The sequence below is a fragment of the Tamandua tetradactyla genome, chromosome 1, assembly GCF_023851605.1.
Source record: "Tamandua tetradactyla isolate mTamTet1 chromosome 1, mTamTet1.pri, whole genome shotgun sequence".
NCBI lineage: Eukaryota > Metazoa > Chordata > Mammalia > Pilosa > Myrmecophagidae > Tamandua > Tamandua tetradactyla.
The window spans coordinates 127,373,931-128,525,506 of record NC_135327.1 but is presented as its reverse complement, the minus strand read 5'-3'; the positions used below and the strand labels follow the sequence as shown (position 1 = coordinate 128,525,506).

General features: G+C 36.2%; 2 protein-coding genes and 1 long non-coding RNA gene across 4 annotated transcripts; 1 reads left to right on the top strand and 2 right to left on the bottom strand.

Moving 5' to 3' along the window:
* Positions 1–428,524: 428,524 nt before the first annotated feature.
* LOC143686503 (uncharacterized) lies at positions 428,525–448,802 on the bottom strand. Its single transcript, XR_013177210.1, has 3 exons — positions 448,616–448,802; positions 445,644–445,737; positions 428,525–428,697 (listed from the first exon to the last, which is right to left on the bottom strand). It is a non-coding gene; the product is annotated as an uncharacterized LOC143686503 (long non-coding RNA).
* A 54,747-nt stretch (positions 448,803–503,549) lies between these two features.
* Positions 503,550–1,074,393, top strand: ZNF804B (zinc finger protein 804B). The gene is made up of 4 exons (XM_077163246.1): positions 503,550–503,657; positions 958,503–958,646; positions 1,065,011–1,065,141; positions 1,070,745–1,074,393. The coding sequence occupies exons 1-4, from the start codon at positions 503,550–503,552 to the stop codon at positions 1,074,391–1,074,393; spliced, it is 4,032 nt and encodes a 1,343-aa protein (XP_077019361.1).
* Positions 539,878–543,943, bottom strand: TEX47 (testis expressed 47). 2 transcript variants are annotated; one of them, XM_077134742.1, is made up of 2 exons: positions 543,831–543,943; positions 539,878–542,896 (listed from the first exon to the last, which is right to left on the bottom strand). In XM_077134742.1, the coding sequence occupies exon 2, from the start codon at positions 542,856–542,858 to the stop codon at positions 542,097–542,099; it is 762 nt and encodes a 253-aa protein (XP_076990857.1). In that variant the 5' UTR covers positions 542,859–542,896; positions 543,831–543,943; the 3' UTR covers positions 539,878–542,096. The 2 variants fall into 2 exon arrangements, with proteins under 2 accessions (XP_076990857.1, XP_076990231.1); XM_077134116.1 differs by having other exon boundaries at positions 539,880–542,845; positions 543,831–543,906.
* Positions 1,074,394–1,151,576: the final 77,183 nt, after the last annotated feature.

Sequence of the window (1,151,576 nt, the reverse complement as noted above, 5' to 3'; positions counted from 1 at the left end):
CTCAGAATTCATAACTCTCCTAGTCTCTCCTTAAAGCCTGGCTGTAGGGGAAAATTAATCTTCTGAAGATGCCAGCAAACTGGATGGATAATTGAGGATTTTCTATTGGCAGGTTTATCCTTTTCCCCATAGCCTTATCATCAGAACTCCAGGCAAGCCTTCCCAGATGTGGCACACCACCCAAAAATTCCCACTTAGGGATTTCCACACTTACCATGCCCTGAGACTTCCTGCTACTTTCTCACTTGCCAGCCTACTCCCACAAATACCCTGTAGGCCAAGAGACAATGTTAATCCAATGCAATCAAATGATTGAATAAATGTTTGTTTTTAACATCTTGTATATCCTTTTCTATGTCATTTTTCCCCTTTTCAAGGGACCCCTCATATGTCTCAGGTGTTGGCCACTCCTCCCTCTCCCACAACACCTCTTCTTATAGAGCCCACATGTTATTACGGGGTAGAGCTGTCAGCATGTGCTAGCCCCATGTCTTATTTCCCCACAGCCCTGAGGTGACTGACTTGATGGTCTATAATAACTGAAAGATTTGCCCTCTAGCTATTTTTGAAATAAGCAAACAAATAAAAACGATTCCTGGAGATGACACTGTTTAACCCAAAGAAATGAATCTGCAATAATAGGGATTTCAGGCATTCAGCTATTTTTGAGTATGTGCGTTATAAATATTTTATCTTTTGCTCACCTGCATCCAGGGCTGGAACTAGGGTGAGGTGGGTGACTAGTCTAAGGTGCAGAATTTGAGGGGGCACTCACTTTCAAGGCTGATCTTTAACTTGCCACTCTCTAGGTTGACCTTGAACTTGCAGGGACCTGAGAGTCAGTGTGTCCTTAAATTTTGTCCCTTTGGTGCCTCCCTGGGCTCACCCTGGTTCTGCCCCTGCAGCATCCCTCTCCCTTTCTGCGAATCCTATCTTCATTTATCTTTAAGAAACTCTTTTGTACAATTTCAGTCCCTGTGGTTCAGGTGAAAGTGAGAACACTGCTGGGGTCCCAAGAGCAGAGTTGTGTCCTAGACGTGTTCCATAGTGATTAGTTCAGTCATGCCATATGAGGGGAACTAGGCTAATAGGACTTTTTCCTGGAACAATTGGTAAGGAAACATACTCTTTATGGAGGGTTTGTTGAACTATTAGAACATAAACCTGGGGCACTGTGAGTGGAGCGTGTGCTTCAGAAAGAAGCCACTTCAGTGGAAAGGAGAGTCAAGAAATGGGAAGAGACAGATGTCTGAAACTGTTGGGATACTGTCCCTGAAGAGCACTCTTTACCCTGGACTTTTAGTTGCATGAGTCATTCATTGGGTAGGGATTGGGTAAGTTGAAAAGTCCATCTGCTCCAGCAGACTGAGCTTCATTACAATAGACCGTTAGAACAAGGATAAAGTTCATTGTTCAAAAAAATCCTTTCTGAGTTTTCTTGTAGCACATTTGGGACCTGGGTAGCAATCATTTTCTCAACTACTTCCCGGTAGATTTTGGGATTTAATTTTCTCAGCACATTTCTTCTTCCTACTCTACTGGAAGTGAGCTAACAGAAACACTTCCCTGCCCCTCACCCTCCTGGCTTTAACCAATTTCTAGGAATCTTGCCAACAAAGACCAGGAAACAAAACTAAACAACATTATGCCACCCACCTGTACCCTAAAAAAAGTATTGATGGGAAAATATGCCACACACTAATAATACTGGAGGCTGGATTGGGTGATGATGTCAGGGGTGACAATGAAGAATTTAAAAATAAAAAATGTCCTAACGAACCTGACTCTGTTACTAGAAATTCAAAAGAAAGTAATACTGAAGAGTTAAGTGTGTGAGGTGAATGAATGAAAATATTTTTAAAAGTCACCAACAAGAGGTAAGGGGCAGATACTGCTGGGAACTGGGAACTGCCCTCTTTCATCTGGAACTCCCTGGACTACAAATTCTATGCTATTTTTGGAGGCTCCTGGAGCACAGCAGGACTATGGACTGGCCAGCACTACTGGAAATCTGGAGGTGGCCCATGCCAAATGCCTGCTGAGCTTGGTGGAGTTCACTTAGCTATGAAGTTACCAAAGAACAAGATGTTCAAAATGCTTTGAAGATATGAAAAAAAATGCTTTGAAGATATGAAGACACACTGAGGCCAAGGTTAATAAGTGTGCTGGCAGAGATGGTCTTTTGGTAATTCAAAAACTGAAGATAAATCATCTCAGCTTCACTCTAATTTCCTGGTGCCGAGGCTGACAAATAAAGCCCTGGGAGGGAGCATTATGATTCAAGAATGGAAAGGTAGGGTGGTGGCCAGTGCTAGTGCAGGAAGTGTTTTTGGTAAAGGCCATTGCAGTCTGGACAAGTTGGGCCTTGTTCCAGTACAGGAAGATTGGTTGGATTTTCACTTGCTATCACTACAGAGGAGACAAGTAAGAAAGTTGGAATGAATGTAGTTCCCAACCATTGTCCTCTTCATCTTCTAATGGAGTTAGCAGTGAAATGGGTATAAAGCAGTTCATAGGAAGAAAAAAAAGGAAAAGAATACTAACGTATTGGGCCCCTTTTATGCAGATTTTTTTACTGTAAAGATCAGTTACTTGTTAAAAGTGACTTTTCTTTCTTGGGATTGCTTTAAGGATAACTATAACATTTTCACTACCACGCTGCAAGGAAAATAATGAATATAGACAGCTTATTTTATTCTAAACTACTATAGATTGTTTAGGTTGTGTAAACCTTCATTTTAAAGAATTAATTCAAATATTTTAAAAAAATTGAAACATAGGTGCAAAATTGAAACGCTGCAGAAGAGGTATACTGAAAAGCGATTTCCCTCCACATATCAAGTTTGATGATTTATGGACTCCTTAAACAGACAGTTTAATATATTAAAGTATTTATATTAATTCTTAAAAAAATGCAAGTGGCAGCTACTACGTCTTGACCTTTTACTTAACAATGTGATTTGTAAATAATTCCTAATTGAGCAGTCCAGGCAGTCCTATTTAAATTTATACTCACTCGTCTATCTCCTTCCACTTGTACCCCCTTACTTTGCTCTACTTTATTTCTATGGCACTCATTACTCTTGAACAGACCGTGGGTTAATTATTTATTATGCTCATTATTTGTATTTCCCCTAGGATGCACACTCCATGAGGACAAGCAATTTTTGTGTAATTTGTTCTCTGATGTATCTGTGATACTTAGAATGGTGTCCGGCACATAGTCACATAGTAAGGATTCAATGAATGAATGGTTTGAAGAGAGAATGACTGATAGAGACCCATTGAAGAGGTATAAAGAAATTTAAGATCTTTGAAATCATGCATGTCAAAAAATGTATTGGTGAATGCAAAAAAATGTATCGGTGAATACAACAGATGTATTCACCAGCTAAAGCAGAATGCTCAAGTAACTGCTTCCATTGATAGCTGAACACTTTTATGCTAAAATTGTTCAGAGAAACTTCTGGCTACTTTATCTCTTCCTCTTCCCAGGTGTGGCTGTTTGGAGCTATGTACCCTGGAAAAAACATGGTCTAAATCCATTCCTCTAGGTATGAATCCCTGTAAATAGGACCTTTTGATGAGGTTACTTCAAATAAAGCGTGGCCCATGATGGCTCTTAATCCTATCACTGGCGACGTTATAGGGCAGGTCACATGGAGAGAATCCCATAGAGGCAGCAGGCAGAAGCTGAGAGTCACCTGGAAGGGCAGGGGGAGGCTGCCTTGTGTGTTGCCATGTGACAGAGGAGGCAAGGATCAAGCATCACTGGCAGCCAGCCCCAGAACACTAGTCTTTGGAAGGAAAACATTGCCTTGATGATTCCTCAAAACCATGAGTCAATAATTCCCATGGTTTAAGCCAACCCATTTCAGGGTTGCTCTAGCAATGGGGGAAACTAAAGCATGAGAGTTCTGACTTTTCTCAGAAGTTCTTTTTCATCTATAACACTTTCATTTAATTACTTCTTTCCCAACTTCACAACTCTTATGTTGGCAGTAGTGTTTTGTGAAAATGTAATAGACTTATTGGGCCTTTTTGCTGAAAGTGTCTGTACAGTGAGATATTGTTTACTAAGTCCCAGGAGTCTATAGTTGTAAACAGCCTATGGCAGGATGTCCGGCATTCATTATATGGAAAGGAGGGGAGATTTTTTTCCTCTCCAGGTTATGGAACTACATAGCCATTGAAAGAGTTTTGATTTCTCAAAAGTGACATCTCTTTTTTTGTTAATGCTTATAGGAAAAATGGATGTGGACGTGTACTCTCAATTGGAATCTGTAAAAAATGTTTTTATCATAAAAAAAGGGAGTGGAGAAAGACAAAATAAATTGCTCACTCTACTCTACCAGTTTCCTTCAGATATCTGATTTTTTGGGGGGCTACTTGAAAATATTCTTAATGTGTGCTTTTTTCTTGCCTTTCATAAAGCAGTGATTATATGATAAGTTTTATACATGAGAAAGGCCATGAGGAAAATAATCTTTGGCAGCAGTGGGGAGGTAGGTTATAATTTTTTATGTCATTCAAATGTGAGTTAATTAAAACCTTACAGCAGAATTATTTTAACATTGAACTTAACTCCAGGGCCATTTAAACCTTTATGCCTATACCTCAAGATTATTCGTAAGTAAGAGGAATATTTTAATTGAACATCAGAAATTTAAATAGAGAACAAATATTTGTTGAATCTTGCACAAATCCACTGCCTAGAAATAAAAAAACATATATTTTTGGTGGGGGTTGACATCTGTTAGCGCTGACAGCACCTCCTCCTCTTCAAAGAGTAAAGCCTTGTTTATCCAGAGGAAAGAAAGCCAAAGAAGAACACTTGAGAAAGCCAAGCTGATTCAATCAGGTTCATGGACTTCAGTCCTAAGCATGGACTCAATTGATTTTAGTTCATTCTAAGACCAGTTTTCAGGCTCCCATATCTGTACCAAGAAAGGAAGGAGGCAAGAAAACTCTGAAAAGTAATATGGACTCAGGAAGTCCAGGTACAACTGTCATGGACGATATTTTTGTAGGAGGAAAACAATCAGGAAATCCTGAGAAAATTTCCATAAATGTTGTAATAATTAATCTTTGTATTGATAACTCTTTCGACCAGATAAAACAAAATTATGTTGTAACAAATAAGGTAGCAGTGGCTAAGAGAGTTCAAATAGAGTCAAGAGACTACTCTGAAGGATGCTCTCAATCAAGCTTCAGCTAGATATTGTTACTTATCATGGTTTTTCAAACCCCAACTGAAACCGTTCCTGTCAACCGTAAAGAACACCTGGGGCTCTATCTAGGATTCTACAAAGGTTCCATGCACTGTGATCACTTTCCAGAAACGTACAACCTCCAGATGAGTTCCTAGACTGGATAAGTTCTGAAACCCAGAGGGGCTAGCCTCTCCAGAGTATCAACTAGTTCCACCCCTCATCCCATATTATCAATAGCCCTCCTTTCCAACATAAAGAAGTTATAATGGTCATAGCCAAAACACCCCTAGAGAGATGGAGAAAGATCAAAGGAGAAGGTACAGTTATAACAGAGAAGGTAGGATTTAATAAATTAGTATGACTGCTGAATCATATATTGATATTTCTTTTAGTCTTCAGTGTCTTGGAGCATATAGAAGGAAAAACCTAACATTGTGGAATTGTAACCCATACCAAACTCTGAAATCTGTTCTGCAACTAATTGCTATTGTATGCTTTGACATTTATTGCCTTTTTGTATATATGTAATTTTTTTACAATGAAAAAAAGCAAACATTCATACCCTTAAAAAAAAAAGATAAAATAAAATTATGTTCAATCTACTCCAATAAGGCGCGAATGGTATAAAGACCATTTTGATGACATTTCTGTTCAAAATAGTTGTACTAAAAATTTAAAGTCAGTTTTTGAAACTAATGTTTTTCACCCACGCTTCACCCTTATTACCACTCCTATGTCACAACATATACCTTTTCATTACTAACAACTGCCCTACTTTTATTACAAACATCTTATTTTACGTTCATTATGTATTGTAGACCCAGGTCATTTACCTATCCCACTCTTTCAAGTGTTCAATCTCATCAAGCCATCCAATTCTCTGCTCTTGCCATTACGTTCCATATTCATCATCTGTTCCTGCTTCTCCCTCTTTTCACTTCCCTTTTTACCCAGATGAGATTTTATGTTCTTACTATGATCATTTTCTTGCAAATGCTTCTTGATTCCCTTAACCATCTCTATATTTCAATCCAGATTATACCTAACTAATTTTGCACCTACATCCCAAGCAGTGGGGAAAAAAAAAATCAAACAATTGTGCTAGCTAGAGTCATTTCAGAATCATGTCCACAAACAGCGAAAGCACATCACATCCAAGGGCATCCAGTTGTACCTGCTGAGCATATTCAATTTTCTGCCCTCTGAAAGAGCGCCATGTTCCTTCTTCCCAATCACTTGCAGGTTCTGATCTCACCTCATGCTTTATAGAGAAAGTAGATGAAATCAGACAATCACTCTCTCATTTTCCAACACCCCCCCCCCTCCACCAGCACACTGTATCCTTGTCGCCAAGTGTCACTGCTCAGCGGCGCTCTGTCCGATGTGCTGTGGATCCCATCCCATGTTACTTTCACAAAGACTTCACTCCTCCAACTATCCTCTTTCTTTTCCCAGTCATCAGTTTATCCCTCTCCACTGGTTTCATATCTGACAACTTGTAAACATCACCTAATGTACCAACCTTGAACATTTTGCTTTTATGATAGGAAGTCTACACTTTGCTGTTGCCATTATTTCTGCTTGGAAAGTTCCTTGCTTAGATCTACAAGTAATTGTCTCACTATTCTGGTTTCAGCTCTATTTCTTTCCTTTTAGTAGCCATTGTTGACCCCTTTAGTTTAAGTAGCTCTCTCATCTACCACCGCTCAGGCAGTTGCTGTATTCCTCATTCACAGTTTTATTTTCTTCACAGTACATATTAATTGAAAGTATCTTATTTTTTAATTTGTATGTTTATATATTCTTTTCTTACTGCGGTGGAAATTTTGAGGGCAGGATCTTTCTTTCCTTCATTATTATATTTCCAGAGTCTTGCAAATAAATATGGAGTGACTGATTTACTACTTAAAAAATTGGAAAGTAATTTCAATGTTTTAGAAGATGTTTCCCAACAATGCTGAATAAATGATGCATTTTTGTATTTGTTCCTGCTGACAAACCTATTTCTGGGAGGCTAGTAAATAATAACGATAATACCAATACCACTGCTAATAAAAAATGCTTATATAGAGCTTAGTATGTGAGGCATGCTTCTGAACACTGTGCAAATAGAAACCCATTTAAACCACACATCGACCCTCTGAGATAGGTGCACTTATAAACCCCGTTTTACAAATGAGGAAACTAAAGCACAGAGAGTACTAGCACTATTAGGTGCTATTCAAACTTGGGTATAGCTATTTAGTTTGAAAAGTATTGAGCAATGTTTATCTTACATGAATCCCTTCAGCATTATCACCTTTGTAAGTGCTGCTTTGCACAGAAGGAACAACCACTTAACATAAAGCATAGGAAATCTAGTATTTGACATTGATTGTGGATTCATTCACTGGACACTGGAACTATGCTACGCATGGTGAGAGACACCAAAGAAGAATAAGTTGGAATCCTTCCTGGAAAGAAGTTAACGATTTAGCCGAAGATAGACATCTGTAGCTTTCGCGGAGTTAAAGAACAGAGTATCCTTTCATTTAGTAAGTTTAAGAAGCTTATAAACTTACAAAACCTGGAAAATATCATTAAATGAAGTGAACAAATAGGTTAATAAAATATTCATACCTTTGCATGCATACTTCTAATTTTTAGATGACAATATGCTTTCTATTTTGAACACATGGAAAATGTTATGAAATTGGAAATATGGGAGAAGGCTACATTACTATACTTTGACACTTGACAGCTCCCAAGATCTTAAGATGTAAGGAGTGTTGGTTCTAAACAAGAATATCCATATCTGACTATCAGGTGGTCTCCCCTTTCTGAACAATATGACTGCAAATTTCAGTTGGTCTACCCAGTTACAGGTGCCGTGTTTTCTTCTTTGTACTACATTAAGAGTCTTTTCCTCCAATATCTTAAGGCTTTATGGGAACATTAAAAAAACATTAGTTTAGAAGATTTGGGTACTCGCCACTGGATGAACTATGAATTATTTAAAATTTACCAAGAGTTACTTTAAGCACAAATATATACAGCATATTTTAAACATATTCAACTCCAGCATATGTTGGGTAAAACTCAGCTGATTTCCTTAAGGAATTAGGAACACCCTCAGGCAGCAGTGACTAAAGGGCTGTCTATCTTCATCCTGTTTTCATATCCTACACTGGCCCACACCCAGTAACACAGGCCTGGGCCCATCTTGTTTCAGAGGCCATTGCTGGGAGTGCCTGATTTGTGTCTATAATTCTTCACAGTTAAGTCCTTGAAATATCATAACTTCCTGTCTTCACCACGTTCAGACTGCATCAACTCAATTTCTATTCTGTAGCTACATATACTTTCTATGTTTATTGCACAAATCTGCAATTCCAGGGATTTATGATATGCAAGTTTTAAAAAAAAATACAGAAGTATTCCACCAGTATTGTCTGAAAAAACTTTCTGTTGTGTGGCCTTGGCTCATTCTTGGGTATGGGATTTTAGGAAAGTAAATTCTGGCTTGAGTGATGCCATGAAGATTGTCTCCTGTTACTGACTAATGCTTCCTTTATGTTTGTTTCCTGTTCCCCAGTAACTGGGTTAACAGCTATTTCTCCCACCCTTTACAGTAACCACAACCCAATACCTACACCATCCAGTCAATCAGCCAACCAAACAACTGATTAAACAAAGAGAAATCTCTATTTCTGTTGTTTCCTTTTTAAATATTTCAGGTGTATTTATATAGGCACATATTATAAAATTCCCATTATTATCATATTTTATTGATATCGAGCAATATCTGACTTCAATTTTGTTGGAACTAAAACCTTTTTTTCTGGTAGTGAGAGGCAATGTACAGAAGTTTTGTTCACATTATTTCAGAGAGAAAACATACTTAGCAAAATGAGTATAAATACTTATGGTTGTCATCTGCACATTATGTGATCTTAGGGCACAGAGAACAAATGCTTTGTCTGGATAACTGAAGAAACTCCACGCACTCATTCTTCTTCAGGGGTCATTCTGGGAGCCAGTTTAGTAGTAAAGTGAATTTCTTGGACATTGCTCCTTAGAGTGTACCAGAGGTTCACCACGTCTGTGACCTTTAACCTTCCACTGACAGCTGTGGCTTCAGGTCTATTGCTGTGCTCTCTGCAGACACAGTTGAATTTTTAACAATTCTAGAACATCAAAGTTTGTGTTTAGTTAGTAGTAGTCAGGGAATGCCAATTAAATTGATGGTTTTATAAATGGAAAAACCAAGGGTTTTTAATCTGGGGTTTATGAATTCAGAATGATAGGTAGAAAAATAATATCTTTGTTTTCATTAAGCTTAAACTGAAACTTAGAATTTCTTTCAATTACAAATGTAGGTTTTAAAACATGAAGCCATGGAGTACTTCAGAATATTCATGTATATAATATAAATCACTGATATTTTCATATTACTTTAACACTTGTGATTATTGTCTTGTTCGTGCTCATTACCATATTGGGATTATGCAGTTATTAGATCCACTACCAAACTTGTTATTTAATATATTAATAAAAAAGTTGTATGTTACTCTACCACACATTTCTCTTTTAACAGTTTGGTAACTATTTTTTTGTTATAATGCTTTTGCAGAACTTTTATTTTATGCCTTTGTAAGTATTATTCTGAAAAGGAGTCCGTAGGCTTCACCTGACTTCCAAGAGGCCTATGTCACAGGAAAATTTAAGAACTCTTGCATCCATCCTTAGAAAGAATGACAATTTGTCTAAGGAGACCAAATCATTTCCTTCAGAAAACTGAGTTGTTTAGAACATTTCCTTTCAAGATCCTTGTATGAAAGACAATGAGTCTCATTCCAGTTTTTCAAAACTGTTCAAGCCCTTGTTTCCTTTAACTACTTTACTTTGTGTTTGCATTTTTGTACCAGCTCTTTCAGCTATCACACTGAGGAAGTGTTATTAGGTTTTCTACCAAGGGGTGCAGTAGTTTATAATAATCAATAATCTGTAGTTCTGAGTTTTGGTTTTAAGTGTGTGAGAATCTCTACTCTACCTTCTCCACATGCTCATCTACCTTATTTGAATTTTCACTGGAAGTGGGGAGCATGCTACCCTGAGAATGTTATTGCTGGAAGGCACAAAATCATTTTGTAGGAAACAGTGACATTAGAGAAAGGCCACATGGAAGGAGTGTCATGGAATTCCCTTTATAGTAATTAAGATGCTCTCTGTTTATGTTACTTTTCTTTCATAATGACAAGTTATTCTTCTGCTTATATGACTTTGAGAGTATAGGAGTGGCTTAATTAATGCAAATATGGTACGTAATTGCATTCCTTTTCTGTGATGTTCAAGGCATCACAGTTTGTTGTATTTTTTTTGGCTATGGCTCTTGCTGTAGAATGCGCTCTCTCTTCTAAATTAGCTTTTAAACACCAAGCAACAAGTACATCTATGTATATATTTATACACACACACATACATATTTGACTAGCAGATTAGATCACTCATTCAACACTCAGTGCTGACTTGCTAGGCCTGTGCTATGGACTGTGCTTTATATGATTTCACATGTTAACATCATCACCAACCATGTAAACCTCACTTGTGACTTTAGAAGAAGGATAGAAGACATCATGCTATTTTATTATTATTTTTTTTCAACAGCGTGCTTCCCTAACTGTCTTCCTCTCCAAATCAGATTTTCCTTTTTAGGATCATTCTTCCTCTTGTGCTTTTTGTTCACACCAGGATCTTGTTTCCATTAACTTTAGCACTCTCATACATTTCAGTCTGGGTTCACTGTTCCTTTCCCCACTGCTTACAAGCCAAATATCCTACGTAATTCCTCCCCCCCCCCCCAAAAAAAAAAGAACAAGAAAAGGTTCCTGCTCAGGCCTCTCTTTGCTTCTCTTCATCTCCAAATACTGAAGGAGTTTTTCTCCCTTGCTCTTAACCACTTACTTTTAGGATCTTCAGGATCTGATACTCTCTCCCATCAAACTACTGAAAGTGCTAAGTGACCCAGTAATTTGGTGGTTTTGGTAGCTATTCCCAAATTCTCAATTATACTGAAGTCTCTGAAGTGCTTAAAACTGTTGACCACCTCTTCTTTAAATCCCTTCTCTCCCTTAACTTCACGGATATTATGCTGTCCTGATTTCCACCTGCTTTTATTGTTGTCTTTCAATTACCTTTTCCTCCATCTGTTCATTCCTAAATGTGGACCCTCCCCCACAGGTTTGGTCAAGTCCTTCTTGCCCTCTCTCTGGACAGTCCTGCCTAAGTGGCCTCATATCATCTGTCGGCTCTGTTGAGAACAACTCCCATATCTGTAGCTCCAGTCTTGTCTTTCCTCCTGGACCGGCAGATATTTTTGTTCATGCCAGGCAGTAACTCATGAACACATGATGTTGAATTCCTTAACCAGTCCACCTCCTGATTTCAGATTTTTGTTACTGGTCTTTCATTCTTTTAGTCACCCAGGCACCAGAATTGGGGCAGTTATCTTTGACGCCTCCTTCTCCCCTACTATGCCATATAGCCAATTGGTTTCTAAGTGACATCCATTCTTTCTTCTCAGCATTATTTATATCACATTTTCTTTATTAAGGCTCTTTCTTTGTCTTACTTGGACCTTTTCCTAACTGATCCCTCTTTTCTATTCCTCCCCCTCCACTTTCCAAATTAATTCTGTTCTTCTTGTTACCACATGGCTCATTTACCAAAAGCAGTGTTGAGGTGCCTGGAAAAAATTCACCCCACCAAATCCATCATTCCTGTACCAGGCACATGCATATACCTTTGAAATCCAGTCTGTGGATCTATTCCCATTCCTAAGATTGAGCATGATGGGAGTTTTTGAGAGGTTGCAGCTATAGATAACAGGTATAGAAAACAAACTCTCCTCCCTCCTTCCCTTCCTTCCTTCTTTCTTTCCTTCTTTTCTTTGTTTGTTTTTCTTTCTTTTGGCAAGTGAATCCTAGTGAATGGGCTGTTACTAACTGACCTTACATAGATTCTGCGATATTAGTAGTGAAGACCCTGGTTTTAAGTAATGGAAACCAATTCAAGCTAGAATGAAGAAAATGGGACACAGAGCTAATAATGCAGCTAAATTCTCAAAGGACTGGGACAATCTACAAAGCCACTGGGCACTCTGGGTGTGTCTGCTCCTTGATATCCTTTCTCCTTCTGTTTCACTCTTCTCTCTACAGGCAATTTTCTCTAACATTTTCACAGGGTAGAATGTGGCACTAAGTGGCTTCTAAGTTCACCTATCTTACTTCCTGGCCCATGGAGAGACATGTCTTTGGTGCCTGAGCTTAGTGCCTTTCCTTGAAGTCTTTGGTGCCTTATCTTGGTGTCTTTACTCAAAGTTTTCTTTAAAAAAATCAGATTTTTCAGGTTGATCTGGGGTATAATTGAGGCCCAATTAATCAGGGTCTAAGTGAGATGTTATGTTCTGTAGCTAACTGCCCAGGGCTGGGTGTCCCTGTAAGGAGGAGTGGAGGGCAATTTTCAGAAAAAGGGAAGGAGGTTAATGGTTCAGTAATTGAGGGACCTCTCAAAGTGGGATCATTACACCCTACCTTCCACTACAATCAGGACAGGGAGTTATTTGTGAGATAACAGAGAAGAGCTGGCTCAACCACCTACTGGCTATGTGGCCTGGGACAAGTCTACTAAACTTGGCTAATATTTCACAGGGTAACTGGGAGAAACAAATAAGACAATATTCTCAATAAGAAGATATGCATTTCATCTTCTTATTACATAGGGTTAAACCCATGTATTGGTATTTTGTGTTAAAGTATTTAATACTTAGTATCTTTAAGAATATAACAGCTGCTTATTATTATCATTGATAAAGTTGGTCACTATAGTAAAATACCTACCAGAACCCAGAAATGAGAGAATTAAGAATCTTCTCATAGGTAAATCGTAAAATTCATCTTTGCAAGGAGCAGGAAGACTCCCAGGCCAGTAAGATTGGACTTCAGTATTTTTGAATATTCTAATACCTAACGAATGAATGTGTCAATCTTTTTAAAGGGTGAGTCCTACAGAAATTTTGATTGTTTGGAGATAGATCCAATCAGCCTTAATTCTAATGCAATTTTCTCCAAGAACTTTTTGATTGTTTAATAAACAGTGGTCTCTTCTTCTTCTGAACACCTATATAATTTATTTGCTTGTCCAACAGTATAGTGTTCATTAGTAGGCCTGAATTGACAGAAAGACCAAATATGGATGTTCTTTGATAAATCAAACAGATTTTGATTAACTAAAGGATGCAGTAGAGAGCACAGTCAGAACAAATCATAGCTCGATCAATAGCATTGTCCAGGACAAAGATGCAAGCTCCTAGTATCTCCATCTCACCATAGCATATGCAAGCAATTGTGAGTGGGGATCCTGAGTCCTTCTGGATGTGTAGCTTTTTCCCTTTTACACTCAGAGTTTATGCATAAAGGCTAGAGAAATTCTGCATTTAGTCTAGTCTGGGTGTGTTCTGGCTGTTCCCTCTCCTGGTGCAGATGTAGCTCATCTATCTCAGTGTTATGTAATGCAAATTGTTATTGTGGCAATACATTCAGTCCTTACCTGCCATTCTCTGACTCTTGAGGCTAATTCAGCTGATCCAGCATGTTCTCGAATCCCCCAGAATTCTTTGGATTCATGCTAAAAAACCCTTAGACAAGCTAAAGGGCTTATCCTACAGAATGCTTAGGACATTTTTCACATATAACCTTGTAATATTCATTTCTCTATATCTCCTCCTATATTATACATTAAATAAAAGAAATAATTGTATTTTATTTATTTTTATATCTTCCATGGACCTAGAACAAAGTCTTGTGTGCGTGTACATCAAAAATTTTTTAAGTAAATGAATCTTTGTTATTATTATCATCCCAAGTATGGATACCTACTACTCCTTTCCCTTTCCCTATCTTCTGGAAACTCCTATGTGTACTTTAAAAATCTTGGATCATTTATTATCACCTTCACTGTGACACCTCCCTAGCATGCTCCAAGAAGTTAGCTACTCCATCTCAGGTACTTAGTAGTATTTGGACATAGTTCTAGAAGCCATTTCACTGTGTTGTAATAATATTTCCTCCCTTAGACTGTGAGTTTAGCTAAGACTTGAACTATGATTTATCCAGTTTTGTGTTCCTTTCAAGCAACTAAAGCTGCGCTTGGCAGAGTTTGTTCCTCATGATGCTTATTGAAGGAATGAATCCTAGGATCCTCTTCCCAAGAGTGCATATTGTTGTAATGGAGTCCATAACTGGATGTGGTTAGCATGCCTTGTGGCACAAAAAGGCAACATAACAACCGGTTAAAAGTATGGATTGCAGAACTAGATTACTTGGGTTGACTCCTGGATCTGGTGCTTACAAAATGTGTAATCTGGATCAAGTTACTTAGCTTCTCTATGTCTCACTTTCTTTGTAAAGTGGATTAACATAGTACTTACTGCAGAGTTGCTGTGAGTATTAAATGAGACAATATCTGTTAGGTGCTTAGAGGAATGCCTGGCCTTTAATGAAGTCTCAGTATGTATTAACTATTCTTATTAGAAAAGTTTTAAATACATGACTACCGAATTTTATAAGTTGGAGAAAAAAAGAAAAGAATGTAATGGGGTATTTTGCTCTATTTTAATAATACTTTTACTTGTTTTCTAGCTCCATTGATTCCTCGCATTTCCCTCCTTCTTTTCCTTCCTTGTTTTACTTTCCTAGCCTCTTTCCCTTTCTTCTTCTATTCAGTTAGGTTATAATAGTGTGAGTGGTGGTGATCTGTTAGAGTGATAGTCAGGATCAAGACTGAGCTGAAATGTGACAGTTCTTGGAAATGACCAGAATTAAATAGAGTAGACTGTAATAATAATGAGAGTTCGATATATATGAGTCATTTGGAAAGGTTTCCTGGATGTAAGCCTAAAGGGTTTCAGGAGGAGTATCTAATGATGAAAAGAATGTGGATTGACCGGTGTATGAAATATATCCGATGTCTTTCACCCTAGTCAGCTATTTAATACTTCTTTATTTTATGCAAATAAAATGCCATTAACATTTCGGGTGAGCCATGTTTCCTTGTTTATAAAGAGATTTAAGGCTCCAAGGTTGAGATTTTTTTATAAAGAGGTTCATATTTCAAGGTGTGCATATATAAATCTTCATCTTTTGATTATTCTGTTAATTTTGAAATGTCTTTTGGCAAGTTTTTAAAAAATCTTATTGTCGATACAATTTGGTTAGTGGTTGTATGAAATATAATCTAGCTAGGGCTCTTTGCATTGCTTTGTCCTTGAAATACCATTCCTTGTCTTTGAAATACAACTCCTTGTAGTGCAGTGGTCCTGTGTGATAGAACAGAGCAGAGCAGCAGACTTTGATTTGCTGTTTTTATTTAATTTCCTTTTGACACTAGATGAGACCAAAACCACAAAATAAGCTTTCTTTAATGCCTTAAGCTTAACAAGATTCATATATTGAAAAACAGCTGTTTGCATAGTGAGCCTTAAATTTTGTGTGTTCCTTTGTCCCTTGAGTAACACCTTTTTTCATATGTAATCAGCTGTTTTGGGAAATCAAAGAGGATGGGTAAGGGCATAGGGGTATCTGTCATGCTCTAATGTTTGAATGAGGTAGATTTCAGGTCTAGAATTAAGATTGGGATGTTAAATACATCATTCAAGCACTGTGAAAAAGGTACAGTTAAAAGATTTAAAAAATGAATCTTACATGAAGTAATTTCCTTCTTAATAAGTAGAATGTTTGGTTTGGGTAATATGATGAGAGAGAGAGAAGCCCAGATACTAGGGTAATTGGAAGCTACAACAAAGCTACCCCCGGATGACTGGAAATAGATTCTGATAACACATTAACCACAAAGGTGAAGCTTGAGTGGCTTCTAAGGCCCTCAAAATTCAAAGGCAAGAGATTATACTTATCCACAGCATTCTTTTATTAAAGATTCTGGGCAATGGATGCCTCACAAGGTCAATAAGAAATATGTTAAATGAACTGCTCCTCTGGTTTTCTTCCAGTGCTTGCTTAAAATCTATGCTTCATTTGATAGCGGCACCTAAATAAAATGTCCTTGTTTGTCTTTGATTTTCAAGGTGTAGCCAAGCAGAAATTGTTAAGTCAGTCTTCCATTTTCCGGAAGAATATCTTTCTGTAATTCTTTGAAGATATTTTCATTACTTTTGACTACTCAATTTAAGTCAGAAAGTTTCTAACACAAAGTCTGAGTTAATATGTCAATTCTGGAATCAGTAAAAATGACAGTCTATTTATGGATAGATATTTTGGAGAACTTTTATCAGTTGGGGGGGTGATCTGTGTGTGGAAATGTTTGAGTAAATAAGAGATTACGAAGGGTATTTCCATTTCCTTTGTTTATTTCCTCCAACCACAATTAGCAAATGATGATGGAAGACATCTGAATTAAAAAAACTAAATAACTAAATTTTATCTGATGAACAAACTATAAAATATAACACCTGCCTGTGTTTCTTTTTTGTTTTTCCCCTTGGGATGAGGGGGTGAGATGGAAGGTGGGCCTGATTATGTATTCTGAATTTGAAAGAACTATTAAAATACTCTGTGAGGGGAAATTCTCATGTTTCCAATTCAATTTACCAAATCTGAGAATCAAGGAGTAGAGGTGTTTCAGAAATATAAGCATGTGATCACATTTAAAGGTAGAAATTAGTGATGTACAGCTGGCGTAAATAGAAAAGATGAAAAAGTAAACGAGCTGTTTCAAATGACCTGGTTGCATGAAATAAGGAGCACTTGTCTAAAAATATACTCCCATCTGGCCTTCATCTCAGTCTCTAAAACCTTGTTATTTGCCTAATTGCCAAGGATTAAGTTAGATGTGCTCTGTGCCTTTTCGGTCAAAACTGGGATGAAAGAGCAGAGGTCATAATTTGTATTCTGGAGCAGGCGAGAGACTCCTCATTATTACCCAGAGAATTAAATGACCCCTTATTCCCATAGCCACATGCTTCCCGCGTCGGCCACAGACAGAAGAGCTATAGGTCATAGAGGTCCTTGTTTTCTTAAGCAGGGACCATTCATTCCTTAAGTCCAGCATGTTAAGGGAAGTGTCGAGACATTGGGGTAGCTGATGCTAGGACTAGAGATCAGGGGAGTCTAATCTAATTGACTGCAAGGAGGTATGAGAGTCTCTGTTTCTTTTAATACCTAGGAGACCAGGGCTGAAGAGCAGCCAGAAAGGGGAAGAGCCCATATTTTTCTCATGTAATTGTCTTACTGTTAGCATTGGTTTTCTAGTGCTTTTTGAACAGTAGGATATGTCCCATTAATAGATGATGAAATTAAGAGCCGATCACTAACAACATTTTAGTAGACTGAACTAGAAGAGAATAGAAAATATCACGATTATTGTTCAATGAACTTTTGTGTGTATGTGTTGTGTATACATTTGTTTATGCATATTTGCATATGTGGAAATGCGGGTATTGTAAATGCATGTCCATGTGCGGTACAAAAGTTATGTTTATCCCGGGTCACAGAAAGAAGTTTGAATTCACTGAGGTCAAAGCTACTTCTTTCTAGTTTTTGTAGATTCTTCTTTCCTAGATATTAGCTAACATCTAGGTGTCATGTAAACTTTTTCCAGGCTACTTCTGTTTTCAAATCATTCTTGTTAATTCAAGCCCAAAGATCAATATTTGCTATGTGGAAATGGTAATTCACTAGTAAAAACAGCCAATACTCAGTTGCCTGATATTGCTCTAAGAGCATTACATGTGATTATTTCTCACTACAATTCTTTGGGCTAGGAAACATTATCATCCTCATTCTACAAATAACGGAGGCCCCCTTGATAGTTGAGGTAAATTGTCAGAGCTCGTTTAGCTGGTTTGTTGCAGAACCAGGATTTCAACCTAAGCAATCCGGCCTCAGTAGTTAATCTTAAATTCCACACTATACCACCTCTCACTCTACTAAACAAAAGGATTTTGTGAACTAATCTGTAACAGTTCTAACGTCACATATGAACTTGAGTCTTTGGTAACACCTGGCTCAAAGTGATTGAAATAATGATATTACCACTCTTCTCTGACAACTCTATTTCAGAAAATATTTGCCAAAAACTGGTTCCTTAATCATTAGTGTATTGCAAAGATGCAGTGTGGTGCTGTCAAAAGCTAGGCTAGCTCATAGTTCATTACCCTCTTTGTAAACATTGAATAGCGTTAATTGAACAAGTTGATTTTTAGTTCAAATTCTCAATTAGATGTTCCCACTTGGTAGGAGGCTGCTTAATGGAGCCCAGAGAGTGACTATGTATTCTTTTACCCTCAAACAATAAAGTGCTATCAAATACCACTTTTTAGCCATGTTGCCCTCATAAATTAAAAAAGAAAAGTAAAGTTATAATTAGAAACAGACTAACTGAAGCTATCTGCCTTAGAGGGTCTGAATCACTTTGAAAAGTGTACTGTCTGTTTCATACATGGACAGAGTTAGGTTAATATCCTCAGGACTTATTATTTCTGCTTGTTCCAGAAGCCTCTCAAACGCCAGAGGACAGGTCTTGAACTGCTCTGCCTGCCCCTGTGCAGCCAGCTGCAAGCGCTGGGGGGTTAAGCCTGGGACCAGCCCTCCAACTGAAGGATGGAGACTGGTGTATGAATATCCCAGTTTTCTTGTGCTGAAAGCAGGGTGAATTAATAAGGAGGCATGGGTTAATTCTGTTTCCCTGATGATTAAATTCTAGTCCCCCGCTATGGCAGGTGGTAGTGGTGAATTATCAAGTGATCACAAATTCTCCTTCTCCTTGTCACGTGACAATGCATATTCTCCATCAGAAAGTGGAGTCCATTTCCCCAACCTTTGAATCTAGTTGGCCGCTGACTTGCTTTGATCAGTGGGAGATTAGTAAACATGATACAATCAGAGGGCTGCAAAACACTTACATATAACTCTCCTGGGTCTTGCTGTCATTGCTATTTGGAACTTCGTGACTGTCTGGTAAAGAAGCCTGGGCTGGCCTGTTGGAGGATAAGAGACGATTTAGGAATTAGCTAGGAATTAGTTGTCCCAGCTAAAACCCCTTAGACTGACAAACATGCCAACCATTAAATGTGTCTGACTAGACCTGAAGACCCTCTAGCCCTAACAGAGCTGCCTGTTGAATTTAGAAATCATTTAAGTTGTCCCAGATAAGAAGAACTACAGCTGACTCATGGAAGTGAGAGAATTTATACCTGTTTATTTTTTTTAAGCCACTAAAAGAACTGAGTTGTTATGCAGCTAGAACTGACAGACTTGCTTAGCAACTTACTCTCTATTGGCTAACGTCCCTTTCTTGTATCTCTTCCTTACTCCACCACTGGAGTTTCCTGAACCTCCCAAATAAATGATTTTCACTTGAATCCTTGCCTTAAGATCTATATCTTGGGGAGCCCGTACTAAACCACTGTTTAATTCTTACACACATTGAACTCTTTTTCTTTAAGTATTCTCTGTAGAGATTGTGACGTGTTGAGTCACCGAACAGGAAACAGAGCAGAAACAAAAGACTCTGTGCCCATTTAGACAACTCCACAGTACTCAGCTTTGTCAAGCTCACAGGTTGGCATGTTCTCTTCTTGGCTGACATACTCCATATTCCCCCGAATCAGAGGGTAGCACATGCTTTTTTTTTTTTTTTTAAATTCCTGCAGAACAGCTCTAAGAATCCCTTCATAAACTGTTAGGTCTGGGAAAATTTGTCCTCCTGGGTTTGAATGGAAGTGCAGAATTGATGACGTTTTTCTTTGAAATCAGTGAGGAAAAGGTGGCTATTTCTATGAAACTTTATTTACTCTGACTCTTTTCTCCTTTAATCAACGCACTGGTCGGTGCAATTTGAATATAAAAGAGGAGTTCATAAACTTAGCAGTGGCTGTATGAGTCAAAAAACTAATTTCCTTTGGATTTTCCCTAGGTTTCAAAAATAGACAACTTATGCTTTGTTGTAACTAGATGTCCAGAGAGCAGAAAATTTATCAGATGAAACTACAAGGAAAAGCTAGTTGTTTTTGATATGGCAATAAGAAGGAATTGCATGTCTAGTGTGTGTGTATATCAGAGAGGAGACAAGCTTGCGATAGGGAGAAATTAAAGAAAGGAAGTTACATTTGAAGAATGGATATATTCATAAAGTTGCAGATATAATGATTTTATAACCCTTACATTCAAATAAAATTTTTTAACAGTAGTTATGTGGACCAAAATTTTGCAAATTTGTTTCTTTTCACCAAGGTTTTTATATGAATCTTGTAACATGTAACTCTTGAAATACCACCATACATCCCATACATCAAAAGTCAATATAGTGATTAATATTTTAAATGCTTTTAAAGCTTAGTCTCTTTATGCCACCTCACAAAGAGCACATTTTACCAGAATACATTATTTATTCTACCAGCATCTTTCTCTCGGGGACTTTTGTATTTGCTTGACATATGAATTTGGTACGATTAATATTACTTTGGTTTCTCATTGTAGCACACTGACACTGCTGAATTGTTAAAGTGGTTGTTATTTATTATAATTTCAAGGTGGCAAGGTAGGACTATGTCTCTATGGAATAGGACATAAATTATTCTCTACCATTGTGATGAACACCTGCTTTTTAATCTTATGGTGCTTATAAGTGCACTTTCTTTATCAGATAGTTTTAAATAACCTTTTATTTAAAAGGTAGCATGCATTCATTATAAGTGATTTTGGAATAAAGGCACAAAGGCAATAAATAAATATTATACATAATCCAAATGCTCATGTGCAAACGCTAATAACATATGGTTGCTTTTCTTCCAGAATTTTTGTTCAAGTAAAACTACATATTTATTTTTAGCAAAATAGGCATTATATCATATTTTAAAACTAAAATATATTTTAAAACTTAAAACTGTTTTAAATTTTTTAAGGCCTTTGAATATTATCTTACACATCATGTTAATGGTTTCATAATATCTCCCTGCATGGATGTTCATAGCTTGTTTTTCTCAGTTAGGCCTATCACTAGACATCTAGTCATTTCCAAATTTTCCTACTTACACACAACGATGCCAATATCTTTATCATTGGAACTCTGTAAACATCTATGATTATTGTCTTAATCTAAATTCCCAGAAATAAAATAGGTAGTACACTTTGAGCCTTTTGATGTATTTTCCTCTAAAAAAAGATCATACCTATTTTTACTCTCTAAGGGTATACTTTTATATTTTTGTGGCTTTTGGCAACATGAATTTTATGTTCCATTGCTAACCTGTATGGTCTCCAGCTACTAAGTAAAATAAGGATCTCTCTATCATCCATCTCTACCTACCTATCTACCTATTTATCTGTCTGTCTGTCTATATCTATCATTCATCAATCCATCTACTCATCCATCCATCCATCCATCTTTCATCATCTACCATCTCTCTATCTATCTGAAAAGAAGCAGCAGCATAAGAGCACTTATATATCACATATATATATATATATTCTCACAAATACTTTAAACAAGAAAACTGGTATTAAGCAGTGATGAGTACAGCTCTTGGGAGCACATCCTCATCCAAGCATTTCGTAGCCTTACTGGGTCCTCAGCCCATGACCAGTGACTAGTAAGATGGCAGGGAAAGCACCTGTGACTCTACAGCACAAGTGCCTCAGAGTGTGTTCCCCCAGCCATACTTGTTTAGAGATCATGGTCAATTTGGCCTCTTAAGAGCAGTTTACAATTGCTGTGTAAATCAGAATGGTGGTTGTACTACTGCTTTGGCACATTGTGCAGCAAACAAATGGGCTTTTAAGAAGGTTAGAAAACTCTCAAAGAAAATTCATTTTTGACACATACAATTTAATACAAAAGGACTTGATTTTTCCTTTGAACCTATGGGAAACTATTTTGCAGGTATAGTGAGACTACGGAATATAACAAAGTTGAAGAAACTCATTTTTGCCAGATTTGAAAGCTAGAAGGGAATGTGCCTGGTTAATGTATGTAGTGTTATTGGAAAGGCTGATATGCAAGAGAAAAATAGATCTGTAAGAGAAATCCCACAATTCTCAGGGAAAATGTTCAGCAGAGCTGGTCAGTCTGACATATTCTTCACCTCCTTCCTCTCTCTCATTTCTCCAGCCCAGCCTGGGCCTGCCCTTGTCAGTGTTGGTTACTGCCTTACTCTGGCGGCAGTCATTAAATCCACCTGACTACTTCACAAGTGCCCTCTGACTTCCTAAAAGCTCAAAGTGCTCTCCACCTTATCCACCAGCTGCTATGTGCTGAAATTCTATCAGAAGGGAGAGCCACTTTCCTTGTGGGCCTCAGGTTACCAGTACCCTTCTCTTGGGGGCTGTATCTGCTGTCAATGTACAATTTAAGAGACACAAAGGACTGAAGCAAAATGATTCACAGTCTTGAATGCATGCTCTTTTTTTTTGGCTTTAAAAAGGGGAATTTAATAAGTTGCTAGTTTACAGTTCTAAGGCTGTGAAATTGTTCAAATTAAAACAAGTCTATAGAAATATCCAATAAGGCATCCAGAGAAATATACCTTGGTTTAAGAAGGCTGATGATGTTCAGCATTTCTCTCTCAGCTGGAAGGGCACATGGTGAACATGGTGGTGCCTGTTACCTTTCTCTCCAGGCTTCTTGTTTCATGAAGCTTCCCAGGAGATGTTTTCCTTCTTCAGCTCCAAAGGTCACTGGCTGGTGGATTCTGCTTCTCGTGGCTATGTTGTTCTGAAGCTTTCTCCAAAATGCTTCCTCTTTTAAAGGATTTCAGTAAACTAATCAAGACCCACATAGAATGGGTGGAGACATGTCTCCATCTAATCAAATTTAATATCCATGATTAATTGAGTCACATCTCCATGGAGATAACCTAATCAAGCTTCCAACCTATGGTACTGAATAGGGATTAGAAGAAATCATTGCTCTCAAGAGACTGATCAGGATTAAAACATGGCTTTTCTAGGGTACATAAATCCTTTCAAACCAGCACATATGCCTAAGGGTGTGTTAAGGGAAAAAATGGGAAATATATACATCTTTGCTAGGAAAATTCCCCTGATGATCTTCAGATAAAGAGAGAGAGATCTCTCTAGAAAGGCCTGTTTTGAGAAAGAAGTGTCATGGCCTCTTAAGGGCCTTTCGTTGCTGATGTATAATTCTTTTTCCTTTCTCCTTCTCAGCCTGACTCATTTCAATGGTCTTGACTTCAAGTTTATTGATTCTTTCTTCTGCCAGCTTCAATCTGCTATTGTTTCCTCCACGGCCTTGGTGTGGTATGGGTTGGAACAATGGCTGCCCTTAGAGTCAGGCCTTCACTGAAATAAAGTAGCTAATCAAGAGCTGTGACCAGTTCTTGGGCTGTATGTACCTGGACCTTGGGGAACTGGTTTTTGATGTTCCACTTTGGCACCAGCAAGCCATGCCAGTTCCTTAGTGCTCCCTGCTGTGAGGTTGGGGACTGGACAATGGTTGTAGCCACAACAAGAGAACAAATCACTGGTATATATCACAATTTACCAGCCTCTTCCTCCTACTTTTCCCTTGATGCTTCAGAATTTACTGGACAACAGAGTTTCAAAATAGTTGATTGGGATATCTCCTACCTATTTAATAGTTGTTCTGGTGGAGGGACTGATTTCTGGAACTTTCTACTTGACTGCTTTTCCACAATCCTTCCTTAGGTAGACATTCTCTTGAAATTTCCATTTGTTTTTATCATCATTACCATGTGGGAATCAATCTAGACAGATAGATATTTTTTCTCTGCAAAGGCATAATTAAAATGCTCAGACTTAATACCAAATTTTACAGAGGACTTGGAGTAGTCAGATTTCTTTCAGTTTTGAGTAATAGAATCCAACTCAGATTACTTCAGCAAACTTATTGAAAAATTAATGGTGTAGCTTTCAGAATCTTGGAATTTTGGAAAGCACTGATGCTCTGAGGGCCTTAGCAGGAGCCATTTGTAGTCCCTCTTCTGAAGTTTTACATTATTGAACCAAAAGTTTCTGGGTCTCTTCATTAAAAGTCCAAATTATTGGGAGAAAGAATTTAATTGGCTCTGCTGGACTCAGGTATCATCTTCTGATCAACTAATTTTAGCTAAGGGGTTGGTGACGGCAGAAACGTAATTGCTCTGAGAAGACCTATGTGGGTAAAGTGTGTGGTTCCCCATGACAAGGCCATAGACCCATAGAATGACAACTTTCTAAGGAGCAGGTTGTGACTGCATCGAGGCCAGTCACCAATGTGCTTTGTGTCTGTTCCTTGATGGAGTCAGACCACTGAAGCAGAGGCTTCTGGGTATGTTCTGCTCCCTTTCTCTAGTGAGAGGTGTTATCCTAGGTGTTCTGGTTACAAGCTTCACTTTGTATCTCCTTACACAAAATAGGTGGCAGAAGGTATTTATTTTTGGTGTTTAATTTTGCTTTGGGCCCCCATCTTCATGATCCTGAAACTGACTCTCAAGGATCTAAATGTACAGATTTTATTATATTGGAATCTTCTTAAAAAAATTTGTTGATATCTTTGCAGGCAGATAGAGTTTTATCATGAAGAAATTTTTGCCTTCACTTGTGTGTAGTACTGTCAAAATGCAATTTAGAGTCAGGAGACATATTAAGACTGGTTGCTGGGTTAACTCTGAGATGGAGATTTGTGAATGGGAGCTTTATTGGGGAGGGTTCTCGGGGTCAGCACCTGTGAGGGGTAAGGGATGTATGACAGGGCAGAGGCAAAGGCTGAACCATGAAGCAATGGCAAAAGAGATTTTGGATAATCCTATGGGGAGAACTGGAACTGGAATGGCCCTCCAGCATTTTCCAGAATTGAGACTCCGTAGGGGCCAGTCATCAGCTATAGGCTGCCCCTGGGGAGGAGGCACAGCCTTGGGCTCAGTAGCTCCCTCGCTCTTAAGGTGGTGCTCTGAGAGGGATGCAGCTGTGAGCTGTGAGCCAACTTGACCAGCGGCTGGGGGCATGTGTGCTTTGCTTAAGAAGTTGGGGTAAGGGGGTGGGGAAGGAGAGGGAAATCTGTTTGCTCCACTGTAGTATCCACTTCAAAGATTTAAATTTCAATTCTGCTCTACCACACTAGACTGTGAGGCCTTGGGGAAATTCCCTAATTTTTGTGAGTCATTCTGTTTTCATTTAAAATAATGAACCAAATAAAAAAATCCAAAAAACCTCATTATAAAAATGGGATTAAATGCACACTGTGTGAACACTGTACTGGATGATTTAACTTATGTTATACTGTTTAGTGCTCCCTGTAACTCTGTGACATACCTATTTCAAGCCTACTTTTTTAATCAAGAGACAGATTCTCAGGGAGGTGAAAGTAGTTTGACTGAATTTATACAGAAAAGATACAATAAGCAATCAGTTTCAGTTCTTCTGACCCTGTGTTCTTGCCTTGGCCAATTCACTAGAGCTCCCTCTCAGCAACAGAAATTAATAATGTTAATATTTATAGTAGTAAATATGTCTACTTTGTATGGTTATTTTGAGGATTGAATGAAAGAATATCTGAAAGACATTTGTATATTATAAGGAGCTGAAAAAAGTGAGTTGATCACTGTTGTTCAAAATTGGTTTTATTGTCAGTAAGGGATGGGCATCATCTAACGATCTTAGACAAGGGGGCACAAAAGGGGAGGGAAACTTTAAACAGGGTACAAGAAAATATTTTCTCAGCTAACCTCCAACAGGGCACCGTGCTGTTTCCAAGTTTCTTTAACTGACTTTTGGCTCCTCTTTTTCGTTCTTTCAGAGTTAAAAAAAATTCAGTTCACATACTCTGAGCTGTAGTTTTACTCCATGAAGGCTGGGCGGCAGGGTATGGCCACGAAAGAAATGGTGTCCTTTAGGGACGAAAACAAGGCCAACCAGTGACAGTGATGGGAATCCATGTACTGGAGATAGAGGGCCACTGAAAGAACCCCCCTTCCCTCAAACACCCATCCTTCAGCAACACCAGCTGAGCCCCGGGATCTGTTAGTCTGGGCCAGATTCTTAAATTGTCAAGGTGACTCTCAGCAGAGAAGTCAAGTCAGGATTTGAACTTAATATGCTTTGATTCTCAGGACCAATTGCTAAAAGGTAAGAAAGTTCGATTCCCGGTGCCTGCCCATGCAAAAAAAAAAAAAGCTAGGAAGTCACGAAAAAACGAAAAGCAAAAAAAACAACGGCCTGTAGTATGTCTCTACCAATTTGAAAAAAATGCAACTTTATATATGAGGCTTCTTTTCCCAAGGATATATGGTATGCTTTACAGACACACCGAATCCAAACAAAGTTGTTTTTGGCCTACACATGGCCTCAGATATATTTTAAATAGCTTTGTGATTTATTGATATTGACAGTCATGAATCAATGCAAACTCAACACCACAACTATTTTTATTCAAATTTAAGTTGAAATAATGTCAATGTGACCATATTCCCACATTACTTTGAAAGACCAATTTAAAATTCATCTTATTGTTACCTTGCTAGAATATCGTATGTTTAGATTGAAATTTTACTTATTCTTCTTTCTGGAAAATAATCAAATGTTGCTAGTAGCATGTATTATTTGATCAAAGATATTCTTTAAACCACACACATCCAAAGTCTTAAGTTTTCTCATGTTTATTTTTCCGCTGTGGTTTCATTTAGTAAATTCCAGATTCCCCAGTTTAAGGAGTTCAATAGAGGTCAATGGAGTCTCATGACAGTAGTTTGTTTACTTTTTATCTCCACTTAACCTAGATTAAAAAGTCAAGCCTTTTTGGCAGGAGAAATTATTTGAAAAGGAACTGTAGCATCTGGGGATGGTTAAAATGAATCTGAAAATACTATCTCTACTAATTGTAGAGAGATTTTACATCCAAAATATTTGGTTAGTTTGTTTAATCACAACTTCACCATTTATCTGCAAGGGGGGTATGAAAACAAGTCTATTAAGCCTGTGTTTCTTATCACTGCAAACCACAGCAAATGTGACTGACTGACTTATTTAATTAGGCTCTGGTTGTATAGACCTGGCTAATGGTTTGGGCATGGATCTTGCATAATACATCAAATTGTAAAACAATGCAGGAGTACATGTCACAGCTATAGACAATTTTGATTGTGGTTTATAGAAAAGAAGAAAATTTAGTAAAATCATGAACATGCGTTTATTTACCCCCTTTGTTCCTAAGGCTGTCATTATCAACTTTGACTCATGAATGTGGGCCAATGAAAATATTTCCTAGTGTGAAATGCAAATCCCATTAAACTCAAGCACATAACAAAATGTAGTCTTATTTTTCACTTTCTAAAATATTGGAATCAAGATATACTTAAAACAAACATTAACCTTAGGAATAGATAGTATTTTTAAAAAATATTTTTATTTGTAAAACTTAACATACAAACATTTTATTCACACAGTCAGTGGCTCACACTATATCACGCAGTTGTGTATTCATCACCATGATTATTTTTTTTTAACATTTGTATCATTCCAGAAAAAGAAATGAGAAAGAAAAAAGAAAAAACTCATATACACTACACTTGCATTGACCACTAGTATTTTAATCTACCCAATTTATTTTAAACTTTGTGCCCTCTATTGTTTGTTTGTTTATTTATTTATTTATTATTTATTTGCATGGACAGGCACCAGGAAACAACCCTGGGTCTCTGGCATGGCAGGTGGCTCTGCCTGCTGAGCCACTGTGGTCGGCCCTATATATATATTTTTAATCCATATTTTTTACTCATCTGTCCATATCCTAGATAAAAGGATCATCAGACACAAGGTTTCCACAATTACACAGTCACATTGTAAAAACTATATCATTATACAATCATCTTCTAGAGACATGGCTATTGGAACACAGTTTTACAGTTTCAGGTACTTCCCTCTAGCCACTCCAATACACCATAAACTAAAAAGGGGGAATCTATATAATGCATAAGAATAACCTCCAGGATAACTTCTTGACTCTGTTTGAAATCTCTCAGCCACTGACACTTTATTTTTTCTTATTTCTCTCTCCTTCCTTTTGGTCAAGAAGTTTTTCTCAATCCCTTGATGCCAGGTTCCAGCTCATCCCAGGATTTCTGTCCCATGTTGACAGGGAGATTTACACAGCTGGCAGCCATATTCCACATAGCGGGGAAGAGTAGTGAGTTTACTTGCTGTGTCGGCTTAGAGAGGCCACATCTGAGCAACAAAAGAGGTTCTCTGAGGGGTAACCCTTAGCCTAATTTTAAGTAGGCTTAGCCTATCTTTTGCAGGAATAAGTTTCATATTGATTTGTGAAAAATCTGTGATTTATGAAACTGTTGATTTCGTTGTCCCCACTGCTTGCAAGAATATCAGAAATTCTCCAAATGGGGAAATTGAATATTTCCCTCTTCTCCCCATTCCCACAAGGGGACTTTGCAAATACTTCTCTATTCATTGTCCAAATCATTCTGGGATTTATTGGGGGTATGACACTAACCTGACTGTCATGGTCAGGGACACATGTCAACTTGGCCAAGTTGTGGTACCTGTTTACCTGGTTGGGCAAGTGCTGGCCTGTCTGTTGCAATGAAGACATTTCATAGAATTAGATCATGATCACTTCAGCTGCATCCACAGCTGATTCCATTTGTAATCAGCCAAAGGGGAGTGTCTTCTACAATGAGTGATGCTTAATCTAATCATGGGAAGCCTTTTAAGGAGGACTCAGAGGAGATAGGTTCCATTCCTGCTTCAGCTGGTGAGACTCTCCTGTGGAGTTCATCCAGACCATCCATCAGAGTCGTCAGCTTCACAGCCTCCCTGCGGAGTTTGGACTCTGCATTCCTTTGGTCATGTGAGACGCTTTTATAAATTTTATATTTGCAAGTGTTTCCTGTTGATTCTGTTCCTCTAGAGAACCCTAACTAATACACTGACCAACCAAAAAAATCTCATGTCCTATTCAAGATTTCATGTATTTATGGTGTTCAACTAAACTGACCATACAAGTTAAATTAGGAAATGCACAACCTAAAATATAAATTTTGCACCCAATAAACATTTCTCCCTTTAGTCTCACAGAGACTTTGAAGTTTTAAAATATGGATTTTATCATCCTTTGCCGAGTCTTCTGATATACCTTAGTCCTATCCAGATCAGCTTCATTCATGTCTTTACTTGATGTCAGATCACTTTTTCAACTTTTTAAACAATTCCTGTATGGGGTAGTGCTGACTGTCATAGCTTGAGAGCTCTAACTCTGAGTCTCAGGTGTCACATAAATACCTGAAGTTTCTGGGAAAGACCATGTTGTATACAAACAGCTCAGTATCTCTGGATTTAGAATTAACAGTTACACTTCCTGAATATATGTGACTGCTCTAAGAACTTAAAATCTAGGTCCCTTTACAATAAGTCCCAACCTGATAACATATTATAGTTGGTCCATATGATTGAAGCATGATAATTTTTGTCTTTTTGTTCCTGACATTTCATTTAAATACAGCTCTTAAGTTTCATTCATCTAGTTGCTTGCCTCACAACTTCATTCCTTTTCGTGCTTCTCAGTAGTCCATTGTATGAATACACCATAGTTCCCCTCTCCATTCCTCAGTCATTACACCCTTAGGTCACCTCCATTCATTGTGGATCATGAACACTGCCTCCAGAAATACCAGTGTGCAAAAGTCCATTTGTGTCTCCATACTCTGTTCCTCTAGATATATACTGAGGAACAGGGTTTCAGGATCATATGGCAAACCCACCCCTAGCCTCCTGTCGAACCACCACACTGCCCTCCAAGGGGCTGCACCTCTCATTTCTCTATTGACAATGAATAGGTATATCTCTTTCTCCACATTTTCTCTAGCACTTGTTTCTCTCTGCTCGGTTTTAAATAGTTTTATTTACACATCATACAATCCAGCCTAAGTGTATAGACATGCCTTCGCCACCAAACTCTATTTGAGGACATTTCCTTTTCTTCCACAAGTAATTCATACCCCTTTCCCAATCCCCCTCCCCGTCTGGTGACATTTAGCTTTGGCATAATGTTTTTGTTATATTCAGTGGAAGCATATTACAGTGTTACTGTTGGCTATAGACCCTAGCTTACACTGATTGTACTTTTTTTCCATATACCATCTATTTTCAACACCCCACAATACTGACATTCCTTTGTTCTTCCTCATGCAAAAACATTTTTTAATTTGTACATTTAATCACCATCATTGTACACTCTAGGCAAGGAACGGATATTTTAGTAGAAGCACACTTCAGATGTGTGCTCTAACCAGAATTCCAAATTGAGTCTGAGAAATGTAAATTCAATTATCCCTCTTTTAATAGTAGACCAGATTTCCCAGAGTTTCTCAATCTTGGTGTTATTGATGTTTGGGACTGGATAATTATTTGTTGGGGTGAAAATAATTTCACCACGTGTCAAATCAAAATACATTTTAGAAGAAGCCAGAAGACTCCCCAAATTACAAAAGCTGGTGCATATTAGGATGTTTAGCAGCATACCTTTCCTCTACCTACTGGATATCACCAAGAACTCCCCCTCTCCTCCCCGGCTGTGACAACCAAAACATGCTCCAGTCATTGCCAAACATCCCCTGGTGGGGGGATGGGGTGGTAAAATCTCCCCTGTTTGAGAATCGTGCGTTAAAGCCCTTCCTGGGTTTCATGGTTAAGTTCGGTATTAAAATTTAAAATAAAAATTTGTCTGTAGAAAATAACTGAAATGTCAATATTCTTTGCTAGGGAGACTACAACAAATGAAACTGCACCATAAAGGTATACATTTCTCCGGTAGACGGTGGCCAGAGAAAACATCTTGTGAATTTTCTGGCGCTATGATTCTGCAGCATATGTAGAGGGGTATGGAATACATGGCTTTTCTGTTTTCAGGACTGTAGGATTCAATGGCATGGTTTAAAAATTATGGTTAAAGTAACTGAGGTGTAAATTGTGTAATTCTCATATTGACTTCATTTCTAAAGAGAAAATAGCATTTAGATTGAAAGAGAAACAAGTTGCCAATTGCTTTGGGAAATCTCTTGTTAGGCCTGACTATTGATGCCAAGGACCATAGGAATAAAATCAGGCTTTTTCTCAGTAATGTTGCAGTGGAGAATCATATTTTCATCCTTTGTCCCCACGATTTTCTTATTTATAGTATTCCAGTGTGGGATTGAGAACATTGTTATCGTTAATATGCTCCTGTCAACAAATCTTCATGTACACTGTTTTGTTTTTCATTTTATGCTTTTGGTAAGTTTGTATTTATATTTCTCTAGAGTGAAATAAAAATGCATTCACAATATATTGGCCTGAGGATTTATAGCATTAGCCTTCTATACATATATGAAACTGGGCATGCACTGGTTCTCAGGACGACAAGATTTTTGTTAATCTTGCCTGAATTTTTATGCCCACTTACAGTCACCTCCCCTGCCATGTCATCTGCTTAGGGCAGATATGTTGTCCATTAAAAAGTAAAGATATCTTCAAGATCTGTTATGTCTCAACTCAGCCAGACCCACATTCCAAATCAAAACACATTTTATAAGAAGCCAGAAGATCCCCAAATTACCAAAGCCCAGTCGTCTTCCCTTCTCCTGTTGGTCTTGGGTTCAGTTGTGAGTACAGCAGTTTGGCTTTGGGCGTGCTCTGCTTCTCCTCTCTGTGACTGCTCTGGCTCTCCAGGCTACCCATTTACTTTTGCCAAGGACTCCCTATTGAGATGTCCCACAGCAAGTCTGAGCACCTTGGCAAAATGCTTATCAATTATTTAGATTTTGCTGTGGTTCTTTTTCTCTCCTCTCCATCCCACCCTCACTCCCACTCCCACTTTTTAAAATTAAAGATAATTCACATTTTTCAAAAATCTCAAAAAATATAAAAGATGCTCCGTGAAAATCCTGCATCTCACCCTTGTCCCTTGTTTACTCATTTCCTATCCTCCCCCCAGCCGCAGTTACCAGTGTTGTCAGTTTCCAGAATTTTAAAATATATATATAAGAAAATGTAGTCTCTTATTTTCTTCCCTTTCTTAATCAAAAGGGAGTATGCCAGCCATGATGTGCTAAACATTGCCTTTTTCACTTAGCAATTTTGCTTGGGGGATCTTTCCAGAGCAGTAGTACATGGGGAGTTTGCTTATTCTTTTTCATAGTTGTTAATATTATTCATTATATCAATGTACAATAATTTATCTAGCCGTTCCCCTTAGATGAACATTTGGTTGGTTCTAATCTTTTAGTATCATAAACAATCAACAATAAAATATGTTTAGACACTATATTTTGCACAAGTGCAAATATATATGTAGGATAAATTAATGGAAGTGAATTTAGGGGCACATACAGTAGTCATTTTGATAGATATTGATAAATTATCTTCTGTAGGAGTTAATCTCAATGACAGTATATGAGTGTGCCTTATACCCTACCATCTGAGACCAATAAAGTGTTACCAAAATTTTAAATTCTAACAATCTGATAGGTGAAAATGATGTGGTTTTAATTTACATTTCTGTTTTTATGAATCAGGTTTAACCTTGCAATTCCTTTTAAAATTCCTGTTCGGTTGTGCCACTTGAATTCACATAATTTTAGGCACTATGGAGTCACATGTGGCCTTTCAGAAGGTGGGACCACAGATGGGGCTCTTCAGCCACTGTGTGCAGATGCAAGGCTGACAGAAACCCAGAGAGGAAGCTTGAACCATGTTATTCTATTTCTGTTAGAGAAAGCCCAATATTTATGTATCAAACGATGAATTTCATGAATAATAATTTGTTTTCTTCACATAATTTGTGTTTTCTTAGCCTTCCAATTTTATTAAGTCATTTACCTTTATTTAAATGCCAAACATTTTCATTCTCCTTTGTAAGTTCTTTGGAATTATGATTAAAGTGTAATACTTTTATATTATGGTACATCTGAAACTCTTTCCTCTCCATCATATGAAGGACAAAAAAAATAGAGGGTTTCTCTTGTCAAAAATGCTTTCTGGATCTCAGCCTTTTTGCTGGATTCTCTTCTACACTAATGGATGTAGTTGGGGCCACAGATGAGTGTATTCGTAGAGGCACTCAACAACCAACCACTATTCACTGAGTCCCTACTATGGTCAGACACCATTCTAAGCACTTATCATTATGTTATAGCCCAGCAAAGACAGACATCTGGGTGTTGAGCACACTTGCTCACTTTGTGTGCGAACAGGAGAGAAATCGCATTTATAGGACACATTGCATGATCTATCAAGAGAAAAAGAGCGGTCATGAAGATAAACAGATTCTATGCTTGGATTTGCCCTTTTCTCTTGAGCAAATCTTTTCATCTCTATAGGCCTCAGCCTTCTCATCTGTGAAAAATGTAATGTTGACTAGAAAAGATACTTATCTCCCTTCTAGTTTTAATATTCTAAGATCATAATGCCCATTTGCTACTTTTTCAATTATTTTTTAAAAATATCCAAGAGCCCACATTTATATACTAACAAAGACATATATTTTCCATGGGAATATACTGGAGTTTGTTATTATATGTAAATATTTGCATTTAAAAATACTCAAAATATCTGGAATATTTTTGTTGAAATATTTCCTAGTGAATAAAATGTCACAAATTTTGACTCTCAGTGGGAAGCTTTAACACCAGACAAATTCTGGAGACACCAAAAGTACCTAGAGAATGGACATTGGAAATAGACATTATGCGGTTGGCTTATGTTCTTTGGGACCATCTATCTTCTTGGTATGGAAGGATCAGGGCTCAGTGGAATTGAAGCTTTTATAGTCTTAACTGTTCACCTTGAAGCAGGTCACCTGCCTATGAGCCTGGAGGCAGTGAGTTTATTTTTTGAAAGATGCTTAAGAACATTCCATAGCTTTCTCTTATTCAGTCATTCTTGTCTCAACCTTTTTCACCCCCCTCTTCTGTTCTCTATTACCTTCACCCTTGAATATTCTTTAGGTTAAACAATTTCATCTTCTATGTCCGTGGGTCAAATTGTAAACTCAGTGTAAAAATGTCTTCTATTTCAATGACTTTCAATTAGATTTTAAACAAATTTAAGAATTTCAAAGGTTATGTTTAATGCAAAATATTCAGGCTAATTATATTAACTTATAACTTGCCACTTTGGATAAATAATTAGTAGCTCTTTATTATTTTCAAATTAATAGAGATTGGATTTTTGAAATATTTTGCCTTTTAATACCAACTTCATCATTTGCCATTTGTGATTTACTAGCTTTATTATTTATCTGAAGTTCAGTTTCGATATTTCTCAAATATGACACTAATCTTCAAATTCTTATGAGTATTATAAATTTATAAATATATAAAACTAGACACAGTGGGCACTCAAATATTATCTCTTTTATCATTATCACTAATATTATGATAAATCAGTATAAAATACCAAAATACCCATTAACAATTTTTCCTCAGGGTTTTTCATGTAGGACAAATATTAAGAACTTAGGTTTTGCTGTTTTATTTTATATCGTTTGCTATTTGAAAACATCTTTTGACTCAAAAGATGAACATTCATATAATTGAAAATGCAAAGAGGGGTGAATCACTGCTCACATAATTGATGATTGGTAATTGATTGCTGTGTACAGAAAATAATATATGCTATTGTATACAATATATTCCCAAACTGCCAAAAATAAGAGTTCTTTAATGAGTTATCTTTCTCATGACTGCTCCTCTCAAATTTATCATAAAATATCATCACATTTTCTTTAACGCAATTGGCTTTTGTTATGTTACGCTGAAGACGTAGGAAGTAAGCGATTTTGAATTTAAAAGAAGAGAAAAAAATACTAAAATCTCAGAAACGGCTAGTTCAAACTGGGGTGTAAGAGTGGAATTCCCTAGCTTCTTTGGCCTTAACTTCTCGGGAAACTGGTCGTGGGCGCAACATCTCTTCATCCTGTAGGTGGCGGAGGAAGACTGCGGTGCAGCGCCCTAGCTTCCCACCGCCCGGCGTCCCACCGCCCAGCCTTCCACCGCCCAGGTCGGAAGCGCTCGCTCACACCCGGGTGATTCAACAGCCTGTGCACGGAGTACTCACGCTTGCTTCACCAATTAAGTGGAGTTATTAATTATGCTCTCAACATAATGCCGTAACTTATATTTTTAATCCACTGTATACTCCTTAAAAAAATTGCCTAACTATAGGAGAGCAAGTAGTATGTGTAATACAGCAAATAAGTTCTACAAAGAAAAGCTTTCTTGGGAGATTGACCTTTCAGTGTTTTAGAAGCAACAATGTCAGTTGGAGGTGGAAAGACCCTCAGAGAGGACAGCGACCTCAGAGCAGAGCGGTTCCGGTATAGACTCGGGACTACGCAAGGATCTGGGTTTGAATCCGTTTCCCCACCTACTGGGTACCCTCTCAGGCAACCGCACCTACCTCCTTAGGATTTGAATGAACACATTGAGGTAAAGAGCTTGACATGAGTTGGGCCCGTGGCCAGTGACCCCGTAAGCGGAGGAATTTGACCAGGAGCTCCTTGAGGAACTGATTCAGATAGATCTGTTACGAGTTGAGCAACATTTATCATGGGAGTATGAGACAACATTAGAATCTGAGGAAGTGACCAGGCAGGGCTCGTACAGCTTTTTTCATACCTTCTTGTTTAAATGAAAAAAAAAAAAGTGCAGAATTCTCTAATTCTTCCTGACAAAATGTTTGGGGGTGGGGAGTTGGGGATTCGGGGTGCATTGCAATGTTGTGACAGGCAGGAAGCTCAGGGATAAATCAAATCGTGCCGCTTCAAAAGAGTTTCTCAGTCGGAGGATTCTGGTACTTCTAAAAAATCCTGTCATAAGAAATCTTGTCAACAGTTGATTTTCAAAGAGGACAGGGAAGAGGAGATCGGTTTTCCTTGTTATTTTGAACAGTGCCTTGTGCTACAAAATACTGGTTAAAGTATGCCCTGAAAAAGCGTTTACCAAAGGAATCATAGAGACGTGTGGGTAAGGGATATTTTGAATAGTTTTTCCATTATAAATGGAAAGAAAACATATATTATACCTATGTAAATGTAGGCTCCTTGGGAACAATATGGCATGTTAAACCAGTGTAATTGAGGGGTGACTCTTTCTTTAAAATCCCACCGTCCTCATCTTCTTACACTTTGGCCTATTTTTTTCATCTGCAGTGAACTTTCATCCATAGATTAACTGGGAAACACATGGACAGTGATATTAGAAGACAAAAGAGGTAGAGCTTGAAGTATTTTTCTAAGTATCCACAAATATATTTACCTGCCAATTAATGGGAAAAAATACCCTTCTGGTTCTTACACAGAAAATGGCAGCATATCTAAACTAAATGCTAATATTCAACTTAAACCCTATTTTCCATGCCCAGGCTAGTGAAGGAATGAGGAGTCCTGGTCTCTGCTTCAACGTACAGAGTTATCAGGCATGTCTTGTGGTGAGAAAGCCCACAGAAGGTCCATGCAGAGAGCTTTCTCTGTAGGCCTGGTAGATTCAGAGATCCCACTGCATGTCTTGCTCTACTCTGTACTGCAAATGTGCCTGAACCCTGCTCTTCCCTTCCTCAGGTGGTAAGATCAGTGGTCCCTGTGAGCCTGAAGCAGCAGCTTCTTTTCTGTCAAGCAGAAGTTTCCTTCTCAGTCAGTGCCCTTTGTCATGTCACACAAAATGGAAACGATCCTTGTGAATTTAGGTTTAGAAGACTGTGGGGATATCACATAGGCTTCAACTGGTACTGCTGTAAAGAGTGGCTTAGATTCATTCATTCAAAATGTGGTTATTTTGTAACTATTATGCTCTGTGTTGGATTCTAGAGATGCAAAATAAATTAAAACACGGTCCCTGCACTCAACTTCAGTGGGAGATGGTCAAAGGCAAAGACGTTATTATACAGTCTGCACAACCTGGCGTATGATTAGCCTGCTGCTTTGCTGGGGTTGTTCTCTTTCAGAGCTCTGGTGGTTGGTGATGAATTAATTGTGCAGGTGGCATGCTGGGTCAAGGGAAGGAAAAAGAAGTAATTTAAACCCCACAAATTATGTCAATAGAAACTCAGCATTACACATCACAGAATAACCTATCTAACAACAACAACAACAAAAGTGGAGTGTAAAGTAATAAAATGTATTTTATTAGTAAATCATTTTCGGGTGCATAAGGGGCAAGTTTTGGTTTTCATGATGACTCTCATGACTCAGAAATGATTGATTTTTCTTTATCAATTGTTGTCTCTCTCTGGAACACCCATTGCTATATTTACTATGTACTTTCTGAAATAAGAGCCAAGATCTTATAGAAGGAGATAAAATTTTCATTTCCTCTATTCAACTGGATGAGGGAGGAAAGGGATTGATTAGGGTCTGGGGATTCTAGGGTCACCTAATATATTGTTACGGATACCTGGTTTGTGTGATTATTGAGAAATTTATAAGATAGTTCAAATTTATAGCTTTGAAAAAAATACAGATCTATGAATAGGGTTAATTTTCTTATATTAATGCAATCCTCAGAAACATCTTGAAATAAAGGTCAGTATTGTGGAAGCATACAATACAATATGTGGAAGCAGGTTTTGGGGCTAATGTCAAACTTATTGTTTTGCCATCCCTTTTCTCCTAGGTAATCATAATTTTACTACACACATATTATTTTAGTGTTATTCGTGTTGTTTTGAATGAACTATTAAACACTGACAAGATCCAGGCTACCGTCTAGAACATTAGAAAGAAACAGAATCAAGTTACAATATGTTCATGAATAAATAGGGCCATCCATCTTCCTTGTAGAAACCCAGACAGAGGTTGACTTTTGGATGTTGAGAACAATTAAATATGAGTGCTATGCTTATGTATATTCCTGTATTCGAAAAGTCATAGTATGTTTCTGCTGCTTTTATTTAAAGTCTTTAAATGTAAAAATATGAAGAAGCATATGTTTAGTTGAAGCAAGGAGCAATCCCCCCAGGAAAACCTTTCAAAACTTCATCTTCATCAACATCCAGAAAGTGTCAAGTCATTCATCATGTATAATTAATACTTCCCTTCTCTTTCCTCCCTGAACACAGGCACTGCAAAATGAGTCATGCAGGTTTGTAGCAAATAACACTGTTTTCAGCAATTTGTTTCCATGTCTGGACAGCTGTATCACTTAATTTGTCAATTCTGAAAAAAGTACTCATTCTGCTCATTTTTTGTTCTTGGATGAAAACATATAACTATATATATACTTGCTACTCTATATATGGAATAAGCATCTTTATTTTATAGTATTAAAAATAGCATTGTTTACAAATTTACTTTCCTTTTGATATGACAACATGATTTTTCAAAAGTATCACTATATTTAAGTGAGGTGGGGCATTTTCATGAAATGCAGAAAGGTCTTCCAGTTGAAGAAGGTCATGGAACTTGTATAAGTATTTAGTCCATTCGATTTTATGTTTGTGCAGAGGCTTCTGGTTGGTGATTTTCCTCCTCCAGAAAGGAGTTCGGATTGGAAGTAAATTTCAGCATTTCATGTCTTAGACTTTCACAGAGAGTGTGCATTCACTCATACTTATTCAAAGTCAATTTTGGTTAATCTTTCTTGATGGAAGTAGCATTTGTATAGTTAACCCACAGGTATTTGTTCTAGCATCTTAATGTGGGTTCAGAAGTTTATTTATCAATTTTTTTTTTGGAATATGTAGGAATTCAAAACTTTTACAGAATAATCCAGACCTCTAGATGAAACTAACTAAATTGGTTTCTTGGCTTCCCAATCCATGTTGGATTTGGTGTCATTTCTTAAGGAAATAAAAAACGTCAACTTAAAGTAAATTCTGCTCTTTATAATTTTAGCCAGATAAGAGTGGTAAAAAATGTTTTGGTTTAAAATTATAAGCAAAGGTGGGTACATGGGTGATTCAGTGGTAGAATACTTTCTTGCCTTTCATGCCAAAAGCCCGGGTTCGATTCCCAGACCATGCACCCCCCAAAAAAAAATTATAAGCAAAGGAACGGAAATACCAACATAATGGAAGAGTAGCTGACAGATGATTCTATTAATTTCTCTATTAAAACATGGCAGTCAAAGTCTAAAAGTAAAATCGATTCTCACATTGTTTAGTGTTTTATTCCCCCATAAATCATTAAAAAGCAGCTATATTATTTTTAAAGTTCTTCCCAGGCTTTAGGGAAAGGAACAATAAATGATAGTAGGTAACTGAAGCAGTTATTTGCATTACACGATGAAATGTTCCAACCGATTATATCTGTGCTACATAATGAAGGCAAAGGCAGATATTTTAACTGAAATAGGTAAATAGTTTCTTTGGTTTGCTAATGTGATTAACATTTATCTGTATCTGAAAAGTGCAATCTTTTTCAATAAGCTTCTCAACTTCAGAAGGAGCTTTCTTGTTTTTAGAGAAATATGTAAATTAAGTTCAGTGTTTTATACAACCTTAAAACACATCTGTGGGCCATCTAGGTGACAAGCATTATCAACCACATTCTATTGAAAGATGAAATTGGATTTTATAAGCTGCCTTGAAAATAAGAACACTTGCTCTAGTAAATGGCCAAGATCTCACATCCTTATGTCAAATAAACCTTTGTTTGTCTGTTTGATGAGGAACTCCTTTTCCTAGAAACCTTTCTTGGTAACCCTAGAATTACAAATTACAGGAAGGTTATTCATGTGAGAGGTGAGAAACTTTTTGGTGTTAGGGCCTGATCGAAGGTTCCTCCCTACACTTTTCCTTTTCTTTAATACCATAATGTGGGTTTCTGCTCATACTCTCAAGTACCATCCAAACATTTTGAACTGAATGTTTAGCCAGGGATAGAGATAGAAATACAGAATTCTTGCAAAAATATCTAGACATTATTTTGGTGTGCATTGGTTTTACACTCTAGATACTGTAAAAAATATGGGGAATATGTAACTCAAAGGCAGATATTTTTACAAAAATGTCTTTCTCTCTGACTGCAGAGAGTACTTACTGTCCAAGGCTATAATCACTGATTAGGGGTCCCCATTATCATCCCTTCCACATGGCTGCCTTTGACTTTTCTGCAAGTGAGAGAAGCCCAGTTGTGTTCCTGACTGATGTCTTGGACCCCCAGGTTTCTTGCTGGGAGTGGTGGGCAGTGTGATTTTCTTCTCTTAAGTCATTTCCCTTTGGACACCTGCTTAGGTATGGCTCATTATTAAGTTCAGTCGTGATGTTATGTGAACTTTTGGCTTGCAGCATCCACTAGGGTTGCTTGTCCTTCTTTCACAAAAATCCCCAGGTCAGAAATGATCTGCACTCTTTTTTTTTCTTTTGAATGTTTATGCTTTTAAATGTATGAGTGCAAGTTCCTGCATTTTCATAACTTCCAAATGGATGTCATAGAAGATATGTGGCTGACATGTGTCTGTGACCTCAATTTATTACTCATAGTCTATTCTCACTCACACTTTACCAATGAATAAAGAAAATAATGCTATTAGTTGATAGCTTACTGCATTTAGGAATCTTAAGTATATGGCTGAATTAAAGTCCTGAGAAAAAGTTGCATAAACTGGAGTCATGAAGAAACTATACTGCCGAGACTGTCTTTGTAAATGTGTGGCTTAGAATAAATGGTCTGACTTTGTCATGGCAGTAAAATTGCGGCAGGTCAGCGCCTGCAGTTTTGATTGCTGCTTGGAACTGCAGATTCAGATGGTATGAAAATGCAAGAGGTATCACGTGCGCACTTAAAGAACATGTACTTTAAAAGGAAAAAAAAAGTTCAGATTACTATTGAATATCTACTTGTACAAAATGTAACATTCTCTTGTTTTTTTATATTTCAAATTGGGCTTTCTATAGAACATTGGCAGGCAAGAGATTGAAAGGCATGGGAATTGCATAATTTTACATGAAACTTTTTCATTTGTCTATAGGAAGAATTCACACTGAAGCAGGACAGCTAAATGTTACATTATAAAATACCACAATTCACACAATAAACCAATTTCAACTTAAGAAATTAGTTTTGCATAAGCCTGGTTATTACTATCAACGGTCAGGAGACTGATGTGTTTCATTATTTTTATTCTCTCCTGTCAAGGCTTTACTGTAGTGGGATTTCTGTACATGCAAAGTTGAGTGAGTAGGAAAAATGGTGAAGGGTGAAACAAGTTTTTCTGAAATGTATGAGGACTGCAGAATTTGATCCTGACCTCAATGGAATGCTCAGAGAGGTCGGCAACGTTATAGGGAGAACCGAAATTCCTTCCACACCAAAGGCTAACTGCTGAAAAATCAGGAACTTCCCCTGTAGAAAAAATACATAGTAAGAGAGATAAAAAACAAGCAAGTTAACTATGCATCTTCAGCGTTCCCCCAGGAAATGGTTGTTTTTTTGGAAATTGTATCCTCAGGAGAGGGAATTAGTAGCAAAGGAATTCAGCTCTTGACTGGACTCTGTTTCTTGGTTCACTGTTTCATTTGAAGCAAGCTTAAAGTGTTTTTTGAAATGCTATCTGGTGATGTTACCATGGTAACCATGCCTTGACAACCATCTGTAAGTGCTGCCCAAAGAGTATTCAAAAATCAGAGAGTAGAACCATAATGCCATAGTGAAACTGCCCCCATCCTCACCTGTGGACACTCCAAACAACTAGCCACAGAATGAAAAGATGGTGAAATGGGCAATACCGATGGGGAGGGGTGAGGTGGGGGCATAACCTTGAGTAGAGACCATCAAAAGTGAAGAGATCAAAGAAGAAAATGGTGTCTATGAAAGGCTCTTTCTCGTGAAGTATTGATCTGATTTATTGTTATTCTTCTCTTTTATATGCTGTATGACAGGGTCACATTTCATTGTTTTCCCATGTGAGTATCTGGTTATTGCAGCCTGTTTGTTGAATTTTGTTTGCTTGTTTTGCTTGTTGTTTGTTTTTTGGGAAGTGCATGGGCCAGAATCATGGGATTTTTAAAGTTACACTGGAACTAGTCAGAAAAACTGCTTGTAGTAATTTTGGCATGGGCACTTTATAAAGCAATTTCTGTAAAACACCTGTAGAAATAGCCAGGTTGGGGGTGGGAGGTGGCAGGAGAGAGAATGCCCAGACCACAGTGTGGATAAGGTGGTTTGGATAGATACCTTTCCTGATTCGATTTTAAGGAGACAGTTTAGTAAAACTGCGTGTGAATGTATGTGTGTACCCGTATATGCACACATGCATGGAGGGGGAGTTTCTCTAGTTGAGTTTAAACTGGGCTTGACAGAGGTTAGATGTTCCCTGTGTCCCCCACATGTACACTTACATGTGGGTGCAATTCAGGAGGGAATTATTTTTATTTACTTATTTGCCTAGGTACAGGAGTTTTGGGAGAAGGTTAACACTTGGTTGATATTTCCTAAAGTAGGGTTTCCTAGTAGAAGAGCAGATCTGTTTCTTTCACCTCCCATGTATCCCTTGAGTCCATTCTCATCTCTTTGTTCCCACTGTCATTACCTTTTAGATTTGGTTCTTATACCTTTTTTTCTTGTCTTCAGCATTTTCTCCCTAGAATCCATTCTTCTATCACTTCTTGCCCAAGTGATTGTTCTATAATGCTAGATTGATCATGTCACTGTCTTAGTTAAAATCTTTTAATGGCTTCTGACCATTTTGGACCAAATCCTTGCCTTGCCACTCCAGGATATCCCTGTCTAATTCTGGCTCCAGGACTTGTGCTTTAGTCTGCCAAAGCTGCCAGAATGTAACACACCAGAGATGGATTGGCTTTGAATAAAAGGGGATTTATTTAGTTAAAATCATACAGTTCTTCAGGGGAAAGGCAGCTAACTTTCATCTGAGGTTCTCTCTTTCATGGGAAGGCAGAGAATGATCTCTGCTGGCCTCTCCAGGCTTCTGGGTTCCAACAGCTTTCCCAGGGATGCTTCCTTTCTGCATCGCCAAAGGCCTGGGCTCAGCTGTGAGTGCTGAGATGAGGAGAGCTGCTTAGGCTGTGCTACGTTGTGCTCTCTCATTTAAGCACCAGCCAATTAAGTCAAGCATCATTCATTGCAGCAGGCACTCCCCCTAACCAAACGCAGATGTGATCAGTGACAGATGAGCTTCACATGCCATTGGCTTAGGTCCACAGCAACAGAACTAGGCACCTTCACCTGGCCAAGTTGACAGCTAAACCTAACTACCACAGCTTGGTTACTCTCCTCCTCTCATAACTTACTTTTTTTTTTTTCGTAATTTACTTTTAATGGTGTTAAATTTCCTTCTTCCTTCCAAATTCACCTGCTTTCACATCTCCTTTTCTCCCTAAGCCTGGAATCTTGCTTGCTTACCTCTGTACCCCACTCTTCCTGCTCCCACTAGCTAGCAAGAGGAGAGCAATGAAAAAGGAAACTGCCTAGCTGGTTATTTTTAACCCAGTGTCTCTGTCCTTTATTGAAATGGCAACTGTCAGAAAAGATTTTCTGACTCCATTTCCAATTCAATTTATACAAACAGCCTAATGTTATTTTTAAATTTCGTTGGAGAAATCAGTTCCATTTGTTAAAGTACATTGAGCTTTATTGATAAAATGTTAGTATTCTAATATTGACAAGATTATTTGAATAAAGCAATGTAAAATACCAATATTTCATTTTGAGAAAAAATGCATCTGTTATTTTCTGATATTTTAAAAATCTGGACAAACCAGGATGCTCAGGTTGAGGTACAGAATGAATCTTTTTCTGGTGGTGACTAGCAGATGTAGTCACAGTGAACTGGTAGGGGGAATTTACCTGGGAAGGAAACGATCAAATTATCCCTGGGTTATCAGGTCAACTTCATATCAGAACAGAGTATACTCTAGATAATATGTGGTTGTTCCTTCCATATCAATTTAGAAAAATCTGGGTGGAAACACTGAACATTTCATTGACGGTAGGCCAATGTTTAAAAAATATAAATTAGTGAGTGAAATGGGTTGCTGAAAATGGGGAGAGCCTGTCCTGGTGTAGCTCCTAAACTAAGAAAAGCTTTGGCTAAATTCTCTCTTCTTTCAAAATGTTTTTCAGTCTAAAACAATATCTTTAAAACTTGATTGTGCATCAGAATCACATGGAAGGCTTGGCGAAACACGCTGCTGGTTCTCACCCCCAGGAGATACAGGAGGGCTGGTACCGGCCTGAGAATTTGCACTGCTAGCAAATCCCAGGTGGTGCTGATGGTTGCTGATCTGGGGATTGGTCTCTGAGAACTAATGGGCTAAGGAATGTATTAAAATGGCCCATTGTACTTCATGAATTAAGGGTGTAATTATAAACAGGCCACTGCCTTTTAAGTTGGAAAGTTATATCTGTAAGTTGCAGGTAGGAATTGGTTACAAAGCACCATATAAAATAAAAACTAACACCTTTTGTTAGTTTTAGCAAAATTACTTACTATCTTTTCCTTTAATAGAAGAAAATTACTCAAAAGGAAAAAAGCAAGAAAGAATCATGTGAAAAAATCCCCAAATACTTAAGATTTAGGTTGCATGTGTAAGGTAACATAAACGTGCGCGCGCGCGCACACACACACACACACACACACACACACACACACACACAGACACACCTCTTTTTTAGCCCAAATATTGCTTTTTACTTATTTGGCTGATAAATACACTTAAAGCAGCAAAACACTTACACATTTCCAGATTATAATAGAGACTTGTGTGATTTTGAAAGTAGCTGAGAATTATAGTCACAATAATTTGAATGGGAAGATTATTTTTCCTTTTTAGGGAGAATAGAATAAAATATCATTGGAATTATAATATCAAACAAATTCTTTTCTTCCCTCTCAGTTGTGTATTATACAAGAGCACTTTAATAAGAATCAAACTCATTTTCTGTTGCAATTTACTTTTTGAAAATGGGGCAAGTGATAATAGAATGAACTGACACTAGTATTTTTTTTAAACAATTGTCAGGGTATGTGCTGGAGTTAGTGCCCATTCGACTCAAGTTTGTGCTTTTCAGACACTTCTACTTTAGTACTGTAAAATACTTTTTGCTTCTATATGATGACTCTTTGTGTCACCTAGCCTCACATAGTGATTAAAATGTTATTTACTAAGGCAAGAACATTTACAGATTTATTTGGTAAATATTTTCAATGCTAGGGTAGAGGTGCTAAGGCTTTTCTAGATAAATCTTAAGTAGCTATAAAATGCAATTACTCAAAGGACCTCACTTCCTGAGAGTTTGCTGATTATAAGGTCCTTCATGTATGAAGGTGAAATTGTGTTCTGTTGCAAATCTGATAATAGATTATGCTCAGGGACCCACTGCAGTAGTGCCCACAGAGCAATGGAGCATATGGATTAAGTCCATAGACCTGGCTCTATAAGCTTAGTATTCCAACCAATTGAAGTAATTGTATATCCTATCAATTCTTAAAAGGAATTCTGTAAAGGAAATGGGTGAGAAAGGAAGAGTTACTCTTTTAGTAACATTTACAGTTTATATATATAATGTAGTCATACAGAAATTAGGCCAAACAGTACCTCATTGGTACCTCAAACAATAGCATCAATATAAAGAAAATATTCAGTAGTATTGAAATCCTTTTTATAATAGGGAAGCATTCTTAAATTTATGTGATTAAACATGTCTTCGCCGTAGTTAGTAAGTGACTTAGATCATTTTAGTTGGTGAAGTTCAGTTCAGCTTACAGCAAACTCACAACATATAGCCTTCATTTCAACTCAGGACATATTTGTGGGCCTAGAAATTCTATCAAACCTCCTGACTAGTCAAAAATATGTATTTGAGTGATTCGCAGTTGTGAATTTAGCCTTTTAGAACTTGCCCCCTCTCTTTTCAATTTCAGTTTTGGACTGTTCTGTTGCTTAATTCCCATCATAATCAATTAATTTATAAATAATTTATACCCCATCTTCTCCCAAGCAAGGATTTAAGGAGTCTGCACTTGACTGGGAAGCTACCATAAATATGTAATGAGGTGGATTTGAGTTGGCTCTCTTTGCGACTTGAAGGTCATTCCTCCTTGTCTAAGAAAATAAAGCAACACAGCCTCTTCTGCTGGGACCCCTCTTCCTCCTAATCTCTCAGGCTCACTAGTGGGGTGGATTGTCCTAATGGTTAAAGACAGAGACGGGGTTCAAATTCTACTTCTTCCAAAACTAGTGTTGTATTCTCTACACCCATTTTATATCTTTAAAAGAGGTATAAAAATATACACCTATTGGTTAGGTTTGTTGGGAGGATTAAATGAATTATTATACATAGAATCTTGGGAAAATGCCGGCAGGTTGTAAAACTCTGTATAAATGCTAACTATTGTTATAACTCATGCCTCTATTCTCAAAGTGTCATTTCCTCAAAGATGCCTCACTGAGACACCATCTTAAATTAGCCCCAATGTTATATTACCATAGCAACCTGTGTTTTCTTCAATACACATCATCGTTTGCCACTGATACATATTTACCTGTATTTACTCTGTTTCTTCTAGGGTGCTGTAAGCTCTGGGAGTGCTGGAATCTATCCATCTGATGCAACACTCCATCTCTGATAACTAGTACTGTGTCCAGCACAAAGCAGGCTTTTGTTGACTAACTGTTGAGTGAATGACTCCAGAGAGATCTGTAAGCATGCTAGCTGAGATGGGATTAACATGATTTTTAAAAAAATTTTGTACTTTCTAATTCCTTCACAATCAAAATGCATTTCCCTCTGTGTAATAACCAAGGTAAAATCCCATTATATCACCTTTGTGTACTATTGTGAAACACTTCAGTAAGATAGCAGTGGGGCTACAGGATCGATTTCACATTTCATTTTTTGTGTATTGATCATTGGTTCTCAGTCTGGTGTGATTTTGTCTCCCAGGGGACACTTGGAAATTTATAGAGACTAGTTTTGGTTGATGTACCTCAGAAAGGGTGTTGCCAGTCTCTAGTGGGTAGAGGCCAGGGAAGCTGGGAAACATCCTACAAGGCACAGGACAGGCCCACCTTCCCCAACAAAGAATCACCCAGTCCAGTCCAATGCATTGATAGTGCCATGGCTAAGAAACCCTGGGGTGGATGGATGGAGCTGTGTAAAATAATAAGTTTATGTAACTCATAAAATTGGTTGAGCTGCTAAATAATAGGGCATCTGAGTTTGAAAGTTAACTGGTAAAATTTACCGTGATTTCTTTTTGAAAGGATTTATGTTTGCTTTTGCATGACTTGCTGCTGATAGTTAAGTAGAAATGAGTATTTAATGTAGTATATTAGCCAATATTGTTTATATCAGTAGAGGACTTTGCTATGTGCTGTGTCTCTCTCTTTGTAACCATCGGAAGTGGTTTTAAAAGAAAAGTGTTAACTGACTGCTTATTCACACACTTTTAATAACTAGTTTGACTTTTATTTCTATTTTTTAAAGAACAGTCTGAATCAATTTAGCAAAAGCTGTTGGTAGAAAAATAAATAACCATATTTTTTGTGGATTATTGTTCTACAGTTCTGGACTAATAGGACAGAACTAAGATAGAGCTGTGCGATGTTTATGGAGATTTGTGTGTTTGAATTTGGATATAGTACCTTGGATAGCATAAGCCAGGACAAGCTACACTGTGCTGCAGTAACAACATTTTAGTGTCTTAAAACAACAAAGATTTATTTTTCCTTCAGAGTCCTCTGTGCATCTGGGTGACTTTCCTAGACAATTGGTCTCTGTGTGGCAAGGCCGTAACACAGGATAAGGAAGGTGCCACCCTCCCAGAGCCTCACTTTGTAGAACACATGGCCTCAACATTCAGTGTGTCAGGGGTGAGAGAGCATGGGGAATTACATGTTAAACGCTTTCATGTTTTCACTCGGTGACGTCTCACAGGTGACTTCTAGTATCACTTTATTGACCAGAAAATTACATGGCCACGCTCAGACTCACTCAGAGAAGTTTAATCCTCCTGTATTGCGCAGGAGAAACAGCAATGTTTGTGAGCACAAATAATATCTATGACAACTAGTTTCAGTAATTGTTTACTTTTTGTATGGTCATTCAGTTTGTCATTAAGGAAGGGTGTGGGTTAAGTGTGCAGATTCCATGTCTCACAGCAAATTATCTTTACGACAGTAGGCTCATTTGGGGTCTGTATCTATATCTCAGGATAAGAAAACAATGATGAATTTTTAAGATAAAATATGAGACCTTGATGAAATTTTGTGCCCAGGGCAGGCTGCTTCCAACTACATCCCAGGGGAAAGTATTCATTTTCCTTTGCTACCAATGTTACATTTTTCTGGCAAGAATGAGATGCACTTGCTAGGAGAATCCAGATAATATACTTGATCATGTCCTTACTATTCTAGAACACTGCAGGGAACTGAGAGAGAATTATCCCCACCCTTCCCCATTTTACCGTGTGATAATACCTATTTGTGCACAGATTACCTGTAGGTATCTGTGTAGATACTCAGTCACTAAGCGACCAGTGAGCACCTGCTATATGTGACTGGCATTGCTCTGGGTGGGTGGCCCTAAGGCAGACAAGATGAATAAGATGATTTCTACCCTCTGTCTCACATTCAGGAGATCAGGGCCACAGGGGTTGTGAAATCTCTCATTTGTTTCACATGTATTTAGTGAGCACTGATATGTGATAGGCCCTGAGTTATGTTACAGCAAATCAGAGGCAGTGAAATACAGGGTTGAAGAGCAGGGTCTCAGCAGCCAGTCTGGAAAGTGTGAGCCTCATGGAAGCTCTTTAACCCCTGTGCACCCCTGTCTCCCCATGTGCAAAACTGTAATGATGCAAATTTTATTCACGTTATGGAATTGCTAGGAGGACCGAGTGAGTTAGTATATGAAAAGCATTATATGTGTTAGTTCCTACTATCATTTGTCACTTCTTTTTCTCATGCTGTCCTCCTTCTTCATATGTTTTCTTTCCCATTTCTCTTTTTCAGTCCCTTAGTCCGAATACTAACCAGTAATTTGTTATTAACTGGAATGCTTTGGTTTATTAGTAACCTGTTAGCAATATTGCCTTGAAAAATCATAGTGAAAAAATGCCGTTCTGTAATTTTCTTGCTTTATGTCCTCATTTCTTTCACTGTTGTTTTTTAAATAATAGAAAAGCCGTTGCAAATTACATTCTTCAAGGGATTTTTCCAGGTCAGACATTTGATCCGAGGGCCAGACAACTCCAATGCGAAGGTACATTTTGCAGGAGCCTCTTCCACTTTTCCAGTCTCTGAAGTACGGAACTGTCTCCTGTCTGCCTCCATTACCTGGGCCTTGTACTTGTTCTATGAATGGACCTTCGCCATGGGTGCACATAATTGTCAACAACCTATGGGGCTGCCTTGGCAGCAGAGCGGCAAATACCTGCTACTTAGGAATTTTATGTTGCTTTTGTGAAAGTGCTTCACCAATGTGATTTAACTTTGCAAAGGAATAGGTGTATGGAGAACTCAGAGGAGACCCATTCTTTGGCAATATTAGCATTTTATAGGAAGCATACATATAAATTTCCCACTTCTATAGTAATGTGGCTTTAATCTAAATGAATGCCAATTTAGTAGTTCTCTTCAGAGTGGAATTAACATTCACGTATGAACTGGGAATTTTAGTGTTATTAGTCTCCTGAGGATTTTGCTTCTGGCTATGTACTTTTAGAGATTTCATCCTAGTTTAGGTGTAGCAAAATACCACCATTTCTGCTTATTAAAATGAAGCTCTCCAAGGTTTCTGGAATCTTTATACTTTTGGCCAAATTTGATTTTTCATAAAAAAAAAATGTTGAAGGACTTGGCCACAGCTTTTAAGTGGCAAAGCTGAAATTTGATTCCCCCTCGGTTAGGTCCAAAGGCAGCTAGGAGTGTGGGCTTCAGATTAGCAGCCTCACTACCAACTGGGAGTGTGTTAAAAATGCACAGTCCCAGGCCTTGGTCCTGTGGAACCAGACGGTCCCCAGTATTAAGATCTCCAGGTGATTTGTAGGTACATTAAATTTTGAGAAACGCTGCTCTTCACTGCCTTGTAAAGCAAGGCAGTATTGCGATTAAAAAATAGGTTCATTTGGTTGAGAGACTCCCATTGAGATGGCTTTTGGTCCCTGGGACTTTAGAACTTTTACTTAATTGCAAATGAGATTACATTTCATTATCCTTTAGCTGTTCTGCTTCTGCATCTAATTTTGAGTTAGTCTAACAAGGGTCACAGGTCATGCTGGGTTCTATGATATTTCTTAGTGATCTGTTTCGGTGGTATTATTGTTAGTTAAAATGGCCTTGTGGTTATAAAAAAAAAAGAAAAAATCGATTCTGTCCTAACAGCTTGATCTTTCCATGCATCCAGGTAATCTTCTTGTCACAGTCCCTTTCAGACTCTCTTTGCTTGTTTCATTATTTACAAAATTTGACTTATTACTTGCCTATCCCTTCAAACTGTAGAAGTGACCTCCAGTGGTAAAATCCACTTAAAACAGGGAAGATAGAAAAGATGTTAAAAATAAGTTTAAGAAAATGAAACATACTTCTGTCAGGCATATGAAATGAATTAGTTGCTGCAGTTGAAAACTGAATTTAATTCTCATCTTTTGGGCAGCAAAGTCAAATCGGAAAATGTAAGAGGCTGCAGAGCTCTCAGAGTAGAATGAGTAGACTTATTTGTTTTCCTCTAGAGAGAAACACTTCGCTGCTATTGAATGCTAAAATAAATATATGCATCTCTTTGTATAAAAGTTCATAATGTAACATAACATATACGGTCACTATGCTTTTGCAAAGGAAAATGAAAAGCATTATAAATATATACGTTTCTTTTATTTGTCCTCAATACATACTAAAGTCCTCTCTTTGAATTTAGATTCTGTGAAGTGATTTGGGGAGAAATAAAAGTAGTATGATGGGAGTGTATTGTTTCTTGATGATCTAACGACTGAATAGAGTGACAAGAGTTTCAGAGCCTTATCTAAATGTGTAATTTAATATGCTCCTTAGACTGAGGCTGCCTCCTGCCTTAGGCATATCCGAAGTGGGCTTTTTGGCAAGTGCTAGATCTCAGCAAAGAGCTTGAATTTGATGATGAGTGCATGAAGTAATAAAATGTTCTTTTGGTTCAAGGAGGCTTTAGAATACCAGGCATGCTAGCAGAAATGTTGACATCTCACTGTGAAAAACGTTTTCTCTTAGCGGAAACTCTCACTGTTGCAAACGTCTTCTGATTAGAAAATGGAGGAGACCATTTTTTGAAAGCATACAAGTTAGTCTTAAACCCTGTAACCAAAGAAGGAAATCACAAGTATTTGTGCAGAATTGCCTCAGATGATTATTAAAGAATATGGCAGAATGCAATGTATATATTATGACAGAAAAAATATTTGTTAAATGAGAAATCCAGTCTGTTATGTTTAAGCTTATTCAATCATTAAATAGTTTTCAGGCCCAGTTACATTCCAGTTTCTTTGTTGAACATTGTAATGATTATTAAATAAAGCCTGGTCTCAGCACTCAAGGCATTTCTAGACTAGTAGGGAAATAAAACTCTCTCAGCTATAAGTTCCATAAATTTGTGTTATGAATAACGACAAAATCCTAAGAATGAGGTTTACCCCAGAATCTCTTGGAAAGGTTGCTAAAAGTACAGAAAATAATTCAGGTAAGTACCAAAATCTCCATTTTAAACAAAACCCCAGGTACTTCAGATGCAAGAGTCTTTGTGGACACTTCAGGAAATAATGGATGAGAACAGTAACCTTATATTTAATGGATTGGTGGTCATTTCGGCTGTGTGGAGACCCAGTTAAAAAGTGTAATGACTAAGGTCATCTGTAAAGTCTGATTTTAATAATCACCTTACAATTTTACTTGAAGGGAGTTATCTGTGCTAATCTCCAGGCATGAAATGTAATGATCTGTTTTATTATTGTTAATTTATGCTCAGGCTTCCTTTTGCTCTTCTTTTTAACCAACATAACAATTATACAGGCTACCTCTCTGCCTCAGGGAGATTCAGTAATAGAACTAATTAAATATTAAATATTTTATAGGACTTAAACAACCTTGTAAGTAATACGTTAAGAGGAGATAAAACCATGATGTTCTCTTTAGCAGGAGGAATGTTAATCAGGCACTGGTCCCAGCATCTCTTTAACACCCACGTCCTGTACCTGTCAGGAGGCAGAAGAGCACAATGGCTAAATGAATGACTTTGGCAACCTGTGACAGTTCCACTTCCTAGTCGTGAGGCCTACAGCACATTTATTCACCTCTCTGCACCAACTTTATTTTTCTCACTTATAGAGTGGGGACACAAACGCCACCTACCTTTCTGGATTATCGTGTTGTGATGGCATATAATATATGTGTCCAGGAAGGGGAAGTAGTTTTTATTGATATGTGCTAATCTCCCATTATGGGATTTGAGACGTAGTTTTTTTTTTCTTTTTTGTAGAAATATATCTACGATTTTGGAAATGGATATGTTCTTTTAAACCTAAACTCAAATCTGGAAGGGAGATGAAAATGGAGGAAGAAATAAGGGAGGAGAAGAAGTTGGAGGAAATATCCCTAAATCCCAGTGTCAAACAGGGGCGAAAGACAAAGAGAAAGTAATTCCGTGCAGAGGATTGAGACTTATTTTAGATATGTATACTAAATGTAAAAAGGACCTTACTAATGTGGATAAATCTTAAAATCATAAATGTGAGACCATAGAGAGCTTGTAGGAAATAACTTCATTTTTTTATGATTGAAGTTATGATGATCAATGATTTATGAAGATTAGAGTTTGGTAAATGAATCTGAATTAGTAGAAAGTCTGAACATAGCTTCTAAAAAAAATGGCATCCTAATTTTTCTTAGTTTACACAGAAAAAAAAATTAGGCTAACAAGGATTTAGAAAAAGTCCCTTTAGAAACAGAATTAGAATTGCATAAGCATTTCAAATATAGATAAATATAAACAGGTACACTTAAACTGTAAACATGTGCATCTAAAATGTTTTTGAAAACTTTTCTACTCATTTAATAGCTACTCCTTGAAGGAGTCTAAAGGTAAATCTTAGCCACATAATTTTTCCTGTTGATAGGAATTGCACATTTTGGGGAGCCCCAAATAGTGAGATATCCTTGTATATTTCAAGTCTACCAGCCTTGTAATTTGCTTTAGATTCAATGGGCAAAACAAACAGTGTTTTGTTTGCCATAGGAAAAGAAAATAAAGCTTAAATTTTTGCAGCAATTATGTATTTTTTTTCTTATCCCCTTAAGACACCATGAGTTAGTGGTCTTGATTTCTTAAACATTTATTAGCAACATGCTGGTTTTATAAGGACTTTCTGGAGAACCAGTAATTGAGGCGCCACTCATTTCATTTAGGATAAGTAGTTGCATTTTTTGGGTGTAGGTTTAATACTTGTTGACTAAATGTAATGCAGAAAGCATGGTTCATTCTCACCAATAGGCAAAGAGTAAATAAATAGAGGGAAAGGATAGAAAATAAAAGTTATAGATGAGCCTCAGTCATGATCATGATCTTTATTTCTTCCTGTATAAAATTTCAAAAAATTAAAACTGCTGCTAATGAATAGCAAAATAAGACTAGAAGATTTTGGGGTCTAGAAAAAATTAATACTGTGGTACATTTTTGCTGGTGGATAGTGACTTGTCTAGCCTTTTGCTACTCTTTTGCCTAACGCATAGGAATGCTCGAAGTATTTTTTTGTTAATAAGTTGTATTGAATCAGACATAAATTGACGTCAAGTGTAGCCTTGAAAGAGAAAAGATTTAGCAATCAAAATAAAAGATGGAAAAGTAAAAAGGCATTCTCCCTTCATTTACAGAGTCCAGATCAGGAAGCAGGGCCCTTGATCTACGTTAGGGTTTGCAGGGAGAACTACCACTGGGTTTGGAAAAGGATTGCATCTGTGTGCACCAGCTTTTTCTTATTTGGGACTGTGTAATCTGGGTCAAATTGACCTGCTTCTTCAGGTCTTTGTTTCTAATTCTTATGTTGTCGATCACTTTGATTATAAGACAACAGAGAAAGGCATTTACAAATTTTTGCAAATGTACATCATCAAACACCCAAGGATATATATATATATAGATATGAATTCTGGGGCTGTAGACTGGGGACTGGCGGGAGAAACACAATTTAATCAAACTGAATTTATTTCTATGAATTAGGTGGGTCTTGAGCAGCTGGAAGTGGTCTAACCTGTTTGCTCTTTGATTGAAATCTGTGTGGCCTACATTGGGTGAAGTTGATGGCTGGAAATTCCTTGGTAGAATGTAGAGAAAGAAATTCAGAGACTTGAGGAGAGAGGAATGTTGAAGTACATTTATCACTAGCAACTACTCACCTTCCATAATATGACCCCCAAGTAGTCAGTTGTACACCTTTTGGGAAAACAAAAAAAGACAAAGGAAAAAGGGGGAAAGAAAAACTACAAACAAGGAAAAAGGAGGAAAGAACACTGTAACATCAGACATATATTTTTGTTGTTGTTGTGCAGTATATTACAACTAGAGTTGTAACATGAACAATCAACAATCTAAAGACTTTTTTTGAATTGCTTTCTGCCAGACACAGTCACACTTAGCACCCCAGCCACCTGCTGCTTTCTGACATCTGTGTTTGACATTATGACCTTTTTAAAGCACCTCTAGTATGCAATCAAGTATGCCCCAAATTACCTAGGCCTACTTGGTTTTGTTATTTCGTTTACTTGTGGTTTCATTTTTTACCTTAATGGAACTATGTCTTCTTGGACATTAAATATCCCTTCAAAGTCAGCTGGCAGCTTTTGCTATATAGATGTTCAATGCTTTGTGACAGGCCGTCACCACTTATAAACTAGACATATGACAAAACCTATCCTAGCTTTAAAATAACTTTTGTACAGTGATTTTTTTTCAAATCTTTATTCTAGTGTAATATTTTTGAAAGCATTTTAATGACAAGAGAGCCAAACCTGCTATAAATTCAATACAAACAGCTAAAAAAAAGTACTCAACTGAAGTGACAATTGACTAGTGGCTTTAAGTGGTTGGCCTGGCAGTGACAATTACTTCTCTTCTTGGACACATACATGTTTTTCTTTATATTAAATTTAAGAAATTATTCCAGATTTTCAGAAATAGTTTTATAATTTCTTCTCCTTCAAAGTTACATTAGGAAATGCATTTTAGGCTTAAAAAGGTTACTTAACTTTCTCAAGTTCACAAAGCTATGAAGTGATGGGGCTGAGTTTCACATTAGCAGGTCTGTCTGACCTAACATCTAAGCTTGTAAGCACTCTACTCTGTTCTCAGCTACAAGATAAGGAAGTGAACTGGGTGATCTTTTCCTGCTTAGAAGTTCTGTTTCGACATTTCATATACACTTTTGTTATTGCTCAATATATGTACAAAGATTATAACATTTCTGTAACCACTCTGCAATTCTGTTTTGTGTTCTGCTCTTTTCCTCTTAACCTTGTTTAAAAAACAAAAAAACAAAAACAAAAACAAAACACCCAAAACTTAGTTGCGGTCTTATATGCCTTGATTTATTTGAAAAACATATATATCTGAAAATGAGTCAACTGATTTTGAGAATAGTATTTCCTCAATGTGCTTTGGCATTATCTTTATTTTCCTGTAATTTTGTCAAACCTAAAGAACTATCAAATGCAAAAGGATGTCAGTGTGGTAGCAAAACTGCCCACTCGTGGCAAATAGGGTGGTTTGAGTCTCGACACCTGTCCCAATCTCCTTTTGGAGATCCCAGGGAGTTTAAGTTCTGCCAGTGAGGTATGCCTACAGGAGACTTGAATTTGGAGATGTAACTTCGATCAGTGGGTGCAGATAAATCAGGAGGTGTGCCACAGTCCCTTGGCACCTCTCTGTCTCCTGGGTAATGTCTAATGGTGGTGGGATCCTGGACCCAGCCTCTTGGCTTCCAGCAATGGTGAAGGCTTTCTTGGCAGAGCAATTCTATGCTGCTATTCTGGGAGTCATTCTCGCTCCAACAATTTTGTTAGGACTTATTCCCAGCATTAAATTCATTTCTAACTCCGATGATGCTAGAGTTTTCCCCCATTATCTGCAGTTGAACCCTGACTGATATAATTCCCACTCCAGATTTTTAGATTATTTGTTCCATGTAAGCCATAAATTTTGGGGTAAATAGTTACTTTTCTCAAACTGAAGTCATATACTAAAATAACTGAAACTTCCATTGATATCTGGAATCTACCTAGGTTGAAATGGGAACAAATAAATTGCCCTCCCTAGGAAATAAGCTTAGCCTGACCAAAAATGCAGTATAAGAAAAGCATCATAAATTCTTTTCCTTTTTCTATTCTTTTATCTTAGCCTTGTGATTTGTGGGTGTGTAAAAGACAATTTATCTGCGATGTAGAGGCTTATACCTATGGTTTGGAATAAACTAATTTCATAGAACCCACTGTGCAGAATAAAGATAAACAGGACTTTTACCCTTCATTAGGTTTCTATATTAACCTACAGAAGAAGTAGAGTAAAATATTTTAACTGCCTTAATATGTTCAGGAATTGTCTGGGCACTTGAAGTGACTTTCAAAATTATATTTAGTATAATATTGTGGAATTTTGACAGGTTAGTACTTGTCAAAACTGTAAAGAAATGTTTATGTTATTATTTCCTACATGTCATATACAAAACTATTTTAATCTGTTCTCTTACTTTTAATATTTGAGCGACAGAAGTCAAATATATAGAGGAACTGTGAGATGCTAGATATTTTGTTGACATTTTGTGTCTCATTATTATTAGCATCAAACATTTTTTTTTACATTAGTGTGAAAAAAGTCTATCTAAATTTACTTTAAACTTTAGAAATTATGATAACATCATGTCAACTGAAGTTACACGTGTGGCCTCCGACTCCATTGTTATACTTCAACATAATGTTTACGAAAAAGCATCCCTTTTAGAGGTGTCACAGTTGACCTTTAGCAATGAGTATTTGTAACCTCATTGCATCACCTAAGATGTTGCTTTATGAATTGTCTTGAAAGAGATATTCAATGAGTTGATTTTGGATCATAGCTCCAAAGCAGTTCAATTTAGGTTTTTCAGTTGAATCTTGATTTCCCTTTTCTTTTCAAGTCTCTAAAATTGTTTTATCTATAGAGGTAAGTAATCAAATGCAAGGAAGTCTTTGTGATTTGTTGGGTAATGTCAGTCATAGGGATGCTGGGTTTCTGCCCCCCATTTTATCTTCAATGTGCAGGAGTTTCCAATTCCATTCCCCAAGTTCTTTTGTTCAGTTTAAGAATTTTGCTTCGAGCCCACCTAGGGACGCCAAAAAAAATAAATAAAAAAATAAAATAAAATAAAATTTTTGCAATGGGTTTTGACAAATGAACTCACTTGGACCCTCTCTTTTGCTCTACTCCTTTACTCCCTCTCACCCCCATAAAGAGCCCTAATATTAACTCATGCACACATATTATTATTGCCAAAGCATGGCCTGTATACTATGTGATGTGTAACACATATGGAATGCCTCACATTTTTCACTATCATGAATAGTTGTAAAATATCCTAGTTCTTTTGGGTTCATTCTTTCCCCACACTTCCCAAAGATGAATTGACGTCAATGGGTATTAACCATGTGGTTGATTCATTGTTTTCATCAGATATTTATTCATTCCCTAATATATATCAGAACTTGTGCTAGATGCTTGGGATACAATAATGATTACTAAAGAAAGAAAAAGACATGATTTCTACCTTCGGTTTTATAGCTTTTATCACATTTGTCAGATTGCTTTCCAGAAAGGCTGAACAAATTACAGAATCTTCAACCTTTTCTATTCCCTCCAAATTTAACAGTGTTGTTGTGGTAGTTAGATTCAGTTGTCAACTTGGCCAGGTGAAGGCACCTAGTTCTGTTGCTGTGGGCATGAGCCAATGGTACATGAACCTCATCTGTTGCTAATTACATCTGCAGTCGGCTAGGAGGCGTGCCTGCTGCAATGAATGATGTTTGACTTAATTGGCTGGTGCTTAAATGAGAGAGCACAGTGTAGCACAGCCCAAGCAGCTCAGCATACCTCATCTCAGCACTCGCAGCTCAGCCCAGGCCTTGGGAGATGCAGAAAGGAATCACCCTGGGGAAAGTTGTTGGAACCCAGAGGCTGGAGAGAAGGCCAGCAGAGCTCACCCTGTGCCTTCCCATGTAAGAAAGAACCACAGATGAAAGTTAGCTGCCTTTCTTCTGAAGAACTAATGAAATAAATCCCCTTTTATTAAAAGCCAATCCGTCTCTGGTGTGTTGCATTCTGGCAGCTAGCAAACTAGAACAGGTTGTTTTTAAACTTTATTTCCTTTTTGTTAGTTTAATAACTGTAATATCATCTTAAAATTATTTTGATTTGCATTTGTTTACTTACTAGTGAATATGTGTACTCCTTCAAAAATCACTGATCTTTTAATCTCTTCTCTTTGTTTTATTTTAAATTGGTAAATTATTTCCGCTTTTTATTAAATAGGAATTTATAATTTTCTCAAAATACTATTTTGAGCTTTAAATAGATAATAATCTGATATAGTAGAAGGATGAAATTTCATAATTCTAATAAATGCTCTTCTTGGAAAAGAACATAGGATGAGTTTAGAGATCATTAAAGTAAACATAATGCTGTTGACTTGATTAAAAAAATCCCATGATATCATACAGCATTTTTACTTATCCATAAATATATGATGCTAATTTCATAGAAAAAATGAAGCTAGAGGAGCATAAGAAGATGATTAATGAGTCCTTTAGGAAACAGAGCTAAATTAAACAAATGTTTAAGTACTAAAAAAAAACCTCAAAGCAAAAATGATCTTTATGCAATCATCATTGTAGAGGGCCTACTTGATTTTTTTTTTAGGAGTCTATAGGAGACATTTTGAACTTATGTCTTCGCCTGATGATAACTTAAATTGGTTTCCTGACTCATTAACAGTAACAGCCACTGTGCTTACATAACCAAATACCCAGCAACATTTTTTTAAAGAAGTTTTACTGAGATATATTCACATACCATACTATCCATCTAATGTGCGCAATTAGTGACTTTTAGTATAATCACAGATTTGTGCATTTATCACCACTATCAATTTAGGAAATTTTCTTTACTCCAAAATTAAAAACACTTTATCCCTTAGCAGTCACCTTTCAATCTCCTATCCCTCACCACCCCTAAATCACCGCTAATCTAGTTCTATCTTTGTAAGTATATTTATATTTTATATAAATGTAACCATACAATATGTAGTACTTTGTGTCTGGTTTCTTCCAGTTAGCATATTTTTAAAAAATTATTGTTATTATTATTTTAATTAGGGATTGTAGGGTTTTTAGTAAAGTCACGTAAAATGACAATGTTCCCACATACTCCTGTATTATTACACTTTGCATTAGTGTGCTACCTTTGTTATAACTGTTGAAAGAATATTAAACTATTACTGTTAATTATAGTCCATAGTTTACATTAGGTATATATTTTTCTCATATACCACTTTATTAATAATACCTTATAATAGTGTCATACAATTGTTATAATTCATGAAAGAACATTCTTATATTTGTACCATTAACCAAAATCCAACAGCCACAACAAAGTTCATTGTGTTGTAAAGTTTCATGCTTTATTTTTAAATTTTCCTTATAGTAACATCCATGACTCAAAACTTACCTTTTCAACCTCATTCACTACCATGATTCAGTGCTAATTACACTCACAGTAATGGTGCTAGTATCACTACTGTCCATTTCCAAATATTTACATTCAACCTAAACAGAAATTCTCACAAATTAGCATAAACTCCCCTTCTCTACCCCCACCCTGCCCCATGGTAACTTATATTTGAGATTTTGACTCTATGAGTTTGCTTATTATAATTAGTTCATATCAGTGAGATCATGCTGTATTTGTCTTTTTGTATCTGGTTTCTTTCATATAACACAATTTCAAGGTTCATCAGTTTTGTTGTGCCATCAGGACTTCATTCCTTCTTACATCTGAATAATTTTCCTCATATGTATCTACCATATCATTTTGTTTATCATTTCACATTGGTTGATAGACACTTGCATTGCTTCCATCTTTTGGCAATTATGAATAATATTACTATGAACATTATTGTGAAAATGTCTATTTGAGTTCCTGCTTTCAGTTCTTCTGGGTATATACTTAGAAGTGGTATTGCCAGATCATATGACAATTCTATACTTGGCTTCCTGAGGAACCACCAAACTGTCTTCCACAATGGCATTCCATTGTACATTCTTACCAACAGTGAATAAGTTTTCCTATTTCTCCACATCCTCTCCAACACTGGTAATTTTCTGTTTTGTGTTTTTTAAAAATAGTAGCCATTCTAGTGAGTGTGAAATGACGTATTCTTGTGGTTTTGATTTGTTTCCCCTAATAACTAGGGATATTGAGCATCTTTTCATTTGTCTTTTAGCCATTTGAATATCCTTTTTTTTTGAGAAATATCTATTAAAATCTTTTGCCCATTTTTAAATTGGGTTGTTTGTCTTTTTATTGTTGAGTTGTATGATTTCTTTATATGCTATGGATATTAAACCATTATCAGATACATGGTTTCCAAATATCTCTCCTATTGAGTAAGTTGTCTTTTTACTTTGGTGACAAAGTCCTTTGAGGCATAAAATTATAATTTTGAGGAGGTTCCATTTGTCTATTTTTAGTTTTGTTGCTTGTGCTCTGAGTATAAAGTCTAAGAAACTGTTGCATAAAACAAGATCCTGAAGATGCTTCCCTACATTTTCTTTTAGGAGTTTTATTGTCTTGGCTCTTATATCTAGGTCTTTGATCCATTTTGGATTAATTTCTGTGTATGGTGTGAGATAGGGATTATCTTTCATTCTTTTGCATATGGAGATGCAGTTCTCCCAGCACCATTTGTTGAAGAGACTATTCTGTTCAAATTGAGTGGATTTGGCAGCCTTGACTTCCAATACAGTGGTCGAATGACAGTTGTGATGTTGGAATCCTAGTCTTGTTCCAGATCTTAGAGGGAAGGTTTTCAGTCTTTCATCATTGAGTATAATGTTAGCTGTGGGTTTTCCATATATGTCCTTTATCATGTTGAGGAAATTTCCTCGTATTCCAATTTCTCTAAGTGTTTTTATAAAGAAAAGATGCTGAAATGTTGCAAATGCCTTTTCTGCATCAATTGAGATGATCATGTTTTTTCTCTTCATTTTGTGGATATGATGTATTACATTAATTATTATTTTTTTTACATTGAACCATCCTTGCATACCTGGCATAAAACCCACTTTATTATGACATATAATTCTTTAATTTGCTGTGCAATTCCATTTGTGATACTTTGTTGAGGATTTTGTATCTGTATTGATTAGAGACATTGGTCTGTAATTTTCATTTCTTGTAGTATCCTTATCTGTCTTTGATATTAGGATGATGATGGCTTCATAGAGTGAGTTAGGTAGTGTTCCTTCCTCTTCAACTTTTTAGAAAAGTTTGAGCATTAAAAAGTTTGGTATTAATTCTTCTTAGAATGATTGATGGAATTCACCTGTGAGACCATCTCATCCTGGGCTTTGTTTTGGTGGGAGGTTTTTGATGACTAATTCAATTCTTTTACTTGTAATTGGTTTGTTTAGGTCTTCCATTTCTTTTAGAGTCAGTGTAGGTTTTTCATGTTTCTAGGAATTTGTCCATTTCATCTAATTTGTCTAAATAGTTGGCATAAGTTGTTCATAGTTTTCTCATGTGATCTCATTTTTATTTCTGTGGGGTCAGTAGTAATGTCGTCCTCTCATTTCTGATTTTATTTGCATTTCCTCTCTTTTCACTTTGTCAAGTCTAGCTAAGGGTTTGTCAATTTTATTGATCCTCTCAAAGAACCAACTGCTGGTTTTACTAATTCTCTTTCTGTCTTTTTTTTTTGTGCTCAATTTCATTTATTTATGCGCTAATCATTCTTTCTTTTTTACTGCTTGCTTTGGAATTAGTATGCTGTTCTTTTTCTAGTGTTTCCAGTTGTGCTGTTCAGTCTTTCATTTTAGCTCTAACTTCTTTTTAAATGTAGGCAGGGGATATAAATTTTGCATTCAGCACTCAGCACTGCTTTCACTACATTCAAGTTTTGATACGTTGTTTTATCATTTTTCATTTGTTTTGAGATATTTAGTGATTTACCTTGCAATTTCTTCTTTGACCTACTGATTGTTTAAGAATGTATTGCTTAACCTCCATATGTTTGTGAATTTTCCAGTTCTCCACTTGTTATTGATTTCCTGCTTCATTCCATTATGGTCAGAGAAAGTGCTTTGTATAATTTCAGTAATTTTAAATGTATTTAGCATTGTTTTGTGACTCAACATATCATGGAGAATGATTCAAGAGCACTTGAGAAGAATGCGTATCCTGCTGTTGTGGAGTGCAATGTTCTGTAAACGTCTGTTAGATCTAGTTCATTCATCAAATTGTTCAAGTTCTCTGTTTCCTTATTGAACCTCTGTCTAGTTGTTCTGTCTACTGATGAGAGTGGCATATTGAAGTTTGCGACTATTACTGTAGAGACATCTATTTCTCCCTTCAGCTAAATTTTTTTACTGTGAAAAAATAACATATATACAAACAAGCAATAAGTTTCAAAGCACACCACAACAATCACTTACAGAACAGATTTCAGAGTTTGTTTTGGGTTACAGTTCCACAATTTTAGATTTTCCTTTCTAGCTGCTCCAAGACAGCTATAATGATTCAGCAGTCATACTCATTTGTTAACTCCTATCTTCTCTGTTTTAACTCCATCTTCTCCTTTGATCTTTCTCCCAATATTTAGGGGTATTTGGGCTATGCCCTTTCTTTCTTTTTCATGTTGAAGAGGGTTTTCAATAACATGGAAAGGAACTAGTGTTCTGGAGAGACTGGCCCCTCTGGGCTTCAGGACTTCTGTGGCCTAGGAACCCGTCTGGAGGTTGTAGGTTTCTGGAAAGTAATCACAGTGCATGGAACCTTTGTAGAATCTCAGATAGAGCCCTAAGTGTTCTTTAGGATTGGCAGGAATGGTTCTGATGGTCTCCCTTCAGTTTTACCAGTGTTTTGTCTTGGATATTTTGGGGCACCCTGGCTAGTGTGCAAATATTTATGATTGTTATTTCTTCTTGGTGGCTTGCCCCTTTCAGTAATATATAGTCTTTATTTCCTTCACTAGTCTGAAGTTTTTATATTTACTTATGTTTGCATTAAAAGTCCTCTTTTGTACTTGGTTTTTCAGTAATTCTTGCCAAACCAAGTCCTGGGTCTCATGTAGGACATGCAATTCTACTTTAGGGTCTATTAAAGCTAGGCAGGGGTGCATAAGTAATCAGTAGCAGAACGCCTTCCAGCTACATGGAAGACAGGGGTTTGACTCCCAGCCCATGCACCCCCCCAAAAACCCAAAACTATCAAAAGTGTTTCTGGAAACACTCAGCATAATGGCCTTGAAGCAAGAAGGAAACACCCTAAGATATTGGGATGAACTCAGACTGGTGCCCACAAAAGAGAAAGAAATAAAAGAAATAAAAATAATAATAAAAATAAAAAGTAAATTAAAAAATCTAAGCCAATAGGGAATTTGCCAGACTGTGCTTACCCCTTCTTGCCAGCAGATAGCAGGCTTGTGCCACCGTCTTCTTTCAGGTCCACCTCTCCCCGACTATGGTGGCTGGTTGGGCAAGATGGCATGCACAGAAGGGGGTGGTGGGTGGGGGAAGTTGCTCCTGCTGCACGGCAGTGATACAGCTGGTCCCAGCATATCAGATATGGGAGCTGATCACAGTGCCTGGTGAGGCAGCCAACACATTCCTGACGGGATGGCCACTTGCGGTCGGTGGCTAGACATGCCCCTGGACTCCTTACCAGTGCTGTCAGCTGCAAAGCCATGAGGAAGTCTCCCCAGCTAGCTGCTGGGGCAAGCTGGAGCAGAGGGTGTTCCGCTCTCGTGGATCCCCAGTTCCTCACATGCCTCCACCTACCCCTGGTGCTGCAACAGCCAAACAGACTAACCCTGCTCTCCCCGTCTGATCCCCTGCCTCTCTCTACTAGGACCTCCCTATGGGATGCTGAAGATGCTCCTCTATCACTCACCCCTTGGAACTGCAGTTCTGGCCATCTTTTCTGCCCCCTCTCTTATTGTTCCATGGTGCAGGGGCCAACCTAGCCTACCCTACTCTGCCATCTTCCCGTAAGTCTATGTGTTACAATTTTAAGATTGCTCTATTTGTGCCATTGTTTCACCACTAGGGGAAAGCTTCCTTTCTCCTGTTCCTTCTCTAGGAATCTTCATCTTTTCTGTTTGTTTTGCATAAATATAAATATATATATGTAAATAATATATTTACACTCCTTTCTTTGTGTCGACCTGCTTGTACCTAGAGGGAAAGTTCGGGATGAGGGTCATCTGGAGAGGACTTTCCAAACTGGTATTTCCCAGCCAAAAGAGGGTCAGGGATCCACATAGGAGGTGTAGACCAATTCCAAAGAGCCCTGGGGAGAGGGTCAGGAAGAATGCCAAAGAACCTTTTTGAAGGCTCCCTGAAGCTTTGTTTTCCTGGCCTGCCCAACAGATGACGTTCTTCAGCAAACTTCCCTGCAGCCCTACATAGCTCTTGCTTCTTTCTTCACTGCCATTGCCCTGTTGGGGGTGGGGTTGAAACAATGGCATGGCTGTCCCTGTCCGGAACCGGAGGATAGAGCTGGGACCCAGTGATCTAAGTTCATGATCAAGATCCCTGATCAGTACTTGACCTCATCTGTCCCCATTCTGGGGGAGGAGGGCTTCCATGTCCCTCTCTGTCTGCAGAAGACAGCTAGGATCAGGTATGTGGGAGATGGGGGATGGGTGCTAGTAGTTGTTACTGAGCAATTTATTCAGTTTTTTGCTGCAGTGTCTCAGCCTCTTTATCCTGCTCTTCTCTGGATGCTAAATAGTACTTCCCTGGGCTCCATAACCCCAGAACGGTTGTTTCTGACAGTTCCTGCATGTCTATTAGCTGTTTTTGGAGTAAGTGTGAGCACTGGAGCCCCCTACTCTGCCATCTTCCCTGGGAAGGTCTCCCATCCAGCAACTTTTAATTGTTGGTTCAGCAGAGGCAGCCCAGCTTGCTGATAAGGTCCGCTTTAGCTGATTTCACATGAGTCAGTGCCTTTCTTACAGCTGAAAGGACTTCCCTAGACTTTCTTTCCTTTAGAGTGTGGAGTCCCTCGGCTTCCTTTTTCAAACTCTTTTCCACAGGAGGTCTTGAATTGTACTCTAAAGGAAAAACTGAATATGGAAATCTTTCCACTGGAGGTCTTGATTTGTATTCTAAGGGAAAAACAACAGTATCCTGCCAATAACGAAAGTTCGTCTATTTTATTTTTGAGATTTTAGAAATAGAAAAAATGATATTTGAGAAAATTATTTCATTTCTCACCCCAGAGTTTCTCTTTAAAGTTTCAGATTTTCTTCCAAGAACACACCCACACCCACGCGTACACACCACAGTTGATGTGATGGAACTGAAGCTTATGAAATCTTACAAAAGCACTATTAAGTTGAACCACATGAAATGACTGATATTTGGTCTTTGTTTGACACATTATAAAGGCCAACTAGAGGTAATACATCAATAGGAAAACTTTTGTTTTTAAATGCTAATGGGAGCACCAAATCATGGTGAAAGAATCAAACATAAACTGCTATGTGTAATCCAGGTTGATGGCACCAAACACAGAAAAACTCAAATGTCTCAAAATATATTACAGAACAGACCTTTTCAGTTGTAAATTGGACATGAGTAGAAGTGACACTTTTTTTTTTCTGATTACTAGAACAGTGGGGCTTCAGACTAATGAATAGGTCCTTTTGTTCTGATTATTCATGTATTATTTCAGAAAGATTTATTGAATGACGTCTGCTGGGGTCAGGTTCTGTGAGGAGTTGTGCAGAATACAAAAGATGTGATGATTTCTCCCTACCTGTCATGGTCTAGTTGAGGAGCACACGACAGAAATCCATGGAATGATCAGAGAAGCATTCCAAGGCACGCATCTGACAGTCAAGAGCAGGTGAGTGCCTAGACATGGCAGCAATCCAGAGTAGGAGGTAGGGCCTCCCGAGCATGGGTGATCAGGACCTGGAGAGACAGACTTCTTGGAGAAGAAGATTTAAGCAGGGAAGCTGTGCCAGGCATCGTGCTCAGTGTTAGACTCATGCTAGGAACTGGATTAGAAAAGATAGTGTAGGTTTGGACTTATCCATAAAAGCTAGTAGAGCGTCTAGTTAATACACTGGAGTTTCCATTTGCAGTTCGATGTTCTAAAGATGTAACAGATTCTATAATGCTTCCCTAAGAGGCAGATTAATGGCTTCAGTAGCGTCTAGGTATCTTGAGAACCTGTTTCATTGAATAAAGAATACAGAATTGATCTTCCCAGCATTTTCACTTACATTTTTGGGTGTGGGGTGGGGTATTAAAGGAAAATTCAAAAAATATCTGTATTTATCAGAGCTCATGCTAGATTTTTCAGAATGTATCAAAAATAATACTGAAACCTAGCCAAAGAGCTTCTATGATTTTCTTGACACTTCTAATATTCACAGTTCCCACCAGAAAGAGATTATTTTTTTTCCAGTCCCAGCTAAAAGAGAAATTATATAGCCTAGTCATTTAGCTAGTGGATAAAAGATCAACTCCCAGAACATAATAAAATAATGCCATAAATCAAGAAGATTTTTAGGACCATGCTTTGCATTGAATAGTGAATACAAATAAGATTGAGTGGTTTCTCTTTCCCTAAACTTAAAAAAAAAAGAGTAATAGGACTTCTTTATTGTTTGTCATGAATACAAATTACATACAAATATCAGAAGAGGAAAAAGAGTGTGTCATTAAAATTTTAGAATTGTCTTTAAATTATATGACTCATCATGAGAGGACAGACAAACCATTGAGTTGTCAGCTCCATAAAATGGGCATACTGTTGTTGTTCTGATGTGAAATACACTTTGCAGAAAGAGGAAAAAGGGGATAATACCTAGAGGTCTTTAAAAATAAAAAACTCATTTATCAAAATGATTAGGAGCATTAAAATAAGAAGACAAAGCTTACTGCTTGTTGTAAATTCCCCCTATCATTCTATTCTAGGATATTTTATTCTTATACAAAATACGTTTTCATTTATGGCCTCTAGCATGGGTAGCAATGGAAGTTATTTAATCCATGAACTCTGCATTACTTGTAAATAGTTTATAAACTGATCAATGAATTGCCATAACTGGAGATGAAATTTCCTGGAGTTGAAATCCATGTATTATTCCCCCTCTATTTTTACTTTCAGATTAGTATCAGCCTTACTTCTTCCCATCTTTAACTGAGAGCTCTCTAAACCTTGAAACATCTGATGGTTTAGTGAAGCTTATTAAAATGGCTAGACCCACCTAAAAAAGCCAAGGTGTTGCATAAGCCAGCGCTCTTGATATGCTATCTTCTGTCCTCAAAGTATTTTATGTATATATATATATATATATATATATATATATATATATATATATATATATATGTATGTCTGTGTGTGTGTGTGTGTTTGTGTTTGTGTATACACCTTCCCAGATTGCAAGTCTTCTGGGGACAGTGCCTGTGTCTTGAACTTCTCTTTACTTGCCTCCTCTTCCTCTTCCCTTTTTTATCCTATCCCCAATTCTGAGGATATATATATCGTTTTTAATATTTACTGCTAAATTCCTAGTGAGTTCAATTCAAAATTACTTGACTATAGAGAGTAAAAGCTGTGCCAACAGATCCACTGCATGTCTATGCCCTTTGGTTTATTCATTGCACATTTGCATTTTATGGACTTCTTCCCCTCCCATCGGGGAGAAAACGATAAAGCTGAGGAATATCAGGACTTGAAACTACAGGCTGTGCCTAAACCTTTGTGGGAAGGATTTTGCAGGCAAGCCAGAAAGGATCCTGAGGGAGCAATTTCAGGGCAGAGAGAGGCAAAATGAATCCCATTCAGGTGAATAGGAAAACATTTGTTCATTAAGACATAAGTTGGGGCGAAGAGAAGGCAATAGTTATTGACTCCTAGGAAGACATATTGTTGGAAATGTTGAAGTCTAAAATACCAGCTGAGGGCATTGTATTGCTTCCGCTTAGGGAAAAGAGGCCTCAGGGTTCAATTCATTTGTTTTGGACTAAAAACACAAAAGCTCTGGGCACAGCCCTGCAATTTTAAATATGAAGAAAACAAATCCATGGCGGGATAAGCAGGCTACAGTTTGTGACCACCGTTGTACCAAAGAACATTAAATTACAAATCAACTGTTGACTTGAAAGACAATTAAAATTTGTGTGTGTTAGTCTATTTTTAAGCTTTTCTATTATAATGCTAGGAAAGGAGGTTATATAAAGTTGAGCCAGCTTTTTGTCAGATAATCTAAATGTACCTTTTCCACCTTCTGTTCTCAGATTTGGCAGTAAAAAACTGTTCTGATCACAGTTTCTTGAAGTATAATTACTTTGTCAAAAGAAAATATAATTAGAACTGATATTTTAAAATGTACCATAATTGTATTTAAAGATTTGATAATTTGCTCACGTACAAAATGTTCTGTTAATTTAGCAACAACCAACAGTACTGAAGTCAGGAACTGATCTGACGATTTTTCTCTTTCCTGTTTTTAAAAATACCATCTATTCTACCATTTTGTCTATTCAAAGATCTATAGTCAATTTCAGCGGAGGACTGAATTCAATACTTGACATGGCTTTATGAGCATCGGGTCCATTTATATTTCACCTGTTCCACTGTACTTCATTCCCTTCTCCTGCCATGGCAGCGGCAGGGTAACAGTGAGCACACCTCTAGATTCCAACACATTCCTTCAAATCTCTTCTTTCTTAACCTCAGTCAGGATAAATCTGCTTCTTATTTCTCATCCCTGCCCTGGAAATTCGGGAAATCCTCTCCTTTCTTTTACTATTCTTACTTATCACTTAAAAACATCTCTTCTATTTGGCAACCATTTTAGAATTTGGATTCTTATCCTCCATGCTTGGTGGGCTCTTGTCGTGTTACTCACATGCAGATTGGGGGCTATACATAAAATCTTTTCTGAATAAATATTTTGTATAAATAAAATTTATTACTATGTTTCGGAAAGACCCAGAGACACCAAGGTTTAGAGTGGGGGTAGAAAACAAATTAAGTGAATTAATTATTCTTGGTTCATGTCATTTAAAGCAAGAATTGTCAAAGACAAAAGAAGTCGGTGATTTTCTCCTCTTTTTCTGCCACATGTGCTCTCCAAGTACCTATTTGACTAGAACTGCCACTTTGGCATTGAGAAAAGGGTCTGGATCTGACAACTTGTGCTGTTTGGTGGGGGTTAGAGGAACAGTTGAGAATAGAGGGATTGACTCAGGGCCCTTGACCTTGAATCCCAACCTTGCCCCCCCTTATGACCTTTGGTAAATTGTTTATGTCAAAGAGTAATGATAGTACCTCATTTTTCCATTATTGTGAGGTATTTAGAATGATTTGTTAGTACTATTATCATGTTGGATTGAATACTTTCTAGCCTAATCTTTCAAATAAACTGTTTACTCAGGGACTGGAAGGTTTTCGGCTTCTTTTAATTGACAGTGGTCCTTAGTTAAAATCACATACGATTGTAATTACATTTCTTTTCTTCTATCTCCCTTCATCCAGTTTCTAATGGAAATAAATTCCACACCAGTCATTTTCCAGCTTCAATCTAAAGTGAAAATATGTATAGGTATTATTTGGTTAAACATAATTTCCTTATTACTGAATGTTGTTGAGTTGTCTGAATTACAGGTTGAGATCAGATAACTAGAAGAGCACAAAAACTCATTTGATGTATGAAGTAGGTTTCAATTTCTCATTCTGTCTTCTTTCTTTCACCATGACCTGGTATTGATTTACAGAAGTGGAATTGATGGGAAAAAGAATGATGATCAATTTAGATAATTAAAATAGTTGGACAGGAAATAGAAATTGAATGTTGGCTTCAGTTATGATATAGTACTGACTTCTCACTTGTCTCATGCATTGTTTAGCAAGAAATTAATAAAGAACTGGGAATTCTTCTTACATTTTATTTTTTTTTCTGAAAAGTTAAACCTTTTATTAACTACTTCTCATGTCCTTTAGGTTTAAAAATTTTTCAATTGTGAAATAAATTCATGTTTTATATCAAATCCTAATGACACGAAGTTTATTTATGGACAACTGAAGTATTAGTATAATCTTATTGGATGATGGCATTTCAGAAGTTTTTATTGTTTCTAGTTCATTGAAACTCTATTCCAATTATTTTCATTCGATATTCTAAATATGCATATTCAAAGAAGGGAAGATTGTAAAAGCTGAATTTTTTTTTCTAAGTAGGTACAATATCCTCATCTTGAGTTGAGGGAAGGGTCCTTAGAAAATGTCTGAAAATGTTTGCTTATAAAACCTTGTTTGTTTCCAAATAATACAGACCATTGGATTGGATATGAAGATGATCAGGAGTAGAACAAGGTGAAGATGTTGCTCAGATTTAACTCTTTTTGGAAGAATTAAATAATTTTCATAGAGGTAGGTTTAATTTAGGACCTTTGGCTTTGACTAAAGAGAGTGACTTCAGGCCCGGATCATCCAAACTAGAATCATAAAGGGTTAAACAAAAAGCCAAAGAAGCAAAGGGGGGCTTCGTGTTTGAATTTGACCATTAACAGAGTTGTCATTCACTGTCTGGTTGTCAATTTTATGGGATAAGCCAAATACTCATTGTGACTAAGGAATGTGGTGCACAGGTAAACATTTCAGGACTTAAGGCTTAATGATAATATTGACTTGGCTTGAATTTTTAAAAGAAACATGGAAGTGTTTTTCTTTATTTGAATCTACAGCCTCAAGCTGGAGAGGTGCTGCCTGCTATAGTATATGTTATTAAATGTGGTATCTTGCCTTAGAGCGCAATGTGACTATCATTTAAAACTAACTATATAATACAACTCATTGGGAAAAGGAGTTGAAGGATTCCTTAAGCAGTCTCTAGAAGCAGTGAGTTGTATTTAGATTATATGTCCTACTAATTAGATCAAACAGTAGCAATATTTGTTATGAAATCTTTTCTCTTTGAGTCAAAATCTGGGGCATTAGTTTTTAAAAAATGTTTTTTTCTCTAACAGCATCTTTTCAATAATCTGAAAAATCTTTGTCACTGTAAATCAGAATGATAGTGTTACCTTCCATTTGGTTCAAATTGAGCAAACATATTTTTTGGCCCTATACTGGGCCAAAAATGCTTTGCAAGGCACTTGGGGTATAAAAATGAATATGACTTAGTCCAGTCCTAAAGGAGTGCTATAGAGGTCTAAAATCAAAAACAAAAATATAAAAAACCAAACAACAACAACGGGAAGGCACCTCTACCCCATTAGTATGAGGTGATTTACCAGCCTAAAGGCAAACTTTAAAGAGGACGCCTCACTCCAGTTGTGATAGATTCTTTCCGGGCAAAGAAACAGCAAAGGGAATTCCCAGTTGAAGGACAGCATGTGTCATGGAATAGTGATGTGACAGTTCATGCTGAGATTAGGAAACAGTGTGAAGTCCAAGGTGTGGCAAATTATAATATAGTTTGTTCAACGTGTGGAACCCTACAAAGGACTTTATCATCTTCTTTAAAGTTCTTTCTACTATATCTCCTATGAATGCTAAATAACTCTTCAAATGATGTAGGATTACAACTATCAGAATGATGAATTCAAATTTGATCTATTGTTGTCACCCAATTTTTTGATGGAATGTGCCATTTGAGATTTTTTTAAACTTATTTTTTATTAAAGAAGTTATAGATTTGCAAAAAACATGCAGAAAATATGCGTGCACCTCCCTCCCCACAAACACAAGGTTTTCTTTATTATTAACACTTTGCATTAGTATGGTACCTTTGTTGCAACTGATGAAACAATAGCATTATACTATGCTATTAACTATAGTCCATAGTTTACATAGTTCACTGTTTATGATGTACAGTTCTAAAGTTTTTTTTATACTTATTTTTGTGCTATTTGCACATCCTAAAATTTCCATTTTTAACACATTCAAATATATATTTCAGTGGTGTTAATTACATTCATAAAGTTGTGCTACCATTACCACTATCCATTACCAAAAATTTTCCATTACCTCAAACTGAAACTCTGTACCAATTGAGCATTAACTTCTCATTCCCTACCCACAGAGCAGCCTCTGGTAACTTGTATTCTAGTTTCTGACTTTAAAAATTTGTGCATACTCTGATTGTTTCAAATCAGTAAAATCATACAATATTCATCTGTTTTATGTCTGGGTTATTTCAATCAACATGATGTCTTCAAGTTTCATTGTGCTGTCACATGTATCAGGTCTTCATTACTTTTTATTACTGAATAATATCCCAATTGTATGTGTATACTGTTCGTTGGTTGATGTACACTTGGGTTGCCTCCAGTTTTTGGAAACTGTGAATAATGCTACTTATGAATATTGCTGTGAAAATATCTGTTTGACTCCCTATTTCAATTCTTTTGGGTGTATGCCTAGAAGTGGAACAGCCAGGCCATATGGTAATTCTATGCTTAACTTTCTGAGTAATGCCAAACTGTTTTCCATAGCAGCACTATCATTATAGTTTCCCACCAACAATAAACAAGTGTTCCTACTTCTCCTTTCCTCTTCAACACTTTTTATTTTCAATTTTTTGAATAGTAGCCATTCTAGTAGATATGAAGTAGTATCGCATTGTGATTTTGATTTGCATTTCCCTAATAGCTAATGATGTGGCACGTCAGTTCATTTGCTTTTTGTCCATTAGAACATCTTCTTTGGAGACATGTCTCCTCAAGTCTTTGGCCCTTTTTTAAATGAAGTTGTAGGATTTAATGTAGGATTAAATTAAATGTAGGATTTTTAATATATTCTGGATATTAAACCCTTATCAGAATATTTGGTTTCCAAATATTTTCTCCCATTCTGTAGATTATCTTTTTATTTTTCATGATGAATTCTTTTCATGTACAAAAGTTTTAATTTTGATAAAGTCCCACTAATCTATTTTTTTCTTTTTTATTTTGTTGCTCATGGTTGTTTAGGAGTATGTTGTTCAATTTCCACATATTTTACAGTTCTTCTTCTGTTATTGATTTTTAGCTTCAGTCCATTGTGGTCAGAGAAGATACTTATAGGATTTCTGCATTTGTAAATTTATTGAGACTTGTTTTGTGACCTAGTATATAGTCTATCCTGGAGAATAATCCATGTGCCCTAGAGAATAATGAGTATTCTTCTGCTCTTGGATGAAGTGTTTTACAAATTTCTTTTAGGTCTAGTTGGCTCATAGTGTCATTCATATCTTCTATTTTGTTATTAGTCTTCTGTCTAGATGTTCTATGCATTAGTTAAAGTTTTAAAGTGTTGCATTGAAGTCTCTTACTATTAATGCAATGCTATCTATTTATTCTTTATTACCTATCAATATTTGCTTCATATATTTTGAGTCTCTGTTATGAGGCTCAATATATATATATAATTGTTGTGTCTTCTTGCTGAATTGATCCTTTATTGGTATATTGGTATATAGTGACTTCATCTGTTTCTCATAACAGATTATTTAAAGTCTATTTTTAACTGATATTAGTACAGGCACTCCAACCTTCTTCTGATTATTGTTTGCATGTTGTTCCCCCCATCCTTTCACTTTGAATCTACTTTTGTCCTGTAATTTCATGTGAGTCTCTTGTAAGCAACATGTAGTGCATCATACATTTTTATCCATTTTGTTGATCTCTGCCTTTTGACTGGAGAGTTTAATCCATTTACATTTAATGTAACTATTGATAATGTAGGACTTTCTGCTGCCATTTTTCAATTTGGTCTTTACAATATATATCTTTTTTGACACTTGATTCATTCACTAATGCCTGCTTTCATATTTATTTAATTTTTTGTAGTGTATCATTTGAGTCCCTCTCATTTCTTTCTGCATATATTTTTCAGGCTTAAATTTAATATCCTATAATTGGCATATTTGATCTGATAACAACTTAATTTTAATAGCACACCCAATTACTCTTCCTATAGTAATCCCCTCATCTGTTTTTGTTCTTGTTGAAAATTCTATCTTCATGTTATATCCAAAACCATAGATTTATCATTACTTTTTATGCATTCAATTTTAGAACCTTTAAGAAATAAAAAAATACAATACAATGGTACTTGCATTTATAATTACCATTATGGTTACCTTTGCTGGAGATCTTTATTGTATTATGCCACCTGATCCACTATCTAATGTCCTTTCCTTTCATTCTTAAGAACTCACTTTAACCTGCTTGTGGGGCAGGTATAATGGTGACGAACTCCCACAACTTTTATTTTTCTGGGAATATCTTCTTTGCTGGCTGACTTTTGAAAGACAGTCTCACTGGCTATAAAATTATTTGTTGGCAGTTGTTTCTTTTAGCATTATAACATTTTGTTCCACTGCCTTCTAATCTCCATGGTTTCTGATGAGCCCCTTAATCTTATTGGGGCTTCATTGTACATAACATGTTGATTTTCTCTTGCAGCTTTGATAACTATCCCTTTGTCCCTGCCATTCAACAGTTTGGCTACTATGTGTCTTGGCATGTTTCTCTTCAAGAGTATCCTTTTTGGGTTGTGGGGATTTTTAAATGTGTATATTCATGTCTTTCATTGAATTCAAGTTTTCTGCCATTATTTCTTTGAATATTCTTTTTGCCCCATTCTCTCTCTCTTATCCTTCTGGGATTTCCATAATGTGTGTATTGGTATGCTTGGCACTCACAAGTGTTTTAGGCTTTGATCACTCTTTCTCATTCTTTGTACATTCTATTCAGCCTGAATCATTTCAATTGTCTTGTTTCTTTCTTTTATCCCCTCCAATCAACTGTTGTGGAAAGTTTTTCATTTCAGTTATTGTAGTCTTCAACTCCAGTGATTTTATTGGGTTTCTTTTAAAAAATTCTCTTTATTGAGATTCTCATATTGTTCATTCATTGTTTTCCTGATATCTTTTAGCTCTTTCTCCATATTTACTTTTATCTATCTCCTTGAGCATATTTTAAAATGATTTTTTGGTATGTCCATTGTCTGGTCTTTTTTATTGATGTTTTACGAATTTTTATCTTGTTTCTTTGGGTGGGCCATAATTTTCTATTTTTTTCTTTGTCTTGTAATCTTTTGTTTAATATTATACACTTCAGTATTTTAAAGTGTTAAACCTGGAATTTAGTCCTTGAGGTGTATGTGACTTATGCTTGTATCCAGCTAGTGATATGACAGAAATTTCTTTGTGTGCCAGGGACAAACAAAAACAAAAAAACCAATGCAAAAATACCTCCTGCAGAGTTTGGCCCTCTTATCAAAATCAGCCCAAGTTGTAAGTGCAGGTTCCTCTCCATCTTTTCTAAAAGTTCACCATATCCTGGCCTTGTGTTAGTCATAGCCTTAGGAATTCCCCTGTTTAAATGAATCTGCAAATCCCCTCTACTCCCTATGAAATAAACTCCAAATCTCCCCTCCCTCTTGCCCCATGTACTCTAGTGTATATCTTAAAGCATACACTACAATCTTCCCTGATCTGATTTGACTCTATTGTTTCTTATTATGACTTTACCTGTGCCTCAATATATTTATACCTACAGGGAAATTCTTGGAGAGAAAGCCAGAGAAGAATTTCCTAGTTCAGTGTTTCAGGTTGTCACCCAATAGATTGGCCCTGAAATACAGGCACTCCAGTATGCACATAGGCATTAAGTTCCTCCTTCCAGGAAAGGACCACAGACCCACAACGAGAGTGTAGGCTGGCTCCATACCATACCAGAGAAGGAGATTGGGAAGAGGCTGCAAGTATACCAGGAGCACCTCCTACTGATTTTTGAAGCTGTGTGTTCTTGATTTGGCATTTAGCTACCATTATTGCCACCATTTAATTTTTCCGGAGTTTTGGGGGGAAAGATAACTGTTTTAGTTTCCTAGGTTGCTCAGAGTAAATGCATGAAATAGGTTGGCTTTAAACAATGGGAACCTACAACAATGTAGGTTACAGTTTGAAGCTATGAGAATATTCAAATCAAGGCACCATCAAGGTGATGCTTTCTTCCTGAAGCCTGGCTGCCAGTGATCCTTAGCTCCTCTGCCACATGGCAAGACACACAACAGCATCTTTTGGTGTTGTTCGCTCTGTTTTCTTCTAGGTTTCATCGCTTTCACATTCTTGCTTCCAGGCTCTTCCCCCCCCCCCCCCCGCCTCTGGTCTTTTAAATTGATTTTAATGAATTTTAATAAAACATCAATAAGCATATGTAATATTTGTTCTGTTTATAAAGTACCCCCCGTAAAAGAATTAAGAGACATCCTGAATGAGGTGGGTCATACCTTAACTGAAGGAGTCTTATCAAAAGATCCTACTTACTCTGAGTTTATACCCAAAGAAATGGATTAGATTTCTGGGTTACATATATTTTCAAACCACCACAATGGTTCTGTCATCTTTTTCTAGTTATTCAAAGATTTTGTTGGGGTAGGGCATTGTGGAGCATCTTGCAACACCATCTTGGTTTTCTGGAAGTGACTTATTAGTGGGGTGGTTTTGATTAGCTTTGCCATGCACAGAAAGCAGCTCCACAGCTTCTGTGTGGTCTTTCACATTAGACAAAGTACTGAACTAGAAGGATAAAAAGAACTAATCTCTTCACTGTCTAAGCATGAGAGTGCGGGGCCCATTTGAGTTTATGAAAGTTACAATATTCATTAAGGATCTTGGAGTTGAAGGTGCCATTAATTATTATCTATATAAAGGACTTGAGAATTGATTATAAGATTGGTTAGAGTGGATTAAATCAAGCTTTACATTGAAGCACTAGCTGTAAAAGGAATATAACATGATTTGCAGATGGCTTCAGCAGGGAAATCGAGCTTCCCCTCTCTGTGTCTTCCAAATACTATCATTCTCAAATCACAATTATCCCTGTGTTGTGTTATCAGAGAGTAGGTGTTAATTTGTCAATGCCTGTGGAAACAATGAAGGTATATTTGAGGATGCAGCATCTCCATTGGCTCAAGTGAGGCCATAAATATCTGCTTGGAGAAAAATGTCAAGGTCCTGAAAATTTACTCTTTCAGAATGACAAAATATCCTCCTTGGCAGAATGCAAAATCCAACATTAAATCTTGCCTAGGTGTGGGATAGAAAGAGTTAACTTTTTAGAGAGGATAGTTTTTAAAAGGAGTTGTTAGTAATCGTCTGTAGTGTAGCCCAGTAATTGTTGGTTATAAAACTCACCAGCTTTTAGTGCCTGCCTGTGGTTTTAATTAGTGTTAAGGAATGTAAATCAGGTGGTCCTCTACTGAGCTGCTCAAGTTCATTACTCTCTGGGTTTTCTGCAGCTGGCTGCTTCAGGACTGACCGCCAATGCTTAGAAGGAAGAGCCCTTGTCACTCACACAGCCTCAGGTGAAGAGGGTTTTCTTCCCCCTGGGAATGGAATTCAGTCTGCACGGAGCACTCAGCTTCAGTGCTCAGCTTGTGTGTGATGATTCCACTCCCACAGCAATGTGAGAGGAAGCTACAGGTAGGCTCACACTGTATGGGCAATCATAGATGCTAAGTGGACACAGACCCTGGATTTCACATAGGGAGTGATGCCTAGAAATGTCTTTTCTGATATTTGCGTTATTCACGGTTATGTCAATATGTATTTATTGATTACAATGCTGATGAAATTTAAGATTACGAAAAAAGGAGGAGATGAGATGTACAGCTTAAACCCAAGGTAATGCTATGGGCTCATGTTATAGGTGAGACTTGGACCCTTTATAGTTTTGTGCTCCTCAAGTCAAGTGCACTTTGAAAAGACCTGGGGAGCTTCTAAAAATAAATTCTAGGCTTCACCCCAAACCAATTATAGGGGAACTTCTAGGATTTCTAATTTAGTAGGTCTGGGGTAGGACCCTAGAATTAGAATTTCTAGCAAGTTGCAGGTGATGCTGATGCTACTGGCCTTGGGAACACTTTGAGAACCATTGGTCTAAAGTGACAGGATATAGTGTGTTCTCCCTTTATCGTTCTCTCCTAAATTTTTATTTTGCAATAATTTAAGTCTTACAGAAAAGTTGCAAGGATAGCATAAAGAGAAATATACCCTTTACCTACATTCACCAATTTTTAACATTTTTCTTCATTTGCTTTATAATTTTCTCTTTTTAAATATCTTGATTTTTTTTTTCTGAAATGCTTGAAAAGGCATTGTATATAACACGTCTCTTTATCCAATGATCCTTCAGTGATTATTTCCTAAGAAAACAACAGGAGCAGATTACAATGATCAAATTTGGCAAATTTAACATTGACATACTTTTATCTAATCTACAAAGCATGTTCCAATTTTGTCACCTCTCCTTATAATGTCCTTTTCAGAATTTTTTTTTCCTAATTCAGGATTCAGTCCAGGGTCATGTCCTGTATTCAGTTGTTGTATGTCTTAAGTCTTCTTTAATCTGGAATAGTAAGCCACTGACATTTTTGAAGTATACAACGACGGTTATTTTCAGAGTGTTTCTCTATTTGGATATCTCTAATATTTCATTATGTTACATTCTGGTTATGTATTTTTGGTTACTAATATAAGATTTTGATCTCCTCACATCCAATTATAATAATTCCCTTATTTTAATTTTAATCACTTGGTTAAGGTGTTGTCAGTTTTGCCACTCTATAATTGTTGTTTTGTTGTTTGAAACTAGTAAGTTATTTGTGGGAAGGCAACTTGAGACAATATTAAAAAACCTATTCCTTTAAAACTAGTCCTTACTAGATTTAGCAGCCACTGATGATTCTTACCTGAGTTACTTTTTACTATAACGGTTGTAAAATGATGATTTTCTAACCCTTCCCTTCCTTCTTTATTTATTAGTTGGCATTCTACCATATGGAAGAGATTTTCCTTCTCCCAATTTAATTAATTAATTAATTGATTGATCGATTTATATTATAATGAAGACCTAGGAATTCTTATTTAATGCAATGAATTATAATGTGTTTACTTTGATGATAATATGGTCCTAGGTTTGATCAGTGAGAGTCCTTTAAGCTGGTTCTTGTTTCTTTTCGTTGTTCCCTCATAATTTTTTGAGTATTTTCTTTTTTGTGGCACAAGAAGATGTTTAAGATTCGTTTTGTACCTATTCCAGCCCTGGATAAGCTATTTTTCCAAAGAGTCCTACTTCTTTATAGTGAAAAAGGTATTTAGAAACCAAGCTCTGTGATATAATGTACTCTTAAGAAAGGCAATCTTTAAATTTAGCATAGTGATATGTGATTATGGGCAAAACATCTGAAATCTAGACCATATACTTTGGAGTAAATTTTGCTTATTGCTGAAATAAAGAAGGTAGAATACATTTAGAAAAGAAAATAAATAGTTCTATTTTTTACTTAACCAAAGTATTTCTAGATCCAAAAAAAGGAAACTACATTTCGTAATCTATTTTCTTACAGTAAACAGTATTATTTTTGTTACAAGAAATTGTCCTAGCCCCATGCTTCTGTAAAATGAATGACAACATTTAGATCTTAATCAGTTGCAAAATGACCAGATCTTGGCAGTGACAAAATAGACTTGACATATAAATATATTGCAGACAAATATTTGAGAAATAAACTACTGATGCAATTGATGAGTTTAAGAAACCACAGTTGCTTCAGAATGGAAGACATGAAAAACAAGCAGGTCAGCTCTATTCAGTAACCGAATCCTGAGGAAGTAGTAAAATATTATACCTAAACAGAAGAAAGAAGCTTAAGAGGTTTCCTGCCACTGAAGAGTGAAATGTAGAAAAAGAAATTTTTTTCTGAATGGAAAAAAAATCCAGTAAAATAAATCAAAACAAAATACAATTTGCTCAATTAAGTTAAAAAATAACATCCTGTTGTGAGAATACTTACAGAAACAGCCTACATGATATTAGAAAATGAAATTATTATAGTTTTTAATTAAGTATCTTGTTTGAGATGAAGGAAAGTTATTTATAAAACTTATGTTAAGAAAATACATTTTAATATATAATATATTTTTGTACTACCCCTGTTGGCAGGTGTGAAATGGGGTTGGAGACTTGTGAGCAGAGGGTTGATTAATGATGTTGCTTGCAAAAATTTAGTGACTGCATGATGGGGAAGACAGGTATTTTGTCTCAGCATTGAACAGGAAGTAACTTTCCTGCAAAGAGGGTAAATATTCTTTGGTATTAAAATATGAAGATACTGATGCTGATCATAGCATCAGAGAGAACACAGATCTGACATACTGCAGTTAGCTAGAGAAGAAAAAGTCACTGATGCATTCAGTCTTTTCCTTTTGCAGGGAGAGGAGAGGAGGGAGCCAGTATTTTGCAGAAAATATTGGAGGAAAGCAAAGTATAAATCAATGGATAAACCCTGGTTGCTTAATGATTTCACTTTTAAGTAGTGCATGAGTGACAAAGCAACATTTTGTGAAATTTGGTAGAAATTTCAGAATAGGACTTGTACAGGGCACACAAAAGTAATCACCAGACTCAAAAGAGGACCGTAGACCAGAACAGAGAATACAGTGTTCTCCTGATCATTGTGACTGAGGTCCCTTATTAATTCCTTAGTGAATGGAAATAAATTTGCTTTCACAACTTCTATGTTCTGCTTGCATATAAATATAAGGAAATGTGTTTAATTTTTATTATACGAGTTGAGATGAAGGTCTCTGCAGAGTTTAGTTGATGGATTTGACTTTGGAGGTCATAACAGGCACCTGGGAGAGGTTTTTGGAGCTAGGTAGACTCTCAGTACTAACTTAGTTGGGGTGCCAAATTCCAGGATTTTGTTAACGTTGTGAAAGCCCAGAGACATGTTTTGCGAGACAAGAAGGATCAGGCTCTGAGAGGGGCTCACACTATGTGTGCAATGCTAGGTAGAACACAGACAACTGTTCAATAGTTTGTGCTGACGACTCGTTGTAGTCACATGGAAATACCCGCATTTTCTCCAGTAGTCTTGTATGGAAAGTAAATGCATAATCGGAAACCACTTTATTAATTTATCACAGGATATCTTAGCAGAGAAACTAGAGATACTTGTTCTCCATGAATTCCCCTCAGTAAGCAGAATTACATGGCAAATCAGTTTGTAATTAGAAAGTGACTCCGTGAACGTGGAATCAGAACAAGGGGCATTAGGTGAGTGGAATGTTAAGTGGTGGCTTGAAGCACCATGTGGAACAATCCAAGGGGCTCTTTTTTCTCAACAATTTTCAACTCAGTTAATCATCACTTTTATTTCTTGAACCACACCTCTCTAATCCTGAAACTCCGCATTTTCCCCGTCTTCCTCCCACCTCTGTTTCTTCTTAGTCTCCTTGGCTGCCCGTCCTCCACTGTACTCAACCCAGTGCTCTAAGGAAAATGTGCATTTTCTCTTGAACATGCCTTGATTTTTCCTGCCTTTGTACTTTTCTCTTGCTTCTCTCTTTTTCTTGAATGTTCACTCTCCTTTCCATTCAAGCAAGCTAATTGCCTTTTAAGAATCAGCTTGTTATCCCTCCATTGTTGAATCTCTATAAATGAATTAGCTGAAGTTTAAATCTGTTATAATTAACTTTTCCGATATGTATGTCTTATTTCTTGAACTAGAATATAAATTATTCAATGCCTATAACTCTCAAGCTATTTTTTGTCATCTATGATGAAAGTAAATGCTTAAAATTGAGTAGATTTGATTTTTTTAACACTTTTTAAAATTGTGAAACATAACGTGTATACAAACAAGCAATAAATTTCCAAGTACATTTTAACAAAGTAAGTTTAGAACAGATTTTAAAGTTTGCTATGTGTTACACTTCCACAACTTTTCGTGTTTTCTTCTAGCTGCTCCAAGACACTGGAGACCAACAAAAATATCAATATAATGGTTTACCAGTCATACTTGTTTGTTAAATCCTATCTTCTTTGTTATACTCCTCCTTCTCTTTAAATAACGTATTTACATAAAAACTATAAATTTCAAAGTACGTCGCAACAATTAGTTGTAGAACAGATTTCAGAGCTTGGTATGGATTACAATTCCACAATTTTAGGTTTTTATTTCTAGCTTCTCTAAGGTACTGGAGGCTAAAAGAAAATATCAGTATAATGATTCCACACTTATACTCATTTGTTAAACCCGAACTTCTCTGTATAACTCCACCATCACCTTTGATCTTTCTCCCACTCTTCAGGGGTATTTGGGCTATGGCCATTCTAAGTTTTTCATGTTGGAAGGGGTAAGAATATGGGATAAGGGGATGGAACTAGTTGATGTTCTGGAAGGGCTGGCCCCTCTGCATTTCAGGACTTATCTGGTCGAGGACCCATCCTGAGGTTTGTAGGTTTTGGAAAGTTACCTTAGTGCATGGAAACTTTGTAGAATCTTTGAAAATGTCGTCGGTCTTCTTTAGGTTTGGTAAGAATGGTTTGGTTGGGGTTTGGCAAGTTATGATAGGTAGCAATGTCTAACTGAAGCATGCATAAAAATGACCTCCAGTGTAGCTTCTCGACTCTATCTAAACTCTCTCAGCCACTGATGTCTTTTTTTTTTTTTTTTTTTTTTAAAGGAAAGACAGAGAGAAGGAAGGAAGGAAAGGAGGAAGAAAGGGAAACATCTTTTAAACATTTTCTTGTTTTATTGTATTTTGTTTCTCCGTTTTTGTTACATGGGCTGGGGCCGGGAATCGAACCGAGGTCCTCCGGCATAGCAGGCAAGCACTTTGCCCGCTGAGCCACCGCGGCCCGCCCCGCCACTGATGTCTTATTGTTACATTTCTTTTCCCCCTTTTTGTCAGGATGGCAGTGTTGATCCCATGGTGCCAGGGCCAGGCTCATAACTGGGAGTCATCTCCCACACTGCCAGGGAAAACTTCATTCCTGGATGTAATGTCCCATCTAGGGGGGAAGGCAATGATTTCACTTGCAGAGTTGGGCTTAGAGAGAGATAGAAGCCAAATTTGAGCAAAAAAGGAAGTCCTCTGGGGGTGACTCTTAGGCCTACCTATAGGTAAGCTTAGCTTTTCTGATATACATAAGCGTCACAAGAGCAAGCCTCAAGATCAGGAACTTGGCCTATTGATTTGCGTGTCCCTAATGTTTGACACAGCATCAGGGGTTTCCCCAGTGGTAAAGTTTAATAGTTCCATATTTTTTTCCCATCTCTCAAGGGACCTTGCTAATACTTTTTGATTATCTGCTTAATATACTGTGGGAGGTGTTCAAGCATTCCATTAAGCTATACAGGATTAAAGGTTCTCATTCTTATTCTGGGCTCCCTGTGTTTGGATTATTTGATCTATCCAGATAGGGTGAATTAGATTATGTACTACAGAAAATTTAGGTTCTGGACATAATAAAACTTTCTTCCTTTGGTCTGAAAGAGTAGGTGAAGTTCTAAAATACAGACAATGTTCCTTACCCTTGTATTCTGAATCACCTTATTCCCTACCTGATCGACTTCATTCTTATGTCTAAATGCCAGGTTATATGTATACAAAACAGCCCCTCAAAATCCAGAAATAACAATTACTACACCGGACTAAATGGGACTGCTACAAGGCTTATCATCTAGGCCCCAGTTTTCTTATAAGTATTTTCTAATTGAGATCATACAATATTTGCTTTTTTGTTTCTGGCTTATTTTGCCTCACCAAATGTCCCACAGGTTCATTCACAATGTTGCGAGTAGATTTGATTTTGAGAGTAGAGTTTCTGTGTAACAAGCTGCATGCCAAGATCCTTTTGTAAGGGAAGAGTCAGCTCTTCAGGGACAGGTGTTTGGAACAAAACTCTCAACCTGTATTCTCATAGGAAGCAAAGCGTTGGAGGACTCTTTCCTTTCCTTCTGCCCCTGCATCCATTGCCCCTTCCCCTTTTGGTCCCTGCTCCAGCCACTTTGTATAACTGTCCTCTGTTTCTTGATCCTGCAATATTCTCTTTTGCCCTTAAGTCATTATACATGTTGCTTGTGTTCCTGGAATACTTTTCTTTCCTCATTGCTTGGATAGCTACTCCTGACTGTTAGGATTCATCTTACTCATTCTTTCTTACAGAAAACCCTGTCTGATCACCCCTCTCCCGAGAGTTGCTCAGATGCCCATCCTATGTGCTATCTGTCATAGTTCTATTTGATTAGCATAACATTACAATTTACCACATTGTATTACAACTGTCTGTTACTTGTCTGTTCCCCACTAATTGCTTTGTCCTTGAGAGTACTGCACTCATTTGTGTATTGCTGGCCTTTAACATTGATAAATAAAGTCTAGTAGACCCAACATAGAGGAGTCCATGCTAAAACCCCATGATGGCAAAACTGAAAAATCTAAGCTCGTTTTTATTTCCTGTAAATGCCGAAATTTAAATATAGCACATCTGTTATCACAGCTAACTTCTTCATTCTTATACCAGCTAACTTCTTGATTCCTATGCAAATACCTGCTCCTCACTTAGTAAGATCCCTCCTAAGTACAATGAATACTTAATGTCAGCCAATCAGAACATATCATCACTTGCTTTCGCATTCATCCTACACAGACGCCTCCTTTCTACCCCCACGGAGGAGCGTCCATCTACTTTCTGAATGGGATGCTGCCCGATTCATAACTCCCTCAATAAGCTGTGAGATTCTAAAATGTAGAAAAGTTTTTCTGTTGTCAGCACAGTACAGGGCATGTACTGCTAGAAATATATTTGCTGTATGAATGAAGAAATATATCAGCATTTCAAAAACCTTGATTTAAATTGTACATATACCCATATAAGGTCATATAGACTAAAACAGATTCAGATTTTTCTGTAATTGTTTTTATCAGCTAATAATATTGACTTGCTAAATCTGATCAGAATCTCTGATTAAAAAATGTGAACTCAAAATAGAATTGGATTTATTAAATATAGTTTGATAAATAACAGCCTGTAAAACCTAAGATTTTGGAGAACTTGAACTGATTTAAAAGTTTATATGGAGATACAAAGGACCATAAAAGCCAAAATAATCTTCCAGAATAAGAATAAGGTGGAGGAATTGCTTTAATGATTTCAAGATATGTTATAAAGCAGCTATAATTAATCTATTGTAACAAATGGTATTTGAATAGACAAATTGTCCAATGTAATAGAATAAAAACTCCACATGTATAAGGACATTTGACATGTGACAAGGATAGATTACAGAACATAAGGGAAAAATAAATGGTGCTTGAACAATTGGTTATTCATATGAGGAAAAATGAAATTAGATCCCTTTTGCATAGCACAGATAAAATTAAATTTTGAAGCTAAAGAATAAGAGATAGATATTTATCTTTATGGGTTTGGAATAGGAAAAGACTCTTAAAATGAGGCATAAAAGGCACTAACTATAAAAGATGAAACTGATAAATTGAACCATATTGAAATTAAGAACTTCATCAGAACACACCACAAAGGAAGTGGAAGTGCTCGCCACAAATAGGAGCAAGTACTCACTAGCAGTGCGTGTAGCCGACAGAGGGTTGACATGCAGAATATATATATAATTTCTATGATTTTACAGGGAAAAGAAAAAGGCCTCAATAGAAAAATAGGCAAAAGACATTAAAGAAAATTTCTTTTCTTAGAGAATTATGAATGGCCTATAAACATACAAAAAGATAAATGACCGTTTTCATTATCAGGCTATGCAAAGTAAGAGCAAAGTTAAATATCATTGAATATCCACTAAATTGAAAAGAAAAACAAAGTAATAAGTCCAACAATTCAGTACAGGTGGGAGTATAAATTCCAATAATCACTTTGGAAAACAAACGGACATTATCTTGTAAAGTTGAACAACTGTATACTCTGCAGCCAAGCAATTCCATTTCTAAATATGCACTATACTTTGAGAAGACTGTGCACATGTCCTCCTGGAGACATGTAAAAAACTATTCCTGGGCACATTTATTCATGACCAAGGAACCCTGGACATAACCCAAATGACTATGGATGACCTTCAGCTGGAGAATAATTACGGAAAAACAGTGAACTGAATGTATTACAAATACATGCAAAAACGTGGGTGAATTGTAGAAGGTTGAGTGGGAAAACCAAGGACAGGAGTACATCCAAATATATGTAGAAACAAATATATTGATATACACACATATGTGATAAAACCATAGTAAGAAAGGAATTGTAAAGCACAAAATGTAACATGGTGGTTTGTTCTGGAAGGTAGAAATGGGGGTAGGATCTAGACGTAGCACACAGGATGCAGCGGTGAAAAATTATAGTTAAGTTGGGGTGGGAATTCACAAGTATTCATTCTATGATTATGCTTTATAACTTACATATCTGCATATACATACATATATATATATATACTTTTTTGTGTGCGTGCTCTAAGGCCAGAGTCACATTTTATTCTTTTTCCATGTGAGTATCCTGGTATTGCACGACCATCTGTTGAATTTTTGTTTGTTTGCTTTTTGCTTTGTTTGTTTGTTTTGTTTTGGGGAAGTGCGTGGGCTGGGAATTGAACCCAGGTCCCCCTCATGGCAGGCGAGAATTCTACCACTGAGCTACCCTTGCACCCCGCTACATATATTCTTTTGTATTAAATATTAATTACTAAATCAAGTATGTAAAAAGCTTTATTTGCTGCAAATAAGTTAGGATGTTAATTTGAAATTTAATAAACTGTATTTCATTTTTAAATTTTGCTGCACACTTGGAGTGGCTGGCTAGAGGCCCAGACAAAGGCTGCCAGTGCACATGTCTCCTTAAAAGGCAGCACAGTCCAGAGCTTAAAGACGCAGGATGAGGAGGCAGCCCGCCACGTACCAGCTGGGTAATCATATACGAGTTCCTTGTTTCCTATTTAAAATGAGGGCAACAATAACTAGGTGAATGTACCTTGAGGACAGTATATTAAATGAAATGTCAGAAACAAAAAGAGAAATATTATCATGCTACACTCATATGGACTAACTGTAATATACAAACCTGGAGAATTGAAATTGAGAACACGGGTTATCAGGTTGGGGCCTGTTGTAAAGGATCCTGGATTGTAAGCTCTTATAGCAGTCACATATATTCAGGAGTCATAGTTGTTATTTCTAAATTCTGGGATACGGAGTTATTTGTTTATAACCTGGCTGTTCCCAGAAACTTCAAGTATGTATGTGACACCTGAGACTTAGAGTTAGAGCCCTGAAGCTATGAAAGTCAGCATTACTCCATACAGCAACTGTTAAAATAGTTGATCAAGTGATCAGACTTTGACTAAAGATATGAATGAAACTTATGTGGATAGGATGAAGGTCAATCAGAATACAGGGTAAAGGATGAAATGGTCTGTATTTTAAAACTTCAACTTCTGTGTGAAACCACATGGAGAGAGATTTATTTGGTACAAAATTTATATTTTTGGTAGCTCATTATCTAATTTAACTTGTTTGGTCAGTTTATTTGAACACCATATGTGGTATCAAGTAAGGAGTGAGATCTTGTATGGGTTAATGTGATGCACTGATACATCCTGGAGTAATTTGGGCAATGAATAAAAAAGTATTTGCAAAGCTCCCTTGGGGGACTGGGGAGAAAGGAGGAAATATTAAACTTCCCCATTTGGGAAATTCCTGATATTCTCACAAGCAGCAGGGACAACCAATTCAATAGGCTGAGCCCTCGATCTTGGGCTTGTGCCTATGAAACTTATTCCCGCAACGGAGAAGCCAAGCCTACTTATAATTATGCCTAGGAATCACCCTCAGAGAAACTTTTTTGTTGTTCACATGTGGCCTTTCTCTCTAAGACAACTCAGCAGGTGGATTCACTGCTCCCCCCTCTATGAGGGACCTGACTCCTAGAGGTGTAAATCTCCCTGGTAACCTGGAACATGAATCCCAGAGATGAACCAGGACCTTCATCATGGGGTTGAGAACGCCTTCTTCACCAAAAGGGAAGAGAGAAATGAGACAAAATGACATTTCAGTGGCTGAGAGATTTCAAACAGAATTGAGAATTTATACTGGAGGTTATTCTTATGCATTATATAGATATCCTTTTTTTAGTTTGTGGTATATTTGAGTGGCTGGAAGGAAGCACCTGAAACTATTGAACTGAAATCCAGTAGCCTTGATTCTTGAAGATGATTGTATAACTATATAACTTTTATAATGTGACCATGTAATTCTGAAAACCTCATGGCAGATGCTCCCTTTATCCAGGGTATAGGTAGATGAGTAAAAAAATATGGGTGAAAATAAATAAATAATGGGGGGAGATAAGGGATAAAAATGTTGGACAGATTGCAATGCTAGTGGTCAATGAGAGGCAGGGGTAAGGGGTATGAGATGTTGGGTTTTTCTTTTTATTTCTTTTTCTGGAGTAATGCAAATGTTCTAAAAATGATCATCGTGATGAATGCACAACTATGTGATGAGATTGTGAGCCATTGATTATATACTTTGGGTGAATTATATAGGGCACAAAGATATTTCGGTAAAAGTATTTTTTAGAAATGAGGGCAACAATAATTCCTAACACATAGTGTTGAATGAGGGTTAAATGTGTGCTGTATATATATCTTGCTTTGAGTTTGTCTAGCGTGTGATAAGAGTGAGCTCAATGTTGGCTATAGTCATTTGTTCGGGGGGAGTTTCCTGGGTACAGTCTTCAGCTTTGGATTAGCTGAAGACAAACATAGTTACAGATAGTATGCTGGTTTGAGTGGATGTATGTCCCCTAGAAAATCCATGTTTTAATCAAAACCCCATTCCCTATTCAATACTGTATGTTTGAAACTGTAATCAGATCATCTCCATGGATGATGTGATTTAGTCAAGAGTGGTTGTTAAACTGGATTAGGTGACGACATGTTTCCACCCAATTGGGTGGGTCTTGATTGGTTTATTGGAGTCCTATAAAAGAGGAAATATTTTGGAGAATGAGAGATTCAGAGAGAGCAGAGAATGCTGCAGCATCATGAAGCAGAGAGTCCACCAGCCAGCGACCTTTGGAGATGAATAAGGAAAATGCCTCCTGGGGAGCTTCATGAAACCAGAAGCCAGGAGATAAAGCTAGCAGATGACTCCATGTTTGCCATGTGCCTTTCCAACTGAGAGAGAAACTCTGTGTTCGCCACGTGTCCTTCCATTTGAGAAAGAAACCGTGAACTTCACTGGCCTTCTTGAACCAAGGTGTCTTTCCCTGGATGCCTTTGATTGGACATTTCTATAGACTTGTTCTCATTGGGATATTTTCTTGGCCTTAGAACTGTAAACTAGCAACTTATTACATTCCCTTTTCTGGTATATGGCATTCTGGCAGCTAGCAAACTAGAACAGATGGGCTCTAGCCAAACCTGCATGTGAAGGTGTATAAACCCAAAGGCTAACTTATTGTTGCACAAAGGATGATAATTTCTTCCAATGATAGAATGTTTGTGTCCCTTATCCAGAGCATCTGCTTTCCTGGTATTGAGTGATCCAGAAAGTTCAATTTTATTATCAAGAGAGTGTTTGGGATCATGGAGCCAAAGAAGGGATTATAGTTGTACCTTGGTGATATTGTGGGTTCGGTTCCAGACCTCGGCAATAAAGTGAGTATCGCCGTGAAGCAAGTCACATGAATTTTTTGTTTCCCAGTGTATATAAAAGTTATGTTTACATTATACTGTAGTCTATTAAGTGTACAATAGCATTAAGTCTAAAGAGAAAACCAATGAACATACCTTAATTAAAATGTGACACAGACATGTGAAGTGAACCCATGCTATTGGAAAAATGGTACCGATCGTCTTGCTCGAAGCAGGGTTGTCACAAACCTTCAATTTGTAAAAAACGCAACATCTGTGAGGTGCAATAAAGCAAGGCACAATAAAACGAGGTATACCTTTATTTATTTCAGGCCACTGTGAGGCCTGAGGACTCAATTTACACTACTTAGTAAACTACTTGTGCTGCTTTTAGTCACACTGGGTAATGCTCACCTGGAAAGTGCTGGGTAAACAGGGCCACCGCAGGGTCTTAGGATCTTTGGTTTTGTTTTTGACTTTCGTGTTTATGTTGACTACCTGCCTTCGAGGCACAGTCTTCTCCTGAGAAGTTAAGGACATTGGCTATTTTCAGTTTAGTAAACCACAATTTGCCGAGCTTGTCTTTCCCTGAGAGGATAGCTGTTTCTCTGTGTTTGAGTTTGGGGTGTTTCTAGTCTCTTCAGTTATACATTTAAGGGCATTCTCCTTAGAATTCCTCTCTCTGGGCAAACCCTGGGTAGTGTGGTTTGTAGGGAGGGCTGAGGGCTGGTGCTCTGGGCCTCAGGAACATTCCATAAAGGACAGGCTTTGTCTTCCTAGACTAGAACCCTGAATCCTGACGAGCCTTTACCAGAAGTTCTGAGAGAAGACAGGAAGAAAGCAGAGGTGGCTGGAGAGAAAGAAGGGAGAAGACAGATGCAAATACATGGCTTCAGAGAACAGCTCCAAGGCTGTGAATGAGCTACAGCTTTTCTAGGCCCTGTCAGGATGTTCCTCTTTCCTTTTTGGGGCAACTTTTCCCAAATGGTTGCACTTACAAAGAAACATTTTTTTCTCTCTGGGAAACTAGGGTGGGAGGAGGAAGAGTATTTGTCCTTTGCCACCAAATCATTCCTGAAGCGACTTCACATTTAACGAAAAAATAGATTGTGGGATTTTGTCCTCTAACTTATGAGGGTAACCTTCTTTCCAGGTTTTCAGGAGACACTTTACTGCCTCATGCACAGTTTACAGAACTATGTGATGAAAAGTAATAAAGAGACTTTTGGGAATGAGGAGATGGCACTCACTGTTCCAGCATTCCCCAGATTGCTTCTGGAAAGTCAGCATGACCTAAGCATTTCATCTTTCTGTTTGCAGATCAAGAAGGCTTCTCTTAGGAGAAGGCGGGAGTACAAGCTGCCATCATGTGACCTGGGACTTGTTAAAAGGCCTGATAGAAAATATTTTCTCACTTGCTGACTATGAACCTGCCAGTTTCCTTCATTAGAATGACTCTACTGATGCTTTCTAGAAATATCTCTACTGAAAATAAATGTTCCATGAATTCGGGTGCCAATTTGAGATTAGAGAGCTGTGAGTTGGAGGGGATGAGGGTGTGAGCAAGGCCAGCACATTTTGGAGGAGGGTTTAGGAGATAAATGTAGTGAGTAAGGTGCAGAGTGGTTTCTCCATGTACTCTCCTGAGCACAGGACTTCAGTTTCCAAGCAGCAGCTAAAGGCACAGGCGTGGGAGAGTAGCAAAGAGAAGGCCAGCTGCTTCACAACTTTGTCTCAGGCGGGGGAACTCTCTAACTCTATCCTTGGTGATTTTGCTTACAATAAAGTAATAACATGAATGAGCTAGTCAAACTCATCATATTTGTGCAGAGGAGAACATGACTGATCTTTAAAGGGTAAAAACCATGACCTTTTGTTTTCTAAATCTTGATTTGGTCATTGTTTTTCCTCTCCAGGTAAGAAAGCAGGGTCTATAGCATGGCTACATTAAAATAACCACACTTGGACATCATTCCAGTCAATTGCAATGCTTCATTTCAACAATGCCTCTTACCAGTTCAGAGGAGTTATCACAGAGCCAGGTTTACATATTTTTCTGATTCCTGGCATGAAATATCTTGAATATTTCTCATTAGTTTCAGCAAAGGTAGGAAAGAGTCTCATGATGTCATCACAACAATCTTGAGTTGTCTCCTGATCTGTAATCTTGAGCTTGCTCACTTAAAAATGAATCATAAGGTTTCTTCTTCTTTAGAAGATATGCCTTTCTTTTTTCTAAAATTGATTGGTAAGTTTATGAGCATACGCATTATCTAAGTATCTTAAATTTATAGGATTTTTGTTTTCTTAAACTGTATGAGATCCAGCCATTACTAGGCGAAGCATTAGTATTTTCACTTTTTATGACTCTGGAATTTAGTTCCTATGGGTTGTCAATATTGCTTTTACAGTATTATGCTATGTACAGCAAAGTAATATATCTCCACATGACTTAAGGGACTTGGTATTTGATGTAAAATTATAACCATGTACAGCTCTGAAACTATGTACAAAAAGACGAAACTGAATCATTTCATTGAATACAGTACATTTTCTCTACAAATAAATTGAATTTAGATGAATTTCCTTCATCTCTTCCACCCTGCTGGGCCTGGCTGCTTGCTGTGAGACACAACTAAGTAGGAAGGAGGCTGCTGTTATTTGATGGCAAATTAATTCAGCAATTTCAACAAACATTTATCGAATGCCTACTATATGCCAAATATGATGCTCCGTGCGAGGCGTACAAAGAAGAATGTGAAATAGTTCTTACCGTCAATAAGTCCACTATGGAGCGAGGCAGGAAGAAATGTTTACAGCTACCTACAATGTAGTGGGGAATGCACTCTGCTGGTCATACTGTGAAGGGATGTATGGGGCAGGGATAAATCTGTTTTTTCTCAGGTGACAGCTGAACTTGTCCTTGACTCTTGCCAGGCAGAAATGACGGAAATGATGTTTCAACCTGAAGGAAAAAGTGAGAATAACATTCTATAAATTCAAATATGTCTGCTGGGTTGCTGGCTAGAGTGGGCCCTTTAGACTAAGAATCAACAAGGCTTAAAGCCCTCCTATCCATTTGTAAAAACTAACATTTATATAATCTTTTATAGTAGATAAACTCATTTCTCATGAGTCATCTCATTTTCCCTTCACAGAAACCCCAGGAGGGAAGAATTATAGAAATTCCTCTGCTTACAAACTTGCAAATTATGAACTTTTCCAAACAAAGCTGCTGTCCAGAGTAGAAGCGGATCAATTCTGTTTTCCACCAACAGTGGCAATGCTGGTTGTGCACCAACTGCTGCCACCCTGGTCTATAACAATGAACCCTCATTGTTCACAGACAACATATGTAGCATTTGTGCTTGGTTTTGAATGTTTCACAAGTATCATTAACCACATTATGAGCAATAAGTGCAAAGGTAGAGGAAGTGTGGTAAATGCCGGGAGGGTGAGAAGAGCAGACATCTCTGGTACCCACACCGTATGACCTCTGTCCACTTTTGATTTCAGCTGTTTCAGCAGTGGACAGTTCTGATAGGTGCAGACTCCCCTCACGTAACTGTCATTCTCACGAATCCACTCTATCCTGCTCCAGGCCCTTCATTGGAAGTGTCAGAGCTTGCTCAGATCACACCAAAGGTCAGCCCAAAGGGTGGAGAAGTTATTCTCCAGGAGGCAACCTTTCATCAAAGGTGGAAGGAAACAATGTATAAACACACAAGGCATTTCCATATTCTAATAGACAATTCTGGAATGCATTCAATGGTCCAGGCAGAATTGAGCCCCTTTGCTACAGTAACTACTTAAATAATTCACCATTATATTGGTTTTGCTTCCTGTCTTATCTCACTCAAATATCTAATAGCCTATTCATCTAGAGATGGTCTTCTTTAGAATATAAGCCTCATGAGGGCAGGAACTTTGACTACTGCTGTATCTTAGTGCTTCAAAGAGGAGGCAAACAAATATTTGTCAAATAAATCGCTAAATGAATACATACTTAGCAGCAAGGAAGCTAATAATATATTTGGATTTAAAACTTTGAAGAAACAAACACATGCTCTTACTTTTGTGAAAATCTAGTAGGGCTTGAAAAATTAAACCCTCCTGCCACTTTGGACTACAGGCTGGTGAACTGGGAACTTAAACAGTTGGTGAATAAAGAAGCCATATAATATTGTTTATATTTTGTATCTGAGAACACAGAATCTCAGGTAGGTCAAGTGACTTGTGTGAGATGTGAGAAAATAGCCAAGGGAGTTATAGTAGGTTGAATAATGGCCACCCAAAGATATCAAATGTTAAATCCTGGAATTTGTACATGTTACCTTACTTGGTTAAATGGTCTTTGCATATATAATCAAGTTAAGGTTTTAAGATAAGAATTCCCCTGGATTATCCAGCTGGGCCTAAATGCCATTAAAAATATCCTTATAAGAAAGAGTCAAGCAAAGTTAAAACAGAAACACAAAGGAGGTAATGATGTGAAGATAGAGTAGAGGGAGATGCAGCCCCAAGCCAAGGAATGCTGACAGTTGCCACAAGTTGGAAGAGGCCAGGAATGGATACTCACTTAGAGCTTCCAGTGGGAGTATGGCCCTGCTGATGCCTTGATTTTGAGCATTTGTTCTTCAGAATGGTGAAAGAAAAAATTTTTCTCATTTTTTAAATAACATTTTTATTATGTAATATAACATACATACAAAGTAAAGAAACAAAAAGCAATAGTTCTCAAAGCACTCTTCAACAAGTAGTTATAGGACAGACCCCAGAGTTTGTCATGTGCTACCATATGATCCTCTCAGATTTTTCATTCTAGCTGCTCTAGAGTATAGGAGACTAGAAGGCATCAATATTTTTTTATCATCACAGTCAACTTTTTTTTTTTGAAAAATAACATACATACAAAAAAAAACACAATAAATTTCAAAGCATGGCACCACAATTAGTTGTGAGACTTATTTCAGAGTTTGACATAGGTTACAATTCCACACTTTTAATTTTTACTTCTAGCTGTTCTAAGACACTGAAGACTAAAAGAGATATCAGTTTAATGATTCAGCAACTGTATTCATTTGTTAAATCCTGTATAACTCCACCATCACCTTTGATCTTTCTATCCCTCTCTTTAGGGGTGTTTGGGCTATGGCCATTCTAACTTTTTCATGTTGAAAGGATCTGTCAATAATCTGGGGTAAGGAGATGGAACCATCTGATGTTCTGGAGAGGCTGGACCCTCTAGGTTTCAAGACTTATCTGGTCCAGGGAACCATCTGGAGGTTGTAGGTTTCTGGACAGTTACACTAGTGCATGGAACCCTTGTGGAATCTTATATATTGCTCTAGGTGTTCTTTAAGATTGGCTGGAATGGTTCTGCTTGGGGGTTGGCAGGTTATGATAGGTAGCAAGGTCTAACTGAAGCTTGTGTAAGAGTAATCTCCAGAGTAGCCTCTCGACTCTATTTGAACTCTCTCTCTGCCACTGATATTTATTAGTTACACGTATTTTTCTCCTTTTGGTCAGGATGGAATTGTTGATCCCATGGTGCCAGGACTGGATTCATCACTGGGAGTCATCTCCCATACTGCCGGGGAGACTTTCACCCCTGGGTGTCATGTCCCATGCAGGGGGCGGGGGTCAATGATTTCACTTGCAGAGTTGGGCTTAGGGAGACAGGCCACATCTGAGTACAAAAGAGGTCCTCCAGAAGTAACTCTTAGACATACCTATAGGTAGGCTAAGCTTCTCCTCTACCTACATAAGCTTCACAAGAGTAAGCCACAAGTTCAAGGGCATGGCCTATTGATTTGGGTGTCCTTAGAGTTTGACACAGTATCAGGGGACTCCTCGATTGTAAAGTTTAATAGTTTCATATTTTTTCTCCCATCCCTCAAGGGACTTTGCCAATACTTTTTGATTATCTGCTTAATATACTCTGGATTGTATCTAGGCATTACATTAAGCTGTATAGGATTAAAGGACCTCTTTCTTATTCTGGGCTCCCTGCGTTTCAGTTGTTCAAATAAGCTACACAGATAGGTTGAGTTAGATTATGTGCTACAGAAAGTTTCAGTTCCAGGCAACTAAGTTTTTATCCTTCAGTCTCAAAGAGTATGTGTGATTCTAAAATATAGACAATGTCTTCCTTACCCCTGTGTTCTGAATTACTTTAACTCCAACTTGATCATTTTCATTCTTATCTCTAAATATCAGGTTATATATATATAGCCTCACCAAATGTCCCGCATGTTCATTCACATTCTTGCATGCCTCACCACTTTGTTCCTTCTGGTAGCAGCACAACATTCATTCATATGTACACACCATTGTTTCACAATCTACTTCTCAGTCAGTGCATCCTTCAGTCACCTGCATTCAGCAGGCATCATGTATAGTGCCAAAAATCCACAGTCCATCAACACTCTCAATTTTATATATTTTCACTCTTCCCAAGAGAAAGAAAACCAATAAACACACCCTTGCCAAATAGGAAATCTACACCTCCACTTAACCCTTATTCCTCCCCCCATTATTTACCTCTGCTGTTGCTGTGGTACTGCTGATGTTTTTCTTTTAAACATAGCCCATAGCATGCAATTGCAGTTTTCCCCCTGTACCCTGGACTTGAATACTCTTTGTACATGAATCATACCTTTGAAGTAGTTCTTGCAAGAATTAATTTATACTTGTAGTGTTAATCAGTGGGACACGTAGGTGTATAAACCCCTTTCAATCTTGTTCACCTTCAACATGGTAATATTACTTAAAGACCCACTAGAGAACCACCTTCACTTCTATTTATTCCCTTACACTGGAGTTCAATCTCATTAGCTAACCGTCCACCCATCTTTAGCTTCTATATATCTCTAAGTCCCCTATATTCTGTATTATAAACCTCTGATTTTACCTTTATCATGTATCTATCCTTTTGTGTCTGGCTTATTTCATGCAGCATTATGTCCTCAAGGCTCATCCATCTTGTCATGTGCTTCAGAATGTCATTTTGTCTTACTGCTCCATAATATTCTATCATATGTATATACCACATTTTGTTAATCCACTCGTCTGTTGATGGGCTTTTGGATTTCCATCTTTTGGCGATTGTGAATAATGTTGCTATGAACATCAGTTTGAAAATGTCTGTTTGTGTCACTATTTCAGCTCCTCTGGGTATATACCAAGTAGTGCTATTGCTGGGTCATAGGGTAACTCATAATTTAGTTTCCTAAGGAACTGCCAAACTGTCTTCCATAGCAGCTGGACCAGTATACATTCCCACCAGAAGTGCATAATTGTCCCAATTTCTCCACATCCTCTCCAATATTTATACTTTCCTGTTTGACAGCAGGCTTTCTTATAGGTGTGAGGTGGTATCTCACTGTAGTCTTGATCTGCATTTCCCTTATAGCCAAAGAAAATGAACATCTCTTCATGTGCTTTTGAGCCATCTGTATTTGTTCTTCAGAAAAATGCCTATTCATATCTTAAGGCTGTTTTATAATTGGGTTGTTTGTTCTTTTGTTGTTGAGTTGTATGATTTCTTTGTGTATACAGGATATCAAACCTTTGCCCAATATGTGATTTCCAAATATTTTCTCCCATTGAGTTGGCTGCCTCTTAAACTTTTTGACAAAGTCTTTTGAGGTACAAAAGCATTTGATTTTAAGGAGTTCCCATTTATCTATTTTTTCTTTTGTTGCTTATGAAGTTTAGGGAGCTACTTCCTATTACTAGGTCTTAAAGATATTTCCCTACATTTTCTTCTAGATGTTTTATGGTGCTTGCCTTATATATAAGTGTTTAATCCACTTTTAGTTAAAATTTTCATAGGGTATAAGATAGGGGTCCTCTTTCATTCTTTTGGTTATTGATATCCAGATCTTTCATGCCCATTTATTGAAAAGACTATCCCAGTGCAGAGGATTTGGGGGCTTTGTCAAAAATCAGTTGACCATAGATTTGGTGGTCTGTTTCTGCACTTCTGATTTGATTCCATTGGGCAATGCTTCTATCTTTGTGCCAGTGCCATGCTGTTTTGACCAATGTGACTTTATAGTAGGTTTTTAAGTCAGGGAGTGTTCCTCGTCCCACTTTGTTCTTCTTTTCTAGTATGCTTTTTGCTATTCGGGGTCTGTTTCCCTTCCAGATGAATTTGGTAACTCTCTTCTTCAAGTCTTCAAAGTAGGTTGTTAGAATTTTGATTGGTACTCTGTTGAATCTGTAGTTTAGGCCATTTGAATGTTTAGTAACATTCAAAGTTACTACTGAAAAGGCATTTCTTGAATCTATCATAATATCTTTTTTATGTTATTTGTTAGATTTATATAGTCTTTTTCCTCTTTCTTTTTTTATCCTTTAAGTTACTCTTACTGGTACTCTTCAATTCTGTGCCCTCCTCCAAACATCCCTTTCCTGTTTTTTTTTTTTTTCAAGTGGCAGAACTCCCTTTAGTATTTCTTGTAGGGCTGGTCTCTTGTTGATAAATTATTTTGGGATTTGTCTGTCTGTGAAAATTTTAATCTCTCTCTCAGTATTCAAGGGCAATTTGACTGGGTACAGAATTCTTGGCTGGAAGTCTTTCCTTTTCAGGATCTTAAATATATCATGCTACTGCCTTCTTGCCTCCACGGTGCCAGTTGAATAGTCTGAACTCAGTCTTATGTGGTTTCTCTTGTATATAGTAGATTTTTTTCTTTCCACTTTCAGAATTTTCTGCTTGCTCTAGTTTGCTAGCTGCCGTAATGTGAAATACCAGAAACAGAATGACTTTTAAAAAGGGGAATTTAATATGTTGCTAGTTTACAGTTCTAAGGCTGAGAAAATGTCCCAATTAAAACAAGTCTATAGAAATGTCCAACCAAAGGCATCCATCCAGGAAAAGATACCTTGGTTCAAGAAGGCTGATGTTCAAGGTTTCTCTCTCAAGTGAAAAGGTGCATGGTGAACACAGTCAGGGCTTCTCTCTCAGCTGGAAGGGCATGTGGCAAACATGGCGTCATATGCTAGCTTTCTCTCCTGGTTTCCAGCTTCATGAAGCTCCCCAGGAGGTGTTTTTCTTCTTCATCTCTAAAGGTTGTTGGCTCATGGACTCTCTGCTTTGTGGTGCTGCAGCATTCTCTACTCTCTCCAAATCTCTTATTCTCCAAAATGTTTCCTCTTTTATAGGACTCCAGTAAACCAATCAAGACCCACCCAAAGGTAGAGACATACCTCTACCTAGTCCAGTTTAACAAACAGTCTTGATTAAATCATATCTACAGAGAGATGAGCTAATTACAGTTTCAAACATACAGTGCTGAATAAGGATTAGAAGAAGTAGCTACCTTTACAAAATGGGATTAGGATTAAAACATGGCTTTTCTAGGGTATATCCATCATTTCAAACCAGCACACTGCTTCTCTTTAACATTTGACAGACTGATTAGTATGTGTATCGGGGAGGGCCTATTTGGATTGTTCTGTTTGGAGTTCATTGGGCTTCTTTGACTTGTATATTTATGTCTTTTATAAGAGTTGGGGAATTTTCCCCCATTACATCCTCAATTACTCTTCCTAGGCTTTTACTTCTCTCTTCTCCTTCTGGGGTACCAGTGATTTTTATATTTGTGTGCTTTGTTTTGAAATAATTTTCCCTGAGATCCGATTCAGATTTTTCCATCTTTTTCACCATTTGCTGTTTTGATGGTTTGTAATCAGTTATCCTGTCCTCTATATCTTATTCTTTCTTTTGTCTCTTCAGTTCTGCTGTTGTATGCCTCTAGTTGTTTTTTATTTGGTCAATAGAGTCTTTAATCTCTGTTATATCTGCTATTTTTCTGTTTATTCTTTCAAATTCTTTATGCTCTTCTACTGTCTTCTTGATCTCCTTTATGTCATTTGCCATCCCACTTATTTTATTAAGTAGAGTTATATGAATATCTTTGATTCGTTGTTCCACTGTCTAATTGTCTCCTCTGGTGTTTTAATTTGATCATTAGGCTGGTGTATATCTGACTGCATCATGATATGCTTAGTGATCATCTGTTGTTTTCATTGCATGTAAATATCTGGATTGATTTACTTTGGGAGTTGATTTCCTTGTGTTTGTGGGGTGGATATATAGCAGGGTGCAGGGTACGGGGCAGGGCACAACAGTGCAGTGATGCATTGCAGTGCAGGGATAGGTGCATGCTGGTGCTTGTGAACGAGGGCACCCAGCTGCCAGGGAGGATGTAGCTGTGTGGGTGCACAGGTCTGGGGGCATAACCCTGGTGTGCACTGCTCTAGGCTACAGGACTCTTTGTGCACATGTGCAGAGCTATGGCAGAAGGTCAGCGTTATGCCTTTCTCAGAGCTGGGAAGCATGACTGAGGGCCGTGCTCACATGCACGTCTAGGAGTGCTGTAAACTGATGCCCATAGCTCAGGTGGGGCGGGGTGAGGCTGTGCAACACTATGGGTGGGGTGGGGCAGGCATAGCCTAGGTATGGAGCTTAGTACCTGCAGCCTTTATGTACTGGCGACAGCCTGTAGGGAGCAGGGAGGCAGAGGTAGTGCTCGGGAGGGGTACAGGAGAGGTGGGTTTCGCTGCACTTGCATGTGGGTGTGGGGCCATGCTATGAGTTGGTGGTGTGTGAGTTGGTGGGTAGGACACTTGGAGCATGGGGAGTTGGGTGCATGACGGGTTCATATACATGGGGTATGGGGTGAGTCATGGGTCACAGGGCTGTGCTGGTGAGGGTAGTACGTTCAAGGAATGCGGATTGACTTACTTCCTAGTCATTGTCTCCCCGTCCATGCACTCCTATGGATTCCATGCGTCAGTGTTAGGCTCTACTTTTCTGCTTCTCAGTTCCCCAACTTTTGCAACCAGGGCCACTATATGTGACGCAGGAGGCTCTCCCAGGTCAGTTGCACTCTTGAATTGCTGTCTCAGTTGCCCTACTGTCCCTTCTCTAACTTTTCTTTGGAGCAGGGCTGAACTCCATCTACCCCATTAGGCCATCTTCCCAGAACTCCTGATTGTCATCTTAGTTTTTCTCATTTTAAACTACCAATTTTTAGGAATTTATTATGGCAGCCCTAGGAAACTAATATAGAAGCCCAGTGAATTGGAGAACACTACTATAAAGAGTTTCAGAAAAGGAAATATTCTACCTGAGTCAGCAGGCCATCTTCTTTTGTCTTGTTAGTATCCTTAAGTCCTTGGTGGAAGATCCCTTCATGGAAAACGAGCCTTCTTTCATCTTGCAAATAGCCTTCATGAAAGACCACTTGGAGGTGGGAGAGGCTCTGGTGGTCTTCACCTGAAGAAAACTTTCCAGTGACCCTCTCAGAAGGGAGTCAGGTGAATTCATCAGGGGCTGCAATGTTAGAACTTGATGCAAATTAAACTTTGCAACTAGCTCTGGCCATCCATTCTTCTCTCCTGAACTTCCATTAGTAAAAACAGAACAAAAAAGACTTCTGAGCTTATGTAAGTAAATCAAAAGTTGAGGAATCTCCCTAGCAACCTAACCTGGGGGAGAAACACCAAATATAGAGTAGGTAGAGATAGCCCTTCCTGTCTTTCATTCACCTTCCAGCCTATACACAACCAAAGACATCACATCACACATACACCACCACACACACACACTCACCACACCACATATATTCTATACACACCTACAACTTATACACATACCTCTCGATATACCATATGTACGACAAACACATATACACACCATACCACACACATACCTATCCTGTATATAACACATAAACACAGACACATGTACATGTCCCCCACACACCCTACAACATATACACTCACAAAATCCCCCACAACCAAACCACACTGTACACAGATGCACACCACAGACCATAATATCCACACAGAGCATACTGCACTACCATACACACACACACAGCTGTGGAGCTAGCAATGACAGTGTGTCACTAAAAAATGTCTTTTAACCACTGAAATGATCAACAGATGAATGGACAAATGAGTTGTGACATGTCTATGTAATGGAATACCACTCAGTAATGAAAATAAGAAAAAACTGACATGACAACACTGTGTATGAAAAATATTATCAATAATATTATGTTGAACAAAAGCATCCAGGTAGAAAGAGTACATGCTGTGGGGCTCACTTAGGTGAAATTCTAGAACAAATGAAACCAATCTAGAGTAGGTAGAGAGTGGGAGGCAGACTACTGATAGCCTTGGCTGGGGGTAGGAGTCTTGATTTCAAAGGATGTGAGGGAATTTTGGGAGGAAAGAAATGTTCCATATCTAGGTTGTACTGTTGATTCCATGTATGTAAAAATTCATGAAATTTGAACCCTTAAAATAGATGCATTTTACTATATTTAATTATACTTCAATAAAGTTAATATAATAAAGAAACCAGATCTTTGGTGCCCCTTTGGGCATGCATATTCTGGGTAGGTTATATTGTGTGAAAGACCAAATATTTTATGTGAAGAAGCACTATCCCCTCATATATTGGAAGTAATAAGTGCAATAAAGTAAAATGTTAGCTAAGGTATGGTAAAGATAGGTATAAGGATTGCTTCCAAATTAGAAAAGTTTCTGCATATAAATTCTAATAGGATTGCTGAAAAATTTTGATGTGGTGTTTTTTATCATTCTTTTAAAACAGGTTTTGACATAGGCTTTTAAGCACTCATGATTTAGGGAATGTAAATAGGGGCCCACTCATGACATTATTAAAGTATTTCTAGTTATCTTGCTGGCAGGAGAAATGGATAATACAACACATTTACAAATGTATTTTTAAATACCTCTTGAATCTAATATCAGTAGCCAATTTCTAACATTGTGTGTTATAATTAGGAGAGAAACAATGGCTTTCAAGCTATCCATCTTTCTGAGTACCAATATGCTCATAATACCAGGTTAAATGTGTACTGACTGTTCCAAGACAAAGATGTTACACAAATTAGAGGATGTTATCTCCTGGTATATATAAAGCTGTCAGTCAATTCACATAACCATGAGACATAACATGTGACCCACCACAGAAACTATTCAAAACTGAGACACTCTGTAGACATTTTTGTTTGTTTGTTTGTTTCATGTAGAACTCCAAGGTTTTAAATAAATGTATAACTGAATGAGGTCAAGTCTTTTTTCCAAATAAGTCCAATAAAAAAATGTAATTATTTGAATGTAGCATATCTCATTGTGCCTGGGGAACCAAATGGAGTAACTGAGAAATTTACAAAGGAACTTGAAGACTCAGCCCTTTCTTCAAAACTTGTGTCCTTGTTTAAAGATAAAATTTAAAATAAAGAGTACTTGAAATCTCTTATTCAGTACTATGGCTAGCCTTAGAAATTCAGGTTAAGGGCCATTTTCAGTGTCCACTAGAGATCTGGCCTGGTAACCCAGTGGCTAGAATAGGTGGAGCTGCCAATAGCACTGCCTGATTTCTTCTCAGCACTACGGACTCAGGTTTGGGATTCCAATTCTGCTCAACACTTCTGCATTCCTTCTGCCCTCCTCTGTCCTCTCTGCCATATCTAGTAGAATGGTGACATTTGTAAGTGACATTAAAGCAGGCTTACATCTGTGTCCCCAGTGATGAGAAAAGTATCCGAGATGTAGTGACTCTACAATAAATATATGTGGTGAAAATTACAATTGAACAAATGCTTCTGAATGAGAATAAATGAACTGATAATGAATATAATACAACTCACACTACAGGAATCAGTTGAGTTGTGTAGGAGGTTGGGCGGTGGCAGAAATTAGGGTTCTGTGGTAAAGCTGAGGAGCCTAAGACCAGATTAGGTACAAGTAGAAAGGAATGAGGAGACAGGTTGAAACTGCACTTTAAATTCCTAAACTTCTATCACAGAGGTGTGCTACCATGAGAGTAGGTGTTGGTTTATTTCCCCCAAGCTGCATGCTCTACTTTCCTGAAAGAATAGATGAGTAGATGAGTCTGTATCTCACCATAGTCATACCACACTTTTAGAAGTGTTGTACTTTATATATTTTTCAAGAAAGGTAAAAGGGAAAAATTTCAAAGACTAGTCAGTCAGAGAATCTGCTATTCATTGCGATGGAGTGTATAACACAGGAACATTTACTTCAAGATCTGTTACTAAAATTTGCCCATAAATACAGGCTTACATTTAAAAGATGTTAGTAATATTAGCATCCTAATGTGAGGAAAGCAGGAGTAACTACAATTATTTAGATTGTGGTCATGTTATCTATATATTTAACAATAGCATACTTAATGAATTCACAGTTTATGGATAGAAAATTGATGAGTCGTATTCTGTATGTTCAGTAAATACTTGTTCTGATGGAGCCATCATATAGCAGACCCTGGTCAGTGACCTTGGTGGAACCCTTGGTTCTATACGTGCACAGACTGATGTTGCAGATACGGCCCATTTGTTTCATACCTAACAGGATTCTTGTTCAATTTAAGTTGACCTGCCATTACTGAGTCATGGATCCAAAGAATTGCTATCACCCGCTAAATGTGTATTTTTAAATATAGAAATAGAAATTAGGTATAATTTTTCCCATTTTGTGCTCAGTATGTACCCAGTACCTTGTTTTGATATTGTGTGATAACAACCACACATTTATGGAAATACAGTTATGTTTTTAAATGGAGCAATTAGGTAACACAAATTGCAGACAGTGTGTAAGAAATAATTTACTTTGACTATGTCATATGCATAATTATATGGTACACTATGCACCTATCAATCGACAATACAACCAGCTAGTATATCATATGGAATGCAAATACCAATAAACAGAATTGATTTAATAAGTATGAATATTAGAAAACTCCAACAAAATGCAGCGGTAGAAAGATGTATGTGTTAGAAAGAAAGTAAATAAGAGGCCCTGGGCTCAAAATAAACTTAATTTTTAAACTCTATTCCTAATTCACCTAAGCACTTCCACCCATGAAAAGAAGTACATTGGATTGCAGGTAGCACAGGAAAAAGAAGCATCGGGTATTTGATAAACCTGGTTACCTCATCTACTTTGGAGAGTCAGGCCTTTTGCCTGGATAAATCAGGATATACAAAGAAGAGAGGCAATAGCATTTTTACAAGTGCTGGGATCAAAAGTTTTCTCCTTCAGAGAAAATTGCTCTATTCTTTTCCATTTCTAGTCGGGGTTAGAATTCAGATTGATTCTCCCACGAGAGTAGTCCAGCCAGAGCCTTGTGCAAAAAGGATTTCACCTACCTGAATCCTTTATGAAACATGGGTCTCCAGTGGTGGCTTAAAATTCTAGAATCCCTATAGAGCAATTGCAAAAACATCTCTGACATATACAATTGTCTCAGAGTATTTTAGCTCTCACCTCCCTGTATATATAGATTTAAGGGCCATCTTGGAAAATTCTTGAAATGAAAAGTGTGCATGTGTCGATGTGTGTTACAGAGAGATAGATCAGTAAATAATCCTCTAATTTGTTGATGAAATGTGAAAATATAAGTATTTCAGCATTTATATTAATTCCATGTCTGTGTCTCTATTTATATTGTCAATTATCAGAACCATGACTAGATTAATTTGCTGTAAATTCCATATATTTATTTAGTAGAGATGAAGTACATGTGCAGCCTACATCAGGTCTCTATGTTATGTTAAATGTCTTACAATAAGCAATATATGAGCATAGCTATTATCTCCTGGCTAAGGCCATACATTAAAACATTAGGCTTTTTAATGTAAGAACTTACAATATTGTTTCTCACTTTCTTAATTGCAAAAATGCATGACTACCAAGAAAGGAGTCTTCCTTTTAGACCCAAATGGACATAAAATTCACAGGATGATTGCTGTGGAGTACAAAGTGTACTTTTCATCATAATATTTAGAGGAGGTTCCTGCAATCAACAAAACTGACTCATATTGATGAGGAAATGAAAAATGACTATTACTCATTTTAAAGCCCCAAAGTGGCAAACATGTTCTATAGCTTAGAAATGGAGGAAACTGACCAGGTATGATCCAATCCTACTCACTCTCGACAAGGTCAGCATGTCTGGTGGGTTTATAAGAAGGTAGCATTTATTGAATTTTTCCAAGTGCCAGGAAATGTGCTCTATCATGAAAGGTAGGTATTTGTGACTTCCATCTTATATGGAATAAAATAGGCCTTCAGGATATTAGTAACTTGCTCAGTATTCCCTGTCTCATTAGTGACAGAGAAGTAAGTTCCATACTCGATCTGCAGGATTCCAAATTTCTGCTCATAACTGCATTACTCCAACAAAGCATTGTAATTACAAAATTTCTTAGCAGATTGCTGATGAGAAATCCCCACCTCTCTAAAAAATTGACTGGATACTGTTAATGAAAGTAGGAATAAGTAGGCATATATAATCTAAGTGGCTATTTTCACAGGTGTTGCAATAATTTTAGATTGACTATATTACAATTGATTTAATCTATAAACTCCTTTGAGTGACAGTAAAATAAACCTCCCAAACAGATTTGTTAGGAATCTATACAAGTGAAATGTTAAAAGAAAACTGCAAAGATTCTCTGGCTGGAATAGAGTCTTAGTTAATAGAGTAAAAGCTTTTGGAATTTATAATTGGTTATAACATAAGATTTTTCTATGCTTGTATGCCTATGTTGGAGGTGAGAAGCATATTCTCACATTCATTGGAAGGAAATATATAATTATGTTGCATCTGAGACAGTCTTCCACCAAAAGCAAATAAAAAGTCTGTGAGAAAAATTAGCATAAGTTTGCTTCTTCATTTATATTGAGTCAGTCAAAATTATGACTGAATTAATTTGCTATAAACCCATGTGTTTACTTAATAAAAGCAGTATATTTTCAACTGGTATCACAGCTTTCTGTACCTAGATTTCATTTCATCTCTTGTTCTGGCTCTCTAATCTTACAGCTTCTTCAAACATAAGAATCTTTTTGTTTGTTTTTTAAATTAAGAGAACAGTTACAAAATAATACAAACCCAATGCAGAGAACTCCAACATACTACTTTGCCCCCCCCACCCAGATACTCAGTTCTACCAATTTTAACGTCACATTTGCCCTTTCTTTCTCAGTATTGTGAATGTGATCAATATCACTGAATGGTATGCTTGAGAGTAGTTGAGGAAAAAATAGAGAAAGAGAGAGAGACAAAGAGTGAGAGAGAGAGAGAGGACAGAGAGAGATCCTATGATTTTTAAGCAGCCTTTTTCTTGATTCAGTGCTTACCCTGTTACTGCAGTCCTTTAACTGTTTTCTGGAACTTTGAGGAAGATGTTTCTTTAACTTTTTGCTGGTTGTTCATAGCTTTATGGCAAGGGAGATCCCTGAAGTCTCATTCTACAGTCTTGATTGGAGCCAGATTTTTTAAAGTCAAAATACTAATGAAATTCCCTTATGATAGTAGTAGTACTTTAAGCATTTACTAATTGAGAAAATGCACAATTTCAAAAAGTTATTTTCAACTCAACAACACTTTTAAACACATTTGTATTTAATTAATGTCAGAAGCATCTCCACACGTTTGAACAGCAGTAGTATATATAAGTGAACCACATGTTAAGCATGTAGAAAATAGTTGATGTGTCCAATTATTCTTGTAGTTTTCCATAGTGCCATTTCAATCATTTGCTCATTGAATACATCAATTTATTTATAACAGAATGGATACTACATGCTAGACCTATCAGAGAGTGCGTATACAGTGGAGGCCAGGCAGCTTCACTGATCTCAGAGTGTGACACATGCAACTGAGAAAGATTACAAGGTACTAGGAAAGTATTGGTAGTGGTGCTTGGTCTAGTTCAGAAGCCAGGCAATGCTTCTTGAGTCAATGACTCACTTGAGACTTGGGCTGAACAGGTTTTAGGAAGGTTGTAGAATGGCCACAGTGCCATTTATTACCTCTAGTACTACCAGTGACCATGGCCCCAGCTTCAGTCCAGAGTTGCTTACTGTGGAGTAGTATGAGAAGCATATATTATGGTCTCCTTATTTTCCATTGAATAATTGAGACCAGGATAAAACATTTAGCAAGGCCCTGATGAAAGTATGGGGTGATTAGAAAGGATATGAACAGCAGAAATTCTTAAAATGCGGTGCTCAGTATGGATGTGCTCAGAATCCATGAGACCCAAACCCCCATCATTTTTGCTTCCTCTCAGATGCTGCCTTGTGGAGACCCTCCCAGGGTTAAAGGCCAGTCTTTCCTCCAAATACTTGGCAGGGCTCTTGTTCAGTTCTTCATATATTCAAAAAATATTTCATGTGTGCTTACTATGTTCTAAATACTCTTTTAGACACTGAGAAAATAAAAAAAACTTCTGCCTTCAAAGTTTACATTCTTGTGGGTAGACAGAAAGAAATACATGAAGCATGGCAGATGGTAAAAGTGCAATAAAAAAGTTTATTTAACAGAGGAGAGAGAAGTGCATGGCTACTCTTTATAAAATATTCAGGTTGTGTGTCTCTGGCCAAATGACATTTCAACTAATACCTAAATGGAGTGAGAATAAAGTCTCATTACTGTCTAGGGGGAGAATCCATATTTTCCACACCCTATAGTTCCAAATAGGAGAATAAGTTCCCTTCTGTCTCTATTCTAAGGCCTATCCTCTAAGGTCACATTTTCTGCCCATGATTTGCTGCTTCCTAGGGTGATTGACAGTGTTAATATTTCTTCCATTCAACAGAAATCTTAAGGGAGGAACTATTTTGTGAAGGTCTCTTTGACCCTGCCTGCCTCTAACAAATCTCCCAGCTTGGTGCAATAGTTTCAAATGTTTGCTGCCACCTTTAATAAGTTACCATAACCTTTGTTACTTTAAGGACAATATTTTGACCTTACAGTGTACTTTTACTTTTTTTTCAACGTCATGGTTCTCTTTGGGTGATTTGGAACACTTTTCTTGGAACATACCTGTTAGACATTAAGACTGCTCACAAGTGAAATTTCTCTCACTCTGGGCATATGGTAGGACAGTTCTCTTCTCATTTGAACTCAGATTTGGCTATGTGATTTCTTTTGGCAAGTGAAATGTGAGCTGACGTGATGTGTGTTAATTCTAGGAAGAAGCTTTAAGAGCTGTTGCCTAATGCATCGTATTTTCTCTGCTTATGAAATCATGGAAGCTTTGTGTTGAAGAGACTCCTGTTATCTTGGGTTCCTGAGTGGTTACGTTGAGTAGAGGCCCTTTGTTCATGTATAAGTAAGAAAGAAATAATATTTCTTTTTTGAAGACACTAAGATTTTGGGGTTGTTTGCTGGTGCAGTTAACCTACCTTATTCTGGCTTATTCAATATGGTAGGCAGTGTTCTGGTCCTCTGAACAAGGCTAGGAGAGGGCAGGAGTTTTTCATTTGCTTGTAAAGGCTTTTAGTTGAGTCAAGAACAATATTACACTGAATTCTACCCATGTAAAGAGGAGAGGAGAAAGTATAGTTGGGACAAAACTGGATATAGTAGATCTTATATCAAGGTGAGGAGACTGGAATCATTGGCCTTACAGCAAAAGGGGTGACCATTATGATGTCAGTAAGGTCAGGCACAAGAAATACTGGGCATGTGGCAGAATGCTTCTTTTATATACATCCTGTCAGGATTGAGATGGCAACTTAAAAGCACTGCCAGTGGCTGGGCAAGCACATTCCTTTATAGCTCAAGCTTTACTCAGTGTAGACTACTACTTTTTCGAATACCTTACATTTGTTCCTCTAGAAGACCCTTTCTCCATACTACTCTCTGACAGGGATCCTGACTGGTGTGGGTTGTCTTGCCCTCTGGCTTCTAATGAAGTTTAGGAAATGGGAGGCTCTATCAGAAGATAAAAGATAAAAGGAGTATGAGGCAGAAGTATTTAGCTTCCTTGTTCCATCCCTGTCAAGTTGCTGTGGGTTGATTGCATCTTTCTACTCAAAGCCACAGCGCCTCCCAGGGACCCTCTCCCAACAGCCATTCTCTCAAGCAGCTGGTCATTCCTTCTGGTCAAGGAATGGTATTTGCTCCTGATCCTTCTGGCCATGGGAGAGGATGCCATCCCTTGTTGGTTCCCCTAAGCCCTACCCACAGTTTTATAGATTGTCCCTTTAATGAACTGTCCTTAATTACTCCTTTTGAGAGTGCCATCTCTTTCCCATCAGAGGTCTGACTTCTATAGGTGCCTGTTTCTACTCTCTTCGGCTTACATATCTTTCTCTACCTTTTAGAGTGCAACGAATGGGGTAGCCTTTGTCTTCATGCTCAGGGGACTCATGATTCTCAAACTAATTCATCATTTATACTGTGGACTCTGATGGTTTTCATGTATATTCTACTCCCCAAATTCTGTCTGTATTTCACAGAATTTTTGAGGTGGGAATGTCAGTTAGGTCCTTACTAGGATCCTTGATATTTTGTTTTAATTTCCATTTATAGTGTTGCATAAATAAAAAGTAGTCACAGTAGAAAAATTAGAAATTAGAGATGATGATGTTGGCTACGAATTGTCAACATGTAAGGGTAGTAATACTATTTGTTGGGTATTGTGATGGTTTGAAGCTGTATGGACCCTGGAAAAGTATGTTCTTAAAAGTTAATGTTTTCCTGTGGGTGTGGACTCATTCTAAGTAGGATTTTTTTGTAACATATTAGGTTAAGATGTGACCCCCCCTCATTCAAGATGGGTCTTAGTCCTTTTACAGGAGTCCTTTATATGTGAATGAATTTCAGATGAAAGAGAAAGCTATGGAAGCCACAAAACTCAGAAGAGTAAGGAGAGACCAACAGATGCCGTGTGCCTTGCCTTGTGACAGTGGAGTCCAGGATTGCCAATGACCAGCCTTTAGGAAGAACTTATCATCTTTATGATGCCTTGATTTGAACATTTTCATGGCCTCAGAGCTGTGAGCTTGTAAGCTGTATTAGTTTCCTAAAGCTGCCAGAATGCAATATACCAGAAATGGAACAGCTTTTAAAAAGGAAATGTAATAAGTTACAACTTTACTGTTCTAAGGTCATGAAAATGCCCAAATTAAGGCACTAACAAGAGGTCACCTTCACTCAAGAAAGGCTGATACCATCTGGAACAGCTCTATCAGCTGGAAGGTGTGTGGCTGGTGTCTGTGGATCCCATTGCTTACAGCTTCTGTTGCCAAGGGTTTCCTCTCTAAGCATCTGTGGGCCTTCACTTAGCTCCTCTTGGACACAACTCTAGGTTTGGACTTGCTTAGCACCTCATGGGAAAGGCACATGTCAATGTCTCCTGGGCTCTGCCCCTTTCTAGGCATCTGCTCTCTCTGTCAGCACTCCAGGCATAGCCATACATCTATGTCTCTGTCAGCTCTGAAGCAACCGTTCTCCTAGCATCTGCATCTGAGGATTCTTGAAAGTGTTTCCCCTTTTAAAGGACTCTAATAAACTAATCATGATCCACCTTGAATGGGCGGAGTCACACCTCCATCTAATCAAAAGGCCACAACCACAATTGGGCATTTCACGTCTCTGTGGAGATAATATAATCAAAAGTTTCTACCCTACAGTATTGAATCAGGATTAAAATAAATCCTTTCATGAGATTGGACCAGGATTAAAACATGGCTTTTCGGGGGTACATAATAGTTTCAAACCTGCACTTAAGCTAATATATTCCCATTGTAAAAGCCAAGATATTTCATGCTATCTGCTAGGAGTGGGTGCCAAATACCAAAAATGTTAAAACAGATTTATAATTGGTTAATTTGAAAGGTGGGAAAAATTGTGAGGTGCTTGATAGAAAAAGTCTAGATGGCTTTGAAGATATTGTTGGTAGAAATATGGATGCTAAAGGTATTTCCAATGAGACGTTAGAAATGATGACTGTGTAACAGCAAACTGGAAGAAATTACCCTTGTTTTAAAGTGGCAAAGAAGTTGGCAAAATTGTGTTCTGATGTTAAATGGAAGGCAGAACTTGAAAGTGACTAAGGTGGATATTTAGCTGAGGGGAGATTTCAGTCTAGAAAGTTGCCTGTTATCTCCTTGCAACATGTAGTAAAATGTGAGAAGAAAGGGATAGAACTGTGAACTGAACTCCTAGGGGTAAAGAAACCAGAAATGAATGGCTTGGAAAATTTTAAGTTTCTGGAAAGTGAGTCCCCAATGAATAATGCTCCATGTGATGGTTTAATGGAATGCAAAACCAGTCAGCCATGTGAGTCCAAGTCAGAATTGGAAATGCTGTTATCCTAAAAGAGTTTGTGGAAAGTTCTTTTGTCTTATGGCTTAGACCCCTCTGTACTACAAGTGGAACCAAGTGTTTTGCCTGATCTATATGAACAGAACCACTACCAGCCTGGACTAAAAGGCATATAAAAGGGACAGACTGAAGGAAAAATGACTTGGAAGGCAGAATCATGGAAGTTGAGGTCTGGAGTGAAGACATCTTCTCCAGTGAAGGAAGTGAACCCATCCATGTATGTGGAAAGGGTTAGTATGCCCCACTTGGAGAGGGTGGGCCTTCCACCCCACTGCTCAGCAAGAGTATTGCCACCCCAGTGTTCTCAGATGCCTGGCGGAGTCAGTGTCCAGATACTTTACTGGGTGGAGCTGAAAGCCTGGCTGTCACACCGACATTGGAGACGTCACACCATTGCTGGGGAGAGCATGGCCACTGCACAAGCACTTGGAAAGAGTGGGGCTGCTGCTCCATCAGGTCCTGAGGACAAAGCATCATTCCATAGATGACTCTCAGACCTTGAAATCTAATGGCAAATGCTCTGCAGGATTTCAGAATTGTTTGCCACTTGTGACCCCTGTTTTCATTCTAATTTCTACCTATGGCAACGGGAGTGTTTATCCAACAAATGTTTCTCCTTTGTATATTGGACGCAGATAATTTGTTCTCAAAGTTTCACAGATCCACAGACTGAGGGGAAATTGTGTCCCAGGACACATTATACCTATAACCGATTTTGATGAGACTTTGTACTTAGTACTGTTACTAAAATGATTTAAGATTTTTGGGATATTATAATGACATTACTGCATTCTACACATGGAAAGAAAATGTTTTTTGGGAGTCCATTGGTGGAGTATGGTGGTATGAAACTGTATGCACCCCAGGAAATTATGTTCTTAAAATTAATCCATTCCTGTGGGTGCGAATCCATTTTAAACAGGATCTTTTGATGAGTCTACTTCAGTTAAGGTGTGACCCACCTCATTCAGGATGGGTCTTAATCCTCTTATTGGAGTCCTTTACAAACAGGATATGTATAAACAGAGAGAGAGACAGAGAGAGAGAAAGAGAGAGAGAGAGAACCATGGAAGTAAGATGCTGAAATCAACAAAACCCAGAAGAGAAGGGAGAGACCAACAGGTGCCGCCGTGTGCCTTGCCATGTGACAGGACCCAAGGATTGCTGGTAGCCAATCTTTGGGAAGAAAGCATCACCTTGGTGATGCTTTTATTTGGACATTCTCATGGCCTCAAACTATAAGCTAATAAATTCTCTTTGTTAAAAGCCATCCCATTTCATGGTATCTGCTTTGAGCAGCCTAGCAAACTGAAACCCCTATTAACTATTTCTCCCCATCCTCTCACTCTCTATCCACTGACAGCCACTCTGCTTTGTCCCTATGGATTTATCCATTATAGTCATTTCATAAAATTGGGATCATACAATATGTGAATCTGGTACCTTCTTAAATATTTCTTTACAATAAATTCCAATGTCTGGAACTATTGGGTCAAAGATTATAAACATTTTAAGCCTTTTGTAAATATTTCCAAAGAACTCCACAAAGAATTACATTAATTTCCACTTATACCAATAGTATAATTGTTTCTGCATACCCTACCCAAATAGAATACCGTTGTTCATGTTGATCTTTGCCAATCTTTTAATTGAAAAAGAATCTTATAACGTTTCTTCAATTACTGGTGAAACTGAGAACACAACATGTTTATTTGCTATTTGTGTTTCTTATTTTGTGAAATTTCTCTTAATGCCTTTGCCTATTTTTCTTTCAGAATGTTTAGCGTCTTATGATTGACACTTAGTATATTTATTTTTAATCAAAACTATACCATTACATAGTTTTAAGAAGTCACTAGCTCTCTAGTTTGTTTAAGAAGCCAATATTGCCTAATCCTATCCTTACTGATTTTGTCTTTGTGATTTGACATCCTTAATGTGTGATTTTTTGCTTCTGTGGCTGTAAGATGATTGCTTAAGCTTTCACCTCTTAGGGGAAAAGGCAAAGGCAAAGTGCAAGCCCCACCCTGCAAGTATTGCCTATATTTTATTTGTTTGCTGTAGATCAAGTGATCCCAGTAGTCCAAACCATGGCCAGAGTGAGACTCCTGTGGACAGAAAGTAGGCTAGTCCACCAGCAGTGTCTGCACATCAACTGTACCGAGGTTACTGAACATCTACACTAGGTCTGACCAGTCTGTGTCAAGCACTCACGGAAGTGACCTCTCTCATGACCAAGGTTCAGCCTGGCTCTACACAGATAGTGGGCTCTTCAAGGCTCATTTGTGCAGAGCTGCCTGTCTACCCCTGTAGCAAGGATGCTTCTGCTTCCCTCTCCCCTGAATCAGTGCCATTTCTTTTTACCCACTGTTTCCTGTTTCTGCTTTGTTCAATCAGATCCTATTTAGAAGCTTCTTCTTCAGTGCTTCCTAACATTCATTTACTTGAGCTTTTATGGTGAGGTGAATGTTGCCAAACCACTCAAAATAATAGTGTTAATTTGAAATGCATTAAAAATGTATCAAGATATGTAAATAGATCTATATTTAATTTACAGTGCTATTCATGTCATCTTGGAGGTAAAGAAATCTCTTATTAATTGTACCTAATCATATATGAATTTGGCTTCAATGAATATGAAGGTCTCTATTTATTTTCACATTGTAATTGTCATCGTGTCTCATCTTCTAATTCATGGTTCTGTGACTCTGTCTTGATTAGAGCCCAAAGTGAAGTGGACACAGAATATAAAACTTCTTCAAATTCTCCTCAAGAAGTCAGTCACGTAAATAGAACATATTGAATAAAAATAAATAATAAGGGGAACAAATGTTAAAATAAATTTAGTTTGAAATTCTAGTGATCAATGAAAGGGAGGGGTAAGGGGTATGGTATGTATAATTTTTTTATGTTTTTGTTTTATTTCTTTTTCTGTTGTCTTTGTATTTCCTTTTCTTAATTGATACAAATGTTCTAAGAAATGATCATGATGATGAATATGCAACTATGGATGATAATGTGAATTACTGAGTATACATGTAGAAAGGAATGATCAAATGTTAAGAATGTTTGTGTTTATTGTCATATTTTCTTAAAAATTTAAAAATTAATAAAAAAAGAAGTCAGTCATGAAGGTACAATATAGATTTTACTGAAGACTTTACAGAGAGGAGGAAAGAGGGGATTTATGTCTTATACCTCACAACCTTATAAATTCGTTTTAAATGATGTTCTCAGTTGCTTTACCATGGGGAGTCTCTCTCTTTGACCCTTTCCCCACTGTGCCCTGCTTTGATGCCTCCTGGATTTCCCTATTGGACTATACCCTCTGCTCTCTTTCAATTCACATTTTTTACTTTCTATTATATAGAACAATTGCTTTTTTTTGCATGACAGGCACCAGGAATCAAACCCAGGTCTCCAGCACGGCAGGCAAGAACTCTGCCTACTGAGCCACTGTGGCCAGCCCAACAATTGAATTTTGACCCTACTAGCACCTGTGAAAGCTCAGCAGACAAAGCTCTTGTACCCTCCTTAGAAGATAGATAAGGCTTGTATTTGGGAAGGGGGTAGTTTTCTGTTACATTCTAATCCCATAGTTCTCAAACTAGACTGCAATCAGGAGAACTTTAAGTGTATTTTATGGAATATGATTATTTCACAACCAGACTGCTATATTTTACTTTTGAGAGGGCATGCTGATTCATAACATCTTGGTGAATGGTCTTTGCAGGCCAAGATTTTTTTTCAGATGGACCGTAGTGGTAGAACTGGGAGATGATGCTGAAAGGCTGGAACTCCTCTTGTTCTCTCTCTCTATTAATACATCTTTAGCCATTGTGAGTGAGACTCTTTGTTGTCCTTTTTAATAATAGAATCCTTGGTTCTTTCTTGCAACTAGGTATGGAATTTTTACTAATTTCTGCCAATGGGGTGTCATCAAAGTTTTGTGTGCAACTTCTGTGAAATGTTCTTCTCTTTTCATTTCACTTTTTTTGGTGACTGGAATGTGGACGTGATATCTGAATCTCAAGCATCCATTTTGGACCATGAGGAGCAAATGTGCAGGGATGGTGGAGGAGCAGCACTAACAAAACCTGATTCTAATGATATGTAATTTTATTCTGATGTAACAGAAGAACTGTTAGTTTGTAGCTGGATTGATCTCTAATGCAGTGGTCTCCAAAATGACGTATGCATATATTATAGTGTGAAAATGACAATCCATTAGAGTGTAGTATGTCTACTTATTTTTAAATCTAGTAGTCTAATACTAATTTAAATCTCATAATCCAATACCCTAATAAGAAAGAAATTAAGATTTACTAACATCTAATGCGTGGATTGACTGTGGCACCTTCACTCTGTCTATATATTAAACAGTCGTGTATCTCCAGAGAGTTTCTATAAGATGGAAGGATCAGCCGCTGTACCTTCAATTCTTGTTTTGTTTCTAGCTTATTGGGACATCCGTTGTGTTACTTGTACTGGTTAAGAAGAGTTATAGATTATATTCTCTCTTTTTTTTTTTTTAACTAAACCAGCCTTCACAAAATGGTAAAATTACTTAAAGATATTCCAGGAAAGAAACTATAGATTGAAGACAAACCTAACACAAATGAGCAACAAGAAAATTGGCAAAGCTGACACTTTCCCTATTTCAAGTATGAGTTCTCTTTTTAGCTACGTTATGAAGTCAATACAACCCTCTCCTCTTTTACCTCACTGAAACATTATTATTGCTTTAACTATTATTTTTAGTGAGATGGAATTGGTTCTGGTTCTGTTACTAAATATAATAAACTTCCCAATATTATTGTTTTCTCAACATAATCTCCCTTTATAGTTTCAATTTTTGTGCCAGCTTATGCTGTACACTAGTACAGCAGTAAATACGTGTATATAATTTATAAACAAATATATTCTCTTGGGTGACTTTTTTTTCTAATAAAGGTTGTGTGTGTACTGTTTGGCCAAAATACTGGCTTAGATGTTGCTGTGGGGATGTTTTGTACTTGTGATTAATGTGTACAAGCAATTGTTTTTTTGTAAAGGAAATTAAACTAAATAATGTAAGGGCCTCATCTGAGTGATTGGAAGTCTTAAGAACAAAGAACTGAGAGTTCCAAGAGGAAGAAGAAATTCTGCTTTAAGTCTGTACCTTTTACTCCTCTCCAAGTTTCCAGTCTGCTGGACTTCCGTATGGATTCTGGACTCAAAACTTCAACATAAACTCTTACTGGAATTTCCAGCAGCTAGTCTCACCTAAGAAATTCAGACTCAAGATTTCAGCATCACTTTTACCAGAATTTTGAGATTGCCACTGGCTGACCTTCCAGAATTTGGACTTGCCAACCTCAAAATCATGTGACGCCAATTCCTTAAAAATAATGTGATATATGTTTTATTGGTTCTTTTTCTCTGTAGAACCCTGATTAATACAGTAGTGAATAAACAGGGTTTTTTTTTTGTTTTGTATTTTATTTTTTAATTTGGAGAAGTTGAAAAGCTTAAAACTATTTCTGAGCCTCCCTAGCCTGTGATTGAAAAGATGAAGTGAGAGATAGGCTTCCTTCCTGTACTTAAATCTCACTTTTGAATTAAAACTGCCATAACCCATACATGTCATAACTCCATGATCTCATGAAAAAAGATCATGATAAACAAATTTTGTTTCTCTCTCTTTCCTAGCAGGTCAGGCCAAAGTCCAAAGTGGAAAGACTACAGAAGCCAATGGAACAGTAGCAATTACCGGAGTCATCCAATGAAACATAACTCTGAGCCATCTCTCTCAGGTCAGGCTTCATTGCCCACAGTGCTGATGTGGGGCAGTTAAGATAGTTTACTTCAATACATTGGACATGTGGGATTCACCATGTGTCTGGACAATATTTTCTGATATTAAAAATGAGAAATTTAAATCTAAGGCCATTCTCAAACTGTCTGGAAAATACAGCTACTCCTTTTAATCAAGAGCTAAGATTGTAAGTTTCTGAGGGCAACCCATGATGTTTGTCACAGGACCCCTGGGGTAGGAAGTGAGAGGTATGTCCTGTCCTGTAGGTTCAGGTGTAGGCTGTCGGGTGGCCTCTGCACTAAGCTGGTTGAAACTTGCAAGTATTGGTCATTGTGGCATAGTCTAGAGGAAGAAATGAGCTAAGAGGATTTAAAATGGTACATAAAAGATGTCCATGTACTAGATAACAGAAATACTATGGATTTATAAGAAATCCAGAAATAACCTGGTGAAGAAAATATTCCTAAAAATCCATTATGAGTAAGATAAGGCAATCTAGCATTGTGGATAATTACCACAATTACCACAATTTACCACAAACTTGGTGGCTCAAGACAACATAAATATATTCTGTCATAGCTCTGACTGCTGGATATCTGAAATCAAGGTGTTTGCAGGGCCATGCTCCCTTTGAAGTCTCTAGGAAAGAGTCCTTCCTTGTCTCTATCTTGGTTTCTGGTGACTCTGACAATCCTTGGCATTCCTAGGTTTGTAGCTGTGTCTTTCCAATCTGTGTTTCATCTTGACACAGTATTCTTTCTTATGTCTACTCTGTGTGTCATCTCCTCTTCTAGAAAGGACACAAGTCATCGGATTTGGGGCCCAACCTAATCCAGTATGCCTCATTTAAACCAAGTCCATCTGCAAAGACCTTATTTCCAAATAAGGTCACATTCTGTGGACCCGCAGTGGACATGGATTTTGGGTGGATGGGTGGGGACTATTTAATCCACTATGATTTCTGATAGTAGGTTTATTTGAATACTAATTAGAGTTAAGCATCTCACCTACTCCTTATGATTAGGGCTGCTATGGGAGTTTAGGTATTGTTAGCTCCATTTCTTAAGATGAAGGAACAGCATCAGAGATGATTAAATCTCTTGCCCAAGGTGAATTTTGCTGCTGCTCAATAAGAGAAATATTTCTGCCACATTGTCTGAAGTAAACATACTTCACCTGTTCCTTCTGGTCAGCAGTTTTAAACTTGTGTGTGTACAGGGGCCAAGCAGGCAGTGTTGACCCTGCAATGGGAGAGCTGCTCCCGTATTCCCCATCTACCAGATCCACTGATTAAAGCATACACTAGAGTTTGATTCTATTTGAAATATCTCAACTTAAATGTGAACACTAACTTAAAAAGTTCATGAGCAATGAAAACGCACTTACTGGTTGGATGTAGTCTACATTCTGTCCATTTGTGACTTCTGCTCCACCTACTTTAAGCCCCCATCAGAGAATTGTGTAGCTAATACCTCAATTAGTCTCTGAAACTGGTTTTATGGCATTGTGCTTTTGATACGTTGTACTTTTTTCTTGCATTGAGGTACATGAAAGGAAACTCAGTCTCACATTTATTCTAAGGCAGTTTGGAGGACATTCTTCACTGGGCTAGTCCTTATTATGAGACTCCAATAGGAAAGATATTTCTCTGGATGCATTAGCAGTAATAGCTGCGTTTCTCATGAAAAACTTTTAGTCTTATGGACTCCATAAATCAGGCAACTGATTATACTTTTACAGTTGTCTTGTCTTCTGGAAGGTTCAGAGTCAAATTTTGGGTTATAATATCAAAGTATTAAGAGAAGAATCATATATTATTTGAGCACTGATCTTACTGTGATTTTGTGTTTGTTTACTGTTTTATTTTTTGCTTCTTTTCATTTATTCTAGAAAGTAATCCTGTGTTAAATGTAGTTTTAAGTTGTTTACACACAAACACATACACACACACACACACCAGGGATAAATTATGCATCAGGTAAAGGTTAGAATTTGAATTTAAACTGAGAGCTTCAGTTCTAAGTCCAACCTTTTCTCCTTTACAACACAATTTGCTCATGTTTGCAGTCTCTCAAACTACAAGTAGTTGGGTTGAAAAGGACTGTAGTTAATCATTTCAGTATGGTGCACTGTGCTATGGCTGAGTTGATTTTGTTTTTGCAGAAACCTCCTTCTTTCTATACATATGTGTTTGTGTGTGTGTATGTGCATGCACAGACATGGGCTGCTATGGAATTTAAAAAGGGGTCAAAGGATGACTTGAAATTGAGGAGCCTGTTAACACAGGCACAGTAGAGTTGCAAAATATTTGGCTCTGAGCTTAATGAAAATTGACATCTTCCTTCTCTCATTTTCAGATGATTTAAATGTATTTGGGTAGAAATTGTGTTCATGGACAAGCTCTGAATATGTGTGCATATATTAGATTCAGTAGTGCATGTTCAATTTGCCTAAAACCAGAGATAATGCTTAGGGGAAGTTGAGATATCAAATGCAAAATCAACTTAGACTAGGGCAACTTGTGCTGCTGAATTAAAGCAGAGCAGAACACATGTTTTTTGTACCTATTACCCAGTGTAGTTTCTGAAGAAGCTTGAGATACCACACTCTCCCTCACAGTCTTCTTAAATTCTAAAGTATTTGGAAACTTGTAGCACAAATTCAAAGGAGTGCTCAAATTGTCCCTGCCCTAGCCCACTATTGTATTATTAACATATCAGTCCAAAACCACATTTGATTTCTTATTCTTTTTTTATCTTTGGGCACTTAATTATACCTCAAACTATAGGGTTATAAAAGCTTTCCAGGGGTCATTAGTTTAGCCTTTTGCCACCAAGCAAGACAGCATTTTTCAGCATTTCCAGAACAGTAGATTTTACAGACTCTTTTGGAAACATCTTTTGGCATTTAATCAGTTCTGGCCTTATACTTAGCATGCATCCCTGCCAGCTGTATCTTGAGCACAGTTCTAAGTGAGAAGGAAAAAACTATCGATGATCTATACCAGTGTTTCTAAAACCATGTGTCAGAATATCCTGAGATGCTTTTCAAAATACAGGACACCAGTGTCAGGGAATAGATCAGAAAAATCTTGGGTAAGACTACAAATCTGCTCAAGCACTAGAGATGAGTAACTTTTCCATCCATAAAGAAGCTCTCATCTATACATTAACTCAGTATAATAACATTCATTAATTTTAAATGTATTTGCTTAACCATCCTTCTCGAGAGTCAGATTTAATAGATATGAGATTGGACTTTGGAGTTCATAGAAACACTCTTGGTGATTCCAATGTTCACTAGTGTTTGAGATCCATGGGATTAGATCACCTCTAATCTCCTTTACAAAGTTCCAACTTGTTTGGGGTTATTCTTTCAACACATCAGTGTCTTAAAAATTGTACTTAATATTTCAAAGTAGTCCACACAATATTAAATAATCTATAAAATATGCATTTAATATCATAGTCCTTGCCCTCTTGGAGCAAATTTTCTTATTTATATACTAAAAAAGCTAAATTTTCAATTACATAGTTAATTTTGTTTAATAGTTTAAGAATAAAATGTCAAAAATACAGGAAGGGGAAAACACTATAACAGACATCCAAGTACCTACCACTTGGATTTAATAAGTTTAATTTACTATATTTGCCACATATATCTTTTATTTTTGATAAAATGTTATGGATAAAACTGAAGCCTCATTTAGGCCCTAACCTCCTCCAATTTCCATTCCGACCATCTTATAAGTAAATCCTGATCTAAAGGTATAATTTTTCCTTTAGGCTATATTTCTGAACTATAATTGATGAGTCACTAGGTATAAGCATTTAAATCTTACCAAAATTGCACCAAAGAAAGAGTGTATCAGGTTGTATTACTACATACTATATATATATATATATATATATATATAAAAGCTTGATTTTCTCTACTAGGCCATTGCCAAATTGTATTTGTCATTAACAATAATTTCTAACTCAATAAGCATAAGTAGTACGTCACTGTTTGAACTTTAATGTTCATCATTATTATTATTACAGAGTTTGAAAAATATTTTCATACAATTTTGAATATAGTAATATATTCACATTATACAAAACCAGGAAATATGAAAAAGTATATAGTAAAAAGTTTTTTCTCATCCTTAACATTTGTGCCGGTTTGAATCTGTTGTGTACCCCAGAAAAGCCTGTCTTTTAATCTTCATTCAATTTTGCTAGTTGGGGTTTTTTCATTTTCCATGGAAATGTGACCCACCTGATTGTGGGTGGTAACTTTTGATTAGATGGTTTCCATGGAGATGTGTCTCCACCCACTTAAGGTGGGGTTGCTTACTGGAGTTCCTTAAGAGGGATCCATTTTGGAAAAGGCTTCAGAGCCCATGCAGCTAGAGACCTTTGGAGATGAAGGAGGAAAACGTCCCTGGGGGAGCTTCATGAAACAAGAAGCCTGGAGAGAAAGTTAGCAGATGTTGCCATGTTCACCATGTGCCTTTCCAGTTGAGAGAGAAACCCTAAACATCATTGGTCTTCTTGAACCAAGGTATCTTTCTCTGGGTGCCTTAGATTGGACATTTCTATAGCCTTGCTTTAATTTGGACATTTTCACAGCTTTAGAACTGTAATCTTGCAGCTTATTAAATTCCCCTTTTTAAAAGCCATTCATTTGTGGTGTATCACATTCTGGCAGCTTGCAAACTAAAACAAGACTCAATCTGTTAAAACCACTATTTTAATGTATTTCGTCTGCTTTCAGAGTTTCTTTATGCATTTACAAGCAAATATGATTAGCTAAATTCTTATCCCCTCTTCTATTTTACAAACCAAATTTAACCTATCTATTCATGATCATGGACCTTGATTTATTTTTCACTTAATAATATAATATGGGATGTTTCTATAATTGATATATAGAAAGTTCTCTATTATTTTTTCAGATGCATAGTATTCCCTTATACATGGGTACCATTATTTATTTAACCAGCTCCTATTTGTGTATACGTGGGTTATTTCCGCTCTTGCTATTACACAAAATGCTACCATTAGTAGGCTTTGCCATGAGTCATTTCAAATATGTGGCAGTGAATTTACTCTGTGAAGAGCATGTTCATTGGTGATTTTGATAGATATTGCCACATTGTCCTTTTTAGTATTGTGCCTCTTTACTGTACTCAAGAAATGCATGGAGATGAAATAGCTTGAATATGAAACTTCATAATGATGAAACTGGGCTATAGGTTATGTGGGAGGGCAGGAGAATAGGGAGTTGATGCATGAGGGATTCAGCGCTTCTGCTCAGGTTGCTGGCTGAGCTGAGGTAATGGATGGTGGTGAGGGTGGCACAACATTGTGAATGGGATTAAACCTATTGCTTGCATGCTTGGAAGTCGTCATAAGATGCTTGGGAAATTTTATGTTGTTAGTATGTTTCCACAATTAAAAAAAGAGACAATAGCAACTAAATGAAATACATGATCCTGGACTGGATCTAATAATGGAAGAGAAAATGTCTAAAAAGACATTAATTTAATGGGATGCATAAAAAATTTGGAGTATAGACAGTAAACTTAGGTATCAGTGTTAAGTTTCCAGAACTTGATAACTGTATTTAAGGTGGTTACATACGTGACTATCCTTGCTCTTAAGAAATGTACATGGAAGTATTAAGTATTCAAGGAGCATGTAGTATACAACCTGTTTTCAAGTTTTTGAGAAGTTGATAGGTAGATAGATAGATAGATAGATAGCAAACTTAATGCAAATGTGATGAAATTTTAAAAATATGAAGGGTCTGGGTATCTGGGTGGGATATATTAGAGTTCTCTGAGTGAGTTTTCTATTATTTTGCAACTCTTATATTAAGTCTGAAATAACTTCAAAATTATATATATATATAGAGAGACACACACACACACACATATATATATAGAGAGAGAGTGTGTGTGAGAGAGAGAGAGAGAGAGAGAGAGAGATATGGGAAGGCCTATTTCTCCACAGCTGAGTATATGATCAAACTTTTGAAATGTGGCCAATCTAATAGGTGAAAATATATCTCATTGTATTTCTATCTTAATTTTCTGTTATTTTAAGTGAACTGAGCATCTTTTCATATGTACTGAGAACTAGTCACATTCGTATAATTATCCATTCACTTGTTTTGCCTCTTTCTATGTTGTGTTGATTTTAATCTCATCGATTTCTAAGAGCCTTCTATGTAATAGGGAAGTTACCTGTTGCCTCTGATGTGAGTTATTTTTCCAGTGTTAATATTTGTCTTTTGACTTTATCTGTGGTTTTTCTTGCCAAAAGTAGTTTTTAAAATTTTTGTGTAATTTAAATTATCAGTCTTATTTCATACAGCTTCTGGATTTTGGATCATAGATAAAAAGACCTCTTATGGAATTCTTGCATATCTTCTTCTGTTACTTTTATTACTTCACTTTAAAAATATGTTTATCTTTGATCCACTTGTAATTTATGCTGTGTGAGGTTGAGGTTATGGATTTAACTTTATTTTTCCAGATGGCTACTGAGTTGTTCCAACCCGATTTCATTTCTTGACTAGTCTTTTTTTTTGTCGCCGGTATGAGACTTCATCTTTTTCATATAGTGAATTCCCACAGGTATTTGGGTCTATTTCTGGGTTTCCTTTTCTCTGCCACTGTTCTTTTCATGTTCTATCAGAACACTGATTCAATTACTGTGATTTAATAAAATGTTTTATTATCTAGTAGTAGTCCCTATGTGCTGGTTCGAATTTGTTCTGCACCCCAGAAAAGTCATGTCCTTTAATCCTTATTCAGAATCGCTGAGCGGAATCTTTTTTATTGTTTCCATGGAGATGTGACCCACCCAGTTATGGGTGGTAACTTTTTAAAAAAAATATTTTTATTGCCAATTCTTAAGAAACCAATATACAAATATTCTTGACATACAACCATTCTATGCATGGTGTACAATCAGTGGCTCACAATATCATTACATAGCTGTGCGCTCATCACCACAATCAACTCTCTGAACATATGCATCTTTCCAGCGAAAGGAACCAAAAAGAAAAAAGAAAAAACTCATACATACCATCCCCCTCATCCCTCCCTCCCACTGACCACCAGCATTCCAATCTACTCAATTTACTTTAACCTTTGTTCCCCCATTACCTATTTTTTACTCATCTGTCCACACCCTAGACAAAAGGAGCATCAGACACAAGGTTTTCACAATCACACAGTCACGCTGCAAAAGCTATATCATTATGCAATCATTTTCAAGAAACATGGAAACTGGAACATAGCTCCACAGTCTCTGGTACTTCCCTCCAAGCCACTCCAACACCCTGCAAACTGAAAAGGGAATAGCTACATAATGCACAAGAATAATCTTCAGAATAACCTCTGACTCTGCTTGAAATCTCTCAGCCACTGACACTTTATTTTGTCTCATTTCTCTCCTCCACCTCCTAAACGCGAAGGTCCTCTCAATCCCCTGATGCAGAGTCCCAGCTCATTCCAGGATTTCTGTCCTATGTTGCCAGGAGTCATGTCCTACATAGAGGGGAGGGCAGTGAGTTTGCTTGCTGTGCCAGCTTAGAGAGAAAGAGGCCACATCTGAGCAAAAACAGGTTCTCTGGGGGTGACTCCCAGACCTAATTTTTTTTTTATTTTACCTTTTTTATTGTATAATATAGCATACATACAAAGCAAAGAAAAAGCAAAGCAATAGTTTTCAAAGTACTCTTCAACAAGTAATTACAGGACAGATCCCGGAGTTTGTCATGGGCTACCATACCATCATCTCCAGATTTTTCCTTCCAGCTGCTCCAGAATATAGGAGGCCAGAAGGAATAAATATTTTTTTATCATCACAATTTTCTTTTTTGTGAAAAATAATATACATACAAAACAAGCAATAAATTTCAAAGCACTGTACTACAATTAGTTGTAGAACAGATTTCAGAGTTTGGTATGGGTTACAATTCCACAATTTTAGGCTTTTACTTCTAGCTGCTCCAAGATACTGGAGACTAAAAAAATACCAATTTAATGATTCAGCAATCATTTTCATTTGTTGAATCCTACCTTCTCTGTATAACTCCACCAGTACCTTTGATTTTTCTATCCCACTCTTTAGGGGTATTTGGGCTATGGCCATTCTAACTTTTTCATGTTGGAAGGAGCTGTCAATAATATGTGGTAGGGAGACGAACTAGGTGATATTCTGGAGAGGCTGAGCCCTCTAGGTTTTATGACTTATCTGGACCAGGGACTTATCTGGAGGTTGTAGGCATCTGGAAAGTTAGTGGGTGGTAACATTTGATTCAAGGCGGTGTTGCTTACTGGAGCCCTTTAAGAGGGAACAATTTTGGAAAAAGCTACAGAGCAACCAGAGTCCCAGAACTGACAGTCAACAGAATAGACCGAGACCCAGGGAAGCCACTGAAGAGAAAACTAGCACATCTCACCCTGTGCTGTCCCAGCTGAGAGAGAAACCCTGAACATCATTGGCCTTCTTAAATCAAGATATCTTTCCCTGAATGCTTTAGATTGGACATTTTTATACCTTTGCTTTAATTTGGACATTTTCACGGCCTTAGAAATGTAAACATGTGACTTAATAAATCCCCTTTTTAAAAGCCGTTCTGTTTCTGGTATATTGCATTCTGGCAGTTTGCAAACTAGAATACCCTCCTTTGATCTTTTTAGTTTAGTGTTTTACTGACTATTCTCATTTGGTTATCTTTCTATCACTTTTAAGATCAATGCATCCAGGGCCAAAATTGATATGGGGGGGGTGACATGTTAAATGTAAAATTATCTTATGAATTAAAATTATTCACTGAGTCTTCCTTCTCAAGAACATAGTGCATCATTCTATTTGTTCGTGTCTTCTTTTGTGCCTTTTTGTAGTGTTTAATGTTTCCCTGTACTGGTCTTGCATGTCTCTTACATTTAATCTTAGATGGTTTATGATTTAAATGCTATTATATATGGGATCTCATTTCATTCTATTTTCTGTCTGGTGCTACTTCTACTTATGAAAAAATTACATTTCGTAATCTGCTGTGAAACACATTATTGAGTTTTTAATTATAATATTACATTTTTACATTTGTAGTCATTCTTCATTCTATTTAGCTGGTAAGGTGTTTGTCTTCAGAGTTCTGGTCTTTCATTGTAGTTTCTTTTCTCTATGTAGCAACTTAATAATTCTAAAATGTTTATTTTTCCACTTTTAGCATTCAAAATTCACCTGCTTTGGAGGTTGTTCTGTCCCTCATGACATTCCTTTCCTTATAACTTTTATTGTGAACTCTCCTTCAGCTGGGCTACTAGTTCCCCATAGGAGCCTCTTGAATCCTTAGTTGTGAAAATATTCCCAGCATGGTTTTATGGATACTTCTTCCAGAGTTTTAACATTTTCAGTGGATGTGGCGTAGTCTATCTTCATTTCTTGTTTTTGGGAGCCCGAACTATATAATTAGTATAGAGTAAGACCTTGCATGCCTGAGATTTGTTGACTCATGAGTCCTTTCTTTCCTTCTCTCACAGCCCTGGACAAAAGGCAAACTTTCCTGCTGTTTTCTAGTTCTTTTACTTTTTTTTCATGGAAACCACCGTTCTTCAACACTGTGCATTAGGCAGGGGTTCAATTTCAGCTACGCTGCTTACTGTAGGAGAAACCATTTTTCTATTCCTGTAGTGGTATTAACACTCCATGCTTCTGTGTGCCTCAAGCTGATTTTTTTCTCCTAGGAAACTTAAAATTGATAAGACAGAGCTGTCCAAACAACAAATGGAAAAGCATGTAAGACCCAGAAATATCAGAGAAGAATAATCACATGAACATGGGGAAATTTCTTCTCATTTTTATAGCAAAATTTTGGGGAGATAGACTACAGTGATTTTTTTTTCCACATGAGTGCCCCAGGGTTTTGTCAATTTGTGTCCTTACTTTAAGTAAAAGTTGATAGGGTCTGCATTTTCTTCTCTCACCTCTATTCCTTTTTATGTCAAAAGTTAATTATCGTGTCCTGTAATTATTACCAGCACACGCAGTCTCAGGGCTTGCAAGAGGTTCAGAATTACATATCGGCTTTTAGCAATTTACACAGTATGGGCTTTGAGCCAATTTGAGAACACTGAAAGCCATTATCATCTATCTGTAAAATGCCTTGCTCTGTGTTTGCTGCCCTCAGACCAGTGGGTTGCGAGGAAGCTGCAAAATACTGGAGAAATAATTGGACATACAGTTCTGGGCATTTTTTGTACACCCATTCTCTGGCCTCACATCCATTGTGTGCTTATTGGCTTTTTCCTTTGAGAAGTCAGGAAAGTTTTCCCTTTGTTCTGGAGAATCACTACCCTATCCCAGCTTCCCATTAGCTTCAGAGTATTTCTTTGCCATAAGTCCAATTTTTCCAGCAGACAATTAGATTTTATTCCAAATCCATTAGTGCTGCATCCTCATTAGCTGGGATGGTCATTGCTGAGTAATGTTAGGTTTTGACTTGTTTTCCTTTCCTTTGAATCAAAGAATTAAGGGCACGGATTTCATGAAACAGTTGACTTTCTTCTGTGTTCTTTCTCTACCCTACTATGACCTTAGTGTGTTCCCATTTTCCACCCTTTAGGTTGTCATATTCCAAGTCATCCAAGCTGTTGGCGATACCATTTTTGCCTTTTACAGTCTTTGGCAGAAAGTTACCATCTTCTAGGTGAACTATGATTTGGCTTTGAAAAAGTTTTTTTTTAATTATTTAAGTCCATTGACAGTGATACAAGATAATTTTATACCATCTTTGCACTAGTATAAAAAACAACTGCATTATACGTTCTTAGAAAATAAACAGTACATCACACCAATCAACACCACCACAAGAAACCTCCAATTCACGAGTGACTTGAATAATGAGAGGCTGGGATTTTATTGCAATTCTAGACCTCATCAGTCCCTATTGCACAACTGCACATTTGGCTATAGACCTTAAGAAGAAACCATGCGGTGTGTTGTTACATGGGAAAGGCACATGTAGTTTATACCTGCCTTAGAGATGCTTCATCTAGAGCTTGTGGTCCAATTTTGTGATGACGCATAGTATGAGCTGAGATTTGCCACCAGACCAAAGAAAACTGCCTTCGGTGTTCTTAAGTTCACAGTGCTTTCCTTCATGGCAGGTAAGAGCCATCCATACAGAATGTGGTCTCTGATGCAGAGGGCCTGGTGAGGAAATGAGAGAGTCCTTTGCTTTAATGACAGGGATTACACTTGCACTGTGCACTGACTGCAAAAGCAGTTTTGTGGGGGCTCTCAAGCCTCACTGGGGATTTATTTGGGGGAGAATGTGATGAGGATGGCAAAGTGGTGCCTCATGGCTCCCTGGGATGCCTGCACTGATGTGCTGATTTAATTCAAGGATGTGCTAAAAAGCCACTTCTCTGCTCTGAGCACAACTTGCAGAGAGAAGCAACCCTGTGGCCAATAGGAATGAGTTGCTGGTAACTTAACAGAGAGCACTGGTTCTCCGTCAGAGGTTTCCTCAGAGTTTGATAATTATACTGATGTGGTTGGGCTTAAAGCAGGGTTTTCTTTTCCCAGGCTGACTGTTTGGTTGAAGTGAGCATCACAGGGTGTGGATTTGCGGACACAGTTGGTTTACGTGTTAAGCCAGGAGTGGTGGGTGCTGTGTTCATCCGGGCTCGTGGGGTGGAAGATAATTGCCTACATGTTGGGACCATTAAGCAACCATATATTTAACACCCACCAGCCCCACCCCCCACCCCTTGCAGAGGAATATGAGATAATTTGCTTTAAAGTAACTTCTGTCACAAAAGAAAGCATATTCTCCTGGCATAGACGTCATGATTTTATATGCTACCTTTCCCAAGTAAATTCTAGTTTTATAAAATGAAAGTAACTCTGACAACCTGGCAATCTAAATCCTTTTAATTTTTCTGTTATTCGAATGCCCAAATAAAATGCATTAAAGCAGTCATGGTTCAGTTCTTTATCGGATTTCCTGCTTCATTCAAATAGAATCTGCTTTCTATATAATTTGTCATAAAGATATGATGATATTATTTCTAGAGCAAAATGTTTAGGAATTGACAAAAAATATGACTTGCTTTGCTAGGGGCAGCTTTTGCTTCTGTAAAGGAGTGCTGGTTTTCAAGAATGACATGTTATTTGCTTTCGTTTGCTAAAGCTGCTGGAATGCAATATACCAGAAATGGAATTGCTTTTTCTTTTTTTTTGCATGGGCAGGCACCGGGAAGTGAACCTGGGTCTCTGGCATGGCAGGCAAGAACTCTGCTGGCTGAGCAACCATGGCCCGCACTGGAATTGCTTTTAAAAAAGGAATTCATTAAATTACAAATTTACAGTTCTAAGACCATGAAAATGTCCAAATTAAGATACCAACAAGAGGTTACCTTCACCCAGGAAAGGCTGATGCCATCTGAAACACCTCTGTCAGCTGGGAAGTCATGTGGCTCATGTCTGCTATGGTCTGTGGCTTCTGGCTACCTCTGTCAGGTATGAAGGCACATGGAAATGTCTGTTAGCTTTCTTTCTAGGCTGCTCATTTCATAAGGGACATTTTCCTTCTGCATCTCCAAAGGTCTCTGGCTGTGTGGGCTCTGTCTGCTCTGAAGTTTTTTCCAAATGCTTCCCTCTTAAAGGACTCCAGTAAGTGACCCCTCCCTTGAATGGTTGGAGACACGTCTCCATGGAAACCATCTAATGAAAAGGTCCCACCCGCAATCGAGTGGGTCACATCTCCATGGAAACAACTTAATCAAAAAGATCCCACACAGCAATATTGAATGAGGATTAAAGAATAAGGCTTTTCTCGGGTACGTAACAGTTTCAGACTGGTACACTATTAAAATATTTGCAAAGTGCCATGAACTGCTATACTTCTTTAGCTACCCTATCACCAGCTTAGCTTAAATCTGCTAAGTTTTTAGCAATTGAAAACATTCCATGATTTGGCTGCAGCTATTTGGGAAGCTTATTGGCCCTAAGTGTGGCATTTTATCCCCTAATTTACTAGTTTGTCTATGGTGCAGAGACCTTAAATCAAAGGGCAGAAAAAGTCCTTTAAAAACAATGATGAAAACAAAATCAAAAGGGAATTCAGTTTGTGAAAGCATTCAGAGTCACTCACACCAGCTAAACTCATCTTTCAGTTTCTCTTTTCGCCAGTTTGACCAGTACCTTAAGTCATTGAACAAAAAATCTTTACTAAGCTCTCTGTGCCAAGAACTGGCAAGAACAGAGGCCTTTTGCCAAAGTCTGTTTTCCTAAGCATGCGCCTACCACCTACAATCATAGCCTTTCTTTATAAGTGGTGATGGGAGTTACTTTGAATTTCTTTTTTGTGAATACTTCCCTTCAGTAGGTAAAGAGTATAAGGATAGTGCAAGTGAGGTGGGGAAAACACTATCAGAATTTTTTCTTCCTGAGAATTAACAATTTAAGGTTCTCTGAGTGGTGTAGTACAGTTTCGTGAGAATTCCCAAATTCCACATTTTGGGAACATTCTTTTTAAAATGGTTCCACATTGGCTTTAATCCATTTCAGATGTTTACAGTTTTATTGAAGTAGAATGGCACAGGAGTAGGAGCATATAATTTGGAATCATATTTAACTGTGTTCAAATCCTGCCTCACCAGTTGCTACCTATGTGTCCTTGGTCAAATGATAAAATCTTTCTGAGATCAGCTTTCTTTGTAAAATAGGTCTGATGAAAATAACAAATCTGTAGGATTGTTTTGAAGGTTAAACCAACTATTAAATTCATACTGTCTCTTATTAGTCTCTCAAAAACACTAGTCTTCTCCCCTGCCTTTTTTATTTTTTTGCTACTACAATTGGTCTGCCAGTAAACTAGCATGCATATATATATATATGAAAAAAATATATATATGTATACACACACGGACACAAAAATTATGTAAATATAAATTTTTTCTAAATTCTATGTTCAATTCTTAGCATCTCGACATCAACAAAATGTTAAATTGGCAAAAATGAAGGCAATTAAATAGAAAGCAATTGAAACAATTGGTGTCAATACTGAGATTTATTTATGTAAGTAATAAGGATACATACATTTTGGTATAAGCCATGTGGGCAATATGCCTCTGTAAAGAATGCAAATATAAAGATATCCTCAATTTAATTTATTGTAATGCTTAGGCTTGTTCTCAAGAATTTTGAAGACACCTTCATCCATATTTTCATTAACTTTTTAGAATCACACAAAGAAGGTCTTATCTCTAAATTGTAGATGAGAAAAAAAGTGCAGAGAGATAACGTGACGTGAGCAAACTCACACAATGAATGAAAAGCAGAAAGTCAATAATTTGCCTGTTCAAGTGGCTTGTGCTGGCTCTGCCCAGGCCTTCAGGTCCAGGAGCTTGGAAGTACAGGCTGGCCAGTCACTATTTAGGAATGAAGCATGTGCTCCCTTGGGAGTATGAATCTATGGAGGAGGAGAAAGTGACTAACCAGTGATCTGCCACTTTTTCATCCTTTCATTACACCCCATGGTCAGTAGCTACAATCTCTCCTTTGCCCCACCCCCTTCATCACACTCAATTCCTCAATTCACAACTCTGGTTAAATCCAACTGCACACTAGTACTCATGTGACTTCAGAAAAAATACATAATTGAGCCAGCTGGTCTTGCTTTAAATGCATGACTTGTACTTGTTGGGCTCTGGAGCTCCATTGACAAGCATGCCACACTTGGCTGATTGACTCACTCTTCTTCTCACCTGGATCACTGTTTTACTCTTTCCTGCAGCACTTTCCTCCCCACCTTCATTTTCACAGAGAAAATGGACACATTGAAGAGGAAGGAGTTCCACAGCCTCTCACAGCATCTACTTTCTTTCCAGCATCTACACTTACATACTCCGCCTTCCTGCTCATGACCGTAGCTGTGTAGGGACCTCTGCTTGAAGCCATTAGGTTCTATCCTGTCTCATCTACTCAGGGGCATTCCTCCAGTAATTCTCCCCTCCCTCTCTGAAATTATGTAAGTTTTTACTAGGTCATTACCATCAGCATTCAAATGCATGGCTATTTTTCTCATATTAACAAACAAACAACCAAGAACAGCTCTTCTTTGACTGTACACCTACCCCCCTTGCCACACCCCAGCAGTAATTGCCCTATGTATTTGCAGCAAAACTCTTTGAAACAGAATTGACTAAACTTCTTCCAAACTCTCTCTGTTCTCTTTTCAGTGTGGACTTTACTCCCACTATTTACCCCGCATTGCTCCTGCTCAGGTCACCAGTGTATTCCTTCTTGCTATATTTCTGGGTCAATTCTCAGTTCCCATCTTACTTAGTTTCGCAGCAATTGACACACCTATCCTTCCCTTCTCCTTAATGACCATTCTCCCTTTGGCTTCAAGGACACCACACACTCTTTCTTTCCACATCACTGGCTGCTCCTTCTCAGGTTCCTTTCCTGGTTCTCCTCATCTCCCAGAACTTTAACATCAGTGTGCCAGGGCCCAGTCCTTGGTGTCTTCTCTAGCTGCCTTCTCTCCATCAGGGGCTGCATGCAATCTTGTGGCTTAAGTTAACAAACAAAAAGACAAATGGTTCCATGATTTATATGGCCTCACCAGCTTTCTCTTACTAGCTCCAGAGTTATACTTTATATATAAATATATTCTTTTTTATCACCACAATTAATATTTTCTCTTTTTGTGAAAAATAACATATACACAAGAAAGCAATAGATTTCAAAGCACATGGCAACAGTTAGTTGTAGAACAGATTTCAGAATTTGGTATGGGTTACAATTCCATAATTTAAGGTTTTTGCTTCTAGCTGCTCTAAACTACTGGAAACTTAAAGAATTATCAATAAAGTGATTCAGCACTCATACTTATTTGTTAAACCCTATCTTCTCTATAAAATTCCACCATCACCTTTGATCTTTTTCCCACTCTTTGAGTGTATTTGAGCTATGCCTGTTCTAAATTTTTCATGTTGGAAGGGACTGTCAATGATATGGGACGGGGGATGGAACTAGTGTATGTTCTGGAGAGGCTGGCCCTTTTGCATTTCAGGACTTATCTGGTCCATGGACCCATCTGTAGGTTTCTGGAAAGTTGTAGTGCATGGAACCTTTGTAGAATCTTATATAATGCACTCAGTGTTCTCTAGGATTGGTTGGAATGGTTTTGGTTGGGGTTTGGCAAACTATGATAGGTAGCAATGTCGAACTGAAGCTTGTGTAAAAGTGACCTCCAGTGTAGCCTCTCAACTCTATTTGAACTCTCTCAGTCACGATACTTTGTTACACTTCTTTTCCCCCTTTGGTCAGGGTGGCATTGTTGATCCCATGGTGCTAGGGCAGGATTCATCTCTGGGAGTCATCTCCCAAGCTGCCAAGGAGACTTTCACCCCTGGATGTCATGTCCTATATAGTAAGGAAGGGCAATAATTTCACTGGCAGAGTTGGGCTTAGAGAGAGGCCACAACTGAGTAACAAAAGAGTCCTCCAGAGGTAACTCTTAGGCAAACCTATATAGGTTAAGTTTCTCCTCTACATACATAAGCTTCACAAGAGCAAGCCTCAAGATCAAGGACTTGGCTTATTGATTTGGGTGTCTCTAATGTTTGACACAGTATCAGGGGTTGGTAAAGTTTATGGTGGTAAAGTTTAATAGTTCCTTATTTTTTCTCCCATCTCTCAAGGGACCTTGCCAATACTTCTTGACTATCTGCTTAATATGCTCTGGGATGTATCCAGACATTACATCAAGCTATACAGTATTAAAGACCTTAATTCTTATTCTGGTCTACCTGTGTTTGGATTGTTTAAATGATCTATTCAGACAGGTTGAGTTAGATTATGTGCTACAGAAAATTTAGGTTCCAGACAAAATAAACTTTTCTTACTTTAGTCTCAAATAGCAGATGAGGTTTAAAATATAGACAGTGTCTTCCTTACTCCTGTATCCTAAATTACCTTAATCCCAACCAGCTTCATTCTTATCTGTAAATACCAGGTTACACATATATAAAACAACCTCTCAAAGTCCAGGAATAATAATTATCACTCCAGACTAAATGTAACTGCCATGAGAGCTTATAATCTAGGCCTTTGTTTTCTTATAAGTATTTTCTAAATGATACCATACAATATTTGCTCTTTTGTTTCTGGCTTATTTTGTCTCACCAAATGTCCTACAGATTCACTCACAATGTTACATGCCTCTCAACTTCGATCTTTTTTTTGTAGTGGCATGATATTCAATCATATGTATTCATCATAGTTCGCCAGTCTACTTCTCAATTTGTGCGTCCTTCAACCACCTCTATTCATTGGGCATCATGTATGATGTCCTAAGACAGCAGTCCATCAACACTGTCAACTTTAGATAATTTTATCATTCCCAGGAGAAAAATAACCAATAAACACACCCTCACCAAATATAAAATCCAGACCTCCCTTAACTCTTGTCCCTCCTCCCATTATTTAACCCTGCTATTGATGCTTTCCTGTTAAACATAGCCCATAGCATGCAATAGCAGTTTACCCCTGTACCGCAAACTTATATACTCTTTTTACAAGATTCATACATTTGCAGTAGTTCACACAAGGACTTATTTATATTTGTAGTGTTAATCAGTGGGACTCATGGATCTATACATCCCCTTTCAATCATGTTCACCTTCAAAATGGCAATATTACTTATAGACTCACTAGTGAACTACCTTCTCTTCTATCTATTCTCTTATGTTTAAGTGCAACCTTATTAGCTGACCATCCACCTATCTCTGGCTTCCATGTTAAGTCCCCTATATTCTGTATTACAAGTCTCTGATTTTACGTTTACCATGGTCATAAAAGTGAAATCATACAGTATTTATGCTTTTGTGTCTGGCTTATTTCACTCAGCATTATGTCCTCAAGGCTTATCCATCTTGTCACATGCTTTAGGACATCATTTCGTCTTGAAGCATAATATTCCATCATATGTATACACCATGTTTTATTAGTCCATTCATCTGTTGATGGGCAAAACTTGGAATGTTTCCATTTTTTGGTGATTGTGAATAATGCTCCTATGGACATCAGTGTGAAAATGTCTGTCTGTGTCACTGCTTTCAGCTCTTCTGGGTATAAACCAAGTAGTGGTATTGCTGAGTTACAGGACAACTTGGTATTTCATTTCCTAAGAAACTGTCAATCTGTGTTCCATAGTGGGTGTACTGCTATACATTCTCACCAGCAGTGCATGTGTCCCAATTTCTCCACATGCTCTCCAACATTTGCAATTTCTTATTTGTTTAGTAGCACCAATTCTTATAGGTGTGAGGTGATATTTCATTAAAGTCTTGATCTGCATTTCCCTTATAGCTATTCAGATCTTTAGGCCATTTTATAATTGGGTTGTTTGTTGTTGAGTTGTAGGATTTCTTTGTTTATACAGGATATCAAACTATCCAATATTTGATTTCCAAATATTTTCTCCCATTGAGTTGGCTCTTCACCTTTTTGACAAAATCTTTTGAGGCACAAAAGCATTAGATGTTGAGGGGTTCCCATTTATCTGTTTTTATTTTATTGCTTGTACTTTGGGTGTCAAGTTTAGAAATCTACCTCCTATTACTAGGTCTTGAAGATAATTCCTTACATTTTCTTCTAGGAGCTTTATGGTACTGGTGTTCTTATATATAGGTGTTTGTTCCACTTTGAATTCATTTTTGTATAGGGTGTAAAGTAAGGGTCCTCTTTCATTCTTTTGGCTATTGGAATTTTTTTGGGGTGGTGGTGGTGGTGCATGGGCTGGAAATTGAACCCAGGCCTCTAGCATGGCTGTTGAGCATTCTACCACTGAACTACTTAAACACCCTCTTTTGGCTATTGACATCCAGTTCACCCATGTGCTTTTATTGAAAAGACTATTTTTCCCAGTTCACTGCATTTGGGGGCCTTGTTGAAGATCACTTGGTCATAGATTTGATAGTCTATTTTCTTTCTTTTTTGTGTACGCTGAATGGTGGTACTTATATGATATTTAGAAATAAAAATGAAGTTGAGCAGGTTGGGATTAAAGTAATTCAAGACATGGGGTAAGGAAGACATTGTTTATATTTTAGAAACACACATACTCTTTGAGACCAAAGGAAGAAAGGTGTATTTGGTCTGGAACTGAAATTTTCTGTAGCTCATAATTTAACTAAACCTAGCTGTATAACTCTGAAGAGTTACTTCTGCAGGGCCTCTTTTGTTGCTCAGATGTGGCCTCATACTCTCTAGCCCAACTCTGCAAGGGAAATCAATGCCATCTCCTCTATGTAGGACATGACATTCAGGTGTGAAAGTCTCCCTGGAGACATGGAAGATGACTTCCAGGGGTGAATCTGGCCCTGGCACCACGGGCTCAACAATTCCATCCTGACCAAAAGGGGGAAAAGAAGTGTAACTAATAAAATATCAGTGGTAGAGAGATCAGTTTAAATAGAGTATCAGTTCAAATAGAGTCAAGAGGCTACTCTGAAGGTTACTGTTACGCAAGCATCAGTTAGACCTTGCTATGTATCATAAGCTGCCAAACCCCGATCAGGACCATTCCAGCCAATCCTGGGGAACACCTGGGGCAATGTATAAGATTCTACAAGGGTTCCATGCACTGGAGTAGCTTTCTGGGGGCCCACAGCCTCCAGATGTTTCCCTGGTCTGGATAAATTCTGAAATCTAGAGGGCCCAGCCTCTCCAGAACCTCAGAGGGTTTCATCTCCCTACCCCATATTAGTGACAGACCCTTCCAACAGGAAAAAATTAGAAAGGCCATGTTGCTTCCTATGAAACAGAGCTTGAAGGATATTAAGGAATGATGAGAAAGAAAGAATGAAAGATAGACACACATGGGTTCAGGGGGTCTGAAGCTCAGTGATAACAGACCAGAGACATCAGACAACTTTATTCTTAACTGGTTCCTGCTTATATACTGCAGGGTTCATGTGACAAAGAGTACGCATGCACCTGGTGAGAATACAGAGTGCTTACTTGAGATGACCACAAAGAACCTGGGGCTAACACAAAACAAACATTCTCTCTCTCCCAGACTGTTCTCCATTAAGCAAATAACTCTCCTCAATTTCTTGCTGCCACTTTGATGCCAGCTGCTCCCAACAAATTCTGTAGGTCTTGTTTTAACCCTTGGCTCCTACAAGGCCATGGCCCTAATACCCCTAAAGAGAGGGATAGAAAGATCAAAGGTGATGGTGAAGTTATACAGAGAAGGTAGGACTTAAAAAATGAATATGATTGCTGAATCATTAAATTGATATATCTGTTACTCTCCTATATCTTAAAGCAGCTAGAAGTAAAAACCTAAAATTGTGGAATTGTAACCCATGCCAAACTCTGAAATATGTTCTACAACTAAATGTGGTGTTGTACTTTGAAATTGATTGCTTTTTGGTATATATGTTATTTTTCACAAAAAAGACCCACTGATTATTTAAGAGTGTGTTATTTAATCTCCATATATTTGTGAAATTTCTTGTATTTTGGTGGTTATTGAAATCCAGTCATTCCATTTTGATTAGAGAAAGTGTTTTGAATCTCAATGTTTTTCAATTTATAATGACCTGCTTTGTGCCCCAGCATATGATCTATCCTGGAGAATGTTTCATGAGCCCTAGATAAGAAAGTATATCCTGGTGTTTTGGGAGTAACTACCTGCATTTTTCTGTTAGGTCTAATTCATTTATGAATTGTTTAAGTTCTCTATTACTTGTTGATCCCCTCTGTGGTTGTTCTATCTACTTAGAAGAGAGTGGTGTATTGAAGTCTCCTACTATTATTGTTGAAATATCTATTGTACCCTTCAGTTTTTTTTTTTTTTTAATACATGGGTAGGCACCGGGAATCGAACCCGGGTCCTCTGGCATGGCAGGCAAGCATTCTTGCCGCTGAGCCACCGTGACCCGCCTGTACCCTTCGGTTTTGCCAATGTTTGTCTTATGTACTTTGGAGGTCTTGATTGGGAGCATAAAAATTTATGATTGTTATTTCTTCTTGGTGAATTGTCCCTTTTATTAATATATAGTGTCTTTTGTCTCTTATGATGTTATTACATTTAAAGTCTATTTTGTCTGATATCAGTTTAGCTACTCCTGCTTTCTTTTGGTTACAGCTTGCATGGAACATCTTTTTCCATCTTTTCACTTTCAATCTATTTGTATCCTTGTGTCTAAGATGAGTCTCTTGTAAGTACCATATAGCTAGAGTATATTTCTTAATACATTCTGCCAATCTATATCTCTTAATTGGTAAGTTTAGTCCATTACATTCAAAGTTGTTATTGTAAAGGCATTTCTTGAATCCATCATTTTATGTTTGGATTTTATTTGTCAGATCTATATATTCTTCTCTTTTCTCTTTTTATGCTTTAAGATGCCCTTACTGGTACTCTTCAATTCTGTGCCTCCCTCAAGACCTCCCTCTCCTGTCTTTTTTTTTTTTTTTTCCAGCTGGCAGAACTCCTTTTAGTATTCCTTGTTAGGGCCAGTCTTTTGTTGACAAATTCTTTCAGCATTTGCTTGTCAAAATTTTAATCTCTCCCTCAGTTTGTTTTTTAAACCTTTTTATTGTATAATATAACATACATACAAAGCAAAGAAATAAAAAAGCTATAGCTTTCAAAGCACTCTTCAACAAGTAGTTACAGGACAGATCCCAGAGTTTCTCATGGGCTACCATATGATCCTCTCAGATTTTTCATTGTAGCTGCTTCGAATATAAGAGTCTTCAAGATTTTTTTTATTACCACAATCAACTATTTTCCTTCTTTTTTTTATAAATCTGTTTTGTCTGATATTAGTATAACACTCCTGCTTTGTTTTGGTTACAACTTGTGTGGAAAATCTTTTTCCATCTTTTCACTTTCAATTTCTTTGTATCCTTGTGTCTGAGATGAGCCTCTTGTAAGGCTCATCCACATCTCTCTTTCTATTTGATTTCTTTCCCTCTTGTCTACTCTATTCTGGTAATATTGGACTCTTCTGTCCGAAGGCTTTTATATATATATAAGGAACTTACTTTCCCCATATGTGCACATGGCTAACCACTTCATTTAAGTCTTTGCTCAAAAGATTAGTCAAAAAACTAACCTGATGATCCTATTTAAAATTGCAAACTGTTACATCTCTGCATTCCTTTCAATATTGGATAATTTTACATAGCCCTTTTCATATCCTATATACCAGGTATATTCTGCTTATTTATATGTCTGTTGTTGATTATCCCTTTCCAACTAGAATGTAAACTCCATGAGGGTTTGGAACGTTCATTTGCTTTGTTAACTGATATATCCTAAGGGCCTGCAACAGTGCCAGGTACAAAATGGGCATATGTGTTGAATGAATAAATGACTTCACGGACCCTACTGACCTAGGGAAGCAATTATAGAGAGGGGTGACATTACAGAATTTTGGGATTTGTGGTTATCTGTTTTTGGGCTGACATGAATCTTCCTTTTTGGAATGGGTAAAGATATTCTAGGTTATCTTCTCCTACTAATTTTGGGGAATTTGGGGAAGTCATGGCCCAGTATGTATTTCACTTGGAGGAGTGAAAATTCTACTTTCCTAAGATTTTTACAAAAGTATTCCTCATGCTTCGCACCCTGTCTGGCACATTTCAGGCACTCAGAAAACATCATTTAATAAATGAAGGAAAAAAGCTCAAGCTTTTATCGACTTTGCATCATTGTAGTGACATATGTTCTGGAATATATTGCCTGGAGTACAGAGACCTCATAGCCACATGGCATATGCTAGGGCATTGAAAATCTATTGGGAATGCAATGATTATTGTTAAATAATCATGTTGTTATGTAAACAACACAAGATTGAAGTTAGATAGATATAGGTTCAGGTCAGATTTTGGATTTAATTCTTCCATACTTCTTTTTATTCTCAGATGTAAGCCATTGCAAGACTCAAATGAGATAGTATGTGTCAAGTTGCCAGACCAGTGCAGGCACAGAACTGATACAACTGTGGATGCATTCCCTCTCTCTGGGAAAGAGCTCTTAACAAACCCCTATTGTGTTATATCCTGGGTATCACAAAGGAATTTAACTTGCCTTTACACATGAATGTACACTAAAGAGATTAATTTAGGAACTGGAAGAAATGGAACAAAGGGCCCCTTGCTTCTTTGTTTTATTAACTCTGCCTCAGATTTATAATAGAAATTAAAGGGCTATAGTAGCTTCCCAGGGACTATCAATGAAAAGACTGCAAATGATCAATTCTGGAGATAAAAAGAACTCAGTAACATTTAAATTTCCTCTAAGTATCTGTAATTGTGAATATTTATAGAGAACCTACTGTGAGCAGATGCCTCTGATAGCTTCAGCCGGGTAGTGCGACTGGAGCACTGGGTGAGTTAGGGGGCGAGCTCGCGGGAAACAAACCTGGGTAAGCGGGACCTAGCCGTCTCAGCTAGGGGACTAAAGGACTTGAGCCAGAGGCCAATTAATCAGCACAAAGCTTTTTTATTGTTACATCGTAAGAGCTTAGGTACCGAAGCGGCTCAAGTATGCTAAAGACCCCGAGGTTAGGAGAGCTCTGGTTAAGTATCGGTTAGGAGGGGGAGGGAGTAGGGGCGTGGGCAAGAGGGGTAAGGGGTCAATTACACAAGCTTAGAGACAGTTACTAGACTGAGGGCTAAGGTTAGGTATAGAGAAGTGAAGCAAATAACAGGGAGGCTTACGGTTTAGTGGTGAGCTATGGAGATGGGCGGTTTACGACAAGAGGGGGAAGGGGGAATGGTGAGCTAGGTTACAGACATGAGAGGCAGGGAGAGAATACAGAAATGATTAAAAAGATTTTTTAAGTATGGCTAGGCTCCAATCCCTGAGAAATATGCCACAAGCAGATAGTAGGTATTTTGTAGAAGTGAACATAGAAGAGATTAGACTTTTGAAATCCAGAGTTACTAAAGTGCTGGTGCAAACTTTAAGGTGCTTTCACAGCACTGGGCAAAATATTTATATCAAGACTGCTGAAGGGCTTCTGGGGACTTCTAAGGGATTTTTAGGTACACTTCAGAGGATGTTATTAGGAAGCTTCTAGGGGAATTGTGCAAATGCATAGTCAGCTTGAGGCTGTTAGACACATTAATTAATACCAATTATTCTCATGTGGTAGCCATAGCTTCAACTGAGAATGACTGCAGCACATCTGTTACCTTCAGGCACAACTTTAGTCTTCATCTGAGGAAGTGTATAGGAAATTTAGGATAAAACCCCCCAGAAGAATTTTGAGATATTCAATTTCTACGTAGCCTTATACAAATCACCTATACCATTGCTGCAAATAATTCACCTGTGAAATAAAAACAAACAAACAAATAAACAAACAAAACCTGTAACAATTACAGTAAAAATTATTTTTCTGGAACTTCTAATTGACCAACAGTTGGCTGAAATTGGCTATGGAAATTATAATGCAACTCAGTTTCATTATAAGGCTAAGTAGAGATAGAGCCAATACTCTTTCCTTCTTCCCTAAAGGTGTTTGCTGCCCACACAGGAAAGGTAACACTCTGGTAGTAAGTGTGGCTGGTATCAGGTTTGAATTGAATTTGTCTGTCTTCCAAAATGAGTTATTTTTAGTTATTCTGAAAATTAAACAAATAATATATCACTTATGGTGCAAACCGGTTTAGACTATTGGGATGATTTTAATTTATTTTCAAATAATTAGAACTAAACAACTGCTAACTTCTTCTACATATTAACGGAACTGAAATAGCTGATGACTTTAAGATATATTTTAAATGTGCAATGATAATTAAATTATGGACATAAATTGGTATTCTTAATCAGCAGCAACATGAAAAGTAAGAATGTAAAACTTGTATAAAAACATTATTTGAATTATGTAAACATGTTAATATACTTCACATTCTTCATTTATATGCTTAGGAAAAATGTTATATGCTTAGGAAAAATGTTATATGCTTAGCAAACAGCAAAATGTTAACTGGTCATCTCTAGGTGATGGGGTTATTGTTGCTTTTATTTGTTTGGTTCTTTGTATTGTGTTTTCTAAGTTCCACTGAATATCTATTAGTCTTACAATTGTAGAAGATGAATCAGTAAAAACTGTGCTTTGCATAGAGTGGGTGCACAGTAAGTAAACTCTGAGTGAATGAATGAATCCATCAGGAACGCTGGCAAGCTTTACCTATTCTAACAGATTTGCCTGTCTTTCATGTAGCATGATAGCAAAATGTCACATCATGAAGGTTTCATTACAAAATAAATGATGGCATATTATAAATCTCTGCCATAAATAATAAGCATGGACTAATAATGTCCTTTTTGTGATGAGACAGCTCTAATTGCTTTTAATTTCATGCTTTCACTTACAGTTCTTGCTAGTTCTTAAATTTGTAACCTCAAGTGTTCTCTAAGTCATTAGGATAAATTAGCAATGTTGTATTGTATGCAAATCAGTTGGCTGAAAAAGTCAGTTATGTGGAAAACACTGTAAATAACCTTTTTCAACTCAATTAAACAATTTTGGTGTGATACCCAGGCTTTAAGAACAAGTAATTGACTAAAGCAGTTAAGAACCTCTGGGTCCAGTCCAGAAAACTTTATACACACAAAATTCCCACTTTGTTCAGCACTAATTTTGCACACTCAAGAGTATCAGGATAAGTCCAGAGATGAAACCTATGTGGACAAAAAGCGGGATCAGGTGAGGGGTATGGATTAAAATTTACTAAGTGCTACATGCATTATAAGAATTCTTAGTCCCAAAAGTGAATATAGCATTGACATATAAAATGAAATCAAAGATATGTCTCAGTGTTTTCCTAACTGTATTCTGTTTAATTTCTACGCTCTCAAGTTGCTTATGCTGTTTACAAATAGAGGTTCATGGTAAAATGATTTTGGGAAATATTTCATAAAGTGTATCTCTTGAAGGGTCATGGAGAACATTAAGATATAAAAGTGTCTGAAAACTTGCACAATAAAGAAATATCTTTAACTCTGAAAATTGAACTCTTATTTTATCTCTTTATTTATTTATTTATCTCTTTTTTTTTTTTTTGCCTAACATTTACTAACATCCATGGAACTAGGCTTCCAATGAACACCAAAAAACACCAAAATATAAAAACAATTTTCTGCACATTGGACTTGTTGCATATAGTACACATGTAATTTGGAGGTAAATTTTGTGGCTTTCCCATCACCCTCTTCACCTAATAAGTTGTATTGCAAATAGATGTTAATATTTAGACTGCTAATACTGGCAGTCTGTTCTTTTTAGTAAACAATATAGTGACGTGGCTGCTAAGACCTACTCAGGTATGTCTGATAAAAGACCTGTTGGGTTTCTTGATTTTTGTTTTTAATGAAATGAGACATTTGAAAATAACTCAATAAGAATGACATGTATAAAAATATCTTTTGCCATTGGAAGAGGTCTGTATTAGTTAGGGTTCTCTAGAGAAACAGAACCAACAGGGAACACTTGCAAATATAAAATTTATGAAAGTGTCTCACGTGACCGTAGGAACGCAGAGTCCAAAATCCACAGGGCAGGCTGCGAAGCCGATGACTCCAATGGATGGCCTGGATGAACTCCACAGGAGAGGCTCACCAGCCAAAGCAGGAATGGAACCTGTCTCCTCTGAGTCCTCCTTAAAAGGCTTCCCATGATTGGATTTAGCATCACTAATTGCAGAAGACACTCCCCTTTGGCTGATTACAAATGGAATCAGCTGTGGATGTAGCTGACGTGATCATGACCTAATCCTATGAAATGTCCTCATTGCAACAGACAGGCCAGCGCTTGCCCAATCAGATGAACAGGTACCACAACTTGGCCAAGTTGACACCTGTCCCTAACCATGACAGTCCACCCCTTGTCAACTTGGCACATATATATATATATATATATATATATATATATATATATATATATATATATATATATATATCACCTTAGACCATACTTAATTTCCAAATGAAAACAAATAAGCACACATTTTTTCTTTTACCTGACAATACTCAACTGTCCTGCATATAACTGGAAACACATTAAATCTCTCCAGAATAGCGTGCAAATCCTTGGGCAACATTCATTCTTAAACTTGATATCTTACAACTTAAATAGTATAACACAAACAAAACAGCATTACAGTCCTCATTTCTGTAACTGATCACGTGGTCGAAGTTCATATTTATCACTACCTTCTTCCACTACCCATTCCATGTTCCCTTTCCCCTCAGCAAGCACTTCAGCTGGCCGTGGTTCTTTGCCTGGTGGGGTGACCCAAACCTTCATTCCTGAAGTCTCAGAGCCATTAGTGGTCCTGCCTGGATTGTGTTGTTGCAGTTTTCCATTGATTTTAATCACAGGGCATGGTAGTACTAATAGACGCCCCAGGGGATCTCCTATATTCCAAGAAAACTCTTCTTGACTTCCATTATGTAGTTGCAGTCCTACTTCCTTCTGATAGTCAGGGTCAGTTACCCCAGACAATAATGGAATTCCCTTCTTGGTGTGTTGATCCAGAGGCATAAGTAGCCCAAAGTGGCCAGGTGGCAATCTTAACTTCCAGTTCAGTGGTATCACTGTTGTTTCTCCTGGAGAAAGCATACCCCGTTTTGGAACTAAAACCTGTAGACCAGCAGAACTCAGGGTAGCAGGGACAGGAAGCAAAAATTTTCCTAGTGGATCACTAGGAGTAATAGTGAGTGGCACCACACCCATTTCCACCCCTTGGTTCCTGGACCCATGGATCCTGGCTATGGGAGAAACAGCACCATACAGTGGACCCTGATTCAGAGCATACACAGCTTCCTGGAGAACATTACCCCAGCCTTTAAAGTTTTTGCCACCTAGTTGGCACCGTAATTGAGTTTTCAAAAGGCCATTCCACCGTTCTATCAATCCAGCAGCTTCTGGATGATGGGGAACATGGTAAGACCAGAGAATTCCATGAGCATGTGCCCATTCCCGCACTTCATTTGCTGTGAAGTGTGTTCCTTGATCCAAAGCAATGCTATGTGGAATACCATGACGATGGATAAGGCATTCTGTAAGCCCACGAATAGTAGTTTTGGCAGAAGCATTGCGTGCAGGGAAAGCAAACCCATATCCAGAGTATGTGTCTATTCCAGTTAGAACAAATCGCTGCCCCTTCCATGAAGGGAGTGGTCCAATGTAATCAACCTGCCACCATGTAGCTGGCTTGTCACCTCGGGGAATGGTGCCATATTGGGGGCTGAGTGTGGGTCTCTGCTGCTGGCAGATTGGGCACTCAGCAGTGGCTGTAGCCAGGTCAGCCTTGGTGAGTGGAAGTCCATGTTGCTGAGCCCATGCATAACCTCCATCCCTACCACCATGACCACTTTGTTCATGAGCCCATTGGGCAATAACAGGAGTTGCTGGGGAAAGAGGCTGACTGGTATCCATAGAACGGGTCATCTTATCCACTTGATTATTAAAATCTTCCTCTGCTGAAGTCACCCTCTGGTGTGCATTCACATGGGACACAAATATCTTCATGTTTTTAGCCCACTCAGAAAGGTCTATCCACATACTTCTTCCCCAGACCTCTTTGTCACCAATTTTCCAATTATGGTCTTTCCAAGTCCCTAACAATCCAGCCAAACCATTAGCAACAGCCCATGAGTCAGTATACAAACGCACCTCTGGCCAGTTTTCCTTCCAAGCAAAATGAACAACCAGGTGCACTGCTCGAAGTTCTGCCCACTGGGAGGATTTCCCCTCACCACTGTCCTTCAAGGACACCCCAGAAAGGGGTTGTAATGCTGCAGCTGTCCACTTTTGGGTGGTACCTGCATATCGTGCTGAACCATCTGTAAACCAGGCCCGAGTTTTCTCTTCCTCAGTCAATTCACCATAAGGAACTCCCCAAGAGGCCATAGCTCTGGTCTGGGAAAGAGAAGGTAATGTGGCAGCAGGAGTGGAAACCATGGGCATTTGTGCCACTTCTTCATGTAACTTACTTGTGCCTTCAGGACCTGCTCTGGCTCTATCTCGTATATACCATTTCCACTTTACAATAGAGTGCTGCTGTGCACGCCCAATTTTATGGCTTGGTGGGTCAGACAACACCCAACTCATGATAGGCAACTCAGGTCTCATGGTAACTTGGTGGCCCATGGTTAAGCGTTCAGTCTCTACTAAGGCCCAGGAGCAGGCCAAAAGCTGTTTCTCAAAAGGAGAGTAGTTATCTGCAGCAGATGGTAAGGCTTTCCTCCAAAATCCTAAGGGTCTGCGTTGTGATTCTCCTATAGGGGCCTGCCAAAGGCTCCAGACAGCATCTCTATTTGCCACTGACACTTCCAGCACCATTGGATCTGCTGGATCATATGGCCCAAGTGGCAGAGCAGCTTGCACAGCAGCCTGGACCTGTCGCAGAGCCTCCTCTTGTTCAGGTCCCCACTCAAAATTAGCAGCTTTTCTGGTCACTCGATAAATGGGCCAGAGTAGCACACCCAAATGAGGAATATGTTGTCGCCAAAATCCAAAAAGACCCACTAGGCGTTGTGCCTCTTTTTTGGTTGTGGGAGGGGCCAGATGCAGCAATTTATCCTTCACCTTAGAAGGGATATCTCGACATACCCCACACCACTGGACACCTAGAAATTTTACTGAGGTAGAAGGCCCCTGTATTTTTGTTGGATTTATCTCCCATCCTCTGACATGCAAATGCCTAACCAGTAAATCTAGAGTAGTTGCTACTTCTTGCTCACTAGGTCCAATCAACATGATATCATCAATATAATGGACCAGTGTGATGTCTTGTGGGAGGCAGAAACGATCAAGGTCTCTGCGAACAAGATTATGACATAGGGCTGGAGAGTTGATATACCCCTGAGGTAGGACAGTGAAAGTATATTGCTGACCTTGCCAGCTGAAAGCAAACTGTTTCTGGTGGTCCTTACTAATAGCTATTGAGAAAAAAGTATTTGCCAGATCAATAGCTGCATACCAGGTACCAGGGGATGTATTGATTTGCTCAAGCAATGATACTACATCTGGAACAGCAGCTGCAATTGGAGTTACCACCTGGTTGAGTTTACGATAATCCACTGTCATTCTCCAAGACCCATCTGTTTTCTGCACAGGCCAAATAGGAGAGTTGAATGGGGATGTGGTGGGAATCACCACCCCTGCATCTTTCAAGTCCTTAAGAGTGGCAGTAATCTCTGCAATCCCTCCAGGAATACGGTATTGCTTTTGATTTACTATTTTGCTTGGTAGGGGCAGTTCTAGTGGCTTCCACTTGGCCTTTCCCACCATAACAGCCCTCACTGCATGAGTTAGAGAACCAACATGGGGATTCTGCCAGTTGCTCAGTATGTCTATGCCAATTATACATTCCAGAACTGGGGAAATAACTACAGGATGGGTCCGGGGGCCCACTGGACCCACTGTGAGATGGACCTGAGCTAAAACTCCATTGATCACCTGGCCTCCATAAGCCCCCACTCTGACTGGTGGTCCAGAGTGACATTTTGGGTCCCCTGGAATTAATGTGACTTCTGAACCAGTGTCTAATAATCCCCGAAATATCCGATCATTTCCTTTTCCCCAATGCACAGTTACCCTGGTAAAAGGCCGTCAGTCTCCTTGGGGAAGACTTAGAGGAAGGTTAACAGTATAAATTTGTGGCAGTGTAACAGGTTTCTTCCCCATAGGGACCTGGCCTCCCCTTCATTCAAGGGGCTCAGGGTCTGTAAACTGTTTCAAGTCTGGAAATTGGTTAAGGGGCCGTGACTCTGTGTTTTTGTAATTCAGGTTAGACTTCTGTTCCCTTGACCTAGAACTCTTTTGTTTATACATCTCCAACAAGAATTTAGTAGGCTGCCCTTCTATTGTATTTCTAGGCACCCCATGATTTACTAGCCAATGCCACAAATCTCTGCGTGTCATATAATTTTGATGCCTCCTTTGAGTTTGTTGTCTATTATAATACCCACGTCTACCCTGTCTTTGGTGATTAAGTGCTGCCACCTGGCTTCTGCCAACTCGAGATCCTGTCATCCCCATTGTGTTTAAGGATTCCAGCTCAGTGACAGCAGTTCCTACAGTAATATCTGACCTACAGAGAAGTGCAACCACAGAGCTCTTGAGGGATGATGGTGCTAGTCTCACAAATTTATTTCTCACTGTTCTGGTAAAAGGTGCATCCTCTGGACATTCCTGGGGTGTAAGAGCAGGCTTTGCATGATAAATCCACTCTAACATCCCAATCTCTCTAAGCCTCTGGATCCCCTCATCTACATTATACCAGGGCAGTTCTGGCATTTCAACCTCAGGTAATGTTGGCCACCTTTTGATCCATGTTTCAACCAACCACCCAAACAAGCTGTTAACACCTTTTCTAACTGCTCGAGCTATAGCATTGAATGCAGAATCTCTGCTTAGTGGGCCCATATCAATAAATTCAGCCTGATCCAGCCTTATATTCCTCCCACCATTATCCCACACTCTTAAAATCCATTGCCACACATATTCCCCTGATTTCTGTCTATATAAATTGGAAAACTCACACAGTTCTTTTGGAGTATAACGTACCTCCTCATGTGTGATACTTTGTACCTCACCTTTAGGGGCCTGTTGGGACTTTAGTCTAGTTATAGGTCTAGAAGAAATGAGGGGTGGTAGGGGTGGGTCATGAAAAGAATTAGAAATATCTTCCAAGCCATTTGCTTCAGGGCTTTCATTTGCAGTTTCATCTGGTGAAACAGGATTAATAACTCTAGGGCTAATCCCTTCAGGAGGAGGTTGGGTGGCCAATTCCTCAAGGCAGGCTGGAGGTGGGGCGGCTATGTCCTCAGGGCAGACTATTACAGGGTTATCTAAAGAAGGCTCAGTATGGTCTAGGGTTTCAACCTCACCCCCAACATCATTATCAATCCATATGTCACCATCCCATTTTTCAGGGTCCCACTCCTTTCCAATCAATGCCCTCACTTTAACAGCAGACACCATGCAAGACTGAGATTTCAGTTTACGTTGTAAAGTTGCTACTCTAACAATAAGATTCTGAGTCTGATTTTCAGAGATCTTAAGTCTACGGCTACAGGAAATAAAATTTTCCTTCAGGATACTCATAGAAACCTCTACATCTTTCAGACGGCACTTAAGCTTCTTGTTTGAAGCCTTAAGCCCATCCCTTTCACCCTTTAATGTAGACAGTGTATCTAACAATAACCAACCAACATCTCTATAACTCTTATTCCTACAGAACTCTGTAAAGGTGTCAAAAACATTATCCCCCAGAGTCTGGCTTCGTACAAGCGAAGCATTAGGAGAATCGAATGATGATATTTTGACTATCTCCTCTGCCAACTCAGTCCATGGATTGGGAGTGTCATTCTGATTACGGGAATCAGAGTCCTTAGTGTCTCTGAGCCCAGTCAGAGTAGAAAACCATTCATAAAAACCCATTTTTAAGATTCTGTTCCTTAAGAACCACTCCCGGTACCAAGATGTATTAGTTAGGGTTCTCTAGAGAAACAGAACCAACAGGGAACACTTGCAAATATAAAATTTATGAAAGTGTCTCACGTGACCGTAGGAATGCAGATTCCAAAATCCACAGGGCAGGCTGCGAAGCTGATGACTCCAATGGATGGCCTGGATGAACTCCACAGGAGCGGCTCACCAGCCAAAGCAGGAATGGAACCTGTCTCCTCTGAGTCCTCCTTAAAAGGCTTCCCATGATTGGATTTAGCATCACTAATTGCAGAAGACACTCCCCTTTGGCTGATTACAAATGGAATCAGCTGTGGATGTAGCTGACGTGATCATGACCTAATCCTATGAAATGTCCTCATTGCAACAGACAGGCCAGCGCTTGCCCAATCAGATGAACAGGTACCACAACTTGGCCAAGTTGACACCTGTCCCTAACCATGACAAGGGCCATACTGCAAAAGATTGTACCTCCCACCTGCCGTATTGATAACCCTTGCTCTGAGTCGCAAATGCAAATGTCTTTTGGCTTTTAATCCCACACCACTGGATTGTGAGCCAGGATGTCTAAGTCCCATTCAGGTCTATTGACCCATTGTCCTCCCTCGTATTTTTTCAAGGGTTTGATAAACTCCTCTTGTATAGAGCTCACTGTTCTCCTATAACCACTCTTTCTGGGCTTTGTAGGAAACAGAATTAAATCTTTGTTCCTAGTTCTCCTCCTTTAGAAGGTCACCCGACTGGAGTTTAGGGGCACACTGCAAGGCAGTCAGGCATCAGCAAAATCTTAGCCTGTTTTGTTTTCTATTTAACTGTCAATCAGGAGAGACACCTAAAGAGGTGTCAACCCATCCTAACACAAGTGTTTGGGTGGCCACAGGAGCACAATTCACACAGCACTGGATGGAACAACATTTTGCTCACAAAGGGAAGAGACAGAGCACAGTCAGCTTTGTGGGTATCAGTCCCCCACAGCCAGTGGATCTCAGTAATCTGTGGTCCTTGCAGGGAGGTGTTCTGTACACAGCACAACTCTCCTGTGAATGTGCCATAGTGGAGAGACCCCAATCCCTCCCCACCAGGGCAGATATACCACAGGCGTGTGTGGGCTGGGTGCCATAAAACATGCCCACTGTAATCAGACAGTCTCCAGTGAATATTTAGATACACTCCAGACAGAGTGTGTACTGTAGTCCCCTTATCTCTTGGGGGTGTGTTGTTTTATCTCTCTAGGCTGACACATCTGGTCCTGAGCGAGGGATGCTAGGTGTAACTGAGAAATTAGGATTTAAGGGATGATTTTTTTTTTTTAATTTTAATTGATGAAACAACATACAAACCCAAACATTCTTAGCATACAAACCTTCCATATATGGAATACAATCAATGACTTACAATATCATCACATAGTTGTATGTTCATCACCATGATCATTTTTTAGAACACTTGCATCACTCCAGAAAAAGAAATAAAAAGAAAAAGAAAAAACTTATACATACCATGCCCCTTACCCCTCCCCACTCAGTGACCGCTAGCATTTCCATCTACCCATTTACTTCAACCTTTGTTCCCCCTATTATTTATTTATTTATTTCCATATTTTTTGCTCATCTGTCCATACTGTAGATAAAAGGAGCATCAGACACAAGGTTTTCACAATCACACAGTCACATTGTAAAAGCTGTATCATTATACAATCATCTATAAAGGCTGATTTTGATTACTGAATTATTATATAGATATTCCTTTTTGCTTTCTGGTATATTAGAGTAGATAGAGGGAAATACCTGAAATTTCTAAATTGTAATCCAGCTGCCTTGATCTCTGATGATGATTATATAGCCTTTATCTTCTGCCTCTGTGATTGTAAAAACCTTAATTCTAACTTTCATTTGTACCCAGTAAAACCCAGTTGCTCAACTTTAGAGTCTCGTGAGCACTAAAGACAGCCTCTAATGTTTATTAATGAAGGGCCTTGGGTCAACCCAGAATTAACCCACCCCAAGTCCAATGTTATCTTAATAACCACGACTGCAACTAACCAAAATAGGCCCACCTGACATGCGCAGAGGCTCAGATTTTAAACTACAAGTACAAGTCACCTTTAGGTACAAGTCACCTATACCTCATTATAATACTAATAATCATACCCATCATCATATTAAGGCTGCCATTTTCTTACATATGTTCTGTAACTAAGGATTAATCAATCTGTGCATGCTCAATAACTGGATCACCTCTAATTAAATCATTGGGGGCCACTGTGGTCATTATCCTAAATCCTGCCTATCCTTTCTCTAATAAAACTATCAGAATTATTGCAGTTTAGGGAGACAGATTTTGAGCTGATAAGCCATATGATCTCCTGCTGTGCACATAGTAATAAACTTTTTCTCTCTTTGAAACCCTGGTGTCTCAGGAATGATCACTTGAATGCCTTGAGGAAAAGAATCCACCACAGCTGTCCTTTAACAGAAGTGTGGGTCACAGGGAAAGGTGGCAGGCTGCCGTGGGCCTGCCCTCTACCCACATCAGCCTTGGTCAGCTTTTCTGTGTTTTCTATGTGTTTTCCATAAGTAGAAAAGTACAGCAGACCTGAGTAGAAGGGCTCTCAAGTACATAAACAAAGAAGATACTGAACTGGAAGTGGAGATCTTGCTTTTCTGCCACTTCTATAATTTGTACACTGACGACCTAAAATAATGATAACCCTTATTAATTCTTTCTACTGTCCCCAAACATAAATTTGCTCCAGAAAAGATAGAAGAAAAAATTGCTTATTTTCAGCCTATGAGCTGCCGGAATGACTTTCTGTGTCATATTTAGCAGTAACAATTTTAATCTCTAAAGGTAAATTGAAATATTAAATTACTTTTCACTGAGTCCCTAAAAAAGAAGGATTTACACTTGCATTCTTGAGGGAAGCTGGTTTTGAGATTTTGTATATTTAATAGTTTTGCTGTTCCAAAGACTTAGGTTCCCACCTAATTTTTTTTTTAATATGTATATGGACTGTTGCTTTTTATTTGCTTTGTGTAAAGAATGCCTCACCTTCATGTTGAGTTTCACACCTACTTTTGGTAATCATTCTTTCACTCTGGGATTTTTTTTTTAGGGGTGTGCTAATTCTTTCCTTTTCCTCATATTTCTATTCAGCATTATTTTCCTTGTGAATGTGTCTCTGGAATCTATTCTATATTGATTACTCTAAGGTTGGATATATTTGACTTTGAATGTACTTTGGGAATAAATCCCAATTATATCCAAATATCTGAAATTTAGAGAAGGGCCAAATGTCATAGAATAGATAGCCAAAAGTTGCTTTATATTCTCTAATATGTCAGAACTGAGGCATGGATCTTATTTTCTTAGTCTGAAAAATTTGCCATCTTCTATCTTTTCATCTGACTTTTAGATTAAAAGGGGATATTTACAGTTATTAAGCAGAGTTTTAGAAAAATAAAATAGGAATAGAGTAAGCCCCTTTATTTAAAGAAAATTAGAAAAGATAATATAAAAAGTTGCATTCAGAAATTAAATGCTATTCTTCTGCTGTTTAGATCAGCAGTTCTCAGTGGGGGAGATTTTGTTTGCAGAGGATTAATTTAGCAAGGCCTAGGGATGTTTATGGCTGCCACAACAGCAGCTAGGAAGCAGAGGATAGGAAATCTGCTAAACAGCCTGCAATGCTCAGGACAGTCCCTAACAACAAAGAATTACTGGATTCCAAAATATCAATAGTGATCTAGAGTAGTGGTTCTCAGAGTGATGCCTCCAGAAAAAGGCATCATCTGAGAACTGGTTGGAAATGTACATTCTCAGGCACACCTTGTACCTACTAATCAGAGTGGGACCCAGCCTCTAATTTTAACAAGCATTCCAGGTGATTGTGATGACCGTAAAGTTAGAGAACTACTGAGATATTTCAATCTTTTTCCAGTCACTTTTTAAAATATAAATTCTTGCTCTTAACTGTTTTCTTTGACAAATGGCTAAAGTTTGAAATCAGGTTTCTCCTCACCCTCAAGAACCTTCTTGTGCAGTGGCCTCTTTGTGTTGCTTTGGCCCCCAAAAATCTCTTGCCAGGAACAATCTGCATCTTCTCTCTCCTCTTGTATTGTTCTAAAATATTGGAACCAACCCTGTGTTTTGGTTTACCACAAGGCACACATGTGTGTGTATATATATATATATTTATAAAGCTGTGGCTTGTCCACCAGCAAAGTCAGCACTGGCAAGTGAAGTTTATGCATTGTTCAACATCTTGCATCAAAGACCCTGAGAAACTCTTTCGGTGTGGACCTGTTAGATCTTTGGTGTCCTGTAATTTGGGGCAGTGTTCTTGTTCAATCTGTTATCGGCCACCTGCCCATTAAGTTACATCTGGGGTTTGGTGCAAACTAAAATCCGCACTGTAAAAATGGCTCATTGTGCTTATCTTAGGGATGGTGTGTTGACATGGATTTTTTCATACATGAAAAAAATATGCTGCTTTTTGTTTCCTGCCTGAGAGCAAGAAATGGAACATGTCTGGAGCTTAATTTTTAATTGATAGTTTTGATAACTTCAGGAGGAACTGAGTTCTTAAATACTAGCTAGGAAAACTTGCGGTTTGTCTACCCATCCTTTCCCCCTGTGCATTCAAATCATTTATTTCAAGGAAGGAAAAGATAGCTTTTGTATGAACTTTTGTGATAGAGTGGAGGAATGCAAATCTTATAATTAAGAACTCAGTCTTCATTATCAGCTTGTAAATCATACAATAAAATAAATCTGGCAGACATGACCAAATGTTCTTACTCAATTGATTTGGAAATATATTATTCACACGATGTGGCCTGCTATTACAGCTGATAGTTTTGTTTCTCTTCAGTTCTCTTATGGGTTTCTGGCTAGCAGCACTGAACCATGTAAGCACCTGTGGTTTTCTTTCTTGCATTGTCCTTGTCATTTCCATGAAAATTGGAGACTTCCACTAAGTCAGTATGAAAAATATTTTTACATTGTGTTGTCAGGAAATGATGCCTGCTCTCAAGGCTTTTCTACCAGGGATCACAGGGCCATGATGAAGTAAACACACCCATCATCCACTGCCCTGTTTGGATCTAAATCTCTGCTCTGCCTGACTTGCCACATGTTTTCTTCATATTTTTCTAAAATCAAGAGCTAATCTTGCTCTTCATGACCCTAGACGCCTTTGCTTTTCTTGGTATCAGGAAACCCTGGGGATCTGAATTTAATTTGTCTTTTTTTTTTATCTGGTTCATCAAACATAAATTTGAATGCTGTCTTTTTTTCTCCCCTTCAAAAACAGCCCTAATGTGGATGTAAATCTCCCAGGGATGAGGGAACATGACTCCCAGGGATGAGCCTGGACCTGGCATAATGGAATTGAGAAAATCTTCTTGACCAGAACAGGGAAAAGAAATGAAATCAAGTAAACTTTCAGTGTCTGAGAGATTTCAGATATGGTTGAGAGGTCATTCTGGAGGTTGTCCTTATGCATTATATAGACATTCCTTTTTAGTTTTTAGTGGATTAGAATAGCTAGAAGGAAATATCTGAAACTGTTGAACTGTAGTTCTATAGCCTTGATGCTTAAAGATGATTGTATGGCTATATAGCTTTTATAGTGAAAACCTTGTGACTGATATTCCCTTTATCCAGTGTATGGACAGATGAGTAAAAATAAAGACACAAATAAATTAATAATGGGGGGACAAAGGGTATGGGATGTTTTGGGTGTTCTTTCCTACTTTTATTTTTTATTATGTTTATTTTTTTTTGGAGTAATGAAAATGTTCAAAAATAGATTGTGGGGATGAATGCACAACTATGTGATGATACTTGAGCCATTGACTGTGCGCTTTGGATGATTACAGGGTATGTGGCCTCTCCTGCTTCAGGATAGCAGAACCTGCTTCTGTTCTTTAATAAGTATAGGCATACATTATTTAATTGTGCTTTGCAAATGTGGCATTTTTTACAAATTGAAGGCCTGTGGCAACCCTGTGGCCAGCAAGTCCACTGGCACCATTTTTCTAACAGAATGTACTCACTGTCTCTGTGTCACATATTCGTAATTGTTGCAATATTTCAAACTTTTCATTATTATTATTATATCTGTTATGGTGACCTGTGATCGCTGATGTTACTATTGCGATTGTTTTAGGGTCCCACACATCGTGCCCAGAGAACATGGAGAACTTAATCCATAAATCTTGTGGGTGCTCTGACTGCTGTACTTATGGGCTGTTCCCTCAACTCTGCCTGTCTCCTCAGATCCAAGTTCCCTGAGACACAATAATATTGAATTAGGCCGATGAATAATCCCATAATGCCCCCTATATATTCAAGTGAAGGAAGAGTTGCAAATCTTTAACTTCAAATCAAGAGCTAGACATAATTAAGGTTAGTGAGGAAGCCATGTGGAAAGCTAAGGTAAGCTGAATATTTAGCTAAGTTGTGAATGCCAATGAAAAGTTCTTGAGGGAAATTAAAAATGCTACTCCGGGGAACACATGAGTGATAAGAAAGTGAAAAGAACTTACTGTTGATATGGAGAAAGTTTGAGAGGTCTGAATAGAAGATCAAACCAGCCATAATATTCCTTTAAACCAAAACCTAAACCAGGGCATGGCCCTAACTCTCTTCAGTTCTACGAAAACTGAGAGAGATGAGGAAGCTAAAGAAGAAAAGGTCGAAGCTAGCAGAGGTTGGTTCTTAAGGTTTAAGGAAAGATGCCATCTCCAGAACATTAAATCACAAGGTGAAGCAGCAAGTGCTGACATAGAAGCTGCTACAAGTTTTCCAGAATATCTAGCTAAAATAATTGATGAAGGTGGTTATACTGGCTGACACATTTTCATTATAGATGAAACAGCCTTCTGTTGGAAGAAGATGGCATTTAGGACTTTCATAGCTGGAGAGAAGTCAATGTCCAGCTTCAAAGTATCAAAGGACAAACTCACTCTCTTGTTATGGGCTATTGCTTCTAGTGACTTTAAGTTGAAGGCAATGCTCATTTACCATTCTGAAAATCCTAGGGTCCTTACGCATTATGCTAAATCTAGTCTTCCTGGACTTTATAAATGGAACAACAAACAGAGCATCTGTTTACAACATGATTTACTGAATATCTGAAGCCCACTATTGAGACCCAATGCTAAGAATAAAAGACCCTTTCAAAATCTTACAGCTCATTGACAAGGCACCTTGGTCACTAAAGAGCTCTGATGGAGATGTACATGAGATTAATGCTTTCATGTCTGCTAACACAATCTTTATTCTGCAGCCCATGGATCAAGAAGTCATTTTGACTTTCAGGCCTTATTACTTAAGAAATAGATTTCATAGGTTATAGCTGCCATAGATAGTGATTCCTCCTAATGTTCTGTGCAACCTCAATTGAAAACCTTCTAGATTCCATTAACACTTGTGATTCATGGAAAGAAGTAAAAATGTCAGCATTAACAGGAGTTTAGAAGACGTTGACTCCAACTCTCATGAACAACTTTGAGGGGTTCAAGACTTCAGTGGAAGAAGTAAATGCAGATGCAGTAGAAATGGAAAGAAAACTAAAAATTAAAAGTGGAGCCAGAAGTTGTGACTGAATCACTGCATCTCATGATAAAACCTGAATGGATGAGGAGTTGTTTCTTGTGGATGAGCAAAAAAAAAGTGGTTACTTGAGGTGAAATCTACTCCTGGTGAAAATGCTGTGAATATTGATGAAATGACAACAAAAAAGTTTAAATATTCCATAAACTTAGTTGATAAAACAGCAGGAAGGTTTGAGAGGATTGACTCCAATTTTGGAAGACATTCTACAGCACTGCATGCCACAGAGAAATCTTCCATGAGAGGAAGACTCAATCAATGTGGCAAACTTCCCTTTGTCTTATTTTAAGAAATTGCCATGGTCCACCCCAACTTTTGGCAACCACCAACCTGTTCAGTTAGCAATCAACATCGAGGCAAAACCCAACATCAGCAAAAAAAAAAAAGTTAAGACTTATTGAAGCCTCAGATGATGGTTAGCATTTTTTACTAATAAAGTATTTAAATTAAGGTATGCACGTTATTTTTTTTTTTTAGATGTAAAGCTATTGCACATTTAATAGACTATGGAGTAGTGTAAACATAACTTTTTGTGCACTGGGAAACCACAAAATTCTTGTGACTTGCTTTATTGTAATATTTGCATTATTGTGGTAATTTAGAACTGAACCTGCAATATCTCCAGAGTATGCATGTGGTTGATATTCACTAGTTGGATGGTTTCATTAAATGTGATTGATAAAATACATGTAACAGTTCCATTAGGAAAATCATTATTATCTATTGAAACAAGCAGTTTAGTGAATGACACGAATTCTTTGGACTCAGTTTTGTTTTGTTTTTTTCTTGTGGGGAGAAAACGATTTTTAATTTCCTAAATTCATATTTATTGGGGAAGTAGATGGGACAGGGATGACAATACTTTTTGTTTTGTTGCGGTTCGTGTTTGTGTGCCTGTGTGTCTGCGGCCCTGAGGGCAGAAGGCAATCCTGGGAATGGTGCAGAAAAGAGGAAGCAATAGGGGTTTTATACCAAGTAGGCATCAGTGGAGTGAATCCTCCAGGCATTTATGACGTGCTTCTTAAAGTCAGGCTTCCCTTTCTGAAGACCCTGCCTTGAACACGTTGTCTCAGTCATCAGTCATTTTTCAATTCAAATGCTAATTCTCTCCAAACAGGCCCTCACTGAAGAGCTGCCTGTTTGTCCTTGGCCACGACTGTGTTTATCAGAGAGCTCATGGTTCTGTTTCATGGGTACAGGCAAATATATGATACATTAATGTGCTGCCATTAGTTTCTGCTCCTTAAGCCTGTAGGAAGAAATAGAAGGAACATGGGACACATTTCTTGCTGTGCTAATATGATTTTACACTGCTCCTGTCACATTACGAGAACTGAATAGTTTGTATCTTGAAAGAATGAGTATATAAGCAAACATGAATTTGGTTTCCATTAGAAATACTGGCATTAACTTTCCATTTTACTTAAGGTGGTGGGGGGTGGGTGTCTTATAAAGTGGGGACCAGATAGCTGCTAAGGAATGACGCTAGCTAGTGTAAGACTGAGGAAGTTAGCTGGCGATATCTGATAGGCTGTATTTAAATTTGGTTTTCTGGGCAAAGGTGCATTTACAGAAAATAGAAACTAGCTTATTGGTTTTCCTGATGTGGGGCTTAGCACAGATGCGTCCATGTTGCGTCTAGTAGATTTTACTTCTCAGGCACATTATGAAAAGATAATTTTACACTTTCTTATTCAGCCTAGTGTTTATCCCAAATAGGCAACTTAGTCCAAACTAATGCTTTCTTTGCTTCCCAACAATTGGCATATGTAAAATCCAATGAGTTTTATTTTGTTCTACTTCTACACTTTTGCTTAAGCAGGCAGAGGGGTGGTTACTTGTATTAAATCCTGAGAAGGCTGGCTGGTGGGCAGATATACCTCAATGTCTGTGAACAAAAGTATGAGAGTAAGAGCCACATTCTGAGAGCCAAAAGAGCTGATACCTGCTGGGATGTATGCAACCAACACTTCTAATTCTGGATTGAAATCCTTCTGTCTTTAGAGGCTGGTAAATTTCTATGCTCTTAAAATGGGTTTCTTCACCCTTCTTCTTTTAAAACTACGTTCCATCCACTCTCTTCTAGTAGTTCTTCGGCATGTAGATTCTCTAACTCTGTAAATCTCTGTAAATCAACTGACCTTATTCCTCATAAGCTGGATACCTCAATGAGTGAGATAAATAGACGACTTGGCAAAATAGTAGGTTGAAGTTTTCAAAAGGTCTGCCAGATCAATTTACCAATCAATTTCAACTTCTTACCGTGCTGAACTTCAAGTTTATTGCTGTCCTCAGAGGAAGAAGAACTAGGGTTCAGTGCCTAAGTTCACAGATCCGGTGCTTGCATTTTTCGTTCCAACCCTTTCTAGCTGTGTGACATTATGCAAGTTACTTAACTCTTCTGTGCCACAGTTCCTTCATTTGTAAAATGGGCTTAATACGAGTAGCAACATCAGTGGGTAATTGTAAGTATTAAATGGTTAATATGTGCAGCACTGTTAGAACAGTGCCTGACATACTGTAAGCACTCAAAGTGTTAGCTGTTTTTTATTGTCCTGTCTGTATCCCTGCGGTGATTTGATTCCCAATCAAAGGAAAATACACCTCCTTGTAATAGTCTTGACTCCCTCTGCATGGCATTGTAGGCTTCTAATTGGGAAGGAAAGAAGCAGGGCTAATGACACACATACTACCAGCCCCCCTCACCTCCCCAGCCACAGGAGGTAACTGTTAAGAAAGGAAACTGAAGTTGCCACTTTTCACTTCTTTCTTTTCCCATTTCCACAATGGTGACTACCAAATTTCTAGGGACATAAAACAGGGAGTCTAGGATATTGGTCAGTGACTCAGTGATGTGAAGGCTGATGACTCCAGGATTCTCGATGCTTCTTCCTCATGTTTGTTTCCTTCACTGCTTATCCTCTTCCTTCTGCGGGAAAAAAATAAATAAATAAAACCACAAGCTTTCCTAGGGCTATCTCCCTTCTCTCATTTCCAAGAAATTTCTGCTTGGGTCTCGTTGTCTAGAACTGGAGCACTTGGCTCGCTCCAATGGCAAAGGAAGCTGGGAGAGTAGAAAACAGGGTTGACAAAATTAGACTAAACTCCTCATGATCAATGGCTTGGAAACTGGGTTCCTTAACACTGGAGCATTCTCAGGAATCTGTTTGCAAAGAAGGGGGGCGTGGACATTAGTAATGTCTTCTCCACCAGCATCCATGAGCTCTGCTCTTGCCTGTCTCAGTGGTAAGCACTTCCACCTGAATTATCTTAATTATTCTTCACAACAAATTTGCAACTAAGTATCTCATTTTAAGGTTGAGGAAATAAGGCTTATAGAAGATAAGTAATTTGCCCAAGGCCTAGCACCTAATAGGTGGTAGAGGCACGATTCAATCTCGCAGGCTGCATGGTGCCATGCTGGTGTTCTCATCTGCTTTCCTTTAGTGGTTGTATTATCCTTTTTTTTCCTTTTGTCATGGGCAGGCTCTGGAATTGAACCCTGGTCTCCTGCCTGGCAGGCGAGACTCTGCTGCTAGGGTGGTATCCGTTGCACCACCGAGTGATTGTATTAGAACTAGAGCTTCTACCTGACACCTCCTTGAGAGAATGAAATGTGATTTTTCAGGTTCATTAGTAGAGTGAAGAATCTCTGGAATCTTCTGTATGAGAGTTCTGAACCTTGAATTACTTGCGCAAGTGAACCAGAATTCCTGTGAAGCATAGCCTGTCTTCTGAGCCTGTAGACACTGTCCATTTCCTATACCCATTTCAGGAATTTTGTCTTGATTTCTTGTATCCTTGTACCTGAGATTCCTTTCCTGTCACTTTATGGCAAATTCCAGTAAAGTGTAAATCTTGCAGTGTGAGTGACCTTGGGAATTTCTTGACTTGTGACAGTTACCCTTCTATAATGAAATCTTTTCAAGAAACACACACACAATTGAATTGTCTCTTTCTGGTATAGGGAGAGGCTCACATTACTGAGGGCACCGTCCCCTATTTTCCACTATGTTTGCACTTACTGCTGGTTTGACATTTAATTATGCTGTTGGCTGTGGCCGAATGTCTGGTTGTATAGCTGCATGGCGAGTAGGTGCTGTGCCCACTTAAGGCGAAGTTAGAAGGACTTAGAGAATATAAGGAGCCCCTTCTTTAGGCTAGAGAAATGCTTGGTCTCCTGTATTCTTACTGCTTGATTTTTGGCAGTGGTGGGTCTAGATAGACACTGCAGTAGGCACAGTGAAATTTGATGGTCCAGCATCTGTCAGTTTGCATTAGGCAAGGCTACACTTTTCTCTTTCAGTGCTTCCCATGTCCCACTATGTTACAATAGCACTCTTAGCAGTAGGCCTTCTCCTTTCCAATCTCCAACGCAGAGATGAAAAGCCAGTCCATATATGATAAAGTCCTTAGCATCACAATATCACTATTATCTGATGTCCTCATAAACTCTCCAAATCTGAAAAAATGTCAAAGCAAATAAGGAAACTTCCGTACTTCCCTCTAGAGCAGGGGTCAGCAATCTTCTGTAAATGGTCAGTTACTCAATATTTTAGACTTTGCTGATCATATGGTTTTTGTCACAACAATTCAACCCTGCCATTGTGGCACAGCACAGCCACACACAATACACAGAATGAGCATGGTTGTGCTCTGATAAAACTTTATTTGTGGACACTGAGATTTGCATGTCACATAATATTCACATATCATAACATAGTCTAAATTTTTCAACCATTTAAAAATGTAAAAAACATTCTTCACTTATGAGTCATACAAAAACAAGCAATGGGGCCGATCCAGCCTGCAGCCTGTAGTTTGTTGATCCCTGCTGAAAAACAACTCTGTTTAATAGAAGTTTCTGTGATGATGGAAATGTTCTACAATATTGAGCACTTGAAATATGGCTAATTTATCTGAGGACCTGGATTTCTTTTTAAATTTAATTTTAATTAATTAGAATTTAAATTTAATTAGCCACATGTTACTAGTGGTTACTGCATTGAAAATATCTAGAGCTCTGCTATTTACTTGGCCAAAATGCTGTTTTTGTATCTTTTATATCAGAATTTAAATTGCTTTTAGAAAAAGTCTGGTTGACCTAGGTAGAACGAAATTGAATAGTTGACCCTGACTTTCAGGAGCCCCTCAGTGGGTTGGGGTCAAGTGATGATTTCCTGCAGAAGAGAGCCTGAATACACAACTTAACAGGGTTTTGCTATAATTTCCTGGAGTCTCTTCATTACAAAAAGAGCCACTAATGGAAAAGAATTAGGAATAGAATAATTCCAAGTGGAATTATTGGATGACTCCTAAATAATAGAATAATGGAATGACTCATAAATGGCAGACTTTCAAACACTGTTGGTAGCATCAAAGTGGGAGAGAGATTTCTGCAGTCTGCAGCTGTACCTCTGTTCAGCACTCTACAGTACATCCTATAACAGTGACCCTGCATAACTATGTACCTGCCTGTTTGAGTCTACCAAAGCTACCATAATGCAACACACCAGAGATGGACTGGCTTTTAATAAAAGGGGATTTATTTAATTAAAAATGTATTGTTCTTCAGAGGAAAGGCAGCTAACTTTCAACTGAGGTTCTTTCTTGCATGGGAAGGCACAGGGCAATCTCTGCTGGCCTTCTCTCCAGGCCTCTGGGTTCCATCAACTTTCCCCAGGGTGAGTCCTTTCTGTATCAGTGAGTGCTGAGATGAGGTATGCTGAGCTGCTTGGGCTGTGCTATGTTGAGTCTGTCATTTAAGCATCCAGCCAATTAAATCAAACATCATTCATTGCAGCAGGCACTCCTCCTAGCTGACTGCAGATGTAATCAGTGACAGATGAGCTTCACATGCCATTGTCTCCTATCCACAGCAATAGAACTAGGCACGTTCACCTGGCCAAGTTGACACCTGAACATAACTACCACTCTGCCAAATAATATAATTGTCCTTTTAAAATGTATTACATGTGTAGTCAACCAACAAGCATTAATGAGCATCTATTATGTCCTAGGCACAGTGCTAGGTGCCTTCACAAATTGTTTCAGATTTGCTCCTCAAATCATGACAAGTTTTTACACAGAACGTTGTTTTGCAAAGAACTGAAATAAAATTAAATACATTTTTAAATTACATTTTAATTTAATTAATTAAATGATAAGGATTATTGTTCTGTTACAGATGGCACTTCAAGACCAGGTTATGCTCTCCAGTATACATATGAGAAATCTGAGTCTTTAACCTTATACCAACTACTGAAACACTGTAAGAAAGTTTATTAACATTTGAAGCCTTGGCCTTGCAAGCTAATGTTCTTCAGTTCAAGCTGCCAGTCATTCTTAAGGTCATTTGGAACTCCGTGCTATGTCGTGAAACTTCCTTGTTTGTGTGATGGGCCTGTGAGCGTGGAAATACTCATTCAGAATGAGCCATTAGGCAAATTCCACCGAGAAGGTGAAATTTCATCAAAGACCTAAATGAGAAGTTGGTGTTTGTGGGAAAATTTTCAGCAGAGATTTCCAGGACCTGTAAGGGCCCTCAGGCAGGAATGAGCTTCCTGTGTTAGAGGAAGGGAAAGGTGGTCACGACACCACAAGCAGGGCTCTTTCCATTGAAGGGCCCCTCTCACACAGTGATACAAAGCTAGACATCTCTCAGTTTGAAGGTGATTTAATGCAAGTGCACTTTGCAAGGAACTGGAGGAATCTTCCCAAAACCAGTTCAAAGTGGGGATGTGGGTAGGGTTTTTATAGTTAAAGGAAAGAGGGTAGAAGGTCAAACCTAAGAAATGTCCACATGCTTCATTCTTGTTGGGTGGATGATATTGAATCTTTGTGAGAAAGGCATGGGCAAATTTCTCATCCTGTGTTGTCTCCAGCACATCTTGTTGTTTCAGCTTAAATGATTAGCTTTAGATACTGATGTGCCAGCTCTTGTGTGCAGGGTCTTTATGATTCTTTTCAAACTTTTGTCTTTTGAGAAGAAAGTCACTGATTCATTGGCCACAAGATGTTCTTGATGCTGTTTTGTTATCTTATTTCTGTAAGCAGAACTGAGATGATCTGGTTAATGTCCTGGGAACTAAGTACAAAGAGTAGATTGCCAAACTCAGCGAGGGTGAACATACTCCCCAGCTATCAGTCAGAGGCGGGTGGAGTGTGATGTGAGGCAGAAGAGTTCTAGGAGATGAATTCTGGAGATAGTCCATGGTCAGACTGTCACCAAGCAGTTTGGATTTAAGGGATGATTATGATTACTGAATTATTATATAGATCTTCCTTTTTACTTTCTGGTATATTAGAGTAGACGGAGGGAAATACCTGAAATCTTTGAACTATAATCCAGCTGCCTTCATCTATGACAGTGATCAAGCCTTTATCTTGTGCCCTATTAACCTTCTAACCTTCACTTGTACCCAGTTATCCAGTTCTTAGACTTGGAGTCCTGTAATCACTAAAGACAGTCATTAACATTTATTAATGAAGGGTCCATGGTCAGCCCAGAACTAACCTACCCTAAGTCCAAGGTTATCTTGATAACTGAAACTGGGTCTAACTAAAATGAGCCCATCTAACATGCGCAGTAGCTTAGACTTTAGTCTATAAGTCACCCATATTAAATCTATAAGTCACTATACTAAAAATCATGCCTATCCTCATATAAAAACCACTATTTTCTTACACATGTTCTGTGACTAAGCATTAGTCAATCTGCCCGTGCTCACTAGTAAAATCACCTTAATTACATCATCTGGGGCCACTGTGCTCATTATCCTAAAATCATCTTTTAATGCTAGGTCATCTGATCTCCTGCTCCATGCCTAGCAGTAACTCTTTCTCTCTTGAAAACCCCAGTGTCTCAGGAATTGGTCATTTGAGAACATGGGCAAAGAATCCATGGCCTTTGCCTGGTAATAGGACCATAAGATAAGGCATGCTAAATCCTCGGTATTGATCCAGGAAGGCACCTCATATTAGCACATAATAAACACCAGTTATGTCAGTCTGTTTGAAGAGTTTCTTTATGGCTGAACTGAGGGTGAAAGATCAGCCATCGACATGCATCCAGTTGAAAAAGAGAACAGGTTTATGAGGACGCTGTTGTCAGTGTCCCCCAAGGTATCACAGACCAAGTAATTCAGAATGAAAAGCTTTACATAGAAGCTCAGCAGGGGAAGTGGCTGTCTATGAACCACGGACTGTGAATCAGTTGGATCTCTTTGCCTTCTCTGTGGTTTAGAAAACAAAGTCAAAATGCTGGAAAACGGAAGGGCTCAGCTAACCAGGAGGAACTAGTATATCAAACCACAGATGTAAGAGCTAAGCTATCTGAGCAATTTAAATCAGCAAAAATTCTAAAGACCTTAGAAAGAGCAACAACAAAACAGAACAAAAGAAATTAACAAAGCTAATTAACAAAGCTAAATAAGCCTCAGAAGAAGCCATTTATGCAATATAATCTGCAGTCTGATTGCTTGAGTGCTGGAGCCTGGAACAGCAAGCAAGATTTTTGGATCAGGATTCTTAGAGCTGTTACAATAGTGTTTTAAAATTTAACGAATAGAGACAGAAAGAGAATTGTATGCTACAGAGAAACAATTAATTTACTTCATTAATAATGTGTGAAAATATATTTGTGAACAGTGAATTAACAAAGTAATGTATTCCATGGAGAACATGGAAACCATTTTGAGCACATTTATTTATGATAGAAGAGTGACGATGACAATTGTTGTGGCAAATGAAGGCACAGTTGACAGTGCAGACAGCACACGGATCCATTGAACCAGTACAAATCATTCAATCCAGTTATTTCCCACTAATGTGAGGTCTCTGCTCAGTTTTGGGGCACTGGCTCTAAGCTACTGAGATATCACCTACAAATTCAATCGACCTGAAAGTGCAGCAAGAATATTAAAAGACTGTGAAATTTATCAATATTTTGCATAAACACAACAAATCAAAATACTTTGGGACAAATAGTTTAATTATTATGGGCATCAGAGTTATTAAAATCAATCTTTACTATAGAGAGTACAGACTAGATTTTATGAAAAATATATTTTTTATGAAGATGCAAATTTTTTAATAGAATGGCTTGACAGTGTATGATGTAGGTGAGTGTTGTAATACATAGAATATTTTAATAATCACATTTTATCAAGCTTTTAAAAGTTTCTCATGGTTATTCAAGTAAAGATATGCCTACAAATGCATACTTGCCAATAACATTGGTTAAGACTAAAGCTTAAAAACTGCCAACTTTAATTTGTTCACGAGGTTTTTTGTTGTTGTTTTTTGCATGGGCAGGCCCCGGGAATTGAACCTGAGTCTCTGGCATGTCAGGCGAGAATCCTACCACTGAGCCACCATTGCACTACCCTGCTCACAAGGTTTTTTTTTTGCATGGTCAGGCACTGGGAATCGAACCCAGGTCTCTGGCACCGCAGTTGAGAATTCTACCACTGAGCCACTGTGGCCCACCCTCATGAGGTTTTTAAATTAGCTATTTTTTTTTTTATCTGATTAATCACAACCATGCTTCTTTACTTTTGGGCATTGAAGCAGCTTTTTGATGACATTGATAAGAACGAAATGGTGATGGAGGCAGAGGTTGCAAGGGCAATGAATGCAGACTTGGTGTGTAGGTGTGGGGAGATGTGTGGCATCCATTTTCCACATGCCCTTATTTTCCTTTGATTTCAGAGACATTACTAGAAATAGAAATATGCCATTTTACCCACATAAGCACACATGATGGCTGAGGCCAAGGGTGTGTGATTTAATTGTATAAATATTATCATTCTCTTTCACTACTCACTTTTTTCCCTGTCCCTGCTTTGTTTTGTAGTTTCTTAAAAACTTCAAAATAAAATAATGAGCAGACTCTGTCTATTGAAACCTACTGACTGAATCTCATCCACTTCAATTCTTATTATTTCAGTTGAGTAATTTTTTATTAGATAATGTGATAATTAGGCTCATGTGCCAACTTGGCCTGTTAATGGTGCCCAGTTGTTTGGCCAAGCAAGCACTGGCCTAACCATTATTGTGAGGACATTTCTGGATTTAAAATCATCAGGAAATTGATTGCTTCTAGGCTGATTACATCTGCAATCAATTGAGGAGATTGCCTTCAGCAATGAGAGATGTTTCATCCAATCAGTTGAAGGTTTTAAAAGGAGAAGTAATGACTTCGGTAGTCAGAAGAGAGAATTTTCATCTCTGGTTCAGCCAGCCAGCTTCTTCTGGGGAATTCATCAAAACTTTCATTGACGCTCCCAGCATGCAGCCTGCCCTGTGGAATTTGGACTTATGTATCTCCACAGTTGTATGAGACAATTTTATGAACTCTCATAATATTTACAGATATCTCCTGTCAATTCTGTCTCCCTAGAGAACCCTAACTAACACAGGAAAGTTGTGGGTTTACAGAAAATCATGCATAAAATATAGGATTCTCATTTACCACCCTATTATTAATGTTTTGCATTGGTGTGGTACCTTTGTTACAATTGATGAAAGCATATTTTAAAAATTATACTATGAACTATAATCCATGGTTTAACTTAGGGTTCTCTGTGTTATGCAGTTCCTTGGAGTTTTTAAAAAAATTTTTATCCTAAATACAACCTGAAACTTACCATTGTAAGCACATTCAAATATATAATTCCGTGCTGTTAATGATATTCACAATATTGTGCTACTATTATAAAAACTTTCACATTGTCCCAAATAGAAACTGAACAATTTAAGAATGAACTCCCTATCCCCTAGCCCTACCCTATTCTCTGGTTACCTATATTCTAGATTCTAACTCATTAGAATGAGTTTGCTTATTCTAATTATTTCATATACATGAGATCATACAATATTTGTCCTTCTGTGTCTGGCTTATTTCACTCAACATGGTGTTGTCAAGGCTTATCCATATTGTGGCATTTATCAGAACTTCCTTTTTATAGACTGAATGTGTGCATATAGACCACATTTTGTTTTCACCCTCATTGGTGATGGACAGTTGAGTTGCTTCATTCTTCTGGCAATTTTGAATAATGCTTTTATGAACTTTAGTGTGAAAATATCTGTTCGAGTCTATGCTTTCAATTATTTTGGGTATATGCCTAGAATTGGGATTGCTGGGTCATTTGGTAATTCTGTACTTAAATTTATGAAGAACTGCCAAAAAGTCCTTTACAGTCCCACCAGCAATGAATGAGTGTTCCTATTTGTCCACATGCTGTCCAACACTTGTAATTTTCTGTTTTATTAATAGTAGCCAATCTGATGGATATGAAGTGGTATGTCATTGTGGTTTTGATTTACATTGCTGTATGGCTAATGATGCTGAACATCTTTTCATGTGCTATTTGCCCATTTGTATATTTTCTTTGGAGAAATGTCTATTCATGTCTTTTGACCATTTTAAATTGGGTTATTTCTTTGTTGTTGATTTGAAGAATTTCTTTATATATTCTGGATATTAAATCCTTATCAGATATGTGCTTTCCAAAAATTTTCTCCCACTGTGGAGGTTATTGTTTTACTTTCATTATAAAGTCTTTAATTTTTTTAAATGTGTTTATTCTTTAAAAGATTGTAAACAACATTTTATACAAATCTAGGCAATTCTTTTACAAACATGTCTAAAGTATTTTAAAGTTAATACTTTAAAAAAACAAACAAACAAAAACCAGATCCAAGGAAAAGAAGCAGCTCTGGATTGCAGGGATGAAGTAAGGTCCTTGAAGCAAAGGTCTCCTTGCAGAGCTTGGGATGGCCTGGATCCACCACAGTAATCTTCCTGACCCCGTTTTACGAACACTTATTCCCAATTGCTAACCATTTATTCCTTCAGGGTTGGAGTGTTATAAGACACCAAATGGGGAAATACCTAATAGGAGTCCCATGGGGTAAACTGCTTAATACACATTTTTAAGAAGACACAGGCTCAGTTCTATTCCCTAGACCCACATCTATAGTAATTATATTACACAGAACCGATCTTTGAATGGTGTCTGCTTCAGATGCATTCATGGAAACCTGATTGGGTCATAGAGTCCTTTGATGCATGAAAGTTTTTAGCTTTGAAGAGGCCTCATATATCTATTTTTTCTTTTGCTTCCTGTGCTTTGGGTGTAAGTCAAGGAAACCATTGTCTAACAAAAGGTTTCTGAAGTTGCTTCTCTATGTTTTCTCTAATCCTGCCTTTTGTATTTTGGTCTTTGGTTCATTTTGAGTTGACTTTTGTATATGGTATAAGGTAGGGATCCACCTACATTTATTTGTGTATAGAGATCCAGTTTTCTCAACACCATTTGTTGAAGAGACTTTTATTTCCTAAGTGAGTGGTCTTTGCCACCTTGCCAAAAATCAGTGGGCCCTAAAAGTGAGAGTTTATTCCTGAGCTCTCAAATCAATTTCACTGGTCTAAACATCTACCCTTTTAGTATCATGCTTTTTTTTTTTTATTAATGTGCCTTGTAATAAGTTTTAAGATTGGAAGGTATGACTTCTCCAACTTCATTCTTTTTTCAAGATGGCTTTGGCTCTTAACATTCCACGTAAAGTGATGATTGGTTTTTCCATTTCTGCAAAGTAGATTGTTGAAATTTTGGTTGGGATTGTGTTCAAAGTGTAAATCACTTTTTGTAGAATTAAAATCTTAGCAATATTAAGTCTTCCAGCTCATGAAAAAGACTATCCTTCCATTCATTTACATCTTCTTTAATTTCTTTTAACAACATTTTATAGTTTGCTGTGTGCGAGTCCTTTACATCCTTGGTTTGATTTATTCCTAGGTATTTGATTTAGTTGATATTGTAAATATGATGTTAGCTGTGGGTTTTTCATATATGCCTTTTATCATGTTGAGAAAGTTTCCTTCTATTCCTATCTGCCAGAGTGTTTTCATCAAGAAGGGATGCTGAATTACGTCAATGCTTTTTCTGCATCAATTGAGATGACCATGGTTTTTTCTCCTTCATTCAGTTAATGTGGTATGTTACATTAGTTGATTTTGTTATGTTGAAATACCTTTACATATCTAGGATAAATCCCCCTTGATCATGGTGTACAATTCTTTTAATGTGCTATTGGATTCAGTTTGCTAGCATTGTTTTGAGGAACTAGATTTTTATGTGCCTTTCTGGCACCAGCAAGCTATGCCGGGGTGTTACTCCACTGCTGCCTGCCACAAGAGTAGGGGGTTGGGCAACAATAACCACTTATGGAGAGAACAATTTACTGATATTTTCTATAATTTATAAGCCCCTTCCTTTCACTCTTCCCTGGGTACTGTACAATGTTCTACTGGACTCCTGAGTTTCAAAATAGTTGATTCAGACGGTTCCTGCCTGTTGAATAGTTATTATGGTGGAAGGACCAATTCCTGGAGCTTCCTACTCCACCGTGTTCCCACAATTCCCTTTATTAAATTAATTTAAATGTTTTTCCACCTTACTGGTCCCTGGAAAGTGCCTTCTTTCACAGATAATCTAGCCTAAAAAGCTCACTTCTGGCATTGAAACATTGGTTAACTTTGCTGACCTTCTACCAGATGAATCTTGGCCTTTTTACCTACAGTTATAAGCCTAGTTGTCATATGACTCTAGTCCAAAGGCAGGGTGGGGATGAAAATTTCTTTTCTGAAGTGGCAGCATGAAGTCCAATACAGAAATATCTGACCTAATTTTAAAAATGGCTTATTTAACTAGCTTGATTTTAGAAAATATACTACTCATAGTCACAATTTTAGGATCTTTTTTTTTAATGCTTTGTGCATGAAAGTAGAAAATATTAAGTTTGAGGAGACTACCTAAGAGATGAATTATGGTTAAATATCCGATCAAGGAAAACGAAGGTAGTTCAAGGCCCAAGCATTTATAATCTGCTCCCTGCCAAAGGAGGAATCCACGAGGAAACCATAAAATATAAACAGAAGGAAGGAAGGCTTTGCACAGACCACTGAGCAGTTATTTTCTGGTGACACCAGTTCATGCTCTTTCCTATTCCTGTAATTGTTTTTGACGAATACGTTTTTTGTCTTTTGGACACCAGAGAAATTTGATGCTCTAAATATTGATTTTTTATGCAATCTTAATTTTATTTGATGGAATTACAAATAAACAGGAGTAATAGTCCAATGTGTCAATTAAAATGTATGCCTTTTAAATGACTTGGCACACACCCACCTGCATGCACATATACACACAGGCAAATGCGATTTAGGAATGAAGTGCAGTGATTCAAATGGCTTTAGATTTCTTCTCTGGAAAGATCACCAGTTATTGAAGTTTGGAATGCAGCCCTCCAAAAAAGACGATGCAATCTATAAGTGACTGAGATTTTCAGTTATACTTGGTAATTTGTCAAATGTGCATTTCACTTAGCATTAACGTTTATTGATAATATTTTATAATCACTAGGTTACTATGTCTGATCTTTATTGATCACTTTTCTTTTAATAGGTGTACCTTCAAATATAATTAATGATTGCTTATCAGCTTAAAGACCTAATAAATAACCTTTAAATGTGCATTTTAAAAATGCTTGTGCCTGGTTTGAATGTCTTTGCCTATGTTTGAGAAGTTCTTACTAAATAACTATAATACAAGGATAAAGCATTTAAAACTGGCTTAAATACACAAACCATTCAATTCAAACCTATGTAAATCATCTTGGGTGCCATTATGTTTATTCCATCTGTTTTTATCATCTGTTGTTACAATAATTTATCATTCCTACATGGTATTAAAATGTAAATGAATCAGGAGGGAAAACACATCTGTGGATTGTTAGTTAATAAAACTACATTCAGCAAGTGAGCTAAGTCATAATAATTAATTAAATTTCACTGCCCATATACGCTTGTAATTGTATATTTGGTGTGCATTTGCATAATCACATAATGGGATCTATATGATTCATGCTTTCCTGAGCATAATCTGGATGCATAAATTACCAGTTCAAAACTAATCCTGCTTACAAAGGTATCACAGAGACATTTCGCTTTTTTTTTTTTTTTTTAAGGAAATGAAGTATAGGAAACAAATAGAATTTTTTAAGGTATGGTATAAATTCTTGAAGTTTAGCAAAATGACTCTTTGGAAATGTAACTCAAATTATAGAAGTCCTGACTTTGTTCCTTGAAATTCTGTTTTTAAAATGTATACCAGTCTTCCCATCTCGGCAAGTAGGATATTTATTAGCTATTGATCAGGCAAAGGTTTATTCCTCTGAGGAGGTGCTCTAAGTAGCTTCAATTAGGTATTGTTCAGAGCCAGGTTGGATGCATAGGACCCCTCACCCATAATAATTTTTGACTGATTCGCATTCCGATCAGTCTGTTTCCACATCAGTTAATCTATTTTTACAAAATGTAGCCTAGATGGTTGTTTTAGGACCACGTTCTGCAGCAAAGTTGTGCTTACTGGCCATAAATGCTTAGATATATGCAATTTACGCCACTTGCTGAAAGTGGCCGGGGATTATTTTCAGGAGTGTCCCGCCGCAGATGGCAGGCCTCTAGCAGTCCTTTCTGGGCACTGCTGTGGATTGAACTGTGTCCCCCAAATAGGTAATGTTCAAGTCCTGACCTCTGCTCCTGTGAATGTGACCCGTTTGGAGATGGGTTCTTTGAAGATGTTAAGATGATGCCAAACCTGATTAGAGTGGGTCCTTATTCCAATATCACTAGTGTCCCTATGAGCAGAGGTTATTTGGACATAGTGAGAAAGAGACAGAGTTAGAGAGAGAGGAAGAGAGATGGCCAGATGGTCATGGGACAGAGGCAGAAGCTGAATTTTGCCACCAGAAGCAAAGGAAATCATGGATTGCCAGCTGCCCATCAAAAGCCAGGGGAGAGGCATGTTATAGATTAACCCATTTATGAGGAAGCATGACCCTGACCACACCTTGACTTTGCACTTCTAGCCTCCAGCACCACGAAACAATATTTCTGTCTTTTAAGTCGAGTCTGTGGTATGTTGCTGTCCCAGCCTTGGCAAACTCAGATGACACTATCCAACCCCGTCCTTCAAAACCCAGTCATCAACAGATGCTCTATGATTAGCTAATCAAACCAACTCATAGTAAGTTGTGAATGAAAAAGTCTTGACTCTCAGGTATATTTCCACGCTGGAGATAGGAGCTGTCATCCAAATAAATTTTGAAAATACCCATCTGTTCAACTTCCCTCCATGACTTGATTCTCTTTCCTTGTTCCTCAGAGCCTCAAGTTCAAGTTTAAACTCCTCATCGTGTTTAGCATTTGCTTGCCAAGGTCTTCATTGTTGGATCATATTTGCTTATCTCCCTTGCCTGCCTCATATCTGTTGATTGTTCTTCTAGTACTTGAGTGTTGTCTTCCCAAGGAAAACCAAATGAATAAAAGTTGAGCATTATTTTAAACACTAGGGAAAACAGTGTTGGGACTAGACTATTTTAGATTCACAATAATATTCTTCACTCTGCTAGTGCCAGACTGAGGGATAGGACAGTTCGGCAGCTGTCCTGAGTACATGTCAGTTGGAGATGCTAAACAAGATTCAAATAAATCAGAAATACTTAGGCATCTAAGTACAAATCCTTTAATAAATGAACAAAATAAAAATTGTTCTTTCTCCTAACAAAGATTTTGGCACCTTTTCATGGAAATTAAAACAAAACTCTTAGCATAGGTACCACACACTGGTTCATTAACTGAGCACTTTTTCATTGGGCAGAGCACATGCAGTTGCAAGTTGAAGCAAAAGGACAGGCCACCAACCCAAAAGAGAAGTAGACAAGCAGTTAACTGAAATTTCAAAACTGAAGCATGCAAATACTACTATTCATTTCAAATGATTGAGTTTGATTTTGTACTTAAACAAAATATATTTTATTTTTTAACTCTTTTGGAAAACGCCCTGTTGTTGAGATTACCACCTGAAGATTTTGGACTTCTCATGCTATTGAACCTAGGGACAGGGAAAGATGTTCCTCTCCTGGTTGAGACTGATCCAGTTTACGAAAAAAAAAAAAGAACTGAATTGTTTCTGCATAGGGAAGAAGGGAATACTATGTTTGCATTCACTGGGATTCTTCTTAGTGCTTCCACACCCAGTAGTAAAGTTAATGGAACTCTAGAACAATCCAATAAAGCCTAGACAGCTATAGATTTAGCTTTAGATTTAGCCACTACAAAGACAATCATGTTGATCACTCCACCAGTAAAGAATCTGGCTAAAGGCAAGGGGAACATGAAAGAGTGGTGGAAAAATCTCATTGCTAAATATTAACTGTTACTGATGAGCAGTTACTGGAAAGAGGACCAGAAAAGATAAGCTTTTCTTACATATTTATCATGAATATAAAAAATGCCTGTAAAAAAAGCAGTCCCTGATATCTGGGAACTTGTATGATAGTCATAGCTAGGCCACGTCGATTTCCTGTAGGACATAAACGATATCAGAAGAACATCAGCATCAGACAAGGTCACTCTGAGACCATAAGAAGAGAGGCAAAAACAGAGTCACTGAGCAACTCACACACTTCAAACATCCCACTCACCCACCTAATATGAATGACTATTGCTTCTTTATTAATTATAGTTTAGCCTCATTCTAGTCTGTTTTCCATACAGAAAGTTTTTTTGATAATCAATCGTCGAATTGCACCTACTTTCTGAGGGCAAATGCCCACTTCTTTAGACACTCCTCCCAAGTCACCCAGCCAACGACCAAATTCTATAACATTTTCTAACAACTTACTGAGACATCCAAGTTTCCCTCTGGTGTGTGGTCTTACTTGCTGCAACCAACTTGTTAAATTTGTTCAACTGGTGGTCTTTGGCTGAAAGGCATGATACCATTAGCCCTCCATTTCTCTTCCCTCATTTTCCCTTCCTCTGCTTGTCATATAAGCAGTGTTGTCCTTAATGTTACAATTTAGTTTTTAGTAAATATACTAAAAACTAAATTGTATAATATATAAAAAAATATACCCTCGGGGGATTTTGATTGAGCTAGATGAGAAATTAACGTGGGGATGGGACTTTCCCTATATCTGGGGGGGGGGGGAGGGTAAGTTTATCTTCATTTGAATGAAGGATGGTTGCATCAAGACAGGTAAATAGAAGTTAATGTTGTATAAGACTTAAATATGAGTAAAGGGTGAGGAGTGATGCTGAAGAATAAATGGGAAAAATTGTGCTAAACCTCTGCCTGCTACTTCTCAGATCTATTCCCCACCCTTCTTCCACTCTGTTCACAGAGGGTCTGATCTCTGCAAACCGCATGTCTCAGGCCTCCTTGCCTATCAGCTTCTGATAAGATTTGGCCAAGAGGAAGCAATACCAGGATTTTGGAAGCAGGAGTCGGGGGGGCGGGGAAGCTGGTGGCACTTCTAGTGGTGTTGAAGTCAGTGGCTTCATCTCCTTTGTGATCCAGTCAGAAGACTATTCCCTTTTAGTTCCTTCTTTCTGGTTCCAACTCACATGTAGGAACCTTGCTTGCTGGCTGTGATAATACCATCTGCCCTCTCTACTCACCTTCCTTAAGGAAGGAAGCAACTTCCCATTGTTGTTTTTCCCTGACTTACCTTAACTCTTCCAACACCTCTGTAATAGTTACCCATGTGAAATTTCCTCTGTTGATATATCTGGATTGAATTATGTTTCCTAATCTTATCCTGAATGATACCCTGGATGAGCCTAATTAGTAGAAAATAAATTAAGAGTTGTTTCACTAGCTATTTTGATTAAAGTACATTTTCCAAACTGGGACATCTTTATTCTAAGAAGCTTGAAGTGCTTTTTGATATCCAAATCATGTGGAGTCATAGAACTAAAAAACATGGATGCAAAAACTATCATTTTCTCTACATTCTTGCTTTATTTTTCCAAGTTAAATGTAATTTCATCAATGCTTATAAATATTTGAACTAATTAAGTGAAAAATTCTTAACAGTCCTAATTACTTGAGGTTGTAAAATAGAACAAGAAAAGATAGATCTTAATTCTTCTTTTGCTCCTAGAAACTGGTGGAAGGACATGCTCTTCTCCTCATAATGCACAAATCCAGCTGGAGAAAAGGATCTTAATATTTTATTCTCTCAATGGGATTCTGTCCAGACCTTCTTTCTCTAGGCTAAATGATACTTCAAGATGCTTTCAAGATTAGAATTAAGTAAGTCTCAAGTCATCTAAATGTCTCTAGGAGACCTCCAGGTCAGGTCTTCATCTTTGCAAACTACATCATATCTAAGCAAGGGGAAATTAAATCTATGTGTCGGAACAAAAGAGTTAACAAAACATTAATATCTCTAGATGTTAGACACAATTTCTTGCTGAATTGATGATGATTCACCTCTTTGATGGTACTTTTGATTGGCTGCTTCCAGTCGTGACTGGAAGTTTCTTTTAGAAAATCTTTAGTAAGGAAATAATTCATTTCAGAGTAAGGGCATTAGTCATTGGAGGCCATTCTGTTTGGGTTCGGTAAAACTAAAATGCCAATCTCTACTTCCTCTGTGCCAGTTAACATGCTGCAGAGAGCTTAATGCTCATGACAGGCATAGGGAAGCAGTCTCGCCCCATCATTGGGGCTCCGGGGAATTTTGCTTCTTTCTTGATTTTTCACTATATAACTACTAAATGGATCCCTTATGATCTGAAAGAATTAATGCCCCTCCTTAACTGCCCAAATTGCCTCCAGGGAGTGTCTTGGAACTGTGGAAAATCAGCTCAGTGTCTTTGAGGACAGCTTGGCATGAATCGGATGAAAGCCATCGCTAAGAAACAAGGAGCTATATATGCTATTTATTGAAGTGTTGAATATGTTTATTAGATAAGCTTATTAGTCATGGGGGATATTTGAAATTTCCAGCAAGTAAACATTTCAACCAGATTAGTTTTATGTGTGTGTGTGTGTCTCTCTCTCTCCTCATACTCTGTGAGCACAAGAGAAGACTGAGGCTTCTGCGCCTTCTCTTAATTCAGGAAAGGTTTCTTCCGTCCTTTCCATGCTGCTTGCTGAAAAGGCAAGAAAGAGGGTAGAATCACAGGGAGAACACTGTAATCTCAAGGAATCAATGGTAAGTATAAAGGAAAGGCACGTTCCATCATGTATATATGCACAGGTCCAGGGCTTGAAACACATCGGACCGCAAATCATTGCAGAATTTTTTAAAAATGAAAATTGTAACTGAGGAACATGTTTTGAATCACACCTATGTTCCCACCTTGGAGCCATTTTCCCTTTTCTCTGTAAATGACCACATCTGAAATCATAATTCAAAGCTCTCTTTGGAGATTTCTCACAATAGTTTAACCTAAAGACGCTCCTGTCTTTTGAATTCTCATTGTTTTTACTGTCTAAATCTCTCTGAGGCAAAATATCAGATATTCGGTTGAACTCAATGGATATTAGTTGAATGAATGAATCACTTAATTTTTTATTGCTTTTGCATTTTGTTTGAGCATCATGTCATCTGTATGGTATTTGCATTTTCATGTTTACGTTTATTTCCCTTTCTGGAGTATAACTCATTGAAGGCAGCAGGGATTAGGTTTACTATCACTTGGACAGTATTGAGGAGCATATACGAGCTTAATAAACACCTGCTTATTGATGACTGATTATCCATGTCATTTTTTAAATCATGATGCACACTTGGCCTGGGGCATTGGAAGATCATTAATGCTCTTCCCCAGGATGGAACTCCATCAAGTAGCAAGCAATTCTGCACTCAAGAGCCTGGGTGATTATATTGTTAATTTTCCATGAAAAAGGCTCACTGCTTAGCACCGATTTGATCTGTATTTTTTCAGATACTTAATGTGTAATGTTGCTCCTCTGAGGTTGGTGAGTCATAATTTGCCATTATGTTGTCATTTTGGAAGGATATAGTCTCCCAGAATTTCCATTTTTGGTTAAAATATTTTGTTTCAGAATGATTTTTGCCCCGTAGAACAGAGCTTCTAAGTGATTTAAACCAGCCCACAGCCTTTGTCTAAAGGAGCACTTTTTATTTCTCTTCCTGCATCGGCCTTTAGAAATTAGGAAAGTTCAGAAATGGAAATGGGTTGTGCAATTTGATGAAAGGCTGCTGTTAGGCTTGCTACGTCATGTTTCTGGAAATGTAAATAAATGAAGGTGGTTCTAACATTTTCAGAAAGAGCCTTTCATTAAATGACTTGGTATTGAGAAAGGTCTTTTCATGCAATATAACAGGACCTGCTGAAACCTCAGGGTTTCTGCTTTAACTTTAAAGGGAACAAAAGAAAGAAAATATTCTGTAAAGGTTCCCTTCTCCTACCTGTCAAGGGAACATTGATGGAGAGACTTCTGTGTGCTCCCATACAAATTTGGTGCAGACTCTGCCAGCAAGAAGCTTATAATCGAGTGCAGAAGATGGTATATGCTTATTATAACATGAGAAAAATGCAATAATAGATGCATTTACTAAATATAGCGATTTTACAGAGGAGGGATTGATTATTTTCCAGAGAGAGAGAGAGAGAGAGAGAGAGAGAGAACATAAACAGTGAGGATTTGGGGAAGGAGGTAACTGTTGAACTGGATTTTGATGTTAGAATAGAAATTTGCCAGACTAAAATAGGAGGGTGTGTCTGTGGGTGGTGGAGGGACAGGAGTGTGAGAAGGTGGGCCTTCCAGGAGAGGCAGTGTCATGTGCAAATATCTGGAGATGCTGGGGGACGTGGACATGCACACAGTATGGCATGTTTGAGATGCTGTAAGCTGTTCAGAATGGTTGGAGCATAAAAGAGGGGGCACCGATGGGTCAGTGGCAGAATGCTCGCCTTAACATGTGGGAGACCTGGGTTTGATTCCAGAAACTTGCACCTCCCCCCTGCAAATAACACATAGTTACAGAAGATAAGATAGGAGAGTAATTTGGGGTTATGTCCTGATGGACTTTGCCTGTGATGCTGAAGAATTTAGAATTTGAAATCTACGGTATTGGAAACCAGTGAAGTATTCCAAGTTGGAAGAGACGTGATAAGATTATCATTTTAGATATTCACACATGGTCCATGAGGTTTGTAAAGGTACAAAACTAAAGTCAGGGAGCCCATTAAGAGACTCTACAGAAGTCCATTAAAAAAAGAGCATCTGTCACATCTCCGTTTGTAGAACATTAAGTATCAATTACTGATTTTTATGACATCCTTTGCATTGGTGGAAATTCATATTTTCTGGGGAAGAGGATAAACTGAATTTTTATTAAAGGGGAAATTTCTTTGTTCTGATATATATCTTATCAAATACTATCTCTCATTTTTGATAGACATTTGTCCATTTAAACCTGAAAATTAGGTAACGTTCATTTACTATGGTTTGGAATTGAATTGTAAAATTAACCTCACAGATTCATACAGAAGACAAACTATAATAATAACAAAAATATTTGTAATTAATTCCCCAAATTATTTAATGAACGTTATTTCTTATGTATATGACTACAGAATCTCTAAGATATTCAAGGATTATTTTCTTTGCTTAGAAAGAAGAAATATTTTAAAATAAGTAGACCAGAATTATTGATTATCAAACATTCAGAAAATGTTAAGAAATAATAATCCTCTGTCAGGGAAAATATATTTAAAAACTGAGCTCATGTGACATTTTAGGACATTCAGAAGTTATGAAACCTTTCATAAAATACTAGAGATATATACATCCATTTAAGACATTCACAGGTGGTTCAATTTATGCAATAGTCTAGAGGAATTTTACCTTTCCAATAGAAGTTATCAAAAATTTGGAAGACACTCGTCTTTCTCTACACACAATTTTAGGGAATTTAGTTAAAAACTAAGTATCTGAGGTAATTTATTTAAAATATTTTGTAGTTATTTCAGTGCATATGATAAAATTAGCTAATTACTAAGGGATGCAATTTTTATGGTGGTGCTGATGTATTAGAATATATATTACATTCAATTCCGCTTATGTTAATGGCAAAAATATTCACCAATACATGTAAAGTATAGCATAATTGATGGATTTCCATGACTTTTATTTTGTTTTACATCTTTATATTTTAAGACACATCAAAGACTTAATTGCACATTATGGGCAGGTTTCAAATGCTTTATTCATAATGGCATGAGAAATAAATGTAGCAAATAATAGTAAACACTTATAAGGATTTACTATGTGTCTGGCATATTTGCAGTCTTTATGTATATTAACGCATTTGAATCAGCTGTTATGTTGTCCAATAAATTATGCTATCATTTATAGGATTCATGTTCCTGTGGTTATTAAAGCCAATATTTTAGACAAGGAGAGGTTCAGTGATGTCTAAAGAATAATGCTGAAGAGTGCTGCATAGTCTAAATTATGCTTATGCTTTTTAAATGCACAGTACCCATACAGTCATGTTTCTTATGGTCATGAATAGTTCCTTGAACTCCTACCTTCATGCTGGCAGGAGGTTCAGCATTTCCCTCACAAGCACTCATTTAGTCCTATGGATGCTTTTTCATGGTATTCTAAACTTTACTTTGCAGGCAGCTGTGGTTCTTCCTCTAAGAAGCACACTTGGAATTCACTGCCCCCACCACCATCACTGAAATGCTAAGTGCTACCAAAAGGACTTTACAATAGGTGTCTCAGCATCCCAGCTCTTTAGTTTACCCTACATGCTGAGCCACTGTTGCTCAGAGCATTGCCACTGCACCAAGCTGGACGGGCCCTGAGCATCTTCCCACATTGGACATACACTGTTCAGAAGTCTACCTTTCCCCTGAACTTGTAGTATTAAAGTAGTGTCATCAGCTTAGATGATCACATTACTTATGGTTCTCATAACCATACCCTGCTACCAGAACGTGCTCAGGGTTATCTAATACATACTGAAATGTTTCTGCAGTTTCAAATTTAGGGATTAGGAATTAGGCTCTAAATACTTAAAAAAATCTAGTACATCATGGGGTGCCATATACAAATTGACTTTATTTTGTCTTATTGATAATTTCTGAGTACAAGGGTCTTGGGTAGAAGCATTCCTCAGCCATATCCTAAATTATAACAGTAGGTGTGTGTGCATTCACTGCATATTTGCACAGCTACTCACTGTCCTAAGTGACCATTCTCACAATAAAAATGACAAGTGTCTTTTAGAAAAGAATACGGTAAACCACATGGCACCACGACATACAAAATCAAACTAAGCCACAAACAAAAGAAAAGCAAAACCGAAAGCAAAAATGAAACAAATAAAAATAACGAAAAATAGATCAATGATACCAAAGTACCTATTTATAAGCAAGGTCATATGAATTTCTTGACATGTTTATCTCTTTTATCTTAAAGATAATCCATGTTTTCCTAAGATGGGTTTGAACTTCAAAATCCACGATCTCAACTAAGACATACAACTTCCTTGGCAAATGACAATTTTGCTCCCATACTATTTAGGGATTAAGCATGGGGGTAGCAGGATTTTATAGTTGGGCATAGACAAAGAAGACATAGAGCCAAGAGAGGGCATGTACATGCTACTAACAAAGTTAACTGTTTCTTAATGTTTGTCCCTCTGGGCACAAGTTTTCAAAGAGTTAATCTTGGGGAAAGAAAACGAAGGCACAGAGCTGAGAGAGTATGTGCAGGAATGTGCATAATTGCTGACAAAGTTGGAAGAGTTGGGGGATACTGAAGAATGCAAAACATCATTATGTTGCAATCTACCCCATCCTACAACTCTTACAATTATTCCACCCCCTCTTTTGCATAGATCTCTGAGCAGGTTTACAGCTTGTGATATTGAGAAATGAGACCATAACTACAACATAAACAATAACAAGATAGCAAATAATCAGTACTGTTAGTGAGCCAATAAAAAGAGTGTAACTTTAATTTAAGGATAGGTGAGTGCTAAGGCACTGGTGCCATTTGCATGCCCGTTAGGTATATATGCACACAAGTGGCACCAATCATGACACAAGTACCACCTTGAGCAGCAGTGAGCATTTTTAAGGCCATCTGGTTTTGGAACACTACTTTTTCCATTTGTTCAGTTTTTCCATTTAAAAGACTTACACTATATTTGTTTTTTTAAGAACATGAGCAGTGTAATCAGCTAAAGCTGTTACTTGTATTAGAGCATCTAAACCTCCAGCACTGGGGAGAGGTAAATATGATCTGGCTCATTGAGAGCTGTTTTGTTTTTCTCTCCATACAGTCTGTCATACAGTGATGTTTCAATCACATTCTAATGTGAACAGCCATCCCATGTGTTAGTGTGCAGCTAAATTAGAAGCATTATAGAAGCATTATGTCTTTTAATACACAAAAGAGTTCCAGTGCTTAGGATGCCATATTCAGCGACAATCTAGGTCAAATTGTCCCAAACATGTCACAGATGGGCGAGTCTTGTTTAGATGTTCTCCAAGTCAGTCTGGTTGTGGAATGTTGTTATGGCTGCAGCTCAATCAAGGAAGACAGATGAACTTAGATGAAGCAGGAAGGAACCCAGGGGCTCAAACATAAATGTTTAGTAGGTACCCTAACGTGAAGGTCTTCCTTTGTCACTAAAATCATTGTGAAACATTTTCCTGCAGGGCTTAGGATATTGGCTGCCACTGGGCAAGTGCCAGACTTACTATATCATACCTGCTGTCCTCTATAGGAGCAGCCTTTAGTGCCAGTTGCATCCTTTTAGGTTCTAACCACCTTACTCTGGCCATTATTTCCCTGGGGATATGTCTTTGTTGCAGTTTTCATATTGTAGCTTTGTTGGTCCTCTTGAGAACAGGAAGATGGGTTCCAGGGTTCCACCGGCCTGTCTCGTAGCATCCCCAGGCACTATGCAGCAGAACTAGTCTGGAGGCAGTGTCCACTGGAGAGCGAAGCTGACAGCGCCTTTTCCAGCAGGCAGAGTTACAGGTGTCTGTAGTAGCAAGGTGCTTCTATCTACCTCTGGGGCATGACGGGAAGGTGTGGCTGATATGTTTATAATTTTCGGGGTCATAGAAATCAGCTGTGCCAGTAACTGAAATGGGGAGACACCATGTACAGCACTAGAGCCTGGTTTAAATATGTAAGCACTTTAGTTAAAAACAGAGGTTAAATTTTTTTCTTCACATTTAAAAAAATAACTAAAAACTATAATTAGCAGCACTATATTGTTTTCCAATATTTTGCACACTAGTAACCAACAGAAGGTTAAAAATTTTTCTTTAAATTCTTATAACATTGTTTAAACATTTTCATGAAACTTTTATCAAATGACCGTAACCATTTTTACTACTGTTTTCTTTTAAGGAAGAAAGAACAAATCTTTTACAACTGTTTGGAATAAAAAGCTATGCTTTAGACTTGACCTTGAGGGAAGCAAAATGTTAAAAGTTGTCAGGTTTGAAACTATATTTGGTTTCTTATTTAACCAAAGCCAAGAGAAAGACTCAGCTCTTTTAAAAGTGAGAAGATTTGATATTTTTAAACAATCAAGGACATGATAAAGTCAACGTAAAGTATAAGAAGTTATGCTGATAGAACACAGACTTTCTGCATTTGGCACTGATTATTCAGAAAAAGCTTTTATAATTTCATATTTAAAAAAATGAAAAAAACCCAAACATGAATAATCCAAGGGAACTCTGTTACTTTATTAGAGAGCAAAGTAAATTTTACCTTGCATGATTATATTATTTGATACTAAGACCTTTAAAAATTTTATAGACCTATTAAATTTTTCTTAACTTTGACCATAATTTACTTTTCTGTGAACTTGCTGCAACTTACTCTATCTGTTTAGGTTTTGTTCCACATTTTCCTAACTTTGTAACAACTATTAATTTTATTTTGGAACAAAATTACACACTTTTCTTTTAATGAAACAAAGCATCCTTTATATCCCTCATGTTAGGTTACCAAAATAATTTTGGAAACTGTCTTTAAGCCAACATCCCACAATATACAATCACCATCAAAATTAAACTTGTCGGAATAATGCTAAATACTGAAATCACTTTAGTCAATGCATTTTTGCAATAGTAATATATAATTTTTAATACGAATTAATGGCACATGTAGGTATTACATTATCTTTGCAGTTTTGTTGAATCCTTAGGGGCGTATTAGCTTTATATATATGCCCACACTAAAGGCCACTGCACAAGACCAAAGCTGGGAATAAGCTTCACAGTTTTGTGTAACAGTTATCAAGTCAGAGTATTTGAGAAGGATTACTAATGTTTTTGCCATTTACCAACCCGTGGCTGCTTCTTTATGCCCACATTTTTAAAATGCAATCATGCAGCAGCCTCCTCAGTGAGCATGGGACTTATTAGGCTGATATGGGTTAAAGCTTCTGCTTCTTGGTTGCCAGGAGGAGAAATTTAATTAATTACCTGGCAGAGTATTCTTTTATAACTATAGTTTTATTTAAAACTATAATTTTTTACTGGTTTGACAATTTGTACCTTTGCTAATTCTTTAATTGTATCAGTTATTTCTTGATGTTTTCCTAGGCATTCCAGATTTTCTGAATCCAATTCTTTTTAGTTAACCATTGGCTAGATCTTTTGAACCCCTAATTTTAAAAACTGCAGCCAGCACTTTGTACCATCATTTCTTTTATTTAATTGCTCTGCAAGGCCTATTAAAAAGCAGAGGCAGAAGTCTGGAAATCTTTTTCTAACCACAATTCTTCCCTCAACCTGCAGAGTTCTCTGTCTTTCTGGGACTGTTCACTGTAGCTGGCCAAGCTGCACACGAGAACTGCAGCATAGTTAAGCAAGTGGGCGCTCACACGCCGTGCTGGGATTACCCCTGCAAAGTCTCCTTTCCCCATATTAGGGACTTTACAAATGGGAGAAATCATCCTGGGGTTGCCCCGCAGATCCTTACAGTCCTGTGGCCTGTTGCAGGAGGGTTATTAGTCCAGCCAGGGAGGTATAAACATCTCCCTGCTCTCTTAGCAGACCCCATTCATCCAGGAGGGTAGCCACCCCTTTCCACATAGATGTTTCAGGTCATCCCGGTATCCCCCTGGTGTGTCCCCTTTTCCAGGGTTCATGGCACCTGAGGCTGGGGTATCTTTAGCCTCCTGGCTGGCTCGCCAATTGTCCTGGACTAAAGGGGCTTTTTCAGCCAAGAGACTAAAGAAAACACCAAGCATGGACTGAGGCATGAAACTTTATTATAAGGACTTACTCACAGGAGTGAAGAAAAAAATTAATCTAAGAGTCAAGTTGCTCCGACCGTGGCTGATATAGAGCTCAGTTTGAAAGAGTTTCGTATTGATCAGGGGTGGGGAGCAGGGTTTTATCGTGGGCATAGACACAGAAGCCACAGAACCAAGAGAGGACATGCACATGTTGCTAACAAAGTTAACTCTTTCTTAAGTTTTCACAGAGTTAATCTTGGGGAAAGATAACGAAGGCAAAGAGCTAAGAGAGTGTGTGCAGGGAAGGTGCATAATTGCTGACAAAGTTGGAAGAGTTGGGGGATATTAAAAAATGCAAAAACACTGTTATGTTACAGGAGAAAGTTTCCAAGTTAAAAGTGTCTAACAGAGTGGTTTCTTTTGTATTGGTTTGCTCAAGATTTTTATGCTATCAAATAGGCATCATATGCCATGTGAAACGAAAGCCAGAAGTGTAGATTCAAGTGTTCAAAGCTTCCTCAGATCAAGAATCCTTTCTTTTTCTCTCTCTTTTTTCTGATGTTAAAGGCCCATATTATTATTTTCTCAGTGTTCTGGTCACTCTCTTCCTCCCTATCTCCCATGCTCATTTTTTTTTAACTTAGTATTAAATAAAAATGTTATCAGGGTGGGCCACGGTGGCTCAGCAGGCAGAGTTCTTGCCTGTCATGCCATAGATCCGGGTTCAATTCCCGGTGCCTGCCCATGCAAAAAAAAAAAGTTACCAAAGTCATAAACTCATGTTAACATTTTTAGCTAATGACTTTCTGTCTCATCTTGGGCAGTCTGGAACAAGGAATATATACTACAGATATAATATGCATGTTTTGACTGCTATAAATAATTTTCTGCTATGAATATTTCACACACTACTTACTACGCTCCGACAATGTTTCTAAGAAACATGTAACTGTACATAGATTCATTCAAAGAAATATGAGGGAGGGGAATTCTCTGGCTAAAGGAGAGTTTCCCTTGAAGAGGAGGGCGGGGAAAGAGGAAACAGATGTACCCAGGCATCAGTCTACCGAGATGCTGCAAAGGTGTGTGTCTTTACAAAATTCAACTTGGTAACTTGGTAGCATCTGTGTGTAGGGAGACAGGTGTGCAAAAATTATATTCCACTGACCCCCACCCTCAGGTGATGGCTAGCCTCAACACCATTGCCCTAAACCTCCCCATAACTAACTTTCCTTTCAGTGCCTTCATTGCTATTTCTTCCATGTAAAAGACTGCATATTTCATCTGTAAACCGTGCAGAAAAATAAGCAAGGGTAGGAAGAGCAACTTTGACTGTTTATTGACTATCATCATATTTCATCTGCAAGCTTTGCAGAAAAATAAGCAAGGGTAAAAGAAGCAATTTTGACTCTTTATTGACTATTATCAGGAACTGTATTAAACTCTGAGATTATAGGGTTGACCAAGTTAGGGAATTTATATGCTAGAGTGGGGAGGGGACAGACCTTAAACATATCCTTAATTATTTAAGCACAGTTTTTGAAAACGCTATGAAAGAGAAATATGGGACAGTGAAAACATAACAGAAGAAAATAAGGAGGGTTGGGTAAAGCTTCTCTGAGGTACCTGAAAAAGTGGTATTTAATTTTAAATTTGAATATAAGTCAATCAGCCAGATGAAGAATAGTTAGGGATCAGGGGGTGGGACAGGGCTCCAAGCGCAGGGACTGGAGCTTGGCACTTCAGGGGAACTAAAATCACCAGGAAGAGCACAGGCAAAAAGGGAGGTGATAGGAAATCAAGCTGACAGGGGCTAGTTAAGACAAACAAGGGCCAGGTCCCACAGGGTTTTTTATAGGTCATATTTGAAATGCAAGTCTTTGCGGTATATGCAAATGTGAAAAGCAAATGGGAAGCTAATGAAGAATTTTAAGGAGAGAGACATGATTAGATTTGCTTTTTATTTTAGCTTTACTGTAGAGAATGGATTGGGCAAGAGTGGGTGCCAGAAGTTCTTTCAGGAGACCATTTCAATTTTGCAGGTGAGAGATGATTATGGCCTTATATAGGGTGATGAAGTTGCACGAATAGTCTTTCTTATAATATTTCTTAATTTCACCCATTCAGTGGAATAGCTCATGGCATCAGGCTTGTCATATTATGTGGGATTTGTAGTTCAGGAAGAAAGAACAGATGGACTTCATTGCTTTTTCCAAAGAGTTGAGGAGAGACAAGTTGAGGAAAGACAATTTGAGAACAGTCTTAACTTTGGGACAGGTTTATATAGCTGCCCACATTGCTGAAAGATCTTCGGACGCTGGGCTTTCATTTCTACATAAATAACCTTGTTTTGTTTGGATCTACCTGCAAAACTACAAACGTTTTATTCAGAAGACAGTGATTTAATTTGCAATATCCTCAAGGGTGAAATGAACTGCTTTCTTCAAAGAGTATAAGATTGCATTGTTTGGGGGAAGTTCCAGTTTGTCTACTCCTTTGTGTATCACCAAAACAGTAACTTATGTTGCCCATTACAAGTCGGTCTTCTTGTAAGAATCAATCTTGTAAGAATGATTTATTGAGAGCCTATCACATACAACACACTGTGTTAGATATGTTGGCAGAAGTCATGAGCAATCAGAAGTGGTCCCTGGCATCTGAGAGCTTATATTTAAGAAAGAAGACATGTATTAAATGAATAATTTAATGATTACTTAATTGTCATTGTGATAGAGCTACAAAGGGTAAATTTTTAGAATACTGAATTCTAAAAACAAAATCCTGGTTGGGTAATACTCATGCATCCGAATGAGGAAAAATTTTAAAAAGGAGAGGCTATATTTTTTCAAGTATTTTCCAAAAATAACAGAAAATTTGAAATTTGGAAGCTGCAGAAAAGCATAATAAAGTAAAAAATATTATTCATCATTCTACTAATCAGAGGCAGAATATTTTCTATATTCTTTTCTAGGCCTTTTTTGTTTTCAGTGTGCATTTATTTGTTGTATACCTACCTGATGACATACCAAATTTTGTATTCTGTTTTTTGGGTTTATCGTTGTGGCAGATACAATTTCATCAAATTATTAGTTTATGCAATGCCATTTTTTTGGAATAGGATACGAAGCTATCAGATTAATATATCACTTTGACTTTTATTATGAAAGAAATAAAAGAGCATTTTAAACACATTTTAATGAATTCCCATGGGCCCTTTTCTAAGTTTTGACAGTTACCCACTTTTGGCAGATGAATTATCCTACCTCGGAGGGAAAAAAAGGTTCTTAATCTTAATCCCATCCCTGTGAGAGTTGGCAGACTGTTTTTCTTTCTCTTGACCCAGCAGTGAGCTTTACTCCTTGTACACTCTACTTGCTCCTTCCCCTGTCTGGCTACCTTGAGCCCAATCTTGCAGCTGTGGAAATGCAGAGAAAAATAACTTGAATTTCTAGGGAAAACAAACAAACAAAAAAGACAACCTCAGACCTTAACTATTCTAAATATCAAATCTGCCTTCGCTTCTCCTTCACCCTGGACCGTAAGGCTACCAGGGGCATGAGAGACTCCTGTGTAGTTCCTTGTCTCCCGACCCCTTACTTAGAGACTCCGCAAGGCCTAATCATTGCAAAGGAAAACATGGCGAACCAAGTGGTTCTAATCACAACCTCATTAAATCCAGCACCCACCACTGTGAAACCAAACTGTCATAAACACAGTCTGTGTAAATCAATCATCCAGTCTAGATGTCTTCCAGTGCTTTGCCTCCAACCCATTACCAGCTCTCAAAATACTTGCTGTCCTTTGTTTCCATGGAGTTGACTTCAACTTTCTCTCCCCTGCTTTAGCAGCCCCTGGATAAAGTCATCCTTGCGTGTTTAACATTGCCCAGTGCAGTTTTTCTTTGACGGTATGAACCCATTATAAATAGGACCATTTGAAGATGTTATTTTTACTTAGGGTGTGGCCAACTAAATAAGGATGGGGCGTAATGCTATTACTGGAGGCCTTATAAAGAGAAAACCACTGGGAAGAGTCAGATGTTGGAAGTCAACAGACCCAGAGGTCGACGAAGCAGAAGTCAGTGAACCTGGAAGAGAAAGGGGGATGGCGTCTCTCTTGTGCATCACCCTGTGACAGGTTAAGCCCAGGACTGAGGAGCTAGCACCAAGCACCACAGACTTTGGGGAGGAAGTAGTACCTGCCTGATGTCTTGATTTTGGATTTCTCCTAGCCTCAAAATGGTGAGGATAAATTCCCATTGTTCATTCTGAGGTATTTATCTCAGCAGAATGGGAAACTAAGATAACCATATTAAGTCAATTTTGTTTCATTGATCTCAATGTATTTGTCTTTAAAGTGGAGTACTTTAAATCCCAATATTTCAAATACTTCCAAATGTGTATCTGATAAGTGCTATTTTTATATAATTAAAATGCCATTATCAATCTAAAAAGCCACACTTTCTTAATGTCACCTAGTAGTCCATATTCAAATATCCCCAATTGTCTCAAACGATGCTTATTTATTTACTTTTTTACAGTTGATAGAAGCCAAACACTGCATGTCAGTATGTTGCTCAATTTCATTCAATTTCTAACAACCTCGTAGACCCTCACTTATGTCATTTATTTGGAAAGAATCCAAACTATTTGTCCTGTGCCATATCACACATTCTTGATTTGATTGATTGTTCTTTTGGGACTTGTTTTATTTGTTCCTTTCACCTCTGTATTTCCTATAAACTAATAAGTTCTATATAGAGACTTGATTGGAGTCAAGTTCGATTTCTTTTTGTCTAAAATATGTCATAGTCTGGTGTGGAGAGCCGCCTCCCGGGTCGGGCCTAGTGGACACGCCGCAGCTTGCCCTAGAGTTCCCCCCGCCCATCGAGTGAGCCAAGATGGCGCCCGCATCCTGCCTCCGCGTATGACGTACGCGCCCGCCTGCCCTGTCTACCAATCACCCTTGTATACGTGGCGTTAGCCCATTGGGTTTGGATTTTGTATATAAAGGCGTTACCCGGACGGGGAGGGGAATAACCCACAAGGAGCCGTACCTGACGGCCGCATAGAGGTTGTTCCCCCGTGGGGTGTCTTCCCCCGCGTGGAGCCAGTATTAGAGAAAGCTTGCTTAACCCCAGTAAAGATCTGTACTCACAACCGCTGCGTGTTCCGGACTCGTATCTTCACCAAGGTTAGTCTGTCTGCGTCTATCTCTCTCTCTCTCTCTCTCCGGCCCGGCTCTCGCCGGTTGGGCCTCCTGGTGTGTCGGTCTGCCGAACAGCTGAGGCGTCGTGCGGTCCCGAGGCCAGTTCCTTTTCTTTCTGGGTCAGCGTTTCCTTTCGGAGCGCAGCGCCTCTACCTGTGTCCTCCGCGCGGCTCGCCGCCCTGGGGCCCATGGTGGGTCCTGCCGGACGTCTGCAGGCGAGGTCGGGCCGGAGACCCGCTGCCTGGAGCGGACTGGAGGCCGCCGGGCGGGAGGAGCGCGGCGCCTGGGCCCGTCGACCCGGGAGCTCTTCGTTGCACCAGCGAGGCAAGGCACGGGACGGCAGCCAGGCCCTGAGCTGAGTGAGAAGTCGCGGACAAGTGGTGGCCCGTACGGGGACCCTCTCTCTCTGAACTTCCGGAGTTCGCAGTGGACTTTCTGTGCCTGATCACCGCGGAAAGGTGAGTACCTATTATTAAGTGGGAGTTAAGGGCCGCGGGTTTTCAGGTAGCCCCGGTGACTCGGGAGAGCTCCCCGAGTGATTAAAAGACAGTGCCGACTGCAATCATGGGGCAGTCAGAAAGTTCGCCTCTGCTAGCTCCTTTAAGAGCAGACGGCTCCTGTAAGAGTGAGCCGCCAATTCATAAGCCGACCGAGCCCAGCAATAGTCCCGACACCTCTGACTCTGAGTCAGATAGTGATGGGACCGAAGGTGCGGATGCGCCCCCGTTAATCGACTGGGAGAGGCCCCCTGTCTCGCCCACGCAGCCCTCCGCCCCGCCAGTGGTCACTGTAGGGGCGCGGCAGTTTCCCAGTGATCCCGGCAAGAAACCTCACCGAGAGCTCCCCCTAGTGTCCGAATCTGGTAATTACGCTGGTCCGCCTTTGCGGAACCCGGAACCCCTTGCAGGCGGGCCGGGGGAGGGGCATCTACAGCTGTATCCCCCACCTGAATACTTAGGCCCTCAAGACCCCATATCATCAACAAGTGGAAGGAGGCATTTCTGGAAATGGGCCCCCTCTTTAACCTTTAGACCTTTCGGTATACTAGGTGGGTACCAACCGCTTAAGCCAGAGCCAACCCCAGAAATGTACCCGGTTATCATTAATCCCCAGGGTAACAATCAGTATGAAGCATATGATTACAAAGTATTAAAGGAGTTGAGGCAAGCCGTCCATCAGTATGGCCCCAATGCCCCTTTCACATTGAATTTGGTTGAGAATCTTTCTGCCCTGTGCCATACTCCCGCAGATATATACCAGCTGGCCCGTGCTTGTCTGCCACCGGGCCGATATATAGATTGGAAAGCATGGTTTGAGGAGTTAGCTGAAGAGCAAGCCGCAAAAAACGCGGCGGGGAGACGCGGTGGTTGGAGTGCAGATATGCTACTAGGGAAAGGTGCCCACTCACAAAACCAAACAGGGTTCCCTACAGAAGTCTATGGACAGATCTTTCGTTGCTTCATAGGCGCCTGGAAAAAGTTAGCAGGTCAGGGAGAAGCTCAAGCTTCACTTAGCAGCATACACCAGGGCCCCACTGAACCATTCGTAGACTTTGTAGCCAGGATGCAAACTGCAGCTGAGAGAATTTTCACAGACCCAGGAATAGCAGAGACTGTAGTTAAACAAATGATATTTGAGCAGTGCAATAAAGAGTGCAAAGTAATTCTAGTACAAATTAAGGGAAAGAGCTTGACGGACTGGGTTCGGCTGTGCAGGGACGCTGGCAGCCCGTTAACTAGTGCAGGCCTAGCTGCCATGCTGGCCAGCTCCTTACGAATAAATGCAGTGCAAACCGAAAACCCAGGAGCAAAGCCTAAAGGATGCTACCAATGTGGCCGATCGGGACACATAAAAAGAAATTGCCCTAATAAGGACCAACCAACCACCGCCCAACAATCTAATAAGCCTCATGCGACAGCCAGACTCTGTGGCCGTTGCCATAAGGGACCCCATCGCGCAGAAGACTGTAGATCAGCCTTCGATGCGCAAGGTAAGCGCCTTTCTGGCCGTCCTGAGCAAATTCCAAAAAACGGGCAGAGGGGGTCCGCCTTTCCGGTGGGCCCCCTTACTGGCAGTGTGGCGACGCAGTACCCATCCAGCTCCGCGCCTCCCATGGATCAGCAGGACTGGACCTCTGTGCCACCTCCAGGCTCGTACTGACCCCATCTATGGGAGTCCAATCAGTGAGAACCTCCTTTAAAGGGCCCTTACCGCCAGGTACAGTGGGGCTCCTTTTAGGGAGAGCATCTACAGCCCTGAAGGGACTAACAGTGATACCAGGTATTGTGGACCCAGAGTCCACAGATGACGCCCGGATTATGATACAATCTCAGCAAGGCACCTTAGTTATTGAAGAGGGTGATAGGATAGCACAGCTTCTACTCCTACCCAGCTTGCATGCACTCCTTCCAAGCAGAAACAAGCAGAGAAAAGATAAGGGAGTTAGGTTTACTGAAGGAGTTTTTGAGGGCCTTCATATGTCCTTAGAGAATCGACCCATGTTGACTCTTAAAGTGCAAGGCCGACCCTTCTTAGGCCTGCTAGATACCGGGGCCGATCGGTCGATTATAAGACAGCAAGAATGGCCCCCTGCCTGGCCGACGTGCAAGGCGGAAGAAACCATTAGAGGAATAGGCCATGTCTCAGCACCCATGCTGAGTGCAACTGCCCTTCATTGGGCAGATGAAGAGGGACATCAAGGTAATTTTCAACCCTATGTACTAGCCTTGCCCGTGTCCCTATGGGGAAGAGATATTCTAGCAAAAATGGACGTTACCTTGACCAGTAACTGTTCTCCAACTTCAAAAAATCTGTTAAAAGGAATGGGATACGTCCCTGGCAAAGGATTGGGAGTCTCGTTGCAAGGGCATACAGCGTCCATACAGGCTGCCCCCAATTCTGATAGACGAGGCCTGGGTTTTTCCTAGGGGCCACTGAGGGGAGACTCCCACCCACGCCTATAAGACTCAGGTGGAAAACCAATACTCCGGTGTGGGTGCCTCAGTGGCCCTTACCAAAGGAAAAACTTTCAGCACTCCACGCTCTAGTATCAGAACAGCTAAAAAAGGGCCACGTCATTCCTTCCACATCACCTTGGAACACTCCCGTATTTGTCATAAAAAAGAAATCAGGTAAATGGAGACTGTTGCATGATTTAAGAGCCATCAGCAACTGCATGGAGTCCTTAGGACCTGTTCAAATGGGGTTGCCACTCCTCTCGGCCCTGCCAAAACACTGGCCTGTTTTTATCTTAGATCTTAAGGACTGTTTCTTCTCCATTCCACTTCATCCCGAAGACACTCCAAAATTTGCGTTTACTGTGCCCTCTCTTAACCATGAGGAGCCATGCCACCGCGTCGAGTGGACAGTCCTGCCCCAGGGCATGACTAATAGTCCCACCATGTGCCAGCTATATGTTGCTGCAAAGCTGGCCAACACTCGACAACAGTTCCCCCAAGTAAAAATCATTCACTATATGGATGACATTCTGCTTACCCATAAAAACACTGACATTCTCAAGACAGCTCTATCACATTTAGTCCTCACACTTAGAAAAGTCAACCTAGAAGTAGCCCCTGAGAAAATTCAGATGGCAGAAGTTTCCACCTTCCTAGGAGCAAAAATCACGCCTACTCATCTCTCCCCTCAGAAAGTGTCTCTCAGGCTAGATACCATACATACCCTTAACGATCTGCAAAAACTTTTAGGAGATATCAATTGGGTCCGCCCGTACCTAAAGCTGCCCAATGCCAGACTAGCGCCCCTATTTAACTTGCTGAAAGGAGATTCGAACATAACCTCGCCCCGGTGCCTCACTCTAGAGGCGAGACAAGCGCTCAGCCAGGTAGAACAGGCACTCAGTAGCGCTGCTTTAACAAGAATAGACCCCCAAAAGCCCTTTGAAGCCTGCTTGTTGCCGACAGAATTCCAGCCCACGGCAGTGCTATGGCAACAGGGGCCTTTACTCTGGATCCACCCTGGAATTTCACCTAAAAGGAGTTTAGAGCACTATCCTACAGCGATTGCAGGGCTGGCATTAGAGACCGTCAAAAAAGCCGTGCAGCATTTTGGCCAACAACCAAAAAACCTCAGAGTACCTTACTCCACCCAACAACTTGAAATACTTACTGGAGCTATAGATCAATGGGCCATCCTCCGATGTACCTTTTTGGGAGAAATTGATAACCAATACCCAAAAGATCCCCTCTTACAATTCGTCACCCGTCACCCAGTAATCTTTCCTAAGGTAACTTCATCTAGGCCACTAGCGAACGCTCTCACCGTGTACACAGACGGTTCCAGCTCCGGTTCAGGAGCATATTGCATAGAAGGAGGTTCTCCTAAAACTGTGTTCTTCCAACCACAGAGACCTCAATGGGTAGAGCTGCAAGTTGTTATCACAGTCCTGAAAGAACTTACCGACCCCCTAAACATTGTATCCGATTCCCTTTATGTAGTGAACTCTGTAACAATTTTAGAAACGGTGGGAATTATAAACCACTCCTCCTCAGTTAGACCATTCTTTCTCAAACTTCAAGAGACAATATATGCCAGACGATGTCCTTTCTTCATAACCCATATTAGAGCCCACACAGGCCTGCCAGGCCCCATGGCACAGGGAAATCACGTAGTGGATGTGGCCACCCGACAGCCACATATCTTCCCTGCGCTGACACCGTATCAACAGGCCCAAGAGTTTCATACTAAATTTCATGTCAATGCAAGCACCTTAGCCAGACGGTTTCACATACCGCATGCAGCTGCCAGAGATATAGTCAGAGCCTGCAATAATTGTGCAGAACAGAGGGTAGTCCCTTCAGTTGGAGTTAACCCCAAGGGCCTCATCCCGGGGGACATTTGGCAGATGGATGTCACTCATCATCCAGAGTATGGCAAAGCCAAATATCTACATGTGTCAGTAGACACATGTTCTCAAATTATATTCGCATCTGCTGAAACAGGAGAGAAAGTCCACCAGGTTATTGCTCATTGCCTCGCCGCTTGGGCGGCTTGGGGCAAGCCAAAAATATTAAAGACAGATAACGGACCTGCTTACACCAGCAAAGCCTTCCAAAGATTTTGTGCAAATATGGAAGTGCAATTAAAACATGGTATCCCCTACAACCCTCAAGGGCAAGGAATCATTGAAAGAGCACACAGGTCTCTTAAAGACTTGCTCAAAAAACAGAAAGGGGGAATAGGCCACGGCCTGTCCCCGAAGGCTCAACTGTCTGTAGCCTTATTTACATATAATTTTCTAAATGAAAACTCACAAGGAATGACACCTGCTCTTCAGCACACTACTCCGAGTCCTCCACATAGAGGTCTAGTCCGTTGGAAGGATGTCCTGTCAGGACAATGGCAAGGCCCTGACCCAGTGCTCAGCTGGGCCAGAGGCTCTGTTTGTGTTTTTCCCCAGGAACCAGGACGTCAACCTGTGTGGGTTCCGGAAAGACTGGTGAGAACCGTGACGTCGCCCGAGGACGCCAAGGAACTGTTGCCCAGAAAATTGATAAGCCTCCAACCAGAGCCACCGGATCCGGTCTCCAACTCTGCTGATGATGGCGACGACCGAAAAGATGACAACAACAGTGCAAGTGACCCTCCGACCGAGTAGAAGAGAGACTAACTTTAACCCCACTTTTCCCACTACGAGCTACTGTGGGACCAAGTCACCTCATGGTTCTCTTGGCCCAGGTTGACCACTTGGATTCTTTTAGCAGTGGGATTCTTAGTAACTCTGCTCATTGTTAAATGTTTGTTAGAACGCTTGTTCCAGACGCAGCAACAGCTACGCGTCACCACTATGTTGGCTATGTCACTCGCCCCTGATGCTCCTGGCAACGACCGTCCCGCTACCCAGTCCTTCCCCTCACTGTATGACCCGTCCCGGCCACTCAGGGCGGGGCGCTCGAAAACAGGATCTGCTGCAAAGCCCATGGCCGTGTCCCGGGTGTAAAAGGCGGCACCAGAAGTCATAATTTTTGTCTAAAGGATGATCTCTACGGCGGAGTCACGGTCCTGGCCAGACTAGACTCCGGCCATTGCACAGAGACACCTAATGACACTCTCGGCTCTGGTTGCCGCTCTCCTGCCCCCCTACATAACCCAGTTGCGAGGCGAAGCACTGCAGGGAGAGTCACGTGGTTTCCAGCTCACGGGCTCTCCGGTCTCTATATGAGGTGAGCATTCTGGTCGGTGCCAGAGGTTCAGCCGCAAGATGGCTGGAGCCTAGTCCAGACTCCCCAAAGCACCAAATCATGTAGTGGGCCTCTCAGGCTCATGGGAGCACACTCATCAATGGAGACACTGGGTCAAAATGAATAAAAAAGGGGGAGATGTGGAGAGCCGCCTCCCGGGTCGGGCCTAGTGGACACGCCGCAGCCTGCCCTAGAGTTCCCCCCGCCCATCGAGTGAGCCAAGATGGCGCCCGCATCCTGCCTCCGCGTATGACGTACGCGCCCGCCTGCCCTGTCTACCAATCACCCTTGTATACGTGGCGTTAGCCCATTGGGTTTGGATTTTGTATATAAAGGCGTTACCCGGACGGGGAGGGGAATAACCCACAAGGAGCCGTACCTGACGGCCGCATAGAGGTTGTTCCCCCGTGGGGTGTCTTCCCCCGCGTGGAGCCAGTATTAGAGAAAGCTTGCTTAACCCCAGTAAAGATCTGTACTCACAACCGCTGCGTGTTCCGGACTCGTGTCTTCACCAAGGTTAGTCTGTCTGCGTCTATCTCTCTCTCTCTCTCTCTCCGGCCCGGCTCTCGCCGGTTGGGCCTCCTGGTGTGTCGGACTGCCGAACAGCTGAGGCGTCGTGCGGTCCCGAGGCCAGTTCCTTTTCTTTCTGGGTCAGCGTTTCCTTTCGGAGCGCAGCGCCTCTACCTGTGTCCTCCGCGCGGCTCGCCGCCCTGGGGCCCATGGTGGGTCCTGCTGGACGTCTGCAGGCGAGGTTGGGCCGGAGACCCGCTGCCTGGAGCGGACTGGAGGCCGCCGGGCGGGAGGAGCGCGGCGCCTGGGCCCGTCGACCCGGGAGCTCTTCGTTGCACCAGCGAGGCAAGGCACGGGACGGCAGCCAGGCCCTGAGCTGAGTGAGAAGTCGCGGACAGTCTGGGCTGTGCATTCCTTATTGCATCACATCAAAGGTCCATATGATCTGGTTGTTCCATTTTTTGATGATAAGATGGATCAGGTGTTGTCAGCTTGAAGTTGAGCTCACCTCAGCCTTTCTTTTAATAGTTTTAATATTTATTGATGAGTATTGACTAGATTCATGACTTCATCAGGGTTTGCAGAATGTTACTTTTCTACTTCTCTCATGCTTCCTGCATTAGCTATTTATGAAGATGATTCCCTCATTCACAATTTGGTTTCTCCATAAGATTGCGTACAGATGAGACCTAATTCTTTCCCTTTATTTATTACCTTTCAGAATAATGAATTATGCCTTTAGTAGCGACAAAAGAGGTGCTTTAACTTTCTAATTTTCATTGTGAATATATGCAGTTTTTATACTAGTCTTTTCATTCTTTTTGATAATTCAGATTTCCCAACTTTGAGCAGTGAGCACCTGTTTCGGTAAGTTCCTGTGCCCTTTGGCATGATTACCTTTGTAATGAATGTTTTCCTTACACTCTGGTCTAACAAAATCTGCCAGGCTCTTGTGCATTTCTTGTCCCAGAAATGGAAGCAGTTGTTACTCCTTATTGCCTTAGTATTACATAGGGGAAAACTGTATCAAAGTTTGAGTCTTTTATTAGGCATTAGATCGCTTTTAAAGTTTCAATTTGATATTTGGCGTTAACACTTTTATGCATAGAGCTTTCTTAGGATATTCTAAGGATAGATTTAAAAAAGTACCACATGGTAGGTCATGTCCCTTCTAACACTATTGTTACATTTTGCCAAACTTTCTCCCAGAATGTTATATCAACTTATACTCCTAGAAGTAGTATTGATAAGTGAAGTTGTTCTACACTTCAGATGTCTACCATCATAAATAAATGGTGCAAAGAATATCCTCATATATCCCATATGAACTTTTGTGAAAATTTCCTTGGGATTTCTGAGTGTGTAAACATGAATAAATAGTGCCATATTATTTTCCACAACAGTGTATTAAGATTTCCATATACCCACTTCCTCAAGGCTTGGTGTTATAATTTTGCCACACTAGAATGTGTAAAATACTGTCTCATTGCTTTAATTTGCACACCTAGGAATTTTGATGATTTCAGGCATCTATTTTGAGATTATTATGTATATATTCCCTTTTCATGTTCTTTGGTCTTGGCCTTAAAAATAGCAATAAATTTATTGAGGTATTGATAATCTGTAATTCCCACATCTCTGTGACCTCTTCTGGATTTATTTTTCATCATTTGAGTACTTCCCTCCCAAAATATTTTCATTGTGGGCCTTTGTGTGGTAAATCTTTTGAGGTCTTACATTTTTGAACTTTTTTTTTTCACTCTTATATTTAAATGATAACATGGCTGGATATAAAATTATAGGTTTAAAGTGCTTTTCTTCCGATATTTAAAAATCTTAGTCTGTTGAATTCTTGCATATGGAGATGCTGTTGAGAATTCTAATGGCAGGAATATTTTTGTTCCTTTGGTAGAAGACTTGACTTTTCATTTTGGAATCATTTAGAGTTTCTTTGATAGTCTTAAATAGTAAATTTATACTATTTAACAATATAGTAATAATATGTTATTGCAGGACTTTCCTTTATCTCTCATTGTATGAGCATTTTCAATGTAAACTCTCTTATTTAAGGGTAATTCTTTCTTTAAATAGAGGCGTAATACAATGTAAAGATTATTTTAACTTTTGGTTTTTTTTAAAAAATAAATTCAGGTGGAATATTTTATAGGTTTTTTTTTTTTATTTAATGAGACACTTATACTTAATGAAACACACTTATACTTAATGAAACACTTATTCTTCTTATTTTGACCTGTGAGCTCATTGTCCCTTAGGGGTATGATCCTGTCATGGTCAGGTTCATGTGTCAACTTGGCCAAGTGGTGGTACCTGTTTGTCTGGTTGGGCAAGTGCCGGCCTGACTGTTGCAATGAGGACATTTCATAGAATTAGATCCTGGTCGTGTCAGCTACATCCACAGCTGGTTCCATTTGTAATCAGCCAAAGGGGGAGGGTGTCTTCTGCAATGAGTGATGCTTAATCTAATCAAAGGATGCCTTTTAAGGAAGGTTCAGAAGAGACAGGCTCTATTCCTGCTTCCGCTGGGAGCCTCTCCTGTGGAGTTCGTCCAGACCCTCCATCGGATGCGTCGGCTTCACAGCCTGCCCTGCGATTTTGGACTCTGAGTTCCCGCGGTCACGTGAGACACTTTTATAAATTTTATATTTGCGAGTGTTGCCTGTTGATTCTGTTTCCCCAGAGAACCCTAACTAACACAGATTCCCTCTGTTTAGGAAGGTGAGTTGAGGAAGAACTGAGGTCCTGCTTCCAGGCTTTTCTTCCTGAGGTGAGCTTAGGGAGGTAGGAAGCATAAACCCAGATGTGGAGAGCCGGGGCCCAGCAGACCCACTCTTGTTCCTCCCATTTTCTTCCTCGGCCCTATACGTGGCCTCTGTTCTACCTCCTGGAAAGCGTTAGGGAGAAGCAGCTTTAGGAGACTGTCTCTTAGGTTGTAATTCATGAGCCCTGGAGGATTGGACAGGAAGGGGTGTAAACGTGAGTGCCTGGGTGCAACCTCTCACTGCACACCTGTTTAAACAGACTGCGCACCTCAGCAGGGCTTGTGCGGTCTCCTGATATTATCTTGAAATATTTGCACTGACAATTTGGACGGTTGGCGTTGATTTTTTTTTTTTATGGTGAAAGCTCAGGAAATGATCGTCCCAAACATACAGAGGCGAGGCTAGAGCAATATTTACAAGGTTTTACTCTACCAACCCTCTCACTGGTCCTCCACTGTCCTCCAGGCAAACCCTGCCCCTCCACACAACGGTTAGGTCAAACTTTAGTACCCTTACGGAGAAGTTAGTTTCGGAAAAACATGTTTCCCTCTCCCTATAGTTATTCCAGGATTAATTTTACAGAAGAAGCCGGAAGCTGCATGTTAAGTTGCCATCTGGGCAGGAACCAGAAGTTCCTACTATATTGAATAAATATTTTTTTCACAAGCCGATGTCCTGTTTCATATGGCATCTGTTCTTTCTTTTGCCTATTTATCCTTTGGGGTATTTATTTTTCTCATTGATAGAAATGAACTATGAATAGATAATGGACATTATGATTTTCCTTACATAATTGCAATTTTTTCTCATTTTTTTGCTTGCTTTTTATATATTGTTGATGATTTAAAGAAATTCTATACTTTCGACATAGATGATTTTATCTGTCTTTTTAGTATGATGTCCTCCATTATTTTTAAGTGCAGAAAGTTCTGGGAAGTCAGAGGAGTTAAGGGTAGGAAGCATTTAAGTATATAAGATGGCCGTATAGCCAGGCATCTTGATAAACGTAAAGGAAAAATCATGTTACAAAAGTTTTAAAGTCATGTTAATCAACGACTAGTGGGAGGGAGAAAAATGCTCAGACTGAATTTGACGTTTATGAGAATTATTTAAAAAATGAAAAAAAATTTAAGGCATTGTTTGGAACAAGGAGTAACCATGATCCAGGAACCAAGATTCAAAAGTCTTATGTTTTGAATGCATTCCGAGACATTCTGCATGGATTAGTTTACATATTATTTTGTGGCTTTGATTCTCAGGTTTTTTTATTCTTTCAAATGAGCACAACGATGTAGTGAAATTATATACTTAACATAAATTTAAAGATGTGGTGATAATGCCATTTTGCATTTAATAGGAATCTTATTTCTTAATCAATAGTAATAATAATATTAACAAGAAAGGAATCGACCAACTGCCTGGAGAAGATAGGAAAGAGTTAGTAGGACTGTTGAATTATTTTATGTTCATCTTCACTGAACACAAAACCTGGCTTCACTCATGTGGGAAAAATTATAGAATAATACCTCAGTACTTTCAGTGAGTCCAGATCAGATGGTCTACTCAAATTTTATATCCAATTTTCCACTTAAACATCCAGGATTGATTATATTCTCACTCATGATACTCCCATGGGGACTTGCCCACCTACATTGGTTAAAGTTTGGATGGATATAAAAAGTAAATCAGACATCAACACTATTGTGTTGGTTAAGATATAAGGTCATTGGAAAGTAACAGAAACTCTAATCAGTGGCGAAATTGAGAACAGTTCCTATTCTTAGACAGGTAACAATTTGTAGGTAGATATTCCATGACTGATAGGTTGGCTCTACTCCACCCAGCCTTCCAGAGACCCCCACCCCTTCCAGGGTGTCGTGCTGTAGGAGTGCTGCCATTGCCTGCCCTGTTCCCTGTAGCTCGCTGCCATGATTATGTCTCAGGCAGCTGAATGAAAAGCAGAGAGGAAAGGCCATTCCCCTCCCTCTAAGGAGACACAGCAGAAGTTACACAATTCACTTCCTCTTATATTCCAGGGGCAGAAATTCATCACGGGTTTGCTATTGCTATATGTGCTGCTGAGGAATATAGCTTTTATCCTACTTAGTCAAATGCCAGTTAACCATTAGGGATTTTAATTTTCAGTGAGATGCAGAAAAATGGATATGAGGGACTATTAACTGCTTCTGCACATGAGTTCTATGAATGTTGGAGTGTCTTCCTTACTATTCAAATCCAAATTTTTATCTTTTTCTTTTATTTGCAGTTGAACCATTGTGTTTTAAACTCCTAATAACTATAGATTTGTAAGCTGAGCAGAATTCCTGGAAATTTTTGAATAAGCAGTTTATAATCATTTTGGAAGATACAAAGTGATCACTCAGATATATATGGTTGGCCCACTATAAATTCCTTTAAAGCATGAATAGTGAGAGAAGGATCACTGGGTGGAAGTGAGGAAAACTCAGTCATTTAAAATATGTTAATATCGTTATTCATTCTTTGGATAAATATTTAAATTTTACATGCGATGAATCATTTTCCAAACCAGTTAACTTTGTTTTCTCAAGTTAATTTTGACTTGTACTTTTCCTTCACGTTTAAATCTTAGTCTCTCTTTGGTGAGTCCAATTTCTTGAGTCAGTGATCAGCTTTTCAGCATCCGTCCCCTCTGTCTGTCATTTCTACATCCCTCCCTCTGCTTTCTGGTCAGTATCTCAATACTGTACCACTGCTATCATTACAGCCCAGCCTTCCCCAGCATCCAGGATAAGTGAGAAGCTTATGTCACACCATGGTGATGGGGATCCAGTTTCACTGGCTTCTTCTAACCTGGGGTTGAGAAGTAGTTCCTGGGCTATTGTCTTTGCTAGTGACCTTGACGTCTCTTTTCTCAGTGGAGTCAGTCCATGGTGTTTGCTCCCAGATATACCAGCCATCTTCTAATGCTGTCTACTCCCTTCCTCATTCAGGTCTCACCAGTGGTACAAATGCTCAAATATCTGACTGCCAGTTCCATTCTTTTCCTGGTTTGGAAAGTCAACCCTGTACCCTTCTCTCAGAAAATCATGATCCTCTTGATAAACATGCTAGCTTCAGCTTTCTTCTGAATCCACCAGTAGGACACTGGAATTCCTGGATCCACTGAACGTCATACACAGCTTCAGAGAAACAGGGGACTATTTCAAGCCCATCTACCTGGCTCCTTCCATGAGAAATGTTCATTTTTATCACTATGGCACCATGTTGACTTTAAGCCTTATCTGAAAGGCATCCAGTGATTGAATGTTGTATCTGGGAAGGTGTTGTGGGTTGAACTGTGTCACCCAAATGGATATGTTCAAATCCGAACCCCAATACCTGAAGATGTGATCTTATTTGGAAATAGGGTTTTTGCAGATGTAATTAGTTAAGATGAGATCATACTGGATAGGATGGGACCTAAAGCAGTGATACTGGTGTCTTGTAAGAAGAGGGAAATTCGAAGACACAGATGCAGTGGGTTGATGGCCCTGTGAAAATAGAGGGAGAGGTTGGAATTATGCTACCATAAGCCAAGGAATACCTGGGGCCAGTGAAAGCTGGAAGGGACAGGGAAAGAACCTTCCCTGGGGTCCTCAAAGGACGCATGCCCTGCCAACCTTGAGTTTGGCTTCTAGCCTCCAGAAGTATGAGAGAGTAAGTCTCTGTTGTTGTCAGCCACACAATTTGTGGTCCTTCTCTATGGCAGACTAAGGAAACTTATACAGCCAGTGAGCATAAACTCCTTTATTCTGGAATTCTCCTGAACAATTTCCATATTTTTTTATGGTCATCGTTGACTCCCCTCCCAATTCCCATTTAACTCTGTGGCTCCTGGAGGACTGTGTAAGGAAGTTTTCCTCTTTCCCTCAGACTTTTCTTTTCATTTTCTCATCCTTTAAGGCAGGGATTGTCGTAAATAATTCCTTTCTGCTTTTTAAGACAGTATTTGCCCTCCACTTGCTGGTAGAAATAAGTATTAAGCTCATATATGTCATAATAACAGAAATCCAAAATTTAAAATTCAACAAAGAAAACAGATCCAGAAGACCTGGTTTCAATTCTTGGTGCCTGCCCATGCAAAAAAAAAAAAAAAAAAAAAAAAAAAAAAATATATATATATATATATATATATATATATATACTGCACTGCTACAGAGTGGAAGGACAAATTTTCCAGGCAGAAGGAAGAGAACATAACGAGCCCCAAGGTGGGAAAAAAGCAAAGCCAGGGAGGTGGAAATGGAGAAGGCAACATGAATGTCCTAGGAGATAAGGTGGGGACAATGCTGGGCCAGAGAATGAGGTGTCCCCTAGACTTTGTAAGGAGGTTTTGTTGAGAATGTATTTATGTTAAGGTAAGTAACGAAGATGCAGCTTCTTCTCATTCCTGAAAAGATAAAAGCAAACAACAGTATAACCTTTCTTTTCTGGGCATCCTGCACATTTTATTTCAGTCTGAAAAATCTGACACCTTCCATGCTTCCATGGAGGAAGTACAGAATGTATGCTGACACAGGAAACCATGGATGATGGGCTTTTCATGGGTGGGGTGCGTGATGATATTAGACATGCACCACTGTGTCTCTATCCATGCCTGCTGCTGCCATTCTGTCACCTTTGCTAGTTGTGACAAATAGAAAGAGGCAACATGTCCTGGGTCAAGGTTGCACAAGGGTTTTTCAGGCCTGGGGGTCATTTTAATGGCAGTTTTAGAATCTGGTTTGGTCCCAGTCAACAGCAGAAGGGAGATGACTTCAAACACAAGGGTAACATTTGAAAGCAGCATGGGTGGTCTGAGTTGTAGGGCTTTTCTTCAAGTCCATGTGCCAAACCTACACACCTCATGTCTGAAGAAAGCTTGCTGCTTTCATTGAGGAAAGAGAAAGGATAGAGGGTTGGATATAGCCATTTGCTCAGGGGGGTTTGTATCATTTGCTTTTTTTGCCTGCAAAAGACCGACATTGAAATTGGTTTTCTGCCTCCTCTGAGGTGCTTGCGCTGTAGGGAATAACATAGCACTTCAGCCTGAACTCAGACATCATTTGCCATTTTCAGTGTAGCATGTACTTATCTTTTTCAGTGAAAGCAAATTTTTGGGAGCATTCTAATTGAATTGTTTATCAGTGGTTTTTATTTCATCAGTTTCAAAAGATGATCAGTGTGGATTTAAAGAATAGATTAAAATCACTAGGAAAAGTTTCCCAGGTACTTAATGAGGACAAATTTTAAAAAGAGAAAAGAAAAATAAAACAATGTTTTCAATTTTATTTCTCCTGAAAAATGTATTGTGTAGTTTATACGATGAGCTGAGTCAAGATGTCAGTGATCTGAAATTCCACCTTTACTACTAAGGAGCTTAATGGACTTGGGCAAAAAGCTCTTTGATATGCTATTGGGTGGGCTTTCTGAAATAAAAGGATTTGAATAGGTGCTTTATTATTTTTCTTCTTGTGTTTTGCCATACTGAAGATTTCTAAATAGCTATTTTGGAAAATGAGTACAAGTTCTTTGCTGGAACCCTGGGCCATTTCCTGTAAACCGGTTTTGTGTGTGCTTCTCAGAATGAACATGGTTTCACTCTGAAATGAAGGGCTATTGAAGAAATGTACTGTTCTTTGAATTTGTTTGTGTAACACACTTCTGACTCCCTTGGACCAGCAATTCTGTACATAAATGCAATAAACCCAATCAAAAGATCAAATTTTCATAATTAACAAGTCTTTGTCATAAAATTTGAGATCAAATATTGTCTTCTCTTAATCTATCTTTTTATTGCAATTATTTAATTGCTATTCACTTTTATTGCCTTTAGGTAATTCCTGGCAGATTCAGCCTCCTCTCAGGAAGAAACCTTTCCAATGGAATCTGGCCAGGTGCACAGCTTGAGCTGCAAAACCTCTTCCCTCTTTGCAGGAAGCTGCCAACTTGCTTGTCTTAGTTTGTTGGGCCTATAATGTTCTTCAGAGCTAACATTATAAGGAAAAACATGCCTGACTTCTACTTAGATTGAGTTTCAGATGGAGATTCTTGCAGATTCAAATTCTGTACTGGTTGCTTAATGTCTAGTTGATTATTTGACATATTTTTCTAAAAAGCAACAGATGTACTGTTATTAAAATATAACAATGTATAATACCCCTCTTGCTTAATTAGCAGGATTTAGCTAATATTTCCTTCCCAAAATCTAAAAATTGTTTTTTAATTTTTCTACCTTTTGACTTAAGACATCTGAAAAATAAGCATAAACTGTGGCAATGTCATCATTGGTGTCTCATGGAAAAAAATCATAAGAAATGCTCTTAGGACAGTTCTAGAACAGTAAAGAAAACAGGTCTTCAGGGAATTATCCAGAGAGTTTCATCAAAGAGTGCTTTTTTGTTCAAGTTTTTCTTTAAGTTTCTTCTAGCTCTGACGTGCTATTTTCCCCTTTATTTTCTTTCTTGGAAGTTTAATAATTGACTCGTTTCTCTACCTTGCTTTTCCAGAATAGGCTTGAATAACAATTTAATTGGTAGGTGAAGAATATCATGTATAAAAAAATTCAATGTTCTTACTATATTCCTTATAACACATAGGTAGTATTTTTGCAAATACATTTGTACATTTATTTAGAAAAGTACTTGATCAGAAAAATGGTATAATTTTCATTGGTATAAAGACTCTAAATAAAAAATGGAATTAAGATCTTAGTAACTAGAAATGCAAATCCAAAGGTGAAAAGCTTCAAAAGCTGATTGCTGCAAAAGTAGGTGAATTATAGACTTGTTCCTATTATTTGGATATTGGAGCCAGAAGATATTTGAGATTGGGTAATGTTGAAAATTAAAGTGCTTAAAATTAAATTGTGATAATAAGGGACATTCAAAGGAAATTATTACCAGAAGGATATGAAGTGTCTATCTGTTTAGGATACTGTTGTGATGTTTCTTAACGTATATTTTCTCTTGTTTGTTTCCAGAATGTCACCTTTATAACCCCTCAGAAAGGACAAAGGACATATACATTCCTTCAGTAAACTTAGTGCTTTGAAAAACGAGTGTGATGGAAAATTTCTTTCTGATCATTTTTTCCCCTTTTTTAAATGCTTTGTGACTTTTGAAAAATTATTTAGCCTCTCTGTGGCTCAGATGCATATTTGTAAAATGAGGCTAATGATGATGATGATGATGATGATGATACCAACCTAATAAGCTTGTTGTGGGAATCAAAATAATTAATACAAATAAAATCCTGGAACAAAGTAATGTACTAATTATGATTATAATATTGAGTTTTTAAAAGGAACCTTAAGTACTTTTTTAAAAATATACACTATATACTGGAGAGGACCTTCTAGCTAGAAGGTGAATGCTAACATCTCAGGTGGAAAAAATTGGAAAGTCAAGAAATCGATGATTCTGCCAGTTCAGATTCAGGCTTAAGATAATGCAATACCTGCCACTTTATTCATTATAATGAGTCAATGAATATAAAGAAGGAGAGATATGTGTCTGTGTTATGTGACACACATAACACACATATATACACTATATATATAGAAAATGGTGGGGCAGGTGGATTGCAGAACCTGTAGTAAAAATCCTTTTGTTGTTTTAGTCATTCTAGAAAAGGCTTCCTTCACATGGACATGCCTTTCAGGTCAGAATGGGGTTTTCATTCTGGTTGTCAATGTAGTTACAATTATTTGTCCTGTTTGATGCCAATCAACTAAATTTCCCTTCACTTGCAGATTTTATCAGGAAATCGATATTGTTAGTCAATTGAGTCTGATGAGGTCTTAGATTTAGAGCTATCTTTTCTCCAATGAACACATCACTGTCAGATTTCTCCTGGCTGGGACATATGGAGGACATAAATTGCACCACGGAATTGCTATTGTATGGCACTTTGCTGGTCTCATGTATCTAATCAGCTTCCTTTGTTGGTTACACAAGAAACAATTCATCACAGTGCTGCCAAGACTTGACTGATATTTTCAAGAATACAGAACACACCAAGAAGTTATATTTTTGCTTTAATTCCTCTTTTTTCTACATATTAACTACTTTGTCTTTGACACAGACCTGGGCCATCTTCTCTGAGAAGCTTCCTTAACATGCCCTCTGCTGTTTTCCCGTATTGCCTGTGCTTGCTTTCAGTGTTGCACATATTGTATTCATAATTTTAATGTTCTACATCCACAACTAGATTTTAAGCACCTCAAGATGTATTGGTCTTTGTCTCTGGGTAATCAGATTCTGGCATATAAGTAAGGTCTCATAAAACTTATTGAAAGAATAAATCAATGGGTAGATTTCTATGTATTTTCACATATCTAAGTACATAGGATTTAATTCTAAGAATTCACCAGGAAGACAAAGGGACAAGATATTTCTGAGCCAAAAGCACAGGCAAAGAGAAAATAGAGTAAAGAAGATGGTGACTTTTGGGAATTGTAAAGGGTTTCATAGGAAATAGCATTGTGCGCCCCCAGTGTTGATTAAAAAACTCCCGTTTGTTCATAAAGACCTTGCTCAAATACGATCTTTTGGAAGAGAACTCTGGGACTTTATCTCCTCCTCTTTATGGCAAGCAGGGCTTTTCCCATTACTTTACAGCGTACATATGTCTAATGTATTATTTAAAATATTTCTTGCAAATGTTTGCTTGCTCCTTTCTCTGCTTAAGCTGTCAGCAGTAAAGTGGGAAGAGCTTGAAATTTGAGGTCCAGTAGACCTTGGTTTAAATAATGACCACTGCTTAACTGGGTAATTGACTACAAGAAATCACTGTTTCTTTGGACCTTAATTTATCAGTAAAATGGGGAAAATATTATCAGTTTCACCACAGTGTTATTATCACATATATTAGGTGGGTAACACATGCTCAACAATATATTTCCCTTTCTCTATCACCTGCCTGAAGTCCAGTATCATGTCTTATAATCAATTTATTCCTGACAAATAGGGTATACTCTGACACTTAGGAGAGGTTTAATAGAAGCTTGTTAAATGAATAAAGTATGTGTTTATTTTAATCTCCAATATAAGTGTGTGTGTGTGTATGTGTGCATATATGCGTAAGAGTAGGCATTCAGAAAATTTTGTTGGAACTAAGAGCTTCCTATAAGCATTATAAATTCAGCATATCAAGGTCATAGCTACAGTAATTCCCATATGGTATAATTTAATTTCTCATCTTGGCCAAATTTCAAGTTAACCTGATTCAGGGGCGAAAGATGGAAAGAACATTCCAGAAATTCCACTTGCTCAGGTTGCACTTAGTGGAATAACTGGGAAAATAATGATGCACGACTTTAAAAAGCCCTTCAGATAAGTACAAATCATTCCTTAGCCTACCGAAATTTATATCTTCCTTACCCCAAGGAGGTGTATAGACAGTTAAACAAATTGACTTTGTGTTTGTCTATTATAAATCACTGAGTGGATGCATATTATTAGCTAAGTTGTTTTAACAGGCCACCCACTTTGCATTCCTGACCATAATTGCTGATTAAAAATTGCTTCCAATGAAGCTTCATTTTGTCCTTTTGGCAATATGCACACATAGATACCTTATGCTGTTCACATAAATATCAACCATCCAGCAAGGCTGCTGGATAATATGCAAGGCAAGATCCATAGTTGACCCTCTGCCTCTCTTTGACATTCCATTTCACTCAAGATGTTTGGAATTTATTGAGTTTGTTTTTTTCTTCTTCTCTTCCTCCTCCTCCTCTTCCGCCATCCTTCATCTTCTTAGCCCCTCCACCCCCATTCTCTTTTTCTTTCTTTCTTTTTTTTATTCGTTCAATAGCTGGGTCAATGAGACAAATAGCAAAACTGCATTTTTTTTTTCATCACGGATGTGATTGAGGCAGATAAACTACCCTAGAAATCCCATTTTTATTGATTACTATGTATCATAAGGGTGGCTTTTCCTGTTACTTAACTGGAGAGTTCAATTACTTTGGAAAGCTTCAGTGCTTTAGTGAAAGAAAGTGGAGAGATGAGATAATGTGGTTATGAGGGGTTGGGTCCTCTACTAAATAATTTATCTGTTTTTCTAATTGAGCTCTCAATATTCTATTATTATTTGGGGGATTTGAAATCTGGTTGAATTTACTAACTCAATAGACTAAATTGATAGGAATAAGTTTTATTACATAAAACTGTGGAGTTAATTCCCAGTTGAGTTTTATCTTATGCAATTTGATGTTATTCTTAATTTTTTTTTCATTTTAAATATAGACAGGACATTGGTCAAATTAATTCCTTTCTGTTTTTAAAACGGGATTCTTGATGAATATTCAAACTTTTTATCTATCTAAATATATGATCTTTACTTTTGTTTTCTTACATTTGCTTTGTGCCAAATTCTCTTCTGACCTTAATAAGCTGCCATGATGAGCTAAATACTCTATGATCTCTCCTATCTTTTAAGGCATCTCAGTATTTTTTAATGATGCTTTTTGGTATATGGTACTCAATAAAGTCAATGCATAATTTAAGGGAAATGTTATAATCAAAATTTTAATTTCCCATTAAAATGATGGAAGGTTTTAAAGGTTTGATTAAGGAATTTTTCCTGAGGGCAGGTCAGAGGGATGCTTCATACTGACAATGCCTGGTGTTTAATAAAAATAAAGCACTCTTCTAAAATTCACAAAGCAAATTCATAAATTAAAAAGTTGCTCAAGAGTTGCTGCAAACCTGATGTGTATTAAGAAAAATTCAAGTGCTTAAATGTGTCCATGCATTTCAGGGATGAGTTATTTTCCTGGGCTCCTTGCCCTACCCATTTTGGAAGGCAGGCTTTACTTCAGCTGAGCTTGTCAAAGCTGAGAGCCTGGCACTCTGCCTCTGGCACTGAACTTGATTCAGCATTTTAAGAGAAACATGAAAAACATCAACATTCTGTGTTTACACTTTGCCAATTGTTATACAGAAAATAAATCCCTTTTTGATATTCTATACTTAAGGAATGCCTGCACTGGCATTTGCTTTTCACTTATCAACAAAATGTAATTGAAATACAACTATATACTATACACTTATGAATTCATCTCAATATCTTATAGAGTCTTAAATGTGATAATGACTTTAAAGGTTTCCTCAAATAAATAACAGATTAAAATAAAACATGGAATGGATCATTCTTTAAAATATAGAAAAATTATATTTAATCTATAAGTTTTCCCATATTAAAAACATTGATTTTGACCAAAGGGAAACAATCTATTTAACAAAATTCAAAACTATTTTTGAGAAAAGTGGCATTCTTTCCACCTAAGATAGCTGATGTAACATATAGGAATAAAGAGTGGAAGGAATATTTACCTCTCTTATTCCTGTAACAGAACCTGAAAATACTAATTTTCCTTGAAAGGCAACAGAGAGAGCATGAGGGAAGGGTTGGAGGAAGAGAGGGAGAGAGAAAGAAGATGAAGAAGAAGAGGATAGAAGAGGAAACTATGATGGGGGTGGTGCACATAAGTGATGTAGAGGATATTTCAGAGTAGTAATTATTCCTTCAGAGCAAAAACAGAAAATATAACAGGTAGTGATTGAGTGTATTTGGTGTGCCCAGCCCTGAGCTAAACACCATAAATGCATTAACTCATTTAATCCTCACAATAACACTATTGAAATGTATCGTTAGCTCTTCCAGTCCTATTTTATAGACGAGGAAACTGGGACTTACTGGAAATTAAATACTTTTAACACGTTCACATACGTAGGCAAAAGAGAGGCCTTGATAATGTTCTCCGTTTTGATGGAATGAATGCCTTCACAAAAGAAAAGTGGAATTTTGTTTTTCACATTTGCCATCTCAAGCGCTGAGTTGGCCATTTCGAGTCTATACTAATTGTCACAATTCAATCCAGTAAACACTCCTTAAGTATCTAAATGGGAATGAAAAAGAAACTTCACTTCAATCAAGAAGCTAATTGTAGTTGGAGTAATAGAAAGTGTAATAATAGAAGAATGTTGGAGATAAAGAAGAAAAAATAACACAATTTCTCCAGTTAGTGGTAATTGTAGTGTTGTTTATGATGACAGTAGAATACCTCAACATTTTAGTTTTTATTCCTTAAATATTTTCATGCTTTGCCCTATCTTTGATGTCAGATTTATGTGCAGAAGCACTACCAATTGATTTCGAATTACGATTGTTCCTAGATCTTGCATTTAAGCAATGCATTAATATCAGTATTATCTTCTTTGGCTGATCTGTTGAACAATTATTTTATTACCTAGATATGTCAGGTCATCTCTGAACTAGTTCAATAAGTTGTTAATTTTTTACAAATCTGCTAAAAATAAATCACATGGCAGTAAAGTTATCTTTAACCTACAGATATGGTTGTCTCTCTGCACTTTCAAAAACCTCAGACAGATTCTACACTATTTCAAATTATCATCCTACTCACCTTTCTTTTATCATTCAAGTATCCAATGTCACAGCTTGACCATCCCTTCTTAATGGCTTATAATCTGGCTTTTGTCCCCACATCTGTCCTTACTAGCTCCATCAGTTGTCACCTGTGATTCCTAGCTGTGAATCACAGTACCTCTTCTCATTCTTCTTCTTCTTTTATTAGTCTCTGCTCACCACAAGACCGTTCTCAAAATGCTCTGCTCCTGAACCCCCATAACACTGTGCTTTGCTGGTTTCTGTCCTTGTTCTCTCAGAAACCTTCCTGACACCAATTCTGTTAACTCCCGAGTGATATGTCCTGTTTCATTGTTGTTCCTTGAGGGTTTCACTCATACCAAAAGCCTGAATTCATATCTCTCTAAGGTATGAATTCCAATGTCTATCTTGGTCATCTACTCTTCTGTTATTAGTTGAATTGTTTACCTTCAAAAGATATGTTGAAGTCCTAACCCCAAGTATCTCTGAATGTGATCTTACATAAAAATAGGGATGTTGCTGACAGAATTGGTTAAATTAAGATGAGACCATAGTGGAGTAGGGTGAACACCTGATCCAATATAAATGGTGTCTTTGTAAGAAAAGAGAAAGAAGAAAGAATATGGCTATGTGAAGATAAACATAGATTGGACTTAGGCTGCCACAAGCCAAGGAATGCCAAGGATTGCTCATCCCTGCCAGAAACCAGGAGAGAAGCATGAAACAGATTCTTGCCTAGAGTCTTCAGAGGGAGCATGGCCCTGCCAACACCTTGATTTTGGACTGTTACCATCCAAAACTGTGAGACGATACACTTCTGTTCTTTTAAACTGCTCAGTTGTGGTATGTTGTGATGGTAACCCAAGGAAACTAAGACATCTCATTAGCTTAAAGTCTGTTTTCCACTCCTGTATTTCTTAAATTCCCTTACTCCTTTGATATCACACCAGCATCTAAAGCCAAACATGTGCCAAGTACTATTTTGAGGATGTTCCTACATAAATTGTAAAAATTAATATCATTTTCCCAGTCACCCAGGTTTGAACCTTTTTTTCTCCCAAGTTTGAACCTTTTGTCATGGCATTGAATCCACCTCTTTCAACTGTAATAATGATCACCTGGGTCTGCCATAGACTCCCCTCCATAACATATCTCATGTCCACTCATAAGAAAGTTCTGGGTCTGAATCCTAGCTCTTCAGTACATTTCAGTGGTCTTGGCCAAGTCACTTATCTTCCTGATTGGTTCCTCTTCTGTGAAGTGTGATAGTAGGGGAATCTATCCATGTGGCTATGATGATGAAATATATTAATATATGTGCAGTATGTCAATTGGTATCAAGTACAAGTAAGTGTTTATCTTTTTCATCACCAGCTGGATTAGTCAGGGTTCTCCAGAGAAACAGAACCAACAGGAGATATCTGTAAATATGAGATTTATAAAAGTGTCTCATGCAACTGTGGGGACATAAGAATCCAAAATCTGTAGGGCAGGTCACAAGCTGGCAGTTCCAGTGAAGGTCCTCAACAAATTCCCCAGGAGAGGCTGGCTGACTGAAACAGAAAGAGAGATTCTTCTGAATTCTTAAAATCCTTCAGGTGATTAGATTAAGCATCACTCATTGCAGAAGACACTCCCTTAACCAACTGTAGACGTTAGTTAGCCATGGATGCAACCAATGTGCTCATGATTTAAGTCCACAAAATGTCCTCACAGCAACAGATAGGCCAGTGCTTACTTGACCAGACAACCTCACCTGGCTAAGTTGACACATGAATGTAACCATCACACCATCCATAATTTCTTTCCCATATCTATGATCATACCATATCAAGTTCTCATTAAGTCATGTTTGCACTGATAGGTCTCTGTAACTGATTTTTCCTATCCTCAATCACTCTATATTCCACTTCATCACATTCCAGAAGCAGAAGTTGGATGGTTATAGCCCCATAATGGAAAAAGTTTAGTGGATCCACTATTTATCATTTGTGCTATCACAGCTAAATCATTAAACTTCACTGACTTTTCTTCCCTCATCTCTCTGTAGAGCTGTCCTGCAAAAAGATTCTTTAACCTTGATTCCCTGTATAGTGCATGTATACAGTGTATTATAGATATCCCTAAGCATATCATTAAAAAATCTTAATGTTTTGCTTCTAAACTGCATTCCTAGCACTATCACATGCCAGCCAGAATGAAATACAGTATATGCTGATCTCTGGAAACATCGGGTACTGTCCCACATCTTTCTGCCGAGGATGTTCTTCTTTGTTCACTTAACACAGTTCTGATGCTTTTTGTGGTTCAGGGCCACTGCTTTCATTTATCTGCTCTTATCCCCACAAATGAATCTGATTACTTTTTCCTCCATAATCCCAAAACGAATACTTTGTGTGATATAATTGTTTATCTCTCCTCCCTAAAAAGCTATTTCCTTGAATAATGTCTCAGAATAAATAATATCAAGCTAAGTAACTATGAACTTTTTTGATTATTTAGAGGTTTCCTAAAATATACAAATTTTAAACAAATGTCTGAAATTTTTTTTCTGGTCACTTGATTTCCAGAGATTTGGAAGTAAATTGAGGTTAAAAGAGTGCTGCCCTTTGATTTAGCTCCATGCATTATTTTGAGGAGTCTGCTGTTATTTGTAATCTAATGCCATCTGTCCTGTGAAAGTTAATTGCTCTTCCCTATTCTACTGCAAAATCCTCATACACAGAGATTGGGTCACTGTATTATCTAGGATTAAGATTACACGTATTAACCTCAATTCTCTGATTTACTGACCACATAGCACTAACTCACAGAGTAATTGTCAGTTCCCTTCTTGGTTAGAATGAGTCACAAGAGAAGCATCTTAAATAATTTATTCAAGTTTAAACGGCATACTAAAAACAAGGACAGGAATAAATGTTGAACAGCAGTGCATTTTCTACAAACTGATATTTTCTTTGCTATCTTTAAGCACAGGTAATTGTGAACTTTTCTCAGTCACATTAAAAATTCTACTTGTCTTGATATCATACCATGCTGGATAAGTACATTTATTTATTTATTTTTAATGTGTTTCCTTACATATATGTATTTTTATATCTGTATGTACACACAGAGGCAGATATGCAATATGTATATCATAGGTTTTTTTTTTTTTTTTTGCGTGGGGAGGCACCAGGAATAGAACCCGGGTCTCCGGCATGGCAGGCGAGAATGTTGCCTGCTGAGCCACCATGGTCCTATCATAGGGAATTTTGTTCACATTTTTTGGTGCATGGGCTGGGGATTAAAACTGGGTCTCCCTGATGGTTGGCAAGAATTCTGCCACTGAACTCCCTGTGCACCCCTGATTACTACATTTAAATTATTAGAAATAACAAAATGTCCTTGCTGTCACATTTAGTTAGGGTATGCATTTGGAGACACGGATTTCCTAATGAAATTTAGGAAATGCAGTTTGTGTGTAAAAGAGCTATCATCAAAGCCAAAAGTATTAATATCAGGGAAGGTTCAAAGTTCAGCTGACTTCTGAAGATCTTTTGTTCAATTCATTGTTTAAGCAATGCTTCTCAATACTTTGCCTCTGTTAGTTTGAGCTATACATAATTTTCCTACAATACTTCAGATGCTCCTCTTCTAAGTATAGAGACTTGCTCTATCAAAGAACTCAAAGAATCCCATAAATATATGTGGCTTATACATTTTTTTTGTCAATTGTGTCTTTATAAATTAATCTCTAAAGAAATGTTCAATATTCTGGATAGTTGATTTTATGAAGTTCTTTTGCTCTATTTGTGTTGTAGGAAAAGTCAGGCTCTAAACTAGAGCTCATTATGAGTTTTATGCTATAATCCCAGACTTTTAATAGGTGCCTTGAGATCTGGAATTCTTCCCAGGAATCTGGCTCACATTTTTGAATCTTATAAACAAAAACAAAACCACAAAAATCTCATGCACAAAGTTGATTCATCACTTAAATATAGCTAACTACACCAATTTTTGCATGAATATGATATACTGACCCACAAGCCTTCCTTCAGATTTCCCATGTAAACAGTTCTCAAACTGGTAAATCTGTGAGTACGTTTGGAAGAAGGACACATTTATTAATAGAAATATATAGCCAAGGAACAATGGCAAAGTGCGCTTGGCAGCACTGATAAATCATGTAACCAATGTCATGTTATTGAAACAACATGAATGGGTTTTTTATTCCAATGAGTGCAACATTCTTTTATCATATCAATAATTTTTCCAGAAGAGTGTAAGATATGCTAAATATTAAGTCCTTTGTATTTCTGGGAAGTTTGCTTGATTATATCACATCATCTTCCAGGGCTTCTTATCATTTGCTCCATTAAGTGATGGTTCCCAGTTTTATACGTTTAACCAGACATCTCATTCCTATACCACTTTTGACTTTTCCATGACTATAATGTCAATCCTGTCACTTCATTTAAATTGTCCCCTGCTCTTCTCCCCTATGTTTTCTTTTTCTCAGTTGTGCAAAATATCAGTGAAAGATAATTTCCCCCTGTAAAACACCCCCAAATCACCTTGAAAAGTCAGACATCAGATCGGATGAAAGGCCCCCAGACATTCAGCTGTGCGAAATCTTTTGACAGATGAAATTGTTCTCAACTATGCATTGAACACATAAATTATGCAGAAACTATACTCATTTCTGTGGGGAATACAAATATTCAAAGGTCTCTGATTTGTAAACCTTGACATATGAGTTGTGATGAATATTAGGAAAGAAGGCAATGCATGAGTATTTAAGAAAATGAGTGAAAAAGGGAACATTAGCGTAGTATGTCCTCTAGGAGCTTACTTTTGAAGGCCTAACACCTGAGATCGCAAGTGTCAAGGCGTAACATAAAGTCCCTGTCCATTAAATACTAAATTGGTTCACAAAGCAATGGAGGATTCATTAAATTTTTTGGCACCTCAGAGTTTAAATTTATAATGCAGTTCTTCCCACACCAACAAAAGGATAAAATGAGGGGAGGACTCAATGAAAACAATAAAACTGGGTAAAGTAATATTATACAAGAAAAATGAAGTAAGTATGATCTTTTCTTATGGTTTCAAGGATATCAATGTTCACCAAAGCCACAAAATATTTGTTTCCAGCCTCTAATATTGAAAATAACCACATGTAATTCAAACAACTGGAAGATGAACCTGGACATTAGTAAATTAAAGTAAAATACGTACCCAATACTGTTTTTTTATAAAGGGGTAATTCAGGTGAAGTTGTCTTCCTAGCATTTTTTGTGTTTTTTAAAAAATTCTACCTTATATCTGCAAATAAAAAATTTGAGGGAGATATGGAAATAAATTAAATGATAATTCATATTTTCTTTCCTAAACTCTACAGTACTTAGAAATTTCTAATAGATAGATCATGCTTGCTTGTTAGTGTTTTAATTACATTAATTAAGTTTTATATTATGGGCATAGATAGTGGCTTCATTGAATGTTCAGTAATCTTGCTGACAAGCACATAGAGGTGGAAAGAAAAGGAACCAGTGAGGTTATTCAGAGCTGCTAACCATTTCAAAAGGCTAGCTTAGCATCCCCATTTCATAGATGAGAAAACTGAGGCACAGAGAGGTTAAGCAACTCTCCCAGAGTTCACAGAATAGAAGGGGAGGCATGGAGTTTATCTTTGTATTCTCTGTGAAGAAAAAGTTTGCTGTACAAATTGATACCTAGAATGTTGATAACATTTTAGAATAGTCACTTTATTTTACATTCCAGCACCTGACAGTCATGCCTCGCAACACCTCAGTTTCTTCTTCTGTACAATGGGAATATCATTCCTAACTCATACCTGTTGGTAGGGGGCAACTATCCTCCTACTCTGCTTTTTCTTTCTGTATTAATCCTGTTGTCTGAAGATGGGCCATCTCATATAGCAGCCCTTTTGATAGTAAAGATAATATTTTGTTTTCCTATCTTTCTTACTGTTTGCTTTGTTTCTCTACTGGCTCATAACTTAAGTATGGAAAGATTTTTTTCTTCGTAAAACACCCCTAAATGGGGTTGCTCAGAGGGCCAAATAAGAAAGATACACATAGAAAGAAAATAACATAGTTATTGGTAAATATTAAGCACATAAAATTTACTGTTATTATTTAAATATAATCTCTTTTTGCAAATTCATACTTTAAAATTCCTCTATCGTCTTTAATGGTAATAAAACTGTATTTAAAGCCATGCTCTACAATTCAAATTTTTGCTTTTACCTATTTGGAAGGATATTCATTATACTAAGAAGTAGTGAGTTTTAACTATATCATATTTCATCTAATCCAAACTGCCATAACAGTAGCATACACATTTATTTTATATGCCATTAAGAAAGAAGAATGCTTCTAATGAATTCTAAGATGCTATAGATTAAAGACATCACAATTTAAGGGGGGTTAAAATACATAAAAATGTCTTAGAGTTGATGAAATATGGTAATAAAATCAATGCGTTTGATTCTGTCCTTCACCCATGAGTTAGGATAATTTGAGATAAAACCAGAGAGGCAGCAGGCAAGACTGCCCATATTTCTGAACATTATTAATGATTTTGTAGATGGTCTTGGCAGTACCAATATGTTTCTGCTTCCAATAAGCCAAATCTGAAAGATTATTATGGAATCTTACTTTCCACAAAAGTGGATTTTTTGTGTGTGTGTGTGAGGAGGCACCAGGAACCGAACTCAGATCTCCAGCATGGCAGGCGAGAACTCTGCCTGCTGAGCCACCGTGGTCCACCCTCCACAAAAATGTTTTTTGATCATGGGCTCAAGCTATGTCCTAAAAACCGAGCCAATATTAAGTTGCTGAATTTCAAGTAACGTTCAAAATACTGATGCTTTTTCTTAAGTCACTAGCCAAGTCAAAGCTTTTTTGAAACATCCAAAGCATATATTCATGGGCGGTGTTTCAGTTTCATGAGTGACAAAATAAATACGGTACAATGGGTTGGCTTAAACAATAGGAATTTATTGGCTGACTGTTTTGAAGCTAGGAGAAGTCCAAAATCAAGGGATAAGCAAGGCGATGCATTTTCCCCAAAGACTGCAGCATTTTGGGGCTGGCTACCAGTTATCCTTGGCTCTTGGCTTTTCTGTCGCACAGAAATGCACATGGTGGCAACTTTTCCTTTCTCTTCTGGGTTCTGCTGACTTCTAGCTTCTTGCTTCTTCTGTCTTTCTCCCTTTCTGGGCTTTCTTATAAAGTTTCCAATAATAGTAAGATCCATCCTGATTTACTTGGGCCACATCTTAACCAAAGTAACCTCATCAAAAGTTCTATTTACACTGGGCTCATAGCCACTGGAGTGGATTAAGATTAAGGACATGTATTTCTGGGGTGCATAACTCCAAGCCACCACAGAAATGTATGCACAATAGTTTACTGAACTGCTTTGAAATACAACATATAGTTTATAAAAACTATTTAGTTCCAACTTAAATATTAAAATAACCCCTGCTGCACACTGCAAATGTGTCAGTATTTCTTTTGATTTGAATCAGTGTTTATGAGTGTGAGATTTAGAGAAATAGAAAATAAATATACATATGTTGAAGATCGAATCATGTCCCCCACCAAAGGCATGTTCAGTCTCAGCTCCAGGTACAATGGGTATGAACTTATTTGTAAATAGCATTGAAGATGATATTGGTTAAGGTGTGCCCACATTGAATGAAGGTGGACCTTAATCCAATGTGGCTGAAATCCTTATAAGCAAAGGTAACTGGGCATAGTATGAAGCCATGGGGACTAGCCAGAAGCTGGAAGTCAACTGAACCTGTAAGAGAAAGGAGAAGATACCATCCTGTGCATTGCCATGTGATAGAAAAGTAAAAGTACTCCAAAGAGTTCTGGCCAGCCAGTAGCTACTGACCTAGGGAGGATAAAAGCCTTCTATCCTCTGAGACCATGAGCTAAAAACTTCCTGTTGTTAAGTCAACCTATTGTATGGTTTTCATTTTGGCAGTCCAGGAAACTAATGTAGCATACTTTATGAAAAATGCCATGCAGGAATATTTACTATTTTAATAATATGCAATATCTTTATGCTTTCTTTCAAACCCACTTAAAAAAAGTGGAGTTGCATAATAAATTCTTTTGAGTGGAGTTATTTTTCTGTTCTTCAACTACTGTTTCCTTTTCTTTTAACAGTACCTTATTCTCATGTTGACCTGCTACTCATGTATCTCACTGATTAATGTGCTTATCATATTTCATATCTGATGCACAGTTGGTATTGTAAAAAAGTGGGTTCTTGGAAGGGGACTCTTGATTTGAAATAGTTGGCCCATAAAACTAAGCTATTATATTAACAAGTTAGTGCATTAAAGTGAGGAATCAACACAGAGTTGATTTTCAGTCTATCACTTTCACACCAGATGAGCTGAAAGAGTGACAGCGTTCACATAGTACTTTAGTCTGTCTGGAATGATTTGTGCACTTTACCAGCATTGTACTGGCAACAACTCCATCTTAAAGTTTTCTCCTGGATCTATTCTAGGTCCTTTAAATATTTTGTGTGCTACTTTCAGATGAGACTCCCCAGATGGGCAATAAACAAATGTATGTTTGTAGCAATCCAACAGTACTTAAGTTTTCTAATAATTTCCTTCTTTCAAGGTTGATGATGAAGGTAGCTGAGTAGTTTCTGTTTCTTTATGAAAAATCTATTTTATGCATGGTTGGTAAAGAATCCTAGGTTTCTTGGACAATCCAGGATACCCAATAGGTATTTAGGAAAATAAATAAAATAAAATAAAATAAAATATCAAGGAGTAATTTTTCAAAAAGTGTGGCAAAATTTTAAGAATTCACTACCTAATGAACACTTTAAATTTGGAGTTTAGAAAAAAATTGCTATTGTTTTCTAAGAATGCTAAAATAGAAAGCTTGCACTTGGTCAATATTATGGCACCTCTCAGGCAGTCACCTTGGCACTTCACTTCTGTTATTTATCTGTTTTAAGCTTTCAGAGGCCTTGATCCTCAGTGTACGTATCTTGCCCATTAATAGAATGGTAACAATGATATTAATTAATTGATTGATAGTTTTGGTTTACCACCCCATGTTATAGAAACTTTCTACCTGACTATGAGTTACTAATGAGCCATAAGGAATGGATTAGGACCCAAATTAAAAATGAGAATTGTAGGCTTAAATTCTGACACCTATGGGTTCTATCTGTGAGAGGCAGAATTTATCAACAAAACTGCTGTTTCTAAAGTATATTTCTCACCTACACTTGTTGGGGGAGTGTTAGGAGTGATGGTAAAGTAAATTGGTATCTTGCTAAGGACCTGCTAAAATCGGGTTACATCAGGATTCACTCATGGATTCCTGTTTCAGAGATGTTAGTTTTCAGTTTCTCACTTCATTTCTTACTTATGCTTAGCTGGCAAGCACAAAGCTGGCACTGAGTCAGGACTTCGAAGCTTACTGCTGATTTATTGCTATGACTAAACACTTTTGCTTCAAAATGGGAGAAAAACGGAATAAGAACAAATGTTTTGGCCTGGTTCCCTTGCCACAGAAACAAATCTCGGAACCTAAATACATACATTCTTTGCAATATCCCACCCTCCAAACAAACAAACAAACCAACAAAACTCCCCAAGAAACCCAAAGATAGTCAATGAAGAGCATAAACAAGGCTCAATTTAAAGCCAACTATTTGAAGTAATAAAGCACTCTGAACCAGGCAGTAGAATCTCACACACTTAAATTATTCCCTGTCCTTTTAAAAGATATAATCTATAAGAAAAAGGTGAATTATTCCCCAGATGCTTCACATCAGAAGTCATAGGAAAGAATATCTGTTTTGGAAACATTCAAGTGTGGATTTGAATCCCAGCTGTGCCACAATCTAGCTGTGTGGACCTGAGCAAATTCCTCCCCATCTCTGTGTTTCAGGTTCTTCTTTCGTAAAATGGGCTTCATAATATCACCTGGGAGGGCTGTTTTGAGGAAAAAGTAAGATTATGCTAAACATGCACTGTAGTTCCTGGGACACAATTGGTATTCAATTACAGTCAAGTCTCTTCTGCCTGGGCTGCCCAGGGTGGATTCAAGGTCCTGAGGATTTTCTTGCTGAGGGTATGTTCATATGAGGTAGGTTTTTCTTAACTGTATTGTACTGTTGGGGTCCAAAGCTTTATTTCCCCTTTCTTTATATATTTGATTCTTCTCCCTTTTTGGACAGTCTTCTTAAGCTTCATGGCCTTGTTGATCAAATCTAAATAGAGAACTCTTCCACATTTTTCTCCAATCCTAATCTTTCTCTAGAGCTCTGTGTCCCCATTTCAAACTACCTGTGGATGACTTACTTTTGATATCCTGACAACACTTCTATATAGCAACTAAAACTCATCTGTGGGTCTTTCCCCTTTGTTTTCTGTCAGTTTAACCAACCATATTGGGGGGTTGGGATCATATTTGATTCTTCCCTCTATCCCTGCTCTTGCTAGTCTTCCGGGCACAAAATCCCATTGAATCCACCACTGACAATCTCCTATTTCCATTCCTCTTCACGCCCTCTGCTCTCATCACGGCTCAGGTCTTGTCTTCTCTACCGGGGCCATGAGAATGACCTTTTCACTCTTTCTTGATCCTCATCTCTGCTCTTTTCAATCCATTCTTCAATCTCCTATGAGTTATTACAGTTCGAGGCTGTTGTTTCTCTGCTTCAAAACCTTCAGTGACTGACTTTGAGGCTTAAATCTAAAACCTCAGTGTGGTGTTAATGTTTATGCCCTGGGCTCGCCCAGATCTACCCTCCTATTTTAAATAAAATTTTTTTGGTTAAAGAAATATAAACATATAGAAAAGTACAAAGTACAAAGATTATACAAGAGAAACCAATCTTCTGCTATTTAAAAGTAGCATGTTTACCATATTTGCCTGATACTGTCATCTAATTTTTATGTTTTTAAATAAAATCTCAAGCTCTGCCTCCCCATCCCCTTTGCCTCCAACCCTGGATATGTATCAACTTTATTTTCCCTTCCCTTTCCTTAGTCCTATGCTTTTGGGATAGAGTATAGGCAGGGGCACAGGAACCGTAAAGGGAAAGAGAGAAGGTGTTCAGGAGTGAAAGAAGGTCACCCTGAGGAGGCTTCTACAGAGGCAATTTGAGCAGAGGCATCTCTTAGGTTGACACCTCATGTTATTTACCTTTTTACTCCTTACAGGGCGGAATGATAGGAGATGGGCTATTTTGTCATCCAGATCTGAGTTATAATCATGGCTCTGCCATTTATGAGCAAGGTACTTTACCTCCATAAAATTTTGTTTGTCATTTGTAGAGTAAGTATTACAGTAGCTACCTCATTCTTGAGGTTATAACAGTTACTTGAGATAATGTACATTAAGTGTCCACTTCAGTGACCAGAATCTAATAGGTACCTAATAAATGGTGCCTGTGAGTATTATTGATTGGTCAATTGAGGAACTGGAATGAAGCATATTGAACTAAATGATACTGCAGTGTTCTTTGCTTGCAGGAACACTGCATTATGAGCATGAAAGTGCCATGACATATGACTGAGGGATCTTTGGGTGTCATGAAATATAGAATGTTTGGATTCAGTTTGAGCTTGACAGCTGTCAAGTACTCAAGTTACCACCTCTCCATCCCCTACTCCCGTCTTACCATGGTAAAAGAGGGTATTGGTGACCCCCAGGAAAACTATGGCATGGTTGCTTCATTAAAGGCACTGCCACCTGATTGAGCAGTTCCAATTTTGTGGGAGGTTGAAATAGGAAATAGTTTAAGATTTTTAGTTGGGAGTAATAAATCATTTACTAAAATTATAGTATTTTGTTTAGCTTATTTTTTGGGCATTAGCTTTATATCTCTAGATAACATGTATATATTCTCATTTTAATTCTTTTAGAAATTATCTATTGACTTTCCAGCAAGGATTTAATTCTATTTTACCAAGTCTATGCATTCTGCTACTACTCACATACATAACTCCCACTCCCAGTGTCCTGATATATTTCTGTCATTATTTTGGCTAGATTGATATTCACATTTATCTTCTTAGGACTGTGTAACTTATTTAGAACTGAACCATATACTAAGCAATGATTGCTCCTTCTTTCCTACTCAACTGGACTTAATAATTGTATTATTTTTGTTTTTTTTTAAAAATATATTTATCATTAATTCAACCTCAAATTCCTTGCCAAACATCCAGATGTCTTTTAAAGATGCTCACTCCCTTCAGGCATTGTATCAGTGTCATTTTCTTGAAGATTCTGACCTGTTTCTACCTAAACTGGTTGTCTTTTATAGCTACAGTTGAATTTTTGAGACCTTGCCTATCTGAAAAAGAAATGAGTCCATCCTCACACTTGACTGATAATTTGGCTGGATCTAGAATTCTAGGTTGGAAAACACTTTTCCTCAAGTACTGAAAACATTATTCTGTTATATGCAAATATCTATATTGCTGTTAAGAAGTCTTGTGATATAGAATTGTTTTTCAACTCTTTATAACCCCTTTTCTATAAGCTTGTGGTAACATCTTTTTGTCCCCAATGTTCTAAATGTGATTTGGTCTCCCTTGAATCAATGATTTGGGTATTTAATTTGACACTTTCAATATGGAATTGCATGTCCTCCAGTTATGGAAGATTTTCTTAAATTATTTTTTTAAATGACTTCTTCATCTACATTTTTTTCCCGTTTTTGTTACTATTATCATTCATATTTTAGCATCCTGTGGTAATACTCTACATTTTTTCCAAATTTTCCCCTCTTTTAACCTTTACTTTGTCTTTTGCTATAATTTCAGGGAGAATTTATCAACTTTATTTTTTACTATTCTCCAATCAAGTTTTAAATTTCTGATATTATAATTCACTGTTTTTGTTTTTCTTTTCAGAATGTTTTTAGAGGATTCTTTTATTGCTTATGGATGCAGAATCTTTTGTCACCCATGTGAGGATATGATATTATTGATAGATGCCTTTTTCTTTTTGAAAATTTCTCTATGCATGGCTGTTACCTCTTTGTAGCTTGGTTCTATAGATTTGTTTTAATCCATGTTTTTCATAATAAAGCCTTTCATAAATATCAGATACTACTTGGTTATTTGTTCATATTTAATAATGGGGCATTAAAAACAGACTGGAAACCCTATTCTCTTAGATGGAACTTGGTAATTGTGGAGTTTCATGTAGAGTGATTCTAGAGTTGCTGTTTGCTTAAGAAATTCTTGACAACAGTGTCCTTGGGTCTCTTGTCTGGTGTTTTTAAAATTCTCCAGATGATCTTTTAAACTCTTATAGAATGGGTTCTGAGAGACAACTTGAAGAAGGAAGTTGGGAGTCTAAATATTAGGGTATCAATCTTTATTTACATAGAGTGCCATCACTTTTTAACTGAAATTCAATGATTTACACAAATCTCTTTTTGTCAGGTTTGAAAAAGGGCAGATGGGGTCTAATGTCCAAATAGTTTTTTAACAGATTTCCAACCATTCTTTCTCCTTTTTGTCATCTTTACTTCTACCACAAGAGTCATTTTAAAAAAAAATTTTTATTTTTTTTAAACATGACAACATACAAGCATGAACATTCTTAAAATATGATCATTCCATTCTTGGTATATAATCAATAACTCACAATATCATCACATGGTTGTATAGTCATCATCATGATCATTTCTTAGAACATTTGCATCAATTCCGAAAAAGAAATAAAAAGAAAAAAGAGAAAAATTCATAGATACCATACCCCTTATCCCTCCCTTTCATTGATCACTGGCATTTCAATCTACTAAATTTATTTTAACATTTGTTAAATATTATTTATTTATTTTTATTTCTTTTTAATCCATATGTTTTACTCATCTGTCCTTAAGGTAGACAAAAAGTGAAAAAGGATAGATAGTGGATGGGAGGGGAAAATGAAAGTAAATAGTGATTTACTTATTCATTAGTTATGTTACCTACCTTATTTATTTTTAGAAAAGCTGAAGTTGAAGGGATCAATAAATCCACATAATTGAGTGGTAAAGAATAATGAAGGAAAATTATTCAAGATACTTTGGAAAACATAAAATGAAAGAAGTATTAGGTTTAATTATACATTTACCTCTTTCTGATTTCACAGGAATTATGAATTTGACTAACCAAGTCATGTACTTATATGATTTAATTCTTAAGCAATGCTTCTGAACAAACCCACTTCCAATATTACTTGACCCCAATATCTTTCATGCTTGAGTGTGACAAAGAATTGTGATTATATCCCCATGAATAGCACCTACAAAACATATGCTATTTCACATACTTTTGCTTTTCAAAATAATTTATTGACACTTTTTCTGCTTGAAATTCTGGAGAATATAGCAATTAAATCTAAGCTTCTATTTTAAAGCTAATCAGAAGCAGCTTTCTTGATATAAAATTCAGGTGCAAAGCCAAAGTAAGGATCTTTTCGAATAATCTGAGTTTTAGTAAAAGTATTTCACGGGGGTCTAATTATAAGAAGAATATTTTCTGCATTGTGTTTCTCCTTTTACTTCTAATCTTAGAAGAGGCCACACAGTTTTGGATGCAATATTAATTACATACCAAGGAAGTCAAAGTTTTTTTTTTATAAGACTAAGGTTAAAAAATTGGAGGAAGAAATTCTCGTAGAAGACATTCAACACATTAAAACAGAAATAGAAACTTTCTTCTCCCAATATGACTAGCCACCAAAAGCATTTCTATGCAGCCAGGATAAATTTAAAAACATGTATTAGTGATTCTATCCTAATAGGAATGTGAAGACTTACATATTAGCAAGTCAGAGATTATATGAAGACCCTATGAAAGAGTGAACGACAAGTATGGTCTTTTGAGAATGTTTTTCATAACCAGTCAAATCAATAAAGGGAAAGCATTATGTTCATGTTCTTATGTCTATGCTCATGAAGTTCTCCTTAAATGTCAACCTGCTGTTTTATAGAGTAGCCACTCTATATTTGTCACAAACATTTACTGCCTTTTATAACTTTGAGTATCTCTGAGAGATTATGAAGTCTGTAACAGAGTCAGCTATGGGTGGCAAAGATAACCTGTAGTTTTCACACCCCAGTAGAGAAGTGAGTGACTGAGTCCTGTGTAAGTGTGGCATTTTTTGCATTTTTCACATCTAAGAGGTCAGGCTCTTTTCAGCCTCCCCAAGTCATAAAATACTTTTCCCTCAGTCACAGTCTTAACCCTTTGCTTTGCTTTAGCCTTATGCTGGTGCAGTTAAGAGGTGCCAACACATGCACACCAGCAAAGTGTTTTGGGAGGGCAGCTAATGTGTAAAGTAGGATCTTAGAATGAGTGAAATTCTATTAAGTGGTTTTAAGCTTATGGCTAGTCAAAAATACAGTATACAGGAAACTATAATCACCTGTTGTCAGTAATAGCAGACAATGGTGAGCTGTTAAAATTGGGTAATAAAAGTTTCTATACAACCACTGGTACATCATGAGGTCAGAATCTCACCTTGCTGAGGACTGGTTTGAGGATGAGAGAAAATAAAAAGGACCCAGCCTCGTATGAGTCATATGTGACAGTGACCTAGAATACATCCTCAGAGGATTAATCACTAGATAACTACGTGATTTGCTGACATTAGTTTCCTCGCCAGTTAGTTGAGGTGTTTTTCTCAGCCAGGAGCCCGAAGTTTACTAGATAAACTCATCCACTGAAAAAGAGACCTTAATATTCATCTTATCCCCTTTCATTATATTTCAAGGAATCCTGAAGATGGAATTGTTGGGGGGTGGTATGTGTTAAAATAAACCTTTGTATCTGAAACCTTGACTTGTCATGCCTTAGTCTTCAAAATTGTGGTCTCAGAAGGACAAAGATGGGAGTTTAATAAAACTTTCTTCCCCTGCCCATATGTAGCTTCTTACAAATTTAGATGCGCAAAGCCTTAATAGTAGAGTTAACAACAACAAATAAAAGAGCTAGACATCTTATTTGTTAACACACAGCATCTATTTGTCCTTACAGTACTATCAACATGACAGTTTTCTTCTGGGAGGATGTGTCCCTGCTTATCCCATTTAGGCATGGTGGGACAGTAAGGAGAGGCACTGTACCCTCCTGCCTGGTCTCAGTCTCTGTATGTAGTCCAAGTTTAAATAGTTATACTCGTTCTTGTGGGGATTTGGACCTTGACATTGGACAGAAAACCTTTTGGGATGGATTCATTCTGGTAATAGTGGTTTGAAGGACTTGCCCTTTCATCGTTGCCAGCTAGAGCCCCAGAACTGGCTGTCTTTTTATTTCCCAAAAAGCATGTTTTTAATCTTAATCCATTTCAGTGAGTGTGAACCCATTGTTAGTAGGGCCTTTTAATCAGATTACTTCAGTTAAGGTGTGCCCAAACTGAGAGTGGGCTTTAATCCAACATGGTTGAAGTCATGAGAAAAGGAATTGGGCATATGAGGAACCACAGGGATCAGCCAAAATCTGGAAGTCAGTGGAACCCGGAAGAGTAAAAAGACATTGCCGTGAGACAGAAAAGCCAAGGAACCCAAAGATTGCTGGCCAGCCAGAAGATATGGATCCCTGGAGGAAGCAAGCCTTCTAGCCTCTGAAACAACTTCCTGTTGTTAAGCCAAACCATTGAATGGTATTTATTTTGTCAGCCAGGGAACTAAAACAGACATTGGTAGAGAAAATGGGGTTTCACTGTGACAAATACCTGAAAATGTGTAAACAGCTTTGGAACTGAGGAATGAGTAGAAACTGGAAGAATTTTGAGGCACTGGATAGAAAAAGCTGAGATTGCTTTGAAGAAACAGTTGGTAGAAGAATGGACATTAAAGGAACTTCTGATGAAGCCTTAGAAGTAAATGATTAATGAAGCATTGGAAACTGAAGAGTGGTCCTTGCTATAAAGTGACAGAGAACTTGGCCAAATCTTTTTATGATGTTGGATGGAAGGCAAAATTTGATATTGATGAACTTGGATATTTAGTTGAGGATATTTCCAAGCTAAGTGTTGAAGGTGAAGCCTGGCTTCTCCTTGTACGTTACATTGAAATGAGAAAGGAAAGAGTTAAATTGAAGATTGATTTGTAAAGCATAAGGAAGCCAGCAATTAATAATTTAAAAAATTGTTGACCTATCCAGATAGTGTGCTCTGAGGTTAGGGCCAGAAGCGATTCCATCAGGGACTTCCATAGTGTCCAGAAAGTGAGTCCCTAGAGAATGTGGCTGTGTACAGAGGTTTAGCTGAATAACCCTTTGCTAAGGAGGCCAGGCATATAACTCATTAATGCAGTCATTCATTTCAGAGGAAGTCAGGATTGGAAATGCTGCTATTCAGAAAGGATCTGTGAAATTCCTTTGTCTGATGATTGGACTCCTGTGAACCACATGCAAAAACAACAAAGTTTTTGAGAAATTTGTGTGAACAGAAGGAATGCCTTAAAGGGGTAGAGATAGATTTAAAAAAGAGATGAATTGAAGGAAGAATGACTTTGATGGCAGAAACATGAAACTAAGGTCTGGACTGAAATGATCTCTTTGGACTGAGAGAGTAGGCCCACACAGTATGTGGAGAGGGGTGTTTGTCCCTGCACTTGGAGGGGGCAGGCCATCTGTCCTGGTAACTGGAAGGAACATGCCTTGCTCCTTGTTCAGGGAGAGTGTCATTATCTCAGTGCTTAGAGAGGCTGGGGCTTATATGCTGGTGTATCACTCACTTGATACACTGATGTCTGGGGAGAACCTTTAGCACAAGCACTTGGGAAGGGTGGGCCTGGAAGACAAAACATAATGCACAAATGAAACTTAGACCTTGATATCTAATGGAATTTGTCGTTTGGGTTTTGGACTTTTGGGACCCATGACCTGTTTTCCTTCCAATTTCTCCCCCTTGGAATGGAACGTTTATCCTCAGCCTGTCACTCCATTGCATATTAAAAGCAGATAATTTTTTTCCCCCAGGTTTTACAGGTCCACAGATACTCGGTGCGCTTCTAATGGATTAAATTTGTTGTTTTTGGTCAAAAAAACTTTACCAACTCAGCCACCCATTCTATTTAAACTTTTCTAGTGTTCTGACACTGGTACTTTGGGGATGATTATAGTAGTAGGGAATTCAAATTACTTGATGATTATTGTTTGGGATATATATTTTTCCCTCTGAAATGTTGAGTATGATACTTTAGCAATTGATCCTGGATCATTAGTGGTTAAATTTTGCATTGAAAAACAATAACCAGTGAAAACTATCCATGGATTTAACGTCTGTTTGGGGCAATTCTTTGCAATTTAAAAGGCTTCTCAGCAATTTACTTTATTCCCTAGCCCCTTTTTATCCTGAACTTGAAGGATAAGATTAAAACGAGAGGGGATGTTTTCTGTTCCTTGAGACAGTAGATGACTGAAGAGATGGAAATACTTAAGCATAGGAATTGCTGGTGGAAAAATGGAAGGACATTCAAGGTATCACAATGTAAATAATATTTAATGTTTCTGAAACACTTTTTATTGTTTACAAAAAACATTAGTTTGTTTATATACTGGTTGTCACAGTTAATGAGAGGAAGGAAAGGTATCCCAATTTCAACCACAAAAATATAAATTCTGAGATCATACTATAAAAACAAAAACACCTATTTAGTTTATAATCCTTATAACACTGAGTTTAATAATTGTAAATATACAGAAAACTTCTTGCTATTTTAGTAATACTTCTAAAATGCATTCAACATTGACAGGAATATTTAAGATATCTAAGAACTGGAAAGTACCTGGAGATAGCTTAATTAGAAATCAAGTTCATTTCCCAAATAAACAAAAAATCTTTTTTTCTGAATGAGTTAATTTTCAAAACCTCAAGACAGTTGTGCATGTATGCACAATCTTGTGCATATATACATGCATATATGATTGTGTTTAACTAAATACATTTTTTGTGCGTGCTGTGGTGAGGGTCACATTTAATTGTTTTTCCATGTGAGCATCCTATTATTGCAGCACCATTTGTTGAATTTTTGTTTGTTTGTTTTTTGTTTGTTTTACTTGTGTGTTTTTGGGGAAGTGCATGGACCAGGAATCGAACTCGGGTCTCCGGCATGGCAGGTGAGAATTCTACCACTGGACTATCCTTGCACTCTCCAACTAAATACATTTTTAAATGCTTTTTTTTAAAAAATTGAAGTAAAAATTTCTTACATTTAGCATCAGATAATCTAGTTTTGATTTCCAGTTCTTCTACTTACTACCCATCTAGTGATTGACTAATGCTATCTTAGCCTTTCTCCTCCTTCACTTCTCTGAGACTTAGTTTTGTTATCTACTAAATGTAGAGATCAAATGATAGTTCCGTGTACCTGTACTGTCAGTTAGGGTGTGTTATGCTGTGATAACAAATAAACCCCATGTCTCAGTGACTTTAAAGAAACTTTTAAATTTTTTCTCACTTACACCACAGGTCCATTAAAGTGTGGCAGTTGAGGGTGGGCTGTGCTTGTTGTGATCTCTCAGGTACCCAAGGTGACGGCATAGTGAATGATGCCTGTCTCTATGCCAGAAAAAAAGAGAGCTCTGAAGAATCCTCCAACATCGATTAAGTGCTCTAGTTTGGAGAAGACACATGTCACTTTCGTATTCGATTCATTGGCTGGTTACATGGTCCATCCAATTTCTAGGTGACCAGGAGATGCTATGCTTCTACAGCAGAGAAAAAGCAGGAATGCTTGGACCACAGTACCAATGGTTTCCACATCACGTCATGGGATTCTTGCGTCCCTCTTTTCTCCGTTACCCTCTATTGCTGTTAAACTTCATTGTCCTTTATTTGTTCTTTCATTTATCTAGCACACGTTTGTTGGGTGCTCACAGAGTGCAAATCAATATAATAGGGATACAGATGTGCGTAAGGACAGCCCTGGTTCTAAAGGAACTCAAAATTTAGCAGAGGAAATGAGAATCCCAGTGCAATGAGATTAGTCCTGTTTTTGACACAGAGAAAGGGCTGATTACTTCTGCTGGGGTAGACTAGAAATGGCATATATGAAGCAGCCTCCAGATTGAGGCTTTTAAAATACAGTAATCACTGAGTTTTCCCTATCAGAGCATCTTTTCCCCAATCCACGAGCGGATATATTTCAAAAGGATAACACCTAAGTCAGCCATTTTTTCAAAATAAAGCAAAAGAAGACTCAATGTGCTGATTTTACTAAATGGCAAAAAAGAAGTGCTTTGCAGTATGGTCAGAATATAAAGTGTTTCTGAAGTCAAGTTTAGGTCATTTATTTTTAAGATTCTTTTCCTTAAAAACAAAGCTCAGCTTCAAATAGGTAAATAAATCTGTTCTTAAAAATGCATTTATTGGCATTTAAAAAGGCACATATTTTATTTTGCCTCATCTCTACATGTTTAAAAATGTCCTGAGTTCTTTACAAAAGTGGTAGATTGTTCATTCCAAGTGATTTCAGGTGAAAAAGGAAGGATCAGTAGTTAATAAAACTGGAGAGTAGTATATTCCAGGAAAATTAAAAGGGTGGCAGAAACTACTTTGATCAGTAGCATTTAATTCTGTTCAACAAACATCTCTTGACTGTCTATTACAGGGAAACATCAAGAGATTTACTAGCTGGCGGGTAGGCTGACAAACACAAATGATCCTTAAGTTAGAATGGAAATAATTGGTGTAAATAGTATAATCAAGAAGTAGCTGGGGTATAAAAGGAGAGATGATTCTGAGTGGGAGGTGAGATCATGCTTCACAGAGCTTTTATACAAGCTGAACCTAGAACAGTGAATACGATTTCAAAACCAGGAGACAGGGAAAAGCATGGAAAATGGGGCTGGGAAGAGAGTGAGATTGAAGTCAAAATATGAGAAAAGGCACAGTGACAAAGCTATGGCAAGCAGGTCAGCATAAATCAGCATGATAGGAGCTGTGTGTGTGTAATAGGAGATGAGTATAGAAGAATGGATTGAGGCTAGATCATAGAGAGCCCTGAGTGCCATGCTAAAGCATTTTTATTTTATTTAAAAAACATAGGTACCCCAAATGGTTGCCAAACTGGGGAATAACGAACATGTTTAAACTTGGGCTGTAAGAATATAGTTCTTGTAGCTGAGTGAAAAATGATTGCAGGTTGATCTTGGGAAAGAAGCAGCAGCTAAGAGATCCAGGAATGAGAACTTGAGAAAGGCGACCAGGAGAGTGAAATGGAAAGGCCGAGATGTAGACTATTGTGGAAGTAGACTGGACTTGGCAAGCAACTCCATATGGAGAGGGAGGGAGCTGCAAAAGTTAGAGGGAGACTGGTTTTCAAACTTGGGTAATATCCACATTGTTTCAGCATCTCTAAAGTTACACTCCTCTACCCTAGGGGTCACTTAAGGACAAGGACCCCCACACATTCAGAGAATTTCTTGGTTCTTCATTAGCTTTCCCTTCCTAAATTCAGTGATGTTGTTGGATTGGCTGGTGTCGTATCCTCAGTTTGAATCTGGGTTCTGCCTTGCTGTACATATCTTTGGGATTGATGTACACAGAGATGCCATCCTCATAAAAGTGGCCAAATGAAAGGACTGCCTCCCACTGATACTTTACTATTGCTCGGTACAGGTAGTATGTTCCCTATCACTAAATGCAAATTTGGGCAGAGGCCATAACTTTTCTGTTCACCCACAGGTAAGAGAAATAATAATTTTTTTTTATGACTTGTCTCAATTCAGTAAAGAGAATGCCCAGTCACATGATAGTAAAATCCAGAAGGTGATTTAAAGTTAAAATTTTCTCCCACCAGCCTTTCCAATCTAGACCCTCCTCTGCAAGGGCTGTTGGAAAATTCACTTTTAGCATTTCTTCTGTGGCTTAAATTTGTTAGAGCAGTATGGAGGGAGGAGACAAGGGACAGCAAAAGTTGTTACTTCTTTGCTACCATTATAAAATAATTTTATTCTCTTTGAGCGTGACAGATGTTTAAAGCTGACCCTCTTGTAGGCACCAGGCTGTGCTGGTTTGAAAGGATTTATATACCCTAGAAAAGCCATGCTTTAATTCTAATCAGTCTTGTGGGAGCAATGGTTTCTTCTAATCCCTATTCAGCACTAGAAATTGGAAACTTGATTAGGTTATCTACACAGAGACATGACTCAATCAATTGTAGGTTTTAAACTTGATTAGATGGAGGTGTGTCTCCACCCATTCCATGTGGGTCTGGATTAGTTTACTAGGATCCTATAAAAGAGGAGACATTTTTTGGAGAGAATGCCTTTTGAGAACGACTGAGAAAGCTACAGTAGAGGTGAGCAGAGCCATGAGGTAGAGAGAATCATAAAGTCCACCAGCCAGGGACCTATGAAGATGAAGAATGTCCCTGGGGGAGCTTCATGAAATAAGAGGTCTGGAGAGAAAGCCACAGCAGATGCTGCTATGTTCACCAAGTGCCCTTCCAGTTGAGAGGGAAAAATGCTGACTGTCATCAGCCTTCTTGAACCAAATTATTGTTCCTTGGTTCAATGTCAAGAGATGTATTGGACATTTCTATAGACTTGTTTTAATTGGGGTATTTTCTTCTAAAACTGTAAACTAGCAACTTATTAAATTCCCCTTTTTATAAGCCATTCTGTTTCTGATATACTGCATTCCAGCAGCTAGCAAACTAGAACAGCATCTTTAAAAATTATTGCCATATTCAGGAGTGCCTCTTCATGTAGATGAAAATTTCCTTACTCTAGCTAGTCATTTACTCTTTCAGTAGTTTTTTAGCATTCCTGTGGTCCTCCTTGAATATTTGTCTCTGATGAGACAGTCCCTATGGGACAGGATATCCTGGCTGACTCTCATCTGGTCCAGAAGACTCTGGGAAAGCAGGTTGATTCTAACTCAGCAGTGGTTATCTTATATGCTACTCCTAAACTGTTAGCCAGCCTATCTTAGCCTTGAGATATTCACTGTAGGAGTCTGAGTAGGCTACTGTGTCTCCTTGTACACATCGGACACATCTGAGTGATTCCTGTGACCTCCCTCTCATTTATTTGAGATGAGGAGTAGGCATCCACTGCCCTTCCATTTGCTTCTCAAGAGACAGGATCCAAATACAGCCATAGGAATCCACAAAGATAGCCACCTGTGTTAGTTGGCAAACTGCCAGGATGCAATATGCCAGAACTGGAATGGCTTTTTTAAAAAATAGGAATTTAATAGGTTACAAATTTACAGTTCTAAGCCTCTAAATTTGTCCAAATTAAGGCATCCAGTGGAAGGTAACTTAATTCGAGGAAGGCCAATGGGTCAGGAACACATCTATCAGCTGGGTAGTCATGTGGCTGGCATCTACTGGTCCCTTGCTCCTGGGCTCCATTGCTTTCAGTCTCTGTTCCTGTGGAGGTCCCTCATTTTTACTTTTCTGGGACTGGCTTTCATCTCTTGGCTTTCCTTGGCCCTCTCCAGGTTCCGGCTTACTTACCATCTCATGGCGAATTCTGCTAGGCTCCAAGCATCTCCAAACATGTTCCCTAAGTGTAGAACAACAAGCTATCTCTGCTGGCTCTTCTCCGTCAGCTCTGATCAGAAGTTGCTGTCGGCTCTTTCATTTGTTGTTTCTGTTGTTTCTGGCTCTCTCCAAATGGTTCCTTTTTTAAAGTACTCTGGTAAACCCACCTGGAGTGGGTGGAGTTACATCTCCATCTAATCACAGGACACACACACACACACAGTTGGGCATTTCACCTCTCCATGGAGATAATCTAACCAAAGGTTTCCAACCTACAGTATTGAATGAGGATTAAAAGAAACAGCTAAACACAAATAAATGAGAGAGTGAGGGTTTGAATAGGATAAAGTATGAGTGCTTTAGACCAGTAGTTAAACTTTTGGGTCTCAAGACTTCCTTACTCTTAAAACTTAATAAGGACTCCAAAGAGCTTTTGTTTATATGAAAACTATCTATCTATACTTACCATATTGCTAATTAAAACTGAGAAAATTGAAAAACGTTCATTAAAAATAATAAACCCATTGCTTGTTAACATAAATAACATATTTTTATTAAAAATAACTAGTTTTGACAGGATGCCTGTTGGTGCTTCAATAGTGTTTGGATGGAACAGACATGGGAACTATCCTCCCCTTCTAAGCCTTAGAACATCCTCTAATTCCCTCTCCAGTTGCAACCTTAGGGACCATCTTTGGCTATGTCCTGCTTCTGGGACCAGCTAACAATGCTTTCTGTTTTGTTTTGTTTTTTGTGGTTAACTCCTCATTGTCAATTAACCATGAACTCCCAGATCTTCCAGAATTATTCTGTCGAAGGTGAGGCCTTTGCTAACCACCTGGTTGACCTGCATCTGTGGGCCTCCTACACCAGACCTCTCTCTGGGGTTTTATTTCATCGGTGATGATGTGGCCCTAGAGGGTGTGGAACACTTCTTCTCTGAGTTGGCAAAGGAAAAGTGTGAGGGCACTTGAGGACGTGAAACCAGTGGGAGCTGTGGCACCGTCTTCCAGGATGTGCAGAAGTCATCCTGAGATGAGTAGGGTAAACCCTTGAATGCTTCCATGGCCCTGGAGAAGCATCGAATCAGACCCTTTTGTATCTGCATGCCCTGGGTTCTGCCAACATAGACCCTCAACTCTGTGACTCTCTAGAAAGGCATTTCTGAGGAGGAGGTGATACCCATCAAGAAGATGGGTAACCACCTGACCAACTTCTGCAGACTGTGTGGCCTGCAGGCTCAGGAAGCATCCCTTTTAAGGGCTCACCCTCAAACATGACTAGGAGCTCTGGAGCCCAGAGGCCTTTGGTGGGGTGGAGGCACTCTGCAATCCTTTGGCATACAGGCTTCTGCCTGAGCCTCTCCCTCCAAACAGGGGGCATCCTTTATTTTTTATTTAATTTTTTTTGCATGGGCAGGCCCCAGGAATCTAACCAGGGTCTCTGGCATGGCAGGTGAGAACTCTGCCTGCCAAGCCACTGTGGCCCGCCCATGAAACAAAAGGCATCTTTATCCAATCATCTTGTATCCCACTAACATGTTGTGAATTGAGTATAAACAATAAAGCTTTTTGCAGCAAAATAAATAAATAAATAGATAAAAGTTTTTAAAACAAAAATAATAGTGAGAAGGGAAGTATTGTTTTCTATTTTTGCAATTTCAAATATCTGGCAGTTTCTGTTTCCTAAAGCTGCAGAATGCAATATACCAGAAATGGGTCGACTTTTATAATGGGAATTTATTAGTTTACAAATTCACTGTTCGAAGGCCATGGAAGTGTCTTAATGAAGGCATCTAAGCAGGATAATACCTTCTCTCAAGATAGTTCACAAGCATTTGGGGTTCCTCTTTCAGATAGCCAGGCACATAGCCTGGTTCTTCACTCCTGTGTTTCACTGTTTTCAGTTCCTGGTTCCAGTGGCCTCCTCTCTGAGCTTCGGTGGGTCTTCTGTAGCATCTCTAGCGCTTTTTTCTTTAAGCTGTCTCTGGGTGTTTCACTCTGAGCTCTCTGGGATTTTTCTTTCTTTTAGTCTCAGAAAGGCCTCCAGTAAAAGGATCAAGACCCATCTTGAATGGGGTGGGTCACGTGTCAGTTGAAATAAACCATCCAAAAGGTCCCACTCACAATAGGTCTGTATCCACAGGAAGGGATTAAAAGAACTTGGCATTTTCTGAGGAGCATAACAGCTTCAAACCAGTACACTGGCTAAGAGAAGGCAATTGTCTTCTCCTGTCTGTTTCTGCATTCAATTTATTGTGATATCACCCGTGATGTAGCCTCAGGAAAATTCCATTGTGCTTTTGGGAGGGATGAGAGTAAACAATGCAAATAAAGTGTTAACATTATATTGAAAATATTTATGACCTCTCTTACTGCCTTCAGGCCATATTTTGAGAACTGTTGTTTTAGATGATGGCTCTAAGGTTTGAACAGATATTTTAAATTTCAGCCAAGGTAGCAGTGTTTTTGAAATAAGGCTCTAAGAAATTTAATTCATAGGAAAAAAAAATTCCCCACATACTTGGTCTTTAAAGTTTGGGGTATGGCAGGATCCAGTTCAAACTCACATATATTGCTAATTTCTGATAATTTTTAGGTGGTGTCTGAAATTGTTTATGATAACTGTCCAACCTTTAACAGGGAGGTTCTAGGTTCTTTTATTTCTCTATCAACAAATTTCAGCCCTAGATTTGACAAAAGGAGGTTTTCTGGCAGATAAAGCTTCACATTTATTAAATAATGAGTGTAAATCAATTTAAACATAGTTCTTAACATTTCCATTTCCCTTACACAGAACAGAAGTTCTTTTAAGCAGGTGCTTAAAATTGTTGCTCCCAGTACATTATTAATCATAAAGCATGGAGTTAGAAGCTAGCAGCTTGTGGGACTTAGTCTTGCATCTGGTGGTAGAAGTTTCTAGATGAGTTTAGAAGCCTATAAGACATTTGTTTATTTATTTCTCCTTCACTCTACATATTCCTCATTTTGTTGTAGGGCAGGCCTTAGGAAAGAATAATATATTGTTTACCAGCATGGACTAAAAAACAAGATTGTTTGGGTACACAAATTCATTTTACATCACCTCTGTGCCTTTAGCTTAATTTCCTCATTTGAAAAATTGGAGTTGTAAGAGTATGAATTTCATGGCATTGTTACAGGGTATAAAAGGATGTAAAAATTAGATGCAATTAAAATTAGAGTGCAGTGCCTGGAACAGAATAAGTGTTTGTTACTCATAACTTTTTAGGTTATTATTAAGATTTAGAATCTTATATACAGTGTATATAAGAATGTATATAGTGTACATAAGAATGTATACAGTATAAACTTTATATATATTAGCTGATGGATATAGGGCTTAAAATAATATTTTAGGTATATAAATTACCTGCTTCAAGATAGGTCTCTAAAAAGCAGAATTTGATGATACCATATATTAGTTTTCTCCAAAATTCTTGACCTATAAATGAAATAGATTGGCATGAAAAGGTCATTCAAGGCTGTAGTGCTCAACTCAAAACTGAAAGAACTAGTAAAAGAAGAGCAACCCATCACAGCGCAAGCAGTAGAGAAATAAAGATTAGAGCAGAGATCAATGAAATAGAAATTGAAACAATAATTAGAATCCACAAAACCAAATAGAAAAGATCAATAAAATTGATAACATTTTTGCTAGACTGACAAAAAAGGAGAGAAACAAATGACCAAATTTAGAAATGAAAAGGTAGACATTACTCCTGACTCCACTAAAATGGAAAGGACTACAAGAGGATACTATGAGAACTGTACGTCAAATTAAATAACCTAAACGAAATGGACACATTCCTAGAAATACACAATATCCCAACACTGACTCAGGGAGAAGTAAAAGATCTCAACAAGCCAATAACTAGTAAAGAGATTGAATCAGTAATCAAAAACCTCTCAACAAAGGAAAGCCCCAGACCAGATGGCTTCACAGGGGAATTTTACCCAATGTTCCAAGAACAATTAACACCAGTCTTGCTCAAATGCCTCCAAAATGTGGATAGGAGAGAACACTCCCTAATTCACTCTACAAGGCCAGTGTGCTGGTTTGCAACTGTTATGCACCCTAGAAAAGTCTACGTTCTTTCAATTCATCCCTGTGGGTACAGACCTATTGTGGGTGGGGCCTTTTGCTTAGGGGTTTCCACGGAGACGTGACCCAGCCTATTCAAGGTGGGTCTTAATCACCTGGCTGGAGTTCTTCATGAAAGGACAAAAGGCAGAGATATTTTTGGAGAGAGCTGAGAGAAAGAAAATAACCCAGAAGAAGCCTGAAGGACCCGCAGAAACTGAGAGAGCCATTTTGAAACCAGAATCCAGAAGGGAAGAACCAGCAAATATTGTGATATGCCCTCCTATGTGACAGAGGAACCCCAGATCCCAGCAGACTTTCCTCAGAGAAGGTTCTCCCTCTTGATGCCTTAATTTGGACATTTGTATGGCCTTAGAATTGTAAATTTGTAACCTAATAAATCTCCTTTGTAAAAGCCAATTCATTTCTGGTATATTGCATTCTGGCAGCTTTAGCAAACTGAAAAACCACCATCACTCTCATATCAAAGCCAGATCAAGACATCCCAACCAAGAAAAGAAGATTATAGACCAATATCTCTTATGAATATAGAGGAAAAAATCATCAAGAAAATACTAGCATACGAAATCCAACTGCAAATTAAAAGAATTACACCCCGTGATCAAGTGGCGTTTATCGCTAATATGCAAAGCAGTTCAACATAGAGCATCAATTAATGTAATACACTGCATAAGAAGGAAGGAAAAATTCCACATGATCATTTTAATTGATGCAGGAAAGCCATGTGAAAAACCTAGTAGTTCTCTTGATAAAAAAGACTTAGAAAACTTGAAATATAAGGAAACTTCTATAATATGAGAAAAAGCATGTATGAAAAATCTATAGCTAACAACCTATTTAATTGGGAAAGACTGAAAGCTTTCCCTCTAAGATCAGGATCAAGACAAGGAAACTCACTGTCACCATTGTTATTCAATATTGTACTAGAAGTTCCCACCCAGAGCAGTTAGGTAAGATAAAGAAATAAAAGGCATCCAAATTATAAAGGAAGAAGTAACACTTTCCCTATTTGCAGATACCATGATCCTATATACTGAAACTCCTGAAAAATCCACAAGAAAGCTCCTAGACCAAATAAACAAACTCAGCAAAGTAACGGGGTATACTATCAACACTCATAAAATTTCAATGCACTAGTAATAAACACTTGGAAGAAGAAATCAAGAAAAAAAATACTCTGCTTGAAATAGCAACTAAAAGAAATAATATCTAGGAATAAATCTAATACAGATATAAATGACTTGTATACCAAAAACTACAAAACGGTACTTAAAGAAATTAGATGAGACTTAAATTAAAACAAAGACATTCCATGTTCATGAATTAGAAAAGTAAACATTGCTAAGATGTCAATTCTTCCTGAAGGGATTTACAAGTTTAATAGGATCCCAATGAAATTCCAACGGCCTTCATTATAGAGATGGAAATACCAGTCATCAAATGGTAAGGAGCTCTGAATAGCCACAGCCATCTTGAAAAAGAATAATGAAGTTGGAGGACTCATACCTCCCTATCTTAAAACATTACAAAGCCACAGTAATTAAAGCAGTTATGGTACTGGCACAAGGACAGGATATAGAGACCAATAGAATAGAATTGAGAGCTCAGAAATCAACCTTCACATTTATGGCCCATTGAATTTTGACAATGGGGCAAATACCACTTGAATGGGAAAGAATAGTCTCTTCAACAAAATATAATACTGAATTTCCAACAAAATGAAATACTGGATTTCCATTTGCAAAGGAATAAAGGAAGATCTCTACCTCACACCAAATCAGCTCAAAATGCAACAAAGACCTAAATATTAGAGGCATAATTATAAAACTCCTAGAATAAAATGTAGGGACACAACTTCATGACCTTATGCTAAGCAATGGTTTCTTAGGCTTTGTATCCAAAGCACAAAAAATGAAAGAAAAAGATAGATAAATGGGACCTCCTCAAAATTAAAGAAAAATTGTATTTCAAAAGGGTTTATCAGGAAAGTAAAATGACAGCTTATGCAATGGGAGAAAATATTTGGAAACCAAATATCTGATAAGGGTTTAATATTCAGAATGTATAAAGAAATCCTTCCACTCAACAAAAAGACAAACAACCCAAATTTAAAAATGGCCAAAAAACGTGAATAGACATTTCTTCAAAGAACATATAAAAATGGCCAAATAGCACATGAAAATATGCTCAACACCATTAGACATTAGGGAAATGCAAATCAAAACCACAATGAAATATCATTTCATACCTAGTAGAATGGTTACTATTAGTTAAACAGAAAATTGCAAGTATTGGGGAGGATGTGGAGAAATAGGAACACTTATTTTTGCTGTTGGGAATATAAAATGGTGGCTCCTTTGATGGACAGTTTGGCAGTTCCTCAGAAAGTTAAATATAGAACTGCCATGTGACCCAGTAATCCTACTTCTAGGTCTATATGTAAAAGGCTTGAAAGCAGGGATTTGACCAGATGTTTTCACAGTGACATTCATAGCAGCATTATTCATAGTTGCCAAAAAATAGAGCCGACCCAAGTGGTTACGAAGTGGTGAATGAATAAGTAGAATGTGGAATATACACCCAATGGAATATTACTCAGCTGTAAAAAGGAAAAGAGTCCTGAAATGTGTGATGACCTGGGTGAACCTTAAAGATGTCATGGTGAGTGAAAATAAACCTGACACAAAAGGACAGATATTAGATAATCTTATAGATATTAAATAATTAGAATAAACAAACGCAGAGTCAGAATCTAGAATATTTGTTATCAGAGGATGGGGTGGTATTAGGAAAGAGGGAATGAAGACCTAAATTGTACAGAGTTTCTATTTGGATGATGAAAAATGTTTTGTAATGTATGGTAGTGCTGTAACTCAATATTGTGAATGTAATTAAGGACACCGAATTACATACTTGAATATGCTTAAAAGGGGAAACGTTAGGTTTTATGTATGTTTATAGAATAAAATTAAAAAGAAACTTCATGGAACTGCACAACACAATCTGGATCTCTCAGTGAAATTATGGAATTACAATTAACAGTACAATTATAAAATGTACTTTCATTATTTGTACCAAATATACCACATTGATGCTAGGTTTTAATAATAGTCCATAATTTTTACATAATTGTTCTCTTAATCTATGAGTTTTCTAATAAAAGTAAAACAAAAGGCACTTTGAAAGCAAAAAATAAAATAAAATAATTGGCATTACTAGAACCTCCTAGTGGGATGGGGCTACTGAAGTGCAAACTTGTTACTATGATTTGTAAGTCCTTGGACCTTCTGGAATCTATACCCACAGATCTTGAGATCTCGTCCAAACATTTTACATTTTGTAAAATATGACGGTGCTTTTGACAACTTTGACACATTTATATTTAATGGCAATTTAAGGGTTTTTATGCTTTTTTTTTTCCCATATGAACCTAAGTTTTATCTGAAATTCAATCCCTATTCATATTTAGTATTAGCATGGCTAATGCTTAGTAAATTGATAACAAATGTTTAGTAAGGTATGATTAAGAAAAATAAATACTACTGGAACAAATTTCAAACAGAACCATTTAAAATGAAAGTACTTAACTGATTTGCAAACTGGGACCTATGTATCTCAGTAAAATAAAGTCTCGATTTATCCCTATTGATTTTATTATTGCATTTAATTACATTAGAAGATAAAGACTTTTGTGTCTTTCTTTTAAACTGTACTTTATAAGATAACAATTGGATATTGGATAGAATAACAATTTTCAAAAAAAATGCTTTTAATATTTTCTACTTTTTGTTGCGGGAAAAATAAAAGACGACAATACTTGCTTTAAAAATTATTTTATTTCAAAATTCATCTTTATAAAACTTAGAATTTCTTAGTCAAATTGAAGGTGGCTGATGATTCCAGAGTACCTGAGCATCATGTAGGAGTACTTCTTGTTCTGTGTGATTAGTCAACTCCCGTAATCCCTTACCCTCTCGTCCCCTAAATACTGAAAGCTCTGGGATAACAAGATTTATAATATATAGTGGTAACCGCTTTCACAGTGGTTGACCAAAGCAGGATATTTTAACCCTGATGTTTCAACTCCAAGGGCGTTTTGACTATGTTGGGTTCTATTGAGGTGCTGTTCAGCCAACATCAAAGAAAATTAGGACTAGCCATTTAAAGCAGTTGAAAGTAAACAAAAGCATTAGCTTTATAAATTCCAGAAACATAAGAGGAATTCAGTAAAAATTATTGTTGGATATATAATTGGGTATTGGGTAACAAGTTAAATGTACCAAAGAAATTATTCAGGTAATGTTATAGCATATTTTGACGAATATGATCTTTTTAATGAATCCTCTAAATCAGCAATGGTAAAATGACTATTCTGGCAAGTGCATTGATTCTTTAGAATGAAACGGTTATTCCTGAGGCAAAGAGGCAAAGTTGTACATTAACAAATATTGTTTCCCAAGCCTTGACCAGATCTGCTGTGCCTGGTGGCAACATTTCCTCTCTTTAAACTACAGAGTTTACATTATGCCTTAAATTTTTTATTCACCTACAACATGTTTAATTTACTTCTTATGAATAAAATAACTGTTACTAATTTCCTTTTACTTTATTTTTCAAGGAAATTATTCCACTACACATTTGTGAGTACAAAGAATTGCTTCAGTGCTAGACTCACAGAGTATATTTTATGCTTAGTTCATAATTGGTGTTTTATTGAAACATCATTATTGTTGTCCATTATAGGAAATGGACAATTTTATATGCAAAATTTCTTTGTGCAAATATTCATATTGTTATTTATCTTTCTCTTTATACCACAAATACAAATAATTTAATGTCCACATGGGAATATTAAAACTCCAGAAGGAAGGTGAGATTTAAGTAGAATAGAAAGAATGATGAACTAGAATATTATTTTAAAGAAATTCATAACATCAATCAACCACAAAGAAATTGTAAAAATCGGCTTCTGTGGCTTCAGTTCCTCAATATCCAAACCTCAAAATATTTAAAATTATGACATGAACAGAATAAAAGTATTTCATTTACTGTTTTTGCAACAGGACAAAGCTGGGGGCATATGTAGAAGATAAGAATGATAACTAGAACTTGGAAATTTATTTTATAATGATATCAAATTTTATTGGAACAGTTAAGCTAACATAAAATTTAGCAAATGTACACATTCCTGCTTGGTAGAATGGGAGAAGTAGATGATTTGTGGGCCAATGTTAAGGCCCAATTCCTTCATATCTGCAAAAGTATTGTGGAGGAAAACAAGATGTTCTTCTGTATGAGAATTCTTCTGGAAATCACAGGCTTCACATGTTCTTCTTAAAGTAGAAAAAGAAGACTACAATATTGGATTTGTAAAGGAGTTATCATCTCTGTTGATTTCTGCATAGGCAGATCTAGGATCAAGATAACATGAAGGTTGTAATTTTGAGTAAACTCTAAAACTGAAAGAAGAGGTTAGATCTCTTGGGATAAATTTAAGATAAATCCATGGGAAACAAGAACTAAAAACAAAATCCTAAGTCAGAGCTTTTAGGAGAAGAAATATAATTGCTAACTCCATGATACCTCAATTTGAATTCTGACTATACATTTTGCTTGCTGTGTAACTTTGGGTAAGTTAGCCAAACTATCCAAGTCCCTCAGTTTGTAATTCTATAAAATGGGAGTTATAATCGGCCCCAAGGAGAATTATTGTGAAGGTTATATATAAGATTATATATATATGCATATATATAATATGTCTAGATACTCAATAAATGGTCACTATTATGGGAAAAATGAACAGACTTCAATATTTCTCAAAAAAATCACTGATCTGGGGATATAGCAAGAACCCAGTCTTAGACCCTGTTCTAGTTTGCTAGCTGCCAGAATGCAGTACACCGAAATAGAATGGCTTTTAAAAGGGAAAATTTATTAAGTTACAAGTTTACAGTTCTGAGGCTGTGAAAATGTCCAAATTAAAGCTAGTCTATAAAAATGTCCAAATTGGGGCACCCACAAGAGATTACCATCACTCAAGAAAGGCCAATGATGTTCCGGGTTTCTCTCTTAACTGGAAGGCACATGGCAAACATGGTGACATCTGTTAGCTTTCTCTCCAGGTTTCTTGTTTCATGAAGCTCCCCTGGGGTCATATTCCTTTTTCATCTCCAAAATTCTCTGGCCGTGTGGGCTCTCATGGTTCTCATGGCTCTGAAGCTTTTTCCAAAATGTTTCCTCTTTTAAAAGATTCCAGTAAACTAATCAAGACCCACCTGGAATGGGTAGAGTCACATCTTCTTCTAATCAAAGTTAATACCCACAACTGGGCATCACATGTCTATGGAGATAATCTAATCAAGTTTCCATCCTACAGTGCTGAATAGGGATTAAAAGAAACGGCTGTCTCCACAAGATGGGTCAAGATCAAAACATGGTTTTTCTAGGGTACGTAATCCTTTCAGACCACATACACCCTTTCTTCAAGTAGCTTATGGTTCGTTAATGAATAGATAGGTCTAAGAAAACACAAATATAGGGAGCTTCAATATAACCTGAGGGCTCAGGGAAAAACATCTCCTCATAACAGTAATGTTTAAGCTGAGCCTTGAAAGATAGGACATTTTATTTTGCTAGGGAGAGGCATATGTGCTCTTGGCAATCCAGGCAGAAGGAGCATGATGATCAAAGGCAAGCTCAAGCAACTACATATGGTTTAGTATTGCTGGACCATGAATATGAGAGGGTGTTGTGAAAGGTAAGGATGAAGATTTAAGCAGGTGCCAGATCATGTAGGGCCATAGATTTCATGTTGAGGAGTATAAAGTTCATCCCGTAGACACAAGGACATCATTGCAGAGCTTCAGCTGGAAAGAAACATGATCATATTTAACTGAAAAAAATATTATACTGGTGGTAGTATGAGATACGTATTAAAGAAGGACAAGAATAGAGCCAAGAAGACTAATTAGAAGACTAATGTAGTTGTTTAGCAAGGTATAATGATAGCCTAAAGGCATCTTACTCTACTTTAAGAGTATGTTGCATAGGAGAAAGGGTCAGGTGGTAGAATCAGCAGAATTCGGTCACAGTTCGAAATAGAGGAAACAAGAGGTTTAAGATAAGTTTTGTTTTGTTTTGTTTTTTTATGCACAGGCACTGGAAACCGAACCTGGGACTCTGGCATTGCAGGTGAGAATTCTGCCACTGAGCCACCGTCGCACCACCAAGATAAGCTTTTAATATCAGTGTCATTGAATGAGAGTGATAAGAGTTTCAAGAAGAAAAGAGGATTCAGTTGTTTCAAATGTTAAGAAGAGATCAGGTAAAATTAGAACTGAAAAGAATGAATTGTAATTTGTATCTGGGTCATACTTGCCAATGTATATACATACATGATGATGTATATAGACGAAGTCCTGGGAGAATTAGTGGTAATTATAATAATAACTTTGGGATGTAAGAATATGGAAAAAGTTTTACTGCCTGCATTTCTAATGAATTAAAAACAGACAAAAAGAAGGAATTTTAAAAAGAATATAAATTAATGTTTTATTCCCATGCATTGGAGTTATGAGTGATTGACTGTCTCTTAAGGTAAAATTGGTGTGGTCCAAATTTGGATCAACTAGACCAAAAATGATCTTAAACTTATAGAAGTTTACTTAGTGCATTCTCATTGCATGCCATTTTATTAGAAATTTTATAAGATGATGATATTAAAATTCAACTTTTAGTTAAAATCATTTCATAGAATTAAAAATAGTGTAACAAAACTTTCGAGGAGTTAAAATAGAAAGGATTATGTTTATAATTTTACATTAATATAACAATAAAATTCTACTTTTAATGCAAGAGAGGAAAGGTTATTGTAGACAATTGCTAGAGATGCTTCAGTGGTGTTGTCTTCTGTGGGGTTCATGATGAGTGAAAGCGTGGTGAGAATGTGGGAAGTGCCAACTGTTCTGAAAGACTCAATGTGAAAACTATGTAACATATAGGTGGTAATTAAAGGGTAACTCTGGGTTGGAGAGAATTGGGTTTGGGATATTTGTTTTTAATCGGGGTAGGAAACAAATGTGTTTACAGGTTGTGAGGAAGGAGTCACTGAAGAGAAGGTGGGGAGCAATGAAAATGCAGAATCTAGAAGGTATAATAGAAGGAACAAAGTTCTTGTTGTAGGTGAAGGAAAAGGGGAGGGAGGGCAAATGGGATCGAGAGAGACCGAGAGACCAGCCTGAAACAAGACAAAGGGACATTTGAGCCTCAGATACTCTAAAGAAGGAGTGAAATGAGATCCTGATGTTTGTCACTCAGAGGGAAAGACAAGTTGAAGGTTATTCTGCCTGACTGCTTCAGTTCTCTCCGTGAAACAGAAACAAGGTCACCAGCGGAGAGGAAAAGTGGAGAGGACAGCTGGAGAGAGGGAGGGGTTTCGGGTGGTGCTTGAGAAGGATGGAAAACTCTGTAGCTTTTGTGAGGACAGGTGGAGGGACCTGATCATGAAAGAATAAAGGATTTTGAATGAGTTCCACCTGCATGATTGTTTTTGGCACCTCTCGAGAGTCTTGAGGCAGAACTTTAGAGGGAGAAAAGGAAATCAGGTTTGATAAAAATTGAGCTCCTTTACTCTTCAGGTGCACATGCAAAATAGAATGTCCAGATCTGTCTACTCCCTCTTTATGTGCATTTTAACTATTTTAGGTACATTTTAACTATTGAATATGAAGCATTTGAACCAGATCACTTAAAAAGAATCATTTAATTGCCATTTTAGCTGAAGCAAATGTAATTAGGTCTTTGGTGACCGCTATCTTTTAGAACTTATCTGTTCTGAATGTATCTGGTGCTTGAGTAAGTGTCCTCTTGTCTCTTTCATCATCTTTAAGTGACATAATTCTTATTAGATAACTGGATAACAGAATTATTCTCCATTTCATCCAACTTCAGTGCCTTTTGTTCTTGTTTATCTGCCACAATGGTGATGCTTTAATGGTTTTACTTCCTGTATGTGATTTTGGACATAAAACAAAAACAAACAAAATGCACACAACACATTTGGGTGACTCTGATTCAGTTTGGAATCGCATCTCCTTTCTGTTTCAAAATATCACTAATTGTAAGGAGACTACCAGAGCAGTTTGGGATGTAGCAGGGGAAAGCAAACTGCCGCTGTGGGCCACTTCCTGATGGCTGCCAGTTTTTAGTACATTGACCTATGAGCTAGGGACAGATTCTTCAAGCAGTGTCATTGAGATATGTATTTAAACACAATATAATCCATTTAAAGTGACCAATCAATGGTTCTCTGAAAAATCACATAGTTGTGCATTCTTTTTAAAAAATGGTTAAAAAAAACTAACAAATAATATTTCATGACGTGTGAAAATTATAGGCAATTAAAATGTTAGTGTCCATTAAGTAAAGCTATGTGGAAATACAACCATAACCACTTATTTACTTGGGCCAATGCTGACTTCTCCCTATCAGAATTGGGTGGTTGTGATAAAAACCTGTATTGCCTACAATGCCTAAAATATTTACTATGTTGCCCTTAACAGAAAAAGTTTGCTGGCCCTGTTTTAGAGGGTGGTGTCTGGATATCTTACGTTACAGTACATTTAGCATTTTTTCTTCTTGCTCTTTAGTTGGCCTAAGTTAAGTTAAAGGAGGAAAATTTGGAAACTGTCTTTAAAATTTTTTGATAAACATATTTGAATATTTTATGATCCAGATACTCTCTTTCATTAATTCATTCAGTTGATCTTTATTGGATTTCTCCTGAGCTCTTTGCTAGGCACTGGGACTATAATGTAGAATCAGATGAAAAATTTAAATGTAATAGTGTTCTGCTTGACCCTGGAGTTGGATAGTCACTTTCAAATTGTAGCTATAGTGCTTTCTTGCTGTGTAAATTTAGACGAGATCCTTTGGTTTCCTTGTCTGCAAAATGGAATATTATCCATTCTTACCTCAGCACACTCTTCAGACCATCCAATGAGGTAATCCATGTAGTGAAGTATTTGGCATGTAGGACATACTCTAATTTTATTGTTTTTATTAGTAGTAGTAATCGACTGTGATAATAACTGCCATGGGAAAGAACCATTTTTTGGAAAACACAAGGGAGAGTCAGGTTAAACTTCTTAGAGCACAATTTACACTCCAAATCTGATTGGAAATACAGTACTTCTTTGAACACTAAAGAAACCAGGATTCCAGGACACAGCCTGGGGGCCTGCCGGTTGGCCAGATTAGCTGCTAGCTTCTTCCTTTTCCTGGCCACTGTGTTCTGTGAGGTCTTAGCATTTTCCATATAAATCCTGCTAGAATTCAATGACAATAATACATTAGTCAATGGTTGGGAGAAATCCTTTAGAAGGAGCATTTCCTTGCATTAAATTCTTAATTCACGGGTGGGCCATGGTGGCTCAGTGGCAGAGTTCTTTCCTGCCATGCCAGACACCTGGGTTCAATTCCTGGTGCCTGTCCATGTTAAAAAAAAAAAAAATTTCTTAATTCACAAACATGTTAGTTAGAACTGTGCTTTTAATTTACAGTCCCACTTGCAGAAGATAGTTGTGGTGCCAAACAAAATGCTCAGCTGCCTTATTGTGTTACTTCTAATTGATAACTGCATGATACGAAATAGTTTCACGTTCAAAGAACTTTAAAAACTCTAATACTTTGTTGCTGCTGCAAATGTCTCAGAGTTCATAAATGTTAAGATTTGAAAAGTACAGAAGAGGAAAGTACAAAGGAAGATACTACTAGGAAGTAGAATCAGTGGGAAACCTGGATATAATTCTATTAAAGATCATATCCAAGACCTGAAAGCATCACAGTGACAGCACTGTCACTACAAATGGAGAGCCTCTGCTTTTTCCAAAAGATCAAAGAAGGTGATTGGAACCGGTGTCCAAGTCTAAGGCTGATTTTGCTTGCAGTGTGGCAGCCTCAATTATGCAGAGACTCAGACAATATTTTAATTAGTGAAATTTTTGGTCCAAGTCCTTGTAATAACAGCACTCTCAGAGATCTTACTTTGAGAAAGTAAGTTTATCCATAACTGTTTTTGAATCATTTGTTGTATTTTGACAGTGGAATCAGTCTGCTAGAGTGCCTAAGGGCAATTAGTTTTGGAGTCAAGAACTTGATTTGGAATCTTTGCATTGTTACAGCTGTGGGATTTTGGCAAGTCTCAGTTTTTGTAGATTATGACATGGGATAATAAGACCCTTCTCATAGGATGTTGTGTAGGGTATATGAGTAAGACATGTGAGGTTCCTGGCATATATTAAGTACTCCCTAAATTGTAGCTATTACCTTATAGAAATGATTCCTCTTTGCCTTAGATGCAAAGCAGAGACATGATCATCCTTGCAAACAGTTTTATTTGTCTTGGAATAACTTCTTCTGACCTACCAATGCAAAACACCACTTAACTAGGCATTAAAATGGATTTTCAGCAACAGTATTCTATGAAAAAATTGACTTTTCAGAAAAAAAGGGTTTAAGTTTTCATTAAACATTAATCTGCAGAATCAGAGATTCTATTTAAATGAACAAGAAACAGATTCTCTTAGTGTTTAGTTAATAGCTGGGTAGAATTTAAATAGTTATTTCTTAAAGATCACTTTCTAGAAAACCAAGAGGGGAATTTTAGGAGATAGCCTGGAATACTACCACCCCATGTTGAAAAATAATGTCACTGCCAAGTAAGTAATCAAAAACAATCAATGATGATTAACAAAAAAGTGTATGACTTTTATTGTTTTTCTTTAGTGTAAAAATCATGTATTTGAAAAACAAACAAACAAACAAATAAACAATAATCATGTATTTAACAGGACAGAAATGGAAAGCTGGTCCTAATCAAACATTTATTTAGATTTTTTTTTTTTAATGCTTGGCTTTATGAGTAATCCTAACAATGGAGTCTATGGGAAAGAAATTTTGAACATCCATGAGAATAAGTTGTCCACAGTTTCAGATGAGAGAAATTAAAAATTCATGAATACACATCGGATAAAGGTTTAATATCCAGAATATATAAAGAAATCCTTCAATTTAACAAGAAAAAGATAAACAACCCAATTAAAACTGAGCAAAAGACATGAATAGACATCTCTCCAAAGAGGATATACAAATGGCCAGAAAGCAAATGAAAAGATTTTCTAAGACATCATTAGTCATTATAGAAATGCAAATGAAACCCACAAGGAGGTACCATTTCACACCCATAAGAATGACTGCTGTTAAAAAAAAATCAGAAAATAACAAGTGTTGGAGAGAATGTGGAGAAATAGGAACACTCATTCATTGCTGGTGGCAATATAAAATGGTGCCGCCATTGCAGAGGGCTCTTTGGCAGTTCCTCAGAAAGCCGAGTATAGAAATGCTGGTACTGGACAAAGGTGGTATGTTCTTTTGCCTGATGTGCTCAAATGACCAATTCTGAGACACCAGGGTTTCAAAGAGAGAAAAAGTTTATTACTAGGTGTGTAGTTGTAGAGCATATGGTTTATTGTCCCCAAATTTGTCTACCTGAACTGCAGTAATTATGATAGTTTTATTAGAGAAAAAAATGGGCAGAGTTTAAGATTATGAATACAGTGACCCCAGATGATGTAGTTAGAGGTGATCTAATTATTGAGCATGCACAGATTGATAACTCGCTAAATTACTGAACATATGTAAGAAAATGGCAAGCATGATTTTTAGTATTATAATGAGGTATAGGTGACTTGTAGGTAGCAGTCTAAGCTATTGCATCTATCAGATGGGCCCACTTTGGTTAGATTCAGTCTCGGTTTTCAAGGTAACTTTGGATGTGGGTGGATTAGTTCTGGGCTGACCCAAGACCCTTCATTAATAAACACTAGGGACTGTGTTTAGCAATTACAAATTTGAGTAACTAGATAAATGGTTACAAATGAATGTTAATCACAAGGTTTTTACAATCACAGGGGCAGAAGATAAAGGCTATCCAATCATTATCAGAGATCGAAGCAGCTGAATTTACAGTTCAATGATTTCAGGTATTTTTTGCTGCCTACTCTAATACACCAGAAAGTAAAAAAGAATATCTATATAGTAATTCAGTAATCAAAATCATCCTTAAGTCCTAATTTCTTGTTTACAATACCTTATGAAACAACAATCCCATTACTTGGTTTATACCCAAAAAAATTGAAAGCAGAGACTTGAATAGATATTTGCACACTGATGTTCACAGTGGCATTATCCACAATTACCAAAAGATGGAAGCATCCCAAGTGTCCATACACCAGTGAATAAATAAATAAAATACTGTACATGCTTGCAATGGAATATTATTCAGCAGTAAAAAGGAGTGACGTGCTGATACATTTGACAACTTAGATGACTCTTGAAGACATCATGTTGGATGAAATAAGCCAAGCACAAAAGGGTACCCATTATATGATCTCACTGATTTGAAACAACTAGAATAAGCAAACTCATAGAGTTAGACTCTAGAATATAGGAGATGGGATGGGTATAAGGAATGGAAAGTTAAGGCTTAAAATGTACAGGATTTCTATTTGGAATGATGGAAATGTTTTACAATGTATGGTGGTAAGGGTAGCACAACATTGTGAATGCAATTAACAAACACTGCAATATATACCTGAATGTGATTAAAAGAAAAAAATGTTAGACTGTGTTCTAGTTTGCTAGCTGCCAGAATGCAATATACCCGAAACAAACAGGCTTTTAAAAAGGGGAATTTAATAAGTTGCTAGTTTACAGTTCTAAGGCCAATTAAAATGTTCCAATTAAAACAAGTCTATAGAAATGTCCAATCAAAGGCATCCAGGGAAAGATATCTTGGTTCAAGAAGGCCAATGAAGTTCAGGGTTCCTCTCTCAAGTGGAAAGGCACATGGCAAACACAGTCTCTCTTAGGTGCAAGGGCACATGGAGAACATGGCATCATTTGCTAGCTTTATCTCCTAGCTTCTGGTTTCATGAAACTCCCCGGAAAGTGTTTTCCTTCTTCATCTCCAAAAGTCACTGGCTAGTGGACTCTCTGCTTTGTGGTGCTGCAGCATTCTCTGCTCTCTCCAAATCTCCATTCTCCAAAATGTTTCTTCTTTTATAGGACTCCAGAAACTTATCAAGACCCACCCAAATGGGTGGAGACATGTTGTCACCTAATCCAGTTTAACAACCACTCTCGATTAAATCACATCTCCAAGGAGATGATCTGATTACAGTTCCAAACATACAGTATTGAACAGGGATTATTCTGACTTTATGAAATGGGATTTAGATTAAAACATGGTTTTTCTAGGGGACATACATCCTTTCAAACCAGCACAGACTGTATATATGATAACAGAACAAAAAAATTAAAAAAAAAATGCATAGAACTAACCTGCACAGTGAACTCTAATGTAGACCATGGAGGTACAATTATAAAAATGTGCTATTATGAACTGAAACATATGTTCAAGGTATCACTGGTGAGGTGGTTTATGGGAATCCTGTATTTTTATTTCTATGCTATATGATGGGGGTCACATTTCATTCTTTTTCCATGTGACAATCCCATTATCGCAGCACCATGTGTTGAATTCTTTTTAAATTCATGGGCTGGAAATCGAAACTGGGTCTCCTGCATGGCAGGGAATCCTGTATTTTATGCATGATTATTCTGTAAACCCACAACTTCTCTAATAAAGAAAAAAAAAAAGAAAAAAGTCATGAATGATTCTATCTAAAATGTACTGTACTCTGTCTCTAAATTCTAAAAATCCTTTTCTTTCTCGTGGTTTACTACACTGTAATTCTTTAGCAGAATGGTAACAATATGTAATGTGATTTTTTTCTGAAACAAACAAGATTTATCACTAACAATTCTCATAGAAATTCATCAAATAACTCTTGAGTGCTTATTATATGTCAAGCACCAGTTGTTCACAAAGTTTACAATGAACCACACATGTAGAAATCCGTTCCATCAGGATGCTTTACAGTCTTGTGAATTGAGAGGTATGTATAAATAGTGATAAGAGTTATTTAGAAAAGCAAAATAAGGAAGATTTGAAGTGTGTGTAAGATTGTGATTTTACATAGATTCTGGGAAGGCTCCACTCAGAAGGTGACATTTGAGCAAAGACTGGGAGGCAATGAAGAAAGGCACATGGTGATTTCTGGAGGAAGAGTACCTCTGGCAGTATGGCCATAGAGCACAAAATCTCTGAGGTGGGAATAAAACTGGAGTGTTTGATGAATGTTAGGTTCTTCAGTGTGTCTGGAGACTGTAAAAGATGAACTCTCCCGTAGGTGGGGAAAGCAGCTCTTGTAGGACCTCATAGTTCACTGCAATTGTATGGACTTTTACTCTAAGGGAGCGTGGGAGCCAATGATACCAAAAGTGGATTAATCTAAGTATTTTAAAAGGATCTCTCTGGCTGCTGTGGGGGAAGAAAGGAAGCAGGGAAGCCCTAAAGGAGGCTTTTGTTTCATGATGAAATAGAAGGAGTCACCAAATTTTGGATATATTTAAAAATAGAACCCGTAGATTTTGCTAATGGATCACAGCTCAGATTTACATATTTTTTTCTGGACATTTAAAGGTGGAGCTGCCAATTACCAGAGGGAGCAAACTGGGGGAAGATATCAAGAGTTCACTTTTAGAATAATTTGAGATAGCATCCAACTGAGTAGGTAGTTGGGTGCAAGAGTCTGGATTTCAGGGAGAAATCCATGCTAGAGATACAGATTAGGAGTGAGGCCCATAGATGTAATTTATAGCAGTGAAACTATTGCTGAGATCATGAAAGGAGTAATAAATGAAGCATATTACTAGTGGTACATTAAGTAAACATAAAAATAAGAATTAACATTTGAAGATTACTATATATGAAGCATTGTTTTAGGTGTTTTACTTGAATTCATTTATGTCATCCTCAAAGCACTTTCATCCTCAAAGAATTTATTTAACCCTCAAATGCAGTTTTAGTATTATTCTGGTTTTCAGATGAGAAAATTGAGGCACAGAGTAGTTAAATAACTTACCCAAGCTCACACAGCTGGAAACTGTTTCTTCCAAACCTAAGAATTCTGGCTTCAAAGACTGTGCTCTAGTTTGCTAACTGCTGGTATGCAAAATACCAGAAACAGAATGGCTTTTAAAAAGGGGAATTTAATAAGTTGCTAGTTTACAGCTCTAAAGCCAATTAAAATGTTCCAATTAAAACAAGTCTATAGAAATGTCCAATCAAAGGAATCCATCCAGGGAAAGATACCTTGGTTCAAGAAGGCCGATGAAGTTCAGGGTTTCTCTCTCAAGTGAGAAGGCATATGGCGAACACAGTCAGGGCTTTTCTCTCATCTGGAAGGGCACATGGCGACCACGGTGTCATCTGCTAGCTTTCTCTCCTGGCTTCCGGTTTCATGACACTCCCCGGGAGACATTTTCCTTCTTCATCTCCAAAGGTCGCTGGCTCTTGGACTCTGCTGCATGGTGCTGCAGCATTCTCTGCTCTCTCCGAATCTCCTTCCTTCTCCAAAATGCTTCTTCTTTTATAGGACTCCAGAAACTTATCAAGACCCACCCAAATGTGTGGAGACATGCCTCTACCTAATCCAGTTTAAACTGTTAACAGCCACTCTTGATTAAATCACATCTCCAGGGAGATGATCTGATTACAGTTTCAAACATACAGTATTGAGTAGGGACTATTCTACCTTTCTGAAGTGGGACTTTGATTAAAACATGGCTTTTCTAGGGTCCATACATCTTTTCAAGCCAGCACTGACTGTATTCTGAGAAATTATGTTTTAATCATTCTTGAGATGAATTTAGATGGCACATGTCTGAAGAATTTTTAGTCTTGTGAAGTATTAATTTTCTACTGTTGCATAACAAATTATCTCCAAATTTAGAGGTTTGAAACAACATTTATTATTGCACAGTTTATGTGGGGCAGGAGACTAATTTTGGCTTGGAGGACTTTTCTGCTTCTGGGCTCCCCAAAGGGCCCAGTCATGGTGCTGGTTGTCATCATCTCAGTGTAGGACCAGGGTGGGGTCTGCCCCAAGGTTGCTTTGTGATTGTTGGCAGTTTTCAGTTCGTCACTGAACTGAAATGGCTATTGGAGGGAGGCTGCCCTCAATTCTTTGTCATGTGGGTCTCTCCAATATGGCAGTTTGTAAGCTGTCAAGGTAATGGAGCCCAGCAAGTTGTAAATCAAAATCTTTTGTTACTTAGCCTGTCACTTTTGATGTACCCTCTTTATCAGGAACAATTGAAATGGCCCCACACTGCAGGGGAAGGGCTTACATCGGACATGAGTTCCAGGATTTAGAGATCATTGAGGGCCATCTGTGAAAGCTGTCTACCACAGTCATTATCTATTTATCTTAGAACATATTTGAAATGCCTCATTTTCCACTTAAACTGTAGTGATATAATTTCCTTTATAAATAAATGTATTGATTCAATTAAAAATGAAATACAGTAAATAATAGAGGTATATATAGGCATTGCAAAAAAATCATGGTTAGCACATAAATTGCATGTATTTGGGAAGTAATGATGTATCTAAATAATGATACTGCATATCTTAACATTATATGTTCTTTCCTACTATGAATCTTAAACCTACCCTAGGTTCTTCGGAAAGGAGAGCTAAAGGCCACTGGGCTCTGCCTGACTAGCAACTCCTAAAATGTGTAATTGAACAGTGTTCACTAGGTACCATCAAAAGTGCCATTTGAAAATTAAGAGATAATGATCTATGCATTGAATCTTTATTTTGCTGAAACCAAGGAGTGATGAATTGCTATAGCAGCAATTATAACAACTGCAGAATTATACAGAGTGAAATCTTCTTTCCTTCCCAGGCTGATATAAAATTTCAATATTAAATATCATATTACGGTTGGCCCAAATAAAGGATATAATATCAAAATGGAATTGAAGAAAAATGCTCATGGGAATTTTGTGGAGAAATTTTGAAATAGATACTTAGGCTTTTACCAGCATTTACTATTATTGTGAGATTCTCTCTGCTTTTGAGAGTCTCAGAGAGCCATCTGTCTAATTTGTCATGCATAGTCCTCAAGAGCACATCTTCCCATGAAAACGGGTTTAAGATTGTAAACTGCTATCTGAAACATTTATGCTGAGCTGTGTAGAAGAAAAGGGAAGCATCAATAAGTGAAATTGTAATACCATTTATTTCACCACAGCCTGGATTTAAGGTTCTCATAAATCCACAGGAAAAAAACTCTGCATGAGAGCATGGTTGAATCATGGACAGAGCCTAGAATGAAAGCCAGGAATTAGGCATGGAGGGTTCTGATTTCAGATCTCTGTCTACCTATGTAACCACATTTTTACATTGCCTGAAAGAATTCAGACACCTTTTCTTTCTTATCGCTTTACTTCTTCCACAAAACTTTTTCTAAGCCCAGAGAGTTTCACAAAGTAGCTTTAAATGGGGCTGGTTATTCCTTCACACTGAAAGACAAGAAGGGAATCTCATTTTGGATTAATTTTGTTTTTAACTAGACAATTGCAAACTGGGTCTGTTTTAGGTACCTAGGCTGGATTGAGTTATGTAACCCAGAATAAATCATGTTCTTCATCTTAATCCATTTGTTTAGGTGTGAACCTATTGAAAGCAAGACCTTTTTAAGATGTTAGCTAAGGTATAACCGATGAACCAGAGTCTTAATCCTATTACTGGAGGCCTTATAAAGATAAAGCCATGAGAAAGAGCCAGAAATAGAGAGTCAACAGAATCCAGAAAGATAGAAGATTATCATAAACCAAGGAATCCAAGGATTACCAGCCAGCCAGAAGACTACCGTCACTGGGAGAAAGTAATTATGTCTTTTTGCCTCTAAATCATAAATCAAAAAATTCCTATTGTTTAAGATAACCCATTAGGTGGCATCTGTCATAATAGCCTTGGAAACTAAGACATTACTCTTTGTCTCTTCTCCAAATACTCTTGGACAATCATGTATTGTAGCACCATCACCCTATTATGAAAGCCACAAACTGAGGATTTCTCCTTCTCCTATTTCTCTTATGGTGTGTATCCAGTTCATAATTGAGTTAGGTAGATTTTGTTTCTTAAATATCTTTCAAATCTCTCCACTCTTCTCCATTTCACTATAAACAACCAATTTCAAGCCACCATCATTTTATTTCATTTGGTTTATTGTAATAAGGCCATTGATTATGCAACTTTTAAAGTAATGTGATTTGGGATATCAAAAAACTACTTGAGATTAGACATAAAAGACATTTAAATGATCGTGACAGAATAAGAAATGGTTAGACCTTGGAAGGCATGCAGTTGAGCTTGACATTTAAAAATTATGGAAAACATTTGCCTAGGATTATATAGTTATTTGATTTCAAAACCGTAGATATGAGGCCTCCAAATTCCCAGTTCCACATGTCAGGAAAGCAGGATACCATATTGGTTAGTAGCATGAGCTTTGGAATCTGGGAGGCTGGGACATGACCCTTGTAGTGTCACTGTATGAATTTGAGCAATTAAAAAAATCTCTCTTGTCTATTTCCCAGCAGTGCCCTGTGTTCAAGTTAGTCATTCCTCCTCAGCTTCTACATGGGGTCATTTTAAGTATCAGAAACCACAGCATAAGGAAAATACTTGGCACAGTGCATGGCACATGTTTAGCAATCAGTAAGTCCTAAAGTCCTGCATATTTTTCTTGCTCAGGATTCAATAGACTTAAGATAGAGTGAATTTTTGTCAAAGGTTGTAATAGCTAGGGTTCTCTAGAGAAACAGGATCAACAGGAACTATCAGTAGATATAAAATTTATAAAAGTGTCTCACATAACCGTGGGAACATAGAGTCCAAAATCTGTTGGGCAGGCTGTGAAACTGACGACTCTGATGGACGGTCTGGATGAACTCCACAGGAGAGGCTCGCCAGCCGAAGCAGGAAGAGAGCCTGTCTCTTCTGAATCCTCCTTAAAAGGCTCCCAGTGATTAGATTAAGTGTCATTCATTGCAGAAGATACCCCTCTTGGCTGATCACAAATGGAGTCAGCTGTGGATGCAGCCAATGTAATCATGATCCAATTCTATGAAATGTCCTCATAGCAACAGAGAAGCCAGCACCTGCCTAACCAGACAAACGGGCACCACCACCTGACCAAGTTGGCACAGGAATCTGACACCATGACAAATGGTGGCCAAAATACTGTATTGTTTTCTAAAGCTGTATAGCTGAAAAAGATCTTAAATCCCAGATCTTAATTCTACATATGAGAAAACTGAGGTCTAGAGAAGCGAGATGAGTGCCCTGCATTACATAGTTAATTGATGACATGGAGTAGACTAAAGAAGCTCCAAGTCTTACAGAGATCCCAAAGGGAGATGCACTTAGATTTTCTTCTTCTCTTTAAGAGTCTTATCAATGACTTGGCATGCATTATCAGAATTTAATTTGAGCTTTACCACAGGAATATTGCATGATGCAAATAACACACATCTTTGTAGCAATTTGACAAGGAAATGGCTTATAATAAATAAATCACTATGTAATATCTCAACAAACCCAGAAATGTTATCTAGCTTTTGCAGGAAGTTGAATGAGATTTTCTTCAGCCAATTTCTTCTTTATGATGTGATGACCATTTATTTCATTACCTATATGAAACAAGACATAAATAAAAAGTAAATTGGGCATGAAAACTTAAGAACCAGAGTAGATGGCTTCCCATTCTCAAAACAGATTTCATTTCATACTTAAAAGCGTAAATGAAAATTCTTACTGAACATCGAAGAGATATTTATATAATAATAAAAGTATGATAAATGGATAACTATTACCTGGAAATCTGGGCAATATGCCTAGACTTTAGAGGCCACTTTTTGGAAGGAGAATAACAAAATTTCAATGAGCCAAAAGCTTCTCCATAAAACAGTCATCATAATTGGATTGATTCTTTCAAAAGTGATAAGCCAATAAGTTAACTGCAAGGTTACTGAAATGGTAGCTGCACAAAGCACTTTTGGCTACCCTTTAATGACAATCACACTCAACTTTAAAATGGTTCCTTTTCATAAGATATGTTTTATTCTAATGCATCATCTGCCAATAAACGCCTTTCCTTTCTAACAGGTGGTCATATAATTTATAATGAGAAATGGGTGAAGTTTATTTTGATGCCTTCCTCCTTTCCTTTCTATGAACTTTTTGCCTCTTCTGATTATTTCTCTTTCTGGTGTTTGGTGCCCTCTTGACATAACATCCATTTCTAGGGAAATATTCACATACCAATATCATCTCCCTCTCAGGTGAAAACTGATATTTTCTTCAATGCTAAGCTTTCAGCTATACCTCTGCAAAGTTATCCAACAAGCCAACACATTTTAAGTATAAATCACAACTTAGCATAGTGAAAAAACACATTTTTTAAAATCAAGCAGTTTTATGTTTGAGCTTGGTTTCCACATTCTCTAGCTATATGACTCTGGACACCATGCAAAAGCTTTCAGAACTTTGCTGATTTTTCTGTGAATATCAGGATAATAAACCTATTGATAGGCTTAAAGGAATATGTTCAGTTAAAAGTAGACTGAACTGTGCTAGATAATCAAATTTCAAGAGTTATCAACTTCAGAATCTATTCTCAACCCTAATTTTCTAAGTTTAAAATAAGGATATGACATTTTAATTCCCAAGCCAAATTGTTGAATTTTGCATAATAACTCTTCTATTCCCTGTGCTCTCAGTTGGAAGCACCATTGCTTGGAATCAGTTGCAATTCTGTGTGACTCGAGGTGTGGATAGAGGAAAGACAGATAATATGATTGTAATTCTGGAATTTTCAATGGTTAGTACTTGGCTATGATCACCAAGTACCAAGATAAGGATGGCTGTTATTAAAACAATGGAGAATACCAGAGAAGTACTGGGAGAAGGTGTGGAAAAACTGGAACTCTAGTTCATTATAGATGGCAATGGAAAATAGCACAGCCACTGTGGAAAGAAATAGGGTAGTTCCTCAAAAAGTTAAATTTAGAATTATCCTATGACCCAGTGATTCCAATTTCAGGTATATACCCCCCAAAATGAAAATAGGTTCTCAAATGGTTACCCTGTATACCAATGTTCATTGTAGAATTATTAATAATAGCCAAAAAGTAGAAACAACCCATGTGTCCATCAACAAATGCATGAATAAACAAAATGTACATACACACAATAGAATATTATTCAACCATAAGAAGGGAAGAAGTTTGGAGACGTTGCAATATGGATGTACCTTGCAAATATTATGATCAGTGAAATAAACAAGGCATAAAAGGACAAATATTGTATGACATCCCTCATATGAGATTATTAAAACAAAAAATAACAGAAAGTTGATTAGATGTTACCAGGAGATGAGGGGAAGGGAAAGGAAGGTTTTGAAAAAAGAAAATCTTTCTGAATGCCAAGTCTCACCAGAAGACAGAAGAGGGTCTCTTAAAAATATTCCTTATGCCAAATAAGGGATTGAATTATGATGGAAAGATGAAAAAATCGTTTTTCTCCTTTTTAAATGATACTTCAGAATGCTTATTTGGGAGCTTTTTCCCGTTTCTTTGCTTGTGTTCCAAAGGCATTAAGCCATTAATAAAAATCTATAGTACTCTGTAGAACAGTAGTTTCTGTTTTCTTTTAAGTTACCATAGAACCTAAAGGACCATTGTTACTAAAAATGTGATATTGTACCCCAAACAGTACCTAATTTGCAAAGTTCTCTTAGAATTAAATAAGATAATATATGTAAAGATCCTAGTGTTGTATCATGTACATAAATACTTAATCATAGTATTTTATCAACTCAACTTTTTTTATCCTGTCAATATCAGCGTTTCAAATGAAAGATACTTAGAAACAATCTACCAAGGCTTGCAGTAGTTAATGGGGGAATTTCAGAAGGCACAGCAGGGTTAATGGAGGTACATTAGGGCCCAGGAAGAGAAAATTATTCCCCTTCAACTTTTTATTATGAGAAAATTTCAAGCATATAGAAAAGTTGAAAGAATTGTACAACAAACATTCATCTAGATTTTAAAATGAACATCTGTTAAATCAATTATGTATCTATCCACCTATCCTTAACATTCTCCATCAATCAAACTTACCCCCCCACTTTTATTTTTATTTTTGGCATGGACAGGCACCGGGAGTCAAACTTGGGTCTCCAGCATGGCAGGTGTCTTGTTTTCTTGGATGCATTTCAAAATGTGTTGCAAATATCAGTGTATGTCACCCCTAGACATTTCAGCATGCATATCCTTAACTAGCGTTCTATATTTGTTTATGGTTCATATTTTTAAGGAAAACCTATATAACATGAAATATATATACTTATTAAGTATGCTATTTCATGCATTTTGACAAATGCCTAATTCTTTTTAATTGAAAGCCCTATCAAGATAAAGAACATTACCACGGCTATGGAAATTTCCCTTCTTAGCCAATACCTGCTTCTACCCCTCACCCCCAAGAGATAGCTTTTGTGATGATGTTTTTCCCTATCAATTAGTTTTTCCTTTTGTAGAACTTCATATAAATGGAATCATAATATCTATGTTCCTTTATGTCTGGCTTCTTTCACTTGGCAGAATGTTTCTGAGATTTATCCATCTTGTTACACATCTCAGTTCAGTCTCCTTATTGCCAGTAGTAAAAAATTACCTTTTAGGGGTTTCTTTAATTATACCTCAAAGACAATTTCTTTCTCTGCTCAAGGGAAAAGCTTACCTAGGACATCTTTTGAACAAAATAGAAAAATCTATAGGCATATTTTTAGCTGAGATTCCATATTATAGAATTTGCTGTTTGAGGGTGTTTTTCTTAGTTCTTCCTTTAGAAATCGAACTTCTTGTCCTTAATATAACAGGAATTTGCTTCTGTGGTGAAAATGTAATTATTTTGTGGGGTGGAAAACAGACAGGCTTCCTTACTTGCTTTTCTCTGTTCCCTGAATGTATTTGGATATACTTATCATCTATAGGCAGCTGTGTTGTTAAACTAGATGGAGAAGATGAGGAACCTGAACTCATCTATTTGCTTCTGTGATTTTGAGGTGATGGTGATGGTAGATAGTCTCTTGATTGTAGAATTTTCCCATTAGTTCTAATTCTGTGTGCCTAAAAGTCTAAAAAGAAAACTTGACATAAGCCACAGCTTTGCAACTGACACTCATTGAGTATGTGTAAAATCTATAGCAGGCATGAAAAAGAGAAATAAGCAACCAATTACCTACCATAATACCAGGCATATGAAATTGGCTCTAGTAAAGCCTAAAAACCACTATTAAAAATGTGCATGTATGAAAATCGCAAAGGAAAATTGTGCATCTGATTAACAAAATAAAATAAACAGCAAAAAAAAAAAGAAACATCCTGCATAGAAGGCCATGGAAGTAATATATCTGACCCAATCAAATCAATGCTAGGGAAGATTGCCTACCATTGAAAACAAAAGGAAAAAATTCTCTAAGGGTTTGTCCTAATTTCTGTGCTATAATTTTCATCAAAACCTTTCCTTTACAAATAAAAGAAAACAAAACATGGCTTCCATTTTCCCATAGCTACTCTTTTGTGTTGATACCAGTGTTTCTCAGATTGTCTTAGATAAAGGGCATTCATGGATTTTGATATATATATTTTTACATTTCCATGCATTGCAGACAGATGCTATTTTAAAACACAATGGAAATTAGTTTAGAAAAATTAAAAAATGTGAAATATTATAAAATACAATGGAAATTAGTTTATAAAAATGAAATATAGATCAGAAAATACAATGCTAATTTTTTTTTGCATAGGCAGGCACCAGGAATCAAACAATGCTGATTTTTATTAGATAAAATTACTCTGCCAAGGATGGTGCAATGGTGCTCAGTGGCAGAGTTCTCATCTGCTGTGCTGGAGACCTGGGTTCTATTCCAGGTGGCTGCCCATGCAAAAAAAAAAAAAAAAAAAAAAAAAAAAATTACTCTGCCAAATATCTGTGAGAATTTTGGAACACTTCCTCTCAGTTCCTCTGCAAGTCTTGTTGTGGACCAGCAGCAAAGAGTTAGCAGATCACAATGTAAATAGCACTGACTTACATAAAGAGAAGTGTTATTGTGTTCTGAAGGTAAATTCCCTAAGACAAAAGAGACAAATGTGGCCAAATCTTTCTTTAGAAGATGGTTCCCTCTCTACTTTCAACTTCTAAATAGTTTACTGCTCATTGCTAGCTTCTCTACTGTAAGTCAATAAAGTCTTTAATTAAACCTTAAGGGTAAATTTAATTTTAACATTTTATTTCAAACCAGTATTTTCACTTAGGCAGAGTACTTAAAACTTAGTCCAGAGTTGTAATACAGAAAATGATTGCCCTTCACTACAGAACTATAAAAAGTAGCTTAATAAATGGATTTGTTAATGTGCATTTTCTTACAGATATGGTTAATTTTCCTAAATACAGTTGATTAGGAAAAGACAGAATGATGTGTGTTTCATCTATCATCTCTGCTCTCCTCCCCTCTATACCCTACTCTCATTTGCTCACTTATCTTGGTCCAGTTTCTTTTCCTCCAGGATTCAACTGCCATGCATACACCATGCTTTTGATAAAATAATAAAGCAGTTGAGGACACATTCTATTTTTTACTACCACTTGACAGAAATAATCCTTTTATTGTTCTTAAAAGACCCTTCAAATATAAGTGCAAATACTCCTAAAGCAATGTTAACTTATCTCTAATTCTGCAAAGACATGTCTTCACACCAGAAGTGTTAAAACAGACAGAAATTCCATCATACAAAAGGAGCCAAATTGGAAATACAGCTTTTGAGCTCAGAGCTTAGAGTGTTGACACCCACCAAATTCACAGCGCCCAATAAAGTTTCATAACTTTCCTTTCTAATACAGTTGAATAAAAAATGTGCATTATCCTTTTATATTTTGTGTGTAAGATTTATTGTATTTAACCAGCTATGTAATGAGATTTTGCATCAGGACTGATTAGTGTATTGCTAGGCCAATTGGTATCATAAAAGGTGAAAGAGGGAAAATATTAAAACTTGAATTACTAGTTAAAACAGTTGAGCAGTAGAATGGGGGAGGAAAGAGCTGCTGTGCTTATTATAGTTTTGTCAGCTGGTGTTCATGATAATATTGGAAGGCATCATAAACATATAAATAATATACATTCCCAGAAAATTTTTTTTCTTGAAATATAATAAAAGATATTTTGTTGTTTTTTCCCCAGCTAATCGCTGCACCTCTGTGTGTTTAATAGGCCTTGCCAGGGGAAGTAATGTTTTTAGCAGGAACTCATAAAATTTCAGACATTTCTGAAACAGCATGTAGTAGCAATGCAAAACCCTGGAGCAGAGATACCAGCGAGAAGGAACAGAAGTAGAGGAAATGACTGGAAGCAAGACCCTGGCCAATGAAAATTCAGGGATACCATCATCTTTATGCATTAGGGACTGACGTGGTTGAAATAGCCTGATAAAGAGCCAGAGAGGGCCTTGTCTGTTTTGTTTGTATCTTTCTCTCACCACTGAAATGTGAAACTCCATAAGGACAAGAATCTTTTTTTTAAATCACTGCATCCCCAGTATTTGTAGCATAGTTGTTGCTTAATAAATATTTATTGAATGAATGAGTGAATGCCTTGTCTTTCTGAATGGCCTGTGGGGGGAGGAGATATTTCTTCCATGCCAGGGACTACTAGCTCACCACAAAATTAAACACTGTGTACTGGAGGGGACTTGCTATGGTAGCTTTTACATTGTGTCATCTCTCAAAACAAGAGAAGCATAAACTTTCTAAGGTAACATAAGAAGTATCATTTCAGCCAAGAAAGACTACCAAAAAAGATTTAGTATCTATCTGTATTTAAAGGGGAAACTGTTAGGTAAACAACACTCCCAGAGTTTATAGTTTGTTTCTTTGTTTTGCTTTTGTAAATAAACCCACCCCTCTGTTTGGCAAGATAAAATGTGCAATGAAAGCACATGGATGTGTTCTTGTTGAGAGAACACTGAGGCGGAGAACAGGGTTTTTATCTACGCACAAGGCTGTAGACCAAGAAGACTATGCCTGAGGATTTGGAGAGATAGGAAAAGCACTTGAAGACAATGATAGGGATAGGGAAGGATCTCAGGGTTTCAGATGGCTAACAGGTTTTTCTTTTCTTTTCTTTTTTTTTTTTTTTTTTAGATCTGAGACTTCTTAGTCATAGCTTTTGCTGAATTAGAATTGGCAGTAAGGGAGTAAAAAGCAAGTCTTGTTCTGTGCATCTACTTTAAATCTCAATCAGCCAGCAGTTTGACAACAGTTTCCTAGTAATTTTCAACCTTTCCCCCTGTAATTCTTCCTCTTCTTGAAATCTTCATCAGTAATCTCTCTTTTATGTGAATCTTCTAGACTGGTTATATAGCAATATATATATATATATATATATATATATATATATATATATGTATGTATATACACATACATTTCATATTCTACTTTTTAGAAAATGGTATTTCCTTAGTGGAATTTCATATTTGAAACATAAACAGCTCTTTGGGGTGGAAATATGATATCAGGACCCTTCCATGAGCTCAGAGATTTTTTTCTGTGTAATTATTTCATAGGTAATATCACAAAGAGGTTTTCTGGACTCTTCATACTACACAAGCAATAAAGGGATAGGTTGGTCTTTCTCCTCTGATGTCAAGTGGTGTGTTCAGAGGTGCATCTACCAGTCCTGACCTGGAGCAGTTTTGGCGCTCCAGGAGACCTGCTGTGAAAGGACTCCTTCCTCTGCTCGTTTGGACTCTTTGTGCTGTGTAAGTGACAAAGAGATTATTTTCTCTTTCTGGACTCTTTATACCGTGCAAGTAATAAAGAGATCATTTGCTGAAAGTTTCTGTTGTGTCCTGAACCTGTGTTCCCACGACGTAGCTTCACAGCAAATTGCTCCACGACCAACCCATAGCTGTCAGTGTTAGTGAGTGTCCACTTCCATCTTTCAAAAGTTTGGGAGCTGAAGAGACTGGAAGGTGAGGTTTGCTCGGGACATAGATGGCTGTGTGGCAAGTGTCTACCTGTCTTCTACGATCGGGCAGAGACTTGGACTGTGCCCAGGGAACTGTAGTCAGAGGTCTCGGTGGAGCAAGTTGGAAAAAAAGTCTCAGAAGGAGGGCAATCTCTGCCAACCATGTGGTTCTATGCTGTTTGTCTCCAATTAACTTCTCATCCTGGTCCTTGACATGTCATTCAGAGCAGCCAGGGAGGGGAGAAGGGGGTGAGTGAGGAATAGAGAAGTAAAAAAGCCCCTTCCCCTACTGCAGTCCCAAGCCTGAGGCAGGCCGTGTCCCCCAGGGAGGAAAAAACTGAAATTTTATTGGACCACATTGAGACAGTGACCAAAAGGGTCTACGTATCTCAGATGCAGAGAAGGTAGAGTAGGAGAAAGAATAAAGCTATTGTTTTTTGTTTTCTATCTTTACCCTTTTGAGTCTAGCTGATTCAATAAAACATTTGCATATTGTTGCATGGAGGGGAAAGAGTTTTAATATGAGAAAGCTTGGTAAGTATGAAAATCAGATAAGATACAATAATAGCTAGTTGAAAAGAAGTTTTAATGCCCTAAAACTGGTGATGGAAACAGAAAGAAAAGGACAGATGTGAGAGATTTAAAGCACTTTATTTTTTGGTGGTGATGGTGGCTAACTGGATTGGGCAAGAAAATAGAAGATTAAAAGGATGTTTTGAAGTTTTTATACTGGAATAATGGTGGCACAGTTTACAGAAATAGAGTAATCAAAAAGAGATCATTATTAGGCAGAAAAAGGGTGTACATTAGGTAGTGAAACTAAGTAATAAAAGAGAAAACATTCAGTGAAGTAAGAATAGAAGGTAGTAAAGAGAGGAATCAGTTTACCACAAGATGTGTATTATTTCTTACATTATTGAAGAGCCCTGAATAATAATAATAATAATAATAATATTTAATGATGGTGATAGGAATGACAACAACAATAATCATTTATATTACTGAAACTTGGTGAACTGATAATAGAATTATTAGAGGCTCACTTTGTGTCAGGTTCTGTGGATGTGCTTTGAATGTCTTACCTCGTTTAATTCCTATAACAGCATTCTTTAGTTGTAGTACTGTGACACCTATTTTGTAGAAAAGGAATAGAAAACTTAATGAGCTTAAGGAACTTGCTGAAGTCCTGTGTTTATCATTAGTTGGATAAGCTGGTAGTGATGATATTCTAATAGATAAGGAAATAACCAATCTATGTCTAGAATTTCCGTGCCACAATGATGAATAACATTTTCCTCCCTGTATTTTCTGTGGACAAGTATTTGTTTATGTGAATATTTTCCCTATTTGTCCTTTGAAAACGCCACCATTCTCTGTGTTTTTAAAAATAATGTCTTTTTTTTTTGCTTTCATATCCTGATTGCAACGTTCTTTTCTCTTAAACTTGTTTACCTATTTCCTTTTATAAAAATAAGCTTTCTATTTAAGAACAATTTTAGATGTACAGAATTATTGTGAAGATAGTACAGACAGTTCTCATATACCCCACATTTAGCTTCCCTTATTATTGTCATTAGTATGGAACATTTGTCATAATTAATTAATCAATATTAATGCATTATTATTATTACAGTCCATGCTTGATTCATATTTCCTCATTTCCCTCTAATTTCCTTTTTGTTTTCCATGATCCTATCCAGGATACCACATTGCACTTAGTCATCATGTCTCCTTATGTTCCACTAGACTGTGACAATTTCTCAACCTGTCCTTACTTTTGATGACCTTGACAGTTTTTAGGAGGGGTAGATAGGTGTTTTTCGGAATGTTTCTCAACTACGATTTGTCTGATATTTTTCTCGTGATTACACTGGCGTTATTGTTTCTTGGGAAGAAGACTCCAGAGGTAAACTGCCATTTTCATCACATCATACCCAACGTGCATGTTAATATGACTTGTTACTGTTGATCGTGAGGATATTACTGAGAATACTGATCACCTGGCTGAGGTAGTATTTGTCAGGTATATCTACTATACAGTTACCTTTATCCCTCCTTTCCACAGTGCAGTCTTTGGAATGAAATTACTATGCACAGCCCAAGCTTACAGTGTGCAGAGTTATGCTCCACCTTCTTGATAGGGCAAGTGTCTACATAAATTACTTGAAATTCTGCATGAGAGATTTATCTATCTATCTATCTATCTATCTATCTATCTATCTATCTATCTATCTATCTATCTATCTATCTACCTATCTATCCATGTATCTATCTATTACTAACGAATCATTTATTTATATCAGTGTGGACTCTTGGAAATTTATTTCATGCTTTGGTGGTTTAATCAATTACTACTTAATTAATTTTGTTCCTCAAAGTATTCAGTTTGGCCAATACTTCTTTCAGTTTACTCCTGTATCCCTTTGACATATATCCATCACTGTAGGCTTTTCTGTTTGTTTGTTTTTGAGTACTTTCTGTCACTACAAGATGTTGCAGACCCATCCTGTATATTTCCTTCCTGTCAGAATTAGCCCTTTCTCCACAGAGCCCTGAATTCTTTTATTAGAGAATGGTATTAGAAATGAAGATCTAGGTACTAGGTTCGTTTGTTGCTACTTGCTGTCATTACTTTTAGCCCCCTTACCTCAAAAGAAGAGCAAGGAGATAGAGGTGTGTGTACTAACCCTTGTTATATACACATACCTATACATTTTTGTATGTGTAGCCATCTGTACCTACTAAACTGTATTTGAGTCTGTACTAATGTCTCCAACTCTAATCCCTGACTACGTGGGTCATTATTGTCTCCACCCTTTGCTCCAACACTGTAAAACCTAACTCCCACCATCTGCCACCCATTTATTTAATTGTTTCATTCCAATACACATTCAGTGGTTTAAAATTGTTAACCATGTCCTTATAGGAAGCAACTTTATCAGCTACAGTGTGGTACTTATGCACAGTTCCTTTTGCCTTTATTTCATTGCCGAAGTAATTTAGTTTACCTCCTTATTCCACAAACTTCTTTAGTGAAGTTGTTTCATGCATTTGTAATGCATTTAGACTATTTTGTCTCATTCACTATCCCATCCTGTGAGCTCCAAACCTAAAAGATTTTAAAAATTTGCATACAATAAGGTTTATGCTTTGTGAAATAAAGTTTTATGGGTTCTAACATCTTGTATTCATCATTAAAGTATCATAAAGAATATCTTTATTGCCCAGAATGATCCCTTGTGCTTTATCTATTCAACCATACCCAGTATTTTTTATATCAGTCCCCTCAGTTCTTTGAAAAAAAAATCAAGTTATAATTAGTTTTTATATGAATGTGGTGTATTTCACTATATGTTAGCAAGCTGATAACACCTTTTGATGATGTATTAATCATATGATTTTCTTGCTAATTGTCACCATAAAGTGATATTCCCACTTAGGTAGTTACCAAAGTGTCAAGAATATTGGTGTCATAATCATATGATAAAATATACTTGTGAGCTGAATCACAGCAGGAGCTTGTATTGCCTAAAGTGGTGCATGGCAAATCTTGTGAAAAATTATTTGATCAGAAAAGTTTAATAATGTCATTTTGTTCATTCCTAGGGATTGATGCCAAGTCTTAGAGAACAAATATCACATGCCCCCCCAAGGCTTTATTTTAGTTTCGATATTCTTATTTATCAGCAATTATCTAATTACCCAGATATTATAAATAAAACCCTAATGATGTAGTTAGATAGGACAGGACCACGATAAATTTGCAGCATGTAGATTGCAAGAATAAAATACAGATGGAGATAATCCAGGGCCAGCAATAAATCTCATATTTAAAGTAATCCTCAATAATTATCCTGTCAGTTTGCCAAAATTGCACTCTGCTTTGGTCTAGATGTCAAAGGCAGAGAACCTTCTGCCCTGCTCTACAGAAGACAAATATATTGTTCCTCTAATTCTTTTAAAAGGCCAGGATAACTTTAGTCACAATGGTATTATTACCTATTGCAGTATCCTTAAAGAAGAGACCGTGATGAAGCTTGTTAAGGTGTTCTTGTGGGATGTTGACAAGGGATTTCTAGAAGTGCTCTGTGCCATAAATACCTCCTTATTTATTGGATACCACTACAACACACTTAAATCCTGGCTTTGCCACTTTCTAGCTATGTTATATTGGGAAAGTAATTTGATGTCTCAGTTTTTTTCATCTCCAAATTGAGCTAATAATACCTAGTCTGTAGGGTTGTTTATTTATTCATTCAGTTAGTTAACTGGTATTTTGATATTTTGCCCTGAGCATGAGGTTGTAGGATCGAGAAAGGCAGGTTACTATATTCAAAGAGGTGATGTCCTACCAAGACATTGTACAAGTTTTAATTGCCTTTGCAAAAATTATTATAAAGAGCAGATGTATAGCATGTTATGAGTTTCATGCCATGAGAAACACACAATAGATTTAATATATATAAAGCACATAGTATAATTCCTCACACTTGGTAGCTACTCAAAAGATGTGACTATCATCAATCTTATTGCACAGATATATATTTACTGAGCTTGAATTTATTAAGTACCTTCTATGTGGAAGTGGAATATGTATGAACAGTTATTGTGGATTCCATTTTTCCATTTCTCCCAATTCTGAGTATGGTGAGTACATTTCTCACATATATCAATACATTACCATGACTGTACCATGCTCTGCAGGAATGCAAATCCAGTATAATTAGAGTGAAGAGTGTGTAGTGAATGTGGCAGGGAGTGGCAGACATGTTGGATAAGGGACAAATTGTGACAGCCTTCACTGCCTTATAAAGTTGTGAATCACACACTTTATTAGGCACCAGGCTTGGGGAATGCAAAGATGATCAAGATCCAATTCTTGTTCTTAAAATTGTGGAAGCATACATGCACATAAATTATCACTCCTTGAAGCGAGTTGTGAAGGGACGGAGGGATGTGCAGTGGAGGAAGCGCTGAATGTGGGATAAGTATGGAACTTGGCCGACTGAAGATCCCCTGCTGGAACACTGGTATTAAAGTAGGAGCTGCTTTTTAAAAGTCCATTCCCTGCGGTGTGATTGATTTTAGAGTCCCTCCAAATTTGGGAGTATGAGAACATTCTGCGCACAGGGTAGCTTTAGATTCTTAGTGGAATTTACATCTTATAACATTTAAAAATTTCTAATCATTTTCATAAAATATTTGTAGAATGCATTTTATAATTTCATAGTTTTTATATTTTTAAAATTATAAAATAATTATACCCACAGAAAACTACCGATAATATAAAAATGGGCATACATCATTCAAATATAATACACTTTATTATTGGATACATTTGCCCAAGTTAAATAAATAAATAAGTAAAGGAACAAACATTGAACCCTCATTGCACTTATCCCCATTTTGAATTTGGTGCTTTTTCCCTCCCATACTTTTATACTTTCCTTCGTAAATATGCAACTGTATAGAAAATACAGAATTGCACTGAAAATCATTAATGTTTATAAATAGTATCATATTGTAGTATTTCTTCCTTATTTCTATATGAGATCTATCTATGCTGCTACTTTATTTATAAACTTTATCATGATTTATGCATTCATTCCTCTATTGATAGATACTTAAGTTTCCAATTATTTTAAATTCTGCTATTTTTTTGGTAGAGAATACCTCCAAGAATCATCTTGTTCATGTTTCTCTGTGCTCATATGCAGGAATCTCTATAGGTTATATACATAAAAGTGGAATATCCTGGGTTATAGGGAACATGCATCTTCAATTTTCCTGTGTATTGTCAAACTGCTTTTCAAAATGGTTCTTCTGGTCATACTCCTACCAGCAGTGCGAATCTTTCCTTTAATTTGTTTTTAGTTTTTCTATGTGGATAAAACAATTGCTCAATTTCTTGAATATTCCATTTTTTCCATAGATTTATAATGTCAACACTATTATGTATTTTTCCATATGTACGTATGTCTGCAGTCTCTTTCCCTATTCAATGGGACAATAGCACATCATTTTAATTGGTCTATTATTATAGTGACTCTCGATATTTAGTAGGAAAGTACCATATCTTGTCTTTTTTCGTCTTTAAAATTGCCTTTGATTATTCTTGACACCTTATATTTAATTTATATTTCAGGACCAGTCTGTCAAATTCCATACACATGCTTGTTAGGATTTTATTGTTATTGTATTGATTTTGGTGATTAATTTGTGGATATAAACATGGTATGATATCTAATCTTCCCATCCACAAATATTCTACATTTTAAAAATACTTTATATCCTTCAATTATGTATCCTGATTTTTTTAATAAAAGCCTTGCACAGATTATGTTCAATTTATTCATAGATCCCATGTAAAGTTATTGGTATTATAAATGGAATATTTTTTCCGTAACATTTATCTGTTTATCTTTGTTGTATAGAGATGCTTTTGATTTTTTATATATTTATTATGTATATATTAAGTAGCAGAACTTTTTTATTACTTCTAATAATGTTCGTAAAGACACTCTTGGATTTTCTCTGTAGACAATCATATCACCTGTAAATATGACGATTTGGTGCCTTTATTTCTAAGTTTTATAACTCTTTATTTTTTCCTGATTTTATGACATTGAATAGAACTATTTAAAATCACATATAATCGCATTTGAAGTCGTGGTTATACCAGAGTTAAAAGTTTTAGTAAAGGTGTTCTATACTAATAACTAGATTCAATGTATTTCACTGGGAAAAAAATTTGATTTTTCAGTCCATGGAATTATTGGCTCACAGTTCTGAGACTAGAATGCTTTCCCTGAAGACTGTGGTGCAGGGCTGACGGCGCGTGTCCTTGGCTTTTCTGTCCTAGGACGGAGGGCATGGAGGTATCTTCTCCTTCCTCTTCAGGCTTCTGTTGCCTTCCAGCTTCTGGCTGCTCCTTGTGGCTTCTCTTTCGGGATCCAATTTCCTTAGCAGGACATCAGCCTCATTGGAATAAGGACCTCCCTCCTTCAATTTTGGCACACCTTAACTAATAACAGCTTCCAGGGTCCTATTTACAAGTGAGTTCGCACACAGGATCATGCCTAAACACGGAGCCTGAACATGTCTTTTGTGGAAAAAGGATTCAATCCCCAACAGATTTAGTTAGGCTTTTTTTTTAATTAAAAAATTTAATTCTTGTTGAATCAGAAGTGTTTTTTTTTTTTTGTTCATGGTCCTGAAATTGAACCCAGGTCTACCGCATGGAAGGCAAGTATTCTACCATTCTATCAGTTTTTATAATTGGTAAGTTTTCCAAAAATGACTCATGTAAAATGTTTTCAGTTTATTCAGAAATAGTTGTTTATAATACCTCTTCCAATTTCTATAATAAGAACCTATTTTCATACCTAATATTGTTTATTTGTGAATTAAATTTTTTTTTATCTTTCCATTTTGAGATACTTACAAACACAGGATAATTGCAAAAATAATACAAACCCCATACATACCCCCCCTCCTCCAAATACCCAGATCTAACAATTTTAGTATTTTTCAACCTTTGCCATGTCTGTCTGTCTTTCTTTTCTTTCTCTCTCTCCTTCCTCCCTTCCTCCCTCCCTCCTTTCATTCATTCATTTTTTCTTTTTCTTTCCTTTCCTTCCTTCCTGCCTTCTTCCTTCCCTCCTTCCCTCTTTCCTTCCATTCTTTTATCTATCTATCTATCTATCTATCTATCTATCTATCTATCTATCTATCTATCTATCTATCTATCTATCTCTCTATCTCTCTATCTATCCATCTATCATCTATAGCTATATCTATCTGTCTATCTAATCTATTTTCTGAATATTTGAGAGCATGTTGACACATCACACCCTTTGAACACATAATACTTCCATGTATTTTACCTATGAACAAGGAGATTCTCTTATGTGATCAACTAAGTCCAGTTATCAAGTTCAAGAAATTTAATGGTAATATAAAGATTATATTCTATATTCCAATTCTTTCGTATACTTTAATAATGTCCTTTTGAGCCTTTTCTCCTACATTTGTAGATCCCACCCAGTATCCTGTATTGCACTGAATTATCATTACCTCCTTAGTTTTTTTTCTTTTAGTTGTGAAAACATATAAACAAAATAAATCTTTCCATCTGAACTACTCCCAAGCACAGTATTCAGTAGGATTAATCACATTTACAATGTTGTGGTACCCTCAATACCATCCATTACTAAACTTTCCTTCCACACCAAGTAGAAATCCTACACTTATTTTGCAGTAGTTCCTTTTGTCTCTTACCTCCATCCCCTCAACCCTGGTAATCTGTATTATACTTTTTGTCTCTATGAATTTTCACATTCTCTATGTAGATCTTGTCACAAATTACATATTTATACATTATTAAATCAATCCCATTGATTTATCACCACATTTTATGCATTTGCCTTTTAGATAATGTAGGAAATAAAAAGTAGACATAGAAATAAAAATATAATAATACTGATATTTATATTTACCTATGTCATTATCTTTAATAGAGATATTTATTTTTTCATGTGGCTTTTGACAATTGTCAGGTGTCTTTTCCTTTCAACCTGAGTCTTTCTTTTGCCAGCTTAATCTGCTGTTGAATCCTTCTAGGGAATTTTTAATTTTTGTTACTGTGGTCTTTAGCTCTGTTGGAATCTGGATATTTTGATATTTTAGTATGTTATCATTAGAATTAAGATTCTGAGGTGTTTGTTCCTTAAGCTTATATCCAGTTAGTGTTATGACAGGACTTTTCTTTTAACTCCAAGAGATAACAAAAGTGAAAAAGAAGGAGGAAATAAAGAAAGCACCTTTCCCAGTCTTTGCAGATTGATCTGTGTGGGTACTCTCCTTTAGGGCTTATCTATACAGTGGGTTTGGATAATAGTTCCAAGCCAATGATCAAAGGTTTCCCTGGCCCTTTCTGTGCATGCCTCTTGTCTTTCCCCATTTACATAAATACAAATGCCCCCTCTTACCTGGGAAGCAGTTTCCTTATATTCCTGCGAACTGCACTGCATGTTCTACAATTGCAATCTCTTTCCCCAGGCAGCAGTACTTGACTGTTCTTCCACAGCATTCTGTAGGAGTACTCATGAGAAGTCTTCTTTCCAATTTCTGGAATGGTGATTCCCTCAGTCTACCACCAGACAGATTGGGCCAGACATATATGCTCCCAGTATGTGCACAAGGGTCACTGAGCTTCTCTGAAATCAAGACCAGAGACCCACACGAGAAGCATGGGCCAGCTCCATCTTGAGCTGGTGAGGGGTTGGGAAAGGGCCATCCGGATCATCATGAGATCTTACTGATTTAAGTGGTCTTTTTCTCATTTTGGTGCTTGCCTTTTCACTGCAATCCTTTAATTGTTTTCTGGAGCTTTTAGAAAGATGTTTCTGCCAATTCTTGGTGCTGTTTCAAAGCTTCTATGGGGAAGATGAAGACCTGAAGAGTATCACTTTGTTATCTTGATGAAGGCAAGACTTGTAACTTGTTTTTTGATCATTGTTTATAGAGATTTGTTATTTAAAAAACGTTTACCAAGAAACTATGCTTTGTTTTTTAGTCCTCCATTTCTTTGTTTCTCTAACATCCTTTTTTATATTTATTATTTTTCCATAATTATTTATTATGTTATATACAGTATTTTATTTATTTTTTTGTAATGAATACTGCATTTAGATATTTCTAATGATAGATTTTTTAACAGCAACACTAAATGCCAGAAGACGAGCTCAATATTTATTACTGTGATGAGGGAATATAAATGTCAACTTACAGTTTTTACAAAGCTAAATTATATTTTCCTATGAATATATTTTTCATCTGAGAGAAAAATATAGATATTAGCAGGTTTTCAGAGGCTAACAGAATTTATACTCACAGACTCTCAACTAGGGTATAATTTGGCAGAAAGAAAGTAAATTCATAAGTGAGCCATAAATACAAGTAACAATGATACCATCTGAAAATGAGTTTTTAAAAAGTCAGTGAATTTAATTGTATATCAGCATTCAAAACTATTTTTATATCCTGCATTAACATTTTGTTCCATAACTACTTTTTCCTCCTATCTTTCTCATTTTTTTTTTGGTTCTCATTTTTAAAAGATGAGGTATACATATACCTATATGTTTTAAAGACTAGGCCACAAATTAATTTATTAGTGTGGCTGCCTGCCTTTCTTTCTGTTTGATTTGAGGGTTTCCATTTCAGAAGTAGACCTTGAAAGGAGTGTTGGCCTTCTCCTTCTGATCATGTTAGGGTGGTTTTGTGAACATGAGGGTCAGGTTGTGTGTATGTCTGGCTGGGACTGCAGCTGCTGGTAAGTCATGGATTAGGCATTATGCTCTTCAGCACTTTCCTTGCTTCTATTATTTTTTTTTAAGTCACCAACCCCCACTCGTGCTGGCTCTACATAGTGGGAATGGATCTGACCCTCTGTCATGTATGGAGCCTTGTTAGTGCCTGACACTGCACAGGCCAAAGCTGTTGCTTTATGCAAAGGCTGGAGGTCTGTGGCCTCAGCCCGGCTCATATCTTTGGGTTTTGTTCTGTTTTGGGTTCACAGAGATACTTAACTTATTTTTGAGCCACCACAGTGTGTTTTGGGCTTTCCTTTTTTAAATTTGTGTTACCTTATGTGTTTCATGCATGGTAGTTAAAGCATGGATTTGCTATGCCTGTTTTTGAGTGAAAGTTATGTAATTTCATAAGCAGTGCATCCAAAGTATAATTTCAACTTTCCTTCACAACTCAGATAAATTGTGTTTGAAAATCAATTGTTGAACCATGTTCACAGTGATATTCCAAGGCCTTTTTTTTTTTTACATGCATATTCATCGTTTCTTAGTACATTTGCATCGATTTAGAAAAAGAAATAGAAAGACAACAGAAAAAGAAATAAAGCAATAATAGAGAGAAAAATAAAAAAAGAAGAAGAAAAAAACTATACCTCAGATGCAGCTTCATTCAGTGTTTTAACCTAATTACATTACAATTAGGTAGTATTGTGCTGTCCATTTCTGAGTTTTTTGTATCCAGTCTTGTTGCACAGTCTGTATCCCTTCAGCTCCAATTACCCATTATTTTACCCTATTTCTATCTCCTGATGGTCGCTGTTACCAATGACATATTCCAAGTTTATTCTCTAATGTGGGTTCACATCAGTGGGACCATACAGTATGTGTCCTTTAGTTTTTGGCTAGTCTCACTCAGCATAATGTTCTCTAGGTCCATCCATGTTATTACATGCTTCATAAGTTTATTCTGTCTTAAAGCTGCATAATATTCCATCGTATGTATATACCACAGTTTGTTTAGCCACTCGTCTGTTGATGGACATTTTGGCTGTTTCCATCTCTTGGCAATTGTAAATAATGCTGCTATAAACATTGGTGTGCAAATGTCCATTTGTGTCTTTGCCCTTAAGTCCTCTGAGTAGATACCTAGCAATGGTATTGCTGGGTCGTATGGCAATTCTATATTCAGCTTTTTGAGGAACCGCCAAACTGCCTTCCACAGTGGTTGCACCATTTGACATTCCCACCAACAGTGGATAAGTGTGCCTCTTTCTCCACATCCTCTCCAGCACTTGTCATTTTCTGTTTTGTTGATAATGTCCATTCTGGTGGGTGTGAGATGATATCTCATTGTGGTTTTGATTTGCATTTCTCTAATGGCCAGGGACATTGAGCATCTCTTCACGTGCCTTTTGGCCATTTGAATTTCCTCTTCTGAGAGGTGTCTGTTCAAGTCTTTTTCTCATTTTATAATTGGATTGGCTGTCTTTTTGTTGTTGAGTTGAACAATCTCTTTATAAATTCTGGATACTAGACCTTTATCTGATATGTCATTTCCAAATATTGTCTCCCATTGTGTAGGCTGTCTTTCTACTTACTTGATGAAGTTCTTTGATGCACAAAAGTGTTTAATTTTGAGGAGCTCCCATTTATTTATTTATTTCTTCAGTGCTCTTGCTTTAGGTTTAAGGTCCATAAAACCGTCTCCAATTGTAAGATTCATAAGATATCTCCCTACATTTTCCTCTATCTGTTTTATGGTCTTAGACCTAATGTTTAGATCTTTGATCCATTTTGAGTTAACTTTTGTATAGGGTGTGAGAGATGGGTCTTCTTTCATTCTTTTGCATATGGATATCCAGTTCTCTAGGCACCATTTATTGAAGAGACTGTTCTGTCCAGGTGAGTTGGCTTGAATGCCTTATCAAAGGCCTTTTTGTTTGTAAGGTAATTTTCCTCTGCAGTAGATGGCCTTGGGCCAAGGTACAGTTCATTTTATTTCCTATGTATTTTTCCTCTACATGTCTACTGTCTTTGTCCTAATTTTAGCTATTAGTATAAATTCCTCATTTGTACTTCCAGAAAACTTCGCCTCTAAAACGTATACCTCATGCTATGGTAGAGCTGTCATTTTTATTCCCTGTTCCTTCCAGACAGGGTTCCAGTTCCTTACGGAGGCACACAGCCTCATCTTGCCCTTCTCTTTCTCATCCTCTACCATTCCAGATTGACTAAGTTATCCATGTGCCTTCTGGCTGGAATTCTGGTCACCCTCTCCTTTCTTGGACCAACTCCTACATATTCTTCAGGTGTTCTTCATTAAGTCCCAAGACTGCGTAAGAGCCGTGCCTGTCTGTGCACCTTCTGAATGCTGTCATCAAACCATTTAGGACTAAAATTGAGATGGTCTCTGCGTTATTGTGTCTTCCCAACTAAAACCAAACACTCCAGGATAAGGATCTTTATTCATTTGCTTTTTAAAATACTACTACTTTTTATTCTGGAATAATTAAAGTTTATAGAAAGTTGGAAAGATGATATAGAGAGTGCCTGTAAAACCCTTACCCAATTTTAGCTTCCCTAATATCATCATGTTATATTACTGTGGTATTTTTTCAAAACTAAGAAGCCAATGTTGGTACATTATTAATAACTATACTCCAAACTTTATTTGGATTCAACCAATTTTTCCACTAATGTTCTTCTGTTCTAGAATCTATTCAGGATAACACATTAGATTTAATTGTCATGTATTCTTTCTTGGTCATCTCTAGCCTGTGACAATTTCTCAATCATTCCTTGTTTTTATTATTCAATTTTGTAACCCAGTAACTAAGTGAACTAAACTGAAATAAGTTAGGAATAGACAATGAATTATTCTGGTTTTGACAGTTCTTCTGCTCTCTCATTTGCTTTTTGCTCAACCTTTTCTTTTAACTGCTGTTAAAAATTGGTGGCTTTGTATTGTGCCCAATTATCTGGCTACTGGTGTCAACTGCCTTAACCTTTGGGCTTTGTGCTAGCTACCTCTGGCTCATAGTCTTTTCATTTCATTTCAGTCCACATTTATTTCATGGATGGCTAGAACTAAAAGGTGCCAGACATATGGTTGAGGTTTACAGAACTGAGAAGCTAAAATATCTCATACTCACTGACCGTTTTACATAACAACATCACGTGGTAAAGTAAGATTCCAAAATTCTATGAAGCTTTAGCAATGTAACTGCAATAAACTTGATGTCAATAAGACCAGGAAGTGTCAGACCCTCTTCATTATTTTGTACCACTAGCTCCTTGCTGACCATGGAATGATATAGCAGTGCTAAGAAACTTCCCATCAAACCTCTGTTAGGAGTGAATCCCTGAGAACCAACCTTGGATGGATCAAGCAACACTGAGAATGTGCCCAAGAGATGCCCCTAAGGCATGCTCTAAGACCAGTAATTCACTATGAGGGAACAGCATAAAGAAGGCAAAAGGAAGACTTCTGGACATATCTGAATGCAGTTCTATAGCTTTAGGTTTACATTGTTCAACCATCTAAAGGCTGTCCTTGAGTCAAATAAATGATAACTGCCTTAACAGACATGCTTTTAGACAAAGAACCTTTAGTTTGGGTGCTTAACTTTTATTCCATTGAAGTTTTCAATGATATATAAGCCTGCTCTAGAAGCAACTAGTACAAAAAATTACTTGGGCTAACTGGATACAGAAAGTAATTTTATAAATTTACTAACAATATCCCAATAGACTTTTCACATTATCCCCTTTATAACTCCTTGACAAAAATACAATTTAGATAAATCACAGCTTTGAAGTATCTGAAGCTGAAAATACAATGAAGATTATAGGGTTTTTCTTGAACGTCATCCCAAAAGAGTTACAGCCAAATTATTTACAGCCTATATGGGAAAATAGAACTCAAGTTTGCATTTCTGTGTAATTTTATTTTGTCCTGAGGCCAGCCTGAATACAGAAAAACAAAGACTGATGTAGAGTACAAAGCTTTAACTCTACATAGATGGTAGGCTTTCAGACTATACCTGTCAACCACAGTAATTGGCACATGCGTAATGCCTTAACGATTATATATTCTGATGACATAGGACACAAATTAAAGCCAACACTGAAAATCTTGGGCATCAACACCAGATCCATAATTCACCACTGGCTCTGAAAAGCAATGGTTTGATTTTTCTATTTATCCTGCTAAATGGGAATGACTTCCTCTATGGTTCAGTACTTATATATGAAACTCCTTACACCTTAGTGACGAGTATAGAGGACATAGTAAAAGGTGAGCAAAAGATGGTTGTTGGTTGAATCCATGATGGTGAATATAATTAATAAGGCCAAGTTTATGAATGGAGCCTCCTAGGCCTTCTTGGATCCAGGAATTAGCTCATCCTTTGGACTGAACCAGCCAATCTGAGGGGAAAATGGTTTTGCTTCATAAAAACACGTTCGACTTTTAGTGGAGAAATGAGTTTTCAAGTTTCATTTTTGGATTAGGGCAAAATCCTCTCAGGTGAGCCAATAGTACCAAATAAGCAGTTCATTCTTCTCCATTCCTATAGAAACTCTCCCAGTCCAGTGCCTTACTGACTTTCACAAGACTGCTGCCAATAGCTTCATCTAGTTCCCTGCCTAGCATTTTCCTTATCTCAGAGCATGTAGCCTCATTAACCTTTTAAAGCACAGCTAAGATCATTTTACAGCTGTATGAGAACATTTTTTAGTAGCTTTGTTGAACTTTAAGTAATATACAACACACTGTGTTTATTTGAAGTATGCAGTTTGATGAGTTTTGACATCAATATGTACCCATAAATCCATTACCACGGTTTGATTAATAAACATAACCACTATTCCCAGGAGTTTCTTTGTGTCCCCTTATGATATTTTCTTAACAACCCTTCCTGTCTCACCCCACTCCCATCCCAGGCAACTGTTTATCTATGGCACTATAGATTAGCTTGCATTTCCTAAAGTTTTATATAAATAGATTCATACAGTATGGACTATTTTTTGTCTGATTTCTTTCACTTGACATAAGTTTGAGATTCTTACTTTTTACATGAATAGATGGTCTACTTCCTCAAATTGATAAAGGTGAATTATGAAAAACATACTGAATGGTAAAATGCAAATGTTTTCCCCCTAAGTCATGAACAAAGTATGAATTCTCAGCATCATCACTTCCATTCAACATTGTATAGGACTACAGAGCCAGTGAAATGATGCAGAAAAGAAGTAAAATCATCCTCATTAGAAGGAAAATGACTTCATTCACAGATGGCATGATCATCTTTGTAGAACTCCAACTAAATCTACATTTATTAGTGGATTTTATTAGTTCTAAGATACTAGAACTAATAAATTAGCTTAGCAAAGTTGAGGATATTTGTTCAATTTGCACAAGTCAATTATATTTCTGTTGATTAGCAAGGAGCAATCTGAAAACTAAAATTAAAATATCATATATAACATCATAAATGTGGAAAAATTAGAGATAAACATGGCCAAATGTTTGCAAGGACTCCATAATAAATTACTCATAGAAATTAAAGCAGACCTGAATAATAGAGAGTTATACTATGTTCATGGTTTCAAGACTCACCAATTGTCAAGAGCAGAACTGAGCTGCTCAGGTATTAGAGTAGCCAATTAAAACAATATTCAAGACAAAATGGAGGTGACAATGAAGAATTTAATCACTTCCCGTAATGATATAAGCAAGAGGTTGGCCCAGAGAAAAACACGGGTGTCCCTGTGTTATTTAACTCCAATCAATAGCACACCAGGCAAGGGTCAGACAGATCCATGCACACATGGGAGCCCTAAACAATGGCCTGCTGCAGTTTTATGGACCAGGGGACTGGGAGAACGGGGGGAGACAAGAAGGGGAAAAGTACTGAATACTGAGTAGTGGCAAAAGTGTCTTCAAGATCTTCCTTTCCACCCAAGATAAGTTGGTCTCAGCGGAGCCATCTGTAGAAGTCTTCCAACTAGGTATACACACTGGCCAGGGGATCTTAGTCTTTGACTGCAATTCCTATCAGAGACCGTGACGCTGGCTGTGTACCACGTCTGTGTGGGCAAGGCAGATTTCCCCTGTGAGTCTTTCAAGGTAAAGCTTCCGTAATTGTGTGGAGTTGGACTCCTCAGTGATAAGGTGTCCAGTTCTTCCAAAATTGATTTATAGATCTAGCATAATCCCAATCAAAATTCCGGCATGATAGTTGTAGAAATGAGCAAAGAGATATTAAAATTCACATATAAATGAAAACAATCAAGAATAATTGGAAGACTTTGACAAAGAAAGGTAAAGCTGTAGGACTTATATTACCAGATATTATATTTATTGATTAATATACATTTTAACTATTGTAAAGCTACACTAATCAAGAGCATGGTATTGCCATAAAAATTCATAGATCACTGGCATGGAATAAAGAGTGTATAAGTAGGTCCACATATATGGTCCCTTAACTTTAGGAAATAGTCTAGCAGCAATTCAGTGGAGAAAGGGTAGTGTAAGCAAATGTGATAGAGCAACTGGATATCCATATGCAAAAAAAAAAAAAATTGAGTTTCTGTATGTAACTAATAGCATTTTTAAAAAACTAACTCAAAATGTATTATATGCATAAATGAAGAACTTAAAACTATAAAGCTTCAAGAGAAAAACATAGAATATCTTTGTAACAGAGATTTAGGAAGAAGTACTTTGGATACAATACCAAAAGCATGATCCATAAAAGAAAAAATTGATAAATTGAATTTCATCACAATTATATACTTCTGCTCTTTGAAAGATGTTCCAAAGGAGATAAAAAGACAATCCCCTAACTTCGAGAAAATATTCGTAAATCATATCTGATAAAAGACTTGTATATTAAATATATAAAGAATTCTGAAAACTAGAAAAATGGGCGAAATATTTTAATAGACTCACCAAACAAGATAAGCACATAAATATATACTTAATATCATTAGTTTAAGATAATGAGAAGCCACTACATACTTACTTCTTATATTAAAGCTTCTTATATTAAAAATTGTCACCATACCCAGTGAAGATGAGGCTGTGGGGTAACCAGAACTCTCATACACTTCTATGGGAATATAAAATGATACAACCACTTTCGTAACCAGTCAGCAATTTCTTAAATGGTTAAATATACACCTACCACATGACTTAGCTATTTAAGTCCTATGTATTTACCTACAAAAAATGAAAGTATATGCCCATACAAAGACTTGTACATCATTCAGAGAAGCTATATTTATAAATGCCCCCAACTAAAAATAGCTCAAATGTCCATCATGTGTTGGCCCATTTTATCTAACTTGTTAGCTTTATAGGCCCAAAGTTGTTCATAATTATTCCATTATTGTCTTTTTAATATCTATAGAATAAGTAGTGATGTGATGTCTCTCATTCTGGATATTCATAATTTGTGTCATGCTTTACTTTTTCCTAATCAAGTTGATCTTGTAGAAGCATCAATTTTTGGTTTCATTGATTTTCTATATTGTTTTTCCATGCTATATCTCAATAATTTGCACTCTGATCTTAATATTCCTTTTCGTTTCCCCACTTTCGTTTTCATTTGCTCTTCTTTCTCTGATTTCTTAACCTAGAAGTTGAGGTCATTGAATTGAGAAGTTTTTCTTTTCTAAAATAGAAATTTAGAACTGTAAACTTTATTTGCATCTCACAAAATAATTTTTTAATTCCACATATGATGATATATTGTTTTAAAGTTTTTATTCAGTTAAAATTCTTTTTAATTTCACTTTTATCTGCTTTTGACCCATGAACTATTTAGAAGTATGTTATTTAGTTCTGAAATGTTTGAGTTACAATTATCTTTCTGTTAGGATTTCTAATTCAATAGCATTGTGGTCAAAGAATTTATTTGTATGATTTTAGTCCTTTCATATTCACATTTTATGGCTTAGAAAATAGTCTATTTTGGTAAATGTTCTACATGCAGACGAAATACATGCATATTCTGTTGTGTGCATTTGGAGTGTTTTATAAATGTCAATTACTTTAAGCTATTTGACAGTGTTGTTTAAATCTTTTTATCCTTATTAGGTTCCTCTGACTACAGTTGTGGATTATTCTGTATCTACTTGCTATTCCATACATTTTTGCTTTCAAGTGTTTTAATGCTATACTTCTCAGTGCCAAAACATTCATGACTAAGTTCTTTTGATAAATTGACCCCTTTATCATTATGAAATGGTTCTTTTATCCCTGATAATATTCTTTGCTTTGAAGTCTGCTTTATTTGATATTAATATACCGATTTTAGCTTTCTATTGATTAGCGTTAACATGGCATATTTTTTCTATCTTTTTACTTTTAACCCATTAATATCTTTATTCATAAAATGGGTTTCTTATAGGCAGTGTATAATTTGGTCTCACTGTTTTATCCAATCTGACAATTTCTGCCTTTTAACTTGAGTTTTTAGACACTTGCCTATATTGTGATTAATGATAAAATTGAGTTGAACACTGCCAGATTGTTAACCATTTCTATTTTTCCATTTGTTCTTTTTTCCTTTACCCACTTTTTCTTTCTTATTTGGGAATAATTAAGTATTTTTTATTATTCTGTTTCATTTGCTTTGCTGGATTATTACTTTAACTTACTGTTTTGCTATTTTAGTGGCTGCTCTACTTTTTATTATACAGTAGGACCTCGTTTTATGTGTACTCAACAAATGAAAATTGAAGTATATGTGATTGGTAATTGAAAAAAATAAAGGCAGATAGAGAATTAAAATTAAAAAAAAATATTTCTATGATTATTTCATTTACTTATTTTGCTGGAGTGTTTATGTGCCTTATTTATAACAAATGTAATAGGTATGTTCATGTAAGAAATACTTGTTAAGATACTAGAATTTATTATTGTTCTAGTTTGCTAGCTGCCGGAATGCAACACACCAGAGATGGATTGGCTTTTAATAAAAGGGGATTTATTTTGTTGGTTCTTCAGAGGAAAGGCAGCTAACTTTCCACTGAGGTTCTTACATGGAAGGCACAAGATGATCTCTGCTGGTCTTCTCTCCAGGCCCCTGGGTTCCAACAACTTTCCCCGGGGTGACTTCTTTCTGCATCTCCAAAGGCCTGGGCTGAGCTGCTAGTGCTGAGATGAGGAATGCCGAGCTGCTTAGCAGTGCTACGTTGCAATCTTCCATTTAAGCACCAGCCAATTAAGTCAGACATCACTCATTGCAGCAGACACGCCTCCTAGCTGACAGCAGATGTAATTGGCAACAGATGAGGTTCATGCACCATTGGCTTATGTCCTCAGCAACAAGACTAGGTATGCTCACCTGGCCAAGTTGACAACTGAATCTAACTAACACAATTATTTTACACAATTTTCAAATTATGTGATGGGTCTTGGAACATATTGATCATTTAAATGAGATCCTGCTGTTTGCCTCTTTAACTTATCACATCACCTCAACCTGATATTATACAAATTAATTTACAGTGTAAGAAATTCAAGAACTAATAATATACTTTGATTTCTTCCATCTTGGGCTCTGTTCTACTTTTGCTATATATGTAATTCTACAAATATTATAACTCCATAGGGGATTCTTGTTGTTTTTGCTTTAAGTAGTTGATTGTTTTCTTAAAAGTCTTAAATAATAAGAAAGCATTTTATATTTACCCATGAAGTTACCTTTTCTGGAGTATTTTTATTATTTTGTATAATCCAGATTTCTACCTGGTAGCTTTTGATCCTGCCTGAGGACTTCTTTTAATAGTTCCTATAGAGATTGTCTGCTGGTAATGAATTCTTCAACTTTTACATTTCTGAAAAATTCCACGTTTTGCCTTTTTTTTAAGTTTGTTTGTTTATTTGCATGGGCAGGCACTGGGAATGGAACCCAGGCCTCTGGCATGGCAGGTGAGAATTTGCCTTTGTTTTTGAAGAGTATTTTCTCTCAGTATACAATTCTAGAAAAGCAGTTTTTTTCCTTCAGTAATTTAAAATTATTGTTCTGTTGTCTTTTTCTTGCATTGTTTCTTGCAATAATCTACTCATCCTTAACTTTGTCCTTCTGTACAGAAGAGGTTTTTACCCTCTGGCTTCTTTTAAGTTTTTTTGCATGGGCAGGTACTAGGAATTGAACCCAGGTCTCTAGCATGGCAGGAAAGAATTTTGCCACTGAGCCACCATCGCACCGCCCTTCTTTTAAGTTTTTACTTATCAATAACTTTAAGCAAATTAATTGTGTTATGCCTTTGTACAGTTTTCCTCATGTTTTTTGTCCTTGTGTGTTTTTTTATGTTTCCCTTTTTCCCCTTCTTTATGCACCAAACACATACAAATTTGCTCTCCTTAAATTGTCTGACAACACACTGGTACTCTGTTTATTATATTTCTAGTATTTTTCCTTTCTTTGTAAATTTTTGGTTATTCTTAATGTTATGTCTTCAACTTCATTAAGTTTTTCTTCTTCACAATCAAACCTACCACTAATATCATCTACTATATATTTCATAGAAGACATTTAGTTTTAGTCTCTAGAAGTTTGATTTTGATCTTTTAAAAAATGTCCTGTGTTTCTATGTAATCTAATAAATCTTTCCTCTACCTTCTTGAATAAAAGCAATGTTTAATGCTCTGTTCCTACTTGTGGTGGTTTAGAACTTTATGTACCCCCAGAAATTCATGTTCATAAATCTAATCCATTCCTGTGGGTATTGTAAGTAAGACCTTTTGATGAGGTTACTTCTGTTAATGCATGGCCCACCTCATTCAGGATGGGTCTTGATTCTCTAACTGGAGTCCTTTATAAATAGCATGAATACAGAGAGAGAGAGAGAGAGAGAGAGAGAGAGAGAAAGCCACAGAAGCAAGAAGCTGTAATCAGTGAAACTTGGAAGTGAAGGGAGAGACCAGTGGACACCACTGTGTACTTTGCCATGTAGCAGAGGACACTGGCAGCCAATCATCAGAAAGAAAGCATCATCTTGATGATGCCTTGATTTGGACATTTTCATGACCTCAAAACTGTAAGCTCATAATGAAATAAATTCCTATTGTTGAAGCTAACACATTCATGGTATCTGCCTTGAGCAGCTAAGAAAATAAAACATTACTCATTCTAGAATGTCGTATTTTCCTTCTTATTTGCACATGTTGTAATTTTGACTGGATGCCAAATATTAGATGGACATTTTACTTCGTCAGGTGCTTGTTGCTAAAACAAATACTGTACAATAGATTGGCTTAATAATAGGAACTTACTGGCTTCTAGTTTTATAGGTCAAAAGGCTTACTTCCTTCTGGGGTCAGTACCTGGCTTACCGGAAATCTTTGGGGTTGCCTTGGCTTTTCTGTCAGATGGCAATGCATGTGTTGGCCTCTTATCCTTTCTCTTCTGGTTCCATTGACTTTCAGCTTCTGGTTGCTCCCTGTGGTTTCTCTTCCTATGGCTGATTTTCTTTGGTTATAAGGACCTCAGTTATATTGGTAAGGCTCAGACTTTCAGTTTAGGGAAACTTAACTGATAGTGTCTTCAAATATCCTGTTTTCAAATGAGTTCACACCCATAGGACAAGAACATTCTTTTTTACAGAGGATATGATTCAATTCCCAAGAATGCTGGATATTATATATTCCTATAAACAATATGTAGCTTTGTTCTGGAAAGCAGTTAAGTTACTTGGACTTGTATCCTTTTGGGTCTGGGTCTTAAGTTTCTTTTGTGGGGCCAGAGCATTATTTACCTACTGCTAATTTTGCCCTATAACTGAGATAATGTCCTTTTTTAGTATTCTGTCTGATGTTCTGTGCGTTCTTTGAGGGTTTCCAGTCAGGCTTGTATGAGTAAGAATTCTTCCTGGTCCTGTGGGAATTACAGAGATTTTTTTCATTAATTCCTTTTGAGTGGTTATTTTCCAGGCTTTGAAAATTTTATTTACATGCTTATGTTAATCAGTAGTTGGCTGAAGATACCATTGGTACCCTCTGCAAACCTCTAAAACTTTCTCTGTGATGCACTCTCCTCGCCAGGATTCAGTCCTGAGACTCTAGCCAGCTTGGTCTCCTTGGCCTCCCAGCCCCATTTCTGCAACTGAGAAAGACTGCCAGGCTCTTCCTGGGCTCATCCTCCTGGTGCTGTGGCCTGGCCTCTCCCTCCAGGCAGTAAACTAACAAAATCACTGGGCTCATCTAGTTTATCCTAATCCTTAGGAATCATGGAACTTTACTGGCTGATGTCACATGTCTTTAAAAGCATTGTTTCATGTATTTGACCCACATCTTTTTTTGTTTCGGATCCAAGGTTATACCTAGTTCCTATTACTCCATCTTGGCCACAAGCAGAATTAGGCGCAAGAACTTTTAATGATGGCTTTCTCCCTTAACTGCCTATATAAGTGACTTTGTAAGTGACTCTTCTACAAAAATCCAGACACAAGTACAACTGATTTTAAATGGTGTGGGAGCTGGGTACTTGTAGGAGATAATGTGTTCCCCTGGTAAACTACCATATTAGGGCCAAATGACAGTCCCTACCGGGATGAATTATTTTTCTTGATGGTTAATTTCCTGACAGAGTATCCCTTCAAACCACCTAATGTTGCATTTATAAGAATTTACCATCCAAATATTAACAGTAATGACAGCATTTGTCTTGATATTTCATGGTCCCAGTGGTGTTCAGCACTAACTACTTCAAAAGTGCTTTTGCCCATTTGCTATCTGTTTTCTGATCCCGATCCAGATGATCCTTATTGCCAGAGATTGCTCGGATTTACAAATCAGATAGAGAAAAGTACAACGGAGCAGCTCAGGAATGTTCTCAGACGTATACATATGTGTATACACACACACATACACACACACACACACACATATAATTAAATTATAACTAAATTATTATTAAAGAGATTATTGGATAACCTCTACAAATAAAGATGGGGAGCCCTAAAAAATTAAAAACACAGTAGGAGTGGGAATTGGTTCCTCTCCCTTGACACACATTTGTCCCCTTTGATAAACCCTGATGCTTTTTTATATGAGTTTACAGCTTGCTACTAGTCTTGATTCTATCATCTGACATGCTAAATCTAAATCTCTATGTTTTTAAAGTTTATTTGTCACTATTTTCTTTTTAAGCCTTATATTTCTGCTACTTAAACTATCTTCCTCTTATTTTTCCCTTCTACATTTTCTTGTATCCATATCTTTTTTCTCAGTGTTTTCTATACTTCAAATATTCTTTTCCACAATCTTCATATGGAAATATGTCACAAGCCCAAAGAGCATTTCCAAACCAAATCTTTTTCTTAACATGCTAGGTATAAATAACTTCTTCTGGTTAAATCTCATAGCATTAATCTAAACTTGTCTTATACTACTTTATATCTTTGCACTTTACATGGTAATTTATATCCTCTATGTGAGAACATAAACTATGGATAATCAATCTTTTTGTCTAATTTCTATCATATTGCTCATGTACATGTTTAATGACCAAATCTGTTAGTTGAATGAGTAAATTAAAATGGTTATGTAATGCAGTGTTCTTTCTCTCTGCACAATGATGGCTAGTTAGCTCTTATAAAGTACCTACTGTGTGCCAGCCAGTGTTCTAAATACTTTATGTTTACTTCTCAAAACAGCCACATTGGACAGATTATTACATGCATTTTAGAAAGAAAGTGTAAGTAGCTTGTCCAGATTCTCACATCTTTAACTGATAGAGCTGAGATTTGAACCAAGGCAGTCTAGTTTCAAATATTGTGCCCTTAACTACTGTGCCAGTTGCCTCTTAGATCATAAACTTAGTAGTTCACTACCCCCAGGATTGATCATTAGTTGTATGCTTATCTTTTATTCAAATATAGATAGTAAGCATCTAGGGGGCAGAACCACATCATATATTTTGGACACCTTCCAGCCAATTTGGATGTGCAACACAAGTAATGCAGTGAGGAAACATTCAATTAAAGTTTTTGAGTGATTTATAAAAATAGTGCAAAGTGACATAATCACAAGGACATATACAATCATTCACCCCCAAAAACTAAAACACCATATATAGTGAGCATTTTTGCTGTGGCTGCTAGGGCCTGCTTCCTTGCCTACAGCATCTTGGTTTAGTTTCTTAGAATTGTTTCTTCCCCAATATATGCACACGGGAGAGGTTCTATAAAGCTCCCTTCATCCTCTTGCCAAGAGTCAGGCAACGGACCCAAGCTATGGCAGCTCCATTCCGCTCTGACCAGACTCTGCTTGTCTATGGATGACTGTTGTGATGCCTTTTCCTGAGCCTCTGGAGGAACCCGGCTCTGCCAAAGTCTGTATTAATTTCCTAGGGCCCACAACAAATTATAACAGACTGGATGGCTTAGAACAGCAGAAAATTATGCTCTCATGGTTCTGAAGTCTAGAAGTCTGAAATCAAGGTGTCAGCAGGGCCATGGATACTTTGAAGACTTGAGGAAAGACTCCTTCCTTGCCTTTTCTAGGAAATTGCCAACATTCCTTGGTTCCTTGCCTTGTGACAGTAAAATTCCAGTCTCTGGCTCTATCTTCACATGGCCTCATCGTTGTGTCTATTCTCTGGGTATAAACCTGTCTCTCCTTATAAGGTCACTAGTCATTGGATTTAGGACCAACTCTAATCTAGCATAGCCTTATTTTAACTTATCTGCAAAGAACTTATTTCGAAATAAGGTCACATAGGCAGGTACCAATGATTAGGACTTCAGCACATTTTTGATGGAGGACATAATTTGACCCAAAACATCAAGCTTTATTCTCTGATCTTCCATATATACCTGATGCTTTTCCTTTTTTGCTTAGGTTAGCATGAGTTGATTTCTATCAAACAAAGAATCACTACTGACTTACAATAATACAAGAGAAAAATTAATAGAGATAATACTGATGTGATTTTTAATCTCAGAAAACTTAGATCAGTGTATTTTAGTTTAAAAAAATTACTTTGCTTTGAACTTCCTAAATATCACATATAAAGGAAAACAACATTTCATAACTCTTTTCAAATTATTAAAAAAAGACCCAGGTTAAAAATTATCAGCAGAAGATTTTTCTTTGCTTGGAAACTTGAGAAACATAAAATGTGAGAATTTGTGAAAGGGGGATCGGACAATATAATGGGCAGTTTCTTCAATAGCACTTTATCAAACTACTGCAGAGAGTTTCTTCTTAGAGTCTGTTATTATATCAGCCCTCAATAAAAGCTGAGAACATAATGTTAAAACATAGTGCTGTGAAGACATTTCTACAATTGATTCATATCCAATTATGGCATGAATCTGGGGAAAGCATGATGGCGAGACTTCCATGTGTCAGGACTGATGGGCTTATTTCTGAAGCACACACTGCACTGCAAGAAAGAACAGAGAAAAAATGTTTTGAATTATACACCAGTGTGAAATATAGTCAAATAATAAAAATAACTAAGTCTTTCCCATTTTCCGTACCGTAAAACTAAATGTAATTGTGTATGCTATATATTAGTCTAAATACTAAGGAAAAAGAGAAGTTCAATTAACTTATATGGATTTATGGGGAAGTTTATGAAGTCCATCTCAGTGAAAAAGGAATGAGCTCTTAATCTTTAAAATCTTAATTATTACCAGAAGGTAGCAAAATCTTTAAACTACTTACCATTTTGTAAACACTTGTACCTTAGATTGTAAAAATCGTTATTTCTACTTTATATCTTTTTAATAGCAGATCTGATTAGGAATCTTTATATAAAATACTTTAGACAAAACTTCTTAAATGCGATGTAAATGGAAAAGGAAGAGGAAGATAAACTGTCACTGCAATAAGGAAACAAAATGAAATGCATATAAAAGTGTTAATAAGAATACAACAGGCTTCTACAACTGCACTCAAGAGAGAGATGGGGCTTATAGATGGTCTTTTTCTTTTGCAAACAAATGAGGAGAAAAATAGAATCAGGATAATCAAAATGGCCTGAACACAGCTGTTTAAAAATAGTTTTTCAATTTATCCAACGGAAGGAATAACATTTTCTCTAAAGGCTCATGAGGAAATGCAAGTAATGAAGCAGTGTGCAAAATAAAATAGAAAATGTGAATGAAAAAGAATGGTTTGTATTTTGGGGACTGACATCAACTAGCTTGATTTAGTGAATTAGTTTTGGGAAGCCAAACAGAACTTGAAAGCAACAGCATTGTTTTAAAAAATAATTCAATTTTTAACTAAGAAGTCAAGGAAGATGTAGTGAATTCTGCTTAAATACTTATTATTGACCAGATCTGAATAAGTAAGAAAATCAGATGACAGAGGGGAAGGGGTGCACTGCTAATAATTGGAAAATTAAAAGCATTAATGGATTAATGATGACTACTTGTTTCAGTTTTACATGACTGATTTTATTTATATGTGGGCTACACATTGGGAATGCCCACTAGAAAGTACGTAAGATGAAAGTGTTACAAAGTCAAGGGTAATCCTTGAAAAATTGGGAATTCTGTACATGGGTAGAAATCACAATCCTATGCAAGGATGCCTTCCTAAAGAAAGTCTGGAAGCTGATTTTAGAGAATATGTACAAATAATTCCTTACCAGGAGGAAATTGCAAAGATAAAAAGGTAGTTGGGTAGTCAGGTAAATATGTGGGAAAAATGATGTTAACATTGGGAAATTTTGGTATTCTAATAACTAAATATATTAAAATATTCAACTATACTCCAGGTACAAGATTTAAAAATCAAAATACAATGTTCTAACTTGCCATTGTCATTAATTTGATATAGCAAAGCTAACAAATCTACCACAGGAGAGAATTTTTTAGATCGAAGCCTTTTAAGAAGCCATTGTAATTTCCAAATCCAGAGTGCCAAGGCAGAGTGGGTACAGAAATACAAGCTTGGCAAACTGGGTCACAGGCCAAGTCTGACTTGCAGTCTATTTTTGAATGGCCAGTGAGCTAAGAATGTTTTTACGTTATTAAAGGTTTATATAAACTAAATAAAGAAAATGGTACAGAGATCATATGTGGCCTGCAAAGCCTAAAATATTTATATATGGTCCTTTACAGAAAAAGTTCTCTGAACCTTAAACTGCAGATAGCTTTTGACTTATCTACCCTTTAGTTATTTCATGTGCAAGAGAAAGGAAATAAAAGCCATTAGAAGAAATGATTGTAAAGTACTTGACAATTTCAAAGTCCTACATACATTTGTCATGACAATGAGCAGTTTTGTAGGAGGAAAATGCCTTTTGACTGGTTTGTTGCTGAAAGAATGTAGATTCCTTTTGTTTTATAGTTTGAGTTCTAAAGTTCAATGTAGAGCAATCATATTTTATTCCTCTCTTTTCCCAATGAACCCAAAAGCATTTGCAAGCATTAACTAAGCCTCACGGCAAATATCAGCCCCGTTTTATAAATACAAAAATTAGAGCAATGAGGATTTAAATTACTTCTGTGGGATCATGTGGTAAAATGATAGAGGAATTGGGAATAAAACTGTTCTAATGAATAAGTGCATTACTCCCTTGACTATTCTCTAACATCAGCACACATTTAAAATGCTTTTGGAATTGTTTCCATTTCTTTTTTTCTCTTCTTTGGATAAGTTGGGAAAGATATTTACTTGGGAGTGTTGTGACTATTTCTGGTCATTATAATCAGTGAAACTAATCTATAAACAAAGACTGACCAAAATTTCATTCATTATTCTTGATGACTAGAATGTGTGAGTAGGGTTAGGACAAACTAAAATATACAGTTTCAGAGGAAATTGGAATTATTTGGAAAAGAAGAAGAAATTGAAAAAAGCTTAAAATATGTTAAAACAACCCTTTTCATTCCTTTCTGGTTGAAGCAAAGAAAATATTCATTGTATATTGGATTGTATGGCAAGGAGACATGGTTTTATAATTTTCATTTGCTTCTTGCAGAAGAGTGAAGCCACCCTCTCACTGAGATGAGAGAAGAGACTGAAGGCTAATGTCTTCACTTGAGCCTAAAACATTCCATTTTTCAATACCTGAAATTCTGCTCCTTGGCCAAAGCCCAGTTCAGAAATTAAGCCCTCCATGAAGTCATTTTCTGCTTTGGAAAACTCATTGCATCTTCCTCTATACTCTCTTAGAAATCTCTTGAACTTCTGTCACAGCGGTTCCTAAATGTAGTCCCTGGAGCAGCAACATCAGCATCACCTGGAAACGTGTTTGAAATGCAAATTCTTGGGCCCTCCTTAGACCACCTGGATCGGAATCTCAAGGGGTGGTATCCAATTAGCTGTTACTGAGCCCTTCAGGTAATTCTAATGCCCCCTAAAGAGACAACCATTCTCTTTCACAATTTGTATTTCATTTTAGTTTAGTTACACTTATAATGAACCCCACCTCCACCTCCTGTTCTGTGTGCTCTCCACGGGCTACAGATGTTTTCTCTTCATTTGTCTATCTTGCAGCCCTTATACTGCCAAAAGCATACAGCTCACTGTAGCTTGTGTGCAGTAGAAGCTCAGTGAATGTGCCCTGCGGAATTCGTATCTCTCGGTTACAAATTTGTTTTCTTGATTATGATATCATTTTCTTTGTATTTTAAAAATATATACCATTTATTTTTTCCCGGAGAAATGGTACAGTACATGAGAAATAATATTGGATATTTTCTCTTGATCAGAAGAGCCCTAAAAATGTTATTTAGTTTATCATAGACAGTGTCTCTGAGCCATCCTCAAAGAAAGTCAATCAATGATTCTATGTGTTGCTTATCCTCTTGGTGAAAGTGTAATGATTAAGAATACAAGCCTGAAACCAGACGGACTAGGGATTCTGTCTCAACTTTTTCACTTTGGTTGTGAAATTGGTCAAGTTACTTAACCTTTTTATACCTAAGTTTCTATCTGAACAATGGAGTATAGTGCCTATTTTAAGTTGTTGCAAGATTTAAAAATAAAGCCTATAATGTGTCAAGCAATCAGCAAATGTTTGTTGTTATTAAATTATTACTTTTGTTATTATTAACTTGAGGAAAGAACAGTTAGAAATTTTCTTTCATGAGTAACCATAGCATGCTCAACCGATTTTTCTAAAAGTACCACATAATTGCTTTACTATGAAAGAACATGATGTTTCACACTAGGAAAAACTATCCAGACAACGATTTATTCTCCAAATTGTCCAATTGATGAAATTAACTTTTTTCTAAAGAAATGAGATTTTATAAAGATGTTAAAAGCCAGACAACATGCTACCAGGGAAGGAGCTGCAGACTTGAAATCAGAAGCCCTGGGTTATAATGTTTGTTTGGTCAGTCATTTGAGTTTAGGGAAAAAAAGTTCATGGTACAAATTACTTAGCAAATCTGACCTCCAATTTTCCACCTCTGTAAGAGAAAAGTAATATTACGTTATAAATTAATCTCATGGGGTTGTTATAAGAAAAAAAAGGAAATAATAACATGGAAGTGTGTTCTGTAAAAATCTGTTGATTTTGCAGTTGTTGTTTTATTGTTAGAAAATTGAGTTGCTCTGTTACTCATGATTTACTAGCCCATCCTCTTGTTTTATCCTGACACGCTTTATCATTGAAGATACCAAGTGAGAGCAACTTGAGTAGTGTTTTTGATGATGTAGTTACAACCCCTGAGAACTAGGTTCAGAACTTTGAAACATCTCACATGGATTAAAAAAATGCTATTGGGCACGAATGACTTCTGCTCTGACAGCCTAGCCTGCTTGGATTTAAATTGGTGTCCATGCGGTATGCGGCATTGCAGGACTGTATCATGCAGGGCCATCGGATGCTCTACCTTTGAAAAGAAAATGTATTTTCTAGCTTACTGTCATTACAGTCCTAGTTAATCAGTTCCCTGGTGCTTCTCTTTATGATTCTGAACTTTGCAGAAGTTTCTGTGGTAAAACTACACTTTCACAGGGTCTTTGATTTTATTTGACATTTTCATGCTTTTGCTTGAGCTTTCTATAGCTTAATATTTATGACTGGCACCACAAGCATTATGGCAATTTTAGAGGCGACCAAGACATCCCCCAGGAAATCTGATTTGGCTGCTTTTCTAAAAGAGTTACAAACACCATCTATGCTGCATTTGTTTACTATTGAGATTACATTAGCAGATTTATAAGACACACACTTCAGGTTTGGAGAGTCTCTTGCCTTTTTTTTTCCAAATGCAATTTTATTGAGATATATTATATATTCCCATGCCATATAATTGTCCAAATTGTAAAACCAGTGGTTCACAGGATCATCATATGGCTGTGCATTCATCATCACAACTGATATTTAAACATTTTCATTACTCCAAAAAAAATGAGAGTAAAAGCAAAAAATGCACAACACTGCAAAATTCCATATTCCTGCTCTTCCCCAGTATTCATTTATTTTTTAATCTTTATCTTTTCTTTTCTTTTTTTTTTTTTTACTTATCTGTCCACACACTGGATAAAGAGAGTGTCAGTCACAAGGTGTTCACAATCACATGGTCACCCCTTGATTGTTTATAGTTATTCAGTCATCTTTAAGAATCAAGGTTATTGGATTCCAGTTCAACAGTGGGCTACTCCAATAAACCAAAAACTGGAAGGGGGCATCTATATACTGCATTATAACCTCCTGAATGACCCCTCAGCTTTATTTGAAATCTCTCAGCCAGTGAAACTTTACTTTGTTTCATATTTTTCCCCCTTTTTGTCAAGAAAACTTTCTCACTCCCATGATGCCAGGACCAAGCTCATCCCCTGGGGTCCTGTCCCACATTGCCAGGGAGATATATGCCTCTGAGAGACATGTCCCCTGTAGGGCAGAGGGCAGCAGTTCACCTACAGATTTGGCTTAGAGAAAGAGGCCACATCTGAGCAACAAGAAAGGTTCTCTGGGGGTGACCCTTAGACATAATCATAAGTAGGCTTTGTTTCTCCTTTGCAGGAATAAGTTTCTTAAGGGCAAGCCCCAAGGTTGAGGGCCTGGCCCATCAAATTGGCAGCCCTCAATGACTGTGAGAATATCAAACCTTCCCCACTTAGGGAACTTTAATATTTCTGAATTTTTCCCACTACCACAAGGGAACTTTGCAAATACTTTTTAATCTTCTGCCCAGATTGTTCTGGGATGTATCTCACTCCCTATTTAGGGTTCCATGTAATTATGGTGTTCCAGTAAGCTGGTTATACAAATTAGATTCAATAGTGTATTACCAAAAATATAAATTTTGCACTAAATACACATCTTTTTCTTTAGTCTCATACAGAGGTTGAAGTTTTAAAATATAGTCAATATCATCTTTTACCCTACTTGGATCAGCTTCATTCATACCTCTAATTGAAAGCTTGTCACTTCTCAATGTTTTTAACAGTTGCTGAATAAGGTAATGCTGACTTTCATAGCTGCAGAACTCTAGTTCTGAATCTCAAGTGTCACACAAATACCAAAGTTCCAGGGAAAGTCCAGGTTATACACAAAGAGCTCAGCATTTCAGAATTTAGAAATAACAGTTATAACTCTGAAATAGATGTGAGTGCTATAAGAGCTTACAATGTAGGAACTTTTACAAAAGGTCTTCACATGATACTTATGCCCTCAAAATCAATTCTCAGAGTTTACACATTATACTCAGAGTTTACACATTATAATTAATCCATATTAGTGAGTCTTAATGACATTTGTCTTTTCCTTTCTGACTTATTTCATTCAGTATACTGTCCTCAACATTCATTCACCTAGTTGCATGCCTTACAATTTCGTTCATTCTTGCAGCCACTCAATAGACCATTGTATATATACACCACAGTTCCCCCTTCTATTCTTCAGTAGTTGTACCCTTAAGTCACCTCCATCCATTGCAGACACTGCGGCCTCAAACACAGTGTGCAAATATTCATTCCCATCCCTGTTCCCAGTTCCTCCAAGTTTACACCCAACTGTGGGGTTGCAGGATCTTATGGCATCCCCACTCTTAGCCTCCTGTGGTGCTACCACACTGCTCTGCAGAGGGGCTGTGCCTCTTTACTTCCCTGCCAACAGCGAATAGGTACATCTCTCTCGCCACATTTTCTACAGCACTTGTATATCTCCGTTAGTTTTTAAACAGTTTTATTCACACATCATACAGTCCAACTTAAGAAAAAATCAATAGTTTCAGATCTCTCAGCATTTTTATTTAAAGGTAGAGATATTTAAGTGTAGCCATTGAATACCTGATGTGATATTTGATCAAAGGATGGCTCCTTGGAAGGATTGAGAAAAGCCATGCTTGGCCTGTCAGAATATGAGGCCCCTGATGAGAAGGGAATGATCACAGACATTGAGAAGCCAGCTCACATTTGAAGCAAATTCCAAGACAGGCCCATAGGGATGGAGTGTCCTGACTTGGACACTAAGGTATGAAGAAAACTGTATAAGTTAGGGTTCTCTACAGAAACAGAATCAACAGGAAGCACTCACAAACATAAAATTTGTAGAAGTGTCTCACATAACCATGGGAATGCAGAGTCCAAAATCTGCAGGGCAGGCTGTGAAGATGATGATTCTGATGGAGGGTCTGGATGAATTCCACAGGAGAGGCTCACCAGTTGAAGCAGGAAAAGAGCCTGCCACTTCTGAATGCTCCTTAAAAAGCTTCCAGTGATTAGATTAAGCATCACTATTGCAGAAGACACTCCCCTTGGCTGATTACAAATGGAATTAGCTGTGAATGCAGCTGACATGATCATGATTTAATTCTATGAAATGTCCTCATCACAACAGATAGACCAGCCCTTGGCCAATCAGACAAACAGGTACCACCAGCTGGCCAAGTTGACACATGAACCTGACCATGACAGTCTAACCCTTGTCAACTTGGCAGCTATACATATCACCTTAAACCATACTTATTTTCTAAATTAAAAAACAATAAAACACACATTTTTTCTTTCACCTAACAATACTCAACTGTCCTGTATATAACTGGAAACACATTAAATCTCCCCAGATTAGGGTGCAAGTCCTTGGATAATATTCATTCTTAAACTTGATATCTTACAACTTAAATACCATAACATGAACAAAATAGCATTACAGTCCTTGTTTCTGTAGCTGGTCACATGGTTGTAGTTCATATTTATCACTACCTTCTTGCACTACACATTCAATGTTCCCTTTACCCTCAGCAAGCACTTCAGATGGCCGTGGTTCTTTGCCTGGTGGAGTGACCCAAACCTTCATTCCTGAAGTTTCAGAGCCATTGATAGCCCTGCCTGGATTGGGTTGTTGCAGTTTTCTATTAATTTTAATCACAGGGCATGGTAGTACTAAAAGACACCCTAGGGGATCTCCTATATTCCAATAAAACTCTTCTTTACCTCCATTGTGTAATGGCAATCCTACTTCCCCCTGATAGTCAGGGTCAATCACCCCAGACAATAATGTAATCTCCTCCTTGGCTTGTTGATCCAGGGGCATAGTAGCCCAAAGTGACCAGGTGGTAGGCTTAGATTCCAGTTCAATGGAATCATTGTTGTTTCTCCTGGTGGAAACACTCTCCCCTTTTGGAACTAAAACCTGTAGACCAGCAGAGCTCAGGGTCATGGAGACAGGAAGCAAAAATTTTCTTAGTGGATCACTAGGGGTAATAGTGAGTGGTACTGCTCCCATTTCCACTCCTTGGTTGCTGGATGCATGGATCCTGGCTATGGGAGAAACAGCACCATACAGCAAACACTGATTCAGAGCATATAACTTCCTGGAGAACATTACCCCAGCCCTTCAAGGTATTGCCACCTAGTTGACACAAATAATTGAGTTTTCAAAAAGCCATTCCACTGTTCTAACAATCCAGCTTCTTCTGGATGATGGGGAACATGATAAGAGCAGAGAATTCCATGAGCATGTGCCCATTCCCACACTTTATTTGCTGTGAAATGTATTCCTTGATCAGAAGCAATGCTAGGTGGAATACCATGATGATGAATAAGGCATTTTGTAAGCCCACGGATGGTAGTTTTGGCAGAAGCATTGCATGCAGGGAATGCAAACCCATATCCAGAGTATGTGTCTATTCCAGTCAGAACAAATCACTGCCCCTTCCATGAAGGGAGTGGTCCAATGTAATCAACCTGCCACCATGTAGCTGCCTGGTCACCTCGGGGAATGGTGCCATATCAGGGGCTGAGTGTGGGTCTCTGCTGCTGGCAGATTGGGCACTCAGCAGTGACTGTAGCCAGGTCAGCCTTGGTGAGTGGAAGTCCATGTGCTGAGCCCATGCATACCAGCATGACCATTGTTTATGAGCCCATTGGGCAATGACAGGAATTGCTGGGGAAAGAGGCTGACTGGTATCCAAAGAATGGGTCATCGTATCAGCTTGATTATTAAAACTCTCTGGTGTGCATTCACATGGGACACAAATATATTCACATTTTTAGCCCACTGAGAAAGGGCTATCCACATACTTCTTCCCCAGACCTCTTTGTCATCAATTTTCCATATGGTCTTTCTAAGTCCCAGACCATCCCACCAGACCATTAACAACAGCCCATGAGTCAGTATACAAACACAGCCCTGGTCAGTTCTCCTTCCAAGCAAAATGAACAACCAGGTGCACTGCTCGAAGTTCTGCCCACTGGGAGGATTTCCCCTCACCACTGTCCTTCAAGGACACCCCAGAAAGCGGTTGTAGTGCTGCAGCTGTCCACTTTTGGGTGGTACTTGCATATCGTGCTGAACCATCTGTAAACCAGGCCCGAGTTTTCTCTTCCTTAGTCAATTCACTGTAAGGAACTCCTCAAGAGGTCATAGCTCTGGTCTGGGAAAGAGAAAGTAATGTGGCAGGAGTGGAGAGCACGGGCATTTGGGCCACTTCTTCATGTAACTTACTTGTGCCGTCAGGACCTGCTCTGGCCCTATCTCATACACAACATTTCCATTTTACAATAGAGTGCTGCTGTGCACGCCCAACTTCATGGCTTGGTGTGTCATACAACACCCAGCTCATGATAGGCGACTCAGGTCTCATGGTAACTTGGTGGCCCATGGTTAAGCGTTCAGTCTCTACTAAGGCCTGGTATTAGGCCAAAAGCTGTTTCTCAAACAGAGAGCCATTATCTGCAGCAGATGGTAAGGATTTGCTCCAAAATCCTAAGGGTCAGCATTGTGATTCTCCTACAGGGTCCTGCCAAAGGCTTCAGATAACATCTCTGTTTGCCACTGACACTTCCAACACTATTGGATCTGCTGGATCACATGGTCCAAGTGGCAGAACAGCTTGTACAGAAGCTTGGACCTGTTGCAGAGCCTCTTCTTGGTCAGGTCCCCACTCAAAATTAGCAGCTTCTCTGGTCAATGGATAAATGGGCCAGAATAGCACACCCAAATGAAGAATATGTTGTCGCCAAAATCCAAAGACACCAACTAGGCACTGTGCCTCTTTTTTGGTTGTAGGAGGGGTCAGATGCAGCAACTTATCCTTTCCCTTAGAAGGAATATTTTGACATACCCCACACCACTGGACACCTAGAAATTTTACTGAGGTGGGAGGCCCCTGCATTTTTATTGAATTTATCTCCCATCCTCTGACACACAAGTGCCTTACCAATAAGTCTAGAGTAGTTGCTACTTCTTGCTCACTAAGTCCAATGAACATGATATCAATATAATGGACCAGTGTAATGTCTTGTGGGAGGGAGAAATGATCAAGGTCCTTGTGGACAAGATTATGATACAGGGCTGGAGAGTTGGTATACCCCTGAGGCAGGACAGTGAAGGTATATTGCTGGCTTTGCCAGCTGAAAGCAAACTGTTTCTTGGTCCTTACTAATGGATATTGAGAAAAAAGCATTTGCCAGATCAATAGCTGCATACCAGGTACCAGGGGATGTACTGATTTGCTCAAGCAATGATACCACATCTGGAACAGCAGCTGCAATTGGAGTTATCACCTGGTTGAGTTTACGATAATCCAATGTCATCCTCCAAGATCCATCTGTTTTCTGCACAGGCCAAATAGGAGAGTTGAATGGGGATGTGGTGGGAATCACCACCCCTGCATCCTACTGTTATGAGTGGCAGTAATCTCTGCAATCTGTCCAGGAATCTGGTATTGCTTCTGATTTACTATTTTGCTAGGTAAGGGCAGTTCTACTGGCTTCCATTGGCCTTTCCCACCATAAAAACTCTCACGGCACAAGTTAGAGAACCAATATGGGGATTCAGCCAGTTGCTCAGTATGTCTATTCCAATTATAATTATAGAACTGGGAAAATAACTACAGGATGGGTCTGGGGGCCCACTGGACCCACTGTGAGATGGACCTGAGCTAAAACTCCATTGATCACCTGGCCTCCATAAACACCCACTCTGACTGGTGGACCAGAGTGACGTCTTGGGTCTCCTGGAATTAATGTCACTTCTGAACCAGTGTCTAATAATCCCTGAAATATCTGATCATTTCCTTTTCCCCAGTGCACAGCTACCCTGGCAAAAGGCCATCGGTCTCCTTGGGGAAGGTTTGGAGGAAGATTAATAGTATAAATTTGTGACAGTGTAACAGGGTTCTCCCCCAAATGGACCTGGTCTTCCCTTCATTCAAGGGGCTCTGGGTCTGTACTGTCTCAAGTCTGGAAATTGATTAAGGGGCCGTGACTCTGTGTTTTTGAAATTCCAATTAGACTTTTGTTCACTTGACCTAGAACACTTTTGTTTATACAGCTCAAACAAGAATTTAGTAGACTGCTCTTCTATTGTATTTCTAGGTACCCCATGATTTATTAGCCAATGCCACAAATTTCTGCGAGTCATATAATTTTGACTCCTGCTTTGAGTTTGCTGTCTATTATAATAGCCACACCTATCCTGTCTTTGGTGATTAAGTATTGCCTCTTGGCTTCTGCCAGCTTGGGATCCAGTCATCCCCTTGTGTTTAAGGATTCCATCTCAGTGACAGCTGTTCCCACAGTAATATCTGACCTACAGAGAAGTGCAACCACAGAGCTCTTCAGGGATGATGGTGCTAGCCTCATAAATTTATTTCTGACTGTTCTGATAAAAGGTGAATCTTCCAGACATTTCTGGGGTGTAAGAGCAGGCTTTGCATGATAAACCCACTCTAACATTCCAATCTCTCTAAGCCTCTGGATCCCCTCATCTACATTATACCAGGGCAATTCTGGCATTTCAAACTCAGGTAATGTCAGCCACCTTTTGATCCATATTTCAACCAACCATAGAAACAAACTGTTAATACCTTTTTAAACCCCTCAAGCTATAACATTAAAAGCAGAATCTCTGCTTAGTGGGCCTATATCAATAAATTCAGCATGATCCAGCCTTATATTCCTCCCACCATTATCCCACACCCTTAAAATTCATTGTCACACATATTCCCCTGATTTCTGTCTATATAAATTGGAAAACTCACACAGTTCTTTTGGAAGATAATGTACCTCCTCATGTGTGATTCTTTGTACCTCACCTTTAGGGGCCTGGTGGGACTTTAGTCTAGTTATAGGTCTGGAAGAAATGAGGGGTGATAGGGGTGGGTCATGAAAAGAATTAGAAATATCTTCCAAGCCATTTGCTTCAGGGCCTTCATTTGCAGTTTTACCTGGTGAAACAGGATTAATCACTTAAGGCTAATCCCTTGAGGAGGAGGTTGGGTGGCCAACTTCTCAAGGCAGGCTGGAGGTGGGGTGGCTATGTCCTCAGGGAAGACTATTACAGGGTTATCTAGGGAAGACTCAGCAAGACCTAGGGTTTCAACCTCACCCTGACGTCATTATCAATCCATATATCACCATCCCATTTTTCAGGGTCCCACTCCTTTCCAATCAGTGCCGTTACTTTAATGGCCGACACCATGTGACATTGATATTTCAGTTTATGTTGTAAAGTTGCTACTCTAACAATGAGATTCTGAGTCTGATTTTCAGAGATCTCAAGTCTATGGCTACAAGAAATAAGATTTTCCTTCAGGATACTCACAGAAACTTCTACATCTGTCAGAAGGTACTTAAGCTTCTCATTTGAAGTCTTAAGCCCATTCCTTTCACCCCTTAATGTATCCAGTGTATCTAACAACAACCAGCCAACATTCCTATACCTCTTATTTCCACAAAACTCTGTAAAGGTGTCAAAAACATTATCCCCCAGAGCTTGGGTCCTACAAGTGAAGAATTAGGAGAATTGAATGGTGATATTTTGACGATCTCTTTTGCCAACTCACTCCACAGATTGGGAGTGTCATTCTGATTATGGCAATCTGAGTCCTTAGTGCTTTTGAGTCCAGTCGGAGCAGAAAACCATTCATAAAAACCCATTTTTAAGATTCTGTTTCTTAAGAACCACTCCTGGTATCAAGTTGTATTAGTTAGAGTTCTCTAGAGAAACAGAATCAACAGGAAACACTCGCAGATATAAAATTCATAAAAGTGTCTCATGTAACCATGAGAATGCAGAGTCCAAAATCCGTAGGGCAGGATGTGAAGCTGACGATTCTGATGGAGGGTCTGGACAAACTCCACAGGAGAGGCTCACCAGCTGAAGCAGGAAAGAGCCTGTCTCTTCTGAATCCTTCTTAAAAGGCTTCCAGTGATTAGATTAAGCATCACTCCTTGCAGAAGACACTTGCCTTTGGCTAATTACAAGTGGACTCAGCTGTGGATGCAGTTAATATGATCATGATCTAATTCTATGAAATGTCCTCATCGCAACAGACAGGCCAGCCCTTGCCCAACCAGACAAACAGGTACCACCAGCCGGCCAAGTTGACACATGAACCTGACCATGACAAGAACAAAGAACATAACCACAGGAAAAACTCAGTAAGGGAAATGCATAAAAGAAGGCAGAAGGGGTGGGCCAAGGTGGTACAGTGGCAGCGTTCTCGCCTGCCATGCTGGAGACCTGGGTTCCATTCTTGGTGCCTGCTTGTGCGGAAAAAAAAAAAAGCAGGCGGGAGAAAATGAAGATACCAATAACATCATGTGGCATATTGATTTTCTTCTGTATGTTTCTCTGTATTTTCCAAGTTTTGTATGAGCAGCAGGCATTATTTTTGTCAACATGGATAATAGTAAGTTCTTATGTGCTGTGAGGTATCCAAGGATATAGTGTAACTGCTTTCTAGAATTTTGTCTTGTTCATTCTTTCTACAGAGGTTAGAGTAATAATGCCTACTACATTATGGGCATTCAATAAGTATTTGCTGAATTGATGAATTAATTAATTTTAAAAGAGATTGAAGAAGAATATTGTATAATATGATCTTGAATCTATTAAAAAATTAAATGTATTGTCTAATATGACCTTGAATCTATTAAATTGATATTTTATAATTATATATAGCATCTTTTGATGGTTTTGATCATGGGAAAGAGAGGATTTGAGTTACATTTTTTGAAAAAGATATTTTGGGTGCTGTGGGAAAAAATGACTTTGAGAACAAAAGTGGAAAAATGCAACCATTAGAAAACGACTCTAGATGAGAATAGCCTAGGTGGTGGCAGCATTAAATGCAAGGAGTGGCCAGTTAGGTTACCTTTTGAATAAGTATACAAATCTTGCTAAGAGATTGGACGTAGATTATGAGGAAAGAGTGTGGAGACGAATGATTCTCTTTTTTGTTATGAGCCACCAGAAAGAAGACAGCAGCATTTCTTAAGAAGGAGAGTTGTGTGGGGGAACATATTTATGGTTGGTGGTGGGATAAAAACCTCTTTGGGTTATAATGCACAGAAATTGACCATTATGTGGAAAAGAGGCTCAGTTAATATAATTCTTATTTATTTATATAAATCTATAGTTTAAGGAGAAGCCAGAGATGGAAACATAAATGGTGGGTTGTCATTGAATAGACATTTTTAAACCTTGGGACTAAATGAGCAAGAGAGAGGAAAGAATAATGCAGGTGAATAAGGGGTTAAATGTGGGAGCGAAGAGGCCTTGAATAAACCTGTAGGGATAGGATAGAACCTGGTGTATAGGGACCTGTTAGGATTTATACAGGATTAGGGACAGTACATTTTGTCAGAACAGAGGGAACGGTAGAGCATTTACATATATTTGCAGGGATGCCAGAAGGCAAATGAGGTGATGGGAAGATTATCTTGAATAGAGAGATCTGAAATAACATCTTTGTTTGTGGGAGAGACAAATGACTAGATACATGTGGAGGGTCTGCTTGAAATCTGTGCTTATAGATTTAAAGTGAAATAATTCAGCAGGGTTGAGGGCTTCTCTTTAGCCATTTTCTGATGCTCAGGTGCAGATGTGAGGCAGACAGTGGGGTTTAACCAGGTCTAAGGTTGTGTCAAGTGTATGTGATAGAGAGAGATGAACAACAGAGTGAAGAGCGTATGAAAAAGAGTGATCAGTAATTATAGTGAATATTATACTTTATTGTATGCTGTGAGAATTTTCCATGTCAATAACTATTCTTATGCAGAACAATTTATAACATATCCAAAGTATCCCATCAATTCATAAGCATTTTTTGATATGTGCCCAAAGCAACACCTCCTTTTCCCAAACATGTAAAATATGCTATGGGAAATTAGGGGTTGCTTTTTTTGTTTCACTTTGATAAATATTTATGGATTATCCTATTAGGTAACAGGAGGCTTTCCTCTACAATGAGTTTGACCAGTGGTTTTTTAAAAAAATTGCTTTGTCTTGGGGCAGAAATGAACCTCTCACTCTCTTTTACTCCAGAATTGGGTTCATGAAAAATCCAGAAGGCATGCACTGACAAGAACATGGAGGAAAATGCTTTCTGGCTCTGAAAGGAAATCTGGCACCCCTTGGACCAGTGTCCCCTTCTGGTTGGGGCTGGTGGGTGGGTCTGCCTCTCAGCTTTCCCTTTTCAGTTGCAATGAATGTTTCTGTGTGGTTGCCTCAGGAAAGCACATTGAACCAGAGGAAATCTAATCCTTAACAATAGACAAAAGATTCACATCCCAGGCAATCGATGACTGGATAGTGAGTGACTGACTTCATAACAGGGCTGCAGTTAGACTACATGTGCCAGCAATTATGCATGAACTATAATAAGCCAGCTATGAAGATAGATTTTGAAAACCACAATGTAAGGAGAAGCAGGATGCTGGGATGGAAAAATGGCAGGACATTAGAAATCTGCACATATGCACTTTCATTAGATTTGGCCAAGGATGAGAATGTGCTTGCTGTTAGTGGTGTGAACTGATTAGAGTAGTCAAGTGACCTTCATTTTACTTAGGTGCCTCCCCTCCTCTTTTGCCTCCTTGCATTGGCATCCTAGTATGAATAAGGGTTCTAATGTTTGGAAAGTGACTTTTTCTTTCATAAACAAACTGTAAATCCTTTTAGTGTTTGCTGGAAGTTTTGGGAGATATACTAACACTTTCAGGCCACTAGGCAATCATTTAATTAATTAGCATTGTTGAGGCAGAGTGCCACAGATACAAATATGTGTTGACTGAAAGGAGGTAGAGCTTTAGGGTTTTAGTTGCCTCTAAAGTAGCCAGGGCTGCAGAAGAGCAACATGTTTGTAAGACCTTTGTCCTGGACAACGGAGATGGCCCTGTTGGGACAGGTCAGTCTTGTTTTGGCCTAATGTCACAGTATGAAATTTCATGGCCTGAGGCTAGGAGGAAGGTCTGCCCACATTAAAAAAAAAGGCAATAAACAGCCAAGAAATTAGGAATCTCTTCTTAATCTCACTCTAGCCGAACAAGTAAAGTGAGTTGTAAAAGCCTGACTTGGAGCCACACTGTTTTAATGTAAAGACAAGGCTCAAATGTTTTTAATTCATTCCCAGGGAGCACTCAATCCAGCTGACTGTAACATAAGGAATTTAATAAAGTAAAAGCAAGTTATCTAGTCAAACCTCCTGCTGCTTTTTTATAATATCATAATGAAAATAGGTTTAATTTGATGTTATTGTAATTGAATTCATTATAACATCCAAACATAGTTTATGCTTCCTCTCTCTCTCCGCCCCCTCCCAGGTTATTACATTGCCACTGATTGCCAAAGATTGGAAGGGATGAAAGTTGCTCACTTGTTGAATGCAGGTTAACTCAGTTTTGTCCCTGAGGTGTCGTTCACCAAATTTCACAGGTGGCAACTTATAAAATGGCTATTTCAAAGTGGAAATATCATGGCTAAACTGAGTTCATTTATTTAATTTATTTAATAAATAGAGAGTGTACTAGATATTTTTACATGCAATATTATTATAAATCCAACTTAGAGAATAGTACATCCATGTACTCATCATAAGTGCAAAAGGTAAGATTAATAATAATCATATAATTACTATATGCACTGCTATGCTAGGTGCGATGTGGGCTCACTCAGATGATAGAAAGGTCCTCTGCTCTTGAAGTGAGACAACGTATGCACAGGCAAGTACCTGGAACTTAAAAAATACAATGGTCGGCAGAAGAGTGGCAGACAAAAAAAATGAGAGTTCAAACGAATGCATTCAAGACATTTTTTCTCTATTAGTGTTAAATTGCCCCCTTGAAGGATTTAATTTAATTTTTCTTACTTCCTACTCAATGAAGATTTCTCATATCTTTTATTTGCTTTTTTCAGGAGTTTGATATAAGGTACATGACACCAAGAAGTGATGAAGAAGCAGAATTTATTTAGGTCAACCAGGTGGCTGATTGTGGTCATATTAAAAATAACAAGCTGATGCTTGTACAAAGCATGAGTGTAACATACCATGCAGAATAGGAAGTGATTTGTATATGCTGTCTTCTAAACCATCCAAATGGTGATTGAGCAGGTTGTTGGCTAACAATGTTAAGCATGAAGTGGGGACTGATACATTGCCAGAGAGAAAATTGATCATAGTACATAGTAAAAACCATCTGTCAAGAAAGGGAGGACTTAGGTTACTAAGAAAATGGGTAAGATATCTTCATAGACAGATGGGCAAGTCGCGCCATCTGTCTGTAGACTGAGAGTGATGATCTTGACTCCTGATTGTTACTTTATATCAGTTGATGTCCAACTGAGGGAGAACATCCTCAAAAGAGAGTCCCAGACCACAGCCAGCTTGAAATTCTGTGAGCAGTTATTAACTTCTCTGGTCACCTGCCCAGAGGCCCTGGGGAGGTGATTATTTGGATTTGCCATATTGTGTGCATTGGACGAAGGAATGGGGGTTTCTCTCCTTTGAGTGAATGATTAGAATAAAAGATCATATGTCCCCTTCCTTCTCATTCTCCCTCCATTCTGTGCTAGGGTGCTGTTCTTTTCCCAGTAAATGAATGTGTGGTGCAATCCTTTTAGGGGAGTCTACTTTTGCCTTTGTTCTTAGTTCTAAAGTGGTCCTGGGATGAAACTATTAATAATTTACTCTAAATAGAATTTGTAAATTGAATTCATGGAAAAAGAAACGACATCAGAGTTAATTTGATGAGGAGAATAGAATTGTGCCTTTCAGCCAAGATAAAACAAGACCACGTCATCTCTAACTCAGAATATGAAATAGGAATAACAGTTCCTTTAACTCAGACTGAGAACATTGCCCTCCAAGTGCAATTCAACAGTACACTGATGAAAGAGATTACTAGCAGAGTTGCCTGACCTATCATATGGGAACTTTGACTCAGCAGTTCCTAATCTAATAACAACAGCAACAATAATAATTCTTTATATCACTATGGGCATTTACAATTTACCGTAAACTTTCACATGTATTATTTTATTTGATCTTGAGTGCATCCTCTGAATTATGCAGGCAATACATATGATAGGAAAAATATACCCACAATGATTTGCCTACCATAATCTGTATGTGATAATGTCAGTTCATATTATATTAGACGTCAATAGCTCTTTCATCCTCTTTTTGAATCAATACCATTATAGATGGAACTAAATTTTACAGAATTAGGAGAAAGACCATGTTCCTATTCCCTTGGAGACCAAGGACTGAAGAGAGTAATTAAATCACACAGGACCACAAAGCAGTCAGAAGGAGAGCTAAAATTGGAACTCAAGATTCTTATTCTGATGCTAATTGAGAAGACGTTCCTGTAATTATGTAACCTAGAGAAGTAAAGTACTAGCTTTTATATTTATGTATCTATATGTGTGGTGGACACTGACCATATCTTTCTCAGTTCAGTATTTAACTACACATTAACATATGATGCTTTTTAAAAATTATCATTAACTTCCCAGCCAGCATGTGGCATTCTTGTTCCTAACTTTAGCTCTCTCATCTTCAAATTATAAAAAAAGACCCAAGGCAGCAACAAGATTTAACTGGACACATTTCCAAGTCAATGATGCATTCTATTTCAGCATTTTAGCATTGTAATCAAAACTCTGTATCAGCACTTTAAATGTAAGGATTTTAGATGATTGGCACAGAACAGATAAATTGTTCTCAGGTGCCCATTCTGGCTTTACAAAGCAGTCATTTTAGGAAGAACTTTTTATATCAAAGCTTTTACAAAGAATTAATTCAAGGCAATGTGGTGTTTACAATAACTAGTATTTCTAAAACTGCAAAGCCCATGTTCTATTAACAACAAAAAATCATTTCTCAGAAATTTAAAGAACACGCAGACAAATGCAAAGCTATTTTAAGTAAATTAAACCAACTAACAGTGAGAAAAATCTGCAGCATAATTCAGTGGAATGCAGTGAGTGCAAGTCCCAGCCCTCTACTCTATCTAGTTGTGCGACTTTGAGCAGGAAATTATGTCTCTTGGTCTCAGTTTTCTAACCTGAAGTCAAATAGAGTTGGACTGCATTACCTGTAAACACTGTTTCAGCTTTAATAACATATGATCATAGAACCTATATTTTACAGCATTACTTAACAGACTATGTTCTTTCAAAGTAATTTGATTCCCTTTTCAGCATGCAGATGTGATTTTTTTTTTTTTTAGCATTTTTGCTTATATTTCATTGCCTATTTACCCTCCACCTGTTTACAACTGACCCCAGCTCTCTGAAAAGTTCCCTCAGATATTTCTGAACATTTCTGGGAGCATCTCACATGTGCTTATAAACAAATCTCAGCCCATTGAGTGCTGTAACTCATGACTGAGTATCTGTCATGGACATGAAACAAACCCCACATCTACCAAAACTTTGCTGTCTTTCCCCTGAGGACTGCCCCCAACACCCAGGTACTGGCTTCTGGAGTTTCCAAAGCTACAGAAATCTGAGGTGCAAAAACCATGCCGCATTTCATTCTGGTCTGACTGCATTAGAGCCAGTCTAAACTTTTTCCCCTGAGGCTTCAGATCTAGCCCCTGGTGGCTGAATTGCACATCAGAGGCTGCAAAGTTCTCTCCATTTCCCTGCCCTTCTTTTCTGGCCCAAGAACCAATGCATGAATCTTCCCCCTCATTGATATCTTTTCCTTCTGAGCAAATCATTAATGTGTCTAGATTTCTGAGTGGATGTTGATTCTAAAAAAGCAATCTCAATTTGGGTAAAGTCAAAGCTCTCATATTATATATTTAAGGATACTTGTTGTGTGGGGGGTCAGGAGCAATAAATCAGGCCCTAGCAAGGAGAAGGTATCTGGAGTCACAAGATCCAGGGCGGAAAGTTCCCAAGAGCTAAAAATTGAACAATAATCATTGTTAATAAACTAAAAGAATGGGGTGTATTGTGCAAGAGCTAACAGCATTTCCCTGCTTCTGTAGATAAGCTTGCTTGCTTACATCTGCAAACCAAGATGTGGCTCTAAAAAGATAATGCCCCTTTCCTGCTTCTGTGGATAAGTTTGCAGTTTTTGCCTTTATAACCCCCCCTTGAGAACCTCTCGGGGCTGCTCTCTGAATCCTCCTTCTTGGGGGTTTCTGAGGCAATCGCCAGTAGGCTAATAAAGACTCCAAATTGGCTTGCAGATTTCTTTGAATTGTGTGGTTTCTCTTTTGGTGCACCCCACAACAGTTGGTGAAAATTAATATTTTAAAACAATGAATAATAGCACTTGCAACAATTCCCTTTAGTCCTCTTAATAAAAGAGAGAAACCTCTAACATGAGGAAATAAACCTTCATGTTAGAAAGATCTTGTTCTTGGGTCATGTCAAATTTCCTATTAGAAGGTCTTTCATCTAAGATTTGCTCTTAGGGTATTCCAAATTTTATCATCATTATCTTTGTGGCATGGAGTTGCCACCATAAATTAGATGCTTAGAAATGTACTGTCCTTTTTAAAAAGAGGCTATAAACTCTTATAGCAGTTGCAAATTATAGCAGAGAGAGTATGGGATTTTCAGCCACACACATGGATTCAAATCTTGGTTCCGCCACTTACTGTATTGTAGAACAAATTATTAACAATCTGAGTCACAGTTTTCTCATCCAAGCAATGGAAATAATAATCCATAACCTGTAGAACTTCTTTAAAGATTAAATGAACTAACATATGTAAAGTTCAGCAAGACCCAATAAATGCATATCCCTGAAAGGACTCTTTTCTATGGATGATTTCTTTTTGATTGTCACTCAAAATGTGACTTGTAAAAGTAGTTCATTAAAAAAAAAGGCAACCGTGGCTCAGTGGCAGAGTTCTCACCTGCCATGCTGGAGACCCGGCTTTGATTCCTGGTGCCTACTGCCCATATAAAAAAAGAAAAAAAATTAATTCACCTCATTGGTCTTTGATTTATTTCAACTGGAAAACTGGGGAGAGGGTTTCTAAAGTTCCCTTAAGGTATAAAAAAATCAGTGATTCTGTGATTTTTAAATATTTGATTGATTAAATGAGACTACCTTTTCTTTTTGATCCTATCAAATTAATACAAAACTATTATTGCATTTCATTTGTTTTCTAAAAAATTTTGACAGCATGAATTAAATGTGCTAGAATCCCTAGCTTTGTTAAATTAAGCCTATGTAATGCTAAGTGGGGTTTGAAGAAATAAAAGCTTCTATTATGGTTATCACACATATTTAAGGAAGGATCATTTGAAGTTTCCCAGGTGCTACTTATTTTTTTTTTAACACTTTACTAAAACATTTTTATTGTGAAATATAACATATGTACAAAAAAGCAGTAAATTTTAAAGAATATTTTATGAAGTAGTTATAGAACGGATTTCAATGTATGGTATGGGTTATAGTTACAAAATTTCAGGTATTTCCTTTTAGCTACTCTAAGATACTGGTGACTAAAAAGAAATGTCAATATAATGATTCAGTAGTCATACTCATCCATTAAATCCTATCTTCTCTACTACAACTCCTTCTTTTCAAAGCTTTGATCCTTATCCCAATCTTTAGGGATATTTGGGCAATGACCATTCTAACTCCTTCATGTTGAAAAGGGGTTGTCGACATTATGGGATAGGGGGATACAACTGGTTGATGCTTTTGGAGAGACTGGTAACTCTGAGTTTCAGGGCTAATTATTAGCCTAGAAACCATCTGGAGGTTTTAGGTTTCTAAAAAATAAACTTAGTGAGTGAAAGTTTATAGAGTCTCAAACAGAGCCCTGGGTATCCTTTAGAATTTGCAGGAATATTGTTGGCCAGGGTTTGGCATACCATGGCAATTAGCAAGAAATGTAATAAAATAGGTTATCGGTGGCTAAGAGATTTCAAATAGAGTCGAGAGGCTATTCTAGAGGCCACTTTTATGCAAGCTTCCAGTTAGATATTGCTAATTGCCAGCTACTACTTATATTTAGTGGGGACTGGTAATTAGTTCTGCTATACCTATTATGCAAAACTCTATACTTTGTTTTTCACTTATTTTCATTGTTCTCTCTATTTGGAAATCAACTGAAGCTGAAATCAGTCATTTTCTATGCATGCCAGTTGGATTTCGTTGTGCCAGAAGTTTAATTTTGGACAACAAAAAGTGACAAAATAGCTTTGTTACCATGGATTTGATGGATGGATATTTTGGTGGGAATATAACTGCAACTTAGCCTCCTTGGAAATATTTGCTGCAAAACTAGCCAGTGCTATGATCATCCACTTGGCAATGGAAATATAATCCTTCATTTGAAAAATGTTGAGCAAAATTAATTCCATTACTGTATTCTAACATTATATGAGAAAAATGTTTATTGGTATCCTATACTTTCTCTTTTCCAAACAAAACATTTTCTATTTTCCTTGGACAATGTTTTCAACTTGCTTTCCTCTTTTGAAAACAAAAGCTGCTTGCCCCCTAAGTTGATCATTTTCAATAATTTTTTAAAGAACAAGACCTTTCTGTTTTCTTTTTATTTTTCCTCCAAAAACCAAGATCCATGGACTGCCCTTAAGAATGATACTTTCCATTCTTACTAGTATTTTTTTTAAAGCTTTAGCTTTGCACATTTACATAAAACCATCAAAATCCAGGATGAGGAATTGGTAATTGGGAACATTAAAATAAATTCTTCATGATTTTGGCATTGACTACTTATGGTGCACCCTGCTAAAAATGAATTGAGCGGCAGTAGTGAGCCCACAAATCTCTGAACTGCTGAGATCTGATTATTTGACCACATAATTCTCACCTTTACACACTTACAAAGGCCACTCATTCCCACTTGAATATTCTTTTTTACTGCTTTATCATTGCTCTTTTTCTCTCACTAGATGGTTTCTAAGTATCTGACACATGGTGTCTATGTTTCTGTGTCTATAGCAACAATGGAAATTATGATAAAGAGCTGTGCCAACTTTGCCAACATGGACTTGAATTATCTCTATCATATAGCTAATAAAAGTTATACCTGTTTCTTCTTTCACTATCTGAATGTAAGAGGGCATTGTTTAAAACATGCATTTTAAAACTTTTCATGAAAGAAAATTAGAAAAATCAGAGACAAAAAATAAGTCACCCATAGCTTTGTGCTCCAAATGTAGCAGCCACTAGTGTTTACAAGTAAGCAATGTGATTTGTTGACTTTTGTAACATTAGTAAGATGGTTTCTTCTCCCCTATTTTAAAAGTAAATCGCTTAAAGCATTATAAATGCTCTTGGCATTTTGGAATAACACATCTTTAGACAGGCAAGAATTATCCTTAGTCCAAATTTTATATTAGACCTGAGATTAAAAGGTATGTAAAATAATAGTATTGTAGTATATATGGCTTGAAACAGATGAAAATATTCTGGCATTAGGGGGCCATTCAAGTCCCAAGAAGTTTATAGCTCTTTAAGGAAGGCATGCTGACCTATTCAGAGGAAAAGATACCCTGCTCTATAACCCAAATATCATGAATTATCCTACCATATCCTCCAGCACTGAAGAAGACCAGTGCTTGTGTTAATTTAAATTTTCATTGCCGTCTTCCTAAACTTGATGACCTATACTCCCTTGACTTAATAATACAAGGAAGGCAGAAATAATTTTACCCATGGATTACTTATGCCCTAGTATTGAGCAGAGAGGGTGGTAATCATAACTGTAACAGCAGAGATTAGGAGGTCTCCAATAGAGACAAATTAAGGAATAGTTATTTGCTTCACAAAAATATACATTAAAAAAATCATTTGAAAAGTGTTCCCTTCTTTGCTTTTTAAAAGCATAATTGAGTTTAATCACAAAAAATACTATTTAAAAAATATAAGATATAAAATGAAATTTGTCAGACCTGGAATGACAGTTGAATTATGAATTCTTTTATAATCTATCTTGTAGGTTTTATTTCTAAATACTTCCTTTATTACACACTGTATTAGCTAGGGCTCTCTAGAGAAACAGAATCAGCAAGAAATATCCATAGATATAAAATTTATAAAAGTGTCTCACATAACGTTTGAGGAACGTAGGGTCCAAACTCCATAGGGCAGGCTGTGAAGTTGATGACTCCAATGAAGGGTCTGGACAAACTCCACCAGAAGCTCACCACCAAAGCAGGAAGAGAGACTGTCTCTTCTGAATCCTCCTTAAAAGCCTTCTAGTGATTAGATAAAAACGTCATTCATAGCAGAAGACACTCCCCTTGGCTGATTACAAATGCAATCAGCTGTGGATGCAGCCTACGTGATCATGATTTAATTCTATGAAATGTACTCATAGTAACAGACAGGCCAGCACTTGTCCAATCAGACAAATGGGCACCACCACCTAGCCAAGTTGACACATGAATCTGGCATGACAGTCCACCCCTTGTCAACTTGGCAGCTATATACATCACCTTTAACCATACTTAATCTCTAAATAGAAAACAATAAAAGGTGCTTTTTTTTCTCACCTAACAATACTCAACTGTCCATGTACAACCAGAAATGCATTAAATCTCCCCAGATTAGGGTGCAAGTCCTTGGATGATATTCATTCTTAAACTTGCTATCTTACAACTTAAATACTATAACATGAACAAAACAACATTACAGTCCTCATTTCTGAAACTGATCGTGTGGTCATACTTAATATTTATCACTACCTTATTCCACTACCCAGTCCATGTCCCTTTACCCCCAGCAAGCACTTCAGATGGCCATGGTTCTTTGCTTGGTGGTTTGACCCAAACTTTCATTCCTGAAGTTTGGAAGCCATTGGTATTCCTACCTGGATTCGGTTGTTGCAGTCTTCCATTGATTTTAATCACAGGGCATGGTAATACCAAAAGACACCCTAGGGGATCTCCTATATTACAGTAAAACTCTTCTTTACCTCCATTGTGTAGTTGCAGTCCTATTTCCCCCTAATAGTCAGGGTCAATCACCCAAAGCCAGTAATGTAATCCCTTTCTTGGTTTGTTGATCCAGGGGCATGAATAGCCCAAGTGACCAGGTGGCAGGCTTAGATTCCAGTTCAATGGAATCATTGTTGTTTCTCCTGGTGGAAACACTCTCCCCTTTTGGAACTAAAACCTGTAGAACAGCAGAGCTCAAGGTCACAGGGACAGGAAGCAAACATTTTCCTAGTGGATCACTAGGGGTAATAGTGAGTGATGCGCTCCCATTTCCACCTCTTGGTTCCTGGACCCATGTGTTCTAGTTTACTAGCTGCCAGAATGCAATATACCAGAAACAGAATGACTTCTAAAAGGGGGAATTTAATAAGTTGCTAGTTTACAGTTCTAAGGCTGAGAAAATGTCCCAATTAAAGCAAGTTTATAGAAATGTCCAATCTAGGGTATCCATGGAAAGATACTTTGGTTCAAGAAGGCCGATGAAGTTCAAGGTTTCTCTCTCAAGTGGAAAGGCACATGGTAAATACAGTCAGGGTTCCTCCCTCATCTGGAAGGGCACATGGCAAACGTGGCATCATCTGCTAGCTTCTTCTCCTGGCTTCTTGTTTCATGATGCTCCCTGAAATTTTCCTTCTTCATCTCCAAAGGTCGCTGGCTGGTGGACTCTGCTTCTTGTGGCTATGTCATTCTGCTCTGCTCTCTCTGAATCTCTTTCATTCTCCAAAATGTTTCCTCTTTCACAGGACTTCAGAAATGAATCGAGACCCACCCAAATGGGTGGAGACATGCCGTCATCTCATCCAGTTTACATCACATCTCCAGGGAGATGATCTAATTACAGTTTCAAACATACAGCATTGAACAGAGATTATTTTGCCTTTATGAAATGGGATTTATATTAAAACATGGCTTTTCTAAGGGACATACATCCTTTCAAACCAGCACACCATGGATCCTAGCTATGGGAGAAACACAGCACCATACAGTGGATGCTGATTCAGAGCATACGTAGTTTCCTGGAAAACATTGCCCCAGCCCTGTAAGGTATTGCTACCCAGTTGGCATCACAATTGAGTTTTCAAAAGCACATTCTACTGTTTTATCAACCAAGCTGCTTCTGGATGATGGGGAACATGGTAAAACCAGAGAATTCCATGAGCATGTGCCCATTCCCTCAGTTCATTTTGCTGTGAAATGTGTTCCTTGATCAGAAGCAATGCTGTGTGAAATACCATGATGATGGATAAGGTATTTTGTAAGTCTACAGATGGTAGTTTTGGCAGAAGCATTGCATGCAGGGAAAGCAAACCCACATCCAGAGTATGTGTCTATTTCAGTTAGAACAAATCACTGCCCCTTTCATGAAGGGAGTGGTCCAATGTAATTAACCTGCCACCATGTAGCCACTAGTCACCTCAGGGAATGGTGCCATAATGGGGGCTGAGTGTGGGTCTCTGTTGCCGGCATATTGAGTACTCAGCAGTGGCTGTAGCTAGGTCAGCCTTGGTAAGTGGAATTCCATGCTGCTGAGCCCATGCATAACCTCCATCCCTACCACCATGACCACTTTGTTCATGAGCCCATTGGGCAATGACAGGAGCTGCTGGGGGAAAGAGGCTAACTGGTATCCACAGAACAGGTCATCTTATCCACTTGATTATTAAAATCTTCCTCTGCTGAAGTCACCCTCTGATGAGCATTCACATGGGACACAAATCTCTTGATGTTTTTAGCCCACTTAGAAAGATATATCCACATACTTCTTCCCCAGACCTCCTGGTCACGAGTTTTCCAATTGTGGTCTTTCCAAGTCCCAAACCATCCAGCCAAACCATTAGCAACAACCCATGAGTCAGTTTACAGATACACCTATGGCCAGTTCTCCTTCCAAGCAAAATGAACAACCAGGTGCCCTGCTCAAAGTTCTGCCCACTGGGAGGATTTCCAGGGCATCCCGGAAAAGTGTTGCAGTGCTGCAACTCTCCACTTTTGGGTGATACCTGCATATCATGCAGAACCGTCCGTAAATCAGGCCCAGGTTTTGTCTTCCTCAGTCAATTCACCATAAGGAACTCCCCAAGAAATCATAGCTCTTGTCTTGGAAAGAGAAAGTAATGTGGCAGGAGTGGAGACCATGGACATTTGGGCTACTTCCTCATGTAACTTGCTTGTGCCTGCAGGACCTGCTCTGGCTCTATCTTGTACACAACATTTCCGCTTTATGATGGCATGCTGCTGTGCACACCGAACTTTATAGCTTGGTGGGTCAGACAACACAAAGCTCATGATAGGCAACTCAGGTCTCGTGGCCCATGGTTAAGCGTTCAGTCTCTACTAAGGCTGGGTAGCAGGCCAAAAGTTGTTCTTCAAAAGGAGAATAGTTATCTGCAGCAGATGGTAAGGGTTTGCTCCAAAATCTAAGAGTCTGCATTGCAATTCTCCTACAGGGGCCTGCCAAAGGCTTCAGACAACAACCCTATTTGTCACTGACACTTCCGACACCATTGGATCTGCTGGACATAAGGTTCAAGTGGCAGAGCAGCTTTTACAGCAGCTTGGATCTGTCACAGAGCCTCCTCTTGGTCAGGTCCCCACTCAAAATTAACAGCTTCTATGGTAACTTGATAAATGGGCCAGAGTAGCACACCCAAATGAGGAATATGTTGTTGCCAAAATCCAAAGAGACTAACTAGGTGTTGCACCTGTTTTTTAATCATAGGAGGTACCAGATGCAGCAACTTATCCTTCACTTTAGAAGGGATATCTCAAAATACCCCACACCAATGGATACCTAGAAATTTCACTGAAATGGAAGTCGCCTGTATTTTTGTTGAATTTATCTCCCATCCTCTGACATGCAAATGCCTTACCAATAAGTCTAGAGTAGTTGCTACTTCTTGATAACTAGGTCCAGTGAACATGATATCATCAATATAATGGACCAGTATGATGTCTTGTGGGAGGAAGAAATGATCAAGGTCCCTGTGGACAAGATTATGACATAGGGCTGGAAAGTTGATTTACCCCTGAGGTAGGATAGTGAAAGTATATTGATGACCTTGCCAGTTGAAAGCAAACTGTTTCTGGTTGGCCTTAGTAATAGTTAACAAGAAAAAGTCATTTTCCAAATCAATGGCTGCATACCAGATGTATCAATACATATAATACATGTATCAATACAAATCAGTACATACAGGGGATGTATTGATTTGCTCAAGCAATAAGGCCACATCCAGAATAGCACCTGCAATTGGAGTTACCACCTTGTTGAACTTACAATAATCCACTGTCATCCTCCAAGACCCATCTGTTTTCTGCACAGGCCAAATAGAAGTTGAATGAGGGTGTGGTGTGAATCACCACCCCTGCATCCTTCAAGTCCTTGAGAGTGGCAGTAATCTCTTCAATCCCTCCAGGAATCTGGTATTGCTTCTGATTTACTATTTTGCTAGGTACGGGCGGTTCTAGTGGCTTCCACTTAGCCTTTCCTACCATAATAGTCCTCACTCTATGAGTTAGAGAGCCAGTGTGGGTGTTCTACCAATTGCTCAGTATGTCTATTCCAATTATGCATGCTGGAACTCAGAAAATAACTGCAGAATGGGTCCAGGGGCCCACTTGACCCACCGTGAAATGGACCTGAGCTAAAACTCTATTGATCACCTGGCCTCCATAAGCCCCCTCTCTGACTTGTGGACCAGAGTGAAATTTTGGGTCCCCTGAAATTAATGTCACTTCTGAACCAGTGTCTAATAATCCCTGAAATATCTGATCATTTCCTTTTCTCCAATGCACAGTTACCCTGGTAAAAGGCCATCAGTCTCCTTGGGAAAGGCTTGGAATAAGATTAACAGTATAAATTTGTGTCAGTGTAACAGGGTCCTCCCCCAAAGGGACCTGGCCTCTCCCTCATTCAAGGGGTTCTGGGTCTGGAAACTGTCTCAAGTCTGGAAACTGATTAAGGGGCTGTGACTCTGTGTTTTAATAATTCAAGTTAGACTTCTGTTGACTTGACAGCTCAAACAAGAATTTAGTAGACTGCCCATCTATTGTACTTCTAGGTACCCCATGATCTACTAGCCAGTGATCTACTAGTCTGATGTCTATTATGATAGCCACATCCATCTTGTCTTTGGAAATTAAGTGCTGCCACCTGACTCCTGCCAACTCAGGATCCAGTCATCCCCATTGTGTTTAAGGATTCCTGTTCATTCACAGCTGTTCCCACAGTAATATCTGACCTACAGAGAAGTGCAACTACAGAGCTCTTCAGGGATGATGGTGTTAGTCTCACAAATTTATTTCTCACTGTTCTGGTAAAAGTTGAATCTTCCAGACATTCCTGGGGTATAAGAGCAGACTTTGCATGATAAATTCACTCTAACAATCCAATCTCTCTAAGCCTCTGGATCCCCTCATCTACATTATACCAGGGCAGTTCTGGCATTTCAACCTCAGGTAATGTCAGCCACCTTTTGATCCATATTTCAACCAACCATCCAAACAAACTGTTTATACCTTTTCTAACCCCTTGAGCTATAACACTGAATGCAGAGTCTCTGCTTAGTTGTCCCATTTCAATAAATTCAGCCTGATCCACTTTTGTATTTCTCCCACCATTATCCCACACCCTTAAAATTCATTGCCACACATATTCCCCTGATTTTGTCTATATAAATTGGAAAATTCACACTGTTCTTTTGGAATATAATGTACCTCCTCATGGGTGATACTTTGTACCTCACTTTAGGGACCTGTTGGTCTGGAAGAAATGGGGGGTGGTAGCTGTGAGTTGTGAAAAGAACTAGAAGTATCTTCCAAGCCATTTGCTTCAGGGCATTCATTTGCAGTTTCATCTGGTGAAACATGATTAATCACTTAAGGCTAATCCATTCAGGTGGCGGTTGGGTGGCTAATTCCTCATAGGTGGGGTAGCTATGTTCTCAAGGCAGACTATTACAAGGTTATCCAGAGAAAATTCAGCATGATCTAGGGTTTCAAAGTCTCCACCAACATCATTATCAATTCATGTGCCACCATCCCATTTTTCAGGGTCCTATTCCTTTTTGAGCAATGCCCTAATTTTAATGGCAGACGCCATGCAAGATTTCGATTTCAGTTTATGTTGTAAAGTTGCTACTCTAACAATAAGATTCTGATTTTTGGAGATCTCAAGTCTATGGCTAGAAGAAATAAGATTTTCCTTCAGGACACTGTCAGAAATGTTTACATCTGTCAGACAGCAGGTAAACTTCTTGTTTTAAGCCTTAAGCCCATTCCTTTCACTTATTAATGTATACAGTGTATCTAACAACAGCCAGCCAACATCTCTACACTTACTATTTCCAGAAAACTCCATAAAGATGTCAAAAACATTGTCCCCCAGACCCTGGTTTTGTATAAGTGAAGCATTAGAAGAATGAAATGGTGAGATTTTGACTATCTCTTTTGCCAACTCACCCCATGGATTGGCAGTATCGTTCTGATTATGGGAATTAGAGTCCTTGGTGCCTTTGAGTCCAGTCAGAGTAGATAACCAACTGTAAAAACCCATTTTTAAGATTCTGTTTCCTAAGAACTACCCCACTCCTGGTGCCAAGCTGTATTAGCTAAGGTTCTCTAGAGAAACAGGATCAACAAGAAATATCTTTAGATATAAAATTTATAAGTGTCTCATGTAAATTTTGAGGAACACAGAGTCCAAAATCCATAGGGCAGGCTGTGATGCTCATGACTCTGATGAAGGGTCTGGACAAATTCCACCGGAGAGGCTTGCCACTGAAGCAGGAAGAGAGACTGTCTGTTCTGAATCCTCCTTAAAAGCCTCCAGTGATTAGATAAAATGGCACTTATAGAAAAAGGCACTCACCTAGGCTGATGACAAATGCAATTGGCTGTGGATGTAGCTGATGTGATCATGATTTAATTATATGAAATCTCCTCATAGTAACAGACAGACCAGCACTTGCCAAACCAGACAAATGGGCACCACCACCTGGCCAAGTCGACACATGAACCTGACCATCACACACACTTTTTAAACAAGTATTCTTACTATAATTGGGAAGGCTTTATTTAATACTGATGATATCAATATTGCTGAGAAACAACTTAGGAGAGTTTTGCAGTAAAGCTTGTCTTAATGATTCCTCCAGAGTTGCTTCTGCTGGTATGGAATTAATTACTGAGACAAGAACCATAACGATGCAGAATTGATATTATTTTTCAGAAGACATTGTGATTCCATCTGACAGCCAAAGAAATTATCTAGGAAAATAATTGTGTCTAATATTACTTTATATTCTGTCTGTGATTAACTTTCTGGGTTAGAAAGGAAAAGTTGACACTTAGCCTGTATAAGGAATCTCTATGGTTTTTTTGTCTTCTTTGGAAAAGACAGAAGAAGAAACCATATCAGTATTTAAGTAGCGAGCATATTTTAACTCAAAATATGTGAAGGAACAAAAGATCATTAAATGCTGGTTCAAAAAATCTCAGCTGAAAGAATGTTCTGATTTATTAATCTGTCTCCTGAAATCATTGAGGCAATTGTTGAACCTATAGATCTGAGTACATCAAAGAGCAATAAACACATTACTGGTAGTTCTGAGATAAAAATATTGGATTGGGAGGTTGGTTGAAAATCCAATTGCTCTTTACTGGACAGGAGTTGTTAGGGGTTGTTATAAGACATAGCTTTCCTAATGAGGGCCCACTCAAGCTGATTAGAGTCTTTCAACCTAGAACCAGGAATGAGAAAGCATAGAAAGGAGTTAATTGGGGGGTGCAAAAGCTGAGAAGTTAATGTGATATCATTTCACTCTTTGCGTTTTCATGTACAGGCTCAGTAAATGGGCATCTGAGGATCCATCTTTAAAACATGCTTGAATAATTTGTATCCTATGGATTGGTGATGAAAAACTAAACCAGTGGGTGAATTGTTATAATTAACCAACACGTCATTCTGCAACAGCTAGGTGCCTTCGAGAGGCAAAGTTAAGTAAGACATGATCTTCATCCTTCAATGGCTTTGTTCTACAAAGGGGACAAAAATCCACTGCTATAGTTCCACACAGTACAAGTGCTCTAGTATATATGACACTTTAGAATCATAGGCAGAATCATATTTGATTGATAAGAAAAGGTTTCTGGAAGAAATTGAGACTGGTAAGGGGATGAGTATGATTTAGCTAGATTAATGAGGGGGAAGGATTGGTTTTTCCATAAAGACATAAGAGCATGTGTCACAGCCCCAATTCATGAATTTATGGCACTTAATAACAATTATTACATCAAGCCAGGAACTCAATCTAAGTGATGAGGGAGAGTGTTGGAATCAGAAATTGAAAGAGGTGGCCAGGGGACCAGACCCTAGAGCTGAAGATTCTGAATTTAATCCTGAAAGCTGCTGAGGGACACTGAAGTTCTTTTAGATCTCAGTAATTAAAAAATAACATGTTTTCTGTTCTAAAATAATTGATGCTTCCAGGGAATCACTGTGAACTTTGCTTTAAATATGAAAAAGTATCCTAAGCTGAATCCTACAAAGACAAATTTTTATCTTTGTTAAGAATAAAATTTGAAAGAAAAAAGACAGAGCAGATGGTTACTTTTGGAACTCTTCAGAACTGATTATATGAATTTTAAGATAACAGGATTTTCATGAATGTTTTTCTCCATACGTTTATCTAATTGGGTTGTTTGTTGAGCTACTTTTTATTGATGCCTAGAACATTTGGTTGAAAATAACAAAATAACACTTCAGAAGCAAAAACACAGAGTGCTTTATGTTATAATGAATTTAAAAATACTAAAATTTGCAGACAATCCGTAATATGTATATATATATTGCTGTGCATATTTATACACACAACCTGCATAAATATATAGAAATAATATTGAATGTTTTTCTTTAGCATCTGTTAATTTTTTCCTGCCTTGTGTTACCTGTAGTTTGTCTGAATTCTTAGTAATTTATGTAGCTGTATTTGATAAATAACTCATGAAATTACTTACACTGTTTATCATTTCAATACAGTGTACAATATTGCCCCAGGTTAATTTACTAAATCCCCAGTAAATTTACTAAATTTACTTAAGCAACCTTGTGTAGGGCTCTTGGCTAACACATATTTCAGTCTGTTCTCCATTCATATCTCTGCTTTTGAATAGTCATTATATATGGAGCTATCTAAAGTACAAATCTTGACCAAGAAATGAGAAAACCCTAAGATAAAAATACAAGTTTGCAAAATTTGTTCAATTTAAAAATGTTGTTTAATTAGTATTTTAGAGAGCCATTTAGTTTATTATTTTTAAAATAAAAGTGAATAATAGCTTCCTTTAATTGAGTACCTGTGTTTGAATCCTTGCTTCATGACTTTCTAGCTATATGAGCCTGTACAAATTTCTTAACATCTCTATATCTTAGTTTCAACATCTGTAAAAGAGACATAAACATACTATGAGCTGATAGGTTTTATGAGGATTATATGCATTCATAAATGTAAAAGCATTTAAAACACTCATTGGCGGGTGATAAGCACTTAGTATGCAATAGTACATTAATAGTATTATTTTACATTGAGGCTAACTAGATTCCTATATTTGGTTCCTTTGTTAGGGCAAAATTAGTTGAGTCTGATTCCAAATCCATGGAAGGATGAAATATATTATATACTATATAATTTTTCTCTAACGTGGTATTTTCAATCTTTCCCTTCATTTCACTAGTTTTATAAATCCTACCAAACCTTTAAGGTTTAGGTCAATCCTATGTCTTCTGTTAAGATTTGCTGGAACACGTCAACTCCCAAATCTCCTTTGTTAGCATCTTATCTTTTTGACTTATCTTCTTAAGTAGATTATATTAGTGTCAGAGAGACGTGTAACCCATCTTGTCCCATGCAGACTAAGTGCTACATAGTAGTTCTCTCATGTTCTTCATTTTTGTTCCATGAATAATAAGCTGGATTATCTGGATCACAGAAAGATAGAGTGAATGATTATCCCAGGTACTTAACTCTTTCTAATGTGTCAACTTTATCACCCATGTCACTCATAACTCATCCATCCTTCTTTGGGCTTATTCAATCACCCTTTTTTATTCAGATTTTTTTTTCTTTACACTTAGAACCTTTTTATGCCTTTCTGTCTAAAATTATATTGGAATGATGATGGATCTGTCATGATTTATTAAAGGGGTACAAATGAAATGCACTGGTCTTTTACATAAATCACCTACTTATTCTAGAAAAATTCAAATTTGGTTGGCAAAATTTCTTCTCTAAGATGAAAGCAGCTTTCAACTAAGGAAAGTGAAAGCTTCATCTATTGGATATCATTACAGAATTATGCCCCAGACCAGAAACTTCCTTAAATTCTAAGAATGCTTAATTGGATATTCTATCCTGCAATGATAATATGTTTCATTTCATGATCAGTTAAAATGAGTCAAGTGTTTTTTATATTCAGCCAAATTAGCTTGGTGTTTTGTTTCTCTTTAATACAGCATTTTGATAAAGCAAGACATATATCCAAAGGTCAAGATGTACGAACAAAACATGATTTCTTTTAGTACATAATTTGTGAAATTTTGGTAGATTATTAGTAGTTCAAAGAGCAATTTTGTTCACTAGAACTAAATTATTCTATCTTTCCATTGTGGGGTATAACAAGTTGAATGGTTTACAAGCAATGAAGGACAAGAATCTATCTACTTCTATGCACGGTTCTTGACCCTCTAGACAAAGAGACATACCAAAAGAACACACACTGTTTTGAATGGGCTCTTCCCACAGAGTCTGCTGGAGGCCACATGAGAGATATCATCTCTGTCTTCAGTAAAAGAAACTTCATTGTTAACTTCATCACCTTAAGTCTCACTCACAGGGCCAGAGAACAGAAAGTCACAAGCAAGAACCCAGGAGGTTTGGTGTAATACCCATGCCAATTGCAAGAAATGACATGATATTTATGAAAGTGTCTTGTTTAAGGCAAAAAAAATCTATTTTCCCCTGCTCTACCTTTTCCTATCTGTGTACTCCCCAATGGCAATGTCTATTCTTAATCCCAATTTTATGGTCTTTCCTAAAAGTAGACTGCCTTTTATGATCAACATTAGCATATTCATCTATCTTTCTAACCAGGTTATAAATTCTTTGAGAACAGGGACAATGGCTTATTAAACTTTATATGTAACATGGTTTCCAGCCCAGAACTTTGCATGTGAGTCATTAATTAATTAATGCTTACTTAATTGAAAGAAAAAACCTGGGATTTTTTTCTTTTTATAGAGAAATAGCCAAAGAATGAATTTTCTAGTGTATTTTTAAAAGTTCTTGGGGGCGGTGCGACAGTGGCTCAGTGGCAGAATTCTTGTCTGCCATGCAGGAGACCCAGGTTCGATTCCCAGTGCCTGCCCATGCAAAAAAAAAAAAAATTCTTGGGGGTGCAAGAGTCATTAGGGGTGCAAGGGTAGTTCAGTGGTAGAATTATCACCTATAATATGGGAGACCCGGGTTTGATTTCTGGTTCATGCATTTCTCAAACAAACAAGCAAAAGTCAACAAATGGTGTTGCAGTAATGGGATACTCACATGGAAAAATAATGAAATGAGACTCTGCCATACAGCACACACAAAAAAGTTCTTCTCATTACCTCTTTTCTAACTATTCTTCTGTTTTTGTATGTTGAAGTCCCAAAAGATAGGGGCAGAACTATCCCTAGTTCACCAGACCTTCTTTTAATTTTCTTATAATCTCCATTTGCAGTATCATTGAAAGTACTACCCTGAGGATCAGTATACCCTGTGGCCTGTTTTCAAGTTGGCAGTTATAGATGGACTTGTCATGGGTAAGTATTTTGACCTCATCTCCATTCCATTTCTGAGTGTCTAAATGAGGCTACTGGGTGAGATAACAGCAGCCCCTTTCAAATGCCAAGATTCTCTGGTTCTGTCAGGTACTGTTTTGGAACAAAACATGCAAAATCTCTGCATTTATGCAGCTCACACTATTTTGACCCTAACTTGAAGCAAAATAAGTATGGTTGCATAATGGAGAGTAGGATCAGTGCAGTAGTCACAGAATAGGGAATGGTCTAGCAATGGAGATCTTTGTGTGTTCACTTATAGCAAAGAATTGAACCTGATGCAAGATTATACTCTGCTGTCCGTGATTGGGTGCTCTCAAAATACTCTTCTACAAGTTCTCATATTATATGACATAAAATTTCAAATCCCTGAAAGCTCTTCTGGGCAACAGTCTTTTATTTTATACTCTGATTTTGAATTTTACCAATTAGGGAAATTGAGGGGCTATAACTGTAAATGTGTTGGGTGGATCGTTAGATCTGTATATCAAAAAAGTCACTATGGGAGCATTTCTGAGCATTTTGAAGGGGTGAGATTCTTCAAATCCTATGAATATCCTAGACATTCTTATTTCAATGATCAGAATTCCACATACTTCCTATCTGTATCTTAGCCTTCATATGAGAGAATTAATGGGATTGTGAATTTAATTGATATTATAATTAAGCAACTCATGAAAAAAAATCTGTATTTATTGTTTTAGCTATTTCTCTTCTATGGCTGGAAGAGATAAAAGATTTTTTCCAACTGGTAACATACCCAACCCAAATATCAATCTGAGCCTTGATTTTCAAGATTTGTTTTCAGAGTTCTCATTTTAAATTACTTGGTGTCATATGAGATAGAAAGCTACTCTTGTGGCCCTGGGATTATTCATCATTTATTATTTCTATAGTAATCAGAGATAATAACCTGATTGGTTAATTCCTTGCTCTGTACTATGGGCTAGTAGTTTCCTATACTAGAAAATGGAAGAGTATTCCAATGCTTTTGCTCCACATCAACCTAATAACACATTCCTCAAAGTTAAATTTCTCTGAAGATCAGTGGCTGTGCTGGTTTGAAAGGATTTATTACCTTAGAAAAATCATGTTTTAATCTTAATCCCATTTTATAAAGGCAGCCATTTCTTCCAATCCCTATTCAGTATTGTATGTTGGAAGCTTTAATTAGCTTATCTCCATGGAAATGTGACTCAATCAGTGTGGCTATTAAACCTGATGAGGAGGAGACATGTCTCAACCCATTCTAGGTGGGTCTTGATTAGGTTACTAGAATCCTATACAAAAGGAAACATTTTGGAGAAAGCAGGAGAATCAGAGAGCAGAGAACACTGCAGGACTGTGAAGCAGAGAGTCCACCAGTCAGTGAATTTTGGAGATGAAGAAGGAGAATGCCTCCCTGGGAGCAGCAGAGAAAGCCAGCAGATGATACCATGTTCGCCATGTGCCCTTCCACTTGAGAGAGAAACCCTGAACTTCTTGAATCAGCCTTCATGAATTAAGGTATCTTTCCCTGGGTACCTTAGATAGGACATTTCTATAGATTTGCTTTAACTGGGATATTTCCATGGCCTAAAAGCTGTTAACTTGCAACTTATTAAATTCCCTTTTTAAAAAGCCATTGTTTTTGGTATACTGCATTCTAGCAGCTAGCAAACTAGAACAGTGGCTTTCACCTACGTCTAGTACTTGTTTCTGTATTTGTTGAAAGAGTTGTGGTTGCAAACAACAGATGCAATTTGTGGTAGTGCCTGGCAATGCCTCATGGTGTTACATTCCAAGAGAGTGGCAATCATTGTCTGGTTATGGTACATATAATGTGGACACAATGTTATATGTTTTCCTTATTTTATAATCTGGGGGTAATGTTACAAAATGGCATTGGTGGCATAATGCAAAATTATACATGGAACCTGGGTATTAGATATAGGTGATGTGGTTTGCAATTATATTTTGCAACCATAAAAGGTAATTATGTTAGAATTTCAGAGTCATATAATTGATAATATAAGAGACTTATGAGCTTCCACTTGTGGCTTCCCATGGCCTTTTAGGACCTAAGGCCTAAGCAGAACACTGTCTCCATCAACCAAAGTGTATTATCCATGAAGAACAAGGGAACCTTGAAAATCAGCAATCATCAAAAATCTTCTACCCTCAGGTCTTCTAGTATGTCCTCTTTGTTGGGTATCATAGAATAAAACTTGCCATACACAATGGATTCTGTGGCATGGGGGCCCATTCAGTTTCTCTTCCTCAGCAGCTCTTCTAACAGGACCTGATGTGAGAGCAAGACAGTGAGCACAAACGTGCTGACACCCCACCTGCCAGAGGCCGGACCAGATAATCATGAGCATGAAGTCCTGATCTGCACCAGCCTGATATCTCCCAGTGAAGCCTGAAGCCACATGTCATCCCCACCCTTCCTGGTGTGGTTTTTTCTTTAAAATCACAAGCTGTTAGAATGAGAGTTGGAGCCATTTTTCCTTTCTCAGGGGTTTTGCTGGCCCCTGCCTGCCTGCTCTACCTTTGCTATCTGTTTCTTTCTCTCTAGCAATAAACTATTAAGCTTTAACTTCCTGTCTCATGTGGAATCCTTTAGTGACCCTATGCCTAACATAACTGGTGCTGAAACCTGGGATGGAGGGCTGGCTAAAGGCTTAGGACCAACTTCCAGCCAACCACTTTTGGAAATGAGACTGAGATTTGAGTTTCTGGCCTCTTGGGGCTACCGGAGCAACCTTCTGGTCACTCCATTCCCTGAACCAGCATGGTTGCTACGGTTTCCATGTGATTAATGTCTTGAGTTTCCAGCTCAGACCATCTTGACATGATGCCAGCTATCCATGGCATTCAAACAACTACAACCAATTCAGCCCTAGGTAAGTGATGCCTTTTTGCCTAGATCCTCCCATGAGAGTTTTGTTCAGTGTCCCAGAGACACCTTGACTCACCTCAGTGTGCCTGGCCTAAAGCCTAAGCTCAGTCTAAACTCTCCAGCTCTATGAGCATTTTCCTGTGTAGCAATCTAAAGCCAACTTGGAGGATGTCCTGAGTGAAAGACTGCACACTTTCCTAATCCCTGACAACAAACTGGGGATGCCTACTTTGTTGGTGCAATTGGATCTGGGATCTGGGTAAATGAGCCTCACTTAAAGCTACACTAGCCCATAAGCCACCAATAAAGCTGGGAACGTCCATAAGCCTCCTGTCTGCAGGGCCCCAACAAGAGTCAGTACGTCCCAGATGCAACCATAAACCTTCAATGGAGCTGGTAACCATCAGCCTCGAAAGGAGTGGTTAAACATGTCTCCTCGAGCACACCTCCGTAAGCCTCCCGCAAGCAAAATCCCTAGCACATAGCAAACCTCCCCCTCCATATTAAAAGTTAACAAATAATTGTGGGTAGCACCCTAACAATTCCTGATTCTGCTCCTCTGATGTTTACTTCATAATCTCGGTAGACTCCAATTAAAAAAAGAAAATAAAGCAAACAAACAAAAAAAACTTACTTTTCCCTGCAATTTGGCTTGGCCACAATACCCTTTAAAACAACAAAAACATTGATCACAGCATGGCACTCTCGATTAACAAATGCTCTCCCCAGCTTAGTAAATTTATTCTATTGCATAAGTGTTTCATGTCTGTTTAATTGTTAACTAATGTATTTGTATGTTAAATATTTAATGGCTATTTGCTTGTTATAATGCATTCAATCTAATTATTAATTGGTGTCTTCTTACATTTATATTAGTCAAAGATTCATAACTGGTTACTAATTATAGAAATTCTTTTAAAATGAGAAACTTTAGGTTGTATTAAAAATTAAAAGCACTTTGGTTATAAGTCTATAAAAAGGTTTTATTTCTATAACATAATCTAACCTCATTATCATTTAAAATGAAAATACTACTACAAGTAAGGAATTAAGTTTGTTGTTGTTTTAACCCATTTTCACAAAAAATGAAGATAGGATGAAATGGCATATTCAGTCCTTTATTATCCCTCTCAAAAATTTTCTATATTTCTGTTTTTCTTTTCAAATAATAAATTTCCTATTTATGTCTGTATGCATTTTCAATGTATAGTCTCATACCTTTGAACTGTAACAGCAAATTAATAAAAATTTTAACAAACTCTAAGCCTAATATCATTCTATCTGTTCAACCTATTAAAAAGTTTTCCTACATTTGAACTCAGAACAAATTCAATGAGCTCAATATAGTTCTGAGAAGTTAATATCAACATAGTTTTAAAGTTCTTTGTAATTTAAAAATATTATAAAAGCAATAGAAAAAATTATGTAATGAATCTTTCAATTGAACAAATGTAATTTTATTCTGCTTAAGTATGTTCTCCTTAAATTTAAACAAACTTACTAATAAATAAACTAATATTATAAATACATCCTCAAAATTCCTCTTAAAGTAGCCTAACAGATTGCATAATCTGAGCAATGTGCCTAATAATAATAACACATATAAAATGTAATAATATTAAAAATATGCTAATATTTCAAATATATTCTATTTAAGAAATCAAGTTTAATAAAAATATAAATGAATTTTTAATAACTATTTAAATTTTAAAAATCTAACTTTTCTTATTGAGACATTTGTTACCTCACTATATATAAAAATTCATAGTTATAATAACTTTATTAATACCAGTCTGTCATGAATAAAAAGACATAAATCTTAGCTTCTAAGGGTTTATATTCTAGTTAAAATATACACCTATTAAGGCTTTATATAAAACAGTGGTAACAAATGAATAATAATTCTGAAAAAATTAAAAAAGCAGAAAAATAAAAAATAACCTAAAAAGTCCTCATAAAAATAGCATGTATAAAACCTTTAAATAAAAAAGTAGCATTTAAACAAATAGAATGCTAAACCAGTTTTATGTGCAACTTAACACATTCCTGGCATTATTTGTCAGTTAAAAATATTGTTAAAAATTTTTAAGTTTTTCACTAAACTAAAAGATTTTAAATATATTATAAAATAATCATATATGTGTTCTGAGTATAAAGTATATAAATGCCTGGCCATATTCTGAACCCCAACATAAATTTCTTCCCTTTCTCCATTATTTTATAAATTTCTAACTCTTCCTCTTCTTCCCTTCATAAGCATTATTATTAAAAGGAAGTATACAGGTTCAAAAACTTTGTAAATTTATTATCAAATTTATTTCTAATTATAATGCAGTTTAAATAAAAATTATAGATAAAATTAATACAAAAGTTAATAAAAGGTTTTAAAAATGGATTTTATTTGTTATAGTCATTTTTGTTTATAAGTTCTAAATGATCATAAAAAGTTACAAAAAAGTTTATAAAAATAAATTGTCATAAATAATTGTAAAGAGTTATAAAAAAGGAGTTTATGAAAGTAAATTCTGTTCTGTTTATTATTTATTTCAAAAAAAGGAAAGTTTTTGTGCTATGCTAAGTATTCATACAAAACTGAAGTTTTCTCTGTTTTATTAACATAAATTGTTAATATGCTTTTAATATAAAGTATTTTAAAAAACATTTTTCTTAATCATCCAAATATTGTGTCTAAAATATTTCACATCAGAATAATATCCTTATTAATGTTTATGCTGTCATTATCTTTTATTTCAAAAAAACAAATCTTCTCATTGTTAGGAAAAAAACATTACAAATAATCTGCTTCTTCACCTTGTTTAAATAAGGTGCTAAGGTACTAAAATCACTTTACCTATTGCATAAGAAGTATTTGAATAATATTACACTGGTTAAACATTTTTTCTGTCTTGTTACTAATTAAATTTAAATAAATAAGATATTCATATATTTAAACATTGTATAAATTCCTAAAAATTTAACCATATTTACACTATCAGTGTTATATCCTAATACTCATCTATATAATGTTAAGCAATGGTATGGTGTTATTAATTGCGGTTTTAATTATTTTTAATAAGGCTACAAATCATAGAAACAGCCATTTGTCAGTTACACCGCTTTGCCCTAATACTTCTCTAAAAATATATGTGCTTAACTTAAAAAAAAAGTTAAAATATCTATGTATATTATATTTTATCCATTAAATAGCATAACTCTGGTAAAAGTGTAAAAATATAGTAGAACAAATCTTCTGCTATGATTTCTTAATACAAAATAACTGTCTAATGTTTTATTTCTAAAAAAGCTTCATTTAAAAATACTTATAAAAATTAATGCTCAGATTGTAAAGATTAACTAATTATCATTAATTTCCAAGGTACTTTACTCTTTATATGACCCTCAAACTCCAATTAAAAGTGTAATGAAACTGATATAGTTAAAACCAAAATAAATCAATATACAATATACAAGGTAAAAAAATAATATTGTCTGTATTTTAAAACTTTAACTTTTGTGTAAGATAGAAAAAAATGTTTATTTTGTCCAAAATTTGCCCTATCTAATTTAATCCCTCTAGTGAATTAAACAACCTAATTCAACTTTATTTAACATAAAACCTGGAATAAGGATCAAAATCTTGATGTTTTGTACAAGTTAATATTTTATACTCTATATTTCAAAGTGTTGGGGGGAAAAAAAGAAAAAGTGTCTGTAAAGTCCCTTAAGGAACTGGGAAAAATAAAACTATTAGGAATTCTCCAGGAATCCAAGGCCTCAATTTTAAGGCTTGCCCCTATGAACTTATTTCTGTAATAGTAAACTAAACCTAGAATTAGTGCCTAAGAGCAATCTCCAGAAAATCTCTGCTGTTGCTCAAATGAGATCTCTTTCTAAACCAAACACTGAGCTCCGTGCCCCATAATTTCCAGGAATATAAACCCTGGCAATGAACAGCGTGAAATACAACTAATCTTATCATCACAGAACATGGCTGGCCCTGGCAATGTGAGACATAAGCTCCAAAGGTGAGCCTAACCCCCAACCTACACATGGATGAACTGACCAAAAGGGGGAAAAGAAATGGAGTTTCAATGGCTAAGAGATTTCAAATTGAGTCAAGAGGTTATTCTGGAGGTTACTTTTATGCAAACTTCAGCCAAATATTACAAACTGCCACAATATGGCAAATACCAATCAACAAGTTTCCTAAAAACCCTAAAAAAAAATCTAATGTACTTATTAAATTTGTTTTCAGAAACTTAAAACCTCAGATTGTTACTAGCAGGTTTCACTGGCTCCCACCCACCTGCTCTACCTTTGCTCTTTTATCTGTTTCTTTCTCTCTAGCAATAAACTATTAAGCTTTAAGTGCCTGTCTCATGTGGAATCCTTTAGAGATCCCATGCTTAACACTCTTGAGAATGTATCTTCTGTATGTATCACTCTTGAGAATGTATCTTCTGTATTTATCCCCACAAAGTGGAACTTATCTCTAAGATTGATGTATCAGAATTCTTTCTTTCTCCAGCCTCCTACCTAATCCTTTAGATGACTAAATCACAAACTTTCATGAATGAGAGAAAAAGAGTGTTTTTTGGGAGGGAATTGATATCATTTACAAAGTGAAATAATTGGGCAATCAGGTCTCAGGTAAAACAGAAAATTTAACTTAAACTGGCTCAAATGGAGGAAATTCATTGGCCAAAGTGACTGCAGCATTGCTTCAATGCAGCAGCTCAGGACTTCCGTAGAGAGCCTGATTTCTTTCTGTCTCTCTCTACTACTTTTTGCATCATGAACTTCATTCTAAAGATGACTGCTTTTGCTGTCATAGTACAACAACCATAGGCTCCTAAGACTGTGTGCTTCCTCCTTTACATAAGAAGTGAGAGTGAAAGAAAGAAAAAGGGAGGGGGTAAGGAGAGAGAGAGAATATAAGTCCTGTGTTTCTATGATTGAATTAACAACACTTCTTCACTTGTTAATTCATGGAATGTTATTCACTAGCTAGTTGGCTTAGGCAGTGGTATGCTGGCAATGTTTAAAATCAGCTCTTTGGAAAGAAAATGCATGCATGTGTACATGTACATAATAGTGTACATGTACATAATAGTATACATTTTTACCAATGTAAATGATGTTTATCACAATATTTAGAAATAATAAAATATATATAGTCTTTACTGTAAATTCTATATGGCCAATTTAATCTCACAAAATACTTTTGTTGATTTTTACCAGACTCTTGTACTATAGCCAACTTGTGTGTCTTTGTACAACGTTCTAGGTCCTGGGGAAAAGAATATTATTGGTCCAGCTTAGATCACTAGAGGTCAACACTTCCTCTGAATGAAATTTCTAGATACAATTGAAGCAGGCAAAATCATTTCAATCTTTAGTGTGTGTGTAGGTGTGTGTGTGTGTGTATATATATATATATACATATACACACACACACACAGTAGGTATGTCTATATTTATACTTAGATATACCCACACTAAGCATATATGTATGGTTTATCTTATTTTAGTTCAAACAGTTGGTAATATACTCCTACATTTATCAAATGAAAACTCAAGACATCATATTTTTGGAGGCTATACAATAACCCCATCATAAGTAAGAATTTGAAGACTATATTTCTACCACCATTAAGAGATTTACAAAGCTGCCCTAAAAAAACAGGGAAAAAATGAAAAGTGAATAAAGTGATTTGATTGCCTGCAAACATGTGTTAATTAGAATTAGGTTTGGCTGCAGATAACAGAAACCCAATATAACAGAGGTTTTAATAAGAAGTTTATTTCTCTCTCAATAATAGGAGGTAACTGAAGGATGCTTGGGTCTTCACAGTGTCAGAAAACCACACTTCTACTCTCTTTTTGCTCTACAGAGGTTCCTGGAATGAGATGAATGCTTCAGTTCTAACATTTCATCATCATCCCAGCCAGGAAAAAGGCCATTTTCCACCAGGACTTTCTACCCCCTTGTGTTTACATTCTGTTGGCCACATAACGTAGTCACTAGGCTACCACCATATGGCTGAAAGAGATGCTGGAGAACGTCTATTCTAGGATAACATAGTTAGCTAAATATTAAGGGATCTCTGAATTTGAAAGAATGGCATAGATTTAGATAAACATTTCTCCCACATAATCCTACTAATCTCTTTTTTTCTTCAAAAAATTTTATTATTTTTTTTGATAACACACTGATTTTTCCTTTTGTGAAAACCAACAGCACTGCCAAAACCCCGTGAAAGTCTGCTTCTGAAAAATATTTGTTGATACAGTGGTTCATCACTTAACCTTTTTTTCATACTATTTTATAAAAAATTGCTGAAAGCATAATTAGGTCCCCAAATATTATCAGTTTAAAAATACTCAGGATTTTAAATTTTTACATATATACACTTATTTAAAGAGGAAATTTTATATTACACTCATGAATGGAAAATCCATCATCATGCCCGTTAAGTAGAAAGTAACTCAAACAAAATGTAAGCAATGTTAGGCCTCCGGTTTGCCCTGATGCCGAGTTTAGCTCGGATGGAACAAACTGAATCTAGAAAATTCCTTTTTGTTTTGTGTAGCTCTAATTCATTTAATTCTTCTCCTCTTCCTCCTTTTCATGTTCTTTCTTTCTTTTCTTGAGTAACACAATGATTTTAATTTGATCTTTTAAAATATTTCATATATCTTTAAATATAAATAACATATGAGTATTATGAAGCAGAATATGTAAAGACTTCTGTGAAATCACCACTGAACCTGTGAATTAGAACATCACTAACTTTCAGATATCTCTATGCTCCCCCCATGCCATCAGGGTTATTCTCTAGGTAACCAGTAAGTTGAATTTTGCATTTATCAGCATCATGAAGTTTTAAAAATATTTTCATTTTATATTTATGTCTTTCTAAACAATAAATTGTTTACTTTTCTTGGTTTTAGCTTTATTGAGTGTAATATTTTCACACTCCAAGTCATTGTTCATATTCTGGGCCCACTTACTGTGTTTCTCTTCAAACATGAAAAAAAATTCCAGTAATGTGCATTTGTATCACAGAGAACACACATAGGGACTATAGTCCAAACAAAAGCAATTTTTGAGGTGAAATTCTGTACCAATACACATTTTCTTAGTGATTTTTCAAGCTTCCTGGCTAGTGTTATACATAGAAATTAAAGCATAAACTATCAGTGTGAGTTAGTTTTAGTGTCTTTAATCTGGTTTTTATGTCATAACAAAAAGAATGAAGCAAATAGATAGTGTCCTGTTTCACTATCTTTTTTGTCATATAATAATTTAATGAATGTAAGTGATAGCAATATAATATCTCTTGATATTTTAAAAATAATAGGGATGTTGTTGAAAAGATAGAGTATTTGGATCAGGGAAAATTCACCAGTGAATGAAACTGATTATAGTACATGTAAAAGATGTAAAAGAAATCTCTATTGAAATAGTAGAGACATATTCATTCATTCATTCACCCATCATGTAATTATTATTGTGCATCAATGACGTACCAGACACCGTAATTTGAGTATTCAATGGTGAACAAAGCACACACATAGATTCAGGAACTTTAGTAATAGACTCTAAACATAAACCAACAACAAAAAAATTTGCTTATAAAATACAAGTAGGGGTCTGAATAAAATGAGGTTATCCATACAAGGTAGAAAATGATCAGTAAAGTAGAAGGTAGAAGTAAAATTTCATAGTAGTCAAGTAAAAGAGATCTGGGAAAGCTTCTAAGGGAGACTTTGGAAGGTCTGATATAATTTGCAAGGTTTGGGGGAAGAGGAAACTTAGAAAAGGAGTTTAGATTTAGGGAAAGCATAAGGAAAATCACAGATGCACAAAATGTAGCATTTGTTCAGAAAGTGTCCTGCAATTCTGATGAAAGTAAGAACGTATACTTCCTAGTAGTAATAATTTAACACCTAATTAGTACCTTCCGTATGCTGAGTGCTGCTCTAAGTACTTACCTTAACACACTTACTCTACCTCCTCCATTCAGGAATCCTCTATTACTTTATCCATTTTCATATGAGGAAATTGAGTCACAGAGAGCATGTTTAAACTTACAGAGTTCCAATCTTGAAAAATCAAACTCTGGAGTCTGCTCTTAACTCTTTTTTATATTGTCTTAAAGTAGGGAGTTTGGCTGTGGAAAGGAGGGCCTTGATTGTTAGACTCAGTAATTTGGAATTTATTCTATTGGCAAGGGAGAGCCACTGAAGGCTTTGAGTAGAGTATTTGGATTTGTGTTTTGGTGAGATTACTCTTGTGCCTGTGGATAAGGCAGATAAGAAAACAGACTGGAAATGGTGTGTCTGTTGGGAGAAACTACCAAGAGGGAATCAACATGGACCCTGACTGCATAATGTCTTCGAAAGACTGTCTGAGACTCTTGCATCCTTAATTGTAGTGAACATTTAGGGTAGAATGAAAGGCTATCTAGGGTAATACTTATTAAGCTACTTTGTGCATTGTGCTGCTTTGGTTCATATTTTATTTAATTCACAATATCACTGTATGAAGCAGGATTTCTCCCTGAATTCCACTAACTTCACGTGAGGACAATGTGAATAACTTTTGAAGTTTCTATAGTCCACAAGTGATAAAACTAGAATTTGGAGTCAAGTGTTCTCTTTCTCTTACACTGCAGCACTGATGGCATAGGGCCCTGCTTGAAGATAATTTTGCCAGTTACACTAGCCTCCATAGCCTTACTGGATAACCCAGACTCATCACTCAATTGATGGCTATTTACTTACCTTGAGAAATGTTTTGAAATAAATATTCCCTGGAAATGTAAACTTCTCTGAAAGTATCTTGACTTTAACTTTGAATTGCAACATAATGAAGCATGAATAGAGAAATGTTCATTTATTTCTAGGGTTATTCATTTGATTATATTATATACATACACAAATCCTAAGAATTTTGTTGCAAAGGAGGAAGATGCTGAGTATTCAAATTCCCAGACTTTCTCATTTCATGGACTACTTAATGTCTCAGTAATTTTCTTCATAGTTGTATATTCTTCACCATGATTGTGTTTAGAACATGTGCATCACTCCAGAAAAAGAAATAAAAAGAAAAAAAAAAAAGAAACTCATATAGCCCATACCCCTGACTCCTCCCTCTCATTGACCACTAGTGTTTCAATCTACCCAATTTTTACCATTTTTTCTCCCCCTATTATTATTAATTTATTTTTTAATGAATTTTCTTTTTTCCCCCACTCAATTGTCGATACCCTGGATAAAGGAGCATCAGACTCAGGGTTTTCACAATCACACAGTTACTTTGTAAATGCTATATCTTTATACAGTCATCTTTAAGTACTAAAGCTATTGGTACACAGCTCAACAGTTTCAGGTACTTCCCTCCAGCCACTCCAATATACCATAAACTAAAAAGGGATATCTATATAATGCATAAGAATAACCTCCATGATAACCTCTCAACTCTGTTTGAAATCTCTCAGCCACTGAGATTTTATTTTGCCTTATTTCTATTTGTGTAAGAAGGCTTTCTCATTCCCACGATGCTGGGTCCTGGCTCATCCCCTAGAGTCAGGTCCCACGTTGCCAGGGAGGTTTATACCCCTGGGAATTGTTCTTCACATGGGGGGAGAGCAGTGAGTTCACCTGCGAAGTTTGCTCGGAGAGAGAGCAGTCACATCTGAACAACAAAAGAGGCTCTCTGAGGTGACTCTTAGACATAGTTATCAGTAGGTTTAGCTTCTCCTTCACAGGAATAAGCTTCATAGGGGCAAGCCCCAAGATTGAGGACTCAGCCTTTTGAATTTGTTGTCCCCACTTGCTTGCAAGAATATCAAGAATTACCCAGATGAGGAAGCTGAATATTTTCTTCTTTCTCCCCAGTCCCTCAAAGGGTCTTTGCAAATATTTTTTAATTCTCTGCCCAAATATATATCAGGATATATCAGGGCATCATACTAACCTGTACAACCAACAAGATCTCACACTCTATTCAAGATTCCATATAATTATGGTGTTCAAGGAAACTGATCATACAAGTTAAATTAGATTGCTACCCAAAATATAAATTTTGCACCAATAAACATCACTCCTTTTGGTCTTGCACAGTAGTAGAAGTTCATAATTATGAGCCATATCATCCTTTAGCCAGTATTCTGATTTACCTTAGTCCTGTGTAGGTCAGCTTCATTCATATCTCTAGACTAAGTCTGATCACTTTTTTTAGCTGCTGAATGGGATAATGCTGACTTTCATAACGTCAGAGCTCTAACTCTGAGTCTCATGTGCCATATAAGTACCTGAAGTTTCAGGGAATGACCAGGTTATATACAAATAGCTCAGTATCTCAGAGTTTAGAAATAATGGTTACAACTCCTAAATATAGGTGTCTACTGTAAGAACTTACAATCTAGGAAACTTTGCAATAGGCCCCAACCTGATAACTCATGCTCTCAACTTAAATTTTCTGAGTTTGTATATTATAGTTAGTTCATATGAGTGAGGCATATTTGTTGTTTTGTTTCTGACATTTCATTCAGTATACTGTTCTTAAGCTTTATTTACCAAGTTACATGCCTCGCTACTTCATTACTTCTTACAACTGCTCAGTAGTCCATTGTATGTAAACACCACAGTTCTCCCCTTCCATTCCTCAGTCTTGTACCTTTAGGTCACCTTTATGCAGTATGAATCACTAACACGGCCACCAGAAGCACCAGTGTATAAACGCCCATTTGTGTATTCACTCTCAGTTCTTTCAGGTATATACATAGCAACAGGATTGCAAGATCATATGGCAACCCCAACCCTAGCCTCCTGTGGAGTCACCACACTGCCCTCCAGAGGGGCTGCATCTCTCAGCTTCCCTCCCAACAATGAATAGACACATCTCTTTCTGCACATTTTCTCTAGCACTTGTTTATCTCTGTTCATTTTTAAACTATTTAATTTGCACATCCTACAATTCAACCTAAGTAAATAGACATGTCTTCTCCACCATAATCTATATGGAGACATTTCCTTTACTTCCACATAGATTCCATAACCCTCCCCCATACACCCTGCTTGTTGACATTTAGTTTTGGCATAATGCCTTTGTTACAGTCAGTAGAAGCATATTACAATGTTGCTGTAATTACAGACCCTGGCTTGATTGATTGTACCTTTTTCTGTATACCATCCATTTTCAACCTCTTGCAATGTTGACATTAATTTGTCCTCTCTCATGCAAAAACATGTTTATATTTGTACATTTAAACCCCATTATTGTCCACTCCAGGCATTCCTAAATTATGCCATCTCAGTATAGATACCTATATCTTTCCTTCTGGTTCCATACATGCTCCCAGCCCTTCTCCCTCAACCATACTCACATTCAGCTTCATTCAGTGTACTTATATTATTGTGCTACAATCAGGTAGTATTGTGCTATCCATTTCTGAATTTTTACAATCAGTTCTTTTGCACAATCTCTATTCCTTCAGCACCAAATGCCCAATCTCTTTCTCTCTCCTGATAATCTGTGTTCTTAATTTTAACTTCAAAGTTCACCTATAAATATTAGTTCATATTAGTGAAACCATACATATTTGTCCTCTTGTTTCTTGTTAATTTCACTCAGTATGATGTCCTCAAGGTTCATCCACATTTACATGCTTTATTCTGCCTTACAGCTTTGTAGTATTCCATTGTATGTATATACCACAGCTTGTTTAGCCATTCATCCATTGATGGACATTGGGCTGTTTCTATCTCTTGGCAATCATAAATAATACTGCTATAAACATCAGTGAACAAATGTCCATTGTTTCCTTCTCTTCAGTTCCTCTGAATATATACCTAGTAATGGGATTTCTGGATCATATGGCAATTCTATACTTAGCTTCCTGAAGAACCACCAAACTGCTTCCACAGCGGTTGTTCAATTTTACATTCCCAACAGTGGATGTTTGCCTCTTTCTCCATATTCTCTCCAGAACTTGTTGTTTTCTGTTTTTTTTTAAATGGCCATTCTAATGGGTGCCCGATGATATCTCATTATGGTTTTCACTTGCATTTTCCTAATACTCAGTGAAATCGAGCATCTTTTCATGTGCCTTTTAACCATTTGCATTTCCTCTTGTGAAAAGCGTCTGTTCATGTCTTTTGCCCATTTTTAAATTGGGTTGTTTGCCTTTTTGTTGTGCAGTTGAAAAATCTCTTTATATGTTCTGGATACTAAACCCTTATCTGATAAGTGGTTTCCAAATATTGTCTCCCATTGCATAGAGTGCCTTTTTACTTTATTTACAAAGTTCTTTGATGCACAAAAATGTTTAATTTTGAGGAGATCCCATTTATCTATTTCTTTTCTCAGTGCTTGTGCTTTGGGTGTAAGGTCTAGGAAATCACCTCTCATGACTAGATTTATAAGATATTTCCCTACATTTCTTTTAACAGTTTTATGACATTAACTCTAATGTTTATGTATTTGATTGATTTTGAGTTCATTTTTCTATAGGGTTTGAGATATGGATCCTCTTTCAGTCTTTTGCATATGGATATCCAGTTCTCCAAACACCATTTATTGAAGGGGCTGCTCTGTCCCATATGGGTTGGCTTAACCAAGATGAATTGTCCATAGATGAGAAGGTTTATTTCTGAACACTCAAGTTGATTCCATTGGTCAGTATATCTATCTTTAAACCAGTATTTGACCACTGTAGTTTCATGATTTGCTTTAAAGTCACATAGTGTGAAACCTTCCCCTTCATTTTTTCTTCTCAAGATATTTCTAGCTATTTGGTGTTCTCTGTCCTATCAAATAAATTTGGTTATTGGTTTCTCTATTTCTTCAAATTGTTTGTTGGGATTTCAATTGATACTGCACTGCATGTATAAATTAATTTGGGTAGAATTGACATCTTAAATACATTTAGTCTTCCAATCCATGAACATGGTGTACCCTTCCATTTATTTAGGTTTTTCATGATTTATCTTAGCAGTTTCTGGTAGTTTCTTGGGCAGTTTTTTTTGTATCCTTAGTTTGATTGTTTTGTTGGCAATTGTTAATGCTTTGTTTTTCTTGATTTCTTTCTCTGGTTGCTCTCACTACTGTATAGAAACACTATTGACTTTTCTGTGTTGATCTTGTACCCTTCCACTTTGCTGTAGTCATTTATTAGCTCTAGTAGCTTTGCTGTAGATTTTTCAGGATTTTTGACATATAGTATCATGGCATCTCCAAGCAGCGAGAGTTTTACCTCTTCCTTTCTAATTTTGATACATTTTATACATTTTATTTCTTTTTTCTTGACTAATTGCTCTGGCTAGAACTTCTAGCAAAATATTGAACAACAGCTGTGACATTGAACATCCTTTCTTGTTCCTGGATTTTAGAGGGAAAACTTTCAGCCTTTCTCAATTGAGAATGGTGTTAGCTGTGGGTTTTTCATATATTCCCTTTATCATGTTGAGGATGTTCACTTCTATTCGTATGCTTTGAAGTGTTTTCATCAAGAAAGGATGTTGAATTCTGCCAAATGTATTTTCTGCATCAAAGTCATCATATGTATTTACTGCTTTGATTTGTTGATATGATGTATTGCATTAATTGATTTTCTTGTTTTGAACCAGCTTTGTATACCTGGAATAAATATCACTTAGTCATGGTGTATAATTCTTTTAATGTGCTACTAGATTTGATTTGCAAATATTTTGTTGAGGATTTTTGCATCCATATTCATTAAAGAGATTGGTCTATGATTTTATTTTCTTCTAGTATCTTTGTGTGGCTTCAGTATTAGAGTAATGTTGGCTTCATAGAATGACTTAGATAGCTTTTCCTCCTCTTCAATTTTTTTGAAGAGTATAAGAAGGATTCATACTAATTCTTTCTTGCAAGCTTGGTAAGTGCAAGAAATGTGAAGCCATCTGGTCCTGGGATTTTTTGGAGGGGGAGTTTCTTGATGACTGATTCAATCTCTTTAATTGTGATTGGTTTGTTGAGGTCATCTGTTTCTTCTAGAGTCAATGTTGCTTGTTCATTCCTTTCTAGGAAGTTGTCCATTTCATCTACTGTGTCTAGTTATTTTAGCATATAGTTGTTCAAAGTATCCTCTCAGTATCTCCTTTATTTCTGTAGGGTCAGCAGTTATATCCCCTCTACCATTTCTGATTTCATTTATTTTTATCCTCTCATTTTTTTTGTCAGCCTACTTAAGGGTCCATTGATTTTATTGATTTTCTCAAAGAACCAATTTCTGGTATTTTTGATTTTCTCAATTGTTTTCATATTCTCAATTTCATTTATTTTCTACTCTGGTCTTCATAACTTCTTTCTTTTTGCTTGCTGTGGGGTTAGTTTGCTGTTCCTTCTCCAGTTCTTCCATGTGAACTGTTAATTCCTTAATTTTTGCTCTTTCTTCTTTTTAAATATAGGCAGTTAAGGCAATAAATTTCTCTTATAACATTGCCTTTGCTGCATCCCATAACTTTTGATATGCTGTGCTTTCATTTTCATTTCTCTCAATATATTTTGTGATTTCTCTTGTAATTTATTCCTTGATCCACTGGTTGTTTAAGAGTATGTTGTTTCACCTCCATATATTTGTGAATTTTCTGGCCTTCTGCCTGTTATTGATTTCCAATTTGATTTCACTGTGATCTGAGAAAATGTTTCATATAATATCAATCTTTTTTAAATTTATGAAAACTTGCCTTGTGACCCAGCATATGGTCTATCCTTGAGAATGTTCCATGAGCACTTGAGAAAAATGTGTATACTGCTGTTGCAGGAAATAATGTTCTGTAAATGTCTGTTATGTCTATTTCATTTAACACATTATTCAAATTCTGTAGTGCTTTATTGATCCTCTGTCTTGATGTTCTATCCATTGATGAGAGTAGGAAGTTGAAGTCTCCAAAAATTATGGTAGAGGTGTCTACCTCTTCTTTCAGTGTTGTCAGTTTTTGCCTTACGTATTTTGGAGCGCTCTGGCTTGGTGCATAAATATTTATGATTGTTATGTTTTCCTGTTAAATTGCTTCTTTTATTAATATATAGTGACCTTCCTTGTCTCTTTTCATAGTTTTAATTTGAGGTCTAATTTATCAGATTCTAGCATAGCTTCCCCTGCTCTTTTCTGGTTGATGTTTGAATGAAATATCTTTTCCCAACCTCTCACTTTCAGCCTATTTTTGTTCTTGGCTCTGAAGTGAGTCTCCTGTAGAGAGTATATAGGTGGGTCCTGCCTTTTAAATTCATTCTATCAGTCTTTTTCTTTTGATTGGGGTGTTTAATCCATTAACACTTACTGTTATTACTGTAAAGGCAATACTTTCTTCTTCCATTTTGTCTTTTGGATTTATATGCTGTATTAATCAGAGTTCTCTAGTGAAATCACAGGAGATAACTTAAATATGAGATTTATAAAGGTATCTCATGCAACCATAGAAATGGAAGAGTCCAAATTCCATAGGGCAGGCTATGAAGTTGTTAGTCTGATGAAGGGTTTGGATGAACTCCACAGGAGAGGATTTCTGGCTGAAGAAACAGTGAAAAAGTTTCTCTTCCTTAAAAGCCTTCAATTGCTGGGATTATCTGGGAGATTTAATGCACCAGCTTTCTAGTTTATCAACCAGCCATGAAATATCCTTGCAATATTGCTTGCTCAACCAGACAACTGGGCATAATCATTTTGCCAAGTTGACACCAGATCCTAACCACCCCTTGTCAGCTTGGCAGCTATACACATCATCTTGAAACACAATTTATAAATAGAACAAAATAACAGACATATGTTTTGCCTAGCAATACTCAACTGTCTTGCATACAACCACAAATGCACTACATCTCTCCAGAACAGGGTGCAAGCCCTTAGGTAATGTTCACTCTTAAACTTCATATCCTATGACTTAAATACTATAACATGAACAATACAATTTATGTCATATGATACAAAGAAAAAAGATATTTACTTATGCACAAATGCAAATATACACTCAACAAAACAGGGAGGAAGTATTTATATAATCACAGTCCTCATTTCAGTAACTGGTCACATGGTCATAGTTCATATTTATCACTACTGTGTTAGTTTGCTAGCTTCCAGAATGAGATATACCAGAACTGGACTGGCTTTTAAAAAGGGGAATTTAATAAGTTACAATTTGCAGTTCTAAGTCTATCAAAATGTCCAAATTAAGGCATCAAGAGGTTAGCTTCAGACTTCCTGGAAGATGGCGGCTTAGTAAGACGCGCAGATCTTAGTTTCTTCTCCAGGACACCTACTAGGGGAGTAGAAACGATACAGAAAGCGCCCAAAGCCACAACAGAGATAAAAAAGACAGCGTACCCCATCCTGGAACGGCTGGCTGGCTGAGAGAAGCAGCTCGGGTGAGATCGCCGAGGCGCGCGGGCCTTACCGGGCGGGGTGGCAAGCGGCCGGAGTTACTCCCTTCCCCCTTCCCGGGCCGGCTGGGAGAATTGGAGAGGTGGTCCCCTGAAACCAAGGCGACTGGCGCCCACACCACGCGCAGCCCCCGGACCAACTGAGAGAATTGGATCGGAAACCCCCAGGCCGCGGAGAACGGTGACCCCGTGACTCCCGGGGAACGTGCACTCTCTCGGGCGGGCCGCTGCCGCTGGCGCCCTCCCGCCACGCTTGTTGCCCAGGGCCGACTAGGAAATTCGGACGGGCTCTTTCCCTGGCTGCGGCGACCAGCAACCCTCCCTGCGTTCGGACACCCTCCCTGCGTTCGGACCCCGGGCCGGCTCAAGCCGCTTCAGCTAGCGAACCCCCAGGACGGCGAGAGTTTTCCAAAGTTTAAGGTCCCACAGCACCTTTTACTGGTGGGACCCGCAGACAAACGTGTGCCACGAGCGCCACCTACTGGGCAGGATAAGAAAAACAGAACCCAGAGATTTCACAGAAAAATATTACAACCTTGCTGGGTCCAACACCAAGAGAAATCTGAATAAATGCCCAGACGCCAGCAGCAGAAGATAACTGTCCACGCTCAAAAGATTGAGAATATGGCTCAGTCAAAGGAACAAACCAATAGCTCAAATGAGACACAAGAGCTGAGACAACTAATGCTGAATATACGAACAGAAATGGAAAACCTCTTCAAAAATGAAATCGATAAATTGAGGGAGGACATGAAGAGGACATGGGCTGAACATAAAGAAGAAATAGAAAAACTGAAAAAACAAATCGCAGAACTTATGGAAGTGAAGGATAAAGTAGCAAACATAGAAAAAATAATGGATAGCTACAATGGTAGATTTAAAGAGACAGAAGATAGAATTAGTGATTTGGAGGATGGAACATCTGAATTCCAAAAAGAAACAGAAACTATAGGGAAAAGAATGGAAAAATTTGAACAGGGTATCAGGGAACTCAAGGACAATATGAACCTCACAAATATACGTGTTGTGGGTGTCCCAGAAGGAGAAGAGAAGGGAAAAGGAGGAGAAAAACTAACGGAAGAAATTATCACTGAAAATTTCCCAACTCTTATGAAAGACCTAAAATTACAGATCCAAGAAGTGCAGCGCACCCCAAAGAGATTAGACCCAAATAGGCGTTCTCCAAGACACTTACTAGTTAGAATGTCAGAGGTCAAAGAGAAAGAGAAGATCTTGAAAGCAGCAAGAGAAAAACAATCCATTACATACAAGGGAAACCCAATAAGACTTTGTGTAGATTTCTCAGCAGAAACCATGGAAGCTAGAAGACAGTGGGATGATATATTTAAAATACTAAAAGAGAAAAACTGCCAACCAAGACTCCTATATCCAGCAAAATTATCCTTCAAAAATGAGGGAGAAATTAAAACATTCTCAGACAAAAAGTCACTGAAAGAATTTGTGACCAAGAGACCAGCTCTGCAAGAAATACTAAAGGGAGCACTAGAGTCAGATACAAAAAGACAGAAGAGAGAGATATGGAAAAGAGTGTAGAAAGAAGGAAAATCAGATATGATATATATAATACAAAAGGCAAAATGTTAGAGGAAAATATTATCCAAACAGTAATAACATTAAATGTCAATGGACTGAATTCCCCAATCAAAAGACATAGATTGGCAGAATGGATTAAAAAACAGGATCCTTCTATATGCTGTCTACAGGAAACACATCTTAGACCCAAAGATAAACATAGGTTGAAAGTGAAAGGTTGGGAAAAGATATTTCATGCAAATAACAACCAGAAAAGAGCAGGAGTGGCTATACTAATATCCAACAAATTAGACTTCAAATGTAAAACAGTTAAAAGAGACAAAGAAGGACACTATATACTAATAAAAGGAACAATTAAACAAGAAGACATAACAATCATAAATATTTACGCACCGAATCAGAATGCCCCAAAATACGTGAGGAATATACTGCAAACACTGAAAAGGGAAATAGACTCATATACCATAATAGTTGGAGACTTCAACTCACCACTCTCATCAAGGGACAGAACATCTAGACAGAGGATCAACAAAGAAATAGAGAATCTGAATATTACTATAAATGAACTAGACTTAATAGACATTTATAGGACATTACATCCCACAACAGCAGGATACACCTTTTTCTCAAGTGCTCATGGATCATTCTCAAAGATAGACCATATGCTGGGTCACAAAGCAAGTCTCAACAAATTTAAAAAGATTGAAATCTTACACAACACATTCTCGGACCATAAAGGAATGATGTTGGAAATCAATAATAGGCAGAGTGCCAGAAAATTCACAAATACGTGGAGGCTCAACAACACACTCCTAAACAACGACTGGGTCAAAGAAGAAATTGCAAGAGAAATTAGCAAATACCTCGAGGCGAATGAAAATGAAAACACAACATATCAAAACTTATGGGACGCAGCAAAGGCAGTGCTAAGAGGGAAATTTATTGCTCTAAATGCCTATATCAGAAAAGAAGAAAAGGCAAAAATTCAGGAATTAACTATCCATTTGGAAGAACTGGAGAAAGAACAGCAAGCTAACCCCAAAGCAAGCAAAAGGAAAGAAATAACAAAGATTAGAGCACAAATAAATGAAATTGAAAACATGAAAACAATAGAGAAAATCAATAAGGCCAGAAGTTGGTTCTATGAGAAAATCAATAAGATTGATGGGCCCTTAGCAAGATTGGCAAAAAGAAGAAGAGAGAGGATGCAAATAAATAAGATCAGAAATGGAAGAGGAGACATAACTACTGACCTCACAGAAATAAAGGAGGTAATAACAGGATACTATGAACAACTTTACGCTAATAAATACAACAATTTAGAGGAAATGGACGGGTTCCTGGAAAGACATGAACAACCAACTTTGACTCAAGAAGACATAGGTGACCTCAACAAACCAATCACAAGTAAAGAAATTGAATTAGTCATTCAAAAGCTTCCTAAAAAGAAAAGTCCAGGACCAGATGGCTTCACATGTGAATTCTACCAAACGTTCCAGAAAGAATTAGTACCAATTCTCTTCAAACTCTTCAAAAAAATCGAAGTGGAGGGAAAACTACCTAATTCATTCTATGAAGCCAACATCACCCTCATACCAAAACCAGGCAAAGATATTACAAAAAAAGAAAACTACAGACCAATCTCTCTAATGAATACAGATGCAAAAATCCTCAATAAAATTCTAGCAAATCGTATCCAACAACACATTAAAAGAATTATACATCATGACCAAGTAGGATTCATCCCAGGTATGCAAGGATGGTTCAACATAAGAAAATCAATTAATGTAATACACCATATCAACAAATCAAAGCAGAAAAATCACATGATCATCTCAATTGATGCAGAGAAGGCATTCGACAAGATTCAACATCCTTTCTTGTTGAAAACACTTCAAAAGATAGGAATACAAGGGAACTTCCTTAAAATGATAGAGGGAATATATGAAAAACCCACAGCTAATATCATCCTCAATGGGGAAAAATTGAAAACTTTCCCCCTAAGATCAGGAACAAGACAAGGATGTCCACTATCACCACTATTATTCAACATTGTGTTGGAGGTTCTAGCCAGAGCAATTAGACAAGAAAAAGAAATACAAGGCATCAAAATTGGAAAGGAAGAAGTAAAACTATCACTGTTTGCAGACGATATGATACTATACGCTGAAAACCCGGAAAAATCCACAACAAAACTACTAGAGCTAATAAATGAGTACAGCAAAGTAGCAGGTTACAAGATCAACATTCAAAAATCTGTAGCATTTCTATACACTAGTAATGAACAAGCTGAGGGGGAAATCAAGAAACGAATCCCATTTACAATTGCAACTAAAAGAATAAAATACCTAGGAATAAATTTAACTAAAGAGACAAAAAACCTATATAAAGAAAACTACAGAAAACTGCTAAAAGAAATCACAGAAGACCTAAATAGATGGAAGGGCATACCGTGTTCATGGATTGGAAGACTAAATATAGTTAAGATGTCAATCCTACCTAAATTGATTTACAGATTCAATGCAATACCAATCAAAATCCCAACAACTTATTTTTCAGAAATAGAAAAACCAATAAGCAAATTTATCTGGAAGGGCAGGGTGCCCCGAATTGCTAAAAACATCTTGAGGAAAAAAAACGAAGCTGGAGGTCTCGCACTGCCTGACTTTAAGGCATATTATGAAGCCACAGTGGTCAAAACAGCATGGTATTGGCATAAAGATAGATATATCGACCAATGGAATCGAATAGAGTGCTCAGATATAGACCCTCTCATCTATGGACATTTGATCTTTGATAAGGCAGTCAAGCCAACTCACCTGGGACAGAGCAGTCTCTTCAATAAATGGTGCCTAGAGAACTGGATATCCATATGCAAAAGAATGAAAGAAGACCCATCTCTCACACCCTATACAAAAGTTAACTCAAAATGGATCAAAGATCTAAACATTAGGTCTAAGACCATAAAACAGTTAGAGGAAAAGGCTGGGAGATATCTTATGGATCTTACAACTGGAGGCGGTTTTATGGACCTTAAACCTAAAGCAAGAGCACTGAAGAAGGAAATAAATAAATGGGAACTCCTCAAAATTAAACACTTTTGTGCATCAAAGAACTTCATCAAGAAAGTAGAAAGACAGCCTTCACAATGGGAGACAATATTTGGAAATGATATATCAGATAAAGGTCTAGTATCCAGAATTTATAAAGAGATTGTTCATCTCAACAACAAAAAGACAGCCAACCCAATTACAAAATGGGAAAAAGACTTGAACAGACACCTCTCAGAAGAGGAAATACGGATGGCCAAGAGGCACATGAAGAGATGCTCAATGTCCCTGGCCATTAGAGAAATGCAAATCAAAACCACAATGAGATATCATCTCACACCCACCAGAATGGCCATTATCAACAAAACAGAAAATGACAAGTGCTGGAGAGGATGCGGAGAAAGAGGCACACTTATCCACTGTTGGTGGGAATGTCAAAGGGTGCAACCACTGTGGAAGGCAGTTTGGCGGTTCCTCAAAAAGCTGAATATAGAATTGCCATACGACCCAGCAATACCATTGCTAGGTATCTACTCAAAGGACTTAAGGGCAAAGACACAAACGGACATTTGCACACCAATGTTTATAGCAGCATTATTTACAATTGCAAAGAGATGGAAACAGCCAAAATCTCCATCAACAGAAGAGTGGCTAAACAAACTGTGGTATATACATACGATGGAATATTATGCAGCTTTAAGACAAGATAAACTTATGAACCATGTAATAACATGGATGGACCTAGAGAATATTATGCTGAGTGAATCCAGCCAAAAACTAAAGGACAAATACTGTATGGTCCCACTGATGTGAACGGACATTCGAGAATAAACTTGAAATATGTCATTGGTAACAGAGTTCAGCAGGAGTTAGAAACAGGGAAGACAATGGGTAATTGAAGCTGAAGGGATACAGACTGTGCAACAGGACTAGATACAAAAACTCAAAAATGGACAGCACAATAATACCTAATTGTAAAGTAATCATGTTAAAACACTGAATGAAGCTGCATCTGAGCTATAGGTTTTTGTTTTGTTTTGTGTTGTTTTGTTTTGATTTTACTATTATTACTTTTATTTTTTTCTCTATATTAACATTCTATATCTTTTTCGGTTATGTTGCTAGTTCTTCTAAACCAATGCAAATGTACTAAGAAATGATGATCATGCATCTATGTGATGATGTTAAGAATTAATGATTGCATGTTTAGAATGGTATGATCTCTAAATGTTGGGTTAATTTCTTTTTTTCCGTTAATTAAAAAAAAAAAAAAAGAGAAGGCATAATTGAAGCTGAAGGGATACAGACTGTACAACGGGACTGGATATAAAAACTCAGAAATGGACAGCACAATACTACCCAATTGTAATGCAATTATGTTAAAACACTGAATGAAGCTGCATGTGAGGTATAGGTTTTTTGTTTTTGTTTTTTTTTCTTTCTATTATTGTTTTAATTCTTATTCTGTTGTCTTTTTATTTCTTTTTCTAAATCGATGCAAATGTACTAAGAAATGATGAATATGCAACTATGTGATGTTATTAAGAATTACTGATTGTACATGTAGATTGGAATGATTTCTAATTGTTTTGTTAATTCTTTTTTTAATTAATAAAAAAAAAAAGAAAAAAAAAAAAAAAAGAGGTTAGCTTCACTCAGGAGAGGCTGATTAGTCTGGAACAGCTCTGCCAGCTAGGAAATCACATGGCTGGCATCTGCTGGTTCCTTATGTCTGGGCTTTCAGCTTCTACTCCTGTGGGGTTCCTCCATTTGCTTCTCTGGAGCTGACTTTCATCTCTTGGCTTCCGTTGGCTCTCCCCAGTTTCTGTCTTATTTAACTTCTCATGGTGACATCTGATAGGCTCCAGGCATCTTCAAACAACTGTGTCTCTGTTCTCATCCTTTCAGCTCTGCTCTGAAGTTTTTGTTGGCTCTGTCATTTCTGAAGTTCCTCCAAAATATTTCTCTTTTAAAGACTCTAGTAATCTAATCAAGACTCACCTGGTATGGTGGCATCACATTTGCATCTAATCAATTAGGTGTGTCACATCTCCGTGGAGATAATCAAATCAAAAGATTCCAACTTATAGTATTTATTTAGGATTGAAATAAATAGTTTCTCCTACAAGAAATGATCAAGATTAAAGCAAGATATTTCTGGGGTACATAATTCTACCTTCTATTACCCATTTCATATTCTCTTTACACTGTGCAGACATTTCAGCTGGCCCTGGTTCTTTGCCAGGTGGATTGACCCAAACCTTCATTCCTGAAATTTTTCGGCCAGTGGTAGTTCTGCCTGAATTGGGTTGTTGCAGTTTTCCATTGACTTTAATCACATAGTAGTACTAATAGATGCCCAAGGGGGTCACCTATATTCCAGGAAAACTCTTCTTTACCTCCATTGTGTAGTTGCAGTCATATTTCTCATTGATATTTGGGATCAATCACCTCAGCCAGTCCCTTTTTGTACCTGTTGATTCAGTGGCATTAGTAGCCTAAAGTGGCCATGTGGCAGTCTGAAAGTCCAGTTCAATGGAATCATTATTGTGTCTCCTGGTAGGAGCATTCTTCCTTTTGGAACTAAAACCTGTAGACAAACAGAGCTTAATTTTCAGGGACAGGAAACAAAAATTCTCCCAGTGGATCATTAGGGATAATACTGAGTGGTGCCATTCCCATTTCCACCCCTTGATTCTTGGACACATGAATCCTGGCTATGGGAGAAACAGCACCATACAGCAGATGCTGATTTAGAGTATGTACAGTCTCCTGGAGAACACTTCCCCAGCCCTGCAAAGTATTGCCACCTAGTTGGCACTTTAACTGGGTCTTCCAAAAGCCATTCCACTGTTCTATCAACCCAGCTGCCTTTGGGTGATGAGGAACATGATAAGAATAGAGAATTCTATGACCATGATCCCATTCCCAAACTTCACTTTGCCCTTCACCTTAGAATGGATATTTTGATATATCCCACACCACTGAACACTGGACTGTCCTTACGACAACTATTGAGAAAAAAGCATTTGCCATAATAGTGCATACCAGGTACCAGGTGATGTGTTGATTTGCTCAAGCAATGATACCACAACTGGAAAAGCAGCTATAATTGGAGTCACCACCTGGTTAAGTTTGCAATAATTCATTGTCATCTTCCAAGTCCCATCTATTTTCTGCTCAGGCCAAATAGGAGAGTTGAATGGGGATGTGTTGGGAATCACCACCCCTGCATCATTCAAGTCCTTATGAGTGGCACTAATCTTATGTAATCCCTCCAGGAATATGATATTGCTTCTGATTCATTATTTACTAGGTAGGGGCAGTTCTGGTGACTTACACTTGGCCTTTCCTACCACAATAGCTCTCACTTCACAAGTCAGACGGCCAATGTGAGGATTCTGCCAGTTTCTGAGTATGTTGATTCAATTACGCATTCTGGAACTGGAGAAATGACCACAGATTGGATCTGGGTCATTTTAGGACTGAGCTAAAATTCCATTGATTACCTGATCACCATTAGCCCTTACTCTGACTGCTGGACCACAGTGATATTTTGGGTCACTTCTGAGCCAGTGTCCAATAATCCCATAAATATCTGATCATTTCCTTTCCCCAGTGCAGCCACCCTGGTAAAAGGTTGTAGGTCTTCTTGGGGAAGATTGGGAGGAAGGTTAGCAGTGTAAATCTGGGCAGTGTAATGGGGTCCTTCCCCAAGGGTACTCACCCTCCCCTCATTCAAGTTGCTCTGGGTTTGTAAATTATCTCAAGTCTGGGGATTGGTTAAGGGGCTGTGACTCTCTGTTTTTGTACTTCAAGTTACGTTTATGTTCACTTGACCTAAAATTCTGCTTATACAGCTCAAATAAGAATTTAGTAGACTGGTCATCTATTTTACTTCTAAGACCCCAATGATCTACTAGCCAGTGTCACAATATCTCATGAGTCAGATCATTTTGACTGCTGCCTTGAGTCTGCTGTCCATTATGATGGTTATATCCACCTTGTCTATGGTGATTTACCATTGCACATGGCTTCTGCTAACCTGGGATCTGATGACCCACATTGTGTTTAAGAAGTCCAACTCAGTGACAGCAGTTCCTACAGTAATATCTGACCTACAGAAAAGGGTGGCTACAGAGCTCTTCAAGGACGATGGAGCTGGTCTTATAGATTTATTTTTTAAGATTCTGGTGAAAAATGTGTCTTCTGGACATTTCTCAGTTGTATTAGTAGGTCTTCCATGATAAATCCACTCTTATATTCCAATCTTTCCAAGCCTTTGGATCCCCTCATTTACATTATACCCAGGCAGTTCTGGCATTTCAACTTCAGGTAATGTTGGCCACTTTTTGATCTATACTTCAGCCAACCATCCAAACAAACTGATAATGCCTTTTGTACCCCTTCAAGCTACAACATTGAATGCAGAATCTCTGTTTAGTGGGCCTATATCAATAAATTCAGCTCAATCCAACTTTATATTCCTCCCACCATTATTCCACAGCCTTAAAGCATTCCCACATATATTCCCCTGATTTATGTCTATATAGATTGGAAAACCCATTTAGATCTTTTGAAGTGTTGATTTGTTCCTTTGACTGGGCCATATTTTTGATTTTCCTAGTATGACTTGCTATTTTTTTGCTGGTATCTTGGCATTTGATTTCCTTAGTTTGTTTATTCTGAAGTTTTTTTTTTTTCACTCTTTTACCTGGGTTTTCTTGCTGGATGACTTTGTTCTCTATCTGTTCTTTTGACATTCAGTTCAACTTATTCTAGACTCTAGCATGGGTTTTGTTTAACTGATCATAATTTTTCAACTCTTGTTTTTCTATTTCTTGGTCTGCTTATATGAAGCCTTTTCTTTTTGTTTGAGGAGGGTTTCCTCAGATATTGTATACCCCAGTCAGATTTTCCCGACCAGAAAGGGCCATGTCTCAGGAGGAGAGAGTAACCAGCATCAGTTTTCTCTGAGGGTGAGACCCAGCAGGTTGCCAGACTTTCCTATGAAGCCTCTAGCCTCTGTGCTCTTCCTACCCTGCCCAGCATGTGGCACTCATCTGTCCATAGTTTAATGTGATGTGGTGCCTTTAATTTCTGCAGGCTCTCCCTGCCAGAGGCATAGTTGAGATAGGGGTGAGGTAGTATATGGGCATTGATTGCTTCTGTTCTCTAGTCCCAAGGGCCTGAATTCCTTGAAGGAGGGAGTTCACTTGAGCTGGGGCCCTGCCTCCCTTTTCTTGGGGAAGATACTTAGGGAACTAACCTCTATCACCTGACTAGTTACTTTATCTCTCAGACTTGTCTTAGTCCTGCCCTGGCCTGGGGCAGTGCTGGAGCTTGATAGTTCTTGCAGTTCTATTCTAATGAGCTGTTAAGAAATAAAATTTTAAAAAAAGCAGAAAAGCCTTTTCAGAGATAGAACCTCACTCCTCAGGTTTGCTAATCAAGAGATTGAGTTGTATGTGACTCTGTGTATCTATAGACTTTATGTGCCCCCTTTTCTTGGGGTCCAGCACTTTTCTAGGATTTTGTGCTTTACAACTCAAGAAGCCTGTTTTTTTTTTTTTTTTAATCCCTCTCTGCTGTGGCAAAAACTCCTAGTTTTTTTAGTGCTTATTCCAAGTTTGTCTGTGTTTGGGGCCTGTTTTCACTAGTCAAAAGGGAATATATGCTTTACAAGACAATTTAAAAATGAAATTAATTAATTCTGCAATTGGAACTTGGTTGAGCTAAGCTCTTGCAGCTAGTAAAATTGTTTCCTTTCCCCTTGGGGAACCAGCATGCTGTGCCCATGGAGGAGAGGCCCTGTCCTCTGTGGCTTGGGGGACTAACAGTTCTGTGTGGGATCTCAGCTGTTCCACCCGGCCCAGACACTTGGCAATTCTTTATAATGCCCCAATACCAAAAGAAATTAAAAAATACTGAACAGTTCCATTTATTAAGCAGTCAAGTCCAAACAACTAAATAAATATTTATGTCCTAAGAACTGAGTAACAAAATTTGGAGAAAATAATATGTTAGTTACAAAATAATATTCAATTTTTAAATAATCACAATTACTAATGAGGTATATGTGTCTGTTGAGCACTGTACAACTTTCTTGGAATCACACTGAATGCCACTATGGCCCACATTTTACCATTTTCACATTGGTGTTTGCTTAGTACATGTGTACATTTTTAAATCAAAGTGAACCAAGCTACACAAAGACATGCCTTTGAAAGAAATGTAGCACAACCTAAGACTGAAATTGTGAACTACCCCAAGCTAGTAGCTTGTGTTTTTTCTTGTACATATCAAGTATCATATCATTGTGTTTCCTTAAAAGTTTAAAAATATTCCTGACTTTGCTGTGACATCGTAGATTACCTCAGGGCACATTTTGGGAAACGTGGGTATATACTATTCAGCACAATTGTCTTGATTTGATCATATTCCAATTTGCATTTGAGCAGTCTAAATTCTAAACTGGTTTTCTAATCTTGCTATGGCTATTTCAAATATAGAATATCGTACAGGTGCATCATGCTGTTGTTCAAAAAAAAAAAAAAAAAGACAAAAAATTCGCACCCATCCATGGATTTGGGGTCATGTTTTATTAACCAGCAGTTGGTCTCCTAACATCTTAAATTCACTGTAGTTTCTTTATCTATAAAGAAGTAGTAATAATAATAACAATAAGTACTTTACATACTAGTTATCAGAATTAGAGAAAATGTTGTAGGTATGGATGTATCTGGGACAATGTACCTTTGCGGCTTCAATAGAAACTGTTTTCCTTCCTCTTCAAAGGTAAATTGTTTCATGAAACCAACCATTTTTGTCTCCCAAATAGCATACTTTAAAATGAGAAATCCTGACTTCTGGAGAAGATGGTGGCTTAGTAAGGTATGCGTGCGTCTTGGTTCCTCTTCCAGAACAACTACTGGATGACTGGAAACAGTACAGAACAGCTCCTGGAGCCACGACAGAGACCAGACACATAGTGTACCCCAGTCTGGACCGGCTGGGCTGGCAGCGAGACTCCACTGCGGTGAGGTCCTCGAGTGGCGCACGCTTCTCCGGGCCTCAACGGCTGGCAGCCGGTGCCCCTCCCTCCCTCCTTCCCAGTCCGGCTGAGAGACTCAGAGAGGCAAGTTCCCCAAGCTGCAGCGGCTGGCGACCGGCGCCCCTCACACACGTGTGGCTTCCTGGGCTGGCTGGGAGCCTCGGATCAGCAGTTCCCTAAGCCGTGGTGGCTGGCAGCCAGCGCCCCTCCCACACGTGCGGCGTCCCGGGCTGGCTGGGAGCCTCGGATCAGTGGTTCCCCAAGCCGTGGCAGCCAGCGGCCAGCGCTCCTCCCCCACAGGTGACTTCCTGGAGGGAAAGGAAAGAGTCTCCAACAGTAGTAGAGACTGAGTCCAACCTAACACCAATAGTGGCATTAATGAACAACTTCTGACTACTAAAAAAAGGCCCTCAGCTCAGGCGAAACTGATCAAGGAGGAAGTCACCTATTGGGCTAACTGAAAAAGAGGAAAGGGGGCGAAACAGAGACTTCTGCGGCTGTCCCTACAGAGACTTGGTTGCCTCTGGGCTCAGCGCTGGGATTACACAGGTTGCAACTGCCCCGAATGCAGAAACAGGCTGCTTTCAGGGCTCTCTACCACCTGAACCTTCCCCACGGGAGGGGTGAAACACAACTTAGGTGGAATCCCTCTCTCAAGGAACTCAGATCCCAGGACTTCACAATTTGAAGCCATTAAAACCAGCCTACAACCTTTCCTCTGTCTCCAGCACACACCCAGCAGCAAGAGTCTTCCAAAGTTAAAGGAGCCACAACATCTTTTGCTGGTGGGACCCACAGACAGACAAGCACCACATACTGGGCAGGATGAGAAAAACAGAGAGAAAGACTTCACAGGAAAGCCGTTCAACCTGCTGGGTCCCACACTTAGGGAAATCTGATTAAATGCCCAGACGCCAGCAAAAAATAAATCACACCAGGAAAATTGAAGATATGGCCCAGTCAAAGGAACAAACCAATAGCTCAAATGAGATACAGGAGCTGAGACAACTAATTCTGAATATACGAACAGAAATGGAAAACCTCTTCAAAAACCAAATCAATAAATTGAGGGAGGACATGAAGAAGGCATGGGATCAACAAAAAGAAGAAATGGAAAGTCTGAAAAAGCAAATCACAGAACTTATGGGAATGAAAGACACAGTAGAAGAGATGAAAAAAACAATGGAAACCTACAATGGTAGATTTAAAGAGACAGAGACTAGAATTAGTGAACTGGAGGATGGAACATCTGAAATCCAAAAAGAAACAGAAACTATAGGGAAAAGAATGGAAAAATTTGAGCAGGGGCTCAGGGAATTGAATGATAATATGAAGCGCACAAATATACATGCTGTGGGTGTCCCAGAAGGAGAAGAGAAGGGAAAAGGAGGAGAAAAACTAATGGAAGAAATTATCACTGAAAATTTCCCAACTCTTATGAAAGACCTAAAATTACAGATCCAAGAAGTGCAGCACACCCCAAAGAGAATAGATCCAAATAGGCGTTCTCCAAGACACTTACTAGTTAGAATTTCAGAGGTCAAAGAGAAAGAAAGGATCTTGAAAGCAGCAAGAGAAAAACAATCCATCACATACAAGGGAAACCCAATAAGACTATGTGTAGATTTCTCAGCAGAAACCATGGAAGACAGTGGGATGATATATTTAAATTACTAAAAGAGAAAAACTGCCAACCAAGACTCCTATATCCAGCAAAATTGTCCTTCAAAAATGAGGGAGACATTAAAACATTCTCAGAAAAAAAGTCACTGAGAGAATTTGTGACCAAGAGACCAGCTCTGCAAGAAATACTAAAGGGAGCACTAGAGTCAGATATGAAAAGACAGAAGAGAGAGGTATGGAGAAGAGTGTAGATAGAAGGAAAATCAGATATGATATATGTAATACAAAAGGCAAAATGATAGAGGAAAGTATTACCCAAACAGTAATAACACTAAATGTTAATGGACTGAATTCCCCAATCAAAAGAAATAGACTGGCAGAATGGATTAAAAAACAGGATCCTTCTATATGCTGTCTACAGGAAACACATCTTAGACCCAAAGATAAACATTGGTTGAAAGTGAAAGGTTGGGAAAAGATATTTCATGCAAATAGCAACCAGAAAAGAGCAGGAGTAGCGATACTAATATCCAACAAATTAGACTTCAAATGTACAACAGTTAAAAGAGACAAAGAAGGATACTATCTACTAATAAAAGGAACAATACAACAAGAAGACATAACAATCATAAATATTTATGCACTGAATCAGAATGCCCTAAAATACGTGAGGAATACACTGCAATCACTGAAAAGGGAAATAGACACATATACCATATAATAGTTGGAGACTTCAATTCCCCAATCTCATCAATGGACAGAACATCTAGACAGAGGATCCATAAAGAAATAGAGAATCTGAATATTACTATAAATGAGCTAGATTTAACAGATATTTATAAGACATTACATCCCAAAACAGCAGGATACACCTTTTTCTCAAGTGCTCATGGATCATTCTCAAAGATAGACCATATGCTGGGTCACAAAGCAAGTCTCAACAAATTTAAAAAGATTGAAATCATACACAACACTTTCTTGTATCATAAAGGAATGAAGTTGGAAATCAATAATAGGCGGAGTGCCAGAAAATTCACAAATACGTGGAGGCTCAACAACACACTCTTAAAGAACCAGTGGGTCAAGGAAGAAATTACAAGAGAAATTAGTAAATATCTCGAGGCGAATGAAAATGAAAACACAACATATCAAAACTTATGGGACGCAGCAAAGGCAGTGCTAAGAGGGAAATTTATTGCCCTAAATGCCTATATTAGAAAAGAAGAAAGGGCAAAAATTCGGGAATTAACTGTCCACTTGGAAGAACTGGAGAAAGAACAGCAAACTAACCCCAAAGCAAGCAAAAGGAAAGAAATAACAAAGATTAGAGCAGAAATAAATGAAATTGAGAACATGAAACAATAGAGAAAATCAATAAAACCAGAAGTTGGTTCTATGAGAAAATCAACAAAGTTGATGGGCCCTTAGCAATGTTGACAAAAAGAAGAAGAGAGAGGATGCAAATAAATAAGATCAGAAATGGAAGAGGAGACATAACCACTGACCTCACAGAAATAAAGGAGGTAATAACAGGATATTATGAACAACTTTATGCTAATAGATACAACAATGTAGATGAAATGGACAAGTTCCTAGAAAGGCATGAACAACCTACTTTGACTCAAGAAGACATAGATGACCTCAACAAACCAATCACAAGTAAAGAAATTGAATTAGTCATTCAAAAGCTTCCCAAAAAGAAAAGTCCAGAACCAGACGTCTTCACATGTGAATTCTACCAAACATTCCAAAAAGAATTAGTACCAACTCTGCTCAAACTCTTCAAAAAAATTGAAGTGGAGGGAAAGCTACCTAATTCATTCTATGAAGCCAACATCACCCTCATACCAAAACCAGGCAAAGATATTACAAGAAAAGATAACTGCAGACCAATCTCTCTAATGAATATAGATGCAAAAAACCTCAATAAAATTCTAGCAAATCGAATCCAGCAGCACATTAAAAGAATTATACATCATGACCAAGTAGGATTCATCCCAGGTATGCAAGGATGGTTCAACATAAGAAAATCAATTAATGTAATACACCATATCAACAAATCAAAGCAGAAAAATCACATGATCATCTCAATTGATGCAGAGAAGGCATTTGACAAGATTCAACATCCTTTCTTGTTGAAAACACTTCAAAGGATAGGAATACAAGGGAACTTCCTTAAAATGATAGAGGGAATATATGAAAAACCCACAGCTAATATCATCCTCAATGGGGAAAAATTGAAAACTTTCCCCCTAAGATCAGGAACAAGACAAGGATATCCATTATCCCCACTATTATTCAACATCGTGTTGGAGGTTCTAGCCAGAGCAATTAGACAAGAAAAAGAAATACAAGGCATCAAAATTGGAAAGGAAGAAGTAAAACTATCACTGTTTGCAGACGATATGATACTATACGCTGAAAACCCGGAAAAATCCACAACAAAACTACTAGAGCTAATAAATGAGTACAGCAAAGTAGCAGGTTACAAGATCAACATTCAAAAATCTGTAGTGTATCTATACACTAGCAATGAACAAGCTGAGGGGGAAATCAAGAAACGAATTCCATTTACAATTGCAACTAAAAGAATAAAATACTTAGGAATAAATTTAACTAAAGAGACAAAAGACCTATACAAAGGAAACTACAAAAAACTGTTAAAAGAAATCACAGAAAACCTAAATAGATGGAAGGGCATACCGTGTTCATGGATTGGAAGACTAAATATAGTTAAGATGTCAGTTCTACCTAAATTGATTTACAGATTCAATGCAATACCAATCAAAATCCCAACAACTTATTTTTCAGAAATAGAAAAACCAATAAGCAAATTTATCTGGAAGGGCAGGGTGCCCCGAATTGCTAAAAGTATCTTGAGGGAAAAAAATGAAGCTGGAGGTCTCACGCTGCCGGACTTTAAGGCATATTATGAAGCCACAGTGGTCAAAATAGCATGGTATTGGCATAAAGATAGATATATCGACCAATAGAATCAAATAGAGTGCTCAGATATAGACCCTCTCATCTATGGACATTTGGTCTTTGATAAGGTAGTCAAGCCAACTCACCTGGGACAGAACAGTCTCTTCAATAAATGGTGCCTAGAGAACTGGATATCCATATGCAAAAGAATGAAAGAGGACCCGTATCTCACACCCTATACAAAAGTTAACTCAAAATGGATCAAAGATCTAAACATTAGGTCTAAGACCATAAAACAGTTAGAGGAAAATGTTGGGAGATATCTTATGAATCTTTCAATTGGAGGCGGTTTTATGGACCTTAAACCTAAAGCAAGAGCACTGAAGAAATAAATAAATAAATGGGAGCTCCTCAAAATTAAACACTTTTGTGCATCAAAGAACTTCATCAAGAAAGTAGAAAGACAGCCTACACAATGGGAGACAATATTTGGAAACAACATATCAGATAAAGGTCTAGTGTCCAGAATTTATAAAGAGATTGTTCAACTCAACAACAAAAAGACAGCCAACTCAATTACAAAATGGGAAAAAGACTTGAACAGACACCTATCAGAAGAGGAAATACAAATGGCCAAAAGGCACATGAAGAGATGCTCAATGTCCCTGGCCATTAGAGAAATGCAAATCAAAACCACAAGGAGATATCATCTCACACCCACCAGAATGGCCATTATCAACAAAACAAAAAATGGCAAGTGCTGGAGAGGATGCGGAGAAAGAGGCACACTTATCCACTGTTGGTGGGAATGTCAAATGGTGCAACCACTGTGGAAGGCAGTTTGGCAGTTCCTCAAAAAGCTGAATATAGAATTGCCATACGACCCATCAATACCATTGCTAGGTATCTACTCAGAGAACTTAAGGGCTAAGACACAAACGGACATTTGCACACCAATGTTTATAGCAGCATTATTCACAATTGCAAAGAGATGGAAACAGCCAAAATGTCCATCAACAGATGAGTGGCCAAACAAACTGTGGTATATACATACGATGGAATATTATGCAGCTTTAAGAAAGAATAAACTTATGAAGCATGTAATAACATGGATGGACCTAGAGAACATTATGCTGAGTGAGACTAGCCAAAAACTAAAGGACAAATACTGTATGGTCCCACTGATGTGAACCGACATTCGAGAATAAACTTGGAATATGTCATTGGTAACAGAGACCAGCAGGAGTTAGAAATAGGGTAAGATAATGGGTAATTGGAGCTGAAGGTATGCAGACTGTGCAATAGGACTGGATACAAAAACTCAAAAATGGACAGCACAATACTGCCTAATTGTAATGTAATTATGTTAAAACACTGAATGAAGCTGCATCTGAGCTATAGTTTTTTTCTTAATATATTTTTTTATTTTTATTTTTATTTTTTTCTGTCTACTATCATTTTATTTCTTTTTCTGTTGTCTTGCTATTTCTTTTTCTAAATCGATGCAAATGTACTAAGAAATGATGATCATACATCTATGTGATGATATTAAGAATTACTGATTGTATATGTAGAATGGAATGATTTCTAAATGTTGTGTTAGTTAATTTTTTTTTAATTAATAAAAAAGAAATGAGAAATCCTTCTGTAAAAGCTGTGATGGGCAATGATTCTTAAATTAGCAAAAAGAGGGCTAACACAGATGAGAAGAGGAGATGTTTAGTCTGGAGTATTTATGCCACAGTTCCATTAACCATCTCCTCCCCAGGAACAATGATCTCAGCAGCAAGGTAAGCACTGCATGGCAGTGTAACAAGGAGAAGCCAAGCAAAAGACAGACGGATTTAGGAAGCGTGAACCAGGAGGTGCCCTATAACTAAAAAAAAAGGAAAGATTCTATATGTTCTGAAAACCAAGGGTTTTAGAGAAGATTTATTCTTTCTGAAATTTTCTGATTTTTAAAAAGAGTCCCATTGTGAAGGATTGTCTTCCTGATCACTAGTTCCCAATATATATATTTTCAAGGTGCATGCCATGTGTGACTGTATAGCTGTGAGAAATAGTTGAACCACAGGATTCCATCATGCACTCTGCTAATCTTTCCCCTGAAACTGCCATATGTAGTTGGGAAAATTGTTTCTGCTAAAGAAAAATCTCTTACATCACTCACATTCCTCAGACCTACACCTGATCATTAACAAGGATTTTCTCAATTAACTTCCAAATCAGCAATTAAGGCATAAGAAATATCTACTGCAAATAAAAGGATTATTGATTTTAATTCACTAACTTCTTATAATGATGGATATTAATGATATGTGGCTTTAAACTGCAAAATATGGCTCTCCCTACCAGTTAAATGTGACAAATGGAAAGGAGGAAAAATTAAATGGTTCTCAAGTGGACAAACTGCCAAGATTAGTAATGAAATTGTACAGTATGGCACTACACTTAAAAAAGAGAATATATGCTTTACAAGACAATTTAAAAATGACTCTAGAAATTTATATTTAGGCTTAGTTAAAGCTCATCAGACATACAATGTATGAGTACATTAATTTGAAGGACCATATAAAATTGCAGTAATGGAAAGGGAACATGATATATGAGTAGCTAAGCTACATCCTGACCTGCATAGAGCAGTTCACATGCTGGATCACTTTTTCAGTAAAAAGTATACAGGGGAATGTAGTTTCTTAAATATAATCATGGAAGAGTGGTACGAATAGAAGGCAATAACTTTAATTTATTAAAATAAAAAATGTACAATTTAGTGCCTATCTGCATATGTTCATTTTAGTCTAATAGAATTTGTAATTTTATATACATATACATATACATATACATATACATATACATATACATATACATATACATATACATATACATATACAGAGAAAAAGTCTGCAGTCCACCACTTTTCTTCGCTGACCAGACAACAACATTTTTTTTCACATTGTTCTATCTGGTCAAAGTCACGGCTATCAGGCAAGTTGTGAATGAGTTTTGATAGTCTGGAAAAGACAATACTAGTTCTATGCAATTTTTCATAAAACTTTTTATATCCCCAAGCTAATTGCATTTAGACCTTGTTTAAATTAATCATTCTGTACTCCACAGTATTGTATATAAATGACATCAGCACTTTCCCAAAGGACAACTTCTGTTTATATTTTATCTTTATGAAGTGCTGCTCCTTCTAGACTGCCCTTTCAATGACTGCAAATCAGAAAAAAGTACTTTTCTTTTTTAAATAGGGTCACAGGTACTATTGGGATTCAACTGTGAGAATTGATGAGGATGTTGAGACCCTCATGGTAATAGTGAGTGTTTGTGATGCGTTTCAGAATTTACTAGCCAGTGCATCCCAGTATTTATTCTTCCCAAAGCCAACCGCGTTTGTGCTGAAGTCACTAAATGCACTTAAATCAATGTGATCAAGAATGTGAAAGTGTATTATGTACGTGTGTGAATCACACCCGCTAACTGATTCCCACTTTTCCCATGGAAACGTGTGAGACTGTAAGTTCTTTATTTCTCCTGGAAGGTGTGGATTGTCTATGGATATGACAGATTGGGCATTTCAAGAAGCAGGTTATACATGTATTCAGGCATTTATCAGTGTACCCATGTAACATCCATATGGTAATTTTTACGGTTTCAAAAGAGTTTTCTCATTAATTCTTCATTGGATGCACAAAACAACACCTTGTTGCAGGGATTTGGCAGATATTATGACCCCTCCCCCCCACCAGTTTCACAAGAACAAAAGTCAAGGTTTGGAAAAGCTAAACAAACTCATCAAAGTCATATAAATAGCAAATAGCAGAACTGACTTCTACTGTTCTATATTGTCTTTGATATAAATTCTTCCCAAATACTATGACTTACTTCTTGGCTTGTAACTCAGCCAGAGTGAGGTTTCTGAGGCTCAGAGAATGCTTTTGTTTTTGAGGGGTTATGATAGAGATTCTTTCAAATAAAGGAGCCAGAGTTAGGTCAAGCGATACTCTCATTTCTCTCTTTTGGATGCTCCTCCTGACTGCTTTGTGTACTTTCTTTTCAAATCCCCATCAAATATTAAGTAATCAAAGGGACATTTGACTTCTTCATATGAATTTTTTTCCCTGTAAATAGGTAGCTTTTTATTTCTATATATTCTTGTATATTCATGTACTTAAATCTATTCTTTTCATCAACACCTTAATTTTCCTTTTTCTAATTAATTCGTATATTTGTAATATTTACAAAATATTATTTCATCAACCAATTGTCATATTTCAGTTAGAATTTGTCTCTTATTTGAGGGCCTAAGTCTCTTCTTCTCAAAGTAATGTTCATTCTCCATTATCTGGGAGTAAAATGCAGAGCCAGATTAATGAAAGAATATCACTGGAGAAGGGCTCAAAGATTTTGCATTTAAAGGAAGTCCTCAAGTGAGTTTTACATATGTTATGGTTTGTGAAACATCAGCCCCTCTTTTTGATTTTCCCAAAGTCATAATTAGACCAATTCATTTTTATTCTTATGAAAATGATCACGAACAAGCAAGCCCGTCACATTACTACCACTATACCATACCAAATAATGATAAAGTCAGTAGTATTAAAGTACTTATTTTTCAAAATAATTTAATCTTATCAAATCTTTATGAAAATATTGTAAGGAGGAAGGAAATAGCTTCCCAGAAAATCTTGCAAATGAAAATCAATATTGACTGGAATTCAAGATACAAAAGAACTTTTTTCCATTGTAAGTGTTTCTACAAACTTTACTATGTTAAACTGCCACAAAATGGACCACATGTGTATCCCAAATCTTCAGAGTCCATCATTTCATGGTGATCACTTAGGTTATATAGTGAACTTATATAGTAGTCATTTTAGGCTGGGGGTTTTGGGTTAAATTTGGGTTACTAGTGGTCTCTAATCAAATCAAATCAAAATGTAAAGTGACAAAAATAAGGAGGAAATTGTGAGTAGGCTTAGATCCTTTGTTTCAAAAATGCTTCTAGCATTTAGAATGATCCAATGGTAGAACTGATGGTTTGGGGATATCGAAAACTCCCTGCTATTTGAAATGTTGGAATTGAAACTGAATAAGCAATATGATAGAAGTTATCAATGTACTGATTAAAAATATAGACTATTTGATTTCTATAAAAGTGGCTCTTTTAATTCTTTTCTTAACCTCAGAGTGTTTAGATGTGCCATCTGTCCAGCCAAAGTTATTACCGCTTTCATATTCATTTGTTCTTCCTTGAATGCTAGCAATAATTCATTTGTAGTCTCATTTCTGTAGAACTAATCAGTAAGAAAATATTAAATGAAGTATTATGCTTTGAATTTCCTCATCATGAACATAAGCAAAATCAAATAAAAAATCTTTCTCTCAATTTGTATTAATTAATATAAAGTTTAATAAAATATCATAATTGGTAGGTAATGTAAAGCCATATGTAATTTGGAGAACCTTAGGTTCCTCAGGAAAACTTTCAAACCTGAAATTATCATTGTTTCTACATATTTACTTTTCCCCAATAATTTTCTAGTGATTGATATTTTTAAAATTTATAAGAAGTTTGCATTGAGTTTATAATATATTATTTCATAACAATTTAATTAGCATTTTTGGGATAATCTGGTTGACTATAACGATAGTAAAACAACTGGGAAAAAGTTTTAAAATTTAGTCAACTGTCTTAGTACATTGTTTTTCTAATGAAAAGAATCATGGATTTTCCAAATATTCATTTAAGTACAAACTATATTTTCCCAAATAACCGTATGATGTAAAAAACTCCCATGCAAAAAAGAATTGTAAAATAATGGGTCTTTTTAAGAGAAGTTGTACTTTTCCTTTACTAGCTATTTTTGACAGATAGAAATAATTTGGCATATTTTTATGATGCTTTGTATCATTTACTCTAGACATAGCCATTTCCCCTTGAGAAGCTTTCTAAACAGTCATTGACAGCTACTGAAAAAATGATTGAATGATCTCAACATTTATCTATTGCTCATTTAATAAGGAAATGCATTGGAGATAGGTTAACTTATAATTTAAAGGAACTTCAACAGAAACACACAAAACCAACAAAAACTAATTTTTATTTTCTTAATTAAATGATTTGATAATCAGCAAACTAGAACTGAGGTTATGAATTTTAAAAAATAATATATATGCATTACACAGAGACTCTTTCCCTGAATGTTGTGCTTAATGAAATAAAATATTAAAACAATGCAGCTTTGGAAAATGTTTTAAATGTGATATTGCATTCCAATTCTTTATAATAAACTTTTTTTTTTTTTTGGCATGGGCAGGCATCAGGAATTGAACCCGGGTCTCTGGCATGGAAGGCAAGAACTCTGCCACTGAGCTACTGTTGCTTGCCCCTTTATAATAAACTTTTATCCATCAGGATGAGAAGAATGTGATTGACTTTGAAAATTTTACTCTGATGGATTAAAGTTGCCTTGGGAAAGTGTAATTGTCAAGGGAAGCAAATACAAAGCACTAGCTGGTTCTAAATACAGTAGAGTATTTGCATCATACATAAAGTTCTGGAAAACTTCCTAAGTATCCAAGAAAATATTTTCCCTGGTTCATAGTACTGTACAAAATCTTTGTTTCCACAACTCTTTCTATCAGACATTGCAAATTTATGGACCATTGGCTATATTTAATGTTTTGTTCAGTCTACATTTTTTTCTCTTCTTTTTGTTTACATTTTAAAATGATAGGGCATTTAAAAATTAGGAAACTTCATTAAAAATTCCAAAAGTCTTGTATTACTTGCAAAAATCAAAGTTCAGTCTTCATTGGGCCCAACTTCCCAAATGACATCCATCCATTCAACCATCCATGCAACCTTCCACTCAAGCAACAAATGATTATTGAGTCTAACTCTGTGCCAGGCATCAAGTTAAGAATCGGGAATATAAAAGTTCCCGCTGTCAAGAAGCTTCCTTCTTGGTAGAGGAGGGAAGCATTTTCCAGTTTGCCACAAATAGCATCCCTCCTTTCCTTATTTATGTGTTCTTCTTGGTTTAAATTTTTAATTTCATGTCTCTATACTTGAAGTGAAAAGATAACGAAGTGAAATCTAAAGTGATTATTATTTTAAAAGTTAGTGTTTTGATGTTACTTTGAGGACTTAAAATTAAAATCTGATACCTAAATTATAAGGCTAAAACTACAATTTTAAAAACTGACAAGGGTTGTAAATACTGATTGTATTTATGATAGTCATAAATAGTTAACTAAATAGTTATTTTAGTTAACTAAAATAAATTCTTTATTTTCTTTTCACTTATTCAATTTTAATAAAATATTTACAGAGCTTTAACAATGTATTCTAAACACATACATGAGATGTGACCCCTTCTCTTAAGGTAAAACAGCAAATATAACACAGTATGATAGTTACTATAATGAAATTTACATATGTAATTCAGAGAAGAGAGAAAGGAAGACCAAATCTTTTTTGAGAATTCAAGGAGACCTTAGAGAAGAAGAAACATTTGCTTGCCTGTAAAAAAAGAAATGTGGGCAAGGAAGATAATTTTTCCTGTATCCTAATTTTTTTATGCCAAGTTTTAAAGTTGGTACTTGGAACCCAGTATGAGTATTTCCACATCGTGATTAGATCTTTAGGCCAAATCATAATGTAACTGCAAGATCTGTATTATTCAAGCATGTAATCAAAACAATAAAGAATCTAACTTCCATATAACATACTTCTTTAATGGCAATGACTCAGAATGTTGACTCGGTCTTATAGAAATAAGTCTTCTGCCTAAGGTGATAGCCTAGATTGTTGTTCTGTTCTGCTTTTCCATGTAAAACAAAGAGGAAGTGGAGATAGCCAGGTAGCTGAAGATGAATTAGATGGAAATGGGTGAGATGGAATTGTAGAGGATAAGAAATGGAGAGAAATGAAAAAGTTTTGGGAGTAGCTAAGTAGTAATCTGGCCATCCACTGATTTTATCCCATCTACTATTCTTGGCATTGAAAGTTTCCGAACTATTGGGAAAGGAGAAATGGTGCTCTTGAGTTGTGCTAGCTAATGTGAAAGCCACCTGGCACATGTAGCTAATTAAATTTGAATTAATTATAATTAAATACTATTAAAATTCAGTTCCTCAGTTGCAATAGCCACATTTCAAGTATCAATAACTACATGTGGCTCATGGCTACCTACTGGACAGCAGAGGTATAAAATATTTCGTTACAGAAAGTTCTATTGGGTAGTGCTTCTTTACAGCAGGGGTTGTCAAACATTTTCCTTAATAGTCAATATTTTAGGCTTCGTTGGCCACCTATGGTCTTTGTTTCATATATGTATATATATTTTTACAAGTTTTTAAAAATGTAAAAGCCATTCTTAGCTCATAGTAGGTTCAAGGATAAAAGTTTTTTGCTTGGTCCTAGGATAGTTATTTATGCTTATGTTAAACTCTCAGCAAGAACTTGGGTATGGTCCCCTTTTGCCCCTACTAAGGAATGTTACTGGTCTTTAGAGTTCTTCCACTACATCCTGGTATGCAGGGAAACAACCTGTATTTCAATGATCATGATGATGTTACCTGAGAAAAGATACTACAATATGATTACTTATAAGCATCAATCTTTTCATCCATGGAAGTTTTACATTAATAAATTACTGGAAAATATGTGAAAGGTTTATATGCTCTGTTACAATCTCATTGCAATTAATCTAAAAAGACATCTTCTAAATGTTTAATGTGGTGAGGTGGAACCTGTCATAGGGTATTTGTGTTCATTACAAACATGATCTTAGTTGATATTTACAGTGATGATTAAAATGCATGCATATACTCTACACTATGAAAATTTGATGTTATTAAATTAAAAATATTTGATTTTATATTTCCTTGTTAGCTAGTCCTCACCACCTGCAAGAATAATTTTATGGTTTTAAATCTTAATTTTGATTTAGAAATAAGAAGGTAAAATTTGGGGACATTGTTTGAAATGTTAATGCATTTAATTCAATGATATTTGTTGAATGTCAACTATGTGCCAAGCACTATGCTAAGCATTGTGGGGGCATAAAATCAGTTGCATAATTCCTGGCCTCAAGGAACTCACCCCACAAGAAGAAGACAGATATGTCAACTTGCAAAGCAATGTATAAAATGTTGTATCAGTTGTTCAAGAAAAAGATGTGGCAGCCTGGAGCAAAGAGCCATGTTAGATTAGCATTTATAAAATGTTAGGAGAGAAGAGAAGAAGGATTTCTAATCTCTTCTGGGATTTTCTGGAGGAATAGAGTAGTTTGGAAATTAGATGGAGTCAAGGTATGCTGAGAGAACAAATATCATGAATAAATATATGGTGTGTATACTTGGCAAAAATGAGTATCTGGAGAAAGTTGAGTAGTGTAGCTTGGCTTGAGTAGAAAGTTCAAGGTAGGATGTATGGTGGTTTGAAGCTGTATAAACCCCAGACAAATATTTTCTTAGATTTATTACATTTCTGTGGGTGTGGACCCATCGTAAGTAAGACCTTTCAATGAAGTCACTTCCATTAATTTGTGTCCACCTCAATCAAAATGGATCTTGACACTATTACTGGAGTCCTTTATAAGAGAATGAAATTCAGGCAGAATAAGAAAGAGAAGGAAAAAGAAAACAGGAGGCAAGAAGCTGAATCTGGAAGAGAAAGGAGAGACCAGGAGATGCTGCCATGTGCCTTTGCCATATGACAGATGAGCCAAGGATTGCTGACAGCCAGCCCCAGAATGCTACAAACTTCAAGGGTATTACCTTGATGAGGTCTTGATGTGGACTTTCTTTTGGCTTCAAAACTATAAGCTAGCAAATTCTCATTATTTAAGTCAACCCATTTCATAGTATTTGCTTAAGCAGCCTAGGAAACTAAAACAGAAGGTAAGATATGTGGCTAGAAATATTGAAAGCTATGGTAAAATAGGCAATGTAATGAATTAAAACATAGTTTGAACTTAACTTTGTCAGGAAGATGATTCTAGCAAATAAGTTATAAGACAGATTGGAGGAAAGAATGAAGGTACGGAGATGCTCTAGGAAGCAATTTCCAACATTAAGGAAGATGGTAATAAAAGCCTATATTAGAACAAGTAGCACTAGAATAGAAGAGACAGGATTCTAGGGGATTTGTGGGTAAATTGGAAAGGATTTGATCAATTGCTTTGGGGTAAAGCAAAAAATTGAAAAAAGCAGGCAACTCCAAATTTACTAGCTCAGTGTCTAGGTTAGTTTTGAAACTGTTACAGAAGAAGCAAGGAAGAGAATAGTTTTTTTTTTTTTTTTTTTAGCTTTTTTATTGTATAGCATAACATATATACAAAGCAACGAAATAAAAAAGCAATAGTTTTCAAAGCACTCTTCAACAAGTAGTTGCAGGAGAGATCCCAGAGTTTGTCATGGACTACCATACAATCTTCTCAGATTTTTCCTTCTAGCTGCTCCAGAATGTAGGCGGCTAGAAGGCTTAAATATTTTTTTATCGCCACAATTGCCTGGTTTTTTTGTGAAAAATAACATATATACAAAAAAGGAATAAATTTTAAAGGACCGCACCACAATTAGTTGTAGAATATATTTCAGAGATTGACATGGGTTACAATTCCACGATTTTAGGTGTTTACTTCTAGCTGCTCTAAGATTCTAGAGACTGATAGATATATCAATTTAATGATTCAGCAATCATATTCATTTGTCTCCTCTGTATAACTCCATCACTTTTGTTCTTTCTATCCCTCTCTTTAGGGGTGTTTAGGCTATGGCCATTCTAACTTCTTCATGTTGGAAGGGTCTGTCACAAATATAGGGTAGGGGATGGAGCTATCTGGAGTGGCTGGGCCCTCTAGGTTTCAGAACTTATCTGGTCCAGGGACCCAGCTGGAGGTTGTAGGTTTCTGGAAAGTTACCCTAGTGCATGGAACCTTTGTGCAATCTTAAATATTGCTCTAGGTGTTCTTTAGGATTGGCTGGAACGGTCTTGGTTGGGGTTTGGCAGGTTATGATAGGTAGCAAGGTCTAAGAATAACCTCCAGAGTAGCCTCTCCACTGTATTTGAATTCTCTCTGCCACAGATACTTCATTAGTTACACTTCTTTTCTCTGTTTTGGTCAGGATGTAATTGTTGATTCCACAGTTCCAGGTCTGAATTCATCCCTGGGAGTCCTCTCCCTTGTCTCCAGGGAGACTTTCACCCCTGAATGTCACGTCCTACATAGAGGGGAGGGCAATGATTTTGCTTGCAGAGTTGAGCTTAGAGAGAGTGAGGCCACATATGAGCCACAAATGAGGTCCTCCAGAAGTAACTCTTAGTCATACCTATAGGTAGGCTAAACTCTGTTGCATACATAAACTTCACAAGAGTAAGTCTCAAGATTAAGGGTATGGCCTATTGATTTGGGTGCCCCTAATATTTCAACACAGTATCAGGGGATTTACTGATGGTAATGTTTAATAGTTCCACATTTTTTCTCCCACCTCTCAAGGGACTTTGCCAATGCTTTTTGATATCTGTTTAATATACTCTAGGATGTATCCAGGCATTACCTTAAGCTATACAGGATTAAAGACCCTCATTCTTATTCTGGGCTCCCTCTGTTTAGTTAGATTATGTGCTAATCTAAATTTTGATTCCAGACAAAATTTTGATTCCAGACCAAATAAATCTTTCTTCCTTTGGTCTCAAAGAGTATGTGAGGTTCTAAAATACAGACAGTGTCTTCCTTACCCCTGTGCTCTGAATTACTTTAACCCCAACTTGATCAGCTTCATTCTTATCTCTAAATATCACGCTTTATATATATAAAATAGCCTCTCAAAATCCAGAAATGATAATTACCACTCTGGACTAAACATGTCTGCTATAAAAGCTTAAAATCTGGGTCACCGTTTTCTTGTACGCATTTTCTAAAGGAGACCTTACCATTGTTGTTCTTTTGTTTCTGGTTTATTTTACCACACCATATGTCCCACACATTCATTTACATCGTTACTTGCCTCAAGACTTCATTCCTTTTTTGTAGCAGCACAACATTCGTTTATAAGTATACATCATTGTTTACCAATCTACTTCTCAGACAGTGCATCCCTCAGCCACCTGCACTCATCAGGATTCATGTATAGTGCCCAAAGCCCATAGTCCATCAACACTCTCAATTTTAGGTAATTTCGTTGTTCCCAAGAGAAAGAAAACCAATAAACACACCCTTGCCAAATAGAAAATCTAAACCTCTTCTTTTTTTTTTTTTTTGATTTAGGATTTTAAAAATTTATTTATTAATTAAAAAAATTAAGAACAAGCAAACAAAAACATTAAACATTAACATATAATTCTGTTATACATATATATTCAGTAATTCTCAATATCATCACAGTTGCATATTCATCATTTCTTAGAACATTTGCATCAATTCAGAAAAAAGAAATAAAAAGACAACAGAAAAAATAAAACAATAACAGAAAAAAAAGATTATACATACCATATCCCTTACCCCTTACTTTCATTTATCACTAGAATTTCAAACTAAATTTATTTTAACATTTGTTCCCCCTATTATTTATTTTTATTCCATATGTTCTACTCATTTCTTGACAAGGTAGATAAAAGGAGCATCAGAGACAAGGTTTTCACAATCACACAGTCACATTGTGACAGCTATAACATTATTCAATCATCCTCGAGAAACATGGCTACTGGAACACAGCTCTACATTTTCAGGCAGTTCCCTCCAACCTCTCCATTACATCTTGAATAAGAAGATGATATCTACTTAATGCATAAGAATAACCTCCAGGACAACCTCTCAACTCTGTTTGGAATCTCTCAGCCATTGACACTATGTCTCATTTCATTCTTCCCCATTTTGGTTGAGAAGGTTTTCTCAATTCCTTGATGCTAAGTCTCAGCTCATTCTAGGGTTTTTCTCAATCCCTTGATGCTGAGTCTCAGCTCATTCTAGGATTTCTGTCCCATGTTGCCAGGAAGGTCCACACCCCTGGGAGTCATGTGCCACGTAGACAGGGGGAGGGTGGTGAGATTACTTGTTGTGTTGGCTGGAGAGAGATAAACCTCCTCTTAACTCATGTCTCTCCCCCCATTATTTACCTCTGTTGTTACTGTGGTAGTGCTGATGTTTTCCTTTTAAACATAGACCATAGCATGCAATAGCAGTTTTCCCCCTGTACCCTGGACTTAAACACTCTTTGTACATGAATCATACTTTTGAATTATTTCTTGCAAGAACTAATTTACATTTCTAGTGTTAATCAATGGGACATGTAGGTGTATACGACCCCTTTCAATCTTGTTCATCTTCAATATGGTAATATTATTTATAGACCCACTACAGAACCACCTTCACTTCTATCTATTCCCTTACATTGGAGTTCAACCACATTAGCTACCTGTTAACCCACATTTTGTTAATCCACTCATCTATTGATGGGCATTTGGTTTGTTTCCATCTTTTGGCAAATGTGAATAATGCTGCTATGAACATTAGTGTGCAAATGTCTGTTTGTGTCATTACTTTCAGCTCTTCTGAGTATTTACCCAAGTAGTGCTATTGCTGGGCCATAGGGCAACTTGATATTTAGTTTCCTGAGGAACTTCCAAACAGTCTTCCTTAGTGGCTGCACCATTACATTCCCACCAGCAGTGCATAAGTGTCCCAGTTTCTCCACATCCTCTCCAATATTTATAGTTTCCTGTCTGTTTAACAACAGCCATTCTGATAGGTGTGAGGTGGTATCTCAGTGTAGTCTTGATCTGCATTTCCTTTATAGCCAGTGAAAATGAGCATTTCTTCATGTGCTTTTGAGCCATCTGCATTTGCTCTTCAGAAAAATGCCTGTTCAAATCTTTAGCCCATTTTATAATTGGGTTGTTTGTTCTTTTGTTGTTGAGTTGTATGACTTCCTTGTGTATATAGGATATCAAACCTTTGTCTCATAAGATTTCCAAATATTTTCTCCCATTGAGTTGGCTGCCTTTTCACCTTTTTGGCAAAGTCTTTTGAGGTGCAGAAGCATTTCATTTTGAGGGTTTCCCATTTATCTATTTTTTCCTTTTTTGCTTGTGCTTTTGATGTAAAGTTTAGGAAGTTACCTCCTATTACTAGGCCTTGAAGATGTTTCCCTGCATTTTCTTCTGGAAGCTTTATGGTGCTAGTTCTTGTATTTAGTTGTTTGATTCACTTTGAGTTAATTTTTGTAAAGGGTGTAAGATAGGAATCCTCTTTCATTCTTTTGGCTATTGATATCCAGTTTTTCCATGCCCATTTATTGAAAAGACTACTTTATCCCAATTCAGAGGATTTGGGGGCCTTGTCAAAAACCAGTTGATCATAGATTTTGTGGTCTATTTCTGCATTCTTGGTCAATGGTTTTATCTTTGTGCCAGTACTATGCTGTTTTGATCACTGTGGCTTTATGATAGGTTTTAAAGTCAGGGAGTGTTAATCTTACAACTTTGTTCTTTTTTAGGATGCTTTTAGCTATTCAGGGTCTCTTTCACTTCCAGATGAATTTGGTAACTAGCTTTTCCTAGTCTTCAAAGTAGGTTGTTGGAATTTTGATAGATAATTGTGTTGAAACTGTAGATCAGTTTGTGTAGAATTGACATTTTAACTGTATTTAGCCTTCCTATCCATGAGCAGGGAATGCCTTTCTACTTATGCAGATCTTCTTTGATTTTTTTAGCAATGTTATGTAGTTTTCTGGGCACAAGTCCTCTATGTCCGTAGTTAAATTCATTCTTAAATACTCGATTCTTTTAGTTGCTATTTTCAATGGATTTTTTTTCCTTAACTGACTCCTCAGTTAGGTCATTGCTTGTGCATAGAAATGTTTCTGATTTTTGCACCTTAATTTTGTACCCTGCCACCTTGCTGAATTTGTTTATTAGCTCAAGTAACTTTGCTGTAGAATTCTCAGGATCTTCCAAGTATAGTATCATGTGATCTGCAAATAATGAAAGTTTAGTTTTTCCTTTCCAATTTGGATACCTTTTATTACTTTATCCCACCTGATTGCTCTAGCTAGAACTTCTAACACAATTGTGATGACAGTGGGCATCCTTGTTTTGTTCCTGATCTTAGGGGGGAAGCTTTCAGTCTCTCTTCATTAAGTATGATGCTGACTATTGGTTTTTGGTTTTGGCATGAGCAGGTACTAGGAATCGAACTCAGGTCTCTGGCATGGCAGTTGAGAACTCTGCCATTGTGCCACCATTGCCTGCCCTGCTTTTTTTTTTTCATATATTCCCTTTATCATATTGAGGAAGTTACCTTTAATTCCTATCTTTTGGAGTGTTTTTTATCAGAAAAGGATGTTGAATTTTGTCGAATGCTTTTTCAGATTCAATAAAGATGATCATGTGATTTTTCCCTTTTGATTTGTTAATGTTCTGTATTACATTAATTGATTTTCATGTGTTGAACCGTCCTTGCATTCCTGGTATAAACTCCACTTGGCTGCCAGTGTATAATTCTTTTACTGTCTTGTTGGATTTGTACTGCTAATATTTTGTTGAGAATTTTTGCTTCCATGTTCATTAGGGAGATTGGCCTGTAGTTTTACTTCCTTGTAGTATCTTTACATGGTTTTAAAATGATATTAGCTTCATAAAATGAGTTAGGTTGAGTTCCTTTTTCCTCTATTTTTTGGAAAAGTTTGAGCAGGATTGGTGTTACTTCCTTTTGAAATGTTTGATAAAATTCCCCTGTGAAGCCATCTGGCCCTGGGCTTTTCTTTGTAAGAAGACTTTTGATGACTGATTGAATCTCTTTACTTGTGACTGGTTTGTTGAGATCTTCTATTTCTTGTTGTTTGTTTGTATCCTCCCTCTTTTTTTGTCAGTCTTGCTAGTCACCAATTAATTTTATTGATTTTCTCAAAGAACCAACTTTTGGTTTTATTGATTCTTTCCATTGTTCTTTTGTTTTCCCATTCATTTACCTCAGCTTAATCCTTGTTGTTTCTCTCCCTTTATTTGCTTTGGGGTTAGTTTGCTGTTCTTTCTCCAGCTCCTCCAGGTGAGCAGTTAAGTTCTCAATTTTTGCTCTTTCTTGTTTTTTAATATAAGCATTTAGGGCAATAAATTTAAAGCAATAAATTTCCCTCTCAGCACAGCCTTTGCCACATCCATGAGTTCTGATAAGTTGTATTCTCACTTTCATTCATCTCCAGATCACTACTGATTTCTCTGGCAATTTCTTCTTGAACCCACTGGTTGTTTAAGATTGTGTTATTTAATCTCCATATATTTGTGAATGTTCTCATTCTTTGGTGGTTATTGAGATCCCACTTCATTACATTATGATCAGAGAAAGTACTTTGAATTATTTCAACGTTTTTAAAATTATAAAGACCTGTTTCATGCACCAGAATATGACCTATCCTGGAGAATGTTCCATGAGCACTAGAGAAGAATGTTGGGTTGGGGATGTTATGCTGGTGCTTGTGAACATGGGTGGCCAGCAGCCAGGGAGGATGTAGTTGTGAGGGTGCACCAGTCTGGGGGCTACAACCCTGGTGTGCACTGATTTAGAGTGCCAGGCCCTTTGTGTGCATGTGCAGAGCTAGGGCAGTGGGTCAATGTTATGCCTTCCTGGGCTGGGGGCAGATTTGACCCGGCTGCACAGGGAAGCATAACTGAAAGCCTTGTACATGCATTGGTCTAGGAGTGCCATAAACTGATGTTCCCACACCTGAGGGGCTTTACTGGGGGCTGAGTGCATGTGTGCAAATCAGATTGTGGTTTCAAAGTGCACTCCAGCATTTACTGGTTGTATGACCTTGAATGACTTAAGTTTTCTGTACCTTGCTTTCCTCTTCTAAAAAATATGGTACTAATACAATTGTTTCATAGGGTTGCTATGACAATTAAATGAGATATGACATGTAAAGAGCCCACGGTAGTGCCTTGTATTTGTTAGGTACTTAAGTGTATTGTTAATTATTTTAAGAAAAAGCCAGAGTTTCATAAAACTCATGTATTAGCATTTATCTTTGAAATGGAAGTTTCTGACATAGCTGGACACAAACCTGTGGGAATTTAATAAGCATAGAGTTTAATTTCATATTTGGGCTTTAACTGGTGCATAGTGCCAAAACCTTTATCCTGAGAGAATCTACTGGTAACATGTGTTTTCACAAACAAGGGTTAACATGAATTTATGCAGGTCCTTGACCTTATGCAGCAGATGTAAATATTGTATAAAATTTACCAAGCGGCATTAACTATATTAGATAACTGTGGACACAATTGAAATGCTTCATTCTCAGAGCTTTATTAAGACATTGTTCAGACAAACAACAAACAAGAATTTAAGACCATATTAGTATACATATGGGATCTTTAGGGACATTTAGTAATAGCTTATCTTTTTTTACTTATTGGAAATTTTGGCTTTACTAGCAGGTGAAGTTAAAAATCAGCTTTATGTTGTCTAATTCAATTTTCAAACCCTGACTATATAAAACTCATAGGCTGGTAGCATTGTGTATGTAAATTAAAGATTACTTTAATCTTCGGTGACAGAGATTTATGAAATATTGCTTTAAATTTGTGCTTCATGTGGTAAAGCAAATTGAGTTTATTTTATAGACAAAAGCAATTTGAGGAAACCCATAGATTACTTCGGCCACTGAAAGGTATAAATTATCTCTAACTAAACTTCGTCAGTACTGTATGTTGAGCTATTTAGATAAAACATATTTTTGACATTTATTGCAGAATGATACCTTCTTCTAGACTCCTGCATTCTGCAGAGTTGAGTATGGAATGAATCATTAAGGGAATTAGTAATCCTTCTCTTGACATGAATTGCATTTTCTGAGGATGTGAAAATCGGAATGCATTTTTCTAAGTAAATTATTCTGAAACAGTATCCAAACCTATCATGATGAATTTGAGGTATGCCAAAACGTTAAAAGACCCACATACATAATTTCTAGGCAAATTTCCTTCTGTTTTTTAGGATTTTTAATGTATATTCATTCCCACAGGGTGTAAGCCCACGTCAAGTATGTAAATCACTCTGCTGACAATACTTGCTCATAGGCAGTATGGCAGTTCTTATAGACTCTCCAGTATGGCAGTTCTTATATGAGACTTTCCAGTGAACTTCCCATCACCAATGATGGTGTTGCCATTATTATTTACCTCCTCAAATCAGCAAAAAGACATCTATTTTGAAGACAGCTCTGTACTAAAAAGAAAAACACGCATGTTGTAAGACCCCAAGGGGCAAAACATTTAAGGGTCAGCAGAATCTAGTGTGTCTACAAGTATGAACATAAAAACACAGGCAAACAATTGCAGTGCTCAGTCACTGGGGAAGCATGAAGGATGCAGAATGGGTAGATGGTTTAAAAAAACACTGTAACTAGATCCAGGAAAATTATTATGCAGCAATAGTCACAAGCAAATTAATGCAACAATCAAATGGATCTATATAGCAGCTGCCATTAAAGAGCACTTTAATTTAATAATCTAATTATGAGTCTTATTGGCTGCCTCTAATTGGGAAGAAGATAACAGACTTTTGAGTAACAGTTCTCTCTTTTTTTTTTTTTTTGCAAAAAATGTTTATCTAGCCAAACCTAACTCAAAATACTACACTCTATATTATTTTCATTGAACTGCCATGGCCCTCACAAGCATAGCACATGGCCCTCCGTTCTAACTGAAATAATTCAAACCATAGTTCTTTTTGTCAAAATACTTCTGGTAGAGATGTCAAAAAACAATAGATTCATTAATGTAGTTACCAAAGAAATTTCTACCATGATGACCTTTGCCCTTTCATAATTAATATTCATCCATTTATATTTTTATTTATTATTTATATATGTGGACTTATTTCCACTGGGTTTCCTTGTTTCTTTGTGCTCTTCCTTCACTTGCTTGTATCTTCTTTCCTACCTTCTGCTAAAATTGGTAATTTCTTCCTTATTCACATTTTTTAATTTCCTTTGCTGGTTAAAATGCCATGCACTGTATATTTTCAGTTACCTTTATTTTTTCTTAAGTTTAGGGGTTAGAAATATTTTCTCTAAACTTCAACATTTGTCTATGGTATCACTATTTTCTCCAACAAGATTAGAACCTTGCTATGCCATAATTTTTCACTGAGTCTTTCCATTTTCCTTATTATTTATTTCTAAAATTTTAGTCCCACCTTTATTTAACATAACATTTACAGTCAAACATAAGCAAAATTTACCAACAAATTATTAATCAAGTCAATTTTTTTTTGCATTCTATTCATGACTTCTAGGTTCTCCTTCCTGCTCGCTAAAGTTTATCATTTTGTAAACTCTTAAACTCTGAGAATCTGGAACTATCTTATTTCATCCTTATTCTTCAAAGTAGCCTAGTTGGGTGCAGGACTCTAGGTTGACAATCTCTGCCCCCCAGGGCATTGAAAATAGGATTCAGTTGTGTTCTGGCATCTATTGTAGTTCATGCTATCCTAATAAATTTTCCTTTGTAGGTAATCTGTCTTATCTTTCAAGTAATTTTAAAGATGTTTCCTTTATTCCTGATATCCTGAAATTTTAACATGACATATCTAGATATGTATTTATTTTTGTACATACTTCTTAGTACTCTAGATTTGCTTTTAATTTGCTTATTCATGACTTTCATTAGTAGTGGAAAGTTTTGAGCCACCAGCTCTGCAAATTTCACTGTTCCGCAATTTCCCTTATTCTTTTCTTCTGGAACTTTTATTAGACTATCATTCTACCTTCCATGTCTTGAATTTCTTGCTCCTATTTTTTAATTTCACCTTGCTCTCCTGAATTCTGGGTGAATTTATGAGTGTTGTAATGAACATGGGTGGTGCCCAGCCCAAATGCTTTGAACTCCCTTTTATCAGCTCTGGGTTCCAACCCCCACCTTTTGTATGCTTTACTGTTAACTGCTACCTTCTGTTACAATCAGAGTACAGTCCCTCGGCTCTGGATCAGACTAAATCTAGGACTTTGTATGAAAATGTTCTCTTATTTGGCTACTTTTTTGAAGATTTTGAGCAAGCCAAAATCTGGTTTAGAATCTGCTTCCAGGAGAAGGCAAATCAAGGTAAATATACTTTTTTGATAAATTCTGTTTGTGGCTATATCCATTCTATATTATATCTCATATAGTGAGTTATTTTTAATGTATATATATGTAAATATACACAAATGCACACACATATGCACACAGATATTTCAGAATTTCCAGTTGGCTCTTCTTTTTTGAAAATTAGCAGGATTTATTATCATACAAAACAAGAGGTCCCAGTTTCCAAGTGGAGTGACTCCAGGATGGATTAATTCATTCTCTTACAAACCCAGAAGCTCAAATAACATAAAGCAGAAATGTGGGCCTATTTCTAAGAAGGCATCAGCAGGGGAAGAATATACTGCAGGCTTAATCACCTAGTGATTACAGAAAGCCAGAGCATGGACACTCATAAGAGTTCATTTTAAAATATACCTAAATATTTTAAATACATCTTTTGTGAATTTTATTTTTTATAACTATCTTAATTTTAACACATAGAGTAACTGTTAGTAACACATAGTTACTGTTAGTAACACATAGAGTTAACAAATAGTGTAACTACCACCAGCCCCAGGACACAGAATCTTTAGTGAACTCTCAGGAGCAACTCTCTTGGATCAATTGATTTCCAAGTTTAATCCCTTGGGAAGAGGCAACAGTTTGGAAGTTCTTTTAAATTTCATTTCTGGGAATTTCTGAGCCCTTTCCTTATACTTCTCATAGCCTATATATTAACCAGCCAGTTCAGTTCCATCCATTCTTTTGTCAATTACAAGAAGACCCGATTCCAAGTATTTTATCTTATTGTTTACATAAAATAGGTTTGGGGACACTGTCAATTTCTGCATGTTTGGTTTCTTGATCTAAAAGTCATATCAATGTAGTTTTAAAAGAGGGAGATTCCTTAGAAAAGTCTTTCTAGTGACTCTGTGTACCCTTGTAGGTGATCTCCTTTACTGGGTTTGAGGGGTAGTCACTCAGGCTATGTGTTATAGGCCTTTTCTATTTTCATTTCCTTTTAAGCAGGACATATGGCAACACTATCCTATCTTGGACCAACCTACACACTTACAGAAAAATGTCAGGGATGAAATCAGAATAGCGTAAGTGTCCATATCACTCCTATTAGGGCTCTCAAAGTGTAATTTTAATGCCACCAATGGAGTCTGCCTCCTTTTGGGAAAATCCTTCATGACCATTAATAACAACTAAAGAATATTATTTTTGGCTTCTGTTTCATGACAGAGTCAACACAAAATGTACATGACATATTAATGATCTGGAATTAAAGTTATAGACATGGTCTGAATATAATACCCTGAGGAAGTTCTTACCTCGACTGGGTATGTGTTGGGCTCTCTAGTTCCTGGATTGCCTTCCTGAAAGCAATGGTGGGTGTCTGGGGTAGATGTCCAGATTAATGCACCTAATGGTCAAACAAATGAAGACAAGTGATCCAGGAGCACACACACCAGGTCTGGGACAATGTTTATAGTGAGGAACCAGCTGATATAGGAAGACCAAGAGATTTTCAGTTACCCTGGACAGTGCCACTATGGGCAAGCACCCAAAAATTTAACAAAGATAGATATTAAACTCCGAGAAAGAGTCCCTGGCTCTTACAGCCACATGGCACATAAACTGGGTTGGGGGCCAAGTGACGGGGTCACACTCTGTGATGTGATAAAACCTTGGTCATAAGCACGAATATGCCATGTAAGTATTTTTGATTGGGAGAGTACAAACTCTTCTCATATGATCAGGAACTGGAGTCCAAGCCTTGCAGTAATAGATCTATAATAGACTATACCACTGGATTCCAGTCCCACCCACCACTGCCTTCGCATTCTCACAGAACTGAAAGCCCTTTGTGCTTGACTGTATCTCTTTTCCATGGAGTGGTTTCAGTCACCAATGGGTCCTGCTTTTCTCTGGAAAGCCAGCCCACTGGGGATCAGTCTTAGGAAAGTTAACTCTTATCTTCTTTAAAATCCCTGAAGAGAAATGCTGAGAAAATATGTGATTTGAAAGGAAGCATCAAAACAAATTTCTGGAGATGATGTTTTTACTTGGAGATGATCCCTTTATGAAAAAATAAGATATCACCGAGGTAGTGGCATAGGTTTATATTTTGATGGTGAAGCAGCAATGATTGGATGGTGTAAAGGCTTTATGCGTTAAGTTCAATTTGAAAACTCTGAAATTGAAGTAGTAATACACTTGTCTGTTCACAGACAATCTCTTGCATGTAAAGGTTTACCTGGAGATTTGGAGTCCACATTAAATAACATTGTCAAAATGATAACTATCAAAATTCAAGCCTCTACAATCCAGTTTTATTTTCTGCTTTAGGAAATGTAATGGGAATCAGAACACAATTCCTAGTGTTTCAAACTGAAATGTGCTGATTATAAAAAGGAAGAGATGTGTCAAGTATTTTTGAATCACAAGAAGTGACACGTATTGTTTTTGTTTCCTAGCTGTGAAAACAAATATGGTTTAATGAAATGGCTTTCAACAGAAATGTATTGGCTCGCAGTTTCAGGGACTATGAGGCTGGCTCCTTCCTGGAGTGTGTCTCTTCTGCTGGCCAACAGTCTTTGGGGCTCCTGGCTTTTCTGACACATGACAGTTTACATGGCAGTGCCTCTTCGCTTCTGAGTTCTATTGACTCCAAGCTTCTTACTTATTTCATGGCTTACTCTCTCTGTTTCCAATTTCCTTTGCTTCAGTCATACTGAATTAAGGCCCTCTCTCATTCTGTTTTGTGTTTTGTTTTGGCATAGGCAAGTTCCAGGAATCAAACCTGGATCTCTGGCATGGCAGGCGAGAACTCTGCCACGCTCCCTCATTCCATTTTGGCACGTCTTAGCTAATAACATGTCCAAAGGTCCATTTCCAAACGGATTCTCACCTAGGACCAGGGGTTGGGACCTGAGCATGTCTTTTGGGAAGGGGATGATTCAAATCTATACACACACACACACACACACACACACTCACACACACTCACACATTTGTGTGTGAGTGTATCTGTGTGATTCTCACTTGGGAAATACATTGAAGAAGAGTTATTGGCTTCAAAAAAATGACTTACCTACTGGAAATTTTGAAGCATTCAACTGAAATGAAAGGAAATTCTGAAGCTGGTGAAAAAAATGAATATGTATATTGAAAAGGTTGGTAGCCAAAATTTAGCTTTGTAAAAACAAAGTTAAAATGGCTTTTTAACAATATTTAATTGAGGTTATAATTTGAATCGTAAACACCAAATTATTAAAATTCATAGAGAACTATCTATGTAATCTATAGAGAAAGCTTCATTGTGTGTGTTTTACTAAGAAACTTTTAAATTTTAGAATAGTTTTAGATTTATAGAATATTTGGAAAGCAGTGCAGCATTCCCATATAATTCATACCCCATTTTCCTATTATTATTTTACATTAGTATGCAACATTTATTACAATTAATAAAGAAGTATTGGACATTGTCATTAATTAATGTCCTTACTTTTTACCTAATGTCCTTTTTCTGTGATAGTTAGGTTTAGGTGTCAACTTGGCCAGGTGAAGGTGTTTAGATCTATTGCTGTGGACATGAGCCAATGGCGTGTGAACCTCATCTGTTGCTGATTACCTCTGCAGTTGACTAGGAGTCTTGCCTGCTGCAACGAATGATGTTTGATTTAACTGGCTGGTGCTCAAATGAGAGAGCTCAATGTAGCACAGACCAGGCAGCTCAGCATATCTCATCTCAGCATTTGCTGCTCTGCCCAGGCCTTTGGAGATGCAGAAAGGAATAACCCTGGGGAAAGTTGTTGGAGCCCAGAGGCCTGGAGAGAAGGCCAGCAAAGATTGCCCTGTGCCTTTCCACATAAGAAAGAGCTTCAGTTGAAGGTTAGCTGCCATTCCTCAGAAGGACTATGCGTTAACTGAATAAATCCCCTTTTATTGAAAGCCAGTTCATCTCTGGTGTCTTGCATTCCAGCAGCTAGCAAACTAGAACACCATCTGAAGTACCACATTCCATTTATTAGTCATGTCTCCCCCTGTACATTGTTGTGGTTTCTCATTGTTTTGGTTGATCTTGACAGATTTGTGGATTACTGGTCAGGCGTTTTGTAGAATATTTCTTAAATGGGAATGATCCAATGTTTTTCTCATGATCAGGCAGGTTATGGGATTTGGGGAAGAAGACTCCAAAGGTAAAGTGCAAATCTCATTATATCGCATCCAGAGTGCATACTATCAAAATTCCTGATGACTGTTGACATTAAACTTGTTCACCTGGCTGAGGTAAATTTGTAAGATTTCTCCATGGCTAAAAGTTACTCTTTTTTTCTCAACTATACTCTTTGGAAGGAGGTGGATATGTGCAACCCACACTTAAGGAACGAGAAATTATGCCCTACTTCCTTGATGGTGAAGTATGTGCTTAAATTATGTGAATGTATGTACATGAACTATTTTTCTTCATTTATTTCTTCATTCAAATATTTATTAATATAAGTATGAGTTCATGGATAATTATTTTATAATTTGAGTTAGAGTCCAATACTACTTTATTTTGTAAGTCAAATTTTTACTTTTTGGCTATAAGGAGTTATCTTTTACCTGTTTACCGAGTAGTTTGACATGCCCTCATCATTGTATTTTTCTTTTCTTTGTGTGTGTGTGTGTGTGTGTGTGTGCAACCGCAGGTGTGTGTGTACTGCCTTACAGTATGCTCCAGCATTCGTTTTCTTCTATTTTCTGACCCAGTTCCACACCCAGCCATTTCTTTAAGGATCCCTGGTTTATTTTATTGTAGAATGATATCAGAAACCAAGATCTGGGGGCTAGATGTGCTTATCATTATTGGCACATGTTTGCTTCTAAGATAGGACCTGTCAGTTACAGAGCAAAGAAATAATCTGTGTATACGAACCCACATATTTGCATGTATCCATAACTATTTCTATATGTATCTATCTGATTCTATATGAAGTTAAACATAAGTTTATACTATCTCCAACTCTAATGTATGACTACATGGATCACTATAGCTTTTTCCCCTTGATAATCTGTAATATCTCATTTCAACATTGAAAAATATGGCTCCCATTATCTGCCATCCATCTATTTAGAGATCTTTGTGTAAAAGATCTATATAGATCCTGTGCATATTTTCTTAGCTTTATATAAGTACTTCATTTATGGGGATATTATTGTAAATGATATTAAATTTTTTTAAATTTGAAATTCCAGTTGTTAAATGCAGCAATATAGCAAAGTGATTGACTTTTTAAAAAGTAATTTTATTGAAAGGTCTTCACACACATATATTCCATACATGGTGTACAACCATTAGCTCACACTATCATCACATAGTTGTGTATTCATCACCATGATCATTGTTTAGAACAATTTTATCACTCCAGAAAAAGAAATAAAAAGAAAAAACTCATACATCCCTTACCCCTTTACCCTCCCTCTCATTGATCATGAGTATTTCCATATACTCCATTTATTTTGCTCTTTCTCTTCCTTATTATTTATTTATTTATTATCCATATTTTTCACTCCTCTGTCCATATTATGGGCAAAAGCAGTATCAGACACAAGGTTTTCACAATCACACAGTCACATGGTAAAAGTTCTACCATTATACAATCGTCTTCAAGATTCAAGGTTACTGAAACACAGTTCAACAGTTTCAGGTACTAACCACTCCAATACACCATAAACTTAAAAGGGATATCTATTTTATGCATAAGAATGACCTCCAGGACAACCTCTTGATTCTGTGTGAAATCTCTCAGTCGCTGAAATTTTATTTTGTCTCATTTCTCTTCTCCCCCTTTTGATCAAGAAGGCTTTATCAATCCATGATGCTGGGTCCCAGCTCATCCCAGGAATGTTGATGCATGTTGCCAGGGAGATTTACACCCCTGGGAATTATGTCCTATGAAGGGAGGAGCACAGTGATTCCACCTGCCAAATTTGTTCAGAGAGAGAGGCCACCTCTGAGCAACAGAAGAGGTTCCCTGGGGGTGATACTTAGGGATAATTTTAAGTAGGCTTACCTTCTCCTTTGCAGGAATATGTTTCTGAGGGCAAATCCCAAGATCAAGGGCTCAGCCTATTGAATAGGTTGTCCCCATTGCTTGTAAGAATATCAGGAATTCCCCAGATGGGGAAGTTTAATATTTCCTCCTTTCTCCCTAGTCCCCTAGGGGAACTAGGCAAATACTTTTTTATTCTCTGCTCAAATTACTCTGGGATGTAATGGGGCATCACACCAACCTGTACAAACCAATAATATCTCATGCCTTATTCAAGATTCCATGTAATTATGGTGTTCAAACAAACTGACCATACAAGTTAAATTAGGAAATGTATTACCTAAAATATAAATTTTGCACCAAATAAACGTCTTTCCCTTTGGTCTCATACAGAGGTTTAAGTTTTAAAATATGGACTATGTCATCCTTTACCCTGTATTGTGATTTAATTTAGTCTTATCCAGATCAGCTTCATTCATATCTCTTATTGAAGTCTGATCACTTTTTAAATAGTTGCTGTATAGAGTAATGCTGACCTTCATAGCTTCAGAGTCCAACTCCTAGTCTCAGGTGTCACTTAAATACCCAAAGTTTCTGGGAACAACCAGGTTATGTACAATCAGCTCAGTATCTCAGAATTTAGAAATAACAGTTAAAACTCCAGAATAGATGTGACTGCTGTAAAAGCTTACAATCTAGAATCCTTTACAATAGGCCCCAACATGATAACCCATGCTCTCGACTTCAGTTCACTGAGTTTTTATATTATAGTTAGTCCATAAATGAGGCATGATATTTGTCTTTTTGTTTTTGACATTTCATTCAGCATATTGTCCTCAAGATTCATTCACCTAGTTGTATACCTCACAACTTCTTTTTTTCTTGCAGCCACTCAGTAGCCCATTGTATCTATACCGCATAGTTCCTCCTTCCATTCTTAAGATGTGGTACCCTTAGGCCATCCGTTGTGAATCATGAACACTGAGTTATAAATACCAGTGTGTAAATGTCCATTTGTGTCCCCACTCTCACTTCCTCCAGCTATCTATCCGGCAACAAGGCTGCAGGACCTTAAGGCAATCCCACTCCTAGTCTCCTATTGAACCACCACACTGTCCCCCAGAAGGGCTGCACCTCTCAGCTTCCCTACCAACAGTGAATAGGTACATCTATTTCTCCACATTTTCTCTAGCCCTTGTTTATTTCTATTCATTTTTTTTTTTAATTTATAAAGACCTGTTTTGTGCCCCAGCATATGATCTGTCCTGGAAAATACTCCATGAGCATTAGAGAAAAATGTATATCCTTGTGTTTTGGGTTTGATGGCCTATATATGTTTGTTAAGTCTAATTCATATATCAAGTTGTTTAACTTCTCTGTTTCCTTGTTGATCTTCTGTCTGATTGTGCTATCTGTAGAGGAGAATGGTGTATTAAAGTCTCCTACTATTATTGTTGAAATATCCCTTCAGTTTTGGCAATGTCTGTCTCATGTACTTTGGAGCTCCTTGATTGGGAGCATACACATTTATGATTGCTATATCTGCTTGATGAATTGACCTTTTAATTAGTATATAGTGTCCTTTTTATCTCTTATGGTGTCTTTGCATTTAAAGTCTATTTTGTCCAATATTAGTATAGCTACTCCTGTTCTGTTTTAGTTACAACTTGTGTAGAAACAGTTTCTCCACCCTTTCACTTTCAATCTATTTATATCCTTATATCTAAAATGAGTCTCTTGTAAGCAGCATATAGCTGAATTCTGTTTCTTAATCCATTCTGTCAATCTGTATTTTATAATTGGTAAGTTTAGTCCATTAACATTCAAAGTTATTACTGAAAAGGTGTCTTATCTTTTTTATTTTATTTGTCAGGTCTATATATTCTTTCCCCTCTTACCTGTACTGGTACTCTTCAACTCTGTGCCTTCCTCCAGACATCTTCTCCTGTCTCTTTTTTTCAACTGGCAGAACTCCCTTTAGCATTTCTTGTAGGGCTGGTCTCTTGTTGACAGAATCTTTCAGGATTTTTGTTTGTCTGTGAAAGATTTAATCTCTCCCTCAGTTTTGAAGGACAATTTAGCTGAGTACAGAATTCTTGGCTGGAAGTCTTTCTCTTTCAGGATCTTGAATATATCATATCCCTGCCATGGTGCCTCCATAGTGCCAACTGGGTAGTCTGAATTCAGTCTTATGTGGTTTCCCTTGTATGTAGTAGATTGTTTTTCTCTTGCTGCTTTCAGAATTTTCTGCCTTTCTTCAACATTTGACAGACTAATTAGTATGTGTCTTGGGGAAGGCCTATTTGGATTTATTCTGTTTGGAGTTTGTTGGACTTCTTTGACTTGTGAATTTATGTCCTTTATGAGGGTTGGGAAATTTTCCCCCATTATATCCTCAACTACTCTTCTTAGCCCTTTACTCTTCTCTCCTCCTTCTGGGACACCAATGATTCTTATATTTGTTTGCTTTGTTTTGCCAATCATTTCTCTGATATCCAGTTCAAATTTTTCCATCTTTTTTGCCATTTGCTGTTTTTAGTGTTCGAAGTCAATTATCCTGTCCTCTATATTGCTTATTCTTTCTTCTGTCTCTTCAAATCTGCTGTTGTGTGCCTCTAGTATGTTTTTTTGTTTGGTCAACAGAGTCTTTAATCTCGGTGATATCTGCTTTTTTTCTATTTATTCTTTCAAATTCCTCTTTATGCTCTTCTACTGTCTTCTTGATCTCCTTTATGTCATTAGCCTTCCCACTTATTTTATGAAGTAGAGTTATATGAACACCTTTGATTAGTAGTTTCAACCTCTGTGTCTCCTCTGGTGTTTTAATTTGGTCATTAGGCTGGGGAATATCTGTCTACATTGTGATATGCTCAGTGATCTCTGTTGTTTTCATCGTATGTAAATATCTTGATTGATTTACTTTGGGAGTTGATTTCTTTCAGTAGTCTAAGGTCTTGTGTTTGTGGGATGGATGTGCAGCAGGGAGCAGGTTATGGGGTGGGGCACAACTGTGTGGTGATCTGTTTCAGGAAAGGTTTAGGCACAGGTTGGGATGTTACTCTGGTGCTTGTGAACATGGGCGCCCAGCAGCCAGGGAGTATGCAGCTGTGTGGGTGCACCGTTCTGGGGGGCATAACCCTGGTGTGTGCTGGTCTAGGGTGCAGGCTCTTTGAGCGAATGCCTAGAGCTGTGGCAGCAGGTCAGTGTTATGCCTTCACTTGTTAGGGGCAGATGTGACTTGGCTGCCTCTCTGTTCATTTTTAAAGAGTTTTATTTGCACATCATACAATCCAACCTGAGAAAATAGCTATGCCTTTGCCACCATAATCTGTATGAAGACATTTTGTTTTCTTCAGCAAAGAATCCATACTCACCCCCCCATCCCCCATTTGTTGACATTTAGTTTTGGCATAACGTCTTTGTTACATTCAGTGGAAGCATGTTATAATTTACTGTACACTTACGTGCTTTAATTTCAGGTTCAAAATGATTTAAAACATAACAGCAATGTCAGTGAATTTTCATCAGGATGCTATTTATTTAGACATGTCTAGAAAGTATGTTTTTGTCCCATGCTCTTTAGAAGCCCATTAAATGATTTCAAAGTGTTCCCTTTTCTATTTTATCAAAATTGCTTTCACTCAAAAACAAAAACAGTGTGCATTTATTAGGAGTTCTGGGAAAATGGCAGAATAGGGTAGGTTGAGTTCACCCCTGCTCCAAGGAACAGCTTTCTTTTCTTTGTATGTATATGTTGTGTTTTACAACAACAACAAAAAAAGTGATTAAAAATTATAGGTAATTATAGAAATATTAGGTAAAATAAATTCCTAAAATAAAAAAAATCTTTGATTAGATGGAGATGTGACTCCAGCCATTCTAGGTAGGTCTTTATTAGTTTAGTGGAATCCTTTAAAAGAGGAAGCATTTTGGTAAAAAGCTCAAGAGCAGAGAGCCACAGGAACCAGGAGAGCCCATGCAGCCAAAGACCTTTGGAAAGGAAAGAATATGTTTTGGGGGAGCTTCTTGAAACAAGAAGCCTGGAGGACAGACTTGCAGATGTTGCCATGTTTCGTATGTGCCCTTCTAGTTGAGAGAGAAACCCTGAACTTCATCAGCTTTGCTTAAGTGAAGGTAACCTATTGTTGGTGCCTTAATATGGACATTTCTATAGCCTTGCTTTAATTTGGACATTTTCATAGCTTTAGAACTGTAAACTTACAACTCATTAAGTTCTCTTTTTTAAAAGCCATTCCATTTCTGGGTATATCACATTCTGGCAGCTTACAAACTAGAACACCAGGTACACTGGAGAGAACAGAAATATTTCTAGTGTCTCCAATTTTATTATAAAAGTATGCATTAAGCTTTTAGAATTATGAAATTAGCTGGAAATTTTTCATATATGCATGCTCTGGATAACTTTTCCAAAATTAAGGACCGTATTTCCACATTTGAACCATCACAACGGTTTTGCCTGATAGATTTTGGGATATATTCTCTGATTATTAAGATCACTATTTCAGTGTACTCGGACTGATACTCCCTAATCAATCATTAGAGAGTGGTAATAGGAACTGTCTGGATATCTGCTTTACTCAATGAACTACCGTGTGCAGAACACTCTCACCCAATCATAAATACTGTTAGTCAGATGAGGTATTGTTACATCTAAGATCAGAATGAAAGCAAACATAACTGTTTCTACCCTTCAGATATTTAATCACTGATCAAAAAACGTTCATCACTGGTTCATTAAAGGCAACCACAAAAGCATATTCAATTATTCCAGAAAATCCCTAAATCTGACATCAAAATTTCCTATCCTGAAATAGCATTTCCACCACTAATCTTTAACTCCGCCACCAAACATCCAATAATTTCCCCAATCCCCTCAAAGAAAACAGTGTTCCTCAGAGACACCATAACTCTTGCCAGTAATTATTCATAAACAGTAATTACAGACCTAGTGATTCATTCCTATGGAGTCTATTCATTTTAGTTAAAGGGTTAGTTACAAATTAAGGCACATCCATATTGAGTACATGAAATTTCTCACATGTAATTACTCTGGCTTACTTGGCAGAATGGGAGATGAGGACATTCCACTTTCATTAGGTTCATCCTGTGACTTCTTTCATATGGTAATTCATCAGCCCAACTACTAAGGACTTTGCTACAAAGATGACACTCTTCTGGATTCTTCCTTGTCTAAGTTTTCTTATAATAACTGAAGTAGTACTGACCACAAAAGGCACTAACATATTGGTTACATGGCAGTTTTTCAGCTTTTGAATTCTCTGATGTGTTTTAAAGTTGAAAGCTATGGCTAAACCCTCTTCCATATTCAAATGGTGTAGTGTGAGCTCTCTCACTCTATCTAAAGTCTGAGGGTTTCCCCACACAGATGATATTTATAGTTTCCCCTCATTTGAATAATTTCATATTCTTTTAAATTAGAAAAATAAAGATGTTCCCATATAGATGACATTCTTATGGCTTCTGTTAACTGCAGATTCTTTCGTGTTTTCTGAAGAACTGTGAGCAAAGCTTTCCCACATAGATGCCATTCATGTGGTTTCTGTCAAGTTTCAGTCCTCTCATGTTGTCTGAGGATAGAACACTGACTGAAGACCTTCCCACGTGTATGGCATTCACAGGGTTTCTTTCCAGGTGTGTTCTCTCATGTTGTCTAAGATTAAAATATTGACTAATGATTTTCCCACAAGACGGCATTCATAGGGTTTATCACCAGCGTGACTTCTCACATGTTTTTGAAGATGAGAATTTTGAGTGAGGGCTTTCCCACATTGCTGAAAGACATAGGGCTTCTCCCCAGTGTGAGTTCTCTCATGTTGTCTGAGGCTGTAATAATGAATGAAGGCCTTCCCACACATATGGCATTTGTAGGGCTTCACTCCAGTGTGTGTTCTCTCATGTTGTATAATATTCTGAGAGTGACTGAATGCTTTACCACATGAATGGCATTCATAATGTTTCTCTCCAGCGTGGCTTCAATGACATTCATATGATTTGGCTCTAACATGAATCTGTTTATGTCGATTAAAAGATGACTGGGCACTGAGGACTTTTTAAAGTGATTTGCTTAAATATAGTCTCTTTCTCATGGAATTTAATGCATGTTGAGTCTCTATAGATCTGAGTGTGGAATCTTCATGCAAATCATTACATGGCAAGGAATTCTTTTGGGTGTGTTATATCTGCAATGACATTTAAGAACTGTCTTTCTGTAGGTAAGTGGCATTACTGCAATTTCTTGCTTTTTATATGCAATTTCCCTGCCTGGACTCTGGTTTTGAAGAACTTCCATTTCTTCTCTCCACACTGTATCTCCTTGTGCCAACTGGGAAAACATATATGATTTTCCACCTGACATCCCACTGAAACCAGATGATTGATGTTTTCCAGCATCACTTCTCTGAACAGCTTTCTCTGGGATGTGTCTAGCAATGCCTACTCTTCCTGGGTGAAGTCTACAGCTACATCTTTGAAGATTATTAAATCTCATGGATGCATTGTCAATAGCTCAGCTGATAACTGTTTCTTTGGACTTTCACTCACAACCAGACAAGCAGTAGGTGAATAAAGCTGGGAGGAAACACAGTCCAATCAACAGGAACACAAAGTGCATTGTAAGAAAAATAGAGGGTGGTTTCTCCACTTCCTGGCTCAAGATATAGTTGGCCCTGGCTTCTCATTTTTATCCTGGTGCTTCCATGAAAATATATATAATGAGCAATAGGCCTCTGTGGTTCATCTTCAACATAAAGGATTATCTGAGAGACCTCAAAATAGCAGGCTATACATTCTTCATAAATGCTAATGGGTTATTCTCCAAGATAGGGTACCTATGAGAGCTATGCTTGCCATCATTGTCTTGCATCCATCCCAGCCACACTGAGAGCCCAAGACTTCTGCTGTGTTTATGATCTCACACAATCTCGTGACTGACTTTTATAATGTTGATCTTACATTCTATGACTATGCTATGCTTGCTAATTAGTTCCACGAGTTATTGCTCATTGTTGATTCTTTGGGGTTTTCTACACAGATAATAGCGTCATCTGTTAATAAATACAGTTTCAAATTATATGTGCTGGTTTGAAACTGTTTTGTATCCCAGAAAAGATCTGTTCTTCTAATCCAATCTTGTGGGGGCAAATCTACTGTTGGGTGGGATCTTTTATTTAAGTTGTTTCCATGCAGATATGACCCCACCCATGCAAGGTGGGTTTTAATCTTCTTACTGTAGTCTTTTAAGACAGAAACATTCTGGAGAAAGTTCAGGCACAGATGCTTGGAGATTCAGAAGTAAAATACCCCAAGACATGCCAGAAGCTAAGGGAGACATTTGAAACCAGAAGCTTGGAGAGAAGGACAGCAGACATTGCCATGTGCCTTCCCATATGACAAAGAAAACTGGATGCCAGCTGCCTTTACTCCAAGAAGATATCCTCTTGTTAGTGTGTTAAATTAGAAATTTTTACAGCCTTTTAATTTTAACTTGTAACTTAATAAATCCCCTTTATAAAAGTCAATGCATTTCTGGTATATTACATTCTGGCAACACTAGCAAACTGAAGCAGATTTTGGTACTGAGAGTGGCGTGCTATGATTTTCAATTACCAAAGATGCTGGAATGGCTTTGTAAATGGATAAGGGAAAGATTCTGGAAGGATTTTGAGGTACTTGATACAGAAAACCCAGATTGCTTTGACAAGTGTGTTGGTAGAAACTCTAAAGGTATTTCCAATGAGACCTTAGACAGAAATGATAAATGTGTCATTGCAAACTGGATGAAAGGTAACCTTTGTTTTGAAGTGGCAGAGAATTTGTCAAAATTAAGTCCTGGTGTTAGATGGAAGTTAGAATTTGAAAGTGATGAGCTGGAATACTTAGCTGAAGAGATTTCCAAACTAAATGTGGAAAATGCAACCTGGATTCTACTTGCAGCCTATAGTAAAATATACAGGAAAGAGTTAAGCTGTGAACTAAACACTTCAGTACAATGAAACCAGAAATTGATGGTCTGGAAAATTCTGGGCTTCCAGAAAGTGAGACCACAGAGAATAGTGTTCCATGTGAGGATTTAACCAAACATGAAACTAGTCCATTATTTCAGAAAAAGCCAGATTGGAAGTGCAGTTATCCAGAAAGGATCTGTAGAAATTCCTATTTTCGGATGGTTGTAACCCCTGAATACTACGTATAAAACTGACAGGTTTCATGTGCAATGTGTATGAATGGAATCACTACCAATCTGAACTAAAAGGGATAGAACAGGGACAGAGTGAAGGAAAAATGACTTCAAACACTGAACCATGGAAGCTAAAGTCTGAAGCTAGGCAATCTTGGGCCCAGAGAGTGTATCCACATATGTATGTGGACAGGGTGGGTTTTCTGTAGGGACTATGCCTGTAGCTGATTTGGTGGGATTTTGTACTATTTTTTACTTTATATTATATTTGTATTGTTATTGAAATGATTTAAGGTTCTGTGATACTGTAATGAATGAATGTATATTGTATATGGAAAAAACATAACTTTTGGGGGTCTAGGGGGTGGAATGTGCTGGTTTGAAACTGTTATGTACCCCAGAAAAGCAATCTCATGGTGGCAGACCTATGTTGGGTGGGACCTTTTGATTAGGTTGTTTCCATGGAGATTTGACCCCACCCATTCAAGGCCAGTTTTAATCTGCTTATTGGAGTCCTTTAAGAGGGAAACATTTTGGAGAGATGCAGATTTTTGGAGATCGAGGAAGATAATACCCCAAGACATGCCAGAAGCTGAGAGAGGACAGCAGACATTGCCATGTGCCTTCCCATGTGAAAGAGGAACCTGGATGCCAGTTGCCTTTCTTCTGAGAAGGTATCCTTTTGTAAGTGCCTTAATTTGAACATTTTCATGGCCTTAGAATTGTAACTATAACTTAATAAATCTCCTTTATAAAAGCCAATCCATTTCTGGTATATTGCATTCTGCAGCTTTAGCAAACAAAAATACTGTATAACTTACTTCTTTTTGTTGTCTTAATTGCACCAGTTAGGAAAACAGCCTCTAGCAATTCATCAGAATGATCCGTTTTTGGCTCCAGACTCTTCTGGATTGTATCTTTACATTTGTTTCTCAGGTTTTGAGATAAAGATTGTCTTCTGACCTCACTCTCAGCTATGTCCAAGAAAAGCCCTTGATTTTTTAATACATTTAGAATTTTTGTGTTGTAAAAGGAGGCGATCAAAGACCTCCATTTTTTACATGTCAGAGCTGAAATTCAAAGTCTCTTCATCATTGTTTTAAAATATTTAACATAAAAACTTCAATTGGAACTTACATCCATTTGAATTATCACAAAACTTTCCAACATTTCATATATGAGTGAATGACAAGGAAGAGCCATTAAAGTTCAAGAATGATCATACTCTAGAGTACAATGATAAGGGAATACTATACTTCCTGCATGATTTTTCTGTAAATAATTTCTCCAATAAAAGGACAATGATAAGAGATAGAATTATCCAATGTTATGCTAATGGAGAAGAAATATTCAAGAGGACATTAAAGCAATAATATGCTTTTTAATCTGCTATCAAACATTGACAGAGAAAGTTCTTAATCAATTGTGGATCAGCAACAACTTGAAGATATCATTATCAAAATTTATTCATCAGAAATTGTATGTAGAAGGATTAAACAAGCTATCTTCATGAAAGCAATATCAAGTTTCTTATTACATTGCATTTATTTAAGATTTTATTGAAAGTTTTATACAAAGTTAAAAGTCAACTTATCTACTAATGATTTATCATTTATTTTATTATAATTATGAAAAGAACTTGTAATTAATTTTACACCAAACTTCCTCTACTTATCCCCAAATCCATCCCAATTTGGTCCAGTGTGTAGTATAGGTATTGCAATCTTCTCTGCATGTCATGAGGCAAAAATGTTTCTGAGGGACTGCTTTAAGATGAAGCAGATAATATCACGGTGGACTTAAATTTTCAATCTCTTGACCATTTTCATTTCTTCCTTTCTAATAAGTCTTCTTAAGTCCTTTGTTAATTTCTTAGGCATTTGTATGAGCTATTTATATATTTATATTATTACATCTTTACATACTGATTGTAAGCATTTCTCTAATTTGTTTCATCATTTACAAAATAATATTATGTATTATTTTTGTAATGTACAGAAAATTAAAAATTTTACATTTTCAAACCTATCAACTTAGAATTTTAAAATTTCTTCCATTACTTTATGCTTCTATATATCCTCTAGCTTTTTATGATTTAATATTTTTAATTTAACTCTTAGTTTTTCTAGAATTATTTTGGCATATGATGTAATGTAAGGATTTACCTTGAATTTCCCTGAAGGCAATTTTTTAAATATCATTTTTCATTTATTAAACAATCCATCCCTAGTTACTATTTTATAATATTTCCTTTATATTAAGTTTATATGTATGTTTTATATGAATATATATTAAATTCTATATACTAAACATTATTTAAAATTTTAAATCAACATTTGTAGAATAAATAAACAAATTTAAGTTGAATTGACAGTAAGGATAATAAAGGCATAGGTGAGGTTTTTTTTGGTCTGCCCAATTGAAGCTACATAATTCCTTCAAAAGGAATTTTAATACAAAATTCCAATTAGAGGGAAAAAGCAGTGCGTGAGAATCTCCTGCCATGTCTGCTGCTGGTGGATGATCTGTGCAAAGCTAACAACTTCATACACTCAGTGTGATCACGCATGAACCAGTTACTAATAGGCCCAATCCAATAAGCTGGTTAGCGCTTAGCATGGAAAATAGAGCGATTAGAAATGTCACAGTACCAGCCAAAGCATTTGTGATATTCTAATCTTTGTTTCTAATTATTTGGGCCTGTTTTCCTGCTGATATTTTGAAAGCCCCATACTCTCAATAACTCAGAAAGGAACAGGGGGTTTTCAAGGAATTATAGAGAAGCCTGCTATTGATCATTTGCCCTCATTAAAGACTGCCAGAAGTTTTTGAAGCTAAATTATTTTAACTACAGTATGCTAAACTGTTTCCAAGTGAGTATGTAGGTCTTGTTTCAGATCCTTCAGTTACTAGAAATGATTTGATAGATAAATAAATAAATAGGAAGACAATCCATTCCCTGTTATATATTGTTGGAATGGAAGACAGCAGGTAAACTCTTAGAAGCACCTCCGCTAGGAAAGAAGCACAGTCTACCTCTGGGTCCTCAGGAGGGAGGATGCCAGGTTGTCTCTTGAATAGTTTCCTTTGTTAATTTTCTCCTTAGCTAGGCTGAAAATGAAAAACAGTCCTAAGCCCATGTCAGTCACATTTTGATTGTGGGCATCCTATGTGTCAGGCATTTTCTAGGGATGGTACAATGAACAAAAATATAACAGATTTCTGCTCTTGTGACATTTCTTACTTCAACAGATATAAACAAACAATAAACACAAAATAAATGTGTGACATGCAAAGCAGAATAAAAACAGGGATAGAGATTGGTGGTGTATGTGTGTGTGTGCATGCACATGTGCACACTATTTCAAGATGTCTTTTCTGACTATACTATAAAAAGATTAAAAGAAGAGAATATGGTATTCAGGTAACTGAGGAAGAGTATTCTATATAGAAGGAATAGGAAGCATGAAGCCCTGGGGTAGGTGTGTGCTAGGTTGGCTGGGAAACAGCAAGGAGGTGCACTGGAAACTGGACGGGAGGGGAAGGGGGTTGGTGAGGTTGAAGATGAGTGCAGTTCAGGTAGGACTGTATAGGCCATGGCTAGAGCTTTGGATTACACTTTAAATGAATGTAGATTTCGAATGGAAAATTAAGGTGATCTGACTTAAGTTCAGAGAGCTCACTTTGGATATTGGGTGGAGAACAGATGCTAGGAAGGCAAGGGTAGAAGCAGGGAAAGCAGGGAGAAAGTTATTGATTGCATAGTCCACATGTGAAATGATGGAACTTGAACTAGGTTCACACAGTGGAAAACCTGAGAGGCGATCAATTGTGGGATAGGCCGTGCAGATAGAGTTAACAGGGTTTGATGATGAACTGGATGTTGTATATGAAAAAATGGAGAAGTCAAAGATGGCCCTAGAGTAAGAGAAAGAGAGCAAAGTTATTTTCATTTAAATTATGCAACACTGTATTTTTCTCTTTCACATTAGATTAAGAAACCCTTTCAGTCCTGCTGCTCTCTGAGGCAACATAGGAAAACTCCATCTTTTTGTGATTCCCCAGCATCCTGAGTTATCCTTTTGATCAATCTGTGAATCATTTGGGGAGGAACAGCATCCTGTTTTTATTACTATCTTCAAACCTTTATTCAATGCCTGGCATTTAGTATGTGCTCAACATAATGTTTGTTGAATATATTATTATTTGATTAAATGAGTGACTGATTGATTGAATGGATAAGTGAGAAAATACTTATTGGATTTTCAGCATCATTCATTATGACAATTTTTCTTATCCAGGAATAGAATCAAATTAATAAATTAAATGTATTTCTGTTTAATGAGGTTTCTTTCATTCTAGGCAGTCTCGAGTTTAGATTTTCAAGCCATTTTCCTAAATTATAAATACTACCCAACATGTAATTATTAAACTGGTCTCTAGATAACCTGGCAAAGATCCCAGAAACAGAATCAAAAGCTGGGTCAAAATCAAAATACTAATTCAATTCAGAGGGGCATGGAGACTATTCAGTGGGAATGACTAAGGCGGTGCATATCCTGGGTGTCAGGTGCTTCATAAATATTTCTGATGACTAAATTGAAAACCTATGAGCTATTACTACCTCTTTTTATTTTATTTTTGCCCCGGTTATGAAACCTATCAATTCTTCCTTTATAGACAGAGAGATCCTTAGGCTCATTACTCCACTCATTTGTATCCAAGTCATCATTACCTCAAGCCCAGATTTCTGTGATTTTCTTCCATAGTATTATCAGCAATGAGGGCCCCTCTTCCTGACTTCTTCCTACATACTCATTTCCAATTATTTCTAAAACTCAGGATTCATTGTATTATTACTCTTTGAAAGAATATAAGAAATCTCCCCTTTAGCCTCTAGATACTGCTCAGTTTCTTCAGCATACTTTTTTGGGTGTCTTGAAGTCAGTTCATTCTGACCAGTATTTATGAGCTCCCTTTGCAAGACCTTACGGTACACTACCTTGCCTGTCTCCTCCAGCTCTATTCCTCACATCCTCCTGCTCTAGACAGAGAACCTTCTCTGTGCTGCACCAACCTAAATGATTCTCATTTGTCTTTTTATCTACTGATGTCTCCACCTGATGGGCAAACCTTCTTTTTTTGCCAATGTGAAAGCGGCATCAACTTTCAGGCAGTGTTTAAGAACAGTTCCTGTGCACTGTCAGCCCTTCTCACACTTTCTCCTGCTGAGCTCTCTCCCCTGAAGCCTGGCTACACGACGTGCAATTTAAATCTTTAAAAAAAACATATTGTCAAATTGTTAGAATTTTCATATGAATTGTATATTTTCAACTAGACTATAAGTTCCTTGAAGGTAGAGAGTATATATCTTCTTTTTTATTGCCATTTTTTTTTTACATAGTACTTCACACTGACTAGTATGCTCTGAATCATTAATAGACATGTTGTCTTGTTTTGATTTAAGAAGTATCACAGCAGATGTTAAGCATCTTTTAAATTAAATTCATGTAACACAAAGCAGCAGGCTTGTGACTTACGAGATTGTGAATTGGCAGCCACTACATATGCATTCACCCCAGTGACTTATATATTTATCTTCATTGACCTTTTTGTCACTGATTCAACCTTAGCCTGAGAACTAAAGTAGTAAGAATCAACTTCTGTAAGTTATACAAAAATGCATTTTTGATATGTACTCTATCCTTACAATATCTATTATAATACTTTGGGGAGTTGGTATAGGATGGTAATGGACACACACAAAAAATTTTAGAGTCAGATTGATGTAAAATCTTAGATCCATATTTATTTACTCTTAGAACATAGGAAATATAATTTCTCTAGTCCTCTGTTTTCTTTTCTGTACAATAGCCCAATAGTACTATTAATATAGGAGCTGTGCATGAAAGGTACTTAAAACAGTGCCTGGCACTTAGTAATTTCTTAATAAATGTTAGATATTATTATCATCATCATCTTTATTATTATTAAGGACAGCAGGACCTTATTTATTAAAAGACTATATTACAATAACATTGATCATATTATAAAAACTTGTCAACACGTAAGTAAGAAAGAACACATTTAGGGCTATAGACTTTGCAAGAAAGTAACTCCCTAAAAACTTTTATACTTTATTTCTTTGTAAAGTAAAACCATCCTGGCCTTCAAAAATATGTCAAGTAAGATAGACTAGAAGCCACTAATTAATAGAATAGAAGCTGTTAATTCATCTTGTCAGTAGTGAGATATATATAAGTTGATTAAAAAATAAAGCAAAGAATTACAAAATAAAGACATAATACTTAAGAAAAAGAAATTTGGGGTCTTTTAATGTTAGTTGCTTCACATATTATAAATTAAAATTCTGAGGATATGTTTATTGCACTGAAATACTGTAATTGATAAATCAAATGTCCATGATTCACCACAAAAGGGGCAAATTTATTTATAGGAAACTGTTGAAGAGAATAAAAAGAAAATTGATGTTTCTGCTATATAAGGTAAGAGCACTTTATTAACATAGAAAACATAAAGCAAATCCAGTTAAAGTTATGATGTTGGACACAAAAATTTATATCACCTCTGCCTTAAAAATACTACTAACATGCCAATAATGGAATTTTTTTTAATAAATGAGATAATAAAAAATATAGGAAATCTAGAGATACACAGAAGCTTGAGATGGGTGAACAGCTATCTAATGAGATTGAACTTAATTGTAAGGGAACAGATAGAGGTGAAGGCAGTTCACTAGTAGGTCTGTTAAGTAATATTACTATATTGAAGGTGAACATGATTGAGAGGGGTTATATAGAGTCATGTGTCCCACTGATTAACACTATAAATACAGATAAGTTCTTGCATGAACTACTGCCAAGTTATGAATCTTGTACAAAGAGTGTATGATTTTGGGGTGTAGAGGGAAAATGCTATGGCGTGCTATGGGCTATGTTTAACAGGAAAACATCAGCAGTACCACAGCAATATCGGGGTACAGAGTGGGGGGAGGGACAATAATTAGGGAGAGGTTTAGAATTTCTATTTGGTGAGGGTGTGTTTATTAGCTATCTTTCTCTTGGGAACAATGAAATTATCTAAAATTGAGAGTGTTAATGGACTGTTGATTTTGGACATTATACATGATTCCCAGTAGATGGAGGTGGCTGAAAGGTGCACTGACTGAGGAGTAGATTAGGGAATGGTGGTGTATACATATGATCAAACATTGTGCTGCTAAAAAAAGGAACGAAGTTGTGAGGTATGCCATAATGTGAGTGAACCTGTGGGACATTTGGTGAGGCAAAATAAGCCAGAAACAAAAGGGCAAATATTGTATGATTTCATTTAGAAAGTATTTATAGGAAAATTGAGGTATGTATGTAAACTTTTATAGGAGTCACATTTAGTCCGGAGTGGAATTACTATTTTTGGATTTTGAGAGACTGTTTTATATATGTGTAATATGGTGTTTAGAGATAAGAATGAAGCTGATTGGATTGGGATTAATGTAATTCAGAATACAGGGGTAAGGAGGACATTGTCTGTATTTTAGAACTTCACCTACTCTTTGAGACCAAAGGAAGAAAGGTTTATTTTGTCTAGAACCTGAATTTTCTGTAGACATAATCTAACGCAACCTGTCTGGATAGAGCATTTAAACATTCCAAAAGCAGTGATTCCAGAATAAGAATGAGAGCCTTTAATCCTGTATAGCTTAGTGTAATGCCTGAATAAATCTCAGAGTATATTAAGCAGATGATCAAAAAGTATTGGCAAAGTCCCTTGAGGGTGGGAGAAAAAATATGGACCTATTAAACTTTACCACCAGGGAAACCCCAGATACTGTGTCACACATTAGGGATACCCAAATTAATAGGCCAAGCCCTTGATCTTGAGGCTTGCTCTTGTGAAGCTTAGGTATGTAGCAGAGAAGCTTAGCCTATCGATAGGTATGCCTAAAAGTCACCTCTGGAGGACCTCTTTTGTTGCTCAGATGTGGCCTCACTCTCTCAAAGCCCAACTCTGAAAGTGAAACCATTGTCCTCCCTCCTAAATTGGATTTGACATCCAGGGGTGAAGGTCTCCCTAACGGCATGAGAGATGACTCCCAGGGATGAGACTAGCCCTGGCACTGTGGGATCAGCAATGCCATCCTGACATAAAAGGGGGGAAAGAAGTGTAGCAAATAAGGTATCAGTGGCTGAGAGAGTTCAAAGAGTTGAGAGGCTGCACCGGAGGTCACTCTTACACATGTTTCAGTTAGATACAGCTATCTATTATAACTTGCCAACCCCAACCAAAACCATTCCTGCCAATCCTAAGGAACACCTAGGGCCTTATATAAGATTCTACAAATGTTCCATGCACTAGGGTAACTTTCCAGAAACCTACAACCTCCAGATGGATCCCTGGACGAGATAATCCTGAAATGCAGAGGAGTGAGCCTCTCCAGAACATCAACTAGTTCCACCCCCCCTAATCTATATTATTGACAGCCCCTTCTAACATGAAAGAATTAGAGTAGGCATAGCCCAAATATCCCTAAAGAGTGGGAGAAAAATCAAAGTTGATTGATGAATTCTACAGAGAAGGTTGGGTTTAATAAATGAATATGAGTGCTGAATCAGTATTTTTTTTTTAACATGGGCAGGCACCAGGAATTGGACCTGGGTCTCTGGCATGGCAGGTAAAAACTCTACCACTGAGCCATCATTGCCTGCCCAGAATCAGATTATTGATATTTCTTTTAGTCCCCAGTACCTTAGAGCAGGTTGAAATAAAAACCAAAAGTTGTGGAATTGTAACCCACACCAAACTCTGAAATATGTTCTACCACTAATTGTTAGGATTTATTTTGAAGTTAATTGCTTCTTTGTGTATATATATATATATATATATATATATATATATATACAAAAAAAATGAAAAGAGAGGAGTAGAACAGAGCAGATAGGATTTAACAAATGAGTATGACTGCTGAATCATTATAATGATATTTCTTTTGGTCTCTAGTGTCTTGAAACAGCTAGAATTAATGCAAAATCATGGAACTGTAACCCATGCCAAACTTTAAAATCTGTTCTATAACTACTTGTTAAAATGTACCTGGTAACATTGCTTTTTTGCATATTATATTTTACAATAAAACAAAATGTTATATACATTAAAAAAAAAAAAAAAAAGAAATGAGGCACATAGGTACCTAGTTGTGAGAGTTGTTACCTATGAAGCATATGGACAAGAGGTAACTCACTTAGCAGACCTGGGTAATCTGAGTCCTAAACCAGCAGTGGGAAAAGAGATCTGATTTACAAATTAAAATTCCCGAGTGGCTTGGTTTTCATAGTACTAGGTGATAAAGAACAAGGAGGGACTAAAACCAGGATGATTGGTTGAAAGTCTCTTTAAGAAGCAGTTTGACCCACAATACCCCTCCTCCTGTTCCACCCAATGGGAATTACTACTCCTGTCCCATTCTAGCAGAAAAGAATAGATTTTTCCCCCTGAGTTGTTAAAACAGAGGATTTCTGCCAAGCTGAAGTGAGACCTCTGGTTTTCTGTCTCAATTGAGCCCCAGACCATTGGCAGAAATACATATATTCCAGGCAGGAGATTAGAGATGATTTTCTGACAGTCAGGGGAAAGTGCCCCTACAAAATGACCAAACTTTGGAGATGCCTTATGGGTATCTCCATAGTCAACAAACTTTGGACTCCAATCAGCTTTCTAGTGCCTCAAAATCAAATACAAAGGAGAAAATGAACAACAGTAATTTGGAGGAAGTGATTTCAGAGATAAAGAAACATGTCTGCCCTCCATTATTATTATATGCAGAGGAAAAAACGAGGAGGCAAGTCCAAGAACAAGACCTATATGGTATAGAAAAGGAATATTCAGAGGACAAAAAGAGCTCTTGGAAACTGAAAATATGTAGCAAAAATAAAAACCTGAAAGAATTGTAACATAAAGTTGAAGATGTCTTCCAGACCATAGAACAATTTTTAAAAGAGATGAAAAATAGAAGAAAAATAAGTGTATTAGTTTGTTAAGCTGCTGTAATTCAATATGCCAGAAATTGAACAGTTTTTAAAAAGGAAATTTAATAAGTTACACATCCAAACTAAGGCATGCAGGATAAGAGACCTTGGCTCAAGAAGCCTGATGGGAAGACACATGGCTGGCATCTCCTGGTCCTTGTTCCTGGTTCCGTTCTTGGATCTTCTGATGCCAGTGATTTCCTCTCTAAGCATCTGTAGGCCTTCACTTAGCTGCTCTGGGGCAAAACTCTGGGTTTCATCTCTTAGGTTAATATCAACCAGGGCCAGAGATTTCTTCTCTTCAGGTTCTTGCTATTTCTGTGAATCCTTGCTTAGCAACTGAGCTATTTCTGCCTCAGTCCCCAAACGTCTACATCAGCTCTGCCATTTCTCCACAATGTTTCCTCTTTTAGAGGACTCCACTAAAATAATCAAAACCTACCCTGAATGGGTGAAGTCACATCTCCATCTAATTCAAAGGTCACACTCATAACTGGGCATGTCACATCTCTGTGGAAATAATCCAATAAAAAATTTCCACCCTACAATACTGAATCAGGATTAAAAGAAATGGCTGCTCCCACAAGATGGAATCAGGATTAAAACAAGGCTTTTCTGGGGTCCATAACCTATTCAAATTGGCACAATAAGGAAAATATAAAAGTTATTTGGAGAAGTCCATGAAGTAAGCAATAGGAATTTTTAAAAGGGAGAAAGAAAATAAAATGGAAGAAAGGAAATCATTAAAAAATTAAATTTTCTAGAACATGGACATGAGATTCCAGAATTTTCCAGATTGCCAGAATTTTTTGTCAATTATTCCAAACAATATGGATGAAAATAACTTCTGACCAAGCACATCATTATGATATTTCAGAACAGTGAGGTAAAAAGTGAAAGGAAAGTGGAGGAGTGTAGAGGAGGAGAATGCTGGAAAAGAAGGAGCAGGCAGATGTCAATGGATCAAGGCAAGCTTTATTAGAGAGCTTGAGAGGGACGGCCTGAGAAGGACTGACTGAACCAAGAGCCATGCTAACGGAGGGAGAGTGGCATATTTATAGAGCAGGGCTTGCTGAAATGGACAAAAGGACAACGTCTTTGTGGTTAGACATCAGTGGTTAAACGTTTGTTATGTTTCAGAAATTGTTTGGAATAGGCAGGTGGGGCTCTCTAGTTCACCAGGGTGGGTGAAGTTCAATCAGCCACAAAAGGTTAGGTCAGTTTCAACAGGTCAGGTCAGTTTCCTGTTTTCTGTAAGTTCCACCAAAAAGGAAGATCCTACTGTCTTCCAGAGAGAAAAATAAATTTATTGTAAAAGACTGAGAATTAGAATATCTTTGTGTATTTGGGTAAAATTGGCAGTATCACTGGAAACCAGAAAATATTGGAGACTGTCTTCAGAATTCTGAGGAAAAGAATTTCTCAGGAGACCATTAGAGAATGTGCTCCACAAAAAGAGGGAGAAAATCACGAGAGAGAAAGACAAGGGATCCTCTTCCTAAAACAGGAATTGCAACCCAAAGGAAGGGAGGAGGAAATCTCTTGGATGGCCCCATGATCGTGAGGGGAGATCATGCTTTATGTTGGATTCCCTTGAAAGCAGATCCTTCAACAAAGACTTGGTTGCTTTTTATGTGGGAGATGATCCCAGGAAGCAGGAATAAGGGAAGTGCTGAGTGAGATAAAGGAGGAAAAGCCAATGTAAGAATGTTTTCTTGAGGTCACATTGTAAGCAACCTTGGCTCAATTCTGAGGCACCTCTGCAAGAGACTTATATAGTGGCTCCACAATTTGTTCCCTTGCAGGGGGCAGATACTGGAATACTGCTCCCGTGACTCCCTTTCCCGTTGGTGAAGAACAGCCCTCTCATTTCTGGGCTATATCTGAGGGTAGGCTAAGATCCTGAAGTAGAGGGCAGAAAGGCATACAGAAAGAGGTCGGGATGGGATGATGCCAGAACAAGTTAATCCGAGATTTCAGGGTACAGTCTATCCCAGTGGAAGCTGAAATCATAGAAGCTAAAAGAATCTGGAATGAGACATCAAAGGTAGCTGTAGCTGCTATATATATCATAAGTGTTAGACCTAAGGACATATTAGTTGTAACTGAAGCAAGTTATAATGTTTCAAGAGTTATTCAAGAAAGTGAAATGAATGGACTATTTTGGGTTTTTAACATAAGTGAAGACTCACACTATTGGGAGAGAGTTTGGGCTTAAATTAATGACTACTAAATAGAATACTGAGTATTACAGAAAGAACTTTATTAACCCCATGAAAGGCAAATATTGTGCAACAAATTAGTTGCAGTTTGCTGCAAACCTCATAGCGCTTATCATTTACATGGTTATAATATAAACACAAAATACAGAGCTAACCAAAACTATAACCTGATGAGGACGTGTGGGTGTAGGACTGTGCAATTGTGGGGTAATGGGAGAATGAAAATGTGGTAAGTAGATCATTTAGAGATGTGGGCTATGCCAGGAAACAATGTGAATATTTCAATGTTTCTGCATAGCCAGGATCTTCCTGAACAAAGGAAAGTGACCTGCTGTAGAGAGAGATTGCCTCCCCCCATCTATTTATTCCTCACTATCTAAGGATATGATAGCTGTGACCACTTGATTCCTTAATGGCGGAGCCTTCTGCCCCATTGGAAGGGTGATTAAGGTAAAACCTTAATTTCCCCCAGAGCCAAATGCTTATATTCCAAGAGAAAGAACTTTTCTTTCTCATCTGGGTGGAATTGTGTGTGGGGAGCCAAAGCAAGCAAAGAATATGTCTACCTCTGATATGGAAACCTTATGTTTACTGTCAGGATGAAATAGATACATACAGACATAAAAATTTATCAGAATTACATCCCAAAGAATATCCTAAAAGTATTGAATATAGTTGTTTCAAGATTGGGAAAAAGGGATGGCACTGAATTGCTGTTTCTTATAAACAAGCCTTATATACCAATTTGACTCTTGAAAATATGTGCATGAATAGCCTTGATAAAAGCAAACACTATATTAAAATTGTAAATGACTATCCATAAACTCTATGAATGTAGCAAGCAGGCTTTGCCACAGGCAGGCCTCTCCCCTCCTTCTTCTGGTTCGACCCTCTCCCCTAGTCTCCAGGAACAGGTGAAACTGCGAATAGGCAAGATAAGACACATTCCTGGGATGGGGTCCCTCCCTTAACTGCTCATGCGCTTCCATAACCCAGCTTCGTGCCCTTCTCAACTTAAACCAGCCAATCGTTTACCTTCTCAACTTAAACCAGCCAATAAAAACTGATATCAACCTATTGTTCCGTCCTCAGACTTTCAGAAGCTACTTGGCTGAGCTCTATGGCCATAGAAAATAAAATCTACTTCCTGAAACTTTGGAGCCTCGGCCCAGTTTGTTGTTTCACGCTACATGATCACAAAAGAAGGATAGGTATTTACCATCATCCAACCAATTATGTTGATGCATTGCACCAGTACAGTATTTTTATATAACAGTTTGATTTTACTTTTACTGAATTGTTTGCTGTTCTCTTATCAAAGATATATTAACCTTCATGACACACCTGTTGCTCAATGAATAAATTCAAGAACTGTGTTATTAAAGGAGCTGGACTCATGCTATAATTATTTAAGTATGGCAACAAATGGCCTTCAAGGAGTGCCTTGGGATCTTTTCATTTTCACTGGGTCAATACCTCTCCTCTCCAGGACCTTTTGCTGCAAATGTAATTGCAGTTTATCAAGGCAGTTACTCATACACAAAGGATTTCTAAGATGCCAGTTTGAGAAGGTCTGCACAGTATTTTTCTAGCTGCTAGCAGCTATAAACCTGGACAAAGGTTTTATCCTTGTTCCACATATTTTCTTCTTAACCTTGAATAGTACTTCTTTGTGTATTACATTTATCTCAATAGCTTTTGTTGAAAAATAGATGAAAAGGTCTAAGGAACTGTTACTATATTTTGATATTAACATGGAATTTGCCATTTCAAAATCAGAGAATGCTGACTAGTGAATAATGTAAATTTCTGAAATTTGTTGCAGTAGACCTGAAGTTATTATCTATATAGAAATGATTACACTTGAATAAATGCTATTTTTTCTATAACTAAAATATTTGACAGTCTCTTTGTTTTGGGATATTGGAAACTAAATTTGGAGAGCTTTGAACAGTGATTTATTTTTATCTTCTGCATATTTAATATTTCTTAATTTTTTTGTAATTTATATTTCTATTTAATCGCTTAGTTACCACTAAAATACTTTTAAGAAAAGTTCATTTTAACATATAATATCATCACTAGTTGAACAAGATGACAGTGTAAAATGCTCCAGGGTACCCTTCCCCAGACAGAATCTTTGAACAATTAGCAAAAACTGGCAGAGCTGTATTCCTCAAAACCGCAGAAAAATAGTCAAAGTTTATAGAACTGGGCGAGTGCTGAGTCAAGAAAATGTAGCTTTAAAAATGGTCAGAAAGCTCCTGGCACCCTTGCTGCCCCCACCTCCAGTCCCTGCCCTGGTGCTTTATGGAGCCAGCCTGTGCTCCCGTCCATGTTCAAGAGGGAGAGGAATAACCCCTGGATGCATAGTTGACAGAGACCAAGTCTGAGACTCCAGATTTATATGAGCCACTCTTGATATACCTAGATTAAAACCAAGCCAAGGGCCCCCTCCCGTTCCTGGAATGCCCACATAAAACCATAGAATCTCTCTTATCTAATAAACAGTCCAAACTAGTTTGTTGTGCATATACTAACAAAAGGACCCTGAACTTAAAATGACCCCAGAATATAAATTACCCTGCAAACAGAATTAGAGTAAGCAGAAACAACAGGAAAAAGAAACACCAGCTCCAAAATGAAAGTGAGAGGTTAGCCCATTAACAATTCCAGCAAAGTCTGGGCTCCACATAGCACAACAGAGGACCTATAAGTAGAAGTAGCTAGTTTGCAATACCTAATTTGAATGTTTAAACAGCCAATGTCAAGAGTTAACCTGCAGGTTGCTAATTTACATATTTACTAGCCAATCCCATATGCCAACATCCTTTTCTCCAGCTCTCTTTGTCTGATTTTAATACAAACTCGAGTTCCTCTAGTTCAGAGAGGCAGACTTGAAACTGTTTCCTGAACTCTTGGTTTTGTTTGCAAAACAGTTTTTTCTTCTTTCCCTGAAGCCTTGGCTCACTGTGAATCAGGAAAGGATTCATTTTGTGAAGGTTCGCTTCTTAGTGGGGTACCTGTATGCCAGTGCCAATTTTTGGGAAGTGCCTGAAAGACTGAACTAGGAAATGTGTCTCCTGCTCACCTCCCCAGAACTTGCCCTGTAGGAAGAAGCAGCTTGCAGACACCTAAAACAGCATATGAAAAAAGTTGAAGTGGACAGGTGCAAAGGTCTGCCAGCTTTAAGGCATACAGTAGCACATCCAGAAGGGAGAGAAAATCTGTTTCATAGGGAGTAGAAGGGGCATTTGAATTCCCGTAAATGGGAGAATTCCTACACCATGAGCGAGTACAAACCCACGATAAGATGCAGGATCAGTAAAGACAGACAGGACCCTACATTCCTACATTCAAGCCTTCTTGAAAAGAGGGCTAAACTTGGAGCAAGACACCAGCCAAAACTCAGCCAATTTGCAAGGACTGTGAAAGGCATTTTTTCTGCAATTGTTTGTTTGTTTTCCTGGCACTCAAGGAAATCTCTTATAGATCAGTAACTAGATCCAACTTAAGGCACAGGTGGCTTAGAGATTAAGTCCAGAGTGAACACTTTGAGGTATTAAAATTGCAGTGTGCAGCAAAAGATTACAGACAAAGACACATAAGAAGATAAAGATCCAGACACAGTCAGTGACGAACAACAGATTTTGAACATACTAGACCATGAATAAAAAAAAAAGATTCTCAATATGCTCAAGGGGATAAAGGAAAACACAAAGAGAACTAGAGGATATCAGGAAAACAATGAGGAAAAAACAATATGAGAATCTCAATAAAGAGATAGAAATTTGTAAAATTAACAGAAATAGAAATACTAGCGCTGAAGACAAGAACAACTGAAATGAAAAATTACGTAGCTGGTTTAACAGCAGATTGTGGCTGACAGAAAAAAGAAGTAGTGAATTCATTGACAAGAAAATTGAAATGATTCAGGCTGAGGAACAGAAATAGAAATGCATAAAACAAAATTTTGTTCAACGTAAAAAAAATCAAGTAATGTAATACACCACATTAATAGAATGAAGGGGAAGAAAACAATGATCATGTCAATTGAGGCAGAAAAGTCATCTGACAATATTCAGTGTTTTGATAAAAAACACTTAGAAAACTGGTTATAGATGAAAACTTCCTCAAAATGATAAAGGACATGCATGAAAACCAACAGCCAATATCATACTCAATGGCGAGAGACTGAACGTGTGTTATCTAAGATCAGGAACCAGGCAAGGTTTCCTATTGTCACTTTTATTCAACAATGACTAGAAGTTCTAGTTAGAGCAATTAGGCAAAATAAATAAATAAAAGTCATCCAAACTGGAAAAGGAGAAGTCAAATTTTCCCTGTTTGCAGATGACATGACCCCTTATACAGAAAATTCAGCAAAATACATAACAAATTTGAGCTAATAAATGAATTCAGCAAATTTGCAGGGACATGATCAACATGCAAGATCAGTAATGTTGTTACACACTAGTTATTAACAACCTGAAGAGGAAATCTTAAAAAAATCCATTTACAATAGCAAATAAAAGAGTCAAATATCTAGGAATAAGTGTAATCAAATATATAAAGGATTTATGCACAGAAAAGTTACAAAAAATGCTCATAGAAATCAAAGAAGTCCTAAATAAATAGAGAAGCATTCTGTGTTTATGGATTGGAAAAGTAATATAGTTAAAGTGTTAATTCTACCCCAATGATTTTCAGATTCAATGCAGTCACAATCAAAATTTCAACAGCCTTCTGTGCAGAAATGGAAAAGCCAATCACCAAATTTGTATGGAAGGGTCAAGGTCCTGATTAGCCAAAAACCACCTCAGAATAAAATTTGAGGACTCACACTTCCCAATTTTGAAAATCATTACAAAGATATAGGAATCAAAACAGCATGGCATTTGCACAAGGATGGATGTTTGGACAAATGGAATCAATTTGAGAGTTCAGAAATAAATCCTCACATCTATGGTCAAATGAGTTTTGCCAAGTCTGCTCAATTGGGAAAGAATAGTCTCTTCAACAAATGGTGCTTGGAAAACTGACTCTCCATATGCAAATAAATGAAGGTATACCCATACATAATACCTGTATTAGTTAGGGTTCTCTAGAGAAACAGAATCAACAGAGAACACTCACAAATATAAAATTCATAAAAGTGTCTCACGTGACTGCAGGAACAGAGTCCAAAATCTGCAGGCTGTGAAGCCAATGATTCCGATGGAGGGTCTGGACGAACTCCACAGGAGAGGCTCACCAGCTGAAACAGGAAGAGCCTGTCTCTTCTGAATCCTCTTAAAAGGTTTCCAGTGATCAGATTAAGCATTTCTCATTGCAGAAGATGCTCCCTTTTGGCTGATTACAAATGGAATCAGCTATGGATGTAGCTGATATGATCATGATTTAATTCTATGAAATGTCCTTATTGCAACAGACAGGCCAGCACTTGCCCAACCAGACAAACAGGTACGACCACCTGGTCAAGTCGACACATGAACCTAACCATGACAATACTATATTCAAAAATTAACAGCAACTGGGTCCACAACCTAAATATAAGAATGAAAACTACAACTCCTAGAAGAAAACATAGGGAAGCTTCTTCAGAAACTGGTTTTAGTAATGATTTCTTAGACTTTACACTAAAGCATGAGCAAAAAATGCAAAATAAATAAATGAAATGTCATTAAAATTAAAAAGTACTATTTCACATTCACTAGGATGGCTATTATTAAAAAATGGAAGTAGTAAATGTTGGAGAAGATGTGGATAAGTAGGAACACTTGTTCATTGTTGGTGAGAATGTAAAATGGTGCAACTGTTGTGAAAAACCATTTGATGGTCCTCAAAAAGTTAATTGTAGAATTACCACATGACCTGGTAACACTGCTTCCTATGTATATGCCCCAAATAATTCAAAATACGGACTCAAAAATATATTTGCATACCAATGTTTATAGTGTCATTATTCACAATTGCCAAAATATGGAAGCAACCTAAATGTCCATTAACAGATGAATGAATAAACGTACTGTGGTTTATGTTTAATAGAATATTATTCAGCCATGAAAGAGAGTGGAGTGCTGATGTATGTGACAACATAGATGAACCTTTAGGACATCATGTTGACTTAAATCAGCCAGTCAGAAAAGGACAAATACTGTGAATTCTCACTGATGTGAGATAATTAGAATAAACAAATTCATAATGTCAGAAACTGAAATACAGTTCATCAGGGCCGAGGTGAAAGTGGGGAATGTGGAGTTAATGCTTATTTGGTGCAGAATTTCTGTTGAGGCTTATGGAAAGGTTTTGGTGATGGATACTGGTGATAGTGGCACCACACTGTGAATGTGACTGATATTACTGAACTCTATGTTAGAATGGGATTAAAAGAGGAATTTGGGGGTGTGTATATGTTATTTGAATAAACTTTGTTTTTAAAACATAAGACTGCGGAGCACAAATAGGGAACCCTAATGTAAACTATGGAATATAGTTAATAATATGATTTTAATCATATTCTTTCATCAATTATACCAAAGTTACCACACTAATGCAAAGAGTTAATATTAGGGAAAACTGTGATAGAGGGGTGTTCTAGTCTGCCAAAGCTGCCAGAAGGCAACACACCAGAGATGGATTGGTTTTAACAAAAGGGGATATATTTAGTTAAAATGTATAGTTCTTAGAGGAAAGGCAGATAACTTTCATCTGAGGTTCTTTCTTACTTGGGAAGGCACAGGGCGATCTCTGCTGGCTTTCTCTCCAGGCTTCTGGGTTCCAACAGCTTTCCCCTGGGTGATTCCTTTCTGCATCTCCAAAGGTCTGGACTGAGCTACAAGTGCTGAGTTGAGGTATGCTGACCTGCTTGGGTTGTGCTGCATTGAGGTCTCTCTTTTAAGCTTCCCATGAATTAAATTAAACATCACTCATTGTGGAAGGCACTCCCCTTAGAGACTGCAGATGTAATTAGCCATAGATGAGTTTCACAAGCCAACAATACAAATCCGCAGCAACAGAACTAGGCACCATTGCCTGGCCAAGATGACACCTGGACCTAACTACCACAAGGGGAATATGGTAACTTAATTTTCTGCAAGATTTTTGTAAACCTAAAACTTTTATAATAAAAAATAAATAAAATAATTAGTATCATTTTTATTTTATGATAAGTATCACACTATTTGTGAGATGGAAAGATTGACAATAGCTAGAGGGAAAAGTGGGAGTAAATACTTTTAAAAAATGAACTTTTTATTTTGAGATAATTTCAGATTTACAGAAGAATTGCATAGATATTTCAGAAAGTTCCCGTATACCACTCATCTAGTTTCTGTTTCCCTTAATATCATCAGCTGCCTTACCATGTACGTTTGTCAAAACTAAGAAATTAGCTACTATCAACTAAGTTCCTTCCTCACTTTATTCAGATTTCACCAGTTTTTGCATTAATGTCACTTTTTTCCAGGATCCAATCCAGAACACCACATTGCAGTTAATCATCACGTCTCCTTCGGTCTGCAATGGTTTCAGTCTTTCCTCGTTTTTCATGACCCTGGCAGTTTTGTGGAAGTATTTTGTAGAATGCCCTCTATTTGTGTTTATCTGATATTTTTCTCATTATTATACTGGTGTTATGAGCTTTTGGAAAGAATACTACAGAAATGATAAGCCATTTGTATCATATTATATCTGGGTTACAAGCTATCAAAATATTTTATTACTGGTGATACTGTTCTTGCTTAAAGTAGTGTTTGCCAGGTTTCTTCACTGAAACATTAGTGTTTTGCCCTTCCATACTTTATTCTTTGGAACAGAGTTTCTACCTACGGTTCACTTTTGATGAGAATAGGATAGAGGGTCGTGGGTGGGAGGTTGGAGAGAGGAATATCTATATATGCATTACTTGCAATTATTTTGTAAGGAAAGATGATCTCTTCTCCCCCATATTTATTTATTTTTTCTTCAATCATAAGTTTATGCAATAATCATAGACTCATGCATATTTATTTTGTACTATATTATTTTTATTTTTCTATGAGGGTGCTTTCACATTGGCTTGTTGGTTATGTCCCATTGAATTGTTTTTTGAGAACTTATTTTTTGTTATTTCAAGATGCTTCCAGATCATCTTGTATTTTCCTTGTACATTCTTTGAATCAGCTAAGGAGCTCTGGTTCCTTTTATGGAAAATGGTATTATAAATGAAGATCTGGGTGCTGGACAAAAAGTGATTTTTTTTTTAAATACTGGAGATATGGTTGGCTAAGAGTGCAAAGTTTCAGTGTGGAAGAGGATATTGAAGTGGGGAATGAGACGGATGACAACTGGGGAAGCAAATACAACCACTTCTCATTATTCACATAACATGTAGTTATGTTCTATAGTCATCAGGAACCCTGAATTAGCAAATACTGAGCCGTTGCTCCTAAGGAAAACACATGGTAAGATACTTATGAGTCTTTGGTTATAATATTTTCACTAACTTAACAGTACATAAATCTGTTTTATGTGTGTTTCTATTTAAAGGCACATTGCTTGATACATATTGTTGATTAATTAACATTAAACTCACGGCCAACAGCCCTATAACTCTCATGACTGATTGAAGCTTATCTAAAACATGTATTTTCTCCATAAAATACATCACAGTTTTCTTGCACTTAGGAATACTAGAAAGCATCACTGCTAAGCTTGGGGACCATTTTAAATAGCTAAAATACCAACAAAAGTGTGAAAACATAACACTAAAATATCACAACCAAGGCAGGAACAAGAATGCATTGTGTGGCCTCATTCATCCTCAGCTTGGGAACATGTGCATTAGGTGACTCATGCACATGTTCCCAAATGACCATGAAAACACCAGGACTTAGAAATAAATTTTAGTGAATAGGCAAGTTCACAAATACAGAATCCTTAAATAATGAGGATGGACTGTATTTGGCAGTAGGACACAAATAGTTAGGTAAGGCATGGAAGTAAGAGGTATATCCATGTTTCTGATATTCAAAGAAGATTGGGAAAAAATAGTATAAGACATAATTTGAAATAGAATGGATGACAACAAAGAACACTCATTTGAGCTCTCTTTTAAACAATGGTTTTGGATATGGGATTGAAGACATGACCTAATTAGAATGGATTTGGAGCAGTTCAGGGAATCAAAGTAACAACAGAAGATCAATAAGAATAGGCAAAATTATGCTAAGTTTGAAGGGTCCAGTTGAATTTAGAAAAGTTAGCAGTGGGCCAAGTGAGTTTCTTGAATGTCTCCAGGAATGCTTTGTGGAATGGAATTAAAAAGAAAGAAAAGACGAAGCTATTTGACCCGGTAATGGTGTGATTTTGGTAATGATAAACAATAACCCTTGTAAACATATTGCAATTTTTGCCAGCATACAATTATAAAACATTTTCCACAGGCCCCACCATTCCCGATTTTATTTACATATATCTGTTACCTGATTGATTCTGAAAGTTTGAGTTTGAAAACTCTGTTTAACCCAGAGCAAACTGTTTAACTTCCGGGGGGAGTATCTAAATATTATCTGTATTTATCTATACTGTATTTTTACCTGACCATGTTAACAGGCCATTTGTGTGAAAACTGTGGTGTTATTTCAATATAAGTTTTAATCCTACTTCATGTCATTAGAGATAAGAAAAAAAAATCCCTAAAATTTCCTAGTATATTACTCTATCTAGAAGCATCTTTGATTGAAAGTCCTCCTCTGGTGGGGGTGGAGAGACTGGCTAGTAAATTATCATGTGCTTGGAATGCCACCATGGGACTAACTTTGTGGGAGAAGGAGGAAGAGCTCAGAAATCTGAGAAGATTACTAAACTTGTATAGCAATCAATTGACCTGCAATCAATGGTCACTGAAGCCCGGGGCTTCTTATAGATATTTGGGTTGAAGGAAAAAATTGAGACTTATGTGCTACCATAGGGGTGGGGATGGAGAAAGGACATGGTCCAGGGTATAACTGGCCAAGAGAAGCAATCCTGTGTGCACCTGACAAGAAACCCCACCCTGAAGATGCCAGTGGCTCTGTGAGGCGCCTCACAGGGCCCTTGTGTGCTTGTGTGACAGGAGCACTGCTCTGGAAGTGGAGGTCGATATGAGCTCCTCAAGGGTGTACAGATTTGCAGAGAGATGAAAGGACACCACCCCTGGAGCAAGACCAGCTTCGTGGGCACACGGGCTGTGCATTTCCATCAGGCTCTGCACGCGGAAGAGCCGCATGCTTGGTTCAGTGCTCTGCTGTTGATGCTGTGAAATTCTTAATAACTTTCTTAATAGCTTTTTTGCTTTATAAGAAGAAAAACAATGGGACAACAGAACATTCAGTGGAGGAGATAGATGCGATATAAGCATATGTACTTTTCTTTGCTGCCCCCTTTTCACACATGCTCACAGTGCCCCATGAGCATAGAATTCCAGTGGATAAATGGTGTGTGGGTTTTCAGTGCTTCCTATCCTTTCCTTCATTCCACTTTTGTAAACTACTCTGGTCTTTGTTTTCAGGTGCCTAATGATACACTGTAATCTTTAAAATCATAAAATAAACACTAACATATTCACAAATTTTGGAATAAGACATTTAAACTTTGGAATACATAATTAATTGTGTTCCATCTCTCAAAATCTAGATTAAAAAATATTTTAGATGTAATTGCATGGGGAAACTTTGTCCCCATTAAAAGAATGTATATGCTGCAGCTGGGTTGGAAATGTTGACAAATGGAGAGAACTGGCCGTCAGGACATTCTCAGATCCTGAAATCGTATCTACTGTTTTTGTAACTCTGGAATAAGATTTTAGAGGGAGGAAAGGGCATTAGAACTATTATTCCAGCATATTATAAACCATTTTGTAATGAACAGTCATAGGTGATAATGAAATATTTCTTTCCAGAAGATAGTATATATTTTGCTTGTTGTTCTTAATATCTGAATATGAATCTCCTTTGCACACATATGTTTGTAGATCCAAAACCATTGTCCATTATTAGAGTGGCTCAGATCTTTTGTATTGTTGAACAGAGACAAATTAATAAATATCTAAAATCTAAAGAATACTTAGTTCTCATAGCATTAAATTAAAATGCTAACATAGCTATAGGAACTTTGCTGTTATTTCTAGATTAAAGTAAACTAGACAAATTCACCTAAAAATTGTTATATCTAAATTTTGCCAAATAGAATATTATGCAAAGCTTTACTTGTGATTATTACTTTGAAATTTTCCATAATGCCTGATTCATAACTGCTAAAGCAGCTGAAAAGTAAAGATAAGGAGAAAATCCTGAAGGAAGTCAGAAAAAAGATACATTACAGAAAGAAGATAAAAGAAAAATATTATGGCAGATCTTTTTGAAAGCTGCAATTCAGAAAAGCAATGTAGTTACATATAAAAAAGTATACTGAAAGAAAAAATAATTAAACTGTAATTCTATACACAGTGTGAAAATATCTTTCAAAAATGTGAAATAAAGATATTTTTCAGGAAAACATTGAGTAGATTCATTGCTATTTGAGGCGCTTCAGATACTGTAAAAATGAACATACACTTTTTTTTCTAATTTTCAGTATCTCTAAACTATAATTGAATATCTTAGACAAAAATAATGTACTGCGATATATATAACATTTATAAAAATGAAATAATAACTGCAACAATTTAGAATAATTGGAAAGATGCTGTTGTAATATTCTCACATTGTACATATTTAAGGTTAAATTATGATAAAACAAAAATATTTTAAACCTTATTGAAATGACTATTTTTTTTTGTTTTTATTTTTACAAGTGGGCATTGGTATATAGAGAGAAGAGGACATCTTTAAACTGGGAAATTGTAAAATATGCAAAATCCACAAAAAAGAATTGCATAAGATACAATTAGCTGATCCACACTGAGCTACTGAAAGAAATCAGAGGGCAAAGTTCAACACATGTCAACTAAGAATAGTTTTTCACAAATAGCCATTAAGCAGAAGAAATCTCTAAGCCAACACTAAAAATGGAATTTTTCTCAAATAAGTAAGTAAGGATATGCAGAACAACCTGAATCAGAAATTCAAAATCTAAGAATAAAAATGGACAAAAACCAGGGAAAAATGAAAAATGACTGAATTCAGAAAAGAAAGGGAAGAAAAAAATGAAATTAATTCTGAAATTAAGAAAAATTTTCTTGGTGTCCAAGGGAGAATAGACTAAAAGAATGAATAAAGGTATCAAAGAAAAACAGAAAAATAACAAGAAAATGAAATTAGACTAAGTAGCAAAAATATCTGGAGTGAAAGTACTGAATATGGATATGAGCAGGGAAGGATCAATAAGAATAATATTCATATTATCAAAGTTCTTGATGGGGAAAAACAAAACATAGAAAATAACTAATATTTAAAACCCAGAAATTAAAAAAAAAATCAGAATCTTAGCATTGTGAGGACCCACTGGGTACCTGGGAAAATTAACTCAGATTGATCAACTCCAACATATATCTTAGTACTCATCAGATTTCAGAGATAAAAAGAATAAATCCCAAGACTTCCAGGTAAAAATAACTTACAAACACAAATATTCTAAGCTGACATCATTCTTTTCAAAATCAACAACGGAGAACACTTTTAAAAATGCTCCGTGAGAGAAAGTATGAAACAAATATATGATTCAGCCAAACTGTCCTTCAAGAACCAAGACTGTAGAAAATCAGATACTAGCAAGCAAGCAAAAACTTAGCCTTTCTTGAGGAATCTAGTAGATAATGAACTTCATCTAACAAAAAGATGACTGGGAAACTGTCACAGAAGGACTGATGGTGGGAATATATATCTAAGACTAACAAGGTGTGTATGTGTAAATGTGTGAAGGGGGAAGACAAACCAGTATACAAAGTAGAAATAATGCAATCAACAAATGAAGCGGGGAGGAAAAAAGGAAAACAGAATAATCTCATTGATTATTGGAAGTCAATAGGTGGATATTGAAGGATACAATATAAACAGATAAACAAAAAAGGCGATGTAAGAAAGGGAAGACTTAGGTATTCTAAAAAGGTATAGGTGCAAAGACAGCCAGAGGAACAAATATAAAATTTTCTTATATGTAATTTTTTAAAGTTATAGAGCAAAGGGTGTACAACTCACAGAAAAAGAAACCACAAATATTAACAAAATACACATAAATATAAAAAATTCTGTTGGTGTTGCAATCAAATATATCAATCATATCAATAAATGGGAATGGTATTAACATACCCTTTAATGGAAAAAAATAATCAGTTTGGGTCACAAAAGAAGACTCTAGTTTATGCTGTAAATAACAGACTGAGTTAATACAAAATGACTCAAAAAAGGCCAAAAAATAAAGGAATGGATAATTGTGCATTAGGCTACGGAAACCAAAAGAAAGCAGAAATAGTAACCATGATATCAAAGTAGAATTCAAGCCAGAAATCATAGAACATTATTTAAAAAATCATATTTTAATGCGAAAGGCCACACTTCACAATAATGGTATAACATTTGTAAATGACACAGCAATCACCTTTACAGAGAAAAACTACAGGAGATGATAAGAGACATATAGGAACACAATAATGATACAACCTTCTTAGTATAGTACAGATCAAGTAAACACAAAATAAGAAAGGAGATAAAAGATCTAAATAGTATAATCAATGAAGTAGGTGTTATGGCTGTATAACGTTGATCTCAAAGGTCTATGGAACATTCAGGAAAATTGCCCATGCATTAGGTCACAAAGAGAACATCAATAAATTTTATAAGTGAAATAATTATAAGCAATACTCTGTAATCGCAATGAAGTATAGAAACAAACAAAAACCAGAAAGACCCTAATAGCTGGAATTTTTATTATACATAATTATACATATAATTTATATATAAGTATATATAATTTTCTATGAACAGTGTGAGGGAAAATGCAAACTGAAATAATAGTCTCAGTATTTAAAAAATATATTGACAGTGAAAATACTACACATCAGAATCTGTAGGATACATTTAAATCATTGATCAGAGGAATATTTATAGCAATAAACACTTGGTAAAAATGAAAGATTATAAAGAAATGAAATAAATTCACAATTCTAAAAACTAGAGAAAGAATAACAAAGTAAACCTGAAGGAAACTTGTATTAGGTTGATATTACTGCTGTAATTAACTACCACAAAACTTAGTAGCTTAAAACAAAACAATATGCAATCTTAGAATTCTGTAAGTCAGAAATCTGGTGTGGGGTACACTGGGCTAACAGGAAGATATTGGCAGGGTTATGTTCCTTCTGGTGGATCTAGGGGAGAAAACGTTTCCTTGCTTTTTTTTTTTTCCAGCATTTAGAGGGTCCCAATATTCCTTTGCTTGTGTCTTTCCATTTCCAAAGTTAGGGAGGGTTGGTTAGGAATTACTGTACACATTTGCTGTCCATACATGACAGTTGTGTCACTGTTAGAAATTTCAATAATTAAAATGGGAAACAGAAGCTGAAGTTATTTTCGTTATTATTAAAATTATGTTCCTTGGAACCACATTATTATGATAGTTTTTGTGCTTTTTTTACATTGGATGTCTTAAGCTGAGTACAGGAAGGTACCACTTTTCTCAACACTGTGATCTGATTTGTGACAAATCTGTACTATAAACTATTGTAAATGGCTAATAAGTCAATTGTAAACAAACAAAATGTATAAATCTTAGTGCTAGTGTTGAAATCTCTTCAGAATAGTTAGTATGATTTAAAAGTTTGTTTAAAAATTTGCCAGCATTAAGTGTCAATCAAAACTGAAGATGAAATGCTACTGTATATTGGATTCTCATGCTTTAGATATACTTTCTTTTTAGTTTTTTTCTCAGTTCCTTAATATTTTTACTATACTGTTTCATTTAAATTTCCTACACACTAACTTCGTTTGTGCGATTGAAATAAAATTGCAGAATATAAAAGTAAATGAGGTCAGTGCAACGGTGGCTCAGTACCAGAGTTCTCGCCTGCCATGTCAGAGACCTGGGTTCAATTCCTGGAGTCTGCCCATGCCAAAAAAAGAATAAAAAAGTAATGGAAGCATATCCACAGGAGCCAATATGCAATGATCAAATCTGAGATAAGACAAGCAACAAAATTAGAAATAATAGAAATAGATTATAACCCAAACAAATAAATAATAAATGGAGAGGAGCTATGGTTCTTCTTTATAGTAGAATGACAATTAATAAATGCAGAAAAAATAATGGAAATAGAAATCACCAGTAAGCAAACACTGCAGGAGTAATAGATATTAAATAGTATGATCTTTGGATGCTAAAATTAATGTTCAAAAGTATGATGAGAAGCATGATAAATGTATAGACTCAAAGTATTTCCCCACAAGATTCTTAACAAAGTATGAAGATAAAAAGAATAACTTTACAATGGACTAATGCAAGAGCCACCATTTAATCAAATGATTAATGTTAATATCATTGGTAATATGTATCAAAATCATGTACCACCTGATATGGTGAGAGAAGGACCCAAAATCATTTTTGTAGTTCTTCGCAAAAGTAAATGACTTCAATCCAGTCATGAGAAAATATTAATCACACGTAAGTTGAGGGCCATTATACAAAATAAGTTGCTAGTACTTTCCAATAGTATCAAAGTCATGAAAACAATGGCTGAAAAATGCAACAGGTTGAAGAATGAGTCACAACAATGAAATGAAATGGGATCCTAACAAAAAAGAGATTAGTGGGAAAAATTAATAAGATCTGTAGATTAGGTGATAGTATTATATAATATTAATTTCTTGTTTTTCCATAAAGTTATGTTTTTGTAAGATATTAGCATGATGAGGTGGGGGAAAGAAACCATCAGAATTGTTTTACAACTTTTCTGTAAATCTACAAGTATTCCAAAATAAAACATTATATGGGAAAAGATGAGCCATGTAACTTCTAATCAAAAGAAAGCTGTACTGGAGACCTGGGTTAGTGCTTGCCCATGTAAAAAAAAAAAAAAACAAAACAGAAATCCAGGTTTGATTCCCAGCGCCTGCCAATGTAAAAAGAAAAGGAAGCTGGAATTTTTCTATTTATATAATATTCTTTCAGAACAAGGACTATTACCAGGGATAAAGAGGGATAATGATGAATGAGCTCAATCACCAAGAAGACATAATAATACTAAATGTGTTTGTTTCTAGCAATAAAATTCAAATTGTATGAAGGCAAATAAAAAGATAGTACTAAAAGGGAAAATAGATCCTCAGTTATAGTTGGAGTCTATAACATTCCTCTCTCAGTAATCTATGGAAAAGTATACAGAAAATCAATCGCTCAGGGTATAGAAAAATGCTGTCTGCCAACTTGACATAATTTTATTTATGGAGCACTCTACTCAGTATTAAGAGAATAAACATTCTTTACAAGTGCACAATGGACTATTTAATGGGATAGATCATATTCTGAACCATTAAAAATAAAAGAATTATAGTCCTGCAAAATGTCTGCTATTATCATAATGGAATTAAACTAGAAATTAAAAGGGGACTTCCACAACTTGAAAAAGTGTCGACAAAATACTTGTAACTAACATCACAATCAAAGATGAATGCTTTCTTTCTAATCTAGGGAATAAAACAAGGATACCTTCTTTAATACTTATATTCAACACTACACAGGATGTCTTAGACATTGCCATAAGGGGGAAAAAGGCATATAAACTGGAAAGGAAGAAATAAAATGATTTTTATTTGCAGACATTATGATTATTGAGGTAGAAAATACCAAAACTATTAAGGAAAGCAATACAACTAGTTAGTGATGAGCAAGGTCACAGGATATAAACACAATATACAAAAAAATTCTATATACTATCAATTAACAATTAAAAGTTGAAATAAAAAGGTACCATTTCAATAGCATGAAAACCACCAAATAGAGATAAGTTTATCAAAATATGTGCAATATTTGTATACTAAAAATTATAAACTTTGATGAGAGGTATCAGAGAAGTCTTCAATAAATGAACAAATATATTGTCTTCATGAATTGGAAGAGTCAATATTTTTAATATGTCAATTCTCTAAAAAATTGATCATTAGATTCAATGCAATCCCCAAACCAAAGAACAAATTTGAAGGCACAAATTACTTGGTTTCAATGCTTATTAGAAAGCAACAATAATCAAGAGACAATGGCATTGAGATAAATATTGAAAGAAAATAGGCACAATGGAAGAGAATGGACAAATTTCCAAGTCAATTTAATTTATAAAGAATGGTATTTTCAACAAACAGTACCAATCTGACATATTAAAAAAGGAAGGAACTATAGCCCATAATGCCCACCTATATACAAAAGGTAACTCAAAATGGAACTTAAAATATGTATATAAAAATTAAACTATATAACTTTTAGAAGAAAACATATGAGGAAATATTTGTGATCTTGGGTTTAGCACAGATTGTGGCTAGGATACAAAAACATATACACCATTAATTAATAAAAATAAATTGATAAATTGGATGTCATCTAAATTTAAAACTTCCACAATTTAACATAAAATAAATGACCAAGACTCATATTTGGATGCACATTTTATCAAGGAAGAGATATTGATGGCCTCATGAAAAGATTGTCAACCTCACCAATCACTGGGAAATGGTAATTAAAACCACAACAAGGAAGTGCAACATACCTGTTAGATTCACGAAAGAAGAAAAGAGAAAGGAAAGAAGGGAAGGAGGGAGGGAGGAAGGAAGGAAAGAAGGAAATTGTGGAGTGAGTTACTACAAGGTGTGTCATGGGAGTTCAACCACAACAGAAACTTTCAGCAAATGACCACTTTATTACTTACATACCACACAGTATCCAACAGAGCTGAAAAAGGGATTCCATCATGGCTGGTCTCTGGGGAGAGGTCCATTACTCAGGTCAGGGTTGGTGAATGGCAGCTCCCCATGCCGCACTTTGTGTCAGAGAGAAGAGACCCTGTGCTATTTGAGTGCGTAGAATTTATTCATCCTGGGTGGTGAGGTGGGGCACCCTGCCACTGGGAATTCCTGTCATGATAAGCACCTGGGGCTGCTTGCTATGGGGTTCAGTGTGGAAGGTCTGGTTGGACCTTTTCATTAGACCTAACATCTCCCCCCGGTTCTGGAATGGAAACTGACTGAAAAATCTGCACACAATAGGAAAGGAGTGGGGTGGGTAGATGAGGGCTGGGAGATAGCCAATAAGCACGTTGTCTGTGACTTCCCCAGAAAGGGTAGGTTAAGGATTAGGGAACGAAGGGTGAAAGAAAGTAGAAAAGTAGAGAAAGATAAAAAGTGGAAAGAAAAGAGGACAGGAGAAAAAAAAAGAAAAGGAAAACAACAGCTAGAAATCTGATCCATTGTTGGTTATAATGCAAAATAGTATAATCACTCTAGAAAAACTTGGTAGTTTCGTATAAAGCTAAACATAAATTTACTATATGACTATATGACTTAGCTATCCAACTCTTAGGTATTTACCAAAGGGAAATGAAGATATTTTCCCACACAAAATTTTATATGAATGTTTATAACAGCTTTATTCACAATTGCCCAGGTCTGGAAACAACCAGATATCCTTCAACTGGTGAATGTCTAAACACATTGTGGCATATCCATATAACAGATACCAGAGAGCAATAACAATGAATAAAGAAATGAAACATAGCAACATGGATGAATTTCAAAAACTTTATGCTAAATTAAAGAAGCAATGAAAATTAAACTATTTAATGACAAAATGAAAATATTTAGATAAAAAAATGGTAGGGACTAGAGGAGATGGTTAGGAATTAACTAAAAAAGGGAAATTTTTGTGGTGATGAAACTATTCTGTATATTGATGATGGTGGTAGCGACATGACATTTTACAATTGTCCAGATTCATAGAGCAAATTCATACACCTAAAAGGGTGCATTTTGCTGTATATAAATTATGTCTCGATAAACCTACTTAAAAAAAGAATGGTCAAAGATATACTAGATAAAAGCAAATTAAAAGAAGATAAAGTTGACATGTTCTCATGGAGGAATTCAGATAAAAAACTCACACATCACAACGAACTTATTGGAGTTATTAATATTTATGTATATTCTAGCATGGCAATACTTCTTATAAAGCAGGAAATATAAGATATAAGGAAAATATATAGGGACACACTACTAAAAGAGTAATGGCAAAAATATCCAGAAAAATGATAAATATTCTGTTTTGCCTGGAAATGAAAAGAGAAATATGATATTAAGCAACTCTTAGGTCAAAATGGAAAAGTAATTTTTGGATTTGAGAGGCTGATATATATATCTATAACCTAGCATTTAGGGATAAGAATGAAGCCAATCTGTTCAGGATTCAAGTAATTCAGAACACAGGGGTAAGGAAGACATTGTCTATATTTTACAGCTGCACTTACTCTCTGAGACCAAAGGAAGAAAAGTTTATTTTGTCCAGAACCTAAATTTTCTGTGGCACACAATCTAACTTAACCTGTCTATACAGCTCATTTGAACAATTAAAACACAGGGAGCTCAGAATAAGAATGAGGGCCTTTAATCCTGTATGCTTAATGTAATGCCTGGATACATCCTAGAATATATTAATCAGATAATCAAAAAGTATTGGCAAAGTCCTTCGAGAGATGGGAGAAAAAAATTGGAACTATTAAACTTTACCATCAGGGAAAACCCTGACATTGTGTCAAATAGTAGGGACACACATATCAATAGGCCAAGCCGTTGATCCTGAGGCTGACTCTTGTGAAGCTTGTGTAGGTTGTGGAGAAGCTTAGCCTACCTATAGGCAGACCTAAGAGTACTTCTGGAGGACCTCTTTGGCTGCTCAGATGTCACCTTACTCTCTCTAAGCCCAACTTTGCAAGTGAAATCATTGCCCTTCCCGTATGTGGGAAGTGACATCCAGGGGTGAAAATCTCCCAGGTGGTGTGGGAGATGACTCCTGGGGATGAGTCCAGCCCTGGTATCATGGGATCAACAATTCCATCCTGACCAAAAGGGGGAGAAGAAAGGTAACTAATAAAGTATTAATGGCTAAGAGAGTTCAAATAGAGTTGAGAGGCTATTCTGGAGGTCACTCTCATGCAAGCTTCAGTTAGACATTGCTACCTATCATAACTTGCCAAACCTCAACCAGGACCATTCCTGCCAACCCTGAAGAACACCTAGGGCAATTTATAAGATTCTGCAAAAGCAGTAGTGTAAACTTCCAGAAATCTACAACCTCCAGATTGGTCCCTGGACCAGATAAATTCCGAACCCTAGAGGACCCAGCCTTTCCAGAACATCAGCTAGTTCCATCTCCCCACCCCATATTACTGACAGACCTTCCAACAGGAAAAAGTTAGAATGGGCATAGCCCAAACATCCCTAAAGAAAGGGATAGAAAGATCAAAGGTGATGTGGAGATATACAGAGAAGGTAGGTTTTAACAAGTGAATATAATTACTGAATCATTAAATTGGTATCCTTTTAGTCTCCAGTATCTTAGAGTAACTAGAAGTAAAAACCTGAAATTGTGGAATTGTAACCCATGCCAAACTCTGAAATCTGTTTTACAACTAATTGTGCTGTGGTTTGAAATTTATTGCTTTTTTGTATATATGTTATTTTTTATAAAAAAAGAAAAAAATGGAAAAGTAAAATTACAAAATTCGTTCAAACTAATGATAGTGGAAAATATATCAAAATCTAAAAAAAAAAACAGTAGAACACCATTAGAAGAAAAAAATTGTGTATAGATACATATATAAATAAAATAAAAAAGAAAATCAATGAATTAAACACCTAGCTAAATATAGATAAAGTAAACTAAAATAGAGAAGGGAATTAATAAGATTAAATATAAGTTTTTAGAAAATACAAAAACAATAGAACTGATGAATAAATGTAAAAGCTGGGTTTTTTCAGAAAAAAAATCTGCAAAATAGACAAATCACTAATTAATCTAGTAAAATTTAAAAGGAACCAAGGGCAGGTGCACGGGAGGTGAAAGGCTCACCTTTCATGCGGGAGACCTGGTTGATTCCCGGACCATGCACTCAACCCCACAAAAAAAAAAAGAAAAGAAAAGAAAATGGAACCAAGGGGAGGCAAGTATTAAAAATCCATCCTGTAGTAATATCTGTAGAACAAATAAACTCCTCTTCTAAGACAAAACAACTTCAAGGACAAAGCAAGGAGTGTGTGTGGGGGTGTGTGGGATGAGGGGGTTGAACTAGAAATTAAATGGGACATATTAAACTTTGTTGACACAAGGACCCTGCTTTAAGCAAAAAACAAACAGAAAACAAGAACAACAATAACAAACAACCTGGGGGAATGAGAAAACTGGGGACCTCTGAACAATATCCAGAACAGTGAGTAAATAAATAAGGTTTGCTTATTTCGACGTGTGATTAAAGTATTGAAATTATGTTTTAAAATGAGCCCTTGTTTTCTGAATTACACATGGAAATATTTATACACAATGAAGTGATATGATGTTGGGAACTGCCTCAAAATAATCCCATGTTGTGAAGTAAAGGAGACAAGTAGGTGGAATTACAGATGAAAGAAGAGTTTCTGAGTGGTAAAATTGTTGACACTAGAAGATGGCTACATGTAGATTCATTGTGTTCTTCTGCTTGCGCATATGCTTAATTTCCATAACAACATGATAATATTAAAGATTTAAAGCTATTACTCCACTGACTTGATCATTCTACTTGGATATGGGAGACCTGGAATGTTTATCAATTTGGGAGGCAGGAAAAACAGATTTGCCCACAACTACTCACATGCTTAATAAAAGGAAGACCAAAAACAACAGCATAGTTGAGTCTCATAAGACTAATTTTGAGCAAAATAAATTGTACACAACAGCATAAACAGGCAAAATGAACCTTTGGTTTGAAAGTCAGGACAGTAGTTCTCCTTTGGGAGCGGTAATAGGTAGAACATTTCACAAGGGGTTGCTAAAATGCTGGTAATTTTCTTCTTGGACTGGGTGCTGCTGCACAGACATGCTAAATTTGTGACTATTCATCAAAATGTATTTTACGATGTGTATTTCTCTGTATGTGTATATATGCATACATATATATTATACTTCAATTAAAAAGTAAAAAAAGAGGCAAGGAGTGTTAAGAGGTGTTCTAAACTGTCTCATAACCTCTCTTTGCATTGATATTGTCTAACCATAATTCCATTACCTCATCTACAGTAGGTTCAATGGACAAGTCCCTCACTGCTCTTTAATAACACTGTTTAAAAGCAACCTGACAACATTTTTGGCAAATTAGTTCTAATTAGTACTTGGCAAGCTTATTGAAATAAGGTGAAATTTATTTTTCTGAGAGATTTATACACAGATATTGGTGGGATGTACTTCAGAAAACTAATTAACACATCCAATTTGTCATTTTCATCTTCCCAAGATAAAGAGGAACATTAGTGAATGCACCTTTGGTATTAGTAGGAAAACTGACCAAGAATCTTCTTAAGCTAAAACAAAATAGTGTGGAAGGAAAAATTATGAGGCACAGAACTCCTGTCCTCAAATTTTAACCACATGAGAAAGTGAGGGTTAAAATTCCTTAATCTGAAAGCTATCTTGTATCAAATAGTAAGGCAAACAGTTCTTTTGAAGAGATCTATATTACAAACAAAAAATTTTAAACAGCAATAATACCTATTGAAAAGCAAAAATTCAGAATTCAGATCATGTTTGATCTTTACGTCCTTCAACCTTTATGTTTGAAAGAAAGCCTGTGCTTGAAGTTATCTTAGATTTACAACCAGACAACACCATGAAAGCATATTGATTTGGTACAGCTAGAAATTTCCCATCAAATGATGGTAATTATCCTGGACCCTGATAATTAAAAGACACAAAGAGTATGAGTACTTAACACTCAAGAAATGGAATGTTTTATTGAAATTCAGAGCTAATTAAGTTATTAGTTTTGTCAAAAATAGACAAAAAGTCCTTGGAATAATTTATTTTTTTAATCTAGAAGCATTTTTGGTTGCTCTATTAGATGGTAATAACTGAATACATTCCATTTGTTTACTTCTTTAAAACTTTCAATTTGATACCTGCATTTCTCCACCTGTGTGTCTGTCATTGCTCTTACTTGTTCATTGAGGACAAAGTTACATACTTGCTTTCCATCTTTTCCATTGTTTGGCAGCTTACAAAAACCTTACGGAATCCTCTCTTAATATTCTTCCTCCGTTTTTTGGCTGAAGCTAAAAATCACAAGTAATTTTATGTCCTTATATATGGCTAACTATCCACTTCTACTCCACACAATGACATCCTATTTTCCCATACCTCTGATTTCAGTTCAAAGATGTTTCCATGATGAGGGGTACATAGAAGTGGCTTGAAGAGGCAAGGACTTATACTTATTGATTGTCTATGAGTCAGATAATGTGATAGGCATTTTACACCTGGCATCTAATTTCATCAAAATAATCTCATTATTTCACTGTGTCTTAGCGAGGTGTAAGACAAACTTGTGCAAGATCAAACTCAAGTTTATCTGACTTTAAGGTCAAAAAGTACAAGGAACTTGAATGAGAAAAAGCAAGAGAATTCTGGATATTCTTCTAGAAGACTTCTATATCTGGTCAACTTAGTCTTTACTGTCCTTATGTTCTTTGACAAAAGAGAGGTTGGGAATGAAAGGTCTGAGATGTCACCACACTTGTACAGATGTATACTTTATGTGCATGAATATGGTGGAAAAACCAGCTGTCTGGTCAGGGAAAATAGTTTTTCATTAATTTCCAACCAAATTAACAGCCAGAGTAACATTGTAGTGTTGCTTCCCCACACCTTGGTCTGCAAGGCAATGTGATGAGCTTTGATGGAAATTTTCAAGATGTGTACATATGGAAACTTTCAAGGTGTGACAAGTTTTGAGTTTTACTGTGTAGAGGAGATATGGAAAGCATGCATCTGTTCTGGAGTGGGACAGCTGTCACCTCCCCATCTGAAAAAAAGAGAAAAATTTTGGACTTTGAAATGGGATGGAAAGGATCCTCGATTCTCACTGTAACTTTTTAGAGTATAAATATGTCTTTCCAAGAACCAGGTAAGCCCTGGTGTCTATGGCTTTTATGACCTAAGGTATCCCCAAGATCTTGGTTTCATCCCTTTTTGACATTTAAATTTCTAGGGAGGCACTCTACCTGGAATCTTGGTTGTTTAACCAATGGATCTAGTTCAGTCTGCCATTATTTAGCCATTTCAGGGAGATGAGTACTGGTAGCATACTTTTGGATCATAAAAATAAACTAGACAAATTACTTCAGGTCTAATCTTCATGATATGTGGAAAGTAAATGTTTCTAGTGGAAGCAAAAGCAAAAATTATCTTTATATGGTATACGTTTCCTTGTCTCAGGAGGCTAGGTTTTTTTTTTACAGGAGCAATGAGAAATCCAAGGAAGTCTTAATTCCCTACAGGCTCCCACCATCTTCAAGCCTACCCTACAAAGATAGTATGTTTTTGCCACATGGAATGGATTCTCTAGAGACAGCATAAGGCCAAGAATTTCTCTGTTCCTCAGTATTGTTTATATTCCCTCTACCTAGAATACATTGCTTTTCAGCTATATGGGTTGCAATCCTACCTGATACTACAATGCACAATTCAAATACTTTCTCCCTTATGGATTTGGCAGGTTTTCCAGCTGTATATCTTCTCTTTTCCTTTCAGTTACCATTACCATACTCTTGGACCTCTTTTACAGTGTTCAGTAAGGTTTTATCTTGTATTTTTACTATTTCAATATCTGTGACTTTTCCTGATAGTCTGTACATATACTTGAAGCAAGGTTTCTGACTATGATTTAAGGCTATACTGGAGATTGTCTTTTTTTTTTCTCTCAATGGGAAGTGTTTTATCTATCTATCTCCTTATATCTACCATATCTATATTTTTTTTTTACGAGGGCAGGCACCGGGAATTGAACCTGGGTCTCCAGCATGACAGGGGAGAACTCTGCCACTGAGCCACCATTGCACCGCCCTATATCTATATCTTTATACTCCTAGGGCCAGTAGTGTTTTTGACAATCCATAAAATTATAATAATCTGATCATTCCCTTGAAAGGTAAGCATATAATTTGGGAAGATGTATTTTTTTAGGCAACTAAATCTTCCTCTTTCACAGGCTGTTTAAGATTTATACTTCATAGAAGTAAGTACACAATTGTCTAATACTCATAGAACAGTGGCTATGACTGCCATCCTGCATAGATCACTAGATCTTTTATGTTAAAAGCATCTTGAAACCATCTCAGAGATATACTTGTATCCTGTATGGTGTTTTGAATCCCATTATGGTGTTTAATATAATTCATGGCATGTTGAATTATGGTTCAATTAATATTGAATGAATAAAAATGTTTGGATTATGGCTAATATAAAGAAATATCAATGACTTTTTTTTAAAGAAACCAACATTTTGATTAATTCCAGCTAGGTGTAAGATTATAACAAGAGTTAACATTTGAAAATTTTCAGTGTATTGTTTTGATTCTTAGTGGTTGATTTTGAATATTGCCAAATATGTAAAGACATGTTTACATTCTAAAAAGTTACAGTGAGAATTGAGGATCCTTTCAATCCCATCTCAAAGTCCAAATGTTTTTGTCTTCTTTCAGATGGGGAGGTGACAGCTGTCCCACTCCAGAACAGATGCATGCTTTCCATATCTCCTCTACACAGTAAAACTCAAAACTTGTCACACCTTGAAAGTTTCCGTATGTACACATCTTGAAAATTTCCATCAAAGCTCATCACATTGCCTTGCAGACCAAGGTGTGGGGAATCAACACTACAGTGTTACTCTGGCTGTTAATCTGGTTGAAAATTAATGAAAAACTATTTTCTTTGACCAGATAGCTGGTTTTTCCACCATATTCATATACATAAAGTATACACCTGTACAAGAATATTGCCTGATATCAGTAGCCAATACTTAAGTTCATCATAAAATATAGGCTAAGCTTGAACCTTCCATTTCATATCATTACTAAAGACTTCTAAAATGATGTGACTTTGGGGAAAGACTTACAATGGATACTATTTTTTCGGTATCTACCTTTGGTTCTCGGCTCTCATTCTGTTCTTCCCTTATTGAATTAGACTCCTCAAGTGATAGACTATAACCTTATTAGAAAAGATAAAACTAGATTTCTAACTGGGAAGCAGTGACAGAAAAGCATACTCGTAAAAATGTGAAGATAATGAAAGTGAGACTGTATGATCAAGGCCCAATCATTTTTGGGAAATTTAACACCATTATTTTAACCTTTTTTTTTTTTTTTCACATGAGCAGGCACTGAGAATTGAACCTGGGTCTCCAGCATGGCAGGTGAGAACTCTGCCACTAAGTCACAGTTACCCAACCATAACGCCATTATTTTAATATCCAACTGAAAATTTGGTATTAAACATCATGTTTTCCTGTTAGAACTTCAGCAGAGAAAATTTCAAAGTTCAACCCTCTAACTGTTGGTAGGACTTTTGGAAAGGGTTTTCTTCCTTCCTCTGAAGTATAGGGAAAAAATTCCGTGAATTTGTGCTAGTGATCAATTAGAGTTTTAAAAAGTTAGCTAAGGTTAATTACATCATAAACACATATATTACATTCCTTTTGAGATAAATGAATTTGAAAATTATAGAACAATATTTATAAAGATTATTTTGGAATCTATTAAAGGATTCAAATCTTTGAAGAAATAAAAAGGTATTTTTTCTGTGACCTCTAAAATACTCAAACATATTGATGATAATATCAATTTTTAATAAAAATAGTTAAAATATTGAAACATTTCATTCCTACTGTAGGTTTTCCATAGCTGTTAAGTTTAAGGAAATATCACACGTGATTTCTGATCAATTTGAAAAATTCAACATCTCTCAAGTGTTTATGAAAAACATATTTCATGTATATACATAAACCTTGAGACTTTTACTATTTTCCAATTCTTTTAATTCCTTTTTGGGTTCATGCAACAGCAGCCTTAGTGAGAGAGCAATAATAAACACTACATGTGCCTGTTAGAAGAGTAAAATTTTTATGATCTGCCACTTTGTTTTGAATAGGAGAAATTATATTGTTCTCCTACATTAAATCGAAGAGGAAGGGGTATTAGAAGTGTTCTGATTTGTGTAGAGATCAGGATTCTGGAGCAACAATCTTAGATGAAGCTATATACATGGGAAATCTCAAAGGCTTCCATGTTCGTACCCCATATTTTACTTGTAGAAATCTTCTAGAAGACAATGTGACTCTTCATTATCTAATGAACAGTCACTTCAGGCTATGATTAAACCTTCTTCTTTTCTGCTTAAAAAGAAGCAAACAACAACAGTAACAAAAACAACTTTCGTTTTTTCGGCATTGTACTCTATTCAGATTCCTTGAAATGGAAAGCCTTGATGGATTCCCATGAAGTGTTTTCCCCCCTGAGCATTCTAGAATGCTCCTCACTCCCTATGGCTGGTTTACCACGTCATCCATGTCTCTTTCATTTACCATTTTTCCTAATTTACCATTTTCAAATACTTTATCCATTCAAATACTTGCTCTTTCTTAAAAAACATAATTTGTTTAATCATTCATTATTTTTTCATGCATTAAACTTTTATTGAGTATCTTCTAGATTCTAGATTCCATGAATTCAGTTAGAGAACTGAGATTACAATCCAGTTGCTACTTCCATGAGAATTAGTAATTACTTTTCCTATTCAAACCTTAAGTAGATGGGTGGGCCACAGTGGCTCAGCAGGTAGAGTTCTTGCCTGCCATGCTGGAGACCTGGGTTCAATTCCCAGTGCCTGCCCATGCCAAAAAAAAAAAATCTTAAGCAGCAGTACATTCTACCTAATGCATCATGTGAATCCAAAAGGTCGCATTCCTTTCAAAATTTTCTGTGTTTAGTTTACCAATTCATTCAGCCAGCCATAAGATGTGTTTATTAAACACTTAATGACATTCAAGGTATTTTACACTCTGATATTCTTTCCCAATATCGTTATGTTTCCTTTAGAGTTCCTAAGTAAAATATAAGTTGCCAAGTTAGTTTTAATTTCAAATAAACAGTGAGTAAATTTTTTTAGGATAAATATGCCCTAAGTAATATTTGGAATGTATTTATAGTAAAAAATAGTCATTGTTTATCTGAAAATCAAATTTAACAGGAATACTGTGCTTATATTTGCTAAATATGGTAAAAGAAAATTTTTAAACATTCCCTTCCTCTAGTGAGATTGGATTTCTTGGTTACCTACCATACAATAGCCTTATCACTTTACACATCATAACTCAGATAATGTTCAAACTACCAATGGCATAAGAACAAGTATTAACCCCTTTTAGATATGAGGATACTGAGATTCAGAGAAGTCAAGGAACTTGCTCATGGCACCCAGCTAGTAGTAACAGTCCTGGCTATGAGCCTAGGACTGCTAGAGCACTGAGTCTTAACCATTACATATCATCACTTCTGTGGAACAGTGACCTTTTACTGGTGCCTAAGTTTTGTCCAGAAAATAACACTTGATAGTGAAACTTTATTCAGTTGCCAAATTGTCCTCAATTTGTAGGAATTAATTAGAAAGTTATTTGACATAATAGTCTTAAACTTCAATTGCTTAGACATGTAAGTGTATTAAAAAAAATGGCAGATTTCTTTTGCCTGGCATTCCTAGACTCTGAGTGCAGGAATATCATAGGTATTTTTAGGTAGCATCTTCTCTGTTTGCCTGACTGTTATGCAAGGGAACCAAAGCTCCACACAGCTGACCAATAAGAAGGAGGCAGGCTGGCTCCATTGACCATCTCCCAGACACAGAGGCATCAGAACATGCACTAATTCAGGGTTCCATAGTTTCACTTTCTGACTTTTGCTGAGAGCAATGATATCCTTCCTTCATCTCTAAACACAATTAGGGGTGGACAATGGTGGCTTAAGCATAGTTCTCCCCTGCCATGCGGGAGACCTGGGTTCAATTCCTGGTGCCTGCCCATGTTAAAAAAGAAAAAAGGAAAAATGATTGGGTTGTTAAAATTTAATATGTAAATAAATGGAATTATAAGATTTCAAATAGACTTAAAATCTTAAGGAAAAAAATCAGGTTGGGGCGGGCCATGGCGGCTCAGCAGGCAGAGTTCTCTCCTGCCATGCCAGAGACCTGGGTTCAGGTCCCAGTGCCTGCCCATGCAAAAAATAAAAATTAAAAAAAAAAATAGAACTAAATATCCTGCAGATCCATCCATGGAGTGTCAACCCACCCTTCTTTACCTTTGATGTGTGCCAAACTCTTCTGCAATATTCAGAAGCTGTTCCTTTTATTCCTCACAGTAGCTGGGGATACTTTCTTTTCTTTCCCACTGGATTCGTTAGACAAGGTAATAATAAATATTCATATCAGTGAGTCTGTATCCACATGCAAAGGAGAACCTTCTTCTGCCCCATCTCTGAATATAGACATCAAACTAATGCAGATTAATTTCCCCATGAACATTTTGTTATCATTTGAGCCTGAATGGTTTAAAAAGGATCAAAATTGTGCAGTCCTCCATTATTAAAGCTACTGCTGCCCCTACTCAAACAATAACAGCTATTTATTTATTGAGCTCCTGTTATGTACTGGGCAATGAGCTAGGCGATTTACATCTGGTATCTCATCTGATTCCCCCAACTCTGGAAGTTAGGTATGACTAGAGATGATGAACTTGAGCCCAAGACCCCAAAGAAAAAGACACATTGTTCATTGTTGTTTCATGAGTAGAGCCTTGCTATTCAACTAAATTGCAGGTTACTTAAAATCAAGTTTGGTATCTTAGATTACCAGAGATTGAGTATTCAATTGATGGCTAATATGTGCTGCTGACTGATCACATCCTCTTCCTGCTGAACTCTGTACTGTTTAGGTGGAGAGGTTGCACTGTCCATGCTCTAACATAAATGATGCCACAATGACCATCTAGCGTATTTGATCTCTTGACCCAGGAAAAATTATTATTATTATTTTTGTGATGTATGGTGGGGGTCACATTTTATTCTTTTTCCATGTGAGTATCCCCTTATTGTGCACCATTTGTTGAATTTTTTTGCTTGTTTGTTTGCATGTTTGGGAAGTACATGGGCTGGGGATTGAACCTAGGTCCCCCATATGGCAGGTGAGAATTCTACCACTAAACTACCCTTGCACCCCCCTGACACAGGAAAAAAATATTTTTTAAGATGATGATATCAAATCTTCTGTCCTTATATGAGAATTTCAGGTGGAAGAAATAATATTTAACAAGAAGCCATGAAATCTGGTTTCTAATATTGGTACTATTCCATTGTGAAAGGAATCCATGAGAACAATTTAGTATTTTTAAGTCTGAGTCTTCAAAGTTTCAATGAAGACATCTTAGAAGCCTTATTTACCTCATAGGATTGATGGAAAAACTAAATAAGGCAACATGGAAATATTTAAAAATTTATTTGCTTCCTGAAACCTAGAGCAATGCAGGTAGTCTTTCTTCCGAATTTTACTATTTTTCCAGTTCCTTCCGCAACTTTGGATGTGACTGCTAGATAATATGGCAGACTAGTATGATTGCTACTGACCTACTTTGCAGTCCATACTAGACAATATTTTATTTTTAACAGATCTTTAAAAACATCCTAATCCGGAATAATGGGGAAAAAAAGGGCATTGTTGATATTGTAAAGCCACTCTATTTTGTTGACTGCTGTTATATCTTGGAATTGGTTGTCAAGATTTCTGGTAGATTGAGTTATATTCCTTGCAGGGAGATAGGGGATGGTTCTCAATCTTAATCTGCCTTCCTGTGAATGTTAACCCATTGTAAATAGGACCTCCTGAAATTACTAGTTTTAGTTAAGGTGTGATCAAATTGAATGAGGTCAGTATAAATTAGTAGAGTCTTTGATAAGCAGATGAAATTCTGACATAGAGCAAGTGGGGGCAGAGGCCATAAGCAGAAGTCAAGGAACCCAGAAGAGAAAGGAGAGAACAAGCCATGTTTTTCTATGTGAAGAAAAAGCCAAAGAACTGCAAGGATTACCAGCAGTCAGCAAGAAAGCTGCCAACCCTGGGAGGAAGCAAGTTGTTCATCCTCTGAAACCATGAACCAATAAATTCCTGCTGTTTAAACCAACCCATTACTTGGTATTTGTCAAAGCATCCTGGAAACTACAATAGTATTTAAATGTTTTTCCTGCAGCAAGACATAATAATACTGGCAGAAGTAGATAAAATTTACTGAAAAATTATGAACCAGGTACTAAACTGAGAACTTTACATATATTATCTCACTTAATCCTCACAACAGCTATTTGAGATAGACACTATTCTCATCTCTTCTAAAGATGTGAAACTGAAGACTCAAGGGTTGAGAAACTTGCCCAAAGTCACACAGATGGTAACAGCAGAGCCAGGATTGAATGCTGGTGGTTTGATTTGATGCTCCAAAACTTGGCTTTGTGTTGGAGGAATATGTGTCTACCAGACAATCAAAATGATAAAGCATCCCAGGAAGATGAGAGAAGGTGAACCACAGTGAGATGCAGTCTAAGTATGAGTCTCTCATTCTATATGCATAACTGTATTCTCAGTATGTGGCATAATCTTGGCACAGAGTAGGTATTTAATACATATTTATGAACTTAAGAAATGGGAATCAGATTTGGAGTGTCCAAGAATTGCAATGAGTTGAAGAGATACTTGGAATTTAGAGTATGATGGGGAAAATGGCAAGAGGTCTTTACTTGCCATTAATTGGTTAAAGATTTCTGAATGAAATATTTTATGAAGCAAGTATAGTCATTCCTTTAAAAATTTATTGACCACCCGCCTTATGCAAAATATTTAGTTACCAAAGTCACATAAATAATGGAGATAGAATCCTTATTTTGGATGGATACACTTTAAATATTTCAAGCAAGATCTCTGCAGGAGAGACACAGAAATTATTGCTTTCATTGGCAGCATTTCTGAAAATAAAGGCTAGTAAACTGATACTTAGTAAAATAAAGCAGTTGTTTCTGTTGACATATGATCAGCATTCAAGTAAATGGCATTTTCCTGTCTTTTTTCCCAATAAAATCGCTGTTACTTATTATGACATTTGCATGCTAGGAATCATTATCTTTTTCGTTTAGATAGGTAAATAGAATTCGGTGTTCTATCACTTGGTGAGAAAGTTATCTATGAATCAATAGATTTCATCATGGAATAGTGCTTTGTCTATCAATAATAATATGTTGCGATGATGAAAAGTATTGATGGCTTTAACGTGTATAAACAGTAGAATGAAAATATTCATTAATAAACAACTAGTAATTTTTTTTGTATATGCAAAAACAACATGCAATTTCTGTGCTAATATTAAGTGGAAAATAATTCCATTCTTGGGAAAATACAGAAATAAGAGAACAAGGTAAAATAAACTAAAGAGAAATCCATGCTAATGAAGCATAAAAATAAATTCTATTGCCGCATGGATTTCTGCTTTACTGCTTAATTATTCGCTTATTATACATTTCATCAGATAAACCATTGCTGTTTCTTTTCTAGCATTTAAAATTATTTTTATCAAAGTAATACCTGCATGTAATGGCTCTGGTAGGCTCAATTTCCTGGAAGCAGGCTGAGACAGAGATTATGTGTAGATTATTACTGATAACTCTTGGAATTAATCCTTGTGTAAGGGAAGAGAAGGAAACAGAAATGGCAGAAGGAAAAGTTTAGCTGTGATGTAGACCCAACGACAGAGTCAACTGATCCCAAGGGATGCTCAGGAGATAGAATTACCCTTGTGAAATATCTCTTCTCGGGCGGTTCATGAGGGCCAGCCCAACGTCAGCATAAGTCATTAGATGTGGGATATCTGGGAAGGTACATTACCTTGGAAGAAATGGCTTTCTGCAGCTGAGGTAATTGCTGAAGGGGCTGGAAGCTAAAGCTAATCTACTAACAGCACTCTTTGCAGCTTGCAACAACAGCAGGCAACAAATCTGTACATGAAGGGGGTCAAAAGAAGTTTCCACCATAGTAGCCTATCAGAATATATGGAGAGTATTTCAGAAAGGAATAGTCTCATTCTCCAACCCTCCATATCACCATTATTATTACCCAAAGGCAACATCATTCTGTGGTTTCTGTTTTTGTATATTCTGGTGCTTACCCCCACAACTCTGGATAATATGCATTTGCTTCTATTTCTTCAGTCATGGTTTGATTCTCTTTTCTTAACCATAGCTTTATGCTGGCAGAATAGAAATTGACCAGGAAATTTAAACGACAAAATATTCTTGGAAGAAGTAGGGGTTGAACACCATTGAGCAGTTCAAGGATCAGTTTCTATTCCCTTTCTCTGTGCGTTGTTGTAGCCTCAGTACTTGGTGCATTACATGGCACAGTGTAGGCATTTAACAAACATTTATTGACCCCTTTTCTGAAAGAAGAGGATTTAGCTTGCTTTTTCACTTTTCCTCTCAAATAATTATTATTTTAAGTTCTTTTCTTGATCCGTCCTGCAGTTCCAATGTTATATTTGCAACTCCATTTTTTGTGTGCTTCCCACTACAAGCAGCATCTTGAGGCTCCTCACTCATGATATAAAGATTCTAACATTCCTACTCTTTCAATCACCTTTCCCACCTTCTGCTTCCCTTTATCTATCAAATGTAGGCTTCATTTTATATTGTTAAATTTGTTGGCATTTGTACTCTTTTTCTGAAACCATAACCATGTTTTCTGTGATTTTCCCCTTCTGCCTGAGTCTCAAATGTAATAGATAAAAAACTGCTCAAAAATAAATAAAACTTTTCTAAGCCATTGTTTCACCATTTCAGAGGTTCTTTCAGTTAAGCAGTTACTGCCGTGTTGGCTGACTGAGGCTGTTGGCCTGAATGAAGCTGGTATGTCTGTTTAATTTGGCCTGGGTAATATTTCATTTATTTGAGTCAACATTTAAAAACTTAAAAGGTGAAGAATCAACAAATGGCATTTATATTGTTATGTTCATTGTCGGATAGTGTGTGAGGGTTAGATTTCTTTTCTATAGGAACATTATTAGCGTAACTGGTTTCCTTAGCAAAAATGTTTCTAGTATCTTGAATTTTAAACCTTTCATATTATTGTATTATCTAGTATGAGGAGTTCCCATTTCCTAGACTTTTCCACTTCTGGAGGCTTTCCTGTCTGCCATGGATACTCTCTGGGTCTGCTGCATTTAAGGTGTCTTCTTACTCAGAAACTCCAGAAAGTTGGAAGTTGCATTTCCTTGATTGATCTTTTGTCTATCTCTTTTCACTGACATTTTCTGTACTGTTTTCTTTTCTACACTCTAAAATACTCCTTTTGCATTTTGGCAATATTAACATAAATCTTTAAGGATGCCTTCACAATCTCTGGCTGACACTTCTCTTAAGAATCTTAGTTTTATTTATTCTCTCTGATCATTGGAGGTTTTTCTTCTGCTTTGAGTGAATTCTTTTTTTCTCTGATATTAAGTTTCCTATTTGCTTCCTTTGGCCATTCAATCTCTTTCACAACTTTGATTTTCCTCTTACACCTGATGATTTCTGCCTTTCCTTATTGTTTACTAGGTGAAGGGACAAACAGATCTGATGTGGACTTCTTTGCTATAGGTAGATTTTCCTTTCACATCTCTTCCTTGAGTGGTACTCTGAAATGGAAATTCTCTGTCAGTTGAGGTATATAGCACCAAAGTGGGAGGTTTTTTCCCAGTTCTGAGTTTGAAAGATACGGTCCAGTAGCTCTCATAATAAGGCTCTACTTTCTGCTAATGAGCCTTATTTTTTGCAGCTTCTGGAAAGCTAGATGCCACAGCAGCCAATATTCTAGAAGTGAATGAGTCGCTGCCCATTAGGCACAGCTGTATGAGATTTGGAAGGAAGACATGAGGAACAAACCATCTCCTTGCTGTCTTTTAACTGTTTTCTGTTGGCAAGAAAGATGTTGGAGATGTTTTATTGCTGAAGCATTCCAATCAACAATCTCCAGCCTCCTGGTTGCCAGGATATAATCAGAAGTATTTAACTGATCCCTGACTTTTGATCTTTATGTCCATGAGCTCAGCGTTTCCCATAGAATTGCTTGTAGCAGAAGCAGTAACTGTACTTGTAGATCAGTTTTGTGCCATTTTGGGAGTCATTTCTGAAAGCCTACTGTGGATTTCTTCTACTCCCACCATTCCATTAAATTTGTAATTGCCAAATTCTCTTTATTAAATCCAGTGTTGTTTAAAAAAAACAATAGTGGTTTCCATTCTCTGTAATAACACATGACAGTGAGCAAGCAGGGAAATGGGGCTCCCAACTGTAAGCCCTTAAATGTTAGAATGCAGAAGCTATTATTTTGGGGGTGTTAACGTCTACGCTAGCTTTCCTTATAATTTCTATAAGAGGAAACCTTTAGGTTTTCGACAGGGCTAGGGTAAATGCCAGATGCCCTTAGATTGGGAGAGGGGAGGAGAATGGGAAGGCAGCTCCCCCAGCTGTTCCAAACACAGCTCTTCAGTTAATCCCACTGTTTTCAGACCCATATCTTACTCATATCCTCCATTCCACATGTTGTCTCCGAGGTTTCCGTAGACACATTGAGCACCTCTGGCTGAGTGGTTCCTGCATAGTGAGTTCTCTCTGCCTGTTTTATTGGGAGAAATGCTCCAATATGGTTTCCATCTTCCAGAAACTTTTGAACTCATTTACCTAAGGGTGACAACTCCACACCCATATCGCTTACTTCTATTCTTTTATGTCAATAGAATCTCTTGAGACAATGGCTTGTTCTGCACCTGGATCTTTAGCCAGGGTCTTATCTCAATTTTCTAGTCTGCTGATATAAGTGGTAGAAGTCGAAGTTGAAGTGCTTTCTATCATTGAATATTGTTAATGCCTTTTCTACATTTTTTTAAAAGTTATAAGGTTTTTATAAAATCAATCTTGTTGAAGCTTATAACTTTTCATCCCCTGAGAGAAATTTTTAAACCCTTGATTATTCTGACCTTGGCAGCTAGGCAGACATCATCTATTCTATTCAAACCTGCTCATCAAAATTGAAGAAACAGAGAATTTGAGTTGGAAGAAATCTTGAATGTAAATTTTGTATTTCCACGTGCATCTTTGGAAGTTGGGTTAAGCTACTTAGATTCTCCAAGCTTCAGTTTATTTACTTTTTTAATGAATTGAATGTGGGCAATACTATTTACTGTGCAGTACTGTTCTAATTTCCTAGCAGCTGGAATGCAATATAGCAGAAACAGAATGGCGTTTAAAAAGGAGAATTTAATAAGTTGCTAGTTTACAGTTCTAAGGCCGAGAAAATGTCCCAATTAAAACAAGTCTGTAGAAATTCCAATCAAAGGCATCCATCCAGGGAAACATACTTTGGTTCAATAAGGCCGATGAAGTTCAGGGTTTCTCTCTCAAGGGAGAAGGCACATGGAGAACACAGTCAGGGCTTCTCTCTCAGCTGCAAGGGCCCATGGTGAACATGGGGTCATCTGCTAGCTTTCTCTCCTGGCTTCATGTTTCATGAAGCTCCCCGGGAGGTGTTTTCCTTCTTCATCTCCAAAGGTCAGTAGGTTGTGGACTCTCTGCTTCATGGTGCTGCAGCATTCTCTGCTCTCTACAAATCTCTCTCTTTCTCCAAAATGTTTCCTCTTTTATAGGACTTCAGAAGCGAGTCAAGACCCACTCAAATGGGTGGATACATGTCATCACCTAATCCAGCTTAATAACCACTCTTAATTAAATCACATCTCCAGGGAGATGATCTGATTATAGTTTCAAACATACAGTATTGAATAGGGATTATTCTGCCATTACGAAATTGGATTTTGATTAAAACATGGCTTTTCTAGGGTCCATACATCCTTTCAAACCAGCACAAGCACCAAAGGAGATTGGAATATGATTAGGTGGGTAAATGAGAATGACTGGAACAGTGCCTCACATGCATCAATATTCATCTAATTTTTTTAAGCAACTGCTTTCGTTTGGATAATGAAAATAATTCTGCAAAGTTTGCATCTTTTTTTTTCTCAAAGTTTGTATCTTATTCTTATTTCATCATCTAAAGATGTCAGTAAAATATAAGGGAAATCAAGTCCATAGAAAATTCTATGCAAAACTTCAAAAATTTAGAGAACAGCGCTCAACTATTTTTTCTATCAACATCTCAAAAAGCCGTAATGATAATACGTGCAGAAGACAGTATTGTTTCATTTATTTAAAATTATGTTAAATAATAGAGAAAACAGTGAATTAAGTGATGTGATCTACATTTCAAATCTTTAATCTAAAATTTTTTAAAGAACACTATCAACCAAACAAATAAAATATACTGAATTTCAAATAAATGTCTAGTTTGCTTTTTAATTCATTACCTGGAACATAGAAGGGACTCTTGTAGCTTCTGGAACCAGGTATAAAATAGATTTTGGAGATACAACTGATGAAAATATGGTACTAAGAAATATTCTTGGTCAAGCCCAGATCTTGAGATTTGCTCTTGTGAAGCTTATGTATGTAACAGAGAAACTTAGCCTATCTATAGGTATGCCTAAGAGTCATGTCTGGAGGACCTATTTTGTCCCTCAGGTGTAGCCTCACTCTCTCTAAGCCCAACTATGCAAGTGAAATCATTGCCCTCCCCTCATACGGAATATAACCTCCAGTGGTGAAGCTCTCCCTGGTGACGTGGAAGATGAATCCCAGGGATGAGCCTGGCCCTGGCACTGTGGGATCAATCATGCCATCCTGACCAAAGCGAGGAAAGGAGTATAACAAATAAGATAACAGTGGCTGGAAAAGTACAAATAAAGTTGAGAGGCTACTCTGGAGATCACTCTTATGCAAGCTTCAGTTGGACATTGCTACCCACCGTAAAAATTCCAGTCAATTCTTAAGAACACCTAGGGCGATATGTAAGACTCTACAAAGGTTTCATGCACTAGGGTGACTTTCCAGAAACTTACAACTTCCCTGGACCAGGTAAGTCCTGAAATGCAGAGGGACCAGCCTCTCCAAAACATCAATTAGTTCCATCCCCCATTCCATATTATTACTAGACAACTCCTTCCAACATGAAAAAGTTAGAGTGGGAATGGCTCAAATATCCTTAAAGAGTGAAAGAAAGATTAAAAGTGATGATGGAGTTATACAGAGAGGTAGAGTTTAATAAATATGATTGCTGAATCATTGTATTGATATCTCTTTTGGTCTCCAGTGTCTTAGAGCAGCTAGAAGTAAAAATCTAAAATGGTGGAATTGTAACCTATACTAAACTCTGAAATCTGTTCTACAATGAATTGTTGTGATGTACTCTGAAATTTATTGCTTTTTTGTATATACATTATTTTTCACAAAAAAGTAAATGTCTATTGTGATGATGAAAAATATATATATTGGGTGGTGAGATGTTGGCTCAGTGGCAGAATTCTTGCCTGCCATGTCAGAGACCCAGGTTGGATTCCCAGTGCCTACCCATGCCGAATATGCATATTTCTGGAGAAGTTAGAGGAAAATTCTGAGATGATAGAATGGTAGCTCATGACAAACTCTGGGATCTTTTCTGTAACTACTTGTTGAAGGGTGCTTTGAAAATTATTGCTTTTTTTCTTTCTTTGCTTTGTATATGTTATATTATACAATAAAAAAGTTGTTTTTTTTTTTTTTTTCTTTTTAAAGAGATTCTCTGGCACTGACTATTCACAAAGCAATTCTTTAGGCAGCATTCCCACTTTATTTTGGTCAGCTGCTCTCAAATTCTCTCAGGAAGATAATTTTCCAAGGGAAAAACCAAAAGAAATATTCTTGGCCTTTACTTAGGTAATCTTTATAATTCCTCTCCATGGTTTAACAACAAAAAAGTCTGCCTTGAATATTTCTGTTTGGAAAAGAACTTAAAGTTCTCCTCAGCATGGGATGGTTAGAATGATTTAAAGATATCATTCATGTGGTGAAAGTTACCATGATGTGGTGAAAAAAAGTCAGTTCCAATTATTATTGTGTTGTCTCTTTAAACCCAGTAAAATATTCGCTCACAAGCAAGCAGACTCTATTCACTCTGATTGGGTCTTGGGAGTAAGTAAAGCGTTGGGAATGAGCCTCTACTTCAGTGTAACAAACTAGTGTGGTATGGACCAATAAAAAATAGGCTCTGGTTTTGATGATAAGGAGAACTGGGTAAATATTTCTTAGAAATTGAACCAGGAGGTGTTTCTTATGAGATCGTTGTGAGTGGGTGTGTGTTTTGGTATATGTTGAAAGAATGCATGAAGTAATTCCCGTAGCTTCTTTCTTTAAGTGCTCACACAATTTGAGACCATCCAAACAAGTAAGTCATGGTTCTGAAAGACCACTAACTATCAAATATGCCGAAAGTTTCACCTGTCCAAGTGAGAACACCTGAGCCATAAGACAATTGTACAGATTTCCAGGGCAGTCCTGTCGGGAAATGATTTCCAACCCAGAATTCTATATTATCAAGTAAGTGTAAGGGGAAAAATAGGACATTTTCAGATATGCAACATATGAAAAAATATCTTGCATGAATCCTTTCTCAGGAAACTATTGATGAATATGTTCTTCCAAAGCAAAGAATAAATTTAAAAAAAAAAAGAGGAAGATATGAGATCCAGGAAATGGAAGCTATGATACACAAGACAGTTGAGCAGAATAACATGGTGACAGTGAGAAGTGTGTGGAAAAGGTAGCCTAGAAAGCCACCTGTTCAGACGGAGTAATTCAGAGATATCTGGGAAAGGATTCATTCTGAAGATGGAATTGTCAACATTCCTGATATGTTTAGGTATATTGAACAAGGAGCTATAAATTGGGGAACTGTGTAGGGATGAAATAGTGATAAATGCGTAGAAAATGACTAGGTAGATATAATAAGTATTTTGTCAAGAATGGAAAAATCATGCAGCATACTATATGACAGTTACTGAAGCATTTAACATTATAAAATAAATATTCACCAAAGGATTAAAAATATGACCACATGCATTAATCTGCCATATTCTGGTTTCTTAATAGCTTAAAATTTACTACCAATGATTTACAAGATGCTGAGCATTTTTCTTTCAATTGTATAAGTATAAATTACTACTAGCAACAGTAGCTATTCATCACATTTCTCAAGATTTGAATATGATTTTTAGGGATATCAGGTTAATGAAAATTGTTTCAGGAATCTGGGTTATATATTCAAACCAGAAATTATAATTATGCATGTATGTATAATAAGTAATCGCTGGTAACCAAAAATATATTTTAAGTGAGCACAAAATAAGCACAAAAATGATGAATGCTTCTATTATGCAGCTTTATCAAACATTAATTTTTGAAATAGTCTATGGATTTCCAATTCCCATGCATAAGATATTGCCACTGACTTTATTTGATAGGGTAAAGAATTGGAAATAATTTTCATCAAGATATCAATTTAAGGAGTGTTCTAGTTTGCTAGCTGCTGGAATGCAACACACCAGAGATGGATTGGCTTTCAGTAGAAGGGGATTTATTTAGTTAATGTATAGTTCTTCAGAGGAAAGGCAGCTAACTTTCGACTGAAGTTCTTTCTTATATAGGAAGGCACAAAGTGATCTCTGCTGGGCTTCTCTCCAGGCCTCTGGGTTCCAGCATCTTTCCTTGGGGTAGTTCTTTCCTGAATCCCCAAAGGCCTGGGCTGAGCTGTGGGTGCCGAGATGAGGTATGCTGAGCTGCTTGGGCTTTGCTACATTGTGCTCTCTCATTTAAACACCAGACACTTAACTCAAGCATCATTCATTGCAGCAGGCATGCCTCCTAGCCCACTGCAGATGTAATCAGGAACAGATGAGGTTCACATGCCATCAGCTCATGTCCACAGCAGTATAACTAGGCATCTTCACCTGGCCAAGTTGACACCTGAATCTAACTACCACAAGGAGGAAGGTCTATTGAATGGGATGCTCTATTGAATACAGGGTGAAGGAACTAAAGTCTCTTTTTTATGCCTAAAGTGATCTAATTATTAAACACTATGCTGTTCTTATAATGAAGAAGTTGTTTTTCATTTTACTTTCTAACTATATTTCTTTTTAATACTCTGTTTTCAAAATGTAGCATATTAAAAAAATATTAATAGTGGACTTAGAATGACACAACGTAATAGTTCGGTTCTAAATCTAAGATCAATTTTTCCATTTTCATTATCATGAAAACCTGCATTGGTTCGCTTTCTAAAAAAGAATTTTCATTTTTGAAATATAAAGTAATTTATAATATTTTTCTAACGCAAATATTAAGAGAGCATTTACTGGAAAATGTACAAAAACAGTATATATTTTTGAATAACTATATATCTAATTCCACCTGAACTTAAGTATCAAAAGAAAATACATGCATTTTCCTTCACTTAAGGGCTCATCTGTGGCACAAGGTATGGCATTTTCAAAACAATGTCAGTGTGAACATGGGGGAAAAGTGCCGTATTTACTTCTGAAATACACATTTCCAGTGGTTATGCTGTTAAGAAAGTCCAAAAGTTATAATGCATTTGGTGTTCTTTGTTGTTGTTGTTTGCCTGTCCCACAATAAGAACAAAATGGCAGTGCAGCATGAAGCAGCTATTTTATAGCACATTAGATACATTTCAGATATTTGAAAGCTATAAATTTTCTCTCCTGTGGGTTACAGTTTCAGCTTCATAACTGCCTTGCTGTGTGAAATTGAACGTCATTTCACCCTTCTTCACCTCCCTTCTCCATGTGTAAATGGAAATTATAAAACTCAGTAGCATTTCATCTATGCATATAACAGACTATTCCTATAGAGAAATGCCCCTGTTGGTGGTATCTTCTGCAAGACTGCCTAAAGTGCTCAGTGAGTGACCTATAATCCAGCCCTTTCCTTAATGTGTCACTTATACCTGCGGAGTTCGTTATTAACACGTTATTGGCTCTCTGCCCTTTAGGTTGCCTGATCTTACTACTCAAAAAGAGCCATCCAGTCTATGCTTATTGTTTGCCATTGTGCTCTGCTGTTGCCACCTTACAAAATTTCTAGCAGCCGTATTAATCAGATCGAGCAATTTCTTTGTTGACCTTAAACTCAAGCAAAAATGTAAATGTTCCTTATATTGACCAAATTTAGGGTGAGTATACTTTTTTGGCATCACATTATGACCCTTCTACCTTACATTAGTATTTTGAAGAGTACTTTGTGAAATTCTGATATATATCCACTGTAGGAAATTACAGTGACCCATATGCATATTAGTTGGAAATCTACCTACTATTTCCAAAGACAGTTTTAAGTGGCTGATAAATGGGAGATATAAAATACATGCATGTATGATAAAATTGTATTTTTCTTTTGTTTATTACAATCCCCTTATATGTTTTTCAACTATCAGGAAATAAATCATTAACAATAATTACATTGTTACTGTATTTGTAGGTACTAAAATTATTTGCGATAAGATTATAATTTTTCCCATTGAAAAAGTAACAAGATTTATGAGAAAAGTTGTCATCAGCTTTATTTCTTGCAAAGTCATAGGTTGATCTTGAGTTATAAATGAGGCTATACAATTTTACACTTATGTAGCAGATCATGGTGTTCTCAATATATTACTAACCATTGGGAGTGAAGTTTGACCTATCAAAAAAATCAAAGCATGACAGGTTGATGTATGTGTTTCTTCCTTGAGGTCTTTCAAAGGTTGCATGCATGTCAAGTAATTATCTTTTCCTTAGCAAAGTAAATATTGCCTTTTGAAAGTTCTAAAGTTCCTAGAAACACTAGGAAATTTTGGTTTACATGTGAGCCTTAAGGTCTACTATGAATGCTGAATTTGTCTAATTCCACTCAAGTAGGAAATAAAGGACTCCAGAACAGGAATGCACTATCTTGTGTCAGCAATACCCTTTTTGTGAAGTGCTGTGGCACCTCCAGAAGAAAGAAACATTGTGAAGATACTGCATTCTGTCTCTCTGAGTATCAGACATCTATTATTTGCCGGTAGGTATTACTCAGATTTATAAATAACAGGCTGGATTCTTTATATTGGAAGTTTACAAGAACAAAAAAAGCAGTTGAAAATGAGCACATACTTTAAAATAAAACACATACTGTCTTAACATTCATTGAACATGTAAATATATGAAATAAGCTATGAATATTATATAGTATTTTCTGACATCAATATCTGGTTATGCTCTTAGCTTTCAAATATAGTACTGCCAGGATTGTAGACTATTTTTTTTAGATGGCACTTTTCCTTGTGTTATCCTGTCCTCATCTCACATTTACTGTACCACGACATTCTTGTACCATGATCTGATTTGCGATAGTCATGACTACTAGTCTTTTCTAAATCTTTGTGTCAACACATTCTCAAAACTGTAGCTTAGGTGAATTCTACATTGACTTTGCTTCAGACTAATAAATTCTAAAAATTTTGACTGTCTGGTTTGTTTATTAACTCCAGCACTGGGTCCTGTATATTTGCCAGACACTGAAGCTTAACTTGAATGTGTATTCTTTTGCTAGCTCCTGATACACAGATGTGTCCAGTGAAATATCTTTTTTGAGAAGAACCCTTTCAGAATTGGAATCTTAGCTAAGGAAGAGATGAAAAATTCCATGCTGCCTACTGTACAATACTGTTAAAGTCCACTTACCCTTCCACTCTAGCAAAAGTAACTTAACGGTGTTACTGCTTAATATGCTACTGTTTATCTAATGTGTGTTTCTCGCCTGGATTTAGGCACTGGTGAGAATAGAAAAGAAAATTCTGATTTAAGAAATATAGTAAACCTATTTAAGTTCCTATTGGATAGTAGATACTTTCATTAACTTTGGTCTTCAAAACAAACCTGGATAATATTATAATTATCTCTAAAATGAATGAACTACTGTTCTCAGAGAGAGGATATAAATTTCTCAGTGCCAATCAGCTGGTCTTGACTACTGATTCAATAATCATTATTTTGTAAAATGTGGCACTTGATTTATGGCACAGAATATGGTCCATCTCAATGAATGTTCTACATGCACTTGAAAAGAATGTAGATTCTGTAGCGATAGATGGAGTGATCCATAAATGACTTCAGTCATGGTGACTGGTATTTGAAAAGGTGTTTTATTCAGACTATGCATTTACTTTTGGCGAATTATCACTTGGTGAGGGTGGGGTGTTAAAATCTCCCATTATGGCTTTGGAATTTTCCCTTGAGTTGTTGTCCTTTTACTTTCTTTCTTTCTTCTTCTTCTTCTTTTTTTTTTTTTTTTTTGCTTCATGTATTTTGGAGCTCTTTTATTAGACATATACCTATTCATGATTGCTAGGCATTCCTGATGAATTGATCCTCATTGTTATGAAGTATATATCATTCTCTCCGGTAATACTCTGTCTTGCAGTCTGTTTTATCCGAGACTAATTTGGCCACACCAGCTTTCTTAGGCCACACTGTTTACACGGTAGATGTTTTTACATCTATTTATTTTTAACCTATCTGTGTCTTTATATTACAGTGTGTCTCTTAAAAACAGCATATAATTGAGTTTTACTTTGTTATCTATTCTGATGATACCTGCCTTTTAATTGGAGTTTAGTCCATTAACATTTGATGTAATTAATGATAGGGCTGAATTAGAGTCTACTATTTTATTTGTTTTCTATTTATCCCTTTTGTTTTTTTTCTTCCTATAGTCTTTTTTTCCTGTTTTCTGTTGCATTATTTGAATAAGTTTGCCATGCTATTTTAATTTTCCTACAACTTTTCAGCACTTTGCATTTTATTTTGTACTTTCTCTAGGAATTACTATATAAATCTACTTACAGAAAATATTTATCATTTCATGTAGTAAACTTGCAACTATATGGGTCTGTTCCCCTCACTTCATCATTTGTGCTATTGATGCCATATGTATTATATTTTTGTACATTGTAACCCCCAGAAGATAATATTATGACATTTGCTTTAAATAGTCTTATGGATTTTAATGAAATTAAAATAGAATATAGTATTTTCTATTTACCATTATTATTATTGTGTTATTATTATAATACCATTTTCAAGGCTTTTCTTTCCTTCCTGAAGATCCAAGTTTTCAAATAGTACTATTTTCCTCCAGCCTGAAAGACTCTCTTTAGCATTTCTTTCAATGAATTTCTGCTGGCAATGAATTCTCTTCGTTTTAATTTATCTTAGAGTATCTTTATTTTAATTTCATTCTTACAGATTATTTTCACTCCATATACAACTATGAATTGCTAGTTTTGTTATTAATTTTTTTCTTTCAGTGCTGTGACAATGCTGTTACTGGTTTCAGCAGTTACTGATGAAGAATTATTGACTATTCAAGTTGTTCCCCTGTCAATTTTCTCCGATTCCTTTCAAGGTTTTCTCTTTCAGAAGTCTGGCTATGATGTGCATGGCTATATTCAAACTTATCCTGTTTGAGATTCACTGAGATTCTTGAATCAAATTTGAGGAATTTTTAGCCATTATTTTTTCAGATGCTTTTTTCTGCTTTCTTTTTTCATCATCCTTCTTTCTGGGAGTCTGTGCAAATATTAGACCTTTCGTATTAGACCTCTAAACATTCTGAGATTCTGGCAACCTTTTTATAATCGTTTATATTTCTGGTTTTCCATTAAATCATCATATTGATCAATTTCTATGTTTATAGACTTTTCCTCTTCTCTTTTCTGCTGTTGAATGTATTCAATATCTTTTCTAATCTTAGATATTATTTTTTCAGTTCTAGAGTATGCATTTGATTGTTTTTCATGCTTTCAATTTCTCTGTCTAGAGATGCTTTATTTTTTCATTGTGGTCATGTTTTTCTTTCATTCATTGAGCAGAGTTGTAACAGCTGTTTCCAATTCCTTTTTTGGGGTGGGTCACAGTTGGATGTCATTTCTCTTGGCTCTCAGTTGCACATTTCTATGTTTTTATGAGTCAGATAATTTTGAAGGATGTCCTGGACATCATGAACATTATGTTGGATTCTGTTATATTTCCTTAAAGTGTGCTAATGATTTGGTTTAGAAGGTAATTAATTTGATCAGACTTGTTACAAACTCTGGCAGGTCAAATCTTAATTCAATTCTTCCATATTCATCTGTCCAGTGTATGTGTAGTTCAGGGGTCAACCAAAGATATAGATGCAGTTTATAAGTGGAGTTTGGTGTTCACTCTTGGTTACTCTCATTTCCTTGATTTCACTCTCACTTTCAAATATCTGACTTCTCTGAACACTCATTCCTGATTTTTCAGGATAGAAAGTTTTTGGGCTTTGTGACATTTGACACTTATTAGGGTGCCAACTTTTGTTCACTCTCAGGATAAAAGCCATAAAAATTTAAAAGTTACACTATTCTGATCCCTCTCATCCTACTGGAACTTAGCCATACCTGAAGCCTTATTTTGCTGTCACCTAAAATTTTGTGGATTTTAGAAAATAGTTTAATATAAAAATTTAGAACTTTATAATTTCATTTTATTTTAGAATGATGACTATTTCATGATAATTAATTTTTTCCAAAGGCTCTTTCAAGTACATAGATAATTCACTTTCCAAAATTGAATTTATATAAATTATACTCAGATATTGATAGAGTGATTTCACAAGGACCAAAATAGAATATTTTTCACTTTGAGCATTTCAATTAGTTGACTATATATTAAATTATTTTAGGATGCTAAACATCACAGAGGAAATTAAAAGTTTATGAGGGAGACATTTCAATATGCAGAAGACTTCATGGGAATTTTGGCTTTGTAAAGACCACAGATGTGTTGAACTATCATGGTGGTGACCTCAGAAGAAAAATCAAGGGAATAAATTATTGTGTCAAAATTACCTTTATAGGCAATGTTTTTGATGTCATAGGGCAATCTCTGCTTACCTTTCTTCTTAAACTTGTATCAGTTTCTCATTGTTAAAGAATTCCTCATCCCAAGCTACTCTATTATTTCTGGAATTTGTAGAAAGGTCAGTGAGTCTCAGGAGTAGTGATTACTTTTTCTAGCTGACATTTATTGATCTCATTACCTTCATGCTCATATTTCAAAAACTTTTTTTCATTATGTTACCATTTCAAAGATGACAGAAATGCTGCAGTGCTCACTGTATTAGAACTGTATGTAATTAAAATTTGTACCTTGTGTTTCATCACAATTTCACTGTCAGAACCACAGCATGTGTTGTTTATAAATTAGATTGCTATAATTAGAACACACAATGTGTATAAAATCAGGCCTGATTTATATTCTAACATATATTTTATTTCTTTCCATAAAAACAAATGTTGTACAATCATTGAGCATAGAACATTTTGCCGTAACTGAATAGTCCATTTGACTCTCACAGTTGCCAGTGCTTAGTTTTGAATGGCTGCTTTTGAAAGTTTACATTTTTGCAAAATCAATTATTTCTTATAAAAAGCCTAAAGACAAAGGATGATAAAGAGATGTGAATAAAACTGATTAAACAAAATTAGATGCAAATGTCTTTTGAATCTTCTTACTAAGACTGAGTCATAATTAGCAGGTGTATATCTGTTTCCAAATATTTATCTCCCCAGTACTATCACAATTTCATCTGTCTGCAAAAAAAACAACTAACAGATGGTGAAAAAATTTTATAACAGCTATCTTTGTGTGTGGTTAGGTGTGGTAGCAGTCTTGCTTGTCTTTGTCTGTTTAAGCTACAGTTGTACTTATTGAATCCTCCTTCCTATTTGCCAAGGGTCCATCCAACCAGAAAGACTTAAAGATTCTCTGTGAGAGTCAAGAATAGAAACAAGAAATTTAGCACTCCTGATGAATCGGACATTTAATATATGATTTTCTGGGGGTTTTATTTTAGATGGGTAAATTTTGGCAGGTCCTCATTTACAGAGGCTACTAAATTTTAGTTGACAGTTATGAGCAAAACCATTATTGGGCAGGTCTGTCACTGCTTATGGGTATGATCATAGTCCCTTTGGTCACTGATTTGACTCTTATTCATTCTCTCCTGAGCATTATTAAGTTCTTTATTTCCAATTCTAACTTGTGGGATAAGGTCTAGCATTGTCTGCCTCTCACTGCCAGTTTGTCAGTTTGAAGGACCCACTGAAACTCCTAACCTAAAATTTTGTCCATATTTCTGATGTGTTTGCAACCTCTCCCTTTGTTTACAAAGTTCAGGTGCGTGGTTTTCACCAGTGAGGTGAACTCTGACATAATTCTGGTTGCCAAATGCAAAGATCATTTTGATTTCCCCATTAGGCCCAAAGAAAATATTTTGGATGGAAATCTCTACTAGCCATGACAGAATATGATAATGCCAGGAAATAAGTGTTTTTTATGGACCAGACTGGTATTTCTGAAGAAAATATCTCTGTGTCCTTTTTTTTTTTTTTTTTTTTTCTTTTTACATGGGCAGGCACCAGGAATCGAACCTGGGTCCTCTGGCATGTCTCTGTGTCCTTTTTTGTAAAGTAACTTTTTTATTATTTTAAATGAAGAGCGTGTTTTGTGACGTGGACAATGTAATATGAGTTCTGAGATGTTGCTTATAATAATTAAATTTGTTTAGGTAGGAAATAAAATTTTAACATAAGAAAAACTGTCTATTATAATCCCATCCATGTCTTCAGATATTGATCAGAGTCCAGATTCTCCTGTCATCACAGGAAGATTTTTCTATGGATATTTTTGTAGTTAAAGCTCACAATTTAAAATCAACCTAACAGATTTATTTGCTATTGCCATAGGTTAGGCATCTTGTTAACTTTAATGAAAAACATGAAGAAGGTGTTAGTATTAAAGTACTGGGATTGTCAGTTATAGTTATTATTTTAGTTACCACCCCCACTACCCTGAGAAGATTATCAATCCCATTTCATAACTGATCAAATATGTTTGATGTTTAGTAAGTGACACAGAAATTATTTGATCCTCAGAATTGGAAAATCCAAAGCCCCTTGCCTTTGGTATTGTCTTCACATTTTTTTACATATGACACCCTCTGAATGAACTGTGAAAATGATGCTACCCTCTGTGCTGGTTTGAAAAGATGTATATCCCCTAGAAAAGCCATGTTTTTTAATCTAAATCCCATATCATAAAGGCAGAATAATCCCAATCCAATACTGTATGTTTGAAACTGTAATCAGATAATTTCCCTGGAGATGTGATTTAATCAAGAGTGGTCGTTAAGCTGGATTAGGTGACGACATGTCTCCACCCATTTGGGTGGGTCTTGATTCGTTTCTGAAATCCTATAAAAGAGGAAACATTTTGGAGAATGAAAGAGACTCAGAGAGAGCAGAGAATGCTGCAGCACCACAAAGCAGAGAGTCCAAGAACCAGCGACCTTTGGAGATGAAGAAGGAAAAAGTGTCCCAGGGAGCTTCGTGAAATCGGAAGCCAGGAGAGAAAGCTGGTAGATGACACCGTGTTCGCCATGTGTCCTTCCAGCTGAGAGCTCACCATGTGCCTTCTGACTTGAGAGAGAAACCCTGAACTTCATCGGCCTTCTTGAATCCAAATATCTTTTCTTGGATGTCTTAGATTGGATATTTCTATAGACTTGTTTTAATTGGGGCCATTTTATCTCGGCCTTAGAACTGTAAACTTGCAACTTATTAAATTCTCCTTTTTAAATGCCATTCTGTTTCTGGTATATCGCATCCCAGCAGCTAGAAAACTAGAACACCCTCAGACATGTTTAAGTTGATAGCTAAAATTTATCATTAAGATTAAAAAGTCCATAAATAATGCAAATATGACATATTGCAAATATTGTAATTTAAAAATCAAGGTTTTAAGATTTAAGATCATGCTCTTAAATGTGTCCAGTTGAATAAAAAAGAGCAATGATTTGATGCTCATCATCATTTATTTTTAAAAAGCACACAGACACTATTTTTTTGGTTAAGATATTTTATGATCAGTTTGCCCTTGATCTCTGAGTTCCAGTCTCAAAATTTTATCTTTATGTAATATTTCTATGCTTGACACTTTTATGGTCACTCTATTATACTTTGCTACAACAAAAAATATATGTGTAATCCAGTATTACTTTGTAAAATTTCCTATAATATATGTCTCCAAGTTTTAGGACATATATTCATAATTAAGTTGTCAATACAATTTTTACTAGTTTTCAAGTGATGAAAACAATATAAGCACATTACTCTAATGATCAATACATTTTAAATGCAAAAAATAAAATTTGTTGGAAAGAAATTGAAAAATGGAACTGCTTCCGTCTATGGATGAATACTAAATAAGGTTAGAATAAAATAATCAAATTAAGTAATTTGTTTTTTTGTATGTGTGTGAGTGTAAGAGCTGAGAATTCTTTTCACAGAATTAAACTTCTGTGAAGTTGATGAGAAAGGAAGTATCACAGTTACTCAATGCCATAAACTCTTTGTAGTCACATGCCAATATCACAAAAATTATTCTTAATGATGCCAGCCATTGGGTTGATTACACCTTCCTTCAATTTTGTTGAAAGTAAAGAATTTAAATCTACCTAACTTCCAAATAAGTTATTGAACAGTCATTTGAGTCTTTCTGGTTGTCAATACTGACACCAATATTTCAAACCAACCCTTTGTTTGATGCCTGGGATATTTTTACAGTATGTGGGCATAAAGCAGAGGTAGGAATAAAGAATCAACAGGCCCTATTCTTCCTCAGAGAAATATTAGAACAAGTCCACACAGAAGGTAAGGATCTTAAAACCATGGTCCCTTGAAACCTTTGGAGAGGTTTTGTTTTCTTCTGGAGTAGTCACAGCTCACCTGCTATGAAGCCCACTGCTCAGTCACACTATGGAGTTCACAGTTTAGTTACAAATTGCGAACAAATAAAGTATTTAATTACCATAAAACAATAAAACTTTAATAAAAATAGTTCAAGTCCATAAAAAAACCAATATCAAATTATAGTCACAGAATAATTGTCATTAATACATTATAATTTTGCATTCAATATTTCATCAATAACATGAATCCATATACTGACATACCTATTCGTAGGACAGATGGGCTATTGAGTCAAAGATATGTAAGAGTCTGATTCTAGTTTAAATAACCTCAATTTTTTTCTAGTCAATTATGGGAAGAGGAGGGAGAAATTAGTGTTCCTTCAGGTTCCTACCCCAGGACCTGAGCTAAAGGCAGAGCTGAAATTAAGTAAAGATTATTAGCAAAGAAAAGAATATCATGCTATTTTTTATCTGATCATGTTGCTACCAATACCCACCCTCTCTTAGAACACAAACTCTGTGAGACCTCAGCTTTCTTTCTGTATTTTCTGTTACAAAGACATAGAAGTGTATGCCAATTATAGTTATATGGTAGATCGTAGAAACAACTCTCATTTCTTTTGCAATTTTTTTCACTCAAACTATTCTGTTAAGGCTGAGATCTGCTTTTTTATATGTGTGGTATTTGGCAAACCTTTGGTCATTATACTATTTTTAAATGTTTCTTCAGAATTTTGAATTAGATATATCTCTTCTAGACAGAATATATTTATGTAATCTTTTAAAAAACCATAAAAATCGCCTTCTCTTTCTGGAAGAGTTCAAGAGTATTATATTGTTATAATATAATAGACACGCTCATTGTTTTCTATTGCTGAGTAACAATGACTACAGACATAGCAACTTAAAACAATATGATCTCACAGTTCTGAAGGTCAAAAGTCCAGGTGTGGATTGACTGGATTCTCTGCTCAGGTATTCGGCTGCTATGTTCTTATCTTAAGCTTGGCTCTAATCTAATTTAAGTTGTGAGCAGAATTCAGTTCCTTGCTGGTTGGCTACAGCGGCTACTTTCAGCCCCTAAAGGCCACTCTCATGTCCTTACCACATGCCCCCCCCCCCTTATTCTCCAAAGACAAGAATGGAGAAATTCCTGCACCTCCAATTATTTTACCCACTTTGAAATATCTGTCTCCAGAAAGAGGGCTAACTGATTAAGTTAGAGGACTGCTGAAGATAATTTCCCTTTCTTATGGTCAACTGTGCCATATTACATGCTCTAATCCAAGAGTGACCATACCATCATAGTCACAAAATCTGTCCACCCTCAAGGAAAGTGGATTATACAGAGTGCGTACACCAGGGGGTAGGAATATTGGGGCCATCTTAGAATTCTGCCTACCACATTTGTCCTTACTTTTGAATTCTAATTTTGCTATTTTTCTGGACCTCTTAATTGTTTTGTTTACTGAAGGAATTTTACTTTTTGAATCAACTTTAAGTTATAGAAAAGGTTTGGTAATGGTTGAAAGTACATATGATAACATGGATGAACCTTGAAGACATTATTGTATGGAATACAAGGAAACATATTGTATGATCTCATTGATTTGAAACAATTAGAATAATCAAACTCAAAGAATAAGAATGCAGAATACAGATTGTAGGGGGACCAGGTCGGGATAAGGAATGAGAAGTTGTCACATGAAAGGCAACATAATATTTGTGGCCACTTAATTTATAGGTTCAAATTTGCAGACAACACAGACTTCAGTGATATAAAAACAGATTTTATTAGGAAAGTAATTAAAAGAGCTTTCAAAAATAAGTCAGAGTTACATCACCAAATAAGATGGCACCAACACCTAAAGAGAAGTGCTGGAGAGTCTCAGATGCAGCATTCCAAGTCTCATTAGTAAAAATCGACAGCAATCTTAGAGACAGCATTCAAAGTCTATTTAGTTAAAATCCATAGTAGAGCATAAGATTCTGATGATGTGCTTTCCCTCTCTCGTAAGATTCTTCTGTCTCTCCTTTGTCTTCTTTTTCATAAGTATCTCTTCTCTCCCTCTAACTGCTTGTATGAAGTTTTTATGATATCTTTACACAATAGTGGCCAAATTCCAATGCTTATGTGACCAGGCCCAGTTTGACCCTCTGGGAACTGGCTAAGAACCTAGAGGAGTTTTCTGGGATCTAGATATCTTTATCAAAGTATGCCTCCTTCTGAGAGGATAGCCAGGACTCTCAGCTTGAGTGCATATTTCAACTGTTTCTTACCAAGGTCATGCAATAGCAACATCAATTGCATGCGATGGCAACATCAAGTGAACAGAAGAGACTCTAAAAATTTATCTTTTCCTTACAGAAGTTAAGGCTTAAAATGCATAGGGTTCTTAGTCTGGCCCTAGCACCATGGGATGAACAATTTCATCCTGACCAAAATGGGGAAAAAAAGTGTAATTAATAAAGTATGGATGGAAGAGTTCAAATAGAGTCGAGAAGCTACTCTGGTGGTCCTCTTAACCAAGCTTCAGTTAGACATTGCTGCCTACCATAACTTGTGAAACCCCAACTGAAACCAATCCTGCCAATCCTAAAAAACACATAGGGCAATGTATAAAATTCTACAAAGGTTCCATATACTAGGGTAACTATCCAGAATCCTACAACCTCCAGATAGGTCCCTAGACCAGATATGTCCTGAAATCTAGAGGGCCCAACCTCTCCAGAATATCAACTAGATCTGTCTTTCTACCCCATATTATTGATAGCCCCTTCCAACATGAAAAAGTTAGAATAGGCATAGCCCAAACACTCCTAAAAAGTGGGATCAAAAGATCAAGGGGTATGGTGGAGTTATATAAAGAAGGTAGGATTTAACAAATGACTATGACTGCTGAATCATTAAATTGATATTTCTTTTAGTCTCCAGTATCTCAGAGCAACTAGAAGTAAAAACCTAAAATTTTGGAATTGTAACCCATACCAAACTCTGAAATCTGTTCTACAACTAATTGGGGTGTAGTGCTTTGAAATTTATTGTTTTTTTTGTATATAAGTTATTTTTCACAGAAAAGAAAAAACGGTCAATTCGGTGATAAGAAAATATTTATTCCTTCCAGCCTCTTATATTCTGGGCCAGCTAGAAGGAAAAATCTGAAAGGAGGTATCGTAGCCCATGACAGACTCTGGGATCTATCCTATAACTACGTGTTGAAGAGTACTCTGAAAAGTATCTTTTTTCTTTCTTTGCTTTGTATATACATTATATTATACAATAAAAAAATAAATAAAAATGTACCATGTACTTATTTGGAGTGATGGAAATGTTTCAGTGATGAAGGGTGGTAAGAGTCGTACAACATTGTGAATGCAATTAACAGCACTGAAATATATATCCAGATATGATTTTCAAGCATACTAAAATGTTAAATTGTATCTATTGTAAAAAAATAAAAATAAAAATAAATACATGAAACTACACTACACAAACAGTGAACGCTACGTTAAACCATGGACTTTAATTAATAGTACAATTATAAAATGTGCTATTATCAATTATAACAAATGTTTCAAAGGTGTTGGCAGTAGAGTGGTATATGGTAATCCTCAGTTTTTTCATGATTGTTCTGTAAACCCACGACTTCTCTAGCAAAGAAAAAAAAAGTGTGATGGTCAAGAGCATAGTTCTGAAGCCACCACCTGGATTTAAATACCAACTTTTATGACCTATGGAAATTGAGCAAGTTATTTAACCTCTCTTTACCTCAGTGTTTTATCTGTTAAAGTAAGGATAATGTTGCCTACTCCCTTGGGTATTCTGAGGATTAAATGAATTAATATGCACAAGAAGACAGAACTAGGAGAATAGCACTCAGTACATGTTAACTATTAGTATTTACCCTTCACGGTTACCTGCAAGAATCTTTTTCTGACTTAAAATCTTGTAGATTTCAACTCTATATTGAAACTATGTTTCTCTAGTTACCCATTCAAACTATGATGAAGTTAGCATGCTTTTACTATAATGCAAGTTCAAGTCTTTATTAATATTCCATTTTATATGAGGCTTCTGTGATAAGTCAATAGAAAATTGAAAAAGTGATATAGCTCTCCTTGTTGATCTTTGTGGAAAGAAGATTAAATGAGTTGGGAAATAAGCTCCTAAATAAAGAGGACTAGATATAGTCTAGGAAACAACCAGTGTGTCATTGGACTAGACGTGAACAAAGAGGGTATGCTAGGAGATGAGATCAGAGAGGGATCTCTTGTTGGGCTAGATCATTTTGTGAACCATGTCAAAGACTTTGGTGTTCACTCTGAGGAGGGTAGAATTTCAAGGGAGGTATAAGCAGAGACATGACGGGATCTGACTTTTGCTCTCAAATGATGCCTATGCAGCTGTTTGGAGAATAGGCTGCATTGAGGCAAAGGTGGAATGAAAGAGACCAAGTAGTAGAGGTGGGTGAAGATGGCGGCTGGGATCAGCATGGGAGAAGTGGAAGTAGTTAGAAGTAGTCACAGGTTCTGGAGCTATTTGAAGGAAAAGTTGAGAGTATATAGGTATAAGAGAAAGAAAGGATTCAATTATGACCCCCAAATATTTTGATCTGAGCAACTAGAAAAAAATAGAATAGTCAGTTATTGAGATATGGAATATTATTGTAGGAAAAGATGTGGGAATACTAAGAGTTCAACTCTTAATAGGTTAAATTTAAGGAATTTCTTAATTATCTAACTGGGATGTTAAGTAAGCAATTGGAATATGTTAATCTAGAGTTGGAGAGAGATTTGACTTGAAGATGTAGGTTAAGAATTTTTCAGAAGATCAAAGGCACTTGAAGTCATGAGTTAGTATGAGATCACTTTGGGAGAGGATGTAGATGAAGATGAGAAAAATACAAGGACAAAGACCCAGGGTATGCCAGCTTTTAAAAGTGGAATATGAGGAATAATCAGCAAAGGAGAATCAGATAGAATGTACAGTGAAATATACCAGGAACCAAAATTAATGGTTTCCCAGAAAATAAGTGAAGGAATTGTTTCAAGAAGGGATGCGATCAAGTGCTGCTGATGGATAAAGTAGAATGGAGACAAAGTTGCCTATTGAATTTAAAAATGCGAAGTTCTTTGCTGACTGTTACAGCACTTATTTATTTATTTGCAGAATGACAGGAAGTCTAAATGGAGTGGACTCAGGGGTGAATGAAAGAAGAGGTAGTTATTATAGGCTATAGGTAATTGCTATAATGGCAAAGCAGAGAAATGGTGATAAAGCTGGAAATCCAGGGGAAAATTCTTGTTGTTTTAACATGAGTGATGTTACAATATATTTTTATGCTGACAGGAATAATAGAGTTCAGGTGGAAATACTTGAATGCAAAAAAGAAAGAAAGGGAGAAATTACAAGAGTTATGTATTTCAAGAGCAATTATAGTTGGGATCCAGTGAATTAGTAGACAATCTGAACTTGCATAAGAGCACTGACAGATCATTCATTCTATTTAACAAAAGAGGAAGCAGAGTATGGCATTTGGGTATAGGGATTTTGCCTCGGTCAGTTTTAATATGGACAGGGAAAGTTTTTAGTGTAAATTCTTGCCTTTTTAGGTGTAATAATTAGGGCAATAATAGCTAGACCCTTATTCCTTTAGCTGGAACTGAAAGGAAATAAAGAGATACATTTTCCCAGCCAGCAGACAGAGGCTAAAAGGCAGGATGGCATAGGAGGTAGGTTGGACGAGGGCTGTACAACTGTCATAAAGTAAGATACCTGGTGCATATTTCTTGTTTAAATAATACTTTAAAAATTAAATACTTCAAGATTTCCCCATGAAAGCTAAACATTCAAAATGGTTTCAAGATTGTCATAGCTTTGTCTAAAGTAATCATCTCATTTCAAATATATTCTTATGGAAAATGTCTTGTGTATTTCAAGGGTTTCACATATAAATCAGGTATAATATATGAAGCGCTGTGATCAGCTTGAGATCTATTTTGATGGATTGAATGAAGGTATGAGGAAAATAGAGTGAGATACATAAGCTAAAAGATATGCATCTGAAGTTAGATTAGGAATTGCTACATTTGTTATTAAATATTGTAGGTGATTGTGGATAAGTCCAACCCATCCTCACCCCTGAGTAAAAGAAGGAAAATATGGCTTTCTGGTAAGAAAGGTAAGAAAAAAATTACTCAATTTAAAGTGAAATGATTGATATTACACACCAAACAGAAACATTTATAGCTATTTATTATTGACAAGAATGCAATAATGTACTGATGAGTATCTGAATCTGGAGAATTGGAGGAGCTCAAAAAGCCTTGATGGGGTCTAAAGAAAACCAATGAAGTGGTACTCGTGTTTGGGGAGACACCCCATAATTTTTCCAGTATGTTGGCAACATGAAAGAGTTTTCACTGTAATAAGACAGAAACATCTGAACATATACAACTAAAAGAGGCTAAATAATCAACCTTAACAAGACTGATCCAACCTAACAAGCTGCACAATTTTAACAGACTACTTGAGTATCATAAAATTTATGTGTTTCAAAGACTGCCTTGGTGGAAATTCCTTCCACTTGAACCCAAACTATACACTGCATATGCTGAAGAGGATTTTTCAAAAGAAAAAATAGAGAGGTTCATAATATATGGAAAGAATTTCCATTTGAAATAAAATGAAAATGAGATATCATTTTGGGGTTAGCAATTTAGCAAACGTTAAAAATATTGGTCTTATTCTCTGTTGGAGTGAATATAGAAAAAGACACTATCATTTAGTCTTGAATAGAGTTTAAATTGATACAGCATTGTTGAAGAGCAGTATGGCAATGCATACTAAAGTTTTAAATGTGTCCTCAATTTCATTCCTAGGAATTTATCCAAACAAAATGCTTTCATAAGTGTGTGAAGGCAAGTGTTCAAGGATAATTTAGTGAATCATTATTTGTACCAGAGAAGATTGGATTCAGCTCAAATACCCATCAATATAGGGTTCATTAAATAAATCATGATGCATCAAATCACCTCTAGACAATAAAGGATATGTCTTAGTTCAGGGGAAAAAAGTACAATATATGCAGTTATATTTTCCATTTAAGATAATGAAGAGCAGTGGTAAACCACTGAGCATGGGTGTGGAAACCATCTGCCTTGGTTGTGGGCAATACAGGCAATAAAAACTGTCTGTAGAGAATTTCAAAGCAATAATAAAACCAACTAAAAGCCAGTTTACTTTTTATTATTGCTATGAGTGGGCAATGTAAACAATGAAGGTATGAAAATATTCATCCACGCTGGGGGTAGGTGGCTCCTACCCACATACCTTGACCCTTGCCTCATTATTTAACGATAGAAAGAAATTGAAGGGTAAAGAGAAAGAGAGATGAAGAAGGCAGAGGGGACACAAACAGAGCGGGGAATGGCCCTACATAATTCAAATGTGGATCCCAATGTAGGTTTTACTATAGTTTGAAGAACTTTATATACCACATTAAATGATTTGGATTTCTTCCTATAAATCAGAGGTTGGCAAGCAATGACCCTCAGGACAAATCTGGAATATTTCCTGCTTTTGTAAATAAAATTTTGTTGGATCAAAGCATCATCTATGACTGCTTTCACCATACACTGATAGAGTTGAGTAGTTGCAGCAGATACTATAAAGGCAGAAAACCTAAAATATGAACTATCTGGCTCTGTACAGAAAAAGTTTATGGACCACCTACTTTAATAAAGGGAAATTTTAATTATATTTAAGTACAAGTGTTTCTTATTTTGTTGAAATTTATCTACTCAATTGTTGAATTATATATAATGGGCATTTTTGTCACCAGCGATTTATATTAAACACCAAATGATGTGTATTCCTAGTTTCTATATTTTAGCATTTTTGTGTGAATTAAGAGCAATCTATAGGGAAGCTGTCAATTAAATAATTGAGAATTTTCTATTCTATAATTTGCCCTTGTTCATACAATGTTGAAACCTTGGGATTTCCACATCCTGCTCTTTAGAAGTAACAGAAAATATAAAAGGCAAAAAATTATTTTATTTCTGTCTCTTTCCACAAATATATGTAGACTAAATGGTGAGCCTGTTGAATGTATTTTATCTGCCCCTGCAAATAGTCCTTATCATGACAGAGATACAGAAATAGAAATACTATGTTTATTAAAAAAAAAATACAAAACAACTTAAATTTCAGAATAGATATCTTTCACATGAAATTTGCTAGTAATTGGTGTTGTATAAACTTTAATTTGTTGAATTGTATATTTATCCTGGTTTCACATTGGAGTGTATGTTGGATAGAATGATAGGAAACCAATGCTTTCAAAATGTAAGGCACAAGGGATTGTCAGAGAAGTCCAATTCCCTAAAGTTTTACCAAACTTGACTTAGAGGTACGTCTCTCCAGTCCTGATTTGTGTTACCCATTCAGAGATTTATTTCATTGTTCAGTCATGTAAATGGCACATTGCAAAATGGTCATTTTTTTCTTTTAAAGGTATTGTCCTTTCTTGATTCTTTCATTTTAAAATTAACTACTGACCACTTATCATGCAGGAGGCTATTTGCAAAGTACAGAGAGATATTAAACTAGAAGAAATCTCTCCACTCAAAGGAATTTATGTTCTACATTTGAACAGCCCATGTCTTCAAATTTTACAACTTCTACAACATGTTCAAAAATATAGGAGAGGGCAGGGCAATATGGCAGCTTAGTGAGGTGTGGAACTTAGTTAGCCTTCCAGAGCAGCTAGTAAATAGCCAGCAACAGAACAAAACAACTGCTTGGGCTATATCAGTGACTGGACACACATTGTACACCAGTCTGGACAAACTGGAGCAGATGAGACCCTACACAGATCTGTAAGTCCACCAAGCTGTTGACGCCAGCATCCCTCCCCCACGGGCACTCAGCGTGATTCCCTGAGGGGAAAGTAAAGAGACTTTTCTAGCAGCAAGGGCTTAACTCACCCAAGTTCCACTTGTGGAATTAATTCACAAATTTTGACAACTGAAAATAGGTCCCCAACACAGATAATCCTGGAAAAGTCCTAAAGGTTCTAAGAGTTTTTGCCCTGGCAGAAAGGGGGCAGGACTGATAGAAAAAAAAAAATGAGGTTTTTAGAGTTGGACAGCACAAAATAATGGAAAAGGACTGAACCCTAAAAAAATAAAGGGGGGGGGGACATAGAGTCTGGAGATACATAGGGCCACATACTAATTTAAACTCTTGATTGACAAATCCAAGGAGCAGGATTCCTGCTCTGAAAGGAAATCTTTTTCTGCTTTGTTTCTACTACTTAACGGCTCATTAGATAGAACTGAATTGGAAGCCTTCTCAGGCAGCAGCTCTGCTCCAGGCAAGGGTGTAATTAAGCTCCTCTGAGAAACAAAGTAACTTCTCTGGTAAAGTAGTCAGTCTCTTAAAGGCTATACCTCTCCGAAGAAAAAGGTGAGACCCAGCTGAAGTGGAATCTCTGCCTCCCCAAGGAATTCAGGCCCGAGGGCTGGAAAACTGAAGCAATTAAGGCCAACCTAGAACTTCTCATTTGTCTCAGCCATGCTCTTGGCAGGGAGAGTCTGATGAAATGAAAGGCACCACATCACTTTACACTGGTGGGAAAACATGGGCAGAAAAGTGCCACATGCTGGGCAAGATAGAAGAAGCACAGAGTCTAGAGGCCTCTTAGAAAAGTCTGGCAACCTGCTGGGTCTCACCCTCAGGGAAAACTGATGATAGCGACTCTTTCCTCCGGAGACTTGGGCTAGTCTGGTCAGAGAAATCTGACTGGGGTCTGTAATAACTGAGGAGATCCTCCTCCCCGAAAAAAAAAAAAAGAGTTTCCATAAAGGCAAGTAAGAAGCAGAAAAACAAGAACTAACAAATTCTGATCAATTAAACAGAACCTACGCTAGAGGTCTAGAACAGGTTGAACTGAGTGTCAAAGAACAGATAGAGAACAAACCCATAAAGCAAGAAAATCCTAGGTAAAAGAGTGAAAACAATCTCCACAATAAACTAAAGAAATCAAATGCCTAGACACCAGCAAAAGTAATGAATCATACTAGGAAAATCAAAGATATGACTCAATCAAAGGAACAAATCTACAATTCAAATGAGATACAGAAGTTGAAACAACTAATTCAGGATGTTTGAACAGACATGGAAAATCTCATCAAAAATCAAATCAATGAGTTGAGGGAGGATATAAAGAAGGCTTTGAGTGAACAAAAAGAAATCAAAAGTTTGAAAAAACAAACAAATGACAGAACTATGGGAATGAAAGTCACAGTAGAAGAAATGAGAACAAAACAAAACAGTGGAAACCTACAAGAAAGTTGAAGAGGTAGAAGTAAGGATTAGTTAACTAGAGGACCAGAAATCTGAAAACCAACACACAAAAGAAAATATAAGGAAAAGAATGGAAAATGTGAACAGGGTCTCAGAGAATTTAATGACAACATGCAGTGCATGAATATATGTGTTGTGGGCATCCCAGAAGGAGAAGGGAAAGCAAAAGGAGGAGAAAGACTAATGGAGGAAATAGTCACTGAAAATTTCCCATCTCTTATGAAAGACAGAAGGTTACAGATCCAACAAGTACAGTATACCACAAACAGAACAGATCCAAATAGACATACTCCAAGATACTTACTAAGCAAACTGTCAGATGTCAAAGAAACAGAATTTTTAAAGCAACAAGAGGAAAACAATTCATTACATACAAAGGGAAGCTTAACAAGATTATGTGTGGATTTCTCAGCAGAAACCATGGAGGCAAGAAGGCAGTGGGACGATATATTTAAGATTCTAAAAGAGAAGAACTGCTAAACAGGAATTCACATCCAGTAAACTTGTCCTTCAAAAATGAGGGGAAAAAATGAGGGGGAGATTAAAACATTTTCAAACAAACAATCACTGAGAGGTGTTGTGACCAAGAGACCAGCTCTGCAAGAAATACTAAAGGGAGCAGTACAGGCAGATAGGAAAAGGCAGGAGAGAGAAGTCTGGAGAAGAGTATAGAAATGAAGAATATCAGTATGGGTAAAATGAGAAAAAAAATTAGTATGGTTTATAAAATCCAAAAGGCAAAAATGGTAGAAGAAAGTACTGCCTTTACAATAAAACACTGAATGTTAATGGTTAAGGTCCCCAATCAAAAGCATAGACTGGTAGAATGGGTTAAAAAACCCTTCTATATCCTGTACAGGAGACTCATTTTAGACCCAGAGACAAAAGATAGGTTGAAAATGAAAGGTTGGGAAAAGATATTTCATACAAACAACAATCAGAAAGCAGCAGGAGAAGCTATACTAATATCCAACAAATTAGACTTCAAATGTAAAGCAATTAAAAGAGACAGAGAAGGACACTACATATTAAAAAAAGGAACAATTCAACAAGAAGACATAACAGTCACAAATATTTATGCACTGAGCCATAGTGTTCCAAAATACATAAGACAAATACTGACAACACTAAAGGGAGAAATAGACACCTCTACCATAATAGCTGGGGACTTCAATTCCCCACTGTTATCAATAGGTAGAACATCTAGCCTGAGGATCAATAAAGAAACAGAGAATTTGACCAATACATAAATGAGCTAGACTTAACAGACATTTACAGAACACAACAACAGCAGGATACACATTTTCCTCAAGTGCTTATAGATCATTCTCAAGGGTAGGCCACATGCTGGGTCACAAAGCAAGCCTCAATAAACAAAAAGATTGAAATAATACAAAACACTTTCTCGAATCACAAAGGAATGAAGTTGGAAATCAATAACAGGCAAAGGGCCAGAAAATTCACAAATATATGGAGGCTAAACAACTTGTTTTTAAACAACCAGTGGATCAAGGAAGACATTATGAGAAATTAGTAAATATCTTGAGGGAAATGAAAATGAAAACATAAATACCAAAATTTACAGGATGCAGCAAAGGCAGTGTAAAGGCAGTGTTAATATTGCCTTAAGTGTCTATATTAAAAAAGAAGAAAGCAAAAAACGAAGAATTAACATTCACTTGGAACAACTAGAGAAAGAACAGCAAACTCACCTCAAAGAAAACATAAGGAAAGAAATAATGAAGATTAGAACAGAAATAAATGAATTTGAGAAATGAAAACAGCTGATAAAATCAACAAAACAGAAGTTGGTTCTTTAAGAAAAATTAATAAAATTGATGGACGCTTAGCTAGGTTAACAAAAAAAAAAAAAAAGAGGGAAGATGAAATAAATAAAATCACAAAATGGAAGAGGGGACTGACCCCACAGAAATAAAGGAGGTAATGAGAGGTTACTTTGAGCAAATATGTTCTAACAAACTAGGCAATATAGATGAAACGGGTAACTTCCTAGAAAGATATAAACATTGACTCCAGAAGAAATAGATGACCTCAACAAACCAATTACAAGTAAAGAGACTTAATCGGTCATCAAGAAGCTCCCTAAAAAGAAAAGTCCAGGACCAGATGGCTTCACATGTGAATTTTATCGAGCATTCAAAAAAGAATTAGTACCAATCCTGCTCAAACTCTTCAAAAAACGTGAAGAGGAGGGAAAGCTACCTAACTCATTCTATGACTCCAACATCACACTCATACCAAAGCCAGACAAAGATACTATGAGAAAAGAAAATTACAAACCAACCTCTCTAATGAATATAGATACAAAAATTCTCAACAAAATACTTGCAAATTGAATCCAGCAGCACATTAAACGAATTATACACCATGACCAAGTGGGATTTATTCCAGGTATGCAATGATGGTTCAACATAAGAAACTCGATTAATGTAATGCACCATATCAACAACTCAAAGCAGAAAAACCATATGATCATCTCGATTGACAAAATTAAAAATCCTTTCTTTATGAAAACACTTCAAAGGATAGGAATAGAGAGGAACTTCCTCAACATGAGAAAGAGAATATGTGAAAAACCCCAGCTAACATTATCCTCAATGGGGAAAGACGAAAGCTTTCCCCCTAAGTTCAGGAACAAAGCAAGAATGTCCACTGTTAACATTGTTATTCAACACTGTGCGGAAGTTCTAGCCAGAGCAATTCAACAAAAAAAAAAAAAAAAAAAAAAAAAAAAAAAAGGAAGAAAGAAAGAAATAAAAGGCATCCAAATTGGAAAGGGAAAAGTAAAACTTTCATTGCTTGCACATGATATGATACAGTGAAAATCCTGAAAAATCCATAGCAAAACTACTAGAGCTAATAAATGAATACAGCAAAGTAGCAGGATACAAGATCAACATCCAAAAATCAGTAGTATTTCTATACACTAGTAATGAGCAATCTGAGGAGGAAATCAAGAAAAAAAAATCCATTTCCAATAGGAACGAATAGAATCAAATATTTAGGAATAAATTTAACTAAGGGTACAAAGGACCTATACACGGAAAATTAAAAGAAATTGCTAAAAGAAATCATGGGAGACCTAAATAAATGGAAGGGCATACTGTGGTCATGGATTGAAAGACTAAATATAGTTAAGATGTCAATTCTACCCAAATTGCTTTATAGATTCAGAGAAATACCAATTAAAATCACAACAACCTACTTTGCAGAAATAGAAAAACCAATAACCAAATTAACTTGGAAAGGCAACATGCCCTGAATAGCTAAAAATATCTTGAGAAAGAAAAATGAATTGGGAGGTTTCACACTACCTGTCTTGAAAGCATATTACAAAACATGTCAAAACAGCATGGTATTGACATAAAGATAGATAAAATGACCAATGAAATTGTATAGAGTGTTCACATATAGACCCTCTCATCTATGGATAATCGATATTTGATGAGGTGGTCAAGCTAACTCACCTGGGACAGAACAGTCTCTTCAATAAATGGTGCCTGGAGAACTGGATATCCATATGCAAAAGAATGAAAGAGGATCCATACTTCATACCTTATACAAAATTGGACTCAAAATGCATCAAAGACCTAAACATTAGAGCTAAGACCATAAAACTTTTAGAAGAAAATGTAGGGAAATATCTTACAGAACTTGTAATAGGAGGTGGTTTCCTAGATCTTATGCCCAAAACATGAGCATTGAAGAAAACAATAGATAAATGGGAACTTCTCAAAATTAAACTTTTTGTACATTAGAACTTTGTTAAGAAAATAAAAAGGCAGCCTATGCAATTGAAGACAATATTTGGAAACCACATACCAGATAAGGGTTTAGTATTCAGAATATATAAAGGGATATTTAAACTCAACAATAAAAAGATACACATCTCAATTAAAAAATGGGCAAAAGACATTAACGGACACTTCTTGGAAGAGACAATGCAAGCGGCTAAAAGGCTTATGAAAAGATGCTCAACTTCACCGGCTATTAGGGAGATTGAAATCAAAACCACAGTGAGATATCATCTGACCCCCACTAGAATGGTCATCATCAAAAAAAAAAAAACAGAATTAATGCTGGAGAGGATGTGGAGAAACAGGTACACTTATCCACTGTTGGTAGGAATGTAAAATGCTACAACCACTGTGGAGGGCAGTTTGGTATTTCCTCAGGAAGCTATGTATAGAATTGCCATATGATCTAGCAATACCATTTCTAGGTAGCTCTTCAGAGAACATGAGGGCAAGGACACAAACAGACATTTGCACAGCAATGTTTATAGCAGCATCATTTACAATTGTCAAGATATGGAAGCAGCCCAAAATATCCATCAAAAAATGAGTGGCTAACTGTGGTATATACATACAATGGAATATTATGCAGCTGTAAGACAGAATAAAATCATGAAACATGCAACAGTGTGGATGGACCTTGAGGACATTATGCTGAGTGAAATTAGTCAAAAACAAAAGGACAAATACTGTGTACTCTCACTAATATGAACTAACATTAATGACTGAACTTGGACAATTGAAGTTAAGAACAGGTTATCAGGAGATAGAAATGGGATAGAGATTGCACATTTGGTGCTGATGGAATATAGATTGTGCAACAGGACTGAGTGTAAAAATTCAGAAATAGATAGCACAATACTACCTGATTGCAGCGCAATAACATAAGTACACTGAATGAAGCTGAGTGTGAGTATGATAGAGGGAGAAGGGCCTAGGGCATGTTTGAAACTGAAGGAAAGCGAGAGGATAAAAACTGACATGGTACAATTTAGGAAAGCCTAGAATGTACAATTATGTTGATTAAATATACAAATTAAAAAATGTTTTTGCAATAGGGAGAACAAATGAATATTAGTGTTGCAGGGTGTTGCAAATAGACTGTATATGGGAAAAAGTACAATCAATGCAAGTTAGGGTCTATAGTCATTAGTAACATTGTAATATACTTCCATTGAATGTAATAAAGGCATTATGTCAAAACTGAATGCCAACAGGCAGGGGGATTGGGAAAGGGGTATGGATTCTGCGTGGAAGAAAAGGAAATGTCTTCAGCTAGAGTATGGCGGCGAAGGCATGTCTATATAATTAGGCTGGATTGTGTGTGTGAATAAAAATGTTTAAAAAATGAACACAGAGAAACAAGTGCTGGAGAGAATGCAGAGAGAGAGATGTATCTATTCACTGTCGATAAGGAAATGAGAGGTCTAATCCCTTGGAGGGTAGTGTGGTCATTCCACAGGAGGTTTGGAGTGGGATTGCCACATGATCCCACAACCCATTGCTCAGTTACCCATTGCTGAGCAACCCATTGCTCAGTGTGCAGAAACATGCACACTGGTGTTTCTTGTGGCAATGTTAGTGATCCACAACGGATGCAGGTGCCCTAAGAAGAGTACAACCACTGAGGAATGGAAGGGGGAACTGGGGTGTATGCATACAATGAACTACTGATGGGCCACAAGAAGGAATGAAGTTGTGAGGCATGCAATTAGGTGAATGAACCTTAAGAGCTGTATGTTGAATGAAATGTCAGATACAAAAAGACAAACATTATCATGTCTCAATCATGTGGACCAAGAAATAATATAAAAACTGAGTGAACCGAAGTCAAGACCATGGGTTGTCAGGTTGGGGCCTATTGTAAAGGGTCCTAGATTGTAAGCTCTTACAACAGTCACATATATTCAGGAGGTATAACTGTTAATTCTAAATTTTGAGATACTGAGCTGTTTGTATATGACATGGTGTTCCCCAGAAACTTCAGGTATTCATGTGACACCTGAGACTCAGAATCAGAGCTCTGAAGCTATGAAAGTCAGCACAATCCCACACAGGAACTATTGAAAAAGTTGAAAAGGCAATCAGGCATCGAGTAGACATAAATGAAGCTGATCTGGATAGGACTAAGGTATATCAGAAGATTAGGTAAAGGATGATATTGCCCGTATTTTAAAACTTCAACTTCTATGTGAGACTAAAGAGAGAGATGTTTATTTGGTGGAAAATTTATATTTTGGGGTAGTGCATTTCCTAATTTAACTTGTATAATTAGTTTAGTTGAGCACCATAAGTACATGGAACCTTGAATAGGGCATGAGATTTTGTAGATTTGTCCAGGTTAGTGTGATGCCCCAATAAATCCCAGAGAGATTTGGACAGTGAATAAAGTATTTGCAAAGTCCCCTTGGGGGAATGGGGAGAAGAGGGGAAATATTCAACTTCCCCATTTGGAGAATTTCTAATATTCTCACAAGCAGTTGGGACAACCATATCAATAGGCTGAGCCCTCAATCTTGGGAGCCACCCCTATGAAATTTATTCCTGCAAAGAACAGGCTAAGCCTACTTAAAATTATGCCTAAGAGTCACTGCCAGAGAACCTCTTTTGTTGCTCAGATGTGGCCTTTCTCTCTAAGCCAACATGGCAAGTGAACTCACTGCCCTTCCCCTCTACATGGGACATGATTCCCTGGCAATGTGGGACAGAAATCCCAGGATGAGCCAGGACTTGGCATCAAGGGATTGAGAAAACCTTATTGACCAAAAGAGGGAAGAGAGAAATGAGACAAAATAAAGTCTCAGTGGCTGGGAAATTTCAGAGTTGAGAGTTTATCCTGGAGGTTATTCTTATGCATTATATAATATCCCCTTTTTTAGTTTATGGGGTATTGGAGCGGCTGGAGTGAAGTACCTGAAACTGTAGAGCTGTGTTCCAGTAGCCATCTGTGAAGATGATTTTATAATGATATAGCTTTTACAGTGTGACCGTGTGACTATGAAAACCTTGTGTCTGATGCTCCTTTTAGCTTGAGTATGGACAGATGAGTAAAAAATGTTGATAAAAAATAAACAAATAAAAGGGGGAAGAATGTTTAAAATGAATTGGGTAGATGGAAATACCAATAGTTAATGAGAGGGAGGGATAAGGGGTATGGTGTGTGAGTTTTTTTCTTTTTTCTTTCTTTTTCTGGAGTGATGCAAATATTCAAAGAAAATGATCATGTTGATGAATATACAACTATATGATGACATTGTGAGCCATTGATTGTATACCATGTATGGAATGTTTGTATGTTAAGAATGTTTGTATGTGTTTTTATCAATAAAAATGTTAAAAACAAATGAAAGAATATATATATATGTATTCTAGTAGAAGAGGAGTTGGGAAAAAATGAAATGCGAATAGCAACATGGGGGAAAAATTGAATGGTCTTATAATGCAGCAAACGCACATGTAAAATATAACCTCATATAAATATAAAAAGCACATAAGGAAATAAACCAACAGATTCGAGGTGTCATTGAGAAGAACTGTGTATGGAGTAATCAAGCATATATATGATTTGAGGAAGCTTATTGGAAGAGCAATTGAATTTGAATGAGATTTAGAGTGATCAGCTAAATGAGAGAATGTGTTTAGCTGAACAGAAGTTTAAAGAGACAATAATTTGAATGGAGCCAAACTAAATTTCATGATGAAAGTTCACATTTTATGTGAATACTTCAAGCTTAGACAAAGTTATGCTGTCAGCATTAATGAAAAACCTTCCTGCTTTAGACTGAAAATTAAAATAATTTCAAACATATTTCTTTCATTCCTAATATTTGATTCAAATTAAACTTTTCATACTTTTTTCTAATACTAAATCAACTCAGCAGGTTTTACTTATGAATCATATATACATAGGTATAATGATGATATAGCATAGAATCTAAATAAAAACTACATTTTTTATGCCCTTACAAAATAAGGAAGCTTGATCACTGTCTTAGAACTGTCCACCAAATAATAGTTTCTCCAGGGACTTCAGAAATAGGCCTATCTAATGAAAAAGAAAAGGCACATTGGAATGCAGAACATGTTCTTCTTCAAAAGATTGATGCATTAAATATTTATGCAAACACATTAAATTGGCAAGTGTATGAAAACATTATTACATATTCATCACCTTCATATCTCATCTTTTTGAAAAGAACTTCTTTCCTATAAAAATAAAATAGATGAGCACAACTTTTACAAAGTTACACTTTTCAAATTCCATATTTGTATAGCTTTTTTCAAGAGTTTATCTTAATTCACATAACGAAATGAATGTTGAAGCTGGAAAAGGCTAATGATTTATTCAAAATAAAAGCAGTAAAGTGCTGTTTTATCATCAGCCTTTCTCCACAAAACCCGAACTGGAACCTCCTAATTTGAAAGATGCTCCCTGTAAGTGAATATTTACTTTGGGAAATAATCAAGTTTTTCTGGTTATGGTGTCATCTAGCAAACAACTGGCTTTGTGACAAAAGCCAAATGTAATAAAATAATTCATGCCTTTTCAAAGTACCTAACTTCTTCTAGAGTGTAATAAATCCTGATTGAGTTCTAAATTTTATGGAGTTTAAAAAGTGTTATTTAAATTAAAATTTAAATTAACTGCACCTCTCATTAGAAGCTAGAAAGTTGGAATGGTTTTATATATTCTAGAAATATTCATGTTTAATATAAATGGCTCTATTATGGTGATACAGTGTTTTCTTCATTCAAAACCTTTTTTCTTCCTTCCTTCTCCACTTTTCCCTTTTCTTGCTGAAACTCTTTCCCCCATTTCTCACAGCTTTTTCTTAACTGTTTATTTGATTTTTATTACATTTCTGTCATTTACTACTATATCTTCCTGCCTTTTCATCCTTCTCTCCATTTTCCACAGGTTTCTCTTACTTACCTGTTGCTTCTTTGATTTCTTAAAGACTGTCACCTTAATTTATTATTTTTTCCAATTTGGATTCTCGGAATCTCTGTTTTGGTAGTTTATTTGTGGTAAATACTCTGGAGTGGGATAGCAAGTCCCTGGTGTTGACTCTAATTGAACTTGACTGTTCCTCCTGTACAATATAGTCAGCAAAATCAACACAATAACATGGAAGATATGGAAGAGGCAGTGAAAGGAAAAAAGGTTGAAGATGCAGCCTTAGGTGGCTGATTTTAAAAGGAACTTGGATGTTCACCTGGCTAAAATTCACCTCTCTTGTAAACCACGTCTCTATTTGCCTGTGTATGGCCAAGTCCTTTGAGCTGCGGTGGTCTCGTAGACTTTTCCTATACTATGCAGACGCATTCACTAAAGACCCATCCCATGCACTACAGTCTCTGGAATCCTCCAAATCTCTCAAGATTTTCAGGTTTCCATTTTTCCTGCTCAATGTTTGTGCTACTATTTCCATGCTGCACCTGTATTTTTTACTCCTTCTTTGTTTCTCGCCCTCTCCCTACCCTTGCAGCTTTCCCCTTCCATCCTGTCTCTCTCTAGACATGGAACACAAACCCTTGTGTGCAATCTCTAAAGCACCATTCCTTTAAGAATTCTGTGTTAAATAAACTTTTAATGAAGAATGGGGGATAAGGGATCGGATTAAGCTCAGAATATCCCAGCACAGATAATAACATAAAACTCAATTATTTAGTTTGGTACCTTGTTGGTTATACTCAGTTCAGTCCTGCTTGCCAATTTGTGTCCAGATGATTTTATCCCTGAAGATTATTTCCCTTATCCTCCTTTTTTCCCTATTCAAAGATCCTCAGGCATATTCTCCAGTGACCAGGAAAATATTCTATATTCTTGCTACTCTATTATGCAGAATAGTTGATTTGACATCATATAAACACTCCATCCAAGTAAAGACTCCAGCTTTCTCAACTTCCCCAATGATTAATGGCCAATGGAAGTGTTTCCCTAATTTAATTTTAGGAAAAAAATATATTTCTGTTCCCCAGAATAATTCTGCACTTGTTCTATAGCATTGAGAGCAAATTAGAGTTAGGTTTAAAATGACCACTTTTTTCTCATTAAATGTCCTCCTCTTAAAAAAACTGCTAACATAGCATAATGTTTTAAAATATAGAAATATTATTGGTAATATCAAAACTTAATACAACTATAGGCATCTATACAAATGCCTTTATAACCTTTGCGTTTGTGTCTGTTTGTATATATACGAGTATAAATACATATATATAATCATGGTGTGCTCACAACTGTATATTATGATTAATTTTAACACTTTATAATAAGTATTTTCAATGTTTTAGCAAATTTTTGAATTTACTATTTTTGTTTTTTAATTTTAACTATCAGAAAATGCTTAGTCGTCATTAAAATGCAAATAAATAGAAAAAAAGAATCAACTGAAGATCTACTGAAAAACTATTACTCATTTTTGGGCACCTACACCTTTACTTTTTCTCATGTGATTATAAACTTATATGTATGTATACCCGTAGCCATATATTATTTATAGCTTTGATTATTAAAAACTTGAATTATACCATAAACGTCAATATATACCTGATTTTTTCACTTCTCCAGTCAATATTCTTATTATTTTTATGTTAAATTGTTTATTTAGATTGTGTTTTTGATGTACTATAAATTATCTCTGGAAATTATTTTCACTATTAAAATTAGCTCTATAATAGACATACTTTGTCATATATCTTTATAAATGTGTACAATTACTTCTTTAAGATTAAATGGCCAAAGATGAGTTGCTGGATCATAGAATCTGCAGCAGAGAGTTGTAGCAGTTTACCAAAATCTTTTTTCGCAGATGCATTTGCTGTTGACTGCAGTCATGTGACTGATTCTAGCAATGGAATAGAAGTGTGTGACTCTTCTGTGCCATCTCTGGGCTAAGGTTATTAACAAGCATGTACATTCTCTAGGTCCTCTTTTCCCTGGAACAACTGTAGACAACAGAAGGTAAGTTCTGGGAGGAAGACAGAGCCACAGACAAAAGAAACCCGTGTTTCTTCATCACCTCGATTGGACCAGGAACATCATTCCTGGGTTATTAGTTGTCTGAAAAATAACACTTCTATTGTGTTCCAGCCATTAAGTATATTTTTAATTGCTGCAGGTTGTTCTATGCTTAGTAACACTTTTAGAGCTACTTTGGGCACATTATTTTTAATTACATTTCACAAAGGCCTGGAAGTGAGCATATCTCCAAACTCTGCTGTATCTGAGTCAATATTATACTGACAAAAGATAAAATATTTACTCTCTATTTTAATATTTGCTAGAAAAAAGTTTAACACTTTCTAGTGATTCTCCTGTATATTTATTTTGCCCATGAACATTATAATCGTGTCAATTTTCCAAAAAAAGTCCAAAAGGTGATTTTAAGGGTACAGGTGATGCAAATATTCATTCATTCATTCATTCATCCATCTATCCATTTTTGAGAAATGTCTTCTCTATGGGTGGATGCTCCCCCAACTGGGACAGATGCAATCCCATGTCAGAGCTCAGGCCTTGGTGACCAGAGCACAGGTATGGTTCTGGTTCCCCCTGCTCCTCATCTGGATACCTTGAGCCATGGCTAGTTTGCCAGCATGGTACTTTCTGAGTCAAGGGCCATGGGAGGAAAGAAAATGAAAGTAGTAGAGAATGATCATCTCGGCTGCCCCCTGTTGGTTTCCATCTGCATGACACCCGTGGTTGAGGAAAATCAACTTGTGGGGGTGGGGGTTAATGTGGGTAGGAGGTAGGGGAATGGGGGCCCTACCCTGGGTATCTGTCTCGTTTTAGCAGAGGACCCTTCTCCTTGCCTTGAATATATCTGGAGACTCAGGAGTCAGAGATGAAGACCTTTGAATCCTGAGGAAGGGATCCCATCATGAAGCAACCACCATGGACCAGGCCTGGGCCAAACATTTTATTTTTTTGAAGCGTGTGTGTGTCTGTGTTAATAGGTTGGTTGTGTGTGTGTCAATATAGAAGTGTGTACTGTGTTTCTGTGTGCATATATTTGTAAGGTGTTTTGTAAGTGAAGGTCTATATATATATATATATTATTATTATTATTATTATCATTATTTGCATGGGCAGGCACGAGAAATCAAACCCTGGTCTCCAGCATGGCAGGCGAGAACTCTGCCTGTTGAGCCACCGTGGCCCACCCTATATTTTTTGATAGACTATTATGCGTGGTCTGTGTTAAAAATGTGAAGCATGTGGAAGCTGTTGCTTATGAAGTTCTTTGAATACTAGCTGCAAAGAGCAAGATCTAGTTCCTTGCTATATATATGAGTTCAGATTTTCTTCCTGGGCCATATAATTTGGAGTTTGGTCTCTTTACCAGAGTCGTAATAGTGAAATCATACTCTAGCTAATTCTTTCATGTCTGGCTTATTTCACTCAGCATTATATCCTCTAAGTTCATCCATGTTGTCACACGATCTGGGACCTCATTTTGTTTTATTGCTGTATAATATTTCATCATGTGTATATACCACATTTTGTTTATCCACTCGTTGGTTGATGGGCCATTGGATGATTTCCACATTTTGGCAATTATGAATAGCACCACTATGAACATTAGTGTACAAATGTCTATTCACTGCTTTCAGGTCTTTTGGTTGTATGCCAAGTATTGGTATTGCTGAATCCATTGTGCAACTCGATATTTAGTTTCCTAAGGAAACACCAAACTGTCTTCCACCCTTAACTGTATCATTTTACATTCCCATCAGCAGTGAATAAGTAGTCCAGTTTCTTCACATTCTCTCCAACATTTGCAGTTTCTTGTTTGTTTAATAAGAGCCATTCTTATATGGTGATATCTCATTGTGGTTTTCACTTGCAACTCCCTTATAACTAATAAAGATGAGTATCTCTCCATGTGTTTTTTTAGCCATTTATATTCATTCTTCATAAAAAAGTCTATTCATATCTTTTGCCCATTTTATAATTGGGTTGTTTGTTCTTTTGTTGTTGAGTTGTATGATTTCTTTATGCACACAGAATGCCAAGCCTTTATCTGATATATGGTTACCAAACATGTTCTCCCATTGAGTTGACTCCCTCTTCATCTTTTTGACAAACTTCTTTGAAGCACAGAAGCTTTTAATCCGAGGAGTTTCCATTTATCTATTTTCTCTTTTGTAACTTGTGCTTTAGGTTGTAAAAGCTCAAGAAGTTTACCTCCTGTCACTGGCTCTTGCAGATGTTTCCCTATATCTTCGTCTAGGAGTTTTGTGGTACTGGCTCTTATGTTTAGGTCTTTGATCCTTTTTTTTTTTTTCATGAGCAGCCACTGGGAATCAAACCCAGGTCTCTGGCATGGCAGGCGAGATTTCTGCTATGCCACCGTTGCACCGCCCCATTGATCCATTTTTGAGGTAATTTTTGTATAGGGTGCAAAATAGGGGTCCTAGTTCACTTATTTGTCTATTGATATCCCAGTTCTCCCAAGCCCATTTATTGAAAAGGGTATTCTGTCTCAATTCAGTGGATTTGAGGGGCAGATTAATTGACCATAGATTTGATGGTCAATCTCTGCACTCTTGATTTGGTTCCATTGGTTGATGCTTTTGTCTCTGTACCAGTATCATGTTGTTTGACCACTGAAGCTTTATAGTGAGCTTTAAAGTCAGGAAGTCTTAGTCCTCCCACTTTGCTCTTGTTTTTTAGGGTATCTTTGGTTATGTGAGGTTCCTTTCCCTTCCAGATAAATTTGATAACTAGCTTTTCTAAATCTTCAAAATAGGCCATTAGATTTCTTTTGGTATTGCATTGAATCTGTTGATCAATTTGGGTAGAATTGACATCTTAATGGCATTCAACGTTAATATCCACAAGCATGGAATATCTTTCCATCTATTAAGATCTTCTTTGATTTTTTTTAAAGAATGTTTTGTAATTTTCTGTGTACAGGTCTTTTACATTCCCTAGTTAAGTTTATAATAAATATATGATTCTTACAGTAGCTATATGAATGAAAATTCTTTCCTTAATTGTCTCCTCAGTGAGGTCGTTACTTGTATATAGAAATATTTCTGATTTTTTTAACATTATTTTTATATCCCATCACTTTGCTGAATTTGTTATATTACCTGAGAAGCTTTGTTGTAGATTTCTCAGAATTTTCCAAGTGCAAGATCACGTCATCTGCAAATGAAAATTTTACCTCTTCCTTTCCTATTTAGATACTTTTTTATTCCTTTCTCCTGCCTGATCACTCTGGTTAGAACGTCTAGCACAATATTGAATAATACTGGATACCGAGGGCATCCTTGTCTCATTCCCAATCTTAGGGAGAATGCTTTCAATTTCTTACCATTGAGAATGATGTTGGCTATGGGGTTTTCATATATGACTTTTCTGATATTGAGGAAGTTTCCTTCAATTCCTACCTTTGGAAATGTTTTTAATCAGAAAAGATAACATTTTGTTGAATACTTTTGCAGTGTCAATAGATATGATTATGTGATTTTTCCCTTTTGATTAATGTACTGTATTACATTGATTGATTTTCTTATGTTGAATCACTCTTGCATTACCAGCATGAGACTTTGTCAAGATAAGTAGTTATTTTCGTATATTGTTGGATTTGATTTGCTAAAATTTTGTTGAGAATTTTTGCATCTATGTTCTTTAAGGAGATTGGTCTGTAATTTTCCTTTCTAGCATCTTTATCTGGTCTTCACATTAGAGTGATGTTAGCTTCATAAAATGAGTTTGATAATGTTCCTATTTCCTAAATTTTTTGGAAGAGTTTGAACAAAATTGGTGTTAGTTCTTTTTGAAATGTTTTATAAAATTCACCTGTGAAAACGTCTGACCCTAGGCTTTTTTTTTCCCAGGAAGATTTTTGATAACTACCTGACTCTCTACTTATGATTGGTTTGTTGAGTCAGTGCTGGTTGTTTGTATGATTTACGAAATTTGTCCATTTCATCAAAGTTATCTAGTTTATTGGCGTATAGTTGTTCATAATATCCACTTACAATTTTTTAAATTTCTTCAGGATCCATGAGAATGACCCCCATTTCATTTCTGATTTTGTTTATTTTCAACCTCTCTCTTTTTTTCTTTATCAGTCTAGCTAGGAGTCCATCAATTATATTGATTTTCTCAAAGAAACAAGCTTTTGGTTTTATTTTATTCTTTCTATTGATTTTTGTTCTCTAGTACATTTATTTCTGCTTTAATTTTAGTTATTTCTCTTCTTCCGTTGCTGTTCTTTTTCTAAGTCCTCCTGGTAAGTAATTATATCATCAATTTTTCCTTATTCTTCTTTTATAATATAGACATTTGGGTGACAAATTTCCCTCTAAGCACTGCTTTTGCCACATCTCATAAGTTCTGGTATGTTGTATTTTCATTTTCATTTGTCTCCAGGTATTTACAATTTCTAACAATTCCTTCTTTGGCCTACTGATTATTTAAGAGTGTATTGTTTAATCTCCATGTATTTGTGAAAGTTCTTGTTCTTTGGTGGTTAATAATTTTCAGCATGGTTCTGTCGTGATCTGAAAAAATGCTTTGAATAATTTCAATCTTGTTAAATTTGTGAAGAGCTGATTTGTGTCCCAGCATATGATCTATCCTGGTGAATGTTCCATAAGCACTAGAGAAGAATTTGTATCTTGACATTTGGGGGTGTAATGATCTATATTTATCAGTTAGATCTAGTTCATCTAATTTATTTTATATTGCTGTGATAAAGTTTTGTACATATAACTTCCTCTGAGGCTAAATTATTTTCTTACATGAAATTCCCAGAAATGTGGGTTTTCAGAGAAATGGTAGAAATAAATCTACAGCTCTTCACACAGAGTACAGTTTGCATTTTATAAGGATTTTATCAGGACAGAGTCTATCAGAGTACAAGCGTAAACTACTTTAACACCAACATCATTATCATTGGATTTTGATATAAACATTGATTACTTTTTTTGATATAAAGGGAATAAAACGTTACCTCAAGATTAATTTAATTGCATTTCTCTGGTATCAAAATTGGAATTCATATGAATTTTGAAGTACTTTTAAATTCTTTTTATGTAAATTATTCATAGTCTTTGTCCACTTAATTTTGGGGATCAGAAGTAAAGAAACGTATAAATTTTACAGATGGATTATCCTTTTGATGGTTCATCTTTAATTAACTTTTTATGATTTGTTTCCACTTCAACAATCTATTGAGAATTTAAATTGATGTAGGATATGTGAGCTGTGTATCTAAATTTATTTTTCTATAGTTTGTGCTATGATTTTTACTTACTTATTCTTCACACTCCCTTCTCCTTTATTTTCAGATACTGCCTATACCACATAAAACCTTCTGTAATAAATTTTCTTTTTTCAGTATATTCTATTTTCAGTATATTCTATTTATCCTCATATATATTTTTGTTCTATGAGATTACGGCTTTGTTTCTTACTGCTTTAAAATGTGGCTTGCTATCTTATAAAGTTGGCAGCTTATCCTCACAGTTACTCAATTAAAAATATTTTTTATCTTCCCTCCTATTATTTTTGAGTTGAAATATGGAACATTGAATTTTAACCCTTGAGCTTTATAAGATATTGTATCTTCCTGAAGGGTTCCAGACTTCCATAGTAAGAGAAATTTGCTTTGTGGGGTTGGTATGATGCTTATTAAAATAAAATAGTCCCCCCAATTGTTTTCTTGTACCATACCAACTCTGCAAAGCAAATTAGGTAAAAGTACCCTTTTAAAAATATTATTCAATCTGCCACTCTTTCCATTGTAAGGGAATCATAAAATATTCCAAGAGTATTTTGCTAATTAAAGAGGTAAATTTTTAATGAGAGCTAAAAAATATGTGATCATTTATTGCTTAAAAATGAACGTAAAAATACTGTGTTATGTGAAAGATTATCCTTTGCTTTTTTTTTTATTTTTATTTTTTTTAATGTACACAGGTAGGCACCAGGAATCGAACCTGGCTGTCCTTGACAGATGAAAATTCTGCCACTGAGCCTCCGTCGTACCGACCATACCCTTTGCTTTTATGTGAAAAAAAACATACAGAGATATTGCAGGAACTTTGCCTCACTTGAGCTATCACTGGATGTATGGCCATCACCCCTAACGATTGAAATAACCTTACATTCTGCATTTCCTTTACTATGGAAACTCAGGAAACCTTCAAGAAGATTTAATACAATAGCTTATAAAGCACAAGAGTTAAAATTAAATGTTCCACATTTCAGGAAGTCAGGAAATGTAGCTTTGTTGTGGAGGAATGAAGCAATAGTTATATCTGGAAGTTAATTAAATATTATGCCTTATAATATATGGTCTAATTTACACCTAAAGTATTTTATGAAAAAAATAAAGATTTTAATTTTCTTCATGACCTTTTTGTCCTGGCGATTTGCCTATGCAGTTGATTTATAGGAAACCTGATTAATGATAACAAAATAAATAGTTTTACCAGGTAGAAGGAGAGGAAAAGATAGTCTAATAAAACAACATTTTATAGGCTGAACTTTTCAACATTAAAAAAAGTAATTCATTGAACTTGTGGCATAAGACAACTATGTGAAATGGTAATGAAATAAACACATTAACTAATGTTTAATAGCTTGATTTGTTTATCCCAGGCAGAATTTTTTTAGGAAAAAAGCCTGCAGTCCTACTTCTTTCTAGGAACTGCACAAACTTTTGAGTGAAATAAGAAATTTAGCATCACTTGACAGCGCAAATGCAAGCACTGCTAATCATTTCATCTATTAGTAAATGAAAATGTGAAAGTAAATATAGTACAAGACCATATTTTAATATATTACTCTTCAATTGTTAGCTTACATTCTGAGTTTTCTTTAAACACATGGACACCTTGGAGGAGATCAGATCTGCTTTACATTTCAAACAGGACTTTTTATGTGGCTGATGGTATGACAGTTTTCTTTATGCTTCCTATACAATATGCAATATGATAACTCTGGGTCATGTGGTATAAAAAATTTAAACATGATTTTATATTTGAAATGCAGAAGATTACATAAATTATATTAATTCAAATGGTATTACTAGAGTAATGGGACATACTGTAGAATGAATGCATTCTAGAATTCCTTTAGTTCAACTATGATTCTTGAGTTAAGTACAGAGGTTCAAAACAGAGCTTATTCTGGTTCAGTGGCAATGGATTTTTATAATAATAGAAAAGGGCTATGATAGCCTCAAAATGTAGTAAGGGCCAGCTTCAGAGGACTGATATCTGCATGGTTGCTCAGGGACCCATTATGAGATGGGCTCCATTCTTGGTTTAATGCTTTGCTGTCACTTTTTTGAAATTATTAATAATTATGTCATCTGTTCTGACAGTAACCAAATAAATACTGTATCCAAAATTCCTAGTATTTAGCTTATCAGTCCACTTTAACCCAAAGTCCCCTGCAAAAATACATGTGAGATACTCTTTCTTCGCCTATATTTTGTTATTCTCAAAGTTCAGAAAGAAAAATGATCAAAGATAAGACTGGCAATATGTACAACTGTTTTGTTTTTGTGTGTTTTTTGTTTTTTACTAATCACATGACTTGATTTGGGGCTCCAACTCTTGCAGTTTTCTTACTGCTAGAAAGTTTTTATTAGCAATGTCATAATGCTATGTATGTTGTCACAATTACAGGCCACAGCACATGGCACTGTATTTTTCCCCTACCAACAGAAAAATAATAATAATAACACACAAACATCCTCATACTCTTTACCTGGATTCACTAAGTATTAACATTTGGCACCATCTGTTTTGTCTATTTCTATTCATTTACACACACAAACATGCACACATTTTTTGTCTATATGCACAATGTTTTGGGGGATCATTTGAAAATAAGTTGCAGTCCCTTTGACATTTCATCTCTAAATACTTAAGCATTTGGTCTCTGAAAATCAAGGAACTTCTCCTGCACAATCTCAATGTCATGAAAAATATTTAAACTTTATGAAAATATTACCTAAAATGATTTATATTCAATGTTCTCCAATTATCTCTCAAATATCTTTATAGGTTTTTTTTAATCATGCCTCCAATCCAGAATCATGCATTACATTTAGTTGTCATGTCTCTAATTTAGTAAAAATATTCATATGTACCACTTTTCTTCAAGAGGATTTTAAACTTGATGAAAGTAGGAACCCCTGTGGCTTTGACTACTTTGATCATCCAAGAAAACAGAATTATACAGAATAAAAGGAAAAGTGATGTAAAAAGTATAGGCTTTGAGCCAAACATGCATGAATCCTAGCTCTACAACTTAGCTGGGTGACCGTAGATATACTCTTTTATTTTGGAAGCAGTTTTATTAAGATATAGTCTCATACCACATTATCCATCCAATGTGTACAATCAATGGCTTTTAGTATAAGCAGAGTTGTGCATATATCACCACAATCAATCCTAGAACATTTTAATTACTACAAAAAGAACACCCCCAAACTTCTTAGCATTCACCTCTCAATTGTTCTATTCTTCCTCAGCCCTGCAAACCACTAATCTAGTTCTGTCTCTATACATTTATATATATATTTACATTTTATATAAATGCGATCATACTATATATAGTACTCTGGTTTCTTTTTCTTAGCAAAATGACTTAGTTTTTTTTAATTAGAGAACATGTAGGTTTACAGATCAGTCATTTAAAAAATAAAATGTTCCCATATATTTTCCATTATTGACACTTTTTAGTGCTGTCCCTTTGTTATAAACACTGCAAGAATATAAAATATTACTTTAATAGTCCAAAGTTTAAATTAGGTGTATTTTTTCCCATATACCACCTTATTGTTAACACTTTGTAATAGTGTCATGCATTTGTTATAATTCATGAAACAGCATTCTTATATTTGTAGTATTAACCACAGACCATTGTCCACAGCAGGGTTTATTGTGGCATGCAGTCAGATGTTGTTTCGGTTTGCTAAAGCTACTGGAATGCAATATATCAGAAATGGATTGGCTTTTTCAAAGAGAATATATCAGTTACAAATGTACAGTTCTAGTGCAATGTAAATGTCCAAATTAAGGCTTCTGAGAGGAAGATGCTTAAGAAAGGTTGCTGTCATCTGGGATTCCTCTGTTACATGGTGATGCCTGCTGGTCCTTCTCTCCAAAATGTCTCTGGGCTTCTGTGAGTCCTTGCTTGTTTCTCCTGAGGTGTTTCTGTCTCTTAGCTCTCTCCAAAATGTCTCTGCTTTTTTATCATCTTATAAAGGGCTCCAGCAAAGGGATTAAGATACACCTTGAATGGGCTGGGTCACATTTCCATAGAAATAACCTAAGCAAAAGATCCCACCCATAATAAGTCTGTACCCACAGGGATGGGTTAAAAGAACATCAACTTTTCTGGGGTATATAACAGATTCAAACTATAAAATATGTTTTATCTTCTAACTTTCCTTCTAGTAACACACACAACCCAAAACTTCTCCTTTCAACCATAGTCCAACATAATTCAGTGTTGTTAATTACACTCACAGTGATGGGCTAGTATCCCCAATGTCCATTTCCAGACTTTTTTTTTCAATCAGCTTAAATAGAAGTTCTGCACAAATTAAGCATTAGGTCCCCTTTCTTTACCTCTGTTCTATACCCTGATTATCTAGATTCTGATTCTATGAGTTTGCGTATTAAAATTTGTTCATAACAGTGTGATCATACTATGTTTGTCCTTTTGTATCTGGCTTATTCTCAACATAATGTCTTCAAGGTTCATTGATGTTGCAACAAGCATCTGGACTTTATTTCCTCCTATAGCTGAATAATATTCCATTGTACATATATACCACATTTTTGTTTATCCATTCATTGGTTGATGGACACTTGGGTTGCTTCCATCCTTTGGCAATTGTGAATAACGCTGCTATGAATATAGATGTGCAAATGTCTGTTAGAGTCCCTGCTTTCAGTTATTTGGGGTATATACCTATCAGTGAGACTGTTGGATCATATAGCAATTCTATATATATAGCTCTCTGAGGAACCACCAAATTGTCTTCCACAGCAGCTGTTCATTCCAACCAGCAGGGAATAAGTGTTCCCATTTCTCCACATCCTTTCCAACACTGTGGTTTTCTGTTTTTTTTTAATAGTGGCCATTCTAGCAGGTGTGAAATATGTCATTATAGTTTTGGTTTGCGTTTGCCTAATAGCAGGTGATGTTCAGCATCTTTCCATTTGCTTTTTTAGCCATTTGTGTTTCATCTGTGGAAAAATATCTGTTCAAGTATTTTTGCCCACTTTTAAATTGGAGTCTTTGTCTTTTTGTTGCTGAGTTGAAGGAACTCTTTATATATTCTGGATATTAAACCTTTTTTGGATGTGTGGTTCCTAAATATTTCTCCCATTGGGTAGATTGCCATTTCATTTTCCTGACAAAGTCTTTTGAAGCACACAGTTTTTAAATTTTTGATGGAGTTCCATTTATCTTTTTTTTCTTTTATTGCTTGTGCTTTGTATGTAAAGTCTATGAAACCATTGCTTACCACAAGATCCTAAAGACGCTTCCCTACATTTTCTTCTAGAAATTTTATCGTCCTGGTTCTTATATTTATATCTTTGATCCATTCTGAGTTAATTCTTGTGTATGGTGTGAGGTAGGAGTTCTCTTTCATTCTTTTGCATATGAATACCCAGTTCTCCCAGCATCATTTTTGGAAAAAACTGTTCTGTCTGAATTGAGTGGGCTTGGGTAGCCCTGTTCAGTACCAATTAGCAATAGATGTGAAGGTTTATTTATGAACTAGCAATTAGATTCCATTGGTTAATCTATCTATCTTTATGCCAGTACCATAATGTGGTTTTGTAATATGCTTTAAGGTCAAAAAATCTAAGTCCTCAAACCTCATTCTTCTTTTTCAAGATGTTTTTGGTTATTTGGGGTTCCCTGCCCTTCCAAATAAATTGATAATTGGCTTTCTATTTCTAGAAAGTAGGCTGTTGGAATTTTGATTGATATTGCATTGAATCTGTAAATCAGTTTGGTTAGAATCTATGTTTTTGCTGTTTTGTTCTTTTGCAATATGTAGTGTAGGTTATTAGAAAAAAAAAGGGAGGGACAAATTTTCTATCTGCTGGTCTTAAGCACCTGTGGGGCTTGTATTATCTCCAAAGTGATGAGAACAGATTTTATAATGTTTCAAGCATATTGAGATTCATTTTAAATGTGAAAAATATATACTGTCAAGTTATGTTTTAAAAGTGTGTCATCTGGAAATCAGAAACAGTAAAGCATGGAAAAGGTACTTTATTTAAGTGAATGGTTCCTGCCCTTGAATATTTGTAGTAAATTTCAAGGAAAAGTGGAAGAGAATTACAGCCACAGTGAATTACACTACTGTCCTTGCTTGACTTTCCCACATTCTGCAGGCCAACAGACACGAGGGTGGCCACATTTATTGGCATTCTCTGGCGGCAAGGCTCTCTTCTCTTTTCATGGTTTTGTTAAGCTGGCATCAGGGCTTTGGAAACAGTGAAACTGGAACACTAAAATATTGTGTGACCAGCAGGGACTTTCTACATGATTCCACTTATCTCAAGTCTTCTTATGCCTCCTGCACTTCTGGGAATCTTCCTTGAGAAGAGCAAGAAATGCACAATAGGATTGGGAGCTCTACAGTTTGAGAGTTCAGATGAATAGAAACCCTCTTTGGCTGGAACCTTTTGAATTATCATGGGGAAGCAGGACTTTTCACTTGACTCAAGACTACATCAGTAGCAATATTTTTATTATAGTGCAATTTTAATTGATCTGAACCATTGAACTGAAGCCATTTTTTACGTTAACACATATCTCGGAAATCACTTTTTAAAATCCATGAAATCAGTATCATATCTTATCATTTGCCCTGTATTTCATAGATCATAGTATACATTTAGCTGTCTAACTTACTGGTATCTTTTTGCAAAATTAGTCTTAAATCTACGTCCAAGGAAACATTATCCTTAATTGTTTTCTTGATTTTGATTAAATCGTTGTCCTGTCTTTGTTACTTGGTTTGTAAGGAGGAAGTACTCAAAACATGGTACCTTTTGTTTATAATGGCCACAGGGTCTTTTAGTAACTTTATCCCCACTTTTTAATCCTGTTATGTTTGTTTCAGCGGAAAACATCGCTATCTTATGCCTTAAAACAATGCCTTAACCCAGTGACGTCCTTAATACATTCTTTATAAGCGGAAGAAATTCAGACAGGAGAGAAAGCCCTAAGGAGGAGCCAGAAACTGGAAGTCAGGGAACTTGGAAGAGAAAGGGGAGGACATGTGCATATTACGGAAAGGCCAAGGAACACAAGGATTGCCTGCCAGCCAGAATGTGACCGACCCTGGAAGGAAGTAAGCCTTCTACTGCCAAAAATGAGCCAATAAATTCCCATTGTTTAAGCCAACCCATTGTGTGGTATTTGTTGTAGTCCCCCAGAAATGAAGACAATTAGTCCATTGAAAAGCATTTCTTTTTTATACTTCAAAATGCTAAACCTTGGTCCAGCTAAAATATTAAGGTAAGACTGATAAGAACTGTATAAAAAGCCAATGTGAGGAAAAAGATGCAGTTGGTAAACTGATAAGATATGTTAAAATAAAAGAAATTAGAAGCAATGTTTGGGAAATGAAAAACTATATTGAAATCTGTAGCTTCTTTCTAAGATTTTCACAAAAGCGATTTTGTTGGCAAGATTATTTGTTAAAAACGTATAGCTCTTCATAGTCATACTACAATAAATAATTTATTAAAATGAAAGATAAAATTTTAGTGTATAACCATCTGCTGAAATTAAAATCACCTGAGAGGCAGACAGCGAGAATCTGGCTCAATTCCTAACTTGTATAACTTGAAGCAAGTCTTTAAGACTCTTTGAGCTCTAGTTTGTTAATCTGTAAAAATGAGGGGGTTATTCTGTGTTCTAGTTTGCTAGCTGTCAGAATGCAACACCAGAGACAGATTGGCTTTTAATAAAAGGGGATTTATTTTGTTTGTTCTTCAGAGGAAAGGCAGTTAACTTTCCACTGAGGTTCTTTCTTACGTGGAAGGCACAGGATGGTCTCTGCTGGTCTTCTCTCCAGGCCCCTGGGTTCCAACAACTTTCCCCGGGGTGACTTCTTTCTGCATCTCCATAGGCCTGGGCTGAGCTGCAAGTGCCGAGATGAGGAATGCTGAGCTGCTAGTCTGTGCTACATTGCGATCTCTCATTTAAGCACCAGCCAATTAAGTCAAATGTCACTCATTGCAGAAGACACGCTTCCTAGCGGACTGCAGATGTAATTAGCAACAGATGAGGTTCATGTACCATTCATTGGCTTGTGTCCACAGCAAGAGAACTAGGTGTGCTCAGCTGGCCAAGTTGACAACTGAATCTAACTACACATTCTATAATATAAACGTTTAAAATTGATTTGTAACTTGCACGAAGGTAATGAACAAATCATAACTCTACAATATGATGAAAATCATTCCCTGCACCCCAAGAATCCACCTTTGGGCCCCTCACTTCACTCCTGTCTAAAAGTAACCACTATTCTGACTTCTAATCCCCAAAATTAGTTTTGCCAATTTTTGAATTGTATATAAATAGTATCATATATGATGTGCTTCTTTCTTTTTGGCTTCTTTTTGTCTGCTGCATATCATAAAATTCATGTTTCCTCCTGTGTAGCAGTAGTTTGTTTTTATTGCTATTAATATTCCAGTTGTATAAGTGAATTGCAATTTTCATCTGTTCTAGAGTTGATGGACATTTGGGCTTTTTCCAGTTTGGGGTTATTAGGAATAATCCTTCACTAAACATTCTTGCATGTGTATTTTGCTGAACACATGTTTCATCTACTAATAACAGTTAAATTGCATGTGACATAGAATTTCTGGGTCATAAGGTAGATGAATATTCAGCTCTAGCATATGTTGCCAATAGTTTTTCAGGATTGTAGTTGTAATTTCTATATATAATATATGAAAGTTATAGTTATCCCTTATCTTTGCCAGCACTGGGTACTGTCAGTCTCTTAACAATTTTGGTGGATGTGTACTGGTAGCTCATTGAATCTTCTTGTACAACTCAATTTTTGCACACACACACAGACACACACACATACACAGACACACCACTCAGATTAAAACATAGAGCACTAACTCAGAAGCCTCTCATATCCCTTCCCTTCCCAGTCAAATACATCCTACCCAAGAGATAACCAATACTCAAATTTCTACCACCATAGATTAATTCTGCCTATTTTCAAATTTATATAAATGGAGCCACACAGTTTGTAGTGATTTGCTCAATTGCAGAAGGATTTCGACCACAAGGGAATTCTGCCTTCCTCGGTTGTTAGCTCAAATGCACATCTGAGGGTCTCCCATATTTCCAAATGTGGCTTTTAAATCTTCCTTTTGGAACTGTCTGTAGATAAGACCACAATTGTTTAACTATCAATGGAAATCACTGACTTTGGAGTTGGGTTGTTCTAGGAACAACTAAAATATTTTTGGAGACAAGTTTGCTGACAGAGATGGAAATCAAACTATGATATTATTTTTTGTTTAAAAATAAAACTTGGGTACTGCAACGGTGGCAAAGTGGTAGATTCTTATCTGCCATGCGGGAGACCTGGTTCATGTCCCCAGAGCTTGCCCATGTAAATTCAATTAATTAATTAAAATAAAAATAAAGTCTTACTGCAATAAAGTCATGAAACCAGTTTTTGTATCAACAGCTTAGTTTTGAAGCCAATCCCCAAAGAATTACTTTAATAATTTTGCCTAAACTAAATGTATAAACACACAAGGTAATATTTGGAGTCAAAATTTTGATATAGTTAATAAAATATTTCCATGACTTTATTCTTTAGTAAAATATATATATATCATTCTGCCTGCTGGATGTAGAGAATGAACTGTAAAAGGAAGCAAAATTGAAAGCAAAACGACTAGTTAGGAAGATGTTAAAATGGTACAAGCAGGAGGGATGATAGTTTGTACTAAAATGGGGGCAGTGGACCTGGAAAGAAGGGGATGAATTTGAGATGGGTTTAAGAGAGTTGCTGGCCTCTTAATGGAAGATGAGACAACAGAAAAGAGGATTTCTTACTATGTCAATCATATAGAACAAGTCTTAAATCAGGAAATATGTAGAAATGTCAAATTAGCTATAGGGTAATGCTATTTGCTAGTTATATCCCTTTCATTGGAATGAAAACTCATCATGCTCAACAGGGCTTTAAGTAAATGGGCCTTGTAACATTACATGTGATGTTTGTTTTTCATGGAATTTGACCTATATTTAAAACTCATTTAAGATAGTCTTATTTTAAAGTCTTTTGCCCTTCTTTCACCTTTTCTGAATAAAGTGTAATTATTGGAATTGGAAAGGGAGTGTCTCCTTTGGTAAAACAGGAAGTTAATAGAACTAAACAACTCGGTATATACAGCAATGATGCAAATAAATAAATACATCTTTCTGTTATTTAGATGGGAGGGACCCCATATAAAATATAGGTTACCAATGATGGGGAGTTGTTGACTATAATGACACCACACCACTAGATATCATTCAAAATGTGGCAAGGAAAGAAGGGAGTTGTTTTCTTTTCTGTTTGTTTTTTAAACTATCATTAAATTTGGCTAAGTGTAATAAATGCAAACAAACATGTAATAAACATTTTTAAATGGACGGCAAAAATAAGAATGCTAAGAAAAAAGAACAATAACTGATTTAAGATATTGTAAATAAAACACCTGGTAAATTAACACAATTGAAAGCATCAATTTCTGAAGAGAGATGTTCACATTTACTAAGTTTTAAGAAAGATATTGCGAATTACTGTAATCTTTGAAGCATTACTATATAAAGGAATTGCTTCATCTACATTAGAAAAATTTAAATGCACATAGGATAATTGTAAATTAAACATGAAAGATAGCTAACAAACATTTTGAATCAAAAATCATACAATAGGATGGCATATTTGGATTATATTCTTTATTATTCAAGTCAGCCCTTTCATTTTAGAAAAGTATGGTTGCGTTTTAAGAATAATTACGCATTATTAGAAATTATGTTTGAATAACAAAGATGGTATTTGTCCTTGAAATGTTATTGAAAGAATGTGCTGTTATTTCTCTTTGCAATTATTCTATTTAAAGATGCTTACACTCAGGTCCTCAATGCCGTGTGCTACTTATACTTTTTAAGAAAGAAAAAAGTAGTTATGGACTGAGTCACACTATCTCCTTTAAAAATGCCACCTTATTCATGTTTTGGCAAAGCTTTCAGCTGTTATTGAAGTTTACTATTTGCAAATGCATTGTTTTTTTCTATAAAATATAGCTAATATCTAGAACTGAGTAATAATACTTAGTTTCAGCTTCATGGAACATTTCACTGCTCAGTTGCATAATTACAACATTGCTAAACATAGCATATCTCTACAAAAGGCAGATATGGTACACCTTTTATCACTACTCTTTAAATGTTTTTCTTTTATTTTGGAAGTTCTTAACAAGATAATCAAAGAATATTTTAAAATGTCTCCAAGTTTTACATTGCACTATTTCAGTAATTTTTAATTAGCAGACTGCAAGAAACTTGGAATTTTTGCTTATAAAAGAAGAAGCTCTCTGAAAACTTAAAAACACTAAGATCTAATGTGAGAAAAATCCATGTTTCTTAATAAAATACTAAGGATATTAACCTACTGTAGTAACATAAAGAAAAGGCACGTTTGTATTGTGTAGTTACAAAGTTATAGTAATTGGAAAAAATACTTAAAAGTTTTATAAGTTGTTTGAATAGAATAAATTAAATTACCAATTCTTGTCTATTCTGAGAGTTTCCACAATGTCAACCAGGATGGAATGGGGCATTGCTTGCGGGGGTTGTGGGGGGGGGTGTGGGGGGGGTGTGGGGGTGGGAGTGAAGGGGGGCCGAGGTGGCAGGGAGGAGAGGACTGGGGAAAAGAATTAGCAGTGACCTTTCAAATGGCAACCCTTCATCTTCCTCCCAGCGCAATCCGGGCGTGGTGGGGCAGAGAGGGATTAGAGAATTCCATTAGGCCAACTGCGGAGAAGGGAGAGGAATGGTGTCTCCTGATGCTGGAAGGACTTCCTTTTCTTTTCAGAGCACATTTCTGCACAGGTCTTTTCTCGGTGCAGCTCGCTCTCTAGAGGCTTTATTTAATGATATAACTTGGCGTTAAAGCCTACTTCTGAGGGGTGATTGCTGTGGTCCGAGAAGACACAAACGTCCTGCATAGACCCCTTTAAGAATACAGAAAGGCTTGTAAAGTGAATCTTTAAACTCTAGGTATGTGCGTATAATTGTATACATACATATGTGTGTTTCATTTAAATATCTTTTGTTAGTTTTCCATCTAAAACTTACTTCTTCCTTGATCCGCTATCTTACCATAGAGCATCTAATCTGCTGCCCTATTTGAGACTGCACAGCTCATTCTTACAGCCGGCTGGGGAGCTATTGCTTCTGCCAATCCCGCCGTCATCCGGAGCGCAGAAGAAATGCTGAGGGCGAGCTGGCAGCGAAGAGTAAAGAAAACGCTCTCCCCCTGCGCATCTCCTCCACCACTGCCCTTTTCCGTCATCCCCAGTCCCCGCCCCCAAACATAGGGAAAGTTGGCTCAGAGAGAGGGCGAGAGAGGCCGAGGCTAGGATGCTGGAGAAGGGCGTCCCGTAGCCCCGAGCGCCTCCCGCTGCCAACGCGGCAGCTGTCACCTCCTTGCCAGACCATCTGGCTTGGCCATCGCCTTTTGGACTGCCCCAAGCCTGCGGCCCCGAGAGACGGTGCCAACTGCCCCAACGCACAAGTCGCCGAGTCCCCAACTCCCTGTTCTCACCCCAGCCTGCCGGTCTCCTCCATCACTCTCTCCAGCGCCCCAGCAGCGGGGGCAGCGATTTTGGCGCTCCCAAAGACTTCCCTCCACTCTGCCGCCCAGGCTGCTGCTGCCGCTGCTGCTGCTAGTTGCTGCTGCTGCTGCTGGAAGTGCTGCTGCGGTGGCCGCTGAATCCCCGCACCGCAGCCCAGAGCCCACAGCCCAGCCCCGGGACGCCCGGGCCAGACGGCGGAAACCAGCGCCCGAGCCTTCCCGCAGCTTGCACTTGGTGCGACGGCGGGGGCGGGAGGAAAAGGGCGGGGGAATTCCTGATTCCCCATCAGACTCAGGAAGTTGTTCTTAAAAAATAATAAAATGCCTGCCCGCTTTTGAGCAGCTACCTCGTCAGAGCAGCATGTGGACTGGCTCGCCGAGTCCCCTAAGTGCTTTGTGGCCGCAGCAGCCGCTGCGGTCGTCAGAGCAGCCGCTGTCGGCAGCCGGAGCCTTGAGCGGGGCGAGGTGCGGGAACGCGCGGCCGCCGCGACCCCTGCTTACTACTGGCCGCTTCTTCTCGGGAGGTGGCAGTCACTGCTGCTGCTGAAAAACCAGCCCGCTTTTCCAAGGCTGGTCGCCCGGTGAGGAGTCCAGACTCTGCGCCTCCCGCCTGGACCCACATGGCTTGTTACCTGGTCATCAGTTCGAGACATCTCAGCAATGGGCACTACCGGGGCATTAAAGGAGTCTTCAGAGGGCCCCTCTGCAAGAACGGATCTCCTTCTCCGGTAACCTGCACACACACACACACACATACACGCACACACACACACACACACACACACACACATGTTCAAAGTAAAAATAAACAACTAGATATATTGAGAGAGATATTGTCCTGGGCATTCAAAGACTGGCCTAATGAGTAGGAGTAGATACCTAAGACATATACCTTACCCATAGGCATACTGGATCTATTTATACAATTCATTGATAAACTGTTACACAGAGAGGGGTGTGTGTTTACATGTGCATTTTTGGTACAGTCATTAAAATCTATAGTATTATGGATGCAAATAGTTTCTGAATGCAGTTAATTGCAGGGATGTGAAGGTGGATTCTCTGTACTATGTCAAGGTAGTAATCTGCTGATTTGGGCAGCATAGAGAAAGTTTGACTGACACTTTATGATGTGCTTTGGTGAAGTCATCATTTGGGATTAGTTTAATAGTGCTGCTATTATTTTTAAGATTTAAAGATGATGCATCAGGCCACTAGAAAGAAGAAAGGTATTGGGTGTTGGAATTTGATTCAATCAAATGCTTTACTATGTAGTTTGTCTAATAGAAGCTAAAGATTTCCTTATGGAAATCTGAATTGGATACTTTGTTGTATTTATACAAATATATGGAGAAATGCAATTTGATTGTCATTCAATTCAGTAGACTATTCAATGTAGTTTCCTATTCAGTTTGTTCAATTATTCAAGTACCTTAGTTGTATTTTCAAAATATTTTGTTAGACATAAAATGATTTTGTCTAGAACCTATAATAAATATATTAATGTATCTTCAGTAGGTATTACAGGCTAATGTTTTAAGTATTCAAATATATTCCAGGAAAATGTGTGTGTGTGTGTGTGTGTGTATGATACATTTTTAAAAGTTTTGTACTATTATTTAGTGACTATGTAAATGTTTAAACTCAAAGAACAACTCCTCTAGCTCAAGATATAAGCCACTATTTTAGGTCAGTACTGATATAAAGAGGAAAAAGTTAAGGTATCTGATTTTCATTTTGTGTTTTAAATATTTTTCATTACTGTTTAATGCTTCATTGGCATGAACTATTTAAAACTGCTATATATTATAAAAACCTTGGTTATTTGTATAAGAAATCTAAATATGAAAATACAAGTACTCAGAGATACAACTAGGATTCCAAATTATGACAAACTATTGCTTCACGTGTTTGAGTGCAGTCTCAAAAGTGGGTTGTTGCAAATACCCTAAAATGTCAGAATGTAAATTAGAAAATACTGTTTACTTCTGTACTAGGTTAAAACGTGTGGGGTTAGATGGGACTTGGAGAGTTTTAGTTGAATAAAGCCCACATTCGAACTTTCCAAGCAACAAGACTGAATCTTTCCTATTTTTAAGAGTCTCAAGATTAGTTTCCATCATTTCAGCAAACCGCTTTAATGCTTAACAACCCACAGTGTCAGGAGAATTTTCCTTATAGCAAATGTATGTACTTCAAATTCTTCTTTAAGCCCATTTCATCTTGAAAACCCAGAATGTATTTATATAGAACAGGTATTATTTTTCAACTCTTTGTTAATCTCGGTGGCTTGCTTCCAAACTCTATCTTTGGTTATGAAAATCTGAATTGAAGAATGTTTTGAAGTATATGTGCCTTAATCATTCATAGGATAAAAGGAATATTAGTTCATAGTTCCTGCTTGCTTTAGTTCTTCCTAAGTTGGAAGAAATGGTGTTAATCTTGCAAGGAGGATATTCTGTCACATGGCAAAACAGTGCCTTCCTTCTCCACCAGGGTCTCTCATCTCCCAGGAGCCTGACTGACCCACCCCCACAGGACTAGATGTGTGAATGTGAATATGTGTGAACGTGAAAAATGCAGCCCATCAGCCACAGTGCTCTGCTTGCTGATCCGGCTCACCAGGCATCACACACACACACATACACACACACACACACACGCACGACACTATTCTTATTCCCTGTTAGGCTGTTTTTTACTGAAGTGTTCATTCATTGACTTTGCTATACAGACTTCATTTTAGCTCACTGGATTCCTTAAAAATTTCTGCATGCAGGTGTACTTAATTTATATAATCACTGTTTAAATAAATAGCCAAGTTAGTCTGAATATGTACTTCCTAAACCTGATTTGATATTTTTGTCTTCTTTTAACTTTTACTATGGAATTTGAATGGCGTTCTCAAGGTTTGAACTTTCTCACATGAACTGGGTAATATGTGAAAAATGGATGTTCATGCATTCTGTGCCATAGGTAGGGAGTTGACACAATTCTTAAGTAACATTGGATTGAGGTCTATTTTCCACCAAATAATATTTAGTTTTTCTTCCTTCTTCCTTAAAATAGGTCACTACTTTCTGGACCCTATGCCCTCGTACAATTGAATAGTAATTTCCTACTTTACTTGTTTAGTCTAGGAAACTTTAATTCTTTGTTAAAGAATGAGCTGTGAAACATGAAACTAAAAACTTGATGATTACACATCATTCGTTTTCTATGTTCAACAATGCATACCTTTTAACACCCCTACTCCGTTTACTTTCAGGTTGACATGCATTTATTGATTTTTTCCTTTGGTATAAATACAAGCTCACAGATCCTCAAAATACATAGACTTCTACTTTTTTTTTCCTTTAAACATAGAGCTACTCTGACAGTACCTTTTACAAGTTTGGCATCCGAATGCTCACAAATTGATCTCTACATCAAGAACTGTAATTATTTCACTCATTACACCCAGTTTATCTGATATAGACTGAGATACCATTAGTTGATTTAACTTTTCTCTCACTAAATTCTCTAATTCTTCAACTTCTGTTCTTACTCTTTTAATCTATGTGTCTATCCTTTCTATTTTAACCCTTAATTTCGTTTAATAGAGCCATACATGGCTATAGAGTTCTATATGATAAAATTAATGACTAAAGCTATTTTGTAGCTTTGCTGTAGAATGGATAAATGCCACAATTCCTGTTGAGATAAGTTTCTTATTTTTCAGTTCTAAGATAAATACGTCTGGCTATTACATCAGTTTAACATTTTTCCATCTTATAATCTTTAGTTTTTATTTAACGTAGCTATATATGTTTATTATATTCAAGTCATATACCCAAAGAATTTGAGTATGTGATATTAAATTGAAAATACAGAAGAGTGGTTATATTCATATACTTTTTATTTCAAGAGATTTCATCTAGAAAAATATATTACATCATTAAACAGAATTTTTATAAGTACTTAATGGGATAATTGAGAAATAAATAAAGCATTTCCCTTCCCCCCAGGCAATTTTCACAGATCGGTAAATTGAAAATCGTACTGAGAAATTCAGCCCCTATCTTCAAATAAAACATGTAAATGTCTTATCTGTTGCATCTTGCTTTTTTTGGAGACTGTGTAAAGAAAAATAGCATCCTTGCTTTTCACCCTAATTAATGTATGTATAACTGATTTGAGATACTTTATGTTACTTTAAATCCAGGGATAGTTTAAAACAAAGTAAAGAAAAAAATGGCAGAGTATTGTGTAGTGCTTAATAGTAAATCTCTATTCTTAGAAAAAATTTACATCCTCTCACATTTAGAATATTCATTTCCCACCTAATTTGACTCTAAAATAATGACTGCATTATTTGTGATCAAGCACAAGAATTTACCTAAATATTGTATTTTAGAGTCTTTTACCATTAAACATATTAATGATAAAACTTTGTTACAATAATTGAAATATTCACCGAAAAATAATCTATAGGTGAATTCATCTTTTTGTGGATTTCAAGTAAATTCCTCTATCACCATATTTGAATTAAATAAACAAGTCATATCTTCAATATAACATAGAAAAGTATGTTTCATTGATTCTCAATTGTATTTTGTAATCTAAAATATCATCTCAAATTTATATTCATTTGCATAGTTTGTTATACTTAACCTTGTGTGGTTAAGAGTAAGAATATCTTTTAGGATACCTATTGAATAAGTAAATGCTATGAAAATTATATAAAGTGTTCATAATAATCATAGTTGTACATTTTATCCATGGTACACTTTTAGCCTATTAACACGCCTTTGAAGCTTAGATGGGGTGATATTTCTTAAGAAATGTTTATCCCTCGGAGTACTATAGTTAGATACTTTGGAATATCTGTTTCAAGAAATACCCTATTGTCTTCTCCTAAGAAACCCTGGATGTGAAGGAAATTCTTGGGGTTTCCACCTGAGCAACGTATCATGGTTATTAGAATTTTTTTGTTGTTGTTTAGTGATTCTATCTTAAGTTATATATCTGACTATATATCTGACTAAATTGCATAGTAGAAGGAGGTGGCATGTAAATAAACATTTTAAATGGACCAGAAAATCCTGTTAAGCTCCCTCACTTTTGTTTTAACTGCAAATGCATCTATAAATGAAAGAAGTTCTCAAAAAGATTAATTACATTGAAGGTGCATCCGTCTAGACAATTCCTTAAGTGAGGAAATGAGTCGGAGTCATATACTCATTCTTTTTTCTAATGCCTGTAATATTCAGTTGTGTGTTTTCAATATGCTTAATAAACACATGTAAAACACATTTAAAATGCTCTCAAATGGATGCACTTTACACGTGCCAGATATAATTATGAAGACATGCCCTCCTATAGAGAAGTCACCTGCCTTCTCTTCTTGAATTCATGAATACATAATACAGCCTTTTATATTGAAACTTTCAGATGTTTTCAATAAAGAATATGGTTACAATTGTTATCATAAATGTCCTCTTTGTAATGTCAAAGATCATATTTAGCAACCTTCTCTTTTCTCAGATTTTTGGCCCTTTCTTCTTCCCCAACAGAAATTTGAATTTGCTATTAGGAAACAAGTATCAACTTTCTACAATTTAAATGTGTATTTATATGGCTTTAGAAAGTTTCCCCAATAAGAAGAATCAAATGAATATTTGAGTGCTATGATTTGTGACTTACATTAGATTATACTTCATTTATCTCAAAATTTAAAAATTGGTGGAACAGATCCCTTGATTTATTCCATTTAAATACATGATTGAGGTAAGCTCTCTATTTTAGATTTTCTGCCCCACAATTTGGAAATAAAACAAAAATAAAACATGTTGGGGTCATGTGTAGGATAAATGCGGATTGTATTAGCATAGTACGTACTTTGTAGTTTAATATTTTGTCTTAGTAGTAAAAGTGAGATCTTTGTTGCATATTATGGGTACACTAATATACTAATTTTATGTATTAACAGCTTGAAATGCCAATGAGCTTAAGGCTGTATTGGGAACAAGGATCAAGAAGAATGATACGTATTTCAAATTACTTTATCAAGTTTATTTCAGCATAAGTTTGTTTTGTTCAAAATACTCATTGTCATAATTCTTTAGTATTTATATGTACATATTTTGTAGATAATAATTGGAGTCAAAATTGAAAGAAAAATGACACTTTGCCTTAAGATGTCTTTGATTTTTACAAATACAGTTTTTCATCAAACTTAATCCTTTTATAGTGATAGGGGATAGACATTTTATGCTTTGGTAAAGCAGGTTTACTTAGTGGATAAGGTATGGTGAGAGAAATTAAATATTTGATATATTATCATGAAAAAGTATAGTTATGGTGGTAATTGGAATATACCATTGCCCAAGTTCCACAGTGTCTCTTGCTTCAGGAGTACGCGCTGAACTTGAAAAGAAACTCTTCCCGTAGACAGCATTCTAGTTGTAACTAAGACAGTGTTTTGTTTTTTGAAGAAAAATAATACAAAATAATATTGTATAGTATTTAAAATGGAAAAGCCATTTTGATTTTCTTTTTTTCAATATTCTCTAATGATTTTAATTTTCCTGAGATGGATCCTTGATGACATGTATTAAAACCATTTTTTCATTCAAATTTGGTATCCAAAATCCAAGTATTTATTTCTGAAGAGCTGACAATATACTTTTTCTTCATGGATAAAGAGAACTATCTAGTCTACCTTTTTTCTTTTTCTTCTTTGGCTGATGAGGGGCCCAAAGACAAATTCGTGTTTAACAAAGAGGTGGAGATTGACTCTTGGACTTCAAATCAACATAATATACCCACCACTGCTCATTTCCTATTTCAGCCTTTTATTTTCTTTGACGCTCATACTTTCAAATTTATATTTCATTATTTTAATGTGTAATATTTCTTTCAGCTAACTTAGGTCTTTTGAGAAAGGAGGTCAGATTATAAATAAATAATAAAATATAGAATGTTCAAGGATAGGGAGACCGCTCAGGGTTTTGTGCTGGGCAGCTCTGGGAATGATTCATGGAGACTATTCAGTTTGTTCATTTGTAGCAAGTATAATTAGCACGGCCAATTTTTTTTTTTGTTCAACAATTGTCAAATTCTTTTTGGCAAATTTTATTTCACTTTAGTGTGGGTGTCAGAGGCAGAATATAATTTATTTTGAAATGAATAATGCCTGTTCTTGTTTTGTGTTTTTCCTAAACAATCCTCTTCCTTGCTCTTGTTCTGTTTGACATCCTTACTCCTTCCATTCCTATAAGTACCAATTTCCAATATCCTTTTATTGAGTAGCCACATAAATTTTGGCATACACTTCTAACTCAAGGACAATAAGCCTCCAGAAAGATGAGAACCATCCCATTCTTTCTACTCTCCTAATCACCATTCAAGTTTCTTTTCTGTTGACCTTCCCCCCATGTGCCTTTTAGCCCTAGTTCAGAAGTTAAAGCTCCCCCCATATCTCCGGTCAGAATCCACCTACCAGTGTTCTTCCCTTGCCTCCCTTCCCACAGCTATTAGTCAACACTTTACTTGTTCCATGTACTTCCTTAGCACCAGACAAGCACAGTCAGTTCTTCCCCACCATCCCTCCCCAACTCACATATGTCCTTTCAAGATCTCCATTTTGCTATGAATAATCATATCCCCTAAAAACTTTCTTGGCAAGCAAAGACTATATGCATTTCCTTTTTATGAATGAAATAAATGTCATGTTCTAAACATAAAATGACCATGAAGCCCTCTCATGAATGATGAAGAGGGTGGAGGCTACACTTAAATCTGGCTCTCCCTGGTGAGTTGCTTCATTTGAATGGGAAATGATGAGACATGGAAGGGACCATATGTCCAAAGTCCCTGTTGGTATCTAAATGTCTTCATAACCCTGCCTTCATTTGTATCTTCAGATTCATCTCTATTTATTCTTCCATCTGATCCTGTGCTCCAGCAATTAATGAACTACTCATAGTTCCTGACTATAGCATGTGTTTATAGAACTGTATGCTATTGCACGTTCTCTTCCCTCTGTCACAAATTCTTTTCTTGCTCTTTTTGCTGGGTCATGAACTATACATTTTTCTAGACTTAACTAAAGAGTTGGGCCATCGTATGAATCTACTCTAAATTCCCTATCATGGGACGGTTGTTTCTCTTGGAGGCTGCCACTGCAGCCATTGTTTGCCTTGATTACCACTGAGTTAGTAATTGTTTACTAGTGTCCATTTTGATGGGATGTGAGATTCTTGGGTTCAGGTATGCTTTCACCTTCATATCCCCAAAGTTGAGAACAGCATCTGGTTTATTATACTCAGTCAACCAATATTTGTTGAATTAATGAGTTAATGATGATGTTAGGCAATGCAATATTAGGTTTTTCATCATTCAGAACTCTGCCATTTGTCTGTTTAACATACTGTTTTAGTTTGTAAGGTGCCAGTATGCAATATAGCAGAAACAGAATGGCTTTAAAAGAGGGGAATTTATTAAGTTGGAAGTTTATAGGTCTAAGGCTTTGAAAATGTCCATATTAAGGCAAGGCTATAAAAACATCCAAACTAAAGCACCCAGTAAAAAATACCTTGGTTCAAGAAGGCCAATGACATTCATGGTTTCACTCTTAGCTGGAAAGGCACATGGTGGCATCTGCTAGCTTTCTCTCCAGACTTCTTCATCTGCTTCCTGGGGGCATTTTCTTTATGCATCTCCAATAGTCTTTGGGTATATGAACTCTATTGCTTTTGAGCTTTATCCAAAATAGTTCCCTCTTAAAGGACCCCAGTAAGCAACCCCACCTTGAATGAGTGGAGACAATCTCTGTGGAAATCATCTAATTAAAAGTTATTACGCACAATTGCATGGGTCACATCTCCATGGAAACAATATAAAAGAGCCACCCAGCAATACTGAATAAGGGTTAGAGAACTTGGCTTTTCTGGGGTACACAACAGGTTCAAACTGGCACACATACCAATGTAGCTGATAGAAGGAATACTGGAAATTCCATCAAGTCATGAACCTCAACTTTATCTTGTGATTTAAAAGCCCATTAGATTTAATCAGCAGTTGTTAATACCTCTTCAGCAGCAGCACTGCAAGAAGGCCCCAGAAAAGTGGAAATAGATTTTTGGGTAGACATATTTATTGTGAAATTTAGGGAAATATTCAGGATATCTTTAGGGCTTAACAGCATTAACGTATAGAAATATTGAATTTTACGTTTTCTTTTTCTGTGGCATATTACACATAGGTATATTTATCTTGACATTTGGCACTCTTGGCAACCAATGATGAAGTGGCAGGGGTCAAGAAGGAAGGCTTTTGTGTTAGACAACATAGTTTCAAATTCTAGTTTTGTTACTGATTAGCAATTTCATCACTTAACTTCCATTTCCTCTTCTTCACAATGGAAATATATGGTCCCTGTGCTGGTTTGAAACTGTTATGTACCCCAGAAAAACCACGTTATTTTCCTAATCCAAACTTGTGAGAGACAGACCTATTGTCTAAGATGAAGCCTTTGATTAGATTGTTTCCATGGAGATTGACCCACTCAATTTTTGGTGTTAACTTTTTATTAGATTAGTTCCATGGAGATGTGACACACCAAATTGTGCATGTGGCCTTTTGATTAGATGGAGATGTGACTGCCAATTCAAGGTGGGTCTTGATTAGTTTACTGGAGTCCTTTAAAAGCGAAAACATTTTGGAGTTGCTTCTGAAGCAACATAGACACAGATATTTGAAGATGTTTAGAGTGCTGAAAGAGATGCTAACAAAGAGAGGAGATGCTGACAAAGAGAACAGATGCCTAGACACAGATGTTTGGAGATGTAGATCCCAGCTGACATTGCCATGTGCCTTCCCATGAAACTCTATGCAAGCCAAAAGACCTAGTTTTGCCCAAAGAAGCATAGTGAAGGCCCACAAATGCTTAGAGAGGCAGTGACTGGAATCAGAAGCTGGAAACAATGGAACTGGGAACAAGGGTCAGCAGATGTCAGCCATAGGCCTTCCTGTGTGACAGAGGAAACCAGAACATCATCTGGCTCTTTCATCAGAATCAACATATCCTTCCCTTGATGCCTGAGTCTGGACATTTTTGTGGCCTTAGAAAATATAACTTAATAAATCCCCTTTATAAAAGCTAACCCATTTCTGGTATACTGCATCCCAGCAGCATTAGCAAGAGAAAATAGATTTTGGACTAGAGAATTGAGTTGCTGCAGTTTGCTAATACCAGACATATTGAAACAGCTTTTTACATGGATAAGGGGAAGATTATGGAGGAATTGTGAGGAGGTAAATAGCAAAGGCCTGGATTGCTTTGAAGAGACTGTTGGTGGAAATATGGACTCTAAAGATACCTCTAACGATGCTTTAAGCAGAAATCACAAATGTGTCATTGCAAACTGAAGAAAGGCAACAGGTGTTTTAAAGTGGAAAATAATTTGGCAAAATTGAGTGCTATTGTTGGATGGAAGTTAGAATTTAAAGAAGATGACCTGGGCTATGTAGCTGGGGAAATTTCCAAGCTAAATGTGTAAAATTCTGCCTGGTTGCTCCTTGCAGCTTATTGTAAAATGTGAGAGGAAAGAGATAATTTGAGATCTAAACTTTTGGCTACAGAGAAACCAGAAATTGATGGTGTGGAAAGTTCTAGGTTTCAAGAAAGGGAGACCCCAGCGATTAATGCCCCATGTGAGTATTTAACCTAAGATGGAATCAGTCAGCCATTGTAGGCAAGCTAGTATTGGTGATGGACTTGTCCAGAAGGGATTTTCGGAAAGTCCTATTGTCTGATGGCTTTGATCCTTGCATACTACATAGAAAACTGACAAGACTGTCGTGAGACATGTGTAAATGGAACCACTGCCAGTCTGGACTAAAAGGAACAGAAAAGGGACAGATTGAAGGAAAAAATGGATTCAGAGGCAGAACCATGGAAGCTAGGGTCTGGAGCCAGGAAGTCTTGGTTCAGAAGAGTGAATCCACCTACACACATGGAGAGGATGAGTTTTCCCTGGAAGCAGAGGCAGGCCTTTCACTTCATTACTCAGGAAGAATTTTCCTGCCTTAGGTCTCAGAGAGGGTGGAGCACATTGCCTGGAGACTGGGGGAAGCCTCACTGCCAATTCATTATTCTGAGGTGGTTGAGACTCTTTAGGCGGAAATCATAAATGTGTCATTGCAAACTGAAGAAAGGTGATAGGTGTTTTAAAGTGGCAAATAGTTTGGCAAAATTGAGTGCTAATGTTGGCTTTTTAAAAAGCCAAGAGAGAAATCCTGAACATCATCCGCCTTCTTGAACCAAGGTATCTTTCCCTGCATGCCTTAGATTGGACATTTCTATAGACTTGCTTTAGTTTGGACAGTTTCATAGCCCTAGAACTGTGAACTTGTAACTTTCTAAATGTGCCCTGGAGATGGCAGAGAGCCAGGGTGCTGCCCCAATGCTTGGATAGGGTGGAGCCAGGAAAAAGGGGGTCTCCTCAAAGCCCCCAGTGTTGTAACCCTTATCCCAGTATTTGGAGAGAACAAGATCACTGTGTAAGCCCTTGGAAAGGGTGGAACTGCTGCTCTTCCAAGCCCCAAGGATGATAAATGCCTCTCAGATTTTAAAATCTAATTGAGTTTGCCCTGCAGATTTCTGGAACAGTTTGGGTCCAGTGACACCTGTGTTCCTTCCAATTCCTTTCTATGGAAATGGAAACATGTAACCTTTGACTGTTCTTCCTTTGTATATTGTAAGCAGATGGCTTGTTCTGAGTTTCACAGGTTAACAGCCAGAGGAGAATTTTTGCCTTAGAACAGGCCATGCCTATAACCAACTTTGATGAGATTTTGTACTGTTTCTGACTTTGTATTACATGTGTATTGTTTAGTGAGTTGGTTTAAGGCTTTTGTAATTTGTAGTGGAATTTTGTATATTTATATGGCAAGAACATGTCTTTTTGGGGTCCAGAGAATGAAGGGTACAAGTTTGAAACTGTTATGTACCCCAGAAAAGTCACAGTATTTTCTTAATCCAATCTTGTGGGGGCAGACCTATTGTTTAGGGTGGAAATTTTGGATTATTTCCATGGAGATGCAGTATGCCCAAATGTGGTTGTGGCCTTTTGATTAGATGGAGATGTGACTCTGCCCATTCAAAGTGGGAATTGTTTAATTTACTGGAGTCCTTTAAAAAGGGATATGTTTTGGAGTTGTTTCAGATGCAATATGACACAAACATTTGGAGATGTTTGGAGTGTCAAAGGAAATGCTTGGAGTGCTGACAGAGAGACAGAGAAGATGCCTAGACCTGGAAGTTTGGAGATACAGAGCTCAGCAAACATTGCCATGTGCCTTCCCATGAGATTCTAAGCAAGCCAGAAGCCAGAAGGATCCACAGGAGCTGAGAGAGCTATTTGAAATCAGAAGCCAGGAGTGGATGGAGAAACCAGTCCTGTGCCTTCCCATTTGTGCTGATTTTCAAAGATTCATATACCCTAGGAAAGCCATGTGTTCTAGTTTGCTAGCTGCCAGAATGCAACACACCAGAGACGGATTGGCTTTCAATAAAAGGGGATTTATTTTGTTAGTTCTTCAGAGGAAAGGCAGCTAACTTTCCACTGAGGTTCTTTCTTACGTGGAAGGCACAGGATGGTCTCTGCTGGTCTTCTCTCCAGGCCCCTAGGTTCCAACAACTTTCCCCAGGGTGACTTCTTTCTGCATCTCCAAAGGCCTTGGCTGAGCTGCAAGTGCTGAGATGAGGAATACCGAGCTGCTTAGTCTGTGCTACATTGCATTCTCTCATTTAAGCACCAGCCAATTAAGTCAAATGTCACTCATTGCAGCAGACACGCCTCCTAGCTGACTGCAGATGTAATTAGCAACAGACGAGGTTCGCGTACCATTGGCTCATGTCTGTAGCAACAAAACTAGGTATGCTCACCTGGCCAAGTTGACAACTGGATCTAACTACCACACCATGTTTAATCCTAATCAATCTTGTGGGAACAACAGCTTCTTCTAATCCCTATTTAGTACTATAGGTTGGAAACTTGGTTAGGTTATCTCCATGGAGATGTGACTCAATCAATTGTGGGTATTAGACTTGATTAGATGGCGATGTGTCTCCACCCATTCTACATGGGTCTTGATTACTTTACTGGGATCCTATAAAAAAGGAGACATTTTTTGGAGAGAATGCCTTCTGAGAATGATAAGAAAGTCACAGCAGAGCCGAACAGAGCCACAAGGCTGAGAGAACCACAGAGCCCACCAGCCAGCAACCTTTGGAGATGGAAGAGAATGCCCCTGGGAAGCTTCATGAAACAAGAAGCCAGAAGAGAAAGCTAGCAGACTTTACCATGTGCCTTTCCCAGCCAAGAGAGAAACCCTGAACGTCATCAGCCTTCTTGAACAAAGGTATCTTTCCCTGTATGCCTTAGATTGGACATTTCTATAGATCTCCTTTAGTTTGGACAGTTTCACAGCCCTAGAACTGTAAACTTGTAACTTTTTAGATTCTGCCTTTTAAAAGCTCTTCTGTTTCTGATATATTACATTCTGGCAACTAGCAAACTAGAACACCATGTGATAGACATTGGCCTTTCTTGGGAGTCAAGGTATCTTTCTCTGGATGCCTTAGTTTGAATATTTTTGTGACCTTAGAACTGTACACTTTTAACGTAATAAATCCCCTTTATAAAAACCATTCCATCTTTGGTATACTGCATTCCAGGAGCATTAACAAATTAAAGCAGCCCCAAACTTGCATTTTGAGCTTAGTGCTTGATGTTTATTGAGTGTTCAGGAAATATTAGTGATAATTATTACTCAAGATTATGTGTGTTGACATGTGTGCACACATTTCTGAAAGTGTAACGAGGGAAACTTTTCGACACATCTTTCATAATTCCATTCCAATTGGAATAATTTTTTCTCTTAACTCACTTAATGATTTCAATAGACACATGGATTAAATTTAATTGGGATAAATATGTTCCTTTTGGTCCTGGTGAAGAAAATTAGAGAACTTTTACAGGTCTATTTAGACTATTTTAGAATTCACGCTGTTCTACTGATGGATTGACTGATCTTTTTTCATGGTGATTTCCTACTTTAATATCTACAAAGATCATTTAGTCAATTGTTTCAAGTATAATGTAATGCTTCCTACTAATCCAAATTACTGAGTGCTTTATTCTGTGTAACCATTTCAGAACAGTTTTTTTGCAAAAGGCTATAAGAGAGTGACATTTGGCTAAACATAAATGAATGAAATCTGTGTATGAGCTAGGTAAGCCATATTTTTTATTGACACATATTTACTAGCGGTTGTTTTGTTTTGGTTTTTGGCATGGTCAGGCTCCAGGAATATTTACTAGCTTTTAAGAAATGAATTCCAAGTTGGGAACTTGATCATTCCATTCCTATTTAGAAGTATGTTGGGAGAGAAAACATAGTGATACTTATGTCATTCTTTTTTTTATCTGCAAGAGAGAAAACAATTTCCTAATCAGTGGCCACCATAGCCCCCAAGAAAGCACAATCCAGGAGCAGCCATGGGGTTATTATTGCACATTTGCCAACATTCTCCAGTTGTGTGAGCTTATTGGGCATACACTTCTCAATCAGCTGTTTTTTGCACCTGGGTCAGTTGATTGGTATTCCTTAAGCATATAAGATATGACCTCCCAATCAGAAGAGGAGCTTAGACTTCTTCCAAAAGTATGTTTTATCTAAAATATCCAGCTATCTAGTGTGGACACACAGAAAGATAGCATACTGTCTGGACTTGAGAAAATCAGATTTATTGTGCAGTCAGTTTCTTAATATGAATCAACTTTTGTTATATCTATTAACAGATATTTGATTCCTCTGCCTTATTTATAGAATTTGAAGCTCGGAAGGGCTCTCAGCCATCTGGTTTAGCCTTCCATTGTATGTTGATTATACCACTGTGGTAGGCAACATCATGGCCCCTCAGAGATCTCCACATCCTAATTCCCAAAAACTTGTTAATGTGAAACCTGCAAATGTGGGAATTTTGCAGAAATAGTTTAGTAAAGAATTGTGAGATGGGACGATGATCCTCGGTTATCCATGTGGGCCCATTATAATCACAGGAGTAAGGCAGGACACTGAGAGTCAGAGATAGAAATTTGCAGATCCTAAGCTGCTGGATTTGCAGATGGAGGAAGGGGCCAGAAGCCAATGAATTGATGTGGTCTTTAGAAGCTGAGAAAAGCAAGAAAATTGGCTCCCCCCTAGAGTTTCTGGAAAAACCGCAGCCCTGCTAGCATCTTAATTTTAACCCAGTGGGACTTCTGACTTACAAAACTGTAAGATAATAAATCTATATTATTTTAAGCCAGGAACTTTGTGACAGTTTGTTACTGAGATAATAGGAAACCTATGCAAATACCCTTATTATGGTTATCCAATATCTGCTGGAACATTTCCAACAATGGGGGTCTGCTGATTAACAAGGTGACTTATTCTTATGAGATTAATGTAATTAATGCAGTATCGCTCTGTGTCTCCTTCTTCTTTGTATTCACTGATCCTTAGTGAACGCTCTTGGAGCAAGAAAGTAGATCTGGTCCCTCACCAACATGACATCCCTTCAAATATCCAAAGAAGTTGGTTGTTTTTCTTTGTTAAATCATGTAAAGAGCTGGAAAATATGTGAGAACTAAGTGCATTTTTTGACATACACATCACTCGCATTATTTTCTTATATATTAATTGAACTTTCTATAACTCAAAATGCTTTATTTTACTTTTCATATAATACGGGTTCTTTGAAAGACAATTTATTGATGGTTCTTATATTCTTAACAAAATCATAAACTCAGCAGAACATTATCAAATATTTGGAAAAAATTCTACCTCTTCAAATACTGTCTACTTTGCCCCCAGATACAAGGTGTATTCTCTATCTAGAGGGAAAACTTAAGAGCACCAAGAAAAACCAATATTTTAAAGACACTTCTTAAGGCTATCCTTCTTAGTTTATTTATACTTTGATTTAGGCATTTGCAAATTCCCAGAAGAAAAAGTACTGGCTTTTGAAAGAATAATTATGATTTCATGAAATGCCAAATATTTTCTATGTTATGCATAGTAGTATCGAAATTAAATGTGACCTTTGACTATTGTGTGGAGAAATAACATAATATATAAATTGATGCGAATCCTGAGTGTGCAGTTTTTTAATGCCCCAGATATAACTATAGAACATTTCAACTGTCCAGAAATCCTAGATGTGCTCCTTTGAGGCACTACCCCACTGCAAAAAGTGATAACTGCCCTATAAATTACAATTTATAATTTGTAAATTATAAACTGCCTGACTTTAAAAAATTAAATGTTAAAATGAATTTAGTAAGGAAGACATATCTGCAGCTTGACTGACAGCAGTCTACTGCATTAAAGCCCTATTCTTTTCTTGGTGGGGGGTTGGTAACTGGACAGTGTTTCAACTGCTTCACTTTGACCTAAGTGAACTTGCTAATTATTTAAAATACATTAACAAGATACTACAGACTAGGTAAGAACAAATTATGCTAATAAAACACATGGATTATCTCCAGGGTGACGTCTGTGAAGAATTTTATTATCTTTTCCTTTATATTATATGTTGAAGTTCAAAGATCTGACCGTTGTGTAGATGTACAAATCTCTTGCAAGTGGTTAGGAATGGCACTGTTGAGTATTCATCATTTGAAAGAGGTGAATTATGTACTTAGTGGCAATATAGCAATAAATGATTAAAGGAAAGAAACCTCAGTCTTGGAATTCTCATAAAATTTAGATTTGTGTGCAAGTGATATGTTAACTTTGTTACAAAAGTTGTTATAATTTCACACACGTGCACAAGGTTAGAACACAAGTTTGTGTTACTATGGAAACAGATTATTGCCAAGAAAATTATATACCCCAAACAATGCATATATTTAAAAATCCTAATTTAAATGAATTTAAATATATTTATAGACCCAATCATGTATTTTAAATAAAATTTAATGCTCCCCTTCCAATATCCATATGCTACATAGGTCAAGAGTTCTGTGTGATGACGCTGGGCAAATCCACATTGCAATCAGGAAGAGTTGATCCCTTGTTATCATTAAAGGGAAATTTAGATAACTGCATTATAAAGGAAAAGTAATAAAACATAAAACACTTTCTTTTTGTATTTCTTCTAATAGTAGATCACTTAGGTGTCAATTATTTTTTTAAATCACACTCAGTTCCATTTTCTGCAATCATCAGGGCATACTCCATCCCTGAAAGCATTAGTGGAAACCAGTTCTCCACAGGAAATAGAGAAGATGAGAAAGTGGGCTGGAGAGAAATATCATTGGCATAAGAGAGTCATAGGGAGTCACCTTGGGTGGATTTAGAGTAGCATCATGAAACCTAAAGGTTTAGAATTAGATCAATGTATGGTAACTGAAATACAATGTGTGATCTGGCTGGGTGACAAAAATTCAGGTAGAAAAAGTTTTAAATTTTTCATTAAGTCATGAATGTTAGACTGGTCCTAGGATTCAATTCCTGGTCTCAAAAACCTTTAATTTTCTTACCATCCTCACTTAACTCAATGTTTAACCAGGTTTTTCAGGCTGTTTTCTATTTTAACCTATATATCCTTTATTCAAATGAACTCATGGGAACCAATCAAAATAGACATAAGTAACAACTGCTTTTGCTAAAAGTGTGGGGTGGGAGGTATTGCATGATGAAAATTCATGCCTTTTGTTCTACATCTGGGCAGGGATCACATGGGGCATACACCCTGAGAATTTTGATTTGATAAACCATGAAAAGTAAGCACTTACTGTTTCCAAAGCATGCTAACCATGCTATGGTTAAATGCAGATATCTTAGCTGGGAGTAATTCAATTACATATTTGACATTCTACCATTAGACATTGATGATATATTAGTTTATGTTTGCAATTTTTATGGAAAATGTTAAGGTGGCTTTGGGAATTCGGCCTTCAGGAACATCTGACGGGATTAGCCCAAGGAAGCACAAGAAGATTTCCCCTGAGCCAGGTGTCCATGCAGACGGGAGACAGTATTTCAACAGAACGATTTAGAAATTAGCCAGTTTGAGGCAGAAATCTGGACACAGAAAGTTGGTCTAGGAGGAGGCTAAGATGTCTAGAACTGAAAATAGAAAACAACTTCAATTAGCAAGTCATTCATTCATTCATTTTTTTGACAAATTTCTGTTAAGGGCCTACTATGTATCAGACACCTGCTGGTCATGCAGCATAACTGGACAGTAGATGACACCATGGGAAAGAAGGTATGATCCCTGTGATACAAATAGTCCTGGGAAGTGGTATAAGCTACAAGCTCTGGCCAGTTACCCAGCAGCTCTGGTTAGTGGACAGTGCCTGTGAATAAAACAGAAGCACAAAAAAGGAGGAGGAGAAGGAGAGGTGAGGACTGAGATCACTACCCCTTTCCCAGTTCAAGTAGGTTAGTTGGCCCAGGAGCACTGAATTCTTAAATCAGAGATTAAAATTAATTTAAACCTGAACAAATCCAAAATTGTTGCACTGGAAATTTCACTTTTTGTGCCTTTGGCTTTGTTTTATTTGGGGTTTATTAAATTTTTTATTTTGAAACGCCAGCCACCTGCATGAGACCAAGGGTGGAGACAGTGATTGAAAGCTGAGTTCCCGTAACCCTGCTGAAGGGGTGTGGGGTGCAGGCTTCAGGGAAGCACCAAGGGCCATACTGTACTGCCTTTCTCCAACACTCAGAGCTTGTTACTTCTGGCAGGATTACAGGATCTGGAAGAAGATTCCTTCCTTTACCGAACATCCCGGGTGTTAGGTCTCTGGAGGAAAAGCAGGGAGTCCACGTAAGAGGGTGACGAAAGAATAGGATGGGAGCATTGAAGCTGAGCTTTACTTTAGGGTTTTGCTTTGGAAAGGCTTTAGGTATGAGAGCACCCCTCTCCTTTCCCAGAGTGTGGAAGCTACAAAGAAGAAGTCTCTAAGAGAAAGAGGAGGACTTAGAGGTGAGGGGCCAGCATGACCCTGCTGCCCTGAAGCTGTCCCCGCAGGGTCTATTTGGAGAGCTGGCAGTCATGGCTCTACCTGGAAGCTAGTGGAGCTCAGATCCTTATAAGCCATCATGGAACACATCCTTGTAGGGCCCTTCCAACACTCTGGGCCCTGTACCAGGTGCTGGTGATAGTGAGGAAAACACTATATAGTTTATCTGTCCTCTGGGAGACAACAGACAGGGCACTGAGCAAATCTTCATTGCTTAATTCCTTATTGATAAATATACAAGTGCTTTTGAAGGACCAAGTAAATGATGCTATAGATAGGGTGGCCCTATCTAGTTCTCAGACAAGGCCAACCTCTAGAGTAAATCATATATAACTTGAGATACGAAAAATGAGTAGGAATGTCCTGGCAGAGAACCCTGGAACAGGACTCATATGAAAACTCCCAGGCTTGGGGATTGGGGGTGGACTTTGGGGATGCAAGCAGAGGTCCCACGGTAGGCCATGTAGCAAGAAAATAAGGAACTATTCCCAGGTAAAATATGGCTTTTAATCTCATTCCAGAATGAAACACATTTTTACTCTGTAGCTCTTCTAATTACTTCTGGTGAGTTGTGCCAAATAAGACAAGTAGTCTTGAGTGGTTTTTTTCTTTTCTTTCTTTTTTTTTTTTTTTTTGCTGCAGTGGTTGTTCCAAACAAAATCCAGAAAATGATTTATAAACAGAATAAGAATATTAGAGTTGAATCATCATTAATCTTAGTGATTTTTGCTATAAATTCGTTATAAATAAGCCTTTCTTAAAAAGAGAGAAAAACTGAGAATACGGCTTATAGATCTATACACAGGAACGATGTTATGACTTAAAGTTCACTGAGAATACTTCTTTCTGCCGCTCTAAGGTAATCTGATGTGGCCTGGCCACATGAAGGTTTACTTGCTTTAATGCTATGCAACATTTCTATTAAAATACAAGGGAAAACAGAGGTTTTTAAAATGTTTTAATAATTATAGAAACTCATGTTGTTTTTGCTGAGGAAATTTGACTAAAACATATTCTAGACCATTAATAAAATAACACTGGAGACCCAAGGTGATAATTGCTTACTCCTCTGATGATGTCTGAGGCACTTCTCAGAGTCTCTGAAATGCATGTGTGGGCAATAAGAGATGAGTCCCTTCAAGTGCTGCTTGGTGACAAATTTATGTCTTTCTATTTTTATTTCAAATTAAAAAATAAAAGCAGTGATGCATGTAAGTTTCTTAGGGTGAGGTTTATGTAAACGTTTTGCTTGATTTATTCACTTACCTGCTCCCTCTCCAGCTTTAAAGCCTCCAGGTTTCATCTGGGGGCATGGAAATGCTCCCTTCTTGCAATTACAAGTGTAGTTTTAGAGTTGCACTGAACTGGTTTGAACCCCCACACCAGCTCTAATGAGCTATGTGACCGCTAAATTTTTCCGAGCCTCAAGCTGTGCATTTGTGATGTTACCTTATCAGGCAGTGGAGTGGCACATACTTAGCACGGTACCTGGCACAGAGTAGGTGCACAATGAAAGGCAGCCAGTAGTTACTCCTATTGCATTTGGCTTGTTCTCTCAAAAGCAAGTTTCCTTGACCTTTTAAAATGTTCTGAGTACTGATTGGGAATTCAATACTTTTATATCAAATTATTGAAATTGTTGCTCTTGTGTATGCTCCTATACAATTGCTTGGATTGTATTTTTGCAAGGAGACATGGAATCATGGGTGCCTGATACTATTTTCTTTAACAGAGCCGTTGCAAACAGCAGCCGGCATTTTCACAACTTTTATAATGAAAATACTACGTGCACCCTGCTTTCTTGATACAGATTTAATTCAGGACTGTGATATATTTGAACAGGCATTTCTTTTGTTCTTGTCATTTTTTGTCAGAGTAAATTGAGTCAAGGAGACAGCTGAGTTGTTTTCATATTGCTGCCATGTGACAGGATTCTCCCCCTTTTTTTTTCTAAAAGGATATACATTTAATCTAAAATTACTATCTCTGTGCTGATAACCATCCATCCCCCATTAGTGGATTTAAATATCTTTCACCTCCTTTGGAAAATCTGCTGAACTGATCAGGTTTTCTCACTCCATCCACTTTCTCTCTCCAACACAAATCTATTTTAGATTATTTGAAAAGAGGGAAATATGTGACTGAGGGTTGTGTATGTTATACATATGTACACACACTACTATGGGCAAATATTAAGGCCCATGAGGTGTTATAGACTTTTGTACACATTCATTCTTGCCTAGTGCACAGAGAAAGTTTTCAATCAAGGTATATCATTTGCCACTTCGTGTTGCAAAAAGCATTTGTTATCAGTCAATGTCTAGTCAAGATAACAGAAACCACACTCTGTTTTTCAAGCAGAGGGAGCACAATGTAAAGAATTAATTGTTCACAAATGAGTTGGAAAGCTTGAGAAAGGGAACTGGGAAGAAGATATTACCTAGAGATTAGTAACAACAGGAATTCATTTCTACCCACAAGGCTGGAGGAGCACAAAGGAAAGTGGCATTACTTGGGCCTCCAGGCTCATCTCTGACACTGCCCCAGGGCTGGTGCTGCTGCTGCTCCTGTAACCACCTCACCTCTGCTTGGCTGACATTCAGGAGTTACCAGCCCTGCTGGTGCCACTGGGTTTGCTACCTGAGCTGCTGGTACCCACAGCTGCTAGCCGCTGCTACGCTTGTGCTGCTAAAGCAGAGGCCAGCGGGTACCCAGTGCTGAGCCCAAGTGCTATGAGGCCGACACAGCTGGAACCAGAAGCATAAGAAGGGAAATCATGGCCTATTCTCCTAATTTCAGTTCAGCTATTGGCGGACCCAACCAGAAACTAGCTAAAAAGGGTCTCTGGGCTGTATAGTTTACAGACTTCAGTCCCAAAAGAGAATATGAAAAGTGAGAATAGAACTACTTGCTAATAGACAAATATCAACTGTCTAGTACTGCATTTAACCACTTATTATATAGTACTTACAGCAGCTAAAAAGGAGGGACATTAACAAATGATGGGAATCATTTTATATCCGTGATTCAGAAATTTAGTGCACATATATTTATGGTCAACTCAGACTCATGTATTAGTTTTCTTTTGCTGAAATAACAGATTGCCAAGGACTTAATGGTGCAAAACAATACAAATTTGTTATCTTATGATTATATAGTTCAGAAGTTTGAAATGACTGGGTTAAAATCAAGGTATCAACAGGTCTGTGTTGCTTTCTGAAGGTACTAGGGGAGTTTCCATTTCCTTGTTTATAGAGCCTGCCTGCATACCTTGGCTCAGGGTTGCCTTCTCCCATCTTTAGAGCCAGCAAAAGAGTACATCAGGTCTTTCTCACACTGCTGGCTCTCTGGTTCTCTGCAGCCAGAAATTTTCTCTCTTTTTTTAAGGACTTGTTAGACTGGCCTCACCTGGATAATACAGGATAATCCCCCCATCTCCAGGTCCTTAACTTTAATTACATCTGCAAAGTCCCTTTTCCTATGTAAGATGTCATTCACAGGTTCTTAGAATGGGAACATGGATAACTTTGGGGCCATTATTCTACCTACCACACTTTAGGATTTCAGATGGCTTCTGGAGTTATTCACTCCCATAGTTTCCTCAAACAGATAATCTCTAAAACTGAAGTCAGCACATCCACCAAATGCACGTCTTCCTTGGTGGGGGTCTACTTTTCATCCAACAGCCTAGGTTTGAAGCTTGGGAATATTTGTCTCTTATCCTGCATCAGATTAGTAAATGTCCTAACTTTAATTCCTGAGTGTTTCTCCACTTCATTCCTGTGCTAGAACCTCTTCAATTACTATCCTTGTGCAAGCTGTTGTCACAGCAATTTCCATTCCTTCTTTGCCAGTTACAGGATGTATGACCTTCCAACTCTTACTCAAACCTGTGTGCCTCAGTCATATCAGACACTACCAAATGTCAAATGACAATAAAATACGGTGCTTTCTAACACAGTTGTGGAGAATATCAAATGAGAAGATGAATGTGACATATATGAAGTATTTGATAAATGCAAGCTATTATGTACACAGACTACCAACTAAATTGTCTCCCTTCCTCCAGAATATTATTTTAGCATAAATAGAATGATGGAGACATTTCTCAAAAACAAAACATTTATGATAAATTTAATCAATTAAAAAAGAGAATATTAATGGGCATGTTGGACTATGGAATTCTAAGTGTGAAACCAAACGGATCAGGGCTCAAGTTCTGGGTGGCAGCTCACTGGATGTTTGACCCTGGGAAGTTATCTGAATGTCCTCATTTGTAACAGTGGGATAATAATCCACACAAAACCCCTGGTACATAGCAAGAATCCCAAAATGGGAACTTTTATTGCTATGAATTATTATTAAACATAACAGTAAGAGAGATTGAAACCAATGTTTTTTTTAACTGGGTTTCCAAGTTCATGAAACAGATTTTCAAAGAAAGCACTTTTTTCAAATTCTCTATTTTCCTGAAAATAAAGTGCTTCTTGATTAATGGTGTTTGGCATTTGTGTTTGCTAGTGAGGATACGGCTCTTTATATGGTGCCCATATTTTCTGCTCCGATGGAATTTTACAGTCTTGTGAGGAAAACACACATTAAACAAATGAATAGAAATGTGACGTGTTCTAGAAGACAGTATTTCTGATCTTCCTGGTCATGTATCCATGGTTCAGTTTTCAAAAATTGGGGTTAAGAATTTATGAGTGTTCTAGAGGAAGGCCATCAAGGCAACTGATTTAAATGCCCTCAAAGGTAAATACCTTTTCTTGTATTTTTTTCCTGGCTCTGGAATATAAAGATGGTTAATTTCTATACCATGGAATTACATGTTGATTGTGACAATGTTTAGTGCCACAAACTAGACTGCAGAAATCAGAATGCCTGCAGTGGGGTCTACATATGTACATTTTACACAAGCAACTCAGGAGCTACTGGTGCACATTAACATTAGGAAACTATTGCGCTAAATTATCTCACTGATACTCCACCAATTTGTAACTCAAGGCCAGAGACTGAGGAAGTTTATGTGATTTTCTCACCATCTGTCCTCTTACTTTTCCACTGATAATACCTGTGACTGTCTGTGAAGCTGCACTGGTGTCTAAATCCATCCCAAATGTATAGTTCCTTTTAAGAGCTAATAACCAGGAAACACTTTTACCAGACCCACTGTGTGCAAACAAGCCTTACCCATATTTTCTTACTTAATCCTTTAATCCCTAAAGGTATTTACAATTATCTGCCATTTTGCAAATGAGATGAGGCTCCACACTCAAAACTATCAAGGGGCAGAGACTAAGTCTTGAATCAAGGACTTTCACTTCCCAAAGTACAGGTATGAAACCACTGTGCTTAGATGTGACTATTCTCTCTCTCTGCCACCTTGGCAATTTGCATGTTCCTCTATTGGAGCATATTCACACTGTAATTTTTGGTTCACATATCTGTTTCCCTGTCTTTGAGTCCTCTTACAATGGGATCTTGATCTTATTTTCCAGTTAAGTATAGTACATCAGTGCCGCAGGATGTCTGGTGCTCAATAAAACTCTTCATTTGTTCATTCTTTTATTCATTTATTTATTCATTTATTCAATTTAGTTGATTAGAATGGGCAAAGATGGAAATATCAAATTAAAGGAAGTGTAAATTGTTGGTATTTACACATACAAGAAAATTAAATTTAGAAGACAAAACTTTGTAAAAACATTCATTTGTACAGCCAATCAATGTACAGATCTAATCAATGTTCAGATTTTTTCTTTAGTATGAAAACTAACAGTAAACCCCTTGTTTTTGCTAAGTATATGAAACTATAAAGAATGCACTAAGACACTAAGAATGCATGAACAATTCTAAAGTGAAGCAAACACTTTTAGAACAATTTAATGTTGTATAGACTACAACTAAATGTTATAAATTTTCAATGTGAAACCCCAAATCATCACTCTGCATAGGAAGAAATAAAAATTTGTATTTATGCTCCCCTTATCATTATATACATTTTCTTAATTTGTATCTACTAGTTTTGTTCCTAAGTGTGAATACCAAAAATCATTTTAGGTATGTCAGGTGACAAGGCATAGTGGGGTTATTACCTCATTCTTTTAGGTATGTTTGATTAATCAACTGATTTCTTATTAGCAACATATAATGGAGAAAGGAGACAAAAACCTATAAATCAACATAAATTCATTTTCTTCTTATAAGAATGTGAGCTCTTTGAGATAATAATAAAAATTCTGTCAAAAGTATATTAAGCCATTCAATTTCAAGGGTAGGGTAATTTTCTAATGTTCATATTATTATTGAAGAATATCAGTATTCCACAATGCATACTAATAAAAGATAATTAACTGAGATCGTGATCCCATTGTCTGAACTAGTATTTAAGCATTTGTCAAAGTAAAGCTCAAATTCTGCTGGGGGATATTAAAAATAGCAGCAGAATTCCACTGAAGGCATTATCCTATGCCTTACCTTGCTAGGGGGTGTCCTACAATTTCTCCAGACTCCCTCACTAACGTTGCAGAAGCAGCAGCTTGACTAACAGGCCTGACATCCCTGAGGTCAGAATTCAAACCATTTTACATCTTTGTCACAGAGCCTGTTGTCACAACTGGGACATGGAAACTGTAGACCATATTCTTAATCCTGCTTAATTCAACACACATTTATTGAGTTGCTGGTTATTTTCACATTGATTAATCTCATTTTATATCTAGGTACTCATTTGATGTAGAGGTGATAAAACTGAGACCCCAAGTGGTTAAGCAACTTTCTCAAGGTCACAGTTACCCTGAAAAATATCTGAGATTTGAAAACAAATCTTCTAATTTTAAACCTAGAATTGTTTTCACTATGTGCAAGTAGATTGCTTTGAAAAATGTATCTCAGGCTGTTTAAGGACTGCTTGCTTCAAAAAAAAAAAAAAAAACTGAACCTGACTGAAGTTAAATAGGGAAATTGATTGATTGGAAGGACTCAGCGGTAGAGTACCACCAGGCCTCAACAAAGGCTGAAATGGAAATCAGGAGCTGAGATGACCCTTGCCTTTTTTACTGTTTTTAAATACTTCAACTTTGCTTCATCATTTATTGTCTTTACAAAAAGACTCTTTCAACCTGAGAGAGAGAGAGAGAGATTTAGTTGGGGAGAGGGAGACAAGGCTACACACTCTGTGGCCTATGCAGGTTGCTGTGGAAATAGACACAGAAAAATGCATGATCAGCTTCTCTTATGTGGGAGTCAAGAGGTGGGGAAGACATATGTGGCAGAGAAATGATCAGCATTATTTTTGCAAAGCCTTTCTTATACTGCATGATTTAACTTTGAAATTTAAATCCCTCGTTCTCCCACTTGATTGGAAGCAGTTTATGAATCTTAATTGGTTTCTCTAGCTTAAGTTAAGATTACACGTATGTATGCAAATATAAATATATATAAATATGCATATATATATACTCATACCTTTATATAATTATATCACAAATATGCACATATAGATCTATTTATGGAAGCCTTTTATTCCTGTTAATCTACTGGGTGTCATTTTCATAAGAAAGGTACTTCAGTGCTTTTTTTATAATATGAAAAGGAAAACATGGTCTTATTGGCATTTGTAAACTAATTACCTGTGCTTTACAACTATCATTTGGTTAATATTAGAAGAAAGAACCAGTTGGTATCAGAGACAGGAAGAGGTGCTTCTGTTAGTACAGCATGCCTACCTGCAAGCCAGGGGTTTCCAGGTCTGCTGGGACGGCACAGTGCCCTATGTAAACATCTGTAACACAGATGTGGGTGAGTAGAACTTTAGGAATTATCCCACAAAGCAGGTTTTATGGTCAAGGAGACTCTTGAGGAAAACGTCACACACTCAATTTAATTTAGCTTTCTGTGAAAGCCCCAAACATTCTTTCAATTGCAGAAATATTTGCTACTTGTGCAAAAAGTCAAAATGTAAGTGGCAAACTGATAATTACCTCCCCCTTTCTGTAGTGAAGGGAACACAGACACTGCTGAAATCATCCCCACAAAAGATAATATTGAGTATATTTATGGATGATGTCCTGGTTAAAAAAAATCAGAGGTAAGGACTTTCTTTGTCTCTTATGGGACATCACTTGGCTCCTCTACCCCCTAAAATTTCAACCCAATAATTCTGTAGCTAATGTAGCGAACTTTAAAATACTTAAGGTTTTTGCACTTTCTAAAAGATCATAGAAGTAATATTCAGTAATAGGTAGATTTTGGAAACAATCTATACCAGTAATAAAGCCGTAGAGATATAGTCCTATTTTCACCAGAGGAAATAAGAAAGAGATAGGTTATACCTAGCTCTTGCCAATGTCTAAAGTTCCATGTAGTTCTAAAATTTTTATGCTTTCTTAATCTATAACATTCTTAAGGAGATGAGACTCATGTTTCTTAACAAAGAATAAATTTTAAAAAGAAAGTTGTAAAGATTGCAAGATGTTGATAATTGTTGATGGTGAGTGATGTTTATATGGGGTTTGTTATAATAGTTTCTTTACTGTTGTGAATGTTTGAAATTTTTGAGTCAGAAAGAATGAAGCAGACAAACATAGCTATAGAAATGATTACAATAATAAGGAAATACTTCAAGGAGTAGATGGAACTTGATTGCCACCTTTATCTTTTAAAACATGATGCATCAGTTTATTTTAATGCAATCTAATATAAAAGGTGATATAAACAACAGGATGCAGTAGGAAGCAAAAAGGAAGTAGAGAATTTGGAAAACTTTCCAGGTCCCCGTTAATCATTTCACTTGTAATGGCTTCATTGTTTTGTTTTAAGTGCCATATATGTTATACTTATAGTCAGGTTTAATGAATATGCATTATAGAGATAAATGGTTCATGACTTGAACATCATTTTGGATTATGCATTATTGCTTTTTAAAGTCATTAGTAAGGGAAATTGAGATTTGATTGTAATTTTCAATTTCCTAGCATGTTCTGGCTGGGAACTAGAAGGAGAAGCCTGGATAAATGCCAGTTTGCTGGGCAAAATTTATAAATGCAGTGTAGTTGGTCCATGAAGTAGATAAAGCACATGAGATAATTTGCAGTCAGCTGTAAATGTGTGAACATGGAGGTCCAATGGAATAATCCAAGCAAGATTTGGTTTGAGTTATAACATCAGAGCTTGTTCATGTTTTATTCACTTCTATATTGCTACATTTCTTCTAGAGATTAGAGCAATTATTTATCTAAACAAATGTTTGTTGAGTAACCATTGTTTTCCAGAACTGTGACATGGCAGACTTTGAAGAACTAAACCAGATCTTTGCCATTTGAAACTGGATGGAGCTCTTTTTCCCTTGGGCCATGATTGGAAGTCTAACCCCACATAGAAGGACAGATTTATTATGCAAAACTAGAACTGGTGGTCCTCCTTTACTAAAAGATTTAGATCTTAAAAGAGACCTTTATATGCCCAAGTAAACTCCGTAAATTCTCTGCCAACAACCAAATTTTGGAAATACTTGTTCTATTTCCTCGTCTGACCTTCACTCCTCAACCTACTGCTTCCTGCTTCTACCTCAACTACATTATGTAACATCCACTTTTCCCAAGGCCATAACTTTTGTCATTAAAACTACAGTCCTTTCCTTACAAGATCATTTTAGGCAGAAATTGATGCTGATGATGTATTCTCTTCTTTAGGAAATGTTCTTTTCCTTTTGCTTCCATCATACCACCCTCACCCAATTTTCTTTCTCTGCTTCTGGACAATTTAAACTGAATTAAATAGGGTGGACAATGGTGGCTGAGCAGGCAGAGATCTAGTCTGCCACACCAGAGACCCAGGTTTGATTCCCAGTGCCTGTCCATGCAAACAAATAAATAAACAGAATTAAATGGTATATTAGAATTATTTGTAGGTTCCTTTTATTCTGCCCTTCCCTCCAGTTTTGACATTATTCAGGTTTTAGCCCCAGGCTCTTTGCTTAGCTCCCTCTATATATTCCTATTGGGTGACACTGCCACTCCTGAGGCCTCTCTCACCCTTTATTGTCTAATTTCCAAATCTCCATCTGTTTGTAAGAGCCAATTCCTGAGATTCAGGGCAATACATCCAACTTTCTACTGGATAAGTAGAGGCATTGATGTTTCTCAGATACCTCAAATTCAATGAGTTCACTGTTAAAACCTCTGTTTTCTCTGTGCATATCCCCACCCTGTTGCTCCTCCAGAATCCTCTAAGTGTGCCAGTTTGAGCTGTTGTATACCCAGAAAAGCCACGTTCTTTAATCCTCATTTGATATTGCTACATGGGATCTTTTTATTGTTTCCATGGAGATGTGACCCACCCAATTGTGGGTGATAACTTTCGCTTAGGTGGTTTCCATGGAGACGTGTCTCCACCCATTCAAGATGAGGGTGCTTACTGGAGCCTTTAAGAGGGAACCATTTTGGAAAAAGCTTTAGAGCCAACAGAGAAAGCAGAGACACTGATGTTTGGAGCTACTTAGAGCCAGCAGACATTGCAGTGTGCCTTCCCATGAGAGGTTAAGCAAGTTAGAACCTGAGGAGAGTCAAAGGGAGACAAGAGATGAAAGTCAGCCCTGGAGAAGCAAAGTGAGGAACCCCCACAGGAACAGAGAATGGAAGCAATGGAGGCCAGGACTAAGGAACCAACAGATGCCTGCCACATGACTTCCCAGCTGACAGAGCTGATCCAGATTCATTGGCCTTCCTTGAATTAAAGTATCCTTGCATGGATGCCTTAGTTTGGATATTTTCATAGGCTTAGAACTATGAACCTATAACTTATTACACTCTCTTTTTAAAGCCTTTCCATTTCTGGTATATTGCTTTCTGGCAGCTTTTACAAACTGAAACACTAAGGGAATGGAACCACCATCTGGCAGGTGTTTAGTCCTTGGTTTCTCCATCTTCTTTGAACCCTCCACTTTCAGTCAAATACCCAGGTAACTGACATATCTCTTGACTGTATCCACCTCTTTCTATTTCTACTGTCATTATCTTTGTCCAGGCTTCTGTCATCTCTCTGATTACTCCTAACTGGTGTATCTATCCAGACTCTAAGTTTTCTAATTCTCTTCTAATCTTATATCCCCAATGCAAAGTGATCCTTCTGTTATGTGTATCAACTTGTGGCATTTCTCTGATTAAAACTGAACTGCTCCCCATTTCCCTTGAAATAAAGCTACAGTACTCAGGTAGCTTTAAGTGTCTGTAAAATCTGGCATCATGCCTATTTACCCAGCCTTATGTCTTGAGATTTCCCTCTCTGTACTTCAGACACTGCCTTTATTGAAATTCTTTTTCTCCCAACATGGGTTAGAGGTTTTCTTGCCTTTAGGTTTTAAAACATCCCACTGCTAGAGTATATCCTGTGTTAAGAACATTCCCCTCCTATTCTTTGTCATTTGTTTGCCTAAATTTCTATTCAACTTTCAGAAATCCATGTATTTTGTATCCCTCAGAAGCATCCCTAGTTTAGTCTTCTAAACTAGGTAGGGTGAGGAAACCATCATAATTTGTATTTCTACTGTTATAACAATTATTATAATTGTTTAATTTCCTTTCATGTGTCTTAGATAGGAGGGCAGAGACTGTATGCTAAGGCAGAAATTATGATTATTTTTTCATGCATTTTCAAAACACATATCTGACAAAAGAATTATATCCAAAACATACAAAAAGCACTTAAAACTCAACAGTAAGGAAACAAACAACCTAATGCAAACAACACAATTACAAAATGGGCAATGGATCTGAATAGGCACCTTATCAAAGAAGATATACAGATTGCAAATGAGAATATGAAAAAATGCTCAAAATCATATGTCATTAGAAAATTGAAAATTAAAGCAAAATGAGATGTGACTACACATCTATTAGAACGGCTAAAATCCAAAATGCTGACACCATTAAGTGCTGACAAGACGTGAAGCATCAGGAATTCTCATCCAGTGATGGAAGAAGGCAAATGTATAGCCAGTTTAGGAGACAGTTTGGTTGTAACTTACAAAGGTACACATGGGCTACCCATTTGATCCAGAAGTCACCAACCTAGGTATTTATACACTAATGAGTTGAAAAATTATGTCCACACAAAAATCTATACATGAATGTTTATATCAGCTTTATTAATAATTGCCAAAGATTGGAGGCAATCAAGATGTCCTTAATTAGGTGGCTGGATCAAACAAAAATAATATTCATAAAATGGAATATTATTCAGTGATAAAAAGAAATGAGTATTCAGGGCAAAAAGACATGGAGGAACCTGAGAAGCATATTTCTAAGTGAAAGCCGGTCTGAAAATGTTACTTACTATGTGATTCCATGTACATGATATTCTGGAAAATATAAAACTATAGAGATGGTAAAATGATTAGTGGCTGCCAGGAGTTCAGGCGAAAAGGGGAGGGGTGAATAGGTGGAGTACAGGGCATTTTTAGGGCAGTGATATTATTCTTCACCATATGGATATGACATGCATTTGTCAAAATCTGTAGAACTGTACAATACAAAGAATGACCCTTAATGTCGACTATGAAATCAAGTTAATAATAATGTATCAATATTGGTTTATCAGTTGTAACAAGTGTACACAGTTGTGCAAAATATGATAGGGAAATTGAGTGCAGATAGGATGTGGAGAAGGTATTTGAAAGCTCTGTACTATCAACACAATCTTTCTGAAAGCTTAGAGCTCCTCTAAAATAAAGTCTATTATAAAAATAGGTCAGAAATGATCACTATATAATTAAAATCAAATCAAATGTACACTTTTCTAATAGTCTAAGTAGAGATAGATAACAGATAACTATTTGTCTTATTAAGCACATGTCTCAAAGAACATATAAGTGTTTGAAGAACATCAAGGAAGCATTTTTAAATATGGAATAAATATTGTATAATTGACTAGTAGTTTGGTCAGATGCTCCAACAGATGAAGTGCATTTTTAATTCAATAAAATGGAAATGAACACCTAATACTTGGCTCAGTGAGTAATAATAAATAAATGCAAATGTTCCAGTCAATTATTGACCAAATGATTCTTAGTATTTTTCATATTAGAGTGGAAGAAACTTTGTGGGTAAAGCTGGAGATTTTAGGTAACAATGCAACTATTATATTTTGAGTTAAGCTATTTCAAAGAGGTTGGACAATTTTAATAAATGGCGCAAGCATTTTAATGAAAACAAAAATTAACCTTATAGAGATGTTCTTACAGATATTTTTAACAATTATTCCCTTTTTTCCAGCACTAAAGTGCAAATACAAAAAATGGTAATTGCTTACGAGTTGCTGGTGGGAAGTGAGCATACAAATAAACAACAGCAATATGAAGGGAAATTGCTAGACTGTGGTTGGGTAACCATGTGAAATGAGAACAGAAAAGGGTTACTTGAGTTTGCTAGGCTTCATAGATGAATAAAAAATTGATTGCTAAGCATGATTTTTCCATGAGAAATGAGGAAGGATGCTGAGGGCACGATTATGGAGTTATTGGGAAACAGGGAACAAAGTGTGAAGAAAGAGAATGGTGGACACGAGGTGAGGATGGCTAGCTAAGTAAGCCAGGATTGGAGAATCAAAGCTTTGCAGATTATGATAAAAATTTCCTTTTTATCATGGAGGTGAAATGGAATCCACTGACAAATTTTGATTAAGGGATTAGCATTTATTGACCGTTTACTGTGTACCATGATCTTTACATTGTTACTTCAAGTAACCTCATAATCAATCTTATGAGGCTGATACTATTAGCACACTCTTTTTATATATGAGGAAACTGAGGCTTAGAAAGTTAAAATGTCAAATGAAAGATTGCAGCTCTACAAAGTGGCAGAAGCAGGTTTCAGCATAAAAGTTTGACACCAGAGGTGGCTTTCTAAAGCCATGTGCTATACTCCTTTTATCTTTAATACAAAGACCCTATAGCTGGGAAGAGAGAAAGGAGGGAGAAGAGACTGGAGTGTGGGAAATCCCTAATGAGGGCACACAAACAAGGTCATACCTCAGATATAACCATTGTGGGAAAAATGGGTGGGGTTTGGATTGATTGATTGTCAGTGTGAAAAAGAAGGTAGGAATCTGGGACAAGTTTTAGGTTTCTGACTTAGTTGTGTGGAGAGTGGTCTATTTTACAGAAACAGAGAGTGCAAGTGGGAGAGCAAAGAATGATGAATTCCATCTAGGCTTGCAGAGTTGGAGATGCCTGTGGAAATCTAGTGGGACTTCTTGAGAAGATGGTATGAGAGGAGTGGAATAGAGGATGGGTCTGAAGTAGTAGTGAAGACAACACAGAATTAAGTCCAGAACCATAGCCATGTCCACAGGTTCACATATCTTTTATCTCCAGCCACCCTCTCCAAGCTAATACCCTTCTTGTTGCTTGTAATCCAGTCACTTTGGTCTCTGTTCTGTTCCTCACACACACCATGCGTGCTTTAACCCTAGAGCCTTTATATTTGCTGTTGTCACTTCTGGAATGTTCTGCCCTTCACATCTCATCTTGACATAGATAGCACCTCTTCTCTCTCATTCAGTTCTCTTGCTTTGGGGTTATTTTCTTTGACAAGCCACACTTGACCCACGAATGTAAACTGATCCCTCTCCTTATCATTATCAATTGCATTACCTTTTTTTCCACATCATATGAAACTTCTGAATCATCTTATCTATTTGTTTATTCTTTGTTCCCTCTTCTATAGTACATGTTCATTGGAAACAAGAGCCTTGTCTTTTATACCATTATATCTATAAAACTAAAACAGTGATTGACACAAAGCAAATCATTTGATACAGATTTAATCCAAGAGTGAATAAAGACATGAACGTATATTTGAAGCCATTAGCTCATAGAGGGTTGCTGAAAACATGGGCAGAGATTGGGTTGGCTCAGAAGATGGTACTACATTGAGGAGGGAAAGAGAAAAATGCTTCTGACAACACTGTTCTCTTCATAACCTCTTTGGGGATGGAAGGAGATGCTTTGGTCTGAAAATTACAACTAAACTGATTCTGCAAATATTCACATTCAGTTAAAAGGCTTCCTTTTTACCTTAACTTTATACTTACATGATTAAACTCAGTAAATGTGATCTAAATGTTAGGGAAATCTCTTTTAAATTTCTGTCTGTATGGGAATGTATGGGCCAAAAATATTTCAGTGAATCTAGACACTATCTATTGTTAGAAATTAAAAATGAATCAAGTAATCAACATAAAAGGTGCTACACTTGGTCTTTCAACACAATGAGAAAACACAGAGAATGGGTAATATGTTATTTCTGAATAAGAAAATCAATATTAGGTCAGCTAATATCAATTTTTTCTTAATATTTAAAAACTGCCCATATTAGAATTCAAAATTCTAAATAATGGAAAAAAGTGAGTTTTCAGAAAAAATTTTCTTAAAATTGTGGGCTTGTAGGGTTATTAAATTTGTATAATTAAAGTGGTGAAGTGGGAAGAGGGGACTGCCATAGGCAAAACACATAATGTCAGTCTTTGAGCCTCAGAATGCTTATCTGCAATAAAAAGGGGAATAAAGAAAATTTTTGAATGGGGCTTTTTACACATTATTTTTATAATCATATATCCTTGCAGCAGATAATCTGAAATTTTAAATAATATACCACAAGAGGTCTATTTTATTCTACATTAAATCATTAATTCAATATGAAAAAATGTGAAAGTATTTTGCTATATAATGTTGGTAATATGCTGTCTCATTTCTACGTCCTTGTGAAGGTAGGGAAATTCTACTACTAAGGAAATGTTTAACTGACTTGACATGTGGCTTTGTGAATGCTGAAGTTATGAAAAGTCACTGAACATGAAAATGCTTTTGTCCTAAACAATAATACTCCATAAAGAAATTCAGATCTTTTTATTAAAATGAAGAATGTAGAATTTTTAAATTCACTCATGGAGTGTTGTCCTTTCAAATAATATTATTTCAATTCTTTTTCAAATAAACAATAACCTTCCTGAAAGTCCTTGGCCATGCCTGAAGCAAGCATAAGATCATTAGCACAGCAGTTTATTATAAAGGTGCTCATGTTAAAACACAAGGATTTGACTGTTACATGTTCATTAACATATTTATATGTACGTTATAAGTTCATTGTTTCAAGAACATTGACTATTATGTGTTCATAGTGTTAAATCTGCATGTTCTGTTTAGGTTAAGTTCTGTACTCTGGTTTTACTTAATGTTATAAGGAGAGTTTAACTTTCATTTGTTTGAGAATTATATTATAAATCTTACTGAAGCTTAATTATTTGCAACGTTTTTGAGTTTCATCAAACTAAATTGCATTTGTAATGTATCCATATAATATTTCTTTATTTTACCAAATATGCTCAAATATATACACAGAGCTAAATTTGAATGTCATGTCCTTTAAGGATATTAGTGATGCATGTAGGTATCTCAATAATAAAAGGGTTACTGAAAACATATTTGTGTTTCCCTTTGAGGCAGTGTCACACATGTTTTAATATAGGAAGTGACAACACATCTTCCTTTGAGAGTGTGGACAACATTTAAAAATAATCATTTTTATCATCCAACATTGAATATTAAGATTACTAATTAGCCGGGAATATATATTATTTTGGAATTGTAAAACTAGATGTGACTAAAATATTTAGGCTCTTTTTGATTTATAAAACCCTTTAATTAAGGTACCATGGAAGAGGCACAAAATGCTTTCCACAATGACATTGTGACAGGAATAAATACAAAACTTAAACTTTATAATGAAGGTAACTTTCATTTGAATAAACTCATTCCTGTGTATTCACTTGAATGAAAGAATGAGTCAAAGAAATTTATTTATAGTTACTTTGTTTATTTTCCAGATATTTTCATAGTTAGGATTTTATGAATCCTTTAAATTTAAAATTAAATCAATAAATAAATCAGTAATGTTATAATTTAGATATTTTCTATAATTTCCTTCAAAAATGATTCAGATTATTTTTGTTTTACACTGGCTTAATGAGTGAGTGCTCCACCAGTATTTCTTATACCAACAGACCAATAAAAGATCTAGGCTAGGCAGTGAGGAGGATATATGCCTTACTCCTCCTTGAATATGCAATGAAAAGCACAGTGCTTAGCCTACTAGTATTTACTAGTACATATTTAGTAAATATTTAGAGCATACTAAAGAAATAAATAAGTAATATAAAACAGTTTATATGCATATATATTATTGTTCCAGTGGACTATAGCTATGTGCCAAGTTTGAAAGTATTATGTACCCCAGGAAAACCATGTTTTACTGCTAATTCAATCTTATGGAGGCAGCCATTTCTTTTAATCCTGATTCAATATTGTAAGCAGAAACTTTTGATTAGATCATCTTCGTTGACATGTGGCATGCCCAATTGTGGATGTGACCTTTTGATTAGGTGGAGATGTGACTCCACCCATTCCTAGTGGGTTTTGATTAGTGTCCTGGAGTCCTTTAAAAGAGGAAACATTTTGGAGAGTCAGAAATGACAGAGCTGACAGAAACTTCAGAGCAGAGCTGATACAGATGCCAACACCTGGAGATCAGAGATACAGATGTTTGGAGATGCTTGGAGCCCAGCAGATAACACCATGAGATGTTAAGCAAGCCAGAACCTGGAGAGAGCCAAGGGGAACCAAGTGATGAAAACTAGCCCCAGAGAAGCAAAGTGAGGAGCCCCCACAGGAAAAGAGGCTGAAAGCAGCATAGCCTAGGAGTAAAGGACCAGCAGATGCTAGCCACATGATTTCCCACCTGACAGATCTATTCCAGACTCATCATGCTTTCTAGAATTAAGGTATCTTTCCCTGGATACCTTAGTTTGGACATTTTTATAGGCTTAGACTGTAAAATTGTTGTAACTTACTAAATTACCCTTTTTAAAAGTCCTTCCATTTCTGATATTGCATTCCAACAGCTTTTACAAACAGGCTGCAAAATTACCAACTTAAACTTTGTGGTTTAAATCAAGAACAGTCATTTATGTTGTTCATGGATCTCCAATTTGCACAGGGATCAATGGAAACAGCTCACCTCTATTCCACCTAGGGTCACCTAGACTGACTGGAAATCTGGGTTTGACTGGATGGCTGTAGTCTGGAGTTATCTGGAGGCTCACTCACTTGCACATCTGGTGGGTGATGCTGACTATTGGTTGGGACCTCAGCTAGAGAAGTGAGCTTGAAAGTGGCTTGGACTTTCCCCAGCATAATGTGTGAGTTCCAAGAGCTAGCTTTCCAAGTGAGCATGGCAAAGGACCTGGTATTTTTATGGCCTTGTCTCAGAAGTTACATAGCATCACTTTTGTTCTTCTCTGTTGGTTGAGATAGTAACAAGGGTTTGGCTGATTTCAAGGGGAAAGGATTTAGAACTCACCAATTTATGGGAGGAATGTCAAGATCACATTCTAAAGAGAGCATGTAGGATAGGATAGATTGTGGTAGCTATTTCTGAAAAACATGATATGTTACAATTTTATATGCATAAATACATAATTTTTATTTCTTATCTCTGGTTGTCCAGTTAAATATTCTGGACCTCACAAACCACTTCTCACATCCACATCTTCCTCAGTTTTCAAAGCTTGGACCACAGCGCATTTCTTATATAACTTGGAAAATATTTACTTCCACCACTAATCATTTTGTCACTAAATTAGTTATTTTGATGGGTGGTGTGCTTTTCTCATAGCTCATACAGTAAGAACATGTTTTTATTTACTAATATTTGGTGTTTAATATTTTCTAAAATTAATAAAAGTTTGAAAATTATGCAGTCTTCTTTAGAATTATTTCTCATTTTCTCTAAAATATACTCTTTCTGTTACTAAATTGAAATAAGTGCAGTTTCAGGTTCAGCTAAAAATGTAAAAAGGTCATTCTGTATTTAAATATATAGACAACATCAAAAAATAAGAATGGTCTTTTCCAAACCTTGATTTTGATATGGAGCATATGGTGCTAAATTTATTTGAGGTGCATATTGAGATTGCTTTTTTTCTCACAAAGAGATTAGAACTCTAAGAAACAACAAAAATAAAACTAAAATGGTGAGTATTTTCCCCATAAATCCAAAGTCTGTGTAGTAAGATATTAAAGTAATTTTGGATAGCATATCATTGAAGTTGTCAAGAGAGAAATCAACTTGAATTAATTGCTTCATAGGAAGTAAATTGAGAAAATAATTGGTTTAGTTTACATGAAATTACTTAGCAATAAGTTTGTAGGTCGACAGAAAACATGTCTTCTTTGTACTTTGCCATATCCCTTCTGCCTGGCGAATTGTCACGTGGCACTCAGTAAATGATGTTGCATAAAGGAATAAGATGCTTCTGATAATATATTTTCTGGTGGTTTCAGAAAGTTACTACATACATTTGCTTTATAATAGTCTCAGTATTCTTGATTTTATGTCCAGAATGTGGGAACCTTGGAATGATTTGCAGATTATGTTTTGTTTTGTGAATACAGGAACCACACAGAGTCAACTCCATTACTTGTGCACTCAAATTTCTTCTGCTACTTCTATAATAATAATTATGCTAGATCATATCATATTATGCATCATAGCATAGCCTAGTGACTTTTACACATACTTGTTTCTGATAGGTTGCAAGCAAGTCAAGGGTAGGGTTTTCCCCTAGGTTTTTGTACCTTCAGAACCAAATGCAGTACTTCTGTCTGGTGGTGCCTTACTCAGTGATTGTTGAGAGAACAAATGAGAACTTGCATCAAGCATTTGGTTTCTTTTTCCACTGATATTTTTCTTAAAATTATTGAACAGGTTCATGGATATTATATAAACATTTCAGAACTTACTATGAACTTATTAAACTCCCCAACTATTAAAATGATGTATTAAGTAATAATATCAGAACAAACATTTATTTTCAAGTTTAGCTCAGTATTCTCTGTAAAGATTAGTATATTACCTTTGTTCATATTTAGAGTCCATATTTGTGTCCATATTTTGAAGAGAAGAGTAACTTTAGAAACATTTTCCTTTTACTAAGTAGCATAAATTCCTTAAGAGAGAGATCACTTCATCTCTCTCAATCCTAGAAACGGGAAGGAGCCGGCCATACCACCTCAGAATCCAAAGTGACATGTATGGGTTTATTATACATTTTTAGGAATGTTTCTGGGTCCATAAATTCTGCAGACTTGCACAGGTACATTATTATTTGTTCTGGAAGCAGTAGTTCAGGTGCAACTTGGTGCAAGTTATCACCTGGTCCTTTAGTCCCCACTTTAATGGTCTTGAAAAGGTAGAGTGCCAGTTTATGAGTTTGCATGAGGAATTCTGAGATGAGCTCTTCTAGGGATTGCGACTGTGTCACGTCATCAAGATACATAACTGGCACTTTTATTACCGAAACATGCCATTGTATGAAGAACCTCGCTGGGATGTTATGGGACACAACGATAATTTTCATTCCTTGGATAAAAAATTCTGTTTCACTCTTTTGACGGTCGACATAATCTACAAGGATTTGAAAGAGAGTGCCATTGGAGGACTCGAGGATATGCAGAATGGAAGTAGGGTAGATGAGCAATAATCCTGTCACTGCCTCTTCGAGGTGCCGTTTCAAAATCGACTGAAACACTTGTTCATAGTATTCAGTGATGTCTTTCTTTTCTGTGTTTGCTGGTATCTTGGCCACGAGAAACATCCTATGAAGGAGGAATTTCTTGAGCTGTAGTCTTTGCTTCTCCTCCTTAAAGTGCAGGTAATTGCTACGTGGAACTTGTGGCATTAGAAGTGATTCCAATGGAAAAGCCCGTTTGCTGATCGGTCGGGGATGGCCTGTGAAGGACATGATGAGTCCATTTATTCTAGATTGTTCCAGTTTTTAGCCTATGACAATAGTTACATTATCAGGATACCTCCTCATTGATGAACTCTTATTTTTGTTTCTTTTAACAAAAAAGAATCATCACACTTTGTCAAATGCTACTGAAGAGTAATATCCCTTCCCAGTGTATTGGCAAGCAACTTCTTTGAAATGAAAGGGTATGGTTAAAACAATGCTCAAATTATAGGAGGTTTTTGTTTGTTTATTTGTTTCTAGTGAAATAACTGACAACCACATCCTAGGGAAGAACCTCTCTGAAGATTTGGGGTTTGGGAGAAGAGAGAACTTATTCTAGAGAAAGCTGTCCCTGTTTTTATATACATTATCTTCTTGTTCAACCTGTTATACATATTTTCTCAATCCCTTGCTTCTTTGATATATCTATATTTATATCTATGTGTTTTCCCTCTGTATATCTGTATCTATACATGCTATAATGTAGCTTTATGAAAGATGGCTGTTAATTTTGAAAATTATCAGTAGGAATGTATCTGGTGACAGTCACTGACAGTAGCATTGGCATCACATTAAAACACCTTTTCATTTATGTAGTAGTGATTACAAATTATCCTTGAAGTGTCAAAACAAAATGCTATTTTATGTTAATTTCCTCAGTTTCTTTTGTAAATTTAATTGGGCTATATAAATTTTAAAATGGGGGACTTGCTGAGCTCCAATTGGCTTACTTAACAATTATTTAGGACATTAAAAGTTAATAGTGTTGCTTGGATAATAACAGTAAATTTAGAACAAATGATTTTTGATTCTTTGTTTTCTCTTTTATCAGAAAACCTCAGAAATAACCCTTTTCTTTCCTGCTGTTTTTTTTTCTTTGTAAGTTGATATAAAAGTGCTATGTTATTTTTAACTTTCTTACAAATATCCTTTTCTGTTTGTTTCAGGTCAACTTAACATCTTTTTCTTTCTTTCATTTACCTGTTCCTCCCATGTCTTGCTTGACCTCCATTACTCTTTCAACTGCCAGTGACTCTTGACCTCCTGCTGGTCTGTGTTCTACTCTAATTTCCATAGTGCAGGAATAAATCAGAATGCCAGCCCAGTTAAACGGCCAGAGTGCACTTCCAACTCCCATTTCTTAGCTTGACAAGTGTATCTCAGCAAATACTTCAGCATCATGGTAAAAGAAGTGAGGGCTTCTCTTTCTGAATGCTTTATTTTTGAGACAGGTGCATTTGTAAATAAGACAGATGGTGGACCTGGAAAGCGTCTTAGACATATGCCTTTTCCTTTTTGATGAACAAGAAGTGTGGCTGTAGGGCTCCTTGGTTGTACTTATGCACTGATTAATGACTATAAGAACACATATCTGAATCTGTGTATGGTTTCACTGTAGGATTTTATTTTCTTAATTCAACATGAGTTTAAGTTAAATTTTAAAATGAAAAATGAATAATGTCATTTCTTCAAATTACTTATGTGCCAGCTCTAGACCCTAATTTTAAAGCTTATGTATGTGCAAGCTCTAGACTCTAATTTTAAAGCAATGGGGCTAGAAAACATCTTTATTAATCTTTAAAGAAGTAAAACTTGGAGTATTTTTTTTCTGAGATTTGAGGTTTTCAAATTAATGAACTGGTTTGAATAACATACAGTGATAAATTCCCAGAAATTGGAAGTTGAGGGGTGACTTAATAATGCTTTAATTGTGTGGAATATAAAAATCGACTATAATTCTCATTTGGGATACATTTCATCACATTCTGAAACAATGCATTCTTTGCTGGTGTGCACAGAAACCCTATCGTTGCCATTTGTGATTGTTTTCTCCCTGCTGCTTCTTGTTGCTTTCCAGACTGTGATGATGTCGGCCATGAAATTCTTTGTGGCCTTCAGTCCTCTCTTGATTTCTATGACACTGTGTGCCTCTCTGGGTTGCTCTCCAAATCTCATTTGTGGTCTAGCAGGAATTCTTCTCACATTTAACTCCAAGCAGTGCCGAAGCTCTGTGCTCGTCACAGAAATCTTCTCTCACCCAACCTCCCTTCCCAGTTAGTTCAGCTCCTTATAGGCTGAACTAAAGTTAAGGTGTTTTCTAATGTTTTCTTCTGTGAGAACACATAGTGATCCTTTCTACCACTCTAGCTTCTGGACCTCATAATGATTGATCATGAAGTCTTCCCTGCTGAGTCCAAGTATGGATTGGAAATATTCTCAAACTAGGGCTCAAGGCAGACACAGGTAGTTTAAATCCCATCCCAGGATTTTCTCTGCACAGAAGACTAGAGAAGTTGAAATCTCCAGCCCTTTATTTATAACTCTTCTTCTTTGAATGTTCTTATGCTCCTTCAGATTTAGAATGGCAATATTTGTACTATTATTTTCTCTATTAAGCCTTTCCCTTTACCAATCCCCCATTTATGTCTGAATTATTTCTCTCATCTCCAGCCAGAATCCTTGGTCTGATCTTTTCATGTTTCCTAAGAGTTATTCTCCAATTCTAATATGTCACTAAGTCTTTTTATTCACTTTGGAATGTATTGTAGAGCCAAATTTTCTTCTTGATTTTCACTACCTCCTTCATTGTCCTAGCCCTTAACCTGGATTATCCTGAGTCATCTATTCACAGTATTTCCTCAGATTTCCCCAAGCTAACGCTTTTCTTTAAGAGCATGAAACTGCAAGGATTTATGAGATGTGTGCTTCATAAGGTTTAAAAGGTACTTACCGTTTTTTCAAAGTCCTCTTGGCTTTACAGTCCCTCCACAGAATGCCAGAAGACTGAGCATCTGTCTTCATTAGGTTCAGAGCAACTAACTTCTGGCATTTCTTTCCAAGTCCTAGCGATGGATTACAAGAGATAATGGGGAGGGTGGGCCACTGTGGCTCAGCAGGTAGAGTTCTCGCCTGCCATGCTAGAGACCCGGGTTCAATTCCTGGTGCCTGCCTATGGAAAATAAAAAAGTAAAAAATAAAAAAAAAGAGAGATAATGGGGACATGCAACTGCATGGTTTGTTACTTAATGCTGACACTGGTCAAAGTCAGTAGGAGAAGTTACAGGGTATTATTACCTGGAAGCCCCAGTGGAGAGCACAAACTCCAGTTAACCTTTTTTATATATCGATAAGGTACTGTCATGGTTAGGGACAGGTGTCAACTTGGCCAAGTTGTGGTACCTGTTCATCTGATTGGGCAAGCGCTGGCCTGTCTGTTGCAATGAGGACATTTCATAGGATTAAGTCATGATCACGTCAGCTACATCCACAGCTGATTCCATTTGTAATCAGCCAAAGGGGAGTGTCTTCTGGAATTAGTGATGCTAAATCCAATCATGGGAAGCCTTTTAAGGAGGACTCAGAGGAGACAGGTTCCATTCCTGCTTTGGCTGGTGAGCCTCTCCTGTGGAGTTCATCCAGGCCATCCATTGGAGTCATCGGCTTCGCAGCCTGCCCTGTGGATTTTGGACTCTGCATTCCTACGGTCACGTGAGACACTTTCATAAATTTTATATTTGCAAGTGTTCCCTGTTGATTCTGTTTCTCTAGAGAACCCTAACTAATACAGATACTTTCTCTTCATGGCACCATCTTCTATCTACAGCACAATTTCCTCCCAAGGGCCCCTTCAAGATAAAAACTATCCCTCAAGATAAGGGTAGCTGTAGTATGTACAGATTTGCTTTTAATTTTGTTGACTATATTTATGCATTTTTCTCATTATAATTCTATTGCCATAGGGAAGGGGGAATTCAAATAAGAGTGGAGGATGTACAGTAGAGATTTGAACAAGATTATCAACTCACCTTTTCAGATTCTCACCATCCTTTTGGCTCCCTTCACTCTTGGGTTAAATGATGCAAATGCAAACTATTCAGTAGTTTTGATTGTTTGTCCTCCTTGCTTTGCTCTCTCTTCTCGAGGTCTGCCTAGCTTGCATTGTTTCTTCTGAATTACTGTTTTAAGTTTTCTGTTTCCATTGGCACTGTATCCTGCAGTCTCATCCCTTCTCCTAAATCACAGTTTCCCCCTTTGATCAAAGCTTCCCACATAGAATCTCCCTGGATACTACATTTGTCTCTATCAAAAAAGGAGCTCAATTATGATTGTTCTCCCTGTGAATGCTTTTGTTTTTAACTTTTCATTCATATTTCTTTGTTCCTCCAGTAGAAGCCTAATTTAAAATTTGATAATATTTCATCATTACAAGTCCTCAAATAGACTATATATATTACTAATTCATCCTCTCTTCAAAAGGGTGATGATCTCTTAGCACAACCTAATCATTATTAGCGTAAGACAAATGAAATTCTAGTTTCTACAATTTGAACTATTTGATATTGACTATTTCATACTATATAATTTAGTACATTCAGAAACAACATTTTTGGCCCCATATATAGTTTGACATATCTTTATCCCATTTTTCCAATGTATTTTTCCTTTTTCAGTGCATTTCACGTTGTTGGGTTACCACCTCCAAATTTTAGTTTCCTTATCACTTGGATATCTGAAAGACAAAAGGCTACTCACCTTATGTTTTGTTTGTTGTTTCAGAATGCTCTGGTGCAAAAAGGGTAAAGTTCTGGGAGGAAATATTCAGTAGTATTTGGCTTATATCACAAGGTAGGAAAAGCAACAACCTGCCGCACTTTGTTCGGATAGTTAGTGATTGACCAGCATATATGATATATGCAATCTTTCAAAGGACATTCAGTATTTGAGTTTCCAAGTGCTACAGTCTTGTGTTCCATCTATTAGGGGTCAGTTATTTACCATCAGGTGAAGATTCAAACAGGAAAACTATTTTATCTGTTCATCTGGATAAATAGGCATCCATATAGTTTTTCTCCCAGAGAGATATCTTATTAGAGTAGCTCTCCAAGTTCAAACAACAGATAAGTGGCAGAACCTGATATAAAACTCATGATGCTAAGCTTGTTTCACTTATCCTGCCAGGACATCCTCATTATTCAACTTCTACCACCTTAATACACATTGTATACCTGTTGCAAGCTGTGCACCATACTATCCCTATATACTTTATGCTGTTTTTATTTTTCACCAAATGTTTCTGCATAAAGAAAGTCCCAGTGTACTTTGTACTTATGTGTCAGAATCAAAGGATTAAAAGGCTAAATGCCATTAATTGAGCATTTACTATGTACCATGCATTGGATGCTTTGACATGTATTAACAATTTAGTCTTCACAACCACCCTATAAATTATATAGAAATATTGACTACAATTTATGAGGAGGAACCTAAAGCATGGGCAGTTAAGTACACAGTTCAAACCTGTTCACACCAACCACCATAATCTGTATATCTGGATTTATTCCCTCTCCCTAGCCATGGCTACAAGGTCATCCTTAACTTTCCCTCTGGAAATGGAAGATATCTTACAGTTTGGATAAAATAAACTTAAAGGGAAATCTCTGTACCTCTCAGCTATTGTCATTGTCTACACTTTCATTTCAGCTTGATTGACACCTTGGGTGTGCTAGGTAATTTGACGATGCTGTGGGGAATGCAGCCATTGAAATCATATGGTCCCTGATTCCAGGACATTGGAAACCAGGAGGAGTTATGAGATGCATGCCCATGAATCATTGTAGAATAGGGGAAAATGTCATAAGTGCATCATGTATGTGATGTTCATTGCTTTAGGTGCACAGAGGTAAAAAAGAGTGACTGGCCTTAATGAAGTTTTAATTTGATCATTGCTTTCATAACAATAGCTTATAACAGGGCAGCTTTCTGAATGCTTCTTGAATTCAGTCCTTTAGTATGTGAGGTTGAAGATTACATGAACTTGATTTTAATCTGAAATAGCAAATCCCACTTTAACTTTTTTTAACTTATGCACACATACTAGAGAAACAGAAAGCTGTAAATTAGTTCCTCTAACTTTTTCTGTGTTTTAACTTATTTAAATGAATGTATGAGCATTCATGGTCATAATAATTGACTAGGAATATAGGTGGAGCCTTTTACTAAGAGCCTAGAAATAACCTATTAAGTAGACACATATGCTTCCTATAGCGGATCAAACCAAAGTGAACTCAGCAAATCAGTAGATATTTGAGGAGTTAATCAAGAAAGAAAAGTAGAGTACCTTACTCAACATTGTGACTTTGCCCAAAGCATTAAGGAATGGTGTTTGGTAATTATTTATCAAGGAGAACATGGGTAGGAATATTTTATTATTCAATTCCAACACTAAACAATCATCTATATTTGTAGAAAAATGCCCAATGCACTGTGGAAATATCTTGTGAATTAGATACAGTATGTTTGAACATGAAAAATTCAATTCTCCTAGTGTATCTTAATGACACAGCAACGATTTTCAGTACAGAGTGAGACAAAAGAATTACTATAATAAAGGTATAAGCAACAAACTCAGAAGCACAGAATATGGGAATATGAAACCTGGCTGGAAGAATGAGCATTTGAGCTGGTCAGGAAAAATTAGATGTGATTTTCTTGTGAGTAAAAAGACGTGGATCAGGGAAGGCAGGAAACTGGCACTATAAGCTTGAAGCAAAAAGAGCAGAAGGCATATGCTGCAGAGTTGGGAAATATGACACTTCATTAAAATGGCAATAGTCTGGTTTGGCTGGAGAAGTAGTTCTCAAACCATAAAATCTGCTGTTGTGTTAAATTGCAGATTGCTGATCTCGATTCCTAGGAAGTCTGAGTTAGTAGGATTAAAGTGAAGTCCAGGAACCTACATTTTGCCAAGTACTCTCCCAGCCTCCTACCCATCTCATTTTAAGGAAGGATGGGCAAGCTTGCAGGGAGTTAAAGCAAAGATGTCAATTAGAATCACCTGGGGGAGATTAAATATAATTGCTGATTCCTGTTTCTTATTTAATTAATCTGGAATGGGACCCTGGCATAGGTATTTGTTTCAGTCTCTCCAGGTGATTCCAAGTGTAGCCAGGAGTAGAACTACTGATCCAGGCCAGAGTGTGGGGGAGCCGGGAGTGGAGAAGGAGAAAAAAGTAAAAGTAAATAGGAACTGGTTTTGGAGGACTCAGATGCCATGCTCAAAGGTTTGAATTGTACTCTGTCGGTAGTAGAGTGTCAGTAGACTTTTGTGAATGGTTGTAATCATAGCTGTTTTAGAAAGCTGCCTGTGAAGGGCAGAGGGATTGGGGATGGGGACCACTGGAGGTAGCCAGGAACCTGCCTCTCTGTGCTTGCTAAGTTAGGGCTCGTAGCTTCTGCCAGTGGGAGAGTAAATTGGCTCATAGGTAATGGAAAGTAATTTGACAAACTTGATTAAGATGCTAAAAATTTCATATCCTTTGACTAAAGCATGACTCTTCTAGGTACTTCTCATAAAGAAATGAAATTACTGACAAACATTTTAATGTAAATAAAAATAGCTATTACAGCAATTGAAAGAGGATCTCTGAAAAAAATAAAAATATGTTTTAATTATGGAACACTAAAGCTCCTAAAATTATTATTACTGTTATTATTATTTTTGTTTTGGGGGGGTGCATGGTCCGGGAATCGAACCCAGGTCTCCCACATGGAAGGCGGGCATTCTAACCACTGAACTACCTGTGCACCCCTAAAATCATTTTTGGACACTATTTTAGAGATATGGAAAATGGTTGTGCTCTAAAGTAAATAATATGCCATGCAAAAAAAATATAGCATGTGATAATATTATTTTAATGATGGCATAGAAACTAAGGTAAAGGAAAATCTGGTTAAATGAAAAACTTGGAACTTGGAGTGAAATTTATTTTGTATTTTCCAGTTTTTCCGAGCATGTGTACATTATTGCTATGCTCAGAAAAAATAACATTTTTTTTAAAGGAAGGCTATTGCAAAGGCTTGTTAAAAGGTAGTGCATATGTGGCTCTGCTTGTGAGTCTTGATAGTCTGAAAGCCTGTTGAGGTAGAACTTGTAAAATGGTGGCCCTCAGACCACTGAACAGGGGTGGACAAGGAGGAGCCTTGCTCACGGATGTCTGGGACTGCTGATTAAGGAGTCAGTTGAGGAAGACATAGAGATGGAAGATGGAACAGTTTCCAAGACACTGTCCAGGAATCCCCATCTTGAAAATTCTTGTCTGAGATAAAATCTTTGTAGGAATAGCCTGGAGCACACTACTAAGGGAAAGGTGGGTATTTAATGATAATAATCTGGTTGGACAGTTATAATCTGAACTAATGCAGTTGTAGAGATAGGAAGATGTAAGGCTTCCCTAAGACCTGATTAACTGTATGTGTGTGGTAAGGCAGGCAAGGATTTAAAGGTGACTCTGAGAATGTGAGGGTCAGTCATCAGAAGAACTAAGGTTTTGCTAACACAGGTGGATGGTATCAATAAAGATGGAAAGGAAAATAGTTTGTGTAGATTATGTTGAACTGATGTTGCTGTTCAGGTAAAAATACAACTAGGATTCTGGAGATCTGGAGAAGTCTGCACTCGTGATGCAAATTTACCAGTCTTCTGCATTAAGGGACATAAACCCATGGGAACCAATGTGGTAATGAAATAAGGAAAGGAAAGAAGAAAGTGAAGAAGTGCAATTGTGGAGCACCTAATTTTAAGGAATGGGCCAAAAAGAGCCAGTGAAAGGGACAAAGATGGATCAGTAGAGTGAGAGGTGAAGAGTTAAGAAAATACAATTCAGGAAGGTCTACAAGAGAGGGCTTTTATTTTATTTATTTTTTTTGACATGGCAGGCTCCGGGAATCAAACCCAGGTCTCTGGCATGGCAGGTGGGAACTCTGTCATTGTGCTACCATCACACTGCCCGGGAGGGAGGTTTAAAAGTGGGTGGTGTGGCAAAATTTAAAGAGATGCCAACAACTTTAAGGACCGAGGTGACCTTTTCATTTGGGCAATTACAAGTGTCCCAGGGATCTTACAATAACAACAACAACAAACAGATTCAGTAAAATGTTTGAAGGAATCCAGGTTACAGTCATCGAGGAAGTCAAAGTAGATAATGGCTAGAGTGTAGACCTCTCATCCAAAACATTTAAAAGTTCAAAGAATGAAAGCACTCTCTGAGTAAATTATAGAGAAGAAGATGGCAGGGTAATAGTACAGCCATCCTAGCTTTATCTCTATTAAGAACTAACAGGCTGGGTTTTTTGTTGTTGTTTTTTTCTCTGCCATCATACCCTGCTAGAAAGTGAAGTCTGAAAATGCAATGTCATATTGTGTGCTTTGAAAATATTTTAAGACCATCAATTCTATACAGGCATTTTGGAGATTATAAATAACACTAAGCTCTGCATTATGTTTATATTACATTCTTTATCAGGTTTGTGTTCTGCTTCTTTGGAAAATGGAAGGCTCTAAAGACATATGACTTACTAACATACTTGGCATATGTTATGTCAGGTGACAGTAACACCACAAATCTTAATTTTCTTTTATGACCTTTAAAATCTTTGAGTAATAGCAAAATGCTTTCCACATACCAAGGCAATTATGATTGGAGTAATAGCACAATTCCAGTAAAAGTATGAACTCTGGTTCATAAAACCTATGGTAAGCACACATCAATAAGCTAATATCTATTTTAATGTGTGCTTTTGGCTTTGCTTCAATCAATGTGCAGTAGAAACTATAAAAAATTGGGAAGTAAAATATTAGAGTTGGAAGGGAACTTAGGCATCACTTGACATAACATATTCCACTCACAGTTAGGGAAACAGTATTCCAAAGAGGCTAAATGACATTACTGCCTTTAAGTTGCTTACCTTATAGCAAGGTTGACAAAACCATATTTACATGAAATACTAAAACAGTGAGACGATAGTTCTCACTGGCATACTTTCAAAATGTATGCTTGAGCTATTGCAATAGCAGTCATAAGAATTTGAATTTTGCAGTGGCCAATAGGGAGCCATTAAGTGTTTTTAAACAGAAAAGCAATATGATGAGTGCATTCTCAGGGACTCCTGTAGCAGTCAGTGGGGTCACGTGGGCACCTGCTCCCCTGTCATCAGCTTTTGGTGGTGACATCTGTTAGAGATGCATGAATGCCCACCCAACCCATGCCTAATTGTTCACTAGTCCTGCCTCTCAGTGACAGGCACCTTTTAGCTACATCTGTGTAGCTAAAAGGTGGTGCATATGGAAAAAAAACCATTTTGACCATATGGAAAAAACATTTCAATATGGGTAAGTATTCCAGAAAAGTTCCTAGGGGAAGTTGCCTTGGGCTGCATCTGCACCTGTGTGCTGAAAAGTGGATACATATTCGTTTTGAGGCTCTTGCAGTCTCCAGAGGGTTCTATGTACCACATTTTGTCAGATATTGAGTCATTAATTATAAGGTTTCTAACCCTCAACCTATTGATCTAGTTAGTAGAATTAGATTTCTGCATGAATTGAATATTTTGTATTCTAGTTGAGCTTGAATACAATTGGCTGTAGCTCTTTCACTGGTTGTGTACTCAGAGAAATCCAACTATTAGTAAAACACAGTGAGGAAAAGCATAACTGTAAATACAAAATTCTCAGAATCATATAACAAAATGCAGTGTTAATTATAAGGATGGTTGGATTATTATTTGGAGTTTAATTCTTTTACCCAAATAACTTGAATCTTCATGGCGTTTTCTGAAATTGTATTTGTTTATATTATGTCCTTTAGTAAGGATAGTTTGACTTTGAGAGAGACCACACATATTTGGTTTTGGTTTGATGGGAAGAGTAACTTTGCTTTTGTCTTACACTCTGAAAGTGGGAGATTACTTTTATACTGAGAGCTTTATGAAACACTTTTAAACGGGTTGAGATGTTGCCTCATTCCTTGAGGGTTTAAATTTCTCATCTACTTTCATGAGTTTCTACTTCTCAAAATATTGTCCCTGTTTACCACGGATCCATTTCAATGTCTGTCTCATTCTTGAGTGAGTGTGTGTGTGTGATGACACCTGGAGCTTTTCAATCCAAGACAGTACCACAATAAAACGTAAGTACACTTTTAGTCCTTGACTCTTGATAAGCAGAAGGCGTATTTGGGATCCCAGTTTCTCAGGGTTGTGGGAGGTGATTCTTAGTGAATTTCTAGAGGTGGAGGCCAAGAGTGCAACTTGCTAAAAATCTTGTCTCCAGTGTTCTTTTTGAAAACCAGACGGGCTTGCATTTTTCAAAAGGTCATTCTCCATTACCTATGCCTCATAAAAGAAGAAAAATTCTTCCTTGGCCATGTTTTCATTATCCTGCCTTCCAGGTATCAAATGTGGTCTCATGAATAGCTTCTCTGCCTCAACAAGTTGTGTTCTTTGTGAATTAGAAGTAATCAGTAACTTTTTTTTAGCAGAAAACTTTATACTTTTAACCAATGCTTTTAAAGAGTTCATCTTTGCCAAAAATAAAATCTTCACAGTTAACACTTAAACATAATCATGCTCTGAAAACTTCAGAAAAAATTATTTACCGTTTTCTGTTTGCCTTATTAATTTGCTTTAAGTGGCATAATTTTACTTATAGGTAAGCCACTTTCAGGAAATTCAAAGGTGAGTAATAAAAAGAGGACAAAAGAAGTTTGTAGTATAAAAAGTAAAATTCAGGAGGAAGAGTTTTATATGGTAGGATGATAGTAAGTGAAATAAAATTCAAGCATTCCTCATAGAGGAGCTAGATTAAATCTCAAACGCTTTGTGTTATGTGAGTAGAAAGAATGATCGCTTTGAATTCTTTATTATAACCTCTGAGTGGAGGGAATGTTACTGCAGCAGTTTCTGAGAAATATAATCAGTGTGTCTGAAGCTAGAATCTATTTATCTTAAATTAATCATTTTTTTCTGAGTTGGCAGATGATAATCCTAGTGCTGGATGCTTATGTCTTTGTATTCATGGGACAGATAAAACCTGCACTCCTATATTGGGGAGAGCTAGGCAATATGAAAGATCTCAAGCTGGAACTCTTCTGGAAGATTACAGGCTGTTTTTTTTTTTTTTTTTTTTTTTTTTTAGTTTTCCAATATAATTCTGCCATTTGCAATTAGTTAACAATTGTTTTAAAAATAAATTTTTGAACACAACTAAGCCTATTTTATGTTTCTGCCCTCAGTAAGCAGTAAGCAAGGTATTCCAAGTATAAAACAATAATTTTCTCCATCACTTCGCTTTCTCTATCAAAGAAGTGGAAAAGGCTTCACTAAGCTAGAAAACCCTGTGGGTGTCACCTCCATGCTGTCATCAGTGGGAACTGCAGGAGGAGGCGGAGCCCGGCGAATGTGATGCAGCTAACTCACCTGCCACCGCATTTCAGGCTGGGTGACGGACCGTGTGCTAAAACCCATTCTCTATCCCTCTTCTAAAAAGTGGACGGAATAAATGTTCTGGTGTTTTTTTTTATTAGTTTGTCTTGTTTTGTTTTAAAGACAGCTTATTTCCTAGGTTTTGTCAGTAAATTTAAATTATCAACTTGCCAGGGGTAGAGAATAGGGTAGCAAGAAAACATGAGGTCTCTTTGTCCCCACATTGAACAGTTTTTAGCCATGTTTTAGCCATCCAGTATTTTAAGCATCTTCTCACTCCACTTTATAGTCTCAAAATGCTTATGCATATATAAAAATTCATCAATAGGAAGACTTTAGATTTTGAGATGCAAGCTGCGAGAGATATTCCAGAATTCAATCAGATGTATATTATACGCACAGATGTGACCCTAACACATAGGAAGAATCTAGATAGACTGAATGACATGGTAACGCAACATCTTGACTATAATTAGTGATATAGTTAGTAGCATGAAAGTTAATTTAAATTAATTAGGTAAGGCTTTAAGTAAATCTGGAATATGGGCTCTGTGATTTATGAGGTTATGAACTAGACACTTGATAAATTATGAAGTCCCCGTTATAGACCACGGGTATGTCTCAGGGTGACTTGGTAGCACTGACAGAAATCTAGTCAGTGACTTGGCTGAAATCTCTAATCAATAAGCAACTTCAGTTAGCTGAGGCATTGGCAACCTGAAAACTGTTTGTAGTTGTGTGACCATGAACTTTGTGTCAATTTGGCTGGGCAATAATGTCCTGTTGTTTGATCAGTCAGTTATCTAGATGTTGCTATGAAGTATTTTGTAGATGGAGATACATATCTAAAAGGAATTGACTTTAAATACAGGCAATAACCCTTTATAAAGTGGGTGGGCTTCATCCAAATAGTTGCAGGACTTAGAGCAAAAAACTGAGGTTTCTCTCAGAAGGGGAAATTCTGCCTCAGCATCACCACCTAAAGTTTCCAGCCTGCTGGCCTGCTCTGCATGTTTCAGATTTGCCAGACCCCACAAAATTGCATGAGCCAACGATTCATTAAAATAAATCTCGTGATATATATGCACATATATCCTATTGAACTAATGTGAGGATATCATCATATCCTCTGCAAAAAAGATCTTTTAATTCAGGATGGACTTAGAATGTACTGTAGAAATATTTAAAAGAATTGACCATTTAACACTAGAATTTGTTATATAGAGCTCTGTGCATATTTGGTGTGTTTAGGATTTCTAATGTGTAGGAGAATCTGACCTACTAAGTAAAAGTTTAGTCTTTTAATTTATGTTGATGTATAATTGAGTAATTGTTTTAAATTTAAGTTGAAATCTTGCCAAGCTATGTATGCTATTGGGACATTTAAGATTATAATGTATATGTTTATGTATATTAAATACATATAAAATTTTAAATGTTCTATACTTTTTAATATCACTTCTGTTCAATTATGAGAAAAATTCCTTTTAAAGAAAAGAAGTTTTAAAATTGGGCCAATGATCAATTGAAATCCTCTTATAAGTTATTATTTAAAAAATCTAGACGAATAATTTGCAAATTGATGCTAAAAATTAAGGATGAATTAAAGTTTGGACTCTGTAACTGTAATATATTTAATAGTAAGCTTTAAACTCAAAGTAAATCTTAAAATAGTCTTTTCTAAGCATGAGAGCTTCCCTTAAAGACATGGAAAAACTTTTAATTGATGACACTGATTTGTCTTCTCCCATATCTGAATGTTAGGAGATAGCAGTCAACACTCCCAGGTGGGTAGGAATGAATGTCTCCTGTACCAGGTGTTCTCAGCCTTTCAGCAGGTTGTTTTCTCATCCTCAGTGACATAATCAATCCATCTTTTCTGAGACTAAGGTTGAGCAGCTGTGGGCCAACCTGTATACACTCCTGCCAGGTTTCCACTCCTTTTTTATTTTAAATGGTATATGTCTCATAGAAACTTTAGAGAATGAAAATATGCACATGATATTTATCACAATCTCATAATTCAGAGGAATGAACTATTATGCATGTTCTATGATTCTCTCCTGTGTTATAATTGCATGTAGATGTGCTTAGTTTTACAGGTAATAATGAGATTTATTTAGCATTTATCACTGGTGTTATACTCACCCACGTAACTTTTTGCTACATGAATTTATGAATATTTTTTGTATACTGGACATTTTATCTTTCTAGATGCTAAATGAGTTATATAATTGTTATAAGTACTTCTGCTCTAAGACCCCAAGCAAGAGTTCTGCAAATACAATTACTTGGATTTCTAAGCATTAAAGAGAAATGGTGCATTTGTACTAAAGAATTTGTACTAAACTGATTGACATGAATAACTAATGGGCTAGCTGTCTTAACAGTATTCAGGACAAAACAAAAAGACGTTTCTTGGAGTCTTAAAATTCTGGTTTGAGAGAAGGGTACATAGAATTGATACTTATAGTACTGATTTCCTGACTCTAGTATTTACAAACTCTGCTCTTGGATAGTAGCTAATATATTATAGCTAAAGGTTTTAGCTTGAAAATTTTTTGTCAAATGAGTTGGTCCTTTCATATTTCTGACAAGAGAAAAATGATATACTTACACTAAAACATCTTTTGTCTGATTGAATAGTACAAATAAAGTGTATGTCGTTTGGCTATTATTTAAACAGATTGAATAATACATGAAAAATATAAAGTCCATGGAATAATGTATTATTTCCATTCTTATATGGTTCTGTTACAGAGCATTTATTTTTCTTCTGAAGTTTTATGTCTATTGTTTAATCTTCTCTCTCTCTGTTACACACACATGCTAAGGATAATGCTATCACTTGCTTTTTCCTCTTGATGGAGTTATGATCAAGTTCAACTGAGGCAGCTCAGTTCACTGAAAACACCATGGATTTGTTGTGAAGATAATTTTGGGTTCCAAGCTTGCCTCTATCTTTTATTACAACTTAAGCTATGGATCCTTAAGTTCTGAATTAAATCTCCTATCCAATTTTCTAATTTTTAGAATTCCTTCCTAGAATTGCTGTAAAGAGGTAAATATGATAATGAATGTTAAGTGCCTTGTATTATACCTGGCACCCAATGAAAGCTAGTTCCTTCTCTTTCATTCCCTGCAGGAAGAGTGGAATTTTTCACTTGTGTTTCCCCTTGTTTTCTTTTCATGTTGTAGAGAAAACAAAAGAGTGTCATGTTCTCAAATGAAGAAAGATGAGAAAATATTTGAATAGCAACTTGTTTTTTGGGCTGAGCCTTTAGTAGAATGGTTCCTGTTTATCCAACTGGGAATTAAATTTGCCCTTCATTAGATACAGTTTTTGTTGTGTGTGTGTGTGTGTGTGTGTGTGTGTGTGTGTGTGTGTGTGTGTGTGTGTGTTGGAAACAATCTCAAACTTACCAAACAGCCCTGGAGATCCCTCTCCCATCCTGCCACTGGCTCCTACATCTCAGAGCCAGCAATGCCATCTCAAATCCTTCTCTTGGAACTTGGCCTTCCTCTTTTGTATATCCCTTCTTCCACGGGTTCGAGCTCTCTCTCTGAGAGTTGCTTGGAAATTCTCTTTGACACATCGTCCTCTCTTGTCCTCAGCTGAGAGAAAGCCCTGCTTTTAAGGTCTTAAGAGCTTACACTGGTCCCACCCAGACACTCCAGGGTAATGTCCCTATTATAAAGTCAAATGAATGGTAAGTGACCTTACTTAAATCTACAAAGTCCCTTTTACCATATACCATAACATATTCACGGACACCAGGCTTTAGGAAATGGACATGGAGGGAGTGTATTCTGCATACTGTGAGAGGTAATTTAAAACCATACAATGTCTCATTCTTCATTGAATTTCAACTTATTCATTTATATCAGTATGGATTCATGGGTTCCTTTTTTATTCAATGGATTATAATTAATATCAATATTGAAGTTCCTTATTTTGTGATTCTTATTATCCCAATTTTACCATAGAAACCTTTTCAAGCTGGTTCCTATATCCTTTGGGTATGTTGCCATTATTCTTCAAGCATTTTCTTCCTTTCTGACATATGTTATTTAAGCTTCAGTTATAGTCTCCCTGACTGCCCTGTTATCAACTATTTTTTCAAAAGAAATTTTTTTTTAATTGAGAATGATATTTAGAAGCTAATATCTGGCCACTAGGTGTACTCATTGCTATTGAGGTGAAAATGCTCCCAGGCCCTCTCAATGGACAGATAAAGAGATTTGTACATAAACACACATAAAAACATTTATATCAACATTCCTTTATTATCGAATTTGCCTCTCTGTCTATCTATTGAAAACCATGAGTTCATGGTGATGCCTCTGCATTCCAGTCCATCGCCGTGGATACATTCTAGTTTTCTCCTTTACCATATTTGTAACTCTTTTCTTTAATAGTAAGGCAACTGGCTTATGTTACCCTTAATCCTTCACTTATCTCCTTAATCTCTTGTATGCAACCAGTCTCATCACTGCTGCCCTCTCTCCCATATGGGCACCTGTGGCTACCTGCTCGTGGCCTGTAGCATCACCCTGCCCTGGCCAATCCCACCCATGTGCAAACCTCCTCATCTTGCCCAGGTTCCTACATATTGAACTTGACCTTCCTCCTTTGTACATCCCTTCCTCCACCGGTTCAGGCTGTGGTTCCTCATGCCTACCTGCCTCTGTCCCTTGCTCCAGAGCCACCTTCCTCAACCTGCTCCTGCTCTGTCATCTCCCTCGGGGACCTCTCTTCACGTGGACACCCTCCTTCTCCTTTTCAGGCTCTGAGATCCCGTGTCAGACACTCTTCCCCAAAAGTGGGCACCCTTCTCATCCAGCTTAGACTCTCTCATCCCACACTAGGTCACCTCCTCTCATGAATCCTTTCGCCATCCTGTTCAGGCTCTGATACCTCACACCTGGCCGTCCACCTATTTGCATGGACATGCTCCTCACCCCACTTCAGCTTTTATAATTCTTACTAAGCCTTCCTCTTAACACCGAGACCCTTTCTACCCTGCTCAGTCTCTGACACCCCACACCCAATTGTCTACAATTGTCTATAATTTTCACTGCATGGGGCTCCCCCTCCCCTTTGCTACATCATCACCATGCATGGGCTCCCTCTGCATAGGCACTTATTTTTCTTTGCCCTACTTAATAGCTTTGTGACTGAATGGACCAGGAAGGGAAATGAGAGAAAAGGAAAAAGGGAGCTCGTTAGTGACATTTTTTTTTTCTGTTTAAAATAGTTTCATTATAAATGCCTCTTTAAAAATAAACTTTTTGTTTTAGAATAAGTTTACAGAAAAGTTGCAAAGATAACACAGAGATTTCCAGTATTCCCCTTGCCCACTTTACCCTGTTATTTGGCTCTTAACATTAGTTTGATGCATTTGTCACAACTAATGAACCAAGATTGTTATTAAAACAATATATACCTGATGTAGATTTCTAGTAACGTTTTTAGGGGGGGGTGGAGAATTTTAACCATATATCTTTTCAATTGATCCTATGTCTTCTCCCCCTGGACTGAATTGTCATTCAAATAGAGGGACACTGAAATAGAGGGACACCAAAATAGAGGGACACTGAAATTGCTGATGTTAGGAATTCCCTAGTTGATTATCTCCCTCATTTATAGATTTTTCTGGGGGGTTGCTATTATAACCTATTATCTGTAGCCCAGCATGTGTTTTTTGCTCAACAGAGAGTCTTAGGAGATAAGGCCTGTAAAGTACCTGGCTCAGTGCCCAAGCCACTTAATTTATCAGACAACGGAATTCGGGGGCTCTAGGCTTTTCAGTGGCCTTCAAAAATGTGTGAAACCGGGAAAAAAAATAATTCCCTGGAAACTTAAGGAAAAAAGGCAAAATCTAAATGAATAAATGTTTTATTAAATGTCTGTGAAGTATAACATTATGTCAAACTTCATGAGTTGTTAAATTTAGTATTCACGAAAAATGTTATTATATTTTAAAATAAACTGTAGGTTAGATTTTCTTGTAAAAAAAAAAAAATCCTAAGTTGGCACATGCTAGTTCTTGAGAAATCAGAGCCTCTCCTAATTAAATGAATAACATAGCCAAATGGCATTAAAAGCAAAATGATAATGGTAATGAAGTCTAATTTTTTTCAAGCAAAAGTCATATTTATGTAAAATGGGGGTGAATTTTAGTACACTTATTAAGATACCTATGAAGGTCTTAAAATGTTCCCATTTAGCATGTACAGAGATGATCTGCAAATGCTATTTTTCTTTCCCTTTTTCTCTGTACTTGAACAAATACTTTGTACTATGGGTAATGGGTTGTTAAGGAAGGAAATGCAATCATTGGCAAATACCAGCAGGAGATTTGGTGTTTTTAGTTAGTTCCAGGGGAGTTTTAGAGTATAGTGTATAGTAAAAAGAAACTGAGACTTGTAGTCAGAAGCTTTGCTTACCATCTGCTACACCACTCTGATGGTCATAAACTTTAGGAGGCCATGTGGTGTCTCTGAGGTTTAATTTTGTCACCTGTAAGATGGGGATATTAATGGTACCTGTGCACCTACATTGAAGTAATGCTTGTGAAATCACTAGTGAACTGTTATGTCTAGTAAAATGTTACATGTAATTGTTGATCACGATTTTTAGACCAGTATGTCTAACATATATATATATATATATATATATCATAAACATTGAGGTTAAACAATTAGAATATTTTAGCCTATTCATATAGTTTTACTGTCAGTTGTTTAAAAAGACATGTTATTTCCGCAATCAACAGCAGATGTTAGAGTACATGGCTGCATTTTCTCCGCTGCCCTTTCTGATACCCTATGAAAGTTCACCTGCACTTTTTCATGTGTCTTTGACTTATTCTTTGTTCTGAAGACAGCTAGGCACTTAAGGGCAGACTCCTAATGATCGATCCCATAAACTTTTGCCGGCTTTATTAGAAGATACTCATCTTGAATGCTTTCTCCTTACTGATTTGTTCCAGTGATTCCAAAGTGCTTTGCTCGTATGCTTATCTCATAAGTTTTAAAAAATCTATAGGGAAGGAAAAAAAATCCGTTAACAGTTTCCTCCTCAATAACTGTATGAAGAACATGAGTTTCTATGTAGAAAGTCATTGTAAAAGTCTATAAATAAAATGTCCGGTTCTTCTTCAATAGGTTAAGAAAAATTGCTCTGAAGACTGGAACAAAATTATAATTCTGCTTAATTGACAGGCTGGCATTTATTGAAGATTCCTCAAACCATTTGACCCATATGTTTTGGCAGGGTCAAGAAACTGATCAAAGTTCTGCTTAAGAGGTATGGATTATCCTGGTAAACATTTGAAAGGTAAATTTTGAATGCACTCTAGATGCTAAATTTAGTTTCATTTTCAATTTGCTGAATTTAGTTTCATTTAATTTGTAATGAAAGAGCCTACCAAAACATTGTTCCATGGAAGACCAAGATAATATATGAGGGCTTTTTTCTTTTTTGCCATTCATTTTAGCAGTACAGGCAAGACCCAAATGGAATGATTTTTTTTTTCTTTAATTACAGAATAGTTTAAGGACTCTGAGAATGGCATATAGGTCCATAATTGCAGGATTGAGGCAGCCCCTATTTCCTTATATAATACATTTTTGAAAAAATGTGTTTAAAAACTGAGTTATCTGAAAGACAAACAATATATTTTACCTTTACTGATATTTTTTGGAGGGGAGAAGGAGCATGGGCAGGCACTGGGAAGCAAACCCAGGTCTCCGGCATGGCGGATGAGAATTCTGCCATTGAGTCACTGTTGCACTGCCCAGTAGACTTTATTTTTAAAGGGAGTGAGTGTTCCATTTTTAGAAAGCCAAAAATTTGTACAAAATTTTTAAATATCTTTCCTGCCAGCAGTGCTTTCTCCTCTTAGGGTCCCGGGATTCCTGGGGGTGGGTGAGGGACTTCACAGGCCCCAGGGCAGGCAACTGCAGAATGGGATCCTGACAGCTCTGTCCTGGAAAATGCAGTTGTCAAACCAAGAACTGCCCTTCCTCACAGGACCACTGCCTCTGTCTGCTGTGCATCTTGGGTGGCTTGTCATCTTTAAATTGCCTTGACAAGAGACCCATAGTTTTCTGTAGTATGATTAAGGGAAGGGGGGTGGGAAGGCTCCCCATACTTGTGCATGAGGCCACCGGGGTGAGGTGGATCTGAGTAAGGGCAGAGGAGGAAGAAAGCTTTGGGAGGGAAAAAGGAGATTGAGTTGGATAAGGGGTCATTAGCCATGGCTGGTATTTCTGCATGAACTGATAATAAAAGGCATCCTGTAGTTGTAGGACTCTGCACAGTTCCCTTCAGAATGGAAGAGAGAAGGCAGCGTAGGAAAGACTGTGGATGAGCCTCTGGTGAGCAGAGTTAGAAAGCAGGTTGTTCTTTGGTGTTTGCAGTCCCCAAATACTGCAGCCTGGTCATGAAGTCTGACCTCCCTTCCACCTCCACACCCTTGCCCCCAACCTCTATTGTGTGTCTCTAAGTCATTCTCAGTTCTGGTGTGACATTTTGGATTTGGCCTATGAAAGATGGTTTGGAGCATGGGTTCACAGTGTACAAATGTATGCAAGGTATCAATGTCAGGAACCCATCTGTGTAATGTAAGCTTATAAACCAACTACAGTAAACCAAAATTCTCTGGTCACAATAGCTCCTAGGCAAGCCAAACTGGTATGAAGTCTGTGTCTCCTAGGTAGTAAGTTCTCAGAGTAATTCAAATACTGCAACTTCTATTTATTGAAATATTAATTGAAGTAGAGGTTTTGAAGAAATACCCAGATATAGAGAATATATATGGGATACTACTTAATGATCTCAGTTGTTTTTCTGCATCTTTTTAGTAACCACAAATGGTGTTTACAGAGAGACAACATTTCCAACAGAGATTTGCTTTAAATTTTAATGTGTGTCTCCAGTAAATGTGGCACTGTGGGAATGAGGAATAAAGCATTGCTAGTGCCACACTGCTAAGGAGTTGTACTTCCAAACACAATGACAGTTACCATTACTATATCATGTCAACTCTTATCCCCAAACATAATCTTTCTTCACTTGAGAAATTATCATGCACTAGAAGAAATTGTGAAATTACAGCCTCACAATCATCCCTACCTTAAAAGTGCTTCTGAAAGAGAAATGCAAAATTCAAACATTCTTTCAGGAAAATGTTGGTTCCTTTTCTTTCAAAGTTAAATTTCACATGAAATTTATAACTAGGTTTTATGAAAATCTGAGAAGAAAACAACATATATTCTAAAAAGAATATATCCATTTTTGTCAGTTGTGGAAAGTGAGTTATTATTACCTAGCTCATAACAGAATTCACCCTATTAAATATGTAGTATTTAGAGGATAGTTCTACTACAGATTTTACTCTGCCACAATTTATGCTATTTTTACATTATAGATGCTCTTTTTATTATGAGGCAGGAATAGGAAATCATTCCTGCCTCATAATAATGGAAGCATTCTATTCTGTTACTGTAGTGCAAAATTTTGTTTAAGGTGGAAATCCAAAAAGTACTTTGCAGTGTGGTACGAACCACCATTGAATCATGTCCAAATCATGCTGCACAACTCGGAAGATAAAGCTAGTGGTTTTACGTTTATCTGTTTACTTTTATCATTGTGATGCTCTAATCAGCATCTGTAAGGTGATGAAAGTGTGCTCAGGAGGTCTTTTATTAGTGCTATTTGAAGTTTCTGTTTTATGAAGAATTTTTTTAAAAAGTGAAAGAACAAAAGCAAGATTTATTCTAATGGGCAAAATAAAAAAAAGGGCAGTGATTCTTGATTACCTTCATGATAGTTTATCTACAACTAATCCTGATTTCTTCTTTAGTCTTTTTTGGCTTAAACATTATTTCCCCCTCCCTGGTAGTGATTTTTAAATACAGTCCAGAGGTCAGCTAGTGCTGAGAGGGCAGACTTTTTATCCTGAGATGTTTAATAACCTCTTTTAGCTGGAATGTATGGGAGAAAAGAGTGAATTTTAACAGAAAAACAATTGAACAAAATTCTATTTAGTCAAATGCTTTTCTTCAATTGCAAAACTGATTTTCTTGATAAATACTGTAGAGAGAGACAAAGGGGGTTATCCAGCAGGGAAGCAGGGTGACAAACAAGACAATTTGATGGGGCTTGACAGGAGTACTGAAATTTTGAAGTAACATAAATTCCAAGAATAGCTTTGTTCATGGCTACTTGTAAATGCAAATAAAATAATCAAACATGATATAAATGACACTCCATTTTGATTGGTCACATTATAGCTTCTGTCCATTATCATGAGTAATCAAGAGCCATCTAATCAAGCATTTACTTGGTTGAAAGAATTGTGTAAGAGATAAATCAAATTGTTAGAATTACCCATGGGAGTCAGTTTATAAAAGTGCAATAAGGACATCATACATAGAAGTACTTGAGGTGATATCAGCATGCAAAATGCTCAAAAGCTGGGGTTAGAGAAGCGGTCCAGATAGTCTGTGATGGCCTCTGCACAGTTACTGCCCAACGTGGGCAGTGGTCCTCATGGGACATGCAAGTCTAGCCATATTTGGTGTCAGATCTAAACTGACGTGTAGCAAATTCATTATCCCCTGACTGAAGGCACAATTTAGGATGGGTGAGAGAAGTTCCTGGGAGAAAAAAAGTCATCATGAGACCATAAGGAATCTGGCCGAGGCACCAGACTCAGCATCAGGACCTGAATGGGAAGTGGGAAGGGAGTTAGGAGGAAGCTATGATGGGAAAGCGCAGTGGTTTCAAGTGCAGTGAGATGGTTGAACTTGGCCACCACTTTTCTCAGTCCCCCGTCACCATGGGCATGTAGCAAACTGGAAAGAAGCACTAGATCGACAAAGCTACTGTTCCTGAGACGGACAGATATACTCCTTGACAGTTGGATACTAGGTGGAAGGGTGTTTCTTCACTGCTTTGAAAGCAATTGAGAAGAAAGGATCTGTAAATGAGAAAACTGATGGGCACATCAGACTCCCAGGAGCAGCAGCAGCCAAAGTTTCCCATGGTGGTGACTGAAAGAACGAGTAGCAGCATTGCTGACCCTGAAGGGAAGGGTTGGGGGTGGGTGGGTGAGGCAGCCACAGCAGAGAGACCAATTTGTGCTGATTCTATAGGGTGGTTATGCATGGCATAAACTTCTCTAAAACCCCGTTTTTCTGAGAACATTTGAAAAGACAGAAGAAGTGATAAGGCTGAGTGTCTGGTACTTGAAGGCTATTGATTCCACAGGGATAGGAATTTACCCCTATCTAGCATCTTCAAATTATTATTATTTTAAACACTACTTCTTGACCTGTCCCTGATTCCTTTTGCCTTTTTCTTTGCAATATCCCCATAAATTAGATGCTGGATAGAGCTCCTTTGCATCATCATTGGCTTCCTGGCTCTGCCCTTGATTTTTAGATTGTATCTTTACCCAGTCCAGGGCCTACTCCAGTGTTCAGATTTGTTTTAGCCATTAGAAGAGTGGATGAGGCAGACTACATAATATAGACTAGAGATTTAAAATCAACAGTAGTCACCAAAACAGCACTAGGAAGGAAGCTAGGATAAGCAGCTAGTGGATTATAAGGTTCTTAGTGGAGAAGGAAAGATTGATTACTTATAACTTGGGTTATTTTGAGAGAAAACCCAAATGGTCATGGTGTTGACAATGGCTTTAGAACCTTCCAAGCCTAAATGGCAATGACAGACGCGGATTTTTCTGGTAACTCTTTGTCTTAATCTGTTTCTGTGTTCAAAGTTGGTACATTCAAAAAGGCAGATGAAAGGCTAGGGGTGGGAAGGAAAGGGTAGGCTAAGTGTGGTTCTGTGGGACATGGTCATGGTGTGGATGAGAAATCTTGATCTCACTTTTCTGAGTCATATTCCTCAGAGTATCTGCCCCTTTCTAGGCAAAGGCAGAGGTCCTGGCATTTGCATCCTGGTAATTCCACATTTTATGCACTATGGACTCTCTCTCAAATACCTCCGAATATCAATTTAGAAAGAGAAGATTTCAAGAGAAAAAGATGACTTTAATTTCAAGAATCCAAAGAGCACAGTACTGCAGACTCTGAGCATCTGCTGTTCAGAGAACCAGATATGCCAAGAAGACATGCTGGGACCCCAGGGTTACCTCCAGATTGCACCCTAAATACTCCCTGGCCTGTTACTCTATCCTTGACTTTTCCATGCAATCGCTAGGCTGCAGACACTTGTGTCCTCTGGTCTGTGCATTATGGTGAGGTCAAGTAAAGTTCTTTCTTGGAACCTAGGAGACCTGTCCTCTAATTCTGATTTAATGACCCCCTAGCATAAAGTCTATTTAAGTCACTTTTCTCATCGACCTTCTCTTTCCTCATCTTTATTAAAAGAGGTCGAGTCTGGATGATTTCTCACATTTCTTCCAACACTGTGATTCTTTGACTTTATGAATCTTTTGAGAAAATCTTCCTTAGTCCTATTCTGTACCTGTATGACCAGGTCTCTCATTACGACCTTCCTGTTTCACCTGTAGCCACCAAGTTCTGTTTGACACAGTTTCCTCTTTGAATCAATACTGACTTAATATAGGATGAAAATCAATTCTTTTTTATTTGTATATCTCCTTTTTTTTTTTTTTTTTTTTTTTTTTTTTTAAAGGAAAGACAGAGAGAAGGAAGGAAGGATAGAAGGAAGGAAGAGAGGAAGAAAGGGAAACATTTTTTAAACATTTTCTTGTTTTATTGTATTTTGTTTCTCCGTTTTTTCGTTACATGGGCTGGGGCCGGGAATCGAACCGAGGTCCTCCGGCATAGCAGGCAAGCACTTTGCCCGCTGAGCCACCGCGGCCCGCCTATATCTCCTTTTTTGACAATTAAGTTTTGGGTCAGCATATCTTTCATTGAGAGTGAAACAATTTGCTTTTTAATAAAATAGGAAGATTTCTCATAACAGATAATTTGAGGTTCCTGAACATTTTTGTCTATGCCCTTATATTCATCAAAAGTGAACTATGCAGATAAAGAAAATACTTGGAATTGAATGATGCCGTACTGTCAGAGAAACATTGTAATTACAGCCATAGCATTTAAATCCAATTTATTTAGTAATCCTATTTCTTACTTTTCTTTTCTATAACTGATTTTTATGTATTTGATTAGGGGAAACATCTTGTAACAAATCAAAACCTTTTAAATTCACACAGTATACTCTAAATGCTGATAACAAATGTTGAATTTAAAAATGGCTCCTAAGTAAGTCACTTAGCCTTGCTGGACCTCCATTTTCTCATCTGTAAATGGAGGAGGTTGAAATATTAATCTCTGAGGTAGCGTCCAGATTAAAAATGTGGTGGTTGGATGTTGCTTCTCATTTATTGTACACAGTGAGAACAAGTATTTCAGCAGCCAGGCACAATAGAAAACCTAATGATTATGGCTTCAACAGGAGCGTCTAATTAGGGCTTTTAGATATAAATTCAATTTATGTTAAGTTTTCCTCATGGGGCTTAGTTGGATTGTGGCTTTACAGAAAATTTTCTAAGCTTGGATGAATTTCAAAGCATCTTTGTTCCATCACTCCAGCATTATTTCTTTATAGCAGATTCATACTAACTTATTCTTTTGAATTCATAATGTAGAAATACTTTGGCAATAGAGACTTTTTTAAAGGAAGAATGAAGAATATATTTTGCATAAGGTTACATAATTTTAGAGCTGAAGGTAATACTGGAAAATTTATGCAGACTTCCTGCTACAGGAAGAGTATTAAATATAAGGTAAGAGATAAACCTGATTTATTTAATTTGAAGATCTTGTGTGAAAAATTTTGCAGCAGAAAGACATATTTGGAAATTAAATAATAAAAGTGAATCTGTTTCTAAGATAAGCAGTTGTTTCCATTATTCCTGCCAGATGGCAGGCAGAGAAATAAGTAGCAAAGCAGAAAGCAATGTTGAAAATTGTATAGATTAATATTTTCCAAATTATATTCTGTGAACCAATAGGTCTACAAAAACCCACTGCTCATAAATGAGCATTGTGTTCAAATAAATTTTGGAAACAATGGCTTAAACAAAACTAGCTATATTTATTGAATTTTTTAGACCCTTGATATTCTAGAGTTCAATATTTAATGTTAATCTCTAAGAGAAAATACAGCACATAGTTTCTTATAAACGTATTGACCATGGAATCTTAAAGAAGTTTGATTCAGATTACTGTTTAATTCCTCACTGGTCTAATATGCTACAGAATTCCATTTGGAAATATTTTCACATGTAATAAACCACTGTTTTTATGAAACTTCACCCAAAGGCAAATAATAATAATAATAATAATAATAATAATAATAATAATAATAATAATAATGATGGAAGTGGCTTATAAATAATCACTAAGTGCTGTTGGTTTCACCTCTTAAGCATCTCTTGAATCTGTTTCTTTCTTTCTATCTTTGCTACCAAGAATTTAGGTAACTGATCTTCATTTGCACAATTGTAATAGCCCCAATTATCTTTTTTAGGTACACTTTTCCCGGCTCTTCTTATTATCATATCAGTAAACATTTAAAACACAGTTACAAACACATCTCCCCTCACTCAATTTTTTTTAATAGCTCTTCCTTAAACCAAGATTGTTACTACAGCCAAAAGCCCCTTGATGTTTAGCACTCTAGTCCTGTCCTTCCTGGTGCCATATTCCCTTTGGATTTTTTTTAGAGCAACTTTATTGAGGCATATCAATATACACCAAACATGCAACTACTTTAGTTGCACCTTTTGCTAACTTTTGACAAATGTATGCACCTGGGTACTCAAGGATGTACAACATTTCCATCACCCGGGGCCCATCCCAGGCAACCTCAAACCCTACCACAGGCCTTTCTGGCTTCCGTAATACAGCACTCCTTCAGTTTAAATGGAAAATTCTCTGCTCTATTCAGAAGGCTGGGTTTTCCCCAGTGGTCTTTCCTCTGCCCATAAAATTCCTCTTTGCCCGCAACCCTAAAGGAATAACAAGTTGCCCAACAATTTCTATTCATTAATCCCTCTTTAAGTTTAAACATCACATCTTCAATCATTTAGAATAGTTCCTGGTCACTTATAAAGTACTTAACAAGTTTTAGTTTTATTATTTTAGTGCGCTGTTAGTTGTTAGTTTGAAGAATAAGATTCTTCTGCTATCAAATCTTGGAAAAATAGATTAGTGCTCTGGACAATTTTTCAAAAATTAACAAAAAGACAATGAGACAGTTCTGATGAGTGTATGTTGCTCCTTCTAACAATTTCCTGAATCTAGAAATAGAGTTCCTTGTTTTTCTTTAGTTTATCTTGGTTAATGAATTTCCTAAGATGTCATCAAAGGTAAGACCTAAAGAAAAATAAATAGATCATTTTACAGATGTATCTACAGTTGTAAAGCTGCCCCAACTATGTGTTACTATTACTCTCCCAAGGAATTAGGCTCTGTCTTAGCCACTGAACTGGTATGCTCTGGATAGAAGAGGAGGAGAAGGTAATTATTTTGCTGGGGCTTATACATTATCCTTTATCTACTACCATTTATCTATGGTTGAGATTAGGTGCCTTTCTTTCTTTTTCCCCCCAGTGACCTATTAGGGCTGTCTTAATCAGACCAACCATAGTACTGGGTCCATTCTGTCAAAGCTACACAGATTCCAGCTTGATCTCTAATTAAATACCAATCATTAATTCAGGTCTGCTTCCTTGGTGAGAAGGTCCTTTTGGAAGTAATGAATCATAAAACTCAAAGAAGACAGTTAAAGGACCAACTAATGCCCCTATTAAAGGAAAAGTGAGGCAAGTCATTTTAGCCAGGATGTGAGATTAAACTTTGCAATTGAAAAACAATTTCCTTTTTAAAGAAAAACTAAGGAAGTTTCACAGAATGACTCTGAATAACATCTGACTATTTATTCTAACTTGAGAGAAAAGTCAATAATGTGTTATTTTCATGATTTATGTGATTGCTATTCATGAGCTCCCCAAAGACCTTTTCTAGCCTGGAAATAGTCATCTGTTTGTTAAAATTTTAAAGAATCAGGACATGTATTGTTTTATATAAAAGTCTCTTCAAGATGATAAAAAAAAGTATGCTATTGATTTAATCATGGTTTTCTTAAAACATTTTACTTCCAAATATGTTATTACATTCATGATTCTAATGATATCTTTAATTACATTTTCTGATTATAAACATCTCAATTGACTTTGTACTTTTTAGATTTGTCATATATTAAATACATTTCTAAACTGTATATATCAGATGTTTGAAGAAAGCTAGTTAAGCTGCTATCACCTGATTTATAATTTTATAATTTTTTATGTGCCCACTGACATTTTACCACATTACTGCACTGGCATGATTTGTTTAATGAATGTAGCCAAATGAAGCTCAGAGGGAAAGAGAAATTGCTGCAGGTACTTCTAGAGAATTGTTACAAACCAAATCACACTTGAATATTACTAAAAAGGAGTTAGAAAAAGGCTTGTGTTGCCAAAGGGCATTAGGGAGCCCAAATTGTGTAATTAAAGTATTCATGTTGGTCAAATTTACTGGAGCACAAATTGATCCATGGTAAGAATGAAAAGTTATATTTTTTAAAAGCCTTGTCGAGTTGAACTATGCATAACAATTTTCTCTGAAGTAGTGTTTTGAACATAGAGCATCAGAGTCAGGTACGTGTTATCATGCATGTAAATATAATTTTCTTTCAAAAATTCAATAGCAACAATTGCAAGCTCTGATTTGTCTACATAGTAAAAGGTATCAGTTTGTATCATGGAACTGAAGAAAGATGACTAGAAAAGGATGTAAAGAGCTTGTCCAGCTGAAGTCCCACCCTCAATGGGAAAACTAATAGTCAAACTACTTATTGACTAATTTTTTCTATTATTTTAATAATAAATTTGCTCTTAACTACAATACATGTTCAAATGAGAAACTTTGGAAAATAAAAAAGCATCCAGTTATGTAAACATACAAAAATACAAATGGTTTAAAATTCAACTACTTAAAGATACCATAATTTTTCATTTAATTCATTTTATCTAGTTTGAAATTTATTTTTCAACATATTATAATCTTATAATCATTTTTTTTTGTATGCTGTATAGCAGGATCACATTTCATTCTTTTTCCATGTAAGTATCCCGTTATTGCAGCACCATTTGTTGAAGGCTGTTTTTGGTTAGTTGGTTGGTTTCTTTGTTTGGGAAGTGCATGGGCTGGGAATTGAACCCTGGTCTCCTGCATGGCAGGTGAGAATTTTACCACTGAACTACCCTTGCATCCCCAACCATTTGTTTTTATAGCTTTTTTTTTAAAAACTTAATGTGTTGTTAAAATTTCCTTGCTTCTTTTTTAAACTTTTATTTTGAAATAATTTTGATTCATAAAGTTGTAAAAATACCATTTTCCACATCCTACATTTTCCATATCTCTTTAACCCAAATGCTCTCAATGATAACATCTTACATAACTAGAGTACAATGATCAAAACCAGGAAAGTGATATTGTTAGACTTTTATTAACTAATCTTAACTGACCTACGTATCTTATTTGGATTTCGACTAGTTTTTACATGCATTTGATAGTTTTTGGTATATGTGTCAAACATGTGTCTAATATATATTCTCTGTATCTTCTAATGAATAAAATTGCACATATTTTCATCCGTTTAAGGGCCATTTTTATGTATTTTTCTGTTGAGTGGTTGTTCATGTCTTTTGCCCATTTTTCTATCTAGTTTACAGATAAATCTTCTCTCAAATTTTAAGAGTTGGTTTTGTTTTAAATTAGGCATATTGACCCTTTTTCTCCCAATTTGTTGGTTGTCTTTTGACTTGCTATTTTCTCCCAATTTGTTGGTTGTCTTTTGACTTTGCTTACATGTAATTTTTAAATAACAGCTTTATTTGAATATAATCCACATATCTTATAATTGACTGATTTAACACATACAATTCAATATTTTTTAGTACTGTCACAGTTTTGAAACAATCATCACAATCAATGTTAGAACATTTTCATCATTCAGAAAAAAAACTCCATAGCCATTAGTAGTCGCTCTCTCTACCGCTTCCTGCCCCAATTCCCCCAATCTCTCAGCTGAGACAACCATTAATCTACTTTCTGTCTCTATGGATTTTCCTATTCTGAAGATTTCTCCTTACATCTTTAATTAGTCATGTATACACGATTTTTTTTAAATGGTCACATTATAGTCTATGGTAGTAAATCCTCAATATTTATTTATGCAATCAGTGATTATCAAAATTCAGGCTTTATCAAAATTTTCACATAATATAAATACTTTTGATGAACCTCCTAATGGATTTATTGCAACTTTTCTATTCATATTCTAAAGATAAATGTTAAGACATATTGTCTGGTCAAAGGGCAAGTACATTTTTTTCTCTTTTCTTCAAACATTTTTTATTATGAAGTGTATATACAAAAAAGCAATACATCCAAAGCACATTGCAACAAGTAGTTATAGAACAGATTTCAGAGTTTGGTATGGGTTACTGTTCCACAATTTTAGGTTTTTCCTTCTAGCTGCTCCAAGAGACTGGAGACTAAAAGAAATATCACTATGATTATTCAGCAGTCAAACTCATTTGTTAAATTCTGTCTTCTCTGTTATGACTCCTTTTCTTTTGATCTTTCTCCCAATATTTAGAAGTATTTGGGCTCTGCCCTTTCTAACTTTTTCATTTTGGAAAGGGGTGTTGACAGTATGGCATGGGAGATGGAACTAGCTGATGTTCTGGAGAGACTGGCCCCTCTGGGTTTCAGGATTTATCTGGCCTAAGAACCCATCTGGAGTTTGTAGGTTTCTGGAAAGTAATCTCTGTACATGAAACTTTTGTGGACTCTCAGAGCCCTGGGTGTGCTTTAGAGTTAACAAGAATGGTTTTGGTTGGGGCTTGGCAAGCCACAGTAATTAGTAATATCTAGCTAAAGCTTGTATAAGAGTAGCCTCCAGAACAGCCTCTCTACTCTATTTGAACTCTCTTAGGTACTGATACCTTACTTCATTACATCTTTCCCCCTTTTAGTCAGGAAGGCATTGTTGATCCCATGGTGCCAGGGCCAGGCTCATCCCTCCAAGTTGTGTCCCATGTTGCCAGGGAAACTTTCACACCTAAATGTCATTTCCCATATCGAAGGAAGGGTCATTACTAGGCAGGTACTTTTTTTTTTTTTTTAGATCAATATACTACAATTTTTATTTGTCCTTTTTGGAGTTGTCCTTTTTTTTTTAATACACACTTTATTTTTTATTGATAAACAAAAACAACATACAAACATGAACATTCTTAACATACAAACATTTCATACATGGTGTACAATCAATGGCTCACAATATCATCACATAGTTGTGTATTCATCAACATAATCATTTTTTAGAACATTTGCATCACTCTAGAAAAAGAAATAAAAAGAAAAAAGAAAAAAACTCATACATGTCATACCCCTTACCCCTCCCTCTCACTGATCACTAGTATGTCCATCTACCCAATATATTTTAACCTTTGTTCCCCCTATTTTTTCTATACCCCTTACCACTCCCTTTCACTGATCACTAGTATTTCTATCTACTCAATTTATTTGAACATTTGTTCCCCTTATTAATTTATTTTTAATCCATATTTTTTACTTATCTGTCCATACCATAGATAAAAGGAGCACCAGACACAAGGTTTTCACAGTCACATAGTCACATTGTGAAAACTGTATCATTATACATTCACCTTCAAGAAACATGGCTACTGGAATACAGCTCTATAGTTTCAGGCCTTCCTTCTAGTCTCTGTAATACACCTTAAACTAAAAAGTTTATATCTATATAATGCATAAGAATAGCCACCAGGATAACCTCTCGACTCTGTTTGAAATCTCTCAGTCATTGACACTTTGTTTTTATCATTTCTCTCTTTCCCCTTTAGGTTGAGAAGGTTTTCTCAATCCCCTGATGCTGAGTCCCAGCTCATTCTAGGATCTCTGTCCCAGGTTACAACCCTGGGAGTCATGTTCCACGTAGAGAGTGGGAGGGCAGTGAGTTTGCTTGCTGTGTTGGCTAAGAGAGTGTTAGGCCACATTTGAGCAACAAAGAGGTTCTCTGAGGGTGACTCTTAGGCCTAATTCCAAGTAGGCTCAGCCTATCCTTTGTGGGGACAAGTTTCATATCAACAAACCCAAAGATTGAGGGCCCAGCGCAAGGTTTTCCATCCCCACTGCCTGTGATAACATCAGGAATTCTCCAAAGGGGAAGTTGAATTTTCCCCCTTCCTCATCATTCCCCTAAGGGGATTTTGGGCAGGTACATTTTAAAAGTTTTTTTGTCACACCTTCCAAAAATCTTTTCGAAAGATGTTTCCAATTTGAATTTCTGTCAGTAGTGTATGATAGTTCCTGAATCTTTATAATAAGCTAGAATTAGAGATTTTTAAATGGTTTTATTTGGAAGGTGCCTCTAACTCTTTGATTAATATAGATTCTAAACTTCCTCAAATATATTGGATAATTGTGTTATGGACTACCTATTCCTGCTCTTTGCCCATTTATAATTCAAGTGTTAGTTTCTAATTGATTCTGAATAGTTCTTATATATGAAATATATTAACAGATTTTCTGTCATATATGTTGGCATTTTTCTCCATTTGTTGTCTCTTTTAAGTTTGTTTTTGCTCTTTATGTTGCATGACCTTTTTAAAAATTTATAGTCAAATGTATTGGTTTTTTTTTGGTTTTAATCTAAGAGTACATATCATATGTTTATGTATACATTGAAGAAAATGTGTTTTATAATGTTCATGCTTTTGCTTTTACATTTTCCCTGTTAATATATGTGAAATTTATTCACTTGTTTGAATATTAAGAGGAACTTGATAATTAACTTAAGAATTAACCATTTCTGTCATGTGCATTCTATAGAAGGTAGCGATGATGTATTTCAGCAGGATTATGGACTAGTCCTGCTCTGAAGAGACAACATTGAAAATTGTCCAGTACCCTCCCATCCCACAAATATCAAGTTTATTACATTGTATTTGTTGCTATTTAAGGTTATCTAAATAAGCACATCACTAAACATTTTTGCTAATATAGGATCTCATACATTAACCATCAATTCTTTTTCACCTTAGGGCATATAGTAAAATTTTGTCTTAAAACGGTTAAGACAATCATTGTATCTTCTATCCAAATTAATTTGAATGGAATGTGAAATTGATTTGAATGTGTATTAGGAAAATGAGGGAGGATACCTTGTCTTAGATACTGAAGGGAAATCACAGAACTCTGGACCTAAACTACATATTCTCCTTCTAGAACCACGAAGACAAAAATGGAGCTATTTTTAGTTTGTTTGATTTTCCGTTTTGCTCCAGGTCTATGATTAGACTACAAATAATCTTGGTCCCTCAACAAGTCAAGAGAAAGATTATTATGCAATTAGAGTCACTTGCCTGGGGTCCTCTAAATCAGTCATTTTAAGTGTTACATGACTTTAGTCATTGCTGCTTGTAATTTCCCTTAGGCTGAACCCAGCTACATTTTCACCCAGTGGAGAAAGCAAAACAAAGCAATATGGACACAGAAATAGACCTTCTCATGCCAGAATGCCCTTAGGGACAGACCTGATGAGCTAGACCGAAGAAGCATAGCCCCTCCCCATCTGATCTCCCAGCTTTGTGTCTGGTCTAGTCATTTCTTGAACCACGAGCTCTGAGGAAATTAGGCTGCAGCCTCAGTTTGAAACTAGATCAGTGTTATTAGTGCACTGAGGCCTAGCCAATTCCAATGGTCCATTTAGCACCAAGCTCTGATAATTTTTATTGAATGCTTTTATTTTTTAACCTGAGGGAATTTTTACTTGAACAGTACAAATTTGCAAATTCAAAATACCCATCTTTCAATATTTTCTTTCTGCTTTCTTTGGCCATCCTATCTTCCTCTTTTTAAAACACAGTTTTAATGGTCATGCTAAATAAATCCATTTAAAGGACTAGAAGGAAAAAAAGCTTGCTTCTGGTACTGCATTTATCTGCTTTTTCTGACTTTAGGAAGTTTAAGGATGCAATCTTGACTACCTGTAGGATTTTGAGGAAATTCCTTAACCTTTCTGATTTTATTTTCCTCATCTATAAAATAGGTTGAAAGCTGTGCCCTGTGTATGTTTCAAGGCAGCACTCAGGATTGAGGTACTTCAGTTAGATATTTTTTTAAGTGATTAACAGTTACCTGGAATTTTGCTAGGGAAGTAAGATATTAAAATGAAGAAAGTAGGAAGTCAGGAACTCAGCCTTCAAGAAGTTGTAGGACCAATTAAGGATATAATGAAATCTAGTCTGAGGGTTTGGCTGATTCAATTTCATTATATATGCTAATAATCTAATGGAGGCAATCAGTTGTCATCCTATTAGAATGTTTGTTTCATCCTTCAATTAATGTAGATTTGATTAATTTCACTGAGATAGCCAAGTTTAAAAGTGGAGTTTGTTTGTAAAACAACAACCAAAAAGAAAAGAAAAAAAGCTTAAGAATCATTGATTTTGTGTTTTAGTATGAGTTTATTTCACTCGGATGAGGGAACTGAGGGCCAGAGACTTGAGGTCAATTTCTCAGGATATTAGTGAAAGACCAGGGCTGGCTCACGCCTCTTAATTGACTTCTGTGCCATCACACAGTCCCACACTTAAACCAAAACACTGATTTGTTTTTTCTATCAGAAGTACTATTGAGAAAATGAGTCATATTTCAGGTAAAGAGTACAATTTTTTAAAAATCACAGAAAGAGAGCTGATAACTTCTTCTCTAGGAATGAGCATCTGTTTAGTTGTTAAAAACACAGCCTGCTAGTATTTGAAGTATAGGTTTAAATGGGAGGATAGAATGAGGAAGAAGATGGACTTTAGAAAGTAAGGGTACTCTGAGAGTAAATGGCTGTTCTATGCAGGAAAAAACTTTCTTTTTGAAAGAGTTATAAACATAAAATTTATAAATATTATGTTAGCCAAATACAATTGTAATAATATAAATATGGCAAAAAGGAGTGTAGGATATGTTACGAGTAGCTTTTTAGTTGTGTCAATAACAGATATCAAAGCCCAAGAATTTAGCTATAGACCTGAAATTATGTATTCATATGATAAACCAATCACATTTATCAGCAGGGTTTTCAGAATTCCAGTGTAGTGGGAAAATGAAATTGATAGAGTTTCTTATTTGGGGTATTGGTATTAAGGCTTTCACATTTGTCAAAACCTATTGAACAGAATACTTAAAATGTACGCATTTATTGTGTATAAATTATATCTGATAAAGTAGATTTAACAAAGTATTAACTCAAGTTGAAACTTGATGTTGTATGCGTGCCAGATGAGCCGTTTCCAAACAATCTGATTTTCGTCATTCAGTCTCCTAGTTCCATTTATTTTGGTCACTAGAAATGTAGCCCATGGGAAATAGTGCTATAAAAGTAATAAAAGAGATGATGAAATATTTACTTGCAAAATGCCTTAGAACAATATTTATAAAATTTTATATCCTATGAAAGGTACTAGCTCTCCATGGAGTTCAGCAAAAGCATTTTTTAAAAAGAATTAATGTACCTATAGAAAAGACTTTCATTGTACTCTCACCCCTGAACTGTACTACATTGCTCAGATTGTTTTAATCAATTGGGCTTTTATTTCATTAAATAAATAATGAAATAAAATTATCTACTCATAAATAATTTTTAAAGTAATTAAAATTAGTTTAAAATAATTTTAAAAATGGAGTTCACATTGCATCAACATTTCTAATGGTAATAAAATTATATGCTATAAAAAAACTCAAACAGAATACTGTAACACACTGCTTTAAATTTGAGAGATTAATATGAATCCATATCATAAAATGAAATGTTTTCTGACCCTGTCATTGAAAGTTTCATAAAATGGCAACAGAAGCAGTTACATCTTCATACTATCAGTACTCACATATACCCCTTTGTGCCCAGATTTTGATTTTTAATTCTGGTTACAAAAATTGAACTGGTACTTTTTTTTGCAAAGAGCTGATACAATTCTTGGGACAGAGATAATTCAGAGTGAGCATAGAACTTTCTATTATTGCCAACAAGAAAGAAGGCTTTTAAAAACCTCAGGTCTGTTACTAAACAGACAAAGGAGCCAGATGAAGGGGCTTGCCACTGGCTGAGAGATAAAATAAAAGTTTAAAATTGTAGTTGTAGATAATTGAAAAAGGGAAGTCCATAAAAGACCATGAGTTCAAACTGAAAACTCAAAGAAAACTTAAAATGTGCAATGGGGTATTGTAAAGCCCAGTAAAGAATAAACAGTAGCTTCTTTGGTTTTATGGCTTTTATTAAAGTAGCATAGAAGATAGATGTAGACCCCCTTTATATATACAAAGATATCTCTATCTTTGTTTCAGCATTTAAATATAAATATGTATATATTTAAATATTGAAAATGCCACTAATAAACAAGAAGACAATAAATGCCTAAGAGAAGAATCAAATATCAGTAGTTTGAGTTCACTTTCCTATATATGTAGATTGTATGTGTGTTTAGTCAGAGTCCGTAAGAAAGAGTAAAGAGGACTGGTTTTGAGTGGGCTGAACATTCTTTGAAAAGGTAGGTGCTCAGACAGCAACAGGTCATTATAGCAGACGCCTGCTTACCGGATAATCCAGCACATTATAACGAGGTAGAAAGTGCATCATGTGATCAACTCTGGTACTCAAACATATTGATGAATTAACGTCATGGTTTAGGATGATAATTTATTCAAATGTTCCAAAGCTTAAATTACAAGGTGACATTCAAACCTTTATTTTCTGGTAGATAAAGTGGTTGGATGACCATTTCAATAATTTTCTTAAAGCCAATGCAAATTTTGAATCGTAATAAAAGTCCAAGTAACTATGTTACGGAACCAAGGCTCACTGTCCAGCAGACACAGAGGCCAACACTATGACCATTGGGATTTTGAGGAAAAAAAAGTCTTATTGTTAGGTAGGCTGGCAAGGAGACAGGAGGCAAGGCTCAAATCTCTTTCCCTGATCTGAGAACTAAGGGAAGTTTTATGGGAATGGGCAGTAGCAGGTGGGGACAGAAGTGGGACTTCTGATTTGGCATAGTTCAATTGGTTAATTATAGGGTTGTTTGTATGTGTTAGATTGGATTTTAGGCGAGATCTTCCTTCTTGAATGACCTCACACATTTGATTTACTTCCACTACCTCCTTGTCCTCATAATCTTGGTTCCAAGAGAGGTAAACTTTTTTCCTTGTGTCTCAAATACCTTCTAAAAGACAGAGTCTGTATTTCTGCACATGCTTCGGTTATATGACTTGCAATTAAGCTTGGCTACCTGAAAAACAAACTCAGAAGAAAAGGTTATGGGGAAAGAGGAAATCTCCACAAACTGGTGTTAGCCTGCCTATGGTTTCAAACTGCACAAGTCTGATGAGTTGGGTAGTATTGACAATTTCAAAAGTTAGAAACATATGGTTTCTACAAATGATGTGAAAGGATTTGATGTGTAAGTCCCATGATGCAACAAATTGGATCACTTTGGAATACATAAAGAATCACTTAGTTATCGAATTAGAACTAGCAATTTCAAACTGTGGTGGAAGTCTTTCTGTTTCTGAATCCACCAAAATTATTGTCACACTAGGAAGTTACTGAAATAAATACTTAAAATACTGCCCTCAAGAAGGAATAAGACTAAGACTAATAATATAATAGCAATATAAATAAATAAACACAGATGTCCTGAGTTTTCTCTCTCTGTACAATTTTTTCTTTTCCAACAGTCTGCCCTGTGAACACTTAGTCAGCTGGATTTTGTCTTTTCAACTCTGTAAGTCCTTCAGCCCTGCCTTATTTTTATCTTATTTATTTATTTTTGGTTGTTGTTGTTCCTATGCTATGTCCTTGAAACTCTCTCAAAGCAGTGAACTGGGGCAGTCCCAGGGTTAGCTTCATTTATTCCTCTTCTCTCAGGGACCACTATCATTTGCTGGCTAATGCCCAATGTTTGCAAACTATCATTTCATTTAATTTGTCTGTATTTAAAAAAAAAAACAAAACAACTTTTGTTGCTCAGATAGCAGGGTAAATCCAGTCCCTATTAATCCATCTTGGTTGTAAGTAGGAGAGTTGATATCTGTTTAAAAGTCTTTGTGATGAAATGGGAGGTACACATGAAACATTTCAGTTGCCAAATGCCAAAAAACAATTGTTATATCAAGTAAAAGTACTTGTGTACTTGTTTGACTTGAGAGCTAAACACCCTTTATTCATGGAACACAAATTTTACTTGAAAGAACTGATGAAAAAATATGGTTATTCATGCTTGGCAAGCATTTTCTTAACAATGGAAGTATTGATAAACAAATACATAGAGACAAAAAGTAGACATCAGGTCACCAGGGACTAGAATGGGGCAGGATGGGGAGTTACTGCTTAATGAGTACAGGGTTTCTGTTTGGGGTGATGAAAACATTATGATAATGTATGACGACGATAGCACTAGACTGTGTTTGTAGTTAATATTACTGATTTGTATTCATGTGAGTGATTAAAATGGAAAATTTTGCATTGGGTATGTGTTAAAACAATAACTTTTTTTAAATGAGGAAGAAATGAGCCCATCACTTCAAGGGAAAGCTACTGATAGTACTTGTTGCCAATGGCAGAATTTGAACTTTCAAGAGAGAAATAGAAATTTGGAAAATTTGTGAAAGGCATGGTGAGCTGGGAAATTCCCAATAACTACAGACCTTTCTGAAGAGGGTGTTGATGATTTTAACAAATGTGTATTTCTATTGCTTAATGAAATGTGTTAATATATGGAAGAACCATGTATCTCAGAAGAACAATATTTATCAAATGATCGATGTTTGAAAATTATGGAAAAGTAAAAGACTCAAAGTACAAAATAGACCATTTAATGTAACAGTATAATTTAACAGAGTTTGACAATGTTCATTGATTTGGTTTTCAGATTGAACCTTGAAACAAGCTTTAATAAATCATCACGTCAAGTTTTGATGTAGTACCAAAGAACAACAACCACAATTATTTGAAAATGTTATTAAAATACTCCTCTTAGTTCCAACTACATATATGTGTGTGAATGAATTTTCTTCAGACACTTCAATCAAAAAAACATATCGTAACAGCTTGAATTCAAAAGCAAATACGAGAATTCAGCTGTCTTCTTTTGAGCCAGACATTAAAATGATGTGCAAAAACATAAAACAACACTCCTCTTATCATTAATTTTTTTGGTGAAGATATAATTATTACCTTAAATATATAATTTCTTTTAGCATGTAATATTTTTATTATTGGTATTCATAAATGAATTTCTATATTTTAAGTTTTTCAATTTTAATTTATCAGTAAATAGTGATAAATTTAGTAATTTTAAACAAAAGCTGTTTACCATTCTTAAAAATTTTTGAGATTACAAAGGGACTCAGACCAAAAAGGTTGAGAACCTCTTCTCTAATCATTATGTTATTGTATGTAGATATATCTAACATCTTTTCAAGCATTTAATATATGCCAGGTATTTTTTAACCTTTCTGAATACACTCTTTTTTAATTCTCACAATGTGACAAGAAGTACCATCATAATCCCCTTTATAGAGGTAAAGAAAATGAGCTGTACTCGCTCTCTCTAAGCCCAACTCTGCAAGTGAAATCATTGCCCTCCCCCATAAGTAAGACATGACATCCAGGGGTGAAAATCTCCCTGGCGACGTGGAAGATGTCTCCCAGAGATGAATCCAGACCTGGTACCATGGGATCAACAATTCTATCCTGACCGAAAGGGGAAAAAATGTAACTAACAAAGTATCAGTGGCAGAGAGAGTCCACATAGAGTTGAGAGGCTACTCTGGAGGTTGCTCTTATACAAGTTTCAGTTAGACCTTGCTACCTCTCATAATCTGCCAATCCCCAACCAGGACCATTCCAGCCAGTCCTAAAGAACACCTATGGAAATATGTAAGAATCCACAAGGATTCCATCCACTAGAGTAACTTTCCAGAAACCGACAACCTCCAGATGGGTCCTTGGTCGAGATTAGTCCTGAAACCTAGCCCAGCCTCTCCAGAACATCAGATAGTTCCTTCTTCCTACCCCATATTAGTGACAGACCCTTCCAATATCAAAAATTTAGAATTGCCATAGCCCAAATACCCTTAAAGAGAGGGCTGGAAGGATCAAAGGTGATGGTGGAATTATACAGAGAAATAGGATTTAACAAATGAATGTGAATGATGAACATTAAATTGATATCTCTTTTAGTTTCCAGTATTTTAGAGCATTTAGAAGTAAAAACCTAAAATTGTGGACTTGTAACCCATGTCAAACTCTGAAATACATTCTACAACTAACTGTGGTGCTGTGCTTTGAAACCCCCTATTATTTATTTATTTTTACTCATCTGTCCACACACTGGATATAGGAAGTGTCAGTCACAAGGTTTTCACTATCACACTGTCACACTGTAAAAGCTATACAGCTATGCAATTATCCTCAAGATTCAAGGCTACTGGATTACAGTTCAGTGGTTTCAGGCATTTCCCTCTAGCTACTCTAATACACCAAAAAACTGAAAAGGGATATCTATATAATACATAAGAATAACCTCCAGAATGAATTCTCAGCTCTATTTGAAATCTCTCAACCACTGAATCTTTATTTTGTTTTATTTCTTTTCCCCGTTTTTGTCGAAAAGGCCTTCTCAATCCCACAATGCCAGAGCCAGGGTCATCCCATGGAGCCAGGTCCCACATAACCAGGGAGATCCCATGGCACCAGGTCATGTTCCATTTAGGAGGGAGGGCACCTGCTGAATTGGTTTACAGAGACAGCCCATATCTGAGCTACAGAAAAAGTTCTCTAGAGGTAATTCAGGCATAAATACATGTAGTCTTAGCTTCTCTTTTGCAGCAATAAATTTCATAAGGGCAGGCTCTAACATAGAGGGCCTATTAAATTGGTAGTCCCCAAATGCTTATGAGAATATCGGTAATTCCTCAGGTGTGGAAGTTTAATATTTCCACATTTTTCCCAGTGCCTCAAGGGGATTTGTAAATACTTTTTTATCTTCTGCCAAGATTTTTCTGGGATCTTTCAGGGCATCATACTAACCTGTATGAACCAACAAGATTGAACTCCATATTCAAGGTTCCATGTAATTACTGTGTTCATTCTAAAAATACAGGCTAAATTAGATAGTTTGCTACAGAAAATATAAATTTTGCACCAAATGAACATCTCTTCCTTTGGTCTCACTCAGAAGTTGAAGTTTTAAAATACAGTCAGTATCATCCTTTATCCTATATTCTGATTTACATAGTCCTAACCAGAGCAGCTTCACTGATATTTCTAACTGAAGTTTGATCTGATTTTCAGCTTTTCCTACCAGTTCCTGTATTGGTTAATGTTGACTTTCACAGCTGCAGAGCTCTATGTCTGAGTCTCAGGTATCACACAGGTAACTGAAGTTCCAGGGAACAACTAGGTTATACACAAAGAGCTCGGCATCTCAGAATTTAGAAATAACAGTTATGACGCAGGAATAGATGTGACTGCTATAAGAGCTTACAATCTAGAAACCTTTACAATAAGCTTTCCCCTGATACCCTATGCTCTTGAATTGAATTCTCAGAGTTTGCACATTATAGTTAAATCATGTTAATGAGGCATTATAATATCTGTCTTTTCATTTCTGGCTTATTTAATTCAACACATTGTCCTCAAGATTCATTCAACTAGTTGCATGCCTCACAACTTTATTTCTCCTTGTAGCTGCTCGATAGTCTATTGTATGTTACATCATAGTTTGTCCTTCCTTTCATCAGTCGATGTTCCCTTGGGCTACCTTCATCCATTGCAAAACATGAATACTGCTGCCATAAACAGCAGTGTGAAAATGCCCCCTCATGTCCTTGCTTTCAGTTCTTCCAAGTATATACCTAATAACAGGTTTGCAGGATCAAATAGCAACCCTACACTTAGCCTCCTGTGGAACCACTACACAACTCCAGAGGGGCTGCTCCATTCTACTTCCCTGCAACAGTGAATAGGCTTATGTGGTTTTTCACATTTTCTCCAACATTTTTTTATCTTTATTTTTAAAGTTTTATTCACTCACAATTAATTCCATCCCAAGTGAACAATCAGTGGTTCCCAGTATGAACATATAGTTATGCATTCACCACCACAATCTATATGAAGACATTTTTTCTACAAAGAAAGAGGAGGAGGAAAAAAAAGGGAGGATAAAAAAATGAAATAAAATTTTGGAGGCAGAACTATGGTTTAGAGTGTGACCTTTTGATTAGGTTCTTTCCATGGATATGTGACCCATCCAGTTGTGGGGGGAATCTTTTGATTAGGTGGTTTCCATGGAGATGTGTCTCTGGCCATTCAAGGTGGGTTTTAATCCACTTACTGGAGTCCCTTAAGAGGGAACCATTTTGAAAAAAGCTTCAGTCAGAGATGAACAACAAACAATCAGACATGTTTGGAGGTGCAGAAGGAGAATGCCCTCGGAGAAGCTGTTTGAAACTAGAAGCCAAAAAACCAGCAGATGTCAGCCATGTGCCTTCCCAGCTGATGGAGGTGTTCCAAATGCTCTTGGCCTTGCTTGAGCCAAGGTATCTGCCTCTGGATGCCTTAGTCTGTACATTTTAATGGCCTTCAAACTGTAACCTTATAATTTAATAAATCTCCTTTACAAAAGCCAGTCTATTTCTGGTATATTGCATTCCAGCTGCATTAGCAAACTAAAACAATTACTAATAACTATATACCCTAGTTTGCACTGATGACATTTTGCCCATATACTATCCCATTTTTAACATCTTGAACTGTTGATATTCATTCATTCTCCCTCATGCAAAAGCATTCTGGGTTTTTACAATCAGTCCTATTGAACATTCTGTACTCATTCAGCTTCAAATGCCCACTTTTTACCCTCTATCTCCTGATAATCTGTGTTCTTGAAAGTAACTCTCATAGTTCACTCATTAATGTTAGTTCAGGTTAGTAAGACCATACAGTATTTGTCCCTTTATTTCTGGCTAATCTCACTCCACATAATGTCATGAAGTTTCATCCATGCTGTTACAGGCATCATGATTTTATTCTGATAGATCATATCTCATTTTTTCTCTCTTTTACCCTTACTGATAGTCTTCATTCCTACACTCTTTCCAGACCTGTCTCCTTTCTTTTCCTATCTGTCTATAGTGCTCCCTTTAGAATGTCTTGTAGAGCAGGTCTCTTGTTCACAAATGCTCTCAGTGTCTGTTTGTCCCTGAGAATATTTGAAACTTTCTCTCTTTTTGAAGGACAGTTTTGCTGGATATAGAATTTTTGATTTGCAGTTTTTTCTTTTATTATCTTACATATATCATACCACTGCCTTCTCATCTCCATGGTTTCTGCCGAGATATCTGCACAAAATCTCCTTATGGTTCCCTTATATGTGATGGATTGCTTTTCTCTTACTGTTTTCAGAATTCTCTCTTTGTTTTAGGCATTGGAAAATCTGATTAGTAAGTGTCTTGGAGTAGGTCTATTTAGATCTATTTATGGAATGCTGAGCTTCTCGATCTGTAATTTTTTATCTTTCAAAAGAGATAGGAATTCAGTTATTCTTTCTGTCCCTTTCCCATCTTGCCTCCTTTTGGGTCACCCATAATATGGATATTTGTATGCTTCATGCTGTTATTCAATTCCCTGAGACCCTGCTTATATTTTTGCATTCTTTTCCCTGTCTGTTCTTTTGTGTGTTGGATTTCAGATGCCCTGTCCTCTAGTTCTCTAGTCCTTTCTTCTGCTTCTTTTCATCTGCTATTGTAATACTCCATTGTGTTTTTGTTTTTACTATTGTGCCTTTCATTCCCATAAGTACTGCCATTTGTTCTTGCTTGTTTGTTTGTTTTTTGCATGGGCAGGCACCGGAAATTGAACCTGGGTCTCTGGCATGGGAGGCAAGAACCTCTGCCTGCTGAGCCACCATGGCCCACCCTCCCATTTGCTTTTTAAGCTTTTAAGTTCTTCTTTATGGCCCAATGTCTTCTTTATATCCTTCATCTCTTTTAGTATATATTCTCTCAGTCCTTTCATTTGACTTTTGAATTGAGTTCACACGCTTATTTGAACATCTTTAATTATTTATTTCAACTCCCATAACTCATTTGAAATTTTTTTTTTGTTCCCTGACCTGGGCCATATCTTTATTTTTCCTAGTATGACTCATAATTTTTTTTGCTGGTGTCTAAGCTTCTGATTTCTTTGATTATTTTATTCTAGCAATCATTTTCACTCTTTTACCTAGGGTTTCCTTGCTGATTTTCTATCTCTTCTTTGGAATCCAATTCAACTTATTCTAGACCTCCAGTATAGCTTCTGTTTAATTGATCAGAAATTTTCAGCTCTTGTTTTTCTGGTTCTTCCCCTGCCTATAAGGAACCTTTTTTTTTTTTTTTATGAGGAGGGTATCTCCAGATATGATTGACCCCAATCAAATTTTCCCAGACAAGGGAGACCTGGGTTTCAGGAGGAGGGTGTAATCAGTATCAAGTTTCCCTGAGGATGAGATTTAGCAGGCTGTCTGACTTTCCTGTGGAACGTCTGGATTCTGTGCTTTTCCTATCCTGCCCAGCAGGTGGTGCATGTCAGGTTGCAGTTCCCCATAGGTGTGAAGTGGTATGGTGGCTTTAATTCTCAGCTGCCCCTGTCCCTGCCAGGTTTATGGTTGAGACAGAGGTTGAGGTGGAGGGCAAGTTTAGGCATTTCTGATTCCCAGCCCTTGGGTCTGAAATCTCTGAAGGAGGGCTGCCACTTAAACTGGTCCTCACATTACCTTTTCTTGGTGAGGATACACCCTTTAGAGAATTATTTCCTTTACTTTGTTTGTTAATTTGTCTCTCAGACCTATATTAACCACACCCTTGCCTAGGTCAATGCTGACAATTGAGAATGCCTGAGGCTTTCTCTGATAAACTTCTTAGAATACTTTTAAAAAGTAAGAGAGAAAACAATAAAATCCCTTTGCAGAGCCATTCTGCAGCTGCCAAGTTTTGCCAGCCAATAGCTGGAGATGTTACCCGGCTCTATGTGCCCCTTTTCTTAGGGTATAGTACTTTTCCAGTAATCTGACTTCAGCTAATTCCAGAAGCCTCCAATTCTTTTGTTTCTTTGCTTGATTTTTTTTTCTTTATCAGCCCTTCTCCTCTCTGCCAAGAGAGACCTCAGGGTTACTATCCTGCTTTTTCTCTGTGTTTATCTGTGCTTGGAGCTTGTATTCAGCAGTCCAAATTTCTTGGCTAAAACCACAGTTGAAGCTTGGTTATGCTACATTCACTTGCTCCTAGTAGTGATTGCTTCTTTTTCCCATGGGGAAGTGTCTCCAACAGCCTGTTGTACCAGAGATGGAGGGGTGCCAACCTCTCGAGTTTGGGGGCTGTGGTCTCAGCCCTTCCACTTGTTTCAGAGTGGTGTGCAATGGATGTCCAGTCACAGATGTTCCTCTAAACAGTTGTTCTAGGCATTTCCTGGTTATTTCCTGACTTCTCTAGAGGACTAACTAAATTCCACTCCTCCCTATGCCATGTCTAACCTTTTTTAACCTCAAAGGACAACACTGAAAAAATTAGATACATCAACCTGTCTATTTGCAATACTCAGTCCAGAACAGCTGGTCCACTTGGTGAGATTCTGCAGCAGATGAAACAAAAGTATGGGCAGAACACAGCCTCTGGAGTAAGATATGGTGGGCTTTGAATTCTTCACCTGCCAATTTATCAGCTTAATCTTGGGCTTGCCCTTTAACTCTTACGTGCTTAGTTCTTCATCTGAATATAAAAATTGGCATAATAATCTCTTCCTTAAAGAACAGTCAGAAGGATTGCATTTATATATATGGCATATAATAAGCATTCTCATATATAACCTCTCCCCATATTTACAGGTACTATTTTTAGTTCAACTATTCAGGTGAAAGCCATTTTCCATTAGAAGAGGGTTCTCAAAGAAGCCATTTGTCCTCTAAGTTTCTAAAAGAGCTGGTTCCTGTAAAGAACTTGTTTCTCTTGGTATGTATTAGAGCATTCTAGATGATCCCTTAGAGAACCACAATACCAACTGATAGCCACATAAAAGTTTCAGTTTGGAGAAAAATATTGCTAAATAAGTTCTAGGTTCCCACACAGAAGCAGAGCCTGCAAATTTCCACTGACACGAGCCTGTTTTTCAGCCATATCTGTGACAAAGTTGTGCTTGGCCCCATCACCCTGCAGTATGTTTTTCATCTGCAGTGTTTCCTTTCTGATGATTTCTGTCATACAGGTAATTCGTTTTATTGGCATCTTGCTCTTTCATATTACCAGGTCTTCTACTAATGGGTATTTTCCATCTGAATAATATGTTCTAAATGGAACTTCTCTTGGGAGAATAATAATATCCAGTTATGTTTACACAATTGCTTTAAAAATAATGCCTTGTATTTTATTTCATTTCAGAATGGCACCAGACAATCACATTAGCTTTGGAAATATTAATCCTTTTGAATAATTATTTATTAAAATGGGAACATGAGGAATCATGTGTTGGGATTAGTCAGACTCAGTAACCATATTTCTAAAAATATTTAACTCAGTTCTATTTGATGGATGTGAATTCATTTTTTATCAGATTAAATTATCTACCTGGGGATAGTTTAAACTTGAAATAATCAGAGATTGAACTGACTGAATTAACTGAGAAGTCATTGGATTAGACAGAAGGAGAACCATAAATTCAAATAGTTATATTTGTGCTTGGGGAGGAGGGAGAAGTGGTATGGATGTGATAAAAAGCATTCATAGTAAGTCAGAAAACAGCTCAGATTATGCATGGATTATAAACAAAATTGATTTACTGTAAAATAAAATAGCTAGAGATTAAAATGTTTTCATAAGCCTTAAATATGAAAGGGTTATGTGTCAAAATGCATAAACAAAATGCTCATTGCTAAGGAATAGAATATTAATGGTGGGTTGTTGGCACTTGTCCTAGTTTTTAAAAAATAAGTCAGTGGGTAAAACTAGAGCTATCACAATACACCCAACTCTTATATATCTTCTTCCCACTTAGATTTAAAATTAACGTTGATATTCATAAGAAACATTATAAGCATTGTAATACCTGAATTTCTTTCCAAATTTTCTCAGCCAAAATTATATTCAATGGAGGTGTACTGGTATTTTCTGTGTTCTTTTTCTTAGGAGGAGATAACCCAACACTATAAAATACAGCATTTGTTGATTCCCAATGACACATGTCTAACTGACATATATGATTATTTTATTTTTCTGGATATTTCATTGATAGGAATATGTCAGGGTTTCAGCCTCTGCATTCTGATTATCCTACACACTATAAATAATATACATTTTCATTAAATGAGACAAGACAAAGATTTGGGTAGAGGAGTTATATCTTATTCCAAATCTATCTCAAGTTTTATATCTATCCAAGCCTGGATAAAAATGAGATACAAGTTTGGACATTTTTTTCTTTTCACTTTTCCTAAGGTTGTCTTAATGATTGGTGAGTGGCAAAGCTAATTATTTTGTTGTGCCCTCTTCAATTCTACAAATGAGTTGAACCAGCCAGTAAGTTGGTTCCATTTGATTACCTCTCACTTATTCTGCTTCAGCCATTGTCATTAGTTGAGAAGTGAAATTACAGAAATCAACTCTCCTATGAAGTGGAACACTGCCAACTCTGTTGGAGCAACATAAATTCTATCGCAATTATATCCAAAATCTATTATTAATAAAACCTTGCACTGTTGGCTTCAGCCTACAGCAGGCATTTATGAACGTGTCGGAAAACGAAGGGTGGAGATTGAAACACAGGGTCTTTAATTATGACTGTACAAATGGTAGCACTATAGTTACAGAATTGTTAAAAATCAATTAAGGAAGGTCGCCACCTGATCTCCTGGACATAATCTGTTTAATTAGGTAGTCTGCTTCTGAAATAAAATGTTTCTGGGTACTGAGACTTTTTAAAAGCATGCCATTTTCCTTAATAGGTATAGTCCAGAGATTTTTTGAGCCCTGTTGTTTCTAAAGTACAAATATCAGAAATAATGTACTGTTTTGCATCAAATTGTATAATCTCTAACTCAGATTTATTAGGAAAACTCACCTCATACCGTTTTAGAATGTACTACAATTTTGGAAGATGAGTCATGAAAACTTTTGAACATTTTACAATGTTTTATTTTTGTATGCTCTCTAATAGAAATTATATTAATGATTCTCCAGTTAAAAGTTTTTCATTCAGATGTGTCACATACAGTTTTTAAAATCTTTAAGTTATAGGAAGAATTTAGGATTTTAATTCTATTTTTTAAGAAATCTAGCATATGAACACTGAATCCCAGTACTTCATACTTACTAGCTTATTTAATCTTCACAGAAATATTTTGAGGTTTTTTAATATTCTCATTTATGGAAGATAACATGGAAATTCAGAGAGCTTTGGTAACTTGAATAGAAATATGAGGCTTCAAAGTTGAAAGTTCAGTGATCTCCTGTAATTTCACTATAAATCTTTTGTTGAATGAGAATAAACAAGTGAATGAATGAGCTCAATTTCAAACTAACTGAATCCTACATCTTAATCACAGGGGAAATTATAAAATAAGTTTATTTTAGAAATATATTATGTAGAAAGAAGATACATATTGATGCCATCCATCCATTTGAGGGAGTGGAGGGTTGCAAAGGAACACTGTTTAACAATGTCTGGTCAACTTCATTCAAGTTCATTCACACTTCCAATCACTCATTTTTTTTTCCATTTCTCCACTTTTTTCTTAAAACTTTCAAACATATGAAAAGATCATAAAACAATTCTTATGTACCTATTGCATAGATTCAACAATTGTTAATATTTTGCCACATTTACTCCTTTCGTTGGCTTGCTGAATTATTTTAAAGTAAATTAGAAATGGCATTTCAAACTTAAATATTGTTGTATGAACACTAAAATGAGCACATTTCCTACCCTTACCATACCACCAACCAGCATTATTGAGTCCAAGAAAATTACAAAAATTCCTTAATATATTTACTACCCATTCCCTTTGTAAATGTTGTTAATTACCCAGAAAAACCTTTTTAAAGTTTTGTTTAAACCAACAATCCTATTATGATAAGGTATTGATTTTAATTATTTTATTTATTTGGTCTCTTTAAAGACTCTGTAACTCCACCACCCCATCTTTTTTAAGACATTGAAAAGACTCATTGTGACATTGACTTGTTGAAGAAAAGAATCCCCATCCTATTTGTTTTGTTTCCTTTTTTTTACTAATTGCTTCCTCAGTAGTGGTGTCATCTACCAGTTTCTCTAACCTCTGTATTACTGATAAACAAGCAGTTAGATTCAACAGTTTGGGTACATTCATGTTAAATATCATCTTACACAGATTTCTTCATGGTGATTCTAAAGATACATTACACTCCATCTGGATGCGCACGAGTCTTATTGCCCCATTATTCAATTTTCAAGAATGATCTGTGGGTTCAGATGGCAGCTGTCTGATCGCTCCATGGTCGATTTGTAATTTTCCTTCCACTCCTGAATTTTGCATGTAAAATGGTTATAACTTTCTAATTTTGAGTTTCACATTAATCTCTCCAACTTGTACCACATTTATTCTATTTTACATTTTTACTAGCTTGAATTCAATCCTGAGATTTAAAATAAGAGAAACAGTCTTGATTATTTGGGGCCATATTCTCACTTGAATAAACCCCTTAGATATGTAACCCTGCTAATAATGCTTGAGATTTTGCAAGCATGACATTCTCTCGGTAAAGCAGAAATCCTTTCCTGTGGGTTTATTTTCTAAAAATACTTAATGTCCTCCTTCTTCCTAATACCATAAAGTGGGAAGAGTAGAATGTGCTTCTGGAAAACTTGCAGGGCAGATATTAATCCTTTAGTGAGGTGGGGAGTTTAATAGAAAACATTTAGCAACAGCTCTTGCCTCAGCCAGGTGAGCTCCAACTTTATCTGTGATATGTTGGACTTCTGAGTCTGTGTAAGATTTTGTTTAAAAGACAGAATGGTGCAAACATAATGAGTGAAAGCTTATGAACAAGTAACAACCAGCACTATACAAAAATGTATCAACTACTCATCCACCCTGATCTTGTTCTGGGTGGTACATAATGTAGGGGTCTGAGAGCCACCCTGACAGCCTTGCCTGGAGAAGAAGCTGCTGCCTTGAACACCACAGCTCTTCTTAAGGAGAGAACAGACAGTCAGATATGGTTAGTTAGTGTAAACTATGGGCATGGTCCATCAGATGTTATTAGCAAATTTTTTTCCTGCCCCAAAATCAGGTCTATTCTTTACCCTGCTTGAGGCTGTGGCAGAGATTGTATGAATTGAGAAAACAGGGGATGGCATGACTACAGAGCAGCAAGATACCTTGAAGACATCTGTGGAGGCAACCTTTTCTTTTAACCTTTAAACCATTTAATCCCAGTCACATTATTGGTGTAGTTTATATTTATTTGTCCCCTGCTGCTGTGTGCAGCAGATATGAAACCCCATTTAGAGTCTTAATCTTCATTTTCTGTTCATGAATTTCTGTATTTTGATCATTTTCATATATAGGTATCATGTTAATAATTAGAAGCATAATTTTGAAAACTATTAGAAGAGTATATGCATTGTATTTTATCTTCCAATTTACTATTACTAACATAATTTAAATAAACCTAGCAGTGGGTATACTCATTTGCTTTCAATTACATATTGTTTTAACTGCTTAATACTTAATACTTTTTCTGCTTTTCATATGAAAGATTCAGTCAAGATGGAAATTTCTGTTTTTGGTTTTTATTTGTGTATGCCCTCTGAAATCATGGCAACTTTATTCAATGACATATACCTTAGACACAGGGTGGGGCTACTGGGGACACAGACATCCTCAATTAATTTTCTAACATCTATCAGAAATTTCAAATTACTGATAATATTAGATATAAAATACTTACAGTTCTTTTTTCTTTTTTCAATAATACTTTGGGGACAGGAGTTTTATGAAATCTTGGAATATTATAAATAGTCAGGTAGTAAATGAATATGCTACTGACACAATAATGGATGACTATTCAAGGCAGTCCAGATACACATCCATATGTTTGGTATATGTTGGATATTGAATCATGTTGGGTTTCAAATCAGATTCAGGCCCAAGCTCATTCAGTTTGGGTCTTCATCTGGATTATTGGAGTCCTTTATATACAGAAGAAATTCAGACATAGAGAAAACCATCAGGAGGACTGGAAGCCAGAAGGTAATGGAACCCAGAAGAGAAAGGGGAGGACATTACCATGTGGGAAAGCGGGAGGAACAAGCCAAGGAGCCCAAGGGTTGTCACAACCAGCCTGCTACAGATGCTGGGAGGAAACAAGCATTTTAACCTCTGAAAAAATGAGCCAATAAATTCCTGCTGTTAAGCCAACCTGTAATTTGGTATTTGGCTTGGAAGCCTGGAAATTTAAGTAGTATATTAAGGTTACATATCAAATCAGCAGGGAATTTTCCTTTTGGAAAAGCAGGTAGATCCCTAAAGCATAATGCATAAAAATAATTTCTCTCTATATTCAATACCTAAATATAAAATCAGAAGTAGAAAAGATTACCAGATAACACAGGAGAATGACTTTCTGATTTGGAGATAGAGAAAGTTTTTCCCAAGACATAAAATGGAAATCACAAGGGAAAAGACAGCTTTGACTACTGAAATATAAAATATTTTGTATGGATAAAATAGCACAAGTAAAGTTATATGAGAAACAGCAGATTAGGAAAAAAATATTTACCACGTATATAATACACAGAGGCTAAGCATCCAGAACGTATGAAAAGATGCATGTCATTAAAAATTTAAGTAAACAATTTAGTACTTAAAGAGTATGAAACAAAAAATAGCTAATGAAAACATGAGAATATGCTCAAAGTCATGATAGCTTTTGGTTAAAATACGTTTGTTGAGTAAAGCAAGTTAAAATAATGAATTCCACATGTTACGTACGCAATTTCCATAAGCAGTGGAATTGTTATATCCACCAATGAAACACTCTGTAATGGAAAGAATGGGGAGCACTCCCTGCATCAGCAGGAACCAATGCCATGGTGTAATATTAAGGAGGAGAAGAAGCTAGTTATAGGATACAATCTATAGTAATATCTTTGTTTTGTTAAAAAAAAAAAGAAAGAGACAAAACACCTCTGGGTATATATTTGTGTGTTATGTGTATATAGTCAAACAGGTAGAGATGTCTTGGAACCAGAGAGCAAACAGTGAAGTGGGACATTCACATTTTACTTGGGACAGGGACCCAGGAATTAATTTATAAGCAACCCCAGGCTTCTCTCAGTACTTGCCTCCTTCCAAGGAAAAATCTTTTATTTAGTTTGCTTGTTTATTTTTTTGGGTTTTGTTGTTTGTTCAAGTTAAGGGCCATAGAAGAATGAAAACTCTTCCATATTGACAGAATAATAACCAATGAAATTCTAGAGAGAACAAAAATAGTTCTGGAAGGTAGGAGAGTGAAAAAGGAGGGAGTTTGACAAATATATATATATATATTTGCTTGAGACTATGTAGGAGGATAAATTGATGGAGAAAACTTTGGGAACATTTCTCTCTATATGTTACAAAGTAATTTCACTTTGTGCATCTTTGAGATATTTTAGTACAAGTTTAAGTTATTTGTCAATGATATTTAGATATCAGGCTTACTTTTCTTTTAGTGCAGCACCATACACAGATTGGCCAAAGAGTTTATCAACTTAGAAGAGTTGTATGCTTTATACATTTTTGAAAATTTATTTCCAATGAACTTTTTATCTTTTTATTTAAATGCTTAATTAGAAAAAAAAATCCTCCCAAATAAGTTTTCTGGTTCTATTATTAGTCCTAATATAATGTCTTATGTCAAAATGGTCACATAAAAATGTCAAAATTCTGTGTAATCATTAAGAATATCTAATTTGTTGCTTGGTACATGGAGAGGAGATTATTTTTGATGCCACATTGTCAAGACTACAAGTCTAAACTGACAAGATGACAGAGATGCTTGAGCAAAGTAAGTTGTGCTTTGGATGTGCAGGGATGGATCCATGTAAATGTTGATCTGGGAATGGAGGTGGACAAAGAAGGGGTTCCCCAGTCAAGAACTGAAGAGGAGGACATGGTGACCATAGGGAGTGAAAGTATAGTTCAGGGGTCTTTACTAACAGCAGGGAGATGAGCTCAGAAGAGAAGACATGGGGAGAGGCAGTGAGTGAATAAGGATTTGCTTCAGAACATCAATGACTTAATAATATAATGATGGATTTTTAGTAACTACAGAAAAGTCTATAGAGCATAGTGGTAAAAACACAGGATCAGGAGCCACATTGCCCAAGTTGGAATTCCACTCTGGCGGGAAGCCTTGGGGAAGTTACTTAAACCCCTTTGCCGCTCAGTTCCCACATCTATAAAATGGAAATAATAATAGTTCCAATTTTAGAAAGCCTTTGTGAAGATTAAATAAATTAATCTAGGTAAATTGCTTAGCACACTGCCTGGAACTTAATATGCTTTATATAACTCTTGTGTTTTTTTTTTTTTAATTGTTATTATTATTTTTTTATTACTGACTATGCTTGTCAATCATCAGTTGGCCTGAGGCCAACAAGGTAAAATCCACATTGGCTGCTTGAATGCAAGGCCCATTTTAATCTGATCTCACTGCCTCTTTGGCTTACTTTGATCATTTTTATCATTGTTCCTATGGGAATGGCTAATCACATTGCTGGCTTTTGCTCATGATTTTTTTCCCCCTCTCCTTCTCTGGAATGCTGTTTCCATTTTTCTGCCAGGAAAACTTTTACTTATCCCTCAACAGCAGCACAGAAGCCACCTCTTCTCTAAAGACTTCTCTGAGCTGCTCTGTCTCCCTACTTATTATAGAATTTACCAATTTACACTTGATCTGTTCATGTAATTGTTTCCCTTTCTACATTAGAGATCCTCAGGCCAGGTACCATGTATTTTTCATCCAAGTTTAATCAGTTTTTAGGACATTATAAACAATAGATATCTATCAAATGCATGAATTTCAAGCCTCTGCCAACCGGAAATGTGGAAAGAAGAGAGGGAAATAAAAGAGAGAAGTACTCAGTACAGTGGTCTGAGATCTGACCTAAGTCTCCTTGGCTTTGGAACATCACCAACTCCCAGGGGCTAAGGGCACTGGTGGTTACAGATGTGTTGGCATTGGCATATCACTTTGTATTACACTGATTTAACTTAACCATGCTGCCATGAACTTGGTAAGTTTTATAGTTCTTGATGTCTAGTAAATCCCTTTTTGTTTGAAATTTTCAACTGAAGCATCTTTAGAATATGATGTACTGGAGCTGAATCTGAAGTCTTTTTGTATCTGTAAAGCCTCCCACAGAACCACTCATTGATGCTAGATATGCTTATTGAGCTGAGTAAAGATAACTGTCTGGCTGTAAAGAATAGTCTTGAAATAAAGACTCAAAAGGAGATACCCATAAGTTTATACTTGTCTGGAAGTTTATGGGGCCCCTGTGAAGGAGAAGAAAGAAATGGTGAAGGACAAGAGGGTCCAAAGGACCAATGTTACCTGGTATGTCCTCATTGTTTTCAGGGATTTGTTAGGCCCTGTAAGTAACATTATTCTACACACTCATTTTGGATGCTTTGTGGTTTGGCACAGTTGGATGTTAACTGGGGACAGAATGACCCGGGACTGGAATTCAGTTATTCCCAACATTTCTCTTTCCCAAGGCAGATTATTTTCAGTGGTGAGATGAAAAAGAAAAAATAAGAGGATACATGTCTATATGAGGGACTACACAATATATTTATGTTAATAATTCTTTAAGGAACTGCAGACAACAAATCATTGCCCTGGAAACTTAGAAGAAATTGAAAATGGTAGCAAAGAAACTGGAAACAAGCCTTCAACTTTTTGCAAAGGAATAGTAGAAATAACAGGTTTAAGATGACAATGGATCTGGGATATTTGAAGATGATTTTGGCCTAAATTTTTTTTTTTAATTTAGAAAAATGAATTATCTTTTTAAAAAGATAATAAAATGGTACAAATATATTTATATGTGAAGGCAAAAAGTGAAACACAGAAAAGTCTTCAGCAAAATTATATTCAATCTGATATTATTCAGTTTCATTCTTGAGAGTATAATGCATTTTTTCAGTTTTGTTTTTTAGTATCTAATCAAAGAGTTATTGAGCAATAACTGTGTTTCCAATGCTGTGTTAAGAAATAAAGATTCCTTCTTTCTGTAACATTTTTCCTTTTTTTTTTTATAAAGATATTTAACTCTAGAAGTTTAATTTTAAAACTACTTGTCTTTTTAGGTATTAATTTTCAAAGCATAATATTCAAGCCACCCTTGTTATTAACTTTGTAAAGTAAATAGCTAGAACTTTTAATATGAATAGAATAATATGTACACAGGTTTTCTGATTAAGAGAATCAGTGGAAAAAGTAATATTAAGTGTTTTCTTCAATAACTATGTAGTTCCTTCGAGCCAAGCTTGGAGCTACACGGACAAATTGGACTCACAGTTTAGGTCCACAATGTCTGTATTCTATTCAGTGAAGTGGATTTTTTTTTAATTAAAAAATTTTTAAAAAACATAACATATAAAACAAATATTCTTACTGTATGATCATTCCATTCTTGGTATATAATCAGTAATTCACAATATCATCACATAGTTGTATATTCATCACCATGATCATTTCTTAGAACATTTGCATCAATTCAGAAAAAGAAATAAAAAGAAAAAAAAAAAAAACTCATACATACCATACCCCTTACCCCTCCCTCATATTGATTAGCTAGCATTTCCATCTACCCAATATATTTTAGCCTTTGTTTCCCCTATTTTTTTCTATACCCTCTTATCACTCCCTTTCATTGATCACTAGCATTTCAATCTACTAAATTTATTTTAGCATTTGTTCCCCCTGTTATTTATTTACTTTTAATTCATATGTTTTACTCATCTGTCCATACTGTAATAAAAGGAGCATCAGGCACAAGGTTTTCACAATCACACAGTCACATTGTGAAAGCCTTATTATACAATCATCTTCAAGATACATGGCTGCTGGAACACAGCTGCACTTTCAGGCACTTCCCTCCAGCCTTTCCAATATACCTTAACTAAAAAAGTGACATCTATATTTTGCATAAGAATAAACTCCAGGATAACCTCTCAACTCTGTTTGAAGTCTCTCAGCCATGACACTTTATTTTTCCTCATTTCTCTCTTTCTCCTTTTGGTCTAGAAGGTTTTCTCAATCCCTTGATGCTGAAGGGATTGATTCTGTCTCACGTTGCCAGGAAGGTTTATACCCCTGGGAATCATGTCCCACATAGAGGGGGGAGGGCAGTGAGGTTGCTTGTTGTGTTGGCTGAGAGAGAGAGACCACATCTGAGCAACAAAAGAGGTTCAATGAGGTGGATTTTAATAAAGTAACTTACTAGGCAGTGGGAATAGCGATAGAAAACTGCATGAGATCTAAATGACTAGTCTGGAGAAGGGAAAGATTACCTCTATCGTGGAACCTGGTTGTGCTTCCTGAAGGTACTGACACCTAAACTATTGTGGTTGTTATTATTATGGTTGCTCTTTTAGTAGTTGCTTTGTTTGCTTTCTAGGTATCAACATAAAATGTTCAAGTTTTCATATATAAGAAGGATGCATAAGGGAGAATGAACCATGCTGCTAAATGCACAGACACATGAGTCAGCAGATGATGTTTCGGAAATTATTGCTAATTTTGTATGGCTAGAGCAGTAGTTATAAATCAGGAGTGATTTTGGCCCCCAGCAATGTTTGGAAATGTCTGGAGACATTTTTGGCTGTCACACATTGGGGCGGGGGTGCTACAGCATTTAGTTGGAGGAGGGGAGGCTAGGGATTCTCTTAAGCATACTACAATACAGACTGGACGTTTTCATCAAAAATGAATTACCTGGCTCAAAATGTCAATAATGCCAATATGGAGAATACCTGTGCTAAAGCGTGAACGCTGAGGTGGTGAGAGAGAGAGGGAAAAAGAGATGGAGCTGGACAGGAAGATGCATCTGCACTCTTGGGAGTGGGGCTTTGAATGCCAGCCTCAGAGTAAATGGTTAGCATTATTAATAAGCAAAGATTCAGGGCCCAAGCCCAAGGCAGCTCAGGTGTGCATGGCATAACTCCAGAGAGCATGTTCACATTGCCAACAATGCATATTTCCCCTAGATGTGCAGTGCCCCAAGTTGTCCAGCTGTGGAAAAGCTCTAGTAACAGCAATTCCTATAGAGATCTGCAAGATATGCCTGTCAATTGAATCAAGTGGTAATGGGGGTGGTAAGCTGAATTACATTCAAAGAGAAGGCTCCAGAGAGAAACGAGAGTCTAAATTTAGCTAAGACCATGAAAGCCATGCTGACTTTAGTTCATGTGATGAAAATATTTAAAAATTAACTGTCAACAGGGAAATCTTTCTACCAGCAGTATGAGAGCAGGCTAAAAGCTAAAAAGTTTCCAAATGGTTGAAGATGCAATAGCCTTATTATGACAAGATTACAGAGGGTGAATGTCTTTCAATTGAAAGGATGATGTTTAAAAAAAAATCAGAAGCATATATGTCAAATTCAATGAGTCAGTTTCACTTGAGAGTTTTCATTACCAGGTTGAGAAATCAAGAAGGTTTAAACTTTGTGTTCAGACAAAAGAGAATGTGAAAATTTAACTTTGGCTAAAATGTTTTGAGCTTTCCCATGTGTAAGGTGCCATGCTATATGTTTTCATTAGTGTACCTTAAATGTAACTCTGATATTATTACCGTGATACAGAGACACAGAGTTTGAGTAGTTTGGTCATGGTGCCACAGCTATCATGTGTTGAAAAGATGACAGGAATTTGGTTTCTCTGAATCCTCCACCTTCAGTCTGCTACAGAGGTCGCAACACAAGCATGGAAGCAGAAAATATCTTAAGTTCAGTCAAGCAGAGGTATGAATATAGGTGACTTAAGGAGGAAAAGAACCTTTACCAGGAACAGTATTCTCCAAAGATAATGGCCTTCAGACTCACAATACTTTATTCTTTGTGCTGAATCAGACATATTGCCCCCTCATTTGTTTTTCTTACTTTTAGCCCCGATTTTTCAGAGAGTTTTAATTTGTATTAACAGCTTTATTGGGATATAGTTTACATAATAAAATCCAGCTTTAAGTGTACAATTCAGTGTCTTCTGGTACACTCACACTGTTGTGCAACTATCACCAATATCTAATTTTAGAAGATTTTTATTATCCCCCAAAGAAATCTTATATCCATTAGCAGTCACTACCCATCTGTCCCTCTCGTCCCACTGCTGGAAATCACTAATCTAATCTCTACCTGCATGGACTTGCTTATTCTGTACATTTCATATCAATGAATTCATTCAGTGTGTGACTGGCTCCTTCCATGTAGCATGAAGTTTGCAAGGTACATGTTTTAGTATGTATCAGTGTTTTATTTCTTTTTATTGCAAAATAATATTCTACTGTCTAGATATATCATATTTTATTTATTCATCAGATGAGGTCATTTGGGCTGTTTTCACTCTGGGCTATTATAATAATTCCTGTATTAATATTCATGTAAAGCTTTTGTGTGGTGAAATGTCATAATTTCCCATGGGTATGTAGCCAGGAGTGAATTTTCAGGTCTACGCTTCACATGTTGAAATTGTGGAGCTGTTTTTCAAAGTGGCTGCAATGTTTCCCAATCCCACCAGCAATGTATGAGTTAAAATTTTTCCTCATCTTCACCAATACTTTCTGATGTTAGCCATCTTAGTGCGTGTGAAGTAGTATCTCATTGTGATTTTGTATTTCCCTAATGGCTAAAGATTTGAGCATTTTTCATGCACTTAATTTATTAACTTATCTTTTTGGAGAAATGTACATGGAAATTCTCTTCCCATTTTTAAATTGTTTATATCTTTTTATTGTCAAGTTATAAAAGTTCTTTATATATTCTTGTTCCAAGTTACTTAGCAAATATATGATTTACAAATATTTTATATTAATCACTTTCTTGATGGCGTAATTTGAAGCACTCCATCTTTTAATTTTGAGGAAGTTTAGCATCTGTTTTTAACTTTTGTCACCTGTGCCTTTGAGGTCATATCTAAGAAGCTATTGCCTAAGATCATGAAGATTTACTCCTATATTTTGTTTTAATAATTTTACACTTGTTTTGCTTTAAGTGTTTTGAGTTTCTCTTGCTTGATACACATATGTGTAAAATTATTACATTTTCCTGATGGGTTGTCACTTTTAGTGTTATAAAATGTCTTTTGTCCTTAGTAACAATTTTGCCTTACAGTATATTTGTCTGATATTAGTATAGCCACTCCAGTTCCTTTTTGATTATTGCTTGTATAATACATTATTTTCCCTTCATATACTTTCAACATATACATATATGTCTTTGAATCAAATGTGTGTCTCTTGTAGACATGGTAAAGTACATTCCCTTCCTCCCTCACTTTCCAATTCAGCCTTTTGATTAGCGTGCTTAAAATATTTATGTTAATGTAGATCCTGATAAGCTAGGATTTACACATGCCATTGTGCAATTTGTTTCCATATGTGCTATGTCTTTTTTGTTCATCTCCACCTCTATTAATGTAGTATTTTGTGCTAATAGATATTTTCTGGTAAACCATTTTAATTCCATTCCTGTTTTGTTGTTCTTCTTTTACTATAATTTTTTATTAGTGGTTGGTCTGGGAACCACAATTAACATTTTAACTTAAAATAGTCTAGTTCAAAATAATGCCAATTTAATTTCAGTAATATGTAAAAGCTTTTCTCCAACAGATCTCTGTTCTCTCTTCCCTTCTTTGATCTAAACTTGCCATACAGATTGCATCTTTATACATTCTAAGGTCCCCAACAAAGTTGTGTGATTATTGTTTTATACAGGTGTCTTTCAAATAAGCTATAAGAAAAGAGTTATAAAATATTTTCCTAGTATTCTTTATATTTACCTAAATAGTTATCTTAACTGGTTTTCCTTATTTTTTCTTATGGATTTTAGATACTGTCTAGTGTTCTTTCATTTCAGTCAAAATTCTTTACTATTTGTCTTTTTTTTTTTTTTCAGTGCTTTAAATATGCCATTCTACTGCCTTATGGTCTCCACGGTTTCTTCTGATAATAAGTACACTGTTACTCTTTTGGTTGATCCCTTGTATGACATGATGAGTCATTTTCTCGTCCTGCTTTCAAGTTTATCTTTGTCTTGGTATTCAAAAATTTGACTGATGTGTCATTTATTCTCCTTGTAATTCTCAAGCTTCTTGAATGTATAGATTAATATTTTAATCAAATTTAGGAATTTGGACCCATTGTTTCTTCAAATATTCTTTCTGCCCCTTTCTCTTCTCCTCATGGGATTCTTGTTATGCAGAGGTATCTCTGAAGCTCTGTTCATCTTTCTACATTATTTTTCCTTTCTCTTTCTCAAAAAGAAATATTCTCAATTGACCTGTCTTCAAGTCCCTTGATTCTTTCTTCTTCCAACTCAAATCTGCTGTTGAGCACCTCTAGTGAATTTTTCATTTCAACTGTATTTAATTTTCAATTCTGGAATTCATATTTTGTTATTTTATACATTTTCAATCTCTTCATTGATATTCTCTATTTGTTAAGATATGGTTCTCATTCTTTTGGTTTGTTTGTTTTGCTTTTTTAGACATGGTTTCCTTTAGGTTTTACAAAACATATTCATAATCGCTGATTTGAAATTATTGTCTAGTATATCCAACATGAGGGCCTCCTCAGTGGCAGTTTTCATTGACTCTTTTTTTCCTCTGTGTATAGGCCATACTTTACTATTTATTTCTGTGACTTATAAGTTAACTTGAAAACTGGACATTTTAAATAATATAGTGTGGTAATTCTGGAAATAAGACTCCCTTCCTCTATATAATTTGTTGCTGTTGCTGTTTGTTAGTATTGCTGCCTTTTCACCTAGTGACTTTACTCTATTAATTCTATAGAGTCTATATTCTTTGTCATGTGTAGCCACTGAAGTCTCTGCTCATTTAGGATGAGGACTTCCTCAAAAGCTTTAAAACATTAACTTTCTGAACCATTGCTAAGGAGTCCTTTGTATGTGTTGGCACATATTCAATACTCTGACAGGCAATTTGCAACTCTGCCTCAGCCTTCACTTCCTTCTTACCCAAAGCTTCAAGGTTAGCCAGAGTGAAGAGATTAGGGATTGCTTAGGTCCTTGCTTGGTATTTCCAGTCTTATACATAGGCATAGCCTTATGAATTTCCAGGAACATATCAAATTCTCAAAGCCCCTTATGGATATCTCCTTTACCAGATTTACCTTTTAAGTTTTTGACCAGCATTTTGTTTGCCCAAACTGGTATTGCAACCTCAAGAAGTTATGATGCTAAACAATTGCTGCTGACAATTTTACAAGCAAACTAAGGAAAAGGTTGTTTGCACTGAGAGTTGCTCTGAAACAGATCAATAGAGACAAGCCTTATGAATAGGATTTTTCTAGGATGCTGCCAGACAGGTCAAATAAGGATAGGTCTCTGGGAATTGTAGCTTTGGGGGGATTTTCAAGCATAACTGTTTTCCTTAGCAGTTGTTAAGCTGTTGTTTTTAAGAGCTACTGTTATTTCAAGGCAGCTGGTTTTAAAGCTACCATGGACCTAGCAGAGGTATATGGGAATGACAGAATTTAAAATGTCACAAAGTTCACTCTTTTTTTTTTTTTTTTTGACCTAGCCATTTGTCTTGAATAAGCACTCCTTCAATTGTTGCAGACCTTTAGTTAATTTCCAGAACTCTGAAAAATTTGATTTTGACTATGTTTTCCCAGTGTTCTCATTGTTTTAATAGAGGGGATTTTCAGAGGACCTTATCCCATTATTTAGGAAATATCTCCCTGCCCCGGGACATTTAAATTTAATGCTACACTAGTAACAACATGGTCTGACAAAAAGTTGGTAGCATTCAGGGCATGATAGATCAAAACAAATGATCAGGAAAACAAAATGCCTACCACCTCAACTGAAGGTTTAGGGTTTAATCTCATTTGTTGGTACTATAGACCCTATAAACAATGAAAATAAAATCACTAACCATACTTTGGTTTAAATAATGCCCAAACTCCTTTTTCTTTTGATTTTTCTTATATATTAGGAGACTTGCCAAAGGAAATGTTTCCTGACACACTTACTTTATTGTTCAAAATTTTATTCTTATATTGATCATTGTTGTAAAAGTAAAAAGAGAAGAGTGCTGCATTGAAGTATGCGAGATCTGGAGCTTGCTCTTGATTCTGCCGTCAACTTCCTCTGAAATCTATGGAACTCTTTGAACTTCAACTTTGTTATCTGTAAGAAGAAAGAGTTGTTTTTGTTTGCTGCTCTCTAAAGGCAGTCCATGACGTTTTACCAACCTTGAGGTTCAGAGATAATGCAGGGAGCAGCGAAAGTTCTGAGTCTGAGGGTCCATTCCTGGAGCTTCTGTTGAGTAGCATTTAGATGAGTGTTCATATTCAGTACTTAAAATATTTTCTCCAGAATCCTGTCATGTGATCAGTTTTGGCTAACAACTGATATAGTCTCTCAAGTTCTCTTAACTTCACACAATTCTATTACACCATGCACATACCAAATTAGAAACTAGAGGAGAGATATGAAAAAATTTAAGACTTCATGTCTGAAATCAAATTCTGTGACTAGTTCAGTGTATTAGTTAGTCTGGAGGGTCTGGAAGGCCTGGACGAACTCCACAAGAGAGGCTCACCAGCCGAAGCAGGAAGAGATCCTGTCTCTTCTGAATCCTCCTTAAAAGCCTTTCTGTAATTAGATTAAGCATCACTCATTACAGAAGACACTCCCCTTTGGCTGATTACAAATGGAATCAGCTGTGGATGTAGCTGACACGATCATGATTTAATTCTATGAAATGTCCTCATCGCAACAGACAGGCCAGCACTTGCCCAACCAGACAAACAGGTACCACCACTTGGCCAGGTTGACACATGAACCTGACCATGACACTCAGGATACCTCAACCTGTAGCAATTGCAAGGAAACCTATCTACAAGTATAAAATACAAAGTAAATCTGAAATGATTGTAAAGTAGATCAAAATGTAGGTGATGTTTTATATGAACAGATTTTTTAAGGCAGATTTTTCCAAGTTTAGAGATTATGGGCATGATTAGCAGAAAGGATTGGAGAAGTTACACAAATAGGTATAAATAGGAAAAAATCTCAGAGGCAAGACAGATTCACAGGTATGCCATAGAAAATTCTGGCTCAAACAGAGGAGCCAGTATGGGCTGTAATGAACAATGAGGTGAAAAAAAGTAAGCATTACTTGGTGGGGAAATTTGGATGCTTGTTATTAGTTTATATTTGATGCAGTGGGATAGAAGGAGCCCTTTTAAATTCTTGAACAGGGTAGAAATTAATGAAAAATGAAAAAGACCTTTGAGAAATATTGTTTTGCCAGCTCTGTTTTAGATGGATGACAGCATGAGGAAAATGAGGTATGTGACCCGGCTATCAGCTGGGAGGTGATTGAAGTTCTGCCCTCAATTTACAAACAGAAGAGCTGCTCACTGTTACCCATAAAATATTCTTTCATATACATGAAATGTGCTATTAAGTTTCCTTTCAATTTTCTTTGGTATGTACACTTAGTCCTTTAGCCTTTCCTTAACAAGCACATTTCCCAACATCACAGTGAATTATTTTGCTCTTGCCTCTCTACCTCTCCAATGCTGTTTTGCCATCTCACCTCATTTACCGTGATTCAGATTCAACACAGTATTCTAATAAAATTCATATCATAACAAAGAAGAAGGAAAGGATATTGTGTATTTAAAAGTAAATCTTAGAATTTTCTTTATTTGAAAGGATTTAAAGATTAAGATATAAATGACAGGAGGAGACAATCCAATATTTTACATTTTTATCATAAAACTCATGTGAACCACATTAACAAATTGAGAACAAGAAAAAGGACTTTTAAAAAATCATTTAATAAAATGTGTACTTTATTCAAAGCCACTTCAAGTCTCACCTTACATAAATGTCTATAAAATAACACTTGGAATAAAATCAAAGTTGTTTCAAGCATGTGGAGCAAAGTTCTCCTTGTATTCATGCTTGGTGAAAAGAATCTGACCTCCTCCTACTTTCCATTATAAATTATAATTAAAAGGCACCAGCAAAACATCCAAGTGTAAATCAATGCAGAATTTTTTTCCCAAGCCCCAAACTGATTAAATGATAGAAACAAAAATAAAGAGATGTCCATTTCAGACCACTAGACTAGAGTTACCCTCCCACCTGAAACAACTAAGAAAAGCAGTCAAAATAAATGAAACAATAACTCTTAAGACATTTTACATCTGGCCACAAGGACAGAGATACTATAAGATAGGAAACATAGAAGATAAGTCATATCAGTGCTCCAGCTTACTACCGAGGGAAAGTTTCCAGGCACAGCAGAGGGAGAGAGGATCAAGGTTTAGCCTGCAATACCCCTGAGTTAAAGAGCTATTGTTCAGAATCTAAGGAGGCCAAAATGGTTAAAGTTTCAGGGAAAAGCACTAGAGAGGAGAGAGAGAGACAGACTCGAAACTCTGGGAATTTGACTAAGCTCCCCTGTGAGTATTTACTTGTGTTCTTGTCAGTTCATGCATGTGTGGAAAGTAGTTGAGATCTGGGTAAGAACCACCCAGAAAGATTATAGGGGAAATCTGGGAATCATGTTTATTCTCAACAGCCACACTGGAACACTTCATATTTCACAGAGGAGACTACTCAAAACCTTCATGCTTCAGTGGGGTAAAATTTACCCTATAAAGATGCCTAAAAAGCTTAAAAGCAGAAACCAAAAGAATCAAGCTATGTCTAAGAAATTTCACCATATTATAGAAAAAAATCAGAATATTTAAAGGGATTAAAAAATATCCAGCAACCAGTAAATTAAAATTTACAATGTCTACCATCCAAACAAATATTATCAAATGTGGTGGTTTAAAGCTGTATGTTCTTAAATGTAACCCATTCCTATTAGACCTATTATAAGTGGGTCACTACGAGGAGGCTACTTCCACTAAGGTACAACCCACCTTAATCAGGATGGATCTTAATCCTGTTACTGGAGTCCTTTATAGATGGAATTAATACAGAGGGGGGAGGTGGTGAAACCACTGAAACAAGAAGCTGAAATCAATGAAATCCAGGAAAGAAGAGAGAGAGACCAGCAGATGCTGCCATGTGCCTTGCCAGGTAACAGAGGAGCCAAGAACTTCCCATAACAGGTCTTTGGGAATAAGATGTCTTGATTTGGACAATTTCCTGGCCTCAAGCTGTAAGCTAATGAATTCCCCCTGTTTAAGCCAACCCATTACATGCTATCTTCTTTAAGCAGCCTAGGAAACTAAAACACCAAGCATTAAAAAAGCAGGATGTATAAGAAAAATCAATCAATCAAAACTGACTCAGAAATGACACCAATGATATAATTAGTAAAATGACCTTAAAACATTTATCATAACTATATTCCATATGCATAAGAAGCTAGAGAAAGTATTCAACATGTTAAATAGAGTGATGAAATATGTAAAAATGACTGAAACTAAACTTCTAGAGATGAAAACTTTAGTGTCCGAGATGAAAATTTTACTGGATGGGCTTAAAGGCAAATCACATATTTCAGAAGAAAAGATTACTGAACTTAAAAACAGCAATAGAAAATATCCAATGTAAAACACAGAGAGGTAAAAAAGATTAAAAATAAATAGAGCATTTATCATTTGTGGGATAACTTCAAGTGCCCTAATATATGTGTAACGAAAGTACCTAAAGAAGTGCAGGGCATAAATATGTCTCAATAAATAATAGTTGAACATTTTCTAAATTTAATGAAAACTATAAAGCCACAGATCTAAGAACCTCAAAAATCACAAGAAACATGAAGAAAACTTCACAAAAGCACATCACTTTCAAATTGCTTTAAACCAGTGATAAAGAGAAAATCTTAAAAGAAGCCAAAGAAAAAAACACATTTTGGTACAGTGGAACAAACATAAGGTGACAGCAGTTTTCTTTGGAAAGATTGCAAACTAAAAGACAGTGGAGCAACAGCTTTAAAATACTGAAATAAAGAAACCATAATCCAGAATTCTGAACCCAGCAAAAATATCTTTTAAAAACAAAGGGGAATTAAAGACTTCTTCAAACATAACAAAAATTGAAAGACTTCATCACCCACAGACACACACCCTAAGAAACGTTAAAAGATTCTTAAGCAGAAGAAAAATGATTGCATGTGCTAACCTAGATCTACACAAAAGAAAGGAGAACACCAGAAATGGTAATGAGGAGAACAAATAGAATTTTTTTTCTTGGCATTTAAATTCCTTTAAAAGAGTCAACCATTGGTAGCAACCATCATAATAATGTATCATGGAATTTGTAACATATATGGAAGTGAAATATTTGAAAATAATAGCAAAAAGATTGGGAGGGGAGAAATGGATGCATACTATTGTACATTTCAAAAACTCTACATGAAGTGATATAATATCACTTGAGGGTAGATGCTGAAGAGTTAAAGATATACACTATAAACTCCAATGCAAACACTAAAAAGCCACAACAAATAGCTGAAAAGATAAATGATATAATTTAAAAAATGTTCTATTCAAAAGAAGATTAACAAAAGAAGAAATAAAGAACAAATAAAAGATAGAAAAGATAGGAAAAAATAGTAAGATGGTAATTTAAAGCCAATCATATCAATAATCATATTAACTATAAACTTAAGAAATATATTAGGCAGAGTTTTTTAAGTTGGGTAAAAAAAGCAAAACCCAATTATATGTTATCTATAGGAATGCCACTATAAATATAAAAGACAAAAGATTTTTCAAAAAAAGTGAAAACATAATAAAAGATATTCTATGGTAACATTAATCCATATGAAGCCAGCATTGAGTGTTTGGACTGGAGGAAAGCTCAAAGTTGGCCTGAATTCACCATCATGTTTTATTTCTCAACACTTTTCTAAATATCTTAAAGTGACATTTAGAGAAATGGGCTACATTATGGGTTTAAAAGCCACTAAGTAATTTCTGTTTAACTTTATACATAATCAACATATAAATTGATAAATTCTGAGAAAAACAGGAACTGAAAGTCCTGAAAGAAATGATTTTTCCAGACTTTTGCAAGCCTATTAAACTTCATGAAATTGGAAAGAAAGTTGGCAGAGGCAGAATAAAGGAAAAAACATACTTGTGAGATATTTCCCTCCTCATCTTCATGTTTGAGAAGAAAGAGCAAGCTACATTGTATCTTCCTAAATTGTCAGTATATATTCTCTAGAGACTTGTTAGGAAGTAGTTTATGAAAAAAACATGGAAATAAGGCAACCTCCAGAGAGGCAATGTCTTATGTGATCATTCCTATGCAATTCCTTCGTATGCGCATCAAGCTGCTCCAAAGACCTCACAGATGCTAAAGACTGTCCTACACAAAGGAGCATCTCCTGTTTTCTGTTGATAGCTCTTTAAGTCTGGTTGGTGTAGGTGGCAGAGGGAGGTGAGAGTTATAGTATGGTAGATAGCACAGAAAAAAAACAAGATGAAAACTGAAATTCAAAAATGCATACCTTTAACAGTGAAAGCAAAGTCAAAGGAAAAAATCAGCATCTGTGTCTATCTGCCCCAAGGGCATGCCTCCTGATGGAAAGTCCGGGGACCAGTGAACACTCTTTGATTTCTAGCTTTCCCAATAGCATCTGTGTCATGGTTGCAATTTAAAATGTTTACACTACTGTGAGTTATAGTGAAAAGAATTTGAAAGCCACTGTTCTTAGAAGTAGTTCAAATCCTTGACTTAATTATTGAAATTGATGCAATTTTGTTGCAGTTCAACAGTTGGAATTTAGGTAACCAAGCAATGTCTGAGAATAAAACTGGTTGACTTTATGATTCTTAAAATTAATTAACTTAATTTTTTGGATAACCTGCTAGCTTTTGGGTTCTAAATTTAGAGTTTGGAAGGTATACAACAAAGCTTTTCTATTCCACTGTTTTCTCAAATTTTCATACCCAGAAGCAACCAATAATCAGTGTCTTCTATATACTTTATGAAGCAGTTTTTGTTCATTAGATATGTAATTCAAAACATCACAGGGGCAATTTTTGCCTAGACTGATACATCCCCATATTTGGATCCACCTTTGTTTGCTCAGGCAGCATGACTTGTAAGTACTCAGCATGCATGCTACGGTTCTCCTGCTCAATTCCTGTTTCCTGGCCACTCCCAATAAGACTTGGATTAAACCTGGGTGACCCCATGTGAAAAAGGACTCATGGGCCCACTCTTTAAGACATGTACTTGACAATGTTATGTTCATATTGGGATCTGAGGAAGCTTCTTATTGGCTAAGACAATGATTGTTAATTTCTTCTCGCATGATTCTAAGTAGTTTACCCATAATACTTCACTTAATCCTTACATACAAGCCAAAAAAAATCTCTGTAAGGTTGATACTATAATGATAACACATTTTGCAGATGTGAAAACAAAGTACTTAATTAACACGTACAAATTCACATAGCTAGCAAATGATGGAGCTTAGCTTCAAACCAACAGTCTGGCTCCAAGTTTATGGTCTGTATCCCTAGGCTATGCTACCACTTACCTTCTTACACTTATACAAGTAATTTCTTTTTTGGCTAGGATAGAAAGGATGCAGCTTTCTGAGGACCCATGCATATATATTTTTTAATTAAAAAAAATTTTTTTAAACATAATAACATACAAACATGAACATTCTTACCATATGACCATTCCATTCTTGGTATATAATCAAAAACTCACAATATCATCACCATGATCATTTCTTAGAACATTTGCATCAATTCAGAAAAAGAAATAAAAAGAAAAAACTCATACATACCAAACCCCTTACCCCTGCCTCACATTGATTGCTAGTATTTCCATTTACCCAACATATTTTAGCCTGTTTCCCCTATTTTTCTCTATACCCCTTACCACTTCCTTTTATTGATCACTAGCATTTCAATCTACTAAATTTATTTTAACATTTGTTCCCCCCATTATTTATTTATTTTTAATCCATATGTTTTATTCATTTGTCCATATCATAGATAAAAGGAGCATCAGAAACAAGGTTTTCACAATCACACAGTCACATTGTGAAAGCTTTATCATTATACAATCATTTTCAAGAAACATGGCTACTGGAACACACCTCTATATTTTCAGGCACTTCACTCCAGTCTCTTCAATATACCTTAACTGAAAAGGTTATATCTATATAATGCACAAGATTAGCCTCCAGGATAACCTCTCGACTCTGTTTGAAATCTCTCAGCCATTGACGCTTTATTTTGTCTCACTTCTTTCTTCCCCCTTTTGGTCAAGAAGGTTTTCTCAATCCCTTAATGCTTAGTCCCAGTTCATTCTAGGGTTTCTGTCCCACATTGCCAGGAAGTTTTACACCCCTGGGAATCATGTCCCACGTAGAGAGGGGGAGGACAGTGAGTTTGCTTGTTGTGTTGGCTGAGAGAGAGAGGCTACATCTGAGCAACAAAAGAGGTTCTCTGGGGATGACTGTTAGGCCTAATTTTAAGTAGGCTTAGCCTATCCTTTTTGGGGACAAGTTTCATATGAACAAATCACAAGATTGAGGGCTTGGCCTATTGCTTTGATTATCCCCATGTTTGTGAGAATATCAGGAATTCTCCACGTGGGAAAGCTGAATTTTCCCCTTTTCTCACCATTCCCCTAAGGGTACTTTGCAAATACTTTTTTATTCACTGTTCAAATCATGCTGGGATTTATCAGGCCATAACTATGGGCAAATCTACAAAATCTCATGCCCTACTCTAAGTTCCATGTACTTATGGTGTTCAATTAAGCTGTCCACATAAGTTCTAATGGGAAATGCACTAGTCAAAATACAAACTTTGTACCAAATAAACATTTTTTGCTTTAGTCTCATAAATAAAGTTTTAAAATATGAATTACCATCTGTTTTCAACACCCTGCAGTATTATCATTCTTTTGTTCTTCCTCATGCAAAAACATTTTTTAATTTGTACATTTAGTCACTATCATTGTACATGTTAAGCATTCCTAGATTATATCATTTCAGTCTTTATCATCTTTCTTTCCTTCGGATTTCATTTGTGCCCCCAGCCTCCTCCCTCTATCATTCTCACATTCAGCTTCATTCAGTGTACTAACATTATTGTATTACAGTTAGGTATTATAGTGCTATCCATTTCTGCATTTTTACAATCAGTCCTGTTGCACAATCTGTATTCCTTCACCTCCAATTACCCAATATCTACCCTATTTCTATCTCCTGATGCGTTCTGTTCTCAGTTAAGAACAGGACCCATGGATATTGAACAATGATTTTCTCTTTCTTTTCTGAACCATATAGTTACCATACATGACTTGGGAGTGATAAGAAGCTATAACCCTACACGCTGCCCAAATAGAATATCAGGAAGAAAGGAAGGCAACATTTAAGGAGTGTATACCTGTGTGTGTTTCGCCGTACTCTGAGAATCTACACCTCTATCAAGAGGTCCAGTCATCTGGAGAAAAGTTAACCTGCTTTGCTCTCTGCTAGAATTAGAAAATTAATCTTCCGTCAATGAGAAAAAGATATGCTCAGATGAGCTAAAATAGTGACTCTCAGACTACTTTAGATTCCATAAAACTACTTTAGATTCCATAAGACTAGAGAAGGTGAGTAATGAGAAACACAATTGGAAGTAGAACTAAAGGAATTGGCAGATGAGGCATGTAAAGGACTAATTCAATTATGTAATGAGGGTTGTGTGATGTCAAGTTTCTATGAAATCTTAAGTAAAATTTGTTGTGCTCTCCAAGGTTCTAGATAAAAGCAAATTCTTTCTGGGGAACACAAAACAGTGCCAGATCCAAAGAGTTGGTAACTGAAAGATAACTGGGTTATGCTGACATTTTTTCACATTCATACCCATTTACTGTGCTCAACAGTGTTGTTAATTATATTTAAAATTCTTAAGTTTTAATTTAGAATGTGTGATATGATATTGGATTAAAATGCAACAATTCAAAAGATAAAGAAAATCAATCCTGTACCAAGTGTTTCATAAATAGGCGTATATCTTTTTATTGAACTAACGAAATATCAAGTTTCTCCCATTTGGCCAAGAATTTGGCCAATGTATAATAACCAACCGTAATAAAGTTATATAGGAAAGAATCATAGATACAAGATGGTTGAGTTTTCTGAAAATAGATTGTGCTTATTTAATTCAAATGTGCTTAGCTTTAAATATACATAGGAACTTTTAAAATGTATGTATAATATTGAAAATGATGGAGAGATTGAAATGTTTTGACAGCTGTTTCAATTAGACCTAGCATGTTTTTAATAACATGAAATCCAGTGAAGAAATTATTTAGGTTATTTGGTGTGTAATATAATTTATTTTTGGTTTATTCAGTTCTTTTGTTATGAACTAAATATGGGGTTTAACTTTTGAATATTTTAGTAAGTCTTTCTTTGTTATTATACATGGGAACTAAACCTTGTAGGATAACAATTCTAATTGTCCAGACTGGTGCTACAACAAATTTATGTCCTCCATAATTCATGGGCCCTCCACTGTAGTATTAGTAATAGTTAACATTTATTTATTTTTTTCTATAAGTCAGGCAATGTGCTAGACACTTAATAAGAGCTGAAATATCATTTAAACTTTAAATAATTATGATGAAATAACTATTTTACTCCCATTTTGTGAAAGTGAAACAGACGCTTGAGTGAATTTGTCATTTGTCTAATTCTGTACACTTAGAAAATAATGGAACAAGGACACAAACTCAGGAAATTTAATTACTGAGCCTGTGATCTTAACCACTGCATTTCTTCACATATCATCATTTACTCCTCCCAGCCCATAATTTCTCTAGTTTATAAAAAGGGAGGGGTCTAAGTATTCCTTTTCCCCCTGTATTAGTTAGGGTTCTCTAGAGAAACAGAATCAACAGGAAACACTCGCAAATATAAAATTTATAAAAAGTCTGATGTAACTGTGGGAACACAGAGTCCAAAATCCACAGGGCAGGCTGTGAAGCCAACAATTCCGATGGAGGGTCTGGATGAACTCTACAGCAGAGGCTCACTGGCTGAAGCAGGAAGAGATCCTGTCTCTTCTAAATCCTCCTTAAAAGGCTTCTAGTAATTAGATTAAGCATCACTCACTGCAGAAGACATTCTCCTTGGCTGAATACAAATGGAATCAGCTGTGGATGCAGCTAACATGATCATGATTTAATTCTATGAAATGTCCTCATCGCAACAGACAGGCCAGCACTTGCCCAACCAGACAAACAGGTACCACCACTTGGCCAAGTTGACACATGAACCTGACCATGACACCTGCCCATATTACACATGAACCTGACCATGACACCTGCCCATATTAGGTTAATCTTGGACATTTTCCATGTAGGTCTTCTACTTAACTTCTGTGCTTCAACGTTCTTTCTTGAATGACAATCATAGTTAAATTTGTTAAATTTTCTATGACTTTTTGCAAAAAATAGGAAGTGAAAGTATGCACTCACCTAACTTGAAATCAAGAGGTAGAGGTAGATTCTGGTGGGTGTGAGATGATATCTCATTGTGGTTTTGATTTGCATTTCTCTAATGGCCAGGGACATTGAGTATCTCTTCATGTGCCTTTTGGCCATTTGGATTTCCTCTTCTGGTAGGTATTTGTTCAAGTCTTTTTCCCATTTTGTAATTGGGTTGGCTGTCTTTTTTTTGTTGAGTTGAACAATCTCTTTATAAATTCTGGATACTAGACCTTTATCTTATATGTCGTTTCCAAATATTATCTCCCATTGTGTAGGCTGTCTTTCTACTTTCTTGATGAAGTTCTTTGATGCACAAAAGTGTTTAATTTTGAGGAGCTCCCATTTATTTATTTCCTTCTTCAGTGCTCTTGCTTTAGGTTTAAGGTCCATAAAACCGCCTCCAATTTTAAGTTTCATAAGATATCTCCCTACATTTTCCTCTAACTATTTTATGGTCTTAGACCTAATGTTTAGATCTTTGATCCATTTTGAGTTAAATTTTGTATAAGGTGTGAGATATGGGTCTTCTTTCATTCTTTTGCATATGGATGGCCATTATCAACGAAACAGAAAATAACAAGTGCTGGAGAGGATGCGGAGAAAGAGGCACACTTATCCACTGTTGGTGGGAATGTCAAATGGTGCAACCACTGTGGAAGGCAGTTTGGCGGCTCCTCAAAAAGCTGAATATAGAATTGCCATACGACCCAGCAATACCATTGCTGGGAATATACTCAAAGGACTTAAGGGCAAAGACACAAACGGACATTTGCACACCAATGTTTATAGCAGCGTTATTTACAATTGCAAAGAGATGGAAACAGCCAAAATGTCCATCAACAGACGAGTGGCTAAACAAACTGTGGTATGTACATATGATGGAATATTATGCAGCTTTAAGACAGGATAAACTTATGAAGCATGTAATAACATGGATGGACTTAGAGAACATTATGCTGAGTGAGTCCAGCCAAAAACTGAAGGACAAATACTGTATGGTCCCACTGATATGAACGGACATTCGAGAATAAACTTGGAATATGTCATTGGTAGCAGAGTCCAGCAGGAGTTAGAAACAGGGTAAGATAATGGGTAATTGGAGCTGAAGGGATACAGACTGTGCAACAGGACTAGATACAAAAACTCAAAAATGGACAGCACAATAATACCTAATTGTAAAGTAATCATGTTAAAATACTGAATGAAGCTGCATCTGAGCTATAGGTTTCTTGTTTGTTTGTTTGTTTGTTTGTTTGTTTTACTATTATTATTACTGTTATTTCTTTTCTCTATATTAACATTCTATATCTTTTTCTGTTGTGTTGCTAGTTCTTCTAAACCGATGCAAATGTACTAAGAAATGATGATCATGCATCTATGTGATGATGTTGAGAATTGCTGATTGCATGTGTAGAGTGGTGTGATTTCTAAATGTTGGCTTAATTTCTTTTTTTCCGTTAATTAATAAAAAAAAAAAAAAGAGGTATAGGTAGAGTAATGTCTCCTTCTGTGGAATGAAAGCTGATCACTTCTTAAACAGTTGGTAATAGTCAAAATGAGACAGTCAAATAGAGTTTGATGAATGTTTTAAAGTAGGTGAAAAATAGGAAAATAGTCAATAAATACTTCCAAATTGTGAGGAGTAGGATGGTTCTTAAAGTCCTAAAATACAATGAAGAACTTTGAGGCAAATACAGCACATAATAGAAATGAATTGAAATTAAGGTCATAATTAATCATATCAATATAAAATTAGAAAACACAAGAAAAACTGGACATTGAATGGTAGTTATTGTATTTTTTTTCCTGGCTCTATAATAATAAGGTAGACATATTTTTAGTAGTCACAGTGATTTCAGGACATAAAACAGCTTGAGATGAAGGATCATTAATAGAGAGACTTATAAACATTCCCTGAATTCTAAGGATAGATATATAAATGAAAAGTCTTAGGAAAGCACCAAATATTGATATTAGTCATTTAAGTATACATTTTGCAAACACTGGACTTCTTCGTCCAATTAATGGACAGATTTTATTTGGTTAGTTTTCAGCAACATCCCATCAAGGAGAATGGAGGACTGTTCACTTCTGGTGCTGTAGATGCGTGGGGTGGTTGTTGGTATGTGTGCATGTGTGTGGTGTTTCTGTTGAGGGCAGGATAGGTCATATTTGGAAGTAATGTTTTCTATGTAAATATTTGTAAAACAACTGATGCCCTATCAAAGTCAACAATTTTCATAAGAATTGGGGCACGCCATTTTCTCAACTGTTTTTCAAAAGTTAACACAAGATATCCTTTAATAAAAGGACACATGCTTTCCTTTAAAACTTTAATATTATTGCTATTCTAAAATGATAGTCAATTCAATCCATCTTTTTGTGAATAGACATGAAACAGAAAATTCTACTTGGAGAATAAAAATACATGAATTGTTCTCTCAAATGCTCTCTTATTAGTTTGAATCACATAATGGCAACATAATTCATAGGCATATAAAAATTTTGGTTTGGACCTGACAATTTATAAAACAGTTAGTATGCCATCAGAACCAATAAGACAAAAATAGTTTCCATAAGCAATATGTACAGCTAATATCACAAGGAACATTTATATATGCTTCCATATGTATGCATACATAAATATCATTTTACTTAGATGCAAACTAATATCTATCATGTAAACTAATATTATATAGCAGATATCTACTTAATTTGTTTAAGAAAGATGTGCTTAAAGTCGATATGGCATTTCCTGAAATTGCCTTCATTTTTAAGTAAGAAACTGATATAAACTTCTTAGTCACCTCAAAAAGAATAAAGTTATCATGGCACTGAGTGTGTAAATTTCTCTGAGAAAATCAGTAATTTATAATAATTTGAAAATCATAGAAAAATAAGATATATAATAGATGTTTGCTTCAAAACCCTCTAAATTATTGTCATTTTATGTCATTTCTTTAAAAAAAAACTAGTTAAGCTGACCTCTTCTGATACAATTATTGACTGTAATTTGTTATTTGGAAAATCAGAGGTTATAAGACTAGAGCCAGAGACTTCTGGCTTTAGATTATTTCAACATAAAATATTCTGAAGAACTGTAGTATATCTTACAGCTCTTTTCTTTGAACAAACTAAAAAATGGGCCAGAATTATACTTAAAATTTGTACATGTTGCATTTAACAGACTTAATGGTTTATTTGTGGCCCTGCTTTGGAAATGCTTTCTCCTTGCTCTAAAAGTACTACAGGTAATATATTTATTGTATATATAAAAAGCGAGCCTTATTTGAATATTTGTATATTTTCTCTGGTGGGTAGCAAAACTATGGGAATCTCTAGCATAAGCATTTTCTTTCTTTCTTTTTATGGTTAAAAATAAATCATCTCCTTAATTAGATCAAGTCAAATTTCCCAAGGTTCTTGTGAACAATTTCTCAGTAGGATTATAGTGTTTTATGAGAATCTAAGTTACATATTTATAGGCCTATGTCTGAAATAATTGGATTGTTTTAGTAAAGAACTATAGTTAACAAAAGCAGTATGAAGAGTGAGAGAAAGGAGGCATGTAAATAGAAAAACCCGAATTAAAAAATGAGTTAGGCACCACATTAACCAAAATGAGATAAAAAGGCATCAGGATATCTAATTTATTTAAAACAATGGGCCACCAAAATGTTTTCTCTTTAGATGGGATCTTCAAATGTCAATTTAAAAAATATCACCAGAATATTCACTAAATGATGCTGATTTAGATAAGTTTTGCTTTTTATTCTATATTAAATTAAGCTCTTCATTACTGGTTAAAAAAAAAAAAAAACAGATTGGGAAAAGTCGATCACAGAAATGCATGCTGTAAGTACTTCCAGAAAACTGACTACCTTGATTTCAGGTATAAATCTTTATGTTATTTACACTTTCTTTTTCTTCAACAGATATTTATTAAGCAACAAGATTGTTCCAGAAATCTTCTTAAATATTAGGAAACAAACGATGAGTGAGATATGATCCCTGCCCTCTTGGGGTTCCCAGCTTACTAAAGGAGAAACACCATATATTTAAAACAATAAATAGACTTGTAATGCTAGTAGCTACCATTTCTAAGCACCAGTTATGCAGTGAGATATGATCCCTGCCCTCTTGGGGTTCCCAGGTTACTAAAGGAGAAACACCATATATTTAAAACAATAAATAGACTTGTAATGCTAGTAGCTACCATTTCTAAGCACCAGTTATGCAGTAGACACTAGGAAATTATCTCATTAACTCCTTTAACATTTTGTGATGTGAGTGAATACAGGGTGCTCTGGAAAAAGAAAGGTGAGCATGGTGCCACAGTGGCTCAGTGGCAGAATTCTCACCTGCCATGCCAGAGACCTAGGTTCGATTCCTGATGCCTGCCTGTGCCAAAAAAAAAGAGAGAGAGAGAGAGAAAGATGAGTATGGGAGGCTTCAGAGAGGAGAGAGCAGTGTGTCACTGTCAAGGAAAGCCTCACTGAGGCTGCTGGTGAGGTGGAATCTTTATTGCTAGAGATTGCTCTTATTGCTAAGAGGGAGTCAATCATATGAGGTCTGGGCTGCCGAACTTCCCCACCAGAGGAAAGGCACAGAGACGTCTGTAGGCAGGAACAGGTTTGCTGGTTGGAAAAAGGGAAAGACCAATGTGGCAGCTTTAAATAAATCCAGTCATGTGCCTGCCTCCTCCAATAGGCTGCCAGTATTGAGAAGGCTGGGTTCTGCCTTTAACCCTGAGGTTGACCGTAGTGAATCAAATTTTAAAACTTGGCTCAGCAGTTACCTACTTTGGGAGAATTGTCATGTCTCCCTCTCCTGCGTCCTGCCCATTTCCATCACATAGACTTGTATGCCTACACTCTTCTTCTTAATTTCTGCTTTGAAATAATTTCAAACTTCCAGGACTGTTTTAAAAATAACAGAAACCCCATGTAGAGAATTTTAACATACCTCTGTGGCCCCAGATACCCAGATCCACCAATTTTATTGTTTTGTCACATTGACATACACTCAGTCTTAATAGAACAAACCATGCTCCCCTTTGTAATTCCACATTTCTGCATCCCTACTTTTTCTTATTATAAGGATAATTTCTTGTACTCATTTGCTCTTTTTTTTTTTCTTGGCTTTTAAAAAGGGGAGTTTAATCAGATGCTAGTTAACAGTTTCAAGGCTGAGAAAATGTCCCAATTAAAACAAGTCTATAGAAATGTCCAATCTAAGGCATCCAGGGAAAGATACCTTGGTTCAAGAAGGCTGATGAAGTTCAGGGTTTCTCTCTCAGGTACGAAGGCACATGGTGAACACAGTCAGGGTTTCTCTCTCAGCTGGAAGGGCACATGGCGAACATGGCATCATCTGCTAGCTTTCTCTCCTAGCTTCCTGTTTCATGAAGCTCCTTGGGAGGCGTTTTCCTTCTTCATATCCAAAGGTTACTGACTCGTGGATTGTCTGCTTCATGGTGCTGCAGCATTCTCTGCTCTCTCCATATCTCCTTCATTCTCCAGAATGTTTCCTCTTGTATAGGACTCCAGAAACTTATCAAGACCCACCCAAATGGGTGGAGACATGTCGTCACCTAATCCAGTTTAACAACCACTCATCTCCAGGGTGATTATCTAATTACAGATTCAAACATACAGTATTGAATAGGGATTATTCTGCCATTACGGAATGGAATTTTGATTAAAACATGGCTTTTCTAGGGTCCATACATCCTTTCAAACCAGCACAACTTGTTTCTCTCTGTTCATTTTTTTGTTTGTTTTTCTTAAAAAATATTTTTTCATTGAGACATCTTCACGCACATACAGTCCATCCAAAGTTTGCAATCAGTGGCTCACCATATCATCACATAGTTGTGCATTCATCACCATGATCATTTGTAGAACATGTGCATCATTCCCGAAAAAGAAATAAAAAAAAAGTAAAAGAACACATTCATCTCATACCCCTTACCCCTCCCTCTTATTGACCACTAGTATTTCAATCTACCCAATTTCAAAGACTTTCTTTAAAAGAATTGAACGTTCCTTCTTTTGACCATCTTTCCCACTGAAGGTGGAAGTAGATGAAGAACTCCTCTTGGATTCAGAGATGAAACTGCACAGCCGAAAATGGCAGGACCAACCTGTGGGCTTCTGGACCATTATGAGAGATAGGAATAAACTTTTATCTTGGTTACACTACTATATTTGGGGGACCCTTAGTAACAGCAGTTTAGTTTATGCCCTTACTTAAAACAGGTTCTTTTTATTCACTAGACTGGGGACTAACATAACATAGCTTCTCATGGAAGTACATGGCTCGGTTTCAAGGCAGAAGAAAGATCTCTCACTCTTAGTCCAAATCTTGCCACCAACCAGTTTACAGAGACCTACATGAAAAGCATACATGCTCCTGGCAAGTTTTAAATGTTCAAGGAACAAAGAAGGACCAGTGTGCCTAAAGCTTAGAATTCAAGGTGAGAAGTTTACAATTTTGCTGAAGAAGTAGTCATGGGCAGATCTTGTAGGATCTTTGAAAGCCAGATATCCAGGTGTAGGAGTTAGATTCAGTTGTCACCTTGGCCAGGTGAAGGCACCTAGTTCTGTGGCTGTGGACATGAGCCAATGGTATGTTAACCTCATCTGTTGCTCATTAGGTCAGCAGTCAGCTAGGAGGCGTGCCTGCTGTAATGAATGGTGTTTGATTTAACTGGTTGGTGCTTAAATAAGAAAGCTCAATGTAGCACAGCCCAAGCAGCTCAGCATACCTCATCTCAGCAATCGCAGCTCAGCCCAAACCTTTGGAGAATCACCCCAGGGAAAGTTGTTGGAACCCAGAGAGAAGGCCAGCAGAGATCACCCTTAGGTCTGAGCAGGCGAGAAGGTGGACCGTTTTTCAGGGCTCTTTCAGAAGTGCAGGAGGGGCGAAGTCTGGAGACCGACGAAACGCCTCATTTCTCCTGCGCCCCTGCACCTGGCCTCTGTCGCGCCGGGACCGGGAGTGTCCGACTCCCCTCCCCTGCCGCCGTGCTGCGCGTCCCCGTGCGCCTCTTCCCTGCGGGACCTCATTTGCTCTTATACCTCTTTCCCTTCTAACATTATCTTGAGGGCAAGGACTGTGCCCATTTCCTTTATCTTGAATGGCTAGCTTAAATGTCTGACAAAATAAGCACTCAATAAAACTTGTTGGAATGAATGAAAAAATGAATGCATATATACATTACACCTGCTTGCCTCCTATTTTGTCTTTGTTGAGGGTTCTGAGAAAACAGAACCTGAGGTAATATAAGTGCTAATGTGATGTGCGAGTTGCAATCAGAGCCACAGAAGTAGGAAATTAAGCGAGGCAGGATGAAAACAAACAGGAGATGTCACACAGCTGGTTCCATAGAGATAAATTAGATACTTGGCCACAGAAGACATCGCCAGATAGGTTGCATAGAAAATCCACCCTTGGCGGAGTGTTCATCAGAGGGAGGAGTGGAGAGAGAAATGATCTGCAGGCTTCCTCCCACCTCCCTCCTGTTAGAGAACGCACTGATTTAATACATCCTGAACATCAGGGTTGGCTCACTTGGCTCCTTGAGTCACTTTTGGGGAAGACTGATTCTATACCTGTACTTCATTTGAGATCAGAAGTGATGGGAGAAGCTGGAGCTTTGGTGTTGGCATCAACAGGGGCCCCCGTCATTCCACAGAATCTGCGGGAGCAAATGGCCCAGGGACTGAAGAAGCTGGAACACTCTGAGAAGATGGTGAATGAGAAGTAACTGATACAATCTGCAAACTTCCTTCTAGTCTCCTTCTTTTCAGCCTATAAGAATGTTTAAGTTAGCAAAAAACAAAAAACAAACAAACCAGCCCTGGTGACCCTAAATTTGCCTTCAATTTTCAACCCTATCTCAATCTCTCCTTTCTGCCTAAGCTTATTCCAAGCTTCTCTATGTCCTATCCTTGACATGCCATGAAGGACCAACCCCCTTTCTATCCTTACATATAGCATGTTCTTTCATGGCCCTAGTGTCTTTCTCTTGTTGCCACCTCTGCCTGGAATGACCTGTTCCTCATCTGTCTCTCTTTTTAACGTGGCCCAGATGGCATCTGTGATGGTTCAGTTCTGGTGTCTACTTGGCCAAGTGACTATGCCCAGTTGTCTGGTCAGACAAGCACTGACCTGACCATTGCTGCAAGGATATTCTTGGCTGGTTGATAAACCAGAAGGCTGGTGTATTAAGTCATCAGTCAGTTGATTGCATCTGTGGCTGATTACATCTGCAATCAGCTAAAGCTTGTCTCCCACAATGAGAGAATCCAATCAGTTGAAGGCTTTTAAGGAAGAAGAGAGACTCTTTCACTGCTTCTTCAGCCAGCGAGCCTCTCCTGTGGAGTTCATCCAGACCCTTCATCAAGCTGCTAGCTTCACAGCCTGCCCTATGGATTTTTGACTTTTCCATTCCCACAGTTGTGTTAGACACCTTTATAAATCTCATATTTACAAGAACCCTAATAGAGCATCTATGCTAGAAAAACTTAGCTCTCCCTTTCCCCAGCCCAGTCTAAGTTTTAAGCTTGTCCTCCTAGTTAACATGACACCCTGCACTTCCCTGAGTGGTAAGACTTTTCCCATATTCCTCCCACCCCATTGTCTACCACTTCTTAAATAGAGTGTAAGGTTGAATTTTCTCCCTGTTCTTCACTTATCTTTGTCTAACAATTGCTTGATATAAAGCCTGGTCCATAATAAGCAGTAAATAAATGTTGGAAAAACAAAACTGCACTATTAGAAAAACAGAATAGAAAATGGACTCCAAATCTTGGTGAATAACATAGATCTTTTTCTCTTACCCACTTTTAACATAGAAAAAAAAAGGCCAGGGGATGATATTTACCATTTTTCTTCATAACTAATAAAGTAAACCTTGGGTTTAATTATTGTAGTTAAAAATAGGGTTCTAAAAATCTTCAAAAACAGCAATTCTCTGTGGTAGATAATCTTCAAAGATGGCTATGATCAATCCTTTCCCTTCTTGGGTGGCATCCTTTTTCCCATCAGGAGGTCGATTTCTTCTTGCCTTAAACTTATGCTACGCTCATGACTTTCTTGGTCAGTAGAATGTGGACGAAGTGCCTTTAAGAAGACAAAGCACTTACTTTCACTATGTGGGTATTCAACTGAGATATAAGTGGCTATGTGGAGAGAAAGGGGCCATGTGGAGGAACACATAAAGCACCAGACATGTGAGTGCAGATGTCTTGGATTTTTCAGCCCAGGTGGCACACAAGTGAGTAATCCCAGCCAACACAACGTAAACCAGCACAAGAGCTCAGCTGAGCCCTAAGAATCAAGGGAAAAAACAAAAAACAAAACCCCACGACTCTGTGTTGTTTTCATCCACAAAGTTTTGGGTGGTTTGTTCCACAGCAATAACTGGGAAATATATTATCTTTGCATTTCCTTCAAAAATAAATCTTAACTTTATAACTTTGTTCCAAAATGTTTGCTCTCTGATACTAACCCTAGCATTGTCAATATGGTCGTTCAGTTTCCAAGAGGGCACAGAGTGTTTCTGTGAGTAGAGCATTATAGAAGGCACTGTGAAATGGGCACAAGACAAATGTACCATCTTGCCTCATAGTGGTAGGCACACAGTAGACCCTCATTTGTTGAATGATGAGTGGAGAAGAAATCTAAGAAAAGAACATGTCGAAGAGACTCTAAGGGGAGAAGCACTGACATAAAGATAAACTTGCTAACTTGTAACTGTGCAACTCCCTAACAGTGTGTTCAATATAATGATAGCAATCACAGTAACGATAACAACAGCACATTTTTTATTGAGTTGTTGTATGTGTTCAGTGCATGATCCTCAGGTTAACCCTATAAGATAGCTACTATTAATATATTCATTTTATAGCCAATGAAAATGAAATATAGAGAAGTTAAATAACCTTTGCCAAGCCACTCTGCAAGCGTTAAGGGAGCCTGACTAAATCTAGGTTCTCTCACACCAGAGCCCTCGCTCTTAACGCTTGGCTGTAATCTGTAATTTTTGCTTGTACAGTAAATATATACATATATAATATTCATACACCTACTATTGATGTGTACATATATATCTATGTATTATGCTTTTATCCTTTTTAAGCAACATATACTGGACATTCCAAGATGTTTTGGAACATCAGGGTGCTCTGCATTTAAATATGGAAGGTAGTCATTAGCTTTGATAAATGACATCCCTTTATAGATAGCCTGATAACAACTACCTTACCTTCCTCCATCCCTTATCTGGATATTGTAATTAGAACCATCTTCTCCCCTCCTCTTCACTGCTCATTGATCAGCTCATGAATCAACTTTGGACATATATATCCATTAACAAAGAAGAAGAATCTGATCTTAAAAGAGAATAAAGATATTTTGAGTTTAGTACACTTTATTATTTTCTTATTGCTACTCTCCTAACTATGAATTACTGTCCCTGGTTTTTGATAGGAGAAATTCTCTTTTTTATCTTCTTTGAGAAAACTTTTAGAGTGCAGGGACCTAAATAAGAGGTATTGGAGAAGTAGATTTTAAACATTTGGACACACATATACCAAACCTTAGACTGCCCACCAGCTCAAAGCTATTGCCAAATCATTTAACTCACACCATGTCCAGCCACTGCCAGTTTCAATAGTCTGACTAAGTTTATTGATGTCTTCAGGTCCCAAGACACTTTATTCACGTATTTCATTAATCTCAGATGCTGTACAACATGCCTAAAGTCAGGAAAACATATTGGGTCAAATTTAAAACCATCTTTGAGCTCAGTGGTTGAAACTGCTAAGCCAAGTCTAGATTTCAGCCAGCAAGGTAGCTTTGAAAAACTGGTTTGAAAAAGGATTCAAAAGCTTTCTTAGATGTTACTTCCTTGTGGGAGGGAAAAGAGAAGGAAATTTCATTTTGCTAATTTAAGTCTGGGTATATCACAATACAAAACATCATTTTTTTTTGTTTGTTTTTTTAGTGGAGTGAGAAGAATCATCTACTGGGTATGCTTTTCTATCTCCTCATATTTAGTCTATTTCTTTCTTCTTTTTCTTCAATCTTGTCATACACTAGTAAAATAAGATATTTGTAAAAATCATGTGCTTTCCTCTTAGCAAATGTTTGGTAGTACAGTAATTCTTATTCAGGATTTTGAGATGAAAGCATATAAAGGTGTTCATTTTTTAAGCTGGTTTAGGGATATTTTTAAAAGCTGCTCACCAAAATTCCTCGGAGAAGAGGGCTGGCATCAGGCACAACTGTAAAGCATGACATTTATTTCTGATGTGCTTTCACCTTTATTCCAGTCCCTTTCATTCCCCAACAGGTATTCCTATTCTGGGACCCATACTTCAGACTCTCAGCTTTCAACAAAACCAATCTGGGTAAAATTAAGGAATTATTTATCAGATCTCGTTTGATCTTTACTGCACTGTTCACTGTTCCCCACCCTTTCACCAGATTGCCTTCCCACTCCCACCTCTGCCACCTGCTCTAGTCTCATAAACAAGGGAAGCAAAGGCTGGCCATCACTGAGTCCTGTCTATCGCCTAACCGTAACCCAAAACAAATGGTCTTTAACCAAATATGTACTTTACCAAGTTTAATTTGTTTCACTAATTGTGACAATGTAAGGTTTTTGGTTCTGTTAAATAATTTTTGTGTTAAAAGAGAATGGGTTTTGAAGATAAAGGATCCTTTGGGTTTGCCTGTTTAATCCAATAGCAGATCTGAAGGTAATTCTGACTAAGATACAGGAGGGGTGTTGTGGAGAAGACATAATCTGCCCAGTTCTCCTGAGAACAAGAAAGGCTCAGGACCAGCCAAACCTATTCCTATTACGTAGGCTTCCCCTGGCTTTGAGGATTCGATCAGCCAGAGTTCAGCTATCGGTCATTGACACCGGTCTACAGAGTTTAAGGTGAAATGGTTTACATATAGGGAAATGCACAATTATAAATTAGTTGAAAGGGCTGAAGGACTAGCCTCTATGTTGGGCTCTATAATACCAACTTACAACAATCCCTCCATGAATACTGCTACCTCTTCACCATCAGAATATTGGGCAATTAGAAAAGCCACATTCTGTTGGTTTTCTGAAATTCAGATATCAGAAAACTGCCATAACACCCCTGTTAGAACTACATTAGCAAAAATGTAGATGTCTCAAAGCCACTGTCCCCATCCCTCAACTTAATTCACGTTCAAATAAAAATCTTTTATCTGATTCCCAGAACTTAATTCCCTTTCGGTGGACTAGCTGCAAGAAAGTTTTGGAAACATACTTTTTGGCCATCTGCATCTATAGCCAAGAAGAAATTGGGAAGACCTGTTGAAGGGAATCAGTCTACCTTATGTGCTACTTGTGTCTCATTCAAACTGCAATAATCAAAAACTGTTTTTAATCTCCTCTTATCTAAACAGTTGCACATTCCAAATATGACATTGCATATGCAAACAAAATGTTCTCCAATAATTTGTTATAAACCTGGACATTATTTCTGGGCTATTCCTCTATTTCTCTCTAGCATTTCTTCTGTTATATTTATTTCTGATGATGGCAATTAGATAAATATGTTTTCCATAAGGATGGATATTAACTGTTAATAAGATTCAGTAATGATATAATTTGTTTAATGCTATTTTGTTCTCATTTTATTAAATTCCATATTAATTTTGAAAACATTCATGTAATGGAAATGTTTATTCAGAATCAGTTCTGCAAGGGTCGGAGAACAATATGATCTGATTTTTTAAAAGACTAAGGACACTAATACTATAAAAATTAATGCTACTTTAAGAAGATATGAAACTTGAGATGTGTAGTATGGGAATGGATTACATTTAGCTCCACTTAAAATATTGGTGTACATATATCTACTGAATTTCTGTTTCTTCTGGGAAAAAGGAAAGAAGCAATTATTGAACTTCTACTTTAAGCTATGTTTCAAACAGAATTCTGAACACTTCCACCTGCATTCTCTAAATTAATTTTTGTGGCATGACTGAGATAAAGGATCTATTATCCCCATTTCACATATGATGGTGCAATCATAGTATAGAGAGGTTAAGTAACATATCTAGTTTTTTTTTTTTTTTCATTTTATGGCGATCCCCATTTGTTACTATGGAATAAGTTTTAAAACCCAACTTTAAACATTATTAGCTAATTTGCTTTCCAATTACTAGCGCCTTATTTCCTAAACACATTTATCTCCCAGTGCCTCTGACTGGGTTATCTTTAGTTCTATCAGAATAGATAATATGTACCTGTGTGGGGAAGCCTGTGATATGCTACTGACAGGGTAACAACTAATTTATAAATAGGATCCTTTATGATCTATTCATGAATTGTTTCCACATTTATGCTCTTTGGCAATGTTTAATGCTGTCCTAGTCTTTGATTTGTGAAGAAAATTCTTCTCAACAACTAGAAAAAAAGAATATCAAATTGACACCCTGATTTACTCCGTATGAATTATGGATGAGGGAAAATTGCCAATCTTTTTAATTATTAAATATAATATGATGAAGATTAATTTTATTCAAGTAAGATGTAAGGATGAAAATATGAAAAGATATTACTAGAGTTTGAGATCTTGATTTCAGAAATGAAGATCAAATATTTTTTGTGGAACACAGTAATTTAAACAATATTGAATTGCCAATATTTGGACCTATATAAATGGCAATTTCCTATGGTTCAACCTTATATAAAAGTTCCTGCCTAGCAATTATTTTTATTACATTGTTAAGCTTAAGGTCTTTCCATATTCATGTTTATTACATCTTTGAACTGAAAAGTATTTTTGTTTTAATATGAACATTTTGCCAATCTGGCCAATTTATTTCATATAATAAGTGTCATGTCCTTAAAAGTCAAAATCAAAAACTTATGGTGATATTTTCTGTGGAATTTTACAGAGATTGAAAAATAAGAGAGCATGATGTTAGAAAATGCAAGTCATACAAATTTTCTGGCTTTCAACAAATACAAGGTATAGAATTAACAATACAATTGATGACTTTTATGAACATATTTTCTAAATCTAGCCATAACATATACAGAAAAATACAGGTGATTTTGCCATTTGAGAATTAATAATTGATATATTGAATTGACTTCTGTGAGGAAAAGGTGTCTGGAAAATAATGCATGCTGTCTTTCATTCTCACTGGGGAGATCAAGTATGATAGATATGCTCATTGGAACCCTCTCTGTGAACGCCAACAAACTATCCAAATATAATGAAATCTTAACTGGTACTCATGAAGGCATGTGAAAAGGCTCCCAAGTCCAGTAATCTTGAAATCACATGTAACAGACAGGGGGAAAGAATACATTATTATTATACTAGAAAGTTAACAGTGCAAGTATCTTAGTAATGGAAAGGGAGATCAAAATCCTAAAAACAGTAGAGGAAATTTTGTTTTACAAAATTTTCAATTAATGAGTAACAATGAATAGATAATATAAAATACATGAAGAATCTATAACAGAAAAATTGTACTATGCTCTATTGAACCTGAGGAAAAGGCAACTATAATAAAGAAGCACATAAATAAAAATATATTTGAACTTCAGTAAATAATATGATGCCACTCAATAGTTTTCAAATTATGTATTTCAAAATTACTATCTGGTAGTATGAATTATCTGAATGAGAACTATGATAAAAGTGAGAACTGAATTGATATATGTAGTACATAGGAAATCTCATGGTTTGCAAAATGTGTGTAATGAATTCCATGGTGAGCAATGTTCTGTAACAAATATAATTTAGGTCTTTTTACTACTAGGAAAATGAAAAAAAGCATTTTTTTTTTAGTGTTTCATTTGGATACTCAACTAGGAATTTTGCATGTCATCTTATTTATTGAAATGCTATGAAATAGATAAACATATTTAATTGAGATTCAGGAAGTTGAAATAGGCACAGTCCAAAACTACCTAGATAATAAGTAGTGAATCTAGGCGAATTTGCACAGTCCAAAACTAAGTAGTGAACCTAGGCAAAATTGAACTAATGCTTTAAAATCTATGACCTTTCTACCATGCTATCTGCTAATTCCTACCAGGAGGAATTGATTTACACTTTGATTAATGAAATTCATTTTCCCTCTTTATTTCCCTCAAGTCGATTTATTTTCCTCTTTCCCCAGGGATACCATCATACACCTAGGCTTAGCTTACCATAACAACTGCTTGGCCTTAAGCCCTCTCACTGAGATTCAGTTATTGTGAACCTACCACATCACTGCTTTCACTTGAAGGCCCCTTGAACTTTCCTATCATTTTAAATCTTAAGTGTCCTTCCCAACCCTTCTATAACCTGGCTGCGTTTGATTTAGCCAAATTTATTCTCCACTGTTCCTCAATGTTTTTCGGTCCCCTCTAATGTGTCAAGGCTTTGCATAGTTTAAAGTGGCCAAATTTTAGGCATTTCTAGAGACCCAGGTTAACCCTTATCTTCCCTATCAATGAGTTTATTCTGACTCAGTCACTCCCACATTTCTCTCTCCTCTGTAAAATGGGGAAAATAATAGTATCTATCTCAGAGAGTAGTTAAGAGATTAAAGGACAAAGTGAATTGATAACATGGGACAGGGTCCTGGAGTTATAGAAAATGTTAAATAAAATGTTTGAAGTTGCTATTATTTTAAATAATTAAATATGTTATCTTTTACATTCATGCATATCAGAGCCAATATTTTATACATTTTATTGCTTTGGGTGAAAACAAAAAGTTGTGAGATAATATGGCACTATAGGTTTTAATATATGAGGGATGTATATTTAGTTCTTATAAAAACAGCCTTTTTCAAATGTCTATCATTTGAAATGTCTATCAATGAGTTTATTCTGGCTTACTCACTCCCACATTTCTCTCTTCTCTTGTTGAACCTCACAGAATTCTACCTCACATTATTTATTGCAAATTAATGTGTTTTAATAATCTGTCCTGCAAAAATCTATCAGTGTCTTTTGAATGTTGGCCATCATTTCCTTTGTTTAATTACATAGAATGCCTAGCATATAAACCCATTTCTAGGAGATACCAAAATGGTGTATTCACCCTAATGAAGTTTTCCTAATAGAATGTGTTGTCAGAGACTGGTAGTTAAAAAGGTATATCAGTTAACTCTTAAAATTGTTTAAAATTGGATATGAAGTCAATGTCAATAGAAGTGGAATGTTATGTATGTAACTTTGAAAGTAAATGATAAAATAGACGAAAACTATTACCTGAGTTTTACCTTGAAAGCATTTGAAATGGAGGTTATTTTGGAAAATGTAGCAATTAAACAGAAGCAAAAGGTCTAATGAAATTCTCTGTAGAGATTGACTCAATATTCTCATAAGAACTGGAAAGTAGCTCATCTCCATCTCTCACTCTTTCTCACCATCAGAATCCTAAGGTCAACCATTAGCTAAGTCATGAACAAAATTGGAGGAATACAAAGGGCAATTTGGAGGCACAAACTAGTTAAATAATTGATTTATTCAGAGCAAAAGAAATGAAATCTACAATTCATATCTATTTGAGAGTATTATAATTTGAGTTCTTATCCCTTTTATTTTAGAGGTTAAATGGTCATTAAAGCAATGTGGAACAATGAATAAAAGTTCAAATTTGGGAGTTAGATGTGAATTTAGTAATTAGCAGCTTGATCTTGGACTAGTATACTTAACTTTTCCACTGTCAGTTTCCTACTCTGTAAAATGAGGAAAATAATAGTATTTATCTCAGAGAGTAGTTAAGAGATTAAATGACAAAATGAGTTGATAACATGGGACAGGGTCCTGGAGTTATAGAAAATGCTAAATAAAATGTTTGCTGTTGCTGCTACTTTAAATAATTAAATATGTTATCTTTTATATTCATGCATATCAGAGCCAATATTTTATACATTTTATTGCTTTGTGTAAAAATACAAAGTTGTGAGATAATATGGCACTATAGGTTTCAATATATGAGGGATGCTTATTTGGTACTTACAAAAATAGAGCCCTTTTCAAAGGTCTATTTCCAGTATAGCACCCCTCAAAGTCTAATTATTTGAGAGATGCCACAATGCACTCTGAGAGAAAATACTGAAAAAAATATTGTGAAAGAGGCAAGTTAACCCAACAGTCCATGGATATTGTAGGCAAATTTTCAGGATTAAAATATTTAAAATTAGTTAGCAAGGTGTGTTTCAACTGAAATAAATTATTGGTTTAGGTAATACTTCTAATATAAGATAACTCATGATCTCATTTGGATTTATAACTCTTGCAGCGGTGGCACTTTGGAGTTTGCTATACCCTCTCCCATGCTTTCTGTGCAACTAGGGAGTTCCAATTTCTCCTGTCAGAATTCAACTCAGATTTAAATTCAAGCTCTTGTCCCATCTCCTCCGTTAGGTGACACCAAAGATTCTTCGACTTCCCCTTAGACTTTATCATTTATATCACAATTTTTTTAAATTTAATAATTGATGACTTGCCTTAAAACTTACTGCCTGAAGGATGAATATTTCATCATCACAATTCAATTTTAAGTTAATAAAAGATTGATTGCTCAGTTTCTGATGTATAAAATGGATATGTTCATAGTACCTATACCGTGGAAATTTTATGAGAATAAGAAGAGTGTCTGGCATACAGTTCAAACTACATAAGGATTTGCTTAATAAAAATAAAATTTCTTTCATATTTCCTAAGTACCTATAGTATGCTGACATTTTGCACATTTTAATGAAAAAATTGGACCATGACAATAAAGGAACAATAAATAATTAAGCAGAATAAATAAATGGGCTATTTTGAATGATCTGGTACTTTTGTACTAAAGGCTGATTTATTTAAGGGGATAAAATCTGTTTGTCATTATAAAATTTATATGTATCTAAATTTAGTTTCTGAATTCACCCTCTTTCCCAAAAATCTGTTGTCTGTATTGTTTCTTAAATATACCAATTCATTTCCTGTTCCCATTTCTTTACAGAGGCAGTTGGGCCCAAGTAACTTTTCCTTCTTCCCCACTTGTTCTAATCATACTCAGATTTCAAGACATCAAGGCCAAAGGTGATTCTGTTAGCTGTGGGGAAAGCAGAGAGGAGACTTTGAATAATCTAGGCAAAGGTAGACTACAGCGGTGAAAAGGGAGGTGGAGAAATACTGGCAGATTTCTGAGATATTCAGGAAGTTGACTAGCAAGGCCTAAATGGCCTCGCATGGATACTTTTGCAGTTGTTTGGATCTTAGTGATATTTACAGATATGAGAATCTGTGGAGGGCATCTGGTTGGAGGGGCAACAATGATGCATAATTTAAGGTGCCCATGATGTATCAAACCCATGCATTCTCAAGGACAGCACTATTTTTCCGAAAGGTGTGGACACTGGTTCTGGGTGATGATTTTTTTTTAGTCTTTTTATGTACAAAACCGAAATGCGTTCTTAACACATAAACATATATGTACTAATAGGGTGGGTGATTAGGAGAAAACATCTTTTAAAAGACAGCTGGGCTGGGAGGGAATCAGGTTAGGAAATGCTGATTTACGCATTTCCATTGACGGTGAAGAGGCATGAGCTCAGAGGAGGGGTTTGCACACTGACGGGGAGTCAGTGTGCAAATAGGCATTGAAGCCATATGCATAGATGATTCACCAGGATCCATGATTTTCAACTCCATATTATATTAAGATCATTTGGACAGATTTAAAAATCTTTCAGGGCCCCACCCTGTGGAAAGCCCATTTAAAAAAATATTTTCATTGATAAATCTTCACAAACATACAGTCCATACATGGTGTACAGTCAGTGGCTCACAATGTCATTACATGGTTGTGTATTCATCTCCATGATCATTTTTTAGAACATTTGCTTCACTCCAGAAAAAGAAATAAAAAGAAAAAACTCATACAAACCATATCCCTTACCCCTTCCCTCCCTCTAATTGACACTAGTATTTCAATCTACCCAATTTGTTTTACTATTTATCCCCCTATTATTTATTTTTTATCCACATCTTTTTACTCATCAGACACAAGGTTTTCACAATCGCACAGTCACATTGTAAAAACTATATTGTTATACAACTGTCTTCAAGAGTCAAGGCTACTGGAACACAGCTCAACAGTTCAGTTACAGGTACTACCCTGCAGCCACTCCAAAACACCATAAACTACAAAGGGATATCTATAAAATGTATAAGAATAACCACCAGGATAACCTCTCAACTCTGTTTGAAACCTTTCAGCCACTGAAACTTTATTTTGTCTCATTTCTCTCTTCCTCCTTTTGGTCAAGAAGGCTTTCTCAATCCCATGATGTTGGGTCTTGGACTCATCCCAGAAGTTCTGTCCCACATTGCTGAGGAGATTTATACCCTTGGGAGTCATGTCCTGCTTAGAGGAAAGGGCAGTGATGGTTCACCTGCCGAGTTGGCTTAGAGAGAGAGGCCACATCTGAGCAACAAAAGAGTTCTCTGGGAGTGATACTTAGGCAAAATTTTGAGTATGCTTAGCTTATCCTTTGCAGGAATAAGTTTCATACAGGTGAAATCCAAGATTGAGGCCTTGACCTTTGATCTGGTTGTCCCTACTGCTTGCAAAAATATCAGGAATTCTCCAAATGGGGAAGTTGAATAGTTCCTCCTTTCTCTCCAGTCAACTAAGGGGACTTTGCAAATACTTTTTTATTCACTTCCCAGATTACTCTGGGAAAACACATTTTTAAAGCTTCATGAGTCGAGTCTAAAGTATAGCCAGGTGTTCAAAGTCATTGTCCTGAGGAATGGAGTTCATAGTGAATAAGATTCTAGGACTAAGCCTTGTGGAATTAGCTCCCAAAGGAAACTGGTACAGAGGGTAAATAGGAACACAAACAAGTGCAGTGCTCTGCAAGCAAAGGGAAGAGAGCATTGCAAGAGGCTTGACTTTACATTTCTCAATATGCTGAAAATCCGAGGAATGCTCTAAAAATATCCACTGGATTTAAAATGGAGATCACTTTGGAGCTGTTTTGGTGCAATGTGGTGAGAAACCAAAAACAGATTAAAATGGATTAAGGAAAGAATCCCAGTTTTTGAAATTGGAAATGATGAATGTATGCAATTCTTGTGAGTTGACACTTTATGACATAGTAAGTAATAGGGGATATACAGTAGAAGATTAAGCTTTGCCTAGCTTGAGCTTACTGTTCTTGAACTTGAACATCCTCTGAATTTCAGCCCCCAATGTATAGAGGGAACTGACAAATCGTGGAAGACTACTGACTAATGTACTGTATATTTTCCTACAGACTGGTTGCAGAAAGATGCAAGACTTTGGAGGGAGAGGAAGGACATTGGGGAGCAGAGAGTTTAATATGTTTTAGGAATAGATATGGAAAAAGCATGGAAATGAGGATATAGGTTCTGGAGGGATGTTCTCTACCCACAACTGCATGGTTATCCTTCAGCAGATGGCAATTACATATGCAACTTCATTACATTTAAATGACCAATGTTAGTGATATTCTATGTGCTTAATTAAAGGAAGTCTCATATTTTCTCTTAAAGACATTCTTTCCCCCAGTATTTCTACATATCACAAAAATCCCCAGGACCAAAGAGGATATATTCATTTAAAATTTGCTGAAATTTTGCAAGATTGATACACAGTATTTACTTAAGAGCATGAATTTATCCTTGAATGTGTCTTAATGATACAATTTTGCGCTTAAGAAGACAAAGCAAAGGTGTTTACAGACCTGCTAAGAACTAGAAAAATTTCTCCCATTAACTCATCCCAAGAAAGCTACTTAAAGATATTCTCTGGTAAAATAAGGAAAGAGAAAGAAAAGTCCAAGAAGAGCAAGCAACCAAACCAAGAAAAAGGAAGGCAAGACCTAATGTAGTTCTTTGCTTTACTTCAAAGATATATCCTAGAGTGGGAATGCAAATGTGAAGGTAAATTAAAAATTTTGTTAGATGTTGAAGGTTATTGCACAAATTTTCATTCTCACCAATAGCTTAAGGCAATGCATCATATCCCCATATCTTGAACAAATCTAAATATTAAGGATATGTTAATATTTAAAAACTGTTTAGGTAGTTTATTTGTTGAGTATGTGAATTTAAAGGGATATTGCATATTTTATTCTATATAAGTTGTCTAATTTGTATTAGATTTGGACAATTTAACTTGGATTGTCTTTTTTTTTTTCCTATGTGAAAGTATTTTGTAAAGAAAATATTACCCAGCCTTTATGTATTTTAAACTCTTTGTAAACTCAATTTGTTTTGGCCTTTTAGTTTTATTTATTCTTTTTCATTTAATTTTTATTTTGTTTTTATTATGCTGCCGAATTTACCAAACATGGTAGAGTAACCTAAGGGAAGATACTAAGAAGAGCAGCTTATTTGAAATGGGCCAAACTAAAGAGAACAGTTTTAATTAAATTTTTGTTAAATGTGAATGGTAAAGCTTGATTAAAAATGGATGGTTTTCCATTTTAAATATGGTGATTCGAAACAATGATGCTTTTGTGATCCTTACATATATTAATACCTGTGATGTTCTAATATGTTACATTAATTTATTGGCCAGCGAACATTATTTTAATTGAAAATTCTTTGAACATTAAGTCATATAGTGAGATACATTAATAAACTTAGAAGAACATTATTTGGTTAAGACTTGTTTCACCATTGTCTTGCTGCTGAACAAATGCCATTTCATAACATTTTTCCTCCCAAGGTAAAATAAGTATACAAATCTCCCTACTTTTCAAATATTGTTTTATAGATAACATAAAGAACATATTTATCATTATTAAAACATCAGACATATTTTAAATTATGTCAGGAGACATATAAAAGATTCTTAATGGACTATGAGTTAGTTATAAGAAAACAGTGACTGGGTTTGTGTTTGGAGAGATGATTTATAAAGCTATTTCTCAAACAACTATGCTTTGCCATCCAAATAATATTTTTCGAACAATGCAAACCTGGAGCTGTATAATTATATACCTACGCATGTACTATGAAAATACATTGCCTGGTTAAGTCCTTGAGAATAGTGGTCCTGTGTATTTTCTCAGCCAGGTGCCCAGCACATAGTAGGTTCTCATTCATATTTGTTAGAATATGGATTTAGCCTAGCTTTCTAGAAAAGAATGCAGAAACTCCACTATATAAGATTGGGATGATCAGCAACGTCACAGTCTAATTGTCCCACTGCTTTCACAAAGAAGGTTTCAAGTCCAAAGCACTGAGCATGTAACAGAATATTGACTGATTTGTTGGAGAAACAGATTAAAATGTTTTAGCCTACTATTGTTTTTCTTCTTAATCCATACTTTGCTTATGGAAGGCAATCACAGGGCATTTTGCATTAGAGGGAAAAAAACACGCAAGAAGAAACTGGTAAATGGGGAGATTTCTATTTCTAAACATATCACAGATTTGTAATTCTCAAGTATATATATATATATATGTATTTGCTCTGAACATTCTTGCAAGATGCTGATCTTGATAAGCGATGACTGCACATCTTATGTTATGGGAAGTATGAGTAACCTGTAGATACTTACCAAATGTATGTTGAACTTCTAAGTAAATGAACATCTGTAAATTGCCTTATCTTTAAACGATTCATATAATCACCCCTCAGTGAAAAACATTAACATTTATTTGTACTAGAAATGCTCTATAGCAGAGAAAATGGCAAATGCTGAAATGTATTTGTTTTTGGTCTCAAAGTAGAAACAAAGTAGTAACTCTATTCCTCCTTTTCTCCTGGAGCATGGGAGTAAACAACAAAAATGCTCCTGCTTTCAGCATCTCCTCGTGAGCACGTCTTCCTTTACTTGGTGTTTAGGATTTGTCTACATGCAGAAAGTGCTCAACTGAGAATTAACTCACAGGTACCATTCGTTATTAAATATGTCCTCAAAATAGTTTTGGAATGGCGGCTCTTTCTAGAAAAGTAGAAGGAGGTAAAAAAAAATCACTTTCAAGGGGAAAACATGATAGAGAATGTGAAGGAAAAAATAATCAGCCCGCAGTCATTCTCAAATTTTAAGATGCCTAAAAATCTCATGAGGAACTTGTATAAAATGATTCTTTTCAGGTCCTACTGCCAGAGATTTTGATCCAGTTAGAATGGAATCTAGGAATCTGAGACAGATAATCATTCCAGAAATTACATGGAACACATTTTAAAAACTAGGAAGATTTAAAAATTAGGAAGGAAAGAAGATCTTTCTTGTTTGTGTGTGTGTGTGTGTGTGTGTGTATTTGTTTTTATCTGCAATGTAGTTAGAATGAGGCAGAGGCTTATGCCTCTTCACAAGCACACAAGCGCACTGCATTTCCTTGATATTCTTATATGAGGCGTGGCCATGTAACTGATGTGGAGCCAATACAGTGAGTGGAAGTGATAGAGACCATTAGCAGTCCCGTTTCATAAATCCTTTCTTAACACACTGCCAAGCTGTTTTCCCTTTGCAGGCAATTTGTCATGGATAAGAACACCAGGGTAACCTTAAAAGTAAAATATATATAGAGAGAAGCAAACATCTTCCTCTGATTCAGTGATTTTCCAGTTTCAGTGTGCATGCAAATCATCTTGTACCCTTATTAAAAACACAGATTCTCAAATTCCACCACTAAAGATTCTGATTCTATAGGTCTTTGGGAATTTGCATTTTTAAAAGTCACCAGGCCACTTTGATTTATGTAATTCTGGGTCTACACCTTGAGAAGCACTGTTCTAAGCTACCAAAGTGTGTTCGCAAGTGTCCATATTCTTAAATGTTACTGTTAGTTATCAATTTTATCACCTCCTGAACTATGTGTAGGTTTATTTTAGGAGAAATAGCATTATAGATAACAGAAAGAAATTGAATTGCTCTGAATCTTAAAAAATCATCTGCTTCAAAGCCTTAGGAAGATGTCTAATCTCACATTTTCTTGACCATTTTATCCAAAATAAAAATAGCTACTTCAACCATTCCTTAAAAGTGTCATTTTACATCCCCTTAATGAATTATCATATTTTTTTTTCATGGAGTATGTTCTAGTTTGCTAGCTGCCGGAATGCAATGTACCAGAAACAGAATGGTTTTTAAAAGGGAAATTTAGGAAGTTGCTATTTTACAGTTCTAAGGCCGAGAAAATGTTCCAATTAAAACAAATCTATAGAAATGTCCAATCTAAGGCATCCAGGGAAAGATACCTTGGCTCAAGAAGGCCGATGAAGTTCACGGTTTCTCTCTCTCTCTGGAAAGGCATGTGGTGAACACAGAGTCATCTGCTGGCTTCCTCTTCTGGCTTCCTGTTTCATGAAGCTCCCTGGGAGGCATTTTCCTTCTTCATCTCCAAAGGTCGCTGGCTGGTGGACGCTCTGCTTCTCCTGGCTATGTTGTTCTGCTCTCTCAGAATCTTCCACTTTCTCTTTCGTAACATTCCAGTAAACTAATGAAATGTTTCCTGTTTCATAAGATTCCAGTAAACTAATCAAGACCTGCCTAGAATGGGTGGAGACATGTCTCCACCTAATCAGTTTAACAACCACTCTTGATTGAATCACATTTCCAGGGAGATGATCTAAATAAAGCTTCCAACATACAGTACTGAATAGGGATTAGAAGAAACAGCTGCCTTTACAAAATGGGATTAGGATTAAAACATGGCTTTTCTAGGGTATATACATCCTTCCAAATTAGCACAGAGTCCTTCTAAGATTTCTTTATCTCCTCTAAATTACAAGAAAAAATACAGCACCCTGATAAATGCTAGTAATAAGGAGTATAACAGAAAAAATTCCTGGATTTTACATGAATATACTTTATATTTTATATATTTTAAACACAAAGCACATTATTCAATTTCCTGAACATATCAGAGTGCATAAAATGAAAACTGCCTTTATCTTTGTTCATTTCATACCTGCCTTAAGTGTGTTATTATTGCATCTGTATTCTTTATAATCCAATTTTGTTCTCTTTAAAGCTTAAAAATTAATCTATAATATTATATGCACTAATTTGACTCCTTTCCCACCTCACCCCTAGTATCTCACTATTTCCAGGTTGAGTAATCATTACATTTCAAGCCCACAGCCTGGCAATTTATATAAGTGTAATATTTAAAGAAGCCATTTATGTCACATGCTATCATGTCTACATGGTATGTGAAGAAACAGGATTGAGATGTAATCTCCAGCCCACTCAATATCATTCAGCTTTACATTGAATTGCAATTTAAAATTCTTCATATTCTTTAGTGTACAAAATATGAAAACTAGTGAGAAAATCCTTTACAAGTCATCAGTTTCCTGTAGACATATCTCATTTTATTATTAAACATATTTTCATCCGAGGAGTGGAAGTCACCACAGTGGTGGATTGCAATTACCCTTGTTAGGCATACCCTTGAGTCAGAAGGCACATATATTGTTCCCAGAAGAACACTAATACAATTTTTCTCTTAATGTTTTTCTACTTTGAGCCCAAAGAGTTCCTGAATATATTACCAAGCTAAACCTCCCGTCAACCAACCCCAAAGAGAAAGCATTACAATGCGTACGTAATTTGTGTCCTTACTTCAATTGCAGTGTTAAGTTTCTGGTCATCCATATTCGGTGATTTTTATTTTTGAGTAAATTCCATAGTTTATGTTTATGTACAAAGGGTCCTATCATCAAAGTGAAGATAATTGGGGGTCATATTATATCCAAATATACATTTTTGTTATTCCCAATAGAGAATTTTATCAAAAATATTGCTCATTCCATTCTAGGCTTCTGCAACCAGAAGAGATCATATTAGATTAGTGCCGTCTTTTGCAGGGCAAGATTTTTCCATTTTGAATGAAAACTGTCCTTTGTTTTTCTTCTACAGAGTATTGAAGTATTCATGGTTTAGAGCCCAAATCTCTAAATGAGATCCCTAACCTGCTATTACTATGCTAATTTGTCTTTTCTCATAAAACAATACAGTTTTTTCCTCTGTGGTGAGCCTTTTCAGTGAGATATTGATCTGATTTTGGTTGAACAATAGTGTTGTGAAATCTGTTTTAAAATGAAACCATATCAGATAATTTAGTACCAGTGTATACCATTTTCCTATTATAGAATTGTTTTTCCCTTGAATGCCCTTTCTTTCCTAAGTCAACTATATTAAAAATGCAGATGTTCAAAGAGCAACTATGCACATCTAGTATATCCAGTACCAGATGGGGCAATATATTGAAAAGAATGTCTATTAGGAATTATATCTCTCGTCTGCCTCTTTAAGAAATTAGAATTGAATTTTCATAAGCTTTCTTGCAATTACTTATCAGAATATCTAAATTATTTTTTCAAACTTAAGTCTGTAACAGAAATGTATCTGATGTGCATCTTTTTATACCAGATGAAACATCATAATGAAATTGGAAATTAATCCACATATATTTTGTGCAATCAGATGATGCAGTATTATATTGCACTTAGGTCAGTCACTAAGAGATAAAATGTACTTTATTGAATTTCCAAGTTAACCTTTTGCTCTGAAATTTATTACTGGAGAAAATATTTAAATGGGAAATCTGAGTTTTAATGACCCTGCTCTGTGTTTCCTGTTCAGGAATTTGGGTTACACAGTTGGTATTCTGTTAACCACAAAGAGAAATCTTAAATCTGACCTTAAAGTATTAACTTAAATATAAAGGATGTGCTACTACAAAACAATGGAATACATATTTACACTACTGTCAACACAAATAAGGGAGCAATTATCATGTACGTTTATTCCAATATTATAGCTATTTTTCCACGTCATTTTGTTGCTTCGTCCTGAGGTAAAGGGAATTTGTAAGCATGGGTAAGTGTTGATATTACTCCAGGCTTTGACTGCTGACATCCACTTGGTAACCTAAGCCATTTGGTAGATTATTACCTGGGTGCTTATATTATCTTCTCTATGAACTAACAGACATTAATGGAAGTTGTCCTTTCTTTTGATAGTTGAATACATTTTGGCTTTAACTATGCTTAGTGGGGAGAACCCTCCACCATTTCAATATCACAGAGAGGTTTTGAGAATGTTAAATTCTCCTGGTCTAGTCTAACTTGAACTTTCTCATTATACTTACTTCATTTGCCTGAACTATTTGTGATTCTTAACTGTGCTCCATGTAAACTCATACAAGGAATATGACTCATTTATTTGAATTGTCCCTATAGTACTCACATAAGGCATGTTTCTCTAGTGCATTATTATTATTCATATCCCTATTTTAAGGGTTTGGGGCCACTACAGTATTCCCAGTGAGATTTTTCTTTAGTGACAATCACCCACATTTCCCTCCTTCCTGCCACATGCCCATTTGGTCACATTCTTCCTCTGCCCTTTCCCTCCTTTACTTTCCAAACCCAAAATTCTTCACCGAGTCTAATCAGAGATGTTTCAAGCTCTCCTCATTTCCTTCCAGATACTACCCTGGATACCATAACTTCTGAACTGTATGAAAGATCGTCTGCTGAATAGAGTCCAATTTGCTTCTCTAGAAAGAAAGATTTTGTATCCCTCAGGGGACGAATAGGTCACTTCATTTTCATTTGTTGTGTTTCTTTCAGATAGAGAAATAGGCTAGGAGAAATTAAACGATCAGGAATTAAATAACTTGGGTGCAAATCTCAGTTTCACTTCCCTGAAATTTAAACTGATTACTAAAATGGAATTTTACAGTGCAGGTTAAAGTGAGCACATACTCAAAGGAAACTGAGCCCAGACCCTGGCATATAGGCTTTTTTTTTCAATAAATGTTAATTTTCTTGCCCTTTCCCTGATCTAACAAACACCTTTGTATTAGTTAGGGTTCTCTAGAGAAACAGAATCAACAGGGAACACTCGCAAATATAAAATTTATAAAAGTGTCTCCCATGACCGTGGGTGGCAGAGTCCAAAATCCGCAGGGCAGCCTGTGAAGCCAATGATTCTGATGGAGGGTCTGGATGAACTCCACAGGAGAGGCTCCCAGCCAAAGCAGGAAGAGCCTATCTCTTCTGAATCTTCCCTAAAAGTCTTCCTGTCATTACTCATTGCAAAAGACACTCCCCTTTGGCTGATTACAAATGGAATCAGCTGTGGATGTAGCTGACATGATCATGATCTAATTCTATGAAATTTCCTCATCACAACAGACAAGGCAGCACTTGCCCAACCAGACAAACAGGTACCACAATTTGGCCAAGTTGACACATGAACCTGACCATGGCAGCCTTCCCCACTTTATCTTCTCAGTTCTCCACATAAGTGACTCCCCATTTCGCTGCTAAGTAAACAGTTATCACGTGGTCCCGGCCCCATGAAAGCAGAGATGTTACATGGCTGTGTTTAACCTTCTTCCTTATGAATCTCCATTGTTGTCTTTAAATATGAAGTCAACATTTTTTCATATGGTCGATCTTGCTCATACCTGGACTCCATTGTGTTTCTCCCTCTACTTACCTCTTCTCTTTTTCTTCACCCAGCTCACTGTGTAGTCACACTGCACTGCACCTCCAGTGGTTCCCAGAATGTGTCCTCACCTTTATGCCCCTGACTTGGTGCCATTCCTGTCTCTTCTCTCATATTGTCACATGAGACAACATGTCACATGAGACAACATCTCCTACTAATTCTACCTCCTCACTTTAGCTTTTTGTTCTACCCAAGGGTGTATTAATTGCTACTTTATCTATTTCCCAAAGAACTCTTTCCTTGCAGCACTTACCATATTGGTTATTATTTATTAAGTTATCTGTCTCTTTCAACACCAGGCACCGTCAGAACATGAAATATGTTTTGTTCATCCCTTTATCTTAACCTACAACTTGACAGAATCATACACTACCAACATAGTTATTATTAATAATATTATATCCTGGGGAAAAGCAGTAAGCCATGCTTTAGTAATATCACTGAAGAGTATTCCAGGTGGGGCCTAAGATTCCTTCAAGAACAAAGCTCTTAGGTGAAGGACAATCCTATATCTGGACACTTTACTTCCTTCTGTCATTGTTTTCCTACCTCAGCAGCATTGGAAGCATCTATTTCTCTGACCCCAATGGGGACGAAATCATCCTTTAATTGTTTTTCATAAAGTAGGAAGAAGTTCCAAGTGTAATATAAGCCACAGACCTTACAACGGTGTGATCAAGCTACCTGCATCATCCAATCCATAATTATGATCACCCTTTCACCCTTCTCTTTAATTTATCTCAAAATCCTTTGATTGGTTACTAACGGTAATGTTCACAATATCTGAATGTCATAACAATAGGCAAAATATTTAAACTTGCTTACTATTGCCATCGTTTCATGAAACTTGACCACATTTCAATTCCCACCTAGATACTGTAACTAAAGAATCCTCATAAAATGTCATCACGTGAACTGGCTCATAATTTCATCTCACCTTAATGTCGCATCCCTTAGCTTCCTCCCCATATAGTCCCCACTTCTGAGATGCTCATTCTTGGAATCCCTTGCTGTTATTTTTTCTTGCACAGAATAGACAACACTGTCACCACATCACTCCTCAAAAAGCACAAGCCCTTACCACACACTCCAACTAATAAGATATCATACATAATTAGATCATGTCAGACTTATGTTTAAAAAATATATTTTTAAAAAACAATCTCTGTACATGTCAGTTATTAAAATGTGTACAGATTTGTAAGGAAAGAAAACACCCACAGGATTGTCCTCACTGCAATCCCGCCCATAGAGGACGACATTTTTAAAAGTTTTACATTTACTTGCATGCACACACATGCAAATACTTTAAAAATGCAGGACAATGCTATATCTGTCTATTGACCTCTCTCGTCTGTCTCTCTAACACTCTATTTTTTCAAAAATATGTAAATACATTATGGGAAATTTCAGAGCTGTTACATATAGAATTGTCTCGTTTTCTTTCCTATATAGTATACTACTGTATAGTAGCCAAATGTATAAATCTATTTACTTTACCAATCTCCTATTGAGGGACATTACATTGCCCCAAATATTTAAAACATATTTTAAATATTTAGATTCTGTGATATTATATTAATTGATAAAATTAAATTGCATTATCAATGATTTATATACTAGTAATTTTATACTTTGCTCTCTATATTCATAGAGACTGTTTCCAAAGTTTATCTCTGAGAGATGACAGAAGCTGTGGAGAAAGGGATACATATAAAAATATATTATTTCAAGTAGAAAAACATAAGAGCGTGGATTACAAATCACATATATCTCACTAGTAGGAAATGAGATCTGTATTTACCTGTGAGAACACAAGGAGAAATGCAGTTCTATTTTTCCATCACTGTTTGGATTTTTTGAAATGAAAAAGATTTATAGTTTTGGCTATGTTACATTGTTTTACTCCTGAATTATAACATTGTGGAGAGGTCGGGCATTAATCCCTGGCTTCATCTTTAACTGGAGAGAGAAAGAGAGAGAGAGAATGCTATTTAAAATGTTAATTGAAAAAACATTCATTATACCTTACTATTAAAAACTTAAACTATTTAATTTTACAGTGACAATGAGTTATTATATAATATGCTTTCAATTAGGTGTAATGTTAGAATTCACCTGAAGACCATGGAAATCTCTATATTTTTGTAAAATTGATCAAACAGCACTTTCCCACAGGTACAAAGGAACTCATCACAAACAATTACTATATTTTTCCTGCAACATTTTTTAGTATCATTTCCTTGTTTTTAATTTTACAATTTTAAATCATTGACAGTCAATAAATAGTGGGTTTCGTACTTTTGCAATTCACGTTTTTGAATTAATTTTTAATAGTAAATTTTGCAAGAAAATGTAATCATATATTCTTTCTTCTTTTGCTTAATTTTAACAATAAGTACAATTAATTAAGAATAAATTTTATATTGTTATAACAGTTCTTTGTCTAATGATATTCTCTTTAATTTATAATAACATGGAAATATATTTTTCAGTTATCTAGAACAAAATTGATAATTTACCTTTTTTGGTTAAATTATTTGTGAAAAATGCAAACAGAAGTTATTGAAGATTTTAAGGAATTCAAAACACCGATCTGTAATTTATAGAAACCTATAATCTACATTTGAAAAATTACCCAGAAAATGTTATTTGATCTTCTCCTCAATATTTTTTCCAACTAAAATTATGGCACTAGTAACATCTGATCATTGGAGAAGTTTTTTGATTTAATTCATTCAGACTCACAATTGAAAAACACACTGTAATGTTCAATCTAAAGTCAACTGTTTTCTAGCAGTTTTCAAAAGTCAATCTAGGGGGAGAAGGGAGGGAGGACATGCTTATTTCAGGGAAATGCTAAGTATAAATTTGTCTAATTTTCCATACTATTTCCTCGGTTTAAAGTAAATCACCATAATGCTCTATACCTTGTCCATGTTTATTTAACCCCCACAGGAATGCTTTTGATGATTGTTGATTTCAAATTATGCAATCAATATTGAGTGTGAAAATTAGAAATGGCCATATAATTACTCTAGCTTCCATTTTATTAGGCTTCTTCAAAGTGTCGCATCACATAAAGACCCATGCAACATAACATTATACAGGTTACATGCCAGGAAGTGTGTCTGAGGGTTTTCCGTCACCGTGCTTCCTTACATCTACTACCCTTCTGCTGTCACAATTTTTCTTTTTTTTTTTTTGGCTGTATGATAGGGTCACATTTCATTATTTTTCCCTGTGAGTGTCCCATTATTGTAGCACCGTTTGTTGAATTTTTGTTTGTTTTTCCTTTCTTTCTTTGCTTTTTTTTGGGGGGGGGGGCAGGGTGTAGGAAGTACATGGGGCAGGAATCAGACCAGGGTCTCCTTCATGGCAGGCGAGAATTCTACTACTAAACTACCCTCTTACCCCCTGAAGTCACACCTTTAAGCTGGGGTCTGTTAGGTTGCAAACTCTTTCTTAATAAATTTTTTTTTGTATTGGCTCCTAGTGTAATCGCTCTACTATATGACTTTTGATATTTTCTCCATATTTTAATTATTCCATATTTTACATATATTTTTAAATGGAAAGTAAATGAGATATGTATTTAATAAAGACACAGCTCATTTAAAATTAATTTCCAAGGGATGAAATAATGTGCTTGTATTTCAACTTAAAATTTTAATTGTAAATAATAAGACAATATGGATGACTGATATTCAGAGTACTCCACTACAGATGAGCCTATCCCAAAATGATAGATGAAATATTTTTAAATACCCACTTTTTAATTCTTGGTTTTGGTGATAAGAACAAACTATATTCCTCAGAGGTTATGCATTATAATAAAACAATAATTCATATGTAAGCAAATACCACAATCCTATACCTACAGAAATTTGGGGCTAGAAGTAATAATACCCATGTGTTTAAAAAAAAAACCTCCATCTGAAATTCTATTTGAAATGATTACAAATTAGCAGTGTTCAAGAATAAAGTGACAAAGAGATGGAAGATATGAAAGTTTAGAAAGCATGTAGGGGAGAGAGAAAACATTTCACAAGGGGACCAAAGATAAAATAAAGTTAATACTGCAAGACACAATTGCTAAGAATTTCCAGAATTGATGAATGATGTGAATTTACTGTAAGAAGAATCCCAGTGAATCCCAAGAAGAGAAACTAAAAAAAAAAAAAAAACTACAATCAGACAAATGTAGTGTAACTGTAGGACTCAAAAGAAGGGAGGGGCAAAAACTATTTTACAAACAAAAGACTGATAATAAATGATAATGGCTTCACAACAACAGTAATGGAAGTAGAAACAGGATGAAAAAAATTGCTACTAAGAATATAGATTCAATAAAGCTAACATTTTAAGAATGAGAATGAAGTTAAGATCTTTTCAGACAGACACCAACTGTTTTAGGAATAAATCTGAAAAAAACTAATACTGCCTAAAGGACCATGTAATGTTTGTATTTCAAGAATGAAGAAAATTATCTGGGAAGGAAAGCCTAAAATGCTAGGGAAAAAATAGAGATCAAAGAAATTAGAAAAATTTCATAAATCACACTAAATGCAACTATATTAATAACAATAATGACTAATATATAAGATTAATGCTGATTTATAAATACATTTATGTAGGAGAGTAGGAAACTCATTCTAAAGAGCTTTTATATTTAAGAAAGATGATAAAGGGTAACTTTAGACTTTTATATTGAATTTGCATGTTAAATATCTGGGATAAACATTTAAAACAGAAAATGGTTAACTAGTACTTAAGCTAGCACAGGGGAAGAAAATGGAGTAAGAGGTGGGTGGGGGAAAGATGTCAACTACTTTAAAAGTAGTCCAAAAGTGAAATAAAAGTTAACTTAGAAAAGCCAGGGAAACTATAAAGTAAAAAATTAGATACGAGATTTGTATTCCTCTAAACCAAAGGTAAAAGCCATAAATTCTCGAGTAAAAGGATGAAATTGTCATATTGATTTTAAAAAGTTACATGGTGTTATAATGCCAAATAATGCAAAAGACATGTAAAATTTGAATGAAAGTATGGAAATGATATGAGTAAAATATTCAACAAAATAAAATGAGTTTATCTCATTAATATCAAGCAAGATAGATTTTAATTGAAAACTTTTTTAGAAATGAATGCATGGTGGTTAAAGTTTCAAGGAGAACAATTATAAACATGTATGCCCTTATAAAATAGCCTCAACACGCATAAAGCAAAAGTAGATATATCTACCTGATATTAGTGTGGAGAACAGAATTAATACAAGTTATCAAAGTTATCATACATAAGAATAATGTACAAAATAATTACATTTCTATGTCATTCATTCACTTACATATTTATTGTCTCTTACCTGCCAGGTATTGCTGTAGGTGGCATGAATTTATCAGAGAAGCTTATATTCTTTTGGGAAGAAATAAACAAGATAAATAAGAATGTTAAGTTGGTTAGCATTAAAAAAATAAAAGGCACTATTTTCAGTAAAAGCAAAGGTATGATATATCTAGGTATAAATACATCATCGTGTACATGGTTGATGTGGAAAACTGGAACCACAAATGTCCACAATAATTAAATACATAGATAACTTGTGGTGTATTTTATACAGTGAGATAATATAGAGTAATGAAAATTCCACATCAACTTTGATGAATGCTAATTTTTTTAAGCCAACAAAAGTCACAGAAGATTACATGCAGCATGACTTCATTTATACAGATTTTCAAAAGAAGCAGCTAAACAATAAACTGCTAAGTATACATCCTGTGTTGTAAAAGTGCGCAGATAGCTACTACACTTCTATTAGAATGACTGAAATCCAGAAACCTGACAATACCAATTGCTGGTGAGAATGTGGAATAAAATGCACTGTCATTTATGGCTGGGAATGCAAAATGGTACAGTCATTGTACCAATTCAGCATCACACACCCAGGTATCTACCCAATTGATATGAAAATGTATGTTCATAAAGAAACTTGCACATGAATGTTTATAACCGCTCTCTCATAATTGCTAAAAGCTGGAGCAACCAAGATGGTTTTTTTAATAGGAGAATGAGTAAACAAAGTGTGGAACATATACAAAAGGAAATATTATGTAGTGGTAAAAAGTCATTAGCTATAAAACCACAAAAACACAAGGAGATAGCATAATTGCATATTGCTAAATCTGCAAACTGAATAGTTCTATTTATATGAATAATAGAAATTGAAAACCAAACATTGGTTACCAGAGTTTTGGGGACTGGGGGAGTTTGAGTATGTGAAGCACAGGGGATTTTAATTTTTCTTAGGTCTGTGAAACTATTCTGTATTATTCTATAGAGGTGAATACATGACACTATGTATTTGTCAAAATCCAGAGAACTTTACAGCATAAAGAGTGAACTTTATTGTATGCAAATGCTAAAAATCAGTTAGGTTAGGGAATTTAATGATGGAATGCAGAATGTGACACAATAAATTTAATTGTATTACAAATGTATGAGACAACCCCATTGTAGGAGAGGGAGTAGGATTGAAAGAACATATATTTTTTCTTTTGTTTATACTGATCTAAATAATTCTGTAACTTAGTAAAAAATGTAAGATAAAGGCAAAGGGAAACATAAAAATAGTACTGTAATGTAATTGAAAGTTGTTTCCCATAGGTTTCTGGGTTACCAAATCTGAAATTATTGTCATTGTATATGGAGAGTGAACAAATACGTAAATAGATAGTATATGGTTGAAGAAGGTTTCTTATTGTCAGAGTGGGAAATTACAGATAACCAAGAGGGAAAGCTTGAATGAACCGTGTGATAATGGATTAGAGTTGGAAACATCAGTATGAATTCATGTTCAGCTTAATATATTCACAGGTGGATACATAAAGAAATATTTGCACATAGTGCGTATCTATACATACACACATTTTTATATGTCCTAGTTCTGGCCTTTTAGAGGGCCTAGAAGCAATGACACTCTGCCAGCAATGAGTACACCAAGCACCCAGAGTTTGGTTTCTAACACCACTCTTTAATAAAAGAAACCACAGTTCTGTAGAGAGATTCTGTCCAGGCATTTTGTAGGCTAGAAAAGGGAATACACAAGAAGAGCCTGGAGCATCTTGTAGAGCCAGAAAGTGAGGAAGTGCTCAATAAGCAAAACAAGGGAATTGTGGAATTATGTTCAAGGGGCCAGCTGAAAGTGCTCCCAATAATCAGAGATGGAACAATCTGAGAAACAAAATAAATAAAATGGAATTAGATTATAACCCAAAGAATAATGTGAATATCTCTGAGTCCATATGGATTCAAATAAATAACCAAATAATTAAATAGGAGAGAATAGACAAATTTTCAGCGCAGAAGAATTCCAAATAATTTATGTTGACACTGTTCCTTGGGTAAATGGAACTTAACTTCCCATTCTTTATGTATGCTGTGCATTGTGATTTCATTCAAGGGTAAAGTATTTAAGGAGTAGAGAGAGACTATACAGTAAAGAAGCCTCACGAACACTAGCTCAGCCACGTAATCAAGCTTAACATCAACAATGATAAGTTATATTGGTAGCTTGCACCTTTTATATGATGTGGTGAAAACAGCCCTTTATCTCTGTGATCTTTTCCCCCCAAATTTAGTCTAACTATGAGGAAAATATCAGATAAATTCAAATTGAAAATCATTACACAAAATACTTGCAAAGTTCATCAAAAACAGGGAAAATCTGAGAAATCACCACAGTCTAGAGGAGATCACATAGACATGATGACTAAATGTAATGTATTATTCTGGAACAGAAAATAGACATTAAATAAAAACAGGTAATATGAATAAAGTATGCAGTTTAATTAATAAAATATGAGTAGTGATTCTTTAGTTATGTCCAATATATCTTACGAATATAAAATACTAATAGTAAAGCAAACAAGGCACAGGGTTATAGGAAGCATTTGTACGCTCTCCACAGCTTTTCTGTAAATCTAAAACTATTCTAAATAAAACCTTATTGAAGCTATAAAGAGTACCAAAGAAATAAGGAACACAAATCTCAGGATAGTGATTACCTCTGTCATGGAAGAGAAGAAAATGAGCACATGGAGGATTTCAGAGGCGTTGTTACATTTTATTAAGTGGGTAATATTTAAAATTTGTATCTTTTTTATTACCATATTACATGCATACTACATACGTACTCTTTTGTGTATATATTTCACAAATTTTAAAAAAGTAAGCAATTACCTGAAGAGGAAATGTGCAGAGATAGAAAAAAAATCAGAGAAGGTTTTTCTGGGAGGCCAGGCTTACTAATTGGAATGCTAGTGCTATTTTGGATTTGAAGAATGGAGCGTGAAACTGCAATTATGAGTTGTACCCAGAGCCTTTCTAAAAGAAATGTTAGAAAGGCCATCTTTCAGAAGTGAGAAATTTATTTGGCAGGGCATTTGGAAGGGTATGATCTGAGAATTATGCATATTAAACCTCCTCATAAAAGTAAATAATAGCGCTCATAATGATAATGGCTACAATTTATTTATGCCTATCATGAGCTCAATCACAATTTGACTGCTTTCCAACTCCTGAAAGCCTGTGCATACAGAATACAGAATTGATATTTAAGAGATTTTCAATAAGTATTGCTGTTGTTAGTATCAATATTATAATTACTGTTACATTCGGTCCATTATTGTCCACTCGTAATAGGCAGAATAAAGGTTACCCCCAAAGATATCCATGTCCTAACCCCACAGTGAATATGTTACTTTACATGATATAAGGAACTTTGCAGATACACTTAAATTCAGGACCTTGAGATGGGGAGAGTATTATGGATTTCCTGGATGGGCCCTGTTTTAGTCTGTTAATGCTGCTGGAAATGCAATATATCAGAAATGGGTTGGCCTTTATAAAGGGAATTAATTAAGTTACAAGTTTCCAGTTCTAAGGACATAAAAATATCTAAACTGAGGCATCCAGAGACAGATATCTTGATTCAAGAAAGGGCTGATGATGTTCAGGTTCCTCTTTCAGCTGGAAAGGCACTTGGTGAAATCCACTAGCTTTCTCTCCCAGCTCTTCAAATGGTTTTTCTGGGGCCATTTTCTTTCTACATCTGCAAAGATCTCAGGTTCTGTGGGCTCTGAAGCTTTTTCCAAAATGGTTCCCTTTTAAAGGACTCCAGTAAATAACTCCTTGTTTAGTGCATGGAGATGAATCTCCATGGAAACACCTAATCAAAAAGTCCCAACTACAATCGGGTGGGCCACATCTCCATGGAAGCAACTTAATCAAAAAGATCCCATCCAACAATATTGACAAGGATTAAAGAACATGGCTTTTCTGGCGGTACACAACAGTTTCAAATGAGCACAGGCCAAATGTGATCATGTGTCCTTATAAAAGAGACACAGGAGAAGCCAGTCAGTAAAAGAAGATGTGATGGAAGGAGAAGAGGTTGGGATGATGTGCTCTGAAGATGTAGAAAGGGGCCATTGGCCAGGGAAAGCAGTCAACTCCTACAAGCTGGAAAAGGGAAGGAAATGGATTCTTCCTTGAAGCCTCCAAAATGGAATGAGGCCCAGCCAACACCTTGATTTTGGACTTTCGAATTCAAGAATTGTAAGAAAATAAATGAGTGTTGTTTTATGCCACTAAGTTTTTGTTAATTTGTTAGAATAACAATAGGAAACTAATATGTACAGTATCTCATGAAACTCCATCAAAATTTCCTAAATTGAATGATGAAGAATTTTATTAAGAAGTAGATAGAGTGGTAGAAATTAAAGATTATGTTCAGCTTTTCATATTTAGTGAGTGGCAAAGCAGAGATTTGAATTCAGATCCCTCTTCATTCAAGCCTTTACTCTTTCACTTCTATCACCCCAGTTAATGCAGTGGACCTGCAGTAAAGTTGCCTCAGCTGAAATCCTATTCCACCACTTGTGGGGAAAGTTATTCAACAAATTGCCTCAGATTTCTCATCAACAAAATAAGGACAATAACAGTACTTAACCTACCATGTTGCCATGAGAAGTAAGTAAAATAATCTGAGTTAAGCATTGTAACTTCATAATAAACCCCAGTGACCTGAACACCTTTTAAGTTGAAAAGGTCCAAAGTTTAATTGATTATCTAAACTCTCACACATGTTCCACTTCCTCTATTACCTCTGGGTTCTTATGGCTACATCAGCCACCTTATATTCTCTGCTTCTCATCACCTCTTCCAATGCCCATCTAGAAATCTTGTCTTCCATGACATCTCCTTCTGTCACACAAATATACTGCAAATCTAATTGTTCACATGTAAACATCCAAATATATAGTCATCCATCTCATTTGTTTGATCATCTCTCTTCCCTGCTCTCCCCTCCCGCTCCCAATATCTAGAAGTCTCTCCCAAATTTCCTATCAATCATTTCAGTATTCTCCTGTGCAGGATTACCTTCCTCTAGGAAATGTAGAAGGATTTTAGGAATTGATTTGATTCAAAGGGAGTCACTTGCTTTCAGAGGCTAGAAGGTCACTAGCACTGTTACTTCTCGCTACCTTGGCTCTGTTGCTGCAGAGAGGCCTGGGCGCCTGTTTATACAGTAATGATGTTATCATGGAGGTGCGAGCACAGGGCACGAGTGTCCACATGCTGCAGCCCCCAGATTGGGGCTCCCTTGGTTCACATCATCATGCTCAGCCATCGTTTCCTAGAACTGTGTACATAGGCAAGGGTGGTAGGTCTTGAATGCCTGCGATCTTAACCATTGTCTTTTCCAAAAGCAGAAATTCCCCCATCCTTTAAGCTCCAGTTCCAAAGCCAAAGTCAATAGCTGCAATAGAATCACACCCCCTAAACCTGGGGAGCTCCATTTTGGAGTCCTTTCTTTCCTTCAGACATTGGTAAGGACTAGCATGGTCCACATAGATGTAGTTTCTGACTTTTGATTAGTATATGAGGAAGAGTCAAAACTTTGATCTTGAAAGTTTTATTCCCAGAAAGTCTGGCTTCCTTATATCTGGCGCCTTAAATGAGTTTGTTCTCGCATGCTGATTCACTCCAAGACTTATTAAAGAGGAGCAGCCAAAATAAGTCATAGAAGCGATTCTATCAAACCCTCCCCGAGGGCAGTGGTTACCTAGTCACCTTACATAACCTACTCAAATTTTTCTTCACATAATAAGAAAAATCTGCTCCAAAGCTATGTGCATTTCTATATCTGGTTAAGCAGCAGCTGCATAATTTCAAAAGCTCTGCCTCCCCAGGCATTCTGCCTCACTTTGTCACTCACTCTCTCTCTCAAAGATGACTTCCCCTCCTCTTCGCTTCCAATTCACTCTTCATTTTCTTGATTCAAACTCGCACCATCTTTCACCTGAGAGACTGAGAGATTGTCTGAGCTCCTCACCAATCTTGCTGCCTCTAGATTCTCCTCTGTCCAGTCTGTCCACTACTTTGACAGCTGCCTTCAAAACAAACATATGTGAAAGTTTGTTTAAAACCTTTTTTTGATTCCTCATTACTTATGGAATCAATTTCAACCTGTTTCAACATAAGGTACTCTAGAAATATGTTACAACTTAAACTTACAGTCTCATTTCCCAGTACCACTCTTCCTCAGTTACATAAATATATACATATACATAAAACCTATAGAATATTCTGTAGATTCTATAGATTTTATGTAGCTTCTATATACATAAAATCCATTCACCCAAAGTATGTATATTCTAATGAATATCTATTTATAAAAAGGAGAAAAATATAAGTCCCTACTTTGCACATTGCTATTTTACATATTTTAATGTGATTTAATTAATGTGGTCTCAGTGGTACATTAACATGCATACAGGGAGAAACACTGAAATTTATATGAACAAAACATTATGAATGTGGTATTTTTTTTAATTTAAATTTCATGAATCATACAAAGAAACAATGGACTATGTTGAACATTGCAATTTGAGGGACACAATTTCTTTGGAGATCACAAGAAGCACAATGTAGGAAAAAATCCATTTTAGAGTAACACGATTTAGCTTGCACGCTTGCTTTACAGATGAAGGTTTGAAGTTCTTTTTTACCTATACCATACATCAACAAGGAGGTCCACAAATGAATAGAGTTGCATCCTGAATGATTTAATGTGCTGCAGAAGGTAATTAGGAACTTAAACTGACTTTCCCATGGAATTATTTATTTACCCAAGTAAGAATATACAGGTTTTAAAGAAACAGTTGTTATAGTCTTCAAACAGAAAGGAATTAATCCAAATTAATTTATTAAAAATGCATTAAAATAAAGAAACTATATCCTCAATGTAAATGTCTCACTGAATGTGGCATTTGAATTAATAAGGCTTCGTGTCTTATATAAACATAAAATATTTCAAACATAGAAGTTTGTTTTCCTATCAATATAAGCTATTAAAATGCCAGAGATTTGAATAAGAAAGATTGATAAAGTCATTCATCCTCGTATTAGTGAATGTACAGTGAAAATAAACAAGCAGTGAATTTTCCTTGTTGAGAAAGCTTACTTGGGACAATATGTGGCAGAATGTTATTAATATTTTCATTGCCCAAAGGAATCAAGACAGGAAATTATTATCTTTAAGAAGAAAATTCAGATAAGCTAAAACTCTACTTTATTTGTACGCTCCCAGTCATTCTATCCCTACCTGCATTTTTTAAATTTAAATTTAAATTTTGTATGCTGTATGGTGGAGGTTACATATCATTTTTTTAAAAATTTTTTTATTATTTAAAAAAATTAACAGACAAAACATTAAGATATCATTCCATTCTACATATACAATCAGTAATTCTTAATATCATCACATAGTTGCATATTCATCATTTCTAGACCATTTGCATCAATTTAGAAAAAAATAAAAAAACAACAGAAAAAGAAATAAAACGATAACAGAAAAAAAAAGATTATACATGCCATACCCCTTACTCCTTGCTTTCATTTACCACTAGCACTTCAAACTAAATTACATATCATTTTGTTTCTATGTGAATATCCCATTATTGCAGCACCAATTGTTGAATTTTTGTTTGTTTCCTTTCTGTTTGTTTTTTCGGGAAGTGCATGGGCCAGGAATCGAACCTGGGTCTCCCACATGGCAGGCGAGAATTCTACCACTGAACTTACCTGTATTTTTAACTGAGAAGCATATGAGTTGTAAATTATATGGCTTCACCATCTAGAGTTGCTTGCTCACCTTCTCTTGGTAGTGTCCGTAGGCATACAAATGGCTGAAGGGCTAGCAACATTAAGAAAGAACACCAGAAGTAGAGAAGTTGGCTGAGTAAGTCACAAGCTGAGATGTCTAAGGATCAGAGTTGAGGTCATGGCAGACTTGAATGACACAAAAATGTGAAGAATACGCAATTTTGATATTTTGGCCTTATTTGAGGTATATGGCAGAAAAAACAATACAGTTAGCAAAACCTGTGGTATTTGATTCAGCTCAAATAGTATATTTGGAAAATAAAACCAATAGAGTGGACATTGTGGTTCTTGACCTTACCAGGCCATTTGCATGTCTTCTGTGCTTTTGTAATAAGTCAACTTAGCCTTTTCACCTTCCCGCATGCCTGTGGTCTAATCCTTTTCAACTATTACTGAAATCTGACCTCACCATTGCCCCCTGCCACACACACACACACACACACACACACACACACACACACACACGTTAGCTGTCTGTGAATTTCTGAAGTGAAGTTGTTATCTCTCTATCATATATCATAATATATATTGAAATTTTGAGCTCATCTTTATATCCCGAATGCCTTTTACATGGCTTGATATTTCAGTCTTTCAAGAAATGTGTAAGTATTTGTTGAATCAATGAAAGCCAGGAGAATTCATATTTTTGGAGATCCCTAAGGAGAGAAAATCTGTGCTCTTAGTGGAACTGTGAAATGGATGTAGCAAAGTTTATTGGATTAAAAAAAAAGTACGCACTTAACTCCTTGAATCACACCCTCTGGGCAAGCTGAATATTTTCAGGCAGAAGCAGGAAACTGCGAGAGTGACAGATTGTGGCCACACTCACTACCAACACAAGCCAGCAGACAGAAACCACCCAAAGAATGAGACTTGCAGTCTCTTAGCCTAGGGATTTCTTGACACAGGCATCTGGACAAGTAGGGTAGTGAAGCCAGTGTGGATTGTGAGCATCTGGTTTATTCATGATTGTCATCGCCATGTCACAGGAGGAAGGACAGGCTAAATACAAACGAAACCTAAGGCTCAGTGCAGACTCCTCATAGGATCAGAATTCTTGGCCTTTCCAGAAATTCTTCTCAAACCCTACCCTCTCTCCTCCTTTCTCCCCAAACAGGCAAACCTATACTGCCTGCTTTTCCTTATCTTTTCTGTTGCCATAATAACTTGTCTCTGAAACATGAATTTAATTTTACTGGCTCAGTTCCTTCCATTTTTTTTTTTTTATTAATTAACGGAAAAAAAAGAAATTAACCCAACATTTAGATTTTTACCAACAAAACATATACTAGTCCTAACATGTATGATTGAGGAAAACCTCTTACAAGGTGCCTTCCTATAAGTATTTAGCTTGACAATAGCTTTCAATCCTTTCTTCAGTCCTATCAATCACTTTCCAGCCTATTGCTTTAATCTTCAAAATTTAGCATTTTTTGTAAGGAAAAGTCCACTTGGCATTTTCCTTTACTGTTCTCCTCTGATCAGTACTAATCATCATTTGATTATTTCATGAAAAAACACAAAGTATCATTGCTCACAATTCCATGGAAAACTGTGTGAAGTTTATTATATATTTAGTTCTTCATGTACAGACCCTTCAAGCTTTTTGTCTGACCCCTAGTAAGAATATGTTTTATATTTCAAATTGTACATACACTTGTATACCTAATTGAAACAAGTTTCATGCAATATTTATCCTTACTATGTATAGTAAAATAAAACCAAAGTTAATATAAACTTATTTTATTGATGCTTAACTGCAATATAGAAAATATATCAAATTAACAGTTTTAAAAATACTTGCCATGGGATATTAAATTAACTTTTTGAAACTCTAGTAGTGACAGTACTGTAGTTTTTCAAAAAAAGATATAAACTTTAAAGTAGAAATACTTCATTCTTTTAAGAAACCAAGCAGACCGTAATTGTTTCCCCCCTTTCACATTATATTCGTTTAATCATAAGTAAATTGATAATAATTAAATGATATTAGGCCTGCTTATTATGTAAGTCATGCTAAAGATGGGTCAAAAATTCAGTTAAGTATTAGTACTTGTATTTATCATTCTCAAAATTAATTTTATTATTGTCATTCATCTTCATGAAAGTGTGTTGATTTTACATATGTCGATTGATGTTATCTCTGACCCCCTAGCCTTCCTTTGCTCTGCTCCCACCAGGCTGACCTTCCTAGAGTTCCTGGAACACAACAGGCCCACTCCTGCCTCAGGAAAATGCTGGCTATTTCCTCCATTTGAAATCACTTTCCCCATATATTCTCATGGTTAACATTCACATCTCCATCTGATATTTACCCCATGAGACCCATCCCTGAACAAGGAACCTAAAATCAAAAGCTCTGTTTTTGCTTTATTGTTTTACTATAGAATATATGCCCTCTGACAGGCTATCTACCTTACTGTCTGTCCCACTAGAATGTAAATTCCATGTGAGATTTTCTGTTTTGTTCACTGCTGTATGTAGATCACCTACAACAGGCCTGGCACACAGTAGTTCAGGAAATTTTTGGCAAATAAATGGAATAAATGAAAGAATGAACATGGCATTCTAGGATACTGTTTCAGTATACTAAAGCTGCCGGAAATTGATTGGCTTTTATAAGGGGATTTATTAAGGTACAGGTTAAAATTCTAAAGCCATAAAATTGTCCAAATTAAGGCACCAACAAGAGGATACCTTCTCAGAAGAATGCAGCACCTGGGTTCCTCTGTCACATGGGAAGGCACACGGTGATGTCCGCTGGCCCTTCTGGGTTGGTTTCAGAATGGTTCTCTCAACTCTGTAGGCCCTTCTGGGACTTCTTCCTTCTGCATCTTCAAATGTCCTCATCTAGGGGTCTGCGCCCTATATGGGCTCTGAGCTCCTGGAAGGACGCCAGTAAACTAATGAAGGCCCACCTTGATGAACAGAGCCACAGCTCATGTAAATTAGATTATAATTAGATTATAATCTAATCTAAAGGTCACACCCACAATTGGGCAGGTCACATCTCCATGGAAATAGCTAATCAAAATGTCCCAATCCAAACAAAAAGTCTGCACCCACAGATTGGATTAGGATTAAAAGGTCTGTACCCCCAGATTGGATTAGGATTAAAAGAACATAGTGGAGTATATAACACTTTCAAACCAGCACAGTTAACTATTTTTTATTTTTCAAACCTCCTTTAAGGATAATCTATGTGTTATAAATATTGATGTCCACCCAATCATCATGCATGTATAAACTTAGAACACATTGAACAATATTTTTTAAAGCCTGAACATAAATAAAAGCCTTTTAATGATATTAAAGCCAAAATGTCTAGTAATAACTCAAAGTCATGTCCAAAATGCTCCATGATATCTGTGAAACCTATATGATAATAACTATTCAAGTAACATGACATTATTCCTTACCTTTCGTTTAGTGTACACTTTTCTTTAGCTTATTTGATTTGCTTCTTGGATTAAAAAATTCAGCAATCATTACACACGATGAACAACATGGATACCTTAAAATACATTTAAATGGAAATTTGGAAATGAACAAAGGTATAGATATGACATTTCCAATAGATTTTAATGATTTTATATAGGATACTGAATAAAATCCATTCAAAGAATTACATAAGGTAGAGTGTATTGTTTGAAATTAAAAAGATTTTTCAAAATGGAGAACACTTCCATTTTGATCTATTAAGTTCTCAATAATAAATTTCAAATAAATCTAGCTATTCCAAAAGTATTTAATGAGCACCTGGTATGTACCATGCATTGTGCTAAGTGTTGCGGAATAAAAGAGAAAAACTCCCTAATCTCTCTCTGAGGATAAGACAGATAAAAGAGTGAATGATTACAGTATAAAGTAATGATTCCTATAATAGATCTAGACATTTATGCAATGTCTTTTGTATTTGAGGTGGCCATCCACTTAAATTTGCAGTGCAAAAAAAGCTTGGCTATATTATCAGATTGACCCATGGAGAAAGCCTTTATAAAGAATTATTTTGCTTTCCATTTATGTTCAAGGGAAACAAAGGTGAAAATATGTTTAAAATAGCCATTCTCTGTAAGATCGCTCACAAATGTAATTTTAGTGATGAATATTTCTGGAGACTTGTGATCTCCTCTTTTCAACAATATATATACTCTTTTTTCATTTGCTTTTCTTTTCTAGTTATAAATGGATTTTACAGCCATATCTAGACTGATTGCTTGGTATTTAAAATGTAAGATCATATTAAAAGAATGACTTTTCTTCTTTTAGAGAAAACAAATTTGAAATTTTACAAGTGAATTATCTATTGGCACTATTAGAATTAGAATGCAAGATTTTTCCCTTTATTCTTTCAAAGTTAAGATTTCAGTCTAAAGTAAAAGAAATAAATAGATAGAACTAAGTACATTAGTCCCACCTCCTAGCCTGAAATGTATGAGTGTAAACCCAAGGTTTTAAATGAAGCACTATCTGTTTATTATATTAAGAATCATTTTCTCATTACATTTAATTATTGACAAATTTCCAGGATTTTTAATGATGAGATTCTGTAAATTGAACAAATCTTAGGACAGGGTCTGTTCCCCATTCCATGAAATGTCCAATATTACCAACATAAATCAGTCCTGCAAATAGGGAAAGAACTCCACAAGTTGCGTTCTACTCCCCTCCTTTCATCTGGCTTTAGGCGTGACTTAGGGAAAAGTCTCTGGAATTCTCATTAGTTCTTTTTCTCTACTATTACTCATTGAGAAATTTATTTGGTTTTAAAGTGGTTATATAGACCATAGAGAGACAAAAATAATAAAAATGTTTTGGATTTCATTTGGTGCAAAGACAGATTTTAGGTATTTGTTTGTTTGTTTGTTTTTGCATGGGCAAGCATCAGGAATTGAACCCGGGTCTCCGGCATGGCAGGCAAGAACTCTGCCTGCTGAGCCACCAAGGCCTGCTGTGAATTTGGGGGAGATTTTGAAGCTAGAAGCTAAGGACTTCGCATAACTTGGTCATTCAGCGTGTGCTTATTGAATGAGTTGGGTTGCAAAGTTTCATATTTTAAATTCACATAATGCATTCACTATGCATCAATGGAGTATTAATAATGAATACTTAGATATGTATTTCATTCCAAAAATCTTTGCTTCTCTATTCCAAATTGTGATAGCTTAATAAGTGCTTTTTTAAATACGATTAAAGCCAAAAAAATAACTTATTTTTGAACCTATATCCTTAATTGCAATTCTAGAGAGTCTTATAAAACATGCTCAGAATACAAAATCATTTGACTAATCAGCCAACTTACACAAAGCAGGGAATCATGAACAAATAAAAGATATATGCAAAACTTATATACTGTAACTAAGCATAGTTATATGAATAGATATTTCTAGCTTATTATTTTTTATTTAGTTCCAAAACCTCTCTTGAGTTTGGGAGGTCTACATTGACATTCTTGTCTAAACCATACTCCTTATATATATATATTTGCATATATACAGTTTTTGCTTTGAATTCTTTAAAATAGAGCAGGACTTAAATGGCCTTGAGAAAGAATATTAATATACAATTCTAAGTTTTTATTATTTTTCAAACCTTTTCATATTTGTGTCACCCACATCTATTTTGACAATGTTTTTTGCAACTCACCTTTGTTGAATCTTCCCGAAGCGTTCAAACTAATACCATAGAACTGTGTAGAACTATAACTCGATTTTCTCACTCAAATATTTCTGTTTACAGATTTAGCTTGATTACATCATTACAACAAAAAAGGATAAGTGCTAAATTAGTTGTGAAAACAAATGCTACTGATTCTGGATGTGCATAACCCACCTGGTAGGAGCAGAAATGAGTGGGCATCGGTCGATATAAACACAGTCTTTCTTTCATGAGTAAATGACATTAAATAGAGGCATTTTGCTGTTGGATAAAAATTAATGTGGTGAGCTCATTAAAGGGAGGGTGGTTAATTTTTTTTCAATAGCTTGAGCGGTAAATCTATACTTATTTCAGAAAAAGGCTATTTCCTACTTCTTTTTCACTTTAAACATAAGTTCTGAAAGTGAATTTATTTAAATGCCTTGCGTTGTACATGTGAATATATTAACATGCATGAAAGTGTGCCTACATTCTTTAAAAATATGGATGTGTTTATTTGTGAGTTTCAATCAAAAGAAGAAACAAAAACAGTAAATTGCAAGACACCATTTGCTATTTTTCAACAAGAACCAGTGTAAATGTTCTATTCCAAATGTGGACAGACAGTTTATAATTTTAAAAGGGTCACTTATTTTTGGATATTTACCAACTACTACTTCCACATACTACTAAGAATTATAACAAGAGCTAACACTATCACAGGACTTCCTGCATGCCAGATATCAGTTAATCCTAAAAGTAACTTGTGAATGAAGTAGTGTTATTATGACAATGAAACTGAGACTTAGACAAGTTAATTAACTTACCTAAAGTTATAAGGTTTACCTTTAAGGTGTTAGAGCATTTAAAACCAGGCAGCTTGGCTCCAGCATTCATGCTGTAAAGTGCTGCCTGAATTACTTCTCTACAAAACATAAACCAAATAGCACACACTTAAATTTCAGTCCCTACTCTCTTCTTAATAAGATGTATTACTTAATAAGATGTATTTTAAGGACCTATTTAATTAGTCTATGTTACTTGAAATTCATTCAGTTAGAAAACTTGGTCTGTTCAAAAAGCTGGTTTAACTTTATTTTGTTTTTAACTGTTTTGATCATTTAACTTAATTGGCTGGGACAACATGCAAAAGTAGCCTTATTATGAATTAGAAACTTGGGGACAGGCAATCTTGGTGAGATTCCTCAGTTAATCAGTAACATTTACTGAATGCCCTCTGAGAGGCTGGAAATGTTTAAAAAAAAAAAAGAAAGAAAGAAAAATTTAAAATACCTATTTACATTTGCTCCCATATGCTGAAGTAATTACAATCTGGTGGGAAGTCTACAATTTTGACCTCTGTTTCAGCTTCTAAATCTGCCAGAATGCAATATACCAGAAATGGGTTGCTTTTTTCAATGGAGTTTTATTAGGTTACACATTTGAAGTTCTTCTATTAGGTTACAAATTTAAAGTTCTAAGGCCATGAAAATGTCCAAATTAAGGCATCAAAAGGAAGACACATTTTCAGAGGAAAGGCTGCTGGCATCTGGAGTTCCTCTGTCACATGGGAAGGCACATGGTGACATCTGCTGGCCCTTCTCTACTGGGTTGGTTTCTTTCTCTTCTGGAGACTTTTGTCTAGATTTCATCTCTTAGCTGCTCTGAGCTCTCTAAGTTTCATCTCTCTTTTATTCTCTCATAAAGGACTCCAGCAAGGGGATTATGACCCACTTTGAATGACATGGGTCACATCTTCATGGAAACAATCTAATCAAAATGTCCCACCCAACAAATAGGTCTGCCCCACAGGGCTAGGCTAAGAGAGAACATGGCCTTTTATGGTATGTAGCAATTCCAAACCTGCACAACCTTGAAACCTTTGGAACTGATGCTTGATGGTAATATTACTCTGAGATTTTTAAGATAGAGTGCAATCTTTCCTGCAGTCTAAATATAATGGCTTTATGGTTTTTACTCTGGTTGTTTTTCTAGTTTTTGTTCTTGTATTTCTGATGCATTATAGTTATTTCAAGAAAAATAACTGATGCCTGCATGACATAAATTGAAAAAACATTACAGATTTTATTTCACAGATGGCTAAAAACAATAATATTAAACTTTGATAAGCACGTATTTTATAATGTGAGAAAATGTTATTGAAATTGCATTTCAAACCGCATAGAAATACTACTTTTGTTCATGTAATCATCCATTGTTTTCAAGGAATATTTATAAGAACACCAAAGAACCTAAAAGAATCTTCTTTTCTTTTAATATTTAGAAAATTTTCCTTTTAATGCTGACTTACTTATGTTTTCACTCCCCCCCCCCCAAATTGACATTAGGTTTAGAGGGAATAGGGATGCAATATTTGAGATGAAGAGGGAGCATCTTCATTGAATATGAGTGTCACCTAAGTTATTAATAAAATGTATTCACCATTCGTTCAAGGTACTATGGTGTGTTAAGAATAAAGTTGGCCTGTAAGTAGGAAATCTGTGTCATGTCTTTCATCTGTCAATTTCTTGGAGTGTTCTATGGCACTCCTTGTTTTCTGTGCTTCCTTGAAGACTTCAATTTATTCATATAAAAAACGATGGGGTTGGGCAAGATAATGTATAAAATTCTATGATCTGAAATGTTTATTGAAATATACCACTGTTGATCAGGGGAATTCAAAGATTTAGCTGGAATAAATCTTGAGCAAACATCTTCACTTCAGAAAATTATCATTCAGTAGAAGCAGATATGAAAAAATTATTAATCTTTATTTTTAAGAAGTTACTAAGTGAGACCATTTGATGGTCAAGCCTTTGGCAGAGAGTGGTTTCAAACCAAAGTCAGGCATTTCTAGGATAGTTAGGGAACCCCGAATTAAATCGTTCTCTCCCCTCTATATTCTCTTCAAATGTACTTTTTGCTCTTAAGACGACCATGATTTGAAACACTCATCTAACGAGAACATGCCTTTCTCCCTCTACATGAGACGATTAACGATTTGAAGAATACTGCACTTTCTACTTTTGTGTATCACTGTGTTCAAATTATTATTTCTCCAGCCTGATGGTGATGAAAGGGCTGAATTACTAGAGTGTGTTTCATTTTGCTTCAACAAACACTGAAAATGTGGGAAATGGCAGGATAGGCCAGTACATAGATTATTTTGTCTTTCTTTTTTCCCTCTATTTCCCAGAAATACAGAGCAGAATTTATTTTGTTTCTTAGTATGAATTCCAATACCAGATTTAGCTCATGTTTTGTTATTAACTCTGGTCATTCGACAATTTTGTTCAATTTTCATTTCTCTAATTCAGGAGATTTTATGCGGCATAGGCTTGGAGTTTTCTTGATTGCCTTTTTAATGCTCTTATTTCCTAGCAATCAATTTAGTTTGATTGATATTTGTTATGCAGCCTAGTAAGTTCCTTCCACTTGAATTTCATTTACAGGGTTTTTTCCCTTTACTTCCTTAGTAATCAATTTGGCTTGATTGCTATTTACTTCCTGACCTGTTGATAGTACGTAATTGCTTAATGTGCTAATTTTCTTTATGCCCCCATGCAAATTTGCTTTTACCCATGTATTTTACATTTCTAGTATTAAATGACTTCATGTAAAGAATTGCTTTTTTAATGAAGATTTTTTGTTTAATGAAGTTTTAATACTCGATGTCAATGCAGACGATGGTTTGAATTTTTATTTTCTTATTTCTAACTTGAAATGTAAAGATATAATATATATAATCATGAAAAATATTTTAATTATTATGAAAAAATTCCCCATTAGATTAAAAAATATAACCAAAGAAAGATTGAGTTAGTAGATAGAGACAGACTGTGGATGCAACCTTAGGCTATCTTAGAACCCAGCAGGCTTAACCTGCACATCAGTTTTATCTCTCACATTGTGAATTTTTTTTAATAAACTAGGTCACTGAAAATGTTCTCTGTTTCTGGGAGCAATATCAGCCACCACTGATTAACTGAGTAATCTCCTCTCTATCTCAGAGAGTCTAAAGAAAGTGTCCCTTAATTTGCTTCGAGGTGAAGTAGAAACTTCATTGATATACCATACTTCTAATAGCTTTCTGGGAAATTTGACTGAGGTCCATCTATTAGATTAAATAAATGCTTTGCTTAATCCTATGAACTGTCATATTCACTTCAATAAATATTTTAACACTCAACCCTACAGTGTTTGAAAAACAGGGAAAATTAATTCTTCAAAGGGCCCAGTTCAGCAGCAGGTAAATAGTAGATGTTCATTCAGTGTTTATGCGCTGTTCTTGGATCTATTTTACGATTAGTAAGATACAAGCTGTGAATCCTTGCATTTTTTAATTTTAGGTGAGAACAGGTTTAATCTGCTCTTTGCCATAAGCAGATTGTTATATCATCCTTCCTCCTGCTCGATATTTATGGAGACTAGAGCCAATGCAAGTGCGACTGAAGAATCATAAGTAAGGATGGTCTGCAAAATGAGAGCCCAGTGTTTTGCTATATCTGGGAATCATATCAGCAGTTGTGAAAACTCACAATATTCCTTCAGCAAGCCTTTCTGTATGTCTCAGTGTTCGAGGTGCCAAAGAAGTTAAAAAGTCTCAAATCCAGAAGGGTACAATATAAATATGTCACTAAAATAATTTTAGGATAGAAGCGATAGTTAAATTGGAATTCGTGTTATGAAGAGAGGGGTCAGCACAGAGTTCAGATAAACATGGAAAATTTAGAGATGTAATTTGTGGTCTTAATCCAGGTCTTGAATAAATTTATGGATGCCTTGATATAAAAGGAGAAAACAGCAAAACAAAGTTAGGGTACTGTTCATTTGAGGCAGTGAGGTTGAAAATCACAGGGCCGGCAATCGAGGAATACACCCAAGTATGAAATGATGCTTGCACGAGCTTCCGTGTCATAGCTGAAGGAGAGTTTTACCTTAACAGGTAAAACTTTACCTAAAATGTTTTACCTAAAAAGAAGGTGGCTTTAGTTTCTTGTCATAAGTTTTGTAGGATCTGAATATTTTTGTAGCATCTGAAAAGTTTTGTGACATCTGAATGTTTCTCACCTCCTTACTGCTTTGAAGAAGATGTTCTTCCTACATTCTCTTTCTTCTTTAAGCCCTAACACAAATGCATATCTCACTATGTATGTGTGAGTGTGTGTGCTAGAGATCTACCTAAGAGAAATGAAACATCTGTACACAAATAGGTTTGCTGATAAGGCATTTATCTGTCAAAATGGTAATTATTACTGGTAAAAAGTAATTATAGATAACCTGCTTTCCATGTAACCCAATTTTACTTTTGTGAATGCCTGAGGATTGCTAAGAGGCTGTGACATTATATTATTACTAAAATGGCAGCCTGTAAATAGAGCTGACTGAGCAAAGTTGCCGTAGGAAAGTTATAGACTTTTCCAAATGGAGAAACTAAACCGAAAGCATTGATTATAGTTAAGGGGAAAAGTATAGACTACACTTTATACTATAGCATAGTTCAGGAAAAAAAAGTCTTAAGTAGGTCTGTGGGCAGAAGTTCTCCTCATTTAGCTTTCACAACTCCCTTTACATCTGATCCTCTAAGTTCAGGTCTTTAGGTACCTCGGGATGTCAAAAGAAACAGACATGTGAAAATAGAAATGAAGTTCCTACCATGGAAAATTTGTCTTGCATCTTCTTCCTGCCAAGGGAAATTTACAATGGCTTAGAAAGGACTTCCTAGTTATAGAAGGGCCCATGTTTGGTAAACTCTCTACACCCTCCTTTGTTTTACCTCTGTGTCACTGATGTCCCTGCTGGCACTCTCCCTTCACTTGCAAATGAGAAATATGTCTCCTAAAGTCGTATTTCCTGAGGACAGATGACCAATACCAGAATCGGTGATGACCAATACCAATCTCGGCCCTAACCAGCGCCTGGATATTCTCTCAGATGTTCTGGCAACCCTCTGCCAGGTGAGCCACCAGCGAAGTAACCAGGGGGATCTTACACACAAATCAGGTGCAGCAAAGAGTGAATCTTTATTTTTTTACTTAATTCACTAGCATAGATCATATTTTAATCATTTTATTTCTCATTTCAATTATTTAAAAACTCGTGAGGTCCCCTAATACATGATTCAAAATGAAAACAGAATGCTTTGTGAATTAAATAGAAAGCTTTGTTTTTTCAAAGACACAGTTGACAAATAGACAATCTTTTTAAACTGAAATATGATTTTTATTTTGGTTTATAAAACTTAGACGTGTTTATTAACTTATTCAAACCAAGGAAGAAAATATACACTTAGGATTTTGTAGACCCCTAATATTACATTTTTAATGGTAAAATGCTTTATTCCAAGCTAGAACTTAAAAGGTGTTCAATTGTGGTAACCTCATTTCTGAGTTCTGTGTAAGTTCAGATTTAACCCAATCTACAATTAATATATATATATCACATTATCTCTCCCCACTATTTTAACAAGCAATTTTATTTATTAATCTACTAACAAACATTGGATTAGAAACATGTATACCAGGAAGGAGTTGGGCATCATTTTGGTACTACCAATTATAGTAAGAGAAAATAACTTGCTTATCCCTACTGAGAGTTTCTACTACCAATGATTTTTATTTTTACAGCACATTTTTCTGACAATACAGACATTTTCCATATGACTGTCCTTATATTAGATACTGCCAATACTTTTATGTGTTCTGATTAGCAACTGCAGTTTATATGCTCTAAATTCCCAAAGTGCATATTGTCATGAACCAAATTAATGACATATTAAAACTCTCTGGTTGTGCATGAAATGCTTTTGGACAAATGTTCCCAACAGAGAGTCTTTTAGTCCTTAACCATAAAATTAAAAATGAGCACACATTATGAACAAATTACATAGCTGAACTTAATGGCTGAGATGGCCTAGGTTTTTATGAGAGGAATGACAGATAATGGAAGAAATTATTTATGAATTAGTTTTCAGAACTAGATTTTTTCAGTTTCCTACTTGCTTTTTATGTTTAAGGACCGGTAGATATTGAACACCGCAGGTTGGTTAATGAAATCTGAATTATTTTCAACAGCTAGAACTTAGCAATATGACCCAGAAAAAAATATCTGGAAAAAAAGTAAATAAAGTATTATAAAAGACATAGAGGAGAATTGAAAAAATGGGAAAATAGTTATTTTTAATGGTAGCAGTTAACATTTATTAGCAAAAATTGTATGGGTAATTGTTGACATTGTGGATTTATCACTAAACTATGGTTACTACAACAATGTCTGGGGTCTATTTACTTAAAACCCTATATTCAAACATAATGAAATTTCTGCACCTGTTACTGCAAAAGGTATAGTCAATTAGTGGTAATAAAAATAATTCTAATGGCTGTGATAAAAGATATGTTTGGAATACGTGCATTTGATAAGTATTTTGAACAAATTTTGTAAAGAAATAAAAACATTTCTGTGGGCTTAAAAAATAAAATATATTGGTCATTTAAAATGAAAGCTCTTATTTGGGAAGTGCCTGAGTAACAGTGGCATAGGATCTTTTTACTTTGAGATTATGTGTGTGGTGGTGGATGGAATTGTGTACCCCAATTTACACGTGGTCTTGGTCTTGATCTGCATTCCTGTGGATGTGACTCCATCGTAAAGAGGATCTCTTGAAGATGCTATTGTAGTGTAAGTGTCGCCTAACTGAAAGAGGTTGAAGTTGAACCCAAATCATTGATGTGCTTTATAAACAGAAGAAATTCAGACAGAGAGAGAAAGCCATGGGGAGGAGTCGAAGCTGGAAATCATTTGGAAGCCAGAAGTCAGGGGGAATCAGAAGAGAAAGGAGAGGACGTCACCACATAACAGAAAAGATGAGAAGCCCCACAAATCGTTCAAGTCAGCACCAGAAGGCTACAGATTTTGGGAAGAAAGCAAGCCTTGCTGATGCCTTGATTTTTGAACATCCTCTAGCCTCAATACTGTGAGCAAATAAATTTCTATTGCTTCAGTCAACCCCTTATGTGCTATTTGTCATAGAAGCCTAGAAGTCAAAGATATGGTGCCATTACTGATTTTAAGATGAATGTGTATACATATATGCCAAGTTCTTTATGTGTAACAGTTGTATCAAATATTGGGTCAATACAGCACAGGTTCAAACAGTCAAACTCTCCTAAGAAGTGTGAATGAAGTATAATCTTTACCCCTCAACAACACTCAACTATTTAAGTGAAATGATGACTTTAAGATATTTTCTGAAAGTCTCTAAATTAAAATGTGATAATGATATCAGTGGGAAAAGCATTGCTTAGGGTGGTATGTGGATTATAATTGTCCCATTGCACTGTGTTGCTACTGAATTGCTTAGAAGTTTCCAAGCATTCTGAAAGCCTTAGCTTGGCAAAGAAAAATTAGTTTGGTGGCAATTATGGTTTTGACTCTATAGAATAGGATATTAGCATCATGTGCTTCTGATTATTTCTTTTTTGATACTCAGAAATCTACAGAAATACCTACTTACTGTATATAAGTTCTATAGTATTTCTCTGTGGCTTTTCTATCTATCATAATGGCATTGAAATGTTACACTTATAGTCTGCTATCTAGTAAGACTTTGTATTATGGATCACCAATATTCCTCCCAATTCAAGAAAAGTATCCAGTGTAGTTTTAGAAAAATACCACTCATATTAAGGCTATATCTTTACTTATGGGTTTCAATACTGTCTGTTCAAAGTTTTTATTGAAAACTAATTTGTTCAAATATGTAGGCCTAGAGTCTTCAAGTGATAAAAGTAACTGACAGATAATGCGCTTTTAAAAACTAAATATTGAAATAATTTGAACAAGTCAAATGCAATAATGTTATTGCTTTGGGTGGAATATGTTAAAATGTTAGGTTTTTGTACAAGAACTTTAGCTGAAGATGTTGAAATTAATGAAAATGATAATAATTCTACAGAAAATACAGTGGACCATTTCTGTTCAATCTTCTACAGTCATGCCTAACATTTTTTTTGCCTAGAATATTGTTTAATTCAACATAACAGATAATCTGCCCTTTGTTCTTTTTAAGTGTTTCCTTGCATTTAGGAGACAAAGATTTTGTTCTCAGAATGGAATTACCCATTCATTGTACAATCTTGCACACATTCAACTCTTTCTGAAGTAAAATTATGATTATGAGATTTTTCTGAAAATCTCGCCAATTACATCAAAATTGTTAGTCTAAGAGTAATGGCTAAGTACTAACTTCTGATGTTATAATGCAGAACAGTGAGGGGGTAGTTCATTGCCACATGAGTCTAGTGATATAGCTTATAAAACTTGATGCTGCTGTTATAATTTTGCTTTCACTTTTAATAAGGAGAAAACTGTGAGCAAATTGAAGGAAATCCAGAGAAGATTTAGATATCTGAGTTGCTTAAAATATATCCATAGATCAGGAAATGACTGAGAGAATTTAAAATTAGTCAATATCTGAGAGGAAAGCACTATTTAGGGAAAGAAATTATTAATTTGAGATTCACCCAGAAATGATAAAAATAAATTAAGATAAGGAGTGTGTGGACATTATTATCAGTGAAAACCCCTTGGTAATGAAACTTAGTAATAAAAGAGGATAATCTTTGAAAGAAAGATAATAGAATGTCTCTTCATTTAGAACACTTTAAGACTCAACAAGATAAACCATCAGCAGCAGTGCTAATACGTAATAGAAAGGGCAAGATAAGTAGTGCATCTTAGTTCTAGTTTTCATAGCTCAGTAAATCATTTTAAAGACCAAGAATCATGCAACTCAATTGACGTGTACTCTTAAACAAACAGAAAGTGTTAGAAGTATTGGCAGTCTTTCAATTGTATAAGCTATTTTATTTTCTAATTTTTGGGTTCAGTTAAATTATGATTGAAGGATTTCAAGTCTCTTAATGTCAAGTAAAAATTCGGGTACAACACTGGCTGATTCATTCAAGAGACATCTGTTACATTAAATTTCTGTTATAGTAAATGGTCCTTTGCATGAGTTATTGCTTTATCTTCTGAGCAGATTTAAGAAATGTGTCTTATCTCATTTGAATATCACTCTACTTTTAAACGTTTGCAGAAGATGTTTACATTACAATATATTGTACAGTAAGATTTAAAATTGCATAATGGAAAATGAATTGTAAGATGTCGCCCATGACTGTATATATCCAAAGATTAATGCAAATAATGTTTTCATTTTCAATTATTTTGTAGTAGTTTCCAGAGAGGTATTCAGATTGCTTGTACATATATTGGTACAGCAGGATGAATTTTTATTTCAACAAAATGCTCTAAGTCTTTAGTTTCAAAGCCTAGAGGGGGAAAATTTCTCAAATTAATAATTTCTTTCCCTAAATAGTGCTTTCCTCTCAGATATTGACTAATTTTAAATTCTCTCAGTCATTTCCTGATCTATGGATATATTTTAAGCAACTCAGATATCTAAATCTTCTCTGGATTTCCTTCAATTTGCTCACAGTTTTCTCCTGTAGTAAAACGAATTAGAGGGGCCCAGTGAGGCTTTATGTACATCTGTGTTTACAGTAGATTCTCTGATTATATTTATTATATACCAAGTGAAAGGTGGTAGAAACACATCAAAGGAATATGTGGCCTCATCAGCAAAAGACAAAGGAAAGATAAGTTTTAGTTGACTTGGGCTAGGAAAAATAAGTTAATCAGATTTTATTTTGGTATATGTGTGTGGGGGAGGGGACTTATATTAGCCAGCTGTCAAACCTCAGTCATATTATTTATTATTTTTGAATATGTTACTTCATTTTTAAAATACCTGAGAGGTCATAATCATTACCCATATTTCAAGAACCTTCTTTCTCAACTTGGGTAGAACTGAAACTTATGCTTATAAGCTGTTGAGGCTTTTAAACCATACTTGTTCACTGAGAAGTCTAGTGAAATTAAAAGTAATTCTTAATAGGGATTTTGTATTTGGATAATATGAAATGGAATAATTCATTGTAATAGAAAGGTAAAGGAAATTTACTGATATACAAAACAGCGGAAATGAGAATCAATTGTTAAATAATTGAACAGACAAGACAGAGAAGACATAGAAAAGGATGTCTTCTCTGGAATAGAAAAGTTTTGAAAGCCTGTGTATGGAGAGAGACAGTCATCTTAAAACAAGCTATTTGGTCCCATCCCAAGGAAATACTCATCTATTAAACAAAATTCAGGATTATGCTATAGCTACACATGGCAGGAGAATGAATTATATTCCTTAAAATGTGCTATGTTGACTCACAAGTAGGTATATTTTCTTTTTTGTGAGTAAAAATTTTCAAAATTTTTTTGTTAAGGCAATTCGTCTAATGCGATTTTATATCAGCTCATAATCTATGATCCAGATACACTGCTATGGTTAACATTACTTAAACTCCAAAAACAGAGTTTTCTAGTTTTATAATTCTAATTAACAGCCTGAGTTCTGAGTCATGCCTGATTCTAAATGTCAGTCATGACCTCCTGTATCCTAATCATTACACAGATCAGTAGAGAAGAAAAATAGGTGAATTTGTACTCAGACATGTGTTAAATACAGAACCCATCAAAGGTAAAGGTTTATCTTTCAAAGCAGTTCAACAGAGCAAACATCTAAGAGATCTGAGTCTTCATGTTATGAGAGAGGCTTGGCACATGTAGAAAGAGGAACTTTATATAAATACAGTTCAAGCTAGGAAAAAATCGCATTTCCTCTCATGACTATAATACAACCTCACAAAATACTGGAATTTAGTCCAGAAGGTTAAAAAAGAACATTTTACAACATAAAAATATATTTTTTAGAATTATCATAATCTAGGATGTTCCTTAATGTTTGCATTTTAATTTGAAAGTATAATCTATAAGAACTGATTTATCAACAAAATATCCTGGGCTGTTACAAAAAATAGAGTTCCGAACTCCACCCCAAATCTATTGACTTGTGAATCTACTTGGGGAAGGTGGGTGTTGCATGCTGGAGGTGGAAGTTGGAAAGGAAAAACTGGAAAACTGAATTCTAAAAGCAGACAATAGGAGATGATCTGAATATATAAGCCATTATTGAATGCAAATCTCTCATTTTATAGACACAGAAAATCTTTAATTCCTTTATCCATACACATATTTACTGAGCTATTTCAATATATGTGACTGACTGAGAAAAAAATGTTAAAATCCTTATTTGATAACAATCTTTATTTTATTTTAATGTAAATTTTATATATTTTATAGCCTGCATAATATGTAGACGTTTATATGGTGGCTCAAGTCAACAGAGAATATGTATTGTCACAGACTGTAGTGTGGATAGAAAAACCCATGATGCATCTGAAAGACCCTGGCCTAGGAATTATTGTCACAGTTCATGTAATTTTTCTGAGAATCAGAATTCTCATCAATAAAATGAGGGAATTGAATGAGGTGATCTACAGTATCTTTTTGACTCTACAACTTTAAGATTCTGTTATTTCCAAGAAGGATAAGAGGTGGAAGGATGGAAGGATTGTGAAAAGGTGAGACGAGATGTGGTAGCTGGATAGGGTATGGAGATACTGGGAAAGGAAAATACTTGGTTTGTAGGAAAGGAGGAGTGAGAATTGGATTGCCAAGTTGAGCCTTGTCTTGACTTATTAAGCTTATTAGTAAAGCTTATCAGTAATAATTTCAAGGTGCAAACAATCAAGAGTCTTAGGGGAATCCAAAGAGGCTCCCAATGTCCTTCCTTCTCCATCAGATGCACTTTCTGACCCAGAGTAATAGAATAGGTGTCTTAGTGAGGTGTGTTGTTCATCTCACTCGGCAGGGAGCATTTTAGGTTATGAATTATCTCCTTTTTAAACCTAAACATTTGTATAGCTTACATAATATTTTCAATGGAAACTTCCTCCATGAATCCATAGATTCTAAGTTTGTTTCCCTGAAGAAGTATGAAAACCCCAAACCACGAATGACTTACAGAAATTAGTTCATAGATTATGGTTCTAACTAGCAAATGTCATTCGTTTGTTTTCTGGGAAGTTGGCCACTAGTATGTTTTCTATAAGAGAAGACGATGTCAACCTGCCTTCTTTCATTCTCAGGAGAGAAATGAATCATGAGTTAGAAGCTCAATTTTTTCCTTCTTGGAGATCAAGGCATAAAATTAGGAATAAATGCTAATGAGATAGCAATATGAGAACAAGGAGATAAGTTAGAGATAGGCTTTATTTTAATGGCTACAATATACGAAAAGTTTGTTTGGGCTTAATCTTCAAGATAAATAATTTAGTGCCCTTCGCTGAGTAAAGAAGAGTTTATTTTGAAGTTTGAAAAAATGCAAAACATTCTAAAAGAAAATATTTTATTCAAAGGTGACACTACTGACTTTCAGAATACAAGCTTGGATGTGAAGTTCTGGTAATAGTCTATGGTGAGAAAGAAATGACAAAGATTGTGATGAGCTTAGAATTTTTTCTCCTATCCTGTTACTGTTTGTCTTTTAAGATTAAAATCCAAAGTATGCAATGGCATTTAGAACTCATTTAATCACTGTTAAATCTTATCACACTAGTAACTTAAAACCACTTGTTACTGGGGATTGTCTTATTTCTGAGTTGGATATAATGATTTAAAAATATTTATTTTTTATGAGATATTAGCATCCCTTTATGTTTTAGTCACTTGGATTCAAAATTATAAGGTAAATCTGGCATTTGATATTTCATGTTTTATGAATTATAAGCAGATTAATGTTTATTAAACTAGTACAATTCTAAAATTATGATGATACTCCAAGAGAGTTGAGGTGTCAGGAAAAGTAATATGTTTGCACATATATTTATAAAAGGGCATTAAAATGCCAAAGCAAATTCTTGTCAAATCTTATAAAATGACTACTTAGTTTTTATTTTAACAAGCAAATTTTTAGAAAGCTAATTACAGATATTGTATAATCTATAAAGGATGCATAATTTGTTCTTTGAAACTATCATGTAACAATATTATGTAATATATAATAATAATAATAATATGCAATATATGATAATACATTATCTAATATTGATTTCCATGATGATAATGAGTTAATTAAAAAGGCCAGTATTGATGACTGCATTTAGTCTTTTTGTTTTCAATTATTCTCTATTGAGTAAAAAATAAATTTAATATATGGCCTTCTAATAAATTAGATGGATGTAAGTTGTTCATCTTAGGTGTCTGAAATTAGAAAGAACATTATTTGAATATAAATAAAGGAAATATAAAGTACATCCAGTTCTTCTGATAAATTAAAACAAAATAGCTTACAGACAAGCCCTTTATATCTCATATATTTTCTGAGTGTCATCATTTCATATTCTTATTTAATGATAAGCTTCAGCACATTAAGATTTTGTTACTGGTACCTAAACCAAAGATAAGGTGAGGTGTGTGGTTTCTGTTATGGTAACATGAGTGACATGTTTTGATGGCTAGTTTAAAAGGACCCAAGCGAGAGTCAACTTTAATACTGAGTTTGATTGCATACAAGAGCTATTCTATAAAGCTGCTTTTGGGATCCATGCCATTAGACCACCTGAGTTTCTGTCAGTGGACCAAGACCCCATTACTATGTCATTTGCTATGCTAAAACATGCATGCTGGTGAGAGTGGTAGTTAGAAACTCACTCAGACAATTGGTCCTTAAAGCTAATGTATTCCTGTGGGATGAACCTATTGTATGCAGGGCCTTTTGATTAGGTTAATTCAGTTAAGGCATGGCCCAGGGTGGGTCAGTCCCTTTATGAACAAAATGAATACAAAGAGAGAAAGAGAGAGAGAGAAACTACCAAAGCCAGAAACTGAGAGCAGCAAAATCTGAGAGAAGAGAGAAACCAGCAGACCTTGCCCTGTGCCTTGTGGCTGGGCAGAGGAGTTCAGGATCACTGGCAGCTGGTCTTCAGGAATTAAGCATCCTTTTATTGATGGCTCAATTTGGGCATTTTCACAGTTTTTAAACTGTAAGCTTCTAAACTAATAAATCCCCATAGTTAAAGTATTGATTGATCTGTTAGATTTCCCTGTCTCTGACTTCTCTTCTCCTCTGCCTTACTTAATACTTTGATGCATCAACTTGTAGGTAATTTTCATGAATCATAGACATTAATCGTTCATTTTTCATATTTTTGGCAACTATTTTTTTCCCTGAAAATCTCTTCATGAATAGGTACCAGCTGCCTTTCCTACATCAATTCTGCCTCCTGCTCACGCATTCCTGCCACTTGGACTTTCTGGGTGTTCTTCAAACAAACTACACCTTTCTCCTCACTAAGCCTTCTGTCTGGATGCTCTTTCACAAGAGGGTGACATGGCTCACTCATTCCAATCAGGACTAAAATAACACCACTGTAACTCTGTATCTTCATCTGGCTTTATTTGTACTCCTAGAAACAGCAGTTCTCACTACTATGTTTTATGTATCACCCTGTTTGCTCATTATCTCTACCTTTACACAATGATTGAGTCCCATGGGAACAGGGATATTTCTGTTTGTCTATTCCTGTACCCTAGTGTTTAGTACTTTGTCAGGCCCATAGTAAACACTTATTTCTGGCTGATGAATGAATAAATGTTATTTGAGTTTTGTCTTTAATGATGATGATGTCCATTTTTTTAAATAATAAATTGTTTAGAAGTTACTGAAACCTCTCAGGTATTTGAATAAAAAGTTATGACTTAAGATAGTATTGTGAGTATATATTGGGTTAAATACCTCCTTTTACAAATTATTGTGTGTAATGAATGATATGGGCAATACTTAATGTCAATTTTCAGTTATCTTTCAGTGGATTACTCATTCTTAAGTATTTCTAAGCCTTGTATCAGCAAATTTTTTAACAGTAATTTTGTCCCATAGCTAAATAGTATTACTCCAGTCATTGTTTTACTCCTGAGACAATTGTTGCTAACAGATGAGCCATGCCTCTCTGGGGTCCTGTGCCACCAGTAAGACTGATACTTCCTCCCTAATACCCCTGATCTCCCACTGCACATGGGCTATATGCCTGGAGTCCCATAATGACCTCTTTCTCAGTGACCCTGTTATCTAATTCCAAGAGGTGCAGTCTTTACCAAGTGTGCAGCATTATGGGGCAGTCTGCAGCACTTGAAGATATGATAACATGGGCTCCAAGGAGGCAATTAATACAAGGAAGTATATGGTCTTCTGAGACAGTAGAGATGCAGTTAGGAATCTTTCAGAGAAGTTTCTTTAGGGTTAAATATTTTTGTAATTAAATATTAAATAAGGAATATAATGACTATTGAAAACATTGTTTCTGATGGAAAAATGCATTCCAAAAATGACCATTCGAAAATAACCAATATTTGAGTTGGGGATGATAGTTTATTATAATGGGGAATGGCACCCATATAAAGAAAACCAAGGATAATAGAAAAGATAAGTTATACAATAAACACCCCCTCCTTAAAGACACTGAGGAACCAAACCTGGCTAGAGCATCTGATCCCTGTGGGAGCAACTGTGCCACACTTGCACCAAGTAGAAAGGATGGTCTAGTTAATAAAGGGCAGTTTGATATTTAAGCCAAGAATTCTGACCCAGAATACAAGGAAAATTATGATAGTAGAGAAAGCCCAGCAGAAGGAAAGTCTAAAATCAGAGTACATGGCAAAGTCGTGATTCTAAGTGATCTGCATTACTGTGACATGGTCCCTATGAGATACAGCGAAATAATAGGCATGGAGAAGAAAATCTAGGCAGCATTTTAGGGGACCAGCTTTATAGATTTGAGTTGGGTTCCATAGGAGATGTATTTTCTAGGCTGTTTTACAGACTAGGTCATTCTGGTGGGTAGTAGCTAGGGAATAATGTGACTATGGTGTTGATTTCCAAGGACTGCCATTAAAAAGTACCACACATTTGATGGCTTGGAACAGACATTTGTCGTCTTACAGTTCTGGGTCTAGAAGTCTAAAATCAAGGTGACAGCAGAGCTACACTCCCTTTGAAGCCTACAGGGGAGAATCCTTCCTTGCCTCTTCTAGCTTCTGATGTTTTCCAGCAATCCTTCCTGATCCTTGCAGTTGCAGCAATTCCATCTCTGCCTTAGATGTCTCAAATTATTCTCTTCTGTGTCCATCCATCTGTCTCCGTGTCCAAAGTTCCTCATCTTATAAAGACATCAGCCATATTGGATCAGGGCCCACCCTAACCCTGTTTGGCCTTATCTTACACTAATAACATCTTCCAAGACTCTATTTCCAAACACATTCCCATTCACGGAACTTAGGGGGCAGGATTTGAACCTATCAATGTAGGGGACACAATGCAACCCATAACAGTGGCCACTTGGAATTCATCACTGCATTATAATTCTCAAGCTGAAGTCTTTCATAAACCGTCTAGTGTAGGAGGGGTTTGAGGAAAGAGATGGAGACACCCAATGATTTTGGTTATGGAGATACAGGGAAACTGAAGCTGACACATTGATGTCTGCAGTATTCTTTCATTTAATATCAAAGGAGTTTTCTGCACCATGTGCTTTTTTTTTTTTTTTGGATAGAGGCCAGAATGGAGGTAGGAAGGAAGTGATATCATCGCTCATTTTACAGTATGCTTTTTTCTCTATTAGAAAAGTCTGTTTTCCAAGAACAATCATGCGTAGAATACAGGATTCCCAAATGCCACCCTATTTTTAACACTTTGCATTGGTATGGAACATTTGTTACAATTGAGAACAGTTCATTTTTATAATTGTACCATTAATTATAGTTCATGATTTAACTTAGGGATCACTGTCTGTGTACTTAATTCCACAGATCTTTTAAAATTTTTATTTGTTACCAAGTTTACAACGTAACTGCTTCTTGATTCACATTCAGTTATCTATTTCAGTGCTGTTAATTGCATTCACAGTTTTGTGCTATCATCACCATCATCCCTTACCAAAACCTTCCCATCATTCCACAAAGGAATCCTGTAAATTTTAAGCCTTAACTTCAAATTCCCTATCCTTACCCCATCCCCTGGTAAGATACATTCTAGATTCTGACTCTGTGAATTTACTTATTCTAATTATTTCAAATCAGTGAGATTTTATATTATTTGACCTTTCGTATTTGGCTTATTTCAGTCAATATGATATCTTCATGGTTCATCCATGTTGTCACATGTATCAGGACTTCATTCTTTTTTATATCAGAACAATATTCCATTGCATATATATGCCACATTTTATTTATCCATTTTTCTCTTGATGGACACTTGGGTTTTTTCCATCTTTTGACAATTGTGAATAATGATGCTAAACACTCATGTGCAAATGTTTGTTTGAGTCCCTGCTTACAATTTTTTTGGATATATACCTAGGAGTGGGATTGCCAGGTCAAATAGTAGCTCTATACTTAGTTTTCTGGGGAACCACCAAACTGTCCTCACAGCAACTACACCACTTTACATTGCTGCCATCAATAAATGTGTTCTTATTTTTTCACATCCTCTCCAACACTTGTTATTTTCTGTTTATTTAATAGTAGCCATTTAAACAGGTGTGAAATAGTGCCTCATTGTGATCTTGATTGACATTTCTCTGATGGCTAATGATGTTGAACATCTCTTCATGTATGTTCTGGACATTTGTATATATCTTCTTTGGAGAGCTATCTGTTCAAGTCCTTTGCCCATTTGTTAATTGGATTATTTGACTTTTTGTTGTTAAGTTGAAGGATATCTTAATATACTCTAGATATTAAACCTTTATTAGATATGTGGTTTCCAAATATTTTTTCCCATTACACTAGTGGTTATTTTACTTTCATGATAAATTCCTGGGAGGCACAAATTTCTCATGTTGATGATGTCCCATTTATCTATTTTTTATTTTGTTGCTGGTGCTTTGGGTGCAAAGTCTAAAAAATCATTGCCTAACTCAAGGTCCTAAAGATTCTTCCCTACATTTTCTTCTAGGAACTTGATATTTCTGGCTCTTATATTTAGGATTTTGATCCATTTTGAGTTGATTTTTGTATATGGTATGAGGGGTAAGTGCCCTCTTTTTTTTCTTTTTTACAAATTGAGATCCAGCTTTTCTAGCGGCAAGACTATTGATGCCAATTGTGTGGTCTTTGCCCCCTTGTCAAAAATCAGTTGTGCATGGGCAGTGTGACGGTGGCTCAGTGGCATAATTCTCTCTTGCCATGCTAGAGACCCAGGCTCAATTCCCAGTGCCTGCCCATGCCAAACAAACAAACAAACAAACAAAATCAGATGGGCATAAATATGAAGCTTGATAATTGAGCTCACAATTCGATTCATTGGTCCATATGTCTGTCCTTGTGCTCTTTTGATTACTGCCATCACCCACTTTTATTAGCCAGCATTCCCTAATCCATCTTTTCCTCTGCCCAAAATTATTACTAACATGATTTCTGCTACTGGGTCATTTTACTAATTCCTGCTTCAGAATTACCTGCAACACTAATCTAAGATAACATCCTGTTGCATTTTTGTAGTATGTTTCTATTCAATAAATGTTTCTGTATCTCTGATCTCATTTTTTTTAAGCTATGATGCTTTATTTTATATCTTAGGTTATGCAAAATGATACATCACAGCTAGATTTCTGCCAGGAGAAAAATAAATAGCTGCTCCACAGTTTGTTACAGAAGCTCTTGGCTTCTGAAAAGAATGAAAAGGTGAGTGGCAGTTCATATGTTTTGGCAACTTGGTGGAGAGGAACCAGATCCTTCAAGATCTTGTTGGAAAAGTTCTTATATTCCCAGGTGTCCCTTGGTCATACAGACAGTGCAAAAATTGACAGATGTGTGTTTTTTTTTTAGAATTTTTCTTATAATCTAGATAATGAGAAGTTACAAAACAGACTCTAATAGCTGCCTTGTTAGCAACAATCATTGAAACTGCCATAAGTAAATGTTCATTCTGTAGAATCAAATGCCATTAACCACTATGATTATATTAGATGTAGAAATAAAGATATTTTTCTTAAAGAGAGTTTGAGAAGACCAGATGCATTTCTAACAGAAGTTGATTCATTTTTGTAAGAGAATAAATGACTAACAATTGTGATAGGAGATAGTATTTGTGGTACAAGCATTTTTATTCAATGCTTCCAAACACATAAAGCATCACTTTTTTGAAGGCTTAAAACACCAAACTCACTCTCAGTCATAAATTTAACCCTGCATGGAGAATTGCTTGGATCCTTGGTCCTATATATTTCTCATCTTCAGAAAGCCTGTAAACTGACCTTATCCTAGTCTTTGAGATAAGTCCTGTGTGCAGGTTTGAAAGGATTTATGTACCCTAGAAAAGTCATGCTTTAACCTTAATCCCATTTTGTAATCCCTATTCAGTACTATAGATCGGAAACTTTGTTAGGTTATCTTCCACGGAGATGTGACGTGATTAGATGGAAACATAACTCCACCCATTCCAGTGGTTCTTGGTGACTTTACTGGAATCCATTAAAAGGGAAGCATTTTGGAAAAGGCTTGAGATACGAGAGAGCTGCCAGAATGAAGAGAGAACCAGAGTCCATGAGCCAGCAACCTTTGGAGATGAAGGAGAATGTTCCCTAGGGGAGCTTCATGAAACCAGAAACCTGGAGAGAAAGTTAGCAGACATCACCATGTTCATCACGTGCCTTTTCAGTTGAGAGAGAAACCCTGAACTTCATCAACCTTCTTGAACCAAGGTATCATTCCCTGGATGTCTTTGATTGGACATTTCTGTATCCTTGCTCTGGGAGATTTTTGAGGCCTTAGAACTGTAAACTTATAATTTATTAAATTAAAGGCCTTTCCAGTTCTGGTATATCCCATTCTGGCAGCTAGCAAACTAGAATATCCTGTCATAATTCATTCACTTTACAGAATCAATCAATAAATCTCTCTCACTGCCCCTTCCCTGCAACATGCTCTCTTTCTCTCTGATTTAGGGATCATAGTTTTCAGTAATTTGTTTGTAGATGTTTTTCCAAGTGATCATTACATCTCTTTCAAGCACTTATATTTCCTAATAACTTTTGACTCTTTTGACCTGTTTCAAAATTCAATCCCCATTACCTCCTCACCTACCCCAGTAGAAACTGTACTCTCACCTTGTCCTTAAGTTAGTGTACATTTAATTTCTTTGCCATCTATGCCTCACTCCTTCTCAGAATGGATTTATTTTGCAGACCTGCCAAGAGTCTGCATTTTCTATTTCTGGACCTGAGTTTATCCATTACTCTATCTCTAATGCCTCCTCCCAAGTCTTATCAGTGTCGGTCATGAACCTTCTATACATATCCAAGTTGCTCAGTCCACCCCAGCAACAATAGATACCGTTATACGAGGCTTATTTTGGAGATTTAGCTAATTGGGTCCCCTCTTTCCCTTCTTTCTTGGAGACTGGTCTTAAATTTTGCCACCTTCTTTTAGATTTGCACAGTCAGTTATCTGTCCTTAAATAACTGACGCCTGACTTCATTCTATGATCAGTGTGTTTCCTGGACTTCTTGTCGTGAACGTCTTCATTCTGAGCCATCCTGCTTCTACCTGAGCTCTAATTGTGAAAGCATATTCTGAATAAATGATAGCTGGGAAAACAATCTCTGACTTACAAAGTTGAATTATACAGTGTAAGTATTTTTAGCTACCAGCTGTGCAAGCAATAAGTAAGAGACATTGAAGTGCTAAAAATATTTGGGATGTGTCAAGTGGGAGTTGGCAAATACCCTGGGGTGAGAAAAGCCCTAGATATGATACATCTGGAGCACATATTTGGTATGCACTATTTTTAGTTTGTACTTTGATTTCTAAAGAGATCCAGGGGTATTTCCCTAATAAAACAAGCAGAAAATGTCAGAAATGCCTTTAGAGAACACAGTAATCTCTGAAATTTTCACTCACCCTTTGCTGTGTCCTTCAAATTAAAACTGGCATGGTGCCTGCCTTTATTCTTGAAGCATAGATCAAACTGAAATCTTTGAAACAAAAATGCTATGTAATATCCATTCATGAATGATAAAACAAATTATAACATTTTTTAATTTGGTTAAGGCTCTTTGAGTGTTATCATTGTTATTGTTTTTGTAGTTATTTTTATTGGCTAATCGTTAAAACACTTTCCAATTAATTCTTGTCCATTGACTCACATCTGGCTCATATATTTTGGACAATAAATTCAATTGAATCTTTAGTATTAGTAGTTCAATAAATAAACAATAAAATCCAAGGAATATTAAAATGTAGTGATTCAGATCTAGTTGTTGGATCTTGGTTCTAGTCCTAATATTAGATTAATCCTAAGAACATTTTCTTTGCCTCTATTTCCAATCTAAATACAGTAATGAGCTCCAAGATAATATCCCTTTATCTTAAAGAAAACTCAGAATTTCTTGTGGCCATCAGTGGAAATACAACTCCCCCCATCCTCAAACTTCCTAATTGGTGTGGAAGTGGGAGGAGGCTCGAGAAGGGTGGGAGTGAGTGTGCACGTGTGTGGAGGCAGCGTAAGAGGCAACAGGAAAGTCAACACATTTCAGTGAATCTTATTTTTTTTGGCTATATCCCCAGAGGCCTGAAAAGAGAAAATGATGAACTTGTGGTTTTAGAAATGTCTCAAACTATACATTTAGCAAAAGTTTTGTTAATTAATAGAGCATCTGAGCTAAAAAGAGTATTGATATTTTCATGGATGCAGTGTTTGACATTCCTGTAGTGTAGATGGGGTGGAGACAGAATGCCGGAGCCACCATCTTTCCATATGGCGTTTCCTGTCTGCTCCTCCAAGTTTTATATAGGAATCTAAATGCTTTGTTAATCTAACTGGCTTGGGGATAGTCCTGTGGGCAGTGCTTATCTGGAGAACTGCTATCATCCAGAGACTCAAGACCAAATGTTTGCTTAACATCAAACACTACACATCTAAAAATTAACATGACCTATCCTTAATGTTGCCAACTTTATTTTGTACGTTTGGGTCAGAATGGTTAGTTTACAAGTTTGGGAACTCCCTTTAATTGTGCAATTTGCTTCAAGGAGTAAACTTAAAGCCATTTTTTCTTCAAAACTTCATTCATCATCAAAATTATTTTGAGTAATTTTCAATAACTTACATCTGTGAGCAAAGCTAATAGTGTTTTTTAAACAGCACCTTGCCTGAACGTGACTTTAAAGAAATTAATATATTGAGAAAAATATATTTGAACCCTAATTGGATTATTTCAATTGTACCATTAAATTGTACCATTTGACTTAAATTATTTGACCATTCCAGTCTGTGTGGTGTTCTGACTTCTCGTTCATGGAGGACGATTTGCTGGTCAGAGTCCATACATCTTGTTCAATGGTTTAATTATGCAATAATTAAAGGCAAAGGACTAGATGCACTACTGTGCAGATTGCACGTGCCTGTGCTCTGTTGCACTTACTCAAATAGCCTATGAGAATTTGCAATCGCTTGCATTGTTTCACAAAATAAATATCTTACGTCAAATGCTTAAAAGAGAGACTTGGGGGCCAAGATGGCGGCTTAGTAAGGTACGTGCGTCTTAGTTCCTCCTCCAGAGCAACTACTAGGTGAACAGAAACAGTGCAGAACAGCTCCCAGGGCCACGGCAGGGAATGGACACACAGCGTACCCCAGTCTGGACTGGCTAGTCTGACTGTGAGACTCGGCTGCAGTGAGATCCCCAAGCGGCGCATGATTTCCCGAGCAGCGGGAGCTGTGGCAGCCAGAGCTCCTCCCTCCCTCCTTCCCGGGCTGGATGAGAGTCTCGGAGAGGCAAGTTTCCCAAGCCGCGACGGCCGGCGGCCCTCTTTTGCGGGCGGCTTCCTGGACCGGCTACGAGTCTCGGATCAGAGGGTTACCCAAGCCGCGGTGGCCCTCCCCCACGGGCGGCTTCCTGGTCCAGTGGGGAATTCCCCAGGCCGCGGCGGCCGGTGACCAATGCCCCTCCCCCACGGGTGACTTCCTGATCCGGTGGCGAATTCCCCGGGCCCGCTGCAGCCGGCGACTGACACACCTCCAGGGAGAGGAGGGAATTTCCGACAGTGGCAGGGACTGGGTCCAACCAAACACCAATAGGGGAATTAATAAAGGAGCCACAGGGTCCCCTCAAGCTGCGGCGGCTGATGCCCCCACCACGCGCGGCCCCCCGAACTAACTGAGAGAATTGGATCAGAAATCCCCAGGCCACGGAGATCGGTGACCGGGGGGATCCCTTCCAAACACGTGAGACAAACGTGTGCCACGAGTGCCACCTACTGGGCAGGATAAGAAAAACAGAACCCAGAGATTTCACAGAAAAATCTTACAACCTTGTTGGGTCCAACACCCAGGGAAATCTGACTAAAAGCCCAGACGCCAGCAGCAGAAGATAACGGTCCACGCTCAGAAGATTGAGAATATGGCCCATCAAAGGAACAAACCAATAGTTCAAATGAGATACAAGAGCTGAGACAACTAATGCTGAATATACGAACAGAAATGGAAAACCTCTTCAAAAATGAAATCGATAAATTGAGGGAGGACATGAAGAAGACATGGGCTGAACAAAAAGAAGAAATAGAAAAACTGAAAAAACAAATCACAGAACTTATGGAAGTGAAGGATAAAGTAGAAAAGATGGAAAAAACAATGGATACCTACAATGATAGAATTAAAGAGACAGAAGATAGAATTAGTGATTTGGAGGATGGAACATCTGAATTCCAAAAAGAAAAAGAAACTATAGGGAAAAGAATGGAAAAATTTGAACAGGGTATCAGGGAACACAAGGACAATATGAACCGCACAAATATACGTGTTGTGGGTGTCCCAGAAGGAGAAGAGAAGGGAAAGGGAGGAGAAAAACTAATGGAAGAAATTATCACTGAAAATTTCCCAACTCTTATGAAAGACCTAAAATTACAGATTCAAGAAGTGCAGTGCACCCCAAAGAGATTAGACCCAAATAGGCATTCTCCAAGACACTTACTGGTTAGAATGTCAGAGGTCAAAGAGAAAGAGAGGATCTTGAAAGCAGCAAGAGAAAAACAATCCATCACATACAAGGGAAACCCAATAAGACTATGTGTAGATTTCTCAGCAGAAACCATGGAAGCTAGAAGACAGTGGGATGATATATTTAAATTACTAAAAGAGAAAAACTGCCAACCAAGACCCCTATACCCAGCAAAATTGTCCTTCAAAAATGAGGGAGAAATTAAAACATTCTCAGACAAAAAGTCACTGAGAGAATTTGTGACCAAGAGACCAGCTCTGCAAGAAATACTAAAGGGAGCACTAGAGTCAGATACAAAAAGACAGAAGAGAGAGGTATGGAGAAGAGTGTAGAAAGAAGGAAAGTCAGATATGATATATATAATACAAAAGGCAAAATGTTAGAGGAAAGTATTATCCAAACAGTAATAACACTAAATGTCAATGGACTGAATTCCCCAATCAAAAGACATAGATTGGCAGAATGGATTAAAAAACAGGATCCTTCTATATGCTGTCTACAGGAAACACATCTTAGACCCAAAGATAAACATAGGTTGAAAGTGAAAGGTTGGGAAAAGATATTTCATGCAAATAACAACCAGAAAAGAGCAGGAGTGGCTATACTAATATCCAACAAATTAGACTTCAAATGTAAAACAGTTAAAAGAGACAAAGAAGGACATTATATACTAATAAAAGGAACAATTAAACAAGAAGACATAACAATCATAAATATTTATGCACCGAACCAGAATGCCCCAAAATACGTGAGGAATACACTGCAAACACTGAAAAGGGAAATAGACTCATATACCATAATAGTTGGAGACTTTAATTCACCACTCTCATCAATGGACAGAACATCTAGACAGGGGATCAATAAAGAAATAGAGAATCTGAATATTACTATAAATGAGCTAGACTTAACAGACATTTATAGGACATTAAATCCCACAACAGCAGGATACACCTTTTTCTCAAGTGCTCATGGATCATTCTCAAAGATAGACCATATGCTGGGTCACAAAGCAAGTCTTAACAAATTTAAAAAGATTGAAATCATACACAACACTTTCTCGGATTATAAAGGAATGAAGTTAGAAATCAATAATAGGCGGAGTGCCGAAAATACACAAATACGTGGAGGCTCAACAACACACTCTTAAACAACGAGTGGGTCAAAGAAGAAATTGCTAGAGAAATTAGCAAATACCTCGAGGTGAATGAAAATGAAAACACAACATATCAAAAGTTACGGGACACAGCAAAGGTAGTCGCTCAGAGGGAAATTTATTGCCCTAAATGCCTATATCAGAAAAGAAGAAAAGGCAAAAATGCAGGAATTAACTGTCCACTTGGAAGAACTGGAGAAAGAAGCAAACTAATCCTGAAGCAAGCAAAAGGAAAGAAATAACAAAGATTAGAGCAGAAATAAATGAAATTGAAAACATGAAAACAATCGAGAAAATCAATAAGGCCAGAAGTTGGTTCTATGAGAAAATCAATAAGATTGATGGGCCCTTAGCAAGATTGACAAAAAGAAGAAAGAGGATGCAAATAAATAAGATCAGAAATGGAAGAGGAGACATAACTACTGACCTCACAGAAATAAAGGAGGTAATAACAGGATACTATGAACAACTTTACGCTAATAAATACAACAATTTAGATGAAATGGACGGGTTCCCTGAAAGACATGAACAACCAACTTTGACTCAAGAAGACATAGATGACCTCAACAAACCAATCACAAGTAAAGAAATTGAATTAGTCATTCAAAAGCTTCCTAAAAAGAAAAGTCCAGGACCAGACGGCTTCACATGTGAATTCTATCAAACATTCCAGAAAGAATTAGTACCAACTCTCCTCAAACTCTTCAAAAAAATCGAAGTGGAGGGAAAACTGCCTAATTCATTCTATGAAGCCAACATCACCTTCATACCAAAACCAGGCAAAGATATTACAAAAAAAAAGAAAATTGCAGGCCAATCTCTCTAATGAATATAGATGTAAAAATCCTCAATAAAATTCTAGCAAATCGTATCCAACAACACATTAAAAGAATTATACATCATGACCAAGTAGGAATCATCCCAGGTATGCAAGGATGTTTCAACATAAGAAAATCAATTAATGTAATACACCATATCAACAAATCAAAGCAGAAAAATCACATGATCATCTCAATTGAAGCAGAGAAGGCATTTGACAGGATTCAACATCCTTTCCTGTTGAAAACACTTCAAAAGATAGGAATACAAGGGAACTTCCTTAAAATGATAGAGGGAATATATGAAAAATCCACAGCTAATATCATCCTCAATGGGGAAAAATTGAAAACTTTCCCCCTAAGATCAGGAACAAGACAAGGATGTCCACTATCACCACTATTATTCAACATTGTGTTGGAGGTTCTAGCCAGAGCAATTAGACAAGAAAAAGAAATACAAGGCATCAAAATTGGAAAGGAAGAAGTAAAACTATCACTGTTTGCAGACGATATGATACTTTACGTCAAAAACCCGGAAAAATCCACAACAAACTACTAGAGCTAATAAATGAGTACAGCAAAGTAGCAGGTTACAAGATCAACATTCAAAAATCTGTAGCATTTCTATACACTAGCAATGAACAAGTGGAGGGGAAATCAAGAAATGAATCCCATTTACAATTGCAACTAAAAGAATAAAATACCTAGGAATAAATTTAACTAAAGAGACAAAAACCTATATAAAGAAAACTACAAAAAACTGCTAAAAGAAATCACAGAAGTCCTAAATAGATGGAAGGGCATACCGTGTTCATGGATTGGAAGACTAAATATAGTTAAGATGTCAATCCTACCTAAATTGATTTACAGATTCAATGCAATACCAATCAAAATCCCAACAACTTATTTTTCAGAAATAGAAAAACCAATAAGCAAATTTATCTGGAAGGGCAGAGTGCCCCGAATTGCTAAAAACATCTTGAGGAAAAAAAACGAAGCTGGAGGTCTCGAACTGCCTGACTTTAAGGCATATTATGAAGCCACAGTGGTCAAAACAGCATGGTATTGGCATAAAGATAGATATATCGACCAATGGAATCGAATAGAGTGCTCAGATATAGACCCTCTCATCTATGGACATTTGATCTTTGATAAGGCAGTCAAGCCAACTCACCTGGGACAGAACAGTCTCTTCAATAAATGGTGCCTAGAGAACTGGATATCCATATGCAAAAGGATGAAAGAAGACCCATATCTCACACCGTATACAAAAGTTAACTCAAAATGGATCAAAGATCTAAACATTAGGTCTAAGACCATAAAACAGTTAGAGGAAAATGTAGGGACATATCTTATGAATCTTACAATTGGAGGCAGTTTTATGGACCTTAAACCTAAAGCAAGAGCACTGAAGAAGGAAATAAATAAATGGGAACTCCTCAAAATTAAACACTTTTGTGCATCAAAGAACTTCATCAAGAAAGTAGAAAGACAGCCTACACAATGGGAAACAATATTTGGAAATGACATATCAGATAAAGGTCTAGTATCCAGAATTTATAAAGAGATTGTTCAACTCAACAACAAAAAGACAGCCAACCCAATTACAAAATGGGAAAAAGACTTGAACAGACACCTATCAGAAGAGGAAATACAAATGGCCAAAAGGCACATGAAGAGATGCTCAATGTCCCTGGCCATTAGAGAAATGCAAATCAAAACCACAATGAGATATCATCTCACACCCACCAGAATGGACATTATCAACAAAACACAAAATGACAAGTGCTGGAGAGGATGCGGTGAAAGAGGCACACTTATCCACTGTTGGTGGGAATGTCAAATGGTGCAACCACTGTGGAAGACAGTTTGGCGGTTCTTCAAAAAGCTGAATATAGAATTGCCATATGACCCAGCAATACCATTGCTGGGAATCTACTCAAAGGAATTAAGGGCAAAAACTCAAACGGACATTTGCACACCAATGTTTATAGCAGCGTTATTTACAATTGCAAAGAGATGGAAACAGCCAAAATGTCCATCAACAGACGAGTGGCTAAACAAACTGTGGTATATACATACGATGGAATATTATGCAGCTTTAAGGCAGGATAAACTTATGAAGCATGTAATAACATGGATGGACCTAGAGAACATTATGCTGAGTGAGTCTAGCCAAAAACTAAAAGACAAATACTGTATGGTCCCAATGATGTGAATCGACATTCGAGAATAAACTTGGAATATGTTGTTGGTAACAGAGTCCAGCAGGAGTTAGAAACAGGGTAAGATAATGGGTAATTGGAGCTGAAGGGATACAGACTGTGCAACAGGACTAGATATAAAAACTCAAAAATGGACAGCACAATAATACCTAATTGCAAAGTAATCATGTTAAAACACTGAATGAAGCTGCATCCAAGCTATAGGTTTTTGTTTTGTTTTGTTTTGTTTTGTTTTTACTATTATTACTTTTATTTTTTTCTCTATATTAACATTTTCGGTTGCGTTGCTAGTTCTTCTAAACCGATGCAAATGTACTAAGAAACGATGATCATGCATCTATGTGATGATGTTAAGAATTACTGATTGCATATGTAGAATGGTATGATTTCTAAATGTTGGGTTAATTTCTTTTTTTCCGTTAATTAATAAAAAAAAATAATAATAACTGCAGGTTTTCCTGTAATGGAGATAGAATGTTTCATCAATAATAAACTTCATGTGGTTCAACCTAAAAAAAAAAAAAAAAAAAATGCTTAAAGAAGCATTGATTATTAGCAGATATTCAGATACTTATTTCACCATTGCTGTCTTGTCGGTCCCATATCACATCTTTTTCAGTTTGTATAAGGAAACTGAATTTCTCTTCGTGTACATGAGAATTTCACTGAGTTGCTTGTTCGTTGGCTCACAAATATATTTACTGATTCTATATTGACAAAAAAATATCGGTTTTGGAATCAATCAGTTTTGAGGATTCGCTTTTTCTTCTGTCATGATTATAATGGAGATTTAAAAAAATATTTTCAAGGTATGAAAATTTTATCATCTGTCTCTTCTTTCTGATTTAAGGGTATTAAAAACACTGCTTATTCACCAACATCATCCATCCATCCATACATACATCCTAATATATTTATGACTCCAAAACCATGTCAGGTTTTTGATGATCCAAGATTTTTTCTCCAACTTTGAAAAAAATTCACCTTAACGGTGTAGATTCTCTCTTTTTTAAAAAGATGGTTCAAGAAAATGCGTAATATTTGAGTTTATATTCTGTGTAGTCATGGAGTATCTATGTAAAAATTTATAGAAATCTTAAAATTCTCATATTATTCTTTGTGGAACTTATTGCAGTTTTCATAAATCTAAAGGTTTAAGTCCCAAAATCCACTAGGAAAATGAAATGTAGTTGCAGCAACATTTAATATTATTTAGGTATTTTTTTCTTGTTTTATATTTTGATATTGTGATCCAAAATCTCAAGTTTTAAGTCACTTTTAACATTGCATTTGAGAGAGAAAAGTACTTAATTGCTTGGATACAGTAAAAATAGTTATAAATCTGAGAAATATCAACATTTCTCAAGTGATTTGAAACATCTTTGAAGAGAAATGGAAAGTATCCAAAATAAGCATTTGACAAGGTTTATTGGACAATTCAAAGGTTAACTTGCCTGTATACCTCTAACACAGATCGATTCTTGGCAGGAAATAGAATTTAAGAAATCAGCAATGTTTCCTATTTGAACAAGTATCAATACAAATCTAGGCTTACTTTCCAAAAATACCTCAATCTGCATTTGAAAAGTGCTTTAAATCATGTCTCCTGAATTATCTTTATGATTCATGTATTGAATTTTATTACTATTAAAGAGAATTATTACATATGTATGCCTGAGTGAATTCAGATACCATGTTTTGTGATAGTTGATAGGGAAAAGATGAAAAGTTAATGGCCTAGAATGCTGACCTTTTGTAAATTGTTCAAGAGAACATTTACTAGAAAAGGAGAACTTTTGATGCTTCTGATATTAATGATTCACCAAATAAATTAAGGGTTATAGTATCTCACTCTTACTATCGTACAGCATTATGGAAATGCTCTTTGATTTTAGACACCTTTGAGATAATACTGCAAGTGTGGAAATAATACAAGGTTATCAAATGGACTTTTCTCAACAATAAGAAAATATTCTTTCTGTCATCAGTAGGTAATACTGTCTAGCCATCACTAGCCTTTATATTGCTCTTCTCTTTCTGGTCAGCAGTTTAGGAATTGAACCATGACATTGTAATTCCGTGGTTTCTACATACCTGTCTGCCTTGTGACTGGCTCAGGGGAATTTGATGTGCATGTTTTGCCTCAGTGAGCCAGTTTTATTGCTGTTCTTGCTGTGGGAGTTGCATATTTAGTATACAATTTCCTGGGAAGAATGCATCTTTGCCATAAGGCTTAAATTATTAATAAAATAGTTCTATTTTTATCTTAGAAGATTTAAATTTCAGAATGTAGACCATAAAGTCAAATTTTTGGTTACTTTGTGCATAAGTCGGAGAAATAATTGGTAATTTGTATTCAAGAAAAGCTCTGTGTTGTAATAGAAAATTTTATGCATTTTATGCCATTACTGTTGTTTTTTAAATTCATTAGAGTCTGAAGTTTAACTGAATGCAAAAGATACTGTATCATATAGAAGATGATAAAGTTGAGCATTAAGGAAGGCCATTCAGTAATAATAGAAAGACATTTTCTGAATATTTAGTTGTAAATGTATGTTTATTTTTCTCAAGAAAAATGCTAAGGTACAAATAATAAGTCCCTATTATTTGACGTGAAGTACTTAATAATTTGGAGTGTGATTATACATTTATATTTAATTATGTCACTATATGAGTATCTGTCTATACATCTGATTTTAAGCCCTATAATCAGATATAGAGTTGGAATTTGCTTACCATTGTATGCTCTAACCTAGCTAGCAATTCATGTAGAATCTATAAAACACTAAATGAATATTTGTGAGAGAATTAATAAATAGATAAAAGGAAGAGTAAGCCCATATTTAAACAATTTCAAAATGCCTGACTGTACTTGATCAATTAAAACATGTTAAGGAAAAAATGGACTGTGATAAGCTTAATTTATTTACAGAAGTATTGATGCTGCCCAGTAGGAAAAGCTTCATATTTCTTTGAAAATTAATTTTTAAATATGTTCCTTTCAATCTATTTGGAAGTGCATTCAACTAATAATGGTTATAAAACTTTAATCCTCCTGAGGATTTAAGAGTATTTTCTTCTCTAAAGTAAATTGATGCATCCTTAGAATATTTCTTTTCTTTTTTTCTTATTTGTTTCATAAAATGCACCTGTGGTACTAGAATACTATTGCTGGAAAGGCCTAGGAAATCAATCACCTCCCTTTAAGGATTAAAAAAAAAAAATCTAAGAGCAGTCATGTTCCCAGTAACATATGATTTTAGTGGCAGAATAAAGAATTGAAAACTAGCTAATGTTTCCAATTCTTTATAGTCAGGGTTCTCTAGAAAACAGAACCAACAGGAGAGATCTATAAATATGAGATTTATGAAGATTTCTCATGCAACCGTGGGAATGGAAGAGGCTAAAATCTATACAGCAGGCTGTGACCCTGGCAGCAATGATGAAGGGTCTTGAGGAACTCCATAGGAGAGGGTCATTGACTGAAAAAGCAGTAAGAAAGTCTCTCTTCTTCCTTAAAACCTTCAACTGACTGGATTATCTTGTTTGCGGAAAGCGTGCCTCTAGTTTATTGCAGGTGTAATCGGCAATGGTCTGGCCAGTGCTTGCCTGACCTGACAGCTGGGCATTATCATCCCCTGGCCAAGTTGACACGGGGACCTAATCATCACAGCTAATGACTACTAATTTAAAGCTGTGCTCATTATATTTAAGTCTATCTGGGAAATATGGTCACAGAAATATCTGCAAAGAGATAGAAATAACAAGAGGTCACATTATTTAAAGGCATATATAGAGAGAGATGTATATTGGATAGATGAGAAAAACTCCACAAAAAAAAGCAGACTATGCTTTTATGCTGATAAATAAAGGGCCTGTTTCCTGCCACAAACACACAAATATCTGGTGATATTATAGGAGCAATAAGAACAAAAAATATTTTCCCACATAGCTGAGTTTTATAGAAAGAAGGTCAGATTCTCCAAGGGCCAAAAATAAATAGAGAAATTAAAGAGAGAATGACACAGGGTGGACGATTCTCTGATGGTCCTCTAGAATTGCGGTACTAGATATTAGCCATAAAGACTGAGGGCTGGAGGACTGATGCTCATTTCTGGTTTAAAAAAAATGCCTCATCCCAAACAGTGACCAGAACCTAGGCTTCTCCATTAAGCAAAGAGCCTGAAACTGTGCTCTGCTCTTAGCGAGTAGGAACACTTTATCCATTGACCTAAAAAGCAGCAAGGATGCTTGTCATGATTCCAGAGCATTCATGCCAGACAGTCACTGCCAAGCAATCAAAATACTGGATTCCCTATTCATGAATGAAGAGTCTGAAGTTACATTAATCACGTAGTGCAGGACTCTACAGGATGAGAAATGATACAATAAATGGGACCAGGGTTAATTGATACTGTTTGAGTTCTAGGCATAAGGCAAGCCCCAATCTTGCCTACAATGCTATTTTCACTACCCAGGGCACATGAGACTTCCACAAATAAAAGGTCTGATAAAGCTTGTAAGATGCCTACATGAAGAAAATAAAAGATATGAATAAGACATGAATAGTCAGTAAGATAGAGGCTGATAATATTTCTGGAAATAAAAACTATCCATATACATCCTCATAATGAATGACAGCAAGTCTCAAGCAGGATAAACCAAAGACCCAACTGAGTTTACCTGCAGAATATTAAAAAAAAAAAAACACAAAAATATTGAAATTTTTGGGAATAAGGAGGAAATCTGGTTATCACAAAAGGAATGATAGTTTGACAGCAGAAGTCTCATTAGCAATACAAATGGGGAAAAAAACACAGTATTGAGAGAAAATAATTAACTCAGAATTTATACCCAACTAAGTTAGCAAGCAAGAGTAAAAATCAAATAAAAATATGGTGAGGCAAAAAACAATTTTTTTTTAATGTTTAGAGTTTTTATCATTCACAGATCATCAGAGAAAGAAAAACAAGTAAATTCAATCCCTTAGGATTTCTTGTTTCAAGAAAAAAGGTATTTCACATTGTGGTTAATCTAAGGAAATACAGTCATTAAAATTAATGTCAGGGTGGGCCACGATGGCTCAGTGGCAGAGTTCTCACTTGCCAGGATGGAGACCCACGTTCGTTTCCCAGTGCCTACCCATGTTAAAAAAAAAAAAAAAAAAAGAATGTCATTGCTTAATGGCTTCAAAGCAATCCAAGGATCAAATAATGAATCATAATGGAAGTTATTAAATGTTTAAAACTTCAAAATAATGAAACCAAAGCTATGGAAGAGTGCTAAAGATTCATTATAGAAGATAAATGCATATATTTATAAAGCAGAAAGACTGAAAAGTAATTAGATAAGTATACAGCTAACTAAATTAGAAATTACAAAAATGGAATCTTCTTTAATAAAATTAAGTAAAAAATAGAGCTAAGAGCAGAAATTAATGAAAGAAAAAATATATATAAATGCAGACACCTCAGAGATATTGCAGGTTTGGTTCCACACCACCATAATTAAGTGACTATCACATTAAAGTGAGTTACATAAATTTTTTGGCTTCCCAGTGCATATAAAATTTATGTTGACACTATGCAGTTGTCTATTAATTGTGCAATAACATCAAGTCTAAAAAACAATGTACATAACTTAATAAGAAAAATACTTTATTCTAAAAAATTACTAACCATCATATGAGCCTTCACAGAATTTTTTTGCAGTAGAGGGTCTTGCTTCGATGTTGATGGCGGTTGACTTATCAGGGTGATGGCTGCTGAAGATTGGGGTGGCTGTGGCAATTTCATAAACAAGACAACAATGGCATTTGCCACATTGATTGACTGTTCCTTTCATAAAATATTTCTCTATAGAACATGATGCTGCTTGATAAAATTTTACCCAAGTAGAACTTTCACAGTTGGAATCAGTCTTCTCAAAGTCTGCCTATGCTTTGTCAACTTAAATTCTTGGAATATTCTAAACCCTTTGTTGTTACATCAACAGTGTTCACAGCCTCTTCACCAGGAGTAGATTCCATCTCAAGTAACCAGTTTCTTTGCTCATCCATACAAAGCAACTCCCCATGTGTTAAGTTTTATCGTAAGATTGCAGCAATTAGTCAGATCTTCAGTCTCTACCTTTAATTCTAGTTCTCTTGCTATTTCTACCACATCTGCAGTTACTTCTTCCACCAAAGTTTTGCATTCCTCAAAGTCTTCCATGAGGTTTGGAATCAACTATTTTCAAACAGCTGTTTATGCTGATAGTTTGACATTCAGTCATGAGAAAAAAAAATCAGCAAAATTCCCAAGAGGAGAGCCATAAAAAAGTACTTGACAAGTACTCCTCAAAACAGTTCAAGTCATCAAAAACAAAAGTCGGAGAAACTTCACAGTCAAGTACAGCTTAAGAGAGAAACATGATGACTAAATGAATGTGCTATCACGGGTGGGCTTCTGCAGAAGAAATAAAGATACCAAGTAAAAAGTAAGGAAATTTGAATAAGGTAAGGACTTTAGGTAATAATATGTTTTAATTTCTTAGCTGCTGAAATAAACATCATACAATGTGTTGGCTTAAACAATAAGAATTTGTTGACTCAAGATTTTGAAGCTAAAAAAGCCAAAATTGACGCACCAGCAAGAAGTTGCTTTCTCCCTGAATCCTGGGGCTGGGTGTCTGTCATCCACGGTCCTTGGTTTTTCGGTCCCATGGGAATGCACGTGATGGCGTCTTCTCCTTCCTTTTCCAGTTTCCATTGAATTCCAGCTCCTGGCTGTTCCCCCTGGCTTCTTCCTCAGTGGCTTCTATAAGGCCTCCAGTATTTGGATTAAGATCCATCTTAATTTGCTTGGGCCACACCTTAACTGAAGTAACCTCATCAACATCTCCTGTTTGCAAGGGGTTCAGACCCCTAGGAATAGGTTTAGATTAAGAGCATGTGTTCTCTGGAGTACAGAACTCCAAACCACCACATAACATGTCAATATTTGTTCATTAATTGGGGCAAGCATATCATACTAATGTAAGATGTTGGCTCTAGGAAATCCAGTAGGGACTCTACACTATCCAATGATTTTTTCTGTAATTTTTAAATTGTCTAAAAATGAGGTCCTTAAAATTCAATTGATTTTTGGAAGTTTAGTTCATATCCTACAACTTTGATGAACTGGCTTATTGGTTACGGTATTTTGGTAGATTCCTAGATTTTCTATGTAGATAATCCTCCTGCAAATAAGAATGGTTTTATCTTTTCCTTTCCAATCTGTAAGCCTTTTGTTTCTTTTTCTTTCTTTATTGTACAAGCTAGAACTTCTATTGAATAAGAGTAAGGGTAGTGCACATCTTAGTCCAGTTCCTGATTTTAGGAGGGGAAAAGCATTGTCTTGTACTGTGAAGTATAAAGTTAACCGTAGATTTTTGTACATAGTTTTTATTTTATTTAGGATGTTCCCCTCTATTCCTATTTTCTGAACATTTTTTCTATGATTTGGTATAGAATTTCATCAAATGCTTTCTCTGCATCAGTTAGTTCAATAATGGACATTTTATTATTTATCATGTTAATATAAGGTATTGATTTTCAAATATTTAACCAACTTTGTGTGAACTTCGTTATGGTGTATGGCTTTTTTCACATATTGCTGCATTCTATTTGTTAATGTTGTAAAGTATTGCTGTATGTATATTTATGAAGGGTATTGGTCTATAGTAATTTTGGTACTATCTTTTTCGAGTTTGGTATCAAAGTGTTACTAGGTTTTTAAAATGAATTTGGAAGTTTTCCCTCATTTTCTATTTTCTGGACGAGATTGTGTAGAATAGGTAATTATAGTTTAAGCATGTGGTAGGATTCTCAGGTGAAAACATCTGGGCCTCAAGATTTCTTTCTTTTTTTAAGTTTTATTTTTGTTACAAATTCAATCCTTTTAATAGATGTATTAAAAAAAATTATTTTTTCAGAAATTAGTCCATTTCATCTAAGCTGTCAAACTTAAGTGTGTAGAGTACTTTGTAGTATTTCCTTACAATTCTTTTGTTATCCGTATGTTCTATTCTCAGATATTCTCTTTTATTTCTAATATTGGTAATCTGTATCTTCTCTCTCTTTTTTCTCTGTCAGTCTTGATAGTGGTTTGTCAAATTTTTTGACCTTTGCAATAAACCAGTTCTTTGTTTCATTGATTTTCTCTATTGCTTTTCTGTTTCAATTCAATGATTTCTGCTTTAATATTTATTTCCTTCCTTCTGCTTTGTTTCAGTTTAAGTTTATTTATTTATTTTTTGCTCTTCTATTACTAGGAGCATGATGTAGGAGTTTAGATTATTTAAGATTTTTCTTCTTTTCAATGTATGTATTTCAGAATTCCCTTTGATTTATTTATAGGGGTTTTGGATGTACCTTTTTTTATAGTTTTATTTTTAGTTGCTACAGATATCATACTTTGTGTACATAACTTTTCACAGTCTATTTCTGTCATCATTATGCAGTTCAAGTGGAGTGTAGAACTTTACTTCAGTTGACCCTTAACTTGTCCCTATTTACAATATCATAATCTTTAATATTTCCTCTATGAAAATTTAAAATCATATTAGTTATAATTTTTGCTTCAATTCTCTTAATTTTTCTTAATTTCTTAATCATAATTAAGAAAACTCAAGAGGAGTTGTATTTACCCATACTTTTGCTGACTTTCTTTCTTTCCTGATGTTCCAAGATTCCTTCTTTTTTTAATTTTCTTTCAGATTATAGAATTTCCTTTAGGCATTACCGACAATAACTTCAGTTAGCTTCCCTTCATCTGAGTGTGAAGGGAATATTCACGTTATCCATTTCCCTTTCATTCTGGGTTGAAATTTTTTTTTCTTTTAGTACTTGAGAGATGCTGTGCTACTTACCTGGTTTCTGATGAGAAATCCACTGTTGTTCACAGGTTTCTCACTATAGGTAATGGGTAATTTTTCTATTGCTGCTTAAAATATATTTTCTTTGTTTTTAGCTTTCATAAGCTTGACTATGATGTTTTTTCGGTGTTTAAGCGGTTTGGTTTCATGTAACATCTAGTGGCTTCATGTTTTTTGTCAAATTTGGGAAGTTTTCATCCATTATTTTGAGTACTTTTTCACCCCTACCCTTTTTCACATCTCAAGTCTCCTGAAAAGTAGGTCAGATCTTTCACTGCAGTCCTAAGTTGCCTTATATTCTGTTCACTTTGTGTATTTATCGATTTTATCCGTTATTCAGGTTTGGTAATTTATATTTTTCTACATTCTACTTCACTAATTCTTTCCTGAAGAAAGAATGTCCCCTTCATTCTGCTTCTGAGCCTAGCCATTGCAGTATTTTTTAAAAATCTGATTGTTGAATGTTTCTGTTCTAAAATGTCTAGCTGATTCTCCTTAACATCTCTATTTTCTGATACTTTATATTTTTTCATTCGGGCCATGTGCTCATAATTGCTTATTGAAGCATTTTATTAATGGCTGCGTTAAAATCTTTGTAAGATTTTTCAAATATCTTTGCCATCTTAGTACTGGTGTCTGTTTATTTTCTATTTTATTCAGTTTGAGATATTCCTCATTCTTACTACGATGTGATTTTTAAAAATTTTTCATTTTCATTTAAACTTTATCACAGCAACAAATATTAAAAAGAGACAACATTAGAGGCTTTGACTGGGGGTACAATTTTAAAATTCAAATTGATATTTGAAGCAAATATAGTAAAATGGTAAGGTTTTGGAAAGGTAGTAGATGAACTCTTCTACCAATTATGTGCTTGAAATGATTCATCGCATTAAAGGGACAATCAGAAAGGAGGGAAAGAGGACAATGACAGAATGTTTACTAACAGTTTCTTAGATGGGAAATGAAAGAATAATTATTCATTTAAAAAATAAAAAAGAAGAGAAAAACGAACCTGTAGTGGATAACAAATCGCAGTGAAGAGCATACAACTGTGTGATGACGCTGTGAGCCATTGATTGTATAATATGGTTGGACTGTATGGGCGTGGATATTTCTCAATAAAAATTTTTTAAAAAAGAAAACAAATTTTAAGACAGTAGATTGAAATCCCACATCTATAAATAATTACATCAAGTGCAACTAATATAATTAATTGAACCAAATACTCCCTATTAAAAGATTATGACTGAAGTTAAAAAAACAAATGATCTGTTCTGAAAGATATACCTTAAATTACAATGCAGAAAGATTACAGGTAAAAGAATGGAAAATAAAAACACATAAACACTAATCAAGGGGAAGATTATGTAATTATTGCAACAGAGAAGTAGATTTTATATGTAGGCTAAGAAGCATTACTAGAAAATAAAGGGCACGTTTCATAATGATAAAAGGGCAAATTCACTAGAAACACATATACATAATATTTATGAATTTATATATATACAAATATAATTATGTAAATTTGCCTGCACATAAATCATAGCCTCAAAAATATGAAGGAAATATTGAAAAAATTAAAGAAATGGTAAAACTCACAATGAAGTTGGAGATGTTTTTACATTGTTTTGTTAAGGTATAATTAATATCCAGTGGAATGCATAGATCTTAACACATAAGTTTAAATGTTGACAAATGCATATACCCATGTAAAATATGGAATATTTCAATCACCCTAGAAGGTTTCCTTCTGTCCCACCCTCTCATTTCTCCCTTGCCATAGGCAGCCATTATTCTGATTTCTTTCACCATGTATTACTTTTGTCTCTTCTATGAGTACTTTCATACAAATGGAATCATACATTCAGTATGGCTCTTTTGGCTTCTTTCTTTCAGCATAACAGTTTTGAGACTCAGCTGTTCGGTTGCCAAGTAATATTCCATTGAATGAATATACCACTGTTCATATGTTCAATTGATGGACATTTCAGCTATTTCCAGTTGGCTATTATGAATAAAACTGCTGTGACATTCTCATGCAAGGCTTTTTGTGGGTGTGTGTTTCCATTTCATTTGGGTGAAAACCTAGAAGTGCAACTGCTGGGTCATAGGGTATGCATATGCTTAGTTTTGTAAGAAACCGACAGATCTTTCTCCAAAGTGATTGCACGTTATTCCATTGCCTTCAGCAATTTTTAAGAATTCTTGTTTCACAGAGCGTATAATGTTTTGTGTGGTAAATCTCTTTCATTTTAATGGGTATTTTATTATTTGGGTTTATTATTTATTATATTTCTTCTGCATTTCTCTTTGACTAAAGTTGATGAACATCAACTTGTTAAAAATGGCCACGGCCACTTCCTTTGTGAAGTGTCTTTTCAAATCTTCATGCCCATTTTAATGTTGTTTTTTTTTTTTTTTTTAATATGAAAGTTCTAACTCGCTACTTGGCCTTTTCAGATACCACCTTAGCTGGGAGGCTGGGATGCTTTGACACTGCTTGACTAGGGTACACATCTAATATCCTTACTTGTCCTTTGTTGGTGTGGGTGGGGCCACAGTTTTCTCGCTCTTTTTTTTCCCCCCCGGCCAAAATGGAGCATTTATTGTATGCATGATTTCTGTTGTGCTAGGTTTCTTCTTTATTGATCATTTGGCTGGAGAGAACAGGTTTTTGTTGTGGCTTTTTTCAGTGGTTCCCATTGGCATTTCAGAATTGCTGGCCTCTTCATCTAAAAGATGGATGAGGTCTCTAAATGGTCTATTTCTTCTTTCCACTTTCAGAGTCCTCTCATGTTTGTTTTATATCGAGTGCTCAAAGATTTTAGTTGTGCTTAGTTGAAGAATGCCCTTCCATCTTCCTGGAAGTAGATGTTCTTCTGTTTCCTGCTTTACTGGGAAAATTGAAGTAACCTAAAAAGGAGCTCTTCAAATTCCCACTAAATATTTACTATGATAAATATCTGTGTTTGCATTCTCTATTATTCCACTACATAGACAAAACTATCTCTGCTCCTCCTGCCTAAAACATATTCCTCCACTCTGCACTAGATTTCACCTCAACTTGACTATTCAAATAGATTGCTTCAGCAATCAACTTTTAGTTTTTGTTCTTTCATCATCAACTTTTCACTCTCTACTAGATTTTTCCTCCCACTTTTAATTTTCTACTAGATTATTCCCTTCAAACTTTGCTTTACTCCAATTCCCATGGTAGCTGCCAGCTCTTGGCAACAAGTGGGTAAATGATAAATATGTGGTGGAAATTTCAGGTAATGGAATGCTGTACAACAGTTACAATTAATTAGCTATATTTACATATTCCAATTCTCTATATTGCATATTCCAATTAAAAGAATATATTTACTTGTATGGTATAGTATGCTCTTTTTTGGGGGGGGTGCATGGTCTGGGAATCAAACCCAGGTCTCCCGCGTGAAAGGTGGACATTCTATCACTGAACCACCCATGCACCCTATAGTATGTCTTTATACGCATTAGAAATCCCCCAAAGATGATATATCTTATATACAGAAATATATATATTTATGTAATAAAAGCATAAAAAATCAGAACCGGTTACCTTTGCATGGACTGGTAGGAAAGGAAGGGGTGATGGTCTGGAGAAAGCTATAAGAAACTACTTCAGCTGTATCTGTAATATTTAATTTCTTTTAAAAAACGTGAAACAATGTTATAATTTATTAACTCTGAATAGTGTAGCTTTCAGTTTTATATATGTTTGAAAATTTTTATAGCTGAACAATTAAAATGTGTTTACTACTGTGCATCAATATACATTTAAATGCATTGTGTTATAGCAAAAGTGAAAGTAGGGCTAACATGGAAATTAGCTTCCAGATTGTTTCTAGGTAATGGTCACATCTGCAAACATGGATTGATATATCATATTTAAGTAGATATTATTTGTTTATGTTTCTCCTGGACTTCATAACACTATGTGCATATCTAGTTTCTCATCAATATTTTGAAATGATCTATGTGTGTCTGCCTTTGCATTCTATTCTATTTGTCTTACTCTTCATTATACCAGCATTCTGCCTGCTGCACAGTTGGTGCTTAGCAGATCATTGCAGAGATGGAACAGCAGTGTTCTGATAATTTTCCTAATGCATGTCAGACCATTTATGAGTTTCCTTTAAATTTAGTAACCTAAATTCATTGTGGAATATGTGAGGAGATTGATGACCAGAGTGAAAAACATTTTTGCATTCTGTTTTCTTTTGTTTTTCCATTGAATTATTGCAGTCTTTGTCTTATTCCCTGCTGTACCTCTTCAGAATAATTTTTTTTAAAAGCCTGGCATATACTAGGTACTCAGTTAAATGTTTAATGAATGCATTAGGAAACAAAGAATTGGGTAGACTTAAAAGATCACTGTTACTTAGGCTAGACCAGGTGCTACCACCAAGTGAAAATACAAAGAGATTTTTTTTTTTTTGGTTTGGGTTCTTATATGTTATGTTTGTTGTTCTTTCTTATCTTTAATTTCTAAACCATTTCATTCTCCTTCATGGTTTTCACTGTCCAATTTTATATTCATCACTAGTATGGCATGGCTCTGACTAGATCATATCTCATTTGTAGGGGTAATATTATCCTGCATTGATTTGCAGTCATGTAACATTTAAAATGCAATAAGGTTCATTAATGGCATCCCTTCCCAAAGACCAGAATGACAGCTGCATATGTAAATTCATGGGTGTGATTTGCTTTGCATGCAGAAGCATTTCCTGTTCTGTTTGCTAGCTCTAAACAGCAGTCCCAGAAAATCCCTGGTAATTCTAATATAAGAAGTTATAAAGAGGAAAGGGTTCCTTCTTTCTAACTTTGCCTACTTCAGTTAGATTTATTAAATACTGAACATCAAAATTAAGGTATCAGAACTTAATAAATTGTTTCAGAAAAAAAAAAGTGTTTTTCTTGAAAGCAGTCTGAACTGGATCTCAGACCCCTCTGCCTCCTGTAAACCCTTAAAGTAGTGGTGGATAAACGGTGATTATGAGTGTAAGTATTGGAGGAGTAAGAAATAATGACATTTCGTCCCTGAGAGAACATGTCCCTTCACACTGAACTGTGTGGATTCATTTCCATGTTTTCAAACTCAGACAGTAGCATCTGAAAATGCACAGTCAGCTTTTACAACAGCAAACATTTTTGAGAGATAGAAAGAGTAGTATATTCTTTACCACACACTCTTGCAATATAATTTTGTCTCTGTGTTTAGTTGGTTTCTGTATTGATGGAATTTTTTGTGATACCAAATCAGTCAATATTTACTGAGTTTAACTATATCATGAGGAATATAAAAGAGAGAGCATATTGTCCGTGCCACTAGGAAAACAAATCTCTGCTATTGAGAATTTTGATTTATGATAATTCTTTCTCTATAACCCATAACTTTCCATTTTGAATACCTTACACACACACACACACACACTCGCTCACTCACACTTAAAGGGCTGTAGCATTAGAGGAAAACCTTAAAGGACATTTGACTTAACCACTATCTAGAATATCATCTAAACTATAGGATTGTATTACAGTCCATTCTTTGAGATCCAAATTTACCTATTAAAAACATTGATAGACTCCTGAAAGAAAATATCTGTTTCATATTGTTCAAACCAGTATTTTCCAAATTTTTTTGACTGAGGAATTTTTATTTTACTACCTCTATTACAATCTATGCCATTGTATGAATCAGTGGTTTGTTCTTTTTCATGACTGAGTAGTATTTCAACATATAGCTATATCAAAATGTATATATCCATTCATCTTTGTCAGATATTTACATTGTTTTCAGTTTAGAGTCATTATGAATAAATCTGGTGTGCACATGTTAAATAGGATTTTGAATAGAAATGTTTTCTTCTCTCTTGAGTAAAATCTAGGGTTATTTGATGTATAACTATTTAGCATTACAAAACTATCAACCTATTTTCCAAAGTGACTGTACCATTTTGTGTCATCCCATCAATGGATGAGAATTTCAGTTGGTTCAATTCCAAATGGAGTTGCCATTTTTAAAATATACAATTTTAGCCATTTTAGCATGTAGAGATATCACATTGTGATTTTTGTCTGCATCCCTATAATAACTGATGATGTTGAAAATGTTTATATATTTACTTACTACTTGAATCTTTATAAATTCAGATATTTTGCCCATTTATTGTATTTTTGTCATAATCATTGTATTGCAAGAATAATTAACCTCTTTCAGATACAATTCTTTATCTTATATTTGTCTACACATATTTTCTCCCTTCTTTACTAAATGTTTTAGTTTGCTAAAGCTACCAGAATGCAATACATGAGAGGTGGATCAGCTTTTAATACAGGGTTTTATTAGGTAAAAATTTATAGTTCTTCAGAGGAAAGGCCTCTAGCTTTCATTTGAGTTTCTCTGTCACATGGGAAGGCAAATGATGACATCTGCTGGCCTTCTCTTCTGGCTTCTGGGTTCCAACGGCTTTCCCCAAGGCAATTCTTTTCTGCATCTCCACATGTCTGGGCTGAGGTGCAAGTGCTGAGATGAGGCATGCTGAGCTACTGAGCTCTCATCTGACCTCTCTCTTTTAAGCTCCAGCTAATTAAATTAAACCTCACTCACTGTGAAAGGCATGTCTTTTAGCTGAATGCAAATTTAATCAGCCTCAGAGGCATTTTACATACTGATGATTTAAGTCCATGGAAACAGAATTGGACATTATCACCTGGCCAAGTTGGCACCTGAACCTAACTACCACACTATGGGGACATTCATTTCATTTATTTGTTCTGGGGTGAGTTGTGGTAATTTTGTGTTTCAAAGAATTTTTTCCATTTTATGTAATTTGTTGAAATTATTCAGCAAGACTTCACTCATATTATTTCTTTATTATTAGTTTAATATCTATAAGATCCAAAGTGATAAGTGTATTTTGTTCCTGGCATTTACATTTATTTTGTCAAGTATGGCTAGGAGTTTGTCAATTTTATCAATTTTTTTTTCAAAGAATCAGCTTTTGTATCACCAATTTTTTCCTATTGCAATTTTATTGATTTCTATTCTTATCTTTATTATTTCCTTCCTTATGCTTAATTTAGATTTAATTTTCTTTTTCTAGTTTAAGGTAGAATCGTTGCTTGTTAATTTGACACCTATTCATTTTTGCACAGCAGACATTTAATGCAATAAACTCCCCCCAGTTACTGCTGTATGTAAATGAAATGCATCCCATGCATTTTGATAAGTTCTGTTTTCATTTACATTCAAACATGTTCTAATTACCATTTTATTTCTACTTTGACCCTGGGTATTTAGAACTATGTTATTAATTACTAGCAATTAATTTCCCATATGAGAGAACATATTCTGTGCAATTTCAATTCTCTTATATTTGCTTAGCGATCTCAGTGTTCTTAGGGACTCAAGCAGAGTTAGGATTTTGTGAATTTTCAAGCTTTTACTTATTGTTAAAGTTTGACTAATCTCTTAGAACTTTCTACATCTTAAGCAGAAGCAGAAGTCTCCACATGCAGAGCTTTAAAAATAATCATTCATGATCCATATTCTGAAAAATAGAACAGATACATCTGTATGTTATTGGTGGGGACTATTTTTTTTCTCCAATCAGCAGACTTATACTGTATCTATGGTAATAGAAATAGTTCCATGTTGTCTTTTTTATCTTTATCTACATGTTGCCTCATCTATCATGTCTTTTTCAATAAGACCTTTGTAAAAATAAGCCAACAAGACAGCCAACTAGAATCTCTTTTAAGTTAGAGTCTTAAGAAGGTTTTCTACCTAAATATTCGCTATCTCATTTCGTATTGGGAGTCCAAATAACAACCACATAAATCTGAGACCTTGGATGCACAGACAGAATTCTTATCTCTTCCCATGGTCTGACATGCAGGCTGTAGCTCTTCAGGATATTTAGGACTCAATGCCCTTCCTTTCCATTTGTAAGTTTCTTCTGTTCATAAATATTTGTAAACAGACATTCAGTGAAAGTAGTGAGATCCATGTTATTGATGTGTGAAAAGCCTTTTCTTTTCTTAAAACTTTGCAGGTTATAAAAAATTACTGGCCATATTTAAAACTATGTATTTGTTATAAGAATAAAATTAGATTATGTGTATAAAAGCATATTTTGAGCTGTAAAATTGCCAACAAACGTCAGTAATGTGGTTTATGGGTACAGTGAATGCTCTGTAGATACTTTTTGAATTACCATTACTTCTCAGAAATGTCTAAAATTTCCAGAGGACCTCCAAAGCTGCAAGAGGAAAGGGAAGTGAATTATGTTTATCTGCTATGCTTTTACTCTAGCTACTGTACATATGTTACCTTTGAAAGAAATCCCTAAGAAATTAGAAAAGTGTGGCTCTTAGGAGAGTCCATTTAGGTAAAAAAAAAAATGTGTCCGTTTTTCAAGGCCATTCCTCTAATGCACAAAATATTAAAAAATTGTTATAATTTGCAGGAATTTATACAAGGCTTACATTATGTTGAATAAGAAAAATGGCTCTAATATAGCAAAAAGATTTCAATGGGTCTGAAGTGTCTAGCACCACATAATTTTCATTTGAGCTAGAAAATGAATTTGAATCTTACCTCTTATATCACTTTAAAATACCATTGATTTTGTCCATTAAAAGCTATTAACATATACACAAACAGAATATATACATGCAGTGCATACACATGTATATATATATGTATGTATGTATACTTACATGTGTGCACATGTGGTGTTGGTTTGTATGTGTATATGTGAATGTATATGTGTGTTATGTCTATTATTTATCTTTTCCCATTGATTGGCCATGATCATGGTAACAATAATTTATTTAATTTATCAGCTCTTTATAGAACTATGTGAAAGATTTATTTTGATATGCTTATTTTCTATGAACAAAATTATTTTTATATTCAAGGAGTTTAACATACTTTTAAACATGGATGCAGCCAATTTGCATATGAAGATAAGCAAAATGATCATCAGGCATTCACCAACTGCATTAAACTCATTTAAAAAAAGTAATTAATGCAAATGTAGACACATCCTGAACTCTTTAATATGTTTCTTAATAGTTGTTAAAAGACAATTTTTTTAAAAAATAAATGATGAACTTCCAATTTTAAAATATAGAAATGTATGTAAAAAAGTGTTTTCTTATCTGAGGGCAAATTTCTCTTTATTTATATGTGTACCCAGCTGGCAGTGGGTGGTATGTCATTCCTGGAAATTCACATCTTGAAAAGCAAATGCTTAGGAGAATCTTCATTTAGCTACATTGCAATGGCATTTCTAGCTTTGAAATGTCATTTGGAAGAGCCCCTGAGTGCAAGAGAGAAATGTGGATGTACTTTGGCAGTCTCTATATAGCTAAATTCTCAAACTGATGGTCTTACGAAATTTGGTAGCTTTGTTGATCACTTTGTACATAGCAGCATAGTTTGATTGGTTGCTTGCCATATCCACACTGGTAGAATTATTTTCATTAGTGTCTTTATTATGCAATCATTCTCCTGGTTGTTCTCTGGATCACTTAAGAATTTTTGAAGAGCAGTCTACCAGGGAGGCCTCAACTGACAATCTCATCCATTTTTAATTTTAAAAGAGAAGCATGTTACTAATAACCAGAGTTGGGTGCAAGTTAGGGAAATAGGAAATGCATATTAAAATGATGTGGTTCAGAAAAAAATCAATTTGGGTTTGGTATGTACAATTTTGGTTTATGATTTTCTTTGTTACAATATCCCCATCTGTTTTAGCATTTTGATATAGCCGATTATAGCAGCATGTTCAGTCTTTCATAAATGCAATTCTGACCCAGGTTAAGGAAGGATAAAGTCTTCCTTTTGTTAATTGATTTTTTTAACAGCTTTTATTTCAAATTACTAAAATAATACACTTTGGTGCCAGAAAACTTGGAAAACCCTAGAATGAGAAACATAAAACAAAAAAACACATATAACCTCTCATTCTTGCAGATATTTCGAATATTTGCATCTGTCTTTCCCTATTTACAAACTAAGCAACAAAGGTGGGTCTCTAAAATAGTGGGACTTGAGCTCTTTCCCTTAGCTTTGGTGGGGCTGAGTCCTCATACAGTGAATAGCTAGATGAAAGAGTTGGCAGATGTAATAAGAATCCCATTCGTGCTGTATCTGCCTAATTTGTAGGCGACACATCTGAGTACAGGCCATGGGAAGAATCTCACTAAGCTGTGAGATAAGCTGTGCTGGTAAATCATCTCTGGGTCTTGGTTCTTGGATGTGAACTCTTGCTCAAACACACTTCTAAGCAAAGCTGATTTCCTGGTCCATGGTCCCACTATTTTTCCACCGCTATAGACCAAATGTAAACTGTTGTTGAGATTGAGTTGCTGTCCAATTGTTCAGACATAGAACATTTTCTTTGTTTTTCCACTCCTCTAATTTTGTTCTAATTTTTCACTTTTTCAGGATCTAAAGACTTTGCATTATTTAGCAGGAGGCTTCCACTTCCAATTCATCATCTATTATTTTCCCTTCTGTTCAATAAGAGCAAGTCACAGTTCTTTCTTTCTATTTTGTTCTTTGAGCATGTAAAACTCATTTTTGATTCAGGGCTCTTGGACTAAACACAATCTAGAATGCTTATTTCTATGATCTTCACCATCCTCAGCTAAAATACCTTCTCAGGTAGATTATCCCTGCTTATCCCCTCTAAATAACCCTCTTGATCAACACTTATCCTTTCTCTTGGCCCTATTTTTTCTCCTTTTTTTCATAGCATACAACATCATTTAAAATTACTGTGTAGGTTTTATTTGTGTATTTATTAACAGTTTCAGTTTTCTCTTTCTGCCTCTTCATGCAGTGTAAAACTAAAATTTAAGCTCCATGTAAATAGGGAGCATGCCTCTGTATCCTCATTGAATAGAGTAACCTAACAGAGAAAATGTTCAATAAATAAATGCTGAGTGAATTTTGGATAAAAGAGCTAGGCTATCTATTAGGAAGAATGTGCTGTTAGAAAAGTATCAGATCATAGAATAACAAGAATCCTTCAAAAGTCCCTGGGGAAAAAGAGGACCTGACTTGCAAAAAACAAAAAGATCATTTATGTTTCCCAAAGGAAAGGAGGGGTGATTTTATATGTTCCTGACATCAATATATTTATATATATATAGTACTACAACATAATTTATTGTGAGTGTATCATACTCTGCTATATGGTTTTGACATATTTTCATATCCAATCCCTTGTTGTTAAACATTTTCATACCTGCCTAGTTTTCTTTCTTATAAATATCATCTCTGTGGATATCTCTGTGTACCTATTTCATGTACAAACCTTATTATTTCCTTTGGATACAGTCCTTGAAGTGAATGCTATATTAATATGTGTGCACCACTTTGAATATTATTGTAATTTTATTTTAAAGGTGAAAAAGCAAAATATTTATAGTTTATACCGCTATAAGAAAAAACATAAATCTATTGAGAAAAACTCAGAAGTTTTGGATCTACATGTTTAACTTCCTGGTTTTATTTTCAATTTAACTGCATTATTAAAATGAATAAAAATTTATTTTTTTCCCACAAGAAGAGCAGGAAAAAAGTAATTTGTCTTTCGCACTCTATAGCCATTTCGTCCAAAATAAGAATGTGAATTTCTTCACGTTGTCACTCTTTCTTACTCTTGTTTACTATGCTACTCTAAAACTAATTCAGCACAAACCAGGCTTGAAACATATCAGTAAGAAATGACATCCATATACTTCATGATCTTAATGAATATAAACTTTCAAGCTCATTTAGAGATATTTGCATCTCTTTTTCAAAAAGTTAAATTTTCTTTTACTCCCCAATGATGACAAGTACCATTCTATAAGATGGACACTTTGTAAAACATGCGCATTTTATTTTTACTTTCTTGCATGAGCAAAGATATTGAATGCAACTGTCATCCTGCAAAATACCAATAATAGTGTATTCTGGATATAGCGAACTAAAAAAAGTAGAAAACCTTAAATTTTATGGTCTTTGTGATCATCTGGTACAGTATATCCAGCTCTGTCTTCCCCAGGAAAATTATTACCTTCATTAATAAACTTCACTCTTTAGATAAGTGTAATAGGCAAAAGATGAGAGTTTAAATTCTTAACATTGGTTTATTGACTTATCATCACTCTTCAATTTTTTAATTTGCAAAGTGGGCATATTTTATTAGTTATATTGAGAAAGTATTTCCTTAAGGTGAGTATTTTATTCTAATAGGAATTGTTAGATACAGTGTGAAGATTGGAGAACAAAGTCATTTTAAGTAAATCTTAGAATAATGAGTTCTTTAAATAACTGTGACAAATACTTTAAAAAGCGATATTGGGTGATGCAATTGTGGCTCAGTGGCAGAATTCTTGTTTGCCCTGTGGGAGACCCGGGTTCAATTCCCAGTGCCTGCCCATGCAAAAAAAAAAAAAAAAAAAAAAAAAATCTTAATCAGTTAATAGTTTGAAATTTATAAGTATTATTGTACTGGGGAGTTCGTGTTTTGGCTATGCTGCTTAGACCTCTCTGATACAACATATTGTCCATGAAGTACTCCACAAGTTCTGAGTCCTCAGTAAAAAGGCACATATTTCTAAGTGATGTGCTCTATGTAAAATAGTGATTGTCTTTCACTGCAAAGAGAGTAACTCAGTTTTTCCCTTAAGAAAGTGTTACATTTTGTTGAACTTCATGAAAAGCTTTAAGACTTTTTTGGAGCCATATTTTTCCAGAAGCCATTAAATCAATAGAAACAAAAAACAAAGACTACCTAAAAGTATTTCTAGCTACACCAGAAAGCCATTGACCTTGAAATATAGAGTAAATTTCAATGCCATAATCATATCTTTCCTTGTAATCCAAATTCCAATTGATTCTAATTTATTTACTAGCTTTTGAAATTTGTTTTTCCTTTCCATAATTTTAAATTCTATCCAATTCTAACAAAAATATATTTTCAATTAAACTATTAACACTGCCAAGTGAATTGAATTTCATGTACTGGAAATACCAAGGAATGACTTCCAGCTACAGCTCTGACATGTAAAGGGCTTGCAAGTCATCACACCTGCCCTTACTACAAGAAAAACGCTCAACAAAATATAAACCAGCATTTTGAAAGACATAATGGATAGTTGAGATCACAGGGAAATCCACCATTCTCAAAACTGGAGGGAATGGTAACTAAAGAGAATCATACACTATATAAAAGGATTGATAATGCCTGGCTTCAAAACTTACAATAAAGCTATAGTAAAAATAAAGACAGTGTAGTATTAGGAAAGGAATAGACAAATAGAGCAGTGGGATGTAAAAGAGAGCCTGGAAATAGGCATACAAATATAGCCCACTGATCTTTAGTAAAGGAGCAAAGGCAAGTCAATGGAGAATGGATAGTCTTTTCAAGAAATGATTCTGGAACAACTGCAATCCACATACAAAAAATGAATCTAGACGTAAACCATTCATAAAAATTAATTCAAAATGGATCAATAGCATAACTATAAAACAAAACTATAAAACTTAGAGAAGATAACATAGGAGAAAATCTAGGTGACCTTGGGTTTAGTGATGAGTTTTAGATACAACACCAAAAGCCCAATTTATAAAAGAAAAAAAATGATAATTTGAACTTTATTAAAATTAAAAATTCCTGCTCTTAAAAAGACAGCATTAAGAGAATAAAGATTCAACCTAGAGAATGGGGGAAATATTTGTAAAATCCATATTTGATAAAGAACTTGTATCCAATATACCAAAGACTCAACAATAAGAAAACAAACCACACAGAATGTGGTTGAAAGACCTGAACTGATACCTCACCAGAAAAGATAAGCAAATGGCAATAAACTTAAGGAAAGACTTTCAATATGATATGTTATAAGGAAATCACAAATCACAGCAACAATGAAATTCCATTGCCCTATTAAAATGCCTAAAATCATTTTTAAAATAGCAGACATGTTATTTTATTTAATGGAATAACATTATTTAATGGAATTATTTAATGGATTTATTAACATTATTTAATGGAACCAATTCCATTGTTATCAAGAATATGGGCAGCAGAGACTCTTATTCATTGCTGATGGGCATGAAAACATGAGCAGTCACTTTGAAGGATATTTTGGCATTTTCTTATAAAGGTAGATGTCATTGTACCAAGGATCCACCAATTGTGCCCCTCATTATTTACTCAGTTTAAAACTTATGCCCACACCCAAGTCTGCACAATAATGGTCTTTGTAGCTTTATTTGTAAGTGTGCCAAACTGGAAGTACCCAAGATTAAAGTTTTTAGCAGATGAATGGATTGACAAACTCTGGTGCATCCATACCGTGGAGTATTATTCAGATAAAAAGAAATGATCTATCAAGCACTATAAAATGGAGTAAAATTAAATGCATATTTCTGTGTGAAAAAAGCCAGTCTGTAAAGGCTACATACATACTGTATGATTCCAATTATATGACATTTTATGATCAGTGTTTGCCAGGGGTTCAGGGATTAGGAAAAGGGATCAATAGGTGAAGGATGGGAACTTTTTAAGGCAGTGAAATTATTCTGTAGTCTACTGTCATGGTTTATACATGACATTGTTTTATCAAAACCCATAGGACTGTACAACACAAAATATGAACCTTAATGTAAACTATGGATTTAAGTTCATAATAATACATTATATAGGTTCATTAAATGTATCACACTAATGCAAGATGTTAGTTATGAGGAAATCTGTGTCCACGAGAGGAAACATATATGGGGACTTTCCATACTTTTTGTTCAATTTTTCAGTAGCTCTAAACATGTTCTAAAAAAATTAGTCTTACTATAAACACACACATGCAAGGAATCAACAGAGCTTTTTCCACATATAGCTATCTCTTCAGGAAGTGTCTTGTGACAGACTATTTTTTATCTATTTTTTTTTCAGATAAATCCATTTCATCAATTTGATATTATAAATCCTCTGACACTGACTCTTCCCAATCAGAAAACTGTATCAATCAATCATTTTCTCACTGACAAGATGTCTCTTGGTTTTTTGTAGTCCTGGATTAAAATTTCAAAGTGATTGGCTGAATTATGTCTAGTCATTGACTAGTAAACAGCCTGTTTTAATTAAAATATTTTGTTTGGTTTTTGTACTTATGTTTCTGTGATACAAGCTGAATACAATAGGGTCCTAATTAAAAAATGGCAGAGAGCATCTTCAATTTCCTCATATTCCTTTGTTCTAGGATGCTGCATAGTCTGTATCATATGATCTGATTTAAAAGGAAAAAAATAGGAATGCTTCTAAATCACTGTTCTACGTATCTTTCACATCGACCGTGTTATCTCATTGACATTGTTATAAAGCTTTAACCTGTAACACAATGCACTCTATTTCCATAGTATAAAGGATACGACTTTACATTTAAAAGTAAAGAATGTGCAAATATCTCATGTTTTAGAAAACATTCTACCATATAAACTTGAGGTTTACTAAGTTAAAGTAGTCTAAAAGAACAAAAAATGGTTCTCAATTGATCTGCCTGTACATGGGCAAAGTTTTTTTGTGTAATAGCAGAAGATATTATGGAAGATATAGGAAATATTATGCGTGTAATTTCACTTCCCACTGGAATTCATTATGAACATGATGCTATGAAATTCATGCAACTCTATAAATGTCACCTCATATTACGGAAAGCATGTTGATATGACCATGCCATTCAAAGTTTCTCTAAAATTCTGTATAATGGCTAACAGCACTGAGTTCCCTTGTTTTACTACTGTTCTTGTGTCATGCAGGTATAACTTCAGAATAGGGAACTCTCTGCATTCTTTCATTCATGATGTATTAATTAGAACTTTTTTTTTCAAGGAGGTAAATATTGCCTAAAAAACAGGAGTACTGATATTCTACTGAACTCTTTTATTACAAAAAAATTTCCTTTGAAACACATTGAATTGCAAGTGAGTGAAAACTCAGTAATTGAACTTTTAACATATCACTTTGCATTTTCTCAGCCTGTGACTCAGCAGTAATATTGAGTGTTCATAGAAGGAAGTCCATTTTAAGCATGAAGCTTCCGGTTCTTTTGGTGCTTTATGTTCCTATTCTCTTTAGTAAGGTTAATGCTTGTCAAGGACAACTATTTCACGGGAATAATAAATGAATATACTCAAAGCTTACATTCATTGGGTTATTTTAAACCTTGTTTTTCTTTCCCTCCCAATTTAGTGCTTAGTAAATCTTTGTTTCAATACCACTGCATTATGATTTTTATGAGAACAGTACTTTTGACATCTACATGTGCTTATTTCAGAGAGAAAAATAAAGATACAAAAGTGAATTAATGTGTATAACCTCAAGTATAATCATGCACTCATAGAGTTTTGTCATATAAATACTATCTGAAGACTAATGCGTGTGTGTGTGTGTGTGTGTGTGTATGTGTGTGAATGGCATGTTACTTAATTGTAAAAATTATCAAACATATAAATTAAGTAAGGGAGTATTCAAGGTCTCTAATCACTTGATAAAAATGTCCTTTGGGTATTGCCACATTATATGTGAAAGAGAATTACAACTAAATTGTTCAAGTTTTTTAGAAGATTCTTTCTATTTGAAGGAATCTGGCTTTTAGGCAGATGGGATTTTGGGAAAAAAATCTACTTATTATTTTGAACTAAAAATTTTCCCAACATCATGTAGATAATGAAATTCAAGTCTAAATCAAGATATCATTCAGCTATTTAATTTTTCTTCTTACTCTGGGTACTTAAACACACACACACATACTATCTGAAAGGGAGAGAAAGCCATTTATAATCTGCAATTATATATTTACTCTGTATGGAAAACCATCTGGCTTAACATTTATTAAAGACAGATCGTGTCCCACAGCATACATGACTCTGACATCACATGATTACATTCTAGGTTTCTGAACAGTAAAAGCCACCAACTCAAAGACAAGCACCATGAATATTTGTCACAGAAAAGAAGAGCCATTGAAGCCCATTGGATCTGAAATCGTTCAGTGAATGATGAGAATGACTTGTCTTCACGTGTCTGCATTTCTCTCAAATGAATATTTCATTTTGTAAATTCAATGAATCCAAATGCATAAAAATATAGAATAACCAAAAGGTTAATCACCCTGATAATTGTTCATAAAAATGGATATTCCATCAAACATATGAGCAAATACACAATTAGAGAATAATTCCAATGCTCATGCTATATATTTTATTCAGAGATGAAACCATTTTCATATATCCTACTTTATTAATATAACTGCTCTTTGGCTTCTTGCTGGAAATAATAGCTAGGTGTGCTATTGTTCTAGTTTGCTAGCTGCCAGAATGCAATATACCAGAAATGGAATGGCTTTTCAAGAGGGGAATTTAATAAGTTGCTCGTTTACAGTTCTAAGGCTGAGAAAATGTCCCAATTAAAACAAGTCTATAGAAATGTCTAATCAAAGGCATCCAGGGAAAGATACCTTGGTTCAAGAAGGTCGATGAAGTTCAGGGTTTCTCTCTCAAGTGAGAAGGCACATGGTGAACACAGTCAGGGCTTCTCTCTCGGCTGGACAGGCACATGGCGAATACGGTGTCATCTGCTAGCTTGGTCTCCTGGCTTCCTGTTTCTTGAAGCTCCCCGGGAAGCGTTTTCCTTCTTCATCTCCAAAGGTCTCTGGCTGGTGGACTCTCTGCTTCATGGTGCTGCAGCATTCTCTGCTCTCTCTCTGAGTCTCTCTGAATCTCTCTGAATCTCATGGCTTCATCATTCTGCTCTCTCTCTCTCTGAATCTCTTTTCCCAAAGCGTTTCCTCTTTTATAGGACTCCAATAAACCAATCAAGACCCACCCAAATGGGAGGAGACATGTCGTCCCTTAATCCAGTTTAACAACCACTCTTGACTAAATCACATCAACCAGGGAGATGATCTCATTACAGTTTCAAATATACAGTATTGAATAGGGATTATTCTACCTTTATGAAATGGGATTTATATTAAAACATGGCTTTTCTTAGGAGGCATATATCCTTTCAAACCAGCACAGCTATACATAGAGTTATCCACAGATGTCATCATAAAATATTGCAGGCATCATAGCATGTGCTTTATGCTGTTCTCTTCTGGTCACTCTAAGTTGTGTGATACTCTTAAAATGGTAGGTCACCTTGTGGTTTACCATGTGTGATCATTATATTTTTGGTTTTGACTTTAGGTTAGACACACAGAGTTGGCCTTCCATCCACCTCTGGAGACTGGTAGATTTAATATCACACCTAACAGTAACTTTATTTTTTAGAAGCGGATTCTTATTAGATAAGATGTTTATGTTGTTATCTGCCACTTGCCCAAGAGAAATGTAGATAAATGATAGTATTGGGAGGGATACTTCTGCACCCTTTAGATTCTGCATTGATCTAAAAAGTGGAAAGGCAGGCACTTTCTTGCATACTGTCTGCCCAAAGAGAAATTATGATTCAAATGAAATCCCTGAAAGCGGGACCTTGGTTCCTAGATAGAGATGCAATATCCTCCCAGGGCTTACTTCATCTCTGACTGCAAAAGACTTCATATCTTTCCTAGTGAGAATTGTTCACTAGCCTTATGAGTACAGCTTTTTTTTTTTTTTACTATTTTGTGAGTTCCATCATTCTAGAGATTGTCTGTTTCCTTATTTCTCATTTACATACCAAAATCACTCTCTCTGAATTGTTTTCCTTCAATCTGAGAAAGATTCATAGATTTTTCTTGTTACCTAATACTCAATGTTTCATGTATTGTCAGAGTTTATGGCAAGTTTACTCTTTCAAATGCCTTATAGTACCTTATCAATGCATTATATAAATCCTTTTAATGATCACTTTGAAAAACACGTGGGTTCAGATCAGGAGAATGCTTTGTCAATCACTGAATAGCCTCCAAGATATTCAGTCTTTCTCAGACTAGAAGTTTTCATTTATTTGTATACAAGTGTCCATAGCTCACTGTCCCTGAAGCTTCCAGCTTCCTGAAAACACGTTTTTAATATTCAACAAAAATAGTTAGAAGCCCCATGCTACTTACTGTAGGATAGCCTCAAGAATAAATCCAAGAGTTCTCTGAATGCTGTCACTTCTCTCCATTAACTCTTGCTCTGATACTGTCATTCTGCCAAGTTCCTAACCCCACACCAAGGCTCTCCTGCCCCAGCTTCCCCGTAGCGTCATCCCACCCGGCATTCGTGCACATCTTGGCCTCCTCTTACCTCTAAAGACACAATCAATGTCGTGGTACTCAAAGTTGTATAATGCATTTAAGGCAATAGGAGGGAGGATATAGCACTGTATGGTTTGGACACAACTTAGAATTTGATCTTAGCTATTGCTGTTTTAAAAATTCATCTGCTTCATGCCAGAGAGAACCTCTTACAGATTTTGCTTTCCTCTGACCCCAGTTTATTGCCATTCTCTGAGGCTCTCCAGACTCCTCCTCCATTTCTAGTTCTAAATTCCAACACCAAAATTCTTGTTAGCCTCTTGTGCACAGCAATCTAGCTCCCTCTTTCCTCTCTTTCTTGATTCCTGCAATGGAAATTTTGTCCTTCAGCTTATTTGTGTAAATAAAAATTCGTTTCTTAAACAAGGGCCATCATTTTCTTTTTTATCAAATGTGTCCTTCATTCTTTTATTATGACTGAATAATATACTATTATATGTATATATCACATTTTTGTTTATTCATTAATCCGTTGATGAACATTTGAGTTGTTTCTGCCTTCGACTATTGTGATTAATAGTGGTATGAGCATGCATGTACTAATATCTGTTTGAGTCGCTGTTTTTTATGACTATGTTTATAAGTGGAATTGTGGAGTCACATGATAATTCTAAGTTTTACTTTTTGAGGAACCACTAAACTGTTTTCCACAGAGGCTGCAACAATTTTGATTCCAACCAGTAATGTATGAGGGTTCCAATTTTTCCACAGTTTCGCCAACATTTGTTATGCTCTGTCTTTACTAGTCATCCTGGTAGCCACAAAATAGATGAACTTTGAAAGCATTATACTAAGTGAAATGTCAAGATGCAAAAAGACAAATATGATATGATTCCATGTATGTGAAATATCTACACTAGATAAAGTCATAGAATCAGAAAGTAGATTAGAGGGTTCCAGAGGGATGGGAGAGAGAGAAATAGACTGCTATTGCTTAATGAGCACTGGGTATTTGGAGTAAAGAAAAAAATTGGAACTGGATAGTTGTGATGGTTGTACAACATTGTAAAGGTAATTAATGCCACTGAGCTGTGTACTTAAAAATGGTTAGATCGGCAAATTTTATGTTAACAAATATTTTACCATAAAAAAAGAAGCAAAAAGTCTGTCCTTTGTAGAAATTATTATGTAAGTCCTAATTCTGCCCTCGTACTTTCTTGTTTTATGTTCATTCTTGTCTCTATTTATTCACCCAATTATTTAAAAATATATTCTTTGATGTCACTAGATGAAGACTATATAATATCATGTTCTGTTCTAGGTCATGTGAGTGGCATCGGCAATAAGACCCAGCCCTGTCCTCAAAATGCCCAGATTCTATTGAGGAGCAGGAAGCACAGAACCATGATGCAGTGTGAACTCTCCTGTGCCAGAAGAGAATGGAATGTGGGGACACTAAGGGTGCGGAATATATTTAGACCCCCCAGCATTATCACATGTACTCTAAGGCACACTATGAGAAAATGCCCAAACTACTCCAAAGTGCTCTGGCCATGAAATTGTACATGTCTGCTGCAGCTCAAAGGAAATTTTCTAAATAGTGACTAGTAATGTGTTAATATTTTATTCATATATTTTAAAAAATGAAAATATAAATAGAAATTAAATAGATAGAAATTAAAGTTATATATTTTTAAGAGTACATGTATGTGATTGGGTTGCATGCAAGCAGCCTTCGCTAATTTTGTTTTTTGACTTTTTATTTTGAAGCTTTTTCAGATTTACAGGACAGTTGCAAAAATAGGTAGTCACTTGATTGTCTTCTTCAACTGTGTATCATAGATTGTGTGATCTTTGAATGTGTAGATGCTGGATGAAGACTGATGGTTGTTCTGAACTTGACTTTGAGGTACCCGCAAGGGAAGCCTGTTGAAGGATGTCTTTTTTTTTTTTTTTCCTATATCACTAATCTGTTTCTGAAGTCTTCAATATGTGTCCCCGGTTGCAGCAATGACCTCTTTATAGCTTTTAAAATGAAGAAAAAAACATCAAGCACTGGTTTGTAAAGTACAGAGCTGAAATGAAATTCTGCAAGAAGAGTTCATGTATCTAAGTTTATCCCACATCTCCCCACAGAACTTGCCCTCGTGGACATGAGGTAAAAAAGTAGATCTCAATGGTTCATAATTAATGTCAGGGAACTATGATCCTGGCATGACACAAACTCTATCACCAGAAGCAAAAGCTAAAGAAAAATGATGATTGCTCAGCAATTTACACCAGAGGATGAAAGGAAAAGGCATTTTAAATTAATGGTCCCACAGCCTTGATGCTGGCCTGCCACATTTCATCAATCTTTTTTGAGTCGGATCTCCTCTGAAAAGGGGACTTCACAGTCACTTAGGGAATACCAAACAGTAAATTTTTTAAAGGAAATCTGCTTTTACATTTTCCTTTAGAATCGTCCCTACAGTACATACGCTTTTAGTGTGGAATTTGATTAAAACATACTCTGCTGCCTGGAAAAGCTGTTCCTTGTAAAAACTGTCCAGTTTTTTTGTCAAAATAATATCCATCTGCAATATCTTTAATTGCATTGAAGAAATTTGTAGTGAAAATCCATTGTCCTGTGGTTTTTATAGACCTGGAATGCATTATCTCTGTACTTAGTTCCTTAAGGGCCAGGAAGTTGCTGTTTGTAGAATTGGTGTAGAGCGTTGTTTGTGCTGGCAAATTGTGGTTGCCATTCACAAAGCATCTGTAGTGCTCTTCTCTCCACTCAATAAACCATCTAATGCTTCAGTTTATGTGGTGAGCAAACGGTAAGATGAGGCTATGGAACTGTGTCAAAGTAGCAGTCGTGCATTCGTATTCAGCTCCTGGAAAGGAATTGAAATATGGTCTGTGGTCTGATCTGACCTTTCTCCTCAACGACCTCAGTCCTCTCTTATTTTAGGTCATTCTTTCAAAGGCACAGAAGTCTTGTGCCTAGAGGAGTGACCATGAAGTGACACCAAGAAGCACGGATTCTCCATGAATGTCCTATTTTCTGATGTATGCCTGAGAGATTGAGTTGATTAAGAATACATACTCCTTGCTTTGCAAATATTCTTTATTTATAGATATGTGTGGCGAACAAAATTTAATTCAGTGGCATTGTTTGGACTGTTTGAATTTTGGAGCAGAGAGCCAAATTCTACTGAAGTGTTTATATATTTGTATATGGATATATATATATATTTATATGCTGATAATTTCAAACGTGGCAAGAGCTTAGTTTGTGTGGTCCTGCAGATTATACATCAAATTTTATAAGCATATTTGGTGCCATTTTATTATTAGTATTTATTCTCCAATGTTTTAAATAAAGAGAAAGCATTCCATTTGCTATTAGGCTAAGTAGTTTTCCCTGTAATAGAGAAAAACTTGTGTATTTGTATGAAACCATGTACCCAACAGGTACTGCCACTTTTATGACTTTTATTATAATGTCACAGGGGAAAACACTAAGAATCTAGACAATTATTTGAACTTTTGGATCAAAGCACATTTTCATATGGTATAAATTTGTTGAGTCCAAGGGTCAGGTCTTATTACTTTTTTTAGTATTCCAAAGTCCTACCCCGGTGGCTGGCATACATTAGCTGGTTAATGGTAAATGTTTCATGGATAAATAAGTGAACCCTAATGATATTTTATACTCCCACAGAACATAGAGCACTACTTATTAGGCAAATAGAGAGGGGGTAAAGATATAAGAGGTAGAAGAAAGTAACATAGTTCAAACTCAGCTGTGTGTTTTCATCAATGCATTAAACATATTTGAAAGCAACACAATTGAAAATAATACCTCACCTGAGAGCGGGTAAATTGCTAAGGGACCTCTCTTACTTGGGCCCCACAGTACTCATCTAGATTAGGCTCAGAGAAAATGGTGAGGTTTGGAGATGACATGAATTCAGTTCAAAAGAGAAACAAGTGTCTGGGAAGGCCATCAAAAAACAAGGAAGGGCATGTAAGACTGCATGCTTGATACTAATACAACCAGGTGCATTTTTGAATCAAGGCTCTTTGCTTTCTGTACTACTATGTGAGGGCAGATAAAAATCTCAGAAGCTTATTTGAAATTTGTCAAAAACAGATCTCCATAATACAAGGAAATCCTCATAAAGAAGAGACAAGTGTATAAAGTTACTTAATTTCATCTACATCTGTATTTGTCTAAATATTCACTTTAGTTCAGAGAGAACTTTTGTGGGTAATATATATATATTTTCTGAGCAATTGGCTTGGTAGGATCTGAAGATTTGTAACATGCAGGGTGCAGACAACAGAAGAGAACTATGTTTGAATAACCCAAGAAAGAATCTTAATATTTAACACCACTTTTTGATATTTGCTGCAGCTTAAAGACATGTTAAGTGATAGAAACAGAAGTAGAAGAGGCAATTTTCCTGGTAAGACCATACCTCCGCTCTACCCTACAGTTACTCAGTGGCATCACAAATTTCACCATGACTTAACACCTTGTTTCTTTAGGGGAAACATTCCATTATATATATATAGTAATGGAATGAAATCATGTGCTCAGAGGACATGGTGACATTTTCGATTGATTGTAGAGATTCTCTACTATTGCTTCTCAATCTGCTTTGGAAATTGGGATCAATGGAATTTCTCCGAATAGTTCTGCATGAATCAGAATAAGTCTAAACAGAGTGTAAAAATGGAAACAAGCTATTTTCTGCTCTTAAAGGGTTGGATCTTCTTCTACAAGAGAGTTTAACCTTGAGAGGGAGACAATAAGGGATGCAATCCCTATATGGGGATTGTCGTTTTCTGCTTCTACGTTTGGCTATCAAAAATATGTCTGAGCTATAAAGAGCTTAGAAACTTGAAAATAGATGGCTCATCTGTTTCTGTCTATATGAATTGTCGAGTATTTGAAAGAACTGTCAATCATGTAAATTGAAATCTAAGAGCAGGCTACCATCCTTACAAACCACTTCTGAATCACTACCATAGCTTTTCCTTATTGCAGTGAATTAAGAATATTTGCTACTTATTAGGATTAATATAGTCTTCTTGTCAATTTCAATTATCTTTATGTAATACCAAGCAAACAGGGATTGAGATAGGAATAAACCTGAAACGTTTCACCTTTCTCAAATGTCCTTAATGATCCCAAATGAAGCACAGGTATGGAAGGCAGAGTTGGGTGGTTAAAATTATTGAGGCAAAATGTTCCAAGTGCAAGTGGGCTTGATTACATTAAATTCTCTTAATTTTGGTTTTATCTTCTGTTAGCTTGGAATTATGAAATTCTAATATATGTCTAATTCATAAGATTTTTCCTAAGAAATGTTAAATAATAAAATTTTTCGTAAAAACCTTTGCAAAAACTAAACGTCAATGACAGTTGCACAATAATCATATCTCTCTGCCGTGTTCTTTAGGGGTTTATTTTTGATGTTATCATATACAGCAGCTATCAATATATGCAATATATATGTAGTAAATATATTATTCATAACTTTATTTGACATGTATTATTTATCATGCTGAAGAATAGGCGTGAATATTTTCAGGTATTTGGCTGAGAGGAGAGCAGGCTTAGTAATTGGTAAAAATAATTTTAATATTCATCTCTGACTTTTTTAAACAACCAGAACTGTATATCAAAAATACAAAGGTTGTTTCCAAAATGCCAAAATGCTGGGCCTCACCACTTGAAACCAGTTCAGGAAGACTGGTGTGAAGCTAAGCATCATTTGTATTTCTAAAGACATTCCATCTCCAGTTAACAGTTATTTTTATACAGGAGAGTGGCCTCAGCTTCTCTGTACTGGTCAATTACCTTCTAACACATGTTATATTTCTGTAATCAATAGGTTGGATAAGTGAGAAAAGATTATTTTGTTTATTTCCCTCCCTGCCCTTAGAAATTCAAGCCGAGGGACTAGTCTGCTACTAGAGTGTGTGTTTTAGGGGGACTTCCCATAACTTTCACAGTCATTTTCAAATAATAAAATATCATCTGGTCCCTCTGGCTATTTCATGCATTTTCTTAAATACAAAATTGTGATTATATTGATAAGCTAAGTGCCTGAAACAGGGTGCCTACAATGAATGAATGAATGAGTTTATGAAAGGATATAAAGTTTAAATTGCTTAAAAAATGCGAGGTTTTTCAAATAGGAAAGGTAGTACAAAAATATAATCATAATGTTAAAACTGGACTGGGTCAGGTGAGGCAAGATGGCAGCACAGGGAAGTGTGTTGTTTAGTTAGTACTCTAGGGAAGCTAGTTAATAGTCGGGAAGTATCTGGAACAAATGTATGGGGGACTTTACTGGCTGGGCGCACATTGTCCACCTGTCTGGAATGGGTGGAAGGGGCAAGATCACAGCACAGAGCTGTAAGTAAAGTCTCCTAAGCTGTGGAGACTGGTCCTCCCCACCCCACTGGCATAACAGGCTGTTTTGGAGTCACTTCTCTATGGGAAAAAGAAGCAGTCTCTATCAGGAACAGGGCAAAGAGAGCTCAAGCAAGCACAAATTCAGACTGCTGAATACAAGGTTGAGCACAGATAAACTCCAAGCAAGCACAGAAGGAACCCTGGGGTCTCTCCCAGAAAGGAGGTGCGGCTGAGGAAAAACAACAACAACAGCAGCAACAAAAACAGATACTTTTGGAGTCCGCTGAGCTCAGAATACTGGAAAAGGGCTGTGACCCAAGAAAAGAGGCACATAGAGCCAGGTACCAACTCTGGTGATTGGTGACCCCCAGGAGTGGAGGCTGGGGACCAGCTCTGAAAATGACTTTTTAAAAACATTTTTAGCAGCTCAATTAAAAAAAAATGTCTCAGGCATTTTCAGTTGTCAGCAATGACACAGGCAAGAGCAGATCTAAGGTATGTCTGAGAGACAAAGTATTTAGTCAAGTGAAGAAGATAATTCCCTACAGGGCATATCTTCTCCAAAAAAGGCAGTGGCAGGTCCCAGCACAAATAGGGACTCTCAGTCAGAGAATGAGCCTCAGTCTCAACCACACATTGGCAGATACAGGGTCTATTGAGAATTAAAGTACCACAACACTTTAACACTGGGGGGAACTGCAACTTGACAAGCTGTACCTGCCGGACAGGACAGGAAAAGCACAGAGTGGAGAAGCTTCTCAGGAAAGATGGCAATCCACTGGGCTTCATCCTCAGGGAAAGTTGATACTGATTAGACAATCCTCTTGAGACATGGGCCTGACTTGGCTGGGAAAATCTGATTGGGGAGACCCTCCTCAAAAAAAAAAAAGGAAAGGTTCTGTATAGGCAGAGCAAGAACCAGGAAAACAAGAGCTGAAAAATTCTCATCAGTTCAGCAGAAGATATACTAGATGTCTAGAATAAGTTGAATGGCATGCCAAAGAATAAAGACCAAATACAACCAAAAACAAAAGTCTAAGTAAAAGATAGAATACTATCTCCAGAATAAACTAATCAAGGAAATCCGATGCTTAGACATCAGCAGCAAAAAAGTCATACCAAGAAGAATTTGAAGATGTGGCCCAGTCAAAGGAACAAGCTAACACTTCAAATGAGATGTAGGAATTGAAACAACTAATTAAAGATGTTCGAACAAAACTAATTCAAATCAACAAGTTGAGGGAAGATGGCAAAAAAAAAAAGATGAAGGTTATAAAGATGACATTGGGCGACCATGAAGAAGAACTTGAAAGCTTGAAAAAACAAATAGTAAAACTTATGAGAATGAACAGCACAACAGAATAGATGAAAAACACAATGGAGACATACAAAACCAGATTTGAGGGGGTGCAAGGGTAGTTCAGAGGTAGAATTCTTGCCAGCCATGTGGGAGACACGGGTTCAATTCACGGCCCATATACTTCCCAAAATAAGCAAACAAACAAACAAAAATTCAACAAATGGTGCTGCAATAATGGGATACTCATATGGAAAAAGAATGAAATATGACCCTGCCATACAGCATACAAAAAAAAAAAAACAAGCAGATTTGAAGAGGCAGAAAAATGGATTAGTAAAATAGAGGACATAATATCTAAAATCCTACACACAAAAGAACAGATAGGAAAAAGAATGGAAAAACAGATCAGGGTTTCAGGGAATTGAATGACAACATGAAGTACACAAATATTCATGTTATGGGTGTCCCAGAAGGAAAAAAATAAAGGATGGAAAAAATAATTGGAATAATTATTGAAAATGTCCCATCTAGTAAAAAAGATATAAAATTATAGATCAAAGAAGCACAGCAATCCCCAAAGACAATAGATCCACATAGACCTCCAAGACACTTATTAATCAGATTGTCAAGTATCAAAGCCAAAAAGAGAATTCTGAAAGCAGCAAGAGAAAAGCAATTCATCGCATATAAGAGAAGCTCAATAAGATTATGTGTGGATTTCTCAACAGAAACTATAGAGGTGAGAAAGGAATGGTATGATATATTTCAGATACTGAAAGAGAAAGACTGTTAGAAAGAATTCTGTATCTGGCAAACTATGTGATTAGACTGGGAGCCACTGATTGTTTCTTAGGATGTGTTGCATGGTGTGTGAATAAAATTGTTTAAAAAATAAACAGAAAGATACAAGTGTTGGAGAAAATTTGAAGAGAGTCACTGTTGGGAGGAAAATAGAATGCTGCAGCCCTTCTGAAGTGCAGTTTGGTGGTTCTACAGGAAGCTAAGTATCAGGTTGCCATACGATCCTGCAGTCCTGTCATTAGATATATATATTTGGAATAACTGAAAGCAGGGACACAAATGGGCATCTGTACACTGGTATTTATTGTGGCAGCATTCTTGATTTGCAGTGCATGCAGGTGGCCTCAGGGTAAGTTGATTAATGAGGGAAAGGGTGAGCTGTGTTGTAAATGTACAATGGAATATTGCACTGCTGGAAGAAAGAATGAAGTTATGAAGCATGCAACTAGGTGAATGAACCTTTTGGATAGTATGTTGAATGAAAGAAGCCAGAAACAAGAAGACAGATATTATAATGCCACACTAATATGGACTAACTATAATGTGCAAATTCTGAGAATTGAATTTGAGAGCACAGGTTATCTGGGGATAGAATGTGGGCAGCGATTGGTGAATTGGCAATTAAGGAGAACAGAATGTTCAATAAGGCTTATTGTAAAGTTTCTTAGATTGTAAGCTCTTTGAGCAGTCACGTCTATTCCCAAGTTATAACTGTTATTTTAAAATTTTGAGATGGGGAGCTCTTGGTGTATAACTTGGTCACTCCCTGGAACTTTGGGTGTCTGTGTGACACATGAGTCTCAGAGTTTCATAGTTCTGCAGCTGTGAAAGTCAGCAATACCCCCATACAGCAACTGTTAAAGAAGCTACAAAAGAGATCAGGCTTCTATTAGTGATATGAATGAAGTTGATCTGATTAAGACTCTGGTAAATCAGGATACAGGGTAAAGGATGATACTGGCTGTGTTTTACAAACTTTAACTTCTGTGTGAGACCAAAGGAAGAAATGTCTATTTGGTATAAAATTTGTATTTTCTGTAGCACATTCTTTAACCTGTTTGGTCAGTTTATTCAAACAGCATAATTACATGGAATTATATATGAATAGGGAATGAGAGCTTGTTGTTTTGTACAGATTAGTGTAATACCCTGATACATACCAGAGTAATTTGGGCAGAAAATAAAAATGTATTTGCAAAGTCCCTTTGAGGAACCAAGGAAAAATGTTGAAATATTAAAATTCCCCATCTGGGTAATTACTGATATCTTCACAAGCATTAGCGACTATCAGTAATAAGCCAAGCCCTCAATCTTGGGCTTACCCTCATGAAACTTATTCCTGCAAAGGAGAAGCTAAACCTACTTATGCCTAAGTTTGTTGCTCAGCTGTGGCCTCTCTCTCTAAACCAATTCTGCAGGTGAACTCACTGTCCTCCCCCCTATGAATGTGTAACTATATAGTTTTCATGGTACAACCCTGTGATTCTGAAAACCTTGTTATTGACACTCCCTTTATGCAGTGTACAGGCAAAATACATAAATAATGGAGGGGATAAGGTGTATGGATATTTTGGGTATTCTTTTAATTTTGATTTTAATTTTTGAGTATTGAAAACATTCCAAAATTGATTGTGGTGACTGCACAACTATATTATAATACTGTGAACTGCTGATTGTATATTTTGGATGATTATATGGCATGTGAATATATCTCAATAAAATTGCATTTTAAAAAAACTGTCCTACTAAAGGACTAAATAGCTTCTCTCTAAAGGGTTAGAAGTGCTGTGATATCTTAAATAATTGATTATATCTTAAGTATATTCTCAATCTTTATTACATGGGTTAGATACTACTGAGTATATACAGTTTTTTTGGACACTTACATTTTACATATGTGTTTCTTATTAAACATGTATTTTATATTTTTGTAATTTGTCTTACACTTTGTAAGTAATTATGTTAACCTTTTATTAGGTCAAATATTTTCTTTCTCATTTTCAGTTGAAAATAGAATTTTTGTTAAAGCAGCTAATCTTTCTCTAACTCCCTTTATTAGATTTAAAATCGCTTACCTCTTAGTTTTATGAATCAAAGAGCCTATAACCCCACAAAATAAGCCTATTTGCTACTAATTACATTTGGTGTACAGTAACATGAAATTAATTTTCTCTGAGAACTGTATTACTGAAGCTTCATTTAGTTAGTAGTAACGAAGATTCTGGCAGTCTTAGTCACCCCCTTGCTATCATAGCAATGTGTAGCTTTTAAAAGTGACTGTAATTCAATTTCATATACCATCACGGTGCTTTGCTTTGCCTGGTGTAAGAAACTGATGCATACACAAGAGGTTAATGCAATGGGTAAAATAAATCAATTCCATGTTTCAACTAATAATCTTAATAGTTTAGCAAACCACAGAAAAGTTTGCTTTTAAATGGACATTTAAGCTAATTTGACAGCATGCTTTCCATTAGGCAACAATTACTGTCATTGGTGTGACAATTTTTCTTCTATCCCTAGCCAAATCCAGGAAAAACAGGAGGGAGGAAGAAAGAAGGACTGACTGTTTACTTCTAACATTAAATTGTGGTGCCTGCGAGTCAAACTCATTATGTTTATATAGCTGAAGCAATCAATAAATTTTCACAGCCAGTACTTTGCACCTGAAACACTTTGCATTTATTAGTACAAATTGCATGCGATATACATGATTGCTTAGAAAGAAGGAAGGTATTTTTTTTCCTTGAGCTGTGTTTTATATCATAGCATTTGTTATTTCCTTCCAATTTTGAAACAAGATAGAAGATTTCTTTACAAATTGCATAAATATCAGTGGTAAAAATTACTGAGCTTTATATATTGTAATAGAACATAAAGTACAGTTATTAAAATGTAAATCTTGACAGGCCTCTACAGTTGAGTGTCAGATAAAAAGCCTGAAGAAGTAACAGTCAACTGATCTCTTCCTTTCCCTCCTGTTTTCCTCATTTCTTCACTCCCCTCTCTCCCTTCCTTCCTTCTTTCCTTCCTTCTTCCCTTTTTTCCACCTTTTTTCCCACAAAGCAATAATGATGCAAAACCTATGCTGTTCTCAAGGAAAATAGTCACTTGTATCATAAGATTTTGTGCTCTATTGCATAGAAGTTTTCTTGTTTACACCTCTAGATCGAGTGAAGGTGGGAAATAAAAAACTTTGTGTTTCAAAAATCTTATAATAATAAACATATCCATTGTCCTAAAATGAAATTTTATAATTTTGTAATGTCAAACGAAAACACAATCCAGGTTTAAGTTAAGGGGAGACTTCATTCCAAAAGTTATTGCAAGGGAAGGAGAAGCAACGAAAAACATTGCCATAGCAGGAAGGAGACCACTGCAATAGAGAGAAAGCTCCCACCAGGTAGCTTCCAGCTCCCAAACAGGCAGAAAAGGATTTTTCTTTAATAGGGATGGATAAATAAGGTTAGAAATAAGTGGCTGTGGAAAACTGGGATGAATGGGAATGAAATGATTGAACAAAGATCAGAGAGAACCCTAAGGAGGTTTCTCACGGGGAGCGTATGCTGGCTCACACTGAGGCTGGCCAAAGTTCAGGGACTAGAGGGCAGGAAAGAATCTTAACCAAAATGTGGTTAACAAGCCTTTAGTTCTGATTGATCAGTGAGGGCAAAGCAATTCAGCTGATCATTTATGATGCAAAGAATGGAAACTTGGAAGGTCTTTGACTGGTTTTGTCACAGGTAAAAAAGGCATCTGTAAGTCTTATCTAAGTCATACGGGGGAGAGTGGCTCTTTGCAGTAAGTTGTTTCTTGGAAGAAAAATAGATGAGAAGATTTATTATCCTTCCCTATTCTCTAGGACTTGGGCAAACTTGAATATTACCAGTAGGACTAATATTAAGGATTTTTTTCCTCACAAATCAAGCCATATTTTAATGCGAAAAAAACATTAAAAATTTTATTTCATACAGCAGCTTCAAGAAATTGTGCTTAATGGAGAATACTGCTCATTGCCTGCTTTTATAAATAAAGTGTGATGGGAACGTAGCATACCCATTTGTGTCTGCATTGTCGACAGTAGCTTTCAAACTAAAATGGCAGAGGCTGGGAGCTACAAAAGTGACTGTCCAGCCAGCAAAGCACAAAATATTTACTATCTCCTTGCACTCTTTTTTTTCTTTCCTTTCACTCTTTTTAATCTCTTATTTGGTTTCTGTCTTAACTCTTTCTTAGTTCACCAGACACAGGGATTCAGGGCTACAGGTTTTTCTAAAGCAGATCCAGTTCGTTGAACAGACACAGGTATAGGACTAGGCTTAATCAGTAGAATCATTCAATCCTCAAGTATTTATTGAGAAGCTATTCAATGTCCAGCATGTGCCAAAGCCAAAAGCTTCAGTGAAAGTGCATTTCAATTGTTTTCTTCATCTCCATCTTTCAATCACTTGCACAGTCTTATTTGCCACAGTTTAGAATGCCTTCTCTCTGAAACTGTTTCCAATTTCTCCAGGCAGAGTTAATTGTTCCAACCTCTGTTAGAATAGCCCATTGTTCATCTCTTGGTAGTAATATCTGACGGAATTTCTCCTAAGGCTCTAACATAGTGCCTGCCTACTATACCATTGGGTTTAATAAATATTATTGGAAGAGTATGATTTGAAAAAAAAATTCCCTTGCTCATTATCAGGTTTTCATTAAGACTCATTCAACTAGAGAACAGAGCATTCTCTTGAGAAACAGAAGAATGTATTGATCTAAGAGGGAACTTTTGACCAAAATTCTAATCATCTTTGGAACTTATTGCCATTTAAAATTATATATTTAGTTAAGACAGATAATCCCAACAATACTTGAAGGTTGCTGGGTCAGAGAGAAAATCAGAACTCCAAGGCTTCTATAATACTCCTTACAAGTTACTGGCATACCTTCCTTTAAATCAAAAAGAGGACATGTGGTGAGGACATGAGGAAAGGAGATGCATTTAAAGAAGTATAGTGTTATGAATGATTATATGTGCAGGTTGAATTTCTAAAAACTTCTATGTTAACCCAGTTTTAGTGTGGGATTTTAGACTGTGTTACTATTCTTATTCCATAATTTCTTAGAGGTTAATATGCATATCTTCCAAAGATAGTGCCTGACACACAGATGTACTCTCCCTGAGTAAGTAATTTTAGTGATAATTATTGATTGAATATTGAACTATTGTATTTCAATGCTTTTCTATTCAAGAAAATTCTACCCTCTTTACTCTCATAATAGTAGTTTTGCACATAATGTCACTTTAAAATATTTATTAAAATAGTTTAGAGGGTGTTCTGTATGTATTGTAATCCATTGTGTCTTAAGTTATGTAAAGCTGTCTACAGGGGGAGGGTCCTTGTATCTTTGTGAATAAAGTTTAGTGCATGATAGATAACCCCAGGCAGGCCCGCTCCACATCTTAGAAGACATGTATAATAAGAATCAAAAGCCATCTATGTAATCTGAAGGGCGATGTATTTTGATCAAAGACTAACATGCATCAATATGACCTGCAAACCTATTTAATTGTGCTTTTAAATTTCCTAGTAGGTTGTGTTCTCTTCTGGTACACTTTGAAATGCGGTCTTTTTATTTGTAAGATAAATGAAATTGACTAAAAGGTGCAAAATGCAGATATGCTGTTAACAGGAGACTTCAAAGTAAATAATGTGCACAAACTTTTATGCTAAAGTGATCTATCCTCATGATCTTGGGAGTAAACGTGTATGTTATTGATGATGCGTGGTAAGATAACAAAGTTCAATGTTACTTCTAGGATTCAACTTTGATATGTAATGGCTCCAAATTGACTTTAGGATCACTGATCTAAGGCCACATATATTCTTCCAGCATTTCTACTTTGAGAAAAATAAATGGGAAGATAAAGTGTTTATAGCACTTTGTATACACATTATTTTTAGGTTGTATAAGCAGGAGTCACAGGGGCCATCATGACACAGACCCAACTTTCCATTTGTTTCCTTGGTCCCTTCTGTTCCTGGAGGCAAGTTTAGGAATCTCCTGGATTTTCACAGAAGGCTATAGATTCATTTTGTCATAAACACAGTCACAATTCAGAAGTCTGAATATCTGTTTCTAACAATAATCCAGCATCAAACTTGATCAATGTAACACAGTCTTCCCTCCCAATATTTGGCTTCCTTGAGTGCAAGAGGAAAATCGTCCTTCTTTCTTTTTCTCTCTCACCCTTGCCTTCTAATCACCATGATAGAAGCATCCAAGTTTGGAAAGCAGAGAGTGAACGAAAAGAGGTGAGGGCTGTTTCTCAGTTGAACTCTCTGGGTATGTAAATGTATATACATACATATATATATTAATATAAATTACATGCAGATATAAATATGCATCAATTATAACTCAAATATAACGTATTCAAGGTGCTTCTTCTTCATGTGTGTTGTCACGGACTTGTCAGAGACTCCCCTGCAACCCCACGCCCCCAGCTTCCAGACCCGGGCTGTGTCCCTCCATTGGCTGGCCACTCTCCCTCAACCCCCAGTGTTCAGTGCTCCATGCCAGCCAGGCTCCGGCTGTGTGGTCCAATCACACCTTTCATATTTTCCTCTGGTCGGGACTTCAAACATTTCAAAGTAGGTTTTCTTTCTTATAGGGTTTGTGTTTAGGCCACAGAAAACCCAAAGACATTCAATAGCCCACCATCAAGGGGGCATTTATTCCCAGATGGAGCACAACCCCCCTGCATCCCGATAGAGGAACTCACCACCACTTCTCCTACTCCCAGATTTCCTGGGCACATCCCTGGTCACTGTGACCTCCAAACTCCAGGAGAAACCTTTCAAGCTATTCAGGTGGTCCCCCACAGTCTCTTGCTCTGAGCTTTAGGTGAAACACGTGGCACTCTAGCCTGCCTTCATGAAGGGGATAGGATGTATAGCTCCTTCTCCAAAAATCCTCCTCACAAAATTGTCTCTACTCCCTTTCATATTCATCTCTGTGGTTCTCAACCCTGGCTATGCATTAGAATCATCTCTGGATCATGTAAAACAATATGGCTGCCAGGTCTCCAACTCCAGAGATTCTGATTTAGTCTAATGTTTGTAGCTCAGTATCAGATTTTTTTTCAACTCACTATAATCTTTTGAGCGACACGATGATTTTAATGTGCAGCCAGGGTTGATCAACATTGCTAAGCTCCTTACCAGCCAATGCAATCTGGACCAATGACAAAGAATCTCTGGTCCCATATCAGACCCACAGAATCAAATTCTACAGGTAACAAGTGCTCAAGTGATATCATGCGCACTGAAATTGGAGAAAGGTGCTTTTCCAGGACTAGTGGTTATTTTAGTGGGCATTATACGCATCTTGAGAGCTTGTAAAAATACAAATACTAGGTCTCACTTCTGCAGTTTCTGATTCACTAGGTTTAAGGTGGGGTCTGAGAATTTTTATTTCTAGTCAAATTTCCAGGTGATACTGATGCTGCTAGTACAGGAATCACACTTTGAGATCTGCTGTATTTAGATTTGCATTGTCCAATTCTACATTAGTCACATTTTGCTTGTAAGCGCTTGAAATGCATTCTGTTTTGAGGTATGCTATAAGTATAAAATATATTCCAGATTTCAAAGACTTTGTATAAAAAGTAATGTAAAATTCACATTTATAATTCTTATATTGACTGCATGTTGAAAGGATATTATGTGGGATATAGTGGGTTAAATAAAATATTGTCAAAATTAATTTCACCTTTTGCAATTTACTATTCTTAATGTGACCACTAGAAAATTTAAAATCACATATGTTTGTCTTGCATTGTACTTCTCTCGGCCAGCACTGTGCATTTTGTTATCTATCTGGCTCAGGGGTCCCTGAAGGGTTTCTAAAACTGATTTTTGGTCACCTACCTCACAAATTTATTTTTTGATTTAGAATCTCGTTTTGGTATGCCACCTGTACCATATCTCAGTACCTCAGTAAAATTTGCCATTTTAATATTCTGGGTTACACATGGAATAGCATATTTAACTGTCAGAAAAATTCTATGAAGAAGTATTATCTGCATTTTTCCAGATAAGAACCCCAGTGGGAGGTAGCATACTAGCAAGTGGGATACTAACCCAGGTTTGTCTGACTTCCAATTCAAGTCCATTTTTTTTCACTTCATTATGCAGCCTCTTCTCTAGTACAATGATATGCAAATCTTTGTTCTTGTGAATTATTTGGAAACTATCTGCTCAAATTTGTAGACCATGAAGCCTGTAGGACTTTCATGTCAAAGTAAATACATCTGGCAGTAGCTTATATTTTGAACAAGGCAACCATTTCTTTTTAATGGGGAAGCCTAACTCTTCAAGTTGTGAATGTTATTTGTTTTAAATACAGTGTAGCACTGTGATTTTTTGGTTTTCTGATATGCTGGCTCCATCCTCTTCTCAGACCCAGGGTAGAATTGACTTTGTTGTTTTATAATTTCTATAATTAGTATTTATTAGAAGCAAATTCATTCTGTGTAACTGGATTCTGGCTTTGGCCTTTTCCCTAGATTGTGATAGACTTCGAGCAGACTGTTCCTATGACATTATGAGTGAGCCAGCACAAGTAATGGTATAAAGCAATAAGTAGTGTCAATGGAAAGATCCTTGATTTTAAGTCAGCTCTCTGGAGCTAATAGAGTCAAGCCAAATGTGCCTTCTTTGTGACGCTTTCCACAAACAGGCAGTGTCTTCCTCTTCTAAGTTCCCTTAACTTTTTCTCATTTTTCTAATTATAGCGCTTAAAAAACTTTGTTGCAATGGTCCAATGAATGTTGATGTCCTTATTTAGAAGGTGATTTTCTTGAGGCCAGAATAATTTTCGTTTGCTTCTTTAATCCCCAAGAATATGTAGGCATTCAATAAATGATCTGCCCTGAACTTAATCTGATCTTGAAATGGTTTTAATTTTTTCAGAGAAATGGCTCACCTTGTGTGCAAGTTTGAAAGGATGTATGCCCCCTAGAAAAGCCATGTTTTCATCAAAATCCCATTTCATAAAGGCAGAATAATCCCTACTCAATATTGTAGGTTTGAAACTGCAATCTGATCATCTCCCTGGAGATGGATTTAATCAAGAGTGGTTGCTAAACTGTATTAGGTGACGACATGTCTCTACCCATTTGGGTGGGTCTTGATAAACTTCTGAAGTCCTATAAAAAAGGAAACATTTTGGACAGAGGGAGAGATTTGGAGAGAGCAGAGAATGCTGTAGCATCACGAAGCAGAGAGTCCATAAGCCAGCAACCTTTGGAGATGAAGAAGGAAAACACCTCCTGTGGAGCTTCATGAAACAGGAAGCCAGGAGAAGTAGCTAGCAGATAATGCCATGCTTGCCCTGTGCCTTTCCAGCTGAGACAGAAGCCCTGACTGTGTTCACCGTGTCTCGAGAGGGAAACCCTGAATTCATCGGCCTTCTTGAAGCAAGGTGTCTTTCCTTGGATGGATGCCTTAGATTGGATATTTTTATAGACTTGCTTTAATTGGGAAATTTTCTCAGGCTTAGAACTGTAAACTAGCAACTCATTAAATTCTCCTTTTTAAAAGCCATTCCATTTCTGGTATATTGCATTCTGGCAGCTAGCAAACTAGAACACCTTCATTTCCAGTTTTCAGTTGAGTGTCAAGAGGAGTACCTAAAGTTTTATGATTTCAATTTTTCCTGGTACTTTTGTATGTCTGAATATTTATATTTGAGAAGTCCTATAGTCTATGGTAGTAGCTTATAGATATATGGATTAATGAAACAATGACATTTTGGAAATAATTTGGGAATGGCATTTTTATACTGACATGTAAAATACATGAAAAAAAACATCTATCATATCATTTTATGACAAAAACATTTTTAAAACTAACATATAGAAAGAATATAATCTCAGAAACTTTAAAAATGTAAATTAACTTGTATCTAAAAACTCAAGACACCTCCCTTTTTGTGCTAATTTTGCTGGCATTTCAGTTGGCAGTAGTCTCTGGACTAGAAATCTGAGATGCAAGACCAGAGAATAAAGGGGTGTTGATTCTCCTTTGCTTCTGGTTTTCTGCATGTGTGCAATATACAGCAAGTGTTCCTTCATGGTCACTTCATGTATATGAGCTAGGGTACCTAGTAACACTGCTGTTATAGAAAAAGGAAGAAGTACAAAATTCCAAGCTCTAAAAATGATAGATCCTTCTTTAATGGAAAGATATGAATTGACATGACTTAAATTTTGGATGTGAATCAGAGATACAGGGGAATTTTTATAGGCATAGGAATCATAAACCATCTGGCAGGAGAAACAAGTTCAGTACCCACCATGGATAATCTATTGATTCTTCCTCATTGCCAAACTAATTTCCTTTCTGCCAGGATTGATAAAATAGAAGCAGAAATAAATTCATATGTAAACAGGCCCATCATGGGAAATACATTTTCTTCTGATAGGAACCAATAAATCTAAGTTTTCCTTCAAAACAATAATTCTTGTTCCTCAAGTATTCCCACAAACTGGAACTATGATCTCTCATATTTTATTTCCTCAGATGAGCCTTCCATTGATAAAATGCTAGCAAGGAGTATGCAAGTTCTGGCAAACATGAAGGCTCTCATCATCATTAAATACATTAATATAATATTCAGAATAAGAGAGTCCATGACAAACTGCCTAATTTCTAAATTCATTTTGCTTTTCTCCATTTTTATTCCAACATTAATTATGTTCCAACATCCTTCCTTAACATTTCTTTTCATGCCTCTAACCTCTGAAGCTAGCGACTATTGATGATCTTTGACTCCCCTTATTTTCGATAATTTTAGAGCCTCCTTCCTCCCTTATATCATAATTGGCAATCTATTTTCCTGTTTTTGCTGGGTTTAGCTTTTTATGCAGAGCTCTGGCGGTCTACAGGCTTTAGTTCTAGAATGGGGAAATAAACTCTTTCCACCAAGAGATACAACAATGATTCCATTGAATTGGAATCTAAGGCTGCCACCTGGTTACTTTGTGCTGCTCATGCCCATGGATCAACAAGCCAAGAAGGGGATTAGTTTACTGGCTGGGGTGATTGACCCTGACTATCAAAGGGAAATAGGACTGCGACTAAACAATGGAGGAAAAGCAGAGTTTTCCTGGAATATAGGAGATCCCCTAGGGAGTCTTTTAGTATTACCATGCCCTGTGATTAAAATCAATGACAAACTGCAACAACCCAATCCAGGCAGGACTGCCAATGGCTCTGAAACCCTAGGAATGAAAGTTTGGGTCACCCCATCAGGCAAAGAACTATGGCCACCTGAAGTGCTTGTTGAGGGTAAAGGGAACATGGAATAGGTAGTGGAAGAAGTCAGTGATAAATGTGAACTATCACCATGTGATCAGTTACAGAAATGAGGACTGTAATGCTGTTTTGTTCATGTTATAGCATTTAAGTTGTAAGATATCAAGTTTAATGATGAATATTACCCAAGGACTTGCGACCTATTCTGGGGAGATTTAATGCATTTCTGATTGGATGCAGGACAGTTGAGTATTGTTTAGCAAGGAAAAAAATGTGTCTGTTGTTTTCTATTTTGAGATTAAGTGTGATTTACGGTGATGTGTATAGCTGCCAAATTGACAAGGGGTGGGCTGTCATGGTCGGGCTCAAGTGTCAGCTTGGCCAGGTGGTGGTGTCCATTCATCTGGTTGGGCAAGTGCTGGCCTGTCTGTTGCTGTGTGGACATTTCATAGAATTAAATCATGATCACATCAGCTGCATCCACAACTGTTTGCATTTGCAATCAACCAAGGGGAGTGTCTTCTGCAATGAGTGACATTAAATCTAATCACTTGGAGGCTTTTAGGGAGGATTCAGAAGAGACAGTCTCTCTTCCTGCTTTGGGCGACAAGCCCCTCCTGTGGACTTCATCCTGACCCTTCATCAGAGTTGTCAGCTTGACACCCTGCCTTACATATTTTGGACCCCACATTCCCATGGTTATGTGAGACACTTTTATAAATTTTACATCTACAGATATTTCCTGCTGGTGCTGTTTCTCTAGAGAACCCTAGCTAATAGAGTCTGTCACTCTCAAAATCTTCTATTAGGTAGACCTACATAATCTAGGCTGTTTTTTCTTTTTTGATATTTTTCCCATAAGGTTTATTACTTACTTGCTTCTCATAGATGTGTTTACTCAACTGCTTGACTATTACACTTGCATGACATATTCTTTCTTCATCAGAAAGACTTTAATGATTCAAAATACCCTCAGCTTCCAGCTCCTTTATCAAGCAATCAAACATACCTTGACAACAGCCACCATGGTCGCAGAGAGTACAGACTCTGGAGCTTGATTTGTATGGACTTTATATTACATCGTTCCAAGGAGAAAATTCAAATGTAAGATTTATCTCCCAAACAGGAGTCCAAGCACTAGAAAGAAATCAGTTTTCCCATTTGTCTTTGTATTGCTTAAAAACCTGACATTTCTGGATATCCCCAGGTAGGAACATAATAAACATTGGCAGTATGGTTTTGTTAGGAACTATTAACCTTTCCTTCTAATATTTAAATTTTATCTCTACAACACATTTCTTATTAGTGTATTGAATGAAGTTTGTTGGTAGTCTAAATAACAAGAATACATTAAAAACCTACCTAATTTCAATAAAAAGAGAAAGATAAAGCTCTCTAGATCATGAGAATATGTATTCAAATGACAAAGAATGAGATTTTGAATGAAAATGAAACAGAACAAGAGGCAAATGAAAACTTTGCTTGTTCTTTTGAAAATGTGAAGACTTACAGTTCAAAGTTATTGTCTGAAGCGTTTGTCAACAAGGGAGGGGTTTGTTGTTCTCTTTTGTATATAATAACTCTTGATATGGGAGCATATAGTTTATACACAATTATCAAATTCTACATTCACTGTTGTGTATAAAACATAAAATAATTACAACTATAGTTATGGCAAAGCTTTACAGATAACAAAAAGACCAGAAGTAGGCAAGGAGAGTAGAAAGTCCACAGCTAATCTTAAAGGAGGAATTTTGTTCACTACAAGGAATAATTTATTACCAGCTCTAGTATTCTCAAAAAACAACAATACCAAAATTATGTTTAGCTTTAGAGATTGATTGATTAAAATATCCTTTAAAATGTGATTTTTGCAACCATGAAAAATAGTAATGACAATATAAAGAAGGTTATCTCTATAGGAAGATGAAAAAGCTGATATAAGAGTAAGGCTAATAGAAGCTTGAGGAAAAGAGAGGAGGAATCCTTTAAAAACATTTCATACAACAAGGATTTATATGGCTTGCTCTCTATAAATGCATGGCTAGGACTTCCAATAAATCAGTGTTTGTTATTTTTTTCATCCTAAGTGCTCCTTAAAATCACCTGGGGAACTTTTACAAAATACTGATACCCAGGTCCCACCCCACAGAGATCCTGATTCAATGAAAAGTTCATGGGTTTTAAAGTATCTTCAGGGTAGATATCACTGCAATAGGTTATTTCAAAGGAAACTTTACTTTGTCCTACTTAGGAAGGAGTAAACCTCAGTTTGCATTGTCCATTCATAAGATGACCAAACACAGGGCCCACTTTGACCTCTTTGCATTTGTGCTCCTTCTTCTGGAACATGGAAGAGTAGTGAAAATTCTCCTAAAACTAAACTCTGACTTCTCTTTTGACATATTCTGAGCCACCCTTGGTCATATGTTCTACCTAAGGGCTGCAATATGCTTGGGCCCTGTGATGGTTAGGTTCATGTCAACTTGGCCAGGAAATAATGCCCAGTTGTCTGGTCAGGAAAGCACTGGCCTGCTACTATGAGAACATTTCAGTGAGTTGATTGCAACTAAGGTTGATTATATCTACCTTCAACAAAGAGAACATCTTTAGCAATGATTTTCATCCAATCATTTAAAGGTTTCAAAAGAAGTGATGATTTCAGCTGTCAGAAAAGAGAATTTTCATTTCTACTTAGCCAGCCAGCTTCTCCTGGGGAATTCATCAAAAACTTTCATAGGATTTGCCAGCTTGCAGCCTGCTCTTGGGAATTTAGATTTGTGCATCCCCACAGTTGCGTGAGACACTTTTATAAAAATCTCATAATATTTACATATATTCCTGTTGGTTCTGTTTCCTTAGAGAACTCTGATGAATACAGGCCCACACTGGCCATATAAGAAAACTTAAAACTGGTCACTTGAACTTTCATTCTTCCCGATTCCTCCCTCTCCCCTAATCTGCGTTCTTAGGGATAGCATAAGGAAACTCAGCATTATTGCTATCTATATACCATCTATCATTTTTCTATCTCTCGATCATAATCTATCATGTTGTATATAGCTATCTGCCTATAATTTTTTATGACTGTGATTGCATAAAGTAATTAAAGCAAATTTGGATAATTCAGACAAACAGAGAAAATGGAAATCATTTATAATGTTACCAGGCCAGTGATAATCATTAGTAACAGTTGGCTGTCTACCTTTCTAGTACTTAAAAACTAGTAGGGTTATAGTATGCATATAGTTTCTAAAACTATTCTTTCATATAAGTATATAACAATATTTTTCAATGTTATAAAACATTAATGTTTATTAGAATATCCATTTCATAAGTACAATTTTCTACTTCTTTAGCACATTATGGGAACCATAAGATTTACTTAGATCATTATTGTGAAACATTTAAGCTATTTGAGAATCATTCAAAGAGGAATTTTGTATCACTACCTACATTAAAAAAATGTATATGGGGCGGGCAACAGTGGCTCAGTGGCAGAATTCTTGCCTGCCATGCTGGAGACCTGGGTTCGACTTCTGGTGCCTGCCCATGTGAAAAAAAAAAAAAAAGAGGATACGTATACATAAAAACATATGTACATAGTCTATATCTACCTCTCCATACATTTCCATCACTGTGTAAAATTTTTTCACACATTACCTCATTCAATCCCTACAGCAATCCTTTGAGTAAACATTGTCTTCCTAATTTGACAGAGGAAATTTGAGGCTCTGATTTCCCAATTCGGGTTCCTCTGACTTCAAAACTCATATTATTTCCCTACTCTACTTAGTTGCCTCCCAAGTATAACCACTACTAAGGCTATTAGGTCTCAGCTTTTTCCAACATTTTAATGTGAATATTTTAAAGCATAGAGCACAGTTGAAAGAATCCTCCAGTGAATACCCCTATATTCACCATCTAGATTCTAATATTATTTAACTATATTAGCATTATCACGTATCTATTGCTGTATTCATACCACTATCCATCCACTTATCTATATAATTTTTGATGCATTTAAGTTCTTAATTTTTTTTATTTCTATTATACCGGTGACTAAACTGAGGCATGATGATGATAAGTATATTTTGAAATTGTCCTGGTTTCATTTATTTTTAGTTTGTTGTTCTTTGGTCTGAATTAGACATGATCAAATCCAAATAATATTAGGAATATAGAACATCAAAAAGCTATTTCAAATTAGTATCACTAGTTATGGTGGCCTGGAATTATGTACCAAAGAAAAACATGTTCTTAATCCATTCCTATGGGTGTGAACACATTGTAAATGGAACCTTTGATGATATTACTTCAGTGAGGGTGTAGCCCAGTTCAGTCAGGAATTAGTCTTAATCTTATGACTGGAGGTCCTAAAGAGAAAGCCACAGAGGGAGAAGGAAGCAGAAGCAAGAAGCTGTAAGTCAGCAGAATTTAGAAAAGAGAGGAAAATACGCTGCCATATGCATTGCCATGTGATGGACAAGGAACCCTAAAGATTGGTGGCTACCAGAAAACAACCCCAGGGGAAAGCAAACCTTCTAGCCTCTGAAACTGTGAGCCAATACATTTCTGTTTGTAAGCCAAGCACTACATGTTATTTGTTTTAGCAGTCAGGAAATTACAACACTAGCCCACAATTTTTAGGGTTAAAACAATTAAGAAACACTCAACTGGGTGGTGCCCATATCTAATTAAGAATTTGGGTCTTGAAGAATATATTCATGCTAACAATCCTGAAGGGCAGAGGAAATAAAACTTTTTCAAAGTTTTGTTTAACATTGATTTGGTTTTCCTCAAACCTTAGGAAGATGACTTGGAAGCTAGGTCCATTTCTTGAGTTTATGATGTCTTTGTGTATATCAGGAAAAGTACCACTTCCTCAAGATACTTAACTTCCATCTGTCAGAAAACTATTCTATAAAGGTATAGAGCTGTGGTGTGCAGGGACCCCTCTGGATGAAGACTTTTTACTCAGTAGGCAGACACTGCAACTGCAGCCAGAGGCCCTCCAGCAGCTTCCGTGCACTGACGCCATGTGTGACGTGGAACCTCCTAAGGGCTGACTCTGTGACTCCCTGTAGGGGCTCCTCCATGAACCCTCCTGTTAAGGCACCTGGCTGTGCCCCAGACACCTTCTTCCGTAAGCTTCTCAGCCAAGCTCTTCAGCCTGACTCTCAGGGTTTCCAGAGTTCCGTCCCACCCCCTTGTGAATCTTCAGAGCTCAGAACATGGAGCTGAAAATGGAAACTACCTTGTGAAGATGATCTGAAGTGAGAAAGAAATTGAAAATATGGCATTTAGCTTTCCTGCCTCTAGTTTCCTCTTCCACTGCCTTACTCTCTCCTGTATTCTTTGGGGAGCTGAAGGCCTAGGCTTTTCTTTTACTGCCTGTATATCGGCATCTCTTTCTTCCTGACTCCAGTCCCAGGCTTAAGCCTGAAAAAAAAAAAAGGCTGGACCATGGGAAAACGTCCAACAGGATTCCTAGCCATTAATGTGTTTAATGGGGCTAAAGAAATTTAAAAGATCATTTTGCTTTCTGTCTCTCACGAAAGTTTGATTTTATGCCTATTGCCAAAAAAAGTCCTATTTGAATAACAGTGGTTATGAAACTCTTTGCTTCTCTTTAAAATGCTCAGTCCTGATACTACCTGTTTCCTGCCCTCTACCTATTTCTCCTAATACTAGCCGATAGCTAAGGAGAGGGTCAGATACTTGTTTAATCAATGTCCAAATCATCTACATTTCTGTATGACTTCCTTATTGCTACTTAAGAAATTACCACAAATTTAGCCACTTGAAATAATGTCCATTTATTACCTCCCAGTTTTGTAACTCAGAAGTCAGGGCAGGCCAGACTGGAATCTTATCTAGATCCACTGGGAAACAATTTACTTCTAATCCCATTCAAGTTACTGCCTGAATTCAGTTCCTTGTGGTTGTGGGACTGAAGCCCCATTTTCTTGCCATTGGTCAGGGACCACTCAACTCCTAGAAGCCCTTCGCTATCTCAGATCCTTGATTTTCGGAACTTTCTATCTCAAAAGGAAACATTTCCATCAAGTGAATTGCCCCTTATACTTGGAATCTCTTGGATGTTCTCTTCTGCCACCAGCTAAGAAAACTCTTTGCAGTTAAAGGGCCCGTGTGATTAGATTAGGCCCACCCCCCAAATCTCCCTTTTGATTAACTTGAAGTCAATTTACAGGTAACCTTAATTACATCTGCAAAATTGCTTTAGCCAAGTGTAATAATATAATCAGGGGTGTGATATTTCATTATATTCACAGTACGTGGGATTAGGCAAGAAATCCTAGGGAGCTATTTTTCAAATTCTGCCTAATATAATTTCACATATTCAATCAGAAACTAATTCTTTGGACTTTAAAAAACTCTTCTGTTTCTAATAATGATGATAGTGCTTCTTAGGGATCCCAGAATCTTGTGAGGAGATTATTTTAGTGCAATAATAGCATTCTTTCTTAGTTTCTGTTGTGAAAATAAGAATAATTTTTCTTTGTCGCTTTTACTGTTTGTTGCTACAAAGACCATATTTTTATTAAAGGAATATAACACAACATAAGGAAACAGCTACTTATATAAATTTAACATATAAATATTGAGCCTATTGGTGTCCTAACACATGTTTTTTCCATCCTGAAATCTGGTATTTATTTTCAATGCTTTACAAATATGGGTAGTATAATGCTTTGTGTTTTCTAAATATCTTTATTATTTTTAGGAAAAAGATTTGAAAGAAGTAATACTGTTTTCCTTACATGCGTTACTCATTATTCCATGGTATATTTAAATCATCTTCTTTTCCTAAGAAAGTTGAAGTTCAGAAATTTTGAGCCAGATTATGTCAGTATCTTACCAAATCCACAAGGAGCAGGTTAATGTTTGCAAAATGAGGATGAAAATAGGTTAACGTTTAATAACAGAAAAAATTTAGTGAAACAAGGATTAAATTTATTAAAATCAGAAACAGTGAAATGAGATATTACCTTGGTCTGCATAATTCAATATTAATAGGTCAATGATCCAAAAAGGGGTCTTCATATTTTCACTAAGTTTATTGTAGAGTTGCCAGTCTACTCCCAGTTATTCCTAGAAAGGTTACTATCTACCTCCCCAGAACAGTGATAACAAAGCAACCAGAAATAAGCTTGTGAATCAGTTCAAATGTGAAAATTCATATAACTGCTAGGATATCTATCTAATTTATAAAAGAAATATGAGGTCTTATCAGAAAATTTTGAGAAAAGTAATCAGAGCAAGATTCTGACCTTCATTTAAAATACTTTTTTAAAAATTTTATTTCTATTATAAAACTAATCAGTATTTATTCAGAGCAATGGAGAAAAAAAATAGAGAAGTTGAAAGGAAAGAAGTGATTTTACAGGCTTTCATCCAAAAACATCACTGTCATTATTAGATGTGTTTCTTCTAGGCTTTTCTTCTAAGCAGATTTTTCATAGTTTTGATCATATATGTATTGGCTGATCTATTCACTTAATAGTGTAACAAGTGCTTTTCAATGTTATTACAATCTCTTTATAAAATCGGGTTTGCCTCACTGATTCTTCATTGTACATGTGTTTCTTCATAAATAATATTATCGTACACTTAATTTTTTCTGGGCTTGAGCTAATGTCTTTATATATATGTCTTATTTAGTTTTGTCATCATTTGCTAACTCTTCTCCGTGAATTTCTTTTATTCAACTGCCTCCTGCCTAATGTATTCAGTTCTAGAAATTTTGAAATATGATACGGCACAGTGTGTTTATGTAAAATTTAGTGTCAATACTGTATGAAAGTTTATTTTTTCTATTCCTACAGCTGCTCCTTTCACAGTCTTTAAACATGCAGAACTGTTGACTGTGCATTTTTCATGTGCCTTTGACACATTAGAACCTGCAAGAGAAGTTTTTTAAATTTTTCATGACATTTACAATAAATTTGATGGTAAATACCTTAATTCCAAAAATCACATAATCCTTAAAGAAATTTTAGGATACTGATTTTGTTTAGGTCCTCAAAACAAAATTGAAGATCTAAAATATGCCTAAAATCTCACAGATAGTCTATTAAAAACAGCCAATGCTACTGTTTTAAAATATTTATTTTATTGGTGATACAAAGCATTTTGAGGTGGAATTTCAATGTAGAGCTGTCATGCACAACAGGAGTGTAAAAAAAAAAATAGCTTGCTGTTACATGATGGCCTGCTCTGCAACAGCTTGTCTCCAAAGATAATATGCCAACAGGAATTCCAAAATCTTTAAAGGTAACCTAAGTTTTACTAAAATCTCTTGACTTAAGATGGGAAAGGGGAAATTCCACCAGAGTGCACAGAAACATACTTCCCCAAATTGCTCATGATTTTTGGCCCCAAGTTTCTTTATCTGGGCAAATGTCCAGTCAGTCTTTTCTGTCTCCTAAAAATGTTTCACTGTTTTCCCAGCCTTTCTGGCTTATTTCTAGTTTGAGGAATGTCTTCATTTTCTTCTCATATAAATTAATCCTTCCCTTCTCAAAGATGCGGGTCTCAGAATCCTACCTCTCATCTCCTTTTTCCCTTTTGTTTCCTTGACATTTTTCCTAAGGTACCAAGTTTTCATATACCACGGTTACCAATAGAGCTTTACAGTTTTTTGAAATAGGTAATATCTTGCTCCCCATTGGTCCAATGTAAGCTAATATAAGCTTCAATAGCCAGGTATGAACAAAGCTTAAACCTGATGGGATGGGTTCCTGCTATAGGAAAAGTTTGACCTCAGTCTTCCTCAGTATCCAAGCCTCAGGGCGATAGCTCATTGGTTCTAGTTGATTGTTGCTAAGTTTTCTAAATCTTCTCTTTCCCATACTTTTCTCTATATTTTAGTGCATTTGCTACACTACTCTAGCAAAAAAAAAAAACAGCTTGTAAAAAAATTTTTAGGTATAATATCACATCCCAAATGCTTAGATCTAAATGTCTCTTGGCTACCCTAGGATAAAAACCACACTTCTGACACCTTGTTACCCACGCTTTTTGTGTGGACTTTACCTTTAGTTTCTCAGGATTCCCCTCGTGCAGAACTAGGTCAGGCTTCCAACACTTCATTCATGCTCTCAATTCCATCTGGAATCCACTGCTTTTATTTCTCCACAGTCTCTTAAAAGCTTTATATTCAGGAAAGTACTTGTAATTTCCTGATAGTGAGATAAGGAATGTGTTCAAAATCTTCTTGTACATTGCATTGTACTGCACTTAATCTGTGCTCATGTCTGTGTCTTCTATTACACTGCTGACATGTTTTTGTTTGTCTAGTGCATGCTTTAGTTCTTAGAGCAGATTAAGACCTCACTAAAATTTTAATAAATTGATTAACATATTTATCATAAATTTCACTGTATTTAAATAAATTTATATGAAATAAAAATACTTTTGAAATGTCATTTTGCATTTAAAAAAACAGAAAGTATTAGTAGACATGCAAGTGTCCAAATGTTAAACTAAATTTTGAGTTTTTTCCCTTGGATATTGTTAATTGTATCAACCTAGTCATTGGCTACTTAAGTCACTTGTTATTAGTTAAAATATTATACTTTAATTATTACTATTATATTTCTTCAGATTTTATTTGACTCTAGTCTAGAGTTTGGGCATCTTTCATAATAGATTTCCTATCTTGAACACCTTCTGTCAGAGATAATGTTCTATTTAGAGGTTTTTCCCACATTAGTGTTACATCATGCATTTGATGCAGCAGTATCTTTAGAATATTCATCATATACTGGTGTTTGCTTTATTTTAATTATATTACCACATTCATTATTGAAAAGACCACAAATTAGAAGTTCACAAAATATTTTTTCCTGTTCATCAATTTCCTGTGTATCTGTTTTGCATGAATAGAAGAAACAATCACAAAAAGCCATTCTGGGACTTCTGGGACTGGAATCAGTTAACATGTGTGAAGGGATGTGATGGTCTGAACTAGATTGATTTTGTTGCTGATATTGCTGTTGTATTTATTTATTTATTTATTTATTTTCCTGGAAGAAAAATGGGTACTGAGTGATGACTAGTCCTTCAAGAGCTTCAGATCTTCAGAGGTCCTGGTATACTGCCTGCTTATTGCCGTGTGTTTTTTATTCTGTCAGGCAAGTGTAGTAAGCAGGAGGAAAATGAATGAGAGAGAGAACAGAGAAGTGCATTAGAAGGGTGGCTCTTTGATTTGCAAATTGGAGAGTAGATGGATCAGGGATGTGAGAGTAAGTGGTTAGAGAGATAAACTTGGTTTACAAATACATATGTGTGTGTGTAACTGTGCATATATATAAATATATTAATTAATATGTTATTATTCAATTTATTAAAATTATATACATATATATGTAAAGCCATTAACTTTAAATCACAAATAGAAAGCATATAGTGATAGAGCATATAATAGATATATTAACTGGCAAGGAAGATTTTAATTTGGGGAAGTTATATCCCAAGGATATCTCTAGTAGACTCCTATCAGTAGAAATCACAACTGAAATGATCCATGGTGTTATTCTATTACCATGAAAATATGCATGTCTTTTGAGTGGTTTTGTACAAATAAACAAACCATTGTACATTTCTTCCCCTATGCAATTCTCTTCCCAAATCTCAAGCAAATGACTTCCAGTTGAACTGATGGTGCCAACTCCTGGCTGGAGTCTGACTTGATGCTCCTTTAAGTCTCGGTCCCACCTCCTTTCTCTCCTCTCAGTCATTATTTCTTCACCTCATTTCTTCTACTTGGCACTGCTTATAGCTATCAAATCACAGCTTGTAACTTCTTTTCTTTCTAAATGCACAGGCATTCTCTATACAACCCCTTGTTAGCATCTCCCTTTTCTAGCTTCTGCCAGATATTTTAGAAAATCACTTTCACTACAAATTACTGTTAAAATTGTTGAATTATGATTAAAAGACCAAATCTCGTAGAAATAATGTTATTAAAGTGCACATTACTTTTCCATCTGAACTTTTCTTCCTACCTCACTCTCTTTCTCAGTTAAGGGCACCATCAGATGCCCATTTTAACCTTCCCATTCCTCAAACAATATAAGGGAAATTGTAGAAAATCTTTCTTCCCTCACCCCCAGCAACTCACCACTGAGAACAGCAGTCTCTCTCTCTCTTTTATATTACTCATATCTGTCTACTTTTCTCCTTCCACATGGCTGTTGAACTATTGACTTAGTTCAGGCCTCATTTCTTGTTTTCTCTGTTTCAATATTTTTCTATATGTCATTCCTGCCTCATTCTCAATTCATCCTTAATCATCCTCCAGACTGTCATCAGAGTAATGTTTTTAAAGCATAAATCACATCATTGCATTCCCTTACATATAAATCTTCGTTAACTTCCCACTACCATAAACGTAAATCCAATATCCTTCAATATCCTTAGCATGACATGTAAGGCTTACCATAAACATTGACCAGACTCATTAAAACCATTCTCTATCACACACCCTTGTTTCAGCAATCTCAGAGGTCACCATATTTTCCCACCCCTTCGTAGATGTTTCTTCTGCATTTAATGGACATCTTACCCTGAAACCCTCCCTACTCTGCTTAAGCATCCACGTATAAGATTAATAAAGCATTCCTTTTTATGTATGTTTTAATGATTTTCCTATTTACTTACCAGTATCGCTTTCTATTATTTTTCGTTGTAAATACACACCATAGCAACTGTAACCTAGGAGTTTGTGGGCTAGTCTTTACCATTATTTATAAAGTTTTTTCAATTTAAAGAAAAGCACAAGTTCTAAACGACTGACTAGGAAGCAAACATTTGAAACATAACCTATTTGTAATTTTGACCCTGCTTATTTTATAATTAAATGAGGATGAGAGCAGTCCTCGGAGCAAGGCTTGTTTGATTTTCCAAAGCATATTCTCCTGGAGATAAGGACATGAGAGAATGAAGTTACATGTCACATCCTTATCCAATCCTTTAAGCTGTATGAAATTTTCATTTTTACAAACAATAAAAATTCCAGAAACATAGCCACATTTGTTTCTAAATTAAAAAATGAACCAGTAGTGAATTAAACATTACGTAAATAGATTGCAAATGGTGGAAGAATGGTTTCTCACTGTTTTAGTGGAGAGATTACAGGTAACCAGAGGAGAAGTCTAGAATAATCCATGTGGTGATGAATTAGAGTTGGAGGCATCAGTATGAACTTATGTTTAGCTTAATATAGACAGATGGATATATAGAAATGTATTTATATATATATATATATATTTGTGTTGTCAACTAAGAGGAGCTAGAAGTAATGATACTCCATTAGTAATGAGCACATCACCTATATCCTAGTTTCTAATGCCATTCTTTAATAAGAGGAACTTGAGGCAGGTGATATACGTGATCCTAGAACATCTTGTTGTGCCAAAATGTAAGAAAATGCTCATAAAATACTACGATAATGGAGATATGACAAAGACATACAGAAGCCAACTGAAATACCTCCCATTGGCCATAGCTGGAAAAATTTGAACAACAAAATAAAGAAGTATTTATACTTAGAGTATAAAATAAATATCCATGACCCCATACCATTATAAATAAATGAATAAATAGAGAAATAAATGGCAGCGGTAATTCTTTTGTGCAGTTGAATCCCAGATAATATATGTAGATACAAAGCCCTCAAGGAGAGGGAGCATAGCTCCCTCACTCCTTAAATGTGGGCTCAGTGTAGTGACTTCCAAAGAGTATGGTGTGGAAATGGGGGAATAAACAGTGACTTTGCAGGGGAGAAACCTGACAAATGCTACCTCAGCCAGGTGAGAATGTTTAACATTAATAAGTGGTAAGTCATGTTGATAATGTATGCCCTTGATACGATGTGATGAGAATGGCATTAGTTCTGTAGTCTTCCTCCCCAAAACTCACAACCCCAGGCTAAACATGAGAAAAATATCAGACAAAGCCTAAGTGAGAGACATTCTACAAATTACTGCCCAGGTCTCCTCAAATTTACCAAGGCCATGAGGAGGTTCCAAGATGGCAGCTTAGTGAGGTGTGGAATTTAGCTCATCCTCCAGAGCAGCTAGTAAATAGCCAGGAATAGTACAGAAAACTGTTGGGGCCACATTAGTGGCTGGACACACAGCACACATCAGTCTGGACAAGTTGGACGGACCAGTTGCGATCCCATCCAGAACTGTGAGTCCCCCAAGCCATGGAGGGTGGCGCCTGGCCCCCACAGGTGGTTCCCAAAGGGAAAAGGAAAGAGACTTTATGAACAGCAATGGTCTGAGCTCAACCAAGTTCCAATTATGGAATTAATTAATGAATTCTGACTATTAAAAATAGGCCCCCAACTCAGCTAAAGCTCAAATAAAAGCTCAAGTTACTAGTTTTTGCCCCAGGACAGAGGGGGCAGGGCTGATGGAAAAAAAAAGCACACTTTTTTTTTTATCAGACAGCACAAAATACTTGAAAAGGTGTGAGCCCTAAAAAAAAAAAAAAAAAAAGAAGGGGCACATAAGACCTGCAGATACATATAGCAATATACCAACTTAAGCTCTTGATTAACAAATGCAAAGAATGGGGTCCTGCTCTGAAAATGACTTTTTTTTGCTCTATTTATGCAGCTTGGCTGCTCTTTAGATACAACTGCTTCTCAGGCTCCAATTGCCCCCAGGCAAGGGCAGAATTAAGCTTGTCTGAGAGACAAAGAAGCTGGTCAGGTGAAAGGAGATAATTCCCCAGGAGAGTGGTGGAGCCCAGCTTAGGTGGAATCACTCCCTCAAGGAATTCAGACCCTACAGACTGAAAAACTGAAGTGATTAAAGCCAGACTATAACATCTCCTGTTTCTCAATTATACCCCCAATAGGGAGAGTCTGCCGAAATTAAAGGTACCACATCACTTTATGCTGGTGAGACCCACAGGCAAACAAGTGCGACATACTGGGCAGGACATACTGGGAAAGCACAGATTCTAGAGGCTTCATAGGAAAGTCTGTCAACCTGCTGGGTCTCACCCTCAGAGAACACTGATGCAGGCAACTCTTTCCTTCTAAGAGGAGGCCAGTCTGGTCTGGGAAAATCTGACTGGGGTCTATAATACCTAAATAGACCCTCCTAAAGAAAAAAAAAATGTCACCATACAGGCAGGGCATGAAACAAGTAAACAGGAACTGAAAAATTCTGATGAGTAAAATAAAACCTATGCTACAGGTCTAGAATAACCTGAATGGAATGTCAAAGAACAGACAGAGAACAAAGCCATCAAACAAGAAAATCCTAGGTAAAGAGTGAAAACAACCTCCAGAATAAGCTAATTAAGGAAATCAAATGCCTAGATACCAGCAAAAAATAATGTATCATATTAGGAAAATTGAAGATATGACCCAGTCAAAAGCACAAACCAACAATTCAAATGAGACATGGGAGTGGAAACAATTCAAGCTGTTTGAACAGGCATGGAAAATCTCATCAAAAATCAAATCAATGAATTCAGGGAGAATATGAAGACAATGGGCAAACAAAAAGGATAAATCAAAAGTCTGAAAAAACAAACCACAAGAACATATGGGAATGAAAGGCACAGTAGAAGAGATTAAAAAAATGGAAAACTCTAATGTTAGATTTCAAGAGGCAGAAGATAGGATTAGTCAACTGGAGGACAGGACATTTGAAATCCAACAAGCAAAAGAAAACATAGGGAAAAGAATGGATAAATATGAGCAGGGACTCAAGGAATTAAATAACAACATGAAGCACATGAATATGTGTGTTGTGGGTGTTCCAGAAGGAGAAGAGAAGGAGAAAAGAGGGGAAAGACTAATGGAGGAAATTATCACTGAAAATTTCCCAACTCTTATGAAAGAATTAATATTACAGATCCAAGAAGTGCACCATACCCCAAACAGAATAGATCCAAATAGGGATATTCTAAGACACTTACTAATCAGAATGTCAGATGTCAAAGAGAAAGAGAAAATTTTGTAAGCAGCAAGAGAAAAGCAATCCATCACATACAAGGGATGCCCAATAAGACTATGTGTAGATTTCTCAACAGAAACCATGGAGGTGAGAAGATAGTTTTCCTAGTTTGCTAGCTGCTGGAATGCAATATACCAGAAACAGAAGGGCTTTTGTAATGGGGGATTTAATAAGTTGCTAGTTTACAGTTCTAAGGCTGAGGAAATGTCCCAATTACAAGTCTATAGAAATGTCTAGTCTAAGGCATCCAGGGAAAGATACCTTGGTTCAAGAAGGCCAATGAAGTTCAGGGTATCTCTATCAAGTTAGAAGACACATGGCAGACAAAGTCAGAGTTTCTGTCTCATCTGGAAAGACACATGGTGAACATGGTCAGGGTTCCTCTCTCATCTGGAAGGTCACATCACATCTCCAGGGAGATGATCTAACAACAGATTCAAACATACAGTATTGAATAAGGATTATTCTGCCTTTACAAAATGGGATTTAGATTAAAACATGGCTTTTCTAGGGGACATACATCCTTTCACACCAGCACAACAGCGGTACGATATATTTAAGATTCTAAAAGAGAAAAACTGCCAACCAAGAATTCTATATCCAGAAAAACTGTCCTTCAAAAAATGAGGGGGAAATTAAAACATTTTCAGACAAAATATCACCGAATTTGTGACCAAGAGACAGGCTCTGCAAGAAATACTAAAGAGAGCACTAGAGAGAGATAGGAAAAGATAGAAGAGAGAAGTGTGGGGAAGAGTGTAGAAATGATGACTATCAGTAAAGGTAAAAAGAGGAGAAATTAGATATGACATATAAAATCCAAAAGGCAAAATGGTAGAAGAAATTACTGCCCTTACAGTAATAACACTAAATGTTAATGGAGTAAACTCCTCAATCAAAAGATATAGACTGGCAGAATGGATTTAAAAATAGGACCTATCTATATGTTGTCTACAGGAGATGCATTTTAGACCCTAGAACAAACATAGGTTGAAAGTGAAAGGTTGGGAAAAGATATTTCATACAAACAACAATCAGCAAAGGGCAGGAGTAGCTATGCTAATATCCAACAAATTAGACTTCAAGTGCAAAACAATGAAAGGAGACAAAGAAGGACACTATGTATTAATAAAAGGAAAACTTCAACAAGAAGACATAACAATCATAAATATTTATGCTCCAAGCCAGAGTGCTCCAAAATACATGATGCAGACACTGAAAACACTGACAAGAGAAATAGACACATCTACCTTAATAGTTGGAGACTTCAATTTTCTGCTCTCTTCAATAGATAGAACATCTAGACAGAGGATTAGTAAAGAAACAAAGAGTTTGAATAATACAGTAAATGAACTAGACTTAATAGACATTTATAGAACATTATACCCCACATTAGCAGTATACACCTTTTTCTCAAGTGCTCATGGGTCATTCTCAAGGATAGACTATATGCTGGGTCATATAGCAAGTCACAATAAATTTTAAAAGATTGAAATCATACAAAACACTTTCTCAGAACATAAAGGAATGAAGTTGGAAATCAATAATAGGCAGAGGGCCAGAAAATTCACAAATGCATGGAGGATCAAAAACACGCTCTTAAACAACACAACATATCAAAATTTATGGGATGCAGCAAAGGCAGTGCTAATAGGAAAATTTATTGCCCTAAATGCCTATATCAAAAAAGAAGAAAGAGAAAAATTGAGGAATTAGCTGTTCACTTGGAAGAAGTAGAGAAAGAACAGAAAACCAACCCCAAAGCTAGCAAAAGGAAAGAAAGAATGAAGATTAGAGCAGAAATAAATGAAATTGAGAACATGAAAACAATTGAGAAAATCAACAAAACCAGAAGTTGGTTCTATGAGAGAATCAATAAAATGATGGACTTTTAGCAAGGCTGATAAAAAGAAGAAGAGAGAGGATGCAAATAAATAAAATCAGAAGTGGAAAAGTGAATACAACCACTGACCCCATAGAAATAAAGGAGGTAATGAGAGAACACTATTAACACTTTATGCTAATAAATTAGACAATGTAGATGAAATGGTCAACTTCCCAGAAAGGTATGAACAACCAATATTGACTCAAGAAGAAATAGAAGATCTCAACAAACCAATCACAAGTAAGAAGTTGAATCAGTCATTAAGAAGCTCCCAAAAAAGAAAAGTCCAGGACCAGATGGCTTCACGTGTGAATTCTATCAAACATTCAAGAAAGAATTAGTACCAATCCTGCTCAAACTCTTCAAAAAAATTGAACTAACTACCTAACTCATTCTATGAAGCCAACATCACCCTCATACCGAAGTCAAACAAAAATATTACAAGAAAAGAAAATTACAGGCCAATCTCTCTAATGAATATGAATGCAAAAATCCTCAACAAAATTCTTGCAAATAGAATCCAGCAGCACATTAAAAGAATTATACACTATGACCAAGTAGGATTCATCCCAGGTATGCAAAGATGGTCCAACATAAGAAAATCAATTACTGTAAATACACGTCAGTCAAAGCAGAAAAACCACTTGATCATCTCAATTGATGTAGAAAAGGCATTTGACAAAATTCAACATCCTTTCTTGTTGAAAACATTTCAATGGATAGGAATAGAAGGGAACTTCCTCAACATGAGAAAAGTAATATATGAAAAACCCACAGGTAACATCATCCTCAATGGGGAAAAGCTGAAAACTTTCCCTCTAAGATCAGGAACAAGACAAGGATATCCACTGCCACCATTGTTATTCAACATTGTGTTGGAAGATCTAGCCAGAGAAATTAGACAAGAAAAAGGAGTACAAGACATCAAAATTGGAAAGGAAGAAGTAAAACTCTTACTGTTTGCAGATGATATGATACTATATGTCAAAAATCCTGAAAAATCCACAGCAAAACTCCTAGAGCTAATAAATGAGTACAGCCAAGTTGTGGGTTACAAGATCAACACTCAAAAATCTGTGGTGTTTCTATACACTAATAATGAGCAATCTGAGGGGGAAATCAAAAAAAATTCCATTTACAATTGCAACCAAAAGAATAAAATATTTAGGAATGTATTTAACTAAAGTTAGAAAAGACCTGTACAAAGAAAACTACAAGAAATTGCAAAAAGAAATAACAGAAGACCTAAATAAATGGAAGGGCATACTGTGTTCATGGATTGGAAGACTGAAAATAGTTAAGATGTCAGTTCTACCTAAATTGATTTATACATTCAATGCAATACCAATTAAAATCCCAAAAACTTACTTTGCAGGAATAGGAAAACCAATAGCCAGATTTCTCTGGGAGGAACGGGTTCCTCAAATAGCTAAAAGTATCTTGAGGAAGAAAAATGAAGCCAGACATCTTACACTACCTGGTTTTAAGGCCTGTTATGAAGCTACAGTGGTCAAAACAGCATGGTGCTGGCAAAAAGATAGACATACTGACCAATTGAATCAAATAGAGTGTTCAGATATAGACCCTCCCATTTATGGACTATTGATCTTTGATAAGGCAATCAAGCCAACTCACCTGGGACAGAACAGTCTCTTCAATAAATTGTGCTTGGAGAACTGGATATCACATACAAAAGAATGAAAGAGGATCCATATCTCACATCCTATACAAAAATTAATTCAAAATGGATCAAAGACCTAAACATTAGATCTAAGACCATAAAACTTTTAGAAGAAAATGTAGGGAAATATCTTATAAAACTTGTAATAGGAGGTGGTTTCCTAGATCTTACACCCAAAGCACAAGCATTGAAAAAAGAAATAGATAAATGGGAACTCCTCAAAATTAAACACTTTTGTGCATCAAAGAACTTTGTCAAGAAAGTAAAAAGACAGGCTACCAATGGGAGGCAATATTTGGAAATGACATATTAGATAAGGGTTTAGTATCCAGAATATATAAAGAGATTGTTCAACTCAGCAACAAAAAGACAAACAACCCTATTCCAAAATGGGCAAAAGAGACAGACAGACACTTCTCAGAAGAGGAAATACAAATGGCTAAGAGGCACATGAAAAGATGCTCAACTTCTCAGGCTATTAGGGAAATGCAAATCAAAACCACAATGAGATATCATCTCACACCCACCAGAATGGCCATTATCAATAAAACAGAAAACTACAAGTGCTGGAGAGGTTGTGGAGAAAGAGGCACACTTATCCGCTGTTGGTAGGAATATAAAATGGTACAACCGCTGTGGAAGGCAGTTTTGGTGGTTCCTCAGGAAGCTAAGTATAGAATTGCCATATGATCCACCAATATCATTTCTAGGTGTCTACTCAGAGGACATGAGGGAAAAGACAGAAATGGACATTTGTATACCAATGCTCAAAGCAACATTATTTACAATTTGCCAAGAGATGGAAACAGCCCAAATGTCCATCAACAGATGAGTGGCTAGAGAAGCTGTGGTATATAAATAAAATATATATATATATATATATATTTATATGATGGTATATTTATATTTATGAATATAAATATATGTAAGACAGAATAAAATCATGGAGCATGTAACAACTTGTATGGACCTTGAGGACATTATGCTGAGTGGGATTAGCCAGAAAAAAAAGGACGAATACTGTATGGTCTCACTGATAGGAACTAACATTAATGGATGAACTTGTAGAATTTCAGTTAAGAACAGAGGTCATCAGGAAATAGAAACAGGGTAGATATTGAGTAACTGGAGCTGAAGGGATACAGATGTGCAATAGGACTGATTGTAAAAATTCAGAAATGGATAGCAGAATACTACCTGATTGTAGCACAATAATGTAAGCACACTGAATGAAGCTGAATGTGAGAATGATAGAGGGAGGAGGGCTGGGGGCACGTATGAAATCAGAAAGAAAGATAAACAATAAGGACTGAGATGGTATAATCTAGGAATGCCTAGAGTGTACCATGATAGTGACTAAATGGACAAATTAAAAAATGTGTTTATATGAGGAAGAACAAAGGAATGCCAATATTACAGGGTGTTGAAAATAGATGGTCATTCATATTAAGAAAAAAAATTTACTAAGGCCATCAAAAACAAGGAAAGTCTGAGAAACTGTCACAAACTACAGGAGCCTAAGAAGACATGATGATTTTAAAAAGTGATATCCTGGATGGGATTCCAGAACAGAAAAAGACATTAGGCAAAATCTGAGGAAATCCAAATGAAGTATAGGTCTTAATTGATAATAATGTATCAATATTGGTTCATTGATATTAACATCATACTTTTATGATGTAAATAATGGGAGAAATAGGAAAAGTCTCTGAGTGCAAATTGTGTATATTTTCACGGAAAATCTCTTATCCCTCCTTTCTCTCCTTTCTGGTGGCATTGCATCATATGTTTCTGCCTAAAGGAACTTGTACTATATCAACATTGAACCTTTCATCCTTTGGGAAGAACACTGCATGACTTTCCATTGGGCCATTGCACTGCTAGTTTTCACACACCAGCACATTCTGTTATGTTAGTCTTGCTTACCAGCTCTTGACAATTCTTACTCATATTCAGTGCTGTAGAGAATCTCTCTAACACCTTGTAATGGACATATGTGCAGTTGTTTATCTCTCTTAAGTGGCTTTATCGTCTCCTAACCTGACCTTTACCACGTCCACATGAATCAACATGTGCTCTTGGATGGTTACCCTGGATTAGACCTTCTGAAATTCTAAATGGTTTTAAATACAGCCATTTAAAATTGACAAAATCTAAACTCTATACTAGACACAAAGATCCTAGGTATCACTTTTTCTTTATTTTAAAGAGGTAATATGAACTTTTTCTTATTAAATGGTATAAACTATTAAAAAACAGAATGGCAAAGAAAAAAAAAATCAGTAGTACTCCATTAAGTGACACACATGCAATAATAGCCACAAAGGGGATTTTTAAAACCTGATATTGTGAGATACCAAAGTACATAGAATGATTGATATTTGGCCAGAGCTCTCTACCAAGATATTTAGCTTGGAAGATGTCCTTATATACCTTGAGTTTCCTTCCATATGACTATAGATGGACGTAGTAAAAGGCATAGGCATGAGGTGTGTGTGTGTGTGTGTGTGTGTAAACTGACTATGCTGTAGCATACTGACATGCTCAGTGGAATTCCTGTTAGGAATTTTCCTGCATAACATTTTAAAAACAATGTGTCTCACAGATTCACAGGAGTACATAAGTGTGAAATGGAATATATTATCCCAAACTACCAATAAAATTTAAAAAAAAAAAAAAAAACAAAAAACCCAGCACAAGATCCAGCTTTGAGAGCTATTTTAAGGATCATCTAGTCCACTGTTAAACGGACATCGTTTTTTCAATCTAGGATCACTCATTTATTTGATTTGGTCTTCTTATTTTGTTATCATTCTATCCTTTTAATAAGTGGTGAGATTAATTTTCAGAAGTATGCTAATTTCATGAGTCTAATTCTCCTTGCTGTGGCTCAGCCTAATTTAAAATTTCAGAGAAAATCATAACAGCTTATCTTATCCAGACATGGAATTTTATTTAAACTACTGCATGATCATAATTTATGATAAATATAACAACGGAAATCATGTTAAAGAAGTTGCTGGTGGTTGCTTCTTATTTTTAGACATTAGATTGTATTTCTAATAATGATATATTTAAATGCTTACATGTAACATATATCCTCATAGCTCTTAAGTAAAATATTTGTATGGAAATCAAAGTCTTTTTTGCCTTCAGTTGTCATTTTTACTTGCAGGAGGAGTCACCTAGAAATCTTGAAAGGATCACTTATCTAGAAGTGATAGGCTATAACATGTTACTAAGTTTTGCTTCATTTTATTTCAATTGTCCACAAATTGATTCATTCAACCACTGATTAATTAAATGTCAAAATGCCTGCCTCTCCTATTTCACCTTTCAGAATTTGACCTATCTCTCATAACTCAGTTTAAATGCCATTTTGCCTATAAGTTGACCCTAATCAAAACTCTCAAATACTTGTATTTGTAACACTCTTTAAAAATCTTTCAGAAAAAATCTTTCAGATTCTTTTCTGTTCTGCCTTGAGAGACACTTGTTCTTGTATAAGTGTTAATGTCCTGTTAGCCTATCACTCCTTGAAAGGACAGATATCTGCCCTTTTATCTTCCTTGGCCTCACCTGGTACTTGGTACTGTGCCTTCCAGGTACAGTCACAGACCACTCTTACCACCTTATGTTTGCACCCTCTTTTCAGTTTCCTGCTCTGTCTCTTGTCTTTCTTTTGAATCACATTTCCCTTTAGTCCTCCTGCTTTGAGCATCTATTATTTCTAGCATGTGCCCCATCCCCATAATTATATCTGCTCCTGTATTTATTCCCTATTCACAAAACTAATTGCTTTGGGAAAAGTTACCCTCATTCCAGAAGGCTTGAAATAAAGTGAAGAAGTAGGATTTGTCCTACAGAAGGAAAGCATACAGGGGGAAGCCTGGTTTATGCATAAATGGGAAGAAGGGTGGATAGAAATGTGTACAGGAAAAAATAGTCCGTGGGTTCATAACACATGTGGGGTAAAAGAGATCACTCCAGGAGTTAAGAGCAGAAGTGGATGATTATTTTCAAATTTACTGGATAGTAAGAAGTATCTTAGCAAATTGTTAAAATGTAGATTCCTGGGTCTCATCCTAAGCCCAGCAAATTAAATATCATGGGGAAGGGGCAACAAAAATCTGATTGCATTAAACTCCCTAGTGATTCTTATGATTAGTCATTTTTCAGAAACCCTGGACAAATTGATGGTCATAGAAACATAAAATGTCAAGTGAACCCATGTGGGAGCAATGTCCTTCTTCATCCTGCAAGCCGGGATAACGGGGCTAAGAGCAGGGACACAGAGTGGGGTCCTAATGCACAAAGTGTTTCAGCCTCCCTAATGAGCCTACATTAACTCTGTAAGTTGCAAATATTTCTCATTAAAATAAAGGCAAAGAGGCTTTTACAATAAATTACCAGGATTTTGTTAAATATGTTTGACCATTATGTAAAAACTGTGGAAAACTGAGAGATGTTTTCTTCTTAGGCATAAGTTTACTAGCTCTTCTTTTCTTAGTTGCTTCAATCTATGAAAGAGGACTAGAAAACATCTGAGTGACATGATATGGAGAAATCACAGCATTTCATCATCTTTATAACAGTCAATATTATTTTCAGAGTCAAATCATTTACAGAGAATCATGGTAGACGTTTTTATTGTTGATGGAATTTAAATACAGCATGGTTTCTTTTCATAAATGTGCATTTTGTAATATTTGTATTAAAATAGTCCCTGTAAATGATATGTAAAGTTGCAGTCTCTGTTGAAGCTTAAGGAGTAATAAGGATGTTTAATAAGGATGTTAGAACTTGATGGAAGTAATATAACTCAGTTATCCCTAACTTTTTATTGTGTTCCTTCAGTTGGACTACTGAAAGAGAAAAGTATGGACAAGATAAAATTCATTGAAAATTGAAAAGTTCAAAGGCAACTTTTCATCAACTGTTTAGTAGTCTCTAATATTTGTCTTATTATTCTTCCATAAAGAATTCTAAGCATTATTCAGTGCACACAAAAATTAGCTGTAAAATATTTTATTGCCTTATGACTTGTATAATTGGTATTTGTCTTCAAAATTGATAGCTGCTTGAAATTTAAAATAGCATTTTATGTAGAACTGATGATGAAAGAACCAGTATGTTGAATTCTTTTCCCTTTACATAGAAAGCCTTCTTAATTTTTAAAATTCAATGCAAAATATTGCAAAGGGAAGTTTGGCTGTGTATATTTTATCACTTACAAAATAAAATATTTATTTCCAGATATTTTCTTTAGATGCATTTTAATATTCTATTTATCCCAGTTCCTTCGAAAATTTGTTAAGAACTAGATTCTTTGTTTTCATCTTCTGGTGATGTGTAACAGTAAAATGTCATTTCTATTCAATGCATAAATGAAAGATTCTTTATTTATTTAATGTTTTCATCATTTCCTTAATATGAGTTAGAAATATATTATTTGTCAAGAAGGAATCTGGTCTCTGCAGTTTAACACAACTTGTCCTATGAGATGACCTAGAAGAGCATGGGGGTCTGCAGTAGTTGTTGGAAATATGCTGTGACTAATCAGTCCTCATTCAAGATGTTTTCCTATATGTATGGCACACACACACACGCACACACACACACACACACACACACCAAGAGAGATAAGTTTCCTGGGTGGTAGTTAACGTTATCCAGTTTCAAAATACACTTTACCTGTCCTAAGAAATTGGATTTTAGATACAAATAATACTCAGGTGTATGACAAAGAAAAGTGCACTATTTATGCATTTATTTTTTATCTATAGGCAAGAGAATCATCTGTAATTACAATTGATTAATATTTCATCTACAACAATACAACTATTCATTGAGCAGTGAACTGCGAAGAAAAATCTGAAAGTGTTCTATTTCAGTAGGTCAGTGTTGAATCAAATATCTATAAGGTGAACTAAAGGTCGAGTCCCAATTTCCTGATGAGACTCTAAGTAAACCTCTAAATTCTGAAGAGAAAACAGCAACCAAAAAGCATGCACTCAAACAACCATTGCGGAATACTCTTCTTGTGGACAGACGTTTTGTGAAACCATGTAACCACCTCCATTCCATTCAAAACTCAACCCATCCCACTACTACAATGGGTTTTGGTAGTAACAAAAATTGGCTCTTAATTCCATATCCAGTGGACCCTTTAGGATTTCATCCTGCATGGCCACTGTAGTATTACCAATGTTGACCAAGTTTTCTCTCTTGAACCATTCTGTTCCTTGTATACCTTACTACTCCTTGTTCCTATTAGGTCTGTCCCAGTATTCTCCATGGTTCTAGTTCAGCTTCTTTTGTTTCCTCTTATTATCCAGTCACACAGATGGCTGCAGTCTGTATGCCAGTGACTCTTAAAACTCCATCACCATGCTCCAGCTTCTCTCCTGCATTCTAGGAATGCCATTTCTGCCCATCGCTACGTGGATGTACTCAAGTGTCTTAAGTGAAAGATGACCCCAAACAAATATATTATGTGACACTCCACACACTAACAAACTTGCCCTTTGTACTCCTGAATAACTCCTGTCACTTTAATCATAGCAGCATCCACTTATGCCATCAAGAATTCCCATCATGTTCTTTCATGGATCCTTCCTCTCTACTGCCACATAAAATCTCCCATCCAGTCCTTACACTGTTCACTCCAAAATGTTTCAAGTTGGGCGGGCCGCGGTGGCTCAGCGGGCAAGAGTGCTTGCCTGCTATGCCGGAGGACCCCGGTTCGATTCCCGGCCCCAGCCCATGTAAGAAACAAACAAACAAACAAAATATAATAAAACAAGAAAATGTTTAAAGATGTCTCCCTTCCTTCCTTCTCTCTGTCTTTCCTTCCCTTCCTCCCTCTTAAAAAAAAAAAAAAAAAAAAAAAAAAAAAAAATGTTTCAAGTTATAAACGACAGTTAATAGTCCAAATTAAAGAAAAACCCTGAACCATGGTAATAGCAGTATAAAGAGCAAAGAAAGGCCAGGTAAGACACAATTCTCCCCTCCCATCCCATCCCCTTCTTTTCTTAAAATTAACCCATACCTCCAGATTTCTCACAGAGGACAAATTAAAAGCCGTCAACTCTTAAGAAGGCATGGTTTTATTATCCAACCCTCTTCCTAAATATGCTATGTTTTCCCCGCTGGAGGACCTGTTATTCTTGAATATATCATCTATTTCCATAGTGCTATGCCTTTATTCACTCCATTTCTCATCCCTTCTATGTCCTTCTTGTTTATTTTTATCTTCAAAACTCCCCTTATACCTGTTAATTTCCTCCTCTGGAACCTTCTGTGAATGGTCATACTACCATTTCCTCCTTTGAGTGTCCATGAGATATTGTCTCTGTAGGTCTTCTTTCCTCACTAGACAATGCTTGCTTCTATGTCTGTCTGTTTTCTAGTTTGTGAGCTCCTCAAGGGCAGGGGCTGTTAGGCACTTAGCATATTTTCTCACATATAATTGATATTGAAAAATTCTTGAGTGAATAATTTATTTAAAGACTATCCATATTGGGTAATTATAGGCAAAGTTAACTGAGTCTTCAAATTCATTTCATTTCAATAATGGCTACATCAAATTGTCTCATGTTTAAAGCCAGTTGCCTATTTTTCCATTTCTTGTAACATAAACTGAGCATAACATTTGAAAGTCAAGGTGAAGTTCTATTAGTCCCACACATCATAAGAATGGCAAATAATTGGTAAAGTAAACTTCAGTAGAAGTGGGGTTGTTCTTAAGGGACTGTAAGTGTCTGTTCAGTGTAGGCTATTTGCTCTGTAATTCTAACAGTTGAAAGAACATTTGCTCATTCATTAACAGGATTTATTGGGAATCTAAAATTGCTGTGATCTGGACGATCTAAGTTGAGGAAGGATACAAAATCATATAATTTTAAAAGAGCTTTCCTAATTTTTAGTTAAGTTCTGTGCAAAGAGCAATATTCTACTGCTAACTGACACAGTAACTGGCAAGTGAGTAGAAAGCAAGACTTCATAGGTATTTGTTCCTGAAGCATTTTATAGGACCCCACTGCAAATTCTTTCCCACTGTTTTCCCCTGCAGACCATCCCTGTGAACCAAATAATCTGCTTAAATATACCTCACTGTACTGCTCCTTGGAAGAGGGTGGGATAGGAGAGAAATGTCCTTCTAACAGTTCCTCATACACCTGGGAATATCTGTGGTAGGAAATAAAGGAAAGTGTTGCTTACTTCTCTGCTCTACTGGGTCCAATTTAAAGGAAATTGGGAGAGAGCATTATTTCTACCTCACATTCTGTAACGATGTGTGATTTCCCACTTTCATTTGTAAATATGAGGAAATCAAGGAGAGGTCATGAGATGGATGGCTGATTGGAAACTCTGATCATCTGAGTTCTGATAAAGCCCTGTGTGTCAGGGGCAAGCCACTTCTCTCTGGCATGTTGTAGGTTCTCATGGAGTGTTCACATAATAGTGAGATGCAAATGATGTCCTAGGGAAACATATCACTACTCTTATGAATTCCATTTGCCAGATAATTCCAGGAAATTCCAGCAAGTGTGCCAAGAAACACTGGAAGACCATTTTTACACTGATATACAAAAGTGGTAAAGAAGCCATTTCATTTGTAGAGAAAGAGATTGTTTTTTACTAAAAAATACAGTTGTGAACTATTGTTCTATAGACAAAGAGGCTGCCATATTCGCCAGACACAATGCCCAACTTCTTTGGACCCTGACTAGGATTTGAAAATGTACAAATCTGATAATATATTTAAATTCAAAGCACTTATAAGCAACTACTACATGAAGGATTTTTAGTGAAATGTATAGGTAAGACCACAACATTTGAGCTTAGTGCTTAATTTTCTTAAGCTAGAAAGTAAACATAGAAAGGCTTGCTGAGCTCTACACTGAACAACAGTTTACAAATATTATTTCAGAAATTCATACACAAATGTAATATTTTATAATTTATGTATCTTGTAACATCAACATGTTTGCATATATCTTACTTTCCTTACTATGAAACAGTTACTATTCTCAGATCTTGTGCTGAGAACTTTACACATACAATCTCATGTGCATTCTTTCATTTATTTATAGCTAAGTCAATCAAGTGGATTTGCTTTTTTATGGAAATGCTTTCTAGATGATGAGTGATGATAAGAAAGATGAAGTCTCTTGTCATAGCTACAATAGAAGAGGCTGAAATTCAGGATTGTTTATCTCCAAGAACCAATTCTTGACCTTTAATTGGTACTGCCTTTCATAGACATAAAAGCCCTTTGTATGGTATTCAGAGACCCAAGTCAGTTTTAGCCTCCTCCTCTCATGTTCAGTATAACCTTATGAACGATAAACAATTGGATAAGAAAAAAGAGAAGTCAGCCAAATATGTTATTGAGACTAATATAATAGCAAACATAGAGGTGAAGAATCCAACAGCTATTAAAATCAGCTGATCAAACTGCTTTCCATGTAGGCACAGCATGAATCTATGCTAATACAGAAGTCAACACAATTATCAAATCTGAATGTATTATAATTCTGACTGAGTTTGTAATGGTGATTTGAGGCATAGTTACTGCACAAAGCCACCAGTCACATTTGCTTTCAAACTCATGTCAGGTACTTTTTTCAAGACCTTACCAATTTTCAGAGGCAAGGGTTATGTTAAGCTTGTTGTACCACTAGATGCATTTCAATTTCACTTACAGAGTAATAGCTACTTTATATCTAGGAACATTTTCCTAGACTGCAATAGCACAGAAGGGGTGTGTATGTGATTTATTTACCAGTTCATCAGCTTCTTTAGGATGCACCAATATAACATAGTTCCCTAGAGGAGAAAGTCATGTTAGAATAGTGGGATAAAGAACTGCAGTTTTAGCCAGATCTTTGATTGGGGAAAGCTAAAACAACACCTTTAGTTATTTTACTGGACATTGGTATAGCTATTTTTTAAGTGTATGCTTCACTTTTCCAGGTTTAAAATGCTTGGAAGGATAATTTGTGATCTGGAACTTACCCAAAGCATGTGAGAGCTGAGGCAAATTGGCAGAGAGGAGATATTGGCAAAACTTTTAAATGCATTTCCTAGTCATCAAAGAGATAGGTAATTTGTATTAAGGATTACTTTCAATCATAATATTTTATTACCAGATTGAGTCATTAAACAGCAACTCCCTCAATTTATTGATGAGGAAAGAAAGACTTAAAGAAGTTAAGTGATTTGGCCATGGTCAAGTAGATGCCAGAATTGGAATGGAACTCAAGATTCAAAATTAAGTGCTCTTTCAAGTGCTTTATGATGCCTCTTAAACATTAGGCTACCTCTGAGTCACAAATTTGGTGCAATTTTTTATTTATAAATCGTGTTCTGTTTTCAAGGACATAATATCAATCATTTAAAATCAAACACATGACTTCACGGTGTCAATTCAGCTATCAATTCTATTTAACATATAGTACAGCCCATCTCGACTACCTGGGAGTACCAAAATTTCAGGAAGAGCAATTATTATGGCCATTCTGAAAAGGGAATCTTGTGCATAATTTTGTATGTGTAATAAAGCAAGTAACTAACTAAATACAGGAGAGGATTTTTGCGATATAACTTTGAAATTCAATGCTGAATAATCTGAAACAAATGGACATTAAAACAAATCAAATTTTACTTTCATTATAGGCAAGCATGGTTGGACTTGCCATTGGTAACTTCTATTTGGAGATTTCAAATGTGTTAAGAAAAGTAAATCAATGAAAATTAAATGGTCTAGCATTAATTAAAGCATTTAATATTATAAAACTGATCTATTTAGGAAAGGGTACATCATTTGTTTTTCCTTCTGGATTCAGCTGTATCTTTTCAGAGAAGTACTTTATAAATTTTGGGATCCATTAATAATCATTATGTATATGAAGCATGATCTTAAAATTAAGGGCATGCATATAGAACAGTTGAATTACTCACACGGGGAATGCTGAGTTTATATTATGAAGCTCTGAGCCTTGTTGATTTAAATAGTTTCTGTTTTTTTTCTGGCACTTTTGTTGCAAGATCACTTTGTATTATGTTAGACTATAATTGTATTATTCATAGAAATGAATTGTATAATCGTAGTGTGGTGGTGGCAGGCAGGTAACCATGACTACTACTATTGTTCCAGCCTTTTTGCTTCTTGATGCAGAGTTGAATATTTTTAGTGATTTTATTATTTGCTTTATAAAAAATTCAGCACATAAATTATAAGTCATTTCTATTTAAAAAAAAACTTTGCATAATTTTACAGGGCCTGCTCTTTTTAGAAACTTAGGTATGGAATACCAAAAAAAAAGAAAGTTTGGGTAATGAATCCTTTATAAACAAAAATGTATATCATTGGGAGAACCATCTTTCTTATTTCCTAGGCTATAGCATTTGCATTTCTCGAAGTTTGTTCTAACCTTTCCCTCTCTATGTTCATTAGTTATAGTTACTTACTCTTCTTTCACTACCAAATTTCTAAAAATCTCCCCTTCATTCTTATTTGCACAGATGCTATTATTGTTCAGCCTCCATGGCTTACATACTTGGTTTACTGCAGCAGCTCACCGCATGGCCAAATGCCATCCTTGACATTCGTTCTTGTCTTCATTGCCTCTTACGAACCCTTTGGGCCTGACTCCATTTCTAGGTAGCATTCTTTCTAGTTCAAAAACTTTTATAAAACTAGGCATTCCTCATAGATTCAGAGATTATTTTTTTTCTTTTTTTGATTGACATTTAAGTTTTGTATTATATAAAAAGGTCTTACAAAGTATGGAATAGTTATACATTGGTTACTACTAGTCCATGCTTTATGATTAACAAATTTATACCTGTTACCCAAATTTACCAATGTTTAACAAGTACACATTGTTAGTTTTCCACTGAGTCTTATAAGAATAGTTGGCATGCATCATATACCTTTACTGCTTTATTTATAGCAATGTTGCAAATCACTCAGTTAACAACAGGTAATAACCACAAAAGCAATAAATCTGCTGTAGTCGTAGTTGCATTCCCCCCTTATTTTTGTTAATTCCTCAGTCTTGAAGAAGATTTGGGATGTTGACCACTCTGGCTGCTACACACTGAGGAGGGATGTAGATATTATGGGGCAGAGGAATGGAATTGTTTTACTATAGTTGAAGATACCCCTTGCTTACAGGATGGGGCTGATCCACGATCATCATTTCGTTAGCTGTCCATGGCAGGCCCAAAGAGCTGGGGAGTGGGAGTTGACCGCATACCTGCTGGGTTTCAGGACTCAACCATTGTAGCAACAATCCAGAGGCTTTAAGACTCTGAGAAATAAACAGCAACTTAAAAATTATGGGTTCAAATAAAAGAAGTAGAAGAATCATAATTAGGGGATTTATAAGTGAATATAACTATGTTGTATTTGGGAAATATCTTTTCATAGATTCCCAGATAGAGCTGATGAGGGGTGCTGATGCAGTGGAGCCCCGTGGCTTGTCTATGGTGTCTGGACATTCCCAGGACCCTCAGTAGCACTTCTGTTTGAGGCTTTGCATATTGTAGCAGTTCGTGAAATCTGGCTGAGACCTGCATAGGAGTAACCTTCAGAACGACCTCCCAACTCTATTTGAAATCCCTTAGCCACTAAAACTATTATTTAATATTTGTCCCTTTTGATCAAGGTCTTTCTCCAAATGCATCACTAATTAACACTTGGTAATAATCCCTCAGTGCCTGGGAGTCATGTTCCACTTATGGGAGAATGTAGGGAGTGTTTTGCAGTTTGGCTCAGAGAAAGGCCACACTTGAACAGCAAAGGGGCTTTCAGCAGGTGATTCTGAGGCATTAATTACAATTAGGCCGAGTTTCATTACCACAGAAATAAGGTTCATAGGTACAAGCTTTAAAATCAAGAGCTTAGCTTATTAGCATATCTTCTTTCATTAGGCAAGGATTATATACTGCAGAACTTCTGTCCGTATTACTTGTAAGAGCAGCAGGAATTCACCAGGTGGAGAGGTTTAATAGAATTTTAGCTACCATTAGGGCAGTAGCCTTTTGACAAGGAAAAACCTCTCACCATCCAGAATATAGACTCATGACAACAAGGGCACATTTATATCCCATAGAAGTGTGTAGTCATATAAAGTTCAAGATGTCCAGAAAGGGCCCTGTCAGTTGAGACACCTGACTTTGTCCCACTTTTACATTCTTCCCAGGATTATGTTAATTGGCAGGTAGAATAAAATTTATATGCTTGCCTTGCTTCTTATGTAGTGTGTTTTTTTGTGTGTGTGCTTATTCAATTTTTGTTTATTTTTCTTTTTGCTGAAGATGAAGCCTTGAACTGCAGCTCAAACGTGAACTTCATGCACGTTCAGAGAAGCATCCACATAAAAAAATACAACTGACAAGGATATTTTGTTGTTTTGGTGACATGTAACACTTTCTCAGAATAAAAAATACAGCACCCCTATATGCTTCCTTATCATTGACACTTTGCTACAATTGAGGCAAGAATATTAAAATATTACTGTTAGCTATAGCCCATATTTTGCTTTAGGTGTATTTTCCCCATATACAACGCTATTGTTAATATATAATAGCGACATATTTTTGTTGTAGTTTCTGAAAAAACATTCATATATTTTTACTATTAAGCATAGTAATTGTCCACAACAGGGTTCACTGCATCAGTCCCATGTCTATCTTCTAGCTTTCCTTCTAGGGACATACACCACCCAAAACTTCCCCTTTCAACCTCAGTCCCCACTGAGTTAGATGTCAGCTGTGGGTTGTTCATCTATGCCTTTTATCATATTGAAGAAGTTTCCTTCTATTCCTAAATTTCTTAGTGTTTTTATCAAGGAAGGATGCTGGAATTTGTCAGATGAATTTTCTGTATCAATCAAGATGCTCATTTGTCCTTTCTCCTTTGGTTTGTTAATGTGGTGTATTACACTGATTGATTTTCTTGTGTTAAAACACAAGATAAGATCCACTTGACTATGATGTCTAATTATTTTAATATGTTGCTGGATTTGGTTTGCAAGTATTTTGTGGAAGATACTTGCAATTCGTATCTAAATTCATTAGGGAGTGGTCTCAAACTTTCTTTCCTTGTAGTATCCTCGTGACTGTGGCACTAGGGTGATGTCTTCATAAATGAGTTAGGTAATGCCCTCTCTTTTCTAATTTTTTGAAAAATTTGGTCAGAATCAATGTTAATTTTACTTGAAATGATTGATAGAATTTACCCGTAAAGCCTTTACTTCACTTTACTTGTAATTGGTCTGTTGAGGTCTTCTGCTTTTTCTGGAGTCAGTAGATGTTGCTTGAGTGTTTCTAAGAATTTGTTCATTTCATCTAAGTTGTCTACTTTGTTGGCATACAGTTGTTTATAGTAGCTTCTTATGATCCCTTTTATTTCTGTGGGGCCAGGGTAATGCTCCCCTCTTATTTCTGATTTTATTTGCATCTTCGTTTTTTTCTTTGTCAGTCTAGTTAAGGTCTGTCAATTTATTGATCGCAAATAATCATATTTTGTTTTTTTAATTCTATTTTTCTTATATTTTCAATTTCACTTCTTTCTGCTGTACTCTGTTATTTCCTTCCTTCTGCTTGCCTTGGGATTAGTTTTCTTTCTTTTTCTAGTTCCTCCAGTTGTCCAGGTAGGTTTTGGATTTTAGCTCATTTTTCTTTTTTAATGTAGGCATTTAGGCTAAAATTTGCCTCTCTCAATGTCACTGCTATATCCCACAAGTTTTCAAATATATTATTGCATTTTCATTCACCTCCAGATATTTACTAATTTCACTTAAAGTTTCTTCTTGTCTGTGGATTGTTTAAGATTGTATTAATAACCTCCATATAATTGTGAATGTCTCAGTTCTCCACTTGTTATTTTTTCCAACTTCAATTCATTGTGGTCAGAGAAAGTGCTTTGTATAATTTCAATTATTTTAAATTTATTGAAACTTGCTTTACGACCCACGTGTTGTCATTCTTAGTGAATGATCCACTTAATAAAAATTTACATCCTGCTGTTTTAGGGTGCAATGATTTGTATATGTCTGTTAGAGCTAACTGTATCATATTATTTAAGTTCTCTTTTTCCATACTGAGCTCCTGTCTGGATATTCTATCTATTGACGAGAGCAGTGTATTGAAGTCTCCCACTATCATTATAGAGGGGTCTGTTTTTCCCTTTAATTCTGCCAATGTTTGTCTCCCTTAAATTCTGCCAGTGTTTGTCTCATATATTTTGGGGCACCCTGGTTAGGTGCATAAACATTTGTGATTGTTATTTATTCTTGGTGGATTGCCCCTTTTATTAATATATAGTATCCTTACTTGTCTAATAACAGTTTTGCATTTAGTTTACTTTGTCCAATATTAATATAGGTGCTCCAGCTGTTTTGTGATTACTGCTTGCATGGAGTATCTTTTCCCAACTTTTCACCTTTAATCTACTTGTGTCTAAGGTGAATCTCTTGTAGACAGCTATAGATGGATCATATATTTTTTATCTATTCAGCCAATCCAGGTCTCTTGATTGGATAGTTTAATCCACTTACATTCAATGTTGTTACTGTAAAGGCAGTACTTCAGGCATTTTATCCTTTGACTTTTATATATCATATATTATTTTTGTCTCTCTTTTTACCCTTTTAGTTTCCATTATTCTTAGTCTTTATTTCTATACTCTTCTCCAAGTCTCTCTCTTATGTCTTTTCCTTACAGCCTGCAGAACTCCTATTAGTTGTTCTTGAGGTGAGGTCTCTTGTTGACAAGCTCTCTCAGATTCTGCTTACCTGTTAATGTTTCAAACTCTCCCTCATTTTTTGAAGGATAGTTTTGCCTGATAAAAAGTTATTGGCTGAAAGTATTTCCCTTTCAGTACCATAAATATGCATTACTACTGCCTTCTTGCCTCCATGAGTTTTGATGGGAAATTAACATTTAGTTATTGAGCATCTCTTGTCTGCGATGCTTTACTTCTCTCTTGCTGATTTCAGAATTTTCTGTCTTAGGTATTTAACATTTTGATTAGCATCTGTCTTAGAGTAGATCTATTAGTATTTTTTCTGTTTGGAATATGTTGCAGTTCTTAGACATGCATATTTAGGTCTTTAATAATAATTGGGTAAATTTTAGCTATTGTTCCTTAAATATTATTTTTGCCCTCTTTCCTTTCTCTTTACCTTCTGAGAGACCCATGCCACATATATTTGCACACATCCTGCTGTCAGTCAATTCCCTGAGACCCTGTTCAATTTTTTTCATTCTTTTTTTCTATCTCTTCTTCTATGGGTTTCAGATATACTGAATTCTAGTTTACTGGTCGTGTCCTTTCTTCTGCCTGTTCCTATCTGCTGTCATATTCCTCTAATGTATCCTTAATCTCTTCTATTGTGCCTTTCATTCCCATAAGTTCTGTTAGTTTCTTTTGCATATTTTCAAATTCTTGTTTATGCTCACCCAGTGTCTTTTTAATATCCTTTATCTCTTTAACCATATTTCCCCTCATCTCCTTGAATTGATTTGGGAGGTTTTTGTGAACATTTTTGATTAGGTATTTCAAATTCTCTGTCTTCTCTGATTTTTCATTTGTTCCTTTAATTGAGCCATAATTTCTTCTTTCTTAGTATGGCTTGCAAAATTCACTGATGTTTAGTCATCTGATTATCTTGAAGAGTTAATTCTGATAGTTTCTCTCTCCTGCTCTGGGTTTTATTTTTTATTGGCTTTGTGTTCTGACTCTTCTTTGACACTTGGTTCAACTTATTATAATTCTCTTGAAATATCCACATGTAACAAAACAATTCCAGGGACCCATGAAGGGGATACAGACCAGTTCCAAAGAGATCTGGGGAGAGGGTCAGGAAAGACACCAAAGGGCTTTTTTTTCAGCTCCCCACTTCTGTGCTTACCTGGCCTGCCCATTAGATGGCATTCTTTGGCCAACTGTCCTCTGAAGCCCTAAGCAGTAAATGTTTGGGTTTTTTTTTTCCAACCTCCACAGTCTCCACCTCTATAGGGCCATGTTGAAACAATGGCCATGTGGAGCCCCATCTCAGTGGCTGGAACAGTCATTCAGATCTGGGATCCAGTGATCCATACTTGCCAATCAGGAGCCACACTTGACCCTCAGCTGTGTTCCTCCCTGAGGGCCTCTAAACCCCTCTCTGTCCTTTGGCAACAACCACAGTCCCTGCCTGAGACTACTTGCTTCCAGGGTGGGGAATGAGCATTGACCACTGCCATGGAGGGACCCACTCACAGTTTTCTTTGCCAAAGCTTCTCAGTCTCCCTGTCCTACTCTTTCCTGGATGCTGTACTGTGCTCCGCTGGACTCCAAAAGTCCCAATTCATTATTTAGGATAGTTTCTGCCTTTCCCACTGGCTGTTTTTGGAGGAGGAATGTATCCTAAAGCTCTCTACTCCAGCAGCTTCCCCCCAGATTCAGGGAGTTTAGTGCTTAAAGTGAATATACAATGATTTATTTATTAAGTAGGGGACATTATTTACTTTATGGAGACCTCCCCCAAGCTGGATGCAAAGCATGAGTAGCACGCTGCTCAGAGCCTATGCAATGCACGTTGAAGAATTTTTATTTATCTTTTTGTAGTTTGGTAGTTTTCTCCTGTAAGCAAAATTACAAGGTCAAGCTCTAAGGTCATAAAACAGTTGAACTGTTTTTGGGTGTGGCAACTTGAAAGGATGTATGTCCCCTAGAAAAACCACGTTTTAATCCTAATCCCATTTTGTAAAGGCAGCCATTTCTTCTAATCCCTATTCAGTACTGTATGTTTGAAACTTTAATTAATCATCTCCCTGGAGACGTGACTCAATCAAGAGTGGTTGTTTAATTGGAGTAGGTAGAGATGTGTCCCCACCCATTGCAGGTGGGTCTTGATTAGTTTACTGGAATTCTATAAAAGAGGAAACATTTTGGAGAATGAAGCGATTCAGAGAGGACGGAACAGAATGACATAGCCATGAGAAGCAGAGTCCACGAGTCTGTGACCACTGGAAATGAAGAAGGAAAATGCCTCCCACAGAGCTTCATGAAACAGGAAGCCAGGAGAGAAAGCTAGCAGATGATGCCATGTTCGCCACATGCCTTTCCAGACAAGAGAGAAATTCTGAATGTTCACCATGTGCCTTTCCACTTGAGAGAGAAACCCTGAACTTTATCAGCCTCCTTGAACCAAGGTATTGTTCCTTGAATACCCTTAGATTGGACACTTTTATCGACTTGTTTTAATTGGGATATTTTCTCAGCCTTAGAACTGTAAACTAGCAACTTATGAAATTCCCCTTTCTAAAAGCCACTCCATTTCTGGTATATTGCATTCTGGCAGCTAGCAAACTAGAACATTGGGTATCTGCATTAAAGTGCAAATAAGAAATTATTGATGTTCATTTTCATGAGCTAGCTATTTTTCAGGAAACATTAACAAAATTATTTTCAGGAAACATTAACAAAATAGTCAAGATATTAAGCAAAATCCTTCATTATTGTGATTTTCTATTGAGTAAAAATTAGCTATTGCAAATGTATAATGCTCTACCCCTTATATGAAATTCTAGACCCACTGGTACAATCTTAAAACAGTGTCATCATGAATAAAACAGAGTGCAGTAACCAGAAGTTACATCAAATAGCTCAAAGTTGTTAGTTGCATATCTTAAAAATTGTGAAGTGTTTCCAAATACAGCACTAAAAGAATTCTTCTTGCTCCCTGCATAACATTGCAGACTTATACCATTCCCCAGAAACTCACACCTTCACCAACTGAGTCATTTTCTTTTCCATTTCTGCTACAGATTCTTTATTATGTAAACATACCTGGCAGCTTTCCACAAGGGATAATTATTCTTTGACATAGGGAAGGAAGGAGAAAATCATGCCCAACATTATATATTGTAGGATTCTCTTTGTCAAGATAAGGGTTGCAGGCAGCTATGAACAATCTCAAGTTAATTATTTTCACTCACAAAAAATACCTCTTTTTGTAGCATGATTTTTAAAAACAGACCACTTTATAAGAACACATGCATCATGCTGTAAAATAACAGACCTCCAGGAATTTGTAGCAAATCCTTTGGATTTAAAGAAGGCTTGGGGGAGGGCATTCTGTTCTGGATGAAATAATGACATTCAACACTACAATCATTTCCTAGTCTCTCAGATTATAGTCCATAGAGGTTTCCAATCCTTTCCTTCCCTCTTTACTTTTTTATTAGACAACATTTCTCCTCTGCAGGATCCTCTATATTTCAGATAAACTGCAAAAATATACACTTTTATCGGAAGGAAGAATTCATTTAGTCCATTCCTAAGATATAGAGTTGATGTACTTTATTCATGGATTTCATATTTTCCAATTCATCTATTCACCAAAAATTTATTTGTAACTTCCCAAATCAATAATACCATTTTTGCAGACATGCACAAAGCAGTGAAAAATCTGAGTCACCCAATGTGCACGCTCCCAGGTGAGGCCACACAGGGTGACACGCTGTTTTATCTCTCATTCGGGAAATAAATGTCTTTTTCACAATTTGAGTGCCACACTTTTTTCTTTATTTTTGAGCTTTTTATTTTTGTGATTTTGATGTGTAAAATGCCCACCACTCCCACCTTGGTTATTTTTGTTTTATTTTCAACCTATTGGAGAATAATACTATGAAAAAGTATAACAAAAAATTAATGACTAGAGAAATGATCATGTGGTTGGATGCCATGGCTCTGTCAAAGTTTAATATTCTCACTGCCTATCCTTAACTCATGAGAGAAGAGGTAACACATTGTTCCAACAGTTTTCTGACCAGCACTTCAATTCACAAGTACTATTAACATAGATTCCATCCGGAGGTACACTTTCAAGAGAATTTTCTCCAAGCTGTTCATCTCATCTGAGCTCCTCCAAAAATGTTTTATAATTTTTTCTTGAGGCCACTGGAGGAGAACACTTCTGTGTTTACTGGCAAAGGTGCCTCTCCCTCAACAGGGACAACTTACCCATGGGGCAGGTGGCCTGACCAGCAGAGAAAGCCGGAGTGACCACCTGTATCCACTTCTGGCCGGTTGTCTCTGAGCCAGGCACACCCTTCACTATCATTTGCCGAAGCTTTCCCATTTGATCCCTCCTGATTTCATTCTAACACATAAGGTAACTTAAATCTTCTCTGCAACCGAAATCTTCTCTGCCTTCACAGGGGAGAGGGGAACTTGACCATCTTTAAGAGGAAAGTAGTGGCTTGTTGTAGGTGGAGCATGATCAAAACAATAGGATGTTATGTGAGACCTAGAGAAGATTTTCCTTAATCTGCTACCTACTTTTTTTTTTTTTTTACTTACTTGGAGAGATTTCAGAAAATTTCTCTTTTACTTATTCAAATTCATGTTTATGCTTAGTCAAGTTCATGTGGTTAGGGTGGGTATGGGATTGCATTTTTCAGGTTCAGGAAACGCTTCCAAGGAAGCCAGTTTTATACAAATTATCCAACTCCATTCATGATGCAAGTATATATATATATATATATATATATGAATATATGTTTAATTATGGCAAAAAATCTATAAAAGCCCTATAATAGTTTAGTAAAAATTAATCTATGAAAGGTCAAAAGGTACAAACGGCATACTTACAATATGCTATAAGGCATCCGGCCATTCACTAACAATTTTATAGCCAAGCCTAGCTTTCTCCACAGGCACTACATCTGTCCATGCTACCAAGTCTTAGGAGAAATCTGAGAACTACAAACAGCTGTGTTGACTTGGCCCACAGAGATTAATGTCAGGTGTCCCCCACCATGTCTTCCCTAATGCTCATCACAATGTTTCCCCCTAATCCCTTGCAATCCCAGCCCAGTTCCCACAGCTGAGAGTCAGATTTGAATCTCTCTCATTAGCTTCCAATCTCTCCTTTCCTCTACAGTGTCACCCTTACCAGATAACCTTAGCCCCCACTTAAGGAAAATTATTGAGACCATCTGACAACATTTCCCTTCTGCATTCCCATCTGTCACTTAGAATCTCACCATACCCACCCACTTCTCAGAAAGTTTCCACCTGGACTGAAAGGAAATACTTCTATCTCTCTTTCAAGTAAACCCTTACATTCTTTCCATTCCACTTACTTAAATATCTCTATCCCGTATTTAACCCTGAATTCTTAAATGTTTTTAATTTTCTCCTTCTATTTATTTGTCCTCCGCTCCAAATCTATTACTAAATTCTTAGCATTACATTTATTCTTTATTTTTCATTGATTTTATGTGTCTAAATTTGCTTACTTCCCAACTAGATTATAAGATAATTGAAAAAAGAGTCTGCAACTCTTACTTTTTCTGGAGCACTTGGAGCAACTAATGAATAGTAAAAATAATAATATCAATAATACATTGCAGAGCGTTGTGGTTTTCAAAGCACTTTAACGTTTATTTTCTAAATTGATCTTACAGCCAAAAAGCTCAGAGAGGTCAAGAAACAGTAATAAAGGATTCACAGCCTGTAAGAGACAGAGATTGAACTAGAAATTGTGTTGCTTGACTGTACATGTAATGCTCACTCATTACAATATTAAATATTAACTGTTTAGTGATCTAGGAATGACGTAAACTGAAAGAAATGTAAAGTCATATTTTATTGTTAAATCTGATGATCACTAATTCTTTCTTGATATGAAGGGTTTCTCTGTCTCTTCTAATATTCAGGTGGCATGAAAATTCCTGAAAAAATAAGGTTCTTCGAGTAAACATTTGAGAAGCATCTATAATAATTACCTATGTTTTAACCCTAACTCTGCTCCAGAAAGACACATTTTTCAGTAGTGTTATTTGCTTTCTTTTTCTACCGAAAAGAGTAAAATCAGTTATGCTTGTGGTAAGGGGTTACACCTTATAAAACTCTGTTTCAAGGGTTGCATTTCAAGTCCGCCATGAGGGAGGTGAATTGCGTGTTTCAAACCAAAAAGTTGAAAAAGGCCATAGAAAATTTATAGCTTCTTTAATCATACTTTGGAACATATTTCCTCTAAAAATGTTAGATTTTGATTGCTGTGCTTCTTCCTAGGAAAAGTTCAGGACATTCTGTTGTACAGAGATAATTTATTATTGGGAAAAAGGCTTTTGATAGAGTAAAGATATAGTTATTTTAGAATTGTGTCCTGAGGATAATGAAATTTTATCAGAGAAAGGTAATTTTAAATTAACCATGCTCCAGAGGGCAATTAAGAGAGAGAGAAAAAAATAAAAACATCTGAGAATTAGAAAGCTAGTTCTCACTATTAAAACAATCTCTAGCTGATGGATAGTTTACATATCCATCTATCCATGGATAGATACTATCCATGGATAGTTCAACCTACCAACATAATATTTGACTTTCTCATGATGGTGGAGAGCCAGCATCTATGTATAAGGAAAGTCCTATTTATGTAGAACATGCTTTCCCTTCTGTACTTAATTTGGGATAACTGAGAGTCTCAATTTTCAGGTTATGTCTTAGTTTTTATTGTTCTTGTTGTTGTATTTTGTTTTAACAGACTTTATTTTTCCTTATAATTATAAGTTGTTTTGGGGGACTCTAAATCAAAATGTCAATAAATAAATAAATAAAATATGTCAGCTTCTTTTGTTCTGCAGGATCCTATAGGGCTTTTTTTTTTATAACTTCCATAAGAGAAGATTCCTTGACCAGGAGAGTCTCCTTTGGAAGGAAAGGTTGTGGGATGCTTTACTAAGGCTTAGATAAGGGCAAGATACCATAGAAATACTTAACTATTGTTAACATCCATTTTTTTGCTTATCAGTGAAAGAGAACTGGAATACCAGGTAGAGGGAAAACAAGGCAGAGAGATGAGTAGAAATAAACTGTGATTAGATAGATGAAAAAAATTTTAGGAGAATTCAGTATTTTTAATAATATCTGACTTTAATCCACATTGATCCATAGCCCAAATTTCACATTCTCTAAAAGAAAAAAATATAGCTAGACAGATAAATAAATATGTGCACTGAAAGGACTGAATTCCACAGAATTTTGCCATTGATAACATCTAGAGAAGTTGGCTTTGTTCAGACCTCTGACTTCCAGATCCATAAATGCCAAAAGCACTGAAAGAAGTATTATAAGAATTTTCCAACATATTTGGTTCCTTCATTTGTAGTCCTCTGCAAATTCTACCATACTATCTTTAATATTTGTATGGGTGGGTGGTAGCCACCTTAGATTTTTATTTTTTCAAATACAGTTTCCAACAATGAGTAGTGTAGTATAAGTTTTCCTTTGCAATCCTGTATTTCTCATCAGGGAACTCGATGGACTCCATTTGTTTGAATACACCATTAATGAAACTAAAGATATGTGTTTAAGTTCCTAGTGGGAAAATGAGTTATAATGATAAATGTCTTCCCTCACTGAACATGATGGTCAGTATGAGTGAAAGGTACAAACTAATCATTCCCTCACTTCTGGGGAAAATATCTTAAAAATCCTGCAGAAATAAAATATGATTATACATGAAGGTCAGCTAAAATAATATTTCTAAAAGGTAGCATTTTGGCCTTACCTTGATTTAATATATCTTTACTAACAATTTCAATGTATTTTAACATTTTACTAGAGTTTAATGATTTTCTCTTAGGTATGTAGCCCTGGGCGAAGCTCAGAATCTTTCCAAATCAATAGATAAAGAAAAATTCATTTGTTCACTACAATAAGACTCAGCATTTACATAGGTTTGATGAGAATCATACAGAAAATCCATGAAGAGGTAAGGGCCTATACAATGTCTTTTCTTAAGTCCCTTGCCTGTCCATTCGTGAGTCCTGTTTTAGCTGTTCCTTCCTATTAGACCCAAACGCATGCTCCTGGGATTTTCTTGGCTATAAGCACAGGATCACTAGCCTCATTTTTCATGTCACATTTTCCCCATGGAATACAAAGTTTTAAACTGATAATAAATTATAATGAAACCAAGCTGACATACGATTCCTAACTGTGCCAAATTGTGGGCAGCACCTGCCAAGTGGAAGGTATCTGGACCTGCACTTTGACCATCACCATATGTCTTGTACCCCATGACTGGATCTTTAGATGCTTTAAATTTTACATTGAAATAGCAAGGGTTTATTTGTCAAGCAGCTGTAATTTTGCAGGCCTCTTATTCTAATAATATCTGCTTTGATTCAATACGATGTAGCTTAGACCCCGTGAAACTATACTATGAATAGCCACTCAGTTGTGGCTGAAAGAAAACCTGTGTGGTTTCTTCTCTGGAAGGAGTCCACCCCAAACTTTCCTTTACCATATTAGATAGCAGTCTATCTATTAGGTTAATACTTAGGGCAAGAAGAAGGATGTTTCATTGCTTAGTTATTACCAATTTATTTTTATGGATATTTAGCTTCTTCCTATTGAGTTAACAATTTTACCCACAGGCTTAGTGTTTCCCTTCATCTTCACATCATGACACACACAGGAAATGATATTTGTTTGTCACATTGGAGTAAAAATATTAGAGACTCTGAGGTTGTATCCACTTCAAAGTCTAGATGGATCATTATCTTAATACATATTGGGTTATTTCTTTATAACCAACAGGGAAAATTATTAGGAGACTCTGTAATTACCTCTTTTATGGGGCATACTGAGAGAGGTAGCACTTCCTTTACAAACAGTTTACAGTGTACCTTCAGAGAAGAGTCTTGGTCTTTTCCTGAAGTGGAACCAGGAAAGGATCTGGTCATTCAAACGGTCCAGAAATATTGTCTGATATCATTTTCCATGTATCTGCATGTCCTATTGTCATGGTCAGGTTCATGTGTCAATTTGGCCAAGTGGAGGTACCTGTTTGTCTGGTTGGGCAAGTGCTGGCCTGTCTGTTGCAATGAGGACATTTCATAGAATTAAATCATGAGCACGTCAGCTGCATCCACAGCTGATTCCATTTGTAATCAGCCAAGGGAGTGTCTTCTGCAATGATTGATGCTCAGTCCAACCACTGGAAACCTTTTAAGGAGGATTCAGAAGAGACAGGCTCTCTTCCTGCTTCAGCCTAGGAGCTTCTCCTGTGGAGTTTGTCCGGACCCTCCATCGGAATTGTTGGCTTCACAGCCTGCCCTGCGGATTTTGGACTCTGCATTCCCACAGTGCTGTGAGACACTTTTATAAATTTTATATTTGGGAGTGTTCCCTGTTGATTCTGTTTCTCTAGAGAACCCTAACTAATACATCTATCTAGGCATCAACATCCCCAGTCTTCCCATCAGATATTGTGGCACTGAAACTACTCATATGTCAATATTTATGGGCAACAATCTCTGTGGTTATTTCTCTGCTTCAATTAAAATTACCCCAGAATAGAAGAACAAAGCAGGAAACAGCAGAGATGATGAAAAAAGAACAAGTGCTGTTCTGCAAACCTACCTTGTTCCTTTTTCCTTTTCAAATCACTCTTTGCTAACAAGTTCATGACAAGAGTTCGTTATACTTTTGATATTGTAAGAGGACAAGCAGGGTGTGTGGTTCAGTCCTGTTGATAGCTTCTTGGAGAATGACAACATTGTCAACTGAAATAAAACAATACCCAATGCTTATTCACAGAAATCTTGACTTCTGCAGCCTCAAATTGCCTCCCAGTTTCTGTTTCACATGGATGCAATATTGGTACCTTGCCAAATCAATTTTTAGTCCCACCTTTACTGCATTCAAGTTTATCAAGCCTGAGTATAGAGAGGGAGACTCACTGAGTCTTATGTTACTGCTTCCTAAAATATAAAGAATGTCAAAAAAAAAAGTCTACACCAAATATTTTGAGAATATAGGGACATCCTGATAAGAATTGTGCCATAGACAGGATTATGAAGATGCTTTATATTCTCTAGTGTGAACCTTCAAATGCAAACTAATCTAACCTGAGATTCCCTTTCAAAACAGACACCAAGGCTTGTTGACAGGTGGGTCTAGGGAATTGAATCACATCCCCCCTCAAAAGGCACATTAAGGCCTTAGACACTAGTCCTGTGGGTGTGAGCCCATTTGTAAATAGAGGCCTTGAAGATATTATTACTTAAGGTGTGTCCAAACTGAATGGGGTAGACTTTATTCCATTAGGGCTGAAATACTTAAAAGCAAAGGAAACTGGACACAAATTAGAAAGCCACAGGGAGAAGCCAGAGGCCAGTAGTCATCAGGAACTTGGAAGAGTAGTGAGAAGATATCACCCTACGATGGAAAAAACAAGGAAGCCAAGGAATGTTGGCCAGTCAGAATGCTACCAACCCTGGGAGGTCTTCCAGCCCCCGAAACCATGAGACAATACATTCCTGTGTGTAAGCCAAGCCCAGTTTGTTGTGTTTGCCATGGCTTCCTGGAAACAAAGAAAAGGAGTTAGGACAAATTTTGAGCCTTGGGTTTTCTCTTGGAAAAAAATCTCATATTTGATATCCCTATACTATATCTGGCATTGCTATCACTACCCAATACCAAATGCATTCCTGATTAATGCTAACAGGCCCTAAAGTATATAATTATATTCACCCTTTCAATTAAGTAGTACTCCCTAAGAGAAGCATTGCATCGGCCCCATTTCAGCTTGTAAAAAGAGGGAAGAGATAAGATCTTATGAATAACTAGTTATACCCATGCCCTCTGATACCCATGCCCTCTGATGTACTCACAGGATCCACTATAATCTTAGGTGATCTACCAACTTTTTGTTTTACTTATTTTGTCTATTCTATTTTTTCACATTGCTTACTCTGAAATTTAGAGTGGTGATCAAACAATTCGTCTTAAACATTTCCTTCACTCTCAAGTACTCATAAACTGAGTTTAAACTAACAGAACTCAGAAATGTTTTAAATTTGTATGGGCAACTCAATGATCACATTATAGATAGACTTTTTGCTCTAAAGGAAGTTTAAGAGTGTGACTGCTATAGATGCCAAGTAACATAGTCATTGTATTTGTAATCATCTAAAATATAAATTTAAGCATTCTACCATTTGATACTTTAAATTCTGATTTACCATGAAACCATCATCTAGCCTGGTAATTATGTACCCAGGCTACAAAATATTTAACACAACTTTTCCATTAATTAGAGAAAAATGTTATCAGTATATGTGCCATATTTAGTATGTTCAAGATGCTTAAAATTTATATATATGGAAGACTATTCCAGAATGAAATATAATTGAAATTATTTTGAGAAAATTTGCAATAAGGCATTATATATAAAATCAAACAGCATTAAGGTTATCCACATGTCTAGTAAGAAATCACTTTTTTTTTAATGGAACATGTATTCTCTCTTGGGGCAGTTTAAAACTAGTGTTGTGAAGGTGACCAAAATTTTAGATTTCTAATCTAAGAAGTGATAATGAAGAATTAGGTAGTCCAATGAATTAGATATTCCAAAAGAATGGTGGTTTCCATGTAGGGGATGAAAACTTATGTTTCTGTAATGATGTAAATATGCAAGGACCTGGGAAAGTTCACTGCTTAAGGTGTACAGGGTTAGATGAAGGGGTATGAACGCACTGAAGGGACAAATAATTAGATTTACTTTTTTACTGCAATATATAGAATGATTGAAAAGTTCATGCTAGAGACAAGAAGATAAAATAGTGACTATTCTAGTAACTTAGTTACTAGGAAATGACCCCGATTGAGAAGAGGACAAATATAGAAATACTTCAGAGGCACAAATGACAGAATTTGATGACTGGTATAATCTTGAAATTAAGGAGAGTGATAGAGAGTGGCTATTGCTCAGGTTTATAGCTTAGGAAGTAGGTTGTCTGATGGTACGAAATATTAGAAAGGCCAACTCAGGAAGAGTGGAAAGTTTGTGGTGAAAGTTAGAAGTTCAGATAACGCATGATAAGTTTCATTTCTGATGGAACATCCAATTGGAGCTGTTCAGTGTGTAGGTGGGTACGGGGGAAAGGGTACCTCTTGGGAAAGAGGTCTGAACTGCTGATTCAGATTTAGGAATCTTTAGCATAAAGATATTCCATTAATTAATAGCAGATAGGATTATCCAAAGATTTAAAGAGTGAGAACAGAAGAGGACTGAGAGTAAAATTGCTGAAGAATATCAATATTTTAGGGATCAGTAAGAAATAAAAAGTCCACAAATGAGATAGAGAAAAAGTGAATAGAAGGCAGGAAGAAAGCAACAAGAAATACAAAATTATCCACAAGACAGAGAGTTTCAAGAGAAATACATCAACTAAAGCAAAGCACTTAGTGAAAAGCATCCACTGGATTGTGTTACAAGCAAAGCACTGTTTATTTGTAAGATAATGGATAGCATTGAACAAGTTGAACTGCTTGAAGAAAGGAGCCAGAAAAGAGAGCATTTGAAGGTACAGAAAAGAGAATGAAGGATCTTTAGAGCTATCTCTGTTTTAGTTTGTTAATGGTGTTGAAAATGCAATATACCAGATGTGTTAGTTTTTGTTTGCTTGTTTGTTTGTTTGCTTTTTGGCATGGGCATGCTCCAGGAATCGACCTGGGTTTCCAACGATGTGTTAGTTTTTATAAAGAGAATTTATCAAGTTAAAAGTTTACAGTTCTAAGCCCATATAAATGCCCAACTAAGGAATCCAGAGAAAGAAACTTTGACCCAAGAAATGGCCAATGACATTCGGAGTTTCTCTGTTGGCTGGGAAGGCACATGGAGACATCTGTTAACTTTCTCTCCCAGTTTCTTATTTCAAATGGCTTCCCCAGGGGCATTTTCTTTCTGCATCTCTAAATATCTCTCGTCTGTGTCAGCTTTAAAGCTTTATCCAAAGTAGTCCCTTTTAAAGGACTCCAGTAAGCAACCCACCTTGAATGGTTAGAGGCATATGTTTATGGAAACCAGTTAATCAAAAGGTCCCACCCACAACTGGGTGGGTTACAGCTCCATGGAAACAGCTTAATCAAAAAGATCCCACCCAGCAATATTGAATCAGAATTAAAGCACATGGCATTTCTGGGGTACACAACAGTTTCAATCTGAGAAACAATATGCTGCAAAGGGGGGGCAGGGGGAAGCCAGGATTTGGAAGCCATCAGGCCGAGTTCCTACCTGGGTGATGTTTATCAAGTTACTTGATTCCTCTGAGCCTCAGGTTTTCCATCCACAAAATCAGTATAATGCCACTTAACTGGCAGATTTATGGCAACAGTTCTACATGACTCATTCAGAGAGGTGGTTTTTGGGTATTGCTCTCACCACTGCCACTGCTGCCACCACCACCAGCAGCTACCTCCTTCAGAGAGCCATTATTGTCTTTGTGATTACCATTTTATCTTCAGGTTTTAAGAATTAAAAAAAAAAAAGACAAAGTACCAAAGTAACAGTAAGTCCTCTACTTCCTAAAACACACCTTTGATTTTAATGAAATTCTCCAATCAGTCACATACTTATTTTGAATGGTACAAGTTGGAGTGGGGGTGCATCTTAGTAGTTTCAGATGGTGCTATGTTATTAATCTTCCAAACAGGCTCCATTCTGATATAAAAATCTGACATAAAAATAGGTTCATTGGGGGAAAAAAAACAGCTAAAAATATCAGGGTTATGCTTAAGTTACCAGCTGCAAGCATTAGTCATGGATTTGTTACAAAAGAGTTAATTAAGTTCTTTGGGTGAAGGAGGGGCAGAAGGAAAGCAAGCACAGTCTTCTGATGAGATGACTCACTGTGATCCTATCAGCATAGGGGATGAAAAGAGGTCATTCTAGCTGGAAGTTATATTGCAGGATCAGACTCTCTAACAAACCACTGCCCGATAGCAAGCCCAGAGAAAATAGTTTAGCGCCATCTGAGGCCTCATTAATGCCTTAAATAAACAACTTGAGTTGCCTATTTGATTCATTTGAGCATATCTTCAAGGACAGAGGAGAATGAACCTGGTTGTGGATTCATAATACTTATGGGGGCAAGGTGGGAATTGGGCATATGTGTAATTTTCCCAATCCTGAATCAAATAGTTAAATAAAAGAAAATATTTATTTATTAACTAAGTTACTGTGAGGTTGCTTATGACAAAACAAGATGAAACCAAATAGAATCATAAATATCTCTGATAGCCTCATAGTTTCCTGATTTACTCTTTTGTCTCATTCTTTTCCCTCACTCTACAGTCTTGTGTTCTATGAATCTAACCTCTTAAATACGTTACTCTGTTTGATGCAGCCTCATCTCAATTATATTTTAGAAAACTCTACATGGTTTCCATTTCCCTTCTCTTTTCTATAAATTATGTTGGGAATTAAATTGGACCGCCCACAGAAACCATGTTCAGGTCCCAATCCCTGGCCCAGTGGATATGGAGCCACTGTAAATAAGATATCTTCAAGGTGTACTTTAGTTAAGGTGTGATCCAATTGAATCAAGTTTGGCTTTCATCTGGATTATAAGAGTCCTTTATAAGCAGAGTGAAAGATAGAGAGAAGCTACCAGGAGCAACCATAAGCAGGAAGTCAGGGAACCCAGAGGAGGAAGTAAAAGACATTGCCATGTGCCAAGAAAGCTGGCCACCCAGAAGGTACCAAGCCCAGAAGGAATCATGCCTTCTAGCTTCTAAAACTGTGAGTCAATAAATTTCTGTTGTTAAACCAAACCATTATGATATTTGTTTTGGCAACTAGGAAACTAAAACAATTATATTTCACAATATATGAGAAATATCATTTTCAAACCCAAATCCATCACATCACTTCCTCTTGAATCTGAGGCTCACTTAGCATTTGTGATCTGACCTTGACCGCCTTTCTAGTTTTATTGATTTATGGTTTCTGGCACTGACATCATGCTCCAGCTAGAGTTGTAGCTATGAAATATATCATTCAACTCCTTGCTAATGTTCCTTTGTGTATACTATGAACTTTTACAGAAGTTGCCTGCCCTTTGGCCTTTTTGATTATCAAGTTCTGGGTTTTCCTTCAAAATTCTGCTCAGATATTTCCTTCACTCCAAAACTCTCCTTGACTATGTCTTCCCTGTTCCACATTTGTGCCTTGCACCATTCCCTCTTGCACTTCTGTCCATATAATTGCCTTCACCATTAGATACTAATGGTGCTTAAGGTCACATTTCTTTCTCTGCCCTTAAGCTCCAAAAGACTTGGCACAGCATAACAGATAATAAACTTTGTTGAAATTAATTTACAAAGAATATAATATGAGTAACTAAAAGTCTATATCAACAGGGTAGTATAAATGGAAACAGAGACAATGCATACCATTTTTATTCCTTGCTCTGACATTAAAAATTTACAAAGTATAGAAAGGCAAATATTCTCTATGGGCTTTTTTCTCAAATTTACAATGGAAGAGTTGAATAGAAATTACCCAAAGTCTCTTTTCAGCAAAAATGTCATGTGATTTTAAGGCTATAATTAGATCACTGACAATGAGTATTATCTTTCTATATCTCTTAAATTAGTGGAATTTTCTTATCTTTTCAAAAATTTGTCATATCATGCAAAGTTCAGTTTCTAGAAACTAGTCAGTCTTGCTTTAAGAAAAGTTATAGAAGGTGAATTTACACTTTTAGTAATTGTCAAATGTTTAGAAAATGAGCCTGGTGCTAATGCTTTGATACACAAAGAGACTGGTATTGTCTGACATAGCTTGATTTTATCTTACATTTGCACCTGTTTATAATATTTTTCCACTACTCTTTTTCTGATAACAACCTGCTCAGTGGCTATAGGCAAATACCATGTCATCACATTTGTTTGCAAGCTTTCTTTCTGAAGTATGAATAAAATATTAACTAAGTTTCAGGCCAAGATTATATAAGCTATTTTATTTGGGGGTTGAAATACACCCCAAGCTACTAAATATAATGAGACTAGGTAATCTTTTGCAACATTTTTCAGGAGGTTGATATTTTTCCCCTCAATTTGAGAAAGTCTTATTCCAAAATATATGTGCATTTCAAAGGAGGCCAGAAATAATTTCAAATGTTTTTGGTTTCAGTTTTGGAAAATATATGCCCTGAAATTTCTTTATAATACAATCCAGGGAGCTGAAGTGTGTGCATGTGTGTTTGCATTTGTATTTGTATGTGTGCATGTGTGTTTGCCTTTGTGTGTGTGCATGTGAGTTTGCCTTTGTGTGTGTGTATGTGTGTTTGCCTTTGTGTGTGTGCATGTGTGTTTGCCTTTGTGTGTGTATGTGAGTTTGCCTTTGTGTGTGTGTATGTGAGTTTGCCTTTGTGTGTGTGCATGTGTGTTTGCCTTTGTGTGTGCATGTGTGTTTGCCTTTGTGTGTGTATGTGTGTTTGCCTTTGTGTGTGTGTATGTGAGTTTGCCTTTGTGTGTGTGCATGTGTGTTTGCCTTTGTGTGTGTGCATGTGTGTTTGCCTTTGTGTGTGTGTATGTGTGTAAGAGCACAACAGAAAGAGCCATAAGGAGAAGGGGAAGAAGAGTGTACCCTATTAATTGACAGGAAATATTTTTAGAAAATATCATTAACTATATGAAATTAAATCTGCTGAACCTAATATAATAACCTTGAATACGTTTTTCTTCTTTTGGTCTATAATATATGTGTTAGAAAAATAAAATAATTCCTGCATAATCTATTGATTTTTCAACCATCTACCGTCTCCCATTAAATGCAAAATTCTTGAGCTGATAGTTTGTCACTCTCAATTTCCTGTTGAAGTTACTCAAGGACTGATACTCTATAATGGCACATCGAATATTCACATATCACTATAAAGATGACATTTTGGGGGGGGGTGGGATTATATTAAATACATGAGCATTTTGGAGAAATAGATGGTAAAAGTAATATTTTACTAGACAGAATTTCATCTACAATTTCCATGTGTTCTAAACCAGACATCACTTTGCTTTTTTTGTTATGCAGTCTATTTAGAAAAGACCCACCTGCTCAAAAAGAAGGCACAGACATGATTACTGTTGTAATTATCCATTCAGAGTGAATGTATGTGTGTGGGAATATCACCGGCAATTCAATAAAAAGCTCTTTTGGTAGGTTCTGTCACAAGCAATAAAGAGTTTAATTTCATTCCATTATAGTCCAGAAGCCTCCCCAGGGTGCATTTTTTTATTTCTTCCAATGGGAGTTAAATGTGCTATTAGAATAACAAAACTGCATGTTTTCCTTTTTTAATCACCTACATTTGCTTTTTATTTTGATTATAGTGAAGAATTTCTGTGTGTATATCTCATATGTAATGGAAGAAATGAGTTGACTGAGACATAAATCTTTAGAATTAATGGCTGGGAGCAAATTGTTTGCTTTGGCAAGGTTCTTAGTGACAAGCTTTTGATTAGTGGTTTTTTTTTATTCTGAAGCATTTCCTTGATCAATTAACAATCAATCAGACATTGCTTAGCTGGCATGGTCCTAATTCAAAAATGTAATGAACCAAAATGAAGATTTTGGCAGATTCCAAAATCTATGAATATATTGCTTCAAGCATACAAGACACATTCAGATGTCGTAATTTTTTTTTAGTATATTGGATCCACAGCATATGGAAAAACCACACACAGGATCTTTGTGGTCATACCAAATATATAGTTCTCATTTGTTATTTATGATTAGAAATGTCTCTTTTCCCTAAATGTATTTGATGCAGATTATAAAATGAAAAGTTAGATGCCAGTTAAAAGCAACAGATCAAAACATGTTATGAGGTACCCATAATGTTCTCTATAATTGAGCACTCAAATTTAATTCTGTATTTCCTGGAAACCAAGAAAAAGAGGAACATGTATAAAGATAAATAGTTCTTAGACTATCTATGCTGAAAGTATTTCTCATCCATTTAACAGCTCTGTGCAAATTAATTATTTTCTCTATCCCTCTCTAAACCTATCTATAATAAGGTATAATGATAGTACCCACCTCATGAGGCTCTTGTGAGATTTGCAGGTGTTAATACATATCAGACACTTTAAATAATGTTTTGCACATATCAAATACCCAATGGATATTGGCTCAACAAATATTAGCAGCAAATAATATTATTATTACTGCTTAATAAATTGAGGCACAGTAATTTATATGGGGAGATTTATCCTTTCTTCTCTCCCCCATCCAGCAAGTAAATACAAAAAGCATTATTGACATGGACAAAACTGTAGAGACATTGGTTAAAAGAATATGCTTCTTATTTAAGAGTGATTTTAAAAAAAAAAAAGACAAAGTCTACAAAAATAGGTTTCTGTTATTCACAAATATGTTTCTGTTATTCACTCTATAGAAAGAGAGTTTAGCACTAATGCATAACTCAGAAAAGTTTTTCTGTTGCCAAGGACTGAAAAAAATATGGTGTGGACACCTGACTTCTTGGTGATCTAATTTAATACAGGAGTAGAATTCCCAGAGTTTGGGGATACTAAATGCATGACACCGTCTGTTCCAAACACAAGAAGTCTGAAGTAGACTTGGTTAATTGGAATCACTTCCAAGTTGAATATTGGTTAAGTGAGGAACGAATGTTCTGTTTGTTGACTGAGAGATACCTACAATGCTTAAAATACTATACATTAAAGCATTAAGTCTAGCATTTTGTCAATAAAATGTAGAAACCAAAATCGTTTTCTTTCTATGAGATTGAATATATTTTCTCACATCATTTGTTTTCAGGAGTGCCTGTGGGTATAGCCAACATTTTCCTGTGAAATGAGCTTTAAATCTATTTAATTACTTGCCACATTACATAGATGAGAAGATTTTAAGCTAAAGAAAATTTAAGGACAGATGTTATCAATAGATCGTCCTAACTGCCTCTCCCACAAAACCAAAGCAAAGACAAACAAAAAACCCTCTGGAGGCTTGTAGATCAGGCGAAGATTTCAATAGACCTGTATTCTGATTAGGTTCCTGGAGGGGGCTGGCTCTGAAAGGTACCACTTGGGAAGCAAATGGACTGACCATTCGGAATGTTAGTTGGGGTTCTTTAGAAAAACAGAACCAACGGGTGAGATCTGTAAATATGAGATTTTTGAAGGTGTCTCGTGCAACTGTGGAAATGGAAGTATCCAAAATCAGTAAAACAGGCTGTGTAGCTGGTGGCTCCGATAAAAGGTCTGGATGAACTCCACAGGAGAGGCTTTCTGGCTGAAGAAGCAGTGGAAGAGTCTCTCTTCCTCCTTAAAAGCCTTCAACTGATTGGATTATCTCATTGTGGGAGACACAGCTTAGTTGAGCACAGATGTAATCAGCCACAGATGCAATCAGCATCATATATTATGATGACATAATATACCAGCCTTCAGGTTTATCAGCCAGCCACAAAATCTCCTTGTAGCATTGGTCAGGTCAGTGCTTGCCTGACCAGACAACTGGGCATAATCATTTGGCCAAGTTGACAGCAGAACCTAACCATCATACCACCTAAATGCTTGGAAATGTCCTCTAAATAGTATAGTTTTGGTATTGTCATTGTTTGATCATGCTAAATTGTTCCATTTAGCAGTATTTTACTAGCATATATTCTGTCATCACACTAGAAAATGCTGTTTATCATGATTTTTCTATAATTAAAGGTCATGAACTGAATACATTTAATACACGTACTAAGTTGTTTAATATGTTTAAAAGATCAGGATGATATAAGGAACATAGTATGTTTATTTAGGATTTAAAGTGATATTTCAAATTTATTTTTGAAATAAAGTGTTCCTACCAGAATAATTAAAGTATTATGAATGATCAGTGGAGGCTGAGGAAAGTGTTAATTTTTTTTCCTACTGTTTCTAGTTGTGCTCAACTCTACTTAGTATCAAGGATGTGTACAGATCCTAGCCCTGGATTCAGACATAATAAGGCTTGGACTTTTAGCTCAGCTTTACATTTACTTGCTGTGTATTTAGAACATGTCATCAAATTCTCTAAACCTCAGTTTCACCTCATGACAGTATGGGGATTAATAGTATTACAATGTTCAGAACATTTTTGAAAGTTCTGTTTGAAGTCCTCTGACTTTGGGAGATGAAAGAATCTCACTGTGGATAAGATGTCAGGACATACCTAATTGATTTGGGTTCAGAAAGCGAGAAAGGCTTGGCTTGAAATGTTTGCCAAATCTGACATTATTTCACTACCAATACTAAAAGGCTTAGGGTTTACCGATATTAAAAGGTTTAATTTGCTAATAATTTCAAAGTTTCTTGCCTTACATAATTAAGTTACAACCTTTCTACATAGGCCTTAGGGGAAAAAAAAGTTTCCAATGTAATATAAGCTCCAATTTCAGCTGTTGTATTCTGTAAGGGGGTCAGAGGTGGCTCTGCTCTGAGAGACAGGAGTGAGGCTGGGCTGACGGTGTTTGGGGTGGAGGGGACAGAGCTTGTTAGAGAGCTTCTTTACCAATAGTACCTTCCCCTATCACCCTGGACTCAGGCTTCAAACTACTGCAAATGCAGGTTCTTGAAAGGCTGGATTGTCCAGGAGCTATTAGGAGCATCTCATCCATCTCTAGTCATCAGACAGAAGGATAATGGCTAGACAATGTCCTACACCACATTAAAAAGTTGGTCCTTGTGGGCCACCACCTTCATTAATTTACTTTTTGCTTGGCTTTCTCTCCTAAGTGCGTGCTTATAATTGTACTCAAGTCTATGTGATCATGGGTAAACTGTGGAGAGTTTCTGCTAAGTGGTTTTCTGTTACTTAATTCTTCCAGGAAGTTCTAAAAAGCTGTGTTCAGCAAATAATAAGCCAAAGAGTTATTAAGAAAATAGGAGCAATGCACATAAAATGCCTAGCATGCTGCCTGATATTAGAAGTGTTCAGTTATTGTTGGTGAGGTTGCTATGTTCTTCCTTTTCTCTATGAACGGCTAGAATGATTGTCTAATATTTTGCCAATACCTACTCCTCCAGCAAGACCTCACATTGAGTAACATAGCTGTGTAGTTGACTGAAAAAAGTCCGGAGAGGGTATCTGATAGACTAACGTACGCATTATTTGAACAAATATTCCTCTTTAAGGAGTGGTGTATTGTCCTTTAAGTCTCTTAATGATAATTCCATTGAAGGTGTTAATTTGTGGAAAAAATTTAGAAAGGATTGGTCTATAGCATTTCAGTGATTCAAATGAGCACCAAAGTAGAAGGCTGTGTGGAAAAAAGTTCTGAAGTTTCATTCATGAACCCAAGATCAATTATCTGAAAGTCAGGCCTTTGAAAGTGCTGATGTTAAAATCTGAAGAAAAAAAATATGGAAAAAATATTTTGAGGTTAGCATCTTTTATTCTAATTCTGCCTTATCTCAAGATGTTAACTTTTCTATTTTACGATGGAATTTTAATGAATTACAAAAATAAAGAAATGAATGAAAAAGTATATTCTGTCCAAATAGTAACTATAAGAAGACTGCATTTAGTATAGGAATATCAGATACAACAGATTTCAAGTCATAGAAATTATCATAAATAAAAAAGAGATTTCATAGAAAGGCAAATTCATACAGAAGTCATAATAATCATAAATGTATTTTGCCTAAAGACAGAGAAAGAGATAATTCCAAAATCACAGTAGGAGATTTTAACACCTCCCTTGCAATTGATAGAACAATTAGGAAAAAGCAGTAAAAAATACTGACAACCTGAACAACCTCTCTACCAACTTGAACTGACAATTTTATAACTATACTCAATGTCTATTAAATGCAGATACTTTTCCAGTGCACGATGAAAGATATTCTAGGCCATATAACAACACTCATGAATTTAAAAGGATTGAAATAATACAGAGTATATTCTCTGGTAAAGTGGATTTGAATTTGAAATCAGAAACAATAAGGTATCTTAGAAACTGCCACATGTTTGGAAATTTACTATAAATAACCCATGGGTCAAAGGAGAAGTTACCAAAGAAATTAGAAAATATTTCTAATTGTATAATAACAAAATGAGGAAAAATAAATAAAGCTACTTTGGTACACAGTTAGAAAAGAACTAAGAAGGAAATTTATAGCTTTGGATACTTATATTAGAAAAGAAGAAAGGTACAATCAATGACCTAAGTTTCAACTTTAAGAAACTTGGGAAAGAAGAGTGAAGTAAATCCAAAATATGTAGAAGTAAGGAAATAAAGAAGTAGGGTAAGGATAGAGAAGAATCAACAAAATAGAAAACAAACAGCAGAGAACATTTACATAACTAAAATGTGTTTTGTTAAATAAAAAAATCAATAAAATTGATTAAACAATAGGTAAACTGATTAAGGGAAAAGGAAGGGATCAGAAATGATCAATGTCAAGAATGCAAAAGGAGTTATCACTTTAGATCCTACATACATTAGATGTAGAATTAGGGACTATTATGAGCAAGTTTATCTCATCAAATTGCATAATTTAGATGAAATTGACAAATTCCCCGAATAATACAATTAACAAAAACTGACACAAGGATGAAAGGAAAATCTGAAGAGTTCATAATATTCCTGTCTCAGAACACTGGGGAACTATAATAGAAATATTATCTGTCTTCTGTTCAATAACATTATATATAGGAAAGAGAAAAATAAATACAGTAGTAATATAATGTCAGATATATATGGAGGGATGATAGTTTAAGGGAAATAGTTGTACAGGGAGGACTCTGAGTTGGGAAAAAAAATAAGGACTATACATATGGATGACTTAAAATTATTACATTGTTAATATATAGAATCAAAACTCTTTGCTCCAAATAGTATGTAAATTAGTACTACTAGACCAGTAATCCCCTAAGTGATAAATGAAATCCCTAGGATGATGACTCTTCATCTTTACCTTGCCCAATATACCTATTATACTGATTTACACTCTGTAGGTACCAAGTGAATATTTGCTGAAATCATATTTGTGCAACGTGGCAAACAATTTCACTGTAGCAATATATTTGATTCTGCTATAAACAAAAGCTATTCTCAAGTGCATATACTATACATAGTATACATGTATGTATATTTTCATTCATTCATTCATTTAATAAATAGTTATTGAGAATTTAACTTATGTAAGCAAAAATCAAGATGCTGAGAGTAGAGCAGTAAATAAAACCAGATAAGCTTCTTGCTTTTTTGAAGTGCATATCTCTATGAGGAAATCAAATAATAAAAATACAAGTATGGGAGACCCGGGTTCCATTCCCAGCCCATGCACACCCTCCTCCCCCACCTCCCCCCCAAAAAATTTAACAAATGGTGCTGCAATAATGAGATAGTCACATGGAAAAAGAATGAAATGTGACCTCCACCATACAGCATGCCAAAAAAAAAAAATACAAGTAAAAAACAAAGATAATTTTCAATAATGATAATGCAATGCAGAAAATAACACTGGGTAGATGTGACAGAGTGAATTGGCATGTGGCTACTTTAAAATAAGAGGCGACATTTGACCTTAAATCTGAATATGGGAAAGAGTTGATCATTGAACTGAAGGGAAGGACTGGCAGGGGAAAGCACAAGGCCTGGAGGCAAGAATGATCAGGTGGGTTCAAGGAAGGGAAGAGTCTGTGCGACTGGGCCTGAGAAGGAGAGAGTGACAGACGTGGCTGGAAAAGTAGGCAGAGAGCCAGATTACATAGGATTAGGGTAAAGACAAAACTTGACATATTAAGAAGTTTGAACTTTTATTCTAATTGGAATGGAATGATCTTCACCTGGGAAGTGATGTGATATTTATATTTTAAAACTATTCCTCAGGTTGTTTTATGGAGAAAGAGTTGCACTGGGGCAAGAGTAGAAACTGGGAGACTGGTAAAGAGATCAAAGTTGTTTTCTTTATGTTTGGCCTGAGCTGCTATGGTCATCTCTCTCAATTTTTCTCTCTCATTCACACACACATACACACACACACACACACACATACACACATACACACACATGCATGCACATGTGTACCTCTGAATATCCTACAAATATTAATTTCAAATTAGAAAATTGAGACTCCAAGGGGTTATGTTATATGCCCAGGATACATAACCAAGTGCTTGGAATGAGTCTAAATCCAAACTTCTTTGCAGTATGTTATTTCTGTATTGTCCTAACTATATATATATATATATATATATATATATATATATATATATACACACACACTCATGTTGGCACATATATATATATGTTTTCTTAGCTACATGTATGTATACATTCATGCACATGAATTTAGCATCAAATAAATAATCCAGGTAACTCTAAGCTTCCCTTTATGTCATGCCAATATTTAGGACAAAGAATGGAAAATGTCGTTTTTTTCCAAATACCCTGAAGTCTAAACAATTGGCTTTCCTTAGAAGAAGAATTTAACAATCATTAATAAATACTCAGAATTGTAAACATTTTCATTTAAATGGTTGCTTCAAGTAGATATGGTGAATGTACTTTATTAAAGTTAATTAAGAAATTACCACAATAGACCTATTTATCATGTTTTTAATGGGTCATTGTGTTCTACCCATATCCATTAAATTCTGCAGTTTCTCTAAGATTTCCATACTGAATCAGTATGACCTTGGAATGTAGAGTTTCTGAATATTAGCTTCATCCTTTTTAGCTTCCTAGACAAAAATATCTCAAAAATATATTTTTTTCCATACACCAGAATTTATAATATTTGTTTTGGGGTTGTGACTATTATACAGGAGTGTGTTTTTAAAATCTGGACTAGAGGTTAAAAATGTGTGCATCAGACATACAGATCAATTTTAATGAGTATTTCAGTCTTTTTAAAAACTTGATAGCATATTCATTTCCGTACTCCATTAAATAAAGCATGCCCTTTTTATTGACTCCTTTGCACAGGAATTGTATGTATAAGAATAATATGGAAATCAAGGACAGCTGCAAAATAAATCAAAGTCAGAATGCTGAAAGAAGTATAACTTGAGATGCTTCTGTAAAAAAAATGAAATGACTAATAAATCAACTCATGGTTGTCTGACATTTCTACTGATTAATGCCAGGGTTCTCTGGGGCATACTAATAGGATAAACAAGGAAAAATTGAATTTTTTGACATAAGATGAGGTCAGTTTAAAGATATACTTGCAGAAGCCTTATCACTTAATCTCAAATATTTGCAGCCTAAGGAAGAAATTGCTTCAATGTGAATTTTTTACAGGTAAACACAATAGTTTTTATATCATTGCACATCATCGACTTTCATTACTTTGAATATGGCAAAACAAAATGAATTCTAACTTTTAATTACAAACATCTAATTATTTTTATGTTTAATTAAATGGAATATTTTCTAGTGGTGTCTTATAGTATACATTTAGTTATGAAAGTGCCTGAAATAATATTATTGAGAAACATAACATAGCATCAGTCATAAAGTGTCACAGTTGACGAGAAACTCGCTGGAAGCCATTCAAAGGATTTCTATATTAACTTTTGTTATGCACACTTTGAATCCATAAATTTAATGGAAGCACAATTTAACAACTGAACTATGGTTTTATAAAGCATTATGTGGTTTATCATTAATGGCAATTATAATGCGCTGTGTCTGCTTATCTGACTAAGAGGAAGGTGTTCATTGAACACAGAAACTACATTTAAGAACAGTAAAGATTTTTTCTGAATTCAGAACATTGGCCACTCTCCCAACTGGGTCAGGGACCTCCTTGTAATAAGACAAGCTCTACTAATTATATGTTAAGAGATATCAGGAATTAAAATAAGTTAATAGAAAATAAAACAGTATTTAACAGGCTATTCTACCAGGCCAGTCTCACGGGCACCTCAGACTTAACAAGTCTTAGAAAGTATTCAATCCTCCACACATTGTTCCTGCGCATGCTTTCTCTCTCTCTCTCTCTCTCTCTCTCTCCTGTATTGTCACACAGTTAGAAACCTCAGTCTTCCTTAACTTCTTTCCCATCTTTATCTTCTCCCATATCCAATCAAATTGAGCTCTTGAATTTGTTTTTTCCTCTCTGATGCCATTGTTTCTCTTCTGAGACACTTCCTTTTTACAATGGGTTTACACTCAAAGGAATGGAATTGTTTTTCAGAACATGATTTTTTTGTTATGTTTAAGGAACTTCAAAAATTCTTCTCAAATGTATTTTCTAGTCCTGCTGCCTATCTTAATCAGCCCTTTTCTGACCTTTTTCACATATTTCAGCCACGTGTTGTTTTTCTTGCTTCTAGATCTTTGCACATCCTGAAAGATCTCCCTGTTTGTCTGCATTGTGAAATGTTCATTATTTAAATTACTTCATATTCTTCTCCTCTGTAGCTCTTTAAATTGTTACTTGATGTCTTGCTTGTGTATTTTGTAAAGCCTTTTAATGATACTTTTGTATTAATTATCCCATTGTATTATCATTTCTTGGTTTACCTTCCTGTATTTTCTGTACTCAGAGAAAATAAGTGTCTTATTCAACTTTGTGTTCCAGAGCCTAGCTTAGCTTTTGCCCTGTTTAATATACATTTATTGATTTGAAAATTAATTAGCTGTTCTGGGTTGTAATTCTGACTTTATGCTAATATACTATTTGAATCTAGACAGGTCAATAAACTTTGCTGAGTATTTGTAGAATAAATGATGGGACAAAACCAAGTTCTCAAAATTTACCAAGTTTGCCTGCAAACTTTATTAAGTCTGTGCACAAAGGAAACCTAAGAAAGAAGCCATGGATCTTTCAACAAATGCAATTTTCTCAGACTAAACCATAGATATTCAATTAAGTTGGTCAACAAACCAGGAATGTGTTTTTAAGATTTACTGATGAGTCTGATTCAGGTCATCCATAAACCACTTTGAGAAACATTGGGCTATATCATCTCTAGGGAGACATTGAACTTAATATCTCATTAAATATCATATGAAAGAAATTTGGTGATTATATTTTGAAAGATAAATCGATGCATTCTTAAAATATTTATACCTTCTCAGTATGCAAGGAAATCAGACAGTGTAAACTTTTCTGTTAGGGAGGTATTACCAACCTGTTATATGTTTAGTAAAATTAATGGTATCCAGATGAACATATAATAAAACAGGAAATCTTCTGTCAAAATATTCACAAAATCTGAGAAGAGATAAGAACAAATTCTTCTGTAAAACAGAATTACTCAATTAGTATGAATAAAGATTTCTTTACTAAATACCAGAATAAACAAGGTAGAGACTAATTCTCATAGCTTAAAATGAATGGTTTTGTGGCTATTTCATAAAGATAGATGGAGATGGATAGATTGATAGAACAATAGTGATATAGAAGAAACAAACTGCTTTATCATTTAGGCTGTAAACTTAAGGAAGTCATTACTAATAGAGATGGTAACAGGTTAAAAAAAGATTTTTCAATCTGTTTAAAAAAAGATTACTGCAGAATGATGTTAGCTTATGAAATATCTAGAATGTACTGTTGTGAGGCTGAGCATATTTGGTGTGTGAATGCTGACTTTTGAGGTCACCATCATATCAGCAATAATTACAACCCACCAACCTGTCAAACATACAAGAAAACCAAGATCAGACATAGTGTATATTACCACTGGCTTCTAATTGAAGGACTTTTTCCCAGAAGAACATGTATCAGAGATGGAAATTCTAAGTAATATGGATTGTTGATCTAGTAGCAAATGATAAATGCTCTGAGGGATTTCACTAGAGAAGGATCCTTTCTGTACCAAGTCAATGTCACTATGAAATCCTCAAAAGCATTCTTTAAAATATCATTAATTTTCTTTTTATGAAAAAATAGAAGCAAATATAGTTTTTTTGTTTCTGTTTTTGTTTTTCACATGGGCAGGCAACGTGATCAAACCCGGGTCTCCGGCATGGCAGGCGAGAACTCTGCCACTGCTCCACGATGCCCACCCAGAACCAAATATAGCTTTAAAAGAGACCTGTGAATAACAAAAATTGAAAAACACTCAGAAAACATAGGACTAGGAACTGAATGGAATTAAAACCTCTTGTAATGAGCTGGAATTAAAAAAATAATTGGCATAGGACAAGAGGTTACCAAACTTTCTTGGTTTGTAGAGTGTTTATTGCCTCAGTATACTTTTCATGGTTTTCCAAGGCAGAAAGAAAGACCTCCAAGTTGAAATTAAGTTTTCAGACCCACACAATTTAATTATAGTAGTTCACATGTGTTAGTTGACATATGTCTTTGTGTTTACATTGAAAATTTTAAAAATAGCACAGTTTTTGAGAGTTCACTGTCTCGCCCTGGGGCATCTTGACATACACTTTGGGAACTGTAGGCATATATAGCATGGCTTCCAACTACTTACTTCTATAGCACTCTTTACAGCTCTATTAGAAAATAGGCTGATGAAATATGAATACCGGCAGGTGGCTGTTTCTTTGATGTTATAATGTGAACTCCTCAAGGATAGGGGACTTGCCTTATCTCAGTGTGCTCACCTTCTACCATAGTGTCTGATACAGAGTGGATGCTTATAAATGAGAAATGGGATGGAATGTTTAATTCAAACTTTAGAAGAGAAGAGCAGATAAAACAAAATGGCATATGAGCTTAGCATATGAAAGTCAAATGTCACAAGTAGTCTGGAAGGAACAAAAGAACAGAGGCATTGATATTCATAGGAACAGAGAGAAAGAAATTGAGGCAACTATTGGAATAAATATAAAGGTGTCCACATAAAGGTGATGAGATATAACATTCAAGAGAATTTGAGATGAGAAGTCAGTTGTAAGAAAATCTATCAGCAAAATATTGCAAGGGAATGTATATGGATATGAGTAAATTTTGTGTTAAACATCTTTATGTATTGACTTATATAAAAGTGAACATTAACCAGATTTTCTGCAAAGTTTGCCTTGCCATATGGCTTCAATCCATTCACTTTCATTTCAAAGGATTGAACCCGATTAAGATCAGGATCTGATTGGAATGCCAACATGTTGCAATTTATTCTATGCTCTATGTGATCAATGTAAATATGTTTTAATTTTTTTTCTGAGACTGAGTTCTGATCTCGGTTGGAAAACATGAATAATTTAACAAAAATAATTTTGCTTTACTTCTTAAGAAATTCCCACAGTTATAATTTAATTGCTTCTCATCTTCTATTTAAAAATTAAAATTAATGGCTACACCACTGCTATGTAATCTCAGACTAGTTTGTTAAAGATTGGTTCCTTAAAAGTCCTGCCTAAATGCCATCTTACCTTAATTAAATATGTGTTTACATTTGCTTTCTGAGAATGATTAATTTACCTGAGCAGACTTTATGAGCTCAGATGGTATACACACATTTAAAGCCAAAGTTACCAAAGATTCAATAGGTAAAAAAAAAAAAAAAAAAGTTCAATTTATGGATATCTACCCACTAGTATGCGTGTTACTCAACTGTGATAATAATCAAGAAATAATTCTACAAATATTTATTGAGAGACTGCTTTATACTAGTCCTTTGCAAGATACTTGGAATATAATGTTGAGAAGAACAGACCTTTCTTCTTAGATTTTTTTTTTTTGTATGCTGTATGGCAGGGGTCATATTTCATTCTTTTTCCATGTGTGTATCCTGTTATTATAGCATCATTTGTTGAATTTTTGTTTGTTTGTTTTATCCTTCTTTGTTTGCTTGTTTATTTGTTTGGGGAAGTGCATGGGCTGGTAATAGTGGGGTAATAATCCCACATGGCAGGTGAGAATTCCACCACTGAACTTGTACCCCCTTTCTCTTAGATCTTGACTTGACATTCTATTGTAAGGCCCAGGTATAAATCATATACAAGTGCACCTCAGAGACATTTCCAGTTTGGTTCCAGACCACTGCAATAAAGTGAGTATCATAATAAGGAAGTCACGCATTTTTTTTTTTTTGGTTTCCTAGTACATAAACAGTTATGTTTCCACCATACTGTAGTCTTTAAGTGTACAATAGCATTACACCTAAAAAATCAGTGTACATAACTTAATAGAAAAAAAATCTTATTGCTAAACATCATCTGATGATTATGACTCAGAGTCATAATCATTTTGCTGGTGGAGGGTCTTGCCTCAATGCTGATGTCTGCTGCCAATCAGGTTGCTGAAGCTTGAGGTGGCTGTTGCAATTTCTTAAAAACAAGATGACAATGAAGTTTGACACATCATTTGACTCTTCCTTGAATGAAAGATTTCACTGTAGGATGTGATGCTGTTTGATAACATTTTGCCCACAGCAGAACTTCTTTCAAAATGAGTCAGTCCTCACAAACCCTGTCTCTGCTTCATCAACTAAGTTTATGTAATGTTTTAAATTCTTTGTTGCCTTCCCAACATTTACAGCATCTTCAAAGGGGGAAGATTCCATCTCAAGAAACACTTTATTTGCTTATCCATAAGAAGCAACTCCTCATCCATTAATCCTTTATCATGAGATTGCAGCAACTCAGGCACACCTTTGGGTTGCACTTTTAGTTCTAGTTCTCTTGCTATTTCCATCAATCAGAAGTTACTCCTTCCACTGAAGACTTGAACTTCTCAAAGTCTACCATGGGATCAAACTTCTTCCAAATTCATGTTAATGTTAATATTTTGACCTCTTCCATGAATCATGAATATTCCTAATGATAGCTAGAATGGTGAAACCTTTCCAGAATGCTTTCAGGTGACTTTGCCCAAATCCATCAGAGGAATCCATCCATGACAGCTATATCCTTATAAAATGTATTTCCTCAACCATAAGTCTTGAAAGTAAAAATTACTCCTTGATCCATGGGCTATAGAATAGATGTTGTGTAATCAGGCATAAAAATAGCATTGCTCTCATTTCACATGTCTATCAGAGCTCTTAGGTGACCAGGTCCATTGTCAATGAGCAGTGTTATTTATTTCTGAGCAGTGGTCTCAACAGTGGGCTTAAAATGTTTAGTAAACCATGATGTAAACAGATATGCTGTCACCCAAGCTTTGTTTTTCCATTTATAGAGAACATGCAAAGTAGATTTAGCATAATTCTAAAGGGTCCTAGAATTTTGGGAATTATAAATGAACATTAGCTGCAACTTAAAGACACCAGCTGTGTTAGCCCTTAACAAAAGAAACAGCCTGTCCTTTGAAGCTTTGAAGCCATACATTGACTTCTCCTCCCGAGCTACAAAACCCTAGATGGCATTTTCTTCTAATAGAAGGCTGTTTAATCTACACTGAAAGTGTGATGTTTCGTGTAGCTACCCTCTTCAATTAGCTTAGCTAGATATGCTTATTAACTTGCTGCCATTTCTACATCAGCACTTGCTGCTTCACCTTGCACTTTTATATTATGGAGATAATTTCTTTCATTAAGCCTCATGAACCAACCTCTTCTAGCTTCAAACTTTTCTTTTGCAGCTTTCTCAACTTTATCAGCCTTCATGAAACTTAAAAAGAGTTACAGCCTTTCTCTGGATTAGACTCTCAGCTTAAGGGAATGCTGTGACTGGTTTGATCTTCTATCCAGACCAATGAAACATTCTCCATATCAACAATAAGGCTGTTTCACTTTCTTATAATTTGTCTGTTTGCTAGAGTTGCACTTTTAATTTCTTCCAAGAACTTTTCTTTTGCATTCACATGTCTACCTGCTTGCACAAAAGGTCTACCTTTCAGCCTATCTCAGCTTTCGACGTGCCTTCCTTATTAAGCTCAATCATTTCTAGCTTTTGATTCAAAGTGAGAGACTGTGACTCTTCCTTTCCTTGAACACTTAAATGCCATTATAGGGTCCTTAACTGGCCTAATTTCAATATTGTTGCCTCTCAGGAAGAGTGAGGCTAGAGGTGAGGGAGAGCTGTGGAGAACGGTCAATTGAGCAACCAGAACTTATACAACATTTATCAATTAAGTTTGCCATCTTATATAGATGCAATTCATGGTGCCCCCAAATAATTACAATAATAACATCAAAGATCACAGATCACCATATTAGATATAATAATAATAATAATAATAATAATAATAATAATAAAGTTTAAAATATTGTGAGAATTACCCAAATATGACACAGAGACATGAAGTGAGTATAAGCTGTTTGAAAAATTGCATCAATAGACTTGCTCAATTCAATTTAAATTTACAGATATCATCAATGCCTAGAAGGTGCCGGACATGATACTGTGACATTTTTAAACATGGGAATTTGGCATACATTGGAAGCTTATATGGCTTCTCAGAAAGGTATTGATAATTAAACTAGAGCTAGGAATGACCAAGTGCTAATTGCATGAGGGGAGAGAAGGAAATAGACTCCAAGAAAGAGAGATCATTGCCTATAAAAGGCCTGTTTTTGGGGACATATGATTGGTATGGAGTTCTTAAATGGGGCCAGTGAGGTGAATGGGATGTAGAGAATCTGTGGAGGAGAGGAAAGGGAAGCTATAGAACTGATAGGAGCTGTACCATGTAGAGTCTTGGAAGCCATGTTGAGTTTTGTCTTTGTGATAACAGTAATTGTAAACTATTGAAAGGACATATATGACATGGTCAAATTTACATTTTGAAAAGATCCAAGAGTGGGATCGGGGTAGTAGAAGGTGAGAATGCAAACTGATTTTTGGAAGACTAGATAGCAGGCTATTGCAATAACAGAAATGGTAGATGATTGTAGACTGGATTAATACGGCCTCAATGGAGATGGAAAGAAGTGGCTAGATTTGATATATTTAGGGATAAATATTGGCAGGGCTTTAAATGGAGAAAGAATGAGCAAGGAAGGAGTACCCTGTATAAACAGATAGGTAGTGGTCCCATTCACTGAGCTAGAGAGCACTTAAAGAAAATTAGATTGAGGGGAGTAGGTGGGAAGAACTCTGCATATATTGCCTTTGTGACATCTGAAAAGAGATATGAAATCAGAAGTAGGATAGATAGATCTAGCATGGAGATACCAATTCATGAATTTTCTGCTACATATATTTTGTTCTATATTAGTGATTCAAATTTTTGTCAGATTCCATAATGAAAATGTACTTTCTTATAATGTTGGACAAGTAATGTAGTCATTGTTTTTACTCCAGTTGTAGCTTAGAATTTTACTACACAATCTTTGTAATAGAAAAGGCTAGAAAAACATTTTCATATTACTGTATTTTAAACTTCTATTTAAATGATGGTATTAATCTTACTATTTTGTGACATTCTCTTTAAGCATAAAATGAATATCAAAACTTGCATCTCAAAGTTTATTAAAATATTTCCCAAATAATTTGAAATAACTTTCTGCAGTGTCTAACAAGTCTCCCTAAATTACAAATATCATTATATTTTTATAGAAATGATTTGAAATAAGAATTAGAATAGTTTTACATAAAATACGCCATGCAAAAGAAACACTACAATACACATAAAAATATTTATTGAATACTAATTCTTCCCAAGAGTTTGTGTTATGTTTGCTCATATACTATAATAGCCAAGAAAACTGTTTCCTTTAATACTACTTTCAACTTGGAAATATATTCTCTTTGGCCACTAAGAGGCAATAGCAATTTTTAACAGCTAATGCATCAATGATAAATCTTTAATATTCATTTAATATTAATTTTATGAGATAATATCACCATTTATAATATTGCCACTTCTGTGCAACCAAGTAATGACATCATCTAGTGATACCAGCTGGCTACTTAGATGGCCTCTCACAGCTGGTATAGGTGACACCATATCTAGGGCTGATTTGGTTATGGGGATCACCATCAGCCATATTAGAGTTATTTCTAAAGAGAAAATGAGCCCAAAGTCATGGAGTCAGAGAAACTGATTACCATCCTCAAACATGTCTGATATCAAAGAGAATGCTGCTCAATCTATTAACAGGAGAAACAGTAGGGGCAAGGACATGGGGCTATTTGCATCTGCTGATAAATTTATCCCTTCTGATTCCAAAACATTTAAATTAAAGAAAATTATAATCATAAAAGTTTTGTGAGTTAAAGTCTGAACAGTGTGGCTTGCTGGACTGAATAATGTCTTCATGTCTATGATTGTTAGAAGCAGTGTTTACATATTTGAATGTTTGCATGGATAGTATCTTCCTAGAGAATTCAGGATTGTTAGAATCAAGGGGTATAATGATTGCAAATCATTTAGGGGATGTTTCTTATCCTAAAAATTTCAATTTAGATTTTTCTTGTTTGATTCTATAAAATGTAAAAGCAACTGGGAAGTTTGATATAGCTGCCTGGAATTCCTAGTTCCATGTTGTTAGATATAGCTATGCCCTACTTTTTCTAAGCCCCACAGGGAGTGTTTCTGATGGAAGTTACACACAAAACAGAATATACTTATAAAGATCACTATTGTGATCTGTTTTTATAATTGATCATAATTCATCACTCACAACCATTATTCCTTATCTGTTTTAAAGGCTTCATGTATTTGGACACAATCATATTCTTTAGACTATTTCCTGAATACTTTAATGTACTTAAATTTTAACATATGCCTGTATACATCCATTTTCTGACTATTCCTTAGGGCAGATCATTTTTACAGACATCTGCATTTATCTTTTGTTTGAGATTTTTAAAATTATGTTAAATTTCCATGGTTAACTCCAAGTTCTGGCTGGAACTTCACATTACTCATTTTACTCTTTTGTACAGACATGCATCAACATTCTCTGATGATTTCAAAACAACAGTAAATTTCATCACCATAGGCCTCTGTATTTTAGAGTTTATGGTATAACTAGAGGAGGTATAGGTTATCTGGAGGATTGTTGGTAAATCAAATGAGGAAATCAAAATGACTAAAGGCCAACCTCAGTAATGCAGAAAACAATTCCTCTTATTAAAAAACAGTTGTGATAGCCTGATATGGGAGAAGTAGCATAGATTATCAAAATGTCAAGACTTGCATCTAAATCCTGGTAGTAATATTTGTTAATTGTGTAATTTTGAATAAGTAACTTAATTTCTCCAAACTCAAGTTTCCACCACTGATAATATTTAACTGACAGGTTTATCATACATATTAAAGATAATGCATATTAAAATACCTGAACTAGCAATTGGCACTTGCAACTACTATAATTATGATTGATTTAATGAATGATATATTATAATAAAAATAATAAAAGTAAGTCCTTAATTCAATTACCTTAAATGGGTAATTCAGTTAAAGGAGCCATTTGCTTCTAGATTGATAGATGGTCTTGAAATAAGAGAATGTGTAATGTAAAGATGATAGATTGTGTTAATATTAACTTTATTTTTATTACAAAATCTCTTTAACTTAACTGGTTATGGTACTTACCTCATCATTCCCTAACTGCTGTTCTCAATTATTTCCTTTCTTTGGATTAGCTAATAATTTTCTTGGCCTCTTCTTGTGGATTTTATGAGATTAAACCAAGACCCAGTTCATGAAAAAATAAGACGGCAAAGTAAGGTCTTATACATGGAATCTGTATGACAGATGGTCTTGCACTTTGCCTCAGATTCAGGAGCATGCTTCTGTGTAAAATACTTATAAAATACTTGCTGAGAAGGTGGATGTTCTAGTCTGCCAAAGCTGCCAGACAGCAACACACCAGAGATGGATTGGCTTTTAATAAAAGGGAATTTATTTAGTTAAAAAGTATAGTTCTTAGAGGAAAGGCAGCTAACTTTCATCTGAGGCTCTCTCTTACATGGGAAGGCACAGGGTGATCTCTGCTGGCCTTCTCTCCTGGCTTCTGGGTTCCCATAGCTTTCCCCAGGATGATTCCTTTCTACATCTCCAAAGGCCTGGGCTGAGCTGTGAGTGCCGAGATGAGGTACACTGAGCTGCTTGGGCTGTGCTACGTTGTCTCTCATTTAAGCATTCATCTAACATCAATCATTGCAGCAGACACTCCCTCTAGTTGACTGCAGATATAATCAGTGACAGAGCAGCTTCACATGCCATTGGCTCATGTCCACAGCAGCAGAACTGGGCACCTTCACCTGGCCAAGTTAACACCTGAACCTAACTACCACAGTAGAGATGCATTTTTAGTTTATCAGTAAAAAATCAAATGTATTGGTAGTCATTGTTTCCAAGTGCAAATCATTTTGCCTCCTTTTTGAATTATACAAAATAGCTGTTCATACATCATATAATTAATAACCATGTCATATGAGCACTTCATAATTATCCAGCCACATAGTGGGACTACTTGAAGCACAGTATATGTGATGAGAACGTGGAATCACTTTGGTTAGTACAAGATCACTGAACAGGCCATGTGGAAGACACTGATAGGAATCAAGTTTTCTTACCCAGCTTATTAACATGACTCATGGTTGCTAAGCGGGGGTGATCCTAGGGTTCACTTCAGCAATATGTTGGAGCTGATTTATATTGGCTTGCAAAAGCTGGTTTTCAATTTTTAGGGATATTGTCAAACAGTTTCTAAACTATTCCAGTTTAACATTGCCCGTTGTGTCAGTATTTACACCACATGAATTGCAAAGTGCCTCCACTCTTCCCAATAGCCCAGAGATCAAGTTGCTAAAATTTTTTTTGCACGTCTATTTCACTTTCACAGTTTCGATACTCAGCAATTGGTGAATAGTGGCTAACCCTCAATCAGTATGGAGGTATGTGGAGCTCAGGAGGTGATTGAAAAAACCTGGCTGCTGCTTAATTAGCTAACACCAGAAGCAACTAGAACTCTGATGAATGTATATTTGTTCTTTATTATCAAGTTTTAAGTGACAAAAATTAAAATAAAACTGTAGGAAACAATTCTGTTCTAGATACGACTCCAGTTAAAAATTTGCCACTGAAGCCAGAAATAAGCATTTGGAGAATGAAATAGTATTTTCCAGGGTATCAAAACTTGGCTATTCTAGGCTCAAAATTGTGATGTTTTCAGTTTAAAAGCCTATTTTAGTGGATACTGTGAACTTTTAAAAAAGTTTTAATGCAGGTGACAAAAAAATAAATTTTACTATTACTACCAAGTGACTTAATGTAGAATTGTATCCATTAAGGTAGTATCATGAACTACCTATTCTTGTCAATCTCAAATGAAAGGGGATCATAGTTTATTGCCATACAAGAAAGCATGAAATCAGAATCTTAAAATGAATCAATACTCGTATGGTATAAAATAATCGCTCGTGTGAAACAAAGTCACAACATTTCCCATCTGCAATACATCGAAGTGAAAAACTGGCAAAATACCAATGCTTACCTTGTGGGTAATAGTTTTACAACTAATTCCTCTTATCATAAGTGCATGATCCTTGGCTTTTTACGTCTGAAAATCAGAGTCAGTGTATTACATCATATGCCCATCAAAACTCATATGATCTCCTGTTCTTCCTTGAGATTATTTACAATTTGACAGAAAATATAATGCTGATTTTTAAAGGTGCATTAAATATTATCCGCTAGAGTATTATTTATTAAGGTTTTTCAGTAAAATGTCTAGTAAGTTTTATTCCTTTTTAGTTTTCAAAAACAGTGTTTGCTTTTAATTTAACAAAAGCTTGTTGTAAAAGTGAGATGATAGAAATGACCAGGGACAAATGAAATAACCCCTATTCCCACCCCTTCTTAATTCTTACCTTTCTTAATTTTTATCTTAGTGCTTTTAATAACTTCTATATCATTTCACATTGCTGCCCCTTGAAATGTATTAAGGTGGAAGCGCACTATAAATTTTATTCTTCAAATGTAGTGTTTTACTTAAAATATCTATTATTGATATCACTTTTGATCAATAGATACAGATTTTTCTCACTGTTCTTAATGGCTACATAATGTATCAAAAAAGGGATGTATCAATTTCCCCTACTTACAGAGCTTCAAATTGTCTTTCATGTTTTTTCTCCTCTTTGAGCAATGCTATGTTGAACATCTGTGTGCATGGGTATATATATATATTTTTAACTTTTTTTACTGTATAAAATATCATATATATAAAGCAAAGAACTAAAAAAGCAATAGTTTCCAAAGCACTCTTCAACATGTGGTTACAGGACAGATCCCATAGTTTGTCATGGGCTAACATACGATCCTCTATTTTTCCTTCTAGTTGCTCCAGAATATAGGAGGCTAGAGGGCTTAAATATTTTTTTATCATCACAATCAACTTTTTTTGTGAAAAATAAAACATATATACAAAAAAGCCTAAATTTCAAAGCACAGCACCACAATTAGTTGTAGAACATATTTCAGACTTTGACATGGGTTACAATTTCACAATTTTAGGTTTTTACTTCTAGCTGTTCCAAAATACTGGAGACTAAAAGAGATATCAATTTAATGATTCAGCATTCATAGTCATTTGTTAAATCCTATCCTCTATGTATAACTCCACCATCACCTTTAATCTTTCCATACCTCTCTTTAGGGTTGTTTGGACTATGGCAATTCTAAATTTTTTATATTGGAAGGGTCTGTCACTAATAAGGGGTAGGGAGATGGAACCTATCTGATGTTCTGGAGAGAGTAGGCTAGGTTTCAGGACTTAGGTGGACTAGGGACCCATCTTGAAGTTGTGGGTTTCTGTAACTTGTCAAATATTATAAATTGCCCTAGGTGTTCTTTAGGATTGGCTGGAATGGTCCTGGTTGCGGGTTGGGAGGTTAAGATAGGATAGCAAGGTCTACCTGACGCTTATGTAAGAGCAACCTCCAGAGTAGCCTCTCGACTCTATTTGAACTCTCTCTGCCACTGATACTTTATTAATTACACTTTTCCCCCCTTTTGTTCAGGATGGAATTCTTGATGCCACAGTGCCAGGTTTGGATTCATCCCTTGGAGTCATCTCCCAGATTGCCAGGGAAACTTTCACCCCTGGATGTCATATCCCACGCAGGGGGAGGGCAATGATTTCACTTGCAGAGTTGGGCTTAGAGAGACGGAGGCCACATCTGAGCAACAACAGAGGTCCTTCAGAAATAACTCTTAGGCATGCCTGTACGTAGTATAAGCTTCTCCATTACCTACATAAGCTTCACGACAGTTAGTCTCATGATTGAGGGCATGGCCTATTGATTTGAGTGTCCCTAAAGTTTGATACAGTATCAGGAGATTCCCTGATGGTAAGGTTAAAAGTTCCATATTCTTCCTCCCCTCCTCAGGGGACTTTGCCAATACTTTTTGATTATCTGATTGCTATACTCTAGGATTTTTCCAGACATTACAATAATCTATACAAGATTAAAGGGCCTCTTTCTTATTCTGTGCTACCTGTGTTTTAATTGTTCAAATGAGCTATCTAGATAGGTTGAATTATATTATGCACTACAGAAAATTTCAGTTCCAGACCAAATAAACCTTTTTTCCATTGGTCTCAAAGAGTATGTGTGGTTCTAAAATATAGACACTGTCTTCCTTACTCCTATATTCTGAATTACTTTAACCCCAACTTGTTCAGCTTAATTCTTATCTCTACAAATCAGCTTATTTATCTAAAACAACCTCTCAAAGCCCAGAAATAATAATCACCACTCTGGAATTAATGTGTCTGCTCTAAAAGCTTACAATCTAGGAGACTGTTTCCTTATAAGCATTTTCTAAAGGTGACCATACCATTGTTGTTCTTTTGTTTCTGGCTCATTTTGTCTCACCAAATGTCCCACGTGTTCATTCACATTGTGGCATGCCTCATTACTTTGTTCCTTTTTGTAGTAGCACAGCCTTCATTCATAAGTATACACCATCATTCACCATTCTATTTCTCTGTTAGTGCATCCCTCAGCCACCTGCATTCATTGGGCATCATGTAGGAGGCCCAAAGTCCATAGTCCATCAACATTCTCAATTTTATATAATTTCATTGTTCCCAAGAGAAAGAAAATGAATAAACACACCCAGGTCAAATAGGAAATCTAAACCTGCTCTTAACTCTTGTCCCTCACCCCATTATTTATCTCTGCTATTGCTGTGGTAGCGCTGATGGTTTCCTTCTGAACATAACTCATAGCATGCAATAGCAGTTTTCCCCTTGTACCCCAGACTTAAACACTCTTTATGCAAGAAACATATCTTTGAAGTAATTCTCATGAGAACTAATTCATATTTCTAGTGTGAATCAGTGGGACACATAGGTCTATATAACCCCTTTCAATCTTGTTCATCTTTAATATGATAATATTACTTCTAGACCCGCTAGAGAACCACACTCATTCCTATCTATTCCCTTACATTGGAGTTCAACCTCATTAGCTAATGGTTCACCCATCTCTAGCTTCTATATATCTCTAAGTCCCTTATATTCTGTATTTTAAGCCTCTGATTATACCTTTATGCTGGTTATGAAAGTTTAATCATACAATATCTATCCTTTTGTGTCTGGCTAATTTTACTCAGCATTATATCCTCAAGGCTCACCCATCTTATCATGTGCTTCAGGACATCATTTTGTCTTACTTTTGCATATATTCCATCAAATGTATATATCACATTTTGTTGATCCACTCATCTGTTGATGGGTATTTGGTTTATTTCCATCTTTTGGCGATTGTGAATAATGCTGCTATGAACATCGGTGTGCAAATGTCTGTTTGTATCATTGCTTTCAGCCCTTCTGGGTATATACCAAAAAGTGCTATTGTTGGGTCATAGGGCAACTTCACATTTAGTTTCCTAAGGAACTGCCGAACTGTCTTCCATAGTGGCTGCACCATTATACATTCCTACCAGCAGTGCATAAGTGTCCCAGTTTCTCCACATCCTCTCCAACATTTATAGTTTCCTGTTTGTTTAATAGCAGCCATTCTTATAGGTGTGAGGTGGTATCTCATTGTAGCCTTGATCTGCATTTTCCTTATAACCAAAGAAGTTGGACATCTCTTAGTGTGCTTTTGAGCCATCTGTATTTGATCTTCAGAAAAATGCCTATTCATATCTTTGCCCCAGTTTATAATTGGGTTGTTTGTTCTTTTGCAGTTGAGTTGTATGATTTCTTTGTATATACAGGAAATCAAACCTTTGTCCGATATTGATTTCCAAATATTTTCTCCCATTGAGTTGGCTGACTCTTCATCTTTTTGACTAAGTCTTTAGAGGTACAGAAGCATTTGATTTGGGGAAGTTCACATTTATCTATTTTTTTCCTTTTGTTGCTTATGCTTTGGGTGTAAAGTTTAAGAAGCTACCTTCTGTTACTAAGTCTTGAAGATGTTTCCCTACATTTTCTTCTAGAAGCTTTATGGTGCTAGTTCTTACATTTAGGCATTTGATTCACTTTGAGTTAATTTTTTGTAAGGTGTAAGATAGGGGTCCTCTTTCATTCTCTTGGCTATTGATATCCAGTTCTCCCATTCCCAATTATTGAAAAGACTGTTTATCCCCCTTCAGAGGATTTGGGGACCTTGTCAAAAATCAGCCAACCATAGATTTGGTGGTCTATTTCTGCACTCTTGATTTGATACCATTAGTCAATGCTTCTGTATTTGTGCCAGTACTATGCTGTTAGGACCACTGTGGCTTTATAATAGGTTTTAAAGTCAGGGAGTGTTAATCCTCCCACTTTGTTCTTCTCTTTTAGGATGTTTTAGCTACTCAGGGTCTCTTTCGCTTCCTGATGAATTCAGTAGTTAGCTTTTCCAAATCTTCAAAGTAGGTTGTTGGAATTTTGATTGGCACTGTGTTGAATCTGTAGATCAATTTGGGGAGAACTGATATCTTAACTATATTTAGACTTCCTATTCATGAGCAGGAAATATCTTTCCACCTATTTAGCTCTCCTTTGATTTCTTTTGGCAATGTAGTTTTCTGTGTATAAGTCCTTTATGTCCCTAGTTAAGTTAATTCCTAAGTTTTTGACTTTTTAGTTGTTTTGAATGGATTTTTTTCCTTGACTGACTCCTCAGCTAGGTCATTACTTGTGTATAGAAATATTATTGATCTTTGCACATTAATTTTGTATCCCACATCTTGCTGAATTTGTTTATTACCTCAAGTAACTTTGCTGTAGATTTCTCAGGATCTTCCAAGTACAGTATCATATCATCTGCAAATAATGAGAGTTTTACTTCTTCCTTTCCAATTTGGATGCCTTTTATTTCTTTGTCCTAATTGCTGTAGCTAGAACTTCTAGCAGAACATTGAAAAATAGTGGTGACAGTGGGCATCCGCACCTTGTATCTGATCTTAGGGGAAAAACTTTCAGCCTCTCTCTATTGAGTACGATGCTGGCTATCAGTTTTTCATATATTCCCTTCATCATATTGAGGTAATTATGTTTGATTCCTATCTTTTTGAGTGTTTTTATCCGAAAAGGGTTATGAATTTTGTTGAATGCTTTTTCAGCATGAATAAAGATGATCATGTGATTTTCCCTTTCAATTTGTTAATGTGCTGTATTACATTAATTGATTTTCTTGCGTTGAAACATCCTCGCATTCCTAGAATAAACCCTACTTGATCATGGTGTATAATTCTTTTAATGTGCTGTTGGATTCAATTTGCTAATTTTTTTGAGAATTTTTGCATCTATTTTCATTAGGGAGATTGGGGTGTAGTTTTCCTTTCTTATAGCATCTTTACCCGATTTTGGCATTAAAATGATATCAGCTTCATAAAATGGGTTAGTTAGAGTTCCTTTTTCCTTAATTTTTTGGAAAAGTTTGACCAGGTTGGTGTTAGGTCTTTCTGGAATACTTGATAAAATTCCCCTGTGAAGCTATTTGGCCCTGAGCTTTTCTTTGAAGGAGGATTTTTGATGATTGATTTAATCTCTTTACTTGTGATTGGCTTGTTGAGATCTTCTGTTTCTTCCTGTGTCAGTATAGCTTGTTTGTGTGTCTCCCAGAATTTGTCCATTTCATCTAAGTTGTCTAGTTTGTTGGTGTATAGTTGTACATAGTATCCCCTTATGATTTCTTTTATTTCTTCAGGGTCTGTGGTAATGCACTCCTTCTCATTTCTGATTTTGTTTATTTGCATCCTCTCTCTTTTTTACTTTGTCAGTCTTGCTAGTGGCATATCAATTTTAGTGATTTTCTCAAAGAATCAACTTTTGGTTTTATTGATTCTTTCAATTGTTCTTTTGTTCTCCCATGCATTTACCTTTGCTGTAATCTTTATTTCTCTTCTCCTGCTTGCTTTGGGGTTAGTTTGCTGTACTTTCTCAAGTTCCTCCATGTTTGCTGTTAAGTCCTTGATTTTGCTCTTTCTTATTTTTTAATATAGGCATCTAGGGCAATAAATTTCCCTCTCAGCACAGCCTTTGCCACATCCCATAAGTTCTGATAAGTTGTATTCTCACTTTCATTCATCTCCAGGTAGCTACTGATCTTTCTAACAATTTCTTCTTTGACCCACTGGTTGTTTAAGAGTGTGTTATTTAATCTCCATATATTTGTGAATATTTTCATTCTTTGGTGGTTATTGAGATCCAGCTTCATCCCATTTTGATCAGAGAAAGCGCTTTGAATAATTTCAATAATTTTATATTTAAAGAGACCTGTTTTGTGCCCCAGTACATGATCTATCCTGGAGAATGTTCCATGAGCACTAGAGAAGAATGTTTAACCTTGTGCTCTGGGGTGCAATGGCCTATATATTTCTGTTAGGTCTAATTCATTTATCAAGTTTTTTAATTTCTCTATTTCCTTGCTGATCTTCTGTCTTGTTATTCTAACTATAGAGAAGAGTGGTATATTGAAGTCTCCTACTATTATTGTTGAAACATTTATTGCTCCCTTCAGTTTTGCCAATGTCTGTCTCATGTACTTTGGAGCTCCTTGACTGGGAGCATAAACATTAATAATTGCTATATCTTCTTGGTGAATTGACCCTTTAATTAGTATATAGTGTCTTTCTTTGTCTCTTACGATGTCTTTACATTTAAAGGCTATTTTATCTGATATTAGTATAGCTACTCCTGCTTTCTTTTGGTTACAACTTGCTTGGAAAATCTTTTTCCATCCTTTCACTTTCAATCTATTTGTATTCTTATGTCTAAGATGAGTCTCTTGTAAGCAAGATATAGCTGGATTATGTTTCTTAATCCATTCTGCCAAACTGTATCTTTTAATTGGTAAGTTTAGTCTGTTAAAATTCAAAGTTATTACTGAAAATGTGTTTCTTGATTCCACCATCTTATCTTTTTATTTTATTTGTCAGATCTATATATTTTTTAAATTACCCTTAATGGTACTCTTCAATTCTGTGCCCTCCTCTAGACCTCCCTTTCCTGTCTTTTTTTTTTTTTTTTTTTTTTTCAGCTGGCAGAACTCCTTTTAGTATTTCTTGTAGGGCCAGTCTCTTGTTGACAAATTTTGAAGGACCATTTGGCTGGGTACAGAATTCTTGGCTGGAAGTCTTTTTCTTTCAGTGTATTAAATATATTATACCACAGCCTTCTCACCTCCAGGGTGCTAGTTGAGTAGTCTGAACTCAGTCTTATTTCATTTCCTTTGTGTGTAGTAGATTGTTTTTCTCTTGTCACTTTCAGGATTTTCTGCTTCTCTTCAACGTTTAATAGACTGATTAGTATGTGCCTTGGGGAAGGCTTATTTGGATTTATTCTGTTTGGAGTTCTTTGGGCTTCTTTGACTTGTATATTTATGTCCTTTATGAGGGGTGACCCGTTTTCCCCCATTATATCCTCAATTACTCTTCCTAGCCCTTTACTCCTCTCTTCTCCTTCTGGGACATCAATAATTCTTATATTTGTGTGCTTTGTTTGGTCTATCATTCCCCTGAGTTCCCATCCAATTTTTTCCATATTTTTTTGCCATTTGCTGTTTTGAATATTTGAAGTCAATTATCCTGTCCTCTATATCACTTATTCTTTCTTCTGTCTCTTCAAGTCTGGTGTTGCGTGCCTCTAATATATTTTTTATTTGGTCAATAGTGTCTTTAATTGCCGTGATATCTGCTATTTTTCTATTTCTTCTTTCACATTTCTCTTTATGTTCTTCTACTGTCTTCTTGATCTCCTTTATTTCATTTGCTATCCCACTTATTTTATTAAGTAGACTTGTATGAACATCTTTGATTAGTTGTTCCAGCATCTGTGTCTTCTCTGGTGTTTTAATTTGGTCTTTAGGCAGGGCTATATCCGTCTGCATTGTGATATGCTTAGTGATCTTCTACTGTCTTTGTGGCATGTAAATATCTTGATTGATTTACTTTGGGAGTTGATTTCTTTCAGTAGTCTAAGGCCTTGTGTTTGGGGGATGCTTGTACAGCAGGGAGCAGGGCACAGGGTGGGCACTGAGTCTAGTGATTTGCTTCAGGGCAGGTATGGGCACAGGTTGGGGATGTTATGCTGATCCTTGTGAATGTGGGTGCCCAGCAGCCAGTGAGGATGTAGCTGTGTGGGTGCACCAGCCTGGCAGGCATAATACAGGTGTGCGCTGGAGTTATGCATTGGGGTTATACAAAGGTATGAGGCCCTTTGTGCACATGAGTGTATATATTTTATGTGTTGATGTTTTATTTCTATGAAAAAAATTCCAGAAGAGTTATTTCTAGGTGAGTTTTACATTTAATGAATTTTACCATATCCTTTTCAAATAGGTGTAAAAGTTGATACTTTCACAATTAAACTTGAAACATTTTATTGTTGCTGACCAAAGAAAAGAGAACCCACTTACTGATTTTTTATAGTGATTTAAATATAGAATTTTATCCATTAATACAGCACTATTAAATGATTATAGAATCAATTTCTCTGCATAGTCTCAAGAACTGGATTTCAGTGTGCCTGTTCATTTTCACCAAACTCAGAAGCACTTGTATTTATTGTACTCTTTAATATATACCAATCCAATAATAAGAAAAAAATGATATTTGTGTCTGCTAGCAAGTTTCAATATCTTTCAGAATATCTGTTGACCATTGTGAATTTGTTTCTGTAAGTTGCATGAATAATTTCTTTGCTTGTTTTTTTATTTTCTTTTTTTCTCAGAAATTAGTGAGAAATTCCTTTGTTATTTTAATTAATATATTAAATATATTAACCATCTGCAGCATAATGACAGCGCAGACCCTGGTATCAGACGCCTGCATTTAAATCCTGAACCCAGTAGCTTGTTACCTGTCTGACTTTTGAGAAAGTGTCTTACCTTTTCTGTGGCTCATTTTACTCATCTATAAAATGGAGAGAATTCCAATACCTACCTAATTGGGTTGTTTTGAGGATTAAATGTTAGCTATATGTTATGGGTTGAATTGGCTACTCCCAAAAAAGATATGCCGAAGTCCTAACACCCAGTACTTGTGAAGGTAACCTTATCTGGAAACAGGTTCTTTGCAGATGTAATTAAATTAAGCATGTTGAAATAAGATCATCCTGGATTTGGGGGGGGGGGGGCATACTTAAATCTATTCACTGGTGTCCTTATGAAAGAAAGGACAAGGAGACCTGAGGCACACAGACATATACAGAAGACCATGTGACCACTGGACAGAGATTTGAGTGATGTGTCTGTAAGACAGGAAACTTCAAGGCTTATAGATGGTCACTAGACACAGAGAGAAGCATGGAATGAATTCTGCCTCAGAGCCTCTGGGAGGATCCAGTCCTGCTGACACCTTGATTTCAGACTTCTGGATTCTGCAGAAGAGAATAATTTGCTGTTATTTTATGTCACCAAGCTTGTAGTAATTTGTTTTGACAGTCTTTGGAAACTAATACACAGTTAGCCCTTCGATTTATTCTCTCCAAGATTTTCTCTTTAGACTTTGGAATATCTCACTAACTTAAAGCACTTGCATTTTGTCAAATATGTCTATTTTGTTTTATGGACTATGAGTTGTCTGTCACATAATGATCTCCTCCATTCCTAAATTATCTTTAGGTAGCAAAAATTATGTTTATAATACACACATATATATAATATCTATATGAGTGTGTGTGTGTGTGTATATATATATATATATATATATATATATATACACTCATCTACATACGTATCTATATTCAGCTTTATCTTTTCTCTAAATCTTTAGCTGTAAATTACAGGATAACCAAATTCAGATATGAACTGATTTCCACTATTATAGATTTTGAAAGTAACTGAAAATGACTGTTCAACATTGCAATTAAAAAATCCAAGTCAACCAATAATGTTTTATTTTATTTTATTTTACTTTGCGCCATTTTCACTCTCACTCATTGACAGCCTCCGTGGATGTGATAACATTAAATGATTTACAGAGTCTGGTTCTGTGTCCTTGGCTGGAAGCACAGCTGTCCCACCTCACCCACAAGGGACCCATCTCTTCTGGCTGTCCTATCTTAGCATTGCCTCAGCATATAACCCTCAAATTTAGCCCAATTCATGCTTTTACAGGCATATGGAATGGCAATTTTCAGGTTTTCCCAGAGAACCTAAAAATTTTCCAAAATCACCTTTGGAAATACCACATTTTAAAAGAACATCAGAAAACAGCCTAGCCTTCAGTCACCCACATTTGAAAGGACTGTTTGTACTCTCATGCTTTGCTATTACTTGGTCTAAGACCGGACCATGTTATTCAGGCTTACTTAATTGTGATTAACAAAAACATTGATTTCATCTGCAGCATCAAAACATAGTCAAAAAAATATTGCCCAAAATTCTGATGCAAATTGCTTATTAAATAAGACATAACAATTTTATGATGTATTGTTTTTATAAAGTTGAATAGATCTGCATCTTGTGGTACACATTTGTAAAAGACATTTTGGTTGTGATTTCTATAATGCAAGCTGTCAGAAGGATGTTCTGTCAAATGAATGAATGTGACATTATTTTACTCAAAACCATGCCCTTACTGCATTTACCTCCTCATCATCTTTATAGCATCTAGTTATCATTTTTACTTGACAGACACTTGGAGTCCTGTTGCTGAACTCAGCAGTTTCTTGTCATATTTCCTCTACCTCAGGTGCTCTCATTTCTGCATTTAATTCCAGAATCTAGAAAATAATATTTAATGGCCACTTATGCCAAACAATAAAGTTGGTGGAGTGAATTTTCTCTCTAGATACTCATTTTGAACTTCTGCTCAAGTCTAATAAGAATAATATTAACATTAAAAGTAAACTAACTTGCATTTGAACTTTCCAACAGGAAGCAGAGTTTTGCATAAATATTATTTTTGACTGGGACTTACAAATATTTTTCTGTAAGTCATTGTTTTTCCTTTACAGCCTCCATCCTTTTCTTATTTTCTTCTTACACAAAGGATTGAATACTTAGACTGACACAAAAACCCAAAGACCTGTAAATTGAACTTCTTGCATTGAAGATAGTAACACTAGACAAAAGATACAAATTGAAATTCCAATCTGATGGCACGGTCATGGGTAGCAGAGGATAGGGAAAATGTTCTGTCTATGTTGAGGTGTAATTTGCCACTAATTGTCCAATTTCAGGACTCATAATTGGCTTTCTTTTTATCCTGTACAGTTACATTTTCACAAACATAGACAAGCTCCCACTAAAAACTTGGTACTTGTCCTAAAACTGTTCTTTACACACCTAGTTTCACTCAGAAATCTGTGCCCTATCCCCAGGGGATATGACTCACATGACTTCCACAGGAAGTGATATTTATTAGCCTGGACCTCTCCCTCTGTGTTGTTTTCTCCAATATTCACTCTGTCTTTCAGGAAATTAATTGCTACCTTCAGTGCACTTACTATGTACAGATCAAACCATGCAGACCATCTGGGGAGAGAAAAAAATCAGACCCCAGTTCAGTGTCTCACACACAATACACATATGATAAGTATTTGTGAATGTATGAATAATGTAGATGGATTTTTAAAGACTAGTTGTTTGGAGAAATTCCCAGACAATAGTACTGCTAAGGAAATGGTCACATCATGGAAAGGAAATAAAGGAAACTGAAGAACAAATGGTAGAAAAGGATGAACAAACACTGAGTAATTTTATCTCTCAGCTAACAGAGTACTAAGAAAATACAACTCATTTCCAGATTCTGCAATTTTCAAATAGTCATATGACCTACCTATTTTAACAATTAAATCAGCATTTTAAATTTATGTTATTATTATTATTATTTATGTATTTATTTATTTGCTGTGGGAGTAGAGAAGGCAGTCAGTTGCTTTCTTACAGGCTGGTCTCTATACCCACAGACCTTCAGTAAGCCTTCCCTGCAATTCTCATCCTTTCTCCTCTGTCTCTCTCTCCCTCCCTCCCTCTTTCCTACTCTCCCTTTCTTCCTTGCCTCTTTTCTTCCTTCAACAGCTTTTTATTGGACATCTATCACATCAGACTCTGTTGTGGCATTGAATCAGATCAGTCAGTGCAATGGAAAAGACCTCTGCCCCATGCAGTTCATGTCCTAGAGCAAGAGACAATGAAAACCAAACCCTTAAATGCAAACGATTTGATAGTTATCATTGCTTTAAAAAATTAAGGTAGGGTGGTATGATTCTGCTCAGTGGCAGAGTTCTTGCCTGCCATGCCAGAGACCTGGGTTCGATTCCCAGTGCCTGTCCATGCCAAAAAAAAAAAAAAAAACAATTAAGGTAATGAGTTAGAGACTGATGGGTTGGGGGTGATATTGAATGTTAGATTAGGTGGTCATGGAAGACCTTCCAAGGTATTTATTGAGATGTGACTTGAATAACAAGAAGGAGCCAGTTGTGTGCAGATCTGGGACAGAGGGAGAGCATTTCACAGATACGACTGTGCTGGAGGACAGGGGCCCTTATGGTTGGAGTACAGACACTGACGGTGGAAGATGAGGTCAGAGGACTGGGCACGGACTCAGTCCAGTTGAGCTTGGAGGTCACTGTAAGGTCAGTGCATAGCAAATGGATTGCTTTAAGGAGCAAAATGCTAAGATCTTATTTTGCAGTTTGGCTGCTGTGTGGAGAAAGGGCTATTGCGGAGCAGCAATGGAAGCAGGGAGATAAGGAGGAGGTGATTGCTATGACTAGGTTGAAAGGATGAGGACTGGGATCAGGCTCCTCTCTAACATTGGTGGATGTGGAGCAAGATGGAAAACAGAGGATCCTGACTCACCCTCTTCTCTGCTCACTCTGGACCTGTGGAAGGAGCCTCACTCATGCTGCCTTACAAAATGGGGTTAGGATTAAAACATGGCTTTTCTAGGGTACATACATCCTTTCTCACTGTGGAAGGAGCCTCATTCATGCAAGTGAACACACCAGCCATTTGGACAGCAGATTCCAGGGTACCTTGACTCTGGAAAAGCATATAGAAATAGGGTTGTGGGCTCTTGGAGGGTGTGAACACTTGGCCTCAAAGATTTCTTGCCCTGGTTGCTTGGCTATAGGGGAAGTGCTGCTAGCATCCACTATGTATGTTTGTTTGGAGGTAACATCATCAGGGTTGATGAAAATAGACAGTGTATGTCCTCTTAGCACTTATGATGTAGCAGTCAAAGTAGATACAAGGTCAGCGGGAAATTGCCTGATGAAAATTAATAGCCCACTATTAGAGTAAAGACAATCCTTCCTGCCTCTGGTCCCACATGTTCACTTCCTGGAGCGTCTTTGTTGATACGACACTCAAATAGACAGTGGCTGAACCCCTGTGAGGAAAATATACACCATCCAACCTTCAGAGTAATGGTCGATAAAATATATTTCCTTAGCCTAAATGGGATGGAAGGTCAATAAGCTGTCACAACCAGGTTGAATCTGACCAGGTATGACTAATTCCCTGAAACCAACTGGACTGCTAAGCAGAGGGCAACAGAAGGAAAGCTAAAGAGACAAGGAGGCCCAGAAATAGTTTGCAAAAAAATAACCAGGGACTGGAATTCAGAGCAATAGTAACTGTTCCTACCAGGATTGGATAAGGAAGTTGTGCTTGTTTGAAAGGATGTATGTACCCTAGAAAAGCCATGTTTTAATCCTAACCCCATTTTGTAAGGCAGCCATTTCTTCTAATCCCTATTTGGTACTGTATGTTTGAAACTGTAATTAGATCATCTCCCTGGAGAAGTGATTTAAACAAGAGTGGTTGTTAAACTGGATTAGGTAGAGGCATGTCTCCACCCATTCGGGTGGTCTTGATTAGTTTACTGGAATCCTATAAAAGAGGAAAGATTTTGGAGAATGAGAGATTCAGAGACAGCAGAGCAGAATGGCATAGCCACGAGAAGCAGAGTCCTTTGGAGATGAAGAAGGAAAACGCCTCTTGGGGAACTTCATGAAACAGGAAGCCTGGAGAAGAAGCTAGCAGATGACACCATGTTTGCCATGTGCCCTTCCAGATGAGAAAGAAACCCTGGCCATGTTCACCATGTGCCTTTCCAAATGAGAGAGAAACTCTGACTGTGTTCGCCATGTGCCTTTCCACTTAAAAGAAACCCTGAACTTCATCAGCCTTCTTGAACCAAGGTATCTTTCCCTGGATGCCTTAGATTGGACATTTCTATAGACTTTTTTTAATTGGGATATTTTCTCCACCTTAGAAATGTAAACTAGCTACTTATTACCCTTTTTAAAAGTCATTCTGTTTCTGGTATATTGCATTCTGGCAGCTAGCAAACTAGAACAGAAGTCATAACCCTATTCATTTTATTTTTAAAACATCATTAATTAATTTAACAAATAATTTAGTGAATGTTAGGCACAATGCTGGACTCTGAGGAATATGGAAGTAAATAGAATTGACATTGTTTCTGCCTTCATGATTTTACAGTTTAGTAGGGCATGGAAGGGTAGTGTGTGGGGTGTATAAAGAGAAGGCTGGAGAGAGGTAAGTGGGAGTCAGATGGTAAACGGACACTAAAGGAAGCAGCATGGGTGTGTGTGGAGTGGGGCTGGTTGGGGTCAAGTTGTGATAATTTTCAAATGCGTGAATGTAATATTGATTCAGTTGCTTGATCCTGTACTGTTATTGGGGAAAAAGCTCCTTAATTCTCTCTCTGGATTGAGAAGTTTAATGCCTGCATTTGCAAAGAAACTATAGTTGGAGGATTAGATTAAGGGACGCTAAATTCAAGAATAAAGAAAGCAGGGGGCGAAGAAGGAGGGTCATTACAAAAATTAATCTGCACGAGGTGTGCAAATGAAGTAAACAACAGAGGCACTTGCCAAGACTCTGTCCCAGGAAAAGAAAAATGTTGCAGAGTTTCTGGTGAGAGGTCAATTTTCAGGCCAGTGGGTTTAGTAACATCAAAACAGCATTAACGTACCACCCCATTTCATTGACTTTATGCTCTTTAGGGTGCTTCCTTGCCTTGTTGGCAAGCAGTAAAATTCACTTCTATTATTAGAAAAGCAAACTTTATATTAAAGAACTGCAAATAAAAACATGTGCTGAAATATGAGGACATTTTGAAGCTGCTTAGGTATGGTAAATGATTTTAATTTTATCTTCATAATTACTGTCACCAGGTTTCTACCTATATAGCTTTTTAATTGTTCAAAGATCATAAAACAGAAAATTTAGCATAAGTTTGAGAAACATCCTTTATAGAACAGCATAATTTTATATTGATATCATCACCGTAAAATGATTCACAAAAAAACCCCAACATCTTAATGGCTTTTACTTTCCACTTAGCTGATTATTATTTTTACTATAATATATTACGCACTCTCCAACATGTTATGCCACTCCTGATAAATAAACACCCTGCTTTTATTTAAAGCAAACATTTTAGCAATCTGACTTCTACCAGGCTTATCTTGATGATGTAAAATAAAGAAGAGGGAATTCTGGTATTAGGTCAAGGAACAAAGGAAGGTTTTATTCCTCTGGGAGAAGTCAAAATCCACACTTGTGACTCTCACAGTTTATGGTTCTTTCAGGCCAAATAACTCTCTTTGGGCTAAATGCATTGCTGGGTCTGTACTCAGGAAACCACTTAAATGTGTGTATGTGTGTTGTGTGCGTGTGTGTTAATCAAAAGGAGAAACCAGAGTGTGAATTTAAGTTTCTCTATGTTTAAAGATTAATCTGCCAGCTATAAATTTTAAAAGTAAAAGTATTCAAAACAACCCATGCTCTTTCCTGAGATCCGCACCTGTTTTTGAGAGGCAGCACTGTGGTGGATAAAAGCAGGGTCTTTGGAAGAAGAAAGTTTCAGTCTTGCCATTTATCAACCAGGTAACCTCATATGAGTTACTCCTTTGTATCTTTGTGTTTTTTGCATAAAATTCTGTGAAGGTCAATCGAGTCAATATATCTATATCTATATCTATATCTATATATATATCTATATATAGATATAGATATAGTGCTGAGAACAGTGCCTGACCCAGGAAGTGTCATATAAATGATTATGTCTATCATAGGAATTATTTTTTACTGCCTATTATGCATCACCATTGGGTATTTCCAAAACACCTAAATTTACTGTGTTCTCAAATTAACTCATCATCACCCTTCGCCTCCCAACCTCCTTATCCTCTGTGTTCTCTACAGCCACTGTTACCAAAGCCAATAACCTTATTTTTGCCCAAACATCCACCCCACTCAGTTCCTCGACAGTTCCACCAGTTATGCCTCTCATAGTGCTCAAATGCACCACCCTCATCATTCCAGCTGGCAATACCCAAGCTAGACTCAGCATTTCTAGGCTCAATCATCATAATAACCTCTTTGATGACATCTACTTCCAACCTGAAGGCCCTTCTATTACATCCTTCACACTATGCCCAGAGCAATCTTTCTGAAATAATAATCAGGAAAGTACAATCCTGTCACTAACTTCCTTAGAAATCCTTCTGTGGGTCTCCATTGGTTCGGAAGAACATTTCAACTCCTTGATGTGAAATACCATTCACTCATACCCTAGGATGAATTTTCCAGTCACTTCTTGCTTCCCACCCACCTACCTCCTGCTGGATCCCACCCCTCCATTATACACCTCCATATAACCTTGTCTTAATCAGTATTGAAATGAACACTTGAATTATTAAATGCACTGTGCTATACATCAAGTTTTTGTGCCTTTGTCTGTGTTGAGGCTCTGTCAGAATGCATTTCCCATCCTCTTACTCATGCACCTGTCTGTTTTTGAATTACCTTCAGGCACAGTTCAGGCAGAACTTGCCTATGAAGCCTTCTTTGACTCCAGTCCATCTTTCACCTAAAAAGAGAGCTAAGGATTACTCTTCTGTGCTTCTTTAACAGCCTGTCTCTACAATCTGGCATTTGTCATATTGTTTTGTGATTTCCTGTAAATATTTTTATTTCTTCCACCTGACTATAAGTTCCTTGAGGGAAAATTACACCTTATTTATTTTTGTTTCAGGGTACATAGAGTAGAGCCTGATATGCAGTAGGCATTCCATTAGCATCTATCAATCAGGGAATAAAATAGCCTGAGAAAAGTCAGGAAATTCCCCGGTTAAAAAAAAAAAAAAGATAGGATGCTTAAAATCATCCCCTATTTTTCCTCTTAAATGGACATAAATCAATTCTTTATTTTCCAAATTAATAGAGGTGAGTAAAATCAATACTAATTTAAAGTGAAATATAGTTTCAAAAATATATTTAGGGTGCATAGATGGTTCAGGGTAGAATGCTCACCTTCCATATGGGGGACCCAGGTTCGATTCCTGGACCCTGTCACCCCCTCCCCACCAAAAAAAAATACATATATTCAAACTTTATGCTCTTTTTCCATTTTATGATATTTGAAGTATTCACTTATGAAATAATAAACATACATCATCATAAGACGTTTGCTAAGATTAGAAATTGAAAGATGGGTTGGAGACACTGCTTTGACTCTGTTTTGTTCTTCCTTGTTATTTGATCTTAGACTAGGACTTTAACTTTCTAAGAAACACCTGAAAAAATGAACAGACAGGGTGGTGTGATGGTGGCTCAGTGGCAGAATTCTCACCTGCCATGCCAGGTGACCTGAGTTCAATTCCTAGTGCCTGCCCATACAAAAAACAAAACAAAAACATACAAACAAAAAATGAACAGTGAAGTAGTTCTCTATTTCACATAATTTTTGTGAAAAGTAAATGACATAGTACCTTTACAGTATGTAGCACAGTGTCAGACTTGAAAGTAAGCATTATTACCAATTATTATTAATAATTGCTCAACTGAAGTAAACATGTGCCTCCCTACTGGAAGTAAATTATTCAAAATGCCAGTTAAACAAGGCTACTTTCTCTCTACTTCATCCCCTTATAAGTAGCTAAAATTTGGCATTCTGGGAATCTTCCATATTTCAGATAGTCTTCGAGACTGAGAATACAAAGCTATATGAGATTGACTCTTTAGTCAAGGATTTCATAAGCTGTGATTTCAAAACAGTTCCTTGTGAAATGCATATTGACTACAAAAGAAAAATGGAGATATACCTGAAACATAAATCAAGCAGAAATTTCAACAGAACAAATGCTAAAACAGATGATCTATTAGGTATCATGCCATCTTAGAACTCTCAGGAAGAAGTGCCTCGCTCTTCAGATAATTATTAGGGAAAAGAACTGGTAGTGAACATAGGGGTGGACAATCAGGGAAGTACGTGTAGACTGGACCCTATGATTTATAGGAAAGAGGAAAATGGAAATTAGCTGTATGTAGAGAAAAGTAAAGACTAAAAACAAAGCTTAAAATATTATCCTTCTGGTTTGCTCCTGGGTTTCGGCACACACACACAAAATTGTCCTTCAAATTATTTAAGTAAAATTGTTATCATCAGTAGGGGAAGATCTCAGAATTCCATTCAATAATTCCTTCTTTCACCAAAATGTGCTAAGTACCCAGACACATAAAAGGTACTGGCTCATAATTTGTTGAATAGATATATGAGTGGATTTCTGGGTCTAGAGCAATGAATAAAATGGGCAACCTCTTCTCTCAGTGAGATTATATTTTAGGATTATTAGCACTGAGTATTATGGTCAATAAAACTATTAATTAAATGTTATTGGATAGTTTAGGCTTGCTGGCTGTATCATTGATGCAGATTGGGTTCTTGAGAGGCAAAAACTGAGACATAGTTTAGTTTTCAGGATATTTATTACAGGGAGAGTATCAGCAGGATTGGGCAGGGGGTTACATCGGGCTGCTCTACTGGCCTGAACATCAGCCTGGGCTGCCTACCTGCAAGGAACTCTGGACCAAAAATGACCACTCAGACTTGTCCTCCAATGGGCTACAAAGGCTGGGATTTTATTTCTATACTCAGTCATTAGGCATTTGCCATCTTGGGCAGATCATAACTTTGGTTGAGGAGGTTCTCTGTACCAGGAACAAGGCTGAAGGGACTATAGCTATCTACTAATAGCATTCCCTTAAGCAGGGACAAGTCTTCCCTATAGGGTTGCTGCCTAGCACAACCCCATGTCTATCACAATTGGTTAGAGAACCCAGAAACAGAACTTGGACTATCCAATTGGCTCAAATAATATTTCCTCACATAACTGAAAATATAGAGAGCTGGGTGAACTTTAAAAAGTGGTTTTGATTAGGGCTCACATCTTGATATTTATTTATTTGTGATTACTGTGGTACCTCTCCATCTGTTGACTTTGCTGTCAAGTTCACTTCCCTCATAGAAACAAAATACTGAATGAGAGAGATGTGTCTTCATATAACCATAGGATGTCCTGAACTTTGTCCTAATTTAGAGGTTCTCAAACCTTGTGTTTCTTTGTAGTGGGGGCTAATGCTGTGCCTTGTTGGATGATTGACTATCAACATCCGTAGCCTCTACTTTGTGGAGGCCTATAGCAAACCAGGGGCTTTCTTGTACTTATCTCTAATTCCAATACCCAATATTGGTGGTAAATATTATTAGTTCCAGTGTAAGTGATTATGCTGAGACTCAGGGTAGTTAAATAGCCACCCTATAAAGGGCACAGGCAGAATTAGATTGTCTGGTTGACTCCCAAGCTGATGTTCTGGTCTCTGAACCACATTAGCTTCACCTGAGTCATCCAAATTGGCAAAAATCAGGGTAGTCACAGATAGCCATGACTGTATCCAGCAGGGAATTAAGAAGCAGTTCAGACAATTGCTTGGGGTACCAGACCATTGAAAGAAAAAAAAGCCAAAATCTAAGGCTGTGAAAGTGTCCAAATTAAAGCAAGTCTGTAGAAATATCCAATCTAAGGTGTCCAGGGAAAGATACCTTGGTTTAAGAAGACCGATGAAGTTCAAGGTTTCTCTCTCAATTGGAAAGGCACATGGTGAACATGGTGATGTCTGCTAGCTTTCTCTCCAGGCTTCTTGTTTCATGAAAATCCCCCAGGGTCATTTTCCTTCTTTATCGCCAAAGGTCTCTGGCTGCATGGGCTTTCATGGTGCTGGTGGATTTTTCCAAAATGGTTCCCTCTTAAAGGGCTCCAGTAAGCAACCTCACCTTGAATGGGTGGAGACACATCTCCATGGAAACCATCTAATCAAAAGTTACCACCCACAATTTGGTGGATCACGTCTCCATGGGAACAATCAAAAAGCTACCATCCAGCAATATTGAATGAGGATTGAAGGGCATGGCTTTTTTAGGGTCCACAAATTCAAACTGGTATAGGGGACAATCACCAGGATTTCTTGCAGGGGAAAAGTATGGTATATGGTTGGGAAGATTACTTTGATGAAGCACTTTTCAAGAGAAAGAGCCCTCTGCAAGGAGCTTGCTAGAGCAGCTGCCATCTAGGTGAATGGGTGAGTTAACTACAAACCAAGTGTTTAGATGAGTGGGACAGTGAGGTATTGTCACTGACTGCCTTTCTTCTCATCACTGAAGGCAGTTCACTGAGATCTCTTTTAAGTGTATACTGAGCAAAAGGAACTGCTTGAGGGAGCATGATACTGCTATCTCAGCTAGCTGGACAAGAATATATACATGCTGCCACCCTATGTCTCAGGATTTAATGCTTCTTCATGGAAATAGCCACATATATATAAGGGTATTTTTGTATGGATGATACAATGAAGCTTAAGCATCAGAATCCCTGGGTAGCATGGGCTCCCTCTAAGGCTCTGGCAGGGCCAGCAATGTATACATTTAATGTGTTATGTTCCTATTACTGCTGTAACAAATTACCATGAACATAATGGCTTTTAAAACAATGAAAATTTAGCCTCTTACAGTTCTGGAAGTACACTATGGTTCTGGAGGTCAGAGGTCTGACACCAAGATATTGGCAGGGCTGTGTCACCCATGAAAGCTTCAGGAGAATATCCATGCCCTCACCTTGTTCAACTTCTAGTGGCATTCTGTATTCCTTGGCTTCCTCATATTACTCCAACTTCTTACTTCTGTAAGAAGTTTACATGGGATCTGTATTACATGGGATCCCTCTGATCTCCTGCCTACCTTATAAGGACACATAATTATATTGGGCTCACTCAGATAATCCAGGATGAACTCTCCACCTTAAAATGCTTAACCTCCTCACATTTGCAAAGTCCTTTTTGCCATATGAGGTATCTTTCACAAGTTCTAGGGCCCATAATGTGAAAATTTTAGGGGGCCATTTTACAGCATATCACAACATGATCATAATTTATGTACAATTTGTAGAAGGTACTTCACACACAATCAGTTGAGATGACCATCTCTTTTAACTCCTGCATCCCCTCTGTCATATTTCACCTCAGGTCTAGTAGCCTTGGAGTAACCTCAGGCATTTTGAGTTTCAATTAAGGGGAATTTGAATTAAGGATGCATTTGGCCTGGACTTAGTGGGCTGTATTTATGTTGTTCATAGACACAGCTACTTGTGGTTAAGTGATTGTTGGCTTCCCAGTGTTAGGCATGGCTTCCAGGAATAGTTCTACTATATCTTGTGCCAACTCTCCCAATACTGTGCCTTGAAGGTGCTGGAACAAAGGGCATATTGCAATAAGAATATGTCCTATGTTACCTGGAACTCTTAAGTGTATATGTAGTGAAAGATAATAAGGGCTTGAAGTGCATGCAGCCTGAAATCAGTCTATACCAAATTATTACAGTCATTGGGCATGTTAAAATTTTAAATGAAGGATTTGGTTCTCATTAACACCTGATCATAATTATTAATGAAAAACAAATTTCAATCAACCATACTAACACAGACTGGATTATCTCCTAAATTTTCATTATAGAAAATGATAGCAGCAAAATTTTATCATAAACAGAGATAATCAAGGAATATGCCACACAAAAAAAATTGTAGCATAAAAAAAAGGATTTTAAAAGTGCTTCAGATATTTCATTAATAAAAATATTGCAAATATCACGAAATGATCATTCTGGATTTTGTGATGATTGTGATATCTGTCAGCCTTTTAAAATGTATGTCTTGTGATTCTTCTCTCATTCTATATATTTACTTTTGTTTCTAAATATCTGTTCGGTTTTTCTTGAAGTGTATACACACACCTCCAAACTTCAGACCCCACACAATCGGGATCAATACTGTTAACATTTTTATTAGTCAGGGCTCATCCAGAGGAGCAGAACAACCAGTAGGAGATTTCCTATGTGTATGTGTGTGTGTATGCATGTATGTGTACATATAAAGAGATGTATTCAAGGAAGTTGGTTAGCGCAGGTGCAGAGGCTGGCTGAGCAAGTTGGAGTTCTCTAGGGCAGCTCATCAGGTAGTAAATATTCAGTGAAGAGAAAGCATTTGCAGACTAAGCCATAGTTTGGTGTCTTTTAATAAGAAGAGCCAAGCTCCTTTTAAGGGTTTACCTCATTAAGTCAGGTTAATCTCCTTAGCTTAAAGTCAAGGGCTTTAATTACATCTACAAAATTTCTTCACAGCAGCACACAGGTTAGTATTTGACTGAATAACAGGAAGAAGCTGTGTGCACTCATATCGGCTCTTGCTCTCCCTTCCTTTCTCATAGCTTAGCCTAACCAAGTTGACACATGAAAAACCATCTCAACACTTCTAATGTTACTAATTAAAGTTGTTCCTTCCTAGAACAATGAGAGTGGAAGACTGGCACTCCTTTGGGATGAATGTGCATTACCTTATTAGCTTCATTTTTGTCCCAGCTGGTAAATTCTTGCAAGTTGAAGCAGGTTAGCACCAGTAGTTAACCACGGGGGCTCCGACATGACGCGGTTTGGGTTCAGATTCAGTCTTCATCTTATTCCATCTGTGTGTCTTCAGACGAATACTGAACTATGATGCCTTTTTAGAGAGTTTATGCTAAAAAGAACTTTAAATGAGATAATCCATGCAAGGTGCTTAATCCAGTGTTGATGACAACGTATTCACATATTAGTAATTAACAGCATTTTAAATATAAACCACATAGTACCAGTTAATATGCTAGGTGCTTTTATTAACATCGCTTTACTTAATCTTTAGAATTACTCTTGAAAGATTGGGTGAATGGGAAAGATACTGTGAGCTTTATCCTTCTAAGGTTGTTGCAACAGATCCCCATTTTGTTTCTTTCTGTGTAGTACATAAATACAGACATTCAGAATATTTTATATATTGCTGTATACTGATACTATTTTTAGTATATCTTATCAAATGCCATATTTTATTGGATGAATATTCTATGAAATCAAAACAATGTCACCAAAAAACAAATGTTTGCCTGAGATAGTTACCAATGTATAAATACTGCTATTCACTGAACTCTCTGAAAGTGAGTTCCACAGAACTTTCTGTAAGAGTGAATGTGATCAGGTATTTTAGTATGTGACTAAAATGAAACACTTTAATTTTTTCTTTACATTTTCCTAAATGCCATCCTATCAGGGCATTTGTTGCACTCTGAATTGGGAAAAACAAAGGAATGGAAGAGTAAGAAATATCATGGACTGGTTATGCTGTCGTACTAGAGTATCAGGGGTCTATCTGGAACCTTTTAAAATTTGTGATTTGCCATTTACACATAAGCATTCTGAATGAGAGCTTCACTACTAAACTCTATATGAACAGATTAATTCAAAGTCATCCAAGTGTATGTAATTGAGAAAAAGAGCCAATGCTGTGGTAGACGAGTGTAGAAAATTTGAGCTGTGAAGAACAAGACGTTTAGCAACACATAGAAGGTGCGGACAGGCTTCAATGACTGAAGCTGAGCTGAGGCTGTGCCCCAGGGAAAGAAGTAAGCGCCTCTGAAATAAAAGTCCTTTCCTCATGCCTAGTGACTGGGGTTCATTGAGCAGGGCTTATGATTGGACAATAGAAAGGATGCCGGGAACTTCCCCAAAATTGACAGACCCAGTGGAAGCCCTACCAACTACCCCACAGGCAGAGGACAAAATTGTCTTATTTATTAAAAATGTGGCTGTTCTTATGAAAGAAGATGCAGTAGTTAAGTTCAGATGTCAACTTGACCAGGTGATAGTACACTGTTTTTCTGTTGCTGTGGATTTAAATCATCAACATATGAAATTCATCTATGGCTACTTACGTCTGCTATTGGCTAAGGGGAGTGCATTTCACAATGAGTGAGGCTTAAAAGGAGAAGTTATAAGAGAGAGAAACAGCTCAGTACAGTAAAGCAGGGCTCAGTGCAGCCCAGCCCAGCCCAGCCCAGAGCTCAGCAAATCAGATCCAGATGTTTGGAGCTGCGGGAAGGACTCGCTCAAGGGAAAGCTTTTAGAAGCCAGGAGAGGTAGGCAAGCAGAGGTCGCAGTGCGCCTTCTCATGTGACAGAGAAGCCCAGAGGAAAGCCAGCTGCCTTTCCTCCAAGGAATTGTAAGTTTGTGATAAATAAATCCCTTTTATAAAAGCCAGTCCATCTCTGGTGTATTGAACTCCAGCAGCCTTAGAAAACAAACAGAAGGCAACATGTTCTAAGTCCACTGGCCATAATGACTGTGGGCAACAGGAGAAATCTTTTAACTTGTTTACTCAGAAGAATTCAGTTAAATTTGCAGAGTTTAAAGGGGTACAAAGGGCTTCAAGAGCCAGCCCACCCCACCCCAGGAGGAAAACCCATGTACCATTAAATATTAAATGGCTCAAATGAGACTATGCATATGAAATTGAAAAGCACACCATTATAGAACTGTTCTAAGCTCATTAAAACTAATTGGGGCAGTTTCTGAAGTAGGAAAAATAAATCAGGTATAGTATAGTCATCCAAATACCATCACTATTTGATTCATTATTTTATGCAGATTTTTTTTCAGTTCTGTGATCACATTACATGCAAGATTTTGTGATTTTTGTTTGTTTTTTCTTCTTTTTGTAATATTTTTATTGACAAATCTTCACACACATATCATCCATGACATGGTGTACAATCAGTGGCTCACAATATCATCACATAGTTGTGTATTCATCATCATGATCATTTTTAGAACATTTGTATCACTCCAGAAAAAGAAATAAAGAGAAAAAGGAAAAACTCATACATCCCATACTCCTTGCCCCTCCCTCTCATTGTCCATTAGTATTTCAAACTACCCAATTTATTTTACCCCTTCTCTTCCCTATTATTTACTTATATTTTATCCATCTTCTTTTATTCAACTGTCCATACCTTGGATAAAAGGAACATCAGACACAAGGTTTGCACAATCATACAGTCACATTGTATGACCTATATTGTTATACAATTGTCTTCAAAAATCAAGGCTACTAGAACACAGCTCAACAGTTTTAGGTACTTTCTTCAAACCACTCCAATACACCATAAAATAAAAAGGGATATCTATATAATGTATGACAACAGCCTCCAGGATAATATCTCAACTCTATTTGAAATCTCTCAGCCACTGAAACTTTATTTCTCTCTCCCCTCTTTTGATTAAGAAGGCTTTCTTGCTCCCATGATGTAGGGTCCTGGCTCACCCCTGGGAGTTCTGTCCCGTGTTGCCAGGGAGATTTTTATCCCTGGGAGTCATGTCCCACATAGCAGGGAGGGCAGTGAATTCACCTACTGAGTTGGCTTAGAGAGAGAGGACACATCTGCGCAACAAAAGAGGTTCTCTGCAGGTGGCTCTGAGGCATAATTATAAGTAGGTTTAGCCTATTTTTTGTAGGGATAAGTTTCGTAGGGGTGAAACCCAAGATGGAGTGCTTGGCCTATTGGTTTGGTTGTCCCCACTGCTTGTGAGAATGTCAGGAATTCTCCAAATGGGGAAGTTGAATATTTCCTCCTGTTTGGTAATTTTAAAACTGGGATATACTATAAGTATTATCAATATTAATTTTAGGATCTTTATATACATTCTTTTAATGGCTACATAATATTCCATTTTTTGTTGTGTTATATTTGGATAATATGCTATGGTCTGTCTTTATGCTATTATAAATAATCTGCTATCCATCTTCTTCACAGTATTTTTGCAGTATTTAGCATTATGCTTAAAAGCACAGATGATAATCAGAATAAATATTTTTTGTGTTTTGTTCTTACATTTTATCATAGAAATATTCATAACTTTCAAGCAAAACTGAAAAATTTTAAAGTGTCATCTATAAATCTACAACCTAAATTCTCCAATTAACATTTTACTGTACTTGCTTTATTAGATATCTATCAGTCCAATCATCTCTATCCATCCATTAATCCATCTCATCTTTTGATACATTTCAAAATAAATTATAAACATCAATATATTCTTCCCTAAATCCTTCAGCATTTATAACATTATCTTTAAATATTCATTTATGGATTTTCTTTTGATGCAAAATTTTATGCCCAATGAAAATGAAAAAAAACGTTTATATCCACATTTGCTGAGTTCTGAGAAATCATACATGTGTTTACATAAATGCCTTTTGAAGTATAGACTACTGCCATTATCCTAGAGTTCTTTCATTCCCTATCCCAAAGGCAAACACTGTTCTCATTTCTTTCAACAATAGATTCATTTTGTCTGTTTGGGAACTTCATATGAATGTAAAAAAACAATAAGTACTTTTATGCATGAAGATTGTTTATGCAAAATATTTTGAGATTCGTTCATATTGTCCCATGGAGTCCAGAGTTGATCCTTATTATTATGAATAGCATTGAATTTTATGAATATACCACAGTTTGCTTCTCTATTCTCATATTGATAGACTCTAGGGCTGTTTCCAATTTATGGTTGTTACTAAATTCTCAATGATATTCTCACGTAAGATTTTAGGTGAACATGTTTTTTTATTTTTCTTCATCAATATGAAGGAGGGCAATTGCTTGGTTACAGGATGGTTTGATTTTATAAGAAACCACTGGGCCATTTTCCAAAGTGGTTGTAACATTTTACATTCCCATCAAAATTTAGAAGCGTTCTTATTGTTCCACATTCTTGTCCATCTTTGCATTGATAGTTTCCCTAATTCTGGCTGTTCAGGTGAGGATAAACTCAATCTTGTGCCACTTATCACTTCCATGAACTAGGAAATTATTTCCTTTCACAAAATTTCAGTATTGTCATGTGAAAATTAAGGTAATCAATTATGTGCATAATATGCATAAAACAGTAAGCAAGATGCCTGATAGAAATTTTCGGCTTGGTAAATGTTAATTATTATTTACTTTATTTCCCTAGGGTAGATTTTCAGAGGCAAAATTGTTTCTGAAGGGTATGTCTATTATATATATTTTTTTCTATCTACTGCCTCAGTATGTTTTCAAATGCACAATTAGCAAGTAAACAGACATGTAAACAAGATTTCTTAGATCATGTTTTCTGCCATGAAGGAGGCAAGATGGTCAGGTGTGCTAGAGACTGCCCTTACTTGCAGGGATGAAGGGACCTGACAGACAGAAACTGTTTTAGGTACTATGGTTCCAAAGACACAGAGAAAAAAATATTTTTCAGAATGAGGCAACAGCGTTGCGAAAAGCCCTGGTTTAGGAGGATGAGCTTGGCATGTTTGAGAAATAGAAAGTTACTCCGTGTGGATGGAACACACCACGGAGATGAGTAGGAGTTGGGGTGGGGAAGAAGGGATGACAGGCCAGAGCTGACTGTGTCCCCCAGGTCCTGAGAAGGAGTTTTAGATCTGCTTCTGAGTGCAATGCAATAGCACCAGAAGATTTAAGCAGAGGCAGTAGGTTAAGCATTAGAATTAGGCTACTATTCCCATCTCAATTACTCTCAGTTTTGTGACCTTGGAGCAATTTACTTTTTCAAATATGTAGTTTCTTCATCCAGAACTAGATTATAAAAGTAGGACCTAGCTCCTTGCTTTGTTGTGGGCACTAAATGATATACAGCAGGTAACAATTCCTAACCACTTTGACAGACATATAGTAAGAATTTAGTAAAATCCAGCTTCTGTGACTAATTGTAGCTGCTACTTAAGTCAAAGAGCCTGTTAACTTTTGCTTTTCTCATACAAAAGAGATGGCTTGCCCCAAAAGAGATCCAAAGGTCTAATTATAGAAAAGGAGAAAAACTGCTTGCTATCTTAGAATATTATCCCCCCATATTTTTAGTCTTAAGATTTCAAAATACTGTGAAGTCTGGTCTTAGAAAACTTCGGTGTATAACCAATGTTTAATAAAAATACCTATTTTTAAATTTATGTGACAACTGTGTTTTTAGATCAAGATACTTTGTACAATTTAAAGTTTGTGCAATTTCATTTCATGAGATTGAGGGGGTCAGGTGAGTCAAGCAAGTGCACGATTATCCAAGAAAACATATAAATGGAACTATGGTGTCAGAAAGCAGTTTTTACACAGAACAGTTAGTCACAGCAATAGTCGGTAAATGGTCAATTCAGTCACTCGTTTATAGTGTTTTCTGTCTCATTAGATCACAGTTTAATCTTTCTCAAATTCAGGTCTATTTTCTTAACACTTTTAATTAAGAATTTTTGACAATTCTTCATTTTAACAAAGGCAATATGTTTCTCTATAGTTAGAGATGTTTAAGTTTATGGGAAAACCATGCAGGCAGAAAATACAGAGTTCCCATATACCTTCTCCCTTATATACACAGATTTCCATATTATTAACACTGCATTGGTATGATAACTTTGTTACACTTGACAAACATTATTATTTAATTATACTATTAACTATAGTTCATAGTTTACATAGTTACATTAGGATTCACTCTGTTGTACAGTCACGTGTTTTGTAAAATTTTTATTCTAACAACATGCATACAACCTAAACTTCTCCTTTTAATTACATTCGTATTGATAATTCAGTGATGTTATTAAATTCACAATGTGCTACCTTTAATACAACCCGTTCCATTCCATGAATATACACATCATCTATTGTTGGATATTTGGGTTGCTTTCATCTTTTTACAATTGTGAACAATGCCAATGTAAACATTGGTATGCAAATATCTGTTCAAGTCCCTGCTGTCAACTTTTTTGGTATATACATAGAAGTGGGATTGGTGGGTCATATGATAATTCTATACTTAATACTCTCTGCACTGCCAAACTGTTTTCCACAGTGGCTGAACCATACTACATTGCTGCCAGAAATGAGATGAGTGTTCCTATTTCCCCACATCCTCTCCAACACTTATTTTCTGTTTGTTCATTTGTTTTTTTTTTAATAGCAGCCATTCATTCTAGTGGGTGTGAAATGGTATCTCACTATAGTTTGGATTTGCATTTCCCTAATGGCTAATATTTTGAGCTTCTTTTCATGTGCTTTTGGCCATTTGTTTATCTTCTTTAGATAAATGTCTACTCAAATCATTTGCCCATTTTAAAAATTGTCTTTTTGTTGTTGAGCTGTAGGGTTTCCTAATACATTATGGATACTAAATCTTTACTGGATATGTAGTTTCCAAATATCTTCTCCCATTCTATAGGTGGACTTTCCATTTCCTTCACAATGATCTTTGCACAAAAGTTTTTAATTTCAATGAAGTACCATTTATCTATTTGTTTATTGTTCATGTTTTTGATAAAAAATCTAAGAAAACATTTCTGAAAGAAGGTCCTAAAGATACTTTCCTATATTTTAATCTAGGAGTTTTATAATTTTGGCCCTTATATTTAGGCCTTTGGATATTTTTCCTTTGTATAATTTTTAGTTAATTTTTATACATGATGTAAAGAATATGGATAATCTTTATTCTCTTCCATTTGGATATCCAGTTTTCCCAGCACCATTTATTGATTAGATTATTTTTACCCATTGAAGGAACTTGGCACCCTCTTTAAACATCATTTGACCATAGATGAAAGGGTTTGCTTTTGAACTTCCAATGGAATTCAATTGGCCATATTATATGTCTGTCCTTGTACAGTACCATGATCTTTTACATTTTAAAACTGGTGTGTCTTCCAATTTCATTCTTCTTTTTCAAAATATTTTTAGATATTTGGGGCCTCTTACCCTTCCATATATATTTTTTTCATTTCTGATTTTCATTATTTAAATCCCTTCTTTTTCTTTGTTAGAGTTAAATGTTTGTCAATTTTATTGATCTTTTCAAAGAACCTTCTTTTGGTTCTGTTGTTCCCTCTATTGAATTTTAGTCCCTATTTCATTTATCACTGATCTAATCTTTGTTACTTCACTCCTTATGCTCACTTTAGATTTAATTTGCTATGTTTTTTTCCTATTTCATCCAGTCTAATATGAAGTTTTTCTTCTTTTTTAATGTAAGCATTTAGAACTATAAATTTCCCTCTCAGCACTGCATTGCTGTATCCCATAAGTTTTGATACATTGCATTTTCATTTTCATTTGCCTCAAAATGTTTCCTAATTTCATATTTGAATACCTCTTTAACCCAGTGGTGCTTTAAGATTACATGGCTTAACTTCTACATATAGTGAATTTTCCATGTCTTCCTCCATTATTTCTATCTTCATTCCTTTGTAATTGAAGAATATCTATTTTATGATTTCTGTTTGAATTTATTGAGACTTTTTGGTTACATAACACATAGTCTATCCTTGAGAATGATCCATATGCTCTCAAGAAGAATGTGCATTCTGTTTTCGTTGGGTATAGTATTCTATATATGTATGCTAGGTCTAGTTGGTTTAATGTATCATTCAAGTCGTGCATTTGCTTATTGATCTTCTGACTAGATGTTCTATCTGTTGAGTGTGGTGTGTTAAATTCTGCTACTAGATTTGTACTTTCAAATCAATCAGTATCTGCTTCATATATTCTGGACCCCTGCTGTTAGGTGCACATATATTTATAATTGTTACATCTTCCTATGGAATTGTCCCCTTTATCAATATATAATGATCCTCTTTGTCCCTCAAAACATTTTTTTACTTAAAGTCTATTTTATCCAATATCAGTATAATCACCCCAGCTCTCTTTTGGTTACTACTTGCATGGTATATTTTTTATTTCCTTTTACCCTTAACCTATATGTACCCTTGATTTTAAGGTGATTCTCTTACAGGTAGCATATAGTTCTGCCATGCTTTTTATCCATTCTGCCAATATCTGCCTTTTGACTAGAAAGTTTAGTGCATTTGCAACTTAACATCACTAGTGATAATAAAGGACTTTCAACTGCCATTTTGCTCTTTAGACTTTATAAGTTTTATGGCCTTTTGTCTCCCAATTCTGTTAATGCCTATTTGTATATTTATTTGCTTTTTTGTGTTGTACCATATCAGGTGACTTCTCATTTCTATCTGGTTATATTTTTCATCTATTTTTCTTTTGGTTTTCATGGGGTTAAAATTTAACATCTGAACTATATAGCAACCATATTTGGTTTTATACCAACTTAACTTCAATAGAATGCACGTATACTTTTCCTATACCCCTGTGCACACCCTACCATTTTTTTTATTTGTTACCACTTACCACTTATGTCTTTGTACATTTATGCCCAAGCATAGATTTATCATTACTTTTTATGCATTTGCATTTTAGCATCTGTAAGAAGTTGTGTTACATACCAAAAAATGCAGTACAATAACCCTGACATCCATAATTACACAAATGGTTACCTTTCTCAGAGGGCTTTATTTCTTTATGCTGCGTGTTTTAACAGTATGTCACGTGATTTATCAGTTAACATTAAGTGTTTACAAACCTAGTAATGGAAGAATGAGTTAGAATGTCTCAGGTGTCTGAATAGTAAGGCAGATCTTACTAGAAAAGTAAACTAATTTTACAAGCTTCCACAATGTTCTGTAGTATATTATTATTTCAATGACTTGGGCACTGAGGGGAATAAAGTTTAATGATTACATTCTGTGGAAGGAAAAACAAATCCCAAGTTTTAACTCTCTCTAGTGTCAAATGAGCTTACTGGAAATACTCAAATAGGAACTTTGAATAGTATTGATTTTATTTATCACTTGTTGCATCCTCTAAAGATCAGGATGCAGTAGTCACTGGAATTAATATATTGTTAAGAAAATGAAATCACTTAAAATTTTGGCTATAGAATGTATTATATCGGTTTTCTTTTTATCATTCTGTGATCCTATATAGGTTTTTATGACATTTTATTGAGATCTCTGGGGGATATTTGTTATGACAGGAGAGCCTAATGGATTTCCTACTATTAGAATATCCTCTAAATAATTTGTAATCAGATGAATGAAATATAATCTTAGGCATATATAAAAAATAAATATATTATTTGGCTAAACCTGTGTTTTTATTTTAAATAGTTCTTTACCTGCATTGCGTTTTTCTTTCTAACTAAAACTTTTTCAATTGCGTCCAAAAGTCCCTAGTTATGTTTGCTTCTCTATAAGAGTAAATCAGCAATGAAAGGAGAAGGAATTAGGGAGTCTGTAAAACAGTAGTAGTCTTTCTCAATTCCCTTCCTTTTCCTTCACTTTTGGTCAATGAAGCTCCTTAGAAAAATATTTTAAGTTATCAAATATTTCTATTTGATGTGATTGTCAGTTATATAAGTTAGGGTGGAGAACTAAATTTATTCATAAAGAAGATGAAAGGAGATGAGTAATGGGGGAGCTGTCTTTTGTGGTAAATCTGAAGTGGTAATTGGGGCTCCTGTTGCTCTTTTTCCCTGTTTTCTTTTTGTCATTGATAATTCTTTTACTTTTGGAAGACTCACAGTGTAACCACTACTTTCACTTCCAAGTGTACCAATCCCCAGTGATTTCCCCAAATATACATAAGCATTTGTGAAGAAATGCACATATTTTCTTAGAGCCCATAGAGGCATCATTTGGAAATGGAGGATCAGGATAGAGACATGAAGTACTGGAGGTAGTTTTAGAATACAGCTATTGAATGTTCCAGCTAGAGCTAGAGGAGTAAATGTTACCTGCCATCTCCCTGGGGAAATGTCTTATATTTGGAAATGCTCTTTACAGTTCTATGTTTAGAAGGCAGCAAGTCCAGCATAAGAAAATTTTAGTAGGTGTCACAAATTAATAAGTGAAATATGGAATAAGAAAAACCTAATTTGAATGCAATTTCATTTGTTCTTAGCATATGACTTCTATGCTATTATTTAACTATTTAACAATCTATTTAACATCTAGAAGCCTTATTTATTCATTTATCCAATATTAATTAAATGTTTCCTGTGCTCTAAATACTCTTAATGGTGCTGTAGATACCACAATAAAAAATTAAAAATTAAAAAAAAAACAACATAAAATCTCTGCCCTTCTGAGACTTACATTCCAGTGGGAGCAGGTAAGCAATGACCAAGGTGAAAAAGTAAAATATATAGAATTTAGATATTAAGTGCAACGAAAAAATGCATAGAAAGGAAATAAGTACTGATATGGGAAGACTGAAATTTGAGATAATGTGTCCACGGAAGGCCCCTCTCAATGGTGTTTGAGTAGAGGAAAAGGGCCCAGGAGAGGAAACAGCATGCCAAGGCTCTGCAGTGAGATCAGCACCGGCATGTTCACAGAGCAGCAAACAGACCCGTGTGGCCGGTGCACAGTGAACAAGGTTGAACATAGCAGGAGGAGATGAGAAGATGAGCACAGAGGGGAGCCACATCATGAAAAGCCCCTTGTAGGCCATGGTAGGAAATTGTTTTTTACTCTGAGATGGGAAACTAATAAAGTCTTTGAGTAGTGGCATGGCATGATTTGACTTATATTTCCATCACTCTGGCTGCTACATTGAGAATAGATGGAAGACAAACATGTCTGAGAGCAGGGAAACTTACAAAAATGTATTACATTAATCTAGGGGAAATATTAATATTGGTGGTGAGAAGTAGTCTAAATTCTGGATGAAGATATATATATATACCTCAAATCAAAGCCTATTGAAGTTAATTGGATTTGCAAAAAAGGCCTGTTGTTGTTGAAGATAATAAGAAGACTCACATAGCTTCAGCCTATTTGCCTGAAAAAAAAAATGAGGATGTCGTTTGCTCATTTGCCCTGTAGGGTTGTTGTGAAAGACTTGTTATAATGAAATAAATGGTAACTGTCATTATTTGGGTCATTTGCCCTAATTGTAGTCAAAATGTGAAACAGTGATGTGCAAGATTACAAATCCCTTTTAGGAAACCATATTCCCTGTTTGAGTGTAGACAAGCCTATAATAAGTGCTTTATGTCTGAGAAACATTCCTTTCTTTTACATTTCTCAGGATTTTTGATTAATAAGAATAATGGCCTTAGAGATCCAAGCAATTCTTCATAATTAGGCCCTTTATCTGTGGAAGTCTTTTCAGAAAGCAACTCTCCATTAGGTTGTGTGTGCTCAGGAAGATTCTGTTTAACTAGTGGGCCAAGTCAGTCCTGCTTAATCTAGGAATCATAGGAATAGATGAGATCTCTGATAAAATTCTGTCTTCTTCCTATAACTGTCAAGTGCATTTGTAGCAAGTTTAATCATGCTGTATTTTCGTAATAAGAAATCTCCCCTTTCCCCCCACCCATACACACCTTGTTACCAAAATCTTAAGTACATCTTAACATGTATTTTAACTAGTTGGTAATTAAAAATCTATCAACTACTTAATGGATCAATAATTTTTTTCTCTGCTGACATGTGAAATGTTTGATGTACCCTGAATGTTTTGTATGATACATAAAATTTAATGAGAGTATCTACAATCTCTGCAAGAAAGCTTGACTTTCAGAAAGGGGGAAGAGATGTGTGGCAACAGAAATGTGCTGGTTGTTGCTATTTGTTATTCAATAGAGCCAATATTATTCTTCATGATGGGGAAAAATCGGCCTCATCAGGGACTCTGGACAATGCAAGAAAATTTAAACTTAGTTTCAGGAAAATAGAAAATGATAAACAGAATGGAAGTTAGGATTGAGTGCAATCAGCAACCAGGAATAGCAGGAACAGAGTAGGATCATAAGTTTTCCAGAGGTAGCTTTCCGAATTCTCCAACTAGCTACATTACTCTCTGTTGGATGTTCTCATAACTTTGTGGGCATTTCCTTATCAAAGTGATAAGTTTATATTACATGGTCTGTGATTTCTCAATGTGATAAGTTTATATTTATTTATTTGATTGACAGTTTATATTTATATCCAATAAATATTTAATATATAATATTATATATAATAAATATTGTAGTTTATATTTATATCCAATCATCCTATCCAATGAAAGTTGATATTGTTTACTGTTATGGCCCAGCCATGATCACAGTTCCTGCTATGTTATATGAACCCACCACTGTGGAAAGAAGCAAGGACAGAGAAGGAAATTGGTCATCAGATGACTAAAGTTTAAAGTAAATTAGCCAGTAGATTATTCCATCTTTTCAGAAGTATGAAAAAAATGAATGAATAATGCTTCTTTGAATTAAATGAATACCATTCTGGGGAATAGGTGGGGATACATAGACATCTTTGCAAAATAGATTTTTCTGTATTCCTTCAGCATTTTTAAAACCTAACTGAATTCATTCTTCTTGCTTTCCTATGCCTACTCAGCAAATTGTTCATCTTGCTCTTTTTGAGAGTTATCAATAATGTTCCGATGACCTAATAATAAGCGCATGACACTTTTTCAGCTGCCTATAATTTACATCCTTCTCTGAAACATGACTTTATGTGTGAAAAAGTGTATCCCTTTCTGCAAATCCAGTATCTCACATTTACCTCCTTCAAACTCCATTAATTAAAATTATTTTTAAGTCCCATGGGAGCTCTAATATTCTTTAGCTCTAAGAAGCATTTCTTGATGTGGTCCAGAGTAAATTTTTATCTTTCCTTCTGCTTGTAAGTTTTTATAATTTATATCCAATGTTTAACCTCTATATGGCACTTATCTCACCTTGAGTAGTTAAATTATTCTTCCAACCTCATGTGAAGGGACATTGCTAAATATCCCTTGGAGATTATTAATAAACGTCAACCAACGATAATAATATTGACTTGGTGAAATGGAACAATTGCAAAATGGCCACCAAAGGATCTTTCTAGATTTTTTTAAAAAGACTATTAATGTATATTCGAATGCAAGATAAATAATCGGATATAATCAAATAATCAAAAATAAGATCCAGAAGTCTTTTTATTTTATCCACACCAATTTCTTGGTTAGGCCTTCTAGGAGTTAAGATTATAAAGTAGGCAAAATTGGCCTTAAATATTTATTACTTAAACATTTATTATCACTTACTGTCCTAATGTTCTATAATTTTCCATCAAAATCCAAATGTTAAGTAAAATACAAAGATATTTTAATAGCACACACTAAGATATAAAAGACTGTTATACAGCTTGCTGTACAACTTACATGAAGTTAAAAAACACAACTAAACACAATACGACTGTCTTGATTTGAAATGCCATTCATCATCAAGTTGTAGATGGGGCAGTGGTGAGTGTGGGCATCTTCCGAGTTCTGATATCTTGATTTCTTTCTTAGTAAGCTAACCTGTAGGACTAATCTAAATGGGGAGAAACAAAATAAATCCTCAAATGATCTGCAGCTGTCATTTGGAAAGACATAGTGCCTGAGGACTAACACTATTCATGAAAAATATTCACAGTGATCTGAATAAATGTAAAAATGCAAATTCTTCTGGAATGTTAGGGAAATGAACTCTTTAAAGATAATTTCAGTTCTTCAACTAAATTAGCTTCAGTTGACAATTTCCTTGATAGTCAATTTGTAGGTAATCACTTTTATTGGCAATTTGAGGAGTGATATCTACTATTAACAGAAAAAGTGTTTTAATAACAAACTGTGTTTTGTTTGAGGAGATACTATTTGGAATCAAGAGTTTCTGAGGAGATTTTATTTTCATAAACTATTGAAACAAAGATAGCATTATTTGCAACAAAGGGGATTTTGAAGAAAAAAAACCCTTTAACCTGTGACATAAATTAGAATTCTGCTTCTCAGCTCTAGCAAGTATAAAATATAGTAGTGTAATGTGGAGCATATTGTATACACACACATAACAATAATCATACAAGGTTTGCTTGGATGGATATGTATAACAAAAAGATGTATTACTTGCACTATCTGAAAGTTGATGAGCTCTATTAGAAATGATGGGTTTATAATCACATTTTTTGACAATTCCAGTTCATTGCCTGCTCTTTTCCAAATGTACTCTCCTGGTCCTGGGTTTCTAATCATTTGAGGAAACTATTTATTAAAGGCTTAGTTAGGGCTGTAGAGAAATAAATACCAAGGTAGAAATGAATGACATTTATTGGTATTGTAAATCTAGACACCCTTATTTTCCTCTTCTTCTCAAAGGGATTATTATAATACATATTCAGAAACCCATGTATTTGTAGATAGATATGTATAATGTTATATGGCTAAATAACACCTGCTCATATTCAGGGAATCTTCCAAGCTTAGCAAAACCAATACAGTATGTAAACAACTGAAACCATTATGAATAGCAAGTTTCCTTTAATGTAATATAAGTATAATAAAATGACACATATTGAGACATTTCAGCTCTGATGATATTTATGTTTTCAGATATTAAAAGCTATAGCCTATGGATCAAGTTCACACCTGGATGAAACATACTCCTTCCTTTTGTCATTTAGTTAAATCCAGGAGGATGGGGAGAGACAGTGATTAAATGGCTCCAAAGGCACATCAGTCATGGACAGTGTTCACCTGATGATATCTGATCAGTACAGGACCATAATTTAACCACGTCATTATGGCTTGAGTAGGCTCAACTCTAAAGCCCTGTGAGAATAAATGGGGAATTGTTGGAAGCTGGAGTTAGATGGAACAGAACGAGGATAACTAGACAGGTTGTAGGCCTGGCTGTTTTGGTTCATTGTTAAGCTGCCCAAAGCTCTGTATTTAACAGGGTGTGATCCAAATCTGGACAGACAACCAAAGAAGTTTGATCTATAAAGTGGCACACGCAGATGGACTAGCTCAACTGGAGCCGTGGTAGTTAGATTCACTTGTCAACTTGGCTAGGTGAATGTACCTAGTTCTACTGGTTTGGATATGAGCCAATGGTATGTGACCCTCATCTGTTGCTCATTATATATGCAGTCGGCTAGGAGGTGTGCCTGCTGCAGTGAATGATGTTTGAGTTAATTGGCTGGTGCTTAAATGAGAGAACTCAACGTAGCACAGCCCAAGCAGCTCAGCATACCTCATCTCAGCACTTGCAGCTCAGCCCAGGCCTTTGGAGATGCAGGAAGAAATCACCTCAGGGAAAGTTGTTGGAACCCGGTGACCTGGAGAGAAGGCCAGCAAAGATCACCCTGTGCCTTCCCACACAAGAAAGAACCTCAGTGGAAAGTTAGATACCTTTCCTGTGAAGAACTAACAAAATAAATCCCCATTTATTAAAAGCCAATCCGTCTCTGGTGTGCTGCATTCCGGCAGTTAGCAAACTAGAACAGTAGCCATGCCCAAAGTTAGGTGAGGGGCATTAATCTAGGAGATTTAAGCAGGCGGTAAGTTCCTGTTGCCAGTCTCAGAGAGGGGGAGTGAGTGGATGGTGAGTGGTTAGGGAGAGGGAGACAATATGATAGAACCTCAGCCAAGCTGTGTAGATTTCAAGGAAAAAGCTCTAATCCCAGTAGAGCAACTGTAGTGAAATCAAGAGACTAAAAGGGAGTTGGGAGGTGTGGCATAAACCAAGTTATAGGTTTAAGCTCATGAGCCCTACATTGGCTCATTGGAGAACATGCTTATGCCAGATCCCCCGGGGTCATGGCTATGAACACTTGTCACCATGACGAAGATGTGACAGGGCTCAGCATGAAGAGAGCCTCAGTGGTCACTGTGAGACCAGCGAATAGCCTTATTCATTAGTACTGGGAAGCTAAACATTTATTTTAGTACTTCTGCATTAGACATGCATTAATGTATCAAAATAGATTGAGTCTATAGTGCCTATATAAATACCTTCAAATATTTACATAAGTAGTTATATTAACAATGTATTTTCTCTAATACAGTGAGTTCTATAAAATGATTAATTATCTGATTTCCATTTGACATATTTTCTTACTGTTTTCAGAATAGATTTGAAAACATTTTCAATAAATATTGCTTACTATTGGTTTTTAATAATATAAAATATCACGGTGAAAACCTGGAATATAGTGATTTTTGTACATAATCATGTATACTATAACTTTATTGCAGTAATGAAAAAGACAAATATGGACCTTGGAAAAGATGTACTTTACCTTTTTATTCCTTCCAAGGGGATAAATGGAATCTATACACAATTTAATTTTCCTTGAACTTTCCTTAGGGTAATCTTCCCAAATCAAGCAACCCTGTTCAACATTCATCCTGTAGGGTTAGGTTAAGCTTATCAAGATCAAAATCTTGAAAAATCAAAGCTGCCTTTGTTGGTAAACATTTATAAATTGATATGTTTTCTGTTTCAGAATTTCCTCTTTCTTCCCCTTTCTTTGTATGCTTCAAGATCTTTAATAAGTTGCTAGAAGGAAATTATTGGATTTTTAATTTTATAGAACCTCGGCTACAGAATTTCATTGGTTACTTTTCTTGGAAATCTAGTTAACATTTCTGAATAGTTTGGGGCAGGAACTCCCCCCCCCCCCATATAAGTAGAATGTTCCTAGTTGTTGAGGAATGTTCTTGGAGTTGATGAATGGAAGTGCTTTTAATTACTTTCCAAATCTGCTATGTTCATGCTGCAATGGTGGGTGTTAGCCTATTGAAGTATAGTTAATTGTGAGCTTGGTATATTCAAGACTGTTTGCATGTTTCACTAGAAGCATGAATACTCTGTATGCCACTCAAATGATCACATTCCTTATGCCTTACAAGTGTCTCTGTGACACCTGGTAGAATCTTTTGCCTATGTGCAAAGGAGGCGCATAGCTGTTAATTGACAAGTTAAGTAATCATTTTCAGATTACAGGAGTTAAAAGCTGTTCTCTAATGGATTTTACTTATTACTTTTAATTCTCTTTAATTTTTGTCTACATTTCATTAAAATGTTTTATCATTTAGATTGTCCTCCTGTGGGTTATTCCAAAGGTTTGAAGATAGCACATTAAATCTATGGCAGTCCTTCAAAAATATAATGGAGTGATATGTAGATTCCTCAGGGACATTTTGGGCACGATTGCTTTTCCAACCCACTTTTCCTCTTTCACACTTTACATTTTTGCAAATCAAGTGTTTTGCATTTTTTTACATGCCCTGAGCAAGCTTCTGCTTTAATCTTCCGTGACTTAATTTACTGACTAAATATGAGATAGTTGGTAAGGCAGCTAAGAAAGAGTCTGTTATCATTTCTGGTTCTGTTTGCCTGTTGCAATTTGATTTTTTTCTTAATTTACAAACAATAGGCTTTAACCCTGCAGTTTCCTAAAAGATGATTCAGGCACTGAACAAAAATTATAAGCCTTTTTAGGGTCTAGTGATAACATGAGAGTGAATTTATAAAATTGGCTTCTTATACATTTTATGATATAAAAATATAATGTTCAGCTATCATTTATTCTGACAGAGTATTTTTAGATCTTGCATATGTTCACCTATATATGAAAATGACAATTTAGAAACAAACGCATGTCTCAATACCATATCTCACTCATCTATAGCTAGTGCATTTACCAAACAACTCTATTATAAAATATATTGTAATTACTGAATTACGCCAATCAAATTGTCTAGTTGGTGGGAATAATTTTGTGATCTAAGAGTGTTCTAGTTTGCTAGCTGCCAAAATGCAATATACCAGAAACAGAATGACTTTTAAAAAGGGGAATTTAATAAGTTGCTAGTTTACAGTTTTAAGGCCGAGAAAATGTCCCAATTAAAACAAATCTATAGAAATGTCCAGTCTAAGGCATCCAGGAAAAAATGCCTTGATTCAAGAAGGCTGATGAAGTTCAGGGTTTCTCTCTCAAGTGAGAAAGCACATCGTGAGCACAGAGTTTCTCTCTCATTTGGAAGGGCACATGGCAAACACGGCATCATCTGCTAGCTTCTTTTCCTGGCTTCCTGTTTCATGAAGCTCCCTGAGAGGCATTTTAGTTCTTCATCTCCAAAGGTCGCTGGCTGGTAGACTCTGTTTCTCATGGCTATGTCTTTCTGCTCTGCTCTCTCTAAATCTCTCTTTCTCTAAAATGTTTCCTCTTTTATAGGATTCCAGTAAACTAATCAAGACCAACCCAAATGGGTGGAGACATGCCTCCACCTAATCCAATTTAACAACCACTCTTGATTAAATCACATCTCCAGGGAGAAGATCTAATTACAGTTTCAAACATACAATACTGAATAGGGATTAGAAGAAATGGCTGCTTTTACAAAATGGGGTTAGGATTAAAACATGGCTTTTCTAGGGTACATACATTATTTCAAACCAGCACAAAGAGCAACTATCAAAGATATGAAAATGAAAAATTTTGCTGGTAGAGGAGTACATAGCCCTTTTTGTGCTTAATAATTTGGTATATAGTTATCCTATCTTGGTTACAAGTACATTTGAGTCATTTAACCATCATATCTGGCAAAGGTTATGTGATGCAGAACCATGCAGCAGATGGCAGAATTACAGGATGCAAAATTTTATGGAGTGCCTTTGCAAAGTTTTTGAAAGTGAGAGCTAGTATATGATTTTTATAACCAGTTGATTTTGCTTGGAAACTTATATAGAAGTAATTTGGAACTTTTTCTCAATGGAATCTACATCAAATTATTATTTTTAATTTTCACAGCATAAAAACTCAAAATGAAAGGAAGCATGATTTTCAAAGACCTTGGTGAATTTACTGCTTTTTAGAATCACCAGTGAGTGGCAACTCAGAATTGAGGCATGCATGGAGGTTTAAGTGAAATTCATTTTTGGTAATTTAACTAAGAGGTTCAAAACATAAATATGAAAATGAATAAGACAAAGCGTGATCATTTTCAATTATTGATTTGCTCTTATTTTAGATTACAGATGAACCAGTGTTTTTATATCACTGGGACCTAAGTTACTGAAATTGTCTTATGAAAAATATATCCAATTTTAAGTGATAAATCTGTTTATATAAGCTATAGACTACAAAATCCCATAGTTGCCTCAAATCCTTTAAATAATTAAGTAATTAGGTAGAGGAGAGACAAAAATAATCAACGCTCATAACATCAATATAATATAAATATTAAAATACTTTAATATGCAAGCACAATTACAAATATAAATTGTTCTGATTTGCATGTAAACTATATTTTAATCCATAGATTTTACCACTAAGTCATATATTGATTCCACATTTTAGTGTCTGCTAAGTTTTAAATATTATACTAGTTAACTAAAAATGTTATGAATAATGTGGAGCCTACTGCCATAGGGCATTCACTATCAGACGTTCCTGTTGTATTTGTTCTTTATGTGACATATGCAGCAGGGCCATGTGTTCCACTTTCCATTTTCCCCTTTTCTCAAACCTTTTATCATTTTCTTCTTCTCATCTACCAGAGGGAAAATATCATATACTGGGCAGAGCCTTCTCTCCCCAGCCAAAATGAAATAAAAGAGATTTAGAGGAGAAGGCTATGTTCAATTAGGAAATCTTCAACAATAAAGGTCTCCCAACCAACTTATAGCAGTAATTTTATAGCACACACTATTTGTCAGGCTCCTTTTTAAGTGCCCTACATGTATTAACTTATGTCATTTCTACCACAATTCTTCATGCTAGGCATGAATGATTTTATAGAAGAGCAAAATAATTTCCCCAGGAAACACAGTTTCTAAGAAGCAGAGCCAGTGTTACAACCCATACAGGCTGCCTGGAGAATCCGTGTTCTACCAGTGTTCCATGCTGATTCTTCACCATGACTTCTAGAGTTTGATAATTATTCCCATTAAAGCATAAGAACTAAGGCCACACACATGGGGGAGATACCTAGCAATAAAATCAGTCAGATAATTACTGAGAGAAAAATGACACATTAATAAACCCACATCCATAGAAACATGCAAAATAAAGACAATGTAGAAATGAAGATAAGAAGACAATATGAATCGTGAACTATTAAAAAGTCTGGAATATATGGCAGCCACTTAAAATCTTTTTAAGCTATTGTCTTTCTCTGGTGTGTTTTTTGCTTGCTTTTAAAAATGATCTATGGTTAATTTTATAAAAGAGCAAAGATGTATGTTATGAGATAGATCTGTGGGTAAAGGAGGCTCCAAATAGGGTGCACTGGATTTATGTCACACATCACAGGTACATGCCCCTGCCTGGCTCTCTGAACAGAGTGGCATTGTAATGGCTTGAATCAATCTTGCATCCTGGTTATAGGTCAGGGTTTGTGCCTCCAATACAGTTCTTATTCAAGCATTAAACCATATAGTGCCCTGTGCTATATGCTGCTTCTGGGCTTCCTTTTTGGCTTGGGACAGCTCCTCACAGTCTGAGCAGACTTGTGGCATCCTGCTCCTGGAAGCAAAAGTTGAACAATGAAATATGGTACCTAGCTGATCTCTTCTCCCTTCTTCTCCTAGCTGGTTTTTCAAAGATGTCATAGCTGCATAATGCCTCTCTGAAGATGTCTAGTAAGACTTAACTGAACAAACAGCCTGTTATAAAGCTGTGGCCAGCTCAGGCATTCCTCTCCTTTATGTTTTCTGACCTGTCCCTGCCTTAGTCCCTGTTAACTCTCACTCTTCCTTCCCTGTGCTCCCCACAAAGTGTTATCACATAAGCTTGAGCTTCATGTTCCCTTTTCTAGGGAAACTAAGGAATGCTAAGGCATAACATAATAGCTTAAAGGTACTTTGATTCCTGTGAAGATTATGTGTCATTGTCTTCAAGAATTTTCCTTGATAACAGATTTTTATCAATATGGTATTTAGTAAAATATATGTCTCAACTCTGTGCTAATTCTTGAACAAGGAATTCCTACTGTTAAAGTTTCTGTCTTTTTGTAAAAACACATAACATCTTATTGTCTGTATTTGTGACCTAAAAATGTGCCCTTCTTAGATATAAATAGCTAGATAACTATGCCTCAGGAATCATTTACCCACTTTTCTGAAAAGATATATGGAGAATCACATGTAAAAGTATATAATGTATTATCTATCTTGAGCTATGACTACAAATAATGCGTTGAAAATTTCCTAACAGCTTCCTCTATAAAGTGGAAATGGGTGGCATGCTAAAGCAATTATTTTTATTGTAAATTGCTTCACAAGAGGAAGGAAAAAACTTTGTAATTTTTTATGCACACACACAGTCCAATATACTTACCTATCACAAAATGAAAAATACCTTTAATCAAAAAAAAAACAAAATACATTGGAATATGAAAATTCAAATGTATTTAAAATGGAATTCAGTTCTTTCTCAGGTCAATGTCATTTCAATTTGATGTTTGTTAAGCTCAGGTGGCAAATACATATTTAAAACGCAGATCTTGTATTTTCTGGAAACTTAATTTTTTTAAGAGATAAACTACATAAAAATACTTATTTTACTGGAAAATTATACTGGATAATCCTTAGTGAAGCAGCATTGACTTAGAATGGATTTTTGGCCAGACTATCTGAAATAAATGGGGGGGGGGGGAGCTTTCCAGATTTCTGTAAGTCAGAGTGCTTAAAAAAACAAAAAATTGAGAGTCTGAGTTAATTCTAATATTCTAAAAGTAGTTATTAAGTTATAAAAGTAAATCAGAAATATATCTGGTCATTGCAACTGTGAAACAGTAGGAAATTAAGCACAAAGGATATTAGTTTTAAACATGTAGTGGGCAATTGGACTTTCTTTTCTTATTAACTAATAATCATTAACTAACTTATTAACAAATAAAGTTGAGGAATTACATTATGTTGCACATAATAATCTTTTCTCATCACAAACTCAACATTTAAATAGGAAGAGAATAAAAATTACGCAGGAACAGAATTTTTGCTACATCCCAGCTTGTATGTATGTATGTACAGTAAATATAAAATAAATATTTGCCACATAAATGAATGTGAAAAATTTTACGTGTTGTAAAAGAATGCAAGAAGAGCTGAAATCTCTCAGGGGAGAAGGAGAGAGACTTGGGATATGTTTTCAGAAAGTATAATTATTTTGTCTCTCTTTATCCCCTAAATGAATAGCCCAATGTTTGATATATAGAAAAACAGTAAATGTTTTGTAATTTGATAAAATTACAAAATAAAAAATAAAATTAAAAATGTAATTTGATAAAATGAACTTAAGCCAAAAAATTAGGAGTATAGCTTTAGTTTCTTGATTATTTATTTTTAGTAGTCTCATGATAATTTTAAAACTATGGAAAAATAGAAAATTCAGCACTACTAATTGTTTGGTATATTCAGAAAAGAATTACCTGCCTGGTAATTTTATAACTTTGGATTTAATAGCCACCAATAATATAAATGCACAGCTTTTCCAATGCATTATCCTGCTCCTTGAAAAAATCCAAACAGCTTATTCTTGTCTATAAGGACTTTTATAATTTGTTTTGATAGGCTGAGTACACATACATACACAACAGCATAAATGAGCTTAAAACATTTTAAAAGCAATTTATTTTTTAAAAAAAGCAACTTATTAAAAAAATGATATGGACTAATCCAAGTGCAAAAAATGCTGAAGGATCACTTAGGTCATTCAAAATAAAGGAGTGATCAGAATTAGGCAGTGAAGAACAGAAAATTTGAAGAAAGTTTGGACATGTGTTCAGTAGATCTTACAAATGACTTTGTCTAATTTCTATTACCTATCCTGTTTTCTTTTGAATGCTACTGTATTTTTATCAGAATAATTAGATGATAGCTGTTGTTATTGGATAATATAGAAGATTGGCTTTAGTGATGAACTGTAGCAGGTCTAAAAATTCATGGTTTGAGGAATGTTGATCACCTCAATATGATGCTGGTTAGAAAACATAATTAAAACATTCAAATTAGGTAACAAATATAAATTCAGTGTAAATCACATGTCATTTTAAAGAGAACTAAATTCCCTTTCAAACGTAGTAAGACCCTTAGATTACACCTGGCAACACAATGCTTCTATACCAACAGATTTCACCTCTATTTACAGGCAACTTTTTGTTCTATTACATTTCTCTATCAGATTTCCCTCAATTTTTTGGTTCGAGTATTTTCAGAGGAAAAGAGCTTTGAATGATAAGGGAGTGTTCTAGTTTGCAAGCTGCCGGAATGAGATAAATCAGAAATGTATATTTTATATTTATATTTATATATACATTTTTAAAAAGAGGTTTTTTTTTTGCTTTAAAAAGGGGAATTTAATAAGTTGCAAGCTTATAGTTCTAAAGCTATAAAAATCTCCAAATTTAAACAAGGCAATAGAAATGTCCAATCTAAGGCATCCAGGGGAAAACATTTTGGTTCAAGAAGGCCGAAGACATCCAGGGTTTCTTTCTCAACTGGAAAGGCACATGGCGGACATGGCAATGTGTGCTAGCTTTCTCTCCAGACTTCTTGTTTCATGAAGCTCCCTGAGGGATGGTTTCCTTCTTCATCTCCAAAGGTCTCTGGCTGTGAGGGGTCTCGTGGATCCCAAGCTTTTTTCCAAAAATGTTTCCTCAGTTTAAGGATTCCGGTAAACTAATCAAGACCCACCTGGAATGGGTGGAGTCACATCTCCCTCTAATCAAAGGTTAATATCCACAATTGGGTGTCACATCTCCGTGAAGATAATGTAATCATGTTTCCAACCTACTAAATAAGGATTTAGTACTAAATAAGGATTAAAAGAAACGGCTGCCTCCACGGGATGGATCAGGATTAAAACATGCCTTTTATAGACTACATAATCCTTTTAAATCAGTACAGGGAGCGTTAAAAAAAATGTTTCCTCAGGAAAATAGAGTAGATAGCTAGCCTGAGTCAAACTGAAAATACAGACGAAAGAAAATGAAAACAACACATTCTCGATCATAAGTAGAGAGTAAATAAACAGTTGATTCTTAGGTCTTTTGAATTTAGTAATCTAGCATCTATTATCTGTCTACAGCCCTGTTTGTAAGGTTTCCCAGAGACTTATGTTTGTTAACTCTATCATTGTCCAAGAGAACATTCTTTCCTTGGAGATGGAGAAGCAGCTTAAGCCACACCTTTCATTCATAAGAGTAGGGGTGTCTGAGGGAGTGCCTGGGTTGTTTTGTTTGTGTCCTGGGAGAAATGCCCTTCAGTGAGCCTAGAAATGGTCCATGTTGCCCAGTGTTGGTCTTTTTGTATTTGAGGTGCTGAACTGTCTTTTAGCTCAGGACCTATGCACTCAGCCAGAATGACCTCAATTAGTCTGGAACTGAGATGAAGCTTTGAGAAAACCCCACAGATTGATGATTAGCTCCTTTTGCTGCTGGTTGGCAGCACCATCTGATTCACAGGCTCAGCAGGGTAGTTAAACAGAAATCTATAGACAAGAGTTCCATAAATACACAGGCAGATTTATTCAAGGACCTTACAAACTCTTGGGTACACTGTCAAATACATTTAGGAGAGCAAGAAAAGGAAAAGGAAACAAGGGCTATATTTATTGAGAGCCAGTGAATTACAGATGCCATTGTATATACTTCAGACCACAAATTCTAAATGTTCAAAATCTTGACTAACAAAGATTTTACTTTGTTGAACCAACATCATGACACATTACAGATCTTCAGCTGTTATGTTCCCTTTGTTTTCTTTTGAAGAAATACTATAACTGTCTTCTTAATCAATGACAAATGTGCCCAAATTTAAATATATGCATTGGAAAACTATGTCACAAATTCTGCACAAAACTGAAATATAACTAAAAAAGTTATCAAATGATGGATTCCAATGTTTTAAAATTTGGTATGTAAACCATTTGCATTTACGTTTATCTCCTTTAAAAATTTTAGACTCAATAAACACACACACATAGATATAGCTATAGATATAGACACCAATATATTTAGCCAAATCTTTGCATCTTCCCTAGAACTTCTCTGTGGGACTCATCAACAATCCATCTCTGCTGGACCCAGTTTGAAAATCACTATCCTAGCAAATAGAAATGGATTAATCTAAGGATTGACCAGAAATGTAAGTGTCGAAACTGAACACTGGGAATAAGTATGTCAGGTCTCATTACACAGTCTGGAACAGAAAATAAGAAGTGGGGAAACTCACAGAATTCTAGGGATGGCTAAAATGGTTGAAAGAAACTTTGGTAGGCAGAAGACGTCTACAAAGGTGACAGTAGTCCCAGGATTGAAGGTACCAGGTAAGAGAGTTGACCCTGAACAGGTGTTGGCCAATACTTTTTATCAAATGCTTCTTTTGGCCAGCCTTACTGAGTCCCTTCTTTGACTGTTATTTGTTGTCCCTTTTGACCCAAAAGAGATCTGTGGATTGTGGAGTATGAGGTACTAAATTTGCCATCATCACTGTCTGAATTGTTCCTTGAATGGATGGTTCCTGTTTTTAAGACAACCTAGTTTGAAGCAATAAGTATGGAATTTCAGAAATAGGTGTCTTACTCTTTTCTGTATCGTTAAAAAAAAAATCAAGACTACCCATTCTGTTGATATGTTTGAACATAAGTTTCTATTGTATTCCTCTTTAAAGTTATTTTCACCATTTGTTTGCTTTTCTAAATGTATAAACATATATAAATGGAAGGGACAGACTGACAGGCCCTTTCTTCTATATATAATGAATCAAGTTGAAATTATGCAATGAAGTTGAAGCTTTGGGTCAGCCATAGACCTTCCTAGCACATACTGTCTTCAGATATCCTCACACCTGTCATGTTTTATTATTCTCTACCTAGATTTCATCTCTAGCATTGCTGATCCTTAATCTCTGCTTATTGTGAAAGTCATTTCAGTTGCAGGGCTAACTTTCCAAAAGCCTCATAGATTGCTTCAGGCTAAATTCTGTATTCAGGTTCATGCTGAGTCCCCAACTGACATTAATGGGAAACGTGCCGCTGCATCTCCAGGTGGACCTCCCCACCCCTCACTCCCTGCCATCCTCCCCATTTGCCTTTTAAGGATTGTTGTGACTGCTTCAGAGCAGAGCACACAGTTATGATGGCTTTTTCTTGCTTGCTTACATCGCTTGAAGGCTGAATTTTCTTGTGTGTCTGCCATCGGCCATAGATCAATTTCAGCAGCATGGATGCTTGTAATATACATAAACAAGTTGGATGAAGGCATTGAAACAAAATTCCTGAGTCTACAAATTAAGCTGAAATTGGAAGCAGAGAAAATAATGAAGGGCAATGAAATCTGATTCAACAAGAAGGTTTGAGTAACAGTGCCAATGGGCAACAAATCAACTTCAATGAAGACAAATACTAAATAATTTAGGAACAAAGAACCAAGTTGAGACTATCTGTTAAACAGAATAATGAATCAGCAGTTTAATCAGTATATCACTTGATGATTATTATGGAAAATCGTAAAGCTATGAAGTCAAGTAAAATCTAATAAGAAATTAATGTGACTACAATATTGGTTTGTATTTTGAAAGAGAATGCCTAGTAAAACAATGAAAACATTACAATGCAGGACGATGATTGTGATGCTTTATAACAAAATGCATAAGGATAGTTTTGGGGTTGGAAATCCCACAAAGATATAAACTGATTTATTATATAATGTATCTCCTCTAAGGAAATTCATTTTGTCATATTAGAAATGTACCACCCACTTTGGCTATAACCTGCTCAAAAAATATGCCAATAAAATTATCTACTTTGGTAAGGATGTGCTTACCAAATATTGATATTAGGCCATATACCTAGTCTGAATGTACAGCACACATTCTGAAGCTAAACAGTAATGTAATAATTCAGCTAACGCTTTATAGTGCATTAGCTTAGACACTCATGCAAGCATTTTACATAGAGTATCTATTTCAATCCTTTATAAAAATCTTTTGAGGTAAAACTATTAATGTTTCAAGTTTACAGATGAGAACACTGAGCCATAAGGAAGTAAAGTAACTTGTCCAGCATAATGTCCAGTATGAAATGGAGCCTGGATTTAAAATACTTGCAATATTATCTTCAGAGTCCATGCTTTTAATCCTATGTTACCCTTTAAAATGTTGTGCAAGGCAAAAATATTATAGTAATTTTTATTGGTGAAGAAAATGAGGTGCCAAGTAGTTAAATAACCTCCCTAAGTTTACATAGTCATTATTTGACTTTGGATTCAAATTTCAGTCTAACTTTTATTTTGGTGCCCCTTCTCTACAACATAATGCCTTGTTCTATCTGACAATTCTTACCTTTCTACCTTTGGGTACAAAATATGAAGGAAAAGACAAAGCAATAACTCTAGGCAGTAAACTGCCAGGATAAACAATTAAATGTTCATTTATTTGTTTACTAGCTCTGATACCTGCCCCAAATCCACAGAAATTAGAATTCTTACACTTGGTCATATTGAACATTAATAAGTCAACCCCTCCCCCAAAGCTTTGATCATAAAAGGATTGGTCAACTTTTCCTTATAGCAAAGCAATGAATTTGCCTGATACATCCTCCCAAGTAAAACAGCTTAAGATATAATTATATCAGCATGCTTAGGAACATACGAGGAAAATAGTAACTGAGATATTTATAAATAAATGAACAGCTTGTATTTTCATTAAATATTTCTAAACTGAGTACATTGTTCAGAAATGTACTGAGATGACAAAGCAATAGACTGTGGCTGTGAGTCTATAATGAAAATTCAGTATAGAAAATGAACTTGCAATGTTTTAATACGCAAACTACAATTGATTGAAAATTATAATTCAACAGTTCAGTTCAATTATATACATTTATTTATTTATCTTTTGCTTGCTTGGTTTTTGGGTGCATGTTCCAGAAATCAAACCCGGGTCTTCTGCATAGAAGGTGCACATTCTACCACTGAACCACCCGTGCACCTTATACATATTTGAATATTTACAATATATATGTACCTTTTAAAGGCGACACAGGGATGCTTATGTATAAGAAAAATGAAAAGGCTTGTGATAAATATTTGGGCTGTGAAAATACATCCTAGAAGACACCCCAGGAAGAACTCAGAAGTATAGCTAAGGAACCAAATACACCGAAGAAATTGATATTTCAAATGCTGTCAAAAATATATTTGCAAATATGGAAGCTGTTGCCTAAGAGTTGATAAGTTTCATAGTTTTGCTCAGGTTTTTTCATTCTAGTGATAAGTTCATATAGCTAAGACCTGTGAAGCACCCAATCTACTACCACATTATGATTTGAAACCCAGGACTCTTTCTTTGAAAGGATGATCCAAGGACTGCTATGTTTAAAAGAAGTTGGGGTGGGGAGGGGAGGGAGAAGAAAAGGATGTAAAACAGTACTTGTCCCACCATGAAATATCTTATTTATCCCACATGCCACATATATTGGAACATGCCTTAAAATCCATCTACACACTGGGAAGCAGCCACCACTGGGAAGTAGACTTAATTTAAGGCTTTGGGCAAAGGTTCAGTCCAGTTCAAAGAGACAGTGGGCATCAAGGGCATGAAACTAATATGATACGAGTGTTGCAAGTGATGGCCCAAATCATTTCCATGATTCTGGGGTTGATGGGGATCTTCACATCCCCACATGGAGGAAACTGTTCAGTAGGGGATGGGACTAGGTGTTGATAAAAGATATCATCTTTCCCAGGGGGGTGCGCCTCCTAAGAATAAGGCAAACCCCGAGTGTTAGAAGTATTAGACAAGTTATGAAGACGGGTTCAGATTCAATGGTATTAAGCAAGAGCAGTTCAAGTACAATAACTGGGTGACAGTGAGGTCAAGTCTGGACTAGCTACAAGGATGTCCTCATGCTGATCCCCAGATTGTTGAATGAAAGTCTCTTTACCATCCTTGATCTTCAGGCTTCATTCTTCAAGTATAGGGTCATATGAATCATCTGAAAAAAACAGGTAATTTCCAAAGGCTGGAATCCATGTACAGTCTAGCAATAGGCATTTAAATAGGTTAATATTAATTAAACTAATTATTTCAAATGCATGTATTCTATTAATTAATTTTCCCTTGGGAAAAGTGATAAAGAAACCATATTATGAAAGTGGTTTCATGGCTAACATACACCCACTGCATATACGTCTATACACAATACATACACACATATATATAAATGGGTATGTGTTTCTTTGTTTCTGTATCAGGTTTATAATAATATTAGAAACATATTTCACTTTTGTACCATCAGAAAACTTCAAAAATAATCCATATAAAGCCACCCCCAGAAAGAAATTAATATATTCTTTCTATCTGAATATTTTTTTCTCTTCCAGCTAAAATTCATTAATGGAATACAAAAAGCAGAGCAATTTCAAAATGAAATCCTTTAATGCCACAGTTTTTAGTGCACGCGAGCTGATTCAAAAAGCATTTCATTCCCTCACAATCACGACAGAATTCTGTATTCAATATATACACCAGCTCATCTAGCAGGCATGCTTAGCTTTGAGCTGTTTGCATGGTGTGCATATCGCCAATTTGGCAAGGTTGGCATCAAAGCAAACATATCAGAAGTGAATATGTTGTGTTTTTATCGGTTATATCTCATTTATGAAAATATTGCCATTTGTATAAAACTCGCCACTATATCTTCTATTCGATAAACTTGGTGTAGTTTTAATGGTACACGTTAAGTGGCACAATGCTTTAAAATATAAGAGCCAATCTATTTTGCACTAATCAAATATAATTTTTTCCACTTTCACGAATATAAAGTCTAACACACATTTATAAAAGGTGTGAAAAATTGAATTTCCCTCAGCATGAAAAGAATGCAAAAATTTGCTAATTTTACATGGACAATTAGAAGCAACGGGTGATGCGGTAAAGACAATATGGACATTACCTGTCTTTTCACCTTTGGTTTGAACACAAGACTACAAATTAAATGAACTGTAAATTCTAAGAGAGTGGAGACTGTGTCTGTCTTGTTCCCTTTTTTATACCCAGTGCCTAGCATGTGCCCCAATATACGTAGGCATTCAAGAAAAACTTGCTGAATGCTTGGCTTCAGAGAAAATTTCATATATTTACATATACAATTTAATAATATATATTTTTCTCAATTAGATGCTACAAGGATAACCATTATCCTGAGATGGCTGTGAATCTTTAAATATTAAAGAAATTCTTTATACTTGAAAAGACTGGAAGCCAATGTTTATGTTAAGGATTTCTACATGACTTTTAGAATTAAATGTTAGATCATCAGTGTTTTAAACTGGATGATACAGTAAGATCCTCAGATTATAGTTTCTATACCATTCAATTTAGCATTAAGAAGTCAGAGAAATGATACCTGGCCTTTAAGAATATGTAAGATTGGAATCAGGAAAAACAAAGCAAAATGTAGTACAGCAGGATAATTATCATAAACCAAGAAGGGAAATGGGGAAAATGAACATGGATGCTTTAGAAACCTAGCCTGAGGCAGAGGGTTCATATGGAGAAATTGGAGATTTTGATGAGTAAAGTGAATCTTCATCATAATAAGGTTTGACTACTAGATTTCTGAGTGAAGAAACTCTACTACATATAAGTACATGCTATTTTGTATCTCAGAGAAGAAAAATGCATTTAGCAGAATTCATATTTTAAGAAAGTCTTTTATTTCTACCAAGAGGGACTGAAAGGTAGGAAGACAAGTGAGAAAGTTACTGTAGTAAAGCAGATACAAAGTTTAAAAAAGACTGGACAGGGGTGGTGGTAAGAGAAATTTGGAAGTAAAGAGGTAGTTATGTGATGTGTTTTGTAGGTGGAAGACAGGACCAGTTGAATATGAGGAAGTATTAATGTGGGGGAAAAATAATATACCATGTGTCTGAGAAGTAGGCAAGTGGTGTCATTAAATGTACTGAGGATACCAGAACTTTGGAGAGAGTAAGATGATGAATTTGGTTTAGGAGCTGTAGAGGTTTGAGGACTGCAGGACTCCTAGTAGAAATGTTGAGCACGAGTTGTAAATACAGTCCTGGAACTCAGGTCAAGAACAAGGTGTAACTACAGGTTCTACAGCCACAGTTATTAAAATGAAAGTAAAATGTGGAAAATAGGAGAGTTCTTCAAGAACACAGTCTAAATGGAAATGAACCTACTAGTTTACAGAATTAGTTCCTAAATCAACCACGATATTTATAATATATGTCATGAGACTGTAGATTTTACCAGTCCAGTGGTTTTGGATCCTTTTGAAATTGAGAAACACATAACATAATGCATAAGGATAGTTCATCTTTTAATGCATATTGATTGATTAAATATGCTGACAGACTATGACCTCAATGGTTCTTTCACATGACTTTATATTATATTAATTTATGGCATCTAGATACATTTGGAATACTTTGCATATATGTGAGACATCTTTGATGGAGTGATATTAATTATGAACTATTTCCTGCCATTCCTGCTTTAACAACTGATACTCCCTTCATAGTGGCTCTTTGGAAAGACTCTCAATGCCTTAGGAATAATCCGAAGTTGAGATTAAAAAGCAAGACTTAGAAACTGATTAGGATATGCATATGAACAAGCAACACTGACATTTCCCTTGCCCCCAAACCAGATAATTGACCCTGTGTGCTGAAGAGAAGGAGATACCTGGGGAAGACGAAAGATGCAGTAGTAGGCATGTGCACTCTATTTCCTACCTAATGAGTTTGAGATATTGGAATACATTAGAATTCCCTTAAACTGTGAGAGATCCAGGTTGACAGCATAATGTACTTCATGTCTTAGAGTTGAGCTATACAAAAAGGACAAGCATGAGCAAGCTAGAGAAAGTCTTCTGTACAAGTCTGCCCACTATAATGAAGTGGAATAGGAGGTGTTTTGGTTTGCTAATGCTGCCAGATTGCAATATGCCAGAAATGGATTGGCTTTTATAATGAGAATTTATTTGGTTACAAGTTTACCATTCTAAGGCCGTGAATATGTCCAGATTAAGGCATCAGCAAAAGAATACCTTCACTCAAGAAGGCCGATCGTGTCTGGTGTTTCATTGTCAGCTGAAAAGGCATATTGCTGGCATCTTCTGGTCTTTGCTCCTGGGTTGCATTTCTTTTAGCTTCTGATTGCAGTGGCTTTCTTTGTCAACTCTCCAAGCATCTGCTCTCTGTGTCGGCTCTGAGCTCTCTCTCTCTCTCTCTCTCTCTCTCTCTCTCTCTCTCTCTCTCTCTCTCTTTCTCTCTCTCTCTCTCCAGGAGCTCTTTTAAGGACATTAGTAAATTAAGACTAACCTTGAAGGGGGGGGGGTCACATCTCCATGGAAACAACCTAATCAGAAGATCCCACCCACGATAAGTCTGTATTCACAAGATTGGATTAAAAGAGCATGGCTCTTCTGGGGTACATAACAGTTTCAAACCAGCACAGGAGGTTAACCATAAATTTCCTTTGGGATCTACGTAGGGTGAGAAATTGAGATGGGAGAAAGCTAGTCCTTCCTGGGAGTCCTTCCCCCTTGTCCTAACTGGAATTAAGAGGTAAGCTTCAAAAAACTGTGGTGTGTCACATGCCTGAAGCTAGAGAAGGAAACAGATCAATATCAAATGATTTTCATAGCCAGGAAGCCAAAGAAGGGGCTAAGTCAGCAGAGGGAAGAATTGGCTATTAAAAAACTTTTGAAGCAGTAGAAACAGTTTACAATGAATGCAATGTTGCTATATGAAAAACAGGATTGTAGGCATAAACAATTTGAGAATAAAAGAGCTTGATTATTTTCCCCTTTCATCCATTAGCGGCCATTATGATATTATAAAAATAGTTGTTTTATTATTTCCTTCTCTTTCCGTGTGTAGAGAGCCAGGAGGCATGGCTTATATCTTAAAAAGTACATAGAGAAAAGAGTAGAGGCGTGACTATTGATCCTTCAGGGGGTTTCTGGTTAGCAGGGCAAGGAGGAATAAACGGTGGTAGAGTTAGTGGCTTCTGATGAAAGAGTGACTTATGTTGTGAGAGAAGGATAACAGGTTTTCTTCATGTACAATATGGATGGAAAGATTTCAATAAAGAAGCATCTTAAAACATTTTAATATTGTAAAATAGTTTTCTGATCTGGCCTCAAAAGGGCCTTATTTGTAGAAATTTTCTCCGTTCTCACTGACCTCACTGTCTATACAATCTCACAGTTCTTCCCTGGAAAGATGATCCTACCTACTTGGAATTGCACTAATAGTGAAACAGACATTTAATAGTCTATCTGATGCCACAGGAGGTCAAGAAGAATGATTCTGTTGGAGGTGGTGTGCCCTAGGACAATGGTGACCTTTTAGACAACCATTTCTAGAAAGGGGCTGGCAGAAGACAGATTGCAAGGTTTTAGCTAAGAAATAAATGGGGGAGAAAGAAAAGAAATAGCTGAAGTTCAAGAAATGTGCCTACATCGAGTGCTTAGTAAAAGGGCAGGATTTAGAAAGGGTGACCTATATAAAAGGTAAAAGAGAAAGGAAGAAGACAGTGGAGAGATACTGCCTAAAAAATTCTGGAGAGAGAAAAGGAAGACACCCCCTGAATTGCTGTTAAGTTTATACCACAGATATATGCAATAAACACATGCTTTCATGTAGAAATGTGTCATTAGTAAAGGAGAAAAAAAGTCCAACCAATAGTTATAATCTATTCATAAGCATGAGTAAATCATGTCTGGGTATAATTAGTAAGAGAGCATAAATAAAGGAAAAGATATTTTTAATCTACTAATAGGCCTGGAATAAATTATGCATTAGGTGTAATTACTGGGAGAATACTTGGATCATTGGATAATTTGACAACATGATTCTATTTATTTTGCCTATCTATTTTAAATGAAAACATGATGCTTATGTTGTATTTTATGGTCCTTTTTTGTGTTATGAGCACACTGAGGTAAGAATGAAAATATTGCGGGAATCTAAAGAACTGCCTGTTCTCAAGATCCGTTATAATAATCAAAATGTCCTAAATTTACATTAAACTGTGCATCACGATATTAATTTATTTCAAATTAAATCTGTCTCTCCAATTGGAATGGCTTTCTCTGCAAGTGCTTCTGCAAGCTGTCCAAATGCTGCCTGCTGGTCATTCTGGCTGAATCTGGGCCGTAATATAGTCTCTTGGAAACGTCAACAAGAACCACGGAACTTTGTTAGTCTTTACCTTCTGATTTCGTTCTTATGGTCACTTCCCTTCCACAGGCTCTCACTGCTGCATTTTTGTGTTACTGCTGAAGCCTGGGAATTAGACTCCTGTCTGTCTTTCGCTCAGTTTCTCTTTTACTTCATTATATAGTTAATCTTCTTTAAGGCGTCTTTAATCCTTTTACTATCTTTGTCAAAAATCATTAGTGCTGCTGAGCTTCCCCTTTGTTAGCCTTCAATGTGTTTTTTCATCTTTCTAACTGAAGAAAGTAATATTTCACCACTCTTCCCCTCAAGAGAATTTATGTGTCCTACCTTTACATAAGTCATTTGTTTACGCTAAAACACCTATAATTCATTTATATGAAACTAAATGTATTAATTTCTTATTTTATGTATTAATTGCTTATTGGAACCAAATTCTGTTCCAAGTCCCAGAGATGGATACACAATTAGGGGGGAAAAGAAGACAAAAGCACATAGCATTTGCCTTTGAGGAGCCCAGTCTGAGATGGGACGCGGATGATGAAACCTATTATTCCAACATAGAACTTGGAGGAAAGCACAGAGAAAAGTGCTCTCCCCAAATGGACGAAAAAGAATGTTTCAAAGCATAGTGCAGAAATTAACTTTAAACTGCACAAGGACCCCTTTCCCTCAAGGACTTAATGAATAACATTTCAATAAAGTTTGACTGGCAGATGGGGTTCTAGGTGGAGCATGTCAGAGAGGGAAGGATGTTCCAAGCAAATAAAATAGATAACAACTGTCATAAAATATAGCACATTCAGAAACCTATAATTATCTCACTAATGCCAGATTATGAAAGACCATATATACTTCATTAAATAGAGAAGCAACGGGGAGGCTATGAAAGACTTTAAATAGGAAAAGCCCCGTTATTTTGGAGCTTCCAGTGTGGAAGATGGATTTAAATGGGATGAGCTAGATTAGGTAGAGAGCTGTCATAGCAGCACAACTGAGACACATGTGGGCCTGAACAGAGGGAGGGCCAGCAGGAATGGAGTTAAGGAGGCTGATATTGAGTGATAGCTTAATAATAATAAAAAGATAAATTATGGATGACTTCTAAATCCCTGATTAGAACAATCAGACAGGTCTTATCACTGTACTGGACATAAAGGAGGAAATAAAGGCTTGTAGTAATGAAGATAATAAATTCAATTTTGGATATTGAGAATTTGAACTGCCCCTGAGTAACCAGATAGAGACATCCATAGTGCAAATAAAGTGATTTGGAATACAAGGTCCTGGGCTGGATATGAAGATTTGGAAATCTTCAGTGTAAATATAATTGAATCTATAGGTATGCATGATATTCCTAGGGAGAGCATATAGGACATGAGGAGAGATGATATGAGGCAATCTTAGAAAATATCAAAATGTGAGGGTGGATATAGGAAATGTTGCTTTGGAAGGAGTCACAGTGAAAATGTCAGGCAAAGTGAACCAAAACAATACACAGTAGAAAAAGTTGTTTTGGAAGCCATGAGAGAAATGACTTTCAGAAAAGAAATGTCAGTAATGCCAACTGTAATAAGCCATTATCAAAAGTAGAGGTGCCAGGGAAACTGGGGTTCATGGACATGAGTTAATGGAGACAAAAATGTGGGCATCTCTTGTAAAAAAAAAAAAGCTTTGCTTAAGAGAAGGCACAATAGAATTAAAGGGAGGTGATGGAGGGGCCAGGAGAGTGCCACCATCATCATCATCAGTGCCATTTTGTTGTCATTGCTTGGTTGTGTAATTTGGAGTTGAGGACAAAGAGCAAAAGGTTTAAAGTAGAGACTCAGGGAACCAGTTTCCCCAAATGGACGAAAAAGAATGTTTCAAAGCATAGTGCAGAAATTAACTTTAAACTGCACAAGGACCCCTTTCCCTCAAGGACTTAATGAATGAACAGAGGAAGGGCTGAAGAGTGACAGCAAGCTTGATATTTGGACATGAGTAAAAAAAAACAGAATAACATTTTAGAATCTAATAATCATTTGAAAGCAGTTAGTAAAATATTTCTCCTCTGACCCTGAAAAATGCTGGAGAAAATATTAAACTAACTGATCTCCAATATGTTTCACTTTGAAATTTTACATTGATTTATTGGAGGTAAGAGTGGAAATTTCCAAGTTCTCCTTGAAATCATGCAAACTAGCAGATGAGATTGAGGCAGCTCAAGAGGTTTTTTCTCATTTTTGAGAATAATAGCAGTCCACAGATGTCAGACTGTGTAGCAAGGTAGCATTTCCCAGATTACCTTTTACAAGTCTGGAATAGTCCAGTTCTCAGATAGATGAATGCATAAGGCCTGGAGCCTTGACATGAATTTGTTCCCTGAATGAAATTGGTGTCACGGATTTCAGTGTTTCTTATTGATGCTCTCTTTGCTTTGTTCTCTATCAGACAGGATCCTGTCATAGAGAATTTAATGCAGGGAATTGATGGCACAGATATGAGAAGGTTGGAAAAAGCAGAAAAGAAGACAAAGCAATTGCCTGTATTTTAACTGCAGGGATGAGCTATCATTCCTAAGGCTAGAGGAACAATAGTTAGGATGTGGTTCACCAGTGCTCAGAAAAATGGAGGGCTTTGGGTGCCAGTGCTGGACCCACAGAAAAGGCAATCCATGAAGATGCTGGGACTCAGAGAGGGTCTGAGCACTTGCGCTTCAGCTGACAAAGAAGCATTGTTCTGTAGGTATTATAACTGCCAAAAAACATTGAACATTTTACTTTCCCATGACTGCAGAAAGCAGCAGCAGCAAGAAAGTTCCTTTTATCCTGTTCTCTTGCCTTCCTTTGTCCTGTTATTGCCTCTAAAGGAAAAAAACTTAATCAGAAGCCAATAGGAAAGGGAATTTGGAAAGCATATTTTACAGGACCCTAGCTCACTTAAATCACATAGTAGAGCTCAGAATGGTGAGAAAGGGAACTGAGGGCAAACAAATCAATGGCTGGCAAAAAGAACTCTCCATAGGAGTAATGCGTTCTTTAATTCATGCATGGAAGGAGCTTTTAAGTGAAAATTAACACCACTCCTGCTGTCCACTCAACTCTCTATTCAAATTCAAGACATTCCAAACATGAGCCAGAAGACCTCGTTTCTCATGCTGGGCTTTATACTTAACAGAAATCTATTCAAGACAAGGAAGACATCTACCACAAGACAGTGCTCTCAGGAGGATTCACAGAGTCTGATTTTTTTTTTTTTTTTTTTTTTTTTTTTTTTTTTTTGGCGTGGCCAGGCACTGGGAATTGAACCTGGGTCTCGGGCTTGGCAGGTGAGATCTCTGCCTGCTGAGCCACTGTGGCCAACCCCAGAGTCTGATATTTTTAACTCACCTGTTTGATGCCCTTGAGATCTTCTCACCCCAGAGAGATGGACCACATAAAGATTATTCATGAGTGAGATTATGCCTGTATTTGGTACAGTGGGAGATAAGGTGATATGAGAGAGAAGGGAAAGATATCTTTACCCCAGATGCATTTTCAAATTGATACATTTGCACAGATTTCAATGTATCAGTGAAGTTGAGTTGAAGATCTGAAAATTGATTCTGTAAAAATGTCCCTTAACTTGTACCTCTTAGAAAGTCTTTGTGAACTTCTACTTGTTTGCTCACTTCGAAGCAGCTGTTATAGATAACTTGCTTTTACAAAGATGCATACGGGAGGCAAAGCTTTAGACTCATAAAGCCTGCAAAAGAAAAAGATTATTTTCTATGATAGTTTCATTTTGCTCAAAATTCTCCAATCCTATTGCTGAAATACCTCAGAGATATTGCAATTAAATAAATGTCACAATAAGGGGAATAAGAAAAATTTTTGCTTTCCCATTGTATATACAAGTCATGCTTATACCATATTGTGGTCTATTAAGGGTGCAATGGCATTATGTCTAAGAAAACAATGTATATACCTTAATTAAAAATACTTGATTCTAAAGTTCCTAACCATCATCACAGCCTTCAGTGATTCATAATCTTTTTGCTGGTGGAGGGTCTTGCTTCAATGTTGATGGCTGCTGACTGATCAGGGTGGTGGCTGCTGAAGGTTGGGGTGACTGGGGCAATTTCTTAAAATAAGGAAGCAATGAAGTTTGCGACATCAATTGACTCTTCCTTTTATGAATGACATGATGCTATTTGATAGCATTTTACCCACAGAACGTCCTTCAAAATTGAAGGCAAAACTCCAACTCTGCTGTTGCTTTATCGACTAAGTTGATGGAATATTCTAAGTCCTTTGTTGCCATTTCACCAATGTTCACAGCATCTTCAGCAGGAGTCGAGTTCATCTCAAGAAACCACTTTGTTTGCTCACCCATTCAAAGCAACTCTTCACCTGTTAAGGTTTTATCATGAGATTGCAAAAATTCTTTAGGTTGCACGTAAATCTTTAGGTTGCACTTCTAATTCTAGTTCTCTTGCCATTTCCATCACATCTGCAGTTACTTCCTCCACTGAAGTTTTGAGCCCTTTGAAGTCTGGAAACCAACCAAGAAGTTGGTTGGAATCAATTTCTCCCAAACTCCTGTTAATGCTGACACTTTGATCTCCTCCTATGAATCACCAATGTTTTTAATGGCATTTAGAAAAGTGAATCCTTTCCAGAATGTTTCCAAGTGACTTTGCCAAGCTCCATCAGAGGAATCATTAACTATCCATAGCAGCTATGGATTTACCAAGATTCCTCTTGTCACTTGAACACTTAGAAGCCATTATAAGGTTATTAATTGGCCTAACTTTAACATTGTTATATCTCAGGTATTAGGAATGCCCAAGCAGAAGGAAGGGCTGGTGGTGTAGTCTGACACACACAATGTTGATTAAGTTTGCTCTTTTTGCATGGGTGCAGTTTGGGACACCCTAAACAATTACAACAGTAACGTGAAGATCAAAGATCACCATAACAGATAGAATAATAAAGAAAAAGCTAGAAATACTGCAAGAATTACCAAATGGTAACACAGAGACATGAAGTGAGCATACACTGTTGGAAAAACGGGACCGATAGACTTGATACAGTGTTGCTGCAAAACCTTTATTTTGCAAAAACAACCACCACAATATCTGTGAAGGACAATAAGGCAAAGTGCAATAAATGAGGTAATCTTGTAATTGTGGATATGGGTGCAATGGAGATGAAATGCTCCGCTTAAATGTTACCCGTTCATAAGTTTGAAGTAATTACTTTGATTCAATTTTATATTTACTTTCTCCATCAGGGCTGGTTTTCCTCTCTCAAAGGGTGTCCTTTCACTTTCTTCCTTTCTCAGATTGTATCTGGGGGCTGAGGGTGAGGATATTCGTTCAATAGCCATCTACTGATAGGTGACTGGCTCTTCTTGAGATACCTATTTTTTCCTCTTTTGATATCTTGGAGGTGAGGCTGGTCATTAGTTCCATCTTTTGGGTGGATGTCAAGGGGCTGGATTTGTCTTTTTCTGGCAGATTCAGCATCTGAAATTTCCACCTCTCAACCCCTGGCTCCTTTCCAGGTTTCCCATCCTCAGTTTTTCTATGCCTCTTATCAGAGGCCTCTGAGAAATTCTGATATTCTTATCTGGCACAAGCCAACACCAAGTGGAATACTGTCTCAAATCTTCCCTCTGCCTCAATCTACTATTCTTCCCTGACTCCTATACTTGGTCCCAACATGAGAGTGAGTGTCGGGTGCCACCCAACTGCATAAGAGAATGGCAGGTAGGGCAGACCCCCTCTGCTTAAACCATGTACCCCCACCCAGGTTTATATCCAGAGATGAGAGGCAGGTTGGACTCTGTCCTCATCTCAAAGCTTAATAATATCACTTAATAATAGTGTACTAATAAAATAGTTTACTAGTAAAAACAAAAACAACACTCATTTGACCATACAATCATTAATCACTTTGCCCTAAGGTTTCTTTTTCTTCTTCTGAAATTGCGACTGCCATACATTTGGTGGTTGATAGATCCAATCAAGTAGTGAACACACGCTCTTGAAAACATTTTCTTTACATGTATTTTACAGGAAGAATGAAATAAACATTTATTTTTCACATAATCTGGCTTTCCAAATAGGCCCATTGCACTTTAAATAAGATAAAAATTCCATAAGCTATGTTATTTGAGAAAATGCACCTACACTACAAGTAAAAATGCCTCTAAATTCCCATTATAAATCTGTTAAACTCTCATTGGCAGAATGAGAGGCACTCCCAAGACTTGAACATGCCTTTTGCATGGTACATGATTCAATTCTCAATATAATTTAAATGAATAAAATGGTATTTTTTAGTACATTACCATGCTCCCCCCCACCCCTCTTTTTTATTGCATGGGCAGGCACCGGGAATCAAACCCGGGTCTCTAGCATGGCAGATGAGAATTCTACCTGCTGTGCCCTCCCCGCCCCTCCCCTCCCCGCCCTTTTTAAGGCTGTACTCGCTAACAACAGTGATACATTCTCATCATAACAAAACTTTATAGATTTTCAGTTGTTTTGATAATGCTCATCATCCCAAGAAATAACAAGGAAATAATTTTTGAGACATGTGCCTTTATTTTTCTAAACTACAAACATTTCATTTTCTGAACACCAGGAGACTTGAGTGTATCAATAGAAAAAGACTTGTGTTATCTTTCTTTTAGTTTCTTCAAAGCTCTCTGATTAGAAAGCATTTGATTACATTAAGAAATCGTGCATATTTAAATAATTATAAACCCCTAAGAAAATTGTTCTATGAATGTAGATAAGAAATAATAATAGTTTTTTGCAGGGTTTTGCCTACAAACATGTTCAATATCTGAAGGGAGAATCAGGCTTTTGGCTTATTACAGTCATCATTATCAGTGAGTATTAATTAAGTACTTATTAAATGGTCAATTTATAGGGGGACTTTATGTTAATTGGGAAGAGATAAAAAGATCATGATTTCTGTGCAATGTAAGGTCCAAAGTGTATATGGTTTATAACAGTCGTGGTTATTAGAAATTTTACATTACTGACTTAATTAAAATATCTGGCAAAAGAGAAAGTAGTTTGATTATATCCAAGTATTCTGTAGCTCCTGGTCCGAATGAGACTTGACCAGAGTGAGTCTCCACATTTATTTTTGGCCCCCAGTTCCCAAAAGGGGGTGTTTCGACTCTGTGATCTCTGTGAGTAAAATAAAGTTTCCCTACAGCCCATTTTTTTGTATGACGTTGAGAAATAACTAAATAAGTTATACCAAAAAAACTTCTTCTAAAGATACAAAGCTTAAACTTCACCTCTAGGGATAACAAGGCCTTTCTCACTAATTATGTTGGTTTGCAGTATGGAGACTTTATTTTCATGAAAATTAGTGACATACCCGTAGCACTCATTCCTAATATATTTACCTTCATATTTCCTCAACTGTATTTTTGTTTAATCTCCTTCTTCTAAAATCAAAATTTGGGGACAATTATTGAGATAGCCTTCTTATAAGACTAGTCTTTTAAATGGATTGGATTCTACTAGGGCTCTGGAGTAAGCTGATAATAGCTCCCAAAATATGAGGTCCTAGTCCCTGGAACCTGTAAATGCTACCATATATGGCAAAGACTTTACAAATATGATTAGGTTTAGGATCTTGAGATGGGGAGATTATTCCGGATTATCAGGGTTGGCCCTAAATGCAATCACATGTATATGTTTTGCAAGAGAACAGAGGGAGATTTGACTATACATAGAGGAGAAGTTGATGTGAGCACAGAGAGATAGAAAATTGAAGATGCTGGCCTTGAAGATTCGTGTGATGTCTGACAAACCAGGGAATGCTGGCACCATAACAGGTTGGAAGTGGCAAAGAATGGAATTTTCCTTAGAGCCTATGGAGAGAGTACAACTCTGCCCACACCTTGATTTTGGCCCAGTGGTACTGGTTGTGGACATCTGGCTCCTAGAAGTAAGGAAGAAAAAATTTTTGTTGTTTTAATCCATCAGGTCTGTGATGATTTGTTACAGCAGCCACAGGAAACTAATAGGGCATCACATATCATCTACAAAGAAAAAATGTCATTGACAGCAACAAAGTTACTTTAGATCAATAAAATGCTCATACATTTCTTTAAGCTTGTATGTCATCCAGATAAGAGAAGTTACAAAGTTTATCTTTTATTTATATATATATATATATATATATATACATATATATCTGCCTTCTATGTTATTACAGCTCATTTACTATAATTGATTAACTCACTGTTACCTTTTAAAAAAAAATATATCGTATTTTGTGAGAGGCTTTCTCCAATTACAAATCAAATGCCAGCCATTTTCCAGTATGATCCCAGTTAGAAAAGTTCAAGCAATTTACTCAACGGGGTGAATTCTGAAAAGGTTCAAATTGTGATGGTTTTCAGCCATGACATTGATGCTGTATTGATTGAACTGAGGTATTTTGAACATATGGTATTTTTGACTGCAAGAAAATTTCTTATTCAAATTTCCAAACTCATAGCCCATGTAGTTATTTGAAAACAAGCTTTGAAATCTTGTAATCATGATTCTTTCTTTCATCTTTTGCACATAAATGTAAAATCATACTTTGAGATTTAAAAAATGTTCCAGGAAAGCTTTTACAGTTTGAGTCTGTGACATTTTCTCAAGGTTGATCATGAATACTTCTTTTCAACTACGTTTAAAAATATGATGGAAATTGTACCATTTGTCAGCAGATCTTTGATTGTACTGTGGCTTGATATACAATAGGAAACATTCTTCTTGCCTGGAAAAAGATTTCCACATTTGAGAGACGCAAAGTGCAATAAAGGAAAAACTATTCTTAATTCAGACAAGAAAGAAACTGGATGCACCTTCTTTGAGATATAGACTGAAAACTAACATTATTTCAAAGATCAGTAAATATTTTTTAATATTACCACATACTAGATTCTTAATCTTACAGTGATTTTATGAAGTATTTATATTTCCATTTTATAGCTAAAATAACTAGGCTCAGAGTAGCTAATTATCTTTTTCCTGGAGTATTAAGTCAGGACTGGGAGCCAGGTCCATCAGCTCTTTCCTATCTCCATTCTGCATTACCTTAAGTAAAATGGTTATTTCATTAATTAGTGTAATAACCCTACAGTTCCTAAGCCATTTAGCTTTATTTGCATATAGGAAATAAAATTTTGACTACTGGCACATATCTTCTCTCAGAAATTGCAGAGAAAATGTTATCATTTTTAGCAAATAGCAGAATAGGGTCCAGTGTTGATTAAATAAAAACAACATGTTACCTCTCGAGGTTTACAATGCAGCATAATGAGTTTTTCACAAGAAAAATAATAGCCGTACAGAGCGTGCTCCTGGTCCCTTCACTTTTAATGTTATTAAATTAAGTTCCTTTGGCCTTTGCTCTGGAAATTCCATCCCAAAGCTCACTAACAAGCTGTTTATTTTTTTATTATTTCAGTCGTTAACTATGTGTACATAGACTTAAATTTCTCTTGGCAAAAAGTTATAAAGTCCTCATTAAGAACTGCAAAATTTGCCTTGGACACTCTTCCGTCCAACACCCCCCACTGATAACTCTAGTGATCCCCTAAGAAAGGATCTAAGAGACTAGTTGAGGACATTGCTGCTGATGACATCACAGGTAACGAGGAAAATGCTGGCTATGGTGACACACTGACATGAGAGAAGCGTTCAACTGTGGAGACAAATAACAGTAGGAGGAATTCTATGACCCCTTTTGAGTCATATCTTGGTGAAAGGCAGATATTTTTCAATATATTGATTTCATAAGCCAATCACACCAATGTGTCATCTTCTTTAGACTGAGCTCATGAAATAATAAAAAGATAATTTTTTTTTGTACTTATTATGTTCCAGGCACTGGTCTGGACCTTTGGCATACGTGATCTCACATGATCTCTGTCGTTTTTCGTATCCCAGTAGCTGTTTTTCCAGCTTGGCTGCACATTAGGAGCTTTAAAAATTATTGCTGTCTGGCTTAGGCCCCACCCAAGATAAATCACGTCAGAATCTTTCAAGGGGTAGGATCAAAAATGATTTATTTTTCATTTTTTGCATTTCTAAACTAGACCCAACTATGAAACCAGGAAGATGAAGGGATCATCAGCTTTATCATAAAAATGTTATTCCATATTATCTCCATTTCGCTAGCTTATAAAATTCAGGAGGCCTTTCTTCATTAAACAACTTTTCTGGCAATGGCTCTCTGAGCTCTGAGGTATTGAAATATTAATTCAGTTTGGTTTTTCCCTGTTCTTCCTCATAGTCAAAATAAATCAATAATCATAAAATTATTCACCCAAAGGACCATCACCTTTGACTCTGATACTTTTTATTCTGTCTTCTCTGTATTCAATTTACTGTTTCCTTTTATAAGTCAAAAGCATATGTCTGGTCTGGGGAATTACAGTGAAAAGAATTAAAAATTAGAATGGGGAACATGAAACATTGTACCTGGCTATACAAGTTACTTCAACCAAGCAAGCTAATTACTCAGACAGAGCCAGTTTATTTGCTAATCTTAACATACAAAATTCCTCAGGCATAAAAATCAATTAAAATTAGGTAGTTTATAAAATACCAATTTTTATCTATCTATCTATCTATCTATCTATCTATCTATCTATCTATCTATCTATCTATCATCTTGTTTCTTTATTTACTCAACCTGTTCAATATTGCTAGCAAAGTTTATTCCCAAGTGGGTTGGGTTACTTTGACCTGTCAACTATCCTTCTCCATCTAATAGACTGAGTAAGTAGATGGATCATGGTACAGAGTTACAAAAAAAATATTCAACTTATGCCCATCATGAGGCACAGAATGAATTTCACAAACATAAAACCAGCCTTCTAGAAAAAAGATACTGTTTCAGCTGCAAGATTTTCTACTTTTTAAAAAACAAAGGTTAAAAAACAAAAAAATACTTCTATTAACTAAGAGAAAAATAAAAGAACGCAAAACAAACCCTAAATAGCTACCTTTAACTTTAATAATCAGTACCTAAAATCTAATGAGATTATTTTTAGTTTTTTTTTTTAAGTTCTATTATGTGTATGTGGCAGAAGATATAATTTTCTTGTAACTCCTCAAACATTTTGCAAAGGAAAATAATTGTATTTATTATTATTGAAAAATAGGCTTCTCAATAGAGGAAGATGTTTGAGATGTTGATACTTGGTTATGCTGAGCCAGATATTTTAGGAAGATGCATTGCTTTTCTTTTGTTCTTGGCATGGGTAGGCTCCAGGAATCAAACCTGGGTCTGTGGCATGGTAGGCGAAAATTCTGCCACTGCGCCACCTTTGCATTGCCCTGCATTGCTTTTTTTAAAAATTTTTTTTGCATGGGCAGGCACTGGGAATTGAACCTGGGTCTCTGGTATGGCAGGCAAGAACTCTGCCTGCTGAGCCACTGTGGCCTGCCATGCATTGCTTTTTCAATATAAAAATATAGCCACCACTTCTGGGGCACCTACTGTCCAAGAGATTTTGCATATTATCTGACCAAGTAATCCTAAAATATGCCCTTTGTTTGTTTGTTTTGTTCTTTGCATGGGCAGGTACCAGGAACCGAACCTGGGTCTCGGGCATGGCAGGTGAGAACTCTGCCACTGAGCCACCGTGGCCCACCCAAAATATACCTTTTACTTCCTGTTTCATTAGGGCGGCACCTGAGAGCCAGAGAGGTTAAAGAAGTTGCCTGGGAGATTGCAGGGCCAAGATTTGAATCCACAGCCAGAACTATACTCCCTGCCACCATACCCACAGCTCCTCAAGGCTTCATGGCACATCTGTGCAGACTGAATGGGTGTGTAGTTAGGTCAACCATTTGTTTTTTGGCTTAGAAGTCATGAGAGCTCCCTTGGGTTCCCAAACAAATATGAGACCTTCCTACAATTTTATCTGGGAAGAGTAATTTCCCAGAATGTATTTCCTAGAATATATATATATTATCGTATATAGCTAGTATGAGTATCTATATTATATCAATAGTTAAGACATCTGTAATATGGTGGTGTAACTGGCATATTTGACACACATTAACATTCTACATTTTCAGTAATAATATGGAATGATATAAATGATAAATACAGGCCAGAAAACTTTGCAAACAGTTAAATTTTTTATAGAACTTTGTATATATAATGTGCCAGAAAGACTACAAGAAATGTTATAGGACAGAAAAGTAATAAGTTAACAATTTTAGTTACATTAATATATATTTTTAAAAACATATCTACATAATCATCTATCACAGCAATGGATTATGAAATTACAGATTTCTTGCCTAGTCTTAAATTTTGCAATTTCCAAATTTTTAATACAAAGAAGGATAAAATTAAAGTAAGGCAGGTTTTGTTTGATTTTACAATCACTGTAAAATCACTAGAATTGTCTATTTCTAATCTATTGTTTAAATACAAAACTAGGTAGGTAGGGCCAGATACATGCACAGGAAGCAAACTTGAATGGTTCCAAACCTTAAAGATATTTCTCTCAAAACAAATGTGTACAGATGGGATCATGAGTGTTGGGAGCCAAATTTATGTTAGGACATTCTCTAAATTAACTTTCTGCTCAACAAAATATTTATTAAATGCTAGGTAATAAAAATGTGCTAATTTGAAGAATAGATGTGTGCATGCACGTGTGCACACACATACAATAGTAAACCCAGCAACTGTTTTATGTGCTGTCCAATATAGTAGCCACTGGGGCCACTTGTTGCTACTTACATTGAAATTTAAATTTATTAAGATTAAATGAATTAAAAATTCAGTTCTTCAGTTGCATTAGCCATATTGCAAGTGCTCAATAGCTACACGTATCTAGTGACCAGTGTCTTGCACAGGACAGATAAAAACGTTCATCACTGCCGAAAGTTTTATTGGGCAGCATTAACATAGAACTTTGACCAATCAAAGATTTTATTGATGGGAAATACTTTGTTACTAACATTGTTCAGAATTGCCAGTGCAAGGGAAACACCAAAAGCAGACTGATTTTCTGTAGGTTTTATTATTATATTTAAATTCTCTACAGACAATACACCCTTGTGGCCTTTACAGCAGACAGTTCATTCTCAGTGCCTTGTCCCCAGTTTGCTTCTGCTCCAATTGGATGCTTCTATGGCTCTTAAACTCTTGCAGATATATGGCACTTCACCACCATAAGCAGGCCTTTTACAGGGCATGAGTAGTGTACTTTTGGATGCCAGATCATCCTATCTCCTCAGGAAGCACACCTACATCAAACATTCTCCTTCTTTTCTCTCTCTGCCATCAGTCTGATGCAAATCAAAGCAAGTTGTGTCTTACACTTATAATAGTTTATATCCTTTGACCCTTGGCTTTATCTTACCTCTGTAGTCAATTTTGAACCATTACATTTCTTTTCACATCTTCATTTCCTGAAATAATATTCCATGGTCCTGTTTGTCTCCCATTCATTCTTTTTTCCCATTGTAATCTGCCTTTTACCAAATCTTCTCTAGTTATGGCCACCCTCCATCCACAAGGACTCAGTCCTATCCCCAGCTCTGTGCAAATATAGCATCCTGCTCACGGCTTTTACACCACACTCCAGAGTATGGAAATGTGGACTCGCATGTTGCTCATTTCCTGGAGAATGCGAATCCTTGAAGATATTATGTCTTATTCAATTCTCAGTCCCCTGGACCCAGTTCAGTGCTTGTGTGTAGTTGTCACTAAATAAACATTTGTGCAAGGAAAGGATGAAGGAAAAAAAGCAGAAAGAATGGACTTTAAAAAAAAAGATTGTTTTCAATAACTGAGTTATGAGTTAGGTGTAGGAGGCAAGAGTACAAGCAGTTAAATGAAGTGCATGCATTTTACCCACATGCTCAAGACTACACAACCTTCTAGATGATATATTATTATGACAAGCAATTTAGTCTGCATGGTTCGAAATCTCCGTTAATGCTCAGATATATTACAGATGCATTGGTGGTGTATTATAAATCAATATCCTGAAATTGTTCATGGCTCTGTCAATTCAACAAATAAAATAAAGGGCTTGTTTTGCACAAAACACGGTGCTCTAAACGGAAGATACTGAGGTATTTAAGACATTTTACCTGTCCTTAAAAGGTGAATGTATTAGTTGGGAATAAGACAGAAACATTGAAAAGCAGTTATGATGATAACAGTTAATATTCCTTTCATATTCATGATTTGACAGACACTATTCTAAATGCTTCAAACATATTTCCTCATAAGTGTCAATATAGGCACTAGCATCATCATGACTTTGCATCTGCGGAAACTGAGGTAGAGCAGATGAGTAAGTGTATTACCACACAGTTAGTAATTGGTCGAGTTGGGATTGTGTTCAGTTTCCCTGGCTCTAGAACCTGCCCTTATAAATAAATAAGCTCCAATAGAGTCCTGGGTACCTTGTGGTACAGATAAGAAGCTGCTTATCTGTATTAGGAATTAGAGTCTGGGGGTGGGGAAAGTGTTTAGAGCAAACTTACCTAAGAAGCTTATAGTTGGACTCCACATGATATATATGTCAGAATAAGGCAGTGTTCAGGCAGAGGAAACAGCGTGGCCAATGGCTCTGGGATGTCAGAGCACTAAGGGGAGGCCTGTAGATACATGCACCTGACTTGGGTCACTTTAGGAAAGGCCTTGTACACCACGGCCATGGATTCATGATCTATCCCATAAGCAATGGAAAGACGTTCAGGTAATTTCTTAGTGATGTTCTGGTGAAATCTTTCTTTTAAGCAGAAAACTAGCAACAGTGCTGAGAATGGAGGGTGAGGAAACAAACGAGTTACAGAAATCATTTGAGACGCTTTTATTAGTCTAGGAAAGGGATTATGAAGGGGCAAACATTTCACAATTGTGGATATTTGAAAGCACTCCACGGTGTATACTCAAATAAGGCTTTTAACACGAGGATATGGTGTGGCCAGAGAAATACGGTTCAGAAAAGCACTGCAGGTCTGACAGCCATCCAGTTGCAAACTCGACATAGTCCCTATGCACACATGGATGCACTTTGACTTCAGACTGAACCATCAAGAGGGCTACGATGAGTCTTGGCTTCAGAAGAGCTCAAGTTAGAAGTTGCCGGTGGAGTATGTTACGTCCTTCTGGTCACTGGTCAAACAGGTTGTCTAAATTGTTATGCTGAGTTAAAGCCATCAACAAACCAACTAGCCCTTGGAGTACTTAAGGGAGATTTGGACTTTAAGCAGCACAGCATAAATCCAACTGTTCTTTCTTTTCTTGCCAACAATAAAAGTCAGGCAAACAAACATACACAGGAAAAAAGATTAATTTTTCTGGTCCAGCTGTAAATTAATTATAGCAAGGCTGACCATGGGGATGGGGATGCAAGAGAGGGAGCAGATGGGAGAACAGTTTAGTGAGAAGCATGCTAACCATCCATGGGGGAAAGCACATAGCAAATAGCAGGCGTGAAGGATGTTTTCATGTCACTCAGTCGGGACAAAGTGATGGACTTGAATAACAAGAATAAAACAATACTGTCTATTAGGTAGTACTTGCTCTAAGCCAGTAATTTTAGTAGCATTTTACATATATATATGTCCTTTATCCATACAACAACTCTGTGAAATTAGGATAATTATCTCTCATTTACAGATAAGAAAACTGAGACATAGAAAGATTAAGAAACTTGCCAAAGCTTAGATGATGAGAAAATAATGAAGCTCTATCAGTCTATCCCAAAAGACAGTGATTTTAATTTTACAGTGCAGATGAAGGAGGGAATAATGGAAGGATTGTGAATGAATTCCAATAGAGATTTTTGGTTTCCTTTAAGGCCAAATGCACAAAAGATCCTGCTTGGTGATTCTAATGGACTACACTTTTCAGTCCTTTATGACTTCTAAGTTCTTGGAGAAAACATGGAAAATTCTCAGCCAGAAATACTTGCTTTCAATTAATATGCCACCCTCTAGTTATCTGCTCCTCTAGGAACTTCCAGGACTGGCTGGGCAGCACAGGTTGTGTTATTTTGTTGCTGCCATGACTTATGTTTGCCCTCATGATTGCCATTCACTTTCCTAAGGAAAGAGCTCTAGAGAAATAGTTCTTAGTTCTTTCCAGTGGTACTTAAATTTGGCGTGTCAGTATAGAAGAAGTCAAGGAAACATCTTGACTTTCTTCTTAATCTCTGAGGCTTCAGCAGGCCAGATGCTGGTGATGAGCTGACTGTCACATGTGCCACCAAGGAGAAGAGCTGAATTTCTTAGAACTCAAATTATTAGAAATTACACTAGTAAAATTATTAGAAATAAAAGCCCATTTCCTGAAGTGGCTTTATGAACACACCATACTTTATAAGATAGATTTGGATATGGATATATATCAATGTGAATCATTTATATATATATATATATATATGTGTGTGTGTATGTATAACGTATTATAAACATGATTAATTAATTTGTCAGAAATAGAAATTATCAAAATAAGTTATGCCTGAGTTAAGCAGCATCTAAACTTCTTGTTTTTGTTATTCCGCTTAATCCTGTAGCTCAAAAAAACTAATATATATCAAGGTAAATCTCTGCCGTATTTTTTCAGTTTCAATAGGATAAAATACTCTGAATAGTCTTAGTTAATCGATTATGGTTGTTATCGAATATTCATAAGCGTTTCAGTAAAGATGGCAGAAACCTGATTGTGGTTTTATGAGCTTTATTTTCAATTTATTTCAACATTTTAAATAAAATTTAAGTATTGCAAAACCATTTTTGAATGCTTAAAGATTAAATCTGTATTATTTCCTGGGTAATGGGTAATACTTCTTTTTGCTTTGGGTTATACCTGTAGGTCCTGATTTATATGTCACAGCATCTGTGCTGCAAAATTATAATAGTTGGTAATACGCGTAAGGCTCCATTATTCCCAAAAGACTGCAAATACTACTTTTAGAGAAGTATGGTGAAACTAATAACCTAAAACAATTCAAAATGAGTATCACATAATGTTCATAATACACAGAAAGTATTTTTGGCAGTTTTTTTTTCAATCACCTCAAAAGTGGTTTGAGTTTCTGGGACAATAAAATTGACTAGTTTATTAACATGATATTTTGGATCTGTGGAATGTTAATAGATATTAAGAAAATGGATTTCATGGGGGGAAATTCACATACTCTGGGTAATCCACTTTGAAGAAACTTTTTAATATGTTAATCTATATACTGATATTATTTTCTTTGCCGATATAATTAATGAATGTCTAAGAGGGCAATTCCATATGCTAGACTTTCCAAATATATTCAACCTCAGATGTCTTTTTAAAGAGAGTTTCTTGATGGCAAGTAAACCATATAATGGACTATCCATTGGGAAATACTAGACTAGACAGCCCCAGATCTTTCGTGGAGTGGAACTGAAGCCAATTTTAGATTAAAACCAATCACCGGCTGTATTAGTTAGGGTTCTCTAGAGAAACAGAATCAACAGAGAACACTCACAAATATAAAATGTATAAAAGTGTCTCATGTGACCACGGGAATGCAGAGTCTAAAATCCACAGGGCAAGCTGTGAAGCTGATGACTCTGATGGAGGGTCTGGACGAACTCCACAGCAGAAGCTCACCAGCCGATGCAAGAATAGAGCCTGTCTCTTCTGAATCCTTCTTAAAAGGCTGCCCGTGATTAGATTAAGCATCACTCATTGCAGAAGACACTGGCTCTGGCTGATTACAAACGGAATCAGCTGTGGCTACAGTTGACATGATCATGATCTAATTCTATGAAATGTCCTCATTGCAACAGACAGGCCAGCACTTGCCCAATCAGACAAACAGGTACCACAACTTGGCCAAGTTGACACATGAACCTGACTATGACATCAGCCAATAAATCAATAATCTTAGCATAGACTGTTGAATTACAGTTCTATGAATGAGCTCTATAGCCTTGCAAGCTATAATTTTTTTAACATGTCAAGAAAACAGTCTTGGTTGGGAGCATATCTTTAGTTATTAAAATTGTAGTGTCAGAATTGTGTATCTCATTACTAGAATTTTAAGGAATTTTTTTTTCTGTTTTCTGAAGATTTTGTAATTAAGTCTTGTCTTCTTTTGGTGACCTTGTAGTTTCTGGTAGGCATAGAGTGCAGGAGTTTACATCCTTCGACAGGATCAGAACTCAAGTTTTCTTTACCAATCATGATTTTCTGGGACTAAGATAAGCCTGTTCTGTAAAGCATACATTACATGATTCAACCCGAAGATCCTATAGACTGGGAAAGCACTGCTGATGCAACAAGGTAGAGTCGTGATAATTAGATCTCACAAAAATAGCTTTTCCTTTTGTAACTCAAATTTCTCATAGCAAAAGTGTGATACCTACTGTAGCTACCTCCCAGGGATGTCACAAAATAAAAATGAAAATAATGCAGTGTGTGAAAGCGCTTTGTAAACTGCAAAGCCATTTCGAAAATGATCGTGATCATGATCATAATTCCCAACTGAACTGATCATTTCTGAAAAAAATGGAGCTGCTTATAAACTAAGCAAAGGTAAAACATTCTCAGTCTCAAATTCACACTGTGTCAAAGTAGGAGTTTACTGCAAAATTACATTCATTTTCGGAAAACACCGGAAGAGATAAGTCAATTTTGATATTGATGTTCCAAGCTTCTTTAAACTTCAGAAATCAGCTTTTCAAGAAACTGTGAAGGTAAAAATAATCGAGAGTAGTGTTTTTTGCTTGTGGTTTTGGTTTTTGGCTTTTTTCTCCTTATGATGTTGGAAGAGCACAATTCCCCAAACGGTATTTTCAAAGTTATTGTGTAATCCAAGGTAGAGTTATTTTATGTGAAAATCTCTGAGGCATTGGAGAAAATATACCAAAAGTGCCTCAATGGTCAAAATGTTTTCTTCTTGGGAAAGTTACATAATACTTTTAAAGTATAGGTCAGAATATTGTCTTCGAATTCAATTTCGATTTTTTAAAATCCCAGATGTTTTACAAGAGCTAGACCCCTAAGAAAGTAGTTAAGAGAAGAAAAATGTAAACCCACCTAACATGTAGATTTTCTTGATCTCATTGGAAAGTCATAGCATTATGTTAGTGAATAATGTATTTTGTGTTTAATACAAGCCAGATAAAGTTCTGTTTTAAATATAATTAATAACTTTTTAATTTTCTAAAATAAAATGCATAATTACACTCTCTAATCATAAATTTCAGACAGTAAGAAAGTTTATAAAGATAAAAATAAAAGTCATCTAAAATCCAGTCTTATTTTATCTTTAAGTATCTATCTTTAACATTTTGCTGTAAAACCCAGATATTTTCCCCATGACATGATCAGATTTACTTTATAAAAAAGGTATCATATCATGCATACTATTTTATAACTTTTTGACAAATATTTTTGTAGGTATTTTTGTGGCCGTGTCTATATATGTATATAGAAATACATCATAGTATTTAATAGTTACAATGGTATTCTATTGTAATGAATATTATGATTTTAACCAATTGTTAAAATCCCAATTGTTGGGCATTGTAATTGCTTTTTATGTGTTCTAGTATATAAACCAATTTGATGAACATCATTAAATTAAAATCTTGGCACACTTGCCAATTATTTCTTTAGGTTCAAGTCCTAGATGTGGAATCATTAAGTTAAATCTTATAACTTCCAGAATTTTATATACACTGCTAGATTTCCCATAAGAAGCTACAGCAATTTTCTCTCCAACATTATATTCCACATATTCTTCTCATTATCAAAGTGCTGACACGTGTTTTATACTTTCCCAATATGATGGCTAAAAAGTGATGACATATTATTATAATCTGTATTTATTTCTTTAATAATGAAGTTGAACATTTTTTCACATGTTTATTGGCCATTCCTTTTCGTTGTGTGCAGATTATGTTGATTTCTGTTTTTTGTCTTTGCCTCCCTCAATTTGCTCATGTTTTTCCAATGGATATTAATCCTTACAATTAGTTAGCAATATTTCCTCATTATTTGCATTTTCCACTCCTCTAAATAATTAGCTCTGTCTTTACATTTGATATATCATTACAAAGTAAGTATCTGTTACTCTGAAAATGACAGAGAGCTAATGCATGTAGGATGGGATCTGGGTCTTCAAAGGTGACCCCAATCCTTTATTCCAATATAGGATTAATATTCATTGGGAAAAAAATGAACACCTTGAGCGAGGCAAAGAAGAAAAGCAGAAATTAACATAATCTGCACACAACAAAAAGAGCGCTTCATAGTGTCCATGACTTTTGAGTGGTTTATACCAATATCTAGGTAGTTGTGATGTATTGGGTTGTGTGCTTCTGAACGTGTGCTCTGAGCCATATCTGCATCAGACACTATTGGGCTGCTTGATCCACAGCAGATTCCTGGTCCCTCTGCAGCCCTGTTTACTCTGGAAATGGGCCCAGGAACCTGCATTTAAACCCTGCATAATTCTTATACAACATAACTAAAGCTTGAGAACCCTGGATTTGATTAATATGTGAATATTAATACATAGACTAGTTAAGATATTGGAACAAAGAAAGGCCATCGGAAGACTATTTCTTTATCTTCATTGCTCCTGCCCTCGTCATGGGGTTTTATCGAAAAACTTCTTCTTGCATATTCAACCCTTTAAAACATTTACATAACTCAATAAAGTGGCATTTTCTCTTTGTTAGATGAGAACCTTATACCATCATATTTCCTTTTGTCACTATGATTTCTGATCAGTCCAAAGTTAAAATTAATACTCAGTTTTAGGAAATAGAATTGGCTTACATTTCTAATCATCTACCTCAGTAATTTATAAGCCATTAAGACTTTTATCCTTATTTAATTGGCACTATTACATATCTGTCTTTTATTGTAAACTACCACAAAGCATTTGCAGAACAGGCAAGGCCTAATAATAAATGTGTAGCACACAAGTAACCTAACGTAACAGATGTCAAAATGGGATCCTCTCTTTCTGGTTAGGCTGAGGCTTCCAAGGCTGAGAACAATATATTAGGTAATAGATTCTACTACGACATGCTAGGTAAGCTAAAAAGAGAATGTAAATGATAGTTAACAACTTTTGAGTGCTTATTACCTGCCAGATATTGGGCTAAGACTCTTATATTTATTAAGTCTCCATATTATTGGATATTATTCTGTAAGATAGAAGAGTAGTATCTACTATTGTCCCCATTCACAGATTAGGATATGAGGCACAGAGAGTTTAAATGACCTATTTAGAAGTTGTTGGCAGAGCAGGGTTTGAACCCAGGTTGTCAGGCTCCAGAGCCTGTACTTTTTGCTACCAAACCGTCCTGCCTACTTTATTATGTCCTGAGAGTTTATACAACCAGTTTGGTGACATTAGCTCAAGACCACCTGCAGACTGTGTACCTAAGGCAAAAAAAAAAAAAAAAAAAAGCATTGGAGAGTTAGGGCAGCTCACAGGGTTAGTGATAAGAATTTCTTTGAAAGAGAAAACATTACTCCCTCAGTCCCTCATGGGAAAACAAAGGGTAGGCTTTCCCTTCACTTCAAGCAAGAAAGAGGTTTAAACAAAACCTCTTGGACATCTAAATAGATGTGCCCAACAGTTTGAGAGGTGCTGAAACTAGTATTTGGGTTTTACCAAAAGAAGTTAAAAAACAAAAGTTTAGCGCAGTGGTTTGCTGGCCGCAGAGAGAAGGGAGGAAAGCTGCAGCCCATGGAGAGAGGCCCATGGGGGCTGCACAAGGGCCTCATGCTAGAAAGCTGACTCCATGGCCCACCTGCCACCCTAGAGGGAATTTCCTCCGGGAGGGCAGCCCAAAGCGGCCTGCTGGGGACAGCACTGAGCACATCAAGGGAACTTGGTTCAAAGGAAGTGTCTCTGAGAAAACCACAAACACATCCTAGGATAGGATCGGAGGCTGCACCTGTCACGGATAAGGGTCCCATACAATTTATAGCTGTACCAGCTACATCCAGCTTTGCTCTTCCTCCTGAATCCTTTCCTGCCTCACAGAAAGGATTCTATAGAGTTACAGAAGCATCATTAAAGAAGAAAAGAAGTGAAATGAGTAAAAACCAAACAGCATCCACAATGAAAGATTTTCTAGACTGGGAATGGCCCAAACCAAAGGGAGAGGAGAAATTTTAAATCATAAAATGAATGTTTTTAATAACAAAGTGGAATCCTTTTTTTTTTCTTTTTTTAACTCTAAAATAAGAGGACCGTTAATTTAGTTCTCCAGAGTGCCAGGAAAAGCTAAGAAACATGAGGTGGCCTTCATCTCTGAGGGAGGGAGAGCAGTATCACTGTAGGGCAGGTGGGAGAAGCAGCTAGAAGGCCCTTTTCTGCTTTCCTCCAACCAATTTCAACAACTCAGTGACATGCATGTTCTATCACAGTTAAAATGCATATCTTTTTTGAAGGCCTTTAAATAAAACCAGTGTTAACAATTGTGATTACAAACACAGACTGCTAGGGAAGATAGTCATCTATTTCACCAATGTAGAGTAGATTTTAAAATCTCCCAAAATACCTGAGATTAAATGAGATAATGCATGTAGTCCAATGCCTGGCAACTACAGCAATGTGCTGGTTGGAATCTATGGTGAACCCAGAAAAGCCATGTCCTTTAATCCTCATTCAATATTGCTGGCTGGGAGCATTTTGATTGTTCCTATGGTGACCCACCCAATTGTGGGTGATAACTTTTGATCCAATAGCTTCCATGGAGTTGTGACCCATTAATCCTTTAAAAGAGAAAACATTTTGGAGAGAGCCACTTTTTACAGCCACAAGAAAGCCACACCAGAATGCCATAGAACCATGAAGCAGAGAGAAGGAAAATGCCTCCCAGGGAGCTTCTTTAGGTAATTGTCCTGGAGAGAAAGCCAGCAGATGCTGCCATGTTTGCTATGTGCCCTTACAGCTGAGAGAGAAACCCTAAATATCATCAGCCTTCTTGAATCAAGGTACCTTTCCCTGGATGCCTTAGATTGGACATGTCTATAGACTTGCTTTAATTGGGACATTTTCATGGCCTTAGAACTCTAACTTGCAACTCATTAAATTCCCCTTTTGAAAAGCCATGCTGTTTCTGGTAGATTACATTCTGGCAGCTAGCAAACTAGAAAAAGTGGCATCTAATATTGGTTTGTTATCTTTCCCTGGAAAATAGGATGTATTGTACTAAGGAAACAAAAATCAAAACAATCTTGATGTGCCAACAGTAATGGGCAGAATGATGGTCCCCCCGAAGCTATCCATGAGGCAGTGAATATGTTATGTTACATGGCAAAGGGGAATTGAGGTTGCTGACGGAATTAAGGTTGCTAATTGGCTGACTTTAAAATAAGGAAATAATCCAGTCTTATTCACATGGATCCAATGTAATCACAAGGGTCCTAAGTGCTGGTTTTGAAAATGGAGGAGGGGGGCCCACCAGCCAAGAAATGTGGATAACCTTTAGAAGCTGGAATAGGCAAGGAAAAAGATTTACTCCTACATCCTCCAGAAAGAAACAGAGCCCTAATGATACTTTGATTTTAGTCCAATGAGACCTGTGTCACACTTCTGATATATGGAACTTTAAGGTAGTAAATTTGTCTTGTTTCACAGCACTGAGTTTGAGGCAATTTGTTATGGTAGGAATAAAAAAGGAATACATCAAAATTTCTGTCTTTTAGGAGGAGATTGACTAAGTTTTATGAAATTTATTTATTGACCCAAGTGTATAGATGGAATGTATTCTATAACTTTGAAGAATTGTCACATTAATAACATTTAAAATGACTATTTTTCTGGCCAATAAGGATAGGAAAAGATACTTGATATCATTAAGTATTAGGGAAAAGGAAATGAAAAAACACAAAGTGATGCCACTTCAACCATACAGATGGCTATTTATTGAAAAAAAATAGAGAATATCAAGTGTTGGAGGGGATGCAAAGAATTTTAAAGGCTAATACATTTGTGGAAATGTAAAATGGTATACCCACTGTGGAAAGAAAAATGGCAGTATGCTAATAAGATCATGTGTCAACTTGACTAAGTAATGGTGTGGAGTTGTTTGGTAAGACAAGCACTGGCCTAATGGTTACTGTGAGGGTACTTAGCGGATTTAGATTTAGACATACAGTTTCCATAGAGAACTCTGACTAATACAAGCAGTACTTCAAAAAATTAAATATAGAAATACCATATGACCTGGCAGTTAGTTCCACTCCTGGATGAAAACAGGGTCTCAAACAAATGTATATCAGTGTTCATAGTGATGTTATTCACAATAGCCAAAAATGTGGATGCAATCCAAGTGTCCATCAATAAATAAACAACAAAATGTGGTGCATGTACACAATGATCTTAAGAAGGAATGAAGTCATGAGACATGCTGCAGCATGAATGAACCTTGAACATATGCTGAGTGAAAAAGCAAGGCACATAGAATAAAAGTATGACATCACTTATATGCAAATAGCAAAATCACAGAGACAGCAAGTATATTAGTGGTTGAGATTGGGACAGAGAGAAGGGGAGTTTTAGCTTGGTGGTATAGAGCATGTGATGGTTAATTTCATGTGTCAACATGCCTAAGTTATGGTATCCAGTTTTTGGTTAACCAAGCACTGATCTGATTATTACTACAAGGGCAATAATCATCAGTTGACTGCATCTATGGTTGATTACAATAACACTAAACAAAGAAGATTGCTTTCAGCAATGAGGAACATTTCCCCATCCCATCAGCTGAAGTCCTTAAGGTAGAATGATGATGTATCACTCAGAATGAATTTCTGTATCTATTCCATGCATGTAGCTTCTCCTGAAGAATTCATTGTTATCGTCAATGAGTTTCCAACTTGCAGCCTGCCCTACAGAATTTGGATTAGGCTATCTCCACAGTCACACAAGCCAAGTCCTGTTATACATCTCCTAATATTTGCATATATATTGATAGATCCTGTCAGCTCTGTTTCTCTGAAAAACCCTGACAACACAGATTTGGCACTGTATATAGTTCTTGAGAAACAAAATCTTAAGGATGAGATTTCTCAGTTGTTTATGGGTTTTGTGGAATTGATTTCTCTAATCTGATTAGATTAAAAAGAATTTAAGACTATTTCCAATCATCTTCCAGTCATCAGAGGGGGCAATGATAGTCCATGGCATGAATTGGCAATAGAGATACGCAAAATAGTACCACTGGATACTGCTACTCAAATGCTGGGAAAAGCAAGGCTCTGGGTAATAGTGTATTTGATACCTTAAAAGAGTATTGTGGGATTACAAAGTATAATAATGTTGTTTGGTCGTTTCTAAATATGTTGTTAAAGGAAAGGAGGAGTTCAGGGCTTCAAATTCCCAGCTAAAGCGACACATGAAGGACATCAAAATTTCCATGTGTGTGCTGAAATAAATTTTTATTTCATGTAGCTACAGATTTGAGATTTCTAAAGATCTCAAGATTCAGAGATCTCATTGTACAAGAGGTTGAATTACAATATAAAGTGAATTCCCAACCTTGCAGGGTATTTGTTGTTAAAGTAAATGCATTAACTGGGAAAGAATGGGATCCTGAAAATTGGAATGGGGATGTATGAGCTGATCATGATGACAGTGGAGTCATTGAAATCATAGATTGACTGAGATTTCTCAGCTAAATAAACCTGCCTCCTGTGAGGCATCAGCTACTCCACCTTCAGTCTGCCCTGAAGAATTGGCTATCGTGCCTCCCTCTGAAGAGATTAACCCTGCTGTGCCTGGAGACAACCCTCACACCTCATCTGAAAAGATTAACCCTGTTTCACCAGGAGACACTGTAATGGAATGCCCTGAACTAGTTGGTTTGTAAGATACTGTGATTCCCTCTCATGACACACCTCCACCACTCTTCATTTCTTTCAAACCTCCAACTAGCCCCAAAAGGTCCCAAAAGGTGAGGTACAAGGGGTGATCCATGAGCAACTTTGCTATACTCTAACAGAACTCCATGATCTTTTCCAATCTTTCCAGATAGAAATCATGGAATATTTGCGGGAATGGATATTAAGGATGTGGGATGAGGTGGCAGGAACATAGATTTGAACCAGGCTGAATTTACTGATATGGACCCACTAAGCAGAGAATCTGGGTTCACTGTTGTAGCTCAAGGCATTAGGAAGGTTTCAAACAAAAATTACTTTTTAAAAAAGTAAAATTGGTCCTTTCTACTCTGAAAAAGAAGAAGACTACTTCTCTATATAGAAGTATGGGGGTATATTTCATAGGTTAGTTGCTTTTGACTATCATAAACTGAATACAGAGGTGGTATGGCTTTGGGATCAGAGATGCTCTCCCTATAAAGGATAAAGGCAAGTTCATGTATCTGTGAAGATCCTATTTGATTTGAAGGAACATAGAACTAAAATTGACTTTATAGAGCACTTTTTATAAGGAATTGGATTTGAAAAAAGCTCAGATATCTAAGTCTGCTTTGTACTAACTTAAAAGATAGTCAAAATATCTTCAACACAGTGGGAGGTCTCTCAGTAAACATGGATATATTTAGTGCAATTTATTTGAAAACCAGAAAGGCTGACAGACTGATCTAAACTTTAAATCATTTCAATTTTAGAGGACAGATAATAGAAGTAATAAGATATTGCCAGCCTGCATGGACAGTTCATCATCACCAATAAGAGCAACACAACACGGAAACTAACAGCTATTCCTAATAGGGGCAAACTTTGATTAAAGGGTAGACTTCATAACTGCCTACCAGTGTTTGAAGGCTATAATCAGAGCAGGGGGCAGGAAGTACTTAGAACACCAAAAGTTGCAAAGAGAAGTCATTTGATAAAGGGGAAAAGATGGGAAATTTTAGAGAAAATGTCAGAGGCAATTGCTTGGTGGTTAAGAGTCCTACTTATGTCCTACTTATGTAGGACTCTTAAGAAAATTGCCTCCATAGGAAATTGTAAGTTCTCAAAACATCTTACATAAAAATGGACATAACTATGTAGTCTATAGATCAAGCTTAATGTTCTTAGACTTCAGAGAAATAGTTTTGATTTTTTCCAACTTCTGATATTCTGAGGAAGACTCTGCACTTGTTTGAGCTAATAAGGGTTTTTTTCAGCAGGATACTCAACTTGTTTTGTAGTCAACCTTGTAACACAAAAATTGTGTGTTTTAAAACCTAGTTGGGTAATTTTGTATGTGAATAATTACATACAAATTCAAATGAAATAGAATATATAAAATACTTCATAAAATACTTGTGCTGTTTTGAAAGGATGTATGGACCCTAGAAAAGCCATGTTTTAATCAAAATCCCATTCAGAATAATCCTCATTATGTTTGAAACTGTAATTAGATATTGTGATTTAATCAAGAATGATATTTAAGCTGGATTAGGTGATGACATGTCTCTACCCATTTGAGTGGGTCTTGATAAGTTTCTGGAGTCCTATAAAAGAGGAAACATTTTGGAGAATGAAGGAGATTTGGAGACAGCAGAGAATGCTGCAGCACCACAAAGCAGAGAGCCCACTAGCCAGTGACCTTTGGAGATGAAGAAGGAAATGCCTCTCGGGGAGCTTCATGAAACCAGAAGCCAGGAGAAAAAGCTAGCAGATGACACCGTGTTTGCCATGTGCCCTTCCAGCTGAGAGAGAAGCCCTGACTGTGTTTACCAGGTGCCTTCTCACTTGAGAGAGAAACCCTGAACTTCACTGGCCTTCTTTAACTAAAGTATTGTTCCCTGGATGCCTTTGATTGGACATTTCTATAGAATCGTTTTAATTGGGACATTTTCTCAGCCTTAGAACTGTAAACTAGCAATTTATTAAATTTCCCTTTTTAAAAGTGATTCTGTTTCTGGTATTTTGCATTCCAACAGCTAGCAAACTAGAACAGTACTACACATGCAAGGTCATATATATATATATATATATATATATATATATATATGATCATTATATACAATTATTATATATAAATATATAATATATAATTAGATATAACATTGTATGTCATATATGTAATTATTACATGTAATGATATCCATGTATTCATTAGGCCTTACTGTGCTTTCCATTGCAAGGTATAAAGAAGTTCAAGCTTTCAAAGTGTTGGCAAGTCCCTAAAGGGAAAAAATAATAATAAACATACATGAGAAAATAACAAACAATATGGGACACTTTATACTTAAATATTAAATTGTGTACTGTGTTTTAAGTATTATAAGATTTCAGGGAACCATACATCATTGAGAACTGCAATACCACAGAAAGATTTTCAAGATAAAGGGGATCTTAAAGTGGGGCATGAAAAATAAGTACAATTTTAAGAGTCAGAGATGGAACAGAAGGGAACTTAAAAAAGAAGTAGGTTATTCATTTTCATAGAATGAGTTGTTTCAGTGAATTAACTGATTGTTTCATGAAATTAGTAAACAATTTGTGAAAACACAACGAACAAATGTGCCCTATCAGAAACAAACAAGCAAACAAAATCTCTCTTTAATCTTCAGCAATACATATTTTGGCGATATTTTGTAGCATAGCTTTAACTTAACAAATACACCTAGGAATGGAATGTGTTCTCCTGACAATCTATTACAGTCACCGCTACATGGTTATTTGGAAGTTATTGGTGAGAGAGAGAAAAATAATAATAGAAAATGTAGGAACCGTGAAACTTCTAAATAAATGTGTGAATCAGTGAGAATGGAATTGCCCTTTTCTTGCCTCTACGATGCAATTAGGCCAGCCCAACTCAGTGATATTTTAACATCCTCACCAAAGCATGATCTCTGCATCCAGAAATGGTGCACAAAAAAAGATTTTTTAAGAGAAATGCAATGCAGTCTACCATCTCTCCAGGCATGCTCCCCACTGGAATTCTTACCACTTATGTGCACAATTAGAGGATCTTGAGTAACTGCTTCTTTGCACACTTCCCCTCCCCCAACTATCTGTCTTGCCTCAGTTGTATAGATAACAGAATTGTTTAGGTTAGAGCATAGTTCAAGAAGATTCTAATGCTTGTTGTCCTAGTTTGCCAGAGCTGCTATGACAGATACCTCACAATGGGTTGGTTGAAACAATAAGCATTTACTGTCGCATGGTTTTGGAGGCAGGAATCCAATATCAAGGTCTCAACAGGGCTTGCTTTCTCTCAGAGTCTGTAGCATTCTGGTGCTGGCTTGTAAAGATCCTTGAGATTCACTGGGTTGCATCTCTACCTCAGTCACATGATCCATTCCTGTGGCTTTTTCTGACTGCAGACAAATTTCTTCTCTTAATAGGGCCCCCAGTCATATGAAGGAAGGCCCTTATTTTTTATTTAAAACATTATAATTAAGTAATGTTTCCTTTAGTTTATATAGCTATTTTCTACCATGAATCTTTTGTTTTAATTCCAGAGACAATCATATTTTTTTAATTACTATAGCATCATAATAGATCTTGTGGCACATTGTATTTACTAAGATGGCTGAAACAATCTCTCTTCCCACACGCATGTGACCTTAACATTCTTTCCATGGAGTCTTGGATCAACATCCTTCTCCCATGAACACAGGTAGGCCTTTGACTCTGAGGTTATGTGGTGTCTAAAAGCAAGGTCATTAAAATGCCATGCACTTTTACCCTCTTGGGATTTTAAATTTGGAACCAAGCCATCACTTTGTGAGGAAGCCCAAGTAGTCCATGGAACGGCCCATGTGGAGAGGCTTCAGACCCCCAGCCCTGGCTAAGTTTGTAGCAAAACCAAGTGCAATTTCCCAGTAATAAAAGTCAACCATCTTGAAAGCATGTTCTCCAAACCCTAATCAGATCTCCTGTTCTTATACTGCATGGAATAGTAAGAAGCCTGTTCTATTGAAATCTATCAAAATTTCTAATCTGTGAGTAAAATACATCACATGATTTTTTTAAATCACTAAATTTTACAGCAATAGTTTACAGCAATAGTAACTGGAACAAGTATCGCTATCCTGTGTTGGGGATAGAATTATGTAACCCAGAAAAACATGTTCTTTATTTTAAGCCACTCCTGTAGGTCTGAACCCATTGCAAATAGGATATTTTGAAGATGCTATTTTTCATTAAGGTGTGGCCAACTGAATCAGTTTGGGTTTAATCCAAATTACTCGAGTCTTTATATGCAGAATGAAATTCAGACTACAGAGAGAAAGCCGTGGAAGGCAAGAAGCTGGAAGTCAATGGAACTAGAAGAGAAAGAAGAAGATGCTGCCATGGGCATGGACATGACAGAAAAGCCAAAGATTGCTGAGGCCAGCACCAGAATGCCACAGTTTTGGGGCAGAAAACATCACCTTACTGATGCCTTGACTTTAGATTTCTCCTAGTCTCAAAACCATGAGCCAATGAATTTCTATTTTTTAAACTAATTCATTGTGTAGCATTTATTTCAGCAGCTGCAAAGCTAGAACAACAAGTAATATATCCTACAACTTTGGTCTTCTTCAAAACTGGAATGGCCATTATGGGATATATTTCCATATAAATACAATCAGCTTTTTATCAATTTCAATGAAACAACAACATTACAAAATGTGCCACAATTTTTATTTAGATTGCATGAATCTATAGATTGATTTGGAGGAATCTGACATGTTAAAATATTAACTCTTTTAAATCAACAATTGCAATACATCCTATAATGTGTTAAAGTATTTAAAATTTTCTTGCAATATATTTACTTTTCAGTTAGAGGTCTAACATATGTTCTCTTAAAGTCTTAGTTATTTGACATTTATATATTATTTTAATAGTATCTTTAAAATCCCGTCTGCTATTTTGGTTGCAGATATGAAGTAAGACACATGATCTTTGTATATTGACCTTGTATTCGGCAGCCTTACTAAATTCATTTATTAATCACAATTTTTCTTTACATCTTTCGGACAGTTTAAAGTGCTAATCATATCAGTCTCCAGTGTCAGTTTTACTTTTCCTTTAAATTCCTGCCATGAATCTTATATCATGAAGTTCTTTATTAGGTTGTAAGTTCTTCAACTATATAAGACATCAGACATGTAGATAATCTTTTACCTTTTCTTGCTCTTTCCATAAAGCATGTGCCATATCTAATGCACAGAGGTGGTGGTAAAATGAAGGCAATTATTAGCTCATACTCTTTATTATCAAACTTGGTTTTTAATATACTTAATTTATAGAAAAATGTTTTACCTATCTCCCGCCTACTATAAATATCATTCCACATATTCTTATCTATCAGAGGACATGAATGGGCCGCTCTCCAGCTTAGATATGTTCAGCCAAGAAAGAGAACAGTATCCGTGATTTTTATATGCTCTAAATACATTTGAAACTGATAAACATTAACAGAATATGATGCCCTCCTATGGCTTAATATTCTTTATTGATATATCATGATTAAATAAAGAGAAAAACTGAGAAATACCAGGTATACTTTTGCTTTGATTATTTTTTAACCTTGAAAATAGTAAAAAAAAAAAAAAAATTTTAGGAACTTTGAGCTTGTTGATACAAATATAAGTAGCAGGGTTTATATTGAACTTTAGAGTTTACAGAATGTTTTTAACATATCCTCAGATATATATATAATTTTTTTTTTTGTAAAAGAAACAAGGCCAGAGTTTTGGTATCCCTTTTGAAAGGATGTTCTTAATTTATCAGTCTCAATCTGAAAGTTCCTTGTCCTTTTATCTTCAAATAGTGTGTTTATCTTCAAAAAAGGGCATTTTGGGAGTGCAAAGGTAGTTCAGGGGTAGAATTCTCACCTGCCATGCGGGAGACCCAGTTTTGATTGCCAGTCCATGCACTTCTCCAAAAATAAACAAACAAGCAAAACAAAAACTCAACAAATGGTACTGCAATAACAGGATACTCATGTGGAAAAATAATGAAATGTGACCCCACTATACAGCATACCGAAAAAAAAGCAAAACAGAAGGTTTGTCATCCCTTTTGTGTTTTTCTCTAAAAAAAAAAGTTTGAAATCCTCAGGTTTTGATTTTATGATTTAAAAAGTAAACATATGTCCTCTGAAAATACATGTATGTACATATTTACATTTATATGGCCATATACCCATGTACTTATCTGTATAATTTTCAATAATTAGGTTATATTAAGTGCTCATCATAGACGTCATGAAAGTTACCAAAAATAATAGAGGAAAAAAATGCTACTTTCTCAATTCTGTGTCTATTTTGAAACAATTACAATATATTTTGTTGAGGACGGTGATTGCATTTGTTGACATTTTTCTGTACCCTGTGAACGGCAATAAAGTATGTGACAAATTCATAATAAATATATGTTGACAATGATCAGAAGGCCTTGCATTGGTAAAACCTTAGTATATTTGTCAACTTTAGATTGAAATCAAGAACAGGTTTACCGCTCTATTTGGTTTTACTTATGTTTTAGAATAACAATTTTATACAAGCATTACCCATTCTGACCTGTTCCTTGTTCCGCTCTGTAGTGATCTTCGCAGGCTGCTTTGCCCCACCTCCCAGGTCAGCTGACTTCCAGCTGGATTAAACCAATGGGGGATACTGGTGGGAGAGAGGATTGTGAGGGTAATAGAAAAGCCAGGCTATTCGCCACCCACTCCCTGGGACTGGGCGTTATCTCTGGCAGCAGCTGCATCTTTCGCCCGCGTCCAACATCCTCTGAACTTAGCTTGGTCTGTCTGGCCCATGAAGCGTAGTGGCTCTGCTGTTGCTAAATTTAGATGTTGTCATGTTGCCACTAGGCTTTTCAGTTTTCCTGTAGCTTCGTAAATAAATGTCTACTCTAATTTCCACTGATTTAAAATCCTTAACGGGTTTCCATTTTCCTAATTGGACCCTAATTAATACCCTGTGGGAAAAAAAAAAGACTCAACACACATTCATTTTTTAGGGAAGAAAAGCTGTTTTTCTTTCAGTTTTGAACACAAAGATTTTATAACCCAAAATAAACTTGGAAGATTTGCGAGAACATTTTCTTTTTATACCAATTTCAATACAATAAATAAATATCATTCTCATCCCATTATTCAAACATGATTTGGTGGTAATTGCCTTAAATTAGCTCTGATATAAAATTCATACCTTATAGATATATTCACTGAGATAACATTGGACAACTTCTATTCTATTCTATTCACCTCCTCTTCTGAGGAGTATCCATTCATACTTACTCTTCTCAAATAAAAAATATTATGGATATTCATCTCTCTAAACTTAGTAGTGCAGTATTTATGAAACCTCCACAATTCTCCAATAAGAGGGATAATATATTTGAATTGGCTTAGGAAAACACAAAGGATTTTTTTTTTTTTTTTGATTCAGAAATGTCACATGAATTTAATTTCTCCTTTATATTTGTCTTTATTTTTCATAGATTTTATATGTGGCAGATTAAATTATATACTAAGACATGCTCTCGATCATATTCATATTCCCATTATAAGTAGGACCTTTAGAAATTGCTATTTTTAGTTAAAGCTGAGGCCAAATGAGTCAGATTGTGCTTTAAATTGGATTAGTGGAGCCCTCTATAAGTAAGAATGAAATTTGGACACAGAGGGAGAAAGTCATGGCAAGAAACCAGAAGTCAAGGGAACCAGAAGAGAAATGAGAAGCTGCTGTCATGTGCATTGTCATGTGACAGAAGAAACAAGGGCCCAAGAATTGCCAGCAACCAGCCCAACCCCACACTCTTCAAGGAGAAAGCATCAGTTTGCTGATGCCTCAACTTTGGACTTCTCCTAGCCTCAAAAACATTATCCAGTAAATTCCCATTGCTTAAGTCAACCCATTTTATGGTATTTGTTTTAGCAACTGGGAAACTAAAATACTATAAAAATGCATATCAGTTTTATTTTGAGAAAAAACTAAATGCAGTGCAAATGCATCATATAAAATGATTTGGAATCTGAGTTAATAAACATTCTTTTATTTTAAAATAAGGAGCAGATCAAAGTCAGTATCTAGTACAGAACTTTTATTATTCTACTCTTCAAAAGATCAAACAAATTCCTAAATTTTATTTTTTAAGAAGTCTGAAGTCTAAAATGGTATTGAGGTTTTAGAGAACAAAACTTAATTATAGATGATTGTACATTTAATATTTCAACAATGTCACCAATTAACATTGATACCAATAAATGAAAAAAATGAAAGGGGCTATTAGTGAAAGTATAAATAGTTCTTAACATGAGAGTGCTTTGAACAGTAAGAAATTTGGTCACAAATAAAGATGTGGCAATTGTGGCTCTGTTAAACATAATGTCATGATTGCTTTAATGACTCTACCAATGTCTTCATATATTCAGTATTTTCTTTACATCTACAATGTATCCAGTACTGTGTCAAGCAGGAACAGACTCAAGTAATTCTGTGGTTTCTAATTCTATTATTATTCAGTTCTTTGATTCTATCAGAGTTTGATCTAAGAAGTGGCTTATACTTTACACACTAATTGTAATCTTAAATAAAGTCATAAATCATAATAATTTTAACACAGTAATTGATTCATTCTAGGAATATATACATATTTTCCACTGTGGCTCAGACCTTTGTTAGTGAATAGGAATAATAAGTATGATGAGTTTCCTTTCCCAAGTTGCTCAGAGACATTCATTATCATTGATTCCGGATCAGTGCACTAATCTAGAGGATAAATCCTCTTGTTTCATTTTCCTTTGCTTCTGCAAAACTAAGGTTAGTTTTACAGAATTAAAAAGGTTAGGGAATTTAAAAAAAATGTTCCTTAATCTTTAAATTTAAAGACACACGAGACAAGTTTTCAGTTTACTTCCTGAATTTTGTGCTGCATTAGCCACTCTCAAAAAGTTTTTGGCATGTTGTCAAAACGAACTGGGATCTTCAGCATGTGTTGAATCAGTCTCAAAATAAAGAGATCGTTGAGCTTCCAAATGATGTTTAAACTTATTATCCTCCAATAAGGCAGCATTAAACCTTCATCCTCTAGAAAATTTATTACCATAGAACATCTGTAAACGTCAGTACATGGTCAGAGATACTGATGGGCTCTCTTTTTTTGTATATTTAAACATACTTAAAGGATGATGATTAAAAGAAAGTCAATGTCAGGAGGGCCACGGTGGCTCAGCAGGCAGAGTTCTCGCCTGCCATACTGGAGACTCGGGTTGGTTTCCCAGTGCCTGCCCATGCAAAAAAAAAAGAAAGTCAATGTCATGCCAAATACCCTGGTTCAATTCCCTGAGCCTGCACATGCCAATATATATATATATATATATATATATAAAATAATGAAATTATTTAAAAAAAAAGAAGAAAGCCAATGAATGTTTCTTAGCAATGAGACAGAAAAAAGACAATATAATTTAAGCCCACTTTGTACAATGCAACAATGAACCTATGGAATTACACAATTATCTATAAGCATATTAAGAAGTGTCATTATCTAAAAGTGGGGATAATAAATACAGTGATAGAAGTTACTTATCAGGAATCTCTAAAGGTGGTCATGTTATGTTTATGAGCCATCTAAATTGCAATAAATTTAACATCCAATTATTGGTATAGTTGACAAGCTTGAGGTCATTTTCCTATAAAATTCCTTAGACTTTGGGACTAAAATAAAGCATTTTATTTTATGTTAACAAATAATCCATTGTTCTTCCTAAAGTTATCCTTATGAATAGACAATCTTCAAAATGGTTGACCTTGAAAAATTTCAAAAGCAGTTCCTGCAAATATTTGAAGCTCAGAAAATTAGAATAATCAAAGTAACCTGAATGAAACTGGGACAGACATGTATTTTGTGTCTGATTTGAACCAAGGTAAAATGAACTCTAAGTTAAAAGTGTTAAAGATAAATAGTATAATTAAAGTGTTAATATATGAAAATACAAGCTGTCAAGCAGACTTGACCACAAAGTTATTCTTGAAACAGTTCTGAAAAAAAAGTGTCATGTTATAGGTATGGCATTTGTTTACTTCTAATAGATCATCACCTGCCTATGTAACCTGAATTTTGGGGAATGAAGACCAGGTTCCTATTGGTTGTATCAACAATGAGAGGATAAGAACCCTATCCCTCTTCTTGAACCTGTGTTTGCTTACTACGAAAGTACTGTAGATGACATAAAAAGTGATCTAGTTTTAAGGGGAAAATTGTCAAAATCATTAGTTTGAATTCAAGGTGTTTTTTTTTTAAAGTCATGAATAGAGGGACTGACAATTTATTATTTTGCTTACATATAGCAATAGGAAATATACAATATGTGAATTCATATTCTAGCTCTGCCTCCTTTTATGCCTGTGATCTTGGACAAGTCATTTAATCTCTCTAAATCTCAATTTTCCCATCTGCAGGATTGGGATATAATATCTATACCTCTGGATTGGTATAAAGTATTAAATTACTGGATATAACATGCTTAGCAGAGTACCTCACACAAAATACTTTTCCAACAAATGTTAGCTATTGTTACTGATTATTTTTCAATATATTAGTTATCATTTCCAGTGTGTATAATATAACTATGCACATTGTGGCTTCCAGATGCTTCTAGCATACAAACAGCAAATAAGAGGACATGGACAAGGCAAGGAAGAGAAACAGGGTGTTTGCTCTCCTGATATGATTCAGTAATCATTTCACTTTATTTGTATTTTTACTTTTAATGCTTTAAGCTATAAAACACAAAAAATATGGATATTACTGAAGCAATTTCAAAATAATATTTTATATTTTAAAACATTAGTATCATTAGTCTTCGAAATAAAATAAAACTAATTTAAAATTAAATATTTTCTCTAAAGAAATCAAAAGAAACTGATTTACCCAGGAGAACTTCTGCTATTGAAATACAGGCATTTAAGAGATATGTGAATAGAATTTTTAATACTCACACACCACAGGCCATCATGTCAGAGAGACAAATCTAGCAGAACCTAATAAAGTGCATTGCTGCATTGCATTGACTACATGTGTTGAATAGTCCCTTATGTGAACTCTTCAATCTTCTCCACTCTCTGATGGCTATCTTGGTTTTTTTAAAAAGTCTCAATTTTTACTTCTTTTCTTAAAAAAAGGAACAAGATGGACATAAACAATCAGGTCAGCATATACCTACAAGAATTATGTTGCCCCTTCTGGGTCACCCTCTCCATTTCTTTGGGAAGCTGTCTGAGTGTCTGTCCTGGAAGTTTTGGCTGATTTTCTGATTCTGGCTCCTCACCCTGTCACTTAGTGGGAGAAGGCATCAGTAGGTTACCAATGAGCTGAAGCTGAAGTCAGAAACACTGACCCGGCGACATGAACTTTTCAATTTATTTTCTGGGCTGGGTCACATCTTATTTGTCCATTGTAAATGTTTAGTGTCTATTCACTGAATTCCCATTCAGGATTTTAAATCAACTTATCAAAGATTTGCTAGGAAAGCAAGGTCACCAGAATGAATTTGAGCTGTCAGTCATGAATAGCACTTGTCTTTACAATAAAATCATTCTAAATGAGGGTACAAAATCTCAGCCAAGAATTTAAATTTTTAAAATATTTTTTAAAGAAACAAATCTGTCAAAAAATAATTTTATTACAGTTATCCTACGTTAGCTAACACCATAGTGTTCATAAAATCGACAATGATTAATATTAACAAGCAGATTATTATGTTGCTTCTTTGTAAATAATTGATAGTTAATGAATGAGCATGCACAGGAAGTTGTTTCTTTGCAATGAGTTCATTACAAGAATGCTAAGACACTCTTCAAATCTTAATGTCAAAATAGTCATCACAAAGAGTTTGACAGCACTTAATTGTAATCATAGAGTGAAAAAAATCCTTGACTCTAATTTCATTGCATGTGCTTAATATCAGCGATTGAGCCCTACCAAAAATTCGTACAGTTATGGGGCAAGGAGGCAAGTACCCCCCACTCTGGAGTACCAAACTGTTAAGAAGAACAAGGATCATGTGCAGGAGTTCTCAAAATTATACAGAGTTAATACTGATATTTGGCCAGTAAGTAGCACTACCCCTCATCTGCAGACCACTGGCATCCCTTAGGACTAGGCTTGATTCTATTCTGGTTGGTCCATATCTGTGCCATAATGATTGCTAACTATTTAGAGTTATAGAGATTATTGCCCCCACTGGGAAACCTGACTCTTCAGTTGTGTAGTGGGGCCCAGGAATCTGCAAATGTAAAAGCACACACATGGATTGTCATTCAGATGATCCAGTAAATGCAGGTAGAGAGAGAACCTGATCTTGGTAGAAAAAGCACAGGATTAGGATGCTGTTGGCCTGTCATTCAATCCTGTGTTTTGTATTAGTTGAAACAGTGCCTTTCGGTAGATCTCTTCATCCTAGCTGCATCTCACTTCATCTGGAAAGTGTTAGGGTTTTAAAAGTGTTTAAAAGATTTAAGAATAACAGGGGTTTTAGATCCTTCTAGCATCCCTTGCATTTCTAAAGTTACATTTCCATGTTGGGCCAGTGTTAAGTCATAGTCAAAAGATAGAGTTTGAAAATGAAGTGCTTCCTGCAACAGACACAATGGAAAAACTTGAAAAAGAGGGAGAGAGAGGAAGAAAGAGAGAAGGGGAGAGGAGGGAGGCTTTTCTTGGAGGAGAAAGGAAGGAGAGCCTTGACAATGCTTTCTGAGGGACAAACCTCCCAGTGTATATGATAGGTTTGTTTAGATGGTATATGAATATTTTGAAATCTTTAAATACTGTTCAACAAGTTTCTATGGCGGCAGCCAATGTAGTGCTAAAACACTAGAAGAATTTAACTCCTTATTTAAGATATATTAGTCTAAAATGGGAAGAACATGTTAAAAGCACATCAGTTGTGGTATATCTGCTATAGAGAGTATTGTACTAGAAAAGAAAGTTTAGATGTAAGAGATCTGGACATTAGTTTATTCAAAATTAAAATAATCATTGATTTTGATTCAGTTTTCAAAGAAATTAAATTTGAAAGCATACGATCCAATTAAATATATTTCCTCCCAACCATCACCAAATCTGAAATTTGGGATACTACTATTGATGTTCTGGTGACAATTTGGGGAAAATAAAATTTGTCATTTCCTGCCTTTTGAACCTTCTTTATTATGATTAAAGACCAATCTGGAATTCTATTACTTTTATTTTATTAGAAATACATAGAGCTAATTTATTATTTTTATTAATTTACTTAATGATCTAATCTATTATTAGCATCATCATCATCTAACCATTCTCATTCATTTATGAGACATCCTATGATCAGGAAACACTAAACATGAAAAGCACCTGTGGTCCCTTGTGGAAAAAAAATCACCAGCAGAAAATAATTTGTTCCATTGAGAAGAGAGACCACAAGTGATATTCATGATTACTACTTTTAAGTTTCATCATCCATAATGTATGTCTGGCCTCAAATGGTAAATTAATTTACTATGAAATGTAAAACTGCTAAGTAGTTAGAGACCAAAATATGGCAGAGAATGAGCAGCTAAGTAACCTCTTCAGACCTCCTGTAAAAAGTAGATTTCCCTCAGATAAGCACAGCCCTAGAGGCTTATTTTAAGGGACTTTGATTATAGGGTAGTGATGTGGCAAGCGAGATGAAGAGGCAGGAAAATTCACACTCACTGGGGATCTCTGCTGTCTAAGAAAAACCTACCACCAAGGTAAGGGGTCATGCCAGCAAGGAGACTACATAGTTACTTCTTTTAGTTTTGTATGGGTGGTGAATGTCATCTGGAATGTGGTTTTTTTTTCTCCCCATCTATTTTGGTAATCCTTTGCTATTTTCTTTTCCATTATTAACATGAAGTGCTTTAATAGAAGTACTAATGTTAAACCACACTGGTATTCCTGGAATTAACTTGGACAAGGTACACTATCATTTATATGGGTTTGGTTTACCATATTTTTTAGAGTTTTCCATTCTATTTTTAAATGAGATAAGGGAGCTAATTTCTTTATCTTGCAAAGTAAACAGTCAGCTAATGCTGTTCCAAACTCCGTTTTTCTTAAAACTACCAATTTGCTTTTCAAAAAAATTGATCTTACTTTAGTGAGATAATTTAGGAAAAGCATTAGAAAGCATTTGTCCGAAGTTCAGCAGTTTCTTCAGCTTCAATGTACTTACTTTTTTTTGTTAAATTCAAATAAAATTTAAAATTTTTCGTTTAAAAACTGTATATAATATCCTATTTTTTATTTCATCCAGATTCCTATCTGTATACAGTCAGAAAGAGGTGTCTAAATAATGTTCACACATTTTTAATGATCAGCCTTTCTCAGTGGCATTGTTTTAAATGATTTAAAATTATTCTTTCCAGTCTTTCCTGTTACTTGAATTTTTTATAAAAATGTATTATTCATTCAGCAGAAAAGTTATTTTTTAATTCAAGACAATAGCTTGTTTTCTTGCTGTTGATATCAATACAGCTAAATTAACCTCAATGCTTTTTTTGCTCCAAAATTCAATCTAAATTGTTTCTGCTATTGATTGTCATCTGTGCATATATCTCACATGTATGTTGGAGTAGTACTTAGATGAAAAGTACCCATAGGGTATGAAGGTTGGAGTCTGTTTCAGTTCATTGACAGCTGGTTCCGACTGCTCTTTGCCTCTGCCTCCTTGGTATTTAGATATTTAAATATCATCCATGAGTAATATGCAAAGATTTTAATAATATAAACTTAAATGTCATGTCTCTTTCTAAAGGAAGATTATAACTATTTTAATACTATTAGAAATGAAGACTCAAAAGCATACTATTTTTAAAATATCATATGTTCTTATTTTTTATCATCATTAGAATAATGTGTGCTCCAAAAGTTCATTTAGCATTTGGTTGTTTAAAAGCTGGGGAAGATTCTAATATGATAACCTGTCTCAGCAGCTCTAGTAGAATGAGAAATTGAACAAGGAATGAGGAAAATGCAATGGGGTAAGGAGACTGGAGTTCCAGAAGATTTGAAACCAACAGTAGTCCCAAAAAAGAAAGAGGGAGGAGCTAATGAGTCTAGATTTTGATTCTGAGTTGCCCTGTTCCCTCACCCCCATAACTTAGTGTTTTTTCTGAGTACCAGGGTGTGATAAGTCTGCTTCTTTCTAATTCCAATTACAGCAGCAGTGTTTTATCCTGTTTATTTTTCTGAATGGGGATTTTCTTTTGTAGCTTACCCAAGAGCAGAAGAGAGTCTCAGACGCCTGCTCACTAACCCCTAGGCAGCAACTAAGATTTGTGAGTACTAGAAATAATACCAAAGGAAAGCATAGCATTTAAGGGGCTCATAAGGCATGAAGTTCCAATGAACTGTAATTAGAGCTAGGCTTGCACAGCCCATGGAAGAATAGGACTGTCTTCTCAGCTCTGATGTACTCTTTCATTCTGTGTCCTTTGTCTCTCCATTGCATGTTTTCAGTGAAAAATCTCTAGTGATCTCAATACAGGAGTTTTGTACACTTTTGTCTTTTACTGAAATTATTTGACTTATCTGTGGCACATGAGAGCATGAATTGTTCCATTCTCTGTGGAAAGTTCTTTTCCCTAGGTGTTGAGACACACTCTTTCATCTACTCCCATTTTGTCCACTTATTTTGTCTGTTCTTAATTTTTTAGTCTTTCCTATAGCATTCTTTCATCATCATCATTGTATTATTATTATTGTTATTATTTTATTATTATTTGTTTTCTCCAAAGCCACTTCCTCTTAGCCTAGATGTTCAAACATTTCCTATTGCTAATGAATTGTTTCAGATCTCTCTCTTGGAGTTTAGAACTAGTTATTCAGGTTCTGGTTGGTATCTCTGACTAGCTGGTTCATGTTACTTCACACTGGATATATCAACACATCAATTTGATTATCTAATCCGAAATTAGGGACTAGTAAACCCCTATTTGCCTTTGTCAAATTTCCCACCTTCAAACAGCCACTCATTTTATCAATTCTACTACTTCGCATCCCTAATATCTGATCCCTCACCTAAAACCCCATTGTTACTCTCTTAGCTTAATCTCTTATAATCTCTCACCTGGATAATTGCAACAGACTCATATGGTTTCCCACTTTTGATCTCCTATCTCCAAATCTGTCCTCCACACTTCTGCCAGAGAGGCTGCTGAAATGCAAGCCCAAGTGTTTCATCCTCTACTACGTTTTTTCTTCCTTTTCTACTGAATCAAGCCTGAATCGTGGCAAGTGAGACCCTTCATTATCTGGATCTATTTTTATCTCACTAGCATTACCCTCACTGTGCTCCACCCTGCAGTCCTTAAACCACCCTGAGCTCCTTGCAGTTCTCTAAGCATAATAGCCTCTCTCATGTCTTTATGCCATTGCTCTCCCACAGTCTTTGCCTAGAGTTTCTTCCTCTCAGTCCTCTGATGATGAACATCTGCTTTATTCCCCAGCATCTTCTTTGAACATCCCTCTTCTAAGAGGGTTCTTGATTTCCTCTTTCCCTGGAAGAATTTATTTCTCCTTCATGTTTTCCCTTGCTGTGTCTTAGTCATATTACCATTATACCACTTACATTTTTTTCACTTGTTATTTGCCCAACAGGAATCACGTTTTTTATCTTTGTAAACCCCCTACCTGCCTGTGTATAGAAGTATTTATAATATATTTTTACAGCGAGTGAATAAACGTATAGAAAATAAATAAGCAATGACATTTCTTAGACAGGATGCAGTATAGTATAGAAGAACTCAGGTTTTGAAATCATGGCAGGCATTTACCAATTGTGTAATCTTGTCATATTACAACCCTCTATTCACATCACAGCTAAACAATGGTAGTAAGAGTGCAGACTTCTTAATATTTCAGTGAGGATGAAATAAGTATGTGAAAATGTCAAGCACATATCTGGTGCTCAAAGAAGTAATGGCTCCTTTTCCCTATGTCTGCATCTGTAGAAGCCTACCTCCTCCAGGGAGATTATTATTATTATTATTCATTTCTTTAAGTGGGTATTTTTGCATAACTTGTTTTAGATAAACAACTCAAAATGGTTTTTGGAACTACCTCTTAGTTGAGAAAAAAAAATGACAGCTATAAATGATGGTACATAAGACTAAAGTTTTACATCTGGCAAAGATAAAAGGGACTCAGATGTTTATTTTTTTCACTTTCTTATCCAAAAATGGCACTTGCTGAGGATTTAATTGCTGGAGTGACAATGACTCCCTAGCTAATAACCAGTGAATAAGAAGTCAGAAATGAAAAGCAGTTGTAGAATTTACTCTTCTTCTTTTCCCCCCTTCCCTCACACTATACCTGGCACGCCAACTACCCCAGTTACCTGTGATTAGCAAAGATATTAGGAAGAGTGGCAGGGACAAAACCCTGCTGGAACAGGCTCTGTCTGCTAATTATATTGTTTATATTTAGGTCAAGGGCAAGATGCACAAATAAGATATGATATGCTACAAGTGAATGCCTGGGGTCGTCCCCTGTAAATACGGGGACCTACCCCATATTTATGCACTTAAATTGGACATGGTTAAGCTCACTTTCAACCAAAACTGTGTAATCTGAAATACAAATTAATTAACACATCCTATTTAACAAAAAGGAAATGTCAAAATCTCCTAAACTAATTAGTGATTCATCTTTCTCAACTATCACTTTTCATCCACAATTAGTGAGAAAGCTTTTGATTGTTGGAGCTGTCATTTTTCTTTTTATAAGCTGTGAAACATGTACTAAAACACTCCTTTGATGAGCATATTGTCACCTACTAAAATGTCTTGGAACATGATTTTTTTTTAATAAAATGATGAAGAATAAAATCTTTTGATAATAGTATTCTTTGATGTTATAAACGTCATTAGGCTTCTGATCTGGAGGCTGCAATTTTGAAAAGGATTCATTAATCACAATGGAGTAATTATCTATGGCAGTCAACTTTCTCTGAGTCATGAAGAACCAATCCAAAGGTGAATTTTATTGCAGAGTTAAGAAGGCTAGATTAATCATTATGTTTAGTGTAGAAATATTTTTAAATACAAAAGCTTAACTTGGAAGGCAATGTGTAATAAAATAAGCACAACCCTGTCATCATGTGATAACATCAAATTTTAATGCTGTACTTACAACAGAATTGACATTGACCCTTCAGCAAGGGTGAGTCACAGGGTAATGCACAATAGATTCTGTGTTGAACGTCAAGATTTCCTGAGCTTAACCATACTGTGCTTCCCTCAGTCCCCCTGGCATGTCTCACTTTTAAAATAAACTCACAAATTTAGTCTATGGGAGGCAAATAAATCCAAGCCCATTTCTAGTGTTGTGTTCAAATGTTTTTCTATGTTCCCTTTTGTTTGTGTGCACATCTATAGAGAAGGTTAAAAAAAACAGGTCAGGTATGAACTTGACCCCTTACCAGGAAAGCAAGTTCGACTTAAAAAAATTCCTTCCAAAAAAAGGCTGAAAATAAGTAATTGAAACTGAAATAGAAAATGTACTAAAATCCCATTCCATAAATCAGAAATATTTTGGATATTTTCTTGCCCAAATCTATTTAGCTTATTGATTTGCATCATAAAATAAAAGTAATGGAAATGAATAGACCATCCTCCAAGTGTTTTAGTTCACATGTTATAATTTCAAAGCCGCCTATGGAATGTCCTTCTTATATCAATAAACCTAATTCAACCCTAACCCTAATTTGGGATTTAACAAAGGAATTTATCTCAACAAACGCACAGCATGATTTCAATTTGAAGTACTTCCTTGGATCTAGCCTCAAACCCTTTCCTGAGCTCCACAACTCCAATTCAAATTCTACTGAATGTTTCACAAAGTTCTTCAATTCAGAATGTTTGTCACTGCATTTCTCTTTTACCTAAACCTGATTACCATACTGTATTGACTTTAGATTAATAGCATTCCCTCCATATATTGTTCTAAAGTAAAAATTTCATGGTTACCTTTTATTTTTCTATCCTGCTTCCCCTCTACACCATCCCCTGGTTAAGTCCTGCCGGGTTCATCTCTGAAATACCTCTAGGATCATTTTCTCTTCTCCATTCTTGTGGCCATCATGTCAGTTCCTGTGCTCACCTTCTCTAGCCTGGATGACTCCTGTGGCTTTCCAATTAGTATCTCTGTCCACTCTTGCTCAGTCTAATACTCCTTCTCACTGCCATTATAATATTGATACAGAAAGCAAATCTTATTCTCCTCCTCCTTACTTAAAATGCCCAGTTATTACCCATACAAGATTACGTGTTATACTCATTAAAGCATATGTACTATAATGTGACCCCAAACTTTTTTTCTATGTTCATCTCTTGTATTTACTTCTCTTCCAGCCCAACCTCTCATCATCCATGCCTTTGTACAAGGTTTCCTTCTGCAAAAATAATTCCCTTTCAAAACTTTACCATATTACTTTCTCCAACCCGCAATGGACTCATCCTTCAAGACTCAATTTGAAAGCCCCATTTCTGTGACACAGTTCCTAAAATCTCTAATGATGAATTTTCCACTCTCTGCTATGAGCTTTGTCAGCACTTTGAGAAAATATTTTTCATATCACAAAATACAGACATTGTTTCTAAACTTGCTGATTTCCAAAATCATTCATGGAACTTCAAACAAAAGAAGAGGGATGCCATTGATCATTTAGTGTTCCATTCACATTTACAAGCTCGGTCTGCCTCATCCCCAACCCAGATCTGGAGCTATCCAGGGCTCATACATAATGAAGTCCAAATAGGAGGAGTAATTGGAAATCCTTTTGCTCCACAGACCTTTGCATTGTCAAAATGCACACAATGCAGAAAGAAGTGATCAAGGGCTTTGCAATTGGAATAGGTTGATTCAAACCTGACTTTGCCATTTGCTAGTTCTGTGGTATTGGACGTGTTACCTAACCAGTCTAAGCTCCAACTTCCTTGCATGTAAAATGATGTTAAGATTACATGCTACTGAGAGTTGGAGAGTTAAAGGAGATAATGAAGGTAAAGAATACAACAGAGTGACCATGTGAATAGTGGTCCTGCTATTACAAGTCCTTGATGATATTCACTAACTTCATGAGACAACATCAAGTAATTCTCCCAAAAGGAGCATGGCCTTACTTCTAATACTTGTCACATGAGATAATCTACTATAGACATCAAATTTTTTCTCACTCACTTGGAATAAAATACTTACGTAACTCCTGCTCAGCTTTAAGGGGAAAAGATTCAGGGTAGAATAAGAATTCTTCGTCCGTGATCTAGAACCATGCTTCGGCTCACAGAGGCTTTGAGAATGAGGATCAACATAAGGAATATAAAATATTTAGAAAATTTCCCTGACTTCTTTCCCACCTAGAGTGCCATTGAAACATTTTCTGAGCACTCCAAGGACAAAAAAAAGAATCCAAGTCATAGTAATTTGTGGTCTGAATATATTGCTACTTCACTGAGTGACGATGTAAGGACATGTGTGTGCCTCAATGGTGTGCTGTATCCATATCTTAATGATAATTCCAGTGAAGATTCGGATCTTCAGGATGGATCATTGATAAACATTTCAGAAATATGTCTTTACTAATAGTTAATTAATCTGATTTAATCTGGCTTAGAAGACCTATAATTATGGCCACAAGACTCTGAGACAGTGTTTCTCATGATATCTTTGTTTACATTTTGTATGTGTTCATCCGTGTCATCAGTCAGGCTCAGTAGTGTTTCTCCTGTCATAATCCATCATGCCACACTAATAAAATTTGACATGCTCTGAGATGTGGTGATGAATAACCATCTGTGGTGACGTCCTGGGGAATGCTTAAAAATGATGCTCGGTGGTAGTTTCAAAACCTTAAGGGTAGTTCCAAGTTGTTGAGGAATCCCAGACAAAATTTTCAATCATGAAAAGAAGAATTTAGTGCTTTTGTACCAAAATTGTTAAGATAATTTAACGCTCAAGCTTATCAGAAACCATTCATTAACACAGGGTTATGAAATGGAACATAGCTAATATTGCATTAAAAAGGTATGCAATATTTTATGTGAAAGAGCAGACAAGAGTTATGAGGTTCTGATTAGGAAGAAAAAAGATACTTATCCAATGCTAACTTAATCTACACAGTGTCTTTGATAACTTTTGAGCTATTATCTCTTCTGAAACATTCATCATCTATTTAACTAATAAAATGCCTTCTGAACAGAATTCCTTCATGCGAAGTAACATTTGCCTCGGAGCTGAGGGTTAAGTCCCACAGCTGTGCAGAGAGCCCTTTGTAGACTGGGAAAGCATATTGTGCAATTCTGCTCGGACTAGCAGCACAGTATGACTTCTGAAATCAAGCAATTTCTAAAAACCAGCAAAATTCATATAGAGAAAACCCTGTCAACATTCTTTTTGAACCTACACCATACTAAATCTGATGTTAAGTTTTGAAATTTAAGCCCATAGAACATGAATTAAACACACTATAATTTTATATTAAAAACAATTATCCTATTATAATGAGCTAGTGTGCATAAAATAATGGCTGATATAGTGTAAACTACTTATGATTTATTGATATTCAACTTGAAAGTAGTAAAAATAGAATTAAAATTATTGAGGAAAAAAGTTTGATTTGCTTAAAACTTTTATTTTCTGAGTAGGAAAATTTTATGCACAGAATGTCTTTCTTTTTCATGTAGAATTGATAAAATATTCCAAAGTTTGGGCAAAAGTGAATATCATTAACTCCATTTTGGGTAGATATCAAAATATTTACTGATATGCTTACTACCTTTTCAATGTGGGGAATATATAAAGAAAGTGATTTATAATTGGGTAATTTCTTTACAAATGTAACAGTGCTTTTTTTCCAAATTTACAATATACAATATAATTTCACATGCATAACATATCAATAAGGGAAAACAGATAATGAATGGATAATATGACGGACAAGATGAACATATTTAGGATTCATCAGAATGTATTGTTTTTGAAATGTTAATGATGTTTCATTTTGGAATCAGCTTAGAGTCTGTATATTTCAATCCATAGCACATGGATAATATTTCCGTTGGGGGAAAAGAGAAGTTTTATTAAATGGAAATATACTTTACTGCAACTAGTCACCATTCTGTAGCAAGAAACATGCATATCCATCTCCATAGGCCATTCCTTTTCCATTTGCCTCTTTCAAATATTCAATCCCATTTCAGATCTGAAGATTTGTTATAAATTCTTATTATGGACATATACAGGATCTTAAATTTGGAAATTGGATGTGAATTTGAAGATTCCACCTAACCCTATAGTTTTCCAAAAGTATTTTAGCTGTCTGACCAAAGTCAAACAAACTCCTAACTAACTTTGAACCAAAACTTGGATCCTGGAAAATATAATGCAATTATTAACTGAATGCAGTATAATATAGCTCTTAAGTAAAATTCACCTGTGGTTTAAAAAAATTTTTTTTTCATTTATTTCCACCTTTTTTTTTTTACCTTTACCACATTTATGTACACCATGATATATATACATATATATTCATAGATTTTTATGTGTGTGTGTACATTTACAGTGTGTTCATGAAGGGTCAGTGTGGAAAGGTAGAAACATGTCAGTTAGCTCAGAGGAATAGGAAATCCAGGCACATCAAAGGCTGTTTGCATAGAGAAACTGAGGCAGGGGTCAGTGCAGAGAGAAGGCACCAGTACTATTTCATCTAGAGGATATCTATCTCTAGGAAAGCAAAAGGAGATGAGGTAAGGGAAAGAGAGAAGGGGTAAAAAAGGTAGGGAGAAGGATGAGACTTGCCTGGAGGGGAAGTGCTTGTTTTTGTCATTTTACTTCTTCCCTGGAGAGATATTAAGACCTCAGCCTTTACGTTGAGCCAGCAAAAGCATTATTTAAAGTGACTAAAGGCAAGGATGTTTATACCCCTCCTCCTTTCAGGACACTAAAGGATGTTTCTTCCTTACTAAAGGGTTGCTCCAAATCATGACACACTTGCTGAATATTGCCTATACAGCTTCCCAGGATAATACCTCCAGGGGTGGAGCTTAGAGCGTCAACTGTCAGAGGAGACAGAATGGGAAGGAGAAACCCAGGAATGTGGGTCTGGCCTCCCTAGAGGAGGAGATAGCACCATATTACTTTGATTAGCCATCATGATGGATTTCCTGTTAATCATTTTTCAATCACAAAGTTTTGCTCCAATGCTTCTCTAAATGTATATATGGTCAGCTACAGGTGAGAGAGTCATCCTATTTCTAACTCCTGATGGTCTCTGTTACCAATGACATATTCCAAGTTTATTCTCTAATGTCGGTTCACATCAGTGGGACCATACAGTATTTGTCCTTTAGTTTTTGGCTAGACTCACTCAGTGTAATATTCTCTAGGCCCATCCATGTTATTACATGCTTAATAAGTTTATTCTGTCTTAAAGCTGCATAATATTCCATCGTATGTATATACCATAGTTTGTTTAGCCACTTGTCTGTTGATGGACATTTTGGCTGTTTCCATCTCTTTGCAATTGTAAATAATGCTGCTATAAACATCAGTGTGCAAATGTCCGTTTGTGTCTTTGCCCTTAAGTCCTTTGAGTAGATACCTAGCAATGGTATTGCTGGGTCGTATGGCAATTCTATATTCAGTTTTTTGAGGAACCGCCAAACTGCCTTCCACAGTGGTTGCACCATTTGACATTCCCACCAACAGTGGATAAGTGTGCCTCTTTCTCCACATTCTCTCCAGCACTTGTCATTTTTTGTTTTGTTGATAATGGCCATTCTGGTGGGTGTGAGATGATATCTCATTGTGGTTTTGATTTGCATTTCTCTAATGGCCAGGGACATTGAGCATCTCTTCATGTGCCTTTTGGCCATTTGTATTTCCTCTTCTGAGAGGTGTCTGTTCAAGTCTTTTTCCCATTTTATAATTGGGTTGGTTGTCTTTTTGTTGTTGAGTTGAACAATCTCTTTATAAACTTTATAAACAATCTCTTTATAAGTTCTGGATACTAGACCTTTATCTGGTATGTCGTTTCCAAATATTGTCTCCCATTGTGCAGGCTGTCTTTCTACTTTCTTGATGAAGTTCTTTGATGCACAAAAGTGTTTAATTTTGAGGAGCTCCCATTTATTTATTTCTTTCTTCAGTGCTCTTTCTTTAGGTTTAAGATCCATAAAACCGCCTCCAATTGTAAGTTTCATAAGATATCTCCCTACATTTTCCTCTAACTGTTTTATGGTCTTAGACCTAATGTTTAGATCTTTGATCCATTTTGAGTTAACTTTTGTATAGGGTGTGAGATATGGGTCCTCTTTCATTCTTTTGCATATGGATATCCAGTTCTCTAGGCACCATTTATTGAAGAGACTGTTCTGTCCCAGGTGAGTTGGCTTGACTGCCTTATCAAAGATTAAATGTCCATAGATGAGAGGGTCTATATCTGAGCACTCTATTCAATTCCATTGGTCGATATATCTATCTTTATGCCAATACCATGCTGTTTTGACCACTGTGGCTTCATAATATGCCATTTCCACCTTTTATTTTGTTCCTAAAGTGAAACCCCTGCAGCAAGCAGAGGCCAATAGTGGCTGTGAGAACTTTCATAGCTTAAGACAGAGATTGGACTTCAGTATTCCTCAACTTAAATCTTTGCTGGGTTTAGCCACTTCTTTAATTAGGAAGCCCCTATTCTTTCCTTGCTCTTCCTCCTTCCCTCTTTTCTTCCCTCCCTCCTCTCTTCCTTCCTTCCTTCTTTCTTCCATTGTGGTTGGTGTATCAGGTTGTCTCCAAATCAAAGGAAGCATCAAAGAATCAGCCAATGCAATGGCTTACTTTATGCTTTTATAAAACTTATTGGATTAACGCTAAAGATTTCATTTTATTCAAACTGTTATCCTTCTTTCTTTTTATTATGTTTTATTTCTTTTACTTCTGGACTGTTAGTAATGAATCTAATCAATAAGAAGCAGTTATAACTGAACCAAGGTTAGCCAATTTTAAGAATAAAGATGTCTTTATAATTTGTTTATAGATTTTCAATGTATTATCTATAAGACAGTGGGTTGAACCTCAACTCTCTTCAAGAACTTTTTCCATATAGATCTTCATCTGAAAAATGCTAACATTATCTTTTGCATCATTTAGATCTGTTTTCTTCCTATAATCCTCCCTTTCTTCTTTTTTACTTGTGCTTTCCTTCCTCCCTTCCCCTCTGCAGACATCTTGAAAAATGTTAGCTGATATTTTTGCACAAGAGTTTGAAAGGTAGTTTTGTGCAACTAAATCAACACCTTTCAAACAATTCTTCCTCAAGGGTCATTTGAGAACATGAATATATCTCACTCAAATACTCATGTTGTGGTCAAATGAGTTTTGATAATATTGTATATTCAATTATAGTCTCTCCTCCTCTAGAAGAGTATCAGTGATATGCAAATGACTCAGAGAAGACCTATGGTAACCTTAGCAAAAATGCTTTTATTCACATCCATTAACATTTCATGACCCTGTGTTCCCCAGGTCAGCAATTTCAGAAATCCTACACTGAGTCAAATATAGCAGTAAATCTAAGTTCACGTGATCGCATGGTTCCTCTCATTCTTTCTATCTGGGTGGAAAAATCTAGAAATCAGTAAAAATTGTGCATAAATAAACTTTGATGGCTCAGGAATTCTGTGAAGAAAAATGCTAAACCACTTTGATTCCCTTCCATAGGCTGAGGTATGCTCAGGAGCTTGGATTTTGTGGTTGTGGTGCTTGGCCTAGGGCCATGTGAGTGCAGGATGCATCTCCTGTCCTTCTTAGTGATAATGTTCTCAGTAACTCTCTTTGCTATGTCTTTAATCAACACTGAAGTGTTTTCTGTATGCTTACTCAATGCCAACATAATTTTACCTTCATTATTTTGATTAAAACCATTCTAAAATTCCTAATAAAGTTATCTCTTTTCTTAAAGAATGTAATAATATAATTTTTGTTGTGGTAGCATATATATATAAACAATAAATTTGCCATTGTAACCATTTTAACTCAGGGACACTGATTATATTTACGACGTTGTGCTACTATCACCACCATCAGTTTCCAAAACTCTGTCATCATCCCCAATGGAACCTCTGAACTCTATAAGCAACAACTCCCAATTCTGCCTTGTCCCTTGCACCTGGTGACCTAAAATCCACTTTTTGTCATTATGAATTTACTTATTCTAGATATTTTAAAGAAGTGCATTCATGCAGCATCTGTCCTTTTTTGTCTGGCTTATCTTGCTCAGTTTAATGTTTTCAAATGTTGTAGCATGTCTCAGAACTTCACTCCTTTTATTCCTGAATAACACTCCATTGCATGTATATACCTCTTCTTGCTTATGCATTCATCTTGATGGGCAACCTTGGTTGTTCCCACCTTTAGGTTATTGTGAATAACAATGTGAACGTTGGTGGGCAAGGATCTGTTTAAGTCCCTGTTTTAAATTCTTTTGTGTATGTAGTCATAATTCTATGTCTGACTTTTTGAGGACCTGACAAACTATTTTCCACAATGGCTGTACTATTTTGCATTCCCTCCGGCAGTGAACCAGGTTTCTGTTTCCTCAGCATCCTCACTAACACTTGTTATTTTCCATTTTTCAATAATAACCATCTCTTGTGGGTGTGCAGCAGTGTCTCACTGTGGTTTTGATTTGCATCTTTTCATGTGCTTTTGGACCATTTGTATATCTTTTCTGGAGAAGTATCTATTGAAATCATGTGTCCGTTTTTAAATTGAGTTTTTGTTGTTGTTGAGTTGTAGGAGATTTTTATTTACATGAATATCAAACAATTACTACACATATGATTTACAACTATGTTTTCCTATTCCATAGGTTGACTTTTCACTGTCTTGATAATGTTCTTTGATACACAACACTTTTTATGATGAAATCCAATGTAGCTCTTATTTCATTGTTGCTTAGAGTTTTGGTCTCATCTTTATGAATCTTCATGAAGATTTGTAACAATATAAATGTGATGATTCAGATGTTTAGCATAACTTTGATTACTGCATTGGTCATTAACATCATATGACTATAGACTTGAAGGTATAGGGGCCATTTGTCTCTATGCTAAAGAATGGAAATAAGAATAAGAATGACTACAATGTATTAAATGCCTTCTATGTGTTTGGCAATATATCATCTGTTTACATACATTATGTCATTTAATCCTCGCAGCAGCCATATGGGGCACATATATTCTATCTGCTCTACTTTTAAAAATGAAGAAACTGTGATTTATTAAGATTAAATAATTTACCCAATATCAGACAACTAATAAGGAGAGCAGTCAGGATTCAAATTGAACTATATCCAAATGAAGGCTTGTGTTGTAAAAGATTATTCTGTCTTATGCTGTACAATATTGCACTAAAAAGATAAGAAAGATTGAACTAAAAAGATAAGAAAAGAATTAGTTTGACTATTATAGCGCTTATCTGTCCTTATTCCAGTATGGAATTTTATGGATAGCTGGGTTACCCCACTTATCATTGAGCTATTCTGAGTTTTAGTTATTCTGCCAATAAGAAAAGGACAAGATAGATAAGGAATGTCTAAGGTATTCACACAAGATAGGGAATACCCAGAGAATAACTTCAGAAGATGGCATGCAAGTGGAGATTAAATTGGATTGATTAATAAAGTGATAACATTATATTTTAGAAAATGAAAAACCAAAAAAAAAAAAAAAAAGGTACGAAACAGATGATGGGAGCAATGAAAAGCCTTTTTGGCACATTTGTCCAAATATTATTTGGTGGTGATTAGAATAGTCTTTGGAAGTCCAAAATTCCCGTTTGGAGCTCAGGAATTAGGCAAGAGAGAAGTTGTAGCTTGAAACTTGAGGGAAGACCTCATCTTTTATTGTTATTAAAGATGCCAAAGAAAAGATGCTCTAACCAGAACTGAATGAAAATATGAAAAAAAAAAATCTCTATCAGTAAACAGAGACACATTTCAAATACCTGACTTATGTGTAAGCCTGTGTCAAGCGATAAAAGACTGTAAGTGTAATTAATTTTCTATCTACTTATCATCTGGACTTGGAGACATGAATTGAATGTGATAAATAAATTTTGTACTCCCAACAGTAGTTTCTGTCTATAGAGTGTGATTATGAAGTACTGTATCTAGTTATTTCCAGAAACCCAGATTTAAAAATAAAACTTCAACTTTGCTCACCATCTCTAAGGAACTATGAACTAAAATAACCTCCAAAACCCATATATAAAATTGTTGTTAGACAGTTTTAGAAAAGCGATAAGAGAGTTCCTACATAGAATCATTGGAAGTCAGTTTTGACCCTTTGCATATCATCTCGTGTGTTTGTTATCAGAAGGTTTTGTCAGTCAGTATTACAAAGCATTTTATATATGTCTTGAAAATTATATTTCATTGGTATCTAATATGACTTTTATATTGCTGCCAACTATTGTCTTTTAAAGTAATGAATTCAGAATGCCTTCCTAGTTTGCATAATTCTGAAAAAGAGGTTCTAGACTAATATTCTATAATCCACCCCTTCCCCATGCATGTATTTAGTTGTACTATTTAGTATGCCATTATTTTATTCAATATTCATTTTTGTGCATTGAGATTTCAACACAAACTGAATTCTTATGTATCAAAATGCTTGGTTATTCCCAACACAGAAAGTTAGAATAAATACAAAACAACTACCATGCTTTGAAAAGATTATAAATAGTTGGAATAAGGATTGTCAGAATTAAAAAAAAAAGACTTTTATGAGGAAAATAAAAGAAAAATCTTACTATAAAAATTCCTTAGAGGTTATTGAACTTTACCTATTCCAGCTCAGGTAGAACTGCAAATCATGGCATTCATATTAAACTAGGCTAGAATCTCAACAAGAAAAACCAGAAGCCTAGGTAGCAATCATTAAATTACAAACTTTGACATAAAATTATTATTCTAAGTAGTTCATCTTTTATCACATCTTAAATGTAAACTAAAGAAACCGCAAAATAGACATTTTCTAGCAGTAACAATAAGGCAAATTAGTAATCAAAGCACAGATACAAAGATTTAACAAAAATATGCAGCGCATATCCAAATAAAATCAGTACATTATGCTTAACTTTGAATACCAATTATCTGTATTTAAGCAAGGTATTCAGTTAAATGATTAGAAAAACTATCTTATTAACAAAATTTCCTTATTCATAGAGGAAATAACTGTCCCATTGCCCTTTCCCAAGATAGGCTTTTTTTTCTCTTTTTCTCCCTTCGGTAACTTTCATAATATATATATATATATATATATATATATATGATTATGATTACCATAAACTTTTTCAGTAGTAATTCCTCTGAAAAAATACAAACCAGTGGCATTAAAATAAATATTTGTTTACAGATATTCTGAAGCAAAATGGAATCACTAAAGTGATTACTTTTAGGTATATGGACAAAGTGTTCTACCATATATACTTTTTAGCACATCTCAGGGCCAAATAAAGAAAGGGGAAAAGTTGGCAAAAGATTGGGCTGGAGTTAAGCCAATATATCTTAATTGTTGTTTACTTTATACTTGTAAGGAAGAATTTGATATTCTTTGCTAATGAGTTCTAGTGAACAGTGGAAGCCTTTTTATCTAATGCTGTTGGTATTTGTGGTTGGTTGGTTAATAAAAAGTGATCTATTACAGTCAGAGTTTATGAGACATGCTTCATGCAGAGCTGACAAACTTTAACATAGATTATCCCTACACTTTTTAAAAATAAGGGTAAGTACATCTCTCCTTGAATTTTTCCAAAGAATTCAACCTGGTTTTCATAGAAGAACTCTTTCATTTCGAACTTATATATATATTTATGTTTTTTTAATTAGAGAAATTGAAGGTTTACAGAAAAATCATGCAGAAAGTAGAGTTTCCATATGACTTCTATTATTAATACCTTGCATTATTCATATTTTATTAGCAAGCAAAACATTTCCTTAAGCAACATAATCACAGTAGCATGTAAAATTGCTATAATATGGTTGATGCAGAAATTTGAATAACAGTGGGAAGCACAAAGCTTGGGTGTTGGGAAGCCGAATGTCCAGGTGCTCAAGGATGGCACACTAGGACAAGCACTCTCAGCATCCTAGACTTCAGACAGTGTGGTTTACAGATGGCTCAGAAAACTGCTGGTAAGCCTGCAAATCACCTCTCTAGAGATCAGTTGTGTGCTTTTACTGAAAAATTTCAAAGGCCTCTGGATAAGTTGTGTGCTTTTACTGAAAAATTTCAAAGGCCTTAGGATAAAATGATAAACCAACTTTTAGTGCACTTCAAATATACTTCAACTTTATGCTTGTCTATTTAGAACCCAGACTGAACAGATCCGTGAGAGGTATTTGGAAGGCTTTAATTTACTGACTTTAAAATGAGGTCACTAAACATTTTATTTTCCTTGATAAGTTTTGTATAAAAACACATATCAAATTAAAGTTAAGTATGACCAGAAACAGAATTTTATTCTCCATTTTAAAATGGAGAAAAAAACTGGATATTTTAGATTTAAGTCAGCTTAAGTTTGATGTGACAGCATAAATTGAATTGATAAACCAATGAAAGTGTCAATTAATTTTCTTCAGTAATGGATTTCTACATGCAGAAACTATGTCTCAACCAATGCCTTTGTCCTTCTTTGCAGTAAAATAGACCTAGTTTCACCTCTAGTCTTCCTGAGTATGGAATGATTATTATTTCTAAGCCATGAAATGAAAAAGAGTGGAAGTTCATTTCCTTCATTTGTTCTTGGGGTGAGCTGGGAATGGAGAGTTTGAGAGGATTGGGGAACGAAGTGTTGACTGGCTTATCTCCTTCAGTAAAAAGACTCTTGAGTCCCCTATAGAATCAAACATTGTAACTCAAGATTTTAAGAAGGCTGAACTGACTTCTTTTTTTTTTTTTTTTTGCCTCTGAGCCTCTTGCCATGGTGCTAGGCTGGTAAGGGACAAATCACGTGAGCTCCATTTGTTTGTTTAAAGTAAAACAGAACACTCTTCTCTGGCCCTGAGCTCTCTTTTTCCCCCACAGGTGTCATTTCCAGCAGCATTTGGCCAGCTGGGATATCCCAAGTCATCTCTGCTCTTCTGCCCCATACCTCTTTAAGTGGATTCCTTCTGCCTCCACACCCCTCCTTCCCTTCATTCAGGAGCCCAGCAAAGGGTCACTCATCTTTCAATGCTTGGCAAACACCTCTGGAATGTCTACCCTTTTTTACACATAAAAATCTGTTTTGATCAACTCCTGAGCTTATTCATGATAGGATTAACACTACAGGAGTGAGTGTATCAGGATAAATATTTAAATGAATGGCCAATAAGGTTGGTGTGATTGTAGTCTAAATTGACCTGTGGTTTCTGGCCAATTTAAAAGATTGGCTAATGCAGTTCATTTTTACCTAAAAAAGCACTAACAACAATAACAATAATAAATTATTGGGGGATTGAAAAATTCAAGTCCCTTTGAGTGTTTACACTTAAATCTTATTGGTTCCTTATAGCAACTACCTGGGGCAGGCACTATTAGCAGCTCCAAACTATTACAGATGAAGCAAGCAGGGCTTATGGGGACTAATTTGCTCAAGGCCCAACAGCTAGTGGCAGTAACAATGGGACCTGAACTTGGGCCCTCTGATTCGAAAGTCTGGGATATTAATTCAAACATATACTGCTTCCTCGAATCAATAATTTGGTCATTTTAGGCTTAGGCTTAGAGGAATTCTGGGATATCAACCAGTACAATTTTGAAATTATAAGAAGATCTATTTGAAAACTACTCCCTGATCCTTTCAGAACTGGACTTGTCCTATGCTTGACCTATAATATAAGGTGGTTGGCAAAGAACTCACGGTCTCATAAAACTCTGCAGCTGAGGGGTCACATTGAGTTGTTGGCACCATATTTTAAACAAAACTAGGCCAAAAAAGGGAGCATAATAGATGGAGCCTGGCAATTATGACATTCAGAGGCACAATGAAAAAATAGAGAATACTCTAGAATATACAGATAAAGATTTAGAAGGTGCCATGTGATTTAGAAAATATGACTTTTTGATGAACTTCACAAAAATAGTTTCAGCAGATGATGGAAGACAGCACCCGTTTGCAATAAGTAAAAAAAAGTAAATGGAAAGTGAGAAAGTGACAGCAGTGAGTATAGTCTGTATTTCAGAATGTTTAGCTAGATAAACCCAGTCAAACTCTTCAATTAAGCCAAAGTCATATCTAAAGTGCTTGGCTCTCTGTCAGCCCAATCTATAAACAGGTGACCTAGCAAAGTTCTTGTTGACTTACTTACATTATATATATTTTTTTCTTTTGCTTTGTTTTATTTAGCTGTTTTACTAACTCTAGAGTCACTTTTACGTTTTCCTTCCTAAATACAGTAAACATGAGATTTCTAGGTACATCTTATAGCCATGCAGCAAATTTGAAGTGTTTAATTTACATTTTTACAAGTTGTTATTTGAAATATGGATGTATATAAATATCTAAGATATATTACAGTTGTGATACCCAGGGGAGGGTATCTCAATCATGATTTGAAATTTAAAGCAGTCTTTTTCCTTCTTTTCTTCTTCACTTTGAGAGAATAAAATACAACTTAGCTTTGGAATTAGCCTCTGATTAGAATAAAAGTTTAAATATCTTGGTGAAAATGCAGTAAACAGAGAGTAATATATGGTTCTAGTGGTGACATAGAGACCCAGTGCTTCTGGCAACAACGATTCAAGTCACTGATTTCCATTTGAGGCTAATGCCTCCTTGGACATTGATTCATCCTTTCACCTCCTTCTATTTTACATTATTTTACAAAATACCTGAAATTATTGGCAATACTTCTTTAACCCAAAAGGTTAATCCTTAACTGCCTAAAAACAGGCATCTGGCTCTCTTTTTATATTTTGATTTAAGCAAGTCTATGAAATTTTACTTTATATTTTCATCCACCCCAACCCCAAATGTCAACAATGATCTCTTTTCCCTGTTTTTTTAAAAAATCAATTGTTAGAGAGGTACCTATGTCTTCCATATTTCCCTAATATTTAATATTTGTGTTATTTAAGATATTTCAAAAGTGCTAATGTATTATAAATGCTGAACATTGCTTGCATTTAAAATAATTACTTTGAGCCTATCTCAAATATCTAATAAAGCTGAACATATGAGGTAGAAATCCCATGTCCATAAGACATGCTCAAGAATCTTTACAGCAACTCTATTACACATGGGTCTAAACTGTAAATGACCCAAATTCCTTCGAGAATTGAATGGATAAATAAATGATAGCAGAAAGTGTGGATGGGCCTATTATCATTATGGTGAGCAAAAGAAACAAGACACAAAAGTACATAGGTGAGTCTGTGTGCATAACTGATATTATATATATATATATATATATATATATATATATATATATATATATATGCATATATATAGCAAAACAGGCAAACTCAGCCTAAAGTTGAAGTCAGGTTAGTGGCTATCTTTTAGGCGAAGGACCTACGAGAGGGCTTGAGGGATATTATAGGGTGTTCATGCGTCTAAATATTTATCTGGGTCCTGGTTAAAGGTTGTGTTCACTTTGCAAAAAATTCATTGAATTGTACACATACGATTTGTTCACTTGCAGTATGAATGCTATGCGTTAATTAAAGCATAATTTAAATAAAGTGTTTATGCTAAGAGCAACTTCCCAGGAGATCTGTTACATACCAGTTTATTTTCTTTTAACAATCCAATCAATGGAATAATTCCTTAATATTTCAATTTGTAGCTTTCTGAACTGAAGATTAATTAAAATGGTAATTGCCACAAATTAACAGTGAGCATATGACATTTAATTCAAATAGGATCAAATAGGAAATTGCCTTTTCTTAAAGATGCTATTACATAGTGTGCTATCGAACTACAGACAGCATCACTTACCTTACTCATAGTATAGTATAGTATTATGAATACTCTAAGAAGCATAGTATTATTGATAGCATCTGTGAATCAAAAAATTGAGCTGCCATTTGAAAAGATGTTTAGATGAATTGTTAAATCACATACTCCCAAATAAGGCTAAGCTCATTTGAGTCTGGTCTCATCAGAAATCCAGATTTTGCAGATAACAAAATTCCATGGTGTCTATAAGAATTGTACATAGCAGTAGCAGAAGCATTTTTAGTGTAACACATATTACACTAAATGCAAAATGTATTACACTAATTGTACTAATATGTATTACTTGGGAAGAGAGGAATAACGTCATTGTGATTACTGTCCACCATAAGCATAGAACAGGTAAGATACCTAAAAAAATATTTTCTCCTGAGTCTTTATAATCATTCCTGGGGGGAAATACTTTGTAATTAATTATCAAAAACACAATTTTAAAGTCACAGAAAGAGGGAAATTCAATTCAGTTGTTGTTCTAGTTTGCTAGCTGCCGGAATGCAACACACCAGAGACGGATTGGCTTTTAATAAAAGGGGATTTATTTTGTTGGTTCTTCAGAGGAAAGGCAGCTAACTTTCCACTGAGGCTCTTTTCTTACGTGGAAGGTACAGGATGGTCTCTGCTGGTCTTCTCTCCAGGCCCCTGGGTTCCAACAACTTTCCCCGGGGTGACTTCTCCAAAGGCCTGGGCTGAGCTGCAAGTGCTGAGATGAGGAATGCTGAGCTGCTAGCCTGTGCTACATTGCGTTCTCTCATTTAAGCACAAGCCAATTAAGTTAAACATCACTCATTGCAGCAAACACGCCTCCTAGCCGACTGCGGATGTAATTAGCAACAGATGAGATGCACCTACCATTGGCTCATGTCCACAGCAACAGAACTAGGTGCTTTCACCTGGCCAAGTTGACAACTGAATCTAACTACCACAGTTGTCTTGATTACTTTGCACAAAATAAACTTGACCTTCCCTCCAGAAAGCTCAAAAAGAGAACTTGACTCCTTCTCTGCCCGGATTTTCATAAGGGCAGATAGTAGGAGTTGTGAATGGTTGTGGAAAGTTCTTCACTGAAGATTGAGTTGAACTGAGTATTTTCATTGCTGATTCATATTCTCTGCTTTGATCTACCAATGATCAGATCTGCTCAAGATTCTACTTTGGCTATATGTAGTTTCTCTGCCAACATATTAGGGGAAGACATTCCCACACACTCGTTCAAAAACATACGTGTTGATTGCCTATTCCATACCAGGGACTATATTAAGTCCCAGAGAAATAAGGAAATGAATGAACATGATTTGTATTTTCAAGAACTTTACACTAGAGGCAGGGCATATATGCAAGGAAGAAATTGAATCAGAGTATATGAAAATAAGAAAAGGTAATGTGGGTTCATGTCTGGCAAAGATTACTTTTGGCAAAAGGAGCCAAAGGACTCATGGAATAGGCAGAGCAAATTGACTGTGTCTTGAAAGCTGGCTAAAATACAAACATGTGGCAGCAAGAGAATGGCTTTCCAGAAAGAAGAGTTAGAGAAAAGGTACAGAGGAGGGAAATTGATAGATTTTGACAGCAACAATGAGTCATTTACCTTGACCAGAACATAATAAGAGCACTGATGAACAAAACTGAGAAGCATACTGAAGTCAGATCATAAAGGACTTTAGTGTTTATATTTTGTTCATTAGGCAAGTAACCCAATCAGCATTACTGATTAGACAGCAGTAAATAACATATATCGGAGGGTACAAGGGGCTCTGAGGGCCCCAAAGTGGTTGTCCAGCCTTATTGACTCATGCAAGCAGTTGAAACATCAGGATGCATGCTGGTAGAAAAAAATCTACAATATTAATTTATTTTTTAAAAATATTTTCTTTTTCTCTAAAGGAGGAATGATGTAGCTAATTCTCCTCCAACGTATGCAATTTTTTTTTCTTAGCTTCAAATATTGCATGCCTAAGTACATCCACAGGCTCAGGTAGAGGCAATTTCAGCTATGAATGAAAAGTGGAATGCTTTTAATTTTCAAAGAATGCCTTCCCAGGTAGTAAAATAGCTGTAACAGGATTAGCCAGAATCACAGCACCTATTTTATGAAGGAAAAGAAGTAGTCAGTGACAGTCATTTTATTCATACAGCCATCTGCACGCTCATGTCTAAATCCTTCTGACATTTGAATATACAGCTTCCAAATTCAGGATCTTGTTGGGAGGCCTGAGTCATTCAGAAGTCAGCAGGAATGACAGGCACTAAAATATCTTTCTGTGGGCCCTTAATTTTAATCTTTTATACAGTTAGCCTTTTATGAGCTGCTATCACTGTGGAACAAAATAAACTCCAGTAAACAGGCAAAAAGCTTCTCGGCTCTACCTTATGCAAAGACTTGTCTGGTCCAAGATCAGATGCATGGAGGAAGATCCAGAATGAAATGAGGATATGATGATTGAATCATAGAATTTGATGCCCTAAGAAATGGCCTAGCTGAAGTTTCACACTACGTGGAGATTTCCTAGTGTCCTGTGGACAAGCCACAGGTTGCCGGGCTCCAACCATGCACACACACATTTCAATCTGAGCAGTACCCCCTTTGGTCTGCTTTACATATAGTACTGAATTTCCTCTGATACATAATATTGGAAATGTAAACTGCTGATTTAATCCAACAATTTATAAATTCATTTTTTGTATGGGGCAAGATTGGAAAAGGACAAATGGCTAGTCCAAAAACATAGATCATCCCCGCTCAGACTTGTCTTAGGGAAAATTAAATGCATGACTAATAATGAAATATAAATATAAGTAAAGTATTTACAAGGTCTTTGGCATTAGATGTGTTTGCTTCAACTGTCAGTTATTTCCTGTTTGTTTCTCTGCATTCTGGGTTAATGTTATTTCATGCTTTCAGTATTTATAGTTAATACTTCTTTAGTTCTCTTTTAATGATTTTTAAAGGAATACTCATAACTCCTTAGCTACAGAAGTTTGCTCTGTCTACTCACCTTTAACTCATATTCCAGGGGTGAGGAAAACTCAAGTTGCTCTGAGAGAACTGTATTCAATACGGCCCATAAGTTATGTATTAATTTAGATGTCTATTCAATATCAATATCATAAGTAACATATTTTCCAAACCTGAAATTTCCAGGTCCATATTATGACAAAACACATGTAATTCTAGACAAAATAATTGATATTAGAACTATCCCAGGAAGTCTAGAATAATACTTTGATCCACTTAATTGGTTTCAGTAGTGGCTTGGGGTCGATAGGATATTGTGTTGGGAATCACACTGATAGGTTTTGGTTGTTGGTCAGTATCCATTATTGTATTTGGTATGTCAAGAGATATAAAATAAATAGTGGACACAGTCTTCTGAAGCTTACAAAATAGTCAGAAAATAAGACATATCCCAAGAAAAAGATCTGAGAATGGTAGTCAGGTATATATATATATATATATATATATGTATATATTTAAGTGTTCATTGTGGCTTATGGTTTGTATGCAGTGATAAAGTTCAGAACGTGAGAGGTAGTTGTCGGCTGAGACTTCAGAGAACACATAGCTGAGGGTATAAAACTTGATCTGAACTTTGAAGAAAAGGTATAGTTTGGACATAGTGCCTAGCACAGAAGTCTTACACATGCTTACTGAATATGTGTCGAATGAACGACTAGTCTGAGAGAAATAGGAAAAGTATGGGGTGACCCTGCTTGATTTTGCTGCACCACTAAATACCCGTGTACCAGGGGAACCATGTACCTCTTATGTGTAGCTGGGACTTCTGCCAATTATCAATCAGCTAGTCTGGATACTAGAGGCTAGTAAAAGTTGATCTGTGAGTCTCAAAATCTGTTACTGAAAGGATATGCCTAAAGCACTGGACTTTTAAAATAAAAGATAGTGCTTTACAAGTCTTACTATATTTGAAATATGATAGGTATATGAATAATACTATTATTTGATTAAAATTTATTGTGGCTATAAACACATATTGATGTGTAAAATTGGCCATCTGAAAATTATGTCCATATAGTGAAAATTTAACTCTTGGTAAGAAAATGTAAAAATTGATCAGTGACAAATGCATATATTAACAGTTTAAATAAATAGATAGAACAATTTTATAAATAAAAAGTGCAGAAACACTCGATTTACACATATATGGAAAAAATATCCATGTCACAAACATCTTAGAAATAATTTAAGTACAGTCCAGCTAGTTCTGTTAAAAACAAAATAAAATAAAATGAATGCATTCTTTAAAAGCAAGTTTTCTTTGTGCTGCCTAAAATTAGTCTTTGGGTGAATAAGATGCCTTCTTGTTATAAATAACAGTATTTTCACTCTTGCATAGAAAATTCCCTTTACTTGTTTGATGTAGAATGATGCTATTTTATAAGAGCTATTCCTAATATAAGGGACAAAAAAAGTGAAAACAAAAAGAAATAAAGGCATCGCTTTCATGTGGCCAAATCCACAAAACCAAACATCTAAATATATATAGTTTCAAATCTCATTTCCTCCTGTATTATGCTTCTTTTAAAGGTTATGTTCTTTTTTCCTGAATTTTCCTTTGTGCATAAAAGGGCAAACAACTTGGTCCATATACAAAGAATGGTACCTGGAAAATCCTAAATCAGCCATCTGGTTTTGAAATAAAATAACCACGCCTCTCTGATGGCAATCTTTTCTTGATTAGAAAAGACATTTAGGAAAAAAGAAAACCATATATTTGTTCACCTACATGAACCTTGAGTGATGTGACTTGGTAGTTGTATTGAATTTATAAATACATCTTTTGGCAACAAAGAAAATCACTTTTCTTCTGCTCACTTGATAATAAGAACTCTTTGCAATATAATCTTTGAGGAAACAATCATCCCAGGAAACTCAATGGACAAACCAACTTCTGTGATGTCTACATTTCTAATCTAAATATTTCTGTCAAGATCTGATACATTCTGTCAACCTTGATGACTGTCTTTGAATGTAATTCTCAATTTACTCTCAGCATTTTAATTGCAAAAGCACAACTATCATAGTCCTTTGATATTTTAGAGTTTGGTTTAATCCTTAATACTGATCTTGAAATATTTCTGTGCAGCACTCTACACAGGAAAAGCAAAGGCTTATCACTTCTAATCATTGCATTCAACAGTATTGGCAGAGAATTAACATCAGCTCTTAGTACCTAGGGTTGATCCTCACAATTTCCGAATGTTTTCTTTTTTTCTCTAATATAGAAGTTCATTTTACTTAGACCATTGTTACAATGAATCATGCTCTTCTTTCTCACCAGTGTATTGAAAATATGAAAGTATATCATTAAAAACATCACGCTAATTGTGTTTAGCCATTTATCTGAACTGAGTTGAAATAAACACATAAATTAAAAAAAAGCACAAAACAAGTAAAAACAAACTAAAAGAGACTTTAGAAAGTGGCTTTCACACATTTAAAATGTAATTGTGTAATTCAATATCCTATTTTGTCAGATAATTTTAGATTCAAGATGTTTGGAGATGTTGAAATGTTTTTAAATTTTAGAGATGTGTTACAAGTGACATTTAGTGTAATTCCTTGTGCCTTGGGTTTCGTCTATATTGGCAAAGAGTGGGGGAAATGATGGAGCAGTCATTTGTTCCACTGATGAATAAATCATTGTGGAAACTAGTGAGACTGAATAATTCAGCCTCCATTCCCCAAACCTCTTACCTCACTTTCATATTTTATTGCTAGAAATATTGTATCAATAGAGCACAAAATTATCTCATGTATTTCACAGAAGTAAGTTTGGGACAATTTAAAATAAGTATTTTTGTCAATATTTTCATTTTCAATATCCATGATAAGTCAACCAAATATGCAAGTGAATGATTAATTTGAATATATTGTTGATTAGACTTGATGTTCAGCAGCCACTGTCAAGTGGCCAAAAAGTGCAATAAATTATCTTTTATGACACAAATTGTCACCTGAATGCTGTTCATGCCTCATCAACACTGATAGAACACAAGAAATAGCCCACCAAATTATTTAATTTACTGTAAACTAGATGCTGAATAACACTTCAGCTATTAGCATTATGCCTACAGGGTATAAATAAACTATCTCATCAACTGAACCACTTTTTATCACTTCAGTAAAATTTTAATCTCTGTCTAATGAATGACAAGATCTCTTTATTTTTTATTTTAATGACATTAGAAGATAAGCATCTGAATTTAAGCAATCTCTACTACCCTCATAAAGTAAAGGTTAAATATACCACAAAGATAAACAGCATAAATGGAACAAGAGGAAAATAATTGCCTGAGGACATTTTGTAGAGAGTAGAATTTCAAAGCACTGTGGCCAAGTGGCAGGGGGAGAAAACGGAACTAGATATTTTTAGAAGTGTGTCTTCCAAGCCCATTTTGTATATTAAATAGTGCCTCACTCAGGGAAAGGTAAAAGAGTGACTGAAACTTTATCTGACAGCGAAGTTATGAAAAGAAGCTTCATTTTATAATGGAATAAAAAATAGAGTAACTGTACTGAAGAAAATATTCTATACTGTTTGAGATAACATCTGCCCAGATCTTTTCCAAGACTAAGAGAATAAGGGATTATTATTATTATTTATTATGGAAAATAAATTGGAGTAAAACTGTTAGTGTTTTAACATGTTATTGAGGTATAATTAGCGAACAATAAACTGTATGTACTTAATGTGTACCATTTGATAAGTTATGGCATGTTTATACAGCCATGAAACCATCACCACAATTAATACAGTGAACGTACCCAACCCCCTGCTAAAGTTTCCTAGGCTTTTTTTTTTTTTTTAGTTCCTTCCTTCCACCCCATTCCTAGCTTAGGGAACCAACCACTAGAAACAACCCAAATTACCCAATGGCTAAGTGATTGTGGTATAACTGCATAACAGAATGACGCCCAGCAATAAAAAGGATGGAACAACTGATATTTACAACAAGGTTTAAACTCAATATAGTTACACTGTGGGAAAGATCAAGCAAAATAATACATATGAAAGGATTCCACTTATGTAAAATTCTTCAAAATGCAAACTAATATAGAGTAACAATAAGTAAAACATTAATATTTAATTTGCATTTTTGGTAAAGTATATGAAATGTTTACTTAGGAATTCACCACCATATCCCTCAGTTCCTAGTTCCCAAACAAAACAAAACAAAATAAAATTCCTCAACACCTAGTTATAGCTAATTGCAGAATTTCTTCAGAGCTACTACAGGTTCCCACAAAAATATGACAGGAAGAGTATAGAAAGCAGGTATGAAATATATATGAACATTTTAGTCGCAGCTTTCCCTTCAGTTTTAGCTTCTTTCTGCAAATCTGTCTTACATGGAGGGATATATTCTATATAATATCTCTTCCATTTTTTATCTTTTTTCTTTCCATGGGCTATCTGATGGCAAGCGATCATATTTTACTTATGCTAGACAAGTTTTCATGTTCTCTTTTTCATGTAGCTACTTCCTTCAAATAAAGAGGGAAATTAAGATTTTTCTAATTTAATAATCAGAAAACAGAAATCTTAGTTCTTAATTTAATATACTTTTCATTTGATTATTCATTGGAATTCATATTTAGCTCTTCAGAACACACTCTGATCCTTGATTTTTCCCCTTCATATTGTAATAGTTTATGCATAGGTTGAGGGAGTTAGATTTAATTTAGTTAAATAGGGATGTAAGAAAGTGGAAATTTCTTATATTTCAGTTTTGAATAGTGGAGAAACATGACCTCATTTTTATGTGGCTAAATTGTTCTTTAATTGATCAACAAATTGGATGCTTATTCATTATGAAAAGTCTTTTTAAAAACTTTTTTATTGTATAATATAACACATAAATAAAGCAAAAAAATGAAAAATCAACAGTTTTCACAGCACGCCTCAACAAGAAGTTACAGGATAGATCCCAGAGTTTGTCATGGGCTACTACATGATCCTCTCAGATTTCTCCATTTAGTTGCTCCAAAATATAGGAGGCTAGAAGGCTTAAATGTTTTTTATCACTACAATCAACTTTTTCTTTCTTTTTTGTATGAAAAAATAACATATATACAACAAAGAAATACATTTCAAAGCACAGCCACAACTAGTTGTAGAACATATTTCAGAGTTTGACATGGGCTGCAATTCCACAATTTTAGGTTTATACTTCTAGCTGCTCTCAGATACTGGAGAGTAAAAGAAATGTCAAGTGATTCAGCAATCACATTCATTTGTTAAATCCTATCTTTTCTGTGTAATTCCACCATCACCTTTGATCTTTCTATACCTCACTTTAGCGGTATTTGGGCTATGGCCATTCTAACTTTTTCATGTTGAAAGAGTCTGTCAATACTATGGGGTAGGGAGATGAAACTATTCGATGTTCTGGAGAGGCTGAGCCCTCTCAGTTTCAGGACTTATCTGGTCTAGGGACCCATCTGGAGGTTTTAGGTTTCTGGAAAGTTATACTAGTGCATGGAACCATTGTGGAATTTTATATATAGCCCTAGGTGTTCTTGAAGATTGGCTGGAATGGTCATGGTTGGGGGTTGGCAGGTTATGATAGGTAACAATGTCTAACTGAAGCTTGTGTAAGAACAACCTCCAGAGTATCCTCTCAATTCTATTTGAACTCTCTCTGCCATTGATACTTTATTAGCTACACTTCTTTTCCCCTTTTTGTTCAGGATAGAATTATTGATCCCATGGTTCCAGGGCCCGGTTCATCCCTGGGAGTCATCTCCCACATAGCCAGGGAGATTTTCACTCCTGGTTGTCATGTCCCACGTAGGGTGAAGTGTAATGAATTCACTTGCAGAGTTGGGCTTAGAGAGAGTAAGGTCACATCTGAGCAACAAAAGAGGTCCTCCAGAAGTAACTCTTAGACATGCCTATAGGTAGTCTGAGCTTCTCTGCTACCTACATAAGCTTCACATGAGTAAGCCTCAGGATCAAGTGCATGGTCTATTGATTTGGGTGTCCCTAAAATTTGACACAGTATCAAGGGCTTCCCTGATGTTAAGATTTAATAGTTTCATATTTTTTCCTCCCATCCCTCAAGTGACTTTGCCAATATGAGAAGACTTTTGAAATAATGATGTCTTAATGATGTGTTTCCACATATTTATCTCCCTCATTAAATACTGATGAGTGAATAGGACACTGACCTCGTTAGATCGAAGTTTCCATGAAAATACTAACTAAATTGGCAAGAGAAGAATTGGAAAACATAAATAGATAATTAAGCCTTTTATGAATACATGTTTGATAGCCTACTAGCTTTGTGAAATAAATATGAGGCATTTAAAAATGGGTTAAAACGGGAATATTTATTGGAAATGCTATACAAACATATACATATATATATTCTTTAAAAAAATTTCATTAGCTAAACAGACAACAATCGATGTGGTCATGACAGCCTTGGTAGTTAGAAGTGGTAAAAGTTTATTTTTGCCCTTTTGTTATCAATAATAAAATGCATAAATCCCAGATATTTTCTGGTATTTATTTATGTTCATAATGACTGAGTGCTTATTTCTGCACAATAATATTAGTAGCATTTGCAAAAGTGATTTTTTCTTCTTCTGATGAAAACATTATAGAACCAATTGGGTCATATGTCAATTAGTGAAACACGCTATACTGTAGCATATAAACAAAATAAGTGACCTTATGCACATTTTGTCATCATATTTAAGAAATATTTCTCTGCAAATGTAATAAAAGTCTATAGAAGTCATTGCAAAGTGAGTAAACATTATTTGTAATTTGCAGGACAGATCACTTCATGGTTTAAATTGGTAAAATTTCAAATTGCTCTTTTTTTTTTTTTTTTTTTTTTTTTTTTTTAAATACAGAGAGAAGGAAGGAAGGATAGAAGGAAGGAAGAGAGGAAGAAAGGGAAACATTTTTTAAACATTTTCTTGTTTTATTGTATTTTGTTTCTCCGTTTTTCGTTACATGGGCTGGGGCCGGGAATCGAACCGAGGTCCTCCGGCATAGCAGGCAAGCACTTTGCCCGCTGAGCCACCGCGGCCCGCCCTCTTTTTTTTAAATAGAGAATCATTCTAAGAATGCAACAGGAAATATCTAAAGCTTTTTCAATGACAAAAAAAAAGGACTAAAAATAATGAATATGTCTGTTCTCCAGCCAGAGGCACGAATCCAAAATATGCAGTAGCAAAGGCCAGGTCAGGAAGTCAGCTCACCATCTGTATTGTAAAGCAGAGACTGTTTATAGTAAGGAAAACATATGTTTAGGGCAAAGAACATTATTCTGGAATATGGAGCCATGGGGAGTTTGGAAATAAAAGAGTCAGCAATAAAGGGCACTACTGTCCTCACAGGGCCATGATTTAAATGTCTGACCGAGGTTTCTGCTTGTTTTTGCATTGCGTTTTTTTTCCTGTTAGTTGGCAGCACAAAGGCAAGTGTCATAGGAAGAAAAACTTGACATCGACATAGTACATCAATAAGTTGGATACAGATGACTGTATCTCTTTCCTTTGGGAAGAAATCCTTTTTATTGGACTTTATGGGTCCATTCTTTATTTCCTTGCATTGCTTGAGTGTCAGTTATGGGAGGCTCACCTCCCTATCCCTCTTGAAGCCAGCATTCTTCAGTGTAGCTTACAAGGATTTTTGCCAACCCACCCTCCCTCTGGATTCTATTTGCAAAACAGACCCTTATATTCTAGCCTGTCCAATGACATTGTTATTTTTTTAGTTGTCATAGTATATCATGGCATAACTGACACCATGTTTTTGTATTTTCTATCAAAAACTGTTAGGATAAAATATAAATAAATAAGCAATAAATCAGAATATAGGGCAAATCATGATAGTGAATGTAATCTAAAGCTTCACCTACTGTATGAAACAAAAGGCCAAGAGGTTTATTGAGTCTAGAACTTAAATTTTCTGTAACACACAATCTAAATCAGTCTGTCTGAATAGCTCATTTAAACAACGTAAACACATGGAGCTCAGAATGGGAATGAGATCTTTTAATTCTATATAGCTTAATTTAATACTCATATACACCCCAAACTATGGTAGGCTGATAAAGTTTTGGCAGAGTTCCTTAAGGGACTGGAAAAAAATATATGAAACTATTAAATTTTCTCATCTAGGAAACTCCTGGTACCCTCTCAAATATTAAGGACTCTGAAGGAAATAGGCCAAACACTTGATTTTTGAGACTTGCCCTTATGAATCTGATTTTTGCAGTGGAGAAGCTAAGACTACCTATAATCAGAGTTAGGACTTATGCATCCAGGAAACCTCTTTTGTTGTTCAAGATGTAGTGTCTGTCTCTCTAAACCCAACACGGCAAGAAAAATCATTATCCCCTGCCCCACCTGCTATGGGGGACATGACATTCAGGAGTGAAAGTCTCCATGACAACATGGGACATGACTCCCAGGGATAAGTTTGGCCCTGGCACCATGGGATCAGCAATGCCTTCTGGCCCAAAAGGGGTAAAAGAAATATAACAAAACAAGATATCAATGGCTAAGAGAGTTCAAATTAAGTTGAAAGGTTATTTTGGAGGCTACTCTTATGCAAGCTTCAGCTTGATATTGCTAATTGCCATAGTTTGCCAAACCCCATCCTCATTATTTCTGTTAATCCTAAAGAAATACCTAGGGTTCTAACTGAGACAATACAAATTTTCATGCACTAAATTTACTTCCCGAAACCTATAACCTCCACAGGGTTCCTAGCCAGATAAGTCCTGAAATTCAGAGGGACCAGCCTCTCCAAGAATGTCAACTAATTCCATCCCTCTATTCTGTTATTGACACCCCTTTACAACTTGAAAAAGTTATAATGGGCATAGCCCAAAGATCGCTATATAATAGGAGAAGGATCAAAGCAGAAGAAGGACTTATAGCAATGAGTATGACTGCTGAATCACTATATTGATACTACTTTTAGCCTCCAATGTTCTGGAGCAGCTAGAAAGATAAACCTGAAATTGTGGAATGGCAATCCATACCAAATTTTGAAATCTCTTCTGTAACTACTTGTTAAAATGTAGTTTGGAAATTATTGCTTTTTCTTTTTTTTTTTTTTTCTTTTTTTGTATATATGTTATATTTCACAATAAAAACATTAAAACATGCAAACATATATAAATAAACTAAATAAAACACAATAGTAATATAAGGCCAGTTTGTGCTAAGCATTTCATGCTTTGTTCAATAATCAGCCCTAGGAGTTCGGTACACTTATCATAACCTCCCATTTTATGGAGGAAGAAACCAATGAAGTTTCAATCACTTCATGATCCCCACCTATGATGAAAAGAGCTATGATTTAAACTCAGGCTCTCCGACTGCAGAACTATACTCCTAACCTCTAAGTGATAGAGCCTTCTACTTTTTTCACAACTGTTATACTCCAACATTCAGATGTTCCTAAACGTCTTTCCTGCTAACACGTTTCAATTTAGGTAACTTCCCCAGCATTTATGATTATAGTTTATATTTTTTTAAAAGAAAAAAATGCATTTTCATTATATGACCCCAATGTGCCTGGAACTGTGCTGGTACTTTTTCATGTTTGAACTTGTTTAACTAGTACAACTATTTTGGAGGATGACATTGTCATCTTCATTTTGCAGAAGTTAAGAGGGTCATTGAAGGTCATGGAGCTTGCAGGTAGTTGAGCCAAGATTCAAGGGCTCTCTGTCTCTCTACCTATGGAGTGTCCTTGCCCTTTATGGGTGCTCCCTCATGTTTTCTCATGTTTTATCTCCATAGGCTAACTGTCCATTCTTTCAGTATAATAACAGCACCTTTTGAGGGCCATACATTGTCTACAGCAATAACATCATAGTAAGAACTTAATGCATAATTTGTGGATTTATTCCAAAGCCTTGAATTCCTGTCCTAGTTTATAAAATATCAACTGGAAATGACAAATCTTCTCTTAAGTTATTACAAAAAACCTTGGGCAACTGAAAAATATCTCACGTTATAGGCTTCCCATTGAAAAAGGCTGATCTGATTTTGACTACTGGAAAATGTTAAGATTAAGATTGATTCAATCAAATATTGATTCTAAGAGATGTATATATTATTGGCCTTTTGTTTCAAAAAATAAATTTTAAATCATGGACAAGTCTGACAAATCTATGCCCCACCCATCCACAAATGTTTTTGGGTTACAAAGTTACTTAGAATAGAGGAAAACATTCATGGTTTCCTGTATCTCTTCCCTCTAAAATATTTTAAAATTCTATTTTCCAGTACCACAAGCCTGAATCTGTCCTCCTTATCGACCTTCTCTTCTACCCTTCCACAAGAGAATTCTAGTTTCTTCTACTCACTTACATGTCTCTTTTTTTCCTCCACATTTTTGTCCACCCATCTCAACTACATTTTCTTCCCCCACTGTATCTGTCCTCGCCTTCTTCTCTGCAAGAGGCATCCATTGTGAAGCCTTGATATCTGGGCATGCAGTGATGAAGAAATATGCTCTTTTCTGAGCTTTTGCTGCTGCTCCTAGGGAACGCGCACTGGTATTTATTTGGAAGTTAAATGGCATCCTTCTTTATTATTAAGGTTATCTTTCACTTTTTTTATACACTAGAAGAGACCTTTTCTACTTAAAAGGGCATAAGTGCCCCCTGACATCAATGCATCTAGCTAGAATAAAGATTAGTTCATAAACGCCGCCAGTGAGGAGGATACATATTTCTGTACAGAGTTGTAACAGAACAGGTAAGCAGACAGGTTACAGTTAGGGTTTTTCATGGTGTAATGGATGGAAACAAAACATTCTATAAGAATAATTTTAAAAAAAGACTTAGTTGTGCTTTGACAAACTCAGAATTAACTCAGACTTTCTTTAGAGGCTCAGAAACAATAAGTAGAAAAGCCAGAGATGCAACATGGACCACATTTACTATCTTAGGTACTATTCAGAGATAAGGAACAGCTGTAATAGAAGAGGATGGAGAAATAGGAATCACATCAACTCTAAGGTCTATATGGCTTATTATAATATATATCGTGAAATCAGTATTATTCACATTGCGAAATGTAGGGTCATTCATTCTCAATAATACTCAATGATAATACATAAAATATTAAACACTACAGTTAAGGAACCCATCAAATGTTCAATTTTATATTTATATAATAATTCAAGAGCATTAATTTTGACTCTTTATAAATTTTTATCTTAGTGAGATTTATTCTAGTTGGTATATAGGCACATTTTAGAGCAGCATGATTATGTCTCTTCTCTGAAAATGTATACTCCTTCATGGCCCACTGTATGGTTGTATATTTCCTTTTGTTATCCTTTGTAATTAGCAAGTTAATCTATCCCTGTAGGTGATCTCAGAGTGCCTTGAATAGTACAGAAACCCAGTAACTAATCTTAACCCTCATAACACAAGTAAAACTCCAACCTGCATCAAAATTTTTTGACGACAGTATAGAAAAGTTAGAAAAAAAAATCCTCAGGGATGAATAATTTCATCTTTTGCCTTTTCTTCCCCCTCACCTTAGATGTACCTTCTGACTCAAAGAAAGTGGTAGTCTCTGCCTTTCTAAAGTCAGTCCTAACCATCTGGGGATGAGGAAATCTCTAAATGTGGGAGAGGATTGTGAGAAGATGGCACTAGGAAGCTCCAGGATTCAATCCTTCCAACAACACAACTATAAAACAGGCAGGAACTGTTTTATAGTGTCTGCAATAACTATTTCAAAATTGCAGAGGACAGTAGAACACTATATAGTATCCAGACAAGAGCAGGAGGAGGAGGCTGGTAAATTATGGTAAAGAATAGTAAATAGCTTAATCCACATCCAATTACAGACCCTCATGCCCAAACACCATGGCAGTTATATGGGGTACAGCAACTGGCTAGCATGCTGGTGAAAGAAAGGGACACAAAAATTCACTTCCCCAAGATTAGGGATAATCAGGGCCAATTGCTGAACATGACTTTTGATTAGCAACTTTGGGTCTCTGGGGACTTAACTCAGAGGGCTCAGGACAAAGCTGAGTGAGGAGACTTAAAGAGGCTATACTTTCTCAGAGCCTCAGGGGATAGTTAGTTGAAGGGCTGCATTTGCTGAGCAGATGAAGAAAGCACAGCTTTGGGAAGCCATGGAGGAAGGTCCCGGTGCCCTTCCAGATTTCCTCTCCAAGGCAGTTTGGAGCCAATCTGCACTCGTTTTGTGGGTTCATATCCTTGTTTTGGATGGGAAAGACTGACATTCAAATCTCGTATCCCTACCGGCAGAATTTTTCCTCCAGGTGAAAGCAACTTGAGACAACAAGGGATTAATAATATGACCCACTTTAGATGAAACTAAATATGTGCACTTATATATGTATATATAAAGTAAATACATAAGATGTTTGTTTATGACTAAAATTTTGAGGAACAATGTCAATATTAGCTACTTCCTTAGATTAGGATTGGGGAAAGACTGAAGAAAAATGGGATTTGTACTTTAAATACTTCTATAACTACTTACAATTTTAGAATGATCATGTAGTCCTTTTATAATAAACCTAAAGTAATTAATATAATAAAACATAACAAAACAAAAAAACTATAGAGGTGGACAACTGGGGTAGAGCCATGCTTACTTTAAACAAGAAAGGGAGATTTGACTCCTAGGAAATAGAAGGGGCATTCAAACTCCTGTAAATGGGGGAACTCCAAAACAACTAACAAGCACAGACCCAGGACAAGACACAGATCCAGAAAACACAGGGAGGACTTGCACACTGCGTTTACCCTGGGTGGACCTTCCTGATAGGAGGGTTGAAAATCTTTGTCTAATCACTGTCAGGTTATAAAACCTAGAAACATGCATCTCAGGAAATAAATCCTGGAGTTAACATATTAAAATATTAAAATGTTCAGTGTGCAACAAAAGAATACCTGATAAAGAAAGAGGAAATGATGGTACATCCAAAGGTAAAGGATAAAAATCTAGAAAACACCAATGAAGAATACCATAATGTGGACCTACCGTACAAATTCTTTTTAAAAATGATCTTATAATGCTTAAGGAGATAAAGGAATATACAGAGAAAGAGCTAAAGGATATCAGGAAAACAATGAATGAGTAAACAGAATTTTTATAAAGAAATCAAACAGAACTATTAGAGCTGAAGACCACAATACCTGACATGAAAAATTTCCAGTAGGTTTTCAAAAGCAGATTGGAGCTGGCAGAAGAAAGAATCACCAAATTCTGAGACAAGACAATTGAAATGAGTCAAGCTGAGAAGCAGAAAGAAAAAATAAGTGTAAAAAGTGAAAACAGCCCAAGAGACCTCCTGGACATCATTAGGCATACCAATATATCCATTATGGGCATACCAGAAGAAGAAGAAAGAGAGTGCAGAAGGAATATTCAATAAAATAATGACAGAGAACTTCACAATCATGAAAGATATGTATGAATACGTGCATCCAAGAAACCCAGAGAACAACAGGACAAATATAAAGAAAAACACACTCTGCCAATAATTTGATCACACCATCAAATGCAAAGGCCTAGCAGAGAAGTCTGAAAGGTGCAGGAGAAAAGCAACATGTTGTGTACATGTGAGTCCAAAATAGATTGAGTGCTGATTTCTTATCAGAAAACATGGAGGCAAGAAAAGTGCCTTAAAATACTTAGAGTGCTGAAAGAAAACAGCTGGCAATCAAGAATTTAATATCCGGTACCATGTTCTTTCAAAACTGAGGGAAAGATTAAGATATTCCTAGACAAACCGCTATGGGAGTTCATTAGAACTAGGCCTCCTTTACACACAAGGCTTAAGGGAGTTCTTCAGACTGAAAGAAAAAGACACTAGACAGTGATTCCAAGTGGCATAAGAAGTAAACCTCTAATAAATACCTCTAATAAAGGTAACCATGTGGGTAATGATGGAGGCTGGTATTACTGAATTGTATTTGTATTGTATTGTATTTGTATTTATTGCATTGCATTGTATTGTAATCTTACTTCCTACGGGTGCTAAAATGGCAGAAGAAATGCCTGCATTATCAGTAATGACTTTAAATTAAATGAATTAAATTCTCTGGTCAAAATGTTGAGGTTGGTAGAAAGGATAAAAAAAACATGACCCAACTTTATGTTTTCTTCAAGAGACTCAGCTTATATTCAGAGTTGCCAGTAGAATGAAAATGAAGGGATGGAAGAAAAGTTTACCATGTAAGTTGGAACCAAAAGAGAGTTCAGTTACTATACTAATATCTGATAAAATAGATTTAAAGATAGTTACAGGGACAAAGACAGTCATTATAAACTAATAAAGAGGTCAATTCAATGAGAAGCAATAATTATGAATATATATGTACACTTACTAGCAGAGCCCAAAAACAAATATATGAAGCAAATATTTACAGATTTGAAGGGAAAAATTGATGTCCTACATTAATTGTGCAACAGAAAATCAGTATATTGAGTATATGTGGAATACCTTAATTCACTTTTTTCAATAATGGATAAAACATCTAGATGGAATACCAATAAAGAAATATAAAACTTGAATGACACATTAACCCAACTAGACTCAACAGACATCTATAGAACACTTCCTCCTACAACAACAGAATAAACAAACTTCTTAAGTGCACATGGTTCATTCTCCAGAATGGACCACATCTTCAGTAACAAAACAGATCTTTATAAAGCATATAATGTTCCACTATGACCACAGGAGACTGCAGCTAAAAGTAAATGGAGTACCAAGGAGTAAATGGAAAATTCACAAATTTGTGAAAATCCAACAATGTACTGTTAAACAACCTGTAGATTAAAGAAGGTATCAGATGGGAAATTAGGAAATATCTCCAGGAGAATAAAAGTAAAAATACAACATACAAAAACGTATAGAATGCAGAGTAGACAGTGCCAGGAGGGAAATTTACAGCTCTAAATGCTTACAATAACAAAGAAGAAAGATTTCAAATCATATACCTAATGTCAAAACTGGAAGAACAAGAGAAAAGATGAGTAAACTAAACCCACAGCTAGCAGAAGGAAGGAAATAACAATTAGAGCAGAGATAGAGGAAATAAAAAACTCCAAAAAGGAATAAATAGAGAGAATCAACAAAACCAGAAATTGGTTCTCTGAAAAGATCAATAAAATTGGCAAACCTTTATTTAGACTATGGAAGAAAGAAAGACCAGATACACAAATAATGGGAATCAGAATTTAAAAAGAACATATCACCTACCCACCCTGAAATAAAATGAATGATAAGAGTATACTATGAACAACTGTGTAGCAATAAAATAGGTAACAAATTTAATGGACAAATTCCTTGAAACCCACAAATTACCTACACTGATTCAAGAAGAAACAGACTATATCAACAAACCAATTACTAGTAAAATGTTTGAGTTGGTTATCAAAAATCTCCCAGCAAAGAAAATCCTAGGACCAGATGGTTTCACAGGGTAATTTTACCAAATTTTCAACACCAGCTCTGCTCAGATTCTTTCAAAAATGTGAAGAGGTGAGAAGTATTCTAATTCGTTCTATGAGACTAAATTCACCCTCATACAAAAACCAAATGAATATATCACAAGAAAAAAATTTGCAGACCAAAAGTTTTATGAATACAGATGCAAAAATACTCAATAAAGTACTAGCAAATGAAATCCAACAGCATATTGAAAGAATTATACAGAACGGGCCATGGTGGCTCAGTGGCAGAATTCTCACCTGCCATGTCGGAGACCTGGGTTCGATTCCCAGTGCCTGCCATGTAAAAAATAAAAATTCATTATAGGGTGCACAGGCGGTTCAGTGGTAGAATGCTCACCTTTCATGTGGGAGACCCGGGTTCAATTACTGAACCATACACCCCCACACACAAAAAAAAGAATTATATACCATGATCAAGTAAGATTTATCCTTGGTATGCATGGTTGATAACACAAAGAAGGAAAAAACTACATGATTATCTCAGTTAATTCAGAAAAAGCATTTGACAAAATGCAGCCCTGTTTTTTGATGAAAACACTTAGAACATCAGAAATGCAAGGAAACTTCTCCAATATGATAAGGGCATAAATGAAAAACCCACAGCTAATACCCTACTTAGTGGTAAAAGACTGATTGCATCCCCTCTAAGATCAGGAACCAGTCAAGGATGCCCACTGTCACCACTGTTATTCAACATTGCACTGGAAATTCTAGCCACAGTAATTAAGCAAGAAGAAGAAATAAAACATATCCAAGTTGGAAAGGATGAAGTCAAACTTTCCCTATTTACAGATGACGTGATCCTATGTACAGGAAATCCTGAAAAAATCCACAACAAAGCACCTATAGCTAATAAATTAATTAAGCAAAGTGACAGGGTACAAGATCAACATCTGAAAATAAGTGGTGTTTCTCCATACAAGCAATAAATTTTCAGAAGGAGAAATTATTTAAAAATGCATTTACAATAGCAACTAAAAGAATCAAATATCTAGGAATAATTCTAACCAAGGATGTGAAGGACTTGTGCACAGAAATCTACAAAACATCGCTATAAGAAATCAGAGAAGACTTACACAAATGCAAGGACATTCCCTGTTCATGAACTGAAAGACTATATACTGTTAAGATGTCAATAATACCCAAAATAATTTATAGACACAGTGCAATCCAATCAAAATTCCAACAACCTTCTTTGCAGAAATGGAAAAGCCAATCATCAAATTTATATGGAAGGGCAAGGGACTCCAATGGACAAAGCTATCTTAAAAAGAAAGAATGAGGTTGGAGGACTCATGCTTCCTGGTCTGATTACAAAGCCTCTGTAATAAAAAAAAGAATGGCACTGGCATAAACACAGATATATAGACCAATGGAATAAAATTGAGAGCTCAGAAATCAACCTCCTCATTTATACCAACTGATTTTTTACAAGTGTGCAAAGAAGATGTAATCTCTTCAACAAATGGTGCTGGAAAAAAACTGGATCTTCATTTGCAGTAGAAAGAATGAAGAGATCTTTCATGTGTTATACTAAAACTAACTTAAAATGGATGAAAGGCCTAATATAAGAGCCATAACTATCAAATGCCTATAAGAAAATGTAGAGAAGCATACTCAGGACTTTATGTTAAGTGATGGTTTCTTAGATTGTATACCCAAAACACAAGCAACAAAATTTTAAAAAAATACATAAATGGGACCTCATCAAAATTAAAAACATTTATGTCTCAAAGAACTTTATCATGAACATAAAATGAAAACCTATACAATGGGATAAAATATTTGGAAACCACAGATTAAATAATACAAAATTATATATTACCGGCAAGAATGTACAAAGAAATCCTTCAACTTAACTCAAAAGTAACAAAATATTTGAATAGACATCTCTCCAAAGAACTTATATAAGTGGCCAAAAAGTACATGAAAAAATGCTCAATGTAATTAGCCATCAGAGAATTGCAAATCAAAACCATAATGAGATACCACTTCACACCCACTTTAATGGCTACTATTAAAAAAAGAAAATTGCAAGTATTTTAGAGGATGCAGAGAAATAGGAATACTCATTCATTGTTGGTAGCAACTTAAAATGGTGCAGCTGCTGTGGAAGACAACTTGGCAATTCCTCAGTAAGTTAAGTATAGAATTACTGTATGACCCAGTAGTCCAACTATTAGGTATACAGTCAAAAGAAATGAAAGCAGAGACACAAACAGATATTTGTGCACAAATGTTAATAGAGGTATTCATATTTGTCAAAAGATGAATGTATAAGCAAAGTGTTTATTGTGGAATATTATGCAGCCATAAAAAGAAATGAAGTCCTCATACATGTGACAACATAGATAAACTTGAAGACATCATGTTTTGTGAAATAAGACAGGCACCAAAGGAAAGATAATGTTTAATCTCATGGATATGAAATAATTGGAATAAGCAAACAAACTGAAATCAGGATCTAGAATATAGATTGCTAGGGTCTGGGGTAGGGAGAGGGAATAGGAAGTTAAGTCTTAAAATGTACAGGCTTCCTATTTGGAATGATGGAAATGTTTTGGTAATGGGTGGTAGTGATACTAGCATAATATTGTGAACATAATTAACAGCATTGAGATACACATCTGAATGGGGTTAAAAGGGGAAAATAGGTTTTATATATAGAAATAGAATACCCAATTTTAAAAAATTCCATGGAACTGCACTACCCAAAGAGTGAACCCTAGATTAAGTCATGGACGATAATTAATAGAATTACAAAAACATGCTTTATCAGTTGTAATAAATGTACCATACCAATGCAAAAAGTGGGACTATATGGGAGTGCTATATTTTATGTATGACTGTTCTATGAATGCACAAATTCTCTAATTAAAGAGATATCTTGACAAAAATATCTCTAAAGGCATTTTTTTGATTTAGATAGATAAAAGGCCCAAGAAGTTCTATATTGTGGATGATTCTACCTCCCTCTCCTGGAAACACTTTGAAAATGAAAAATTTCTATTCCTGATATCCCAGGAATAGAATGTAATTTCTAAATATATTGTTAAATAGATTTGATTTGTGTGAAATATCAGCTTTGGGAAAAGAAAAGGAGAAGATGTACAACACACAAACACACATGAACATGAACACTAAAATACTCAGGGTATTTGTTTATACATGTCAGGTTTCAGAGATTTGGTTCCTTAGACCAACCCCATTTTCCAAATGAGGATGTAGACCTCATAGAATTAATTTCTGCCGCTGGTCCCGAAGATAGGAATCCAAGACTTGTTTTCTCAACCTACATCTGCAGCTAATCTATTTACATGAACCTAGGCAAGCCAATGAATTTTGCCAGGCTTAAATTTCCTTATCATGAAAGGGATTTCTGAGTTTCCTTCAATTATATGTCTATATAATTCTAAGTTTTCTATTATGCTTCTTTTGCAGTAGACCCAGTAATTCTCCCCTCTTGTAGCTTACTTTCTTTATAGACTGGCTCTATGCACAAAACACAAAACACACACATACACCCCAACATAGCAGACTGCAGCAGAGCTTATTGCTAATTGGGTTGATACTAGCTTTGACACTAAACCTGGATCTCCCAACTACTCAATCAGCTGTGATGTTCTATTTCAAATTAGACCATTTGCCACAATCTGGATGGGCTGCACCAATAGTATACTGCCATTATTAACTTTGTCCCCAGTCTCCAACCAATCAGCATTTCTGACTTTAAATGAAGGTGTCATTAATTTGTTTTCAAATAGCAAGCATACATACATAAAAATGATATGCAGATTTTATGTTTGAGGATACCTGAAGTCACTAACCCAAATTTAGTAGTGGTCTATGAGAACAATATTTAGTAGACTAAGCATGCGTGACAAATATTTCTGCCAAATTTTAAAAAAATGGAGCCAAACTTTTTTGTATTATTTCATGATCTTGAAATGAACTTAATCTAGTTTATAGCCTTTCTTTTGGTCCTTGAAGATGACTTTGTCGCAGAGCAAACTAGCATTTTTAATAGGTTTTCTTTACCAGACGCATTTTCCCAGACTGAAGTTAATTTTTCAAGATTTGAGACACGGCGCTTCTGTAAAGCATACTTCTCTCACAATTGCTAGTTTTCTCTAAGTTTGAAAGAAAATTACCTATTAGAATTTCAATAGATAGAAGCTTGGAGCAGTCAGTTTGAAATAATAGAATGTCTTTGTAAGTGGAATCACTTTTTAAACATCTCTGGTTATAGAACAAGTAAACAAAATATAGCAGGTACGTTATTCAATATAATAGCAGACATTCAGGATCACAGAGAGAATGCCCTTGGAGTTCTGGCATTTATCCGGCTTTCTTGTCCTTTAAAGCAAAGCTACTGGCTTTACACTATTTTAATAATCACGTCAGGAATTTCCAGACCTGTGTTTGGCACATGTAGAGCATAAGAAAAGTTCTCTAGAACTGTACAGGTTAATATCAGAATAGCCTAAGCAGGAGAAATTGTGGCATCTTACTTGGCAATAATCTGAATCTATTTGGAGGAAACATATTTGCAATCAATTCCCAGGCAAAGGTGAAGCAATGTCTACATCAGCATCTCCTAATAGACATTTCTCCCCTAGATAGATGTTAAAAATGTTAAATAAAAAAATGGTTTGTAATTGAGCAGGTGTCACTAGCATCTTTCCTGAAAAGTTAGTTACCTGACATTTTTTCATTGATTTCTCTTGTTAGAAAATGAAATGTCAGACACTATTAATTGCATTTTTACAATAAGTAGTTGCAGCAGGAGTAATGGCTAAATGGAAGTACTTTCTATCTAATGTACAACGGATGTATTCATTTAAATGCATTCAATTTAGAATAGTACAATATGTCTATATTCATTACAGTTACACGTATCTGTGGGCTGAGTTGATAGGGCAGTAATTAGTACTTTTATAAATAGGACAGCATTTCGGTCTGGAGGAGGCAAACCCATTTCTTATCATGTTTTACACACACACACACACACACACACACACACACACACTGGGCATATTCCAAAATTTTCTTTCCTTCAAATATAGAACTTTTACTCTTGAATTTCCACTTGGTCTAATGGTCTTGAATATGATCTTTCAATGAGTTCTGCTTTTCAAGTCTGCTCTCTATCTTATGGGAAGTGACAGGGGAATCAAGAGTTTCAGGTTTCTCCATGCCAAGGAGCCTTCATAAATGTCATGCAACACACTTCAAGCTCAACTGTTGGCATTTCATGGCATGGATTAGCGAACAGAATATCCTCACACCATACCTTTTCAGGTTTGCCAACACACGCCTCCTTAGCACAATAAATAACCATGCAAAGAGAAAGAAATGAAATGCATTTATTCCTTCATTCACTTCATTTATTCATTCATGCATTCAGTAATGGCCATTTGTTGGGCATAAACTATAGGCCAAGAACTGTTGAATAGATTCAGACACTTCCTATGCCTAAGATAAATCTACAAAATTTTCATCCCCCTCTTTGTCTTCCCCACCTGAGGATTTTGCCTCGTTGCACTGGTGAGGGCAGGGTTGTCCTCTAGTAAGGATTTGTTGCCCCTGTGTCTCAGGGTCCTAATATGATCTTGTGCCCAAGAAGGGGCATTGGCTTGCATACATTTTGTTGTATCATTGGCTCTTAAACTCTGCAAACCAATCTCTGCCCTTGTAAATTTGTGCAGTAGAGCACCTGTATATGCTTGATCAACAATCCAGAAATGATACCTGCCTTTTTTTTCCCTTCATGGAAGACAAGCATAATTAAGTACTGAAGTAATAGCTGCTGCTGTGATTATCTTAGAGTGCACCTAGAACTGCCTTAGTCCCTTTTTAAACTGCTTTTCTGGTGAAAGGATTGTATATTAATTTGTGCTGAGGAAGATGAATTTGGTGGTGTGGAATGCTGATGAACAGTGGTTCTAATGGAAAAGCAAGTGCTCTTCAAAAATAATCTCTGTTCAAATGCAGCCAATTAGAGAGCTTCTCCAAAATATGCAGTTATATAAGCAAACTTTAAATACTGAATTGTTGCTTCATGAACAGAAATGCAATCAACACTCTGGCATCTTGCCACTGAGTCAGAAATTTGTCATTCTTTCCAAATTAGAAATGATGCTGAGCTGTCCAAAGTATACCACACAGGGACAACTTCATATATTTAATGTGACTTTTCTAATTTGGGCATCTTGAATGAATCATTAATAAGAGGGAGGAAAGTTCCCTTTCAAATCCAGGAAGTGACAGATACCGTATCTACCTGGGTATTGAGGAAAAGTTCTAATTTTGCACGTGTCCTATTCCGTTCCAGAGAAACTGATATATGCTTCACAATTAAAAGTAAGGAAAACAAATAAATATGGTATGATGGAAGGAGCACTGGAAATCAAGAAACTTTAGCTCTGGTTGTGTTTCCTGGTGCAGGGTCCACCCTCCATTACATTAGGATTGTTCCTCTATAAGCTTTTAAGTCCTCAAAATTTACATTTAAAAATCCTAAATGACTTTATCTTCATTCCAATAATTTACTTCTCCATGACATGACTTACATGGTCAATGTAGGTCATGCTATCTATGTATGTAGTGAGAAATGCATTCGCTGCTTTTTTTTTTTTTTTTTTTTTTTTTTTTTACATGGGCAGGCACCAGGAATTGAACCCGGGTCCTCGGGCATGGCAGGCAAGCACTCTTACCTGCTGAGCCATTGTGGTCCACCCCGCTGCTTTTTTTGTTCATTAATTTCACAAGTATGTATTGAGTTTCTTCTAACAAGTATGATGCTAGATACTATAGAATTGCAAAGATCATTCTTTTTAATAAGTCATTCACTATTCTTTAGAATCCAGATTAGTAATATTAATGCTAAACACATACCATGCTCTTAATTATATGTGGGATTTCTAAATAGTCCAATTGTGTACTATTTAAAATCTAAATAGTGTAAATTTAAGACTAAAAATCCTAATATATAAACCAAATTTGAGTTTGCTAGCAGGGATTAGGCTTTCACAAAGAATGGTGGGCTGAAGATAATAAGGCTCCTCTCACTTACTCAAAAAATTTTCAGCAGAAAATGCAAGTATCCTTATAGACTCATGGGAGAATGGTATTTATTTTATGATAATTTCTATGTCAGATGCTCATAGTCACACACACTCAAATATTAAATACCTACATTTCACCACGCACTGTCCTATGTCCTTACACAAGATTTATCTAATTTTCTCTGACAACAATTCCTGCAAGCTGCTTATTATCTTATAATTTATAATTTATACTGAGATAACTGAAACCTTGAGAGTTTAAACTGCTGTAAGATAGAGGATGACACTTGAGCTACAGTAAATCTTTAAAGAGTAAATTTTCTCCCATCACAAAAATAGAAAGGAAAAGAAGGAAGGAAAAGAAAAGAAAGAGACAGAGAGAGAGAGAGAAAGAAAGAAAGGTCAGAAGGGAGGAAAGAAGGAAGGAAGGAAACTGCTTTAAAGAGTTTTGCATTACCCAGACTGTCACAGAGATGAATAAATGTAATGGGAGCCAAAAGAGTTTTCTGAATAAACGACAGCCACCTGGTCAGAGAAGGAGAAAAATTCGCTCTTTGAAGCAAAATTGTATTTGGGGCCATTAAAATAGAATAGGTTAGGGAATATTAGAATTCTAAAAGCAATCTCTTACACATAACAGTGAAAGGTCAAACGTGGACTTTCATGCAAAGAATATGAATTCAATCCTCAAAGCTCCAAGCTGGTATTATCAGCTAGGAACTGTGAAACACGGCAATTGATTTCTTCTCTTTCCTTTTCATAATCAGGGCACATATTCACGATCACTGGAAATAAAAAACCTTTTGTTTTGCCTATCTCTCATCTTCAAATGCCTTATAGTGTTTAGAAATTATGATTAGTCCTCTGTTTCCCTCTCTGGAAATTAAGAGCTCCATATCATTCCGAATCCACAGATAAGCTAACAGAGAAACACCAGACATCTGTAGTATCTGGATAAAGTCTAAGTAATTGGGGCAGCTGTGAGCATGGTGATTGATAGTTCTGGATTCAGGCAGACCTAAGTCTGAATGCAAGCTCTGCTCTTCATTGTTGAGCAAATTTCTAAACATATTTGTATCTTGCCTTCCATGTCTTTAAATGGGATAATAGTTGAACATACTTCTTAAAGTCTTTGTGAATATTAAGTGGGTAACAAGTGTGAAATGCTTGGCATATGTCTGGTACACAATGCAAGTTCAGTGGGTGTCAATCTCTAATCATCATTATAATAATAAAACTACTTTTGTGGCAAACACCCATACTCCTATTTAAAAACCTTACTGTCAGTCTAAACATTTGCCACTTTACAGATGCACCTGTTATAGGCACGATATAAAATCCTTGTGTGAAAATGTACATTTTCTTTCCTCGCTCCCATGATATTGATTTTGAAAAATAATTAATAGCTAAAAAATTCTTACTGAGCTACCATGTAAAATGATCCCTGGCATTACCTAATGTTTCAAAAACAGTTCTTGTTAAAATAACTGTAATATCTAATTTATAATTCATTTTCAAACTTTTAATCAGTCATTGAGAAAGGTTAACAAGAAGCTTTCTTTTATGTTATAAATGTTATATTTTTCTGTTAAATAGTTTCCAAAGCCCCCTTCTCTAGGCAAATTACGAGTAGGAAAATTTGAATGCCTGGCAAATTCAAGATGGAGTTTATACCCCATATTTTCTTTTATATCTAATGTATTATTATGAATGCTAATAACTTTTTTAAATTTAAAATCCAGATAATGAGAACAAGTGGCTATTTTCACTCCTTTCATCTTTATAGTTCTAAATATATTTAAAGATTGTGAAATTATTCCAGAGAGTAGGGGTCACATTAATTTCCCTATAAGTCTAGTCAGCAAAAGTATTCTGTCATTCAACAAAAAGCTGACGAATATTTATGGAGTGCTTACAGTGTATCTAATTCTATGAAATGAGAAAACTAAAATACTGACTTTTTCTCCAACTATTCTTGAGACGTCTGAACTGGGTGATTCTTTGCAGCAGCTTGTGATTATCCCTCTACAAGAATTTATTATGTTTACTTTTTATTTATAATTCTTTCTCACTGGACTGTGAATTTTTCAAGGGTAATACCTAGTAAGAAAATGGCATTTAAAAGTTTCTCCATAAGAGATTCTTGAATGTATGAATACTCAATGGTTATTTAGATGAATGAATGGCTGGCCAGATGAAGCAGCATGATATAATGGAAAGTTTGCCCTGCTTTGCCTTTATCTAGTCCCCTGATTTTAGGCATCTTATGCAAGGACTAAACATCATTTGCCTCTTCTGCTAGTGAGTAGGTTTGGGCCAGATACCTTTTTTACTAGTCTGAGAACAAAATCCTCCAGGCTTCTGAAATATACAGCTAGACCCATTCACTTCCATCTCTACAGATGATAAATATTTCACATTTGTAGGACATATTGAGAGGGTTGGATTTAAAGGAAGATGGTAGAGCACAGGTGTTTATTGACAAGGGCACTAGGCATCGATTTCTTGAATTCAAATCCCTTCTCCACCACCTGCTAACCTGGTGACCATGAGAATGCAACCCCTTTAAGCCTTGTCTGATGTATCTGTAAAATGCAGCTAAAAAGAGGAGCTAGTTGATAGGTTGCTGTGAGAAATAAATGGGATAATTCATGTATTTGGCCTAATAACCAGCACATAGTTTATTCTCAATACATATTTGTCACTATTCTTAGGCTCTAGGCAATTAGGGAACACAAGAGGATTTTAAGTTTGAATAATATAGTTAAAACTATGTTTGAGGAAGTTCATACTAAACATTGAAGGATAATAGTTTTTGAAGAACACAGAATAGACACAGTGGTGATACTTAGCAGAACTGATGCTAATAGAAGCCACTTAAGTTAGATTTGGGGATTAGGTAGGTACTTCACACCGTAAGTATAGTGTAAGTGGGTCACCCAGGGAAAGGGTGCAGTAGATTTAACAATAGGATGAAGACAGAATTATGTGGAACACAAAAACTTAAAGGGTAAGATCAGAAGAAGAGAAGCCTATGAAGGAAACAAAGTAGGAATGATCAGAGGTGTGCTTGGTGATGAGTGTGATAACGGAGGCTTTCTCCTCCTGGACAAGTCACAGGAAGGGCTTACAGAGGTAGTGAAGGGCTGGAAGTGAAAGATTTAACAACGTAATTAAGGTGCCAGTAACATATTGTGGCAGAGGCCTTGTGGGAACCAGGTGCTTCAACAAGAAAGTGGGAGCTCATGTTTGAGTTGGGTCTTTGGAGAGACAGGTTGATGGTGGTGGGTAACACAGTAGGTTAGTCAGCACAACCACAGCCTAGAAATGGGCAAGCAAGAGGAAGAATGAGAAGCCAGGCTGGAGCAGAGGCTCCTCTGAGAGAACCCACGACACATTCATTGATAAAGTACGAATAATGCAAAGCTCAAAGTTATTCCCAGAGTGCCGTGGATTTCTAGAAAAAGTAATGAGCCACACTACATGCATTTAGTCACAACAAAATTAAATACATGATTAATATGAGACCATGGTTATGCCATTAGAAAGAAATGTAACCAATATCTTTTCCTTTTTTTTTTTTTTTTTAAGGATTTTGCAGAAAAGGAGAAGGCCACAGCAAAGGCCCTCGAAGACGTAAAGGCAAACTTTTACTGTGAATTATGTGACAAGCAGTATCACAAACACCAGGAGTTTGACAATCACATTAATTCTTATGATCATGCTCATAAGCAGGTAAGCCAGAGTGGGAAAAATCCTTCACATACCTGGATTTATACCCTCAGAACAGAAGTGCATGAATTTGGCCTTATTTATTTTCATCTAAGACTTGGAAGTGAGATCATTTTATATCTTTTTTTCAAAAGGTGGTATTTTCTGCCTAAATGTTAAGTGAAGATATTTTTTTCCTGGAAGCAACATAAAACTGTAGACAAACCTAGAGATGATCTAAGAGTGCAGTGATTCGTTTATTTTACAATTTATATATATGGGGGAACCAAGGCCCAGAAAAAATGGTGTCATATTCAAAATCACCCAGCTAATTAGTGGCAGAACTGGAAACTAGCATTTGTACTAAGACAGACCCTATCACATTGCTCATTCATGAGTTCTAAGGTGTAGAAAATGCTAGGTCTTTGGGTAAACAATTCTCAATAAAAGATTACATTTTCCTAAGAATATTCTCTTAGGAGAATCAAAGTCGTTACTTAATAAAGGAACCATTGCAAACAAAACCCAAACTTGCCATTAGCCCATTTGACCAAAAGAACATTTCAGTGATTTTTGTTGTTTTTAACCTTGTAATTTTCATCCTTGTTGTTTAAAGTATGGTGATATTGGCAATTTAGGATCTAAGAGATAAAAATTGAGATAAAAATTCCAAGTGGCCAGAGGATTATTGCTAACAGGTGTGAGGAGGTACACACTTCTGATGTCAAATGGACCTGATATCTTGACGTCTGTGGATGGCTTTTATAATCTAGCTCTAAAACATTTATTCAGAGTGAACAAAGGTAAATGTTTTTACTAATCTTATGACTACTTATTGAGGGCACATTTAATATATAGTCTTGGAAGAGGCAATGCTGATGAGTTACAGCTTCTTTTCTGAAAGGAGAAGCATGTACAGAAATGACTGCATTTCTCTGAAAACGACAAGATCAATGGGGAAAAAAATTAGGATCACGATTTCTGAATCTTATTTTGTTTAATACTGACCTTGGAACTTGTTAATAATGTGAATTCCAAGCCTCTCCCTCAGATATCCTAAATAAAATTCTGATATGGGGGTCCAGAAGTCTACTATTTTAAATGGTATAAATTGGAAAATTTTAAAAATATATAAAAATTGACCACTGTGTAGTATCACTCATTATCAGTTTTACTTCATTTATACCAATATCATTCACCCTACCACTAAATTGTTTTGAAGTAAATCTAAACATATTTTCATCTAAAAATATTTCAAAATGTATAAGGATACTTAATTCAACCACAATTATATCTAAAATTTGACAGTAATTTATTCCTGTAAGTTAGTGGTCTTGTTTCTTTTTTTGTTTCATAAATGATTTATAAATTTGGGTCTGTTTAAATCAGAATCAAAATCTAAATATGTCTACATTTTTTGGTGGCATGCTTTAATTTTCTTATATCCTTAATCTATAGGATTTTCCTTCTCTCTTTTAATTTTACTCTTGGCAATTTATTTATAGAAGAATCTGGGTTGTTTGTTGCCCACATTCGTTTGGGATTTTTCTGATGGCAAACCATTGTTATATTTTGACATTTTCGCCAGTCTTCTATGATTCTTTAAAGGCTTCGTCAAATTCAAGTTCAAATTCAGGTCCATTTATTTTTTTCTTGGTAAAATAACAGGGGTATTGTTTCCTTCCATTAGGAGGCATATGATATTTAGGTGTCAAACTTCGAAATGTTATGTGTGCTGGTTTGAAAGAATGTATGTACCCTTGAAAAGCCGTGTTTTAGTCAAAATCCCTTTTGTAAAGGCATTTCATAAAGGCAGTATAATCCCCTACTCAGTACTGTATGTAATTAGATCATCTTCCTGGAGATGTAACCCAATCAAGAGTGGTTGTTAAACTGGATTAGGGGAGATGTGTCTCCCCCCATTTGGATGGGTCTTGCTTGGTTTATGGGAGTCCTATAAAAGAGGAAACATTTTGGGGAATGATTCAGAAAGAGTAGAAAACAATGACATAGCCACGAGAAGCAGAGAAAATCAGCTAGCGACCTTTGGAGATGAAGAAGGAAAATGCCTCCCGGGGAGCTTCATGAAACAGGAAGCCAGGACGGAAAGCTAGCAGATGATGCTGTGTTCACCATGTGCCTTTCCAAATGAGAGAGAAACCCTGACTGTGTTTGCCATGTGCCTTCTCTTCTTGAGAGAGAAACCCTGAACTCCATCAGCCTTCTTGAACCAAGGTATCTTTCCCTGGATACCTTTGATTGGACACTTCTATAGATTTGTTTTACTTGGACATTTTCTCAGCCTTGGAACTGTAAACTAGCAAGTTATTAAATTCCCCTTTTTAAAAGCCATTCTGATTCTGGTATATCGCATTCTGTCAGCTAGCAAACTAGAGCATTATGTTTGACCATTATATTCAGATATTACCAGCCTGATCTATATATTATCAAGTATGCCAACAACTTTTTTTCCACTAATAGTATTTGAAGGCATTGATGATCACTCATTTAAATCCATTACTTCATTTGGAGGTACAAAATGGGGATAATGCAAATTCTATCTTCTCCCCTTAATTTCCTAGATAGAAAATGTCTATAAAGAGAAAATTCCCGTAAGTATCAACCCTCAGAGAATTTTATGCATGTGGTCCTTTGGCTACATATTGAGAAAGCTCACTCTGGAATTCAGAAAAATAAAATACTGGGGAAGATCTGATGGAATAATGACATTTAATCTGGACCTTAAACATGTATAAGCAAATGTTGAATTTGAGACTCAAAATAGGGAAGGAGGGCATTCTCAACAGTGGAAACATAAGAAGCTACCCAGAAGAGCATAGGACATCTTTTGAAAACTGCACAAAGTATGGGACTCTCAGGGGATGAGTCCTCCACATCTGGCCAGCATTCCACAACCTCCCATATGCTCTGGATTCTACCTAATCAGTTTCTTCTTTATCACTTAATTTAATTTAATCTCCGTTGGCTTTCTAACATATTGATATGACAACCTTTCTTCAGTCCTTCTATTTCATCCAAATGCCCACTTCTGTTTGTCTTTATGCTTACCAGCATTCTGCCATTCCTGAGTATGTTCCTGGAAGATGTAAAGGCATCTACAACTGAGTTTCTACTGTGTGTTTTTATATACAAATGAACAGATATGGAGAAGATGACAATCTAAGAGGGATGGGGGGAAACAGGCAAGTCAATAGACACCTTTAAAACACCTTGATTTAAGTGCTGTAAAAACTATATGTCTAAGAATATGAGAACACACAAAACTGGCATAAGAAAGAAGATATGACAAGTGAACATGATTTCTTAAAGGACAAACCAAAGTTAACCGGGCAGCCAAGAACAACAGGGTCCATATGGTTGAAAACTCCATATCAAAGCTCTGGGGCATGATCATAGTGGAGCGGCAAATGATTCAGTATGGGCACTAAAGCCACCAACACTCCCAGAGAGTGTTTAGAAATCTTTGAAACTGTTTCACATTTCCCTCATCCTCCTTTTGCAATGTATCTTGCCCTCATTCTTCATTTTGCATTATTACTTTTACCATCCATATTTATTCTCATTCCTAAATAATTGCTGTAGTCTTCTAACTGGACTCCCTCCCTCCAATGTTTTCCCTGGTTCAAACCAACCTATCCACCTATGGCCAGATTAATCTTCCCAACATTTACGTTATCAGTACACTCAGAAATTTTCAACGGTTGATGACTGACTTTTAAGAGTCTGAACCACTTAGCCCATCATTCAAAACCTCTAGAGTGGACTTCCGGAGAAGATGGCGGCTTAGTAAGACGCGCGGGTCTTAGTTCCTCCTCCAGAAAAGCAACAAAAGAAACAGAAACAATACGAAACAGCTCCCGGAGTCACGACAGAGACCAAAAAGACAGCGTACCCCATTCTGGAACAGCTGAACGGGCAGGGAGAATCTGCTGCGGTGAGCTACCCGAGGGGCACGCGTTTTCCCGGCCGGGGCGACTGGCGACTGGGGTCCCCTCCACGCACGTGGCTCACCGGCCTGACTGGGAACGTTGGATAGCGGGGCCCTCCCGTCACGCTTGGCGTTTCGGGCCAGCTGGGCAATTAGGACCGGCACTCTCCCAAGCCGCAGCGGCCAGCGACCCCCACCTCCACGCGCGGTTTCCCGGGCCAACTGCGGTGCAGACAGACGAGCGCCATGAGCGCCACCTACTGGGCAGGAAAAGAAAAACAGAGCCCAGAGATTTCACAGAAAAAGCTTTCAACCAGCTGCGTAACACACCCAGGGAAATCTGATCAAATGCCCAGACACCAGCAGAAAATAATGGATGACGCTCGGAAAATTGAAGATATGGCCCAGTCAAAGGAACAAACCAATAGTTCAAATGAGATACAGGAGCTGAGACAACTAATGCTGAATATACGAACAGAAATGGAAAAACTCTTCAAAAACCAAATCAATAAATTGAGGGAGGACATGAAGAAGACATGGGCTGAACAAAAAGAAGAAATAGAAAATCTGAAAAAACAAATCACAGAACTTATGGGAGTGAAGGACAAAGAAGAAAAAATGGAAAAAACAATGGATACCTACAATGGTAGATCTAAAGAGGCAGAAGCTACAATTAGTGAACTGGAGGATGGAACATCTGAATTCCAAAAAGAAACAGAAACTATAGGGAAAAGAATGGAAAAACTTGAGCAGGGGATCAGGGAACTGAATGACAATATGAAGCGCACAAATATACGTGTTGTGGGTGTCCCAGAAGGAGAAGAGAAGGGAAAAGGAGGAGAAAAACTAATGGAAGAAATTATCACTGAAAATTTCCCAACTCTTATGAAAGACCTAAATATACAGATCCAAGAAGTGCAGCGCACCCCAAAGAGAATAGACCCAAATAGGCGTTCTCCAAGACACTTACTAGTTAGAATGTCAGAGGTCAAAGAGAAAGAGAGGATCTTGAAAGCAGCAAGAGAAAAACAATCTGTCACATACAAGGGAAACCCAATAAGACTATGTGTAGATTTCTCAGCAGAAACCATGGAAGCTAGAAGACAGTGGGATGATATATTTAAATTACTAAAAGAGAAAAACTGCCAACCAAGACTCCTATATCCAGCAAAATTGTCCTTCAAAAATGAAGGAGAAATTAAAACATTTATAGACAAAAAGTCACTGAGAGAATTTGTGACCAAGAGACCAGCTCTGCAAGAAATACTAAAGGGAGCACTAGAGTCAGATACGAAAAGACAGAAGAGAGAGGTATGGAGTAAAGTGTAGAAAGAAGGAAAATCAGATATGATATATATAATACAAAAGCCAAAATGGTAGAGGAAAATATTATCCAAACAGTAATAATACTAAAAGTTAATGAACTGAATTTCCCAATCAAAAGACATAGAATGGCAGAATGGATTACGACCCAGCAATACCACTGCTAAGTATCTACTCAAGGGACTTAAGGGCAAAGACACAGACGGACATTTGCACACCAGTGTTTATAGCAGCATTATCTACAATTGCAAAGAGATGGAAACAGCCAAAATGTTCATCAACAGACGAGTGGCTAAACAAACTGTGGCGTATACCTACGATGGAATATTATGCAGCTTTAAGACAGACTAAACTTATGAAGCATGTAATAACATGGATGGACCTAGAGAACATTATGCTGAGTGAGTCTAGCCCAAAACTAAAGGACAAATACTGTAAGGTCCCACTGATGTGAACCGACATTTGAGAATCAGCTTGGAATATATCATTGGTAACAGAGACCAGCAGGAGTTAGAAACAGGGTAAGATAATGGGTAATTGGAGCTGAAGGGATACAGACTGTGCAACAGGACTAGATACAAAAACTCAAAAATGGACAGCACAATAATACCTAAGTGTAATGTAACTATGTTGGAACACTGAATGAAGCTGCACCTGAAATATGGTTTTTTGTTTGTTTGTTTGTGTGTTTGTATCTTTTGTTTTTGTTTTTTTTCTTTTTCCTTTATATATATATATATATATTATTAGTATTATTATTTTAATTCTCTTCTCTATATTAACATTCTATATTTTTTTCTGCTGTTTTGCTAGTTCTTTTCCTAAATCGGTGCAAATGTACTAAGAAATGATGATCATACATCTATGTGATGATACTAAGAATTACTGAGTGCATTTGTAGAATGGAATGATTTCTAAATGTTGTGTTAATTTCTTTTCTTTTTTTTGATTAATAAAAAAATTAAAAAAAAAAAAAAAAAAAAACAAAAAAAAACCTCTAGAGTGTGGCAATTGTCTTCATTTCAAATTTATTCTCCTACAACTCCAGAATTCTACTATAGTTTCTCAAAAGATGCCATATGCTTTCCCTCCTGCTGATCTTGGCTCATTATTTTCTCTCTGCCTGGGATACCCTCCCATCTTGTGGCTATATTTCAACATGTCCTTCTCCATTTTTAATGCATGCATTCACACCTTGCTTTAGCATATCAAAGGGGCTGAGATCTCATGTCATGCTGGCTTTACACAGAATTTTCCCAATTTCTTTTTCTCAGAAGCTATAAATACTGTGCAAACTTGTGCACATGCTGCCTACTTTGGGAAACACAAGAATAATTAAATTTGCAGTAGACACTGTAAAACTATTTTCTTGGCTATTGAAATGCTTCAAGCCAAAGATTTTTGTTGGCCTAAATTATTTTTTAATTTAAATTTAAATCAGTTTTAAATGAAGCTAAATTTAGATTTTCCCTTTTAGATGAAACAAGATTTTATATGCAGAAAATGGAAGTATGCGTTAAGCAAAATGTGCAAAATTCCCTTTCTCTCTCTCTCCCAAATCCCAAAGCCAAATATATCATTTGGTTCTTGCTTCAGTAAGAGTCCTTTTGATTGTGATGATGATTATAATGATGGTGGTGGGGTTCAGCTGAGAGTATTTTTTGGTCTGAGTAAAATGAATACTTGCCATAATTTTATATGTGGATTCAGATGAAATACCTGCCCTCTTCTGGTGAACTTCCAACAATATGGCCTTTTTCATTCCACTTAGAAGTTAATCCAAATTCACATGGAAATAATTTCATTACTCACTAATAGAACAGCTTAGAACTTAAAACCAAAGTAATCTTTGAATTTTCATCTCTTCTCTCCCTTCTCTCATTTTTAATAATGAAGACTCCTTCAGTTAATAATTTCTGAAGCTTCTTGTTGTCCTGTACCTAATTAAGTAGCAGCATCGTGTTTATTTTATTCCAAAGATTGCATTATTCACAGTTTTATTGCAATTTTAGACAGGTAACAACAAAATCTTGAAAGAATAAAGTAAAACAGTCTGGGCTTCACAGCTTTAAATTAATTGCATTGGATATTTGATAACATTTTTCCATAATTTATTCAAAAGTTAAGTTATTTTTCTTAGGTATTACTGGTAGAGAAAGATAGCACATTGGCAACAAAGATGAATTTTAAAAATTTCTTCAGCAAGTAAAAAAATCCTTGAATTTCTAGCCTTGCTAACTCCATTCTATATATGGCTCATGTTTTAAAAATAACTCAATTGTTCGAGCTATTGCCCTGAGCTTCTTATTAATTCTGCATAAAGGATGAAATTATTACTAAAGCAATTTGACTCTAAATACAAATTACAATCCCTTGCATAAAGACAGCACTGTAACTATTACTGTAGCTAACATGTCAATACCGATTCCTTGTGAGAGTACCTATAAGTTATAATTCCTTTCTCAATACTCTTAGCTGCAAACAACACACATCCTCACAAGCAGCAAAAGTCTCTCCTGCCCCAGAGGCATTCTAGCTCATCTCAATTTAGGAGAAAACAAATGAGACAGATCCTTCTACAATTAAACCATAAAAAAATCTTCAATAAAAAAAGACAAATCCACTTTCAGATCCTCCACATGTGAAGCTTAATCCTGCTAATCTTCATTTGCTTCTCAATAGGATTTATTTTCACTCAAAAGGAGCTTGTTCACTTGACAAGTCTGGATTTGAATTCCGGCTGATTCTTAAAATATTGTTTTATTCTCCCTATCTCTACCTGCACAGAATGAAATATCAAACAAAACTCACTTTTTGTCATCTTGACTCTAGGAGGTAAAGATCCCAAAGACTGCTGAAAGAATGTAATCCAATCACGTCATGCTTTGTTCCTCACAATTTGATTTATATTTTCCCCAAATACTGTCCAAATTGGCTTAATGTTGTATTTCAGGATATCATGTTTCAATGACTAATCCCATCAATGTGGCAATAAAATGTTAAAGTTTAATTGGTTCTGGGGTTGGGTAAGAGTAAATAAAATGAATACTGGGGTGTCTGGAATGAATGGTTCCATAACAAATCACTTAGGCCAATTATGAATCCAGCCTCCCTCTCCTCTCACTTCCTGTGACATTGCACCTCTTCTTTCCATCCTTACGGCTCTGATTATGTTTCCTTTTCAAACACTGGTAGAATAATAGAGTGTGTATCTTCTGCTATAGTTTGCATTCTGTAAGTCCAGCTTTTGGATAGATGCCGTTTTTTTCTTTTTTGAACAACATCTAAAGTTCCCCAGCATCAATGGAATTTCTATTAGCAAAGAAGCACAAGACAAAAGAACCAAAGCTGATCTCAGCTTCTAGTTCATGGTTCATATTCAACTCTCCTAAAATGCTATTTTCACCCTGACTAAGACACTTTTTGATCTGAAGGTTGTTTTCCAAGTGAGAAAAATAAAAGAAAAATCTGTGCCCTGCTAGTTTTGTCCTTTGAATGCACTAAGAGTTATTCTGCCTTAGGGCTTTTGCCTTAGCTGTTCCCTCTGTCTGGAATGCTATTCCTCATTTGGGTCTTAGCTCGAAATGTCCATGGGTTCTTTCCTTGAAATCTTTGACTCAAGTAGTCCCTAGTTCTTCAAATTCTACTACTTTGTTGGCACTATCAATGGTGTCTGTACCCAGGCTTAGACTAGCGCTCCAGAGCCAATTGTTCAATGTTCAAGAACTTCGCAAACTATTTGTTAATCCTTTGGTACCTTGAAATTCACTCTTGTGAGTGTATCTACACCACAGAAATCTGCAAACACCACAGAAACCAAGGCTGATTTTTTGTGTTCTGTTTTTCCAGAGTGTCTGTATGGCAGCAAATCTTTGCTTACCACTGTAAATTTTTTGTCTTTACTTTTTATTTTTTCTACCCTCATCTCCCTATTAGGGCCATGAAGGGAAGGGTGTTGTTAGTTCCATTAACCACTGTGTTCCTAGAGCTTAGAGCAATGTCTGGCACACAGTATGATCAATAAATATTCTAAAAATTGAGCGAATAGTTGAATCAATGAGCTTCTAGATTGGGCCATGCCACTATGTCCCACAAAAATATATTCACACATCATTGATTAATCAATTCTTAAATGCATACAGTGAATGCTATAGTGAACAGAACAGGGACCCTACTGTCAAGTAATTTATAATTATTTTTAAAATGCTGACATGAAAACACATTTTATAATTGAAGAAAATTCATATTATTGCTGATGTGGTTATGCCACCCTAAGAATGTTTTAGTCTTTACTCTGCAAGAAATTACTTGTCTTCCAGGAATTTTAAGCAAGTCAATGATATGACCAGATTTGTGCTCAGAAAAATAATTCTAATAGCAATTTAAGGGTGCTTTCTCCAGGAGAAGCATTTTTCTCTATGATCTATTGGGAAGATCTCCTGTCCAGGCTGACAGTGTCTGTCCTTCCACCCCAGAATGCTCCCTTCCCCAGAATCGTGCAATAGTCAGACTAAGAAGAGTTGATCAATCCATCTGTACATCCTCCTCTTCCTGCAATGCTGTTTTGGGCAGGTGTCACCTTGCAACGGTGATGCAATAACCATGTATAAAGCCACTGCAGCTGTTGCTGCTCTGCTGCCTGTACAAAAGAAACTGAATCTTTTTCATATTCCAATAAATTAGTGTGAATTAAAAAAAAAAGATGATAGATGTTTTAATAAGAGTGACAATGCAGGGGAGAGAGGAGGCAGATTCAAAAGATAATCAATGGCTTATAATCATGTGAATTCATGGTTTACATCACTATAATCAAGTAAATACAAATTGGTAGAGTTTTTTTTCAATAAGGCTTTCAAATATTTTTAAAAGAATGATATTATCCAGAGGTGATAAGATGTGTGAAAATAGATATTGTTGAACTTTGCTTGTGGATTATAAATTCTTTCAATCTTGCAATGCTCTACTCTTAATTATTCATAAAAAGTCTTAAAATGTGATTTTTTTCCCATCAGCAATTCCATTTTATACATGTTCTAGAAAAATAATCAGACAAATTCTAAAGATGTAAGTATAAGGATATTTAATATAGAAAAATGCTAGAAGCAATTTAAATATACAATGAGAAGAGAGTGGCTAGATTATAGTGCAAGTAAACTAGAGTAATATATAAGAATTGAAGTACTGTTTTAGGCCTATATTCTATACTAAGATGTTTGCATTTTTTTTAATATTAAAAAATCAAATAATCCAGAAGTTTAAAACCATGATTAAAAGTCTTTAATAATAACTTGATCCATACCATTTCAGATAAGTTTCTAAATTTTTACTATCAAAGTACAAACAAAAAAAAATAAAATATAAGTGCAGTTGTACTATACATATTGTTAAATAAAAATAAAGTAGCTACCTGCAGTGGAAGTTGCTGGGAATGGCCCTGTGCTGGTTTGAAAGGATGTATGGACCCTAGAAAAGCATGTTTTAATCAAAATCCCATTTCATAAAGGTAAAATAATCTCTATTCAATACTGTATGTTTGAAACTGTAATCAGATCATCTCCCTGGAGATGTGATTTAATCAAGAGTAGTTGCTAAACTGGATTAGGTGATGACATGTCTCCACCCATTTGGGTGGGTCTTGATAAGTTTCTGGAGCCCTATAAAAGAGAAAACATTTTGGAGAATGAAGGAGATTTGGAGAGAGCAGAGAATGCTGCATTACCACAAAGCAGAGAGTCCACGAGCCAGTGACCTTTGGAGATGAAGAAGGAAAACACCTCCTGGGGAGCTTCATGAAACAGGAAGCCAGGAGAGAAAGCTAGCAGATGATGCCGTGGTCGTCATGTGCCCTTCCAGCTGAGAGAGAAGCCCTGACTGTGTTCGCCATGTGCCTTCTCACTTGAGAGAGAAACCCTGAACTTCATCAGCCTTCTTGAATCAGGGTATCTTTCCCTGGATGCCTGTGATTGGACATTTCTATAGACTTGTTTAATTGGAACATTATCTCCACCTTAGAACTGTAAACTAGCAATTTATTAAATTCCCCTTTTTAAAAAGCCATTCAATTTCTGGTATATTGCATTCGGCAGCTAGCAAACTAGAACAGGCCCCCTTTCAGAGACATGGCAGGGACTTTTTTAAATATAAAAACTTACCAAGACAAGACTGAAAACAGAGCAGCCCCAACAAATTTGCAAGTTTTGCAACATTTAATGATCAGCCAGTATAAGTCTGGTAGGGCTAGCTAGCCTTTTAAAAATGGACAGATATGCTACACTAACCACTTTGTAAAATGCCCCTAAGTAAATTGGATACTTAAGATCAGCCAATCAGAACATTTCCTCACCTGTTTACCCTATATAAGCTCCTCCTTTGTGAACTCTGCAGAGCTCCCTTCTACTTTTTGAATGGGATGCTGCCCCATAAAAAGTATTTTAAAAAATATAGAGTGGACCACGATGACTCAGCAGGCCAAGTTCTTGCCTGCCATGCCAGAGACCCAGGTTCAATTCCTAGTGCCTGCCCATACAAAATAATAATTATTATATATATATATTATTATTATATATATATGGCACATATATAAATAATACATATCTATGGCATAAAAAGTTTATATATATATATGGCATAAAAATGTTTTCTTCTAATAACATTGTTCTGCTTTTATGTTTTTCACTCAACTGTATATCTTGTCAGCCCATGAAGATCCATGTTTTATTGCAATGTTAAATCAATAGTCAGTACTTATAGTATTATGACTCATAAATACTTTTCAACTGAGTCACATAAAGTAATAGGCTTGTTTTATGAAACTTTTTTCTCATCTGATATTCTAGTTTGGTAGCTGCCGGAATGCAAAATACCAGAAACAGAATGACTTTTAACAAGGGGAATTTAATACGTTGCTAGTTTATAGTTCTAAGGCCGAGCAAATGTCCCAATTAAAACAAGTCTATAGACATGTCCAATTTAAGGCATCCAGGGAAAGATACCTTGGTTCAAGAAGGCCACTGATGTTCAACATTTCTCTCTCAGCTGGAAGGGCACATGGCGAACATGGCAGCATCTGCTGGCTTTCATGTGGCTCTACCAAAAAGAAACTCTCTCCAAAATGTTTCCTCTTTTAAAGGATCCCAGTAAGCAACTCCACCTTCTGTGGGTGGAGACACACCTCCATGGAAATCATCTAATCAAAAGTTACCACCCACAATTGGGTGAGTCACATCTTCATGGAAACAATAAAAATGCTCCCACACAGCAATATTGAATGAGGATCAAAGGGCATGGCTTTTCTGGGGTCCTCCACAGATTCAGACTGGCACATCTGGAGTTAGAAACTGTCTTACTTTTTACATTTGCACAATTCCATATCACTGCCTATCACCAATTTTTCCTTGAACTATTTACCAGATATGAGAACAAAGTCTCAACACACACACACACACACACACAAAAAAAAATCAGATAAATCATATCCTTTCTCTCTCTGTCTCTCCCTTTCTTTGGGGACTTCTTCCATAGTGTCTTCTGACTTCTGCTCCAAATATGGACTGATTGCACTCTAAGCCTGTGTGCCAGTTTGAAAGTATTAGGCACCTTAGAAAAGCCATGTTTTAATCCTGATCCAATTTTGTGAGAGCGGCCATTTCTTTTAATCCTGATTCAATAGTATAGGGCAGAAACTTTGATTAAATTATCTCCATTGGAAGTGAGATGTGCCCAATTGTGGGTGTGGCTCTTGATTAGATGAAGATGGAACAGCCCATTCGGGGTGAGTCTTGATTAGTTTATTGGAATCATTTAAAAGAGGAAACATTTTGGAGAAAGCTTAGAAATGACAGAAGCCTCAGAGCCAACAGAGACAGCAGACGTAGACGCTTGGAGAACAGTTGCTTCAGAGAACAGAGACACGGGTGTTTGGAGATGCCTGGAGCCCAGCAGATACCACCATGAGGTGTTAAGCAAAGCCAGAACCTGAAGAGAGCAAAGGGAATCCAAGAGATGAAAGCCAACCTTGGAGAATCAATTTGAGGAACCCCTTCAGAGGCTGAAGGCAACAAAGCCCCAGAACAAAGGACCTCCGGATGCAAGCCATGTGACTAACCAACTGACAGAGGTGTTCCTGACCCATAGGCCTTCCATGAATTAAGTTATCTTTCCCTAGATGCCTTAGTTTGGAAAATTTTATAACCTCAAAACTGGAAACTTACAATTTATTAAATTCCCTTTTCTAAAAGTTGCTCCAGTTCTGGTATATCACATTCTGGCAGCTTATAAACTAACATAGCCTGTTACACAGCTATTATTCTCTGCCTTTTTTCACCATCAAAGAGTGAAGTCCATTGCTTCTCTTTTGGTCTGTATTTCTTGTTTCCTTGATCCCATGACTTCCTATGTTTGATTTTATTTCCCCATTTTGGTGGTGCCTATACTCCAATAGCTTCCTAAGAAATGATGCATACAAGATAAAATTTTTGAGATCCTGTTTGAAAATGTCTTTATGCTCCCCTCACTCTTGATTTATCTCAGTTTTTGTTATTGCTGTTGAGGCATCATAAGCCACTGTGAATACTGATTGAGCCTTTCTTTCTGGAAACTTTTAAACTTTTCTTCATCATTTCTTCTTACTATAAGCATGTATTTAATGCATGCTATGCGTCAGGCTCTGTGACAAATTCTGGGGCTACAGTAAGGAAAAAAATAAAAAACACAGATAACCCTCTCCCTCCTGGTAAAGTCAACATCCTGATTAGTGTGGGGAAACATAAAACGAATGTATAAAATAGCTAAACAGTATATCAGATGGTCCTACATACTACGGTAAAAATAAAGCAGTGAAGTGGAAAGGAAGTTCTGTGGGCAAACAGAATTTTAATTGGCTATCTCAGTGAAGACCTTATTGAAGAAGCAATCATGAACAGGCTTAATAGACATGACCAGGCAATTCAATCTGAGAAAGAGTGTTTCAGGCAGATGAAATGCCAAGTGCAAAGGCCAGGAATTAGGTCCATGCATGGTGTACCAAATACCCTTTCCATGCTAACATTCCATAAAAACTTCCTTTGGGATGGGTTGCTTTCAAGTGACTGTGCAGGGTATTGTTAATTTAGAAAACCATGCTGTCTGGTCTAGAAAATGCTTTTTTATATTATTTCTTTTACAATTTCCTCTATGACAGCTTGTCCGTTCTCTTTCAAAATCCTATTCTTTGGAGATTGAAATTCCAGAATTACTCTTCTAAATTTAATTATTTTCTTGCATTTTCCAACTTATTGGTCTGTTTTAGCTCAGTATACAAATACCTGCAATGGATTGACTTAAACAATGTGAATTTATTTAGCTTATGGTATTTGAGGCTAGAAGTCCAAAACTAAGGTGTAAGCAAAGCTATGTTTTCTCCTAGAAGATTGTGGGGCTGTGGGGCTGGCTGCCTGCATCCTCTGTCCTTGGTTTTTCTTTCAGATGGTAATGCACTTAGTGGCGTCTCTTTCTTGGGTTCTTCTGACTCCCAGCTTCTGACTGCTCCGTGTGCCTTTTCTCTTCATCTGACATTCATTCTGCTTATAAAAGACTGCCATGTCACAGATTAAAGCTCAACCAGCTTCAGTTGGCCCCACTTTAACTGACGCAACACCTTGAGAAGGTCTTATTTACAATGGAGCCACAGTCACTGGAAGGCAGAGCAAGATCAAGAACATGACCAAATGGGGTATGCAATTGAATCCACTGCAGGGTCTGAAGTCAGATTTCTGGGATGTCTCCCCAGCTTTATCTTCCAGGGTTTCTGCTGGGCTTTGTGTGTGTGTATGCTGTATGGCAAGGTCACATTTCATTCTTCTTCCATGTTGGTATCCCTTTATTGCAGCACCATTTGTTGAATTTTTGTTTGTTTTGGTTTTTCATTTTTTTTGTTTGTTAGTTTAAGAAGTGCATGGGCCAGGAAGCGAACCCTGGTCTCCTACATGAAGGTGAGAATTCTACCACTGGACTACTCTTGCATCCCCTCTACTGAGCTTTTATTCAAATTGTGTGTGTATGTTCAGAGAGAAACAGAGAATGGAGATGAGAAAGACAGTGCTTGGTTTTAATGTTTGTTTTACATGTAGAGGTTCTTCTCAAATTTCTTGTAATATTTGACTCTCCACCTGTTCTTTCTTATTTATAACTGAGGGACCCAGAGTTTGATTGGATGTCTTATTGCGCATGGGTTGGGTTTGGCAGTTGGCAGGCTTCAGTTTGGTGTGATAAGGTAGTAATTCACATTTTTCTTGAGAAATGACTCTCTAAGAAGACTTGGAGTCTCACCAGTATGCAAATTTTCAATTTGTCCTCTCATTTTAAATGGTTTTATAGCTCAGCCCTAAGTTGTTCCAGAGATCCCTAAGACTAGATCCTACCTGATTCAGTTTCTCCAGAGTGGAAGTACCCAGTCTCCTACAGTGATGACTAGCATAATCACGTGGAAACAGAGGGAAATAATGAATTCATATATGAAGTATCAATCCCTTTCTCTCCTTTGGCCTTATCGTTAATATGTGTGGATGACGAACTCAGACTTGACCCCATATTTCAATATTTTGGCTGTGTGAATTTAATGGGTATAATCTTATTCCCTAAACTGCCAGCAGTTAATTTAGATTGTTATAGGGAAGAGTCCATCCAGTGCCATTTATTCAGTGGATACTCAATTGAAGTTAGTAGACTAGGAGGATATAATGGTCCCTCTGTAAATCTTGAACAATTGGATAATAGAAGCTATTGTTAAAAATTGCAAGATCAATTTTATTCACATTTCATTCAACATGAGGCTGTCATAATATGCTAAAATATTTTGTAGAGAAGTTAGAATGCATGTTGGAAAACCTATAACATAGGCTAGGAAAACTATGCCCATGGATAAAGAAAATTTAAATAATGGTTCCTAAAGAATAGAGGAAACAAACCTATAATCCTCAAACAAAAGCAAAAATATGGAAATATGATCACAATCACTAAAAATGTTCAACAGAAATCATGCGAGTCCTGCACTGTATGCATTTAGTAATTTAGTCTTTCAGTCATTTATTCAAAAAGCATTTGTGTTAGGCTCTGAGTGGTTTATGATATAAACATAAATAAGAAACCCTCAACCAACTAAGTGTAGAAGGGTATGTAGACATGTGTTTGAATATTCAAAATCGAATATGGTAAGACAGGATTGGGGTAAGTGTAAGTGATGAGGGAACATAAAGGTGCAGTGGGGTTGAGCTTCCTAGAGCTGGGCTGTCCCAGTGAAAGACCTCAGTGAGAATCTCCTAAAGGATGAGGACATGTAAGTTTAGACAACTGACTCAAACATAAGATGGCTTAAAGGATAGAAGGGATATGAAGGAGGAGAAGAAAGATGAAATGGAAGAGTTTGGAAATGAATTGGGAGAAGTAAGAGGAGAATAGATCTTTTATACCTTTTATACTTCTAATTTTTATCAATTCAAAGATATTTGAATAATTTTAATAAATCCAAAGCCATCTATTGTAAGAAGCACAATTATTTATGTCTTAGGAAGAAAAGATGCTGCCAAATTAAAAGATGGTACCCCATCAATTTCACAAATCATTCTGGTTTCAAAGTTTTTAAAATGTGTTTCTAGAAGCAAAACAATATGATATGCCAAGAAATTTTACTATATTGTGAAATCTCTGGACAGTTACTAAAGAGTTTTACATAAAGGAGATGTGATAAATATTGCTTTCAAATAATCGCTTTGAATACACTGGAGGATGAACTGTAGTTTTAGCCAATATCAGGAATAGGATAGTAAGGGAGAGGTCTTTTAAATAGGTAAGATATGATGAAAGGAAGGATTTCAGGTTGGGGCCACGGTAACAAAAAAGAAGAGCATTTTTCAGAGAAATACTTTAAAGGTATGATTTATAATTTTACAATGACCCATCTTTCAACTCCAGCACTATGTGAGGAACTGGGTATGCATGTAAATTGATTAATATAAAATATATAATAAAATCAGTAATAGATTTTTATTGGCCAAAGGCATCTAGTATGCTGTAGACATCAGGCAGTCATGTGTACTTCGTGAGCAATATTAGATTTCTGTTGAATTCATTAGGAACAGAAGTCCACATCAGAAAAGCAAAGGAAAGAAACTTAAATAGTTACTAATCTTAGGAGAAGGCACAGAAAGTGGATTTACATACATGACGCCTCAAAACTTTCTAAATTTTTCAAAATCCACCTGTCCTCTGAAAGTCTCACCTATCATTCCATCTGTTTTCTCAGATTTTTCTCTTTTCCCTTTCTCCAAAATGTATAATGCCATCAACACTGCCAGGCCTATACTGGTCTCCATTCCTTTCTCTTTTCAGTTCTTCCTTTTGGATATAATCTAATTGTCCAAAAAATATCTCCAGGCCTTTTAAAACATGCAATGTTATGTCGTTGTGATTTTAATTTGATTTCTCCAAGGCCTAACGACACTGAACATTTTTTCATTTGTTTGGTTACCTTTTCAACGTCTTCTTTGGTGAAGTTTCTATTCACATAGTTTTAATTGAGTTGTCATTATTATTAAGGCGCTTTAAGAGGTCTTTATATATTTGGGACATAGGTCCTTTATTAGATACATGTTTGTAAATATTTTCTTCCAGTCTCTGGCTCATTGTTTCCTTTTCATAATGTTGTATTTTGAGAACAAACGTTTTTAATTTTGATGAAGCCGAATATTTATTTTAAGGATTTTTATTTTGCCATTATGTCTAGGAAATCTTTGCACAACCCAAGATTGCAAAACTGTTCCATTTTTTTGTAGAAGTTTTATTGTTTTAGCTTTCCTATTTAGGTCCATGATTCATTTAAGTTAAATTCTTTGTGCCGTCTGAGATTAAGGTTCAAGTTCAATTTTCATGTATGGAAAATCAATTGTTCCGGCAAGATTTGTGGAAAGCGATCTATATGCCCCAATGAATTGCCTTGGCAAATTTGTTGAAAATCAATGAACTATAAATGTGAGTTTATTTCTGAGTTCCCTATTCTGTTCCATTGAACTGTGTATTTATTACCAAGTCACACTTTCTTGATTACTGTAGCTTTGTAATAACTTTTGAAATCAGAAGGTATAAGTCTTCCACTTAAGTTCTTATTTTTAAAAATTGTTTTGTCATTCTAAGACTTTGGCATTTGATATAAATTACAGGGTTTGCTTGTAATTTCTAAAAAAAAATTTAATTTGGATTTTTATAGAAATTGCATTGCAACTTGGATTAATTGGGGGACAAATTCTATCCTACCAATATAAATTTTTCCAATCATAAATATGATATATCTCTCTATTTATTTAGGCTTTCTTTAATTTCTTATACTTTAAAGCATATATGTCTTTTATTATCTCTTTTGTTAAAATTTAAATTATTAGGATGCTATTATGAATGAAATGTTTTAGTTTCATTTTATAATTGTTTTTATTAGTTCTTAATATTTCTCTCAAAGTCTTTCCCATCTTGCTTATTAGCTCTTATATTTGTTGTTAGGTTTTGTACAATTTCTTGGATGCCAGTTCATGTCACCTATAAATAAAGACGGTTTTACTTCTTGGCTTCTGAGCTTTACCTTTAACTTCTTTTTATTGCTTTACTACATATGATTCCAGTGCTTTATTACACAGGACTCCAGCGCAGTGTAGAATAATAGTGGTTTAAAGATCTATTCTTACCATATTTCAGATCTTAGGCAGAAAGCATTCCATCACCATTGAGAAAGATGTAAATTACAGAATTTAATATATGCCCTTTATGAGACTGAAGAATTGTTTCTGGTCTTACTTTGTAGAGAGGATGTTTTGTTTTACTTTGTTTTGTTTAAAAATCATGATGGGTTCTATTTTGTCTAATGATTTTTTTGCATCTATTAACATGAACATAAGATTTTGTCCTTTATTCTCTTAATGCGGCAAATTATATTAATTGAAATGTTGATATTAAACCAAGCTTGCATTCCAAGGATAAATCCAAATTGGTCATGATATGCAATCCCTTTTTAAAATTGTGTGGGATTCAGTTTGCTAATATTTTGTTAAGGATTTTTGTTTTTATGTTCATATATATGTTCATACTTGTTGGTTCTCTTTCTTGGGATTTATTTGTGTGGCTTTAGTATCAGGGAAACACTAACTTTATAGAACAAGTGGGAAGTGTTTCTCCTCCACTTTCTGAAAGCATTCTTGTAAGATTGATATATTTCCTCTTTAAGTATTTGATGGCATTTTTGCTATTGAAGCCATTTTTAAATTACTAATTCAAAGTCTTTGCTTGATAAAAGTTTATTCAGATTTTCTATTTCTCCTTGATTCAGTTTTAGTAATTTCTATCTTTGTAAGAATTTGTCCAGTACATGTAAGCTGTCAAACGTGTCAGTCTAAATCGTTCATAATATTTCTTAATAGTTTGATTACCCTAAGATCAGTATTGATATCCCCTATTTGATTTTGTTTTATGGTAATTTGTAATTTCCTTTTTTTTTTTTTTTTTTTGGTAAGTGTAGCTAAAGGTTTATTATGTATTTGTTTATTTAATGTTTTCAAAGAACAACCTTTTGATTTATGTATTTTCCATTTTTTGTTTTATATTTCATTGGTTTCTTATTTCTGCTCTGATGTTTAGTATAGCCATCTTTTTTCTATTTATTTTTTGCATTTAATTTACTCTTTTTTGTTCTCAAAATGTCTTTGACCAATCCTATATACTTAGAGTAACTAAGCAGTGGATTTGAAAAAATAATTTTCTGAGAGAATAATAAAGTTGTGCCAGAATACAAAGATATTTACTTATATGATTTGCCATGAATATAATTCAGAGCAGAAAATAAGTTCACAGTGCATCATTCATGAAATTCTCTTTTGGAAATATTTCATGATCATGAATTGGAGGTTTATCCGTTGATAAGCATTTTAATATAATCATTTTACATTGCAGTTTAAATGCAGGCTCGTGTGCTTGATTTCATTATGTCAGTTATAAAGTCTAAACAGAATCCTCCCCACTGTGAAGGGAGGCTTTGTTTGTGGGGTAGACTAGGAGAAATCTAAGAAACAGAGATAAAATTATTCTAGAGATAAGTAGTTTTACAACTATCCCCATGCATGCCGTAAAAGCCTCAACATGTTATATAATGAAGCATGAATCTTCACATTTGACTCATGAAATTGTTAAGAATAAGGCCATTCTGTTTGTAAAATACTAGATGAATCATGAACTTAACCACAGAGCCATTTCAGAAGAGCACTATAAGAAATTTTAACTCAACTACATAACTTTCTGATTTATACTCTAAGATAAACCCAAAAATAGATACCTAAATAATACAATAACTTAAAATTATGCCTTTTGTTTTGAAATTATTTTTCTGTGGCATCCCCTTTTCCTTTTCTTTTTTGATGCATGGAAAGTGAGTTACCTTAATTTCACATATGAAGAACAACTGAGTATATGGTTCATATTTTTTTTTATCCTAACCCTTCCTCATCTGCTACATAGTTCGTTGATTAAAACCCTTTCAGGGGGTGGGCAACAGTGGCTCAGTGGCAGAGTTCTCACCTGCTGTGCTGGAGACCCTGGTTCGATTCCCTGAGCCTGCGCATGCCGAAAACACACACACACACACACACACACACACACACACACACACACACACAAAACAAGCAAACAAGCAAAAAAGCCTTCCAGGTGTTCTGTAAGTCTGTAATTCCTATAATGACTTTATATTAAGAAAATGAGTTATCTGAAGGTATTTGTGGTATATATTTAAAATTTAGTTATATTCAGTGCCTATCATGGAGTTAGAAGAAAACCCATTTTGGGGGATTGAATCATCTCCCCACCAAAACCAGGTTCAAGTCCGAACCCTGGTACTGTGGTGGTGAACCTTTTGTAAATTGTATCTTTGAAGATTTTAGTAGTTGGGATGAGACCAGACTGAATCAGGGTTGGCCTCAATCCATATAACTGGAGTCTTGTAAGCAAAGGAAATTCAGAAACACTAGTTAAGAAAAACCAAAAGAAAAGATGGATAAATACAGATTGCCATATGATGGAGGATTTCCCAAAAGCCAGCCCCAGAATGCTATGGTTCAGGGCACTTTTTCTTATTTAGTCATCAGCTAAATGAGTGGAACTATTTAACTAATTACTAACATATTCAAGAGCAGTTATGGACTCTAGAAATCAGATAAGGTTTTAATTGTAGATTTAGGAATCTGTATAACCTCTTTGAGGAGTAAATTTTACCTTTTTCATAAGACTTCCAGGAAATTAAATACTAGGATAAAAATTTTCAATGCAGTGCTTAACCCAATAAATGCTACTTCTATAATAAAACTTTTTTTTTATTTGCATGTAATAGAATCCTTACCTTTCTATTTTCTGCAATGGAAATGTCAGTTGTCCAGTTCATCAAATATCATTACATGACATACAAAAAAAATTAAAAGATAGACCAAACTCTTCTTCACTCTACTACAAATTTCTATCTGATGTATAAAGAGAGATATCTGAAGGGTCTGAATCACAAATAATCTCAGATTGTATAATTTCTGTAAGCATTAGCAGGTGTAGAACTATCTTGGGCTCACTTCTCTTTATACCATAACCAAGCCCTTTCCATAGAGTCAAAGTTAAAGTAAACAAAGAAAGATTTCCCAAAAAGTAATGGTGGTCAATACTGGGCTAAAACCATATCTAAAGTCTGCATGACATTTGGGGAGAAAATCAGATAATCTGAAGTTTCCATGTATCATTAAAATGCATTTGAAATTCGATTTTGAAAAAGGTAATGTGAATATAATTGAAAACGCTAATGTGACTATAATTTAAAAGCCAGCGTGTAAGGGATGTCCATTACAAATATGTATTCTGGATCCACATATACAGTTGAGAAACACAATTTAATCACCCAGAATAGTAGCAGTGAACGTCATCTCTTCTTGAGGACAATTGTGAACAGTTACAGGGGTTGAGTGTGTTCTTCAGGAAAAGGCAAACTCTGGTGACTATCTTGATTTGGGTCAAAGGAGGGATTTTTTTGAAGAACAGAATAATTGGCTAAATTGAAATGAAATGTTTATTTTTTTAATCCTTACACAATAACTTAGCCCTTGGAACAAATGATTAGAAACAGGTAAGAAATAAACTGTTTTAAAAACATAAAGATTTAAATATATTTTTAAACAAAGCCGCCTTTAAAAAGTATTTTTCTGAACATTTCATTTGGAAACATGAATCAGTTTTTGAAGCTGGTTTCCCAAGTTTTTGTAGCTTCTCAAATACATACCAAGTTATAATGGATAGCAAATATAATTGCATTTGCCAATTACACAGCAGGTAAATTCTTATTGTTTTTCAGCCTTCAAAATTAATTCAATTCAACTAATGTTTATTTAGCTCCTACCATTTGCAAAGATCTGTCCAAAGTGGTTCAAGAGGAAAATTTGTGTAAGACATGTCTCCAGCCTTCAGGAAACTTGTTCACTGAGGTCCAGCTGTCCAAGTTTCATTTTTAGAACTGATCAAGTCTCAGACAAACTGCAACAGTTGTATGTATTTCAGGTAAGGTGACAAGAAAGGGGAGGTGAGAAGGGCAGGTTCGGTAAGCCAAATATATACATAAATATAATATAGTAAGCCAACACTCATGAGAGTTATACAATTTTTCATGGGGATTGAAAGAAAGAACAGATTAATATGCAATTCACTAAAATACGGCAATGCTCCATTCATTCATATAGAGAGAAGAATTGGTTCTCTCTCAAGATAATTAAAAATAGAACTCTCCAATATATCTGAAGCATATGTGACATTCAAATGGTTACTTGGAATCATTAGAATTTACATTTTATTATATTCATTTCTTGGCGATCTGTAAAGCTGTCAGGATCCTAAACTGTAGTGAGATTTTAAAATTAAACTCATGTGTCTGAAAATAGTGTATGTATTACCATACACAGTTTTAGTCTTATAAAATTTTCTTCTTAGAATTCAGAGTTTGTGCTATTATCTCAGAAAATGAACACGGCTTATATTAGTGAGTTATACTTCATCATGTGTTTTCTTGGAGTTCTGTGAAATGTTCTAATCAGTCATTTTAGAGTCTTGGACACTTGTTACAAGAGTTAAAATACTATTTTCTAATTGATATACTTGTAAAAATGCTAATCTGTTTTTCAGATGTTGCGTGCCAAACCTTAGGAAGGATTTTAACAGTGCTAAATCATGAAGGTAGTATGAAAGAGAAGACAGGATGCCAGACCTGATATCGAAAGCTGTGTTTCCACATCCGATGAGCGGTGGCAATTTGGGAAAGTGAATAACTTTTCCTAGTTTTAGCTCCTCTTCTGAAAGTTGTAAATCACCTTAATAATACCTGCCTCACGTATCCCATAGGGAGAGAATATTTGTGAACATGCTTATAAGAGCTCTAAAAATACGAGGTTGTTTTATGTAAATGTGAATAAAATTTTACTTTATAGCTCAATATTTATATGGAACTTGCAATTTCCAAAATGTGTACTGACATATTTACTTGGTTAGAAGAAAATATGCTCATAGTTTACTCATGACTACTGAAGTAGTCAGAGTAGTTAAAAGAGTGGTCTTTCAGAATGAGAGGACCAAGATTTCAGTCCTGGATCGATCACATTTTAGGTTTGTGATTTCAGGCAAGTCATTTAACTTTATGAATCTCTTTAACCTCCTCAGATATGAAGCGGGGCTCTTGAGATTTCCCCCATCCACCTGAAAAAGTTGATGTGATGATAAGATCAGACAACACATGGTACAGTGCTTTGTAAACTGTCAACTTTCAAACAAAGCTATATTTCATTCTTCGTGGTTTTCTATACAGACCTGTCTCTATGGTGTCCTACTTCTAGACAGGAGTGCAGCGATGGTAACAGTTCAGAAGAGCTGGGGAGAAGTGGTCAGTGGCTTCCAAGCCTGAGTCAGACCTTCAGAATCTAAGGTTCAAAGTGAGGTGTTTTTTTGGGAAACCAGACCAGAGGAAGTACCTGTACTGGACTTTTTCCACCATTTGAATTACTCAGTTCATGACAGTGCTACCAGCACTACACTCCCTGCTATGGGGAAACTACACACCAAAGCACTATGATATGTAATTGCTGCTCTCATGGTACTTACAGTCTAGGTGGATACTTAATAAATAAACACATGAAGGTTGTGATAAGAATAGAGAGTTTCAAACTACTTTGCTGGTTTCACAAAGAATAAGCCACATATTGATAAATATTAAGCTGAGTAAATAGTTGCCTCTTTCACAGAAGGCAGATTCAGAAGAAGCTTCTGTAAATCTTTTCTGTTCTGTAAAATAGACTTAAGTGTGTCTGCCTAGCAAGAGGCAATCAAGTAGAGAAGAGGAGATTCAAGATGCAAGGGCAAATGGGCATGAAGAGAGTGCTGATAATAGCACAAAAGCTTTCGGTAGTCAGAGAGGGATTAGATCAAAGCAGGGCAGGAGAAAAGGAGATTTGGAAAGCATGAAAGGAGGACTCTGATAAAGTGGGCATTAATGAAAAATGCTATAGAAATGAATATTTTGAAGTGGAAAGAAGAAAGACAAATAGACACTATCTTATCATCTTGATTTTAGGAGCCATTTTATGAATACACATATTTAAACCATGAAACTTATCATTTCTCAAACTAAGTGTTGGGATCTATAAGTGGGTCATTACTCATTGGGTTATAAAACTTTGAGTGGGTTGAACTTAGTATGTTTTTAAAATAAAATAGAATAAGACAGGAAATAGTAGAACACATTGTACTTTGTAAGGGTAAGATTTGTTTTGTTGCAGTTAATATATATGTATGAGTATTCTGGGCCATGATAAAATATGGATTTCCTTCTACAACTTATAATAAAAAAGAATTCCCAAAGTTCCTGAACTAAAAAATCTCTATGAACTGAACAATAATATTGTGAAAAAGCAAATAGAGCTTATAAAGAAAGGGGCTGGTAATGGGGATCAAAGCTTAGAAATTGGACCCAGTGGAGTTGCTTGTTGGGAAATGAAGACGCCCTGGTGGCTGCTGAAGGTAGATCTAATTCCTCTTTCCACTTCAAAATATTCATTTCTATAGCATTTTTCATTAATGCCCACTTTATCAGAGTCCTCCTTTCATGCTTTCCAAATCTCCCTTTCTCCTGCTTTGATCTAATCCCTCTCTGACTACCAAACGCTTTTGTTCTATTAGTACTGAGTTTCCAGACTAATGCAGGTAGATTCAATTTTAAACAACTTTCAGTTGTTGAACATTTCTCTCATTGGGACTCAAATTTGCCTTCCTGGAATGTCCTCCTATAATATCTACGGTTTTTTTGGAGCCAAACCATGATCTATTTACCTCTCTGCAATAAAGACTTTTCTGCAGTTGAAAACAGCTATTGTCACTTGGGTCCGTTTGGATTTTTAAGGGCTAAAACAGAGAGCTATAGAAGCCCAACACTGGTAAGGGCAGATGTGAGACATTAGCCAGAGCATTAAACATGGTAAGGGATTGGTCTGTGCAGGACCAATTCAAGTGAATCTCAGGAAGCCCAAAGTATATCGGATAGCTCTGCAGATCAGCAGAAGCCAGAATCTGGCATAAATGCAAATCATGGAATGAAATATAAACCACAGTATTATTACCTGAACCATCCCCTCCCTCTCTTTCTGAAGAGGAGTGTTGCCTTGAGAGAAGGCCTGGTAGCCCCGAGGTCATGAGCAGGACCCTCTCATGTCCTTTCTTCAGCTCTTCCTCACATCATGGTTTCCAGTCCTACCCATGTCTTCCCAACAGCATAGCAATTCTTAAGAATAGGGAGTTGACAATAGATTTTATTTATTGCATGGTACTAATAATTTAGATTTCTGGTTAAACTCTGAAAGTATGTTGAGATGCAAGCTGTCTGTGATAGATCCATTTTAGATGCAGAAGCTCTGTGTTAGTTTGTTAGCTGCCAAAACGTGATGTACCAGAACTGGAAAGACCTTTAAAAGGAGGAATTTAGTAAGTTACAAGTTTACAGTTCTAAGGCCATCAGAATGTCCAAATTAAGGCATCAAGGGAAGATACCTTAAATCCAAAGAAGTTTGAGGTTTCTCCCAGCTGGAAAAGCACCTGTTGATCTGCTAGCTTTCTCTCCAGGCTTCTTCAGTGGCTTCCCCAGGGCCCTGTCTGTTCTGGTGGCGCTAAAGCATTTTCCAAAATGGTTTCCTCTTAAAGGACTTCAGTAAGCAACCCTTACTTGAATGGGTGGAGACACATCTCCATGGAAACCATCTAATCAAAAATTACCACCCACAGTTGGATGGGTCACATCTCCGTGGGAACAATCAAAAAGCTCCCACCCAGCAATATTGAATGAGGATTGAAGGACATGGCATTTCTTGGGTACATAATAGCTTCAAACTAACACAGTCTTCTATACACAAACCAGCTTATTTATATTTTTAAATACATGGACATTTGGAATAGATGTTTTATTTTTACTTGTATGCAATTTTTAACAATGTGGGGTTTATATCTATATGTGAAATGTAATCGATTAATGTTTTGTTCCAGCAATTCTCAAAATTGTATTGAAAATATTCTATTTCATTGATATCATTTTCATTACACATGATTTCTTCTTATTCAATGAGTGTTTAATGTTGGAAAAGCGCATTCTCACACCAGTAAGAGGTATCTAAACTCTGTTAAAATAAATATGTCATCCTTGTGACTGTAAATTAGTGATTAAATGTGGGGGAAACAATTCTTTAATTGTAAATATTGAAATGAAATATTCTGGTTTCTAATTGCTAAGTATGTCTAAAAGAGAAGCATGACTTTTTTTTTCAGACAATGCCTTACAAATCATCATATGCAAACCATCAGTTTGTAGATAGAAAATGGAAACCTATAGATGTTTAATAATTTTCAAAAATAATTTTGCTAGTTAGTTATGACAGAAACTCACCTTTACTTCTAGTTTGACTGTATCCTTTAGCTCCCTCCAATTTTTGTGAGCTAATTTTGAGGTATATTTGGAAGGGATGTTTCTATCAAATTCCCTTGTGGTTATGTGAGTTTGGCCTGTGATTGTTCATACAAACCAAAGGTGAAGTGAAAGGCCTTTCTCGTCTCTTCTTTTTCTGTGAAAAGTGTGTGTTATGTGCCTCTGGCATAAATCTTATAGCTCTTTTAAAAAACCATCGTTATATATTTGGCAATGTATCTCACCTTTTCCTAAATAACCTCTGCTATTTATGACATAGAATTCAATTCTCTCCTCACTGACCTCGTGCTTGATTTATAATTGACGTATTTCTTATCGTATTTTCTTAGATTCTTATTCTGTACATCTCAATTGCTCTTTTTTGTTCCTTTGCCTTGAAGTTTTTTCCACTTTCCTATTCTTCTCACTTGGTTCTCTACTCAGAATATTAATATTAAACTATAATCACAACCCTGAGGGCGGAGCATAATTTCTTGCTGAGCTTTTAAAATGTTCCTATTTCATCCTAATCAATAAATTATTTTATCCTCTGGGTTTATGATAGGCCTTTCAGAATTCTAAAATATGCTTGGTTGATTGTTTTAAAGACCAGATAGGCTCACCTCATTTTAGCCCATTTCTAGTTATGCTTTATTTGATTTAGCTTTTAATTACTATTCCAAACTTCACAGAATCTATAGCAGATGCTGTCTGTGCCCCACCCTCATTCATTCCTTAGACCTTTCAGTCTTTCCCCCATTCTCTATGGGAGATGCATCTGTTCTTGTTTTTCTTCCTGAAACCTTAGAGAGCCATTGTCTTAACTGTGCAGAAGAGATACGAGGCTGTACTTAACACCTGCCTGCCCCCAGAGAACCAACCAGAGAACTTTGCAGAGTACAAATACCTCAGTTCCCTTTCCCCATAGACGGAGAATTCTGAGGTATGGGTTTATCCCATTGCACAGCACGTGCCCCAGCGATGGAGCTTCAGTTGTTCACTGTGATAGCTGATTTAGTAACACACCTTTACTGCCAACTTCTCTTCTCTGTATCACTTTCCCCCCGCTACCTGTCAGTATTTCCCGGCCCTCCCAAATACGCTAGTTGCCCTCAGATCCTCGTTTGCTTCGCTGATATTCTTGGAGTGATATTCTGTCATTTATAAAGTAGCAAAAACTCCTAAGTTTTGGGAGAGTTAAATAAATGCACAGATCCTGACTTAGAACATAGATATGATTTCATCTACTTAAAACGAACATTGTCTTGTAGTGTTGAATACTCTCTCACAGATAGAACTTGGTTTCTCTTGTTGCTCAGTAGGCTTAGCTATTGAGTAGATTGCTGGTGGGCTCAATTTGTGTTCAAGATTTGAAGGTTGCATATAAAGAGTTCATATATTTCAGTGTCCTTGACACCTGTGGTTCCATCGCCAGTCATATCTTCATGTAGTGAGACTAGTCTTTTTTGTGTGTGTGTGGTCCTATTTTAATCACTACAAACACCATAGAGAGTGATAATGCTCTAAGAAAGGCTATTAACAAAGGTATGTTCTTTTTCTTCTATTCTCTTTTCCCTAGAGGAACAATATGCTATGATCTTTGACACTTCCCATGGGCTACCCTTTATTACACTACCTCCTACCATCCTGCAGAACTCAATTTACATATCTTCTCCAAAGCCTGTTTTGATCATCTCAAGCTCTTTGGTTACTTTTACTGCATACTACTATACTTCCCAATATTATCCTTATCAGAGCAAATAAGCTGCTGAGTTAAGTTCCTGTTTATTCCATTGGAAAGGTCCTAACTAAATGGACTGGCTTATTTTTTATTGCAATTAGAGCACCTAGCACAGTGCATGGCACTGTAATTGATATTTAGTTGTTAGGTGAATGAATTAAATGTATGAGTATTATTGGAAATAGGTTCATTATTGTTAGGTCTTGAAGTTATTGCCAGGTTTTCACTGAATTTATATAGTTGCAGATATTTACTACTCCCACTGGCTCAAATGGACAAAGGTAAATACCTGTTTTTTAGCTTAACCCTACTTGTACTGTATTCCTGTTTTCAATATGTGGCTGATGCTAACTTGCTGTGATTATGAGATTGTTAATTTATGACTGTATTTTACTTGAGATTTCTTTAGATTATCTCATGCACCATAAACAAATTTACCAAAATTAGGACAATTTAAAATAATACAATATTTGAATTTAATTTGATTCAATTCCTGTTTAAGTGGAATCAAAGAAAACTAAATATTGAAATACATACCATTTTCAAATTTTATGACATAAAATTGCATTTAATTGTTTCATTTTATGTTTATGATATTTTTGCTTATTTTATAATGTAATAATCTTCTAAATATTTGAACATGGAGATAAGTAATTTGATAAAGGTTTAAATAATTTTCTTTACTTGCCCATTAACTAACTCTGTGTATCATAGCAGTGCTGCAGGGGCAAAAATTAAATTATCAAATACCACTGAACACAGTCTAGTGATTGCTTTTGTCTTAAGGCAACACATTTCAGTTTTAAATGTCAATTTATACTTTAGTTTAAATTCACAACTTTATGAAGACTGTGAGGTTTATTAAGAAATGCTGTACCAAACTCACTGGGGACGTACGTTTTTGTGTGGCAAGGAAAGCAAATAAATGAGCAGTTTCAATAAATGGAAACAGTATGTTTGGAAAATGAGTTTATTTTAACCATTACTATCTAAAAAAATACATCCATCAACAGAGCTGTGGTTCCTTTAAATGTAATGGTGGGCCAAAGATGAGGGAAGCTTGTCATTAAATGTCAGATACAGAAGATAACATTTGCCACTTTTTCAAGAGAATGCTAATTAACATATAAATGAGTAATTTAATCCTATTTAAATTGGAAAAATCCCATGGGACAGTTAATTTCACAGTTGTTAGTGAGGGCCAAGTCATTGCAAGATGATTCTTAGTATTTATTATATAAGAAATTACAGAAACACATTATCAGACTTTCGTATTTAGAACAGAAGGAATGACAACCCTGCCTGGCAGAGAAAATTTTATTATTGTGTTTGCGCAGCTACTGTTTTCATTCTTCCAGGGGAGTAGAGACAAAAGCGTCCAAACCTATAAACTATGGATGTTTGGGATGGGGTGGGGGTGGGGGGTCCTATAAAAGAAGCGTGGAATAGGGATATTGTAGTCCTGTTCTGGAATCCACTGGTGAGCCACTAAGCTTTGAGGAAATTAAGGTATCATGTTTAGCCTAAACACTGAGCATTTGACCTGAATCCTGTTCCAGGTCAGACACAAAAGCTAGGTCTGCCCTGGTCTCCTTAGCCTTTGGGTCCTTGCAGCAATATTTCTCCTGACCAAGTCTCTTGGTATGCTGATGTTGGCCAGAATCACCTTCTTAGGCCTAAAAGAAAGAGAAAAGCTGAGATGCTAGAGAGCACTACGGTGTCAGTCTGCCTCTCAGGTTTTGATTTCTACTTGTCTGCTGGTTCCAGTGTTCTGGAATACCGACCTGGTCAGATATTACTTTAACAAGTATTATTTTCAACACATAGTTTTATGCCCTTATGTTATATTCCACAAATTTTGGGTCCACTCTATAATTCCAGTTGAGCAAGGCCTGCTTATACTACAATTTATGGAATTTCACTTGGGAGTGAGCACAGTGCCTTGAAATCAGCATTCTTCCTTGAATACTAAGTATAACCGAAGGATGGCTATAATTCACCAAGATCCTTTGTGGAAATAGGGAAGGGTGTGTGAGTGGGAGCTATTTTTCATGAATTCTCACCCTAGGATATACTTCCAAAACCCAAGAACTGGAAAGGACATATTGGTATAGCTGAGAAAATCCACAATTTAATAATTAATTTGTTTATTTGGTAACATCAGACTCCTATTTGATAAGAATTATACAAAGAACTGGTAATAAAAAGAAATTTAATTAATGTTCTCTGTTAATAGAGTTCAAAGTTAAACAATTAACTCTATAGGGAAGAAATTAACATCTGCTCCAGTATATAGGGTAATGAACTATTTTTTTGGGGGGGGGGGGGTAATGGACTGTTTTAGAAAAGATGAAAGTAGCACACCAGAGTACATGTGCACAAATTGTCACATGTATTCATACATGACACATACATACCCTAGAACCTCTTAATAGACTCCAGGTTAAAGAGACTTATATTACTGTAAACCTACTGTATGTCAATTTTTAAGGTATTGAACTTTTCCAAAATATGTTATGTTATTTAATCCCAGCAACTGAACTACAAAGTATATTCTATTTGTTGCCATTTTACAAGTGAGAAAACTGAAAGAAATTAATTTTTGCAATTGTATTTATTAAATAAATATCAATTGAGGTCAGTTACTTACCATGCCCTTAGTCAACACAGACAATACTGACACAGATTAAAATTATGGCCACTCCCTTCATGAATCTTACAGTCTGATAGAGAATACAGGCATTAATTAAGCAATTATATGAGTGATAAAGAACATATTTGAATAGTCTAAAAGATTTATATTTGCATGAGTGGATGAAATAAGACTAGGAAGATATTGTGGTATCCTTGATGAAAGTTCCTGGTATCTTATTTACACTAGGATAGTGGTAGAGGACAAGGAGAGAGGTGGTCATACTAAGGATTTCCTTCAAGATGAAATCTATAGGAAAAGATAGGAGTTAACAGATGGCCACTAGATCTCCTGATAGGAAGTTGTTTTAGTTTCCTACGCTGTTCAAAGCAAATACATTGAAAATGGTTTGGCATAAGTAATGGGAATTTATTCACTCAGTTTTGAGGCCAGGAAAATGTCCAAATCAAGACATCACCAAGGTGATCTTTCTTCCTGAAGACTGGCTGCTGGTGATTCTGAGCTCTTCTGTCACATGCAAAGCATACAGCAGCCTCTGTTTAGTCTCACCCTTTTCTTCTACTTGTTGATTTCAGATTCTTGCTTTCCTGGCTTTCTCTTTATGTCTGCATTCAATCTCTTATAAAGGATTAAGATCCCTCCTGGGCCATGTCTTAATTGAAGTCGCCTCATCAAAAGATCCTAGTTAGGACTGGTTTATACCCACAGGAAGGGATTGAATTTGAAAACATGATTTTTTCTTGGGTAAATACAGCTTCAAATCACCACAGCACTATTGCCAAGATAGGGGTCTTTGGGGAAATGAAAAGCTTTCTGTGAGTGTGGGAAGCTGGAGACAATGAGGTTAGGTTTTGACATAATGATCTAGAAGTGAGACATTCTGCATGCATCTGCTGAATTAATAGTTAAAGAGGCAGTCTGCATCTCAAGAGAGGGCTTCCACATCCAGCTGTGCAGTCATGCATCTCAGAACCGAAGGCAGCACTATTTCACATGAGAGCCATTTAACGGCAATCCCAGACCCAGGCACAGTTCAAAACTTGTGTGGACATATATTATGACTCCTAGATAGAGAGGTCAGGATATCTGGGAGCCACTGGCTTCTATCTAAAAGGTTGCATAAAGTCACCCAGGAGAAACAATTGAGAGAGAAGAGAGCCTATCACTAATCTCTGAGGAGCCCCAACATTTTAAGTTTGGGTAAAGGAGGAAAAATATTTAGATGGGTCAACCAGAGTGGATGGAGAAACACCACCTTTACTATAGGCAGAAAGTTATTTCATGCAAAATGAAAGGTTCATGAATGTCATATGCTGAAGAGAGAGAGAGCTGGGATTCAAATCAACTTCTGATCTTAAGAAAACCATTCTTCCCCTCCATAAATGCATATAAATATATTCAGTAGCTTCAAGTCTGGCACTCAGGCATGTCATATGGTGGGCTAACACTTTAAAGCTTTCAAAGCAGTCTCTGAAATGTCATGCTCCCTTTTAACAGCCTGAGAAAACAATTATTTTGTTCTCAAGTAAGAGCAACGAACAAAAGCCAAAAGGCAGTCTTTTTATATGAATGAAATAATTTGAAAGGAAAATTGTCAACTTTCCTCACAACCCTTTATATGTTAAAATAAACTAATAGGAGGATGTTAAGAAGGAATCTTTATAAGAAGAGAATCTCTCGATGACAATCAACAGACAAAGCTCTGCTGGGGAGTAGCTGGGAGGTTTCCAAATCAATAATATCTATGAACTTCAGTTCCTCATCAGGAAATGAGGTAGTTGCACTAGATTTCCAAATTCCCTTTTAATTCCAACTGTAATTTCATAAATGGAGCTTAAATTTGTGTCCCTTAAATGCATTTATAATTAACAACCAAGGGCAGATTAGACTGTATTAACCTGGTGCCTATATTGGTTGAACTGATCAGTCCTAACTAAAAAGTAAGTTAAAGGGTTGTCATTATTTTCACATGCACACATACATCTTAAAATATTTGCCTTGCTTTTTAACAGTTCTGTTGATGTAATTTGTCATTCAGGCATGGCATGAATGGAAAGAGACACAGATTATGAAATTCAAGTCACCCATTTTTGTAAATTGTATTCCTGTTAAAATATGCTGTCTTTCTTAGATGATTTGGAAGTTTTCTGTTGTTCTTTATCTTTATTGTATAGATTTGATGATCGTAGGTGAAATCTGCTAGCTGTATGTGTGTGTGTTTACAGAAAAATCATGCATAGAATAGAGTTCCCATATACCACCCTATTATTAACAACTTGCATTAATGTGGTACACGTTTTGTAATTCATGAAAGAACTTTCATAATTGTATTAACTATAGTCATTATCTATAATATGATTCACTGTGTTCTGCAATTCTGTTATTCTCATTTTTTAATTTTTATTCTAGTAACATATGTACAAGCTGAAATTAACCCTTTAAGACACATTCACACATATAATCCAGTGCTGTTAATTTGCCAGCTGTATATTTTGTTATTAAGACTATAACAATTATTTTCCAGGAGAAAATTATATTTTTCAATCATATTGGGAGCCTCAGTTATCAGGACATTATATGAGAGAAAATGCTTATTTCTATTTTAACCAATACTGAGAAGAATGTTTGGGAATTGTGTCAGCTGGCATTGCAGAAGTACAAAATACAATCTGGTAACTTTTCCCCATTTGACATCAGTCTTCTAATGTGAACACCTGGTCTTTTGCAAAATTATTTGCTAATTAATGAAAAGAAGTGCTCTCATTACTTTTGATACTGTAGAAATAGGCCCTTGTGATTAAACTTAAACATGTAGCTACAACATAAATGAGATCAGGCTGTGACAGATGAGAAAATTAATCATTTGAGGAGAGCTAAACATTTTTGAATAACAAATGGAAACAATTTATTGGCACTTTAGAAAACACAGAAATAATAGGGCTGTTCTCCAGGTGTATATAACATAAAAGTACAAGACACTGGCATACAGGTGGGTTTGTCAGTTTTAGCAAATTGAATTCAGGGATGCTGTACTGGTTAGAAATTTTTGTGTACCCCAGAAAAGCCATGTTCTTTATTCTTGATCCAATATTGTTGGGTGGGATCTTTTGATTAAGTGATCTCCATAGAGATGTGATCAATCCAATTGTAACTGGAACCTTTTAATTAGGTGGTTTTCATGGAGCTGTGTCTCCACCCATTCAAGGTGGGTTGCTTGCTGAAGTCCTTTAAAAAGGAACCATTTTGGAAAAAGCTTCAGAGACTTTGGAGATGCAGAAAGAAAATACCCCTGGAAACCATTTGAAATGGAAGCCAGGAGAGAAAGGTAGCAGACATCACCATGTGCCTTCCCAGCTGACAGAGAAACCCTGAGTGTCACTGGCCCTTTCTTCACTCAAGATATCTTTCTCTGGATGCCTTTGTTTGGACATTTTTATGGCCTTAAAACTGTAAACTTGTGACTTAATAAATTCCCTTTATAAAAGCAAACCCACTTCTGATATATTGCATTTCCAGCAACATTGACAAACCAAAATAGATGCTTAACCATATTTGAATTTCAAATAACCAACCAACAAATACTTTTTCATATAGAATGTCCCAAATATTACATTGGGCATGCTTATAGTAAAAACAAATATTCATTGTCCATCTGAAATTCAAATGCAACTGAGCACCCTGTATTTTATCTTGTAAACTTACCTACTGGGTAAGGATGTCATATGAATTTTTAAAAGACTGATTATTCTAGTAATCAGACTATCCTGCAATTAGGGAAACATAAAGAAAGCAAGGAATATTTCTAAGATATTTTCCAGAAAAGCTTCGAATGTAATTTTAGCCATTATGTTAAGTTAAAGGAGGATGAAGTGGAGGACACAGTTTTAGTTTAAACATTAATTTTCTATTGCTGCTAAATATTCAATATGCATTTATTTTGGAGCAAAAATTGACATGGTAAACATGGTGGATATAAGCCAATGATCAATACTTCAAAAGCAAATTTATCCAATATAAAATATCAGGTCAGCTTTTCCTAACATGTAAATTGGAAATGTTTACATTTTAGCTAATCTTGACATATGTATTATATAATATATTCAGAGGAAGGGATAGCAGCTCCTCTTTTCCCATTCTTAGTTTTATTCCTTCTATGTTTTCACTTTTTTTAGATGTGGTTCAAAGTAGAGCAGAGGCAATAATATTGTCTGTTCAGACCATTAAATTATGTAGCCAATATAAATGTAGCACAAGTCTTCACATTTACACTGCCCTCTTCAACATTGTAAAGCTGAGGTATTCAGCAGCTGTGGAGTTTGAAGTGATGTATATGATCTCCCCAAATTTGCTGTATGTCTTGTGATTAGAAGATTCACAATGTACTGCTCTCAATTATGAAGATTATCATATATAAGATGTTTGAAATTTAATAATGCAAAGAAAATCTGCTAAGTGCTTTGCAAATACTTCCTACCTCAATATTACATGGTACTCATTCAGTGATAGAATTCTTGCTTATCATGCGGGAGACCCAGGTTCAATTCCCCGTCCACGCATGTCAAACAAACAAGCAAAAAACAAAAATCCAACAAATGGTGCTGCAATAGCAAGATACTCATGAAAAAATAATGAAATGTGACCCCACCACACAGCAGGACAAAATGTGAAGAAAGAAATAACCCTGAGTTGAAAGCAAGGATCAACCATGATCTTCAACTGAAGAATTCCATGGAATCCTAGAGATGTCTACTTTTTTATTTAACAAGTTCATGAGGATGGGAGACAAAAGATAAAGATTAGGGCCTTGTGGAATCTAAGAAGATAAAGCTGGGAGATTGTTTTACAACACCAATATCAGGGTATATACAATTAACTTGTCACAAATTATGAACTAAAAATATTGCAAAGAAACTTATTCATCATGCCTTGGTGTCAGGTGGAGGGGGAACATATCACCCCCCAAGAATTAATTTTAAAGTCTTCCTCAACAAGATATGCAATGTAATTCACAATTTTTATGATTGGAAAAACCTCAGATTTTATTTACTATCTAAATTCTCTCAGTCAACTTGAAGATGGAAATGTAAATTTTCTCTAGAGGAGAATGACAACTAAAACCTTGACCTCAAGTAATACCCAAGTTAAAGATTCAAGGAAAATAATCCAGTCGAGGATAAAAGTTACAAAGTGCAACAGGCAAAAAGGAAGAAAGACAAACACTGGAATCAAACCAAGAAAGACATTAAGATACCAACAGTAAACTTAAGGATGATTAGGGTGCTTTGCTGTTTTATAATGAATAAGCAGCTTGAAAATAAAAGCAAGATAAAAGAGACACAAGAATATTTAGAAAATAACCAAAATAAACGTCTGGAAATTTTTTAAAAATCGTATAAATAAAATTAAAGAGAAAATAAAAAAAAAACTTCAACTAATGATCAGCCATGGCTAAAAAGAGAATTAGAAAATAAAGACTCAAATAAATTATCCAGAATTCAACACAATGACTTTTGTCTGGAAAATATGAAAAAAGAGATGAGATATGGAAGATATACCTGTCTAAAGTGTAGCTAATTGGAATTGCAGAGAGAATTATCTTACGTAATGTCTATATATAAGCAATAACTGAGAATTTTATTGCAAAAATCAATTACTCAGAACTAGGATCGGGAAAATGAAATTCACATGTAAAGTCATCACCCTGGGGAAGAGAGAGAGAGAGAGAATAGAAGCAAGCAGAGGAAAATAACATTATCAAATTGACAAACAGTTGATTACTCTGAAGAATAGAGGACAAAAGACAATAGAGATTTCTCATAAATGTGGTGAAAAGAAATTTCCAACTGGAATTATAGATGCAATTATATTATCTTTGAAAAATATGGGCCAAATGAAGGCATTTTCAGGGTAAAAAGAAAAAAAAAAATTGAGGAACCTCATTCCTATTAAGATGGTTGAGTAACACACTTCAGGACTTCATCCCCCAACAGAAGCTTTGAACAACCAGCAAGAACTGGTAGAACCATTTTTCTCAGGGCTCCAGAAAACAGTTAAAAGACTGCAGGAACAGGGTGAGTGCTGAATCAAGAAAAAGTCTCTTAAAAGCTGTAGGTTCCTAGTACCTGGACTGGTCCCTCCCCCCGTCTCTACCCTTCACTGGTTGGCAGCGGCAGCTGTGCATTCCCAGTGTGGGTCCCTGGTTCAGCTCCAGAGGGGCAGAGTGCTGCTCTTTCACATGCTGGGACATGGATGTATGGCCCAATCCATCTGGTAGTTGCCTGAGGGGTTTGCTGTCCCAGAACTTGTCTTGCCTATAGAAGGCAGCTCAGAGAGCTCTCTGATAGAGCATCGTGGGAATGCACTCAAGCTGTGCTGCTTGGTGCAAGATATTGCTGACTGTGGGATGTACAGTGCAGTGCCCAGACTGTGAGGAAACTGTTACCTAGGGAAGAGGAGATATTTGGAACTGTGTAAATGGGAGAATTCCTAAGGCCCCAGACAAGTCTTAGCTCAGAAAGGATCATTGAGGCCTCTATGCTTGGGCCTGGAGCTAGCATCATACAACCCATTGAATGGAGAAGTCCTGAAGGAAATCACTCCCACTAGTCAGTCTGCAAAGACTGGGACCCACGTGGTTTTCTTCCTTTTTTAATTTTGCTAGCTCGTGAAAACTGTCATAGCACACTAGCTGGATGTAAGCTTAAGAAACAAATACCAAAGAGTCTAAATGTCAGCAATAACACAATAAAATGCCAAAATGTCCAGGTTTCAACAAAAGTTTACAAAACATAAAGACACAGGAAGCGATGTCCCAGACAAAGGAGAAAATTAAAATATTAGAAACCATCACGAGGAGGTTTCCTGGGATATACCAAGAAAGACTTTTACAGAATGATCCAAAATGCTCAAAGAGCTAAAAGGAAAGCATGGATACAGAACTAAAGGAAATCAGGGAAATGTAGGATGAATACCAACAGACTATCAATTGAGAGATGGAAATTATGAGAAGCAGCCAAAAAGACCTGAAGACCACATAACAGACACTAAAAATTCCCTAGAGGGTTCAGTAGCAGGTGGAAAAGAATCAGTGAACTTGAAGATCAGTCAATTGAAATCATCTGGTCTGGTCTGAGGAGGAAGGAATGAAGAAACGTGAAGAGAACCTGAGGAACCTGTGGGGAACAATTGAGGTTACCAAGATACTCACTGTGGTAGTCCCAGAAGGAGAAGAGAGAAAATATTCAAGACAATGAAGGCTTAGCTTCCCAAACTTAATGAATGACATGAATATACACATCCACGATACTCAACAAACTCCAAATAGGATACATCCTAAATTGTGGCAAATAGAATGTCAAATGCCAAAGATAAAGAGAGAATTCTGAAAGCCACAAGAAGGAAGCAACATGTCACATACAAGGTAGCTTCAATAAAATTAAGTGGTGTTTCTCATCAGAATCTTTGGAGTAGAAGGGTAAATACACTACTAGTTTAGAGTCCATGCTAAAGTACCTAAGATAACCATTAAAAGAATAAGATGTAAAGACTGTAACTGTTTAGATAGTAGAAGGGATTAAAATAGCCAGTCTCTAATCACAATGAAATTAAATTAGAAATCAATAATTATAACTTTTTATTAGAAATCTTTAAATGCATGAGAATTTTTTTAAAATCACCTCTAAATTCTAAAAAATCAACAAAAGCATCTGACTCAATCATGGCAATCAGGGAAAATCTGTTAATAACCGAATAAATACAAGAGTGTATTTTAAAGCAAGTAGGCTTCAGCTAAAGTGGTACCTGAAGGTAAATTTTTAGTCATAAGAGCTTATTTAGAACAGAAGTAAAACTACAAGTCAATAAATTAAGCATTCACCTTAAAAAATTAAATTTAAAAAGGGAATAATTCAAATAAAGTAGATACAAGGAAATAAAGGCAATGTAAAAAGAAATAAAAAGTGCAACAGAAGTGATCATCAGAGCCAAAAAAAGAAGGCTATAAAGTAATAAAATACATACTTTGGAAGACTATTAAAATGCACCAAATAATACACTATTTGAAAGACAAAGTAGACATGACTAGAGTGGCACTGATATTATACAGCTAGTAAAAAAGTTATCTAATCTGAAAATTTAAATGAAATAAATAAATTGATATAAGAACTCAACTTAAAAAAAACTGACTCAAAAGGAAATAGTAAACCTGAATGGTTCTATCGCCATCAGAATAATTTAAATAACATTTTAAAATGCTCACACTGTAGCAGGTTCAGGTGGTTTCAAAGGCAAGTGTCTTTTTCAGATAATCCCAATATTACACAATCTCGTCTAGACAACGTTAAATGGAATAGCTGACAACAAAAACAGGAGAGTACAGAAACAATATGAAAAGGGCAAATATAGGCCATAATCATTCATGAACAGATACAAAAATGCAAAATAAATTATTAGCAATTATATCTAGCAATTTATAAAGTAAACCTAGATAACACACTCGAAGATGCATTTATCGCAAAATTGAAAAGCTCGTTTGTTCCTGTAAAATAGATTAATGTGATTCACCTCATTTTTCTTATAGCTGATGAAGGGAAACAATTTTAAAATATTCAATATCCATCAGGATAAAAACCATTAGGAAACTAAAAATAGAAGGGAACTTCCTTAACATAGCTAATTATTTTTACAAAAATACCATGAGCATATTAATGGTATATTCTGAAAACACTCCCTTAAAATGAGGAAAAAGGAGTAAGTCAGTGGCTCCTGTAATCACAGTTTCTATTTAACATTATAAGAAGGTCCTTGCTAGTGCAGTGAGGCAAGGAAAGAAAAGTACAAAAGCTGGAAAGCAAGAAACAGTGCTATTATTATAAATAGATAAAATAATTGTTAATGTAGAACACACAAAAGAAAAATTTGATTAATATTTAGAATGAACAAACATTCATTCATGCTCCTGCATAAATATCAATATTCAAATGTTGACTGCATTTCAACCCAACAGTAAAAATCAGCTGGAGAATGTAATTAAATTATTGGTGACAATTAAAACAACATAAAAAATACAAAATACCTAGTAATTAAATAGGAAAAGTTGAGCATGCTCTATAGGAGAAAGAGTATATAAAATTCTATTCACAATTATTAAAAGAAACCTTAATAAGTGGAAAGAAACAGCTTTTTGGATAGAACATTTCAGTGATAGAAATGTGTCAATACTCTCTCAACTTAAAATGCTCCTCGAAAAACCCTAAAAACAAAACAATTTTCTGTAGAATGTGGAAAGTCAATTCTATATAAAAGAGTAAAGTACCCTACACAGCAAACACACTATTAAAGAAGAAAAAGTAAGGAGGAGAACTTGCCTTTTAAGCATCATGTTTTATTAAACACTACAGTAATTAAGACAGAGTGCTATTGATGAAGAGATACACAAGTAAACAAATGGAATTAAATGGTAAGCCCAGTAACTGTCTCATTCCTGAATGTAAATTGATTTATAGAAGAGTGGACATTGCAAGTTAGTGAAGAAAAAAGAGAGTATTCAATAAATAACACAAAGGACAACTTTATTTGAAAAATAGAATGAAATTGGATTCCTACCTCACATTCTACACTCCACACTCTGGATTAAAGACATATGCCTAGCTACAGGAATGTATATTTATAACTGGGATGAGAATTAACTTTTTAAATCTATTCACAAAAACCCATAGTCTATGCTCTTGTAAAGTTTATTTATATAGCAGAGAAGCCAAGCCTATCTATGGTTATGGCTAAGAGTTACTTCCAGAGGACCTCTTTTGTTGCTCAGATGTGGCCTCTCTCTCTCTTTCTAAGCACAACTCTACAAGTAAAATCCTTACTCCTAACTCCTAAGTGGGACATGACATCTGGGGGTGAAAGTCTCCCTTGCAACATGGGACGTGAGTCCCAGGGATGAGCTTAGCCTGACACCATGGGATTGACAATGCATTTCTGACCAAAAGGGGGGAAAGAATTGTTATAAATCATGTTTCAATGACTGAGAGTTTAAATACAATCAAGAGGCTTCATCGATATTGAAATAGATATCACTATTTATCATGGTTTCCTAAACCCCAATCAAAACCATTTTTGACAACCCTAAAGAACACCTAGGGCTTTATCTGAGAGTCTACAAAGTTTCCATGCACTATGATTACTAGAAACCTACAAACTCCAGATATGTTCCTAGGCCAGATAAATCCTGAAACCCAAAGAGGTTCTATCCTCTTTTTCATACTATTGACAGACCTTTCCAACATGAAAAAGTTAGAATGGGCATAACCCAAATACCCCAAAGACTGGGGTATAATAAAAGTTGCCTTTTTAAATTTAATTTTATTAAGGTGAAAGCTTAATTTATTGACTTTCAGTTTTACTTCTGTTCTAAATAAGCTCTTATGACTAAAAATTTACCTTCAGGTACCACTTTAGCTGAAGCCTACTTGCTTTAAAATACACTTTAAAAAACCAAAGGAGAAGTTGGAGTTATAAACAGAGAAGATGGGATTTAATAAATGAGTTGGATTGCAGAATAATCATTGATATTTCTTTTAGTCTCCAGTGTGTTGGAGCAGCCAGAAGGAAAAATTAAAATTGTGGAACTGTAAACCAGACCAAACTCTGAACTCTGTTCTATAACTAATATTGCAGTGTGCTTTGAAATGTATTGCTTTTTTGTATATATGTTATTTTTCACAAAAAGAAAAAAAAGACACCATGAAAAAAAATAACCTACAGCCTAAAGGAAAAGATTGATTTAATAATGTTAGAAAAAAATTAAGATCTAAAATTGGGTTTATCAAAAGACATTATACAGACAGGGAGAAAACAAGTAATATACTGGTAAAAAATGCTTCTAGTATTTACAACTGGCAGAGAATTAATATTCAGAATACAAATCAATAAGACAGGGTAACCAATAAAAATGAGTAAAAGATATGAATGAATAGGCATTTAGCAGAGGAGGAAATATAAATGGCTCATAAACTTAAAATAAGATGTGTAAAACTTAATAGTAATCAGGCAATTTCTAATTAAAACCCAAATGTAGCTACCGGCTTGTAAAAGTCAAAAATTTGTTGGGAGAAATATAAATGATGAAAACCACTTTGCAGTTTTGACTAAAAATAATTTATCATGGATATGCTTTGTGACAAAGCAAATCCATTCCAGGTGTATAGATTCGATAAACTCCTGCGCATATGCCTAAATAGAGACACTTACAAAGGTATATTCTTATCAACATAGTTTATAATAGCAGGAGGTTGGAAACAACCTAAAAAGCCTTCAAAAGTGACTGTCACAATGAACTGAATCATATTTATATAGCGAAATACTATACAGCATTCAAAATAAGCTATCACCGCCACATCCAGACGGATGAATCTCACACACATAATGTTCTAGTTTGCTAGCTGCTGGAATGCAATATACCAGAAACGGAATGGCTTTTAAAAAGGGAAATTTAATGAGTTGCTAGTCTACAGTTCTAAGGCCGAGAAAATGTCCCGATTAAAACAAGTCTAAAGAAATGTCCAATCAAAGGCATCTAGGGAAAGATACCTTGGTTCAAGAAGGCCGATGAAGTTCAGGGTCTCTCTCTCAAGTGAGAAGGCACATGGCGAACACAGTCAGGGCTTCTCTCTCGGCTGGAAGGGCACATGGCGAATACGGCATCATCTGCTAGCTTACTCTCCTGGCTTCCTGTTTCATGAAGCTCCCCGGGAGGCGTTTTCCTTCTTCTTCTCCAAAGGTTGCTGGCTCATGGACTCTCTGCATCTCATGGCTACATCGTTCTGCTCTCTCTGAATCTCTTTCTCCAAAATGTTTCTTCTTTTATAGGATTCCAGTAAACCAATCAAGACCCATTCAAATGGGTGGAGACATGTCATCCCCTAATCCAGTTTAACAACCATTCTTGACTAAATCACATCAACCAGGGAGATGATCTCATTACAGTTTCAAATATACAGTATTGAATAGAGATTATTCTACCTTTATGAAATGGGATTTATATTAAAACATGGCTTTTCTTAGGGGGCATGTATCCTTTCAAACCAGCACACATAATATTGATGAAATTGTTTCACAGGAAAATGTATGGGGCGTGATTCCGTTGGCACAAAGTTACAAAAGACCAACAACATAGTTGTTAGGCAGAACTCCTTCCCCCATGATGTGACCATCCCCTAGCAAATATTCCAAGAAGCTTCCCCAACCATAATTTCCAGGAAACCCATGGAACCCACCCCAGCCCACCCCAGCCCATCCGTTGGTCAGTGACTCCTCTTGCCCTCCAGCAGTTCCAGCTCCTGCAGCTGTGATCTTGTGATAAGCTCCCCTTAACCAACGTCTGCCCTCTGGCAGTTACAACCCTGCATGACTATGGCGGGGTTAAAATTTAAACCCTGCGGATGAAGAGCTATGAACTCCCTGCTTAGACTTAGCTTCTAAACTGAGCAGTGAATACCTGCCAATTTCCTGCGCCCAAGCTAGACAATGCAAACCCACCACCTCCTTTTCCCTACTTCCTGCCAACCACCCTATATAAACAGTGCCTCTCCCCCTGCTCGGGGCTGTCCCATGTCAGGCTTCAGCCCACCTGCACACACCCTCACAATAAGGCTCCTTTGATCAAGTTTAGTCTCTTCTCCCTTTTGCTCAAAAAACCTATCAATAGTGTCAAAGGATACATATACAGATGGTGAAATTATAATGAAAATCAAGAGACTGACCTATATAGGCTTCGGTATTGTAGTTTCCTTTGGAAGAAAGGGTGTGGTTGGGTTAAAAAAAAGTCTTTGATAGTGCCAGCAGTTAGCCACATTCATTTTCTTAAATCTGTGGTAATTATGTAGGTTTGGGGGAACTTATCCCCAACAAAAGAAATGTTTGGGTCTCAACTGCTGGTTCTGTGAGTGTGAAGCCATTTGTAAGCAGTGCCTTTGAAGATTTTATGAGTTAAGATGTGCTCAGTCTCAGTGAGAGTGGGCCTCAATTCCACATGGCTGAAGTCCTTAGATGCAGAGGAAAATAGACCTGGAAGGAGAAGCCATAGGGAGCAACCAGAAGCTGGAAGTCAATGGGACCAGAAAGAGAAGTGAGAAGATGCTGCCATGTGCATTGCAATATGATAGAAAAGCCAAGAACCAAGGATCACTGGCAGCCAGCCCTGGGATGCCACTATCTTAGGGAGAAAACACCACTTTGCTGACGCCTTGATTTTGCACTTCTGATCTCAAATCTGTCATCTAATAAATTTCCACTGTTTAAGCCAACCCTTTGTATGGTATTTGTTTTAGCAGTTATGAAACTAACACTTAAAAAATTATTATTCTCTAAATTTCATGTGTTTAATACACTTTTAATTCATGGTAAGTTCAGAATTAAAACTTTTAAAAAGAGCATATTACATGGAACTTAAAATGGCTTTGTCGATCAGGTGATTGCATTAGACAAGTTACTGCTACTGACTGTGTGTTAGTACTCTATAAAATGGTTCATTAAAGAACAAGTTGTAGGATGGTTTCTTTTCATCAACTGTGCTGTTCAATTAAAAACACACATAATATACTGAAATAAGAGGGTGGATTCTTTCTTGAAACAGAAGAAGTTTCCTTTTATTACAGAGTAAACTAAAACTAGTATGATGTCATGAAAGAAGTTATAGAATATCCTTTTATGAATTCTTATAAAATGTGCCTCAAATTTAGGAGATGTTTCTAAATGTTATATTTCCATGTCATGGTGGAAAGAATATGTGAAAAAAGAATCTCAATAATAGAGTTAATGTTTTGATTTTGCTTGACGAACCTAATCTTCGAATCCTACTTTCATCGTCCATCAGATATTATATGAAATATTGTACAAATATTTACATGAAATTATACTAAAAGCAATCCCTTTTACTTATGAAAGGAGTTACTACCCTTCATCTTTAATCACTTTTTTTCCCAGTGTGATGCTCTACCCATTTGCATGCGCTTCATATAGACCTCAATTTTTGTAAATTCACTCCATCCAAATTTGCCAACCTTCAACAATAATCAATCAAAATATACATATTAGGATCTTGCTAATGTATGATGAAAATTTAGCTATGCTATTGAAATTATGTGTAATATTAGCATCATAGCTTAATTAATTTTGACTACATATTTAAATTATTAAAAAAATGTTTTGGAAACACCAGATAGGTTGAATAAATAGTTATTCCACAGACAGAGCAGTGGTCTTTGGAACTGGAGAATCATATAGATGAAAATATCTAGAAATTATACAGATGTATTTACAATAAGGTGTGGTATTCAATTGCTTGGTCATTTAAATCCTGTGTTAATTGCAATGCTCTCATATTTATGTTTCTGTTAATCAAGTGCAATTTTTCTTTTGAAAATACAAGTCTTGTTTTGACAAAACACCTCTTTGTAACCTGAATATTAATGAAAGGTGCTTTAGGAAATATTTTAAAAGAAAGAAAAACATTGTTAATTACCCAAAAACACAGCATCCTTTCTTCCTTATCAAACTTGTTGATTAGTATAGAAACGTAAAAAGTAAAAGTAAAAAATTAGGTTGTGTTGTGTCAATTTGTCCTCAATCTGAGACTGACAGATACTATTTGGATTAATATTCCTAAAATATAATGTATATATTTACACTATTTAGGCACTTCAAGGATAAAAAAAAACTAGTTAAAGAGTTGGAAGCTATTTCCCTTCTATACTTCCCCTCAAGCAAATATTAGATATCTATTGTATGCAAACTATAAAAGTATTTAAAATTAGTGGAAAGGAATAAACAAGAAACAAAAGTACCTTAAAAGTACCTTGGTATGTGTTGGAATATAAGAAAGATAGGTGTTGGTGTATGCATGTATAAGTGGTCAAATCTTAGAGAAGAAAACTTCCTGTGAAAATCTTATCTGAGATGAGTCTAAAATAATGAGTAAATCTTCTATAGGTATAAATAGTCACTTAACCTTCTAAGAATCAATTTCTCTACTATAAATATTCACATGAAGTTATACTAAAAGTAATCCTCTTTACTCATGAAAGGAGTCACTACCCTTCGTCTTTAACAAAGATGCCACTGAAAGATGCCACTGAAAGCTAACAGTGCCAGTTTTCTCCACATTGACAAAGACTAATCTTCTCTCATTATTTCGCTTGACCTCACCTCGGCATTTGATTCTGCTGCCCGCAGCTTGGGGCTAAGTCTCCCAAGTTTCTTCTGAATGTCTAACTGTCCCATCCTGATCTTACTTATAGGCTCTCCCACTGCTGCCCCTTAAATGTTAAGAGTAATATCCAAGGTTCTGCCTTTGGCCCTTTGCTCCTCCCACATTACTAAGTTCTAGGTGACTGTCCACACCCATGATTTCATCTGTATTTATATACCAGGAACTGCCAAATAAAGCCCAGAATGTCCAGCTTCTACCTGCCTTTCTCCACTAGGATGTTCCAAGACATTTCACACTTTAACCTTTATCTTTGCTACCCTCCCCCCAATTCCAAACTGTTGCTCTGTCTCTTGTTTTAATGAGCATTTTCCCCCCTTCAAACTCTCACACAAGAGAACCCTGACAGCATCCAGAATCCCTTTGGATGCCCTCCCATGACACAATCATTGTACTTGATTTAAGCAATTATTTTATTCTAGTGCATACAATAGATGTGAAAAGAGATATAAGATGATAAATAGGTTTCATTGGAAGCACATGTCCTATTGATTTTTAGGGCTGCCTAGAGCAGCAAGTTGAGAAGAGTAATGAGGTCATCCCCAAGCCACAAGAAAGATTGTTGATGTATGGATGAAATGTTGAGGGCTGGAATGAGCCGCAGCAGTTGGCCCTAATAGGTATCTCGACCAGGAAGGCAGGAGGAGACCAACCCTCAATTGAAGGAACTTTATTGTGTGGCTATGCGCAAGTGGGCTGATTGGGTGGGAAATAAGGAGAGGGAGGCAGTGGGTTTTCTGCATCTAGCTTGGGAGTGGGACGTTTGCAAGTGATTATTGGTCGGTTTAGAAGCAGGGGTGCCGGTGGAGGTGGGGTGCTACATTGGGAGTTGGCAACCCTTCATTGGCAGGATTAAAAATTAAAGGTCGCTGTAGTCATGCAGGATAGTAACCACGGAGGGCAGATGTCTTATAAGGGGAGCTTATCACAAGATTGCAGATGCTGTGGACTGAAACTGCAGGAATGCGGATGTTGAATAAGGGAGGTTATAGCAGGAATGCAGCTGCCAGAGAGGGATGCAAGGACGTTCATGCAACTACAGTGTGGGCTGGGGCAGGTTTAGTTTTGCAGTGGGGGAGTTTCCTGGAATGCTTACTAAGGGTTGGTTACTTCAAGAGGAACGGGGTTCTGCTTAATAGGCCCTGTACTTATTATCCATGATCCTAGATTATAAAAGTCACACTCTAAATTGACATGCACATGTTTGTGATTGGTGATAAATAATATAATAAATCAATGGAAAATGCAAAAAAGGAAAAATAGGCAGTGGGAATGTTGCTAGATTCAGCTTCCTGGCTTCTTGGCCATGCCTAAGAACGAATTCAAGTGCACAGCAGCATGACATAGAGTAAGCAGGCAGAAAATATACTGAGAACACATACAGGGGCATGCAAGCCCTCTCACTAATACACAGGTGAGAGAAGCGAGAGGCCCTACATGTTGGGGCTATTTGCTTTTATTGCTTAGCTTCACTTACTGCTTCTCCCTCTTTCTTATTTGAGGCTCTTCCTCCTACCCTCCCTTCTCACCAGGGCTGTGCTTGGTGGTAGAAAGTGCACTTGGGTAGGTCGGTTAGGTCCACCCTGCTCCATAAATAGAGCTGCTTTGGCTCCAGGTGCTGTTTGTTGCTGTTGTTCTCAGAGATGTCTTCCTTCTTGAGGAAGAAGGAGGAAGACTGCTTATTAGAATTTGCCCTTTGCTCAGAAAAGCCACTGCCCTAATTCTAACCCATGTCAGGAGCAACATCAACAAAATAAAGAGAGAAGTGGATTTGAGAGGATGCTAAGGATTAGCTAGTCACTTAATTTGCATAGAGTTTAAATTTGCATTCCAATGTAGTGGATAAGAGAAAAGTTTGGAATTCAGGTTAGGCCCAGGTAGGTAAAAGGTCATTCAGGCCAAATTAAACAATCTGTACTTAAATGAATAGGAAAAGATAGTGGAAATGTTTCCCTTTTTATATTGCTGGAATTTTGTTTCACTCTATTTAAATTGCTGAAACCTAAGCTTCTCTTGCAGAGTAATTTTGAATTAAATGATACTTTTTTTAATATTTATGTTTTTTTTTTTTTTTTTTTTTTTTTTTTTTTTGGAAAGACAGAGAGAAGGAAGGAAGGATAGAAGGAAGGAAGGAAGGAAGAAAGGGAAACATTTTTAAACATTTTCTTGTTTTATTGTATTCTGTTTCTCCGTTTTTGTTACATGGGCTGGGGCCGGGAATCGAACCGAGGTCCTCCGGCATAGCAGGCAAGCACTTTGCCCGCTGAGCCACCGCGGCCCGCCCAATATTTATGTTTTTATTAATTTTTTAAAAATATAACAACAAACAAAAAACATTCTTAACATATGATCATTCAGTTCTACATATATAATCAGTAATTCACAATATCATCACATAGTTGCATATTCGTCATCATGATCATTTCTTAGAACATTTGCATTTAATTCCATATGTTTTACTCATCTGTTGATAAGGTGGATAAAAGGAGCATCAGACACAAAGTTTTCACAATCACACAGTCACATTGTGAAAACTATATCATTATACAATCATCTTTAAAAAACATGGCTACTAGAGCACAGCTCTGCATTTTCAGGCAGTTCCCTCCAGCCTCTCCATCACACCTTAACTAACAAGGTGATATCTATTTAATACGTAAGAATAACCTCCAGGGTAAACTCTTGACTCTGTTTGGAATCTCTCAGTCATTGACACTTTATTCTGTCTCATTTCACTCTTCCCCCTTTTGGTTGAGAAGGTTTTCTCAATCTCTTGATGTTGAGTCTCAGCTCATTCTAGGATTTCTGTCCCCCGTTGCCAGGAAGGTCCACACCCCTGGGAATCATGTCTCACGTAGACAGGGGGAGGGTAGTGAGTTTGTTTATTGTGTTGGCTGGAGAAAGAGGCCACATCTGAGCAATAGAAGAGGTTCTCTTGGGGGTGACTCTTAGGCCTAATTTTAAGCAGGCTTGACCTATCCTTTGTGGGGTTAAGTTTTATATGAACAAACCCCAAGATTGGGTGCTCAGCCTATTGCTTTGGTTGTCCCCATTGCTTGTGAGAAAGGGGGAAAATTCAACTTCCCTAAGTGGAGAATTCTTGAAATGATACACTCTTAAACCAAAATAATTATGCTAAGTAAATAGAAAGATTTCGTGAAAATACAGATTTTCTCTACCTTAATTAAGAAGTAGGAGTAGGCATAGTAAGATCCTTTCTTTGTGCAGTTACCATCTGTTTGTTCCTTGACCCCTGGCAATGGTTCCGTGCAGAGACTAATACCTGCCCTTTCATGAGGACTTCATAGTAAGTGCCAACATTGCAATCATTTTAGGCAGAGGCCTCTGGTCATGTCACTTCACAGCAGACATTTCGGCTAATGGAAGAAGTGCTAGTATTATGGATTCTCTCAGCCGTGAGGACACGTAATTGATGCAAGTACTCTACTATGGTCTGAGCTTATATTTTCCCTTCTGCTATTTGTCAGAAAATTTGAGGTTTGCAAATGGATCCTTGAAGATGTCATTCAGGGTTTTCACTGACCTTTGGGGCAGGCCATTTCTATTCTTCTTCTGGGCGAATTGCCTATTTGTCTTTAACGAGCCATCAGAATAGCTGCTCTAACACCTCTGCTGTTACTATTTCTGATATTACCAGTCTAGCACCAAGGTTGACTTATTTTTTCTCTTTTCCTATCCTCAGATGGTTAGGAAAAAGAACTGCTCTTTGCAATAAAGGGCATATTTACATTTCAGAATCTTGAGCGGCCGCACTGCCAGATGTTAACATACATTATAAATAATAAGGGATCCCAAATGTCCGAGTAGCACTGATTATAAATAAGTGGACTTCAGAAAGAACAATGGGAGGGCAACATTCCAATGATCCTTTCCAGGTAAAAAGATTTTGAATAAATAACCTTTCCTTTCTCTGAAACCAAAGTGGCAAATACAGTTCAAGTAATTCCAAATTTCCTCTTGCCATGAATTGTCTTCCCACAGAAGTTATCCTAACATTGATCTCCCATTAATTTAAAAGCAAGCTCTATTTTCATTTTGAGGAATCAGACCCTGTACTTCATTTTTCACTTTATCCACACAACCTTTCTCATTGCGTTTCCCTTTTTTTTGGTTCTAAAATTACTAGTACTGCAAGAAGTCGAGTTGTCATCAAATATAGCATTAAAAAAATACTTCTTACTCTTTTTCAGGAAATAAAAAAGATAAGAAAACAGCGCTAAAAACTTAGTAATACTATCCAATGTGAGGGTGTGTGTGTTTGTGTGTTTAGGGGTGTATGGGCAGTGCAAAGACCTTTGCAGAACTGCAATAGCATATTCGAAGTGATATCAATATCTTGTGAATCAATTAGTCCCTGGTAGGGCAATTACAATAGATCTATGCTAATAAACTGGGCAAATTACTGGAACAGGGACTTTCCCACAGAATTGAGGCATTGAATGCCTAGTGTGCCTAGTCATCTGGGTATTTAAACCCTCAGCGACCTTGATTTGAATCCTATCACATAACTTTTCCTGTTGTTTCAAATAGATATTTGTTTGACCTTCCCCAGACTGAGAAATGTCTCTACTTCTTTTCCTGGTTATACTTCCCACTTGCTGGTGATTGCACCCACCCTCATAATTTTCTTGATTCCAAATGGCAAATCAAAAACTATAAATAAATGTGGAAATTTATTTCTTCATAAATTTGAAATACCAAAGAAAGAGCTAGATTTAGATATGATTTGATACCATCTTTCTTTCATCTCTTCATTCTACTTCTCTTTATGTGTTGGTCAAACTTCCTATCACCAAAAAAGGTCTAATTACACATGGGAGTTGTAGTGGCACAGAGAGCATCAAACTTTATTCCTTCAAACTCATCACTGCAGTAAAGAGAGGACTTTTGGTTTTTCAGAGGCAACCAATGTGTCCAGAACCACACAAAATGGGTCGTGGGGAAAAAGTAATTTTCCAATAGAAGAATGCATCTTGTCCTAGTTTGCTAGCTGTTGGAATGCAATATACCAGAAAGGAACAGTTTTTAAAATGGGGAATTTAATAAGTTGCAAGTTTACGGTTCTAAGGCCAAGAAAATGTCCCAATTAAAGCAAGTCTATAAAAATGTCCAAATTAAAGCACCAATAACAGGTGGCCTTCACTCAAGAAAGGCCCATGAAGTTCAGGGTTTCTTTCTCAACTGGAAAGGCACATGGTGAACATGGGATGTGTGCTAGCTTTCTCTCCAGGCTGCTTCTTTCATGAAGCTCCCCCAGAGGCACATTCTTTCATCTCCAAGGATCTCTGTCTGCGTGGGCTCTCTTGATTCTCATGGCTCTAAAAGGGACTCTCTCCAAAATGTTTCCTCTTTTTAAGGGTTTAAGTAAACTAACCAAGATCCACCCAGAATGGGTGGAGTCACATCTCCCTCTAATACCCACAATTGGTTGAGTCACATCTCTGTGGAGATAATTTAATCAAGTTTCCAGCCTACAGGACTGAATAGGGATTAAAAGAAAAGCTGCCTCCACAAAAATGGGATTCGGATTAAAACAAGATTTTTCTAGGGTACGTGAATCCTTTCAAACTGGCTCACATCTCTATTAGAAAAGGAGGTTAGGAATGCCAAATATACAAACAATAGTAGTCCCATAAATACTTTAATTTCTTGACCTCCCTATGTCAATTCTTATTTAATTATTCCTTTACTGAAATGACCTTTTTTCTCTCTCTTTGGTCTTCTAAACCCTACCCACATTTCAACCTGCTCTTCTATTCATCTTACTGCAATGGATCTTTTAACCCCGAATCAATTGAAAGTACCCCTCCTAAGTTTATTAAGGACATGATCCTTCCTGAAATTGCTAACTGCTTTTCTCCCTTCAAAGTTGTGGTAGATTGAAGCTGTATGCACCCAGAAAAACATGCTCTTAAATCTAATCCATTCGTGTGGGTGTGACCCCATTGTAGGTAAGACTTTGATAAGGTTAGTTCAGTTAGTTAAGGCCTAGGCCAATAAGGATGTGTGTAAATCTTATTACTGGAGTCCTTTATAAGCAAAATGAAATTCAGAACCAAAGAGAGAGTCTCAGAGGAAAAGCCAGAAGCTGAAATCAATGGAACCTGAAAGAGAAGGGATGGACCAGGGGATGCTACCATGTGCCTTGACACGTGATAAACTAAGGCCCATGGATCACCAGCAGAGAGCCCCAGAACACTGCAGTCTGAGGAGAAAGCATCACCTAGATGATGCCTTGATTTGGAATTTATAATAAATAAAATAAGAAGTTAGTAAATCCCAACTGTGTTTGCTTGAGCAGCCTAGGAAACTAGAACAATACTCAACCTCATTGATTTTGGCATTGTTCAAGATTGCTTCCTTCTCAAACCTGTCTCCTTGCTCAAGTTTTATAATACATCTCTATCCTGAGTAATATAACTTGTCCCTCCTTTTGGATTCTGTTCCTTTGTAACTCTTCTGCTCACTAACTAAATTTTCCCTAGAGCTCTGTTCTTTTAATTCTATATGCATTCTCCCTTTGTGTCTGATTTGTTGCTTGTAACTTTGATTATTTCACTTGTCACTATGGGAAAATTCTGTATCTTTGCCTCACATTTTATCCTGAAATACAAACCTGTATTTGCACCAACCTATCAAAGGCAGAAAATAATATATATATATATTTTTAATCAGGATTTTTATAATAACTCCCAAATTTCCTTCTCTTTCTATGTTTCTATCCTATCCAATGACTTTATCAAAATCTCAGTTAAATGACCTAGGGAGGTCAGGGTCAATAAGGGCATCTCCCTTAGCCACACATTCAATGTGTCAGCAAATCCTATCACGTCCATCTCTTAGACTTCACTTGCGTCCATTCTCTCCTTTCTCTTCATATTGCTGAAAACAATAATAATTTCCTTAAAATAATCCAACAGCCTCCTAACATGTTTCCAGTTTCTAGTCCCCACAGCCACTTCCATGAAGCAGGCACAATGCTGTCTAATTTATTTTTCTACTAGACACGTTTGTCTTGTAGAAAATCTAAAGTCTTTGAAAATTTTCAATGATTCCCTTTTGCTTATAGGATAAAGTTAGCATCAAATTCTCCAACTGTCTTTTCTTTAATAGTACTACAACTGCAAATTTTATATTTCAGCCACCTTGAAGGATTGGCCTTCCTTCCAACATGTCATGCTTAGTTTCCTCATTGTTAAAACAAATACCATGCAATGGGTTGGCATAAACAGTAATCTATTTGCTCATGGTTTTGAGACTAGGAAAAATTCAAATCAAGTCCTCACTAAGGGGATGCATTCTTCCCAGAGATGGGAATTCTGGGGCTGCCTTAGTCCTGGGATCTTTTGTCACATGGCAATGTATATGGTGGCCTTTCTTGCCTTACATTTCTCTTCCAGGTTCCTTTGACCTTCAGCTTCTTGCTTCCCTAGCTTTCTATCTGTCTCAATTTCATTCTGATTACAAAAGTCTCTTCTAACAAGATTAAGACCCATGTGAGTTGGACCACACCTTGAAGGAACCACACCAAAAGTTCCTACTTACAGTGGGTTCACACCCACGGAAATGGATTAAGTTTAAGCGCCTGTTTTTCAGGGGTACAGATGTCCAAACCACCACAATGTCTCTGCAATCTCTTCTCACGCTACTCCTTCTGCCAGGAACCTCCTTCCCCACTGAAATCAAATACAGTCTCCTAGGATATAGGACCTAGAAAAGTATCTGGCACATAAAAGATACTCAGTTAACATATGATGAATGTAAGAATGAATGAATTAGATAGTATTTAGTTTATCTTCAGTTTCATATTTTTAAAATTGGGCTAATAATTCATGCCTGAGTATTTCACAGGCAAAATCAAGGAGGTTTTGTCAAAATTGATTAAAATATATTAATTAAAATGTATGTTTTAATGAATCTAATGTAGTGCATTTGTGCCTATAAATACAAATAAAACAAGAAACAGAAGATTTAATATATCCATCTATGGTATAAGTATTGGAGAGGTATTCGTAATAGCTCTAATTCTCAATAAAGGTAATTGAAGGTGAAGGCAGGGCTAAAAACAGCAGATCCTTTCTCAGAGTATGATATTTCAATACATTCCACAAAGTAACTTTGGGTTTTGTGGCTATTGCTCTATGTTCTATCACTTCTTAAAATGATCCTTTGAACTTTATTTGTAGCACAGCAACTCTCTGTGAAGTGTATAGGGAAAAAATAAATGCTTTCATCTTCATCTCTCTCCATCTCTTAGATTTATTGTTGGAAAGTCATTTTTTGAAAGAAATATTGTATATACCCACTGCCATCAGATCAAGAAAACCAAACAAGCATTTAATTAACTCTCTCAGATAAAGCATTGGAAAGGCTAACTCAAATTCTGTTTATCTACTTCCCAGATTTTGAACAAATGTTCCATTTATACTGCCTTCCTGTTTCCTGATAGTGTTTGTGAAACAGAGAGAAACAAAAAGTATTACACTGATTCTCAAATGCTTGTGTAACTGCAGGTTTAAAAATAAACAGTTCTTTCTCCTGATTCTAAAAATTGTTCTAACTGATAGAAAGATGACTACTCAGCTGCATGCACTCAGAAATAAACTTAGTCAATTTTTATAACAACCCTTACCACTGTGTACCATAAGAATGCACAGTCCTATGTGTAGTTTTGAGACTATTTTACTGACACCAGAGTTTAAAAGAAATATTCAGCTTCAAAGGATAGACTTAAGCAGTGACCTCATGCCACTCACTACAAAGAGTCAATGTTAGGCAATAGGGCCATCCAAATGGAAATCTTGCCAAGTCTAATGAACAGAAAGTCTCTTTTCATTTTGTCAAAGAATAATTTCATTGGATTTCTAATGACATCTCCTGGGTGACAGATGAAAGGCAAGTGTAAATGTCTAGGTGGGGCTGTTGGCTAGAACTTGCATTTTATTACAATTAATTTTCAACTTAAAATTATTTAAGATTTGTAAAGTTCTAATTCGACATTAGAATTTGTCCGCTTTTAACCAACTTATAATTATTTACTACCAGAAGCTCTTGTAATAATTTTCTCTGTCTGATATTTCCCATTTGCAAAGTATTATGTAATTAAGCTGACGACTGAACAAAATGAAATTTTATTATTTCTGGAATATTTTTCCTGTTCATGAAACTCCCTTTTAAGTTTCGTCTTGATACTGAGAAACATTTCAGGGACTCAAATGCTCATTGTTTTATTGATGTGTAATTATTAGGGTGGTGGTTTTAAATTTTCTTCAGATATTCATTTTAATTCTCATTTCCTAAATCATTGATATTTCTAATAACTAAAACCTCAAAAGAAGAAATGAACAAAATACGGACATCTCTCTAAGGGATGGTAAAAATGACTTTTATGTTTTAAGAGTCACTATTTTATTGTACTAATAAGGTTACTTTTATTCTCAATAAGACATTTTCCTTTTCTCAAATCAGTGGCCAGTTTCTGCACCTTCTAGTCTAGACAGAGGCTTTCCAAATCGATGTACAGTTTTTAGAGCGCAGTCATACTGAAAGACAACACCAATGCGCTCTCCCCCTCTGATAAATGCCTAATTCACGTCCTTTCCTCTTACTAAAATCTCCAACACTATCTTTTCAATCTTCACTCTTACATGATGATGTTTTTCCTATTCTTGAAAAAAAAGAGGCACTCTTAGAAGAGAAATTCCACAAACTCCTAGCACCACACAACTCACCTGTCTGCTGCTTCTGTGCTCATCTTTTTGCCTTTAAGCCAATTCTTATGAAGAATTCTGCACATCCATCTAAAACTGTCAAATCCTCCATTTGCATTCCTTCCCCTCTTACCTACACACCTACTCAATGTTTTCCTTCCAGGACACCCCTCTACTTTGATTTTCCTCTACTGACCACTCTTTTTTGCTTTTTTGCTTGTGGACACTTCTCAACTCCCAGTCTCTAATTTGCACACCACAGGGCTCAAGCCATGCACTCACCTCTCTTCTATCTTTACTTACTCACTGGGTGATTTGCTCTGGCCTCATGGAGAAAGAGATACTAGACAACTCCCAAGTTTATGACTATAAACTGACTCTCTCTAGTCTACATTTGTACATAAATTAACAGACTGACATCTTCATTTGGTTGTCCAACAGCCATTTCAAAATTAAAAAGTCAAGCCTTACTCTTGAACTTTCTCCACAGAAACCTACTTTCTTGGGTCTTTCCCATCCTAGAAAATATAAAGTCTGTTCTTTCAGGTTCTCAGGCCCCAAATTACTACCTCTTTTCTTTTTCTCTCACGATACATCAAATCAAGAAAACAGGCCATAACTAACTTTCAAAACATAGGAATCTCTTCCCACCTTGTTTTTAATACCCCGGCCTTGTCTGGATTACTACAACAGCCATATAACCAGTGGTCCTGCTTCTGCCCTTGCCCATCCCCCATTCAGTATATTCCTTTAACACTAGCCAAGCCATTCTTTTCATTGAATCAAAACCCTCCAATGTTTCTCCATCTCACTCAAAGTAAATCTTCTCTCAACCTGGAATGTTCTCCCAGACATCTATACAGCTAATTCCACTATTTATTTCAGACCTCCAATCAATTCCGGCATTCTCAAAAGGGTCTTTCTTCCTTACCTATTAAATTTACAACCTCTCCCTCTGTCATGTCATATCTTCTAATCCTACTTTATTATTTTTGCCACAGTTCTTATCTGTTCTGCTATAAATTTTATTAATTAACTTTTTTGTTTTCTGCCTTCAAGAAAGTAAGCTCTATGAGGATAGAGATTAGTCTCTGTTCTTTTTTACTAATTTGTTATCAGCACCTAAAAAATTTCTCCATACCTAAAAAATGTCTCCAGACCATACATTCTAAAAGTGGCACAATGTGGAGTCATGTAAGTAACTGGTTTACAAAAAAAGACTGTCTGCATATACAACAATGCAATGTATATAGTTTGAGTTTTATACTATACTAGATACAAGATATCAGAAATCATAAGCTATATGTGTTTTTTACAGGGAAACTCACTAAATAATAAACACCAACTTAATTTCAAATTCACAACACAATATGTTTTTTTGAGACTATAATATCGTTGAACATTCTAAGATAAAGATATATAGTAAACGTTAATTTATGCATGTTTCAAAAGAAATTTAAACATTTGTGGCAATCAGAATAAATAAAAAAATTGGTCCACTCTTTATTATAATTGATATTGAGGCTCTTTGAAAAGGTGATAATCATGATACTTCTTTAATGGGACTTTTGACCAGATTTAAATTTATTTAGAATTTTGTTGTCATTTAAATATTTGGAAAATAGGCAATTTTAAAGTTTATCATGCATTTGTGCTTAGTGTGCATCAGGTTTTACAACCCCTTAGAGCTTTTATATCACTTCAGTCTGCCAAATGATGTAGGCAGCAGTGAAATATATGTTCACAAAAATTGTATTCATAAATTGTTTGTTTTTTCCTTCTTTTGGAAAAAGATTAGCCTTGTATTTTAGTGTATTTGTTTGTGTTGGTGGTGTGTATCCTGAATTTGCTTGAATAGACCATGCAGAAATGTGTGCTCAAATAATACAACAAACTTTACACAGTAATCAAATTTAATTGACTTTTCCATTTTAGAAGCCCCTATATATTAGCACCAATAATTGATTCAATACTTGTGAGTATATTTTACTTAATAATATCTGGTGTTAAGGTCCACCATCAAAGAAATTTAGTGGAGATATTTTTAGAAATGTACTTTACATTTTAATGTCTGTGACATAAAGTTTAATCTTGATTCTATCGTTAATGTTTCGTAGTAAACTTCGAATATATCATGACCATCTGCCTCTTTCGCTTCATGATTGATGTTGAATTTAGCAGCATAATTGTGTCCTGTGGAGCTAATCATTTATCCTGATGCTCACGGATATGGATTGTACAATACATTTCTTTAAGAGATATTTCTTTATAATCTGCATATTAATATGATAGCTATAAATGATAGGTTGGCATAATTATGAATTTATTATCTTAGTTGAGTTTCAAATATTAATAATCTTTCATTTGGTTCTCAAGGGAGAAAAACCAACTCTCTGCTAATTATTCTATGTGAGAGTCTTAACAGCTTCCAAAGGACTGAATTTTCACCAGTATTTTCTCAAGGTCTAGGATAACATTTTTTTTTTCCCATGGGCAGGCACTTGGAATCAAACCCGGGTCTATGGCATGGCAGGCAAGAATTCTGCCACTGAGCCACTGTCGTACGGCCCTAGGATAACATTTTTAATGTCCCTAGTAGTGGAATATCTAAGGAAATATACATCTACCACTAACATGAATTTATTTCAACTAACTAGAATAACTTGTGCAAATTCATAGTACTCATTTTTCACATTTTGAGATGATTAAAAAAATAAAAGAATAAATACAATTAGAATTTCTGGTCCAGACATGGTAAATTCAGGTTCTGATACAAATTCCCTGCTTCAAACACATGGCAAAGCCAAGTACAGTGTGAATATAGTCACAACAACAGATACATAGCTGGGTTCAAAATGAAATCTAGTCTGTAGACTAGCAATAGATCTGAAATTTGAAGTGTGACAAGCAAAAGTATTTCCATAACTATAGGATAAAAGGGAATAAACATAACCCTATCAAAGGAAGTCCAGAACTCGTTGCTTGAAATATGGACCAGTGGTGAGTATCTCCACTCTAGAAAGAAGGATACTGAAAAATTATAATATAAACAGTGGATACTGATTTTGGCAAGCTGCCAGATGTGGAAGGTACAAGTTTTGTATCTAGGAACTGTGCATGTGCTTATGATATTGCCAATATCGCAAGGAAGCAGAAAAACAAATATATCATGAGAAAAGATTGGGATGGAGATGATACCCTGGCCAGGTAAATTAAGAACTGAAAATAAGGATGGTGGTGAAAAAAAAACAAACAAAAAAATGAACAAAAGAAAAATACATACAGGCTTTCCACTCAAAGTGAGACTCAAAATAAATGCCAAAATAGTGAAGAAATCAAATGATAAACATAGTAGGCTGAATAATGCTTCCCCAAAGATATCAGGTACTAATCTCTGGAAATTATAAATTTTACCTTATGAAAAGAAATGAGGGGTAGGCCATGGTGGCTCAGCAGGCAGAGTTTTTGCCTGCCATGCTGTAGACTCGGGTTCAATTCCTGATCCCTGCCCATGAAAAAAAAAAAAGAAAAAAAGAAATGAGTAACAACAATAATGATAAATATGTTGGTGAAAGTAAAATAACATTGGCTGTTGAGAAAAGAAGAAATGTCTCTGGGAATTTATAAATATGACAATAAATGGAAGAAATAGAGTTTCTTTCGGGATAAATAGTTATATCATTATAAATTGCTTGTATTGTCTAAGAAATGGTAAAAATACAAACATAGGTTGGACTATGATAATTTAAGAATCACTGGTGCAGTTTTTAATCTAGCAGAAGCTGTGATCTCTAGTGTAATCACTAAAAAGGTCTTAAAAGTACACACCAATAAAAAGGTAATAGAGGAATGATAATAAGAAGGACTTAATTAATCTAAAAGAATCTAGAAAAGAAGAATAAAGAAACAGAACAGGTGGTAAAATAAAAGGCAATTAGAAAGGTGGTAACCTTAAATTCAACTGATTTGACAATTATATTAAATATAAATGGACTAACACTATAATAAAAAGAAAGTATCTTATGCTGGATTTTAAAAAGCATAACCATATGATAGTTATAAGAGATATACTTTAAATATAAAGTTACTGAAAGTTATACAGAAAGGAAAAAAAGATATACTATACAAATACTAACCAAAAGAAAGCTAGTGGACTATTTTAAGGTGATAAGAATGATTAGAGGCAAAAGGTAATATTTTATAATGATAAAAGGGTCAATTCAAACAAGATATAACAAAACTGAATTTATGCTTTTCTATGTGGCTTCCAAATTATAAGGCATAGGTTTCAGAATTAAAAGAAAGGACAAATACACATTCATATTTTAGACTTTAATATAACTCTCAGGAATTAATAGGACTAAAATATCACAACTAAAGTTATACATCTCAACATTACAAATAATCAATGAGTCCTAATTATTATATGCAGAACTCTACCTTATATAACCACAGAATATACATTTTTTATTTTCAAGTGAGAATGTACAAAAGACACCATATTCTGAATTTTCTGCAAATTTCAACAGATTTCAACAGATTAACATTTTATTGGGTATTTCCTCTAGTCATAGTGAAATTAAATTAGAATTTAGTAACAGAAAGTTAACTATAAAATCTCTAATATTTCAAAATTAAGCAACATCCTTCTATTAGCCATGGGTCAAAGAAAAAACATAATAAAAATGTCGTAACTATTTCTGAGTTGTATAAAAGTGAAAACATAGTTAAATCAGTGCTATCAATGGAAATTTATAACTTTTAATGCATACTAGAAAAACAAAAAGAAAAGAATGGTGTGAAACATTGTTTTATGCCTACAATTCAAGGAGTTATTAAAAAGAAATCCCACAGTGAATTAAACCAAAATAAAATAACAGTACTAATATTACTTACATTCAGTATTGTATTGGAGATCCTGGTTAGTTCAATAGCATACAGAAAGTAAATAAAGGATGTAAAGAACGGAAAGAAAAAAGTAAAATTCTATTCTCAGTTAACATGTTTGGGGGCATAGAATCTTTAATTAGAAAATGTATCTAATTTATGTGTTGTGATTATTAGTATCTATTTGGAGTCATTTCTTCCATTTTGTTTTATGCTTTAAAGTTGTCATGTTTTCTGGAGGTGAGTTTTCATTTTCTGACTTTTATTGGATTGCGTTCTTTTATCTATTTTTTTCTCAGGTGATTTGGAAGACACATATAATTTTTCTCTTCATACTATTGTAATGAACAGAATTTACACAATATATTTAAATTGGCCATTCTCTTTCAAAGGCTAGAATTGACAAGCATTTATATCCTTTCCCAGTAAGAACAAAAAAGGAGAAACTCAATCACTTTGTCCAGTCCTCATATCTTACTTTGAATCACATGGAATATTATTTCCAGATCATGTTTTTACATTATGCAATGATAATTCATTTTAATAATAGTTTTCTAGCTTTTTTTTTTATCAATTTCTTACAACTTTCAGCTGATTTTTTTTCATACCCGCTTATATGGCAGCTGCATCTTCCACTGGTGATCTGTCACAGGTGAATTGAGGCTCATGTTTCATCTCTCCTTGTAGGTCTTTCTTTATATTTCAAATAATTTTTGCCTCGAGCCCTCACCTCTAATGGATTCAAGAAAAATTATGATTTAGTAGATTTTCTGGACTTTTCTATGATTGATTATAATAAATAGAATATATTGATTACAATAATAATAACTGACACAATGATCTTGCCAATTTTCTACATTGAGAAGACAAAGGTCTCTTTTAAACTTTTAATTCCAAACGTGTTTGAAACAGTATTATTTGGTCCTCACAAGTGAAACTAATTTGACCAAGTATACAATTTAGGGTTCAAAATTATTTTCATGAAAAACATTGATGATTCTGTTGCACTAAAATCTAGTAACCCGTTTTGATAATGAGAAGTGTGATGACATATTGATTTGGCTTTGATTCTTACTCTTTTAGAGATAGATAGGTTTTTGTTTGTTTGCTGGCTTATTGTTTTCTTTCAAAGATTTTTAAGATTTTTCTCTCAATCCTTTATGTTTTCAAGTCTCACAAAAATGTCTCTAATAGTTTTGTATATTTGTTTGGCTTTGAATACTGCCCTATACCTGATGGACCTTCTCAATTCTTTTTTTCCAGTTCTGAGGAATTTTTTTCTATTAATTCTTTGATTATTTCTTCTATGCATACCTCTATTCTTCCCTTCTATCATTGTTAACAGATTTGATGTTGAAATTTGGGAGCTTACAATCCATGTCAACTCTTTTCTCATATTGTTACATATATATACATATATATGCATATATAGATAAATATTCATTTTTAAAAAAATTGTTGAATACTAGTAGAATTCTTAGTTTATTTTAGCTCTGCCTATTCTGACATTCCCTCTCATCAGTCACATTTTTTACCTTTACCCATTTTCCCATGCTAATTTTGTTTCTTTTCAATGGGCAAATATACACTTTCCTGCCTCTGAGAATAACAACCATAATATTTATTTTTTATTTATTTGCTTACTCTATTTGTTTTCCTCCCCCAGGTTTGTCTGTGTACTGAGTTTCATGGTAGTAATTTTCCTCAACTGTTTTGGTAATTCTTGGCAATGTATCAGTTTTTAATTTGAAAGTCCCTGTTAGCTGATCTGTGGATAGTAGTTCTGTGTACTTTATCCTACCTCTGGTATTTACGTGGGAGATAGGCTGTGCTGCTATTTGGAATTCTGACTACTTTCATTTTGAATGTGAAGGACCCCTGCTTCTTCTGAGAGCCACTGACTAACTATGTGAATTTTTACATCTCTCTGATCTCACAGCCCACATCCTTGCTTGATTTAAGAGCAGATATCACCACTGTCTAATATCTTAGAGAACTCTAAACTTCCATGTTAAATCAATCAACCAATACTGGAAAATTAGACTATTCAGAATAAAAGAAAAGAAAACTCTACCTATTAATGCAATACTCATTTTATCTGGATTTACATTATTTTCTCTTGACCTGTTGTTCTTTCTATCTCTTTTTCAGAGTTATGAGGTGCTATGCTTGGCTATTAGGGCAAAAGAGAAGGTAGAATTTAGAATATACTTGCTTATGGCTTTTTTAAGTGAGTCTTTGGGTACTAAGAAATCTTTTGACTTTGAAGAGCAATATTTCTCCTGGATTTATATTTGTAGATATCTATCTTTTCCCCATAAATCCTAGATGTTTGTGCTGGGCTCCTTAACTACTTCCTTCAGAAATCATTTTATCACTCTCTTAAAGCAGAATACCTTTTACTTACTCTGAATAGTAGATTCAAAGTCTTGCAAAATTATCAACTTCAATCACTGAATTACGTAAGATTCCCAGGGAATGGACTGAGCACAGTCTACTCCTTTTTTTAAAAAACAAAAAAAGAAACACTCCAGCACTCACGAAACTATACAATAGTAACCTCATAAGATGGCTCAAACTTTCCTTCTATGACCTCCTGACTGTGTCCTGGTGAAATGCCATAAAAGAGGAGAATGTGAGTTTCTCTCTCAACTATTTTAATATTGACTTGTTATATACTCAGTTTATTTAGAAATCAATTAAAAGTTGATCAAAGGGATATCTGCTTTTATTGCTTAGCATTAGCCAATAACTACGCTCACAGAATTGGTCTAAAAGCCAAGCAATATAAGCTCAACATAGCTATTCAGCTATTACTACTCTGAAATCTAAGTCTTATACCAATTTAAACTGTTTAGGTAAAAATGGTCTGACCAACCAAGACACAATTTCAGACAGCCTAGACCAGGGCTGTGTTTTAATTCTCCTCCTCTTTAACTCATTTTTAATGGCCTCCTACCAAGTTCAATAAATTGGTTACATGCTGTTCTGTAGTACCAAAATTAGTAATACTTGTGGTTTCTATATGTCAATGAAATGTTTTCTTTCCTTTTAGGAGCCAGAATATGTTCCCAGAGGCAATTGGTCTTGTGGATTAGTAACTCATGCTCTATTTTTATAGTTCCTTCTCTTTTAGAGACACAATTTCCATTCAGTGAAACATGCATATTTAGTGAATTTTGTTCCATGTATATGTCTCTGTAACCAACACTCTTATCAAAATATAGGACCCTTTTCACCACCTCAGCGTTTCTTTTAAGTGGTATCCTACAGTTTATGTTATTTCATGTTTGGCTTCTTTAGCTCAGTATAACGCCTGTGAACTGTATCAGTAACTCATGCTTGTTTTATTGCTGGGTGGTATCCTGTTGTCTGTATGTAGCACAATTAGTTTATCCATTCATATATTGAATGTTTGGGTTCATTTCCAGTATTAAATTATCATGATAATGCTGGTTTGAAAATTTTGGTACAAACTTCTTTTTTTTGGTGTGTATCTTTTAGGCAAATACTTAGGAAAGGAACTGCTATATCATACAGTAGATATATCTGAGTTTACAGAAATCTGGCCAAAATTTTAACAAAATGTTTGGTCTATTTTATATTCCCACCAGTCCAGTAATGTGTGAGAGTTGTTGGTTCTAGAAAAACTAGTCTTTGGTGAAAAAAGTCATAACAGTCATCCACCTAAAGTTTGGGATAATTCAGGGTTAGTTCTTGAAACAAATGCTGAATTTGCCTTGGGAACTCCAATGCCCAATTCCCAGAGGTAGGGAACTCACCTACATCTTGTTAGGAGCACTAGTCAGACTTTTAAATTTCATAATAAACATTCAACCCTTCATTCTACTTCACTGTTTTCCAAAGCTTATGATTTACCAGTTCTGTAATTGGCCAGCATTTTAAATTCTTGCCAAAAAGTTAGTTGTTGCTGTTTCAGTTTACTAAAGCTGCCAGAATGCAATATACCAGAAATGAATTGGTTTTTACAAAGAGGATTTATTAGGTTATAAATTTACAGTACTGAAGCTATGAAAATGTCCAAATTAAGGCATCAACAGGATGATATCTGGACCCTGAAGAAAGGCTGCTGGCATCTGGAACAACTCTGTCAGCTGGGACAACATGTGGTTGGCATCTGCTGATTCTTGCCTCTGGTTTGTTGCTTTCAACTTTGGATTCCAGGGGCTTTCTCTCTGTGTCCTGCAGGTCTTCTCTTAGCGTCTCCAGAGTATTTCTCTGTCTCTAAGCATCTGTGAGTTCTTTCTTAGCTTCTTTGGGGTAAACTCTTAATTTCATCCCTTAACTTAGCATCTCCAACAGCACTTTCTGTCTCCAATCTGTGCTTTGTCCAAAATATCTCCTTAAAACTTTCTAGTAAGTGGATTAAGACCCACTTTAAGATGAGGTCACATCTCCATGGAAACTACCTAGTTAAAAGGTCCCACCCAACAATAGGCCAGCCCCCACAAGATTGGATTAAAAGAAGATGTCTCTTCTGTTTTCAAAATAACATATTCCATACTCTGGACCACTAAAAGACCCCTATTCTTTCCATGTATAAAACACACTCATTCCATCACAGTATCACAAAAGCCTTAATCCATTTAGTAAGAATCCAAATATACTACAAAGCCAAAAACAGTACAAAGTTTCATAAAAATCAGTTTAGGAATTGTCTGTCCTAAGGCAAAATTCTCCTCTGGCTGTGGACCTGTGAAACTCGGGACAAGTTATTTGCTTCCAATATTGAAGGAGGGACAGTCATAGGATGAATGTGCCCATTTCTGTAGGAAGAAATTGGAAGGAAAATAAGGGTCAAAAGTCCCAAACATTTCCCAAAGCCTATAGGGCAAGCTCCATTAGGTTTCAAAGTCTGAGAGTCATTTATAGAATGAGGTTTTATCCTTGGGCCTTAAGAGAGCAGCAGTCCCATCCTTCCCAAGGGCTTATGCTGCAGCCCTGCTCTCAACAAACCCTGGGGTGAGGGTTGCAACATTGAGGAACATTGGCGAGACCACCTTTTTTCCTGGGCTCACTCTCTTCAAGCATCCGGATGGCAGCTGGACTCTGCCATATCCAGAGCCCATATTCAACTCCTTCAGAATAGTGGAGTGGTAGCCAATTTCTCCCCAGTCCCTGGGGAATGTGCTCCACCCCCTGTAAACTCTAGGGCAAACTCACCCTCCCACATGAATGGGTGGGTCCCCTCTTCTGGCCCAAGTTTTCCTAGCTCCAGTCCTTCTTCCATAGTTCTGCCTCTGAAGTCATTTTTTCCTTCTGTCTGTCTCTTTCCATCTCTTTTAATCCATGCTGACAATGGTCCCATTTATACAGATATCTCAAAAATGTGTTGGCTTGGCATGTAGCATATGGGGGTGGGTGGGGAGCAGTCACAACCATCAGACAGTAGGACTTTCCACAAATCCTTTTCGGGTAACTTCATTTCCAATCCTGGCCTGTGCTGAAATGGCTGACTGGTTCCATGTTTGTTTAAATCCTCACTTGGGGCATTATTTTCAGGGACTTATTTTCCAAAAGTTCAGAGTTTTCCAAACTATCAGTTTCTAGTTGCTTTGTACTCAAGAGCTCAGTTCTCAGCTTATCCCTTTCCTCTCACATTTTACTATGGGCTGCAAGGAGCAATCATGTCACATTTTCCACATTTAATTTGGAAGTCTCTTCAGCTAGTATCCCAGCTCATCATGTTCAAATTCTCCCTTCCATTCCACACTAATTCTTCATTTTACCGAATTCCCTGCAACTTTAAAACAAGGAATTCCTTCCTTCCAGCTTTCAATAACACATTCCTCATTTCTGTCTAAGACCTCATTGGAAGTGTCTTTAGGGTTCACATTTCTTCCAACAATCTCTTCAAAGCTTTTTATGCCTTCTCTATCAAGCATCTCACAATCCTTCCACAATCTCCCCTTATCCATTTATAAAGTCATTCCAGCATCTTTGGTATTTGCAATCACAGCAGTACACTACTCCCAAGCTCAAAATATATTTTGATTTGCTAAAGTTGCTGGAAAGCAGTATACCATAAATAGATTCGTTTTTACAAAGGGAATTTATTAGGTCATAAATTTACAGTTCTAAGGTCATGAAAATGCCCGAATGAAAGCATCAACAAGATGATACCTGGGCTCTGAATAAAGGCCACTGGCATCTGGAATACTTCTGTCAGCTGACAAGGCACATGGCTGGCTGTACTGGTTTGAAACTGTTATATACACAAGAAAGTCCTTCTTCTAATCCCAATTCAATATTGTAGGGTGGGATCTTTTGATTAGATTGTTTCCATGGAAATATAAATCAGTCAATCATGGATGTGATCCTTTGGCTAGACTACTTTCATGGAGATGTGACACACCCAATTGTGGGTGTGACCTTTTGATTAGATGGAGATGTGACTCCACCCATTCAAGGTGGGTCTAGATTAATTTACTACAGTCCTTTAAAATGGGAAACATTTTGGAGAGACCTCAGATGCAGATGCTTGGAGAACAATTGCTTCAGATATTTAAGATGTAGAAAAAAAAAATCCTTGTAGTATCTATTTGAAACCAGAAGATAGCAGCCACATGTCTTTACAGCTGACAGAGGTGTTCCTGACCCATCAGCATTTCTTGAGTCAAGATATCTTTCTCTTGATGCCTTAGTTTGAACATTTTTATAGCTTTAGAGCTGTAAACTTGTAACTTAATAAATTTCCTTTATAAAAGCCAACCCATTTCTGATATTTGCATTCTGACAGCCTTTCAATATACTGACATCTACTCGTCCTTGCTCCTGGTTCATTGCTTTCAGCTTCTGATTCCAGTAGCATTCTCTCTGTGTCCTGCAGGTCTTCTTTTAGCATCTCCAGGCTATTTCTCTCTCTCTAAGCATCTGTGGATTCTCTGTAGCTTCTCCAGGGTAAACTCTGGGTTTCATCTCTTGGCATAGCATATACCAGGGTATTTTCTGTCTCCAACCATCTGTGCTATCTCCAAAATATCTCCCTCTTAAAGGACACCAGTAAGTGGATTAAGACCCACCTTGAATGGGAGGGGCCATATCTCCATGGAAACAACCTAGTCAAAATGTTCCACCCAACAATAGATCTGCCCCCACAAGATTAGATTTAAATAAAATGTTTTTTCTGGGGTACATAACAGTTTTAAACCAGCATATCTGGTTTCTCATTTCCATTGCAAGCTCAATTAAAGTAATTGATATTTGGGGAAGATGTTCTATTTGAACAACCATTCATGTATTGCTCTAGGAATTCTGTGCTATAATCTATTAGCATCGACAAGATGATACCTGGGATCAATCCAAACACCAGTTATCTAGAACATGTTATTTTTCTACTCACAGAATTCATTCAGTTAGGTTGCAGTTTAACATAAAGTCCTTCTTCTGTGTTGCAAATTTGATACAAAGAAACTAAATGAAAACTAATATGTCATGTATTATAAAATTGAGGCAATGATATTGTCAAATCTGTTCAATGTACTTTGTGTGCAAGCTCATATAAATAAATCCCTCTAAGGACAAGGATGAAACCTTTGCCTACACCTGAGAAACTTGTACTCTTTCTCTTTTGTAGATTGAAGATGTAAGCACTTGATGTGCTTGGTTTCACGTCTTAAGCACCAGAAAGCTCAGGGTCTATTCTGATGTTCAGTGATAGCAACTGTATTTTGTTTAGAGTGGGAATACTTGCTTCTTTCTCCTTTTTAGGATTCTGATTCCTAATTGCCATATAGGCCAGGCAAAGCTATTTTGGACAAAGTGAGATATAAAGTTTTTAAACATTCAAAAACAAATGCAAACAAACATGTCTAAAAGAACAGTGAAAATAACAAAAGCTTGCTGCTTTATTCCAAGTGCTTTTCTACAATTTGCTCACTTTTGAATATCTAGCTTTGATTATAGAATAAATACCTCATACCTGTCTCTCTGTTCTAAAATCTCTAGTTCTTAAATAATGCTTTGTTTTATTTTCCCTAAGGGACTAGAAGTTGACTGCTTCCTCCCATTTCACTTTTTAAAAACACTAATGTGTAAGACTATTTACAACATCTAACATATGCTAAGACCTTTTCATTATAAGAATAGAGCTACTTTTAAAATTAAATCACTAATGGCCTTAACCAAAGGAAAACAACTTACTGAAATAAATTATTTGTCTTGATAATAGAAGTGTCAAGAGTGCAAATAGATCCCTAATTGATGGAGTAATTTCCCAGCAATTAATTCTGCTGCCTAAATGTTCCCCTCTGCTAGTCTCTACCCACAGTGCCTCTCCTTTTAGGTCAGGACACCATCATCTCCAGCTTGGTTAGTTTCTTTGCCTCCAGCCTTGCTCCCCTTTATTTACACTCCCACCATTCATCTTTCTAAAACGCAATTATGGCTATTTCATGCCACTGCTTAAAACATTTCATTGCCTTCCTTCTCACACACCATTGCATAGCTCAGTATAAAGCCAAACCTCTTTAACTTCACTTAAAAAGCCCTGCAGAACCCAATTCACTTCTTCTCACTCATCTCTTCTCTTCCTCTACTTCCCACCCCTACTCTACTTACAACTATAGTCCAGCTTTTTAAGGTATGCTCCTCTTTCTTGTCTCTGGATCTTTGCATGCTTTGTTCCTTGATCTGGAACACTGTAACCTATTTTTATCCTTTATCAGTTAAAAACTACTTTTCCTCCAGATCTTAGCTTCGATAACATTTCCTTCAAGATGATTTCCTGGCCCTCAGAATTGATTAGGTTGTCTTTATTATGTGCACCTAATTACCCTACCATAGCATTTATCCCTGTAGTGTAATCACCCAATTACTTGTTGGACACCTTTGTTAGTCAAAAGTTACTTTGGCAAAGAAGTCAGTTTATTTGGAATGTATCTTTTGCCTCTATGATAGGCCCTGTGCTGGTTTGAAAGGAAGTATGCCCCCTAAGAAAGGCCATGTTTTAATATAAATCCCATTTCATAAAGGTAGAATAATCTCTATTCAATACTGTATGTTTGAAACTGTAATGAGATCATCTCCCTGGGTGATGTGATTTAGTCAAGAGTGGCTGTTAAATTGGATTAGGTGACGACATGTCTCCACCCATTTGGGTGGGTCTTGATTGGTTTTTTGAAGTCCTATAAAAGAGGAAATATTTTGGAGAATTAGAGACTCAGAGAGAGCAGAGAACGCTGCAGCACCACAAAGCAGAGAGTCCACCAGCCAGCGACTGGAGATGAAGAAGGAAAATGCCTCCCGGGGAGCTTCATGAAACAGGAAGCCAGGAGAAGAAGCTAGCAGATGACACCATGTTCGCCATGTGCCTTCTCACTTGAGAGAGAGACCTTGAAATTCATCGGCCTTCTTGAACCAAGGTATCTTTCCCTGGATGCCTTTAATTGAACATTTCTATAGACTTGTTTTAATTGGGACATTTTCTCAGCCTTAGAACTGTAAACCAGCAACTTATTAAATTCCCCTTGTTAAAAGCCGTTCCATTTCTGGTATATTGCATTCTGGCAGCTAGCAAACTAGAGCAGGCCCCAAAACATGATAGGTCCACAGTAAAAATTGCTGAGTAAATAACTGATATTTCTTGCTCTGGCTTTTGTTCTATGTTAGAGCTTTAGTTATGCTATGTATGTATGCATGAAACAAAGGTATACTCTTCCGGACTTACATCAAAATGGCAGTAAGAACCAGAAAGAAGAGAGATGTCTCATGCTTTAGAATTTTAGAACTTAATGCTTAAGGAGTATGCAAATAACCATGACCAAATCAAGGATTTCTTGGTTACTTTTTTTCGTCGCAGTTTTGGAAAAAATATCTGATAACTAATGTGGTTCTATCTTTTGCTTTCATGTTTTAAATTCATCCATCAGTGAAAATGTATAAAGTATTGACTACAGGCTTGGCCAGGTGTTATGTAATGATTACACCACAGTGACAAAGTCCTACCTCTTTTATTGGGAAAGGCAGGCAAGAAAATCAAGAACAAAAATTAATAAGAAATGAATGAAAGACTTTCTGATCATGAAAACTGCTTTAAAAAAAGATGAAAACTTGAAGAAAAAAAAAAGAAAACGATGTGTTAGTGACTAGAGGAGGGAAGTGGGGCTATTTTAAATTAGTGTTTATGGTAAGCCTCCTTGAAAGCACCATCCTGTATCCTGAAGATGACAAAATGTCAGCCACCTAAGGAGAAGGGAGGAATGGTTCATCATAGGCAGGAATCCTGAGGGAAAGATCTTGGGGGCATCTAAGTAATAAGAACCGACATCAACATCAGAGTAGAAGGTAGAAGCTGAAGCTGGAGATGTAAGAAGTGTCTAAACCATGTATAATATCATGGACCATAACAAAGATTTTGTATTTTAGTTTAAGGACAATTAATTGTAAGTCCTTGCTGAGTCTTAATCATGCAAGAATAATATTCTGAAAATGTTTGAAATTTTCGTTCTGTTTGCTTTATGAACCGTAGATTGAAGTAGAAGAGGGTGAAGCTGGTAGGAGGAAGGCCAGTTAGGAGGTTCTTCCGGTAACCAGGAAGAAGGAAATGAATGCGTGGGTTAGGGTGGAAGCTTTAGAGAAGAAAAGCTGTTATATATAGGATATAAGTTAGTGTTAGAGCCAAACAACACTCGCTGATATATAGAATGTTGTATTTGACAAAACAGAAGAATCAGGGTTGGAAAGGATGTTGGAAAAACTTGTGTTGCATCTATGCAGAGAATGTCAGAGACTGATATTTTTCTAGAATTTTTCTCCAAAATGCTCATGCTGATAGAGAAGAAGCAGTAACAGATACCAGATGAACTTGAAACCCTGTCACTGGATATAGGGCTGAGAAAATAAGTTTGTAACTCACTTATTTTGACAGCTTTTTCACCTCATTAGTTAGAATTTAGTTGATCTCTTGTCTACCTAGGTTCATTCATGGGTGGCTTCAAGATGCTTATTATTTCTATCAGATGAATAGAGAACTGCAGCAGAAGAGCTTGACGAGACAATGCAATAGACTCTCCAGTGGATTCTTGCGGCCTGTTATTTTCCCATGCCAAACCACCTCGTACACTCTATTCATTGCTTCATTTACTCAAGAAATTTTTCAAGTAATTTTCTCTCCTGGCTCAATGTGGTTTTCAGAATCCACAGTGCTCCGGCCCTGAATTCTCTTCAATGTTCGTTTCTTCCTTCCTCTTATACTTCCCATGTTTCACTAAAAATAACTGCTCAATGTTCCTTGACCATTCCCATTCCAGAATTCTACCATCTTCTTGCTTTGTTGGTGTAGTCTTTCATAAGACGTATTAGAATCCTGATTCTCTAGTAAAATTCTACACTGAAGAAGAGTTTGGAATAGCAAATACTTCTTAAAGAACTTGCTTTCTTAAGGGTTGCATTAAATGTGATGAGCTATGTATGAAAACTTATGACATCAGTTTCAGCTATCAAGTTGAATGCGATGTGTTTACATATTGCCATTGTTGTTATAAGTATTTTGTTATATATACGTGTGCATATATACATATGTATGTGTGTGCGTCTGTGTGTATACTCACAAAAATGATCTCTTACATTTTTATTCTCATGATTATTTGTCAATATCACTTGTAAAATTCTAATCACATCTGTCTTGCACATGCACCAAATATTCCAATAATTTCCTGTGCTGAACATTTTCCTCTGTATCTCCCAAATACTTCTTAAAGAACTTGCTTATATCATCTTTTCATGTTGCTTGTACCAGTAAACCCTGAATAAATGAGAATTAAGCCACAGCTCTCACTAAGTCACAGCTAAAGGGGACTTGGATGAATCCCAGTCCTAGTTGTGCCAGTTACATTCTTTCTTCCCATGGCTTAGAATTATGACTCAGAGAATCTGTCCCTTTTGGGCACAGTAAAGCCAGAGCTTGAAGTGGCCATGCTCAGGTTAAATACTTGTGAAAGCAGAGAAAGCCATGCTGATGCGAGACTGCAGAATGGTACTGTTGTGTCCAACAAAGGAGAGACAGGAGAACATGAAAACCTCCATAGAGAGATAGAATATTTCTAGTTTATAGCCTTTTTGTTTCTGGTGATGGCCCATTTCATGAGCTAGACACACTGACTGCAAGATTTCTTTGTGAGGTGTCTGTGTCCTTCAATGAAGTCACTTCTAATTTCAGTAGATTTCTCAGTAGCGAGTAAAACCACCCTTGTGGGAGATCATGTGCATATTTCCTTTTCTCCAGCACACTCTTAACTATGGGAGCAGCTTTCTCATCTCACCCACAGCACCTAGCTCGGTGCTTCACACAGAGCATCAGCTACCTTGATAACTCTCAGTCCATTTTACCACTTCTGGATAATCTTGAATTCAACACAATATTGCTCAGGCACTGGATCAGACATTTTAAAAAGTGAATTTAAATACTTCCTTTCAAAACTTTGGTAGCATTTTATAAAGATTCTTCATATTTTTCTCTAAGACTCTGGATCATGGAAAACCTGAATAGGGGATGACTAAATTAGACTGAAGTATAAGTGGTTTAATTGGCTTTTCTTGTGGTAAGTCAAATGCCTTTGTAAACAGCAAAGACACTCTTGGATTTGGATGTTACACTGGTAAAAAATACTTTCTTTGAAGCTGAATTGCATGCCAGAGGTTTCACTTGTTAACCATTGTGAAGATGTTTTTGTTTTGCTGACTCAGAGGCATTCTGAATTTCTGATGCTAAATCCCAAATGACCATTTCAAAGATTTTCATAGGTGCATGTTTTAAAAACTGCAATTCATGTGGAAGGAAAAAAAATAACTACTTGAAATATAATTAAAAAGTCTTGGTCCTGTGAGAAGGGTAATATCATGATTCCCAAGGAGAGTGATGATGGGCTGCAAAATACATGAAGAATCAAACAATGTTGGGTAGAGGTTACAAGCGAGGGTTAGGGAGTCAGGCAGCTGGGACTTCAAGTAAATTCTATAAAACTTCTCACTAGTATAATTCTAAGCAAGTCATCCAACATCTCTAAGTGTCAATTTCCTCATCTAAAACAACCTGGGCTGTTTGAGTGAGAACAGTACTTCAAAGGTTTTGAGGAAAATCAAATCAGAGAGTTGTGTAAAGGGATGAGCATAATGCTTGACTTCAAAATTTTGCAATTCATGTGAACTATTGTTGTTTTGTTGTAGTCATTATCTGAATAGATATTATTTATTGTAGTCATTATTATTATAAGCATATTTCATCATCTGAATTGGCTGATAAAGACTTTAAAACTGCATGTTTGGATAACATTTATACTTATAAATAAATGATGCATAACAATATTAGAAGGACAAACAACAAAATGTTAACAGGGATCTTTTCTGGTAAATAGGTTATGGAAGATTTTTACTTTTTTTTCTGATGTGTATGCATTTTTAAAATTCTTGGAAACATTATATTTATAGTGACAATGAAAATGCAAGATTTGTATGTGAGTGAACCCATGAGAGTGTTAACCCAAAAAACTGAAGTACAGTCACTTTATATTGTTTTCCTTCAAACTTGTGTCTTCATAGATTAGAATGATTGTGTTCAGCAGAACCGGCCAACCTCAAACACTCAGCTGTGAGGACGTGGGGAGGGGAGTCAGCCCCAGAGAAAGGGCAGCGGATAGATTTCTTTTTAACGTGCAGACCTCCAGTCTAAGTCCAAATATCACACTGTCAGTCTATTGACTGACAGTGTGATATTTGGCAAAAGGCATGGTCTTCCTCATCCCTGAATCTCATTTTCCTGTTTGTAAAAGAGAAAGGGAAATCATTTCTCATAAGAATTGCAGAATTAGAAATTAAAAGATTTCACCTAGAAAGGTTTTCTCCCTGTTGATGCATAAGACAGGGGTTCATTTGCCTTCGAGAGGGCATAGCATGGCAAGCTACTGCAAGACTCTAGGCTGACTGGCTGCTAAGCATCGTGTCTCAGGGTTTCTGGAACTGTCAGCCATATACTTAAGCTTTCGGTGCTTCATCAATTAAATGGAAGGATAAATTTAATTTGTTGTGAAGATGAAAGGAAGTCATGTATGTAAAACCCTTGCTCTTTGAACTGTGCATTGTACAAAGTTTTTTAATCACATTTTTGCTTTATGTGTTTCTTCTTATTATATCATTGTTATCATTCAATACTTTAATATATTGCAAGGAAAAACACAGTGGTCACCTAGCAATTTGGTTTGACCATGTAAACTAATTCCGTTATTATTTTATTTTGTCCAATTTGAGGCATCTATTTTCTTGCACCCAAAATCAAATAAAATACATCATCAGTACAAACCTCCAAGTACAGAACACAAAGAGGAATGAATGTGAAAGTTAGAGAGCTAAAGCTCCAGCGAATGACAAGATCAGCCTGAAAAAAAAAATACTTTTTTATGTGTTTCTTTCATTGACCCAATGTCAAAGGCTTGGCACAGAGGTATTTTTACTTCATAATGAATGCATTTGCATTCAATTGTCTAACTATAGTATCATTTTCTATTTTGAAATTGAAGTTGGTATAAAAATTGTGCTTTATCAATGATAAATTTTGCATTATAAAATTAGACAGTTGAACTATAAACCAGGGACAGTATAGCCACAGAGTGCTCTATGATTCAAAACCATTGCTGATATCTTGAAACAGGCCTCTGAAAAGGATTCTAAATTCTACTCAATGTGTCACATGTACAAATATTGAATATTTGTTTAACACTTTTCTGATTTGAAACAGCATACATACCATATCTAAATCTTTTGAAAAGCCATATCTAAATCTTTTGAAAAATTCAGAAAGCTATGCATAAGAAAATAAAAATTACTCAGAAATAAATATGATAACTATCTGGTGAATAGTCTTCCAGTCTTATACATGCATACTCAATTCAAAAAGAACACATGTAAACACAAACATGTGCACATGTATTAATAACATAGGGATCACACTAAAATATCTAAGCATATCACTTAGAACCTATTTTTGAATAAATGAAGTCATAGATAACTTTTAAGTATATCAATTAGGAATATTATGGGTCATACCTCATAGAATGTCTAGCTAAGAGGGTCTTGTATGAGTGTTTTATGATCTTGGCAAGATCAGGTTCACAAGCAAATCTGAGATCAATGAATTGGTACGTGATATTTATTAAAAAAACTTAGGTCTTGTTAACAAGGAAGGAGGAGGCAGAGGGTAATTTTGAGTAAGAATGTGTGCCATAATGCTCATTTCCAGAGTAATTAAATATCTGCCCTCAGCATAGATTTTATTGGAAATGTGTTTTATCAAATATCTGCATCATAACTGAGCTAAACAATTTCCTATAGTTGTCCTTCTGGATTGTTCCCAATTTTTAATTATCATAATAAATATGACAAACAAATATTTTATATGCCAAAGTTGAACAAAGTGCTTTGCTGATGTCTTCAATCATTTCCAGATTATTTTGCACATTTATTTTTTTCTTATTTTTTTGCAATTAATTCATGTGAGAGGATATATTTCAGTACACTAATATTTATTTGGTGATCCATATGATCTTTCACCCCTGACTTAAAACTGACTTATTTATACCTGAATAATAATATATGATTTTTTATAGCTTTTGTTCTAATGTTTTGTAAAGCAGCTAAAGGTTAGTTTGCTTTGTTTAAAAAAATTGAAATGTGTAGCTATCTGAAGTTACCATTTCTGTTAGATTTAATAATTCTTTGTTCAATTTCTAATTACCATAGTTAATACAATTTGAGGAATTTGTTTAAAAATAAGCTAAATGAAATAAGGGGTAAATAAAGAGCACAATCAAATAGCTGCTGATAGCTGAGTTATCCAAATAGATTTACTCTCCGGGGATAATTTGTCTCCAATCAACAAACAATTCAAATATCAAAGAATATGGTTTTTACTTGAATTACAAATTTCAGTTAATTGCATAATCCTATTAACTAAATATCTATCCCCACAGTTAAATCTTCATGGTATTTCTCAGATCTGAATGCAAAAGTAGATCAAATACATCTTCAGAAAGGAAATAGAAAGAACCTCATGATACGTCCAAGGCTGAGAACCATCCCCTGAACTTTGCCTGTGTCTTCCTCTGCCTGCCTCCTGTAATCCTTATTTCTTTCTTTGCTTTGACTCATGATTGTGACCTTTAATTTTCAGTTGTTTAAACTTTCTTAGATCAGTGTATTCTCTTTCCCTTTTATATTATTTTCTATAAACATTGACAGCTGTGATATTATGTGATTCTGGCCTTGGACAAGTACAATTCTGATATTGCTGATTCTTTATATACTAAACTTGCTAATTCTATGCTACACCAATATATTCCAAAAAGCAACAAAAACAAGTGATGTGGCAAGCTTTCTCCTTTTCTGAATTCAATGTGGCTAATTTCAGGGCTGCAAATAAGGAAGAGACTTGTGTAGCAAGGAACAAAAAATAATGCAGCATATTGAAATGGTTATAACCTGTGTATCATTCCCAAGAAAAAAGCAATCACAGGCAAATTGGGTAGAACAAGGGCTCAGGAATCAAACAGAACTTTTTTTTTTTTTTTTTGCCTTATTTGTTCCCTTCAATATTACAAAGAACAACCTTTTTTAAGATGTTTAATTATGTCTGTTCTAGAAGTAAAAATGCTGAGTCAAGGAGATGTAGAAATATAACTGCTGTTGCCAAATTACCGGCAAAAAGAGTTTCATCGTTTTTTATTTCCACCAAGAATGAATGAGAATGCCTGCTTCCTCATATACTCAGTAATACTAAGCATTATAAAACATTATGATTTTGTTAGTTTGATAAGTGAAATTCTGGTCCCTCCTTGATGTTTATATTATATGTCTTTATGAGTGAGATTATTTAATTTATAAAAGATGAAATAAATTTAAGCAAACTTGATTAGTATTTCTGTATTTCAACTCAAAATTTTCATGTAAGAAATATATTTGAAGGTATAAAATACGCAATGAAACTGCTACACTGTATTACTAACACACTGTATTAGAAAAAGTATAGGCATAATTAAATGTGTATACTTTTTTTGTAGTAATGTTTTTAAAATAGTGAATAACATTCATCAAGTTTTCAGATCAGTTAAACACTGGCCAAGTTTTATACAAATATTATTATTTTGCAGAAGAGTGCACTTATATTTACATTCTGCCTAAATGTCATACTTTACTGGATTTAAGAAATATGCAATTTTAGAATGACCAACATTGAAACAATGTGACACTTTGAATGTTTTGGAAGTTCAAGATTACAAAGTTATCTTGCTACCTCAAATTAAAATGTAAATTGAATCTTCATGGAAATACATTCACTTAGACTATCTTTCCAGGAAGCTCTTGAAGCCACTAAAAAAATAGCAAATCAAATGCTATTTTGAGCAGTTATGGCTGGTGGCTCCTGATAAAGTTTTTAAAAACAATTTCAATTTTAAAAACAATACTTTGCCAATAAAATTATTTGCTTGTCAAAGAGGAACTAGTTATTGAAAAATAAAGTGAACTTATAGAAGTATGTATTTTGTAGAAAATGAAACATTTTCAAAGTTCTATCAAAATACAACTCAGTTTATTTAGAGAATTAGAGAAAGAAGAGTCAAAATGAAAAGACACTTGTGTAGCCTTGTCTAAAATTCATTTGTTTCTTAAGAATATACTCAATTAAAACTTAGATTTTCCAGGCTATTGTTATTAGCAGTGAGGCATGTGACATGAACTTCCTGCAATATGCTTAATTACTGGACCTATGAATCTTGAAAAACAAAATTGGAATAAAATTATTTTAAAAAGATACTGATCAATTTTGCTTGAAGAGAAAACAATATATCTCTTTAGTATTATTAAAATACAATACTCTTTATTTTTGAACATCTGAAATATTCTTGAGTTAACTGTCTACAGTGTCCTTATTTCTTTGCTTAGCAGTACTTCTATGTCAAGATATGTATGGTATGGGAAAAAACTCTTATTCTCATCTCATCTGCCTCTGTTTTCTGTGAACAATGTCAATGAAACACTGAAATAAGAGATGATTTAATATGTTGAATTCTGAAAATCATTTTTTCATTTAATAGTTTGTGAGGGCATATTCAGTGAGAGGAAGTTGGGAGTTTTCAAGCTAAGTCAACATTCCAACAGGAATGCTAAGTTTATTTCCTTTTACACGGGCAGCTCTGCATTCTAGAGGGTAAAATTTAATACTATCAGATAGATTAAACTGGCATTTGCTTCCAAATTCTATATCCTCTTTCTCTTTCCACTATCAGTTTTCTTCACATTTTCATTCAGCTGGTTATTTCTCTATGGGAAAATATTCCATAAGGTAGATGTATGGCTTGAAAATAGCCATAGATGAGAGGAAAGCAAATGGCCATGGGTGTGTGGCTTTTATGCTTTATTTACAGAAACAGGTTGCAGGCTAGATTTGGTCCATGGGATTTAGTTTACTGACCCTTGCTTCTAACTCAGTATATCTAAGAAGAAAACCAAATCCAACTCTTTTTGATAGAAGCAATCACTTTTAAATCGAATCTTTATGAGGATGCAGAGTAAAATGATCTGGAACCTTCCCCACATCCTAAGCTCAATGACTTAGAGCTTGTGGAGGGAAATCTTAGATCCGAAAGAAGCAGTAAACTCAAACACTACTGCAGCCATCATTTTTGGCAATACTTAGCAACTTCAGCAGAGCAGACACTGCTGATTACCTGCCTAACATCCATTCCCCCTTCCTATTTACTGAAAAAAAAAGAAGCTTGATTTTATTTTGTGTGTGTGTGTGTGTGTGTGTGTGTGTGTGTGAGCAGTAGTGGCTGGCAAAACTTGGAGTTTACCTTGCTAAAACTTGGAGTTCCCATACTTCTTACTTAAATGCCAAAGGTATGCTACATCACTCCAGTGAATGATATTCAGTACAGCTTCCAAAAGGTGGTTGTTTTCATGACACAAAAATGTCAGTCACGTTTTCCCCTTAGCTCTTCCTCTTTTCTTCCTGATTGGAATACAGTTTTGGTGCCTGACATTTCTCAGCTATATTTTGACCTTGAGTAAAAAGTCACATGTTAAAGTTGGAAGAAACTAAGCCCTTGAGTAGGTTTAAATAGTGTGATATACTTGTGATTCTTGATTAGAAGCAAAAGAAACTTTCTCTGATTCATCTACTCTAGCTAAATTCCTAATAGAGGTAACTCAACTCAATATTAACTGGTGTTTTAGCTTTGAAACATCATCTCTATTTATTGTGTGAGAGTAAAATTTGATCCCAAATTCAATTTTATACCAGTGTCTAATTTTATTTATTTTGTTTCTTTTCTGGATCCCTGTTTCAATTGTTTCCTTTCAAATGCAGGACTGTTATTTCAGAATAACATTAGGTAGGAAATTGGAGAAACCTCAAGAACACTTTCCCTGCACTATGGCAGTCTTAAGTTTTCAGGTATGTTCAGATTAAATACTTCTGCCTGCAGTATTCTCAGCAGGCATCACTGACCCTAAACTAGAATATGAAAGAGTGGAAGGATGAAGTAGAAATTGAAAGAGCTTTTAAAAATCAATATAATGTTCGGTTGTACAAGATTCTGAAATACGAAAAATTGCTCTTAAAGACACAGCTGGATAACTGGGTCAGAGTGCAACAGGTCAAGTTCTCTTTGTGAATTGAACTGGGAGGATGTGACTATGAAGGCGTTTCACAGTGAATCAAAGAATGCCGCAGAGTAGATAATAACCTGCCAGATAATGATGGACTCATGACAGAAACCACATAAGCTTCTGGGAGGACAGAGGTTTGCCATGGATTCTCTCGAGATTGTCTTCTTAAACTCTCAGAGCCCAGTGCAAAAGCATTTCTTTTCCCATACTTTCCCGTAAGGAATTTGACTAATTCCCTTGATCTTTGAAAACAAGCAAACCAAGGTTCCCTTAAAGCCTTGACTGGTAGCAGTAGATAGAGAAATGAACCTCACATGTAAAAAATTAAGCAGTTCTCTTTTGATATCAATATTCTTACTCTGAATTTTGATTTGAAATTTATGTTAAAAATCAGAAATTTATTTGAGCGCACACACACACACACACACATATATTTTTTTCTTTTTTTTTTTTACATGGGCAGGCACCGGAAACTGAACCTGGGTCTCCCTCTGAGGCACTGTGGCCTGCCCTATTTGAGTATTTTTTGAGAATGACTAACATTTTAAGGACAAACTATAAGCCATTTACAATACAAATTTTTACAATAATCAATACAAAATACAATACAGACTATAAAGGATGTGTGAAATGTCGTGGCACTCACCACTTCTTTAAGAGGGTGGAAATTTTGAAACCCTATTGTATGAGGAAAAGTGTCTGGACTTGTCTGGTCTAGAATCGTCTCTGTGTTTCCCACGTTCAACTTGTTCTCCATGTTCTAGTCTACGATGGAATGCCAAGTTCCTATTTCTGAGGCCTTATGACTAAGTGTTAGTTTAATTGAATGTTTAATCAAACATGATCTTTAGTTACTGAATTTCCATTTGTTAATTCCAGAAATACTGGATCTCTTTCCAAACCTAAACATACTCTCTGTGGACACTACGTGGGGTTGACGTTATTTAGATGTGGCATGCACATTCTCATCCTGCTGTGAACTGGGAAGGGGTGAAGATTGAAAGTCCTTTGGATACTGTCACTAGCCCAGTCTGAAAGCAAATTCTCACTGACTCAGCCCTGAGATACCTCTTTTCTAGTGTCTTGAAAATGCCATAATTTCATGAGAGTAATCAATAGAAACATCGTTTCTAAAATAATAGTCTTTTCTTGCCATATATGATATGGGTTAAGAAAAACACTACAAACTTTAGTGTTGGATAGGTCATGATTTAAAAAATAAATAAACCTTGCAATTGAAACCAGATAAAGGTTCATGCCTTGTACTACAAGCTGACTTGGATCCCGACCATAACTTGGATCCTGAATGAAAAGATCTGGGTTATTGCTCAGAAATAATGGGAGCTGTCCATTTGCCATTTGAACTCTTGGTGGATTCTGGAGGTTAGAAGGGGATGGCATGGCTTGCCTGGGACACAGACTTTAAGCACCTGAGTATATGCCACTCCTTAAGCCAAGAGGAGATACCAAGCCACTTAGAGTTGTAAAGATTTTTGGTTCTTGTAGGAACCACAGTTTCAGGTTGTCCTAGAATCCTAAAACATTACCAAATCAGTACTTCATACAGAAGCCTGATTTCATCTCTTCCTGAATGTTGGGCTCAGTCAGTTAAAGGGTCCAGATAAGGAATATCTAGATCCTGTTTTGCAAAGCAGTGATGGTCAACCATCAGCATTTATATTTATGGCCTAGCAAGTCATATTCCAGTATGTGTGGGGAGAATTCTCCACGTTCTGTTGAAATGTATTTAACATCGTACTTGGGAGGAAATGGATTGAGGCAGAGTACGCAGTCCCAGGATCTTTTCTTCTTACTCATTCTTAGTTTGCTTGTGGTTTGATTGATCTTGGGAGCAGGGAATCCCATCTAAAGGAATATGCTCAGATGCATTCATTCCAGGTCTTGACCCAGAATTCATCCTAGATAATAACCTAGACTGTAGCTTCTAAACATGGAAGGTACTATAAAAATGTTTTGGTTTATTTCACTGTCTGTGTTTGCATAGCTTCCAGACCATATAAAGGATAATGACAGGTGGAAAAGCAGATAATAAGGAAAGTTCAGTTTCAGTGTGGGTAATTATTTTAAGAAATAATGAAGACTTTTTATATAACTTAAAATAATTCCTATATCTTGACCTTAACTTCTTCAAATTAGAATCTCTCCTACTGTAGATGATTGTCTATGATCTATTAATATTTTCCCTATAAATGTTTTCCAAATGATTTTGATAAAAGCATTTCCAAACAATGAGCTGTTTTAGAGCTTATGCATTTATATTCCGGGGAGACTTTTAATTTTATGACATTAGGCTATTATTAAGGTCTAGGAATTTATATAAAATTTTGGATTTTTCCTTACTCTTATAAAGATCAGACATTCTGTTTCTAAGTCACAATATTTTTCTTGGTCTTTTATTTGACATGGATCAAGCCATTTAAACTTCTATGTTTGTTTCTTATTCTCTAAAATGAGGTCAATAATTTTGACATTTTGTGTTGGGGATTTGCTCTGCTCTGAAGAAAAACATTAAAGCCTTCAAAGCAACTTGGGATCTGCAGATGAAAAGTGCAGAGATGGAAGGAGTTATTCGATTTGATAGGAAAAAGTAGACACACTTGAGTAAATTTGTTTTTCATATGGGTTCTGCTTCAGTGAAGTTGAATGAAGGGTCGTTGTGGATGGGCAGATGTTCACATTCATGTTCACACGGCAATGATGGAGGCTTGGGTTCAATTCCCAGTGCCTGCCCATGAAAATGGCAATGATATCAGGTATCTAACATATAGACCCTTACTGACCTGGTCAATTTGCCTCTTCTAATTCACAGTTGAACTTCCCTTGCAAAGCATGTGCCAAATGTTCTTCTTGGCAGGTAGGGAAATAAAGATTCCTTAGTTGGTGTGTTTAAAATGAGACTGAGAAGAAAGTTGAATTCCAAATATTTTGTAAATATATTTTAGCCAATATATCTAGATAAGAGACTTTATGTCACTTATTGCTGAGAATGAATAAAATGTAGTGTGAAATGCTGGAGAAGATATGTGAGGACTGTCTTTCCATTCTTAAACCTGAATCCTGGTTCTGTACTTCATTGCTTTTGGTCTAGGCAAAGGCCATGGTAGGTGTGTTGTGGCCAGGAACATGTTGACCTGAGATGAAAAACAATCAAACATTCACTTCATTAAAGAAAAAAAGTTTCTTTAATGATCTCCATTCCCATTGCCAGTTGAATCAAGGGCTCATTGCTTACTCCACTGTCCACCTTATCACATAATCTAATCACTCTTTATCTCTAAAAGTGATAATAGATTATAATTAGTGAGTTGCTGTGCTAAGTGCTTTACCATTCCCATCTCCACTAATAAGCCCAAGAATGCCAGGAAGTAGATACCCATAGACTGCCAAGTTACAAATGTGTAAACAAGTTGGGGGATATTCAATAACTTTTCTAAAGTCTTAGAGTTAGTGAGTGTCAGAGCCAAGATACAAACTGGTCTATCTGACTTCTAATCGCCTCTCTTAACCACCACATGTTGTTGTCTCTCATCTAAACATCTCTGGTAATCAGAAACTTTACTCTGTGCCCTCTGTTGTTAGGTGCTACACTCTCTCTACTCACTCCCTTTTTCAGCCAAGCTCAAGCTCTTACCTCCTCTAACCTCTTCATCTTGATTACTGTGCTAGCAAGTTATGAAAACCTGCCCATAAATTGTTATCTATAAATTAGATCTTGGCATTTAAATATGAATTGTAAGTTGGTTTAGGAGTCTGAAATTAGTAAGATTACAAGATTTCTTTTTCAATATTTTGATAATATTGGCACAGCAAAAAAGAGAATAAGTAAATCTTGTATCGTCTGATCTTTACAATTATCATATATCAAATTGTGGAGTATTTAATCAGCAAATTCACATTAATTTTTTTTAATTTTGTCCATAAAAATTCTCATCATCCTATTAAATGAATCACTACTGAAAATATTTGAATAGCATGTTTAACTAAAGATATAGCTCTACACACAGAAAAGGCTGAAACTTTAATCTCCATGTCAATTTATCTAAAGCTAGAAAACTTTTGAATTGGTCATGCAGTAGCAGAATTTTACCAATTTTGGAAATTAACTAGGCCATGATCATTATGGGTGAAAACATACTTTATATGAAGACACCTTTATCTTGGCACAAACAAAATTCCTGGGAGAATTCACCAAGTTTTACTCATTTTCTACACATGAATAACTTGGGATTATTTAAAAATAAAAATAAAGAAACATCTTCCATGAAATTGAGTGTGTGTATATGTGTATAAAATCCAACCAAATATCAGAATACTTTTCAAACAAGACTAACAGTGTGTTTTTATATTTATTTCTGTTGTTTTTCATAATCAACAGGTCTATGTGCTATGTGGCAAAGATACTTATGGATAGATACTAGTCAGATTAATAGATGAAGTAGGACAAAAAAAATGAAAAGATGTACTTCTTACCATCACATAGTAGTATATTTTAGCCATAATTAAAATTATTACTAATAGAATTATTACAGATTTCAAGTTTTCTAAACTTCCTACTGTTCCTTAAATGTATCACCTTGGTATTTAATGAACAATTTGGAAATATTCTAATCAGGAAATGGTAAAATAAATTCTGTGGACCAATTTAAAAGTGTCACATATGTAATAATACAAATGAAGGATAAACAACTTCCATTTGTCATCTTAGATCAAGATGGCAAAGTTTTTCTTTAGGGTACATGGTCTGGGAATTGAACCTGGGTCTCCTGCATGAAAGGTGTATCATCTTAGGTCAAATTTGAGAAAAGTTCTTTTGTGTAGCTTAAAAAATAAGAAGTACGTATGCTAATATATTTTCCCTTTTAATTAAAAAATAAACAGACTCCATACAATGTTTGATAGCTGCATGAAGAACAGCATATTCCAAGAAGATATAATACCAATATTTTTCAAACTCTTCCAAAAACTTAAAGAGAAGTGTTCTAGTTTGCTAGCTCCTGGAATGGTTTTTTTTTTTTTTTTTAACTTTTTTTTATTGTATAGTATAACATGTATACAAAGCAAAGAAATAAAAAAGCAATAGTTTTCAAAGCACTCTTCAAAAAGTGGTTACAGGACAGATCCCATAGTTCGTCATGGGCTACCATACGATCCTCTCAGATTTTTCCTTCTAACTGCTCCAGAATACAGGAGGCTAGAGGGCTTAAATAATTTTTATCATCACAGTGGACTTTTTTTCCTTCTTTTTTTGTGAAAAATAGCATATATACAAAAAAGCAATACATTTCAAAGCATAGCACCACAATTAGTTGTAGGACATATTTCAGACTTTGACGTGTTATGATTTCACAATTTTAGGTTTTTACTTTTAGCTGCTCAAAAATACTGAACTAGAAAGAGATAGCAATTTAATGATTCAGCATTCATAATCATTTGTTAAGTCCTATCTTCTATGTATAATTTCACCATCACCCTTGATCTTTCCACACCTCTTATTGGAGTTGTTTGAGCTATGGCAGTTCTAAATTTTTTATATTGAAAGGTCTGTCACTGATATGGGGTAAGGAGATGGAACTAGCTGATGTTCTGGAGAGGCTGGGCTAGGTGTCAGGACTTATCTGGACCAGGGACCCTTCTGGAGGTTGTAGGTTTCTGGAAGGTTACTCTAGTGCCTGGAACCCTTGTGGAATCTTATGTATTGCCTTAGGTGTTCTTTAGGATTGACTGGAATGGTCCTAGTTGGGGGTTGGCAGGTTATGATAGGTAGCAAGGTCTAACTGAAGCTTGTGTTAAGAGCAACCTCTAGAGTAGCCTCTCGACTCTATTTGAACTCTCTCTGCCACTGATACTTTATTAGTTACACTTCTTTTACCCCTTTTGGTCAGGATGTAATTGTTGATCCCATGGTGCCAGGTCTGGATTCATCCCTGGGAGTCATCTTCCACGTTGCCAGGGAGACTTTCACCCTGGATGTTATGTCCCACTTGAGAGGGGAGGGCAATGATTTCACTTGCAGAGTTGGGCTTAGAGAGACTGAGGCCACATCTGAACAACAACAGAGGTCCCCAGAAGTAAATCTTAGGCGTGTCTATAGGTAGTCTAAGCTTCTCCGCTACCTATATAAGTTTCACAAGAGTAAGCCTCCTGATCAAGGGCATGGCCTATTGATTTGGGTGTCCCTAAAGTTTGACACAGTATGAGGGGATTCCCTGATGGTAGTATTTAATAGTTCCATATTCCTTCTCTCCTCCCTCAGGGGACTTTGCCAGTACTTTTTGATTATCTGCTTAATATGCTCTAGGAAGTTTCCAGACATTACAGTAATCTATACAGAATTAAAGGACCTCTTTCTTATTCTGGCTCCTGGTATTCAAATAGATACACAGTTAGGTGGAATTAGCGTATGCATTACAGAAAATTTCAGTTCCAGACCAAATAAATCTTTATCCCATTGGTCTCAAAAAACATGTGTGGTTCTAAAATAGATACTGTTTTCTTTACCCCTAAGTTCTGAATTTACTTTAACCCCAATCTGTTTGGCTTAGTTCTTATCTCTAAATATCAGGTTATATACATAAGCCAGCCTCTCAAAATCCAGAAATAATAATCACCACTCTGGACTTAATGTGTCTGCCCTAAAAGCTTACAATCTAGGGCCCTGTTTTCTTTTTTTTTTTTGGGGGGGGGGGAGGTGTGGCCTTTTTTTTTTTTTTACATTTTTTTTATTAATTAAAAAAAATTAACTAACACAACATTTAGAAATTATTCCATTCTACATATGCAATCAGTTATTCTTAATATCATCACATAGATGTATGATCATCATTTCTTAGTACATATGCATCGATTTAGAAAAAGAAATAGCAAGACAACAGAAAAAGAAATAAAATGATAATATAGAGAAAAGATAAAAATAAAAATAAAAAATACAAAAATATATAAGAAAAAAAATAAATAAAAAACAAACAAAACAAAAAACAAAAAACTATAGCTCAGATGCAGCTTCATTCAGTGTTTTAACATAATTACATTACAATTAGGTAGTATTGTGCTGTCCATTTTTTTTTTTTTTTTAGAAATCATACCATTCTACATATGCAATCAGTAATTCTTAACATCATCACATAGATGCATGATCATCATTTCTTAGTACATTTGCATCGGTTTAGAAGAACTAGCAATACAACCGAAAAAGATATAGAATGTTAATATACAGAAAAAAAATAAAAGTAATAATAGTAAGAACAAAACAAATCAAAACAAAACAAAACAAAAACCTATAGCTCGGATGCAGCTTCATTCAGTGTTTTAACATGATTACTTTACAATTAGGTATTATTGTGCTGTCCATTTTTGAGTTTTTGTATCTAGTCCTATTGCACAGTCTGTATCCCATCAGCTCCAATTACCCATTATCTTACCCTGTTTCTAACTCCTGCTGAACTCTGTTACCAATGACATATTCCAAGTTTATTCTCGAGTGTCGATTCACATCATTGGGACCATACAGTATTTGTCTTTTAGTTTTTGGCTAGACTCACTCAGCATAATGTTCTCTAGGTCCATCCATGTTATTACATGCTTCATAAGTTTATCCTGCCTTAAAGCTGCATAATATTCCATCGTATGTATATACCACAGTTTGTTTAGCCACTCTTCTGTTGATGGAGATTTTGGCTGTTTCCATCTCTTTGCAATTGTAAATAACGCTGCTATAAACATTGGTGTGCAAATGTCCGTTTGAGTTTTTGCCCTTAATTCCTTTGAGTAGATTCCCAGCAATGGTATTGCTGGGTCATATGGCAATTCTATATTCAGCTTTTTGAGGAACCGCCAAACTGCCTTCCACAGTGGTTGCACCATTTGACATTCCCACCAACAGTGGATAAGTGTGCCTCTTTCTCCGCATCCTCTCCAGCACTTGTCATTTTCTGTTTTGTTGATAATGGCCATTCTGGTGGGTGTGAGATGATATCTCATTGTGGTTTTGATTTGCATTTCTCTAATGGCCAGGGACATTGAGCATCTCTTCATGTGCCTTTTGGCCATTTGTATTTCCTCCTCTGAGAGGTGTCTATTCAAGTCTTTTTCCCATTTTGTAATTGGGTTGGCTGTCTTTTTGTTGTTGAGTTGAACAATCTCATTATAAATTCTGGATACTAGACCTTTATCTGATATGTCATTTCGAAATATTGTCTCCCATTGTGTAGGCTGTCTTTCTACTTTCTTGATGAAGTTCTTTGATGCACAAAAGTGTTTAATTTTGAGGAGTTCCCATTTATTTATTTCCTTCTTCAGTGCTCTTGCTTTAGGTTTAAGGTCCATAAAACTGCCTCCAATTGTAAGATTCATAAGATATTTCCCTACATTTTCCTCTAACTGTTTTATGGTCTTAGACCTAATGTTTAGATCTTTGATCCATTTTGAGTTAACTTTTGTATAGGGTGTGAGATACGGGTCTTCTTTCATTCTTTTGCATATGGATATCCAGTTCTCTAGGCACCATTTATTGAAGAGACTGTTCTGTCCCAGGTGAGTTGGCTTGACTGCCTTATCAAAGATCAAATGTCCATAGATGAGAGGGTCTATGTCTGAGCACTTTATTCGATTCCATTGGTCGATATATCTATCTTTATGCCAATACCATGCTGTTCTGACCACTGTGGCTTCATAATATGCCTTAAAGTCAGGCAGTGCAAGACCTCCAGCTTCGTTTTTTTTCCTCAAGATGTTTTTAGCAATTCGGGGCACCCTGCCCTTCCAGATAAATTTGCTTATTGGTTTTTCTATTTCTGAAAAATAAGTTGTTGGGATTTTGATTGGTATTGCATTGAATCTGTAAATCAATTTAGGTAGGATTGACATCTTAACTATATTTAGTCTTCCAATCCATGAACACGGTATGCCCTTCCATCTATTTAGGTCTTCTGTGATTTCTTTTAGCAATTTTTTGTAGTTTTCTTTGTATAGGTTTTTTGTCTCTTTAGTTAAATTTATTCCTAGGTATTTTATTCTTTTAGTTGCATTTGTAAATGGGATTCGTTTCTTGATTTCCCCCTCCGCTTGTTCATTGCTAGTGTATAGAAATGCTACAGATTTTTGAATGTTGATCTTGTAACCTGCTACTTTGCTGTACTCATTTATTAGCTCTAGTAGTTTTGTTGTGGATTTTTCCGGGTTTTCGACGTATAGTATCATATCGTCTGCAAACAGTGATAGTTTTACTTCTTCCTTTCCAATTTTGATGCCTTGTATTTCTTTTTCTTGCCTAATTGCTCTGGCTAGAACCTCCAACACAATGTTGAATAATAGTGGTGATAGTGGACATCCTTGTCTTGTTCCTGATCTTAGGGGAAAGTTTTCAATTTTTCCCCATTGAGGATGATATTAGCTGTGGGTTTTTCATATATTCCCTCTATCATTTTAAGGAAGTTCCCTTGTATTCCTATCCTTTGAAGTGTTTTCAACAGGAAAGGATGTTGAATCTTGTCAAATGCCTTCTCTGCATCAATTGAGATGATCATGTGATGTTTCTGCTTTGATTTGTTGATATGGTGTATTACATTAATTGATTTTCTTATGTTGAACCATCCTTGCATACCTGGGATGAATCCTACTTGGTCATGATGTATAATTCTTTTAATGTGGTGTTGGATACGATTTGCTAGAATTTTATTGAGGATTTTTGCATCTATATTCATTAGAGAGATTGGACTGTAGTTTTCTTTTTTTGTAATATCTTTGCCTGGTTTTGGTATGAGGGTGATGTTGGCTTCATAGAATGAATTAGGTAGTTTTCCCTCCACTTCAATTTTTTTGAAGAGTTTGAGGAGAATTGGTACTAATTCTTTCTGGAATGTTTGGTAGAATTCACATGTGAAGCCATCTGGTCCTGGACTTTTCTTTTTAGGAAGCTTTTGAATGACTGATTCAATTTCTTTACTTGTGATTGGTTTGTTGAGGTCATCTATGTCTTCTTGAGTCAAAGTTGGTTGTTCATGTCTTTCCAGGAACCCGTCCATTTCATCTAAATTGTTGTATTTATTAGCGTAAAGTTGTTCATAGTATCCTGTTATTACCTCCTTTATTTCTGTGAGGTCAGTAGTTATGTCTCCTCTTCCATTTCTGATCTTATTTATTTGCATCCTCTCTCCTCTTCTTTTTGTCAATCTTGCTAAGGGCCCATCAATCTTATTGATTTTCTCATAGAACCAACTTCTGGCCTTATTGATTTTCTCTATTGTTTTCATGTTTTCAATTTCATTTATTTCTGCTCTAATCTTTGTTATTTCTTTCCTTTTGCTTGCTTTGGGATTAGTTTGCTGTTCTTTCTCCAGTTCTTCCAAGTGGACAGTTAATTCCTGAATTTTTGCCTTTTCTTCTTTTCTGATATAGGCATTTAGAGCAATAAATTTCCCTCTTAGCACTGCCTTTGCTGCGTCCCATAAGTTTTGACATGTTGTGTTTTCATTTTCATTCGCCTTGAGGTATTTGCTAATTTCTCTAGCAATTTCTTCTTTGACCCACTCGTTGTTTAGGAGTGTGTTGTTGAGCCTCCACGTATTTGTGAATTTTCTGGCACTCCACCTATTATTGATTTCCAACTTCATTCTTTTATGATCCGAGAAAGTGTTGTGTATGATTTCAATCTTTTTAAATTTGTTAAGACTTGCTTTGTGACCCAGCATATGGTCTATCTTTGAGAATGATCCATGAGTACTTGAGAAAAAGGTGTATCCTGCTGTTGTGGGATGTAATGTCCTATAAATGTCTGTTAAGTCTAGCTCATTTATAGTAATATTCAGATTCTCTATTTCTTTATTGATCCTCTGTCTAGATGTTCTGTCCATTGATGAGAGTGGTGAATTGAAGTCTCCAACTATTATGGTATATGAGTCTATTTCCCTTTTCAGTGTTTGCAGTGTATTCCTCACGTATTTTGGGGCATTGGAATGGTTTTTTTTAAAAAAAGGAATTAAATAAGTTGCTAGTTTACAGTTCTAAGGCCGTGAAAATGTTCCAATAAAGAAAGTCTATAAGAATGTCCAAACTAAGGCACCGAGAAGAGGTCACTTTCACTCAAAAAAGGCCAGTGAAGTTCAGAGTTTCTCTCTCAACTGGAAAGGTACATGGCGAACATGGAGTCTGCGAGCTTTCTCTCCAGGCTTCTTGTTTCATGAAGCTCCCCTGGGAGCATAGTCCTTCATCAACATAGGTCTTTGGCTGTCTGGGCTCTCTTAGTTCTCCATGGCTCATTCATGATTATCAAGAGGGACTCTCTCCAAAATGTTTCCTCTTTTAAAGGATTCCAGTCAAAGCCCACCTGGAATAGGTGGAGTCACATCTCCCTCTAATCAAAAGTTAATAGACACAGTTGGGTGAGTAACAACTCCATGGGAACAGTCAGAAAGCTCCCAGCCAGCAATATTGAATGAAGATTTAAGGACATTGCTTTTCTGGAATCCACCATAGATTCAAATTAGCACAAGGAGGGAATACTTCCTAACCTATTCTATGAGACTAACACCACACCAATAACAAAGCTAGATAAAGATACCACAAGAAAAGAAAATTACAGACCAATATTTCTTATGAAGATAAATGCAAAAGTCCTCAACAAAATATGAGAATACAAATCCAACCACACATTACAAGAATTATACACCATGATCAGAGCTGTACAATGGCTGTTCAACATAAAAAAATCAATAAATGTAGTCCACCACAATAACAGACAAAGGAAAAAAAAAACATTTGATCATCCATTTGATAAAGAAAAGGCGTTTGATAAAATCCAACATCCTTTTTAATCAAAACACTTACAAAACTAGCAATATAATGAAACTTCTTCAACATGATAAATGGCATATATGATAAAACCACAGCTAACTTTATATATAATAATGAAAGACTGAAAACTTTCTCTCTAAGGTCAGGAATAAGACAAGATTGCTCATCGTCACCACTGTTATTCAACATTGTACTGGAAATTCTAACAAGAGCAATTAGGCAAGAAAAAGAAATAAAGAGCATTCAAATTGGAAAGGAAGAAGCTAAACTTTGCCTATTTGCAGATGATATAATTCCATATATAGAAAATTCATACCTACCTAAGCTAATGAACAGATTCAGCAAAATGATAAGGTATAAAATCTACACACTAAAAGCAGCAGTGTTTCCGTACACTAGTAATGAACAATCTGAAAACAAAATAAAGGAAAAAATTTCATTTATAATAGCAAGAAGAATCCAATATCTAGTAATAAATTTAACCAAAGATATAAAGGATATATATACACAGAAAACTGCAAAGCATTTTGCTAGAAGAATCAAAGAAGACTTAAATAAATGGAAGGACATTTCGTGTTCATGGATTAGAAGACAAAATATTGTTATGATGCAATTCTGTGTATGATTTACAGACTTCTTTACAGAGCATTTACAGAGAGGTGTATGGGGATCCAGAGATTCCAAGCCATGTTGCAAAAGAAGAATGAATCTGGAGGACTCACACTTCCTGACATTAAAACTTACACTATGTTACAATAGTCAAAAGAGCACGGTATTCAAATAAGGCCAGACATATAGGCCAATGGAATTGAATTGAGAATTCATAAATGAACCTTCTCATCTATGACAATTAATTTTTGATAAGGGTGCCAAGTCTAATCTGTGGAAAATTAATAGTAACTTCAACAAATAGTGCTGTGAAAACTGGATAATCATAAGTAAAAGCATGAAGGGCACCCCTACCTCTCATCATGTAAAAAAATTAACTCAAAATGGATCAAAGACCTAAGTATAAGAACGAAAACTATAAAAATCCCTAGAGAAGAACATAGGGAAGCATCCTCAGGACCTCATACTAGGCAATTGTTTATTTAAACTTTCCATGCAAACATGGATAACAAAAAAAAAAAAGAAAAGATAAAATGGGACTTCATCAAAATTAAAAACTTTTGTGCAACAAAGACCTTCATCGTGAAGGTCATCGTGAAGCCTACCGAATCAGAGAAAATATAAAGAAAGCAAATACGCAATGGGGGGTTAATATCCAGAATATATAAAGCAATCTGACAATACAACTATTAAAAGATAAACCTCCTAATTTAAAAATAGGCAAGAATATATACAAATGCCCAATAAGCATATGAAAATATGTTCAACTTCCTTAGACATTAGGGACATGCAAATCAAACCCACAATGAGAAACTATTTCACATCCACTAGGATGCTTAGTATTAAATAAAACAAACAGAATAACAAGCGTTGGCAAGGATGCGGAGAAATAGGAACACTAGTTTGTTATTGATGGGAATGTAAACTCCTGCAACCAAAATGAAAATAGTTTGACAGTGCAGTGGTTTGAGGCTGTATATATTCCAGAAAAATTCATGTTCTTAAATTTAATCCATTCCTATGGGTATGAACCCATTGCAAGTAGGACCTTTTGATAAGGTTACTTTCAGTTAAGGTGTGTATAGCCCAGACCAATCAGGATGGGTTTTAACCGTATAACTGAGTCCTTTATAAATGGAATGAATTCAAACATGAGCGACAGAAAGCCACAGGAAGCAGTCAAAAGCTGAACATCAGCAGTGCCTAAAAGAAAAGGGAGAGACCAGGAGGTGTGGCTGTGTGCCTTGCCATATTACAAACTAAGGGCCAAAGATCTCCTATAGCTAGCCCCAGAATGCAACAGCCTGCAGGGATAAAACATCACTTTGATGAGGTCTTGATTTCTATGTTCTTTTAGCTCCAAAATCATAAACTAATAAATTCCCATTGTTTAAGTCAATCAGTTTCAAGGTATTTATTTAAGGAGCCTAGGAAACTGTTCTCACAAAGTTTGGTATAGAATTACATATGACCTGGCAATCCCACTTCTTGGTATATACTCTAAATAATTTAGAACAGAGACTTGAACAAATATTTTCACACCAATATTCATAGCAAAAATATACATAATTGCCAAATGTGGAAGCACCCAAGTATCCATCAACAGATGCTTAGATCAATAATACTTGATATTTACATACAGTGGAACATTAATAAGTTTTATAAAGGAATGAAGTTCTAATGCATGTGACAATATGGATGAACCTTGCATAAGTCAAACCCAAAAGGGCAAATATTGCATCATCTCACTGATAAGAAGTAATTAGAATAAGCAAATGCATAGAATCAGGAAACTGAATACAGGTTACCAGGGCCTGGGGGCAGAAGTAGGAAATGGGGAGATAATGTTTTATTGGTTTTAGAGTTTCCATTTGGGGTGATCAAAAAGTTTTGGTAATGGATGGTAATGATGGTAGTACAATATTGTGACTATAATTAACACCTCTGAATTACATACTTGAATGTGGTTAAAAGGGAAAATTGAAGGGTGTATGTATCTGACTAGGATAAAAATTTTTTAAAAGTCTTAGGACTGAACAACACAAATAATGAACCCTAAAGTAAACTAAGACTGTGTTTGATATTATATTTACATAATATTGTTTCAATTGTACCAAAATTGTCATGCTAATGCAAAATGCTAATAATAGGAAAACTGTGTGTGTAAAGGAATGGGTATATGGGGAACTCATTTTCTGCATGATTTTTCTGTAATTTACAACTTCTCTAATAATCATTTTGGTTAGTTTTCTTCATTTTTTGCTATTTACCTTATATTATTAAAACATTAGAATATAAGGTTTTGCTCTATTATCTATCCTGTCTTTTCTTGATTATTGTACACACTGGAAAATTAGAAAAAAAAAAAAAAAGACTATCTCTTCACTACCTGCTTTGCACAGTGCCATACCTGCATTTTCATTGCTTTTTCTATATGTGACGAGTAGCAATTGTTTCTAAATTTTATTTTTTCGTGAGATGTTCTCAGTGACCGCTGATCTACTACATGCTCTCAAAGAATATTTTTTTCCCAAATAGTTTACTTTTTCTTTAAACTGAGGAAGTTTGCTAACAATTATGGTACTTATCATTGCTTAAATAAATGAGGTATCATAAGAACAGGGGAAGAAAAGATAGAAACTTAGGCAAACCTACATTATGAAGTTGCAAAATTTCACCTCTGGGTTCTTGGAAATTCTCCCTTTCTGTCTAATGTCAAACAGTACTCTTTTTTTTTTTTTTTTTATTAATTAAAAAAAGAATTAACAAAACAATTAGAAATCATTCCAATCTACATGTACAATCAGTAATTCTTAATAACATCACATAGTTGCATATTCATCATTTCTTAGTACATTTGCATCGATTTAGAAAAAGAAATAAAAAGACAACAGAATAAGAATTAAAACAATAATAGAAAGAAAAAAAAACAAAAACAAAAAACCTATACCTCACATGCAGCTTCATTCAGTGTTTTAACATAATTGCATTACAATTGGGTAGTATTGTGCTGTCCATTTCTGAGTTTTTATATCCAGTCCCGTTGTACAGTCTGTATTCCTTCATCTCCAATTATCCCTTCTCTTTTTTCTTTTTTTTTTTTTTTAATTAACGGAAAAAAAGAAATTAACCCAACATTTAGAGATCATACCATTCTACACATGCAATCATTAATTCTTAACATCATCACATAGATGCATGATCATCATTTCTTAGTACATTTGCATTGGTTTAGAAGAACTAGCAACATAACCGAAAAAGATATAGAATGTTAATATAGAGAAAAAAATAAAAGTAATAATAGTAAAATCAAAACAAAACAAAACAAAACAAAACAAAAACCTATAGCTCAGATGCAGCTTCATTCAGTGTTTTAACATGATTACTTTACAATTAGGTATTATTGTGCTGTCCATTTTTGAGTTTTTGTATCTAGTCCTGTTGCACAGTCTGTATCCCTTCAGCTTCAATTACCCATTGTCTTACCCTGTTTCTAACTCCTGCTGAACTCTGTTACCAATGACATATTTCAAGTTTATTCTCGAATGACCGTTCACATCAGTGGGACCATACAGTATTTGTCCTTTAGTTTTTGGCTGGATTCACTCAGCATAATATTCTCTAGGTCCATCCATGTTATTACATGGTTCATAAGTTTATCTTGTCTTAAAGCTGCATAATATTCCATCGTATGTATATACCACAGTTTGTTTAGCCACTCTTCTGTTGATGGAGATTTTGGCTGTTTCCATCTCTTTGCAATTGTAAATAAACATTGGTGTGCAAATGTCCGTTTGTGTCTTTGCCCTTAAGTCCTTTGAGTAGATACCTAGCAATGGTATTGCTGGGTTGTATGGCAATTCTATATTCAGCTTTTTGAGGAACCGCCAAACTGCCTTCCACAGTGGTTGCACCCTTTGACATTCCCACCAACAGTGGATAAGTGTGCCTCTTTCTCCGCATCCTCTCCAGCACTTGTCATTTTCTGTTTTGTTGATAATGGCCATTCTGGTGGGTGTGAGATGATATCTCATTGTGGTTTTGATTTGCATTTCTCTAATGGCCAGGGACATTGAGCATCTCTTCATGTGCCTCTTGGCCATCCGTATTTCCTCTTCTGAGAGGTGTCTGTTCAAGTCTTTTTCCCATTTTGTAATTGGGTTGGCTGTCTTTTTGTTGTTGAGATGAACAATCTCTTTATAAATTCTGGATACTAGACCTTTATCTGATATATCATTTCCAAATATTGTCTCCCATTGTGAAGGCTGTCTTTCTACTTTCTTGATGAAGTTCTTTGATGCACAAAAGTGTTTAATTTTGAGGAGTTCCCATTTATTTATTTCCTTCTTCAGTGCTCTTGCTTTAGGTTTAAGGTCCATAAAACCGCCTCCAGTTGTAAGATCCATAAGATATCTCCCAACATTTTCCTCTAACTGTTTTATGGTCTTAGACCTAATGTTTAGATCTTTGATCCATTTTGAGTTAACTTTTGTATAGGGTGTGAGAGATGGGTCTTCTTTCATTCTTTTGCATATGGATATCCAGTTCTCTAGGCACCATTTATTGAAGAGACTGTTCTGTCCCAGGTGAGTTGGCTTGACTGCCTTATCAAAGATCAAATGTCCATAGATGAGAGGGTCTATGTCTGAGCACTCTATTCGATTCCATTGGTCGATATATCTATCTTTATGCCAATACCATGCTGTTTTGACCACTGTGGCTTCATAATATGCCTTAAAGTCAGGCAGCGCGAGACCTCCAGCTTCGTTTTTTTTCCTCAAGATGTTTTTAGCAATTCGGGGCACCCTGCCCTTCCAGATAAATTTGCTTATTGGTTTTTCTATTTCTGAAAAATAAGTTGTTGGGATTTTGATTGGTATTGCATTGAATCTGTAAATCAATTTAGGTAGGATTGACATCTTAACTATATTTAGTCTTCCAATCCATGAACACGGTATGCCCTTCCATCTATTTAGGTCTTCTGTGATTTCTTTTAGCAGTTTTTTGTAGTTTCTTTATATAGGTTTTTTGTCTCTTTAGTTAAATTTATTCCTAGGTATTTTATTCTTTTAGTTGCAATTGTAAATGGGATTCGTTTCTTGATTTCCCCCTCAGCTTGTTCATTACTAGTGTATAGAAATGCTACAGATTTTTGAATGTTGATCTTGTAACCTGCTACTTTGCTGTACTCATTTATTAGCTCTAGTAGTTTGTTGTGGATTTTTCCGGGTTTTCGACGTATAGTATCATATCGTCTGCAAACAGTGATAGTTTTACTTCTTCCTTTCCAATTTTGATGCCTTGTATTTCTTTTTCTTGTCTAATTGCTCTGGCTAGAACCTCCAACACAATGTTGAATAATAGTGGTGATAGTGGACATCCTTGTCTTGTTCCTGATCTTAGGGTGAAAGTTTTCAATTTTTCCCCATTGAGGATGATATTAGCTGTGGGTTTTTCATATATTCCCTCTATCATTTTAAGGAAGTTCCCTTGTATTCCTATCTTTTGAAGTGTTTTCAACAGGAAAGGATGTTGAATCTTGTCGAATGCCTTCTCTGCATCAATTGAGATGATCATGTGATTTTTCTGCTTTGATTTGTTGATATGGTGTATTACATTAATTGATTTTCTTATGTTGAACCATCCTTGCATACCTGGGATGAATCCTACTTGGTCATGATGTATAATTCTTTTAATGTGTTGTTGGATACGATTTGCTAGAATTTTATTGAGGATTTTTGCATCTGTATTCATTAGAGAGATTGGTCTGTAGTTTTCTTTTTTTGTAATATCTTTGCCTGGTTTTGGTATGAGGGTGATGTTGGCTTCATAGAATGAATTAGGTAGTTTTCCCTCCACTTCGATTTTTTTGAAGAGTTTGAAGAGAATTGGTACTAATTCTTTCTGGAACGTTTGGTAGAATTCACATGTGAAGCCGTCTGGTCCTGGACTTTTCTTTTTAGGAAGCTTTTGAATGACTAATTCAATTTCTTTACTTGTGATTGGTTTGTTGAGGTCATCTATGTCTTCTTGAGTCAAAGTTGGTTGTTCATGTCTTTCCAGGAACCCGTCCATTTCCTCTAAATTGTTGTATTTATTAGCGTAAAGTTGTTCATAGTATCCTGTTATTACCTCCTTTATTTCTGTGAGGTCAGTAGTTATGTCTCCTCTTCCATTTCTGATCTTATTTATTTGCATCCTCTCTCTTCTTCTTTTTGTCAATCTTGCTAAGGGCCCATCAATCTTATTGATTTTCTCATAGAACCAACTTCTGGCCTTATTGATTTTCTCTATTGTTTTCATGTTTTCAATTTCATTTATTTGTGCTCTAATCTTTGTTATTTCTTTCCTTTTGCTTGCTTTGGGGTTAGCTTGCTGTTCTTTCTCCAGTTCTTCCAAATGGATAGTTAATTCCTGAATTTTTGCCTTTTCTTCTTTTCTGATATAGGCATTTAGAGCAATAAATTTCCCTCTTAGCACTGCCTTTGCTGCGTCCCATAAGTTTTGATATGTTGTGTTTTCATTTTCATTCGCCTTGAGGTATTTGCTAATTTCTCTTGCAATTTCTTCTTTGACCCACTCGTTGTTTAGGAGTGTGTTGTTGAGCCTCCACGTATTTGTGAATTTTCTGGCACTCTGCCTATTATTGATTTCCAACATCATTCCTTTATGGTCCGAGAAAGTGTTGTGTAAGATTTCAATCTTTTTAAATTTGTTAAGACTTGCTTTGTGACCCAGCATATGGTCTATCTTTGAGAATGATCCATGAGCACTTGAGAAAAAGGTGTATCCTGCTGTTGTGGGATGTAATGTCCTATAAATGTCTATTAAGTCTAGTTCATTTATAGTAATATTCAGATTCTCTATTTCTTTGTTGATCCTCTGTCTAGATGTTCTGTCCCTTGATAAGAGTGGTGAGTTGAAGTCTCCAACTATTATGGTATATGAGTCTATTTCCCTTTTCAGTGTTTGCAGTATATTCCTCACGTATTTTGGGGCATTCTGATTCGGTGCGTAAATATTTATGATTGTTATGTCTTCTTGTTTAATTGTTCCTTTTATTAATATATAGTGTCCTTCTTTGTCTCTTTTAACTGTTTTAGATTTGAAGTCTAATTTGTTGGGTATTAGTATAGCCACTCCTGCTCTTTTCTGGTTGTTATTTGCATGAAATATCTTTTCCCAACCTTTCACTTTCAACCTATGTTTATCTTTGGGTCTAAGATGTGTTTCCTGTAGACAGCATATCGAAGGATCCTGTTTTTTAATCCATTCTGCCAATCTATGTCTTTTGATTGGGGAATTCAGTCCATTGACATTTAGTGTTATTACTGTTTGGATAATATTTTCCTCTAACATTTTGCCTTTTGTATTATATATATCATATCTGATTTTCCTTCTTTCTACACTCTTTTCCATATCTCTCTCTTCTGTCTTTTTGTATCTGACTCTAGTGCTCCCTTTAGTATTTCTTGCAGAGCTGGTCTCTTGGTCACAAATTCTTTCAGTGACTTTTTGTCTGAGAATGTTTTAATTTCTCCCTCATTTTTGAAGGATAATTTTGCTGGATATAGGAGTCTTGGTTGGCAGTTTTTCTCTTTTAGTATTTTAAATATATCATCCCACTGTCTTCTAGCTTCCATGGTTTCTGCTGAGAAATCTACACAAAGTCTTATTGGGTTTCCCTTGTATGTAATGGATTGTTTTTCTCTTGCTGCTTTCAAGATCTTCTCTTTCTCTTTGACCTCTGTCATTCTAACTAGTAAGTGTCTTGGAGAACGCCTATTTGGGTCTAATCTCTTTGGGGTGCGCTGCACTTCTTGGATCTGTAATTTTAGGTCTTTCATAAGAGTTGGGAAATTTTCAGTGATCATTTCTTCCATTAGTTTTTCTCCTCCTTTTCCCTTCTCTTCTCCTTCTGGGACACCCACAACACGTATATTTGTGCGGTTCATATTGTCCTTGAGTTCCCTGATACCCTGTTCAAATTTTTCCATTCTTTTCCCTATAGTTTCTGTTTCTTTTTGGAATTCAGATGTTCCATCCTCCAAATCACTAATTCTATCTTCTGTCTCTTTAAATCTATCATTGTAGCTATCCATTATTTTTTCTATGTTTGCTACTTTATCCTTCACTTCCATAAGTTCTGCGATTTGTTTTTTCAGTTTTTCTATTTCTTCTTTATGTTCAGCCCATGTCCTCTTCATGTCCTCCCTCAATTTATCGATTTCATTTTTGAAGAGGTTTTCCATTTCTGTTCGTATATTCAGCATTAGTTGTCTCAGCTCTTGTGTCTCATTTGAGCTATTGGTTTGTTCCTTTGACTGAGCCATATTCTCAATCTTTTGAGCGTGGACAGTTATCTTCTGCTGCTGGCGTCTGGGCATTTATTCAGATTTCTCTTGGTGTTGGACCCAGCAAGGTTGTAATATTTTTCTGTGAAATCTCTGGGTTCTGTTTTTCTTATCCTGCCCAGTAGGTGGCGCTCGTGACACACGTTTGTCTGCGGGTCCCACCAGTAAAAGGTGCTGTGGGACCTTAAACTTTGGAAAACTCTCGCCGTCCTGGGGGTTCGCTAGCCGAAGCGGCTTGAGCCGGCCCGGGGTCCGAACGCAGGGAGGGTTGCTGGTCGCCGCAGCCAGGGAAAGAGCCTGTCCGAATTTCCTAGTCGGCCCTGGGCAACAAGCGTGGCGGGAGGGCGCCAGCGGCAGCAGCCCGCCCGGGAGAGTGCACGTTCCCCGGGAGTCACGGGTTTGGAAGGGGCCTCCCCCACCCGTCACCGTTCTCCGCGGCCTGGGGGTTTCCGATCCAATTCTCTCAGTTGGTCCGGGGGCTGTGCGTGGTGTGGGCGCCAGTCGCCTTAGTTTCAGGGGACCACCTCTCCAATTCTCCCAGCCGGCCCGGGAAGGGGGAAGGGAGTAACTCCGGCCGCTTGCCACCCCGCCCGGTAAGGCCCGCGCGCCTCGGCGATCTCACCCAAGCTGCTTCTCTCAGCCAGCCAGCCGTTCCAGGATGGGGTACGCTGTCTTTTTTATCTCTGTTGTGGCTTTGGGCGCTTTCTGTATCGTTTCTACTCCCCTAGTAGGTGTCCTGGAGAAGAAACTAAGATCCGCGCGTCTTACTAAGCCGCCATCTTCCAGGAAGTCCAACAGTACTCTTTTTATTAGAAAAAAAATACAGTCTTAGAAGGCTTTTTATTATATGAAGTTGTTAATATTTTATTATAGACATGATCACCTTGGCGTAACATTTTTCAGGAGTAAAGTATTTGCTGTTAGTGGTTGTAGTGGCATTGAAATGTCCTATAATAATTGTGGGCTCGTTCTTTTATTATTGTGATTTTATTAGGTTTGCTTTGTGTATTTTGAAGTTCAGTTATTAGATACATAAACATTTAGGATTATTATGGTGTCTTGACCCAATTATCATCATGAACTAACATTTACTTATTCCTGGGTTTATATATGTTATATTCTAACATACAGTTCATCTTATAGTGATATAGCCCCTCCAGCTTTCTACCGACTGGTATTGGCATAGTATATCTTTTTGCATCCTTTTTTAAAACCTATTTTGTCTTTACTTTTACAGTTTATCTTTTGTAGTTTTTATCTGTCTGAAAACATCTTTATACCACCTTCTTTTAAAAAACAATGTCCCCTGGTATATAATTTTAGTTTGACAGTTTTTTTATTTCAGAAAATAAATGAAATGAGAAATCTTCTTTCTCTTAATCTCTTAATCTTTATATCTCTGTATATAAATGTGCCCATTCTCTGGGTGCGTGTCATATTTTTACCTTTGCTCTACTTTTAATAGTTTCTTTTGCTTGGCATTTGTTGGAGATTTATAGATTTATAGTTTTCAGCAAATTTGGAAAAGTTTAGGCCATTATTTGTTTAAATACACTCTTCTCTTTCTTCAGAGACTCTAATTACATGACTTCCCATAATACATTGCCTCTTCTAAAATTTTTGAACATTGAGGATAGAGCAAAATAACTGTTTTAATGTCATTTTCTGCCCATCCTAACGTCTGTGTCAATTCTGAATTGGGTTTGATCGAGGACTGTTTTCCTGTATCGTATGCTTGGTATACCTTGCTTGAATGCTAGACGTTATGGTTTATTCTTTCGTGCTGTGTATTATCTTGGACTTTGGTCTGGAAGGCAGTGATTTACTTGCAATCAGTTTTATATAATTTGTTTTATAATTTGTTTTCATAATTTGTTTTTATAATTTGTTAGGCAAGTCCAGGGCCACAGTTTATGGCTAACTATTCTCTACTGAAGCAAGACCTTCTTGAATATTTTACTAAATGTCTCCTAAGTTGTGAGTTTTCCTAGTTTTGTTAATGAGAACAGACATTATTCCTGGCTACAAACTGTTTTCTTGAATAATGTCTGATTTTTTCCCTGGTCTTGGGTATTTTCCTCACACACAGTCACTGATAAATACACTGAACACCTGAGAGGACCTCTCTGCAGAGCTGCGGTGTTTTCCCTCTGTGCAATCTTGAGAACTCAGCATTGACAAAGCCACATCTGTGGCTAAACATTTTAAAAATCATCTCTTAGTTCAGCCTTCTGTGTTCCTAAAAAGCATTTTAACTTTGCCAACTTCCTCAGTGTAACAAATCTCCATCTATAATGCACAATCTTGTTTAACTTTTTCAGGGTGCTCTCAAAGAATTTTAGGTGCACCCTAATTAATAAACTCAATGCTATCTTTAAAAATGTATACAGGCTATGCCGGAGGACCTCGGTTCGATTCCCGGCCCCAGCCCATGTAACAAAAAACGGAAAAACAAAATACAATAAAACAAGAAAATGTTTAAAAATGTTTCCCTTTCTTCCTTCCTTCCTTCCTTCTATCCTTCCTTCCTTCTCTCTGTAAAAAAAAAAAAAAAAAAAAATGTATACACCTCTGTCTCACTTGAAGGTAAAATAACTTATTTGTACATTGTTGTATACATATATTATAATAAAAGTTACTGTATTTGTTTTTGGTTGTATGAGACAGAATTCACAATTGTTTCTATAACTCAAAGAGAGTAGTGTAGTCCTGGAATCATGTAAGCTAGGAGTCTCAAACAAGATTCTATAATTAGGAGTCAATTTTATCAGTTATTGCAAGTAAGGACATAAATCCCCCCTTTCAGTCATTCAGTCTTTATATGCCTGTACTATCAAATATTACACAAATAAAATATAGATAACTTCTTCTTCAGTAATACCTGAGAGTAAAAATAATTCTCTTTTCGTTAAAGTGGCTAACTTCTGTATTCGAAGGAGCTGAATTGCATTTTACATGGGCTTGTAAATTGTGAGGACCCATTTTCAAAAGGACTTTGCTTGTAGGACATGTTTCAACTCCAAAGACTAGCATATTGTATATATGGAGGCTGAGAAACTGTAAGTAGGAATGGGGATTTCATAAACTCTTTCTCTTGACTGAGGCAACCCTTCCAGGCTTGGAGCCCCTGTTGTTTATCAGCTCTCGGGACCTGTTGGGTCTTTTTTTTTTTTTTTTTTTCTGATAAATGTGTCATAATTTTATTTCTTGAAATTTTCCATTTTTAAGAACAGTCTGAGTATTTGTAAAAAATTAAATTCAAGCTGGCACCACTCTTGTCCCTGGCTGTTTCTAGTTCTGCAAAAGTCTCATTCGTTATGTCCAATCTATTCTTTATGTCCTCTGAATATCTGGTCTGTTTCCTTCTTCAGTTACTTAGCCCAGAAGCAGTTATCTCACCACCATCTCCCATGAGTATGTTCCCTTTCAAGAAATAAGCTTATGATCATTAAAGGTTTTAGCCCTTGAGCCCTTGATCTATGGGTGGGAAATAGTCTGGTATGGGCATTATTACCTCACTTGACAGCTATTGAGTTTTTGCTATACCTGGGGAACATCTGTTATACTTGACTTGGGGAATAAAGACGAATTGAACAAAAACAGATTTCAGTTGGCCTTACATCACTTTCTATGAGTTAAAATAATTCTCAAATGTACTCCCACTCAGGATTAAGCCCCTAACTTCAAGATGCTCATTTGATTGTGGTGGCCTCTTATTTGTTCAGTATCTTTAGATATGCTTAGTGGCAGATTCTGAAGTAGGCATCCTAAATAGAGGATGAGCAATGTCCAATTTGCAAGGAAGACAGTTGTTTTAGAGAAAAGATTAAATGAAAACTCTGTAAGTCATTTTAAATTATGCAGGGCCAGGCCTCAATCCCCCATTTAAATCCCTGACCCGTTTTTGTCTTCCTGAATACAACATAGAAATCAGCATTTATAAATAGCTCCACTAGAAAGATGAATTAAACATCATGTTTAGAGTTTTAATTCATTCTTTCACAGTAGCAGTTGTTCTTTATAACAAGTTCATCCTACCTATCTATTTATTAGCATCAATTTTAATGACTTGTTCATGCACTGCACATTTTTTCCACTTGTATTTCCACAGGTACACAGATGTTTAAAATCATTGAAGAGGGTGGTCAATGACTGTTCCAAGCTTTCATAAGTAACCCAGTTGACAACTTCATTTATCTACTAAATTTGTCTTGGAACAGAGAATGACATCAATGGAGAAGATTTTTTACTTGCGCTTGCCAGAAAGTTATCTCTGCACCCAGGACAAAGTTTAATAAAGAGCCTTATAGATAGAAAATAATATGTTATTTATTTATAGTATCCTTTCTGTGTATCTTTATTCCCCTTAGAGACTGAAAGAATTAAAGCAACGGGAATTTGCTCGAAATGTTGCTTCGAAATCATGGAAAGATGAGAAGAAACAAGAAAAAGCACTTAAGCGACTCCATCAGCTGGCTGAGTTAAGACAACAATCCGAACGGTAAGATTTAGTTGCCTATGTGATGGCTCAAAACTCTCTTCAACCTCTGAGGATATCTCAATGATAAATGGAACTGTTTCACTGTAACAATGGAAACAAAGTACATTTAATCAACAGATACATCTGTAGGGAAATGTTTCTAATAGTTAAAGGTTTGCAAATTAATTACATTTGGCATCTGATGTTTTTGTTAATTTAATGTGATCTTTAATGAAATGATCCAAGAATGATTTTAAAATACTGGCATTTATCCTAATCAGCTGATTTAAATAAACAAAGTTCCATAATAGCTCATTTTAAGTTCTATAGTAATAAATTTTCAAATCATAAATAATATTGCCTCTTTTTAGGAGGAAATAAATATTCTGTACATTTCCTTGTACACGCCTGAATCTAGAGTAAATGACATTAGCACTGTCTGTACGACAAATAAGATGTAATTTTTGCAGTTAAATTTACCACACAGTGTTCTGTAGATCGATAATTATAACAAGCATTATGCTATTATAATCTTGTACCTGAAAAATAGTAATTTTATTTAAATTTGAAACTGCTGAATGTTTCAAAGCAAGGAGATTGTTGCCTGGGACTCAATTAAATTTGCAGATTGGGATTTGAGTTCATACAAAACATAATGTTGAACACTAATGTAGCTAATTAATACAGTTGACAGCAACCTGGTGAATTTTGAAATTTATAGCTCTGTGCCAGGATTTAAAACCCTGTTGTTTAAATGAAAAACGATATACAATAAACTTAGGAGTGACTGATTCAACTGTACCACCACAAAATATCAGACCTCAAATTTGATTTTAAGCAAATATTTAATTTTTAGGATCAATATGTGTTAAATTACAATTCATATTCAGTTTACATATATTCATGTATTTATAACCCTATCTTAGAATTAACCAACTTATTAAATAAATGAAGATAATCATATTACAAATAAACAGTAATTTATTATATCGAGAATACAAAGGAGGAGAAAACAGTATGTATCCAGAGGTGATTTTAATACAAAAGTGCATGCTCTAAGATCCCATACAATCATAGAAACAGGACACAAATTTGAATCTGAGCTCTCTTCCAGTCAGCACAATGAGGATCTTACAATATGTTATTCAAACACATTGTCCATAACATCAGACAGTCCTACAATTGTTAGGAGAACATACAGGGAAAAAGCTAGAGAAGATATCAATTCCTGGCTGATTGATTATAAGGTACAAGGCAGATTATAAAAAAAAAGAGCAAGACCCAATATGGAAAAACAACCTCTACATAGATCCGTTAAGGTCACACTACAAAAACCTGAGCAGCCTTAACAGACATGATTTAGGCTGTTTGTCATAGTTATACATTTCTATTCACTGATTTCATATTTTTCCTTGGAAGAAATAGTAAAAGTATCAGAGAACATTGATGGTGATGACAGTGATTTTGTTTAAAAATTGTATTTACTGGAGCTAACCATAGAGAATTCTCCAAATTGAGAGATCCAGTCTATTTAGGACCAATTGTCCCTCTAAACACCCAAATATTCAAACAAAAATCGAACCATATTTGGGTTGGTGTCCTTTACAGAATATGCAGGCTTTTCAGGTCCATTCCACTTATATTGGGAGAAAAAGGCAGGTTATCTTGCTTTCCAGATACAGACCTGGTAAATGGGAAACATTTCATTCTCTTTTACTGCAGTCCACCTGGCCTCAAGCCAATGGCTTTCTCCACTTAACTAGCCTTGAGGCCCAAGGGAAACCACTTATAGAACTATTCAATATTATCATCTTAGCAGCTATTTATAATTGTCAAATGAAAGTAAGAAATAATATCAACAAGAAAAAACATCTGGAATATTACTCCCCATTTCTGGGCAACTTTTCACTGTTCTTTAACTTCATAATGGGGGATTCTGTGCATGTTGACTTATGTAACATGAGTCTATAACCTTTGGAAAGGCAGGTACATTTACTGGTAGTAAGAATATTTGAATCAGACAGATGGAAAAAATCGTGGCCGAAAACTAGTAATAGATCTTATAATGGCCAATCAACTTTGGCCGTCTCTTGCGTAGTTCAACTCACCTGGATTCTTAACAAGAACAGTTATTACATGGATATTTACTCCGTGCATATGAACCTCTTCTACAATAGATATACCAGTCTAATGTAGTAGATGCTAATATGGATTTTTTCCCCTTTGTTTTTTGTTTATATTTTTTACAAAATTTAAAAATTATCAGATGACCAATGTGGAGAGTATGTTCCTGTTACAGGAGCTGGATAATGTCGGGCATTTGGAAGTGACACCATTGAATAAATTATGTTATTTCGATATCTCATTTCCTACTTAGAAAGTATGCTTTTGCACAAGAGGAAATTATATTCAAAGATTCAGAATTAGAATTATTGGGTTGGACAATCCTTTAAGAGGAATTAAAGGAATATGTCTGTACCCACCTTTTTAATTAGGCATTACAAAAATAAGTGTCTAAAAATAAAATTGCAGGAGTATACTTAAGAAAATTTTGGAGAAGAGAGTGAAATAATAAATGAGGAACTAACTATAAAATGTAAGCTTTAGGGCAGGCCATGGTGGCTCGCAGGCAGAGTTCTCACCTGCCATATCAGAGACCTGGGTTCAATTCCTGATGCCTGTCTATGCAAAAAAAAAAAAAAAAGTAAGCTTTAGCAATATTAGGTGGCATAAACTTCTATTAAGATAACAAATATTAAACTACTACAAAAAATAGGATTTTCTAAAATAATGAAATAAAATAGATTTAAATAGAGTAAATCAGTTTATAAAGCAACAAGCTGAAAAGTTTAAAACATGGAAATAAGAGATATCCAAGATAAACAATGAGGATAAAATGTTAAAACTTGTGATTAAAAACTATCGCCATAAATGTACATTTGATTGGAAAGTGAGAACAAGAATTAAGGACAAGCAGCCAAGAACAAAATATAATATAAAAATAAAAGGTGAAAGAGGTTTAAAAACATTTAAAAATATAAAAGGAAGGAGTTTGCACATTTAAAGAGATAAATGCTAAGGTGAAACTGTAAAACAGAAAAGAACATTTACATTAACATTTATCAGAGCAAGCAGATGCATTTAACCAGAGCCAGAAAATAAGCAAAAACATTATTAAAGAAATTGTGTGTGTATTTTGAATATTTTTAAATGAAACATTCAAGAATAATGAGCTGAAATTCATGTGTCTGTATACCTCTTTCAAAATCCCCACTGTATGACAAACAGAATATAAAACTAAAACAGAGTGGGGTAGGTGATGGTGGTTCAGTGGCAGAGTTCTTGCCTGCTATGCTGGAGATCCAGGTTCAATTCCCAGAGCCTGTCCATGCAGAAAAAAAAAAAAAAAAAAAAAAAAGAGTAGAATGGAATCAAGAGGGGAGGGTGATGATACCTCTACACTAAACTTTTGGTATAATTTCTCCTGAGTTCGGTACAGATAAAATCAGTACAATTGAGGTTTCTGGAGAAGAAATTATTACTGAGGTATAGGTTAAGCTGTACTCAGTGAAAGATTCAGTAACAAATATAAAAAAGAATCTCTTTAGCACCAAGGCAATATTCAGTGCTATAGCTGTTTCTGAGACCTCATCTTTCTATCCCAGGTTGTTGGGCCTCAAAATAGCCAAAAACACTGCAGAAAACCCTTATGCCTCCTAGTGCCTTCATGCTTCCCCATTCAATAACCCATGTCTTGTCTTAGAGCATTCTTCCCCATTCCTCAAATTAAATATGCCTAAAAAAAAACCCTCAAAAGATGGCTCAAGAAAAGGAGATTGTGATAAATAAAAGGAACGGTCTGATAATGTAACAGATTTACTTTACAGTTTTAGAAAATTTCTAAATTTAGTTTTCCACAAGATTCAAAGGAACCCTATAACTATAAAGGCTACAGTCATTTGTTTATGAAGAAAGGACAATGTTATTAAAGAATAAATGGTGTTTAAAATCATAATTTGCAAATTAAAACCCATATGGGTACAGTAAACACAGATTGGATGTTGAAAAAATATTCAATCAGGAAACTAGAAAGTAAATGCAAGAAATTCTCCTTTACTAGAGCAATGACTGTCAAGACGCTGGATTCTGAAATAAATAATAAGACCTAAAGGGTATATTCAAGAGTGCCAATAAATTTAACATATAAATACCAGTATAAGAAGCTAGAACAGGAAATAATAAACAGAGAAATCAAAGCAAATATATATGAGCTAAAGAAAGAGTTGAATTGAAAGTGCCCAAAAAGTACTAGTAAAAGTCAACCAGAAGAAATCAACCTGTAGCTATGTTCTCGTAAAATGTTTAGTTAATAAAAGGGGAAAATATTACAAAATCCTACAAGCATACAAACAGATTTATTTATAAAAATGAATAAAGGAGGCTAATAAAATATTTCTTAGCAATATTAAGCATATAAAGATAATGAAACAAAGTAAATGAAGTTTGGTGGTCAAAATGGACTCCAGAGTTTTATGCCAATTGGCCAAATAAATGAAGGCAGCAGAAAGTATATCTTAGAAAAGAAAGCACTCCTATTCATTAGAATTTAAACTGCGTGTGGAAAAGACATTGGACATTTTAGTGTTACATACTCAAACAATAAATGACTTGTTAAAAATGAAATGAAGATCAAAAATAGAAAATAAAAGCAAACACACTTCTAAGCTTGTTGGAAAAGATAAAGAAAGCCAGCCAAAGCAAACAATCGGATAAATGTTGTGATTTGCATTGCCTCTCCTATACTTCCCAAAAGACCTTTTATAGTAGGGGCTTTATAGATAAGAAGTAAAAGGGATAAATAATTTTATTCTGAAGAATCTTATCTCTTATATGTATTTACAGTCCAGTTACCTGTTTGAATTAATAATGAAACAGCAGAATAAATAATCTTTGCCAAGTGCTAAAGATTAAAGCATTTACATGCACAAAGGGCAAAAAGAAAAGGTTTCTGTGAGTAAGAAGCGAAGATAAAACTGAGAAACATTGAAGATGTTATGGCTCATAAATGTGTATTACTTTATTATGCTTTTATCAAAATTAGTCAAGTCAGAGAAAAGTCACAAAGAAAGAACTGATTACCCAGTCTAAGAGGAAATAAACAAGAGAGAATTTTAAAACTGAAAAACAAAACATTGTAAAATGCTAGAGCTTGTAAAAAAAAATGTTCCTGTACTTTGAAAATGACTTTCAATTCCATTTAATTTCATATTCAATGTGAAGGCACTGATTTGGAAATGTCAAATCTATGCTGTAAAGAATTGGTTGTTCTGGAAGACAGATATTATGATGAAATGTATACTTTATATTATTTAGCAGAATCGGCAAATTCACCTGCTATCAATTTTTGCTAATTTCAAAAGAATGCACTTAAACAATGCTCTTTAGAAATTTATAAAACATACAGGCATTATAAAATGTATAAACACAATAAAATGTTTATATTACAGTAGAATGAAGTTCATAAACAGTAGCATAATCCATCATAGAACCACTAAGAAATGTTCACAATTATAAGATTTCAACATCCAATGTCCTAATCATTTAAACATTTGTTGTATTTACAGTGTTTCTGGAAATGGCCCAGCATTCAAGGCCCCCAGGGTAGCCATAGAAAAGCAACTCCAGCAAGGAATTTTCCCAGTTAAGAATGGCAGAAAGATATCATGCATGAAGAGTGCTCTTCTCATTAAAGGAAAAAATATCTCTAGAAGCATTTCTGATACGCAGCGGCCCACAATGCAAACTCGACACCAGCTGCAACCAGAGAGACGTTATTTGTTTGGAAATCGGGTTCCACAAACATCTTCAGATCTCAACAATGTTAATCACAGGACAGGAGTATCCTTTTCTTTTTCTAAGAAAGTACACCTAAAATTAGAATCTTCAGCATCTGTTTTCAGTGAGAATACAGAGGAAACCAGTGATGGCAGCAGGCCACCCATCTATAAAACAAAGCAAACTGGGGAGAAATGCAAGTACTGCACGCTTGCAAATGAGGATATACATCTTACTAAGGAAAAGGATATAAACATCTCACCATGCCACCTGGAAAGTGTTTTACACAATACTTTCTCCATAAGTTCTAAAAGGTTACAAGACAAAAAGGAGTCTATTGATGAGACACTACAAGATTCTGTTGGCATTCATGCTTCATTCTCTAAATCTAACATTCATCTTTCAAGTGTAGATTTTACTTCTTCCAACAGAGAAAAAGAGACTAGAAATACATCAAAAAACACTCCAGAAAACCACATTAATCGCACATGCCAAACAAATGCTTTCTCCAGCCCACTAAGCAATTACAAGCATGGTGATGCCAAAATATTTGAATGTCTGGATGAGTTTCCATCAGCAGAGCCAAGTGAAAAGAAAAATACTGTGCATCTGAATCTCAACTCCAGAATGCAGAACAGAGAAAAATCTTTAGAAGACACAGGAAGGGTTAGCAAAAATGCAGAAAGGCTGGTAAGAGAAGCATGTCTCCAAGACGTGAAGTCCGACCCGTTGCCTTTTCTCCACGTTCAGAGCAAGGATGGGCACACCACTCTCCAGTGGCCTACAGAACTTCTTCTCTTTACAAAAACAGAACCCTGTATCTCTTATGGCTGCAACCCATTATATTTTGATTTTAAGCTTTCCCGGAACACAAAGGAAGGCCATGATTCAGAAGACTTAAAAACAGAATTGCATAAGGAGCCCTCTGAAAGGAAGATTACAGAGGAAGGTCAAGCCTCAGGTTTAATCAAAGACCAACAAAAAGTGATACAAGAAGATAATCAATCTCTGAAACCAAAGATGATGAAAGTTAGTCCAAATTGGGAAAATTTCCAGAGAAATTATAATTTGAACTACAAAGATTCTGAGCCAACTATGGGTGAACATAATTTTAGTGCAAATGATTTGGATATGAAAAATCCTCAAGTGCCTGCATACCTTGATATCTGCCTAAAGGATAACTGTGATGATGAGCCTAAAGAATTTTCGAGTCCCCGCTGGCAAAATGGCCCAAGAGTAGTTTTACATAATGCAAATGAGGGTATTTCTTTCACTCCCTACTCACCAAGGATTACAAAGCATAAACTGATTCCCTGTGATGTGCATTCTGAGTTTGAAGCTGGAAACCAATTCACTTGCAATTCTAGTCCTTGCACACTGGGGGACCACAGGGACCCTGGGAAGGAAACGAGTGTGATTTTGAATAATAACCACATCGGCATGACCAGCAGGGTTTCTGGATGTGGAACCCGAAGTTACAAGGGATGTTCTCCAAAGTCGTCACTGTCTGGGCATCCTAGCCCTTCTGATGCATCCCCTAGAAGCAAGTCCAGCTTGAGAAGTACTTGTTCAAGTTACAGTTCTAGTTATCATAGCAGAGGTAATTTGCTCCACGTGTGTAAAGGAGACACCCACAATCCAGCTGAAAGGCACAGATGGAAACGCAGAAAGCACACCTGCCTCTCCTTATCTGATGAGATCTCAAAAAGTGACTGCTTTCAGTCTGAAACACAGAGAGGTAGAAACTGCATATTGTGGGAATCATTTAGAAATGAAAAATACTCAAAGCATAGATATGGCCACTGCAGAGAACGATATAAACAGGGCAAAAATCAACAAGAATGTTCAGGTCCAAAATCTGGGAGAGTCATCCATTGTGATTCCAGCTCACAGATTGTCTGTGCTGGAAACAGTGAAAAACCACCTAATTGCCAGGGGCATCAGCAAAGCAGACTGGGCTCTTATGCAAGAGAGAGAATTTATTACTTAAACAAAAGCGGCACAAATCATAAGCCTTTGGACAGCTCCCACATTTGTGGTGTGGGAAAAGTAAAAACCATTCAGTGTAACTCTGAAAATATCAGCTGTCTCCTAAGAAACTGCTCCAGTGACCCCTCAGAAACCACAGAGTTGAGCTTCACAGGAGAGAGGACTCCACTGACAGCCAGAAGCCTTTTAGAAAGAGTACAAGCCAAGAAATGTCAGGAACAAGCAATTAATTTTGAGGTCTCTTCAAACAGCTGTAAAGATGAATCAGAGGCTCATTCACAAATTCACTGCACAATTAAATTTGCAGCACCAAGCTGTAGCAAACCAGCATTGCCTTTGACTGAAAAAATTCAGAACACAAGTAAAAGAAAAAATGATAAAGGCAGTGTGCATCAAAGGACTACTGAGGAAGACAAAATTCAAAGTTCACGGACAGATAATTTTACTGTTTCACCAGACACTGACTGTGATAACCATCTTTCTAAAGGTATAATTCAGGTAGTAGCAGAGGCTCTGTCATCAAACATAAAGAAGCCAACAACAAAAGAACAACCAAAACTTTTAATTAGTGAACACCGACCGTTTGTTCAAAGCTGTGACCCAGTACCCAATGATTTTGCTGGTGCTTTTCCATCTAACAGACATACTGGTGTTACTAATTCAATAGAGACCAAAGAGGACCGAATAAATCCAGAACTACAGGATGTAAGCATGCATATGAATCATGCAGAGGGGAATATAAACTCTTACTATGACAGAACTATGCAAAAGCATGACAAAGTAGAAGATGAATTAGAAGTATGTCATAAATCTCTCTCTCCCCCTTTAATTCAACAGCCCTTAACATTTTCTCCTGATGAAATAGATAAATACAAGCTCCTACAGCTACAAGCCCAGCAGCACGTGCAGAAACAGCGTCTATCAAAGCATCTTCGAGTTTTGCCCGCTGCGGGACCATCTGCCTTCTCTCCGACCTCCACTGTACAGACAGTTCCGGTTCACCAGCATGCTTCCATCACCACCATTCACCACACGTTCCTGCAGCATTTTGCTGTTTCGACCTCTATAAATGCCCACAGCAGTCACCTGCCTATAGCTCACCTACATCCCCTTGCACAGCCACATTTTACTCCTATCACATTTTCACCTCTGGCTCCAACCATCATCCCTGCACACCCCACTTTCTTGGCGGGTCATCCCCTGCATTTAGTTACCGCTGCCCCCTTCCACCCATCACATATAACACTGCAGGCCCTGCCCCCTACAGCATTCATCCCTACGTTGTTCGGCCCTCCCTTGAATCCAGCCACAACTTCCATCATCCACTTGAATCCTTTACTCCAACCAGTGTTCCAAGGTCAAGATCTTTGCCATCGCTCTTGCTCCAGCCAGATGCAGCCGTTGAATGGAATGAAAGAGGCCTTAAATGTGTCAGCTCACTTAAACTAAGAACACCTCTCTGGTGGACACATAAAGCAAACTGTCACTACCTACAAAGAGATGTCTTTGAAATGATCTGTAGGCAATGATGAGATTTAATATATTGGTGACAATTCGAAATGCGGCCAATAGACAAATGTGAAACGAATTGACAATACTCAAACGAGAGCATTTGAAGAATCCCTTTTCACTTGCAGAAGTAATAGGGCAACTTCAAAATACTTTTATGCGAGAGTAGAGGGAAAAGTGTTAAAGAACTGTTTTGAATGACTTCTCCCAGTATGTTATACAACACGGAAAACATTCAGGCAGAGCACTAATATTACAAAGAAAAATAAAGTGAAATATGATACTTACCTTATGTTCCAGGTGTTTGTTGAGAGAATAAATGAATGAATGAATAAATAAGTAAATACATGTTTGATTTTATTCATCAAATAATAATAAAAGTTCAGTGAAATTAACCAGTTATTAAAGATAGTTCCAATGGTTAGCTACTGACTAATCTTTCATTTAATGTAGCCTATTGCTATATTTTTATAGGAATTAGGAGATAGTTTTAAAAAATTCTGACTAATTCAGGTTGAAAATTTTTCTTCAATGAGAAAATAAACTTTACACAGATTGAATTGTTGAATTTCTGTGAAAAAAATAGGGTTTTATTCATTTCACACATATCTCTGTTAAGATAATTTTGTAACTCTAAGTATCTCCAACACCTAAAGTTAAGAATTTTAAATGTTGTATAAGAAACCATATACAAACTATCACTAGTATTTAATAATGCAAAATGCAAATAAAAATATAGTTAGAGTAGAAATTCAAATATATCAGCCAATCTTTCAAATATATCAGCCAATCTTTCAAATATTACAGGGACTAAAACTTTAAGCTTTCTTTAATCTTCTATTCAGAAATCTTGCTGTGTTCAGCCAATGTATGCATACGTGTAGGGGTAAAAGGTTGGGAAATGTTAGTATTCTTATAAGATATTTATTGAGAAAAACTTACAAAGTATTTGGTGTGTTTTCTGAAACTATATTAAATATTTATATAACATAATGAATCCATGCAATTTTGCAAATGAATTCAAATATTCACTCAAAAAGTTATCTGGTGTGGTGTGATGGTGGTTCAGCAGGCAGAGTTCTCACCTCCCATGCTGGAGACCCGGGTTCAATTCCCGGTGCCTGCCCATGCAAAAAAAAAAAAAAAATGTCATGTGTCCCACATAATTTTGATTTTTTACACATATATTTATAAATGACTCTCAAGTTAGTTTTATAACTCTATAATCTTAAAATTAAAGACAAACTTATGCTATAGTACATTCCTCAGAAACATGGACTTCAGAATATCAAACTAAACAAGAATAGAGATAATCAGTTACCCATAGCTGTGTGTATGGAAATGCAAACTTCTCTACTGCTAGAAGTTGAAATGGGTGAGTCCCTACCCTTGACTACTCAGGGAAGAGAGCTGTATTTATTGAAGGCTTACTGCGTGTCTAGGAGAGTCAGGCTAAGAGCTTTACACATATTCTCTCATTTAACCTTCACAACTACACTGAGATCAGTATTATCATTCCACTTTCAGGATGAGGAAAATGAAGTTTAAAAGGTAAATACTTAATAAGTAGGTAAATGAAGGAAAGGATATCTTTGCTGGTGGAGGGAGAGAAAGAAAAAGTGTGTGTTGTATGTGTGTATGAGAGAGAGAGAGAGAGAATATGAATATGAATATGAATGGAGATAAAGTGAATTTGAAATTTTAACAAAAAGAAGAATCTCGTTTTCTAGATATCACCAGAATCTTGTTGGATGGGAATTTTCACTGGACTATGACAGTGAGAAAGTATAGTTTATGTGAAAGAAATAAAAAAATAGAGGAAAAGCACCAAATAGCAAGAAACTGTCCACTAAGGGGAATCCTATAAAATGAGTATAAAGGCCAATATATGAGCATTATGTGAATCTAAAAAGAAGTGAAGTTAATGGGATATTCTTATAAAAATAGATGATAAATGGCCAAGCAGATTAAACAAATAATGGTGGTGATTATTTCCTAAAACAGATTACAAGGCTGAAGCAGAGCCAAGAATAATCATCGAAGCTCACTAGAAGTCCTACTGTGAACAAGACAGAGCATCTGATTAAATTTTGTAATTGCCTTGGTGACAATTTAATCTCTCAGAAGGTTAAACCAGACAACCTCTACTGGGCACTTAATATTGACTAACAAGGGTAAATTGATATGGATTGATGGCGTGGACATGACTATTCCACCCTGGATTATTGACAGTGGTGAAAGTGTGCTGGATGTACTGTTTTAGATTCTAGGAAGGCACACTCCTCCATTTAAATGACGGACAACTCACACTCCAGGCTGATAAACTGTAAAGGTTGTGGCAGCTCATGAGAAAATAAGTGATTATAAAGAATTCCAATGATGGGGAAAAAATGTAGTCCTTTAAACACTCCAATATACGAAATTTGGAATACATAGAGAAATTATTTCATGGTCACTTCAAATGAGTTTAAATCTCCACATTTGGAATAATAATACCTGAGAATATTAAAATTACGTGAAAATGGCTTCATGCATCAGCTGTCCTTGATAAAGCCGCAAGAAGGAAGAGATACTAGAATAAACACCTCTACTTTTATAAACGAAGGAAAATTGAATTTAAAAGCTAGCGTAATTATAGAACATATTTTAAACAGACTGTTTAATGAAAAGGAAGAGACTGCCACCATCAACTATAGCAGGTATACTAAAAATAAATATTATAAAACTAAAAGTATTCTATTTCTCATTTACTCTATTTTTTGTCATTCAACAAATATTTATTGAGGACCACGTACTAGGCAGTGACCCAACTGCAAAGGATATAATAATGATCAAGACTAAATAATGATCATATACACACTAGATGGGTTATGCAGACAAAAAATCAGAAAAGACTGGTGAAATATATACTATGCCAGCTATTGGTAAATGCTATGGAGAAAAATAAATGGGATGACAGATAAAGGGGCTAAGATAGAGGTAGTGGCTAAGGTACGATTTTAATTGGGGTGGTCAGGGAAATGTCACTGTTTGAGTGGTTCATTTTACCCAAGACCCGCAGTGGGTGAGACGCCTTCTAAGTTGAGAGGAGCAGGTATGTGAAGGTGTCAGAGGTGTGTGCCTTGCTCAAGGAACATCAAGTGATCAGTGTGACTGAGTGTGGAATGAGTGAGAATTATAGAAAAGCAACTCAGATTAGTAATCGCGGAGCAAATTCATGCAGGATCTAGTCAAATATTACAAACTCTGACTTTTATTTTGAGATGAGAAGCTGTTAGATAATTTTGGGCAGAAGAGTTTAGTTATTTGTCTTAAATTTTATTAGGATCACTTAGCTGCTGAATTGAGAATACTGTCTGGAGGGGTAAAGAAATTGGAGGCCAATTAGTAGGTTTTTATATATTCCAGACAAGAGAATGTAGAGATTTTCTCATTGATAGCCTAGTGGAAATGTTGAGATGTGGCGAGACACTGAATTTGTTTTGAAGGCTAGAGCTGAGAGAATTTGCTTCATAAAGGTTGTGAGCTACGAGAGAAAAAATAAGAGATTACATAGTTTTTGCCCAAGCAACTAAAAGGATGGATTTTCTGTTAACTGAAATGGGGAGCAATGTGGAAAAAGCAGGATGGGAGGGGAGGACCAGCTTAAATATATTGTTTGTTGTGCTTGTTAAATAATGATGTGGAGACACTGAGCTGGTAGTTAGAAATAAGAACCTGGAGTTTGGGTAGAAGCATGAAAAGGACATATATTGAGGGGGATCATCACGGTATAGAAAATACTGAAACCACTAGCCTTGATGAAATCACCAAATTGTGGGGAAAAAAGTGCATGGAGAATAGATAGATGTTCAGAAACTGAGTCTAAAATTAGGTCACTCCAATTTTAAAAGTGGGAGTAAGAGAAGGAACAAAAAAAAGTGAGATTGAGATGGAGCAGCAAGATGCTTAGGAGTAAAACCAGGAGAATGATTGTCCTAAAAGCCCAGTAAAGAGAGTGTTTCAAGGAAGTAAGAGTGATCACCACCGTGACGTCTGGCTGAATGAAGTAAAAAAGAGGATGGAAAACTAAGTATTTCTGCAGTTATATAGTAGTTATATGTTACCTCAACCACAGAAAGTATGTTAAAATGATTGGGGAAAAAGAGAGTAAAATATCTTGACAAATGTTGCAGAAAGACACTTTGTGATTCTCATAAATATTCTTATGCAGAGAGTTAGTAATGCATGATGAAAGCATTTTCATAGCTTGTTGAACAACTGTTCCCAAAGTGTGTTGAAACCTGGGCTCACTTCAAGCTGGGGGGATAGCTGTTGAGATTGACCATAAGGATTTCTGTTGCACTGAATTATAATCTATCTTAATAAAACATCAATAAAGTAATAGAAAACATAGCTATCAAATAGGGAAAAAATCCACAAATCTAGGTCTGGCAGCCATGTGAAAATAAATTCAAAAAGCATAAAAATGGGATGAAATTTCAAAGGGGATATTTACATGGATAAATGACAAATCCTACATTCATTTTTTATTTTAAAAAATCTATACAAACAGATCATTGTGCAGAAATTCCAGTTTCTCAAAGAATAGAGGGCTAAGGTTTACAGATTACAAGTTTCATATGAAAAAGCTGGCAAGGAGTTAGGAAGTGTTAGACTGTACTAAAAGAATTATGAAGAATTGGTATGAGGTTTTTGTTTTAAAGTTGGAAAAAAAATTAGACTATTTGTGGAAAATTATGTGCAGTTCTGGATCACAATCTAATATGGTTATTGACAAACTAACATGGTCTATAATTGGAAGATCAGCAATTAAAAATTCATTCAGTTTTATTTTCTACCCTCATGAAGAATCCAAGTTCTATAGGGAGTTTAAGTTTCCATTTTCAAACACTTCAGGGAAATGTTGGATTAAATGAGTCTATTTCTTTACTGCCACATAGCTCAGAACGCTTGATGTGCAACATCCACAGACACTTCCAAGGGGTATATGGAATATACGGCATTTGCAGAAGTAATGAATACAGAAATACTTTTTTTCCTTTGGAGCAGATCATAGAATTAATGTTCCCACATGCTGGAAAATGTCATGTGAACAATAAAGAGACCACCATGTGTTCCCAAGAAAAGAAAGAAGGAGATAGAGGGAATGGCTTTCTAATTCTAAGTATTTGAAAAGCTCCATGGAGCTGTGTATTCAGGAAGATCATATTTATATACTATCTTTTTAGGACAGAGAGGGTAGATGCCAATAAGAGGTCCGTTTTGACTCAATATGGAGAAGACCTTGACAATTTGAGTTGTTTACATATGGTGGTAAAATATCCATCCCTAAAATAATCAAGCATTTGTACATTTGGTTGAGCAAAAATCTTTTGAGGCTTGTAAAATATTATCCTAGAATTTTGCTCATGATCAATGATACATAATATTCTATAGGATAATTTCAAAATTTCACCCTGTTTGAGTCATAGTGTTTAGTTTGGGATTAGCATTTTTCTTCCGATAATACTCAAAATGCTTTTTCTGCATGTAACATTCTGAGTCATGCTCTTACTTCACCCAACATCAGGTTTCAAATGCAGCATTTCATTTTTAAAAATAATTTAAGCAAAAAATATTCTGGAAGGAAATACATGAAGAATTCTAAATATATAATAAATTCGAAAATACAACTATTATATTTAATTTGCTACTATGATGGATTATATTTTCAACATTGTTCCTTTCCATTACACAATTATTTGATAGTTGATTTTTAAAATTTTTCCAGATATATTTATTCCCAGATATTCACAGAGTATTTCTGAATTTGGTTCATGGAGGCAAATTTTCATACCTGTCTTAAACAATAAATGTTTAATCAGGAACTGAAATTGATTTTTAAAAGGCTGTGAAATCTTTACACACACACACACACACATACTTGTCTATATATTTTTCTTAGAGGTTAAGAACCAGTCCACCATCAGATATACTCTTATTTGGGTTCAGGGTATAGTTAAATATAAAATAAGTGCTTTGTGTGAAGTACTTGGAAATTTGAGAAGCTCATCTTCTTAAGCATTTCCTGCCAAATTCAGTAAGATAAAATATAATGATGATAAAAGAACTGTAATTCAGTATACTCTGTAAGTTTACATTATCCCTTTATAAATGTTATATAAAGTAAAGAAAATGATTAAAATATAGGTAATGATTTAGAAAGTCCAGCTGTTGTTCTGTTTTGTTTCCCTTAGCATAATTTCACAGAATGAGCCCCTGAAATTTCTCACTTAGAGAAAATTGATTTGACAGTGACTCCTCCTTCAGTATCTGTACTGAACGGAATCTCCCTGTTATTTCTGAATAGAAATGTATTCAGAGAAATTAATTCCATAAAGCTCTTCCTTTAAATGAAATGTTTAATTGGTAAAATTACTCAGGATCATATTACCTGACCTGGTTCTTCCTTTCCTGTGTGAAGCTCTTGCTTACTTACAAAGTTCTCAAGGATGACAGCAACAGAAATTTTGGAATATTACCATAATACTTTCAAGCTGATCCAAAACCACCATGCATTTCATGCATTTGAAATAAAAATTGCAGATATAGAGATTGCTCTGACATTTAGGGCACTACTTATTATCCCAATGGCCAAGGGTATATGAATGAAACATCTAGATAATCTCCCCAGGGGTGTGGATGCTTTGTGTGCTTCCTGTTGGTGAAATAACATTGCAGACTATCTCAAGCCAGTGGCACATTTCTCAGTCTCTCCCCGGCCCGGCCCCACCCCCAAAATATTCTCTATGAATTTTCAAACAGACAGTTAAACATTCTGAAGAAAAATATGAAAATATCAGGTTCAGTTTTCTAAAAACATAATTAAAACAAAACCAAACAAATCTCACATATCAGCGTATGTAGTTAAAGTACTTAGGGGCAAAAGTGGCCTAATGCTTCTGAAACCTTATCTCTGGCTGAGCAGGGCTCTTGAAGTTTAATTTTGATCCTATAAATTAGATGAATTCTCCAAGAGGAATGCATTCTCACTTTAAATTAGAAACATTATTAAAAGCAAGTGGGTGACCACTTCCATACAGTAGTCAGGAAAACAGATTCATGCCCTTTGTGTCTCAGAATGAAACTACTTTAATAACATGGGAGTTTCCTACTAAAATATGAGTTTTCCTGACAATATACCTGGGTCTAGAGGATTTTCAAAGGTTATCATTTCATTCCAGCACAGTATTATCCACTTCTTCTATTAGGCAGGCATTTGAAGCTGATTGTTGCATTGCTTTGGATTAGGCTATATTAAAATGGAAGCAGGGATGAATCAGTTGGGTTCAGAATAAGCCAGTATTAGAGAGCTAAGCCAAAGGGTCTTTTTCACTTTATGCAGCTTAGTATGAGAAGGAGAGTTCTCAACTCATTTTCTTAATTCCTTTCCCAATGTCACTTCCTCCTTTTCCACCCACCACCTTCCACCTTTCTTGGAAGAGCCAGAGCATATTTGCAAAAATATAGAAGTCAATCAGTAATTGGAAAAATATAAAATCTGAGTGTGTGTATGAGCTTGTGAGAGTGTGTCTGTATGTTCCTAATGTATATTCTCTTTAGTATTTAGTTACAGACCCTACTTTGTCCAAAACAGTGTTTTCAAAACATATCCACATATTGAAACAAATTAACTTCAAGATGAGATTTCCCATCCACACAGCTGAAATGTCAGTTAAGTAAGAAATTATAAAATAGTTCATAATGTAAATTGGTTATGTAGCTAGTTTAAAACAATTTTCCACCTTACTCAATTTAAAGTATTAGTTTGTAATTAAACTGGATAATAGTCTGGCAATATAATACAAAAAACAATAGTCTTATTTTTTATTCTCTGTAAAAAGTGTTTTATATTATACGGTGGCTAAGTAAATTGCACTATTGTACATGCAAAGCAGCTTTTTTTTTAGGTTGTTTAATAAATTACTTGGACTGTAGTTCAATGCAATAATATTTTTTTCAATAAAAGGCGTAATGGTATAAGTGTGTTAGTCATGCATTTCTAACATAAAGCACACCAAAATATGAGAGTAAAAGCAAATGCAAAATGGTGTGGAAATATTCTTTATTTTACATTGCCGAATTAACAATGCATTTAACATTTTATTTATTACTGTATATATTTATATTATATATTTAAAAGCTGAGATTTCTTAGACAATTTCTTAAAAATTTAATGTTATAAAATCAAGCTGTTTCATCAAATTGAAAATAAATGACTTTAAAAATTCTACACATGTATTCTTTGTTGAAACCTGCTATACACTTACTATGTGAAATCCTTCTGTTTCTACTTGTTTGTTTAAAAGAATATGATCTGATGTTTTGCAATGTTCTAATAAAGCCCTATAAATAGTTTTGGTAATACATTCTCAAACAGATACTAAATGGAGACACGCTGGCATTCTACATATTTATAATAATGTCAGTGTAATCTTTAAAGGAATTTGAAATAATAACCCCTGCTAATAGGCTGCTATTCTCAGAAAGACTTAACTTATTAGGAAATCTCTTTAAGCAAGTCTGCCCAAATGTGGTTGGAAAATGACTTCAGCTTCCACTTGTCACTTTCTTCTTGATCCTTGTCCTCTCCAAGACAACAGTTCCAGCGACCACATCTGCTGGATCTTAGTATGAAGTTACCTGTGCATACTCTCAGACCAGTTGTTCCTAGAAATGACCACTGAGTACTTTCTAGCCTTATGCTTCCCTTTACCTTCCAACAAGCTTTAACCAAGTCCAAAAGCTCCCTGATTCTATGTTTTATTTGGATACCCTGTCACAACCTGAACACTAATGGAACCAAACTCCTCTCTGTATCTAATCCAGTGGTCAGATCCCAGCTATCAGTGGAGAGATGCTTCAGATGCCAAACATCTGCCTCCCCCAAATTCTACCCTAAATTTTCTGTGTCTTGGCTCCATTATTAGGACATTGCTAAGTAATCAAAGAATCCCCTTTTGAACAACACACCCCAACACACATAGCCACAAATAGTTCACACACGCTATGTGCACACATAAGCACATATACACTGGCTGTTGGTAGAGTTGTGACAGAAACTATAATTAATTAGTAAATCAATAACCTAGTCAACATTTATTAATTGCCTACTATGGGCCAGACACTATTGAGATTACACCCTTCCCACCACCTGTATTCCTAGAATCCCTCTGAAACAGGCAAAAGATATATTTCTTTTGAAAATGAAAAGAGATGATATCAATAATTACGTCAAGATGACAAAGCAAACTGTGATGTATGGCCTCTATGCTCCAGACTTGCCCCTCCGTCTGAGTCTTGTTCACTCCCTGCATCATTTTGCCTCACCATGTCAATTAGTGGTACTGAAATAAAATGGGTGCCACATACTCTCGAGGATGTGTTCTCTTATTACACCTGGTAGAAGTTAGTCAATTCCCAACTGACCTTTGTTTGTGATTTGAATTGTGAAGGACAAACCCAGCAGAACTTTGAGAAATTTCTCAATAATGAACAAGCGAAAGCCGATCAGAAGAATGGCTAACTCAAGGTAACGTCCTGCTATTTAAGGAGTCTTCAGGTGAGCAACTCACAAATGAAGCCTTTTCTTTACACCCCATTTCGCCAGAGAGATAGTTCAATGCCAGGTATTTCCATTTGGGGCCTGATCAAAACAAGGCATCATTAAAGGAGGGAACAAACCCCAATGCCTTTTCATGGGATTGCTTCATCCATTACCAAGACATTTTAAGAGATACTTTTTGTGCTTTGTCATGTATTATTCACAGTTTGTAGGCAAATAGTTATCTCCTTTATTTTCAAGCCTTCAAGAGAGTAAAAAAAAATTACTGTAGAAATAGCTCATTAAGACCTGGGAAACATTTTTTGCTCTCTAAATCATTTGTTTTTAAAATGGTTGGGGAATCATACAACATTGATTAAAACAAAGGCAAAATTAAATGCTGAGTGGACAAATTAAGTGATGAATGTAGTTAATTTGGATCATTTTTCAGTCTTTATTTCTGTGTAGTAATATTGCTTCCCTAACCCTCAATTTCGAACCTTGAACTTACACTCTCTAAGCAAAGCTTGCATTTTCTTTACTTTTACCTACTTATAATCTTTTTTCTTTTCAGTAAGCTGTATGGTGGGGTCATGTTTCATTCTTTTCCACGTGAATATCCCATTATTGTAGCACCATATGTTGAATATTTTGTTTCTTTGTTTGTTTGGGAAGTACATGGGCTAGGAATTGAACCTGGGTCTCCTGCATGGCAGGAAGAATTCTACCACTGAACTACCCTCGCACCCCCTCCTACTTACAATCTTTTAAAGCATTTTTATTGAGATATATTAATATATCATACAGTCCATCCAAAGTGTACAATCAGTGGCTTTTAGTGTACTCACAGGAGTTGTACATTCACCACCACAATAAATTTTAGAACATTTTCAACAGTCTAAAAAGAAATACCCCAGACCTCTTAGAAGTCACCTCTCAATCCCTGTATTCTTCTCTAGCCCTGCATAACCACTAATTTATTTCTGTCACTATATATTTGTTTATATTTACATTTTATATAAATGGAATCATGCATTATGTAGCACTTTATGTCTGGATTCTTCCACTTAGCATGCTTTTTGTTTTTTAAAATATTATTATTATTATTTTAATCAGAAAAGTTGTAGATTTACAGAAAAGTCCTGCAAAACATTCAGCATTCCAAATAACCCCTATTGTTGACACATTGCATTATTTTAATTTAAGTATACAAACACTTTTTAGCGTACTTTTCAGTATTGTGCGGATTCTATGAAATATAAAGTTCCATGATCCCAATCAAATTCAATAATATTTACAGAATTGAAATCTCAGTAGCAAAATAATGTTAGAAAGTTTTAAATAATTATGGAATTAGCTCAACTGCACTGTGTTTAAAGTATCTAGGACATGAGAAGAAAGCATAGATCATATTTCAATCGGGACATTCCTGAGAAAGGTCCATTTCAGACCACTCCACACTCAATCTATCATTTGTCCTATTAGAGACATCTTCATTTGACTCTAAGCCAGTACATACTTCGGCTTTGACTTTCATCAAGTCTGACTGTCGTCTTCCTTGTAGCTTTCTTTTCTAGAGTTGCCTTATGTTTCCAATCCGTAAATGTAGTAGTGACTCAGCTAAATACTTTAACATCTTGTCTCTAATATACATAAGATATGATTTTATCCAGTATCAGGCATTTAAATACCATTTATGTATTGATTATTCCCAACGTTATAGCTTTAGCTCTGACTTTCATTTGACCTCTACACTTGTTTATTCAACAACTTACTTAAAACATCTGTTGAATGTCTATTCATCACAAAAAAACTTGATGTCTGTATTAGTTAGGGTTCTCTAGAGAAACAGAATCAACAGGGAACACTAGCAAATATAAAATTTATAAAAGTCTCTCACGTGACTATGGGAACACAGAGTCCAAAATCCACAGGGCAGGCTGTGAAGCCGATGATTCCGATGGAGGGTCTGGACAAATTCCACAGGAGAGGATTGCCAGCTGAAGCAGGAAGACAGCCTGTCTCTTCTGAATCCTCTTTAAACGGCTTCCAGTGAATAGACTTAGCATCACTCATTGCAGAAGACACTCCCCTTGGCTGATTACAAATGGAATCAGCTATGGATGCAGCTGACACGATCATGATCTAATTCTATGAAATGTCCTCATTGCAACAGACAGGCCAGCACTTGCCCAACTAGACAAACAGGTACCACCACTTGGTCATATTGACACATGAAGCTGACCATGACAATATCCAAAAGGCAAATCTATGTTTGCTGCCACAAGTCCATTCCTACCTCAGCTAATTCACAAGAGAGTACAGAGCTCAAATTAAAAACTCGCACATTCTCTTAAATGTCTTTTTCTCTCATATCTCAAATCTTATCTCCAACTTATCACTATGTCCTGACAATTCTATTTTCACAACATATTCCTACACTGATCTCTTTTCACCATCCCCATTGCTTCCTTCTTCTCTCACATGAAGTGTAGTAATGCATACCTAAATTGTCTCCCAGCATTTCATCTTCCTACAGTCTAACGCACAGAGGAAAGAGCTAGTACTATCCTGAAACTAGAACTCTCTTGAATCATTTCCCTTTTTCTCTTACTCAGTCTGATCATGCACTTTCCATGCAGAGCCTTTGCATTTGCTATTTTCCCTGACTAGAATGCTTTCCTCATGAATTCTTATGATTACTTCCTCTTTTCTCTTGAGTATTTTTTCAAAGGCCTCCTCCTCAGAGAGGGCTTCCTTAACCACTTAGTCTAAAAGAATAGCTCTTTTATTGTCTATGCTATTTACCTTGAATTGATACTTACAGCAAGTAATAATCTATTTTTCCATTATACACACACATTTATATTTACATTTTTAAATTCTATGCTTTTAGAAACAACATTTTTTGAGAGGAGGAATTTTATGAAAGAAGGAACTTTTTTTCTCTTTTGTTAAAAATTCTACCTCATTACCTACAATTATGTGGGGACATAGTAAGTGCTCTATAAATATTTGTTGCATAAAAAAATGAATGCGGGCAGGCCATCGTGGCTCAGCAGGCAGATTTCTCACCTGCCATGCTGGAGACCCAGGTTCAATTCCTGCTAGTACCTGCCCATGCAAAAAAAGAAGAATGAATGCATGCATTAAACAAGATTCATGACTTACAGATTGATGTGAGTCAATATTCTCTGGCTGAACAACAGTGTGCAAATTTGATGCAATTTCTTAAATAGATTACTATTTGGAAATGAGAGACCATATTATGCACCAAAAAGGACATGTACAAAAAACTTGATTGATTAACTGATAGAATATAGGTTGAACTTAGAGTGTTATTATAGTTGTTTGAATAGAAAAAATATATATAAATTCTTAGGTCATGATGTATTACCTTGGAGATGTAAATTTATAGACATACATTAATTATTGATGTATGTTTTAAATTTTACTTTGATTTGTAAAGATATGTCTTTTATAAATAAGTTCAGGGATAACATTTGATTCTGATGATTGCAGCAGTATAGCCAGTATTGTTTGGGTATTTCCCTCTACTTCCCCAGACATTATGCTCCCGCTGCTCTTTATGAGTTGTGAGACAAGCTGGAAATCCTCTGGGGAGTGATTTCCTCAATTTACTCAACTGTTACATGTGAACCACAGATATAGGTTAGAGCAGAACATAAACATTAAAAAGCTCTACTCCTGTGGAGCTTGCTTTTTCTGAGAAAGAAAACAAAAAATTAGTAAAATATGTGTTAAGATAAATACTACGCTGTGCTAGAGAAGTTAATGGCATTCTGCTCGTGGTGAAAGAGACATCATTTGTACCCAGGTCTCTGTTTTGTTCCAAAATCCATTCGTATTCTATTATATCTAATGGTAGAAGATAGAAATTGCTGTCTTGTAAATTGACAATGCTTGTCTGTTTAGTTGCTTCTTGCCAAGAAGGATGGTGAATTGAGGAAAATCCATGTCCCTTGAATGACCTACAGAGAATCTGTATAAAATCAACTCCAGGATTTCTATGTTAGGCATATCTTGCCTTTGAGTTTGGAATATTGCAACCACAGTAGTTAAAAACCCTTTGATGCTGTGTAATTTAAAATAAAATGGATATCCATAGCAGAGGCAGAGGTGGTAACGGTGTATGGACTAGTGACATATTTCATAAATAGGAATATGGTATGATGAGACTCCTCTGTTATCAACAATCAGTGCATGTCCAGAAAAGTAAACAAGTAAACATTTGATTTCTGAAAACGACAGGTGAAATTGTTCCCTGAAATCTCTGTTTTAGGAAAGCAATTATGTATGGGGTAAACTTCTAACTTTTGGCTAAATCTCCAGAGGAATTTCATTTCATCAAGAAGTTGGCCTTTCCAGGATGTGCTGCCATCCACTTTAATTAGTTGCTGTACTTTTTGAGGTGTGACTGGTGAATAGGCCTTTGACGTGCAGTCATTTGCTTATATATCTCAAAGCCAGCCACTCTTTCCTTGGCTTTTTGTTGTCTGTTATCCCACCTGGTTCATTTTCTTCTTATTGACTGGAGCAATAGCAGGATATCATTTCCCCCCGCTAAATCTGGAAGCAGTGTGAAAGTAATAAACACACTCTGTACGAAAACCTGAAATAACTGGGAAAGGTCACACACTGATTTCTAATTGTTTGCCTTTGCTGATTATAAAGAAATTCATTATCAATAAAGGTCTGGCTGATAAAGGAGTCATGATAAATGACATCATTTAGTAATGATGTCATATATGTCAAGGTGCCTTTTGGGTAACTATCTGGTATTTCGCCTTGGAGGATTATATTGAGAATTGCAGCACCGGCCTTGGTTCTTTTGTTCCAAATTGAGCTGTCCCATTCTGAGCATCATGGACACAGGTTCTGTCACCACCTCAAGAGATGTTTCAGTGCTACAGGCTGATTTCTGGCAGGTCCTCTAAGCATTGCCCTGTCCTTCCTGGCATGCCTCTCCTCCTTCTGCTCCTTGGATATTCTGCCATCAACAATTTTCCTCACATGCCAATCCTGTCAGAATTGCATTTCCAGGATCATTGTGTTAAGTGTGAAGAAGCAAATATGTTCTGAATACTGACCTACGGGGATTTTATCCTGCCTGTTGAACTTTGGTGGATGGCAGTTGCAGAGCATTTAGTATCTATCCATGATCATCATGATGAGAAATTCTCAGATGCTGAAATTTGGAGGGACTGCATGATTACTCTGTTTACTTGATGTCTGATATTGTGTCAGGGATAGTGTTCTACTGAGAGACAGAGTTTGGGTACCAATTTGAGGAAACTGTCATTAATGAAGATTTCAGAGATAAGACACTTCAAATTTCATGAAGGGGCGAGCTTATCCAAATTTTGCCAGTGTTATTCATATTTCCTCAGTTGAGATGTACAGATATGTAGCAGGAAAGAGTATATTAACCATAGTTGATTAAAGAAAAATGGTCACAATCTACTTGTTTCATCCAATCCCACAAGAATGACAAAAAAACATTATTTGACTATGCTGGGATTGGCAAGGTCTGAGGATTTTTCCCAAGAATCCCCTAGAATAATGGTATACTTATGCTTTTGTACTCTACTTTTCCTGATTTATTGTTATAGTTATTTTCCTTCTTGATGAATTGTTTCATAATTAGCATTTTAAATTACACTGAAAATTACATGGAGTAAATATACAGTAATTTATATAATCTTTTCCCATTTTGTCATAATTCAGACCCTTCCCCAGCATTTTGCTAATATGTATAATATATAATATATTTATATATTATTTTAAGGAGCATTTTCAAGGATTTAGTTATTATTACTTATCATTATTGATTTAAGTTATATTCTTGGAAATTGGATTATTGGATCAAAGCACATACATTTTCCTTTTTCTTTATACACTACCAAATTGCTTTCCAATGAATTTTATCAAGGGCGTAATACATCAAAAATCTTGCCAATAATATCTATAATTAATTCAACTGTCCTCCCGTCTACCTCTTTTGCTTATTATTATTCTTATCATTATTATTACATTTTATATATTGTACCGTTTATATTATCATTAAATCATTATCATTATGTTAATGAGATAAAAACTTTAGGCTTGTTCCTTTTTTTCCTTATAAAGTTAAAAACTTCTGCCTTTTCTAATCATAAATCTTAACTTTTGAATTACTTGTTAATATCTTTGGGAATTTATTTTACACAAGGTGGGAATATATATGAGAACATGCAATCCTTGTTCTTTAATGAGCTATCAGTAATACTGTGCTTCAATCTGCATGCATCTTACTTTTATTTCTTGACTTGCATGCGTACATTTTATACCTCATGCAAATATCTAATTGTGTGACTAGTAATCAAACATACTTTTTCAGAGGCTTGTCTCTTATCATTGCATTCCTCATGTTTCCATTAAATCATACTAAAAGTATTTGTATTCTAGCATTTTGGAGGTACTCATAATGGTAAAAATGCTATTTGTATGTAGTAGAGTATCATAGCATTTTGCAACAGAAGCTTAGAGATAATCTAGGGTCCAGAATAGTGGCTACAACACTAAATACACTATGTAACGTTTTTTGAATAAATAAATGAATTTAGTACCATGTTTTCATTTTATAAACAAAGGCTTTTTGAAATACTTTCCCAGAAATGCAAAATGACTTAGCCCAGGTGATTTGGTATTAAATAAGGGAATTTACTCTTCACTGTAATACTGTCCCATTCAAATCTGGACTGATGGCCAAGGTCAAGAGCATTACTAACAATTAGTTATAAGCTGTACTTAAGAACCAAGCTGTTTAGGTTCAAACCTGGTTCTTCCTTATGCTAGCTGTGCAGCCTGGGGCAAATCATTTAACATCTCTGGGCCTTAGTTTCTTCATAAATAGAAATTAGATAATTATAGTATATATCTCATTGAGTTATGATAACTGAATGGCTCAATATATGTGAAGTACTTAGAATAGTGCCTGCCATGTAATAAATAATATGTATTAATTATATTAATCGTTAATAACAGCTCTGATTCTTTGTGACATAAATATAATAGTGGTAAAAAATAATAGTGATAATAAAACTTTTTGGCCTGATTTTTCATGGGAAAAGAGGAAGAATTGAAAGTTTGTTTCTAGACTTCCATACAATTTGAGCTAACTGACTCAATATTAAGCTGTAGAGAATTTTTGACTAACTTTCATTTTGACCCCCTAAATTATAATGATGCAAACCCAAGCGAAGTTTATTTTTTCCTCATATAACTGTACTATATTGGGTGAATAAACCCATCAGTGAGGCTCCCTCATGTGGTCATTCAAGAAATCAGGCTGGTGGAGGCTCTTCCTTCTTCAAGTGGTGGCTCCCAGAGCTTCCATGACTGTCACCTCCAATTCAGCAGACCAGGAGAGAAAAGGCACAAACAAACAAGCAAACAATGGGGAAGGAAAAAAAAAAAAACATAGGAAGAGCAAACAGGGAATGTTTATATGATTTAAGCCTGGAATAATTTCAGCTCAGATTCTATTGACTAGCTCTCAGTCTCATGGATACATCCAACTACAAGGGATGCTGAGAAATATAGCACAGCTGTAGAAAAAGAAGAGAATGAGAGGTCAGCAGTTTAGCATTTCACTGTTAATTTCCCCTTTATTTGCTTTGCAGTCCCACCAGTTCCTTGCAGAAAGTAGTCAAGCAACAATTAAATACCGTTGACTATTTCACCATAGTCCCTTCCTTCAATAAAACACATTTCTTCTCTACTCCAACTGAAAAAAAAGTCTTTCCTTTTCACAGGCTGACCCTGCATGCCTAAAATTTCACCTTAGAAATTCCAAGCCTTTCTGATTCACTGTAGGAATTCACCACAGGCATTTCTGGTGTAATTCCATATTAATATTCAAATTATATCACCAGAGATAAATGTTATAGGTCATTTGTACCTTGAAAATAATGAGTTTATCAGATTACACTGGCTGTAGTTCAGTGAAGGAGTATTTTCACGTGTGGGAATGGGGAAAAAACCTGAGAAGACCTCTCACAAGGGGAGGAGATTCATCATTTCCCAGGCGATTCAATTATAAAGTCTTCCTCATATGTCAGTGCCTTCTTTGAGCCTTGTGCCTTTATTACAATTCATAAAGTATTCTTTTCTTTTCTTTCTGTGAGTGAATGAAAACCAAAGTTTTCATTTCTAGGTTTTTCTCTTGTTTCCTGCTTCTCACTCTAAACCCAATTTATTCCCCTTCACTCATTTTTCCATCTCTGCTCAATTCTTTAACAAGAAGGAAAGGGGAGTAAGAGGTTCACTAGTCCCTCGGAAATAGAAATACACATGTCGCCAAGCCTGGACTTAGGATATAGAGTAATGTTCTGATGGATAACATGCAATCCAGCCTTCTATCATTTAGCAGGTCAATTATCCAGGCTCTAATTCCCATCATCTTTTCTCTGACATGTACTTCCAAACTGTTATGTTTTTTTAAGAGACCTAGCTCTGCACTATTTCAGGGTAGAATTTCTTCAGCAGTGTATCCATTGTTGAATTTCCTGGATGCTCTCGCTCTTTGAGGGATAGACACCTAATGCCTATTCATGTAGAAAGAGTCTGAAAGCCAATGCTATAAGGAATCATAGGTTTTATTAAAATTCTTACTTTTGAGTGGTTAGTGGTCAGTGACCCATGAAGTTACATATTTATAATGGACAAAGAATGTCTGCAGCTATAATACTTTTTCTTTACCTCTCTGGTAAATGACCTTATATGGTCAGACTGAGTTCTTTTTCAATAGAAACTCTCTGGCTTTTAATGAAGAAGAGACTGACCACAGTGAGTATTTAGGACATCACAGCTACACCGGCCCCTCTGCAACATGTGGCCTCTCCTGGGAGAAAGTACATTCTAGGCAGAAATTTGCTCTGAATCATCATTTCTGATGACTAAGCCTGGGAACCAAGCCATACCAACAGATCTGGAGTCAAGGTGAAGATGAAGGGGTCAGAGGTGGCGGTGTACGGTCAGATTATTTCCTATCAGTACTTTCCAGAAGGTGATGCCATTCTCAGTAATGAAATGCAGACATCTCCATAACTTATCTGGAATAACCTCTAAGAAGTGACTTAGAGTTATCAATAAAACAAAAATTAATAGAAGTATTGATACAAGTGGTTACAATGTAAGGTAATGAACTTACTGGTGTTTTCCCTCAAATGAAAAAATATATTTTAAATATCTTGATCCAGCATAGCTAATCCCAAAATATTTTCTCTCATTAATTATGCATTTATTTTGCTTTTGAATTTTGGATCCATAAATTATATAGTGTAAAATTACTTTTCTTTCATAAAACAGGCTTGTTTTCAACCAGAAATAAAGATGGAAGGAAAGTGGAGGACCAAAGAGAGAAAAATAAGAATTTAGACTGAACAAAGCTTCAGATCAGTTATGAGACTATTTGATGTTGTGTATACTTCTTTTTTATGTTGTATATACTTTTAAATCTTTCCTCATCATCCTATTTCATGAGTATCACTAAAAAATAAAAATAAATAAATGTCTTTGGGTTACATGTCAGAAAAAAAATAACTGTTCAGAGTCATGCAAGTTAACTTTGGTTTACGGATACATTCGTGTCAAGTCCTTGCTGATTTCAGAACCTGTGCAGATGGCTATTTGTCCTCAGAAGAATGTCTGTTCAATTTTTCTGAGGACCAGTAAATGAACTCTGCAGGTGGTACCAGCAGCTGCGGATAACAGCAAATTTTCGTGGATGTTTTGTAACAAATGTGACTAAAATAAACTGAGTTGTGGTAATAGAAAATCCTAATGTGCTTTGTCTCACAAAACTGTATCTTAGGAAGCATCCCTCCTGAGAGACGGTGTCTGCCTTAGAGTGTCAAGAACAAGACCTCTGGACTCACTGCCTGAGTTCAGATTCCACTCTGTCTCCTAGCTATGGAACATTGGAAATTGCATAACTTCTCTGTGCCTGAGTTCTCATCTTTAAAGGATAATAATGATAGTTTCTAAATTATTGTGTTGCAGTTTAAACCATTTAGTACAAGTGGCCGCATGAGTTAAGGGATCAATAAGTATTGCTATTGGTGTGATTTCTTGCTTTCCATTTAAAAGAGAAATATTTTACCAAGACAGTGGGAATAAGGGGAAATCCTCAACTTGGAAATGGCATCGAGTAAAAAGCCCATAATGCTCACTGTCCCTTTAAATGAAGTCAGTCACTCATCACTCCTTGTCTCTTAGATTAGTCTGTGATCTTTAAGGGGAAGTAGAGAAGGCACACCTGCCTCCTTCACCTGACCTGATTGACCAGGCCCTAGCCACACCTGTTTCTTCAAGGCACATGCCACACCAGCATCAATATAGAAAAGAGCATCCTGGCATATCCCCAGGATTCAACCTCGGTTACCTTGGCAAAAAATTTCTAAATGTTGCAAAACTTGCAGCCTAAATTATTAATACCAGCAAAGATAATAGATTATTATTATTAAAATTATGTTCTTCATCTCTAACTTCCATCCTATATTAGTGCAGGTCCTCTGAGAAGCAGATGTCAATTTGGAATTAGACATGTGAGAGACTTATTAGAGAAAATGCCTGTGAAGGAAATGGGGAAGGAGTTAAAAGAAACGGGAAGAGTTGTCAAATTGTGATGGTCTAACTTCTATGGAACAGAGAAAGAAGCAGGGAAGCGTGGTAGGAAAAGTCTAGGGTGTAATGCAGTTCTAAGAAGGTTTCAGCAAAACCAGTGAGGAGCTCACAAGCCGAAGAGAAGCCTGAGGAACCGGCCTGTCTTGGTACACTGCTGCATACTCAGTCACTGGCTGGGGGCAACTGGTTGGAAGTGTGGCCCATAAGCAGACATGTTAGTGGATTTCAGAGTGCAACAGCAGGATTAAATATGCTTTCTGCAGTGGGAGACATAAGAGGTCATTTCATGGCCACCAAACCACCTGATACTGAATCTCTTCCTCCATTGCAATTCCTCTCCACAATGCTGGAATTCCAACCTTCCCCACACCTCATCCCCATACACAGAAAGTCACACCTTTGTACACTAGTTAGGCTTCATCTCCTGCCTTCCCACACTCTGTTTTCTTCCATATGAAATTATTTCCAGAACATCTCTTATGCCTTTGATTGTGAGCATTACAATAAACTCCAAAGATAACTGTGATGGTTAAACTAGTTTTTGTTTAGGACTAACTATTGGTCAAACATTAACAGTAAAAAGTGCAAATAACAGTGCCCAGAGCAAGGAACTCCTAATGACTCTGGTAGTTACTAATCTTTGCCAAAACTGATAAATTATGGTAGAGGACTAGTTACATGAAACTATTTAGACTCAGAAAGGCAGATTGGGGTGTTAAGAGAGGGTATAAGCAACAGCATGCATTAATAGTTTGCTTTGTTCATAGATGCTACTTGTGATGTTATTGTGAAACCAAGTGAACATTCAGATATCCTGAAGCTTTTCCAGACCTATAAGTGATACTCTTTTCCTTTGGTTTTCTTCTTCATTCATCATTGTTTAAGTAGTAAACAATGTTAAGTTTACTACTTAAACAATGATGAAAAATGATAATAAAGTCAATCACAAAACTGGCTTCACAAAAAAGGGCATGAAACATTAAATCAGTGGCAATAATCAATTCTTAAGCTTTGACATATATATAAGCCAAATGTTCTAGTTTGCTAGCTGCTGGAATATAATATACCAGAAACGGAATGGCTTTTAAAAAGAAGAATTTAGTAAGTTGCTAGTTTACAGTTCTAAGACTGTGAAAATGTCCAAATTAAAGCAAGGATATAGAAATGTCCAATCTAAGGCATCCAGGGAAATGTCCAATCTAAGGCATCCTTCTTGGTTCAAGAAGGCCAATGACCATCTTTAGGGTTTCCTCTGTCAATCGGAAAGGCACATGGCAAACATGACAATGTCTGCTAGCTTTCTCTCCAGGCATCTTGCTTCATGAAACTCCCCCAGGGGTGTTTCCTTCATCTCCAAAGGTCTCTGGCTGTGTGGGCTCTCGCTGTTCTTGTGGCTTCCTCCTCTCTCTCCAAAATGCCTCCTCTTTTAAAGGACTCCAGAAAACTTATTAAGACCCACCTGGTATGGGTGGAATTAGAACTTCACGGAAGTCATCAAATCAAAAGTTATCACCTACAATTGGGTGGGTCACATTGTTCCTATGAAGATAGGAACAATCAAAAAGCTCCCAGCTAGCAATATTGAATGAGGATTAAAGGGCATGGCTTTTTGGGGTCCACCACATATTCAAACTGGCACACCAAAGTTTCCTCATTAACATTTAAAAACATTCTGACTTACTGGAAATTTGTAGCAAGTTGTACATGATTTATGACAAGAACATTTCCCAGCCAGTCCCTGACTAGAAAAAGAGAAACAGAAACTCAGAGCTAATTTCAGAGTGCTTTATGGTTAATTTGTATTAATTCCATTAGCTCAATTACGGTAAAGCATTGCACTTTCTTTCTAGAGTAACTGCTATAGCTTCAGATCTCAATAGTGTAAGGACAGCATAAATTCACAACCTGGTCACATGACAATTCCTCCCACATTGGCTGGAGGCACACCCCTTTCCTCCAAGGATATCGTTGCTTGGATTGCCAAGGTTCCCTAAAAAGATTAACAACTCATTCTTCCTTTGCACTGAAAGCCATCTGTTGAGAGATTGTGCTTGTAGGAATGCTTCCTAAAGTCAGGTGCCACAACTTTGACCTCTTTGTCTGCTGGTCTTAGTTACTTCTGGTACCCCATAGCCAAATTGGAATCCTTGGAGTTGCTGTATAAACCATTGCAGAATGAAGCAATGCTCGATACACAGCACAGAGTCCTGAGGTCCCAATACCAGCTTGCTGCCTCCATCGTGCTGACCTTTGTCTCTGCTGATTCTCCCAGATTCTCTGATGTGACATAAATGTCAAGCTCAGTCTGTGACATCCTATAGAAAAATCCACATAGGCCCCAAGAATTACAGGTATTACAGCTCTTTGACACTTTGCAATCCAGATACACACACACAACTTTTGTTTCCAAAAAGTTGCCTGGAGTGATATCAGTAGGTACTTATGACCCAGAACTCAAACCAGGTCCACCCCAATCCTTGCCTGATGGGAATATAATACACAAGCTCTGCCTTGGCCCCCAATCTGCTGAATTTTGTCTCTGAGCTCTTGTCGGTTTTTTTCTCTCTAAATGACTTAGTCAGGCTTCTCCTGTTTGATCCTAAAAGTTTCAGTACACTTATAATCTCAGAAAGGTTTTAGGAACAGCTTGTCTCCATCCAAGTTCAGCCACAGGTTCCTGTTACCCTTTTCCACAACGAAATGATCACTGACCTTACATCCACATAAACAGATTACACATAAATGATTCATGATAGATAGATAGATAGCTATGGCAGCTAACTCTAAAAAATTAAATATGGGGTGGGCCACAGTGGCTCAGCAGGCAGAGTTCTCACCTGTCATGCCGGAGACCCGGGTTCAATTCCCGGTGCCTCCCCATGCCAATAAATAAATAAATAAATAAATAAATAAATAAATAAATAATTGAATATGATAAGAAAAATCGCATATTTTTCCTCCATTATGTAGTTAACAAGGAGCAGAATAGAAATCACAGCACCTATTTTTTTAATAAGGCTTATTTTAGAACAGTTTTAGGCTTACAGACAAATTGCGTAGAAAGTACAGAGTCCCCCTATACCACCCCCCAGACATAGTACCACTATTATTAACATATTACTAATACTGATGTGGTACAGTTGTTGCCATTGATGAACCGGTATTGATATATTATTAGTAACTAAAGTCCACGGTTTGCATTAGTGTTCACTCAGAGTATACAGCTGTCTGGAATTTGGACAATGCATATTGTCACGGATCTATCACTGCTATATCATACAGCATAGTTTCTCTGCCCTAAAAATACCCTTATTCCACTTATTTAACCCTTCCCTCCACCCCATCATCTCCAACCTGTGTTAGTCACTGATCTTTTAAAATGTCTTTATAGTTTTTCCTTTCCCACAATGTCATATACCTGAAATCATATAGTATAGTCTTTTCAGATGGGCTTCTTTCACTTAACAGTCTGTCTTTAAGATTTCTCCATGGTTTTACGTGGCTTGATAGCTCATTTCTTTGTATTGCTGAATAATATTTCATTGTACTTATGTGCCACAGTTTATTTATCCATTTACCTATGGAAGAGCATCATGATTGCTTCCAATTTTTGGCAATTACTGATAAAGCTGCTCTATACATTTATGGGCAGGTTTTTATAGGGACGTACAATTTCAACTCCTCTGTACAAATACCTAGGAGCACAATTGCTGGGTCACATGGTAAGCCTATGTTCAGTTGTATAAGAAATTCAAATAATGTCTTACAAAGTCCATAAACCATTTTGCATTCCCACCAGCAATAAATGAGAGCTCCTATTGCTCACTATCATCACCAAAATTTGTTGTGGTCGTTGTCAGGGATGTTAGCCATTCTAACAGGAGTATAGTGGTGTTTATCGTGACACTTGTATTTTAATGTGTGCTTTTCACCATATAACTCTTGCAATGGCATGGTCTGCTGCATTTGGGAGCCTGTGGCAGGTATCTGAGCTCCAGAGGAATGTCCTGTTCTGGCCCAAATCTTGGCTTGTGATGCTTCTCCCTAGTATTTGGGGAAATGCTACATCTATGCTCAAGTATTCCATTTCCTCCATGGCCCATCACTGAGCTGGGAGGTGTGGGAGCCCAGAGCAAATGGAGGTCTGGTGATTTGGGTGATGAAACAGCATATGTCGGAGAGCTACTGCACTTTTGTTTCCTATTTCATGGAGCATGGTAGTTGGCGAGAAGGAGGTAGCTGAAGAACCGCCCCTCAGTACTTATTACTTAAAATATAATGTGGCAAGTCCCAGCAGGCTCTTGTTAATAAGGCATAAAGTTGCATTTCCACCTTCAGTTTTATTTCTACTTCCTGAACCATTGGTATATTCTTAACATCAATCTGGAGATTGCTGTGAGCTTTCTCTGTTTGAGCTCAGACGATGTAGGATTTATTTTCTAGGTAGTCTACTTTTATCATAAAATAACTCAGTTCCAAAATTAAAGCCAGTTATATCAGATCACTTGGGGATCTGAAGTTTATGTCATATTGTTTTTCTCAGGTTTTCTTTTTTAACACGATAAAAAAATCTTCTATTCAAGTCTTTGAGAAGAGAAAGTGCGCAGGTTTTGGGAATCCAACACCATCTAGCTATAGCAGCTAATCTTTATAATAGCAAATCTGTGAGATAAAATGGCATATAAAGTTTGTCTGCACATTTTTCTCATTAATCTTTATTCTGTATCTCTTGTTGTCTCTCTTTGTTTCTGACTACTTTTCTATTCTTACCAGTCAGACGAAACTACTCTGATAGTTGACACAACACTCTTATTTTCTAGACTATTGGCTTCTCCAGCACAGCCGCTTCATCTTCTGGTCTAGAGATATGCAGCACACACCACAGTCCCTGGGACATGGGGGTGCCCTGTAAGTATTTGGTCAAATGAAATAGAAACCTGCTTGTCAGAAGTCATTTACACTTGCGCAAATTGCTGTAGAGTTGCTGGTCCAGAATTTCAGCATTTATTAGTGGTTGCTCTGGTGATGACTTTGGCTGGCTCTGTGGCCCCTGTCCTGGGGAGGGAGGTGGTGTGCAAGGGTCCAATGTCCTTCTGGACACCTCATAACAGTGCCCCAATCCAGGGTACACTGAAGAGTGTAGGCACTGATAACCCCTTTTTGATCCCCAATGGGAGGGGTTTACTCATGATTATGATTTAATTAATGATCTGATGGGATCCTGTTTATGCTAGGGTGGATTGCAGCTTGCATAAATAGCATGACTTCAGAGTCATTTTAATTACCGTTAGCACCAAAACTTTCTGTACTTTAACTTCTTGTCTGCAAAATGAAAACAGTATTTTCTCTTCTCTGGGTTTTCATGAGTATGCTTTGAAATAATACAAGGAAAAAGCATTATATAAATATAAAATATTACTGAAATATAAAATATCATCATTTGTACCTTAATCTATAACAAATTTCTACATGGTAGGGAATCTGGAATTTTCCTTCAGACACTTCAAAAAAAGTAGGTCATTATGTGTAAATTGTGGAAGTATTTTTAATGATTTTGTAATAAATTCCGGAATAAATGCAAAGTGGTTGAGTGAGAGCACATGTTTATATTGGTTTACTAAAGAAGAATGTTTTTGTAATCCAAGAAAAAAGGATTTGGGAAATTTGTTTAACATATACAAGATGCTTTCCAATAAAGTCACGAAGTCTTGTTCTTTAGTTCTAGGTTTCTAGTTCTGGTGAGTTAAGATAGCTCCGTTGTCATTTAAAAAAGTAAAACAACAAAAATAAATAAAGAAACAACCTTTTACATGTCCCTTAAAGTAAGAGGCTAACTCTCATTAGGCAACAGTTTATAGTATTATACTTTCTCAACACAACTGAGATATTCCTCATGGCATGTATCAGTAAAGTACCTAAAAATCTAGGCCTTTGGTGTGTGATTAGCTTTCTTCCCTGTTGTGGCTGAAAGGGCAACTGTGTTCAGCAGATATATACTTGTTCGTGCCCTGCCTCAAAAACCCACTGGCATTTGTCTACAAACGACCTAGCCTTTTCTGTAGGAGATTCCAAGGCTGTCGCTTTCCCTGTGATTTCTTTAGTGCATTTGGATTCAGGAATACATTCATTCTAGTTCTTCCTTTTTATAAGTCAGACTCAAAGAATGTATCAGTTTCTTTCTAGTGAAGGTTTGAATAGATAATATAGAGGATCATAATAAAAGTATATATATATTTTGACATGGGCAAGCTCCAGGAACAGAACCCAGGTCTCTGGCATGGCAGACGAGAACTCTGCCACTGAGCCACTGTTGCCCGCTCAAAAGTATATTCTTAATGTAAGGTCGTTGTCATCTAGAAATTAAGTCAGAAGACCACAGTCAGATCTCCAAAATATGTTACAGATTTTGACACATAATGAACCCTTAAGAAATTTTTAGCAAATGAATGAATAATCATATCAGAGAATGGCATGTGAAGGGTCTTATGAGCAAAAGAAGCACTGTGATCCCCGACCTCTCCTCGTCATGACACCTTAGGAGACTTTGGGGGAAACCCTCTTCAGTCAATACCCCACCAAGCTTATCTAGGAAAATTTGCAACCCAACATTCCCTCATTTTATGCATTTCCGAGATAAAGTTAGAGAAACTGTTTATGTGAATTGATAGACATAGGAAGTGACAACACATAAAATAGGAATATTAGGAATGTTGACAAGCCACAATCTCAGACACAATCTTTATTACTCATATTCCCTAGATAATCCTAGAGATGAGATTTTTTTTCTGGCATGGCCCACTAGTGATCTCTTCTGCATCCCTGAAAACACGCCTGACCTGTCCTCATCTGTGTGGACTTCTTGTCAGATCCTTGAAGAGGGTTGGGTACAAACTTAGCATTGGAAGAATCACAGAAGAGTCTGATCCCTGTTACTTCTCACCTGCTGCACGATTCCATTTTTGTTATTCATCCAAACTCACTATCTAAATAGCCAGACACAGAGTGAAACCAAACAACTTCTGTAGGCACTTTGAGTAATTTGTATAGATGCCAGGATTCACTGAATTCTGAAAAAATGGAGGGCATCCCAAAGTAGAGATAGTATTCATTGTACTTTATGACTTCCCAACTGTCATAGTCAGGTTCTTATGTCAACTTGGCCAAGTGGTGGTACCTCTTTGTCTGGTTGGGCAAGTGCTGGCCTGTCTGTTGCAATGCAAACATTTCATAGAATTAAATCATGATCACATCAGCTGCATCCACAACTGATTCCATTTGTAATCAGCCAAGGGGAGTGTCTTCTGCAATGAGTGATGCTTAATCTAATCACTGGAAGCCTTTTAAGGAGGATTCAGAAGAGACAGGCTCTCTTCCTGCTTCGACTGGCGAGTTTCTCCTGTGGAGTTCATCCAGACCCTCCATCAGAATTGTCGGCTTCCTGTACAGCCTGTCCTGTGGATTTTGGACTCTGCATTCCCATGGTTACGTGAGACACTTCTATAAATTTTATATTTGCAAGTATTTCCTGTTGATTCTGTTTCTCTAGAGAACCCTAACTAATATACCAACTAAAACACCTACCATGTCATTAGGCTACTGTATAGTCTTCACAGCACTGATCAGTATTTTATTTATGTGTTTTCATGTTTGGTATCTGTCTCTGCAACAGCAGATATGTTCTTTTGAGTAATTTCTTCAAGGCTGAATCAAGAGCACCTAGAATCATGCCTGGGCCAGAAAAACTATATGACGACCTGACTGACAGCTCAAAGGGCTTTGAGCACCAGGCTAGCCCTTGTTAGCAAAGGAATCTCCTTGAATTTTTTAAGCAATTGGAGAGCACATACCTGGAATTGTGTCTTAGAGAGATTACATTGGCAGCAACATGCAACCTGGATTGGAGAGGAGAGAACCTGGTTGCAGAGAAGTCAATGAATATATTATACATTTTTTTTCAATATAAAGGGGGCTAAAGTTCCAATTTATGTTTCTTCTTAGAATCTAGAAGACTTTTGGGGACTTTCTTAAAGCTATCAGCACATAATAAATATGAAAACAACCATTAACCAAAGCACCTAAGCATTTTAATCCAGGCAGCATAAAAAGCCTTGGAATTCAAAATTTGCTGTAATTATTGCAGTTAAAACAAAACAAAACAAAACAGTGAAGGCTATTCAAATGCTTCCTGTCTTGAGATGGTATGCCCTTGTATTCCAGAAACTTAATAAGGGATAATAATAATCATTATGGTAATGATAATCACATCAAAATAATGAAAGTATGTTTTAAAAGCCTAAAATGAGTTTCCTGCTGAGATGATAAAAAGGGTTTTTTTGAGGCCAAGTTGAGAACTGAATTTCTACATAGTCCAATTAACTTCACACAGAGTAAAAAAAAAACAAACAAACTATTATATGGCCCCATGCTTCACTCTTAACCCTGTGTAGCAACCACAACAAATCAACAATAAAATTATAGAGCGCCTAATGTCTTAGGTGGGGATGGTTGAAAACTATTTGCAAATACAAACCATTGGCCAAATAGGAAACTGGATGACAGCATGTGTATAAGTCAGTCCAAATGTCACAACTGCTGACAAATGTCACTCAGAGCAAAAGCATCTTTGTATTCAACACCTGTATGCTATATTTAGCTCTTGATCTCTTATGACTTCTCTCTAAGAGCTAGTAATAAATCTTAAAAGAAAAGAGAAAATAATTTATCCCTATATTCTGTATTTTTTTAATCAAACCTCCCTTTCAATCCCACAGTGTTTACTTACAAGATGGATATGAACATGTCTTTCCTCTGCTTTCAACTTATTAATAGCTTTCCAGAAAAAATAGAGAAAGGCAAACCTTCTCCAGCAGGCATATAAAGTCCTCTACTGCTTGTCCCTTGCCAAATTCTCCAGCCATGTTTCTGTGTTATACTTAATGATCTGTTGATACCAAGCTGAGTTCTGTATCTACACAGGTTCACGATGCCTTGCCCCTACTTATGCTATCCCTGCTGCCTAGAATGCCCTGGCTCTTAGACTTCAAGACTGAGCTCAGAACTGATGTCCTCAAGGAGGTGATCTGCAAACATCAGACTTGGTTAAGTTTCTTTAATCTAGACTTCCATTATGCTCTATGTGTATCTCTGTAATACACTCATCATCACCCTTAATAGATTCTGCTTGATTCTATTCCTTAGTCATGTGTATTCTCATTCCATTTTAAAAAATGCTTCACTGTCACTACTTCTTTCAAATGGCTCATGATAGTGATCAAGATCATCCTTGATGTCAAACCTAAACACTCTTGTTACTGCATTGCTTGACTAGTTACAATTCGACAGTTTGAACATTCCTTAATTTGTTGTGAGTTATTTAATGAAACATAATATACATTGCTGAAAAAATCCATACATCATAAGTGTTTAGGTCTATAAGAAATTTTACAAATTAAACAATCCATATAATTATATCAAGATATCACAGTATTGAATATTCCCACAAGCACAGATGCCTCGTTCTGTACCCTTGCAGTCATAACTACTCTGTTCAAATGTTAAGTACCAAAGATCAATTTTGCCTGATCTTGAAATTTATATAAATGGGTCATATTATGCGTACTCCTTCATATCTGGATTTTTCCCCTCAGGTGTGGGTTTGTGAGATGCACCCATGGTATCACATGTAGAAGCAGTACATTACTTTGAGAGCTGTGTAGTATTCCCCTGTGTAGTACTGTTCTATGGCATTTAATTAGTTTATTTTTTCCTTTTAAATTAGCTCTGGTGTCTTCTCTCTCCCTCATTGATTACATTTATAAATGTTTCTGTTATTGTTGTTTGCAAATAATATATTTTATTTTCTCTATAATTTTATGCTTTTTTATTTTCACTTTATCTTTTCTAACTCAAATATTTCATTTGATTCTGGAAGAATTTCTTAGTTCAATTTTGTTATTCAGCGATTTATTTTTCAACCATGTATAATCTGTTATTTTCCCATTTACTTTGTTTTTATTTCAACAATTAAGCATCTCATTTGTTCTTTTTTATTGCCTATTATTTATGTTTATAATATATTGCTTTGGTTTCAGTGATATGAATCCTTTCACTCATTTTAAGCTCTTTTCTGAATTTTCTAAAAACGCTAATTTCTTTCACTATAAGATCTCCTAAACTTGTGCTTCTATAATAATATTGGCCTTCCTCAGGTTATTTTTTTCTCATTTTTTTGAATCATTAGCAACTGTCCTTTGATTCATGCTCTAGTCTGCTAGTCTGCTAGCTGCTGGAATGCAATATACCAGAAACAGAATGGCTTTTTAAAGGGAAATTTAATAAGTTTCTAGTTTACAGTTCTAAGGCTGTGGGAAAGCCCAAATTAAAGCAAGTCTATAAAATGTCCAAATTAAGACACCAATAAGAGGTTAACTTCACTCAAGAAAGGCCGACGACATTCAGGGTTTCCAATCTATAGTACTGAATAGGGAATAAAAGAAGTGGTTGCTCTCACAAGATTAATTAAGACTAAAACACGGCTTTTCTAGGGTACAAAAATCCTTTCAAACCAGTATAGTACGTGTGGTTGCTTCCACAGAGGTGACCTGGAATACCTGGTCTCTAAATCTTCCATGGAGTGCAGGAAAGGGCTAGCATTGGGCTTAGCACCCGGCTTACCTCAGTAACTTCACTGTTGGCAGGTCCCACAGCTTCGGGAACTGCGAACTCCTCTTACTCTTCTGGAGCTCGCCCGTATTACTTAGCCGAATTTGCATATATTTTTGTCCCTTTTCAGGCTTCATGCATTTGAGGGACAACTGAAAATGTGTGGGAAATAAAATAAAATTACTATATTACTTTATAATAAAAAAAGTTTGAATTGTCTGCACGGTGCCTGGAAGGTATTAAGTTCCCAGTAAATGTCTCAAGAGAATTATATCCTATAGTGACAGACAATTAAGTTTGATACTGATCTTGCTAGTTCAAGATCAAACAATCCTTTAGTATATGTATTTCCAGACCATACACACTCATGATAAAACAAAGCAATTTATTTAATTTCCTGAATGACAATATATTCCACGGTACACCTATATAGGAACAGATTCTGAATCTACTATGTACCATTTACATGGAAATCCTAACCAGCATTTATTCAATATCACTTTGACAAATCACTTTTTCTATGACACAGAAAAATGTGTAACTTTTTAGCCCTTGTTTTTTCATTGATTTCCTCAAAACCATAATTAAAGATCATAATTTAAAAACTGGGATTTACTTGACAAAGGAGGTAATTTTTTCTGATATCACCTTTTATCACCTTTTGTCTTCTGAAGCTCACTACAACTTGGAGAATATTTCTTATGAACACACTCTACTTGTCTCTTTTTCCATAAACTTGTAATAGTCTTTTCCAAAAGTAATAAAATTTGACCTAAAGATAGAAACTATGAAAGTCTGCTTTGGAGATGAACTCTTAAGTTAGCCTCTTTAATCATTTTTAAGTGCCTTGATGTTATATATTATGCTTTTTCAAAGAAAGGCAGATATTAATGCACTTCATATTTCAGCGATCTGTCTTCTCCTCACTACCATGTATTTCCTGACATACTGGCGCTGATCTGAAGGCCAACCCAGGCCCACAGAATGCTTTTAGTTGATAAGGTGCCTTCTCAAAAGTACATCCTACTTAAATATGGCATAGAGCAATTGTGTAATAATGCAGTTGAATGTTAAAATAATCTGACAGTTTGAGTCCAGTTCATACCATATTAACATATCAGATTGGTGCTGCTGTAAGTTTAGATTTACCTCCCTTCTCTTTCCTTCTGCTTCCCTGGTTTATGCGCAGGATAGATGAATTTCTCTACTACTGAGACGCTTAAACGTTATTTTTGGTATCTGGTTTTATTTTTCAGTAATGGAGAGAAAGTTTGTCGGGGTGAAAATTGATGTGCTCAGTGTTATGTACACGATAAAGACATCGCTGCTCATTGTTAGGGGTTTGTTCCTTTAAATCTCCAAGGTCAGTAACACAGGCAATTTGGGAGCCAGCACAGAATAATTCAAAGAAAGAAAGACCATCTTACTGAGAGTTTGTTTACTTCTAGTTTAGGTTTGGTTGGGCCTGTACAGTAAATACTCAGATGGGATTATCTTATAGCAGGTTGTGCCTGAATTTCATTTTCTAGCTCAATTTGGCCTTCAAGTGATGAGTTACCAACATAGTGAAACCATCCACTTGACTTTCATTCAAGGCAGGATCTGAAAGACAGAGGCTGTCAGGAAGAGGGAGTTGAACTCATTCTTTACAACTCTTAGTAGGATACAATTTAAGGTGATTAAATGTTTAAATGTGGAAAATTAAATCATAAAATCATTGAAGAAAGTATAGATTTTTAAAAATATCTTGGAATACGGAGGCTGTTAATAAGAATGTTACACAATTGATGCATGTCATATAAGAAAGGCTGGTCATTTGGATACCATAGAGAAAATTAAAAGATAAATGGGAAAACAGGGGGAAAAAAGCATTTAGTTGTTACATATATAAGATATGATGTCTAACAATTATGTATTATATATTATATATGTATGTGCTGGTTTGAAAGGAAGTATGCCCCTTAGGAAAAGCCATGTTTTAATATAAATCTCATTTTTTAAAGGTAGAATAATCCCTATTCAATACTGTATATTTGAAACTGTAATGAGATCATCTCCCTGGTTGATGTGATTTAGTTAAGAATGGTTGTTAAACTGGATTAGGGGATGACATGTCTCCACCCATTTGAGTGGGTCTTGATTAGTTTCTGAAGTCCTATAAAAGAGGAAACATTTTGGAGAATGAGAGACTCAGAGAGGGCAGATAATGCTGCAGCACCACGAAGCAGAGAGTCCACCAGCTGGTGACCTTTGGAGATGAAGAAGGAAAATGCCTCCCGGGGAGCTTCATGAAATAGGAAGCCAGGAGAGAAAGCTAGCAGATGACACCGTATTTGCCATGTGCCCTTTCAGCTGAGAGAGAAGCCCTGACTGTGTTTGCCATGTGCCATCTCACTTGAGAGAGGAACCCTGAACTTCATCGGCCTTCTTGAACCAAGGTATCTTTCCCTAGATGCCTTTGATTGGACATTTCTTTAGACTTGTTTTAATTGGGACATTTTCTCGGCCTTAGAACTGTAAACTAGCAACTCATTAAATTCCGCTTTTTTTTTTTTTTTATTTTTATTTTTTATTAACGGAAAAAAAAAAAAAAGAAATTAACACAACATTTAGAAATCATACCATTCTACATATGCACTCAGTAATTCTTAACATCATCACATAGATGCATGATCATTGTTTCTTAGTACATTTGCATCGGTTTAGAGGAACTAGCAACACAACAGAAAAAGATATAAAATGTTAATATAAAGAAAAGAAATAAAAGTAGTAGTAATAGTAAAAAACAACAACAACAAACAAACCAACAAGCAAACAAAAACAAAAAAAACCCTATAGCTCAGATGCAGCTTCATTCAGTATTTTAACATGATTACTTTACAATTAGGTATTATTGTGCTGTCCATTTTTGAGTTTTTGTATCTAGTCCTGTTGCACAGTCTGTATCCCTTCAGCTTCAATTACCCATTGTCTTACCCTGTTTCTAACTCCTGCTGAACTCTGTTACCAATGACATATTTCAAGTTTATTCTCGAATGTCCGTTCACATCAGTGGGACCATACAGTATTTGTCCTTTAGTTTTTGGCTGGATTCACTCAGCATAATATTCTCTAGGTCCATCCATGTTATTACATGGTTCATAAGTTTATCTTGTCTTAAAGCTGCATAATATTCCATCGTATGTATATACCACAGTTTGTTTAGCCACTCTTCTGTTGATGGAGATTTTGGCTGTTTCCATCTCTTTGCAATTGTAAATAACGCTGCTATAAACATTGGTGTGCAAATGTCCGTTTGTGTCTTTGCCCTTAAGTCCTTTGAGTAGATACCTAGCAATGGTATTGCTGGGTCGTATGGCAATTCTATATTCAGCTTTTTGAGGAACCGCCAAACTGCCTTGCACAGTGGTTGCACCCTTTGACATTCCCACCAACAGTGGATAAGTGTGCCTCTTTCTCCGCATCCTCTCCAGCACTTGTCATTTTCTGTTTTGTTGATAATGGCCATTCTGGTGGGTGGGAGATGATATCTCATTGTGGTTTTGATTTGCATTTCTCTAATGGCCAGGGACATTGAGCATCTCTTCATGTGCCTCTTGGCCATCCGTATTTCTTCTTCTGGTAGGTGTCTGTTTAAGTCTTTTTCCCATTTTGTAATTGGGTTGGCTGTCTTTTTGTTGTTGAGTTGAATAATCTCATTATAAATTCTGGATACTAGACCTTTATCTGATATGTCGTTTCCAAATATTGTCTCCCATTGTGTAGGCTGTCTTTCTACTTTCTTGATGAAGTTCTCTGATGCACAAAAGTGTTTAATTTTGAGGAGCTCCCATTTATTTATTTCCTTCTTCAGTGTTCTTGCTTTAGGTTTAAGGTCCATAAAACCACCTCCAGTTGTAAGATCCATAAGATATCTCCCAACATTTTCCTCTATCTGTTTTATGGTCTTAGACCTAATGTTTAGATCTTTGATCCATTTTGAGTTAACTTTTGTATAGGGTGTGAGAGATGGGTCTTTTTTCATTCTTTTGCATATGGATATCCAGTTCTCTAGGCACCATTTATTGAAGAGACTGCTCTGTCCCAGGTGAGTTGGCTTGACTGCCTTATCAAAGATCAAATGTCCATAGATCAGAGGGTCTATATCTGAGCACTCTATTCAATTCCATTGGTCGATATATCTATCTTTATGCCAATACCATGCTGTTTTGACCACTGTGGCTTCATAGTATGCCTTAAAGTCAGGCAGTGCGAGACCTCCAGCTTCGTTTTTTTTCCTCAAGATGTTTTTAGCAATTCGGGGCACCCTGCCCTTCCAGATAAATTTGCTTATTGGTTTTTCTATTTCTGAAAAATAAGTTGTTGGGATTTTGATTGGTATTGCATTGAATCTGTAAATCAATTTAGGTAGGATTGACATCTTAACTATATTTAGTCTTCCAATCCATGAACACGGTATGCCCTTCCATCTGTTTAGGTCTTCTGTGATTTCTTTCAACAGTTTTTTGTAGTTTTCTTTATATAGGTTTTTTGTCTCTTTGGTTAAATTTATTCCTAGGTATTTTATTCTTTTAGTTGCGATTGTAAATGGGATTCGTTTCTTGATTTCCGCCTCAGCTTGTTCATTACTAGTGTATAGAAAAGCTACAGATTTTTGAATGTTGATCTTGTAGCCTGCTACTTTGCTGTACTCATTTATTAGCTCTATTAATTTTGTTGTGGATTTTTCTGGGTTTTCTACATATAGTATCATATCGTCTGCAAACAGTGATAGTTTTACTTCTTCCTTTCCAATTTTGATGCCTTGTATTTCTTTTTCTTGCCTAATTGCTCTGGCTAGAACTTCCAACACAATGTTGAATAATAGTGGTGATAGTGGACATCCTTGTCTTGTTCCTGATCTTAGGGGGAAAGTTTTCAATTTTTCCCCATTGAGGATGATATTAGCTGTGGGTTTTTCATATATTCCCTCTATCATTTTAAGGAAGTTCCCTTGTATTCCTATCTTTTGAAGTGTTTTCAGCAGGAAAGGATGTTGAATCTTGTCAAATGCCTTCTCTGCATCAATTGAGATGATCATGTGATTTTTCTGCTTTGATTTGTTGATATGGTGTATTACATTAATTGATTTTCTTATGTTGAACCATCCTTGCATACCTGGGATGAATCCTACTTGGTCATGATGTATAATTCTTTTAATGTGTTGTTGGATACGATTTGCTAGAATTTTATTGAGGATTTTTGCATCTGTATTCATTAGAGAGATTGGCCTGTAGTTTTCTTTTTTTGTAATATCTTTGCCTGGTTTTGGTATGAGGGTGATGTTGGCTTCATAGAATGAATTAGGTAGCTTTCCCTCCACTTCTATTTTTTTGAAGAGTTTGAGGAGAGTTGGTACTAATTCTTTCTGGAATGTTTGGTAGAATTCACATGTGAAGCCGTCTGGTCCTGGATTTATCTTTTTAGGGAGCTTTTGAATAACTAATTCAATCTCTTTACTTGTGATTGGTTTGTTGAGGTCATCTATTTCTTCTTGAGTCAAAGTTGGTTGTTCATGTCTTTCCAGGAACCTGTCCATTTCTTCTAAATTGTTGTATTTATTAGCGTAAAGTTGTTCATAGTATCCTGTTATTACCTCCTTTATTTCTGTGAGGTCAGTAGTTATGTCTCCTCTTTCATTTCTGATCTTATTTATTTGCATCCTCTCTCTTCTTCTTTTTGTCAATCTTGCTAAGGGCCCATCAATCTTGTTGATTTTCTCATAGAACCAACTTCTGGTCTTATTGATTTTCTCTATTGTTTTCATGTTTTCAATTTCATTTATTTCTGCTCTAACCTTTGTTATTTCTTTCCTTTTGCTTGCTTTGGGATTAGTTTGCTGTTCTTTCTCCAGTTCTTCCAAGTGGACAGTTAATTCCTGCATTTTTGCCTTTTCTTCTTTTCTGATAAAGGCATTTAGGGCAATAAATTTCCCTCTTAGCACTGCCTTTGCTGCGTCCCATAAGTTTTGATATGTTGTATCTTCATTTTCATTTGCCTCTAGGTATTTACTAATTTCTCTTGCAATTTCTTCTTTGACCCACTTGTTGTTTAAGAGTGTGTTGTTGAGCCTGCATGTATTTATGAATTTTCTGGCCCTCCACCTATTATTGATTTCCAGCTTCATTCCTTTATGATCCGAGAAAGTGTTGTGTATGATTTCAATATTTTTAAATTTGTTAAGACTTGCTTTGTGACCCAGCATATGGTCTATCTTTGAGAATGATCCATGAGCACTTGAAAAAAAGGTGTATCCTGCTGTTGTGGGATGTAATGTCCTATAAATGTCTGTTAAGTCAAGTTCATTTATAGTAATATTCAGGTTCTCTATTTCTTTATTGATCCTCTGTGTAGATGTTCTGTCCATTGATGAGAGTGGTGAATTGAAGTCTCCAACTATTATGGTATATGTGTCTATTTCCCTCTTCAGTGTTTGCAGTGTATTCCTCACGTATTTTGGGGCATTCTGGTTCGGTGCGTAAATATTTATGATTGTTATGTCTTCTTGCTTAATTGTTCCTTTTAATAGTATATAGTGTCCTTCTTTGTCTCTTTTAACTGTTTTACATTTGAAGTCTAATTTGTTGGATATTAGTATAGCCACTCCTGCTCTTTTCTGGTTGTTGTTTGCATGAAATATCTTTTCCCAACCTTTCACTTTCAACCTATATTTATCTTTGGGTCTAAGATGTGTTTCCTGTAGACAGCATATAGAAGGATCCTGTTTTTTAATCCATTCTGCCAGTCTATGTCTTTTAATTGGGGAATTCAGTCCATTGACATTTAGAGTTATTACTGTTTGGATAATATTTTCCTCTACCATTTTGCCTTTTGTATTATATATATCATATCTGACTTTCCTTCTTTCTACACTTTTCTCCATGTCTCTCTCTTCTGTCTTTTTGTATCTGACTCTAGTGCTTCCTTTAGTATTTCTTGCAGAGCTGGTCTCTTGGTCACAAATTCTCTTAGTGACTTTTTGTCTGAGAATGTTTTAATTTCTCCCTCATTTTTGAAGGACAATTTTGCTGGATATAGGAGTCTTGGCTGGCAGTTTTTCTCTTTTAGTAACTTAAATATATCATCCCACTGTCTTCTAGCTTCCATGGTTTCTGCTGAGAAATCTACACATAGTCTTATTGGGTTTCCCTTGTATGTGACGGATTGTTTTTCTCTCGCTGCCTTCAAGATCCTCTCTTTCTCTTTGACCTCTGACATTCTAACTAGTAAGTGTCTTGGGGAACGCCTATTTGTGTCTAATCTCTTTGGGGTGCGCTGCACTTCTTGGATCTGTAATTTTAGGTCTTTCATAAGAGTTGGGAAATTTTCAGTGATAATTTCTTCCATTAGTTTTTCTCCTCCTTTTCCCTTCTCTTCTCCTTCTGGGATACCCACTACACGTATATTTGTACGGTTCACATTGTCCTTGAGTTCCCTGATACCTTGTTCAAATTTTTCCATTCTTTTCCGGATAGTTTCTGTTTCTTTTTGGAATTCAGATGTTTCATCCTCCAAATCACTAATTCTATCTTCTGTTTCTTTCAATCTGTCATTGTAGGTATCCATTGTTTTTTCCATCTTTTCTACTTTATCTTTCACTTCCATAAGTTCTGTGATTTGTTTTTTCAGTTTTTCTATTTCTTCTTTATGTTCAGCCCATGTCTTCTTCATGTCCTCCCTCAATTTATCGATTTCATTTTTGAAGAGGTTTTCCATTTCTGTTCGTATATTCAGCATTAGTTGTTTCAGCTCCTGTATCTCATTTGAACTATTGGTTTCTTCGTTTGACTGGGCCATATGTTCAATTTTCTGAGCGTGATCCGTTATCTTCTGCTGGTGTCTGGGCATTTAGTCAGATTTCCCCGGGTGTTCGACCCCACAGCTTGAAAGATTTTTCTGCGCAATCTCTGGGTTCTGTTCTTCCTATCCTGCCCAGTAGGTGGCGCTCGTGGCACACGCCTGTCTGTGGGTTCCACCAGCGAAAGTTGCTGTGGGTCCCTCAACTCTGGAAAACTCTCGCCGTAGGGGAGGTTCGGCAACCTAAGCGTCTTGGAAGAATGCCAGCCGGCCCGGGGTTCCAAACGTGGGGAGGGTCGCCGGCCGTCGCAGCACAGGAGAGCGTCCGGCCAAATTAGCCAGTCGGCGCGGGGCACCAAGCGTGGCGGGAGGGCGCCAGCTGTCGCAGCCCGGGAGAGTACACTGTTCCCAGCCGACGGGGGAGTCACGTGTTTGGAGGGATCCCCCGGTCACTGTTCTCTGCAGTCTGGGGGTTTCCGACCCAACTATCTCAGTTGTTCCGGGGGGGCCTCGTGTGGTGGGGGGCACCAGCCGCCGCGGCCTAAGGGGACCGCCTGTCCAATTCTACCAGCTGGCCCAGGAAGGTGGAAGGGAGGGACTCCGGTCGCTTGTCGTCCCACCCAGGAAAGCCCGTGCCCCTTGGTGATCTCACCAGAGCTGGTTCTCCCAGATAGTCAGCCGTTCCAGGATGGGGTCCGCTGTCCCTTTGATCTCCGTCGTGGCTCTGGGAGCTGCTCTGTATTATCTCCACTCCCCCAGTAGCTGTTCTGGAGGAGGAAAGGTGAGGGCGGCAAGGCTGTCGAGGCTGGTGGCGGAGGAGCACGGTGAAGGCGGGGGAAGAGGGCACCGTGGTGGTTGGAGAGCAGCCGGAGCAGGAGGGGGAAGAGAGGGGAGAAGGAGGTCGGGCGGCTCGGCTGCTGCGGGGCTTGGGCACCGCGCGGCGGGCCGGCGGAGAAAGAGAGGGGAGAAGGAGGTCGGGCGGCTCGGCTGCTGCGGGGCTTGGGCCAAATTCCGCTTCTTAAAAGCCATTCCGTTTCTGGTATATTGCATTCCAACAGCTAGCAAACTAGAACAATGTGTATATATCTATTGTGTGTGCATATATATATATATATATATATATATATATATATATATATATATGCAAAAAGAGCAGCAGAAAAAGGAGCAAAAAGTATACATAGAAAGCTCATAAAAATAAAAGTATGCAAATGAAAAACAGAAATAACGTCAATTTCTCTCATAATAGTAATGCTTGCTATAACTTTCAAAAATAAATTTAAATGACTATCCGTCGTGATATATTCATCCAGTGGAATTCTATACACTGTGTTACAAATTGATGAAAATCATGTGTTAAAATTGACTATTTGTTTACCACATAGAAAATTAAAAGATGAACGATCATCAGGATAAAATTAATTGCAGTATTCATCCAATGGAAGTGTACATACAATTACAAATATTTGCAAGAACATTATGTTGTATAAAATGTAAGAAACCTAAATGTTCATATTGTATGATTTCATTTATGTTCAATAATTTATATTTATATTCGTGAATAAGCAAAGCTAACTTGCTCTGATAGAATCAGAATGGTATGTACCTTTGGAGAGGTTGGGTATTTAATTGGAAGGGAGGAAGGAGGAAATTTTTCAGATGCAAGTAACGTTGAATATCTTGATACGTGTGGTGGTTACACAGGTACAAAAATGTGTAAAAACTCATTGAGCTGAACACTAACTGTAGTCCAATTAAGCCTCAATCAAAACAAAAGCCTTCCATGGAACATAATATTTCTCTTTTCAGATTAGCTAAGATAAAACAATATGATTAATAGAATATAATGTAATACATAGCAGTACAGAATTTAATAGTTATATAACCTAATATGTATCACATAGCTAATGTATTATGTGTATCCAATGTATTTTTATATGAGGAATGTGTGGAGAAATAGATTCATACATTCATAGTTGGAACGTAAATTGGTATAAGCTCAACAAAGAGTAATTTAGTAATATCTACCAAAATTACAACTAGAAATAACATGGTGTAAATCAAAACATGAAGCATTGTTTATAATTCTCAAAGAATGGAAATAGTCTAAATGTCTATCACAGGTGTCTAATTCATACATGGAAGCACCATGTAGTCATGAAAAATATTGGGGCAGCTGTTTATGCACTGCCATGATAACTGCATGATAAGCATTTCCGAAGATAAATATTGCTAGGTAGAAAAAGCGAGGTGCAGAACAATGTGAAGATTAAAGAACAGTTTTACATAAACAATGGTGTGAGCCATAAGACTGTTTGCTTGTGTAGATATAAAATATTTCCAAAAGGATGCACACAAAAATGGCACGATTGGTTTCCGCCCAGAAGAGGAATTTATGAGACTGAGGGGCATGAATGGGAAGACTTTTCTTTTTATTTTTTTTGTACCTTTAAATTTTGAACCAGATGGATATAATATACATATATTTTTCAAAGGTGTTTACAGTACAAAATTATAAAACAGTAAATTTTTACAAAATTTTCACAGCAACAAGAGTCTGATCAAAGCAGTTGCCTCTGGAGTGGGTTATGAGAATAGTGACAGGCTATGGGATGGGGTGGGAAATATACATTTTCACAACTTATCATTCTTTTATTATATTTATTTTTTAAACAGTTTACAATTTCTTCCTATAGCTTCCTTCCTTTCCTTATTATTGTTGTATATGGATATGGATATGCATATGGATATACATACATATATATGTGTGTGTTCATATATATATAAAAACATTGCCTGTTACATAAGTTGCAACTAGTGTTTTCTTGGTTTGCAATTTATCTTTTAATTTTCTGTATGGTAGCTGTGCCGGTTTGAAAGGATGTATACACCCTAAAAAAGCCATGTTTCAATCCTAAACCCATTTTGTAAAGGCAGCTGTTTCTTCCATTCAGTGCTATGTGTTGGAAACTTTAATTAGATCATCTCCCTGGAGATGTGGCTCAATCAGGAGTGGTTGTTAAATTGGATTAGGTGGAGACATGTCGCCACCCATTCCAGGTGGGTCTTGATTACTTTACTGGAATCCTATAAAAGAGGAAACATTTTGGAGAAAGCAGGAGATTCACAGAGATCAGAGTAGGATGACAGAATGCAGCAGAACCATGAAGCAGACAGTTCATTGGTGAGTGACTTTTGGAGATGTTGAATGAAAACGCCTCCCGGAGAACTGGAGAGGAAGCCAGCAGATGACGCCATGTTCACCAAGTACCCTTCCAGCCAAGAGAAAAACCCTGACCGACCTTGTCCCCCATGTGCTTTCCACTTGAGGGAGAAACCCTAAACTTCATCAGCCTTTTTGAATCAAGGTATCTTTCCCTGGATGCCTTAGATTGGACATTTCTATAGACTTGCTTTAACTGGGACGTTTTCACGGCCTTAGAACTATAACTTGCAACTTATTAAATTCCCCTTTTCAAAAGCCAGTCTGTTTCTGGTATATTGCATTCTGGCAGCTAGCAAACTAGAACAGTAGTCAAACACCGACCTTTCTTATCTAACATTCATCAGCTTGTAAATTTGTGTTAGAAATTCCATTACATAAATAAATGATATCAATATTTATAAATTGTATACACTTTTGATGTCTTTTGAAATTTGTCTTAACCCATAACACATTTAGTATTTCCTACGGATAATCAATGGTGGTTATTTTTCTGAGTATGAAATGAGTGAATCTCTTTGGAAACACAAATAATTAAGATTTTATTTCTTACATGAATTTAAAGCAAGTTCAAGATGCAGAAATAGAAAGCTAAAGGCCCTGGCAAGGGAACATGGCATTTCATGAGAAACAAGAATGGCACAAGACCTGCGACTAGGTCGCCCACAAAAAAATCAAGACAAATTGGACAAGAAGAAGGTGAGGAACTGAGATTTTCTGACCCATATCTGACAAATTATTTTCAATTACTTCATAGTAAATCAGTATTTAAAAATATTATCTGGCCTTCTCACTAGCAATTTTAGTCTGTTTTCATTTTTAAAGAATTTTAAATTTGTGGAACAAAACTCACTAACTCTTGATTGAGGAAAGAGAATGAAAAATTCACAAAATAAAATGTAGAGATTCTCCAGCTAAGCTTCATAAAATCAGGATTAAAGTTGTCATTTTTTCTGTCACTCACTGAATCTAAAAATCTTTTCTTTCCAATTTTCTTTTCTGTCCATATCTGCTTGGTCTCCACTGTAATCTACTTTTCATAACTAGTATTATTACAAAACATTTGCTAGGTATTGGGTTTATATAATCTATCTTCTGTTTTGGTTGCTCATAGAAAACTGAATTTATCAGTGGCCTAATTTATGGGCCTTTGATATCAAAGAGCTGTTCTGATTTAATATACTTCCTTGGTTGATTGTTTTTGGATAAGGGGCCCAAATTACGTACAGCTGTGAAAAGCATGAGTGGGATAGAAAGACTACTTTGTATAATTGTGTCAGAAAGGGTTATGAGCAAAGGAAAATTATTTTATAACCACAGCAGCATATCTAACATTGTATATTATAATCAAGTCAACTACATATTTGCTTGAAAACAATTCTTGTTCTAACAGGTGATTTATTTATTTTGTAACTTTTCATTTTGTTTTCTCCATAAAGTTCTGAATTTTAAAAACAACAACAAAAAATAAACCAAACTCTTTGTAGTACTTTATAGAGATCTTGTCTGGATGGACTCTACAAGTCTTTTAGTCAACTTATCTGTAACTCAAGTGAGTCAAGTCATGAAACGTTGCTATACTATACAGAATCATATTTTAATAAACTATTGTTCTAGGGAATGCAATATGCATATACATGTAGGTTCAAGGACAAGGAATACAAACTCTCACAAAAAGAATTTCTCAGGATGTCATGCTTGTCATTATGTTTTTGTATCTCACCCATGTTTTTCACAGCTACATGTAATTTGGATTCCTTAACCAAGGACAATCAACCAAGGAAGTATATTAAATCAATACAGTTCTTTGACATCATTTTGTCAAGCCACTTAAAAACCTACCAGAATGAAATCCGGGAGAATGAAGTTTAGAAATTCTCCTTGCAGTTCATATCTACTTGTATCAGTTAATCTTGAAGAATCACCTGGGTGAAATTTAAGAGATACATTGTTTTCAGAAGGTTTAATGTACGAAGCTTCAGGAAACTGGAATATTCACAGCAATATGTGTACACAGACATATGTTTCAAGTGAAAGTTAACACAGAAAGTCGTGTTTCAAAGATCAATAAGGATTTCACCTTCTCGAGGCTTGTGTTATAGAGGACCATACTTTCTTCAGTATAATGATGGCGCCGCATTCACGGTGAGCCTATCGATAATACCCATTAGATCATACACGGTAGTATGCACGATAGATGAATGGGGATGTCCCCAAACTATTCATGCTTAAGGAATGTTTAATGATGCCACACTAGAAGTGCTCAGTACTGGTAAATGGAGCATCTGCACTCAGGATCCAGACCCAGAATGGCTTCTCCTGGCAAAGTGAGCACAATTTATTGCCTCAACAACAGAGAGAGAAAATGCAGTGAGCCATGAAAGTGCTGATAGCAGTAGACAACAAAGGTGAAAAGGATTAAAAGTAAGAAAGCAATTTCAGGTTAACAAGTAAAACATATAATGGATAGTTTACAGAAAACATTGGAGGGGAACATAGTATTATATGAATTGATGAAAAGTTGTGGGCTCCAGAACTTTTCAAAAAGGGTTCTGGATCAGGCTCAGCTGGGTCAATAATCCTGTCCTAGCAGGCCTTTAATAAGGAGCCAAAACCTGGACCAGGCATTGATTGGGATTTTGAAAAGACTGCACATGCACATACCACAGTAGAATCCTAGTTATAACTCATAATGTATGCCTACTTTTAAATAGACGGTGACTAGGAAACTTTGACTAAATAGCCATACTGATTTTGCTAAAAAGAAAGAAAATTAGTTTTTCCACAAAAGTTCTTAATTTTCTTCTAGAGTTATTGCAAGACACTATGTAACAGGCATCACTGTTATTTAGCTTTGATATTGATAGTTGAATGTAATGATTTATTGGGCAAGTATCACAAGTGAAATGTCAAATGGTTAGATTCAAAGGGCTATGTAGATTATCCAAAAAAGTTTCTCATTCATAAAATATTATGTCCTCTGTAAACTATCCCTAATAAATATAATAATGGTAGTAATATAAATATTTCTTATTTATTAAAAAATTGCCATGCACCAGTCTCTGTGCTAAATACTGATATAATTTTATTGACCCTCAGAAAATAATGTAAAGTAAATGTCATTATTATGCCCATTTTATATATGAGAAAAATTGTGGCTTAGAGAGGCAATCAGCTAGGATCCTGATTACTTATCAAAGAGATAGCTGAAGAGAATTAATGAAGGGAATATTTACATAGGTGTGAGCAGGGTTAATGGAAACAATAAGGTATGGAACTAGCAATAGTGCAAAGCCATACATCCTTAGGCTCAAGTGGGCAAGGAGAATGAGGAGGGAACAATGGTATTGGAAACCAGCAAGAACTAATAAGTAAGGCCACATACAGGAAATTTAGTTACTGCGAAACCAGAACCCTAGATTCCTGATTCCCAGACTAGTTAATCTATTCACTACAGGATACATTTAAATAGATGGCAATCTTAAGAGGAGCCCATTGACATTCTCCAACAAACAAACAAACAAACATATGGAAGATAATACCCTGTTTATTGCAGTTAGTTGTCTCTGTGTACAGAATCACAGACAGTTAGGATATGGAACACTAAATCCTGGCATTACGGAGTGGATGTCACCTGGTCAAGGAAATCAGATAGACAATCTGAGGGACCATTCTATAAAAGGGATTCATGAAGAAGCAGTGGGAATATAAAGCAAGCAAAAGTGAAAGCTAGTTTCAAATATGGTATAAACGGAGCCTGGTAAATGGTCTAAAGTAAATTTACAATGAATCAATAAGTGTCTTTTTTTTTTTCAGAAATTGAACCGGGTCTCGACATGGCGGGTGAGAGTTCTGCCACTGAGCCACCTTGTCACGCCCAATAAATGTCTTTTTAACTTGAATTTACATGTAAAACACAATCTAACTGCAAAAATAAACCAAAAAAAAAATTGATTGGTTTTGAAATATTTTCAGAGCCTATAGTTTTGAAGGGCTGTTGGCCAATCTGGGTTTGTCCAGTGAGATTCTGGAAAACCAGTACATCAGTGAAATAAATGGGAACATCATTCAGAAGTGAAGAAAATTTCAAGGGCATCTGCTAATAGAGTAAAAACCACGTTATATAGCTGCAATGGGAGATACTGAAACCAATAAGAAAATATAACCAGAAAGGCAAATTTGCTTTGAAGTAAAAAACATTGCTCTAATTATACTTCTTTTTTTTTTTTTGCATGGGCAGACACCGGGAATCGAACCCAGGTCTCTGGCATGGCATCTAGTTATACTTTTAAACACTATATTCTGCCTAAAAAGAAAATGGATTGCCTTGAAGTTGGAGATTTCTTTGTCATAAGAGGTATTCCAGCAGAACTTCAGTACAAAGGATCCCTAAGCTGGAAGGTCAGATAAGATGATTTGAGAGATTCTTTTGAAGTTTAAGGTTCTGGGGAATGGCATTAAACTATAAAAAAAAAAAAAAAAAAAATTGCTTTAGTAACATTTCTGAACCTGCATGTGGTCTCTTGTTTTACATGGCAATATTAGGCCAGGCAGTATAGTCGACTGAAAATGAGTTCCCAAAAGTTTCCAGGAACAGCAACTTTAAAAATATGCTTTCTTCTTCTAAATAGCACTTTTATGAATTTTAAGTAAATAAAAAAGAAAACTCACTAGGATATTGCCAAACTTTATATTGCTTTTATTGTTCTATCTCTATTTGATTAGTTTTCCACCGTATACATCAACTATTTTGCTAGAAATCAAAGAGAATGAGAAGCTTAACATTTTCCTCCCATTAGCATACACTATTAGTAGAGCTAAACAAGTTAAATTTCTGCTGGTACAATGTGCTCTGCATAAGATAGCAGATATCTTCTGCATTGAAGAAGTTCTTCAGGGTACAGAATATCATAAGACTAATGTATCACCCAGTGACTGGAGACTTCATTATAGAGTATAATGAGAAAATCAGTAAGTATGTGGGCTAGAAGCAGGTGACACATCTGAGATTTTGCTTAAACGAAAGAAATTGCACAATCACCGAATGGACTGCAAGAGTTCTAAAAATCAATAGATCTAATATTTTTTCTTTTAAGGTGAAATTGCTACTTACTGATAGCCTGGTATAGATTAGTGAATTTCAGTGTGTTGCAACTTTGTCATTTTCTTTGAACTAGTCTAGTTAGCAACCCCCACCCTAAGGAGTCTGTCAGAGAACTTACTGAGAAAGTCTCTGCTTCTTCACCAGAGAATTCCACATGTTGGAAAGTCTCATTGTGGATCAGAGGCAGCAATCCTACACCCAGAGACAGCAGCCAAGTCTGGCTAAGGATACATGCTTTCTGATATCCCTATGGAGACCCCTCCCTCCCGTCCCACCCCCTGCACACACACACGTCTGGTTGGGAGAAAGTTGTTTCCTGCCTTCATAATCAGTGCCCATCTTCACTTCTTTCCCGTTTATGTTCCTTAAGTGTCCAAAAACTCTTGGATCCTGCTATCCTCCAATCAAAATCTTTCTGAAGAAGAAATCTGATAGATTAGCATGCACTAATGGTTTTCTCTGGGATATTTACATCTACAAAGTGCCCAAGAACTAACCTCAGCAAAAACATATTTGGGGCTCCTAGGAGGGCATCTCAGGCAGGGGTTAGTAGGCCCCACCCACAAGACAGTGGCCACATCTTCATAGCGTTGCTACGATCTAACCACCCTGTGTCCCTGTACCAATTGCAGCATTCTCCAGGTTATCAAAATACAGAAAATTAGCGCTTATGAGAATCATAGCAAACTTGTGCAAGTCTTTCAAATATAAAACAAAACAGAACAGAGCAGAGCAAGGCAAAGCTGAGGCGCAAAGAGACAAAGACCTTGATTGGTAAGAAACACAGCTGTTCTGTGTCGATATCAAACAAAGACTCAGGTCATCCCTACTTGTATTCTGGGGCATATTTCCCACTCCAGCCATTCATTGATATTTTACATTTTTGTCATTTTATTTATTTATTTTTTTTTGGCATGGGCAGGCACCAGGAATCAAACCCAGGTTACTCTGCCATGGCAGGCAAGAACTCTGCCACTGAGCCACTGTTGCCTGTCCTAGATGTTCTTTTTATGTGGAGAATTTTAGAACAGAAAATGTGACTTGTAAAGTACCACTATGGTCATATGGTGTAAAAAAAATATTTTTAGGTAGATGTTTTGAGGAGTGTGTGTGTGCGTGTGTATGCATGCATGAGTGTAAATTTTGGTAGGAGTAAAAAACTAATGTCTGAGGGTAAAGGGAAATATATCTTTTATACTATTAAATAAAACCTTACCTGAAAGTTTATATTTATTTTATTGTAATATATGCATCACTGAAATAAGTTGTTGCCTTAGTCTTACTGTGTTATTCTTCTGGTGATAAAATAACTAAGTGAAGGCAAAATTCTTAATAAGATTTTCTATAATCTAGCATTTCTGCTAAACAACACATACACATATGTGTGTCTTTCTCCATACATACATATATATACACCCACACATACAGACACATGCATACACACATCATGCCAAAGATGGACTCTAGCAAATAACTGTGTAACCATATATTAAACCAGGATATAAATGCATGGTCAAAAATAAGAAAAGCCTTTCAATATTCTGATCACATTAACACACTTTGTAAAGTACTGAAAACATTATCCATTTTGGATTAGTAGATGAAATTTTCTTCCAATAATTCAAATACTCAACAAAGTACAAACCTGTCATTCACCAAAATCTTATAGGTACTTCTAAAAACATATATCAATAATCAATTGTCTATAAAATCTTTGTAAAATGTACTCTTAAAAGCTTAAAATGTTGTAATTAACTGATGTGAATAGTTTTCCCCTAAAGATTCTGATGCAAATCATTCTTGAATATAAGAATAGAGAATGTTGTACACTGTGTCTTCAAATTGGAAGATGCTAACTGATATTGACATATCAACCTCACTTGGGATTTATGTTGAGATAATTAGTCAAACTCTCAGATAGTTGGTCATGATTTCTCTTCCTGGGTAAAAAGTAGCCGTGTTGGAAAGTTATAAAGAGAAAATAATAACTTGGGGGTAGAAAGACATTAAAGCATGTGATAATTTCTGTGACAATTTCTTTCCCAATACTGAAAATATGTTCTCTGGGGAGGAAAAAAGGAAAGTGACATAGGCTAATCTTGTGAATCTGAGGAGAACTGATGCCTCTGACTTCACATAATTTGCTAAGAGAAGAGTCTTTATCTATTGAATAGTTTTTATCTATTTTCATAGATACCCCCGGTTTGGGGAATGCTTATGCTAAATAAATCTAGAAGCTATGGAGTCACGAAGCATGGCTCAGTGGAAAATGTCACTTAAATTATGTGGCTATCTGGGAATAAAATGGAAATGTCTTATAACCTAAACGCTCTCTGCTCTATGAGGTAACTCGTATATCTCATGAGAGCCCATATTTATTACTCTGGGTCAGAGAATAAGGGTTTGATATGGGGAAGAAGGACCCGAGTGGCTGCCCATGACACTCCACACCTTTCCTTGCTTTACCTGTGTGTTTTGATTGCGTGTATTGCATGGCTTAGAAAATTACAATGCCGTGTAATAGCTTCAATTCATGTGAGTCTGTTTTGATAATCTAATCTTTGTGATAGTTTATCACTTAATCATATTCTCCCTCTTGGGACACTATGAGTACCGAACTTTCTCTCCCATTTGCCATCATGACCTCCTTTAGCAAATCACATCATGGAACCACAAGAAGCCACAGATTCACATGTCATTCTGCTTCAATCAACTCCCACCCCATTAGATCTCCCAATTTTCTTTTATCTAATTTGCACACCCTTCCCGAAACTCCTAATACTTCTACATTCACCTGGGTCCTTAAAGACCATAATAAGAATATGCTATGTTTCTTCAACATCTCTTCAGAATGTTCTCAGCATCTTACTCTAACTGAAACCTCACTTTCTTCTGAAGATATAATTTTGCCAAGCATCCTTTCATAAGGAGTCTGCTTTTTCTTTCCCACCGCTTGTCTCCCTAAGACTAGAGGTCGGTAGCTCCCTTGCCCTTCATTGTCCTTCTTCTCCATTGTTTCTCTCTCCTGATCTCTCACTCTGGCTACCTGCCTTACCGAAGTCTTCTACAGATCTTCTACAAGCCATATCTTGGTTCATTATCATGTGATTCATTGCGTTTTGCTGCTGCCAGCAGATATGAACTGCTGGGAAAATTCCTATTTTTTAATCTGGAAAATTTTTAAATGACATGAGGTTCAAAGAATTGTCTCTTCTTTAGAATCTCTACCCCCTCACATCAAAACTGTGTCCTTTCTTCAACTTTTTTCCCCATATTCATTTAGAAGATATTTATAATAACCTGGCTTCTCAGTTCCGTGACCTCCTCTTCTCCAGTGGCCTTGCTCTCCAGCCCATCTCAGCCACCCACCACTGTGTTTATACCCTAGACTTGTCATTACCGATGCTACTTAAAAACAAATACCAAACAAACAAACAAAAACCCCTGACATCTCTTTGTATAAAACTCTTATATAGAAACAGATACAGAGGCAGATATAAATACAGATAGTGATATACAAAAAGATGAAGGTATAAGATTTTTGAAGGAAAACTCTGAGGACTTCCTCTGTCACCCTACAGTCATGGAAATTAGGCACTTCTAAAGGGGAGCATTCCTGTTTCGTTAGCATTTTAGATACCAAAACGATTCTACACACTTTCTCTACTATTGCTCCACTAAGAATTTTTCTCTGCAAACTTACACTTCCATATATAATGGTTCTCAAATGACGAAATGTATTTTGAAATTCCAATGTTAGAATTTTGTCTTTTTCAGAGATTTGGGCCCTGACAATTACTTTTAAATACATATATTTCACTTTTATTTTTTTTTTTCAGATATTAAGTGTGTATCTGGAGGAAGGAGAAAACTGCAGTGTGTTTATAATAATAGAGAGGCATCTCAAGAAGTGATTTGGTGACCTATATAGACAGGGCTTGATAGGCAGATGGATGAATGGTAAATGAATTTAAATTTTCTTTTTGTCGGAGTATATTTTATATACATTAATGTGCAAAAGCATTGTGTTCAGTTCAATGTGTTCTATAGACCCATGCAACCACCAACCTAAACAATATATATTTCCATAACTAGAGAAAAATATTCTCATACTCCTTATCAGTTCATACCCCAGAGTATTCACCTGCTGATTTGTATCACCAGTGTCATTCTGTCTGTTCTTAGACAGCATGAGCATGGAATGTATATTATTTTACTCATAAGCGGTTGAGAGAAATAAGGAGAAAGATGGTTACTTATTGTTTAAATATGTAAAAAAGACAGCCTCTAAACCAGTAACTATCAGCTTCAAAATAGAGAGAAATTTTGTATAAGTGGTTTCAAATGAATGAAACATGCATAAATGGAAAGGCAACCTTCTCTGTTCCATTCTCTGTTCTCATCTCTCTCTCTCCTCTCTCTCACTCACACACACTATCATAATGGAAATTAATAGAGCTTTAATCAGTAGTATGAATTGGATGTGGCAGGGCTGAGGAAAGGAAAGAATCTCAGGGGGCGATTAAGGAATTTCAGAGAAATGTAGTCACTAGTGATTTGTAAAACTGAGGCTTTATACCAAGTAAGCGCAAAAGGGCTGAGTTGAGGAGCGGAGATTTATTATTATTATTTAGCCTCATAACAGCAATAATCAGCAGTGATAATGCCTGGGCAAGATAAGGCTGTCAAAATACCAACCACCTCCACTCACAGTACACTTACTTGCCTAAATATTGAGTTCACATTTATTCAAAAGATTTTGTTTTTATAAAAGAAAATATTATAGCACCCACTCTGATGAAGTTTACTAGTGCATGGATTAGGAAACAAGAACACACAGTAAAAGCAGCAAATAACACCCCCTAACCATTCACCCACATTATCTCGATTATGCTCATTCTAATCCAGTTCTTCCCTGAAGCACACACAGTAGAGACAAAACAGACTCCTAAACTGCCCTCTTCTCTTCAGGTTCATGCTCTGTGTTGGTCTTAATGCTTTGGCATAAACATGATAGCACAACACCCAATGGAATGTGGAATTTTCTGAGAGTACATGCAGTTTTCCTGTCTATTAATTACCATGCTGGGTCTCACCAGCAGTCTGTTGACCTCTTTAAAATAAGTGAAGGAAATCATTGTCGTTTGTAGCAGCTGAAACCCATTCCAAAAGACTGGCCCTTGTTTTTTTAAGAAGAAGCCTGTTTCAAAGGGAGATCTGGAAGCAAAACCTTAAGAGATGAGTTTCTTCTTCCTCCTTAACTCTTTAAGGTTCAAGCATATTTCTCAGCAAATTAAGCAATGAGTAACCACAACTCCACTTACATGCAATATTTAGACAATGCCAATAAATTTAACATTAAGAGAGTGAATTCTTTCTTTATTACTGAGTAAACAAAGGAAGATGGGTTCTCACCAGCCTGCTAGAAGCTAGAGATGACAATGATTAAGGAAAATATGTGATTGATATTATGAAGTTAATTATTGGCTTTATTGTCTTCGAGTTGTTCAGGGCAAAACCTCAAAGTCACTCTTGACTCTTCTTTCCCTTTCATGCCAGATCAAATCCTTCAGCAAATCCTTCTGAATATATCCAGAATCAGATCACCTCTCACCACTTCCAGGGCTACAATGCTAATGTTGGACATCTGCTAACTAATTTCATTGCTTCTGACCTGTCTTGGAGTCCACCTTCAGAATAGCAGTCACATGGTCTTCACATTAGAATATGCATACCTTGGGTTATGCAAAAACTTCCCAAGGGGGAGCATGGACATATATATGTGTTTTGGTTTGTTAAATGCTACAGGAATGCAACAGACCAAAAATGGAATGGCTTTTCGAAAAGGAACTTATTCAGTTAAAATTTACATTTCTATGGCCATAAAAATGTCTAAACTAAAGCATTCAGGGAAAGATACCTTGACTCAAGAAAGACCAATGTCTGTCATATGGGAAGGCATGTGGCTGGCAACTGCTGGTCCTTGTTCTAGGTTCCATTCTTTCCAGCTTCTGATGCCAATAGTTTCTTCTCTATGCATTTGTGGGCCTTCACTTAGCTTCTCTGGGACAAAACTCAGTGTTCTGGCTTGCTTAGCATCTCATAGGAAGAAACATGGCGATGTCTGTAGGGCTCTGCATCTCCAAACGTCTATGTCTAGGCATCTGCTCTCTCTTTCGGCACTCCAAGCATTTCCAAATGTCTGCATTTCTGTCAGCTCTGAAGCAAGTGTTCTCCGAGTGTCTGCATCTAAGGTTTCTCCAAATTGTTTCCCTTTTTAAAGGGCTCTACTAAACTAATCCAGACCCACCTTTTAAAGGACTCTAGTAAATGAATCAAGACCTACCTTGAATGGGTGGAGTCACATCTCTAGCTAATCAAAAGGCCACACCCATAATTAAGAAGGTCAATCTCCCTGGAAACAATCTAAGCAAAAATTTCCATCCCACAAGATTGGATCAGATAAAAGGACAAGGCTTTTCTAGGGTACATAACAGCTTCAACCAGCACAATATATTTAACAGAATTAGTATTTAAATACCCATTTTCCATAATTACTCCTTTCTAAAAGCCAGACTTATAGTCTCCACTTCTTGTTGACTCCCAATCCCCCTTCTCCTTTGACAACTTCCTTTTCCTCACTCTACAAAAGAAAAATAAATTTTGTCCAGTCTGTCAGCATCTTTTCATGCTGCACTGCCCTGGAGTCCAAAAACCTCTGGGGAACAAAGTGATGATTCTAGTCATTAGTATTGAGAGGACTCCTTATATCAAAGTATCAAAAGCCAATGATGGTAGAATGCTTGCCTTTTATGTGGGAGACCCAAGTTCGATTGCCGGGCCATGCACCCTCCCCCCCCAATTAAACAACAATTATGAGCTTTGTGCCTTTCTATGCCATTTACAAATATATAGATTCAGGGCAATGGGTGACAATAGAAATAGGGTGTATTGGCCAGTGTTGGAGTACTCTGAATTCAGGTATATTGTAGAGAATAGTATGGTAGATCAATGACAAATTTCCCTTAATGGTGGCCATCTTCTTTCCAATGACTGTTATCAAAGAAAGCATTATTCCTCATGGAGCATTCTTTGAGACCTTTGGGAATAAAAAGTATGAATTCAGGTCTCTCCTAAAATATTATTTACAGAGTTTCCAAAGCCTAAAAACAAAACTATGAAATTTATCACTAGAAAATATGGGGATATTAAAAAACTAGTAAATAAAACCAAAATTTTTGTGCAGTCATCAACATTATCTTGAAGTACATATCCAAATTATCATTGCTCAGTGTCAAAGATAAAAATGATACGTAATTGTAGGGTACAATGAAATATCTGGTGCAGTATTCTTAGTTAAAAAATGGTAGATGTCAAATGTAACATTGCAATTAAATTGATTTCCTATTCTAATAGCACTGTACTTTTGTAGAGACAGACAATAGCAGGGAATATTGTTCAATACATTTTGATTTAAAAAGTTGTAAATAAAAGTTTAAACCTTGGAAAATGAGGATCTAGGGATGGTTCCAACAATTGCCAGTTAATCATTTATATCCACATGTCCAGGGAAGAGAAACTGCATTAATAATTCAGGTATGGTATGCGATTCTTGCATGGTAAAGAGATTTTCAGGATATTAGATAGTTTTATTTAGTTAGTTCTGGCTGGATGGGCAATGATTAAGTATAAGAAGGATTTATTTCTCATCCTGCACATTGAACATCACTTCAGTTTGGAAATGCTATTATTTCACCATACTTTAAAATTATGTGTCACCTGGAAACTTTTATCAGTAATTTAAAACAATACATCAAATATAAATTTAAAATAATGGATAAAGAAGTTAATGGAAGAACCTAAGTAGATCTGAAATTAGCAAGTTTTAATGATATTGTCAATGGGCAGTAAGTAGGAGCTAGTGAAGTAAAGCATAAACAGTCAATCTGAAAATTGCAGAAGATAGTTAGAAGCTTTAGTAAGACATGAGTTTTATTTTTATGAAGAAGGAAGTAAGTGTAAGAAAGGAATGTAAATGTATCGATTTTTTCTAGTCTGAACATTCTCAATAAAAGACAAAAAAGTGAATGTGTTTAACATTTATGTCAAGATCAGTATAGTAAAAATAAATCGAACAATGGGATGAAGAAAGTTGATTATAGTAATAAGAAAAAAGTAATACCTTTAGTTAATTGATATATAATATATTTGCCAGGTTATAATCTCTTGTCCACAATTAAAAAATCCACAAAGTTACATAAAACTCATATGAAAGGAAAACCTGTTATGAACAGTTGTGAAGCTATTTATAATAGAAATACAATATGTATTTTACTTAATGTGCCCATATAGTAATATTTCTGGTTGAGGGCATTACTTTAGACCTGGCTAAGAATGCTTATATGTTTCATGCACTCTATTAATATTCCAATATTTGATAATTTGAATTTCTGACTCCAAAGGGCTTAGAAATTTTTTACCTACATAGACCATTAATATAAATAAAGTACAGGAATCATTAGGCATTTGTTCTAAATTGAAAAGATCTTTGATCTGGATTTCCCAAAAATGGTAAGGGGCTATGACAACCATCATAGGAAGCAGTTCATTTAGGCAGAAGATAATGCCTAAAAAAGTGTTCACCTACAATAGTCCTGAAAATATCAGTTTTTCCATGTCTTTGGCAATACTCTGGATTTCTTCTTAGTGATTGTCATGGATTTTAAAAAACTGAAACATAGTTATTGCTTGTATCCACATATTTGTGTAAATATGGTTCTCAGAAAATATTGTGACACCAATGCAAGGAAAATATATACCTGGAACATGATCATGATAGATTCATTCACTCTTAGTAACTGTTATTGAATGCTTAAAGTGTGTATAACAGTGTGTTAGGTGTGAGAATGCAATAGTGATGTGAACATTTACCTTGCTTTTCGGCCAAGCAGCATGTTTTAATAGCCGTTTTATATTTAGGGGATTTCCTATCTTAAGAATCACTTTTTCCAGCTGAATAATATTCTATTGTGTGTATATTCCACATTTTGTTAATCCATTCATCTATTCATAAACACTTGGGTTGCTTCCACCTTTGGGCAATTGTCAATAATGTCGCTATGAAAATCAGTGTGAAACTATCTGTCAGAGACCCTGCTTTCAATACTTTTGGGTGTATATCTAGAAGTAGGATAGCCAGGCATGCTGGTTTGAAAGGATTTACGGAACCTAGAAAAGCCATGTTTTAATCCTAATCAATCTTGTGGGAGCAACTGTTTCTTCTAACCCCTATTCAGTACTATAGGATGGAAACTTGATTAAGTTATCTCCACAGAGGTGTGACTCAATCAATTGTGGGTATTAAACTTGAATGGATGGAGACATGTCTGCACCCATTCTGTGTAGGTCTTGATTAGTTTACTGGAATCCTACAAAAGAAGAGACATTTTAGAAAGAGTTCCTTTCTGGGAATAGGAGAGAGCCACAGAACCTTCACAGAATGATGAGACCCATGAGGAGAACCTAGGCAGGTAGAGACCTTTGGAGATGAAGAAGAAAAACCTCCCTAGGGGAGCTTCATGAAACAAGAAGCCAAAGAGAAAGATAGCAGACTTCACTATGTGCCCTTCCAGCTGAAGAGAAACCCTGAACATCATCAACCTTCTTGAGCCAAAGTATATTTCCCTGGATGCCTTAGATTGGACATTTCAATGGACTTTCTTTAATTAGGACAATTTCACAGCCTTAGAACTGTAAACTTGTAACTTATTAAATTCTCTTTTTTAAAAAACATTCCAGTTCTTACATATCATATTCTGGCAGCTAGCAAACTAGTACATCAGATCATCTGGTGATTCTATATTTTTTCTTCTGAGGAAATGTCAAACTGTCTTCCACAGGAGGTGCACCATTTTACATTCCCACCAACAAAGATGGGTGTTTCTATTTTTCCATATCCTCTCCCACAATTTTAATTTTCCATTTTTTAAATAGAGCCATTCAGAGGGTGTGAAGTTGTATCTCATTGTAATTTTGATTTGCATTTTCCTAATGGCTAAATATATTAAGCATCTTTTCATATGCTCTCTGGTGATTTGTATATCTTAAATGGAAAAATGTCTGTTCATGTCCTTTGCCCTTTTAATTCTTAACATCATCACATAGATGCATGATCATTGTTTCTTAGTACATTTGCATCAGTTTAGAGGAACTAGCAACACAACAGAAAAAGATATAAAATGTCAATATAAAGAAAAGAAATAAAAGTAGTAGTAATAGTAAAAAACAACAACAACAAACAAACCAACAAGCAAACAAAAACAAAAAAAAACCCTATAGCTCAGATGCAGCTTCATTCAGTATTTTAACATGATTACTTTACAATTAGGTATTATTGTGCTGTCCATTTTTGAGTTTTTGTATCTAGTCCTGTTGCACAGTCTGTATCCCTTCAGCTTCAATTACCCATTGTCTTACCCTGTTTCTAACTCCTGCTGAACTCTGTTACCAATGACATATTTCAAGTTTATTCTCGAATGTCCGTTCACAACAGTGGGACCATACAGTATTTGTCCTTTAGTTTTTGGCTGGATTCACTCAGCATAATATTCTCTAGGTCCATCCATGTTATTACATGGTTCACAAGTTTATCTTGTCTTAAAGCTGCATAATATTCCATCGTATGTATATACCACAGTTTGTTTAGCCACTCTTCTGTTGATGGAGATTTTGGCTGTTTCCATCTCTTTGCAATTGTAAATAACGCTGCTATAAACATTGGTGTGCAAATGTCCGTTTGTGTCTTTGCCCTTAAGTCCTTTGAGTAGATACCTAGCAATGGTATTGCTGGGTCGTATGGCAATTCTATATTCAGCTTTTTGAGGAACCGCCAAACTGCCTTCCACAGTGGTTGCACCCTTTGACATTCCCACCAACAGTGAATAAGTGTGCCTCTTTCTCCGCATCCTCTCCAGCACTTGTCATTTTCTGTTTTGTTGATAATGGCCATTCTGGTGGGTGTGAGATGATATCTCATTGTGGTTTTGATTTGCATTTCTCTAATGGCCAGGGACATTGAGCATCTCTTCATGTGCCTCTTGGCCATCCGTATTTCTTCTTCTGGTAGGTGTCTGTTTAAGTCTTTTTCCCATTTTGTAATTGGTTGGCTGTCTTTTTGTTGTTGAGTTGAATAATCTCTTTATAAATTCTGGATACTAGACCCTTATCTGATATGTCATTTCCAAATATTGTCTCCCATTGTGTAGGCTGTCTTTCTACTTTCTTGATGAAGTTCTCTGATGCACAAAAGTGTTTAATTTTGAGAAGCTCCCATTTATTTATTTCCTTCTTCAGTGTTCTTGCTTTAGGTTTAAGGTCCATAAAACCACCTCCAGTTGTAAGATCCATAAGATATCTCCCAACATTTTCCTCTAACTGTTTTATGGTCTTAGACCTAATGTTTAGATCTTTGATCCATTTTGAGTTAACTTTTGTATAGGGTGTGAGAGATGGGTCTTCTTTCATTCTTTTGCATATGGATATCCAGTTCTCTAGGCACCATTTATTGAAGAGACTGTTCTGTCCCAGGTGAGTTGGCTTGACTGCCTTATCAAAGATCAAATGTCCATAGATGAGAGGGTCTATATCTGAGCACTCTATTCGATTCCATTGGTCGATATATCTATCTTTATGCCAATACCATGCTGTTTTGACCACTGTGGCTTCATAATATGCCTTAAAGTCAGGCAGCGCGAGACCTCCAGCTTCGTTTTTTTTCCTCAAGATGTTTTTAGCAATTCGGGGTACCCTGCCCTTCCAGATAAATTTGCTTATTGGTTTTTCTATTTCTGAAAAATATGTTGTTGGGATTTTGATTGGTATTGCATTGAATCTGTAAATCAATTTAGGTAGGATTGACATCTTAACTATATTTAGTCTTCCAATCCATGAACACGGTACGCCCTTCCATCTATTTAGGTCTTCTGTGATTTCTTTTAACAGTTTTTTGTAGTTTTCTTTATATAGGTTTTTTGTCTCTTTGGTTAAATTTATTCCTAGGTATTTTATTCTTTTAGTTGCGATTGTAAATGGGATTCGTTTCTTGATTTCTACCTCAGCTTGTTCATTACTAGTGTATAGAAAAGCTACAGATTTTTGAATGTTGATCTTGTAGCCTGCTACTTTGCTGTACTCATTTATTAGCTCTAGTAATTTTGTTGTGGATTTTTCTGGGTTTTCTACATATAGTATCATATCGTCTGCAAACAGTGATAGTTTTACTTCTTCCTTTCCAATTTTGATGCCTTGTATTTCTTTTTCTTGCCTAATTGCTCTGGCTAGAACTTCCAACACAATGTTGAATAATAGTGGTGATAGTGGACATCCTTGTCTTGTTCCTGATCTTAGGGGGAAAGTTTTCAATTTTTCCCCATTGAGGATGATATTAGCTGTGGGTTTTTCATATATTCCCTCTATCATTTTAAGGAAGTTCCCTTGTATTCCTATCTTTTGAAGTGTTTTCAGCAGGAAAGGATGTTGAATCTTGTCAAATGCCTTCTCTGCATCAATTGAGATGATCATGTGATTTTTCTGCTTTGATTTGTTGATATGGTGTATTACATTAATTGATTTTCTTATGTTGAACCATCCTTGCATACCTGGGATGAATCCTACTTGGTCATGATGTATAATTCTTTTAATGTGTTGCTGGATACGATTTGCTAGAATTTTATTGAGGATTTTTGCATCTGTATTCATTAGAGAGATTGGTCTGTAGTTTTCTTTTTTTGTAATATCTTTGCCTGGTTTTGGTATGAGGGTGATGTTGGCTTCATAGAATGAATTAGGTAGTTTTCCCTCCACTTCGATTATGTTGAAGAGTTTGAGGAGAGTAGGTACTAATTCTTTCTGGAATGTTTGATAGAATTCACATGTGAAGCCGTCTGGTCCTGGACTTTTCTTTTTAGGGAGGTTTTGAATAACTAATTCAATCTCTTTACTTGTGATTGGTTTGTTGAGGTCGTCTATTTCTTCTTGAGTCAAAGTTGGTTGTTCATGTCTTTCCAGGAACCTGTCCATTTCTTCTAAATTGTTGTATTTATTAGCGTAAAGTTGTTCATAGTATCCTGTTATTACCTCCTTTATTTCTGTGAGGTCAGTAGTTATGTCTCCTCTTTCATTTCTAATCTTATTTATTTGCATCCTCTCTCTTCTTCTTTTTGTCAATCTTGCTAAGGGCCCATCAATCTTGTTGATTTTCTCATAGAACCAACTTCTGGTCTTATTGATTTTCTCTATTGTTTTCATGTTTTCAATTTCATTTATTTCTGCTCTAATCTTTGTTATTTCTTTCCTTTTGCTTGCTTTGGGATTAGTTTGCTGTTCTTTCTCCAGTTCTTCCAAGTGGACAGTTAATTCCTGCATTTTTGCCTTTTCTTCTTTTCTGATAAAGGCATTTAGGGCAATAAATTTCCCTCTTAGCACTGCCTTTGCTGCGTCCCATAAGTTTTGATATGTTGTGTCTTCATTTTCATTTGCCTCTAGGTATTTACTAATTTCTCTTGCAATTTCTTCTTTGACCCACTTGTTGTTTAAGAGTGTGTTGTTGAGCCTCCATGTATTTATGAATTTTCTGGCACTCTGCCTATTATTGATTTCCAACTTCATTCCTTTATGATCCGAGAAAGTGTTGTGTATGATTTCAATCTTTTTAAATTTGTTAAGACTTGCTTTGTGACCCAGCATATGGTCTATCTTTGAGAATGATCCATGAGCACTTGAAAAAAAGGTGTATCCTGCTGTTGTGGGATGTAATGTCCTATAAATGTCTGTTAAGTCAAGTTCATTTATAGTAATATTCAGGTTCTCTATTTCTTTATTGATCCTCTGTGTAGATGTTCTGTCCATTGATGAGAGTGGCTAATTGAAGTCTCCAACTATTATGGTATATGTGTCTATTTCCCTTTTCAGTGTTTGTAGTGTATTCCTCACGTATTTTGGGGCATTCTGGTTCGGTGCGTAAATATTTATGATTGTTATGTCTTCTTGTTTAATTGTTCCTTTTATTAGTATATAGTGTCCTTCTTTGTCTCTTTTAACTGTTTTACATTTGAAGTCTAATTTGTTGGATATTAGTATAGCCACTCCTGCTCTTTTCTGGTTGTTGTTTGCATGAAATATCTTTTCCCAACCTTTCACTTTCAACCTATATTTATCTTTGGGTCTAAGATGTGTTTCCTGTAGACAGCATATAGAAGGATCCTGTTTTTTAATCCATTCTGCCAGTCTATGTCTTTTAATTGGGGAATTCAGTCCATTGACATTTAGAGTTATTACTGTTTGGATAATATTTTCCTCTACCATTTTGCCTTTTGTATTATATATATCATATCTGACTTTCCTTCTTTCTACACTTTTCTCCATGTCTCTCTCTTCTGTCTTTTTGTATCTGACTCTAGTGCTTCCTTTAGTATTTCTTGCAAAGCTGGTCTCTTGGTCACAAATTCTCTTAGTGACTTTTTGTCTGAGAATGTTTTAAATTCTCCCTCATTTTTGAAGGACAATTTTGCTGGATATAGGAGTCTTGGCTGGCAGTTTTTCTCTTTTAGTAACTTAAATATATCATCCCACTGTCTTCTAGCTTCCATGGTTTCTGCTGAGAAATCTACACATAGTCTTATTGGGTTTCCCTTGTATGTGACGGATTGTTTTTCTCTCGCTGCCTTCAAGATCCTCTCTTTCTCTTTGACCTCTGACATTCTAACTAGTAAGTGTCTTGGGGAACGCCTATTTGTGTCTAATCTCTTTGGGGTGCGCTGCACTTCTTGGATCTGTAATTTTAGGTCTTTCATAAGAGTTGGGAAATTTTCAGTGATAATTTCTTCCATTAGTTTTTTCCTCCTTTTCCCTTCTCTTCTCCTCTGGGATACCCACTACACGTATATTTGTACGGTTCACATTGTCCTTGAGTTCCCTGATACCTTGTTCAAATTTTTCCATTCTTTTCCGGATAGTTTCTGTTTCTTTTTGGAGTTCAGATGTTTCATCCTCCAAATCACTAATTCTATCTTCTGTTTCTTTAAATCTGTCATTGTAGGTATCCATTGTTTTTTCCATCTTTTCTACTTTATCTTTCACTTCCATAAGTTCTGTGATTTGTTTTTTCAGTTTTTCTATTTCTTCTTTATGTTCAGCCCATGTCTTCTTCATGTCCTCCCTCAATTTATCGATTTCGTTTTTGAAGAGGTTTTCCATTTCTGTTCGTATATTCAGCATTAGTTGTTTCAGCTCCTGTATCTCATTTGAACTATTGGTTTCTTCGTTTGACTGGGCCATATGTTCAATTTTCTGAGCGTGATCCGTTATCTTCTGCTGGCGTCTGGGCATTTAGTCAGATTTCCCCGGGTGTTCGACCCCACAGGTTGAAAGATTTTTCTGCGCAGTCTCTGGGTTCTGTTCTTCCTATCCTGCCCAGTAGGTGGCACACGTGGCACATGCCTGTCTGTGGGTTCCACCAGCGAAAGTTGCTGTGGGTCCCTCAACTCTGGAAAACTCTCGCCGTAGGGGAGGTTCGGCAACCGAAGCGTCTTGGAAGAATGCCAGCCGGCCCGGGGTTCCAAACGCGGGAGGGTCGCCGGCTGTCGCAGCACAGGAGAGCGTCCGCCAAATTAGCTAGTCGGCCCGGGGCACCAAGCGTGGCGGGAGGGCGCCAGCTGTCACAGCCCGGGAGAGTGCACTGCTCCCAGCCGACGGGGGAGTCACGTGTTTGGAAGGGATCCCCCGGTCACTGTTCTCCGCAGTCTGGGGATTTCCGACCCAACTATCTCAGTTGTTCCGGGGGGCCTCGTGTGGTGGGGGCACCAGCCGCCGTGGCCTAAGGGGACCGCCTGTCCAATTCTACCAGCTGGCCTGGGAAGGTGGAAGGGAGGGACTCCGGTCGCTTGCTGTCCCACCCAGGAAAGCCCGTGCCCCTTGGTGATCTCACCGGAGCTGGTTCTCCCAGATAGTCAGCCGTTCCATGATGGGTTACGCTGTCCCTTTGATTTCCCTCGTGGCTCCGGGAGCTGCTCTGTATTATCTCCACTCCCCCAGTAGTTGTTCTGGAGGAGGAAAGGTGAGGGCGGCAAGGCTGTCGAGGCTGGTGGCGGAGGAGCACGGTGAAGGCGGGGGAAGAGGGCACCGTGTTGGTTGGAGAGCAGCCGGAGCAGGAGGGGGAGGCGGGGGGGAGGGAGGTCGGGCGGCTCGGCTGCTGCGGGGCGCGTGCGCCGCGCGGCGGTCCGGCGGAGAGAGAGAGGGGGTAGGGAGGTCGGGCGGCTCGGCTGCTGCGGGGCGCGTGCGCCGCGCGGCGGTCCGGCGGAGAGAGAGAGGGGGTAGGGAGGTCGGGCGGCTCGGCTGCTGCGGGGCGCGTGCGCCGCGCGGCGGTCCGGCGGAGAGAGAGAGGGGGTAGGGAGGTCCGGCTCGGCTGCTGCGGGGCGCGTGCGCCGCGCGGCGGTCCGGCGGAGAGAAGAGGGGGTAGGGAGGTCAGGCGGCTCGGCTGCTGCGGGGCGCGTGCGCCGCGCGGCGGTCCGGCGGAGAGAGAGAGGGGGTAGGGAGGTCGGGCGGCTCGGCTGCTGCGGGGCGCGTGCGCCGCGCGGCTAATTGGGTTGTTTGCCTTTCTACTGTTGAGTGGTAAGATTTCTTTATATATTCTGAATATTAAACACTTACTGGATATGTGATTTCCAAATATTTTCCCCATTATGCAAATTGTCATTTAATTCCATTGATGAAGAAAAGTTTAAAATTTTCATCAGATTCCATTAAAGCATATTCTTTTTCTTTTCTTCCTTGTGCTTTGGGTGTAAAGCCTAAGAAATCATTGCCTAATACAAGATCCTGAAGATGTTTTCCTACATTTTCTTCTAGGAGTTTTATAGTTCTTGTTGTTATATTTAGGTATTTGAACTACTTTGAGTTGATGTTTACAAATGGTATTAGGTAGAGGTCCACCTTCATTCTTTTGGAGATGGAGAACCAGTATTCCAAGCTCCATTTGTTGAAAAGATTATTCCCTTCCAATGGGTGGTTTTTGTCCCTTGTCCCAAATCAGTTGGCCATAAATGTGAGGGTTGATTTCTGGACTCCTAGTTCTATTCTACTGGTCTACGGTCCTCCTGCCAGTACTATGCTGTTTTGATTACTGCGACTTTGTAATAAGTTTTAGTGTCAGGAAGTAAGGGTCCTCCAACTTTGTTCTTCTTTTACAAGATGTTTTTTGCTATTCATGGCCTGCTACCATTCTATATAACATTTGATATTAGACTTCACCATTTCTTCAAAAGTCATTGGAACTTTGATTGGGATTATGTTGAATCTGTAAATTGTTATGGGTAGAACTGACATCTTAACAATATTTGGTCTTCAAATCTATGAACATGGAATTTCCTCCCACTTATTTAGGTCTTATTTATTTCTTTTAGCAATATTATTTTAGTTTTCTATGTACAAGTCTTTTACATCCTTCATTAGATGTACTTATAGATAATTATTTATGTTGCTCTTAAAAATGGAATGTTTTCTTGGTTTCTTCTTCTGATTATTCAGTGGAAATGTATAAAATACTATATATTACTGACTACTAGATATGTTTTCTTTCTCCCTTTATTCTGTTAATGTGGAGTATTATATTACTCCACATTATGGAGTAATATATGACCCATCCTGGCATGTCTGCAATAAATCCCACTTGATTATGGTGTATAATTCTTTTAATGTGCTATTGGATTCAATTTATTAGTATTTTGTTGAGGATTTTTCCATCTATATTAATAAATGATATTGCTCTTTAGTATTCTTTTTTGGTATCTTTATCTGGCTTTGTTGGGAGGACGATGTTGACCTCATTAAATGAGCTATGGAATGTTCCTTTCTCTTCTGCTTATTGGAAGAGTCATAGCAGGATCGGTATTAATCTTGGACTGTCTGGCAAACTTATTCTGTGAAATTATCTGGTCCTGAGTTTATTTTGTTGTTGTTGCAAGGTTTTTTATTACTAATTCAATCTTTTTATTAGTTATTGGTTTGCTGAGATCTTCTAATTCTTATTGGACCAGTGTAAGCAGTTTGTGTATTCATAGGATTTTGTCCAATATATCTAGGTTGTCTAATTTTTTGGCATACAGTTGTTCCTAGTAGCCTGTTATATTTCCTTTGATTTCTGTGGGGTCCATAGTAATGCCCTGATTTTCATTTCTGATTTTAGTTTTTTGTATTCTCTCTTTTATTTCCTTGTCACTGGCTAATGGATTCCCATGTTATTGATGTTTTCAAGAAATAAACTTTTGGTTTTCTTGATTCTCTTTACTGAGATAATTTTATTTATCTTGTCTCTAATCTTTGTTATTTCCTTCTTTCTATTCACTGTGGGTTTGTTTAGTTTGCTCTTTTTTTCCTAGTTCCCCTAGTTTTGAGATTAGGTCTTTTATTTGACATGTCCTCTTTTTTAATGTAATCACTTAAAGTTAAAAATTCTTCTCCCAGCACCGCGTCCCATAAGTTTTAGTATTTTGTGTTTTCATTTCCATTTGCCTCAAGATATTTCCTAAGTTTCCTTGTGATTTCCCCTTTGACCCACTGGTTAAGAACACATTGTTTAATTTCCACATGTTTGTGAATATTCCATTTCTCCCTCTGTTATTCATTCCTAGATTTGTCCCACGTGGTCCTTTGCAGCTCTGAAGAAGCATACCATCTATAAGTCTCTCCCGCTATCTTCATTCATGGCTGGTTGGAACAATGGCTGCCCTTAGAATCAGGCTATCAGTGATCTGAAGTAACTAATCGAAAGCAATGATCAGTGGTAGGACTATACATACCCAGATCTTGGGGAACAAGCATGCTACACCCACGGCTTGGTCTGAGCACTGCAGCCATGAGATTGGGGTATAGGTGATGATAGCTGCTAGGCATAGAGGGCAATTCACTGATATTTACTGCAATTTACCAGCCTCTTCCTTTCACTCTTCCCTGGATGCTGCACAGTTTTCTACTGGACTCTGAAATTTCAAAATAGTTGATTTAGACAGCTCTTGCTTGTTTAATAGTTGTTCTGGTGGTGGACCTGATTCCTGGGGCTTCCTACTCTCTACCATTGTACTGGTTTGAAAGGAAGTATGCCCCCTAAGAAAAGCCATGTTTTAATATAAATCCCATTTCTTAAAGGTAAAATGCTTCCTATGCAATACTGTATATTTGAAACTGTAATGAGGTCATCTCCCTGGTTGATGTGATTTTAGTTAAGAATGGTTGTTAAACTGAGTTAGGGGATGACATGTCTCCACCCATTTGAGTGGGTCTTGATTAGTTTCTGAAGTCCTATAAAAGGAGAATGAGAGATTCGGAGAGAGCAGAATGATGTAGCCATGAGATGCAGAGAGTCCACGAACCAGCAACCTTTGGAGATGAAAAAGGAAAACGCCTCCCGGGGAGCTTCATGAAACAGGAAGCCAGGAGAGTAAGCTAGCAGATGATGCCATGTTCACTATGTGCCCTCCAGATGAGAGAGAAGCCCTGACTGTGTTCATCATGTGCCTTCTCACTTGAGAGAGAGACCTTGAACTTCATCGGTCTTCTTGAACCAAGGTATCTTTCCCTGGATGCCTTTGATTGGACATTTCTATAGACTTGTTATAACTGGGACATTTTCTCAGCCTTAGAACTGTAAACTAGCAACTCATCAAATTCTCCCTTTTAAAAGCCATTCCGTTTCTGGTATATTGCATTCTGGCAGCAAGCAAACTAGAACAACCATCTTCCCACAATCCTCTGTAATTATTACATGTTCATTTTCTCTCTCTCTCTCCCTCTCTGTTCACTCTCCCTTTTCCTCCCTATCTCTTTCCATCTCCTTCCCCCCCACACATTTTTTCTCCCTTCCTTCTTCTTTCCTTCCTACTTTTCTGTCATCCAGTTTATATCACTGTGTAGCATAAAGCTGGAGGAGAAGATCAAGGAGAAAAGTTGCTTAGAATAATATTTTACTCTAACTATACCAACAAAAACAAAAGAATTGTTTTCTATGAAACTTTTCAAATTCTCCATATCATAATATATCTTGAGAGCTTCATGTCTTTAGGGAAATCCATATGTTTTGAGATGTGTTGAATTTAGCAATCACCCTTTTTTTGTGTTCCCTAACTTTCTAAAGCACCTGGAGATATAAAAGCGGATAAGAATAAATCAGCATGCCTTCTTCACCAGACTGTAGTCTTGGAATAAACACAAGATAGTGGAGTTTAAAATAGTTCATAGGTACAGTTTATGTATAAGTTGTAAGTTTTTGGAAAATGGTAATAAGTAGAAACCCAGAAGTTTAACATCAAGGACACACAGCACTCCAGAATAAACTGAAGAATAGCTACTTGTGTATCTTTTGGTCGTCCAGAGTTGGAACCCTTTAGAAGATACAACCATGAGGAATAGCAAGGAATCTAAAAAGACATGTGTGGAGAAGAATAGGTCATAACCCAAAATGTAAAAAATTAAAATTTAATGACAATGAAACCATTAACAAATACGTTAAATGTTTCAGTATGATAGGAAAAATGTTAGGGACTGTAAACAAAGAGGATATTGGATAAAATGATGTGTTCAGCATATTTTACAAAAATACAAAAATAATAGTGGAAAATGAAGACTATTAAGGCATATATAAGACTTGGAAGGCTTGTACTGTTCTCATGGACAAAAATGACTCAAGTTGCAAACAATTTCTCAGTAAAACACAACCCTAGAAAGGTTTTACAGGTGGACTAGGAGAACCTGCGTAATTGAGGATGCACAAGGCATGGTAGATTTGTGTTGGATTCAGCAATTGCAAATCAGTGAGCTTATTTTGAAATGCAGGATTTGTAATATATTGGCACCATCACATACATGTATGGGTACAAGCCTTGCCTCCCTCATTTAACTCTTCCTGTAGCTTTGAGCCAAAAAGCATTCCCTTCATTTCTAACATGGTGATAATAATTCCTAGCTCATAGAATATATGAGGCAACTAATTCAATTCTTTTCACAAGCTTATCTGCAATCATGTTTAGGTATCTCTAAATCATTTCTTAAAATTTAAAATACTTTGCAGTCTCAGATGATACTGGATTTTCCTATTCATTTTCAAGAATAAAGGAGATGGTAAAGTTCAAGATATCATGTCACCATATTATTAGCTCTTTCTATGTATAACTAAAACCAGAAGCAGCAAGAACATCAAACTATAAGGTTTAAGGTAAGATTGTAGTCTTTAGTCAAAAGAAGACATTGCTAATGTTTTTGCATGAAACAAATAGAACCCTCATATATTATTTCAAATAATTTCCATTTAAGGTTATATTTAAGTTAATCACTTTTCAATATAAAGATATAATCTATCTTGTACCCCAAATTCTCTACTAGTGCCCAGACATTTCAAACGTTATTCTGGATATTAAAGATCCTACCAGAGGTTTAACAAGTGTCAGTGAAAGTAATTGTTTCAAAGGCATGGAGTTCAGGGAAGAGATTCTTTTGCAGAGTTCAAAAGATGGTGATGTTAAAATATGCAGTTTATATAGTCACTGGTCTGTGAATTTTTCATTGGTCTTCTCGGAGCACAGTAGAATTTTATCATTTCATATCTCTACTTCTAACTCTCACTATAATCAGTATCGTGGGTCCTATTTTTGAACAATCAGATTCCTTATCAGTTTGTGTCCACATACTGAGACAGTTAGTAGACTGGAAAATATCCTTGGGATTTACATTTGCTGAGTATCTACTCTCTAATAGAGAGAACACAGGTCCTAGAATCAACATACATTTTCTGGTCTCGATCAAATGTTAGGAAATCATTTTTAGCCTCTGAGTTTACACAGTGGATTAAATATCTTTCCCCCCAAGTTGACTGACGTCCAGGGAAAAAGAACATTCTATGTTTGATTTTTGGTTTTATTGTGAGCCTGGACTTTAAAAAGTGGTGTCACCCTTGACACTAGTTTATTGAATATGCAGCAGGAATGCCAATCCATGTAAAAACTAGATGACAGTACAGTACAGTTGGCCAGCTTGATGCAAAGATCCATGGCCATTTCAGTAAATGAGAAAAACAAAATCGGTATTCCTAAGACTTGGGCAATGATGATACTGTGTTCTGATGTATGGAAGAAGAGTCAGTATTCTGACATTTGAAAAGTTACTGTAGCTTGGCATTTAGGTATTTATTGAAGACAATTTCACATTACCATCAACAGAAATTTCTTCTTATAACTACAAATGGCCCAGGACTAGACATAGTCTTTTGTCTTGAAGGGTTATCACCCACAAATGGGGAAATAACTGTCATTTTGAAGATTGGTGCCACAGTAGAGTTTACTTGTTGGGGATGAAATTGAGGGCAGTCTCAGGTGAAGACAGAAGGACAGCCAGGGCAGCTTTATTTGACTATGTTGACCCAGCTAGAGTAAAGAAACCGTTTTAAATATGTTTCTAAATACATACAGGAAATTGACTCAATTCGTCCATTTTGCAGAATAGAGAGATTTCGTAACATTGCCATTTGGATAATATAGCTCACTGAAAGAACATGGTCTGGATGTTGAGGAATGTGTGGGGGTCCAAATATTAAAATTATTATTTAGTTTACATTTGTCAGGATGTATGTCACCATCTCCTCTGCATTTTAAGTTGGGTAGTAATCACAGTGTTTGTTTCTTGGAGTTTAAATTGGTACAAGACAATACATGCTCCTTGTGCTGGTTTGAAAGGAAGTATGTCCCCTAAGAAAAGCCAAGTTTTAATATAAATCCCATTTCACAAAGGTAGAATAATCCCTATTCAATATTGTATGTTTGAAACTCTAATCAGATCATCTCCCTGGATGATGTGATTTAGTCAAGAGTGGTTGTTAAACTGGATTAGGGGATGGCATGTCTCCACCCATTTGAGTGGGTCTTGATTGGCTTACTGGAGTCCTATAAAGAGGAAACATTTTGGAGAAAGAGATTCAGAGAGAGCAGAACGATGTAGCCATGAGATGCAGAGAGTCCACCAGCCAGCAACCTTTGGAGATGAAGAAGGAAAATGCCTCCCTGAGAGCTTCATGAAACCAGAAGCCAGGAGAGAAAACTAGCAGATGACGATGCCATGTTCACCATGTGCCCTTCCAGCTGAGAGAGAAGCCCTGACTGTGTTCGCCATGTGCCTTCTCACTTGAGAGAGAGACCCTGAACTTCACCGGCCTTCTTGAATCAAAGTATCTTTCCCTGGATGCCTGTAACTGGACATTTCTATAAACTTGTAATTGGGACATTTTCTCAGCCTTAGAACTGTAAACTAGCAACTCATTAAATTCCCCTTATTAAAAGCCATTCCATTTCTGGTATATTGCATTCTAGCAGCTAGCAAACTAGAACACCCCTAAAACTTCATGGACAAGGGAAAATTAATTTCTTGTGTCAGACAGAGATGGGCATAGTTTGAATATGTGATATGATGCAACTTTACAAAATTAGTTAAAGTATCTAAAATTCATAAACCACCAAATCTAACTCAAGGGAATTACATAATACTGCTAATGCAAAAAGAATAAGATGTAAAAACATCTTGTAAAAGCTCCACTACACTTTGACACTGTCACACCTCTCTATCTTACTTCTGGAAACAAACTCTGGCAAAAGAAAAAAAAAATGGTTATGGTGCTTAAAGAAAGAGCATAAGACATACTATTCAAATCCTCCCTACATAGTCTATATACCTTGATAATGGAAAGATTTTGGCTTTAGCATGGGGCAATGTCCTGGTCTGATAAATAAACACATATTGATATGATATAATGACTGAACACTTTGTTATTAAATTGTCACATAATAATTTACTAATGTGAGGATTAAGTTTAGTGTTAGTCAGAAGTACTGTTAACCCTCCACACATTTCCAAAGATCCCCATTATTCTTACTTATTCTTTTGAATTTGCCTGTGTGTGTGTCATGCATTTGTATGACAGGGGTGAGTATTTGTTCTGTGACAGTGGTGGTGACAGCGAGGCAGTAACAATGATCAAGACATTTTTACTGAGATAATGGCATGAGCCATCCCTAGGACCACTCTGTCCAGGAAGTAAGGCGAAAGGCTTAAGCTTAAGAGTCAGGTGAGAACAAATTAATCCAGAGAGTAGATTCTCAGATTCATGATTTCCCTTTAATGATTTTCAGATCTCACACGAAAACAGTTTGTATTCAATTCTTTCTTGAGATGGGCTGGTGCAAATCTAATGTTTCAAAGTTATGTTCAGTTGTAATTTTCTAAAATGCCTTAAAAAGGACTAGAAAACTAGGCCATATTGTCACTGCAGGTGGTACAGAAATGATGTCTCATGATCCTTCATCACCCAAACTTTCATCCTCTTCCAATAATTAAACAGGCCTGGGTTGCTTTTACAAAGGGAATTTATTAGGTTACAAATTTACTGTTATAAGACCACAAAAATGTCAAAGTAAGGCATCAACAAGTGGATACCTTCACTCAAGAAAGGCTGGTCATGGTTTCTCTGTCACATGGGAAAGCGCATGATGACATCTGATGACCCTTCTCTCCTGGATTGGTTTCCAAAATCTCTCTCTCTGCTCCCATGGTTCTTCTCACTTCTGCTGGGGTGTTTTCCTTCTTCAGGCATCTGTGAGCCCTCTCTTAGCTTCTCTGGGGCAAGCTCTGCATTTCAAGTCTTAGCTTTTGTTGGCTCCCTCAAGGTTCTGTGTCCTTCAGGTTCTGTGGGTTCTTGCTTAGCAATTCTGTCTCTAAGCATCTGTCATCTGTTTGCTCTTTGCATTGGTTTTCTTAAATGACTCCATAAGTGGATTAAGACCCACCTTATATGGGCAGGGTCACATCTCCACAGAAACAATTTCATCAAAAAGCCCCACCCCAAAATAGCTCTGCCCCCACAAATTTTATTAGAAGAAAATAGCTTTTGTGAGGTACATAACAGTTTCAAACCAGCACAGATAGCATAAGATACATGTGGATGAATGCAAATTTCTGAAATAATGTTCCCATGGGCCATAAGTAAATTGGCTGCTTGATTGTGGAAGAAGACTGAATTATGAACCCCAATTTAGACATATTCTTACTCTGAATCCATATTCCTGTGGATGTGAACCTATTATAAATAGGATCTCTTGAAGACATTATTTTTAGTTAAACTGTGGCTGAACTGAATGAGGGTGGGTCCTAATTCAGATTGGTCAAGACCTTTTAAAGAGACCCAGAAACCACAGAAGACAGGAAGGAGAAGACATCTCTATGCTACATGAGGCAGGGATTATAACTAAGCAATTCCAAGGGTTGAAGCAAGCCAGCACAAGAAAACTACTGATTCTAGGAGAAAGCAAACTTTCTAACCTCCAAAATCACTAGGCAAAATATCCCCACTGTTTAAGCCAGTGTGTTATGTGGCATTTGTGTTAGTGGACTGGTAAACTAATTGCCAACTTACGAAACTTTGGAAAATCCAGCTATGGAACAGCAAGATATTGTCCTATGTCCCTCGTATTGTCCTTAAGGTGGGGGTAAGGTGTGTAGGGATAATCACACTGTTTCTGCTTATTCTATACTTTTCATGACCTCCTGCTAAAGTCATCTAATCATACATGGTTAGAGCAGAACATGCAATTGCTTGATCAAAAACTGCAGCAACATTTGTAATCATGAATAAAGAAATTTAATAGAGTGAGGAGGCCTTTTTTGTTTGCATTGCAATCTTTGACTCTTGGACTTTTATAATTTCAAGGATAGTCTTAATGCTTTTGGTCATATTTAACCAATAACTATTATATAATTTGTGGAGGCCAATGAAAAATGAAAAAAATGAGCCCCTTGTTCAAAAATAATTAAGAATTTCAAGATGGCAATAGCAGAGTATTGAAGCAAATATGGTAGTTGGAACTAGGAATCACAGAAAAACGTGTTCTTAAACTTAATCCATTCCATGGGTATGAACCCATTATAAATAGGACTTTCCCTGAGATTACTTCAGTTACGGTGTGGCTAAACAGGAAGTATCTAAATTATATCACTGAAGGCCTTACAGGGAAAAAAGAGAAGAGAAAGCCGAGGATGCAGCCAGAGCTGAAAGTTAATGAAACATGGAAGAGAAAGAAACCAGGAGACATCACCATGTGCATTGACATGTGACAGAAAAGCCAAGGACAAAGGATTGCCAGAAATTATCCCCACCGTGTCACAATCAAGTTTCTCCTTGAAGCTTATAGTAAAATGTGTGAGGAAAGAATAAACTAAAAATTGAACTCTTAAGCAAGAAAGAATCAGTAATTGATAATTGGAGAAAGTCTCACTTACCCAGATAAATACTCTGAAACTAAAGGCCAGAGGCAGCTTCATCAGGGCCCTCTCTGAGTTTCTGGGATGTGAGTCCCCAGAGAACAGGGCTCTGAATGAGGGTTTAATTGAACAACTTTTTGCTAAAGAAGATGTGGCTGAACATGAATCCTGTCAGACATCTCAGGGCAAGTCAGGATTGGAAATGCAGTTATCCAGGAAGGATCTGTGTAAAGACTTTTTGTCCAATGGTTCAGACTCTGATGAGCTGCATGCAAAGCCAACAAAGGTTTTGGAAAACTTTTATGAACAAAAGCACTTCCATCTTGAACTGAAATGATCAGAGAAAGGAATTGAAGAGAGAATGAAAAGATCTCTTTGGGTCAAGAGTGGGCCCATTCACACGTGTGGCAAGGATGGGTCTGACACAGAGGTTAAGGGGGGCAGATCTTATTCTTGGACTCCTGGAAGAGGTAAGGCTTTCACCTCGATCAGAGAGAGTTTGAATGCTATTTCAAAATTCTGTGAGAATGAGATCTATGCCCAGGTGTTTGGGGAAATTTCACTCACCACTCCAGTGCTCAGAGAGGGTTGGGTCTAGGACCCAACATTGACAAGAACATGGCTACCATGCAATCCATTGGAAAGGGTGGGACTCTCTCTCCAGCAGAACCAAAGGACAAAGGATCAATCCCCAGATAACTCTCATACCTTGAAATTTAATGGTGATTGCTCTTCTAGGTGTCTGACCTGTGTGGGACCTGTGATCATGTTTTCCTTCCAATTTCTACTTTCTGGAAAAGGAATGTATATCCTGTATTGTCCATACCACAGTATTTTGGAATCAGATAAACTATTTTCTAGGTTTCACAGTTCCACAGCCTGGAGATGAATTTTGCCCCGGAATGGACCATGCCCATAGCTACTTTTGATGAGACTATGGATTTAGAGTCATTCTAAAATATTTTAAGACTTTTGGGATGTTGTGATGAAATAAATGTATTCTGCATGTGACAAAAATATGTCCTTTTGATATCCAGAGGACAGACTATTTTAGATTGATCCCCAGAAAGAAATAAACAAAACAAAATATGTTTTTAATTCATACCTGTAAGTGTGAACTACTGTAAATAGGACTTTTTGGAGTTATTTTTAGTTTAGGTATGGCCAACTGAATAAGGAAGGGTATTTATCCCTATTTCTGGAAACTGAATAGAGAGAAAGCCATAGGGAGGAACCAGAAGCCAGAAATAAGCAGGAATCAGAAGAGGAAAGAGAGGAAATCTTGAAATCCAGGGATTTTCAGCCCTTCAGAAAGCTTGGCCAACCTGGGAGGAAGCAAGCCTTCTAGTCTTTGAAACCATGGGATGATACATTCCCATTGTTTAAGTCAGCTTATTTATGGCATTTACCAAAGCAGCCTGGCAAATGAATACAGCAAGGTATGTCTTTCTCCATCACTTTATATTTAATTTATTGGAGCCCTTTTATTGAAATTGGGTTTCTTATAGAAAAGATAAATTTAGTTTTTGTCCGCTCTGACAAACTGTCATTTTATTGGATTATCTAGACCATTTACATTTAAAGGGACTATTACTATAATTGGATTAATATCTGCCATATTTGTTGTTTGTTTTAAATTCATTGCACTTGATCTTTGATTTTCCCCATGTTTCCTCCTTTCTTTATTTTATTTAAGCACTATGTGATTCCATTTTATCTCTTCTCTTATCATTTCAACTATACTTGTTTTTAAATTTCATTTTGGTTATACTAGAGTTTCTAAAATACATTTTTAATTAACCTAAGTCTACTTTCAAATAACACTATCCCTCTCATGTGTAATGTAGTTACCTTTTAAAAGAAAATTCCCAACTTTACTGCCATTCCTATGACATTACTGTTGTTCATTCTATCATCCATGTGCTGTAATAACCCAACACAATATTTCTAAAAGTATTTTGTACAAAGTTATCTTTAAAATTAAGAATTAGAAAATTAAGAGTATTCATTTTACTTAATCTATTATTTCTTTAATGCCCTCTTTTTCTCTATGTAGATCTAAATTTCAAACCTGTATCATTTTCCTTCTTCCTGAAGAACTTCTTTAATATTTCTTGTAGGACAGGTCTGTTGGTGACAAAATCTCTCCATTTAGTTCATTTTTTTCTGGCCGAGAAATGCTTCATTTCTCCTCAACTTTTGAAGGATAATTTCACTAGAAGTCAAACTCTAGGTTGGTGTTAAATTTTCTTTCAACATTTAAATATGTCACTCTTCTCTCTTATTACCTCAATGATTTCTGACTCAAATTCACTGTAATTCTTATCCTGCTACTCTGTGGGTAACACCCAACCCCCAGTTTCTTTAGATTTTAGTTTTGTCTTTACTCTTCTCCAGTTTGAATATGATATACCTGTGTATAATGCTTTAGGAACTTATCCTGCGTGATATTCTCTGAACTTCCTGAATTGTGGTTTGGTGTCTCAAATTTCTTGGAAAACTCTTGGCCATTATTACATCAAATATTTGTTCTGTTCTGTTTTTCTTTCCTCTCCTTTGGGTATTCCAGTTATATATACACCCACCTTTTGAAATTATCCCACAGTCCTTGGATGTTCTTTATTACTTTTTTCCACTCTTCTCTTTGTATTTTAGTTTGGGAAATTTCTCTAGATATATTCAGGCTCATAAATTACTTCTTTGACTGTGTCCAGTCTATTGACTGGCCCATCGAAGTCATTTTTTTTCTTAATTTTTTACAGTGGGTTTTTAAAAAATTACTTTTATTATTTCCTTTTGACCTTTTGTAACAAGAAGTCTAACTCCAATTTTTCAAGTTCGACTGCTAGCAGCTTTTAAGCCTTACTCCTTCTTCTTCTCCTTCTCCTCTACATATATCTGAGAAAATGGCTAGAAATCCTTTATTGAACTGGTGAGAGATTCAAACCGTGCAAGCATTTGCCCACTCATAGGAACCCTTGCCCCAATCTTATACCCTAACCAAAATTAAAAAAAAACAGAGTAAGTTTCCTTTCTATGCTCTGTCAAGCTATTTCAGAGAACTTGAGAGATCTTCCCTGCTGCCCTTGTAGACTCAATATGGTGATAAAACATTTCATGCCCCCTTGGTTTATGTGTATCATCATGAGTATCAACATCTGAACCACATTTTGCATCAAGGGACCATACAATTCCTACAGGGTTTCCATAATATGTTTTTCTTATTTGTTCTATCTCTCTGCTTATGTTATTAATCTATTCTTGCATTTTCCCATTAGAGACCTTATCATATTAATCTTGTTTTTTTTTAAATTCCCTATCTAATGCCAGTGACTTTAGCATATCTTAGCCTTGTTCCATGCTTGTTTTGTCTCTTCAGACTATTTTTTCTTGACTTTTTGCATGTCATAATTTTTTGCTCCAAGATGGACTTCATTATCAAATAATAGGGGCTGAGGTGAATAGGCCTGTAGTGAGAGGATTTATGTTAATATGACTGGTTGTTCGGTTGACCTTACTTTGATTTGCTATAGCTTTAGGTGTCTGAGATGTTAAATTTCTCTTCTTCCCTTCTCCTTGTCTCCTCACTTAACTTTGGGCTTGACCATAATTGCTTCTACACAGAGAAAGTCAGCATCATGAAGCAAATTCATCTTTAATCCACAGTATTAACATGAGCT

What these genes read in the sequence shown, in the direction of transcription:
- ZNF804B (XM_077163246.1), top strand. Translation starts at nt 503,550, where the DNA reads ATGGCTTGTTACCTGGTCATCAGTTCGAGACATCTCAGCAATGGGCAC. An exon ending in AGAACGGATCTCCTTCTCCG is followed by an intron (nt 503,658 to 958,502) that starts GTAACCTGCACA and finishes TTTTTTTTTAAG; the next exon opens with GATTTTGCAGAAAAGGAGAA. An exon ending in TTAAGACAACAATCCGAACG is followed by an intron (nt 1,065,142 to 1,070,744) that starts GTAAGATTTAGT and finishes TTGTATTTACAG; the next exon opens with TGTTTCTGGAAATGGCCCAG.
- TEX47 (XM_077134116.1), bottom strand. Translation starts at nt 543,861, where the DNA reads ATGGAGGTCAAGCAAGACATGGGAGGAACAG. An exon ending in GCAAGACATGGGAGGAACAG is followed by an intron (nt 542,846 to 543,830) that starts GTAAATGAAAGA and finishes TGTCCTTCACAG; the next exon opens with GCCATCCCCGACCGATCAGC.